Source organism: Pezoporus wallicus, unplaced genomic scaffold (genome assembly GCF_028554395.1).
Source record: "Pezoporus wallicus isolate ANWC-B61680 ecotype Strahan unplaced genomic scaffold, APGP_CSIRO_Pwel_v1 contig_8047, whole genome shotgun sequence".
Taxonomy (NCBI): Eukaryota; Metazoa; Chordata; class Aves; order Psittaciformes; family Psittacidae; genus Pezoporus; species Pezoporus wallicus.
Window position 1 is genome coordinate 925,487 of NW_026639548.1, and position 1,153,433 is coordinate 2,078,919.

The 1,153,433-nt window shown below is 43.2% G+C and overlaps 10 protein-coding genes, 6 long non-coding RNA genes and 1 other non-coding gene across 52 annotated transcripts; 11 read left to right on the forward strand and 6 right to left on the reverse strand.

The window, feature by feature from the left end:
- Positions 1-381: 381 nt before the first annotated feature.
- DGCR8 (DGCR8 microprocessor complex subunit) lies at positions 382-18,304 on the forward strand. 2 transcript variants are annotated; one of them, XM_057414900.1, is made up of 14 exons: positions 382-523; positions 5,984-6,984; positions 7,434-7,596; positions 8,476-8,618; positions 9,386-9,668; positions 11,283-11,480; positions 12,059-12,160; positions 13,335-13,433; positions 14,635-14,717; positions 15,377-15,477; positions 15,924-16,030; positions 16,244-16,371; positions 16,789-16,902; positions 17,272-18,304. In XM_057414900.1, exons 2-14 carry the CDS (start codon positions 6,262-6,264, stop codon positions 17,353-17,355), a joined length of 2,328 nt encoding a protein of 775 aa, XP_057270883.1. In that variant the 5' UTR covers positions 382-523; positions 5,984-6,261; the 3' UTR covers positions 17,356-18,304. The 2 variants fall into 2 exon arrangements, with proteins under 2 accessions (XP_057270883.1, XP_057270885.1); XM_057414902.1 differs by lacking the exons at positions 8,476-8,618; positions 9,386-9,668.
- A 154-nt stretch (positions 18,305-18,458) lies between these two features.
- TRMT2A (tRNA methyltransferase 2 homolog A) lies at positions 18,459-29,638 on the reverse strand. 2 transcript variants are annotated; one of them, XM_057414908.1, is made up of 11 exons: positions 28,984-29,638; positions 28,184-28,292; positions 27,507-27,688; positions 26,508-26,622; positions 26,146-26,261; positions 25,416-25,527; positions 24,287-24,409; positions 23,610-23,685; positions 22,984-23,100; positions 22,657-22,753; positions 18,459-18,787 (listed from the first exon to the last, which is right to left on the reverse strand). In XM_057414908.1, the coding sequence occupies exons 1-11, from the start codon at positions 29,580-29,582 to the stop codon at positions 18,577-18,579; spliced, it is 1,857 nt and encodes a 618-aa protein (XP_057270891.1). In that variant the 5' UTR covers positions 29,583-29,638; the 3' UTR covers positions 18,459-18,576. The 2 variants fall into 2 exon arrangements, with proteins under 2 accessions (XP_057270891.1, XP_057270890.1); XM_057414907.1 differs by lacking the exon at positions 18,459-18,787 and adding an exon at positions 21,960-22,329.
- Positions 29,639-30,173: 535 nt separating this feature from the next.
- On the forward strand, positions 30,174-39,553 carry RANBP1 (RAN binding protein 1). Its single transcript, XM_057414909.1, has 6 exons — positions 30,174-30,324; positions 32,335-32,471; positions 34,278-34,435; positions 36,326-36,454; positions 38,370-38,435; positions 39,378-39,553. Exons 1-6 carry the CDS (start codon positions 30,310-30,312, stop codon positions 39,500-39,502), a joined length of 630 nt encoding a protein of 209 aa, XP_057270892.1. The 5' UTR covers positions 30,174-30,309; the 3' UTR covers positions 39,503-39,553.
- LOC130602279 (small nucleolar RNA SNORA77) lies at positions 38,518-38,650 on the forward strand. The gene has a single exon (XR_008972870.1). It is a non-coding gene; the product is annotated as a small nucleolar RNA SNORA77 (small nucleolar RNA).
- An 817-nt stretch (positions 39,554-40,370) lies between the features above and the next one.
- On the forward strand, positions 40,371-166,412 carry ZDHHC8 (zinc finger DHHC-type palmitoyltransferase 8). 4 transcript variants are annotated; one of them, XM_057414905.1, is made up of 12 exons: positions 40,371-41,683; positions 44,054-44,149; positions 139,491-139,612; positions 143,780-143,937; positions 147,094-147,266; positions 147,938-148,040; positions 151,220-151,311; positions 152,991-153,123; positions 153,982-154,099; positions 154,807-154,916; positions 157,885-158,921; positions 161,592-166,412. In XM_057414905.1, coding segments are annotated over exons 2-12 (2,220 nt in total). In that variant the 5' UTR covers positions 40,371-41,683; positions 44,054-44,147; the 3' UTR covers positions 161,764-166,412. The 4 variants fall into 4 exon arrangements, with proteins under 4 accessions (XP_057270888.1, XP_057270887.1, XP_057270886.1 ...); XM_057414904.1 differs by lacking the exon at positions 40,371-41,683 and having other exon boundaries at positions 43,945-44,149; XM_057414903.1 differs by lacking the exons at positions 40,371-41,683; positions 44,054-44,149 and adding an exon at positions 48,922-49,158.
- On the forward strand, positions 109,585-111,759 carry LOC130602233 (uncharacterized). Its single transcript, XR_008972849.1, has 3 exons — positions 109,585-110,794; positions 110,884-110,911; positions 111,445-111,759. It is a non-coding gene; the product is annotated as an uncharacterized LOC130602233 (long non-coding RNA).
- Positions 166,413-180,707: 14,295 nt separating the features above from the next.
- Positions 180,708-190,820, forward strand: PGAM5 (PGAM family member 5, mitochondrial serine/threonine protein phosphatase). 2 transcript variants are annotated; one of them, XM_057414932.1, is made up of 6 exons: positions 180,708-181,068; positions 184,765-184,943; positions 186,295-186,420; positions 186,910-186,998; positions 187,217-187,347; positions 189,096-190,820. In XM_057414932.1, the coding sequence occupies exons 1-6, from the start codon at positions 180,785-180,787 to the stop codon at positions 189,244-189,246; spliced, it is 960 nt and encodes a 319-aa protein (XP_057270915.1). In that variant the 5' UTR covers positions 180,708-180,784; the 3' UTR covers positions 189,247-190,820. The 2 variants fall into 2 exon arrangements, with proteins under 2 accessions (XP_057270915.1, XP_057270914.1); XM_057414931.1 differs by having other exon boundaries at positions 180,710-181,068; positions 187,214-187,347.
- Positions 190,821-191,875: 1,055 nt separating this feature from the next.
- ANKLE2 (ankyrin repeat and LEM domain containing 2) lies at positions 191,876-211,040 on the reverse strand. 2 transcript variants are annotated; one of them, XM_057414836.1, is made up of 13 exons: positions 210,738-211,040; positions 206,325-206,810; positions 205,092-205,283; positions 203,637-203,830; positions 202,463-202,651; positions 202,053-202,175; positions 201,611-201,677; positions 200,783-200,964; positions 199,706-199,812; positions 198,646-198,839; positions 197,016-197,739; positions 196,297-196,428; positions 191,876-194,501 (listed from the first exon to the last, which is right to left on the reverse strand). In XM_057414836.1, the coding sequence occupies exons 1-13, from the start codon at positions 210,982-210,984 to the stop codon at positions 194,264-194,266; spliced, it is 3,075 nt and encodes a 1,024-aa protein (XP_057270819.1). In that variant the 5' UTR covers positions 210,985-211,040; the 3' UTR covers positions 191,876-194,263. The 2 variants fall into 2 exon arrangements, with proteins under 2 accessions (XP_057270819.1, XP_057270818.1); XM_057414835.1 differs by lacking the exon at positions 199,706-199,812 and having other exon boundaries at positions 198,646-198,760; positions 210,738-211,036.
- A 1,257-nt stretch (positions 211,041-212,297) lies between these two features.
- On the reverse strand, positions 212,298-242,647 carry GOLGA3 (golgin A3). Of its 4 annotated transcripts, none has more exons than XM_057415015.1 (24): positions 242,513-242,647; positions 240,277-240,632; positions 236,039-236,320; positions 235,043-235,155; positions 233,843-234,534; positions 232,532-232,643; positions 231,021-231,327; positions 230,210-230,412; positions 229,706-229,843; positions 228,592-228,753; positions 227,473-227,841; positions 226,244-226,321; positions 224,980-225,243; positions 224,369-224,463; positions 223,488-223,704; positions 222,606-222,749; positions 221,829-222,026; positions 221,165-221,281; positions 220,559-220,698; positions 219,617-219,749; positions 219,252-219,374; positions 218,620-218,784; positions 217,465-217,628; positions 212,298-216,500 (listed from the first exon to the last, which is right to left on the reverse strand). In XM_057415015.1, exons 2-24 carry the CDS (start codon positions 240,407-240,409, stop codon positions 216,293-216,295), a joined length of 4,557 nt encoding a protein of 1,518 aa, XP_057270998.1. In that variant the 5' UTR covers positions 240,410-240,632; positions 242,513-242,647; the 3' UTR covers positions 212,298-216,292. The 4 variants fall into 4 exon arrangements, with proteins under 4 accessions (XP_057270998.1, XP_057270999.1, XP_057271000.1 ...); XM_057415016.1 differs by lacking the exon at positions 242,513-242,647 and having other exon boundaries at positions 212,298-215,568; positions 216,257-216,500; positions 240,277-240,587; XM_057415017.1 differs by lacking the exon at positions 242,513-242,647 and having other exon boundaries at positions 236,162-236,320; positions 240,277-240,587.
- Positions 242,648-249,909: 7,262 nt separating this feature from the next.
- LOC130602276 (uncharacterized) lies at positions 249,910-282,399 on the forward strand. The gene is made up of 7 exons (XM_057415019.1): positions 249,910-250,101; positions 268,066-269,054; positions 275,142-275,193; positions 275,294-275,396; positions 276,638-276,801; positions 280,714-280,959; positions 281,563-282,399. Exons 1-7 carry the CDS (start codon positions 250,024-250,026, stop codon positions 282,295-282,297), a joined length of 2,367 nt encoding a protein of 788 aa, XP_057271002.1. The 5' UTR covers positions 249,910-250,023; the 3' UTR covers positions 282,298-282,399.
- A 5,953-nt stretch (positions 282,400-288,352) lies between these two features.
- CHFR (checkpoint with forkhead and ring finger domains) lies at positions 288,353-312,284 on the reverse strand. Of its 2 annotated transcripts, none has more exons than XM_057414834.1 (18): positions 312,181-312,284; positions 311,570-311,714; positions 309,273-309,372; positions 302,542-302,651; positions 301,555-301,614; positions 301,189-301,401; positions 300,013-300,228; positions 299,257-299,413; positions 298,823-298,977; positions 298,109-298,271; positions 297,077-297,219; positions 296,527-296,646; positions 296,184-296,267; positions 295,371-295,441; positions 294,323-294,410; positions 294,054-294,161; positions 292,895-292,967; positions 288,353-290,741 (listed from the first exon to the last, which is right to left on the reverse strand). In XM_057414834.1, the coding sequence occupies exons 2-18, from the start codon at positions 311,700-311,702 to the stop codon at positions 290,699-290,701; spliced, it is 2,037 nt and encodes a 678-aa protein (XP_057270817.1). In that variant the 5' UTR covers positions 311,703-311,714; positions 312,181-312,284; the 3' UTR covers positions 288,353-290,698. The 2 variants fall into 2 exon arrangements, with proteins under 2 accessions (XP_057270817.1, XP_057270816.1); XM_057414833.1 differs by having other exon boundaries at positions 312,064-312,217.
- A 3,228-nt stretch (positions 312,285-315,512) lies between these two features.
- LOC130602261 (uncharacterized) lies at positions 315,513-329,493 on the reverse strand. 2 transcript variants are annotated; one of them, XR_008972862.1, is made up of 4 exons: positions 320,781-321,368; positions 319,374-319,433; positions 318,906-318,983; positions 315,513-317,363 (listed from the first exon to the last, which is right to left on the reverse strand). It is a non-coding gene; the product is annotated as an uncharacterized LOC130602261 (long non-coding RNA). The 2 variants fall into 2 exon arrangements; XR_008972863.1 differs by lacking the exons at positions 319,374-319,433; positions 320,781-321,368 and adding an exon at positions 329,380-329,493.
- A 20,247-nt stretch (positions 329,494-349,740) lies between these two features.
- Positions 349,741-882,884, reverse strand: FBRSL1 (fibrosin like 1). Of its 24 annotated transcripts, none has more exons than XM_057414875.1 (20): positions 882,567-882,884; positions 739,795-739,995; positions 647,149-647,250; positions 636,120-636,155; positions 528,905-528,934; positions 449,049-449,102; positions 408,314-408,359; positions 378,079-378,475; positions 376,291-376,544; positions 371,776-372,263; positions 369,541-369,591; positions 368,504-368,599; positions 365,094-365,165; positions 364,493-364,531; positions 363,570-363,641; positions 362,147-362,279; positions 358,011-358,088; positions 356,149-356,232; positions 354,893-355,133; positions 349,741-352,880 (listed from the first exon to the last, which is right to left on the reverse strand). In XM_057414875.1, the coding sequence occupies exons 1-20, from the start codon at positions 882,858-882,860 to the stop codon at positions 351,647-351,649; spliced, it is 4,002 nt and encodes a 1,333-aa protein (XP_057270858.1). In that variant the 5' UTR covers positions 882,861-882,884; the 3' UTR covers positions 349,741-351,646. The 24 variants fall into 24 exon arrangements, with proteins under 24 accessions (XP_057270858.1, XP_057270861.1, XP_057270860.1 ...); XM_057414878.1 differs by having other exon boundaries at positions 371,797-372,011; positions 882,567-882,883; XM_057414877.1 differs by having other exon boundaries at positions 364,502-364,531; positions 371,776-372,011; positions 882,567-882,883.
- Positions 882,885-890,018: 7,134 nt separating this feature from the next.
- LOC130602273 (uncharacterized) lies at positions 890,019-891,267 on the forward strand. The gene is made up of 2 exons (XR_008972867.1): positions 890,019-890,637; positions 890,740-891,267. It is a non-coding gene; the product is annotated as an uncharacterized LOC130602273 (long non-coding RNA).
- Positions 891,268-980,921: 89,654 nt separating this feature from the next.
- LOC130602270 (uncharacterized) lies at positions 980,922-982,519 on the forward strand. Its single transcript, XR_008972866.1, has 2 exons — positions 980,922-981,418; positions 982,204-982,519. It is a non-coding gene; the product is annotated as an uncharacterized LOC130602270 (long non-coding RNA).
- A 32,897-nt stretch (positions 982,520-1,015,416) lies between these two features.
- LOC130602262 (uncharacterized) lies at positions 1,015,417-1,021,343 on the forward strand. Its single transcript, XR_008972864.1, has 3 exons — positions 1,015,417-1,016,063; positions 1,017,308-1,017,444; positions 1,021,240-1,021,343. It is a non-coding gene; the product is annotated as an uncharacterized LOC130602262 (long non-coding RNA).
- A 32,170-nt stretch (positions 1,021,344-1,053,513) lies between these two features.
- On the forward strand, positions 1,053,514-1,056,497 carry LOC130602204 (uncharacterized). Its single transcript, XR_008972844.1, has 3 exons — positions 1,053,514-1,053,599; positions 1,055,970-1,056,092; positions 1,056,352-1,056,497. It is a non-coding gene; the product is annotated as an uncharacterized LOC130602204 (long non-coding RNA).
- Positions 1,056,498-1,153,433: the final 96,936 nt, after the last annotated feature.

Consider the following 1,153,433-nt stretch of genomic DNA (forward strand, 5'->3'; position numbering starts at 1 on the left):
GCCCCTGCCCGCCCCGGGCCCCTCAGCACCCGGCTTTAACGGCACCGCTCCTCGGGATCCCCGCCCTCGGCTGAGCCGCCCCGCGGACAGGGTCATGGCGGCAGCGCCTCCACCGCTGCGGGGGCTCCGCGCGCACCAGACAAAGGAGCCCACCCCCCGCCGGGCGCAACCTGCCCCGCGCGGCTGGCCGCGCCCTCCCGCCGCTAAATCCCGCCCTGTCCCCTCTCATTGGTCTTCTACCGTGAGGGCGTATGCCTTCCGCCTTCCTATTGGCAGAGCTGATTAACATGACAGGGAGTCCACCAATGGCTGCCGAGATTTCAAATTCGTGACAGAAGAGACTGGGATCGCAATTGGCTTGGCGAGCGCGGAGTGCGGCCCGTGGGGACTGCACGGCTCCGAGCAGGCGTTTAAAGATGGCGGCCGCGGCGCGGGGCGGGGGAGGCTTTCCGTGAGGCGGCCGAGCTCGCCCGCCGCCACCGCCGACTCGCGGAGCAGCGGCAGGGACACGGGGATGGCTCAGGTGGGTGCTGGCCCCGCGGGGCGGCGCGGTGGGCGGCCACGAGTGAGCCTGTGCGGGCACGAGCCCCTCCGTCCCCACAGGCCGCGGTGCCTGCGGGGGCCGCCCGGCCCGCCGCGCTCCTCAGCCGTGAGGTGGGTGAGCCGTGAGGAGCCTTCCTGAGGAGCCGGAGCGAACACGGCGGCACCCTGCCGCCTTTGCGGGCAGGGGAGAACTGCCCTACCCTGCGGCTGCTGCCGTGCGGCGCTGCCCCCCGCCCGCGGCCGGAGCGTCCTTCCCTCAGAGCCGGTGTCCTGTTTTGTTCAGGGCGGTTTGTTGGTGGTGGTTTGGATTAGGGTTGGGGTTTTTTTTGGAGGAGAGGTTGGTAGGGGCGGAATTGTCCCGGCTACAGCCGCATCCCCACTCGCTCTCACCCTGCAGTTGTGTTCGGGGTGGCAGAAGGGGAGGGAACGCCATGTCTTCCTCTCCTCCCCGCACCTTGTTGGGGTGATGGGGAGTACCGGCCCTGGGGAGTTTCTGCAGCGCGGTGTGCCTCGCGGTACGTGTGTGTGTGGTGAAGGGAGGGCGAGAGGGAGGATTTCCGCTGGGCACATCCGTTTGTACGGGGGAGCAGAGCGTGACTTATCTGCTGTGTGAAGTTAGGAAGAAAAAGCAGCCCTTCACCGACGCGTGTGTGCCCTCCCCTTCGCTTCTGTTAGGCCTGGTACGTTGGGACAGCAAAGATAACGTGGTGCGTCTGTAACCCTCAGGATTCTTTTGTGTTCTTTCAGTTACTAATGACACAGAGTTACGCGTTTGTCTAAATTAACTCGTTCAATCTCTAAAAGGTTTATTCTTCTAACTTTCTGTATCTTTTTTTTTTACTGGAAAAATAGAGTTCTCTCTTTTGCACCCCTTTTCCTTAGGCTTCAGGTTATCTATAAAGTCCATTTGCTCGCTTAGGTGGGCCCTATAACATCCAGGCATCACTCCCTCATAAACTGGGTTTGAGAGTTTGCTGTGTGAACCCATTCAGTGTCTTTATTCCTTTAGGTTGTGCATTCAGGGTGTTGGAATTGGATCTTTAGTTTTCCATTTGTGAGTGACCCTCTTTTGCTGTCTCTGTAGGTAACTAAGCTTAAGGGTTCTGATTTTGAATTCTGGGTAAGGAGTTAGGTCACTGGTTCTTTTGGGCAGTTCCTTTTGACTCTCAGGATTATTCTGCTTTTTGAGAGGATGAGAGGAGAATTGGGTTCATTGTGCCTGTTGTTTCTTTTCACAAGTAAGAAGCTATTTGTGATGTGAAAAGAAGAATGTGTTTTTCTCCTTCCTAGGCTCTGATTTGCAGACTTCTTTAAAACGTTTCTTGTTTTACACAACTAATTGAAACCCCCTACACCCTGCCAGAAAGCTGGCCAAGCTATAAACGCAGCAACTGCTTTTCCATTTCTGAGGGTGCCTCTCCAAAATGAGTTATTCTGTCTGTTCTGAAATGGAATGAGGTCTTAGGAACTAGAGATGTTTTCATTCTTGTCTGAGTTTGCCACTGATAATATTATGGTTGGGCCCAAACTGCATTTTCTGAAACTGTCTTGATGACTTACACAAAGTGGCTTTCCTTCAGAATCTTTCTATTCTGGAACTTATAATGGGGAGAGAAAGGAGTTCTGGTACGTAGTAGCTAACTTACAGAACGGTTTTTATCTGAAGCTTCTTGTTTGGTTTAAAGAAAATAAATTCAGCCCTCCTTTTTTCAGCAGTTGATAATAGGATTAATTTGGTTTGGGGACTATGCATCAGGAAGATAAAATAGGTATAGGTATGATAAGAAGAAGGTAGATAATTGTGGAGTGGATCTTCAAGTGTGATCAGTGCCTCATGAATCCTGCTCTGCAGAAGTGCTCTTTGGAGCCAGAGGATGAGGAGGTGACCTTTGTATTTGGATAGTGAATAAAGAGAGTTTGCTCTGAGCCACTGTTTCTTTGGGGATCCACTGACTGCAATAAGCAGTTTCTGACAAGGAATCCAGTTTCTTTTTAAAAGTAATTTTTGGGGAGAGGGGATCTGAGGTCTGCCGTTCAGTGTTCCTGACTGCAGCTACAGGTATGCACGAAGAAAATATGTTCTTTCTTGAACTCCCTTGTAAGACTGCCAGTATGCTGTAACAGCGAAGGGAGTTCCTCTTTGAGGTGGGCCAGCGCTGGTTACAAATTCTGAGAGTCTAGTCTTTTCCTGTCTCGGAAAGAGGTACCCTTATCTCTGTACTTCCCCCCTCCATGTTCTGATTGTGGGAGTAAGCAGTGGTACTTACTAACAAAGAGTGGTTTTTTTGTTTCTGCCCTAAAAATATAATCTCGAAGATAACCAAGCCAAGACACTGCTTCTGTGTAGTTTGACCTGTGTGGTTTGCTGTGTAACATCTAGATGTTTACCATTTATCTGTTTCTCGGCGTTTACTTTGTGACATGGGACTTTTCCAAATAATCTGCTAAAATAAGAGCAGGCAACTAAAAATGTGAAATTTCCATGTCCTGGTGATCAGCAGAGCATGAGCTGTGCGTTCATGTTGTCAGTGTCTTGTATTGGCTCTTGCAGCTGTCAGGGATGCTCCACATGTCTTTAAGGAGTCCTTATGGAAACTCTCAATGGAACTTGGAGCCTTGGAGAATAAAGTCTGTTCTTTCAGTGCAAGCTAATTGAGGCTGACAGCAGGCAGACTGACTTACATTGTATGCTAATATTACGTGACCTAGTATGCAAAGCCTGGTTTGACATGTGGTGGTTGTGTTCCCTTGATGTAATTCCACTTTGGCTCTTTGGCTCATCTAACTCGTCCTTTTAGGATTTATCCCGTCTGACTTTTAAAATACCTGATATCTAAGGGTAAATCCTTATTGTCTTCGTTGGTTTGGTCATTTGTGTTTTTTCCAGCCCTGATGTAAAAGGTGTATTGTAACATCAGTTGGCAAAAAAGTACATGGGAATTGGACCTGTGTTACTCTGCTTCTCCCTGCCTTTTTGTAGTTCACAGGGAGGTATTGTAGCCCACTGTAACTGTAGAGCTGCTGGCCTCTGTTATCGTACCCTGGGGATGTGGCAGGTTTGTGGTGAGAAATGCAAAAGCTAGCTGGAACTCGTCGTGGTCTGGTACTTTTTCTGGCTACAGTGTGTGTACTGAGTAGTAGACAATCCCTGGCAGTGATTTGGAATGCTATTCATTATTTTCAAGGCCAACAAGCAAAGGAAGACAACAAGAATTTAATTGTTAATAGTGCTTGAATAGAATAATGAGATGTCTCTTCCACAAAGAGCGGAGGTGTCTTATCAGCGGAGTACCAGAGCTAGGCAGGTAACGATTAATTTCTTGTGTTTTGACATGGATGGTATTAAAACACTCTTTAGCGTAGGAGCGGGATGTGTATCAGGATTGTGGAAACTGCATTCACAGTCATGTCTTAAGACTTGTCAAAACCAGGTTTTCTAGTAGGACCAGGCAGCCCCTTGGTCATATGGGAAGGTGGTGCCCTTTCAAATTCTAGAATACCAGTTTCAGTATGTAATTTCTATGTGAATTACTTGTGTTTGCTCTTTTGGGGAGTCTTTAGAAGACTCTGAGGTGGAAAACTTAGATTACTTCATTTACTTTCCAGGAGTTACTGAACTTGTACTGTGACTTTTGATTATTTTGTTCAGAACTAACAATGAATACACTCATGATTTATTGTGAAGAACTCAATAATTTATCTTTTTAATCTGAAGATGAGGAAGGGGAAGGTTATTATACAAATGAGTTTCTAGAAGTGTTCTGTATAACATAAGGTGTTTCAGAACTTGTTGAAAGCGGGAATTGATTACTGCTTGGGTGAGTGTATGAACATCTTGCAGGATGGAATGGTTTTAAATGCATAGAACTGCTTGTCTTACTGGTGAATGCGCTCTTTTTAATTCAAGAAAGTAGTATGTTCGTAGCAAAGAAGATGGGATTATTTTAGAGCTTTTATCAAAATGGAGGCTTTTCCTTTGTAATGCCCCAGTATTGCACAGTTTTGAGTTTATTAAAAACAAACCCTCCACAAAATAAGAACTGTTCTGCTGCACCAGCAAAACTTACTTTCTTTCCAAATCACTAAAATGAGGGTTTGCTCTGTTGTGTATTTTGCTTCCCTCCAGCTTCCAGGTAGGTAGCTTCTGTGTGCTGCTATGTATGGGTTTTTAACCATTCTAACTCTTGATTCCCAGCTCCCTGCCTTGCCCCAGTTGGTGTTTGGTTGTTGCTGTTGGTTTGTTCTGTCTGGGCTGGCATAGAGATCCATTAGAGAATTATATTTGGCTTCTGTAAGTCCCTCATGACAAGCCAGACGTTCAGCCCTGTTGCCATCAAACGTCACACAGCAACGCTAAGGGCTTGCAGCTTGTCTTTCTGGAGTCCTTGGGTAGACCTTCTCTACTACCTGGAAATCCTTTGAGTCCAAGGCAGCCAGCAGATTCAGCCAGCTGGCTGCCTTGGGCAGAGGAACACTGCTTTATTTGTAGCTGGTAGGAATATTTAAGCCCAGTTTGGGGTGGGCATGGTGGGACTTGGAGAAACCAAAATAACAGGTAAGAAATTCTGCTTCCTTTCCCCACGTGTTTGTAGTGCTGCTCAGATGGCAAAAGTATAATTGAAGAAGCCATTATAGAAATGGCAGAAAGAACCCGTTTAGTGTAAACAACCCCAAACAAACCCAAAATATACACCCCTGCCCCCTGTGAAATTTCTTACAGCAAATATACTTTTTTACTGGTTAAGTTACCTAAAACAGTGGTTTCTAAGTGCCTTCCAGAATGAATTGAGCTTTAACACTATGTGTCTGGGCCCAAATATTATATAGTCCCACAGTAGTATGGAATGAAGTTCAGATGTCTACTACCTGGTTATCTAGGGAGTAATTTTCTGTGAGTTTTTAGTAAATTGTGAAATTTCCTGTTAAAACTTCCAATGAGATTTCAAAAGTATCAAATAACTTAAAGTCCCAGAATGCCACGTGTCTTATGAGACCATACTTGTTACAGTCTTGTTGGTTTTGCAGATTGTCTTAAACTGTAAATTACCCTTTCTGCTGCATGGGTAAGTATGGCTCCATACCAGGTTATGCCAAATAGTAGGAGAATCCCCCCAAAACACAGTTTTTAATCTGCTGTCTACAAAAGCCATGCTTAATGCCCTGCCTGTAACCAAGCAGAGATAGTCAACAAATTATACAGGTAACTATGTTAGCAAATTTGTGTGGTGGTGCACAGATCAAGCAGTGCAAACAGTCTCATTTCAGCCTCATTCAGAAAGCAGATACCCTGTTTTTTTCACTGTAAAGAAGTCACTTTTAGTTCTGCTTGTGATTTCCACCCAAGGCAGGGACAGTTTTGCTTTTTGGTGGGGCAGTGTTTCCATTTCTTTATTTTTTTTTCTGTGACGAAGACTTCTTTTTTCTTTTTTTCTTCTTGTAGGTTGAAAGAGGAAAGGGAGAGCTGCTTGTCCAATGAAGATGCAGTCTTAGTCTTCAGCTATTTAAGCTGAATGCATTGTGATTTCCAATAATTGAGACAGTGATTCTGAAAGCTGTCTACATTAATGAAAAGAACAATGTAGTCAGCTTAACTGAATCATCAGTGTTGCATATTGACTAGAGCATGATAAACCAATCTTGATGGACTTATGCATGTTAGGAATATAGATATAAACATTTATTAAAGCGTTGTGTTTTTTAAAAACAGTAGTTTTAAAAATGGAGAAATATGAAAATGTACCTCCCCTCCCTAAAGAACCTGCAAGAGAAATGAATGTGGAGAATCACACTTGTCCCCCACCTCTGCCGCCTAACGAACAGCCTCCACCACCTCCCCTGCAAACGTCCAGTGACGCAGAGGTAATGGACGTTGGCTCTGGTGGTGATGGACAGTCAGATACCCCTGCTGGGGACACGCACAGTATCTGCAGAACACAGCTTCTCACAAAGGGATCTGCCTGCTACAAAAGTCGTCTTATAGTAGACCCTAACAATAGTGACCAAAGCCCAAGAACTGCTCGTCATGCACCGTCAGTTCGAAAGTTCACCCCAGATCTTAAGTTACTTAAAGATGTCAAAATTAGCGTTAGCTTTACAGAAAGCTGCAAAAGCAAAGATAGGAAGGTTCTGTACACTGGAATTGAGCAGGATTATAAGGCAGATACAGATTTTGGTATTAATAATCTCAATGGGGATTTGCATGTTTGTCCTTTCGGTGGTAGTAATGGTAAAGCTATAGGGACAGGGGGTGAAAATGATGACAAGAAAGATGATGAAAATGATATTGATCAGGAAAAGAGAGTAGAATATGCAGTTCTGGATGAGCTAGAAGATTTTACCGACAATTTGATGGAAATAGATGAAGAAGGAGGAGGGTTCACATCTAAAGCAATCGTTCAAAGGGATAAAGTGGATGAAGAAACCTTGAATTACTCGTATGAGGTAAGTAAAGACAAAGGGTTTTGGTGGGTAAGAGGCTTCCAAGTGGCTTGGGAAAAAATATGCAAAGATGTCCACTTAAACAGTCTTTTCTGTGAAACGTGCAGTGCTTGGGTCAAAAATGTGGAATTTTCAGGGATGGAACTTTGGCTAAAAACCTTTGTAAATTGTCTTGATCAACTTCCGTGTTGTGTGGCAGCTTCTATAGTCTTGCTTAAAAATAGCTTTCAAAACACTTCTTAGACAATTGCAGCTCTTTATGTCATGAAAAATACCAGTTCTCACTTACAAAATCTTATTTTCTTATTTTTCAGTCTTTTTTACTGGAATCATTGGAAAATTCTAGTTTCTCTCTCTCTATGGAAGTACATAGTGAAAATATATTCTCTCTTTGCAAGGGGAAAGGGAGGCTGTAGACCCATAAGGATAGTGTCTGATGAAGTCTCTTGCAGGATGACTTTGATAATGATGTGGATGCTCTGCTGGAAGAAGGTCTTCGAGCACCCAAAACAAGGAGACTAGAAAATGAGAAATATGCTGGTGAAAGTGATCACCAGTCTGATGGAGAAACGAGTGTGCAGCCAATGATGACCAAAATTAAAACTGTACTTAAAAGTAAGTTAATGTTCATTAAAATATATTATTCTTTCTTGCGTGGCTTATCTGTAGAACAAAAGTATCTTAGCAAGCAAAGTGTAGGATAGCAGTTCTTGTGAAATTGTTAATTGTTACAGAACTTCATAGTTTGAAGGCTTCTTACTATAGGATAAGATTCTTCACATTCCTGAGCAGTGAAGTTGGTTCTGGAGAGGGTTTTGGTCTCCATGTGCTGTATGTAATGAGAATGTATTTTAGTGTCTGGATTTGTGAGAAACTATGAAGAATGTTACCTCTGGTGGGGAGGTGAACAAGGATAATCTGGGATGGTTTTGACTTCAGTGCTGTGAAAACGGCTGAAGATTATTTGTGGTACTTGGGAACTCGATCCTTGTTCGTATTGTGCTTAAGCTGAAAAATATCATAGGAAAGCCCAAGCTTACAGCCTAACTTGTTGCTGGCTGTTTGGGTCTGGTGGTGTCTCAATGCAAATTCATCCTTGAGTGTCAAGTACAGAAAATCTTAATGGAAAATTCAGTTGTTTCAAAAGCAAGTATGACTTTTCCATTAAATACAGTGACGTTTGTGATGATACAAATACATAAAGAAGACTAAAGAGAAGAGAAAATTCACTGGTGAAATGAACAAATCAGTCTGTATAGAAATCAGTGCTACCATTGCTTTTTTGTTGTAAACATAATGGAATCTGTGATTTCACAGGATTTAATGTGGTTTAGAAGCATGTGCCTTTTTATTAAAGCAAACTAAAGCCTGTTTTAGTCTTGTTTCAGTGTCATTTTATCCTTTGAGACAGCAAAAGCAATAAAATAAAAACTGCTTCTTTTTCTGTTTGTCTGAGCAGTCTGTCCCAGTTTAAAGCTGTTCTTTGCTTTAAAGGTCGTGGCCGCCCTCCTACAGAACCTTTGCCAGATGGATGGATCATGACATTCCATAACTCAGGCATTCCTGTATATCTGCACAGGGAATCTAGAGTTGTTACCTGGTCTAGACCTTATTTCTTGGGAACAGGAAGCATAAGGGTGAGAGCTGTCAATTACTTACTTACTGAGATCTAAGGATGAGGCGTGTTCCTGCAAACAGATGACTGTTTTTCTACTTTAGCAGGCTTCTTTCCAGTGTTAGAATTGAAGTATTTCAAAAAATAAACTCCTCTGTTTCTGATAATTTCATATGATTTTTTTTAGTGTTTTTCAGTTTTTGCAGTGAGTTTGGGCAGTTAAAATGAATAAAATAATTTTGTTTGGTGCCTTTGTCGTTCTAGTGTATGGCTGCAAAATGTGGGCTTTATTCCACCACAAAATAGATCATTTATTTGTAGCTATAAACTAGCCTGAGTTGTGGCTTATGGCCCACATTCTGGAAGTAAGCATGTGACATTGAACCCAAGGAATTTCCACAAATGGGATTTAGCTCCATGGATTTTGTGAAAGCATGTAGTATTTAGAGTGAGGTGTCCCTGCCCATGGCAGGGGGGTTGGAACTAGATGATCTTAAGGTCCTTTCCAACCCAAATTATTCTATGATTCTGTGAATTGCAAGTGATTGAACAGAATATAGTTTGGATCTGAAACAACAAATATACTGTGAAGGTTAGTATCAGAGTTATACAGTGCCAAGATAGCATAGGAATGGATGCACTCAGACCTTGAGTAGAATAAGGTTGCTGACCAAAGAGAAGCTTGGGCATAGAGTAAATTAACTTCCATCTTGATAATATCTTTTGGTTTTGAGTGTTGCTTTTGGTGACCTTGAGGTACTGAAACCCCCTGTTATTTTATATTTGCAGAAACATGATCCTCCTCTTACTAGCATTCCCTGCTTTCATTACAAAAAAATGAAGGAAAATGAGGAAAGGGAACAAAACAATGACATAACCCCAAATGGGGAAGTATCACCTGTAAAGCACCTAGATAAATCTTCAGAACTGGACTGCCAAACAGAAGAACCAGATTCCACTGCTGCTGACTCTGGGCCTTTAGATGAGAAAGACCCTACAGGGGGAGATGCAGCACAAGGAGCCTTAGGACAAGTTAAGGCCAAAGTTGAAGTATGTAAAGATGAATCTGTAGGTATGTATGGAAAGTAGAGTCTTTTCTCGGCTGGAGCTGAGTTAATGGCATTTAGGATGCATATGCTTTTTTCCAGACTTGATAACTGAATAATACCTTGCCTGAGATCAAGTGGTCAGTTGTCTTTCTGCATGTTTTTTTGTATGCAGAGATCTCGAAAAATAGATGCAGTATTAGAAACAAAGTTTGATTTTAACAGCAATAAAAACAGGGGAGGCTTTTGCTGACAGTCCACATGCAAAAAGATTGCACACAAAAATGTGAATATTTAAGAAGTTTAGTCCTGTAGACTTTATCTCAGTTTAAGAACTAGTTAAATCAATGTGTACATATGAATTGATGTTGTCAGGAGTGTTTGACTTCTTTATTTAGGCTGATCTATGCAGTCTCTATACTGGCTGAATTATATCTGTTTTCAGTATGATCTCTTAAGGTAAATAGTACAGTTGTGCAAATGAGCAAATTTGGTTTAAATCTGGCAGAGTAAGTTATGTAAATATAACTGCACTCATGCAAAGGGGTGTCTTGCTTCATTATTGCGTTTATGCAAGTCTGATAGCTTTTACACAAAAAGCTGCCTAAAGAAGTCATGCTGAAATCCCAGCCAAACTTACAGAGGAACCTGGAGAGAAAGCTCATGTGCCACTTACCACAAGCTACTACATATCTGAGAGTGCCATCCAAGTAACGTACTGCTGCTCAGAGTATTGATGATTGTAGTCTGCCACTTACCTTTGTAGTGTTCAGACATAACACTTGTGACTTGGTATGTCTGTCCTCCTTCAGTCTGAAACATGCCAAAATGTTAAAAAAGAAAAAAATCAGTGTTTAGCAGCAAAACTCAATTATTTTCTACATGAAGTTCATCTGTCTGTCTCTCTCTCTAAATAGGATCAGTTCTGTGTTACTGAGAACAAAATACTGAGTGCTCAAGTATAAGTGTGACTTGCATGTGGAGTGCCTTGTGGAAGGAAACAATACCAGCAGCTTGCTTTTGTTTGCTTACATCTTGGGATGCTGCTCTTTACTTTTGTTGATTACATCTGCAAAGATATCCTATAAAGGAGAAGCAGCTGTACTTCAGGGGGGACGACGACAGTGTCTTAGTACTCTGTATGTGAAGATGAATGTGTTAAATCCTGTTTAGAGGCCAGAGGTTACTCATGGAATGTCATTATGTAGTGTTACAGCTGTAGGCAGCTGTAGTCAGGTCAGGCTTCAGGAAACTGAGTCTAATAGCGTTACTACTGTTACTGCTCACTGTACACCTTGCTTCAGGTACTGAGGTGAATAGGTGATGAAATAAAGCAATTACTGGTGTTTCATTCAGATTGTGCTGAGTATTACACTAGTTACGGCTTAGTAAAATCTTCAAGTGACAGAATAAAATGCTCCCCCTCCCCATTTTCTAGTTTGCACAAATGTTTTGCACTTGAGCCAGTAACAGGAGAACTTGTAATTAGTTCTGTTAGTATAAGATAGCCTCTTAACCTTGAGTACGTTACTTTGCTCCTAGTCTAAAAAAGTAATGATAACATGTTTAAAACAGTGGAAGTAGTGAACTTAATGCTTGCTAAGTGGTAAAGTAGAGAGTAACTTGCTTGTGTCTCTTAGATCTGGAAGATTTTAGACGCTATCTTGAAAAGCGTTTTGACTTTGAACAAGTTACTGTAAAAAAGTTCAGAACCTGGGCTGAGAGACGGCAATTCAACCGCGAGATGAAGCGGAAACAGGCAGAATCCGAGCGGCCCATTCTGCCTGCCAACCAGAAACTCATTACCTTGTCTGTGCAAGATGCACCTACAAAGAAAGGTTAGTTTGTTTACCTGTACTTCAAATAATCTATAGCAAAGACTAATTGCAGTTCTAAGCTTGACTGAAAAGAAAAATCCTGTAATTAGTCCACTTTCTTATTCTAGAATTCTGTGTGCTTAAATGACTGCATAGTGAAAGGAAGAATACTGTCAAAACATACTTACTAATAAAAAGAATAATTTCTAAATGAAAGGATTTGTATTTAAGGTTGCTGTCCTGGTAACTGGTTACTACCTTCAGCTACTTGTAACTGTTGGCTGTTACTGAAAATCCTCCTGTCTAGTCACTCAGTGCTGCTGTCTTCTTGGTTCTGTACCTGCTTTAACTGGTCCCACATTACAGAGTGGTTAAAATGCCAGACCGGTCCAGATTCCATCCTGCAATTAAAAACAGAAATTTAAAGCAGTCTGATGGATACAGTTAAAGAACTGCATGTGCAATTGCATCCTGTGGCATGAGGAGTGGCACTTATCCCTGGAGCTTTGATTTATTTACTTAATTACTTGTAATAGAAATTATCTTTTAAAGACTGGAACTACTGAGCTCTTTTTCCTTCCCTGTTTTCTTTTTTGTAGAATTTGTCATTAATCCCAATGGGAAATCTGAAGTTTGCATACTGCATGAATATATGCAACGAGTCCTAAAGGTTCGCCCTGTTTACAATTTCTTTGAATGTGGTAAGTCTTTCAAGTTTTGTAATGGACCATGTGCTGTTTGGAAGGGCTTAACTCATGCCTGGGTATCTTGCACAAACAAACCAACGAACAAGCAAACCTAACAGTCTAGGGAATGTCTTGAAAGTCTGTCGTGAGTCAGACTCCAGCTGAGAAGCATCTTCTGTATCTTCTATGTGACTTAAGGATAAGAGCAGTCTTACATTTAAAATAACAACATGGGGTTTTGCTTGGGAAATTTATGCCTTAGTGAAAACGATCCATGTGAGATGCTGGGGGGAATGTGTGTTTGTAGGTTTTAAGCAACTTTAATTTTGCTCTGTGCTGGTGGTGTGAGAGGTTTGGTAGTTCCTGACTCAGGCTCTGCTGAGACCATGTAAGTGATATCAGTGCTGAGGAAGACAAAAACTGAAGGAGAATTTAAGTTTAGATAAGTACTGTGGGGGAATGCACTTGATGCTTAATAAAGAATGTAAATACATGTGGCATATATAACTGGAATGAGATTAATATTGGATTTTCTTTCTGTAAATTCCAGCCAGATTGCCTTACCTAGCTGCATCTGAGATTGCTTTGCAAAGTGGTATAGAACATGCTCCTTGTATTTTGTCTTTTGATGAGTTTTGGGGGTGATACAGCAAAGCTAAAAATTACACCTTTTTCAGCAATAGGCTTGAAAGGATAAAGTCCTGTAGTGATGATCCAAGGAACTACAAGTTGGGCATCTTAGTTCAGTGTGGAATCTATTCCAGATAATTATTTGTATTATTCAGTAATTATTCAGAATTATGTTATTCCCATTGCTGTGCATTACGTAATGTAACTGAATTTTCAATACCAGAATGTGTAGCTGTTTTATTTACACTGTGATGCAAAACACTTTGGAATTAACATTTGACCTCTGGCAGATTACAGATGATCTCGTAAAATGTTAAAGTGCTTCACTTGGAAGAATGAATTCATGGTAGCAAGTCTCTGTTAATGGAAAACTCTGTTTTTCATATACTGGAGTAAGCAATTCTTTTGTCTTTCTGAAGAGTAAAATTTTCCATTGCTCTTGAAGCTGAAATGAAGAGGGAAAACTAATCTTGATAGAGATGATATTTCACATTCATGAGGAGTGTTTTACATTGGGAGTTCTGAAAAGCTTTATTTTTCTTTCCTCCTCCATTTCCAGAGAACCCAAGTGAACCTTTTGGAGCCTCAGTGATTATTGATGGAGTTACTTATGGGGCAGGAACTGCCAGCAGCAAAAAACTTGCCAAGAATAAAGCTGGTAACGTTTTTCCTGTCTTACTATCAACTGCTGAATTGTTTACCTGTTTTCATTTCTGCTTTGCAGATGACACATTTGCAATAGTGAGTAGGAGTCATAGTCACAGAAGGTCTCTTCTGGTAGAAGGGATAAATAACTGTAGCAGGAACTTTTCTGACAGCCCTGGGTTCAACAGTTTACTAGGATAAAAAATGATGAAGAAAGTTGAGATGTTACTTGTAAACTGTTGATGTGTGCTAAGTAGCTGTAAGAGCATCTGTCTCTTAATGATGAAACCAGTAAGAACATGTTGGGAGTTCTATATGTGTACTGTCACCTGCAATATGAACACCCAGTGTATGGATTTAAGCAAAATGTAAATCTTTGTCCTTTAAAAACAAACAAAAAAAATACATGAAGCTTTTGGATGTTGTGGTTCTCTTTCTGATAATAAAACAACTGCATTGAATTATGTAATTATTGATTTCCAAGTGCTTCCTTTCATTAATTGGTTGTAATTGTGTAAATCTGTAATAAATATGTAAGTAATAAGGATATAGGCGAGAATGTGTCTTGACACTTTAGAAGTTCTTACTGATCTCCAGATTTAAATGTGTCTTTTAGGACCAAGAGAAAATAACTTATCAGAATGTAAAGATGTATAATACATCTGTGGTACTTTCTGCACTTATGAAATGTCAGTGTAGCTGAATCACCCAAAGCCAGGCCAGAATTGTTTGTGCACGAGAAAAAGGTATTTTGCTGTGAAAATTTAGGCAAATTCTGGGTGTGTTTTTTGTACAATGCCAGGATTCTGAGTGCCCTGGTGATACAGTGCTAGGATTTGCCTGTAACAGGTAATAGATGATAACAACTCTCTAATTTTAGGTCCTAGGGCTCTACATCACTTTTGAAATGAGATTTGATTGTAATTTTTTTCCTTTCATAGGCACTTGCAGAAAAGTTTCTTGGTTTAATTAGTTGTGAGACTTTTATTATCAACTTGAAAGAGCAGGTTTATTTTTTTTTCCCTTATAAAGTGCAGGTGAATATACTCCTTACAAAAAGATGCCAGTCTTATCTGTTAAAGTTGTTTTCTAACACCAGTGGATATTTTTAGGAGAGATGTGAGGATTGCTTGCAGAGTGCTTCATTCTGCTGTTGCTCTTTCCAATCATGGTTTAAAATAAATGTAATCAAGATGTTCAATCACCTTCTGCAGCTCGAGCTACACTGGAAATCCTTATTCCTGACTTTGTTAAACAGACCTCTGAGGAGAAGCCCAAAGACAGTGAAGAACTTGAGGTACTGAACTCTGGCTTGCTGGCTGTCATTGCCGGAGTTGGTTTTTAAAACATTACACCTTCAATGTTAGAAATAATAGTGAAAATTCATAACATTGTTTTCACAGTCAGATGGAAATGTGAAATTCTTCATTTATAGCAAAATCTATGGCAATGACAGTGCTTTTTTTTAAAGCTGTATTGTATATCCTGGACTACTGAAATGGTCATTAAGAAAACAGACAATTTTTCCCACGGCTTTAAAAGAACACCCATTGGAACCTTCTGTATTTTATGTTTTCTTTTATTATAAACCACAGCATTTTGGTAAGTAGAATTTCATAACTAGCTAAAATAAATAAAACGTCCTCAGTGTATGTCCTGGTTTAAACCAGGACAGGAAGGAAAAATGATGAAGGCTTTCTAAGACTGTCAGTTTTATGTCCATCTTGTAGAATGTAAAATTGGAATTATTTAAATTTCTGCCTGCAAATATATTTTAAATGTGTCAGGTTTAATGTTGTTGGTAAATAGCTTCATTATGGATTTAGAAATACTTCTTCAAGTATTAAGTAGAGAGTAACAGGATTTGTTCAGTGTTGAAAAGGAGAAGTAATGGTTAAGAGCAGTACTAAGGTCATTTGTGCAAAAGAGCAATAACCCTTTTCAATTCCTTTGTAGTATTTTAACCATATCAGTATTGAGGACTCACGGGTATATGAACTCACCAGTAAAGCTGGACTGTTGTCTCCATATCAGATTCTCCATGAGTGCCTTAAAAGGTAAGGCTGCGAAGTAAAGAGCAAATGCTGCTGTGTACAGGTGTTTGGGTCAGGGCACATATTGTTTGCTGGGTTGTGGGTGGGATGTCTGTGGGCTGGCCAAGCTCTCTGCCCTCACACTGGCTGTAAGGGATTATGGTGTGGGCAGAGCTTGTTAATGTTGTATCTTCCTTTAATTTGCATTTGCTGTTTATGCCTCTCGTCTTCTGAGATTAGGATTTAGTTGTGGGGCACAGAAGTATATGTGGGGTTGGGTTTGTTTATACAGACTTGCCTTTCCATTCAAGTTAAGTTACCGATCTAAACCTGAACTCTATTAATTAACATCTACAGATTTATTATTAATGTAACTAATTCTGTTGCAATGACTGTCAAAGACAACTGCAACCACTTCAGTTGGGTTTAGTTTTACATAGTATATGATACTGATTTTGTTTGTGCTTAAGAAACCACGGAATGGGTGACACAACCATAAAGTTTGAAGTGATTCCTGGTAAAAATCAGAAGAGTGAATACGTCATGACTTGTGGCAAGCACACAGTGCGAGGCTGGTGTAAGTACGCTACTTAGTGTGACCTCTGATAATGTCTTCCTTTTTTCCTGCTCTCATCTGTTGTGCATTTTGTAGGTACTTTTTCAGCTGTCTGGCTTGTTACATGCTTATTTTACTCTTCTCTGGTATCTCAGTTTGGAGTAACACAGGTAAATATTGGTGTGCACCTGATTATGTGCTGGTGTTGACATATGTTCATTATTATTTTTACAGGCAAGAACAAGAGAGTGGGAAAACAACTAGCTTCTCAGAAAATCCTACAGCTACTGCATCCACATGTGAAGAATTGGGGCTCTCTTTTGCGTATGTATGGGAGAGAGAACAGCAAGATGGTTAAACAGGTGAACATAATTTTGTTTGGTTGTAACCTGTCTTGAGTTTGTGGGTTTGCTTTTGGACTTTTCAGTTTTAAATTTAGTTACCATAAAGCTTAAATAGTGCCTGTTTTGGCATAATAGTGTTGCTCCCTGTCAAGGTAAAGGCACTGTATGCATCTGAGCAGGTCTCAGTCCTTCTGAATTGATTCCCATGCCTTGCTACTGCCAGAAAATAAGTGTTTTCATCAACAACAGTAACTGTGTTAATCCTGAATCTTCCATGTCAGAATTCTATAACCTACTTTATATTTAACTAACTCATGGAAATACCTGTTATTACTTCAGGAAGCACAGCTATCACAGATTAAATTTCTGCTCCACCTATTTTATTTTTTTCATCACAAAAGCTCACCTGTTCCTACTTTGGGTTCTGTTGAATAGGAAACCTCTGATAAAAGTGTGATAGAGCTTCAGCAGTATGCCAAAAAGAACAAGCCAAATCTGCACATCCTGAACAAGTTGCAGGAAGAAATGAAAAAACTGGCCCAAGAAAGAGTGAGTATTTGCTTTTCTGTGTGCTCTTGAAGAACTACTTACATTTAATTTTCTATTTATTGAAGAAGGCAACGGGTCAGACTTGCCAATGACCAGAATTTGTGCTTGGTTTAGCCTGTATGTACATAGAGCTGTTCAGAACTTCGGGGGGAGGGCAGGAGGGCTACTTTTAGAGATTTTTCATCCTGTCTTTTAAACTGTCTTATAACTTCATTTTACCTACTTCATTGTATTTATGTTTAACATTAGAACAAGTTAACATTTTGCAACCACTGGGACAAGTTTGGCTAAAATTACTCACGCTTTTAGAACAGTTTATGATTGTATTCTCTTTATGACTATGGTGGGGTTTGTTTCACCTTCTTTTAGGAGGAAACCCGAAAGAAACCCAAGATGACAATAGTGGAGTCTGCTCAGCCTGCTAGCGAACCTCTCTGTACTGTTGATGTCTAATGAGAAAACTTACAAGTGGGGAGCAATAACAAATGGAGGAACTAGATTTTCAACAATTATTTAAAAATTGTTTGCTGCAGAATGCAAGATAACTTTTAAAATCCAAGCTGCTTCAGTTATGCATTGTTCTTTTTGCATCATCAGGGCAATATTACTTCTTCCTGTTTTATTTTCTTTTTTTTTTCCTTGTTTTAATACCTCTGATACACGTACGTTTAAAGGATTGATCATAAAGATCTCTACTTGGGCAAATGCACAGAGGACAGGCATGTTCACACAGGATGAAATCAATCAAGCACTTTTTCCTGCAAAGCCATCCATGCTGTTTGAAGTGGATGTGTTTTTTAAGGATGAAATTCAGAATATCTATGTACAGGTTGAAGCTGATATTATATATATATACACACATTCATATATATGTATATATAAAAGAAATATATGTACACCTTCTTGTATGAACATGCCTAAAAGTATTTTTGTGAAAAGTTTTGTTGCATTTCAGCACATAATAATATGCACTGATAAGACACTTTGGTGACAAATACATGACAGTGATGAGCAATGTTCCTAATGCCATAGGATTAGGCCAGTAACGCTGTTTCTTTCTGGTTTGTTTTTTGTCTCCTGCCAGGCTTAGTTATCTGAGATCACAGTATGCAGACTTTTTATTACTTGAACAGAACAAGTATACCTGGTAGTGTTAAAAGCAACAGGCTGGATATCCAAAATTACTGGGGTTTAGCTGTGTTAGTTTACAGATCAGTTGAAAGGGGGGAAAATATGGCCCTATTTATTTGATGAAGATAAGAACTGTAATTTAGAAGGCTGTTTTCAAAGCTTGGAGCCAAAACGCAGCTGATGGTGGTTGACAGTCTGAAAACATTTTGCCAATGATGTGTTTAAAGACCTTCCGCTTCCTTCTCCCAGCAATAAAAGAACTTCTCAATTGTTTGGTGTCAGAATCCATCAGACTTGATCAACTGAGTCTTAATTAGCACCATGAAAGCAAAGCATTAAAAAACCACAACCCTAAGAAACCTGAAGTAACTGCAGCAAGTTAGGGGGTTTTAAGAATGTTTGGTTTTACTTTTTTAATTACATTTTTAGTTATTAAAGAAGAAGTGTAACTTCAGCAATGAAAATTAGGATGTAGATTTGGCTTATGATATAGAGTAATGAGTAGAATGAGACCATGACAGGTTATACTGATAAGTAAGAAAATCACAAATATGCAACTACTATTACATACAGTCTTGGAAACCAGGCAGTACTCACGATGTCATCTGAGGCTTTCAGTGAAGCACAGAAGGAACTGTTGAGGCTGTAGTGAAAGCACTGGGCTGTGGGTTTCGTTCTTCCTACGAGGATCTTCACGGAATGGTTGCAGTAAGTCTTCTCTTGGAACCATTTCTGCGGGTTCTTTGCTTTGTTCCTAAGGAAGAGAGTGAAAACCAAGGTGGTGGTAGGGCTTTGGGGGTGGCCAAGGGTTGTACTGCTGCATTTCATCCTCCTCTTAGGAGAGGGATTGCTCAGTTAGTTACAATTGCTTTAGCTCCTGGTACATACCTGGACAGTGATCTGGGGGCTGAAGGGAAAGGGGTTGTTTGGGGTTTTGATTGGTTTTGTTTTTACCGTGTTACATAGAGTGCTGCAGTATGAACTTAGTGCCTACTGGATTTTAACAATATTGGCATCAGTATTGTAAGACCTCCTTTTATAGTCACCTGTTGTTTTGGAAATACATAGATTTTAATTTATAGCTGTAGTATTAGATAATGCCGCATAGAATGTTTGAAGCTAAACAGGAGGAATCTTGGAGTCTTACCCATTTCTGTGTTTGAGTGATGTGCTTGGAGGTCTCTGCAAATAGGAGTTCACCCATTTTATATTATATTTAGCTTTTCAGTTTCACAAGTTGTAATCCTGCTGTGACAGGATACGGGTAGTTGGAAGACTATACATAAACTATTATTTAAAGAAGTGGCCTATCTAAAAAGACAAAAGCAAAAAAACACTGCCTCTGCTTTTTTTTGTATAGCTTTAATATATCTCCATCTTCTGAAGGGTATATAATATTGGTGCAGTAGTGACAAGCAGTGATTACTGTTTGTCTGGTTTTGTTTTCTTTTAATAAAGACAGGGCTTCTATCTCCTATGCCTAACCATACTACTCTTTTAGGTAGGTTTTACTTCGGCTTATGTGTTTTCAGCAGAAAAATCTGTACTTGGATGGCACTGTAAAAGACAAATCACCCTTGTAGATCTCCTTATTTTTCTGGTACCAGAATGTCAATACATATGCAGGTCACCTGCAGAATATACATAGATGCCTCGCTTACAAATTTGTTTTCATTATTTTTAAGAGGATTGCTGTATTACCTCAGTCTGCCACTATCAGAATCACAAGGTGACCATTGCCCTTAATGAAAACATCCAGAGATTTCATTGTGAACCAAAGCCTAGAACATATATTATGCATTCTAAACAAAAACAAACAAAAAAAAGATGGTATTAGACCTTGCTGCAGCCTTTAACTGGAGAGATGTCCAGAAAATCGCGCAATAACTGCTGGAACAAACAACTTAACTGCTGTTTATGTCATTGTGAAGTATTCTTGTGTTTTAATGTTTACTATTGTTTGGAGTGTAACAGTCTTGCATTTGCACATAAGCACGAGCTGCTGTGATAGAGGATAGATCATTGCATTAACTTCAGCTTCTGCATGAACACTTACAGTGTGATTCAAGATGTATCCTGAACTTGTCGTGTAACTTGTGTGTTTTCTAGGTAATCGGCTGTAAAGGTTTAGATCTTGACTGTACGAATGCATAAAACAACTGCTGCTTTTGTCACTGATCTTTGTTATTTATCCCTTCTATAGCCAGAGGAGGATGGATATTTTTATAGGGATGGAGTGTATTTTTAAGAACTGTTCCATCTCTTTGGGACTTGGACAGTTTGTGCTTTGCATATTATGTGCTTCTTGACAAAAGTGTGGTATATTGACTTTAAGGATTAGTGTGCATTCAAATCTTCATGGTACTGATGGAAAACTTACTGTGACTTCCAGTTAATAGTCAGATGCTACCTATTTAAACATCAGGCATCCAGCTCTTTCTTCCATATTTATTAAACAAAACTGATGAAGTAGTTGGGTACTCAGAAGTTTGGAAAGACTATTATGCATAATCTTAACTGTTGTATGTAACCTTCCACTTTCCTGTGATGCTGTTAGGCTTTATAAAAAACTTACATGTAATATCCAAGTATTTAAAAAGCATCATGAAGATCTTATTAACTCTCTAGACTGTACTTTGGTTCGGGAGTAAAATTCAGGGAGCGATAACCTCCTCGCTCTGCTTGGAAAGAAATGTGAAGTGCAAAAAGCCATTCTGTTGTTAACCAAATAAAATCATCAGTTACAGTGTTCTGATGCGTATCTGAGAAAATGAAACAACCACCAACCCGGAATTCATTCTTATTGCCCAAGTAGGTGATGATGGTTGCGGTCTGAGTCGTGCTGGGTGCAGCTGCTTGATGCCCGTGCTGAATTGGTACAACTATAAAGCCTCATTGTCACTGAGCCTCTGCTTGCTTTTTTTTCTGCACAATCATATAATCCTCTGTGTTTGGTCTTTGAGTACTACATGTGTATTTTTCAGACAATTAGTTTTGAGCAATAAAGTTTGATATTATAAAATGCTCCAGTGTGATCAGTATTGTGATAGATTAAGCATATTTAGAAAAAGGAACTTTTATTTCTTGATCCCTGTACATATTTTTTAATGGAAATTAAATCCATTACAGGCTCACTGATTCTGGAAGTACTGATTTGCTCATTTTTTTTGCTAAGGAATTTAATGTTTACATAGTCAGACAGCACCTGAAATGAAAGCTTAATTGGAAATTTGTATTTTTACTTAAGTGATACCTGGCTGTAAGCTGTCACTGGTGAGGGCATGCTTGGAGTGAGGTCATCTCGGCTTCACTTGTATGTCTTAGGAAATGATCTAGGAAAGCCTTTATTGTAGTGTCAGTGACACCGATTTCAGCTGTGGACAGCGTAGCATTTTTACTACAATATGAGTTTGTTGCTTCCTCATGATGATTCAGCATGTGCAGGATTTATGGAAATTTAAGATTGCTCCATATTTACTGGCTTGCTCAATAGGCCTGGTGCTATTGTGACAGACTGAGGGATGAAAGGAGTTAGTACTGGCGCTTAAAGGTCCCTTTGACTATATCACTTGCTTTAGGAATTCAGTACTGTGTTCCCTTGGTTGGCAGCTCTTCCTTACTGCTCAGTCCTTTACTTGTTGATATACAGCTGCTATTCACTAACACAGTGTGGTATATTATACGTGCACTGGTAGGGGTGGTGCATTAAGAATCAGCCCAGGTTTCAAATAGTTGTATCTGAATGTAGTCATGGCATACTGGATTTGAAGCTGTTTCAAGTGGTTCACGAGCAAGACCACCAGATGTTACTTCACTCACTTGATTTTCTTCCTGAGGGCAGAAAGAGAAAAGCAGGATTTGGCCTAAAAGTACATGATGAAACTTAACTGAGATCGATATGATAAAATAACTTGGAAGCCTTGCAATTACTCTGTTGTGCAGATTTATTACCTGGATGTTACAGAAACAATGGTATTGAAGTTGTTAACAAGCAAAAGTAGTTTCTGTCAAGTCTCTCTCAGGAGTTAAGCGGATTCCTTCTCATCGAGAGCAGGATGTAAACGTACACAAGTTGCTTGGCTTGAATCAGCGTTTGATGGGTTGGTGCCATGTCCTGACAATGTGGCTTGAGCAGCAGCAGGTGCTGCTTCAGCAGAGCTCCCATTTGCATAGTCAGCCCTTTCGAAGAGTATCAGTAGCTCACAGTGCTTGGTCTGAGGGAAGAGATCCACAGCCAGTGCTTTAATGGGGCGGAAGGAGGCTCCTCTGACCCTGTTGGAAGGGGCCCGGCAAAGGCTTGATGGGAACAGAGGGAACAAAGAACTGTATTAACATTTTAGTATACTGTTTGTAACTGCTACTCCTCCAAGAAAAGTTTTTCTTCCCCAAGCTGCAATGCCATGATGGGGTTATTCACCACCCCTAATATCTCCCTTATTACTTGCTGACTGGGCAGTACTGGTCCTGGCTTGCTGTGTGGCAGCTCTAACTGTTTCTGGTGAAAGGTGGTAAGCTTCAGTGAATGTGGCTTCAAACTAGAAGTCCAACACCGTCCCACTCCCCAGGAAGCATGTATTTTTCTTACCACATTTACTTACTCAATTTAACACAAGAAATACTCACTCCACAAAGTTATTCATTGCAGCTCTGGGATTGCAGGATACGTAGATAAGCTTTTTCAGGTGTTCAGCTCTTCTAATGGCAAGAATTACCTTGGAATCTACATGATCAAAACCAAGAGAGCCGTTTACCTACAAATAGTTCTGTGTGCACAAGACTCACAGAAGAATTCCAGGCGAGACTCCAGCCTGAACAAAACCACTGCAATACCCAGATGCTTCAAGCTATCCCTGAAGCCTCCTGCTTGATTTATTCCACTGCTGTTTTCTGAAGTTCACCACCAATCACCATTGAGAACAGACTTAGAAATGTAAGAGAAGATAAACTTACGCAGCCCTGCTCGTGGCGGATCCACAATGGTAATGGGGTTCTGAGGAGCTAATATGTTAATCAGGGAAGGAACAATATCTTCAGCCTTCCCACAATGAAATTCAATATTAGTCAGTTCTATAAAAAGACAAAGAAAAGATGTTATCAGGGTACTTGTCAAAGCATCTTCAGTATCCTCAAAGTGGATATGAATTTGGGATGCTTTACAAACTACAAAGTGTGTAGTCAACCCTCCCATCAGTGTAATTTAAACAAGTGCTGGTGCTTCAGGTCACTTAAACAACAGTAACTTGAGTATCCTCCATTATCTGGACTAAAGCAAAACCCCATGAAAAATAGCTACTGTTAATGTTTTCTTCATGAGGCTAACTGTGGCTTCAGCTCATTTCTGCACCAAAATCTTCATTTTCTTTTTGCAGAAAAAGAAGAGCTGTTAGTCATCGGGAAAATTGATCTCACAGACTAACACAGTATTTGTTTTCAAGAGAGATAAATGTTTAAAACGGACAAGATTACTATCAACAACATGTAATTCCAAGCTGCTCAGATAAGGCGAAGAGAAGCTAGCAATACAACTACTATACTTCTTAACAAACAGAGATCTTAAGTGGTTTAGCTTAACTAACCATTGATTTGGGCGTTCACTTTGGCGTCCTGTACAGCTTCTTGGCAGAGTTCAATTCCAATCACTTTCTTTACTTGCTATAGAATCAACGGAAAAAGATCTGTCTGTGGTATGTAAATTGAACCACTATTCAGAGCATCACCAGTTAATTAACTACACGAACAGTGACTAGTACCTGGCCAGAAAATTACTGCCTTGCAGCCAGAAAAAAGGTTGAGAAATATCCATGCAAATAAATGTGGACTTTTAAAACTGAAATTGTGTCATCCCAACCTGCAGGTAAGACTCCAGTTATGCTGGCCTTTTTGGGGAGCAGACTCCATTATACGGTCTAGCAAGCTCTACTCTAAAAATGAGGTAAGTAGACATTGGTTATTCATATCCAAAGTTTTCTGAGATAGTCCAAACCAGTTAAGAAGATAGATTCTAGTAAACTTTGGCTATCCTACAGACCTATTATTCTCTCTGAATCTATTGGTTTCAAAATCATTTAGGCAGCTGAACACAAGGCTGAACATCACATCATGATTTGGTAAAACAGCTGCCAGCAGTTGAATTAGAAACTAGTTGCAGAAAATTAAAGATATAATGTGTTGCATATCAAATGTATCAAGTTAAGCACGATTAACAGACGTAGATCTCTGAAGTAGCTTATAGCCAGGAAGAGAAATTACCCACCTTTGCCAAAGAAATCCCAATGGTTCCTGTACCGCAGCAAATGTCAAGCACCGTGCTCTCTTGGCTCAGTTGTGCCCATTCTCTAATGGCAGTGTACAACACTTCTGCAGCTTGCGTGTTTACCTGTGAAATTATGCTTCAATAGATCTACTTCTTCATAGAGTAAATGTGCACATGTATTTTTCGTGTTCCTAAGAAACAAGTCAACTTGACACGTAAATTGCAATCCCATGTAACTGATCTAGACTGGCAAATGCTGAGACATCACCATTCCATTGTTACAGTCTCATTCAATTCTGAGAAGTAATGTTTTGTTATCTCTGTTCTAGTGAAAACATGACTTGTCCTGTAGTACCTAAAAAGCAGGTTTGGAAACTAGAGGAGGCTGCAAGCAAATTAATTAAGCAAAATACTAAGCAATAACGTGAGGTCTTGAATTTAAAAATTCTTCCTCTCCTTGAACAGGAAGAAGGAAAGATTCAAAACCATTAGAATCTAACTAAGACAATTTTAATCTTGTTGTAATATTGCTTTGAAGTAAATTCTATAGTTACACATCACGGTTAAGGAAGTAGTGTATAGTAAGCTTTCTAAACCAGTGCCTCTAGAGCAAGAGTCTTTGTGCTGAAGAGCAAGCAAAGCACACTATGTGTGTGCGGAAAATAATCTGTAATCTATGGCAGATAATAGAAAGTAGTTTAGCTTCAAAGCATTTACATGCTTCCTTCCTGTTTCAGCACTTTGCATTTCAATGATACAGGTCACTTGCTGAGGCTTTGAAGTGTTAGAAGGGTAGAAATAAGTTTTGGAACACCAATCAAAAATTAGTACTACAAAGACTCCTGAACTCCCTATTGTATGTCCTGTGTACATACAGGCTGCCATTCAACAGGAGGCAAATGGTACTAAACTACTAAAAAGCAACAAAAAGTTGTCTTCAACATGCTCCCATCATGTTTACACTCATTCACTGTTTTTACAGCCAAACACAATACTCAAAGGTATTTAATCATACCAAATATCTAAAAGATTAGATCTCTAGCTATATAACATCCTGTTACCCAGCATTAGCCAAGCTTAAGGGCATTAATGCAAACCCAGTCAAATCAGCAAGTTGTATCATCCTTACCTGAAAAAATGCATGAGGAGAAATTCTAAATTTTAGGCCAAGAAGTTCTTCATATATGTACTTGTCACCAGCCACATGCTCCAAAGGCAAGTCTTCAAGACTGGGAGACTTCCTGGTGGGAGGAAGGCCCGGTGAGGTGAAAAAGAAAGAAAGAGAAAAAAAGAGAAGACAAACACATTTGTCAGAATTTTTACCAAAGCTCTATTCATCTTTAAAACTGCAGTACTACATGCTAAACAGTAATTTATAGTGGGCCAACATTTATCATATCCTTTTAGAGATGATCTTTTTGGCCACTTTTTTTTCTGACAGTGTACAGTTGTTCCACTGATGTCAACAGCAGAACCTACACTGTCTCTAGATGAAGTGTGAGCCTTATGCTCTGTGGAAGAGGATGGTGCAATCAAACAATCACATGAAATAAGGACAAAAGGGAGCAGAAGTTACTTGCTGATAATAATAAATATCCATCTACTGCAGTAAATACTTCTACAGCTTGGCAGCCAGCAACTAGTGGGTTTACCCACTGAAAATTTTGCCTGCCTTTGTCCACCTGAGCACTACAGGAGAATGGGAAATTTCAGGGGTCTCTTGTGGAAAAGATAAACAACTGTTCACCAAATAAGTAACACTGCTGCTACCTGAAATAGACAAAACAGTGGTGTGGAAGTGCCACCTATTTTTCTGTTGCAAACAACCCCCCCCCCCAAACCAAAGTCAACTCTCTCACCTTTGTCCTTCTTCCACAAAGTAGAGAGAAGTAACACCACTGGTCTTTCCCATCCCTTCCGTGAAGTACTTTGCCAGCGAGTTTTTCAGGTCAGCCAGCTCTTCCTTACTTAATTTCTAAAGGTTTCATTTGAAAGAACAAAGAATAGTTATCTTAGTGACTTAAAGATCTGATTTAGTGTACACATTCTATATTAATTACTTGTTCACTTCCATGTATCAGATTCATCTAAACAGAAGAGTAGTAATAGAAGGTAAACTCACCAAGTAATATTTCTCTTTCATATGCACTATTCATAAAATCAAATTTATGTTATTTTAAAGCTATTTGTCTGGCTGCACATTATGTATCAAGTTAAATACCTGAGGATTAAAATAAACAATTGCCATGATGTGGCCATTCCTGCTGGTACGGACAGTGAGCTGTTTCCAGTGACCTTCATAGGTTTCCGGGCTGTAAACTGAGTAAGGAGTTGACCTGCAATTTTCAGAAGCTCAGTTACTTAACAGAGAACTATTTTTTTTGCATAACATTCAATAGCTGATTGAAACAAAAGCCAGCTCACTATGCAAAGTGATGAAAAACATTAAGTACAAACAGAGGCTACATTGATTTGTCAAGAATGACTTCCACATCTTAATGAAGAAGAAAAGAGACTGATAAATAGATAGTATCTCCTAATGCAAAATAATCTGTCCCTGCTTCTCACTACTCTCTTGCCCATTTTAACCTATCCACAATTACAGATAGGATACAGGCAGCTTCTTACCGCACTCAGAGGATGACCCGGTTTTTTATAATGCCTTCATTGGCTTATGTGATTCATACCAAGTTCAGACTTTCCATCTTCATAGTTCTTCTGAGCTTTCCATTTTTGAGGATTTAGTTGCTTTTTAAAGAAACCACTCCTTCTCCCAAAAAATACTGTTGCTTAAATTTACATCTTCCATTTTATTCCTTGTTGATTCTTCTCTTCATCCAAGGAAGCAACTGACGTTTGCTATCCAAATTACTCTTTTAAAAAGCCTTTTTCTGAGTATTTCTTTACAATTAGTGGAAGAAGCTCTCAAATAACAGACACATTTTATTGTGGACTTACACATCTTATTACGTGAGATAAAGCTGTGTTTGGCTGGTACCTGTACCTCCATCTCTGAAGAGCTGAGCAAGAGCAAGGGAAAACCACCCAGTGATATAAGTACAAGATGTAAGCATCAAAGATCTGCTGAACATTGAGACTGGTATATCTTAGGTCATAAAGCTCAGAGCAAACACTAAGCTTGTCATAATATTTAGTTTTAAAGATATTTTTGAGTAAGATATCAAAACCTTTACAGAGAAATCATTGTACTTGTGCTCACCTTATGTAGTCTTGGAAAACTTTTACTACTTTTTTGGCAATAGCAGGAATGTGAATAGTATCGAATGGCTCCACTACAGCACATGTACCACCCTTATATTTGCCAAGACGACAACCCACAGTTTTGTCTTCTTGATTTACACCAATCCCAATCAAGAACTCACATTTGTTGCGATATTCAGTCTAGATTTAAAATAAAGTTATGTAAGATATTTACATAGCACTTAACTGTACATGCCAAGTTTTTCCTGAAGCAACCCTCATATGATTAAATGTATCTGCACGCGAACATAGGACATTCGATTCATATGGAAGCTATTAATGGATTTTAATATATGAGAACAGCAATAATGAAAACTTATTAGTAAATCTTGCCATTTAAACAGAAAAATATTGCCTCTATTGAAGAATGTATCAGCCCAGAATGCAAGCTTCTAGGGACAGCATGTTAGTTTTAAAGTTAGAATATCCAGTTAATTTTAACTATTCTGCTTCCTCTAAATATTTCCATAGTATTTATCTGAAAGGCAATGTCTGAAATTCATCAATCATTACAAGATAAAGTCAAATATTCAGTTTGCTCACTCTATTTTAAGGCTAAATAGATTTACATTTTAAATTTTAATTTTACCCAAAACTCATTAATCCCATTTCATACTTTACCGAGGATCACATTACCTGTAATGGTGATGCTTTCACTCCCTCTACTGGACAACAGAGTTTATTATACTTCTGCTTCTGGAGGAACAACCAAGGTAATAAAGCTCTGTTGTTATTTCCTATTTCCCTGCCCAAATCAGAAACAAAATTTTAAAGTACACATTTAGAAAAACTGAGGTTAACAGTTGCACAAGACTTTTTTTTCTTTTTTTTTTTTTTTTTTGGTACAGGTCATAAAAAGTATTGTATTATCAGATGAAAATGATTTTAACATGCAAACCCCACCAACTTTACAAGATCTGTACCTGAAAAAAAAAAAAAGTTAAATGTAGTTGGAAAAGTATGTACCCATGCATGAAAAAATGCCAGCTTTATCTATGTGAGGCAAAGGATAGAAGGGATATTTTGATCTACAAAGATCAGGCATAAATATTTGAGGGGATTTTTAAAGAGAAAATCCTCACAGTGATTTACCATCTCTACTGACTGATCCCCTCTCACACCACTTGACAGTACCAAATTTTTTCAAGGGCACAAACATCCATCCTTCTGCTTAGGCCTATTAAGATTTTTTAACAGGTCTTAAAAGAATGCGCTTTCATTTAGCAATGTTCTGAGGCTGAGCAAGAACAACAAACTTTGTCAGCTGGAACAGTTTTTAGGTCTGAGCATTGCAGATTAATTTACTTTGTATGGGAATTTGTTTTTTGACCTACCTCTAACTTACTTTAGAGATAGCAATTTGTGCAAATTTAGCTATATCCCATCATAACGTCACGTCTTGTAAACATGACAGTAGCTTTACAAAGAGGAATTACTTTGTTAGCTTCTGCAGCACTTGTTCGCATTCCTGCTTCTTTCTGGCCAGCTGCTCTTCGTAGGGCACGTTCCACAACGGGGTCACAACATCTGCTATTTGTTTGCTCAGGGGCTCCTCTGCACCGGCTTTGGAGGGAGCCAGACGCTTCACCTCTCCCTGCTCCATCTCCTCTTCCTTCTTCCTTTTCTTGGCGATCGGGTCAGCTTTGGGCTTGGCAAGTCTGACGCTGAGGTGCCGGCTCTTCCACAACACCCCATGCAGGACTTTCATTGCCTGGTCCCTCTCCTCCTCACTCTTGAACGTTACGAATGCAAATGTCTGTTTCCCGAAAAGTTTTATCTTGTGAGGATTGAGCCCGTATTTGGCAAGGAACTTTTTCACGTCATTAAACCCGATATATTTGGGAAGGTTCTGTATTTCTAATTTATAGATCTCGGAGGTGAACAAGTCTCCCTTAATGTATCTGTACATGTCGTGGCAGGCCGCGGGGCTACCCCCTCCTCCATCTTCCTGGCCCTCCACTTCAGCCCCATCTGTAGCCTCCAGCACAGGAGCCGCGACGCTGTCGGGGTCGCACCGATCGCTGTCCTCCGACATGCTCCCGCCAGCCCCTCGGTGCGGCCGCACAGTACCTACGCCGGCCTCCCCTCAACGCGGGCCACCAGGCCTACCTCGGCCCCACGGTGCGCCCACAGCACCCGCGCCGCCTCTCCTCAGCGCCAGCACCGGGGCAACCGCGGCCCGCGCAGTCCTCACGCTTCCTCGGGCCGGACTCCTGCGGGCGGGGCTGTGGCGTCACCCAGAGACCGTAGCAAGCGGAACGGGAGAGAAGCGGGTTTATTCCCGTTTCTGACGCCGCTCGCGCGCGGGTCAGCCGCGTCGCTTGAAAACCAAACACCGGTGTTTAAGAAGCGACTACAGTACTGACCCGTCCGTCACGCACGCGGGCGCCATCTTGGGTCGGTCGCCGCCATGCCGCGAGGGCTGATGGGAAGCGCCTCAGGAGCGGGACAACAAAAAAAAAACCTTTGCCGGGAGCAGGGGGGGTCCGGGGCGGGGATCGGTGTCCCCGAACGGGGCTGAGGGCAAGGCCGGGGCAGGCGCGACCGGTGCTTTCCCCGCTCCTAGGTCCTCACCAGCCGCGGCGCGCCGGGGGCGGGCCAGGAGCGCGGCGCTGAGGGAAAGTGGGTGTTTCCCATCGGGCCTTGCGGCGGCGGCGGCGCGGGCTGCGGGAATGAGGTAAAGGCGGGAGGGGCGGGGGCGCGCGGCAGGAAGCTCGGCGGCCAGGCGGTAACGGCGAGCGGCGCGCAGTGAGCCCGGCCCCATGGCGGACACCAAGGTGAGGGCGGCGGGCGCGCTCCGGTGGGCAGGGGAGCCGGGTACCTTAGTGGGAAGGCCTGGAGTTGAGGGGGGATGCGGGCGGGGGAAAAGGGGAGGTAGCGCGGGCCACGGTGGTGAGGGAGAGTAACGGAAACAGGTGGGGCCCGGCTGGAGGCTCAGGGCCGGGGACAGGGCCCAAGGGCCGGCCGGGCGTGGGGCGGCGCACAGGAACCGAAAGATTTAGGCGGGCGGGGGACCGGAGGTCAAGCGAAGCCCGGGGCCGGGAAGGACGGGTTCTGGGCCTTGCCGGAAGGAGGTAGCGGCAGCGCCGCCGCGTCCCGCAAGGCTGGGCTCGGTGCGGCCGCCCCGCCGTTTCAGGCGGCTCGGGCACGTGCGTCTCCTGAGGCCTGGCCCCCCCCCCTTGGTAGGGGAGGGTGCGCTCCTGGCCCGCCCAGTGGGCGCCCTGCAACGGCCGCGTCTCCTCCCGACCGCGAGAGAGCTGGAGCCGGTTTCGTCCGCGACCTGGCCGCTTCTTAGAGAACCATCTCCTCTTTCTCCTTTTTTTCTTCTCCTCCTCCTTTCCAGCCCCTCCCCCCCGCCTCTGGACTGAACCCGTCGTGCCGCGGCCCAGCGAGGGGAGCAGCCCCACGTGCTTGCATAGCGGCAGGACGGGATCTTATTGTGATAACGGGATCTGCTTTCTCTTACATGTGGCTGTTCTGAATTACGGGTTTCTCACTACTTCTGTAGTTAATTGGTCAGGCACGGAACAGGTGATGGATTACGATATGGGATGTGCTGCTTGCTGCTGGAGGAGACTATCTAAAAGTTTGGCCAACGTTTCTTTCCTTTTTTTCTTAAAACCTGATGTGACTTAATGCCTTTTTGGCTTTTTTCTTACGTTTTCTTACTGGGGATGGAAAACTAATGGTAGCTGCTGTGATGCTAACATAACCAAAACTTATTTTGCAGCATTCTCACCTAATTCTCCCTTCACCCTTCTTTATTTTTTTCCTATTTAGTGAAAATAGGGTGCTTCATGCCAGTCGCTTTATTCATGCGTGATGCGTACCTGCTCTATAAAAGATAACCTTAAGCAGAATATGTAAGAGTGGACTCTTTCATCTGGAAAGCGAAAATAAGATATAAGTGTCTTTGATGTGTACATTGTTTTTTGCTTTTTCTGTTATTCAGACAACAGCAAAAAGCCCCAAATCAGTTCCCTTGACCTGAGATAGCTGTTTGTGGCCTCATTAAACTTGCAGATGAATTTCCCTCCTAGGCTTCTGTACTGAATCCTTAGCAGTGCATATGTATGAACTAGTGGAGATGTTTATCCTTTAGTCACTAGTCGCATACTAAAGACAATTCTTAAGCTTAATGAATGCTATTGCATATTCTTAAATAACTAAATAGGAGGTCATATTTTGGCCATTTGCCCATAACGTAAAGCTCTACAAAGAATCTTAAAGCAAAAAAACTTTAATTCTTAAAGCAAAAAGAAACAGTCATGTGTGTTGCAACCGTGCTTCAAAAATACCTTTGATTATGGATGATTCCAATACGTAAAATTGGAATAATGAACTTCTGGAAGTAATGTGTCGCTTAAGCTGGGTTAGGTGGTTGTATTGGTGGTATGTTTGTGGGGTTTGGTTTTGTTTTCCATTAATGGTAGGCCATTAGCCACTAAGAAATAGTAGTGCTTTAGTAAAACACATTATAGAGGAGAAATAGGAGAAGGCATTATTTTTACATAATGAAGAGCTTCAAAGCTGAGCCTCTGCACAGTTCGTGAGTGGTAGGACTAAAATACCTGGCACTGCAAGAGCAGCTTTTTACTTTTCTTTGGTGTATGTTTACTTTAAACCTTTGTTTTCCACTATAATAATTTTTCTTTATTATTACAGGGTATTTCAGTTACTAAAATCCAATTGCTGAATAGTTACAAACATTTTAATTTTAAACACAGATATGAGTACTTCAGATTTTAAGTACATAGCAAGTTTTTGGCTTTTACCTCTCTTTCCAGGAAACGCATGATGAGCATGATACTTCAACTGAAAATGCAGATGATTCTAACCATGATCCTCAGTTTGAGCCCATAGTTTCCCTTCCTGAGCAAGAAATAAAAACTCTGGAAGAAGATGAGGAAGAACTCTTTAAGATGCAAGTAGAATATTTCTAAATTAATATATGTAAATGTTTATTAGGCTTAAATTTGGATGTGTTTATAAAAAGATAGGTAACTTGTTAAGATTCTCTGTGTATGAAGTGGTAACCTAAGTTGGTAGCTATTTACTGTGATAGCAGAGGTTGAATGGGGAAATTATTGATAATAATGCCCCAAGAGACTCTGAAGTCTGGAAAAATAGAAGGGAGCTGATACCAGAAATCTGCTTTTAATATTGTTTAGCCTGTAGGAAGACATTGACTTGGATAATAATCAGAGGTTTGAAGCTGTGTGATCACAGTATAAAACAAGTATCAGGGGGGGTGTGGGGTGGTGGTGAGATGCATGTAGTGTAGCTGCCGTGCATCCCCAGTTGTAAAGGATGATGTATGTATGATGTGCTGAAACAATAAAGGCAGTAGATGCAGTACAGTATGGGGACATTTGTGCTAGTACTTTTCTGTTGTGTTAAACATAGTTTTATCCTTAGATTAGGCTTGTTCTCAAATCATGGTAGCTTGCTTAAGATGTATGATCTGTCTGAAGAAATATGGAGGCTAAAGGCTTAAGCAGTGTTTTGAATGTGATCCCTGATGTGTTTGCTTTAAATAGGTTTAAGAAAATACTGCTTTTACTTAATCACAGCAGGGTGTTATTCATCAGGAAGAGAGATTTGAGTTCTCTTTATACAAATTCTGGTAAAAATTAAAGCAGTGGTCAATTTTTGACAAGCATGATGAGGTCTCTGACCATTAGGCCTCTCTGTGCATGTGACATGCAATATCAGATGGAAAGAAGAAATTTTCTTAATTAAGAAGGAAGTGGGGGAAATAACAGTGTATGTTCCAGTGCTCTGTAGGTTTATTATGTCTACAAAGGGGTGAAGGAGGAAAGGAATCCTTTTTATTCCCTACTGAGTCCCCAGCTGGACTTCAAAGGAAGGACTTGCTTTGGAACCAAGTAGTTCTACATCAGAGCATCTGTTAAGAGTTGCATGTCCCATCTTTTTCATGAAGGACCTGCCTTATTACAATTCCCTATGCCTTGCTCTTTTACATTTTCATATATATCCTGTCGTGTGAATAGGTGCTTCCTTTTCTATAGCAGAATCTTAAATTCCTCACTAGCAGAGCTCAGACAGCCTCTTGGGTCAGTTTTGGCTAATGTACCAGACTGCTGTTTCTCTTTTGGCATACTACCATCTTGGGAAATTAAACAGGGATGTTCTGAAGCAGGTATGTTGCACTGCAGTGCAGCACTTCCTTTATTCCTGAGTTAAGAAAAGCAACAACTAAGTTTTAGGAGTTAAAAGGAAATGAGTGACTCTAGAGGGTGAGGCACTTTGTTAACAGTTGATCAAATATTGGGCTTGGAATTATGCAAGAGTCTTTTCTTAGCCTCAAGGTGCTCAGTTTCTTGAATTAATAAATATTGCTGGTTGGATGGAGCAGTTGTATTCATAATAGATAGAAAAACTCTAGCTATAGCAAAATGTGTTAATTAGCTACCTTAATTTAAAAGGTAGCCTACACCAAATACATTTATCATCCCCCCCAAATGTGTCCAGAACCTCTTGAATATTAGAATATTGCATATTTCCTAATAGTTTATTACTAAATGTGGGTTTCTTTTATCAGTTTCTCTGTTTGAATGCTGAAGCAGAACAGGGAACCTTACTAAAGTAATAATTTTTTTTGTTGTGTGTGGCTTTTAAAACAACAACTGTACTGATCATGTCAAGTCTGCTTTTTGATAAATGTTTCTACATGCAGGCTAACTTCTTGAATTCTCTCTTCTTCAAGGCGAGCAAAGCTATTTCGATTTGCATCCGAGAATGACCTTCCAGAATGGAAAGAACGAGGAACTGGTGACGTAAAACTCCTAAAACACAAGGAGAAGGGAACAATTCGCCTTCTCATGAGGAGGGATAAAACCCTAAAAATCTGTGCAAACCATTATAGTATGTTCAACTTTACTACTTGTTTTTAAAAATAAGCTTGTCAAAGTGTACACTGTAGATTAAGAACACAGTGCCTTTTTAATAGCAGGCAGAGAACTGTTGTGTGTCTTTAAAGGGGCGCCAAATTCGTATTGTACTGTAGATACAGTTGTCTCTTGCTATGCACACAAGGCTACAAGCATCAGAAACAATGAATGCTTATTTTTGTTAATGGAAAGAACCTTTAATTTGTGTTGATGATTGTCTGCAAGGATGGGACTAGAAGTTTTTTGGGTTTTGTTGTTTTGGGTTTGGTGTTTTTTTTGTTTGGATTTTTTTTTTGTTCCCCTTCAGACTCTGATAGTGTTCTAAAGACACTTTAAAATTTAGCTGGGATAGGCAGATGTGGTTGATCCCAGTCAGTGTGTGCATGTTCTTTTTAATAGTTAACAGTGTGGAAAATAATAAGAAATAAATGTATGCTGGCTGTTTTAATAAAATAATGGAAAATAAGTAATCATGTAACAATTTACTACTTTGATTAGATAGAAGCAATTGCTTATCAATCAGAAAACATACTGAGACGCTAGACTAATCTATGGCTGCCTTTCTCTGCTTGTGAAGTAAACTGAAATGAACATGGTATATTCAGCTAATCCTTCAAAAAGAAAGTGTAGTGAGAGCTGATGGAGCTGAGAGGAGGGGTTTGTTCCTTTGATCCTCTGAATAAAAATGAACATGAAAGGGAAAGACAGACTTGAAAGTCAATAGAACTAGCAACAAGTAGACTAATTTGATAATAGTTTGTTGCTTGCTTGCTTTGGTAATACTCAGGTTTTTACATGAAGAGTACAATAGTATTCTCTGGAGTTAAATCACATTTAGATAACTTGAAATGACTTGTTTTGAGTAGCTTAATACAAATCCGAAGTCAGAAGCAATAATGCTTGTTTTCTGTGGGCAGTTCTTTTCAGAGAATCAGACTATACAGGGGACACAGGTGTTCCTGTTTAGTAATTGAAATGGCAAATATGAAAGAGTTATAGTCACCAACAAGAATAAACCTTTTGTTTAGAAAATAAATATTGCACATATGCAAAGCAGGATTGATGAATTTATAGTGTTAGTCTCAAAAGGGTTTTTTGTGTTTTCCAAAACATTAAATGAAATGTAATTTGATCTCTAAATTTAAAACATGCAAGAAAGTGAGTAAGCTTCAGATTTCTCCCAGACTAAAGAAAGGACCCGGTGGGGGGGAAGCCTTGTTTAAACTTTGCATGTGCATAGCATAAAAAGTCTCAGAGCACTCTGTCAAAGTTCCAACTTCCTCAGTCAAGTGAAGTAATTATCATGTCTTGGAGGGAAAGAGTTCCATTTACTGGGAAGGATCAAATGGGTTGAACATATGCTGTGCACATCTTGCAGCACTGCAGGATTGTGTGATATCTGTTTGTAGATGATGGGAGAGAAATGAACCTTGTTTGACTAATTGTGGGAATAAGGCTTTTCTTAAGTATTTTTCTGTAGTATGTAGTATTTTCAGTGTGCAAAAGAATGAATATGGTTTTGTCTGTTTGGGTTCCCTTTCCTCCTAAACTGTGACTGTGCTTAGTGACTGCATTTCTCATAGCATCACAGTCATTTATTTTTTTTTTTATGCAACAATTGAATGAAACCCTTTCTTAAAACAGGGAATCTAGCATTCTTTTATGCAGTGATGGTCTTGCATCCTTTTATTTGACAATGTAAGGAAAAGATATACGTGGGCACCATTACCTTCTATTTACCCGAAGTATTTCTGCGTAAAGTATTTTACATAAGCATTGCAGCCATTTGTCAGTAAGACTTACGGAGGCTCGTGGAAAACATTTACTATTGTGCTTTGTACATCTTTAAATGTTTTCCTTTCAGTCACACCTTTAATGGAGCTGAGGCCTAATGCTGGGAGCGACAGGGCGTGGGTCTGGAACACACATGCTGACTTTGCAGATGAAAGCCCCAAGCCTGAGCTTCTGGCAATCCGGTTTTTAAATGCAGAGAGTGAGTAGACTGGCACTGAACTTAACATTGATTCTACACTGTTAAGTTACATTACATGTCTAAACACTACAGTAAACCACTATTGCAGGTATGCTATATCTTACCACTGCATGGTAGTGTTAGCTAATTACTGCTTCAACTGAGAGAAGTTGGTTAATTGCTTAACCATATGTGTTGACAAACAGTGCAGTAATTAGAGCTTTCTGCCTTGGGCACTGGTTTCTTTTTTTACTTAAGCCATGTCATGCAAGTGTAATGCTAATTAGAATAAAACTAAAAGCAGTAATACTATGGGGTAGAGATTAATACATGCAGCTTGCTTTCATTTATCTCAGGTGCTCAGTTGTAGTTGATTACATGTTTGCATTAGAAGCAAAGAAGTGCTGACCTGAGATTTCTGATCTGTCTGCATTAGCAGAACATGTGATATTTTCTTATAATTGTTTTGAGTATCTTCTTTATTTTGATTGAATTAAAATGTGCAGTGAAAAGCACTATCATAGTAGTTGATGCTCTTTTTCAGTACTACCAGAACAGAAAGTAGGTCTGTGATTACAGATGGATCAGTTAGCTAGGGCTGAATGCTAATGTAGTTTTCCCAGCTCCTTAAGATTGCATCAAAGAAGTGGTTTTTTTGTTTCCTTAAAAAAGAAAAAAAAGGCAAAATTAAAGAGGAAAAATGTTTGTGTTTCCTGCTTTGTCATTTGCCACACAAGTTTAGTGTATTAGCCACCTCTTCTCCCTACATGCTAGATGGCTAATAATGTTGTATATTTTTTAATTAGATGGATTTCCCTATATCTGGGAAGAACTTAGTATATCTTGTTTGCTTCCTTATCCTGAAGTCTCCAATATCATGTTATTTAACCAAATAAGTCTTCCTGGTCCTACTGCTTTGTCCTTAATCAGGAAATTAAAGGGGTTTGGTAACTATTTGTTTATCTTTGAAAAGTCTCTTTCTGGTAGAAGTTGTTCAGCTCATTGAGTGTTTGTCTTGAGGGAGAAGTCCTCTTTGCCTGTTTATCCTTGCAGTACTGACTGAGCAGCTGACATGTGAATAGACATAAGCCTGCCCTTCAAGTATCCTTCCTATTGGTGATGCTTGAAAAGGAATTGATACAAATGCTTCCTGAACTAGTTTCATAGTGGCTTCTGAATTCCTGTGGTGGAACAGTGACCTCATGTGGTCAGTCAGACAGAGTTGGCATATACAAAATTACCTTCTTACCTTTCTGATGTTAAAAACTGCCTTGCATGATCTGCTCTTGTGTCCTGTTGCTTATATTACTTGCATAGAAACATTATTGTAACTTGATCAACTGCTTGGAATGACTGTTAAATCAAGTGGAGGATTAAGCCAAAACATAACAAGGCTTATGCTTCCTTAGCTATTGTAGTCAGGAACAGTTTGAGTCTGGGCCTTGGGGAGTTGAATTTGAATGCTGTACTAGTGAAACAGGCTTTACCTTGCATTCTTGATGCTAAGAATTGTAAGTTATGGTAAGGAACTGGAGGTCTTCTAGGGTATAATGTAGCTGGCAGAGAGTAGCTGATCTTCAGACTTTAGCACACAGTCATATTAGCAGTGCCTGACATCATTCTTATTCCTGTAGGCTAGGGACAGCTGGGAGTTGCAGTAACTACAGAACAGCTGCTTCTGGCATAGTTTTAAATACCTTGCAAAATCAGGTGCTTTAATAGGCTTGCTAAAGAAAATAAACTGCTTCTGCACAAGATGCGATTTAAGAATTTCACATAGCGTCTTATATGATTTTAAACTAGACTACTTCATAAGTGCTTATGAGTTTTGTTTGCACAAAACTTTTCCCCAAGTATCTTTAGTCAAGATTGGAAGTATTCAGTGTTGGAAGGAGGTAAAACTAATGAAAAATATATTTTGTCTGTACCAAAACAGATGCACAGAAATTCAAGGCAAAATTTGAAGAATGCAGGAATGAAGTAAACCAGAGAGCAAAGAAAGGTAAGGCTACAAGTCTAAGTGTAGTACCATGCTGCTTTTTCCAGGTGTCTGAGTGGTTACAGCGCCCTGGAGTGCTGTTTCAGCAGACTCACTCTGTACTGAACTGCGGTCTTCAGTTCAGGTGCTTTTTCTGTCTGCGAGAGCAATAGTTCACAGGAGTGACGATTGCCTTCTTTCTTATAGAAGGCTGTTACAGTTGCTGTTGGGACATTGCCCTTTTGGAAAGGCTACTAAGGAAGCATTTCTGGTCTATATTACACAAGTGAACTGTGAACACTGCAACCACAGTGATATTTCCTTCTTCCAGTTCCCCTTCCTAAATTCCACAAATATATAATCATGCAAGTAGAATACTTAATTTTTATAGTTGTTAATGTATATGAAGTTTTAACATTTCTTCACAGGTCTCTATTGATTAACTCACTGCCTTGTAGAATTGCCTGTGTCAAGATAGCTCACCATGTAAAATAAACACCTCCATCTTTCTAGAGTACTGATTATGGGTGGTGTACAGTCAGCACTCATCAAGATATTTAGAGCATATTTTTGCAGTCTTAAGAACTTCCTCTTCCCCAGTTTCAAACTGGGGAACTTGACTTTTGATCGAGATGCATAAGAAGCCATGGGTTTGAGACATTGTCTTGACTGGACACTGCATGGAGCCTGTTACTGGTAGCAGCAAAGGTGACCAAATGTTCATGTTTCTCAGTCCCTAGGATTAGGCCCTCAAGTGGTATTTCTCAAACTGTGACATCTGAGGTGCTTACCAAAGGAAAAGAACTGGAATCAATCACTCCAGTGATCAGTGGAGAATTTCTTTCCTCTTGTTATCACTCCAAATACCAGTGGTGTCTCCCCACCTGTCTCACCCTCCACTTTCCCCTCTAACAGGAAAAATCCATTACTGCCAGTTTGTAACTTTCTTCCTAATCAATCTCTTAGCAGGCACAGACAAAAATGATAGCGCTGATAAAGTTGCTGAAAAACTAGAAGAGCTTTCTGTAAAGGAAGAGAGCAAAGAATCTGAGAAGAAAGAGACCAAGGAAAAAACTGAAGAAAAGCAATAAATCATTCTGGGCCTTGCAGTTTTTCCTTTTGTTGTTTTGTTGTTTTTTTTTTAATTTCCATTTTTTTTTCCCTTTTTTCTTTTTTTTTTTCTTTTTTTTTACAAGGGACTTTATAAGGAACTGAATTCAACGTTCAGGTTATTTTTTTCTAAGCTTTTGTCCTTTTGAAGATGTCTTCAGAAAAATCCATTCCCCAGTCATGAAAATGTACTGTGCTAACTTTCTTTTCCATAGTGGAAACACTTATTTATAGTCATCCAAAAGAGTGAATAAAACAAACTTGAAAATGGGATCAGAGGACAGAACTGAATTTTCTATGTACTTTAAGAGCTTATGAATACACTTGTTTCATTGGATGTTGAGATACATATCATCATACCTGTGGATTAACTAGGGTAACAGGGAAGATTAAGATTATATACATGTTTCTTATGTGGCTTCTAAAACTGTAATATAACAGAGCCTTCACAATTTCTGCTGTGTGTTCCTGAGCAGGGAATGTGCCTGATTTTTTGAAGTGCAGCAGACTTCTGGAATCGGGCGATAGAGCATTCCTGCCATACTTTTAATGGTGTTCCATCAGACAGTGAAAATAAAGGTAGGGGGAAAATGTATTATGTGAGACTTGAAGTATTTTCCTCTTACAAGACAAAATCTCAGTTTACCTCATGCACCATAAATTTGTTAAATGCTTGACTCTAGCACAAAGTTGATGCTGTGGTCCAAGATCTTTCATGGTGTGCTGCTTGCTGTCTGAAGGCAGTGGCAGCCTCTTACGTTAAGGTGTATACAAAGGAATCTTAATTGTTTGAGTACCTTACTATGAGATTCCTTGTGTCATCACATCATAAAAGTTGTACTTTATAGCTTTTTTTCAGTGCTTTGGACCTTGCATTGTTTTTACAAACCAGAGGGGTTCTGAACTTTTAAGATGAGTGTTGGAACAGTTATGCTGTACACACTTCAGGGGTGCTCTCCTTGCCAGAATAGGCAAATTGATCAAATCTTTTCTCTGCAAATGTTTTCTGTTTATCCAGTTTTAAGTTAGTGCTAGAGAGCAGGAAAAAAACCTATAGTGAGCAATAAAATTGACACGGTTTAAAGTCTGATGGTGGTTAACAGTGAAATTCAATTAATCTAATACAAGGATAGCATTAGGATAGGATGAAATTCTTTAATACTGTTTCCACAATAATTATGAGAACTTGCCAAAGTTTGCTGAACTAAGACTGTATGATGTCAACATTAGATAGGAAGACCCTTCTGTCTTCATAAAGAGGCTTTCCAAGTAAGTGAGGCTCTGCAGTCTACCTGAGGAAAATGTATTTCTTAAAATCTTGTCTTTCTACTTTAGCACTTCCTTTTGCTGCTACAATGAACTAGTCTGAAATCTGGAGCTGTAATTAAGGTACTCATTCAAACGACATAATTCTTTTGGTGTTGTGCATGTTCCCCTTCAAGTACAGCAGATGTCAAAAGTCTGTTAATTAACAAAGATGGTTGAAAGGTAAAGTAAAATGCTCTTTAGTGTTTCTGGTTTGGAAATAACAAGACAAAGCTATTCTGAAGTGCTTAGCATTTGAATGTAAAAGCCAAATCTTTATCTGTGAGTCACTGTAAATTCTCTGATCTGATAATGTCAAACAGTGTGTCTAAATTGATAAAATGCCATTTAAAAATTTCAAAATAAATCTAAATTTTCATTTAAAGGATTTGCTTTTCATTTAAAGAACTCTTTCTGGGAGTGCATTTTTAGCCTGCAGGGGCAGCACAGTGATGAAGGCAGCAAAATGGGTGAGTTTAATTTTGCTGTCAAACATCATACAGAAAAGGGGAGGAACACTTGAATGACTTAATTTGTCTCAATCTTAGATATTGATGACGCCTACTTAATGTTATTTCCCTCTCTTCTGCCCCTCTTTATTTACTCATGGATGCTTAAATGATTTCAAGGCATTTCCATTCCTGTTTAGGTTAACTGATCCCTGTTTACAGTTCATGGATTACAACCATCCTTAATGCAAGTCTGCAGTCTCAGAGCCAAGAGATAAGGGACCACAAAGTAAAATAATTCTCTGAATAGCATTTGGCTGAAGAATGTCTTCTAAACTAAAGGATGGTTAGTCAGTGTTCTGGTCACGTTAGAAGGCATAGGTGTGCTCTTCTACAAGTTAAAAAGCAGTAAGTATTTTTAAAATTGATCTCGGTATAATAAGGTTTTGTGGTTTTAAGTCATTCTAATGATAATTTTTCTTATATTTGACATAGAGATGTCCTTGAAATGTTTTTGTAGCTTTCTGTATGCTAAGTAAGAGTTCTAGCTGATGTAGTGTCATCTTGTCCTCCCTGCCTAGATCCGCGGGATCTTGCTTTCCCACCATCTTGACCATTAACAGGGTCATTGAGATGGCAGAACCTGACCTATCTTATTGGGCAGTAAAGAGTCTTAAAGTAATAACTTAGCCCAAAAATTGTAATAGCCCTTTGACCACAGATTTGGCTTGTCATGCAGAAGTTCCTGAATCTGTGGGTGACAAATTCGGATAATAACTGCAGTGTGATATCAAGGTCTAAATTTAAGGTATTGTGCCATAGTAAAAATAGATCATGCAGAAACATATCAAATTCTTTCTTCAGACACAGTACAGAAATTAACTGAATCTTTAATTTCTTCACTTTATAGGAGTGTGTTGAGATTTGTCTCTAGAACCCTAGAGACAAATTGATTTCTAGGCTGTTTTATCACCTGCAGTTGAATAGTGGCTACTTTTCCTTTTACTCCCAGCAAGGCATGATAACTTCTGGCATGTTTAATTGCTGACTAAAATAATGGGGAATATAATTTTGTTAATGCAGCTGACTAGAAAATAAAGTCACTTTGAGTGCTTCTCACTTCAATAACATTGTTGCTAAGAATATGGCTGAATATTACAGAAAGTGCTTTTAAGAGGTTTTAATCCATTTTCAGTAAAACCAGAAAATACAGTAGGATTAGTAAAGCGTTGTCAAGTGCTAAAGTTTAACTTGTACAAATTCTTCTTGCTTCAGGGAAAGAAAGATGCTTACTAAGCCAGGCTCAGTAACCTAGCGTTTGTTGGTACTAAGTTTCCTGTGTATAAAACTGGATGAATGAATGTCTTGAGAACACCTGAATAACAAATTTAACTTAGAACTAGGTAAATTTCATGAACGTCAAAATAGTCTTTTTCAGAGATATTTAAGGTCTTAAAAAATAGACTTTTAAGTTTTATTATAAAAAATAACTCAGAATAGTTCTCTAAGTTCTGTGTTAATTATTTTGAAGACTACACTAATAGGTTGGGGTTTCCTCAAGGAATAAGTTTGTATTAGTAATACTGAATGTCATATTCACAAATTGCAAACATCCCAATTTGCTGCATTTTAACACTGTAAATGATTATTATTTCCTGTGTATTAGGGTAGTTTGTGTCAAACACACATTCTCTGATACCAAAACCTCAGAAAATTAAAATTTTCAACACTATGCAGATGTAAGAATGTTGTGAATCAGTATTCTTGATACAACATGCTCAAGAAATACCTGTATGTAAAGAGCAAATATAGAAGTCTGAATAGTTCTTCCAATTTTAACTGAAAAGTGAGGGATTGATATGTATGTGTATCTTCATCATGAAAAGAACTGATAGGGCTGTGCAGAAGAGGAGGAGGAGAGTGAGGTTTTCAGGTGTACCACCTCTTTTCTCAATTGGTATTTTATGTAGATGTCTGGGGAGGTATTTGGTTCAGAAAGCATTTGCAGCCTGAGGATGCTGGAGCATCTATGCTGAAAGAGCGCTCACTGCCCAAACCAGCTGTACCAGTCAGGAGTGTGGATTTCCCAGTTTGAGAACCTTTCTGGTTCAGAAGGTGAATGCTGCATCTGCTTTCTGGCTAATCCCGAGTTGTACTGAACTCTGATTTACCATTACAGGCTATGCATTGTGCTGCTTCATCTCAATGCATTCTGTCACCTAACTTAACGAAAAAGTTTAAAGGCAAGACTACCTGATTCAGAGTTCAGAAAACTCCACTTGTTACCTGTTTAATTGCAACTGTTTGTGTAGAAATGGAGATTGTGGGGGAGATGATAACATTATAAACTGCCTCACTGTTTTCTGATCTCCTGTACAGTCTTCAGTGCTGAGTACTTAAAACAGTGGTGCAGTTACTGAAAACAAACCCAAACCTCTCTAATCAAGTCTCTGAGGCCATCTTCATTTATGCCCTTCTGTTCCCAATATCTGTTTCTAGTAAGCTGTGTTTTCTAAGGTGTCTGTGGCAAGCCTAGTCTCTTACCCTTGGCCAAACTGATTTCAAAGGGCTCTTATATTACTGAGGTCTTGTCTCTGTGTAAACTTGTACGTGTTTAATAAAGTGAGGTGTGTCTAAAGGAATTTTTTTAATGGTTTATTAGAACTTTAATGGTTGTCCTAATTAGATTTAGCTAGAATTACTCTTTAAAATGGAAATAAGAGGAATTACCAGTCTTTCGCTATCCTTAACTAAATTTTGACAATGTATCATTTTCAGAGTCAGGAGATAATGAAAACTAACTGCAACAGATCAGGATTAATTTTCTTGATGAAGATAAATTTGAAGTAATCAGCTGTAGAGTGGATTGTACATGTAAGTGATTTTTCAGACTAGTTCATGTGAAACAAGGTGGTCTCTCAAGTAAGCAGCTTGTGCAATTACATAATAAGGAAATAACTCTTAAATTTGTGAAAACTGACAAGCACAGGAGCAAAAAATCCTGCTTATCTTTAAGAGTTGGATAGTTATTAGTATCTCTAGCTGTGCATCAGATTTATGACGACTGGTGTATTTTTCTGATATGCAGATTTAAGTATGTGGTATCTTTGGCCACTTCTGTGACATTAGACATAAGCCACTGACTTAACTCCAGTTCGTATTTGAAAGACTTGTTTATATAACTAGTTTGCTATAATCTCCTAGTGAAATTGCAAAAATGGAACAGCAAACTTTATTTTGTGGAAAGTGTTCGATGCTGCATGTGTTTAATGAGCTTCATAGTCTTACAGATATTTTCAACTTTCAAGCTGGAGAAATCCAGCTTTTTGATGCTGCTATTTTTAATCAGTCTTCACAAATTTACACCAGCTGATCCACTGTATTGTAGATATTGACTGTTTCACAAAGATGTGCAATTTACTTATGAGTTAATAGAGGAACTAATGGTGTGATAAGTTCTTGCCTATTCCTGTTGGGCTGGCTGTCCTCATTTCAAGTAGCTAAAAGGGTATAGTTTTCTAATGCTGTTTTTCTGTAAAAGCAATTACAGCTATGTAAATGTCAACAAGGATGGATTGAGCATTAAAATGACTGAAAATTTTGCGTCCTTTGGAGGATATTTTTTAATACTATTCTACTAGATATAATCAAAGTTACATTGTTTCATACAAATAGTACTTATCAGGTTTAATACCTTAATTTGTTTGCTGATACATGAATTGCTGTTTGCTCTGAGTTTCAGCAGTATCATTTCGAGTGATACTCCATTCCAGTGGAGAATTACGCTTTCTTAATGATTTTAAACAGGATGATTGATGCATCTTCAGAACTGTTCAGAGGCCTACATTATTCATATGTAAGTAGTTCCTTGTGGGGACGGTTAAGGAATCAGTCTGTAAATAAAGTAATTGAAGTCTCATAATAAATGTGACTTGACATGCCTTATCAGTGCAGTTGGGAAATACATGAGTTCTGGTCTAAGTAAATGCAATCCCATGGAAAGTATGTATTGGAAGATTCTGGAGCATTCTGTGGGATTACTGTTTAGGCTACTGAAAATTCATTATTAGGCAATAATTTTTTGATATCTCTAGTAAGAATTAAAATTGGACAACTAAATGAAAATCATCATATTAAAGTTCCAGTGGGCCTGGCTTGTACCCAGAACTGTCTAACCTTGTTTGGATTCCTTGCCAGCACCATGCTGCATGGGATAATCTAGATGTGCTCTGTATGGAGCACAGCAAGTTTGAGAGGGAAGAAACCCTTTTACTGAATACCTCATTGCTGGTCCTTCAGGGTCTGCCCATGACCCTGAACAGTTCACAGGTCACCAGTACTGCATGAGCTGACAAATGGCATTTACTGTAGTAAGCAAATCCAGTAAGAAAAGAATTATTTATTCTGGTCACTAATAACAGCTAATATGAGTTAGGTGCTGAATTGCCCAGTGACCAAGAAAAGATTCCAGCTAACATTAGTGTCATTATTTGGTATGACAGTTTGATGGCAATCAAGATTTCTTGATGCTTGCTCTGTTGTGACTTTCCTCTTACCAGCTTTGAAGATGGTACCCTGGCATGTAGCTTTGGCACAGCTGCCGTGGATGGCCCTTCCTCGTGGGGTAAAACCTCTGAGTAAAATCTTGCAAACAGACCTGTGATTACTGGCCATACTTCCAGATTATTTTTAGATTGTTCTTTGCAGCTGTGTTTGTTCTTTGGGTAGTTATTAAGTCTTTTCCTCATTCATGCTGCCATTGCTCTTTACTTTGGTACTGCCAAGATCTTCACACTAACAAGGTGTCCTGAATCCAGAAACTACAGTCCTTGAAATAAAGGTGTTGCTCCTGAAGAGAGCAACTCTGAGACATGCCTCTTCTGCTTTAGTCCAGTCCTCCTCAGACATCCTTACTATTTCAGTGGTCAAGTCAAGACTTTCAAGACTTTAAATATACTTGCCTTGTAGCAGTGAGATTGAATGTTGCTTGGCAGTGCTTTATGCTGTTGTGAAAATAGATCAATTCTCAAGAATTGGAACATTAGTGGGAAGGAATTGAGGTGAACTGTGGGAATTGTTGGACACCAAATTACAGAACTTCATAGCTTTCTGGTAGGTAATATACAGTGTGCAGCAGGAAAAAAGAATCTGAATACACAATTCAGCCTAACACTGTAGCCTTGCAACAGGGAATGACTGAGTCCTCTTTTGGAAATGCTGGTTCTACATGACTGCACTGTAGCGCAGCAGAAGTCTTGATCCACAGGATGACTGTGCAGCCCAGGCCAGTTTCCACAGTGATCTTTAAGATCAGTTGATGTTTGATGAAGTGCCTTATTCATTGCTATGAAAGCTACAGTTCTTTGTGCCCTGATACCATGTACTCACACTGTTGTCTTTAGTGTTCCTCTATAGAAGCACTGCATGGCTAGGAGATTTTAAAAAAGCAGTTTCTTGCTGCTGAGTACCTCCTTTTGGAGCAGGAGTGGCTTAGAAAATTGATCATCTAAGTTTGGGTTGTTACAGTGGGACTGGGGAGAAGCATTAGTGTGTCTGTGATAAAGGGAAAACCATTCTGAAGGGTGGTAGGAGCAGGAGTACTGAATACACCCCACTTGCAAAGTTGCGTTTGAGAAGCAGGCTTTCTAGAGCAGTGGGAATCCTCACAGGAAAATATAACTGAAAGTAAATGAAGTGCAGAGAGCAGAGTAGGAATAGTCTCCTTAAGAATAATTCCTCTTCACATAAAGGAATGCTACTGTCCCAGAAAAGCTTTGTCCTTAAAAGAACGACATTTGAAGTAAAACACCAACTTCCAAATATCTGTTTTAAAATGAACTTATTACTCCCTAACTCCTGCTAGAAACTCCTGCTTCTCTTGCTCACCTAGAAGGGATGCTTGCATGTCCATGCTAAAAATGCAGATCTGTCACTTGGGGACAACTTCTTTACTACTTTTCAAGCCTTAAGAAATACATTTGAGTAAGACTCTTGCTGTCCATTACAGGATGCTAACCAAGCTTCATAAACGGTCTGTAATGCTTCTTATAGCAATATTTTCCAGTTTAAAATATCAGTGGAAAAATGAGGGTTCTGTTTGCAGCTGGAATTTTTCACTAAGAATATTGCTTGAGTGGGGAGAGGGAAAAGGCCTTTAACTGATGGATGTCATGAAGCCTCTGCTGATGTCATGCAAGTGGTGCCAAACTAACTGACTTGAGTACATTAGGTGTGCTCCTTCCAGCTTAGTTTTGTTGAAAAGAAATCTAGTTTCACCTACTTGAGACCACTCGTTAGTGTGCATCAACCTGTGGTGACGGTGATGGAGAGATGTGCTTTTGAACCAGCTGGATACGCCAGCGTAGATGCATCAGCAGCTTCCACATTAGTATGCGGAATTGGGTTCTGTGTGACGCTGTTGACCTTTTGATGAGTTACAAGGATTGTAAGAATCATTTATTTCAATAAGCTGGTGTGACAAGGAGAGTGAAGCATAGGAACCATTCAGTGTCCTCCAGGCATTCAGAAATAACAAGTAGGTGTTGTCCCTCCCTTTCCTCAAAAACCTAACCCTGTTAGGTTTTAAGTTGCCTTCTGGCTTTCATCCCTTTTGGATAAAACTTGGCATTTGTTCTCAGAGGGGTCTGGTTGTTCCAGAGGGGTTTGTTGTTTGGTTGTTCCAGGGCTTGCCTTTTTTGCAAACTGCTTTATTATTGCGTTTTACTTGGTTTGTCCTTAATACCTTTATGACTGTGGAGCTCATCTAGTCTCTTAAAATGGAAAATTAGATCTTAACAGAACTGGAGTATGTACCTTCTAGGGCAAGCTTACTTCTGAGAACACCCTACAAGCTGCAAATGTGGCTTTTGTTGCATTGTACAGTGGTTAGTTTAGCTGTGTTAGCTGCAAATGGGATCGGCTGGGGAAGAGAGCAGGAGGGGAGGGGGCAAGGTGCAGCTCCTGCTGTTCGTTTCTGAACTTCCAGATGCCCTTGAACCCTTCCTTCTGCCTGAGGGTCTGCTGCTGACCGGGAGTTGCTGCGGGGTGGTGTCGCGATGTGAGCCGAGCAGCCGTCCTCACCGTGCTCTCGAGAAAGCCGGTTCGGTGAGCGTTCTGATGTTACCTTAAATCACCTCTTGATGCTAAGGGATGGATTTTAAAAGAACACACTGTCATTTCAGTTCTGTTTGCACTGAGGTGTGCATCCTACAATCGGTTACATTTGGCACGGTGCAGCAGTTCTACTACTATAAATCCGGGTTTAGCTGAACGGAATGTCGGGTTTATTCCCTGAGCTGCATTCGTGTCCAACTGAACAGCTGTGAATCAGCTGCAGGCCCCGACCCGCGGTAAGGGACCCGGGGAGCCCGGCCGCGACCGGGGGCTGCGGCAGTGCAGCAGCGCAGGGCCGAGGCGTTTGGCAGCCGAGCTGCGGAGCGCTGTTCAGATGGGTTTAAGGTCCCAGGAGCAGTCCGGAGAGCTCTGAACAGCCTTCTCCTTGCTCTCCGTGTAAGCGGGGGGAGCCCGGTCCCCACCCCGTGCGCAGCGGCTGCGGGAGGCGCGGTCCCGGCGCTGCCTCCGCGGCCGGCCCCTCCCGCAGCGCTACCTTAAGGGGCCGGGATCCGTGCGGCGGGGGGTGGGATTTCCTGTGCCGGAGGTCAGCTGCTCCCGCCGCCCCGCCCCGCGCCCGGGTCCCGCTCTGCCCGCGCCGGAGGGACCCGCATCCTGCCGGCTCCGTCCTCTCGGGTCGGATTTACAGAGTGATGTGTAAGCTACAGGATGCCCAGCAGCACTGGAAAGAGGTTTAAACCTACTAAATACATCCCTGTCTCTACAGCAGCCGCCTTATTAGTGGGTTCGACTACTTTATTTTTTGTTTTCACGTAAGTACCGCTCCGGCGGAGGGGAGCCCGGGCGGGGGGAGGCGGCGGGGATTGACAGCTCCTCCAGGCCCCGCCGCTGCCGGTCCCGCTCCCTGTCTGCATCCCTGCCGCCTGCTGTCCCTTCCTTCCTTCTCTTTGCGGAGGCTGATGATCTCTCCGTGCCATAAAGCGTATCTGACAGTCGGATCCTCCATTTCATGGAACACAAATGCTGCCGGACTCCTGCAGCTGCTGGCGGTGCCCATCACAGGCAGCCGGTAGCGGCAGCCCCCCGCTCCCCCCGGTCTGCAGGCAGCTCTTGGTGTCTGGGAGGGAAATGCATCTGCAGCCGCGGCCGCCCTGATGCCGACTGGCGTGAACCAGCCTCTGCTTCAGGAGGGCGAGCTGGCCTTTCCCTCGGTCTCCGCTGTGTTTCGGGGTTTATCCGGCAGAGCCTTTCGAAGTAGAGGGAATCCTGTTCTAGACATCACGGATTCTACGTGGTTTTATGTAACTGTCCCTAAAAGCCTGAGGATCTAATGGACAAATTCAGATTTGCTTGAAGGAGGGAGGGGGAAACTTTTTCCCCCCCTTCCTCCCTGTTTCCTCTTCCCTCATTCCTTTCTCCCTTAAATGCAGAATTGAGCTCTGGCGGGCGGCTTGCGGATCTCCTGTAGTTCTATTAGTATGTGAGCGGTGTAGTGCTTCAGCTTTCTGTTTCTCCTCCTTTATATAAACTTGAGCTATGTAGATCGCCTCCCCTCCCTGTGCTGGGGCAGCGGCAGCTTCCCTGCAGAGGCGTTGGTATTTCGAGAGAGATGCTACAGAACTGCTCTGAAATGAGCTTTGACTAAGCCGCTTTTTGGAGAGGAGAAAACAGCACTGTTGGATATTAAGATTTATTGTTTCATTTATTTTGAAACCGTTTCCCTTGGTTTGCCATTGGTAATTTTGAACTGAGCCTACTGAAGCTGTTAGAAGCAGAAGGCTATCAAACAGTGGGAGTATGTCTGTGTCCGTGTCCTTATGCTTCTTGGTTTGGCTGTGACGTGATTCTTCATGTGTCAAAATGCTCATTACTGGCACAATAATCTCAATGTAGGATTCCAGAATAAAATGCAAATGTTGTTTTGTCTAACAGTTTCTTTAAATCAGAACAGATTTTGACGCTTGAGTTATGCTCTTGACTTAATGTGACTTGATTTCTCATTGCCTGTTTTTAATGCATTTGATATAAAGTGCTGGTAAATCCTTTCAGGATATTGAACCGTTTCAAGAACTGGTACAAGCCCCAAGAACTGGTATAAATATAAGCCCCTCATTCATCATTTGGGCATCTAATTATAGTTTGGCGCTCGCGGACAAACACAAGGCTGAAGTTGGCTTTTGGGATGAACTTGGTTGACGCGGGTGATGTGGATGTTTTTCAAATATAATATGAAGGTGGGATCTTAATGCCAGCATTTATTTTTCCTGCACCTTGAGAAATGGATGCGTGCTCAGGTTGTTTTGGAAGTTGTGTGTTTGCTTTCACATGATTCTTCCAATGTGGAGCTACGATTACTAGTGATACAAGACTTTCTGGGTAACAGTTGTTGTTGAAACATCCTTTTGGCAGCAGGACATCAACTGACATGTTTGCTTTAGGATTTGTTACTGTACGGAAGAAGCAATTTGCTTTAGTCTATTACCAGATCTCCAACTTAACTCTGCTCCCTCTGTTATCTGTGAATAATTACATGCAAGATGAAGTATTTTTAGGCTCTCTCCATATTGTAACTTGGCCTGTGCATCTTGAAGTGTTAGTAATTTTTTCTGAGGACTGTCCCAGACATACGTTCTCTGCTGCTGCCAAGTCTTGTGTGTAATAAAAGTAACACATAATTGAGCAACTGTTGTCAGGCAGTATCTGGAGTCCTGTCCATTCAAAAATACTCAGATAAATGTGTATGGAATCGCTGTTGTCTCTTACCCTGAGCAGTTCTAACAAAATCTATCTTTGTCTTGGAATCAAAGCAAGTACTATGCATGGGATCAGTGTCTTTTTACGTGACAGTGGGTAGTTTCCCCTTTCTCAAGCATCTCCCATTTTTATCTTTTTCCACAGGCAGTTGTTTGTCTCTGAAGATCTTTTTGTTTGGATGTGTTATTAAAGGCTGAGGAGATAGACCTGAATTTTCAGGGGTGTTGATTTGCACAACTCTTTTGATGTTGGGTAGATCTCTGACATGCAGCGATTGAGGCACTGGCCTAAAATTGCTCTAAGCAGTGTTATTAAATTAATCCATGCTTACTTTCATGGCGCAAGAACTTTATGAGCAGAAAATTTACATGTGTTTTTATTAATTCCTTATTTGTCATTAAGCTCTAAGGCTGCTTTGTCTGTTAATGAACCAACCTGTGCATCAATATGTGAAACTGGTGATAGATGGGTCTTGGATATCAAATTTTGGGTGCAAATCAGCTCAGTGGGATTATCAGGGACACAAGCAACTTCAGTGCAGTGGAACTGAATAATGAAGGTTAATGTGTGTGGAAAATTTGAATAATAACTTTTTACAAACCATTTACTGAATATAAAAAACAATCCTTGTAGGGTGCTGCAAATATTTCTGAGTAACAGGTATGAAAACCAGAGATTCTGACTGGGCTTTCTCCCTAGGCGTGTTTGTGGGCTCAGGCCACATGTTGTTAAGTGTCTTGGGCTAGATGAAAATATCTTTGAACTTGAAGGCCAGGGTTAGTTTTTAGCAGTATAGCCTTTATTTTTAGCTTTTGTCCAAACAGCTTTGCTAAATGGCAGCATATAAAGAGAGTTTGAAGTACATGGTACCCACTGTTATTTCATGGTAGTGTGGATCAGTGATACACTATAATTTGGTTAAATTCCATTATAGATTCTCCTTTTTTCTTTTTCCTCATCTAGCTATTTAGGATTCCCTGTATCAGTGTTATATTCCCTCTGCATTTATGAGGGGGAACTGAACTATTTAGCTATCAAGATTATTGCCTGGAAAGGCAGCTAAATATCGCAGTTGTATTATCACAGGCTTTTAGCTCTCCATGTGTGTTCCTTTAATAATAAATACAAGCATGTGAGTAGGTGTCTAATTTGTCACAGTAGGAGAGGTAAACAAGCATTAACTGCAAGCATTATGAAGGAATGTATCAATATATAAAGATTAGATTAATTTACTTACATGAAATCAAATGGCATCATGAAGGCAGAACCAATTTTTCTTTACATTGCAAGAATCCAGAATGATTCAGTTGTAGCAGACATGAACTTTTTTCTACCCAAACCATTTTTCTTCATGTTTCTCATAAGGCTTTTTGGTAGAGATAGCAATTTAACCTATTTTACTGAAGTCTGGACTCTTACGTCTTGGACTGGCAGCTGCTATGATATGATCATTCAAAGAACCTGACTTTTGAGAACTTCCTGCCTTATTTTAGGTTGTCTAACTTCAGTAATAATAGAGAATGCAGCTTAACTGTCAGTAAGCATAATGCTGTAAAGCATGTCACCCAATGAGCTGTTGGACTTAACAATGTTAAAGGCCTTTTCCAACCTAAATGATTCCATGGTTTTTCTTGAGCTAGTAGTTCACTTGTTTAAATTGTGCTACTTACTGTAGTTTTTATTGCTGAGAGCCTCCAAGTTTAGCAGCTGCAGTGCCTGTATCTGTAGATTACACAGCAAGCTAAAAGCATAAGGTTTTAAGGAAAAACTGTGGCTTATTTTAGTAAGGAGGAAAAAAAAAGGTCTTGATTCTCTCACTGAATGTTGTAGACTAGAAATTTCTGATAAAATACCCTTTTTCAGACTGTGCTTTCAGTAGCATGCAGGCACTTGAGCATCTTTGAAGCACAGCAGAAACACATAATTCACATCAAAGGTCCAGGTGCCACTACTTCTTTGATATAATGGTAGTAATGCTGCTATATATTATTTCTTCAACAGGATAATGAAATGGGTAATTTTCTGGGTTAAGGGAAAACACAAATAAGATGAAAACTCACTCAGGCACTACTGAAAATGAGACTTCAGCTTTGTTCTTAGAAGTCGTAAATGGGAGGTAATCATAAGCATACTCCACAGACATATGCATTGGCACTCTAATGCAGTCTGTGGCACAGGGGAATTTAATACCAATAACATTCAGGAGACAACTGAGGAGTCATAAATTGGTGTAGAAGAGCAACTGAAGCTGAAGTCACAGGAGTGGTGGAAAGAAAATAAGAGAAAGAGCTTGTACCCTGCTATTCAGCTGGTAGAAGGAGGAAGCATGGCTGTACTCAGTAGCAGAGCTGGTGGATTTACCTTAGCAAGATTGAAAGCCTTGGGTTTATTCATAAATGTTTAAAAATGTGGTATTCCCCCCACATTTGTGTATCATGTTACTGTATTTCATGAACTAAAAAGACTAAGCATTCCAGCAGTGGCTGAAACATCCAGGTTACCAGTATATGAATTCAGATACATTTCTATTATGACAAATGTACTTCTTAAAGCATAAGAATGCCCATCCCCCATTATCTGATCCTGCACTAGAATAGCCCTAAAATAAATATGTAATAGCATTTTAAAGTTCAAAACTGTAGTAGCCATTCTAGATGGTAGTTAATGGAAATATAATTATATGTGTACCTTAGATTCTTGGACTGTTTGTTAGATCTCGTCTTCCCATGACTTGTATATGTTCATAGATTAAAAATGGGAAAGCATCATCTGCGGGTTTGACTTGGGTTTGTTTAGTCACTAGCAGAGGTCAAGCTAATAGAACATCATCTTTGCTTTAGTGAATTTTGTCTCCAAAGATGTTTTTCTTACCTAAAGTATTTTAAGGACTTCACTGAACTCCAGTTCCAGATGTTCAGAACTTCTGCCAGTTCAGTGTTCTGATTTCAGTTAGAACAAATGATAGAAAGTGATTTAAAATTTATATTGCAGATGTTATGGAGCTTCATCTGTAACACAGGTGCATTTCATACCAGCTTAGAGGAAATAGAACTGGATACTGATATGCACAAAAAAGAGAAATTAAAGATACTAAAGAAAAAATCATAGCTTGGGTTATCCAACATATGAAGATTAAACAGCATGAATTCTATCTTATGGTTTGGCCTCTGCCTAGTAACTTGCTGAAGACTGCTGGTGGATGTGGTGTAGCTCTGGTGGCAGTTGCTTGTGATGGGTGGTGCCAGAATTTCAAGGTTTGCTGTGGTGTGTGTGAAAGCGCATGGATACATTGCCACTGCTTCTCTGCTTCCTCCTTGTACCTCCTGATCAGTCACACCAGCTACCCTAGGAGTTCTGGAATCTTTGCAAAACAAAGCTTGTCATCCTTGTCTGTCTGTAGCTGTTCTAGAAATTCATTTGATGTCGGTCATGCTAATTGTAAAAAAGAACAAATTCCCCTTCTTGAACTTTCTAAACCATACTTCAGTACTTGATGTATTCGTGGATTTCTGATAGATTTTTTAAATTTTTTTAGTTCTTTTTTTCTCACATGCCAAATCAAGACATTGCTGGAGCTGGTAGGGAGCAGCTTCAGAAAGCAGACATTCACTGACAGTAAATGACACTATATAAAAGAAGAAGAGTGTGCAAAAAAAGGGTGTGTTGGTTTAATCAGTGAATTTCAAAACTGACTTCACAAATAAACAGTGATTTCAAGTAGTGCATTTCAGCCTTCTGAGGTATCTTAACATTTTCCATCTTAAATGCATCTTTAACAGCTGGTTCTTCCTGTCCACTCTTCTTGTGATCCAGGAAAGGTAAAGCTTGCCAGACTGACCTGAGTCATCTCAGTTGTCATGTCTGTCAGCTTCTGAAAAATATTTATTCTTGTTGTGACAAAGAAATGTCCTTTTAAGCTGTGGCAGTTTCATCTTGGTATAGAACTTCTGTAAAAAGAATCTAGACAAACTTGTCATGCAAGATAAAAAGGCAATCTCAGCAGGAAAATCCATTAAGCTGAAGTGTGAAAAGTTGTGTTGGTTTCTTTTAATATGCCGAAAGAGAGCTCAGTTCTCCTGCTTTTATCTGGTTGATTCTATCATCTCTGCTTCCAAGAGGCTAGCAAAGCTGGCAATACAGGACACTTTTGAAAGCTATTGAAATTCATTCCTTTAGAAAACCCCCACTGATATTTATTATTAACAGGAATATTTTTTTCTTCCTGTAGTCTGGGAGAGGGAGAAGGAGAACCATGTTTCTTGGTGGGAGTCCATAGGTAGACATCCTCAGCTGTGCACATGCAACCATCAGAATGGCATGTCAATGCTCACTGTAGATCTTGTTTTAAAGGCAGAAGAGCTAATGCAATCAAAGTTATTCCTGTCCATGGGCCATGCACAGCTGCGGTTCACTGTGTGATTTATGCCAATAACAACCTCCTTCCTATTTTTCCTAATGAGCAGAGATAAAGGAGGTATGGAAACAGGAATGAGTGTCTCAATTAGATCAGGGTGGGCCTCTCAGCCTTTTTACATGAATATATAAGCCATTTTTCTATTTTTCTTTAAAGTCCTTTTCAAAATGCTGATTTGAATACTGTCCATGTTTGCTCAAGAATGCCACACATGTGTCCTTTTATAAATAGAAGCAATCTCTACAGAATTGCTCCAACAACATGGGAATTCAGTTGGCTTATTGGTAATGCAAGCTAAGGGATGCTGCTGTTCTAAACACAAGTAAAACTTAAATTGAGAGACAGATACATGTGTCCTTAAGAGGTCTGATTTTTGAGGTTCATTACCTGGGACAGTTGTTGTTTACACAAAAACCTTAAGTGTGTAATTAACTTATTCTGTTAGTGGGTGCTTCTTATCTGAAATCAGATGTAGGACACTGTGGCGTGGGGATCGGTGGGACCTGTGGAAGGTAACCTAGAACAGGTTTTCTGTTACTAAGTGTACAAGGAAACCTTTCAAAGCCTACGAAGGGAAACCATAAGTTCTGTTTATCTTGCATTAGCAGATGTCTGAAATACAGTATAAGGTGGTATAAGCCAATCTAGAGCATGAAATAGAGGCATACTGGAGTGGGGAAAAGTATCTTAAAAGCTGAATTGGTAGTACCTTTGTGTAACCAGTACAAAAATAGAATACTGATTTACTGCTCTTTGATTTGAGCCAGTAGATACAAGACTTCTTTCTCACTAATTCAAAAGTAATGTTCAATTTGGCTGCACTGTTAGAGAGCTACTATTAGTTGGTCATTTGTCAGTGGGTGCTGCTAATGAAATTGAAAGGAAGAGGCACAGGGGCTGAAATAGTAATGCTGCAGGCTTAAATGGAAATTCTGCTGCCGCCTTCTGCCAGGAATAGTGGAGATTGGAAAAATGTAGCCAGCCTAAATCTTATTTTACCATAGGAGAGGTGGTTTTGGGGATCCCTGCTTGGTGATTGTCATAATTAATTCAAATGAGTACACCACAGCACAGTGTATACTATGTAAATCTGCAACCCATAATCTGTATCCAGAAAGAGGATTTAATTACTCAGTGATTGTTCTTCCACAATTACTAATGCAATTTAGCTAGACTTGCTCCAAAGCTGTCCAAAGCACCTCATATTCTGAGCTCTAAACCTATTACACAGACATTAGTGGGTGCTTGTTTTTCTCTTGATGGATGTTATGGAATAAACTGTCCAGTAACCCATACTTGGGTATTGCAGTGGTTACCATGGTTTTCTGTTTGTGAAGGTGTAAACACAGAATTTGTGGACTTCGAATGTGAAATCCTTATGAAATATCTGTACTCTAGTGCTGTGTGTTGAGATCAACCAGTAACAAAGGACAGTGGAGCCAGGTGCAGGAAAGAGACCTCTTGAATTTTAGATCTAAACACCAAAGCAGCTGCTGCCAGCACACACGTGCACCATTTTGTTAAGGCACTTTAATGCTGTGTGAAGTCACGTAATTTGGAAATGCTGCCCTTTGTGCTGGGGGACTACAAGCTCTATGGAGCAGGGCAGGCAGTATGAAGATGGGAATACGTGAAATATGGATTCTTGTCAAACCACATATAAAATGATGTCATTATTTTTTGATGAAGGGAGGTGTTCATAGGGGCACACTACTCAGTAATACACGGAAATAAGGTTTGTATGTGCCACTTTGAAATGACTGTTCTCCAGAAAACCCCTGTATGCACTCAGACTAAACTAATCACAGAACAGTCTTAAATGAACAAATTACTTTTTAAGTTGGAGCCTAACAAAGCAAACTTGAAACTGCTTAAATATATAAGGGCTTTTGTAAATAAAGGCAATGCAAAACCTTACTCTCTCAGGATTCCTAAAACTAAATTGGCATTTACATTAGCTCTCTTGCATGTCTTCAGGGAAATAATCCAATGTAATATCTATATCAACACAATTTAAGTATGGTGCTGGGAATAAGGGAAGCTTGGACATTTTTTATAAACAAGCATCATTTTAATTTAAACTTGAGTCAATCACAATAATGCTTCAAAATGGAAAAGTTCAGCTTAAAACTTTCCTGCCTACTCTGATCCCAGTTGGCTAGGAGGTGCAGGTATTTTCTCATGGAAAAACACTTCCTCTCCCCCATTTTCAGCCAGTTCAGTTTCAAAAATTATTTGGGATTATTTTCATTGTGTATAACCTCCCTCTCAGTTTTTTTCTCATGAGTGAGATCTCTCTCATTTTGCATGTTTAGCTTTCTCTGAAGATTAATGTTTGCCCTAGCAGTAAGACTCTCCAGATGTGTTATGATCTAATAACACTGTGGTTAACCCTTGTCTGCTGTCAGCAGCTTGCTGAACCACCTCATGTGTTTTACCAAACCCCAGTTTTTGATTATGCACTTTCTTGGCTCCAAGCAGCAGGAGCCATTAGTTGAGTAGGTGGGCGTGCTCTCCCTCCCTGGGAGTTGTATCCACTAGCAGGCTCTGGAACCTCTGCCCAAAGACTTCCCCCTGGAACTGTGCTGTTAATGTGGCTTCTCCTCTTAACATTCCAAGCACAATAGTGGAATGAGGGCTTGGGGATGGCTGTATGGTCTTCATGAGGCCAGACCTGTGACTTTGACCAGTAACTCTAGGTTCCTGTTTAAATTATCATCTCATTTTTCCCTTGTGTGGTTCTTAAGTCTCACATCTACACTTTCTGTTTGAAAGTCTTGCCTTATCACCTGGCCACATGGAAGCAAATTTCTGAGTCACTCCTTGAATGTAGATTGAGTGAGGTTTGTGGTTCGAGTTGCAGTCTAGGTTAATTGTTGGGGGTTATACAGACTTTACATCTCTAGCTCAAAGAAGTCACTCTGATGGAGCCGGGATTTGGCCTGTCGGGGCTCACTTTCTTTGGGTATTATGTGGCATGTAGTCCTGATGTTGCCTTGGTTAAAATTAGCAAGACTTCCCTGTGTATGTGCATTAAGATCTTGTCTCTTTTCTTATCTGCTATGTAGGTGACAAGTTGAACTCACCACTGTAACAAATTTATTTGATGAGAAATGTTATTCTGGTCCATACCTCCAGATCAGTTCTGTTTCTTGCCTGCCTTCAGTTGTAACTTCTGCAACTGGCCTTGAACCAAGTTAAATGCTTAAAACTGCTGGAGAAGTATGCAAAAGCTAGCAAAAACTGCTACAGGTAGAGCCATAACAGTGAACAGACAGGGCGTGCTAACCCTGTTACAATGAAGTTATATATCAGTTATATAATACAGTTATAATTTAGTATCCTAATTCACAGGGTTGTTACTTCTCATGATATTTTTTAACTCTATTTATACTGCATGCTAGTTACTCTGCAAAGAACCAAGTACAATCTTGTGTAGTAATGCAGGACTAAAAAGAGACTTCATACTATGTGCATTTTAAAATAACATTGTACAAACTGACAGCCTCTGTCATTTTTAATTTGATGGGTGCACAAGTAGGCTGGCTTTGCACATACTGCAGTTCGTGTTAATTGCTAACAAGTCTTCATGGCAAAACCAATAAAAGCATCAACAGGCACTGGAATGTTTTTTCATATCACCAAGTTTTGATAATTCTGCAGGAAGAGGTATACAAAATGACTGCTTCTTCACACACAGGATGAGTCAAAAAGCAGGAGATACGGAACCACTGAATCTGATGAGGTAACTTCAAATTCGCATATGGAAGTTATAGCATCTGCATCAGCAAAGGGGATTAATATTTGCCACAGATTTCAAAGTGCAAAGACAACGCAAGATTACAGTGACAGGACTTGCTGTGTGTGGCCATTAAATCAATGTGGGGTTTGTTATATATTTTTATTTGTTGTTTTGTTTTTCTTTAAATTGTGGAACAGAACCTCTAGTCCATGTCCAGATACAGAACTGTATCAGAACATAAATTGCAAGCGCCATCTCAGCTTGTCTCAGCAGAGCTGTGCTGAGAACATACCCTCATCTCATATAATATATACATTTTGAAAGTTAAATTTTGAAATAAAAGTCTATCTCCATGAAAAGTGTTCTTAAGAACCTGGGGGATAGTGAAGGAGACAGGCAGACAGTTTTGTTTAGAATAGTGAAAGGGTTGGTCCCTTGAAATGGGATGGTTCTGGTTGTGTCATTGTGTATTTTCAGAAAATGGCATTTGACAGAAAGATGGCAATGATAATAAGATACAAGATCTTACACGTGACATTGAATTTGTCCCGGCTGATGATGATAAACAATGTTTTCAACAGGCTGCAAAACATCTGCTTTCCTTCTGTAATGCTTGAGCTGAAGAAGACAGAAAATAGCATAGTGATCTTTTGTGTCACATTTGGCCGTTAGTGGTAGGAAACTTTGGTCATAAGCCTTCGTGGGACCCTTTCTGACTTACATAGGTGTGATTCCCCTTTGGGAGATGCCCAGGAGACACCATTATTCTGTCAGAGGGCAAGGCTGTAAAAGATGCAAAGCTGGGAAAATGCTTGGGTGTGTATATGTATTTAAATATGATTTTGTGAATAGACTATTATCAGGGTTGCCTAGTGCCTGGGCTCAGGTCTTAATCCTGCATAAACCTTTCTGTACTCTCTGGCAATTTGCTTAATCCTTCTGAATTAAGTGCAAAATTTCTACCTGTGGCTGTTTCTTACACTGGTAGTTATCTGGGGCAGAACTGTGCTACTCCCTGTGCTAAAGTCCCTGTGCCTTCTGGACTCCAGCAGCATAACTTGTGAATTAGGTCATCAGTGCTATCATCCCTGTTCCTCAAAGAGGGAAACTGAGGCAGGATGTCACTGTACAACTGGAGTATTGGTGTTGAGGAGGTTTTGCACATATATGGCAACTCCAGGCTAATGCCCTGTCAGCCCAGGACTCAATGAAGATCATTCTTTCATAGAGGGTTCCTGAAGACATGGTTTATTCTACAGTTTCTTCTCCATCTCATGTCAGTTTGGACCATGCAAGGGAGAGTCATACAGCAAGACCATTTGATTCGTTAACACTTCAATCTGCATGAATGTATGAATATGGAGATAAAAGTACTAAAGCTTCATTGTCTGCCTTAAAATTTTAATGGTAACATTTAGACTTTTAAACTTCAATTTGAATGTGATTCCACAATGGCTAATTACTTCTGCCAAATAATTTTTCTTGCATGGCTAATGCAAGAAAAGGCTAGTGAGATAGAACTGAACATGGTATCTATGGTTCAAGAACTGAAAAATTAATGATTCCTTCTCTAGCCTCCTGTGTTTGATTTATAATTCATATCTGATAAAACATAAATGCACATCTGAGCCAGCTATTGTTTCTTCATTTACTATCTAGATGGGTTTTTTTAAGTCTTCCCGTGATGGATGTTGGGGGCTTGTGAATTTTGGGCCACAGACCTGGCAAGGTGGCCACCTGAAGAAGGTGGTTGCCAGACCCACATATTGTTCACCTGTCATTTCCTTCAGACTCTGTATCCAGTCTAGTGTCTGGCCCCAGGACTTGTGTTGACCCCAGACTGCAGAGCTGCTGCAGCAGGCTGCTGCAGTGACCCCTGACTTTAAGAATTAACTGAATGTGTGGTTTACTTTTTCAGAGGCACTTGACAGCAGAAAGAAATGGAGAAGTACAGGGGGTTTAAGTGTCATAAGCAACTAGGTGCAGTCACTCTCCATCTCAAGGAGAGACATGGGTCTAGACTAAGCACTAACCCCTGTGCATAACACATCCTTCACTTCCTGTGTGACTTCTGAGCGGTCTTCACAGTCACTCTGGGTCTTCCTGGGATATCTGGCTGCCTCTTGTCTGTCTCTTTGCTAGATTTTTATGCTATTCTCAGTCTCTCACTTGACAGGTGCCCTCCCGATCAGCCTGTTCAGGTAGATTCTATAAGGCCTTTTGCCCAATACACATGCATAGGGTGATCCGCTGCTTGTTCAGCTTCTGAAGTGCCACAGTACAGAAAAGGGATTCGTGGTACAAGGTGCAGCTCAAACTCTAATCCCGTCTGTTGGGCTGGGGTGTCTTTTATGAGTTAGTGCAAAAATCTGTCTGTATTGAAGCTGTAAGTGCTCTCATTGGGTCACTGTCTTTATTGTGACTCACTGCATTTGGTATCCTTTCCACAGAGGCTGACCAGCTTTTCTATCTCATTCCTCATTAGGAAGCATTCTCTGTGAATTGACTTGTCCAGAAAAGTAAGCAGAGTTGGGTTGGGTCAACAGGTAGGGAGTTGTCCAGCAATTTTCCAGTTACATTGTGCTCTTCTGAACATGAGAGCCCTGTTTAGTGGAGTGATGCACTGGATCCTCCAATTTTGTGATGGATATGCTGTGTGCTTTTGTTTGCATCTTTCAGAGCGGCTTTTATTTATTTGTGTTGCATCAACTGCTGTGGAAATGAGGAAAAGCTATTTTGAGTGTAATATCCACTTGGCATTTAAAAAGTGTCTCTTCTTGCCAGTTTTCTTCTCAGTTCCCTTAGAAATACTTTTCTGTTGAGCTGCTTCTGCTATTATGTATGTTGTGGTATGTCTCCAAAACAGCAAACTATGCATGTATGATGGGTGGATGCTTGCATGTCTGATGAGGGGTTGATTCCCCTGGGCATGTAAGTCCTGCCAACTCTTTAGTTAGAAAACGTGAGGTTTTAATATACATTCTGTCTCTTGTTCCCAGTTTGGCCTCTTCCTTCGGAAAGTGTTTTCTTTGGAGCAAGGAATGATGTGCTGTATTTTATTTTTTTTTTTAATAAATAAGAGTTTACAGTTATATTGAGATAAATTAAACTGTCTGCATCTAATTCAGACTTCTTCCCTTAGTTCCTTTCTCACTCTTTCCTACCATGCCTGTTTAAATAACTCAATGAAGCTGTCTAAAAGTTACACAGATGGGATGAAAAGCACATCTAAAGCTAGAACCAGATTCTGATCTCCTGACATGCTAGTTAGAATCTCACTGCAAAGTGATTATTCCTAGGCATTCAAGTGGGTGCTTGCTTGGTTTAAATCCCTTGGAGGGCTGTTGGTCCTGTGATACTTCATCTGCCTCTATTAGCTGGTATGTCCCGGGCCTCATCCTTCTAAAAGAGGACTGTCTGCTGCCCAAGGACAAGATCCTGTTCTATAATGTAGAAACGATTAATTTTTCAACAGAAAAAGAAGAGTAACATTCCTCAACTTCCTCTTGGAAATGCCTGAATCATTTTGGTTAAAACCTTGAAGTGGGACAAATATTTTGCTTGAAGGGGAGAGCTAGCAGAAAGACTGCAGTCTAACAGTGAATTTGGCAAAGTGATTTAGAATGGAAAATACCCTGCAACACTGCTGTATACCTGTGCACTCTCAGTGCCATCAACAGATCTGAACACTCTCCCACTGATTTTTCCAGTGGCTGCTCTCTTTACTCCTCAGTTTTCAAGTCGGACTTCCTAATTTTCAAGCAGCAGAGCCTATCTGCTGAAAGTCAGGCCTCTTAAATCTGCTACTTCCATAGGGTGACAGTTTTAAAAAGGTTGTGTTTGCTCTTTGTCTGAGTTCTGAAAACAGTGATTCAAACAAAATTATCTCCTTTAGATAATTTAGACACTTCAGACAATATACGAGTCTGCTCTCATCTAATTGCTAGGGGGCAGGATGGAAAGACAGGAGAGCAGAATTGTGAATTAATGTGTCAAGGCAAGGATTTCTTTCTTTTTCCCCTCCATCTAAATGTTTAGACAAAGGAAGTGTATCTTAAGGAAGAATCTGCAGAATGGGAAGGAATCTTCTGGGTTCCCACAGAAGTAATGCAGAAGGCATTTTATTTTCTCCAGGAATATAAAAACACTTGAGTATCACTTCCCTGACTTTACCTGTGGTATTCTGAAGGTTATTGGAAGAAAGGTAAGTGAGGCCTAGACTAACTCACTGCTGATTTTTTTCTCTGTGCTGTAATAGCTTTGTCCAGGTCCATGTTCAAAAAGCAGAAACCTGTCAAGAGTTAATAGATCTACGCTGAATTTCCAAATTATTAGTAGTACTTTACCTGCATGTTAACTTTCTTTTTGTGCTTATTTAACTAAATCTTGGAAATAGCCTTCTAAAAATATAATCAGTAAATGAACTCACAATGGCTGCTGCACTAGGCACACTTGAGAGGCAATCATGTAATTGAAATCAAGAATTTTAGATTTCAAAATAAAGAAAATAAAAATGATAATTAAAAAAGTAGAATCCCTAAAGGGAAGGTACTGCATGTTCAGGTCTCTTTTCATGGCCCATTTTATTTATAAATAGAAAAAATGCTAAAGCTCTTTGTATTCTAGAGGTACTGCCAGTTCAGTGTTCTTCATCACGCTCCCACGATATGATAATAATCCAAAAAACGTGTTTCCATACAGATACTAGAAGGTTTTAGGTGCATTAGATTATAAATGTGTATCTGGAAATAAACTGCCAATCTCCATTTTTGGATGAGCCTTAGGGGAAGATTCAGTACTATAAAACAGACTTGTTTAGTGACAGTTCAGCGTCACTTCACTTGCCATGTATGATCACCCTATGAAGAGTTGCGTCCTGCTGTGATGACAGTTTGTTGGAAACTCTCCACAGATTCATTGGAACTTGGCCGAGCCCCAGCTCCACAAAAGAGTGGTCAGAAGAGCCTGTTTGTAGGACACAAGTCTGTCCAATTTGTAGTGTTGATTTGATTCTTTTTTTTAATTAACACTTTAAAAAGTCTGTAAGCGGAGTGCCAAAAAGACAAGAAATGATCAGCTAGAACATTTTAATGCAACATATGACACTGTTCCATACTATCATAGGAACATGGCACTTAGATACAGCAATATTTTTTTCTTCTGTGACTTTTTTTCAGTTTATGGTCAACAGCAATTTCAAATACTTTAAATAGTCTTCAAAATAAATTCTGGCACTTTGCCCTTTTCTTCTCACCTCCTCCCCCAGTACATATCTCTTTTCCCTGAATTCCCTAAAAGTCCAGCATCTCGATAAATTTAAAGCAAACAGGTTGATTTTTTTTCCCACTTTTTTCTTCCTTCCCCCCCCCCGTAAAACTGCTTTCTGTGTGGTGTCTCTAGCTTAAAGGTGATTGGCAACAATTAAATAAGGAAGTACACTTGTCCATAGTCCTTTTTAGATGCTGTGATTACAGTCAGGATTAGTAAGATCTGGCTGGCTGATTTCTGGTGAAATAATCTTTCTCCTTTTTTTGTTTATTATTTTTTTTCATTGCTGTTTCCTCAGCGCTTTGTGTGAGACTTGTCAGTACTCTATCCATCCCTTCAGCATTGCATTGCAAGGATAGTGAATGTCAGGATGAAAGCTTAAAAGATCAGAGCTAGTGATGACAGCAGATTTAAATGCACCCTTGCTTATGATTCATGTTTTAATGTTTCCTATAGAATTACCAGTTTATGGCTTCAGAGTCTGGAAATACTGTGTGCAGGTAGATTGTGCCAGGTGCTGGAGACATCAGCGTAAAGCAGGCTGTTGCTGTGTTAGGGCTTCATCCTGACTACAGCCCTGCATACAGCAGGCTGGGTGAATTCCCACCCAAGACTTGCCCTTTACCCTGCCCTACTGGGTTAATCCTGGTCACTGCCAGGCACCTACCAGCCACTGTCATGCTCCCCTTCCTCAACAGGGTGATGGAGAAAATAAGATGGAAAAGCTCATGGGTTGAGAGGAAGACCCATTACCATAATGGACAAACCAGACTCAACCTGGGGAAAATTAATTTATTGCCAATTAAAATAGCCTTGGATGGTGAGAAACAAAGACAAAAACTAAATACCTCCCCCCCCGCCTTATTTTTTTGCAAGCTGATCTTCGTGCATTCCCAAATCTTCTGTCTCTTCCTACCCAGCTGGCAGCAGTTCCTTCAGGAAGTATCGATCTGCTCCAGCATGGGGTCCTCCACAGGCTGCATGGGCCTCGCACACTTTTTGGTCGCCCTTTTCTCGCAGGTTTTGCCCTTTTTTGATGTGTTTTCCCTCAGGCGCCACCAGCCGCGCTGCGGGGTTCAGCCGCGTCCTGTGGTGGAACCGGCGGGTACCGGCCGGGTCCGGATTGGGGCAGCCCAGCCCGCTCCTCACAGCAGTCCCTGCAGCGCCTCGGCGGGTAAACCCAAATCGCCCCAAACAGAACTTTCTACATAGATGTTGTAGCAGTTTTACACTTATGTGAATCTTCACATGCAGGAGAAGGAGGCTGACAGAGCGATGATAACTGACAACAATAACAAAAGCCTCTTTGACCTTCTTCATCCCCAGCTGCACCACTGAGGTCAGTCCAACAAGTCGGGAGGAAAATGGATTTTCTTAAGTTTCTCTGCATATGAACTACTTGGTTTTTAGCAGTTCTTAACAAGCACTCCTCAGGAAAATTATCTAACATGAGAGTGCTGTGATGGCTCACTCTGGTTTATTAAATCCTTCAGAATTTCCATTGTGATTCTGTGAGTCATGTTAACGTGGCTTCCTCAAATGTAACTGAAGTATCTTCCATTTGCATAGCTTCCTTAACAGCTCCTCTGTCATGGTCTGGGGGTTGTCAGAGTCCAAGCTGGGAGTTTCATGCAGGCTTGAGACACAACCGTTCATCAGTTCTTGTGCAGCTGTGAGCTGCTTGGTGGAAAGGCTGCATTAAGCATAAGCTGTCCCCAGTCAGGGCTGGCTGCAGGTATTACTACGTAATCTCACATTAATTCATCACTGGCTGCTGAAAAGCCTTGTCACTCTTGCTAACCTCATGTTTACTTGATGTTTTCCTCTGGTTTTAACACCTGATGACTGCTGCTTTTTGATTACAGATCTGAGGTTTTTTAGAGCAAACTTTCTGGAGAGTGTCTATCTCTCCTCTGGGGCAAGAGAAGGTTTTGAGATGTGGAGGCTGCATACACTAGCATCTATGTAGTACAGGGACAAAAAGTGAAACATTTACCACAGTGTTCCAGGAATAAACTAGGGTAAATTTGGCAGCTGTACCCTATTATTGGAGAGTACACAGGAAGGGATGAAGCGAAATAATAATCTGTCAATGTCAGTAAAAGTGACTGGGTCAAAAGCTCTGTGAAATATGGAGTTTCCAGAGCAGAAATACTAAAGCTTCAGCCTGCTTCAGTTTTTTCTTTTCCTAACTCTGAAGCACTCCATCATAATTGCCTTTGCTCATATTAAACCTGGTAGGTGTGACAGTAACATGTTTTGCCCTGCCAGAATGGAGGTGGCATGTGTCCATCTTCTAGTACTTGCCTTCATCTGCAAGACATAATGCGAAACAGAGTTTAACTGTTTCCCCTTTGGTTAATTGTCCTGGTAACATAGTTGTAAATGCTTTCTGTGTTCCTTGTACAGTTGTATGAGCATGTCTTCTTGGTAGTGTTTTTGCTTGAATGCCAGGAGATCTGGTGGGGCTACCCAGAGCCATTTGGTCTGAAGGTCCTAGGCAGAATTAAAGTATCAGTAGATACTTTATCATGGTTGTAAAACCCATGGTATGCATGTGGGCACAGGCTGAACGTTCACTGGGAGCAGCTGATGCTTGCTTGTGATGAGCTCACTGTGGTGTCAAGGAAGACCAAGCATTGGGCAGAGGAAGGAGTTGCCAGGATTGTTCTGAACATCTGTGTAGTGGTAATTATTCAGCTGTTTTTTCAGTGCTGAAGGTACGCAGAAGTCCTAAGCCCTGCAGCGTTTATCTTTACTCACTAGTACGTTTTTAAATCTAACTAGTGCCTGTAGCCAGACTCACCTTGTGTGCTTAAAAACCTGCTGAAGATACCTACTTCTTTTTCACAAACACTGTGTCATTCGGGAAACTAGAGGCAGTTTGTTATGACTTTCTGGGGTTTTTTTGAATACTTTTACTGTCTGTAGCTTGTCTCCCTGAAGAAATGGTATTCAGAGGTTCATCTATCCACACCTTCTATTTTGAAGTCTTAAAACTATTACCCATATCTATCAAGTTCAATAAGGGCACTGAAACCTTTAAGGTAATAAAAGAAATATGGTGTCTGAGCACAGGAAAAAAAAAAAAAAAGATTATTTCCCTTCTGAGGCAATAGTTTTCATGTAACCTTGACATGATATCTGGACAGATCTCTAAGTTTGCCATCCTCATTGGAAAACTGTTCAGCCAGGTCTCAAATGTGATTTCCCTTGTTTGCCTGCCAGGGGAAGGTGAAGGAAAATGGGGAAAAGAGCCTCTTCAGAGTTATAAGATAATATCCTGAAGGAGGATGTAGAGTAGACTGATAGATATGTATACAGACATAATATACACAGGAAAATAAAAGAGCGTGAGCAGTGATTGCTAGGGTGGGGTTGATGCAGGGTGCTCATCCACGGAAAGCATTTGTTCATCTTAATATAGAGGAACTCTCAGATCACCTTCATTATAATTAGAAAAAACACATTGGATTTTCCTTCCTAGGCCCCTTTAAAAACACTGGAGAACTGCTTTTAATGCCTCTGTTTATTTTGATACATTATCCAGACTGCTGGAAACATGTTTATAGCGCAGTCTAATGAGCTGAGGCTCCTCTCTTAAGATTCCAGTGCCTCATGGCTGGATAGAAAAAGCTGATGCTCTCTAAATATGTATTTATGTCAGACTCTGGCTTGAACTAACAGTTAATGCCATGAGAAATTGCCTATTTAATGCCACCTTAGCTAAGCATATGATACAGAGTGATCCTAGTTATTGTGGTGTTCATTTACTTCTGCGGTAATCAGGATTATCAACACCTGATCTGTGTTGTGAACATCGCCAATTATATTAGGTCATCTGTATTTAAGCTTGATGACTTCATGGGAAACCATTTTAATTTACTGTCTACCTGTGAAGCACAAATTCCAGGTCATCTTAGAAATCTGGTTAGGGTTTTAGATGGAAGAAACCCAAGTATATGAAAATAGTATTTACATTGAGCTGGAGTTATAACTGCTGTGAGTTCCTGGAGTAAATCTAAGTATAAACTGCTCTTTACCATGCTGCCAAGCTGTGTACCCACTTAAATGTAGTAGTTTTAATCTCTTATTCTTCACGCTTCTTTTCCAAAAGGAAGTGCATTTTGCTTGGTGCATAATGACTGACTTCATTAGCTGGAAGACAGCTCTGGAAACTGCTTTTTAAGAGAAATACCTTCCTCAGCATGGAGAAAGGCATTGAGGCATAAAACAGAAGTTTGTTTTGAAAAACAAGAATGATGCTAAACATTGAACGGATAAACTTTATAGTGCAAGATTGGAGTTGTTTGGGTCAAACTTGCTGCTTGAAGTCGCAGTTTGTTCCCAAATGGTTTAAAAAGCCAATTTCCTGCACCTGTTCTCCCTGGCTATATGAATATCCCCCTGCCCCAGTTATTCATGGCTTACAAGGAGTTGGTGCTCTCCCTTTTCTCTCCAGGCTGAGACCATTTACTTAGCTCTTTCTCCCTGAAATGGGATAATACTGAAAAGCTGACATTCTCTTCCCTTGCTTTCCCAAATGTAAAAACCCACTGGAAAAGCTTTATTGCACTCAACCATTTGCTGTTGGTGCAGCTAGCACAGAGTATGGTGAATTTTTCTTCAGTGTGTGTTAGAAGGAACTAAATGGCAGATGTTTTCCAGTGTGCCTCTGAAAAGTGCCTATGTTCACTTTTAAATCTCAAGCAGTCAAAAAGCTAATAATAATAATAATGAACTCCTAAGGCTGGCTGGAGAAGAGAATTGATGTGCTTTATAGAATAACTTCTCTGTCAGTGTTTTGACTTAATATGAGTAGTAGTTAAATCCTGAATTTCAGCAGAATGTAGGCATTTTAAGTGATTTAGAGGTTTTTTTTCTGAAAACACTGTTATCATACCATGACAGCATTTTAATAAACTACTTTTTTAAATTACAACTGGAACTAATATCTGCTGGAGTAGTAGCTCTTTCTGTATGTAGCAGAGTTGTTGCCAGGAATATATTGAATACTCAAAGACCAAATTTGATGTAGTGAGTCTAGTTGGCTCATTGAGTAACTTGCTCGCAAAGCATAAAAGATCTATTGGAACAAGCTCACCCTTTGCTTTTGAGGAACATTCCTAGTTTTTAGTAATGGGCTGAAGATTGTTTGAGCACTTCTGGGGAGGGAATGGCCTTGTGTGTGCATGCTAAGTGCCTTCAGTACACCATTGGCTGGGGATTTACAGTGATTAGCTGTATGGTGCAAAAGGCTTGTCTTCTTTGCCATACTCCTTACTTCCTTTTTTACATGCTGAAGTTCCTTAGAGAGTAGCAGCTTTCCTGAGGCACAGCCAGATGGCTGGGTACAGTGCATCACCTGCTGAAAGGGGGGGTAGTATTATATGGAGATGACTCATAGACACCTTAAAGTTATGCTAAGCAGAAATTGCAGCTTCCTGAAGCAGCCAAGCATGACTGTCATGTACCAAGCTCCACTTTGGGCTCCTGGCCTTTTCTGAGCACTTGGCAATGCACAAGGCTGCTGTCTCATTCCAGGGTACCCTGGACTATCTCTGCTGTTCATATAAGCAGGTTTTGCTTAAGCAGGTGAGGCCCAAATGTACGCTTAGTTTTGAGAGAAGCAACTGAGAACACTGGGTGTTTATTCTGTGCTCTTTTAATGAGCTAACCAGCAGTGCTATTCCTCACGCTGGTTTTGCTGGTTTATTGGACAAACGTGCATAGGAGGGAGGAGGAGGGAGAGGTAAGGTGATTCTAAGTGCTTTTGTCAGTGGTCTGGGTTTTCACTGGCAATTTCAGAAAGGTGCTCAGGGGCTGGCAGGGAGGTTTTGCTCCCCAGGAATGATTTGTGAGAGACCTTTCACTGAAACCACTGAGCAGCAAGAGGAGGGCACCTATCCTGTTGTATCCTGTTTTGTTTCTGGGGTGAAATGTGATCCAGAGTGACCAGAGACAGGTGAACTGTGTCAGAGGTCCGAAAGAAGAGGCTAATCGAAATTCAGATCCTAAGGCTTACAAAGATATCAAACATCTTTGACAAATGTGCTACATAAAAAGCCTCTCCTCCATTAGCTATTTTAAAACTCATTAGAAAAATTAAGTGACTCTCATGCATGTGTTGCTGACTTAAGTTTTTTCTCTAAGCGAGCAATTCTATTGATTTAAGGTAGTGCAAAGGAGTATTTGGAATTTTGGTAGAACTAATGTGTTTCTTTGTGTCATCCTGAAATAATTATGAAGTGTTGAATGAGCAAATATTGCAAAGGACTGAATTTGTCACAATGTTTAATCTAGTTACAGGATGAGATTTATTTGAATACCTGGTCTGTCACTGAACAGCAAATGTGTACAGAACAAACCAGAGTTTTAAAAAATTTGGCCTATTTTCTTGCATCTGTAGTACAACAAAGAAAACTTAAGTGATAAACAGCTCTACAGTGATTACCAGCCTCCTCCTGTAGCTGTGTGAACAACTAATCATCTTAAGTGGGTTCTAATATGGGTAGAGACCAGCACTGGGGATTTCTGTGTTGAAGTTTGCAGCTTCTTCAATCACTAGTGTGTATTTAATGATTTTTATATTCTAGTTACAAAATCTGAAAATGCACATCCTCAGAAAGTTATGTTCTTAATGAAAAATGCAATTTACTTGGCTGGATGTTTGTATGTTCTTATATCTATTTTGTGATGAGAGGAAGTAAGTACTTGCCCTTGAAAAGCTCTTGTGCCAAGCATCCTTTTGAAAACAAAGAAAAAAATATTACGGCCCATAGTTATTTTCAACAGGGCCTTGTTTAGAAAACAAATCAGATTTGAGATTAAATAATTGCTCTCCATGGATTGAAGACGTGGGTTTCCTTCTCCCAGGTATAATGCCTTGCTTGCTCAGTGCTGCAGTGTCACAGTAAAATTTTAAGAGCCAGGATGGTGTTGGGTTAATCAATGAAAATGGTTTTCATTGATTGCCATGAGTAGAAAAGAGCCAGCTGGTTTAATTAAGCCTATGCCATGTATATCTACAAGAGTGACCATTGATGTGCATGCTTTTAATTAAAGAGCTGGCCATTTTTGTAAAACCCTGGCTCTGCACTCATTGGTTTGGGAGGACTTCATCAGTTGCCAGTGTGCCCTACAAAGCAGCATTGTTCGGCAGGCCCTCAAACTGCACCACCTGGGACTGGCACACTGGCCACAGGGGAGCAGAATACAGAGCTCTAACTGGGGCTGGGGAACAGTGACATGAAGTGACACTTGAGTTTTCTGCTGCTCATTCCTCCTTTTGAGTAGCAAGCTTGTCTGAAAACTGGATGAGTAAAGCTGTAGGAAGCCACTCTTTGTTCTACATACTACTTTTTAAATAGATACTCTCAGAGGCGGAACCCTTCCCTCTGACATTTGTAACTGATGAGAAGCCTAGGAGACAGTAGCTCCAAGGTATGATTTAATGTCTCTTTTTACTGTTTGTAGTTTCCCTGTTTGTTTTGCTCTGTCAAAGTAGAGCAGATCACCTGTCCAGATTGAAGCTTTCTATGTTGACACCAAGGCTTGCATTAGGAGTAGAAAGCTGCTGCCCAGCTTTGGACAGCTGGAAGAGAGTTGTAATGTATTCCTGTTAAAAATAAGTACTTCCAGGTGCTTTTCAAGCCCTCAGATAGTCTTTTCTGTCTCCTAAATTTGTTTTCCTTGTTTCCATGTGAAAAGCTTCTGAAAGTAAGGAAATTGAACGAAGAAAACACAGACTATTAATTCTTCTGATCTTTCCTGGACACTTTGGGTACTGTGTGAATATGAGAAAAACATGGCAAAACAAGACTTCAAGCAGTAAAATGGATACCAACCTGAGTGTGTTGAAGACAGAAGCAAAGACTGAGATTACTAAAACCTGTAACACTTGTGGGATGTTGTTTAATGGTTAGCAGCAGCTGACTTTGTGCTGCTTCTGAAAAAGGTGCCATACCTTCTCCCCTGCTGTGGCCCTTCACTTCTTTTGTGTGCCAGCATTAGTCTACCTGTGGCAAAGTGGTGTGTTTCCCTGATTCAGATTGCTATGTAACAGTGGCAAAGAGGGTTGGACTGCTCGCTCTGCAGTTGCCACTGGTGTTGGCTTTAAGTTTCTGTGAAACTGTGCCCTGAGCCTCCCTTGTGCATGAAATCACTGTTTTGTCATTTAAATTACAGGTTGCAGTGACAAGCTACCTTAAACGTAATTATTCCCACCACTGCCATTATAAGACCTTAGTTTTAATTCTGTGAAAGTAGCCATTTGGGTCAAGAAATACGCTTCACGCTGAGGGATTTGTGTGTGCTTAGGTGTCCTGGTTTCAGCTGTAACAGTTATTTTGCTTCCTAGTAGCTGGTGCAGTGCTATGTTTTGACTTAAGTCTGAGAACAGTGCTGGTAGCACACCAGTGTTTTAGTTATTGCTACGTAGTGCTTACTCTGATCAAAGACTTTCCAGTCCCTCATGCTCTGCTAGTGAGAAGAGGCACAAGAAGGCAGGAGGGAGCAGAAACAGGACACCTGACCCAAACTAGCTGAAGGGGTATTCCATCCCACAGCTTGTCATGTCCAGTATATAAACTTGGGGGAATCACCCGGAGGGGAGCAACCGCTGCTCAGGTTGGGCTGGGCATTGGTCAGTGGGTGGTGAGTATTGTGCATCACTTGTGTTTTCTGAGCTTTCATTTCTTCTCTTGTTGTTTCCCATTATTAAGGCATTCTTTCTATTATCACTATATTTTACCTTATTTTAGTTACTGAATTGTTGTTAACATGTGGGTTTGCAGCTTTCACGGACTGCAAAATGCCAAGGTTCCTCAAAAGCCAGGTTCTGGGGACACAAACATTTTGTGTTCCCATCTGCAAAATCAGACTGAGATGGAGAGTTTACAACAACTGCTAGGGTGTTATAATGATAAATGCTAATGTTAGCAAAATGTTCATATGAAGTTAATTATAACAGAACATCCCAGAAGTGGAACAATTCTATATTGAGTACAGAATGTGTATAGCATGCAGCAAATATGGCCCGAGGCCACACGTTGACTGGGTACAGTGATACTTGACAGCTACCTGCTCTGTAAGCATGCTTGAAGTAGCAGAAGCCCTTCAGGGAATACAGACAATAAAGAGATTAAATTTGGCCCTCTTGTTATGTGCAGGTGACTTTAAAGGTTCATGGACAGTTCTGTTCCAGGAGTCCCGTTTTCTGAGCACTTGCCTTTATGCCATGGATGTCACTCTAATGTATTTAAAAAAACATGATGATGAGTATGAACTTTTGGTGTCAAGCTGCAAATACGAGCTGGGTCTGTGGCTCGGGTTTTCTTCTCAGTCAGTTATTAGTTTGAAGAAGGCAAAAAATCTCATTTTATATCTATAAAGTGGAAAAACTTCAAGGTTATTAAGCAGTTTCGCTTGCCTTGGATTGATCTGGTTTGTTTTGGCCAGTTTTCTTCTTTATTGTTAAAATCATCACAGCTGAGCTCAGAGTAAGTATGAGACGTTGCTGCATGCAGAAATATTAGGAAAAATGCTTGCTGCCCCTAGAATTACAGTAAAGTATTTTAGTCTTAGCACACAGCCTATTTTTACAAATAGAATTACGGGTTTCAGTTTGTTGTGGTCACATTTCAGCAAGACTAACTTGGATGGTTCCATCTCTCACTTCTAAAAAAGGGGATCGAATGATGTATTAAGCAGTAAGCAGTATCATAAATTTAAGTCATATATTTTAAGAACAAAACCTTAGGCCTCCTCTCATTCCCCATGAATGTGCAATATTTCACAAGGCTGACTCTTTTTGCAATCCTTTATGACTTTTTAAGTTGTGGTTTTATGGATTTGAGTTCAAAATTGATTTTTTTTTTAATTTATTTTATAACTTCAAATAAATTGAGTGAAAGTAATTATTATTCTTTGAAATAATTACAAGCATAGCAATTATTTGAGACAGAAATAACCGGGATTTTAAATTCTTGCATGCAAAGCTATTCATCAACTAAAAAATCAGTCCCTGATGGAAGGGGGGGAACGAGTAATAGCCATGCTTCTGTGGCAAAATGAAACAAGGAGGATATTGTGTCCTAAAAGTCCTACTCCAGGTATAGGATACCTTTTTTTTTCCTCTAGTATTTTTAACTAAGGATTAGGAAGAAAAAAAAAGGGGGAAGAGAGGGGGGCAGGAAGGAATTTCAGGCTGTGGGGATTAGGATAAATAATTTCTTGCCTAAATGTAATTCCTCAGATTTTAGCTTTTTAGAATAAAACTGTGTAGGGTGTGAGAGAATGCTGAATGGGTCAAAAACTTGGTAAAATTATGGTTTTGATGAAATTCTGATTTTTTAAAAATGACTAACAAAGGTACTTGTTTTCATCAGGAATCACATGGAGGTTGGTGATAGCAGTGGGAAGGGAGTACAATGGGAGGACATGCTGCTGGGGAAGTGGTTACTGTTCCAGTCTGGAACACTAAATCAAAGTTTCTTTATTCTATTGCAAGAAGAAGCTTGGGAAGACCAGAAATGAAATTGTTTGATATTAAGACTTCTGTATATCTCAATGTTTTTGGTTTGTATTATGAGAATTGTGGATTTCTGTCTGTATTGATGGCTGTCGCCTCCATGCCTCCTAGTTGCATGAGCAACAAACCATGTGCTTGAAGCTTGTTAGCTCCCCAAAGGCCAGAAGAAAATGTTTGGACCATTTATTTTGAAAAATAAATATTACTTTAGGCAAGTCCTCAAAGCTGACACTTGAAATTGACACTATTGCATTAGTTCAAGTGTAAACATATGAAAAATGTTATTATTTTGAAGAAGAACATTGAGACTGAGCATGTCTGTTGTGAAGGTCATGACTTCTAAATCGTGCTTGCTCTTGTTGGGGTCCTGTTTCTTTTTAAATGCAGGTAAAGAGTTCAGTTTTTGGTTGTTTGAAGAGTAGGTGGATGAACAGTCAGGAAGGACAGTTCTACCGTGGGACAACTTTGGAGGTTTCAAAATTTGCTTTTGTTTTCTTGGAAAGAAAACTGTCAGAATGAAGCACAATATTCTGTCAGATGGCAAGCCACTTTTGGGATACTTGTGGGGTTTTTCAGTTGGACTCCTAGATTTAGTGGTGGACTGGGCATTAGATTAATGATTGGACTCTATCTCAAAGGTCCTTTCCAACCTAAATGATTTTGTGATTCTATATCTGGAGCTTGGTCTTAATATAAAGTTCATATAAACTTAAAACCTGTTTTTTTTTCAGCAAAAACAGAACTAGATTTGGTCAACATCATGATGATATAAACTAATTGTATTGACTTCAGGAGGGTTTATAACATTTTCTCGTGTTTATTGCTTGCTTTCCTCCCTCTAATGTAACATATTTGTTGGAATGTAAAAGCTCAGTAAGCATTGAGCCATCGAAGAAGAGTTATTCCAATCCCTTTTGACAGGGAAAGAAGTGGAGAAGGGAAGGAAAAATCTATGTATTCTAATCTCAGGAAAGGAGTTTTTGAGTAACTTTGTACATTATCAAGCAAACGCAAGCATGCAGATGGGTCCTTCTGTCTGCTTCCTTCTCTTTCCATGTTGCTTACTGTACATGTAGAGTCGTTTTAAAGTTCAGCACTGTTCAAGCCTCCCTGCCCCCTTTTATATTCTTTTTTCATTAAGTATTCATTCACAACAGGATATGATGATGTTGTCCAATCTGGCCACACCTAAACTGTGCTGGGACACACTGACTTCATTCATGTGTAGGTGTGGTGATTATTAGACAGTTTGTCACCGCACCCTAGGGTGTTTTATTGCGATCATAAAGTGGTTCAGCTAAAGGAAACATCACTTTTTCTAGAGGAAAATATGGTAACTTTCTACTTCTAAAAGAACTCACTCCAGGAATGTGTAGTGTAAAAATTTCATGGCCTGGAATAATCATTGAGCTTTTACCAAATATACAAAGAATTGCATGACTTTGTCCATTGAGTAACAGTGTCCCTCAGTCTTTTAAAATAATTATCTTGGTTTGTATGGTTGTGAATTTTCACCAAGTCTTGTGTAGAATGGCTAAATGGAGGGCTCACATTTCTCTTCACCCTCTGGCATACAGAAAGGCTTATTTTATTGTGTGAACTTCTTTGTAGGCAATCCGGAAGGGAACCTGCCAAGCTTTGGAAGTTGAAATACTTTACTTTTTGTCTGGGTGGCTGTTAGGGCACAGAGCAAGATTGGAGGGTAGGAATAAATAGAGTTCATGTGTATTTCTGCTGACTATTGGTGTTAATTGGGTCTTGAACATCAGTTCAGTTTACAAAACTCCTTTTGTCTTCTTTAAAAGAAGCCTTGAACTAATCTCATGATTAAAAAAGCTGTTGTGCCCTGCCTGCTCTAGAAATGCAGCTCATGAATGACCAGACTGAGGTATTTTTAAATACTGGCTTGCTGAAGGGAGCTGGATTTAGAGTCAATTCTAAGTAATTAAGATAGGAGAAAAGACCTTTATAGAATAGTATAAGGGACGAATCATGTTAAGACATGGTAATTTCTTACTGTGAATGCAGTTATGCTACTGAAATGATTTCCCTTGGTTGTAACTAGGGAAATTGGTTACCACTAACCAGCTGGAGGTGTGCATTTCCTGTGTAATAGGAAAGAACATAAAATTAATTTTAAAACTGCCTTGTGAACCTGATGGAAAACAAGATGAGAAATCATAGAATTTCAAGAATAAATGCTCATGTCATTTGTGCAGCCATCCAGGAAGGATGTTTTTCCTGTGTCTTTTACTGTGGGCTTCATGTCTGCTTGCTGGTAAGTCAGTGCTGAGATTCCAGAAGAGTGCATGGTGGATGGGCAGCAAGAGGCTGATTTCCCTTGATAAAACTTATTAGATCTGTAATTTAACTGAGTTTAAAGCATAGTGGTTAGGGATAGAGGCACGTCAAATAGAATTCACTCAACATCATCTCGATAGTCCTGTTTCTAGAAGAGGAATTAGAAGGGAATGATACTGTCTCACAAAGTGGAGCTGTGATACTGGTCTTCCTGTGAAATTTTCTGTATCTATGTGATAATTTCCTTTTTCAGAAGGGGCTGACACCTTTGATGATGGGGAGATCTTTCATTTCATTTACTGCTGTTGTGAAAAATCTGCTTCTGTTGACACTGCTGAATATCTGTTTCCAAGTCCTTAAACCTGCATTGTCCTCTCCCGAAAAAAATTATACAGGAGGGAGAGAATGCTAACATTGCTGCATGTCACAGGTTAGTACAGTTTCCTCATTTTTTGCTTATAAAATGAAATGTAGAAGCCAAACATGTTAGCCATGCACATTTGGTGTATTTGCAAAACTATTTTTATTAGGAGTGGAGGAGCATTGAGAAATCGTGGTTGAAAACAGAGAGAGGTGGCAACAGTAGAACTGCTTTGAGGCCTTGTAGCATTTATATTGCATTGATTTGTCTGCACTTAAAGTGTACCTGCATCATTGAGGGAGTGGTCTCCACCACTCTGAAGTCTCCCTTTACCTTGCTGTTAGTTGTTTGCAGCTGCCAAGCTGTTTCATATGTCCCTATCCATGGGAAATCCCTTTTCCTATGAAGAGAATGTAGAAGAAGTGAGGATCTCCTCCCACTTCTTCCAGCTGTTAGGCAACGTCCAGCTCCTCTGCTGCACTCCTTCCATCAGAAGAAGGAAATCTCTTTCTCCACGTGTGAGTCTCTGGTGGAGAGTGCACCAGAGGTTCCCAACTGGTGCTCCCCCTGGCCAGTTTTCTTTTCAGGAATCTTGAGTAGCTGGAGGAATTAAGCAAAAGATGCTTGCATACATCTGAAGATAAGATCTGTTGGGTGCTGTGTAGTATTTTGGATGGCTGCCACATTTTTAATGCTGGAAGTCCTGTAATGCCTAAGCTTCAGGCAGTTTGATTATAAAACTAACTCTTGGCAAAGACTGCTTTCTTCAAACTAAGTGTTTGTGCTACCTAACTGTAAATCATAGACATTTCCTGAACTACTGGCATTTAGGATAATTCATAACTTTCAGTTCTTATTTTTCTTTTCTAAATAATTTTGTACATCTTATTTCTTCATCAGTGTAAAAATATTGTCTGGAGAGCAATAAAAAAATCAGGAGCCTCACTGTGCTTGTATACAGTAAGGCAGGAAATGGACCTCCTAAATGTGTGTGCAGGTGTGACCATAAAAATGCTAGAATGCTATTCTTCATTTGAAATGAGTTATTCTAGTGAAATCCATGGAGTACTAGAATATTTTGGAACTAAGAAAAAGCTGAAATTGGCAGGGTTATGCTTTACAGACCCTACAGTCCCCAGCTTCTTCTCTAGGTTGTTTCTGCTCTGTAGGTTAGCTGATGCAAGTTTTTCCCCTTAAGTTACTGAAAGCATTGGGAGAGCTCATCTTTTCTCTCCACTTATGAATTTGCCTTATTGGGAGGCAGACAACTTTATACAAGTATATGACTAACTTTGGACCTTTTTTTGTAACCCTTTTGCCTAGAGAAGCAACAAAAGAATTCCTTAGTCACAAAAAAAAATGGAATGTCATGCTGTTTTCTTTACTTCTTTCTAGTGTGTCCCTACTAAAGGGCTTGATCAAAGGCCAGGGAACGATCTACCGTATTTTGTATTGCTGTACAACAGTGTAAGTGTGAAGGGTTTCAGTCTGATTTTAGTGAAATGCCCCCCCTCAAAAGTTGGCAAAAGTAGGCTGGCACAGCCTCCTCTTTGGGCTTGAGGATCCTCTTGAAGATGCTTTCTTCAACTAGACATGCCTCATATAGATGGCAAATCAAGTTTCTGGTCTGTTTCACCTTGCATCTGGTGGGAGAGCTTTGAACTGGTTTTAACAGCTGCACAAATTGTGTAGGTAAGAAGCTCTCCCTCTTTTTGAGGGTAAGTCTGAATATTTTGTCCCTGGGAACAAGAGCTCTATAGCAAGAGCTGTTTCTCTTGGAGAGCTGTGGAAATAAGACAGCTTTACAGCACATTTCTGTAAAAAAGTATACTTTAAAAAAACATTTTCTGGAAAGAAAATTTGCACCAACATTTGTTTTTCTCTAGGGGAAGGACTAGAAGTGGTGCTATACTTTGCTGTTTAATAGTCACTGGAAGGAATAGCTGAATTTTCGTACTAAAGATGTTGTCTTAGTATCACTGAGCCCACACACGCCTCTGTGCCAGCCAGCCCACTGTGCAAAGTTCACTGTGCTCAGGGAAGCTGAAGAGTATTTCTTTTTTGGGAGGATATTTTGTCTAGTCTTTGGCACTTCACTTTGTGTTAGAAATGCAAGAGTTTATTCCTAGGGTGTGCCTTATTTACAGTAATACCCTATTACTTAGATATGGGAGCACAAAGAATGTATTTGCAGAAAAAGGCCTTGCTTTGGTAGGGCTGTAAATTTGAGTGAATAGGTACATTATGGGGAGGCTGTTTTGTCAAGATCTGTAACAGACCATAGTTGTAAAAATTTAGACACAAATAAAAATAAACCCACTATATATAAGTGGAGCCTTTTGTCTAAGTTACAACTTGGAGAAACATTTCATTGGGGTAATCCAAATATGTTACTGATTAAAAAGGATTTTTACAATTTTATTTAGGTTTTCAGAAATTTTATTTGTATTAATAAGTTATTATTTATTGGTTCCATTTAATGACAGCAGTACAATAAATACCCTGAAATAAAAGATACACAAAGGTTTTTTTGTGTGTTCTCAAGCTATATTTAGGGGACGCCAGTGAAATGGCCAACAATATGTTTTGGTTGTTGTGGTTTCAGTAGGAACTCCAAAGAGATTTCGAAATTGTTCTTACCAAGAAAAGTATGGATTTTGAAAGCTGTTGTTGAGCTTTTGTTTTGATCAAGAAATGGTGAGTTTGCTTTTGGCCCAATTAAAGATCTGATCCAAAGGCTATTGAATGTAGTTGGAGTGATTCCAGTCACTTTAAGAGTTCTGGATTTGGCCCATGTTTTTAGCAAATAGATAGTTAAGCATCTGTCAGTTCTTTCTAGCAAGGCCGCATCTGGATTCTCTTGTAGCTTACTTCTCCTTCATTTTAGACTTCAGTTCCACTCCTTGTGGGCCAAGCTTCTATTGTTTATCATACTCCCATCCTTCTCCTCTTCTTGAACAATCATTAAGCAAGCATGACGAAGTACCACTGTATAAAGCATAAGATCTTCCAGACTGCATGGTTTGGATTTTTTGGTGTGTTTTTCTTAAATTTGTTTTTGCCAACATCTGCCTCCTGTCTCTTTCTTATATTTGCTGTTTTTCTGAGATACTGGCGGAGCATTTCTAACAAAGAACACCACAGATGTAGCTACAAAACTGGCAATTCACTCCCTTGCTGGAAAAAAGCTATGAAACAGTCTGCCCAGTTAGGACATTAAGGGAATGATTTATTATCCTTTTTCTTTGTATCAGGCTGTTATGCAAGTATGTTGCAAATGGGAGTATGTTTTTAAGACATGTGTTTTAGGAAAATGTTTTCTTATCTGCGTAGGCCTGGTTAACTAGGCCCATTTTATACTCCTAATACTTTCCTTGCAATCAAGTTGGTTTGATGAATTTGTGCATGTCTTCGAAGTGCATGTGAAGATTCGAATTTCATAATGTTTGAGTTGTATCAGAGGCAATGCTGGAACACTAGTATATGTTGTGTTATGACTTTTGGCTTCAGCAGCCTGGGGTGTCAAAATAGCTTCTAGGTTTGTTGGATGGGAGAGTCAAGAGCCACTGATGCCTCACTCATCTGACAGGCACTCAATGCAGAGGGCTTCTGAAGGCTGTGTTTATATAATGCTCTTAGAAGGGGAAATTGTTGCATAAACACTGCTACTTTACATTGCTGAAGGTTATTGCTTTTAAGCCACTCATTGTTCTTAGTAACTTGCACAAGAGTCTATTAGGTAGGTTTAAGATGAATGTGGCACTCTGACACACTTGCCGTTCAGCTGCTGGGATGCTCGGAGGAGGCAGGTGGGAAGTAAGGGGAAGGAATGCAGAAAATATTAAGAAATACAGCAGGGAAAAATTACTGCAGAATTTGTAACTGTCAAAACCTTTAAATAGCTTGCTGTGCCAATAAAGCATCATTTGAAATACATTGCTGCAGAGCTCAATTCCAGGCAGCCTCAAGATTACTAAGAAATAGGGAGTAATCCTGTCTCTTGTTGTGGCAGTTACGACAAAAAAGATTGCTAGATCAATTGGTTGGGCTTTAACTGGGCTATGAGTAGGACCTAGTGTCTGTTGTTAGTATTTCTGGAATCAGAACACTTACAAAAATGTATTTCTGGGTGCCTTTTGGTTTCCTGGGGCTTGTAAGACACGTCAGTAGTAAGGGTTTAAGGTAACTGGGTAGGGAAGCAGGAAAATCAACTTCTCTATCATGTTTGCAATGGTTTATGCAGCACTAACATACATACATATACACACATATCCCACAAACATACATACACATATATATATGTATGTATGTATAGACACCTAGGAAACCTGTAACAGAGGTAGGACAATTCTACTTTGTTCACAAGAGTTTAATTTTTCCTCATCTCATGCAGTTATAAACCTGTTAAGCAGGGACCTGCATTTCTTTCTGCTTTCTTTGTCTCTCCATTACTGTAGCTGACCCAGCACAGCTCATTGTTCCCTTCTCCTGCTGCATCTAAATGGTCTTTTAAATAATTTGTGTATGAGGGATGTGTGACTGAAAGCCATGTCCAAACAGGAGACAGGGTTTTGAACTTTTCAGGTGTTTGACTAGTGTATTGAAACTGCTCCAGCATTTTGTTTGATTTGGAGAAGGAAACTGTTTTTTCTTCCTCTGAATAATAAAATCCCTACAGTGAATTTTGATGGTTGAGGTCTGTTTTTCTGAATTTAAGCATCAAGCATGTGTACTTGAGATTTGTGCCAAGGCAACTGGAACTACTGTGATTGATCCTATGGAAAATCTTTAAGTGAGGCCATGTCAGAGTGCTACAGGTGTGTTCAGGGCCTCATGCTTTGTACTGTACCATTTCCCTTTGGTCCAAAGGAATACAAGAAGTTGTGGATGTCTGGGCAATATGGATCGGAAACTCAGCTAAGAAAGCTCTAACAGGGTCAGGATGTTATTGGACATAGCCAGTAATTTTAATGTTTTTATTTTGGATTGTGTAGCATATTACTCATTCTTCAAGAGCTGAGCTAATCGGAGCATAGAAGGAGAAGGATATATGGAGGAAGGAGTAATAATTAACAATACACAAGCTGACATATGCTGTTGTTGTCTGGCTGAAGAATGGATGAAGTGTTATATGTGCACAAAGCTTTCTACCAGTGGCTGGGAGCTGGTTAACTGCAGATTGAGGAGCTGCATGTTGCTGGTTTGGAAGCTGCAGGCTTTTGGAACAACGGGATTTTGAAGCATTTGGAAAAGAATAGGACTTGCTTTTTTTGTGTCCTTGACGAGTGACACATGCTGTTTGTCATGGCTGTGCTATACAAAGATAGAGGAGTCACTTCTGCAGGAGGAGAAAGATATGCTAGCAGACATGAACGTGTAGTGGAAGTGTAGAAACTCTCTATGTAAAAGAGTGAAGTGCACACCTGGAACATGCCTTAGTGTATTACTTGTCATTGGTTATTTGTCAGCTAACTCTTAATACTCCCTAATATATCAGCATATGTAATGGCCTTGTGATTTAATTGTGCAGCACCTGGTGAAAGGGCTTTGGCCAAACATTCAGCACACATAGGAAGAGGCAATGGCTGTGCTGTTCTTGTAGGGGAAGTCCTCTCCTGCTGCAATAAAGAATGTCCCCATCTCTACTCTGAAATGGGAAGGCTTGGTTCTGGGCTGCCAGTAGGTGTGGAGGGAATATTTCATACTGAGGTGGGAGCCTAGGAACAAGACATTTTTAACTCCTAAGCAGTTCTTTCCCTATGCATGAGAAAGTGATATTCATGCTTCTGCAAAAATTGAAATTACCTATAAATAATGGGATAGGGGGGCTTAAATCAGAACATGTGTTTCTGTGCTGACAGTGTACGGCATCTGCTTCTGCTTTAAGCAGGGACTGAAGAGACTTGGCAAAGACCAGCCTTTGGCATCACATGCACAGGGAGCTAATAAAAGGCTATAAATCGAGCAAGTATAAGGGCCTCCTCACGTTGACATTTCCCTTTGAGAAAGTAGTTAGGGATGGGGAAGAAATTTTAAAGAAAACATGCACTGGGAGACTTTGAGTGGCTCTCAAACAACAGAAGAGCAAAGAATGTATCAGTACTTGCTTGTGGAGTATAAAGTATCTCATCTTTAGAGACTGAGCTGGAAGTTAGGAACTTTACCCCAGGCTCTGCTGCCTACTTGACAAATGGCTTAGCCTATGGTACGTCTTCTACTTAGGATGAATCTTTGAAGCGTACTGTATTGCTGGATCAAACACATGGTATTTATGTTTTGACAGCAAAACAAATACCATGTATTCATATGCTTGGACACTAATCTTTTGAAGAGAAAAACAAAATCCAAACTAAGCCATGATAAAATCTTGGCAGCAAAGTAGACCCAGATGAACTGCATTTTGTCTGCAGTACAAAAAAGCTTGTTTCTTCTCCCCCTTCTCTAGCTAACTAGACTTAACACTTTACAGTGGATAGTTTGTTGTTGCTTTCAGGCTGTCTCACAGGCTGTAGTTAGCTTTGTGTTTATATTCAGTATTCTGTTGGTGATAAAATTCATTTGATGGCTGTAAGGAGAGTCCGTGCATGCAGATGCTGCAGGACAAGTAAGCAATGGAATTTTTAAAAGCATCACTCTTAGCTATAATTCAAATTGTTTGCAATGAGTCCTGAAACACTTTAAGACTGTATATGCTTGCAGAATGCCTTTCTTATAAGGGTATTGCTTCATGAGTGGTAATTTTAGGTGGCACTGCAATAAAAATGGTTATATTAGGCAAAGTTATAGCTAAAGAAAAATGTCAAGGTTGACTTTTCTGCTTTGGCAAGAGCATTTTTATTTAAGGAATATCTGAAATAGTATTGAGCAAATCTGAACTTCTCAGGATCTATTGGGAAAAAAGGCAGATGGATTGGAAATGGCTCAAAACCTCCATGTATTCTTTCCTGACTATCCCTATACACAGTCAAGGCATTGAGCTGTCTTGATTTCTAGAGGTGGGAGTTGTTCTAGAGGTCTTGTTCTGTACTCAGCTTTTTAGATTGCTCTGGAAGGCTGATGACATCCTGAGAAAAAGCTGCATAAAGGAATGCCCATGCAATACTTGTTCTTCTTATAAACTTTTGCTTTGGTTCGCGTAACTCTTTGTCGTACATTAGACCCCTTTATTTTAGTGGGATTTAAACTGTTCACTGTTAACAGGGCAGGCTTTCTGGCCTTTGGTTAGCAAAAAAAAAAGCAGTTGAATGAATACCTGTTCTGACAGTGTGCCAGTACCCAGAGAGTTTGTATAGACATTAGCAGTAAATGACTGGTAATTACCCTAGCTTGCTAACCTAGCAGAGACCCTGCATGCTGTATTAATCTCCTGACTGTGGAATGGAAGAGAGAAAGGTGTTAGGTTGTGGAGGCTGCAGTGTGTGAAGTTTGAAACAAATCTCGGTTAATAGATTAATCTCGGTTAATCATTTAGGCTGGAAAAGACCTTCAAGAGGTCAACCATAAAGCTAACAAGAGCCGTGTCCCTAAAGAGCTGCTGCCTTTAGAGCAGGAGAAACTCAAGACTTAGTTGGCTCGATAGATACGTGTTCTGATTAGATACCAAGTAATGTTACTTCCTCAACCAGTTCCTGTAGAATTCCTGTAGAAGTTTGCAGTTTACACTGCATAGCACTGAAAGACTAGCTCAAGGGAGAGAGGGGACTCCTTTAGTTTAGGATGGCTCTATCCTGGGGTTAGCATTCCATATGATATGTTTAAAAAGGAGCTGTTTTTCATTCTGGTGACAAAGTTCTGCAGAAGAGCACAAGAATGTGTATTAGTAGGGAGGGTTTGTTTTAGGACTGCTGACCAGCTTTCCAGTGTTTCAGACCTTACTGTTCAGGAAATCAAGTGTATGCTTCATGATTTAGCACAATAGAAGTTGTATATTCACTTTATAATATACCACATAGTATAGGAATGTAAGCTTTTATCTGCAGGGAGTATTATACTTAAAATAAGGGCTTTTAGTGAAATTGAGTACTTTGGAACATACCTGTGGATACTTTTTAAATCTGCAAGCTTCATGCTAACATCCAGATCTACTATGCAGATTACTTGCTGGCCAGGGGGTTTTTAGCTAACACATTCAAGATGGTTATTTGGCAATGCTTAGCATTAACTGCCTGGATGGCTGAAAAGCCGAGTGCTTTCATATACATCTCATACTGGAACTGGTCTCAATGCTACCAGAGGTGTGTCAGTTTTTCTGCTGTTAAAGTTGCTAGTAAAAGTCTTAGAGCATGTTTTGGCCAACTAGAAAGCATTTGAAAATCTAGTCCGAGAAACAGAATAGTGCAATCTGTTATTTTTGTGGGATGGTGGGTGGATTTACAATGCAGTTGAACAAAATAAGACGTTGCATAGGCTTCTGAGTCTCTAGTAATTCTGCTTCCTTTAGAGCTCAGCCATTATTTTGTCTTTTTGTAAACCATCTCAAGCAAGACGAATTTAAATCTGTTCCTTGAATGGAAATGGTCAACTTGGCTCTGGGAAAAGCTGATCAGACAGTAAATTGCTGTCAGCCATAGCCAGTGTGTCAGACCAAAGGGTCTGACTTCACTGGTTGACTGCAGAGACACAGACCATAGGGTAAGAGATCCCAGGTGTTGCAGAGTTGAACAGGTAATGCATTTAGACTCATATCTCCAAATTTATCATTTATGTAGCTAGCTGTATATGTAAATACAGCTATTTAAATTTTGAAAGCAGATCATACTGAATTTTTAGACTATTTTCCAGTGATACTTACCAGGATGACTGGGCAAGATTCTGCAGAATATTATATGTGCATTTGGGTGAAGATGACAAACAAAAAACATTTTATTAACATTCTCCCCCTCTTTCACTATTCATTGAACTTGAAATCTGAAAAAGGGCTAAATAAATCCTCTTTAACATCACAGACTCTGAAACTTAGTCCCAAACCCTGTGCTGCAGTCTTCAGGAGTACTCGGAGCATTCATCAGTTTCTCCGGAAAGGATCTGGATCTGGACTTTATTCCTAAAATACTGTAAATCTGTTTCTAAAACCCACAGAATACCCAGTGGGCTTTCTCTGACACCAAATATCGATCATATACATAATTGAGTATTCTACTTTTGGAGTTTATACCTGAACCAATATAGAGCAGAGCACCTTAATATAGCATTCCAGTACTGAAAACTTGGCCTACATTTTGCAAGTGCAGGCCTTACTTTCCTAATCACAAAACAATGCAATAATTTGGGGTTTTAAAGAACATCCGCTTTAAGCTGTGATCAGCTGCAGTCTGCCTACCTTCTGCTTACCCCAGCTGCTTCCTTTCAAGGAAAGCATGGTAAGGACAATGGTGGACCTAATTCCTCATTCGCCTGCAAAGTGCAAAGCTTTCAGCCTGACAAGATCTGCACCAGCTCTCTTGCTGCAACAGCAATGTCTAAATGAAAAGGTAAAAATTGGAAAGTTAGTGAGTCTTTAGAAATCAATTTCCTAAAATAATAATTCCTTTACTTACTAGTAGGTTATGCTCAATATAAAATCAGCTGCTACCAAGGAAAGGTCCAGAAAGGGAGGCAGTGTTCAATTGGGTGGACAGAATTTACAGGATAGATACAGTAAATTGAAGCAAACATGAGAGGCAAACACCTGGAAGTTCTTCAAAAGGTTTACATGAGTCCAGTAGATGATAACAAATTCTCTTACCAAGCAGAGCAGTAGTAAGAACAGTCCGTACTTGCCACCTGTTTTCTGTTTTTTTTTCTTCCCTTCCTCCCTCCACTACAGGAAAAAATCCCAACCCCTTATTGGTGAAAGCACAGCAAATATTGCCCCAGTTTTCCTGGAGGTGATACACTCATGAGAAAAACTGTATGGAAAGAAGATTTACCCAGACCCTAAGGTTGAGTTTAGCCCTCATTTTGATTTGTAAAGAAAAGCAGTCTCTTGTTGAGAAGTCTGGGAGACATCCTGCCTTGCATGGTCTTTCAGAAGAATTGAGGTGCATTTGAAATACAAAACAGATGCATTTTAAATACAGACCAGTCTCTCTTGAAAGTATCTTTTTAACTACAGATAAAAGTCAGACCTGCCAGGATGGATTAGCTTTATCTAGAGTGAGATTCACTCTTCAGCTTAAATACTACTGTTCCTTTTTCTCTGGATTTCCTGGGCTTCAAATTGAACTCAGAAGCATGAGGATTCTGTATAGGTGGCTGGTGGTTATTTTACCTCCTCTTCAGAGCAAAGTGGTGCCGTGCAAATATAAATGGATGGGAAGAGCATGGTGAATTGATTGTAATGGGATGGTTTTCTGCTCTCTAATCTTTCCTTTATGCCCGTGAAATGCAGCCAGGCCTGTGAGTTGTTCATAGTGTGTAACTTCCTAGGTTCCATAGAGCATAAGGAGCCAACTAAAGAGTGCTTAAACCTACCAGTCATTTGTGCTCCTGCTTAATCTGAAATTCTCAGTGTCAAGCCTTTTAGCTGCGGGGTGATCAGAAACACCTTTATTTTAGTGTCAAGTTACAGTTTGTCTCATAGAACTAAACCTTTTCCCCCCTAAAATGCAAGAGCTAGATATATGTATTGATTCATATTGGATTTAGTGACTTCTATTTGTCATATATTGTCCAAAGAAGTTGACAAAAAAGCTAAAAGGGAATGTCCAAAGTCTTTAGGGAACTTGTTTAATGTCTCACATAAACACTGACTTGTAGAAAATCTTGTACTATAAACAGATTTCTAGATTTGTGATCCAATGGCAATCTAAAAGAACTTAAGATTTTCATAGAGTTTGACTTCCTGCATTACAGGAGGTAGAGTTCCCAATGGGTGGTTTACAGGAGAGAATCTTTAATGTGTGAGTTTATGCTGGTTTGATATTGAGAGGGTAAAACAGTGAAAGAATGCAAAAGAAGTATCAGTAGCCCATGAAAATTTAAAAATGGCCTAAACTTTTGAGTGCTTGACTTTAACAATGTCCCCTTTTAAGCATTATTTATGCCATGCTTTACAAGAGGTAAATATGTTAAGGAATACATAATCCTTGCCCTGAAGAATTGTCCAATGCTCAATGGATGTAAAGCACTGAAGAGAGCCTTGAGAATGTCATTATTGATATAATATGTGGAATAGGTGGGTTTTGAAAATATTCAAAACACTATAGATACCATGAAGATCTATCTGCATAAAAAGCAATGAAATGAAAGCAGTTTGCACCGTAAGATATTGATGATCAGAATCTGCCTGTCCCTGAAAACACTTTGTTTTGGGGCTCAAAAGCAGTGGTGACATGACAAAGAGGCTGCTGATATTGGAACAGGATACAAGACAGGATACAAGGGAATGGAAGAAAGCAAGCCCTTCTTTGTAGGAATAGTAAAAGTAGCTTAGTATGCAGAACAGCTGCCAAAACAAGATTTGTGATTGTCTCCTGCATGCTTGACTGCAGGTAAAAGGCAGCTCCGAGATTGTTTCAGAAAACAGTAAGATCTTTGTATATCTTTAGCTGCCATAAATGGTTTTCAAGTGGGGTAGGACTGAAGGGGAAGGAGCTGAAGTGAAGGGATGTTACAGGCAATTTTGAGCAATATGTAGATGGTTAAGACTGTGGGAAAGACACTTAGAGAGGCTGTAAGGAAAAAAGACTTTGTAGTGGCTTGAGTGCTTCAAAAACCTAGGGGGGGAAAGAAGCAACTGTGTATATCTGTTGTAATTGTTAAAACAAGCTGTTTGTAATTAGTAGTACCCCTGAATTGCAACATGCTTCTCAAAGACCTAAAACCCAGGTACCTTGGAGCATGTGTTTTGGGATTTGCAAGCATCAGGATGCAGCTGGAACAGAGTTTTGTCTGTGAGCCTGGGCAGGAGGAGGAGGTCAGACTTCAGTTAGTTGGTCTCAGTGTGATACAGATGCAATTGCTGTGTCTGCTGCGCTTTTCAAATGGATCCCATCCCATGTCTGTGTGGCCCAGGGTTGTGCACACAGTGCTTCTCCATTTGTGATTCCAGGAACAGCACTCTTTTTAAAGCTGAAGGCAGAGATGAGTGAATACTGCTCCAGATGGGAGCTGACAAGTTTGAAAACATGTCAGCATGTGTGTATTTTTAATTTCAAAGGCGTCACACTAGCGTTAGAGAGTTGCTTTAATTCTAGAAGCAGCTTTGTAGAACTAGACAGTCCCTAAACATCTCTACCATAGCACAAGCACATTGGCAAAAAAACAAGCCCCTTTTGGCCACTTAATTTGTAATTAAGGTAAAATATTCCTGTCTTTTGGACTGATCAAATACTTAATGAGTATGTTGTTCTTTGCACTGATTCTGACATTACAGATACCAATGGCAGAACGCAAAGGAGGAGAAATCTGTTATGGATAATAGTGGCTTTGGAAATTCAGTCCGTAGAGTTCAGTAAGGTTGAAACCAAAGATTATTCTAAATGGATTCTATTAATAGTGATGCTGCTAGGAGACTGAGCCTGAGTTCTCTGTGTAACAGCTGATGAGTGTTCTGAAATACGCTTGATGGGTGTGCTTGAGATGTGGATTTGGAGGTGGGAAAGATTCTTAATGCAAAGTTTCATCACATAGTGATTATTTTGTTTCCTAGTTGAGTCTACAGAATGACATTCCTCCAAGGCCATTGTTTGTCAGTAGGGATGCTCAAGGGGGTGAAGGCTGTGCCTCAACTTTTGGTAATGGGAGTAAAAATATGGAATATTTAGAGCTGCTTCTCACTTCCACTATGCATATGATGTGATAAACAGCAGCTTTGGAGGTCACATACTGTGTGCCTTGTCTGTTGGTGGAAAGGCAGTGAAAAGGAAGATTTGAGTACTCTGTGTCTGTGGGTATTTGAGACCTCTGAGATTTCTTTGGGAATGCCAAAATGTAGATTACAGTGAGATATCTAAACAAACATCTGGGTTCAAACTTCCTGCCAGCTTGCTGAGCTGTAAACTGAAGTGGAATGTGATTGCCTGACACCCTCCTACATTAATTCTCTCCTGAGCATGGGTATTTGTGAAATAAAAAGGTGGAAATATTTGGCATTCATAGAATCATAGAACCACAGAATGGTTCGGGTTGGAAGGGACCTTAAAGATCTAGTTCCAAACACCTTCCATACGCAGAGTCACCTTCCACTAGACCAGGTTGCTCAAAGCCTCATCTAGCCTGGCCTTGAACACTTCCAGGGATGGGGCATCCACAACTTCTGTGCAACCTGTTCCAGTGTCTCACCATCCTCAAAGTGAAAAAACAATATCAGCAAGCTGCATTTTTTTAATTGGCAGAACATAGCCCTAGACAAGTGATTGGCATTTCTTCATCACAGGCTTCACTAAGAATGAGTTTTGTTTTTTTGGCGCAGCTGGTCAATGTGTCTGTATTATTGCTTCTATGTCATAAGCCTTAGAACGATGACCTGTGATAGTAACTGTGCAGTACAGAATGTTTCTAGGCTTAATCAGTGACTCCATCAGTCACTTTCATCTCAGTGAAAAGAATAGAAATAGCATCTGCTGAAGTGATAAACCGAGGTCCTGCAGCAGCCATCAACGTGTGAACTCCTTGCCCAGTTTCCTTCATGAGGAGAGCCGTTTCCGGAGAGTGCTGTGCATTGTTTCAGGTATGTGGAGGTGCTTGGTTAGTGGCCTCTAGCAGTTAACACGGGAGGGCTTTGCCTTGTCTGCTGTGATCTTTTTATTACCTTCCTGCCTGAGAATAATGAGCTTTTAGTCCTGACACTCAGTGAGATTAGACCTTATATAAATGGCCCTTACATAAAATGCAATAGAATTATAAAGCTGCCTAATTAGTAACATACAAAGCAGACTATATAATTGCCTAGGAGGTGAAAACTACAGTATGCATACCTGGGCATGCTGTGTGGTGTTATTTTAGAAAGTCTAGTTTTGGTTTCTGTTTTTTCATATGCTTTATGTATAACATCAATAAGCCTAAGAAACCTGAAAAATGTTTCTTGAGAAAGTTCTAATTGGCTGGCTCTGCAGAATAGATTGAACCAAAGTTCACCTTGAAAGAAAAATGAGCCTGGTGCTATGTTAGGGAAAGCTGTGCCTAGTTAAATACCATTTAACAATAAGGACTAGCCTGCCAGAGGTCTAACAGTGAAAAACACTAAATGTTATGGTTAGAGCTTGGATGCTGCTGGAATGATTCAGATGTTAGTATTTTCCAACTTCCCAGTTATCTGCAAATGTTAAACTCCTAGTTGTTTCTTTTCAAAAGACATTTATATTGGGCAACTTCTTATCTGTCTTTACTATTTTCGGTATTCAAACCAAAGATGCCCAGATGGAATCCAAATACTATATAAGGCTATTTACTCTTTTTAGACTGCTTCCTAAGGAAATGCTAGGCTTCTGTGTTTGCCTTGTCAGCTGAATAACCTCTGAATTCATTGGTCAGCTTTAACCACATTTGAAAAGAGAGCTAGAAGCCTGGAAAAGCACTGCTCTCTCTGAAAGAGAAGGGTGACACAAACGAATGTTTCTGCTCAGGAGAAAGCAGCATGCTGGCAGTGTTCAGCTGTTGCACAGCATTTGACAGCAGCTGAATTGGCCAGCATGGACCAGGGGTCAATTCACATCCACGAAGCTCCTGACTGCTTGTGACATATAATGCCTTCTGCCTATGGAATTACTGCAGAGATGTGCGGGCTTATTGGAAGGAAGGGGTGACTTGGTGAGAGGATAAAGGATACAAGCAGGAAATTAAGCTTCTTTACTTCTGTGCTCGTTAAGTAATTTGTGGGGCTTATTTTCCCTGTTATCTGAGTAAATTCTGTTTTGCTGTGTGCAATTTACTACAGCATGATTATGAAAGGAGGTTGCTGACAGAACCCACTTACACTCCTTCTTGTGCATTTGGAAAGATTTTTCATTCTTCGTGTACTTTTTGAGTCAGAAGTTGTTTTGCACTTCTTTCAAAACCAGCTTATAGGAAACTTGCTTCTGTCCGCCCATAAACAGATGAATCTCTGCAAGACTGATTACCCGTTCATTAGCAGCATTCTAGTTCATGCAGCCTTAGCACACTGTAGAATTTACAGTATCTTTTCCCTTTAATGTTTGGCCTTTATTTGTATTTTCTATATATGAGCTATACACACATTTCTAAAACAATGTTTGGGAAGAGCTGTAAGATACACCTGAAAATGTCAAATGACAAAGAGAAGAGACTACCTCAGACTTGAAACAAATTTCCTCTGAAATATATCAACGATCCTTGGGTTGTTTTTCTTTGGGGCTCAACTGACTGCTTGAAGTCAAAGCAAACAAGAGTACTGTGTGATTCGATATTATTGCAGAGAGGAACTTCATGGGTCATCAAATCCAGCCTGATGGAAAAAGTGCATTCAACCGAAAGCACAGTTGATAGATGTACCTGCCCTTCATCTTGTGTCTTGAAATGCTGCAAATTTCTGATAGTTTAGATGTCTTGCTTTGAATGTGAATGGAAGATTTTATTGCTGGTGCTAAGTTATGATCTTGCTAGCTCTGTCTTCCCTGAGCTTGACCATCAGTGACGCAGGAATGCTGGAATAGATAAGATGTGATGAATGAGTAGTTCTTAGAGGTTTTTTTTTTTACTAAGCATCTACTGTTGGCCACTGTCAGAGACAGGAGGCCGAGCCTGCTCAACTTGTGCTCTGATACGATACAAATGTTATTTTCTTAAGAATTTTGAAAAGCCTTTCTCTTTGAAGCAAAGGAGAACACGAAGGGGAGTCCTGCATGACTGAACTGCTGTAATGTGTCCTACATGAGGAGGAGGACTGCAGTTTCTAAGCAGAGCATCCATGTTGCCTCCCTTTACCAAAGACTAACGGTGGCACATCGTTCTTGTCTGCCACACATCACTTGCTTGTTCAGACAAACAGCTTTGGCAACTGTTTTCTTCCTCTCTCATGCTCATGTATCAAAGAATATTTGTGCTCGTGAGAGGCTAATCAATCACACTCGTATGTTGAATGAGAACTGGAAACTGTGCAGAAAAATGGATCAGAGGTTCGTAACACCACCTTTGAAACACAATGTTTGTTCTTATCTTTAACTTTGCAAAACAATCGGTGTCTTAGCCAGAGATCCTGGGTTTTATTTGCAGGGCATGACTGGATGGGAAAAAAGCTGGATCAGGACTTACGTGTACAAAGTTTTAAGACTATAAACAATTAAATTACCATGTATCTAATATGTAAGTTTCTAAGGGGGTGTCTAGATTGCACTTGTGCAAATGTGCCCATTTTCAATTTTTGAAATTGCAGCTAAAAAGTTAAGCTTGGTGCTGTGAATCATAATTTTTTCACCAGTAAATAGTTTCTGATTTTGCTGTTTCATTAGTTTGCTGCTGTTCCTCCCTCCTTGAATAATTTGAATTTCTAAAGTTTCCTGACTGTAACATCTATGAATTTAAAAAACGTGGTCCTGCAAATGCTTGCACACAGAAATACATACAAGGTCATTTCAGCTTTTGACATAAAAGCTTCATGAACAGTAAAAATCTTGAAATAATCCTAGTGCATCTGTTTTTAACTGGATGATGAGTCCACTGCTGATTTAATAAGGAAATGGAGGGAAGCGGTATTTTGCATCTGAATATCTAGGGCAGATGCGAGCGGAGTGATCTCTCAATTCAACTTTTTTTCCTTTGTTAATGTTCCAGTTTAGCAGGCTTGAGCCTTAAACTTTTCCATTACTCCTTAAGGTATCATATTGGATGGGCCTTGTACAGGGAATATATGATAATCTCCAATATTGACAGGCTTGAAAGCTTCTGAAGAGAATAAATGTCTTTTTGCCCTTCTTAGGGGTGATCTTTTTGCCCTTTTTTGAGTTTGGATCTAATCCAAGAAAAAGCTGGGAATTACCTCAGCTGCAAACAAAACCTCACTACTTGCATTGGTTCCTGAGTTACGAATTGAAACTTCATAATGGAAATTTGAGGCCAAGCAGTCTAAACATAAAAGTTGCCTTGCTGTGTTATTTGAATGAGTGCAGGTATTTCTGCTGTTTCTCTTGTGTGGCTTTTGTTTCCCTTCCTGTTTCATTCTTTCTTATTTTAGTACCTAATTGTGGGCATACAATGAATAGAGCAAGATCATAATAGGCTGTGACACAGAAAGCTTTCCAAATGCATGTAAAATTTGGAAAACATGTAGCTATTTAACTTCATGTTTAAATGTTCAGTGTGATAAGGATTTAAGGGAATGATTGCAGGATTATATAAATATGTACATAATACCAAACTAGCTTTTATCCTTTTTTTTCCCTGTAATGTTCAGGGGAGATTGTAACATTGAGTCACTGATTCCCAAGTGCTAATTTTGGCTAGAAAACATCAATATGAATTTAATTACTTAATGTTTCTCCTGTCCCTCTCACCATCTGAGCCTTGATTGACTTTCTTTTTTCTCTCTACTGTCAACTTCAGTATTAACTTAAATCAGCTTAATGTTTGTTATTTCCATACCCTCAGTAGAAGGTTAGAGGCCTGCATGCCCGTGACTATACCTCAACGTGTTTGTAGGATCAGGCTCAGATGCAAAAAATTCGTAGGTAGGAGGAACCAGTAATCATCTTGTTTCACCATGTGTAACCCATGGGCATTACTCTTATTCTCATGAGCAGCTTAGTATCTTGTTTTTCTGAAAAGCTTACAGTTTGGATCTAATGACACCAAGTAACATATTTGCTGTATCATTCTTCAGCTTTGTTCCAGTAATGGTTGGCCTCACCACTCAACTTGCACTATGTTTCTAATTTGTCTTGCTTGAGCTGTGCAAGTGTTTCTGGGTTTCAGCCCTGTTGTGCTTCCCTACTAGGCAGAGAGTCCTTTAGGATCTCTATAGGGATAGTTTCTGATGTGTATAATTGTCTCTTCTCAATAGATAAAGTGTTTAAGTTCCCTTACAGAGAAGTTTTGGGTTTTTAACTCTCAGATTCTTTTCATGGTGGCTTTTTTTCTTTCACCTTCAATTTTCCAAGACAAATTTTAAGACTTGGGTACCCAGATTTGGATTTCTGTGGTGCCACAGAATCACTTGCTGACTTCCTTCTCCCTTGTGAGAGATAGCTGAAGGCTGTTAGTCATTTATGCATCTTCTTGTGGAGGTGACAAACAAGCTACTTACCTGCCAGGATGCTCTTCAAGTTCTTCAAGCCTTGTCCTCTATTCTGTAGCTATAGGCTTTGCTCTGTGTTGTCAGAGGTGTACTGTGCCTCTGGCATTGCCTGCTTTAACTGATGTCAACTGAATATATGCACACATTTGGTTGTCTTTGTCTTTTTATTATTTATATCATTCTGCCAATCTATTTGTTAGCAGAACGTTTTCTTCAAGGGATTTGTATATCTAGATTTCAGCATTTTTATGGATCTGAAAGAGCATCTGGCTAGCTCTGATTAATGCAAAACCAAACTAAAGCTGTTCCATTCCCCAGTGACTTTATGCTGTCAACTACTTTGAGATCTGTCAGTTGGCCAACCCTTAATTTGTTTAACATGCGCTCTATTGACACGAGCCAAATTTCTAGTCAGAATACCATGTGGTATAAGTCATATGCCTTGAAAAGCTTAACTACTCAACTAACTCTGCTAACCAAACCATTGATTTCAAATTCTGAAATCAAGTTTGTTTGCGCATCAGTATCATAAACCCCTTGAAATTGCCATTAGTTGCATTCGTGGCCTTTAAAAGAAACCTATGCAAATTTTTTAGTTTTCATCCAGCATTGATCTTAGACAAACAAGGCTACAGTTGCCAAAGCTGTTCTACTAGAAGTGTTAGCATGAGGTTAGCAGTCATTTCTTCTGGGTACTATGGAGAATTGTATCCAGTTTATCCTGCACTGGGAGGTTTAAAAATGAGCTCATTACAGGCTGAGTATCTGTTTGTTGATGCTGTTAAAAACTGACTGGAAAATGTGGACATGATGACACAGTATGTGTTGTGAGAGGAAAGTGTTTCAAATAGATCATGGACTGCTGGCTTCCATCAAGACATTGGTGACTCTTTTAATGTGCTTTTGTCTTCCAAGTACGGGTTGGAGGTCAGCAACTCTGGTAAAGACAGTGTTTGTACTTGATGTCATTGTTTATGCTTTGATTCACAAGTCAAGTTTCTTCTTGTGTCTTCTTTAGTTGAAAGAGATGTTAAATGTTTCCAGACAGGAATGCTCATCATAACTTAGCTGAAGTTAACATGCATTTCTTAAATCTTTGAACTCCTTGACAGGCAGAGAAATGGGCCTGGTCTCCTAGTCAAAAATTAAACTAAGGCTACTGCAGATTTCTTGCTTTAGATTCTTAAGTTTAGCAGCTGTTGCAGCAGCTTCCTGGGATGCAGTATCTTGGGAAGGGGACCTCACTGTTAATATCCCACACTGTAAGGCTTGGGAGAAGAAGCATAACTGATCAGATGAGATGGCTTTTTCTGCTTGGAAGATAATACTGAAGAGGCTCCAGAATATTCAAGGGCTTGCCTCTTTGCAAATTTATATCACTAAATTGTAATTTCAAAAAAGAAACTGTTACACTGAGGGAAGATCCATGTGGAGCTTAAAATCAGTTCTATTTTAGTTTTGCATAAATCCATCCTTACTAATCTCAATCTGTCTTTGCTAATCTTGCTAGCCCTCAGCAGAATTGGAAAAGGCTGGCTGAAATCAAAATAGTGCAGACTCATGTTGGAAATCACTTCCTGAAGGCAGCTGGTATGCAGGCAACACCCCGTACATGCTTCTGATGGAGCTTCTGATAACTTGAATTATCCATTACTGATGTCTTTATCAAAGCACCCATGCTGTAAGGGTGAGGAAGAGCCATCTGCTCACAGCAGGATTAATGCAATTGATGGCCTATGTGCATGCTTCTGTTTCAGTGTATCTGCCTCTGTGAGTGATGGGAGAGGCAGTTGCTCTGGTATCACTGTAGAGATAGGCATGTGGCCTACCACGCTTGAAAAAATTCCCCCAGGATGCTCAAGCTTTTATTTTCTGTACCAGCAACAAAAGAAACACTTGTTCAGGGTATTTTCACCTACAGCTAGTACTGCTAGAAAACAAGGATGGAACTAAAATCCATAGCATGCTTAGTATTATTTCAAAATTGAACCATGGATTAAATCCCCTTTTGCTTATGGAGTGTAATAAATATTTATTTGGTGGAATAGGGAATGTCAGCAGAACAGGTAAAAAAATAGTATGAGATTTCTTTTTCTTCCTTTTAGTTCCTTTGAGATTTTCCTTTAGGGTTTCATTATTGACAGTGAAACAGCAAATTTGCTCAAGGGTGGAATTGTGCTCTGAGATTCATCAGTGTGGTTATAAAAACAAATTTTTCCTCCATGGTACACCAGATACCTTAAATTTTAACCCTGGAAAGCAGGATCCCTGAATTGGGCCATAAGAATTTTTGCTGATAAGGTTTTGAGTTAATCCCATTTTGTACAGACCTGTGTTTGCAGAAGCTGAAGGAAATTCATCACAGTTGCAGATTGTTTTCCAAGTAATATCCTCATGGACTATGAAGCCTATCCTTTTATGATAAATGCATACAGGTTTTGCTTAACTTCATTTTTTGAGCCACTCCATCTCTAATCTCTGTTGCTCAGTTTTTAAGTAGGCCTTGGCAGTCTGGCTGAACTACAGTAGTGCTGACACTGAGATTGTGCAGCTTGCTGTTGAGGGAGGGATGTTAGAGAAGGTTTACTGTAGACACAGCTTGGATTTTTCCTCCCCTTTGGTACAGCTAAAACTCTTACTTCCTGCACAGACAAGCAGTCAGTGTGATTTCTTTTTGAATATTTGGGTGGAGGATAACATACAACAAAGTAATTCAAATGTAATCCCTAAAGATGGGATACCAAATAACATCCCTGCTGTACAGGCAACTGGAATTATTTAGAAGGTGTAAGGGGGGCTTAATGTTCTGAGGAGCTGCCTTTATAGTGTGCCTTTGAGTAGGCACATCTGTAACTTTGCAGCTGAAATCACTTGCAGGCACAGACATGGCTGCTGGTTGTTTGCTCTGTTGAGGAGGTGACTAAGCATCTGCAGCCCACTGGCAGGTGTGCTGAGAGCTCCAGGTGGGGATTCCAAGGCTGTCTTTGGAAAAGAGTCATTTGCTTGCAGGGGTCAATGCATTGTTGTTGCTGGTCTTTCCAGAACAGTCCTTGTTGAGAAGATTACAGCATTAAGTAAATATTTTTCTTTATATCAGTGTTGTTATTTTTTTAATCTGTCTGGGTAAGGGGGAACAAACAGTAGCTGTAGGAGGAGCTTTAGTAAAGAGCTTCCTCTGGGGTGTTCAGCACACAGCCATTCTGCTCTGTGTGGCTGTACCAGGGTTTATGCTCCAGGGCTGCAACAGAGGCAGCCGGGGGACACTTGGATCAGCGTTTTTACAGACTGCCACTTCCCAGATCTGGGCCAAAGTATGAATGGTTTTGAAAATCAACATTTCCATTTCAAACATGGTTCCCTCTTAGTGTAGCAGCAGATACTGAAGTTTGAATTTCTCCAGAGTCAACAGCTAACTTGAGATAATTGCAAAGGGGAAGGATTGTGTGAAGAAATGCTGTTAGACTGTTCTTAGAATCATAGAATAGTTTGGGTAGGAAAGGACCTTAAGATCATCCAGTTCCAACCCCCTGCCATGGGCAGGGACACCTCACACTAAACTATGCCACCCAAGTCTTCGTCCAACCTGGCCTTGAACACTGCCAGGGATGGAGCATTCACAACCTCCCTGGGCAACCCGTTCCAGTGCCTCACCACCCTAACAGGACAGAATTTCCTCCTTATATCCAATCTAAACTTCCCCTGTTTAAGTTTTAACCCATTACCCCTTGTCCTATCACTACAGTCCCTAATGAAGAGTCCCTCTCCAGCATCCCTATAGGCCCCCTTCAGATACTGGAAGGCTGCTATGAGGTCTCCACGCAGCCTTCTCTTCTGCAGGCTGAACAGCCCCAACCTCCTCAGCCTGTCTTCATACGGGAGGTGCTCCAGTCCCCTGATCATCCTCATGGCCCTTCTCGGGACTTGTTCCAACAGTTCCATGTCCTTTTTATGTTGAGGACACCAGAACTGCACACAATACTCCAGGTGAGGTCTCACAAGAGCAGAGTAGAGGGGCAGGATCACCTCCTTCTACCTGCTGGTCACACTCCTTTTGATGCAGCCCAGGACAAAGTTGGCTTTCTGGGCTGCAAGCGCACACTGAAGCCAGCTCATGTTCATTTTCTCATCGACCAGCACCCCCCAAGTCCTTCTCCACAGGGCTGCTCTGAATCTCTCCTTTGCCCAACCTGTGGCTGTGCCTTGGATTGCTCTGACCCAGGTGTAGGACCTTGCACTTGGCATGGTTAAACTTCATGAGGTTGGCATCAGCCCACCTCACAAGTGTGTCAAGGTCCCTCTGAATGGCATTCCTGTTTGTGAGTACACCTGAATAGAGAACTATCCAAACATTTCCTGTGTTACTTATCTTTCTCTGAGGCTGTTGTGTACAGATGACAAGCTTTTACTTAAAAAAGCCCTGAGCTTAAAACTCACCGATGTAGTTGCATCCAAGCTAATGTTGTAAAGGAATGCGTTGGCCTGTTCCTTGTTTCATAGTTTGGATTTTACAACCTGCAATGTGGTGTTAACCCACGGCAGAAGGGAAGCTGTGGGAGTGTGGGAAGTGTGCACACAGCGTGTTGGCAGGTAGCGGCTGCAGGCATGAGCTCAGTTTTCCATCCATTCAGAATCAGATGGCCCATACCCTCCCCAGGTTTAGCCATATTTTTCAGGTTTCTGTTTAAGTCTTAAATTCTTGCTGTCATCTAAGTTAATGTGGTCACAAAATGGAGGCTTGTATGCCATAAAAGCAATGAAATGAAGTCATACAAAAGTGGATGCTGTTAATTTCAGTTATAGTCATTGAAAGGCTTTGGAGAAATTAAAAGGCTTGGAGTTTATTTTGGTGGTTTTTTTTCCTAACAAAGTATAAATAAAAAGTGCACCTTTTAAATGGATGTGTGAATGGCAAGAAGGTAACCTGATCTATAAATATAAATGGAACTTTGTCTACTTACAGCTTCAAGCCAAAAAGCATTAGGTTTTAAAGTAATTTTCAATTAAAAAACCCTGCTTTAACTTGAAAATAGTTTTCATTCTGAACAGAATATTTCATACTGAATGACTAGAGAGAAACCTGTAGCCTCATGAGGCTCTTGATGGGAATTGCTTTTTCAGCTGAGCAGCTCTGTCAGGCATGCAGATCTGAAAGTCGCAGCATGCTCAGCCTCTATCCTTCTTGCCAAAGTTCTGCAGGCCAAATTATTCCCAGTATGACACCTAAAAAAATTAATCTGTGTTGATTTGTGCTTCCTCTTACAGTGCTTTTCTTGCAACTGTTACTTCAGCTGTACTGAGTCCATCTCGCCCTATATCCTGTCTTTGACTGCAGCCCATAGGAGTTGCCCGAAGAGGAGTGTTACAACAAGCCAGATGAAATGCTTGGCCAAAAATTCTCATTGCTTCCTATGACTGCAGTCCAGAGTGCTCTTAAATCAGCAGTGGTGTCTTCTTTTGCACAGAGTCAAGCAAGGATCATGGAACATTTTGCAGAGAGTGCCCTGGCAGTATGGCTAGTGGTGGGTCTAGGTCTGCCAGTGTCTGGCTTCTTGTGCAGAGGAGCCAGTAGATCCAGTCCCAGATGTCTCGATGGAGAAGCTATGTTGGTTACCAGGTTGGGGGGGGGGATAGTCTGCTCAGGTGACCATGTGGCTCCTTTGTCATCAGCATGTCCTGGGCAGTCCTGCACCAGAGCTGACTACTTGGAGCAGGTCTGGGAAGAGAATTTGCTTTTCTGAGCTCAAGCACTAATATGTTTTGTGCATAATGACATAGAATGGACTCTAATGTAAATAATTATTATACTAAGGGTAAAAATGTTAACACTATGTTCTGCAGCCAAAAGCCATTCAGCTAAAGTGGAGAGTTGAAATATGCAGGGGAAAAGCCTTCTTCAGAAAAGCAAAGGGGCACTAGATGTTATTAGGAGCTGTTTCGCTATCACGGGAGTGCTGATCCCCACTCTCCATTGTAGTTTTAGGCTGTTGCTTTTCTTCCTGAGGATTACTGTTCCTAATGAAGGTGCAAGGAGGCCATATGAACTGTGTTTCCCGCTAACAGCCCCACTGCTGGAAACTTAGGGAGCTTTTCAGTTTGCCAGACTTCTGGTGAAAGTCTCTGATCTGAGTTACACAATCGAGCCTCAGTTCATGCCTGTCGTGGAGGCCGGTAGCTGGTAACATGTGGGCAGGCTTCAGTCTGCCTCTGAAAAGGTTTTGTTCAGTGTGTGCCTCTGCTTGGCGCGTCAGGCCCTTGCATTTTTCAAAATGTTAAGTATTCAGCTCTGCTCCACTACATTATCTCACAAATCCTCTATTGTTTGGCCCTTTTCTGAAGGGCATATTATGTGCGGTGGCGTGAACGGTGGCCAGGCCGTATCTGCAGTGCACACAAAGGTGCTCTGGTCTTGAGCTGATGCCACCCACCATTGGGTGGTCTAGGACTGCCTGAGTCAGGGGTTCTTTAGACTCAGTCTTCTTGGCTTAAACTTGTGAATGAAAGCAGTAAATTACTTCAGCTTTTGTTCAATGGGGATAGGCAGTGATAGGTACATAATGCTCCTAGTCTTGGAGTTGTCAGATGTAAGGGAGCCAAGATGACAACCCATAGTACCTTGTCTTCTGTGACCTTAAGAGAGAGCTTTGCTTAAGCATCTAGTTGCCAGTGGAGAGGGTTAGAGGAAAAGAAAGAAAAACCCATGTTAAGGCTCAAATCCAGTCTCGCTGAGCTGCTGAGTTTCAGTCAAAGGCAGAAAACAGATGGACGGGCACAGCTGCAGAAGGTGCTGTATCTTCTCTGGAAAACTACCCACTGTGTGCTGCAAGCAGAGACATCAGCACAGTGCTACAGTACTGCACGGAGCTGCTGCATGGTGCCGGTGGATGGATGGTCTCTCAGCCCATGCTACTTGTGGAGATGCCATTTCAGAGACTCCCAGCTCCCAGTGATGTATGGTTGCCTGCCTGTTTCCAGGATCTGCTTGCTGTGGTAGAAGAGAAATGCATCAAAAACTCATTATGCTCCTAAATCTTACATTTGTGAAGTATGCAGTGGGACCTGTCCATGTGAGCGTACCCTTATATCCTTTCCAGAAGCACCTCATTGCCCTGTCTCCCTGCTGAAGTCTCCATTTTAGACTGGACAGTTGAATGATGAAGAGGTCTTATAAATCAGTGGGGTCTCAGGCAGCCAGAAAAAGCTCTGCGATGCCCTGAGGTCGTGTTTCTTACATTCTTCTTGAGATAGAAAAGGGGGTCCAGCAGCCAAGCAGTGTCCCAGGTCTGCTCAACCACTCATGCAGAGCCAGTCTGACGTTCAGTCATTGCTCAAGAGCTACACTTGAAATGTTAGTCAGTGTGTATTGTTTATCTGTCACCGACAGTCCTTGACTCCTCCTGTATTGTTGAGAGGTGCACATAGTTAGATCTCTTCCAGAACAGATCTGCATTTTTGTTATTTAGGATGTTTCTTTAGCAGTTTAGTAATCCATCTTCTTTTGTGTAGCTTTTGCAGAAATTAAAGCAAGAAGCCTGTGTAAGCACAACTGTAGCAGGGAGAATGTGTTTCTCTGCTTGCTTTCCCTTTTCCAAAGACAAAAGAGCCTTATTGAAATATGCTTCCTTTCTGGCTACTAATGGGGTTTCCTTCCTTCCTCCTTGCAATGAGCTCAACATTCTCCCATCCTGTTGGGTATAAATTTCAGCCTGAACTGTTTTCCCTGTTGAGGTGTTGAGTCACTGGCCTTGAATGGGAACCTGTGATGAGAGGGAGAAGTCAGGGCTTGGGAAGAGGTTTTCCAGCAGTTTGGCGGTACATGGGAGGAATTTTAGAAAACAAGGATAAGGTGCTATTCTTTTTTGCGTGAGGCTGCTCATAGTTTTATTTCCTAGTTTTATTTCTGGATGCTTTGCTATGTTGGATATGGACAAATTCCAGGGCATTATACACAAAATACCTAGAGGAAGAGCTGGTTCCTGCTCAGTAACAATGTTCCGTTTTAAGCTGTCTCAGGTTAAATGGAAAGGAAAAATAAAGTGATGCCATGTCACTGGAATTCTTTCATCTCCTGGAGGAAAGATGCTGAAAGTCTTGCTTCAAAGGCTCTGTCTGGGAATTATGTCCTAAAGCCCGGATATTCTCCAGGGCTTAATTGTGCTTATTCATAGAAACACTAAACTTTATGAACTGGACAGCAGACCTAAATTTGGCTTTAACTGCAGAGAGGGTGTTGTTTTTTGCACACTGATTAGCAACACTGAGCACAGATATACACTGTGGAATAATAAGTAATAGGGACAGGAATTAAAGCAAGCTTTGCTCTGAACAGGTGAGCTAAACCAGTAACCTTTCTATCTGAATTTCCCACTTAAGTAAGGTTTCATTTTGTGTGGTGTTGGGTTGTGTCATGTTGGGTATACCTTGTCTCTCTCTCCCCATAGAACTTCTTTCAGGTCTAAAGTTGGTGGTAGGATTTTGGGGGATAGGAATTTGTATCTCCTTCCATATCATCTTGCTCTGCAAGATGAAGAAAACATGACTGAGCAATGTAGTAAAACCAGCAAGAATGAGATTAGGTTACTGCCTCACATAAACTTTTGCCAATTTTGGAGAAATCTGAATCCAGTATCTATGTTACTAATATTATCTGTATTTTGGAGGTTCCTTTTGCCTTCCCCCCCAACCCCAGCAATAAGGATGAGAAATTAACTTTTAAAACTAAAACTCAAATTAACATTATTGTGAGCTTATCTGAGCTTGTGTGAACACAATTGTGTAGTTGGCTTAACAAAAAAAGGGTGCTCTATTGTTTGGTAGAAAAGCAGTTAAGACTTCAAAACCAGTTGAAACCAATGCATACGCTGCCTTCATGGATTTCCTTAGTTTGCTGTCCTACCTGTGGAGAGCCAGCAGTGCAAGAGGGTCACAGAAGTGTTTTGAGAGGGCTTTTTTGTTGTTTTTGTTCTGCTTTAACTGCAGATAAATTTATAAGGGGTTAGATTCTTTGGTAATACTTTCTTTTTAGAAAGCTTCTGTATGAAACTGGAAGGGTTTCTTTGGGTTTTTATTAAGAGCTCCACCTTGTTGCTGGTACTACTTAGGAGTTTATTGAGAGATTCTTTTTCTATAGAGGTTCCTTATGGCATTTTAAGCAAGTCTGCAAAAAAGCTGCAAAGAAAGATCACTGGGACAAAGCAAGGAGCATTCTTTGCTGTTGTCACAGTTTTGTTAGTGCTGGGGCATATGTGGAAATGTTTTTTGTTTGGTATTTACCCCCCGGAAGTGCACTCCAAGTTAATTTGGAAACTTGCTGACAGGAAATTAACAAAAAATATCCAAAGTGAAAATTAATTTTTTAAATGTAGTTGACATAAAAATGTTGAGTGACTTATTTTTTTAATGGAAGTCACAACATTTAGACATGTAAGAATATAACTGTCTTTTAAAATGTAAAATAGCTCCATGAGACTACTTAACTATCTGTACATGACATCTTCTAGTCTCTTTAACTACTGTTTGCTTTGTTAGATGAAACACGGATTTGAAAATTAAAGACTGTCGTGGTTTGGAAGAGCAGTTGTTATCAATGAACTCTGTTTCTTGGAAAACTAAGAGCACTGAGCTGGTAACTTTGGCTTTGGAGTACTGAAGCCTATGTTTCAGGCAGATGTGAAGGATTTTGATGATCAAGGATACTGTGTATTTCAGTGGGCTATTTCCATTTCCATCCTCCGTGAAAGTGTGCACCTTCCCCCTGGCTGTGCTTGAAAAATCATGAAAGAGCCGCAGGCTGGAAAGCAGCTAAACCAATCTAGATTAAAGAGGCTGCAGTTTGGGATAGTTGAGGGCCTCCTTACTATGGCAATTAGAAGCCCAAGCATAGAGGCTGAGTCAAGTGTTGTTACAGTTTTCACCAGTCTTCTGGCTGCTGACCTGATATTGGAAGATTTTAATCTAACATAGAACAAATATCATCGTCATCGTTCATATCTCTGAAAGCAGCAGTGTGCTTACTGTCTTTTATGTTTGATTCTTGTAGGCACTTCGAATGTGTAGCTTATACCCTGTATCCTGCTTTTGAATGTGTACTGCAATATCATAACACTTCATCTTTCAGTGGAAGAAGTAGCTTTAGAATGAAGCCTAGTAAAAACCTCAGGGCTATACTCTTGTCTCTGACCTCTAAAAGAGGTCAAACCAGCTGAATTCTCATTTATGGAAGAAAACTTCCCATGCTGCATAAGCACTGTACGCATTTAGGGAGATTCAGGAGAGTTGATCTTGAAGTGTCATTTAGTTTGGTTGTTCTGTTTTCATGAAAATGTTCCCTGTAAGAGCCCTTGAACACACACTAATGAGGAAAGAGGTGAATAGAAATAGACCACAGAATTCTGAATCCCTATTGTACCATCTAACGAGAGACTAAACTTTGTAATTAAATATACTGAACAACTCTCTCCAAGCCTCTTCACACTTCAAATTTGAACTTGAGTATTGTAGTGTGAGCCCATCTTGAATCATGTGTCCATGAAAAAGCTCAAGGTCAGGAAGGCCCAGAACTACCCATCACTTCCTTTTCTGTTGGGAACACTTGTAAGATAGCTCTTATTTTTGGTATCTGACATTCAAGATGAGAACTGGAGTGGTTGGAGGCATGAAGGTCCTTGCAGAAAATATCAGACCAAGTGACAACGTTGTTCCACCCCTGAATCAGGACACAATGCTGTATAGTTGCCACAGAGTCCTGTACAGCTGCTAGATGAGCAGTGTGTGAGTCAAGATCAATGCTGTGGCATTCCCCTTCTGTACCTTTTTATTAAGCAAAACTCTTTGGACAGAAGCAATCCTACCAAATTTAGGAGAGTTTGGGAAGATTCCCCTTCCCTGCCTCTTGGCTTAAGGCTGTAGTTCACCAGAAAATGCCATATAAAAAAAGGGAAATTAGAAGGCTGGAGCACCTCTCCTATGAGAGCAGGCTGAGAGAGTTGTGGTTGTTCAGCCTGGAGAAGAGAAGGATCAGGAAAGACCTTAGAGTAGCCTTTCAGTACCTAGAGGGGCTGACAAGAAATCTGGAAAGGGTTTTTTTTACAAGGGCATGAAGAGATAGAAGAGGAATGGCTTTAAACTGATGGGAGATTTAGATCTTGTGAGGGTGCTGAGGCGCTGGCACAGGGTGCCCAGAGAAGCTGTGGCTGCCCCATCCCGGGAAGTGTTCAAGCCCAAGTTGGACAGGGCTTTGAACAACCTGGTCTAGTGGAAGGAGTCCCTGGCCTTGACAGGGCATTGGAACTGGATGAGTTCCCTTCCCACCCAAACCAGTCTGGGATTCTGTGAGAATCATCAGCCTCTCTGACAGGTCACTAATTTGGCAGTGAGAGGGGTAACCATTGTCTGGGCCAGCACTGGGGAGGACTGTGAAGTCTCTTTGACTGGTTAATAGCAACATACTGAAGTGTCAGGCAGGCTCATTAGGGACATGCTGTTAATTTGGTCAGACAAGCGCTGCCAGGCTCCATTGTGTAGAATTAAGCAGTGTGAATGGAGCCCGTAAGCAAAGCTGCTGGAATCTGCTTTTGTGTTCCCCTTGGACGGCTGTTCTGGTTTTGGTGTCTTTTCCAGTTCAAAGTGGCCACGTGGAATTTTGGCACTGTGAGTGTTACCCAAAGGGTAGTTATACACTTAGTGAGGAATTGGCCTGCACAGAGGGCTGCACATTTCCAGCACTTCTGTCACTAAATACCTATTAGCTGTGATTAGACAGCTTCTCCACCTGTAGTGGAGGCTGCCCTCCTCCCAAAAAACAAGAGGAATTTATGCCTTTGTCTATTCAGATGTAGGGATATCTATTTAATGCAGTGCCCCATTTAGGGAGGTAGTGTTTTTCCAAGGGTAGAAAAACGCTGTGTGGGAGGCAATACTCCTTACAAACAAGCACTGAGTTTCCTCATTTTACTTTACCAGGGCTTTCTATTAGAACAAGGCTGGAGGGAGGGAGATTTGGAATGATTCTGGGAAGCTTTGACTCAAGAAGGAGAGAATGATTCATGGATTATTATTGTTATTTATCAAGGAGAACAGACTATTAAACCTAATCTTTTGCTTATCTTTCTCTTTGAAAACTTAAAGCACTTATGCAGTGACCCCAAAAGAGTTTGTGGGTTTGAACCAAGGTCCTTTGGCATAAAAACATAAATCCCAGCTGTGGGTGCTAGTGCAGAACCATTTTAAGGTTGATTTATTCCAAGATTTATTCCTATTACCTTCATACTTGATAATTATTATAATAGTGAATCCTCAGTGCATTCCTTCTCTGTTTGTGAAGCAGGGTGGTTAAGTCATTCAGGGGAAGTGGGGGCAGCAGAGGCAATTTGCAAAACAGATCTGACAAGTCTTGAGACTTGCCACTTTCTGCATTGACAATGCTCAGTTTATCTCCAGTTATTGCTGGAGTTTTGGTGTAAGAGGTCATTCATTCGAGAGTCACTCTTTAGTTTTCATGGAGAAAAATCTGATTACTGAGAAGAGCGGCTTGTTTAGTAGCAACCTTTTTCTTCTTAATTTGGAAATGAGTATTTACTTCTCAAAAATAACTTCAAAATGTAAATTCAGTTACAGGGTGTACATTAGAAAGAAGTTTTTAAGCTCTAGCTTAACATAAGTTTAAGAACTATGAGGTGATTTACATTTATTTTTGAATCCTGATACTATTAAGATCAGTGCAATGTAAACTATGTTATAATTAATATTTGAGAAGAGAATTTAAATAAAGGAAGAATTAAAAACATGGTCTGTGTCACACTGTAATTTCATTCTTGTACTTCAGAAGATAACATAACTGAGTCTTTAGCTAATTCCTTAGGTGAGTTCATTAAAGAATCAAACTAGATTCTGTCCAGTTTATGAAAATGGAAAGGCACTTGACTGTGGTCACACAGTCTTATCTTTTCCACTTACGGTATCACACTGTAAAGGCCCATACACCACTAATACTTTTGGATATGTTGTCAGTGGCTGAGAGTCAGTGAAGCTTCCGAGCTTTTAACTTACTCTTAACTGGTGAAGACTGTAACAAATATCTTCATTATCCTCCTGAAAAATCCTGTTGGCAAAGCACTCTCATCATATCTAAGCCACTGGCTTGGATTTTGCTTCTATTGTCTGTTAAGTTGGGTAGCAGTGTAATCTCAGCAGAGGTAGAAAATGCGTGAGAAGACTCTTCTAATGAGAAAAATTGAAGAAAAAGGACAAGTGTCCTTTGTCACAGCTTGGATAGAAACTTGAACTTAGATCTGTATTTTACTGCACTAGGGAAGGCAGAAATCCTCAGCTTCCAATACTGTGAAGGGAACATATTTGACCAACCCAATGCCTATACTAGAAAGATTTCATTATAGGCTCAAGAAAACTGATTTCTGTCAGTAGGTCTAATAAACACATTGTGCAAAGTTAAGTTTCCGAGGTTTTGGGTAATCAACAGAAATCTTAATTAAGTTCTGATAAGAATTTATCAGTAATTATAGACATTTACTTGACATGTAAGCAATCCTCTAAGGTCACCAAAAATAATTTATTGGTTCGTATTTATTAATGCAGTTGAAACTTCTTTTGCTTAAAGCTTCAAAGTAATGTCAGCCGCATTGCAGTGGAAGACATGTAATAAGGTATCACAAATCCATCAATAGTTTCTTAGAAGTCCTCATTTTATGCCTGGAATGAACTTGTCCTGTGTCTTGTCGGACAATCTGCGTAACAGTTTTGACAGAAATAAGATAAACTCTGTCAGGATTGTTAGTACCTTCCAAAACTGAACTCCAAAAGTGAGCCATACAGTCAAGCATGGGAGTGTATGGGTAAAATTACAAGGAGAGGCTGTATAAGAACAAACATATGTCAAACATAGGGTATAGGCTTCCTCCTAATGGGCTTGGGCTTTGTAGGCCATGTAGGTTGCCAGAATTGAACACGATACACAGTTTGTGGCTTTTGTGTCTTATTTCTTAATGAATGCATGATGTACAAATCAAATACTGCAGCAAAGTATGAGGAGCTATAGTTACCCTACCTAGTGGCCTGTCTCCTGTCCTTGATTTGACCCCTGGTGTTCTCCTCTGCTATCCTTATCTCCCTCTCTAAATTAGCAATCTGCATAAAGAAAAGGAATATCAAAGATCAATCCCAGCAGGACAGTTCCTCATAATGAGACTAAAGGCTCTGTTTCATGGAAAGATCTTGTCAGTCAACATGCTAAAATCCACAGTCTAAGCAATACATCCCAGAAACCATTACTGGAGAGTGTGGTTAAAAACTATTTCCCTGGGAGTGATTTTACTTCTTGGGCAAGTCTCTCACAGGTGAAATCTATTAGGAAGGCCAGACCACTTCCTATCAGCAAGCAAGCAAGGACAATCCAAAGAATAGGCAATGATGTGTTGCCTTATAAGCAGGGAAGGTCTAAGGAAGGACTGCAGATTTTAGTGGAAGTAGAATTTTTTGGGGAAAATCCATCGTCTGTAATGGGATTTTGAAAGGATTTATCTATGCAAAATTGTCCAGTCTACAGAACTGGTAGTTTAAAAAACAAACAGAAATGCTCAAAGAAAAGCTTATGCAGCCTGACCTGGTTATTGAATGGAAGTTGCCCTCTTTTTGTGTAGTATAGGTGGGACTGACAATAGATTTAAGTCATCTGTTATCATAGTCATTGCTATGCAGTGTGATTTACTTTGCCATAGCTAATTTCAGCTGCAGCAGCCAACGCTGATAGTTCAAGTTGGGTATCACCACCATTTGCGATCTGAGATGCAGCCCTCTTTTTTTACATACACACACCTCGCTTGTTTTTTCCGGGAAGATGATCAAAAGAATCAACCTTACAGGGATCTTCCTCTTCACCTGAGAGGCACGGAGTTAGGTAGGTAGTTACTCTTGCAGATTCTCTTAACAGCACCCCCGAGCTTCAGCCTGGCAATACAGCACTGATATGTTCCTCTTCTCTCCTAGAAATGAGACTGCAAGATCCAGCAAGAAGGTATGCTATGTAGTTAGTTAAAACAGATTCCATATCCATTCCAAAAAGATAAGGTTTTTTTTTTCCCAAGAATTCCTATCAATCTGTAATTCAAATATTCTTTGAACTCAGTTCTCTTGCAAAAGTTTCTTATCTTTCTCCTGTAATACCTTAAAGTGTATGTAGAATGTGATAATTTCTTCTTTTGCTTCCTTGGCTAGAGAGAATTCAGTGTGTATTTTTGCATTACCCCACTAGTTTGAGTGATTCATCTTGCCTTCCAAAAATGATTACATGTCCATCAATCCAACCACAAACCATTTTTGAAAACTCCTTGCCACTGTTATATATACTGAATAAATCAAATCCAAACTATCTCAAATACATTTTTCTGTGACACAATAAAATGATTGTTAGGATTATAACAGTCTGTAGCTGGAACTGAGAGCTATTACAGCATTGAGCAAATAAACCAGCCAACCTTCCTGTTCCCCACCCCTTCCACTAAGATCACTAAGAAGTGTGTAATGCAAGTATCTGATCTTTTTCTGCAGCATCCAGAGAAGCCTGCAGAAGCAACCACCTGAACCAGTCCTCTTTGTGCTCTCCACCTCACGTGCCTTGTCTCCGAATCACTGCATTTGGGCTTTCTCCTGACACTGAGTCAGTCTGCTTGTTAGTAAACATTTTCCAATCTGCTTTTGGCTCCAAACTGGATTTCTCCTGGATCCTGAAAGCCGTGAATAGTTTTGAAGGAAAATTACCTGACAGAAGCAGAGTACAACCTGAAGAGCCCTCCACATGTTACTGCTAAGTCCTGGAAGCCTCCCTTCAGGATTAGTGCTCCCTTAGTTGCTTCAATGGCCAGGGCTAGTCAGTCCTCTTTCTTCACAACAGTCTTTCCTCCTCAGCTACTCCTCTTTCTGTCTTACCCATGTGGTGTTGCTCTTCTGTGCAAATACCCAGAAGAAATCACAGTTGCCCTGGTTCCACCTTCCACTCTTATATTTGAGTATTAAATTTCACTTTATTTTTAATCAAACCAGATCACATTTTGGCGTCACAGAAGCATGTTTGGCATGTTTAAGTTGCCACTGTGAGACTCTTCTCCAAACAGAGTTCAAACCATTATGTTACAGTCTGTACCAGACCCTTCCTAGCAGCTGTGTTTATACAGCTTCTAGTAAAATGGGTCCCTGATTAGGATTTTTGAATAGCTCATTCACTGAAAAAATGGTGTTTTGAACTAGCTAAAGCTATTTAAAAAATTGGGATAATACATGATTAAAAGTTTTGGGTTGAAGAAATGTCAGTGGCAACACCCTGCCAAATTTTAGCCCCAAAACATCATCACCATTCATATCACAAAGATTAAGTTACTGGGATTTAATTGGGCAAGAAGTGTTTTGCTTGTTTTAAAGAAAATAGCTGAAAAATTCATTTGACAGAGATTGAAAATTATATGTTCAGAGGAGTCACCCAAAATGGATAAAAACTTGGTAAATTGCATGAAGCTAAGGATATGGTTTTTATCTTGCAACTGTCAAGCAACAGTAATTTTTGGCCAGCTTGATCCAGAGTAAGAAACTGAACATTAGAGCAGCTCTGGGGTTGCTTCATGCCTCTCAAGCCAAACTGAAAAACCAAACCCCATCTTCTATTCTGGGTGACACTGATACACGCTGAAGACCCTGTGTGTTGGGCAGGTGGATTCTAAATAACCATTCTGTTCCTGCCATGCCAGCCTCTCTCCATGAGGCTGGAGGAGTGATGATGGTTGGTGTGCCAGCAGCAATGCCTTCTGGAGTTCAGGGAGCCCTACAGGCTTGAAAGGCATTAAGGCTGGGAGGAAAAGGCACCTCCTCTGGACTGTTCCCTGCTGTGGAGTTAGCTGCATTTCCAGTATTCTGCAGATTTGGCTACATGCTTTCTTGCTGCAGATACTGGCATTGAACAAAACTAGTAAGCATATATTAAGGCAGGGAAACACAAGTGCTGCTTCTGTTCCATTCAATGGTAACACATGATTAAAGGACCAAAAGCTACTTCAGCTGACAAACTCCATACTTAAATGTTTTTTTAAATTGTAAACTAAGAGCAAAGATTTATAAGTTTGTGTCATGGTTCATAAATCTAGATCTCCTCTTGTCCTTTTACTCTAGACAAATGGCTTGTAGAGGAAATTGTAGTGGTTTGGATAAGTCTGGGTTTCAGCAGTCAGCCCTCTTAGGTCAGACATGTAAGAAACATCTGTAATTGTTTGAGGAATTTGGCAGACAGTCTTGTACTTAAATCACATTTTCCCCTTTGAAAGCTGGAAATGTCCGTGTATAAATTAGACACACAAGCCACATACCTGAGCACCTGTGGAATTAGACAAGGTATCAACTTGCTGTTACCTTGCAAATCCTACTGCAAAGGAAAAGCAAGTTGATACCTTGCTATAATAAGAAGCTAGTTTATGGTTCTTAAGAACCATTTATCTTTTTTCTTCCCCAGAATGAAATCTAATAGTTTTAAGGGGAGTTGCCATTAAGAGGCAGGCTCCTTCAGTGTTCAGAATTTGCTGCTGAGATTTTGACTAAGACTAAAATCAAAAGGTTCTTTGAGTAAAATTATACAGACCCTCCTTTCCAGGCAGAATTGCTAAATTATGTGCATAGTTGTCACATACTGGGCTTCTGAGTACATTTAACTTGTGCATAGTTGTCGTGGTTTAAACCCAGTCAGGTAATTCGTTCGCTCACTTCCCCCCCTTTCTTGCCCTCCCCCTGCTCTCGGAGGGACGGAGAGGAGAATCAAAAGAATGAAACTCCCACGGGTTGAGATAAGAACAGTTTAGTAACTAAGGTATAACACAGATCACTACTGCTACCACCAATGATAATAATGATAAAGGAAATAACAAGGGAACAGAATACAACACCTCACCACCCGCTGACCGATAACTCGCCCCCCAAGCCCGACCAAGCTCCGACCGATACCTCCTCCAACCCTGCAGTCTCCCAGCCCTTCCGGCTAACTCCCAGTTACATCCTGGGCATGACGTGCTGTGGTATGGAATACCTCTTTGGTCAGTTTGGGTCAGGTGTCCTGTCTCTGCTTCCTCCCGGCTTCCCCTCCTCCCTGGCAGAGCATGAGGCTCACAAAGTCCTTGGCCAAACCAAAACATCTCTATCAGCTCTGTTCCCGAGCCGAAAGTCAAAACACTGCACTGCACCAGCTACCAAGGAGGAGAAACATGACTGCTACTGCTGAACCCAGGACAATAGTCTGTCTAGAATCATCTCATCCTGTAATGAGATGATGTGAATTCAAAGCATATTAAATTTAATCCTGGTTTTCAGGATTATACACTGCAAATTTAAAATTGCAGAGTATACAAAAGGCATAATGTTCCTGACTGCTCAGTATAAAAAATGAAGCCCAGCTCAATGTGAAGTAAGTTTCTGGTTCTGCCACTGAAAGCAGAATTCAGTAAACTGGCTTTAGTGGGAGATTCAAGCTGATGTCTGGTGACCTTTGTCAAGCAGGACAAATGATTGCTATGTTTGCTACAATTGCATTAGTGCTGGATGCTTCTGGTACAGCCTGAGCAAATGAAGTTTAGAAGTCTGGCTGTCTGTCAGCAAACTTTGCCTTTTGATTGAGTCTATAAATGCTGTAGCATAGACCCTCCAGGCAGGAATTCGAGGCTCTGCTTTATTTGATGCCAGGTCCTTTAATAGTTTCAGAAAGTGATTTTGCTTGTAATAGAAAACCATGATGAAAACAGACAAAATCATGAATAATGTGTTAAAATCAATTCCTGTGTGTCAGCTTCCTGCATAGCATGCCCTTTGGTGGGCACAGTAGCTGTCTGAACAACCTAAGGAAGAGGCTGTCAGACCGATGCTGCATACAAGCTGCATCTCCGTGTGTTGCAGTTCAGGAATGACATATTGTAGCTGTCAACTATAGCTGGACAAAGAGCCAAAACCAGGCACAAACACACATACATCCCCACAAAAAAAAAAAAAATAAATAAATACAAGCCCAAATTTCCAACTACCTGTTGTCTTTTTTTGTATGAATGACCTGTAAGAGCTAAAGACTGTATTGATGATTCAGAGACCCATCTGTGATTCTGACTTTGACCACTGAAATGCTGGTAGCTTTACTCTAGAAGTATCCTTGGTAGCTTTGAGCTCAAGAATATACTAGATTTCTTCCTAGCAGCTCTCAGTGCCCAATCTTTTGTGATGCCAAGCCTTCCCATGTTCAGCACCGTGCTTGATTCAAAGGACAGGCTCGGTTGTCAGTAGTCCTTGTGAGGCAGTGATTTTTATTGTGGGCTGATTGAGCAAGAATCACACTAGCGGGAATGAAGGTGGAAAAATTGTCTCCCTTTAAGCCATTGCTGGAATAAAAATCACTCCTTCTGTCTTCAGAATGTCATTAATACAGCACCATGGAAAAGGGACTTACTGTTTTCTTGCAACACTCTGGCACCTCCTTTACTCTTGTTTTCTTTTCTAGCCTCTGTGCGTTCTCCTTCCTGCTCTTTCTTCTATATTCAATATCTCCCCCTGTTTTCACTTACTCTTCATTTACACACTTAATGCAAGGCAGTCAGTTTTAACTGCTCTTTGTTGGCCTTTACTCCCTGGGAATCATCTGCATCCTTTCTGTTCCCTTCCCAGGGCTTTCTTGTATGCCAACACTGTCATGTCTTAGCCAGTTGAAAGGCTTCCTGCTCTTCAGCCAAGCAAGTAGTTGATAGCAACAACCTGGGTGCCTGACTGTACTCAGCTGAGTATCTCTCCTTCGGGATATTCTTGGTGGCTGCTGCCACGCTCGATGCAGCACAGCCCAGTATCTCTGTATGTGGTAGGGGTGGCCAGAAGGGCTGTCATAGAAAAGTGCAAACCAGCCTGATTTCTTCCACAACTGCATTTTTTTCCCCATGAAAAATACAAGTTTCCTCTTCAGGAAGGTTATAATCTTTTTGGAAGATAATTTTCACATCTTCAGGGGAATACAGTGTAGCATTTCTCTTGCAAGCCTACCTGAACCACTTCAGGAAGTGGCAGTGAGTATGTTATTGCTGATTGACGGTTGTCAGTCACTGGCTATACATCTTCAGTGTTTTTCCTGGGCACGCTGCATTGCCTGACACAGCTCTCCAGAATGTAGCCGGAGGCCGTGCAGCATTTTCAATTATTTGCTTGTGGAGATAGCTGCAGGATTGCAGTGTCAGAAATTACTGCTTAATCTTAAGGGATTTCTTGGCATTTTGTTGCCACAATAAAGTCATAGTTGTCACAATGGTTTAGTACAACCACAGAATATATGTACAATTACTCATGCAGCCTGAAAATGTAATGCAATAATAAAATACTGCATTTACATATCTGCAACTTGGATTCCTTTGAGTCTTCTAATGCTACTTTTGTTCTTTGCTGTGTTGTTTAAATGCGTATTTCTCATATTTGAGTTTTATAAAGATGTTAAGAAGAGTTGCATGCTGTCAGTCTGGTCACATTTTGCAACCAGTCTTAAATATGTGGGGCTGTGTCTCAGCTGTCTTCATTACCTAGGCATTTCAGTTTTGCAAATCCATATTTATGAGGAATTTGTTCCACAGTAGAACTGCCATTGCATTGTTAATACTAAGATGACAGTTGGTCTGAAAATGAGGTGTCAAGCGCACAAAGGCAGTTTCCACTGGAGTTGTTTTCAGCTGTCCTGAGGCCCAGCCAGTCCATGTTGTGAAGCATTTGCAAAGTAAGATCAGTGCCGTGCAGAGCTGCTGCTGAAATACAGGAAGGCAGATTCTTGAGGCAAAAATGAGGTTGCTGTGTCTCCACCCTTGCCCTAGCAGGTCAAAAGGTAGCTTGGCTTAAGAACATAAAGGTATCTGCTTTTCTATGTGGCTTAGTTGATATCACTTTGTTCGGGGTTATGTTCACTGTATGCAGAGCATTAGTGTACAGGAGGAATGGATTTTTCCAGTAGAAATTATCGTAGTTGCACAAGTGTGAAAACCACTTTTTGTACTGTGTTTTTGAAGATCCTTTCTCACACTATAATCTGTATGTCTATTCCTCTTGTCTCCTGCGAGATGTTTCAGTTCAAGCATTATGATTAAGTCAGAAGAGCATTCACCCTGTGTACAACTTGACGAATGCTCCAGTTACCTTCTTACCTGTATCTGTGGGATTAGACCATGAACTCTAATAGTTGAAAACATCCCTGGCAGGTTACTCATATGCACAGTAAAAAACCTTAAATGGTATCTTGCAGTGCTGCTTAGCAAAGTCATAGGCACATTGGTCATTGATGGAGTATTGCTGGAGGAGCTTTCCCAGTGCTTCTTTATGCTTTTACTGTTTCTGCTTGTCATGGTCTTAGTGACCACTTCTGGGTTTTAGCAGGACCCTTGTTTGTCGGCTATGATGTGTTTGAGATGAGAGAGATTTTCAGTATGTCTTGCAGAACAGATCTGAAATCCCAAGTTAATCAGACTTATCTGATAAAATAGGTTTTAGAATTAATCTCATACCAATCTGCAGCTCTGTAAAAGCATACATAAGCGTTATTTATTGTCTGTAGTCACAAGAGGAGGAGAAACCCCACATGTAGGATGGCTGCACTCAGCTCCTGCAGCAGCAAAGAATTTCCTAAGAACACTGAACATGATAATCACAGTCCAATGTGTTAGCCTAAACTTGATAAGAAATGCTTGTGCACAAAGCCAGTCTCTCTGAGAAAGGAGAGATTGAGCTGAAAATCGTCCCTGGAAACTTGGCAGATTTTTAAGGTGAATAGGAAGGAAAGGAGGAAAAATATGATTTTTCATGCTGTAATGAAAGATGGCTTTGGAGGACATGTGCATGTGCAAGGAGCCTGAGGGAGGAAGATAGAAAATTCAACATCTTTGAACACTGACAAATCACCTTAATGATCTGACAGCATCTTCGTACTGGCTGCATCAACATTAGGGCTATTTATCACTTTCATAGATTCACAGCATTAGGTAACACGACTTTTCTATCAACACATGGTTTTTCTTGCTTGGTGAGCTGAAGAACAGTTTCTTAAGGTTACTTCAGCAGGGAAAGCATGCAAACAAACAGGTTGTACTCCATTTCAGACTGTGGTTTATTTATGTCTCAGAGCCATTTTTGTCTACTACAACCATCGAAGCTTGAGAAATTGATCCAGAAACTGTTATTTTGCTATTCATCATCAAAGGTTTGGTCAAAGGTTTCTCCTTATCGCAGTATTTATGTCTTCACAACCCTCTTAGTGAGACGTCCCAGTGTCCCCTTTGGTGCAATTTAGAATAGCTGAATGTAATGAAACATACAAATGGAGAGGTTTCCATAAAGATAGTGGGGGTTTTTGAAAGCAGTTGTATCTTTACCATTTATTACTTGGAAGCAGATATGTCATCACACTTCTTGGGAGACAGCCATATACAGCTGCTGGATGGAACTGATTTTTAGAAAGCTATTTTATAAGAAGCATCATTCATCACACTGAGACTGAGAGGCCTTGGTGCTGCCAAAACTAGTGGGTATACTGTAACATCAGCAAACATATTGAAATAAGAAATCAGAGGCATTAGTGTCCTGGGTTTGGATTTCTCCATGTTTAAAATGTTTTTGTGTGAAGGTCTTGTTGATGGTTTTGGTGGTGCTGGTGTTATATTGGTCATTCACATGATTTTCCATAGATAATAATTTTTTGGACCAGCAAGGACTGCCCAGTGCTTATTGCTGTTAAATGTTAAGAAAATACTGCATGTATAAAGTGATGAGATTTTGCGGTCAACTAAAGAATGTGTGAAAAGAGAGGGATCAGGACTGGAAAATGGGGGATTCCATTTGCAAGTAACATAGAGGCCAGATCCTGATGTTTATAATATGGAGTTTCTGTCATATTCCTCTAACATGATGATGATGATTCAAAAGTGCATTCTAATTTGATCATGCTTATGAGGTTTCTTGTTTTCACTAAGTACATTTGCATATCTGCATTTCCCTAAGGGATACCTTCTAAGCAGAGTTTAAATCAGACTTAACATTTGCCAGTATTAAAGTGAACATTGTATAACTGATCACAAAACCTACAGTTTATGCATGAATGCAAGTATCAAAGAGGACTTTGGCATAACTAACACAGTATCCTATGCAAATAGTCATAGTTGAAAAGGAATTAATCCCTTTCCAAAGGATCAGCGCAAATCTTTCAGCGGTACATAAGCCTGTTTTTGAGGGAGCAGGTGCTTAGCAAGCCCTGAGGATTCAGATTTTAAAACATTCTGTACTCTGCATTGACACATGCAAATACCTTAGAAATAAATTTTCAAACTTTGCTCTTACAAATTTGCTACAAATTCTCTATATTGTGAATTTAGCTGTAACTTACTTGGTATGCAGGAATTCTGTAAGAGTAGGACTTGGATCATCTCAGTCTGGAACTGGACATACCAGCTTTAAGTTGGGATAGAACAAAGCTGTAATTGATGACTGGCCAGGTCTCCTTGCCAAGCTGCTCATTTTGATCATTCATAGCAAGAGACCCTTATTTTGTAGAAATCCTTTTGTTGGTGAAGACAGCAGACAGGTTCTATTCTGTCCTCAGAGAGGGTGGCGTGGTGCCAGTGTCAGCTGCCAGCAATCCAAAGTGTTGTGTCTAATCACAAGATTAATTTTTTCCTTTTATTGGCTTTTCCTTTCAATGCTACCAAGCATGACATGTTGTAAAGCAGTAACACTAGTTGAACAAGGGTTGGCTAGCATCTCTCAGCCTCCTGGCTATGTCGATAGCAAAATGAACATTTGGCTTGATGTGCAGCCAGTAAAGACTCCCAGGAAACCAAACTAGGAAAACACACTTGTCAATGAATGGGCCATGTGCCTAGTGAAGAATTAGTGAAGAGGAAGCCAGATGCACCTGGGTATAAGAGCCATGTTGGGGCTCACATTCTCTTTTATCTTGCACATTTCAAGCATCTACAGTTTCAATAGCATATCAAATACCCGAGTTTTCAAGCTATATATCCAAACCATTAATGGTCTGTAGTTATATTAGGATGTATTTATTTTAGCCTTAGAGTGGCCATATGCAAGTTAGGTTCTAAAAGGATCAAGTTAAAGATTTGCACTCATTCTGCTGAACATAATGACTGCAAGAGGTTGTGCCTTGCTTTGATCATATAGGAAAAAATGACCTTTTTCATTTTTTCAGAGGGATGATGCTAGATTCAAAACTTTTTTATCCTTGGAATGTTCAGCAGTGACTGGGTGAGCATCCGTAGTGTGCTGTTCCATCATGCAGACATGAGGGCATAGGCAGGAGTGCTTGTGGTGCAGAAAAAGGCAGGCTTAGTCTGTCTGCTCCTGTCTGCAATCAACCGTGCCCATTTGTGCTCATTCAAGGAACTTCAGTGGTCTTGGAATGGAAATTTAGCAGAGTTTGGTGTGAGTGAAAGAATGGATAACTCTGTGCTTGGCAAAGTATCATATGTGAGCTTCCAGAACCCTGCATTTTGGTTGTTATTAAATATTGTAAAACTTAATATACTCCTGTCTTTCTACAGTGTATCTTGTAATCTGTGAATATCATGCTCCTTATGTTCTGTGCTGCCAAAGACAGATCATATAACTTTACTGAACATATAGGAAGATAAGTGTAACTCCAGGGTAATGTCCCTTTAAGACTTCTGTTTGTGGATTTGACTCAGTTCACCGGTGTCTTCAGTATAAATGTGCAGATTTGGATGTACAATTTCCAGCCAGAGTTGCATTTTATTAGCTTTTCACAATCAATAGGTAGGGCTAACAAAAATCAGTTAATCTACTGTATGAATAATATAGATGCCAAAAGATCAATGAAACAGTTTCTGCAATGAAACTGTTCTATGATTGATATTCTTGTGAAAAGATTTCAATAACTCGAAAGCAAAAATCCACAAATGGATCTTGTGTGCCATTGTGCCTCTATTGAATGTCACTTTTTTAAGCAGACATCATGTGGCAGCTCTCAAGGAAGTGGCCTAATTTTTGTTTCAAGGATTAAAAGTCCCCATTTCCTACCTCTTGGCTGCTTTCTGAAGGGGATGAGACTTGAGGGTGGGGGGATGAGGTAGAGTTATGTATTTATGTAAATATGAATTATTGACTGGAAATTGCAAGAGGAGACTGCAACCAAACAGCTGTCTTTGCAAATTTAGTATTTATTACAGAGTTAGACAAAATGCCTTATTGTTTAGAGCATAATTTGCCTTGGGCATTGGCTTAGACACTTGCATTGGCTGAAAAGAATTTCCTAACTCCCTTTTCCACACAACAGAAGATTAAGTAGATAACAGCAACAACTGGCTGGTTTTATCTGGCCTTGACATGTTCCAAGCATCTACTTGATGATCCAACTAAATTATTTTTGTCTCTCGTGGCTGGAGGACTTTAACATCACCACTTCTGCTCCATCAGGAGCTTCTTTCTGAGCTTTCCTTCTTGTCAGAAGTGAACAATTTTCAAATAGTCCAGCACAGGGAGTGTTCCTGGCATGTTCATAGGATGCACAAGCATTCAGAGTTACAGAAATGTTCCAATGAAGGAAACAAGTTCAAAGCAAAAGTGAGAGGAACTGCATGAGGAAGCTTTAGTGTTCTTGGTAGACAAGAGCCCAAAAAAAGTTGTGATGCTGCATAGTGATGGTAATGAAAGTTGGAAACAGTGAACTACAGTGTATTTCTGTGGAGAGCTTTCCCCTGAAATTTCACTGTCTTTTCTCATGCACCGTCCCACCATCTGCTGGGAAGAGGCTTCTGATCAGCAGTATAATTGGGTCACAGAAGTTCCCTGCATCTTGCCAGGCCCCCAGGCAGCTCTAATCAAACCTTTTCCAAACTGCTTACTTAGTTTCTGAACAGAATTCATCAGCTGGCACGGAGCAGTGATTTAACTAGTTCAGTCCTTGGTGCAGTTGGATCTTGTAGGAAAATCTGTAAAAGTCATGTTTTCCTTTCTGTGTGCTGTTCTGTAGAAGGGGCCATCTTACATAATAAGATGTTGGTGACACTGTTGCTGGCCATCTTCTCTAGAAGGCACATATTTGAGGCTGTTGTCTTCCTTTTTAGCAGGGTAGAAGCTGGCTCCAGCTGGTGCTCAATTCCAGCTGTGCTGGCAGGTAGGCTTTTTGATTCCCTGCACTTGGTACTACAGTCCTGTTCTGGTCAGATCTATATTCAGAAGGAAGGGATGCACTCATCCACAGGAAAAACTGTCGCCTTGTGTGCTTAGGTAGAAATGTTGGCCTATTCATCTGTTTTATGTTATCAATGAATTCCAGAGTCCATGTTGCAAATGTTGTGATTTGACTTAAATATAAATATAAAATGGTCGTGGAGCCTTACACGGTGGAGTTGCAGGAATTGGTTTAAGTCGCAAAAGCTCTGAAGGGCTGGAGTTTGCAGCCACATTATAGAGAGTGTAACTGACATTGAGCATGTATCCTCACTTGAACCCTTTTCCTCTCTCAGCCACGATGGCAGATGAGGTAGCACTAAATGGTTATAATACAAACAGCTCTGTGTTTCTTTATGCTTACTTAGTTCCTGTGTTGTATCTCAGAAGTCTGCAAACACTGCAGGCACAACTGCTTTCACTGTTTCAAAACAACAGTGCTTCTACGTGCAGACCACCCAGTGACCAAGAATTATGGTAGATTATGAAGAATCTTCCACAGTGTGGAAGATGCTGAGCAGCAAACTAGTAGAGTTGCTTCAGTTACTGAACCTAAAATACTTACATGAACTGGCTAAATAGGCTTCTGCATCTGCATTGCAGATTTGCTCTGGTAGATCAATGTGAGGCTGGGCTATGCTAATGTAATTTTTCTACCAGACTGCAGTTAATTACCCAGTACTGGCTGGCAGCACCACCTGTAAGGGTGTACCCATGCTGCAGAAAGGGGATGCTCAAGGAGCAAAACCTTTCAAGGTGACTCTCATAGTCTAGCCCCCACTTGTGAGGGATATGATATGGGAAAGTTCATGGAGCACTGGAGACAGCTTAGCAACAACTCATTGACTAAAATGTGACTGTGGAAACTGGAAATGGAAGGGAAGGTGAAGTACCATGTTGTTATGGTGCTGTATGGTCGCCTTTGACTGAATATATGGAAAATGGTATCAGAAAAGACAAATGTAAAACATGACTTTCCTGTTTACTAGAAAAAGGACTTTGTGCCTACTGTGAAATCCAGAAATCCCCAAAATTCAGAAGCTGCCAGAGAAATAATGAGCAAATGAGCGTGTTCTTGCTGAAAAGCCTTTTGATCCAGAGGATGCAGTTCTTATTTTGCCCGTCTGCCTTTGCTAACTTCAGTGCAGTCACGCTGCAGTTACAAACAGTTGTGTTTGGCTTGACAGTTACTGTAATGTTGTTCACGCACAAAGCAAGGTGTGGTGTTAGAAGTAGCTTCCAACGCAAAACCAAATGACAAACAATAGATTTCACTAATAGAGAAAACTCTGTTGGCTTCTTCAGCCAACAACTTGACTAGTTCAAAAAAGATGCCTGGACAAACTGTGTTCTTTGCAGTCAGGTTACCCAACAGATCTGGCCCATTTTTACCAGTGTGCAAATCAACTCGACATGCTGATCGATTCCAAAAATTTCAGATTAGGTCGTAGCTGCTGGATTCAGACTCATTCAGGACTCAGTGGCAGAGCCCCGTGGGACAGGCACTTTCACCATTTAACATGGCTTTGTGAGGCAGCTGCAGACTATTTACTCTGTCTCCGGAGTCACAGTTCAGGAGCCCTTAATCCAAAACGAATGCTGTAAATCATCCCCTATGGACCCGGCAAAGCCATCCAAGCTAAAGACAGATGGGAAATTACAACAATTTGCAACAGAGATGTTCCAGAGAGGTTCTGCTTTTCGTGATTTGTACTCCTGAGGTGGGGAGGGGGAGCTGGAGATAAAACTCTCTTGCCGATGACTGCTCAGAGCCTGTGTGCAGAGTTTCTCTGGAGTTTCCTGAACTCAGTGTGGTATGTGTGCATCATGGGGTGGTGGAAAAACAAGTCATGCATTCTGCAGCCTGTCACCACAGGTCTCTTCCTGTTTGAAGAGAGCTGAGCACTTTAAAGTTCTTTTCTTTGTCACTAGTTGCACTGTCGTGAATGAGCAACATGAGATTATATGTAATTCAAACAATTCAATGTTTGTGAAGGCAAGCATTCAGAGTCGAGTCAAAGACGTAGGAAACAGAATCCTGGCAGAAAGGGAATCTGCTCCTCGCCTGCTCCTCCCCTCTGCTGCCCAGGCAGCCTTTCTGCCAGAAGTGCACACCCAGACTGACTTTTAAGAAGGGCACGACTTTGTTGTAGTGATTTAACTACGCAGATGCCATACTGGCCCTCACGCCAGAGGGAGGAGTGGTACACAGGCCTCCAGGGGAGCACACTCTGGACAGACTTTGCTTTTTCTAGGTCTGTTAAGATGTTCTGGATTCACTTTAACCCCTTCCTGTCTTGCTGGCAGAAACTGTGAATAATGTAAAACATTTGCGGTTCAATGTAGGGTTCTGTCTTCACACCTCTTGCCATTCAGAATGAGGATACTTGCATTTTCTTGCTGGCTGTGTTCACTGTATCTTTAGCATATGCCTATCATTATCTCTAGTCTTTTTTTTTTTCTCTTCAACTTTCACAAAAAGTCCCTGGAAAACTAAGCCATGGTTATGTGAATCCAAGAGAAGAGAGGAATACTAACGGACCTGCTGTGTATCAATTACTGAAGACACAAGGCAGATGCATTTTCTCATCTTGCACAGTTAAGACAACATGGAGCTTTTGCTTTCCTTTCTAATAACCTTTTGAAGGACAGCTGTTTTTTGTATAGCCTTTGCAAGCAGAGTTTTGCAACTCAGAAATACTAACAAATCTCAAGTATTTATTAATTCAGCAAAGATGATTGCTTTTGTTCGTGGCTGGAAGGGATTCACAAACCACAACCTTCAGATGTCCTAGGGACTGTGGTTTGCCTTGAGCTGTCATGGGGAGGGAGAAGAGCGGACAGGATGCTTTAGAAAGCAGATACAGAGTTAAAGTGCCTATATAGGCAGTGCTTCATTTTGAGGGAAAAAGCAGCAGTCAAACAGTCTTTTGTTTATTTACAAAAACCCAAAGCAAAGCACCATGAAAAGCAAACAGATTTGTTAATGTGTCAATTACTTGATTGATCCAGTATTGTAAAAAGAAATAAACCCCTGCTGATACGTATGTTTAATGTGAAACAGCATATGTTGAAGAGCTGATAAATTGAGAGTGTCACACATGCGTGAGGAGCACTGTAAAAGGCACTTTTCTTAACTGTAGTGTATGGAGAGAGGCCTGTAAGCATGTCAGAAAATGAGGTATAACATCACAAGTGAGAAGCTTTGGGAGAGCTGCTGTGATACAAGATGAAGAGGGTGGGCCCCACTCCACATCTGCATCTCCATGCCTGACCTGCAGCAGTGTAAATCTCTTGATTTACGGATTTACTAGTCTGTTGCTGATAATCACTGATTTCAGCCATTCTTGGAGTAAATCTGTCCATCCCTAGCTGGTGAACATGAGACTTGAGACTGGCTAAAATACTTTCAATTAATTTTTTTTTTTGACATACTGTTGTAGTCTTTTAAAAGGAAAAGCTCCCAACACTGAGTGAGGGCAGTTGATGTTAAAAGTGTGGTGGTCCCAGAGTAAAAAAATTGCTGAATTGTGGAATATAGGGGCAAACTGGTGAAAAAATAACCCTTGACCAGGTCTCTTGCTACTTGACTGTACTTCAGGTAAGTAAAAAAGGAACTTATTTTAGCCCAGTCAGTGAGTGAAAAAATATTTTTGTAGGATTTGAATGTGCATGCTGGAATTAAGATATGAAATAAATGACCTTTTGGGCTCTGAAAAAGAAATTGCTTTTCATATTCACCAAATGGCACTTCAGGGATTTAACTTTCCAGAATATGGTTCATTTTTACCATGTTATTGACCTTTGGAGTCAGGTACAATGTTCAGCATTTTGAGAAGTTCTGAGCTTCCTTTGAAGTTTTCTTGAGGATATAAATTGTAGCTCTGTGTTTAGATTTTCCAGTAGGCATGTTAAAACCAAATACTCACCAATGATTTTGAGAGGTATATATGAGACCAGGAAGATTGGAGCTGTTTGTGTTATCTAGCATATCTTTAAAACAGCTTTAGAAAAGGACTGTAGTGACTGGGATATTATTATTATTATCCCCTCAAATCAAAGGAGACCAAAGCACAGTTTTGCTTATATCTTTGGGGCTGTTCTTCTGGGATGTACAGCTTCACACTTCCCTTCACCATGATGGTAGACTGCTGTTGGAGAGGAATGTAAAGGCAAGTAAGGTATCCCAGAGTTTGAGACGTTTGCTGGTGTAAGCCAAAACTAGTTTGCTTGTGGCATATGGTTTTCAGGAAATATTTGAGGGAGGAAGGGCAGGAGGGATAAGGGGTCCTTTCAGAAAAATGGAACAGTAAATTATTTTCATTACACTCTGACAGCTGTTCAGCAAGAAGTAAATGGTCAGATTCTTCTGAAGAGCAGAATGATGATGGTCCCTACCCTTTAAATTAGATCAAGGGGAAAAAAGCATGAATTATGGTCATCAGCAAAGTTCAGGAGCAACTGGGTATTTTAAAAGTACACATACAAATGCTAACTATTGCTATTGGAAGCAATGGGAGAACTCCTTAGACAAAACATCCCACAGTTCAGATCTGTATCCAAACCTCTTGCTTGAAAGTTTGGCCTGGAAATTTCTCAACAGTTAAATCATAAGATGTTTGACGCTTCTCATTCTGGTCCCAGCTGGGAATCTGGAAAGTGTAATGCTTAAGCTGAATATTCACTTTGATTCTTGGAAATGGCAACAAGTTTCATCAAGAAATGGTTTCTTTCCTTTTTTTTTTTTTTCCCCTGAATTGGTTTGCCTGTTGCATATCGTTAGCAGATGGTGACACATGCACCATTTCCATAGTCATCTGTTTTGTTACAGGAGCTGCTAATTGTCCCGTTCTGACTCTGGAGTGTATTAAGCTTTGTTAATGCATCTCAGGTAACTTTAATCCTGGCTCATGTTCCTGAATTATGGCAACGGAGTTGCGAGGTATTTAGTTCATCAGGCCCAGAGCATAACTCTAACTTTTCTGATGACTCTGGTGCTTACATGCCCCCAGTTCGCAAGGCCTTTTAGTGAGTACTGAGCTATTAGTAGAGAAAACAGCTACCTTAGGTCCACTGCAGTATGTGAGCGAGAAAGCTACTCCTTTGTCTTTAAAAATGATGGGTTTAGGGTAGAGCAGATAATACACAAGTAAAGCAAGGACACTTCCATGGCTGCTTGGTGCACTTTAGAGTGGAATCGGCAAGAAACAAATCTGTATAGCAGGCTGAATCCCATTTCCCTGTCTCTGTAATTAAGATGCTATCTTCTCCTAGGATGTTTTCTAAGCAAAGTTTGTTTTCTGTCAACCTGAATTGAATACCTGTGCACCAAAACAAATATTGGAAGACTTTCCTTTATATTTTGTCCAAGCTGGAAGAAACATTTAGGCTTAAGATGAGATGCTATGTTTCATCATTTAAATAAAAAAATTGCTGTTAATGTGACAGTCACTGTGGATTGTTTTAGGTTTTTATGGCTCCCCAAAAGCAATTTTGGGTTTGAAAGCTCCTGTAATAAGATTTTACTTGCAGGAGAAGCTGCCACCAGAAGCCTGCCCTAATCCTGTTAGATGCCAAGTGGAGATGCTACAGTCAGAGATGTGGAGGCAGGGGAGGCTTGGGACTTGGGCTTGGGTTGTGCTGTTAAAATTGCAAATGCTTAATCTAAGCCAGGGGGTCACAGTAATTTAATAGTTTGACAAGGCTGTGGCTGTGCCTGTACTGTAGCAGCTCCTTTTGGTATCTCTTGAGAGAGTGTATGGGAGAGAAGAGCCATGAATCTCCTGCATGTGTCAGCTTTGCCTCTGAGCCAGGGACATCTATCTGCAGATCTGCCCATTGGCTGTGAGACCCATTGAGGCACCTGAAAATGCCTTTGTGTAGCCCCACATGAAAATTAAAGCAGCAGTAGTACCATGTGCCTCTGCTGCATGAAGACGTGTGTATATTGCTGCTCAGTCATTTAATTTAGCACCAGGACAATGGGAGGGAGAAAAGAGGAAACAGCCTGAAAGCTATTTGCTGATTTCTATGGGAGACTCAAGGAAAGCAAAATAGCTCCATAGAGGGAAAGAGAAGACAGATTTCTAGTAGAGAGTCAGAAAAAAGGCTGTTCTGACCCTGCTGCTGCCTGGGGGTGTTCCTTCCCAAAACCAGAAAAGGGGAATGAAGATGCTGATATTGCTGGGGAAGGGTGGAGATAATGAGAACAAGCTGAAGTTTGGTGTGTTTTTTAATTTGATGAAGGCAAATACAGAAGTAATTTAGGTTTGTAACATTTCCACTGGGCTAAGCAGTGTCTTTTTGTGCAATTATTGTTATTGCACCTTTGGTTTTGTTTTGAACTGCATACATCTTGCATGCATTTCCTTGCTGGCTTGTGTGTCCCACTACCCTCTGCTGGAAGAAACGAGGATTTTTCTGCTGGCTCCTTGTGCCCATAACAGCTCCAATCTTCCAGCAGAAACGGGCTGTGAGCTAGTTTGGGAGGACCCCAGTTCTGCCCTGCTGTTGCTGGCGTCCATCCTGCAGAGAAAAGACCTGGTGTATAAAGTGTTGCTTGGTTTGAACAGCGAACAGTGCATGGCTGGGCGAGGTGATGCCCATGGGTCTATGATAGCAGGGTGCTGGATTGGATGATGATGTGTCCTGTTCTGTTTTGTTGCCTTGGCCATGGTGGTTAGGTCAAAAACAAAGGTGTTGCCAAAGCAAGCTGAATCAAATGATTCTTCTGTGATGTCCTGTCTTGAGCGGTGGCTGGTACCAGCTGGTGGTTTGAGAAGAGGTGAAATGTCCCAGAGCAGGTGGCCACAGGGCCATGTTCTTCCCAAATGCAAAGTTTGGTTTATAGGATGAAACAGGTCTCTTGCATTTTTCTTTTTTTAAATATCAGCTAAAGTAACTTTGATTTCCACCCCCCCACACACACACTTTAAATGCATTACTATGTCAGGGCCCTCTTTGCCCAGCTATGCAAATGTTCTTTTCCAGTGTAGTGAGAATAAGGTATGTAAAAATCATGCTCCCAGTTCAGGTTTCCATGAAACTCCCTTGGGAGCATATTCCAGAAGGAAACTAAAGATGGGATTCTAAGAGAGGCTTTTGTTTTATTGCTATATACTTGCTCCAGTACTTGCTATATGAGATTATTTACACATTCTACCCTATCTTCTATATCTGTTTGCAATTGAGGTACCTCTATCTCTTTGTTTTGTTCTTCTCTTCTGTAAAATATGAAGTCCCTAATCTTTCCACCTTGTAATAACTGCATTCATTTTGCTGCATACGTGTCTAGAAATCTTCCAACAAGAGTCCAGATTAGGACTGCCTTCCTTTCCCTACGTAACAGCTATTGCATAGATAAAAGAACTTGTGTAGCAGCTCTGAAATGTGTTATTCAGGCCACTGACAGGTGTATTTTCCAGATTTCAAAGGCAGTACATGATCCAGACAAGTCTGCAGGAACCCCTGGTCTTAACTGGTTGTAGATTTCCTGAACAGCTCTCTCAAGTCATGGAAGAAATGTAACTGCTGTTACCACTCTCACTGGATTTTCCTTCCCCTCCTTTGGACAAGTCTCTCTAGCTGCCCCAGAATTGCAAAGAGCTGCTGGTAGATGTGTCAGCACTGGCTGGATATTGGGTTGAGTGCCCTCCCCAAACACCTGAACTGTGGTGGCAGTATCAAACCTTGCCTGCAGCTCCATGGTCCTTCTGTCTTTCCAGCTCAGACCATGCAACATCCCTGACAGGGCTGGCTAGCATCTCACTGCTGGTTCATGACGCAAGTGGTACACGTGCCAGAGACATAAGGTCTTCCAGTAAGATATTCCCTGCTAGTGTTCACTACATCAGGCAGACCCTGAAGCTCTTTCAAAGCAGAGCCTTTAACAAGGCAGCTTGCTCTCTGATGCAGACCTGGCACCTAGGCTGGCCAGGGCGAGCTCAGATACCTGGGCTCTCTCTGCTAGTGTCTTCTGCTTTTCCTCTTTTGCCCTCCGCCCTGGAAAGCAGATTATGTTACCCCATTCTCTGCTACTCCCCTGAGGACATCATCACAGAGTTCAGAGCTCATACTGAATGAGTCTTGTGCATATTGGCTCATTGTTAATTTAAGTGGCACATGCTTTAAACTAATAGATGCTGTCTTTTAGTTAAGTAATTTCTCCAGTCACTGTAAAGGGATGATTTTTCTTGTGAAATTTAATTTCTTTCTACTAGGCTCATGTGGAAAAGGAATGTCTAAAAAGTCAAATTAACTTTTCAACAAGGGTAATATAGACTGTATCTTATCACTGATGTCACCAACCCCTCCTTATCTCACAGTATTTCTTTCCCTGTTTCTCTCATCACAGCGCACTTACAAGGAGCTACTTTGCTTCCACTACACCACTATCTCATGAATTCAAACACTGAATGTGTACTAGATGTTTTGTCAGTATGTGGTTGGGGAATACAGTAAGCAAAGTCTGTACAAATCCTTCTGTGCCAGTAGCTGGGATCACCTCAAGTGCATCTGAATTAAGCTGCTGATAATTTGAACTTAATTGAAAAAAACAGTTCTGTAGGAGCAACCCACCTCACCTTTCTGCATTGCTGGTGGATTCGTGCCTCTGTTGACAAGGATGAGGACAACAGGGAAAACAGTGGAGAACATCCTCAGTCAGGAAGGAGCTATCCTGCGCATTTCTTCCATCGGAGAGGCATGGGATCTGGCAAGTGCAATTTCATCAATCCAACAAAAACTTTGGTTGCAGATTGCTGAGAGGTCTGAAAGATCACGAGAGTCACTAGTGGCATGAAACCCAAATAAACTGTGTTTTTCATCACACAAGGAAATGGGACTCTGGTGGACTCAAGATGAGAGCCTGGCTCTTCTTAGCTACAGTAGATTAATAATTCTGATGCTTACAAATTAGAAGCACAAGTTTGCATTCCATGTGCTGTCTTCAAAAATGCTCAGACAAACTCAGCTTGTGTAGCATATGTGTCCCCTTCAAACACTGTTAAGTATCTTTCGCCCTCCCTGGACACCATGCTGGGCAGCTGGGCTGTGATTATTGCTGGAAGTGGTGCATTGCGGGAGCCCAGACTGAGGGCACTGCAGCCACATGCACTGAGAACTTGGCTGTGTTATGAGTTACTGGTTCATACAGCATCTTTTGGAGGTAATTCTCTGATTTCCCATTTAGCAAGGTTTCTGTGGCTAGAGAATTCCCTTATGTGAATTTTGGAACAGGCTGGAAGTCATTGAGCTGTTGCAGTACAGCGATGCTGGTGGCCAGCCATATGCAGACAGAACTGCAAAGGAATGTTACTAGGCAGCAGTTCCTTCTTTTCCTAACCAAATGGATTTAAAACTTTCAGTGTGACAGGGCAACTCGTGTCTCTTGCACTGTGGTTATTTTGCAGGGACTCCATACTGCCCTGTTGTGATCCAAAGACCACCCATATACTCAGTTGTCTTTTTAGCTGCTGCAAAAAGTGGGGTTTAGATCCCACTGCTCAGCATGGTACTGATGAAAGGTTGGTGCATGTTTCAGAAGCCCTAGGTTGCACTTGTCCTTGCCTATTCCAGCTTGCATGGCATTTTAAGCTTTGCAGAGTCCAGGGCTGAGAAAGCAAACCAGGGACCTTCACATAAAGGGGTTTGTTCTGAATCTGAGTGCTCACTCTCTATATCTGTGCTCAGAGTGGCTCTGATTTACCTATACATTGGTAACTGACCCCTTTCAGTGAGGCCACAGAGGGTATACTGCTGCTCAGGTTGACTCTGCTTGCAGCCCATTAGACACTTGAAGTGCTATGAAGACCTTCACTTCGATGTCTCAATTTGATATGAGCATTATCCTTCTAATATGTTCCTGTGTACTCTGAAATCCAGCCTATAGATACCCTAGAATCAGTGTGCAATTAAGGCCTTCAGTTTGAGGTACAGATAAAAAGCTGGGCATTTCAAGTGATGCTACACCATTATGGCATATTTCTTTACAAGTGTATCCAAACAAAAACTCTGTTCTGGGCTTTTGTATATTCCAGTAAGTGATAACTGACTCTGGGTAGGTCCTTAATTCACTGGAGGACAGCACAAATTTCAAAGCACTGTGTAGAGAAAGATTTTGCTGGTTTAATCTGTAGCAGTAACTGATGCCTTTGCTAATTTTATAGATGCTCTACCAGGTTTCTGGGCTCCCAGGAGCTACTGAGAATGCAGAGTGCATCTCTGCAAAGCACTGTGTGTTCAGTCCAGCACACTCCAGTCCTGTCTCCTCACCGTGCACATGATGTAACGTCACATTGTGTATGTAGCTCAGAAGAGTGTGTCCTGCCCGCTGGCTGCAGGGTTTATCTGTGCCTGTGCAATAGGTCTGGATGGCTGGATGGCTTCTAAGGTTGAGAATAATGATGGATATGTTTACCCCTGTGGTTGTCTCACTCGGAATTGGTTATTGGTATTCTTGTTCCCTCTCTATATTTCTCCCACATCAATTCAGATAACAATGATGCCTTTTCACAGGTACTGTGAACAGCAGAGACTGTTTAAAAAGGGAGGAAGAGAACATGCTCCAGAGCTTTCAAGCAGCTTTGTGGAAAGGGTAGAATGCATTTTACTTTGGAGGTGATGTATAGCCCAGATAAGGCTTTTCAGCAAGAACCATTATATCTCAAGATGACTTCTGAATTGATTTAGTTCCTCTGATCCATATGTTGCCAGACATGAACCACTAGCCTTTGGATGGAGTCCAGGGTGTAATGGAAAGTTCACTGAAACCCCATCAGCTCTTGTTAAACCTGAGTGAATTTCAGCCTAGCACATTTCTTGTGAATAATTAAACACAGTTAAGCAGGTGATGGATCTGAACTTCTATCTCTAGTATTCAGCTATATTTCAATTACGAAGGGGATAATGAAATTTACGAGGGTTTTGGTGGTGAGGTTTAGGCTGATTTTTTGCTCCTGTGATGGATAACTGTACCTGGAAACTCAGGGTAGCTATTTTGGTATCTCGTACTTATCACCAGCATGACCCTTTCCAAGTGGCATTCAGCTGTTATCATTTTCTGATTTTTAGTAGTAAATTCTCCAGTATTTACTTCTCCTTTTCCTATTTTTATGTAACATTTGGATTTGTTATCCTATACTTTGATATCACTTTCTATCAGTACAACTGCTGAACTCACAGTGAGGGTGTAGTGCTATGGCAACAATATATTAACTGAAATCTTTCCAGTGAGTAAGATATGGTGCAGAAATTAGTTCATTTATCAAAATCTGATCTGGCAGAGCTGAGCAAAGGACCTGCCTATCCTGAACCTCCTGCTGTCGTCACAAATAGACATCCTGTTTCACGTTGGTTATGACACTCAAGATACATTCTCTCCTGACTGTTCCCAGTGGTGCCTTGTTAAACCTAGAAATGTCTTACCACCTTGGAAATTATTTTTAGATGTACAATAATCTCCAAGCTATCTTTGGTAGTGACAAGAAATGGAAAAGGATTGGGTGGTTTTTTTTTTTCTTCTGTTACTATTCCAGGAAGGTATTTTTCTGTGATTTCAGGGTAGGAAAGAGCATATAAATGGAAAAATCTCACCCAAACTGGGATATGTGAGAAACGTGTTGGATTTTCATTACTAAACACTAAGCTCTGCCCTTCTTTGCTCTGTGCTGCAGACTGGGTGGTGTACAGCCTTCAGAATGCTGTCTTGCACCTTCTCTGTCCTGTGTACACACTGGCTTACATCTAACTTCAAATTCTTCTAAAATGTGGGTGTTGGGAATCAGTCAGTTGATAGCCCTTTCATTTATGGTCCTGCTGGCACAGTGCCGAGTTAGGAGGACTTTCACCTCTCTGTGTTCCTGTGTCTCCTCCGACATACTGTCTCAGCCTTCCAGACTGTTGTGCCTCTCAAGGTACAACTCTGGCAGCTTTCAGGCAGCCCAGGACACTGAGTCCAGCTCCCATGGTTCCTGGATATTTGGTTAACATTAGAAAAGTTAAATCTTTGGTCAGATCTGGTGATGATTAGAAATGGTTTACATGAGTCTTACACTGCAGAAACTGGTACATGTTCTGAACAGTCTACGTCTGGCTAGAAACTCTTGGAGAGGAATCAAACCAGGACAGGCTGCTACAGGCTTATGGACACAGTTTGAATGTTTTTAGTGAGATTAGTACCAGTGCTTAGTCAAATTATGTTCGCTTATTGACTCCTCTTATCTCATTAGTTCCTACTTCACTGAACTGCTTCTACATGTATGCATTGAATCAGCTACTTCATATTACTGTTTTACCACTCTAACGGTGGAAGAGGTTCATTCTAATTAAGAGATGCTTTCTCTTCTCGTGATCTGTGACAAAATAAATTGTTGTGTTGCGTATCTGCCATCTATTTGAGACTGAGGGAAAGATGTGGTAATTTCAGATCATGTATTAGGTGCAAGTGAGCAGCCAAATAGGCAATCCTTGGGGTCTTCTTATTGGGTGTGGATAACTGTCCGACATTTGGGTGCCTGCCTGTACTCTTGAGGTTTCCACATCTTCTCTGTACACTACACAAGCCAATTTCACTGTCTTTCTGTTAGAAAGAGAAGGGTTGTAGTCTCCTGCTCCATGCTCTGCTTCTTGTCTCTGGACTCGAGGGATCCTGAGGCACCCTGTATGCACATACTTAGTGTGCTCCAAGCAGAGTGTAAAGTGAACCACCAGCCTTGTTTACTGGGTGAATCACAGAGGCATCCTCACACGACAGCCCATCAGCTGGAGGAGTGTGCCTCACACCTACCCAGTTCAGGAGTGGGTAGGGGGTGCCTGGAGCTAGAGTCCAGGAGATCAAACACCAGAGCCACCAGCCTGGCCCTAAAGAAATGCTTTGAGATTTGCAAAATCAAAGGTGATCCCTTCTCAGTCCTGCAGTGGGGAAGATGGTCTGTCAGCAGTTCATGTCTCATTTGCAAAAGGCCTGACTGGCATGGAAGGGGGAAGCAGATGGCTTTTAGCCACTCTGCAAGCCAATGTCAGAGCCAAGACTAAAGCCTGGTTCTTGAAATTCCATCCTCAATGGCCTACTGCCTCTCTAAGCATGTGTAAGGTTTTAATGAAAAACACCAGATCTTAATTTAGAGCAGGATTCAAGAGAAATGTCCTATTCAATTACTTAATTTTAGATGAACTGTAAGACACAAACATGTCTTGCTACAAAGCACCAACCAAAAAAGCAGAAAGGATTATTTGTTGTTTAATTTACCAGAGGAACACAGCTGATCATGCATAAGTCTATCTGACACCTTGCAAGTTGTATGATCCTATTTGTTAATCTTTTTAACTTTACATTTTATTAGGACAGAGTTTCAAATAGGATAAATGAGATTAAATCTGTCACCCTGAATTACTCTCCTCTGAGTTATGAGCAGAATCACTCTGTGCTAGAGAAGTATAATTAGGAGGAAAATGCTGCCTGTGTAATTGTGTGCTTTGTTCAGAAGAACTTGAGATCCATAATTATCCCTGCTGTGCCACTGTGGCGTGTGCTGGCTCTCAATTTCTACAGTAAACAGAACCATAGATGAGCAGTTCTTTTCCTGAGCAACTCCTGATGTAGCATGGCTGGTACAGCAGCAATATTATCCTTCAGGTCTCCTGGTTCAAGTGAGGGATCTGCACTGACTTGGAATAGAGCACCCATTGTACATTTATTTTCACATCTACCGTGAACTTGATTGTGCATTGAGGAATAATGGCCATGGGGAACAGAGAGTCTTTGGAGCTATAGATATGCAGGTGAGGCATGTGTAGGTGCTTATGCAAAAAAAGCAAGTCATAGCACAGCTGGTGCTGTGTTCCATCACTTAACTTTGCAGCGGTCCAAGGATATTGCCTTCGACCTCCGCAGTGACTGTGATTCTGCAGATGCTCCAGCAAACACAAAGGGTGCAGCTTTCTTTGACAATAATTAAGCTGTAATGAAAAGCTCTGGGTTAGGACATTGTGGTTTTGCTGCTAGTGCACATCAGAAATCTTGGGGTTTAGTTTTTCTGTCAGGAAAATCTGGTGGTAGTGCTCCATTAGAGGACTATACACTGCTGTTAGCTCAATTTATATGGCCCTATAGAATTTGTGGTACCCTTTGTGGTGTATAATTCCACTGTGAGATGAGCTAAAGACACCAGACTGTAGCCTTTTGAAGTTTTGGGTTCACCAACCCAAGAAAGCTTTGAATCCATGTTTTGTTTATCTAGATTCTTAACAACTTCTGTTAGAAAAAGGAAGTTCAGCTAGAATTGTCCCATAGGTTGCCATATAGCTGCTGGAAGCAGATTGCTTGGAGACAGGATGTGCACAAAGTGAAAAGAAACTCACTACACATCTTTCTCAGGCATTTCTGCAGCTTCCTTCCCCAGGCAGAGAGTGCAGTGGGTCGGAAGCCAGGCTTTTGCACGACAGATTAGTGATAAAGCAACCTGCCAGACTTGGATTAGAATTTCTGTTACTTTGCCTAAAATGATGTGTGCATCAGGAGGGACAGGGAGGATGCATCATCTTTTGAGAATGCTAGTAGAAATTTTATGTTCTTTTTCAGACCTTTTTACAGTTACAAGCCAGGACTTGATCTCCACATCTGGTTTTATTGGTCAGTCTGGTTTACAAATGAGGCCCCTTTTGTCCCATCTAATTTTATGTAATCTGTGATGCTGCATAAAGATTCTGGGAATTAGAAATGGAAGGACTGTGAACAGTCCTTCTGGCTAATATGTACAATGACTCACTCTATCCTTTATTTCGACTTCCGTGCAGTATTTTCAGATCCACTATTTACCCATTAAATGAGCTGTTCAGTTTATCTTATGGCTAAAGTTTTTCAAAGTATTTTGATGTATTTGCTGGGAACATGACAAAGTAAATCACAAATGAGAACGTTAACAAATGCTTACATTAATCATCTGAGACAGTCTCATCAGAATCTTGTTCTGAGTAACTAGTTATCTGTACAGAAAGGGGGGTTTCCTGTCCCTTGATTTGCCAACTTACTTTACTGCCAAGGAAATCTCTCCCCCCTTCTTGACAAGCAGTGGGTAACTTCATAATCTTTCTCTGTGTAGGCAATTTCTTCATGGGAAGAAATTAAGCCAGTCATGCCCATTTACTGTAATTTAGAGGGAAGAACCCTTCCCTGGGTTGAATTCATTCTGTAACTGCTTATTTCAGGACTTAACTTTGCTTTCCTCCAAAGGAGCTGGCAGAAACTGTTGTTAGTGACAGGCCTTGCAGCTTGCTTGGCAAGGTCATTGTAGCACATTTCATGGCAAGTGAGAAACTTCTGCCTTGCCTTGGTTTTCAGTCATCAGCAGCTGCTTTGAGGAAAACGGAGCACGGCAGCAAGTCAGCATGACCTTGCTGCACATTGAAATTCCATCTCCTGAGAGACTTAAGGGTCTTAGGGTACCTCATGGAGTCAAGCCGGGTCTGTCTGAGCTGGTTCATCTCTATCAGCATTCTCTTCTACAAGACCTGCTCCCTTACCCCAGCACCATGACCACCATGGATGAGATCCCAAATGCAAGAGAGACACAGAGAAGTGAATCTCCCCTCCACTGAACTCCCAGCCATTTCTTATTCTCCTCATAGGTGTTAATTTCCTGGGACTTTCCACGCTAAGACCAGTCCCAGGAGAAACCCCATGCTTCTGCTTCCCCTCTGTGGGCTATAGCAAAGCATCCTTACTCAAGTGAGAAGATTTAGTTTTTCCTTCTCCTCTAGTCAGCCTGGAGGCTTAGCAACAGCCACATACGTATGTCGCTCTTGGCTTTACAGTTCAGTCACCCTGGGTAGCATTTGTCCATCTTTTACTCGCTCCCGGCCAGGCTGATTGAAGCACATGCAAGGAAAGGCCCTTTTAAAAACAGTTTGCAGCAGTGCAATGTTAAAAGCCTGGCTGTGAAGAGGAGGGGAGCAGAAAACAATCTCTTCCTGCCTGCTCACAAAGAAATGGGAGGAGAAAATGCAGTGCCCTTCTGATGCTGGCCACAAGAGCTTGTTTAACAGTGTCTCTTCAAGGTCAGTAACACCATTCTCAGCTGTTCAAAACAGCATTTTGTGAGCAAAACCAGCACAAATTAGATTTAGGAGAAGGCTGGTTGTTTGTTGTTGTTTTTGCTTTCTCCCTGCGGGCTTCAAGCTGGCAGACAACCGGAATCAACTGTAGATGTAATTCAGGCAAAATACAATCCAGAATCTGTAAGCTAATGCACGATATATGCTAATGGCAGCAGGTATTGCTGCTGAATTGCTTTCTCCTTAGCAGCTTGGAGGAGGCCCTGGCTGGCAATGCAGGTGAAAATCTGAGCTGCGCAGTCAGGGGTCTTACTCAAAGTGTTTCCTTATTTATATTTGCAAGATTCATGAGATGGATCAGATTTTTCCCCTCAACAACCCTGTAAGACTTAAACCCTCTTGTGCAGAGCAGAGAAGTAGGTTTGGTCTAGTGTTAGGGATAATCTTTAGAGAGGCTGTAAATGCCTGAGTGAATAAACGCTGCTTTTTACTGGGTGAAGTTGCCTGTAAGGCTATTTTCTGCCTTGGTCCTGCCCTCCTGTGCTGGCAGGAAGTGTTCTTCTTTGCAGTTAGAACAATTTTCCTATAGCTAATAGGCATTTCTCCATCCTCTTTCCAGAGTTTCTTACTTTTTCTCCTTTACCCTTTATTGTCAGTTATGTTCATTGGGTGGGCAACAAGCCTTTCCAGTGGTAGACACTATCCACTTTCTTTTCAGTATTGCATTCTTACATTCTCCTGACACCCGCAGAGTCCATGCTTGGTCTGACTAAACTTTCCCCCAAGGAGAGGTTTTGTAGTGTTGGTTCTGAGTGTTATTTGTAGTTAAAAACCACTCAGGGAAGTATAGCAATAAGTGAGTGTGCTGCTCTCTGTACCTGTTGGTGGAGACCAGTAGTTTAAAAACCCCATTCTGCTTTACACCAGTGAAAACTAAAAGTAGCAGCAACTGCAGTAAGGCTACATAGACAGTAAACAGATATGCAACAATGGGATGGAGCTTTTACACAGATAGATAAGCAAAACGCCAGGTTGCAAATAAGTCAATAGGGTTGCAGAGCTCTATGAGCCAAGTGGACAATTGGTGCTTTCTGTGCTATGGAACAAAGCAGCTTCAGAGAGGTTGTCTGCAGTGTACTTTAGATCACTGAAACTGGCTCTATGGAAATTTCTGTGATTTAACTGCATATTCAGCCTTGCTGCATGGCTGGTGGGGAGGGGATGAAACTACTTCTCTATGTGATGCTGGTGAGTGGGAAGAAACTAGGTGTTAGAGCCAAGGAGCCTTTACCTACAACTTTTCTTCTCTGCAGGTGCCCCTGGTTGACAAAAGCCATCTCCCCAGCCATCCCCGTGTACAATGGGCTCGTGTTCTTGTTTGTACTGGCAAACTTCAGCATGGCAACTTTCATGGACCCTGGAGTTTTCCCTCGAGGTAACAGAATGGGACTGTGGGGAGGGAATTTGAAAGCCCAAGCCAAAGTAGGTATACTCTGTTTGCTGACTAATCTCATTTTTTTTCCCCCCTGGTATTCTTCCCGGTAGACTTTATTTATTATGCTCAGCTGACAGTAAAGGAGGGATAGTAGTGAGATGCTGGATACCCTCCATCTCTATTCTGAGCTAGGTGCCAGTTGTCCTTGCACTTGCTCAGGCTGGCAGTTGAGGGCACAGGGCTGCATAGAATGGTTCTCGTTGAGTACATCTCCTGACTGATGTGATTGTGATTGCTATCCCTTGTGTCATGCTGGCACATTGGATTTAAGTCACTGTCTTCACAATAGGTAGCATAGTGGAGGGGAGAGGCTAAACAGCTTCCTCTAAGGAGACCTTCCAAAAAGCCTTAAAACAAATGCAAAAGCACTGAAAGCTGAAAAAAGATAATGGATAAGGCTTGCCTGAGAGTGTCTAAAAATGTATATGCTTAGAAAGATATGCCTGCTTGAATTAGTACTGATTCACAGCTGATTAAATTAGGATAAAGATCTCTCAGCTTTTGTAATGGGAACCACAGTGCAGCTATCTCTTTTAACACATCCTAATGAGAGAATTATCACCTCATTTTATCTGTCTTCCAATAATTATTCACATGGAGTTTGCAGCAGAGGTTGCTGTAGGCATTCTTGCTAAGCCAATGGATCTGTGCTCTGTGCAAGCTGTACTTTCTCACTTCTGTTCACTGAAATCAGTATCTATTTTGAATTGCTACCTGACAAGAACAAGGCACCTGTCCTGCTGACTTCCCTGAATAGCAAGTGCCAGGTTTCTCCAGGTAGCAGGGTTTAATGATGAGTAACTGTCTGCTATTCCTTTCAGCTGAAGGTTTTGAATCCCTAATTAAGTGTTGCAGCACTCCGGTTAAGGAAATAATTGTGTGTAAAGACAAAGGCAAGATTTGGTCATTTGTACAAGATTAAGTGATGCCATGTTGAGGTGCTTAAAGGTACAAATAGATGCTACTGAGATTTTCAAAAGAGCTAAAGCATTTAGGATTTATAATCCCAGGCTTTTTAGTTCCTCCATCTCAGCAGAGAGAGCAGTGGTTGAACATGCTTTGGGTGTGAAGTTATTGAAAGCAACCCTGCTCATTCCCTTTGGTAGGAGGAGAGCTGGAATTTGCTCAGTTTTGAAAATCTCAGTCTGGAAATCCAATATCTTTGTGCAGTGTAGTTCCCTCAGGCCGGAGCCTGCAGCTGGGTGCTCAGCATGCCCTATGAAGATCAATACTGAGTGTATTGTAAATTCATACTTTCCTTTGCACTTCTCTTTCTCAAACAAGTTCTTTATTTTGGACTTTGCATTTAAAGGAGAAACACGCAGGGAGATCAGATAGAAACTGAAACTTTCTTATCACCTTGCCTTCCTTCCCGTCTCCCTTAACACAAGGGAGTCAGGAGCAAAGCAGGAAGAGGAGTTCTTACAGCTTGCCTTTCATCTGTCTCTTTCTCTGAATTTATAAGACCTTGGTCTTATATCTCTATGACATGTGTGTGCTTGGTCTGGAAGAGGCTGGTAGCAAGGGGGAAAGTTGGAAAAGGGATGGAAGTCATCCTGGAAGAAGGTGATGGAATAGGAGCTTAGATGTGTGAAGGAAGCAAACTGATAAGGAAAAGATGGAAAAGATTAGAAATTACCAGTGCTGGGAGGAACGAGGAGCAGATGTTATTTCAGATCACAAGTGTGCATGTGAAAAAAGCTATCACCACCCCACGCCACCCGCAGAGCTGCCAGTGTGAGGAGTTCAACAATTGTAGGAGTGATGTAAAATGAATATACAATAAAGCTATTTGCTTTCTGTTACTGAAATTAGGTTGAGTCTTCTTGATTTTCCAGCTTCTTAGCACATTTCTGATAGGTATAAATTTACTTCAAAACCAAACTAAGCTATATAGAAGCTGAGATTCTAAAGAAATCACGTGATTTGTTTAAGGAAGCCACCAAAAATCATATGATATGTTATAAAAACACTAGAGTTGGCTGCCCTGTGTCAGTGCATCAGAGTATGAGAAAGTGTGTAGTAGGATACATTCCTCTGCCAATGTATTCTTCTGCTCAGATCACTGAAAGCTGGGAATAAACACATTTCTAGCTCTGTCATATGAATGTACAGGTTCTCTGGCAGATAGAACTTGGGCTATGGGGGAGGTAAACCCATATAGTGTTGAAGAGGGCCTGAATCAAACTCCCATACCCATTACTCATTTTTTGCTCATATTTTAACATGTTGGCTCTCTGAATGTTTCTGGTATGAATCAGGTTTGGCTCTGTGTGAGTGAATTGCCAGTAACACACCAAAATGAATGAGAAGGAAAGGAATTATTAAGTCACTGATATTGGGGCTACACTGACAAATCTGATTTACAGCCTGGGTTGAGACTGGCAATGTTTGTTGCTGACACATTACAGATACCAACTACAAACTGGCTTCCAGTATTTTTGATGTGAATCTATATTATACAAACTCTTCAAGTATGTGTCAGTTCTGCAAGACTAATGTATTTAATTGCATGTAGATATGTACAATGTGCAGACTTTTTGTCTGCATAGTCAGGGTTTTTTACAAGAGCTTAAATGGTTTAATTGTTCTAGTGTCTTGTTTTGATATGCCCACATGAATTATACAGCATGGGCTAGTTTATAATAGTATTGAAGGATATAAAGATTGTATTTATAGAAGTGCCTAAGGGATTTACAGTCTAGCTCTCACTAGGAGTCCCACTGACTAGTCATGAAGGGAAATTATAGAGAATGATGCCAGTATAGCACTCTACTTCCATACACAAACATTAATCCAGAGAATATTCCTGAAAGGTAAATATGGTAGCTGAGCCAGATTCCGAGCTCATCTAAGTGAAGGGAGAAACTCCCTCTGAAGTCAGTGGAGATTGTATCATGATAGCACATTTAGAGAAGATTTAATATAGAACTAAATGACGGTGATTGATGGCCCACTGGGACAGTATTATCAAATTCCACCTAATTTGGTCAGCCAATGCCAGCTGCACTATAATGTTTAACCAGGTGTTAAATAGCTGCGAACTTCTTAGATTTCCTGTGTCAAAAGGAAACAAATAAAGATCCCAGGAATCTAGAATAAAAGATGAACTTTCATGAACGCCTTTCTCATGTTCTTCCTTTTCTTCACAATATGTATTTGCTATTGTAGTGTGGCTTTTATTTTGTGCATTTATTTTTAAATGGCCTCTTTTCTTAAACAGGGCAGAGCTTAGCTGAGACGATAAACCATCTGCTCTCTGCGTTGTCCCTAATAAGATGACTGCGATATTGTCATCCTCATCTTACTAATGGCAAAGAAAAGCTAAATTACTAGCTCAAGGCCACAGAGTGGGAAAATTAGGATACAGGACTTCCCGAGTCCCAGTCCTGTGCTCAGATCAGTAAACCATTCTGCCTTTGAGAGAGGTGAGATCTTCCCAGTTATGTACTGCTACTAAAGCAAGAGCGTTCTGGGTATGCTATGAAGAGGTGAGCACAGGATGCACTATAAATGAGTAAGGACTGATGCAAGGACTTTCCATGGGCACACAGATAGCTTCAGAATGGTAAATCTCACTGTGGACTCAGACTTCCTGGGGCAACAGGTCTTTGGGATGATTGTGGACTGACACTCTTTTTGTTGTCACTTAGGGTCATCTCGGTTCCCTTCTGAGGTTTGAGCTAGCACGATCTTCTAATACTTGTTGATGTAATTCCTTTCACTTTATCTGCTGGTAGGCTAGCATTGAATTAATCCCAAGTGCATGCAACAGAACATCTCACAAAAGCTTGGGTGATTTCCATCTCCCCTTTGACTCTAGTCTGCAGCTCGTCTTATTCATAAGATAAGACTCAGGCACCTCTCTTTATCCAGGAGCTGGTAAGGCTGCACAGCACTCTTATGGGAGATGCTAAAATGAGCCTTGATCACTGGAGTGTTCTGTAGCCTGAACAACCAGTTCTGACAGTCCCTCACTTCCACCGCTTTGTTATTTGTCTGACAAGCCCAAGAGCACATGCAGTGCCCCTGTATCCAAGGCACTGACTGAATTAGCTCTTTTATCTTTACCCTATTTCCACTAACTTTTAGTTTTGCATTGAGCAGCAGATGAAGATGAAGATAAAGATGATGACTTCAGAGCTCCACTCTACAAGAACGTGGAGATTAAAGGAATCCAAGTACGGATGAAATGGTGTGCTACCTGCCACTTCTACCGCCCTCCACGCTGCTCCCACTGCAGTGTCTGTGACAACTGTGTTGAGGTAACAGTTCTGTTGATTATGTGATCTCTTGGTTTTGCCTCAGTGATGGGGTTGCATATCTTACTGAAAACATGCAGTTAGGTGCTTCCCCCAGTATTTCAGTTCTTGAAAGTTCTCAGCTGTAACCTTGTTGATGGACTCCTACTAATCAGTACCATTTGAAACATAGCCCTCAGTTATGATGGTTAAATACACAATAATGTTTGATGTCGGCTTTGTTGCTAGTAATAATTAGAATAAACTTTTATAATGCTGGCTGTATTTTCATTGAAACAGCTAAGGGATCATGAATGTAAAGAAGGGGTAAATGAAAGAGTTGATGCAGAGGCAGAGTTCAGGAGAGCAGGAAATACATGGTGAACCATTGTAACTTGTCATGTATGAGTGTACCACTCAACATTCAATTCAGAACAAACTGGTGCCTACATTAGTGGACAAACAGGGAAGCTAGAATGGTGTATGAGCTTTAGGAAAACCAAGCTCAGGATTTAGCACTTGTTCTCCAGTAAATAGAAGGACCCCATATTTGTTTCAACACCCAAGCTCACTCATGACTCTAATGTTGGTTGCTCTGAATTATGGGTTTTCATGTTTCTTAATAGCTTTAGGGTCTTGGTGAGGCACAGGATTTTAAAAAATAACCCCAAACAGTAAAATGTGCTTTTCTGGGCTATAAACATCTCCCAGGTTTGTAAGTACAGAGTGCTGTATCCACAGCAGCATATTGCCAGGGGGGATTTTTTATTGCTGAGCTAAAAATTTCACTTCTTAAGGATCATTTCTGCTGCAAGGTCTATTTTTTTTTTCCAAAAGAAAGATGAAATCTTTAATATGTCTAAAATATATTCAGCTGTACCATTAAGATGAAAGGAATTACTAATCAGAAAAGGAAAAAAGTACCAACGTCAGCTAGAATACTGTGTATACCATCTTTGTCCTAATCCTCTTTGCCGTAAGCAAGGGAATAGTCCCAAAGAAAGCAGCTCAGTTACTTGTGAGAGGAAGGCTGCCTGGATTTATCTTGTGTCAGTCATTTTCTCCTTCAGGGCAATATATATCTAAGTTGTAATTATCTGGAAGCAGTGCTGTGCCTAATAACCATCAGTAAATAGGACAAGGCTGTCCTGTTGCAGAAGGCTTTAGAAGAATGCAGGATTCGGGAAGCTGGAGAGTAAGGAGCTGCCAAGGTCCCTGGGTAGAGAGGAATAGCGACAGCTATTCGTAAGTTGCATCAGTTTCTTCAGATTGCTGTGAATTGTTGAACAGAGCTGGATTTTTTGTGGAAAACCTGAGTCACATATTCCTTGTTTTAAAACATAAATGCTTTCACTAATCCAAGCTCTTGAGCATTGTTCAGATGATGGTAAATTCTCAGTTGACCCATGGAATTTCCTTCTTCTGCGCTCCCCAGTGGCTCAGCATGAAAGTTCATTTTGAACAAATGAAATTTTCTCAGAAGAAGATTGCTCAGAACTCAATGGCATAAACAATTGCCATTTCATGATGCCATAAGGCCTCCATGGAGGCATTTCTTTCTGCAGCAGAAGTGACAATGGGTGAAAATCCAAAAGGAACCAAAATAAAGTAGCAGAATGCAAGGTGACTCTCTCTAGCTCTCCAGAAGTTTTATTGATGGTCAGATCAGTTGAATGTTCCTTACTATTCTGGTGGGCAAGTAAGATGCTCTGCTTGTATAATTAAATTATGACTGCTGTGGAGGAATATAGGCAAAAAGCATTAATGACTTCTGAATCAATAAATCATGGTCTTAAACAGCATGTTTTATTGATTCTTGTGATGCTTATTTCCCACTCATCTATTCTACAAGAGCTTGCAGACAGTGATAGGAGTGACTACTGGCTGTTCCATGTGGAACCCTTTCAGGGTTGTAATTCACATCTTTCCACTTTTAATCTAGAATGTGCAATAAAAATTCCTTTCCCAAATAGAAAACTTTTGAGTTAATTTGATAAAAATGAACAAACAACAAAAGCTGACAACACTTGCAGAAATAAAATCATTTGAAACCTAAAGCCTGCTGTGACCAGAGGGACCCAAAAATGAAACTGTGACCAAAGTAGTCAGATTTTTTTGTTTTCTTTACTGAAGTGTTTGTGGTGGTTACTTACGCAGTTTCAATCCATAGATATTTTGAGCTGCTTACAATCAGATCTGCATAATAAACATATGCTATGTCAGCATTTCAGATATAGCCTGAAATGATCTATATTAAAAGACCTGTCATTTTCTAATGTGCTTTGAAAAAGCTCCAGTCCGCATTCTTGTATTTTGTAAATTTTGGTAAATACATTGTGCAAAACTTAAAAATACAAAAACCCCCTTTGTCGTCATTGAGGAATGTTTAAAAATAACATTACCACAAAACAAAGAATAAACCATTTGTTGTTGTAATAAGTGTGAGCTATTGATTCTGAAGAATACAGAAATAAGAAGGGGTTATTTCTTGCACCTGATCCTGTCTTCAAACGTCTAAAATAATCCCATTGAAGACAGTGGATTTATGTGCTTATGAAACTGTATAAATGCACTTGGAATGTGTCTGTGGCTTGCCCTCATTATTAAATCTCCTGGTAGAAGGGATCTGTCTTTAGGAGAGACTTTGAACTTTTAACTGAGACAAATAGTCAGGTTCATAGCTGTTAAAGATCTTGTGCAGAACTTTGCCTGTGTCTTATCCAGCTGTTGCTTTTCTTTGGGGACCTGCTTGGTAAAAAAGTGTGCACATCATGTGCATTGTTTAAAGTGGTTTCATCCAGATAAATAGAAATGCAAAAATGTGGGGCAGAGAATCCTGCAGCAGTATTGCATCTTCAGAACATTCTAGGTTATAACAACGTCATTCTTATTGATGACTCATGCTAGTGATGATAAAAAATTAGTGCATCTGCTGCTAGCAGATAAATAACCTTTCATTTTTTGTAACTCTTTTTGAACCCTATAAACACTCAAGTACCTTTCCATCCATAGAGACAGAAACCACTTGGTCGTAAGCCCTAAAAGGAGATTCTAGCCTGTTGTAAAGCTGCAGAGTAGCCTGATGTAATTTTACTGACGATAGCTCAGATTTCTTTCCAAGACAATATATTTCCTTTCATTGTTTGGATATTGTTCCCTATCTCTCCCTTTCTTTACAAGGATTTTGACCATCACTGCCCATGGGTCAACAATTGCATAGGACGGAGGAACTATCGCTATTTTTTTCTCTTCTTGCTGTCCTTAAGTACGCACATGGTTGGAGTATTCACCTTTGGGCTCATCTTCGTACTAAACCATATGGAAAAGCTGGGAGCAGCTCATACTACCATTACGTATCCTTCTTTTTGGTCTTTCAAGACCCAAGGTGGCCTTGAGGGAAATGTGAAAGAATGAATCTGAAGATTTGGCTTGCTGGAACTGGTGGAGATCTACTCCTCTGCTGATACTCCATTACTCTTACCATGTAAATGCTTAGTGCAGGTTTTCCTCTGCACTCATTTTACCTGTATAACCATTAGTTATTCCCAAAACTCTGACCTTTTGTTTTGGTCTTTGATCTTAATCTTTTCCATGACAGCCCAGCAGAAGAATGTGCTGCCTCCCTGAATTTTACTTCCAATGGGTATGACTCTAAACTGCTGGATACCATTTACTCTATTTAAAAGTTACTGTATTTTAAAAGAGAGTTTGCCCTGGAAGCAGCCCCCCTGCATGTTAGTGTAATACATGAACTGCTGGCTCTTAGGGGTGGTACATCTGTTGATACATTAGTGCAGAATGGTCTTTACAATATGGTTAGAATCAAAATCAGTGAGTTCACATTATTTTTAGCCATGTCAACTACAAGGACTTAGGCTAGGAGCAGTTACATTCAGTTAAATAATTAAAGGTGAGGGACACCCTCCCTGTTTCCAAGATACATTTTTGCTCCTTTTCCTCTCCCTCTCCTTCATAGCCTCTTTTTCCCTTCACTTACCCCAGTTTCTTTAACTCCTGCATACAGAATGGCTGTTATGTGTGTGGCTGGGTTATTCTTTATTCCAGTCATTGGTCTCACTGGCTTCCATATTGTTCTAGTGGCCCGAGGGCGCACAACGAATGAACAGGTAAGAAGCAATCTTTCTCTGTGTTGGTGGCTAAGATGTCGAGTTGGGAAGGAAAGTCAGCAAGTCAGCTTAGGTAAAGCAAAAAACAATCCAAATCTCAGCAGATTTGGAGCTTTCATGAAGATCAAGGAAGTCTGCCTGGTTTTCTCAAATTTTTTTCTTGAATGCACTACAAGCAAAGATTTCCCCCTTCTAACCACAGAGGATCATTGCAGGCTTATTTACCATTTAAAATCTGCTCATGGCCTTGAAATAGATTTTATCTGGAGTATCATCAACCCCAGAAGTTCAAACTTTATGAGTCAGACTGAAGAAACCATAAGTTTAAATGAAGGAAAGAAAGGAAAAGATTAAATCATGCTTTTGCCCTGTCTCCTGATATTTTGAACTCCTCCAGCTAACCCACAGTGCACATATTAAGGGCTGAACTAGCTCTTTGTCTCACTCTCTTTGTCTGTCTCTTGTTCTCATGCATATATGCACACACATGGAGAGGCTATTGGTTTTAACTTGTTTTGCTTCTCCAAACCAAGTGCCAACATGACATCTTGTGCCAAAAAGCCTGTAAAACTTCAGTTCTGCTGCTCAGTTACTCAAATGTATATAACCCACAGCCCCTGTGTGAGGGATCCAGACCAATATGCCTGTGCATATCAATAGCACGATACGGGTAGTAGCAATCTAGTCATGGGATCCCTGGCCCTGCAGTTCATAAGGGGTAGCTCAGTTAGAAAGCTTGACACTGGGTTACGCAAGGTGCCAGTCAGCTGCACACAGCATTTTCAGCTTTCTTCCCAATGTTAATTAATTGTGTGCATTCCAGGGCTTTGCCAGTCTCAGCTCCACTCAAAGTGCCCCTCACACACTACGTTTCTCACATCACACTTCTTTTTCAGTTTTTTATCAAATGCATTTCTACTGCTCTTGCACCTCTGGGTGCTCTGTAGCTCATGCTGAGCAGCGTGCTTCTAGCTGTCTGCAGGCTGACGTCTCCATGCTTACATGCTTATATGGCTTCTCTGCAGACTGTAAGAGTTGAAGACATCTGTCTTGAGGCCAGGCCTTCAGGAACTGGGATAAGATGGTCTCCTATCCCACAAGAGACAATACAAACTTCTATCCAGAATAGTGTGGGAGGTTTACATACGCAAAGAAGCTGAAGTCATCCTGAAGTGTTGCCTAACATGGCCTCTGAACAAAGCAGGCTTACCGTAGCTGTAGATCTTTTAATGCTTTTTCTGTCCTCCTTGGAATCAGCTGCTCTTAACTGTAAAACTGATTTTGGCCAAAAATAAGGTTTGATAGTGTTAACAATAGTACATCCTACAATAGTAGTTCATGCTACAATAGTAGCATGAAACCCAGGGCATTTTGGTCTCATAGCCCAAATCATGGTCTGTTTTAAGCTTGTCTTTGTGCAGTAATGAAAACTGTTCATGAAAGTTTTAGACTGAAGAGAAAGGAAAGATTTAAATTGAGAAAAAGGTAAAATTTTAACTTGCTGTGTTTGTGGCTACATAAACATTAAGAAAGTTGAGAATTTTATGTTTAACTTGATTGAAATAACTATTGGAAAATGTATCCTAGCTTGGTTTGATTTCCTGAGCTACCAAACCACTTAAGATTAATTCATTTTCCTATGCCATTCTGCAGATTAAATATAATATAGTTTTAGTTTCTGTTCAGTTGCGTGTACTGCCTATCTGTAACATTATCTGCTCTCAGCTTTCCAGTTACAATATGTTTAGCTACACTTTTCCTTTTTTCCCAGTAACTTTTATAGGCAGCGGTACAGACCTTTTTGGTATTTTATTGTAAATTTTTGGTATTTGTTCAGAGTCCATTGGGTTTGAGCATTCATAGTAGGCAAACTGTGATTGAGGAGTTCACAGAGGCTGATTTAAGATGTTTGTGAGCTTTACAAATGCCTCTGAAATTCTTTTATGGAATCAAAATAACCCATAACCCAACATCTGCTCATATCCTGGTATTTTTAGTTTTTGAATAGAGTAAATAAATATCCTTCCTTCTTAGGCTGCTTTCTATCAGTGGATTTCAAGCTACTCTAGAAACCAAATTGATATAATTAGTACTGTAATCTGCTAGTTAGAGAAATTTTATTTTCATGTTGTGTTTGAGAAAATGGGCACAGAGATATGAAGAGCTTTGCCAGCATCTGGCACAAATCAGCTTAAGTGCAGGATTAAATGCACATGTGCCAAATGTCTCAGGCCCATGGCTTAGTCATAAGGTTAGTCTTCCAACCCTCATAACTTCCAACATTTCTCTCTTGGCCTTTTAAAGAGTTTTATGTTATATCAAAGAGACCAGCATAATATATTGCAAAATCATTTAATCGTTGTTATTTTATGTGCAAGTAATTAAAGTATTTCTGGTACTCTCTAAACTTGTTGCTAGATCAAAACTATGAGATGATTAAAATTCATTACTTGCAAACAGCAACAGTAATGCTTTTAATGGCAATCACTATTAATCTCTCTGGCTTTATTGGTATTTATCCCCATATGGTTACTTTCAAGTATCTGCCTGTAGAGAATACAAACCCTTTACAAAGCTTATGAAGCTTTGAATGGATCCCACCAGTCTAATGAGGCTTGGCTTTTATTAAACTAGCTCATTTCCAAGCAAACATCGTAATCACCAGGGAGTTCCTGGCACCCTCCTGCATAAGGCAGGGGTTCGTACTATTTGCCGCTAGCGATGGGAAGCTGACAGAAAGGAAACATTGCTTTCATCCAACATTACGAATGTTGAATTGACATTCCTGTTTGTTTGGAGGGGACTTGCCAAGGAGCAGAGGAGTGGAAGTGACAGCAATGGAAGGGACAAAAGCAGGAAGTTTGGCTGCAGCAGGCACGAATCTAATTACAGGGGCGGCATGGACAGGTGAACCTTGCCACTTTGAAACTCAGTCACATTCAGCACACTGCCCTTTTGGGAAGGGGTCTTTAGTTGGTGTGCTTCCTAGCTAGAAGCAGGTGATGAAGATGGTGTGTTAGAGCAGGAGAGAGGAAGTGCAGCATTCAAAGAATGTTTGGGATCTGTTTGGGAAGGACACTAGGGTCAGAGTAAGGCATACTTGTTCTTGGCTTTCTGAGGGTTGGATGATGATTTTTATGTAACCAAAGGTTTGAGCACTGTCCTGAATATGTTTGCAGGTGACAGGTAAATTCCGTGGAGGAGTGAATCCCTTTACCCGAGGATGCTGTGGAAATGTGGAACATGTTCTCTGCAGCCCCTTGGCTCCCAGGTAAGAGAAATGCTTCAGCTGGGAGTGAGGGAGATGGAGTAGTTGTTGGGACAGAGGAAGAAAATGTGCTTGGTTGGGCTCACAAGTAAAGGACCATTGATGAAATATCAGGGAAGTAAAGCAAAACACTCTTGAAGGCAGAGCTCTGTGGTAGCCGTTCCACTGTTGCATTGCGCAAACCTGTCCAAGCAGTTGCTTTCTTCATGTTATTCATAACCCTCATCCCAGAAATGTTTATTTGGAATGAGCATGTCAACTTGTATCAAAAGCCTATAACCTAGATTTCACTAACTTACCTAGTGGATTTCAGTAACAAGGTAAGTTTTCATATGTTACCTTATTCCCAACATGACTTTTGCACTGTACAGTCATCATCCTGGTATTCTAATCTGCTGGAGAAAAGGCAAGAATCTAAAATCAGCCTTTCTCCTTAAGACTTAAATCTAATTTAAGGCTGCTGTGGTTTTCAATCTCACTGGCACTTTCATTATCATAAAACAGATTTTCAATGAAGTCTGTATCATGGAACTTGGGATTTATTTATGGCTTTCTATTTTTGGGGAAATGGATTTATCATTTCACATTTTAAAACCAGGATTTTAATGCAGTAGATCAGATGGAGTATAAATATCCTAGGTGCAGGAGATGTCCAGCATGCAGACATGTTAATAGTCATACTACAAGAAGACTTATTTGAACCTTTTCAGGGTGTTGAGCGATTCCAGACCCTGGCACTATTATCTGCCTCTATTCTTTTTCTCTTTCCTTTGCTGTGCAACAAATAAGTCCTAAAAGACTGTTATGTGTGTTACAGTGAAGACACTGGAATGGCTGCTTCTCAAAATTACTGAAACATGAAAATCAGGTCAAGATACTTTAAGAGAGCTAGATATTAGAAGCTGGGAGACACTCCTGTTGAGAGGGGTGTGAGTACTATCATCATCATGGCTATTCTCAGACTTTCAGCAAGCAGAATGTTTGTGTTTTGTGAAGACCAGTTCAAATTGTCCTGTGTATTGAAAATCACTGAACCATCACTACTAGAATGTCCTGTTCACTAGATAAAACAGAGAAATCTTTTGTGTGTATTGATATTTATGCATTGTACAGCCACTGCCCATTTGCACTTACAGAATTCTAGTCAACTAGAAAGAAATTAGATATCTAAAGTCAGCCAATGCCATTTAAATTTGTCGCTTCCTATAGGCCTGTCTGTTTCTTTTACATCCCTTTATTTGAAAACACTAAACATGCTACATACACAAGTGACCATGTGGTAAGCTAAAACTGACTGCACATCATATTCTCCATGTTAACTCCCCATGTGCTGGGTCTTACTGCCGCACCCATTGTTTTCCACCACAGGAAAGCTGTTTTGTGTTAACTAGGTAAGATATAGTAAATCACTTCCACTGGCAGTAGGCCTCTCTTTCTCTTCATGTGAATTGCACTCATGTCCATCACAGTCGCAGAAATTGCTTGGGATTTTCAATGCATCCTCTCTTTTTGATCACTAAGCTCTTTTTATTGCTTTTTAATTATTACATCTGGTGAAATGGAGTCTGCTTATCTAGATTCTGACTCAAATCATACCCTAGAAGCAGGAAGATTTTTTTGTCTCTATACCTTGTTTGTAGGTTATTGTTTATTGTAATGCTGACTGTTGAAAAATTAATCAGGTACATAGTTGAGCCCAAGAAAAAGCAAGTTGTGAGTGTGAAGCCTCCTTTCCTCAGACCTGATTTATCTGAGCGTCAGATCACAGTGAAGATCAGTGACAATGGGATCCAAGCCAACCTCAACCGGAGCAAGGTAAGGCAGCCTTCAAGCACTGCTTTTGAAGAGCATGGATTGAGCATTATGAATCCTGAGAAAGAGTTTGTAATAGAAAATCTCTGAGATGATGCTTTTTGTTTGTTTGTTTTAGAAAATAATGGAGGTTGAGTCCTTGTTGTATACTTCCTCCTGTGAAAGTAAGCCAGATTCAGTAACAGCAGCTCTTGATCCAGCTGTTTTTGCAGCTCTGTAATAGAATACCTCTGGGCATCTTCTGGATCTGGCTGTTCTTTGCAATAGCTACTTTCTGTCCCATGAGTTGCCACCTCTTAGTTCCAAATTAATTTTAACAAATCTAATACTTTGCGGGAAGCCTTGTACCACCAGGTCAGCTGTTGTACTGCAAAGGTTTTGAGCTTCCAGACTGTACAAAGTCTTGTGGTCCAGTGAAAGAAATACTGTCTCAGAAGCTGAGTTCTCTTTTTCAGTTTCTCCTGTTATGAAATAGAGAGAAGGAATTGTTTAGTCACATAAAGAGCAGTGGATTCAGAAGAAGACACTTTGAAAGATTTTGTGGATAGTTATTCGTTACACTCTGCCTGGGAAGTTGCTGAAAAATACTAGAAAACATCAGTGCCTTCTACCACATATAAGCTAGCATGATGATAATGTTATTTAGCATGCCAAGTATACTAGGATAGTGCATTTAAAATTATACTGGCTTGTTATGACAATGCTAATTTTACAGGTGACAGTCGTTGTCTGCAGTGGATGCTAAATCATGTTTGTCATTGTAGAATAGGTAATTCTTGTTCTGAGGTACATCCAGCACTCTGACATGTGCTGTTATTTAACCAAGTTGTGAGTAATGACTGACTCTTTGGTCATTTTCAGTCCAAAATTAGCCTGGAAGGTCTGGAGGATAAAAGTATGGATGTGCAACCACCTCTCCCACCCAAAGGAGATCCAAGCAAGTACTCTGAGCTGAAAGGCCAGTTGGGGACCAGTGAAGGTATAGTTACATGATCAGTGTTTTATTTTCAATAGTAAGAAAATATTTAGCCTCTTTAAAAAGCTTCTGGTATTCTTTCAAAACAGTAACGGGATCTGGGTAAAGGTTTTTTTTCTATTTATAGGAGTTCAGAGCAGTAAAGCGAGAGAAAAGTAGCTTGAAGTATTCATTCAAGCCGAGGTTGGATATTTCAGATCAGTTTTGCAGAGTTTTTAAACCCTTTTAACCACCTTTTTAAATTTTTGATCAATTTTAAAATTAAAAGTTTTATTTTGACCTAAGGAATCAGAAATATTAGCATGAAATGCTTAGGTATTGCAAGCTGAATTATTTATTTTATGGAAATGTGAAATTAAAGCTTTATTAGTATTAACAAAACCTCTCTTTTTTCTCAGACAAAACTAGCTGATATTTCAAATCTGATATTTCAAGTTATGGCAAAATTACTATTCACCAAAATATGTCACCCCACTTAATATATTACATCTTGTTTCTTCGCTCCAAATTGTTGATCTCATGGCAATGTACGGCTATTTCCACAAGGACCCCATTGATTTTAGTGAAATTCTGCACAAAAATACTGCCAGTTTTATTCTTTCCAGAACAGATCTGTTTGCAGCAGACCATGGATAGCAAGGAATTAGGAATGATAGCTTTCTGTCCACACATTTCAATAGAAAGTCCTCTTTTCTTTTCCTCTTTTACAGAAGGCAGCCTTTCACCCAAACTTATCAGCCCTCCTACACCTGCCATGTACAAGTACCGACCAGCTTTCACCAACAATCCCAAAGTGCACTACCATGCTACAGCTGAGCAGGTGAGTGAGCCTGGGAGAGTCTGCTCCCATCTAACACCAGGCAGCATGGAGCTGAGGATAAATTCATTGCAGGGCTCTAGTGAATGTCAGAGTGTGAAAGTAAATAACAACACTTGGCATTGTTGTGCGACCGTGTATATTTGCACTGTGCTCCCTAGGAAAACATGTCTGCTTTTGCACCTTTCCTCTGTTGAGCTTGACATGTCAGTCCTGCTGACAGGCATGAGCTGCTGCTTTACCAGTCTCTCGGCCTGATCCTGAGATGCTGAGAAGTGTCATTTCCCGTTGGCTTCTCCAGACATAGGTGCCAACTCACATTCACTTCAGAGAGAGCTGGGCATGCTTAGCGCTTTTCTGGATGAGAGCTTTTAGCCAACAGGCAACATGCTCAGTGATTCCTTAAGATATCAGCTTGCAAAACAGAAACAACTTTTAAAGCATCCCAAGAGATGTTTTAGTTAAAATTAATGGAAGATTACTCATGTTTGACCTTCCTGAGCACTTTCTTACAACATTTAGGTTATATGGAAAAAAAAAAACAACAAAACTTCCTAATACTTGGCATCATTTCCGCCTATCAAGAAAACAGAAGTCCAGACAATTAGAGAGACTTGCTCTGGAATTCTGTTTTCACTTTTGCTTAGGAGTTTTGAAACAGTTTACAACTGTTTCCTTTGGAAGCAGTGTGCAAAACTAAGTCCACTGCTGATAAACTCGTTTTTCTTGCTTATTTCTCACGGATTTATTACAAATATTCCTTGCCCCCCTAGGGCCTGAGAACAGCAGTTTTAAAATCACTGGTCTAACTGTATGCTTGTAATATGTATCCAAGTCTTCACACACCAGTGGAGATGATACCCTTAAAACACACATACCACACACAACGCAGTAGTCTTACAGTTATTTTCACCAGGAGCTTCAATGTCACCCCTGCAATAACAGGAAGTGGGTAACATAAAAGAAAGGAAAACATGGTAGAGATATATAATTGACTATAGCAATATTGAAATAAGACAGCATGTTCCTTAGATGGTGAAGAAAACTTTTTCAATGTCTTTTTTGTTTTGAAAAGAAAGATGGTGAGAAATGATGGAATTCCAGCTATCACCAAGTTTGTGTTTTAGTCATACTGCAGTAATTGTAGATCTTATCCTCTGGGTTTGTCCACTTAATGAAGAAAAGATTGGCTTATGAAAGGGAATGTGAGAACAGTGTGTTCACTGTATCCAGAAAGTTTAATATCATAGCATCCTCACTTTATTACATAAAAAATGGCTTCACATCCAATTCAAAATACTCTGTTTACAGGCATCAGCCAGCACTTTTGAGTGTATAGGCCACAGTGGTTTTGGTCATGATGCCAAAAGTTGGAGAGCCATGGAAGGCAAGCTTGTCCTATTCATTCAGTACACAGCCACAGATAGAGTATAGGTGCAGGATAGGTTTTCATTAGGCCAGGAGACTGGGCAGTGCTATGAAATGATAACAGGGTACAGCATCTTCACTCTGAGAGTTCCTGTTTCAATCCTAACCTAAAAAGATGTTGTTACTATAGGCTGACGGGTGTGCATACAATCAGCATTGTGGACTGTTCAGTTTTGTAGTAGTCACAACTTTCTAGTAGTCAAGTGGGAATATTACAAAAAGGAGTTCACTTGGCAAGCAGATAGAATGGCACATATTTGCCTGCCAAGCAATATCTCAATATAAGGTATAGAGAGAAAGAGACTAGCTGGTGTGAGGAATATCATGTTGTCTCTTCTGTATCAGTTCTTCAGCCTGTGAATATAATTCTGCTTTTGAGCAGAGAAAGCTGTTAGGAAAGAGGGATCAGGGCATGAGGATAAGTAGCACAGATAAACTTATAAGCTACGTCATTGCTCTTTCCTCCTCCTTACAGGCTGTCACTTGGTCTCCTTTTTCCAGAGAAGGACAAATTTAGCACCACACTCTAGAAGACAGGGAGCTGTTTTGCCTATTTCCCTATCTTCTAGTTCAAAGAAAAAAAAAGAAGAAAAATTCAGAATAAAACAGATTTTTTTTTTTTCCTTTAAAAGAAATTAGATAAAGAACAAATTGCATTGACTGCATCTCTGACTAAATATGTGACTGATAATAATTCTTCGTTTGCATAGCTGATTTAGCCAATTTCTTGTGCATTATGTCAAACTTTTCCTTAAAAATAACTGCAAAAATTACTTGCTTTAGCAGAGAATGGCATTTCAGATGAGCAGAACTGTAAGCAATCTTTCATAGAGTAAAACGAAGTAAAGTCCTATCTGGTTTCAATGCACATAAATAAATTATGGCCTATGTTTTCTTCTGTGATGTGGCTACTCTCTCCTACACAGCAATTAAAAAGAGAAAATTGTTTCATTTTGTTGTTTAAATGGTGGGAAGGAGCCTCTCTGCTTTAATTAAGCTTAGGTGCTTAATTTTGAAGACCTATTACTGGGAATTGAGAATTACTGAATATTCATAGCTCTGAGTAAAGTGGACAAGATGGATGAGAGTGTGCTGGTCCCCAGTGTGTTGAAATGAAGCCTAAAGTATTTCTGACTCAGCATGCAAAACCAGACATCCTGCAACTCAAGAGCTATTTGTAGAAAAGTTGAAGTGCTTTTTCCAAGGGCAGTATTATCAGATTACAGTCTGATTTACCTTGACTGAGACTTGAGTCTCAGCTTAGAAAGTCTCTCATTCTGTGTTTTCAGTGTCCTTTATTGACATATCTATTCCTGTCTATATTATTTAACACTTACTATGACTAATTCCTCCTTGCTTCTAAGATGATCATCCATATGCTGAACAGGAGTTAGGAGATTCCTTGTAATGAACCTGTGTCATAGCTGGGCTGAAAGTCTGAGGGAAGACCTCCAGCTCTTTTCTTCCCATCCACTCACTATGGAGAGCAAACCTGTACTTACTTATCATTGGCTTCTGTTTCTCATATTTACCTCTGTTTTAGATCACCATGCAGGAGGGACACAGTCAAGGGGCTTTGATAGAAGAGGATGGCAGGAGCCTTGATTACCAGTCCGAACCCAGCTTGGACATTCCCAGCTACCGGAAGAGTTCCCTCCACAAGACCTATCAGTCTTCCCCACTCCAAATAGATTCCTTTGCCATCAATTCACGATCCCTGAGCCTGAAATCTGCTAGCAGGAGAGGGACAGACAAAGTGCCCCTACATCCAATAAAGTCTGAAGGGACGGCTTCCACCCCTTACAAAAGCATCTTTTCTCCCAATTCCCTATCAAACAGAAATGGGAGTCTTTCATATGACAGCTTGCTAAACCCCATGTCACCCTCGGGAAGGAAGTGCATTGCCCATTCTGCTGTCAGCTCTGTTGGGTACCACTCCCCCTATTTATCAGCCAAAATGTGCCATCTAAGGGGAAGTGAGCTCCAACGCCAACCACCGCAGAGCTTCAGCCCAGTGCTGGGGGGTCCAGCTCCACATCAGCGAGACCCCTCCCCAGTCCGCTATGATAACCTTTCCAAAACCATTATGGCATCCATCCAGGAGAGGAAAGAGATGGAAGAGAGGGAGAAGCTCCTCCACTCGCACCCTGATTCAGTATTTGCAGACTCAGGTGTCTATGACACCCCTAGCTCTTACAGCCTTCAGCAAGTCAGCACACTCTCTGAAGACCCACGCAGCATGGCAATGAGATATGGATCTAGAGACAATCTGATGGCTGCTACCAGTTTTAGCACAAGGAACCCTATACTGCAGTCCTCAGTGTCTTCACTCTCAAGTGCAATGACAAGAGCACCAAGGACTTCCACAACCTCCCTACAAGCTGATTTAGCCAATAATAACGTCCAGTCCCATCAAGCACTACAGGGCAGGGTGAGCAATGGCTCCTACAAGTCTCCAGGCCACCAGGTCCCATCGTCCCCCACAGGGATGCCTAGGTCACCCTCTTACGGAGGCCCGAAGGCTGTCTCATTTGTAAACACTGTGGAAATTACAGAGGTGCAATCAGTGGGAGCACAAAGGTATGTACTGCTGTAGGTGCTGCTTAGCAATAAGAATCTGTTTGCATGCAAGTGGAGAACTCGTCACTGGAGGCACAACACGGATTACATTTGCTGCAGGCCAGCAAGGGTGGGAGGTTTGTGGGTGAGCTTTAATTCTGTAACTCCCTCCTAACAACCTTGTGATGACAAAACATTTGCACATTTGCTGTTACTTGAACTGCAGGTGGTCAGTTAAGATGTAAAAGTCATAGTGATTTAGTGCCTTAGCTGAACTGGAGAATTATTTGCAAGATGTGAGGCAGATTATCCCTTCCATTATGCACAAAGGGGCGGAGCTGTTTTAGTTTGCAGTTCAAAGGGAGACTGGACCCAGCCATTGCTTGGACACAGAGGCAAAGTTGGAATCACAGCATGTGCAAGCATACCCTGCACATGCAGGAGTATGCCCCCTGCAAGGAGGTATCTGAACAAGATCCTCAGCTGTAACTTCTGTTTGCACTTACCTTTCTGCATGCGCTTTTTTCTTTCTTCTGGAGACTGTAGGGCTTGGAAAGTCTGAAAAGAGCTACATCATCCCAAGGATGCAGTATTTCAGCAAGCTGGGGGCCTGGACAGTTCATTAGAAATATCTAGGTTTTCTTTGCATCTGGCACTGACTGCACTATGCTGTCCTCTGGTTAAGGTCCCAGGTTCCTTACTCCAGTATTATCCAACATTTTGGGGAAAGTTACTGAAATGTGGGAGATCCATTATTGTTGGTCTCCTGAAGTTTAGTGCCAGTAAGTTTTTCCTCAGTGTTTTCAAGTGAATTGTAGTTGTTAAGATGATTTGTCTGCTGGTGGAAGATCTGACTTTCAGGAGGTAGACAGCCATTTTTTCCTCTATATATGTATTAAAGAAACAAGTGAAAGAGGAACTGTGGACTTATTTTGCCTCTCTACTCTTTGTTTGAGACCTGGATGTTTCAGCTGCTACTGTAGGAAATATGCTCATATAAAAAGCTAGATGCCTTTGCTTAGTCTCTGAAAGTCATAACCAGTCTTGGTTATGCTGTCAGCTTGCTGGTCCTACTGCTTTTACATTGTGCTTGTTTAAAATGTGGAAGCAGTGGGACTGACATGGTTTTTACTGAAGTTCTTAAAGTCAAGTACCTAGATTAATAAATAAATAGCTTAATAAACTTGAAGTTTTTTAGCTAGTGAAGTAAACCCCCCCACAAGCACTCTGTGCTTTGTAAACCTAGCAGGTTTTCTCTATCAGTATCACTACTGACTTTCCTTTCTCCCTTTTCCCCTAACACAGTCCCCAGCTCCTTTCTGACTTGTTTCAGGTGGCAGACTGTGTTCTTCAGGACAATTTCAGCACTGAATTAGGGCTTTTATAATACCTCAGTGAAGCAAATATAGACTTTGGTCCCTGCATATCTAAGCTGTTTGGGGATGCAGCAGTGTTTTATGAAACCACACAATATTGTTTTATATATTTATGTATGTGTGTTTTTCTGGCTCAAATAACCATGACTCCATTCTCCAGTGCAAGCACAGCTTAAACATGTAGCAGAAGCTGGTGTGAGCTGATGGGTCTGCTGCTCCAGCCCCAGGATATAGCTGTCAGACCAGGCTGCCACATAAAAAGTGCTCTTAGTTTTGGAATGATTCTGAACCTGTCAAGAGCTGCGTAAAAGTCCGGGGTCATTTGTTTTGTTTTGCAGACACATGTAAAGAGAGAATTTGCTTTTGAATATAGTTAACCCATCAAACTCTCTGGCCTCCAGAAAGAGTTAGGGTGGTCTGAAATAGCTCAGGCTGCCTCAATTTGCAGGCAGACAGAAAGTGTTCCCTTCTGGAAGGCTCTGCAACCCCTGGTCACTGCTGCTGGCATGAGCCAGTCTTAAACTTCAGACTGAGGCAAACCCAAGCAAACATCCACTGTGCAGGAGTAAGATGTGAGAATACAGCAACCCCCAGTTTTGCTGGCACTTCCAGAACACACACGACTTCTTTGGTAGGCTTTTATCTAATTACTTTGTGCTATTTACATCTTGGGGATGAGACACATTATATTTTAGTCTGTAGTGGCCTAGATTTAAAAGATCTTTTGAGGAAAGCCTGTTGTCCATGCTCCCTGGCAGTAGGTCATAAAAAAGGAAATTATTTTAGAGTCTATCCAGAATATGGTCTTTAATTGCAGGCATCCTAAAGTGCTTCCTGACTTGATTCACTTTGTGCCTTCTGTCATTAAGTAGTTTTAACACTTCACCCCTCTTACGTCTTTCAGAGATGGGCAACAATTTTGCATAGCTGGATACTTAACTGGGAAGTGTTTATTCTGAGTATTTTATTTATGATTGCAAGAAATAATTTGGTTAAGGTCAACAGTGGTGACCGTTAAACCCTCCTGCATCCCACAAATACTTACACCGTTGGTTTGGTTCAACAAAGCATTTTAGCAAGTAATTAAATTTACATTACTGGGGTCTGATCCACTAACCTAATGGCCAAATGAATTCTCTCATTTCAGTGGCTTTTCATCAAGTGTATTGGCTTCAACCAGGTTGCTCCCATGCTTGAATATTTTGTGACACTGGGACTTGGGGTGCCAGGGAAAATTGTTTATCCTGGATGAAGGTATTCTGCTGTCACACTTTAGTCACTAACACTGTATTTTTCGATACGTCTTTTGATGCAGGGATGAAATGCAGTTGAAGACACCTCACAATAAAATTAATGGACAGCCAAAAGGAATATCCAGGTTGGGCTCAACATCAAGTTCCCAGGGGACGCCTGTCAGCCCCGCTAGACACTCAAATGTTAAGAAGGTGTCTGGAGTTGGTGGAACAACCTATGAAATTTCAGTGTAAAATAAAATTAATTAAAGAGCCATCCACTCAGCCAGCCATGAAGCTAAGAGCACTGTGAAGACTCAAACAACAACAAAGAAGGAGCAGCAGCAGCCGGCCACTCTCCTTTTCTTGTTTTGGGTTTGTTCTGTTTCCATCTTTCTCTTTTGGCCAAAAAACCAGCTGCAGCCTTATTCTTGAGGGAATAAAATTGTACAGTCCATCAGACTCTTCCTAAACTGACAGGCAGGAGCTGGCTATGACCTAATACCATAACCACAGAGCAGATTTATTTCATGCAAGAGAGCGCTAAAGCCATTGTGCGTGTGTCTGTCCAATAAACCTGTTGTGTACCAGTTGTGCTGTGAAAAAGTACGGTCAGTCCAGGATCATTCAGTTTTCCCCATGCCCCTTCCCAGTTCTTCTGACCAGCAAAGGAGTCAGAGGCCCAACTGCTATTTTCCTATCGATGTGGAAAGCAGGCTTCCTGTGCTGGGCAGTCTGCATGTGCGAGAACTGTGTCCCGCAGGTGTTGCAGGTTTGGTTCCTTCTCCTGGGAAGGAGCAAGGCAAAGGCACTTGGGACACAAACACCATATCGTCTTTGAAAGCCTTCCTAGTCCCAGCTGTGAGCAGGAGAAAGGATAGCAACAGCTTCTCACTGTCTGCTGTTCGCCTCCCTGTGTGTGAAACTGTGTGTACGTGTGCGCGTGTTCGTCTCGTGGAAAAGGACCGCAACACCAGTAAGGATCTTCCACTCTGACCTCTGCTCCCTCTGGTTTTTAAAGGCTTCTCTGACTTGGAAACAAAACCAAGTAGATAGGAAATATTTGGATGGGAACATACTTCAAACGTCAGCTGCTTTTCCTGCACCCTTCTTATTATCTGTTGGATTTAGGCAATAACATGGTTTACTGCCTTGCCCTGGTGCCGTCTGTGTAATCCTGCCGCAAGGTTATCATGGTCTGTTGAATTTACAGTGTGTGTAACTGAGCCAAGCGTACATCTAAAGGATATAAATTTTCCGTCTGCCTAATTACTAGCACATTCCCTCTGGTCTTCAGTACTGTTAGACAAAGGATTTTCCATTTGGGCTTTCCCCTTGGGAAACAACTTTTTAAAATAATACCAATCAAATCTGTTTAACGTTTTGAGGTTTCCTTTTCCTGTCTCCAGAAAACTACATTTACTTTGTTGGATTTAAAGACGTTACTGTAAAAAAACAAGGGGTGCATTACTTTTATCACAAACATGAGGACTCTGACAAAGCTAATTTGGGGACAGATTGTTGTTTTTTTTTCTTTTCTCCTTTTCCTTCCCATTCAGTTACCACCTCAGAAGTCAAAAGTGCTGAGATCTGGACCAACGTTAACTAGCCAGATCATGTGTGCAATTATTAGCATCCTGAACAACTGTTGCCAAAGTCACTAAAAATCATTATTTATCTAGTCAGCATATGAAACCTCGACCTCCCACCTGGTTCTTCTGGTGAATAGTTTGGATTAGAGAGCTAAATACAACATTTTTCAGGATATTTGTTTCAAGGAGTTGAATGCTTTTCAGTCCTATAATGGAGAGGTCTCCAGGTATTTGCTAGCAATTTAGAATGTGTTGATAACTTACTTGTTTTCATGTATGTTGAGATTAATTATTCCAGAAGGCAAATATTGGTCTCGGTTTTGCCTGGTTAAAATTTATCTTTTGATTTGATAAATCTTGTCATCTGCTGCAATATATGCTTATTATGTCCCTTGTATATCACATCATTTTTGAAAAGGAAGGTTGAAGATAACATAGGAAAGTTAATCATCTCTCTGTGTAATGCTCTATGTTGCCCGAAGGGAGAAACCTGGAAAACGATGCAACTGCAATAGGCCAAAGTTATGAGAAAGTGAACTAGAAATCAGTGTGCATTTTATTGCATTGGTGATATTTTAAATGCCTACTGTAGAGACATTGCAGAGCAGAGAAGCAATCGTCTTTCTATGCAGATTTGCTCACTGGCATGTAGAATACTGTCTTTAGCTGGAGGCACCACGGTACCAGAAAGATGCTGGCAGACTAGATCAGGTACAGATGGAGCAATTTATATTGAAAGACTGGACGAGCTGGCTGATGAGAAAATTTAAAGGGCTAGAAACATGTCACTGGCTAAGCAGTGAAGTGGAAATTGATTATCATATGTACAAATACATTATTTAAAAGATGTAAAACCAAAGGTAAATCAAACAGTTGTCACTGGTAACCAGTGGTCTACATTTAGAAGGGGGCAGAAAAGACAGAGGGGAAGGGGCAGTGAAATAGTCTTCCAAGGCAGAGTACTGGAGACTAACAGTTTAGGACAGTCAAATTGTGTTTGGACAAGTCATTAAAGAAATTTCTGAAAGAGGTGAGCCTGCAGGGGCAAGGGGCTAGACCAGATGGCCATACAGATTTCTTCCATCTTTAACTGTTATTTATCTGCAACTCTACTCTAATGTTAACTCCTCAGGAAGATGCACTACTTCCTTAAGGACTGGAATTCACTCTGGTGCATAGAGTATCACAAGACTTACTTATTTTTAAAGTATCATGTATGCCATATGTAAGCCCTGAAAAAGAGGGGATGTGTGACACACTGAATTTGGGCGAGGGAGCTAGACAAGGGCACATTATATCATGTATCTTTGAATACGTACATGAAATTCATGCAAACAAGGCTGAAAATTTGCACCAATATTTGAGATTTGCATCCCAGTGATGCTCCACTTTGATCGTTCTTTCTCCTGCATTTGTAAACAGAAAAACAAAGCTACTGAGGAACTTGAAGGGCCAAAGAGCCTTTGAAGTTAACTACATTAGTTCATGAGAGAATTTCTCAGTAAGACTAAACACAGTATTGTGTGTATAAAGCACTAATATCCAGGGTTATTTTGACATAGTTCACAAGGGGTAAGGGAGGAAAGAATGAATGCACTCTGTCATTACAGGTTCAGTTGTAAGGATTGTATATTTTATGAGTAGTTTTGCCCAGTTGAGAGACATTCAACTTGTTCATAGGTTTACAATGGTACCAAAGTATTCTTTTTTTTTCCCTTTTGAGGTTTGCATAGAGTTCAGTGCACATAGCCTGGAGTAAGTTACTCAGATCTTCTGAAAGAACAATCCAAGCAGAACTGTTAACAGGAGATTGCATGCAGCAAATCCAGTCTCATTTCCATCAAAGGCACTGAACCTGCAGCTATTTTCTCATAAATGTGTCTGTTTCCATGGCTCCTGTTGCGGGACTGGGGACCTATTTATTAAAGCTAAGTCTAGGCAGAATCCAGCCCATGTTAAAGTATAGTTCTTCAAGTAGTTTACAGTTTAGCAGCAAGGTGGATCTGCCCAGACAGTCTCAGTTTTTACAGACACTGAAAGCCAAATCTTCAGCTGGTGTAAATTGGTGTGGCTCCATCAAAGCTCATATAAGTGATGCTAATTTACAGTAGGTGGGGATCAACCATGAAAATCCAGCACAAGTTACTGCATCTTGTAAAGTAGCTTCTTTATTTTTATCATGTTTATTTCATGTTTCAGAAGTCTTAAATCTTTTTGACGTGTTTTTATTTTTAGCTGTGGACTGTATTACTTATTTAAAAAACAGCAATAGTTTTTGTTTAGTTTATGCATCCGTTTTCATTGAATATTGCATTTTATTAGCCATTCGTTCCCTGTTCATACACTCCCATTTAGCCTCCAGGTTTTCATTGTAGTACAATCTGCCTTGAAAAGTTGGATCTCTGTATCTTTAATTGTATAATATATTGAGTATTCTGAAGTTAAATGTACCTTATTACATGGGTGGGAGAGAGAGGAAATATTTTTACTTGAAGCCTTAATATTTTCTTTTTTTACTACTTTGTTTGTTGACCTCATAGGAAAGTCTGAATAGCAAAGACTTTGAAACTCTGGGCCAAATACTGCACTGATATACAACCAGCATTTGGCCTCCTATGTCAAAACTGGATGCAGACATAACACGAAGTGAACAAGGGAAAAAGCCTCAGGGTGGTGTATTTTCCTGAAGATCACGAATACAGTCTCAAAATGTGTCTGTAAGCAAGTACATCAAAGAAGTCTTCAAGTCTTGAACTTTTAAGAAAGGTGATAGCAGGAACTGCCCTAATATCTTACATTTGCATTTTCTTTTTAAATTAAGCAAAACAAGTGTAATTACTGAGTTTGGTTAAAATCAGCTCTAAGGGTTGCACAGAGCTATGTGTGAGTAGCCATGTGCAGCAGATGAAATGTGTTGTGTTGCTGTTCTAAAATCGCTAACCAAGCATAATGTTATGTCAACTCGGCCTAAGATAATCACCTCATGGGTGTTACAATGGACGTTCCTCAGATGATGCCTATTCTCCTATAAGCCTAATGTGGAAATTGCAATGTGGTTTTCTTTGGACTATATGTGTGGTCCAGACTTGAGATATAGAGAGATATATATATTCAATATTTTTTTGTGTGTGGGAAAGATGGGGTCAAGGTTGCTGTCTCTGACAGTCTGGAAGGTTAATGTCGAACCGTTCTTATGGTCTGTATTTCACCTGTTCTGCCTCCTTGAATTGTTGGAATGTATCCGTGCAGGCTTTGTGGAGCTCTGTCTGTAACCTTTTTTGTGGCTCTCGTAATACATATATATTTTTTAAACCTTTGAGTCACTTCAGTATTTTCAAGTGTCTGGTTTACCCTGGTGAGTTATGCCTCAGATGCGTTTGTCTGCTGAGATGGTTCATGGAGCCCATAAACACTTTTTCACTTCCACTTGTGCAAAACGTGAACTGAAACAGTAGAACTGGAAATTCCAGTTCCCGTGCAAAATCTTCATGTGACGAAGTATTAAAACAAGTGATTGCAGGCTCTCATTTTCAGGGTGCTTATGGTGGAGTAGGAAATATGCTGAGTCTGCTAAAGAGTGTCATGCTTGTGAGGCCACAGTAAGTCATCCATGAAACAACACTAAATGAAGTTTTCTGTGCCATTTTTTCTTAAATCTTTGGGGTTAACAGGGATCCTGTGGTCCAGCACAATTGTGAATCATGGCTGTAGAGTTACTGTGGAAAAAATGTTATCTTGGTATTTATTGAAATGTTCTACCCAGGATAGGGGTAGATTTATACACCCCAAAGATGTCAATTTTTCATCTGCATTCATCTGTCTGTTTCTATCCTTTGAAAACAGGTCCGTTTGATCAGTAAGACTGGCTTGTAACACAGCTGCCAAGCCCTCCTAACAGCAGCTGCTGCAGGGTTTCTGATGCCATAATTTGCATACATAGGCTAATTACAACAACCAAGGATCCATTCAAGCATGTTCATTATAAATGCAAGTCATATTTGTGTGCTGCCGTGTCTTCATGTGGCAGAGATTACCTTATATATAAAGTGGCCAAACCCCTGGTAATCACCAGGCTCCACTGATGTTGCCTACATCAAACAGAATTACGTAAACTCATGATCTGTATTAATAATACATTTTATTTAAAGACATCTTTGCTTTCCTCTCTTTAAGTAATGGATAAATTATCCAAGTTCATATTCAGTTCTCCATTATTGTTACTTTTTATTCTGCAGGACAAGTTTCAGTTCACATTTTGGAACATAATAAGGAGAGACAAAGGAAACTATACAGGTGAATATATCTTTTAAAAGAGGAACAGTTATATAATAAATAGATTAGAATTACTGTCAAAATAGGTTTTGTTCATCTTGTCACAATAACTTGAATTTTAAAGTAAGGATTATTTCCCAGCTGGTATCTCTGTAACCCTGAAACATAAAAATGTCTTGGGTTAGACATTTCAAATTACTGAAGAAATATGATCTACTTTTTCAGATTAAAAACAGTCCTAGAGAAGTGATGGTACATTTTACATTTTACCGTGCCTTATATATATGTGTATATATATATATGTATATATAATGCGTGTATGTATATAATGTATACATAACTGTGTACATACATTCAAGTAAAACTAGTTACAGGTGTCCCTATCTGATGTATTTTAAATGGAACTGATCTGTGTTGATACAAAAAAAACCCAGAGGTTGTATCAGCAGCAAAACACAAAACCAAAAATACTTACTAAAACATAAGCAAATAAAATAGACTGGAAACAGTGTTTCTGCCAGTGGTTATGTTCCCAGGCCATGGAAGACTGGTGGGTACACCCACCATTTTAAGGGATATTGAGAGAGAAGGGAAAGCAGTGATGGAAACTTGGAGAAGGTAGAGAATATATAAGAACATGAGGAGTGCCTGAGAGCACCCCAGTGCTCAGGCCTATGAAGGAGAGATGCAGGAGGAGGAGATGGGCTGTCTTTCAGGGGAAGCTGTCTGGTTTTGGTTTAGTTTTTGTTTTCCTGCCAACAGGGATGCAATGCTCGTGACTAGCTACATATGGAACAGGGACTTTTGCAGGATCTTACCTAGAGAGAAAAAAGTGGCTTCTGTGGAAATGACTTTCATCTCCCGAGTGTAAGAAAGATTATTCATGTTTCCTTTGCCTTACAAATTATTTCATGCTGTGTTGTCATCCTGTTCACCTTTTACACATGCATCCCTTGTGTGGATTTTTCAGACAGTAATTTTGCCATTTATTTGCAAGGAATATAAAGCACTATCATAGCCTATCCATATTGAATTAGATCTAGAATATACCTGGCCTGAGATCGACAGCATACAAGGCTAATGTGAGCACTCTGGGTAATGCTGAGATTTACCAATATTTCTAGACTGTGTTAACATACTCTGTCTATCCACTCCTCATTAACCAACATAATTTCTGCTTTCATGGGCATAAGCTAGTTTGATCAGACTGTATGACAGAAATGCATAAAATAACTTAAGCTGCAGATTCTGCCAGTTCATGAGCTTTTCTAGGAGTTCAGTTGCATTTTAGAATAGTAGAGGTACCACAGGTAAGTCTTGTATTTTAAAAAGTATCCCCTTTCTGAAATAAAACAATTTTACAAATATAAGTAATTAAAACCCCTTCCTTTCAGCAGACTTTGTGAAATACCTGTCATGTAAAAAACCACGAGGGCCATACACTACCCCCTAAAGTTTATTTAACACCTTCAGACTCCCAGCCTCCACGTGGGGCTTGTACTATCCATCTGCTTCTTCAATATGGGATAAAACTAGGATTTTCAAGCATGTATTTGAGCGTTGTCTGTGTGCAAACCCCTCCTCCCATTGAACTCATTGGTAACTGAAAGAAATGATGGGGAGGGTATGTCTGTTGAGCTGTAGATAAGGCAGTGCCTGGAACACTTTAAGGGAAAAAAAATAATCCATCCTACAAATTAAGAATTGGTGGTGGTGTTTTGCAACCAAAGCATGCCCATGAGTTTGAGTTCAGTGTCATTACATACAGTCAGCAATGAGGATTCAATTTAGGCCTTTCAACACCAAAATCACAAGCCTTGAATATTTGAAATGAGCACCTAAAATGAGAATTCCTATTTTCAGCATGGCACAATAATATATTAAGCTCATGAATGCCATGCCTAGCTTACACTGAAATCGTAGCTCCCCTGCAGTCACTGTTAGTTTTTGCTTTAATATTAATGGGGCCTCATCACACTTGACATGCCATTTTGAGTGGCACCCACAGACATTAGCTCACTGCTGTAGTTCAGTGATGTTTAGGACTTCTTCAAGCTTCTACCTTGCAGCAAATCAAATACTTTTATCTCTTCCCTACAACAGGGGACAAAGGGGAAAGTGGAATTTAATAAACATCCACTTTTGGGGCCAACTCTATTTTTAATGGTGCTTCTGTCCCTACTACAGAGAATTTATCTAAGTAGTTTTCATGTAGGCATTTCTGAGTGGCAGGCAGCAAGGGGGAACTTGGGTTAGTTCTAGCTGCAACGTGGTGCTCTTCTGCCTTCTGGCTTGTCCTTCCCGGTGGTATGCAGGTAAGTGGCTGCTGGGCAATGGTTGCTTCCTGCATTCACTGCTTCAATGGATATGAAGTGGAGAGCTCCTGTGTGTGCCTGCGTTACAAAGCACACCTCCCTGCCATGAATAATACAAGTTTAAAGCCTTTTTCAGTGATGTAGGTGCAGAGCACATGGAGATCTTTGGATCAAAGAAGACTGTGGAAGCTCATAAAATGGCATTATAATCTGGTTCTAGTCCTGGCACAGGTGGTTAAGCAGAACACAGCTTTACTGTCAGCTTTTTCTCTTGTACAGTCATTTGAACAGATGGTGAAAGGGGTTTTGTTGGGGTTTTTATAAATACAAACCAATGCAGTTGCTACTTAGGAAAACCTCACCTTGTAGAAACTGCAGCGTCTGAGTAAACTCAGTGAGTAACAGCATGATCCTATTTTTGCAGCCTGGATATTGTGAATCCATCTGGCCTTGGGATCAGCCCTTATTGTCTCACTGACAGATATCTAAAATAACAGACTTAAAACCAGAGAATTAAGTAGTTATAAATAGGTGGTGTTTGGTTATGACTAATTTTTCAGACACAGTATAACATAATGCAGACAAACTGCTCTATTGTTGGCCACCATCTTCTAAATCACAATGCATGTGCTTTGCACTGCTATCTTGTTGGCAGTTTCCCAGTGTTAAGCTATGATTCACAATAAGAGATGTACCAGTGAGATGTTCATCTGGAAACATGGTCTGCACTTAAAGCACAGGGCTTCAGGCATTCTAGCACCAGTTCTTGGCTGCACTACAAATTACTGCTGACTCATATGTCTTTCCATACCTCTTCATGCCATGTCAGATGGGGATACAACTTCCTGACCTCACAAACGGGTTGTGTTTTTGAGAGGCTCAAACCCTATCATTCTGTGATCAGCTGTGTAGCTGGAGCCAAGTAGATGCATTCCATAGGTGTCCGGGAGCAACAGGGCAGATTTGGGGCATATTTAACCTCAAATGAAAGCATCACTCCAGGTCATGTTCTTGGGGAGGAAGGTTTTGGATGTTTGTGTGATGGGTGCTGCTGACAGTAGTCTTGGTCTTTCACACTGGCTTTGGAAAGCTGTTGTGGTAAATATACGAAAGGCATTTATGCCTTCATCCTTCCCTTGACCTCCTGCATATTTCCTTAAAATCCAAACCCTCTGCATAACACCCACACAGCACAACCCTCATTCCAGGAGACCATATGCTTCATTGCCTTGAGCAATTCCCCTCTTCCCTGACTGCTTATTGGAATAGTTATATGTAATAATAACTAAAATTACTGAGCAGAAATACAGTAAAGTAAATAGTTGTAGGTTGGGATTGACCTCAGAAAGAGGGGGCACTGCAATATGCTCCTGTAGCACAAAACACAGTGAGAGATGAGTTTTGCACCCTTTGATATGTTGTGGGCTACTGAGAAATACAGGCTTTTACATTCTTTCTTGAGAGCAAGGACTAAGCTGCTGTGTTGCCATGAGAAAACTGTTATTAATTCCTGTCTTTTTTGTGTCCTAATGTTGTACAGAAATAGATACCTATTAATCTACAGTACCGTATTCATAGCAGATGAAGATTATCAGAGAAGGAATCATGTTGTCTGTTTAGTGCACAAAATAATTCCTTTCCTAGTATGATCTTTTACTCAATACCTCCTTTCTAATAAAGGAGCAGAATATAATTAGAAATAATTACTCACTGAGATTTTTAACACAGGAAGGCACATCCTGCTTTAAGGGATAGGAAGATGAGGTATGTGCATGTGTAAACAGAAGTTGCATGAGTTCAGCTGTAAAGGCAAAATAAATATATTTGTTTCCAGTAACATTGAAAGACACAATAGCTACATTTTTCAAAACCTGTAAAACCTTCATAAGAAAATATACCACAGTCATTTAGTGTATTTCTCCTCATTTTTTACTGAATTTATATCATTCTGTGTATTTCCATTTATTCTTGAAAGTATTTTTTCCTTGCATTATATCTACACAAATACCAGAGATCTCTCTATACAGATTCTCATCATATATCTAAAGCCCTGGATGCTGCAGAACTGCATTTCAGCACTGTGTCACGAATGATGGAGATATAGTCCTTTTTGGATACAAATGACTTGGGGCGTGCTACCCTTGTTCTTGGTTTATTTATATATATACACCCACAGAGATTGATCACCAGAAGGAATCTGAGAGCATCCTGCTGTTGGATGGAAGCATTACACAACCCATGCACTCAGAAATGCTTTGCCTGGCTGAAGCAGACTCCTGTGAAGCATGATTCTAGGTAGAGTGTGTCCATGCTCCCTCCTAGCTCAAACACTGAGCAGTTTTAAGCAGTGGTCTCTTCTGTGGTCTCTTTGGCAATCAGAGTGTGTTACCTGCCACCCCAATGGGGATGAGGCACAGACCTGGGAGGTGCTGATGTGATTTGTGTCTGCAGCTGTGTCACTGGCTTACTCTGTGACCTTGGGAACATCAGGTCACACTTGGCAGCTGTTATGCCAGCATGACACACAAGTTGAGATCCTCTGGATTTAAATTGCTAAGTGACTTGCAGTCCTGTGGCCATTCCTTGGGGCCACATCTATAATCTGTTGTCAATAGGCATTGTTTGCTAGAGGTTCTGTGATGACCATATGAGCACTATGCCTTGTGGCAAAGGTGTGCGACTTCAGAGGGCATTCTTACAGTGCCTAGCTCATGTCAAAGAGTAAACAGAGGTAATGAAAAATGGAAAAGAAGTATCTTTGGCTGACATGAAAAGGAATAGGCAGTGACAAAAGAGAGCAAAGGGCACTTGGGTTTATTGCTGGCAAGAAAAATTCACTCTGGTTTCTGTCAGCATGAAGGATGGATTGCCTGGGTCAGGGTGCTCACTGGTAAATACATAGAAGGTCTCTTCATCCTCCTCCAGATGGATTTCCATTATTATTCTGCAGAAAGATGGGATGTTATAATGTAGGCAGGGCCTTGACAAGGGCAGGAGAATAAGGCAGAGTAACATAAATCTTTAGAGCCTTATTCCCAGTTTGGCTGGGAATTGATATCAGGCTGGCAGGGGTAGGTTCAAATGGATTTCTGTCCTCACAGGATAGTCGTCAGCTTTTGGCAATTCCACATTCCTCTACACTTACCTTGGAGGGAGACTTTTAGTATAAAATGTATTTTGCTATTTTAAGCAGCAACCAGTCTTTCAATGCCAATGTCTGTCCAATGCATTGTAGAAAAGCCAAAGTGAAGCATTGTAAAAGTAATTCCCCTTCCCAGATTGTTGAAGTTGGCAAGAAGAAAACACTTGTAATTTTTTTCCAGGCCAGTTTACAGTTCAAAGTTATGTTTTATTTGACATATTAAATTCATTACAAAACATAAATTCAATCTGGAGCGACAGTAAATTGCTTATTACCCTTCATTTTGCAGATCTAGTATGTTATGGAAGATTTGAAACACTGATTCAAAAAGCTTGGGTGGAATGTATACTGTGTATTTCAGCTATTGCTACAGCATTGGCTGCTGAATGTGGATTTTGCTATTATTTTAAAAAGAAATGTGCATAAATTCCTACTAATAGCAACAATTACTTTAGCTAATGAACCTGCACTTCATTTCAGCTGATTAATTTTCATACATTCCTTCTTTGTGAAGCAAAGACACTGGTAAATCATACCAGGTTATAATGATAAAGTGCTAGTGGCAAATCAGTCAGGATAGAAAAACAATTCTCTTCAAACAGTTTCTTTCTGGAGCATCTCCCACCAAGAACTCTCTCTTGAACCCAGTTAGTTTAAAAACGATAAATGGCATAATTAATGCCATGAAGGAAGTAAACAAGGAATGAGTAAAAACACAAGGCAGAACTTTTTCAATAAAGCAGATTAAATTGCCAAATCTGATGTGAAAACCCTATCACTGGACCAAGAGAAAAGCGTCAAAGGCATCCTTTAGCATGGCATTGAATCTGCTGCTGTTATTAGCAATCCCCTGCACAGGTATGTGAAAGCAGTGCCCTCTTGAGTCAGGGTTGACATTAGTTGATTTTTGTAGCCTGCTAGTTCCTTGAATGCACCATGCCTGCCTAATTCTACGCTCAAGAGTAAATTCATCACTTGAGTCCCTCAGCTGGTGACTTTGATGCCATTTTGCCTGCTCTATACGCATAGCAGTTTCCAAGTTGCTATACACACACGCACATACATATATATATATGTACGTGTGCAGATATTTCTAAAAGCAACCACAGCCTTTCAATTGTGTGCGCTGTCATTTGTCAGCAGCAATGGTTTTAGGCAGGGACATAATTTCGCATCTTCTGCTGAGGATGCCTGCCAAAACATTGCTGGACAGAGACAGGACGAAGTAAGTTATTTATAAATGGTGATAATCAGGTCCTGTTCTTATTAGTGTGAGACAGAAAGATGACATGTCATAATGAGTATGTAATATGAGAAGAGGCTCTCCATGCTTTTCTACTTGTTGATCAGAAGAAATAATAACAATGCTCAGGTGAAATAACATCCTTCTGAGCTACTTCCAGCCTGTGAGAGTGTGTGTGGGGGGGTTCTTAGGACAGGTCTCAGTTATACTAACAGAAGTTTGGAATACTTCCACAGGATCCAGGTGCTGATTGTTGTAACTGAGTTTAGACCATTTCCTCAGTCCTGACTTTGCATTTTGTGTTCAGGCAAAAATAAACCCTGAACAGACACAGGAGCTGTACTACCTCCTTTTATTTGGAAGCAATGTCTTTTGACCATGCTGTCAGGAGACAGCACTGCTCAGTCTGATGCTCTGCTCATCCTGTCTGTCAGCAGAGGCAAGGCTATTTCTGTGTCTCATCAGTCAGGTAGATGAACATTACATCCCTTTCTTCTTGAGAACTACTGTCATTGGGACAAATTAATCTTTCCACTGGTATTGTCCCTAGAGGTATAAACCCAGAGAACGTAGTGTGAAATTCATCCACACAGGGTCTGAAAGGAGCCTGTGCTCACACAATCTCTGTAGAGCACTCAGGACAATGCTCTAAGGACATTTCTTCCTAAAGTGTTTGTCATACAGTGAGTCAAGAGAATAGCAATTAACTTTAAGGAATTCTTAGCTTCTGGCTTTATACCAAGTGCATACATAGTGTAACTAATGTGTAGTAAGACACTTACTTAAGCACGCATCTTAAACAGTTGAATATCCCATTAAATTCTCTTATTTCTCAAACTATTTGGAATGATCTCACAATGCTTGGGATTTTTAAGGCCCCAAGCTCCTTAAGTCTCAAATACACATTTGCTTATGGGAGTTTCTGTATTTTCCACTAGAGGTGGGGGAAAAAAATGTCTTCAGCATCGCAGAGAAAAGCTTAAAATGCAAAAATGCTACCCCTCCAAAGCCCCCAAACCAGACAAAAAGAAGCATCAAGCTCAGTATTTCTCCTGAAAAGTGTGGGGTTTTTAAATACGGGCACAGTATGGGCATGGTCCACTGACTTCAGAAACATCATTCCTGTATTTAAAGGTAGGTGCAGTCTAAGCAAGTGTTTTCCTTGTTCTGGGCCTTGGTCTCTCTGAACGGGGGTGGTGGTTGGAAAGCTCGTCTAGCTAAATCTGAGCTGCAGCTGCTATTTCTGCTGTGTTGCCAGCAGAGAACGTCACGTATGTGGCTGAGTATCTTGCAGGTTCTCCAGACCCGTAGTTAGCATCGCTTCCCCAAATCCTCCTTCATCCCGCGTTTTGTCTACACAGCCTCAATGTGGTTCGTGTGTGAAAACACTGCATTTAAATGATTGTTTCCAAAAGGGGAGCAGTGGGGCTTTGACAGCCTGTGTCAAGCTCATCCCTAAGTGATTTTTTCTGAAGTAGAGCAGGAAATACCTGAAACAGCTCCTGAGAAAGAGATAGGAAATGATATTTTGGGGGAGCTAGAATTTTGCCTTAAACAGATTGTTAAAACTAGAAATCTCCCAAACTGTGTAACTACGTACGTCACAGTACCTCGAATGATTTTGTAAGCAGAGTGCTCTCTTTCCTGCTAAGTGAATTTTGCAGCTCAGGTCTTTAAATGCTTTGCCAGTGCACCTAACAGCAGAGTTGGGTGTAGGGCATAGGCTGTTGTGCCTAAATATTAATCTCTTAGTAGTGACTATGACTATAAAATGCAACAGAAGGCAACACTGTCAAGTCCATAACAACTACAAATATATGTTCCTTTTTAAAACAGGAAAAAAAAAAATCCAACAGAAAAAAAAATGGAGAAAAATGAGATATAAGCTGAACTTTGCAAAAGCAGCAAAGGCTGTTGCAGAAGCAAATTCTCACTTGCTAATCAGGATTAGGAAAAATGCCTGAGTTCTGTTTCATTGTTGTGAGCTATCAGCCCCACCTTAGCTAAAGAGACATTTACTGTTACCTAAAACAAAAAAAACGTAGGGGGTGGGGTACAGTCCTTGAGGCAATAATATCAAATCCCCCTTTGTTTCCTGGATAGTGATTACAGCAAAATACTTTGCTTATGTTTCCATTCCTTAGACCATCTGTTTCAAATTAAACCCTTCTGGCGAGATACATCATTATTTATTAGAGCATTACATTAGATAATGTAGTGTTAGTATTGCTGTTATAAACCCTTAGTTTCATAAGTATGACTTCAGGGGCAGAATTGGATGTGTTTACTTAATGAAAGGGCTAGAGTCTGTGTTAATAAAACCAGTCTGGCAGTTCAGAAACTGCTTTTTATTTTAGGTCTTTCATTTCACAAATATGGGGGTTTGTGTGTCTTTGGTTTGTAACTCTGAATGTTTGTGTTTGGTAGAGAGAAACCTGGTTTTAAATAACTGAAAGGTAAGATACTGAGAAGGACTTCTTAGAAGGTCCTTAGACACCTAAGGCTGAAAACACAACCCCCTGTAGATGATGGGGTGACATCTATGTTCATATATCTGCAACGCCCTGTAGCATCCAAAGCATGCACCCATGTGATTGTGTGCTCTGTAGCAACTCTTGCTTTCTGTCAGAAGCAAGGCTTCAAAACACCCATAAGCAGAAGACAAAATTTTATCCTAGAGCTATCCCGACACTGCAGGCTCCACGATTTTGGACATTTTAAGAAGCAGAAGACCTTGCAAGCAGATTGTTTTTAAATTCTCAGTGTTAACAAGACTTTAGTCACAATGTAATACAGAGGTTTACTCCTTACTAAAGGAGTAAGGAAGGAGTTTTAGTCACAGGAAAGAAGAGCAGTTCCTTACAGCTGTATTTGAGACATTTCAGTTTACCAGTGATACCCAGTGTAACTAAAGAAATTCTTTCAGTCTACTTCAGTTAGAAAGATGGTGACTGTGAGTGTTAAAGTGAGAAATTGATTCCTCTTTTGTGATATAAGCCCCTATTTAGACATAAGGTGAAGCCTAGTTTTAAATATGCATATGGAGGGTCTGGGGAAGAGGACAAGTCTTTCATCCTGAATGAGCTTCTCCCTCATTTTTTTTTTTCTTGTCCAAAAAGATCTGAAGGATCCCCTAGTGCTGAAGGATCCCCTAGTGGGTGATTCACAAAACCTAGATTAAATTCAAGATCTGAATCATTGCTAGCATATATATATATATATATATATATATATATATGCAGACTTTCTTTCATGCCAAAATCTCCCTAAATTTTCTGCTGTATTTAACCAACACAGTACCTGCATTGTTGTGCTTACCCTTCACTAATGCAGTCAGATCTAGTCAGGAAGCCAGTATTTGCACCAAATCTTTTTATTTTTTTACTGGTCAAGTCATAAAAAGCAAAGTTGCCTAAAGGTGGTATTCTCTCTTGCTCTATAAAAAAAAAATGTATTAAGTGAGCTTAAGTAGCATCATTCTATAACCCAAAAGTTTAAACTAGTGTATAATTTAAATTTCGCTGGGTCTGAAGCAGGCCAGGATGACATCAATATTTCCTCCAAGAAGGCCAGCACTAAGTCCATAGTACATGTCTGAATGCATTTGGATCAAATGACATAATGTTTCCTTTTTCCCTCTCTCTGTCTCTTTTGAGAACAAATTTATGGATTTTTTTTTTTTTAAATATATTGGGAAGGTGATACATGGTGAGTAAATGTGCTCAGGGTCATGGAAAAGGCTTTTCAAAGCCATGTTTTCCTCATTTCAAATGTCCTTTTATTGCTTTAATTGTTTTGTTTAAAAATAATGCCTGAAATTTCATAAATTTTGCTTGCCAACTGCAGGCTAGAGACCAGCCCTTTAGCTAATGGTGCAACATCCAAACACTGACTCATTGCTGTAGTGATCCAGGTCCCATACAGAAAACAGAAGTTCTTCATATTCCTCGTGTAGTGAAGTTAACCCCGAGGGCTGCCATTGCTCCTGCTGTTGCCATAAGGTTTTTCTGCCTGCCAGGGGAAAGAAACACTGTTTGTGAGGCCACATCTGCACTGACTTTTATGCCAACCATACTGGCTTTCTGACTTCTCTTTTGCTGTGTTGCAGTCACAAGTTAGTTAAGAGGCCACCTCAACCTTGGGCACCTTGCCTGAAGGTATCTCTGCATCTAGCCACAGAAATGGGATGACTCCTGGGAATCATCCCTGAGTATTGGACTTACGGCATCAGTAGAACAGGCATTTACTGTTTTAGCTAACAGAATAATTCCATTAGGTACCATCAGTAGGTTGTTATCCTCTTAGATAGATTTTCTGCTCACAGATGAAATACAACACAATAAAACTGGATTACAATAGCAGCAATATAAATACATATAAAAAACAAGGAGCAAGAAGTTAAGTAGTTATTAATGTCATGCAGGACTGTATATTCAGGCTAATGGTAACTTTCAATGAAGTATTTTTAGAGCGTTCTTTTAACCGAATTGAATTGCAAGTTTTGCAAAATGGTAAACTAAATCTCATCAGAGTATTTTTGGACTAAGTAAAATCTAAGATAACCTCAAAATACTTTTGCACGTAGATTTTATAAGTGCAACAGTACCTAAACCAAGTAAAAATAAACTGCAGAATGTTAGCATATACACAGATTTCTGATGGTGAAGTGTTATCACAGAAGAATGACATCCAAGCTGCAGCACAGAGGCAAACAATCAATATTATCCATTTTCATAGCAAAATGAGATGATTGCCCAGATGTTCAGCAATGCATTTTTGCTGAAGAAACAATTTTGTTTATTGCTTAACAACAGTCTCGAACTTTTCTGGAGGTGAGCTGAGTTCAGCCCTGGTGTAAGTTGTCGCGCACTGAGGTACTGAAGCCTAGTGCACTGTCATGCATGTTGGAGGTCAAATACAGTAACTGGGATTCAGTTTAGAGGGCAGGCTGGAGGAGAAGAGGTAGGATATAAGTGGGACAGTGAGTGGAGAATGAATAAGGTATAAAATACAAAAGACATCATAGGGGGAAAATATTTAGAAGTCATTTGCAGGAAGCTTGGAGACTGAGAATGGGGGGGAAGAACTGTGCTATTTTTGAGGAACTGGATGTGAAGCTTTGGAAAGAAACTTTTTCCTTCTGGGCTCTGAATAAGAAAGAATATACACAGTATAAATACACATGCCTGCCTCTAGGGTAAGTGCTAATACTTCCAAGATAATATAAAGAATAAAATTAAAATTTTAAAGACATATAAAAATAAGCAGAAAGTTGAGTACATTAAATATTGAGAACGAGAAAGGCAGGAAGGATAATGGAGAGGAAAAACCACCTAGTTTGGTGTTAATCATGATTTGATTCCCTTGTCTGACCCCTGGGGGCCACTGTTGATCTGTAAATTGTCCAAGAGCCAAAGGACCTGTACTTGAGTCAGATCTTTTTCTGGTCTGCACCATGTGTGTGAGACAGAGACACAAAGTGGTGGACAGGGGAAAGACACTCGGCTGGGAAAGCTGGAAAGCTGATTTTAACTTCTGTAACAGGAAGACCATTTTCGTTTGGGCGGGCACAGTGCCCTTGTAGTTCTGCTGTGTGAACCGCAGGACAAAGGAGCCCCTTAGTTTGATGGCTAAGCGGAACAGATCTCTGTGTGCTCTGTGAGGGAACGGACTCCACGTGCAGTTGTTCTGGAGTCACTCATACTGATTGAAGTCTGGCTGTTGGAAACTGTCTACCCAGCTGGCATATTAATGGAATAACACAAGTAACACCATTTGTAGTGTGGGGAATGGGGTATGGAAAGCCTGAACAGGTGGATGGGAATGGTAAGAATGCATAATTAAATATGCGAAGGCTGAATGATGGCATCTGCTAGAGCTGCCAGCATCCCGAGACCCACGTTCAGTGGCATTTCTGTCACCAATGGCAAACTGCTGAACTTAAGAGGTAGAAATCACCGCTGAATTTTGGATGTCAGCTCAGAAAAAAAAGGATCTCTGTTCTGCTTCTCCTTCCCCAAGGCCTCTGTGGTGAGGTTGCAGACAGTACCACTGCTGATCTACAGATCATTAAGGTTCCAGTTTGACGACATAGTTTCTTCTGCACAAGGCAATGCTGGTGGAGTTAAACTTGCTCCTGGAAGTAGTTTCCTGGTGTTCAGGCCACAGAGGGCACAAGGCTGCTCTGAGGTGGGGCCAGGAGTGCCCAGCCCTGGTGTGAGCCTGCTGAGCCCCACTGAGCCCAGCTGACTGGTGACCACCTGCATTCCCCAAAACACAGGCAATGGTGTCCAGCACCAGGATCCCAGCGCTGACTGTAAGCCCCTGAGTGCTGTGTAGGTCAGTGCTGGACTAGTAACTGAAGATGACCCACGCTTTGCCCACACAAGCTATAGCCTCCCGTTCAGGTGAGGGAGCGCTCACACCTGAGTCAGGTGGGTGAAGCCAGGCAGAGCCGGAGGTGATCTCCCTGCCCAGCAGAACCCGTCTCCCCCGGGCCAGGTCCCGCTGAGTGAGGCTGTACCAGGGCCGCCACAGCACAGCCGCAAGGCCGAGCCCCCCTCCCTGAGGCGGACGCAGGTCTCCGGCCCCACCCGCGCACCTCAGGCTTCGCGGAGGAATCTTGCCCCACGCCGCGCTCCGTCCGGGGCGGGGCGCGCTGCGCTGCGCTGGGCGCGGCGGCTGAGGGGGCCCGGGTCCCGCTGCCCGCACCATGTCGTTCCGCCGTGCCTTGGCGCTGGCTGCCTGCGGGCTGGCCGGCGGCTCCGTCCTCTTCTCCGCCGTGGTGGTGGGCAAGCAGCCGGGCCGCGGCAGCGATACCGACCTGCGGCAGGGGAGCTCCTCCGCCACCATTCCTCCCGCCTCCGCCGCTCCTCCCGCGACCGCGGCGCCGCCGGGTTTGCTGCTGCTGCCGCCCTCCGCCTCCTGCCCGCCGGCCCCCGGCTGGATCGAGAGACCGGCCGCTAACAGCGGCTACTGGGACAGCAACTGGGACAGGTAGGAGCGGCGGGGCTGCGATGATGGGGCCGGTTTCTCTTCCCCCGCCTGGCTGGAGACCACGCTGCCGGGCGGCGGCTGTGTCGAGGGACCCCCGCCGCGGGGGAGACGGCGGGAGCTGCCCTTAAATCCGCCCGTCGGAGCCGTGTTGGAGGAGCGGGTGCCTGCGGGCTCAGGATCGGGGCAGGCGCGCCTCTGACGGGACGGGGGGGAAGGGGAGGCCCTGGGGTCCCCCTCGGAAGCTGCCTCAGCGCCCCGAGGAGCCCCTGGGCCGGCCTCGCTGACCCGGCCTTCCCCCTCGGCCCAGACCCCAGAGCCGGGTCAGGGGTGCGCGGGACTCGTTTCCAGGTGGAAGCTGAGGGGATGAGCGGTTCAGTGTAGTCGAAGTTCTTGAATATTCACAGTTCTGGAGCATCTGAGCGCTCTGGAGGGGGGCTGCCTTCGCTGTGTTCGGTTTTAGACTGGTCAGAGATTTTTCTCTCCGTAAAGATGTGCAGATCCCTTTATTCTCATGCTTTCATCCAGCAAGATCAGAAAGCCTGAGGGCTGTGATCAGTGTGAGCACAGTGTGGATGTGCCTGTTTGGTTTTTCTTAACAGTGTTAACCGTATCTCAGTATTGCTTTATGTTTGCACTAAGGTATTTCTGTTTAATAACGGCACCCTTGCAGAGGAAGATGGCTTGCACATGTTAGGCATGTCTTAGGCCCACTACTGCTGCTATCAAATGGCAAGTTAGTGATATTAAATCCTTGTAAAAGGTAATGTTGCTTTGAACCTGACTTAGTTGTGTTCTTCATCAGAAATTCATGCATACAAGGGTTCACTATGTTTTGGTTTTTTTTCCCTGATTCTTTAATTAGAGTGTGCAAATATCTGTTTTGAGCTTTGGCTCATTTAGCTTCCGTCTGGTAGAATTATCTCCCCAGGGAGACTTATGTCAGGCTCCAGTTTAATCATAGTAAATCCAAACTTAAGCACTAACAGATTTTTATTGTATAATCCATCCTGTTTTGATTTTTTTTGAGATGCTGCAAAATCAAATGCTCATATAAATAGGGCTGTGTGCACCCTGATTATAAAAATAAAACTTTGAATAAATAAGGCTTTACCTGGTTATATGGTTATGTTGAGGGAGGGACTAAAGCTATTTGTTTAACTGCAGATCCCAGCTTTTCTGGTTCTGATAAATGGTTTATTTTCTTTAAGGATTCTAAAATACTTTCAGAAACTAAAACTGATCTGTGGCATTTACACAATATGCTTCCACTGTGTGTGCACTATGATGAATGGTGATATAATACAGTATCTGTAACTGCTATTAAGAGTTATCTAGCTATAATTGTTGAGGTGATTGTGATTGTGACAACAACATCAGTTATAGCACCATCTCAACTTCCTGTATTGGTTAAGTTTTAGTTTTCTACTTGGTGTCTACCACGCGGTGTAGTATGGGTTTGACTGTGGTTGGAAGTGTAGTTCTGATTTTTGGGTGATACCGGCAGAAAAACGTAACATGTAAAGTTGTTAAATGGCTTTTAAGTACAAAGAACATCTGACCACTTCTTCTGGGGAGCAGGAAATGGCTAACAAAGGCGAGTCATGAGCGAAAAACCAGGTATTATAATAACTGATGGCTTTTAAAGTTTGAAGCAAAAGAATGCGAGTATCTTGTCTTCAAACAGGCTGACTGATACGTTTCAGTGACATGCAGGGCTTTCTGGAAAATAGGTGAAATGGGCACTGGCATGGATTAAGTGGTACTTTTGTTTTAGTTAGGTGTAAAGATGGTCCCTGACATTGCCATTGCATTTTGACAAAGTTCTGTCCACTGCGATCTTGGGCAATGTCTTTTACAAGGGAATGCAGAAAACTGCATTCATCGGCTTCTGAGGTTCAGTGGCCTAAAGAACCTACTTACATCAAGTCTAAGTTGTACTGCTCATAAACTAAAACTAGCTGATGCTGAAAATATTGCTAAGCTTGTCTATCTTCTCATGACTTCTTAAAGTATCTGTTGCTTTTCAAAGTGCATTTTACCATCAAGTAACTTTAGAGGTGCTGGGGGGGGAGAGGGCAGGATTTTCAGGCATTTCTTTGTGTGAGTTCCTGCCATAGGATGAATTAATCCCTGTGTTGATTTTTTTCAGACATTTTTCCTTTTTCCTTATGTATTTTTCCAGCAATACAATTTCTACTGAATGAAAAGAAATACGTTATGAAATAGCGATGGAAGTTCTTGTTAGTGGACTATTATTTCTTTTTTAATGCCTTGAACTTTGTTAACAGCTTAAGGGATGTGTGGAACTTCATTGTTTAATAGCAACCATGTCTTTACTAGAGCAAAATGGATGCAGGGCTTTTTAAAGCCGGTTTTACTGTGAACTGTAGAAATAGGTACGTGAAGCAGCAGTTTTCTGTGACCAAATTTTGTTGTCTCAAGCTTAATAAAAATTATAATTTTTAATTAAAAAAAAAACACTATAGAAAATACACACCACACCCCACACCCCCCCAAGTTTAATTGTAATAATGGAGGACGTGAGGTCTGGTGTGAACTAAATAAATACAGCTGTTCTTTAGGTATGAGATCAAGGGAAAGGGTTTATGCTCTGAGGTGGAGAGACAGAGCAAAAGGATTTATGCTAGTGTGATAGAGGATCAGTGCAGAGAGGGGACTAGAAGAATAATCTATGAAAGATATGGGCAGGGTTTATAATGATAGTGCAGTGTTGGTGTCAGCAATGAGAGATCTACAGCACTAATCTGTGATACCTGGGGAAGAGAGGAGATCCTCTCTGCCTGGTAACCTCTTCAGGAGCTGGATTAACTGTCTGGGTGGTGTGCAAGGGGGAAGGTTATGGTATGCAGAAAAGAGTATTAATGTGCAGTGTGACAAAATGGAAGAAAGACTAGCGTGGCATGAGGGGAGAGAGGTGAAAAAGATGAAAGGATAAATAAACACTCCCAGATGAAAAATAGAGTCATGTTACTGGAGAAACATGATGTTACCTATGTTAAGGTGCAGAATAATTCTCAGTGTGCACTGCAGAAAGTTGGAGTCTTTATAGGGGGGTTTAGTCATTTGATGTAAATGGGATTGATAAAGAGAAAATTTTTTAGGTGTTATTACAGGGCCTTTTAGATACAGAATAGTTTCTTTCTTTTATGGAAAACACTTCTTGCGTATCATTCATGGTTAGTTTTTCTTGTCAAAAAACCTGTTATTATACCTGTGGCTGCAAATCAGTGAAAATCCCAAGAACAACTTTCCAATCAACAGGAATTCAAATGCAAACTCTACTAGTGTTTATCTGCTAGTGTTTATCGTCCGGATAGACTGTAGCTTTCCTATGTTTTAGTGTACACCATCTGTTTGCTTTTCTGTTGCCTTCCCCCCCCCTTTTTTTCTTTAATTTTTTTCAATTAAAAAATTAATTGAGTGTTGGCTGTCACTAAACAGCAAATTTCTGTGTCAGTTACACCTTTTAGCATATGACACAATTTTGTTTTAATGCAGGCTTTTGTTTATAGCTCTTGCTCAATGGTTTGAATCTGTTTTGAGATCCAAATGGCTAAATAGTCAATTTTAGTACTTCAGCTATACCTAGAAATAAGGAATGCTACCCATCTGTAAGATTCCTATGCCTTTTAGTATCCTCTGTCTAAAAATGCTGTTTTAAATGTGTTTGTTTAGACGTGAACCACTGGCTCTTATCAACCTCAAAAAGAAAAATGAAGAAACTGGGGAGGAAGAACTTTCCTCACGCTTAAATCACTTCAAAGCAAAAGCCACCAGGCACATATTCCTTATCCGTCATTCTCAGTATAACTTGGATGGCCGGGCTGATAAAGACCGAACTCTGACCCCACTTGGTATGTATGACTAAGAAGCTCATCGTGCTTTGAATTTAATGAATATTGTTTTTCATGTGCTGCCATCCTGATGAGTACAGGTCAGTAACTCAGCTCTGTTCTGGGTCTCACTGCCAAACCTTAATCCCCTTTCTGGATCCTTTGTGCCAGAAGGATGTCATGAATAAGTTTGTCTTTTTCATTTTTGATCCATTAAATCCAAGCATAAAACCTACTTTACAGAGCTCTAAACACACTCAGTTGTAAAGAAACTTCACAAAGGAAATTTCAAATTATCTTGAGATTGTTTGAGCAGATTTTCATACCAGCTGGCATAATTCCCCAGGGCCAGGGCTTTTAAACTTAGCTCCATTGCTGACTTTAGGATAGATTTCTCTTAAAGGGTGGCTTGTGTTTGTGTTAGTTAATTTTCTGATTTTTGAATTAATTAAAAAAAAAATAATTACCCCTTACTTTCAGTTGGAGTTTTTGATTAAATACCTCTCACTTTTGCTCCTAAGCACTATTTCTGGGAAGTTTGCTAATCAGCTATAAGAAATGAGGATAACCTCTGCCTGTCTGAGTTCATTGATCTGTGACAGTGGACGCGTTCTTGGCCATGTGTATACTAGCAGTGTTTTGAGGGGGGAAGAATCCTTATTGTGCAGTGCTGCTTGAGGTTGTGGAAGTCTGGGGCCAAATGTTCAGTCAAAACACTTTTTGTTCCCTGCAAGTCTTTATCACCAGTGTGTGAACAGGAGTGAAATGCTAATTTCAGGAGTAAGGTGCTATCTTAAGCTGTAACAAAGTATGATCTTAGTCCTCTCTATCCTGTGCCTTGGGTAAATTACTTCAACTGTTATCTTTCCACCTACCGATGTGGAAAATGGAATAAAGCCTTCCTTGGTTATGCAAGTGCTGTTCTTGAGTGCTGGGAGCTGGTGTTGCTTTTATGAAAAATGCACTGTCAGGTCTGAGCACGTCTGTTTGTCAGAGTCTCATCTTCTGTGCTCCCCGAACATAGCAGATGGCTTGGGTCAGCAATACCTTTTATTGGAAGTGGCTCCCTTGGGATGGAACTGACAAGGATTGAATACTTTAGTGAAAGTCTCTGAGTAATTTTGTTTGTGTTATTAAAAAAATCCCAAAGCAACTAATTTTTCCTACTGATGAAATAGGACTTGAAGTTGTCCAGCTGATAGGCTTGATAGGAATAAGTGATACCTCTGGTAAAAATGCTTTCCAGTTACTTTTTGAAAAGAAAAAACTTCACAGAAATGGAGGCCTTTGTCTACTGGACAACTCTTCTGGAAGTTTGTGTGAGGCACTTAGTTGAGTGTCACCAATTTGTATAATGAATATAATTTTTAAGGTCGAGAGCAGGCCGAGCTTACTGGAAAAAGGCTGGCAAGTTTGGGAATAAAATTTGATCAGATTATCCACTCCTCCATGACTAGAGCAACTGAGACAACTGAAATTATAAGCAAGCATCTCCCAGGTAAGTGACTTCCCTTGATTTTTCATTGTCTCCTGATCCTTATAAGCATCTCCAGTAGCATTCTGAGCTTGTCCTTAAGGTTGAGATGTTTAGTCAACTTCCAGCCCTGTGTGAATGTCTGTGTTTATAAAGAAAGTAACAACCCTAATTCTGCTTGTCTCCAATTAGCAGTAAGCATTAACTGACACACAGCTTTAGATTAACATCCTTGCAAGTGCAGTTCTGCAAAATGCAGCAGACTGGGAAGACTCAGTTTGCTGTGCCAAGCTGGTTTGGCTGTTCTCAGTTGGAATAAACTTAAGCCTTGTTGATGACAAACCAGTTGTGCTGGAGAGATTCACGCTCTTTAAGAGGAACCATGTGGACTAAGATAATTTTTAGGATATACAGGAAAGGATATGAGAAATGCATTGATTGTAGAGTTGTGGGCCTGTTTGCAGTGCCATGTGGAGTAACAACTGCTTTCTGAATGTGCATTTAATATTTCAGGAGTCAAAAAAGTTAGTACTGATCTGCTGAGAGAGGGAGCACCTATAGAACCAGACCCTCCAGTCTCGCACTGGAAACCAGAAGCTGTGGTAACTTTTCACTTTTTCTTTTCTGTACTTGTTCTGTTTTGTTGGTTTTTTTTTACTAGACTTTATATTGACAGTAGAGATGAGGTACAGAATCTGAGCTGATGCTTTTCATCACAGACCTTAGATAACCACATACTTTTCTCCTCCCCAGTAAGTGCAGAGAACGGTTAAAATAAATAACTTAAAATCCTTAATTCTGACCTCTGTGTTATTAGCAGTATTATGAAGATGGAGCTCGAATTGAGGCAGCTTTTCGAAACTTCATCCATAGAGCTGACGTAAAGCAGGAAGAGGACAGCTACGAGATCTTTGTCTGCCACGCCAACGTGATCCGCTATATCGTGTGCAGGTACGTGCTGCACTGTATGTTCCTCTGCTCTTTAAAAGCTCATGGTTCTACTGAATTAGTGATGCTTTATGGCTCTGCAGAGCTAGGGGATATGTTTTTTGATTTGGCTTGTTTGAAGAGGTTGGCGATCGGTGCCTACATTGTGAGCAGCTGCTTCTGCAACTTCATCACAGGATTCATTTGCAGATACAGGACACGGTTGAAAATTAAAACACTTTCATTCTAATTCTGAAGTGAAATGACTGAATTGGTGAGACTCAAACCCTTTCTGTACGCCCCAATAGTCTTTTTAATACCATATGGCTCTGCTTCCCATAAAACTAAGGACAGTGCCTGCGTGGACTGTTGGAAAAGACAGCAAGTAGAGCATGACTGTGTGCCTCTTCTTGAGGTGATGAGATTTGATCTTATGTAATGAAAGATTCGTTTAGTTTTGAGAATTATTTAATAATGGAAATTTTTGTATTATGTTAAAATTGCATTAGTGTGGTTTTGCAGTAACATCCAGTATTGGATTAGAGCGAGAGTGAGTCTTCCCACTAACATCAAGGTTGTTCATGAAGGAGAAGACAGTTCTGGAGCTTTGCCTGTCTCTGTATCCAGTCAGCTGAGTCTGTTCTATTCTTCCCTAGCAGCAAGGCACTGTCTGTAAGATATTTTTTCTTGAGGACAGGTGTGATTAAACTTTAATCTGATCAATACCTACAACAATTTCAGTTAGCTCTATTTAGCTGAGTTGGTTAAATGCTAGCCTGTCTGCTCTGTGGACTGCTTTAGAGCTTTTCAAAATTGCTGTACTTAAAATTATTGATCAAGTAAACAGAATATTCTTTCCTGTGCAAAAAAAAGATTGTCTTGCTGCTACCTAGGCGCTTTCAGAAGTACTTTTTCTCTTTGTTGTTTCTTCTCTCTTCTTTTTAACTTCTATTTTGTGCCTGTTATTTCAGGCTATCTGATAGCACAATAGACTGTAGCTGTTACTTAATTTTTCTTAGTTTTTCTACTAGACTGTCACAAGAGCCAAAACCAAATTATTTCTCAGTGTCTGAGGCAAACCATGTTTGAGACGTGTTTTTTTTCCAGCTACTTACTACAATTGGTTGAAGTCCTGAGGCTGTTCAGTTAGGAACTGTGTAGAATAGCTGGAGGCTAGCTGTGGTACTGTACTTGTACAAAAAGCACAAGGTAACTTTTCTTGCCGCTTCTGGGGAGCAGTACAGATGATGGAAAGTAGTTCTGGTGAATTTCTTCCATGTGCACATGTGGGCAGTTTGAATTCTTACCTCACTACCTCTTCTTGGCTGTTATGTACTATCTGTGTTGATAAGGCTAAAATAGTGTGTGAGAGTATGCTGTTTGCCTTTGGTCTGTGGAGGAGGCATTCCCCTGCTCCATCCTGAACTGCACAGGGTTCTGTGATCCTCTGCTGGCCAAGTGACCAGCTTGAACCAATCCCATCTATCTGCTTGTTACGAGGTGGCTCAGAGCGCTCCCAGCAACCTGACTGCATTATTGCTACTGCCTTCTGTCCATTTGAATTAATCCTGTCTACAGTAATCACACCCATCTGCTGGACTCTGCTTGTGTGAGTGCGTTGCTGGCACTGGCCCAGTTCTCAGTGCTGCATTCTCCCAGCAATCACATAAGAAAAATACCTTGTCCAAGGCTGGCTGTGGATGCTGTGAGGGCCCGTTAATATCACTGTTTATGAATGAATAATATGTTGTTTTTTATTCATTTTGTAACAGAGCATTGCAGTTCCCCCCAGAAGGCTGGCTGCGAATGTCTCTTAACAATGGCAGCATAACTCACTTGGTGATACGTCCGAATGGAAGAGTGGCACTTCGAACACTGGGTGACACAGGTTTCATGCCTCCAGATAAAATCACTCGCACCTGAATGTGCAAAACCAGTGGCTCTCCAGGAGCAGCCTCCAGCCTCTTTGCACTAGTACGTTCAGCTGCCGTACCACTAGGTTTTGATCTGTTATGTTGGGGTGTGATGCTGTCTTAAAATGTCTTTTAGCCCTTTGCCTCCTTTATACATATTCGTATCTGCCTTCCAGTCCAGAAAAGAAGGTATATCTGTAAGCCTGGAGCTCTCCAGCCCTCAAGTATTCCCCAGACCTCAAAGCTGAGCTGTGGAATACAGAGATTGAATGTCTGCTCAGTAGTTCCAGGAGCACTGACTTCCCCCCACCCCATCATGACTTTCTATAACCAAAGCAGCTTTCTCCTGTGGGTATTTTTATTTGTGCAGGGAAGCAGTGGGTGTGGGAACTGGAAGATCAGCCTTGTATTACTGCAGCTGAGGGTGAGCCAGCTTGTTTCAGCTCCTGCGGGAGAGGTGACAAACAAACAGGGTATTCTGCTGTTCAAAGGGATAAGGCATCAGGTTTTATAAGTGTTTGAGGATGTATGTTTGTTGTGTCATTGTTCCCCCCTGCCCCCAGCAAACTCACGTAAAACTGTGCCTGGAGGTTGCAAGCATAAAGCAAAGAGGACAAAAACCTGTTATTTGCCTCATACCTGTGGTGCTAGAATTAACTGCTGCTTAAATTAAGTTCCTGCATCCTCAGGAAGTTCTTTAGCTATTCTGAACAATGTCTTTCAATTTCATAAAGCCTTTAACTAAAACTTGGTCTGTACAAGGATGTAGGGATGAGTCTATAGCAGTGAGATGGAAGGAAAGGAAAGCAGCAACTTTCTGAAAGTGCTTCTGGTACTGACACGTTTTCTAGTGCTTTCCCCCATTGATTGGCATTTTTTGATTCCTTGCTTTCAGAACAGAGACATCCCACCACTGAGGTCATGTGGTAATAGCTCAGGGCAGAGCTTCAGCAGTACTGGAGCAAGCTGCTGGTGCCAGAATAGTGACTAGCTCTGGGCTTGCTTGTCCGGCCACGTATGTTGTGCAGACAGAATGCTCCAGGTGGCTCCTTTGTTCTGACTCTGCTGGGCTTGTTCTGGGGAATGCGCAGGTGGCTGAGAACTGGGTTTTGGGTTTGGGGGGGGGGGCTCAGAAGGGTTTCAACTTGAGAATGTTTGATGGGCACCTGAAGCAGTGCAGTAACTTGTCTCACTTCTCAATACCCAGAATGTCAAATTTCACCATATGCATAGTCTGCCTTAGTGCCGGCGCACACGCTACAGGACAGCAAACCCAAGTAACTTGTTTGACAGGTTCTCTTGTCACCAAGAATGTCAAGACCCTACACTTGCTCCTGTCAGAGCCGTATGACGCATCATCCCAGCAAGACCTAGCAAGATGTGGTTTAATGGCTTGTTTGATCCAGTAGTACGAGTTCAAAGAAACGGGGGCTAGTAGGGAACAAAGCATGATAGTTGTGTAATGCACATTGTGGGGGCAAGAGGAAACCATCATGACGTCTCTCTCATTGATGCAATGAGAATAATTTATCAGTTTTTGTCTATTAACTTTTTAAAAGTTTTGAATAAAATAACTGGTCTGTCTTTCTTGTCTCTTCAGTTGAAGCTGTGTGACTGTAAATTGGGTAGAACACATGGCTGGAATGCTTCACAGGGACTTGTGTTCCTGCCAGGGGAGCAGCCTCTGCATCCCACATTGCCTGGGGGAAACAACATTAATTACCAGCTTTGTCCTTTTAACTCCAAATAGCTGAAATGTAGCTTAGCTCTGTCTCATTACCTCTCTGTTAGAGGTAATGATCATCACCCCCGGAAGCACATGTGCAACCACTACCATTCACAGAGGGGGCTGCATAGCTGGCATAGCCCTTTGGATGTCGGCACCTTGGGAGTGACAGGGCTGTGTCCCTTGCCACTGGGTGAACAGGAGCAGTGACACGAGCAAGTAAGTGGAATATGCTGTGCAGTTTTATTTGTGTGTGTACACAGCCCTTCCCACACCTGCCCTTCTACACCCCAGTAACAGGTTCCTGCGGACAGCCAGAGGCCACCCACCACCTCACTGCACAGGTATGGAAGTCAGTATCTTCAGCTGCACTTAAAGGCAGGGGGAGAGGGAAGTATGAAATGTAAAATTAACATAATTTTCACAGTATTCCGACTTCCTGTCTCTTAAAACAGTTTAAGACTACTTGAGTTTTCAGTGGCATGATCCTGTGCTGCTGTGCACACACCCTAACAACGCATGTAGTTGTGCAAGTAATGACTGCCTCTGTATCAGCCCAGCTGCTTGCACTGCGTCCCACACTAAACACAGCATAATGGATGTTAGCTACTTGTCTATTTCCTAACAGAAAGTGGGGTAACTTTTTAATATGACGCTTGGCTCATTAAAAACCAAAACCCACAACTAAGCTTTTACACCTTTTCCAGTGAACTTTTGGCCAAGAAAACACAACTTGAGCACTACTAATCTGATTTAAAGTGTCCCCCCAGGCTCAGCGTGGAAGAGCACAATCATGAAAAAGCAAATTGCTACATAGATGGCTATTTATTTATTTTAATAGCTGAAAGAGATGTTAGAAAAATGACCTCAGAAGATGCAGTACAACTGGACTAATGCACATTAGTAAGACAGGTAAAAAAAATACTCTCTTGACCAAACGAGAACAGAATTACAAAGTGAAAGGTGGGAGGGGGTGGTGTCTGCCTACATGTACATACCAGTAATATACATTTAAATAGTACAAAAATCAAAACATAATACAGGTAAAAGGGGAGAAGTACAAGTGTTCATATCCCTCTCTGCAACCAGCTTGTCAAAAGGGCAATGGCTGGAGAAGGGGCAGGGTGGATGACAGCAGCTGTGGCCCCTCACTCCAGGAATTTGGCTTTAGCAGGGCATCAGGCAATTGCCTCATTTCTCCAGAATAACAAAAACATTTCCATTAAATTATTAAAAACAAAATTCCCCAAAGCAGTAGGAATTTGTGACCTACAGAAGTTATCTGTGACCTGTAGAAGTATGTGACTGCAGAGCCTACTGCGGCGAGAAACCAGACTGAAAAGAACCCTGGGGAAGGAGTCAGTTAATGTCCCTGGTAGTGCAGCAGCATATGGCTGTGGGGTTTTAAAACGTCTCTTAAAGAACGACATCCCACACACCCCTCCCACCCTAGTTCCATGTTGGGCATCTCGCTGACCAACAGGCAGCTGTGTCAAGTAGCTCTTTCTAATGCCCAGCTCATTGGAAATAGGCTTGACCCATTATAAAGAGCTTTTAAAAAATCTTTTAAAGAATAATTTCTAAGAGGAATGCTCTCCCCCCATTGGAGAGCTGTCGCACCAAATAATCCAACTGAGACATTAAAACATGTTCTGTTCACAAAGCCCAGAAGAAAATCTTATTTTATGTGCCCATAGCAAGTGGATGCCACTTTTTTTTTTTATTTAACTTCTAAAAGAACAAAAGTATAATTAAAAAAATATGTTACAAAAGGCACTATTAAGCTTGCAGGAGTGTTAAGTGCAGTTCTTTAGGTCTGTACCAAATCAGGACCCTCCTGCTGGGTGTGCCCTTGTGTCCATGCGGCAGCGTTTGCACCAGCATCGCACTGCCTGAGCTCCAGACTCACATCCTCATGTCCAGCCTCAGCCTTGGGGTGGTTGGGGCTCAGCCCCTCTGTGCTGCCCCATTCTGTCTCTTCAAGGCTACCCTTGGCTTACAGCCACCCAAGGCCTCCCATCACTTACCGTGTGGCACCAGTGACTCCAAGCCCTTCCCTTTTTACCAGCACTGCCTTTGCAGACTTCAATTTTCTGATCAGATTTAAACTGTAATGATAGGGTTTCTTTTTTTCTTTACCTTGAGCTGTCAACACCTAGAGCTTTCTGTTTCAAGCAACCGTACAACCATTAAGCCTGATGATAATGGATATTGTCTTCAGTTTCAAAAAGCATTTGTCAGTCTTGGCACCGCACTGTCGCAAGAAGTCTGACAGAAGGCTAAAGAATGGAATTATTGACTGCTGTAACAAAAACTGATCACAGCAAGCCCAGAGACATCCTAAAAGCTTAGATTTCAATAAAAATATTTTTAGTCCTTATTCCTATTTCTCTTTACAGCTGGGAAGTAAGTTATGGGCCACTGGCCATCACCCCAAGAGAGGACAAACTAGACCATTACGGTGTCTTGCTGGTAAATTTGCTGTAATTATTGCTGATGTGCTTTTGTGTAACAGCTATCAAAATCTGCTAATGTTAGAAGCTTCTGTGGGAAAAAAAACAGCTAATCTTTATTTATTTTTCTATTCTCCAAGCTAAGATGTAAAGGCATACCAGTGATCCCTAGTGCCCTGCTGACAAAGCACTCGGCGTATCATGGTGGTTTTAACAGCTTCAGAACAAGCAAAGACTTTTCTGCATAAAGTTGTGCATAGCTACACCATCTATACACGTGTGTGTGTGTGTGTGTGTGTGTGTGTGTCCAACTGTCTAGACCAAACCCCTGGCTGTGAACACTCACTGCCTGCTCTTGCACAGGGTTTCACGTCCCTGCTCAGCGCTGGAACGTTGTCATTTCTTTACTCAGGCTTTGCTTTAGGCTCTTCTCTTTGAGCATCCCCCTGCAAGTGGAAGAACGTTTTACTTCTTGCCCTCACTCTGCTCTCCTGCGATGTGTGTTCACTGGGGCTGTGCCTCTACCAGTTCAGCCCTGCAGCAGCTCTGCAGCTGAGGACTGATGGGTTCATTTCTAGGTGAAGGTTTGGGCACTGCTTCACTGGCAACAAGGGTTAATTCACAGCTACTGGACAACTGCACTGTCACTACTCGCGCATCACCAGTAATCTATCTCCTATATGGCATAAAGACATAGATTCTTCTTTTTTTTTTTAACATACAGTTGTCCTCAATTGAGGAAAAATAAATAGCCAAGTACAAACCTCATGTCACTTTAGTAACATTGTAGTATTTCCTCCACTCTAACAAAGAAAATACAACTGAAGTCCCAGAAGATGAGTCGTGTTTTAGTGGGCAGGAGGCTCTGAAAAGTAACGCAGCTTCAGCAGAGCATGGTTGACACAAGCCGGACTGTAGCGCCCGGGACTCCTGGGATCTGGAGAGAATGAGGCCGCGTTGCTGTGTTTTCCTGGACTTCCTGTCACAGGACTATTTCTTCCTGAATTGGGATACACAAAAGCACCTGGAAGGCCAGCAGTGACAGTTTGGGACTTGAACCTTGCCTTCAGTGCTGGACTCGGCCAACTGAAAGAAACAAGAAGTCATTTTGTTGAGAAAACTGCATTAAGGAGAGCAGCATGTTTCTTTACTCAGCATCACTTGTAGAGCCTAGAAATAAGGCACCAGCAGAAACAAATCGTAACTGGTCAGACAGGTCGGAGAAGAAACAGCGCCAGCACTATAATTACGTGTGGACATGTTGTCTCATCAGTAAGAGGTCATCTGCACCAAAAGATGGTGCCCGTGGAGCACGTGGGCAGCTCTAGCCCAATGCCCCCTTAAGAAGAGGGCACCCAGGTCAAAGCCAACCTGACCTCAGTAGGTGCTGCAGAGGCTGTTGGGGTTGAGTGTGATTTCCCCATCACCTCTCCAAAAACAATCTGTGTTTCGGTGCCACAGCAGTCACACCACTTTTATATATAGCAAGGGTCAGATATTTTCTTAACTCAGCACTAGCATCTACAATTGCACTGAAAGCAAAGTATTTCCTTTGTTAAACTGAAACCCCTTCTCTTTAAAAACCATTCCTTTTCCTCTAAATCTTTTCTTCAGCTAGGCAGAATGACCAAAAGGTTGGCTGTTCCTAGCAGCTGTGCTTCCTATGCGAGACTATTTCTTCAGCTGAGCTGCTACAGAAACATGGGATAAGCTATTTTAAAGGGGGTTTTTAAATTAAATAAACCTCAACCCACCCACCCCCAGTGCTGGAAGAAGAGCGAGGCCTGCCCAGGGCGTACTTCACACCTTTTGAAAGCAGTTTTCTTCTGACACACCTACTGCTTTGGTCTGATTTTTGCAGGCAAAATCCTACACACCTAAACAGAAAGTGAGCCAGCGTGCCACTGCGCTGCTTTTTTGCAGTGGCGGAGCAATCCATGACACTGTCAAATAATTACAGTAATCATTTTCACTTACGCAGTAGAACAGTGATTACATCTAAAAACCTCATGTTCAATTTTAGATCTTTAGAAGAACACCCTGGACCTTTCAGCCAATAGAATGGGAATGAAAAAAAGCCTGACAATTAGCCTATTTCTTTTCCAAAAAAGACTCACAAAAATTGGGAGATGAGAATTTGCCTTTGAGAAGTGGTCCCAGGACACCGCATCAACCAATGTCTGTCACAGTAGAAATAAACGTTACTGCAATTACCAAAAGAAGTTACCTATACAAAAATTGTCCCTTTGGGTGAGTCCCCAAAAGCAACAGCATTCAAAATAAAACATATGAGCTGTAGAAAGTCTTCAGGTGTCCCAACAAATGCTTCTCTTTGTGTAGCAAAACATGACAAGCTTTACAAAAGCTTAACACGCACCATTGTTCACACTAACAATTCCTTTGGACTGGGGTAGCAGAGGGTAAGTAGAGGTAAAAACAAAAGCTAATAGAAAGATGCCTGCAGATATTAACATTGCTCTGCACACCCTGAGTGCTTCAGGGCAACACAATCCTCTTGCCCTGCATCCACAACGGGTGAATTACCAACTGACATTACAACTACCATTGAGACCAATGAAGGACCCAAGTATTAAGTAATAAATCAGCAAACACAATTGATTTGTCTGTATAGGTGTGATGAAGCTATCTGGAAGCGCAGGGTAGTGGAAGGAATTTGACTGCAGCACCAAATAAACATCTCTTATTAACAGACACCAGCCAAAAAGGCTTGGAGATTACTTTCAGAAACACACTAACAGTAAGTATAGTCGAGTATTTTAAACCACATTTTTGTGAGCAACAAGCTAACAAAATATATACATATAAAATAGCTTTGAAATTCCAGCTGTTCTGCTAAAAACCTTAAAGTCATCAGAAATACCTTTGCCTGTCAGATGAAGAGTACGACTGCACCGCATGTTTCCATTTGTAGACTGTTGGGTATTTCTGTGGATCAACCTCTACTCCTTCTATCGCTGCTAAGACATCACTGTCCAGCTTCGAGGGCTGCTCCCTGGAATATAAACAGAACTGGGTGAAAAGGGAACCGTGTATTTGTTCTGGCAATGAAACACCCCAATCCCAAAACATTTCTTTTTGATATAAGCAGACAAATCACGCATGCTCTCTTATAAGCAGATGCTCTGTGAATTTTCCAACAGCCCCCCCCCCCCCCCCCCCAATTGAGTGTCCATTATTACACAGTAGTCCCATAAAATAAAACTTGAAAATTTAATCTGAGGACATCCCAAGAGATGAGTAAATGCTCTGGTAATCCCAGTCAGGCTCATCCTCAAGTCACAAGTTTGCCAGATGAATGGTAAAGAGCAAAGTTAACCGAAACTGACTTGGAAGCAAAGACTTCTCTTCCCTCCTGTTTTAGATACAGTATTCCAGTTGCAAGGGAACCTCATGGCTCTGTACTGGCATTGAAACACTTCAAGATCATTCAAGGCTGACTGCAGCTACTGTTGCTAAGTATCACATCACCTCAGCCTGGCTGTCAGTGGTATTACAAAAAGCATCTTGTTTTGCATACATAGAAACCCTAAACACATAATAACCAAAGGGCAAGTAAGTGTTATAAAAGACAATTCTTACCCAAACAGGAATATCTTAGAATTGTCATTTGCGGGTGAAGTCTTTGAGAGAAATTTCTGGGAAGAAAGTTCTTGACGTTGTGCCTCGTTAGCCTGAATTCCAGATTCCCTGGACTGTCTGTCCTTTTCTAGTGGTATTCTGTGTTCTGTCCTTAACTTGGTCTCTCCAGGTTTGCCTGCAACACTTGGCTCAGAAGAACTTGCCAGTGAAACCGCATGGCAGGCCTTATCCAGATAGTCGTTGGATATTCTCATCTGACTTGTTCCTTCAGCCAGAATTCTCTCATTCTGAGTTTTTGCAGTGATTTTATTTGATTCTCTGGGAACCCTTTGTTCTTGGAATGACAGGCTTTCAAATTCTGACATCAAATCGCAAACAGGCGCTACGAGGCATTCTTCTCCGTCATGCAAATGCTTTCTGTCACTGATGATCCTTTCACTGGACACAGGATTACAAAATCCATTTTTGCTGGAAGAAGCTGCGTTTTCGTAGTGCCTGGGGTGAACTGATGTTTCTATGATGTTTACTGTACGCCCCATGGACAAGATGTCACACTCGGCATCTCCGATGGCGTCAATGCTGGGTTCTTTGGACATGAGAGGCTGGCTGATATTCCGTGCTGCATTTTGCCTGTTTTTAATTTCTTCTAAGCTCATGTCATCATCATCATCATCATCCAGAAATGCTCCAACAGAAACAGAATTGCAGCACTTTTTACTCCTGCCTGCATACAATTGTAATAAGAGCAACACATAAAAAGGCTTTAAACAGACCGCAATCTTTATGCCTTATTCTAATGATTGAAGCCCTTTCTACTTGTATTTATGCAGCAGCATGAACTGTGCTACAAATGTAAAATGACAACATTATGGCTGAATCTTTTTTGCAAATAACCTTTTATCTCCCAGTCACTTGAGAGCTGTATTTCCTACACTCCCTACTTCAGTATTAACCAGTAACAAAGGATAAAGTCAGGATAAAGCAGAATAGGGTAGGAAAATATTAAGTTTTCATCTCTTCCAAAGCACAAAGGCTTATGACTAGTCCATCAACTGTCCTTCAGGGTGTCAGGCCAGGTGTATCCCAATACCAGAGCACCTTTGAATCTGTAATCCCCCAGGAGAGGAGAAGGCAGCACAAAGATTTCGGACCAGTGTTCTCTTCTCATGAACACATGGCAAACAGTGATCTAAGAACATACAAAAGCTTTCCCAGGTTGCTCACTTTGTCTTTCACCCCGAACTGTAAAGAATTATCCTTTTATTTTAAAAAGTTATTTATTCTGTATCTGTAGATTATAAACCTCTGTACCCCAAGATAAATTCCCAAATGCTCTGAGTAAAAACACACTGAAGAGAAAGGTTTTCTTACAGGAATTTCATTTGGGAGCTACAATCAAATAGAAGTACTTCACAGGACAGATAAGGAATATCTAATGAGGTCTGCTCCAATTTTCATACGCTCACAGTGCTGGTAGCTACTTTGTCAATGCTGTAATCAGACTGTTTGCATAACAGATTAATAATAGCAACCACAACAGGTGAATACTACTTCCCCTGGGCACCAAGCTTTTCTCTCCCTCTCCTCCCTAGGTACAAACTGTTGTTTGTAGCATTTGCCCTTTTCTTACCAGAAGGGAGTGGAGTTTTGTATCTATTGCAGGTTTCATTTTCCCCTGTTCCCTGCTGAGCCTTTTCGCTCATTTCCCGATGACTCAGGTACTCTTCTAATTTTCTCAACCCCTCCTGGGAAGACAGATCAACAAAACAGCCCAGAAATTCCCAGTATTCAACCCACGGGAACCCCAGCTCATGAGCTAACTCCCTGCAATAAATAAAATAAAACGAATCGTTTGTGAAGACATAAATAGCAGTTTGACAATAACTTTTCCGAACACGTTATCAGCTATTAACAGGAGTACAAACGCGCAACGAGGCAACACAGTTCTGCTACAATCAACAGTCTGCAACAGACACACACATCCTCGGCAAACACAGCATCATCTCATTTTTCTACTGTAACCGCTTCCAAATGTAACCACACTACTCTGACAGCACCATAAATATTGCTATTTTTATGCCAACTTTATGTAGACTTCAGATGGAGATGAATCCCCACTGATGCAAGCATCATCTGAATGATACTGCATTCAATAGCCTTTTCTATTTGGGACTAAAGGGAGCCAGGAGGAAGTGAGGGGTTATTGTAAAGGCAGAAACCTGACTAGCTTTCACCACAGTGTATTTTTTCCATACATTACTGATACAGGTATTTTACCAGCAAGAACGCACACCACAACACACAGCTTTTATAACGCAGCACATTTGCATCAGGGTCTTTTCACCCTGCTATCTTTTTAACAGTCCCTCCATTTTACTGATGTAGGCTAAGCCTAACTGTAGATCTTCTCATAAATTAGGCAAGTAAATGTTTGAGAAAAGCATTCTATAGATAACCTCAGTGATAGTTAAAATCTTTCTTTGAAAGCTAAGCAAGCCAGGTCTCGTTTTTAGCAATATTATTTACACAAGAATACAGTAAAAATCCAAGCAGCCTATACTTCACACAGTATTTCTGCCAGTCCCTTTTGTCCCAAGATATTGTTCAGTAACAAACTGTACTCTCAGCACAAGTTTTCTGCTTTTAATTGCTCTATTGCTAATTTTTCATACTGATATTCTCTTAGATACCTTCCAACTCTTTCAACACCTCTCTCCAGATCAGATTTCCTGACATTGTGGAAGAAGCCAGCTCTTTCTCGAGGCGGATTCTTCCAAAGCCTGCGAAATTCTTCAGCCTTTAAAAAACAGAAATCATTATAAATCCTACCCCCAGGACATGAAGCTACCTCAGTGCTGGGCAAATGCCTACCCTTAGCTTTAGAAGGCCTTTAGCTGTTTGCCCTCTACGTGTAAACAACTCAAGTTCTACCATAAGTATTGCTCAGCTCTGGTTATGAAGAGCCTCACACTGGACCTAAAGCGACTGGCTACTTTGATCTCATCGCTGCTTATTAAAGTAGTAAAGATCATAATGTACAACCATCTTAAAGTGAACTGCACAGATACCAAGTCTGCCTGGTTTTAATTTGTGTGCAGCACAAAACAGAATGCCTTATTTTGCCATGTCACTATAATGGAGTTTCTAGCATGCGAAGTTGATATTTTCATGTGGATATATCTAACTCCACAGACACATTATAATTATTAGGAGTATATTCTTGTTGCCTACTTTGAAGTTTGAATTTTAACTCCTGTAGTGAATAAAGTTTCAGATTTTTGTAAACTAACAAACTATGGCAAAAGTCATCAACAACCAAGATTTACGTTCATACACGAGAAGTATCTATCAGCAATCAAAACCTGTTTATACCCCAGGCGTATTTTTTCATAGCATAAAATGAATTTATGTTTCTGTCAGGTGAGCAGAAAATTGACCAACAGCATATTTAGAAGAAAAAGCATTAAGTATTTTGATAAAACTCCATCCTGAAGAACTCAAGCATCGAACCAAGTCCTCAGTTGTATTTATTTACCCTTTCTAAAGCTGTCATACTTCCAGCATGTTCACATTAAACAAATGACTCTAAGAAATACCTGTAATATACTTAACTGGTATCAAAGTATCCCTCCTGAAAATGAAAGGTTTTGCTTTCTTACTATACGAGGAATACTTCTCAAAAACTACCCCAACACCTACTACTTGATTCCTTATGAATAAAAAGGTTAAAAAATAGGCATTAGAGTCATAGGAAGTTCTCTCCTTACCTTAGAGGGACTCATGGGGCCTGCATAAGCTCTAATGGACAACACTGGATCTTTGGGGCTGCCCACGTATTTAGGTAAAGTTCTCTGGGGGCTGTCATCTATCTGATCAGGTGACCAAGGAGCACCAATTACAGGAGCTGAGGAATTGTCATCTGCTCTCAGGAGCGGTACATAGTATTGGCCTAAAATAAACAATACAAAGCTCTCTCAAGAAGTCTGTGGTACATCAGTCTGCTGCTTCTTCCTAGAGTATCAATACACCATATATGTAACCATCTGAACTGACTGCATTAGCAAAACTACTTGTAATTCAAGATCCCTGTCTCAACACTTATTGCCTGCTTACAGATTGTATTTTAGTACAGTCTCCCTTCTCTCTCAAATACAGCAACACCTGCATTGATGCATGTCTCCCTTCCCTAAGGATCTTCACTGAATTTCACACCCTCCTTTTGCAAATGCCAAAACCCACATGTGACTAAACAATGAAAAGTTCTATGTCAATGAAATTACACGAGTTCCCAACACGACACAAATCTCTTGCTCTGCAAAGGCCTTTTGTTTGTTTTTAGATTAAACTTTCTGCTTCAGGCTTGCTGAATAAAAGAAGGGCCATGCCTACATCACAGAACTCTGAAGATAACCTTGTGATCCATACAGCAAGAGTGCTGCCCATGCAGTCTGAAAGACAAAAAGATTTCTGTTCCTTGTCAGTTTCTCTTTGGTGTTCACAGCACTGTACACTACCACCATTTATGAGCACGAATGCTACAGAAAGCAAAGAGCCAGAACACACGCTTGATACAGTATAAAACCCTGCATACAGACCTTTCAAGTACTCTCTTAATTTTTCTTTCAATTCCGCAGATTTATTCTTGCTTCTTTCACAAACTACCTGTTAATATAATTTTTGTTGTTAGTAAAGCAGAAGACATCAATCTCAAAATAACTGAAATGCATGTTCTTTTTGAACAGTCACATGGCCTCTACCCATCCAGGACTTCTAATCCATAATAGAACAAACCACTAAATACAGCCACATCCATAAAATGGATACTGCAAAGAAAAGGCAGTGAATCATAAAACCTCGAACTTCACCCAAGATACAACCAACATACACTACTTTTAATGTTCCAAAGATTTACACTCTAATCATGACACCAGTATCTTACAAGAAGCCTCTATCTACAGGAGTTAGCAAATGTCTGAACTTGAGTAATATTGATCAGGCATAACATCTTTGGCTTTTTGTGGACAAGGAGAGACTCACTTCCGCTGGAGTTTGATCGTATTTGTTCCTTGGATTTTTCACAATAGCTGGGTGTGAGGTAAGCACATTTACAACATCCAAATTCCCAAACTTGCAGGCAAAATGCAATGGAGTATCAAATCCCTGCAGTGAAAGGGGAAAATTCACATGCATCTGTAAACATGATAAAGTCAATCCTACATATTTTACTTTGAGACTAGATAAGCATATAAATGTCATGACGTTTATTATCAGGGCTCTTAATACATCTTTTCCCACCACACTATAGATTAATGATTATTAAGACACGTAAAACTCATTAATAGCTCATTTTGCTAGAAGTGTCCCCTTCTATTTTATCCCTTACACATCCTTAACACCTTCCAGTTGTTTCCGTAATAATAAGAAACTGTCAAACATTCCAACCGTACCACTTTATCTGGTGTATTAAGGTAAAGATCAACAATATACTGGATGCGATTCTTCAGCATGACATCATTATCATCTGGATACATAAGCCTCATAAATTCAGGATTTTCCAAAGTGTCCAGTAATAACTGGCAGATACCAGCTTGGTTCTCCTTGGCAGCAACGTGCATGACATTGTATCGACACCCTTCCTGAAAAATAAACCAACCAAACATCAGAATGAATTGAGATCTAAACAGCTTTCTTATGCCCATACATGTACCTGATTTAACAGTGGAAATACGAAGACTTCCCACAGTGTTATAGTTAGATTTTTGTTTCTTTATATTTTATTAGGAGAAGATTAAAAACCAGTACATAAACATACAGAACTGCAGTAAATGACACGATAAACACTTACGCATCTTTATACCCACATTATTCTTACAATTAAAAACAATATTCTTGTACTTAGCTGTAGCATAAGAATACAGTAGTTCTTTAAATCTAGGCAAAAATGTGGCAAAGGAGGTATATCAAGAGATCAAATAATAAAAAGAGATAGGAAGTTCAGTGTGTAAGAAGAGCAGGAAAATGGGGGCCATGTATGTATATACCTAAAATTCAGTCTGCTGTAATCTATTACATACAAAAGTTCAACAGCTTCACAAAGCTGGTCTGATAGAAGTCATTTGTTAAAGTAAGACTGTCAGTGTTTGCTAAATGGCACCTTGTACATAGATTTTAGATGCAGAGCATGGTTTGAAATCTGATGGCGGTGCAAAGTAAGCAGTGCTGTACAAACACCTGGTTACAGCCTATGAACCACCTGCTCCTTAAAATCATTCTATTTCAAAAAGACTGGAATTGTTCAGAGAAGATCAATACTACATGAAGACAAGACTGTTCTTTCTCTATTGAATAAAACTGTTCTTCCCCTGAGGAACTGCACACTCACTTACTTTACTGCAGCTCTTCTGGAGCAAAGCGAACTCCCAGTTGTGATGGGGGACATACACAAGACAGACAACTGCCATGTTTCTCTCAGCTTCCAGCTATTATCAACAAGCACCAAGAAACTTTGCATAAGGCATCTTTAAGGAAGAATAGGAAACAATATTCCTTCCAGTTCTGCTTGTCAGCCTCAGGGCTAAATCACTGAACCACAACCTGCATTTTTTGACTTTAGTTTTTTACCTGTACAACTGTAGGATTGTCTCCTGACCCAATCAGGTAGCGAGGGTTACTCCAAATAAGATCTGAAAATGTTGCTGTATCTCCTTTCTCAACAGCTGTCCGAAGTTTAGCAGTAAGATCTTGAGTACGGGGACTTTTGTAGCTGTTGGCTCTCTCCTTATTAACAGTTTCAGTCTCAGGAGAGCATAAGCCATCTATCAAAACACAAGTAATATGTTTCTAGATACCTTCTTTTCAGTGATGGCTATTTTCATAACCAGGCCACAAAACCAAGGTTTTGATCCACAATATGTATTAACTTTGCATCCTTAATGGACAGGAGTTTAATGTACAGGAGTAAAAAAACTGCGGTCAATGACAAGACACTCAAAAATACTAGTAGTTAGTAATAGGGAGGGAGGCAGAACATGACAATCATCCTGTAAAACTGTCTCAGATTTTAACAAGGACTCATAAATGTCACCAATTACAATTCCCAATCAAAATTCAACAAGAAATAAGAATGTTTTGAATGGCAAAAATTATTTTTGCAGTGCTGCAGCTACTGAGTGCTTTCAATCTCACTACCAGGTACACTGGGAAGTAAGATCACCGTTTTACTTCTGGACTTACAAAGTTACTCAAAAATAAAGTAGTTTTAATGTACTAAGCACTTTTATTAGCGTCTCACTAAACCTGAAAATCCTGATGTCCATGAGTAAAATCAAAACCTACCAAATATAACCACAGACTATTAAGCAACGTATCTATACAGGCCATTACTGACATGTCAGCTTTAGAAGAGGAGCAAGATTTTTTAGTGTAAAATCCATGCAAACCAAAACAATGACAACTGCTTTTAAAAGTAACCAGTTTACTTCATCATAACAAGCCATAGAAACCACACAGCTTTTAAAGCTTTTTAAACCTTATGCTTTTAAACTCGAAAAGCAGTCTTTCCATTGATTCTTGGGCTTTGCTCTACTTCCATGGCAGTCCTTCAGAAAAGGAATGACAAGCTTCCAACATACTCTGCTGCTTTTTTTATTTCTGCACATAAACTTTGGTGCTCCGCTCTTGGAAAGCATCAGGTAACTTTAAGGATGACTTCTCCAGTGACAGCATCACTTTATACAGAACTAAAACCAGATTCTGATTTAAAAACTAAAATATGCTTTTTATTGCTTGTTTCTAACTTATTTCACTGAAAAAAAAAAAACAACCCCAAAACATGAAAACAGGGGTTGTCAGACAGTAACTTTATTTAATGAGCAAGCTCTGGACTTGTGAGCTAACATTTGTACAGCTCATCTTAAATACCACCACTCTAAAGGGATTTCAATTTATTAAGATGCATCACCCTTTGAATTTTCTTCTATTATTAGTATATTGGGTACTAAGTTGTTCCTTCTTCTCTTAAAAAAAAAACAGACTCTGTATTGCATCTACTGTTCACAGACAAACAGCCTCACTTACCTCTGTTAAATGATCCCATTTTCACTGGAGACAGACATGAAGAGGACTTGCTTGGAGATGGGAAATAATCACAGATTCCCTTAGCAAATTTCTCAGCATCCTCTCTGTTTGAAAAAGCTTTAAAACGGGAACCCTTAATCATCTTAACAGCTTGAAGAGCTTCCTTTTTATCTTCATAAACATGTATTCTCTCTGCAATAAAGTACAATCAAAGTTATTTCAATAATCTCAGATTTGTTCCTAGAAACAGATTTCAACATTCTCAGACTACCCTCCCGGCTTCGGTCTCGAATTGTTATCTCCAGCAAATGTGGCATAAGAATCAAAAGTCCTTTTAATTTTTGTCTCTTGGAAACCAAGTACAAGAATTTCACACACTCCAGCTAAGACCAGGTAACACATGGACAGTGTTTGGCTGTTCGTATCAGTCCGTATCTGACCATTTTTTTAAAACAGATGGGCTAGCTTCAACAAGCAAGTATCCCACATCCACACTGAAAAGCAAACTCACAGCTTATTCACCCTGCACTGCCTTCCATGTTCTCTTGTTCAGAAAAATCATCTATGTAAGTGACCCACTGTCACAACTTTAAGACCTCTAGACAGAAGCTTAGGTATTAAGCAAATCCTTCCTCCTCTCCTTTTGCATTAACATTAATTTGTACAAATTAAGAATTCTGAATATACTGTTTATGAGAAAGAATACTATTGTCTCAGAGTAAACAATCCTTTATGCTCTACTGTAACCCTGCCACTATGTAATGTAGCAATTCCTTATTGCAGTATTTATCAATAAAACGTGAAGAAAGACTGATGTTTCTAGATGCCATTTGGCATTAACATAGAAAGGAATATATGAAATCTGTTAGATCATTTAAGCTTCAACTGATGACACTATAAATATGGGTTTGTTTATTTGCAGGATTACTTTTTATTCTTGAGAGGAATTAAAGGCATAGAATAGGTATGAAAGCAGCAGTAGGAAATTACTTTCTTCATCTGAGCTAGAGGACTGTCATGTGTACCAACCATTACAGCAGAACGCCTGGGATGTCTTATAACTGTTCCTGTGCCTCAGAAGATCCAATAAATATTACTTACAGAAACAAAAAATAACTCAAGTAATGCTTAAAGCATTAATACAGTGGTGTTTATATCATTCATAACATAGTAAAAGATTTAGACATCATTGTAAAATTGTTATCATTGGAAATAAAATAAATTAATATTTACCATTCCTTGCCAATATGTCATCATAAACAGGACAAACACCGTAGAACAGCGGAGGATCTCTGGATGGTGTCTGAGTACTAATTTGTGAATCAACACATCCTGCTCCACAGGCTGGAGCTGAACCATTCACATGCATCACATCTTCTTCTGGAGGGTTCAGACCTACACAGTACCCGAAGTCCATCTCTTCAGGAACACTTCCATGGCCATTGTGATTCACTGCTGTGGTTTTCAAAGCCTTCTGTGCTTCTGCCTGGCTGCTGTCAGATGGGACATTTCCAGCAGCCTCTCCTGACACAGCAGATCCTTTTTCCCCCTGAGCTCCTTGCTGCTCCAACAATGCCTGAGCCAATTTCTTTTCAAAAATAAACCTGGTGGTTGAGGTAATGGGCCCACATTTCAGTCCTGCTCTTATTATTTCTTGTCTAAGCTCATCAGCACTGAGCTGCTTCAATCGGGCTAATATTGCATCCATTGTTACTTCACCTATAGGAAAAGTGAAAGAGAAAGGAGATGAACTATAAAGGACATCACAACTGTTTTTCCTGCTATTTAAATGCTGTATCAAAGCCAAGGATAAAAGTGCCTCATAACAATTTATCTGATCTGAAGAGATTATTGCATTTGCAGGGAAGACAAAATATTTTCCATCTCAACGCATTAAAACCATTTTTAAGCTATTGGACTTACCCCAAGAGTTTACTTCCCTCTCTCACAACCACTTGAAAGAGCATTTACAGCATACATTTTATTCTTGTTTGTTCTTTTCAAATTTCTTTTGGAGTGAAAATTCAAGGCAGAATATTTATACGATTTATGACAGACTGGGAAACATTTGATTCCTGCCAAGGGAGACACAATATCTGTGTGTCATGGAATACAAGAACAGGGTAAGTAGGGAGCCCCAGTAAGAGATTCTGGTTAGGCAGTACCCACAGCTAAAAGCACAACTCCATTTCTATTATTTCCATAAGAATTTCTAGCTGACAAAAGTATACAGCATAAGTTATGATGCAGCAACCTCTGCATGCTCTCTACCTCTGGCCATGATGCAAGGCTGGAACTATTTGCACAAGATGTTGTTTCCCAGCCCTGGTTTTGAGAAGAAAACCAAGAAACGAGAAGTGCTGACCTTTTCTGATTTCCCTCTCCAACAAAGAGCAAGAGCTGGAAGAATTTGCCCACTTCCAAAGGAAAATCTTCTATCTGATATGATATTACAAATCCCCCAGCTCACTTGCCTCAATATAATGTACATGCAGCTTCTGCATGGTCAGCAAGAAGATACTAAAACCAACATGATGCCATTACAAATTTCTTGCTATGAAAAACACAACTGAAAAACACAGGGTTTGGGCACCTCGGGAACACAGGAAGCTTTCAGGTTGTTTCATCAGATACTGCATCTGCTATCTCCACAAAGGCTTTTTTTTTGGCTGTACACTAGTTAGGAAGGACAGCTTCCAGGCAGAAATGATTAGGCTGCTGTATTCCTTCAGCTTACTTTCACTCCACCCTTAAAATGGCCCTTCCTTTGCTGCCTAGCCATTTCATGGGTTGTACTGGTTTGGAGATGTGAATGACATTTTTAGTACTTTATTTTTAATTCCAGGTTTCATCCTCAGTTTATGAAATTTAAGACTACTGGAACACATATCTGCAGCTTTTCCACTTGACTTATTTCTATTTTTAAGTCATGCTATATTTGGAGTAATACAACTCCTAATCTTACTCCACTAGAGACAAAGCGATCTCCCAGGTATGAAGTCAGTATCACCTGTAATTTTAAGCTAAATCTCCTCAAAAGAGCATTTATGGATGCATATGGCAATATGAGAAATGCTCACAACTTGGGAGCTCTTTGGCTCTATGAACAGGGTGCACAAGCAGTCCTTAACATGAACCAGAACATCCACTCCAAGGGGCAGCAACGTTTTGTCTGTGAAAATAATGTGAGGCTTGAACGGTGGTGAACCCTAAAACAGCAGGGATGCAGCGCCCGAAATACTGGCTCCTACCAAGTTAATTATTAGTTCTGTCAAAGCGTACAAACTCAGAAGTAATTCCAAAATTGCACCTTGATCACAGACTTGCAGTACAAACGCCTTTATTTTTTCATGTGCATTGCCAAAAGGAGCATCACAAAAGAAACCAATAATGACAGCCATGGCAATTTTGCTAGTAAAAGCTAGTAAAACCCCACACTTTTCAGGTATTAAAAAAACCAAACCAAACCAAACCCAAAGGCACAGAGCAGTTTTTGTAACTTTCAGTCAATACTCAATATAGTCAAGTAAAATCTTCACTGGAATCTGACTGCAAAACTAATACTATGAAATACTACAGAAAATATGTTCATGCCAACCTTCAGGCAGGTTTTCAAATATCATTACAACTTGACTGTGCTGTGAGCTTGAGTGTTGTTTTCCTGGAGGAACATCTCCTTTGGGAGTTCTCTTTTTTTTCTGGATGTCCAATTTTAATACCTTGTGGTCAGAGAACATTCCTCAGTCACTGAACACTTCACAAATATTAACTGGGACCTCACTGAAACCATGGGAAATTAAAGTATTTCAGCTCTAAAATACCAAACAACTGTGGAAGAGCCACAGCTGCTGCTGAGACACCTCCCCAAAGTATTCTAGTTCCCTTATGATTCCTGAGCCTCCAAGCAACCTCACTGTTAGAATCATCTTACTTGCCCACTGTAAATACAGATATGAAAGATCTTCTCACTTATTTTTTGTTCTTAATCCTCTATTTACTTTTCTTTTAAATAAATGTGGTACCATTATGCTTTAATCAAGAGATGAAAGGTAACCCTAAGGCCAACTGCTATGCTAAGGGTTTTGAGACTGTGTAACTGGAAAAAGACAGTAAAGATGAAAACTCAAGAGGCCAGAAAAATTACTGGAGAAACAACTCAAACACTTAAAAGAGAGTCTGCATAACATAATGCCTCCTACTTTTAAGGCTCAGAACCAGCACAATCAACCTGTAGAAAAGCAGACCCTCACATATGTGTAATTCATGAACACGGGGTACACAGGCACAGGCATAATCTTTCTTCTTGGCTTATGGTTAAGTAAATGTCAGGAAGGAATGATTTCTCTGGTGTCTTATGTTTTGACAGAACTTAGCACCTACAGTTTTCTTCCTCATCCATATAAGAAAGTATTCTAGGTATGAAAAAGCATTTATTTCATGCACCCATTACAACTCAGGCACAACTAAATCAACAAGGGAAATGACAAAGCAGACCAACAGTGAAGAAATCAATCTTTGGTTTAAGATCTCCTGTCAGCACAAAGAGTTCTCTTCAATAAGCTTTTAACCACATCACCTATTCTGATCTGTCCAAAACAAACAGCGTGACTTGCAACCTCAGAAATACGCAACTGCCCAAGATAATTCTTCAGTCATTGCTTTTATCATTTGCAAGTGCAAAAGGTGATTATTTAAACCTTAGAATGCATTTCACATAACTTTAAATGATCCAGAGTACAGCCAGCACTGATGCAGCTGCCTTTTCAAGTTCAGCACACAAGTTACCTTTAGTAGCTTTACAGCTATTAATAACTACTGCAACAACAACCGTATGTTCGAACCTTCTTCCAAACCAAAAAAATCTGGAAGAATGAGTAAGAAATGTATTCCCCTTGTCTGACTCCCATCAGGTATGAAACAGCAGAATGCTTCCCCAGAAAAATTTCCCCAAGTGAGGATGAATGACTGACGTTTAAGGTGGCAATATTGTTTTATTCCACCACTTATTAAATCCTGCAGCAAACGAGCAATGTAAGAAAAGAAGGTGGCTTTTTCTTTTTGAGAGAGGAATTACAGGAGACACAGAACCTCTCCCTGGCTGTATTTATACTGCTAAGGATCTGCACACGGCAGAATAATTGTGATTGTGCAGTCGGGTACTTGTCTATGCTGCCTGTTGCTAAATTAACCAACAGTTAAGAGCTACGTGGCAGAAGAGCTGCAAAACAAACTTGGAATAAACTACGGGAAAGCCACAACCAGAAGGACAAGCAGCAGACGGGGCGGTCCGGACGACCTCTCAGGAGCGAAAAACGAACACCTATTTCTATCCCCAGCAAGGGACGGCAAGCTCGGCGCGGGAGAGGGCTTGGGAGCACGGCGCAAGAGCAGGAACCGGGAGCAGGGCGGTGCGGGCAGCGACCCCGTCGCCGTGAGGCGGCCGGAGACGCGGACGGGATCGGAGCGTGACAGAGGGAGCGGGCAGCGGGGAAGCGCCTGCAGTCGGGGGCCCTGAGCTCCGCCCGCGGGAAAGGCCCGCGGAGGCCGAGCTGCCGCAGGCCTGCCCGGGCGGTGCCCGCGGCCCCGCCGGCTCCCCGCAGAGCGAGAGGCAGCGCCACCCCCCGCCGCGCTCCTCGAGTCTCTCACCTGGGCGGCTCCCACTGCAGTGCCGGCTCCGCGCAGAGAGCGGCGCCGCGGAGGAGAGGGGTACCGCGGAGGAGATGGCCGCCGCCGGCGCCTTGCGGCCGCCCGGCCTCCTCTCCAGCAGCCGCAGCAGCCAGCCCACGGCACCGATGACCGCGCAAGCGGCCAAGAACTCCCAGCACGGCCAGCGGCCCCAGCCGGTTCCCCACAGGGAGCCCCAGCCCGCGGCGGCCCCGACCCACCGCTCCATGCCCCGGCCCGCGCCCCGCCGCACGCAGACACCGCCTGCAGCCCGTCGGGGACGGTACCTCAGCGGCCTCCCGGCTTCCGCCTCTCCGCGCCGCGCCCCGCCCCGCCAGACGCGGGCCTGCCCTGCCCGCCGCCTGACAGACAGCGCTCCGGCTGCCCGCCGTGCCGCGGGGCCTGACGGGAAGGCGGCGCCTCTGCCGGAGCCGCGGCCTGCGCACAGCGCTGAGTGCCGCCCGCCGCGGAGGAGCGGGCCTTGCTCTGGGGGAAGCGGGCGGCCCACGACCCCGCCGTCGCACCGGCTGCCACGGGCCCTGCGGCTTAGGGCGGCACTGCAGCTCTCGGCTGGGGAGGCCGCCGCCTCACGACTTACGGTTAAAACGGCCGCGTTTTCTTCTCGGCGGTCGGTCCCGGATGTCAGGTGGCGGGGGCCGTAAGGGGCGGGGGAAGCAGCTGTGGGGCTGGTGCTCTACGGCGGCGAGGGCAGCGAAGGAGAAGCCCCAGGAGCGTGCGGGCACCGAACCGTTGGTTGTTCAGCAGCGCGCAGGATGGAGCCGCGCAGCGCGGGGGGCGGTTCTCAAAGATCTAGGACTACACTTGGTCATCATTCCCTCTGCTAGGGACGCAGCTTGCTGCCCCCAGGAGCCTTGGTGTGAGGGGACACACAACCAAGTTGAAAATCCCGTTGAAAAAGGAAAGCTGTGTCTAACCGTTAGCCTCACCGTGCTGCAGTATGCTTGGAGCATGGGGCAGAGGTGGAAAACTATGAAGAAGGAAAGGACAGAAGGAAAACAAGTCCCTCCAAAGACCTAACTAGTCAGCCTGTTAGTGATATTATACCTACCTTATGGGTACAGCTACAGTAAGATGTAGCCCAGGTACTGGTTTAAATGGCAAGACAAAATGGCAGGCCTTCAAGAAGCTGACTACATCCATTTAACTCATGCTAATAGTATAAACAAGGTACAGTCATGTCTCTCTTCATCACTGCAGTTGGCTAGTAGACTCGATTTCTTCATCATTTCATTGTGTACATTCAAGTGCATGTTGGCAAATGCAGGCCAAGAGAGATCCACTCATTGTATCTTTCCTGCCATGTTCAGCTGAGGAAAAAGTAAATGTAATGGAAATACAAGCACAATCGATTTTAGGTGTGTGAAAAATCAATCTGCAATAACATAACCACACCTTTAAGGAAAAACCTCCACCTTATTTTGAAAGGCTACACACCATGTTCAGAAACCTGAACATAAAAAACTACTGACAAACCCGAAAAGATGACATCACTTTCTCTTTAAAAGTAGAAACAACATGGAGCCCTTTACCAAAAATAGTTTATTGCACAAAACTTTTAAAGGAATTCCTATGCACATTATTTTTATAATCAACATGCTGTGTATGATCATAAATATTAATTGTACATAGTGTAACTCCTCCATCCCCTGGGTTACCCAGTCAAGAACATGAAATTATTAACTTCTATCTTTACAAATACAGCCTAAGCAGACATTACTTAATGTCATGTATAAAACATAACGGTATTTCATTTACAATATCCAGAATATCTTTCCCTCCCCTAGAAATCTGTGCATCTGTATTGGAAATTAGGCTGCCCTACTGCCCAAGACTGAAGTGTTACACAATAGTATAGGAGACAAGAGTGATCAAATGACAGCTGATGAGCAGTAGTAATTACTCTGGACTAGTAACTGCTTTCACATGAAAATAATTAAAGGCTCTGGTCACAGCAAGTCACATGCAACTATCCACACTTCCCTGGCAAAGCTAATAAAACATACATCATGAGCTTTTGCATCACCTGTAGTGAATGTGTCATCTTTAAGCTAAATTTATACTGGTAATAGTATCTGTCCCCAGTGCACCTTTCAAGTTGTCATAGCTAACAGTAAAGCATCCATGCCACTGCAGTTCACTCCCCTATAGAGGAATACATAATCCATGAAAATGCAAGCGCCAGAACTTCCATTCTAGATGTTACTCTACTCCTTACAAATGTGAGATTCTCATAGATTTCATTTAGGGTATTGCCTGAATAAACAGTATGGGATCAGATCCACCCATTGCATGAGTAGGTAAGGGGCTCAACAGATCCCAGTACAGTGCACAAGTATTTCCAAGAAATCTGGAAGACAACAGAATGGAGCATTCAGCAACACCAGAGACTCTAACATGTTTTTTCCCATTGTACAGTTTGCTGGTCGTTTTTGGTCATGTTTTGGGTTTGTTTGGTTTGTGTTTTTTTAAAATGCAAAATGATTCAAGAGTCCCCCCAAACCCCACAGTATCTGAAGAATTAATGCTGCAGCATTTACCTACTTTCATCACTTGGGAAACACTCTCACACTGCTCTGAGATTTCTCCTTCACCAAGACTTAGTTTAGTAGGTAGCAATCACTGAAGAAACAGAAAATACATTCTATTGCAGTGCTTGAAAAAGGAAAAGAAGGGGGTGTTTAAGAGAGTATTGTTCAGATTTTCCTCTGATCTGGCAGTGCTGTGACAGGCAGAGGAGAGGCAGTTTTCGTTGCTGCAATTAGTTTGAGCTTACTGCCTAGACAGCAGAGACCTGAAGCTCTGTAGCATAAGCAGGCTCAGCCTCAGAGTGAGGCTTTTTAATAAAACAACAGCTTCCCATGATAATTAAAAAACAGTTTATGAGCTTCAAATAAAAGGCCTTGCTTTTATCACGTGCTGTGTGCTCCTTCTGGGTTTCCCCGTGACTTCTGTAACTTATTTGACTTAGTACCTCACTACATTTAGACTCAAGTCTCACCATCTGTCCTTCACTTAAGTAAATAGCATGGTGCTTCTGTTTGTAGAAAAAACACAAGGTGAATATAAACCAAAAATACCTCATGTCCAAGTATTTCAGAGAGAGACAGGTGGGTCAATGTGGAAATGCAACCTGAGCACTTCACAACTGCTCCCTCATCTTCAATAGGAAAAGCACACAGCACCTAAGGCTGTTTTGATTGTGTAAGCTCAGATGTCTTTAAGGAGCTAGTGAGAAAATGGAGCACTGCACTAAAAACAGAATGCAGTATGATTATTTATACAGAAAGGAGAGTAGAGTAGACATTCTGAAGAAGTAAGAAGGTTTCTAACAATTCTGGCTTCTCTGATACCAGATAAAAACTTTGTCCATACAAGTGTTACCAAACTTCAGAGATTAAAACATAATTGATTCTTAACTGTAGGCAGTGGATTTACTAAGATGAACAGCAACATTAATGCTGAACATGTGTTAAGTTTATTTAAAATCCTGAACATTTGAAAACTTTTTTTATGCTGAATATATTATTCATTACATACTTTTAACTTTGTTTTGTAACAATACTGCGCTGGGGTTTTTTCTTCTTGAAACTTAATATACAGGCAACTTCAAGAACATGACAGCAGTGAGATAATTAGTACCATATACTCTGCAAAACAGACTGCAAAAGTAGCAGACATTAACATATATCTAAGCTAGTCTGTAAAACTTTTGACTTTTCTTTGAACTGTTTGGTAATTCTGTCTGACAGGCACTTAATGCCATGCCAATGCATTTCTTCCTTCACCAAATGCAAAACCTCGACTTCTAGCATCACTTGACTTTGATCCCAATAAAACGTAGTTTAAATAGCTGAGGGGCATGAAGTCAGTCCATACAGACACTTTGAGTGCAAAGCTTTCAACTGGACTGGAGCTTGAATTTGTAGTTACAAGAAATCAGACTTATGGGTCTGATTAAATATGGGTGGGATTGGGGTCTTTCTTTGCTTATTTTTTGCCTTACTGCTAAGCAAACTACAATCGTTCCCCCCCCCAGCAACCAAACCCATCCAAAAGCAGCAACAATCTCTGGAAAAATACACAAACCAGAATTCCCTCTACCAGCCCCTTAATCTACTTGTATACTTAGTATATTGTTGGTTGTTTTTTTTTTTAACCAAACTATACTGGATAGAACTGATGGAATTTCTGAAAGAAAGTCCCACTCCACACAGAATCTTTGAAGGAGAGGGCAGGCTCATTGCTGCACTAGGAGTCACATGGAGCAACGGGACCAAAGGCGAAGGAATCTAAAGTGGGCTGCTTTCATAATAATCTAGTCAAGGTGCTCTGCAGAGGGGCTACCACAGTACCACTGTTTCCATTCATGATGGTCACTTTGTAATAGAGGGTGCAGTAAGCAGGGAAAGTGTGTGGGAGAAGATAAAGCTAATAAAAGTAATAATTTTATAGGCATTATAATTTTGTCTTTTAAAGTAAAAATAATTACATTTCTAAAAGCTCTGGCTTTAGGGGCTAATTTCCCTAAGCCACTTGTACAGTATGTCAGAAACCAGCAAACTTAAACGTAACATTAAATCAATGACAGGTAACAAAAACCCCTCATGTCAGCCTTATCTTACAGTATATAAGCATATTAGAACAGATATTCAGAGTCAAAAAATTATGATTTCTTATATATATATATATATTACACACATACCTTGTTTCAAGGGTGTCTACTTCAAAAGTTGAACTAAAAAGGTGCAAGAAGTGTTTGTGCAGTGAAGCAAAGCTCCCTACTGGCCTGCGACTGTAAGAGAAAAAACTGATACTTCAGAAAACATCCCAGGCAGATCTGTCAAAGGTACATTCTGCTCTGCATTGCTTGTCATTACAGTCTTCTTTTCTTTTGCTGTATGTCAGAGGTCATCTTTGTAAGTAGAAATGACTTCAAATGATTTTTTTTTTAACATAAAAGATATCTATAACCCAAGCTTCAAGAATAAGACATTATAGGAGGGAGGAGAGAGGAAGTTCTCAACCACTAGTAATGGCTGAACATGAGCAGAACTTATTTTTCCCTATGATTTGGATACAACCCAAGATGGGGGGGAGAAAAACCACACCCCACATTTAAGCAAAACAAACAACAAACCCCAGATACCACATTATTAACAGTCATTCCTTAACAAACTCACTCAGATTGAACAAATAGAGTTGGAACCAGATGCTCCTCCTGACCTCATTTTAAACCTTCATCTGAATCTCAGATGAACAACACCAAAATGAGCTAGATTCACCACTTGGCAGCCCCCAACATAACAGAATTATTATGGTAAGGTTTGAAACAAACCCTTGGAATAGTATGTTCTGCATTTAATGTTACACCAGTTTCTCAAAACCATGTCCTTTGCTTCTAGAGGCAAAAGCACAACTTTGAAACATCGTTCTTAAAAACAAAATAAATAAATAACTTTGATAAAGATTTGTTTACATACTTAAAGCAATAGGAAGAAAGACAACTGATAAGGAGGTTATAGTGTCAGAGCTTCCTGGTCACTAACACTACAGTTCTGTTTCTTTTCATCTACAATAGGAACCTCCTGCTGGTCCGATGCAGTTGCAGGACTGGTAGAAATAAAGTCCATTAGTTGCCCTTCAATCTGAGTCCATGAAGACATTGATTCATGTACTGTAATGGTGTGTTCCTCCATCTGACGCTGAAGGCTGTCCATTTCTTGCCTTTCAAAAGCATTGAGAACAAAAAAGCAAAAATTAACAATCAGAAAGCTAACTGCTGAATGCAAGATCATAAAATTACTTTTCTGAGTCTTGGTATCTACCCCAAGACCATTTATGCTATACCCGTATACAAGAGAGAGAGGTCTACAGGAAACTTAGAAATTGTCTGTCTTCAATTAAAGAGCAAAACAAACACAATAAGCTTAGTTCAAAACTAAGGGCCAATAACGCAGCAGCTCCTTTGCTGCACATACTCATTGCCAGGGATAATGCAGCACTGTTTCCTCAGTAAAGGTACTTAGTGACTGCAACCTGATGAACATGGTACTTTCGCAGGTTATGAAAGCATACAGATGAGGTAGAGATGAGGAAAGTAGCACTGAAAAATAAGTAAACACATTATGACTTTAGTCAGACATCAGCTTAGCAAAGCAACTAGTCTAGTAGCAGAGGATCGCAGAACATTATCACAGGCTCACTCCCCTCAAACAAACTGAGGTGATAATAGCAGTTCAGTTCTCCTAATAAGCCTGAACTCCCCATCTTCTGAAAGCTGCTCAGAATCTCATGTGCAACCTTCTAAGGGGAGATCTGAAAACACATTTCTGGCAGAATAAACTTCCTCTATAGTTAACAAATTCCCTACTATCATGAGGAGCCTTTCTGATGCTGTGAAGAAACACGATCTTCACCACCAGCAAGAACAACTAGAAATAGCTGTTTCCAGTTTGTTCTGCTATGTATAATTTAGGATGGACATTTTGCCTAGTTTGCTGTAAAGAGTTCCTTCTCTATTTCATTGCTATATAAGCAAGCAGTTAGAGCAACAGAACATCCTACTGTCCCAAATATAGTCCCAATAAGAGGAAAAGAATTCAAAATCCTTTTTTTCTTTAGGCTGGCAGCTGGTTTCTTGGAAACATTTTTAAGATTATTTAATATGGTTGAAAACAACAGGTCATACTTTAATTGCCGGAGACAGCTGTTCAGATTTTTTAAAGGCTCCTTGCTCACAGCTGTCGATGGTTTCAGCAGCTCTTCCAGCAAGGCAGCAGGCACTGGACAATCAGGAATCTTGACTGGAGTCACAGGATTTGAAGAGTTATTCTCTCCTTTTAGTTCCTTCTTCTGATTGAAGGAAAAAGAAGAACAGCCCAAAATACAAACATGTTATTTCATCAGTGTCATTTTTACCATGATGAAGAGTGTCACATCACACTAGTGGTACATATATGCCTTACAAAGCAGAAATCAGAAGCACATTCGTGTTAAGTCTCATGGGTCTCAAGCAAAAGTTCCTAACCTGATGTCATCTGCTAGCCATGCTCCTAAGTAAACAAACAGCATTTAGAAGGACCTACTCGAGAACTACTAAAGAAATAAACCCAGGAAGATTTTAAAGCTAATGACTTGGATCTTCACAACTATTTTAATAACATTGCATCAGTATAGCTAAGAGAATTTAAAAAAACAAACAAACAAAAAACAGTTAAGTACAATCAAATTAATCCTTTTGGAAATTCTGGAACTTGCAGAATGAGGTATCAGAACCAATGTTTAACAGAATGAAATGGAGGCTTCCATACAAAATTCTGTCTCACTAAGTGAGAGGATTACTTCGGAGAGGGAAAGAGCAAGGGAGCTCCTATTACTGGATTTTCTGTATACTAGTAGCAAATCAGAAAACTCAAACCACTAGTAGCTAGTTTCTAAAATTGTGGAAGGATATAAAACTAGACTGTATAGAGAGAATAGGCACATAAACATTAGGTAGGCATTAATGATAAGAAGATACTGACTCCATATTTGCCCATGAGTCATTATTTAAGTGGTAACTTCTTTGCTTGTAAGTCTAAATGTAAATGTAAAATACAACACCTAACACAAAGATTTCTGAAGTAAAAGGTGGAAAGTCAAGATCAGTACATTTACTTTTGCCTGCAAGTCTTCATGTATTTATCATTTAGATAGGAGAACATCAGGAAGTCTATCACAGGCAGGCATTTCAGTTCAGAGTTTTCACCAGGCTTCCTGCAACAGAGTATTTTCTGGTACTTAAATTTAAGAGCATTAGCAGAGTATTTTCTAGTATCCTACAACATGTACTCTTCCTAAATACCTTCTTCATTTTGCCATGCTTCAAGTCCAGCTTCAGTTGCTGGTTCTGCTGCAGCAGTGACTTCATGCTGTTCTTCAGTTCAGTCACTTTAGCCTGCAGCATAAACTTATCCTTCCGAGTCACTGACAGGTCTTCCCTCACCATTTCCAACTCTGTCTTGATATTCTAAATAGTAAAAGAAGAGAATCAATGTGACACAAGGAAATGGTATAAAAATTCCAGTCAACTGATGTTTTTATATATATCATTTTTTCCAGTTTCTAGGGGAAACTAGAAAAAGGAACAGCACAGAACACTGCTATTTGAAACCAATTTGCCCTGGCAGAAAACCAGGAGTTAGAGTTAAGAAAAAAAAGAGACTATTTTTTTGGCATAAGGTCAAGGAAAGAAGAACCACAGAATCAACTAGGTTGGTTGATTCATCAAGTCCAGTCAGAAGCTAACAGCACAGTCAAAGTAAAACAGAAAAATAAAGACTGCGAAACATACAGTGATTAAGTTCTTATGAATAAAAATTTATCAAAAGAAGTATCAGAAAAGTATCAGTATAGAATGCTTTTAAACAAAAATATTATTTTAATTATCCCCCTACAGCAATACCAGTCAAGCATCAGACTCTCTGCCAAGATTACCTGCAAGGCAACTTGTATCCCTTCTAACTCTTTGTGGCTGCGCTGTTCACTCATATCCAGCTGCTGCTTAAGTGTTTCAATTTCTCTTTCTTTTTGTTCTACTTCCCACTTGAGGTCTTCCACCTACCGGGGGGAGGAGGGGAAGGGCAGGAAAGAGGAAAACACAAAACAAAATAAACCAGCATCTGTAGAATTATCTATAGGTGCAATCAGCCACAAAATCTGAAATGTATTATTATGTCTCATGAACCCTGACAGGTTCTAAGAAAACCTAGCAAAACTTCATTAAAATATAGAGAGTTAAAGACAAGTGAAGCTATACAACGCATCATAAATGATTAACACAGTAAATATGCAGATTTTACCTCCTGGCTTACTACAGGCTTTTCACTAAGCTTGTCATCCAGCTGCTTCTGCAGAAGTTGGAGCTGAGACCTGGCTTCTGCCAGCTCTTCCTGAAACTGTGATACCTCCTGGGAATGTTTTTCATCCTCTACCCTGCACAGTACAATTAACAGACGCAGCCGTTATTCAATCTGTCCTTTAAAACATGTACTTCACTGGGTTAGCTACGTAACTATAAATGACATGACAGTGCATGAAACCTGGTTAGTTATAGCTTTGAATGAAGGCTTTGCCAACACATTCACAGCAAGAGTTAAATCACAAAAAGATTCTATATGAGACAGGTGCATGAATATATCATGAAATAGTGAAAAAAAAACAACAAACAATCCTTGAGCTCTGGTAAGAGTCCAGCTACAAACAATAGGTTATGTAGTAACAACAGAAAAAAATCTGACTGGAATTTTGCTTTTGTTTTAGGAGGAATAGGTTTAACTTTATATCTCATATAGGTTTGATAATTTCTTATAATGTAAGAAACTATCTTCTATACAAGAAACCAAACTGAATTTGAATATATTGTGGAATATGTTCAACAATCAGATTCATCCTCTATGTAGTCCCTCAGGAATGTGAAATAGAGAATAATAGTATATGTATGAAGTGTAAATTCTTACTAGTAGCATGAAATAGAAATCCGAGTTGAAACTGAAAAAAGCAGATGGTGAAGTCCAAACACAGCACACTTCGGGTCTAACTGAATTAGGAATAGACACAAAACTGCAAGTATTTGCCTGCAGTCCAAACATGTACGTTATGGTCAGACTCAGCTTTGGTCCATTTCAGCATAATCCACTACAGAGTGGCAAAACCAAAAATTCACTAACATGTTTTTTACAGAGCTTCTCTGCCCTTTCAGAGAATTTATTTACTATTCTCTAAGAACTTGGACATTTACTTACTGCAGTTTGTCCACTTCAGCCTGAAGGGCTTGGACAAGCAGTTCTTTGGCATGTAGCTCTTTCTTGATTTCACTGAGTTCGAGCGCAGCAGCTCTGTAATGACGGCGGTTATGTGCTGCGTCTGCTTTGGCTGCTGCTTCCTGCCACAAAAAAAGAGATGCAGTTTTGCTTTGGTTTATCACTGTCGGTGAATCATAAAGGGAGCTAGACTAAAGGAGTACAAAACTAATCAAGGAGGAAGCTGTGCAGCTGTTAACACTTTTTGCTTAAAAAACATTATTATTAGTGTTATCTTTAGTAATGACAATGGCAGTTAATAACTGTATATAACAGAAGAAGCATTCTGCTTCTGCTTCTTCATTGTGAATTTCTGGAATAAGTATCATCACTGTAGGATGTGTCCCATACATTACACGTCATAACAGAACTTTCCTGATAGTCAGTGAGCGTGCTTAACACAGGGCATAACAGAAAAGACATCAGCCACCGGTTATCATGAGGGAGGACCCTGCACAAAGCAGTATGTCATAAAGCATGCATTTTGTTTCAAGTTATTTTTCACATACATTAAACCACCTTTTAAGTAAATACAATAGAAGACATTACCTGCTTCTTAAGATCTTTAACTTTTAACTTTTCTTTCTCTAAGGAAGCCTGCAAAGCTTGAATAAGTTGTTGCATTTGCTGATCCTCTTCCTCTTTCCGCTTTAAGACAGCCTGAACCTGTATCACATCACAAAAACACACGCATATTTTGTGTGGGCTCACTGGAAGACCAGAAATGCCAGCAGAGGAAACAGAAACACAAACCAATGCAGGGACTGCAGAACTTCTCTCTGCTTTTGACGATAGCTCTTGCCTTATGGTACCCTTCAAGCTTAAAAGTAGCTATGGTTACTCATTGCCTATATTTCCATTTTCTTATACGCCACAAATAGGGTACTATTGGCATAAATATGCATCTCAATGAATCTATAAGTAACAGTGTTTATGTTCCAACTAACTTAAACAAGCCACACTTTCACTATTGCAAACGTTTTTAGCATGATTTCCCCCAGTCCCCCGAAAGAAATAGCTCTGTTTAGTGCAAATACTCATTTCTGATTTCTTGTTTAGCCCCCTGTATTACTGCTGTTACACAACACATGAGAGACCCAGACCTGGAGAAAATGCACAATCTTTGTATCCAATGAGTGAAGATGTCTACATCCTGTTATCGGAAATATGAGCTAATTTCCCTCTGAAGATGTAACATCAAAAGGTCAAATACCTGTAGGTTCAGTTGTACCAAGTCTGCCTCTCTTTTTGCTAGGGCTGTTTCAAGGATATTATTGTGTTCCCGCAAAGCAGCATTGGACTGACTAAGACCTGTAAGTTTTCCACGTTCATGCTCCAGTTCAAGGGCCAACTTCTTATTAATTTCTTCTAAGCGTTTTATCTTCTTCCTGAAGCCTCTAGACTCCTGAAGCTATAGCCAAAGAAAAAGAAAAACAACAACCAAATCAAGCATATACATTTCTTTTTGGTTTTGTTTTTTTTTCTTGCTTTTTTTAAATGAACACTTTAAAGTTAGTTCAGTTAGGTATTTTATTTTTTCCTTTTGAAAGACTAAAATGCTTGCTAGAAAGCAGAAACCAGGAGTACTGTTCAGGTGTAGATCATGAGTAGCTGATACATGCAATTTTTTTGTGCAACTGAACACCACCACCCTGCCCTCAGAATCACTGAGCATCCATGACTCCAGATAGTTTCAAAAGATAATGATTCATGCAACCTCTCCGTCTCATGACCAGATACAGCTGGTATCTGATAAAGGAACTACTTTTCTCTCTCTTCTTCTTTTCCCTTACACAACGATGACTCATGAAACCACGAAGAACCAGCACAGGGCAACAAAATTAGCAAATGTCACTGACACCAAGTTTCCTATGTAAGATTCTGATTTCCTACACTGGTGGAATAGAATTATGGTACTAAAATTTCTCCCTGCCTTTCAGGCACTTTCTACTGTCACCTTCCCATCCACCATACAAATTCAAGCAATCACCTCATCCTCAAGTTCCAGCACTTTCTCTCTGTATTCTTCAAGCTCCTGGCTGGTAAGTGAAATCACTTCTTGCAGCTCCTTTTCCAACATCAACTTACTGCTGCTAACAGCTTGCAATTCTGTCTCCAGAGCTTGAATCCTTTCCTAAAGACAAATGGATCACAAGTGTGATTAATGAATATATCGCCCATCTACAGGAGTAATTTTGTTTTAGTTAAAAAGCCTACTTCTCTAGCAAAAGCTAAGTGAGGTGCTAGTGCTTAATGTAAAGGTCTTGCTCAAAGCTTTCCACCCTTGCCTCCAGCTGCTACTGTTAGTGCACTTGATATCTTGCTCCATTGGTTCAAGGAATTGGAGCTTCCCCCAGTAAATTAACCACAGGCATAACTTAAATGAATTACACTCAAGAACATTTAACTGTCAATGAGGAAAAAAAAAAAAGCAGTAAGAGTTAGAATTCCAGAAAAACCTTCAGACACTGAGTCTTCAGTTGAAAAAACAACAACAACAAAAAAACAAAACCAGAACAACAAAACTCCAAAACAACAAGAAGAAACCACGCCAAAGAACAACCTGACAGTAAAAAATCATGCACTAAGGCTGACCGTCCTCTTGAGCTTAGATTACAATTGGTAACCTGAAAGATGCAAGTAAAATTAAGGAAAAACCTCCACCAAACCAACCAAAGAAGGCTAAATCACCTCCCTCAGAGGCAGTTAAGGAAATTCTCAGTGCTCAGAACACTGATACCATATTCTTATCTAGCTTTATATTCCAAATACTTTCAATCACTTCAGTGTAAAATAATATTTCAAGACTTCAATTTAATACCAAGATAGCTCTGTCCTTGTGCTAAACAAGTGTTAAAAGACATCTGCATACTTGGGCAATCTGGCTGTTTCCACCATCAGTGATTTGTGTTTTCAGTTTGCTCAACTCTGCTTCAGCAGATTCCTTTGCAGCCAGAGATTCCTGCAGCCGACGACTAAGAATGCCAACTGCATTCTCATAGGCTTTATGTTTTGCTTTCATCTCTTTCTGAGCACTTGTCAGATCTGACCCTAGACGCTTCATCTTCTGTTTCTGCTCAGTAATGGCCCTAGAGTGAAAGGAAAAATAAAACATCAGGTTAAAACTGCCTGAAAACAGTACTAAAGGATTAATTCTTCACATAACCTAACGAAAACCAACATCCACCTCTCTCCCCTTGTCCCAGAGTTGCCCACCTTATCAGAGAAAGCCATTTGGTTGCTAAGGTACAATCTGGCCCTCTGCAAGACCGTACCTTGAAGACTCTGTAACATTCTAAGAAAACACTTATAGTAATTGAGAGTTTTGTCATAATTACTAAACTCCAATATGAAGGAATATATACTACTCTCTCTAAAAATAACACAGAATTTAGAGTAAGAATCCTATCAGATACCCTAAAACCCTGTGATCACCAGTGGAAAAAAACCCAAACCAAGCAATGGTTCTTATTAATGTCAATGTTCTAGCCAGTCAAGGCTAAAAGTCAGTGAATGGTAATTAGGATTAGCTCCAGTATGCACAGCAGAAACTGCTGGTTAAAAGCTTAAGTAAATCAGAGGAGCAGCTGCAACTCCTGTGTAGCATGCAACCAACACTTTGCCATGGATATGACTCTATGACTAATTAAACTTCCCAAAGGAAAAACTAGGGAACAGGAAAAGAATGATTGCTAAAAAGGTGACTATGAAAAACAAATGCAGTTCTTTAGTCTGTGCTAAATGAACACTTACTTTTTTGCTTCTTCTTGCATTTGTTCTACTTGTTGTTTTAATGCCTGATTTGCCTCAGCAAGAGATGCCATTTGTTCCTTATCGAACTGCAAAGACTTAATAGGAAGGAAAAAAGCATCCATCAAAGTAAGAACAAAAGCATGTTTGCTGTATGCTGGATTAGAAAAGAATAAGCATAAAATTTCAGAATTACTTCCATTTCTAAATACGAAAATTTCTTCAAGGTTCTCCATCTTTTTGTTCCCCTTTTATTCGTGCTTTTAATTCTTCCCTTTGTGGCCATCATTGCTACATGTATGAATAGAGTTCTAGTTTGGTCTTTGCACTCAAATGGAGTTCACTTTGGGACCAGGAAAGTGCTTCCACATCACACATCTGGCACACCTGTAGCATGCTTCTCCCCACTTACGTACATGGATGTTAATAAGCAGTCATGTATTTACAGACTTTTGCTAGGCTTATGCTCAAATGTGTATTAAATATGTAGCCAAGAATCTTAACTTGCAGATGGTCATTCTGTTTATTTCCAAAGTTAACAGAAATATCAACTTATATGTGCTATATTCCTGAATCTAACACTCCCAAAGTCCAAAGCTTAACACCTTCCATACCTGTAGGCGTGTTTCCATTTCATCTCGTTCTTTCTGCACTGACTGAAGCTGATTTTCTATTTCCACCATCTGCTGGTGAACCTCAGATACTTCCTTCTGTAGTTTTGTATGTTCAGATTCAAGTGACTGTTTTTCAACTTGAGCTTTCAGTAGCTCTCGTTTTAACTCCTTCACTTCTGAGTCCAATCGCTTCTTTGTAGCTTTCAGTTCACTAATCAGCTGGTCCTTAGAACTTGCATCTCTTCGATAAGCTTCCACCATTACCTTGGACACAAGAGATACAAGAGGACAATGTCACCTCTGTTACAGCTTTACAATTTAAGAGTAATTTACTATAAGGTATTTACAAATATTCTTTTAGCTTGGAGGGGATGTGGGGTGTATGTCAAAGAATACAAACCAGCAGCATCATCTGTAACATACTTACTCTGGTTCAAAGCCTTTAATGTAAGCTCCAGTATCAAATATCACTATGTATCAGTAGTTCACCAAAAAATGCCCCAGACCTCTGCGTAAGAGTTTTTATAGCAATACGGGATACTCTTCTTCACATTCTTTATAGAACTGCACTAATGATACGCTGTTTTCTTAAACTAACTAACTGTAAAAAATTAACTATTCCGTGCACATAAGTAGTAACTTTTGCCATGAGAAGTGAGCTTAACTGTGAATGACAGTTTAAACATCCTTCCCAAACTTAAACCCAGCAAGCTAAAACAGCCTTTCGCACTGTTAATAAGCAATCAAGCGATAAATTAATGGTGCCAGCCTATAAAAAAAAGACATATATATGCAATGCTAATGACATACCAATTTCAAATTACTGTTTCAGAACTGTGTAAATTCAGAGTAAAATTTGCAATAAAACACTTATTTTCCACCTAATTACCAAAGCAACTATTTTTTTCAAAGCTGTAGGAAAACAATGGCACTTGAAGATTTTCATGGATGCTTTTGCAAAAGCAAATCTCATCAAAAAAAAACAGAGACATTTTTATATGGTGGATCATTTGGCAAACTCCCTGGAGTTCAACAAAAGCAAAAATTCACTGCTGGATCTGCTTTTACATTAGTTACAGATAAAAAATTAAACCGTACAAAATATAGAAACTGTATAATCATGTCACAAAGTTATTTGATACAGAAGATGGATTTAAGTGTCTTCACAAACCCCTCAAAAGTACACTCCTTCACTGGATTAAGAAGGAAAAAAAAAAGTATATTCCTTGGATTTATTTCTTTGAAAAGGTTTGCTTTTCCTTACCTTCTGCTGCAGGAACTGCTCCTTCACTTTTTGAACCTGTTTTTTAAGACTGGCATTTTCTTGTTGTAGATTTTCTACCTGCCAGAGGGAAAAAAAAAAGCAAGCACGTTAGTTTACATGCCAAATGTCATATTCTACATTACGTCTTCAGTGACATATCTTTTGCTATACTCATACCAATTACTTAATCTAATGAGAAATCTCATTTCTGGTTAGGCATCTCAGTGGCACTGTTAGATCACACATTTTATATAGAAATACACTCACACAGGTTACCACATAGTGAGTCTTGTCAACTCTCAGAAATGTGTAAGTCCCCTTAACCTGCCATTAAAGTATGCATCATCAGTGTACATGTTGCATCTGGATGGAAGCTGTTCGCACATACAGGATCAAATGAAACCAGATGGTTCTTTGAAAGAAAAGCATTCTTCATGTTAAATATACTTCCATAGTTCTTCAGTACTTCTACTGGTGCTACTAACAAGTCCCATTATTATATTCAAAAGAATCTCTAAAGATTCCCAGGAACTCATCATTACCAGTAATCAGTAAGAAAGCTCTCCCTATGGAGCTTCGATGTTCTAAAAGATAGAGCATACACACCTATAAAACTACATTGTGAAAGGGAGAGTCATCATAATTTAAAGCAGCCACAAAAAAATAAGGACATGCATTAGGCCTGATCTTGTAAAACAGTTCATGACTAGGAAAAATGTCTTGGTATACAATACGCAAAAGCAAACCCTAGTACATGGTTTCAAGAGAAAAGGCACAACTACACATGACCAAATTACTGCATAAGGAGATATCTGGCCCACAGTACACAGAAAAGCAACACACAAAAAAAATTACTTCAAAAACTGATCAATACTTAAAAGGTATTGCTTTTTAAAACTGCCAGATTCTGGAAAGATGGTGGCTCCTGGAAGCAGACAGAATAAGATCAATTAATCTCAGCTTCCATACCACACAAATGTGTAACTGCACATAGATACCAAGAGATATTAACTGTAAGCTCACCAATGACACAGCAGGATGTAAAGTTACAATAGATTGTCTGTCAACAGGCAAAAGTGACAGAACTGGTCAAAATATTCCCTCTAGCTGACGCTTGCAACTACACATGTGTACCAATCTCCTCTCCTGTAACTGGGTCTATCATGTGCCTGTGGCAATACTTCCCTGCAACAGCTACTTTAAATGAGCTACTTTTAGGGATTCATTACCTGGCTTGACTTGATCGCCATTTCTTGCCTCATTTGTTCCAAGACTTGTGATGCTACTTCTGCATCTCCTCCAAGGCGTGCCGCTCCTTCATCAAGTTGCTCTTTGCTTGCTTTTGCTGCCTGCAGAGCTACTTCCAAGACAATCTTCTCATTCTGCAAATACTGAATCATGTCATCTTTAGAAGTAGCATCACTTTGGAACTCTTCTAATCTAACCTTCAGTTCATCATACTGAGTTTGCAGGTCATCCAGGGACTGCTCTTTGGTGTGCAATGTCTCTTGGATCAGAGTGAATTGCTTCATCAGGTCTAGGTGTTCTTGCTTTAAAGATTCAAGCTGCAGATCTCGCTGATGCAAAGTCAACTTGACCTAAGATGTAGTATTTTAAGATTAAATTCAAACAAAATGAAAGCTATCTTTGCAAATGCACTCCAATCAAAATAGAATATTTTAGCTTCTAGGGAAAAACATATCAGAACTTTCCTAGGCCACTTCTTTTATTTCTCAATTACATTTATTGACTCCTGCAGCATCTCTAATTTTACAGGCTAAGCAATGACCAGGACAACAAACTTAAAATATTCTGAAGGAAGATTCACAGTATTCTGAATTGTAATTTGAAATGTGTAAATATATAAGGTAAAATTCGTGTTATTATGATAATGCCATAATTACATGGAATATAATACTGAGCTATCATTTACTTTATCTCATTCCAGACCTTGTCATGCCTTTGTATGTTACAAGGTTAAAGCAGTAGCAAAGTGCAGATTTATTACACTGGAAGTATATATAATGATATCCTGATTGCCTAATAACTTTGAACATGGATGTGTGCTTCTTGTCTATACTTTATCACATACTGAATTCACTAAAAAAAAAAAAAACAGCATCTACAAGAAAGTAGCTGTGAAATTTAAAAAAAGTACTGTTCCTGAGATAGTTGAAAGAAAAGGAGAGCCTTTCCACCTGGGACAGAGTGACTTTGATATGGGCTTCATTTCTGCAGCAATCTTTCAGGTTTTAAAATAACTTTAGAGCCCACTATTTACTATTGCCTTTTCAGCCAAATAAGTAATTCCCTTGAAACCCTTGAGAAGTTGCTTAACAACAGTCTACCTGCTCCAATTCTTGCTCCAGTGTTGCTGCAGAATCAGCCATTTTCTGAAGCTGTTCTTTTTCATCCTCAAACTCCTCTAGTTTTCTCTGCAAGTCTTCTTCCACCATGGTTTTAGCCTCCTGAATCTGCATGAAGGCAGCTTCCTGATCTAACATGTCAGCCTGCACAGAAAAAGCAAAGAATCAACTTCTAAAATGTTAACAGAGAGGGAGGGGCGGAGAGACAAAAAAAAGAAGAAGGTGGTAAATTGTCAAGAAAATTTTAAGAGAAAAGACAAGCAAAAATAATTCTGATGTCCATCTTATTCACCTGTATGTCTTTACTGACATCACCCATTCATATACTTAAGACACCTCAGAATAACAGTGAATGTTTTGTATACTTGTGACAATCAGAATTCTTCTTAAACACCATGGCCTTTCTCAATAGATGAAACAAGATGTAAAGAAGAATTTTATTAAAATTAAGCTATTTGGAAAAATTCTGAAACAACAGAGATTTCTCAGATGTGTAGCTACTCCATGAAATCGCAATTCCTGTCATTTATGCAACTGCACACAGAAATAGGGTGCTTCCATTAACCTGGGGCTTTACTGCCCTTTTAGACTTTGAAGCAGGAACGTCACTGGAATTCAATGGGATTTAAAGTTCTAAGTGCTTTGAAAGTAAGTATACTGCAATTTCAATTTCAAAATTTACCCATCTTTCCTTACTGGAGGGCAGGAAGGACAAACTTGAGTATTGAGCAATTTCACACACTTAAGAAGCATTTTACTGACTTGGCTTAACTTCCAATTAAGTTTTCTCTTGAAAATGTTCATGGATGGGCAAAAGGCAATATTTACATCCACCTTTAAAACTCAATTAAAACAAAATATCAGAGCTGAAAATGCAAGTATCACCTTGAAATGGGAAACATGACCTTGCTCCTTCTTACTGTTTGTAATGTCATGAAATTTATTTGCTCAAAAATATTTACTGTTTGTATAATACAATATTTGAATCAATTTGTAAGAATGCTACACTACTTTGCTAGAATAACCTTGAGTTTGAAAAACCTAAAATATGCAACCCAGACAGAATATAATCATTGAGGACCACCTACAACCATACCTCAATATTTTGAAGCTGTGCTGCAATGCGTTCCTTTTCTTTAATGGATCTGTGCTGGGTTTCAGTCAGCTGCTGAGACAGTGCCACATTCTCTAGTTTGAGATGTTCCAACATACCTGCTTGGGTCATTTGCCCAGCCTTAAGGGAATGAAAATAAAAATAAATAAATAAATAAATAAATAAATCACAGATTAATACCAACAGTCCGAATTTAGCCAAAAAATTTAAGAGTTTTAGAAAAGAAAAGTTACACTGAATCTATCTGTGCTTTATCTCACCAATACTTTCATGGCAGTTAAGAGCTTCATCCACAGAAGGTTAAGTACTTTCATCAAATTTACACCTCAGCATTAACGTGAATTAACACCTCACGATGAAAACAAATCACTATCTCCCCCTGCAGAATATACAAGCTTGTCCAAGCTCATAAACAATGTCCTCCGTCTAAATTAACACAGAAAAGAAAGATTCTCAGTCCTCCCATATGCAAGCAAATCATAATACCTGTATATTGGCCATCTCACTCTGCAGCCTGACACGGGCCTCCTGTGCTAGGACAAGCTGCTGCTGGTACCACTGCCGCACATTTTGGAGCGATGTGATTTCTGTTTCAGATGCCTTTAGCTTATTGGTCAGCGTGGTCCGTTCCAACTGCACCTTCTGAAGCTGGTTCTGTAAGGAAGCCATCTGCTGTCTTAGATCATGAACTGGAAAAAGAAAAATAAGGAACTTGGACTTGCAAACTCCATCATTGTAGTTTTACACACACATTTTCAAGGATTATTGCTATATCCATAGATTTTTTTTTTCCTTCCTTTTTGAACAAAAAGGTATATGCCTAATTACATAAGGATTGGCTTTTCCTACAAAAGTGAGGTGAAGTGCTAGAATCCAAAGTATCAGGTCATTAGCAGAATAAAATGAAAATAAGTGAATCACTTCTGTAAGCATTCATAGTTCCTCAGAGGCAGAAAATACAAACTCATGAAAACTCAGGAAGCAGCAGGTATCCTGACATGTACAGCCATCATTATAAGCCAGTATTTGTACAATTCTCTAAAACCCCTCAGTCCACTGTCAAACAGTTACTAGACTAAATAGCTATAACTCCTTCTCCAAGCTGGCAGCGGCAGCTTGCAAATTGTGGCAGTTCTGTGACACAAAAATTAAACCCATCTTAAAATTCAAACCATTATATTAGTATGACATCAATGAAACAGATTAAAATCCCTTCTTCCTGGGCTTCAGAATTATGCTGAAATAAAATTATTTATGGAATAACAACTTTTGAAGATTGACATATACATCATCCCACCTGTGCTGTCTCTGGTGAGAACATTTTTTTGCATATCTTCAACTTTCAGCAGGAGTCTTTGGTACTGCTCCTCCGCTAACTGCAAATCATTATTTGAAGAAGCCAAACTAGCATTCTTTGCTTCCAAGGCATTTTGCAGGTCAGCCATAGCTCGTTCCAGATCCCAGCAAGACTGCTTTAATGTGGCCACTTCTGAGCTCAGAGATTCCTGCTTCTGCTGGCTATTTTGGCTGTGCTCCATCTGTGCTTGAAGCTTCATGTTCAGAGCTGCAAGTTGAGCTTGCAGCTCAGTCTTCTCTTTGAGAGCCTGAATGTGTCCAGAAAAATCAAAATACAGAAGTCTTAACAGAAAATATAATAGCGGCTGATTAAAGAAGATGTCCTACAAAATGGCTTTGCTACGGCAAAGACCACTTACTTATAAAAAATTCCTTTTTACATCTCACCTAGCAGCTATTTCAAGTAATCAAAGAAAATACAGAGGAAAGCACAGACAAGATATATACTGTTATACATCAGTAACCATGTCAGAACTTTTACTAAGACACGTTTCTGCACTGTAAGGAAGAATATATTATACATAACATCAATCAACGCAAAGAGAAAAATACAGCTTTATAGACACTGCTACCATTATGCCGGATTTATCATCTCCTAACATGACTTTAAACAAAAAACCACACAGCTTCTACATCTGATGGAGTCAACGCCAGCCAGTCCCAAGACAGACATGCTGCTGGCCAGACTGAGCCCATCAGCAACACTAGTAGTGCCCCTGAGATAACATATGCTGAGAAGGGAAAAAAAAACAAACCCAAACTGCAAAAGAACAATGGCAGAGAGGTGAGTGAGAATATGTGAGAGGAACGGTTCTGCAGACACCAAGGTCAGTGAAGGAGGAGGAGGCGGCATTCCAGGCTCTGGAGCAGAGATTCCCCTGCCAGCCCATGGTGCAGACCACGGTGAGGCAGACTGTGCCCCTGCAGGACATGGAGGTCCATGCTGGGGCATGGGAAGAGTGTGAGGACGTCCTCTCCGCTGAGGAGGAAGGAGCAGCAGAAACAACATGATGAACTGACCATGCCCCTTCACTGCTGGGAAGGGAAGGAAGTGGGCAAATCAGGTGTGAAGTTGAGCCCAGGGAACATGAGAGGGGTGGAGAGAAGGTGTTTTTAAGATTTGAGTTTATTTCTCATTATCCTACTCTGGTTTGATTGGTAATAAATTCAGTTAGTTTCCCCACGTCTAGTCTGTTTTTCCTGCGACAGTAATTGCTCAGTAATCTCCCTGTCCTCATTTGAACCCATGAGCCTTTTGTCATATTTTTTCCTCTCCCTTTCCAGCTGAAGAGGACAGCGATAGAGCAGCCTTAGTGACACCCGGTGTCCTTGTACAGTACCTTATTCAACAATGTTTTTACAAAACACAATCCCCACAAGTAATGAGTACAAGGCTCTTGAAAATTAACATATTGATATAATTTGCTAAATGCATTCAAATTCATTTTCTACCTGATTAGCTTCTAGTGAGAGTGCTTCTAGTTGCCCTTCAAGTCTCATCTTCTCCTTCAGAACCTGCAACATTTCATCATGAGCTCCCGTGACAGAGCTTTCCATAGAAACACTGGAGACAGAGACAGCACATACACAGTTAAAGGGTTAGAATACAACACTCATCTGCTTGAAATGAAGCCGAAATTAAAAGGTACTTAAAACCTACATGTGACCTACAAATTAGGACATTTTTTTCTGGCTCTATGATGGATCCAGAATACAGCAAAACAAACTTCATTACCATCCAAAGAGATAAAGAAGTTATATTCATGCTAAGATTTTATACATTAGTTTCTTACATTCACAGCAACTAGAATCTAGTGTAGCACCCATATATTTGTTATTTTACAGAAGTGCAATGGTTGACTTCATTATATTTTCTAACTGCACATCCCATTATAAGCAGACAAATGGACATCATGGGGGCACAAATCCTCCACAACTATTGTCTGCAATTGCTGGCTTTAATGTGAAAGTGCCTGAGAAATACCAACAGCTGCTGCAAATGAAGGAAGAACAGGTATTTAGTAGGGATTCCTTATGGTCCTTTCCTGATGTACAGCCAAGGAATCTAGAGAAAAAGATCTCTCATTACAGTAAGAATTAAGTCTAAGCTGGAATAACTGTCAACAACAGATTTCACATTAACATCTCAGGCCATTATGCTTTATTCCAATGCAGAAAAAAAAATAATTTCAAAATTAGCATGTATAAAGCAGGCAGCTATAGACAATTGATAAGGGCTTCAGCAGTTGTCCACTTGCTTGCTGAATCACAGTTTAATACCTACCATCTACACAAAAGCTTGTGAGATTAAGTACATCTCATTCTAAATGCTGAAGAGGGTAAGAGCATCTAGGACAAGACTCTCAGCATTTCATAACTATCTCAGGTCTGAAAGATGTGTGTAGATCAGGAACAGGATGCTATTAAATATCACCGAGTCAGTTAAGTCTGCATAATCAGACTTTAAACACCAATGCCACATCAGTGAATGAATGCCTACTTCACAAGTAAATACAGACAGAAGCAATTGCTAGCAGTGCATTTAAAACACAGTCAGTGGCAAAAAGATCTTTCTCTAAAGATACACTTAGGTACTCAAGTGAGGTGACCTTTCAGTTTCTTTTAGGATCCCTAAGTTAAGAACAGATTTTATCACAATGACTGTAAGTTAAACCTGGATCCAAAGTTAGCAGAAGAGTAACAGGCTGCCTGAAGAGAGTATAATGCCTAACAATGGCCTCGCTATATGGTGATCTTTCTTACCTGCTAGAAATACTGTCTCTCCTACTCCGTGCTTCCCCATTAATTTCTTGCTCTTGGGCTTGATGCTCCACTGCTGCAGCCTGTAGCACCTCACTGATGGAAGGAAACTGCCCCATTGCATCGGGATGTATCTTCTGACCATTCACTGTATATGGAATACCCTGTTTGCCTTCTGCATTCTGTAAACTGTTATACAGCCCTTTTCCTGACACACTGCTGTAGGTAGAGCTGTCACTCTCATTTCCATCCAGCCTCATTCCCACTTCACTCCCATCAACCTCTGAAACACTATCTTCTGCCAAGGAGGAATTATCTATTCGATCATCTGTGTCAGAAGGTAGACTAATCTCAGACACAACTGATGCTGGACCGCTTCTGCTTTGCTTCAGAGTCCCACCAGATAAATCAGTAGCCACAAAATTCTCAGTAGCGTTTCTAGAGCCTGAATCTTCAGTTCTGTAGTCAGCCAAGGACCGGATCTTACTGGCCTTACATTTTGAACTTCTTCTCTCTTTTGAGGATGCTGGAAGTCCCAGGCTGCCCAGTTTTGGCCCCCTGGGGACACTGGTCCGCAAAAAGGAGTATTCTTTTGTCATTGCTACAGTGCTAGCTCTTGGCAAAATTTCTGGATTTAACATCAGCTCAGGATCTAGGGTGCTGGAGGGCCGGTTTTTCAGTGTAGACTGATTCGACTAAAAGAAGCAGAGAGTCAATGATAAATTCCAGAACATAACCATCGAACTAGCATCATATACTTTAGTTCAACAGCAAAATATGTAAAGCGCTAAATTACTGTTTCTTTCATAAACTCCTACATTATTAAATACATGCATAATTTCATAAACAAGGTAAATTACATCAACAATCAAGCAAGATTCAGTATATGCATGTTGAAAACAGTCAAGGCAAACTCCAAAAGCTAACTGAAAATGACAGGAAAATTGAACATCTGGGTTACTTAAGTTTTAGGTTTGGTTCATCCCCTCAACCTCCACAAATGTACCGTTTTGTGCATTTTTAAGTAGCACAAAATGGTACATTACTGATGAGGTTGCATGTCCGGAAGGAAAAAAAATGTTTTCTCACATTTGAGAAAACCACTGAGTATTTAAAGCAAAGAAAACAGTACTTTAGAGCACAGAAATGATAACGTTTTCAACCTTCCTAACACTGAATCTAGATCTGCTGTGCAGTACTCACTCTTTCTTGATGTCTCTTCACTCTGTATTGTTTGAGCTGTTCTTCTAGCCGTCTTCTTGCTTGAAGTCTTATTTGTTCTTCTTTCTCCAATGGGAGTGAAGACTCTACTGAGCCTGGAAGTGAAAGGGATCTTTACAATAAAAGAGAAAATTCCAATACAGGCAAATTTGATGCAAAAGGAAAAAGCCCCTTCTACCATCAGCAACATGCTTCATGCTTAAGCAAGGAATGCAGGAAAGCCCATTGGCATGCACCTCAGAATGGCCTCTTCTAATAAATCCTTGTGTAAGCACTGATGAAGGCTGTGTGTTTCCCTTGCTCTGTTTGTAAATGCTGTGTGTTCTCCATGTACATATGACAAGAGATTAAACAGCAAGAACATAACTACAGCTGTCATTTAATCTCACCTGTCCTGCACTTCTGACAGTACTAAAATTATAAAACTAAGCAAGACCTACACAGTCTACTAACTCCCTACAGGTCAGAGAAAGATGTTCCCTAGATACATTTTCTTACTCTGATAACTCACATTAAACTTTTCTGGTAGTTAAGGCTTCTTTTAAAAATCCTACTTCAGAAAACTCCTGCAGCAATAGGCACCTTAATATAAAGGCTTCTCCCTTTTCTCTCCTTTATATTGCTTTTCTCTTCCCTCCTTTATTACTTAGCTTAAAACCACCTGGTTCTGATGGTGTGTGTGTTGTTGGTTATTTTGTTACTCCTAATAATCAAGAGGATTAGAATAGCTTAAGCCCCAGAAAACATAAATTCCCCTCCAGCGTAAGAACAGTTTTTAAACAGCATGGCACGTGCCTTAGCTGCAGCAGAGGGTGGTTTACTGAAAGAAAATGAATTTTAGTTCAAAGTAAAAGCTTACTGCAAAAACGAAGTTTAGTCCAAGCTTAAATGATGTTACAGACGTCTAGAGGCAGGCTCAGAGTAAAAAGCTTTACGCAGCAAGAGAAAGCAGGGGCACCACCATAAACAGATGCTTACACAATTCAGTTTCTTGCATGGGAAGACTTAGTTTGAGAGACTGCAAAGCTTCTTTTCTAAGAACTATGCCCTCAGCACTAGTTCCCTGAGACTTCCTTAGGCTGCCATGGAAACCAGTCACACCTGGGGATGACTCTTGACCCTGCGCACTGCTGGTGGGGTCAAAAGATACAGGAGAGTCAGGGAAGAGCGACTCTGGCCCATTCTGGCAGGCATCCACTTTGCAGTTTATCTCCAGACTTCCCTCTTCATCTGGCACTTCATTGATGTTAACACTGGTAGCTGGAAAAGAAAGTTTCACTGAGCTACTTTAAGCTACCCCATTTATCTGCACACCTCCACCCAAATACAATGCTACCACTATTGCCTTCAGTCTGTAATATGGAAATTGCTAGCAGCAACTGCAGGAGAAACTTCATAAAGAACTTCTGATTCTTCATTTTAAAAGACCAGGAGTACCATTCACCTGCTTTACTACATTACCTTCAAGCAGAATCTCAAAAATGATCATAAAGTATCTTCAAAACCTCACATGGGTTTTTAAATCTTATTAGGTTTAGAAGGATGAAACACCAAGTGTAAGTAATGTGATCTGTGTCACACTGAGTGGCACCCTACTACAAATAAGACTCAGCAACTGTGGGCCTCTGCCGAATGATTCAGCTATTTGGTATGCTGCTGGGCACTGGGGAGAAAGCATTCACCATCCCACTTCCAGCCTGGGCCAAGCAGAGTTCCTCAATTTTAAACAAAGTCTGCATGTTTTCAAATAGGGCATCTTGATCAAAAACACAGCAGCAAAGCTCTCAGGTAGGAAAACAATAAATCTACCAATTAAAAGGCAATTAAAGAACCACTTTAATGCCAATTTTATCCCCACTTACTAATATTTGATTTTATTTTTCATCAGGAAAAATGCATCTTCAAAACCAGTTGTATTTTGGAGCTCTCATACTCTTCTACTTCACTTGGCTGGGGACTACTTACATTTAGGAAACTGCTGCTGTGACAAAACAGTGTATCTAACTTTAAAGGCATTATTATAGATCTCAAATAAGCAGAGTACCAAAATAGTCACTGCCTTTCATTCCCACATCATGTATCACTGAAGTAACTGGAATGCAAAGGAATAATATGGAAGATTTCATTACTGTTTCCCAAAGTTGATAAAAAAATATTTAACATTATGATCACAAAGTATTTGCAAGCAGAAAAACCAAATTTCCTCCTTCTATTTTGTTCCTCCTGTCAGTGCTACAGACTTGAATAAGCACTTTAGGTTTTTTTAAGCCTGCTCAAATAAGTCGGGGGGGAAGGACAGAAAAAAAAAAACCAACAAACCAGAACTGAGAAACAGATCCCAGAATCATAGAACAGTTAGTGTTGGAAAGTTCCATCACCTAGTTCCAACCCCCCCGCCATGGGCAGGGGACACCTCACACTAAATCACGCCACCCAAGGCTTTCTCCAACCTGGCCTTGAAAACCACCAGGGATGGAGCATTCACAACGTCCCTGGGCAACCCATTTCAGTGCCTCACCATCCTAACAGTAAAGAATTTCTTCCTTATATCCAATCTGAACTTCCCCTGTTTAAGTTTTAACCCATTACCCCTTGTCCTGTCTCTACAGTCCCTAATGAACAGTCCATCCCCAGCATCCCTATAGCCCCCCTTCAGATACTGGAAAGCTGCTATGAGGTCTCCACTCAGCCTTCTCTTCTCCAGGCTGAACAGCCCCAACTTCCCCAGCCTGTCTTCATACGGGAGGTGCTCCAGTCCCCTGATCATCCTCGTGGCCCTTCTCTGGACTTGTTCCAACAGTTCCATGTCCTTTTTATGTTGAGGACACCAGAACTGTACACAATACTCCAAGTGAGCTTTCACAAGAGCAGACAGGATCACCGTCTTCGACCTGCTGGTCATGCTCCTTTTGATGCAACCCAGGATACGGGGCTCCCAAACTCTAAGCCTCCAATCCTCCCAAAACTAAATGTTTCTAAGATTCGTATGCAGAAATACTTTGTAGCCAGGAAGTCAGTTACAACTCAGTAAAATTTTAATTATTGATTTAGATCAGGCCATTAACATATTACTACTGGATTTTCCACTCTCCATACAATTTATCACTACAAACTCCTGAAAGCAGAATAATTAAAAAATAAAGCTATTAATCTTCATGTATGTGGAGAACATTAAAGTGCATCCTGGAATTAAATAAACTGTATGGAAAAAAAGGTACCAGGAGGAAGGTAGGGCTTCTTAATTGTTTTCCCTTTTGTTACTGAAGAAAGCAAAAGGTTTCCTTTTAAGAGCAGTCAAATTTCACTTGGTTTAAAAAGAAAAGATACATTTCCATCCCTAACCATTTGTTCCCACCTCTGCAGTGCATCCTCCCCTAAGCCAGCACAGATGTCTGTACAGTGAACCAGCTCAGAGAAAAGGGAACAAGGAAACTGAATGTGGGTAAAAATAAAAAGTTCCCAGCCTCATGCTGGCAAATCTCATCAGCTCTCCGAGATTTCAATTAAAGCACTTTTGAGCATCTTATCTGTTATGCAGAGAACATTTTCAGGCCATTTTAGCTCGAATCAGTTCTCTGATTTAGTTCACTATGTGGTCACAAAAACACCTGCAGGCACAATGGAAGGAATGGGCGCAACAAGGATACAAAGGAGGACAGACACATCTTTTTAATAACTAACTTAAGTCAGAATTTAAGGCATTTTAAAACCAAAAGACTGTCAAAAGTAAATTTAAAAATAGGTATCAGTGCTAAGAATAGCCACAAGAAGCCAACATAAGAAGATACCTCACACATTCAGAAATATTGTTTCTGCCCATCTTTCAGAAGCTGCAGCTACTACTGCATCAGGTTTATACTTCATTTACATTTTTGTTTTCACAACTGTAAGTGGTGTACATATACAAAAGTGATGCTGGAGCAAAATGCTGGAAAAATGGTTTCCTGGCAACTTCCTTAGGCTATGAGACACTCAGAATCTAAATGCTGCCTTGAAGTAAAGTAATTTAATTGCAGAAGTGTCAATACAGCTGCAGTCTTTTTAGAACAGTGGAGGAGGAGATGCAATTAGATTGAAAACAGTAAAAAGACAAACTACCTATTTGTAAGCCACAATTCAAGTCTTTGGATGATGTCCAGCACAGGAGAAAACAGGAATGCATTATCTCCAACTTCATAAAAGATGAATGAATCATCATATAACTACACACTGCTAGACCGATAATGGGCAATGTAAGAAATGCAAATAAAGTCTTTGGCCTCTACTTTCTTACCTGTGACAAGATGACAAATCTGTGGTACAAGAGGAGGGTGGAGGACTAACAACTTTATCACATGATCCCCTCCTTTTATATATGGAGCCTCTGTACTTTTGTGTATCTAGGCAGCCGCAACATAAATACCCCCTCCACCCATATACCACCGTATCCTTACATACCTGCAGTGGAGACATGGAGGTCTCAATTCAATGCAAAGAAAAGATTTTCACAATGGAAGCAGCTAAGTACTGGAATGGGTAGAAAGGCTGTTGAATTCAACAGGCCAAAGCCCTGAGCAACTTCATCCAGCTTCAAAACTAGGTCTGCTCTGTGTCTGAGGTTGGACTAAATAATGCACACAGATCCCTTCCAACCTAAGTTGGCTCTATAATTTACCCAGATCAGTGTCCTCTGAAGTGTTTTGTAAACACCTGCATAATTATTACAGAGCTAGTCAACGTATAAAAGTTATTTTGAGATAATGTGGTGAGTACCTGCCAGCATCTTTCTTCCACACATGGAAGTTTAGGGAGACTTCTTAAGTACACTTTGGGTTTTGCCTAATCAATTTAGTTTATTAGGAAATTTTCTTTTGCCAGAACAAAGTACTCCAATCATGAGCTTACTCCATAACAACCATTTCACAACTGTTAGTTCTAGAGAATTTTAAGTATATGCTCCTGGAAACACTCTCGGAAAACAGAGTAACACGCTGTACAACACACACTCAAATGGCAGCCAACAGTACTTAACAGTTTCGTTTTGAAAGATTAAGTTTTAAAACAAAAGACAGTTTTCCCATAGATAGAGCCATAGCCTTCACCAAACGTGCTTAAGAGTGCTGTACAAGAAATTCCTGACCTCAAGGAAACAAACATCTTTCAGCATCAGCTGAATAACAAAACATATGACTGTAGGTAAGACTAGGAAGTTATTTGATACATATGACATAACTTACTGTTAATTTCATCTGCTGTAACTGGCAAAACTGACTTGGCTTTACAATCCAAAAGTTCCTCAGAGCTGCTAGGGGCCCCATTACTGCTTCTGTTCTCCAAATGATCATCCTGCTGGACAGATGAGGAGTCCATGGTAAAAACGATCCAGATCTCTGGAAAATTCTTCTGAATAATTTGCTTCCAATTGAACTACCAAGTCCTGTTTCTCTCCATCTGCAACAACAGCATCAAGATGTTACCCAGAGGTACAGCTCTAAGCTTCACAGCTGTTGGTGTGCAGCAGGCAACCGATAATTCCATGAGATCATGCAAATAGCTCACAGCCAAAGCTGTCATCACCAAGGAGCTGCATCCTCTAGAACCAAAATGTAGTAAATATACAAACATTTCTTTGAGCTTGGAAGATACCAGTTAAAAAGAAAGTCATGCTCACAGATTATGCACCAGCCCAACGTCAACATACTGAACCAGGACATGGGATAGTAACAGAGACAATTAAATACAACCAAGTATCCAGCTTTTGTGAAGACGGAGTGATCTGTTTAACAACTTTTCTTAAGTAGCACTGATACACCAGTATAACGATGCAACAAGATAATATGTGAGATAATGATGCGACAAGATAACCAGTGAGACAACTGGTTTAAAATCAGTCTCTTTTAATGGAAATGCCCCTTTGACCTCTGCTTTAATAAGGGAGCCAGTATTCAGAGTAGCATTTTGCTCCGTAAATTAAGAGCCTGGACTTCCACACCACGGATGTTATTTCAAGGCCCTACTCTGACTTCAGTTTCAATCACCTTAGTTACAATGCAGTATGGAATTCAGATTATTTTTTAAAATTAAATTACATCATTAACTTGTCTGCAGAGCAATGAGTATGTACCACAGTACAGAATGGCTCCACTGATTCCAGCATGTACTGGCAGTCAGAACAGGCCCTGGGCTGCAGTTCAACACTGCCTTCTCCTGCGGCCAGTCAAGGGGAAGATTTCCAAACACAGCCTGTAGACTTTGCAAAAGACTCTCCAGACATTCAGATGTTACCTTTGGGTATAACCCAGCCAACTAACAGAATGTGACAGAAGCTGCTGTACATAGTCACTTCAAGTACTCAAATTCTGTTCAGATAGTTACTGCTAGCTTAATTCAGATTACAAGATGCTATGGTTCCTGTTTACTAACGGAACAGAAATCCCCAGTTAAGAAAAAGGGGGAGGGAAGGGGGGAGTGTCAAGTCAGGAATATTTTAACTGTATTTTTACATGAACACAAACATTTTCAACAACATTCCTTCTGTATCTGCAGAAAGTACTTGTGTAACTATTTTACCAAACTATCCTGGTCACCCAACACCACCACCACTCATCTCCAAACCATTACTAAGGCTGCTAACAGCTCAGGATACACAGGACTCCATGATTATGTAGGTGACCCTTATGTAGGCGAGTTGAAAAGAAGCCAGAAACCTTGAGCACACTTATAAAAGAGAAGCCTCAGCCAAACAAAAAAGATTACTACCTTCAATGAGATTTGTTATTGATTTTAAAAGCTTTTCAGTATAATAAAGCTTACAGAACAGCCATTGTACAACAAGTAGATACTACACAAGACACAAAGAGTTATTACAGACAAAAGGAAGCACAATTTGGACTGCTCACACCTTGGCAAAATCCAGCCAACATGAGACGGTGTGTTATCTTTGCCATAAAACACCTTTTTATAATCAGGGTCATGAAGAACAGCTTTCTCCTATACAACCCATTCACAAATATTAAGGTCAAAGTACTCTGGCCTGAGTCCTTGTGTATCTCTGTGCTGAGCACACAAATGTATGCATGCCACGGGAACCGAGCCACAACCTCACAGGAAAAGGGACTGTACGAAAACAGCTCCTTTTGCTTAAAACACCAATAATCGTGAGAACCCAGTCACAGACCGGGGAGCCGCCCGGCGAGACACGGCCCCGGGGTCCCTGAGCAGGGGCCAGGTGCCTCTCTGGGGCGCCGGCAAAGAGACCCGAAGGCCCGGGGCGGAAGCCCACAGAGCAGAGCCGGGCCGGACCGGCGGGTCCCCGCACCCCGGCAGGCCGCTGAGGAGCGAGGGAAAACAGACCCCGAACGCACCCCCCGGGCCTGAAGCAGCACGGGGCCGCTCAAGACCACTCCCAGCGGGGACCGCGCCTCGACCGCCGCCGCGCCCCGCAGCCACCCTTCCCGGAGAGACCCCGCAGACCTGGGGCAGCCCGCCCGGCACCGGCTCCTGCCCGAGACGTGGCGCTGCCTCCGCCGGGAAGGGGAGGGGAGGGCGTGGCGGTGCAACGCGGTTCTCTCTCCCCCGCCAGCCGGGCGCCGCCGCCGAGGGCCGGACGCGGCGCGGACCCCTCAGCCCCGCGGCCGAACCGCCACCGCCCAGTCGGGCCCCACGCCCCTCGGCGGGGAGCTTTGGCGGCCTGATGCAGTCGAGGAGCCGGCCGGTGCCGCTGCGCCCGCTGGAGAAACGGCGGCTTTTCCGGACGGACCCTTCCGGGAGCGGAGGGAGGGGCAGCGCCTTACCTCGCCTGGCGCCCGCCGGGTTTCCCTCGGCGCGGGGGGCAGGCGCGGCGGTGAGACCGTGTGTACGCTGAGGGGATCGTGCTGCGGGGCAGAACCCGGGCCGAGCCGAGGGCGCTTAGTTGCAGCCGGCATACGTTAAAATTAGCCTGCGTGTATATTAGAAATTACACCTGTGCGTAACAGCGATGTGCCCCGCGCAGCCTCCGTTCTTTGATCATTCACGTTCCTGTATTAGTGTTACCACTGGCTGGGTTAGTCGGGGGGTTCAATGACACGTCCTGTTAACACGCTTGCAGTGTTCCCGGCAGGAAACACTTTATGAGGAAAGGTTTTATGAGGAACCTTTATGAGGAAAGGTTTTAAGGACCTTTCCTCATAAATAGGTCCTTAAAAGTTTTCAGCATCTTTCTGGCATGGGGCATCCCAGAAGTTCTGCAGGGCACTGGGACCTGGTGGTCTGCGTGGTATTTCACACCACTGCTTCCTCCTATGCTTATGATGATTTTCTAGATGCTTCCATTAGTACAGTAGTTTATTTTGTTGCACTGGGATTATTTGGGAGTTGCTCAATATGTTGGGTAGATTTTACTCCTAACCCTGCTAGAGTCTCTATATGGACTGGAATGTTGTTCAGTAAATGGGCATGGAAAACCAGACACGTGGAAGGTGACATTGCTGCCCACCAGCTCAGAAAACTGAACATTTTTATTTTCATAGAGAAAAAAGTCATCATATTGTCACTCCAAATATAATTGCCAGGTAAACATACCTAGTTTGCTTTTCCAGGTATTCCTCTTATCAACCTATCCAAATCATCCTTAATATGAATATGAAGCCATGAAGCTGTTTCTCTAGAAAACATGAGGCTGTTCAACAGGTCAGGAAGATAGCTAAACCCAAGCCATCAGCAAGTCTAAATTGTTTAAATTGCAAACCTGTTAATGGAGCTCCTGGCACATTGCTGGTGACAGTAACTGGGTGTTTTCCTCCCACATTAAGCAGAGGTAGCCCTTGAGGCATGATTTGGAAGAGAACATTACAACGTAATTAAGGAAGAAGACTGTTTTCAAGTGCAGATGCATGACGTGAGAGAAGCTAGCAAGCCCGATGATGAGAGATAGGGATTAAATGAGTTAGGTCAAGAACTATGCAGTGTGTGCCTCAGTGCAATCTTCTTAGAGGCTCTGCTGAAGGAAATATCTTTTACTGTTCACAGATCCACAAGCACAGTCCAGTAGGGGATCTGCACAAGTATCTGGAGAGTATACTTGGATCCAGAAAACAGCAGCCTCCTTCTGTTCTGCCACCTGAGCCAGATGCCTGTATGAGTGGGCAATCCTAGGCTGTGGCCCAGTACCAATGTGGCCTGAAGTTTGACCTTGGTTGGATGTACATGTTCAGCACTGAGCTTGTAAATCGTATGTGGGATTTGTATGGGTAAAGGAGAGCTGAGTAAAGGGACGTTAACAGAATGAGATTTGAGAGGAATCCCCAAGAACTCACGTGTATGAATCAGTCTTTCAAATTCTTTAGTAGTGATCTTTGTTGGGTACTCCTCCACAGAAGATGTCAAGGACCATATGGTGAGGAAGACTTGAATGCTTGATCTTCGTTCAATCCGTTGCTTTGGTGTTCTTTTAAGAACATAAAAAGTTGGAGTTTAGCCTCTTACAGAGAACTCAAGAACTGTTGAGTCACTAATGCAGCTGTTCAGTTGGAGTACTTGTCTATGTTTGCTTCTTGACTTTGATCCCATCTCTCTAGGACTATTTATTGCTTGGGTAAAGTTCCAAAGTATGTCTTTTTTTACTTATTAGTCTGCCACATGGCACCAAGCCCCCCCCAGCTACAGGAATAACCACTTGTTGAGAACTACTGCCCAAGCATGGCACAAAGCTGCAACAAGCTTAAACAGGCTGCCTGAGTGAGAAAGAGAATCCTTCATACTGGAAGATATCTATCATCAGTAACACAAGTTTTAGCACAACAGGAGAATGTGGTGTTGTTTAGAAGTGCAGAAAAATTGTCAAACACTAACACAAATGAGGCCTTTAAGTGCAGGGATTCCAGTAAATTTGTAGGAGACTTTGTTTGTGTAAACTGCAGTCTCTGTCTCTGGCAGAGAATGTGCCTATGGCTTATCCCAAAGTCTATCCAAGTTCCTCTTGCAAAGCACTCTTATTCTTTCAATATAAAAATCAGAAAGTACCACAAATGAGTCCTTTAACCACAGTTGGCTGCAGCATTCTTTCACGCTGTAAGTAGGCTGTGTGCAGGGGTTTCGTGCTGCCTTCTCTCCAAGTAAGCTCTTTCAGACCTTAATAGGAATTGTCTTTTTCAAGAACCCACAGGGCCTTGCCCCTAAAAGGGGAAAGCAAATTTATTCAGCTTTGCTCTGACAAAACAACAAAAAAGAGGCATATAATTCCAAGTTAAAGAGCTGAGCTAACAATTAAAATTAACAGGGAATTACAGACCATTTGCAGAGCTACCCATCCTGCAGGGTATTCTTGTAAGCTATGTGTGAGAAAGAACTGGAGTAGCAAAAGAGGAAGAGTTGGGTAAGAGAAAGGCTCCATACCTTGCATAAGCAGAGGGTGGCACTCTCTGCACAGTGCAAAACTGTGTGGTGCTTTCCAGTTACAGCTATTATAGCTACAAACATGTTTTTCTAAATATTTCCTTAGCAGAAATACTCTCTAGCAGTTGTTCTCTAACCACTGAAAACACTATGTTCCAGTTCCCTGTGCTCACTCCGTGTTTGTCTGCTTACATATTTCTATTATTTGGTGTCACTCAGTCTGCAAAAACTTCATTAAAAAAGAAACCTGTGCTAACCACATATAAATAGCTCTATTACTGGCAGACTGCAACCAGGCTCAGGCACCCAACTCTCCTCTTACAGCCACTGAGGAAAAAAAAGTACTTTTGTGTTAAATACAGACCATGGAACTAGAATTCAGGTCATCAGAAATGTGCTTTATGAAAGATTGTCTTAATATTTTATATATTTTATTTACTTATAATTGTTATTTATATATGTGAAACATTTATATGGCATTCTATCTAAGCAGTTTTTAGCATGTCTGTTCTAGCATGGATAAGTACTTAAAGTGTTACTTTCGTGACTCATTGCTATAAACAGGGGATGCTCAGATGTAACTGTGGCATGTCTGGTATAACAGCATAGCCCAGAATAGCTTTAATCAATCTCTACATAAAAGAAAGCTGGGAAATATAAAAAGCCGCGTTGTGTGACCAGAAGGTTTGCAGATGAGAGCTCTTATGTACAGAGAATGAACTAAGATTTAAGGCCTCGTTACTGAAAGCATTTTGCCAATGCCCTCCTCCTGTTTAAAGCTGGATTCAGTTTGGTCACACCAGCTGTTTTGAAAACCAAAAACTGCTACGAGCTGCATTCATGTCTGTGGAACATTCCACTAGAGTCTCCCTGGGTGCAGGGGGCTCCTTTTGGTATCAGGATGCCTTACATATTTAAGAAAATTAATTCAGAAAGATCTCTTTCCATGTACCTCTGTGTGTGTGAGAGAGAGAGTGGATGGAAATTACTGGGGTTTAGTGGTTTCAAGCTTAGCTTTCCCACAGTAAATGATTTTTGCACCAGCCTGGAAGCACTAAGTTTCTACTCTATTTTTTGGTTGTTTTGGGTTTTTTTCCCCTGGAAATTACTTTCCCAGCCTGGGGCTACTGGTTAAGAAAGTGCTGCCATTACACACACTAATCCTATCCCCTAACTTCATAAATGGCACTGGTCCACTGAAATGTAATGTAGCTTCAGCATTTTAAGAGCCCCCAAAGTGGCACAGTACAGTGTGTAGTATCAGCCAGTCTTTGCTAAAACAGCATGGAAACCTTGAATTTTTCAACAGGGTGCCCAACAGAGAGAACAGAACATTTACCTTCTTAAAGATGTCTCAGTGACTGGAAGAGGCTTGGCCTTGTCTGTTCTGGGATGTGCACAGTTCCAACTGCATCTCCCCTTCCTGATGTGTGGTAGGAGTGGGGTACAACTCTGATCTGGGCTGTGTGTCAACTGTCTTGAGAGGTGGAGCTGTAGAGTGTAAGAAATGGAATAAAGAGTAGGCAGAAAGCAAAGTCTCTTTTACCCTTCTGTCTTTTCCTGATCCTTACAGTAAATCTATCACTACCTCCAGCTGCCTTGCATGGCTGTCTAATGGGCAGCCAGGCCAGACACCAGGAGAAGCTAGCTCACCAGCTAGATGTTCCCTGGAACGGGCATTAGAAGCCCTGCTTCTGCAAGCCTGGCTTCATGACTGTTGCTTTCAGTGGACAGCTAGACACCTTTTGGACCTAGTCTTCCCTACTGCCCGGTGTGGGAAGTTGGCGGTCCCTGTGCAACGTCCCACTGCCTGCTCACAGAGGGAGCTCATAAATATAAAACATAATCTTCATAAAAACTACAGTTTGAAAGGGTCACCAATCTGAGCTGAAAATACAAGCAGATTACTGTGAGTTTGATCCTTAATGCTAGATGCTAAGTCATTGCTAAGGCATAGTGATGAAATGTTATGTGGAGAGGTCCTGCTAGCAGAGGGATGCTGAGATAAGGGAACAAAGATGTATTGATGGAATTTGCTTGGCCAAGAACAGAGTAAACACAAACATGAGAAATCAGCATACATTTGTCTGTGCTATGTGCTCAAGGTCTACAGCTTGGAATGGTAGCACAGCCCACACATCAGCCTCTTTGCTACGAAAGGATTACAGGTGCCTGCACTCAGATGACCCCTGGAAAGGAATCCAAATATCAAAAGAGCTGCATTGCTAGACCTGGGCATGTTCTCTCTCTGTCCTTCATTTAGAAATTTTTATATTATTATTCCATACCTGTCCAAATGAAGAAAGAATCACTGAATACCCTTTCCAGCCAGCTAGTCCTTGACTTACATCCTCAACAACTGTGCATTAACAACAGAAAACAACAGATGGAACCACTGTATTTACTTCTGTCACACTGAGCCTTGTGCAAAAGAAGTAGATTTTTTGGTTTAGGGATTTTTCAAAGCTTAACATACATTTATGGTGACATCCCCCTGAGATTTAACTGTGAATGTTAAGAAAAGCAACGCACCACAGCACTATGCTGCAGACCAGACTGCCCTTCAGGCAGGAGTGTTCTGCTTGGAAAAATTGCTTCCTTCTCAAAAAAAAAAAAAAGAACTCCTGCCATAGATGCCAAGTATCCTGGGTTATGTTTTTGTTCAGAATAGATATAATGTAGTTACATTCTGTGCTTTCTCAGTTGACAGGTAACTCAAACAAATATTACCCAGGAGGAGCAAAATGTAAATTTGACCATGAGCAATCACAGCAAATAACTGACAAGGTCATAGCCTAGGAACAGCATTTACACAGAATTTGCCCTGAAAAGAGAAGGGTGAAGTAAGAATCAGCTGCACAAAGAACTATTTGCATCTTCTGCCTTCAGTGCAAGAAGAATAAACAACCAAATTAAGCTATCAAGATATTCCTTACGTGTCTTTCCAGTGAAAGGCTATTTCTACATTAGCAAATGCAAACTTCCCAGAGTAACAGCGTGGTCCTAGAGGACAGTGAGCAGTTGGAGCCTTGTCCCTGATTCTCTCTCAGCCTTGGACTAATCATGTTACTTTTTTCTAGGTGTCCACAGTTTCTATAATAATGGATAACAGGAAACTTCACCTCACAAGCACTGCAAGGGTTGCATGGATATCTTATCTATTTCACCTCTTTGGGAGTCAAGCCTTAGTTTCTATAGACAGGACATCAAACCCACACAATAGGTGAATAGCCCCGGATTACACAGCATCAGCATGCATTCAACACCAGGCTGCTGCCTCCATGCCTGTGCCCAGCCTCTCCTGCTTTCATTACAAAGTATGAATTCAAGACATTTCTTCCAATATACACAATGAAATGACAATATGGAAAGTCAAATAAAAAGTATATTCATGCATATATATTATATATATATATAAAGGTTTTCTTCGACACCAGACCTCCGACTTCATGCTTATTATATGCACCCACTTGGACACCAGATGAAGGTATTACCCATTTTTTTTCCTATTGATTACTTTGTCCTCTGAAAACCAGGTTAATCTCTGCTTTTTGGGAAAGAGGAATTCAGGAACTGGGATGCCAGTGCAGCGCATCAGCCTGGCTGGTTCATTGCCCCTTTTCCAGTAGTGGCAGGCACAAGAATTTTCTGGGAAAGGTGTCAGAAACCCTGCAGCAACCTGCTGCTTGGCAGATTCCCTTCCTATGTCAGACAGTTAGATCTGGATCTGTGAAGGCTCCCTGTGCTGCTTACTGTGAGGAGGTAACCGAGCTACTGAAAAGCAGCTCCAAGTGTAAACCCACAGTATTTTATCACATACTTTTAAAATAGAATATTGTAACTCTTTTGGTTGCTGGGGACTGCAGGACTGCCTGATACACCTTGCACTGGATGGGGTACAGGAGAGGGTTTCTTCTGGAAAACCAGAAGGCTGCCACAGCAAAAAGTGTCACATGCCTTCCCATGATCTCCAGAAAGATTAAGTGGCTGTTACACCCTTACTGCTAATTTTTGTGCAGTTCCTTCACTCTGGGCTCCCCAGGACACCCAGGAATATTCTTAGCTTCATGCCCTCCTTGGAAAGACCTGAGCCCTCTTCCCGTTTCCCATTCCTCTAATAATTCACTCCCACGACTGGGCTCCAGGGTCTGGCCGCTGACCGGAGCACCAGCCGGGTTCAATGCCCGGGGCAGCTGCCCTCGCTAAGTGCCGGACGCAGACCCCTCCGCCTCCCCGCCATGCAGCAGGACCAACTTTTTTCCGCAGGGGCCCGCTGGGCTGCTCCGTTCTCGGCGGCTGCCGAGTTCGGAGAAGGCACAGCCCCGCTTACCCCGCTCTGTCCCTGCCCGCAGCGGGGGGCTCTGACCAGGCATCTCCGCCCCCCACCACCCCGGGGAGCCCCGCGGCGCCTCGCCCGGGACCCGCCGAGCTCCGCGCCGCAGGTGACCCCCCGGGGGAGGGCAGGGGCCGGGAGCGGCCGGGGGAGGGGGCGAGGGGCGGGGAGGCCGGGCTCGGGGGGTCGCTGTCAGCGGCTCGGCTCGGGGCACGGCTCGGCACGGCGCGGCTCGGCAGCGCACAGCTCGGCTCGGCTCCGCGCAACGCCCCGCGCCATGCTCCGGAGCTGCCCCGGCGCGGGGCTCGTCCTGGCGGCGGCCGCCGCGCTCTGCCTCGGCGAGGCGGGAGGCAAGGTAACCCCCGCGGCACCGGGCACCCCAGCGCGGCGCGGACAGCGGCAAACTCGACGGGAAGGGATCGGCGTGCGGCGGGGAGGGGGATCCGCCGGGGAGAGGGGAAGCACCGGGAGTCCCGGGACGGGGGTTGCAGCCGTGCTGCCGGGACGAAGGATGCGCCGCGGCTCCCGGGAGGAGGGATGCAGCGGAGCTGCCCCCTCGCTCCCCTCGGCCCCTGCCCGCCCTGCGGCGGGGTTTGGCTGAGCCTCTCCAGGGCTGGCTGGTGACTCGCCTCGGAGTCCGAAAGGCACCAGGAGACACGACGCTGCGGAAGCCTATCTCTGGTCACCCTCTCCAGTACAGCCATATCCAAAATCCGGTGCAAGCCCCTTGGAAACCGATAGAACAGCATTTCCAGCGGAAATCGGAGCACTTGCCCAAAGGCAGCCCTAGCAAGGAGCAGCCTGGCATAAGGAGTCCAAACAAACCACCCTGTATTACTGTCCCCATGCTCTCCAGTCTTGTGCACCTCGTCTGTAGTACGGAGAACAGGTAAACCCTGCAAATGACAGCTAACAGCTGACGGGGACCTTGCACGGGCTGGGAGTCACTGGGTAAGCACTGGAGAAAACAGAGCAGTGATGGAAAGGCAAAGAAAGAAGCACAGAGTACCCCAAAACTAGGAGAGTCACAGAGCAAACAGCTGCTCTGTGCTTTGGGAAGGGTGAACAGTCCTGGTCCTGCTGAAGTGAGTGGGACTTTTCCTGTGGACCCTGACAGGAGCAAGATTTGCACTTCTGGTAGAGATTCTCAGATCTATAAAACACGAGCCACTACAGTGTAAGAAAATCATATTCTGTACATCTATGTCTTTTCTTATGTGCATATATACATATAAACAACAAAGGTGGGGGTTGTTTTCTCTGGTGGAAAACAGCATTGTAATTCTGCCTGCTACACCAACTCCCTGCCACCGCACATATGAACACAGCACTGACTTTGTGGTTGCAAGGAAGATGGTTTATCTCACTCTGATATCTTAGTGAAGATAGCAAGAACTTCTGAATTAAGCCACATTTCTGGCACTGAAGTACTGAGTATTAACTTCACAACAGTGCACACTTAAACCTATTGAATTGTATAGTTGTGGGGTTTTGTCTTTTCTGTCTCTTTTAACTCAGAATTTCATTGTGGAACCTGCAAGCTTACCCTCATCCAGCTGCATACTTCTCTTATTAAAATACATAACTTGCTTGCTGCCCTCAGTTATTACATCCTTCCTGTGCTAGTTGTGTTCTAAGTTTGCCTGTACAGTCACTAGATGGACCAAGTATTAGCTGTGTGATGTACTCTTGGGTGTGAATGGCATTGGTGGGACATCAGCAAGCTGTATTATTTTTGCTTAATTTTTCTTTTTACTATGTTTCCTAGACAACTTCTGTTGTTCTCTACCTCTGAAATCAGAACTGATTTCCCCTCAGGCAGTATCTGAACTAAAGTACTGACCAACAGCACTACAGAAAATGAACTGCCTCTGTAATGAAGAAGCAGCAGCCTCCTGCATACTTTCCCAGACTTGACTTGTGTCAATTACTCTTTAGATCATATGTTACCTATAGTCTGTTAACATACTGGACACTTTCTTTTGCAGAAAGAAACATAGGCATTGTCTATTGCTTCTTTTCTAAACATGACAGTGAAATCTGTGTGTGCAAATAGACGTGTGTGTACATCTCTTGCTCCCGGGTTCTTTTAAGGTTTTTTTTTTAAGTTGCACTTGCTCTTCACTCATCAAGGACTGCACTATGTTGCATAGGCTTCATTATTTTTATCCTTTTTTTTGGCTACATTTTGATAGTGTTGCTATGCTAGTAAAAAAATATACATCCCACTCAAAGTTGGTGGTTCAAATGTAGTTCTAGTTAGCAGTTGAAAAAAGATATGCAAAGATTTATGAGAAACGAATTGTCTTCTGGCTTAGAGTTAACAATATAAAACCATAACAGAAACTCCTTTGGCAAGGGCAAAGTCTGCCTTGAGGGTCAGGAAACAGAATTATTCTTTTCATCCAGGAAGGTGGTCTCTGCCACTCAAAGCCCAGGAACTTTGGGATGCTGTGAGGTTGTGTGGATGTTTGAAACATATTTTGTGGCAAAGTAGAGCTCTCTCTGGAATCCTTCAGTGAGTACTATAGCAGTGTAAAAATAGGAGCTAGATCAAATGAAAGAAAATTTCAAGATAAGGTATGTGATGTTTCCTCCTGTGTGTCTGTATCAGATGGAACAAGATGTGCAGATAAGTGGCTTGTTTATCCTGAAGGAAGAATGTAAGCCTGATGAAATAATAACAGAGTCAAAATTATGTCTCTGTATGTCCATAAAATAGAACCTGTTTAAGCAAATTCCTATGGAGAAGGTCTCTATGTCAGTGCCATCCTTCATCTAGTATTATTCTGTTCACTTGGTGGCTTAAAGAAAAAAATCAAGCCTTTCTTATTCTTATAAGAGAAGAAATCTTAGCAATCCTAGACCCTCCAGTGACAAACATAGTCCTGCTCCCAGTGAGCAATATGGCAAAATTCCTGCTGGTTTCAGAGGGAGCACGATCCTTCCCAAGATCAGTGAAGGAGTGAAAAAAAAATAAAATAAATCAACTACTAAAATATGCACCTCAATTAGCAAAGAATGTGACCTGATTAGTAAAGTGTATGAAATTTCAGCTATTAAATTCTACAGCTCTGATCAACAAAGCACACTGCACAATTGGCAATGTATCCAGAATCTCAACTACTGTACTAGTCTCCTACCAGATCAACCAAGCATGCAGCTGAATCAGTAAGTTATGCAACTGGAGCAGCAAAATATGCACTTCTGATTAGGGGGGAAGGGTACGGAAAACCTTAAATGTTTTAAATTGACACAGAATAGATCTGTTTAGTAATCCACCTCTACCTAAGAAAAGTGGTGGCAAAATACGTAACTTTTATCAAGGATTTCCGGACAACTGCTGGACTGAAAAAGTATTACATCCCTCAAATGGCTTAGTGTCTGCTAGCCGCAGCCCTGTTCTTTACCAGATGTCCTGCACATCTGGTTCCAATCCCAGCTGCTGCCAGGTGTGTGGGCTATTTTAGTAGCACTTTAATGTGATTTTTAGGTCCAGGTAGCTTTTGTTTTATAGGTCACTGTAAAGAAATGTATATGCACACCAGGGTGTCTTTCTGTCTCAAGAAATTAAGCCAGTCAAGACAAATAAGGCACCTTCAAAGAATGTGAAAGTTTTGTTGGCAATGAGCTTGATACTGATTCATCTTTTCACTGTTTGTGAAAGTGCTCTGTGCTTTAGGAGAGGAGAAATATAGGTCTTTCCTATTTTCTTTATATCTTGATTAATTGCCACAGCTGCATCCTATTGTGTTTACAATGTACCTTGGCAGATATTTACTGTACAGAGAGTTTGGGTGTTTGGCCAGCTTGGGGAGCAGCAACGTCCATATATTCTGAAGCAGTAAAGCAGATCCTTCCTAGCTTGTGTGTATGTGCTTTAAAAATCCATCCTTCATAGCTGGTTCTAATCTTCAGAAGTTGTTTTTGCTTTGAATTACTATTTTTGTTTTATACAGAAGACCTGCAGGTTGTTCTACTTTCATAACGGTGCAGTTCCAGGATTTCTATAAACTACCTTTTTTTTAATGTCTGGAAGTAAACTCTGTTACACTGCCTGTGCTCAAGGAAAGCATGGGAATAGCTTTGTTTTATTGCACTTTTCACTGCAGTACCCAGAAAGCTGAAACATTATTCAAGTCTAAGAAATATCTAGGCTTGGGGTTGCTTTTTGTTTTGTTTATTTTAATCCACTACAGTTAGTACCTAAAACTGGCTAGCACTGAACTTCTTGTTTACAAGATTTCTGCCTCCTTTTCAGGCCAGTCCAATGAATGATCCTATTTAGTTCGTTTTCCTGTTTAAAATATTTTCTACTGAGTTCCAGAGCAGTGCCCTTAAAACATAATTGATTTGGGTCATTGAACCTTTATTTTTCATGTATGTTAGTTTGCACCCCGCCACTGGTCTGACTGGTATTTCAATTAGAAAAACGCAGGCAGATTTCTCCTAGAGGCTAAAGTTCACGTGGAGTCTCTGGTGAAATAAGATCCTGGAGTACATATCCCTGGAACTGGGCAATGATTTGTAACTTTTTTTTAATTCTCTGTCTGGCCAGAATGTTGTAAATCTGGCGCTCACTTGTTAGCTTCACGCTAAGCAGCAATAATGTCCACAGTGTTTTAGTCCTGATAATTCTAATTACTGAAGCACTGAAGAAGCTGAAAGCTGAGAAGATGGACAAGGCTGGCCTCGGGTCCTGCCCAGCACATGGGACTCTCTCTTTGTACCCCTGAACCATAATTCTCTTGTTTGCCAAGGGCAGCAATGGAAGCAACAGCCAAGGTAAGAGAAGTAAGGCAGTGGCAGAAGATTTCTGGAACAATGTTGGTAATCTTTATGCAGAAGAAGCTAAAAGAGTGCAGAACCGCTAGAGTTGACAACCACCCTTGGGATGAAAATGCTGAAGTCATTTTTGTTTCTTTACTATCTAAGTAGGCTGAAGCAAACAATCCTGTTGCACTGGTTTAAAAAGATCCAGCAAACAAGCTTTCCTGTGGTAACCAGGAAATTACTATTCTTCCCACCTGCTTCTTTGCATGACAGATGAGGAATGGTGGTAAAAGGTTCAAGCCTCTTTCTTCCTGCCTATCTTTCTTCTTAAAAATAGAGAACTTGTGACGTGTTTGGTACCAGAGAATGACTACCCAGCAGTAGTGTAGCTAGATCAGATATGGTATAGCAACCCATTCCATTACACACTATTATTATGACAAGGTCAGTCTATGCAGACCAGATATCTCAGGTCTATAAATAACAATAAATGATAAATATTAAACTTGGTGTTTAGATAATTCCTTGAGTGTGGAAAGTACTAAGTAGGAAAATAATCCTCTTCTACTTGTACAAATTGCCAGCAAGAGGAGGGCAGAACAGGGACAGGGCACTATGGGGTCTTGCAATAATATGTGGAACAATTATACAGAAGTAGGGAAAAGCCTTAATGGCAGCCTTAGTTCTCAAACTCAATGCAAGAACCTTCTAATTCCTCTTACAGGTTCTCAGGAGCAAATGGCCTTATGGTTCATTTTGAATATCCTTACTCATGAAATTGGCAATGAAAAGGAGGTTCCTTTTTTAGAGGAAAAAAGGCTAATTTGCCTATATTTTCTTTCTAGAATTCTTGAGGCCTTACTGGAGTGCACAGAAGTCATCTGGGACTTCAGGAGAATATAAATCAAGCCATAAGTACTGCTGGCTTGGTTTAGTAATGATGTACATTGAGTACAACATCTGTATTTGGGTTTGGGTGGAGTCCTTTCATGGTAGAAGAGTTGGTAATACTTTTACAGCACCTTTCATCAGAGGATTTCAGAGTTTCACAAATATCTAATTAAAGAAACTATGAAATTATGTGAAATCCTTAGTCCTGGGGGAGTACAGGCAGTACCATTATGCTTCAATATAAAGCAGGGGTGGGTGGTGTTCAAAGTGGCAAAACAAAAGCAAATTTGCCAAATGCAAGCCATAACCTGCTGTGCTATCTCATTTTCATCTAGTATTTCATTCTTCTCATTTCTTTATATTAGCAGCCAGGTTGCAACATCAAACCAGCTAAACAAAATGGGCTGGTACAAACCTCCATTCAGACCTACTGTCAGCTCTGAAGAAGGGAGTTTTGGAATTTCACTGATCTTTTACTGATCTGTTTCCACAGTGCTTCATTATTGTGTTGAGGAGTAACAGGACCATAGTAGGACTCAGGTGCCAAGAATGCCAATAAGGACAGCTTCCTGAATGCAGGAGATCTGGGATGAAATGCCTTTCAAAGTCCAACCTGATCCAGATCCCAGATAGCTCAGCCTTTCCAAGGAGGGTGTGCCTGCTCTGTACTGTACTTCATTTGGGATTAGCAACAGGGGATTGAATCCACTTGTTCTACTTAACTCTAGCCCTCCCCTGGTCTTGCTTAGTAAATATTTCACTGTTTTGAATTAATTTTCTCTAAGTTTTTATTAAAGGATTTTTTTTTCTGGATTTGACTTAAAATTTGGAGCCTTTACTGCTAGACTGGGGGCTTGACGCCCAGGCTGCCCATCCCTTTGTCCTTCTATCTGTGTTATAGATCTGCATGGGTGGGCAGTTCAGGTGAATCCAAGACCTCACTATTTGAATACAAGGGCCCCAAGGAATTGTTCATCAAGACTAACTTTAAATGCAAGCTTAGCAGGCTGAACACTTTGATTTGCCTCTAAAATCAACAGTAACTTATTACAGGTTTCCTGGTTGAAACTTGAATGGGGAAGAAGAAAGGATGTCTGCAAAGCACATTTATTTGGAAAAATAAACTGCTCACTGGTTAGGGCCCTATAACAACAAACCCAGCGCTTAGTTTTACCTCTGGCTGCAGTATCTGTGATACTTTTTTCTGCTTTCTCCCACACCCTCCCTGCTGTGCCCTCATGGTCTCTCCTTATGTGTAGGCAGTAAAGTAAGATTTACAAGCATTCTGCTCTCTGAAATCCTGGCAAAGGTGGAGTCTTGGAAATTTCCCTTTGCAGAGTGCACAAGAGGAGAGTAATCCTGGAACGAGGTGGGGAAAAGTGCTGCTGTTTGTATACCATCCAAAACTAAGGATGTGCATCCAGGCCTTAACAGACCTCTGTATGCCCAGCCTCAGCCATAGCAATGGCTTATTTAGGAGCTTAAAAATATTGCATGAAAGGGAGAGGGTTTTTCTTTGCTTGCCATTTAAGGATCACTATCCATGTCTTCTGCATAAGCCCTCTCACCTGCTAGTAACATTTAGTGAAACAACAACCCAGTTCCTAAACAGTTGCAGCAACAACTCCACAGTATGCTAGTGGCAATAAGGAATATTTGCAGGTTTTGGCTTTCACGTGTGGAGTGCTTCCTTCTCTATATGTTTCTACAATAGACTTCCAACATGTGAAATATCTGAAGTGTCTGGATGAAACAATAGGGTCATGCAGCTGGAGCACAAACAGCTCTCTTTTATTTGCAAGGCCAGTTTACACATATATGTGGTTTTTGTTTGTTTTTAAAGATCCAAATTTATTTCCTGGGAAGTAGCCAGCAGACTTTGCATGGGATCGCCTTTCAGTTCCCTTTTCTTCTGTTTCTGGTACTTTCTAAACAAAACAAAGTGGTTTCAGGCACCTAAGCTGCATATGGATTTCATTATTTAAATTTCTCCCACTTCTCTGGGAGGTTATATATATATAAACTTAATTTGGGAACACTAGTTTTACAGATTCCTGTGAACAGACATGACTTGCTCAATGGACTTTTATACTGAACTCTACAAGCAAACTTTTACTGCAGTGCTTTGTTTTGTTATATTATTTCATCTGGTTACCAAGAAGTTCAAAGAGTCTGACCATGTTTTCTACTCTTTAATTTGAGCTGCTTTGGCCTGTTCGATTTATAGAAAATGAAAACCAGATTGATCTTCCGGAAACTTCCTCATCACCCCTGTTAGTTCTCACCAACCCTATCGTTTACTGTTAATTTCTTCTATGCTGTGTTGTGTACACTTCGTTAATGAGAACTTGCTCTAGTAGGAAAAAAAAAAAAGACCTATGTTGACCTATTAAAACCCTGAAGCAAATGGCCATGGCATCTTGAACTCTTCATTACACTGCCTTACTTTTATTTAGTATGGTCCCATCATATTCACGATTATTTGCCTGAGGAGACACTCTAAATGATGGCTTTGTTTCTCTTTCTAAAGCTTTACATTTTTTTGTATGTTTGAATGAGGGTATTTGCTGAAGAAAACAAACAAAACCACCAAACAACAAAACTTCAAACTCTAGAATAGGGATAGCAGCTTTGTATAGATGTAGGATCATATCTGATCTGGCAACTTGCCTCTTTGTTGGGAGAGTCTCTGTCTGTTGCATGTCCAGTCACAAGAGTTAGCACTTGGGTTTTTTCTCCCCTGCAAGGATTAGTCTGAAAAGACCACAAGAAAAGCTGGTTGTTGATGTGAATTCTAGCACTCCCTGGTGGGTGTTATCTAAGCTATTGTATGTTTTCTTAGCCATAAAAGATAATGCTGGGTTGAAAGAGAAAACTCAGTGTTCAGACTGCTCTCATAATGACATGTCTCACTTGCATTTGTTGCACGAACATAGCATGATAAATTTATGAGATACTAGTGACAGGTTTCTGCTTAATGTAGTTCTACTTTATGAGTGTAATAGTTATAGCCCCCAAGGGAACATTGCACAGTTAAGTGGGTCTTTCCAAGAACTGGATTTGCATGTTTAGATGGATTTTTCATAGGAAAACAATCTAGCTTTTGTCCCTTTCAGAACAAAATGAGAAGAGGAAATTAATATTGCAATGTGGGTCTGCAGTGAAGGATGAAGAAGACTTCAGAATAAGACCTGGCACCTAGTTTCTAGTAAAATCACCTGGATATAAATATATCAGTGAAATTAAAGAAAAAATTGGAAATGTCCTATGCCTTGGCCTAGGTCTCTTTGAGAGCATTTCTATCTGTATTTGATGCTCCTACCAATATTTTATCCCCTTCATAAGCGTGTCTTCTACTTGACAATTGCTGAATAATCGGTGAATGCCAGGGTTACTCCTATGGTGGTAAGTTCAACCTGGGAAATTGTCAGGTAGCAAATACACCCATAGACTACCAGGCTGCTGCCAAGCCCAGAGAAAAACTATTTATCATATTAATTTCTAGCCTGAAAAATCTAAATCAAAGAAAGAACTGGGTAAGTAGAGAGAACTCTACTTAGACAGAATTACATAGCTGTAACTTGCAAGACACCTTGTAGGTGACTCCAACTCATTCTTAATTAAAGAACTGAAAGAGGAGAACTAAAACTTCTGCCTATTTATGATATGGGGGAAAAGAGCAAGAATGTTTCATTGTCTTTCCAATATCCTGAGATTTCAGCTATGAACCTTTAGGGAGCTGAGTTAGTTAGCCAGTAAGCCTCCTAAAATCCCACCCTGGCTGACAGGGGGAGTTACCCTTTCAGAGGGCCATTAAGACCATCTCTAACTCGTGCTCTCAATTTCTCTCTGCAGGAGAGAGGCAAGCCAAATTAGCCAGCAAAGCCCCATACCCAGAGCTGGGTCATCTTCATTATTTGCCTTACATAGGAATCTTACATCAGTTACTCTGGCCTAATAAGGATAAACTGGTTTTCTCACCTGAGTGTCCCAAAACCAGCATAGCATTAGGCTGTCTTTCCCCTGGTTGCTCTGAACGCAAGCACAAAATGTCAAGGTACAATGTATGCCCACACTGCATATACTGCTGATCATCCTATGGAAAGCTGTGCTGTTCCATGGATGATTGTTCAGAAAACAGCCGCTATTTGTGTCTCTGGGAACAAGCATTTTTTTGTAAGGAGAAAAAGGCATTGCATCTCTGGAGTTAAATGAGGTCTGTTGTTCTCCACAGAAACTGGAGTGCGTCGCTGTGCCTGGTGGTTGTTGGAGCACCCGGGTTTGTTTTTATGTGATTTTCCTTTTCCCCACCTCCTGTTCTCTGAGAGGATCAAGGAGGAGGGATAGATGGTGACCTCATGGTGCAATTATGCAATCTGCTTGAGGCCAGGTATCAAAATACACTGCAGCTGTGAAGCTGGGACCTTGCGGTAGCTGGGGGGCCAGGGCCTCTCAGCTCTAATGAGATCGCTGACCTTCTCCTGCCACTTCTTCTGCGGCTGCTTTGATTCACAGAGATTTGTTGTGGCAATGGCCTGCCTAACGGTTTGGCAAGCTGCTGTAGGAACTGCTGTGTCTATGGGCAGGCACTAGGAGCTGGCCTCGGAGACCCAGAGCAGGTGAGGGTATCCTGAGCCCTGCCAGCCTCCTCCCATCCCGACAGAGCCTATTTAGCGTCTTCCAAAGGTATGCAAACATTACCACCCTCCCTGATCATTCTTTGTTCCTAAGTGAGGAGATCTGTTCTCTGTTGAAATAAAGCAGCGCCTTCCAAGCAATCCTGTTGTGACGCTTGAGCTCAGGGCTCAGCTGCAGCAAAGTCACATATGGGAAGAATAAGAGAAAATAGCATGCCTACAGTCTGAGGCATATTTGGGCCTCCAAGTCTCGTTCAGATTTTGCATTCTTTGCTTTAATTGCTGCACTGAATTCCTGCTTCCCTGCTCTACTCTTCTACCAATATTTTCCTTGTTTCCTGCAGCAACAGGCTTTCATAGTTTCCTCCCCTTCCTACCTGCAGATTTATTCTCTTCAAATGTCCCACTAAAACCAACATAAATCTTGCTGATAGGTGTGAAAACAGGGCCCTGTGAAGCTGTCTGATGTATGCCAAGAAGCACTGTAAGTCAGAATATATAATACAAGAGAAAATGGGATTCGCAGAGTGGAAATGTCACATCCATAATCACTTTTATGTGGTGGAACTGCCACTACCCCCCACTGAAATATCAGAGCATCTGTTAAAAAATGCAGTTTTGGTTTTACTTAAATCCGGCAGGTTGCACTCACTTCAAGAAATATTAGACCCTTGTTTAAAAACATGAGTGCAACTGCTCTGTTGCCGTAAATGTGTTAAAAGCAAATGTATGCTCGGCTCAGTTTCAGAGTCCCACAACTGAACCCTATTCAGTGCTTGTTTATGTGAATTTGCTCAAGGAGCAAAGAGTGAATATAAAGTGTGTGTGCAGGTACATAGGTTTGTGTTGAGGGAGGGTTACTGGGAGGTCAAGGGAGATCTCGCAGCAAAGAAGATACTCTAATGATTGATGAGAACTCTCGTATATCATTCTCAAATAGATCACAGTTAAGGACTGGAAAAAGGAAACAGGGAAAACGCTCTCCTAATAACTAAGCAAAGTACTGGCAAGTTTTGTTACACTCTGTCAATCTCATGTTTTTATCTATTTCTGCCAGGTCTGCTACCTTCAATCATTCAGAGATACTTGAAGAGGTGCCCTAAAATGGGATGAGAGAGTCTCCTTTTGCTGTTGTCTCATGCTTTAAACAGCCAAGGCAACTTGGCAGAGGGGGAAATGGGAATTCCAAGGCACTTCCAGGAATTCTTGTACTGCTAGGTAGAAAAATAGGTTAGATGTGCGACTGCTGTATCTAGTTCATGCTAATGAAAGAAAATAAACCTTGCATGCAAAGATGAGCTGAAAATGCAAAATTAAGTAGAGCACTAATTTTATAAAGTTTCTATTTAACTTTGTCCTCTACTTGGAAAAAGTCCTACCAGCTTTGATCTCTAGATCAGTCAGCTAGTGAAGTAAATGTGGTCACTTCTTCAACTAATAGGCTGGAGTTTTATATCTTACTCTTGGGATAATCTTTCCTCAGATCCTGTATTTGATGAGCATCCAAAAAGCTCAGACTTCCCTAACTTGGAAATACTGTGAGAGAACTTGGAGCTTTCGCTGGGAACCACAAGAATTGTGTTTCTGGTAGCTTTGCAGCTAGTTGCAGCCACGTCAGCAAGTAAAGACTTGTCTTGGTTTTCCTCCCTAAACTGGGATTGTAGAATGACCACTTTCCCTTTTTCCTTCTTGTTTTCTTTTTAAAACCCTAAGTTTAACATCTTCTTTCTGCTCTGGCTGAAAGTTTGGGCCACTTCAGATTTCATCTCAGGTGGTTGGCTCTATTCAAATGTCCTCATGAGTCCAAGTAATCTTTATCTCAGAATGAGCCTCCTGTCTTTGGAGGTAAGATGGGGGAAGTAACTGAGATACTGTACCTCACCCCACAAGTTTAGAGCAATTGCAAAGATGTTGATGGAGACAGAGCTTTAAAGAGGTACCCAGGGCAGAATAAAATGTGAAGGAGCTGGTGAGGTAGTTTCAAAGCATTGCCAATTCTTTGGGAGAAACACACATGTGTGTGCATGTGTGCACATAAGATGTTTTAGATTTTGGAAAGGTGAGGGATGTAAATAAAACTTGCTGGATTTTCACCCCACTACAGTGAGCTCAAATGGCTAAATTTAGTCATCCAGACTGAACAATCTTGGATTCTCACAATGCATCCAGAAACTAACTGCCTACCTCTGTGGCTGCTGTTGAACCAGCTGTAGGCTGACAAGATAAGGTTACTATAGAACTGCCATAGACTGTTTGCAGTCCTGTTCTGGCAACAGGCAGTTGCAGTGGATTTTGTATTTTACATGAAGCAAAAAACTGTATGTGGGTTTGGAGTAGAAAAGGGTTCTCCCTTTTCTACTCCAAAAAATAATAAGTAAAGGATCATTTATGTGTGTGTGGGGGGGATACTGTACAGGAAGAGACAAAACAAAATAATTCTTTGGTCAAAAGTACAGGATCATAACTAACTGTTTTCACTTCAAAGGGCCTAATGTCTGCATAAATGGCTTTTATGCTTACTTTCACTCATTACTCTAGCATTAAATCTAGTACATATCTTCAAGCAGAGACCAAAAGGAAGCCTTTAACTTGGATAAGGGGATAATACCCATCTGTTCCTGAAAAAGCTAATAAATGCAGTACCTCTTAAATGTTCAGTTTGGAGTATAGTGGATTATTCCTTCCCTGTCATTTCTAAAAAGAAGTGGAAGTGACATTTTTAAGTTTGCCTGAAACTGGAAATCCATGTGAGAAATGTACAGAAGCTGAGAAGGACGAAATAGGTTATGATCTTTGCACACTGTTTCCTTGCAAGCCTGCAACTGGGTATCATTATGAAGTGTGTGGCTTGGCCCCTGATGGTGTCTTGGAAATGCAGTGGCTTAGTTCCAGTTTCCTCTGCTGAGGCTTTCATTCTGACTCGGGGTACACACCAAGAGAACTTGCCATTTCCTGGGCGAGTACATTATATAAGAAAATAAACTACACTGGACAGGTCACAAGCCAGAGAATCTGAGATTGTACTCACAGGGGAATGACAAACATCAAGACAGGATGCCTTCTTTCATCTTCCTTGAAATAAATACACTTTAAAAATAAACAGTCTTTGGGATGCAAGACAGCATCCTCCAGGATGCTGCAAAGAGCTGCTTCTTGTAACCAGTATTAACATGAATAAAGAAAATTCACTACTTCACATTTTTGAGCCTCAACAAAAACTGAATACAAATGGACTGAGGGTTTCCCTAGCCAGGACCTTGCATCACTTTGTTTCCACTTCTCTTCAGCAGGACTTATGTCTTTACAAGCTAAACCACATAGCCATATCACCTTCTCTTAGCAGGTACACGTCCCAGCATCCTCTCCACATTCCCTCTGGGCTCCCTGCATCATCTCATGCCAGAAGCAGTTCTTTCTTAGAGGCAGGACAGAGAAACTTAAGAAACTGAGCCTCGCTTGACTGCTTCTAGTGATTCAGGCAGAGGCTGGTACCCATCACTGAAGACTGCTTGTGGGCCAGCTCAAGGCTGCCACAAATTGCCATTCATGGCTTTTTGCAAGACCCTCCTAGAGGCTTTGAGTATGGCTTTGCTCTGGTGGAAGCAGCCAGGAAGGGTCTCTTGGCTTTCATATAGGGTGCTGCAAGAACTTGTCCTGTCCTGGCAAAATTAAGAGCTTGCTTATGTGCATGCCTCTGATTTAGCTCATCTGGTGCCTTCTTCAGCAGTAATTGTGATTAAAGAAAATGTACTAATTAAATTATTCTTGTAGTGAGTGGGATTCTATTAGAATGTGTTGGTTCCCTGATGAAATTCCTACTGGAATAATGCAGAGGGGCTCCAGGGATACATTTGTAGATGTTGTGCAAATGAAGAACAGAGTTGAGGGTTATGTTACTCAGATGATGATGATTACTCTTTCTTGTGCTTGATTGGGCTGCATAATAAACTCCCATCTGGCCAAAATAATTATTTTCTCGCTTTCCTGCATGGGAATTGTGGTTTTTACAAGTGCCACCTGCTTCTTGAGAGCTCTATGCACACAGGTGTATAGGGCCCGGTTTGAAGAAATAACATCCTGGCTTTGTGCTGCACCTCTACCTATCAAGGGTTTGCTCGCATCTTTGAGAGATGGTGCTCCTCAGGAAGCAGACACTGATGCTTGTGGTGAGATTTCTGAACAATGGCTTGCAGTCACTTGTGGCCACATCTATTCCAACCCAGCATAGCTTTATGCTTAAGAAAAACTCCCAGGCTTGGAGTTTATGGGTTTATTGCAAACCTACACTTCAGAGAGCAGCAGAGCATTCATCCTACCACTGACAGAATCACCTATGAGGCCCTACACAAGGTCCTTCTTGTACTCCTTAGCCCTGTGTTTCCTGGTGCAGAGGCTTTATTACTCCTTAAATATATGTATCTTAATTAAGTAGCTCAAAGCTGGTGCCAGTATTAACTACTCGTTTCTACAGAGTCTGAATGTCAGCACAGGAGGAGGTAAATGCATGACAATAGGGCATTTTTTAGTAACCGGCATAGATTTAAGCTTCCGAGTGGGCTGTGTAGTGTGAAAAGGGGAAATGCAACATCTTGGCATGTTCTGAAATATCCGACTATTGAGTTTCTGGCCAACAAGCTATAGCTGAGATTTGAGTACTTCTCTGGAACCTGCGAAATGCTGTTCCCCAGTTATCCTAACTCAGAAGACAGGTAGGGTATGTCTGACCACAGTAGGCAGGAGGTTCATCTCAACACAGTGGTTTCAAACATTTGGGACTCCCAGACAGAATGTGAAGTACTGAAAAGCAGATGAACAGGACTGGTAATCTGTTTCACCCTGCTCATAACTAACCTAATTGGCGTGGGCATATATCATGTTGTTTTTAAAAAGCACAACAACCTGTCATTTACAAAGATTAAAAGTGTGCCAAATTTTCTGCGTGCCTCTGTCAAGAGCCCACGAATCTATAACTTGCTGCAGAAAGGAACATCTGTATCTAATTGATGAAACTCAGCCTTCATAATGCATTATTCAAATGAACAGTTTTGTCAGTAATTCAGTTGTGGATTATAAATTAATCAGAAAACTTCCCCCCCCTCGGACCTATCTTGCATTTTCTGTCCCTTGTGGGTTTTTTTCCTGGTGTCAGAGCAAGTCTTGAAGCTTTTCAGTCTCCCAAGCCATAACAAATGTATAATTCCTCCACTGCTGTGACCTTTCAGCCATATTGCACAGATCCCCTCCTGCCCAGATGATGCAGGATACCTGTTGGGATTCAGCTAGATACTGCAGCCAACTGCTGGCTACATGGCTCGTAGGGGAACAAGAGGCATTTGAGTCTGAACCTGAGACTCCTTGGATATATAGAGAGTCTGCAAGATATTTCTTTCCAAATGATGACATATTCAAGTGAAAATGAAGGCAGGAAAGGGAGCCTATCCTGAGAGCGGGGGCAAGGGATTTATGGAGGGTGCGCTTACCCATTCAGCACTTTGGTGATTAATCCCACATGATCCACTGAGCTGATGGATGCTGCTTTTGGGTGTTAACAAAGTCTTCTGGTAGTAGAGGTGGAGCTGTGAACACCTCCAAGCGCCTTCTCAGTGTCTGAAAAAAGGCAACTAGATCAGTTCACATATTCCTCAAAATAAAATCTCAACCCTCAATCACTGCTAATTTAAGGGGGTTTGGGCCAATCTGTAATCCTCCCACATCCAGGAGTACCACCCTGCAATAGCAGCAGTTCTGGTGCACATTCTGGCTCCAAAACTGGGTACATATTTTAGTTGAAAAGTTAGGCATTATTTACTGTTTCTTGCTATACAAATATCTTATTTAAATGTGAGCTCAAAAGACTATCATGGGACAAAGGTAATTCTGCACTGATATTCCAGAACAAAGGCAAGTCTGTGTCCCTGCCTGTGGCAGAAGAGTTGGAACTCGATGATCTTTAAGGTCCCTTACAACCCAAACCATTCTGTGCTTCTGTGAAGTCTGCACTGATATTAGAATCATAGAATAGTTAGGGTTGGAAAGGACCTTAACATCATCTAGTTCCAACCCCCCTGCCATGGGCAGGGACACCTCCTACTAAACTATATTCCCTATATTCTGAGATATAGGGAAGGAATATGAGAGAAATCACAGTTAAGCCCTCTTTCCTTCTTCCTAGTATAGGAGCAATCCTCCTGCTGAGGGAAGAGCAGCATACTCACTGCAAACCAGCTAGTTTTTAGCAAAATCCAAGGGACAACAAATGTAACTAATTCTGATGTGAATTAGCAAATGGATCTAAATTGACATAAAATTTTGCTATTTTCACCTGGATTTTTATCATGAATTAGCTAATTCAGACTAAACTTAAAAATTTTACATCCTAGGGAACAGATCAGTAAATTTATATTAATTTATTTTGGTATTACATGCTGTGGAACTTCTAAGGCATTAGATTGAGAATAATATGTATTTGGCACATGAATACAGTTTCTTTTCCGCTTGAGACCTCAAGACATAGTCCAGCCCAGGTGCCTTAAATGTGAAGCCTGTAGTTTATCCCACTATAATTAACATAAGCTTTGATTTAAATTATACTTTTAAAACTCAAAGATTGTATTTCAAGTTGAATATAGAATACAATTTCCACCCATGTTGATGGTTTTGTCCTTTTTTACTGTCATCCACCCTGAAATAACACAGAATATGAACAGCACCTGCTGGAAAAAAAAGGTCATCCCTTGCAAAACAGGTCTGGCTTTTTCTTTTCATTTAAGGCATTTAAGGACTTTTAACCTTTGGCATTACATTTTATTTTTTTTCCCTTTCCATTTCAATATGAGCCAAGGGGAGGGACTAAGAGAAGAAAAAAAATCTGGAGTATTTTGATCCTTGTGGCTTTATATGGACTTCATAAGCTTTGTCTGTTCTACTGCCAAGCTTCCTTTGTGTTTAAATAGATAACAGACCAAGATGACAAATCATTTCCAATAAACCCCCCCCACCAAACCCAAAGCATTCCCTTTCTTTTCCAATTAATGCTTGTAAAACCATGCTCCAAGACAAGGTTTGTGACCTAAGTACTTCTGATTTATTTTTCCTCATTTCAAAACCAATTGCCCAGGGTGCAGATGGGGATCTGTGCTCTCCAAATTTATGGAAGAGTCTTGAAAAAAAAACTCTTAGAGTGTCTCTGGGAGAAGGTAGTTGTAAATATGATGTGTGAAAGCAGCCATGTGTACCTTTAGAGAAGAAGCAGCATGGTAGTTAGTGCCACCATTTGTGGACTTCCTTCCTCTTTGGAGTCCACAGACTATTTATGGAGAAAGAAGAAATAGCAAATGTCACATAGGATTATTGCTGTGTTACATAAACTGCACGTTGATTGCTATTTTACTAGTGAAAACTGGTATCTGCTATCACTATTTTGATTTGCATCAAAACCACCCAGATTTTATTGCTTACTGAAGTAAATAAGGCTGAATTTGAAACAGAAGGTGAGTTGGATGTATGAATCATGGGTAATCATCAACCCAAGGGTCTGGGTTTTCAACATTAAAGAAATGGTTTTGTAATGAAAATAACAGAGTTCAGGATGCTATGGTGACACAGTTTTTCTTTACCTTCTCAAGATTTTTATCACACAACCAGCTGTTTAGGGCAACAAATCTCTGTGGTCAAAAAGTTGTATGCTAGCCAGCAGCAGAAATGGATGCTACTATGATCAGTAATAGAAAGTGATTATAATGTGAATTACTCATCTGGGTTATATTTCTGTGGAGGTTGATCATTCAGTATACACTTCCATAGTCTCTAGGAGTGGCTTGCCATACAAGACCTATTAGATTAATGCTCCAAATGGGAAAGTAGAAAATAGACTTGTACGAGCTTACTGAATTCCCCTTTCTTGAGGATATCTTATATGAGTCCCTGAAGGGAAGGAATAGAACCTTCAGTAGGTCTAGCAGACTGCATTCTGGATACGATCTCTGGCAAGATGTAAGCTTATTTGTTTTCTTTCCCAGGTGTATTATTCCTGTGGTGCAGTGGTGGAATCGATGGAAAGAGGCCTGATTTTATCACCAGGTTTTCCAAACAACTACTACCCAGGGACACACTGTGTTTGGCAGTTTTTCATTCCCATGAGAACCCATCTTATCTTGGAAATTTTTGACTTTGACATTTTTGAGAGCTCTAGTGAAACTCCAACCCCCTGGGATGGCTTTTCAGCCCCCGCTAAAACAGGAAACAGAGACATTCCTTCTCTTGAGGAAAACCTGGACTTTGATCTCCATACTACAAAACCATCCCTCCAGACCTGGATGTCAAAGGTGGCTCAGAATCTGAGCAGCACAGGAGATCAGCCAAAGGACCTTCCTAGTCACCTGGATGACCTTCCAGGGACAACCTCAAAAAAAGATGAAGCCAAACAAGCATCCGAAGAAAACCAGTCGAAGCAGATGAAGGAACCTAAAGCAATTACCAAGGCTCAAACAGAAGAACTGCCATTCCCTGTGGCTGGCAGTGCCACAATGCAGAAGCAAAATACCAGTGGCCTGGAAACAGATTTGAAGGAGAAAATCTTGCTGGCCCACCTAGCTGCTAGTGAGGGAGCTGAAGTTACAGTAGAGAGCCAGACTTTTCCCACAACAGAATTGCCTGTGGAAGTATCCTCCAGCCCACAGTCAGCAGTGGACATATGTCCCCATGATGTACTATATGTTTCTGATCTCATCACATTTTCCTCTCGCTTCTGTGGACCAAATTCACCTTTAAACAAGACTATGGTCTTTGGTTCATCTCTGGAAATGGTTGAGGTTATCATGGAACTGATCACTACCACAGACCGAGGCCGAGGCTTTGCAATGCTCTTTGAATACAAGAACATCACCGAACCCAACACTGTAGATGCTGTGAGGCAGGGGAGAAAGGAAAATATGATGATGCTGGCAATTGTAACAGGGATTGCCTTCTTTGCACTTGCTTTGCTCTTTGCACTCTACATAACTTGCAGGTAAGATGATGAATATCTGAGCCTTTGAAGCATGTGATATTATCCATTAAGGAAAAAGACCAGAAAACAATGTTTTGTTTCCTTTGCTCTGCTAATGCTTGCTGTCCTTTAGACGTAGTAGTGTGTGGATACAGTGGAGATCAATGCCAGTCACTACTCCTGCCCTAGGTGCTTTAGTTTCCTTTGCTAGTTCTACAACTTCTGTGCCTCAAATTTATTTTATTTCTCCTCTACAAATACCTGAAGGGTGCTGACTTTCTTGGGCATTATTTTGTTTCAGTGGCAGTGCTGCCTCTGAACCTCAGTTCTGGGACACTAACAAATACAGAACAAAGATCATTCTTCCTCTAGTCTCCTGAGCAGGCTGACCTGACAGCCACAGCATCTTCTCACAGCGATTCCAGTTTGCCTCTAACCATCACTAATGCTCTGCAGAAAGGTACACAATAACAAAAGTATTGCCACTTAGAATTAAGATTTACAGTACTTTCCAGTCTGTAGCATGTTTTATCCAAAAGACTGCACAGACATTTTAATTGCAATACACTTCATGTGTTAAGCAGTCATCTGCACATCCTTTGACTACTGAAGGGCTGAGTGCCATACTGCAGTACCTGTCATTGTCCCCCAAATGTCATCTGAAATGACATGGTCAAGTGAGCTGATGGTCAGGCTGAGCTACTGATTTTCATGTACTGATGCTAACTAGTTAAATGGCTAAAACAAGCCAGTGACAAAAATATCCCTTTCCAGTCAATTGCTTTCATTTTATATGTTTCTTTTCCTTAGATTGCTCAGGAGAAAGCTTCTCTACCTCAGTATATGTTTGCATTTTTCCAACTAACTCCCTAGTGAAAACATTTTTGTAGAAACAGTGATTTTTTTTTTTTTCCCTTCCAACAAATTCAAAACAGAGCCCAAGCTCCCCAGGTTTTTGTCAGAATAAACATATTTCAAACATTTTGACTTCAATGAAAACATCAGGTAGACTGACACAAGTACTGTTCCTTACAGGGGTTCCACTGTGGTGGACTGGGTATTAGTAATAGCACTCATTTCCCAGTGGCAGCATGCAACTCATCTGTCTTCACTCTTCCTGCATCCCCTGCCTCATCTATTGTGCATCCTCCCACCCAAAAGGTGTCAGGATTTCCCAGCCACTCCTAGTCCTTGAGGTTAGCTTGATAGAGGAATTTTGCTTTCCTTGTCCTTTTGGAGGCTGCTTTTGTAGCTCTCGCTGAATAAATATAAAATGTAGGCCATTATACTGGGTATAAGAGGATGTGGGCAAGGTGGTGAGGCTTAAATATACTCTCTCTTGCTGCATATAGAAATTCCTGCTTTCAGAGTCTGAGCTTTTCATAGTTGTAAGAGTTAAACTTGCATATGTTACATCTAACTAACCTTTTTCCTTTTCAAAGAACTTGCAGAACATTAATTTAGACCACAATTTTTTGCTAGCTCTAAAGGAAAACGTCTGGTGGAAAATGTCTTCCAGAAACCAAACACTTCATTTTTATACCCTTTCCAATCTTCAAAAGAGAAACATGCTCCCTTCACCATGGCAGCAGTCTGGGCTGATCCACATGTTGAGCTGGCTGTTCTTGCTCCATTACCCCTATTTAATTTCACTGTAACTATCCATGAAGTAGAGTATTATTCAAACCAAGAAGTACACTGGCAATCTGAGATTTTACTGGCTGAACTTTACTCTCTGTAGCCTCTTTGGAAAGTCAGGCCATGCTGCTCACATGCACAATCTGGCTTTTTGCTTGTCAGATGTTTACAAAAGTAATACTCTGCTCTCGCTGACCAACAGAGAAGAACTGAATGCATTTTTTCTCTTCATACAAATGTTTGTATGTTCTGGTCACTGCAAATACATCCTGCTGGGGTCCTATGCTGCAGGACCAGGATTAGACTCACTTTTTACGCTGGCGTTTATGCTTTTTCATTGCTCTATGTCTCTTGTTTTAAAAGGAAGGTACACCTCAGTCAGCTCTTGACTGTATATAGAGACTATCCCTAGTCCTTTATCTTCTTGAAAGGCCATTTACTATCCCAGCTGCCTATATTGCCTCCATGCTATTCCAAGGAGGCCTTCATAACAATACTTTATTTCTCATCAAACTTAAAGTATTTAAGCATGATATGACACATGTGGAAGTGGTGCCATGACCTGTGCTGAGTGATCTCACTTGTATTGCACTGGAAGAGTTGTCTTTTACCCTTTACTGTGCTAACTGCTTCAAGGATCTCGGTCCCTTCCCCAGAACTGCTGGCACTGGTCAGAGCTCACCTATACTTCCCAGCTGTGGGTTTTTAATGCAGCTTGAAATAAGACGACAGAGGCTGTTAAGCACATCTAAACTTTTTTTTCAGTTTGAGCCCACGAAGCTCTATTTGATGCTTCTTGCCCTAAATAGGGCTTGAAATCAGGTGTCAAATGCATATTAGCCACAGTGTCTCCTCACTGCAGAAGAGGTCAGAATGGCAAGGGGTGGGCTGAGGGGAGAAATGAAAATACTTTAACAATGCAGCATGCTCAGAAATGGGACCACATCTCTGAGGCATGGTAATGCTTGTCCTGGCTGGAGCATGACATTGCAAAGGGTGCTAATAGTAACCTTAAGGCTTTTGGCCTTGCAAACTTACCTTCCACTTTCTTTTCTCTTTGTTCTTTACTTGTTCCTCAGGTACCAGGTTTAGCTGTATTCCCCCCCCCCCCCCCATTTCTATATGCTGCTCTTGCTAGGCTAAAAGTAGCAGGCTCTGCCTTGCCAGGGGTAGAAATGGCCCGGGATGGGCTTGGCACCTACCGCCAATCCAATGCACCAAGTCGTCAGCAGTGTCTGCTCAGGCTCATTGCATTCAGCCAGGGCAAAGCTCTCTGGGGAAACTCCAAGTCTCTGCCACACTGCAGCTTTTGTTTGCTGTTTGGGGAGGGAATGAAAGCTTCAGTTGTTAGTTGGCCAATAATTCTAATTACTTTTGGCCAAGAGGCCTGGCTCGAGTAATGGGGTAATTTTTACTTTCTTTCCCAAGCCCCAAGAACAACAGACATGTCCACCTTATTTAATTTTAATCCTGTCCAATGCAGTCAGACTTTTGCTTGATGGTTGCAACTCATGGATTGCAACTGCATTTTACATCTGCATAGCCTGCCAATGACCTGTTTCCAATTACACCCCCCCGCAGCTATTTCAAGTCATCATGCACTGCCATCTCATTCCATGCAAGCTACCCTGCCAATCACTGCATGCAGCCTCACCATTACCTGGGGCTAAAATTCTGCTTCATCATATAATGCCTTCTTAGAGAATCCTCATCACTCCTGCGCTAAAACCAGGCCCTTCTTCTGCCATCCTCATGTTAGGCACAACCCAAAACTTGCTCCCTGCCTATCTTAGCTGCATCCTCCATTTCTGTCCCTCTACACAATTACAAATTCTTCTAAATGATGGAAACTGGTGTATTCACATGTTGTCTGTTTTAAATCTATGAGCTGAACACTGCTCTGACTTACCGGCTTAAACCAGATGGGCTTAAACCACAATTGCCAATCTCCCTGGCAAGGTACTGCAACGTGTCATGAGAGGTTTAGTCCAATGAGAATGAGCTGGAGAATGAGCTAAAGAAAGACTAAGACCCCAGTCCTGCAAACTAATGTATCTTGGTAGGTTCTATAGCAGCAGCTCTGAATAGAAGAAAAAAAAACAACCCATCTCAAGTTTCCACCTAAACTGTTGGCTGAATCTAGAGACTCTTACCCTTTGTATGTTTTGTAAACAGTAAATCACATAGTTCAGTGGAAATCAAACACAATACCCAAAGTGTGATGAGGAAAGAAAAAGTTAAAATGGGGACATTTCAGCTAGTTATCATGTTCTAATCCTAATGAAATGTTGGGGAGAACAGGACTCTTCTTTCTCTTATTCTCCCTTAACCTACCATATTCACATAGAAAACATCTTTGCCAGAGATACCTTACCATCTCTTTGGTTTATGCTGCTGCACTGTGGATTTCAAGGTAGTTACGGTGCCTGATTAATATTGTAGAGCACATTTCTAAAGAATGGCAAGGAGAGGCACCAAATAGATCTAAGGTATTTCAGTTTCTTAATGCAGAACTTGCCCTGTCTATCCACAGTTTATCATAGCTGTCAGTTGCTGAGCCAATTTAAAATAGATATTTCATCCTTTCAGCTTTGTCCCTGAGAATATGAATATTTTCTAAATGGGACAGCTGCATAGAAGGATCTAAGGAACACATTTTTATTTGTATTTCTGAGAACTTGAACATTTTGTTTGTTAAGTCATGCTAAAAGTTCAAATAGCAAACCCAGAAGTGAGACCATCCAGATAACTAAAACGTCTGGGTTGCCAATGCCTGATGTTCAGTGAGGAAGAAATATGTGCTAAGTTGTGTTTTCTTAGAGGAGAACATTTCCTTTGTGCTCTTTAATCCCTAGGTGGGAATATTTTAACAAATTTGCTTGTAACATGGAAGTTATTTGAAACAAGAATATTTCAAAGGAATAGATTTGATTAAATTTTTGTCATGGGTTTTGGCAGGAAAGAGCTGGGAGGAGGGGAAGTAATTAAAAAAAATGAATGCAATGTGAAGAAAGCAGGGAATTACGTGTAGTTCTCCTACCATCTACCTGAATGCCTTGACCACCACACTATTTCATTGTTCTGAGGCATGTTTTGCCAGGTCACTCCTGCTGGCATGGTTCTGGTGTGCACCTGAGGAATATTTACATAAACATTTTCCACCCTGAAGTATTTTCTACTTGGTTTTATCTTGCTTGATAAGGCAACACCACTCCTACTTCAAAGCCTTTCCCTGCTCCCACTTCCTAAATCTGTCTGTTAAGGAAGATCCTTCCCTGCCTTAGCCCCAGGTTCCTGCAAACCCAACACCTGGCTGATGCCATTGTGACTCCTGGAGTAACAGCTATCCATCTGATCTCTTTTGGATTAAATTCTCAAGTGCCAACTCTCTCTTCTCTTTTTCTGTAGTCTTCTCTGATTCACTGGAACAGTGCTGGGGGTGCGTCACATTTTGTTTTCCTCCCTCAATTCACTTGTCACTCAATAAGCATTTTTAAGAGATCCAGTGAAGAAACGAAACACACCACGCCTGAGATGAAGCAGACACCAGCTCCTGTCCAGCCTCATCAGGTGGCCTTTGAGCCCCTATTCTTAAAAAAAATCAGTAAGAATATGGTTACCAAAACCTTGAAATCATGCAACCAAAAAAAGCTTTCATGGAGAAGATTAAATGCCTTGAAGCAAATCAACCCTCCGAACAAGAGCAAAAATGCCAGCCAGCAGCACAGATAGCAGGGAAAACTGTACCATGGGCCACATTCTATCTGTTCAGCACCTTAATGCTCCCATGTGCGTCTGTACTGCCCCATGGAGAACTGCTATACAGAAAGACAAAATACACTTGCTTCAGTCATAATAGTGTTCATTACCGCCAGCCTTTCTTTGTGACGAAAAAGTAGCTGTTTCATAACCTCAATTTTAGTAAAAACATGGAAAAAATGGTTAAGAACGTGCCTCCCTCCAGCCAAGAGGCATGCTTACCCAGTAATCATCTGCCATAGTGCTGTCTTTTAATAAAATGTTCATACACATGCACAACATCTGATGCTTTCTGCTTGCTAGATATAATCCAGCATACAATATTGACTATGCAGATGAAATATTCTGTCTAACAGACAGACCAAAGGCAGGATTTCAGTCCTGCTATTTAGTTACTGGTATGAAAGAGCAGCTGATTGGGGGGATCCTGGCAGGACTTGGCAGAGGTCTGAACTGCTTCTGCTTTTGCAGTGATTCTGGGAAGATGATGAGAGGTCCTTCTCTTTTTCAGCTGACTTTCCACTGCATGAATATATCATTTTCTCCCCTGGCCTACAGGCCTTGGTGTCCTGAGTTTTGGATGCTCCTGTAGGCAGGAGAGCTCATAACTTGCTAGGTCCCCATCACAAGATGAGCACAGGTGAGATCTTCTCTTCTGTGCATCTTTAACTTACTTGTGGGCTTGTTGTTGTTTCTGTCTCTTCTTTTCAGACAGAGAATGTGCCCCAAAAGGAGCTCATCCAACACATGCAGTGACCAGGAGGTTAGTGCTAATGCCTTCAGCAATTTCTGTTTCTCTTTTTCATATTGGCTGTTGCACTGTTTATCTGACAATGTTTACTGGGGCATGTTCTGAGTTGTAGAACAGGATCCAGAACTCCACTGTTGATATCAATGAGCTCCAGCTGGTGGTGCCAAGCCTGGAGAATGAAAACAACAACCACTCTGTGAGCCGGGAGCAGGCGGGTAAGTGCGGGGCATCCATGGGAGCAGGTCAGTGCACCCCGTAGCCCTGGCCAGTTAATCAGATCATTTCTTCCTTGCAGTCCTCCTTGCTGTCTTGCCCATGCACAGCTGGAGAGCCACTTCGCAGCAGAAAGCCTTTGTTGTGGAAGCTATCTCTTGCTGCTCTCCCCCCTCACTGGTAGGGTAATTCCCCTGGCAAGGAGCACGCACAAGCAGAGCTCCAGACGCTGCCAACAAAAGCTGTCATAGCACATGGCATTGTAGAGACACTGGGTTAGCAGAGCAAATATGTCAGGTTCAGGCTGCTACAAGCAACTTATAAAGATCCATAAATTACGGAAGAATTTCACCTGCCATGTGCCTAACCTTGTCCAGAAAGGATGAGGTTTACAATGCTTAGATTGGCTTTGGTCAACTTTGACTCCCGGAGCTAGTCTTTTCTGAAGGACTTTATGGATGACAGTGCTTTAGGTGACATTCAGCTCACAGTGTGTTTCTAAAACAAGAAGGCTCCAGCCAAGCTGCAGATAATGTTACTTGCTGCAATTTTGAGTCACCACACATAAATTGCACCAGTGGTGAAGGCCAACAGGGAGCTTCTTCATGTTATGTTGCTACACACCATCAGTTTCCCACTAAACCATCAATCAACCATTATATACACGCAAGGATATCTTCATAAAAAGCTAATTCTGTGCTCCCAACCACTACAGTTTCCAATCTCCTTCTTTGGAAAAGTCATTGATGACATTGTGGCCAGAGTTCTCCTAACACGGACCAGATATAGATGTACAGGCCTTAAGGATACATGCAGACAGACACCCCTGTGGTAGTCCCTAGAGCATAATGCTGCTCCTGTAGGAACAGGATCACTAGGGTTTAAGCAAAAAAGCATAGCTCCTAATATTAACAGGGATGAGTAAATACAAATATAGAATGAGTTAAGCAAATCTGCAAGTTTCTGATACCCAGCACAACCTTGAATATTTAGTATAAGGGATTTTAGTTTTGGTTTGTCTTTATTAGAAAGCAGACGCAAGGGTGTTCTTCCCCTTTTGTTTTTAAGGGCTTGCAGTTTCAGGAGAGCAAACTGTTGGCTTGAATTTTATTCTGGCAGGTGAGACAGGCAGCCAAAGCCTGCTCTAGCTTGTCTGGGGAAGGAGGAAGGGTTTGTCATGGAGGAGTTGGGAACAGATGTTTTGGACTCTCACAAGCAGTTGTTACTGATCTTATTTTCTCAGTCACTTCCTGCATAGGCAGCACAGAACGGTCTCCTCAGGACACTGACCCAGATGTGCCCTCCTCCATATCTGCAGTGACCACCGAGACTGGGAGCGATGAAGTGTTTATTATTTCTGCTGGACCTGGCACTAGCGGGCTGAGCTTTACCACCTACAGAGTACAGGTAGGAATGTTCTCTGACATCTCTAACAAGCCACGGGATGCCCCCCTTGGGCAGTACTAGTCAAGTCTGTCCATTTATGCTTACTGCCCACTTTACACGAAAGGTAGTGACCAAGCCAGGCAGTTCTCCTAACCCTCAAGCTGAACTGCCACCAAACAATGAGGGCTGTGATCTGAGCAGGCATCTTCCCAGATTTGATAAGAGCAAATGCAGCAGTCTGCCTTGGATCTAACAGCCAATGATGCAGAACTCTGCCAGTAGGCAGTAGGACCAGCCCTCGGAAACACTTTAAAATCATCACCTGCAACAACTGAAGGATCTAGGAGTCAGATCTGCTCTTGCACACCACTACCAAGTGGTCAGGAAGGTTACTCAGCTCCTCAGAAAGCTGGTTAACTGTCTCACCAGGCTGATGTGAAAATTAACAGTGTAGGCTCTAAAAATAAATAGTCAAGCACTTCAAGTGAAAGCAGTAGGATCCTTTCAAACATACACACACAGAAACCTGAACCAGTTCAATAAGTTCTCTTATTTTAGCTCTTTCTCCTTCTCTCCTGGTTATTTGTTTAGAAAGGAGATGATAGCTCAGAAGTCTCAGGTCTAGCTATCACCTCTTCAACCCCTACGCACAGCGCCTGACAGAGCACATCCATCACAAGTCTATATTAAAGCCTTTCCCAGGTCAATACTCTCCAGTGCTCTCTTTTTCCCACAAGAGGGGAAACAACCAGCCCAAGGAGCTCACATGCCCCAGGACAGGCTGTGTAATACTTCTGTCACAGTTTACAAAACAAAAACATTCTGTATCCCTGCACTTGATTAGGAAATTAGCCAGAAGGCCAGGCTGGTCAGGAATTTCCTATGCTAGCGTAAGAGACATACTAAGCTTTTCCTCACATCAGACACACTGGTTAACAAAAAGAGGGAAAGAAAGGAAAATAGCTCTGTTGCGTTCCCTTGCCCAAACACATTACTTTCTGTAGAGCAGGACACTGTGAGCTGTATCATTGACCAAACTGGCCACCCTTTAACACCTTCATTCCTTGGTCCTGCTTTCCAGTGAAGAGAGCTTCACCTGGTGGCAGCCACATACAAATACAACTTCTAGACAGGAGGGAGACCCATTTTCCTTCCTCTTTTCCACACTCTAGTTAGAATAAACAGACTTAAAGAAAAAACATTTCTACTTTGCCATCCCTTCTGCAAGCAACCTATCAGAGGAGATTTATATATATAAAAACAAAAATACTTAGGGTTAAAACAGTCCTAAGTGAAGATAACCCAAAGAATTAAAGCGATTTACCACATAATTAACTCAGGAGGCATCTCCTCAGTGACGTCCATGCCGCCCTCAGGTGAGTTAATGCTCTCAGTCAATTCCCTTAAGGAACAGAAAAACTATCCAGGAAAGCTATAATGGCCTCTTTGAAGGCATTGGTCTTTACCCACAGCTGAAGACTATCCTCATCAAGGGGGGTGGAAATTGAGCACAGCAGGATAATTACAGACCTGCACTCAAACAGGATCTCTTTAGGACACTTGATAATCTGGGTTACCGGATGTTAGAAATAAATGTTTACAGTTTAGTTTCTAAATGTGTATTTTTAGGGTGTACAGTGCAGCTGGCCAGCCTCTGAGCCCCACATAGAGAGTATGGTGCACAGCTTTTGTAAACCAGCACTAGGCAAGTAGGATGAGTTATTCAGTGGTATGTAGCCACTTCCCTAGCAGGAACTAAGGAGTTATCCTCACGTAAAAATATGTGTGAAATCCCGAGCCTTTAGGGTACGGTAAATAACACCATCAGACTCACCTCACACAAATGCTTGACTAGGCAAAGCAAGCTACAAGGAGCTTTCAATAAAAAATAATCCAAAACTTTTTTCTGAGAAATGGTGACTGGCCACTTGGTCTTGTGTTCCCCAGGAAGTGTAAGCCTCAGCTCTGCTGGGCAGGAGCAGATGATAAACTGTCATTTGTTTTTTAGCTTTTAAAACCCATCTGAAGAAACCAATCCCCTGTTAGGAGGCAAGAGGTGGAACAGCAAACACATGTCTCTGTTTATGGTCTAGCATGAGGAAAGGGAGTGTAAGATGGCTTTCAGATGGCTTCTGAGGTGTTCTCCAGGACAGTCCTGGCTTTTTAAGTCCCATTTGGTTTAAGTCATAATTCAGCGTTTGGCTAACTTCTAACTATAACCTCTGACTTCTATTGAGACAAGTTTCAGATGCAAAGGTTTCAGTAAAGAGTATTATCATGGGGGTATAAGAAATACTTTTTTGCTAAAACATTTTCCAAAATCTAGAAAATATATTATTCACCTTTGTATATCTATTCACCTTCCAGTATATTTGTCTCAAAACCAGTGGCTAGCTTTTACACCACTTTGGAAGTACTTATAATAATACTAGAATAATAAATCCTATCTCAAAACCAGTGGCTAGCTTTTACACCACTTTGGAAGTACTTATAATACTACTAAAATAATAAATCCTAAGATAGCCTGAAGAGGCTTCTGATGAGAAGACAGCTGGCTTATAAATAGAGATTGTTACTTTAATCAAGTCTGAGACTAAGAGCTTAATACTGAACAACTTTATCCAGAGCCTGAAGCCTCTCATGGCTTCCTACCGAGATTTTTTTCTACTGTACTGGCTAATTTCTTGCCTCTCTGCCCATCCATATCCAACATGACATTTAAACTAAATAGTTTCTTTGATTTGCACAAACTTGAGAGATTCAGTTTCTCAGAAATAACAAATGACAAGTTTCTAGTTTCTCAGGACTTTCAAATCCAGGACACTGCTGGATTTATTTCAGACCCTCTTTAAGGACTATGTAAACTTTGGGAATGCACATTTTGCATTCCTCTCATGACAACCGTATTCGCACAGCTGAAAATTAAAAATACATACAGAGTTGTGGAACAGGAGGCTTATATAAATAGCAGGTGAAGTATTAGTAAGAATGAAAGGAGATTCATAGCACAATCAGGGATTATTTAACTCTTTTGGCTCTAAACCCACATCAATATTAAGGATAAAAGTTGGGCTTTTAAATGCAACATCAGAACATAGAAAGCATGGAAGAGATCTTTAGAAGTAATATATAGTTCATTCCCATGTCACATCAACTTTGCTTCTACACAGAATTGGTGACAATGGTTTAATGTAGTTTCATCTTCCAATGACAATTTTACACCTGTCTGTATCTTGTTTTACTGCTAAAGCATGTTTTCCACTTGAAAAGCATTACTTATATGAAATGAAAATCTCCCACTCTAATCTGAGTCTCATGCTTCTTGTTCTATTCACCACAGACACCAAGAAGAGATTATTCCCTTTCTCTTTGTTTTTAATTCTTTTTATTTTCTTAATTCCTCCCTAACATTGATAGAAAGCACCACTTACTTCAGTCTTCCCTCCTGAGTCATGCATTTTTGCGACTTGTGATTCTCTTGTTGCTTGCTTCTGGACTTCTTTATGCAGGCCCCATCCTCCTTGAAGTTTTGTTTCCCCAGACAGACACATCTGGAGCCTTCCAAGAGCCAAGCAAAGTGGAAGAATTATGTTTTACACAGTGAAGTTTACTACTCTGATCTATCACATAACTCCAGTAAAATAAAGCTGTAGATATTTGATATGTTTGGTTAGTAAGAGTGGTAGGACTTTATTTCTTACATAACTGAAATTTCCCAATTTAGTGTTAAACCTAAAACTGGGGAAGCAAGGTAAAACTTTCATACAGGCAGCATGCTACAAAAGCAACTAGGAGAAGCTGCATTCCTGTGTTTTGTCCTGAGAACAGAACCACTGAAGAATCAAGTCTCTGGCACTTACAGCATATTTTTGAAGTGTTTTTAAAATGTTTTGATAAAAGATGCTGTAAACAATCTTTATCTAATCTTTTCAGGACAAAAATCTAAAAAGAAGTGTCACGAGCCCAGCCTCTGTGTCTGACTGGTTGGCTTCTAATCACACGGCTGCAGGAGCAGACACTGTTGAGAAGGGGAATGCCCAGCTGGAAAATCACTGTCCCAGACAACGCACATGGAGTGCCCGCACTTTCCATGACTTCCTGGCTCCAATACCACAGCTACAGAAAAAGTGGTGTAGCTGGACCACTAACAGTCCCTTCACAAAGCTGGTTGACAACAGTGTAAGTCTTGCAAGGAGAGGAGATCATGGTGCTTGGGGCCTGTCCCCCAGTACTCCCCGCTGCTCGCTGATGGGACATGTTTTCCCCTTGATCTACTGCTTTGCCTCCCCAGCTTGCAATGTGATGCATACTGCAGTCCATCTCTTTTGCCTACCTGTACTGCAATTTTTTCAGGCTTCCCTGAAGTGCTAAGAAGCTGTATTTCCCAGCAGTTAGCACCTGCTTTAAGAAATGATTCCCAGTCCAGAAAAACATTTAAAAATGCCTTCAGACTAGATTATCTCATTGAATGTTTTGACATGTACCTTTTTTCCCCTGGCTATGCCTTAAATTTGTTTTAATTGATATATTACTATTGCATTGCAAGGAATCTGTAGGTGTGGGAGGAATATCTAGGTCTGCTGATTGTAGTCATCAAACCAACAGCTTGTTACAAAGCTAATAGAGGAGATTTCTTCTTTTTCTTAAGGTAATAACATAGGGTTTTGCTAAAGAATGCATCTCACCTTTAACATAACCAGGAATCTTAATGTTTAGTTCCCTTGAGGTAAAAGCTAGCTGCTTTTCATGCCATGTCTGCTAATTTATCATTATTTTGTGCAGGGTTTTCCTACAACTGCAAGATCTCAAGGTGCCTCAACCAGAAAAGTAATCTCAGCCACTGAGATAGAGGGGGCATCAGGGACCATTTACTCCGATTCATCTGCCAGTAATGCTTCATACCCCCTCACTCTGTCTGCACAAAGGCAGAGGAAGCTAAGCTCCTGCAATTTGAAGAAATCCAGGTTTGGGAACCCTTATTTTGGATTTTTAGCCAGTTCCCCAGACAGCAAACATGTGAGGTCCTTGGATCCATCAAGACATCTAGGGGCAACATCTCCAGTTAACAGCCAAAGCCCCAGAAATCTAGAGAGCTCCAACCCACTGAAAATCAACTTGGTCAATGGTTCCAAAACAAAGGAACTTATGTTAGAAACAGATAAAACCAAACCAGTTTTTGTTATTTCTGAGGAAGGGGATGATCAGCAGCCTCTGGTTCTAGCAGAACACCTTAGTCAATGTGGAGATCATCTGTCAGAGCAAACTGCTGTGTATGCTCCAGCTGTGCCAGATAAACAGCCAATGGTTCTGACTGTGGAGGGGAACAGTTCTGCCAGCTTCATGTCAAATCTTCCCCTTTGGGCAAAATCCCCCAGTTTATACAAAGGTCATGTGAAGGCCCCAGGCTCTTCCAGGGAACAGCAGAGCTCATCAGCTGAGGATGCTAATACTACTGAGACCTCACAGAACTGTGATACTGTAGCTGCTCCTACACTAAGCCAAGCTTCAGTCCAGTGATGCCCTTAGAAAGACTGAAACATCAGTTCACAAAAACAGAGACAACAGGGACATGACGAGAGTGGAAGCTGTGCCAAGCAATTGAGCATGGCAGTCACAGATAGATGCAACTTTGTTAAAAACGGTGTTTGCTTTCCATCTGCTGGGACTGAGATTACAATGATACATACAATAGCACAGCACAAATTCAACGTTTTCATATGTTCACTAACCTCATCTCTATTCTTCTGCATGGAATTTTGATGTGGTTTATACAAGAAAGTATCCTCTGAAGAAGTACTTCAGACTGCAGAAAACCTTTTCTGGAATGAGAAATGAAAGTCATCTGAGATGGTTACACCATGGTTTATATTTGAAATGTCAATCAGTCCTCTGCCATTGTGGTATCACTTGAATCTTTCTGTTGGGAGCTCTGAGTTAAATTTTGTTTATAGCTATGCCTGTACAATCCAAGCCTTGCCAAGCCAAGGGTAAGAATTTAATCATGCATGTTTGCGTACAGTTTTGTAAACTTAGTTTTAAGCATTTCATAACTTCTGCACTCTAGCACAGTTTACCAAGCATTAGCATCTCTAATATTACAAACAACGATTATTTCATATCCTAACTCTTTAGAGAAGCATACAGACAAGCTGAGCAATCCAGTACTGGATGCTAGTTCTATAGAAGCCTGATGTAGCTTTATCTTTGTTAGATCTACATAGGCTTAAACCACCTTAGTCCACTACATTTTTAAGTGACTCCTCATGGCAACAGGAGCATGTGTATAAAACCACTGAAATACTAGGGATAGTTTTCAGCATCCAACACTTGGATATTTCCAGCTGCTCTGATCCTATATCCACCAGCTATTTATTGCTGGTAACGCACATTGCCTAGAGAACTATTTCTCTTCCTTTAGGAGACAGGACTTAAAACTAAGTGGGGCAAACTTTGAGTGCTCACTTTCTTCAGAAATGGACTACTAAGTGGTTATGCCTCCCTGGTTACAAATACAGGGCATTCAATTGAACGCTGAACCAAAGGGAAGCATGCTAGTCCTATTGCCTTCAGTAACCCCACCAGTATTTGAATTGGTGATGTTTTCCTATCTTTGCAAGAGACTCCTGCATGTTCAGCCCACAACTTAGAATTATTTTGCTTTCTTAAATGAAAGAAATTCCTTATGAAGCTGTATTTTGCAGGTGAAACAGCACATTGTTTTAAAGCAATAGTATGCCATAAAACAGGTGTCAGAAATATCTTCCATGCAAATCTTCCCCTATATTAGGTACAGTGTGCATTGAGTTATCTTAATCCTTCTATGTGAAGGCATTTAAGTCTGAGTCCTGAAATATTTAAATGAATTATTTATGATTTCACCTTCTATTACAGCTTCCATTTGCCACCTATTAATGTCTGAGATATGCAACACAAGACTGTTGGTTTTGCCTTATATTTTGAGTGTGTGTTTACGTAGACATAGGAGCTTTTCATCTGGCAGCAGTGGAAGCAAACACATATATGCCCTTTAGCAGTTGACTCAAACATGAACAGCAAACAAGTCTCTACATTTGTTATTACCAGACTATGTTGAGTAGTTTTGAAGCACAAAGGTCTGGCTCCAAGTTGGGGTTTTTTGTTGTTGTTGGATTGTTTTTTGTCATTGTTGTTTAATTAATGCTATCTGATTCAAAGGGAAGAGTTAATATATTTATGATTGAAGAAAATATTTAGAAATCTTCAGTACTCTAACTTCCATTTCATTAAATTCATATACACTGTAATTCAGAGTCAATGTTCTGTTACTTCTTACATTTCTAAAGATTGAAGTACTGAAATCAACTTTTGAAAAGTACTTGTTCAGTTATTGACAATAGCTACATTTGAAGGGCTGGGGAAAGTGGCTTTTTCAATAAAAGCATGTTTAACTACTCATTTTTACAATGTAATGACACTATTTTTATTTTGCTGAAAGACTAAGTTGTATGGGTACACCAGCACAGCAATCTTCCTAGCAGTTGCTGCAATGGAAGGAGCACAAAAGCTGCTGCAGTATTCAGTCAGCAAACACCCAAGGATTAGATCCTTTATGGTTTCTCCTCAGTAACCTAGTGAGGTAATGAGGTGGTTGTTTACACTGACTTCCTCTACGTAACCAAGAAGAGATATTTCTAACTGAGTGAAGCCTACCTGCCAGTGGCTGGTTTCTGTAGGAGTTTGGATTTCCTGTCACAGGGCTTGTCTCAACACCGTGTAACTCTTCCATCACTGCCAGGTACAGCAGCAGATCGGCAACTACACATGAGACATCTAGTATCATATGTTCAGCACGGACTATATACACATGTATGTTGACAGACACCCTCCTCTTGAAAAATAGACAATATTCAACACTGCTGCTTATTCTCAGAATTGAGGTGGCTGATACACCAAACTACTCAAAGGTGAGGTTTTCTGCCACTAGAAGGTATTGAAGCCCAACACCTAACTGCTGCAGGTACACAAAGGTGACCTTCTCACTCTTGGTCTGCCCTGAAGAGAGTCAGGAGTACAACATATGGGAGGACTTAAGTTCCTGACTTGGCTTTTGAAGTTATTTTCTGCCTAAAAAAATATATATTCACTCAAATTAACTGCTAAAGAGATATCTGTGTTTTATTTCATACCTTCAAAGAATTTATAAAATATTTTCTTCCCCTTACAGCTAAAGGAACTGTTTTGAGACTCTCCTCTTTTATTCCACCCTCCAGGAACAGAAAGTTTCCATCCCTACTCTTCAAAAGAGTCATCACACAAATTTAAGCAATTTTGAAAGCTCCAGGTGGAATAAAGTATTCTAATACTCTTAGCCATAAATATTGACTAGGATTAGTTTTTAGATAGTATTACTTACAGCATTTATTTTATTCCTAACAGCTATGTTACTTCTGAGTGCTATGCTGATACTTTGTAATGACCTCATAACTCATACATGGGCTTGGGAGTCAGTTATACCTTTGCGTAATGCGGCAGTTTACTGGGCTGTTTTGCATACAGTAACTAAGCAGCAAATGGAATAAGCATGCTAAATACTCACTGAAGAGGAGGAAAATAATTCCAATCACAAATGCATAGGAAAAATGTGTCCAAAACTGTTATGGTGCTACCAAACAGGAGTATTCTTTTCAGTAAAACTGGATGTGAATAATGCTAACTTTAATTATTCTCGAATATACCAGAAATCCTTCTAGCCAATTTGTTAAGTAGACTGAATATGACAAAAATACATGGGTATTCTCTGTTTTTTTCACTGTTGAAACAGAGCTTCAAAATAAAAGCTTGAAGCTATGCAAGCTGACAAGAATTCTCCGTGTTAGGTTTCTTACTGTCAGGCAGTCAAAATAGTTGAGCATGGAGGCTCAATGGGAACAATCCAAAAGATTTAAGATGCAGCTGCTGCATCCTAACTTTGAGGATTCAGAGTAGCATTCAGCAAGAAAAATCCATTTATAAACTTCTTAGCAGAAACACAGGTTCCTTTCAGAAATCTAACTTGCTTTAAAAGCAATTGTTACAAAGCAGCCTACTCATAACTGTCTGAGGGTTTTTTCTCCCCATGAGAAGGGCACATGGAGCCAAGACAAAACACATCTGACTCAAATAGTCCTGTCAGGTACTAGATTTTATTCTAAAGAATTAAAGATTAATTTGGCTTGGGAAAAATAGGTAAGTCTTAAGCCAACACTTACCTAATAAAAGCAAGAAAGTGAAGCTCAGCAGCACTGAAAAGAATACCCAACAGAGACCAAATATAGCTTCAACATATATTCATGGTCTGTCTAGAAATGTCTTTGATGTTAAACCTCATATGGCACACTTAGCATTTTTCATAATTCATTTCCTATGGAAACTAATGAGCTTAAGGGTGAAATTACCTCATTGAAAGTCAAAATGGTGAAGTGTGAAGAAAAGAAGGATGACCTGAAAAGCAGATTTAGAAGCAATCTTTGCATATTAAGCATTGCTGTGGGAAATAGTATAATTAGTTTTCTTCAGAAGTTATTCCTTGGAATTGTGTAAGCGGTATTTCAGCTCCCAAATATCAGCGCAGAAAGAATGTTACATAAAATAGGTGGGAAAATGCAAAATCTCAACACATCCTTTTTAAAAGAGATCCTTTTCCTAACTTCTAGGAAAGGACTACAATATAATGACTGTTGGTTTATTTTCAGAGGTTGTACAAAATAAAGCCCCATTCCAGCAGATATTTCTGAGAGGCCATAAGAAACCTGATTTTCAGAGCATAATTTAGAATTCTCAAATGCCTAGCTCCTTTTACTTGAGTCAACTTGTTTTCCTAAACTCTTGCTGTAGGCTAAGCATTTGCACTACACAGTTCTACTGAAGACTAGAAATTGATACAAAATGGATGTATTTTGTTTGCAGAATGATTTATCTTTGAGTGACAAATACTAGGATTTTTCTATTAAAAGAAAACAGTAGCAGAGCTTAAAAAAAAATATCCTACACAGTTGCTGATTCAAATACTTGAGATGCACTGAGGGCTTTCAGATTAACACTCACTTTTGAAATTAGTATATGGTCAGCTGCATAATGCCATATATTGCATTGTCTTCCTCACAATAATTGTACCAAATTTCCCCATTCTTTATGCAGGAAGTGCTTGAAAGAGCTTATGCTGTGCCAGAACTGGCCACTTGATAGGAGATAAATCCAAAATCCGCAGCTTCCTCAAACTAAGTTAGTTACAAGTCATTGTTTGACATAATGGAATTTAGAATACTTAAACCTTCCAATGTAAGTGCAGGGCAAGCCAAAACCATGATAAGTTTTAAGGTCTTATCAGCTTGTCTTTATGACATATAGAACAACACAGCATCTTCACTTTCACACTACTTAACCTGAGTTTGAACTTCTATTAAATTTAGTCTGAAGAACAAATGATAACTGGTTTAACTGAGAACAGTGATACAGATTAGCTACCGCATTAAAGGATATCCAGCTTCAAGTATGGGAATGGTGGCAGCACAGAAATCCTGGGATACTAAACTGCAATTTGAAGCTTAATGACTCTGGCATCACTGTCTTTCATCTCAGAACAGGGCGCAGACAAGTCCTATTTACTCTGCAAGGGAAAAGTTCTATTCAGAAAAAGTTCTCTTAACAGAAGCCATTTGAAATCTTAGCATTTATGCAATTCAGATCATTCTAAAGATGAGCTCAATACGACAATCACTTTCTGTAGCCCGCTGTTAAATCAGTAGTGGTATAATGCTTGTCACTTCAGTGTTTATGGTATTGCGAGAAACTAAAATAGTATCCACTTTTCAAAAGTAGGAAACTTTTTCATATACTAGCATCTTGAAGCCATCTCATTGACAAAACCGAAATCTATTTAATAGTTTTACACTTATCCATTATAAAAACTGTAGAGATACTGATGATCCTCTGTGATATCCTCTGACACTTTTAAGAAAGTTTGAGAGAATTTCTTGGAATGACACAAGAACTCATGTCATTTTCAGTCAGTACAAGTGCAAGGATGATTATTAGTTGTAAAATCTCAGCATTCAAGTACCTAATATCTTGACAAAGCAATCAGCAAGAGTTGCATACCTCCATTCTGTGGGATGCGAATATGCCACAGAAGAAACAGAAACAGACAACTTCAGTATCTTTTTTTTTTAATTAATAACTTCTTGGTTCAGGAAAAAAAAAAAAAAAAAATCACAAAAGAGAACTGGAAGAACTACTCTCCACCTTCTTTATAAAAGAACTTCCTCAAAGACAGAGACTATACACCTTGATTACCACTACGTCAACCCCTACCATAATCACCTTGGTTTCCGTAACATCTATTCTACCACATTTCATGCTCAGCTTCCAAATATCTCTTATAAAGGAGGTGGGGATGTGCTTTAGACAGGTTAAAAATATGCTGCACCTTTACAGTATTTAAACAATTACGCCAAGCATAGTTCATACATTTAGCACATTAACTATCACCTGGTAACCATACATTTAAAAAGGTCTAATGTATAGAGTATGTAATACCCATGACAGATACTCTTACTTACTTAAGAGCATATAAAGATCAGGATTTATTCACCTCTGCAAGTTAATTTCTCATCTCCTCCTGGTACAATATAAATGACAAAAAGATCCCTTCATTCCATTGCACTACCGCAACCCTATATGCATAGAAAGGCAGATTAATTATCTGTAACAGGGAAAAGGAAGAGGGGTTTAAAAAAGGAATTGAAGAACCTCTACTGCACAGGTAGTTTAGCTGTTAAGCACATGAGTTTTGTTGTTTGCTTGGGGTTTTTCCCCAATTTTTTTTTCTCCAAGTCACACAATACATCCCTATACAAACACAACTTGAGTAAGTGCAAGAGAGGTTGTACATAGTACTGTAGACATGTTATTCTTGACCAACAGAAGAACTTCAGCACAAGAGGCTTGAACACTAGCACAGTGGCAAGTCTGTGCTGAAAGCCCATCTGGGGTGTGGAAAGTGGTGAATGAAAACATGAAGCACATTTCTGCATATAATGTGCAAAGGCTTGATCTCCACAACTGCACTCATTTTGCTACATGCACAGCCAGAGATGAAAAAGAGATCAAAACCAGCCGAGAATGGTTGTCCTGAGAAGATACAGTAAGCATTAAAAAAAAAAAAAAATCTAAACATAAAATACAAATACAGAAGCCACAGAACATTGTTAATAATACTAAAAGACAGAAACACACTGCTGTTGTTAAAAGAAGTTTCAAGTATTATTCCAGATCCAATTTCAATCCTACTCACAGGAGAAAATGCCCAGAGATTAGGAAGAGAAGTCCACACCAAAGTGTATTTTTAATAGCATACAGGCATGGTCAACAGACCCATCCTTGCGACAGCTATTTTGAAAAATAAAAATCTAAACAGAAATACATCATTCTAATTATCATTCATATAAAGATGTGCATTACTGGAAATACTTGTTTAATCCACTGCAACCAGTAGACACGAGGTGCTGCATCATTTGTGCTCCATTCTATCAGAAGATTTTGTGTGTACACTTTTTAACATTAAAGTATAAATCCTGCTCATAAAATAAGGCATACTTAAAAACAACATGGTATCTACAGAGGTAACTTTGTATGCTTTCTTCTCGTTCTGTTCACGCTTCTATATATGATAAAAAATGTTGGTCCCAGTTGCGTTTGTCACCATTACTAACAGGTTATGATGAAACAGATCAATTTGGGGTGTGGTGGGTTGGGATTTTTAATTTAAATGATGCTTGGGACATCTCCTGAATGAGCTCTGTAGAGGCATGGCAATAAAATCTACTTTTTTTTTTTTTTTTACTGTCAGTGACACCAGTGTTCCCCTTCATCATCCCCATCCAGAAATGCCACCATATTGCTACAATTTGTCCAAGCTGAATTCTTTTTTGTAAGATTGTTCCTTCCAGTAAAGCTGCTATATTCTGTTTTAAACTATAACTTTCTCTACATTTTCACCAGTGTATGCATGCTAGAGAACAGCTGCATGGCAGAGGTACATATTTAGCATATGGTATCAAACATAAAAGAAATAAAAAGAACCAGTGTGTCCTACTGGCTGATCTACATCAAAAGCACTGTTTGGTCTTCTGATACAAAACATTACAGAAGGAATATTAGCAGAAGTCTGTTCTGCTTCAAGTATTACCCCAACTTTAAATGTGATTTTCAAATTTTTGTGCAATTTTTTGTAATTTAATATGAATAAAAACATCAGTATGACTAAACTAAGAAAAAAAACCCCTGTACTACTTCCACTGTAACACTGCACATATGGTAGAGGCTTCAAGCTGAAACAGCTGTTTAACAGATGAATATTCTTTTAAAGTGAATATTAACGTGGTTTCTAGCACAAATGCAATGGGTAGTGACAAAGTATCAGACTACCGCAAAATGCAGTTACAAATATACACTCACAATTTCCTTCTTAAATATTAATGGCTCTTGAAATATCCATCAGATACTTTTACAAAACATTTCTATTTTAACTCTAAGGAATTTTCTTAGTTTCTTCACAAGTAGTGCAAATACACTCCTTATTCTTAGGTTGTCCCAAGATATGGCTGGTTTTTGTGCGTGTGTGATTTCTGTTTGTGTTCTTCACTGAAGTGATACAGTGACACTGTATCCATGAGGATGGAATGCAATGCTTGCTGGACTTTCTTGTAAAAAACCCCAAATCTACCTTATTCATGTACAGCTGTAAAATTCTACAAATGAAAAAGTTCACACCAGATTACCTGATGCAAAAGTTATTGTTGCCCTGCTATGGGGGAACTGAGAAGGTCCCCTGAAACCTTAAACTGTACAAGCAGTGTAACAGGGTTTTGTCCCTTCTCTACAGACTACAAGTATTCAGTATTCAATTCTTGAATCGTGTTTGTTCACAAATGTGGTTGAATTTCCTAGGAGAAAGAAAAAAAAAAAGTAAGTATTAAAATGCAACAAAGTTCTCAGAAGCCAACAAGAAAAATGAGTCAGTCTCTTTCAGAGTATTTTAAATGTTAAACAGTTTAAAGCAGAACATTTACACACTAACACACCTGTCCTCCAGAACCTGTTTAAATTGTACTCTACTATCATGACATCTGTAACAGGATTTTCAACATCTCTCCTGCCTAACCCCCTGTTAAATATATTAGACACACAGAAAACCTGTTATTAAAAGCATTCCTCTATACTTCTGCATACTTCAAAACCAGGAGGCAATTAAACCAGGAATCAGTGAATTAATTTTGCCCTGTGAGACATCAGTAATTTTCAGTAGACAGCATTACACAAGTCACTAGGCCCCAGAACTAACCAGGCCAGTAATCCATTTCAACATAAACATGTTCTTTCACTGGCTTAGAAACATCTCACTATTCATTCTTTATTTTTCTCTTACTTGGATTATGCATCCCCTGATACATAACTAAAACAGGAGTTGGCGTGTTGAGTGTGTATATACATATGTGTGGAAGAGATGATGCAAAAGAGACCATGAATTTTCTCCCCCTTGTTGGTTTAGATAAAATATTAGAAAGAAACGTTGCTTATATAACCATTATGTAGTACAACATTTTAGTTCATTTAAAAAAAAAAAAAGGTAATTGAGTATCTCTAGAAACGAATGGTACAACAGGATTGTTTGCTTTCATGGATTTTAGGAACTATGAGTAGCAGCCAGTGAGTTCTAGGAACAGCTAGTGCTTGAAAGAAAGAAAAAATAGGAAGAAAACCTGAGTCATTTCTGCTGTAGATGGAATCATTCACCACAATATGAAGAAAGACAAGTGGTGAGTACTTTGATAATGAATTAACTCTAACATTTCAAAACATAACCTCTGGGAACACAGACAGTCTTCTAATGTGAAGTTATATGTAACAGTGGCAGTTTGAATTACATCTGCAACTTAAATCCCAAATTATTTTTGAAAGGTATTTGGTAAAACCTCTGACTTTGTAAGAGGCTGAGAATGAATATTTTACAACTCCTTCTTATGATCTGCTTGCCTGAGCTATACACACTATTTATTTTCAACCCATAGTACCTGCAATATTAAAGGAAGTATGTTAAGTATGTATACTCACTGCAGCGTTAGAAAGATACTGCAGAATATACTATTCATTAAAGCGGTTTCTCAACAAGGGTTAACAGCTCCTTTATCTTAAAATGCACTGAGAATTTACAGAACTATTCATAAAGCAGCTAAGATTTTTCTACCCTCTCTAGAAGTAGGTAGATAATACTTGTTTTGTTTTCCAAGTCTCTAATACTTGTGGTAGCACATGTGCATCTTTTCATAAGAATTAAAACACACTGGTTACCAGTGGCTGTGGTTTTTTTAATCAAGGACCTCGATTTATTTTGGATAGACATTTGTCATGAATGATCAGATACTAGAAGTACATGTCCCCTAGATGTACTAAACCACATGAAAAGCAAAGGGTTAATCTCTTTTCAGGCTCAGTGTTTCAGCTTTGCCATATACCAGATTGCTTGGGTCAGAAGCATAAAACCTAGAAAATCCTTCAAAACCAGGAACTGCTGAGCCACACCAGGTTCCTAATGTTACATGTTCCAAACTTCTCTTGCTTTTCTTGTTGCAAATTATTCCCACCAATTTACCCCTCCAAGGTACGTTGCACTTTACTAGAAGAGTCTCTCATAGTTTCAAATGGAAATCACACCAGGCTAATTATTGTATGTACAGTGCTTTTAAGAAGCACCCAGTCACAAGCAAATGAGAAGCTGCTTCAGCGGGAGAAGAATGGGAATGAAGGGGGAGTTGTGGGCGGAAAAGACTCCAGAAGTGTCAGCAATGGGTTATATCAACTTAAAAGTGATAGCGGTGCCCTTCTGACATGTGCGAAGGGGTTGTTTCAAAGTTATGTTAAAAATGACAAAAACAACCCCAACCCAAAGTTGGCCCAATTTTGCTTATGCTACAATGGTGTTACTCATGCAGCTTCTGGCATTTTAAAGCTTTGGTTTTTTTTGCTGTTATTGTTTGTTTGTTTTTTTTTTTACAAATGAAACAAACCCAAGAACCACTTTCTGAATTATCAGACTTACATGGCATGATGTGCTTTGACCTGAGTTCGACAATTGCGTCCCCAATAGCAATCAGGACGTGATGTGACAGTCACTACAAAAAGAGCAAATGAAATGCTACATTTATTACATAAGTCATTAAATAAGGTGATGTAGATTATTAAGACATTGCTAATTGTAGTTACTCATCAGAGCAGACTTTGTAGAGAAACAAGACATGATTGGCAAGAAACAATTGTGAACTATACTGGTTCACCTTTCTAGAAACAAAGCAAGCACTTAATGAAGGACAAAAAAACTCATTCTGAATATTAGGCTCATGCAGACTTAAGATGAAAGGATTTGGTTCTCAGTGCTGTCAACTGAAATGGTACCATTTATTTTAATAGAGATGAACTTTACAGTTTAAGACACCGGGCATATGTCTAGATACATTTCCATAATAAAGAAAAAATTATTAATTTGGGTAGAGTTTTGGGGGTTTCCCCACTTCTACATACATTATAACTCAACTGTCCAGAAGGCTGTTACATTAAAATGGAAAGCAGTACTAAGGAGAAGCAGGTAGACTGACTCTCATTATGCACACAAGCAGAGCTCTCAACAGTTAAACAGTTAAAGACAAGGAAGCTGTTGCTAACAAAGGTACTACATGGACAAGAGTAACATTTAAAAACAGATTGTTGGAAGAGCTTCTGTTTCCAACAGATTTAAGACTGAAGGAGGCACAGTTGCTTGCATGCTATTTTATATTAAAACTGTAAATGTGAGCAGATTTAGAATTAATTTATGAAAACATTCTTGTTTCTAGTTGAGAGCTGATAACATGTGAAATTGTTCTGGAGGCGCATAATTATATGTATTTAAATAGGAAAATAAATTAAATTACAGCAACTAGTTCCTGTTGACTATATTGTGGATTTTACTGAATTCCTCTTTTCACTATATAGATACCTTTATCCTACTGATGAGAAATCCTACTGAAAGAAAAGGTTCCATTAGGGAGTCTGACAATAACAATATGCAAACTTAGCAGCTGACAAGTAAACAATCAGCATAAGATACTAGCCCTGCAGAGAAATTTGTACTGGGCTACACAAAGGTGCTAAAACACCAAGGATACAAGGATAAAACAGACTTTAAATTACTTTTCCCCATTACTAAGCAAAGAGATCCCCACCTGGCAATTCAGCAACAGGAATATTCTGCCTGTACTGGTAGGCAAGTTCTCGAAAGCTGCGAAGGCCACAACAGTAGCAAAGCACTGTGTTCCCAGTAATTCTGTAATCTGAGGAGAAACCCAATTTGTACATAATGTCAGTGTAAGGCCTGAAAAAACAGATTTAGTGAAAATGCCATGATGGCATTGGTTATGTACACAGAACTTAAAACCTCTTCGTAGTATTACTGACAAAGAAAAAAACATGTACAAAAATGAAGATAACACACCTGACAACATAAAAACTCCTCTTTGAAGAGCTAAGAGACTTTCATTTAACATATTTTTCCACGTCAAACCCCTGGATGCCAGGTAATCCTGAAAAGAGCAATTGAAGTGTGTGAATTAAGGAGTGACCAAGCCATTTACTCTCAAATATTTCTGAATCTGTAACTAGGTTTTTCAACATGGGTTGATGATGGTTACAAGTAAATATCTTCAAACTTCATTAGTGTGATACTTTTGGATCACCAACAAACCCTTCCATTCAATCTCTCTTCTTCAGAAGATCCCCACTTTTGCCAAATGAATGCAAATAGATTCACTTCAGCCACACTGTCATATACCTTAAATCAAGATTTTATCCAATTTACCTAATTTAGGTAACTCTTGGTTTTGTACAGGCAAAACATTTTCTATGCAACCTAGCATGAAACTCAACTTGTCTGGGACAAAATATTTAACAAGCCTTATTTTCCTGGAGTATTTTCAGTGAATTATTTTTTCCCTCAATTAGTATTTTGGATGTTTAATTTTAGACTGTCAAAACTGGCTTCCCTAACAAATGCTTCACACAAATAAAATTCTTTTATGATTTAACAACCAACCATATCTGAATTCTACAGTGTATCAGTCATTTAAACTCACATTCCAAAATTATATTTAGAATTTCTGCCTTCTTGGCACCTGTCAGACATACACATCAGGGAAGTCATGCATCAGGATTGCATGAAAGTGATTTTGTTATTGTTGCTGTTAATTTGGGTGGTATGAGAAGAACTCAGGCTAAATGGAATGCATCTTTAGAATACAATGCCCTCTTCACAGACTGAAAGACCCAAATTATCACCCCAAAGTACTTCCTATCCAGACACAGTAACTTTGGTCCAGCTGATCATTTGGGGCTCATTAAATTTGCCTTTTAGAATTAGGTGCTGCAAGTGACAATGCTGCCACTGTAACTGTTAGGCAACATATAACTAAAAATTCGTGAGTGAATACATCTTAAAATTTGTACATTTATGTATGATGAACAAAGATAATGATTTTTAAACATACCTTTAGGATATCTGACTCGTAGTGGTTATTATTTAGGACTCCATCTAAACACTTATCACCAAGATTTATTTCTAATCAAAACAAGAAGAAAAAAGTTACTATTTCTTCCCCCAATGTCTCCTACCCCCCATTTTTCTGAAGTTTTTCCTGAAATAATGTGCACAGAAGGTTTTTTTTTTCCTGAAATTATGTGCACAGATTTATGTGAGCACCAAGTAAATGACTGCATTCAGCATATGCTAGAGCATGTGATATATCACTTCCAAAGGCAAGAAGAAGACACTGAGATTTTACATTTTCACCTTCAGCCCACAAACACTACTACTAAGCGGCACAAATTAACAGTGCTATTAAGGCATATTCTATTAGCTTCAAACTGCAGCCAAGGAATTTCAACTGTTCTAAATTATTTTTAGAAAATGTTTAAAAAATTGAGTTTCAGAAGGCTGCATGTTTAACAGCAGACGGTTCTTTTCTGATCAGTTAACATCAGATGTTCGGTGCTCTTGCACTGATTTGTACAATTCTCTTACTAGGGTGAAATGCACCATGATTATTTTTATACTGGAAAGCACTGTGCTCCTCAAATGTAGTTTTCAAGCCCAATACGGTATGAAGAAAAGAAGTTAAATCCTCTCAAACTTAAGACACATACCACTCAATAATTTTTTTTCATGTTTGTAACGTGAGGACACAGCCTTTGCACATTTGTGCTTCAAACTAATCTATTAAGTTTCTTAAATTACCTAAAGCTCAAGACAGACATTATTTCAAAGTGAGCACACTCATAAGAAATAGATTACTTCACAATACCACAGAATGGTGCCAAACAGCCAAAACATGCCATCCGAGTGCAGCCCCAGTATAAGTGACAGAAGGGTTGAAGACAAACTGTACCTGTCAAATAACAAAGAAAACCCCCATGTAAGGATCTGAACACAACAGCCCTCATAAACATGGCTGAAAAAGTACAGCTTTCTCATTTAAAATACATCGTATACAGTAAGTTTTCAAAGGAAGATTCTTTCATGCTGTCAGTACAAGAGTCCAGATAAAGAACATTCAAATAAATCTACTTTGAAGAGTATTCTTTAATGAAAAATAAGGATTTCGTTCTATAGCCAAAATTATAATAATAATAAAAAAAAGTACACACATTGCTGAGGAGCAACATGAGGATTCTGTTCACGCTCTGCTCTTCTATCAGGCATTGGCTGAAAGCAGCAGGTGCATATTACATGACTTCCTTGAGCAGGACACACGTACTCCTGGACAGCTAGATGAGTTTAAAACAGAAAGGACAGACTGAAAAAAGGACACAATAGCAATCTGGGCTAAGAATCTTGGTATCAGCCACATCAAAAATCTGAAAGTAAAGGCAAGCAATATAATTTTTAGAAAGATTCCATGAAAGAGCAGCAAAATGGAATGGCATTCAGACTTCTAAACTACACAGGGGTGTAAAATATTTCAATATGTAAAACAGTTTAAGAATACCAATGATCAGCAATCTATTTTGGACAACCCCAGAAAAGCCAGGGTCAAATCTCATTATATTTACAAAGACACCTATGTGAAGTGGTGTTACTCTTGCAGTACTGTAAGAGTGAGCTTGCTTAGTTCACAATTTAGTTTATTGTTACAACTTAGTTCATTGCTTAGTTCTGGGGAGTTGGACTAGATTATCTTTAATGGTTCCTTCCAACCTGCAGGGAAGTTAGCAGACGTAGATGGCGCATCTCCCAGTGCTTGCATTCCTCCTGCTTCTGTCTCTTGGCCAGCGCCAGGCAGTGTTGGAACAGAGTGTCTTCGATACCCTGGGCACTGTCTGCACACTATATATGGTTGACTGAAAGAATAAAATAGGCTCATAGGAAATCACACCCAACAAATGCAAATATAACTCATATCCCTACGCTAGACAAGGTTGGTCCTACTTTCAAAGTTTAAATTTGGAATTTCTTCATCCAGTAACATATGGAAGTTTACGTAACTCAGTACGTCACAGCCGTGTAATTGTAAAGTTGTAAAAGACACAAACTTTGTGTTTTGTAGTATTCTCCAAATAGTAAAAAAGAAAAAAAAAGTGATATGACTGGAAGTGAGATGAACAAGAAAAAAGAGGAACAAAGCTGGAATAATTATCTACATGAAGAGTTCTTCTACTCCCCTCCAGAGATACAGCAAAAAATGTTTGCTGTTGAAGATAAAGAGAAGATATTTTGGTGTCTGGGAATCCCTAGGTCAGGCGTCAGCTGCTTCAGTACCATTCACCTGGTGAAAGCAGCATTTTAAACACGTAAGAAAGCATAATCATTGCAGCTGCACTCACAGAGACTGCTTTATCTCCTCACAAGATCTTAGTAAGAAACCTGTTTTCTCTAAAGCAACAGCCAATTCATAATTGGAAAAGGTAATTTCATGTATCTCACATGAAGCTGTTGTACAAGTCAGCATAGAACTGTTGGCCATAAACTGAATCTTGCTGCACTTGTAGTAAGTTCTAAATTGAATTACTTTGTGTTGACTGTTTAAGGTTCGGTAAGATGGCCTATAGAATTGCCCAGATAACTACTGGTAAGAATGAACTTAGCTGAAAACAAAAGTAAGATTCATTCTGGCAATGATCATGGAACCACTACCAGAAATAACAGCATTTGTGAAACTAGCTCAGTTTGTGGGTTTGTGCATTCAAATGTAAGTAAATCTGAGCCAGTGCACAACTTAAATACACATACCTGATATCTGAAGATTCACTATCTACATCTGACAATTCCAATAAATCTTCAGAACTTCCTTCCTCATCTGAAAAAGATCTCCGCACCTTAGGTTGTAACATGTCTTGAGTAATTTTGTTTCTAGCATCCATGCTACGTACATCATCTTCATTACGACATTTATCTGGCATGAGAACCAAGTACAAATTTCAAGAGAAAAGAACACATCAGATCCCTTATTTCCATTTTACTTCATTAACGTAGTTGCAATTACTGTGTTTTCATTTCCATAAAACTTACTTTTGAATAACCAAGTTACAGAAGCTAAATTCCCCCTCTCTGTTAACCTAAGAGTAATATGAGGCAGGCAACTTAAGATTTTGTTTTCAAGAGGTCATGATCAAAGTTAATTAAATCCATATTCAAGTACATTTTTCAGAAGTATCTGAGTTCAGGCAGCCTCATCAGTCAGTGTGCTCTATTTGAAAAAACCGATATCCTTCTTAAGTACCAAAATAAAATTCAGAATTCTTCACTTACTCCATTATAGTATTAAATCACCTGTCAATTCTCACCCAGTATTTGAAATAATGTGTCATGTTAAATGCACTTTTTTTCTTACAGCCATATCAGAGAAAACAGCAGAATAATAAAGCATACACAGAAATTTATTAGTAAAAATTTGTGCATAAATCAGTTACACAGCTCATGTGTGCTACACACACTTCAACTTGCCTGGATGCTGAATCAGATAAGCTTCAACCAAGTTGTTCAATATGTGATTTTTACAAATACGTTCTACCGGACAACGACAAGTTGGACAGAGAGATGATCTTTCCATCCATCCTGAGTAGCAGGCAGCACAAAAAGTATGCATACAAGGCTGCAAGCTGGAAAACACAATCATGAAAACAATGAAAGAAACAGTCAAAACACAAATCTTTTTTTTTTTCAGATACATTCATAACAGTCAAAAAAACACCCCAAACCAAAACACAACTGAAAAAAAAAAACCCAGAAGATTAGCACTGACTATACAGTTTGGATGCATGGGAAGGAAGAGGACTCAGAAGGGCTTGTGAAAACCCCTAAGTAGCCTGGCCTCCTCAAACAGTTGTCACCACTTATTTTATTACCACATGATTACAGCTTTTGTCAATCATACATACCTCACACAGTCATGCAGCAGTTCTTGGCAGATAATGCACGTTAACGTTTCTTCCATCTTATCTGGTTTCACATTTGATGTTTTTGCATCTTCAGAGCCAATTTTAATTATACATTCATTTGGAGCTGCTGGGGAAAGATTTGGACAAGTATCTTCATCTACAAAGACAGAAGATTCCACAGTATGTAGGAAGCTTTTTTAAATTTATTTTTATTTAAGTGTTAAAAAGAGACCTGAAAGATGTACAGAGATTCCCTGCTCACTGGAAGTGGTCCTACTAAAGGTTCTTGCTTTGCACATAATTGCTTCTGCTACTGCAGATATTACTTTTACTGGCCCAAAAATCAAGTCAGTAAGAAACAAAACACAAACTGAAGAAGGGCTGATGATAGCTGACCTGACTCAATTCAGGATGGGGAGTGAAAGGGCTGCAGACACGGAATGAGAGGGGAATTTTGCTTTTCTTATTTAATATCAAAACATAAAGTAACATTGTGAGGAGGAAAAAAGTTACTCAGGCCCTACCAACATAAACTTTCAAAACCTTCTAGGTTTGGTATGTGTGCATTTTGAATGTATTTCACATTAATAAAGAAAAATAAGCACAGATCCTGATGCTTCTGTTAATTTCATTGGGCTTCTATGAAAAATGGACATAGCTTTAAGTTCCTGATTAAGTTTTTTAACCTAACTTTCAACAATAGCATTAAAACAAATGAGTACAGGGTAGGCTGCGCAATACTAGTAATATACTAGCCTCCTTTTAGTTTCTTCTTAGCAGGTTCCAAACCTTCCTCCTCCCCTGTTCTTTGAGAATCTGAATCTGCTTTTTCTTTGTCAGTGATTTCCGAAGTGATTGCAGAAGTTTCAGTATTCATATCAAGCTTTTTATCTTCGTCATGCAGTGCTCTTAGACACACTGATTCTACCATGGGGAAAGCAGGCACAGAAGTGAAAACTGAGGACTGTGATCCTGCAAAACAAAACCAGAAACACGAATGTAGTTGCATACATATTTGTGACATGAAAAACCAAAAGGTACTCAGACACTGATGATGCACACACATCGATCCAAACATCTGAACAGGAAAATATGGAGCAAAAAAAGCTGTGTCTGTGTAACTACTCTAAATGCATCCTGAGCCAATCTCACTAATTGAAAGACCTAGGGGAAAACAAGCTACTAGTTTTGTAGCCCTACTTAAAACACCCATTCCTTTTTAAATTGTATTTATTCATAAGACTATTATCCATGCTAGGTCTTCCCAACGAAGATGCCAGGCAGAAGATTTATGCCATTTTGATCATACCTAACAGGTCAGGATCACAGCAGAGGACAAAGCTTTTTTTCATAGGAGCATGTTATAAAAGTCCCAATGAACTGTTGACAAACGCCATTTTCTAGAGCTGTTCTTGCTTCAGTTCTATTTCAAGCATTGTGCAGCACTCTGGTATTCCACGCACCAACATAATACAAGATACTAGACTAGGGATCCCTTTGGTATATTTTGGCACTAGAGCTCTAAGCAAAGGAGAGGGGACTGGTGACTACCAGCAGTAACAGTGACAATTGGGTTAGTTTCTCAGAATGACTGCATGAGCACAAGCACTCATATTTACTTAATTTGTTATATGAGCCACAAAGACCTCTTAATTTTCAAAAGTGCTCCGCTACAAAATCATAAAGATAGAACAGTTTGGGTTAACATGCATTTTCTGCCCCTCTGAGCATAACGAATTCTCTCAATTGCCTTACTCATCCACTGCCTACTCACAGAAAGTTAAAATGCACATATCCAGCTAGTATTTTCACTAGAACTTTAAAAAGCAAATGCTAAAGAGCCAGATAGGCCAGAGATTAATCTGTTAAAATTCAAAACTGGAGTTACAGTTGATGGGATATCAAACTTTAAATACTTGACACAGTCCTTACCAGATGTAGAAGGATTATCCTGTTGAACAGATGCAAACTCATTAAGAGAGGTAGAAGAAGCATTAAAGAGGTTAGATGTAGAAGTAGATGGCTGTGGTTCCTCATAGCAAGACTGAGTAGCTGATGGTGATGAGGTAATTTGGGTCTCATCATTACTTCTTCCTGTATTTGAGGTATCTTTGGTCACATGGCATTGGTTTTCTATATTAACTTCTACAGTTGGAAAGGGGAAAGGAAAGAAAAAGATCTGTGTGACAGTCACCACAGCACGGCTTCAAAATTCCGAGGAATCAAACTCTCTCAAGAAGGGACATCAGTCATTGGAGCATAGCTCCTCTTCATGGATCTTGAATTACTTTTCCTTACCTACTGGTTCTTGAGTCGCCTCATGTTTTGTGTTTAAGGATTCATACAGATAAGCAACATCTGAAAGTTTAAAAAATACTGATCAGAATCTTTAAACAAAAATTCACTAACCTTAATATCACATAACCAATGAAAATTCTGCTGCCTCAAGAGTTCTCATTTCCCAAATCACTGATGAACATCTTTAAGACAAGCGACAACACTGATCATTCATGAAATCTTTTATTAATTTTGTTCCATTGCAAAAACTGAGCACTTACACCTAAATGTTGGTCCCTGACTTCTATTCAGTTAACATGTGAAAGAACATTATTTTCTGCCCAACAATAGCTAGGCTTATTGAAAAACCTCTGGGGAAGGACCCTCATTAATTTATTTTTTTAACCTAATTATGTTATTTCCATTACATCATCCTAAAAAGAATTTCTGGAATAATTATAGGCATGAGAGGGATGATTCTTCTTTAAGACCACATAAATATTTTTCCAGGTTTACTAATTCTACTTTCACTATAGGGCTATGCCCACCTGCCCCCATTTTTCCTTTCCTCTTCAAAGGAAAAAACAACAACCAACTAAAAAAAACCCAATACAGAACAAAAAGCTTTTGCAGCCTTTCCTTCTGGTGCCCAAAGCTGCTTTAATATGAGATATAAAGTATCACTAACTACCCCAGCAATTTGACTTTGAAAAGAAGCATTGGGCATATGATCAGGACCTCATTAGTTACCATTCCACGCATTAGTTCTTCCAAAACTACTTCTAGGCACATTTCAATTGCAGACAGTTGCTCAGACTTGTCTCTGTAAAAACTGGCACATCCATGACCTCTTGTAGAGAGAGTTGTTTTTAAACAGTAGCAAATTATTTGCCTTAAAATTGAGTAATTCTGTTTTATTTGTACTGGTATTTCTTTTTTCTCATTACTCAAAAAACCAAAACCAAAACAAACACTAAGTGTGCCATTTCCAAAATATCATTTACTTACTGTTCTCTGGCTCATTTTTTCTGTAAACAACATAGATCACATCTCCAGTCTGTAAAGGGTATGTCTGCTTCTTAACCACTTTCAGCTTATTAATGACTGTTCCATTAGTACTATAAAGAGAAAGAAAAGATAACTTAGCATAAATGTTTTCATAACTACCTAGGAAAGGAAAACACAAGATATTTTTAATGAAGAAAAACTACAGGCTCTCAAAAAGCAAAATGTGAGCTAGGATGAAAAGCCCAGAAACAAAAAGTTGCTCTCAACGACAGAAAGGACTTCAAAGCTCATTTGCAGCTACTGGTAAAGAGATGGTAGCTGACAAACAAACAGATAAAAGATCCTAGACATTTGGCCAATATCTCAAAACAATTAGATGATTGTTTCTGTACAATAATCCCAACCCTTTAAGTATAAAACAGGAAAGCATAACAGGAGTTCTTTTCAACAAGTTTTAGGTTGTTTTCCAGTTAAAACTGGGAATCTCCTAGGACATTCTGCAAAGGAACTTTACCTGTGCAGTCAGGGATGCCACACTGCCTTAATTTTTCTCCCCTCTTGCTTAAAATAGTAAGGAACTTAAAATTCTGAGGCTATTTAGATTGTTTGCACCTCGTATGTGAGAAGTTAATAAGGTGGAAAAACAGTTACACATAATGAACAAATGAGTTGGAATACATTATTTCGACAAGAACTTCAAGAGTCGTGGAAGAAATTAAATTGGGAAAGAGGAGACTGCATTTCTGATTAACAGAGGTATCTCCTTCACTATGGGTGATGTTTTATACACAAGCTATTAGTGTTTTATAACCAAGTCAAGCTTTAAAGTTCTGAATAATTCCAACTCAGTTGCAATAAGCCTCTTTCAGGACTACAGCATTCTATAATTTCAGACTTCTGTCATTCAAAATCTCAGCAATTAGTACCAAATACAAACGAACAGAAAACCAACTTCCCCCCAGCAGAACGAGCTGCTGCACGAAACAACAACAAATCTCTGCTGCCACCTTCTGGAGGCCACCACTTGTGCCCAGAACACAGACTTCTCAAACAGGCCAGCTCCTCTCTAGAACAGAGAGACTGTTATTTAGAAATCAGCACTTTCCCTTCTCACTATTTTTCTTTTAAGAGAGACCTGGAAAATCTCTTGTTGTTTAGTAACAGAAACACAGAAAGAAAACTAGAAATTTGGACCTCTTTGGACACAAAGGCAAAAGGCAAAAGGAAAAGCAGTCCTTTTGAATCACAACTGCAAGTCTTGCAAGATCAAAATAGCAGCTCTTGCTCTTACCTCTGGAACTGCTTTTATTATCTACACGGTTGAATCAACTAATCGAACATAAATAACAAAGAAAAAAAAGCCATTTTAAACATCAAGAAACAAACAACATCATCTTTGGGTCACACTGACATGTGCTCTATTAAGGAATCTTCAAGTTTCTCTTCTAAGCAAGAAAGCTATTTTAAGCCTGTCTTTTTACATCAGTCATGCAGATGTTGAATAGCGTGAAAGACAGAAGTGCTAAAGAGCCAGCAGAAGAGACACATCACTAAAAGAAAGCAAAGTTCAGCAATTAAGGAAATTAAGAAAAAAAATTTAGTCTGTTAGAAACTATACTAATTTTTAACTTAATATATGAAAAAGATTATGTCAAAGCAAAAATCACACCTCTTTCAATTGTCAAAGAAAGAGAAAAGTTTACAACAATCCCTAAAATGTCTCTGAGATCCTTTAACAAAACTAGGAAAAAATGAATTTGACCTCCTTAGTTTTCCAGAAGGCAAAATGTAACATGCATCTCCCATTTGCTGTCGTTTAGATCTTCTTTGGTAATAAAACAGCTAAACTCAGGTAACAAGAGCTGTCTTTTACTGAGCCTTAGCAATTCCTACTCCTAATATGTCAGTTAACATAGGGAAAAAAATGTCACAACAGTGCATTTTATGAAGCTGCTCTGTCATGACTGGCAAGTTCCAAGACGGTTATGAGGGACAACAACTCTAGTGAGGTATTCTTGGAAAACATGATAATTATGACATTTGTACATTCTTCTGATGTTTCAAATTAAAGAAAGGTCCCCATAAAATAAGCAGAAAGTACAATGAGAATCCCAAATATGACGGCTATTCATTAGGACTTAACCTGAATTAATATCAACTGGCCATGCCAAGTGTTGACATGGAGAAAAAAAAAAACAGTACTATCAAATATAGACTGAGTTGTGAAACAATGTCATGAAAGGTCACAATTTCTAAAGAATGGAAGAAAAAAGTCAGGCCTTGACTCAATTTCAATGTAGTTGATGACACTACAGTTTGATTAATGAATCATACATTGCCTTCACTTCCCAATCCCAACTGTTAGGCAGAACTGATGTGAACAGCTACAAACTGATGTGAACACCTACATCTCACTCGGAACACACCTACTCTTAACATATGTGAATGATGTGTGCGTTGTAAGATCCTCTGGTATCCTTTGGAGAAAAAATTCCATTCTTAGTAATAACTAAGATCCATCCAGGAAGAAATACAATTTACAGTAAAGCTTCTGGGTTAATAGTTTTAATAGTTATTTGCTATTTAAATGCGTGTTATCCTGAACATACTGTAAACTGAAATGAGTTTTGAACTCTTATTAAGTTATAGAATCCCTTCTTCTAGAATCCCTACAGAATCCTCTTCTGTGTCATTCTCCATTCTTTTAATGTTCACAGAAATAGTTTTGACTGATAGGGTGAGGAGAATTGAGTTGCAGAAAGGACACCAGCACCAAGTGAAGACGAGCTTCCAATTTACCCACAGAAAGGAGTATCTACTTGCCTGCCACATGAGTATCAGCCTTGTATAGTTTCCTGCTCTGAAACACCACTTGGTACTAAGAATCCTTAAAAAAAAAAAAGAAAATCCCAGAAGACAAGAGGAGGCCTCTTTCTTTTTCAAAACAGAGAACCTCATAATCACTTTTACTTAGGGAAAGCCAATTACTGCCTCAACTGAGTTAAGTGAGCTTATATGATCTGTTTTCTTTCAAGCAGTATAAATCAACTAGTGCATGGTTTGGAAAATAAAGCAGAAACACACCCCCCAAAAAAGGGCGAGTCTGAATCTTTTATTGTACTATTTGCTAACTCTTGGCTTTTGTTACTCCCAAGCTTCTATTTACTCAATAATTTTGAGTTCTCTACACATTTTCTTTCACCTGCAAATTCATGGTAATTCTTTCCAAAGTAGATCCAAGAACTCATTATGCTACTAGGGAGATAAAAACCAGTGTTGGCTGTCTACCTGTATTTGACTATATTCTTTGGTTTAGCTACAATGCAGAAACAAAGTCCATTCAATTCAACTGTCCTGACACTAGTTGCCTCCTTCAATGCATTCCTCTTCACCAGAAAAAAACTGAGCTTAACCGCAGCAATGCTTCCAAACTATTTTCCACTTCAGAGAAGAAAAAGCTAACTCTGCAGTATTTTCCTGGGACTCTGGGCATCTGTATTGCCAAATCAAACATTCAAATATCTTCTTATTTCAGCCTGCCTGATTTTTTTGGAGCTCATCTGATATTTGGCACAAATAATTGGAAGACCCAGGAGAGCTGCCTTATGCAAGTAGTCACATCAACCCATTTAGTCTTTTAATTCAGCAAATGGTAGCCACATTTCATACCAACTCATAGGCAAGCAGAACACATTAAAGGATCTTACTCCTTTTTGTTAGATACACAGAAGCCTAACATGCATAAGCAGCTACCTGGTAGTACTCCATAGGTGCAGCCTTTCGTTTACCATTGTAATAAGCCCCACCTTTTCATGAATCTATCAGATAGAAAATTAACTTTAATTTAGTTTTGCTACTTTTCTGCTGCCTGCACCTTCTGCCTCAGGGGAAGGGGGTGGTGTAACAACTACAAAAGAAAAAAACACAGTAATGTTTCTGCATCATTCACAGTTTCTTTAGTTTGTATTATCATGACATTCATCTAAAACAATTCTACCAGCTACATGCAACTGAAACTAGGGATGGTTTCTCAAGCTTCAATTCACAGCTATGCTCTGAGACTGCCGTGTTAGGCAAACATGACCCAATTTGTTATTTAGAAATATCTTGACATTTGGGATAACATTAGAGAATGACAATTACAAGGCATTTCCTAGACATCCTAGCTAGGCCTGACACCTTTCCCTAAAACTTAGCATTCCATCTCACAGCTTCAGAGAGTACAGAAGGGATCTATCCAGGGACTTGGCTAATTTCTCTAGCTACAGCCAAGAAGTGGAGAAGAAATACATCCTCATCAAGCTTGTGGATATCAAAGGAGGGGCAGAGCTGGGCTGCCATTCAGAGGCACTCAGGAAGGCTAATGGAACGGGCTGACAGGAACATCGTACCATTGAATAAGGAAAAACCGTAAGTCCTGCACCTGGAATGGAATAACCACCTGCAACAGTACAGGCTAGAGACCAATCAGCAAGGGGTTTTGATGGATTTTATGACTAAGCATAAGATCATACACCTTGGACTTATGCCTAAGCTTAAGTCAGCAGCATGCCCTAGCAGTGATGAAGGCCTACAGCACACTTGGCTGCATTAACAGGGGTGTAGTCAGAAACTCAAGTGATTATTATTCCTCTTTACTTGGAACTCAGTAGTGCACATCTAAAACATTACATCTACTTTGGGGCTACCTAGTACAAGGGAGATTAATAAACTTGAGCAAATCCAGCAGATAGCCACTGACATGACCAGAGGTCAGGAGCACAAGACCTGTGACCCAAGGTGCTTGGGGAACTAGGGTTGTTTTTGCCTGGGAGAAGGTGGCTTGGTGAGCCACTGACCTCACAGCAGCCTTTCCAGTGCCTATGCGAATATTACCAAGAAGACAGAGGCAAGCTCTTTACTGAGGTGATAAAGGTCATAAACTGAAATAAGGAAGATTCAAATGGATGGAAAGAAAAAAAAAAAAAAAAAAATCACTGTGAGGATAATTAAGGTCTGCAATAAGGACCCTGAAAGCCTCCAAAATCTCTGTGCTTGGAGGTTTTCAAGGCCTGACTAGGGAAAGCCTAAACAACCTTGTCCAAATCCAGTGATGGCCCATCTTTGATATTTTGAACTAAGTATATGAACTCTTCCAACTTGAATGATTCGGTATGTTCCGTTTTACTTGAGGAAATAAAATACAAAGAAGTGCATTGCCCATGTAAATACCTAGAAGCGAGCTCCTCACCCTGAAAAAGACTCCTTTTAATATCAACATCGCTATTAATTGATCAAGAGACAGAAAAGGATCAAAAACTCTGCTGAAAGAAAACCATCAACTAAAGCTCGTAAATTCTGCCAGTGCCTCCCCAAATGCATATGCCATTCAACCAGGCAAGTTCAAAGGTTCTCGAAGGGCTTTTTGTCAAAAGCTCAGCAGGTCCTGGATACTAACCCTGACCTAGCATTACAATACATTTAAATGCATTCTGGTAGGTTGGAACAGGAATTCAGCATGATACCCTTAAAAACCTCAAAAGTGAGAATTTCCTCTTTATGTATGTACATCAATATATTTTTGAAATCTTCTTCATCTCTGGGTAAAATACCTTCCAGGCATGAAAAATGGGGGGAGCTGGCAGAAAGTATTGTTTCTTTACTGACTGCAATAACCTGGCAGAAAAAGAATGTGGTTTACAGAAGCATTTTAAAATGTCACAGAGTTCTTGAAAAGTAATAAACCAGAAGCTTCTGGCAATCTTAGATAAAAAAATCCTGTCAAAAATAAAGCAGATGAACATTTGAAAAATTTGAAAGTTATCCTCCTAAGAAATATGCTTCCATACAAACTTCTATCTCAAATTTTATAAAGAAAAATAGAAAACAAGCTAAAAGTCATTGGAAACCACCCACAACCCCTGCAATGCTGTTTGTACTCCCACAATAGCCTTAGAATGCTACAGGGAATAGTCTCACCGGTATAGCAAGTTCACTGAAATTCAGTATGTGAAGAAATATGTAATTGATGTTATATACTAAAAGCAGTTTCACTAAATTAGCTTAGCTTTTTAACAGTAGTTCCAGTGAAGTATGTCCTTATATCTTTCTATGTTAAGGGCTTTAGTTCTCACACCCCTAACTTAACACAGAAACACCCAGAAAAGAAAATAATCGTTCTGGTTGAACAAAAGAAACCAACCTGAAATATCAATAGTAGAAATCCAGCAAACATCATTTATTATTAAATTAGATTGAACAGGTTCTAATCTTCATCTGACATGCCCACCACAACTGCTAGAGTGCTACAGTACTTACGCTATATAGACTACAGATATTTTGAATACCAGAAAGATGTATAACAAGGACATATTTTTACTCCACATTTATTTTATGCTTTGAGATCCTCACTTCAGGTGTCTTCTTCCCTACACAAAAACCTGAGATGAGGCACGCTCATGCTTAGAGTTTTTAAGAATGCTGGCATCATTTTTTGTCTACAAGTCTAAAGAAATATGCTACTGAACTATTACATCAACAGTATTTTTCATCCAGTAGACTATGAATTCCTCTGTAAAGAAAAATATATTTAGAAAGAACAAAAAAACCACCCCAAACCTAGATGTAAAAGTAGGGAAAAAAATAAAAACCAAAAAAGAGAAGGATTTACTGTTGATGTCTCGACCAATACACAAGATTTTACTGCAAAGACTAAAAAGAAAATAAGAGCAGAAGTTCACAGAAGAACCAACCTTGTATCTTCCAATGACACTTGACCAGATTCTTCATCCACTACAATTTTACAGTGATCTCCAGACACCAACTTGTTGCCAGGAAAAGATAAGTCACAACCTTAAAAAAAACCAGATTTTCCAGTGTGCTTAAAAATACACATTACACAGACAGATTAGCATTCTACACAGCTATAAATGCACAGCAAACTGACTCATATACATCTGCAATAGTTCAAAACTTCTACTGCATATAGGCATATAGGGAGCAACACAGTGTAATATGTGATACATAAATATAAGCAGTGAGATAGCCCCAGGTGATATAGGCTTATTGCAACCATTTCAAGATGGTTTAGTTCCCTTTTCTCACCAGTGCTAGCCCTTACAGATGGAAATCAAGTCACAATTACTTTGTTCTAAAGTGGAACAGGGATAAATTCACACATATTTGAAATGTTCAATTCTAGAGACATACAACACAGAGCAGTCAGCTTCTTTTCTACATCAGTTTAAGACTGTTTCATTGGATTTAATTTCTGCTTCATTCTGGTACGCATATTGTACGAAAGTACCTGGAACCAACAGCTGATAAATACAATTTATATATAAATTTTATAAATACAATTTTCTTTTGTTTGTTTTTAAAAACTGTTGACAGCAAGATTATATTAATAAAGCCGAAGGGAGATTAAAAATCCAGGACTAAGATTTAGAGATGCAGAAGTGCGATGACAATGTTGACCTGACAGAAACCTTCCTACCTGTAACTCCAGGGCTCTGAATGAATCTAGAATCATAGAATATCTTGAGTTGGAAAGATCCATAAGGATCATTGAGTCCAACTTCCTGCTCCTTGCAGGACTACTGCAAACTCATGGTACTCATTTCAAGTACCACTCAATTTAAAATCTAGTATTTCCACTTCACTTATTTGCCTATTCAAGGCAATGCTCAAGAATCTCCACCAACCTCTTGCACAAATGACTCAAAGTACTTGCTTACACAAAAGCTACAATTAACAAAACATGATTCACTTCCATCTATTCACACTGTGGGTACACTTCATCTCAGCCTGCAAGAATGTATCCAGAAGGAAAACACTACACATGCTGATGACAGTTTATCATTTCTCTACTCCTAGTATTCAAGGAACGGTCAACAACTACAGAGTTAACTGCTGCCACACAACCTGTGATGCTAGGAAGCCCACTGAAAGCGAGCAGACTAAATTTTGTTAAGGAACATGCCAACATTTCTGTTCTATTCTACAGACTTATTTAGACTTTCACATGGGAGCAGGAAGGGCAAAGAGCTCTCAACAAGCATTTGTGATGCTCCTGAAGATTTTCTAAACAGTATTTATGACCCCAAGGTTGGTATCCTTGTAACCACTCATTAATCCATTAGCAAACAGTTATGGAATCAATAGAACATGTAAAAATCTATCTTCTTCCTGCAAGACAACCCTTAACTACACCTCAATTTGAAGAATTTACCTACAGCTTAGATAATGATAAGCAAACTAAACATACCTTTCCAAATGTGAATATGCAAAACATTTTTTCTACAATTATTAGGAAATAATAGGTAATAATGTGTGAGAAATTATCTGTATTTCTCATACAGCTACAGCATCTAGTGTTTGTTCAACACTATACAAATGTGACTGGTCAGTCAAATAGCTTGAACTGATGAACAGGAAACTGAAAAAAATCTGTCAGGGCAGAGTAAAAAAATCAAAACACTGCAATGACTGTTTTAAATACAGTAAGCATGAAATACATTAAAATACAGGCAAATAGTAAAAGCCCTGGACTCTGGGAATAAAGCTTTAGCATTCCCTCTCAGAGAAACTTTCAGTACTTGTTGGCAGTCTTCACATGGCCTGAAGAATTAAGGGCTTTTATGTGGGCGTTTTCCTTTCTGTGAAGCACAAGCATTTTGCATTGCAGTTCCAATTTATTTTAACCACAGAAGCAAAATGAGAACGTAAACAGGACTGATACCCAGAAACTCTTCTGAATCAACAATCGCTGTTTCTTATCTGTACAGACTGTCACAGACAAACTAGAAGGCACACTTGCATTTAAGCGTGCACACGTCACAAGTCGGTGAAATGAAAAGGTCAGCGTAAAACTTTTGTCTTCACACAGAGCCAAGAGGTAAATGAGGAATAAGAGACAGCCTGACAAGCACCTCCAACAGCTGAAAGCACCAAACCCCTCTAGTTTCAATCCTTCTGATGTTTTAAAGGCCAGGGGGGAGGTCTCTGCTGTCCCCCGAACACCGCCCTAACCAGCGTGTCCCTGTCCCACCTTTCTTCCGACCAATTGTCCATTCTCTTTTCAGCAGCAAGACGTGCGGCTCTGCCTCATCAGCACCCAGCCGGATCAGCTTCCCCCAGGGCTGCTGCTGCTGGCTCTGCTCGCCTCCTTCCGAGTGCTCCATTTGGATTCACATCTGACAAAAACAAACAAAGCGAACCCAAACCCCACCGTCACACAGCACCCGGGCTGGGGGGAGAGGGCTCGCTCGGGGCCGGCAGCCTCACCGCAGCCCCCTCCCCCTGCCTCTGCCGGGGGCCGGGCCCTCAGCGCCACAGTCCCGCAGCCCTTCACACCCCCGCGGGCTCCCCCGGCCCGGCCCGGCCCTGCCCGCTGCCTTTTGTGTGCCGTAGGAAAGCCCTCCCCCTAGGCCACTCGGCCCCCCGCAGCCAGACCACCCCTCTCCCTTCGAACCCCCACCCCACAGGGCCGCTCCCCGCCTGAGGGGGATCGGCCTCCCCCTTCCCTTCCTCGCCCCCTCTCACTTCTCTCAGGGCGGCGAGGGGAGGGCAGGGGGTGCCGCGCCCCCACACGCACTCCCCGGCCGCCTCCGCCCGCCCCTCGAGCCCGGCGCCCCCTCCCCTCGGCGCCAGCCCTTACACCCAGTCCCGCGGCCGAGGCGGCTCCTGTCAACAGACATTGCCACCATCAGCTGATCCTGGCTGGGCAGGGCCAGCCCTGCCATTGGAGGCGGCGCGCGGCGGCCGCACGGAACGCACCGCGGGCAGGGGCGGATCTTCCGGCGGAAACCACCGAGCCCCGCGGGCTAGAGCGCCGCGGTTTCCGGCGAGGCCGCGGCGCGCCGCCCTGCGTAGGGACGAGAAGGGCTGTAGCGGGGCTCGGGCGGCGGAGACGCCGCAGCGGGCATCTTGATTGGGGGCTCGGCGCCATCTTTGTTGCGGGCGGACCGAGCGCCTCAGAGAGCTGTAAGGGCAGCCAGCTGGGGTCGTTTAATTGGTCACATACAGGGAAAAATAATTGTAGTTTAACACTTCGATGCTGAAGAGTCGTAAATTTGCTGGCAGCGGCTAAATAAAACAAACATACCTGCTGTTTCAGGGGCATGCTTTAGAAAGAAAGTTCACACTGAGGCAGGGTAAGGGCCTGTCAGTGGCAGTTCGCACCCTGAGGGGCAGCCCCAGTTTCAGTCAGGAGACTATTAGAACCCAAAACCTGATGCAAACGGGGCAAAAGCAAGCAGTGGACCTTTCTGCACCTTAAAATTGTCCCTTTGCTCTTCATTGCCCCAACAACCACCTCATTTCCTCTTCTACAGTAAGTGGAATCTAGCCAAAAAACAACCACCACCACCAAACAAAAAAAAAAACACCCAACCCCAACCAGCGACAAAAGCATCCAAACAAAAGGTAAAGTGGAAGATCTCATTGATTCCCCAATTGCAGCCACGCTTCCCGTGGCGCTGCACCAGCAGGGCCTGCAGGGCCCATGCTCCCTGCCCCACCGCTCTAACTAGCCTGAGTGCTCATCATGCTCATTCTCATTTCCCCAGGTCCCTGCTTTGTCTTCCCACCTTCTCTGTCCCACTGGGAGCCATCTCGGAGAGCTAAAATGATGCAAAACAAATCACCCCGTCACTCACACATCCCGCTCTCACCTTAGGTCATGAAGTCCCATGGGGTGGCACCATCTCTCCCCATCACAGCCCACAGCTGAGTTACCTCCGGCAGTCGCCCCTCACGCCTGCCCGCCCAGCTGGGCCTGGGTGGTTTCCAGCAGCAGTTGCCTTTCCTCTGCCAGACCTGTCCCAGCAGTTCAAGTCTCTTCCTCACGATCTGCTGAAAGACTTCTTATTCATCAGACTTTCTTCCCTTGATCTGACCCTTGATGGAATCAATCAGAAGGAATGAAAGCAGAAACAGAACACTGGAAACAAAAACATGTGCAATCCTTTGCTTTGATACTCCTACTTGGTTCATAGCCTTGAGCTCTCAGAGTTAGCTTTTCTTTTAACCTTTCCTGGAAGCCCTGTAGATCCCCTTGGCCACATGAACCTAACAGCAGTACCAGAGAGCTGCATGGGATGCCTGATATACGCAAAACTGATCAAATACAAAAGTGTTTTGGATCTGCAGTTGAAACTGATACCTAATGCACCGTATTGCTTCACAGTCCTCAATGGCATCTGCCTTGGTTCAGCAGAAAATGCAGGCACTCATGCAAGTCAAAATTGATGCACATACTTAAGGGCTTTTCATTACTGACCTTAGTCTATAACTCCTCCCTTTGTAATAATGCTGCTGAAAAGAATTGGTTCTTTGAGGCCTGTCTGCATTCCTCCAAAAGGATTTGTCTGTAAAATACCCTGCTTGCTTTCAACTTTGTCCTCACTGAGGACTAGTGTCTTTTACATATTTGAAGAGAGGCACATCAGTGGAAGTTACACTCACTCAAAAGCATTGTCATGGTGCTTCATTTTTATTACTGCTCACAGTGACTTGTAATTGTTATCTCTGAGTGGCAGAGGAAAATAGAAGCACATGGGGGAGGCAACTTAAAGCCTAACAACCAAATCTTTTGTGTAAACCATAGCATTAGCTGAGGGAGGAAGTTGTTTTGTTATATTGTGGCACTGAGAAAACGTATTTTCCAAATATTCCTGCCAGGAGATCCCTCTGCAATCACACCAAGGAATTACTGCACCTTGGTGATAGCACAGTGCAAGCAAATGATTGGTTCAGCTCTTGCAGCTTTCCCATAGTATCCATGTAAAAAGACAGCAAGTGAAACATACAGCTAGCTTAACAAGTCCTGTGTGGATAGGAGACTCAATTAAAATTAAATTATACAACAAATTAGGTTTTAAATGCTGCGCTGCTTAGCCAGACAGACAAATAACAATTAGAGATGTACTGATCTGCTGCTATGTGCAGTTGAACAGCAGACTGCTGTAACTGCTTTCAGTGTACACTGATGACACTTCCCTCCCAGCTCATGGTAGTTTTTATGTGACATTCCAAATAAACCATCCCTCAACAGGCCCATTTTGTACTTGTCATCCTCCTGAGCTGGGCAGAATGGACAGGATCTTTTTCTACAGGCCATCTTTCCCATCTGTTCCATCAGTTAATGTTTCTTTAGCAATATACCTCCCCCTTGTCTTTCTTTCCAGAATCCAGGTCATTCTAGAAGGAATTAGTTTTTCATGTTCTCAGTTGTGTAGATACACATATATTAGATTCGGGGGGGGGGGGATCTATAAATATTATTTATGTATTTATTTTTCCTACCAACTACTGCATGTACCAGCAGTTTCAAAATACTCCATGATGCATAGATGGGTACAAGCCACAAACTGCCACTTCCGATATTGGTTCTAGCAAAAGAAATTCTGGAGTTCCTGATAAAGAACAACACAGAAATCAGTCCAGTTGAAAAGGACCTACAGGCAGCTACTCAAATTCTACTGCAAAGTTTTAATTGTATTGGTATTGCATTAATGTCTGGAGCTCTCTGTCACCCTGTGATAGAGACCTGTGATAGATAACATTCAGAAAGACTGATGCTGTTTAATTTTCTCTGCAATTTTTTTCACCCCTGCTGAAAGCAATATAAAATTCTTAACATCAGATCTGGCAAACACAACATGGAAAACACCTTTCATGATTAAACTAATAATTATGTGTTCTGCATGGAAAATACACTATGTAGACATCATCCTAAACCAGAAAGAGTAATGTTATCATACAGCCATCTTCAGTTGTGGTTTCCTACTCCTGGCTGTTTGTCTGTGGGAAGGAAAAACAGCTTTGTAGTGTAAAAGAAAACATGGAAAGGACAGCCTTTTAGTCAGGCATTTCCAAGTAACTGCTAGCCCAGTCCTGCAGATAATCTGTGTTCCTGCCATGCTGTAAGTGAGAAATGCACTATTAACACAAAGGGTTTTCTGAGTCAAGCAGCCAGCCCCTGATTATTATCTCCTAGAGAAAGGAAGACAGCCAGAGACACCATATGAGAAGGGAACAGGAAAAGAATCATTTATGTCCTTTTTCTTATGCTGTTTATCTAGAGATCCATTTCTGATCACTGCTAGTGTCTGGGAGACTTTTGATCTAGAGGAAACTAGCATGGCAGTTCCTGTGGTGTGACTCTCTCCATATTAGCTCACTGCAAAGCCTTTGAATTACCCGTGAGTTACGAGGTTATGCAGCAATGAGTTTAGGTCAAAAGGAAGGACTCCTGGGAAATTCAGAGGACCTTCTGGGAAAACAAACAAAACCAACACACAAAAAGCATGCATGCTGGAGCTAATGAAACAAAGCAGTTCCCAGGAAAAAGTTCCTTTCAGCCAGGACCACGATTGAGCTTTGTAGCTAGGCCAGAAGGACTAAAGAAGAGATTGCTCTGTGCTCAGCTGACAGAGATCAAAAATAATGCAATTATTACTGAGACTTCACAGGTTAGCTTCTCTGGATGCAGCACTGGCAGACAACATGGCCAGTTCTCTTTGAAACCACATTGTAAATGCAGCCAGGTATTTCCTAAAGAAAGCTATCAGATGACAATAATTAAAACAGCTTGTTGACATTTCTTTTTTGGAAATTGCCAACATCACATTATTTTGTTACATTCAAGTAGAATTTTAAAGCTGTCTAAAATACACGTTTTGGCATTATTTATGTCCTTCTTTTCTTGCAGCCTGGATGGGCAAAGCGGTTTAAATTTTTGCCTTTGGCATTTTTTAGTTTCTGAGCATCAAACTCTGTAGCTAGCTTGCAAGCCCAGCAGATGGCCATTTCTGTCTAACAAAGAAAGCAATTCCACTTAATTAGCAAATTGACGTATTTCTAATAGCCTTAGGTTTTCTAAGACATTGGTTTGGTTTGTAAATCTAGGCACAGCCCTACAGTAAGGTCTTCCCCCATTTTATCTGGCATAAGCCCACCCTAGCCATGAGAGTGAGGAAGTATACTGATTCTTACCTGGCTTGGACCAGGTTCACACAGATTCCTTTAATGGTTCTTCTTGTCATTTATAGGTGACATTCCAAGTTTTCTTTTTGATCATTTAATTCATGATGTTCAAGAAATTCTCCAGCACTTCTTCAGTCACAGTCTTAGATTGACGTGTTTAGTCTGAGGAAGAAAAAAATTGCATGTATTATCTCAGGATGAAAAACTGCCTACAGAAAAATTACATGAATATTTCTGCAGACTCCCTTCTCCATAGATAACTGGGAAAATTTACAGTCTAGTTAAAGAATCAATTTTATCAAAGGGGATTTTTAAAGTATTTCCTTCCTGTAAGTGTTTTCAAATATATTTCCTCCAGGGGGTGCCAAATTAACACCACTGGAAACTAAAAATATATAAATTATCCACGCCAAGGACATAACTGTACATTTCTCTGTAGCTTGAGTGATGCACCCCTCCAGCCTGAGCCAAAGGCACCAGCGTTTAGAGTGAAATTTCTCAGCTCTTCATTTGTGAGTGTCTCTCTTTGCAGTCAGGAACAGTACTGACTGGTCCTACAATTGATGTCATATACATTCTCTGCTAAGTTCAGCTAGGACACATCTCTTGGAAGAGAGCTTTAAGAGTGGCTGAGTGGAGACATACATTTGTCTCAGCCTTTGAAAGAAAGAGACCTTGGGGAGGGAAGAAGTTAGAAGTGCAGTGACAGCTCTATGTAGCTTCAACTGGCTTATGAATAAGGGCAGAAACCTGCACACAACTAAATTGATGTGGAAAAGCTGAAGGAAAAATGATCAGGAGTGTCATCAGGTTTTCTACAGGTCTGCAGGGAATGTCAGCCCCATGTAGGATGTCTGTAAATGTCATTACAGCAGAGCAGAAGTTTCACTGGCTCAGAAAATAGGGAGCTATCACTTAAACCAGACACTTTGCTTTGAACAAGTGACCACTTTACTCTTAGGGAAGTCTATTTGCTACATGAGAAAAATCAATCTAATCACTGTTTCCAGGCAAAGGAGCGAGAGAAAATCATTGAGAAGTAATATAATAAAATATATACCTTTTCCACATTTCACTGCTCACATTTTTCATATACCAAAACAGCAGTTAAAATAATCACACAGTCCAGCTATTCTGGGTCTTTCACCTACCACATTAGAAATATTACTGAAAGAGTGCCTGGTTATCTTCTACTTGACAGTGAAATCTCTGCTGGATAATTATTTAAGTAGAAAACTTCTATAATGCTCCAATAGTAAAAGACAAAAATCCCTAATATATACTTACATGGTCCTCTCAATTGAAAATGTAAGTTTACTTTTCTTACTTTGAGATAAGTATCAAAAGCCAATGCTAGCAGAGAAAACCAACATAATTAATCTGAAGCATCATATAAGCATGGACATCTTCAGAATGGAAAAAAAAAAACCACCCTTAAATATTGTATTAATCTATTATTAAGCAATCTCGCGTCTGGGGCTGTCAGTTAACATTGTATACAGAAGAGATGCTCATTATACCAAAAAATCACCTCACTAAATTCTCAGCTGCACGTACCAGTGCAGTACCATGGCACTCACTGAGAAGCAACTTTGCATCACCTGAAAATATGATCACTTGTCTAGACCAGGCAAAACTTTGCACTGCGGTGGAAGCACAATGAATTCATGGACCAAACGCTTGAATGCTTGAAGTGATTTCTGTGACTATGTAGGGAGCTGTAGCAATTGCTAAAGCTTTCCAAGCCTTCTTCCTGGAAAGCAGGTGCTGAAAGTTATCAGCTCTTCTGGGGGAAGGAGAGCACACTTTGGTGGAGTTTGGGATAAGCAGCTCACCCATCCAGGTACTCTGCCTTGCAGATCCCCTCTCAGGTGAACATCCCTGTAATGCATTGTGTGACTGCTGTACAACAACCCCAGGAAGTACTGGCCCTGGTACAAGGGGGACAGATCCCCTTTTCAAGATGTATATGGAGAAAGGGAATGTAGAGGCAGAAAAGGAAACTGAAGGAAATGGGAATGACAGGCTGAGTACAGTTCCTCCTCCCAAGCTGTTGAGGTACATAGGTCTTTAAATCACAGCCTGATAGAGCAGCAGGCTGAGCAACATAGAGTCAAGATGTTTAATGAGGTTTATTTTTATTTTACATATTGTACAGTGTAATGATCTCTAAATTAACTGGTGTAGATACTGAGCCAGAGACAAGTAGATAAGAATTAGATATCACCTGCAGTACATACCTAGAAGCCTAGTCATTGTTTTTGTAAATGATAGTGTGCCCTAAATTGCATCATCTACTGGCTAGACACTGGGATTAATGGAATATTTTATCCTGTTCTTTGTTTTCTCTCAATGGCATAGTCTAGAGACACATTGGTATTTTTATTTTGCATTACCTTTGGAGATGCAGGCTTGCTCATTAACCTGGTTTAGTTATTGCCTCCTGAGAGAGGGAGGAGTCTGTCTTCTACATCCTGTACAAAAACAAAAGGTCCCATAACATCTTGTCTGTCTTATCATTGGCAGGATTTCAGATCCATCAACTCTGGGGTATAGGACAGCATTTTTTATTTTTTTATTTGATTTATTAAAAATCCCTGCTGTGGATATTAAGAGGAAATCGACAATAATTCAGGAGCAGTAGCTCTGATGAACAGTGAGATGTAAGGTTTCATATTAAAGCCTTAGGAGGCCAAAAAGAAAATTGAAAATCTGGAAGTATCAGCTGATGGGCACTATACTTTCATTATAAAGATCACCAAGCTCTATAAACCTCTTGGCGGGAGGGAAAAGAGTAGAATCAAAATAGTGACCTTGAGATCAGTCTCAGGCTAGGGAATAGTAGGTTTAAAACAGATGCCAACTAAAGAAGAAGAAATGCAAGTTGGATGTCATCTTCAACTTGGACCTTGTTCTGGGCCTTCCTGGTAAAAAAATGTACACAATTATAGTTTCTTCCTGTGTGACAAAAAAGATACATAATATTTTCTTGCCATCCATGCTGGAACTCTTAACTAGGTTCTCTTCACTTTGCATCGCCACTGCTGCATTATTCTCTCCTCTGTTTCTGTTCTTTGATGTCTTGCCTCATTCTTTTTCCTAGCCAGTGCCCTGCTTTGACCAGATCACTTTATATGTACATCCCTGCTTTGACTCACCATTCTCTATTGCAGTAAGGAAAAAGCTATTTGATTCATTTCCAAGACCTGTTTTGACCTTATGCCCATTCAGCCCATCATCTTAAATTCACTTTTAGGAGTCAGAGCTTAAGTCCAATCAGCCACATTGCCAGTCTTTATCAACTCTGTTACATTTTATCACAACTACCATAAGCTTTTTCCCCAAAAACTGCCATTCCTCCAGTATAAAACTGTTCTGTAACAGCTACAGAAATCATCATCCTTCAAAGCTTTTTTCTGCTGATACCTACAAAAGCACCTATCACTGGCTGACTAGATGGCATGCCAAGACCGTAGGCTAATACACTATCTTATGTACTGTTCCATCCACCTATCACTGATACCCACTTGTTATCTCCTGCTGCATGCTTAACTTGGGTGATCTTTGGCATATAGACCCTCCACCTGTTTCACATGTGCTGAATGTCATGTAGCAGAGACATGGTCAATACTGGGGCATGCAGCTGCTAAAGCAGTGTAAATAATTAACAGCAGTCTTTCCTCAGTTCTAAGCTGTTCGATGTTGTTCACCAATAGCAAAGTGATGAGTGGGAGAAGATAACAGTACTCTGATGCTGTATAAATACTAGGGCTAGAAAGGCTAGCAACCTCAGTCTACTATGGTAAGGATGGTGTTGCTTACTAATAGCACTCCGTCAGCCGGGAGAGAGGATTTGGTGGGTTCTAAAGGAGTAGTAGTTCTCATGGTATGGTACATAAAACAATGCCAGGAGAAAGCTGATTTATGAATGGACTTTATCCCACATTTCCTCCTAAACCTGCTCTCAATCTAAAGAAGTCATGCTGTAGACCATTATTTGGGCTAGGCTTAGAGAAGCGAAAAAGCATGTAGCATTTGATAGCTAAAGCTTTGGAGGCAACTGATTATGATTTATGGGGGTGTTGGAACACCCACAGCTCAGCATTCAAAGCCACTAAGACAGCAGGACAACGTGGGTGTTGGTACACCATCACCATGTATTTTTTCATATGTGAATGTTGGTTGCTTAAACACCCTGCATTCAAGTTTGACAGACTGTAAAAGTACTGAAAGTCGTAGTACCCCAAAACATTGGCCTTGATGTTACTCACTTTATGTCATTCTCATCTTTTACAGCAATGTATACATGGAGGAGTAACAGTTCAAAGAGCTCACTTAAATCACTAGTTTCCAGTTTATGGTCTGTAGAGCCTGGCAAGCCCATGGAAAACTTCTAAAGAGTCTGCAAAAAGTGATTGAGAAAAAAGCAAATTCATATGTGCCAGACAGCAGTTGACATATGTGAAATTCCTAAAGGAGTCTGCACTACTGCTGGAAAAATTTTTAGGGGTCCACAAATCAAAATAGGTTGAAAATCCAATGACCTAAATCTTCTGCAAGAGCAAATGGCCTAGAAGTGAAGCAATATGAGAACTTGGCACTAAGAAATAGCATGACAGCTAAGAGGCACAAAATCTCTGCAGCTTCTCACATGTAAATGGAAGCAAGTAGGACAGACACATATCTGTTTAGCTTTTGTAAGTATTTGTTTGGGGATTAGTGTTAAAACAGGCCCAGAAGATAAAAAGGGCAGCCCATCTCAGTGCTAACTAAAGTAACCTTGACTACAGATTACTGCATGCAACAAATCTGGGGACGGATGTGTTCCTTACACAGAGTGGTCATTTCAAAGCCTGAACTTTCAGTAAGTTGGGAAAAAAAAAAAAAAAATCAGACAAGGACAATCCTTATTAAGGCATCAGGTAGTTATTCCAGTAGATTCTCTGAAAATAAGCTTGTTTCTGTGCTAATTTTTCTTCTGGCAGAAGCAATTCGTTCTTGGCCTTTACAAGCTGGTCTTTACATTTGATTCAAAATTGGATTTGGGCCTCTGCGGATATCTGATGTCAGCCTTCCTAATGTAGTGTCAACATGAAGACACAAGGAGATAAAAAGTCAGTTTCACTTAGAGGTTTTTTTTTTCCCAGGGCCTAATCTGGATTTTTCACTCTCTTTCACTTTTGCACCCTGGATCACTGCATCTTCTTGTCTTGAGTCACATTAAGTGGGAGGGCAAGAGTGTGCTTAGCCAGCCTCCTTGGTTTATAGGCAGGGTCACTAACACAGCTGGAACACATACTTATACTTCATGATATCACCTCATAAAATGGTCGCATAGCAGACAAATTTTAAGTGCATATTTGAAAAGCAGAAACTCTGAGGTCAGAGTGGTGTAGACTGGAGGAAGGGTAAATGTAGGCTACAATGAGAAATAATGAGACTCACTTTGCTGGAGGAAATGGACAAACATTAGCATTTCAATAGGGGAGGTCAAACCATTTCATCCAATACAGGATGTAGTTCCCTGTAGACCAAGCTAATACATCCCATAACATCTGTACTCTGTACCACACTTTTAAAATACGATGTCCAAACTGTAGGTTACTCCCCATGAAGAATATTATCCCTCCTGCCCCCCTCCCTGGCCCACCATGCAGTCTGTGCTCATCTGGAACATATGAACTAACCAACTAAGAATGGGACACAAAGGAAAAGAACAAGAACACAGAATATCTCAAAAGCATTAGGAAAACCAGGATGTAGTCACACAGCTCAGGGCTTTCGTAACACACACTGAGGAAGACTGAATTATGATTCATTGAACAACCTTAGTTCTGGTCTTTCCTCACACATCTATGACTTTGCAACAATCAAGATTGTGTTATTCCTTAGGGCAATAATATACATTACTTATTAGACTACAAGTTGATCATTCTTTCAACCAAAACAAGCACTAACAAGGTAATTTCTGGTTTTGCCTGTGAGAGGCTTTAAGTTTATATTCTCTTGCAGAGGATGACAGGGAAGCAAAATGTTTATCTCTTCTTAAGTGACACAGCCTGTGTGTGGGGCTAACTTAGGCCATGACCCCTATGCAAATAACTTGACAGTGAGTAAATGTATGGTACACCAAGTAAGACAAATTAATAATTAAAATCACATGTGACTCTTAAAATGAAGAGTTCCTGTCCAGGCAGACTCATATACTCTTTTCCTAGAAGTGGTAAAATGCTGTGACAAAAACCAACCGACCAACCAACCCAAACCCACAGCAAACAAACAAACCAACAAAACAAAGCAAAACAAAACCCTGCATTTTGCAGCCTGCAGCACTTTTATGGTCTAAATACCTACAGACTCTTACTCTTGTGCCCACCGCCACTGCAAAGCGGAAAATGGAGCTGCTTTGTGCAGTGGCTTTGTCCTGTCTTGCTTAGCATGCTAGATTTCACAGAGGCAGCAGAGAGGACGTTTTGTTCCAAGTCTCATATACAGCCATTGAGACAGGATTTTATGCCACAGGTAAAACACAACCTTTTAGCCATATTGCCCATCTTAAAAAGATAAGGAAAATCCTCACGTTCAGATAAGCAGTAGAGCTGCTCAGTTTTGCAGAAGACTTGTGAATTTTCCTTGATGCTGTTTTCTCCTTTGCTTACATCCATGTCTAATTTAACACCTTCTATTCCACTATTTCCTCAGCAGTCACTGCCCAGCAGCCTTCATCAGCCAAGGTCACATTAAATAGCCGATTGGATTCAGCTGGGTCTTTCTACATTGTAGGAAGAGCAGGCAGGCATTTGAATACAGTTTCTGGGTGTTGGTCTGGATATCCAGATCATTCCCTTGCCAGAAAGAGAAAAAGCAGCATCACATTTTTCATAGTGCTTTTCTTTAATGACATTTCCTTCCTTCCTTCCATTAAGCAAATGTCCAGGGGAGATAAATGAATTGCTTTGTGTATCTGGAGGATCTTTGAAATCCTTGATCCAGGCTAAGTGTGCAAGAATGAGAAAAATAACCAAGGAGCTGAATGGAGGAAGGAGATTTAAATACACCAACTCTCAGATTGCAAAAAAATAATAAAGAGCTAGAAAATGGAGGCATGGCACACAAAAATAACTGAGACACAGGGATACTCCAATACAATGCAGCTGCTAGAGGAGAAAAAAAAAATCCAATGCAAAAGAACCTCATGCATTAAAGGGAGAGCTGATCTTCAGCAATGCTCAGAAATTTTAATACTGATGTGTAAAACTAAACCATGACAGCAGAACAGGCTTATCTGCAAGCGTCACGTTACTTCTCCTGGGATCACTACCTTCCCACTGGTGCTTCTGTCATCTTTTCCCTCCCCGCCTGAATCTCACTTGACCTGAATTCTCATGATTTGACTCCATAATCCTCTGGTTTCCACTGTACGCACACAAAAGATTATTGTACAAAAGCGAATTCCCAGGGCCTTGGGCTTTGCTTTCCATTTAGTTAAAGAATTATCCTACAGTAGTGTAGGTGCTGGGAAACTTGTCCTGTAGATTATTGCCTACGGGGCAAACGCTGAGGAGGCTGCTAACAAGAGAACAGATGTTCAGTGGCTTATGAGCCTGCTGAATGCAAATATCTTCAGCAAGTGCTTGTCAATAAGCCTCTGCCTGAGAATCACAAGCCGTATGGACAAAATTGACTCCCAGTGTAAATGCATGGTCTTAGGCAGAATTATACTGAAGGAGAAGCTGGTCCTTATCTGCACCAGAAGGACAGAGTTCAAAAGCTTGTACAGAAATGGAGACTAAATGTCATGAAAAGTTAATATTTTTACATAAAACCTTGCCTCTTTCCAAGAGAAAATGCAGCTCTGGGATCTGCTATGATACAGGAGTCTTAAAATAAACAGATTTCACTGAGATACTGGTATTAGGGGAAGCAAGATTTTACAGTGACTGGGTCTCTCAAGTTTTGCTTGCTGTGTAAAAGGTTGTTCTGCTTACAGGGCCTCAGTTTCATCCAGTGAATGTTGTTGTGCCAGGCAGCAGCAGTTCAATGGCCTGTGGGTGAAATGTTCTTCCAGTCTTCTGAACACATGCAAACTTTCAGCTCCCAAAGCAGCACATTTGCTCCCCATCGCTTGATGAGTGACCTTCAGCGCATGTACACTTGAGTGATAGCTGAAGAGCAGATTGCAATCAGTTGGTGTTTCTGAGTAGCTTTTTCTTTCTGAGGCCTTTTGGCAGAAGACCAAGATATGCAAGGAGGACACTTGGCCCAAAGCTTTACCCCTTCCAGCCACTTTTCCTGTAGCATGAGCAAGTTGACCTTCCTTTCTACCTCATCTTTGCCATAGCAAAGCTCAGTTGTACCTACACTGCTGGAAAGCCACAAGCTCTTGCTGGTCATAGATTGCCACTTCACTGCTGAAGTTCAACAACTGCCCTCTCTCATCAAGTTGCTTGATATGGTTTCCTGGATCCACTAGTGAATCTAGCTCTCTGTGTCTTTGCCAAGTTCTTTTGCAAAGTTCTCACTTAGGCATGAGAAGGGAAGGTGAGGGAACAGGATCTCTCTTCTATCAATGAGTCCATGAAACCATGAAGGGACTGTTTTTTCTGAGAGTCCTTTGTTACAAGGGCATAACTACAGTCTGAAAAATAAACAAACTAACTCCACCATGTACAACATTTAATCGAGAAGGCTGGCTGGTGAACTGAAACTTAGGACACCTGCGTCAGCTACTGCACTGCTTTATGATGTGGAGGAAATTGTTTTGCTTGCTCACTCCTCTGTCTCATCCCAATCAGATTGCCAGCTCTGCACAGACAAGACTGAGTTTTGTTAAACATGTATACTCTATTGAGCACAGTGAAGCCCTTGTCTCACCTGAGGCTTCTAGGTATTCTTGTAGCACGCAATAATAACACTTAACAGTTCAATCTCTTATGGTGGGAAGTCCCGTCAAAAATATTTAGTACATCCCTTTGTGTATACAAACGTGCTTGGCATGAAAGGATGCCACAGAAAATACTGTAATTACAATCTATTCTTTTGGAGGTAGGCGTTTACTACTGTAATGGGATCACCTCTGGGTGGGAAGCAGCAGCTGTTCCAGACCGCACAGGAACAGCAGCACACTGCCAGGACTGACACGCAGCATCTGCAGCAGGAGCACAGGCAGGACCCAACCTGCTCTGCCTTGCTTCTGCCCCTTCCCCTCTCCCTGCAGGCAAACCGCAGCTGGCAGGGCTGAGCTACAGAGCTGGGCCTGGCCAGGACAGGAAGGTTGACACCCCAATTCTCACCAGAGCTGCCATGGTTTATTAATACATAACCAAAGCTCTCTGCAGCATCTTGATGCTCCTGTGGGCACCTAAGCCCGCACCCCAGCCTGCCCTGCTTAGCTTCTGGGGCAAAGCAGTGCCTCAGCAGCCAGGCTGAGGTTAAGTAGGCAGGAGGTATACCAGCACGCAAACCTCTATGGAAATATATAAATATTAGATATTCAATCACTGCTGAACCTTGCAGCATTTTTACCATGAGATCATTAGTATCTATAATGTTTTGAGCTTAAGCAAAGCTATTTGCCTGTTTCCTGAGTCCTTTAGCATCTGTGGGGCAAAGCAGGATCTACCGCAAAGTTGGGGCTTGGCAGAACAGCGTAGGATTTTCTCCCCCGCCTTCATCGTCCAAAGTGAAGGGAGTTACCGGTTTCAGAGTGAGCGGGGCCCCATGACCTGCACGGGGAGCCCCTGCTCGGCTCCCGGGCCCGGTACTGGAGCGGGATGCGATCCCTGCGCCTGTGCTTGTGCTCCTCGGCACTAGATGGCAATGTGGGTCTTCAGCAGCTGTGGGAAGACAAGCCTTCGGGGAGCCCGGGGGCCTGGGTACCCCTGGGCACCCTGAGCATCCCTCCCCATAACCCTCTCAAGACCTCAGGCGGTCTCCTAGACAAAATGCGGAAAGAAATGCTCCTCAGTGGCTGTCATTGTCCTGTGTCGCCAACAACTGTCTCGTTTCACAAATTGGATTTTATCCATCTCTGGAAATAAAAGCTTCAGCTAGCAGCTAGTGCTGGCTGCAGCACATATTCCTGTGGATGGGGAATCACTGCCCAGCCTAACCTGCTTGTTTCTGGGACCTACAATATCCATTGGAGACAATACAGGACAGGAAATCTCATCTGCAATAATCACAATGTGGCAGCATTACCTTTGTGCCCAAGCTGTTGTGTGCCCAAACACACCCTCAGTTCTTACATGCGGCACTGGTAGGAAAGCACCAGTCTGGTCACCACCAGGAACTGCCAACACTGGCTGTCTTCTGCGGCCTTTCTGCCCAGAAAAGGTTAATACTTCCTTTTCTGAGTATAAAACAACATTTTTGAGAGTTTGTGTCTGGACATTTTAATTACCCATAATCTTGTGACCTTTCTTAAGAAAAACCTTTTTTTCTTAAGAAAAACTGACAGAACCTTTTCTGTTGTTGCCTTTGAATGGAGTTCTGACCATCAGTCATGGGCAGGTTTTTAAGATGAAATTGCAAGATGAATGATTGAGGACACCTGAACTCTGGAACAGAGATGATCTGCCACTAGGTTTCTAGTCTTCTGTTTAGTTTTTACATCTGCCATGCGATGGAACATTTAACATTTCAGTTTCAGTATTAATGGGCTTATCTCCTATCTTACACCTTACCCAGTGGTAGTACGTGTTATATGAGTTGTTTCCTCCAAGCTTGTCATAATTCTGTTGTACTTCTTACAGTTGCCTCCACTTTGTGTTATCTCTGCCGATCACACTGCTAGAATTAACATTTCATGAGCACAAGATTACAGCAGCGATGTGCTCTGCAGTGGCTACAGTGGGCTGTCAGTGCACGCAAGCAAACTCCCCATCCTGATTTGTGCTGCCTGTTGCGCCAGGGACTTACCATTAACTCTGTTGTCATTCCTTGTCTGCTTTAACATGATTGCTTTCAGGGTTTCTCTCTCCAGGAGAACATCTGTGTTTTGGATTAGTTTTCCCTAGACAGATTTACTTACAGTTTTTCCACATTAAATCTCCGTATTTTGTTGCTTTCTAGTCTATCTAGCTCCTTTTTTGGTATTATTCCTCCAGGTGCATTCAGAATCTCCCTATTTAATGGAGTCAGCAAAGTGCTCTGGTATCCCAATTTACTCTTTGTATTAGACTATGAATGAATTACACATTCCTGGATGTCCTTCTGTTACACAGTGCATTCATTTCTCGCAGTCCTTTGTTTACAGTTCATGCTTTTGTCATCTGCATGATTGTGCCAATATCCAAAAGGATTTAAATTACTCTTTCCGTCAGACACATATGAAAAAGCTATAAAACCCAAAATATTTCTCCCAGTTGTTCTGCTTATCAGCCACCTGTTTTATTTTACTAAATATAAGCTTACAGTAACTTCCAGACCACTATTGATTCCTGTTTGAAATGTGTTTGGATATTTAATTTTCACCCTGTTTTCTGTCTGTATAACATCAGTTTTCCATTGCTTAGTTGTAACCGGCAGAAAATATTTCTTGTCCTTTAATTCATGGACATAATACTATAAATATGCCCATAAAAGGAATGAAAAACTTTGAATGGCAGCAGTCATGTCTGACAACAGAATGAAATCAGATGGTGAATGAATTCAGAGTCTGGTTTTCTGCCCTTTGTTTTATCCATGTACCGAATTCAGGGTGAAAGCATATGTAGACTGCATCCCTGAAACACACATCCCATTGTCAGCATTTCTGTAGTTCATCCAAATACGCTTTGGTGTTTTTTTTTTTGACCCTGATACTCTCAGGTCAAATACTATCCAATCTCTCTTGGAGAAATAGCAGAACTGGAGGCTTGGGCTGCCACAGCCCTAAAGCTCACCATTTAAATCAGATGAGAAAACTTACACTGAAGGATATACACACAGCAAAATTGCCAAGAGTGGCTAGCTAGTACATCCCAGTGACTGTCCAGCTTCATTTGACCAAGAAATTAGGAGAGAAGGAGGCTTAGTGCTAACTTGCTGTGCTGCCTGCTGGCAAAGCAATGAATGATGGCTATGCAGCACACTTGCATTATTTTCTACTTCCATGTCCTAGCATTGCTTTCAGTGAAAGCTAATTCCATTTCCCTCTGCTCTTTTCTCAATAGGGAGACAGATCCTGCATCTTATGTTCACTCTTATTCCTGGTAGGTTTGCAATTTGAGCACTGCAGTATGATTTACTCCAAGGACTTGTTATTTCAAGGCATTTCATCGCCCTTTTCTTTTGAACACACTTGAGAAACAACACCCATGTAGTGTATTCTTCTGACGAGTAACAGTAAGAGGATTTTTACCTCTACAACTAGGCTATTGACTGATTAAGTCCTTACAGCAATCACAGCAAAGACCATCCAGTTAGCAATACATCTCCCCTAACTCAGGTACTCCATTGCTTCACTGTCACCTGACATAGCGCCCCCCCCCCAGCCGTTCTGTGGTGAAAATAGACATTTAAATGTTCCTAAGATTCCTTTTTCCATTATTATTTTAAAGCTAAGTGTGGGATCAAGCAGCTCAGTTCCCAGTGCACTCTTGGGAAGATGGGACTGAAGCACTGGTCACACTAATGCCTTCTGCTGACTGCCACAGACTTTGAATACACCCTTCATGTGGGAGAGAAGAGAAATGTGTCTCTGAAGACCTTTCTTAGCCTGATACTGATCTTTGAGGTCATTGTGCTTTAGTTTATGCTCATTCTCTACATCCTCCCACCCTTGCCCCCTTTATCTTTACTGAGGATGATAGCCAAGTGTGGGCACAGTGGGAGTTGAAGATTCACTGTAATCATTTACAATAGCAATTAGCAAATGCTTGTGCTCACCTGAAGCCTCTATGGTGTGACAGAGCATCCTTCAAATCCCAGCCCTGCTCCAGGCTGTACAAAGTCCTGTAGGATCAGGACTCTCAACTCAGCATTGCTGACAGACAGACAAAGACAGAGATAGCAGCCGTATTCAGCCTTATTCAGCTGCGCCTCCTCCTCTTCCCACCTGTGAAGCTTTTGCTGTGTTAGAGCTTAGTGCATTCAGCTGTCTTCCACCTCCACCATTGCTTTGATAACTGATAGCAGGGAAGGTATTACTTAAAGAATCTGGGTGACTGTTAGCAAAATAAACAGGAGATGAAAGATAAGACAGGCTCCTTGATGCGTAATTACCTTAAATGAAGGTCTGTTTGCTAGTACTGTTGTTTTGATGTGCTAAATAGCTTGGTCTTAATGCCCCAGAAGACACTAAAACTAACCTAACCCCCAGTGATGTCACACCAAGATTACAGGGACTGTGGGGAGGCAGGAGGTAGGGGAGGAACATCCACAAAGCAGTTGTGTGTAGGGAGTGCTCCCAAATCACCTGGTGTGGCAGGCAGCAGACTCATCTTCTCAGACAGCTCTGCTGTCAGCACAGGTTTGCAAACCCCATGCTTCCAGGCAGGCGAATGGCTCCCTCGAAGTCACCTACTCCCTCCTGACTAGCCTGATCTTGAGGAGACGCCCTCAGGTGTGCAGCAAGGAGAGCTGTTTGCAATCCTGGCAGCACTTGCTCACCATTTCTTCCTGTAAAAAGCGAGACTTTCCCTTTGCTCTGAATTGTGTTGAAAAAAAAGCTGCAGCTGGTTTACCTGCAAGTATACATGATCTGAGCTGTGTGTGATTGCAGGGTTCCTCTCTTTTATTTAATTGTCTGCCTGGAAGCATCTCCTGACCTAATTATGCCTGCAGTTGTGTCACTTAACTTGTCCTGAGTGCCGAGTGGCATAGCATGAGCAAGGAGCTCTGTGCGCACACTCTCACACAACTGAGCTAATAGAGACTGACAGGGGGTATCGGTTTTTTTAAGACTAAGAAGTCTCCTGGGGTGTTACTAATCCCCTAGAGGTGCCATTAGCTTATGATAACCACACCTTTGAAATTGTTTTATTGCTTTAATAATGTGGTGATGATGGAAAATGGGGAACATGCCACATTTATTATTTATGCTGGTAAAAGATGAAAGTTAGCAATTAGAAGCTTTAAACCACAGATTCAGCAGAACTACGTGCCTTACATTCATTTTTGAACTATCCAGCCCAGCACTGGAATGCCCTTACTGCCCAGGTTTGTTAAGTTGGGCCGCCTACATAAACCACACAAAGTGGCAGGCCAGCACAATTAACACTGCAAGACAGATACACATCTTAACTGCAGGGATGGGTGGAGAGTTCCTGGTGGGGAGCTGTTGGAAGTGGAACAGTGCTTTATGATATCTGAACTAATCTTGCGCTATGATAATTCTCTCTTGCTTAAGTGCTTGCAGCCTCTCTGAGCTGCGTAGTCATGCTGTGGCAGCTGCTGTGTGCATCTGATCCAAACTCGCTGCTTCCCCACACACTTAATTGGTAAAATTGCCACCTATTGTTTATAAAAAAGCATGGAAAAAGTGAGTAGAATCTTGGTCCCTAGGACTGCAGTGCAGTGGCTCTGCTGCCACATGGCTGGGAATCACACTTTGTCAGCTCAAGGCAACACAGAGGGGATATATGTTGTACCATATGTGTCGTGACATCTATGTCTGGATGAAGCAGCTCTAGTGAAATAAAAGAAGCTGGTCCAGCTTATGGTAGAGTGCAACATCAGGCCTTTCATGGCTGCTATGCTTCTAAAGTGTGGGGTTTTATCCTGAGTGCTTTGAGAAGGAGACATTGACACCACAGCAAAACTGAAGAAAAGGGAGGAAAGTTAGGCTTGTAAAAGAAACTTGCCGAGACATCATATGTCTGTGCTTAGAGCTGTAATGGAAGCGATTTCACTAATCTGCCTTGCAGCCCCTTTTCTCATTCTGTGTGATCCTTCAGTGAGGTTGCAAGCTTGTTTGATCGCTTCACCTTAGGATCAAATAAGCAGAGGCCTGACTGGGTGTTTTATCTGCAGTTGGCAGAAAATGGAGGTGAGAGGGAGCAAGCAACTGAGTTCCTGTTAAGAAGAGAGAGATTAATGCACCCAAATTTAATTGGAATTGCACAAGCAGGCAAGAGGTGTCACGCTCGGAGTTCATACATAGAATATGAGGGTGTCCTATGTACTACATTTTGAACATCTGCAGCATGACTATCTCAGCCTTGTACTTTGGTCCTTAGCATGAGCTTTTATGTTGGTTCCCAGATTTATACATCCTTATGTCTATTGTACATCCTCCTGCCCTTTGTCTCATTGCACTGCACCACTCCCACTGTAAGGCTGTGTGCAGACAGAAGTGACACAGGGACATTGTCCATGACTTGGTATCTCCCTGGCTCCAACATACCCATTATTATCAGTGTCACACCTGTGCCCTTACCACAGCCTGGAGAGAAGCCCCTTCCCTGAAGCAAATCCTGAAGCAAACTTAGGCCAACTGCAGGCCATGTCCAAAGCCTGGTGGTTTTGTGGGTGAGCACTGTTGGAGCACAGCAGCTGGCCATGCAGGGCAAAGCGAGACCCCTAGCATATCTAACATGCTTCTAGCAGGGATGGGCACTCATATCACTGTGTTGTTAACTGGCATCCATGTTCCTCCGGAAGGCTGATTCGATGGCTTAAAACAGGAAGATTACATCAAGGTCAGTCATTGGGCATCTACATTACTCAGGCAAGAAGAGACCATGTACGCAACTTGGATTCTCAGCCAGCATCCCACGCCTGACAAGCTCTCACTTCACAGGACCTGATTCACTTTATGGATATCTCTTTTTCTTCAAGCAAAGGCCTTAAGGCTGTACATCCCTTCCTGAAGAAATTACACATGATTGCAGCCAGGCTGCTGAAGGGTTGAAGCTCATACAGTCAGGACTGCCAAGTGTGAGCTGCTACCACTTAGAGAAGGTAATCAGTTTTAAACCCATTCATTACCTTCTCACATGGACATCGCCCTTTGACAAAACCCCATGCCTTTGTTTCAGGTTATTCCTGTAAGGCTGGAGCTTAGCAATGGCCATGGGCAAAGCTCAGCCTGGAAATGGGTTTCGTTTCTTTTCCTTGAGGCTGCTGTCAGCCTTGGCTATGCTCAGGGACCTTCCCCAGCAGCACAAGCAGGCCAAGGAGCCCACCCTCACTCAGAGGATTGTGCTGTGCTAGGAAAAATGCTTCTGGCTCTTCTCAAGTGTATTTGGGGCAGAAAGAAGGTGTAGTTTAGATTAGAGCAGTGCAGCTTTATCAGTGTTTATCAGTGTAGGAGTTCTGCTCCGTGTAGCATAACAGCCTCAAGTCCTTTTAAACCCTGACATCAATATGTGGTGATAAGATAACACTGGTTATCCTGTACCGGTTGCTCTAGATAAGATAAACCTTTTTATGCTTTAAAACAGGACTCAAAGTTTCTGCTATGTTTTCTTTTCCTTTTAATGTAGCAAACTCCAGAAACATTTTATTTCTAAGGGAGTGGTATTTATAAGAGCAGATAAAAATAGTACATATCATAAAGAAGACTTTCCAAACTTGCTCATGCAGCATTAAACATTTTCCTTCATAGACTAAATAGAAATGTGCTTGTAGGCAGTAGATTTCAATGTCTTAGAAAATTGTTGGATTAATTAGAAGCTAAAATTATTCCAAGTAAGCGGTCATACCCACATTTATTTTGTTAGAAGAGTGTCCACATGGTGATATTTCAACAGCAGTGATATTAATTTTAAGGTAGTTACTTTTAATTAACATGAAATGACTTCTGTGGAAGTATTGCTTGAGACAGCATTATGGGGCATTTCCATTTTGCATTAAAAGCTGGGACTAAATCTCTCTTTGAAAGACAGTATATCAATAAATCTACAGCACTGACTTTTCAAGTAGAGACTACATCTTTGGAGAATTTAGAAACACATCCATTCATTAGTGAGTTAAAATTAATAACTAGGTCCTTTATGAAATTTAGCACTTTAGTCTTGTTTGCCCCAAATGATTTTAACAATGGAGTAACAGACTCTTCACATTTTCCATATAATTAAAATTAATTGAAATGATGTGCATTAGTTGTAATTAAGCTATGCAGCTAAGAGTGGTTGTATCTAATTGCTATGATTATATAGGCTACAAACAAGCTCTAGTAACAAAAGTGGAGTTATTGTGACACAAGAACTCAACCACCTGCCACCTTCTCATGATTGACGGTCTGCACGGGGGGATTCCCTGGTCTGTAGACTGTTCCCTGGGATGAGGCAGTGCTACAGCAGCAGGAGATGCTTTGGTAGTTGAGCTGGCTGCCCATATCCTAAAGCTGGCTGCCTGTATCCTAAAGCTCACCACAAACCTGAACATTAAAGGGTGCTGTTGCACCCTTTGCTCAATATGGCACTAGCTGGGGAGAAACTGAGGCAGGCGTGCAGCTCATGTAAAGCACAGAAGCCCTTGGTGCAGGGTCTGTCACAGTCTATAAATCACTGAATTAATCGGAAATTTAGCTCCATGTTCGCCAATGCATCCCAGTTACATGAGGCACCCCCTCAGCCCAGTACCAGATGTACTGCAGGAGCTGTGCAGTATGCAGGTGACCTCTTGCATAGCTCTGACTATCCCCATGTCCCTCTGGAGACATTCTGTGGCTGCAAAGCATCTCCAGGCTGCTTTGTCCAGCCACTTCCCACCGAAACTGCCCACAGCAGTGCCACAAAGGAACAGGGAAAAAAACAAAAAATTCCCCCTCTGCTCCTTAAAGCTCAGTTTGAAGTAATCAGGCCTAAATAGAAAATTTGTGGTCATTATGTAGGTCACTACAGAGTCCGGTTGAGGTTGCTTTGGATGTCATACCCTTGCAATAACCTCTTTTGCATGCTCTGCTTAGACTTTTCTGAGCAGACTTGAGAGTGCAACTCTAATTGTGGGTTTTGTACATTCATAATGCATGGTTTGGGGAATAACAAGTCCCTTATATTATTTTTTTGTCATTTTTTTTTCCTTTTCTTTTCACTGCCCTGTGGATACCGAGCTTCATTTCATGGCAAACCCAGGGGATAATTGTTTGTAGGCTTCTTGGTACAGGTATAAAAACAAAGATTTGAACTGATGCTGTTGTAATCTGCCCTCTCACCACCTGCAGCTGCTTTGTGCACAATGGGCCCCAGAACACCGGGCTGTGTCATGTCTTGCAGGATGTTAGAAAAATGAACATTTCAGCAAGGTTTTGGCCTCTACAGCACATGGGAGGAGGAGGGACATGGCTTGGCTTTGCCAGCTGTTCACATGCCCACATTACTAAGCAAAACAGCCCCATTAAATCATTTGCCTGGTACACCAGCAGCAGAGCAGATGCGAAAGCTCAATACACAGTAGGCAACAAAGAATTATAAGCTGCCCAAATTTCCTGTCTTACAGTGCATTGGGAATGATTGACAAGGCTGCCAAGCAAAGCCTCTTGGAATGTATAGCACGTGGAAACCTTCCTGTTAATTAATGGGGGATCGTGCTTTGGGTGAGTGACTCTTAAAGCATTTCTCCCACCCCATCCCTAACTCGGGGCTGGTCTCTGCCATCCCTAACTCAGGGCTGGTCTCTGTTTACTCCCATACTCCAAACACTCCAGATGAGGATGTAACCTCCAGGCATCCACCTTGGATGAAACCTCTTGGCATGCCTCAGCCTGCTCCCGCATAAAATCCCAGAAATCCACTTCCTGTTTTGTAGCCCAGTGTTGCAATATCAGTTTTATCCTTGAAAGACTCAGCTGTCTGCCTTCAGGCTGAGAAACATGATTGCAAGAAAATATTTATTCCTTACAAATAGGTGTAAATTAGTGACATACTCTCAAAAGTGTGGCAATCTGCTGAGTTCCATCTTGTCATTTCTTTGATGATCTGCAGGCTGTGAAGTTCAGTGTACATATTTAGATAGCCAAGGGGTAACCATAGGGCCCAGGTGTGCTAGCACTAATGAAGCTCCACTAATATTATTACAGTGGGGAAACAGAGCCTTAAAAAAACAAAACAAAACCAACTCCAAACCCAACAAAAATCCAAACCACTCAGAATGGACAGGCTGTGATATTGGCTAGGGGGTGGCTGGGAGAGTGCAGAGAAGTGAGAGAAACCCCATTAACACTTTGAAGCATAAGTCAGGAGCCTGGGGACCCACTATAGCACATAAAACCCCAGATAATTTAGTAAAGGGAATTCAGCCAAAAAATGGAGAGGTTTGTTTTTCAATGTCTTTTTTTTTTTTCCCCACCATTTAATCTCCTGTTTAACCATTTGAACAGATAATAAAGTCCTGTGAGATAAGGAATAATCAGAACTGAAGTAAAGGAGAGAAATAATGCTCAGAAGCATGTAAGAGTCATCCAGTATACCAGGAGGCAAGTAAATCGGGACAAAACCAGAGCCTCCTACCCTACCCAGGAAATGCGAGGAACCTGCTGTGCATTTCCATCAGACAGCAATGCAAACCAGCACAGGGCCTGTGTACGCAAGATCCCATCAATAACCCCAGGCTTGCAGACTCTGTGACCTCCAGTCTCCAGCTATTGCTGGAGAGTTCAAGTCACACACTCAGCAGTGAGACACTGGACTGTGACAAAGGTGCAGCTCTTGCCATTGCCCCTTCTTAGTCAAAAGGAGAAATTCAGTTTGGGATTTTCTGCCACTGAAGCCAAGAACCTTAGCAGGAGCAGAGTCAGACTTTGATGTCCCATTTACTCTGTTTGAAAGTTAGTATTTTAACTTCTGTACAGCTTCTGTCTGTACTTATCTTTGCTAGTAAATATTTTGGAGTGAATAAGCAGCTGAGATTTAATTCCACCCCTCCTGGTCATGTTGTGTCTTTGTCCTCTAGTTATAGAAATTTCAAGAGGCTAAAATACAGATACAAAAAAAGCTGAAAAATATAGGTTCAAGTATACATGGTAGTGTGCATCTCACCACTGCTCTGCTTGTGTGATAGGGCACGTGCTCACACACATACTGAAAGCCATGCTCCTGTTAAAGTCAAAGCCACAAATGAAGACACCAGTTAAAGCCCTATATTTCAAACAGAAAATTCCATCATGCATTTCTAAAGCTCTGAGTTGTTAGAATGTAAAGTTTGGGGTCAAAAGACTATGAAGGTGAGGAGATGGGGAGCTTTGGTTTTGCCCCTAGGAAAACCGAGGTGCAGCCTGGAGGGACAAGATGTGCATTGGTGTGGGACAGCAGGCACAGGCCAGCCAGAGCTGTCCCCCCAGGAACAGAACTTGTCTCCTCCACTTGCAAGAAGTGGTGCAGTTGCCCAGCCACTGGGATTGCTTCCCTGTCCTCTGCCCAAAATAAAACTTCATTAAAAGGAAAGGCTGATGGTACATGAGGTCTAAATGCATTCATGTGTCTGGGGGGCAGAGGTGCACACCACCGATGGATTCATGAGGCTGAGCTGCCAACCATTTTAGAAGTGAAGAAAAACATCGCATTAAAGCATTCAGTAGGGATTGGGGTTGGCTGAACATGAGACATGCTGCTGGAGCCCAGCCAGGAAGGGGAGCTCAGCACAGGAGAGCTGCAGAGGGAGCAGGCAGGGGCTGGCAGGAGCCCAGCAGCCATCCTATGGCACCATTGCAAGGAGAACCACGCCACCAGTGATCCTGCTGCTGGCTAGGCTAAACAGAGAGGAGCTGGGAGTGTACTGCTACTGGAGAGACCTTGTGAGCAAGCCAGGGACACCAGGGCAGGTAGCTGGTCTGCTTGCGGCAGCAGCGCTCCTCCCACTGCCTAGTAATCCCTGCCTACCTGTGCTGCAGGGAGGCAAACAGACCACAGCAACCAAAGCCAAGCCAGGCCTATCTTGGAAGAGCCAACGCTGCTGGCCAGCTCTGCAGACTGAGGTCAGGCAGCCTGCTGCTTGGCAGCAAGGCTTGAAAGGGTCTGCTGCAGGGGGGGATGTTTTCCCCAGGCTGTGCAGAATATTTAACACAGCACCTCCGAGGCTGGGGAGTGCAGGCAAGCAGGGCTGCCTTCTGAGCTGCAGGGACTGCTCTGACGTGTTTAGTACCTGCCTGGTGGGAGCTGAAGAAAACGTTTTTTGACTTTTCTCTGTTCAAAGCAAACAAGCAAGGTGGCTCATGTCTAAAAAACAGGCACTTGAGAAAAGGATATGTTTTTAGATATTAAAAGATGTGGATTCCTTAAGCGCACACACCTCCCGATTGATCCTATTTCATACTCATTTAATATCTGATAGTCAGTTTTCCAAAAGATCGTCTTTGTTTAATGATCTTTAAAGGCTGTATTGTGTCCTTTGCCCCTGAAGGATTTCACCCAAACTATACAGTTCTTAAACACATCCTAGCTAAGGTGTTTGGGCCTTTGGTATTCAGGCTTTCTACAAACAAATATTTCCTATCTATCTTCCTCACAATACTCCCTTATCCTCCCCAAAACATCAAATACATCTTGAGAGTAATCAAGAAGCCACAGCAACTGCTCCTGGCAGGAAGCTGCTGAGCTGTTATCCAGAAGCCTGACCGGCATTATTTGGAGCAGATGCTCTTTCAGCTTTGTAATTTTCAGCCAAAAATAATGGCAGTAAGTAAAAGTAAAGCTGTAGGTCAAAGGAAGGCTAAACTGTATGAGAATCATGTGAAAATATTTTTGATTTCACACATCCTCTCATTCACAGCACATGCTTTTGAAATGCTCTGTGAACTCTAATGTACAGCTGCAGGTTTGGCCTCCACACCCGTGACCTGGATTTGCCACCAAAACTCACTGGGAGAAGCCAAGCACAGGGTCACCATCCCACTGGAGCCCTGGAAGCAGGCAGTGCTGCAGGAGATGACCCATGCGCCTCTGTGCTGGGGAGCTGGGACAGACCTCAAGATCTGTTGCCGCTTGTACCTGTGACACCTGTCAGCCCATGGGAAGCTGGATGACACTGGATGAACTTGGTGACATTACTGGCCAAGCAGGGGGATGCTCTTGACACCAGCCAGCATCTGGACGGCTGAACAATTTTGGCTTACCTGAGAGCAAAGACCATTTATCAGTGCAGGAATCGAGGTGGCAGCCTGCTCACCTACACGGCTGTCTTAGCACCCAGGAGCTCGTGTGGCCTCAGGGAGGCAGGTCCCGTCCTCAGGGGATCCCAGGGCTGCACAGGGCTTAGGACAAGGGCTACAAAGCAGAATGAAACTTTCAGTTACTACGACCAGGCAGGCAAATCTTGGTCTCCCCAGCTGAACGAAGGGTCTGCGGGCTCATGCCATCCCTCCTCTTCGCTAGGCATGTGCAGTTTAAGAGAGCTCAAGAAATGAGCAAGTCTCAGGAAATAAATGTTTTCAGTCTCTCTTTTTTATTGCCTGTAAAATAGCAGGAGGCTTTCAAAGCAACAGCAAATCCTGTTAGAAAAAAAAAGGTAGAGAAAATTAAAGAAATGTTTCTTGTCTCAGATCCAGCCCTTTTCACCTCAACTTTCCATCATGGTACATAAAATTTTGTATATTTTGGCAGAGCAAAGAAATAGCTTTTCCCCCTTCTCTTCCTTGCACAGCCCGGGAGCTCCGAGTGAGCTTTAAAACAGAGTTTTGCGCAAACACAGAATGGCCAAATAATAGAGCAAGAAAACAGCATTAAACTTTGTAGACAATCAACTTGATTCTGTGTCCAGCAGCTCGTTTCTCCTGCTCTCAGCAGAAATAAAAATTTACAAGTGTTCTGGGAAAGCATTAAAACCCAAACACGTCCAGACAAAGTCTAGTGCAAACTACTTGGAAATAGATCTGTGCATCACCTTCTGAAAGGCTCATTCCAGCTGCACTGATGTAGCTAAGCTGACGGCATCCAAAATAAATACACCCTGAAAGTTCAGGGTGGGATTTGAGGGTTGGGATTTTGATACCAGTCATCAGTGTGTCCCAGAGAGACAGTCACAGTTCTCTGCTCTTGGAATCTTCTCATCAAAGACCTTTCCTGCACCATTGCTTGCACGCTGCCACAGAGGAAGGATGCCTACATATCTGGGAGAAGGTGGAACCTCCCAGCACCAGGAGGAAAAACCCAGCTACTAAAGAGAAGGGATCAAAGATAAGATGATAGGATGCATTCACTGACACACACCTCAGCCCTTTCCGTAGGGAGCATATTAGGTTTGCTGTACACTCTTATTGCACTGAATGTCATCTTCCAAGCATAGCAAATAACATTTTTATAAAGCACTGCTTTTAATCAAGCACAACCTTCACATCCCCAAAGGAGCTATCTGGAGTCTATCCCTGTTGTCTACTGTTCTTTTTTTTGCCCCCTTTTAACTCCCTCCCTTAGAGGCTTGTGCCTCCAGCAAGGAGGGCTCCATGTGGTTCCCTTTGGAGCTCATTAACATGGGTCCATCCATCAGGCCATGGGGCTCAGAACAAGATGCACGGTGCCCACAGCCCCCCCAGGGGCAAGCACGCAGCCTGTGCACAGGGCTTGGCTGTCGTACAGCAATGCATCAATAACCACGGTGCTCACATGAAAACCCACTGCAGTACCTGATCATACAGCCCCCTGCATGCTGGGACACTCAAGCAGGATGCCAGGCTTGATGAGGCAGTGGGATCCATCACATGTGCTTATGCAGTATATGAAAAACACTAATTCAGTGTCATCCAAACACAGAGTGGATTATTTGCATGCCCAGTCACTCTTGCAGATGGGATCAGAGGCTGGGGCATCTGGATGGAAACTGCCTAAAATGCATTTCATAATATCAATCCAAAACACTACTGTCATTACCACGGCAGTAGTGACCAGTCCCTTTTCAAGCACCAACTCCATGACCTCATGAGTGATCACCAGCGAACCTGTTGATGGGCGAGCAGCATGTGGGGGTCAGAGCAAGACAAGCTTTCCAAAGAGTCAGACAGTTATTTCCTGTGTGGCAGATGCTTTCTATCCAACACAGAGAAAAACCTTCGAAATGTGTTTGTTTCTTTAGCAAGTACTAACGCCTGGGGCAAGGGGTTGAATTCCTCTTCCTTGCACAGTTTGCAGTAAGTGTTCCTGAACAGAAAGGCAGAGCCACCACCAGCTGTACAGAGGATAGGACTGATGTCTAATGAGTGGCCAAGGAACATTGATACAAGCACAGTCTTAGCTACACACATAGCACTGTGGTCAGTTTTACCTTTCCTCCTGGCTGGCTCTGGGCAGAAGCTATGATGTCTGAGTCCTAGAGCACAAAGACTGATCAGGCTTTTGCTCTCAGGTGCAAATGGTTCATTATGGCCTTTCTCAGACTATGCTGATGAGAGGAATCATTCTTCATTGATGAGAAATCCTGCATTTTCTTCTCTGGGAGAACACAGCTTTGTTCCCTTCCCCCAGTTAATAATGCACAATTTATCAGGCTTAAATTGGTGAGCCTGGTAGCAAGTGATTCAAATCAACTTCAGCAGCTATGAGCAATCACATACACTTGAAGAAACCCACTTATACCACTTTCTGCAAAACCTGAGAAAAGCTGGCTATGAATGCACTACTGTAGCCTATTAATGCTCAAGAAAACCCATTTAAATGAACCTCTAATGGCTGACTGAGACACCTATAATGAAACTCCGTAAAGAGTCAGCTCCCTCCTTCAGCAAAGTGCCTCCCTGGCTCTCTTGCTAGCTGTGGGTAGGAAAAGCAAAAGGATGGAAGGACAACTGCTGTGCTGTGGGAAGAAAGGAGGGAAGCGTCCTTGTTTTTCAAGGGTTGACACTCTCAGATAGCCTCATCAGCAAGGTCACAAGGTTGTAAGTCTCGCCTGTGTCTCCTGATACTATGCGAAGCAGTTTATTGGAGTGCAGTGACCACTGCGCACAGGAGAGCTGTCTGACACCTTCCCCCTACACAAAGCACAAAAGTGTCTGAAGGTGCAGAAGGAAGGGCTGAAATCTCTCACAGTTTCGCAGGCTGAGCTCTGTCCTTGTTTCCATAGGAGACCTGCCAGGCCACATTGGCAGCTCTGATGGAGCCCTTCCCCTAATTCGTCACTGAGTCAGTGACCCAGCAAAGGGCACTGAACCCCTAAGGGTGCTCTGAGTCCTGATGATGAGCAGAAAAGCCTCCAGCAGGCATTTACTGTGATGGCACAGAGGGTGTTTAACCCTTGGGGGCTGGTCTGCATTCCACCATGGGGTCAGGACTGCCCTACCCAGCTCATTGAACACCTTTCCCCTCCTAGCATTTTCAATAGCTCAAGTCACAGTTTGTTAACAAACAACTATGCTTCCCTGCAAGGAAAAATGTAATCTGCAGACTGCAAAACCAGCCATTGTCCTACTGGCAAAAAAAGGCATCTCTATGTTCCCTTATAGCCCATATTAGCCCAATGTTTTAAGCCTGCCCAAAATCAGCGATGCTACATAGACTGAAGGTATGGAAGGGGAAGACAGCCCCTGCCAATCCTAACTGCTTATCTCACCTCTTCTCATCTCCTGCTGCTGCGTGTCTTTGGGTGCATCTGAACAAGGATGTGGTCAGCAGGGAGCTGCCTTGCCCCATCAGCCTTTTTCAGCATGTAGCAGGGCCCCCACATAGCAAAACATGAGATAAAAATGGCCACAAACCTTTCAAAAGCATTCATGTGCCAAACACCCACCTCCCTTCTAAGCAGCAGCAGCACGACTGAGAAACATCCCTTTGCTCAAGAAAGAAGCGGCATGGATCCCTTCCCATCCCTATGAACCCTTCAGGTTCGCAGTGCCTCCCAGGTGCCTCTGTTTTGGGCAGATTGGCACTTGCCAGCAGCTGAGGGGGGATTTGCCAAGCACTGTGTCTGCGGGCAGCTGGCAATGGGATCCTGTGAGCCTGGGCTGTGGCACAACCCCCCTCCTGAGCATGGCTTTCCTGTGCCCCCCCCAGGCCACAGCCACCGGCCCCGGTGGTCCCTGAGGGGTCGCATCATCCCACTAGAGATGTGGGTGGCCATCAGAGGGAGCTGGGGCACGGAGCTCAGCGCGCCTGGGCCCTCCAGCCTGGAAAGGCTGTGGGTGCCTCCAGAAAATGAGGATTGTCCTCCCGGGCCTGCTTTGTGGTAGCAACTGCTGTGCTGAGATAAAAGCTTTTGTTTGCATTTCCTCTCCTGCATTCCTCATCTCCCTCCGTGCTGGTCTCCCCTATAGTCCATCAAGCACTTTTAATCTCTAATTGCATATGACTGATGAGCCTGAACTCCATACACAGCGTTGCCAAGAACCACTTTTTTTTCAGAGCCTGCTTTAGCTCTTTAGGCCAGTCATAACACACTGCAGGACCATTAAGAGTTTATAGTTTGTATACATAACACCCTCGGAGTACCAGAGGGTGGTTTATCCAAACAGAAAAGAATTGAGATGAATGAATGCAGAAATGACTTTTGGCCAGGAAATACTTTAATTTTAATTAGGGGGGAAGGGGGCGCGAGAGGAATGAAGAGGCTTTCTTCTCTCACAAAAGACAAGACTAATGAGTTTACAGCTGCAGGCACTGACCTTGGAGCATCCCGTATAATGCTAGTGCTGAAATGTTTGGATGTGATGTTAGACCCGATAACCTTGCTTCTAAAAGGAAGGAATAAAGGGAAATGGCTGAACGGGGAGGGATTCATTTCATGGGGATGTACGGATGTATTTATTTATTTTCCCCCCTCTCGCGTTCCCGTTCAACTGCCTTTGGCCACGCAGCCGTTCTCCCAGCTGCTGACATTCCTATGGGCCTCTTCTCTTTTGCAGACAAAATACCGCTTACGGCAGTTATCCCATATTTAGGACCCTCCCTCATCCCAAAGCCTCTCTCGCAAGTCCCCACCTCCTTGGAGCCGTGACTGGAGGGAACAGGGTGCCAGAGCCCAGTGGAGCCCCAGCGCTGGGCAGCCCCTGCATGGGGGAAGATGCAGCCAGGGCTGCTGAAGCAGCGGCTTGAAAGAGGCAGAAAGCCTGAAACGATCCTCACTGGCACAGATGCTGCCACCAGCTTTGCTGGGTCCCTGCCTCGTGGTGGTTGAGCCTGTGCCAGCACCCACAGCGCTGGGCTCAGCCAGCCCCAGCCCGGGGGGCTCCTCCTGCCCTGGCAGCATCTCAGCGCGGGGACCCCTGTCCAGGCACGGGCCAAGGAGCCGCCCGCCCATGGGCCATGAACTGGCTTGAGTTATCAGTGGGGTCATCCTGGGGCTGGTGTCGGAGCAGCAGCGACAAAGCCCTGCGCAGTCCTGGCTCTCCCCCCTCGCCAGGGCACTGGGAGGGCTCTGTCTCATGCTGGGCTGGTCCTGCTCCTCCATCCCTTGGCACCGCGGCACAAGGGTGCAGCTTGCACCTCTTCCAAAGCCTGCAGAGCTGCTGCTCCCACCTCGCCTGTCCCCTCCGGGCTGGGGACATCAGCCATAAAGCCTGCCAGCAGCTTCCAGGCACCCCGGCACCTCCTTCCTCCCCTGGAGCTCTTTCCGTGGCCCCGTAAAGCCTCATCTGGCCCTGCAGATCCTCCCACGGATGCTGCCATGCTACAGCCGTGGCGATTATTAAACTCCTGCACCACAGCGTGAAGCTGCTGTGAGCTGTTGTGGCTGTGAGGCCAATTTTGCCTCCGGGGAATCAACACCCCCTGCCCTGCTGAGTCGGCAGCCAGACAGGCTGGAACAATAGTGCAAGTTAATGGAGCAAAACAACCATCGGTGTTTCCTATTAAAAGTATTTTTATGATGATGATTATTATTAATATTATACAGGGGCTGTAATTTTCTCCCGACTCACTGCAACATCTCACAAAATAAACAGTTGCTGTATTATCCCCTTGTAAATGAGACCACAGGATTGTAAACTTTAATTTGTTACTTTTGGCTGCTCTCAGGTTTGGCAGACAATTAAACCAATTCATTAGCTCACGAAGGCACATTTTTGGCCATGTCTGGCTGCGTGAAGTCATCCAGTGAACCCGTTGGAGGCAGGGTGCAGAAAACCCGTGCAGTGCCTTTGCCACAGGATCTGTCAGTAATGGTCCAAGTGGGCTGGCAGGGACTTTGCAGACCCAGGTGGGAGGTGTCTGGTTCCTCCTGTTGCTCTGCTGAGCCCTGGGCATGTGCCATTGGCATCCCCGTGCCCTGACGTGCTGGCCAGAGATGCAGTACTGGTCCTGTATCTGACCAGAAGCTGGGTCATGCCTGAGGCTTAACCTGTAAGCTCTGCAGAGTTTGAGCAGTGAAGCTCCAACTGGAGAAAATGCTGAGCTCAGCTGGCCATGGGGGAGGGACCTCCAGAGCCATCCCCACCAGCTGAATTAACTCCTTGACTAGCCGGACTGCTTTCCACCCCTGCCTTCTCAGCTGCACACACATGGTTAGCCTGTATAGCCCCATGACAGCAGTGCCTGGCTTTTGGCCTTTATGGGGCTATCAGGCAGTTAAGGTGTGTTTTATCAAACGGAAGACATAACAGTGTATTTTATGGCACTATCACCTCCCCTGTACAAAGGGGCTTAGTGCAAACCACCAGTCAGGTGAGGTTCCATTGTCAGACATTTTTCACATGCTGTCCTTTCTTAGATGTCCATAAAAACCCCAAGGGGGCCTACAAGAAATCTGGAGAGAGACTTTTCACAAGGATGTGCAGTGAGAAGGCAAGGAGGGAATGGCTTTAACCTGACAGAGGGGAGATTGAGATGAGCTCTTAGGCAGAAGCTCTTCCCGGTGAGGGTGCTGAGGCGCTGGCACAGGGTGCCCAGAGAAGCTGTGGCTGCCCCATCCCTGGCAGTGTTCAAGGCCAGGTTGGACACAGGGGCTTGGAGCAACCTGCTCAGTGGAAGGTGTCCCTGCCTGTGGCAGGGGTTGGAACTGGAGGAGCTTTAAGTTCCCTTCCAACCCAAACCAGCCTGGATTCTGTGATAGACAAGGCATGGCTGCCCACATCCTAATGTATTTATAGGAATCTACATACAATTGGCTGAATGCATCCTTAAAAGCAGGCAGGAGGCTGTCAGTTTGCAGCTCATATTGGTGAAATACACAGAATAATACAGATTCCGTAGGGGAACTTAAAATACTCCAGGTCAGTTTTCTTCCAGCTTTTTCACTCAACAAGCCATTAAGGACACACTCTTAAATCCTTCCATCCTCCTTCCAAAGCATTGCATTGGCCCTGTGTCCGTGACAGTAATTCAGCAAGACCCCAGGAATGATTTTACAGGTCATGGTGGTTCCTGCATGTCTGTTCAAGAGCCGTTGACCTGGATGAAAGGACTTTCCAAGTCACACAGGACGTGAGTCAGGAAGGACTTTTGCCTTCTGGTATAATTAAACTAAGAGGAAATTCCAGCACCTCCACTCTGCTGGTACCATTAAACCGATGTGGAAGAGATCCCGACCCTCTTGAGGCTTGGTCTCACCAGCACAAGGCTCCGATGTGGTGCTCAGCCGGATTCATTCCCCCTCAAGTTAAAATTAAACATTCCTTTCTTATTTCATCGAATTGCCCCTCTCTCAAAAATCACTTTTTTCTCAGGGGTTTTGGAGTCAAAATTTTGAGTGCTCTTTTACAGCACTCAGAATGAAAAAAGAGATTTTTGAATGACGAAACCTAAAAGTTCCCCCAAACCAGGTCCCCACCACTCTGTTTATCACTGCCCAGCCCTTTAGACTCGGATTTCCACAGAGTTCTCCTGGTCTGCAGTTTTCTCTGAGCGATCCCTCCACTGCCACCCGCTCCACAACAGATGCTGAGGAGCAGTGCTGGGCACTGACTCTCCATCAGCTGGCAATGATGGAGAGGCACGGCTCCCGCATGTGAAAAGCTGGTGACTTCCTTCAGTGCCTGGGTTTTCCTTTTCCTGAAATAGTATTTATTAACAAAAGTGTTGGTAAGCCAGCAGCAAACGCTGCGTAAGAGCTCATTGTGACTGCTCACATTGAGACAGCTCTTCTGCAAACCAGCAGCAGAATCCTGCCTGCCCCAGCTGAGCTGTTGTCCTCAACGGCTCCTCCTGCCACTGGCAAGGACAGTGTGTGATGGAGGCTGATGTGGGTGTGAGCTGGGCTCTGGTCTCCTTTGGGCGTTCGATACATCCTCTGCTCCACAAACTGCTTTCTGGGGGAGTGATGAAGGGCTTCACCCTGCTGTGGGCAGCTGCATGAATTCATGTCAGGAGCTGGAGGATGAAGCGGGTTGGGTTTGGAGTCAAAAAATCCTCTCTTTTTCTCCTCTCAGCTGTTTACCAAGGCTCAGTGCAAAGGGCCTGACACCCGGCCCAGCTGCTGTGATCTGTGTGACACACAACCTGCCACGGAGCCGGTAATGAGGCACCTTCTGCTGGCCGGCCCGTTGGGCAGCCGCTGCCTGCGCACAGCTCCATCGGCGGGAGGTGCGGATGGGTCTGTCTATTTGAAATGTCCTGGCTGAATGAAGAGCAGAACAAGCAGAAAATGGCTGATGATAAATGCAGCAATTAGGGGAGCTTAATGGAGCAGAAGGGTTTTTGTGAGAAGACAAAGAAATCGCCGTGCTGACACCTGCAAGGAGGTCCCAGCCGCTGCCATAGGGAGGTCTCCAACTGTGCTGCAGCAGCAGGGGCTGGGGTGGGGGGAGAGGACCCTTTTCCTTCACACACATCCCTCAAAGGCCTTGGGGAAATATTTTCCAGGTTAAACTCCAAAACACCGCTTGATTTTTCCTTTTTCCCCATCATGTTCAGAAATGGCAGCCTGTAACCTAGGCCCGTTGCAGCCCTCCCCTGCTCCCTGCTATTGGGCTCCACATCATGCAGCATGCTACAGCAGCCCTCTTCCCAAAGCACCGTGCTTCCGAGCTAAGCCGTGGGCTACCAGCTCCCCAGGGTATCAGTGGAAGTGCTAGCTTTGCCAAAGCCCCCTTTAACTGTATTTCCTTGGTTGGACTCTTCCCAAAGAAAAGTGCCTGTGCAAAGGGACACCAAGAAGCACTGGGAAAGCTCTGTAAGGGGGTGTGCAGGGAAAGACCCGGCAGCCCCTGGCATGCTGAAGCCCAAGTTTCAGTGATGGGCAATGCCATTTCGGTCTCTCAAGACCATTACCAAAATCCCCCGGAGCAAACCACAACACCGCTGTTTTCCTAAGACTGGCAAAGAGGAATTTCCTGAAGGAGGTGAAGGAAACGTTTCCTTTTTCTGTTCAGTACGAGCCAAAGCAAACACAAACCCTCTTTTCCCCGCCACCGAGGGCTTCTTGGCTAGAGCCTGAGCTGCGCGCCACTGATGCACCCCTTTTCTTGTCCAGGGGCTTGCTCTCCTGCTCAAAGCCAAGCCGGTGTGCCTGGCTCTTGCCTCAGCTCCCAGGATACTGCGTTTCTGTAAAGCTGGTTTCTTGCGCTGCCCCTCCTCTGCACCCAGGTGATACTGGCATTGCAGATGTGGTGGCGGCAGCTCAGGCTGCTGCAGAGTCCTTGGGTTCCCCTGAATCAACCCTTTGTTCATCTAACTCGGGGTCACCAGTAACTAAATATTTATGGTGTCTGTAAAGGCTGGAATGGACAATTGCCACATGCCCATTTTAGGCAATAAAGCTTGCTTTTTAGGTAAGTATGAGATCTTTTTCTCACAAAACAGCTCTGAGGATTCATTACAGCTTTACAGATTGGCTTTTTCCCTCACTCCATGAGCTGGATATTTGTCTGTTTTATTGACTAGTTCTCCATAACTGAGGTAGGCGCACACCAAACCCCATCCCACTGCGCTGTGGTGGCGTGCAGCATCCTGTTTCAGACAAAAGGTGACACAAGTACAGGAGCTGGTCTCCTTCCTTGTGCTTTCCTGAGCAACTTCTCAAAGACTGCTTGCCTGAGGCAAGCAAAGAGCCTCACAAATCCCATCCTCTTCCTTCCTCCCACTGCCATTTGTTTGCTAAATCCCACCCTTTGTCAGTGACCGAGAGAAGTCTCAAGGGAAGCGAAAGAATAAAAATGGTGAAAACGGCACAAAACAAAAGCTCAACAGTGGCAGAAATGCACAAACCCAGGGAGTCCTCGTGCACCAGCCCTTTCTAGCAGAAGGCAGCTCAGCTGGGGTGCCTTAAAGGAATAAGGCTGAATTAATTACTTTCTCTCTTTAGGTAATAAAACCATTAATCACGATGAACCATTCTGGGAGCAGGCGGGTACTCGGCACTGCGTAATTCTGCAGGAATCCCACTGTAGTGCAGCATTATTGATGGGTCATCCTCTGGAAGCTCAGAGCAATGCCTCCCACCACAGAGACTGGCAAGCTGCTGAGTCTCTTTTAATATTCAGGCTGCCACAACATCAGTCATGACGAATTCTGCTGGCACCGGCGTGGCTGCAGTAAGCAATCCTTCAGGAATACCAGGGGAGCATGGCATCGATTTAATGCTCACTTTTAAAATTGCACACGGACCAAACACTTCCAAAGGGTAAGGTCGTGCATCGTTCTGAAGTGTGCAGTAACCACCCTTTGCTAGCAGTCATCTGCATCAAGGAGATGCAGCTCTGGCCTCTTTCCAACAGAGGTTTGGGAAGCCTATTTACATGGGTCTGCCTCAGCAGCGGTGTCAAGCAAGATGCCATGATGGACAATGGCACCAGGAGAGAATACAATCCCCCAGGCCAGCATTAGGGGTATCTTTATGCCGAGCCCAACACACTTTTCACTTCCACCATGTGTTATATGTTCCTCCGATTTCAGCTGGCAGAGCAGGTGCTGATTTTTAACGCCTATTTTGTTTTAAGCCTCCTTTCATCAGATTAAGGACCCTGCTATTTTATTTCATTTTTTTATGCTCGGTAATTTAGTCACATGCAAACTTAAAACCAGAAGCTGTGACATGGTGTTAAAGCACAGGCACCCACTGTTAAATCAGTTACTGAGAGCGAGGGGGCTTGGAGCGCTTTTCCATCCCCCTGCAGATGTCTGCTCTCAGCCTGCGGGAGAAGCTGGGGAAGTGAATGCAAATGCACGTGGGGACAGTGCTTGAGGCGATGCCGTTCCTGTGGTGGTGCCGGCAGCACCATCCCTTTAGCCAGCTGCTGCACAGAGCCTGTGCTGCCCTTTCCATCCTCTGTCGCCCAGCGGAAGCGTCAGATCAGTGCAGGAGCCGGGAACACCTCTCTCCTCCCCAAGCCCTGACCCCACAGCGATCGCTTCCCAAGCACTTCATGGACCACACTCCTTGTGCCAGGCAAGACCCACCAACAAAACAAACCCCTCTCCCGGCACCGAGCCCTTCGCCAGCAGCTGAAGCGCTGTCAATAAACCATTAGCCTCCAAGTCAACAGCGGTGGCTCTGACACAGAAACACTCAACTGCCTTTTTCATCCAAAATCAATGTTGTATTTATCTTCATTGATCTACAAGGAAACTGAATGTTTAAAATTACAGGGGGTGCAGGGGGGAGGATGGGGAGGGGGGGGAAACAAGAGTTACAGAGCCAAGAAAATAGTAGCGGATGGCTGAATTAACTAGAGAGAAAAAGCCCAGGATATATAAAACATGGACACTGAAAAATAAAATAAGGGAGGGGGGATGGTACAGCAAGTAAAACATGGCAAAATTTACATATGGATGAAAAGTAAAATTGGAAATAAAAAATAAATCATGCCAAAAAGCAGTTCAAGGCAGAACCACACTGAAACAAACATCTGCTGATGGTCTTCATGTACTAGAGAGAATATATCAGAATTGCTTTTTTTTGTTTTTTTTTTAATCAACCATTAGACTTTTTTTTTCTTTTTTTTTTTTTTTTTGTTGCACTCCTAAAATTCTACTTTGTCTTGTATACAGATTCCAATAAGAACACTGCACGATTAGCACAAGGGGTCCACGGAAAATTGTCCTTTGTCCTTGCTTGCCAGCGATCCTGCCCACAACACAAAAAAAAGAGGAAAAAAAAAGAAAAAAAAAAAAAACAGGAAAAAAGAAAACCAAAAACCAAGGAAAGGGTCTGCCGCATGGGTCTGTGCCAGTTCCATCTGCTTTTGCCAGCTTGAGAAGTAGGAAACCAAAAGTCCCTTCCAGGAGCGTGTGTCTCTCTCTTTCCTCGACGAACTGTCCCTTGTGTTTGTACAAAAAAATACAGTCTCTCTTTTAGCTTCTTTTGTTGAACACAAGCATCCCTCTTGCCGCTCACTTGCCATTCCCGTTCTGTCTCCAGCGTTGCGAGTTGGTTGTTTTTTTTTGGGTTGGTTGTGGTGGTTTTATATTTTTTTTTGTATTTTTTATTATTTTTTAAACCTTCCTCCCCCCAACATCCACTACGACCTGCCTCCGAGTTCTTGCATAGTTGAAGTATATATGCCGTACTTAGCTTTCTGAGTGTGAATTTCTGACTGTGACGAGAGTATGAGTTGTAACCATGTTAACAAATAACCAGAGTGGTTCTAGAAACCATTTTTATAAAGTCTACCTATGTTAAGAATTTAATATTGGTGTACATTTATATTAACAGACTATTTACAGTTTGCTTTGTTTTGTTTTTTTTTCTTTTCTGTTTTGTTTAAAACAAGAAGTCAAAAAAAATTCCTCTTAAATTTCTGCATAATATAATAAGGCAAAAAACAAACAGTTTTGTACATTATTATTATTATTAATATTTTAATATATATCTGTAACTTCGGTTCCAAAGTACCAAGGTAAGTGATCAATTGGCCTCAGAAGGGAACCTCACAGTGGACTGTAAAACTACAGTATTTCCATAAATAATACTTTTAAGAAACCCTGGGTATTTTTTTTCTTAAGGATCTGAGGCCTTTCAAATGCAAATTTAACTAAAAACAAAAGCAAAATTTCTTCTTTTTTTTTTTTTTAAGTGAATAAAGAGCACAAAATTAAAAAAAATACAAATCCATTAAAAATGTTTCTCACATTTGGGAAAAAATGTACAAACTTGCTCTTTGTATTCCTTTTTTTTTGGTTGTTTTTTCTTTTTTTAGCACAGAAACAAAAAAACAAAACCAAAAAATCAAGACCTATATATTAAATTCCCATTCTCAGCAACCTTCTTGTTGGAAAGTCTGCATCCCCGACCCCGTTATTTATGGAAATGTGCTTAACTTCTACAAATTTTACATTTAAAAACAAAAAAAGAAAAGTTTACAGCAGTGCATTTTGTAAAAGGTTTGTTGGTTTCTGGTGTTGGGTTTTTCTGTTTGTTTTCCTGTTTGTTTCTTTGTTTGCTTGTGTTATATACAGGCGAGTTGAAAATTCACTGGTGGGGACTATCGTGCCTCTACTTCTTTGGGGTTCCTAGAGGGGGAATAGTCCCTGGCCTCTGAGTTTGTGAGTGGAGTAGTCCTGCGTGGGGAGGCAGGTCTGGTGCTGCTCGCTGGTACAAGAGGCGGTGGGGCACTCAGCGCTGCGGTTGGTGGGTTCCTGTTTAAAATCCCATTGTGCATGGCAGCGGATGGACTCAGTCTGGGGTAATGCATCCCGCTTAAATGAGGCATGAAGGATGGCACGTGTGCCAGGTGACTTTCGATGGGGGATGAGTGCAAGTGGTGCATTCTGGCACGCTCAAGTTCTTCCCGTAAGTGCAAGCGCTCTCTTTCCTCCACTTGCCGCAACCGCTCCTGCTCTCGGCGGGCTTCAAGAAGGTTTTCATGGTTATAGTCGTGCGGTTCCCTGTCTCTATAAGAACGCTCATGGTCATAAAATCCGGAGGTGGTAGGGAACCTATGGATAGGATCTGTCCGGAGCTGGAAGTCCATTCGACGGTGCAGGTCTAAGCTCCGGTAGGCATCTCGCAATGGGTCCCTCATTGGGTCCCAAGAAAATCCAGGATGCGGCAGCCTCTCTCTTCCTGACAACGGATTCATGCCTATGAGCGGGGTCATCATTCTGCTGCGGTCCAGAACATTCATGTTGTTCATCTGGTGCACGCTACCCATGGAGATGGGCATAGAGGCAGCCATTGAGTGAGGCAATGATAATCCATGCAAAGTAGGTGGTGGGGGATGCTCTACTGATCGGGAGTGCTGTGAGGGTTCAGACCCTACCACCAGCACATCACTGTCTTCCTTCCTCTCCTCTTTGACTTTGATGTCATTCTTAATCTTCTGGAGGTCGCTGGGAAGCTCTGTCTTTCTCTCCATGTCCTTGCTCATTAGATTGGTAAGCTTCAAGCTCTCACTTAGTGCAGGTTTGCTGTATGGGGATACAGACTGGATTACTGGCTTTGTGTTGTCCTCAGAGGGTCTCTTATCATGGCTTGGAGTTTCCTTCACTGGGGAACGGCTCTCTTTAATCTTGTGTTCTGCTATGGGTGGCTCTCTCAGCCGGTCAGGGTGCTCTCGCTCGGGTTCTTTGGACCTTTCCCTTTCATTGAGGCTAACCTGCCTGATGGGATCACTGGAGGTTTGGCTGTTGCTGCGGATGAGATTGCTTATTTGATGTGTCACTGGAGCCGATGCCGGTGAGGATCTGTTTGAATGTCTGTTTTTATCCATGAGGTCTCTGTAAGAAGAGAGAACATACACCCTTGGTTTTGTGTGAACAAACGTGATGTTGGCCACGCACAGTCCTGTGTCTAGTTGTGCAATCTGAGATTGATCAGAAAACTATCTGAAAAGCTCTGCTAGCATCAGCTATAGATGTGATGCTACACTAAAAGATATGCACTACCCGCCTTTACATACTACATAGAAAATGTTAAATGTCCACAAGCTGGGGACTAAACTGGGGATGCATTTGACAGAACAGTCTATTCACCCTAAGAGAAAGACCACTTCACTGAGAAATGGAGGACAACAAGAACTCCAGACAGCTTATTTTAAAGAAATGATACTTATTGTGTATTCATATATACATCTGGCTGCCAGATAACAATCTTCTTGGCTGCAACACTCTTAACTCAGGCTTCTTTCCTAAAATATCAGTCCAGAAGCCTACAGAAATGTGTGTAGGCCCTTCACAAGATAGCCTGTTGACTGGAAGCAGTGATAATGCTTATTTTCCTATGGAGCTGCAGGGGAGTTTTTGGTGTTGCTGGTTTTGGCAGGTAAGCTAGGTGCTTAAGTTAAAAATCTGTGAATAGGCCACAAAAGTGAGTCATTGACCTCTGCTTGGAGGACCTGCTATGATGAACAAGGGGTTGATGACAATGACCATGGTTTAGAAAGAGAAGCATGAGGGTTTACATTTATAACTGCACCTCTATCTGAGCAAGCCAATTAGTCACAGTTAATCCCACCTCTTTAAGAGGGGAATAAATAATGCTCAGCTTTTAAAAGCACTTTGCTCTACCTGAGAGACACTTTAAATGCAAAGTATGACGGTATGATTGAGAGAACTGCATTATGCAGCTGAGAGGCTCACTGATGCTGAAGTTTTATGCTGGGTTTGCTTTAGAGAGCTGTAAGACCCGAGTGCTAAAAGCTGGAAGTGTTTTGGGGAGTTCTGTAAGTATTTATCCCTTATGATTACATTTGCTAACCCAAATTTCTTCCTCTGTGGTAGTCTTGATTGCTGGTGAAGGATGTGGTTTATTAAAACCATATCCAAATAGGGATGCTTGAGGACAGCTTAAGCTGAATTAATAGAAAAGTAATAGAGATGTTAACCCCTGTGTGAACACTCCTGAGAGTAACCTTGGTTTGCAGACAAATTACACTAAAGCCAAGAAGGGAGCTTCCTACCTGAATGACTATCCATGCAAAGGTGTCAGACAATTTAACATTTAAAGCAAGACGATTTTCAGCCTTTTGCTTCCATGTAATCTTGTTCACAGGCACTGCCTGAAGATCTCATTAAAAGCACTCCAGGCAAACTATTCACTACGCAAATACACACATCTAAGACTTGCAGGCTGTTATTGCCTACAAAGAAATAGCCTGTTGGGGACAACTGGGCTTTGAAATATAAAGGGCTTTACATCTTCAAAATGATATAACTGGAAGCTAATGAAGTATCTATAGCCCAGGTGATCCAGTCCTGTCACTGTTAATAAGGGTTTGTCTACAATGCAATTTTTTAAGATCAGTTTTATTAATGGCTTCATGCACTCTGCTCCACATACAGGCATTTGCATTTTTATCTCATTAATGTCCAGCTAACATTTGAATTCATCAGCATATTTGTACACTAATGAGAACTATGACTGTCTCCAAAGGGTCCATCACAATGCTGCCTTCCTGTCTTCAGAACATCCAGTGATCCTAAAGCAGCTGCACTGAAAACAGCCAAGTATACCCTGAAAACACACCAACATGCTCATTTCCTCAGCCTGGTGCTTTTTATTAACCTACTAGCAGAGACTGGTTTATCGTATTTTCACAGAGGACAAATCCTAAAAGAAAAAGAGGTTTTTTTTTTGTGTTGGTAGTCCTTGTACTTATCTGAAGAAGAGGCCTATTAGCTGCTTCAAAGACAAGCAATGTTTTGCTGTGAAGATCATTTTATGATTGGAAAAACTGGGAAAAATATAGAGGAAAAATAGGTCCAGAAAGAAGGGCTCAAAAGCTGCTTACCTCTCTTTGTCTCTGTCATCTTTGCTCAGAGAAAGATCCCTCTTCTCGGGCTCTCGCTCCCGCTCTCTGTCTCTGTCATGGTTTGTCACTGAGGAGCTTCGCTCAGAATCAGTGGGCTTGGGCCACTGTGGAGGTGTTGGGAAGGACGGTGGGGTCCGATGGAGTCTATTCCATGGCTCATGGGGATTGTTGAAATTCTGCAGGTTTGGGCCGTCTTTGTGAGTAAAAATGTTGTTGTGAGCTACAGTAATGGCAGGGGGAGGAACAGTTAAAAATAATTCAAACCAAATAATTACATAAATATTTTTGACAATGCTAATCACAACCAGAACTGTCCTTTCAAGTCTTTTTCATGTGGAACTAATGGTGAGGGGGAGCTACTAGCAGGAGGACACAGATACCTCCAACACCGGGTGCAAGATCCACCAGCATTTTTAAGGCGATGGGTGGAGGAAGCTTTAACTACACATCTGAGTAAGTCAGGGATGACTGAAAATGCCCAGCTCCTCTTCTCCCCCCACCCCAGCAAGGGTTCCAGCACAAACTCAGTATTTTTCCTCAGCTCCTCTCACTGGCAGAAACTTTAACTTGTGGATAGTTACAAGCAATCAGCTGCCTGCAGCTGAAGGATCAGGGACTTTTTTTGTTACAGAAACAAGACCATTTGGTGGTATGTATGTGTGTGCATAAAAACAGAGCTTGGCTGTAGGCTTTTCAGAACAGTCACATGATTTTCCTCCGTCAATCTTAAGCTGATTTCTGTTGCGCCATGAGATGCAAAAGCATGCTCTCTTATATGTGGCTCTCAAGCGTGTCTTGCCTACAGGTAAGATGTTTTTGAATAATTTTTATACAGGCAATTTGAACTTTAGACAATGGGTACAGAGGAAGTCTACACGCTGCATTAGGAGAGGTATCAATAGCTGTTCCACTATGCATCTTCGCTGTTGAAAGGTGTTACTTTAGATGCCCATAGGGACCCAGAGCTCAGTGGGTTCTTGCAGCTCTAGCACCTCTAGGAGCACACAAGGTACCAGCCTTCAACAGTGAGGAGACAGAGCACAGCTAGTGATATTTGTGACATGCAGAAAAGCTCCCACCGCAGAGACCTGGAAATCTTAGGTGCAGTGTTTTCAGATAGGAGAATGGAGGTTAGGAATTAAACTTCTTTAAAAACTACCACCAGCTGCTGTAAATATTAGCATGTGGCTTTTCTGGAAGGCATGTTTGTCTGCAGTAACCCAGCCAGTACTTACTCAGAGCATGACTGCCTAATCCTCCAAAGGCATTGCTGCCTAAGTTCCCAAGGCCGCTGAAGGTGCTTGACCTGCTAAATGGATCTGGAAAGGCAAACAGGGATTTAGCAGGCATTTAGCCAAGAATGCTGGAGAATGAAATGCACCCCTCCCCTTCTTAACGGTCTGAATCCAAGTAGGATTAGGCCAGACTTTAAGCTGATCCTTCTCATTGCAAGGTTCTTTGCACAGAAAATTCCCATCATGTTAAAATGGAGAAGGGATTCAGTGCTCTGCAAACAGGTGCTGTAATAAACTTTTGTATGCCAGTCAGAGGGGAGCTAGAAATTAAGGTCTAATAGCTGAAATTAGGGTGGTTGCTGCTAAGCCTTCCTTACCAGTACTAATAGTAGAAGCATTGCTGTTGCCTTGAAAGAAGAACCTCAGCAGGCTCCTCAGTCAGCATACTGAGGGGATATATCGTTTCACTCTTTTCTCTATACAGCCTTCCACCCTCTTTGTAATAGTGGATAGAGACAGTCTTAAGCTAATTGCTATGGATATATACTTTGCTACATCCATCCTTACACCAATTAACTCTGGCCTGTTTGTGCCAAAGTTCTCTCCCATAATGGCTTCCTTGATCCCAGTGGTGATGGAAATGATAGTGTAGTCTTAGGAGCTACTATGACAAAGGGATGGGAGGGCTGCAGCCTTTGAGGCAAAAGATGAATATTGTCTTTCCTCATCAAGTATCTATTTGGTTACTGGCACTTGTTTTTATAAAAAGTCCTGCTTTTCTTTTTTTTAATATAAAGATTCCTCTCTGAGTGGATACAGCCAGACTCAGGTTTCTGCCCTCCAGAGATGGCTAGGGGTTAAATCATACCAGTGTATTCGTTTTCTTTCCTACTGGCAATCTCTAAACAACTCCTTCTGCCTACTGGCTTCATGACTGCCCCTTTAAAGTCTTTATCTCACCATATTACAGGAGCTATTTTGCTCTCTACTTCCTCATGGATATCCTTATATTTAAAATACCAGTGCAAATAGCACAAATAGCTTGGATCTTTAAGCAAACAGCTCTTTGCTTATTTACTTATTTTTAAATAGCCATTCTTGCTCTTTCCCTTTGACATCAAGTAACTGAGTGACTGTAGAGATACACAGTTAATTTTGACAGAGTGTTCAGGAGTTGATGTAAATCTGGGTATTTGCAATAGAAAAAAGTCTACCAGGTCATGTGGCATGCCACATGTACTGATTGGATGAGTGTTACTAAAACATTAATCAACAGAGCTTGAACTTTAATTGGCAATGAGCTGCTTGTGAGCTTCTAAAATGAGGAAATTTGAGAAAATCAGGCTCTACTTACTGCCAATTAGGAAACTGAAAGCCTGGCAAAACGTGCAGAACAGCAATTTGCCAAGAACTGTTCACTGAACTTTATTAAAGAACCTAGCCAAGAACTCTCATAGGTGGGAAACAGCATGGGAGGAGCCCATTTTAAGCTGTGGCTTGTTTGAGGTACCTTTGCATACATTTCCCCCATTTCCTTGGGCACATTCAGCAACAAAGAAGGGCTCTGAAGGTCACATTTCAGCTCCTATGCAGTGTCTCAGCAGTGACAGACTTGACTGCTCTGCAATGCCCTCTTGCAAGAGAGGGTCTGCTAATCCTGCTCCTTCTTTGGAGGAGAGCAGAGGGAATGTGCTGGGAAGCTGGCATGGGTGAGAACCTGGCTAGCTTCTGGTTCCTGAGACAGTTTAAACCTCTCCCTCCCCTCGCGCTACAGTGCCTCAAGGCAGGACCACACTGGAGAGCCAGAAATGCGTCACACGTATAAAGGTATAAGGGTGAAGGCACAATTTACTGACACTTACCTGCCAAGTGGTTAGTGGGCAGGAAACTGCTGTGGTGAGGTGAAGGACCAAACGGGGTGGTGGCTGGATGTGTCGCACCTGTGAGAACAAGGTCCCTTTTTAGTACAGTGGCAAGCGACTGCTTGCATACACAGAGGTCCTGGCCATCACATTCAGGAATCAGATACAAAGGCACAGGACAGGCTTGAACACAGCAAAGGCAGGGGAAGACCCTGAACAACAGCTGAGTGAGATATAAGCAGGATTGCTCAGAGTGCCCTTCAAAGGAGTCTGTGGGCACTAGGAGGCAGGAGGAGACCTTGCCTGATGCGCTGCTGCTCACCTGTAGTCATGAGGAAGTCAATCTCTTTGTCTGGCATTTTCAGCCATTACTCTGTGTTTACATTAAAAAAGGTCAGCCCAGGTTATGGGCCCAGACAGAAGGTGCTCGGAAGTGACTGATTAGAGTCTATATGGAACACCAGTTAATGACAGGCACGCAGGGAACATCAATCATGCCTCTCCCATGAGAGCTCCATCTACGCTCTCACATCTGTCTCTGCATCCACAAGCTGCGGTTCCCCCCCCCCCCCCCCCCCCCCCCCCCATCTCCTTTCCTAGACACTACTCATTGCCATGGAGCCATGCTACCTCGTGGGAAAGCAGCACCACTGCTGAGTATGCTGGATTACATTAGGTTGAAGCAAGGGGCAAGAATGGGCTGAAAGAAGCTGCTCTGCCCTGTATTTCAAGGTGGACCAGGCTCACACAGAAAATTTTGCTCTCCTTTCAAAGCAGAAAATGAGAGATTTGTTTCCTTTGCAGGCAGACACATGCAAACCTGAACAGGCTTGCAACCGCAGTGTGAAAAGCACTGATGTCACCTGCCACTGGGATACATGTTTTTTGGAAGAACATTAATTCCCATGTGTCCTGCAAATGACAGTATGTCTGGGCAATCTCATGGGCCCAGCTTTTGCTCCCTCAAGTTAGTAGAGATGATTTTCAGGATGCACCTGAAATCAACTTTTGAATATTTATGTTTCAGATGTGAGTGACAAAATGTTTCTGTGGCTCCAGTATTACACTGACAAGACCAGCCCTCTCCAACTGTTCAGACTATGAATGTCCTTTTGGTGCCTCCTCCCTGCCAGTTCTTCCACCACTGCAGACAAAGCAGAATTAGCAACTATCCTAACTTTCAGATGCTGCCTGGAGGCAAACACAACTTCTGCCTCCCTTGCAGGAAGCAAGACTTGCCATACCTGTGCATTAACTATCTCATTTTGTTAGAAAGTAGTCATTGCACACAATGACAGAAGCAGCACTTTCCCAAGGATATGTTACATCATGCGCAAAACAGACCAACCCCTAAATAAAGATTTTCAGTGCTTGTCTTACGTATTTTGTTGGTGAAAAGTTAACTTCCCTTACTGGGAAGTAACAGGTCAACTCTAGGAAATATCAGCATACTAGGCATAAGTGTGGGCTCTTCACTAACAGCTCCCTTACCCAGTCACTGCTTTCTCAAATGATAACTTTCCACTATAGAAGAGAGGATTACAATCCTTCTCCTCCCACCTGGCACTCAGCAATCCAGTCACCTTCACCACAAAGACTTCTCCTTGTCTGTGGCCCATATGGGTGATTCCCACCAGAGGCAGACCTGCTCCTCCAAGCCACATCAAATGCATGTTTCCACCATATGACATCAGTGATGGTAATGCTATGGAAGGTCACAGCAAAAGTGGGGGGAAATGGAGAGAAGAAACTAAAATGCACAGGACAAACTGTATCCCAAACACAGCCCGAACAGTGTTTTATGGAGGTGCTGGTCAAGTCCCTGATCTGGTCTTGGTGACAGCCCAACAACAGACAGCCACTGTAAAATGCACTCGTGTTCAGAACATGAGCAGACTATAAAGCTGGAGAGGGAGACAGCGCTGCACGTCTCTCACCAGCTTGGGCACCACAAACCTAAGCAGCCAGAAAATGAGTTGAGGAAACTTAAGAGAGACCACGGCAACGAGATCTGGAGTTATCTATAAACATTCTGACTGCTCCAATGCTTCAAGACGGATGGAGACTGTCATCTTTCTAATCCTTTAAGATTTCAGGAGGTGTATAATGGATGGGAGATTTCTTCAAAGGAGACGGCTTACAAACTCAACTACACGGGCTGATAATAAAAAATCCTCCGGAGAAAGCCAGGAGCAGCATTGCAGGCTGTCAGGTAGTTATTAAATATAGCATCTGCCAGGCAGCCAAACATCCGTCCTGCAGACAGGTGGCCCTAAGATAACTTATGTCTCCCACAGTAACTAGGCAATGCAGCAGAACCAATGATTCACATCAACTGCACGCTTGCTGGATAAGGTGAAAAGAATGCCTCGGATATTGCAGAGTAAAAGATTTATTCATCTATATATTACTGCTGCAATGTTTGTTCACTTTGATAGCACTCTTTACCTAGATGTACCGTGCGATGGCTCTTGTGACTAATATAGTCACAGACAAGTTGCTGTAAGGTTGTTTATCTCTTGTGAAAGTTTTTTATTAATTTGCCTTCTTTACTCTTTCTATTTCATACTATTTCCCCTCTTGCTTGTATGAATGGAAAAGCAAACCATGCTGGCATCTTTAGGAGAAAAATACAGCCTCCAATAGCAAAATCATACACAAAACAAGATTCTTGTAATGACAGCACAGGACAGACTAAGGACTGTGATTAGGAAAGAGCTGCCATATGAAAACTGTCAGAGGTTTTAAATAAGCTGTGCTTATGCATCCAACCAGATGCAACAAATATCTTGGCCCTGTACTATCAAAGTAATTTTACAGAGACCAAAGTACAGGGCAGCATCCTACAATGTACAGCTAGTATGAGCACTGATTGTATGTGGTAGAAAAATGCATTTGATGTTTCAGAATTTCCATTCAGATAAGGGAAAAAAAGACAGACTGAATCACTGGTGGGCTTCCTGAAGGCTATCTGATGACTGTATTTGAAACTCAGTTCTCACAGAGGTTTCAGTTTGATTCTTCTCTGTTGCTTTTCTGTCATACTGAGGACAGAATTCAAACCATTTCTACTCTCATTCATTTCAAGAGGGCTGAATCAAGGCTGAATATGACCATGTCTGCACTGAGTTAGAATAAGAGCACAATACTGCCTCATAAAAACAGATTAACATTAGGAAAGAAAATACATTATTTGCTAATTAATTATACACATAAAGAACTCAAGTTACATCTCCATCAATTGATACAGCTCATTCAGAAAGCAGATTTTAGCACCTCAAACGCAGAACAAAAACCTGAAAAAGTCTAGGGGGAAGATTAAGCCTGGGAACAGAGCAAAACCAACATTTGGTAGATTGACATCGACATGAATCTACAGTGACCTCCAAAACCAGAACGTCAGAGTTGCAGTCTCCTATGGTCAGAGCCATTGAGAAGACTGCAGTGGAGCCTACTGCACTTTGGTAATTACATTAATCGTAATTGCTTCTCCAACAGATTGGAAAGCAATTGATCAAGGTAAACTATTTAATTCTTTGGGTTTTTAAAATCCAATATGCCATTTTAAGCCTTAAAGACTGCTGGACTTTGTAACACATAGTGGGTTTATATCTGAAAAACAAGCACTTCACAAACATGTTCTGTGATATTTTCAATGCTGTTACTGGAAGCTTTCCTTTTACAGAAAACCCTTATTTTCAGAAAACAAACAGAAACTTGGTGCGTGGAGGAGCTGAGAAGAACATGGCAAATATAAAAGCAAGAAGGAGACCGAGGCCACTTCCAATCCTGCGCAATGGAAACATTTTCAAGTGTTTTGTCAAAATCACTTTTAAAAAATCACTCCATAGCCCATTAATCAGGCACACAAGAACCAGCTGCACAGGCTTGAATGTAAGAGCCAACTGCTGCAGCTCAGCGTCGTGCATAGGATCCTGCACTGGAGGCGGTGGAGAGCCCAGCCCAACTCTGAGAGCCCCAGTCACAACAGTTGTCAGTGTCTCCACACCCTCTGAACTAATCTTGTCTGCTTCCATTTCTGAGGCATACATATCTGTACAGATACACATCACATATATTGACTGGTTTTTGCTTGTTTTTTTCTCTTTCTTCTACAAATGATGATGTTCCCTTACCTGTGGTAGAAAACAGAGGCCTGGCAAGATCCTGTGGATAATGGAAGCCTGGAAACACTCCAGGGGCAGGAGGTCTGCTGAACAGGTCAAGTTTACCACCTATCTCTAGCTTGTGGGGATCCAGCTGCATTTGCTGTCAAATGATATAAAAACAATCTCATTATACACTTCCTTTTTTAAGGGAGAAACAGAGAGGGAGTTCAGGCTCACTCCTGCTTAGCCCTGCCAGGGAGAGTTAGCGAGAGTGACAGCAGTGTCTCTGGTCACGTACTGCAGTCATGCTCTGACAGCATTTGTAAGGCCATTTCGCTCCACAGCCTCTCAGTTGCCTGCCTCATTCACATGAATAAGGTCTGAAGTGAGTTCTCAGCCCCTCAGCATACACAGTGGAGCATGCAAGATGATACACTGAGTGTGCTGCACCCTAGGATCAGTTGGTGCTCTCAGCCTGACAAGAAACATTCTGCAGGCAGAAAGCTGCCAGCAGAAGTCTTGAGAGAGGGGTGATGGACTTGTCTGTTTTGCTTCTCCAGTTTGGAAAGAGTTCCTAGACTATGCCCTTCTTGCAGCTAGCATAGCTCAGAATGCAGACAAGGGACAAAAGGATAAAGAAAACTATGAGGCTCCTCCAGAGGCTATATTTATCCCTCCCTTACAGACAGCAGCATGGTCAGAACTGCACCCAAGTCCTGTAAGTCTCTCAATAGCTTAAATGTGATATACTTGTTTATTTAAAAAAAAAGGACATAAATCACTTGTAGAGACACTAATTACAATGCACCTACTTAAGCACTGAATAATCTTCATTAATGGGACAAAAAACTACAGCAGGAGCTATGAAAAAAACATAATAACAGTCCCATTATCGACTATTCTGCCTGTCCCAGGGAACTTTGAGTCTGTAACAGCACCCCAGAGTACCTACATCTTGTTACCTCTTGAGCTGTAACAAGAGGTTACAACTCCTCCCTCTGCCCATCATCACTGCAGTGCAGAAAGCCCAACACTGCCTAACACAGTAACTATCCATCTACTTGCCTGCTGTTTTCTAATATGCTCTTCACCATATTGGTCATTTCATTACCTCCTCCCAAGGAGGTACCAGTACAGAAGGGGAATGACGTTAAACATACATGCTTTGTAAAAAAAATTGATCTGGGGCAAAACTACCCTCTGCCTCCATCTCTTCAACTCTTTCTGGCTGTGCACTTAGTATCTCTTGCTCATTTTGTTACCCTTCAACCCAATTCCTCTGCCCTCAGATAAACTTTATGGTTGCTACAGTAAATGTTAAAGCACTGAAAGTGTTAGTTAATCAATACAGCCAAGCTTGAGAATCACCAACAGAAACTGCTTCCTGCTCATTACTCACTAAAACATAAGCCAGAAGACTTGGCTTTGTTCCAGAAACTGTCTGAATTACCTTTATCTTTTGCTGGTGATGGTAGATCTGCCAGGCAATCTGTACATGAACCGCACACCACTTCCCGGGTTTCTGCAATGGAAAGCACAAGAATTTAGATTAATTTATACGTTAGCAATCTACATCAGATAGAATGTTTCATTTCCCTTACTGTCAAACAGGCAGCTAAGCAATGAGAAAGGCTGATTACTAAAATGGCACAATAGGTGATCAACACTTCTATGTGTACTGCAGCAGATGATGTTTAAATTCAGGAAACAAACAGGAAGAATGGGGGATATCTTTCTCATCTCATGGAGACCTGAGATGCCTGCCTGTCCTACTTGCACTCTCCACTTCCCAAATGGAAATAAATGGCAGCAAAGGCAGGTATGCCATGCTCAAGAGAAAGCAAGTAATAGTTAACAGTTCTGTTTCTGAAAAGAGCCCTGTTCATTCATCCCTGCTGCACCGCAGGCCAAGTCATGCGTGGTTATTACGGCTACTTGCATTTGAGGAGGAAAAGGGTACAGACAAACAATCACCAGGGATGAGCAGGGCCACAGCTGAACAAGTTACTGTTTCACAGCTGAGCTGTGGTTCTCGCTGCTGGGTGGTTTTTTTGAACATGAGAAGCACAAATAAAACTCACAGACCGAAGCCACCATAAATCTGATCACTGCTGAATGTCTGTCCATGCTTACAGTCACTTATTTCTGTGACCTTATTTCATACTGTGGACTGTTAATGTACATAAAGGGATGCAAAATAAGGTTGGGATTCAACCTAAATGTTATTAATCAGAAGCAGTTAAGAGTTTACGATGACATTTTGCTTTAAATGAAGGATAAGCATGACATTTTCTACTAGGCATGTTAGATTTCAAAAACGCATGCACACTATTTGAAGTGCGTGTATATATGTATATAAAATCCCCCACAAACCTTACTTACTCTTACTGGAGGCCTATAAGGGTCTGACACCTAGGGAAAAAGCAGAAATAAAACAATCAGCCTTTCTAAAACTAGCCAATATACCAAAAGGCGGAGAACTTCCTTCCTCTAAACAGTAAAAGCATTTAAAAAGCAATGTTCCAGAGAAGTCCCCTGTGACACAGGAAACCTAAAAGGTTTAAAGAAGGCTTAAAACTCCTCTTTCATTCCTTGCACCACGCTCAGCAGAATTTTATGATAAACAAAGCAGCTTCATGCCAGCAACTGAACAGTGTGAGTGCTTTTCTGTACATTATAATATTTCTGAAATGGAGCATGTAAAACTACGCTCCAAGCAATGCTTAGGGGAAAGACCTTGAAGGGGGTTCCTGCCCCATTTCCCTCTGACTTTGAAAAAGTCAATACATCTCTCTGTATTCACGACCAGTGGAGGCTACTGATGTCTCACCAGAAAAAGAAACTTCTGCCCTGACTGCTTGCCCCGAGTCTAGGAAGCAAATTTGCTCACCAGCTGCTCTCTTTTTTATGAGCAATCATTGTGTTTACCATAAATCCAGATAAGCTGAAAGGAAGGTTATATATTGTTGCCTACCCCTGGAGTCTTCTGCAGCAGTGTATGGTGGACTGTGCCTGGTCTACCTGCTACATCAATAGGGTTTGAAGTCTGAAAGACAAGAATAGAGCGTGAATAATACTGTATCACACCAGCGGTACATTTAACATCTCTATCTGATGTTAATGGCATTAATTAGTCCATGTTTGTACTGTGCTTTGAACACGCATATTGCTACATTAGTGCTAAATGTTATCTCTTACTGACAGCCAACAGCATTTAACCACCATGTCATCTATTATTCTTTAGCAGCAGTAAGAGTATTACAGCAGCACCCCTAAGCCCCAATGAAATCACAACCTCATTGTGCTATGCGGTATGCAAGTAGATGTGAAGGGACAGTCCCTGCCCCCCAAGCTTGTTCTTTACACAAAACAGGCAGGCAGTAGGACAGAGAATGAGGGGTGGACTGACTCCCTCCATGTTTCAGGCAGCAACCAGTACGGCAGTCAGGAATGGAACAACTAAAGCATCCTAGTCCCATATTTCACCTACTGGACTGCAGCCCCTCTCCAACTGGGGCTAGATAACACAATGGCTAAAATGGCAACAGCCCATCTATTTGCTTTGACAAGACAAAATGAGAAACCTTAGAAGGTGCTTGTGGGTCTTTTATAGCTTTGCATTGTTTATCCCATCATTTTCCAGCAAGAATTAAACACTCCATTGAATGAATCCCTGCTCCTCCTCCGGATCCCACCTGCTGCGCTGCCCTGCCCTATACGATCCCTAAGAACTCGTTCATCTTCTCACCCTGGCATTCCTCCATCTCCCACTCCCAGAGCAACTGCAGCTGGTGCCTCCACACAGCTGAGTGCAGAGGGGTTAAACCTTATTCCCCTAAAGATTATTTCACTCACGTTTTAGGTCAAACTGTACGAGCCATGAATATAATCATGGGGGTGGGAAGAAAGATAGGCTTTAATTTGTCTAAAGCTATGTAACTTTCAGACTCATTAAAAAGAGAACTCTTGTGTGTAGGTAAGTCAATGAACTCCCCAGGCAGAGCTGTGCTCTCAGGGGCTGTCTGACAGCTGAGGTATATGTAAGTGGCAAATAAGTTACAGCTATCATACAGGCAAGAACTTTAAGATCACAACATGTTAATAGCATGGTGTCATCCTGTCCCTCTGTCCCCTGGAGAAAGACGTGAATGCTTCCTCCAGCAAAGTAAACTGAATACTTCTGACCTTTTCAAGTTCTTAGCTTGTGAGAAACGGCCTTCGGGACACTCACTGAGAAGTTTACCGTCAGCCTGGATTTATGTGCAGTGGATTTACATGCACAGCTGTAGGCAACTGACATGGGAAGGGGAAAAACAAAACCAAGACCTCTGCTTTGAAAAGCAAGAAGTGCAGGACTCAGTGTGCCAAAACCACATCATCAGGTCTGTAGCGATTACGAAGGCTTTAGTCAAACAGCTTGGGAGGGAGAGAGCATGAAAAATGAAGCAGTAATGATGACAAGAGTGGCTATGCCTAGCTGTTCAGCTCTGTTTCCTCTAGGAAACTGGAAAATAATGTGCCAAAGTGGCAGATCCATTTTTCAACCCATCCCTCTTTTTTTCAGATGTTAGACTGCATCTAAACATAGCACTGTACAGAGATCAAGTGATGGTAGTGATTAACCATGGCACCAGAGCATGACCTTGTGCTCCTTAAACTCAACCTAGCACATATTCCATATATCTATCATTAAAATGAATTAAAAGCTAGTTATAATTCAGCACTAAGAACTGTTTAAAAATGTAATGGGTCTCTTTCTTTCTCTCTACGTAACTGCTTCTCTTTGTTCCAATGATATTTTGCAGTGAGATGGTATCTATAAAGCTCTTTAACGAAGATGGAAACCAGAAGAACATGCTATTGTTGTATCAGAAGCTCCTCATTAACAGTAAGTAGCCTTACGGCAAAATTGAAGCCTATCTTCACATCAGCAAAAAATTGCCAATTCCACCTTATCTGTGCAGCTCCTTTGCTTGGAAAGTCAAGTTCACACCCTGACACCTCAGGGTCTGCAGGGACTTCCTGGCATCCCTTGCAAGAATAGCAACAATTAACACTGGTAGGCAACTCCATCAAGGGACAGCTATGTTCTGTCCCTCCTGCTCCCTCTGTTTCGATTAAACTATTCCTTTTCTATGCCTGTAGCTACTTCATACAGAACCTGTGTTGAAAAAAAGCCATTTTAGAGACTGCTATTTGCAATGTATCCAGAAAATAAGGGATTTGATAGACACTGAGGAATGCTCCAGCTTCCATTAAAAATATGAAGTGAGAAGGCTGCTAGAGGCCTTATTTGCAGCAGCTGCTAACTACTGACTTCCACTGATGTCAATGAGACTGCAGAGGGAAGCACACCCCACAGCCCTGCTCGGTGTGATTACAGAAATCACCTTCCAAATGAAAACAGAAACAGCCTGGCTACAGTGCTGCTCCTTCCAGGCTTCTGACACAGCAGCAAAGCTCTATGGAAATGCAGTTCAAGATAAGAAATCTCTAAAATCACAGAATGTAAAGAAACCAAACACATCACCTTACAAACAGAGTAAATGCTCCATTTTCAAACAAATATTACATAGATACAGTGCATATTTCTTGTTTGGAAAGATTTAACATTTTCTGTACATTCAAAAATAGTTAATAAAAAGAACATGTTGGGGAGAGAAAAAAAAAAAGCAGTGCACACCACAGAATTTGTCAAAAATGGTGGTTATCATGGCAACATTTCCAAATGCCAATCAGTGCTAGTTATAATGATATGTTACAGTTGCAGTGCACCTTTCAAACACACTATCTCAAAGAAGCTTGCAGGCATTAATCAACCCTTATAAAACCCACTGCAAGATCAACTTTATAGATGAGGAAGCTGAGGAACAGAAGATTTAAGCGACTTGCCCAAGGTCAGACAGTGTCGGAGGTGGGAATAAAGATTCAGTGCCTTGAAATTGCTCTACCCACTTACAGCAGTCTCTCCCTATTGTTCCCACACTTATACAGTCAATTTATTTTTTTTTTCTGGGAATAAACTCAGTTTATCTTTTGCCATCTCAGACCATTAAATTTATAAAACGATTGGGGACTCTTTGGTCTATCATTAGCTATAAATATTTCAATCAAATAATGCATTTGACTGTATGCTTCTCCTTCAGTTTCAGCTGACATCCTGAGTGAACCACTATATCCTTTTCCAAGGAATGATCTGTAGCGCCAAGAGAAAATGCCTAAAGTGTTGGCTGGTTTGTGCAGAGGATGCTCATAGGTGTGCAGGGTGATCAGTTCCAACCCTGTGCTGCACTTGTGCTAGTTAAATCATGTGCTACAAAATCACCAGAGACACGACTCTGAATACAGTAAAAGAACAAAGCCTTCAGAAGAAGAAGTTTGTACCTTCGGTTGAAATGCTCCCTGAAGTGACCCAAAGGGACCTGAATGTGGAAGCATGGGTGGCATTCCAGGCATTGCTGGAGGATAGGTTGGAAAGAACTACAAAAGAAAAAGAGATGCTTATGTCACAGGACAACTTGAACAATAATGGAGGTAGGTGCCAATCCTGGCACACACAAAAATAGTACTGTGTTGAACAAGTGCCACGGTGAAAATACACACTGAATTTGCTTTCAAAATTTGTGAGAGCAAAGCCAAAACTTGAAAAATGCGCTCAACTGATGAATTTTCTAGATAGTGCTGAACAAGTGTGCCTTTAAAATTGGTGGACTATTGCAGGAAGCACAGAGCATTCATTCACCATTTTTAGAGGAATCAGAATAATCTGGGTTTTATGTTCGCTTCTTGTTAACTCTGCGTTTTTTTGCAGTAGCAAACAAATTGACCCCGTTTTGAAATGTGCCCTGTTTAATTGTCAAAGCAAAAAAGAACCACAAGATGCTGCATTGCACACTAACCACAGGCAACATGCACACCACCTTGTAGTTGTGTAGGCTGGGTTAAGTTTTGCTTAGGCCTCTCCTGAGCTCATACAGCAGTTTCACAAGTCCCAGAACATGTAGTTTTTGCGCTTTGGAGCAGTGGGGAGCACCAGGAAGAAACCACCAGTTTGACTTACTCCTGTGACCTGAGCAAAATCTTGTGAGAGAGCCATGCACTCCACGCTGCGGCACTGTGAGAAGCACCAGCTGCAAAGATACTGCAATGACCACTGATTTAGCCATTTGTGCGCATTCCCTGCCATCCCAGGCACAGCAATATAGAGCTGCAGCAGCAAAAATGCAGTAGGCAAAGATTAAAAAAACAAAAAAATAAAGCCCAAAGAAAATTCTGTACCTTAAAAAAAAATAAATAAATCAAGACAGAAAAAGAGCTTTAGGAATGAATGAATCAAACCACTACCGATCAATCGAAAACAAGCAAAAGAAGTGCAAGCAGAACCATTAACAAAGACACCACCTAGAAAGGTAAGCACTCACGTTGGAATGTCGAAAGTAAGGGTTGTCTAATTTGGGAGCGTACTTGTCAAACTGGAAAGAAAAGAGAAAAAAAGGAAACACGTGAGTCGGGTTTCAATAGTAGTGGACACATCAGGATTTCAACACAGACAAATATCACAGCCCATCTGCACAGCATTTAACAGAGCAGAACTGACTGGTTATTCCATTCTCGCTCGTCAGGGAGCTGACTGATTTCCCAAAGCTAATGGAGACAGAAAGGTGCTAGCCCTTGGGTTGTGCTGGGTGCTGCCGAGCATCTCTGCAGAACCCTGTTTGCAGGCACTACATGAAGAGGATCCTTCACTATGAAGAGAGCAGTCCTGATAGCTACAGTGCAGTGAAACACAGTGAAGTTCAGCTCCAGGTCCAGGTCTGAGACTTACCCCTGGAACACTGAACTACATCACACACTAGAAGGTAGGGAATGCTTTCCACTAGACCCCAGCTTCTACTGTGGGGCAACCAATAGCAATTCCCCATTTCCTGAGTTCCTGTAAGTGCCAAAATTGTTTGGAATAGGGCTTAATTCCTCCGGATGCACTAGTCTCTCCATATTCCCCCAACCCCTGCAGAAGAAAGAGCACCCCAGAGAAAAGGTGATTGCTATCGTTTTCCCTTCCAGCATGGGGTTTTAACACCTCCATGTGTGCAGTCTGTGCCCCATATTTATTTTTATGACCATTTGTCCTGTACCACCTTGGAAACAAAACCAAAGCATATATACATTGCATTTTTGAACAGTATGTGCATTCTGCTGGGGAGGAGGGAGTGGGGAAAAGGCAGGGAAGGGAGCTGTAGGACCCCATGAAAAGCTGCTTATTTGGCAAGTCAGCTGCTGTTTCACACTCCTCTATGTGCAGGAGAGTAGATTTGTAATTTCATTAATTACAGTTATTATTGGAGCCATGTCCCCTCCAGTGTAAATACCATAAATTACCAAACACATGCAGCTGTAAATTTCAACACTCTTCTCTGGTGTTGGGATTAGCAGACCTGATCTAGTGGAATATAAGAAGATGTGAGTGAAATATAACAAAGGAGCCTTGCAAGTTGGTTTTAGTATGAAGGCTGACATCAACAGGACAGGGGTGAGAGGGGAGGGAGCTGTTCACAGGATCGGATATTATGATTCTGAAATAACAGAGGAGGTTTCTGAGGAAAGATTCAAGAGTGTTTTACACAGACCAAGAAGGGAAGGTGTTTACACATGAGTACACTGAGCAAACACCTGGGGCTGGATTTTGGGTGGATGATATTACTTCTAATTGTCTTGCTGCTAAGCAGATTACAACCCAAGAATGTCATCGGGCACTCAGCAGTGGGAAAGAAAAGTGAGAACCATTCTCCTCCTTGAATCCTTTGTAGTTCTTCCCAAATGCTGCTTTTGTTGTTACTCTTGGCTTTTGCTAGCCTTAGCAGAAGAGGGCTGTTTCTGCATTTTAGACACAGTGTGAAACTGAGAGGGGGGAAAAAGCTAAATCTTGTTATTTCAATTTCACAAAGTAATTGCCAGAAATGGGAAGAGTGCGTTTTAAAGCACTGAGAAAATCCATTTGTGGCAGACCTCTAACAATTCTGTAACAGCTGCAGCAAAGTCTCACTGTGTTACAAGCAAATTCAATGGTAAAACGCTAATGCTTACGACATGGCCAGGAGGATCTCTCCTGCAAGAAGAACCAGCCCACACAAACTGCTGTTTGTTGATGTAACCAAATAATAAATGCCAAAATTGATATAGATTAGGGAATTAGGAGGAAGAGGGGCAAAACTCGTATCAGATGAAATGCTGCATTGGTGAGAATAAGTATGGTCTGGGTAAGCAAGTATGGTCTACCCCACAATCAACAGTTGTGGGAACTGTGTTTGGTACATCAGATGCCATTGATCTTGTGGTGTTTTGGTGTCATGGCACCTGGCTCTGGGAAAGGGAGAATAGAAATACATAGCAGAACACACAGAAAGGGAAACTAAAGGGACTCTGGACTTGTCTCATGGGTGTGCTATCTGCTCATGGGTAGCAGCGTAGCAGACCCAGAGACTCAGCGTGGAGGCTCTGGATGGAAAAGGAGCCCCTTTGGGAGTGCTGGGCCGGTCTGTCCAGGCCTCCAGTCAGAAGGTCAGGGACAGCACGCCTGGCTGAAATGCAGAGGACTGGGTTTTGTCTGACAAGAGTGGGTTAGGCTTTTTGACCAGAGATGCTCTACTTATCCTCACATTTTGGGCTGGGGTACGCACCATGGGAGGTGCAGAGGGCGGCATGAGCGGCGTCTGGGGCAAGCTGGATGGAAAAGGAGTGAATGTGTGCTGGTGGGTGTGTTGGTGCTGATGCGTGTGTTGGTGCTGGTGAAACTCCGCTCTCAGCAGCGGCACCGGGCCAAGTGAGGCAGCGGCCCGGTCCGAACTCTGAACCAAAAACCGGTTGTTCAGCTCTTGCCTGAGCAGTTCGTGATCTAGAGGAGAGAGAGAGAGAAAAAAAAAAGACACAGAGGCCCGTGGGCCCGTGAGTACCACAAAGACGGAGGAGAAAGAGTCAATATTCACCTGGCATTCCCTGTTTCTGCAGGTCATGCTGTGGTGGTTTTCTACGTGAGGACTCATTGGTGGAGGTAAGAGAGATGCCTGTGACAAAGTACCAATCAGAATCCCCGAATGAGGCTGGCAATACATGATTGGTTGGTTGAATGATATCAACAGGCTGGTATCTAAAGACAAGAGAGAACACCATGAGTCATCACAGCAGAAAACATCATGGGGGCTCAGCAAGCACCGCCCGCCGCCCCCCAACCCGCCCCCCGCGCGGCTCCCAAAGGATGCTCCTCCTCCTCCTCCTCCTCCCCGGCGCCTGCCGGCCAATGGCTCCTAGGTACCTCCGGGAACGGACCTTGGAGGTCCGGTCTTGCGGCCATGGTGGCCGGACCTTCCCATGCCAGCAAGATGCTGGGGAGTGCCCTCCAGGACAATGGCTCGCTTTAAAATGAATAATACTGACCTGTTTCCTTTGGAGGTGTGAAAGGCAGAAGCATACATGTACACTGAAAACGGATGGTGGGCTAATGTGTGTGTTAAACTCTAATATATATACTTAGAGAGGTGAAATTGTGACAAGATCTACAATGCGGTGACATAACCATGGATTTGGGTGGCTGGAAACTACCTGCTTGGCCTGTACCATCCTCCCCCTTCTCAGCCCCATGACACGCACACAGTGATCAAGAACATCCATCCTACAAATTGAGGCCTTCTTTGGTTTTTTTTTGAGATTCTAAATACTAAGCAGTCCTTTCCTAAATGTCTAACAGGTTATAATCATCACTTCTTGTCCTTGCCTCCAGGCTTTTCTCCTATGAGAAAATATGGAGGATCATTGGGAAGAGGAGGAACATTGAACTGGCTCAGGGTTGCAACAACTGCAGAAACAAAATTATATGTGGCCTCTTCTCAGCATCTTCCTCTGGAAGAAAAATCTGCACTGAACTTGATGTGGGTTAGGGCAGCGGAAGATATTAGCACTTCAGAAATGATAGAAATGACGTGACTGAAGACAGTAAGGACAAATTCCAAAGTCCACTTCCCCAGAATGTTGGCTGGTATCAATTAAATCCATCTGTGCTTTTGCCTAAGAACTTCAAACAGGCATCAGCACCCAACATGTTATGTATTTTCTAAGCTAAGAGTAACCTCTGTCACCAGCTGTGGATGACATCCACCCAGTCCTGACTGACCTACTTGCTTCTAAATTTACATGAATCCGCTTCTTTCAGTATAACACCCCTTTTTAAACTACAGCACTGAATATAAAAGGGGTGAAAGAATACATGTGCTTTGAAGTTTTCTTTCATGTTCTATAGGCATTTCTTTTACTTAAATTTTCTAGAGTAACATTAGAAATGTCTAAATCAATCACCTTCTGAAGTGACACAGTTAAGATCTATAAAAACAGGCACTCTGATGGGGAACTTCAAGGTCTCTACTACCACTTAGAAGCCTACATCCTATTAAAAGTAAATTCTGAAAGCAAATTTTAGGTGCTTTTCAGTAATACATGTACTGCTAAAAGCAACTACTGTGTATTGCTACAATCTTTGTAATAATATAAAAGCAGAACGTATATAGACTCGTGATACTAAAGCCTAAGGCACTGGAGAAAAAGAACCTACAATGGAGTAAGCAAACAAGAAAAAAATAGCAACTAGGCTTGAAAGCACTTAGGTCCAAACCCTAACCTCTTTAAAGAATATGAGTATTATTTCATGTGTGTGTGTTTACGCATTTAAATCTGGCATGACTTAAAGAAACTGAATCCTTCTGTTAGCATCAAGATAATCCACTTTTCTGGAGGGAGAGATAAAAGCAAGCTGGCACTTGTAAGTGCTCTGATATCCAATTTCTTTAAGAGACTTGAAGTCAGACTGATAGATTTGCAGCTGGCTCCAGCCCACAGCCCTGTACCACAACTCTGGCCTTTCTCAGAAGAAGAGAAGGCCTGGAGATGTTTGGAGAAGCAGTGTGGCACTTGGAGAGGTGGCTGCTTCATAGTAAGGATGGGACTGCACAGTCATAACCAGCTCTGTGAGGGGCTCTGGGAAATGTCAAGATCAGAACTGAGTTGTGCCTGCTAGTGATGCCTTGTCCATCAGGTCTGGCTATGTAATAACACAACTAGGAGCAGAGCAACCTCTGAAGATTCAGACACTACTGCTCTGTGTGCACACATGGGGTGGGCAGGGCAGAAAAAGATCAACCCTGCTAATGTTGCTAGGTATCCTCATGTGCAGAAGACACAAAGACTGCTGTTTCCTCTGTGTATCCTACATGAGGGCCAGACTCAGTGCCCTTGAGTAGAGGGCAGCAGCCCACACAAGGGTTGCTCCTAAGTTACTTGTATAAGCTTTAGGTTTCAAAGGGAAGAAATGCCACCAGAAGTACATTCCTGTTATTCAAAGACCTGAATCTGAATCAGTGAATGCAGAAGCTCTTGAGTCCTGCTTCTCTTCCTGGTAACACCAACAAGCGTGCCAAAGTAAATTTAAAGGAAGAGCACATTTTCCTCCAAAGTGGGGGGACAAAAGACGACAATAAGGAGACTTCAAAGGGTCATACCCTCTCCTGATGGCTTTTCTAAGCTGCGCTTTTACTGAGAGCACACATGCACTCAAATGGCACAGCAAGGACTATGCTGCTAGCGGCAGTTGGATCCTAGCTCTTCAGGGCTGCTTAGCAATATTGTTTGCTTTTAAGAAACTTTTATGGGAATGACAACAGAAGCTCCTGGCTCTGCAGCACTCGGTATTGATTTTATGATGTGCCAGTTTGCAGGCATTTCATATAATGCAGACAAGAGGCATTTCACTGTCTGCAGGGTTAGACGCCCAGACCTTTCTCTCCACTAACTTAGGCTTCTCCTGCTTAAACTGCAGGAGAAACCCTTTTAGTAGGAGCAAGACTGCTACCGTTTCCTGGCAAGCTGCTGAATGTGAATAGGTCACTTGATCTTGCACCTCCTGCAGTTAATGGTGAAAACATACTTGCTTTCAGTGACTGCAATATCACGCTTTTAGTGAGCACACTGCTATTTCCTTTTGCAGTACTTTCAAAGCCTCCATTACAGTAGTCCTTTGCCTTAAACAGGGGAAGCAATGAATAGGTCTCCCACAGTGCTGCCAACATCTTCCCAGCCATGTGGTTGAAATTCTAGATGGTGCCAGGGGCTGTGAAAGCCAGCAGCTTTGGCCTATGTGGTCCTGTTTCTGGCTGGAGCCCCAAGCACTTCTGTCTATCAACATTCTGAGAGCTCGCTTTGGACCAATTCACATGTTTCTTTCATTTAAAGAAGCAGTTATAAATAACGGGACATTATTTAGCTCCTGGGACAAAAAAAAAGGGGATGCAAGGCCATCACGTTTTTCCACAGCAAATCTGCCCTCTCCTTATTCCTTTAACTGGCTTCATAGGAAACAAGCGAAACGCCTGTCCTGTTTAAATCCCTGCTGAGTTAGTTGTGGAGTCAAATGCCAGATCAAAAGGAGGCCCCAGCAAGTCAAAGTCGAAGGGAAGTCTCCAGCTGCCAGGGTCTCTTCCAGGGACAGCTGTAGGCTAATGGATAAGCTATAAACAGGGCATTTAGGGCAGAAGTGACAACAGAATGGGGGCCAGGGTGAACAAAGGAAACGTTTTTAAAGGGTGCAAAGATAGTGAGAGCTGAACAGCAGAGCCTGTCAGCTTGTCTCTGCCTCAGACAGAAAGGCCACAGAGCCACAGGCACACAGAGACTTTGAGCTGCCACAGGCAGAGGTTCCTGCTCTGCCAGCAGGATGTGCTGCTTGTCTAAGGGGGGAATAGATGTTCAGTTACAACAGCTTTCTGGCATGATTAGAAAGTTTTTTCAAGTCATTTCTAACAGCAGAGCTTTCATTAGTGGGGACAAAGAAGGGGAGAATGGAAAACCGTAAATCAGTCCTTTCTTAACATAAAAAAAGTCCGATGACGGTAGAACGCCACAGTGTTTTGAGACTTCTTAAAGGAAGCTACAGTGGTGTCTGTGTGAAATCTCTCATCTGGTAAAGCATGTCCACATCTCCTACCTGTTTCACAAGCACTCCCAGTTCCAGTACACACTGCCTGCGGAGGAGTCTGTGTCACTATGTTTTACCTGCCCACCAGCCAGCCCATCTCTCAACACCCTCCAGTACATGCACAGAAGATGAGCCCTGGAAGAAGAAGGGAACCTACCTGCAGGGTGACCTGGTATCACGAGGCTGTTGGTAGGTAACGCTGGTGGAGGTGGCAGCGTAGGTGGGGTGGCGAACATGGCCGGATGGTGCTGGTGCTGGGTCTGCGATCTGAGAGAGAAGTGCGAGGTAGCGAGATTAGATATGGAGAGGGGCAGAGCTGGGCCGGAGGAATGGTGTGGAGGAATCTGGGGCGACAGGGGAAGGTGCTTTGGGAGGCTGATGCTTGTTGCACTGCTAGCACTGCTGCTCCGGCTGCAGAGAGAAAACATGGGGGGAAGAGAGGGGAGAAAGACAGTGTGTTACAAGATTAGAAAAGTGCAAGAAATGTACCACCAGAAACAACACAACAATGTAACCCTGACCTCCCCAAGCTTATGTTTTTGTTTTTCATAATGGCAGTGGTGACGTTAACAAATCTCAGCGAACTTCTCCACCAGGGCAGGACGGGGCTTGGGATCTCCAGAGTGACATTTCCTCTGGTGCTTGAACAAGTTACAATCCTCAGAGCTATCTATGAGATAATGATGAAGGCCACAGAGGCAGCTGAATTTTCCACCTTTATTTAGCCTCTGATGACCTTGCAGTAGCCATGTGCGTCCTTGTGATCATATGACGCAATTACTTCAATTCCGTTTTCTGTGGCTCTGGCTACACAGAGTTGTATAGTGTGAGTGACTTTGGGAACACGTTGTATCTGCTGTGCATGCTGTGCAGTTATATTCACAAGCATGCAAACACACACCATCTTAATAATTTTTTCTTGCAATAATTTTGTATTTTACATCTTCTATTATTATTACTCCACTGTGAGTGACTGAAGCTTTTCTGGGGTGAAAGGCACTACCACTGCAGTTAGTATTCAGTGTAATTCCCACCATAGCAATTAGTTGTTGCCATCTAAACCTCTGACATATATTGAATAGTTTGCAATATTATTAACCATTTATTTTGTGGTGGCATTTACAGTGTAAAATCACAACAGAGCTTAAGTATGCAGGATACTATGAAATACACATTAATGGCAGCTCTCCATTCATATTTTGACCCATGCGCAGCCAAATACTATGTTTTAAATGATTTTTTTAATCTTGTTTAAACCAGCCTGGCTCTGGTTTGGGAGGCAAGGTGTGTTTTCTGTACCAGCACAAAGACTGGCTCCAGTCAACTTTTCTCTAGAAACATTTTATCCATACCATTTTCTCCCATCCTACTTACTGGATGGAGGCAATTTAAACAGAGAAGCTAAGCCTCCTTCTGCATCTGAATGTGTCAGATTGAAGCAGATTTCTCAGCCTACACGGAAGCCCTGTTCTAAGGGACACAGCATTTTCCAATATAGATATCCCTCTTTTGATGCTGGTGAACAAAAAAAATCCTGTGATAACCATGAACAAACCTACTCCAATGGAAATCGTTCTTGATATGAAACAAGGGAGTTGCTCAGACTCTAACCACCTTACATTTCTAAGGCACAAATTAGCTCAGACAAGACACTGTGAAACTCCACTGGAAATTGGACAATACAGGTTCCACCTTAACCATGTGTAACCTTGGTTACAGATGCCTTTTTCCTAGGAAGGGAGAATTTATCACCATGTTTCAAACAGTTATCCACCACTGCTGGAAAATCCAGCCTGTGGAGTCAGAAAGTCCAGTATCTAAAACCTGCAGCATCTTATACAGACAGAGTGCTTGTCTTGCCTCTCAGCAATTTCTAACCCATTTGAAACAAGCTGTAGCCCAGCATCAGGACAGGCCAGATGACATGAGTATCCCTTTCCCATACCTGATATTATTGAGTCCGTTGTGGGCCACCTGGTGATGCACTTGGTAGTTGAGAGGTGGAGGGATGTGACTTGGAGGCTGGGTCCGAAGCTCAGGTATTAACTGAGGCTGCGACTGCGGCCGAGGTTGAGGTTGTGACTGTGGCCGAGGCTGCGGCTGAGGCGTGAGCCTTGGTGGTGCTGGTGCTGAAATCACTGGCTCCTTCTTCAACAGTGGGCTTGCTCTGGCACTTGATGTGGGCGCTGAGGAAGTAGAAGTCACAACGGCAGCTACTGGCTGGGGGCTGGGTATAGGCAGGGCGAAGGGCACGTCGGTGCTCAGTTCCCGGCTCCGCTCTAGCCCAGACACCTTTGGGACATTGGCTGCTTTTGCTTCTGGCTTGTCATTCAAGGTGGGACCTTAGAGAGCAACGAGAAAAAGAACAAAGTGCATGCTGAAAGGTCTGTGTTTGTTTCTCTCCTTGGTAGAACATATGCCTGAGACAAAAACAAGTCATGTTTCAGCTCGTGGGAGCACTGCTGCTACAAGACGGATGTGTGTGTGTCTGTCCTTCTGCTGTCCTTGACTGGCCAGTCTACAGTACTCGTTAGTGTGTGTGTGCAAGAGACTTAGTTGTCATTAAACGAATGCATTCATACAATGAATATACAGCTCTATGACTTCTACAGAGTTCCAAGGTTACGTACAGTAGGAGTGTGAACCTATCTCAAGTTACTGCTACAGTATTTCCTGCTCAATCCAAGTTTTAAGGCTGATAATGAGCTCAGAAACGCAAGCCTGATCATGAAGACATTTCATTTTCTCAACACTCTTTCAAGGTAATCTACACTGTGTTTAGGCTCAACTCCAGCTACAATGCACTCAGACCCAAGCACTAAATCATTCATGAAAATCCCATGTGGCTTCTAGGGAGGAAGGTACCTGGAATCTTCGTGTAGCAAAGGATGGGATAGTTCTGCAGCAAAGCCACATCACTGCTGCTCCCTGGCCACATGCTTGCTTGGAAGAATGGAACAGAGAAGGCTGGAAAAATCCAGTCAGAAGTGCAGTGAGCAGCCAGGTGTAGTCCTGCTCACCCTAAGTATTGCACACGCCTGTATGCACAGCATACCAAAACTATCAGGAATGCTGCAACCTTGCAAAACGCACCTACAGTGAGAATTCCATATGGAATTACTCAGTCTACAATGCCAAGTATTTCCTTTTTTTTTTTTTTTTTCTTCCAAATTAAGCTAAACAAAGCAGCCCAAAAGGCTGGAAAGAAAAAAGAGAAAAGGGAGGAACAGACAGGTATTTCAGATCAAACAGTATCCAAAAGGTCAAAGACAAGTGAAAGGACCAACATGAACATGATTCAACTCCCACTGTGACTCCCTTTTCGACATTATCTGTGTATCCTTGTGTGCACAAACACTTTCACACAAATTACAAGACAAGCTGCTCATGTGTTACAAGGACTAGTATAGTTTCACATGCATATACCCCACTGCACACACAGCACTTCAATCTGACATTTAGGATACATACTTCTATTGTCCACCAAAACGTGTTGGGGGCTGTTTGTGTTTAGGGGGCTTGCAGACATGCAAGAGATGCTACCTACACTCATTAACATGCTCCCAACACCCTCATGAACGAATTCCACCTTTGAAATTTTCCCTTCTCATCAAAGGACTGAGCCAGTTCCTGATGTAGGAGGTGTGGAAATAACACACACCACACACCACAGGCTAATTCTGGCCGTGCAGATGCTCTAACCAGGCATTTGCGAACACAACCTATGTGAGGCCAAGAGTCATCACTGCTGCTGCTTGGGTGACTGGAACACCACCCTGCTGGTGTTAGGTGAGAGGAGGACAGGGATCAATCAGAACCTGTAGCACAACCGCTCGCCTTCTGCACAGAAAATGCCTGCGTGGTGATGGCATCTCCTTCCTTGAGATGAAAGGCAGTTTCCCACAGTGCAGCTGGCTTGCTTGCACACTCACCATTGCACCATTTCCTTCACCAATCAATCAATAAATCAATTAATAAATCTGTATAAATTTGGAATGTGAAAAAAGAATGAATGGAAACATATGAACTGTATTTACCAGTTGAAGAAGGCTGAGGACTTATGGCCTGAAACTCATAAATAACAGGAGCAGAAGTCTTTCCAAACACTAGCACTTTGGCTGGCCGCAAGTATGATCAACCCTGTACTTTCCAGCACCTTATACATCTTCACAGGTTTGACACAATGTCTGGAGGTCCTAAATTATTCCCTACAACAAATATGAGGCTAACTCTTGTTTCAGTGAATTTCTTTTTTCAAATATGAGATCATGAATCACAGGTACCCTGGTTTTGAGATGTACCCAGACTTGGTTCCAATGTTATTTAAGGTGTCAAAGAATTTATTTCTAAAATAGATTTCTCTTGTGCACCATTATTTTTTATAATGCCACCTATGTTTGTAAATTTTCCTGAACTGAAAAATTACCATTGACTAGACAAGTCAGGAATCCACACACTGGGTATTTTGGATGCCCAGTGTAGATCCCTCTGTTTTTCAGGAGCTACCCATTAAAAGCAATTGTGTTTCACTCCTGTTTCATCCATAGGTTTCCCAAGAGCCTAGAATTTAGCCCAGCAGTAGGATAAAGATGACATGAGTATCGCTTTCCCATGCCTGATCTTATTGAGTCCGTTGTGGGCCACTGGCGGAGCACTTGGTAGATGAGAGGTGGATCCCACAGCTGTAGAGCCCACTGTTTTTCAGGAGCTACCCATTAAAAGAAATTGGCTTAATTCCTGATTCATTCGTAAGTTTCCTGAGAGCCTATTAGTTCATTCCATCCAACAGGCCTCTTCCTACAGTTAAACTTATTGTGTAATTATAGACAATGTAGACAACTGGTATATATTCAAAACACACTGGCACCACAAAAATTAGTTGAATATAAAATCAATTAGATCCAAAACAAATCAATGAAGTCCTGTATTAAAAGCAGCTGTTTGACCAGTGTTATGTACAACTATTGATTCCCTGTGGTTTCTGCATTAGCTTTCATTTGCAATTTTCTCCAAGCAAAAGCTCATGCTCCCATGCTGACTGAATTGACCAGCCACCAGCCAGCCTGGTTGTATGAGTTCGCACTAGGGGTACTGACTGTTTTTTGCTGCTAACTTGCATCTCTCAGGTTGCAGTACTGAAATTTTCCTGTGTTTCATTCTTGACAACAGTGAAAATAGCCCAATGCCTTTTCCCCACCTCTGGAAAAGCTACAGGCATGAGTGTGCGTGAGTATCTTCTTTTTGTAGCCACACAGAGCAAAAGCAGAAGCAGTGAGAAGGGAAAGATACAGTGTGAATTCATAGGCAAGCATGGAGAAGCACGTGAGAGACAGCAAAATCCCCAAGCCACTGCAGCCACCACACAGGAAGGACGGTGGTGAATCCTGGTGTTTTGGTGACTTTGCTGTTTTATCTTCTGATGGTTGTGGCGCAATACAAGACAGAGAAGCTGCTTCATGTGGCTGACTTGAGGGTGAACTGCAATAGCTGAAGGGAAGGGAATCACACGTGAACAAAGGCAGGACAAGCTTTTTTCTTTGACACTTCTATCAACACTTATTCCTACCTGTTCAGTGCCTGCTTCCAGTACCACTCAGTAGCTAACCATACCCAAGAGGAGTACTTTCCCTGTGCAACCAAAGAAACAACGAATTTTGAAGGCTATAATTACCTTAGGGTTTCTTAGGTACTTAACAAGATCCTTATCATGATACTTATCGCAAAAATCTCTTCTTCAAGACTTTCTTTTCCATTCACATGGAAGTCTCTGAGCTACCTTCCCTGAAATCCCTCAGCGAGTTAATTTTAATGATTTTAACAAAAGATGTTGCCCATTTTGGTCATGATCTCAACCTCTGCAGTTTCTCTGTAGGATGCTCAACTATCCCTCCTATAGGAACTATACTTTTGTATGTCCAAGTTCCTTCCAACTGGCTGGGCTGACTGCTTGTCACATATGGAAATATCCCAAGGAAAGAAACAAAATATTCCTTTTTGTGCATGCTGGATCAGGTTTCACCAGGATTCTTTCAGGAATTTCTGTACTTTGGCTTCTCATCTGCCCCTTCTTAGCAGATGGAGCTGAGCACAACTGCCCCAACACACAGGCCCATCAAACCACACCTAAATGTTCTAGAGGCAAAACCGTGTTTATTTTTACTGAGTCCTAGAGCAATTTTCGTGCTTAATGATAACAGGCTGAGCCAATTTGCCTAAGACTTGACAGTCGGCTCCAATAATTCAACCTTAATTAAACCTGAACGCATGTCAGTTCAGCTCGTCCCTTCACAGGAAATCTGACATTTGCAATGATTCATGTTTCAGCCATGCTATGGGAAGGCTGGATCACATCTGCCGTTTTCCACCACGCAGAGCGCTACCCCTTTTCAGCATGCCAACTTTGTTTATTTTCTAACCAAACACTTTGGACTTCTTCCATTGAGAGGTTTTCTTAAATGAACAGACAGTGAAACATGTCTTGATCTCACAGGGATGAATGATGACCAGGAGAGACAGGGAAGAAAGGGCTGAAACTGCTCTAACAAGAAAAACAACAACAACCTGGGATTAGTAATTCCTGCCTCCTTGATTGACTGATTCTTCATTTGGAGTGTTGCAAAGTTTTAACCTCTCTGTGTCTTGGGCTATGTCCCATTCCAATTTAACCTGGTAAAGATGAAAACTTTCAGCAACTTTTAAAAGCACAGAGATCTCCAGCTACTGCTGCTGTACATCTGTAAAAACAAGAGTTTTTACAGTGAAGTGTAAGGGAAATGCCAACATCGACTACAGCTGAATTTGCTGCTAAAAGTATGTTTCAAAAGGAGGTACCTGCACCTGAAAGACCATCAGCACGGATCCTACATGAACCTTGTGAATTCAGACTCTGTGATTGGAATAAACATCCGCTGCCCATCCCCATGGCTGCACACTGCGACATGCTTGCCAGGGTATAACTACACAGCACTACAGGCTAAATACAATACAGAAAGTCCCAGACACAAATTAAACCTTTCTGTTACAGGAATTTGCTTTCAAGCTGATTAACAGCAGCTCAAGTGCAAGGGATTAAACATGTAAAGGCTGCTTTGAGAACTCCAATAAGCAGTTACTGCGTTATACAAACAGTACTTAGGGCACCAGCAGTTCCAGCCCTGCCTCTTGCTCTTTGCAAGCTGCTGGTTGCTGCTGAAAGGGGACTGTCAACACACGTACAATGTGATTGGAAATAATCTAATCTTGCTTGCACGCCTTTCCTTTGTCTCTTGAAAAAAAGAAAAGTGGAGTCATTCAGATGTCTTTCTGCAGTCTCCCTTGTTGTATTCAAACAGCAAGGGTGATGGGGTGATGTGAGAAAAAAATTCCTCTCCTACATCCATCAATGACATCTTTACCAATGGCAATTTCCCAAGAAATACAACAACCACCATCTGCAGCCTATCTATCCACCCTGTACACATCCTTGAAAACAGACACAGGCCAGGCTGGCTGTGATGAACCCTGCTCCATATTAGAATTCTAGCAAGAAACACTGCAAAAGCATCACCACAGGAATTACAACGACGTATGTGGCAAGAAGCTGAGTATTTCAAAGTTGGCTGATGAGTCCCAGAGATGAGTTTTGAACCATCAGCACACGGAATGAGTACAGAAGAGCATGATTTTACAGCAAATTACTACAGGAGTGTATTCAGTGAAAGCCAATAAACCCTCTTTAAAAAAAAACAACCAGCTTTTAGAGTGCTGCATAATGTATTGTGGATATGCAACATATATAAGCACAAGAGAGAATGAAGCATTTTGCATTGGCAATGATAGCACTGACACTGGTAGAGTGCTTACGAGTGAAAATCAATATTTAAGTGCTAATTCTTTACCCCTAGCTGGCTTTTGCTTTTATATAGATCGCTTTTTCATTGCATTTTAGGAGGGAAGCACTACTTAAGACATGAGACAATTAGCTTGGCCTGCAAAGGTAAGGCAAGCGGAGCTACAACACAGAAGCTACCCAATATGTGGGACACCGAGTTCCTCCACCTATTTTAAGGCAAAACAGATTAAGATAAGAAATAAAGACTTGTGCCTTGTACACAAAACCGCTGTCTGGAAGGCTCCATGGTGTGCAACGTGAACCATTTTTAACATTATAGTGAAGCAAAGGCCAAATTTCCATCGTGACAGCCGTGTACTGCACGTTATGTCGTGTCAAATAAATGTTCTCCTGTGACGAGGTCTCCTCAGAACATCACAGGCCGCTGGTGGATGTTCCACAAGTACCTGCAGTGTTTTTTCACTGAGAAAAGCTGAGAGTAAGCACAAACCCTCATGACTGGCCCGGGACCCGTGCTGCCAAGCGCAGTGCCTGCATGCAGGCAGCAGGGATTTGTTCATGGCTTTCAGTGGGAGCTCTTCCGCAACCCGGTTTGGATCCAGCCCCTATCACTCAGTTCATTTGTACAGAGCTGTCCGTCAAGTCAGATCGCCTTGCTGCAATCTGAAATACCCCCTGAACAGCTGCCACTATCAATTACTCTCCCAGACAGCCTTGACTATCAGGAAGAGAACTGGAGCGAGCACTTGCCAGTTTTAATAAAGTGTGTTGCCCAAGTCATTTAACCTGCTAGATTGCTCTACGCTGGGGCTGTAACAAGCCTTCAGCTTTTCAACCTAGAAGAAAGCAATGGTGGCAAAAAGCTGTCAGCTTAGTCCTCAGAATTAACATCCAAGGGTGTCTTCCCCCCCCCCTCCTTTCTGAAGCACCCAAATTTAGTAGTAAAATATCTTCAAGTCATTTTCATAAAGTCATGACAAAGAAAGCATCTCACATGTTTAACACAAAGCCAGCAAACCCAAGACTGAAGGCCGACATGCTCCACGAGCTTCCTGTTAGGAGAACACAGAGAGATCTCCTCTCTTCTCTCACACTCATGTGGGCACACTCCAGCATCAGCTCTATCCATGGTCAGCACCACCCCAGTGATGCTGATGCAGCCAACGGCTTTGGGCTCAGCTCCCCTCCACTCCAGCCAAGTTCCTTACACTCTCAGTATAATTACAGTTTCCCACCCAACTGAAAACTCAATCATGGCCAATTTACATTCACTCTGGTACTTTCAGGACCAGTAGGAAAGATTACCTAAGGAAACATTTACTTAAAATTAAAGCACTTCCATCTGGATCAGTGTTTTCAGTTTGTGGCTCATGTATATACCACCATACCTGTGAACGTTAATGAAAAAGAAAAGGTCTGTTGTCATTAGGATTAATTTGCCATACAGGAATCTGCACTTCCCGTAGAAAGCCTATTGGACTCTGCAAATCAAGAAGATTCAAAACCACTGTGCTAAATGTTCTCCTTAGCCAGCTATGTAGATAAGAGCCTTCACTGTGAAAGCTTGGAGCACAGAAGGATTTCATGGCCTCCCCTAGAAACTGAGAGCCTCAGCATTAAGACCTATGGACCTGATTTGCTGCTTTATGGTTCTTTAATGGGATGTTTTATTCCTAGAGATTTGGGAGCTTTCCATGCTCTATCCAGGCATGTTAGCTGTAAGCATGCACGATGACACTCCAAAGCTGCAGGAGCTGAATGAAAATGGGTGCCAAACACAGGGACTGGGGCCAGAGCATAAGGAAGAAGGATCACCATTAAAATCCCCCCAAAGTAAGTCACACTGCATTTTCCTAGCAATGCTGCTTCTGGCAACATTTCAATGCAAAGCTGAAACTGGATTTGCAGCTAAAGCACCTACTGTGGATGCTGCTGTTGTAATGAGATTGAAAGTTTCATACAGGCTTTTAATCTAAGGCTATAATGGTGGATCAAACACTGCAGGGTTAAATCTCCTCAGCGCTGTTCCTAAGCAGATGCTGGATGCCTAAAAACCAGCGACGTAAGAGCCACTCTATTGCTCTGGCCATAAAACGCTAGTAAAGCTTCTTGTAGTTACTACTAAAGGTGTATTAGTCTTGTTTTGTTCTGGGGTTTTTGTGTGCAATGGCATATTGTACACCTAATCTGAGCAACACACAAGCAACAAGGTAAATAAGCCCCCAACACACAAGCAACAAGCAGCTGCCCCCAACGTGAAAGCAAGCAAGCACAAATACTCAACTCCAGATATAAGCTTTTAAACAGACAAAATTCCTATATACCAAGGAATCTTATGATTCTAATTAGTCAAACAATGGCAAATAATAAACCATCAAGTACTACATTACAGGAGAAAATGTACTACTTTTGCTGTTTGAAATCTGTATTGATTCCCATCTAGCCTGCGAGTGAGTTATTAATCACTTCAATTAAATCATGAACACAGGTCTTTACGCTGAAATTGAACCCCCACCAATAGATCGATAACTCAAACCTCCAGGAGCAATTACCGCTCAGGGTAATAGAGCAGCCTCTCACAGAGCACTCCATGCAGACCACAATTCTGTCACATCTTTCACAGGCAGTGCAAACAAACCGGGGAAAGAAAAGATTTTATAACTATTATTTTCACAATAAACAGACATCTGCTTAGAGTTACCTAATCTCTCACATCACAGGGGCAGAGCTGCCAAGGTCACATTGGAGACATGGTTATATTTTTCCCCAATTTGTTATTCTATCAAAGCCCTGATAAGATTGAACTATTGAAGTTCACACTCTGCTTTAATTTCAAGAGGTTAAATGCCAAATCCTTTTCTTATTGCTACAAGGAAGGGATCTGCCAGGCTGCATAATACCCTGTGTGGGCTAAGACAACAATTTTGTTTCATCTGCACAGCCTTATGAAGGTTTTGATTTTTTTTATGACATCAGAGAACTCCAAACTCCCAAAGAATCAAAGTAAGATCAGAAAGTGAGAATGTTCCGCAGGAGTGCGAGTGACCTTTCAGACCTTCCAGCTTGGAGAAGTTAAGTCAACGGCTGGCTGAGAAAGCACACTTGCTAACCAAAACCAGAGAAAGGCAAGAAAGAACATTCTCAAACACCAGATCATCTCTGCTGGGAACAGGAGATGATTACCCTAACCAGCCAAGCATATGCAGGGTCACAGAAATTACCATCTCTGACTTGGAAGACAACTGATGCTTGTCCTGATGCAAGGAAAAGAGGAACTGCCTGCGCTCAATCTCTCCGAGTGTCGCCATGCTGCTTAGCTCCACCTCCCATGGCCTTTCCAGGTGAGAGCTGTATTTCTGCACGCATCCTTGCTTCTCATGGGTTGGACCCTTCAAGCAGGCCCCTGAGCACTATCCATCATCCTTCATTAGGGAAGCTATTGGCAGCCAATTAAGTGGTGATGGACCCACACCATGAAGCTAATCAAGATGAGTTCATACCATACCCTTTAGCCTGCAGGCTCTGAATCCTGTCTACCATGTGTGTCACATTACTGCTCTTCCCCTTGCTGGCTCACTGCAGATATATCAAAGCAGCCTTCGCCAAGGCTAAGCATACACATGGAAAACTGACACCAAATCAGGCAACACAAGGAAACAAGCAGGCAGAGGAGCAGTGCTGGGATCTCTCCATGGCTTTCCATGACTAGACACACAAGTAGCTTTTATAAAAAAGAGGGTGGAAGACAGATCATCTGCTCCCCACTGCAGCAGAAAGAGCCCAAACCACAGTTTTCTTCCTACCTAAAGACCCAGAGATTTTTACTGGGGTTTGAAAGATCAAATCTTGTTGTCCACTCATCTCGAATGTGGTATGCACTACTCATGTGAACTACATCAGCTCAAAATCCAACATCCTACACAGATTTCCCGAAAGAGAGCTCATCTCAGGTCTCCAGATGACCACTTGCATTAAATTCTGTGTTCATGGTTGGCTTTCCAAACAGTTTTACTGGAAACACACAACAGAAGCACACAACAGATACTTTAACACACGCACATCCAAATTCAGCAACCAGACAGACACATGGATTTAAACGGGCTTCTCAGGGCAGAGAAGAATGCTGTAAAAACCAAAATTCTAAGGGAAAAAGCCCTCCTTCCTATAGATAAGGATACAAAGAGCCTTACTTAGAGCAGAGAATTGCTTGTAACAGTGTGTGGGATCCCCCTTTCCCAGAACTCAAAGGCCAAGATGCACAAATTCTGTTAGGCTCTTAACTGACACCATTCTAAACCACTGATCTTCAATGCTGAACAGCAAAGGGATCCAGATTTGCTTGAAGGCAGCTGTGATTGGCCTCCTCAGTTCCAAGCATAAAGCAGGAAGCTCTGTGCTAAACCCTGCCATTTAAATTTTCAGGGATGACAAAAGCAGCAGTAATAATTTCTGATGCTTAAAGTCTGCACTGTTTTGTTGCAAGATGTCAGAAGAGTGCAGAAAAAGACCTGGTGTGCCTGTGTGTAAGACAAAGCTGCTTTTCTGGCCCACGAGGGTCAGAACTGAAAGATGTAAAAGGGTGGCAAACAGAGCTGTTTAGATACTGTCTCAGGAACTTGACTAACTTCCATACCCGATGTTACAGCTGGAGTTGTGAGAATGGAAAGTTCTGCTGCAAAGTGACTTAGTCTCTCCTAAACATGAACTGAAAGGAGTGACTGACCATGTAGAAATTAGCAAAATCCTGTCTTATTTATTTGTTAAGCGCAGCCCGCACAGCTCAGTAACACATCAGCACTAATATGCTTGTAATTGGGAAGATGACACTTGAGATTCAGTGCTTGTCAAGTGGGGCCAGTGCTTTCCAACCAGCAGCTCCACATACACTGCAGGCTCCCACTGATCTCCCTCTCCATCCCCAGGCACAAGGAGGCACCTTCCATGCAGATCCTTCCCTTACAGTCAGTAGCAGCACATTACTACACCAATACATCTAGCTGTTACCAAACCACCCTCATTTTGCTGGCAGTTGTGCAGTAGCACCTCTTTCCCTGAACTTCCTTCAGAATTTAGAGTCAGATAAAGACAAACTGGAGGAATTTTCCTACAAGCTGAGGAACAGTAAGGTCTCCCACCTCATTCCTATCTGCCTGGTCAAAATCCAGCCCTAGTGCTGGAACAGCATCTTAAGAAAAAATGGAGATATCGAAATTAACAGACTGAATACATGAGACAACATTTCAAACTGCATCACGGATAATTAAAATATTTAACGGACAAGCTGCAAGTTGTTAATCAGGGAAAATTTACTTGAATGGTGTGTGCCCTTTGGATTTGGTCCCTATGGCAACCAAATACCCACTCCAAAAGGATGCGCTGGAAGAAGCATGTCAGGAGCTGCCTCAATGTTTTAATTCACAGAGTGAGCAATGAATAACGCTACTGACAAGCACAGCACAGGCAAAAAAAGGTTTGTAAACAGCATTAGGAAGCCACAGATGGCCTTTTGCTTTTTAAGCTTGAAAGAGTCCACTTCTCCTCTAAATACACCCACTATAAAGATCAAGAAAACTGGACTGCATTGCACATGGGGTGTTGAATCGCATCTATTAGCTACTGATAATAAAAGTTTTATGATAAAGGAGCTTTTCTTCTCAATTCTTCAGAAATTGTGATGGTTTCCACTCTCCAGGTCGGAAGATGTTACATCTAGCTCAAAAGGAGACAAAACTCCGAGAATGCAAGAGCATGTGAAGGACAGCTTGGCAGCGTGCTCAAGAAGGAAAATGTGAGGGATGATTGGCTTTTCCTTCAAAACAGGAAGAGTGGCTTGCTATGCAATAAAGAGAAGAATACTTCATTGCACCGCAGAAGGCAAACACCTTCAGCGTGATCTCAGTGTGCGCAGCTGTGAAGCTCCTTCCAGCTTTCTCCTTTGATGAAGTGTGAATTCTTCAATGGGCAGTAGAAATTTTGGAAACACTTTGGTGCCGGATATGCTTGAGGATCATGTAGGATCTGGCATCTAGTAAGATCTAACAGAGGAACATTGTGTAGTGCACTGCAATGGAATCACACCCCATTAATGAAAAGGTACTCTTGAATCTCTTCTTGCATAAAGGTTTATGGCTGTGGAAAGAAACCTTACAAGGCTAGAGGTGCGGGACTGCCGTGATGCCAGCCTGAATGTGCAAAAAGCCTGAAACAGTAACTCAAGACTTGCAAACCCAAATGCTTGCTCTACTCCTCCTCTTCCTGTTAATTCCTTGGAGTCCCTTTCCACCCACTGTAGTGGCCCTGCAATGACTGTTAGACACAAACACAATTTCTACAAGCTGCAGGTTGTCAAGGGCATGGAAAGCACTTGTGATTCTGACATGCATGAGGAATACTCATTGTAGGGAGGGAGAGCCAGTCAGTTGAGCATTCACTGAGCCACCAAGTGATGTGTTTTCTTGGTGCCAAGGGTTTGCTGCGCGCCCCGCAGCATACAGCTCTGTTCTCTCCTATTTCCCAGGCAGAACCACAACTCACAATCCCCATGTTACCCTCTGAGATGGAACTGAGCTGGCATAACCTCCATCTTAGGCAGCAAACCAGTACACACTCAGACATCTGTAAGGATAATCACAGGAACTGTTTCATACAAAACTGCTGCACATTTTTATTTCAGTATTGGGTGAAAGAAAGAGACAAGTATCTGGGTTTAGCCTGCAGATACTTTCCCAAGACAGTAATTGCTGCATAATTCATATTCTTGTTTTCACGTGTTTGCCATGTGTACCAACAATCCTACTGAATTCACTGTAAATTTTTCCTTCAAGCCTTCTCCATCTCACATTTTTTCATAAACAGCAGAAAGACAAACAAGCAGAAACCCGGCGTTAAGCAACAACTTGGGTTTGGCAATTTCTTGTAATCCCAAATTCTTGCACATTAGCAGGGGAAAGTGGGGTCCGAGCTAATACTTCAGTTTCCACTCCACATTAGCACAGCAGACAACACCTTTCACTCGTTAGATCCGTATTTACCCGCAAGCAGTTCTCTGTAAGGTCAGAACTGAGCCTTCATCTCTCTACCCAAAGCCACCTGCTCCCCATCAAATCCAGATCACACAGGCTGGAGGAATGCTGCCCCCTACATGAGGCAAGGCTCCTAAGTAGAATCATAAAACCATTTATGCTGGAAAAAAACCTTTTAGATTGAGTCCAACCATTAACACCACCAAATTATATCCTTAAAAGTGCCACATCTACATGCCTTTTAAATGGTAAGTATTTGTGACTGGTAAGAAATCTTGGCACAGTTAGAAGCAATTCATAGCTTCAGCACCAGAAAGGCTCACAAAGAAGTGGTAGTGATGATGCGGGTCCTCAACTCAGCCTTTCAGCAATGGTTTGAAGCAGCTTTGCTCATATTAAACAAACTGGGGATTACATAGTAGATACTTGCAGAGAGTGGACTCCTTCTGTTAGGAAATGCATTTGTTCTAATGGACACCAAATGGTTAAGCAATCCAATGATTACAAATCACATGCCTCATCTCTCAGTGGGTAGAATCCAAGTTCTGGTGCCACTGGTTTTGAGGACACAATATGGTTTTGGTTTTGAAGACAACACTCCAAACTGCCAGCGGCGAGTTTCAGGGAGCCACCTCCTCCCACATCAATGTATTAATTCGCAAAATCTATTACATATGTTGCGTGCAAACTGGCTGAGAGTTTGATTCAGCTTTGACAGCCGAAAACCCTCTAGCCCAAATATCTGAAAGTAATAAAACCCACACCATCCTCCTGATTCCTCACCCTAACTGTGAATTGACTTAGGTTTACTTTGCACTATCGGTAGTAGGGAACCTACACAGATATGTAACCACAATTACAGACAAAACAGAAGGGGTATCAGTTTCTAACATGTCTTCATTTTAGCTTCCTTCTCCCTTGGCTTGAAGTAGGGATACCAACCCTGCACCTAGTGTTTTGCCTTTCCACTGATCTTCCGCCTTAACAAGGGAAACAGGAAGCCCTGTTCAGCTCTCAGATGCAACTGTAACAAGGATGACAGATGAAGCTGAAGGACTAGAGCAATGCAGGACTGGCACGCTGCAGTGCAGGAGAGCAAACCTGTCTGGCTGGTCTGCTGTGCATGGAACACTGTAGAGCATCTGCATCCCTCTGCCCTGCCTTCTTGTTTTCCCAGCCCCATCCAATGTGGTTTTCTTGGGTATCTAACCAAATTGCAACAGCAGCTCTTCATCTTACACAGAGGCACATGCTTGCTCCTAGGAAATGGCAAGCGGTACCAGTAGTCCATGGCTGTGGACCTCACAGTGGGATAACTGTCACATGAAATCCACACGCAATAGTGCTTTTTGTTACAGTATATGCCCATGGCTAATGTTAATGATGGGACTACCACAGCCTACCTTATGATCACTCCACAAACAGAAATTAGGCCAGAAGGGACAGAGCACCCTTTATTTCCTATACAGATGTGTGAAGCAAAGAAAATCATGGAATAACCCCTTGCTGACAGTAGCCGTTCCTGTGATTTTTAAAACCTTCTCCCCACCCCTTCAGCAGGCAGGCGGGCTCAGAGCTGGGCTGTTCCCACAGACCCTGTGCTCCCCAGATCTGTCCAGCTGCCACATGCTCCAAGTGGCTGCTCTAAATGAATAGTTTCTCCCCATTAATTCATGAAAACCAAAGCCACGTTTTCCTCACAAAAGGTGCTGCGTGTTTCTGAAAAATCTCATCCTCTTCCAAGACCAAACACAACCAAGAGTGGCAAGAAGGAAGCAAGGGTATTTGGGAAAATGCACAAAGGGAGCAGTCAGCCTCCCTGATGCCACACCGCATCTCCAGGGACTGAAGCTTCACTGCATCCACAAGATAAATCCACCTTCTGCTCCTCTTCCCACAGCAGCAGAGAACAACTCCCCTGTTACCAGTGCTGCATGCCAGTAAAGGTCCCTCTTTTTCTTCTTTGTGTAAGGCATTTCCCACTCCTTTATTTTATAAATTACCAGAACAGACATTTAAATGTTCAAGAGTAATCAGAACAGAGTATTCATGCCTTGGGCATTTTTATGCTCTACAAGGAGAGAAACAAAAAGGCCTCATTTAATACCTCCCTACAGCATTCCCTGTTCCTGCTCTTCCCTTGTGAATCTCCACAGGCAAACTCTCAGTAGTTCAAGGCTTCTGCAATACCCCAGTCTTCCCCTCTCCCCTTTTAAGAGCAAGGTGGGCTTTTAACACAACTCTCGCTGGCTGACTGGAACAGGTGGTGGGAATGCTTTAAAGGACAGAAAAATCATTTGTAACTAATAAAAAGAGAAGGAAATTCATATTCCCGCTGTTCTATTAAGCCCCCAAGGGAGTCATTCGGACTATAGCACATCTGCTTCTTCTATGTGCTTCCATGGCTCCCTTGGCACCCCAGCACCGGAGCTGTGGGACAGACGGGACGAACGGCCCCTGTGCACCTGCACCCTCTCCTCCCAGAATGCAGAGGAGAGGGGTGGCTCTGCCTGCTTTATACTTTTATCTGGGGCTGATGCCAGCATTGTTATCAGTCCCAGAGCCTGATGGCCAGGGGCTGAGCCTATCTTCTGCCCAGGATTTTGAGATCTAGCTTTACAGAACCAGGAGAAACCTCTACATTCTCCAACACAGAGAAACCATCCAATGTTTGAACAAAGTTTTGCGCTAGATCAAAAAGCAAAACCTGTAAAACCATCCCTGGGGCTTTGCTTTTGTTCTTTAACAAAACCCTCCCTTACAGTAACTTTCAGATTCTCAGCCTCAGAGAGAAACATCACAATATACCCAGGCTAACAATATACTTTAATCTCTTGCCTTACAATTGTCATGTAAAGAAGTGTAACTAGGAAAGGACCCCCAGGGCACAGCTGGCAAAAGGTGGGTTTGCTGTATGACACTTGGAGAAAGCAGCTTTCCCAGAAGGTAGGGAAAGAACTGCAGCCCTGGGACAGCAGTTTGCTCCCACCTACCCTTTCCAGCTGCGCCGACCACCTTTCTTCTTCCCTTATTGTCAAAACTGAAGAAGGGAGAGGCGACAAGCTGGAAAGGCATAGCCAAGACTCAAGAATAAGAATTCAAAGCACTCCTGCTGCACTCCAAAGTGCTGTTACGGCTATTCCAAGTGTGCAGGGAATTAGGATATGGTCACAATCCAGCTAACAGCAAAGGAAGCAGGGAAATAGATGTGCTTTCTGCAGAGACCTCAGGTACTGCTCCTTTTCTGTATTAGCTAGCAAGCACAAGGTACAGAAAGATCCATGGCTAAGAGCAAATGCTGGAATCCAGGTTTATCTGAATGTGATCTAAGGGATGCTTTGCTATGATGTGGCTGATACAGTTGTTAGCTCAAGAGCTAAAAGGAAAGGATATTTCTTCTATGGAGGAGGACCAGGAAATTAAACCCGGACTTCACTCAGATCTCCTTCCTTTCTCATACGGGTTTCTCTCCACAAAGAGGGGGTGGTGCTGGGCTGGAGTATTCTCCAAATGTGACCTCCCTTTCCTCCACAAGTAATTTAGAGAGAAAAGGGTCTGAAGTTCCTGCAGTCTTCTACAGATAAGCCACATTCTTGAGCTCTGGGCTTCTCCCTGATTCTTTGTTTCTCCATATCAACTTAACCAGTTCACAACCTGCACTGTCGTCATTTCAAGATGCCTGTGCCCACCGGTCCCCATGCACAGCAACTGGTGATGTCTCCATCTATGTCTGAAGACATGTTATCGCTGAGCAGCTTTTCAGCAGCCATTCCCAGCAGTATCAGAAAACCTATTTCATTTGTAAGTCTACGAAACCTGGCATATACCTTTACACAGTCTGAAACACCACTGCAGCATTTATATCCCTTCCAAAGAACCACAGAACATTTATCACTATATGATCCAGCTCTAGTCACATACCAGCACTGGCATCCTGGAGAGGGACTGTACTGCAAACAAGTGCCCATCTCAAGCACTTCTGGAGTATTCAGCATGTTGTGGCTGCACTGAATTAGTTTCTGACCAGAAAAGGGAACGCTTTCTTCAATCACACCATAGAAATGTTTTCCTTATGGCCACACTTTAGAAATATTCTCCACCCCACATTGAGGTTAGTTTCTCTAAAAGCTGAAGATCATAAAGTAGCCACGTGTTTAAACAAGAGGTCATTATCCACCAGCTCCAGGGTTCAGTGCAAGCTTCTCAGCGAAGAGCAATTTGAAAATAGAGCTGTTAAAGCACTAACAGTAATTTAGAATAGTTTAAGTTTCTGTTTTACTGATTTTTCTGGCTAAGATTCACAGGGCTATCAAATTAGCATCTGGATATCTTGTTGAGGGGAGTAAAGTCAATAATCTAACAGGCCCATTTCGCTTCTCTTTACTGCTGCAATTGTGTGACTTCATTGATACTCAGACCTGAAGGCAAAGGACACAGGGACAATGCCCCATAGCAGGTGCCGAGCCCCTGTTTAGTGTGTCATACAGCACAGTCCAACAGATGAGATCTGTGAAAGAGCAGCCAGAAGGAAATGGCTCTACTCAAGATTCCACACCACCAAAGGTTTAATATTAACTTACTGGTTCCCACCACAATTACACAAAGGGAGATTTTTCAAAGTGTAAAGCTAGCAAGAGATTGAGGGTTTGACCCAAACCTTTAAAAGCCTCATAACCACACAGTCCATGGGCACCACACCCTGGAAACTTTAGAGGGCCAGCAACAGCAGCAAATGACATTTGTAATGTAAATAAATGTACCCTATTAACTCTGCAGAGAAATCTGCATTACCCAGTACCAACCTCCTCAGTCTCTCTCTAGCTTCATCTACCCAATGTGACAAGAAGGGAAGCTCCTCCTTGCCCTTCCCTCCTCTCCCTCTTCGCCTCTGGACATCATTTGCAGCATGGCTTTGTGCTGCACTCAGGGCTCCACGTCGACAGACTGGTCAAACTCGCAGATGGAAGGAAAGACGCCTTTCCATCCCCACCTCTGGAAAGACGCAGATGTGGTAGGAAAAGCCCTCGTTCCTTTTGAAACCCGAGGAGAACAGATGAGCAGCACATTTGAAATTAATTATAGCAAAACCTACTGCATTGTTCTCTCCTCCCCTTCCTTTTTCCCCTGACCCCCTCATCGCAGAGCTCTCACTGAAACCTCTGTGCCGTGTATATTTTCCTTAAGTTGCCAGGGCCAGAACGGTACAGCTGAGACATTCACAGAAGTCAAAGAAAGTGCAGACCCGGGTTAGTGCACAGGGGTACAATAGTTCCTTAAGAGTGAGCGTCAAGCCCGCCACCGCCCCCCTCCTCCCAAACCTTCCGTCTCTAATGAACCTTTGGTGTCTGTCCACAAAAAACAAACATCAATCAGGCAACAGGCTGTTCCTTTTCCCCTGTTGCTAGTCTGAAATAACAGTCATCCCCCGCTGGGCTGGGAACACCACTTCCCTCTCCAGCACACATACGGGATAATAAGGGGGAGGCGAAGGAGGGAGGAAAACCCGCTCCAAGGTGCCAGAATACACAGTGAGCTGTGCCTTTCCAAGCCAGAGAAAACTTGGGAACACAACAGCTTTTGATTCCTCCTGCCCCACTGGGTACGTTAATTATTTAATAGCTGGCCTGTGAATTGGTGGTGGTGGTAGGAACACGGTGGAAGGGAAATCAAGCTTTTCCCACTCCTTGTGCTGGCAGTGTGTGTGTGTGCACACAAGTGTGTGTGTGAGGCTTCAGGTACTCCTGAGAGACTTCTCAGAGCTGCATCCTTCCTCCACTGCTCTCACAAGACCCTCCTTGTTGGCTTGTGACCACCGTGGCTGCAGACAGCATGGGACAGCATCTGGATCAAATGAGTTATGGGGCAAAGAAACACACCCAGTCTGCTCTCCGTTTGGAGGCCAGTACTTTTCACATATCAGGGGAAGGGCACGTCAGAGTTTACATTGGATTTCGACAGAGTTGGAAACGGAGCTGCAAATCAAAGATTGGCTTATGATTTGCAACCAGGGCTTTCTAGGTGTCTGAAGCAACACTTTGGAAGGAGCATGGGGAAAAAGAGAATGTAACTACATCTCATTTGGATGGAGAGGACTCACAGATGTTAGGAATATTTTTGATCAACAGCTTTCCTGGCACTGTTCGTGGTGGAATCCACAACCTTGACGGCTAGCTGAGTAAGAAAGTGCTGGCAAGCTCCTGTCTGCATGCAGGCAATTTGCAATGCTGCCAGTCAATATTTCAGTGAAAACAAAATTGCAGGGATCATATTAAAAGAGGGGAAAAGGGAAAATAAAACAAAACCCAGCCTTGCCTTTTAAGAGAAACTCTGATATGACCTGATGGGAAAGACCTTCCCAAATCAGAACACCCTCTCTGTTTGTTTAAAATTAACACACCGTGATGGGAGTCCTGCCGTGAGCATGCAAAGGCAAGCCCGCCAGCAGCAACAGAAGTAGGCTCAGCAAGAAGTGGCTTTACACGGGGACACCTGGGTGGCATGTTTAGTACAGGCTTGCAGGAAATGATGCAGAAAGAGGTTTATAGTTGTGTCCATTTGGTGGAGGAAATGTATGCAGCAGGCACGGGTCTGAGCCAAAAACCTGGAGCTAGTCCTCTCCAACTGTTGGGAGGGGAGGGAAAGGGATGGGAGGAAAAGAGTGGCAGTATTTTCAAGATCCACATCTGATGTAGCCACGCTGGCCTATTCTTAGTTTAAAACAACAGTATTCTTGGGGGAGACTGCAAGCAGTGTAGCCCAGGCAGTACTTCTCGCTGGACCAGTCTTGCAATGGCTGACACAGGCTCTCCTCAGGGGCATCTAAGCTCCTTGTGCAGCTCTCACCACCATTTGGAGTATCTTTAGGGTGTCCCTGAATTACTGCATGGCTTGTGGAAGGCGTGCTCTGCTGCTCACCACCACTGGAGTCAGGCCCTTTTCTGCCCTGGCCTCAGGACTAGGCCTGGCTGACTACACTGCCACTGCCAGTGGGGAGTCCTCAGACGTCTGCTTGCATTGAACTGCTGGAATGACACAAAGGGTCCAGAGACTGGCCTGTAATGCAAAAATATTCCAGGCCAAAAGGTACATTATGCTCAGAGAATTTTTTCATTGAGCCAATGAAAGGTATAAAATAATCTGCTCTACTTTGGTTATTAAATCACATGGGATGAACCTATTCTAGTTGCTGGCTTCAGGTTTCTAGCTCAGTTTTGAAGAACGGTTCACTAATAAAAATGATGACAATGTTCATTATTGTATAAACATTCAGTGCTCACACCATAAATTTCTTCCTCTAGCCATTAAGCCCGTATTAAATCAGGTTGTCTCTGCAGAGCTTGCACTGTGAGCACCTCTCGCTGTGCTCAGGGAAGGCCAGCCACGTAGGAAAGCAACTGGCTGGGGACAGCTTAGCTGCTTGGAAGCCAAATCACATAGTACTGAGAAAATTAAAATGTTAGCTGCCTCATCCAAGGCTGGGCCTTTCCTGCCACCCAGCTCTGTGGATAGCTGCCCAGGGAGCAGGCTCTGGCTGCGCTTTCACAGTTTAACATTCACGAGCCAATGTGGTTTGAGGTGGGTTTGCTAACCCTGGTGTGATCTTTGGCGATGCTGCCTGGCCCCACACTTCCCAAGATGTCATAGGGACTCATAGGCCTGCAGGGACAATCTCTTCTTCCATGGGTTTCACACTGTGAGACAGGGAGACAGTCTCAAAACTAGATCATCAATAAACACGGAAATACAGAACAAACTGAGCAGACACCAGCAGCAGATGCAGGTTCATAGACGTCTGCTTATTACCAAACCTCACTCCAGCTGAGACTTAAATAGCCTCCTTTATGCAAAATGGGAGAGGGAGCGAGATGGAAGGAAACTGGCAATTACACAATTTTATTTCCCTCCTAGCCCATTCGCTTTTCATCAGGTGGCTCTGTGCTCACATACGAAAGGCGCTTGTGAGCGCTAAGTTAAGCACAAAGCCAGCTTGATACTTTCCTTTCACTGGGAGGAAGTCTCCGTGGGCTGTTCTGCATGCAGTGGAAAAGCACAGTGCACACATTATTTTATATTACTCTGAAAGCACCAGGAGTGCCTGAGAAACAGGGACTTCCAGGCTGCAGCATCCTCTTTTCCACCTCTCCCAAACTCCATGGCACTCATAAACACATGCCAAGATCTAAGTTTAACCCCACGCCAGGATTTATCTGTACAGATCCATCTGGAGTCTTCTTCCTCCTCACCTTTTAAAAAAAACTTTTCCCTTCTAAAACCCTCATCCAGACTCTAGAGGGCTGATGGGTGAAGAACCCCCAGCTCACAGTGCTGGATGACATACTTGGCTGCAATCAGGCTGCTCACCTTGCTGGTATCTTTGAAGAATATTATCTCCAACAGGGAAAAAAGTTAACATCCATTTCACTGGAGAGAGATCTGGAAGTCTGACTATTCCCTTACGGATAAGCGTTAAAGAATTTATTAGTGATGAAACCAATATGTTTCTTCAGAAACTTAATAGGGTTCCATAAAAATTACTTCAATAACTTTTAAAATTTAATGGCAAACGAGAACCTTTCCACAGGCTTTTTGAACTGTCCGACAGGATCCCAGAGCAGGGATTTAACTCTGCAATAAATTCTGCAGGATGGTTAAAAAAAAACTAGAGAGATTTTAATTTCCTATTACCTCCTGTAAGACTTTGCCATCAATTTAAAGCAAATAAATGAACCAAAAGCACTGCAGTCACTTTTCTGTCCCAGCGATTTACAAGAAAATATTTACTGTTTGGGAAGAAACCCAACAAACTAGAACAAGTATCCTTTTCAGAAACACGGACACGCAAACACAAACACTGTGCCAAGTCCTGCTCTCTTATACATAAATCCAGCGAAGTCAATGGAGTCAGTATGGCTTTACCTGGCTGAACTGAGCCCGAGAGCCGGGGCCGAGCACAGAGCAGCAGAGATGGAAGGAAAGCTTCATGCTGCGAGTCCCCAGGCAGCCCGGCAGCAACATTAACAGGCTCCACGGGGAACTGTGTTCAGCCCTTGTTAGCAGGAAGGATGGTCAGTGAAGCACAGAGGTGAGAGCAGTGGCGAGCACATGCATGCTTGGCTTGAGCAGTTACTAAAGGAGAAAATGACAGGAACCCTGTGGGCTGAAAGCAAGCCCCAACCCTGGCCTCCCTCCTCCCCTCCCATGGGACAGGACCAGAGAGCTACATCACTCACAGCAGTGATTTCAAATGGAGCTAATATATTAAAGCAAAAAAACAGCATGAACTACTACTGCTTGCCATAGAGGCTGACCGGGACAGCAGGGTCCTGCTCATCAGCCACATCCCTATCCCAGGAGGAAGAAGTCCTCAGTCTATGTGGGGACAGTGAGAGGAGAGGAAGAAGCAGTGAGATGCTGACAGCATCCTCTTTTCCTGAAGTCTCCACTGCTGGATGCTGGGGCCTCGCTAGGACTTACAGACCCTGCCAGCACTGCACACAAAAGAGTAACCAGATCCATTTACAATTCAACAGCACGCCCTGGTCCCATTGATCACTCCCATTGATTGCCCAGAAGGAAACACAAGCCAGCGTGGGGTCAGATCCAGCTTTCCCCAGCACCAGCCTCCTTACCCCCCACTGCCTTGTCAAATTACTTGCTGACCGTCAGGCTGCCCTGTTCTATGCCGGTGACCTGCATGGAGCGTGGGGTTACCATGTCCCCAGGAGTTCCTAATGGGCTATTACACAGCACAGGATAGCTGCCCGTCGGTAACCTGTCAACAGCTTCACTGAGACACAAACAGAGAGAGCGGAGTGGACAGTGGCACGGAAAGGAGCATCAGAGAGCTTAAAAACCCACCAGTGAACGCACAGTGCACACCTCCAGCACAGGCCATGGGGGGCTGCACATGAGGAGGACTCTACTTTGTGAGCAGCAAGCCTGATTTAAATGGGGACATGGTGGTCACAGCATGCTCAGACCTGTAGAAGTCCAGACACCTCCCCAGCATTAGTTCACATGAAGAGCGGATCAGGTTTATACCCAGCATTTAATTTTCTAAGAAACTGGAAAATCTTACATGAATAAAACATGTCTCTGAGGGATTTTAAAAGCAGAACTGAGAAGACCTGATAGCTTTGTGGGGGTTGCGAGTGCTGCTGTTAACATCAGCACCCAACAGCATCCTTCTGGTGCTGAGATAGAACCTGTACTGACATCCTGCAATCAGGGACAGCAGCTGGAAACAGCACTAAGGCTTGGCTTTTGCTGCTCAGGAAGACAGATAAGCAAACTATAAACAAGGAGTAAAAAGATGGTATCTTTCAAATATCCTTTAAAAGTCCAGGCAATGTAAACTACTACATGCATTTGGAAGGAATTTCCTTTTTTTCTTGATTTACCATTTGATGGTCCTTTTATCTACTTTCACATGAACCAAGAAAAGCTAGAATGTGCCTCCTCCATCAATACAAGTTTATGCTGGCTTTTAGGGTTTATTTTAAATAAAAAGTATAATTAAAGAAAATAAACCACCCACTTCATAACATTTATACAGCGAAGACTTTCTTTATTTTATTTACGTTTTGGTGGGCAAGGCACAGCATGCAGTTAGCTTGCCGTGACACTTAACAAAGCCGCATTTGAAATTGAAAATCTTGAAGGAAATGAACAAATTCTGCGGAGGAAAGGCAGCCGAGCAAAGAGACTTCTTACGTTACCCTAGGTAATTGTGCATATATATGTTTCTGCGTGCCTCCCTACTCCAAAAGCATAGCCAGAACTTGGATGCTTTAAATCAAAAAAGCAATCTCAGTCTGTAATTCTCAACTAAATAATTAAACACATTTTATCTCCTACAGTATTGCTTCTATTCATTTTAATCCCACTGACAGGAATGCAGCAACATACCCCACATCCTTAAAATAACAAAACAAACACAAGATACCAACCAGAAGGCCTGGAAATGTTTATAATTCAACTTTTCAACTCTCTTGGCTGCAGCCTGAAGCTACAAAGAAAGCTCTATGCTGGCTCATTTGGAGGAGACAAACCCGGAGATAGCTGTGCAAACCGCTCAGCAAATGGTGCAAGAAATCCTGCCCACTTGAAGAAGGCAGCTCTCACTCTGGGAGCCATACAGCTCTGTGCTGCAATTAATGAGCTATCCACTTCTGCAGCCTGAGTTTTACACAGTTCACCGGACAGTGTGGTTAAGGTGAATGGTCTCTTCTACCTGTCCATCATATTTTCACAGACAGCTGCTATGGATAGGGAACTACTAATAAATACATGTAACATAGCTAATGGGAGACAGAGTACACTGCCATTCCCTAAAGAAAGGCTGAGAGCTTTCCAGAGCCTGCAAAATCAGAAACTGCAAGAAGACTGCGAGACTGCATCGAGTGCACTATTTTTGTGTTGGGCTTTGTTTTGAAATGCGGCTAACTGGCTGTGACTTGGGTGATTATCTCAGTTACCCACACTGTTTGGAAATCAAAGTCCTCCTCCTTCTCAGGCCGCTCTGTAATTCCATATCTGCATATGCAAGAAAGCCAATGTTCTCATCCAGGGTGACAAAATAGAACTTTTCAAAACGAGGGTGCCAGGATGGGTGCACATGCTGGATTTAGCGGTGGTTCAGGGTATCAAGTACTGCCAACTCCCCAAGCACTTACAAATCACAAACCATCTTTAAAAGGTTAAAAACAAAGTATCTGGGCTTCTTTTTGACTGCCTCTGGCTTTGAAGCACAGAAGAATCAGAGTTCCAGGTTCTTCTCTGTAGCCAGGAAGACTAAAGTCTTGTGTAAAAAATGAAACTAAAGCACAGATTTTTGTGCAATCCTCCAAGGGCCTGGGTTTCATGAAAACACAGAACATTGTAAAGTTGTGATAAAATCACAAGAGATGCAACACGGGGAGTAGAGCAGCTGCAGAGCATCCTCAGCACTGTGTAAATCATAACAAAGTGGTTGCTATCTAAATAAATGTATTACTTATTTTATTTATTATTACAGATGCTGCTGCGGAAGATTTTGCGTGCCTGTAATTATGGTGGACTTGTGTCCAAAGATTCAGCTGTAAATTATCATCCCCTCAAGGTCACTGACTGTGCAGGTAATCACAGAAAAGATGGTGACCTCACTGAAATGTAACCAACACCTGGGGATAAAACAGATCAGGAGACAGGATGCACCACTGTGTTTCCTGCACCTCAGATCCCGCTGTGGACCCACACAAGAAAACTCAGCAAATTTATGGTATCTCTGCTGACCTCCATTCATGTAAAACACAGCTAATTGCCTGACTGGGTGCTGTGGGACTTGTTTGTCTGTCTAAGCAGACCTTCTTGTGATGGAAAGCCCTACATCCTGCATGCTAAGGTGGAGGCCCTGAAGGAGAGGTGGACTTGATTACAGGAGATGCTATCTCAGCCCAGACAGGGAGCCTCTGACCCTGACAACTGCAGAGAGGGCCAGGGGAACAGACCAAAGCACGTGAGCAGCACAGCGAGCACAGGAGACACAGGGCTCTTGATTCCCCTGTCAGTGCTGAGCAACCATTAAGCCGTGCTGCTGCTGCAAACCTGTGCCAAGCACGTTACTTGGCGTTCAGCTGCATTCAGGTTGTTTTCTGCTTCACCAGGCACTCAGAGGTTCCTCCTGGAGAGCTCACTTGCTGCCCTCCCATCCTGCTCCTGCCCTGCTGCCCCTCTTTTCCCCTCTCACCCCATCTCACAGTAATAACCATCAGTTTTTAACAGCACGTCCTACACTGGAGGTTTTGTAGTTTCAGCTTTTAAAATGATTTAGTGTGACGGTTTGGTGCTGAATTAAAAAAAAAAAAAAAAAAAAAAAAAAAGAAAAAGGAAGAGAAGAAACAGAGAGAAAAAGGAGAGACAGTCCCCTTAAGGCAACAACATTATGAAGCAGTGATCTCAGAGGAACAAGGGTTCTTCTCTGGTTCAGATGTGCTTGTCAGAGCTCAGCGTCGTCTCTGAACAAGAAATCTCCCTTGCTGGCTCAAGGCATGGTTTTGTGGTCAAGAGGACAGAAAATAAAGGGAGGGAACTTCAAAGAACCATAAGCTGCATTAGCCCGCTGGGGCGGGTGGCTGCGGCACATCCCATGGCTGACAATTACGACCTGCATGCCGAGAGAGCTTGCCTCCCTCTTGTCAGAGGGATAAGACACAGGCTGTGAGCTTTAGAGCTTTGAGGATGTGTACAGTTCATGATGAAAGATAGCACTTCAAAGCCCTCTGCCTAGAAACCAAGGGAGAAGTGAGAGCAGAGGGTAAGCAATCTTTTTTCCTGGGGGGTGCGTACGTGGGGGAAGGATAAGACTTATTTTCACTGTCATTTATTATTGCCATGAAAATGGAGCCTTGCACTGTTTATGGAATCTCTCATTAAAAGGATCTCTTGATAAATTGCTTGATAAACATTCATTAATTAAGTCTCTCAGCGCACTTGGCTGACAAGCATTAGCCTTCATTTTGCAGGAAGGGGAAATTGAGGCATGGAGCTCAGTAAGCCCCCCACCAGCCTGGAGCAGAGCTGGGTCCCAGCCAGTCGTTCCATGCCACCAGACAGATGGATTACGCTGCTCCCTCCATGTCCAGCTTGATTTTGATCCAAGGATAGGAGCCATATACTTGGCTTCAATAAACTTCAAAGCTCTTGTACTGCAAGTGCCACGCAGGGCCACAGGGCAAATGTAGCTGTGTAGTTCTGGCTCCTCCATGGGAGGCTGATGCCCTGGGGGGGGCCTTAACACCCCCACACCAATAGTCTGCTTGGGATTATGAATGGAGGAGACACCTTAGCTGCTGCCCAGCCTCTACTTACTTCCTGATCAATGTTAAAGCCATTTGGGAGACATATACTGTAAGACAGTCATTTCACCCTAACCTCGCCAGTGGCCATAGGTTCAAACACTGGCAACTCAGCAGGTCTCCTGGGTTACAGCTGCAAGGTTACTGTAGTAGCAGACACCACATCTCTCACTTTCCCTGGCATACAGCAGGGCTGGAACAAGGACAGGTGGGAGACAACTCAACCGCCTTCAGCCAGACCTGTTAGGGAAGCCCACTGCAGGAGGGAGCCAGCAGCAATAATGCATCACTCAAGTCCTTAAAACACAAACCATCCTGCCCCACACATACTTGAAAATCTCATCACGGCCAGTAGGCAGAGGTCCTCCCAGTGACACGGGGGTGAACATCCCTCTCACCTCCTCAGACCCACAACACATCTGCCCTCCTATCAATCATCGTCACTCCCCTTGCCTCATCCACCCACTGGGAGACAGAGGCACAGATTCAGCTTTCTCCTACACCTCCCCAGCCCTGGACAGCACTTGCCCTTCAGAAAAAGCAAAGGACTGGCTGGGAGATCCCTATGAGAAAGGAGCTGCATGAGAGAGCAAACAGACCTTTATTATTTGTTTATTGATTTATTCACCAGGAGGTGTAACACCCGGCCCTCGGCAGCAAATGCCCTTGTAACTCTGTGCTGCAGTGACAAGTTGGCTCAACAAATGCTTTTCTTCGCCAGAAAACAAAGACCTGTCAGCAGAGCAGATCAGGGATTCTCTGCTTTTACTTTTAATTATTATTTCCTTACACAGAGGATTTAATCTCTTCTTCTCCTGGAAGCTCAAAGTGCTCCATTCAGCCTGTTTCACAGCTGTGACTACCGAGGTCACCCCGGGTCAGGACACCTCTCTGTGTCACATAATAGCAAGTGGTCCCTGAAGTGGACATCTACGTCGTGCATCTGTTGTTGCAGACGAACTGATGTCAAAAGGAGGAGCACCACCACTGCCACAGCCCCGGCAGCAAGGGGGCAAAAATAAAGGTTACCCACAGAGCCCCAGACAAAGGATGCTGCTCCCCAGGCCTTTTGTGGAGCTGTGAAATACGGTCAAAGGTCATGTTTTACAGCTGTTCCAGCCTCAAATAAGCAAAACCCATCTATCTTAATACTTAATTGCATTGCTAAGCTGCTGATAAACTAGGACAGCATAAAACAAATACATGGGGCTAAATGCATCCCCAGGGAAAGTTTGTGGGAACAGGGGGAGTTGCACCAGACAATGAATCCACTTCACTGTGTTTTAAAAGCCTCGCTACCTTCAACAAAAGCTGTAGCATGGGTGCTGCAGATCGCTAGTTCATATCTCTCCAAAAAGGCCGCAAGTGTTTACAAAAGAAGGGCACAGTGCAAATGCCCACGGGAGAAGATGAGCACGTGCCGCACCACGCGTGTGCCCATCGGAAACCGTGCTGAGCTAATCCCCTCCCCAGGCAGCCACCGGGGCTCCAGCCCTTCAGAACACGGCCTTAAATCAACGCTCTTATCTCACAAAAGGAATTTAAGCACAACACTTTGAAAGTCACTTTCTCTTGGCCATATGGCATCACTGAGCCTGGTCGTGTCGGAGCGGCCTTCATTTGCATGTGCGAGAGACAAATCTGACTCTCGTGTTGAGGGAGTGGTAACAGGGCAAGGGGTAGAATTTAGCAACTGTTTGGGTTTCTGCACAAAATCTCATCAAAGCAAATTTCTCCCACCTCTCAAGCCAAGGGTCAAATGCTGATGTAGCCCAAGCAGAGCTTGCCCTCAGCTGCAGCCCATGCTGACCAGCCAGGCTCCACCAGCACGGGGCCACAGTGAAAGAAAAGTCCGAGACAAAAATCATGATCTGAACAATGTCTACACCCCCAGTACACCGAACAGGAATATGCTTAAACTACAGGGATATAAACAGCAGCGAACACAAACTTCAAGACAGCAAATTCACAGGCATTCACACATTTAACTTCCTGATAGGGAGGTATTTTGAAAACTCATGTTGCTGAGCTGCGCCATGATACGAAGGGGTGGGGGATCTCAGGCTTCAGCACAAGGAGGAGCCAACAAAGCTGCTAACGCTTCAGCATAAGCCTCTCCGGCAGATCTCTGTGCCGTGCATTTATGCAGGATGGCAAGATTTGTGTTTTGCTGAGGCATTGCCGTATGGGCAATCTGGTTTGCCTTATCAGTGAGCCAAGGCTGAGGGAAGAGAAATGCTCTTCCCCACCATTTGTTTAAACTTCCCTCCTTCCCCCAGATAAAGCTGCATACTTTCATGAAAATATCTGCAAATGTAATAACATAATGGGCTTGTCATCGGTTTCCACATTTGGCATTGAAAATCTGCAAAGCTTGGAAAGAAAGAGAATTCCTAATACTTACTGCTGCTATAGAGCCCAGCTATACAATGGGCCTGGATCCAGGTAATGGAGCACACAAGCGCCAAAATGCCTTTTCCATCTCCAGCACCTACTCCTACGGAACTCCAAACTAGTCCTTCCTCCGCCCTCTTGAAATAATGCAAGAAGTTTATTTCATCACTTCTTATTAATGGGCCTCATCTCTCTGCTTTGCAGTATGTGCATGTCCTTAGTACTCATTACTGCTCTGAACTGATTTTATTCTGCAGCTCAATGCTGGGAACACTGCAGAACAGCACCAGGACCTGACAATGCATTCAGAGCCACACCACCAACCTCCTCACATGATAAAGAGGAACCGTTCCCAGCACAATGCTTTCCATCATGTACCACACTTTGCCCTTTCCAAGGCTGTTCCTTCAGTATTTTTGCCCAGTGAGATTATCCCTGGGAACACATGAAACTAGAGCAGCCCTGTTTTACAGCTGTACCGAGCCCTCAAAGGAGGGCTGGGTGTATTTAGAGATCTGTCACTGCACCTCCCCAGGGGAATGGGAAATGGCACAGTCTCTTAGCAACACCCAGCACGTGTCACAGGTAACTCTCAATTAATAGGAATAGTGGGAGCTGTGAGCCGAGACCCTGCAAGGCGCCAAGCACCTTCCACCTCGCTGTGGAGAACTGAGACATATAGACACAAATGCTCACTGTGCACTGGCAGCTCTGAGAAGGATGTGCAAGCCCTTGTAAAGATAATACAGATAACACTGAAATATTGATTTGTTTAAAAGAAATGAGGATTTGATTGTATTAGAGGGAAAAGCATATCCCCTACAGTAAAGGCTGACTTCTCCTTTGTCAGTAATCCTTCTCTTGAAGACATTTATTACAAATCTCACTGGCAGGGAAGAAGTCCCACCCCACACTGAGACAATGCAGCTCTAAATTTTAACTTAATCATCGCAAGGCTGTAAAGCTGATCTTTATGACAACGTGTGTGGCACAATTAAAGGCGCTGGCAAAACCGATGTCCTGCTATTCACATGATATGGATTTACAGCTCAAATCTCTTGCTCTAAGATAAGGAAAGCATTTCTCCAGATCACTTACCTTTATTTGCTGCAGGGGAGAACAGCTTCTCAGAGCCTACAGAAGCCTGAAAAAGAAAGAGAAGAAAGGGATGAGCAATACTAAAGGAGACTTTAGGAAGGCTTGCTCACAAAAACACAGCCCATAAAACAAGTCGGTTATCTGTAGACCTGCAATTACACATTGCACCTGGAGGGTGCAATGTTGTGCCATTAAAGAATAAGCATGCATCCTAAGATGAAAGCAAAGCAGATACAAGTACTGTCCTGATCTCACCCAACTATATCCTCCTGTCTCGTTTATTTAGGCAGCCATGCAGTGCACAGCTATTTTATCCATGATTCCTCTTATAAAAACAAAACTAGTGAAACTGCTATCAAGCTGAGGAGAAAAACAAACCAAAAAACAACAACAAAAACCATTTCAAAGCCTCTCTCATTGAAAATAAGCTCTTTTCTTGCTGAACATGCAAAATTTAATTTGTGTATTGGGAACACAAGTTGCAACTGAACACATTCGTATGAAAGAGGGTGTTATTTAACATTATGCCAAATGATAGGTACGTGCTGCTATGCACTTAGTTGAGTATGAAATAGAATGACTTCCTCTTGGAAGAAGCCCATCTCCTTGCAAACTGGGTTGCACCATGCTGTTTGAACTCCACAGCAGTGTATTTGTGCTCCTCACAGCTCTGGGAAATAGTTAAAGAAATCCAATTAACCTGAACCTTGTAAACAGCTTCGTGATAATCAGGGTCACTGGGTTACAGACAAGACGATAACGACAGACAGGGAAAAAAGTCCATTCATCCTAAATAAAGCTTTTACGAGTTAATTTGATGGCTTCCTCCCCCTCCTCCCCCGATATGAAACAGTCAACGTATTTTGGCATGAGCTTTTCCTCCTCACTATCTGATAAAACAGCAAGTAGCCTCTCCGGAATCAAAGCTGGTCTGAGAGCAAAGAGCATGATCAACATTACCACCATCCACAAGATAGCTGAAAATATTGGCACTGCTGCACGAATAAAATGGGGTGAAGTACAGAGCTGAAGAGCAAAAGATACTGAAAGTGAAAAAGTCTTTCTCCCCTGGCTCTGCTTTAAAAACAATGAATTAATTCAACACATGGCTGAACGAAGTTGATTTTCTTTTTGATTTTACCGATTTTATTCTAAGGTGCCTTGGGAGATTTGCATGAAAAAGAGCACTATGAATTGCATCACACTGTTATAGATTTTAAATGACGACTCAGAAGGAAAAAACCAAACAGTAAAATGCAAGATCTGCATGAGATATAGTAAGGAGCAAAAAAGAGCGATTTATTAATGTTACTTCTAAGGAAAGTGGCACTGCAAGCGCTGAATGCCTTACTAAACACAAATGCATAAAAAAGAGGGAAAACAACATGAAAAATAGGTTAAGGTTGAGACACATAAAGAAATTCTGAATCATGTCCACGATAAAGCTGCATGTGTAGCTGTGGCATGTATGATCGTTACACAGCTCAGCAAAAGGATCCTGAAATTACCTGCACGATCCCTTCACTGCATGGATTAAAGAGAGGAAGAATCAGGATTAAACAAGGCTTTGCCTAGGCTGGTTTGCAAAGAAAGTGTAACAGCATCACACAGCAGCAACAACAGTGGTACATAAAACATTTGACAGCCAACTCTGAATTTACAACCCATTGTTAAGAGATTTTTCACTTATAATCACCACAAAGTCATCACGGATGCAGAATGCATCTGCAGGCTCCAGGAACTCACCCGTACTAACAGCCCACACAAAGGCAGGACCTAGGCTCAGAGCACTCCATAAGCACTAGGACATGTGGCAGGTGGATAAATAAGATTCCCCCATTTTACAGGCAATGAAACTCTGGCATGGCTTGCACTAAAGCCCAAGCAGTAAATCGGCAGCTGAGGCACAAATCCTAAGCACCAGGTGTGTAGCCCATGAGAGGAGCCTGCTCTCTGGCAGCAGGACCCACTGGGAGAAGCTCTGTATGTTGCCTGGTCTGGAAAGTTGGGTCCTGCCCACAGGGCTTTATGGCAACCACCACCTTCTGTGTAATTCAGCACCAAAGATCCAATACAGACTGGCACTGTTTAATCATGAGCTAAAGGTCTCAGTGTTACAGGTCCAGACTACATAAAAACAATGTTTAAGGAAGTCAAGCAAGAAAACACACTTTTAAGAGAAAGTAAAACACACACGGATTATTGCTCAGTCTTCTGATATCACTACGTGGCACCGCCTTCAACAATCAGTCAACATTTGTAGAGCAGCGTTTTCAACATCACAGCCACAGTTTACAGACACAAACCTTCACACCTAGAGTTTACAGCAACTTTTGCTCTCACTTCTGGTGATTCCTAGCTCCAGATCTGAGCAGTTTTTGGCATGAGCACTGTTCTGAAACAGTGAATGCCTGTTATTAGGATATTCTGTGAGCTGCTGTAAAGGGAGAGGGAAGCTGGGGGAGGAAGAGCCTGAATACATAATTCAATTCCATCAGCCACCCTTTAAAGGAAGCGTACAATAAAACCTATGTGTTTGAGGGAGCCCACTAATGAGTGCAAAAATCCAGCAAACCAACGCATCTGCTAAAACAAGTCTCCTCCCAATTTTTCTGCTGTTTCAAGCAAATCATTTGCATATGTTTAAGAAGGGATTAAAAAAAAGGAATCTTCCCTTGTGAGCAAACCCAGGCGTTTGGAGTCCTTTATGTGCAGGGTTCAAGTCATCCCAGGAAATCACACTTTTGATTACAAAATGAAACGAGGAATTTCCCTTTCCCCTCCCTCTCACTGCCTCCTGCCTGTTTCCATCTGAAGGACCACCTCACGGATGAGGGCAGCTGGAGCAGCTCTGTGTACCCCTTAAGTCTTCCACTGCTCCCCCAATTCCTTTTTGTTGCTGCATAAGGCAGAGAGGCATCCCCAGCATGAAACTCGGACAAAAGCCACCTCCAGCCTTCCTTTTACTGGTGCTGCTCATCTCCCTCCCCATGGAGTACCACCACAGAGCCCAAGGCAGACCCGTGTTCATAAAGCTGCCGCTTGCAAAGTCCCACCCCCAGTAACGACCACTGCATTTTAAACATATCTAACATCTGTCCCCAAAGTGAAACACACACAAATAATTTCAGAGAGCAGCAGATTCTGAGGCAGACTCATGTTACTGAAAGTTTTAAGACCCAGCACGCTGTTGACACACTAAGATCTGCACCAAGCCTTGCAGGTCCCCATTTGTGGTTTATTCAACAAAGTGAGCAAGTCTCTGTCCCATTTTGATTTTCTTTCTTTTCTACACCAGATGTAAAAGGCAAAATGTCTCCACCCAGTTCTGCGACGGTTTGAAACCAGGCTGAATACACTGCAGAGAAAACACATTTCTACCCTTTACTGCTTTGTGCAGAGCAGGAGCAGTGGGTGCTCCAGTCCCTCATCCCTCCTCCCCTTGATCACATACAAACACTGACTCAATTTTCATCACTATAAGCTTATCAAAGGCAGGTTTTTCCTCAAAATACAAGGTGGCAACCACAAAGGATGTAGCACACCCTCTCCTCTGAAGGTGAACACTGAGGTATAATGAAGACCATGACTCATTCATCCTGGTTCCCACTAAGCCAAGGCAGCCGAAAGGTGTAAGAGCCCTTGCAGATTAATAATTTAATGATTATATATAACAGAACAACATCATCTGGCAGAGACAGCATTATAAACTATGTCAGGCCTCACAGTAATTACTTTTGTTCTTTCTTTCCTGTAGCCTATAGAATGGCTACCAGGGAATAAAACTGCTCCTTACCACCAACCACAGAGGCTCTGCAGACTTCCATGCAGTCTCCTGGAGCACCGAATGCCAGATCCAAGCCTGATACTTCAAGACACTGGAAAATTGCTAATAAGGCTGCAGTTCTGGTTCACAAGGAGCAAGGGCTTGTGGTGTTAGGGACCTGGTACATATGCTTTGTACAGGGCAAAAGCAGAGCGTTCCCCCCAAATCTGAGTCCAGTATGGCAGGCAGGAGGAAAAGGAGGCAGTAAATTACAGTTTGAATTTGATTTCTGAATAGCTGCCTATCTTCTGGACAGCCAAGAGCCAGTCTCAAGAGGGACTGTTTTGGAACTTAGCAAACACTAAAATGCTTACAAGAAAACCCTTCTCCAGGAGATTTTCTAACTAGAAGTGTCAGACAGACTTAAGAGAAACCTTCAGGATAAAGCATGGATGCTACCTGAAAATTCTGGATGAATTTTCATTCATCCCTTTGTTCCGTTTCCCGTGCTTTTACCTACCACTCTCACGCCACTCGATTGCTTCTCTAGTGGAGAATTTCACCGCATGTCAGTATTGCTTTACTAGTTTCCAGTTGATTTTATACGTCATTCACAACAGACCCCTTCAGTAATATATAACTAAAACAGGAAGGTATTGTTTGGGTTGTGATTCTTCCATAGGAAATAGAAATCGATACGTATGGAACGGCACAAGAGAAGCCTAGAAATCAAAAACACACACATACAAAAAAGAAACTGAAATTCCCCCTTAAGACCAAGAAAGTATTCAACACATTCCAGCATACAGAAGCAACCCACGGTAACACTGCCTGCATTGTGAGGGGGTGTTTCAAGTGAACCTATGGTCTTTTCAAAACTGGGATTATTTTTGGAGGGAAATCACAGCTCAATTAAAACAAAAGGCAAGTTAGACCTGTAAGTCAGCCACTTCGTGCACCACCACTGGAAAAAAGCTGGAGTAAGGAGTACATGGACTATCTTCTTGGAAAATCCAGCACTGTGGTACACAGCTGGCTGGGAAAGAGCACGACCCATCTGTGTAAGGGATTAACCAAGAGGGAAACAGGATGCACGCACACTGGACATCTACAAATCCACACTGCTTATTGTGATTACCTTCACCCAGAATTTATAGACCGGGCTTTCAAGAGGGCTCAGCACTCAGCAGCTGCCCTCGGGGCACAGACCTGATGGAGGTTTCCAGGTATGGAACATTTCCAAAAATCCATTTAGACACTTGAATGGTTGTCTATTTCAGACCAGGTTGTTCTGAAAAGTCTGGTTCCAGCTGATGGTCCAGATCCAATGCTGGCTGTTGATGTCAAATAAGAGCTAATAAGAAATAATATTCCCGAAGCAAGAATGAATGCCAGACATGTCCAGCTTTCTAGCAACAATCCTAATACTTCAGTTGTGCCTTTAGCTACACTGTAACATGTCACAGTGAAACACTCTAAACAGACAACTGCTTATTAAAATGGCAATGCCTTAAATGATCAAGATACTTCTAGTTCAATTTTGATTCAATGCCCTCTCTAGGAGGTACTGATGGCTCCTCCTTATCTTGCACGAAAGCTCAGTCTACAGAAGGTCCACTAGAAGCAAAAAGCTTTTTAGACTGTACTTTCACCCAGCAACATACTTGTTTGGGTTCACACCTCACATTCATTTAGCACATGCATATTCAGTACTGCTGTAGTCCTGGAAAGGGCCTTTCACCATGCACCCCTCTGCGTCACTTTTTCTTCCAAGAACACTTCTCTCGCTCAGCAGTTTATATAACCAGGACTATTTTTTGCAACAGCCCCTTTGAGAAGCTAGCACAAGTCTGGGAACAGAGAATTAAATTAGGCCATAGAGAGCCTAGAAGCAGAGATCACTGGTCCCAATTCACCACTGAGTTACACTGACTTTACATGCCAGCAAACGGGAAACAAGGCAAACTGGATGATGACTGGAAGGCACCGAAGGAAACGCTGTGTAGACAGTTTGACTCAGCACAGGACAATGAGGAGCCAAGCCCATTGCTCCTCTTCAAGTTTGATGTTATGGTTTTGCTTTAGACCTTCTCTTCTGGCAACACACTGATGAGCTTAAAATAACACCATTCTAAATCCAGAACATGTTTTATTGTTTTATAACCATTTTGGGATAGATCAAATTAGTTTAGATTAAACAGCAATTGTAATTCTTAAACATATGCCGCTGTGGTCTGTTGACTTATTGCATAGACGTGCCTCTCACCATGAAGAAGGCTGACCTAATGCTCCGAAAGCAGCGGGATGCCTGACCTACAGCATGTCTGCTCTCAGAGCCTCGGGGCACAGCCTTGCTAACTCCTCTTCACTCTCTTCAAAAACCATCCCTTCAGCCCCTGGAGAATGGCTATAGCCCAGAGTTCTCCCCTTCCTATCCCCTCCATTAGCCATGCTTTATGATTCATCTTCCTCTGAGCAGTTGCTGTCTCCCAAAGGAGAAGATCAAACTCCCTCTCCTTCCCAGCTCAGCTCCAATAAATAAATAAATACATGCACTGAAAAAAACCTCAGTGAAGGAGGAGAAGGGAGGAAGCTGGGGAGCTCCTGGGCCTCACCAAGGCTGGTCATAAAGCTGCAATAGGTCCCTCGGCTGTTTGCAAAGACACTGAGAAGAAAATTTCCAGCTGTCCCCTATTAAGCCCAGCCAAAACACTTGCTTAATGTTATTGTGCCTGTGTGTCCTAATTTACATTAAGGTGCACTGTGTCCTTATCTCAGTATCCTCCTCCCTCAAACCTCAGCTCCTAAACTGCTACCAAAACCTACCCCGATTTTACACTCCTGGCTATTTTCCGTATCAACCAGCACTGACTTCCCCTTTACTGCATGTCTGTGTGCTCCACATCCTGACTTATTCCCACCAAACAAGTGCCAGTTACAGTTAGCAGGAAAAAAAGGTAAAGCAGAATGTGAAGATGCTCCTGTTCTTTTTCTCACAATGCACTGTTTTTGTTTCTGCTTTCAGGGACATCACCACCAGCATAGCTTCTGGGCTGTCTGGTCTATGAATGGCATTCAGAGGATAGTCCTCTCCCTGTGTCACTGGATTAGGCTGCACCTCTCACCATACATCAGAGGCTGCAGCGTGTCTATGCTAAGGGCAGCTGACAGATGCCCCAGCCAGTGAAAAGCAATTCTCCACGATACACTTATAAAAGGGCTTTGTGCAACCTGCTGTAAGCATCTCAAACATCAGAGATATCATGCTTCTTCCTGAGAGCTGATCCCAACCCTGAACAGACAGGCTTGCCAGCCTGGACTTTCACAGTTAAAATTCTTCCATTACCCAGGCACTGACTTGGGCAACCACAGATCTGATTACTGATCGAGCTTTTTCTACACATGTAGATGAAAACCTGACTATGAGTAGTAAAGGTTGGGACCACTGTGTTACACACTGCTACAGTAGTTTGTATTACTGTCGTTACAGCTTGAAACTATCTAGCCAGACCATCTATTTGGCTGGGATACGGGTTTTTATTTGCACTAAATCAAACGGAATGGCGAGTGCTCTTTGCAGAACTACCTAAAACTTCTTATAATTCAAAGGCTGCATTGTAGGAAGAGTGATGGGGGAGAGCAGGGACTGTACTGCAAATGACAGGTGGCAGACTGTTGTTTGGTACCTACCAAATTACTCTGCTGCTCCCAGGGCTGCCTTGGCATTTCATTATCCCAACTCTCTCCTGGAAGGATGCGGACATAAATTCACACCTCATGTCCTGGTTTCCGTCAAACTGAGTAAGAGTGCAAATGCTGGCACCAACTGGGAATGCCAAGCAGGGCCTGGCATGCTAGAACAAACTCTCAGCTCTGGTCTTTGCCAGCTACCTGCATTTATCATTGTAATGGCCTGCCAGACAGGACTTGGCAACCGACAGAGGAGGGTGGGAGGAGGAGGGCCAGGCTGTGCACTGCCAAGCAATTCATTCCTGTAGCTCCTGCCATCACTGTACCAGCGGGGCAGCCTTCATTTTATTTTATCTTTTAACCAATTACGTGTCACCCAAATCCCACCTGCAGCCTTCTCCAACACAAATAGCTATAAATCACAGTTCAGAGACCAAGAGGGCTTTCGCAAGACATTTGATTTCATAAAAAGGTCACTGTCTGTCTGCGAATTGCTGCAGTTCAAAACCGCACTGAATAACAACCTGCATTGGCAGACAGGGAAGGAACCGCTTCCATGTCCTGCTGCATGTTGTCAGATAATATTAGAACAATTAGGGAGGCCAGCAATGGCAGAATCATTAGGACTGAGCCGAACCAAAGGGCTGATACAGAGTCAGTGAAATATCTCCTCCTTTCAATTTTTGATGACAACACAACTGATTCAATAAAAAAGTGAAAATTGCATGAGCACTCCAGAAACACTGACATAACCACCTTCAACAGGCAAAAGCAATATACTCCTGTCACCACTGCAGCCTGCTCCTATCCGCCTGGGTGCTTCAGAGCTTAACACCATGCTTTGCTATTTCCCAGGACACTGCAATACTCCATGGCCTCAGACCACTCAGGCTGGTCTGCTGTTCAGGGGAAATACTACCATATCCATATGGTGGAGATGCAGTGGACCTTCATGTGAACACATAGCAGAGGTTTGGGGACACTCAAAAATGGTTTGACACTGATTGTGTTCTGCACGCCCTCTGTGTCCACCCCTTTTTTGCAGCTGATGTGTCCTGCCAGACAGCCCTCTGACAGACCAGCGCCCAATTCTCTGCAGAGGATCAGGCTAAGTGAGATGCAGAGAAGACTGCACTGTCCTCCTAGCCTGGAACAGAACACGTGACACACAGACATTGCTCTGACACAAGTTCCCAGTTAGGGATGGGATCCTGGCGTGGCCCTTTCCTGGGCTGGGTGGTCAGGGAGCTTATCAGGAAGGCGGCTCCTGTCCACCGCTATGGAAACTTGCTGTATTACTCGCAGCAACCCCAAAGGAGTGCCTCTGCAGAAGGCTCTTTTGTTGTTGTTGTTTCTAATTCACTGCTCCAAAATATTTCTTGGCTGCATCCCAGGGCTGAAGCCTTATCTGCCCATCCCCCCGGCAGACACACAGCAGCTGCGGAGGCTTATCACGGCTGCCTGTCCACTGAGTTTACAAATTAACACCCTATCGAGGCTGCACGAGGGCTGATTAATCAGAGAGAGGCAGTCTGAGGGCCTTTATCACCGTGAGCGGCTGCTGGGAGAGAAGGCACAAATCTCTCCGGAGGCCGGAGATGCCTTACAAATGAAAGAGCAGGAGGCCAGAGAGGAGGAGGGCGCAGTGCTACGGGAAGCAGATATTTTAGAGATAGTGGTGGTGGAGGTAATGGAGCGGTGGGAGGGGGCGAGCTGCAGGCAAACGCCAGTACATTATGACAGCTAAAAAAAAAGATAATTAACAGCCTATTCCTCATGATTCTAGCTTTCCCTCCCCAGGCTATAATTTAGCCTATTGCTCCTTTGCTCCAGAGGACAATAAACATTTATTATGTTAAACACATAACTGTGCTGCACAAAAGCACCGTTCTTTCCCAGGTCCACTCCTTTCACAGCTGTGCAATCCAGGAGGAGGATGGGGCTTCTGAAGTGGGTTCCCCTTTCATGCAGAAAACAGCTCTGCTTGGACACAAAACACTTCCCTGGCTTCACCCAAAGCTGCAGCATGCTGGGTGAACATTTGTAATGAAACTGAAGGCAAATCCTAAGAGACCAAGAGCGCTTAGATGGGTCTGCTGGTCCACCAGCATCTGATACCCAGCGTAAGGATGCTCCTGGGTGAGAGCATCAGCACTCTGGAGCAGCTCCCACTGCAACTGCAGAGATCAGGTGGCTCAGGCAGGCTTCACCACCTCAGAAGTATCTCTTCCTTTTAATTCACAGCCCTGCTAAGAGGTTTACTGGGAAATTTCCAATTCCACCAGAATTACGTGTAGAAGAGATTCCTATTACAAGATGTGTATTACAGTTGTGTGAATCATTCTGGAGCAGCGCTGGCTCTGCCCCCTCTGAGCACTTCATCCACTGTAATAGCACAGAGATTCAGGAGATTTGCCTATGCTAGTGCACTGTGGTTCAGGCACTGCTCTTCCTTTACTTCAGTGCTAGTACCCACTGCAGCCCTCCAGCCTTGTGCTTGAGCCAGGACAATGAGAGGTAGTTACACAGACCAAGGGGTCTCACACTAAAGAGGTTTAAAAACTAATATATCTTTAAAGGAAACCAGACTGGCATCTGTTTGCATTGGTCAACATTCTTTTGTATCTTTAAGTTTTCAAGTATAATCCTTGCAATAAAAACACAGCTATCCTTTGAAGTGTAGTATATGTATCAGCTGAGATTCTCATGCAGCAACATGGCTCCAGAAGGCTGAGCTTTTAGGAATACATTAAGACATGCATAAACAATCACTGCAACCACCTCCTGCCCAGTCCTTTCTATTATCACACCAGTAAACAACCCAACAAATAACCTCTGGATAAAAACCTCATTCACTGCAGCTTTGCCACCAGCAGCGCTGGGCTTGTGCATGATGTTGGGCAACGTCCATTCCCATTCTGCCCATGGAAATTGCAGAAATCCAGAGGAGGACTGCCACAGGCTTACTGAACACCTTCAGGCTAGCTCTGTCAGACAGCACCAGAAGGCAAAATCAAACAAGAATGAATCATCTGCCTTCTCCTCCTCTCCTGATCCAATGAGAAAGCTATTTCCTGAACCACCCCGATTACTGGTCTGTGAACTCTTGCAGATGCCCAAGTTTTAATAATATCCATTAGGTTAATTAGAAATGGGCAAGTAGATTCTGAGTATTAGTCTAGGAAAGGAATGACAGCTTTTTTTATTAGAGAACTCCCTGCCAGGCTCTGCGCAGTAGGCAGCTGCAGGTCTTCTGACAGCTTTGCTCCATGAGCGGACACCAGATTAACCTGAGCTGGGCTGGCCACCACGCATCACATCCAGCAGACCCATGGGTAATCAGACAAAGCAGCTACAAGGTGATGATACCACCCATCACCCCAATCAGATAAGAGCAACTCTATACATGAAGGAAACATCAAATATTCACTGGGTAAACAATACCAATGTGGTAATCCTGAAACGTGGTGAAATTCTAGAAGCTGTCTCTCCGGTGTTTATCAGATCGACTTTTTAAACTTCATTATCAAGTCTGCCCATCAGCCCTTCTCCCTCTCACATCTTGTGTTTCTACGTTGTAGGGAAAATATGCTCCTGTTGGACTAGCTGCTCCCCACAGCACTGTTCCTGCATGTGGATACCCCCACACTGCAGGGTGCAGTAGTATTTGAAGACCCAACAGATGGGATAAGGAATACCTAAAAAAGGGAACCGGGACAGCACATAGATTTTCCTACAAATGGAGGCTGTAAGGGAAAAAATATGGAAGAAAGACTATGGTTCACATCTGCAAAGCATTTGGCTCCCTACCACTCACTCATTCAAGGACAGTGCAGTGCACTCATCTACTTATTACAGGCAAGAGGCACCAGACATTTCTCCTGTGCTATCCAGTAAGTCAAGAAAGAAGCTCTCATCATTATACTTTGATTAAATATGGCATTAACTGACCTCATCTTCTGTGTAAGAAGGCGGTGAAGGGGGCAGTCCACCATTTGCAGCTAACATGTAATCTGTCTTCTCCAATTAGATATGCTCTGCAACAAGTGTGGTGGATCCATTTATTTCCATACTGCAATAATGCAGATAAATCCAACTCTGGCTCCAGGCCCACTGCTTTCAAAGCTGGGACTCCGCATTTTCAATCCTTGCCCTCATTTTTTTTGTTCCCTTTCTGCTGCAAAATGTCACCAATTTACTTTAGCCTGGGGGCCCATTTCGAGTTTTACCGCTAATATACGAGAAATGCATTTTTCAAGCTGTTACCACTTAACTGTACTGATATCAGCCACTCAGGGGACACAATATTGTTTACACATCCTGCTCTATGGAATAAGCACGGATGCCAAAACTCTGCCTGGGTTGTGAAGGAGACGTTTACTCTCTGTTTTATGAGATTTCCTCGATTTGTGGCTGCCTCAATGGTCGTAAAACCAGCTGTAAATCAAAAGAGCACCACAAAATTGCAATAACAACTGTCGAACTCGGCTCTAAAGAGCATAACTCCCAGCAACAGAAGGTGGAAGGCTTTCTTCTGATTTAATACCAGGTGTGGGGGAGCCATAGCAAGTCTATGTGCAGCACCGTGTCTGCCCACAGTCACTCACACACAAGGCTCAGCCAAACCCCTCTTTTTGGCTGATCCCCTATCACTTGCCCCTACTCTGCCCCACATAGTTCCTTCCGGTCTCTTTCCTCCTCTTTTCTGGAAAACAGAAGGCTTTTTCAAATGCCTGGAGAACGCTTATACAAATAACTGCTGAATGCACAGCCCTGTTTAAAGCATTAAAATAGACAGAAAAGTCAGTCCAGTGTTCAAACACGACTGCTTTGAATTGTGGCTGCTTTGTAACATGGGAATGGCTTTAGCAGATTACCTCAGCAAGAGCCTGTCGCCTTGCTGCTGGCCTACCCGAGAGAGCCCAAATTCCTGCAGTCTCTCAGCCCAGTTTTTAGGGAGTGGAGTGAAGGAGGAGAGGGCTGGTGAGACATGAGTTATTAACACCCGTCTTCTGGGAGCTGATTCTAGCTAAAATGGTTCCAGAACAGGCAGCTCCATTTGCCCTGACAGTCTCCAGCAAGGACCGGCCAAGCAGCAGATGCACGAATTCCATCGTTTCTGTTACTCTGTGCCACTGGCTACAGTCCAAACCAAAGAGAGAGTTTCACCTCGTGGGTAAAACAGCCTTCCTGGATTTTTCCATGCCCCATTCCAGTTGCTTTCACAAACAATCTTCTCATCCCTGTCTCCAAAAAAACCTAAAAGACTCTCAGTTCCTGCATCTCACCACCCTCCCCAATCTAAGACTACCTCAGCCAACAACAAACTTCCTTCACCACCTCCCAGCTCTTGGAGACATCAGCTGCGGCACTGACAACCCACACTATAAAACCCAGGCCAAGGGTTTGCCAAGCTCCTCTGTGTCCTCTGTCCAAAGCACAGACATCTTTCCTGTCCTCACCAACCAGGTCTTCACTCTCTTTTTCACATTTCCTCTTAAATCAGTCTTCTTTCACGGCATTTAAATAGCCTGACTTCCTTACAGAAGGAGGTTTATATATGAATAAGCCAAAGTATGCGAAGAAACGGAGAGATATTTCAAAGGAAGTAAGTTTTGATGCTGTTCGTCTCAGTTCCCTTTCTATCATCCACACTAGACTAAAATACAGTTGGGTTCCAGTGTGTCACTGTATCTGTGCCTGGTGGTGGTTTTTTCCAGATGCATATCCTAATTATGCTCTTCAAATAAATGTCCCGTGGAGCAAGGTAGTGGAATAGAAAACCTCTTTACAGTCACCACCATGCTGTGATCCATTCTGGACAGGAACTCCCCCCTGCACTGAGAGGGCAATTTAATTTCCATGGACCACCTGATGAGAACGAAAAAAGGATCTATATTCTTTTGTCTGAAGCCCACAAAGTGTCAGCCCTTCTTTTCTCATTCTTCTGGTAGACATGTACATTCACATTCCTGAGAAAATCCCCAATAGACGGGAATGGTCTTTCACTTCCATACATTATGCCTCCCTGCTATAATCTTTTCCTTCTTGTACAATGCCTCTTGACTTTCCTTTGGCTCTCTTCTTTGCAATTTTTCCTTTATGAATACAATCAGAGACAAAACAAAAAATCCCCCAAATCCAAATGAACAAACCCCATCATTCAGAGCCTCTGCCAATGATGTTATTGGCTAATCCAGTTGAGAAACCATCTGTACAGACATGAACTGATCTGACATAGGGAACAGCTAGTTTTATTTGAAAAAGCTATGTGTTCTCAATGTTCTGGGTACAGGAACTCTACAAGCCAGCTGAAGCTAATAGGGTGAAAATGCAATCAGCTACACCCATGCAGCTCTTCCAAGTGTGTTCCTTTTGTACAACAGCAACTATCTCGGGTGGGGTTGCAAAAAAACCCATTAAAGCAGTCAAACATATACCATGCCAACTGCTGACCACAAACCAGGCCATTCCCTCATGCACAAACCATAAAGAACTTCTTCCAGTTACTGGCTTGTAACAGTAACCAACTATTTTCAATAAAAAACATGGTTCTGCTTGCTAGAAGTTACCAGATTTGGAGCCCAGTAAGTCTCAAGAAGGACGGAAGACTGAACTCTAGATGCATGCCTTGTACTGGGAAGGTGGTGTACTTTAGCAGGACAGTCCATCTAACAGCAGTTGTTATGATAAGGCTTAATTACATGGCTCTTACTACGTTTATTTTCCATATGTGCTGATACGATTTCACCTGTGAAGTTTCATTTGCCTGTTGTGAGTGGTAGATGTCTGCCAAGGGGTTTGGGTTCTGAAACCTTCTCCTGTGTTTGCTCATGGACCTGTGAATAAGCAGAGCACCACTGACCTGGCTTTTCTCTTCTCCCTTCATGGTGATGTCTAAAGGGTCTGTTTTTGAGTCATCAGCTAATGCTTGCCATGCTCAGACACCAACTGGAGACTTTCCAGGACACTCACACACACAAGGTTTGCAAAGGGCCACGATGGCTCTGGGCAGAAGCAAGCTGGCCAAACTGGAGGAGAGGGAACACGACTGGTGTGTGTGCTCAACCACCACCTTTGCACAAGAGATGCTTTTAGAAGGAAGAGGTGAGCAAACTGTACTCTTTGGCCAACTATGTGCTCATTTGCCAAGACAGCAACAACTCAATTGTGCTGTCAGGTCTTTTACCCCCCCAGACAACTGCACCTTCAGGAGCCAAGTGCTGAGCTCCCCAGCATGGTCCTGGCTTATCTCCCGTCGGCCTCTTAGTGTCTAGGGCTGAAGCCACCAGTGCCTTTTCCCTACCTCCCTTCAAAAGTCATACAACAGCCAACAGTGCCTTTCACTGAAGCTTGTTTCTTGAACTGGAGGTGCAAATGTAGTGCTGTAAAACACCTCTGTGAATCTGTGCCTGCTTAGTAAGGAGATGAAAAGCCTACAGTAAGAAAAGAGGCAGAATAATCCTGCATGTTAATACACAGTAACTAACACCTTCCTGGTGACAATCTCCTTGTACTCACTGCAGAGGGATGCGTGTAATGATCCTCCAGAGACACTGTCTTGAAAATGCACAAAAGGTTCTGATCAGACCCCAGCATGTTCAGATTAGCTTAGCAAGAGCAGCAGAAGGGACATAAATTTTCTAGAAGGTGCATTCAGAAAAGCACTTGATCAAGCACTTAGCTCCATGTATGTGCTTAATCTTATTGTAGCTGAAGCACTTTCCTAAACCAACACCTTGTTTACTTCTTCTGCAAAGACTAAAGTGATGGAAAGGCCTCCAAAACTAAAAATGTACACTTGAGTAAGTCAACAGTTTAGGAAATTCTGATGAGGCTTTGGATTTCTGTGGCTTTCAGCTTATCTGCAAAACAATCTGGAAGTGCTGACTTTGGCAAATGAGAGAAGGAAAGAAACAGAAAATAAAAAGAAATGGCCACAGTGAATAAAGGTGCTATTGTATTGCAAAGATTGCCTGGATTAGTCCAAAGCAAACGTATATACTCTGTTGGGAATCCTCATCCTCAGATCTTACTGATGTTTTTCTAATTTTCCTAAAACAATACCAGACACACCTTGACACATCTGGCACGCTGCAGCCAATCCCTCTGCTTCTCTGCATGGGGCATGCTGCAGGAAATGGAGTTTTTCTCTCCCATTTGCCTCCCAGTCTCACTGCTGCTGCTCCCCACTAACGCACTCCCAACTCCTTTCCCTTCTCCCTTGGCTGGTGGCTGATTGCTGGACTTGGAGCAGACGGCTGATGGAGCCAGGACTGCTGTTTCCTACGCACCTCAGTAGTTCCAATCTGACCTTGGTGTCTCCTGACTAGCTCTGGAATAACACAAAGCAAAAGGTGCAGCAGTTCTATACCCAATGAGCCAAAGCCACTTTTTAAGCTCATTTCAAATACATATTTTGCTACATATTCTCAAAGTAGGCATTTGCAAATGAATAAGCTAAAAGCAGTGAAAAGTCAGGCACTTAAATAATTTGTAGTTTTAATCCATTCCCCCCCAACACACCTATTCCAACTTTATCATTTTGGACAACACAATCTTGTGCAAGACCATATGCACAACTCTGCAAGACTGACTAAGCTCCTCTTCAGCACAATCAAGGAAATGCTGGGTTTTCTACATTTAATCCAAGCTTTAAGGTCCCAAGACTTATTGCTGTACCTCATGGGAAGAGAAATGCAAAGAAGTCAATCCCTACACCACTACCTTAATCTCCAGACAAGTAATTCTAGTGCCCCAAGTCCTCCTCCAGAGACACAGAGCAGCCTGAAGCTGGTTCTGAACTGGGTACTCACAAAAAACCACTGTGGTTTTTGTTGTCTTTATTGTGAACACTTCAGGGCAATGACCACCTTTAATTTGTGCCTTCCACAACATCAAACATGATATTAAAGCCTAAGAAACAGTTGTGCCTGTGCACTATAACCTGAAGGCTTTTTATTTGCTCTAAACCACTTCCAGCATGTACAGACAAAAGGAATAATGTCATCCTGCCTCCAACACTCTCAGCCATCAGAGGCAACGTTAGCCAGAACTTTGCTTCTGCTCTACATTAATGTTTCTGTGCATTATAAATAAGCACCTCATTGAAAGATCTCTCCCCAATTTATTCCACTCCAAAACAGGAGACAGATGGCAGAAGACAGAGGGTTTTACAGTAAGAGGGGTTGGTTTTTTTTTTTTCCTCTTCATTTGTTCCCTATGCTGTTTCTTATCCTTGGGGACCTGGAGTTTCTTTTGATAGCACGGTGCTGCCTAATAGACACACATACAAGCACAGTCACAAGTATACATCTATCATCAAAGAGCCCTTCTTGTCTCCACTCCCCACAAAGTTGATTAATGATTACGTGTTTAACACATACATTATACATGGGAGGGGGAGACGAAGAGAGTAAATCCAAGCCCCTGTATACATTTACATATATTTACATACTCATATAAAAAAAAGCAGAGGAAAGCAAGAGAGGGCCATTCCCAATAGGGCAAAAATCCGTTTTGGTAAACATACCCTCCTGGTTCCCCTTTTAAAACACACAAAGGCATGGAGGGAAGGCTCTACCTGGCCTACAGAAGACACTAAAGAAGGAGCAAGCAGCCTTGTTTGGTTCCTGCAGTTCCATCTTGACACAAAACTATTAACTCCCTTATCAGCAGGCACATTACTTACGGTTTGTAAATGTGATCTTACAGCTGCAATGTGGTTTAACAGAAAGGGGTTAAGGTTTTAAAGGTGCTCTTGGTTTGTATTATTAATTTATCCAGCTGAAGTCCCAGTTTGGCAGGCAATAAATTAGATAATTAATTCAATTAAATGTCTCCTTTATGTAGAAAGAAAAAGAATGATCTATCTTGTCACATCAATCAATACCCAGAGGTACTGGGAGAATTTCATGGACTACAACCTGGGGTGACTGCAGCTCAGCCACAAAGCCAGGCCTGATCCTTAAATGCAGATGAAGGAGAGATGGAGTGCAGAAGGGTACAATATGGCAAACTTCCTTCTACATCTTTCCAGGCTGAGCCAAAGCTTAGACCTGGATAACTGCCCATGTAAAATAAAGCAGCCTGAAGGCTGCTTTAATGATGCTGACTGCCAGTGGTCTCAAGCAATTGTTCTAGCAGCTGGGGTACCAGCACTATCGTAAAGGACTCCCCTGACAAAGTCCCTTCTGGCAGCTGGGACAAAGCTGGCACCGAAGCTGCTATTGTGGCTCTCTGCTCTCCAAAGTGTCCTCGTGCAGAGTTAATCTTCCAGCCACCCGTGCTGCTGGTTTTCAAACATCTTTGCAAGGGTCAGAATTAATACTGCTCCATTCAGAGGGGGTTCTTGTAGCACGCTGGTGACAGACAATTGTGTTTGGCACTAAATCACCACTGAACCAAGCTTTCTGCTGGTCCAGCTCCAGCAGGCAGGGCCACAGCACATGAGCTGGCGAACACAAAGTGTCCAGCAGCAGCCACTGACAGTATTTTTGTAATGTACCTGCCTAGAATCAATCCTAAAGAGTGGAAGGCATAGACTGGGGGAGCAACTGGATGACGCGTTAGAAAAGGAAACCTTCCATACCCAGGTCTAGCCATGTACAGCCAGAAAGCTCAGCTACCCAGGAGGCACAAATAACAAGCTCCATTATTCTCCCTCTTGTTTTTCACCCCATAACCTTTCAACTGTGGTCATGACCACTGACCCTGGGACTTCACACTTTCTCATTCCGTAAAGCAGAGGGCCTGAACTAAACAAAGCAGTCCCTTTCTTACACCTTATTTCAAATATAAACACAATCAAAACACAAACATTTTCTTTAGCTTTAGAAGAGTGGAAGATATTTGCCTTTTTTAAATAGCAAAATTCACAGTGCTCAGGAAGCTGTAGCTAGGAGCCTCCACTTAAATTCAGACAATCACCAGCGTGCTTTGTGTTGCCTGTATCCTTTCCTCTGCTCCTTGATATCTCCAGGCCCTCCCAGACCAGGGTGTTTCAATACACTTCACCACACCGGGAACTGAAGCGGATGTAGAGCATTGCCACAAACACATAATAATATAAATCTGCAGCAGCCATTCTAAAGTATTAAGCTAATTTGTGCTGAAATGAAGCAGTCCAGAGGTGAACTGTGTCACGATGCATGGCAGCACATCCTTCTGCTGTGTGTGGTCACTGCGTACCAACACCAACTGTAGGACCAGGGCTTGCATTGACCCAGCACACACAATTTCCTGGGTACACTTTATCACTGCCTTATATAAATACAAGCATACTTTTTTCTGCATTGCTACTAGTAGGTATTTTGGCTCTATCCTGGCTACAGCCACGAGATTTCATCTTTACAACAGTAAAGAAGTTAATAAATAAATACAGCTCCATCAAAGTACTCTTGGTTCACCTCCATTAGTACCGACTCTGTACCTGATCTCAGCCAGTGCTTATTTGTTTAAAAACCTAAAAACCATCTCCAACACACAATGGAAAGACATGCATAGTAAAAATACAACAAATACTAAGCCATCCTTTCCCAGTCTAGAGGTTTGAGAGCCACATCTAGTTTGTCTGTGTTTGTACCTAGCTGGCCTCCAAATCAGGGAGTCAGATTTCTGAGATGAGAGGTAAGAACGTAGACAGTTTTGATTCTGAGACAGAGAAAATGATCCCATTCAAGGTGCCGTGGCTCAAGCGAGATGTTAGCATCATGTCCCTTCCACCACTCCTTGGCTGATGTCCAGATGGAAGTCACAGTGCTGTCTTTCAACAGCAGCAGTCGCTCATGCCCACTGTTTATGTACTCAGTGAAATGGGTTACGGTGTCAAACATGTGCTATGTGAGCTGGCTGAAAGTGCTGCCTGTTCCATTGTCTTGCATGCGTCCAGCGTCTGACAAGCACTGTAATGAAATTCACTTTTACCTTCACTACTACTAGATTGCAAGTTCTTTTGTTTCCAAATTGACAAAATGAACAGCACAGTCACCCTGCGGACTGTTCAACAACACACGGCTGAAGCCTCAAGACTACATAGCTGCCATCTCTGAGTAATGCCCCTTGCACAAATCTGTGCCAGCAGAAAAAGAGCTCAACTTGCAGACTCTAGGGACTTTGGGGTTGAAGAAACCAGCAAATGATGCATGCAAAACCTGACTGGTCTTTGCATCTTTTAAAGCATGGAGATTATGGTAGAACAAAGAGAGAAAAGCCAACATGAAACTCTTTCTAACTGAACAGTGTGCAAGACAAGGAGAGAACCACAACTGACTAAACAGGGACCAGCATTCCTGCACCTGCTTGAGGACAGGATTACAGTCCCAGCTGAAGCGATATGACATTTCTAAATCAAAGAGATTTTGAACTATCTCAGACACAGATGCCATGAAAATATGAGGCATGACTGGAAGATCTCCAAATACCATTTGAAGAAAAGATTCTGCTCTCTGGAGTAGTTTCAAGCCAGTTGATATCTTTATCGTGTCATCTTGCCAAAACAAAAGCCACATAAAATTCCAAGTGGGATAAGGGCCATCTTCAACCTGCTGTCGGGTAGGTACCCAGGAATGATGCCCCACAGTAACCACACCTAAGACATCTTTGAACAGGCAGCAGTGAAGAGCAGGACATGAGAAAGCGAAGGAGTACAACAAGCCAAGAGAGAAGGTTTGGATTATCAGATTCAAGGTCTGGGATTATTTCACTTTATTACACAAAGAGGCTTATGAGTTCATATTAAACACTTGAAGGGAAAGCGGCGGCTTCAGAGCTTGCCTTGAGGAAGCAAAATGTGTGAGTGACCAAGAGAAGTGTGTTCCACCTCCCACCCGGTGCCTGACCCTGTGCTTTGGAGAAAGCAAGCACCAGAAATGCACAGGAATGACATGCTGTGCTGCCGGCATGGCTGCATAGCTTCATCTCTTCAGCCATCCAACCAACAAAGAGGGAAAAAAATCACGTTGGACAGGAGGAGCAGAAGTTTTCCTGCTGTTAATGTCTTGGGTGGCAGCGAATCCAGTGTTGGACCCCAGAATAAAATGAAGGCAAACTGGTAAGAAATAAGGAGCATGCAATGGAGCACTACAACTGAGATACTCAAGAGATTGAGCAAGGTTTAAAGCTCTTGTATTACACAAAGCGTAACATGATAGAGTCGGCAAGCTTCTTCAGTACTGAAGTGACTCAAACTTTGACATTCTGGCTTTGAAATTCCTGTACCAATATGACTTTCTCTCCAGCTACAAAAGCAATGAAAAAACCCCATAGCCGCATCTCAAAAAACCCGAGTCTGGTGCACAGAATCCTTTTTTCCCCCTCCATGTTTGTACAGCATGTAGTGCAGTGAAATCCTGGTCTGTCACTAGGGCTTTCAGGTGTATGCAAATAGCAATAAAAACCCCGCCCCTTGAAATAGCAGTCTTGAAAAAACGTTACCTTTGGTACCACAGATACCGCTATAATAATCTCCACCGTAAATTGAAAATGTTACCATCGCACCAAGAGGAGCTGGACATATTTGGTACTACTGTTACCAACCTGGGTTTAGTTTCATTAGTAGTCCAGACGTGTGGTAATGAAGAACCCATTCAATTCTCTATCGCCGTTAGTGGTACACTTCATGGGCTCAAGGAAAGCACACATAAACCCGTTATCTCTGACAGGGACGGACACATGTGTGCATGTCCCAGATTTGGAAATTGCATTGCAGCGAGTGCAGCCTTCACGTCACTCAACTGCAGAGCTTAGAATTTTACATTTTAATTTTTTTGATGTCTGGGGAGATTAAAATGAGAACTGGCAGCATGTGCAAGGGATACTGCACTTTGAATGTGTTATCTATAGTGATTCAGGCTTCCCGGAGCTCCAGCTGAAGCAGGTTTTTCACGATGGAAGAAACCACATTACACTGCTCCCTAGGAAGTGAAACAAAACAATAAAGGACGGTTAATCTCTTCTCTAATTCTGCTCTGTGGGACAACTCCTTCAGCAAGCAGCGCCTGGCTGTATCTACCTGGGAGGGGGTCATTTTACTTCGGCTTCCTCTTCTGCTTCCCTCTGTCCCTGGGAGCACTCTGTCTCCCTGCTGCATCTTTCAATGGCTTTATCAGAGCTTGCACCAACTCAAGCGTGAGAAGTAGCTCTGGGCCCAGCAGGGAGAGGTGGGGGAGTGTGTGTCTGTGTGTGTTGCAGAGGGGGGAGAGAGGGGAAGACGAGGGAGGAAATGTTATTCTGTCCTTTGTCTTTTCAACAATTTCTTTTTAATGCAACTTGCAGAGCAGCATATAATTAGGGGTCTTGCGGAGCAGGCTTAAACTCAGGAGTAACCCTTCTAACGACCTCAGCAACGGATAATCAGGTACGCGGCTGTGGGGCACAGCACGCCAACCCACCCGCCGCGCAGCTCGGCCTCGTAATTAGAAGCCTCCACACTCCGCTGCATAAAGGCAGATTGCAAGGACAGCGTGAAGCCCTTGTTTGAAGCTGGGGGCACAAAGATTGCAGTGCTTGTGATGGATGGAGACAAAGACTCCGATACTGGAACGCTTCCAGCAGCCTCTGAATACTTGCAGCATCGCTGATGGACATTTTCAGGATTTCTTACAGCGGCAAGGTTTATTCTCCTGCATCCCCCACAGAATTCCTCCACAGTTCAACTAAGGCAGGGGTATGGATGTGCCACTGCTCAGGCACACATCTCCAGAGATGCTGCCATGGTTTTATCACGAGAAAAATGTGTTGCCCCCTTTTTCCCCCTTCTATTTTTGTTAGTTCGCATTCTGACTGGGAGGAACATGCTGACACTTAGAAATACATCGTGCTGAGGACATGGGGCTCAACATCCCCCTGAAATTCCCAAGCCAGAAGGGTGTTTTAGCTGACTATGTTCACATCGATTTGAAACTGTGGCAGCTAGTACTATGTTTAAGTTGTAGGTGCTGTTAGCGTAATTTCCCTTAACCCTTCAGCACGAATACAAAAAATTCCCCTTCTTCAAAAGGCACGTAAATCCCCTCTCTCTTTGCTGATCACACCTTGTTTTTCTCTCAATATCTGCATAATTTTAAGCACAGGAGTAAATGAAAATTGATACTGAAGTGTATCCCAGCTACAGCAGGGAGAGAGGAGGAAGAAGAAAAGCACGGAGGACAGGATCTCGGATCTCAGGGTAAAAGAAACCTGAGAGAGGGGAGGGTCAGTTTGTATCACACAGCCTCTTACCAAACAGAGACTGACTTCTCTTTTACCCCAATTCCAATGCCTTCTTCTCATCTTTTGGGCTGCCGCTGTGGCTTGTTTGTGCTCTGTGTACCTGACCTCTCCCAGCAGCACGGTAGCAACTCATCCCACCGTAGCCACAGCAGCAGCAAAGCAATGGGGAGAAAACCAAACAGCTCAGACAACTCCAGCACAGCAACAGACTGAAAAAAAGCAGCAAGGCCAAAAGTGCTTGAATAATAAAAAAGGAGGAAGAAAAACCAGTAGGGCCACTCAGCAGCTGGCAACTGCCAGGCAGACAAGCTCCCCTGGAAAGAGATAGGAGCAGCTCCAGGGAAGAGCAATATCCATAAGGCAACATAGTGCCAGTGTTTTTTTCCCCTCAGTTTATAATGATGAGTTTAAGAAGGGCTGGAAGAGAACAAAACATGGAAGATTTCTGCAGGAGAAATGAGGACACCCTGTCACGGACAGCTGCCCTGAACTCACCTTATCCAAGAGCTCAACATTTGTAGGCACTTAAAACCTAGGAAGATCATTAACAAGCTAGTAAGAACCACCAGCAAAAGGAGCATAACCTGGACTCGCTAATGTGTTTTGTTCTGAATAATGAAAGGGCAAAAGCACCCAGACTGAGCCACTGCAGCTACAAAAATAATACAATGTGCTGTGAGTCATGTTGTCTCCTACCCTACTCCTTCCTTCATCAACTGCTGTTGCGCGAAAACGGTCTCCATCCTAGTTCTCAGACTCTTTCCTGTGTTCTCCTGACTGCTCAAAAAGCACAGTGATTTCACATGTGCTACAACACTCCCCAGAACAGCAGACTGTAACATACTCTGTATAACACCGCTTAAAAATACCCTCTGCCTCTGGCAGAGACCACTGAAACACAGGGCTCCAAGAGCAGTCTCTGTTCTTTGGAAATCAGGAGATGCAACAGCATGAAGGAAAAGCAACCTTACAGCACTGGATCCCACAGGATTTTAACTCCAGACTCATGCCTACTTCCAATTGACCAGGGTATGGGGAGATAATAGCATGGTAGCCCTGATTTGGCAGTCCATTCCAACCTTGCACTCAGTAGTCTTTTGCTCTGGCTAGCTGCATTCAGGGGAAAACCTGTTCATGCCCTCTCTCTGAGGTGATTTTACAAGCTTCAGATCTACTTTTATGTGGGTTGTATCACATATTTCAGCAAAAAGAAGCATGGTTTCATCACACAGCAGCTCTGCTCTACTTTTTCTGCAGCAAGACATTCAGTCACCTGAACGAAATCTTTTCACCAGGATCTTCTGGGGGAACTGATGATGAATACAGATTTGGGGCCGTAGAAGGAAGGAGCAGAGAACTTCTGAATGTTTAAAAGCTGGTACAGATCTGTGACATTCAGAAATAACATAAAATAAACCCACCCTCACTTCTTTCAGCTTCCCATACAATGCACTTGCTGCACAGTTTCACTTCATATATCCTGAATTTACTTAAGAAAGCACCTCTGCCAACACCTTTCTTCCAGCCCCATTAACTTCATACAGCTCTCCTCCCAAGAGGACATGCATTAACTCCCACTGAAGAGGTGGGAGAGCATGGCCTGGCTCTGAAGCGTGCAGCCCATTTCAGCACGGCCACAAGCAGGCTCCTACCCATCATCAAGTGGAGAAATCCCTTTCCCCCAAGTCCCATCCTGCAGCCCTCCAGCCTCTTGGAAAAGCAGCCTCCCAGTTTGTCTCCCTGGGCTGTGAAGCCATGCAGAGGCTGCTGCTGTCCTCAGAGATGGGGGCTCCTCACTGCAGACCATGCCAGGCAGAGCTGGATGGGGTCGGAGAAGGAGAGTAATAAAACAGGAGCAGGAGATTCCAGAGGGCTCTTCTGCCTCTGAAGTCGTGTTACTGTTGACTCCTTTATTGTGATTAACTTCTTGACATCCTCCTTCTGTGACAAGTGGGGGAGGACAGACTGAAGATGGTGATTAATTTATCAGTGAATTACCTTCTTCCCTTTCAAACCTCGCCCCCACCAATAATCTTTATGACTTGGCTCTACCTCATGAAAGGGTTTACAGCCTGGTACAGGTTTGACAGTTGTCATTTCATCATCAAGAAATTCAGTTTGGGGCATGGCACGCTCCTTTGCCAGATCTGGTGGTAATACCATTTGCAAGCTTAGGCCCACCCCAAGAGCTCTATATGAGGAGAAGAAACCCTCTCCTCCCCAGCCTCTCATTCAAATGACAGTAATTAGGGAATCTCATCACTTCAGACCTGGAGAGGGAGGGGACGAGCACGGTAATTGGAGACATTACATGAAGCCACACTGTGCTTAGAAAAAAAACCCCAACCACCACACACAGAAGAAACCAGCCCCTTCCCCCCAGCCTGGCTGGCATCTCCTGAATAAATTGCCTTTTTTTTCAGGCACATTGGTGTGCTTTTTAATACTGGAGACTACTGGAAGGACTCCCGCAGCCCGATTAAGTGTAATGCAGTGTAAGAAAAATAGGAAGGAGGGGGGAAGCCCTCAGAAAGGCAATTGAAGTGAAAAATCTATCAACAGCGCGGTGGCTCCAGTGGAGCCAGGAGTCCTGCTCTGAACACGCTCCGACTTCCCAGTCATTTGCTCTGCCGGACACTCTGGGGACCCCAGCACAGCAAACTACAATTTCTAGTAAATATATCCCAGGGACACAATTAGTTTTTCAGCTGGGGGCATGATAAATTGGTCATGCATAATTCAAGGCCAGAGCAGGCTGGAGTGTAAACTGCTCCATGGCAGCTTCCAGCTCCCTGACAGAAGAATGCAAATGGGCTGCCTGGCGCAGGGGCTGCTGGACCCTGCGAACGCTGCCGGCTTCATCCCACTGCCTGCCTGCTCCCGTGTCCTCCTGCGTGCACAGAAGCCCTTCCTCTGTGCATCAATGGCAATTTTGATTTCACAGCAATGTATCCATCACTGTCCGATGGCCTTTTGGGACTGAATGCACATTGTTATCACAAACACTGCTCTCCGCTCGCCCAACTATGGTTTTTGCCATACGCAGACACAAGAGAATGGTTTTGGCACAGAAAGAGGCTGAGGGACTGTGTGGTCTATTGTCAGCATTAGGTGGCCTGGGGCAAGTAATTTCAAATCTGCCTCAGTGTTCCCATCTACACAATGGAGATAATTCCAACCACGCAACTGCAAGATTAGCAAGAAGGGCTCAGTCTGGTGTCTGATAAAGGTCTGAGGGGTGGCTGAGGAGATGCAGCATACCTAGAACAACAGCCAAGTTCCCTGAGCTTCTTTTAGGTATTTAAATAAATGCAACAACCTGTTCAGAGTGATCATGTAGAAGAACAAGAGAACTTGCTGCTTTGCAGAAGTTAGCTTAGTGATGAATGAAACAGCACCTTCCAAGGAAACTTTGGGAGTCCTTCCCAATGATGTCCCAGAGTTTCTCAGTGCATGCCATACAGTCTCCCAGCTGGGCAGGGATCACCGTATACACACAGGAAAAATCTGGTTGAAAAATCATTCCAAGTAGTCTCACTGCAAGTGAAATGAGTTATCTGGGGTCTCAGCCACAGCCATGTGTCTCCATTTCACCAGCTACAGTTCTGCTTTCTTACACAACTCTGAAACCACTTCCCTGGATGCATTGCCATTTTCTGCTCTCCAGGAACAGAACAGGAATTTTAAGTCCAGTGTCTGGGAAATATTCTTAAGAAGCAGGGCTAAGGAAGAGCTGAGGTATTCATAAAGGAACACTTTGTTTCATTCTGGCAGCGTATCTAGAGACATAGCAGCCCTTTAATTTCATAGCCAGTTCCGCATACGCAAATAGGTGACTCTGGTTTGCCTAATAGTTACAGACAATACTCCATGCTTGTCTGTTTTAATAGGAATACTGTTGGGTTTTTTTCTTGAGCTTCACTGTCTTGTATAGAGCTGGGTTTTCCTAGAATGAGACCAAAATCCAAGCAGAGATACATGGGGTACAAATCCAGGGACCACAGATGTTAACCTTGGTAAGACTGGACATCCTCATCAACTTAACTGACACAGTTCTGCCAATACGCTATCACTGACAATCATCAAGTCCAGGATAAAACATGCTGGTTAACGCAGTAACACTGTGATTAAACAATTCCTCATTGTAATGTTCTGAATAGAAAACGTCAGTGCCCCCCTGTCCCATCCATATATGGCACTCTTCAGTTTTTGACTCAGTTTTCATTTTCCTAACTAAGCTGGTGTGCATCCATGTGCACACACACAAATTATCTGTAAAACTGTCAGAGGACTAAGCAGGGCAGCCTGAATTTCCCTTTGGACTAGATTAACAAAATTAGCTCTTCAAAAATACACCACATCTTTAACTACACTTGCATAGTTTTATATGATTCAGCAAGTCTGGCCTGTGGGGACACCTTCACCCTAAAAAGCAATCCTGCAACGACAATGCATTGAGAACTATATTTACGGGGCTTGTCCTACAGGTATGTGGGTGATGATGCTCCTGAAGCCCAGACATTTGCAGGGCTGAATGTGAAGACTGCGTTTTGGTCCCTGAAGGTTTTTTGGTCACAAAAAGCTCTGCAAGCTCTGATGTTTGTCAGCAGACTGTGGGGGAGCTGGCGGGTGTGACAGCAATAATTCAACCAACAACTTCAAGTGATGCCAAGCTAAATTCTGGGCTGGAGCACAAGCCATTACAGAGCAGGAGGTGAGGGTGGACTGAAGGACCAAATCACTGCACTCTTGGCAAGAATTACATTTCCTCCAAGCCACCAAGTCCCTTCCTTTCCCAATTACATGAAAAAATATACAAACCTTCTCAAATTTAAGTAGGGTTTCAAAGGTCAGCTCTGTTCACATCAGCCCACAGGGACTACATTAAAAGAACCCGCCAAGAACAACATTTTTTTGCTTAGTGAAACCAGCGGGGACAAAACAGAGCTAACGAGGATTATTATTTTTATGCACATTGCTAGGCTTTTTATCTCCACACATGAATGTCTTCTCCATTAAAATAAAACTCTCTGACACACGTGGTGCACTAACTGTTGTCCCAGCTGAGGTTTATCTGCCTCATAGAAATTACACCCATGAAAAAAATTTGGTCAGTTTGGGGGTTTTTGTGTGTGTGTTTACTTAATTTCAGCATATGTTAAATCCTGTATCTGAACAAATGTGTTTAATTCAATTGTATACAAACCCAGGTGTGTTTGCGTATTCAGGTATGCAGTTGTATCACTCACAGGCTGAAGTATAGATACAGCCAGAACACCCAAGTCAATACACAACTGGGAACACTGCAGAACACCAGAAGATGGTTAGAAAAAAAGTCGCAAGGGGAATCCCACCCAGAAGAGAAAATTTGGGACAGTCAAGTTTTGAAACCATTGTCCTCAGCTTCCCAGTGAACATTTCTAGATGAGAAGTGAAAAGATCCTTAATATCTGCTATCAGAAACATGACCATGAACTGTAAGTGTCAGAAGCCCATGTGAAGATGGCTACACAAACCATCCGTTTAAGGATGATTTCTCTGTCCCTATCCACACAGGGAAGAACAACAAAAAACCTGAAGTATTAAGTGGCACTGCTACATAGCCTGAAGGCCAACAAGCACTGGCTCTGATGAACCAAGGTGTAAGAGGCAATTGTGGCGTGAAGGGCCCTCTGTGGAGAACTCGCTGCTGCCAGCCATTACAGTCAAGAGCCTGTCAAGCCTTGTGGCCCAGATGCTCTCAGCTGGCAAGGTTAAAATGAACAAGGAGGAAGCTTCAAGATGCTACAGCACAACAGTCCTCTGGGATAATCAATGCAGAAGGCTCCCCACAAATACAGTGAAACCTTTGTCCTGGTAACTCTATGTCCACACACAGGGTTATGGGACGATGATGTGCAGAGACCATCCTGCACATGCAACTCCACATTTCATTGACACAGCTTGTACGTACAACACATTGTAAACGGAGCCTCCCAGGCTTTTACAAGGCTAGAAAATTAAAACTGCAGTTTGGTCAGAAATATTAAAAAGCCTTGATGGTTCCACGAGGCCAAGAGCCCCTGCTGGAGGCTGAACCAGCAACTCCTTCCTGGGTTTCCACTGGAAAAAGATTAGAAGCACATTAGATATAATATACCCATATGCTTTGTTTTGCTGGCTTTTTGTTTTGCCTTTTAAGAAAGGAAGAGCAAGATAGAAACTTCCCCTCCAGAATATTAAAAGTAACAAATTTCACATTTTTTAACAAACCCTCCCCTCAGATCATTAGCCAGCCTGGCAACCGACCAGAGAAAATTTATAGCCGACGTGCAACATCAGCTTTCATCCAGAAATGCTAATTTCAGTAAAATGAATAGTGTGTGGGCTTTTCATACTGCTTTGCATTTGGCTCCTCACAGCCCTGTTTAAAGCCTGGGAACCGGCCATATAGTTAAACTGCACAGATGTTCAACAATCTGTACTTGTGTTAATTACCCTAATGTGAGCAGAAACTCAACAGATCCCTGCTAATGAAGGAGAAAGTTTTCCAGTGTGACTACCGTATGTTTCATTGTCACTGTATTACCAAGCTTCTCCCCCTCCTTCCTCTGCCCCCCCAACTCCTATTCTCTCCATCTCCTTTGCATTCACATCACCCTCCTACCTCAGCATGCATGAATTGGACCAACTAATGACTGTGTATTCGCAACATGGCAGACACTATTAGGCTGATCGGAGGTGCGGCTGCTGAATTTTAACAGGCAATTTTAAACAAGGTAAGAAAAACAGATTCATCATGCTCCTGATTCTCTCATCCCCACCCATCTGCCATACTTCTGCCCTTGCCACAGCTCAAAAACACTCGCAAAGTGCAAATACACTTCCCCCTCTATAAAACACAGAAGCGTACAAAGCAATGCAAATAGATGTTGCTGGGCAATTACTGGAGATGGAAGCCGGATAGTCGGGTGCATCCGGGAGGACAGAATAACAAGATGGCTCAGAAGCAAGGCTGGAGCCTGGGCTCGGGGAGGAGCACACTGCTTCACCTCAACAGGCAGCACAGTAGCCAAAAGAGGCTGTGGGTGATCCTGTCTGCTGCTCTGCTCCCCTATCAAGAAGTGAGAGTGACGAATTTCATTGTGGAAACCAGAGAAGCAGCAAGTTGTATGTTCAGCTGCAGACAGGAGGCAAGACGGGTTTTCTACAGGGCATGATGGGAAAGAGTAAGGCAATGCTCAAGTGATCAGTGCTGCCAGTAGCAATGAACCAATACTGCTGCGCAACTTAACCTGGCATTAAAACATACTCGACCTCCGAAGAACTGCTTCTCCCACTGAGGATCTTGCTTTCCCTTCCAGCATCTCTCTGCTCCGCTCCCTGCTGCCAATCATCACATCCAGTCACTGCTCTCAAAGCAATCTGCTTGGCAAGCAGAAGGCAAAGGGGACCGGGTAAGGGCAACTGACTCTGAGCTTGTTAAGCCTTAGGTGACCTCTGAATGATACCAGCCCTGGCCTAAGCCAGAGTTCACATCTCCCAGGTGCCACCACTTCACAGTCAGGCCAGTCTTCACCAGCAAATCGTATTACGATGACCCTCATGGGAACAAATGTACTTGCCATGATCGACTTGACTGGCAGACTCCCCCCCCTACAGAGGAAGGGGGGGAGCAGACAACTGCTCATTTACTGCATCCATCCTTCTAGCTCAGCCTCCTTCGTCATTCACAGAGCCAACAGCCTGCAAACTCAGGGATGGAGCAGCAGCTGCTGATCCAGGGAACTCACCATTGTACACCACCCCTCCACATGGGACAGGGCACTAGCTTCCAGCTCTTTACCCACAGAAACTGCAGTTCCTTCTCAAAAACCTTGTTCTTCATGAATTGAGGAGAGACAGGGGAGAAACCTCACACAAAAAGGTGGGGAGGGGATGCAGCACAACCCAGAAAGAGTTGAAAATTATTTGGAGAGCACTTGGCTCTTTTCTCCCACCTCTTCATCATTAGCACTGGAAGCAACACAGCTGTCTAATGGCAACTTCAGGCACCCATGGGCCAGCGAAGCGACATTTTCCACACTTAAATAACACTGAGCTGATTTAATTACTGCACTTAATAGTAACAAAAGATGTCTCAATTTAATCTTCAAACGGCCCTCCAAGATCAAAACACAGCTGGCTGGATAACAAGATGGCCTAGGCCAGCAAACAAGTAGGTCCAATTTGCTCAAGAGCCACATCCACTCCTCGGTATGAAAGGCCAAGGAACACTTGTGTGTCGAACGAATCAAAGACAGCAGCAGTCCCGTCACCCTCCTCCCTCCCTGCCAGACTTCTGTTATATAGGAAAAAATTAAAAGGCAGCTGATTCACGGGTAAAGAAATGCAACATGATAAAAGAACAAATGATGTTGGGGAGAGGAAGAAAAGAAGTAAGAACTAACAGGTTCTGCTTTTATAATCCTTCAAGATGATTAGGAATGAATGGATCAGATTAAAATCACATGGAGACAAAGGAAGGTCTCTAACTCTTTTGTTTTTCTTTCCATACTGGACAGAAGGAGACAGCTCATTAAGGAAAGCCTTCAAGACACAGCTACAGTGAGGAACAACCCAGCTTTTTTCATTTAGGGTTGGCTGTGTTTGGGCAGAAAAAGTTGGAAATGAACCATTTACTTCTAACATTCTCTAATTGTCCCTGCTGCGCTGTGATTGTTACTTTGTGCACACTACTCTGAGAAACGTCCCTCCCCTGAGCAGCGGTCAGTGTGTACTGCTACCCGCACCAGGGCTGGGTGTCTCCAGGCTCCATGAAGGAATTGTTATGTTTTTGCACATTCCATTACAGCTAAACATGGAAAAGTTACAGTCAAGCTTTCAGCCACTGCAACATTCCTGTGATCCCCTGAGCAGTGTAGGAGTCCAAATTAACTTCCATGTTGTACACAAGATGTATGTAGCTTTCCAGCTCCCCCTCACAACTACTGATAGTAACACGAGGGGCACACAGCCCACGTTTTTGATCCAAGTTCTACTAGAACGAGATGCAAACAAGTTCAACAGACATCAGTTTGTTGAGCTTTGTGGAACTACTGTGGACTGACAGCCTGTGGGATATCGTTGCTGACAGCTTCAAAGGTTTTCCTAGTAATTTTTCCTAAACTTTCTCTCCTGATGGAGAACCATGATTAGGTAACTTAAGTGTTCCATTTTCCTGGAGCCCTGAATCATGTGTTTTGGGGATTATGGTTTCCTTGAGTTCTGTTTTTCATTATATACAGAGCTTACTCCATCAACAGCGGCAGTTCTTAAACAAGAGATGATGTCACTGGCCAGTGTACAATGAATATGGAAGACCTGAGGACAAAGTGGAATTTACTACAACTCTTGTGACTCTCTTCTCCATGGCCCATGACATGGTAGAGGAATACGATGTCCTTGTTTACAATGATCAGACAATCGAACGGTTTGCTCAAATACCCTGGGCAGGCATGAGACATCAAACAGAGAACCACAGAGTCACTTAAGTGGAGGGACTTTGAGACATTGCCTGGCTCAACCTCCTGCTCAGACAGGGGTCTTCTATGATCTTCTATGTTCAGCTGAATCTGCACACAAATTTTGGACTAATTCCCTCACTGTCCATTTAAGTACCTTCTTTTCCAGTGACTTTGACCCTGGATAAACCTGTACTTTCAAAAACACATTAGTTTGCAATAAACTGGTGAAGAAGTACTCATAGCTTCAATTCATAATGCAGCCTCCCTCCTGATCTGTGCTGAAGCTGAGAGACTGAACCTTCACACTTCAAACGAGCTGGGTGGGGTTGGAACTTGATGATCTTAAGGTCCTTTCCAACCCTAACTATTCTATGATTCTGTAATTCTATGATCTGCAAGTAGGAATAAAATTTCCCATCTCTCTGCTGAACTGGTTTCATTTAAGCAGGGTTGAACCTTAGCTTAAAACCACATTCCCAACCAGCTTCAGGTCTAGATCAGTAACAAGAGCTCTTGAGGAAGTATTACTGCTCAAGCTTGAGCTAGTGCATGTTTCCAGTTTGCCTATTTGTTTAAGTAAGTGACAAAGATGGGGGGGACCAAAAGCAATCCCCCTAACTAGAATTCACAAGTGCAACCAACTAGAAAATCTCCCACCTGCTCCCAAGGAGGGAGTCAGATTTTCTCAAAGCCTGAAAGCGGGCCCCGCTCAATGTACATACAAAGCGCCAAGTGTGAAATCCTGACCCCACTGCAGTCAGCAGCGAAATTCCCATAGATTTCCTCAGGGCCAGGATGTTCAAACCTGTTCAGACAATTCATAAACCACCATTTCAAGGGCACACCTTTGCATGAGATTCCCAAGGGCCTTTTGAGTTTTGACTTAAATGCCTGGATTATTTTTACAATTCCAGTTATGGGTTCTTTGTTCGCAGGGAGTTAAGCAATACAAAGAACACAGTGAGAGAACAATGGAGGTATTACCATGCATGATTTGCCTTAAAAAAAAAATTCTCTTTCTTTTCATGAAGTTATAGATCCAATTTCAGCCTTTATTATCACTTTGCCATGTGAGAAAGTGCTTCTTAATTTTAATAAAGGAAGGGAGCTTCATATTTCAACAAGAGCTAAAATGCTTCATGTGATACAGAAGGTGGAAAGCTCTTGCTAGCAGCTACTGCAAACCAGATTTGGGGAGAGAAAAGGAAATAATCTGTCCACACCAAGTAAATCAATCTTGTCTAGGACATACCTAACGGTGGGCAGTAGCCCAAAGACATCTTGTCCAATGAGATCATGTCTGCCCCCTCCATTTTAAGGGAAATGAAGAACTTGCTCTGCCAAGCACGTATTAACATGTCACTTATCACAAAACTTGGGGCCCAAGCAAGTCCATATCTTACTGTAGTCTATGGTGCACCACTGGACTACTAAGGATCCTTCCACTGTGTTAACCAATCTGGAGAAACAGCCATAAACAATTCAGAACCCTTAAATCTACTTTGCCCTGAAAAAGGAGTCTGTGGTATATTTAAGGAGGTTCTCACCTAAAACTTAACTGCATTCTATTTTACGTGAAGAATGACTAATTTAACCCAATCCACAAAGGCATATAAGTGCCCCCAGTAGACACAGGCTTGTGCAGCTTACCTTGAAAAAACAGTATTAGAGGCCCACCACTCCCATTTCATGCTACTGTACACATTTTAATGCAGAAATGTTAGTTGTGTTTGGTCAGCCGAAGCTTCAGATCCATTCCAGTTTGAAGTGCATTATGTAAATTCCTTTTTCCCCAAAGATGACCAATAGCCCTATTACCTTATAGCCTTTCCCATTAGACCCTGTTTACACTAGCACTGGAGCTGTAATAGCAAAATCCATCTTTAAATATTGTCTTCAGTGGTAAGAAGTAAACATAGTTTAGTGAAATTATTTCTAATACTGTTCCATCTCTGTCTGTTCTAGCAAAGGAAATGAAGTTCAGTTTAACCAGAGTACCTACAATCTGCTTTAAACATGCTCCACACGCAGCAGCTCTGCCACAGAGTGGGGGGCAGAGCAGTGAAGCCCCTCACCTACTGTCAGGACCCATTTGTTTAGTATGAACACAAAGCAAAGCGAGAGAAAGCAGTTCACTCACCTCAGCTCTATAATATCTGTAGCCTTTTTTTTTTTGCAAAAGGCTGAAAAATTCAGAGTCTTACAAAGTAAAAACTGTCATCTGGTTCCAATACCAACGGGCTCCTTTCAACCACATGCGACTTCTTCTTTCACTCCTCAACCTTGGCAAGTACCACACAACAAAACTGAAGGCAATACAGAGTCCTTTGTAAAAGGCCCTACTTGGGCTGCAGCTACATGGTCATCTAAACAAACACTACCATGCACAGTCCCAGTCTTCTCATTTTCCACAAAAAAACCTCAGGCACAGGTAGGCAACGTGTCCTGCACAGCACGGTGTGCCCTAAGGGAACACACAGCACAGGTCTCAGCCCTGGATGCCCCAGCCACTGGGGCATGTTACCTGGGCATTTGACAGAGGAGCACTGAGAGGGACAATATGCTATTCACTGCACGTGTTATCCATTGTTATTCATTCTGTACTCTGAATCTCAGCACAAGGGAAAAAGCAACCCTACGAAACTGGGAGCCATGTATGGAACACATTCCTACTCAAATGGCAGCAACAAAAAAATCAGCAAGACACCTCCTGACAAATTTCAAGCCAGATCCAAGAGTGAAATGGAGAAACCAAAGCAGTAGAAGCAATTAGCATTTATATATTCCAACTCTCTTGCATACAATTCCCAGCAAAGGGATTTAGCTGTGATGAACAGGGCTGTAAGATACAGAGGCGAGATACAGTGTGTTTTTATGATTCTTTTCAGGTAGCTGAGTACGAAATTCCTGCCCTTCTCTCTCCTAGGGCTATTCATCTTCTGCAGGTGATGGAAAGCCACTCTCCCAGCCGGTGGTTCTGATCTCGCAGACCTTAATGTTTAATTGCCACAAATCAATTCCAACCTCGATGCTCAGGCTGCTGCTACCCTGTCCCCCTTTCTACCCCTTTCTCTTTACACTGATCGCAGCCCAGGATCCTCTCATGTTACTAAATCAATCTTCAGACACACCACCTAGGAAAAACAAAGAGGCAGCACCAGGCGCTGCTCACCATGACCAGCGTGATGAGTTGACCTTATGCACAACCACCAGCCTAAACCAAGAGTCAACCCCGTGTGTCTGTGCGCGCGCACGTGTGCACACACACATACCTCCTATTTTGGTTTTTTGTTCAACTGGAATTAATCAGGGATGATAAACACTGTTTTTCTCCTGAAAGCAGCAGCAGGGGGATGAAATATGCCTCTTAAGCTTATCAGCTTCAGCGCCACTGAAGAGAAAGCTGGCTTCTAAGCTCAGGGATAATGGGCTGTCCTTTCAGGAAGGTATCAGAGGTCTCAGGAGAGGGAGACAGCACAATGGTGTGACCTTCAGCTAATAAAGCCCACCCTAGAGTCCAAAGAAGCTTGGGGAATATTGACAAAAGTTCATATTTACAACAGCCTGGACTCTTTCCAGATACCATTACCAGTTAAGAGCTGCAGCCTCTGTACGTACACAGGCTTTTATTCTGCCTCCTCCTTTCTTTCTTTGTTCCCAGGCTGGCAAAAGAAAAAATTAGTCAGAAAATGGCAATTCTTCAGCCAACGAGGCCCCACCAGCATCTTCTGCAACGAAGACACTTCTTTAAAATTTCAATTTCAACCTCAGCACTATCCTCTACTCGAAGGAGATTCAAGGCCTCTCGCAAGGATTCGCAGTGCGTCATCACGCTCACCAGGAAGAAAGCATATGTGTTTTTGTGGAAAATCTGCTGATGTATTTATAATTCTTTAAACAAAAAGGCAGCCAACATATTGTAAAATGAGAAGGCTGGGGTTTGGTTTTTTTGCTGCTTCTTTTTAGTTTTTCTTTCTTTTGGAAACAGGCACCCTCAATCAATGCAGCCCCAGTAAGAAATACAAACCCAAAGCTTTTTCAGGCAGAAACTGATCCCCCTCCCCCTGTCTGCATTGTGGTTAGCAGAATGACGTTTAGGCCGTAACTAGAGTGCATAGGCATGACTGGAATACAAATAATAAATAATATCTTTTAAACTGTTCATACAGTGAAAAAAGCCAATTTCAAAACACAAAAACTGTTTGAAGCAGAAGTTTTATTTTTTTTGCCTCCTAATGGAGTTCCAAAACAAATATCTAAAAGTAAAGGTTTGGAGGAAATCTGTTTTCAAGGGTAATTTCACTGAAATCAATAATAAATCTCAAAACATTTAATGGAAATAATGTCCTCAGCGACAGAGCTGTTTTGACCGCACTTTTCAATCCAGCCATGCCACTCTGCCACTTTTATTTATCTGCCTCATAATTCATCTTTGCCATCCTGAAACTAAACCTGCTGGGGTTCAGAAGAGATCCAAAAACTGGAATATGTCAGAACTTCTCCCAGTAACACCTTCTAAAAGGTGCCTCTGTACCTTGGCAGTTTCATTTACCATGCTGGTATTTACAGGCAGGAAGAAGGCTGAACAGACCACTACAAAGACCACAGTTTTCTTGCTTTTGCCTTCCAGTGAAGAACCATTTCCACCAACTGCTACAGTTACAGCAGCTACACAGGCTCACAAGCAGATTTCTAATTGCCTACAGTTTAGGCCCAAGCATGCGTTTCATCTGTTCTCCTTATCCTGCCCAGCCATATTCGCTGTCAAGAGAGTTCAGATGATTGATTACAGCCTGTCTGAATTGAAAGTAGTCAAATTAGGTATTAATGTTGTGCTTAATGTGCTCACACAAACAAGGTCACTGGTTGCATCAAGACTAATAGGAGATGACACACACTGGGACTGCATGGCCCAGGGGACTGGTAACAGGATGAAGAGTCTTCAGTTTATGGCCACTATTTCAAAATGAAGCCCTACAGACTGGAACAATTACTCAGCAACCTGCCCAAGATCCACTCAGCACAAACCCAGGGTCCTCCATAAACTCATGACAGAAGAACTGCTATCATCTCGACTGCAGCCAGATTTTGATCACTGTCAAGATTAACGACCCTCTGTCCTTGCTCCCAAACACTGCTCCAAATCACATCTATCCTCCCTCTAGAGGTGAGCTAACAAAATCAATAAGCAGTACTGAATTTAGGACATGGTATAAAACACCAGGGAAGAAATATAGGGTCCTAGGAAGTCAATAGTGTCATCAGAAAGACGAAACCATGTTCCTCCTGGGAAAACAGAAACTAATTCATCTGTGGAAAAGTAACACAGAACCATGATATTCAGCAAAAAAAGAGAAAGATGGAAAAGGGAAAGGTGTTGGGTTCTTCCAGAAGGAACCTGCTTGGAAAGCTAGCAGCCAGTAGGGCAAAATACCCATTACATGTATGGGGATGCAGAAGACCGCTGAAATAAACCACAATTTTCTACGGATGAGAGAAGGTGCTGCAAATGATAACATGAAACACTTGGAATCGGTTTCCAAGACCACCTCTCTACACACTATTTCAAGGATCCGAGGTTGTGTCTCCTGGCTGCCACCAAGGCCCTAGCTGAGTGCTTTTCATTGCCTAACCTTTAAAACAGAATTATTTTATTTTTAACAGTGAGTTCCTATTGAGAAGCTCCAGCAACAACTGTGTCTGGTTGTAATTTTATACCTGTTTTCCATGGCAGAACCCCCTGGCTCTCAGGAAGCCATGGGGTATTAACTGTATCCCAGAGAAACAGGCAGATCCAGGACACGTCTTCTGCTGCAGTGGATGGCCAACTGCTCAGAACTGCTGCCTTCTTCACTTCCAAATCCCAACCCTCAGAAAGTCTGTTTTTAAGGTATGAATTTAATAATGAGTATTCAAGATAAAAGGTTGAAAAATCAAGCTCTAGCCTGAGAAGATGTGAATCTTCAAGGATTCAGATGCCATCTGTCCTGGGCATGCTCTCCTGCACCCTGCCTCTGAGCACTATTATAGTGAGAAACCTACATGACCTGCTCATGTTGTTGCATGACATGGCACAAGACTTTGTCTTCCTTGAGCCAAAAGGTAAAAAAAGATCCAGGGCTTGAAATTGCAAAGAATTAAGGCTTAACATCAGCCAAGACGGTGACTGGATCTCAGAGGCCTGCTTCCCTCTGAATTTCTCCTTGCTGCCGTGACGTGTTCACACTGAAAATTCTCCCTTAAGCAACTGCCTGCCTAAAATACAGCACACCCTTACCATAAAGCCCTTTGTTAAAACATCTTTGCCATAAAGCTACAAAACCTTGGCTCCTAAGTACATTAAATCCTTATAAACCTGCCTTCATTTTAACCACACAGTATTTCAAGACACAAAGCGCTTCTTCTGAGAGATAGCACTTTAATGAGGAAAGGGGTAAAATATATAAACCATACCTCATTATAGCATAATTTCTAGGAGACAAGCATGCTGTTATAAAAAGAAGCCATGGCAATTGCATTTCACATAGCTTGAAGATTTAATACTTTTAAGGAGCCACTGCTACTTCCAGCCATTGGTGGTGTTTTGTTTTGAACATAACCGAAAGAAACTAGAGAAATGGGTCCACCAACAGCTGTGTGTTTTATATTCCGTAAATTGTTGCAAATGGTGGATTCAGCTCTGCTGCACACTCACAAAATGTAAGGTGGATTGGACAGTAAGAGACTGACTACAAGTTTCTGTGTATACTTTCACCTTTAAACCTCTGTGTTCTTAAAGGTTGTTGCTTTAACACATAGCATGGACATGGTAAATTACCCAAACCAGATCCAATTCAGACTGGATTGAAAGCACTTACAGTGATACAGCTTGTTCACATGTTAACAATGAAGTAGAAGAAACCCATCAACAAAACACTCTATAGGATATGCCTGGGGTACTGACAGACAAATAAATGAAAGTGATGGATATAATGCCCTTTAATACCACCTGCCAGATAAACCAGGGTAACTGCTGCATCCAAGGGACTCAACTGGTTTCAGAAAGTGAGAATACTCAGTGTTTTTAAACCTGAAACTCAGTTGCTTTCTACAAAATGTCAAATGCAACCCCCCCCCCCCCCCCGAAAAACCTTACTGGAAAAAAAAGTTCTCCCCAAGAACAAACTACCTATCAAAGGAGCATCTTGAATTACATTGGTCTAGAAGACTTTTAAACTTAATCTAATAATAAAAGCCATTATTGATTACAGTTCTTCCACATTAGTCTTCCAGTTGTAACTTCTGAAATAAAAGCTTAGCAATGATTAGGTATTTACCACAATCAGCAGAGGGAAATCGTGAAAAAAGATGAGCAGAAAGGTCACCAGAGAGACAATGAACCTTTGGGGGTTTTTTGAGAGGAGGAAAACAAAACCAAACACAAGAAACAACCACCCTCCTCCCAAGCAACCCTCCCCAAACCCCAACGACAGCAGGGGGATGCACTTCGCGGCAGCTTTGACTTGAAGCACATATAACACTGATTGATGGATACTGAAAGCGAAGACACCAGTGGAAAATTAAATCCAACCAAGCACCAAACTGGGACACGTTTTTTTTGTGTTTCTTGGTAGTACTTCACTAAATTGTGCAAGAAGAGTCAAAATTTCAGCAAATGATCCTTCTAGCTACTGTTACAGATCTGGGTCAACAGCAGGGTAAAAACTGACATGTAACTGATGCCTATAACCTGGTCAGGATAAGTATTTCCTCTTCTCTCTCTGCTGTAGCTTCTAGTGAATGAAATTCTGAACTGAAGGGTGCTTGTTCTCCCTGATTACCAGAAGGTTCAACACTCACTTCACAGCTACAGCAATGGAGTAGCACTTCTGATTGCAGTTCTGAGAGAGGACATCTGAAGAGAACATAATACACCAACCCTTTCTCTAAGTACAAAATCAATAACCTTGCCTTTGGGTCCTGTTTCAGAGATACTTCTACAATTTTCATTTCTACTGACTCTTCTTCTTTCCATGTTTACAGTGAAAGGATAACAGGTCCCTCCTTCACCATCATCACTCCCCTGTAAGTCACAAGGGACTTTTCCAGCTCTTATCAACTTTGCCACAGAAAACAGCAGACTGGACAAGTCTGGGCCAGCATGTCAGCACAGCACACAAATCCTCACAGCATGTCTGGCATTAAGGTAACCCAGCCTAGCACGTGCCTTCCCTGAACTCAACTTTTACTTTAATATGTTTTTCTGCTTGGCTGTGCAACTAAAGCTCAAGAAAGAAGATAGCTGCAAGCAAGAGCACGTGCTACTTTTGTTTTACAACCTTCCCACTTCCTCCCTTAATAACAGAGGGTTTGGGTTGCTAAAAATGAGAAGCCTTAGCACAAATGTGTAATGAGACCCTGAGCTAACAGGTTAGCTGACATGGAGCTGTTAACAGTGAATTGGCTTGGAGACAGTGGAGGGGAAAAAAAAGAAAGTAAAAAGGGGAGACAAAGCGAGAGACACAGAGACAGCAACCAATTCAGCTGCAAGAAATAAAGCTAAATCAGTCCCAAGTGCCCATGTTGGAGAGACTTGATCTCATACCTTGCTTGTTATCAAGGCACTCCTGATACGAGTCAGCTCCAGTTCCGTTGCGGTCTACAGACAAAACAAAAAGTTTCATTCATATCAAACATAAGTATTAGAAACTTCTCAAACGGCAGCCTTGCTGGAGCAACATGTTACGTGCAAACAGTGCTAGTTCTTTAGGAGGCCACGCTGGTTTGCTGACATAAACTGTGAGTTGTTACCAACAAGCTGCAATGAACTGACACCAGCCTGCTTGGAGGAATGTGTTTTACGTCCCGGGCAGTGAGTGCAGCCAGCCTGCCCATCTGTCTCCACAAAGCAAGTACCTTAAGCACATGGAAGATGAAATACTTGGAGTTAAATCTATCATTACCCTGTCTACTGTAGGCTCTAGGAAACCAAGCGTTTAAACCAGCAGAACCCAAACCATTGTCTGGAATAAACTTCCCTGTGGCTCATGGTGCTGAGCTCCCTTTTGGTTTTCGGCTGCTACATCGTATTAAAGGTAACTGAAAATACAAGAACATGGTTTCCAAACACTACTCTTCTATGGAAGCAATGCTTCCTGTAGTTACAACTAGGGTTATTTGATCCAGCAGGAGAGGAGTTGGTCTGTGCCATGAGAACAGGAAGAAGCTGAGACTCCTGTACTCGTCGGTGCTCCACACAAGGAAGAAAGCAGACAGCTCCCAAACACACACGTAGTCACGCATGTGGTTTTCACAGCCAGCATGGACATCACCTACCAAACCCCTTCATCTGCATTAAAGGTTCAACTAGATCTCACTGGCTGTGTGTAAAAGTGGTTTAAACTGCAGGTTAGAAGAATCAGGTTACAACACGCTCGGTCCTCGAAAGCAAACAAAAAAAAATGTTCCAGCATGGCTTCTCCTGCTTCCCAATTCAGTTCAACCACAAAAAAAAGTTTGGATGGTCCTTGCGAAAAATATTAAATACATCTGTAAGCCCTGGATAAGCTAGTGCCTTTTTTCAGCAGCTTACATGCACCTTACATACTTTGTTGAACATGAGGAATAAAGCCACTGAGCCAATGAGATAGGTGTTGGCATACACTGAAGGTCCTCAAAAAGTGAATGTCCTGTACATCACAGGCACAAGAAAGCACACAGTGCTAACTCAGTCCTGTTGTTTAACTACCAAGCCAGTTAATCAGCTCACCCATGGCACATACTCCTACCACACCAGCTCCAGTGGCACTGCAGACAGGTCCTCTGCCAAAACAGTCTTGTCTGTGTGGGTATCACAGCTAACAAAAAAGCCACCACTGTGGAACTGGGAGTTAGCAGCACGCCATGAGGCTGGATGGGCGGACAAGCTGTCCAGGAATAGTATTTCAGTCTCACCATCAAGAGAATCGGCACAAGAGCAATATGTTAATTTCTTTCTAAAGATGCTCTTCAGGCCCAAAAGATTAGGGATGCCATTCACAACAGGAAAAATGATGCTACTGAGAACCCTCCCTCCCAGGCACCTGCAAACAGTTGTATTTCTGCACCTCCAGAAAGTGACGGGCCCCTGAACATGACTGGGTCTGGCACTTCTCACGTGTGGCAAATGCATTCCCACACAAACTGCCCTTCCATCCTTCCTCAACCAATAGCGGTGATGGCTCCTTGAAAGTACAAAGAGATCCAGATCAGAGTTAAAAGCCTTCACATTCAGCAATACTATTTAGTGAACAAAGCAGCAAAAATTAAAGTTGCCCCAGTGTTTGTGTTGTGTAAATCCCAGATAACAGATCTTCTCCCTAATCCTAATGAGTCCTTCCTATTAAAATCTTTATTAGCTTTCAGCTCTGCAGATTGCCCAAAGGCTCATCAGTTTCCCTATCTCTTAGTACCAAGATCTGCTTTAACTTTTACAAATAGCTCTAAGATATTTCTCAGCTTATCAGCATTGCCAAGCAGTCTGTCTTATCATTACTATTGCAGATAAAATAAATGAGCTCACGATGATATGAATAATGGCATTTTCTGTAGGCTGGTTTCCTATTACGTTTTCAACAGATTGTAGATTTCAATTTAGGCACAAAAGCAAGAATTACAAGGAAGGGTGGGGGCTTTCTTCCCTGTCTTAGGGCACAAGCTATGGTTTTAGGTTCACCTGATGCAAGCTAATAATTAGTTTTGAAAGGGAGCAGAAGCACCTCAGCTTTGCCCTCTCTGAAGACCGAAAGCACAGTTACTTGTGGGATGTTTTTTCAGCTGCATTTGCTGGAGAGAAGCAAGGGCTAAACCACACTCTGCCTAATGAAGCCATCTTCATTAGTTTGCTCCCTTCCCTTGCAGACTAGGAACACCAGTCAGGTTGGGAATGGAAAGCATGAAAAGCAATAGAACTGCATCTGAATTAAAAGACGAGGCTACAAAGGTCTCTGACGCCTGCTCGGGGCTGATTAGCACGAGGCGCGTGTGGCACCACTGCGGCACACAGCGGATTCCACACCACAGGCTGCGGGAAGAGACACAGCATCCACGGGAGACGGGGAAGGGGGAGGATGAACACGTCTCTCCCCTCGCTGACAGCGAGCAGGGAGGTCATGCTCTGGCAACCATTTTCTGGCTGGTCCCTGCAGCAATCACTACAGGGTTAACAGCTTCTCCGTTCCCCAAATTCCTCGCCCTGTCACTGTAGCAAGGTTATCTATTATTGGCAGTGACAGGTGAAAATTAATCTCCTAATTATTTCTTGCTGTGTAATCTGCACTGAAGTAGTAACGTAAAAGGATTACAGTACACCCTCTACGGAAGGCTTTGCTAGAGAGCCAATCATCCAGGGAGATAGGAGGTATGTGGTAAGGAGATATTTATGACAGATTTCCAACCATTTTGAAGGCAGTCTATAACTTTATAACCTACAGTTCTGGAGTAAGGATCTACTTGCAGGTATCTTAATAGCCAAAAGGCTTTCTATTGTTGAGTAATCCATGGAGAAAAAAATCCCCAAATTTATACCCTTTATGTCCCTGATTCCTCTTTGGTACAGCAGTTACTGCATCACGTACAGAAGTTTTCTACCCCGACAACAACATTATTGCAAACAACGTACCCAGCTTGCTTTGACTCAGTATTAAAAAGCCTGTAGCTATCTTCCATGGCAACATTTTTTCCACAAGAAGCCAGGCTGAATGCTTTCAAAATTAAAAGTATTTCTAAAAAATCTCATTTTGTAAGCAAGCTAGAAATATCTTTGGTAACAGCACAAACAGGCACCTTGAAAAGCTGCCCTCATGTAAACTCTAACACTTCTCCTACCACCCACCAGAAAGCAAGGTTTATTTTTACAGTATTAAAGAATACACTTTTTTTAATCATTCACCCCTTCAATGCAGCCATATAAGGTACAGATGGATGTTCTGGAGAGCCTATTTTTCTACATCCATGTCAACAGCACCATCCTAGTTTAAGTTTAGAAGAACCAGCAATCACAGGTTGCCATTCTTACAGTTTGAAATGGCATTAGCTACCTTGAGAGATGCTCTCGTGCTAAATCCCGCCTGTGAGGTGGTTAATGCAGGATCACTGTTTGTAAAGCTCTGGCAGGGTAAGGGGCTGGGGCAGCAGGGAAGATGACCACCCCGGTGTCACCATCTACAGTCAAGCCCTTCCACCAGTATCAGTCACAGTTTTCAGTTCCCTTGATGGCAACAATTTCTACAGGGTGCAGAAACATCACTGATTCTACCCTCAGTGCTTAAACCTAGCACCATTTTCCACCTTTTTGGAAAGCCAAGCCCTACCACATACTTTGAAAGCCACACAGTAGTCAGCAGAGAGTGGCCACCACTCTGGTTTGCATTTCCAACTGAGTCACTGTTAGGTGAACCAGAACAGATAACTGACACAAAGCAAAACCACCAAGACCACCCCAAAACGGGTCCCAGGCACCCCTCCGGGCTGCAATGTGCGCCCGCAGCCACGAGGTGGCACACGGAATACTATGAAATATTATCAATGAAACACTGAAATCAAGGCCAGGACTTGAAGAAGAGCCACTGCACCTCCAACTTCCTCATGAAGAGACAGCGGTGCAGACCTGCCTCCCCCTCCAGAGCCTCCCTCTGGGGTCCCTGCACCACCTCGGCTGCTGGAACCTGCCCCAGGGCCATGTTCACAGAAACCCGCGCATCCCTAACTCAGGGGACAAAAGCTGGACAAGAATTACCCGAGTCACCAGCATTCGGGTTTTAAACGAGCAGCTCCAATTAGGCAAATTCCCCAGCAGTGACAGAGGTGTTAAGGCTGTTCACCTTTTCCTCTGTTGGTTTTAACACCTCTGGGCCTGAGCAGCTCCGTGCTCACCGCTGGGCTCCGAGTGTGAAACGCGGTGAAGGGCAGGTGTGTGGGGATGAATTATTTTCCTGTTTAAAGCAACTGCTACTAAAGAAGTTAAGGCTGTATTTAAGTAATTTTAAAGTGCTTTCTTCAGTCAGCTCCTAGGCAATCCTTCGGATATTACAAGGACTCTGAAAACATGTATCCAGCTACCAAGTTTTAGTGAATCCACAGTATCACATATATGCATTTCTACATATTTTATTCGCACCACCATGAGGATAAGGTCGTTTGTGTGTACACCATTAAGACTAGAGATTTTCTTGTCCTTAGGAGCTATTTTCAATATAGAAACAGAAATAAATTAATGCAACCTAGAACAGAACATAAGCCCTTAATGGCTTACCCTTGGTGTTAAATAAGTAAGGGAATTATTCAAGAGCATCTCTCATTTTGCAGATGTTTTAATCTTATGGTTACCTAATCTCTTACATAGTAGTTACGAGAACAAAAGAAATGTGTATAAAGGCAAAGCACCCACCTACTAACATATCAGTACTACTTTTAACAAGCCTATTTTTCAGTAATATGTTTTCCTTATGGAAATCTGAAGAACAAATTCCTATCCATAGGCATTTTCCCCAAATGCTCCATCATCAACCTCATTACGCGATACAGAAATTCTCCCAGGGGATATTATGTAATAGCAATCCCTCCTTCCCCTCCCTAAGGAATATATTTCTCATTACATCTCCTGGTAATTGACCACTGTAGGAAATAATTTCTGGTAAAACCATATGTTTCTTTACCTAGTGCAGAATTTCCGTCTTATTCAGAAGAATAAAAGGCTGCAAGAAACCCTAAAATTTCCATTTCTGATGCAGAATGCCAATCTTTGCTCAAACATGCTATTAAGCGAGGAGCAAGGCGTTCTTATACCTGCCTGACTTCAGATCTTGTAAATTCATAAAGTCATTAAAATTAACCAGGTTACATTTCCTATTCCAATGATACAAATAATTTGACTTGCCTACATCCTCCATAATGGCCTTCAAAAGACTGCTTCATATTCAAATGTATCCAGACAGCACAATCCCTAGCTATTATGGGTCACTTGACACAAGGATGCTGGGAGCCAAGGAAAAAAGAAGAAATAAAAGATTTAAGGCAGAAAATGACATACACATCTGTGCTTCCCCAAAGCAGTGCAGCACAGGGGCTGACTGAAGAATGCAGCCCTCTTCATTGCCACTTCTGTCAACATCTCACCACTAAACATCTTAACAGCTCTTGGTTTAAAAAGCAACAACAGCAAACACGGGTATCTGCACCCCTTACCAAAAGTTAGCACTTTAAATTGCATCATTCTTGCAAAATAAATACCAACTACTGCTAAATATCTGTAGTTTATCACTGGAATTTGAAGCACACTCCAATCCCTTCTTTAACTTAAAAAAGCAAGAGCTACTTGTGACACCACTATTCGATTCAGTCAGCCCAGGCCACAAGGTCCAACATGACTGCGTGTCCTGACAGAGTAATACTAGGATGTATTTTGCTATTTATGAGAACAGAGTGCCACTCTCCAATAAACAAGGCTTTAGGTTTCACTCAGAATAACCCACCTTCCAATTTAAAATCACTCTGTACCAGCAAAAACTCAGTATCCAGCCACATAAAACGTGCCTGCTTGTTTTATACCATTAATCTCCTCTGGAAAAGAGGATCCGGCAGCCCGAGCTAGTGCCTTTTGGCTTTAGCACAGGGCAGTTTGAGGGAACCGTGTTCAGCAAAGAAGAAAATTCTTGAAGAGCTTTACAAGTCTGCCACTTGTAGGAAGTTAATGCTGTGTGTATAAATCAAGCAGCTCGCCCTTGTAAGTCTGTATGTGGGGAAAATCGGATTTATACGTAAACATAAACCTCTGATCAGGGATGACCAGAGATTTAACTCTCTAGAAAGAAGAATGGGGAGACTTTTCCTGTAATACCTCAGCAGCCATTCCCAGCTGAACGAGGCTTTCTGTCAAGAATCGATAACGAAGTAAATAATTCCAGTTTCGGCGGCGCAGGAGAGAGCGGTTAAGGACGCTCTCCAAGACCCAAAGCAATCATTCAGAACAGTAACTTACATAACAAGAAATTATCTTTGTTACAGAATTAGGTTAAAAGGACCTCAGATACTGTAACGTTACAAAAAAATCAGGACATGCCTTGAGAAGATTAGCTCGCGAGCAGCCTCCCGAGATAAATGCGCAACTTCAAGAAGATTTTACAAGCCTAAAAACCGGTTTAAATTCCAGAGAGACATAAAAGCTTTTGCCATTTAAAAAGGTCCCCTCTTGCCTTCCCTCTGCCTTCGCCTTATTCCTGAGCTCTTCTTCCAAGCCATCTTTACCTAACCAGTGATCTGGAAATCTGCCTTCACCCCCCCTTTCAAATTTGTCACTTTAAACACACAGGGTTTAGTTTCTTAATTGGATTAATTTTTCTCTGGAGCTGGGCAGAGGGGCACAGCAGCAGCGCCTCCAGCACCGTCTGCCAGGCTGGGAGGAGGACGGGGCAGCTCTCAGGCCAAAAGACACACGGAAAAAATAACGCATGAAAACCATGTTAAGAGTTGTTATTTCTTTGTGCGCAGACGGGGCTAGGCCGGCTCCGAAGGGGTTAAATCGCTGGCTACAGATCTGGGAGTTTGTCACCGGTTTTGATCGCCAGCAATGCCGGACCTAACGCTGTCCTCGCCCGGCAGCCCCTGTACAGCTCCGCCTGCCCAGAGAGCATCCCAAGGAGCCGAACCGCCGCGTTCTGCCGAAGAGGAGCACTAACGGGCGGCGGTCACCGAGGGAGGGAAACCGGGTCCGCACGGCTTGGGGGCACCTGGGTACCGGAGACGGGGGGGGGTGTCTCACCCTGGCCCCGCTCTCGGTCCCCTAACGGAGGCAGCGGTCCAATCGCTATTAGTTTTGTGTGTGTATCCCCTCCTGGAAGTGGGGGCGGTAAGCGGGATGCGGTTGCACTGGAGGAATGTGCGAAATGGAGTGAAAAAAAAAAGCAGCTTGGGAGCGCAGCGCATCCCGGCAGCTCCCCGCTGCTGCGGCTCTGTTTTATTATGTTATTTAATTCAAACACACCCAGTCTTCCCCCAGAACAATCCTTCTCCATAATTCCGTACGCAGAGCTTCTCGGTTCGCCTCCGGCAATGGGTAACGACCGGTTTCTGCTTCTCCGCGCTTCGCCCCGCCGCACCCCAACATCCATTTCCATTCCCCCCCCCCCCCCCCCGGCAGAAAGGGACATGAACTGGCCCCGAAAGCAGCCGGGGCTGAGCAGGGGAAGGGGGGTACTGGGCAAACGGCGCGGCCGGAAAAATCAAACCACCTCGTCGGCTGCACCGAAAAAGGCACAAGAAAAAGAAACAGACAAAAAAGCCCCGCACGCACCCAGCGATCGCACCGGCGGAAAGCGCGGCGATTTCCTTCTCCAGTCTGCTTGCGAACCCGCCCAGCTCCCCGGCTCCCACAGCCCGGCAGAAAAGCGCTGCCCCGCAGCGCAACGGGGCTCCGGGTATGGAGGAAACAGCGCGGGGATCCCACCCGCCCCGCCGGTACTTACCCCGCAGCGCGCAGACCATGGCGAGCCCCGCCGGCGAGCCGGGCCCCCGCGGGACGATCCACGGGGTGAGACCGGGCGGTCCCCGCGGGCGCGGCGAGAAGCGGAGCCGCTCGGGGCCCCCCTGCAGCGGCACAACGCGGCGCCTTGCCCGGAGGTGCCCCGGGGATCCCGCCGGCCCCCGCCGCAGTCCTCCGCCGCTCGCTGCTGCTCCTTCGCTCCTCCGCGGCGTGCAGACAACGCGTCTCTTCACCTTTCTTTATCCCCTTCTTTTCTTCCCCCCTGTTCTTTTCTTCCCCCCCGGCCGGCCGAACCCAGGGCTAGAAGTTCGCGCCCGGCGGACCGCGTCCCCGCCGCCCGGTCAGCCCCGGAGGAGCCGCGCAGACGGCGCTACGGGTCCATCACCCGCGGGGCCGCGGCGGGGCCGAAAATAAGCGTGGGGGGAGGGGAGGGGGGGGCGAAAAGCCCACGGACACACCAAAAAAAAAAGGGGGGCAAGAATAAAAAATAACAAAAAAAGAAACCAGAAAAAGAAGCGACCCCGGCGGCTCCGGCCGGCATCCGACGAGGGAGAGGGGGAAAGCTCAGCCCCGCAGGCAGCCCCAACCCGGCCCCATGCAGGGGCTTCCCCCGGCGGCGGGTGTCTCGCTCTCGCTGCGGCTCACGCCTCGGTAACCATTATTCCCACACATGGACGAGGAACACCCGCTCCGCACCGCTCCTCGGGCGCTCCGCGGCGCGACTGCTCCGCGCCCAGCGCCGCCCGCCCCGCGCCCGCCCGCCGCCAGCCCAGACCAATCCACCCGCGAGACGCCGATCCCCGCCGCCGCGCGCGCGCCCGCCCCGCCCCGCCGCGGGGCACGCGCGGGACCCGCCGTCGAGGCGGTGGGGGCGCGCGCACCCGGATGAGGGCGCGCGGGCGGCCCCAGAGTTGGGGGGGGGGGGGGGGGGAGGAGGAGAAAGCGCGCGTGTGCGCGTGTGTGCACGAACGTGTACAAGGAGCGTGTGTGCACACTGTGCGTGCAGTGCGTGTGTGTGCATGGCCTATAGCTCTGTGCAGGCTGGGCACGAGCTGTGTCCGTGTGCACGGTCTGCATATGCCTGGCTCATGCATGCGATTTACATGTGTGTATGTGTGTGCACGTGGTGTGTGCACGCATGGCATCTGTATCAATGTGGGCTGTGTTCACGGTGTGTGTGCACACAGCCGCTATCTGTGCGCTCATGGTGATGGGTTGTGCACGGTGCGTGTGTTGTGCCTGTGTGCACAGGGGTGTGCGTGTGCATGTGCACAGTCTGTAGCTCCGTGCAGTGGGTGCACATGGCCCCCACAAGTGCAGAGAGTGCATGTTTGTGCTCTCTGAACACACAGACGTGTGCACACTGCCGGACCCACTCAGTCCTTCTGGTGGGCTGAGGTTGGGCACCTTTGCCTTCTATACTGGTTGCAGGCTCCAGTGTCCCTTGACATGCATTTGGACCTCTGGGGGTTTGGATCCGGGTGGAAGGATAGAAGAAAACCAAAGGAAATGTTTGATCGTGATTAACCTTCACATTGCAAAGCAGTTGTTAGTAGGTACATTTCATACAATCACCACTGTGGTGATTCATAGGTGCTTTAAAGGGTTGATCAATGGCCACATTGCTCCCTGCGGTGACCCTGCACTCACCAGCAGCCACCAGCACAGCCCCAGCACTGCGGCTGCTCAGGGGTTGGGATTGGAACTGCCCGAGCACGGCCTTGAGGAGCTGTATGAAAACCTTTGGGGAGAACGGCGGTAAACATCTGTATACTATTAAACCCATTAGATGTGTTCATTATTTTATATTGATTGGTATATCACTACACAAAGTTAATATATTATGATTATTAGTATATTGTTAAATCATTAAATACGACAGCAGATGCAATAAATAATTTCCAGGGGATCTCTGCTGACATTTAGAAATTGATGGCTATGTTTTTCCTCTTGCATCCAGGCTGCCTGCAGGACTGCAGCAACGCACTGCCTGCTCTGATCTCCTTCCCCTGCTCTCCTCTGCAAGTAAAGGCAGATGAAGGAGCCTGCTCTGCCATGCCCAAGTTTGCATTTTAAAAGATGAAGCTGAACTATTACAAGCCCCAAAGAAACCTGTTGGACAAGGATATTCAAACCACTTGCACGGAAAGGGAAGCCACAAGAAGGATCTGCACTGGAGGCCGTATCTCAGTGTTGCTCAGGGAGAAGAACACTCTCCTGCAACACCGACAGGGTTTTCATGTGAAAACACAAGGACAGAGCTTGCCCTTCCACCAGCAGCGCTGCCACCTGCGTCTTGCAGGTACCTGTCCTGTGAGCTCTCCTGACCATGAAGCACAGGAGCAAAAGCATCCCCAAAGCCTCAGCTCAGACTCCAGGTCACTGGGGCTCATGGATTTATGGCACAGCTCCTCATGAAACAGCAGATGTTGGAGAGCACGCACATCTGTATCTCTACAGCAGGGGAGCTGGATGCCAATCAGGGTTAATTCGGGATAAATTTACAAGAGCGCACAGCATGACCCAAGGTACCTCTTTATTGGCCTACTACAGGCCTGCTAAATACATTGGCCGACTACTACACATTAAAGCCACATGAGCTTATATGTTCAAAATGAATTTTACAGGAAGACACAGGGATAGAAAAAGGAGGAGAGCCTGTGTCACAAATGACATCCAGATGTGAAAACACTGTAAATACAAACATCAAAAGGCTCACCCCTCCAGATCTTGCAAAGACAACATTGGAGAAAGGACTTGCTGCATTTAAACAAATATGCTTGGCAAGGAAGCCAAGGAGTCTGCTGGCCCCAGTGCTCAGCAAACCCCCACGACCCAACTGGGAATTAATCATTCATCAAGGCAAACACACAGCAGATATTATGCCATCCTCTAGACAGTCCAACCTTGGTTCAGGGGCAGTGAAACGAGATGGATGGGGAGGTGTTTTCCTAAGAAGACCAGGAGTTTAATAACTCAAATCTGAAACCTGCGCACCACAAAGCATGTGAGTATTTAGATAAAGTCTCCAGAGCTATGACATACTTCTCACTAGAACTGCTATCATCCAGGGATGGCTCTTAACCCTTGCCAGCTGCATGGAATTACTAAATAAATAAGTGCCTCTTAAAGCCTTGCTATTTGCTGCAGTGAAGATATGACTGGAGTGACATCCTAGAAAATATGGGGTATCTAGTAAACTACTTGGCAACTTTGTCTCAAAACGTGGCAAAAGGCCATTGCCCTGGAAGAGCTCCTGAAGAGCTCAAAATCGCCATTCACATTGACCTACAAGAGGAGGATAAACCAGCAACTAGTCACCTTGAGTGATCCTGGACCAGGGACTCCACCCAATCCATCACCTGTCACACTGTCGCTTTGCCTTCTTACCTACCTCCGACTGCAGTGACCACCACAGGGGACAAGGCTGTCTTGAAGCGGGGCAGAGGAAACCTAGAGGAGCAGAAACTGTCTAACACCCTTCCAGGAAAGCAGGGAATGGAGGGGTGAGTGGAGCAGGAAGGGTGCAATCTAGGATGCTTATTTAGTGTCCTCGGTTCAGCCCTCGAATGTGCAAACCACGATGTCAATGTTGGGTGTTCCTTGCTTGAACTCTCCCCTCGGCGCAGCGTGGCCAGGCACGGGCTGGGGCACTGTGAAGGCGAAGCTTAGGTGAGGTGTATTCTTCTTTTCTCATCTTTTCAAGATGCTATCTGACCACCAACACCTTACACACGGTGTGAGAAGGCCACACAAGGGACTCCATACCAAGCTTGAACTAATCTCGTGAAGATGCTGGGATACCAGGGTGTGGGGATAGTGTGAGTACTTGCAGAGAGATGAGATGAGATGAGATAAGATAGGCTGCTATCGCTTTTACTCAGATCTGACTCAATGCAGCAGGATCACAGCCAGGCTCTCTACCAGCATTGTCTATCCCAAGGGGAGAGTCCTCCCTCCAGACAGGCCTCCATCTGACCTGACTGGTGCTTGGAAGAGAGCACAGAGAACTCTCCTCACACTCTAAGGCAGACCATGCTACTTGTTTTGGAGCTAAAAGCTTCAAGCAGTTTGAGAGTGGCAGCGCTAACAATAGGAGAAGAAAGCACTTAACCATAGCGCTGCATAAAGATGTCATGAGGAAATCAGGATTTTACAGTAGGGAGAGTAGAAAAACACGCAGGAAGAGCTTGGATAAACTCCGGGCTAGATTCAATAAGAGACGCCAGCCGCCTCCTGCACTGCATGCCCCCACCTGGACTTCCGCTGCGAGGCAGCCAGAGAGAAGTTTTACTGAATCTTGTATTGAGTCTGTCTCTAGGCTGGCAGCTGCGCCTGGTACCCTCACCAGGGCCTAAAAATAGAAATGGAGTCACACAGGAATTTGCAGGGAGACTGTTAAGATATGCTCTGATTCGCTTAAAGAGAAGGCGCTGGGAGCCAGTGTGGAGTTGTAGCCTGCTGGACATTGGGAGCTCCTGGACACCGGGAGCCGCGGGCCTGAATGCAGACTGTGAGGCTGAGCTCTCCATCCCGGAGTGCTGGTGGTGCACGCCTCTTCTCCCATCCTAACAACACTGCAGAACTATTTAGCCATTGGAGTATCACATTACATGCAAAATCTATAGCTGCTCAAGAGCTTAATTTCGACATACAATTTTCACTTGCTGAACAGAAAAGGGAGGGGAAGCCTGAAACTGTCTAAACAAAAGAATGTTTTTTTCCACTGCACTTTCAAATGCTCATGAACCGAACAGAATACAGTTAGAGACGGCCCTTCGCCTCAGGGCATCCAAGGCTATGGCTCCAATTAAAGAGAACAAGGATACAGGAGGTGGTACCTCCAGTCTGATTGCTCTCGCCTGGGGCAGCTAAGCCTCATGAATAAACACCGTTGACTCTAACTCTCAACAAAACAATTACACATTTGTTTTTAGAATACATTTTCTTAGCCTTTCCACTTGCAATTTTTGCTACTATAAACTAGCCAGGACAAGAATAAATACCTTTGTGATTCTCTAAACATCCTTGTAATTGCACTACTTCACTCATGAATGTGTATTTCAACAGAAGAAAAGATCCCAAGTGATATGAAGAAATGCTTCTTTGAAGTAACCTTTCAGAACTAGATGCAAAATGTTTACAGCTTATTACTATTACAAGAACTCCTGTTCACGCTGCCAGCTACATGAGTGAAAACCTCAAGCACAAATTCAGTTAGACACAAGGAGATGGCAAGACTTGTCTTCGGTGGGACTGTCCCACACTTGCCTGTGTGGTCACCAGTGTGGGGCAGTCCCCAGGGCTCCACAGCTCCCCATGTACCCCTCAGCCCTGTGGGACCTCCTTCCTGGCCACCCCCCATGCAGTCAGCCTGCAAACAGGGCCCCAAAGGGATGCTGCTGAGCTGGGAGGGGGTGCTCCCACACCTCTGAAGTGAGGGCTCAACTGTCTCCTGGATGCAAATGAAAGGAGTGGCAAGACTTCTATTGTTGGGGAAAGTCTAAACAGAACAGGCAGATGAATCGAAGTGAAAGTGGGTGCGTAACTTCCACCCACCCCAAGTACCCAGCTATTCCAACAGACAGGACAAAACCCGGATTTATGAAGATAGCCCCAGCTGGCCCTTACAGGTTTAGGGTTCTCAGGTTCTCATAAAGATGAGTGCAGAGGTAAAGCAGAACTCTCTTTTCCTTCTGAGGGCAGCCTGGGAAGGAGAAGGAGGATTTACTCAACTTTCTAAGGATTTTTCCCAGAAAAACAAGCTATTTCTGCAAAGCTGAGCTGCCAACCACCAACCATTATTTCAAAATACCAGGCCTTAAACTGCAGTTTCTGTGCTTGGCAGAAAAGATTTTGGCCAATAAATGCACTTTTTTTTTTTTTTTCCTTAGAAATGCTTCCTGGCTGGATTATTATCCTCCTCCTCACTGTTAGTGTACGGATGAGAAAATACAGAACAGGAAAGTAAGGCACAGCCTGCTACCCTGCATGGGCAACACTCATGCTGTGGATTTGGGAGCGACTAAGCGATACGTTAACGATACTGGTTCCACATCCAGAGACAAGCAATGTTGCCTGCTCCGAGATGTTATTTATATATTGTGTTAAGCAACAATGTGCAAATGAGCTGGAGAACAAAATATCAGACGTGGCAAGATGTTACAGTGCAGTACTACACAGCACAACAAAGATAAGTGACTCTCCGTATGGGGCCCTGTATCCTAGGAGTGTTTATACTTGATTGTATAATTGGGACCACAGCCAGCTCATCCTAAAATATACAGCATGAGTATGGTTAGGCATTGCATCTGTAACATATACAACTTTAGATGTCAAAGCATCTTTGTTTGAAGTCAACAGCAATAAAAACTGCATTTGTACGAGAGCTTAGCATGTGGGAATACATATTGCTAAACCAGGATGTTAACACATGGCCCTCCTCAGCCTGCTGCTGCCAAAAGTATGCCTTTCAAAATTGGGATGAGCATGCCAATAATCTGTAGGTTATTTTAAAACTTGGAGAGATGTACAGCAATCATCCAGTGTTGGAGGAGACTCTTTCTGGGCAAATTTGCCTTTGGTGGAAACTGGCATAACTCCTCTGCTTTGAAAGATTTGGGTCCTTCGCATATATGGTCACGGTATGTGTAAAATACCCACACCAGGATTTTCCCGTCGTGTTTCCTATTGCAGACCCTTTGCTTAGTCACATAGTGACCAATTATTCACTTACATAAATGAAACTTTCAAATTTATATCAACTTTCAAATGCATACAAACCTATCTTTTGAAGGCCTCTATCTTGATATTACTTCATTAAGGCGCAGAAATGACATTAGAACTGTGTTAAGATTATGGGATTTCTGTGAATTCCTTTCCTGGATATTAAACTTAAAACAAATATTATGATTGTATTCCAAAAGCTTGAATGGGCTGATAATTTTGAAAGTGCTACTTTGGCATCAGTGTACAGCTCTGTTCTTTTATGTATGTTTTGTTAAAACACAAAGAAGCTCTATTTATGAAAAGCCAGTCTTAAATCTATAGTTTGTGAAGCCATAATTTGTGGTTGCAATTATGGTTAATTTAACAAAGAAAGCCTTTTGGTTCACAGTGCACCATACTTACTATTTTTCATAAACTATCAGAGCAAAAAAACAACCCCTTCAACATGTCAGATATATGATGATCCAGCAATGTTGCAATTTTCCAACTCCTATTTTGTGGTATACCATATTATAGGCACAGGAATGCTACATCATTTATTCTGGAGCACAGCCCTGTAATTATTGCTGGCAAACTACTAATTACATACCACCATCAAATCTAACAATTTTCCCAATAAAAAAAAATAACTACTTTCGTGTGGAATATAGCAAATAGAGTCGTGAGTGCACGCATGTTTTTATTTTAACACGCATGCCATATGGTATTGATCCTCCACTCACATACCCTTCACCTAAAATATCCATCCCGACCATGGGATTCTGCAAGCTCTACATTATGGTACAACACCATGGGGCATGGGAGGTCTCACCCATGAGCTCTGGGTCTGAACTGGCATCTCCCCACACACGAGGACCAAACCTCTCAGGTCACATGTTTTTTGGCTCGGTCTGTTTAAAATTCAGGCCGTGCCACAAAATGGGGGTCTTGATCTTGAGCTCCCCAAACTCAAGGATTGTCAGTTTTGGAATTTTGCCATTGGTTCATCTTTACAATATGGTTCTACTTCTGTGTCCCTCTGTGAAAGCAATGGTTAGAGCTGTGGAGAAAGCCTGTCAGCTGGGCAGAAACCTGCTTCTCTGCATCCCAAGGAGCTCCAAGAGCCACGGCAAATTTCAATTGCAGAGCCGCACAGCTTTGAATCACTTCTAGGAAAAAAAAGGAGTGACTGTGGGGAACAGGGAGCAAGCAACAACAATTCCCTGAAGATAATGCCCTACATGCACTGACATTTCCAGAAATCAGCTGCAAATTCGACAGCTTGGAGCAGCACCACCATTCCCTCGCAGTGCAGGAGGAGCACGGGCAGGAAAGCAGCAGACGCAACGTGGAATCTACATGCTTCTACTGGAGGCTGTCAGTGCCTCACACACTGGGGTGATTTAATGTACTGTCCATACCCGGGCTTCCCATGGGCTGTCAGGGCACGGCGGCAGGGACGGTGCTGCAGCCTCCCAGGGAGACCGTGGGTGAAGGGGGAGCCGCGGCGCTGCAGGGAGCCAATTACGGATGTGAGGCTCCAGGCTGCTCGCTCGCAGCATCTGTCCGAGCGGCTGGGGAGCTCCTGCGCTCACAGCACGTTACCTGCGGGGCGGTGCAGGATGCAGGGGATGCTCAGCAGCGTGCCGGGGTGCAGGGCACTGCAGGAGCCTCTTTCCCCCAGCAGCAGGTACAGCCCTGGAGGTATCTCCAGTGCTCTGGGATGCCCAGCAGCCAAGGGCAGGGGGGAGAAGCCCAAACCGGCATCAGCACAGAACCCCCTTCTGGCTCGTGGGGGGGCTATTTTGACAGGAAGAAGGAAGGGAACAGGGGTGCCAATTCCCCCGTGATACAAGCTCCCCTGTGCTGCACCCTCCCAAGCGGCGCGTCTCTGACTTGGCAATCAAACCATGTGCCAGACTCGCTCCCTTCTAAAACCATGACAAACTGCGTAGGTATGCGAGACAATTTTCTTAATCTTTCTCAATTTTCTCCTGTTTCAAAACTGCAGTTAAAAATGACTGTGGAGCAAAACCCTTTCCTGCTTGTTTGAAGGTATGGAGCAACGTAAAGAGCTTGTTGCACACTTCAATGATAATGTGTGAAATGAAGCAGCCAGGGGCGCTTGTGAAGGATGTCAGAAAAATCCCACCGGAGAACAGTCACCTCAACACCTCCATGGCAGCGCAGGGCACGTGCTGCCAGCACAGAGCTGCAAAATCTGGCACAGTTCTGGTAAAACATGGGCTATTCGCTGCAGTTTCTGGCATTTACTCCTTAGCGTCCTTAGCAGCTTCAACAAGAATAAAGCATGCTTTGCATGCCAAGCAAGTTGGCTGATCTTAAGTCATGGCCTTGGTCAAACACAAGTTGTTGCTTGACAAGAAAGAACTGCAAGTAAAAACATTTAAAAATGTTTGCAAGTTCAGTGTCGTATCTGAAGCCTGATGCTTTGGGAGCTACCCTCAACACCCATCTCAGCAGGAGTTCTCAGGCACCAACACTCCTGTTCCTCTTTACATCCCTGTTCTTGTTTATTTTGCAACTACAGAAATGTTCTGGTTATATAAAAAAAGGGGGGGGGGGGGGGGAAGAGAAGTGACAGGTATAAGACTGAGCTCATATGAATAACTCTGCCAAAAAGAGATTTCCTTCCCCAAGTCTACTTCCAGGTTTGCTGCTATCAGTCGAGGATTAGTCAGCTAACATGGCATCTCTGTTGACATATATTTTCTCCTCACATCTAAGACAGCTTAACTACTTTATACACCAGAATATGCAATGGTTAACCAGATGCTTTCAAAAAAGAAAAGTATCTCCTACTTATTCATTTCTAATTCTGCTTTTAGTATTGAATTGGAATCCACAGACAAAGAAATAAGCATCCAAACCCCTTGTGCCTCTACAATATGTGCACATGAAAAGCTTGAATTATGGTTAGATAAATAAATGAACAGAAGTAGTTACTTGGCTGGTCTTGCAAGCACACAGAATCCATTCAAAATCTTGCATATGTTTTCTTCTTCAGCATATACACATTACAAGGATTAAACAGAAAGGGAAACTTACAGCTTTAGACACACTTTGTGTCTCAATACCAACTGCAGCACTAGCTTCTCTGCAAGGATTATCAAGGCTACACCCCCATGCAGCTGTCAGTCCCTGGGGCTGTAATTCAGCTATCCTGCTCTCACTCTATCCATCACATTTACAGAAATCCCCAAGGTGGACTGCCTTCTAAATGTCTTTACCTTGTGCATTATCCTGGGGCTTAACAATCCAATATTGGTACAGCCAAGGATAATTACTCTCCATTGATGATAAAACACCCTGAATCCTGTCAGGCATGGCAATTTGCATCTTACAGTGCTGAGGATCAATAGATACAACAAAGGAGTGAAACCTGATTAGATACTGCTGCCTCTCAATGGAAAGGGAAGAGCTGATTGTTTTGCTGGGTTTAAGTCCTGGTTAAAAGGGAACAGAGGTTTCCCATTACAACACAGTCCCCAAACCTGCTGCTCACCCAGAAACTGCTCCAGGGAGTGTGAGACTCAAGGAGAAAGTAGGTGAACAAACAACCAGGTCTCTCAGACTCCTGGTGAATAAGGAGTGGTATTTACTTGTGCTGGAGTGGCTTGTGCAGCTTCACCCAAGAGAATACAGTGGATGTGAACTGTCTGGAGCTCCCCAAGGTTCTACTTTTCTACCAGTTTTATAGATTTATAGTATAAAGAGGTCAAGTGACTAGTTCACAATCACACACTGCTTCAATAATGTGCCTGGGAGCTGGCTTTTGCCTCTCTGTTTCTGAAGCATCCTCTAGCAGTGTGGGCCCAGCACAGAGCTCCTGCCCTGCCGAGGCAGCAGAAATGTCGTATGTATTTAAAACCAGGGCTTGCAGGATTTTTCAATCACAACTAACCAGGTAAGCAGATGTATGAAGGTGGAGGTGGAATAAAGAATTATCCCAACTCATTCAACAGTCTTCTAACATTAATCTAACGTTGAATCTGATGGAAGATAAGAAGAGCAGTGGGTGAACTTCAGTTCCCACATTTAATCTAGAGAGACATCACAAGCTTCCGCCTCTTCAAGTCTTTATTTGGAGGCCAGTAACACATTGACAGAAAACCACGGTTTGGCTCACAGCACTGCTGGGCTGCAGGCAGAGAACACATTCCCGTTTGGACGTGATTCTCCACTGCTGACACTCCCTAAGCTCAGCTGTGCCCATATCCCACAGCACGCCCAGATCCATGATACCAAAGCTCAGCCCTGGGCTGCAGACCAAGAGCTTCCAGAATGGATGTAGCTGTGTTAAATCTGGGTTTTTATTGGGTTTCTGATGGCAGAGCTACATTAAGCAGGGACTGCATCTCTCCATGCTCTTGCCAGACTGGAAGAAATGCAGACTTTTCTTCCTGGGAAATCAGTTAGTGAAGGAAAAGCGGAATTTGAGAGATTCTCAACCATGTGAAGGACGATGTTTCAAACATGCCTCAAAACATGAATGATGCAGAAAATAAACCAACATCAAGAAAAGAACTGGGCACATCCTTTGAGAATGCATGCTCTGAGCCTGATGAAGAAGGGTTCAAAGCAAGAGAAGAGGAAAGCAGAGAAAAACTTCAGAAACCAGCTGGGAATAGTCTGTTCTTATCAAAACACACTGCTGACACAGACCTGTCACGGAGCCAACATCTGCTCCTAACTCATAGAGTCAGTCCGAGGCATGCTGAGCATCTACTACACAGGAACACCAAGAGTTGACTTGGCACATTGGACATAAATGAGAAGAGCTTCTGAAAGCACCAGTGAGCTCAATGGGAAGGAAACTTGCTCCTTTGATGGAAAAATGTTTTATTTTGACCTACAGGCAAACTTGCAGATTTTCTCTGCAGAAAGGAGTCTCTTCCAACATGGGAAATAGGCTGATTCTGGACCTCTGACACATATGGAAGTGTCTACTAAAGCCATAAGGGGGTTGCATATGGCAAGCATGAAAAACTGAGGCTCATTAACATTATGGCATAGGATTATCAGTATTTTATGGTCCTAAGGATCTGTCTCTTTCATGCTGATGGCTGCTCAGCATCGGTTGGTTCAGTTGCCCCATAATAGTGCCTAAGAATAAATTTAATATTGTTGAGAACTACCAACCCCTCATGTGAAATCCTTTGTCTCCTTCACTTGCGCAATGGAGTAGAAGCACACTTTCTCACCCTGACCTTCTATTAACCTGAAATCTATCCTAGACCGATTGAAGGCTTTCACTCCCCTTGCCTGCTTCCATGTCCAGCATTCTAGGGGTACCAGGGAGGATCTGCAAACAGCCTGAGACATCACCACTACAGAACAGATGGCAACCATCCCACTTAGGGCAAGACACCAAACAACATCCGCTGGATTCTCACACAAGCATCCAGCTCCTGGCACCACCTGTGTCTCGGCAGCGGCACTCCAAACCTCTCCTGAGTTGTGGGAACCCATCATTCATCATGAAGAAAGGGATGTTATTATAGCTTTCCATCTGTCAGTACAAAGTGAAATGTAACTTTGTGTTGGGTTCTCCACTCTGCACTCATGCATGGAAGATTTAGAGCTTGCTGCTCTGTGTTTGAAATGGGAAATTGGAGTGGAGCTGCTGAGCCATGAGAATAGGGGCCAGTACCGCCAGTCGTTTCTCCCTGGGGAAAACCACTAATCCCTTTGGATGCACCTGGGTGCAATGATTCCTCAGGATCACTGATACAATCTTAGACTGTTGGAGGTGCATTGATTTGTTCGGCAGTGGAGAACAGAATGGATATAATGGAGGTGATTTTTAAGGAGATGATTGCTATGGATGGGTGAAGATGTAACTGTACTAAATAAGCAGCCATTAGAACTTAAAACTGAGCAGCTCAGGTGCCTGCTCCTGCCCTCTGAAAGGAGGGTGATAATACTGCCACATGCATCTAACACAGGTGAGCTGGAGTGTAATGAATTCACAGGGTGTAATAAACCTGGTGGAAACTGGCTGAAAATAGACTTGTGGTAATAATGCATCCTCTTGCAACACAGGGCACTCAAGGACATTGTCCTCATCAAAAAGATGTTATGTATGGTGGAAGAAAACAGGAGACAATAAATGCAGGGACCTCATAAACAGCCACAACCAAGTCCTGGACAAAAGCATCCTATTAAAGACAATGATGCTGAACCCTTGAAAACAAATGTAAATTAGCAAAACTGCTAGGCAGAGATTGCCAGGAAAGCTTCTGGTCATTGTTAACTGCTCTGCACAATTGGAACAGAGAGGAAAAGGGTCAGCATAAAGACCTATTTCCCTATCATTTCATCACATCACTCTTCATATAAGCACCCTGCTGACCAGCCTTCTCCCAGAACTTCTCTAACCAGTGATTAGCACCATGCTGTTTCTTACTGTGAATTCGAACAAGAGTAGCACAAAGCTATCAGCAGGGACTTCAGTGATCAGAAACCGCTCAGCCAATTTTCACTATCATTTTTCTGTGTCAAACAAATGCCTGTTGTCACTGGGCCTGCTCCTGTGGCATGTTGAGAGCTTCTGCAAATTGCAGAGACCCCTGTCTCGGATTTTAAATCGCTAAAATGTTAGCTCTCACGTTATAGATCAACAGATGAGCAAAGGACAGGGAGCCAGGAGCCAGGTGGTAATTCTGGCTATTGATGTGCAGTATCCTAGGTACCCTGCCCCTGCCTCAACCCTACCTGTCTCCAGAACAGGGATGGAAAATAGCAGTATCTCCTGCCATGAGGCAAAGGGAATCTAAGATTTTTTAAGATGCAAAGTGCTAATTGATAGTATTCAGACTGCAAGTCTTGGAATTAGAAGTAGCAAAACTATGCAAGCTACTGTTGCAGTCACCACATACGACAGGCCTGCAACAGACTGCCATTAAGAAAAGGGGCAGTGGGATTTTATTCAGCTGCTTCACAGAAAGGTTTCAATTGTGACCCTAGCAACAAGTTTTCTCCTAGAACAGAAACCTACTCTGCCTGCAGAGAGCCCCTGTTCAACCCTGAGTGAACCCTGAACTTGGACTTATGAGATCACAATCAGCTGCGATGGTCATGTCACACACTGATGTCATCATTCAGCAATATGACTCAGGTGGAAGTGGAGAGAGAAGGGGCAGATGAACTATGAAGTGTAGAAGCCTATTTGATGTCACTAATGCTATCTGATAACTAGCAGAGGTGTTACAGGCCTTACAGAAGAACAAGGGAAAGAGAAATGGATTTGGGCAAATACAGGATGTACTTTAGAGCCTCCTCCAGACAGCAGATTTCTTTTCAATGCCACATATATTGCATTTTTTTTCTTAAAGCAGCTGCTGTAGGGGCCAGGGCATTGTATAACAAGAAGAATGGTCAAACACAATTTTAATGTGTCTAGTAAGGCAGAGTGCAATGCTTATATATATATCAGAACAAGCGATGTGCCAAAGTGCCTGATGATAAGGAAGAAATGTGTCCTCAATCAAGAAAAAACAGTTTAATGTGCACACTGGGAGCAGAGTATTACACAGATACTGCTTTCTCCTGGCCATGTGAATTCAAGGAACCCCTGCTGGTAACTGAGATTCCTTGCAGACAATCAGACCAGAAGCAAAATGTTATAAATTCTTAAGGTACTGTACAACGTGAGATAGATCTTTACATTTTATACAAAACCAAGAAGGGAAAGATAGCATGTAAGCATCTGAACTCCCATACAACAAATGCCATTTCAAGCATCATTTATTATGCTGCCTTTCACAGACTTTTACAATTCTCAATATGGTTAGCAATTCCAGCTGACTCGTAAAACGCTTTTAAAATTCATCACTGAAAAGAATGTTTATCTCTGTATTTTCTCCAGTTCAGGAGTAAAATTAGACTCTTAAAACCTGGGGATGGTGTGTCTTTAATTTTGTTTAGAACAGAAAATAACTGCGATATGAAAGGTTTAATGAGGTTAGAAATCTAAAAGGAAATGGAGTGGGAATAGATTATCAAGAGAAATAAAGCCAACCGCTGGAGAGTACACTAATATTAAATATTAGGTTTCTAAACCAAATATATATAATCCATTTAGGGACTTAATGGTGGTTCTCAGAAGCACATTTATCTACAGCTTATGGTTCAACAACCAATATTATAACTCCATTTGTCATTGTTAGGCGAGGGGAATGGATGTCAGGGAGGCGAGGGTCAGCAGATGAGGAGGAGCTCGGAGAAGCCTCAGCTACCGTAGGTTACAGCCAGCAGTTGGAGGGGAAGAGCTCACCTGCACATTGGTGGTTCCATGCTCAAGAGCTGCTGGCTGCCCCAAAACCATCTCCTTACAAAAATACTTGTTTCGTTTTCCTCACGAAGAACAAAGGCAGCACACTCAAGCAGGGATTTGCCTTAAATTAGGCTTTATACCCATTTTTCATTCAGCGAGATACTTACACGTGTGCCTAACTGAATGTGGGATTATGCACTTGATTAAAATTAGTGACATGCTTAAACTACTTGATGAATTGGGTCATTAGACACCTAAGTCAATACGAGATAAGGAGCTCTGGAAATCAAGACAAATGGAAAACTCAAAAATGGATTTTGGTTCTTAGCTTTTGGCACCTACATTAACAAGTTTACAGGATAGGCAAAGATTTAACTAAACCTCCTGATATTAACACCTAAAGTGAAATCCCTGCTTGAGAAACACCTGTTCTTCTGGGTCTCCCAGACACCAAAGCAGTAAGATGATGAGCTGTGGGACAGCTCCACCCTCTGCAACTCCTCATCTTCAAGTAACCCCAGAAGCTGAAGAAAAAACCTCCACCACTGAGAGTAAGAGACTAGGACATGGAATATTTAAGGAAAAAGTATGGAAAGATGCATGAGTTTTCAGACTTCTACTTTAGAAAAAGCCGAAAGAGCCCTATGTTTTATTACTGTCAGATACCCAGCAATACGAAGGGAGAGCTGCTGGATGAATGATGATTCCTTATCACCTAGTTAAACCCTCTGTACCACCATCAGAACAGGCTGAGGTTTATAGGCAGAGGTGATCTTTTTAATTACATTAACCAGGCGGATAACAAATGCCAAGTGCACTGATCCCTCCTGAAGAAGCCTCTGCTGTGGCCTTCCTGTAAGGGCTGTGTGCCAGAAAACTTACCCTTCTGCCCCAATTCCATCTGCTGGCTGAACACCAGGCACCCTCTCCTTCCCTCCGCATCCTTCCCTGCTGCGGCCCCTCAGTGAAGAAGGAGGCTGATGTTCCATTTCACACTTGGGATCACTGTGTTATTTTGGTTATTCATTGTGTTTTCCCTGTCTTTTCCTTTCTGAAGGAAGGCCTGCTGTCAGGGACCCACCACTTCCAAGCGAGCGCTCAGCCTGCCAGCTCCAGGCTTCTGGATGCAGTCAGCAGCTCACTGAGGACTCCCAGGCGTGCTTCCTTTCTGGTTTTGTGGAGAGGAGGGAAGCTGAGCTGGGAGATGACACAGTAGGAAACAGAAGTGTGCTCCTTTCTCTTGAAAGGCTCCAAATCTGCTCCCTCTCCAGCCCCAGAGTAATTCTTGGGCCAATTCTCCATTGACTGAAGTCGTGAAATGTCACCAAGAATCGGAGCAAGCCAATGCAACGTGTTTGTTTGAAGTGGTCAAAATGAAGTAAAACATACTCCACTACAAATAACGCCTGGCTACTTCCAGCACAAATGCTTTTTGCTATCAATGAAACTGTGAGGAAACTCAGGGACTTCAGTTAGCACCATATGTTGGCTATCACTCTACTCCTAGGCTGGGCATTAGTAAGTTTTTACTACTAACACCATCAATAAGAGCAACTGAATTAGCTGTAAGAGTCACAAACCCATCCCCTGAGTGGTATGACCAAATTCTTTCACATAATTTGCCTGAGTGACAGAAAAATATGTTGTGAGTGTAAAAAAATTCTGGAGTCTTAAAACGCTTTTAATTCTGACCAAAAAATATAATGAAGAATTTCTCCTTGACTTCAGAGAGCCCTGAATCAAGACCTCGCTTCAGAAAAGTGCTTACTTTTGATGTTTACCTTGAACTGAAATCAGTTTCACTGAATGAAACCTGTAGACTTCTTTTTTAACAGTGAACTCAAGGAAGCAGTTTTTCCACATGACATGTCATTAAACTGTGGAATTCGCTACCACAGGATGTTGCAGAGGCCAAAAATATAAATGAGTTCAAAAAAAGATTAGACAAATTCACGGGGGATAAGTCCACCAGTGGCAATTAAACACAATGGTCTGGATATGACCTCTGGCTCAGGAAGTTCCTAAAGTACCGATTGCCAGACGCAGGGAGGATAAGACCAGGGAAAGGTTCACGCTGTACAATCCTGTTTCTTACATTCCTTCCTGAGCATCTCCTGTTGACCACTGATGGAGCAGGGATTTCTGTGCTAGACAAACTGTCCCCATATGGTAATTCCTCTGATCTTCACATTTGGATCTGAGCTAAAATATGCTGCAAAGCAGGGAATTTGGTAACATGCGGAATGCTGTTTTCTCACATCTTGAAAAGTTTTCCATGATTCTCAATAAAAACAAAGCTTTACTAATCACTTCAGTGCAAATGCATCTCTCACTTCTTGCCCCCCTCCCCATTTAGAAAGGAGATCCAAAGATATGAAACCTAACAGAATATACTGTTTATTCCTATAGGTATCATGCAGCTGTACTATAACTGGTTTTATTCTTTCGATTAAACCCTGGCGTAACAGCTGAACATATTCAGGAGTTTCTTGACTCATATTCCTTTTAGTAATTTAAACAACGCTGTGTCCAAATGTCTTGCAAAAGTAGAATTATTACAGCTTTTTATGCAGGAGGAGTCTGCTTCAATGAGGTGCAGATACACAGGGGTATAACTGAGGGCTAGAGCTCCTTCTCAGACTTATTTACAGTGCAATTCTTAAGTCTTACGATTGTTGGTACTTTTCGTGAAGCCCATCTCTAAGTGTAATTCTGTGAGAATCTTGGTGTTCGATGAAACAGAAAATGATAAATTTCTAGCACTGTGAAGCTTAAAAATGTGATCTAAATGCATTCCCTCATCTCCAAAGGCTGGGGTAAGGTAGAGAAAAAGACTTCATTTAAAAACCAAGACCTCCTGCTTAAAAACAAAATATTTTGAGACCCATAATATTTGAAGATGTGGCTTGAATCTCTTTACTAGACACAACCGAGTCCTAAAGTGCAAGCACCCAGATGTAGTTTAAATTTCCTATTCTGTGAACCCCAAAGTAGCAAAAGTTCTCTGGTCTCATATCTCAATTATAGAGCATGACACAGATTTGGAATGAACCGGTATGAGTCTGTCGCAAGATGTAAGGAAAATGCCATGAACCAAAATCCTTGGTTAACCACTAGCCAGAGACATCTAATCTGTTAAAAAGCCAAATTCACAGGAACAACCCATCTATGTATAAATTTCCACTGGTTTAAAAACCAGTTTTGCTAATGTGTGGCAAAACTTACATCAGTTGTTTCAAATTCAATTTGATTTACGCTTAGTCAGATTTAAATGAAGATCAAGATAAACCTATTCAGCCCCAGTTTAAAAAGAAAGAAAAGTGTCCATGCAGAGTTTCACGTAGTTGAAGCTCAATGATTTAAATCATGCCCTTAGTTACTGACTGATATGACTGTGAATACAAACAATACCTAGGGCAGGAGTTTTACTTTCTTACCACTTCTAAAATAATTCTTAGAAAAGACTTCTTTAAGAAGCTGCTTAACTTATCCTGTACAAGGACCTTCCAGAATATATTTAACATTATGTGTATACACCTGCTGAGATTTTATCCACTGTATTTATAACACAAGAAACTTCAGCAGCAGAAAGCCTAAACAGCATCATGAAAAATATTTTCTACTTTGAAGCTTTCCATGTTGTGGTCCTTCATGAGTGTGTAATTTCATGGATTCCGTAGGTCTTAAAGAGCCTGCTGGACAATGCATGACCAGATGTCTAGCAGAAAATCACCAGGATTTAAAGAACAAACCAACCCCCTAACTTCCCCAGTCAGCCTTTAGCTTTTTAAAGCATGGAGAAGTACACCAGCCTCTCTTTTCCTTTCTAAAGGTACCATCTATAGACAAGACAAACATTGGTTTCTTTCAGTTTGTATTAGGCACAAATTTAGCAAAATTAAAGAAAAGGTATGAGCAGGGCCTGAGTGCTGAAGCCAGTTTGAAGCCAGAGATCGAGATGAGTGCTCACATAGTGGCGAGTTCCACACCATCAGCATATTCTTTAAGTAGATCTAAACTATATTTCAGTGCCATTTTATCCAATTTGTGGCATCAGACTCAGTTGTTTTCAGGTCAGATATCAGCAACCTCTTCTTTAACTGAACATCTCCTTAATTTCAATCAGAACTCTGCTATGCTAATGCAGTTCCAGCCATTTTAATTTCTGTTGCCTTATCCTAATTTGCTTTTTGTCTTTTAGTCCCAGGAGAAGTCCGTAAGTGATGGTGTTACCACTTATCATCCCCATCAGTTGCCAACATACTGGAAACTGCGCTAAGTTGCCCATGCTGAGCTCAAGGCATCTGAAATCAGTGTGGAGACACCAGGAAAACCCAAGCAAGGCCTGGTCCCCACTTCCAAACTTTTCCCTGTGGTCTAATCTTCTTTCTTATCCCCTCCCATCCTACTTTTGTCCTATTGATTTGGAGGCAATGGGAAGGCAGGAAGAGGATTCTTCAGTGATTATCAGGAAAGGTTTTTTGCTTCCAACCTATGGCAGCTTCTACTGGGAGGGAAACAAAGAGAATGAGCAGATCCTGTTGTGGTGACGTAAAGCCTAAGAGATATTTCAGGGTCACCAGCTATCTTATGCAGACAACATCTGGCAAACCCATCCAGCAGCAATATGGATACCAGCCCCAGGAAATACTGGTACACATAGCCAGAAAAAAAGGAGAGTATTCCGTGTTCTACTTAAATAAAGTCCTTTTTTGTCAAGAATAAAAAAGCGACATATCCACAAACAGCAGCGGAGACTTGCCGGCGCAGGCAGTGATAGATGAGGACTTTTGCTCACTCTCAGATGATTGCAAGAGAATAGTTTTTTTGTGTTAAAAGTTCATTACAGCTTCAGCCCTCCTACTGCACTGTTTCCTCTGAAATCAGGGGCAAGATTAAATCTGTTGTAGCGGAGCGCTCCGTAATGGCTCTGACAGACGTTGTTTTTCCTCGGCCTCACATCTGGGAGTTAACCAGCAGAGTGCTTGAAACCAACCAGGTCAGCTCTTTAGTTGAGTTTCGTGTCTAATCAGCCAGGAAGGCTGAGGCCTCAGGTCACACATGGAAATCACTAGAGCTATTTAAGTCGCCAGAGGTTATTAATAAATCTCCCACTATTTCCTTAAGTAAATAATTGGAGGCCCATCTTTCAAACAAGTTATGTCTGGCCATGTTATGGTACCAATTTTATCCTTCCTTTTTTCCCCCTCACCAAGCAGGAAGAACAAATCTCTGGTGACAACAATGGCAAAACTGTGAATTATAAACATCCATGTGTCTCTCATTTGAATGCCTCCTCGAGTTTCCTTGACAGCTGGGGGAGAAAGAGACTCTTTAAGTCTTTCCACCGGAGCCTGAGCCACCGAAAGTGCTCTTACACCAGCAGAGATGCTGGGGGAAAGCGACTGAGCGCTGACTGCCAGGTGAAATACGAGCACGCTCTCTCCATGAGGAGCTGTTAGGTAGCCGGTTCAGGTCCTTCTGGGCTGCCACGAGGGAAACGAGGGGAAGAGCCTGACCGTGAAACACAGCTGGAGACAGGGCTTGGGGGGTTCTGGAAAGGAAGAAAGGTGCTGAGGGAGATGGGGTTCGCATGCCGCATCCTCCCTTCAAGTCACTCACAGGCACAAGGCTTAACTGAGTGCAGGGAACTGCATCCAGGCCTGACACACACGGGTCCTGTGAGACCTGCAACCACTTGTCCCAAGGCCAAATTCACCCACAGCCGCAAAAAACAAACCCTGGCATACCAGAGACCCCAGTCTTTGCTGCATATGTTACCCTTTCAACTTTGGAAGTAACAGACTACTTTGTTTTCACTGTCACTGCGCTAACTAAAGTAGATAGGCATGTGCTTAGATGTGGAGAAATTAATAGCAGCCCAGGCCATTGCTCATTGCCAGAACTGCATCGAAGCAACAATTCACTCCACTGGTGTGACCAGCCAGGTGAGCACCCACGGGGCTGTGACGCCTCCAGCACGTTCCATATCCCTTCTGCTCACCCCAGCTCACACACATTCAACTAGAGGTGGTTACTGTCTGCCTCTCGTGCCCCTATGTACGCCAAGCCACTGCACCAAGTTCCTTGCAGGTCTCAGAGATATTTATGGCAGCTCTGACAACCCCAACACATCTAGCTGCCAGATCATCTCCACTGCTGCACTGAGTTATGAGTTGTCTTTGTTTGAACTTCCTTCAAGATGATGCAGAGCCTCAGACATTAGGAATACAGAATGGGTGCTTTAAACGAAGCAAAAGCCTACATGCAAACATATATCTTGTGAATATACGTGTATACAGATGTATCTGCTCCTATACAATGAATAAACTAAAGTTTGCCTCTAAACAAAGAACACCGGCTCCATCCTTCAAATCACATCAACAAAACAGCAGGTTAGTAACCACTGCAACCCTCACACATATGGAAATATTTGTAATTTGCATAACAGACTTTTCTTGGCATTTTTTAGCAAATGGAGGATCTGCTCCCTCACATGACAACAGTGTCTTTTATTTGGGATCTAAATTGTCATACTGGAGTCATGGCTGTTTTCCCTTCCTTTACCTCACTCTTGCAAAGATTAATGCCTCGAACCTAAAAGCCAGTCTTTCAGAAGGAGGATTCTCCTCACATGATCATCGCTTTGTGCCATTTCTAATAGGGTCTATCGACTTTATTAACTACAACTTTAGATCTGGATCTCCCAATGGAGAGCAAATTTAAGCTGTTAGCTATGCAGAGCTTCAGCTAAGCAGTGTCTTTCAAGCAAGCCATACTGAGGTATCATCCTGTAAAAAAACAGCCTTCCATCTTTGGGGCACGCTCAGGAGATGCAGCCATGCTGGACCTGAGGAGTCCCCAGGCAGGCTGATGGGCACCTCAGGTCACCAGCAGCAGAGCTTTGTTCACAGGTGACATACTGAGTCCGTATGGGTAGGGGAGGATGGGGAGAGGTGGAGGTAGTGCAGCTCCCTGGCATCTGACTGTTGCCCAGGCATCACTGATGTGGGCACTGCAGGGAGTTGCTTGCCAATCCTTCTGGCAGAAGAAAAATTGCTACAGATGGCAACTCCCAGCAGGGAACGAACAGCAAAAAAACAGAGGAATTCATGACAGAAATTATGGAGAGAAAGAGAAAAAAGCATTTCCAATGTACTCATTTCATCCTTCCAGTTAGAGGAAAACCTGTTATCAAGAGCCCAAATGAACAGCTCCACTAAAGCTGAAGGTGGAAATCACTGTAGAGCCATCAGTGCCAGTGGAGCTCCTTCAATTAAAAACTGCAGAGTGCTCACAGACAGTACACACATATAATGTGTGCATTTGCCTGTAAAGACTCGGGTGCACTAAATGAGCGACATTATTTATGCTCATACATATTTTTGTGGCTGTAGCTCAAGAACTAGGCTGAAGCCATGCAAAATCTGTGGAACTTGCACATCTTTCTGTGTGACAGAAGGTGCCAGATGAAGATATTTGCTGTCCTATCCACTTTAGAGAGCAGAAGTAGGGAGTGGGAAAGGAAAAAGAAGAAGAAAAAGTGCAGCAAGCAGGAACACTTAAAATGAGTTATTATGTCTGGTCACTCAATCCTTTAAGCCCTGCCAACACTTTTCTGTGATTAGTTAGTAAATCTGACAAGGCCTGCGTTTGTTCACAGCTTATTGACAGAACTGTATTGATAAAGCAATATCCAAGCCTGGGGAAAGAAAGCCCACAATCTCATTTTACTTTCTCAAGTCTTTATTGCACAAAGGTGTTTTTCCTGGATGAATTCATTTTCCTGAAACGAAAAGTTTGAATTTTCTGATAGTGCAGCTCTTATATCATTGCTTAATAATTATTTATCAACTGGCTTGACATTAAACACGAGAGAGGAAAAACATGTCACATAAATTTTCTTGTGCAGATTTCTGACCTGATGATGCAGGGACATTTGTTCAGAGTTCATGAGAGACAGAACAATGGTAGCTGTGGGGGTTGTAATTTCTCCATGTCCCAGAGACACCCTGTGCCTTGGTTCCTCATGCCCCATTCATTCCAAGCTTCTTCCTAGAACCCGCCTCCATGTCCCCTGGAGGTTTGTGTCACGGTTATCGTGCCCTGGATGAGACCGCTGATGGGGTCCCTTGAGGACCCATTAGGGCTGCTCATAAATTAGCCAGATGGGGTTTGTCTTGACCGAGCTGCAGAGGGTTGGAGGGGAACCCAGGGCTCCCACCCCATGCAGAGGGAACTAACTGTGTTCTCAAAGATTAGGAGCACTGCAATATGAAACAGTAAGAAGGGACAGGACTAAATGCAGAGATGATTTCATGTTAAAACCACGTAATTACTGAAGCCTAATTGCAGCATTTCACATCCAGTTGAATTTTACAGCTTGACAAATCCAGAGTGTCAATAAAGAAGTGGCAGTGGGACTGTTCAATGATTTTAAACCAAAATGAGGGGAAATGGGTTCAGCAACAACCTCAGGATATAGGCACTAGGAGCGAGCAAGCAGTGGTGCAAGTGCTTTGCTCCAAGAGGCTGCAGAAAGTGCCAAACACTTCTATGTGCTCCTGCTTGAGACTGCAGAGTTTAAAGAGATCTAATGGCTACTGCTGAAGCTGGGAGTTGACAGAAACTGTTGGAAAACCCAAATATTTTGGTGTTTCATTTACTATTTCTTTTTCTCTTTCTCTTTGCTGTGAGTAGTGGAAATTGGCAGATGTAAGCCAGTGAAGAAGTGGAACATCACCAAAGCATGGAGTTACAGGGAAAATCTCTTTATCTTTTAAGTTAAACCATCATCAGATATCAATGAATTGGATCTCAAAAGCATACCTAGGCTTCCCTGGCATTACAAAACCAGAGAGTCCTCTGGGCTTTTCTGCAATCTCTATTGATTATGACTTTAAAACAAAAAAAGTCCTCCTCACAACAATAAAAATCACTTGTTCTAAAGAAAAAACAAAGCATTTTTCCAAAAATGGGCTGAAGGAAGGTACAAACATCTCTTCAAAGGCCATTTTCACTATTGTAGGCATGCATGTATTAAGCCTAAAATTTATGAAGTAAAGAATAAGTGGGAAAACTTTTCACTACCTGAAAAATAGGCTGTGCTAGGAAGAGGCTAATAAAATCTATATACTTCAAAGGGTGACATGTTTATTACTAATAATCTGTAACAGTAGTGTCCCTTTATTACACAATACTTATAAAAATAAAATATAATTCTTTTGCTTAAGGAAAAGATGGGAGTGTAGGTGATGTCATGAAGGCTGACCAGAGAACCTGGACCCAAGGAATCTCAGGGTCCAAGCATCACATTCATGTGACAGCATTCTTCACCTGGCAGGGTGTATCGTGTTGTATTAATAAGGAAAGTAGTAAGAACCTACAGATGTTACATGTGTTTTGAAAGGATACGTTCATGTACCATTGACTTTCTGAAGCAATGGAGGCATTACTACAGCTGTATTACCTCAGGCTTACGCAACTCCAACTTGACAGTGAAACTGGAGAAAGGAGCCACCTCTAAGTGTGGGTTTACAGAAATGATGTGAGGTGTTCACAGTGAGTGCCCTTATCTCTCCCTCCCGAGGTCTTGCTTCCCCAGAGGCAGATCCCCTCCTGGCTGACTGCTGGGCATTGCTGACACTGCCTGAGGAGAAACTGTGCTCAGACAATGTCTTTCAGGACAGTGGCTGTGGCACACTAGAGACATGACTCAGCCATGTAGGCTCTTGCTAGCTTCCTTATTAATATGACACTGGTGAGACACCACAGCTCTTGCTTAAGCCAAGTGTGGTTGCAGTCTCACAATTCTTATTTTGACTGTAAACAAAGAGCCCGGCCCTCTGTGGTAAGGATCTGGGGCTGACTTATTGTTAGAGCTCAGTGTTGGAAATTATTGCTGTGGCAACACTTTGTTCTGCATCAAATGCCATTTCATAGCATAATCATCTCAACCCCACCACAAACATGGATGACGTTCCATTCAGGAGAGCTTTTAGCAGTTTGTCAAACGGTATTTTACAACTGAGTTACCTCCAGTCTGTGCTCCATGCACTGCTGAGCTGGACAGAAGGAAAATGAAAGAACGAAAAATTAAGCTGGTACGTAAACAGTCCTTAGCAGTACAGTGGCACGAGAACCAATTCAGTCTTCTCCATTGTTGCCACTTCTGAGTAATGTAAATTTAATTTCCTCACTACTGCTTTTCAAAATACCCCCAGATTTGGAATTGAGAGACAGTCTTTTCCTGAAAGAATTTACCATTATGGTACAGGACACAACGTTCTTGCTTTTCAGAAAGTTCCAAGAATGCAGATTCTTGGAAGTGGAAAGTCTGGTTTTGTCAAAGACTTGCCACATGGATCTGGACACAAATCTCAGAATCACAATGTCTTAAGAAAAAGAACAGCAAAGTCATTCTGTATCCCTGAACTTCAGGATGTGTTTCTTGAAACATAGAATCACAGAATAATTAGGGTTGGAAAGGACCTTAAGATCATCTAGTTCCACCCCCCCTGCCATGGGCAGGGACACCTTACGCTAAACCATATCACCCAAGGCCTCGTCCAACCTGGTCTTGAACAGTGCCAGGGATGGAGCATTCACAACCTCCCTGGGCAACCCATTCCAGTGCCTCACCACCCTAACAGGAAAGAATTTCCTCCTTATATCCAATCTAAACTTCCCCTGTTTAAGTTTTAACCCATTACCCCTTGTCCTGTCACTACAGTCCCTAATGAAGAGTCCATCCCCAGCATCCCTATAGGCCCCCTTCAGATACTGGAAGGCTGCTATGAGGTCTCCACGCAGCCTTCTCTTCTCCAGGCTGAACAGCCCCAACTTCCTCAGCCTGTCTTCACAGGGGAGGTGCTCCAGTCCCTGATCATCCTCGTGGCCCTTCTCTGGACTTGTTCCAACAGTTCCATGTCCTTTTTATGTTGAGGACACCAGAACTGCACACAATACTCCAGGTGAGGTCTCACAAGAGCAGAGTAGAGGGGCAGGATCACCTCCTTCGACCTGCTGGTCACGCTCCTTTTGATGCAGCCCAGGATACGGTTGGCTTTCTGGGCTGCAAGCGCACACTGAAGCTGGCCCATGTTCATTTTCTCATCAACCAACACTCCCAAGTCCTCCTCCACAGGGCTGCTCTGAATCTCTTCTCTGCCCAACCTGTGGCTGTGCCTGGGATTGCTCTGACCCAGGTGTAGGACCCTGCACTTGTCATGGTTAAACTTCATGAGGTTGGCATCAGCCCACCTCACAAGCGTGTCGAGGTCCCTCTGGATGGCATTCCTTCCCTCCAGGGTATCAACCGAACCACACAGCTTGGTGTCATCGGCAAACTTGCTGAGGGCGCACTCAATCCCACTGTCCATGTCAGCGACAAAGATGTTAAACAGGACCAGTTCCAACACCGATCCCTGAGGGACGCCACTCTTTACTGGCCCAGCTTCCCAAGGAGGTGAGCATCTGCAAACCCTCCTACGGTCACAGGAGTATTGAGTGCTCAACAACTTTTGCACTGGGTATTTCAAGGGACAGTTCTTGAAAATCAATCTCTGTACCTCACTTGCATCATCTGTTTCATGGCAATGCTCATACAGGTCACATCAGAGATACGAGATTTGCTATATTATGAATACCTAACAAACACTTTGCAAGTGCAGGTTGGAAGAAGCTGCGCTTTAAACATCTTCAACTGCTGAGTACTGTCATGTGAATACTGCCATGCTTCCACTGCTTCCAGCAGAAGCAAAACCATGCAGATGATGATTTACTCTACAGCCATACATCCCTCTCTAACCCTTGGCTGTATGCACAGTTTGGTGAAGTAACAGTGGAGGTGGGATGTCTATTTGAAGAGCAGAGATGATGGGTGTAAGACAGGACAGTTTATGCTCTGTTGATCTTCAGTGTAATTATGTTCAGTCTACTCGATGCTGTTCTGGCTGCACAGGAGAATGCAACATGAGTACGAATACAGTTTCTGTTATACGTTATCTCACAGGGCCACACTAGGTATGAATGACCTTTAGTTTAAGTGAGAACCAGGCTTTGCATGCAAAAGAGCTGTCTGTTTGACCGTGAGAGCTATTAGGTTCTGGAATGATACCCTAAGGGGGCTGACGAAGCTGTCATTTGGTTACTTAAGGCTGAATTGGACAAGAATTGGAAAATATATTTAAATAGAAAATACTATCTTGTCAGCAGGATGGATCAAGTGACCTAACACATGTTCTCTATATGACTACCTGCAGGTTAGACCTTCTGTATGCCGAAAAGGGTCTACCAAGAAAGCTTTTGCAGAAGACAGAGACTCAGCTTCTGCTGAGCAAGAGAATACCAGTTTCCTAAGAAACAAACAAGTTGAGCCAACGACAGAATTTCTTGTTGATAAAATTGTATCTATGCTGATGCTTGGTCTTCCATTTTTGTTTGGTTTTTATCCCTTTCTCTACATTGCTTGTTGACATAACTGTGCCATCCTAAAACTTAAGTGGTTTGATCTCCAGCCAGGCTATATCTACACCACACCAAATAGAGATGGGCAACGCACACACACTAGCGGAAACCAGACCTAATCATGAAATGTGCCAGCTCACTGTCACTATATGCACAGCTACAAGCTCTGGTTATAACAATAAATATTCACTTATCAGTAACATGATTACTCAAAAGGCAGGAGGAGGAGGGCTGCAGAGGGGAGGAATGTGCCCCTTTTATTTTCACAGTTTCTCTGAAGCCATGACATATCTTTGCAGAGCATTTTCCTACCACATGTGTTGATCTAGAACTAAGCAGGAGATGGATGCTGAAGAGAGCCCTTTTCATCACCCCTAGAGAGATTTGTAAAACAAGAGAGAGGGGTTTTTATTCTCCTCTTTCTGAAAGAGGCATTGGCTCCTTTCCACTTCCAATTTCACCATGGCTGCACACGACTAAACATCCATTTTGACACTAATGTGGAGTGGTGCTCTCTACTAGGCTGGGTCAGCCAGCTCTCCTGCCTGACTGGCCAAGAGATTGTAAAATCATTAATGGTATATTTTACACCCCATATTTCTCAAAAAACACAATTACCAGGGAAATTATTCTTCTTTTACTCCAGGATTTTTTCCTTTATTTTTTTTTCCCAAAGACACATGGGCTCACTCTCTCATAACAGTCAAAATGAGGTCAGAAACTTGAACATATGTGGCTGTATGTGCTTTCTCCTCCAACCAGAAATGACAAAGCAGAGTTTGGCAAGGCAATAAAGGAATGGCCACAAATCAGCCAGGATTATCTGACTTCCTTTAAGAAAGCCATAAATTGTTTACAGCAGCATTGGTCTTTAATGGCAGAATGGGGGGTGATGGAGGGGAAAGCTTTAATCTAACAATTTCAACACGTTGCCAAAGTCCTTTCCTGTAGTTTACAATAAAAGAACCTCCAAAGCATCTAACTTATGTTGGCTGGACTTTTTATTTTCAGGGAAAAGATCCTTCCCATGCTCCCTTTTCCTTCAATACAGAAACAGACTGGAGCCTAATGAGGTTAAGTTTTAAAGCACTAAGCTTTTGACAAAAATGCTTGCAAAGATTTTAGCACTAGGAAACCTCTAGAGAAACTGGACAGAGCCTGGGATAACGCACAGCAGACTCCTCCAAGCTTAATGCACTGGGAATTGGAAGTGCATTAGGATTTTGGCTGCAGCTGGGCTTTTTATGGCCACTGGATTCTCGGCACCACTGCTGCTAATAATATACACATAGGTGAGGGGACATGGAGACAGGCAGTTTGCTGGGACTGCTACTCACCCCGCACTGCGAAACAGTTCCAAACAGGAAAAGGCAGTAGTTAAACAAAATACTCTGGAAACAGAGCCAATCTGCACAATTCATATATATGAATTTCCAACACTGAACCCTCCTTCTCCCTGCAGTGCAATTCTAGATTCAAAGTTGTTTGGTTTTATCCTTTTGTTCTTGCTTGTCCTAGAGGGCAATTGTGAAATTCAGAACCATCACTGGAATTTGGACAATGAATATTTGTGAAGTTTGAGGGCACCCATAGTGAGATGTTTAGAGATAGGGTTTATGCCTCCTGTGTCTCTTTGTATATTTTCCCCTTCAGGGCCACTTCCCAGATGGCACAGTAGTACAACACGAACCTAACACAAGTGGTGCAAGCATCTCCACTGCCTGGGATGGAAATCCCCAAAAATCCTTTCCTGCAGCTCCTCTGAATTTTGGGATCATCCCTGCTGCTGCACTGTACTTCTCTGGTCACACAACACTTTTGGCAAACACATTCCTACTGCAGGAACGATGTAAATAAATACAGCACAGCTCACGTTTTGAAGAGTTTGTCAACAGAAAATATTCATTCCAGACTACTGGCTTCTGAGAACTGGAATGTTTCCAGATCTATTTATCTCATCACTTTGTAGAAGCTCTTTCCTCCCTCCTCTTCATATTTCAGAAATTTATTTGCCTCCCATTATAAAAATAAATACAAGTGCTCTCCCTCCCCAATGCCCAAACAGTAATTAGTTATCATGATTATTATTTATGTTGTGGCAGTGCCTTGGAGCCCCAGACACAGGCTGGGACCTGAGATGGTTATATGTTTATAATCCCTTCTCTACACACTGCTTAACAGCATATTGCTCGAAAGCCAGTAAAAGCAGATTCTTCAAGTATCACAAAGGAGACTGCCAGCAAAGTCTCCCCAAAGCTTTGGATAAAAACCCCAGGAAGATGAGTGGTTCCCCATACTCCAAACTTCAGCAGGAGTCGGTCATCCTAGCTAAGTTTTTGTTTGGCTGAAAACAAATATAAAAGGCTGGAGTACAAAAAGGCAAACGTGCAGTGTTTCAAGGGCAAGAAAGAAACCTTGAAAAGCTTCTCTTTAATAATTAAGGCTGAAAAATTACTTGCATTTTCCCACACACTGATGAGAAAGTTATAGGAAGGAAGGAAACACAGGAAGATCCGAAAGGCACAGATGCATAGGATGGAGTACTTTTATGGGTAATTGCCACGTAAATCTCTATTTTGCTTCTGGTGCCTAGATATTATTGAATAAAACTAATTAGAAATGCGATAGATAAACGTACTCAGAATTCCTCATATCCTCTGAGTGATTCCAATACCACCCATCGGGGGCTCTGCCTTTGCTGGGTAGGCAAATGATTTTCTCATAAAAAGCTGGCCGACTGTTATCATGGTTCATTTTCTCCTTTAACCTATACTCTCCCTGCTTCTCCTCCCCCAAAGTGAAATACAACACCCGTCAGCATTGTAATGATTCCTTAACTAGAGATGCAAGGCAAAAGCAAAGCAAACCCCCCAAACTCTCAGCACAAAGGCAAGATGAGCACAGCTAGTTAGCCCTGGCTCTAATTAAGGCAGTTTGCTTTCCTGCCAGGTGTGGTCCCATTTCTCACTCACTGGTTTCCCTCCCCAACAATTTATTCTTCAAAAGCAGAAGCAAACGATGGAAACAGAACAAATAACGAAGCAAATCAGTGTTGCTTTCTTTTTTTTCCTTGCTGCTCCAGAACTTTAAAGACGTTTGGGCAAAAAAGCAACAAAAACCCCCAACCAAAACAAAAACCTTTCCACTAAGTAATTGAGTCTATGCTCATGTATCAGACATTCAATGCTAATTTGGAGTCCTGTCTTATCGCATTACAGACAAACACAAGGCCCCTTACATCAAGTGCAACAAAATAGCTACACTCGGCATTATTAATGAAGTAGATGGATTAATTTCCTATTTATGAGAAGCTAACCAACTGGCTAGCTTGCTGACAGCACTATTAATGATCCTTAATGCCCCACAGGCGGTAATGGGTCCCGCTGGGAGATCTGGGAGCGCTGCAATTTGTATTGAGGATTTAGACATAACACACAAAAAAAAAAAGCCCTCCTGGGAGCAGGCAGTTGATCAGCGGGCGCCCCAGCGGAACACAGCAGACAAATAATAAATGACAGCCTTGCGATTAAATCAAACCTTCTACTTTAAGTGTTAAAGTGTCTGACTGTCACTAACAATCTAGTGGTTGTTAAAGCCTCCCGGGGCCTCCAGGAACAGACGCAGTGAGCTGGAAGGTAAAAGCTGGGGGGGGAGCGGCCATGGCAGCCACAGAGCTGTGCTATCTGCAGAAGGGAAGCTGCACTAAGGCAGGAATTCAGACAAGCACCAAACCCTGGCTCTGCTTTTTGAGGGACCATAGACCGGGGGGCACAGGATCCCCCCAAAGTCTACATGATCCTTAAAAGAGGAAATTTATCTGGGAGTGAAACAGCCTGAAACTTCCCTAATCCCAGTTCTCCAGCCCTGCAAACCTGCTTACAGTGGACTTAACAGATCAGAGCGAGAGGGACTCCCCAGTGTAAGATCACGGCTTGGGTAAATGAACGGTCTTGCCCACTGCTATCTAGGAATTTCAGTTTCCATTCATATGTCTGTGCATTCAGGATTGAAACCAGAGGGTCCTGCTTCTAGATTCAAAAGGGATAGGTCGAGGTGTGAACAAAAGTCCTGGAGGCAACATGGATTTCATTCACTTAGTCTTCTTGATAAATACTGCCATACACACTCTGTCTTCCTTTAGTTTCCTTGCTGCCCTAGACGGATCACATCCCAGGGCTGGGTGACAGCTTGGAGAAATCCCAAAGCTTTCTCTTCTAGAGATCAGTGTTCAGAGATAGAGATGAAAGAGGCAAGTAGGTGAGATTAAAATGAGCCCTTTGCCTGTCACCCTCTCTCAAAACACCAAAGCAAGAGCTGAGGCTTAATGAGGTAAGGAGGCACAAGTCCAACATTTTGCTCTGATTGGGAACATCTCCCTCCTTTTTGCAATCCTCTCTCCATGCCATGACCAAGCACAAGCTTCTGTCTTCCTGGGTCTTCTCCCACCCTGTTTTAAAAGCCCAGTGCTACATATAATTAAGGTGACTAATGTGAAGGTTTCAAACAATGTTAATTGATTTTCAAAGAAACATTTAGAAAATCCAGGGGGGTTGGATGCTGTGTCCCTGCCAACAGCAGGAATAAAAATACATTCTTGTAATCCAACTCAGGTAGTGTCAGATTCACTCAAGCCTCTCTCAGAGAGCGGAGGATGACAAATCTTTGTCTTGTGCAGGACAAAGCAATACCATTAAACCTGCTGGTAAGATTTCTATACATGATGACTGTATGTATCATTTGCAGATGTTCTTAATGAAAAAAACAAAAGCTAACAAACAGAGAAACAGCCCAGTTCTAAAGTCATATGCCGTATTTTATATTAAAAAGAAAAGAGAAAGCTTTTTCAAAAGGTATTTCTTATACTGAGAAAGAGCAAAGGGTAAAAGAGAAAACCATAGAAGAATTCCAACATACCTTGTGTGTTTTTTTAAAAGGAAATAGAAAACAAGTATCAGCCCCAGTCACATACTCATGTGTTAATTACTGGATATTCACCTTCAGAAATTATATACAACTATCACAGTGAAATTCAACCCTTCTCTTCAAGTCCAATAGAGTTACATCAGTACAAAATCAGCATCCATTAAATCAGAAATCGCATTGGGCATCTGTGTGCTCATACAAGCCTACCTCATTTGGGAAGTATGTACACCAAGCACTTATTATATCTACCATATATAAATGAAAAGATCTTGTTTCAGCACATTGATAAATTCATTCAAAGCAACATCTCTCAGCTACCTTTGCAATACCTAGAGGCCATAGGGGCGTGGGTGGAGCTCCACCATGCTCTGGGGATGATAGAGCCTCATGTGATGCCTAAACTGGAATGAATGCTCTGGCTTGTCAGAGGCAGTGGAAGTGCAGTACTTCATTTTTTGAAAGGATGTTACTTGCCACTTACCGAATGACACCCGTTCAAGCTCTATCTCAATCCTGTTTTTACTGATGAGAAGATAAGAAGGGCACATGAGTGATCTGTCTGAAGCTACAGAGGGAGTCAACCGGAGGAAAGGAGATGCAAGTCACAGCTCTTCCTCCTTCCTCCGCTCAGGCCACTTGCTGATAATAATATGGCCATGCCTTAGTGAGATAACCAGGAACACAATGCATGACACATGGCAAAGCTGTTCTCCGTTCTCACACACATGGCGAAGACTGTTCTCCATTCTCCTCTCCTGCAAGTGTCAGTGTACTTTTCAAAAGGACAAACCCCAGACAAGTCTAAGAATGAAGACCATCAAAAATGAAGAGAAGCTTGCACAAGAATTTCCATGCCAGTCAACAGCACCTGAGTCCCAGCTCATACCCTTTCCATGCTGCGTTTCATGGACATCCTCAGACCCAATGCAAACTTTGAGGGGAAACCTACCGAAGCCAGTGGGACTTTTCCTGATGACATGTTGAGTCTCGACCAGGCTCAGTGTATTTTCAAAGTAACAATGGGCAGCTGTTCCCAGCCTGATCCAGCAATGCTTGGAGCTGGGATCCAGGAGGATCCCTTGTCCTCAGGCACAGTGTTAGGAGACACACCGCTGACAGCAGTTTGCTCCAGCCAACACTTTCCAGGAAAACAACCCACCCTTTGACAGACCAGAACAGTCAAGTGTTTGCTCAGCAAAATCACTGCCTACACACACCTCTTCATATCCCATGTTCTCTTCTGTGCTAACGTACTTGCAGAAAACAGGAAAGGTCCTTCCATCTTCTTCCTCCTCCTCATCTGCTATTCTCATAATCCGTTTTTCTTCTAGATGCTTTGTAAAACCTGTGTGGAGGTTTATGACTCCCTGAACTGTAGCTACTAGGTTTCAGGGGCACTGAAAGCCTGTCCACCTGCCAGGACATGACAGAGAGGCCACGCAGTGGATTCTCCACCCCATACAAGAGCCCTCGGTGCAGCCCCTGTGAGAAACAGCAGTTCAAGAGAGGGAACTGGAATTCTGTCCTGTTTTTATACAGACTCCCCGAGACCACCCCTATAGCCCATAATGGTGTGAGATGATACCTGCTCTGCTGCCTTGCAAGAAACTGTCATGCAATTTATGGCATGATCATACCTTGGTACTGCAGCCTGGGAAGAGAGCCATAAATAATCATCTCAGCTCATATATATGAATTTATTCTTTTACCAATCCATGTGTGTTCTCTGGCAGAATTAGTCTTTTCTGTTTAATCACATAATTTAACAACAGGCCACTGAAAAGAACCCATAAAACACAGCAGCCAATTGGGATTTTCTTCCCCTTACGAGAGCTTCAGTAAAGAACATGTAACAGAAAAAAATACAGCGTATGATGGGGAACAATGGTGAGCACTGGCTGCCAAGAAGGTAGCATCTACAGAACCACACTTATTTATCTATGTTTCAGTTCATACAAGCTGCTCTATTATAGCCTCCGGGTGCAGAAACATCGATTTTTATACATCAAAAGCTAAAGAACAACTGATCTGACAAAATGTCAGAGTAGAACAGTGTCCTCCTGATGCAGAGAAGGCAAAGCACTGCCCTCACCCTTGGGTAGGAGCCTCAGTCCAAAGGCTGAGAGATGTGCCCAGAGGCACTTGAGGGTAAGGGGGGTGGTGAAGCCCCCCATGAGATCACTATCGGTGGTTTAAATATAGGGGCAACAAACAGGCCAGGCTCCACATTGGGTATCACCTGAATTAACACCATGGTCTAAAGAGCACAGGTAGGACTGGGCAGCATCACAGCAGTGAGGAGGTCTCTGGGTAGAAGCACTGACACCAGAGCGCAACAGCCTCTGAGTGGCTGCAGTGAGGACCCAAGTTTTGGATAAGGGTCAAGAACTGCACATCAGCTTCATGAACCCATTTAGGAGCTCCAGTTTCTCATGGGAAGACTGCCAAATTTTGCTTTGGCTGGTGAACTATCACCCATGACTTATGGTCAAGTGGATCACAAAAGGCGGGACTGCATGTACATCAGACGACAACAAAGTCACTATGTATAGAAAAAATGCTCTTCATAAGGCACCTTCCTCCCATTGTCCCACAAAGAGTTAAGACACTGCTAATTTCTTTAGCCTGTCCTCTTCTGTCTTCCAAGTGCTGGCATAAAATCAGATCCTGAGCCTTGTTTGCTTGATCACACTTCCCTTCCTCCAACCTGTCCTCACCCCCTGCACCTCCCCATCACTTTGCCCCCACTGTCCTCGCTCAGGTGGGGAAGGCAAAAAATAACAGTGACAGCCCCCACGGGAAAGCCAAGAGGCCCTTGCAGAGTGCACCACGAAAATGAACGTGCCTGCTCACTCATCACATTTCGCATTCGTTCTGCCACTCGCTGTCAAATTAAAACGTGGCCAACAACTCATTTCTCCTGCTCTCACAGTTACAAATTAGTCCATTAAGCTGTCTGCAGCAAGCCTTTTTTCCTCTTCCCAGTAATGGCCTCCGAGAATTCCTTCATAATCGCCAAGTCCTCCTGGGATGCCCACCGAAAGCAGATGGAGAAGCTCCCGGGTAATACAAGGCACTTTTTAATGACACAACATGCTGTGGGGCTTTCTTTTGTATTTTCTTTTTTTTATGTCCCTGTTCTCCCTTCATCATCTTTCCCCCTTCTCTGCTTTTTTCCACCAGGATGATTAAGAATTAAAAGAAATAAATAAAAGAGAAGCAGGGACGGAGGGGCACGGATTCTTCTGTGCAGAGGCTGACAGCTACAGGAAGGGGTGGGGGGGACTCAGCTTCAACTCCCTAATTAAAACCTCCTAATTGAATTATCTTTATTGAAAAATTAGATCTTCCATTGGAAGCATAGAGATCTGGGAAGACAGACGACCAACTCCTCCTGTAGATGACTAATCTCTTTCATTTATCGTGTCTCCTCCTCCCCAGGCAGAGGCTGCACAGATGACGACTGTCTCTTCCGCGGGCCAGACCTGTCGCAGAGCGAATCGCTCCTGACAGAACAAGTTGCTTAATGCAGAATCTCCTCTCTTAAGGGATGTTTTGGAGAGCCAAAAGGACTTGAGTGTTATTAGCAAGTAAAGGGCTAGTATCTGCTGGGAGTTGTCTTTATTTATTTAAAAGAGCATCTTATAAAGTGAGGCTGTTACAGCAGTCTGTTCATGCAGGTGGTACGGGGAATGGGCTGATGACCCCAGCAATGGGAGGGCACTGTAACCCCCAGAAAGCTGCTGTGTATAGAAACATGGTATTTAAAATAAGGTAAACATTTTCTGTACATTGATGATGCACAGAAAAAAATCATAGTGACTAAATACAGCCAGCTGGTATTCATGCTGCCCTTTAAATAATAGCAACTACACACGAATCTTCTCTATCTGTTAACCCAAAGGCTTAGTCCTGGAGATGCTCCTTGAGAGCAGTACTGTTCATCCACAGCTCATGCAGCAGATGATGACCCTGGTGAACACCTGGACTGGAGCATAGCTGTGCCAAGCTGGGACCTGTTCTGAGCTGCCATGGGCTCCCTTTCCCAACATGGGGCTTAGCAGCCACTGCCTTGTTCACAGCAATGAGCACAACTCCGAGGGACATCACCTTCCAGACACCATCCTGCACTGAAGAGGCTGGATAGGAGGATGCTTTGCTTTATACAGTAACAAAAATCACTGTTTGGAGATCTAGTAATGGACTTGGTCCTTACTTCCCACGATACTGACCCAAACTGAGTCCAGCCTCTATGTTTCATTTGATGCTTACTTGGTGGTCAGAGAGGAGAAGGCTCAATCTGCCTTTTACTCACAAAATCACCCCACAAAATCACAGCCAGCCTTTTCTGGAAGTCTCTGGAGATGGAGGAAAAATTACTGGTGCCTGGGAAGATTCCATCCTATCCCATCTCATCCTTTTACTTCTTCATAACAAGGAGGAAAAGCTCTTCCTAGTGGAAACTACTAGTCATATGTGCTGGCAATTCTTATTTACAACAAATGGGTACAAAACCCAAATCGATCTTTGCTCATTTATCTTCCTCCTTCTCTCCCCACCAAATCAGGGAATTGTTTCAAAACAGTAAGATGAAAACCTGATTTAACAAATACAAGTATGCATTGCTTTACTTTGCTTGCTGGCTTTGCAATGGGGTGACTCCTACAGACAAATCTCCTTAGTGGCTGCATGGGTTAATTTTTCTTGAACATCAAACATTTGACATGGAAGTCAAAAACCCTTCTCTCACTGCAGAATTCCAGGAGCTGTGCCTTTAAGGGAACATTTAGCAGTAAAATGACAGGATTCAGTGACACTACAGTGGTCCCTCTTCAGCCTCCTCCCACATCAAATAGCATTCAGCGCCTGGGCTGCCACCCTGCCGCTCCCCTCCCAGCTCTGCTGTGAGTGACAGCCATGCGTGCTCACACCATCCTGGGGAACAGCCAAAGGATTCCTGGACCTTATTGCTAGACAGGCTGTGACAAGGCTGTTCTCATGGCTACGCACCCCACAGACAGGCAGAAAGAGAAATGAGGAAGAAGGTGGCAACAGAGTAGAGTCCTCTCAACACCCTTAAGGAGATGCTGCGTGCTTGAGGACGAGAGGAGATTTTTCATGGCAAGGAGCTGTGTTATGAATATATATTTTGAGTTGGGGAGGGGAAGGAATAAACCAGTTTCCTGGAAGTGAAATAAAACTGGCTGTCTTTGCAAAGGCTGGGGCCAGCTGGGAAGACAGAGGCGTGATTCAACTTTTTGTTTAAAGAAAACCCACAAAAAGTGGCAGAAATGTCAACACCCCCCCCCCCCAACCAGCCACAACCCCCTAGACCTGTACTAGGAGAAGGAAAACTCAACTTTCTTTAAACACAGACAAGTCAGTGTGAATTAAAAAGTGTCCTTCATATATCATGAATTATTACTTTAGGAAGAAAACAGGCAGGTTTTCTTTGAACAGTAATATACAAATATTCCCACTGGCAGAACAGAAAAGGAAAGGAAGACTTCAAGTACATCACTGCACCCCTGGATTTTGTTACCACTATCTGCTCATTCATGCTCTTTTCACAACATAAAGACTTCCTGATTGTATTATATTTATAACAAATAACGAGCCAACCTCCCTAGGCTATTTCAAACCATTCTTTTCTGTTCTTTACAATAAACGCTGTGAAAGGAAAGGAGTAACCTTTTATCTTTCCTATTTACATGTGTACTCTACACAAAGGTAACAGCTAGAAGAAATCAGCTAGAAATGCCATAGCGCTTAGTAGAAGGTGAGGGAAATAGGTACATGTAGGCTTGGACATAAACAGAAGAGCATCCATCCATGCGGCCTTTGATTTTGGAGCAGGTAATTAGCTAAAGAAGGCTTGGCCAGCATTAAAACTGACTGGATGACATTTGCAAGGAGGTCTGCTAGCTCTTCTCTATTTCTGCTGCACTGTTAGACCAAAATATAAAGAGAAGGGACACGCTTTGGAATGCTAGTTCATATAAAAAAAAACCTTAAATCACTGACACATAGGTTATGCAGGTGCTTTTTTCAATGTACATCCTCAACACTGCACATAAAATCAAGGTTAACCAGCTGAAGTCCCACTCACTTTCTGCAGGAGTCAACACCTTTGCCATGGCCAAGTGGGAAAGATTTTGGTGTGGCCATTTGTGACAGCAATCCAACTTGCACACATCTCCACAGCCACTGTGCACACCCATCCATTTGCATACACATCTTTTTAACTGGCTCTCTGCTCTGCTTAAAACATCTCCTTGAAACAACGTTGAACCTGCAGTGTAAGTGCGTACTCAAGTTCAGTGGTACCATTATAAAAACGTTACAGTATGGTAATGCTTCAGTTAAGCACCAAAACTCCACAGCTTATAATTTTACTCCACTACTTGGGACAATTTCTGAGAAATACTTCAGTATTTTTTACAGCACGTATACGAGAGACCATATACACTGCTGCTGGCCGCTGCTTTCCATAAATCTTTCAAGACCAATATTTATACTCCCATGAAGGAGTGCTGGCTGCTTATTTTCCATCTCCGTAAAAGTGGTCAGATCAATAGCTCTGTGTATGTTTCTTGGAAACATGTCACAGCAGCCTCTAAACCCTCTTTCTCCTTTGTCTGAAATTGGTTTCTGTAATATGCAAATATTAAGAAAAAGGAAGCTTTAAGTTTCCTCTTAGGATCCTTTGTGAATCCTGCAGAATCCAGACACCACTATGACGGAAAATGAACCCCCTGCCAGCAGTTTGCTGTCTCCCCTGAGCGCCAGGCACGCTGTGATCCCAACACTTTGCTCCAAGCTATGAAATCCTGAAATCTGCATATTCTTCACTTTGGGATTGTTTCAGCGAAAAGGTAGAACACCGCGGAGCTGCCCGCAGCCACAGCCCTCTCCTCGGACAACCTGCCGCCATCTGAACATGACAAAAGAGGAGGAGGAGGATTTCCACCGTTCCTCTATGCCAATGCAAAGATAACACCACTCACTCTATTGCTTTAGATGTTGCTGCACACCCAACTTTTTAGTTAATATGCAGAACGAGGAAAATTAAACTTGTGTTCTGGAGCCTTACTTTGAGAAGGAGCAAAGAGACGTGCTATTCACTGGAGCTTTTTGTGAGAGACTTTCCCCCCTCAACTCCCTTTTTTTTTTCAGCACAGCTTGAGCCCTGAAGCTTTTATTAAAAAAATAAAAAAGGGAAAAAACCCCAAACCAAGCAATGTACAAAAGTGGGGGGAGCAGAGAAGCTTTAACAAGCTCCAAGTCATAGATTATAAGCCGCTGCTAAAAATTTATGGCTGTTTGGATCTTTGCCACACTGAACAGATTGGCAAGCTGATCAGAATCGCAGCAGGCTGCCTAATGAGTCCCACACAATTTTTCACCCCATATTTTTCCAATAAAAAAGCAGTTAAATACCAACCGCAGCCACAGCAGAGCCTGCCATCTGGCTGCTTTTTTCTCCAGCCATCATTAAAATGGTTCTTGGCAGTTTACACCTCGCTTTTTTCTGTACAGATGTGGAACGAATTTTCTGACAACCCTTGGATGAAACAGGGGGCTTTATTGAGCTTTACAGATTAACTGCCTAACTTCTGGTCCTAATTTTAAGTGTCTTAGCACACCGGAGGCATCATTTTAAGTGAGCTAATTGTACGTATCTGAGCCCACCAGCAACATTTGGTTAAGTTAAAGTGAGATTCACAATCAGCATTTCGAGGAGCTGTAGTGTAACCCACGCCATCATGGTCACCAGCGTCTGGCCCACGCTGTGAGTCCGCAGGGATTAACAATAATAACTGTAAGGATGGCATTTGAAAGTGTCTACAGAGGAAACCAAAGAATTATGTTTTAAACCCATTTATTGCAGCAAAATGACTATGAGCAGCTTTATTTCTTATCCTTTGTTTTTACTGTTATTCCCATGCAGCATTCTGGTTAGCCGGGGAGTAACAGAGCCCCGTATTTGTGGTTACTCCACTGACCCGAGCACAGTGGAACGAAGCTGCAGCGTATCTCATCAGATGTGTTCAAACCATGGGGCAGCTTATTTAAAAGAGGCTCAACTCGCCTTTGTCAGCAGAGGGAGAAGAAAGGAGGCACAGTATTTATGCAGAGAATAACTATCTTTTATAATCAATTTTTGAAACCAGAAATGCAAAGCAAAGGGCCTTTAGAAACCTTGAAAAATCAAAATACAGCTAAATACAGCTAAGAAGCACATTTAAAAACTATTTAAGGGCCAAACAGAAGCAGGATAGGCTGGAGATGGATACAACTGGCTGAATGTCTATGGACAGCTTTGATTAATGCAGTCTGCAAGTCTGGGCAGTCTGGGGGATGGGAGCAGGAGGGCAGCCAGCTGAAAGCACAGTTAAGATGCTCAGAAAACAGTGTTTCATTTTTTCCCTAATGACTTGTCAAGACCACAAAAGGAGCAGTGGAAGTGCAGGGACTGGAGCCCAGGTCCTGCGAGGGCAAAGCTGGAGGTCTGTCAGAGCCCTCTTTCTCTCCAAAAAGATGACAAACAGCAGCAGAACATCAAGGAGGCTTTTTATCATTTTGCTTTCCCTCGCATCCCTAACACAGATTATTACTTATGCCAATCATTTTATAATGACCAGTGGATTTAAAAAATGAATAATTTATAGGAATGTTGATAACATTTATTTGTTTTCAGCAAGGACTTCACAGAATCATACAAATGCAGTACAGAAAGGGACCTTAAAAGGTCATTCTAGACCCCCTGCTCTGAAAGAGATTATGGTGGAGGTTATGTGCATAATAATGTAAATGACCCTATAACTGTACTCCAGAATCAACATTCTCATTAAGAAATATATTGCCCTTGTAATCCTACTGGTTGGGTAGATAACCTTCAGAGTGCAAGCTGATGCAAGCAGACTATCCAAGCCTGGAAACAGGCAGAAACAGTGGCCCTGAGACAGCATGAGTGGGCATCTATTCAGAAACCCACCAAACACAGGCTGGAGATGAGTACAACTGCCTGACTATGTAACAATGGCTTTAATTAACATATATTTCTATGGCTGTCCTGAAACACCAGCAGTTTTGGGGGACAGGAACATCAGAGCAGTCAGGTGAAGCTGAGAGTTGGTGTGATAAAGACAGAGGGTTATACTTTTCTTATACTCTGCTGTTGAAGTCACCCTTAGCCCCCAAACTGTAATGTGTCCTATCCCCATTACTGGAAATGTCTGGGCCAATTGCTGATGAAAAAGAGAAAAAAAATTACCTCCATCTCTTTAGCGGGTGCTGAAAGCTCCAATTTGTCTCCTACCGATCAACCTACAACACCAGTTCACCCTAAAAGCACTGATGCACTTTCAGTGCACAACCCTGCAGCCCGCTGCAAACCTCATGGCAATAATAACAAGAATTGACTTGAGCATCAGCAGTCAGGTTAGACAGTTGTGGGGTTCCAAACCCTGTAATTTGGGCCTGGCGTGCACTGTAGGGTAAAGGACCTTGTTTTGTAGCAAAGTAAATTAAAACCTAAGAGCATCTGCCAAAGCAACTTTTTGTCGTATTACACTTGTGGTAAATTTTGCTTGTAAGAAGCACTGCTGTAGGAAGAGGTGTTCGCATCCACACACACTGCCTTGACATTTGCACTTTTTTATATAAACATTTTTACAATATTCCATTACCACAGAAGGCACCAGCTAATAGCCAAATCCCTAAAGCTGCTAACAATGAAGTCTGGCTCCAAGTTGCCTCTGAATAACTTCCATTTCTTCAATGCTTTTGCACAGCAGGATCGCTAATAAACAACCGGGCAGTAAAACTACAAGACAGCCAGTACTGCCTCTGTCCTCTCCAGTTCAGGGAATTGCTCTAATACAATGTGGAAATACATTCTGTGACCAAACAGCCTCTGGGAATTCTTACATTTCAGGTTGGGTTGTCTTCATTTGGGTTATTTTGGGATATCCACAAAAACAAGTCCCAATTCCCTTTCCCTTGCTCTCTACCCCCCACAGTCACACACTCCACCAAGCAAAACATTCTAGCTACTTAAATGTGGTCAGGGAATAAAATTTTTTTTCAAGGAGAAAAAAGAAAACAGTCTGATCTTAAATGGTTTCCATCCAATCAAATAATTTAGCCCAGAGGCTAAAATGATTTAGCCCTTACACAAGTCTAACACAATAGCGTTTGCATAACTTACTTGAGCTCTCTCTGTCCCATGGAGAGTTCCCAGCTCATAAAGAAGACACAAAGATAATTGAGCATTTGATGCAAGGCTAGTTGTCCTTTTAGTTAGGACTCATTTAAAGTAAAGGTCTGGTAGGTTACCTGTGCATGGCAAACATCTCTTTATTTCAGACGCATCGCCAGCTATATCCTTGGTGTTGCATGAGCATTTTCTAGCCATGGGGCTAATGAAGAGCAGGAGAAAGGGCAGAAACCCTGAATATAGGAGCCTTTTGTGCCCTGGACACGTCCTTACAGAACATCCTAAAATTCACATTTCAGGGTTTCCACGCTTGGTTGGGCCCTGCAGTGTGTTTTATTTTTATTGCTTATTATTGCTAAGTCAGTGTAACTGACATGTTGCCTTTACAGATAATGTTCTTATGGTGAGTCTCAAAACTAGTTTTAGGGTTATTAATGATCCTTTCTTCCTCACTATTTTTAAGGGTTTATGGTTTAGACTTGAGATTTTAGCTGTAGGCAGAAATACGGTGCAAACCGATCTGAGATTTTTTCCCTTTCGATCCTATTAAAAATAAATTCCCTTTATTGCAAAGGTAAAAGAAAATTCAAAAGGAAAAGGTAACAAATGGTTTGGGGGTATTTTCAAGTCATTCATTTTCAGTCAAAGAAAAGAATAAACCACATTTCCTTCCTAAGAAATAAAGCTTTACTCTTGTCATTAAAAAAGGCTCAGCACTTCAAATCCATGGATGCATGCAGAAAAAAGGAAAGTAAATAAGCAGAGCTGCTCTCGACTCCTGATGGAAGAGCTGGACTAAGAGAGAGAATCATACAGCAGCCACTTGGACGTCTTGAGGTTATACAGTTCGAATTCTGCATTTATAGGCATCAGCAGGAATTTTGCCAATGACTTAACTGACTTTTATGCTACAAAGCTAGAATGATCCATTTTGATTAACTGCTCTGACCTCCTGCATACAGCACAGGGCCAAGATTTCATCCCAAATCTGGACAGAAGAGAGATGCACAACATATGAGTCAGCAGGACAAGCACAACAATTTTGATTTTCAAATGCCAAGTCGTGCTGGCAGGGGAAAACAGGCTGGATGATGGACAGTTCTGGATACTGAGAGGTTTCTTCAGTTATTGGGAGATACTTGGCTGTGTCAAGCAAGCTGAATGAGCTAGCTTTCATCTCTTGCTTTTAATTATCTTTACTCTTTTAGAATTTCCTTGTTGTGCTAAAAGTTGTCCTGGTGTAAGCCTCCTCCCCAGATCTAATCTTTCCGCTTGCGGCAATTGGGGCAGGGTTATTTTGACATGCAAACGAAGAGGACATATGTTGCATGCAAATGAAAGGGCCACAGCTTAGAGCAGACAGATTTTTTTTTCCTCTGCCCCAGGCACTTCTGTTGTTGCTTAACAGGATTTCCTGGGGATCTAGATCAACACTTTCACATCAGGGTCTCTAAACTCCGGCTGCCTGTCCAGCCACCCCAGGGCAGCCGTGGGAATCAGGTCAGGCTCCCCTGGGTGCTGTGCACAGCCCAGCCAGAGTTCCTGCTTTCAGAGGGGGAGGAAATGGGTGCTGGTTGCTTGCAAAAGCTCAGTCCCACCGAGCAGCAAGTTCACCTTCACCAGGCTGACTTCAGAGCCCTGCCTGGGGAAGAGCTGGCGCCAGGCCAGCAGCCTGGCCAGCCTCACTTGCTATTTGGTGTTCTCAGGTATTAACATTGGAAAATTGGCTACTGTGGCAGTAACTTCTTAATGTTATTTAGTACATGTTATTGTATTCACATTGTAAAGGGCCCACACCCTGTTCTGATTCAAGACCTAGATACAGAGTCATTATGGTGCTATAAACACCACTTTTAAAAGCCTGACTGTATTGACACAGTTTTTTATATGTGCAGAACAGACTCTCAAAACCACTTTCAAACACTGTGATGATGTCTTACACTGGGCTCATGTGTCCCCAGGATGGCATTAATTGAAATAGTACCGTGAAAGCAAAGGGAAACATACGAAACAGCAAGATCTGTGCAAAATAATTCTGTTTCAGAGATAAGAAATCAAGGCAATTTGGACAGGAGAGCAGATTCTGTGCTTGATCCTTCATCTTTGCTTGCCAAGTTTGTAACAGTCATCCAAGAGTGACTGTTACCAGGGGAAGCATATGAGAACCTGCCTTTGCTACTAAGAAAAGTGCTTAGATTTCAAAATACCCAGAAGATAAGTACCCATCCCCAGACAAAAGTACTGGCAATCACACTGCAGGGCTTAAATATGTGAATATTCAGGAAAAAAAGAAAAAGAGAAAAAAAAAGAAAAGCTGGCCTCCTAACACTTGGCACAAATCACACCATTCATTGCAAGAAATCACTTCTGGCCAACCTATCCCCATGGGGTTAGAGGGCTGTCAGCAAACACAACCAGAATGAACTTGCAGGTCCCTCCCTTTGGTGGGTCTGCTCCAGCCAGGATGGGACTGCTGACTGTTGGGGCTTGGCTTTTCCAGGATAAACTAATTACATCAACACACTTGCCCACCCCCCTAAAGAAGGCGGATCTGGAACAGAAGCAGAGGAAGAAAGTCTTACAGATGGTACTGCCACTCGGCAGTTTACAAGGATTTGGTGCCCTCCTGACCTTTGTGCTCTCCCCAGAGAGAAGCCCCACAGGCACATGCAAGAGCAAGTCAGATGGGGTCAACAGATGGCTGAGAATATGGTGCACATTAACACACATTCTTTATGGGCCTGTCTCTGGCCCAGAAATAAGCAGGAGAGGGATTTGGCCCCGGTACATTCAGCAAAACTATGGTCATACTGCACTGAAACCTCTACTGGCATCCACGAGGTAGACAAGCACTTGCTGCCAGAGCTAAATATTTCATTCTTAATGCACCATGGCTTTGCTTTTGTGGTTTTGAGAGAGGCATGTTAAATTCTCTTCCAATGTGTTAGGATAAACCCTGGTGCATGATTTGCGTTCAAATGGATGCCATGGTGTTGCACATGTCAAACTGTGCATATGGGTAAACTAATCATCAGATGATTTGCCTTGACACCTCTCTAAAAAGACGTCATGGTCCCTCTAAGTTTGATTCCTCCTAAATAACCAACCAATCAATCAATCAATCAATCAGCTAATCTGCTCCAACACTCCCCCCCCCCCTTTATGTTTTCAATTCAAAGTGTGAAAGGCAAGTGCAGACAGATTTACACGACATTCCAGAGGCAATGGGTATTTTTTTCACTGATCCTATCAGGTGCCCTTTAAGTATACTTGGGGTTTCTGGTGATCTTCCCTGCTAAGCAGTTCTGAGCATTCATTTTTTCTCCTGATGGAAGACATGTCTTTATCGGTTGCCTTTTGGGAAATTCCTCATACAGACTGTCCAGCAGATCACTTAGGAAATAGTCTTTTCCTTTCAAAAGCTTACCTGTGCAACCACGAGGACTTTGTTCTCCTGAAACCTTTAGAATGTGCAAACTGATCCTTTGAGGAGTATTCTGACTTGGCTGGATCTGATGCAACTTTTGCAGGGATAGCAAAAGGCATCTGTCTCACACGAGGCTAAGCCCCTGCCAAATTTCACATCCTTGCTCCAAGACATGGAAGTGTGCAAGCTTCTCATCAAATTACTTGCAAGTGCTTATAGGATGACCAAACCAATTTATTTCCCTCCCATCTTATTTTTTTGAGGGAGCCAAATCTTTTTATTTGAACTTTCAAAGAAAAGGAAATCAGCTGCAGGCAGACATACGACATGGAAAATTTCAGCTCCAACAGCTTAAGTTTGGCAAAGCTACAAGCAATTGACAGCAGCCCTGCAAGGGGAAGTGCCAGACAATCCCAGAGCTGGGAAGGGTTTCCAGCTGCACCTGTAGCCTGGCCAGGACTGCATGGGCATTGAGTCAGGTCCATGCCCTTTCCCAAGCAGCTATTCTTAAGGAGTCAGGAGAAGTGATTTGTGGTGTGTATTGTGAGTGGACTGCTAACAACGTGGAGGCTGGAGTGTAAGAAGGCACAGCCATACAGCTGGGGAACTTTATAGTAGTGGAAGATGAACCCACCACAGCTACTCTGTACAACATGAAAGACTTGCTCATTATATGTATTTGGAATCTGCTTTAGGCGCTTCAGGTGACACTTGCTGCAAAACATTTTTTACATGTATTAAATTGTATCGTCAATCAAAAGGAAATGGAAATTCCTCAAACTGCAAAATAACAAGTCAAGACCCTGACAAGATAAAAATCAAACAAAGAAAAAGAATTAGAACACCACAAAACAGAGCAGCAACTGGAAAGGCACAACACTTTCCCCAAGCCAAAGCTTGGGGGAACAAATAAGCTTGTTATACAAATATGTAAAACATATTCTTTCAGGAACTAGCCAAAGATTATGTTTTTAACTGAACACAATCAAGCTTATCATTAAATTTTACCCATCTGTAAGTGGCAAGGATGTATTTGTCAGCATAAAGCATTAGTGATCACAATGATCTCTGTTTTTCAGATGAGAAGTGGATTAAGAATGGCATTGCAGGTAAGATGCATGCAAATCCCCATAGGCTTATTAATTCCTGGGAGCACTGAGGCAATGCCACACTCACTCATTTCTCCCACATCACTATCTAATAACCTTTCTGTGACACAGACACTGCACTGGAGCTGGAAGGAGAGCCACTAGTACTTTAAAAGCAACAGCCAGCGAACTCAGTTATTCCAAGTGAAGATCTAGTTGCACTGGGGTCTGTAAGAATTTTGTTAATTCTAATGCACTAGGATCTCACCTTTGGTACCATTTTTCCCCTAATAAAACAAGGATGATCACACTTGCTGATCTGTTAGAGTGGGACAAGGACAAGTTAATGCGTTCTGCATTCTGAATGTGTAGCATAATAAGTGCATGAATTATTTATGTGTATAAATTTAAACTCTTTGATTGAAATGTAGCACCGGTTGATTAGAAAGAAACTTCCTCCATCTTTGATACTTAGGTGCTCTGCCAGAGCAGCTTCAAACAGTGTGGGCTCCCTGGTTGCATGTTTCCATCTCCTCCTCAGGGCTAGCACTAGTTTTCATGAAGTAACACAGAAATCGAGAGGAGACCCAGCTGGAGAGAAGCCATACACAAGTATCCCTAAATCCTCAACTTTTCAGCTAGATGAGTTTACTGGACTAGCTCACTGCACAAATACAAGTGGTGGCAGTGCCAGGGGAATGGCTGGCCACAGCAACACCAGCTTAGACCAGCCTCAGTTGCCATCAAACCTCACACCAGGTTAAACGCCAGTCACTATTAAATCTAACTCCTCCTAGAAATGTTCCCCTTGAAAACATATATCTATATTTCTAAGTATCAATCCCAGTAGTGCAGTAGCTTGAGAGGCCCATTAATGGTACCCTGTATGTAACATTTAAACATTAATAATCATTTAATAATCTGCAAAAAGGAAAAAGTCCCAGACAATGAAGTGACAGTGATTTGTTATCAGGGGGTCCCAAAGGTAGACCTGCAAGAATTAGAAATGTGCATTGAGAAAACAAAACTGACAATACTCTGTGTAGATAAAGCCATTCAGTCAAATATGTTCTCTTGCTGATGAGTCAGAGTTTCTAATGCTCTTTTCTCCAGTAACCAGGTAGGTATCAAAGCATAACTCTTAATCTGAAGAACTGACCTCTCACTACCCCTTCTCTTCGTCATGAGCAACCAGTGCTCTAAGTTACTGGGTGAAAAGTTTTCCAGCAACTTCAGTTGCTGTTGATAAAATTTATGTCTGTGGTACAGCACTAAACCGAGTCCCCATCCCTGACGTCAGAGCAGGATGCTCAGTGGGGGAATGTGTGCAGTTCTGTCATCTTGCCCATTCTAGCTGCAGATGTTGAGTGGGGAGTTTGTATACTATATGAAATGGGGTAAGAGAACGTCTATTACTAATGCAGTTGCATGAAACAATTAATTTCTGGGTTATTGACTCACCATCTACTCAGGAATTCTAAAATCCCACAGCAGAAAAATCCTGTCGTGAGTTGGGCTGAAGGCACATTTTGGGCAGCGTCTCCAAAGCCCAAGGCCAAGACCTGCAGGAGTTTGCAGTGAGTCTCATGCTAGGGACCAGTACAAATCCTACCATGTTTACTCCAGTAGATCTTCATGATCACCTCAGTGGAGATCACCCATCACTCCTCTGCTTAGTTTACAGCTGCCCTCGTTAGGCTCAATGCATATTTACTCCAGGTTCACATAACCCATGATTTACACTGAGCAGAAACATCACACTTGGTTCATCTTTCATTTCTAAACCATATTTGCTCACTGTTTTGCTCACAAAGGGCGGCCTTTGCACACAGGCACACCAGGCTGGACTTTTAATGCATGTGAAGTCTTTCAGAGCAGCTGTATAACAGCGCTGACACCACTCGGAGCTGAGGCAGAGGAAGATGAAGAGAAAATACTCATTTTTGAAATAATTTTCAATCAAATGACAGCTTTCACACTTTCCTGGCTCCAAGGTAAGACATGCTGGCTTCTCTTCACCTAAGGCAGCCTTCCCTCCCAGCCATTATCAATAATCACTGTTCCAGCAGCCTGATGCATATGCTGGCTGGCTTTGCCACATGAAGTCTCTCTCTGCTGGAAGAGGCATTAATTATAAGCAGGCAAGAAGAAACTTCTGCAGCATTGATAGCTGCTCTGCTGGGTGCTTTTCCTTGTACTAAGCTTGTTTTCATTAACTTTCCAAATAAATGATAAAAGGCACAGGCATGGGCAACAGAAAGACAAAACCGTAATCAATGGAGTAGCTGGCAGGCTTCCTGTATGTATATAAGGAGCACTGTTTAGATCTGTGCAAGTGCATGCATACACAGGCTTTCCTGCCGAGCAGTTTAACTAATCCAACCATGAGTATAAAATAGTGAGCTCCAACACTTGCCTACCTTCTTGGTACTGCTGCTTCAAGCTAAACCCAAACTCACTTAGGGTAGGAAGTTTTGTGTTCTACTAGACTTAGATAAAAATGAGTCAACAAAGGGGTGAATCAATGGCACCCTGTTCTTACGGAGATGCAATGATGAGAGCACTCAGGATTTTAATATGAAGTATTGATGACTGTTATATTGACGATTATGTTGATTAAAATGATGGTTGTTGATTGTGTTGATAATTATCACATCTCACATACAAGTAGGTGTTCAGAGCCTGGGACAGGAAAGAGGCTTCCCTCCAAGTGCTGCCCAGACAAACAGCAAGAATATGTGAGAAACACTGTGCTTCAGATGTACCCTGATTAAGTTTTAAAGGAGTCCCGTGCTCGAGCATGAGTCACAACTTCCCCTGGCAACTACTGACCAACCTTCCAGACCTTTTAGATACATTAAAAAAGAGCCTGAAAAGTACCATCAGCAGAAACATTGCAAGGCAGATTAAAACCCATACCCCTAATTCAATGCATCGTTCTGAATGATGATTTTGAAGAACAATCACATTATATTCTGGAGCCTGACTCATGATTTTAAAGCATCTGGGGTTTGCCAAACTGCTGGTATAAATCTGGAACCGCTCCACTGACGCCATTGAAACTGCACCAATGTAAAAATGGCATCAGGGAGAACAGAAACAGGCTGAGAGAGTTGGACAGCTGTGACCACTAACACAGGCTGCGCATTAGGCAAGATCAAAGACTAATTTTTACAAAACATTTTGGCTTGGGTTTTATTTTACTGAATTAGGGTAAAACATGGCCCGCATTTACTCTCAGTAGCTTGATGGGCTAAAAATTCCTCACTGACTTTTGGACATAGCATAATACCGATGGGTATTCAGCAAGCTGTTCTTTTGAGAGGTATTTTTTCTCCTGTTAGGAGGCTTCACTCACTCGAAATCCAAGATTATCTTTCCTCCCAACTGCATGACTGCAGTGAGGATGCCACAGCAGATAAACACAACCTTCTGGTCTGAAGTCCCACCCCACTCCCAGACTTCATTACTCAGAAACATCCCCATCCTCTTGGCAAGGGGAAGAGAGACCAACAGGAATGCCTCTAAAGGTTAAACACATGAACCTTTTGTCATGGTAAAAAACGAGAAAAGGGAGAGGGAAAAAAAGAGCACAGGCAGAGGAGAGCATTACAAATCAGCCAACTGACTGCTCAGCAGAAACAGAGGGCAAAGGGTGGGTGCACCATTATGGGGCAGGGAACACACTACCCAGAACCACTGCTCAGCCCGGCCTCTGCCAGGAAAACAACCGTCGTAATCGAAAACCCTCAGAGCTGCAATTTTTAGGCACAGATTCTGTATCAGGAAATGCTGGATCTCGGCAGCGAGCACGTTACCGATACAAATGACAAAACTGCAGGGTTATATGAACATGTCTATCTCCGAGGCCACAAGAAAGGAAAAGCTAAAATCTCCAAGGCCCTTTTTGGAGAAGAATCATAAAAGCTACAGACTGCATTTCCCAGGTATTTTGTATCGTGATTAAATCTGTTTCTAGCATTACACCTTTAAGGAAGATCAAAGGTAGGCAGCGAGGGAAGGAGGTGCATGCTGACTTCCACTAATTGAAGCAAGCTGAAGCCTCCAGCACCTTCTGGGCTCTCCCAGGTTTCCCTCTCTATCTCAGCATTTCCTCTGTCCTCCCCTGCGGCCTCCCTCCCTGCCCCAGCCTTTGTAAAAGTGAGTGCATCCAGATGACTGACACAACAGAGACGCCTTTTATAGTGCCTGGGTACAGGAGGAGGAATAAAAACATCCCAAATCTCAGTATAATCACTGGCAGAAACTTGCTGCAGTTCTTTCATTGTTTAATGTCTGTGTCTCATTTTTTCCACCTCTAAGAAAGGACATCTAGGTTTAGGAGCCATTAACAATGTATGTGTGTCAACACCAGCAACAGCAAAACACTGCATGCAACTCATCCAGCAGCCAAACCTATCAAAGCAAAGCTGTACTGGAAAAAAACTTGTTTCTCAGCACAACTGCATGTGCAGCAAGGGTTTTTGCCGATCTCCTCCTACCCCAGACCAACTTAATTAAGCTGCTAGAACCTGTAGTGTAAAGATAACCATGGCATCCCACATGGGGCTTTGTAATAACCTGACTGACTCAAGCGTGATAACGCTAAGAGCATAGTGGATTCTGCACTCAGCTAAACAAGCATACTTGGATACCTCTTTTCTTACCATTTACCTTCTCCTGTGTCTCTGCTTCCTTCTCTCATGCATCTGTACTTTGATTATAAGCTCTCAGGAAACTCCTGAGAGGCGCTGGCTTCCCTGGAAAGGCTGCAAGTCAGGGTCTGCACTAGCCTCCACGGAGGCTACAGTTTCCATCCACTCATCCCACTGAGCTTGTGTATTAGCAAGGAAGAGTTCCTTGTAAATGCCTCCAAGGGTCAAGCACAACTTTTCCTTTGATGCTTAATAAAGTTTTGAAATCAAACCGACTATGTAAATGTCGCTCTTATTATCAGGTAGGCGTGCTCTGGTTTTCTTCCAGGAGAGCTCAGCTGCTGGAAGTGGCTGGTATTAAAAGCAGGTCTTGGATGTTCGGCATTCAGCTTTGCAGGGGGAAGACTGACAGAAGAGCTTGGCACAGAGCAGTGAAAGAGGATGCAATCTGATTTGGCAAATTAGCCCCTGGGATGATGCAGTTGCCATATGTACCTAGGTGCCAAATTTCAAATGGAGCAGAGTGACCTGACCCTGACCTTTGGCTCAGAGTGCTAAATTCCCTCTCCAGGGAGCCTCTCTAGCCTGAAGCCTGTTTCAAAGCTGTGAAGAGAATAAACGTATTCACCCGGGGGATATTTACAGCAGAACATTTGTTTTCACTTATGCTGAAATCTAAGGAGAGTTTTGGTAGAGTCCCTGCATATCATTCATTCCAACAACAGGTTTTGCAACTCTTATGCAGGTGTCTGAGGCCTGTGCAAATCTCTCTGGCTGACCACAAGTATCTGATGAACTCTCTGTTCTCGTCAGTAATCTGCCCAATTTAGGCTTTTTCAAAAAGAAGGAACCACCATCTTGTTTCTCACTGCTTACCAAAGACACTGGTACAAAATAAGGAGCCTGTCAGTTACAAACCTTTGCTGCTTTTAATAAATACACTCAAGAAGGTTACAAGTAGTACTGTGAATAATTCAACCCGCACTTTCCAGAAGCTGAATGTTTTATTTTGCTGCTGAATCCTTGCATTGCAAACCAGTTGTTTGCTTGCTAATCACAAACAATTGCTTAATGGGTCATCAGACAGCAAGTTAGACATGTTTGACAGAAGAATGAATGTTAACTAGAGGCAACAGTCAGAGCTTTCTGAGCTTCAGACTAGTGTTATGATATCCAAAATAGAGGACCAGTAAAGAAAGGTAAGAGAAGGCAAGTAAAGGTTTAAAGACAGGCAGATTAGTTCAAATAGTTCTACAACACAAAACAGCTTTGGATCTTTATAGTCTAGTTCAGTAATTAAATGCCACTTATGCTCAAAAGGCAACCTCCATGTGGACATGCTTTTACTTAGCTTTATCATTTTAGATGACTTGCGTTAGTTTTTCTAAGTGCCCTGGTAGACACAAAGCCAGGGATCACCTCAAACACACCCCTACTCTTCTGGAAAGCAGCATCTGGCCTAGAAAAACCTGCTTTCCTTTTTTCCACCCCACTCAAATATCGGTGGTTTGAAAACTTATCCAAACACTTTCTTCAGATTCGAGCTGTACTTGAAAGAGATTGTAGAAGTGTTCAGGGAAAAGTTGAGAGAACTCAATGCAGCATTATGGGCTATGAAGTAGGCTTTGGGCAAGGCAGCAGTATAGATAAACTAGGCTTCCACTTAGCTAGCAGAAACACATCTTTATTTTAAGGAACTGAGTCACTTCTGAAATGTATCGCCTGTTTAAATTACAGGAAATAAAGGTTTACAATCAGGGACAAGCTTGGCAAACCTTGTTAGGAAAAAACAATGGCTTGTATGATCTGCAGAACATGAGCTCTGAAAGGCTGATACATCCCTAAAAGCAGCAGCAAAAGTGGAGAGAAGGCTTTGCTAAACTGTGTTGCTATCCAAGTTTCACATACAGAACATCTGTTTGCACCCTAAAACATACATACGAATTTGATAAACACTTTCTTCTCACTTTAGGATGGCTCTTTGGCTCACACAAAATTTAACACATTTTATGTAGTCTCACCCATTTTGAGTGCCATACAACCAGGCATGAAAAAAATAAATGCTTAAAGATACAAAGTAAAGCATTTAAAAAAACTGTAGGGAAAAATACTGAGGGCTATCCACACAACCTGAATGTAGCTCTCCTTTGCACATGTTTTAGTTGTGCAGTAAACCCCTTTTTGTTTTCAAAACTAGCACCCCCGTTTCCTCAGCAACCCCATCACAGGCTCTGGTTCCCCTATCAGCACATCAGGCCCACACCTCCGCCATGCAGCATCTGCCATCTTCCTCCCCGCTGCTGGGTGCCAACAGGAAAAGCTGTAAGTGTAAACGGGATGTGCTTTTGCCATCTACCATCTTCTCTGCTCCAGAACTTTGCTGGCAGCAAGAAGGAGATGTAAGTGGATGAACATCCTGTGCTGAAGTGTTTCGGCTGAAATCCACCCAAGTTATTCAGTCTCAAGAAGATTCTCAGCAAAGAAATTCTCAGTGACAAAGTCTGGCCAGACAGCAAGCGCAATGAAGCAAAGCCTCATGTACCAATTGTAAGACAACCATAACATCTGGCTTCCCTTCCTGTCCTGTTTACAGGAGGATGGGAAAGACCTCTATATTTTGTGACTTAGAGAATGAAGAGAACACACCTCTCAAGATCCACCCATATAAACAAGGACAAGTTGCGTATCCAGGATGACAGTAGAGCTTTCAGTAAAGAAGCTTCTAGCAGAGAATGAAGTCTCTGCATATGACAGAGACAAATGCCATTTCAAAGGAAAAAATAGTGCTGAGATGGGACAAGATTTTCCATAGTCATCTTGCCTTTAGAAAATAACCCTGAACTTAGACTTACAGAAACACACTGAGACAAAAGCATCCTCTACCTTGCCTTGGCAGCTTCAGAAGAATGCTAGGAATAAATCATAGGGACAAACAAAATCCTCATAAAAATCCCCTTGTTGCATGACACAGACTGGAGCAGAGGATGCACTGAAACACTGATTCATGAGCAGTACCTCTGAATCTGCTATTGTAAATGTCATTTCCCAATACCTCCCCATTCCTACCAGCAGGCTAAAGCAGCAATTAAAGAAGTGGGAGTGCTTTGCAAGCCTTCCCTGTCTGTAACAGACCCACATCCAGCTATTTATTAGGTAATCCAGTTATTCTGATGTGACCTTACTCTACGTATTTATGTCTCGTCAGACTACAGGATAGCCTATCAACTGGGTGTTTTTCTTATGATGCAAACCTCTGTTCCTCTAATAACAGGGGTTATTACAAAACACAGCTACTGCATAAAACACTGCGTCTCCTTTGCATCTCCCCTTCTCTCATCATTTTCCAGTTGTCTGGAGAGCAATTACACCCTCAACCACCAAGGAGAACAGGTTGAGACCAGTCTCCTGCACCCACTTCTTGGGCCATGCTTTGTTCCAGGCCTCCCCTCACACCTGGGAGGAGCTTCCCACTGACATCTACAGAGCTGCCTCATTATTCTCCTCAAGATTTTCCTTTATGGCAATAGCACTGATGGCAGCACAGCCTATTGGGTATGATGAGGTCACTGCTTACCATGTTGGCTTATGGGACCCCTTTAGAGCCCATGCATACTCTTCTCTTCCTTTTCCCTTGGAACATGAACACCCTACAGTGGGGACAGGCTTTTCATGAGGTACGTAGCCCAGCGTGGACATGGTCCTTAGCCAGAGCTCCTGGAGCCTTTGATACAGCAAGTATGATTTCCAGCATCACAAACAGAGCTTTCTTTGGAAATCAGTGACAAAGTTGCAAGACTATCAAAGCATCTAATCCACAACCTCTTCTGCAATAAGGGTTCAGAAATCTGCAAATAGACCCACAAACAAAACTTAGAAGAACCTGGATTCCTAGCCAATGTGTAAGGCAAATCCCAGTTTATACTCCATTTGAAACAGGCTCTTTCAAGGAGCATGGGGCTTTTGCTTGGAAATATGCCAAAGGAGGACCTTGGCCTGTATCCATTGACTTCTGATGGCAGAGATTAGATAATAAGTGAATGGAAGTGCTTTCAGCAGTGATGGTGTGTGCTGAGAGACATAATAAAGAGTATCATGGCAATACTCAGCATACAGAATTGTCTGGAGAGATTACCCAGCAAGAAAAAAAGGCTTTGGTATGCCCCTGTTCGTTGCACTGACTTTCCTGAAGTAAAAAACACTTCCCATCTTTCTCCTGTTCTTAAAAACACTACAGGCCCGACAGGCTCCTGAAGACACCTGCAGTTCTGGATGTTCAAGGGTCACTTCTAAACATCCTCTATTTCCTTCTCTTCAATGCTGTTCACACTATGCTATGACACAAGAGTGTTTGATAAAATAAGACCAAAAAGCTAGGGCACAGAAGGTGTAGAAACAGGCACACCTATTACCATGTAAAAATGGTAAATAAACCCCAAACCAGTAGGGGAGTTTCTAAAAGCAAAGGGTCACAGTGGCCTGTCTAGAGGTTCATGAGGCAAGGGCTCAAGGCTAGATTGCTCACTAAAACAATCAGCTTTTCTTATTCTGGGGGCACTGTTATGCAACACAGCCCATAAAAATCTGTGCAGAGGCCAAAATTCTGAGGGACGGAAACTTTGCCAGCCTGTGCTGCCCAAAACACACTGGACTTTTCTGGTGCCATGTAAGTAAATCAGTAATCAGTGCTGCTTAATACCCCAATGAAGCCTGCAAACCAGGAAATTCTGCTGTATTAGTGAGAAACAGGTATCCAAGGCAGGGTTCACTCTGAATAGACACACTTGCCTATGCGAAATACAAAGCTGTGCAAAATGTAAGAGGCTTGTTTCATTAGCTAAAGCCTTTGATCACCTACAGGTAGAGGAAAAGCTATAGTGCTTGTATTAACTCACACAAAGATTTTGTCATGCTTCTGACTAAGCCTGCCTGGTTTTACACTCCTCTCCTCTAACTGAACACAACGGAGATCACACCTTTGGGCCTGCAATTATTTCTAATTGTATAATTTTACACCTTTCACCTTGCTGTGTCTTAATGTCTCTCTTCCAACCTTTGCCCAGGTCAAAGACATGTAAAAACCTCTGCTCATGAGAAAACTCATCTCAGGTGGCTTCAACAGAGGCAGAAATTACTGTCCAACTCCTCCGTGCCTGGTGGTGCTACTGGACACAGGGTCTGCTACAAGCTGGATATCATCCAAGCCACAGGCACCATCCACGTATGGAGCCCACAGCTATGCTCCTGTTGCGTGTCTCCTTCACCCTATGCAGGCAGAGGCAGCTGCTACAGGGAATGGCTCTTTCCTGTGTGAAGCTTTTTCAAGCCCTGGAAACATCACAGCTGCCTCCGTGAGCAGGTGATTTGCACAGGAACCCCCGTAACCAAATCACGGTGGTGGCTTCACTGCTATCCCTCCACCACTGTACGAAAGGCAGCGGGTGAGGATTACCCAGAATGATTTAATCATGTGCAAAAACTGCTGCAAAGCTCTATAGGGTTTGAAGGCTGTTGCTCTTTGGATAGGAAGGGGGGAAAATAGAAGGAGTTAGATGTGGAGTGAGCTGGCTCAGGCTGACCTGTGATCACAAGGAAGCACAGTCACACACGAGCCAAAGATTAAGGACTGATACATACTAAGCCATTTTGTTCTAAGGATTTGCTTTTCATGACTTGTCGCCTGGAACAGGGTCACTGTGACTCCCTCTGTCTCCTGCACTCTCAGTGCCATGAGAGACGACCGCTCATTTCCTGCACCCAACTTCTCCATCAAAACAAAAGACTGCTTTGCCACTATTTACCTATACTTTTGTGTTAAAAGACCATAGTGGCCTAAGGGGAAGCGAGGTGTATTCTTGCTGATATGAGCTGAAATCCCGGTCATATTAAATAGAGCTTTATAACTGCCTCTGAACACACCAGAGTTTCACCCATGAGAATACAGTGTCTGGAGAACAGAAGGTAACAAAGTCCAAGGAAAAGCTACACATTATCTTTTGAACCACCTTGTCTGAGATATTTTGCCCTCTCCAATTCCATTAAAAGGCCTTTGTGCCTTGCAAAATATCTGTAGAGGAAAACAAACTACCACAGAGAATAATTCACTTAGTATTAACTTTCATCGGGCCCGATGAGAGCTCATCAATGCAAAGCTGGCTGATTTGAGGACTCCCCGAAACATGTCTCGCACAGGAATTACAATACATGTGGTATTTGTTTGTTTTTCTTTTTATTTTAATTTTATTTCTGGATTCTATTTTGCTTTGTAAGTTGTTTTTCTTGCATGACAAGCAATATCCAATTATTCATGCACTGCCTTTTTTTGTTTTGTTTGAAGTTGACATTTTGCCCAAGTTTGAGACCACAAGATGCTTACTAGACTGGTTCTGGCTTCAACCAGGTCTCCTGTACTGCTGGCTCTTAAAAATTAGTACATACTAAACCTAATACACATAAAACCATGGCATGCAGTGAGTGACATCAGCCACAACCTCCCCTCCACATGTGTGTGTATTTGCTCCATCTATGCACAATGGTGTTTCCAACCTGAAAACAATGAATTCAAGGAAAAAATATGGGTTACTATGATGGGATTTCCAATGGAGCCTGAAGGACTTTGGTACCCCCAGACTATAAAGAAAGTCCAGAGAACAGAACGCTTAACATCTCCAGCCTCCTTTGAATTCCCAGCTTACTGAACCAAGAATAAAGAAAGCCTGGCCCATAAGCAGGAATCCACTAATTAAAGAGAAATGGGGCTTATTTGTCTTGGTTTCTGAAGTCACAGTTCTCCACTTCTGAAAACACAAGTTTCTCACCAGTTCTTTTCCGCCCTAGGGCTGTGACCTAAGAAGCTTAAATGATACACAGATTTTGGTCAAAATCTGGTCCTTATTTACTGGACTTCAAATGTGCAAGCAATTACTGAATGGGTCTCGTTTATTGAATAAAAGTATTTAGGCATTATGTTTACAAAGGCCTAGAAACATTAAAATCTAGTGAAAAACAATTATTTTTACAGAATACATCTGCAAGCAATATGAAGTCATTTTGTTTTTGTAAATTTCTCCGTAATAGACTTATTGTTGATGTGGAAAATGTTCACATTGCAGCAGCGAATTATTCTGAAATGCCAAACTTAATAAAGGAGAAATTATTGCAAAAAAATATCACAACCCTGAAGGAAAAAAAACTAAAACCCAAAAAGCCCAAAAAGCCAAAATACCAGTGGTTTCCTGCGTAGTCAATCCTCTCCAGATTGGCAGACCTCTTCAGACTAATCAGGAAGAGTTAGACAAATAGTTACTTTATTACGGAGGCTGTCAAATAAATCAGAATCTGGCGAGCAACTGTTTCTGAGCCCTGCAGCCTGCCTGGCTTCTCCTCCTCTAAAACCAAAGCACTTCCAACAGAGCCATGGATATACGGATTTGTCTGCACAGCAACATGTAGGCTTCAGGCCTCTAAACAAAACTTCTTCTCAATTTGGGCCAGCATTTTTCTTGGCTTCCCCAGGTTTTGTTGTGGAACATGGCTGAGAGAAGAAATGTTTTCTAAGCAATTAATTCAAGTCACTGCTGTTATTTTAATGGAGATCTCTGAAGCTCAGCTCACAAAGGGTAATGAGAAAATAATGTTTTAAACAACATCACGAGAGGAATTAGGCCGCGGACTTGAACTGCATTATCCAATTCTCACCGCAGAGTTATTTTGCCCCCCAAATGTTTCTCTTTGCAGAGGCATGATGAATGGGAATTTTGCCTAAGGTACAAGCCTGAGACACAGCCACAACTGAAGGTCCCAGAACAGCGAGTTTCAGCAATCAGCCACAAGAAATAGTTGTTTCTGCCACTACATCCCGGACTCCAAACAGGCTCCTAATGCCTGTAGGCTTTGCAAGTTTGGGAATGAGTGAAAAGAGAGGCCTCGTTTTAGCAGGGCACTGGGGCACATTTAACCCCCTCTCTCACATCATTTCAGCATGTATTTAAACTAACACAGAGGAGACTTAGGTAAATAATCAGACTTCAGCACTACTCAGTCATTATCCTGAATAGAGGGAAGAAAGGGTGCTTCTCCTCCAACCTCCACTGGTGCAGGTCCCCACTACTATCTGTGCATCCTGGCCTGTATCAGCAATAGTGTGGCCAGCAGGACCAGGGCAGTGATCATCCCCCTGTACTTGGCACTGGTGAGGACGCACCTTGCATACTCTGTTCAGTTCTGGGCCCCTCACTACAAGAGACACATTGAGGGGCTGGATTGTGTCCAAAGAAGAGCAACGAAGCTGGTGAAGGATCTGAAGAATAAGTTTTATGAGGAATGGCTGAGGGAACTGGGGTTACTTAGCCTGCATAAAAGGAGGCCTGGGGGGACCTTATAGCTCTCTACAACTACCTGAAAGGAGGTTGTGTCTCTTCTCCCAAGTAACAAGGGATAGGACAACAGGAAATGTCCTCAAGTTGTGCCAGAGAAGGTTTAGATTGGATATTTGGAAAAATTTCCTCACCAAAAGGGCTGCCCAGAGAATTGGTTGAGTCATCATCCCTGGAGGTATTCAAGAGATGTGTAGATGTGGTGCTCAGGAATATGGTTTACTGGTGGACTTGGCAGTGCTGGATTAAGGGTTGCACTTGATGATCTTAAAGATCTTTTCCAACCTGAGCAATTCCATGATTCTATGATTGTTTTGACTAAACACAGAAATACACACCAAGAAGCTGTCGCTGCTGTCACTTCTTCCAACCCTGCTCTCCCTCCCTGGAGCCACCTTTTAATTTGTTGCAGTTGCACAAATGATCTCTGTGTGTTCAAAGGAAACAGTCATCCAAAAACCATCTTGATACTCCACAGCCTTAAAAGACACTTCTCCTGTGAAGTTTTGAAAACAGGCTCCAATGCCCCAGAATAAGATTTCCAATGTAATATATAAAGCCTTATGACTTCTTAACAAAGCAAAACTAAAACATATTCCAGTTCATCTAAAGGTAATCATTTTTTTCAGGAACCGTCTATCACCAGTGGAGACAGTGTAGAAGGCAAACATCCAATGGTTAGTGTTGGCTGAGACAGCACAATCTGGCATCCAGACCTGCATGGAGAGGGGTTAGAGCAAAGAACAAGACAACCAGGAATTTGTGTCCTGCAATACTTCTGACTGATTCACCGCAGGACCACAGGTAAGTGACATTTTATCTCAGCCTGTTTCTTCAGTGGAAAATACTGATAATGGTGTTTATTCAATCTCCTAACAGATATTGGATAAAACATCCTCACAAATAACTTCTGTGTGCTATTTGTACTCCAGGAATGATCATGAAATGCTAGGTCATCTCCTTCATAGGAGGACACAATTTCTGTCTTACAGATCCTAAATGTAGTGTTTTCAGTAAATACAAACTACCACTTCATGCACACCACCTTACATGTAACATTTGGTAGGCTTTGTGGAGAAGAAACTACAGCTTAGTCCTTGTAGACAGCCTATCTCCCGGAGAAAAGCACCCATGAGAGATTGCAGGCTCACAGCCCAGAGGCTGTAGCATGGGCAAAGCAGAGGAGGTGCAAGTGATGCCATCAGATAAAAAGAGAGATGGGAAAAAGTAGCATGGTTCAGGATCTGGAAAAGCAGGAGGAGAAACTCACATTTCACAAAAAAGGGGAGACTAAATATGGATAAGGATTGGAGAGAAACCTTTTTGGTGGGATATACAGTGTCTTTTTATGGGGAGAAGCTGAATAACCACAATACAAGAAATTCTACTTAAACTGCACCTTCTCCTGGTAGGGTGAGGTTATGTAAGGATTTACAGAGGGTGAAAGTGACTGCAGTCACTCAGTAATCAGGATCTGAGTGTCCATAATACATAGTGACATGTATAACATATTGGTCACTCCAGCCACCTTTGTGGAGATTAATAAAAAGAACAGACATTGTTCATTATCAAAGGTTACTCTGCAGTTTTATCCTCACACGATACCCTTAACTCAGTTTATATATAAATGGGATCCCTTTCAATTTTAGGTTAATGTTCTTTTATATTTATAATATTCAGGATAGCTACACAAGCTTGATTACCTTTAAAACACCTATCATGATTCCATTTAAAAATAAATGAATCCCATTTAAAAGTGACTTGTCCCTATCTTCTAGTATTTATGGACAAGGACATATGGGGCTGATTTCTCTCATTATTAAGCAGCATGTCTGAGGCTTAAATCATTTAAATTATTCATTGACAGCAATTGGGCTACTCCTGCAAACTCCCACTTACATAAGGAGTCCCAGTGACAGGACCAGTCAAGTGGATGAAGATGGCTGAGCACACTTTGGGATGCAGTGAGCATCCACAGATACTGCTAACTTTGATTAGGGTGAGGGGTACTTTTGAAAATCGAGCCCCTTCTTCACTAATAAATATAATTTAACCGGGTCTTTCAATGTGGTGAGTCTGAATGATATTTTCTTCAAAGGTTACCAGGACTGCTGATCTTAGTGGTGACTGCCCACAGCTGAAGGAGTATGACTGAGTGTGCACTGAGTACCATGACAAAACCCATGCCTGCTGCAAGACATTCCTAGAACACTGAGTTACCTCTTCGGTGCTGGCTACAGGTGCTCCCGACAGTGGCCAGACACAAGGGGGACATCTCTGCAGAACCTGGGCTATGAAAGCTTTCACCAAGAGCAAAACTGACTCTAAGCAAACGAAGAAAAGCATCTCCAAGCAGCAGAAACTGCCCATCTCTACTATGAGTACTACTGTTCCAGCAACACTGAAATCTGAGACAGGAGATGGATAAATCAACTGCACTATTGAGCCTGGACTACAACAGTCCAAGTGACAAAGGCTGCAGACATTAAAAATCTGCTATAAAGAGACTTTCCAGCCTATCAGAGATTACCCTGCTCTCTCTCACCACCCCCACCGGTGGAAGACCTTAAGCTAAGCATTAGTGTGTTTTTCATCAGTGGGCTCAGAGTGAGCGAACAGGAACCGTCCTTCATGGAAAAACAAGTTATGGTTATTATTTGCAACATTTTCTTTTTAATTAAAAAGCCATGTTTCTTGTTCTCTTCAGAATGAGCCCAAGGAACTTTTGTAATCAATTTCAGGTTACTTTAGATTGTACGTAATGCAGCTGATTTCACAGCTACGTGGTCAAATTACTGGTTTTCTGCACAACCGAATCATTATCAAAGTACCAGCAGACAGCAAGTGTCACCAACAGCTAGTGGTTACAATGCATTTTAGGAAAACATGATCTACATCTGGGAAGAAGAAACCCCCATATTTCAGTCACATCTTCCCTGCCCAGCCCCACCTCCGAGCCCCAGCATGTCCCGGACTTTGTCCCTGTATGTGGCCTTGATGGCAAAGATTGTTTTGTTTCTTTTTCCCCTAAGAAAGGCAGAAAGGTTAGTAAGTCTTTAAACTCTCGGTTCTTAAGGCTGTTAATATTTCACATTGCCAGCAGGGAAAGGAATTAAAACTGCCAGTAGCTATCCAGATAGATTTTAAAATCCCCTTCCCTCCCCCTTCTCTCTGCCTCCCTCAGCTTCAGAGGATATTTTCCCCGCAAATTGGTTTTAAATTAAGGAAGGTGATGAAGGCAATGTGCCGTCTCAGCATTTTCCCAGGTGCACTTAATCTAATTTCATTAAGGAGATCAGGACAGATGATCGCTACAGTCGAAACATTAAGTCTGTCCATTTTTGTATAAAAAAACCATTAAGTCTGTCAAAGTGTCGGCGGGTGGGCTGTTTATTATTGGAGATGAAGGCGCGCTTTGCTTCCCCAATAAACTGTCAGGAGTAGTAAACCACAAATTAAGTCAGCTGCTGCCACAGATTTAGGCAAAGATCTCCAACTCATTTTGACACAGGTGTATGAAAGGCCAAGGAAATAGAGGCTGTAAGTCGGGCTGTATGCTTTGGAAACCAAAGGCTTTTGTGTGTGTGAGATGTTTCAATCTGACCCATCAAAGAGTTGAAGACTGAGCATCAGTGGATAGGATCAAGCAGAACTGCTGATGCTAATGACACTCTGGACACAGTGCTGATGGGAGTGTGCAATGGTGTGTACTGTGGAGCCCAAACCACAGAGTCTATCTTTGCTTTAACCTGCACTCATCCTGCCCAGACTCATCATCTTGTCTTATGCAGGGAGTGGAAGACATGGGAGGAAGCCAGCCTACACCATGAAAAATGCCTGGCTCAACCCTGGGCAGACCCAGAGCTGAAGGTTCACAGGTGAATGAAAGACAAAGACTTTTCCTTGCTGCTGGGGAAGAACTGCATGGAGCCAGTGTGTCTCTACCACAGCCAGCACTAGAACCAAGGGGTGACCCTGCAGGGAGCAGAGGGAGACTTATTTACACAGTTATTTCGATCTCTCTCGCTTTGAGTTTTCTCTGTTCCAGAAGTACCTCACTTGGTTTGTGTATGTGGAAAGCCTGGACTCTGGCTCTGGGGGACTCTCTACAGCAAAGGCTGGGCAGCATCACCTGAAACTTCTCCCCTGACTCAGGGTGCCATGGCAAGCCCCTTACTGATTTTGTAGACAAAAGCAGCGGTTGATAAGCAGCTGATAAGCGAAAACAGCAGCTGATAAGTGTTAGGAGACTCACTTAGACAAAGGAATACCCATTTCAATCATGGTTTGGATAAGGGTGAATTCCCAAGCAAGGTCAGGCAGACATTACTTCCAGTCTTTACTACTGATTCAAATGCTGTTGCTGCCTCATACATATCTGGAAAACTCCCACAGTAAAACCTAGTCTGGATTTTACTGCACACTGGACCCAGAAGCAGGAACCCAAAGCTGACTCTTGGGCCATCCTCAAGCTGTATCCTTTATGCCTGCACAGAACACACAGTACTGAATGCTGTGATTTTCTGTTTTATTTAACCTGGTAAAACAGTTTTGGAGTACAGTGATGAGAAACTCTGCAAGCCAAATGAGGGCCTGCAATTGCAGCTATTGGAGTATGTGTTCTCCAAAATTCCCATCTTCTTGGCACCTTTATAGTTAATTAAATCATTCAATGTAATTAATGGAATTGCTTAACTCAACTGCCAATTCCCATCACCCACCTGTTCTATCTGATCATCTTCCAAGGAGTTACTGCTATTGCACAGGTAGCCCTTTGGATTTGACTACGTTACAGCTGATGTGGGCAGAAGCTGTACAAGACTGCTCTCTTCCCTATTGCCTCAGATCTTAAAAAGTTTCTTCAGAAGGTCCGTGGTAAGATAAAAAAAGGCTTGTGAATGGGGAACTGGAATAGGGAGATGTTAAATAATAGAGAAAGCAGACAGTTAGGGACATTGTGACTGCTAGCGGCAGAATTGGTATTATCCTGTCTTGCTCAAGACCTCTCCATAAGATCTCTTCACCTCTTTTATGTGAGTTAATGATGGAGTTTAGTCAGCAAACTAGAAGGCTCTTCTCACTGTTTGCTCTGAATTTTTTTCCCTACATTTTCAAGAATGAATATGGACACCACAGCCTGTGATGACTCAGCTTGCCACATACAGACCAACGTACTTAAAATTTGAGGGTTTTGTCTGGATAAAAGAAAAACAAAATCTCAGTAGGAGGGGAGAACATTGGTGCTGAATCTTTGAGTCTGATTAATCTGTTCTATTGCATTCTTGATTGACTTAAATAAGAAGATCATGAAAGACCATTATTACTAATACTTTTCCTGGAGCTGCAGACTCTCTTCTTGGGAAGGACAACTTAGAGGGCTCCTTTCCCTCTGGAAGGGCTTACAGGGCCTAACTCAGTTGCCCCAGTTCTCAGTGGGAACCTTTGTGTCTGCTCCATGCACATGGTGGGTGGAACAATGGAAGCTAAGGGCATGCCAAGCCTCTCCCCCATCTGGCATTTCCTAAAGAGCAACTGAGTGAACTGGGTGTTCAGTGGGCTTGCAGGATTCAATCTCCCTGGTAAAACTACTCATGGAGAATGATGAAATAAAAGAAATTCACTGAGTAGTGAATTTCTGTCCCCCTGCCAACAATGTTTGCCTGTTTATAGCACCCAAATGTTTCAAGGGCTACAAGGTTATTCTAAATTCAGTATTTTCATGTTTAGAAAGCAGATCTGTTTAATAACAACTTGCAGCTCGTCTGTCGAACTTTCTTCCATTAAGAGAACTAACCACCTCTACCCAGTTATTATTATATGGGAGTCAGGTTTCACACTGATTCTCACTCCCTACCACTTGAGTTTAGTCTGCAAGAATTAAACCTTAGAAGAAATACCAATTCTGTGCATCTATGTGCATGCACATGTGTATATGCTATACTACTGCATGCTGCTAAGCCTGCAACATAGCCCAGGAACATGCTTCTGCAACTCCATTCAGCGTTGCTCTCCATAAGAAAGACCATACTATGGTTAAAGGACCACTTAAATACTGTCTGAAAACCCAGCTGGGAAGTAACTGGCAAATGGAGGCTTCTCGTTGTTAGTCACAGCTGAAAACTGTCATAGATTGAAGAGTAATGCTAACAGAAGTGCAAATACTGCCATGTGAAAGCCCGCAGTTCAATTCCATGTTTGATCTTTCCCTTCTGCTGCAACTAGTAAGAATTGGGATTGCTGGAAAAGTACCAAGTTTCACTTCTCAGAGAAAGGGACTATCTAAAGATGAACAAAACCAATTTGTGGACCTTGGCTTGGGTAGGCTTCAAAAACAGAAAACAGCAGATTACCTGAGGTGGAAACTAAACTTCCAGCCTCACAGAAACAACAGACAGATGGAACCCAGTTTTTCCATCACTAAGATAAAATATGAGGACAAAGAAGCCTCTGGCAATAATGGCCCACATGGACTTCAAATGAGTGGCATTGTGGGGTCCAGGGACTGAAGGCTTATTCCAGCATCCTGAAACAACACACTGATGTTGTACTGGTGCATTGACAAATGAGGCCATGAAAGCAGGAGTGTAAAGATTCAACAAAACACATGGAAATTTAGACTGATGTAGGATCTTTGGGAACAGACACTGTGCAGTTTGGCTTCCTCTCCCCCACTGAACTGCATCTCAACTTCCAAAGTCTTTCATAATCCCCTCCTCTGGATCTCACCAGCTATAGGACACAGCTCTCTGGGCTTCAGCAACTCCTGTCTCCTCTGTTCCTGCCTCTGCAACTGCTGCTGTAATTCTGAGCACTGTTAAGACCATCTTCCTTGAGCTTTTCCATCTGGTGTCATGCGGCTTTATGTTATTTCTGGGTAATCTCCTACACAAACACATACACAGAGTGACCACTGCTACTACAGCAACTCCTGCATTTCTCTTCATTATTACATCTCCTTCTCCTGCTGCCTAAACTATGAGTTTTCCTGTGTGCTTGTAAACACCCTTTCAAGGTTAACACAGCTGAAAGAGAAGTGATAATTTCATCCCCCACATCTTTCACACAGTTTACTCTCCTCATTGCTTCCACTCTTATCACTTCCACCTCTCACACAAGCCCATAGTTCTCAGCACTCTCTCTAACTCACACCACTCCCAACATCTTGACATCCAACCTATGTTTAAGTTCCTCTTTCCTTATTATGACACAATGAGCATCCTCTGTTCATGCATACAACTGAGTTCTTGGTCAAGCTTTCACTACTCCACCCTTCGTTTATCATTTTATCCTCTCCTGTGGTGATGGCAGATCTGTCATCCTTGCGCCAAGGAAAAAGCTGTTCCAAGATCATTTTCCTAGTCCATGGCTTTGCTCCCTACATGGCTTCCCACTTCCCAAATTGCAAACTATCATTCTCCATGCTTTGACTCTTTCACAGCTTACCTCTTCTTCCCAACACTGACAGTATGGATGTAAACTCTCTCATCTCTCACTAGTCTGACTTGATCTCACCCTTGTTAAACTTTCAAATAAGCAGTAGCAGGGGAACCCAGTCTGTGGTGGAGCGATCACAGCCCTACTATGCTCTCCTAGGTATTAAGGGGTAAATCTCTACTGCTCATGCAGTGCTGCAAGCTTCCAGGCACCTACTGGGACTCAGAAATTAGCACCGCAAATGACAGCACAGCAAGGCTGAATTCACACCGCTGCAAGCAGAGCCTAATAAACTATTTGTGCTGGTGCAGAAAGTAGTGGGAAAACACTGTTTTAGACACCTGACTTCAAAACTTTTTTCTTCTATCTCGGATATAGCTAAAAAACTCCCATAAACTACAGAACAAATATACAGGAAACACTCATTCAACTTAGAAATACAGTGTCATTTTTTGTACATCTCACTTAGCAGCACACAAATGAAGGAATGCCTGATATCTAACCCCTGATTTGGAGACTCATGCAGCGGGGCCATGTAATTAGGCTGACAACCCACAATTTGGCACACAGCAGACAGAAGTCCAAGATTGAAGGAACATGAACACTGAATTACTTTTAAAGAAAGCAACAGACTTTTTTTTCCAATGCAATCTTGAACACTGTTATTAAAGAAATGAGAGCAACATTTTGGAGTAACGAGCAGAGATTACTCATTCCCTTGTTTTACACAAGTTGACTTTTGGCTTTCTGCAGAACACCATTTAACAGGGCACATTACCAAGCTGCTAGCCACTTTTCACAGTGATGCTAAAGCAGGTAAGAGACAATAAGTGGAACTGTTGATGGCTTATATTACTCTATTATGTTAATGTTCACTAAAGTATGCCATAAGCTCTCTCATTACATGTGTATAAACCAATTCTCTGTGGTGTTATTCCTGTGCTAAATGCTATAACTACATAAATCTTGAATTAATGGAGACTTTATAGTTCCTGAAAATGAAGGGTAATTGCTATCTGTTAATGCTGTTGTTGCTATTAAAGGAAGTATATATTTTCAGTAACAATGTTTATGGACCGTGAGCCTCACATCACAGCTATTGCACAGCGCAGAGACAGTGTAATACGATTATCAGACTAACTCCCTTTCTCTCCCTCCTCCTTCACAAAAAACACAGTATCATTTCCACAGCTTCCACAAACTATTCTGCAATCCTCCTAACAGTAGCAGAGTCCAAACTGATGTCGTTCAATGAATATACAGTAAAAGAAACAGGATTTGCATTTCCTTTTCTGGGAATGCATGACTTGCTAAGTTTCTCACTTGGTTAAATGGCTGGACAGCTCACTTTATTAGTTTGGTATCTCAAACAGTTGGAGAAGTGCATGGTGACAGAATGATAGGTGTGAGAATGTATCATCCCACTTACTTCCTTTGAGATTTCAGCAGTGATGCAGAAGTGAAAGGCTACACTTGGCCAGAGACAGGTCTCAGAAAGCAGATGAGATGGACAAGTCCCCAGCTTTGAGCTGCTCTTCTCTGATTATTAAAACCAGCAGCACACTGGTTGGAAATGCTCTCACAATCTGCTGCAAAACTCTGCCTTGCACTGAAGTAATGGCTCCTCAATTTGGACAGACACTAAGTACAACTGACTATGCTCAATTACTTTTCTCCCCTGGAGTCCTGCACAATACTGTGCAAGTTAAAAACCAAAACCATCAGGAGTGTGTTTATATTTTTCAATGCAGTGAAGGTAAAGCCTTAATTTTACTCTATGTTTTAAAACATCAAGAGTTCCAATAGCTCATATAGGAACAAACTAAATGAATAGTGGATAACTAGTCACATGGTATAGAGAGAGAAGTAGGAGGTAGAAAATTCCAGTTTTGCTTCACTGACTCAATTTGTACTTGCACGAGAACTTCTTTTTTTGTCTGCTTTCCTCATAAGTTACACACAGACGACAGTGATCCACTGTTTATGACTAACAAAAAATGTTAGGTAAATCAGAAGTACATTAGTACTGCCCTGCCCTTCATTAGTGCCAGTGTGTAGGTGTACCTAGAGAAAGCTGCTTCTTGCTGAATATGCAGGAAAGCAGGATTGTTCCACAGTGAAATGAAGCCAACTCTACATGTCATTCGGGAAGTCTGATGCTGGGCTAGACCAGAGTTGAATAATCCATCCAGCTGTAATAGCCAGAGAGCATTATTAGATGATACATTTTGCCAACACATGGAAGTGGGAAAAAACACTCAGGTAATCCCTCGGGACATTGACACCAATACGTTTATAGCTTCTTGTTGCATCAGCCAGGTTAAGTTTTAGACAAATACTGAATGTCCTTCCAGGGGAAGAAGCCAGGTCGCCCTTGTGTTCCCCAACTGGAAGGCAATGTTGCATTTACATTATCCCCATGAAAGGTTTGAAGTCTCTTCACTTCAACCTTGGCGAGTTTACATGCATGTGCACACGTTTTTGCTGACAGGAAAAGCAACCCCACCTAATTCCAGAGACCTGTTAAACAGAACCAATGACATGTCTCATATCTCTACAGATCAGGAAAGAGAAAGATGATGATCTCATGCTGCTCTCCTTATGGAGAAAATAAATGTTATTATTAAGGTGGAGTCACCTTAAGGAAAAGGTAGCTGGGAAATATGTGAGCCTAGAAGGTCAAATTACAGTTACAGATATGTAAAGAAATGCCATATTAATGGTAAGGAACACTGTAATAGCCTTTCATTGCTGTAAAGGACAGTAAGTTACCAGCCAAACACAATGCAGCTTCCTCTGAAGGTAACCTCAGATCCCACATTCTGAAAGCTAATCAATGCTGTTCAGATTTCAATTTCTTCTCTACAAGGTGAAGTCAAACGTAATCTAACAAACGTCAGTCTCAGATGTAATGCCGCTAGCTGGGTCTACCAGTGTAATTTAGATAATCATTAATAGCATAGCTGTATAATAAAACTACATGTCACTTACAACTTCATCTGGGGTTTGACTGGCAGATCTTTAAACAGTTTTCTAAGTGATTGCTTTTACTTTCTTTGATTGGGCAGTCTAAGAAATGTTTTAACCCCATGGTATCTAAGCTTTTAGGGAATCATTTTTCACCCTCACCATCAGCTCTGCTGCTATGTAGCCTTGTGAGAAACAGAACTCAGGGAGCAGGGGTGGTTTCAGGGAGTGACTTTATACATAAATAAAATAAAATAAAACAAAATAAAATAAAATAAAAATAAAACAAAATAAAACGAAACAAAACATGCACAATATCTTTCACTCAACACACATGATTTAAGTGTTTCTCTTCAATCAAGCTTTCATCTCGGAACACAGCGTATGCCATACTCCAGGGATATTTGGTGTCTGATGGGATTTTAGAAGAAGCAGCTGAAAAAAACTTAATGCTTCCCAAACTGTAACAATGTTAAAAAAAAATAAATAAAAAAAGACTTAACCAGAAGAAGCTTTTAGCGTAGTCTCTTGAACTCACGGTAACCTCCGATGCATGTATGGCTGCAGCCAAGTGTGCTGCCAAGCAGACAGGGCTATCTGAAGTCAGCCTTTACTTTTGTAATGCTGATCCAGTAGAAACCTCCGTGCCACAGCTTCTCATGAATGAATGCAAGAGACTGGACAGCCAAAATATTATAAAAGTTTGATGAAGATCTAACCTGAGACTGCCAAGTTTGATCTGCCAAAGAGAAGTCAGCAAGGGATACTCAAGTCTTTTATACATTTGATGCTTAAAAGCACGGTGCATCTGTTGCTACATAGTGGGACTTCTCTGCCTTGCAAAGGTGAAACAAGGAATCCCTATAGAAAACCACACAACTACAGCCTTTCAATGACCAACCTCTGTATCCAACAGAAGGTCAGGGAAATCATTGCTCTGTGATAAATATGCATGCAACATGACAAAACACTCCTTGACAGTTACCATACTGCCTTTGAGGGCAGGTACCAGTTGTCCCATCTTCTAAGCTGATTACAAAATTGACATCTTCAAGGTTACTATAAATAAAATATGTGCTCCTGACAAGTTATAGGAGGAGACTTCCTCTGAAACAGCACTAAACATTATGAGCTGGGTCTCACCAATTACTCACATACTAATCCAGAAGGACTATTACGTTAATGGGAGTTCCCCTCCTGTAAACAGAAGCTAGTAAAGATCACACACTGCCAGATCCAATCTTTTTTCATTCAATCATAGGTGTTTTAAATTTGACATGAAGACTGGAGGAAAAATATTATTTTCAAATTCATCCTTATTTTGACTATGAGGGATTTTCCAAGCTAAGTAAAGCACATGAAAGAAGAAAATTCAGTCTTACCTTATCGTCAATATCACTCTCGCTGTCACACTGTGGATTAGAGAGAGAAAAAAACATTTTGATAAACACCTTTATGTATAGGGATCTGTTGCATCATCCTCTTAAGTCTTTAGCATAGCTGTTTATGATGTTCTCAGTTCAATAAAACACACTTTTGATGTCTGCAGTAATGCCTTCTAGATTGCTAGCATAAACCAGACAAAGCCAGATTCTCCCTTCTTATACGAAAATATGGAATAGTCTTACTTGGATGGGGAAAGTGAACTTTAAACAAAAAAGACTATCACTGATGCATTATAGTAACGACTGTAATGAATACCAAAACAAAAAGCATGCCTTTTTATCATCTCAAATTGTGGAATATATAGTAACAGTTTTGCATTGCTTCACCTTGATAAGCACTTTGTCATCTAACAAGGAAACTGTGAAACTGGCAATCAATTTCTAATTTAATGAGTGGTACCAAGAATAGTAATTAAAATACATCATAAATTCTGATACATTTTTTAGTTTGAATGAGATCACGATCCCAGGAGGAAGTGTTTACTTAAAGAGTTTTGGAGTGTAATCTCTTGCAGCCTCTGAAAATGAAATGCTCGATTTTCACAGCACAAATGATAACTTGAGCCTCGAACATATCAGGACATGCATATCTTGTTGGCTAGAGCTGAGAAAGATTCATAATGGGCAACAGAAATAAATCTCTTGGTGTCTCTTACACTGACAGAGAGTAGCCAGTGTATTTTGTAGCTTTTGTGCCCAATGGGAATTTTCTCCTTCAGCCACCCACTGATAGGGATGGATGGTCCATGGCTTTCTGTAACTGGCAGCACCCTATTAAGTCCCTTGTTTCAACAAGAGGGGACTCTGCAAGACAATAATGACAAGCTACAGATGTGGAAATGGTCCACAAGGGTGCACAGGCTTTGGTTTCATGAATGTAAAAGAAGGAAGAGTTTGCTCATTTTGTACAGAGCCTGCTCCTCAGAGCAGGAAGGGGAAATGTTCCTGTCACATCCTTTTATCCTAAATTATGAAGCAGAAATTTCAGCTGTTCCATTCTCAGTTTTCTGTAGATTTTTGAGAGATTATTTAATCTCCTCTTCTATTTGGTACAGGAAATGATTGACCCCAAGCACCTGAACAACCTTTTAAATTCTCTGAAACACACAAAGCATGTGAAGAACCATGATACAGTGAAGGGGGTCCCCCATGGTGATTCTGCAGTGAGACTGCTCAGCTTCCCAACTAACTCCTTATTTCCATTTAACTGCAGGGAAAATGCTTGGTTTAAGGCACCTGGTTTTCTATAGTCTTGACTAAGCAGACCTCTTTTTCTTTCAAAATTAAACCATTTACACTGCCCCACCTGGTCCACAGCATGTTTCTGCACAAAGAAATCCAACCATTTATATCCGCACACAGATCTAATCGTATTTGTAACCATTTGGGAAAAAAGAAGCAGAACTGGAAGAAATGACAGGAAGGCAGGACACTACTCTGCAGGGGCTGTGGAGCCCTCAGACATTCAGATCAAAAGTAATATCAGTCCTGACAAATCACCATCAGCAGCCTCTTGCTCACTCTCCCAACCCCATGCCACGTAACCACCAACAATCAGAAGCCACTGCTCTGAGCCTGGAATGGGACTAAATGAACATCACCACGGAGACACGCTGAAGCAGGTTTGGTGGGCAAAGGCTGCTCCAGTACCTGCTGCATTTGTGCTGGCTCAAGACAGCGCTAATTTATGCTGAGGAAGCAACACATTCATCAAAACCGAGGTGGGGGGTGGCAGAAGATGCAGGCACAGCAATACACTTGTTATTATTTACAGGCTCCAAGAAACGCTGTCTGGCTCAAGGGAAACCTTTCACCTCCACCCAAGGGGCTCAAATCAAGTCAGAGTGCTGCAGGGAGTGCGCATCCCCTCAAATTACCAGCATAATTGAGTGGGTCATGAAGACCACGTTATTTTACCCTTTAAACTCATCTATGCTAAAGTATCCTAAGTCACCATTTTAATCATGGTGCTCACTCAAGCTGCACACTCCTATTTTAGAGGCAGAATATTTGGATAATGTGATTCAACCTGCACAGTTCAGACTAAAGCGTGTTACAGGGGAATTACACCTATCACGAAACAGCATAAAACTTAGAGTTAGTATACTCAGACCTGTGTTGCCTAAAATTGTACGCTTAGGCAATACAAGTTTTAACGCTTACAGGGCCTTAAAGAATGATACACTGAGGTAATAAAAAAACCCAAATAAATTAAATTCAGAAATATATTGACTAGAAAACATTTAAAATTATCATTAAAACTCAGACACTTTTGCCTATGAGCCCTGATTTAATAAAACCACAGTACTGTAACCCTTAATCAGTTTGAGATTAAAAATATTTGAGAGCAAATGTAAACAATTTTGGGGACCTTTATTATTCAAATAAAATGCAGTATTTCAGTCTTGCTCTCTGGTTTTGTAACAATACTTGTCTTCCTATTAAATAAAAAGAGCACAGGCTTTTTCTTGCTGAAACTAGATTTGACCTCAAAAATTAATATAATGAGTATAAAACCCTACTACAGATGGGTTACATTACTAAAAGGTGCAGAGTTGCTTTATTTAGATGCCTAATTTTGCTTTGTACCAATACGCAACTTTGTCTCATGTAGGTAAGTGGAAGATGCAAAAAGCCAGTGAACCATCAAATCCACATGCTAAATTTCAAAACAGGCATACGAATGAAGCAAACATCTGCTCTCTGAGGATGCATTTTTCCCCATGCAGGATCTGTAAATAGTCCGTAATTAATTGTTTTGAAAATGGAAAGAACAGCGAAGAACTTTGTTTCATTTTAGCTTACATCTTCCTTACTTTAATCATGACTGCATCAGTCTTGCAACTGAAGAAGCCAGTGGGGCTGTGGATGGAGATCCACATGTGAATGCAGCGCTGTGTGGACACGGAGCCTGCCGTGCAGCTGTGACTGCAACATGGGTGCTTTAAAACGTATTTCTGACAAGTTGTGTAATTTCTTGTTTGCTGTATGAAATAGCTGTCCTCTCACACCTCTCCAAGCTATGCAGTGCTTACGCACACAAAATGTCCTCATCAATCCCCACCACGTGGCTTTTCACCCACCAAAACACAGTCCCAGTCCAACCCAAAGGCAGTCTACATGATGAGAGATGCTGGGGAAGAATTAACACACCATTATTTATAACATTTGGAGTTCCACTTAACGTACAGCATCCTGGAAAACGGAGAGCTTGAGACTCATGGCTGCCAACCCATGCTCATCCCCCACCGCCTCCTGAAGAAAATACAGGCAGCTTTGGTGGAAAACCTCCCAAGCCTCATAATTCACTTAGGTTTTCTTCTTTTTGTCTTAAAGAAACAGGGTCCCACATTCACATCGAGAAACAGGAACTCACAGGCTGCTGAATACACGACAGTGTCAAAAAAAAACCCCAACCAACTACAGCAAAACTAAACCCTCCTGGACAGCCCTGTGAAAACAAGAACCGCTGCTGACCCCCTCCCAAAGGGAGGGCGTGTTAAACCCCACCATTCACTGTTCTGGTTCAGTTTCTGTGGTAACAGCCCTCGGTCTCTACACACCCGCTCTTCTCCAGCTTTCCTCGCCCCTGCAAAGCCCTGGGTCAACAAAGAGAGACCGAGGCTGGTGCTGCGTGGCTGGGATGTTTAAACGAATAATGAAGCCATAGGAGAAACTTCTGCTTTGACCCAGAGGGTTTTCTGTGTCTTAAAAGACAACTCATTCTGGTCTGGTGAGGAGGAGGCCGGTGGTGCTCCCGGGGAAGGCCACTGCCTCCCACACAGCTGTTGTGAAGGGACAAAAGCCCTTGTCAAAACAAAAAAGTTAAAGAAAACGTGGAGAATGGCAACTGTTGACAGCTACGGGGGCTCATTGAAAGACAAAAGCTTCAATTACCTGGATTTTTCTAAAGGCCTGTTAACACTCCTGGTCTATAAGCGAAACTGTAAACAGCCATTGTGCCGGGTTCATAAAGGCTCCTAAAAGGATTATTCACTGGGCTGTGCCAATTGCCTCTCAATTCCACAAGAATGTTTGCAAAGCCGACCCCTAATTGTGCTGCTTTCTGGAAACAATTTCTTGCAGTGACAGATTCCCGTCAGAAAAAAGCCTCCCGTGAGGTAAAGTTAAGCAGAAACAACACGTAATTCAGGTGGAATTGGCTCAGTGAGCTGTGCAAAGGCTTCCTCCTTCCTTCTGCCCCCCGCAGAGATGGGGGTGTTGAAGATGTCGGCCCTCCACACAGGATGACTTGGCACCAAAAAGCCTCTGCCCAAGGGTGCCCATGGGTCACCAGGACAGGGCAGAATCTGCCTACAGATGAAGGTTCAGGCTCCAGATGAAGCAGGGAGTGAAGCAGGAAGAGAAGCTGTTGCTTTTCTAATCTCTACCTGAGCAACTGCTGCAAGTCCTTCATTCTCCTCTTGCACCCAAAACACCTGAGAAAGAGTTCCTGTAAGTGTAAACCAAGCCCTGTGGCTTCTTTCTTCTTCTGATGGCTGAGATGGAAATTCACATTTCAAGACCCCCCTCCATTACACCAGGCTCCTTGCAATGTGTATTAAAATCGTTTGTCCTGTGATTCTGGATGTTTTCTTGTGACTTTGAGAACCATGAAAACATCCTTTGACTCTTTTCTTACCCCCAATGTTTTAACTTCCAGATTTTCTTCACATTGTAAAAGCACCACATTGGTTAACATGAAATCAGATACTTGCATCAACTGCCTCATGCCAGGAATGAGAGCTCCAAGAAGCATAAATAAAAACAACCCAAGACTTGCAAGACTGCAACACTGGCAACACTTGGGTGTTATGCCATCGGTGAGGTGCAGAGAAACACTCTTATCTGAAACAGAGCCACATCCTCCAAGCTGTTGAGATTGCACAGAAGTCACCTCAGCTTATTCACATCAATGTGGTATATCCTATTCCACCCAAGCACACAGGTTTATGATGTAGGTTGTGCCTACACAGCCTCAAGGCTGCAGGGCCCTGTTGTGTCAGACTCTACACAGCACTGAAGTTACAGGTTCCTGCCCAGACAGCTGACAGAAAGGCTTGTTTTTCCTTGGCACACACATACCTACAGATATTATTTATATTATGATTAAGCAGAGGGCGATAGGCATCTAAGCTAAGCCGTGTGAAAAAACAGATCCTTGCCCAAAGGGACATGTAATCTAACCAGTCTACCTGCAACTAAAATTGTCTGGGGAAGTGTAAGGCTGAGAGGAGAGGAGGTAAAAATGTTAACTATACAGTCCATAATATTACAGTGCACGCTGGCAGGGTAGAATATATATGTAAAACGTTGCACAGAACATGTGAACAATGTAGATACCTATGGAGTCGGCACACCCACTCACACACTCCCAGAGGACGGCCATGTTACCGCTATCTTATTATTTCCAACCATATTTAGTTACTGAATTTTCCCTTAATAGCAAGGCTCAGGGAAGCATTAGGCTTAAATCCCGGTCTGTTAATGTTTCTTTTAAAGGAAGAAGTAAAGTCAAGCCTATTTATAAGAGCCCTCCCCCTCTCCCTGTACTCTGAGCCAACTTCCCAGGAGCAGCTCGCAGCATCAGCAGCGCGTATGGATGTGCGCTTGTGTGTGCAAGGGGAAGGTGTTGTTTCCTATTAAGTCTGGCATTGGATTCGTGTCTGCAGGGGCTTGCTTAAGATGATAGGAAGAGAGAGTTTTATCATGAGCCAGACTGACAGAAAAGCCTGCTAATGGGACTTGAGGCATACACAGGAAAGAAAGTGCCAAAACATTAAGCTACCGCCAAGTGTCAGAGGGCCACTGATTTATTGCAGCAATTTTGCCACTGTGTCCTTTATAAGGTCCCACAAGTCCTTCCTCCTGGCAAGAAGCTGTGAGCTGCTGTAGCTCCGGGAGAAGTTTAGATCCAGAGCACAGAAAGTGTCCAAGCGAAAGGCGGGGGCCGGGGGGAGGATGGAAATCGAATGTTGACTTGAACTTGCCCCAGGCAGCAGAGTCCTCTTAGCTCCACTGCCTCCCTGACAGTTTGATGAAATGAGTCAGGGCCTCCCTATGGCTAGACCAGCTCAGGCTTCCAAGTGCCGGGGTAGAGCTGTAAGAAACAGATTGAGCCTCAGGGCAGCAATTTTTTTTTTTCCCTTCCCTTTCTCTCCTCAGCATTTGGCTGGGGGAAGGGGGAGGTTATGAGCACTACAGATGTATAGGCTGAGCCTTTGTCTGCGCAGGGGGAGGGTGAAGGGGAGAGAGAAGAACAGCAAGAGAGTATTAGCTATGGCAGCCGAGAATAGCCCTGAGCACTATAACTAATTTTGAGGGGCAGTGATGCATTGTACGGGCTATGTGCTGTTTGGTCTGAGGGGGCCCCTGTTGTGAAGCAGCAATCAAGAGGACATTTTGTTAAGTGACCAACAGCTGTCATCTGCAAGCCCAGAGTAGGGAAGGAGGGAGCAAGGGGAAGGGAAGAGGGAAAAAAGGAAAAGGGGAAAAAAAAGAGCATTTGTCCCTTGGAGGCAGAGCACATTAATCCACCAATCTGCCACAGTTTTAACTCTAAAAAGGCTCGGTGCCTGCGAAGAGACAAACTCCACTCCATCAGCCACCAGGAGAGGTGGGTACCTCTCTTCCTGCTTCAGCCTGCCAGACACAGAGAGCTTCCCTACCTCTGCAGGTCGAGGAACCAATGCTAAAAATACTGTTTAAGTCTCTTTTCATTCCATAAAATTGAGTTGATCTGCTGCAGCTTAGGGTCAATCCCTCAAGGACTGTTTCCCCCCCCCCCCCTTCCCTTTTCCTTAGCACTCATAAATTAATCAGGAAGACCCTGACTAAGTCATTTCATGCTGTACAACATAAAAGAAAGTCCCCTGATGATCCATGCAAGGATCTATTAAAGCGGGAGGAGGGAGGGAGGAAGGGTTAGGGAAGAGGGAGAAAAGGAAGGGGGGGGGAATCTCAACCTTTTTGATATTTTAGGATAAGAGCTGGAGGACTTTGTTACAAATTCTAGCCAACATCAAAACACCTTAAATAATTCAAAGAACATGTTAAAGGGAAGAAACTGTATGTTGTTCTGATGTTCAGTTGATGCAACGCAGAATATTACCCAAAACAGCACAGCCTGTTAAGGGAGACAGCAGCCTTGAGCATTTCAGTTCTTTAGAAAAATGTCAGAACCTGTAAAAATCATAATTTCCAGCAACTTTTTTTTTTCCCCCTTTTTTTTTTCTTTGCATGATATAAACTCAGCGAGACTGAAATGTAGGTTTCTGACAAGCTGTTAACAAGACAACTTTAGAAATCTGTCTGGAGCTCTCACGGAGATGGGCTGCCATTTCACTGCTTTGAAGAAGTTCATGACATGACAAGCAAAAATCAGGGAACAGAGACCTAAAAACCACGGTGTAATTTTCATTTGCTTCTGTCGTGAAAGAATTCAAGCAGAAATATTAAAAGGCTGCGCAACTAAAAAAGCCAGCAACTGGAAAATCATTGCTGTGGTTTGACAAGCACATCCTTAAAGCTGAAAATGGTTTCTTTATTATTACACCTATATACAGGAAAGCACTCTTGGAAAGAAAAAGGGATAATCACAAATTATTCCTTGAGATCTACAAAGTAGAATTTACAGCTGCCTACTTTAAAAAAATGACCTAGTTCACAGGTAGTGACCAACCCATCTTGAAAAAGCTGTTAAAAGCCACCAGATCCCTGCCCTTCCCCCCTGTAGGAAAGGTAGGAAATATCTTTCCATAATGCAATGTTTCACTGGAGCCTACACAGATGAATATCGCTACATAAGCGTTTAATAAAGACACGTTCATTAAAAATAGAAATGTCAGCATCCAGGGCCATCTACACAGCAATGTTTGTACCACATTCAAGAGAGGCTTTCTGCCTGGTTTACCATATGATACCTCCTACTTTCGGCCTTAATATACCAGTATAGTGTTTTTCCATAATTTTTGGATGATTTAATGATGCCTTTTCCAGGATCAATCTATTCTGCTCTATGGTTAGAAAAAAAGTAGACTGATTGATTGATTGATCTCCATATAATATATCTCTTCCAATATATAATCTCTCCCTCCCTCTATCTGGACTCATTCTAAGTATGTAATGGTAGGTTGATACAGCTGCCTTGAAGTCAATTTACTGATTGTGATTGACTCATTGTATCCACGGTTGCAGAATCTTGGTACCCTTGGGATGAATGCTTTGAGAAAACCCAAAGACAGCCATTTCATACTTACAATCTTATGCTTAATTTCAGCCCACATTTGCCAAGAAAGAGGGAGATCAGACAAAGCGGGAGGTCACTTTCACTTGTAACACCAAGGGGTAATGTGAATTACAGGCCAAATTTAGCTCAGCATTTGCAAGGACCACACAAACAATGAACTGAGGCTTTTTCACCTCTTCCCCATTTCAGCTGATTTCCACACAGCCCCGGTGGTGCAATCCTACAGCCATGCTTAGGTAATTGAAAGGAGAATGCACACGAAGTTGAATGTCTGACATTGCATTTCACCAATTTACGAAATGGAGACTCTGACAAGAAAAGAGATGCTGTTTGCTTCTCCTGTGAAGTGCTCACAGGTTCTTTTCATTCTCCCCTCGCTTGGGCATTGTGTCACCTGTCACTCATTTTCTTTTCATTAGACAGACACTCTTGGAGACATTTACAGCTTCAATGCTGTATGCGGGTTTTCACGAAGGAACCAAAGAAACATCCATTACTTTCTTGTTGTACAGTTTTAAGCTATGACCAACATAATTTGCTTGCAAGAGACATCTTGTCTTGCTGCCTGCCCTTTATCATGAGCCTCCTGGCTTTTAGCTATCTGGACCCCTCTGTCCAGGTGCTTTGGTCCGTCATGCTCTCCAGGGAGGAGCAGAAACCAGGAGAGGATTCGCACTGACTCCCTACACAGAGCAACTCCGATTTTGTTTAATGCAAGGATGCTTAGACAGGCCATCCAACAGAAAAAAAAGTGGCTTCAAGCCATTATTTACAATGATGAGAGGCTGATGCAGTTTGGAGGGAGGGTTATAAGCTTTCTTTAAAATTAAGAGGAGTTTAGGACTTCATATGCATATAGCCAAAAGCCACTTTAACCATAATGGTCTGTCTAGTTATTCTCCACTTACTATAAACATCAGTTTTCTTCTTCAATTTGGACTGCAAATCTAGTCCATTACTATGCCATGTTCATGTCACTAAGGAGTGGCCAAAAAGTACTCGTCCACTATGAAACAATAAGATTTGTTAAAGTAGCCTTGCTTTAATGGAAAGCATTTAGTTATTCTCAGCTCTATGACTCCACTCTGTTTGGAAGTTTCATTTACATATTTATTTAGTGGAGCACATGCATGGCTGTCTTCCCTCAGTGCAGAAACATTATTAGCTGCAGGAAGCTGTTAGAGGGGATTTCAGCATGGAACTCAGGAGGAAAGGCACTTCTTAATACTTTAGCATCCTGCTTAGTAACAGTCACCCTCCAGAGTGAGAGTGATGGATTTCTGGTTATGAAACTAGCTGGGGTTTGTTAGAGCTGATTCACATGAATGTTTATTTTATTTCATTTATGAATTTCAATCTTTTATATACATATATATACATTTACACACGCTTTTTCTGACAACCGCTTTCTTCCTTACTTCTCCCTGCAAGTCTAAGTGGTGCAGTGACAAAATAACATACCGGACTATGCATGAAGACATCCACCAGATGACTCTGAAGTACCCCCCTAAGGGTATCACAGATTTTCCCATTTGAATGTGAGCTGGACACCCCAAGAATTCCTAACACAAACACTCAGAAGCAGGGATTATTTTCAGAATCAGAACTGGTATCTTTTAGGTATGAAGGCAAATACCTGTTGTCCTTGTAACCACTCGTTCTGGACCTGGCAGGATGAGTGTGCTCAATTAAATTTGAATTCAGGTGGAGTGACAGACTACCTTGAAACATAGCACTATGATGCTATATGTAATATTTTAACACACTATTCATTTAGGAGCTGTGGACTTGGAAAACAATCTAAAGCACTTACTGTGTTCTCAACATAAATGAATTCAGTAAAATGAAGTAGAGTTAATTCTTAATGAATCTAGGAAGTTATGTGTATCAGCTGCTTTGTTTTGTTGAATGCCTTTAGCCACTGAGAAGACAAGCCCCTGTTGCTGTCAGGGACAAGATTTACAATACTTATATATAATTAATACGACAAAATTATTTAATTCCACTGCTATTTAACTCATATCAAGGTTATGTTGTTGCAGCTAAAAAATATAAAGCTTATAATGGCTCCCATTAATGTCTGCATTATTGAACATTAAAATTCAAAGCTGGTAAAAGATTTAGCACAAGAATTGAGCCATCTATGGAAGACCTATTCCTCCAAGGAAACCCTCAGAGCATGTGCTTGCAGATTTCAACCACTCCTTTTAACATAAACCTTGAGGGATGGATGCCCCACTTGCCACAGGCAAGCTACCCTGCAACAAAGAAATTCACCAAGATAGAAGGAAAAGATTTTAAATATGAAAAGTAAAACCACACCTACCCCACAAAAAAGATCTCCAGCAGCAGTCATTAATACAATGCAAATTAAATCTTTTTCTTTTTCCTTTCATTCTATTTAGATCTTAAAAATATTAAAAGTAGGTAAGTTTCGGAAGTGAAGGACAAGCATTGCCCAGGGCATACGTTTGGGCGTCTTCAATATAATCTAAGGAATATAGCAGAGGCTGCAAGCTAAACGGATAAGAAAATAACGTAGTTGGTTATTCACTCTTACAGAATTATGTCTTGACAAAGCTAAACATAAAAGCTTCAAGGTCTATGCCATTACCTGGAAAATATTTCTTTGGACCACTAAATGACAAGCCTTTAAACATTAAGCAATTTTAAAAAATATATTTGCTATTTGAGGTGAAATTGTAAGGACTCTCCACTCTCTCAGTCCTGCTCTAAGTACTACTGCTCCTCTCTTCTGACCCCCTGAGATACTCATTTGTTCTTGTCAGCTCCCAAAATGTCAATGATGGATGTAAATGTAATGATTTACAAGACGAAGCCTCCTACCTCACTGTTCTGCTTTCACATTGCAAAGGTAGTTTGACCTGCACTGACCTCAGAGATCAAGCCATGGGCTGGTAGTACATACTGAAAGATGGGAATGAAAGTATCTTCAGCTAAACTATCCTGAAGCTTTCTGAACAGGCTTGGGGACATTTATCCTTCCTGTTGTCACTACAGACTTCTTTAATTAGCATTTTTCTGCCAGGACTGAAGTGGAAATGCTCAGTTGTATGGATAGACGTCATTTATGAATAGAAGCTCCAACACACTGAAGTCTTTCCTCGGTAGTGACAGCCCCCGCTATGGCTAATGCAGACCAGAGTGATTAGAGAATAAAAGAAAGAGGAAACATATCAACAGGAGGGGAAATAAGGAAGAAAAGAATACTGAAGAGCAAGAATGGAATAAACAGCTTACTGCCCTGTGGGCCAACAATGAGAGGGGACTACAAACATTGTTTGAGAATGAACTCTGTCACCTTTAATCAGAAACCATTATTACTAGCACAAAGATAAAACTGCTGATAATTAGATGGAACAAGCCACTATGTATTCATCATGGAGTGAATTACAGAAACTTTTCATTTTCCAATAGGTTATTATGAACAAAGGTGAATGTGAAATCTGTTTGAAAAACTGGAAAATGCCTTGACCACGGTGTTTCAGCCCCTCTCAGTCTGTGTGCACTGGCACTATGCAGTAGGCAGGTCTTCCTGCTCCAGAGGGACGTGCAGCACAGCCAGTACTTCCTTTGTCACTTGTGATTTTTGCTGCATCAGCTGTGATAAACCAACCAACTCACGTGTGGTTTGCAGCCACACGTAGCAATAAAATGCATAAACAGCAACTCATGATAATGCTATTATTAGTATGTGTCACTACTGCACATATAATAACAACAGGGGCTTTCATGGACTGCAGAGTAATTAGGCATCTTTAAATATGCTTTAAATCCTTTTCACACAGCTGGAATGTGGGAAGGTTCTCCTCAGCATTTATGTGAAGTACTTACACAGATAACCGAAAGCTCAAGAACTTCTGGCCAGCTTTTAGCAGCACAGGTTGAGAATGACAGGGTCTCATGCTAATCAATGTGCATTAAAGAAATTCTTTTGCATTCACCCCTAGCACTTTTGTTTATGAAGCAGAAACTGCATTCAAACCAAAGCACTTTGTTAGCTCAGCTGGCTAATGAAAAACTGACACAATTACAAAACCAAATCTTTGTTTTCAATTTTTAGTAAGCAGAGTTTTAAAAGAAGAAGCTGCTCTTGAAAGCGTGATTGGTCTTTTTTCCTAAAAAAGGAAAGAGAGAAATCCTTCCTAGCAACTGCAATTATGATACTTTCATGTCAAATGAATTATATTACTGAAAATAAATCTTTCTAAGATGCACAAGAGGGTTATCTGGCTCCAGTCAGACTTATGCATTACTGGTTTTATATGTTGTACTCTACTTGATTAATATAGGTAATCAAATTATATTGCCTTCCACTGTGCTCTCAAATTCAAGGCTATAATGTTTTCAATGACAAAGTTCATAGAGTTGTATAAAAATGTACCTCATGCTGTACCAGCCCTTTATTGCTGTAGTAAAACACCATTTTCAATTTAGTAATAAGTGATATAAAACAGAGTGTCTTGATTGGCAGGGTCGTATTCATTATGCAGTGCCCTATGACACAGCACAGTTCAGAATGAAAATTTAAGAACAGAATCTACCACAACCTCAGATGCTGATACTTCAGGGAATGAGATTATTCCCTTTTCATGAATTGTCCAAAGGAAGGACAAGGAATCAGACACAAACACACACGTATCTATGGATGGAAGGGACAAAGGAGCAGTAAGAGACTCATCATAGCTTGCTACTATTCCATACAGGCTTTCATGTTCTGGAGCCAACCCTATGCTAATGAAAAAAGGAAATAACAGAAAAAGAGGACGCACTACACTCTGAGTAGCAGCAAATACTGGAGAGCTCTCTCTGGCTCTGCCCCTGGCCTGACTTGTGACCAGAAGAAAGATTTCAGGGCTTTGCGATTCTGAGTATTTAACTTGAGGTGCCTTAATGGGAGTTGTGTTATCAATTGCTCTTCACTTTACGAACATCAGGATTCTCTAAAGGCCTGCAAATTAGACTGTCAAAACTGGTAAAATCTGAAGTTTGCAGCTACCTCTGAATATGTAAATCTTAACCCTTCCCTTTGTTCTTTTCCCTTCTGTATATCAGGAATAATATTTGCTATATCTGTAAGCCATCAAATGAACCAGTCTGAGTTCTATAGAGGCAGAGTGTTCTGGTGAGCCTTGTCATCACTACAAACACTATCTAGAAAAGCAAGAATTATAAAGCCATTTTCTGTTGAGCAATTGGCAGAGATACTGTTAGCTGGTATCTTTTCTAAGCATGTATGTTGAGCAAATGATATGATCAGGAAAGACAACTCTTGGACTCAGGAATTAGTAATGTTATCTTAGTTTTGTTTCCTTGGCAACTTGACCTTTCATAATTTGCCCAAAGGCAAAATATGGGCAGCATATCCCTTTCAAATCATACCTCAATAATCTTGTGATTAAAAGCATCACCAGAATGTGGCCTTGCCGTAAGATGGAGAATTAACGACTCTCTACTAAATGATCCACTGATGTTGAATCTAATTTAAGTAGCCTTGCAAGAATATTTAACACTTAATGATAGGCTCTGTATTAGAGTAGGTTTAATCTAGGATGCAGCCACAGATGTCATGAGAAGGAATTAATCAGCATTGCTTCCACTAAAACAGAAATGCAAAATTGCTGAACAGAATGTATTAGAAACAGATTAAAGAACTGGGACTTAAACATAAAAGAAACAGAGCTGATGCCACCCTCAGAGAGCTAATTTGAAATACAGGAAAACTTAATTCGCCTTTAACTGAAGAATTGGGGTGTTTGAAGTTACTAAAGAGAAGCCTGCGTTATCAAGAAGGAAAGAAAGGCAGACAGTCTTTTCCCTCATCAATTAAAAATGAAAGCCCAACCCAAATATTAATGCCTGCCTCAAAATCCCAACAAAATGAAGTTATGGATGCTCTAGGGACTATTGCTGCATCCTACACAAAGCTCTAGACTCAAAGAAGTGCTGTGGAAGTTTCACTGATTTGGAAAACTCCTGCCCAATGCAGGTAAGTTACGTTTCAGAAATGCAAATCTGGGAAACAGGGAAATGTAGCCTAGGGTTATTCAACTGCTTGCAGTTGGGATTCACTCCATATAGAGAGAACTAGTCCATTCAAAAGTTTGTGTAAAGATCTACATTACAATTACTAATTGTTGCTTCAGACAATTTATCATCTCTCCTATTATTTGAGGACTTCATGCTGTCCACAGGGTTTACGCTGCCCATTAACAAAGACAGGTTAGAGTATAAAGCCAGAAGTGACCACAGTCCATCAGTTCAAAGCACCTACATAGCACAGGTCATTAAGTTTCAACCAGTTCTTGAGTTAAAGATTGAGAGTGAATCCCCTGATCTTACGAATTATCAGAAGCACATGTCATGCATTAAATACTGCAATCTTCAAATTTGTGAGTTACAATTAATGATCCTGGTAATGATGAGGACAACCTAAGTTTAGCACAATTGTATTTCTGCTGAAAACATCTGGGAGTATGCTGAATATTCCAGTGGCCTGATTCAACTAGTGCACTCCTGATTTACTATCACTGCTATTCAGAAGGTTTTTGGCTGGATTGAGTGGACATTCCTTGAAAAATTACAGAACAATCTAGCTCTGCTCCTGATTCTCATTGATAGCCTAATAGAACATACAAATCACCTCAGTGCTTGTTCCCAAATTAATGAAAAACTTATACAAAGCTTTGATCTTGATGGAAGAATCCATCAAGACTTCCCATTTCTCTTCCTAATTACTTGCTTTGATGCTGACGGCTTGCAATCACTGCATAAGTTAATGTCCTGAGGTTGCCATAGCTACCATTAGTGAAGCAGAACAGGAGGCATTGCTCTGCACATGAGCCACCTTTGCTACATGTTTGCTTCTTTACCCTGGCCCTTCCTCTGCCAGCGATGGTACAAAGGTACTCCTCCACTGCACCAGGAGTTGATAAAATAGTTCCTATTAATTTTATTACAAATGTTACTGGTAAGGTTCATTTTTCCTTCCTCTCTGCTGCTGCTCAAACACTGGAGGTTTGAGCACTTCTAACCACAGTGAAGTGGTTAGAAGACAAGAGTGCAAGCAAGAACTGAGTTTACTTCCTAACTTGAACAACGGTTTGCTGTGTGATCGTGTGCCTCAAACTTCTTGACTCCTTAAGGATAGCAGTGATGTATCTTTCGTCACGCAGTCCTGTTCTGAGAACATTCTGCTCAAGAAACTGATGAAGAAAATGTGTAACTATTCACCTTCCATAAAAAATCTGCTTGAAGTGAGTGCCTGCTATTTCTGCAACTTTCTGATTACTTAAACCCTTTCATTAAACCTCTACACTTCTCCTTTTTCAATAAGGACACTGAACAACTAATGATGCATAATATACCTCAACATTACTAGTAATTACTCATTGAAAATAAGAAATGAGAAATCACTTTTTTATTTGCTTATCTGATGACCTCGAAGGACAATGATGTGCATGGTAAATGCACAGTGTACTGTATTTCCTGCTTTACTGTATTGATCTGATTTAATGTAATGTCAAGAAATGCAGTACTAAGCCATTAAATACCCACAAAAAGTATATTTTGCTGTAAAGTGTATTTGTAACTTTGGTCCACACACGTTTTTGTACTTTCTGCAGTTAGTTCATAAAGGTTTTCAGCACAATCTGTTCTCAGAAGTTCTCCATGCTAAACAAGATGACAAACAAATGAAATATATGAGTGGGAACTATCATCCTAACATATTTCAAATAACTAACCAAGGCTGACTGAAAAATTCCTACAGCAGCAACACAATCCTGCTTATTTTGGATATTAGGAAGATACATCACTTTAATATTCTATTCCTGACTTAGTTTTATGCATTCTTCTAAGTGTATGAACTCTTAATCTTTTTTGTTCTGAATGCAGTATTTTCCTCTGGGAGGTAGAGTACATGGTAAGTATGGGAAGTTAACATGTAATTAGCATGGTAATGTCTAAGCAAATTACATCATGCTAGAGTTAACAGAGGTTCAGATCAGAAACAATCCCCTGAGCACAGCCAGCCTGAATTACAAGTTCCTATGATGCTCAGTAACCTGAAAGCCTACAGGATGGTGCAGCACCCACAAAACACCCTGCCAACTCAGATGCTCTGCTGCTCATTACCAACCCATGGTACTGAGCACTGCTCCTGGAGGATCTGTCTGAAGTTTGGAAATCACTTGGGCACAGCTTTTGCAATGAGCTGTAGATGGTGGGAAATGATGAACTCGTATCCTGTATGACCAGGTTCTAAATCTTCACCCACAGTGTGAGAGCAGGCCACTTTATTAGATGCTCTCTTGCTAATTTTCCTCACAATTAAATTTGCTTATTTTCCTCAAGGAGTGATTATTAAAAAAAAAAACCCCTACTGTGGTTTTATTTTTAGCAGATCCTGTAACTAAGTCACGCCTGACAAGATGTGAATCAGAACCATTGCACTAGCAACAGGGTTGCATTTATAACAGACAGACCTAGCACAGCGCTAATTCGCTCACTGAATGACCCACTACTGGTATCCTAACAACTTTTTACTATTTTATTTAGGAACAAGTAACGAGGAGAGAGAGGGAAATTCCAAATTAATTAAATGGGCTTAGTGAAGAATACTAATAGTAATCAATTTTGGCACAAACACTACACATTTTTTTTCTTAGATTAAACCAATACTACATACTATTTCGCTACTCCAGAACCCACATAATGACAGAAAACAGCAAAGGGAATCAACAATCAGAATAAGCAGAAATCAGAGTGAAAGGATTACGGCAATCATCATTAATCCGTAGAAATAAGGATACTCATTTTTCAAATGACTAATGATAGTACCAAATGTTAAGGACAATGAAGAGAAGCAGTAGCAGTTATTTTGAGACAGTTGCCTTTTTCTGAAGAACACAAAGCTGAAGAGCTTGGATTCATCTCTCAAATACTATGGCTTATAATATGACAGGTTGTAATGCGCAGCACACGAGAGAGAATACATAAGCCAACATAAAACTCAGCATGATTAATATATGATTAGTTCCCCATTTGTACAATGCTTTGAAGATGTGAAGTGCTAATTAGAATTTCTGGATTAGGCTGGTTGATGCCCCAGTGCAATCCAGATCAGTAAATAAAAAACCACACACAAGTTTAAACTAACTGCCCAAAGATTGAAGAACCCATGAGACACTAAGAAATGCTTTAAATTTCAAGTGGATAAACAAATGTATTAAAGAGAGAGAGAGGGAAAATTCAATGCCCCAGTGAAGACATTTACGACAGAAATGTACAGCTGGTGATTATATGAAAAACACAGATTCCCCTCCCTATACCATCACCAGAAATACTCCCGTTAGCTCATGAGATACAGAGATATCTCAGCACAGGAACTTGTAAATATTTGTGAACCAAAACTTTAAAATCTAATGACCTCAGTGGAACATAAACAAGTATCTTCCCAAGAGTCGCTCTGTAGTAATGAGAAGGAAAAAAATAACTTAGTTTGACAAGTGCAAAGGAGACAAGGATGTAGCCTCAGACTGGAGAGTGGAAAAGAGAGAAAAAGAGGAAAATCCTCTCTAGCTTTCATCAGAAGTTTCAAAAGTGAACTTGAGGAGGGGGGGAAAGAATGAAACTTGCAGCACATGAACAATACGTGGCTCACAGCATCCAATTATTTTTAGTGAGCAGAATATGTAAAATCATTTACAGCAAAAAGGCCACCCCAATACATCACTTGTATGGGGCCAATATAGAGCTCAGAATCAAACCAGAAATGCCACCCAACAGAGAGATGTTGACTCTGCTACTGATCTGGCCTTTTCCTGCTTAATTAAAGCTCCTGAACACTCAAGCTGGAAAACCCCATTAAAGTGTCATTTTAGCGGTAGGTGATCAGACCTTTCAAGCTATACTAAGTAATTTTGCTAGCAGGAACCATGTGTACTATTAATGCTCCCATAGGAAGATGGTTACTGCACAATCTCGTAACCAGCTAAGGATTCCCAGGCAAACTAGCACTTTCAGCTCCAGCCACGTCTGGATTGAGACTGATGTCGCAGGAGGCAGCTGTGCTCTGTGCCACCAAGAGGAGACGTGTGGCTCCAATTCTCTATAGGTACCAAATACCATTGGACAACCATATCTGTGGGAGGAGAGACTGCATGTAATGGTCCTTTACCCTTCAGTTTGAAATCAAATAAAGATGAAATGCACTAAAACAGTAGGTGCCAAACAAGGGAATACTTGGCACATGTATATTTACTTTTGATCTCCATTACGATGCAGAAATAGACGTGGAAGCCTAGAGAACAAAAATTGGTTTTGTACTGTGGTATGTTTTAGGGAATAAGAAATGTGACTAAGGAAAGTCCCAGTAATACAAAAAACATGTAGACTTAAAGCCACTCCAGATGCAATGCAGTTGCACTTCAAGCTTAGCAAATCCTTTGTGAGCTGACTTCAAAACCAGCATTTGGGGGACAGGGAAAGAGGGGTCCGCTGGAGATGCCCAGTGGTTAGAAGGCATGTTGTCATGATGCGGAAACCACATTAAACCACTCATCCTCCAATGCCTGAATTACTGGAAGGAACTGAGACAGAAGAAAGCCAAAACAAAGCAAAGCTCCTAATTAGTGTTAAAATGAAACAAAGGCACTTTCTTATTAAGCAGGAGGCACATTTTTCTGTAGCGTGCTCTTGTAGAGGTCTAGGACTATCGCTCACATAATGTATGAACAGATGTAATCCCTAGGTATACACAAATCTTTTCCAAGTGTTTTTAAAGCTAGCCTTGGTAGCAACACATATTTTGCAGCAAATATTTAGAATAAAATATTTCATAAAGTACTTCAGCACTTCTTTGAGTGTTTAATTTATCTGACATAAAAGAACAAGAGTGTATAGCATTTTCCTGTAAGTGGATGTAAAATACGCATTGCATGGATCCCTATAATTAAAAAAACAGCAAATCATTGTCATTAATGCATAAGCAAGATCATAAATGAATACATTATTAAGTCCTACTGAATTAATGTTTAACTGCAATAGAGTTGAAATTGAATGAGGCAATTAATCAGAGTAAGAACTGGGAAAAAAAAAGCCACATCTGTCTCACTTTGAATACATTGAGCACAACGACCTTCAAAACGGTGCTGCCAATCAAACCACGCCGCCCACCGACTTGACAGGCTGGGTGCCACCACAGAGAGAAAGTGTAGTCAGTGTAACAGATACAAGCTTTCCATCTGAGTCACTTCATGGGTACATCTCGCCCCGAGGGAATAAAACACTATGTCTCAAGGGTCTTATTTCATAAAATCATGAATGTTCAGATGGTGAAGATCATGCTGGTTATAAATGTGAACTACATCTGCTCAAAGTCTCTAGAAAATGAAACTGGGGGAGTTGACATACATTAATGCTAATTTTTAAAGGCTTAATGCTCTTCAACATCTAGGGGAGGTGAAAAGAATTATGTTCAGAAGCTTTTGTTCCATGGGTTGTGCTTTGATCAACTAAAATACATTAAGTTAAATTTTTCCTCATCAGTCTTAAACTGTAGTGGAATTCTCTTTAACGGGTTAATTAAACTCCATCAGGTTCTTAACTATTGAAAAGTCTTAGTTCAATTTATTTCAGAGTTTAAGGAGGAATAAAATGATAATACTGATGATGATAATGACCCTTATCCTAGCTAAAGCTTTTTGCACTTCCCATGTAGAACAGTATCTATTGTTCACGAGTCCTACCTTTGACAGATAGGCAGGTATATGTACTTTTCTTTGGTATAACAGATTATGAATATTAAACAATATTTTAAAAGAAAAAAAAATCCATTGGTATTTTTGTAGCAAGTTCTTAAGCAATAATTATCTTTGAATAAAGATTTTTTTCTCTCTTAATGCAAATGAACTGCAAATTTTCCAAACCGTAATTGTTTTCCTACACTGACTTGATGGAGCAACTGGCATGTAGGTAATCAGCATACTCATTTCCCTTTCAGCAGCAATAAGGACTAGATTCAGGATTTTCCATTTAAAAAACCCAAAACCAAATGCTGAGATATTAATTGATAAAGCAGCTGATAATTAGGGGTTAGGAGAGTTTGCCAGCAAGCTGGCAAGTGGTTAACCTGTTCCTACACTCCTGCTATCATATTGTGGATCACACTAAAGCCACTGTGCTACTTAAAAATGCACAATAATTTGTCATCTGTGCACAATCCATCACTTTTTGCACCAGAAAAGCCAAGTGAGGTGATACAGTTCCTTACATTAACACTTGCACATTTGCCCACAGTGCACGGAACAGGTACCATCGCTTGGAGATCTGCACAACTGGGTCTACACAGCACGTATCATCTCAGTTCACCAGGGGAGAGATGGTATCCCAGGCTCCAATGTACCTGAGTTACTGCAGTTTTTATGGTGCATTTGAAACGCAACTCCCAGCACTGGAAAGTTTAAGAACTTCTTGGGAAGCTGAAGCCTAGTGTGGGGAATGACATCAGATTGCAGGATGAAAATGGCTCTGGGCCAGAGAGGACAAGGAGGGTTCCTGCTCTCTTCCAGCTTTAGGACTTTGAGGAGTTGCTTCATGCGCAGTTCCTCACCCCTTAAGCAGATGAAGTCCCATCAGTGAGAAGGGAAACTATGCTTAACTCCTGGGTAGTAGTCTAGAACTACTCTTGTGTGCTGCTCCACACATCCCTCTCTTCAGTAATAGTAACTCTGTAATAACAAATACTGCAGAGAAGCTTACTCATCTGTTATTTGGTTTCAGACTCAGTACAAAGAGATGGTGGGCTTGGTGGGAATGCACAACAGTTGTGCAAATGTTTTGATTTTCATAATCCTCTACCAAAACCAGCAACTCAAAGCCACTGTCACAGACTATGAGGAACATTAACAAGATGAAAAGTTAATTTCAGCTACTATAGAAAGGCTGAGGAATACAGATCTCATGCATCTTCTCTCTGGTCATACTTACTAATGAGTGTAGGTCAGAGAAGGAACTGGAAAGTGCAACTCTAGGAGGCATCAGATCTCATTTCCTGAGAAAAGTGACACCTGGAATGTGCCAATTCTCACACTGGATAAAGATTATTCCCTGTAAGGACAACGACCCTCTCTCTAGATTTTAAGGGCTCTTCCATATTTTAAGGGCTTTTAGATAAACTTTAGACAATTCCCCAGGATGTATTTTCAGGCTGGCAGTATTATAGTGGGATAGCAGTGTGAGATCTAGGCATGTCTGGATACATGCCAGTGTGTATCAGTCTACCCTTTTCCAACACAAGATTTGTTCTGACTGTAACTTCAAATATGAAGCTTTTAACAGAACTGTGATACTGGGTATCATCCTGATACAAACTCGGGATGGAAGAGCACAACAGGATGGAGTAATTGCTGCACAGACTGTTTCAGTCTTGGCTGCCAAGTGCAAGATACCATCGCTTTTACTAAACCGATCATGACAAAACAGTTTATCAGCACCTAATGCAAAGGAGAGCAACTGTCTGCAGGGTTAGAGAACTAATCCTGTTTTGTGAGAAGATGTAGGATTCAAGACTGAATCCTGACCTGACCATAACCAATGGTCTACAGACTAATGCTGACATCTGTAATTGGAAGGGTGAGCCAGGAAGAAGGAAGAGAAAGAAGAAAGGGTGAGTGGGGGCAATTCACTAACAAACCCAAACCCAAAAGATAAAATTAACAAAGCAATTAAGCTTCAACAGAAACAAGAGAGTTCTTTTTGTTTTGTTTTGGGTTTTTTTCCCAGTGTGAATGTTAATTACTGTGCCTTACAGCACAGATAACGAGAGGGTTTTACTGCCGAGCATTTTTCAGACAAAGACATGAAAAATTCATGAGCAGGGAAGACCTTGGTGTTGAGCTTCGGTTTTCTTGTCAAATATTTCAGCTCTGGAGGTCCTTGGGAAGGTTACACAGCAATATTCAAGTCTAAAGGATGCCTGTCAGCTGGATCTAAAGCAACAGGAATTTTATAGGCTACATGTGACCTTGTCAATGTATTTTCACTGGCCAACAGTGTCTTCCAGCATCATTCACCCAGCTTACAATAAAACCCAAACACTAAAATGCCTGTCCTCCTAAGGACAGAGCACTTGCAACACCAATCTGCCCACAGCATAGCAACTAAGACGGTTCATCTGATGTCAAGAAATGCTGATGACCACACATCACTCCAAAATGGTCCAGATGGACCCTTGTGCTGACAACCAGACACTGGGCTCCAGGGAAGCTTTGCCAGTTGCAGATTGTGATTGGACTGTGCAGTCCAAAATGTCACCCTTTAACTGGGAGTAGAAACCCCACCATGTCTGGCACGGCTTCTAAGATCTAAAATCTCTTCTCAAAGAACTGTCTTTAGACATGTGGCTGTTTTGCAAGTTGGCTGTTCCTCTACTAGATCTCAGCTGAGGGTTTTTTTAAAGGTTACAAAAAGGAGCTGCTGTTTGCTGACATGTAGGTCAGGCACAGATCAAGTGTGAGGAGAATACGGCTGTTTAGTGGACTAACAAGAAACAAGTATAACACAAAAGCTTTTGGGATCATGTGAAACTCCCTCCCTTCCCTAATCAAATTCACCATAGCAGAAGCAGGAATTTGATGTCTTCGCAGTCTGAACCGCTCAGTGTTTTCTTTCCTTGTTAGTTTAATAAAGAGAAATCCCTCAGGTGAGTCACGAAGAATCATTCTTCAAATAAAAAACTTCTTTAATCCATGGCCCCACACTTCTAAAAATGATTCTGCTCCAAAAGTCTCAACATAGCACCTCTTCCAGAACACAGACTATTGGACAAGACAAGGCGATAGTCACAAACATAATCTCTGTGCTCTACCTGCACTGATCTTCACACAAACATGACAACTCAGTAGCACAGAATATGCTTCAAGATAAGAATCCTGAACTGTGAATTTAAGCCAATTTTTTATTTCATTCCCTTCCCAGAAAGCCTTTTGGTAACATATGCTGAAGTCTCTGAAGTTAGGCAAGTGTCAGCTAAAAATACTAACAAACAAGGAGAAACCTCTCATAATCATGTCAGTGCTTAAGACCTCACTGCAGCCAAAAGCTCACACACATACACTGATTCTCTCCTCAAGTAAGTTTTGAAATTAGACTGTTCTTTAGAACCAGTTTCCTAGTCTGAATGGTTTGCAGGTGTTTCCTATACCTGTGCTTGGCTCATATTCCTGAGCTTCATATAGCTTAGTTTCATATGGGACACCACACTGCTGCATGTACCTGAGAGATGTTTCTCTCCCTAGTGTTGGCATCACTAAACCCAGAAGGGTTTTCACAGTCACAGAGGTACTTAGCAGCGTTTTCTAACAAGGACACTGGAACTAGAAGGCAACATCCATTTCCCAGTACTAACTGGAAAGTAAGGAGTACTTTACTCCTAAGCCTTTAGAAGTAAGCCTGCAGCCCATCAGTTAAAGCAGGAGACTCTGAACTCTCACATCACTCTCAGATGAGTGATGTAGACAAATATATCTAGGCCTTTTTATCCCCCAACTTGTTGCCACCAAAATCAAGAAGTTCCAGGTTCCAGAGAACTACAAACCATTACGAGCGGCAAACCCTCCAGTCAAAAAACCTTCTCCTTCACATCTGCTGAGATGTCACTCAATTGTTGCCACCATCTCCCTGGCTAGAAGAGCAATGGTTCAGCTTCTAGGCTAAAAGCAAGAAGTTATTAAGAATATTAAGCCTTTGTTTTACAATCGAGTGACAGGAAAGAATGCTAGCAGCTTCCTTCTTTTATAAGCCGTTGCTGATGAATGCCATTCTGGTCTTTGAGAGATAACTGTTGATGTTTAGAGAAAACACAGTAAATAGAGATGAAAAGTCAAAGGAGAAGTAAATAAGCACACTGGTTTCATCAGTTCTGCGTTTAGACCGGTGCTAAAGAAAGATACAGTGTATTTAACCTCAACATGCTTCTCTGGAGTACCCACACTGCTCTGTGTGCTGTGAGCACCATAGCTCTCAGCTAACCACATTCAGCTTTCATGCCGCAGCCTTCCATCACTGCCTCCGCCACCCCCCTCAGCTCTTCTGGGTGCAACAAGGCACAATATTGCTCTTCCCAGCTGTTCTTTTCCACACTTTGCTCCCTGGCTGCACTCCTCTGCACTCCAAACAATCCTCTCCTACTTGGGACACATATTTTTGTTGCAGGAAACATCTTGCAGAGATTTGCCTTACCAGCAAGATTGTGAGGATGGATTCTCAGCTGCACTCGAAATCTGCTGGGAACAGTGAGAGGGGAAAGAGCACTGATGTAAATTACTGCTTTTACTTTCCTAAGGCTCACTGTGTCCTTTGGACAGACCATGCTAGCAAACCCCATCCATACATGTCTGTTTCAGTGCTTATGGACCTGGCAGAGAGTTCAGCATGAGGTGGGGAGCATTTAAGTTGGATTTCTGGTCCCAGCTTGAGCCTGATTCCAGCATGACCCAAGCACAAGAAGACTTCGCGGTTCCTAAGAAACTATCTGGCCTGATAAAAGAACAGAATAATCCAAAATCCAGTTCTTCATCACACAACACTGCTGTGACCCCAATAGGGAAAGAAAAAATAAATATACATCTGTAAGAATTTCTGACTCTGCACCGGGGAACAACAGAGCCGACTTCAGGAGTCACTCCTACACTGATGTAAAGTTTCCTTCTGCTGCTACAGGCTCCCTCTGAGGTTACTGAGATCCTGACCAGCTTCCTTCTGAAATGAGTGTTTGGGCTCCACCACTTGCTTTCACTGTGAGCAACCGTGAATCCTCCACAAACCATTTTTTTCCAAGTTCTCACTCCTGCCAAGTGCCTTCCTTTTTTGCTTGCTTTAAATCAAAGCAAGCTGTCTCTTCCCCTGCCTGCTCTTGCCTTGCAATCCTTTTTGTTCCTGCCATGGTGGGAAGCGCTGTCTTTCATTTCAAGTCACTGCAGAGTTGCAGGTGAAGTCTGCCAGGCCACAGAGCAGCGAATGCAACAGAGTGCCCTGTAGATTTTCGTATCAGTATCTCAGGTTTACCAGTTTGTAGTTTGGGTTGTGCCCTGGGGCTCCTCACTGAGAACATCATGGGGTAAATCAGGGCAGGTTTTGTCCTTTGTTCCTCACCCAACACATTTATCACACTGGAGCTGCAGACACAGCAAACTGCACCACTGTGCTCCAGTTCTGAGTACGAAAGTGTCTAGATATGAGTCACCAGTACTACCAGCATGACCAATTTGGTTTCTACCTTACCAGAAATCCTGTAATTAAACCTCCAAGGGAGCAGACAAGCCTAATGACTTACATATTCAGACAGTGGGTCCCTTGTGTTTTTCCCAGATACCCCTGGAATCGGAAAGATTGAGCTGAAACAGCTCTGGAAATGGGTTTGCAAAAGATTAGTATGTCTCAGTATTCAGAAAGTAAAGAGGGAACTCAGAGCTGGTGTATCATGTGCCATTTAAAAAGGCATTTGCCTCAGATATGAGGGGAAACTTACATGGTACCAAACTACATGACACCTTGAGACACCTCTCTTTGCTTTTGTGTTTTTCCATTTCAGCTCTGGGTCCAATGTACAAGATAAACTCTGACTGAAGATACAGAAAGGAAAAATCCTTGACCGAAGAAGAGAAGATTTAAAGCATGTCTGTTCCCAGAATTCTTTCATTTAAGAGGTTTATTTCCATTTATTACTTGCTAATAAGTTTAAACTGCGCTAATATCTAATCCTGACATTTTAAAGATCTAGGTTTAAAGAATGATCTGTCTCCACTAGCAATGCAAATAAAATTCATAATCACAGATTCATCTCTGTGGTAGTGTGTCAATACCCCTCAAACACCAGACAACTGGGTACTGCTGAAGGAAGGGTGCAGTTACACTTGAATACTGTGGCAGTTTCGGGTCTAAACTGAGGTGCAGAGCGCGGTTATGACTGGAGGGCTCGTGCAGCACCTGCACGCACCAAGCCTGGCCAGTCTTCACTTCTCACTTTCATGAGAACCAAAATCCAGCCTCCCACACACCCACCACAAAGATGAAACTCTCTATACATACAGCCCAATTGAGCGTGGCTGCTGGTGAAATGGAGGGGAATATAACCAGGCAAAGCCACTAGAGCAATGACTAATGTGCTGCGTGAAACAGTCCCGTGGCAAATCTCCACCATTTTGATCTTGCAATCACAGCATCCTCCATCCGATGGTTATTTACCCGAGAAAGTAATGCAGCTGCAGGGTCAGTTTTTATCATGGCTTAAGCTATTTTCCTGCTGAGCTTAATAAAAGATGGAGAGTACTCAAGTGATTCAGGCATGTCTTACACTGGGTTAGTGACTCATCTGGGTTTAGAAAAAACTCAGGGTTTTTCCTTGCTCACAGGCCTATATTTCAAACACAGTGTTTTCTTTTGACTATTCCTGTTTTCATTTCATCTGGTTTCCATTGAGTAAAATTAGAAGCATAAAGTTTAAGCTATATTGTGGACTGGTGAAACATTCAAACACACAAGAGAGTTTATACTGAATGCAGGCCATTTGCTGAGACTCATTATCAGCTAAGCATCGACTAACGAAGGCAGCCAGATTAACTGTCCTCAGCCATGCAATAGTAGGACATTTTCCTTGTCTCCAGCTGGCTATCCAGGGGGTTTTTTTATTCATGGATGTAGCTTATAGAACAGAGATTACTAGACACAGGCAGGCTGCCTTGGTTGTACTGAATGTAATCCCAAAAGAGGTTTTGAGCATGTAAGCTTGATACTTGCTATTTCACCAGCATCAGAAATATTGCAAGGTACAGGTAACACAAAAAGGAAGCCATATCTTTGTGATAAGAGAAAAGAAAAAAACATTAAGAACAAAGTAGGTTTGTTTTCAATAAAGCAACGTTACAGAGTTTAGAGACACAATTCCTTTATATCCATCTGCTAGATCATCTTCATAGCAGGATAAATGGTTTCAGTTCGCCCACATATTCAGATGCTAGATCCTAAACTCTAGATCCAGGTCATTCACTGGATTAAGAACACACGAAAAGACAGCGAAAAAGACTTAAACTGGAGAGGCTATCCAGTATTACTGCCTCACATTAAGCATTGTTTTGTATGCAATGATACAAACTTTCAAGCAAACTCATTTGAGGGTTTAATTCAAAATAGATCAAGCTGTTAAAAGTCTGTATTTGTATGCAGTCTACTTGATTACTGTGGGCTTTCATTAATGAAGAAATGGCTGCAAATTGGATTCATTATGCCCTGTAGTGTGCAGAAAACTTCTTGTTGAGAGAACTTTCGGCTGCAGGTAACCATGTGCCCACTCGGGAAAACAAAATTAAGCCAAAGAAGAAATCAAACAGGATTGCTCAATGTTTGTCTCAGCCATTGCAGTCCATGGCGGTGCATGACCATAGGCACAAGCGCTGGGTGCCATCGCAAGGCATGACCTTTAAGCACTGGCAGAGCCCGGCAATAACAAATTGCTCTCAAGTGATCGTGGTAATGCCTCTGGGATAATGTATTTAAGAAGGAGGAAAAAAACACAACAGAAGCAGCAACTGCAGCTGGAGAGAAGAGTGAGAATGTGTGAAAGGAACTCACAGAGCCTCACAGAGATGCTCTGCAGACACCAAGGTTGGTGAAGAATGAGGTACTCCAGCCTCTGGAACAGAGACTCCCCTGCAGCCCATGGTGCAGATTATGGTGAGGCATGCTGTGCCCCTGCAGCACATGGGGGTCCATGCTGGAGCAGGGGAAGAGTGTGAGAAGTCCTCCTCTGAGGAGGAAGGAGTGGTAGAAACAATGTGTGATGAACTGACCACAGCTCCCATTCTGCGTCCCCCCTCGCTGCTGGTGAATGTAGAGAAATTGGGACTGAAGTTTAGCCTGGGAAGAAGGCAGGGGTGGGGGGAAAGTGTTTTAAGATTTGGGTTTTTGTGGGTCTTTTAAATTTTCTCATTATTCTACTCTGATAATAAATTAAACTCATTTCCCCCAGTTGAGTCTGTTTTGCCTGTGAAGGTAATTTCTGACTGATCTCTCCCTGTCCTTATGTTGACCCAGGATCCTTTCATTGTATTTTCTCTCCCCTTCCAGCTGAGGAAGGCATTAACAGAACAGCTTTGGTGGGCAACTGGCATCCAGCAAGGGTCAACTCACCACAAAAAGTTTGCTGTGAAAAACACTTTTAGCCACATCTGAACTATGAACTGAGATTCAGAATCAAGGCGGGGGGGTGGGGGGGTCATTTCTGGTCTACGAAACCCAGAACTGCTCGTTGTAGAAGAAGCTCTTTTACCAAAACACTGAATCATTTTTGATGTTAGCAGTATGGGAATTCACTGTAAGAGTGATCTATATTCCCATGCTGCTTTCAGATTGGTTTAGCAAGCAGAATTTATGGATGCTGAACTATTACAACAGATATATCCACCACTCCTGCTCTTCTGAGAACAACAGCAAAAAAACACACAGCCAGGCAGGCAAAATTCTGTGTTTTCTACATGAAAAAGAACCTGTCAGAAAAAAATGCTCATGTTTAAAGGTCCAGATTAAGTCCCATTTAGACTTAGGCCTATCAACATAGGCCTATCAACATACTAAACTCTTGACAATTAGGAAGAAGTCCTTATCCATTTGAAGAGAACTAAGACTCCTCCCCATTATCACGCTATTAAGCAGGATATTATGCCAGGATTTCCACATGGGAATGCTTTTTTTTTTTTAAATAACACCACAACACTTCTTTAAAATGGTATGACAAGTGTCATGCCTCTTAATGACACTTTGTTATCTGAGCAGCTGGCTTTTCAAACGACACGTGGCACAAGAGGCTTGAGAGGCAGAAGCAGGCTGCCAGTCACGGCTACGTCCCACAGACATCTCCACCGCTGTCATAACTCACCCTTGCCCTACGTTGGAAGAAGGCAAAGGAGTGTTCAAGGCCAGGTTGGACGAAGTCTTGGGTGAGATGGTTTAGTCTGAGGTGTCCCTGCCCATGGCAGGGGGGTTGGAACTTGATGAACTTAAGGTCCTTTCCAACCCTAACTATTCTATGGTTCTATGACTGGAATCTGTTATTTAGACACTATCTGACAAGCCTGTTTAGCATTCATGGCGTTCTCCAGGGAATCAGCGCTCGGGGATCCAGCACAGCAGTTGGCTTTGCTCAGCGCTGCTGGTGGCAGGTCCCCGGCTGGTGGCTCTCGCTCGGGTTGAGCGGAGCCCAGCACAGGCATACAGCCCAACTCATTATTATATTTAAAATGTTTCAGGAACCTCAAAAACAGATTAAGTAATGCAATAATAAAACTCTCAGTGAACCTGTGCAATAAAATCCATCAACAGAGGAGATGGGCAATATAATCTCTTTAGGAAAAAAAAAAATCCTCTGCTCTATGCCTGAATTACCTTGTGCACCAGAAGATAGAGGATTTAGACTATGGCAACGGATTGAAATCTCTCTTCAGGGACATCCTTCTCATAATTGTACATTCATGCCTCTCTCCCCAGTAGTAGCCTAAATACAATTTACCGTTGCACACATTTTTATGGGGTTTCTGCAAATCCGCCACTTTATTACCACCCTGGTTATAAGGGGCCACACGGCAATTCCTAAGGGTTCACTAACTGAGCAAGATATTAAGCTTGAATAAAAAGAATCAAAAACGTCTATCTACAATTTATAGTTCTCTATAAAGGACCTTGGGGAACCGCAATTTGAAGGTGAAAAGTAAATGGAAAGCAGATTTCAGCTGAAAAATTCCTTATGATCGATGGAGAAGACTTACGGAGAATTATCCAGAGAGATTTTTAAGGTGTGCTAGAGGTAAAAACATACAACTCCAAATTACACACAAGGCACACAACAGCCCGGTGTGGATACATCTGATTAATCAGGTCTATTCAGAGCTTGGTAACAGCTGCTGCCTTTATGCACTCCTCGTGAAAGCAATCCTATTTAACACCTTTCTTCAGAGGAAAGAAAGGTAAAAAGATGATTTGAAAGCCTTTGAGGAGGCCCACAGAACCTAACAGCTTCCCAGTTTGTCTGAGAGATCCTGAGGTCTGGAGGAGAGACCTCTGCTCCTAACTGAGCCACAGACCACTTGGTTCAGCTGTGCCTTGGTTTCTCTGTTGGGGGAGTTTCAGTTCCTTCACCACTGCTGGGTTTTCCAGAATTGGAATGAAAATTCTACAGAAATGAAAGCTATTATCTCATAATAGCTTTATAGGTTTTGTCTTCCTAACATTATAAGAACAATAATATGAAGTCACTGTAACATGTAATTACAACTGGCAAAAATGGAAAGAAAAACTATGGAGTTATTTATAAGTACCTACAGAAACCAGGGAACAAATTAAACTATTATTAGGAGTAAAAAGGAGTAAAAAGTAGATGAGATGGCTGATGCTAAACCCAGAAGGCAGGTGTCTGAATATGGCAGTCCATCACTAACACCATAATACCTTGTAACACTTGAAAATCAGGATGGGACATTTTAGTGAAAGATAACCTGCCTCCAGAGCTCCAACATACCTCCACATTTGGCTGACTGCACATTAGGAACCAGGCAATGGAGTCAGGATAAGTGATTCTTACTTCTGAAGAGATGGCCCAAAACCTCTGCTGTCCTATTTCCTTAATTGCAAAACATCCAGTGATGAGTTCAGCCACCAAATCTATGAACCAGAATAAGCCTACAGGAATGACTTGGTTCTGAAATGCTTTCCTTCCTACCCAAGAGTGTGGTGCAACGTACAGTCTCTGCTTCAGTTCGGGATCACATGTGCTGGAAGGATGGGATGTTTCCAGAGAGGCAACTTTCTTGTTGATTAGGAGCAAAACATTTATCTTTGACTCTCTGGAAATTTTTTGAATAGTGTCATAATTCCCAGAATCTGTGGATTCTGATGCACTGATATGTGGTAATTAACCCTCTTTTCACCTCATTCTGATTCAGTTGCAGAGGATGAGTATAGTAATGCAGAACAGGTGGGAGAACCTGTGTGTTACTTATTTTTGCTTTGAGGAGATGGAGATAAGAATTGCAGACTGTATTTGATGCTGAATCAAATGAAGACATGGTGCATTCGGACTGCTGTATATCCACTGCTGCCAGGATGTTTCTATTAGTTCTCCTTCTAAGTCTACCAGTAAGTCCAGGAATAATGGTTAGGAAACAAAGCTGTGAAGGTGACACTCTTCTGCATGTGCTGTGACCTTCATCATGCTGGTGCTATGGACAACAGCACAGCTCCACCAAGTTCAGATCCCATTATTTATGGCATTTCAATTTGAGCCTTAATAAAGCATACTCAGAGACAGTGTGATTTCCCAGCTAAGGAAATGCACAGAAGGAAGAGGTAGGTGCAATCAAATGTCTTGGGAGTTCATGGATGATGAGCTATTAAAGGAAGATGTGTGGGGAGGCAACCTTGGTTTTATTCTGCCTCTGCTTCAGGCTTTCAGTGGAGGGTTTTTTTGGAAATCCAATTCTCTGTTGGTTCTTGGTTCATCCTCCAACCTCCCTTTCCTCCTCCTCTTCCATACTTCTTCCCACTTCAGCTATCCAGAAGGCTCTTGGCAAAGACTATCTCTAATATGTGCCTGCATATGGCAGAACATCTATCTTGATTGAAGCAACCAGTCACTAATGTAAAACACAAAGAATGAACAATGATTCATCTGAACAGGCTTGATATGAAGGGCTGCTTTTCTTCTAATCTGGGCCTCAGTAAAGCTTTGAAGACTAATTTCCACTAAAAGTTGGATCAGCTCCACCAAGAAGAATACAAATCCCTGTTTCCTCCAGATTGTTTCACTCGATTCACTAAAATGTTTATTCTATACTCAGAAAAAAGTTGCTGGAATTTCTAAACTGCATTAAAATTAATCCTTTGCTTCTTTACAGTTGCCTTTTTCAGTGCTTCCTTTGTTCCAAGCTGGCGCTCACGGGAGCTTTCATAACCAGCAGGCAATCACATACATCCTTCCTATTTGCAGCTTTTACTGTACTTTACACAAACAAAAAATGTAGAACAGTCCAAAGTACATCTCAAACATCTGAGAAAGAAGAAAGTAAATGCTGCTAATAGTTCTCAGCAGAAGACAAGAAGTAGATAAAGACACCTAGGCTTTGAAATGGAGCTACCTTATGAACTCACTTTCTACCTTGCAAAAGTAAGTGCACAGGATGACGCAGCAAGACTCCAACAATCCCGCAGTGCTCCTGAAGCACAGGTCTGCTCTGAAGGGACCATTCAAAAACCAGGATATGAGCCTTACAAAGGAAGGTGGAAGTTAGTTCACAGAAAGCCCATTGTAACAGCATCAGCCCTGGCAACTAGGAAAAGACATACAGCATTTATAACAAATTAACACGTAAAATACCACGAGCCTCCTCTCCCTGCAGTGCTGTTCAACTACCCAGCCCATACTATGATCTAATTCCAACTGAGTTTTAATCAAGGGCTCTTTCCAGTGCATACCTCAAGCACGTTTGAATAGCTTTAAGGTAACAGTGAACAGTGACACTTTTCTGTCCCTCTTCTTAATATGTGGGGAACAGATACAGTGAATGAGCAGTGTGTCACAGCACTGGCCAACAAATGTCCTTTCCCATCAGCTGACACTGAAAACAGACACCTACCTTCCTTTGCAGCAAGCACTGCAGGATGGTTAACAAACCCTTATTACCTTTTGTGAACCTGTGTCTCATCAAAATTTAAACAGACACATTGTCACACTTCAAAAACATCTTATTTCCTGCCAAGGAAACAGCGAATTGCTGCTTAATGTTCTCCAGTGGTATTTGTTATAGACCGAGAAGCTCGGTCTCTGTGGTCTCTGGTACACTACAAAACATACCCATTTTTCAACAGCCATGTACCTGAAAATAGACAGGGCTCAGGTGTTTTCAGTACAATGTCATAAGAAAAACTTAAGAGTGCACGGATAAAATAGGCCTTGTCTACATGAGCATTCAGTTTTTGCTAGCCCTGCTACAGCTGTACTGCTATTGAAAACAGTACAGAATATTCAAGCATACTTGGAGGTGAAACGAAGCTGCATGGTTTTATGCACTTACCTGATACACACCAGTGGGAGAGGGCAGTCTAACTGCTGCAGCTTGAAACAGAATAAATATTTTTAGTTGCATCCTTATCTATCTATTTGGTGGTAGAGCAGGAAACAAGAGTTCTTTCTCACTTGCCCATCCTCAGGCACTGTAGCAACGCAGCATTAAGACTTTTGCTGCTCCAAAGCTAAAGAAGCTGCAGGGAATTGCCCTTGCCGAGGATTGCAGCATCTCTGGAAGTGGAGCTGAAGGCAGAGTCCTGCTCTTCTAACAGACCCACCACATCCTGCCTAAGGCTCACGCTTGGTGCTTGAAGACAGCTCTTTATTCTCTCTGGGGTAATGCAACCAGCTGCAGAGGGGGTGGAAGGAAGCTGAGTCCTATAGTGTACTAAGCGTCTGGATGGCAAACAGCATCAGAGGGCAAAGCTGCCTTTGGTCTCACAGCAAAGGTCGCTGAAATTACCCTCCCACCAACACACAAGGTTTGCTGTCACACAGCTACTGCTTGGCCATCAGCCAGTTGGTAACATGCTTTACTTTTTTTTTGAAGGAGAACAACGCTTTTAATAGCAAAAAATAACAGTTAAAACATCTTTGCAGACAATTTCAATTGGGGAATAACAATAATGAATATATGTATGAAACTTTAAACAGTCACAATGGATTAGAGACAGTCCTTTGCCAAGAAGGCTGCAACTAGAACAAAATGCAGCCTAGATGCTTTTTTTTTTTTTGTGTTTATTGCTTGAAAGAATGATGTTCATAAGGCTTCCCATAGCCGCTCAGAGTACTGATTGATATCAGTGCCATGCTACACAGGTCAATAAAGAAGAGAATTTCTCTATTACCACAATGATTCATGAAAGTGATTACTCCCACTTTGACTTGCTTTCCAAAAAAACCTGCATACAGCAAAACACTTGCCAAATGCTCCTTGTGTGCCCCTGGTGAGCATCCTGAATGTGCTGCAGACACAGAGTTTTGCAACAGGACTGGAAATACTGAGAAATGTGGAGGACATGGAGCACGCATGGGCTCTGATGTAGCTAAGAACAATTTCCATGCCCCCGGACTGACCAGGAACAGTGGAGTGTAACAGCTTCCCACTCTGTCACACCTCTTGCCACATGGAATATGGAGAGATGGGATGAAGTCAAGTGTCACATGAGAGCTCTCAGCTCCCGCTCCAGTCCCACTTCAGGATTTCACTGAGGAAAAGCATCTCTGCAGCTGTAACCCAGATCCTGCCAGCCACACCCTGCATCCTTCTGTCCATCTCCCTCACACACACACTCTTGCTTTCTTTTTTTTCCTGCTGGCAGGAGACACCTTATCTGGAAGGTTATGCATTACTGCCATACATCTGCTTTTGAAGTACTGAGTGGCTTTTAGACTCTGGCATTTTGAACTTTCAGGAAGGAAGAATGTTACTCTCACAACAAACTTTGAAGTCTGTTTCCTGAACGCGTTAACTGTTTACTCTCTTCTCTTTCTTGGCCGCTTTAAGCTCCTTTAGAGTAAACACAGTCCTCACACCCAAAAAATCTTATCATCCAGGAATCAAATAACATCCCAAACACAAGAAATCAATGCAACTATTTAGAAAACATGGAGTCTGAGAGAGGAACGAGACCACTGCTGTAATGGAGACTACAGCCCCTCTTCACACATTTGTCACTGACACTGTATGAATGTGGCATTTTTGCCATGCAGGTATGTACTTCACACGAAGCAGAAGCTATAACCAAGTATTTCCCCTTTTCCACATCTCCTCAACACAAGCAAATGTGGGTCTCAAATGGTCTTTCAAGGGCAAGCATTTTGGTTCCTAATCATCACCTTTGTCTCACAGGTTTTAGCAAAAGCTTATTTGCATGTTTAAAAACTATAACTGCAAAAAACAAAGACCACATCAAAGGAATATTTGGTTGTATTTGTGTATTCTCCCACTTCCAAAAAACTAGGTCATAATTTCACATTCAGTTACACAATCCCGAAATCTAGCAGTGACTAGAGAGGAACCCAATCCTGTAATTTATTCTATTCCAAACAGAAGTTTAGAATAACAAAGATTCAGCCTGATAACTTCCCCCATTTAATGTAATTCTTTGCCATGAAAACAGAAACAAAAGCAAGTTCTTTATGTTGGGATGTGCTGTCAATTTAAATACCTTTGAAAAGTCATCTGTGGTCGAGTGACCTGGGATGGCTACGTGCTAAAAACATCCAACCCTCCATTTAGGAACAAAGAAAGTGTGCTTTTCATCTGATAAATTTACATCCTCATCTGAATGGGTGAGACAGTTTTGCAAGATTTAATTTCTTTCCCATTAAAGAAACAAAATTTCTTACTAGTGTCAGATTATTTAATTAAACCTGGCAATTTGTAGGCTATAATGTCAACAAACATTAACCCCCAAAACTCCACTCAACACAGACACTGGAGTTTTGTCAGTGAGTCACCCTTCCCTCCTTCACAGCAATTAAAATATATATTGATCTTTAGCTTCTTTGCAGCAAAACACATTCAAAGCAAGCGTTAATAAACATTTCTCAGTTCCTGCTTCAACCTGATCTGCTTCTCGATGTCCTTCTAAGAAACAGGAGGAGGAAACTTGCTCAACTCACTGAAAAGAAATGGCATTTGCATAACTGTAACTTCATGAGAAAGCTGGTGACACAACCACCCTGCAGGAGCCTGGGTGATGATGTAAACCAGGCAGTTTCAAAGCACAACTCTCCTAAAACTGGAGTGAAGGTCTGAGCTGAGGAATCCAACAGAAAAAGTGCACCAGGAGGGTACAGCAGAGAAGATACAAGCATGTCTTGCTCATACTCGTTTTCCTTTTGTCCTCGGTCACAAATGCACCCAATGAGAATTCATCAGGAAAATGCATCTTGTGCCCAGAGTTCTCCCTCTAGTGCCTCCATCTTAAGAGAACATTCCTTCCACATGTGTATTCTCAAGTTACTGTACCATTTTCCCTGTGAAAGCTTACGAGAACATTCTGTGCCTTATTTTTGCTCCCACCCTTTCCAAGAACAGAGAGATCTGAGAATCTCATAGCTTTTGAGTTCATGCTTACCCTCCAAATTTGGGTGGAATCCCGATGGATGATTCAGGAGCTTCAGAAGGCAGAAACTAGAATTACATATATGCTGGACACCCAAGGGCTTCTTTTCTTTAAGCCAAAGCTAGGGCCACAACATCTCAGTTATTTCACAATTTCCTTCACTGGGTTTGAAGATATTTATTGCTAATATAATTGGTTTTATTCCTTGGTGAACAGAGAACTTATAAAGAAGAAATGGTGGGATGGTAAAGCTGGACAAATTCAGAAATGTGGTGCAAGATGTTGCTGAGTCACCACTGCGGATAGCATACACAAAAAAGAGAAAGAGAAATGGTGGATTTGCCCTGTTCTGAAGGATGCAGCTGTGATATGCAGTGTGTGTGATATGCAGGTAAGAGAGATCTGTCCAGCTGTTCCCACTAAGGTGCCACTCAGAGCAATCCCTGCCCCAGCTGCCAGCCTAGCTGCTACACTGCATCACTGCCCAAAGTCTTCTGATCCAGACTAGGCGATCTGATGGATGACGTGAACTGGTTAAACACAAGCTAACAGGCTCACTATAAGACTGAAAGGATAGTATTACTTGGCTTGGGTAATACATAAGCTGAAGTGGCTGAAGGAGCTAGTTCCATCTGGCCCTAAAAACTACTTCCTTTGAAAGAATACTTTGCTATGTTGGCTTAAAACTCCCTAAAGTTTCTAGCCAAATATATTTGATCCCTGCAGTCTGACTGCGAGGTGACTGCTTGGCATCACTCATCTAGATGCCCTCCTAGCGCTCAGTCTGCTCTCATGCACCTCCCCTTTCATGCCTTCATAGCTGCTCTCTGCATCACAAGCACCACTTTAACTCTGAAATTTAAACATTTCTTTGAGAAACCAGGACATGAAAGAAGGGTAAAAAGAATTCATTAAAAATTGGCTTGAGGAATCAGAATTGTACACTTCTGTGTTGACTTGCCTTGTTTTCCCTAAAATGTCATTACTTCTGCCCCGAGAACTTGCTTTTCCTAAAAAGAGACTTGGAAGGCTCTTTCCTTTGGAAAGACCTCACTGCCACCAATACTGGCTGCTTCCCTGCAAGGTAAGGGGCTCTTTCGCCATCATGACTAATTACCGCATCTCAGACTCTGCTGTGCTTACACTTGCTGGCCTCTGGCCTAGAAGCTGCACTCTGCTTCCTGGCTGCCATTTGGCATGTTTTCCCTATTTTTGGTTTAACTCTTTTTCCTTTCTTAGAAGATTTTCCAGGCTTGGAAATCCAATCGGAGGCTGCCCCCAGCAGCTTGGCTGCCAGCAGGGAGGTTTGCCAGCCGGAAGCTGAGAATTGGATGCTTCCGTTCCTGTCTCCCCATGGAGCTCGTGCCCCTGGCTCGGCCTGGGCACTGCTGCTAAAGCAGTGGTGTCTGTGGTGTCTCTGCTTCCCTACTTCCCTTGCACAACCACCAGGATTCCTGTCTTTCAGGAACTTGACTATTCCTTTCAATGAAAGCATACTGAGGAAAGACAGGACATGTTCTCATCTTTGCACTAACAAGTCAGCAGCAATGGCTCTTGAAGGCTCATCACCATGGAATGATCTCAGTTTCAAGAAGGCAGAAACAAACCCAAAAAGGCTCCGAAGTGTCACACGCCTCCATCACTTGACTTTCAAGCTGCCACCACTTTGGTGTTTTCACTGCCACAGAAAGCTCAGAAACTTCATACAAGAACGGATTTGTCTTCACATGAAAGATCTACATATAAAAGTTAAAAATCTGGGGTGAAACTAAAGGACACAGTCAGGAGGGGAGGGTGGACTGCAGTTGCCATGCTGTTGTGCAGATCACAGAACTGATGGCATGAAGAGTACAGCACTCAAAAAACCGTAAGTAATATAAAATACTGGAATTCATCCCTTTGGCAAGAGAACTTACTGTAAGAACATCAAAATCTTCATGTTGACAATAAGTTTCCATACAATTTTGAATCAAGTTCAAAGCCTCGGACCTTTTTGCTATGGCACTCCCCGGCTTACATCCAAGTTATCTAAGAGATTATTGAGTGTTCTGGGATGACAAAGAAAACGTTGACATATTTACAGTTAGCTTTGCTAGAACTTTTAAGTTACAGAATCGATGGCTGGTATCCACAGACAATGTGCATGATACAGACACTGGAAAAAAGAAGGTATTTGCTCGTTTGCTCCTTAGACCTTTCGCTGCAAGCATTCATAATATAAATAACAGCTACAAATATTATCTTACTCCCAATACAATTATTTATGTTCCCCTACACAGCCTAATAACAAACATATTTCTTTTTGGGGAAGAGAGATCTCAAGGGGTTTAAGGACTATGCTGCTTTTATCAGAATGGCAAAATGAACCGCAGCCACGTCGTAGCACAGGCGCAGTCAGGATAACCCTTCAGGTTATTGGAAGAGTTATAAATACATTTAGGCCACAGAAAATCCATGTGTGTGTATTTTTCTTTTGGAAGGAGAGAAATCTGTCAATAAGTTTCAAAGGCCCAAGATAAGAGCTGAGTTTTCTTCCCTGTCACCAAGCCAACATGGGGGAGCACATGGTCCATCAGGAGGGTCTTTTGCTGGGGATGCTCACAGCAAGAGGGGCAGTTCACCCTCTCTGCTTTCAGCATGGGATAACTGCACCTCTCTTGTGCTTCCTAACCCACCCATGTCTGAAGGATTTCCTTGGGGAAAACCCTGGGAAGCACTTCTGGCCCTTGTGCCTCCTGCTGCCTTGGAAGGGTGTCTCCTCCATGGAAAAAGGTGGAATTTCCACCTCCTGCAAGCACAAAGGGGATCTGGACCGACCTACAATAGATGTATGGGCACTTTGTGTCCCCACATACGGTGATACTAGAAAGAAAGTATTTGCCTAACTATGTGCTGTTTCTATCAACACAGCATGGTACTACAAGGCAAGGCTGAGTAAGTATTGCAACATATGAAGCAAATACTGCTTTTTCTGCTTCAGCCATGATTCGTCTCCAGCCCTGTTTTAACTGTGTGTGTGTGGGATGCAAGAGAATTTCAAATAAATTATTTAAAGCTTTTTTCTTTCTTCAAAAACCCGCCCAAACAGAAACCCCAAACACTAACACTAACAGTTTGACAGTTAAGAGTAACCCTCCAGTTCACTGCCAGACTTAATGGAAGAGAAAACATACGGAAACATTTTCATTTTGAAGCTCCCCAGAGACTCTTCCAAACAATACCAAGAAAAAACATTTCAGAAGTGCCAAAAATCAGGGGAGTGCTCCATTTACTTATTTTTATGGTCAGTCACTGATCATGCTGGTATTTGACTTTGGCTCTGAAATCTTAGCTGTGTTAAAATTAAGATAATACACAACTCACTCAGGGTAAATCCACAGACAAACCGAGGCATCCACAGGACTTCAAGAGAACTGCAGACTGTCGCCATCTCTAAATGCTGACAGAAATTTGTAGTTCATTTTCTTATATTTTTACCTTACAGATTACTAGGCCAGCCTTCTGTATCTTTCTGCACTATATTCCATGCAGCAGTTAATTTTCTATTTGATTTTCACACAACTTTGTGTGCAAGTGCCTAAAACACTTATTCTTTTAGCAGCAGAAGAATGAATTGATACGTTTAAACTACCATGACGCTTATCACAAGTTTTAAGACTCTCAGTGACATCAAAAGGCTTTAAATCAAAGCATAAGGTGCTATAAAATACAAGAAATAACAGCAAGTGGCCAATTAAAATGACTTCCAACCTTCCCATATGCTCCTTCAGACTATGGCAATTACGTATCTTCAGACAACAGCTAACACTGAAATCACCTTTAAGGTACCAGCAGTTTCACACACTTAAGCCTCCACATCATCCAGGCTGTGCAGTGACTGAGAAAGCTACCGACTCCTGGATGCTATCCAATAGCATATCCAAGCTCTGCAGAGCCCACAGGTTGAACAGATTACAGAGGCAAGACCTGTCACAGATAATGTGCTCTTCCATAGTACCTGGTGATGTATTATACAAAAATCACTGTTTCTAGTGTATTTTTGAGCCTTGGTGCAATAGGGAAAATGTATCAATTCTCAGATTAGGTACCACTCACCGAACAAAACACTCCAGGGTGCATGCTCCTCAGGGGTGAATTCAAGATTTTACAACATTCCAGAGATGAAGCATCTCACAACACCTCAGTGCCTGTATCTGGGTTTATTTGACGCTGCCAAATTCCCTCCTCCAATCCCATCTATCTCCTTTCTCACTGGCCTCTCTGTCAATGAGACCGAGGTAACAGATTGCGGCATGTCAACATGCTGAGCTGACATCCTGCTGCCCCCTCCGTGTCTGTCTGACTTTTAAGCTTTTTCTTTCCATTTCCCCTCTGGATTATGTGTAACATGCACTGTAGTCCAGGAATGTCTCTTGCTTTGGCTGCCGTGTCTCTCTTTCTGGCATGCTCATGGAGCCAGAGGGAATCTTGCTGAGGCTGGCTAAGTCACATGCTTGCCCTTTAATGAACATTAAAAAGAGAGCAGAATCTATGGCATTTTGATGTTTCCATTAATGCAGGCCACAAGAAAGCTCAGTATCCTGCTACAAAGATCGCAGAAACACAAAGGGATTTGTAGCAGTTGATGCACAGAAGGGCTTGATCATGTTGCAAAGAACAATTATTAGGCAATACAAGGCACGTGTATTTAGTTTAAATTTGTTCAGCACAGCTATTTGGTATGTTTTGCTGTCACTTTCTGGCATTCCTGAACTTCCTCTTGAATGACCTTTACTTAAGGGTTTATCTTCACTCACTGATGTTCAGCATGATGGGAACATGTTTGTTAAAAGTCATTTCATGGGATACATCTTGAGGCTGGAAGCTAGGACACTAATGTTCTGCCATAACCCTTTCCTGCCCTCTCTTGGATCCAACAAAGGTGGAAAACACTTGGGGGATTATAATTTGTTTTTCCATAGATGTCCCACACAGCAGGGTCTCCCAGAGAACAATAAATGCAGGTGCAAAGACCAGGGGAAGGCAAGAAGAGTGAAGGACAGCATCCACAGGACCCCAATTTCAAGTTCAGATATGAACATGTCTGAGAAACTAAACCTCAGGTTCCTGAGCAGTGATTTGCTGTGTCAAAAAAAGCAACCACCAAACCAAAAATACGACAGTGCTCAGTCAGAGTGACCTTTGTAAGAAATCCAGGGAAAAAGAGAAGAGCAGGATCTTTCCTTCCTAGGGAGGCTTGTGAATTGTCTCCCAACTGCACTCCTGAGCGTGAATCAATTTTCTTCCAGTCGATAACTAGCGCAAAGGTTCTAACCTTCATTTGTGCTCCAAATACTCAATCGGGGATGTAGAACACATACCAATTAAGCAATTCAGCTAAAATAAGAAGGCCGTGAACCAACATCGTTGCTGCAGCTGCCCCTGAGGGATCGAGGGTTAGCAGCTTGGGGAAAAGGTAATTTATTGAGCTTAATACTCTGCGAAATGTTCTCATGATAATAAGATTGTAAGATCGTTTTAATATCTGAGGTAATGTTGAAAAGGTCATTTCTCACTTTTTACGCCTACCTAAGTCATGTAAATTAGAGCTACTCAAACAGAGTTGAGGATGTTTCCAGCCTAAGTTTTTCTGTATTTTTGAACGCCAGAGAAAAATATCACTAATCCCAAGTGGTGGAAACAATCAGACAGTGCCCACGAGTTTTAGAATAGCAGCATTAAGGGAGGCAGCTAATTTTGCTATGAATTAGGCCAGCATTTAATCTCTGACCTAGTAGATTTTACTCACACTTTTAATGTTATGGTTTAAGGAATGTTTATAAAAGTATTTTAAACGCTATATGTAACTGACAGGGGTGGGGAATACAGCTGATACATGCCATAAGTTTTATATCCCAGGAAAATGGGGCATTGGCAATTTCACAAGGTACTCGCCTCTTTTCCAACATGCTTTTTTTTCCAAAAGAGAGAATTAACTTTGAGGGCTTTTTATTTCTTTCTTTCTTTTTTTTTTTTTAATGCTTTCTAGGCAGAAGCTTTGTGGACTTTTCCAACATCCTTAAATCACAACTCACAGCTGCCCTTGCTTCCATTCCAAGCAGCCTTGGAGCTTCCATTTGGCAGAGCACCAGCGTCATGCCAAGATGTGATGTTTCTGTGATGTGCGCAATTACCCAACAGGGATGGAGCTGAGATCCCCAAACGCATTTCACTAAGGCCCCTGAATCATATTTGAAACTAGGTCTTCAAAATTTATAACAGCATTAGGCTATCTAGGCCCTTAGTTTCATTTATGTTTTGAAGCTTCAAATCCATCACACAACTGAGCTAAACGAGGGCATTATTCAGAGTAGTAATGCATTCAATCCCATATAGTCTGAAGGATAGAAATCCCCTCCTGTTCTCTTCTTTTGCTTTCTAACAGTTCCAGCATCTTCCTCCTTCATCTTTCAGGTACCCCAATAGCCCCAACTCCTGTCCTCTTCCACAGCCACTATATAAAACAGCCCTCTCAGGAAACCCTCTTTTGCCATCCCGCTTCCTAATAACTCTTCCATCTCCTCCTCACTGTCTCATTTGTGACTCTCCACCGGTCAGGCTGCAGGCTTTTCAGAGGAAAAGTGGTCTCTATTTTTCTGCTGGCAGTGTGCTCCAGAGGTGCTATGCAAACAATTTACTGTAACAGACTGCAGCCCACAGTAATTTAATAGAGTGTAAACCCCAGCTCAGGAGAGCTGGCCATCCAGCATTTTACAAAGCATGCCACGCTTGTATGTTTCAATACATAATACATAAACCTCTCTGTTGCTGTGGCTCTGTTTTCAGATTTGCTGGGGTTTGCATGTGAAATTTTCTCACTATTTGTCAGCTGGATCTTCCCCATCAGCCTTATCCTCCCCTACAGTCCTTCTGAAAACTCCGTGAGACAGAGAGATCGAGGCAGCTTCCAAACAATATCACAGCCTTCCAAGGGTGGGACTCTCTACACAGGGCTGTATCCCCACCAGGACAAGACTCTCACCCTTATATTAACGAAAATAATGATGGTAACATCAAGCTGAACCACTCCGTCACAGCAGAAGAGCTGGGAGGGAGAAGAAACGTCTGCATGCTTGTCTTCTGGTTTTCTTGGTTTGGTCCAAAAGCTTGAGGGGAGGATGCTTAAAAACAAGAATCCCACCCCATCATTCATCTGACATCTGGGTGATTCACTGACAAAGGCTCTCCTACAGTAAAGCTGCACCCCACTGCGATCTCTCTGCTTTCATGACTGGGTGGCCACATCTAATAACAAGCCTGCCAGAAACTTTACTGATCCCTGTTACAGCTAAAAGTCAGTGCCAGCTTCCAGGTAACAACTCCCCTCAACTCTATCAGTACTCACTTTCTTCCTTAAGCTCAATTTTGGTAAGGAACACATGGCATCCACTAAAGGGTTTTTCCACTATGAACTGTGCTTTCAAGGAAGGTGATTCACAAATGAAAATGAAAAAATATAATCCTGAAAACCAGAGAAAACGTAGCAGCAACAAAGCTCTTGAGCAAAAGTGAGAGGATTTTTCATTTGGCCAGTGAGTTAAACCCACTGAAATGGCTTAACCAAATGGGTAAACCTACCTTTCGCTTGGTTAGATATGTGTATGAGTGTGTATATTGTGTGCTTCATCAAAAGCAAAACACACAAGAAGCTCAGTTGCAACGATTGTATTTACTGGAGGAGTCCCAATTTGGATGCTGACTGCTATTAATAGACTATCACATCAAAAGAGACAGAAAGTGCACAACTCACTGAGCACTGATGCTTACCAGGTTGCCTCCTCCTTTTCCCATCTTCTCCTCAGTAGCTACCGAGCAAGTGAAGTTTCCAAAACACAAGCAGAACCTACACAACTGTGAAACAATAAATCAAGTTTGCCTCACTTCAGCAGCAGTCTGCTTTGCAAATCTGCACCCTGTTTGGGGTGAACATGGATGTGTGTATTTCATGCGCAGAGGCAAGCAGTGGTAAACGGGAAACCTGCCGTCTACTCAGTGCAGCATGTGCCAGACACTGCAGCCTGCATATTAATAGATGATAAATTGCTATTTGGTAGAAATATATATTTTACACATAGCTTAATATGTGCTCATATAAAAAGGTTGAAATTTGTTAATCTCAGGCATTTAAACCTTCAGCCAAGTTCAGAAATTCCAGTATAGTTTTGGAGGAGCCAGTATTTCATTGTAGACTGGAAAAACCTCTGCAAAAGGGAAAATTAACCCTGAAACTACATGAATAGTACAAACTATTGAATGCATTTTCTGCAATCCCCCCAAACTTACCTGGACTGCTTCTTAAAAAGAAAGGTAAGTGTGTTAAGATTACATGGAAAAAAAAATACACACCTTTTTTTAACTCAGTGTTTTTGTAGGGAATTCTGCAGCACAGATAATAAAAGTGCATCAGAGACAAGGTACTTCAAATAGCTTCAATTTTTTTCATTAAGATCACTCATTCAGTTTTCCTCTAATTCTTTTCATACCAGCAGCCTGTCTCTTTCCTGAGCTTTTATAGGTTTTGTATGGCCCAATGCCTAAGGAAGTAAAAACAGTAAGTGATGGTCTAGTGGACTTACTGCAGTCAACAAAAGAGGAGTATTTATTGCTTAATTAGTGACTTCAAGAAAGGCCAGGTCTGTAAGAGATGATCAACACAGGATTCATGGGGCTGCTGTAGCTCCAGGCACGCAAGTTCCTACACCTGGCCAGGCCTTCCTTTTATTTGAGCTGTACTCGTGAATGAAATGACCATATCCAACTGGCATTTTGAACAGTCACACCAGCAACTAACCATTACCATGCTCTAATCTCTTATAACACAGCACTGTCTACATGGCAAAATTCTGCACGTTGTTGACAAATGGGTTTTAAGTGAAAGCACACACCAAACCAGATCTCAGAGAAACTCTGCTCCCAGGAGGCCATCCGCAGCCAACCTACAACGTTGAAGGGAACAGCCTGGTGCTCTCCTTCACAGGCCATTTAGTCCTTCGTTAACTGACGACCGTACAGAGCACAGCCAAGAAAGCAACCATAGACAGTGCTGAATCTGGAAAACGTGCTGCATGAAAGAAGTGCTTAACTTTATAAGTATTCAACCAGATCAAAGATTTCCAACTTAAAACTTTCTATGCATCAGACTTCACAGCTGTTCCCTTTATCAGCTCCATAGGAAAAAGTCTCCGTGGATTGGTTCCATTCTTCGTAAAACCTCAATTGCTCTACAATAAAGGAGGTCTAATTTTTACAGTAAAGTTCTGCTTATATTTAGTATCAACATCTGACCACAAGTGCCAAATATAAAAGTTACTAGGACTCGCTTTCACTGCGTTTTGTGCTCTCTTTGTGAGCCAAATCCTTTAGCTGTACTCAGTGCATGCTCAGGCAACTATGACATTAGCTTCTACCAGCAAATACTTAACCTCCCTTCGATGTGGAAATCCAGCATTAACTTCCATCACTTTATATTGGAACCAAAATGTCCTTTACATGTAGAATTCTACATGCAATATTATACTACATGAGTAGTATTCTATGGCAGCTTCCCTCCTTTTAAGTTCTTCTCTAAAGCAAGGATAAATATTAAAAATACTCACACATTCCTTTCTCTCCAGCTCTCCTCCTCTGGAGGAGTTCTCAAAGCCAATTAAGACATCATTAAACAGTCAGGCCCAGCAATGTAAGAGCGAGCAGCATGGAGCACCTACAGCACTACTGCAACTGCTCCTCGGAGCAAAGGCTGTAATCCCAATTAAGGACACTCACTGTTTAAGCAGTGCAAGCAATTGCAGTCCTTCCGGCATTCAAGACCCTGTGTGCCCCTGGCAGAGATGGGGGGGCTGCAATCCTGTCTGGGGGCGCAAATTAAGCCTCCTATAGTTGGGTGCAAACAGGCTTTCCATTAACTTTTCCCTCTTCCAATATTTAGTTTAACTACCTGTGTTAAAGCTGGGAGGAACATTTGCTGCAAAGTGCATTCATCTGCAGGCCCATTCTCTTGCCCAAATACCTAAAGTAGTACAGCAACAGTTTCATGTTAATGCACATCTTGGTTAAATAAACCAGTTTTCCAGGCTGCTAGGTTTTCATTTACATTTCTGGTAGATTAGTCTGTGCTGTGGAACTGAACACCACGTACGCTGGGAAATGGGAAGAGGTAAATGAGTCCTTTCTTGTGCAACATCCCACCTAAGAGCCACTTGGCTTCACCAGGTCCTGGCCTCTTGGGCTGCCCATGAGCCTCTCTACTTCTGGGGGCAGAGAGTGGTGCTGGGACTTTATACAAACCACCTTTGACTGTGGAATACAGGTATCAGCCTCAGCTTAATGAGATGTACTCGGGATGCCTTCCTTGGGGTTTGAGCTGGGATGTTTACCCAGCCTACCTGAGGCAGTCACCTCAGGAGGAGGGGGAAAAAGGAATGATAATAAAAGGTTGATTAATTATGTGCAATATCTGGGACAGCATAGCATGAACATTCCATTCTTGTTTACTCAGCTAATTCACTTTTTATGAGTGTTTAGGCTTTAAAGCAAAACAAAGCACTAATTACCCAATTAACGAGCAATTAAGTTACTGCAGCCTAATAGCCTGTACAGTGGCTGCCTTTATGAGTCTGATGGTGAGTTAGAGACCCATTAAACAAATTTATACACAGCTGTAGCAAACATTACATTTCCAGAGATGTTACATTACATGCTAATATTTTCACAGCCTTGGAACATCATTCACTGCTTTAGTGAATTGAGTTTGCCAGCTAACTCAGCCAAGGCCTGCCAAAAGGAAGGGCTCTCACACTTTACCAGCAGCTGTTGCCCAGGGGGTGAAAAGAAGTGGGACCCTGTATTTTAAAGCCTTCTTGAAATATAAGGTGACTTTTAACCAAGGTGAGTGACATTTACCTTTAAAGTTCTGCCTTAATTTAGGAAGAAATCTTATTCCATTCCTTTTCAACAAATACATGTACTTATTTGCAGGAGTCTAAGATGCTCTGGAGCAGGTGACATTGTGCTGGAAGCTTCAGGTTTGCAATCAGGTTGTGAAGGTTTTATTGTGTGAAGAGACAAGAAGTTTTAGTAAACTCCTTCAGGCAGATGGGATTACCTTTGGCAAAGCACGATATCCCCAAATTATGGTCCACTGTTAGAAGTGGGCTCTCCTCTCACACACTGAGCAGTGCCAAGACACAGTGGCATGAAAGTGAAGGGCAGAGTTTTGGTCTCAACTCGTCTGCTCTCTTCTCCTCAATGATGACATCAAACCCATGGTATTATAACGGTATTTCAATGTGGCTCAATTTTCACATCAATAGTGGGTGTCTCTTTTAATACTATTTTGATTGCATGGAGAAAAGCCTTATTTTTAAAACATTCATTTCATCTTTGTTAAAGAAAATATAATTTTTCTGAGCGAGACTAACTGAAGCTCAAAACAGATAGGTCATATAGCTCATTTATTTCTGCCCATACTAGACAGGTTTCCATGTACCTACTAATGCACATAAAACCTTAGCTCACCTCTTTCACAGGCATAGTATCACTTCAAAACACAGGCTGCACTATGTAAGTAAGGTATGTTTCACAGACCAAAATAACATAAGCAGTGCAGTTCTGCAAGCATGTTTTACTTCCTGAGTAACACCGTAGAAACCTGCAGTAAGCAGTAAAGATTATTGGGTATATTGTTGGCCTGACTTTAACCCGATGTTAAAGATAAGCCGTTATCTGGAAGTCCAGGAGCTAGAAGTGTGTATTTTTCCAAGTTGCATCCACACATCAAACCCTCAAGCTGGTATCACCACAGTCCCACTGAATCCCATGAACTGCACTGATTTATAGCAGTCACTAAAGATCTGGTTCCTGCACATTCATTAATAAATAGACACACCTATGTTAATGAATTAAAAACCACGAGGCTCTCTTACTTGTCTTAGGGATAAAGAGAGTTCTGCTCGTGCCCTGTACCTTACAGACACTTCCTCAAGCAGAGTTGCTAACGAGGCCCTGTTGCCTTTGGCCTAGTGCTTAGAGTTCCTTCTTGCACAAATTCTCTGATATCTAATAAGGCATAAGCTTAAGCTTCCACATTTTGCCTCGTGGGAATACTGAAGATGAGCTCTTTTCTTTTTTCCCCATAAACACTGCAAGAATCTACTAGGTTTGAGATGTTTATTGTTCCAACAAATCTGATGGACCAAGTAGCTTGATGGGCTTAACAAAATGATTAGAATGGGGGAAGCACAGGGAGAGACACAAGGACACGTGACTGTATAAATCTAGTTTTCTTAGGAAACCAGGCTAAAGGAGAAAACAATCTCCTTTTAGGGTAGATTGCTGCAAGGTCGAGTGTATCAAGGTAGGTTTTGTAAGGTATTTAAAACCAACACGGCATGGAAAAAGTATGGAAAACATCAGGCAACAATAGCACTACGAAAGAGCAATGCTCGTTTGGAGATCATAAACAGTGCAGGAAGGCAAATGGTCAGCCAAGATGAAAAATGTGGAAAACAAACCTGAAGGCAACAAACAAGATTCAAAGCAACTACATCTCACCTAGAGGGGGCCATCTTTTAATCATGCCTATATTAATGCTTTCTTAGAAACTTCATCACCCACCAGCCACTCAAACTTGCAACCCAGCAACATCTGTGTTTTGATTGAATGTCTTCCAACTCTATCTTTAGTCTTTCATTTCTTAATTTTAAGTTTTATTAAAGTAAAGGTCTTACCTGGCCTGTTTTGTATTGTTCTCTCTGCTCTCTCTTTTTTTTAAATCTAAAGTCATTTCAAAGAGTGAGCGTCAGATATCAAACCCAATATCCTTTTTCTCATTAGCACTTTTCCCGTGCAGACCTTCAAATGCGGTAATAATTAATGAGTCTGTGTCAGAAAATGAATAAAAGATGGCTCAGATGCTTCACTGTTCAGGGCTGACCTTTAGCTGAGTCTACTGTATTAATATATTCTTGTGTTGTCAGACTCAAAGAGCTAACTGCCTTATGAATTATTTATCAACACAAAAAGTCTTAACCAGAAACAGTGTTAACATTAATTTCTAACCCTCTGTGTCACAGCAAAGCCTGCCTGCACTGCATAATTGAATTTTAGTTTTAGACAAGCAATCAAAGCACAAGTCGCTGTTGTTGTAAGTGTGGCTGCCTATGATAGCAAGAGGAACGGCTGCTCTTTTTGCACATCTGGTGCATTACAGGCAGTTCAGGTTTCTGTAAGCAATAAGCCCAACCGGAGACAAATGTGGAATGGGTCTGCAGCAGTGAGAAGTGCTATGACTCCCTCCTCCCCAGAACAATTCTAGATGCTGAACTGCTTATTGTCCTGATATTGTTATTTCTAATTGGGTCTGGTATGGACATGTGTTACGCCTTTTCCGCTTTCACCATGCTGAGGGGTTGCCTGGTACACCTGAACCACAAGGGATATAGGGCTGGGAAGACTGTCGAAAGGCTCTGGCACTTGGTTCTGCTCTTCCATCTGTCTCAGCTGAGTCCATCAATCTCCCTGCTCTCCCCTGGATGCTCCCCAAATGCATAAGCTTCTGCAACTCCATCATCTGCAGCCACAGAAGTGGGTTTCAACTGCTGTCCCTTGCCTATTTTGAGTAATGCTCAAACTGATTTACAGGTTAGGCTTCATTTATGTCAACCCAACCCTATCAAGTCCTAAGATATAAGGGCTCAGTTAGGACTTAAGGCTTGTATTCACAATTGTTCCCCCAGAAGTGTCTTGGGAAATTACGTTCGTGCTGGACCAAGAGCAGAGATGTAACAACATGTGCAGGAGGGAAATGCCTCTGCACCCTGGTGGAATACACCAGCCTCTGGTCACAGCTCCTGCAAAATCAGCACTAGCCCACTATTTGTTTTTTTTTTCTGTTCACACTCAACGACCACAGTTTGCTCATCCCCAAAGAAACAGTTCAGAGATTACCAACAGAGCATGAGGGCCTTACAGAAATGAGACATGACTTTAGTCTCTAAATCATGGGACAACTCAGCCAAACAGCAGCTTTGGCAGGTTTCTTTCTCTGTTCTCAGGGTCAGCAACGACAAGGAGAGCAGAATTAAATCCTTTCTCATCTAAGTGAAGAATGAAGTGCGAACTCTTTAGCCTTGCAAAGGTTATTTTCTGTTTTCCTGGGAACCTAAACCCAGAGGTTGAATGGGAACCAGGAGAGCCCAGCACAGGGAAAGGCTGCTGACAGACCTCCAGAAGAACAAGGGTCTGAACACTAATGACAGAAGCACCAAGAGCTCAAACAAGTGACCATGCTGCTAAGGAAGAGAAAGGCAGGCACTCTGTGAAGCATGTAATCTGCAGCTCATTGAGCTACTTCAAGGGACAGTAACCACACCTAAAGAAAAAAGGGAAAAAAGGGAAAGAAACCTATCACTCAGCTATCCATCGTCTTGTTGGTCTGACAAAGGGAATAAGTTTGACTACACCTGCTAAACCTGCTGCTGCTTCACGCTGAACCTCTCCTCCCTGGCTCAGGAGCTACAACTGCTGCTGGGGATGTTGAGAGCCACACAAAAACCTCTGAACGAGAGGAACATGAACTGTGAGACAGGAAAGCTGTGCTTTCACAAAGCTGCCAGCAGGATCTGGAGCCTTAAATTAACAGAAATTTGGTGCCTTAATCCCCAGAGGGCTTTGAAAAATTTTAATAAAGAAGCTCTCCACCATCTCTGAAGTGAGGAATGAGCACTGCCCCTTACCTAACGACCAACCTGGTAATCAAACGTTCATTCTTCCCAGGAGCTGTGTGTATCACACCTTTGCTACAAGAAAGCAGAAGACTACAAGTGCTTTAATCTGAGCTGAAAAGTGCTGAGCTTTGCGGGGGTCAGGCTCTGTGATCCTGGGTTTTGTGTCCGAGATTGCCAGCCAAGTTTCAATGGAAAACAAGACATGACATTTTTCAACACTCTGCTAACTCTTCTGAAGACTGATCTTTTATAGGCGCTGGGATCTTCAGAGCAGACTTTTTTCTGTAGTTGTTTTTATTTTTACTCTGGAGCCTATGATGGAATAAATCAGTCTTTGCCAAACCAGATACTTTTCTTTGGCAGACATTTGCATATTAAATCTAAAATTGTTTGCCATGACACAGTGAACAGTAACTCTTGAAAGCCACTTCACATCCTTCCTGCAAGATCTCACTAGCACCTCCGTAACACCAACCTGTTTTTCTGGAGACCTGATAACCTGGCACATTCAGCTGCTCCTTGTACTGTCAGTGCTCTGAGCAAAACCCATGATAAAAGGTCTGGAAGACACGCACTTCTGCAGTAAATCCCTAAGACAGCTCAGGTCTCCCTTCAATTTGGTATTTATTAGTTTTTTCCCCAAACACAGCAGAAGATGGTGACAACTAGTTCCCATCCGTACATGCCTGCTCCTGAGCTATGGAAAATGACTCTGTAGGCCAACTGGAAGCTGAATAGTTTGTACACGAGCCAAACAAATGAGGTTTAAGGATGACTGATACACTGGGATTGACTCTTTGCCCCCACCAAAGGCTCATGGAAGCTATATCCTACACAAGGCGTCGCAACGTTGGCAAACAGATAAAAATAGGTCCTTGCTTTATAGCTCTTCAACAGCACGGTGACCTGCTTCCTATCCCATTGCTTTCTGCGTCCCAAACTCTGTCAGTTGGATAAAATATGTTGCAATTGGGGATATTATGACTTTTTTTAATCTTCCACTTCAATATACCAGACTAAGCTAGTAAAAAAATGAGACGGTCATGCTCTTTTAAAATAACAAACACCCACCCTGGCAGTTATGACATAACCCGGCAGATTTTTCTTGTTACTTTGCTGTTTTAAGTGCCTCACTCAATGTGAATCCAATTACCAAGGCCTTTGTTTTCTCTAACAAAGGGACTGTGTTTCAGGGCTCTGTCTCATCTGGCTTTAATCACCTCTCATGAGGGGAGCTCACTAACAACCACCTTGGGATACCTTTTATGACAGATTTGGGAAGGCGCATGAATGAAGGGGTGGTTTGAAGAAAGAGGAGACGAGGTAGGTCCGTCTCCCCCTGGTTTTTGGTTGTTTTTTTTGACAAGTGCACAGGCTTTGCCCAGAGCTCCAGTAAACCCCGGTGTGACATACCCCCGACCATGCATGGAAATCATTTTAGAGTGGCTATTTTCTTGGCCTCAAACCTGGCTTATTTTAGAAGTCTCCAAAGTCTTCTGAAAGAAGGAAGCAAAAAAGCCCAGCTCTGGATCTTCCCTGGCCCATGCGGCTGACAATTACCCATTTTACTACTATGGAGGCCTGTGCCAGTTGGCCAGCCTGGACAGACATGTTTTCTTTTCCCTTTTAGGCTTATTCTGTAACAGATTTTTTCCTCATAAAACTTACAACTGGTGCAGCTCTTCTGAAGTTTAAAAAGCAAAACTCTTGGAATCAGTAGGACTCAATTAATGCGGCCGAGCACGACAGATCCTTCAAGCGACACAAGGAAAGAGACTTTCGTCTGCTAGAAATGGGAATTTCATTCTCTCCCCCTTCATTGCACGAGGCAATCATGATTGCTCAAGTCACGCTTTAAAAGTAATCATTTCAATACCAGCCTAGTAAACAAAGTCTTATTCCATCCCGAAATGTTGTATTTAAAAGGGAAAACCCTTCCCCAAAGCAATCTTTCCCTGTTAATTGCAGTGTAAAAGACCATCAAACATACTGTTAGTATTATTTTCTCAATGTTGCATGTACAATTTACAGTGCAATTTCCATTGTATTCAATAACCAGCATAAGAACTAGTGCTAAGCCTAGAAAAGCTTGTTTTAATCACATATTAATCTAAATTGTTTTGGTTTTATTCAGTTTATTTTTTTCATAGGGCCACAAGCAGGCAACTCCCAAATACCTGATAGGGAAAAGCACTTGAGGTTTCTGGGTCAATCCTTTTTCACTGCATGTGACAAGGACAGGAATCTGCCAACTTTCCCCTCTCTCAACATTTTGGTAACCCCAGCAAATGGCCCCCAGTTATACAAAGCCTTCTGAAGATTGGGCTGTCGTCTCAAAGGTTCCTGGCTGTTGCAGCACTTGCTCTCAGAGTCCATCATTCGCTTGGGTATTAGGGAAAGAGAAACCTCCAAAGAGCTGCCATGACAAAAAACTCATTGGGAATAAAAGAGGAATAGAGAACTGCCCAACCTTTGGTGAGAATCCCAGGTGCTTCCTGAAGCCCCAGGAAATGAATAAAATGAGGCAAACGCTCAGTGAGAAGTAGCAGCCTCCAGGCCCTGCCACGCAATTTTGGCTTTTGACTGGTTAAACCGGGATTATTATTTGGGAAGAACTTCATCACCCTGCACTGTTCACAGCACAACAACTCCAAATGGGACAATCTAGTCCTTCCTTTAACTGAGCAGGATCAGCCACCAGCTGCTCTTTGCTGGAAGAGCAGTGATCCACCCCAGCACATCTGTGCCCTCACCTTTGCAAAGTTTTTCATAGTGTCCTCATGTACTTTTCCCTCCCTGTTTGCCTCTGGGTTTCAACAGCCATTTTAGATGAATTCCCAAAATACAGGGGAGAATTTTTTGCTCTGGAACAGCCTAATCACAATTCCTTTTTGGTCTGCAAACAACACATAGACCTGTACCAGACACAGCCCTGCACTGACAACCCATACAAATCACAAGAGCTACTGTGTTAGGCTAATGTGGGCAATGACCCAGGCAACATGATTTACCAGTACAGTAAGTACCATACATTTCATGTTGATTTACTAAGTTCTTACATGACTGCTGGAACTAAAACTTACATTGGATGTTGCAGAACTCAAATGACAATTGTTTTGATGTACTCAGAGCTCCCTGGCCTCCAGCTGAGCTAGAGCACAGGCACCCTATCTCCTACCAATCCATAAGGCCTACCCAACAGCAGGTAACACAAAGGACCATACAAAGATAATAGAGTGAATCACAGACTGTGGAAAAAGTAGCATGTTCCTCCTGGAACAAAGGAAAACGTTTACCTACTTATGTGCTTTCCCATCTGGCTTAAAAAGTTTGTTGAAATGGGATTGCTCTGCTAGGCTTGCAGAAATGTAATGGGATGTGAACCACTGGGTTCGAAACCGGTTCAAAACAGTAACTATGCAAAGCTTGACATCAGTACTAAAGGGTGTAACTGAGAAACATTCAAGTACTGTGAGCTGATGGGTGTACTGAGGTTAGTCAAGACGCTGCAGCCAAGACTTCATGAGAAACTAAGCTGCCTTCCATAGCCTATCATTATTATTTACTATCTGCTGAGCTTCAATGGACTGGCTTCTCTTCTTCATAAATGTATCTGCAGGGTTAAACCCCACCATTGCTCCAGAGCACAAAACCTGTGACACAAAACCATTGGAACCCCAAGAGTTTATGGGCTTAGGCACCTCATGCGATTTTGACAAACATTCCTATACCACCACACTCCTGCTGCCACCCCAGCCCCTGTTACTTGTAGGTAGTTAACATCAACTGGACAGCAGAACCATCCAGGCACAAGGAATTTATGCCTTGGGTTTGTGTGGGTTTTTTTTTAATATACAGAAAGATCAGTGCATTTTTTTTCCTAAAGCACTCATCATTCCAACTCTCACTATGAATAATTAAGAGCATTAATCATATTTCAGGCAAATATTTCAATTCAGTTTATTAATACATCCCAATCAGATCAGAAAGACTTAAGACCAGTAATAACTGAGCTTCTAAGCCCTGCTAAAAGCAGCCTTTTAAGACATACTGTGGTTCCAGATGTTTTGCACTGCTATTTATTTAGCTTGTAAACAAGCCACCAAAAACATTCCACATAATGATGGGAGAACCGCAATTACATTGTTGTGGGGATTTACAAAGAGCTCAGCATACTTTTGTGATTTAGAGAAGAGAAATCTCTCATTCTTTCTGAGAGCTGATTTCCAGATTTATGTCTGTGCTGTGAAGCACCCTGGGAATCATTAAAATGGTGACAAAGAAAAGTGATTATTAAAAGACGAATGATGGAGGGGAGGATGAAATAAGAGAAGCCTCCCTGCTCTCCCCCCACAATAGATTACTTTCCTCCTTGTTGGGGATTTTAAGCAAATGACCCTCAGGTAGCATTGATACTCTTTTGTTTCTATTTTTATACATATTTATTAATAGTACATTGCTAGAATAGCAGCTCTTCAGTTTATCATACAACAAGCACCATCCTCTGCCTTATCAAACCCTGCTTAAGGCAGGATACCACTAGTGCAACAGCACCAGGACCTTTTGTCCATGTGGCACCTTAAAGTTTCTAGTTCCAGAACTTGGAGAAATGGCACAAAATTCCCTACACACCACAGCAGGTTCCTGCTCCCTTACTGCCATGGGGTCATGTTTGTGCTAGCTAGCCTGGGACTACCACAGCTGCACCTTGCCTAGGCTGTCCCCACTCTGGCTGATGCAAAGGTGCATGCAGGCTTCAGAGTAAGATCAGAGCCCGGCATCCATGGGGCCAGCTCCACTGCAGAGGTGTCTGGATAACACCCACCACTAACTGCAGGGACACAGTATGCCATCATGCAGTCCATTTTGGACTGAGTGCTAGCCAGCCATCAGGTAGCTACAGTTTTTAACTGATACTGATTTGGGCTGGTCAGTGAAAGTGGAAATCTCTGCACCCCACTAGCGGTTCCCCAAGCCTGGGAGACCCCATCATCACCTTCTCTCATTCTGTAATTTGTAATATAAGCTAATCACTCCAAGCCAAACTAGGTGCAGCCTTCATCTCCAGATGCTGTCCTTTGGTCTTGCAAAGAGGCACTCCAGTCCAACAGTCACACCTGATTCTACTTCTACAGCATGAAAATATAACTATATATTCCTTAGCAGAATAAAGACCAAAGAAGCAAATCACTGTTTTCAGCACTCCAAAGATGTGCTGCTTTCATTCAAATACAGCCTAATGGCTGCAACTCCAACTGCTCACTCCAGGAATTCCTTGTTTCCCTCCAAGCCCCACACTCTGTGTGGCTACAGGAGCACAGCTCACCTTCCTGCTGTGGCTTCCACTGCCTGCCTGCTACTGTGAGCAACGAGGAACACTGAATCCTCAAAAACCTGCCCTGGGGCTTGGATCTAAAGGCAGCCACCTACAGAACCAAATGCTGCTTAATTCAGCCTACAAGGACATAAAGGTCCCTTTTTGCGTTTAATTGTTTTTACTATTTCACCAAAAACCCCAGATTTTATAACTGCTGGGTAGGTGGTTCTAGCTGAAGATCAAGCCCCAGGGCACTGCTAGTCCCTGAGCTGCAGGTGACCTCCTCCCATGGGTGGAGATCACTTGTGCCCATGGGCTGGACAGCATGCTCCCTATACCCCCCATGACTCTGAATGAGCACTCACTGAACAGGTAAATTCTGAGCTTGCCTGCAGTAAATTAATGAAGAAGTGACATCCCCACCATAATTTCTAGGGAGAGAGAGTGATGAGGGGCCTTAAATGTGATTGCTTTCCATCTGTATATGTGCTTAAAGACTGTAAAATAAATTAATGGGGAAATCTAAAGCATAATGATAAGGATTCCCCACTGAACAGGTGTTTTTTCCATCCATGAAATTACAAGTTGCCAAGAAAAGATACGGGCCCAGCTCAGTTTTATTTCAGTCTCAGCTCTTTCCGTTAAAATAATAACAGGCTTTATGTTCCTGAAGCTGTAATTAAACAAGTGCTTTGGAAGGAAAACCTACAGCTTGTTGTACTAGAAATAAAAGGGAAGCTGCAGCAAACTGCTCAGATTGGCCATCCCCACTTCTCCTTCTCCTTGCCTCCTCGTGTGACCTTGTCCCCCCATGTCCTGTTCCCCGCACTTTTTAAATGGAGAATATATAATCACTGAAGTACATTTAAAATGTAGCCAGAAAACATAAACTAGAAATAAAGTAGAACCTCCAAGATCAGCACAGACACAGCCTTTGCCTCCATCCTGCAGAGGCATTTGCCACCAGTATCTGACAGGGACAAACCCAAACAACTTGTGCATGGCACTGAGCATCCTTCCAGTCAGAGTGTAAATGATGAATTCTGCTCTCAAACATGTAACATAATGTATGGTGTGAAAAAAGAGAAAACCCACGAGTGCTGTCGCTGCATATTTATGATATAAAATGAGCATTAGCATATGGGAGAGCTCTAAAGGGAAAACAGAGCACAGCTTCCTCCAAATTTAGAACAATTGAATCGGTTTTAGAATATAGGACTTTCAAGAGAAATACGGGTTTTTACTAAGTCAGAAGTTAGTTAACGTGTCTGTAACCCCTTTAAATAAAAGATCTATCTTTGGCATACATGATAGGAGAACAGTAACATAAGCTAAAGATGCAGTTCAACTTGTAATTCTTAGTTTTAAAATACAATTGTAGAAGATCAGGAGGACTTTCTGACTCCTCTGCCATTCACTTATCTAAGTAGTGAAATATAATAATGAAGCAATGGTATAACGCTTAGAGAGAACACTGGATATGGAATGATGATAGTTACTAATAAGCAGCTACAGTGAATTTTTTATTTGCACATGCAGTCCAGAATTTCACATTACAAAATAAGACACATTGATGATGGGTACTGTCTACTAGTACATGCAGCTGAAGTGCAGCAAACATCTACCTCAACAAGGTCACTATTTACTAAGCTTTATATGATTTAGCAATACAATTGAAATAGAGAACAATTTAACACTGTGAGAATACAAGTGGCTCTAGCAGACAGCTCCTGAACTATCAGAAGAAGTCCATGGCTGTGGAAGGAAGAAGTCACTCGACTGGCACGACCAGGCTAGATACCCAGGACAGCACTGTTGTCCACCTCCAATTCAATTCAGTTCACAGTTAGTGCCCGCTGGCTCTAACTAGTGTAAAGATTTACAGCACACAGGGGCTCTGGCTACAAGGAGCCCTCAGTGAATGATAGCTGGTGGCAGCACGAATGCAGTTTTCCAGCCATTGGGTATGCAGAGGCTGATTTATTTCTAGACAGTGCAAAATGGACATTAAGGTCTTTTTATTCCAAAACATAAAATGCTTGGCCAGAGCAGGAAAGCCATGAAAGACAACAGTGGTACAGCCATCACTAAGACACCGATGAACCCTAGCTGCTTGCCACATCTCTGCTGTTTCAGCTACAGAATGCCCAGAGCATTACTGTAAGTCTGAAAAACATTATCTTCTGGTGCTTCCTTAAAGACACACCACATAAGGAATTTCCCCCCCTCTTACTGTATCTTAATTGTTGTCCAAATTGTTTCCTAGCAGATATCTCCATGCAAATGTAATGTTTTGGTTTTATCTTTCAGCTTCAAGATTAGAGTTCAAATTAAAACGGAAAGGTTGCGTTCCAGACTTCAAGAAGTGAGGTATAAATAACATTGAGTTAATTAGCAGTGTGCTGATAGGTGCCGGCACGACAAAGACAACACTCCTGCCTTTGTGCCTTAGCATAAGGGCTCATCTACTACAGGAGAGCACTATGCTTCCCACCAGTCCTTCAGAGTAAGGTGCTGATATGGTGTATTTATGAGAGCTACAAAAGGGTAGATGTAAATGAAGGTCCTACATGTTGATAAATGCTCAGTATCACAGAAGAAAATGTAACTTCAGGCGACTGACTGTGAATTCATCAAAGGTCTGCGCAAGCTTCACCCACAGCATGCAACATGGAAATACAGGGCAGCCTCGTGCCAGATGGGAGGAGAGGAGGAGATCTACTCAGACTCTATAATTTAATGTTGTCTTTTTCAATAAAAGTTGAAGATACTTGGAAGCTCAGGGTACATAAATGCTGGAATTTATAGCTGTCTCAGAGACAGCTGTGTGATATACAGTTCAATGGGAAGGCCACCACAATTAGCCTGGCTTCCAGGATTATTTTATTGGAGGAAGGGGGTGATAGGCACTGTTTAGAAAGTGGGAAGTAACAGAACAAAGTCTATCTTTAGAATCATTTTACAGGCATACGTAAGTGTAAGATACACATACATGCAACTCATCTGAGGAGGGAGGGTCCCAAATCCAGGACCCAGGCAAGGGAGGGACTGCAACACAGCACTTGTAATACTAGAAGATATTTTGCTGCTGCAGGATTACCTTTCTTTTCTTGTGTTGTCCATGACATTGTAAAAACTCACAGTGCCTAACTCCCTTGGGAGGGTCATGCACAACACGACACACGTTTCTTTTCTGGTGCCTGCAGATGGAATCCAATGTGCTGCAAGGTATTTAGGAGCCTTCATACCATGGTAAGATCACAGTGTACAAATAAAAGCATGTAGGTCACATAAAGTAATTAATTGTTAAGACAGTTGCCTTTGTAAAGCTCCCAACCAGAATAAAACAGCATTTTGCAAATACTGTCAGCATTTGCCTAGGAGGTAACAGGCACAGATGGTAGGTACCTGCCTAAGGTCATACCACCAAGATTTTACGTTTGCAACTGAGGAAACACAGAAGTGAATGTGCAGATAAAGACTCTGTATGCAGAACGGGGTGTTTGATCAGTTTGCATGCCCAACTTTATTTACTGATTTTGTAACTCCATTAAATTGATATTATGTTATGTATCCAACTATACACCTTGAAGTGCATTGTAATGCAGCACTACCCTAACACTAACCCACACCACTACTATAGTGAGATACCTCACCTGGAGTACTGTGTGCAGTTCTGGTGTCCTCAACATAAAAAGAATGTGGAACTGTTGGAACAAGTCCAGAGAAGGGCCACGAGGATGATCAGGGGACTGGAGCACCTCCCGAATGAAGACAGGCTGAGGAAGTTGGGGCTGTTCAGCCTGCAGAAGAGAAGGCTGCGTGGAGAGCTCAGAGCAGCCTTCCAGTATCTGAAGGGGGGCTATAGGGATGCTGGGGAGGGACTCTTCATTAGGGACTGTAGTGATAAGACAAGGGTTAAAACTTAAACAGGGGAAGCTTAGATTGGATATAATAGGAAATTCTTTCCTGTTAGGGTGGTGAGGCACTGGAATGGGTTGCTCAGGGAAGTTGTGAATGCTCCATCCCTGGCAGTGTTCAAGACCAGGTTGGACAAGGCCTTGGGTGATATGATTTAGTGTGAGGTGTTCCTGCCCATGGCAGGGGGGTTGGAAATGGATGATCTTAAGGTCCTTTCCAACCCTAACTATTCTATGATTCTGTGACTCTATGATCATGGCCAAGGAGGAATGCGGCCGACAGGCATTTTTGTGGGAAAACAGGTATTCCAGCATACGGAGCAGGTACTTCCTGTGTCACTTCACAGTAAGCACCTCCCTGTCCATGCTAGGTAATTACTCTGTTTTCATGAAGAGCTGATCCCTCACAGATTGAGGCTGAGTTGAGAGTTCTGAACAATATGCCACACGTTTTGCCCAGTGTTTGAAATACCTAATGCCTTCCAAGAACATATAACCACCCAGCAAGAGAAAAACATACCGCATTGTGAGCCTCAACAGCATGAATTAAGCTGGATTTGCTTTTGCTTCCCCATATTTTATATTTCTAACTAAGACTAGAGGTGCTTGAACACAATAAACTCATTCCATTTACCTGTTCCCAAGCTGCACTCAGCATGAAGTCTGATACTTCTGCTCCAGACCTAAGGAAGGGCTTGTTTGTTTTCTCCAGCTAGAGCAGTTTGTCCAATAAAAGATTGTCTGGGTACCTCACCTCTTCCCTAACCTTTCCTGAGGAAGCTTTTTACTGAGATTCAATGGCAGGTAAAGTGAGAAAAGGATAAAGCTACAGCTGCTGACTTTGAGAGGAAACCACTGCACCACCATTTTTAAGGAAAAAAAGAAAAAAGAAAAGGGTGAGGATGAAGCAAGCAGTGTTTCAAATGCAGGAGCTGATGTGGTTAAACATTATCATCAAGGGATGAAGACAAGTAGGATGGTCTGTGCTCTGCGTGGAGAAGTATCACATTCCTGGCCTCATCCTCAGCGGCACCAAGGCCGTCCCTGTTGTACTGAACATACTCCTCAGGGAAAGGGGCAAAGAGAATGGAATTTCAGGTTTCTTATTTTAACTGTCTTTCACAATAATGGGCCATACATACAAACAACTCAATTTGTCCACAAAACAGGACTGATCTACCATCCCTCGCCTTTGAATCCAACTTACGTGTTAATATCTGTAGCATTCTTTGTCTCATTACCTATACAGGTGAGTAAGAAACCAGGATGCCCAAGACCAGTTCCCAGCACCAAGGAGTTTTGTCATCTTCCACAAAAGAAGCACTGGCAAAAATTTCCCTCAGCTCATGTGAAACTTAGGGGAGGAGTAAATGAATTGCTCTTGTATCATCATGTCTTATTAAGAATGCTCAGTATATAACCCATTCTCCAAATTATGCTCTGTTGAAACAGTCAGATAATCATATTAAAAACGTGAATGGAAGAGGAGAGCAGCACAGTTAGTACCTGTCACTTTAGTAAAAGCAGAGTGTGCATGCCTAATAGGTTTGTTTCTCAACCAGGACTCTAAAATAGTGTACGTTAGAGCCTTATATTTCGCTAAGTAACACCATGTACTGCAATAATGCACTGTAATGGTACTCAAATTGCTGCCACAAATGAAAACTCAGGTTCTTAAATACAGCTACTGTACTGCAGTAGTGTTTCTTCACCACTGTCACCACCCCCGCTCCCCAAATCACTACAGTACGAGGGAGGCAGCAGGGCTCTGGGGGAAAGGAGCTCACAGAAGGTCACACAAATGCAGTGGCATCACAGAGAAAGCACATCCAGCCATTTGCAAATAGACATTATAGGCGCTGGAATAAAACATCTTCACCTTTGATTGCTATACAAGTATCAAACAGTAAAGTACATCTACATAGTACGTATTATGCAGCTTTATTTTTATCACAGGGCTCTTCTAGCTGAATGCAGCAACCACTTTGACTCTGCTGTCATGGTTTATTTTATCACCCCGAAACCCCAGTAAAAGGGAGCCTGTTATATGCAGTTTGACAAGAGATGGTCTCTATTTATTTCACACTAGAGCACATCACAGGGGTGTTGTGTTGCTCCTCTGTGCAGGGGACCCAGACTGAGCTTTACGGCTCTCTTCTGTCATTCTCATTTCTGTATTTCTCCATGAACACTTGCTATGGTCCTACTAGCTGCTCTCTGATGCTTTGCACAGTGGCAGCAGGAGGGTCACCAAGTGACTTGACCCTTCTTGTCTTTTCCCAAGAGCTGCTGATGACTCAAATCATGATCTTTACTCAGTCAGCTAATAAAGAGCTATGCTACACTGACGTGCAGGATCTTTTCAACAAGAAAATACATGCAAACCTGACCTACTGGCTAAAAAATTCACTCACTGTGTAACACCACAGCTCTCACTATGTAAGTGAAGATTTTATAATGTGATGTCTCACATTTGTCCTCACAACATCTGGTTTAGGAAGAGAGTGTTCTTTCCAGTGCTTACAGGAATGTTCTGACAGCAAAAGGAAAACAACCCGTCTGTTACAAGTTAAGGACTCCTCAGACTTCTAGATTTGTCACTTAGCGTGTTCAAGGCTTTCCTTATGTCTTTGCACTTCCCAGCAGTAGAGATCCCTCTCCCACTCTGCAGTTCTGACCAAGACATCACTTTATTTCTTTTTCTGCTTCAAGAACTTTCTTTAAAGGATCACTGAATCATGAAATGCCCTGGGTTTGCCAGTCCTGGGCACTCCACTGAAGTGTTCCCACCAGATTTGCTTATCAAAGGTCATAAACCCTATGCTGCTGCTAATAACAGCAGCAGCTCTGTACTATTGTTCTGCCAAATTTCTGTACCTAGCTGCTGACTGCAGTTAAACTTCTGATCCCATGTACAGCAGATAAAAACATGATACCATTTCACCTGGAAACAGCTATGCAAGAACTGAGGTTTTGGGGTAACTTTTTCTTTTCTTAAAGTTTCTTTCTCCTTCCCAAAGTAAAAGCTTCTTTTAGTTACAGCTCTGATGTGGGAGTCAGGAATTTTGGTTCCTGTACCAGTGCTGCTACTATTTTCTATGCTAACAATCTGCAAGTATCTACATAAAAAATATATGCATTAGCATGTAGATCTGACATGTGCAAGTATACATGTGTGAACGCACATACATACACAAAGCTGGCAGGTTAGAAACAGAAAACTATTTGGAATATGTCTTTTTTTGTCTAAATCATTGACAAACCTCCTTAAGAAGTCGCCAGTAAGGCAAGTAAGCTAATCAGTCTACTGCTAGTATTAAGTCTAAAACAATCTCCAGCTGAAATGTGATTAATCCATGCATGACAGCTTAAAGGTCAAAGCTAGAATGCAGAGCTTCTTGACTGCAAAGAAAGAACTGACTTATTTTTATCTCTTCTTTAAAAATTACAGCAGCCATGAAGTGGCTCAAGGAGCAGAGTAATGAACGTCATAAACCTGCCTCATAAAAATGGCATTCATGCAGTAATACAGCAGGTCAGATGAGCAGGGAACATTTCATTAAAAATTCCCCTTCTTGCCTACCCAAGAGAGACTTAAAACTAATCATATAAAATGGCTGAGTGACACCATTAACGAGCATTAATATTTTAAAGCTTTAATAGTACAACAGAGCTAGGCTGTTATATCAAAATTATACAACCTTATTAGACAGGGCACTTGGCTGCATTGTACTTGAACTGTCAGTACCCCTGATTGGAAATATTAAGGTGGCCATGAACCACAGCACAAATACTGTAGCTGTTGTTTTTCCATACTTTAAAGGCTTGGTAGTTTCCTGACATGTACCAAATTCTGGACAATTTGGCAAGGAACCAGCTGATTTACCTTACCCGTACCAAAGGAGGGACCTTCGCTGTGGGAAATGGGAAAGGCTGCTTTCAGAAAGCTATTCATTTTAAAAGATGCCAATTAGAATTCAGATTCTTTGATCAGAATTACAGCTTTGCACAACATTAGCACAACCATGTGGGTAGGCAAACATCTTCTAGGCTGCCCCTCAGCAGCAAGAAGTGATACAACTGGAGAAAGCAGACTGGTGTATGCATGTATCCTTAACTCCAAAGACAAAGGTAAATGTCATCCATATTACCCTTCTGGGGACAACTAAGGATCTAGTTGACAAGCTCGACTAAAAGCTTCACTGGGGATCACCTGCAGTCACACGCAGTAATCCTGCGAATTAGAACCACTTGCTTGATAATTTCTAACTTTGCCTCTTTTCCTTGTGGCAAAATCCAATCTTGATAATAGCTCCTGGACATGAAATGCTTAAAAGGGAACTGGAGGAGGAGATACAAATACAGGGTTTAAAGCAAGAGGTGTACCTTTTGTTTTGTGAGGAGCATAGATGCTATCAAACCTCCTCAATGTAAGAAACGCTCGCTGCCTTCGCTGCTGCTTTCTTCCAGGATGTTGTAGTTCGGAACACACACAAAACTGGCAACAACCAGCACTGCTCTTCTTTTAAACTTTAATGATTTGTAGGGCAGTAATTAACTGACTCTGACAATAATGTAGCCTGTACATTGCAACCTTAGCAGACATCCTACTTTAGGAACATCTGAAAGCTCAGCAAAGTTGTCATTTAAGAGAACCTCTTAATTACTCTGGCATTATAATGAATGTTTCTCATAGGCACCCAGCTGTTTTGTTTCCTTTTGCATAGAGGCAGAGAAATGAATTGCTCAACAACTGCCTGAGTGATAAGACACTGGTATTCTTTAGATTGAAGAGATAATGTTGATAACTGTGAGCTATTTCCCTCTCCCTAAATGCTACAATTTTACTGAGCAATTTAAGAAGGGATTTCTCAGACAAGAGAGGAATGGAAGGAGTTGGCTCATTGTTGGTTGCTTAGGCAATATTTATAGCAAATCGATGCTATGATTTTCAAGAAGAGAGACTTAAGGAAACTGCAATAATCCAGTACTGGACAGTCTTGTTTTGTTAAATACTGCATATAATCCTCATCAGCATTGCTTTCTGCATTGCATAAATGAGAGAGTTGAAAGAAATATTAATATTCTACACCTAGAGATGCCATTGGGCTCAGGTAACGAATTTTCTTGGCCATATGTAATGACAGATTACCAGATCTTGAGTTTGCTGAAGGAACTGCATTTAATAGCCTCCCTCCCAAAATGTATGAGCATCTGACAACATGACAATTCATGAGGTCAAGTAATAAAATGGTACCAACCAAAGATGCTTCAACAGACCCTCCTGAAAAGACCTAAGACAATAAAACCATGAAATGGGCATCAGTGAAGGCTGGTTAAAACATCAAGGGGTTTATTACATTCAGTACCACATTCTCAGCATACCCATACAGTAGCCTCACAGAATTCTGTTCCTTTGCTCATCCAGAACAAACAAGTTGACATCTACATGTACTGCTGCAATATTGCTGTCTTCTGTTTCCAAATCACAAGCATTAATATCAGTGTTAGTTAAGGCTAGCTGGTTGGGTCATACGTTTTCAGTTCAATACACTCATTTAAAAAACTTACAGTAATGATGTATCACCGTGTCGTATGACCAGCACTACATGACAGAGAGGAGGAAGATCCATCATTCTGTGTCTAACAGCTTTGACGCTGCTTGAAGACCACGGTCAGCAACAGACCTTTCTGAATTACAATGATGTTACTCAACTGGAGAGAATCAAACAGCAAAAATAATTAGGGAACTGAAGCAATCTGCTCATGAGTTACAACAGAACAGACTGAACGAGAAGGGCCTGACAGCAATAGGCATGCAAGAATGCAATGGCGGAGTGCAAGTATGTTGTCATTAAAACAATGCTGAGAAAAACTACAACAAAACACTGAACAACATAGGCACCTAAAGAGGGGAAATATTAATGTAGCACGTGCATGGCAGGGCACATCCCAGTTATCTGCAAGAGGATGAACTGAGACAAGCTGTCTTTTCTATCTCTATCTTCCACAATCATTTGAAATTCAAATCTGGCCTGCCTGTAAATAACCTCTCTCACAGCTAGAAAATAAAATATGATACAAAACAGAACTTTTCATTTATCAGTGCTTTAGGATTCAGACTCCCCTGAGAGTCTCATACTTGGTTACACAAGCAAGCTGCAAAAGCAGAGAGAAGCTGCTGCAAAGCAAGCTGACAGTAGCTCTACTCGAACGTCAAAAGAAACATAATTGATAGGACTGTTTGGAAGGCTGAGAAGTATCTCTGACAACTGAAACTGTGCTAGAAATATGCAGTAATTTGCCAGATAGGGTTTACAACCCATAATCATTTCAGAAGTTCCTCTCTTTCAACAGTGGAGCTTCACTGAAAATTAATATGAGACCTGCAGGGAGCAAACATCCATTATTAGTAGCACGTAAGTGTAAGGTAATTGCCACAAAGCAGGTGCAGGGCTGCTCTGAACTGCAAGAAGGGATGAGGGAGGTGGGGTAGCACACCTGAATTCAGGAATCAGTGCAAAATGCCTGGCCTTAAATACGACATTTCAGCCCCTGCCAAGCTTGTCCTGTGTTACCAGTGGTAAGCAGCTGCTCCTCAAGCTTTTCATCCATACCTCAAGGCTCTCTACCCCCTGGCTGGTCAAGAAGAAATGGCAAGTAAGAAAAGAGAGAAAGGAGCAACACACAAAACAGGCAAGCAAAATGCTAAGGCTTTGGGAATCACGGCAGCCTACAGACTGCTCTGGAGGGCAAAACTACCTGGTTTCTATTAGCCTTAGCAAACCGCTCCTCACACAAATGCAGAATGATTTCAATGCTGTCATGGGGGCATGGTCTCGCTTTGCACTCCAGAGTATTTACAGAGTCATACAGAAAAAGAAATCTCAGTACCCAGAAGGTTAACTGAGGAAAACTGCACTGAGTCTGATGTACACCAGCAAAAGGACTAAAAAGAGAGACCAAGTCATCCTACCCCTCCTGCCTGTCAACCTCATTTCCAGCTTAATCCTGCATTCCACACCACATATCCTGAAAAGCTTCCAAGCCCCCCACTTCCCAATTTCACCTCTGCTTTTGCTGCTTTGTTCTTAAACCAGGAGATGAGCGAACATGGTGATGATTTTAGTACTATAAACACTGTGGATGGTACAGTTAAAAAAAAAAAAATAAATAAATCAGCGCTGAACTGTTCACTTTCCCAAATAATTACTGAGGATGCAGAATCCCCTTCGTGGGATATGTTCTTCTGTGGCAGTGAGGATGGAGGCAGAGACAGTCTATCAATCAAGCCAGACAGAGCGAGCCTGTCCTTTTTATTCAAGAAGGATTTTGCATTTCCAAGCGTGTTGCTCCACTTTAATGAAACCAGCGATTGCAAGCTCCCATGTAGCACTTCAGCTCTGTGCAAGGACACGCAAAGCCTTCCAGCCTTTTACACAATTTATTTCTTTATCTAATAAATCAAGTCAGGCCTTTTTGAGTTAAGCATCGCTCCTCGTGAAGGGAGTGAAGAACCGCCTCATTTGACAGTGCAAGGAAGGGGAAAAAAACCTAATGGGGGAGCCAGCTTCATTTCAAGGTGACACTAAGCAGAGAATGAGGAGAGGCAGCAGATTGGTATTCTGCGAGGCTCCACGCAGGCGTTGGACATGAGATTCCTCTGAATTGAGGGAGTCTCACTCCATTAATTCAAAAACCGATTGAGGTGGAGGGAAAATAGAGCAATATGCATTATGTATTTGTTACAAAACTATTGTGTCAAAGCAATATTTAGTGGTAAATTATGGCACTATCAGGAGTAGGATGCCACATACATAAATCAATTTGTCTCCTCTGCTGGCAGGAGTGTGACAAAAAGATAAGAGCTCATCAGTGCCGTTATTTCCCTGGGCTGGCGGAGGAGAAGGGACGAGGGGGTGGGGAATAGCTGCCAGGAGAGCCAAACACACCATTGATTGTAAGTGACAAAAGGAGGAAGGCCTTTAACTTTGAGGAGCAGAGTTAAGATGCTATCGCCAAGTTAAAACAAAGAAACCAAACCCCTGCTAAGGGAAGATTGTTCAGTACAAACAAACTCATCTCTTCCCTACAGGAGAGGGAAGGCGAGAACACAGACTGACTCCTCATCCCCATTTGTTTTTCTAAAGTCAGCTTGAAAATTTGATGAAGATCGGAACAATAATATTTTCCATGGCAGAAGAGGATAAAAAAGGAGTAAGGGTTTATTAGAATAAAGGGAAGTACAAATAGCACCCTGCTAAATGGCAATTATGCCTTTATGGAAATATCCTGCTAATTACTAGGTCATTTTTTGTTTTACAATTGAGTTGTCAATTTGCAGTTAATTTAGGCCATGCCAGTCTAATAGCTATTTACAGATCACACAATTGCCTATACAGGAGGAGCATGTGGCCTCCGGGCAACAGATGCCATTTTGGGAGTGCTGGAGGTAAAGTATCATTGAACAAATGCAAGCTATCAACCGAAAGGCTTCTCGGGCGGGGGGGAGATGTGCACAGGAACAATAAACACAGCAAGTGGAAGAGCGAAGAGGCTTCTTCACTTCACTTAGTGCTTAGTTTATGGTAATAAGATAAAGCAGCATGTTAGAGGAGCTGTTAAATAAAATCACAATTATCCCTCTCTTTAAGAACACCAAGCAGTTGTTAGCTCTTCTCTAACTGTAACACATCTGAAGTCACAAACCCAAAAATAAAAACACTATGAGCTACTACAACACCACCAAAATCAACGTTTGATTTACGGCGTATCCATTTACCTGTTCACCATGAGGATCTTCATATAAGCTTGGCCCTGAGATAGCTGAAAGCATCTTTATTTCTGGCATCTCTTTAGCACATGTGTGTTCACATCAGGGTAATGGGCACAGAGCGGAAGACGACGAAACATGAACGTGAGAGCCAGAGATTTAGTTTGAGAGGTGAAGAGGTAAAAAACCACCCAGAACAGGTGTTAGCCAGGATGCAACGAAATACTGGTCCAAATGACCAGTCTGCCACGGTACCAGGGAGGCATCATCACTGCTATGGAGGAGGAACACAGAGCTCTCGGCAGTGGAATAAAGCGCACATAAAATATCTCCAGAAATGGCCTTCCCCTCTGAAAATACAAAGATCTTTGAGGCATCCACAAGCATTACATGGACAAGTCATTTAGCTATGTAAAATACAAACCAAATACTTGATGCTTTTCAACATCCTCGTTTGTTTGTTCCCAAATACAGCTTTACATATTTCAAAGGATAAACCTCCACCTGTGTCCATTAATGACTGGAAATACAAAAGCCTAGCATAATTGTCTAGTCATGAACTTCAAGGAAGGCCAAAAGTTGCTCCTGAAGTTCCCTTCCTCAATGTCTCTGAGGACAGTGGAAACATGCTTTATTGCTCAGTTCCAGCCTTCAGGTTTTAGGAGTTTAAAACAGGTGGAAACAGAGGACTTCACACCAACATATGTTTGAATATAACTAAACTAATGATACAAGGGATCTTATGCACTACAGTTCACATGGAGACCGTATCTGAAGACCTCCTGAGGTGCTGCCATGCATATTAGAAGTTAAAGCCCTGATTTTGTTCCATGAAATGAAGGAAGGGAGTCTATTCTTAGTATGTTGAGACAACAACATGAAAAGTCTTGACAAGCCATCGTACTTTCAGTTTACTCCAATGCATATCAACTTCCCATAATAACTACAAATGGAAGTAATGAAGGGCAAAGAGGAAAAATACAAACTAAAATACAACAAACAACTCAAGCAGATTAGCAGGCACTTTATGAAATTATCAGTTTGCAACAGTATAAACAATTTTAAGTCAATTTATAAAAAATATTCCCAGAAGGCAATCAAGTAAATCAGGTAATTATATCCTGTAAAGGGAGATAACATCAGGAAAATTAGAAACACTTCTGCACATAAATCAGAGGAAGGAAAGCCTTCACACTTCATTTACTCATTATCACATTTTATGTGGTTCTTTGCAGAAGACAGGGAGCTGGCATGGTTAATGTTGGCTGCTGGGCGCCCTGATTATCATCTGTGCTTATGGCAATGGCTTGAGGTCAGCTTACTTAATACTGCCCATCAAGAAAACATGGAAAATTTGATAAAGAGATGACAGAGCAAAGTGGCAGGACCTTATCCTACAGGAACAGGGTTTGCACTGTGAATACACAGGAGAGAACCTTAGACTTCAAAACTGAACCTTGCTCAGACAGGATCAAAGACATCCAAGGCTTTGGAGGAGCTTGGAATTTCAGATCTGGGGTCAGCTCATACATCTGGTGCTGCAGTGATCAGACCAATGAGCAGCCTCCAGTAAAAACAGAAGTCTGAAAGAAGAAGGAACTCTACGAGTTTCTCTGGTTTCTTGTCTAGAAGCTTGGGCCTGTTTACTGGCCAGGCTAAAGGGTTCCTGAAGTCTTGGCTTAGACCAGCCATCAAAGGACGGACCACTGACTGATTTTTAGATATAACACTTCCAGCACAGCTCTGTGTTTGGTGTCCTTAGTATCACATCTACCTACCACAGTTCTATCTGCCTTAGGATGGAAACAGCAAGCAACCTTCATAAGCAGATTGAAAGGTGGAGTCTAATTCCACTTCAGCTTTTGTCAGCAACACCTGCAGTGTGTCATTTTGCTCTCTCTAACTGCAATCAATCACAGCATGTCTCAATGTCTTTTAGTAATCGGATCCATGGGGAATTATTGTTTCTTTTCACGAGAAAAAGAAGAACACCAGTGTCACATATCTAAAATGCAGCACTCCACCAAGCTGCTAAACATCTATTTAAAGTTAGACACATGCTTAAATTTCATTAAAATTAACAGGACTTAAAGAAAGTGCCTGGAGCTAAGCATGTTTTAAGTGCTTTGTTGAACAAGAATGTACTTAAGCAAATGCTTAAATGCTTCCCTGAATTGGTGTCAAACTTATATTAAATCGGGGTCCTTGCTGTTTTTATTCGAGCATGTCACAAGTCATGCAGAAGAGATGGTATTTAACCAGATCTTCCATTTTTTCCTTAGGATACATAAGAGCTGTCCTGTATCCTGCTGCAAGCACAATACATAAAAAATTGTCAATGGGGAATTTCTAGTTGCCAAAGCATCTCTAAGATATTATGGCAGATAAGCCTTTTAGTAGTTAATATTTGTCCCCAGCCACATCCCTACTTTATAGATTATCATTTCTCTTTAATAAAGGAAAACTCTAAATCCCGCAGCTTCAGCTGGAGATGGATTTTCATTTATTTGGTTGCAAGAAACCAAATTAAGAAAATTACTTTCTAACTAATTTTATAGTGCTAAAGAACATCTGATGATGTGCTGGGGAAAAGCTTCAAGCTTTCTGCATGAAGCCGTTAAGACATGAGTAATAATTGGAAATTTACTGTGAATAAATCTTGATGAAATTAAACCGCATTTAAGTACGTTCTATAAAACCTAGGTCAAATGGCAAATGACGAATGCCCTGTGTCACTCAGTGTAGGGAAAGGTATTGCAGAAAACCAGAATAATTACTTCCTGCAAACACTAAGCACAGGTAAAGTCCCCCGTGTCCCGTCCCCCCCCCCCCCCCCCGTTTACAAGAAATCCAAGCATAAAATTACCAAATTTTTCTTTGCCATTCCTGACTCAAACTCAAATCTGGAAGGAAATGGCTGGAGCTGCATGTGGCACAATACAATAGGAGATTGAGCCTCCTTTAACATCACACTCACAACCATCCACCATTACACAGTGCTTTGTAATAGTCTTCACCGAATCAGCCCAAATCTTTTGGCACAGTGGTGGGATTATGTACATCAAAATTATTCTGTGATAATTTTTATAGGTTGATCCAGATTTCTAACTGATGTGAAATAAAGACAGTGCTGCCCATTTATTCCAGCTGCTGACCCCGTCTATTGTACTAAGCCCCCAAACCCATCACTGTGTATTACTGGTAGATAATGTGCAAGTGCAGTACAAATCATACCCAGTTATTCATGGGCAGAGGTTTAAAGTGGTAACTATAAAGGAGAAGGTCCAATTCAAGCCCCATGGAGCTTGGATTTCGCCAGCATTTGCAAAGCATCCTCACTGTGAAACAAATACTCTGAACACAGAAAGAAATCTCTCTCCTTAAGAGAATAAAAAATAACAAAATTTAGAAAAAAGGACAAAAAGATAATTCAATCATGAGCCGTCATCCTTCTAAAGACTGTCACAGTACATTAAAACAAGAGAAAACTACAAATGTGATAATCAAATGTTTTTGTAAGTTAATCATTTCAGCTTACAGGACAGATTTTTCACTGGGAAAGCTGACATACTTGGCTGAAATCAATGGAGCTATGACAATTTACTCCTGCTAAAGGTCTGGCCCATTGGTTTTTGAAATTCAAGCAGAATTGGAGGAAGAAACCATAAATTCACATGAAAAAAGATTGAGAGAGGCAATGAACCATCCTGACCCTTACTTCCCAAGTCACAGACCAGAAAGCACAGCCCAGAATAAGGCAATGGGGAAGAAACTGTGCTCTTCGTTTACTTCACCTGTATTTCCTAAAAGGGTAGAAGAAGAAAAAGCAAATCAGGATCAGATTTGCTATGTAGAAATGCAGTTCGTGCAACAAATTAGTAGCTATACAAGTAAAACATGCTGTATCACTTCAGCATTAATGACACTAGGAACAGATAGAAAGTTCATCACAATCTAACTCCCAGAACTCAGTCTATAAAGCTCAGAACCTTGGTTTTACAAAATCTGGTCAACAAGTCATCTGAACAGAGTTAGCAGCAAAGCTAGAAACACAACATACACCTCAGATTCCCAGGCCCCCCTATTCCATAGCTCACCTATATTTCCCTTTTCATAATTCCCTTCCCCAGTAGTCTTTCGTACCTACAAGGAATTTATCCCATGTCACCTTTTCAAGCAGGAAAATTCAACCCATTTTATGGGTGGACAAGTAAGTATAACCAGTGGGAATTTATCAGCTCAGTGCCTTGTGGATATAGACCACAAAAGTTAATTGAAACTGAACCCACACATCATCAATCCCAGTTCAGCATCATATGTTATGAAAGCATCCTTCTAGAAAGCCTAGGCTGAAAAGATATAAGCTAGGACAGGAATGTCAGAAAAAAAGTGGATACAGGGAAAGAAAATCAACTACCAGCATGAAAAGCACCTGCATTTGGATGGAAGAGACAATGAAGCTGTGAATAGCACCTTCTCTGATGTTAACATGGGCTGTGGGCAGAGAAGAGGCAGGCCAAGCACGTGGCTCAGAGATGCGGGGAGGGAGGAAGACATGGAAAATCCCATGGACATAGCTCAGACTTCAGCATGAAACAGAAATATTGTAATTTAGCATGACAGGCAAAGGTTCTTCCTAAGGAAAACATTGGTAAGAAGGAACTTTTCTTGCAACCCTGAACAGAAGCATACTGTCCTTTTATGAGGTTATACAGCAAGTATCTGCTGGCAGGTATGTTATTAAATACTACTAGTTTTTCCTTTACAGTATGTTGCATTTATCACCATTCGGTTAAAAACAAAAACCCTGCTGATCCAAACCCTTTCAAGTAATGTTTGTTGTGGTTCCTGCTGTTCCTATTTGTACAGTAATTCTTTGCCACAGAACTCGGGCAAGCTTGTCACAGAAAGTGTTTTGAGGTCCCCACAGCAGCTGGCCCGGAGCCCTGCCCTGCTCTCACACCAGCTCGGGGGCCTCCAAACCGCAAGACAGTTTAGTTTAATCTAGAGGAAAGGAAGATAGGACTTGACGTTATTGATCAGCCCAGCTGACCATCAAGACCTAGCAGCTATGGCTGCTACTAATCTATACTTTCTGGTTCACAGTAAGGTAACTGTACATGACATATGTGCAATTCATCTCTGATAATGCACTGAGAATAATTAGCTCGTGATGTTTCTTTGTACCTACTTATCTTTGTATCTCTGCCTATCTCTGTTTTCTTTTCTGAGACATCCTTTTAGACTATCCTATTTTTGATATTTATTTGCCATGAGCACACCACTGGCAGACATTGTTATCTTTAAGGCATCAAGAAGAAAGCTCTATGCTATTTAAATTATATGTAGTATTTCTTGGCTGAACGTGTTTTAAAATCAGAACATCAAAGAGGAGAGAGAAGGATGAGTTACCTGGAAAGACTTTATAAAGGGTTCAGGTTAGACTGATTAGGTAACATCTGCTCACAAGGAGGCTGCAGCTCTTTTAGGAAAAGGTGGAAAACAGCAGCTGAGGCTGTGAATTGCATGTTGTACCCTCCTGAATACAGACAGCTTTGTGGAAGCAGAACACACTGTCAGCACAGCTTCCTGACAGCCTCAGGTAGCACTTGCTAACAAGGATGAGCTTTACTTACTTATTTTCAAGAAACTCGTTTTTACAATTACTCCAAACCAAAGTGAGATTGTGGGATTGAGTTTGAGAACTATTATCAAGTGCTGCACAAATGCAGGGACCCTTTCTGGAAGGTCACAGCTCAGCCAAACAGGGAACCAATTACCCACGTGCTCCCACAGCTTTCACTCAGGCTACACTGAAGTACGATGCCAGTTTCCTCTTACAAGCACTGGGGATAAATCAGATCTGGGAATAGATATCACCACCTCTTTAGACAAGCAGGGCTACAGCTTCCTGGAGTGAACTGTCCAATTCTTGCTGCCTTTAGCAGAAAGGACGAGGCTTGCGTCTTCCCCCAGGGCCAGTGTTACTGCAGCCCCTGGAGATAAGGATGCTCACTGAACACACAGCTCTTGCTGCAACAGAGAGAAAATAACTTCTGCTTCAGGCCAAAATATGTCTTGGTGGCATGAAACAGCAGCACTCACTGCCTTTTGCCCAATTATTCATCAGTACCTACCACCAACTGAGCTGGTCAAAGGCTGCCTCTGACTGTTTGTTGTCCTCCAAGAAGTCAGCAGCAGGATGCTGCTTTTACACTCCAGGTTAGGTTTCCCCTCCCATCTGGCCTCTTCTATGTCTTCAGAGAAAAGATTTCATTTACAGGCTGTCTGCCATGAAGGAAGGAAGCTGTCTGCTACTTCTGTTCTCCACAGGGATGATGATACAGCATGCTTGCTCGGCTAACTATCTGCTACTGCTTTGTAGCATACAAGAAAAACATATACTGACTGCCACTGGCTGTTACTAATACTCATGAGAAAGACACTTATCAATTTTGTCATGAATATGCTGCCCTTGAGTCCCCACTCGGGTTGAAATTGGTACTTTCAGAGGCAAAACAATGAGATGGGCAACGGCAGTGGAGAGGGACAGGACTCTCCATTACTTGTAATTCAGCTTTGCATGGAAGAGATGAATACAAGCTTTTCCTCTTGTCCTCTCCATCTGTAAACCCCAAGGGACTCCATCATGTTCAAGAAGACAGCAAATGTTGCTGCTCTTTCTTCTTCATGCTTTGTTCTTACTTCCTTTTAAAAATACATTTCACCAGGATGCTGCAACTCAGTACCCTGGATAGGAGGAAGGGGAAGAAAGCAGATCTCTTACCAGTGAAGGTTTTATGCATGTGGCATAGCCTCATCACAGGTCTCTTAAGGAGCTGGTATCATTCCCCTATGGGTATCTGACAACTATGATTTTCTCCTGTCTTTTTCAGTTCAAAGTACGTGAAAATCAGAGAGCTACACTGCAGCCTTCCCAGGTGGCATTCCCACAGCACACAGCTGAGGCTGTGCCCTGACATGCTGGGCATAACTGGGCACACTGGGGTAGTGCGGGAACAAGGCCCAACTCTATGGGGCTGGTCACCTGAAGTCACCTTCTGTGTCACTTGTACCAAGATAACCTCAGGAAAGGAGCCAGCCAGGCCCATGCGGACCAGAGTCCAGAAGCAAACTGAGAGGCAGGCTGGTGGGGACAGCTGGGGTCCCTCTTGTGACACACAGGACCAAACACTCTCCTCAGCTACAGCTTCCCATGGCTCCAATCCATGGAGCCAAATTCACACAAGCATCCTGCTCACCATGAAGACAAAGGGATTTTAATGATTAAAGTCTCAAGAAACAAAGAATATTAGTTTTTTTCCCAACAACCTGAGCCTCATGTTTATGGTTCAAGTTCAGGCTTGGGCTTGTGTGTTTTCTTAGCCCTCCCTCAAGCTTGCAACCCTCAAACAGTCTTGTTATTCTCAGCTCAGCTGAGGCACCTGCAGTTAAGCCATCAATACCCCCCCTCCTTCCACTGTCTCCTTTTAATTGTACCAAATTCCTTTGGCACTGATCCCTGGGTAGTACATAACTCTGCAGGAATTCCACTGTCATGTAGCATTAATTTAATGTCCACTTATTATAAAGTCTTATGGAGAAATAATACACTATTCGTGGATGAAAAGATTACATTAGAAACCTGACTATAATGAAGATGACGCTTTGAAAGGTGCTGCCTATTGTTCAGCATCTTACACTCCCTAGAAGGAAAGCGCTGCTTGTTTTGACAAGCAACTGAAATTTCCGTTTGCTGCTTTAACAGCAATGTTTTAACTGTCATTCTGCAAGGCTAGAGCTGTTCTGTAGCTCAAAACACACTTCTCAAGGGTTGATTTGGACATACTTACTTGCCTGTTTATATATATTTTTAAATGTCAAATTAACTTGGAAGTCTAATTTTCTTGTCCTGCCTGATAAAGGATTTCAGGGCACAGGACCCAGCGGCATTTCAGACCAGACCTGTTATATGATTAATGGGCAATTTGCAGCTCCTGGTTTTATTTTACTTCAAAAGACAAAACCTGTCTGCTGAAGACAGGAGCTCGCACCATCACTCTTTAAAAAACATGTTAATCTACTTAGTTGGAACAGATACCGGTGAGAGTACATAGCTGTGCTACAGGGAGATAGCTCCTGCTGCAGTTCAACTAGGATGCTCGAATTAGCACCCATAGCTCAGTGAAGGCCCTGCATGATGACCAAGGGAGAGGACAGCTCATAGGACTGTAACCCTCTGGGGGACTGTGAGCACTGCTCTGCACCATCGCTTCTGAACTGGATTTGGTGTGGACTAGAGGTTAGTAGTGTCATTTTAACATCTCATCTGTGCCCCATCTGCACTGGCACTATGAAAGTAGCTGCTGGTGCTTCTGCAATGATAAGCACCTATACAAACAATTATGAAAAGGTGCTAATGACTTGGCAGCCGGTTTGAAAAGTGACAGGATGAGCAGTGGCTAAAGTTAAGCTGAACTGAACAGAACGCAGGGCTTGGCATTTAATGCAAGTGCGATCCTTACACATTGCCATAATAAACATAATTACTAAAAACAATAGGAACATAAAAATACCGAAATCCACAGGCAATGTTTAAATAAATCCAACTGAAGGAGCACTGAAATTGCTGAAACAATGCTCCTTCATACCGTATTTCCCTGTTTTCATTTGCAATATTGCCTACAATGTACATTTCACAACAATAGGCAGGGGGTTACTGTCCTGCTAGTTAGAGTATTTTCGTATTTGATGCTGTGAGACATAACTGAGACACAAGCTTTCTCCATTAAGATGCCTCAGTTCGAAAGCTGAAAGTGTTTTGCTAATACAAAGATGTTTCAGTCGATGCCACTCGGCGAAGTCGATGGTGTGAATAATTCAAATTAACCAGTAAAAGAAAAATAAAAAAAACCTCTTTTCTCCCAAGTTTGAAACAGTTGTGGGATATTAATTAAAAAGTAACCAGAGGGAAAAACCCCACAACATTATGCTCAGATAAAACTCTGAAATGAAGGGCTGAAGTGTAACTAAGCAGATCCAGGCAAGACAATACAGATGGCAGGTAGCCCTTTCCAGTTTCTCCACAGTAGTTTGTGAACAATGTAAGGTAGTGTTGGAAATGAAATGTCTGCAACTTTTCTAACAGAGTGACAGTGACAAGGCACATGTGTCTGTTTAGCTTCAATGAAAGCACTGTAAATACTGATGGTAAATAGACAGTTGTCTGAACAATTAGATCGGGGAAATCATTACCAAACCTACTGCTAAAGCTCCTGCAGCATGAGGCAGACCTGACGCCTTCTCCCAGCACTCATCTCCCCTGCACCAAAGTGGAGAGCAGGGCAAGAAGGAGCCCAGAGAGCTGACAGACCTACCCATAGCATGGGGACAACCTTGTGCCCTAGAGCACACTTCCAGGGCTTTTCCTCTCACTGCTCCACCAGCTCAGCCCTAAATTAGGCACTTGAACATGGAAACGGATTTTTGCCCAGATGCCTATAAACATCATTGCAAGGTCTTGTACCAGCACAGCTGTCCCTGTCCCCCCCTGCACCCGAAAAGCAAAGCCTTATCCAGGGCAAGGCAGTAGTTTCAGGGTAGGCTCTCTGGCTCACACAGCAGCAGGGCTTTGAAAGAGTGGATTGGCTGACGGCTTCAGATGCTCACTGACAACTTACATTGGAGTATGGCAACAATCCACCAGCACAAAACTGACACTGCAAGTTATCAAGACTATTTAAAGATGAGTGGCAGCTAGGAGAGCTCTCAGCAGAAGGGATGAGGTAAGGGAAAGTTCAACAATGAGAGAGAAAACACAAGATGGGGAAACAGAGAAGGAAAACAGGAACCTATTCCAATCTGTTGTTTCCTCTGTTATGACTGATACCTCTCCCTGCTAAAAATGCAGCAGGCTGTCAGGGGCTAAAGATTCATAACTTATTTGGTCTAATGAAATTGAGGGAGATGCTGTGTAAGTTGCCAGGCACAAGGCTATGCAGACGAGCTGCTGAGGATACAGATCCAACATGCTCTGCTTCCCTGCTCCATCCTAGCTACACGAGATTATCTCAGTGACATACAAGGACTTCTATTTTATATTAAGACAATAATCACTTTAATCCTCCAGGATAACATCAGAATTTCAATTATCACTTACAATAACAAAAATTAGAAAGGAAATCACTGAAGGAAACATTTATTTTGTATTTTAACTGAAGTCACTGGGTGTGTTTGTTTCATTTGCATATCATATGATCATGATGGGATTGGACAAGATGTCAATCTGAGAATAAGCACCAAGGTCTTAAAGTCCTACTGTGTTCCTACAAAGCTGATAATTTCTATATCCATCAAAATTTTGCTCATAGTAATATTATTCCTCTTGAACATGCCAGGAGCTGCTGCACAAGTGCTGTTATTTACTGAAAGCAGGTCATGAAGGTGTTGCACTTCTTATACAAGAACATTCTGTGTAAATGAACACAAAACCCATTAGGTTTATCTAATGTGCACCTCGTGACAGCTCTGATTTCACCATCCCATGGGGCAGAGGTCTCATTACTGCATTTAAAGGGAGATTTGGAGAAAACTGGAATTGTCTTGCAACCATTTCCATGACTGATGTCCAGCTATCCTGCACTTTAAACACGGGTGCCTCTCTGGCAGCATTGAATTACATCACTTTTCAGAGAGGGAGAGGAAAAGTGAATGGTTCAGCTATCACATGAAGGTGAACCTCAGACCTATTTACTTGGTATCAGAATAAAGCCTCAAACCTTCTGTTCTGTTACACATACATGCAACATTTTTTCCATTAAGTGAAAATTTACAGCCTCTGAAACAATATATGAGATACAGTTATTAGGCACCAACTAATAACATCTACAGCTAATGATCCCTACAGCATTTAAGTATGAGCCAGCACAAAGATCATAGAGAAGAAATAGTGAGACTACTGCTCACAGCCCCCACCCCCAAGCAAAGAATCAGTGGTAATGACTTGCTTAAGTTTCTGCCTTGTTTTCATATGGAGTGCTGTGCTGGTATTTGATTTAGGGGTGGTGGAAGCACACAGATAACAGGGGATAAAGAGTTGCAGGGAGACAAGTTCTTCATAAAATCCACATGAGTAGAGAACTCTGGCATAGGGAAGGACACACTGTGAGGGTGGTTGTTGCTCTTTTAAATGGATGAGGCAGTTTTACCCAAATCTAAAGCCCCACCTATAGCACTTTGGAGATCCTTTGCCATTCAGCTTCTGCTACCACTGAGTAAACCACATAGGAGCAGAAGGGACTGGAGAAGCAGCAAAACTGATAGCAGTGGCTCCAGCCAGCAGCCATGGAGACAGGGGTTTTCTGCCTCACCATACCATTCTCCTCTGTTATTGGAGGGCTATGTGCATCATACATGCCTTCTGCTCTACCAGTTGTACCTTGGCAACACAGAATTCACACTCTTTTTAAAGGTCAGCCTTTAATCGTGCAGCTGTGCAGCTGTAACTGTAATGGTGCACAGAAGGCTCACAGTGTTCTCCAATATGGGTAAATAGCAGCCAAACCTAAATATTTCAAAGTTCCAGACGAATTATCTTCTTCCATACCCACTGTGCTATAGTCCAGTAAAGTCCGTTTCAACTTGTATTTAATGCAAGACTCCACAATGGCTTTTTCAGCACACCTTTAAGGCACATGGGTACTTGCCAGAGCGGACTGCTCACGTGCATTCCCTATATGATTACTTCTAAGGCTTCCAGTGCAGATCACTCCATAAATGTATTTTTCAGTGCTACAAGGTAGGATTCTGATCTCAGTCACGCTGGTGTAGATCTGTAATAATTTCATCATCTAGGCTTTAGCATTTTTAATTTCTAAGAATGCCACTGGGATATATTTACTTCCTATTTTCTACAGCCTGTTAGGTGAGAATTATAGTCATGTTGTCCAAAGCACACTCTAATCTTATATGCATCCATTAGTGGCTTAAGAAAAATAATCAGAGTGTCCAATCAGCCTAACAGATAACGCAGAAGCCATCATTTACATGTTATCCCTTTCTGCAATCCTGTGATTTCCACTTGGCCCCAGGGTAATACACTATAGGTATTAGCAATTTTCCTTGTAAATTAATCAGAACCACCTAGCAAATAATTATAAACTTCTCTTCCAAATCTATTATCTTCAAGTTTAAATGTGGGCAGATGGTAGGCCTCGGGGCATGTTTTATTCCAGGTATGGAATTAATTGATGATTTCTCACATTATAAACAGAGAACTTCGAATTATTGTTGAACCTGTAATTTTTTCCCCTCTCATCCTATTAATGCTCATGCTAGGTAAATGTCTGGCAGCAATGAAATGTGCATTTTAAATACTTGGCCAATTTCGATTCAGGTATGAGAATCACAAGCTTCCTTCCCACCAGCACACTGATATTCAAAGCTTCTCTATAATACTCACTCTCTGATGGGTAAAAATTAATTTATTCCTCAGGCTAACCACCCTTGAGTGAAGTTGGGCACTTTTCTAAATAGCACAATGACATGCACAGGAGTTCCAGAATATAAATGGTCTAAATATAAGACATTTGGGTTTGAAAATCAATTTTTCCTTCAAATTGATACCCTAGAGCTGAGAACTGATTACTCATTAATTAATTAAGTTTTCAATGAGCCCAAGACCTTTGGAAGCCAAGACAAGGGGGAGGGGGACTCCTGGAATACCTGGTCCAACACATACATGGAGTATCTAACCTTCATGATTTAGAAGGCCTTTTCTTATTAAGCCAATGAGCTGAGATAACATCACCCTTAAAACCAGTATGCAAGGACAGGTTCATGAAAAAGGCTTCCCTTGCCTGTTAGACGAGTTCTGATTTTCAGGATTAGACATCCAGGGACCTGGGAAGTCTCCATTCAGTTTGAACACCCACCTAATACAGAGTTAGACAGGCAGCAAGGTTTGCCTTGGAGGCAACAGCATTGTACTGCATCATTTCAAGCCATCAGATCAACAAAAACAGTTTTGTAATTAAGAATGTATTTTATGCTAAATACCTTTTCCTCAGAACAGGGTGGTACTTGTTACTTGTTACTCCTCTCAAAATGGGGATATACCAAAAATAAAACTACTGCCTATTGCCTGGACTTCCAGCATCAGCACTATTGTCTGCTTAGCAATATCTAGTGTACAGTAAATAGAATCATAGGCTCACAGAAGAAAATGAATGTGAGCTGATCACAGACAGCCAAGGTCCAGGATGGACAGACTAATACTTTATTTTTAAACATTAGTATTCATCTTACTCTATGCAGAGATGGAATTCCTTCAGCAAGAAATAAATAAATACCTCTTTATAAATCATAGCCATACAACAAAGCATTGGGACTTTAATTCATTGCTTCCTTCCTTTATTATTTTTCTTTATGACTTCCTCATTTGGAACTTCTCCTATTCCATCAGTCACACGAGTAAAAACAAGCTTATGCAATCATACATCACATTTCCCTCCCTTTCCTGCAAGGAGGGGGAGGAAACCAGCTCAAAACAACTGAAACCATCAGAGAGCTTTCCCCAGTTGAGACAAGTGACAAACGTGTAGCTGGCACAGCGTCCCCCTCGCTATCGTCTCCCTGTGACAGCCTATCAGCACTGCACATGGAAATACCTCAGTCAAGGAAAACCCCAGCAAAATAGCTATTAAAGAACATTTGCTCTTAGATGCTCTCAAGAACTACATAGGTATTAATATAAAGCCAGGGTATGACGGTATGAACAGAAAGCTTTGTTCTTGCTTTTTGCTTGAGGAACGCCTGTTCTTTGTCAGCAATTTACGATGAGCAAAATGAAATCAGAACAACTAACTGGGTAAAAGACTGAAAGACAAACAGCTTTTAATAATGTATAAGGTTGATCACAGTGCATTCCCAAGACTGAGATCCAGTGCCAGTACCTAGCAAACAAACCATTATGATTGCATTAACAGAAGATGCCTGATGTACAGGGAACATGATTAATTTTAAACAAGGAACTTCACTGGCCAAGGTTCTCAGAAGCAATGTATCACTTTGAACATCCAGCCTTTCCCCTAGCCGTGTCTGCAACTTGAGCCACTTGGAAGAGTAGCCTTGCTTTCAGAATATGAAGCTTAGCTTGAAGTATCTAGAGTGATAGGTGGGAGAACGGGGATGTTTGGCATTCAGAATCATTACTGGTAGCCAAAATTACAGGCTTTCTTTGAAACAGCTGGCACCGAGTCCAACCGGAAGGGTGTTAACAGAAGCACACGTTCTGCTGCACAAAGCAAGAGCCTTAAGTGGCACAACCAAACAAATCAGCCATCACAGTGAGAGTGGTGATGGACGCTGTGATGGGAAATGGGGTCTCAAATGATTACTTACCAAGCAATGTATCCTGAGGGGCTGGAAGAAGGATGTATAAAGAGCTGGAAGTTTAAGAAACAGGCAAGGAAGATGATCAGGGTTTCCACAGACCAGATTCAACTTCCTTGAACTGGAAAAATCTGATTTTGTTTATCTTAGTAAGGAAGCTTCTATTACCTCTGTTGGCTTCTTCCCTGATTTGGAATTGTTTAGGTAATGCTTGGAAAGGGAAAGGCAAACATGGTATAACCAGAAACCATGAACTGCATTCTCCCAGTGACACACTAAGCTCTTTGAAGACAAACAGAAATATTTAATAATACGTCTTTAAATAAAAAAGGAGGATGGATGCAACTTAATTCTATAATTAAAGGGTTAATTATATGCATGATAAAAATAAGTTTTATGTTTTACTGTGCACACCCAATCCCTATAATCTGGTCATAAATAAAAGGGCTGGTGATAAGGAAAGCTGCAGGCAGGAGAGCAACTCACCATCTTTAATGGGCAGTTATATGACATGCTGCTAGTACATTGGCAGTAAATCAGCAGAAACATCTTTTATAGAGTTCTAGTTTTTATGATGTCATTAACTTTCCTCCTTATACTTAAGGGATAATGAAATAAAGTCATGAGGAGGGATCAAAGGATGAGCCCGAACTGTGTAGTTTGAAACAGCCACAGGGGAATGAATTTTGCCCACGCTTTCCTGCAGACATTTTGACGGCAGAGAGGAGTGAAGAGTGGAGGAGGCAAGACAGACCACAAAACTTCTGGCAACCCCTTAAGAGCACACATATTAATGAGCTGTTTTATGAGAAGAGTTCTTTAAGCAATATTCCTGTGGCTTCAAAATCCTGCAATTGAGCAATAATTTAAACACACGAGGTAGCGGGATCAACACCACGGTCAAAGAAGTGGCAAGATAGGCCCCAGTGTTAGCACCCCCATACTGGAAAGATGCCATGTACAACAACTTCATCTCATCCTCTCATGGATTAGAAACACGAGTCGGATGGTGATCAATAGGGTGATGCACAGCATACAATAACCGGCGGACACCATTAAACTAAGGCAGTAACACTGGAAAGTTACGACAGTTATGAACTGTCTAGGTCAAGCCAGACATCAATCTAACACAAATGGAAGCAAACATTGCCAGCAGAACTGTATGTAATTAAAAGAACTAAAGCAAACCTCCCTCTGTCTAGCAGTGGTCACTGTGATTAAAATGATTCCCAAAATGTACCTATCAAAAAGCCTTAAAAAACAGGATGAAGCTTCCTGGTTTTCTGTTTAGAAGCAGCTTTCAGAGGGATCACCGAAGGGGACAGGCTCTGGATTCCCTTTTGACAATACACCATGTATGAAAAAGAAATAGAACCAATATAGGGTGGGTGTCAGGGCCCACTTTTGAGCAACACCTACAACAGGTCTGTGAGCAATACATTATGTCAACACGTATTAGCTGCCATTTATAACTCACAATGCCGTTCAAAAGTCATGGCCTAGTTTGTGTAGAAAAACAAGAAAACTCTGACATCTTCTACAAAAAAAAACATTTCTTCTATCCCAAGGACTGGCATCCTATTAAGGCAAAAGGACAACGGGTTTTTTTCCATTATCACAGAGTATCTTACATATTAGCTTAGACTTGCACAGGAAATGCCATTTATTCAACACTTCTTGACTGTTTACAGTTGCAGAGCTCAGATATGATCCAACCCCCTGTGAAGTGCAGAGCCTGCATGGCCTGCAACAAGCAACTGGAGGGTGCCTGCAGCCAGCGAGGCATGACAGCTCCCTGGGTTCAGGTGAGCATTTACTCCATTTGCTCACTGCAGTGATTTGTTCAGCTTCAAAGGAACTATTTCCAAGATTAAGGTCTGCTAGATCTGTTCCAAACAAGACCCCATGCTAAGCCTAGGTTAAAACTACTGCTATCAGCTTACTGAGGGCAAATAAAGCTTAAAAAAATGCCAGTATTACTGAACAACTGAGAGCTTCAATTCTATTAAATGACAATCAAAAAATTGGTAGGGAAAACATAATCCTGACTTTCTGATCATTCCTTACTGTCTATTATACTCTCATCTACCCACTGAAGAGGACATTTTGTGTCCTTCCACTGAAGGAAGACACCCAGCATTGGCTGTTTCTTAACACACTAACTATATGCAACCTGGGTCTCCTCCTCCTCATAGCTCAATGTTTTCTTTCACTTGTTTTGCATAACCCTGTTAAGTGGGTTTTGCCATGGAAATGAAGATGGAGAAGTTAATTAGCCCATCTCAGGGATTTGCACGAGCATGTGGGAAGCTTTAGGTCAGCACATCTGTCTGCAAACACGGTGGTCAATTAGCACAAAGAACATTTATCAACAAGTGCTGTTGCATTTTCTACAAGCAGCCTTTCAGCACAACACTGGCCATGCTGTACAGCAAGGACCAGACATGCTAGTTAAGATTCTGGAAGCTGCTCTGCCCAAGTATCATGCGTCTTGTAGCAAAGCACTGACTCCACTCGTCTTCCCATTCAGACTGAAACTGTCTTGTGTCTGATATATGCGTGCAGCGGTGCAATGGAAGAGAAACCCATCCTGTCTGCCATGGAATAATCATGGCCATGTCAATGTGCCTGTCAATCTCCTGCCCAGGGTTCTCTCATGGGCCCCCCCATCCTCCTCACAACTGCAGCTACACTGGAAGTTCAACACTGACAAGGCAGTATTAGAGATGGAAGGAAGCTCTACTGGAGTTCTTAAAAGAGGGGAGGGGAGGGAATGGAGGAGCTAATTGTATGCACTGCAACTCTTCCTAAAAAGAAGAAACTGAGTTATCACAGTGTTTCTTATAGGGCTTTATGCATTCAAACTTCTCTAAATGAGGGACTACACCATGCACTGCACATCGCTGTACAGATGATTGTATACCATTACCTAAAATTGAACCGAGCCTGTTCAACCTACCCTGCACTCCAATTTGTCAGAGAAACAGTTTCCCGGCCTATTCACATAATGGATGTGGATATGAAGTTAATGCCAAGGAAGATAAGCACCATCAGGGTTATTTAAGCCTATACTCCTCTGTCATTCTCTGCATTATTTCTTAGGCAGCATTATATAGGAATTCAAAAAAAAAGGCAGAAGGAAGAACAGGATAGTGGAACCATTCAGACCTGAGGCAGGCATTTACAGTGACCTTGCTTGCTGAAAAATATTCTATTGCCTATTTCAAAATTCACCAAGATCAATCTTAACATTTCTTTTGTCTTCAGAGAAGATACTGAAGGACATAACTGCATGAGTGTACTTTTTCAGGCTGATGTCCCTCCTGTTTCTACAGAAAACTTCTCAAATTCTTCATCGTATTCATCCAGTGAGGTATGAAACACCACAAAGCAACAGTGCTCAGTGCTTTGTTAAGGGCATTCTGGATGAAGTCTTGTCTACCTGAAAGGAAAGGCTCACCTCCCATTAGTACCAGCCAGGTGAGAATTTAACTCTTTCTAATTGTCCCTTTTAGAGTAAACATTACCATACAAGCAAGAAGAAGGCAACGTAGATCAGCTTTTGGATTATGGTTTCAGCCAACCTCTCCAGCTGCTGCTGGAACCCATGATCCAACTAAGAAATGTTGAGCAGGCTGTAAAATTCTCTAGGATTCTTTGTCACCTAATGAGCAGCAGTGCACATGCACTGATCCAGCCTGTACTTGGAAGACACCAGCAAAATCGAGGTGCCTTGAAATGCAAGGCTTGTAAACTGGGAGGTTAAAAGCAGCAGTAGAGAATTAGGTGTCCAATTCCCACTGAGAACTAGTGGTAATTAGTATCTACAATAATACAAAGGCCCGTGCAATTAGTATGCAAAGATGCTTGTGCAGGAGGCAGGCTGACTGAGGTTTAATTTTTAGGGTTTCCACAGAGACTTTATTTGTGACCTAACACTTGATTTTACCTTCAGCATCCCACTATATCCTACCTAGCCTATCCTTACAGCACCAAGCAGCAAGATTGCAAAACAGGGCTTATCTACAGAGAGAGTTTCCCTGCCATAACCCTGTGATGCCGCGCAATTTAAACCGCGCTGGTTTCTTCTTTGAAGGATTGCTAAGTGGCAAGAACAAAACCTATGACTGTCAGGCTCTAAGCATCACAATTTCTTACGGCTTTACAGCAGAGCATTAAGACAGGATGAAGAATTAGCTGTGTCAAGGAGAAAATTTGCTACTGTCAAATTTGTTTAGTTATTTGGAGTTACAAATATGATTTGCTGCTACCAAAAAATCAACTAGGCTGTATTAAAAGTGTAATTTGATACTCGGCTATAAATCTCTTTAATAAAGGTGTGGTGGAAATGATGTTATCCATATATAAAGATTAATCTCTATTTAAATATATATAAATTCAGGAAGCTGAACGCTGCTGAAGCCAAGAGAGGCGTCTTCTAAAGTGCCGAGTTGCTTTGTTACTCCTAGTAAATGCTAATTCCTTTTGCTGCCTGTTGGGTTGTACTTTACATTTAACCACACAGTTTTATTTATTATTCTCACTCTGAACTTCCACGGCATCCCTTTCATGGGGGAAATTCCCCCTTTCGAAACAAACATCTATTTGAACAAAAACAGTCTTCTAAAAAAAAGAAAAAAAGGAATCAAAGCATTTTTAGTGAAATGAAGTTTTCTGGACTGAATTACCCAGCCTACACCATAGCATGCTCAGCCACTGGAAATTATTTAGAAACAACCGAGGGATAGGGCCAAAGGCCCGAGGCCTTTATCTGGGCCAGATGATTGATGTGCTGTGGGCCCCGCTGTGGTTAACAGTGATTTTTATCTGTTGCTAGCAGCAACAGTCAGGGGCGCAGCGTGAGGCCAGCAGCCGGCCGCGGCGCTGCAGCAGGCCCGCACACAGGGACAGACAAATAGTCTTTTCAGCCGGACAGGTCTCGTGGGGGGCTTTGACATAAAGGGCCCTTTGGAAAGGCTGGAATTGTCAGCCCTTTGATGGCCGCATGCTGGGCCATTAGCTTCTGTTACTAATTAGCGGTGCATGTGAGAGGGCAGATCCGCGGGAACACCTGCGAGCGGCTCGGGTGCATTGTGGGATGGGTTTTGTAGGGAGAGCCGAGGAATAAAGGACGAGGCATAACCCTTCCATCTAAAGGGCAGATGACACAGGCTATTATCGTTTCCAGCCATCAAAAGGACTTCTCTGAAGTAACATCAAGCCAGCTAACTCAAACCTGGAAAAGCAAAGAAACTACGGAAATTCAGAGTTAATAAGGGGCCATCTGTAACATGCTGTGCCAGGCTTCTGCAGGAACTTTTACAGGGAGAGGTAACCTTACACATGGATACCCAGGCGGGATTCAAGCATAAGCCATTACCTGTGCTTTCACCGATTCCAAAATTCCCCTTCTTCTCAAGTCTCTCTGTGCAAAATATAACGGAGGAAAATAATATTGAAGATGAAGATGTTCAGGGCAGATGTCAGCCCTGGATAGAAGTGGAAGAAACTCCAATTTTAATTCTTGGGGTTAAATTTAAACCCACAGATTCCTGCACTTTGAACAACATCACATTTTTCCACCAGCAGATCTCATAGACCATTAAAGCCTTCACACAACTGAGCCTGTCAACGCACCCGAAGGTCTCCCTGCCCCACGCATGAGTTAACTGAGGCACAACAAACAGCATGCCCGAGATCGCAGGGCAAGATTATAGGAGTACTGGGAATACAACACAGACCTCCCGTCTCCTCCTCCTGGCTTTGAACACAAAACCATACTTCCTTTGTTGGTTAACATTCAGGATGCTGAAATTATAAGCATTCAAGGCTGCAACTTTAAAGATTAATATAAAAGCAACTTTTGTATTGCATTTGTGCAAGCAACCAGAAAAGCAGCTACCGTAAAATAATCCACGAGCCATACTACTGTAGGCCACTTTAGTGGCTAATGAACACGGTACCTTTCTGGCTTAGTTTCACTGCAAAGCAATTTTCCAGCCAAATTCAAAGTCTACTTGAGTTAACGGGATCATTTACAGCTCTCACGGCACCACACTGTCACAAAAATACCACTGACAAAATTAAGTAGGAGTCGGAGTCCACCACAACATCCAAACCAACCTGACCCCACTCCAGTCAGAAGGAGGAAAGCCCACTGCAGCAGAGTCTGCTCTGATGCTAAAGATACACTTTTATAGAACACAGTTTCTGTAAAATGTGGTTTGCAGAGTCTATATACATGCTACAGCAGTGCTCAGAGGCAGGGGCCAGAAACAGGGCCCTACCGCATCAAGCTACCGGTTTTCAGCCCTGGGACATCAGACCTCCAGCTTTGCTGAGTACTTCCTCAATGAGCTGCAAAAAGGTAGCAAAGAAAGCCAAGCCTGTGGTCAAGATGGCCTTAAACTGAAAGTATGGGGCTCTGCAATTTCCCTGGTGTTTCTCTTAGGGTGTTTGCAAACTGGAAGAGGTTGAAAACCACCAAGTGAGGTATGAGAGAAACCTACCATGATAAAGGAGATTTGGGTGAAAGAACAACAGACTTTGAGCAAACTGAAACCCCCAAAATATTAAAAGCCCATTACTGAAGTCTGAAATCAAAAGATGCCAACAGGAAGGCTCCATGGAATTCTGAATCTGGCTCCTCACAATGCAACTTTAATTGCCAGTCCTTCCTACCTGTGCTCCCAGCTTTACAGCAATTGAACACATTTAAATGTCTGAAAACCTCAATTCATGAGATCTTGATCAAGCCATTGTAAGCTTATTTTCAGTGACATGTTTGCCTTAGGTTTCACAACTGCTGATAAGAATTCACTTCTTTTACCTCAAATTCTGACAAAATCAATCAATTTGATTGAGAAAGTACTGGTGAGTGAAAAACACCACATGCAGTAAAGCCGCAGGTCACAACCACTCTGTGGTCTTGCTTAGCCAGCGAAGACCCTCTCCCTCCATATACTGGGCTTTCTTGGGACTCCTGCAATTTCTTACAGTTGCCACTGATACAGATGAAAGAAATGCTACTGTTCTCCCACTCATTGTCTGAGGCCAGTGAGGTAAAGAGCTACCTGAACAGAACAGGCACAAGGATGTTTGCCCAAGGCAAAGACAGATCAGAGATAAGGTTCTGATCAGATCAGGTGTAAAACATCCGTGAGGTGAAGCAGAAACTAGACCTATTGAGGACCTTTCACACTTTACTCCTCAAGTAAAACAAAGCCAAAACCTCCAAAACCCCCTTCCTTGCCCCTCAAAAACTCTAGATAAAACCAGTAGGTGCCAAATGTGCTGTTGTTCTAGTCTCAACATAAGAAGGAGATGAAGCTGTTGGAGCAAGTCCAGAGGACTCAACTCTTCCATGCAATCACCGTCTCACTTTCCCTGGCTGTGCAGCATAGCAATGAAGAAAATTAATGTGAAACTGCAAACTGCCCTTCTAATTTTTCTTTCTCTTTTGTGGACCTGCCCTCCTCTTTGATCTTCCCAGTGAGCCTGTTTTGATTGCTGACCCAACTACCTGCACTGAAACTTTAAAGCACAAGTCGCTGACGCACACAGAGTGTGTCAGAGCACTTTGGGCCAGCAAGATGGGCAGCATGTGGACACTTGAGTTAAAAACATGTCAAACTCCTCCTTCCTAAGCACCAGGTTAGTCTAAAGTTCATTTGCATTGCTCTTCATGCATGTTTAAACATGCGCACATCATTTAAACTGCAATGCCTAGAACAGGGTCCATTATTTCTCTCATTCAATGCTGCAGTAGTACTGGAAGCTTTTGAAGAACTGACTTCCTCAATACTTGCAAGACTATCAAATTTCAGTATTCAGTTCTAAAAGGCAACTGCCACATCAATCCTGCCAACCCAACAGCTCAGTAGCCATCATTCAACGGAGGAACTCAACAGAAACACTTTGCAAAACCTCAGGGTTGGTTTTCTGTCCCTCCCTTCCCCCAAGATGCTTCAAAACCTACCAAGTTCATGGATGAAGCTGGGCCTGACAAACCTATGCTCTCTGCACCAACCGCAGTGAAACCCATCAGTGATGCACAGACTGTCTGCTTGCGCTTACATCTTTCAGACAAGATGATTAACTTTTTCATTGGCCATTACACAAATAAACCCACTGAAATAAAACACTGCTGCAGACATTTCTTTTCGTTTTGATAATGAATGCGTTGGCTCTTATTTCCCCCATAAATGCCTATTTTTTCCTATATATATCAAGAACCCATCATACCACAGCAACGTAACAGATTGGCGTGTTTATCTTGTTTAGTGTCTACTAAGGATTTCTATATAGTGCCCCTCATTCTGCAGACTCAACCCAATTCCCTAGGCCTTCTGCCCTGCTGCTTAGGTCCTCAGTCTCTGCCTCAGTGTGATGAAGGAAATAGTGCAGAAGAAACATTGAGAAGAAAAAAGAAACAAACAAAAGCCTTTCTTCCACGGAATTACTGTAATTTCTTTGACATATTAACTAACTTTTACCCCACCTTCTTACATGAAACCATATACAGTGTTTGTGGAAACAGCCCCTTTAATTCCCTTCTCTCTCATGCTCTAAATAGGATCCATAAATAGGATTCATATAATGAAGCTGATTCTGGCATGCCTGAAAAAGTTCTACTTGTTAAGAAAAATATTTGAAGAATGATGCACTGGGAGAAATATCACTGTTTGTTTGTTCCGAAATGCAAATATGCAAATAAGGACATAATGTGTTTTAAAAAAATAATAAAAGTCTTTAATAGCTGCCCCGAAATAATGCAGGCAAGCTTGAGAAAAAGATGTATATCTGAAAGTCATAATTATCTAGCAGTAGGACTAATCCAAAGAGATTAGTTGGAAATAGAAAATGAAAGAAAACAAGGAAAGTGATAAACTCATGAGACTGCAGCATTTGGTTTCAAAGTGGGCCAGGTGGCTTCCCTGGCACTTTGGCAGCAGAGAGTATTTCAGGCTCTCAGCATAATCTGAAGGCAGAGAAGCGGCCTGCTCCAGCCCCAGCCTGCTTGGTCAGCGCAGGTTCACAGACCATGTTCACGCTCCTGCAACAGCAGCTGTACTTGCCCACTAATGGCCAGATTTAGATGCAGTGGCAGATATCATCATACTACCATGTGTCTTTGCAAATCTGGGCACGGACTAATGCTGCTGCAGGCTGCAGGTTAACCTAAATTAGGTATCTGATACTCCAGTTCATCTCATCATCAACATCCAGGTGGGTGATAGTTGGACTGAGCAGTGGCTTGTACTTCGAGAGTGTCACCAGGACATCAGACACCAGGGCAAAAGAGAGATGCCATCAGCACTTCGTTCTGCAGGTTCACAGTGACCTGTTCTTTTGTCACAGGAGCTGATGACTCCTGGTCCTGTCTACTGCCAGTGCTACCCTGCTTTGCCCTTTAAGTCGCAGCTTACGCTCCACACAATCTCATCCCCTGGAGCATGCTCTGGGCCACAGGCTTTCGAAGACCAGCAGACAGTTTTGGATATGGTGAGTCCCTGTTGCATCCAAGGGATGCAAACAGGTGAAGTTATTGACCTGATATTATCCAAGACAAAGGGCTGGGAAGAAGAGGTGAGAAGGAAAGAAAGAAAATTAAATATAAAAAACTCTTTCAAGTTTGTGGGCAGTGTTTTAAAAATTAAATCTTTTCTTCTAGTCCCTTCAGGTGCTCTCTATCCCACACCCTCCAAACAGGCCCATTATGCTGCAGGAATGATCTTCACAAGGCCTGGCATTCTAGGAAGGGCAGCAATTTAGCAACCTTCTTGGTGTTCTGTGCAACAATTAGTAGGAGCTTCATCGCTATACATCAAAGATATGGTCTTGCCTTGGATAAGATTTCATAGGAACTCTTAAAAGGGATGTGTTAAATGCATTTATCAGGAAAAACAGTGTAACAACAACAAAACCTGCAAAGAAAACCCACAAGAAACCAACCACACACGCACACACACAAGCTTCCAGACATTTAATTACAAAATATATGCGTATGACAGACATCAACAAGCCTACAGGAAGATTCCTGCTTCAGTATTCAATGCAGCCTCAATAAATATTTCAAGGTTTCAAATGGATGCTTTGCAATAGCACAGTTTCCATTTGCACAAGTGCCAGAAGGAAGATTCAACACAGGCTTAAAGCAAAACCAGAGTATTTTCCTGTAAAACTTTAATTGGGAAACTGACACTATATAATCTGTACATCATTGCCCCCGAGCTGTTGTTAAAAAATTAAAGCTGTATCAAAAGAACTGCTTTGTTAAATTAACACATTATGCATACCAGACATAATCTGCACCAGGAAAGGAAATAGCTTTGAGTCAAAAATGCACTGATTGTTATGGTTGTCATTGACAGAGGCTGAGCCAAGCAACATCAGCAGACAAAAGCATCCTACATGCCTCCTGTACAGACACATGCCCTTACAAACACATCGGCTTTATTTCAAAACCTGAACAAAACCAACAGACAAGAGGATTTCACTATGGGACTCATTACAGCTACAAATTATACACCAGACTGTGTGAATTCAGTAGGAAGTTTTGACGACGTGCAGGTACAGGGTGAGGCTGTGCTGCCAGAGCCCTGCTGCTGAGCCCACCTTTGCCTTTATTCTAAGGCTGCCAGCAAGGAAGGGTCTAGATCATGGCCTCAGTGGGTACAAGGGCTCTGGGCCATGGGAGCCTCTGCCCCATTGGTGTAAGACATCCCAGCCCCTCGCTCCAGTGGCAGGCACTTGGCCTTCCCCATGGATGCTCAGCAGGGTATCAGCTGCTGCCATGGTGTGCACCTACAGCATAGGGAATGGGGCTGCACCTGAGGACAGGAGCTGAAGAGAGGGGTAGTCAGATAGGGACACAGGACAAACAGCAGAGCTCCTTATGCTTTAGGCACAAAACACAAAAATTAGGAGGACCCTTTATTCAGAACTAACTTGCCTGTTTTAGTAAACACTCTGTAAAATTCAATCTGTGCATCTCATTGTACAAAGGAGATGAGTACCATACCCCATTTTAAAGCTAGAGAAACTCAGGCACTGAGGCTCAAATCAACCTGCCCAAGGCCACTTTGAGAATACTAATTTAAAATCTCATTTGTTCAAGGTCTCTTACTGAAACTTGTCCCTTCTAACCCTGAGGTTTGCTCATCAAATATATGATAAAACATATGATAAAACCAAACCCTAAGTGGTCCCAAGGATGTGACCACCTTCTCTGGTTTAACCCTTGCAAGCCCATGCCACAGTCACCATCATTTTGGCTTCAGATTAGTTCAGGCTCATCAAACAGGCTATGCTTTAAAAAGTGTCTTTTCACTTTGCACCCCTAACTCCTGACAATGTGTCAGCCTGAAAAGAGGCTGAGTTCCCTAAAAATATGGAGGGAAAACTCCCTTAGAAAACACTGGTTCTTCTGATATGTTTTAAGTTGCTCACCTCTGAATTTGAAGCACTAAAGTAAGTTTGGAAGATCTGAACTATACCATTTCCTCAGTAAGATTTTACAGCTTTGCACGCAATGGTCTGTAGGCTTCATTCCGTGCACCGAAAGTCTAAGGCCCTGCTGTGGTCTGCAGCAGTGAAGAGAGGTTAACAGTTCTGAGGCTTTTAAGATAAGCAAAATTTCCCTTGACGTTGTAAAAACTCCTCAGGTGGTTAGAACCAACAGATTCTGCTGCTTTGATATCTTCTCAGAAAAGAGCTAACATAATTTTATCAGTCTCTGGGGTGACCATCAGATAACCAAGCTATTCCTGTCTGAACCACTCAATGCATCTCCTTCCTGTCACTGGCAATCCACAAGACAACCAGGGGATTCGAGCTAACCACACAGCTCACAACTTAACTGATTAAGTAGGTGGGAACTGATGCCAGCTCAGCTCAAAGTGTCTTTCTCTGCTAACCAGAAGCCAGCCGCAAGCTGGGGAGGGGAATGACCACAGATAACACACTGATACCAAAACTGTTTGGTGAATTTGCAGCTTCCTGTTTGAGTGCTCTCACAATCTCTTCAAAATGAATCTTCAGCAGGAAACTGGCTGCAGTTAAACAGGCTGTCTAGGTCCTCACGTGGTGTGCGTTACTGACTCTTGTTTTCAAGGGACCATTTACTACTCTCTCCTGCCCTCTTTCCTGGCTCTCTAGAAATGAGATGAATTAGAGCTCTTCAGAGCACAGGAAGTCTGAATATGGGAGGGAAAGATGCTTACAAGTCTGTGACCACCCTCCACCTGTTACAGCTCAATGCCTGCCAGTTACACTGTGCCTAGTGGCCTTGGGCATCTTCACCGCGATATCCTGATCTTCATGCTTCAAGCTCTTTGTCTCTTAAACCAGTGTGCCACTTGGCCTAAATGCTATTAAGCAGCTTTAGAAGAACATCATAAATACAGTGGGGAGAATATCTTCTGCAAGGGGAGGTTTTATCTAACTTTGATCACGAGCCTTACTATCATGCTTGTGCTAACAACTTCTTGTATTTTGCTACAAAGAATGCTTACAGAGGAAAGTCTTTTAAATAAGTGATTTTGAATCTCTGGTTCATTACAAGTATTGCATTAAGTTTAGCTTCTCAGCTGCTCACACTTCTGCTCCCAGAGCCTGTGGTCCTAGTCCTCACCTAGTGAAGCCAGTCAGAAATGTCTCTCACTGCCACCACTGTAACCATTTCTCCTTTGGTAATTACCAACTGCTCTGAGTATGATGCTGCATGAGTTAAAAGCACACGCTACTAAGCAGTCTATACCATCCTTCACCTATAGCACCCCAACTGCTACGTCATGTCCATCATCCTGCTTTGGTTAGCCAGTTTCAAGGGTAGTGTGAACCATTCCAGCATCGAGCATGACCATGTACAGAAGACTCCAGAACCACACTAACAGCTCCTGAACCAAACCAAAAAACTTCTTGCTGCTTACAGATAGCCAAGTTCCAACAGAACTGAGGTTTGCAAACACATAGCATCTACACAGCCCTAACATGTTTCTCAAAGCCTGCCAATGTCATGAGGCTTTCTGGAGAACATGTGCTGAATTAATCAGACAAGAAAATTCCTCACAGTACTACAGATCTAGGCCCTAAGTGTTCAGGCACACAAGGTCTTATCCATCATATAGCACAGGGATGAAATGCAGACAGTAAAGGTATCCTGGGCTGCATCAAAAGGAGCGTGACCAGCAGGTCGAAGGAGGTGATCCCACCCCTTTGCTCTTGTGAGACCTCACCTGGAGTACTGTGTGCAGTTCTGGTATCCTCAACATAAAAAGGACATGGAACTGTTGGAACAAGTCCAGAGAAGGGCCAAGAGGATGATCAGGGACTGGAGCACCTCCTGTATGAAGAGAGGCTGAGGAAGTTGGGGCTGTTCAGCCTGGAGAAGAGAAGGCTGCGTGGAGACCTCATAGCAGCCTTCCAGCATCTGAAGGGGGCCTATAGGGATGCTGGGGAGGGACTCTTCATTAGAGACTGTAGTGACAGGACAAGGGGTAACGGGTTAAAACTTAAACAGGGGAAGTTTAGATTGGATATAAGGAGGAAATTCTGTCCTGTTAGGGTGGTGAGGCACTGGAATGGGTTGCCCAGGGAGGTTGTGAATGCTCCATCCCTGGCAGTGTTCAAGACCAGGTTGGACGAGGCCTTGGGTGATATGGCTTAGTGTGAGGTGTTCCTGCCCATGGCAGGGGGGTTGGAAATGGATGATCTTAAGGTCCTTTCCAACCCTAACTATTCTATGATTCTATGAATCAGGCTACATTCCTGTAGAAACCACTGCAGGTGTGTCCACAGTCATGGAACTGTGTGCTGATTTTCCATCATCCTGGTTGCAAAACTCTGAATATTCACAACCAGTAGCACAGTAGTAAATAATTAAAGCAGTTAATTCCATTAAAATCTAGGTGTGATCCCATTTGAGCATGTCACTAAGCAGCACCATGTAAGAACCACCAGTGCTTGCTGGATTTCTTGATTTTTTTCTGAGACACATACTAACACCATAATCAAAAGCAATTTTGAGCTCAAAACTGACCCTAAGGTTACAAGAATCTATGGCAGACTGCTTCCTTTCATTGGAAGTGCATTGTACAGCCAAGACGTTAGCACATACACACCGGATGGACCACAGGGCTAATTAAAAAGCAGCTTTGGTGGTTGTATCTGTTCCAGAAGCAAGTTAGTAAACCAAACTTTAATGAAACCAAAGGTCTACAGAAGCAGACAATTCCCACAAAAACAAAGCAGAGCTCAGAGTGAGGAACTGTTGCTTCACTCAACCTCAGCACCTTTCAGTTCCTGACCTGCGATAAGCTGAAAAGTGAGAGAACAGCTACAATCACTTGAAAACTAGGCTGAAACACTGGGTATTGGGAACTGGAAGTTAAAAATGTCTCCAAGAAATTAGTCTCATTGATCAATGGCTTTTAAAACAACTTTTCGGTATGGCACTGCCTGAATTTTGGCATTACATCATTGTCTCCCTAAAGCCATTTAATAAAACAAAGAGTTGAAGAAAAAGCAGAGACTACTTGGCCTTACCAGTTGCCAGATGGTATTGCAAAGGTCTCCCACCCTGCATGATTCCTATCTCAAGCACAAGTTATGCATAATGCAGTCGCCTACATTTCTGCCTTTGCCCTGCATTCCCTGGCTTTCTAGAATTGCAGTTGGTACTTCTGCAACAAGATGAAAACTCTAAGTTTCACTTACTTATTTGCTATAAAAAGGAGAAGTGACACCTTTCTAACACAATACCAGCAAGTCACGGTGACTAGGGCTGGAGCTGAGCATGAGGAACTCAATGCTGAAATGCTAAGGTGGTGGGAATTAAAAACGCTGACCCTGTGCTAGAAACATTTCATGCGGCTGACCAGGGCTTCCTCCTGAACACTCCTCTTCCAGCAACGTGAGCACTGCAGATGAGAAATCCAGGCTCTTCAGCAGCCATTTTACTCTTCCAGCAGGAACTTAACCATTCCCAGAAAGGCAGCCCATGAACCCTGGGATCCTTCCTGAACCACCTTCTTACAGAAGCAAGCACAGAATCATAGAATGGTTTGGGTGGGAAGGGACCTTAAAGCTCACCCAGTTCCAACCCCCTGCCACGGGCAGGGACACCTTCCACTGAGCAGGTTGCTCAAGCCCCATCCAATCTGGCCTTGAACACTGCCAGGGATGAGGTAGCCACAGCTTCTCTGGGCACCCTGTGCCAGCGCCTCAGCACCTTCACAGGGAAGAATTTCTTCTTAATATCTAATAAAATCTCCCCTCTGTCAGTGGTGTGGTGCCACTTCTCTGTTCTCTCACTCCTCGGGAACGGGGGAGGGCTGCCTTTCCACTGCAGATGCAACTACATGCCTCAGTATATTTACATTTTAGCAGCCAGGTATATCACAGCCAAGCTGAAACATGAAGCGAGAAGGAGAGAAACCTCAGCCTACACCAGATTTCTCCCCATTTGCAGTTTTCACAGCAGAGCCACCACACCTTCAGCATGTTACCGAAAGCCTTCTTTGGTGTGAGATCTGACTTAGGATTGCATCTGTTGTTTTGTTAAATTAAAGTTGCATCTTTATCTTCTGTCAGGACAGGGAAGAAACTGAAGATGTCTCTCCAGCCTTCAATACATATCCCAGTTAAAGAAAAAAACAATGAGGAAAAAACACAAGTGATGAAATTGAGTAAGGATCACTGACCCACAGGTAACCTTCCTCACATTCAGGATGTATAGTGAGCAGTTTTATCAGTAACCTAAATAACTTACCCTCTCCAGACTAACTTTTTTTGGTGCAGTTTAACACAGGGAAAACCATTTTGGGACTGAGCAGAGATTACAACAGGGTATTCCACTGAGACACACAATTAAGTATTTTAAATCTTATAATGCTTTAAGACAATGGACAACGTTCTCTAAGCCAACACCACCCACAAAGTTGATGCACTCAATCCCTTTTCCTTGTTCTCTTTTGTTTACCTGCTATTAAGGCCAACGAAACATATTGTTCATCTTTTTTTTCTACAATAGCATTCAGAGTTGGTGCTGCTCCCCTTACACTCTGTGGTTTTGAGTGCAGATTTCTGGAAGAGCACACTGAGATATGAGAACAAACAAGAACAAAAACTGTTTCCCCCCTCCCTCCCCAATGAGCCTACCACAGCACCCAGCACAACAAACACTGTGCTCTGGCAGCCCTCAGAAATGAGCTATTTTAACACCTTCTCTTGTTATAAAACCCCAGCACTGCCAATTCTCACTGCCCAAGACTCAGAGAATTAAAGAAAAATCAAAAGCAAATCCCCCAAGGGGCCCCACACTTAACCCCTGCTCATCAGATAAGTAGCCCTGATTCTAATCAACGTCTGCTTTAATCATCTTTTTCTTGGGTTTGGTAAAGGGAAAAAAGAATTAAAAGAAGGCAATGGATTGTAAGGAAAGAGAGCCATCAGAGCAAATAACAATGTGAAAACAGCTGAGACAGACAAGCAAACACCTAGCCCTATTACACAAAGAAAGCTACAGCATATCTATGACACAACTGCCGCAGGACAGTCTTAATCAAAAAGGTCCAGAAAAAAAGACCAGATACTCTCCAAATCCTTTGCCTTCCCTCTTCAGCAGGATGTAATCCTTTCCAGGCTGGTGAATTCAAGATGGATTTAAGACAACTCTTCATTTTAAAATGCAAGACCAGTGACAGCAAGGTTATCCTACCCCAAAAGCTATGGAGCACTGGAAATTTCGGGGGCTGCATCTGTGTAACAATAGTGTCTTTCTAGTCAGATTAGAGAGCTGTTCCACCACTACCCTGAGCTGAGTTGAGGGCTATGGCAAGGGAGATTAAAAAAGTGGGCAAAAATCACACAGCAGTCATATGCTCCATTCCCCAAGGGGCTCGAAAGGGCTCGTGGTGTCAGCTGGCAGTGCTTCCCCCTGCAGCTGGGAGGTATGGAAATCACCATCATCCCATAGTGCTCCAGCTGCAGAGACAAAGGGGCACTGCTGCTGGGATGGGAGCCCCTCAGCAGCCCTCTGCCATGGCCATTGGTTCAGGCAGACAAATTCAGCCAGAGAGAGCCCTTTGTGCTGACTTACAGCTGTGGAGAGGAGCAAAAACTTATCAGACTTTCTGTCCTAATTAAAAACAGAGGTCATCTAAGAAGAAACAGACTTTCAAAAAAAAGGAACTTCAAAAGGAAAACGTGTTGTAAGGAAGTTCACAGACTTCAGTATTTGTAAAGCTGAAGTATGTAGTTTATTTATGTTGGTACTTCTGCTCACGCTTTTCATGGGACATTTCAAAAACCCTCAAAAGCTCCCACAGATCTGGGATAATATGTGCACTAATTGCTCCAAAGCATTTGAGTTCATGGGTTATGGGGCAGCCTCTGGAAGGGGCCAGCTGCCTGGTTGGTTTACAGCAGCCTGGCTCCATTGCACACAGCACTGCCAGCAACTCTTCATTTCTTCAGTGAACTCAGCTTACCCACATGAATTCAAGCATGGAGATAGTTCTTGTAAAGTTAAGCTTAAAAGCTGTTTAGGAACACATGAAAAGAAAACCAGCAGAAGTTAAGTGCTTTGCATTGACACCCACCATTATATGCCTGGCTCTCCGAAATTCCTGCTGTCTTAAGAGGGAGAACTCCTTTCAAAATTCTTTATATTACATATTATTATTTATCTATTTTATTTTAATCTTTTTTGCTGTCATTGCTCTTGCAGGCCACATCACTTCATTATAGTCCCTTTTTCTTTTCTCTAAGTATCTGTCTTCAAAGAAGACAGAGTATTGTTCCACCTCAAGGAGACATATCTGCTATTCTTCTTCTTGTCCAGAAGAAAAAGACAATTATAGTCCCTCTTTTATACTTGGCATCATGGCAAAATGAGATTGATACTTATTTTGGAATTATTACTTCCCTGTTCATAAATCTCATCCAGAATGTCTTGCTCATGTTGCCAGCTCACAGGCATGCTACTGTAGGAAATACATATTAAATTAACTTTTATCATTTAACTTTGGCTTCAGATCAAGGATTTTTAGATTCTTAACAAGAGCCCTGTTTCCAATATTGATTTTTGGCAAGGAAAAATGCTAATTTATCAAAGGCCCTAAAATACAATGAATTTTCCAGTCCAGCTAAGAAATGTTACCTTCCTACCTACAGAGGAGAGATTTTTCATTAGTGGAGAAATCCCATTAGTTACAATTCAGGTTTGCCTCTCATCACCGATCCTGCTTCCACACCCATGAGCTGAAGCACACTCGATTCGCAACCAATACAGCAATAATTTTGTTGATCTTCACGTAGAAATGTATCCTTTTCAGGACAGCAGTTTCTCCATTGCAATCTCAAAGACAGATAGGTACCTGAGGGTCTTGGACCATGCTCCATATCGAAAATGGTACTGACTTAAGCTCTGTAAAGGAAAGATGCTGTTGAAGGTGCTTTTCCAAGACTGTCAATTTGATCCCCAGCCTAAGACCACAAAAGCATCCTTGAAGCACAGAGCGGATCAGGGGAATGCTGCTGGCATGATCTTCAGCAGGCTTCTGTAACCATTACACTGAGACAGAGAACCTGCCTGTGCATGCACCGAGGATTTCTGGCATAGGAACAGCCTCCTTAGCGGGGACCATCTGCTTCAGTGTTTCACAGAACTGCACTGAGCTGGCACAGAACTAAAACAGGCCGTAAGAAGAGCTTTGTAGGGTATACAAGGGTATATAAACCTGCTAAGAGTCAACAGTTCCTAGGCTGATGATTACCCACTACTTTGCAGTCATTCATATCTGTGCTGCTTCCCCCTGAGCTCGTTGCACTGGACACTACCTCCATGCTGTAAATCAGGTGAATTACAGCTCAGCACTTGCTGTCCTGGCAAGAGTGCTCATGGGTATGAGCTAAAAAGATGTGAGTGGCAGTCACAGGCAGCTGTTTTGGGTGACAGCCCACTGTACAGCAACACCAAGCACACAGCACAGGACAGGAGTCCTGGGAGGCTGTAAAGATCATCATTAGCAACTGCAAAGCCAGTCCTAGTAATCAACAATATAATTCAAGAGAAACACCAAGGAAGGAGCAGACTAGGGTGAAGGCAGAGGCTCAGGGTGCTCACTGCTTGCCTGTACCACCTCAGGTTCCAGCTTCATTGGATGAGGTGTTAATCACTCTCGGGCTACATCACCAAGCAGAAGGCAAGAAGGATGAAGAGAGCACTAAGTTGATTCTGGATGACCCAAATGTTTCTGCAAGCCTTATGGTGCTTTGCATGTTCCTCTCTATCTGTGAGCTGCAGTCTGAGTTATCCGAGACACTGGTTTCCGGCGCTCAACAAGGAAGATGTAAAATCAACAGAATTTGCTGAGCTGCCAGGGATTTGACTAGGCTGCAAAGACTTTGATATTTTACAGAAGCTCGGAATAAGAATCAGCTGCTGCTGTTGCCAAGTGTGTGTTACTGTTTTTATTAAAAAAATAATCTTCCAAGAACAAATAAACCCAAACAAAGACATCTCATCCTCCTGTACTTTTGTTCCAAGATACAGGTTGCTTCACTGGCTTATCCATCTGCCATATGCTTTCAAGTTTATTCTTTCATTCATTCCTACATTTTAGCCCCTTCCATTTCAGCAGAGGAACAGCTGCACAAATGCTCTATAAATAAACTACATAATTTATTGGAAGAGGTTTTTTGTTTATTTTTTTAAGCTACCACATATTCCCAGTTCTATCCTGGTCCGTGCTCTCTACAAAACTGAGCTGAGTTCAACTGCAGCTTGGGTTTGTCTATACAATGTGCTCACCCTTATAAACAATTGCAACTTTTCAGCCACTAACAACAAACTGCATGTACTGATTCTATGTTCATTGTAACTACTTTCTAACTTTGTTAGGTCCTAAATTGACTTCACTATCAGAAATGCATTTGAAAAATGCTCCACAGGATGGGTATGTATCAGTGATCTATAGAAACCTCAACATATGGCTACTTTCTAATTCTCTGTGTATTTGTAGGCAAATTGGTGCATTTTCAGGTACACAGGCCTCACCCTGTTACCATAAAGAAAATCTGTTTTGCCTGCTCATAGGACAGACCAACCTTTCTGACTAAAATCATTAATCTCATTTGTGCGTGCAGGAAGTGTGACAAATGGCTGGAGTAGTTTATCACACGTATGTAACCATCAAGTCATAAAGGGAGTAAGATACCAACCTTCATAAACAAACCAGCATCTATTTCTCAGCACAGTGGAATGATACATTTAATAAGATAAGGAGATGAAACATATGCTGCTGATGAGATAAGGAGCTTACAGAAACAGCACAGGCTTTGGTATGTCTTATATTATCCAAGTAAAAGTAAACGCCACTCAAAACTTTATTTTGGGAGATAGATTTATAAGAAATGTTGTTGGTGATATCTGCAGATACTGTGAAACAATGTGCCAAAAATCTAGGTGCAGCTGAAGTTAACCAGAGGTTATGTGGTAACTTCAATCAGACCAGAATTTCATGGAGTTATTTCAAGCATGGTCTTTATTTAAGCACTTAACATTCCATAGGGAGCCTGAAGTCAATGAAGTTGCTGGAATATTCAATGCTCAGGAGTTATTATTTAGACATTTGAATTTAGTTTTCTTTTTGATTCTAGCTCCAGTGTCTGTACCTTATATATGTGCAATTTGCCAAGGTTTTCAGTGATAGCCTGGCTGTACAGACAGGCCTTGCCTGCATTCTCTCTGCAGCCCAGCTGGATGAGCTGGACTTTTTACTAAGATCTTTCATACGAGATTACTCCTACAGGGTTTAAGACCTCCTTTTGCAAACGCACATTTCCTTTAAATATGCATTTTCTACAAATGCTTCTGAAGCAAACATCTCTGCAAGGACGGCTGAAGCGAGTGGATGGTGAAGCGTGCAGATTCGAAATGGGCTAATTAAAAAGGAACAGGCACAGAATAGTTTGTGGTATTTAAACAGCTGCTTATGAAACCCAGTACAAGAACTTCGACGAGTAACGATATACATCATCACTCCACAAGTGACAGTCTTCCACACCACAAGCCTGCACAGATATTAAGAGGAGCACTCAGTGCAAGAATGGTGTCTCCATCATGCCTCCTGCTAGCGCTATTTTCTATCATGCTTTCACCATGTCTGGCAAACAACTTATTTGATGCAAACAGGGGTAGAGCCAAAATACTGACTTAGTGTTTCATATACAGCTGCTTTCAAGAGAGAAAGAAAAGTGTTACAAGATATTATGGACAACCCCTGGTTTGGGCCCACTTGTCTTGAACTGGTGGGTTTGAACACCTCACTGCCACCTGGGAGAATCAATTTCCAATGCAGGTTTGGGCCAGCGAGGTCTGGTAGGGCTGGAAATGATAGTGTCTGCCTTATGCTAAATCAATTTAGAGCAGCATCAGAGTCTTAAGGGAAATGGTCAGCCTCAACAGCTCATACATGGTAAGGCAAAAGGCAGTTTAACAGGCAAAATGACAACCCATAAGGAAAAGCAACCCAGCTCACACTGCTCATGATCTCAAAATGCTGCCTTGGCACACAGAAAGCTCTTACCTCCCTTGAGAAGTTATGGGTTGGCTGAAGAAAAGAACCTTGTCCCCACACATGCACAGAGAAGGAGCTAGAAATTTTCTCCAAATCATTTCTCTGAGAGACAGAAGTAAATTTCTTAACAGCCAGCAAGGGAGGAAAACAGCCCTATGATTTATTGACCTTGAGACTGCAAAAAGAATTCTTTGGCCTTTTTCCATTGAGATTTTGCAACCTATGTTATAGCCAGTGGGAAACTGTTTAATTCCCAAACCATGCCTTCAGCCATAAAATCTGTGAAGATGATTCATTATTATTTATGTGGTGCCACAGGCATGCATGGCATTTTACAGACAAACAGAAGATACAGCATCTGCCTTTAGAAACTTAGGTGAATCCAACTGTTCATGTGTATGGGAGGCAGCGCTCAACTGGTCCTAGAACAAACATTCCTCATCACTCAATGAATTAAACAATGATACTCACTTGGGAAGCTGAGAAGATTTAGATAGGAGGATACTTCGGAGACGTGTCATTACTGTCTAAAAATTTGTGACATTATTTCATTAAAAGCGTAAGACTTTCCAAGTCATCTGTTATCCTGTAATGGCTTTATGATTCAAATGTAGTCTTGTATTATGGATTTCTGACAGTATGTATGATAGCCCGCAACAGCGGCACTATGACATAAGACCATAAATTCTGCACTGCCAAGTAATTTTTCTCTGTGCACACAGCACTGGGTAGGAGCTCACAGGTTCCATCACACAACTCTGAACATATGACAAATATTGAAAGAAAAATCATTCATATGATTATCACCAAAAGTGTACCAGGTCTCCACATCGACTTTATGCAATATATAAAATCCAGCCTTGTTCTGCTCTATGAAAAGTGAAGTTATAGCTCTAGGTTAAGAAACAGAGTTTGGAACCATCCATCTAGGAGGCCAAACTTTATCACATCAGAGGGGGTGAAATGGCAACTGTCAGTAAGAGCAGGCAGGAACTGTAGCCGGACTGAGACATTCTCATTCAGACTTGCGTACGAGGTTAGCATTACGCCTTCATCTACAGTCTTTCCCCTAGCAAGTACATGACTTACTGGCTGAACAACCAGGGTATGATAACAGACATCCACACACCATACATTTGTTATGAGAGTCAGATACAATGTGATTGCAGGAATTTCCATGTTGACATTACTAAGCCACTCACACCCTCTCCTGTTTCCTTATCAATATATAAAATAAAGTCTACGTGCCTGCCTTTGGGACAGCTGAGCAGCAAAGGTACTCAAAGTACACACAAAATTATACCACCTCTATGTGAACAAATGTCATTATTGCACATACAAATAAGGTACATGTGAACAGAAATGGGCAATTAAACATCACAGTTATATCGCATACTCATGCAGACATGTCCTGGCCCAGTAACACTGGTACCTATAGCACTCCTGTAAAGAAAACACCAGCAACACCCTTCTCTGAAAACAAGAGAGCTTGTTTTCTAAGTCACAGCTTGTAAATAAGAGAATATTGACCTTTTTTTGTTCACACTGGTGAGGGTCACAGTTCTCAAAATGCAGTAAATTTGATCCTTGTATTTAACGCACAAACGAAAACCTGGATGGTGGAGGGAAGAGAGGAGGGAAGCACCTCCCTCCAATGTTGAAAACTCTCCCTACTCTTAATTCTAAGCAGGTGACGTAGCTAAAGTCCGCTATTAAACAACAAAAAACCCTCTCTAGAAGTATGAAGCTAAACTGAAGAAGCCCCCAGACTCTCTTCATGTGCTCTTGCAGATTAGGGCTGTCCCCTTCCAGGTGCTGATGGTCCTGTGCTCTAACCCTAGTTTTTACGTTCCACGTTTCTTTCATGTCAGTGGATATGCAACAGGTAGTGTAAACCTCTGCAATCAACATCAACAGAAGTGAAAGAATTAGCTGTAAAATGACTTACGGAGTAGCCTCTTCCTGAAAGCGACTGAGCAGAACTCTGTGGGAGGAAACAATATGCCACAGTAAGTAATGCAAGAGATTCTGTGTAATGTAAGATAAGAATCATTTTGCGATTCCCTCCCCCAGCCCAATATTCCTTAGGGGAAAACTTTACAACCAGAACACCTCAAATGATCTTCTGACATTCTGTGTGCTGCCACAGGAGTAACAGCAAAAGCATTTCCAGGTGAGGGCTCTGGGGCTGTATCAAACAAGGGTTTCATAAGCTACAGCAGGGCTTTGACAGCACCTCCCAACTAAGGTGAAAACTCTCAGTGTGGGATATGTCTTCACAGCAGCAGAGTACATGATCTGAACAGTCCTTCTTCAGCTTCCAAGGAACAGCACATATGTGTAAGGATGCTCTCCTGAATCAGGGCTGCACATTTTGCCTCATCAACTCCAACTTTCAATCATGTAACCATATATCCCACTTTCATTCCCCTGTATGAATTCATGAGCCTCCAGCTTTCATCACTGCAGTATTACCATATGACAACTCTATCTGGAACAACAATAGCAGCAAAGCTCTGATTTATCATCTCTCAGAGCTTTAATAAGCATTCTGTCCCTTTTGAATAAGTTAAATTACATTGTTTACTCCTGCTCTTCATTTCAGCTCCTCCTGCTCCTTTCTCTACCACATCCTTACCTCTTTCACATGCTGCCAAATCATCTGGTTCTTTTCCTTTTCATTACACCATCTCCAGTCATTTGGATCCCTTTCCCCTCTCTCAGACCCAAGGGCTGTTGAGCGGCTGTTTTCTGCTGCCAATGGCTTTCTCAAAGCAGCTAAATGAATTCCACCTCTATCTCCAGCTGCTGCTATTTGCTTTGTTTTCAGAAATTAAAAAGAAGCCAGGAACAGTGGTGGCATATGACACCATATGACCCAACAAGCACTCTGCAGGGCAATTTCCAAGTGTGATTTATAATCATGATGAGCTTGCTATGTGATTTTACTAAACAAGATTTGGGGAGCCTTAGCAGTCCCGTTTCCAAGACTGATGTTCAAGAGGGTACCAAAGCCTGAACAAAACCAAGGAATTGTTGCAGGCTGGTCTTGACAATTATTTGTCTTTTTGTAGCAGTGCCTGAAGTTACAGTGTTACTAAATCAGCACAACAGCACAAAACCCTCAAAGATTGATGCACACTGATGGCAGGCTACTACAAATACTTGTAATTTTCCACCAGTAAGATAACAGCTCCTTTGTACTACCAGTCTGCAAAGCTTTTGATCAGAAGATACCTAGATAAATGCTGAAACCTTTCCAGACTCCTGCTCTCAACGGAAGATGTGATTGTCTTGTTGGCCTGCTCGTGCATGCCCTGGGCATCAGAGAGGCGATTTGCCAGCCAAGTGCCCAAGGAGGAAAGTTTCCAAAGCGAAGAGGAGACAACAGCAAAGCCCTACAATTAAGTGAGTGTAACCATAAACCCTGTCAGCAGCTGGCACAGGAACCAGGGTGCAGCAGAAGGAAAGCTGTGGCACAGCTCTTCATGGGCCTTACACACAGGTCTGCAGCCAGTGTGCGGCTGGGTGACAGTCCCTATCTCTGGCACGCAGCACCTGCACCTCTGTCCTGCTGTAGCTCAAGAGACCTCTGTTCTGCAGGGAAAGAACAGCTTCCACAGGGTGTCTGAGATAGCAATAACAAACCAGTGACAGCATTTAACTTTCCACCTTTTCCATATTGCATATTGATTTGGCCTCTGCCTTCAAACACTACAAAAAAGTAGAGTTATTGATAAGCCTCTTTAATGTAAACTGGACAGAAATAAAGCCACAGAGTGGTGAAATGAAGGGCAGTGGCATTTATCTGGTTTTGAGAAACTAAGACAAATCTATGCCTCCGTCTAAATACTTCTTAAAAAAAACCCAAACAACTCATGGAATTCAGCCTTGCATAGAAAAAAAGGTTAATAACAATATCCTGCTATCTACACAAGTATGCTGAACAGCTGAACACAATCATCTGTTCTGACACTTTGGATAGCTTGATCAAGCAGTTCACCTAAAGTACACAGAGAAATGAGGAGAAGGCAAATTACCTGCTCGGAGAGGCAGGAAAGGAGAAAGGGTGGCGGTTCTCTTCCCCCATCAACTCAGATTTAACAAAGATTGACAATGTCTAACAAATTGGAAATAATAATCAAAACCAGAAACAAGAGGTTTCATTAGAAGCTTCTCTCCAGGGAAACAGCCTCTCAGAGCATTCTCACTGTAACAGTTATTTTCAGTCTCTGAGTCTTGTGCACGCCCAAAATATTTTCCTGGGATGGAGCAGAGCCTTGGATAACACACTCAAACACACTAACAACAGACCTGCTTTTCATAGATAACTTTCAGGCATCCCAAGCTGTCCAAGAACCCCAGGAATCTCCAGACCACTGGTTTAAGACCACTGAGTAGAAAACAATAAAAACAGTTGCTGAATAAAGTGTTACATCAGAAATAATTAAAACTGAATGGCAATTTACTCTGGCATTTCTCACATCTAAGAGCTTCTTCCTCCCTTTCCAAACAATAACATTAGATTGCCTGGAAATCGGGGGGGGAAAGGGGACTTCCCCCCCTCTCTCCACAAATTTTTATTGCATGCATGAAGTTAGTAACTGGTGAATACTTGGATTCAACTCATAAAATCCCTTCCAACAATTAGGTTTAGGCGCAGCCATGTCCCGCACTCTCCAGAGCTGTTTGCATGCATTTTTCTGCACATCTAGCAAATTGCCATTGCTTTCTTGGTTAGCTGGGAACACTGCGGGCTCTTTAGGAGGATCCACACCAACTGCCACATGGAGAAACTTTGAAAGCCCCAGCTAATATGAGCTATGAGTGCCAGAGCAGAACAGTTTGCGTGCAACTGTGATGGATGTTCCTAAAGAAAAAAATCTTTGGGGGGTGATATAAACATAGCTCAATCCATATGTCTCTGTATCAAGATCAAATAATGAGAAAAGTAATCAATCGTGGCTGCAAATACAAGAAATCTTAGTGGAAGTTTAACTTGGCATCTGCCCAAAGTTGAAGAAACCTCCTTTGCCTATGAATGAGTGCTTGTCTGGCAAGAGCAGTTACTAGGGCAGATCTTCAGCTGGAATGACTTAACAGAGGCTCTTACCTATGGGATAGGAGCACTTACATGGAGGGCTGTTGTAAAATTCTTCTTAAAATAGTCAATTTGTTACTTTGTCCAATTTTTTCCTTGTCTGAAGGTACCTCAAGCTGCAAGGCATGACGGTCACTGTTGTACCCAGGAAGCCAAACACGTTAGTGCTGCACTGACCAGCACAGCATCTGCCTAGTAGCTTTAGTCCACCCAAGAGCAAAACCCAAACTAGCTCTTACTGTGTCGACCCAGGCAACAAGCAGGCTCAGCTCTGGTCCTCCAAAGAAGAAAGCAGCCAAACACACCATTCAAAGACTGAGGGTCCTGACCCCACCTAGCCAACTCTACAGCCAGATGCAGAACAGCTGCCACATCAGGCCTTTCCAAAACCTTCACATCTACAAACCCCAACACTGCACAAGTGAGATAAGTGAGAGCCACATGTCCATGAACCCACATGCTTCCCACTCAGAGGCGGCAGAGCCAGTGGGCAGGGGCTGAAGTTGCTAGAGCAGACATCCATGCCAAGCTTACAGACACTGCTCCCACTGGCTGCAGCTGCCACTTGAAGTGATCCTCAGCAGACCCCTGGGGAGGGCACAGACCCTCCCGCCTGGCTTAAGCACCGGCTTTTGGGCCTCCTGCCTCTTTCAGTGCTGGGTTTCTAAGGGTGACTGTTACTAGTTAGGGGCAAAATGAGTGTGGTCTGTGCATTTAACGATGCGTAAGTGGAACTACAGTGCTAGATGGCATTTGTGCATAGAGATAAATGGCTCATAATACTTTGCAGATGATGTGCTCTTTTACAACTAAAGATTTTTTTGTTCCTTTTAAGCCCAAGGTTAAAACCAAAACCAGACAGAACAGACAAGACATTTCAGTTATGTCACAGAGTGAATTATTTCTACCCCGGGATAGCTCTCGTGTTAATTACACTGGATATAAAAAATACACCTTTCTGGCAGCAAAGACAAAATCTCACTGTTGAAAGACCCTACTATCCCCCGCCCCGATGCCCTTGAGAGTTTGAGTTACACTGCAATCTGCAATAGTATTTAAAAGATTTCTTCCTTTATCCCCGATAAACACTGTAATTACAATTTAGGAAAGAAAATCATGCAGGTTTTCCAAAGATCTAGTCTATTAAATTGTCAGGAAAATTTATTTCTCTTGTACAAATAAAAGCATGGCTTTCCATGGTTCTCATGATGCAAAAGAAATCAAGACACCCTCTGTTCAGTTTCTTAAACTAGAAAGACAGTAGGAAGGGCTTTAAAATCCAGCAATAATCAAAGTAATAGCCAATTCACCACTCTCAATGGGTCAGTCAGGTTTCAACTTGGATCCTCTGTATCCCTGATATATGAACTAACTGTAAGGGGATTAGATGAAAGGAGGTGACGCAGCATGACAACAGAATTAGCTCTTGGTTTTAGTATACGCTCCCCTCCTTTTTAGCTAAAAGACTCAAATTCACATATTCCAGACATGTCAAGAGTTCATTCCAGCTTTTCTGAAATGTGCCACTTCTGTTAGCTCAAAGGAAAAGTTCATCAAGTGACTCCAAATCAGCTGCTGACACAGCCAGTTTCAGCAAGCAGCTACTCCTACATGGGCACAGGACCATCCCCCAGAAGAGCCTTCCCAGCACTGCTGACAACACCACCCCCATGGTAATGTGGAAACTGAGGCAGAGAAAGACTGAGACATGCCCAGTGTCACCTGAGGAGACCCCAGCAGAGGAAACTGAGGCAGACTTCCCAGCTCCTACTTAGTGCCAAATCACAGGCCTAAACCACCATATGGCCTGATGCTGCAATCCTGACTTGGTTGATGAGCACTCGGCAGAGTTCAGCAATAATACAGAGAGAACTAATTTGCAGTTATGTCTTATAGCATTGATGAAACTCATGATGAAAACTCACCTCAGCTGCACCTGTCTCCCATTATTTCTCAGTTACTCCAATCCTACAGCCAGACAGGACCGAGGCACAAGGAAGCATGCATATTTACCCATCCAGTAGATCATTTATAGAGCATTCAACAACAGAATACCAGGTCATCTTTAAATACTGAAGAAATCTAGTATTCACTTTCCAAGCAAGTCCCTTATACAACTCAAGTGTCTTGGAATGAGAGGAGTAAGTGGGAAGGAGGGCAAAAAGGGCCAAGGGCAGAAGATATCCCAGACCTTAACACCAAGTCTCTTAACACAATTAATTTCCACAGTCACACGCCTGTCTGTTAATACAATGAGTTCAACTGACTTGGCAAAGGTCACAGGGTGCATCTGATGTTCAGTTAGATTAGAAGCCAGGACCTGACAAGATAATCACAATACATGATGAATGATTTTGGATGTCATGCAAAACTTTAATATGTTCCTTCTTTAATTCACTTATTATTCGGATAAACAAAGGAGGTTATGCTTGGAAATACTGCAAAACCAGTTAAGTAAGACAGCAAACTATACAAGGTCTAAACATCTGTAACTGGCTTGATAAGCTACATAACAGCTTCCAACCAAGACAATTTGATTCCTACAGCTGATGGCCCTAGACAGTGGAAGAAAAGATGGAATGAGTGAACTGCATCCAGCAACCCAGGAACAATATGAAAAGACCTCACATTTTCAAAAGATAGGGAACACGCATAAGTGCTGCTCCTGTTCAAATCATCACCCCTCAGACAACTTCACAAAACCTTCTCCAGACTTCCTTTCTTCCTATCTATGCTTCACTACCTGAAGTTTCATGCAAGTCTTAACTTCTGCTGCAGCAGTTTTCATGCAACCTTTTGTTATTTTGAGGGCCACAAACATAAAAGTAGATAGCATGCTCAAGGGACATGAATTTTTTGCCTCCAGAAGAATGTGACTTGAAAGGTTTCAGAATCCTTGCATGTATATTCAAAGCAGTTTCCCAAGACTCATGGTTTGAGGAGGGGGTCTTAACACTATCCTCTTGCTGCCTTTATTTCACTAAGCCATGCAATGCTCTTCAAACTGCAGATGAGATTCTAGTGTGTTATACATGGGGAATAGAGACAGCATGTCCCACAAAGAATTTGTAGCTCACATGTTGCTCTCTCCCAGGCTTTCCAAAAACCTCCTTCAACACACTTGGTAACATCCCTGACGACTGCACTGGCCTGACACATGCCAAGCTCTGCTGTCCCACCACCACCCTGCCCAAAGCCAAGACCAAGCATCCCACATGTGCCAAAGTTTGCAAAGTACATAAATATGGACCTTGTGGTACATCTGTGGTCCAGTTCTCACTTCAGAGGCTCATTTGATCATGGCAAGGTACTTCAGCCTGAGGCACACACAACAGACCTGCAGCTCTGTATCCTGCTGCTGCTTTAATCCTTTTGCCCCAGGAGAGGAAGCATAATACAGAAAGTAGGAAGGTAGGAAGAGATAATGCCTGTGATGGCACACAAAGAAAACCAGATCACTGTGAACTGTTTGAATTAGAAATCACAGAAGTTATTTTGCATTCATCTACGAGAGAGAGAATTTTATATCTAGTCTATACAATATGCTAAACACTTATCAAAGAACATTGAGAGAGAAGAAAATCTCCGTGTTTCCTGAAAGACTGCTTTTCGTTTATTATGGTCAAAGAAAAAAACAAACATATGAGGATATGGGATGATGGAAAATTAGAGAAGATAGCCTGGGGGATGGGGGACAAGTAGTAAAGCTCTGAACAACTTAGTAGCAGCGCTCGCTGCTTTTACGCGCAGTTGAAGCCAATCCCTTGAAAAGGAGAGTTTTGACTCTTAAGTGGCCAGCACCTCTTGCAACATATTTCCTAATCAGTGAGTATTTATGGTCGATATTTTATATTTCCAATTTCCCCCTAAGGGCTCGTGAGAAAGCAGCACACCTGCCAACCTTTTCAGCTGGGCCAATAATTGCCAATTTGCTCTTTGCCTTAGTATATCACTCAATTTAGCCCTGGCTGTGCCCTGCATACATCCTCATTCATCTCTGTGCCCCCATGACAATTAGAGTGTTAGCTTCAGCTAACTAGGGCAACTATTCTACTAGGGTTGGAAGACAATTATTAGTCTATTTTCCCATCTTGTGGCAACAAAATTGAGAATCCATGACAATTACATTCAGCAATTCTGCACTCTGCCGCCTGCTCCCCCTCCATGCCCCCACCTTCCGAATATTTCAAATTATCACAGCTCTACTACCACATTCAAATCTTCCATGTTCACAGGGAGTGAGGCTTCTATTTAAATGATAATGAGGGACGATCCATTCAATTTAGTGAGGGAGAAAATCCATTAAAAAGCAGGCAGTTCTTAAGCTGATGGGTCAAGAAAAAGATAAAACCCTTTTTTTTCAAGCCATTATACAAGGCTCTGTCTGGATTTTTGGACTGTTCAGGACATCAGAAGAGATTAGGTCAATTATGGAACATGGGGAAAAGCCAAAACAAAATGCCCAAGCCTTCCACTTTTACTTGGGTCAACACAACAAAATAGCAATATGGCTTATCTGGCTCTTAATTCTCTGGCAACTTCCAATTACCTCACTATGAAAGACAGCAGAGGAAAATCCCATTTTGGAAAAAGGCTGTTGACTCTATGTTGGTTGTAGAAGACCTGAGAGTACATGTGTAAGAGGGATGTCAGCTTTGTAGTAGATTTTAAGGGAATTTCACATTGACACTGGGAACATAAAGGACCGTCAAATTCCCACCCTCTCTCCCCACACCACACTGTCTGCTGTGCAGACCTGCGCTAAAACTTCTTTAGTTTTCGCTCTGAAGTTGCATCATCCCAAAGAGGAGACCTGCCTCAACAAATCAAACCTCTGCAGCCAGAGATGATTTCACTAGACCGTAATAAGCATTTTTTTCCCCAACGACCCATAATAAATGGCACTCAGTGTAATGTCTGTGAAGACATATTATACAAGACAGACAACTGCTGTCTTACTATGAAGTTGTAGCACTCTCTCCCCACAGAAGTTTCATTGTGGCAAAGAAGCAGCAAAACGCTCTGGGTTTTGTTGTGGACAGACCAGTGTCTCTGTGTGTGCTTGTGCAAGACATAATCAATCATTTGCTTCAGTTTTCTTTAGAGTGCAATTATTTCATGACAGACCAGGCCACCTCTTGACTTCATGGTCCATTAGAGACTAATGACATGCATTAATGTAAATAAAGAACAACTTGCTGGCATCCCATTGAACAAGCCACCTCAAGAAACAAATCACACAGAGGAGCTAAGCTGTTCATAATAGTGCCTTCTAAATGGAGACCAACAATGAAGCCAAAGGGAGGACTCCAGTGCTCCTGAGATGGCAACACTGAACACTACAGCCAACACTTTCATACACACACATTTCCCACCATACCTGCTGTGTGCTGCCATACAGCAGCCAAACCTGCCACCTCCTGCCTCATTTACTCCATTGTTCACCCAAGCTAATGGGGAAAGAGATGGGAGGGAAAGGCAGCATGAAAAACAGTCCTGAAGGCCAAATGCACCAAGAAACAGCAGGAGAGCTCCTCGGAGGAGAGCGAGAAACAGCCCAGGTGCCTCCTGCCACAGAGCATGGGCCTACAAGGGCGACCCCAGCACAGCCATGTGCTACACCTTCGATTTGTAACTGCTACCACAAGGAAAAACCATCCCTGCCTTCCCTTTATGCCCTTACTGTGGCTTTTTTAATCCTCAGTACCACATGTACAGGGCTGCCTCACTTCAGCTGCACACAGCACGCTGCAAAGTATCCTCAGAGCCACGCAGAGACCAGGCATGACTGGACAGAAATCCTGCAGGAGTCAACACTCAGTAGCATGTCCTCGTCTTCTTACCCCTTACCTGCTCCCTCTATGAAAAGCAAAAGCCTGCTGCCTTATTCCTGTGCACACAAATGGGGAAAACCATCTGACTGCACCCGTGGGACTTTCGAAGACTTTCTGACAGTCACTAAATAGACTACAGAACATTTACTAGTACGCGAGGAAGTGTTATACGTAATTAAAGCTAAATTGCACTCATCAAATAATGAACGAAGAGCATTCTGTGATTCATGACCCTTACTTTTCAAACTGTTTAATTACTAATTTGAAAAATTCTCATTTGCAATGGGTCGCCAGGTCATGGGAGCAGCTTCAGCAAAGCTCTGAAGTGTGCCCCGGCCTTCAGGCACTGCCTGCATGTCCCCGTTGACTAAAAAAGAATGGAGTGCCTATTTTCCACTGAATTCCACTGGCTGCTGAACTACCTTTGAAGATTTTGCAGGATTTAGACACTTAGACTCAATTCTTGCCTGTTCAGCTGCAACTCTGGGGGCAAAAGGAAAGGAAAGAAAAAAACTGCAAGTGCATCAGCTTGACAAAAAAAGTCTCCAAGACCACTTACTGCTTAGACCTGAGCTAACCACAAAGTCTGAAGATCTTACTCCTCTCCCACAGCCCCATGTTATGGAACAGCAATGCTACCAGGTGGCCCTGCTCAAGTACCTGTCAAGAGTGGCCAAGAGGAGGGGAAGGAGAGAATCACGTAAATATATGTATATATAAAATGATGATCATTACTGACTAATAACACAGCCAAGACACCCCGCAGCAAGGGGATTTGTCTAAAGACACCCTCCCCCCGCTGACTTTCCCCACCACGGCGCGTGGGTTTGCAATCCTGGAAGCAGATCACAGGACAACGTTATTTTTCTCTTCCTCCCACTGCGTCGGCTGTTTACAGCGCCCCATTCGCACTCCAAACATGTAGAGAGAATTTTCCCCCGTCACATTTCCCTGTCAGAGCTGTCAAGCTGAATCCCGCTTTAATCTGCCAAAAGCACTTTTCTGCTGACATTTTTAATAAATACTTTCAGCTTTTAAACACATTTGTGGGAGCCATTTTTTCCCCTTTTTCTCCTTTCTCCTCCTGTAGAATGGGCTCTGAAAGCCTTAATAGCAAATACATTACACTTATCAAAGGCTTCCCCCCCCCCCTTCTTTTGCATCCTGAAGCGGATGTAGTGTTTTCAATTTTAAAGCTAAATTAACTGTCCAATTGAATTTAGCTGGTGTGAGCCGTTTTCTGTGACAGGTTTTAGTTATGAAGCATATTTTACATTAATAGAACTCAACATGAAAACCACTCGCTCTGGGATTTCTGTGGCCTGCCATTGAAATGGCAAATTTAATATTTCAGACATGCTCGTGCCAGCGTTTGATTATTGTTCTTCATTTAAATCTCTCCTAACGGGAAAGGTCCTAATTAGTAAAAAATCATGTTTTAATGAAGGCGAAATGCTAATTGCTAACACAAAAAGCCTTCATATAAAATTATCCCAGCACTGCCATTGATTTCTTGGTGACTCAAAAGCCCATTTGTGTGTTTACACACTAAGGCACCGTTTGCTTTTGTTTTATCATAACATTTCACTCAACATACCATAGAATTTCCTGAGAGAAAGCCAGATTTCCCAAAAAAAAACCTTTCTTATCTTGGAGGCAGGAAGCACAAAATTAGATGAAGTGACTTTGCACCCAAACTACGTGATTATGTGCAGTAGCTAAACCCAAAGACACTGTAAGAAGCTTTTTAACACAACTTCTTTGAGAAAACAAAACATCAAGCCATTTCTCCCCAAGGAATAACAATTCCATTTCGTTTTCCCATCTCTGATCTTTTGCTTATCATATTATTTGCACCATGATTATAGTGTTTGCAAGGCAGCTCAACCACTTATGCCATAACACTCAATCATGACATAAAAAAAAAGTTATTACACAGTGACCTCTGGATGCCAACATTTGTTCAGCAAGATTTATGAAACGCCATGTCAGCAGCGGGAATTGCTGCAATGAAGCGATGCTTTCTCCTGAATGGTACTTACATCACTGAGACGGTCCCTTGAGCTGCTCCGCTGAGAGCTTGTGGCCTCCCTGATGCTGTCTTCCTCGCTATTTCTGCCACTTCTGCTTGTAGGGACCTTCATCTAGAGGGAGAAGAAGGAGGGGGAAAAAGGAGATTTTCAAGCACTGCTCTGCCACCTGTTTCCGAGGTTGCCAACAGTGGTTTACTCAATGTCTCGCTCCTACACCCATGGCATTGTGGAGAGGATGAATTTGAGTGCATGGGGCTTCTCTGAAGTTGCGCTTGACCACATGTGTCCATACTCCCTTTCGCTCACATGCAAGGGAAGGAGTGCTTTTAGCACTCCTGGAAGCAGGCAGGGCTGTGCCAAAGTCCTGGGGCTCAATGCAAGAGGGAAGCAGACAGACAAGCCCCCTTCACTCTTTGCTACCAGCAAACCTTAACTATGATGCTGGTGCTTCAGCACTGCTATTTGCTGACCGGCCATCGCTGACCCAACAGCCAGGTCTCCAGTTCCTAGTCCAGAGACGTGCCTTGGGGCCAACCCCTGGTAACTGCACTGGGAGGTGAGTACCAGCATGATGGGTGGGTGCCTATATGCCATGAGGGATGATGGCCTGAAACAAATTGCTTGAGATAACACAAAAAACTATAAGTAGAGCATGATTAACTCCTATAGCCAAGGCCAGTTTTCTAACCACTAAATCATCCTTCTTCCTTCTCTTGAAGTTGTGCTTGTCATTTGTACATAAGGACAGGTGCCAATGTTTGACATCACAGCGACTTTCCACTTACATCTGCAAAGTTTTACAGGGGGAGGAGAAGGACAGGATAGATGTCATTCACAGCTTCATTCCTGGGCTCATTTACTAACAAATTATTCTGCTAATTCCCTTGTGAAATATTGGGTGGAAAGAAGTGTTTAATTTATTAATAGGTTCTATTCATATCAGTTTGGTTCCATTAAAATTACACTATTTAAAATGTCGGCTTGTACAAATTGGTACTTTAACTGGCAATAAAATCCCCTTGTTTCTTTCTGTCCTATCTCCCTGCAGTCTCAGCAGCTAGTAGGGTTTGCTATGGCGCTCTGATAAAACCCACCTGCCCCTGCAGCCCAAGGAACCGTGCTGGGTGGGCACACTGCCACAATCCACACACTGCAACCTCACCCCCAGAGCACACTGAACGCTGCAATCCCATGGATGTTTGACATTGCTGCCAGATAAGATCCCCACAGCCTATTCATATTTTAATACAATATTCAGAATACTATATGGAGAACAAGCTCCAGTACTCATCCGCTCTGCAGTACACAGCCCTGTAGAGTAGAAGACAGGGAAAATACCATGCTCATTTTCAAGCAACAGTACGTTTCTGATTGAAGTCCTTCCTCTGCATGCTTTTCTGCCACCTTACACCTCATCAATACACTTCTTTCCTAAGGGTAAGACTTTTAGACTCAGCCACATCAAAGTGTTAGAAACAGGAATTTGCTCACAGACTTGTCATACAACCACTGCTCTCACCATCAGTTGCCTGTCTTAGCCATTGTAAACCATCTTTCCAATATGTTGCCCACCTGCAAACTTTTATCAGGAATAATTTTTTGTCTTTGCCCCTACATCAAAATATTCAAACAACACAGCAATGGGAGGTAATCCCTGCTGGGATCTGCTAGGAGCACTTCCAACCAACAGTGAGCCTGTATTCACAACTACCAGCACCAAGTGTAAAAGCAGGAAATAATCCACTTGAAATTCAGCATCTTGAATCCATGCTGTTTCCCCAATAAAAAGGTCAACAGAATCAAGCACAGAAATCTAGTTATACTACATCAATGCTGTGGCCGTTATCGATCAGTTTTTTAAACCCACACTTAATTCAATAAATTTGGTAAGATTTTTTCTAAATATATGATTGTCATTAACTTATTTTTTTCTGTCTTAGGTCTTTATTAACCAACTACAGTTTCAGCTATCCTGTTATCCTGCCAAGGATTGATGCCAAGCCAATAGGCCAAGTGGTAATACCCCATTAATTGCAGCCTTACAAAACCACTGGCACACCAGCTTTCTTGAGTCATGTGGGTCTTTGCACACTTACTCAAACCCCAACTCTACCAGTTCCCAGTCATCAGCCAGCTCTTCAGAAAACTCAGACACGAAGTATCTGACCTGCCAATTCCAACGCTTCCAGACACAGCAGGTGCTGTTTCTCCCTGAAACAGGAGCCACTTCACCATTACAGTAGAATTACAATTTTCCTAAATACAGTACAGCAACACCCACCGAGTTCTGTGGCTTACTGATTTCTGATCCATAACCCCACCGCTCCCACCCAGGAACACGTCAAAGCCTGTCAAAACCATTACACGTTTGACTGAAACAACTCGTAGACACCTGCTTAAAGTTAGCACAGAATCACCCAACCTGTTACCAGACTGAAACCTTTTGCTGTTTTCCTTGAGTTACAGTCGGCTCCCAACACCACCTGTTTCTTTTCTCCAAATTTCATTAAAAGGAAAACTACACCTATGCCCACGGTAACAAATTGAGACAATTTGACCTGACAAGGTCTTGCACAGGCAAGCAAATTAGAAGCATCACTGCTGCCATTAACCTTTCCAAGTAAATATCAATTATTAAACTTGCTGCACTACCTCTGTCCCCAGTTTGCTGCTGTGAATTAAGAGGGTCATCAGCCTTTTTGACAGATCTTGTTCATTTACACCTGCTGCCTGCCAGCAGGGGAGCCCGCACACCCGCTGCCGAGCGCTGAGCCAAGCTGCCTTAATTCATCAGTAATTACCCTAATGAGCCACATGCAGGACCCAACCAGGGGCACAAGTTGTTCTGCTAAATGGATGCATTGGTTTCACGGGCACTCTCTGCAGACCTGGGTATTAGCAAACTGGTCAAAAGCTTCTTTCCCAAAGTTGCTTCTGGCTTGGCTGCTTGATTTCTAGTGATTTTCTCTGAGTGTTTTTCCTTGAGTTCCAGGAATTCCTCCTGACCATGCTCCCTGATTGAGCTTTACTATTAAAACTTTTAATTCCTCTCCCTTTGGAAAGGTCACTGCTTTTCCAGAGCCTACAAAGTCTCTGAGGGCAGAGGCGAGGTGCGCTCCCAGCCCCAGCACGGGCACAAAATGGCTGCCACACCTCACACCCAAACAAGCACCTCCCTGAAGCCACCCACAAAACACGCTGTGTCTCCTTGTACAACACATTACCAGAGAGACGTTGCTTACCAGAGCAACCAGCCGCCATTATTAATTACCTCAGGTAGAGCAGCCAAATAACCCAACTGAACACAGGCTTGGGAAGGAGAGGGCCATCTGAGAGAAGCTGCCTCCCCACTTAGGTAAAGCTGCCCTACTACTGTGTCAGCAAAGCATTAAAATCACCTACGAGCAGCGTTTCGGAAGGAGCCCCCTTTCTCCTCTCATGACTTTGCCCATCTGAAAGCACCTGGAGAGCGCACTGCTGTTTTCTGCTCTGAGGGCAGCGAAGGGCCCTCCCCGGGCCCTGCCATGGCGCCTTCCAGTCAGCGCAACAGACACGGGGGACGCAGCAGGTAGAAACGTGTGTGGGCCAAATGGGAGCGTGTTTGGCGGTGCTGCCTTCAGGTCTGCACAGAGTATTTCAGGAGTCATCTGAGAAACAGAAACTCTCAAAATAACCCACAGCTCAGCAAGAGACAGTGTGGGGAAGGTGCTCCTCAGCCTCGCCTCCTGAGGGCAGGGGTGGGAGGGAATCTGTTCTTAAACGTAGGCTGGCTGCTGTGTCACTTCAGGACAGCTAAGCTGAAGCAACGCAAAAAGGCACAAGGGGGCAAGGGAAGTTTTCTGCTAATTTATCTCTTCCAAAGGCCAAATCCTGTCCACATCCAAACCCTAAGCCAGCAAGACATTCACATCAGTATGTATTCACTGAAACATTAAACAGGTGACCAAGTTTCACTCAAGCAGAGCCTATTTAATCACTGAAGTTAACAGAAGTCTCCAAAAGCATTAATTCAACCCCAAGCTGCTTTAAATCAGACCAGTGCAGCCTCCCACAAGATAACTAACACACCTCACACCACAGAGAAAAGCTGGTGGTAAGCAATCCCACCTATGTGCAACAGCTTCTGTTCAGCCTCTACCAGAAACTGCACATTCCTGTTAGAGAGTGGGGAAGACGCCATTTCCAGCTCATGTGAGAGTGAGCCAGCACTGCAGCCTGGGCTGGCTTGGCAGGGAGCGACCAGGGGCAAGGTTTGTAAGGCCATGATCAATTTGTATGCTGCAGGTGCTCATGGACAGTCCCAGGCCATGTTCGGAGCCAAGAATCATGAACCTTGCGCTGTTGGACATCATGTAGCCTGATTAAATATCATAACTCATTCCGGTAATAACTCCAGCTCTCATTAAAGTCCAGCTCTGCCATCCTGGATTGCTGCTGCCTTTTCATCTCTCCCATCCAACTTCCCCCTCCCTAGTTCATCTTACTGGGCGGGGGTGGAGGAATATATGAATGGGCAGAGCAGGTCTTGCTTCCCTAAAATGGCTTTTTCATTATTGCTAGGCTGGCTCTCAGCCCCTGCTTTTTCATCATAATAGATCAGCCTGCTCACCATTTATTTAAGCTTTTCCGATGTCAGAGGAAAGCACATTTTTATTGGGCGCACCTATTTTCAAATCACGAGCACGCTGCCCCTGCTCATTATTAATAAATACACTTCGATTTATCACAAGCTCTGTTTGAGTGCCACGGGGAGCCTGGGGCAAAAGGAGACAAATTCTTTTCTTAAGTTGTTCTGAAAGGTGCTGGGCTTCCTGACCCTCACCCCCATTAACCCAGCACAGCTAGTGTGCTCCTACTGGGAGCTCCACGGCTTGCGCAGCGGCAAACTTGGACTGATCTTGTGCCATCTCAATATATTTGTTCATTATCTTGCGCACACACAGAAGCATTTGGAAATGTACTCGGGGCACAGGCCAAATTGAATCATCTGCCTTCATTTTCCACACGATCTGAAGCTACAGCTGCTACAACAGGCTGTGGGATTTTTATTTTCCTTCCTTAACAGTTTTTTTTCCTCACTCTTAAAGTCACAGCAGGCTGATTTTAAACCTCTTGTTGGTGCTTGGGTTTGTGTCTGCATTTTACTAAACAGATCTTGCATATACACATGGTGGGAAACAGATTCTCAACAACCTCCCTCCGTTCTGAAGGCAGGAGAGAAAGCAGCACCCTTGGGGAGAGACATCATTAAAACATTCATCTCGGAGATGCCTTCTCCAGTGCCTCAGATGGGTCTATTACTCGACTAATCCTCTCACTTCTGCGAGTGGACAGGCACCAGCAGGAATGGCACCCATGTCTTTGTGCTACACTTGGGAGCAGGGAATAGTTCCATGAAAACAAGCAGCCCATCCAGATCAGAAGGGGCAAAGACTCCCCTCACAGCAGTGACCACACTGCCTCTTTTCAGGAACACATTAACTCCTCAAGAAGGAAAGTTTAATTCCTTTCTTTAGAGCTCTGGGAGATCAACTTTCATTTGTCTTGTGAGAAAGGACAGACCAAACACAACCTTCAGATTTAGGACTTTACTGACTTCATGGCAAATCTGTTTTGGCAAAAGCTACTTGGAGATAAGCAAGTACAGCTGAGAGGCGTCCAAGTCGCAGAGTTTAGGTCCAAGCTTTCAGATCACCAGAGACAGGGATGAATTCACCTTATCATGCTCATCTATCTAAACTAATGCTGCTGAACGCCACTTTACATCTCATCAGTGTGTAATGACTTTATCATCTGCTCTGCCAAAGGATTCTTTTCCAACTCTTTCTATAGGGTCAATCTAAGGAAGAAAAATCTACTGCAGGCAACATTTCCTGCTAACAAAGTTGATGATTCCCCATGGCTATAAGGATTGTTAAGAGCAACTGTTCCAAAAACTTACCAAACTAATTGTATGGCCTGTCCCCTTCCCAACACACATGAACATGATGCTTAAACAATATTTTGGGAAGACTTTTTTGCTAACATATGCCTGTGTTTTATTATCCCAGATAAGCTCAGGTTTCTATTGGTAGACTATCAGCAGTAGCAGCTCTCTGCAGCAGGAGACAGTAAACTGCCTTAATAAATACAAATGGACAATTTAATTAAAATATATTGGAGACTTGGAAAAAGTACTATTTGTGGACGAAACAGTCTGTTAAGGGATTGCACTCAAGGCTAGTTCAGTGTATTTTAAACAGGCAACAATAAGTGGCAGTGAAACATACTGCACAGAGCTCTACCCTGATGATTAAAGAGCATGCTGAAATTATAAACGTCTGTTTTCCAGCAGGGAGAAAAACAAAAGTCACCCAGTTGCCTCTGGTTTTAATGTTTGAAACAAAACAAACCATTTGGCTTTAAAAATGTACTTCTTTAAACCTGAAAAGACCCATGTATCAAAACAAGGTGGAATCAGCTAAACACATTACTTCTGATTTGTTTCCTTGAAAATCCAGCCTTAATGCATTCTAACAAAATTTATCTATCCCAAGCATACCTCATAATGAGATCAACTGGGAAAAATATCAGGCTTGTTTGTATATTTTATACTTGCTCTAACTTGGCAGTTTGGAGATTATGTATTCCCCAGGTCCCTTCTTAAATCGTTTCACACGCTGCAATTTGATTTTCTTTGCTTGCCCTTTTCCACAATTTTTTTGATACATTTTATTGAGTTCTGGCTCAGAGGGAAATGTTCCCTTTGAATTAAGGGTGCAATCATTTTTTTTCCTCTAAATAAGGACATATGGTGTAGAAAGCACTGTTATGGTCCGAGTATTTTATGATTGAAGTAGGACTCATTTTAAAAAATGACAGCAGCATCAGGTTAGATTAGAGCGGTTTTTCTAATTGGGTGGTGCTGCTGCGGATGCTGTGACCTGCTACCTTTGCTATAACTCATTTTAAATATGACATGACCATTTTTACTTACAGTGATGAAGAAGAAAACAGCAGCAGAGTTATGAAACTGAGGAAATTTCTCCTTTTCCTTTTAGCATTCATTCACTCATTCTGAAGGTTAGCATTTGAGACCTCACCTGTAGTATTGTGTGCAGTTCTGGTGTCCTCAACATAAAAAGGACATGGAACTGTTGGAACAAGTCCAGAGAAGGGCCACGAGGATGATCAGGGGACTGGAGCACCTCCCGTATGAAGACAGGCTGAGGAAGTTGGGGCTGTTCAGCCTGGAGAAGAGAAGGCTGAGTGGAGACCTCATAGCAGCCTTCCAGGGTCTGAAGGGGGGCTATAGGGACCCTGGGGAGGGACTCTTCATTAGGGACTGTAGAGACAGGACAAGGGGTAATGGGTTAAAACTTAAACAGGGGAAGTTTAGATTGGATACAAGGAAGAAATTCTTTCCTGTTAGGGTGGTGAGGTTGCCTAGGGAGGTTGTGAATGCTCCATCCCTGGCAGTGTTCAAGGCCAGGCTGGACAAAGCCTAGGGTGACATGGCTTACTGTGAAGTGTCCCCTGCCCATGGCACAGGGATTGGAACTGGGTGATCTTCAGGTCCTTTCCAATCCTAACTATTCTATGATTCTATGATTTATACATTTAACTGGCATGCAGACTTCTGGTTTCTAATCCTGGCTTACCTGTTTCCTCTGGTTAAGCTGCTTCAATAACCTGTACTGCACTCAAGCAGTCTGTGACACTGTGGTTAATTTTTACCTCTCCCTGGGATGCAGGGAGGTTGAATTAATGTTAGCTAAAGGATTTCTGTGCTTAGAGGCTGTCAGAGTCAGCTGCTGCAGGAAGGCAAATACAACAACCTACTGTAATAAAAAGTATTATTAGTGAAAAATCAAAATACTCGAAAGCTATTATTAGTTTCTCAGCTACTTAAGCAATGTTAACTACTCATTAAAAACCTGTCCTTGCATCCTAGCAGACATGTGGGCCACCTTCCATTTTTAAAACCAAATGAAAGCCAAGCTCATTTTTGGGAGGATTGCTAAATAGGGCTCTGATTAGCCAGGGTAACATCCTGCAACAAGCACAGCTTTAGCTCTCAAAGAGACACTTCTCCAGATCTGGTGCCATATTCTCACTATAGAGGAAATATCTTTGATCTCATCATTTCTGAGAGGTGTAGCCAAATGAGTGGGCCCATGCCCTCAAGGACTGGAGAAGCCTTTTGCACTAGTGCCCAGCACAAGGAGGCCATAAGGACAAGCGGGGTCGGTCTTTCTGCAATTCAATGGATGCATTGGAACTGCTGCAAAGATTTTCCAGAGCTTCTGGGCTGGCAGGTGGCCATGGAGCAGAGCCGGCACCATGTCCCGCAGCAGCCGGTGCTCTCCGGAGCGGGAACGCATTGCCATGCGAGACCTAATGCTTATTTTGGAGAAAAGCTGGTGCTTAAGCAGGCAAAACTGCTCGATTTTACAGCTGCCATCAGGCCTGCATAGCTAACTGCACTCTGCATGCCCCCAGCCGTACTTGGCAGATGGTAGTAGACAGCTGGGAAAATCTGGGTTTGACATACGTCAATGATAAACTGTGTCAGTGTAGACCTGCTTAGGTTACAGCTCGCTAGCATGTGTGCAGGAGTGAGACTTTCACTGGCGAAGGGTAAATAGCATTCCTAACTAATTTAGCTAAAACCTGCCATCCACAACAGGGTACACAGACGGCACCAATGAGCCCTCGGGGCTGTCTGGAGCTGCGGGCAGGGTGATAAAGAGGTAATATACTGGGTTTGTGTGGCAAGGTTTTGGTAGCAAGGGGGGGCTACAGATGTGGCTTCTGTGAGAAGCTGCTAGAAGCTTCCCTCATGTCCAACACAGCCAACACTAGCCATCTCCAAGATGGACCAAGGCTGGTGGCCAAGGCCAAGACCATCAGCGACAATGGGAGCACGTCTGGGATAATGTACTTAAGAAGGGGAGGAAAAAACCTGGGCAAACTGTGGACAGGAGTGAGAATGTGAGAGGAACAGCTCTGCAGACACCAAAGTGAGTGAATGAGGAGAGGAGGAAGTGCTCCAGGCTCTGGAGCAGATTCCCCTGCAGCCTGTGGTACAGACTACGGTGAGGCAGACTGTGCCCCAGCAGCACATGGAGGACCCCATGCCAGAGCAGGGGCATGCCCAAAGAGCATCTAAATAAACAAAAGCATCTGCAGTCACAACGTCCCCCCCCCCAAATAACAAAACAAAAAACCCAACCAAAAAGACACACATTACTTGGTGACTGAATAGAAGCAGCCTGTAGAGCTGGGAGATGAGAATGAAACCATAGGTGGGCTAGGACAGACGTAATCACTATCAACGAAAAGCAGCACTCAATAATTATTGTACCAGCTGTAGTGCTCAGCCGGAATTAGATGCCCAAACTACACTTTAATTTAGTGACAGGTTTAAAGGAATAGCATCCAGTGAATACTCCATGAGAGAGCTAAAAGCTTCTGAGCAAGTTACAATAGAAGGTTTGTAGTTTCAAGTTTCACATTAAGGTGATTCAGACCCAAGACTCTCAGTTACACAACGCCGTCCAATACGCACCAAATTAGAAGTTGATTTTGCACATTTTTTTGATGATGGGAAAAAAATGGATGCACTAAAGATCAGCTCAGGACTCTTAAAACAGATGCATCAAGTGTTACCGACACCAGTGCAGCTGCCCATATCGAAAGGATCACTGTAAGGAAAGTAACTGAGCAGGATGGAGGTATGATTGACTTAAGCATCCATTTAGCAAGGATAGAGCTGTGCTCAGTTGGAGCCAATGGCCTAAATTAGGTTGAGTTTACAAAGTGCTTTTAAACATCATGTAGGAGGCAATCAGAATTGACAGCTTTAACATTGCTACCATCTATGCATACAGATACCATCTATTAAAGGCTAATATCAACAGCTGTGATGTTCAAAGCAAAAGTAGATTTAATATACATATGAAATTGTCCAAAGCTACAGGAAATGCTTTAAAATATATTAGGAAATCCAACCAAGAACAATCTGTGTCCTATGATGTCTCTTCTAGAGACATCCCTAGATGTCTCTTCTAGTAATATTACCCACCAAAAGCAAAGGTTTTGAATCCAATACAAAAGGTGATGATAACCTTTAGAAATGATTCTAGGAAGAGAAGATCCCCAAAAGCAAGGTAAATAGATTACTAATGATGTCAGATGGGCAAAACATTTAATCCAGTTCTGCTTTGTCCTGGGGAAGGAAATCAGTCTTCTGATAAGAAAAGGAAGATATTAGACAACATCTGCTAAGAACAAAGTCCAGACCTGTTGCACAAACCACAGAATGGGAGATCATGTGCACAGAGATGTTTTAATAGATCTTGGAATAGTCACTGAGGAAAGTGAAAAAAGACAAGTGTTGGAGAAATATTTCAAAGGATCAATCAGGCCTGGCTGGGCAATGCTGTGAGACCAGGAAAAAAAAAAACAGTTCTGGATTCAGCTGCTTGAATTAAACTATGGCAGTCAATGAGGTTTTCTGGAAAATTAATCTTCTTGAATAAGCCTTCCTTTCTTTGACAAGTTTGTTTGAAAACGGAGCTGGACAGATGTGATACATTTAGGGGTTTTGATGCACTCACACTGCAAGATATTCTGATAAAACTTAGTGCTATATAAATATCAATAAAACATATTTTAAGTGAGGAATGCATCAGCTAAGTTATCAACAAGTAGTGTCAATAAATAATCATTAATGCTTGCTACAGAAAGTAAAAGGATTTAAACAAAGCTTGCAGTTACTCAATAGCTCCATCAATAACTGAGAAAAATACTACCAAAGGCACTGCAAACCAAATTCAGATGCCAACAATACCTGTTTAGAAATAAATAAGGAAGAGGAAAGAAGGCAGTTTTAGGCAGCAGCTTTGATTCTTTGAAAAACACACCTCATCAGAAAAAAACCTATCCCAAAAAGAGAGCTGTACTATGATCATGAAGAACAAGGGTGGAACCCTGCTGTTACTACAGAGACTGACCCACGGCAGCTACACTCTGACCTGTGGTACAAACTTGGATAGTTGTCTTGAATTGCTCAAGTCCTTCTTACATGGACCACAGAGATCAATCAAACTGCCATTAGAAAGTGCAAAAATTGCCAGCAACTACCCACCCATTATGAAGAGCAGATCTCTTCTTACTGAGAGCACGGAGCAAAAGTTGTCTTCCTGACACTGATGGTGAAGGAGGATTTTGCAATGGCAACCTGCAAAGGCTGTGGGTTCTTGTCTGTAGTTCAAAGCAAGGACAAAACCATGCATGCATTCTCACTCAACAATTCACTCAATGCCTCTAAGCATCCCATGTGGAAACCCATGCTCAGTACAGTAGGGTTTCAAATTCATTACTAGGACTCTGAGGCACCACAATAACACAATTAAAACACCACCAGATGTGTGTCATATAATACATGTTAAAAAAAGAAAAAACATACTGTGTGCAGATACAACAACAATTTGCTGTTCGAATTAATTCAGGAATCAGTACCATCCCTATAAACCCCATATATAAAACATATGCTACTGTAGGCATGCATAAATTGCATGCAGTTTTTTCTAGATAAAGCCACACATGCGATTAATAAACTAAAGTGAAAAAAAAAAAGAAACAAAGTAAATAAATAAATACAAAGGCTGCCCAAAGAATGCTGAATTTTGCAGAAACTGCTGTCAAAGATCATGGAGCTGAGCACAGAGCCACAGGCAGGAGCAGTGCGGGCACAGCCTGGCCTCAGCTCATCCAAACAGGGACCCCGCGTGTAGTGGAAACAGACACCAAAACCAGACCAATCTGTTTTTTTGCCCATTGCTGCCATAAGGTCAAGCTCCAGTGCAGGGTTTAAATCACAGGAGACAGCAGTCAGTCTTTCACATGCACAGGATCAAGCCTAAATCGCGTGTTTTCAGCCGTTCCACAAACCAGCCCACAATCACGTCCCTCTTCTGTCTGAAGACCCCGTAAAACCTAGGAGCAAGGCTCCAGCCTGGCAGCAGCTGGGGGAGAGGCTGGGGAAAGGCAGGAGAACCACCAGAGGGAATGGATGGATGGTTGGCACAAGCTGTGGTATGATGCGAATTTAGCAAAGCAGAGACAAGCCCCCATGCCAGCAATACAACCATGAATATTTTTATTCCAACTTGTTCTCGTGAGACCTACAACTTACTTTTATCGCTAATTCAAACTCTATCAAGCCCCTACCTGTACTCTGAATAGACTTCCTGGGACCTGTCCTTTCCCTGGCTGGTCTTCATCCCCCAGCCAACTGTCCCTCGTCACCCACAGGCACTGGAACGCTAACCACAGCTGCTTCAGCTAAACCCCAACAAGAACAAGAGCCATTTTCGCCTGGCTCCCTGCACCAGCAGATGAACCAAGCCCTCTGGCAAAAATCAGAGCAAACCTTACACCTCTCCAGGTCTGGAAAGCAGACCCCTGGCTCTGCACTTGAAGCAGAAGCAATCTGAAACACCACTGCTGTCTGGTTGTGATCAGTCAAGACATCAGTGTTGTCAAGGAAACTTTCAGCAAGGCCATGAGACCCTACCCTACCACTGCAAGTCTTCTGATTTGAGAAAACAGTGTTATAACTACCAGAGCAAGCACAGCCAACTCCACAATGAAACAGAGAAGCAATTTCCTCTAAGTGCCCAGGGGACATCCTGTTTGCTGTCTGACATCCTGAAGAAAACAAAAATCTAAGAATAATTAAAGCCAAAGCAACTAAGGTGAAGCCCTTTGGTAATTTTCAGCCCTGAATAACTGAAAAGGGGTAACAATTAATTTTAGCTAATGATCACTGAACTTTGAGATTAACATCCGCAGCTGAGGAACAGGAAGCAGCTCTTTAGAAGGCAACACTGCTGTTCGGCAAAGCCCAGAGCTCTGTGAAATAGCTGGTTGACGCTTGCTATCAAGAGACACAGTGTATTGCCCAAAGATGCAAGGAAGTATAGAAAGCACAGAAAGCTCAGTAAAGATGGACTGGGAGCCAGCCCTACCTTCTTCCTGCAGAATACATCCCATAACGTAGCGTCAATTTATGGTGGAGTAAAATGCTTCCTGTTGGCCTGTACTATACACTCCTGATGTGCAGCACAAGAATGGCTTGGCACTACCTATATACACCCCACAACCGCAGCTTTTAACATTTCTCAGGCACAAAAGGACTGGCCTGAAACACTGTAGCTGTGAGTGAAAAACAGGATCTGGATTTCACACAGTATTTTCTGTCATGACAGAACAGCTAATTCAAGTGCCCTTGTGCGTGTGGAGTGTCAGGAGTGCTCTTCCTGGCTTGGATGCGTCCAAAATCCAAATGCAAACTGCTCAGGTTATTCTTCTTGTGATAGTTACAGATAAAAATTGAAGGAAACCTACACACACAACACACACACACACTAGCATGTCCTGATCCTTCAAATGTGTAAACTATAGTCTGATACAGTTGAAAGGGCAAACTGCAGAAGTAGCAGATACTCACACTATCTACTGAAGGTTATCCAGCTGGTCTGAATTGCTCCCTGTGAGAGGAGACATCCTCTCCTCACTGATTCTGGAGAGCAAAGCTGTGCTGGTGCCTTTCAGAGAGGAGTCAGGCTGTGCTTGGGGATGAGCCAGGGTCAGAGGAGGGGAAACCTGCCTAAGGCTGGCCCAAAGGTAAACAAGCCATTACAGCTGCATCACTTCACGGAGGGCACAAAGTCTTCTCAAGCATCAAAATAAAGTCCACTACTTGAACTAAAAGCCTGATTTGAAGCTCATCTAAACTGCTGTAAATGGTGTATAGCATGCTTACTGACCTTTAAGGCAAACCCTAGCTTTGTTCACGTTATATAAGTCTAACTTAAACTGCAAGAAACAGCTTTTAAAGCAAAACTCAAGTAACAGCCTAGTTAAGACTGCTGCAGTCCTTCCTGTAAGAATGGTCTTAGCTGCAGGAAATGCTTATCTTCCATGTCACATTCAGTGCAGAAAGGTATTTTAAACAGTAATAGGTATCTGTTTTCTCTACTTGTTCAGTGGGATGTCTAGAGTTATACAAAGCACCTTAGAGAATAATGTAGTAATAGCAAGATGCATTTATTAATGATCCTACTAACACTTCCTGAGAGCATCTCCAACACTCTGCAAATGCCTGTCAAGTTTAAACAGCACGGATGTGCAGTGAGCAGTATTATCATCCCTTCTCAGCAGGCACGAAAAGATCAGATGACTTTAGGAACGTCAAGCAATGGACCTAGGATAAGGCTAGGACTACAACTATAGTGAAAACTGGATGGCTAAAAGCACTGCAGCTTTTAATAGCAACCATCTTGCATCTTGACCACAAATTGTTCTCCCTGGATGACGTGCACGTAATTATTTCTTAGAAAGAAAGTATAATGTTAACTGGGAAGAGCTTATGGAAAGCAAAAAAAAACCTTGGTTTTTTGGATTCTTCATGGAAACACTGCACATTCACAGGAAATGTTTTAGTAAAGCAGCACAGAAATAGAGTGTGAAAAAAAGAAGCCATCACATAGGAAGGTTTTGTGGAAGAGGGGTAGGGGAGCACACCTCTGCTTCCTGGGAGGATACAATGGGATCCAGGGCTGCTCTTGATACAAGGGACCATGAGGTTTTACACTGGGTATAGAAAGACCTGTGTCTGAGCACTTCAAGGTACCATGGACATAGATATGGGAAGTGCCCAAAGTCTGCCACACCACAGGATCTTTACAAGCAGCACTGGGGCCCAGAACTGCTATAGCCAGAGAGAACAAAACTGAAAACTCAATCCAGAGACCAAGAGTCAGCAAAAGAACTTCTCTGAACTGCAGCTCTTCCTGTAAGAGCAAGCGCAAAAGAAGGAACAAAGCCCAAAATAGCAGAGTTCACAAAGGCAGAACTGTGGGTAGGGCTGGATAACCAGGTAATTATTCAGATCTTTAACATTCTCTTGTTGCTGCTTGTGGATGAGCAGCAAGAGGACAGCAAAGTTAGCAAGTGGGAATGGCAAAAGCCTCTAAAATTGTGATGCAAAAACTGAACAAGTCTCCTAGGATGCAAAACTGGTCTCACATGGAGCTTTTATGCTAATAGTTGTCTCAGTTAATATGCAAATTGTATATAACAGTACATGTCTAGCTACCATAGCACTATAAACATCCTTGCTCAAAACACTTCACCTTACTGCTGTTCACAATATACCTGACAGCTTCCTATTTAAAACAATATTACTGCTAAAGGAAGCCATTAACAGAGGGCTGAAGGAAACAATCTTATTCACTGAACCAACACTGTTGTCTCGGCTAAACAAAGCAATTAACATCTGACTTCACAGGAAAATATATTAGCACAACAGATGCATGTGCATGTATTGCGGCCCTTTGGTGAAATGCACTGCTTTGGGGCCAGATGTTTCTGCTCATGCCAAAGAAGAATCCAGCTGCATCAAGCTGTGAATATTTCTTCTGATCTGTCAAAATCTGCTATGAACTAGAAGAGAAAAAAACAGCCCTGAAGTTTGAAATAGAAGCCTGTTTTCCACTGGGGATTTTACCACCATCTGTATTTTAAAAGCTTCAGTACAACTTGACAGAGTCTGAAAAGTTTGCAACACAATAGGTAAAGCACATTGAAATACCATTCAAGAAAGGTTTCTGGTAGAGTTGAAACATATGGTAAAAGACTAATTTTGTGCACATTTTTTTCCCTTAAAAAAATCCATTCATACTTATTAGTTGGATTTACAACATGTTTAAATATGGCCTTTTTTGTAATGTGCTGCCACTACCAGCTGAACTCTCATTACTAGGATGACAGAGCAATATTGAATTACTGGGCAAACAAAGTCCTTTTCCAAAAGCACCAGAGGTGATTCTTTTTCTCACACTTTCTAAACCCAGGTGTTTGGGTTTCTTTCCTTTCATTAATAAAATTAGTATGGATTTGCACTGATGCAACAGTAAAATTATATCCTTTGCCTGAAACCACAAAACAAGGAGCCAAAATGGAAACAGAACAGCTAAGCATAAAACATGAAAGCATCTCATACAAACTATGCCATGGTTGTCAACGCTTGGAATTGTCCTTACGAGAAAATCATCCACCCAGCAGGACCGGCATGCTCCCACCTCACAGCCCACAGCTCATCTCACAGAAATTTGTTGGTTTATCCCCCAAAACAGCTCCTTCTGCCCACAGTGCAGGAGCAGGATCAAACACTGACCTGCTTGACTAAGTGGCTGCACCTTTATCTTCTGCTGAGTCCCAGAGCTGAGATTTTCTGACGTGCCTCAGGTACCTTGACTCCTAAAGGTGTTGAGATTCCAAATCCCTCATGTTCTGCCTCAAAATTTCAACCTTAAAAAATACACACATCTCCCAGAACAGACAAATATATATGGTACAGAGCAAAGGAAGCAGAATGCTGATGGATATATCCAAATTCAGTTTAAATTCTGATCTCCTCCTGCTATTGCCTGCTCTCCACATTTGTACACCAGCACACAGGCAGCTGTGCTGCCTTCCAGGTGTGCAGCACAGCTTTGCCACTGACAGGGTTATCTATTTTATAAAGAATTATGCTAGCAGTGAAAATCACAGTAGAATTGTTTTGAAAGAAGCAAGCCTCAGATGGACAATTTAGATTTCACAGAAGTTGAAAGAGGATTTGCAGGTTCAAATTATTAATCAACACCCTGCCAGGCAGGGGCCAGGAGCAATCTGTCGGTGCTGGCTTTCCTTGAACTTAAGACTGTAAAATCTGGATTTTAGATTGACTCAGTGGGGAGACAGGGTTTTTTGTGCCTACAGCCCTTTCCTTCTGAAGCATCCAGACTAAACCAATACATTTTAGGGGCAAATATGAGCTTATGGATGGTGGGGGAAGTTGCTCTTCCACAAAATTGGAGATTCAGAGGGTTTCCAAGCCAGGGAATAGCCCCTGCCACTACTGAGTGGATCACTGACTGTGGTCAGGTCAAGCAGTGGCATGGATTCAGACAAACCTCTCAGTGATGACTGGAAGGTGTATTTCAGAAGAGCGCCCCATTTGTGCAGATACTTAAAGTGCAGCTCTCATATACCAGAAACTGCCCCATGTCCCATGTTTCTGTGCTCAGAGCACAGGAGGCTGGGAAGTGGGGAGTCCACAGCCTGGCCATGCCAGCATTTGCTGCAATCCGAGTTCATAAGCAGCTCCTCGTGTTCTCACATCTGAAGCCCAGCAGTGTGCACGGGTCAATGTTTCAGGGTCTGGGTGCACTGTGCTGCTGGATGTGAGCAGCAGAAGAGTAGGGGGGAAGGTGCAAGACCAAGTGAGAGAGAAGGTGCACAGACACCCACGTGCAAGAACAAGATGGGACTGTCCAACACACGAGCCAGACAGCATCCATTCCAGGTCTGACTTCTCTTTTCTCCTGTACATCTTTATTACAAAGAAGTGTTGCTAGATGAAAATTTGGAGCTTGAGGCCAAAATCAAAATAGAAAGAACAAGATAAGCTCCCAGAGACTCTGACTGAAAATGGCGGTTTATCTTCCCTTTATTGGTACCTCACCTGTCTCTCAGTGATACTATCCACACAAGTGTTACAGCGCTGCTCCTGTTGCACTGCATTCTTATAACACAACTTGCTTCCTCCTGCCAGCTACTCATTACGGCTTACCCCAGCACAGCCCTCTGTTCTTGCAGTTCTAGTCAGAAGGCAAATTAGTCACAGCCTGATGGGGGAGTGCTAAATTTTTCATTACAATCTTTCTCCGGAGGTTTGGTGTTTAATAATTTGTACTGTATAAAATTTCACATATGGGAAAACACGGCACCACACAGCCTCTCCAGATGCCTTTTTTTTTCCTTCCTTGCTGCTAATCATGTGAGCCCCCCAGCTACGGGAGTGGATTTAGGGCATAATTAAAGCTTTAGACTTTAATAGTAATAAGGGTAAAGCTCAGTTTTATTTTGGAGAAGAACACACCACATTTGTAAATTCCCATTTCACTGAGGATCAATTTTCAAACAGGCTTTGTACCCAGGCTGCTTTGTTCCTGATATACCATGGAAATATAAACCATGTAAGCAGCTCGGGGTACTATGAAAGATGCACACCCCTGCTTAGCTGCTGTGAAGGCTCTTTAATTCCTTACGATCAGTCCAAGAGCAGCGGTGGCTGTGCTGGGGACATCTGTAAGAGAGCCTTGACATCATCTGCTCTGGTTTTCATCACGTCATTTGGCAGGGGAGTCTCTCACATTGGATACATGAACTTCAAATCTCTGCAAGTTTTAACTGCAGCCCTAAGTAGAACTGAAGTGATTTAACTTTGCTGCTGCTCTCCCAAACCTTCCCCCTCCAGCCACCACCCTTCTTCCTTCCTCACACAGCCCAGAAACCGCAGAGCTGCTGTCACACGTGGGAATGCAGAGCCTTCTCCCATCTTCCCACAAAACTGCTTTCTTCCCACATTTCTGACGAGAAGAACAACCTGATGAGAAGACAACCAATCCACTTTTGGGATTATCTACAGCTGTGTGCAGAGGACCAGCACAAGGTTTACATACTAAGACATCCAAAAGCCTTACTGTAAAGACTTAAGTGGAACCTAACTAGGGGACAGGTTCTGCAGTAGGTACTTCACGGCAAAGATGTAGTCATATACTGTAGACTACTTACTGCTGTTAGCTACCAAGTGCCATACCATTCCTCATCTCCAGACATCTTCCCCAGATCTTACAGATCTCACTTATCTTCTCAGGAACACGCCGAGAACTCAGTAAGACACACTGCTGCAGAGCATGACAGACAAGAAGGGTAAGTGAAAGGGAAGAAGGGGTGAGGGCAGAAAGGCAGGAGACAGATTCCCTGCATGGTTGAGACAGGAATAGTTATGCAATGGTCAGCATTCTGAGGACTAGTTTTAATTACCTGATGAACTTCCAACCCAGCCCATTCTATGACTCTGGAGTACAGTTCCCTTAAAGAAAAAAGCACCCCAGGGACTATATTCCCAGCATGAAAACTTGCAACATCAAGTCCTTTCCCTCTTCTCCTAAACATGCCCCTAAATAAATTGAGGAAACACACACAGAGTAGGACCATGCTCACCCTTCACAATATGGTTTTAATTCAACCCAAGTCTCTCCCATCTGCTCAAGAGACCCACAGATGCCTTAAAATGAAGTGCTTTGGTGTTATGATGGATTTCTGATTTCCCACGGAGAAATCGGGTGATAAAGAGCAAGTCTGAATGAGTGTGGTTCTAATTTACGGTATTCTTTGACAAATCTCACGGTTCAACACAAAGGAAGAGATTCCAGTTTTGCCATTAAATGTTTCTGTGTCCCTGTGTCGTGGTTGAAAGCCAGGTTTTACTGCACCAATCTGCAGCAATACTAGGTGGGGTAAAATAAAACTGTTACCATGGATAAGCAGCTACTCGGAGCCTGCAGTACACTGGCAAATGCATCAAATGACCTAGAACTGAGCAATAATGACCTTGAAAGCAAAAGCTTATTTCTGGTTTTATCCATCTTTAATATCACAGCTTGAACTAAACCAACCATGCTTTTTAAGATCTATATTGTGTCCTTACAAATCTATTTGAGAATGCTGAAGTCTTGAAATGTTATTTGCTGATGTACAGGGCTTGTTACAGGCCAAAATTCTACTCGCTTTCTGGCTAATGTTTGTCACTTAAGTGAGTAGAAGCAATACAGGCCAGACAGCTCCCCAAACTTAGTGAACCTGCTTAGTGGCCATGAAACTATTGAGATAAAACCTATGATAGTAGTCAGATTTAAATATAAGAAAGGAATATATGTACTTAAAGGTGTTTTCTAAATGTCTTTGTTGAGATACAGTTTCTGTGGCATGTACAGGTCCTGCTGGGTGAAGACTCAGCTCTGTTATGTTTTTCACGACGTAGCTTTAGGAAGACTCGGTTACTCACAAGAGAGGCAGTGCAATGCTGCCTACTCACACAAGAAAGTGACCTTGAGGAGGTTCACTCAGCTCAATGTCTAGCAGTTACTTCCATGAAATCCCTGGGTGGGAAAATACACATATGGAGACATAATAAAGGCAAAGCCTCCATGTCAAAGAGCAGATTGCACTCTTGCCATCAGGCCATGACAGCAGTCCCTAATTCTCCAAGACATCTGCTTATCCAGCAAAAAACAAGATGGTCATCCAGCAGACAGGACAGCACAGGAATTAGCATATGTGACACAGACACAAGTTCTACCCCCCCGCTCTGACCTTAGGCATGTTCATCTGTACTCCCTCCTCCTCCCTTTTTATTTTCCTAAATACAAACCATGTACAACTGGTTTGTATTTAGGAAAATGTACATAATGTCAACACGCTCAGTTTGCGAGGCAGAGTTTATCTGTGACTGCCAAAAGCATGGTAATCTTCAGTGCAAAGTCCCATTACTCTGTCATCATGCATCTCTGCAGATAGCAGTGCTCACGTTATCCTTTGAGCAGAGAGAGGTCAAACCACTGTTGTTAAACCCGTGAGGCCTGAGAGCTAAAGGACGAGCTGCAGTATCAGTTTTTGCCAGAGGAAGCTCATCCATGTTCTGAATTGGCAGGAGAAGGATTTATATCAACTAACACCAGATAAGGAGCATGGGAAATAAATACATAAGTCAGAACTTACTAATGGGTATTATTTCTCAGATAGTAGCAAGTTAATGGTATATAGCTAGGCAACAAAGCCATCCCATCCTTGATAAAGGCATAAACACATTAAAGGAATAATCCCTGTGTGACACGAGGTTATTTGTGCATTTACAAAATCTTCACTGCTTCTGCCAGCACTGCCTTTTAAAAATCACTGTTCTGCCCTAGCTCCATCAAACCCTGCAGCCCATGATCTGCTTTTCCTTCTATATACACAAGCATGCAGAGAATCCCATTATAAATCCCTTCTGAAGAATAAATAGAAGTTTCCTGTATCAGAGACAAACCAGCAGTTTGACCTAACTTCAGTAGTTCTGGATTATTTCCAGTATCAAACTTATCTATCAATTACACCCTGAAATTGCTATGAAAACACCAAGGTCGTGCTTTGCCCCCAGGCCCTGTTTCAGAGGAGGAACTACAGGAAGCAAAGCCCTATCATCTCTGGTGCCTGAGGGTCATTTAACTTGCCCACTGAATCTGTAGGATGTTTTATTTTCCGCACATATACTGGGTATTCAGTCCTGATCCCCACAACTTAAAGATTATTTTCCTATTCAGAAGCGGCAATTCAACACTAAGAGTTAAGAACATGTCTGATGCCCATTATTGTAACAGGTCCCTTCTTTTTATCAGTTGCCTTTGAAGACAGTACAGATTACAAAGTACATCACAAGTAGCAGACTCCATTAAAAACAAGCAGTTAGAAGTTGCCATGCTATGAGCTAGAAAATTGGTAGCTCTTCTTGAACTTGAGAATAAGCAGCTAACGAAGCAAGAAATAATAATGTGACTTTATGACAGAGAATCCAGCTTGAACCAACTCCGTATTTTGTGATCTTTTTCTTCCCCTTAAGAAAATTCACACAGTAAACCCAAAGCTCTCAATAAGAAGTACCTTATCAAAACCATTTACTGGGGGATAATTTTCCATTCTTAGCCCAACACCCAACGTCCATTATCATTTCACCATTCTGGATGTGGAATCTGTGGGTATTTTGAAAAACGGATTGATCCATCTCAATTTCATAAGCATCACTTCCTCCCACAGAAAGAGTTTGGGAACTCTAATCACCTCAGAGCTCCCTGCGCAGAGAGGATAAGCAGCAGAACATAAACTATGAAAGTGGCTATTCATGAGAAAACTTTATCCAGTCTCTTAAGGACACTGAGAAAACTTGCAGTAAGATCCAAATTAGCGGTGAAAGTTCTCATGCTACAATAGCTTGTTATGCTTTTCCTGACTAGAGTTAAGGCCATAATTATCTTTCATTATAGAAACACAAAATAGAGCACAATAAGACCTCTTGAAGTGTATTTCCTCAACTTCAGTGTAACAGCACAGTTTAAAAACTGACAGTTTCCAAGGTTTGGACTCTCTCCAGATATATTCATCAGTTATTGCAAAATACGGGATTGCTTCATTACTGGCAGGCACATTTGAAAATAAACACTCTGCTTCCTTAGAAGTTCAGGAAAGCCACACTCGAGTAATAAGCCAAGGTTCACACATCAGGATACAAGTTGTCAGAGCTCTGCTTAAATCCCTGAAGTTCTAACTGCTTCAATTACAAGGAAGGACAATAATGAAAGGAGAAGCCAAAACAAGGCCCCATCCTGGAATACTGAGTATGAAATTACAATATAGAGAATTTAACAGAGCAATGGTTATTTTGAAGCACCTTTTTCTTCTGGGAAACCACAGAAGATGGTAATGTCTAAATGTGATTTAGAAAAACCCCTAATGGTTAGTGAAATGCAGGGAGGGGAAAGAGACTATTGCTCAGAAAAGTAGGGAACCTCCACTGCTGTCATCTCTGCCTACAACCCTTCCACTTCCCTGAAATCAGTATCTTGGGGTGAGACAGCTCTTGCTGGAATTTTAAGTTTCACAAACTGGTTTATCAGCCAGTAGTGACCTAACACTGAATGTGCCTCCCTCTTCCAGTGAGTAAGTTGCTAAAAACAGAACTCTGAGGCCAATTGGTAAGATTTAACGAATATGCAGACTGTTAAATGAACAGATTATGCCCCAGAGCTGCTCATTTAGGATGCTGCTGTTATAATAAAATTAGTTCAGCGTCCAATGAAAGCTCAGGACCCTGGGCTGGTGCCACCTAATTGAAGTTTACAACTTCATTGGAGATTCCTTGCATCTTATATGTTTGCTTTGTAGAGCGTAATAGCTGGTGGCCTTGACTCTAACTTAATTACAGATCAGAAAGGAAGGTTGTGTCAGCATGATAACATTTGGCTAAGCTGAAATGTCAGTTTCAGGCATATTTCACCTGTTCTCATCTTAATTTAACTGGGCTAATATGTCCTAATCACACAAAACAAATGGATCTTTAAAATAAAGATATAAAATTAAGGGCCAGGTCCTCATGTCCCTCATCGCCAGTGAAAGTCCTGGGGGTCAGCGCCACCAAGGGCCCATCAAGCAGCCCTGAACTGCAGCTGATGACAGACAACATGGTTCATCCCAATCACATGGACCCAGGAAGGCACAAAGCAAGGAGGGGAGCAAGTCGCTGGTTAAGCCTTGTGAACAGCCATGAGATTAGAGCTCGAAGACATCCTGAAGGTAGGTGGGGATGGAATGAAAGGTGACACCCTGTACCTGCCAGCACTTAAGTTGTCTTTAGGCAGTATCCCTAGTGAAGGAGAGCACATTTTATCTGGTATCTGCTGCAAGGAATGAGGAGGGAGAGGTGGGAGGGTTTCAGCACATTCTGAGGTGGTGCATACCCACGGCTTTCACATTCAGTTTTCAACACTACAACAATAACCTGATGGAAAGAGCTGATTGGCAGATGCCAAGTAAAACACTCAGAGAAGATAAAACAAAGCCATGGCAAAGTAAGACTATACAACTTTGCAGAGGATAAGACAGAGTGCGTTCACTATAAACAAAACCACCTCCACATCCCACATACACAGACACGTACTATGCAGTTGTCCATTAACACTCAGTTTGTTCCACTGATTAAAAAGAAAGTTTAATACATCTGTCGGAACACACAGACAGAATAAATACCCTTATCGTTCCATTTACTGTAAATAATACTTAAGTGCAAGTCAAATATTAGCTATATTCAGCACAGCATCATAACAAAACAGGCACTGCTAACATTATGGTCCCAAACTGTGTTATTCTTAATTAACATCTGACATATATCTGCTTTTGCAATCACCCATTACTGATTAAATGACAAAGCACAATGTCAGATGCATAATCTGATTGGTTACTACTCAGTTACCAAGGTGTTACGTTTGGAAATTGCCTGTGAATTGATTTCTTTTATTGAATTAATAAGTGTTATCATACTGTACAGAAGGTAAAATTGCTACTGAATGTGAGCGATAACATATAATTACAGAAAATCAAATCCTAATCTGCAGAGCCAAGCCAGGTGTCAACATTTTAATTGTACTTAGGGAAGCACAGAACACCAGGAAGGGGAGAAATATCTCGAGTGTAGGAAGGAAAAGATATAGTGCTTAAATACCAACTTTAGTTAGTCATGATAGCAACCTTGAGGGATGTCAACCACTCATGTATGTAGAAAGATTATACTTATTTTTCCATTTTTGACTCTGTTCCCACATGCTGGGACACCTGACTGTCATCCAGACCCAAATCTAGCTCTCAAAGAGTCTTAAGATTTGTACTTTAGGAAGAATGGTTCTGAAAAATGTTAGGTGATACAAGCTTAAAATACATCAATTATGTACTTCCCCTAATCTTTCCTTTCTTGAAAAATAAACAGCATTAAGATCCCTTCTTTCCCCAGAAAGATCAAGTCCCTCTGAGAAGTTACCACAATTTCTGCTCTAAATACTCAAACATTTTATTAATTTCACTAGCTTTACAAACTGAGTGAAAAATACCTCTTTCAAGCTGTTTCCTAGTTGCTCTCCCTGGTAGTCTGCATTCACACGCTGCACTAATGCAACTACTGGCGTCTAAATTGATGATGTTAAATTGGCATAACCCCCACGCATGGACACTCTCAAATTAGGCAGTTCCAATACATTTGATCTATATCAGCCACTGTTAAACCAATTTGAGTGCTCCTGCTAACGGAGCACACCAGTTTAAATACGTGTACTCAGAAAACGAGTGCTTAAATTGCTGCAATTTCTTTGGATTAAGGAGACCTGGGAGAGCCCCAGATTCCTCCCCACACCGCATGAGGAAGGAGCCATTCAAGCCACTGTAATCAACTTTGAAGACTTGGATTCTCACTCATTGGTGCATATCCAAAACCTTTCTGTATCATCCCCCTGTCTAGGCAACACCACACAATTCCAGGCGCCCGTATCTCCACCCCTTCCTCCTCTCTGGTGCTGCCTTCTTGCCATTAGCACCCAAGAGCCTGGCTCGTGGAGCTGCTCCTCCTGAGGGCTCAGGGTGGCTGCCCACCACCAGGCACCATCTGCCACCTTTTCCTGTTGTCAGCTGCTTTTGTTTTGGGTTCTCCCTGTGATTGTTGTCCTTTGGAAGAACGACCCGCCTAGGCACAAGATGAGGCAGCACACAGACAGGAAGCACTGAGGGCAAATGACAAAGCTTTGCTCAAAGACCACGCTGCCTCCCTACTGCACCACGAGCCAGCTACCAATTTGCAAAACATCTGTTCAAATCATGAGCTTTTTCTTTTGTTCAGGGATAAAGAGGAAGAGGTGAAGTCATCCTGTTTGTATACAGAGACAGAAGTTAAAAACCATGCTACCACCACCCAACTGGCAGGATATCTTGGCAGCAGGATGGCATATAAAATTTTTACATGAAGCTCTTTCCGAATTAATTCCTTCCAGGCTTCTGTTTTCAGGGTAATAGTGGAAGTTTCATTCTTGAATTGCAAACCACTCAGCTTAGCTGTGAGATTACCAGGCCAGTAAGCATCTTATTAACACAGTCACACAGCAAAGTAATGCAAGAGTGGCTTTGTGTCTCAAGAACTGAGTGCATCTTGCACACATACAGGGCTCAGGGGTGATGAAGAAAAACAACATCCCAGGCAGCAGGACACAGTGTGGCAAGGTGGAGTGCCTGGGCAAGCCCATCACTGCATGGAGAAAGAGCAGCACCTCTGTGGTGTGAGTGCAGCTTAACTGCAGACACTAATGCAGTTGTTGGAAAAAACACCAAATCTTATTATTGGAGTTGAAGTAACATGTTTTTAAAAGAAAATTTCTAAACCATGAGATGTATAACTTGACTCTGCAGTGATCACAGTGGGGAAAATAACTGGGAGCACTTGTTATATGCCTGAAGAATATGAATTCTGGAGAGTAGGAGGAATTAAGAGTAGCAGAAGAAGGCTAAACTATTATAATGGGAAAAGAATAGCTATATAGAAGAGAGGCCCTTTCTCAAACAATTTCTTTCTACAGTTAAAGGTAAGTACCAGGGAACATCACTGCAGGAGAGTGAAAGCCTGTATCGATTGAGATGAACTGCACCAACTTGGAGGCCTTTGCTATGACGAACATCAGCATGACCTCCATGCAGGGACTCTGGAAAATCGGCACACAGCTAATTGGGTTTCCTTTCCAGCCACTCAATTTACAGCTGCTTCCTGACCTCAACTTTCAGAGGCTTGTGGTTTAATGAGCTCAAATTCATGCTTTTTCAGAAACACAACCTGTCCAGGTACGTGCCTGGATCTCTTCTAGGTTCTGACCACTGCGATGCAGCAGCAGTTGCTTTTTGCTCCCCAGCCAACCCAGTTTTTGGAAGAACATGACAAGGACGCTGCCTCCAGCACTCCTTCACTGGAACACATCGTGCAAAAAGCACAACAGCAATGACACTGACAGAGAAGGAATAGACAGCACCATGGAGCAGCAGTGGTCTGTGTGCTGCCATATGCGAAACAGCTTCACCACAGCTCCATGAGTTTCTCCTATTCTCAGGAGACAGAGGTCGGAAACGGAGGATCTGAAATGTACCTGCTGTTTCAAAGGCATGATGTCAAATACACAGGTTTTTTGCTGTAATAAGTTCTTTGAATTCTCCTCTGCAAAACCAGAGCTATGACTATCCCAGGTCTTACTGCTCTGTGGGAGAGATTCCCGGGATGCATCTTCCTTCAATCATCTCCTGTATATTGCTGCAACCAACTTGGGCACCTACTTAATCTCTGACATTACAGCTCCTGTCAAGCAGACTGTGACCCCCTCTAGACTCCTATTATCCATTACCAAATCTTCATTTTTATTAAGCTCAGCAGAGACTCCTTTCCTTCTCCACTAGGAAGCATGAATTCTCTTGTGTCATTTATTCACAGATGATTTATACCAAGAGCCTGTCAACTACAGGAGGTACTTGCTTGGGCTTACTACACCTGCAAGTAGCTCTGTCCTTTCCGGGTCATTACTAATAAAGCACTTATCCCTCATACAAGCACAAATGCCTCCCTGTGCTCTCGCAAGTATTTATCTGAGCACATCAGAGTCCTCAGTGGATTTATCCTCACAGTGCTCCAGCAAGCTGGGCACTGGCATGATTTCTGTTACACAGATAAAGAGCAAGGCTACAAGACTGAATTCAACTCTTTGTTGTTCTGAAGAGGCTTAATCTGAATCAGGACACTGCAACTACCAGCTATTCTTCCTCCTACTCCCCACACCTGTTTCCCCATGGGACAGCAGGAAACAACTCATGGATCATCCCAAATTCTCTGCTTTATCAGCCAGCCCCACACTAGCAGAGTACTGCTGACCCACTCTGCAGGAGAGAAGGCTTCATCCTGTGACCACTTCTTGTTGTTGAAGTGCTTATGAAAGAGAATATGGAAAACCCCATGGCCCAGCCTGCATGACCCAAATCATCACCCTCCCATCCTACTCTCGGTTCACAGATGACTCATGAGATGAAGCCTCCTTCTGCTTAGCACCACTCACTACGCAGCCAGATTGCACCAACAACACTAACACAAATATATTTGTCTTGCAACTAGAGCGCCAAGACAAGCAAGGAGCAAAGCTGGGGGCCAACTGTAACACCACCGAGTTTGGCAGCCAGCCCTCTTTCCAGCTCCTTATATATTTTTGTCCCAACTTTCCACCTCGTGCTCCCTCTTTGCAGTATTTCTGGGCAGATCATAACACCCACCGAGGAGTGACAAATGGCTGCGTGGCTAAGTGCTTGCCCTCGACAAATTAAGGCATCTCCACGCTCTCTCCTCTCCCACTCTTTCCAGCGTCACTTTATCACAGGCGAGGCTGAGAAACCTGTTGCTGCTGTTCCTCTTTCAAACCCCAAAGCCAACTGGCAAACCAGAATTTAACCTTGCAGCTGCTGAACGCAGTCAGATTAATACACACTGGCCAAATAAAATATTGCTTTTAAAATGCAATTTGCGCTTGGCACACCGGGAGAATTCAGAGCAATCTGCAACACAGACCAGCTTATAACCCGATGGAGAAAGTGCTTCAGTGCCTCCAATGTACGTCTGACAGCCTTAACTCATTTTGGAAAGAGGCGGTAGAGTAGAAAGCCTTTGCACTAATCACAACTGATGTAAGAAAACTGGAAAACATTAATTGCTTCTAATCTGGTATAAAATTCTATGCATGTGCATCCTTACTTCCCAAAAATCTGAAGTCACAGCAAGATGGTGGAAAAAGTGGGGCCGTTCTGGCAAGTTATGATGACTCTTTTAGCTTAAAAATGCTCCTTATTGATCCTAAATATACCTCCAGTTTATTTCTGGCGGGGTAGGGGAAAAAAAAAGGCATAATGAAAGGCTTTTACCCGCTACTATCTTGCCTGACTCTCACACAGCTTCACACTGCTGCACCACGTGGCAGATGGATTCATCTGCACAGGTATTTACGGTCAATCTCTTGCAGACAAAATGCATATTTCCCCACCACAGTAAAAGTCCATTCAAAGCAGGCTGCTCTCACTGAAGTCCATGGGAGATATTTTTCCCTCCATCAATTTTAACAGGGTTTTCCCTCCATCAATTTAACAGGTTGGGATGGGCCTGTTGAGACAGTTTGCTTCAGGAAAATCCTCTCTTGTTGATTAGGGCTCCGCAGGAAAAAACCCCACAATGAATGGTTTATTTTTATTGATTACGCCCATTCCCCAAATAATTTGAAATTAATCCCCCAATTTCATTTCAAGCTGCTTTGCTGCTGTGCTTGGCTGCTGAAGAAGAAAAGATTCCGGGGAAAGCAACACAGGTGAATTACATTTGCTCAATGTTTTCAGCATTAAATAATCTGCACATAACTCAGGCTCACTCAAAAGGGACGCTACAACGATCTGACATAAAATATGGCTCTGCTGAGCCAGAAAAGATAAAACAGGGGTACCTTCATATTTAAAGGAGAAACAGTGAAGGATTTCATATTTTAATGAGATACAGATGCTGACCACTGAATGAATCACTCTGCCCATAATTAAAGAGTCTTCTGATGTCTGAAGACTCTTCCTGTCATGGAAACACTTGGATGCTATTTCCTCTCCATCCCGAGCCTGATTTCAGACTGAAAGAGGGGGATCCAAATGTTGATGTCACCCCAGACACCACTTACATTCTCCATTTCCCTTTTGAAGAACTTGGTATTAATTTCTGCCTATTCAGATTTGCATGTTTTTATAGGTCTTTGGGCACCCTTAATGCTAGACAGGAGACATGAAAAATCAACAATGGACTCAGGAATTTCCAGCACCATACTTCAGCATTTCATGCACAACAGCAGGGTTTAAATTAGGGTCTCACTAACATTCAAACCACGATATAATAAACTTAGAAAATTTAACTTTCAAATACACAGAGAACACAAGAATATTTTACAGTTTTGCTGATGCTTTAACTGGAACAGTCTATGGATGCAAGTGACAGAGTTACAGGAAGGAGTTGGACCTTTATTGTTATTATCCATCTGGGGCCAAAGAAGAAAAGAAAATGAAAAGCCACTTCCAGGTACACAGCCTTTCCATGAGGTGCCCCAAAGCTCAAGTCTTACCTGGTTATTTGCATGCTTAAAGAAAGCTCTTATTTTCCAACTATGTTGGAATTCTGTATTTTCATTTACTTCCCACTACAACTCCCTGGGCATGAATAAATCTCTCAGCTTTTCTGCTACAAGGTAAAAGGATGGTTTAAAATAAATAAATAAATCTCATCTTGGGTAGAAAAATCACCTGGTGCATTCCAGCTGCAGCCTCCTCAGGGAAGCTGGTGCCCATGCTTAACCAGCCTTCTGGTGGCAAGTTTCCCTAGTATCTCTCTTGACAGCCAGTATCCTCCTTGAATGGTGACGTTCCGAATGAAACATTGCACCCACCACCAGAACTGAATTCAATGAACAGAATGCCTTGTATATTTTATAGTAAACCATATTTCTATGTCCCGATGACTTATTTTTTTCCCTTATAAGAAGATGGCATTGCAGATCCAGGGAGATCTAGTGATCTGCTGTAACCCCAAAACCCTCCATGCACACTGCCTGTTAGGATTTCTGGCGGAACAAGTACCTGAACAGTTCTGGTCTTTTATAGTCGTTCATTCCTCCTTCTCTGCTGAGCATGGATAAGCTGTAACTACTCTTTTCAGACCATTTCTATCATTTCAGATCCCCCTGAATTCCTAGTCCTGTGCTTGTACCTGTCTCAGCTTAGCATGCTCTGCAAAGTGACTAAGCGTGCTCTGCAATGTCACCCAAGTATTAACGGAAGCAGTGACTACAGCGGAGCTGCAGGTCTCCAGCTCTGCCAGACACTGCTGCCTTCTCTGTGCTTAGAAACAATTTGATCATCTTTATAGTACTTTTCTGAAAGAAATTCTCTCAGCTCCTTCCTTCCTCCCGTTTTGAAAGAGAGCCCCATTAAGTTTTCTTTTCTCCACTTTTCTCAAGCCTCATTTGTCCTCCACAGATTTTCAAAGATTATCACTAATGGCACTGAAATCGCTTCAGCCAGTCTTCTAACTACCCAAAGTTGAATTCCTCCAGGCTCTGCTAACTTAAGCATTCAAACCTATTCCTCCGCTATGCCCTGATAGCGTGCTGGCTGCAGGGCTGCAGCTGACCCTCTCACGAAGAACAGAAAGGATAAAAAAGTCATTCAACACTTCTGCTTTCTCACTTGCAGCTTTTGAGAGCTTTTCTTTTACACTGAGCAGTGGACTAACTCATTCCCTGGCCAGGCTCTCGCTACAAATACATTTATAGAAACCCCTCTGGCTGCCCTTTATGTCTTTTGCCAACTGTAGCTCATTTGGACTTTGGCCCTCTCATTTTTCTTTGCATGTTCATGCTAAAATTGTTCTCAATAGGTCGACCTACTGTCCAATTTTTTTTATGTTGCTTTTGAGTTTCAGGTCATTAAAAAGCCCGTGATTTAGCTAAAGTAATCTCTTAACTACGTTTCCCATCTGTCCTCTCCATTAAGGGAGTTCATACTTGCGCCATTAAATTTGCTTCTCTAAGACACTTTCAACTCTCAAACTTCTTTTTCACTCCGAGCAGCTTGCCAAGCCCATAGCTCTGAGCTGACTGAAATCCACTTCCTTGAAACCCATCATCTTCCCCGTGCTGCTGCTCTTGCATTTTTCTTAATAATTAGCAGTCTGGCAATCCAGAAATGCTTTTATTTCAGAAAAGCTGTTCTGCCCAGGAAGAATTATTCCCTAAATTTCCCAACCAAGGACTGATTTTGACTTACAGATTAGCTTCCACATGTTCTGCTTCGGGTTCTGGACATGAATAATGGTGTACTTCAAGCACTTTGAATTAATTCCCCTGCCAAAGTCTCACAGCCAAACTTGTCCTGCTACAAAGCATCACCCCAAAACAGAGGAAAGTGCAAAGAATTAAGGGGGTGATAAATAAATCTCAGACTTTTCTGGAAGGACAGGCACATCATCCAAAGCATCTGAATCTCTAGGTTAGCATCCTTAGAAAAGGCTGCAGAATCCGCCTTGCCGCTGGCACAAGATATAATAAAGGATTTAAGTACAGGTTGTAAAATTCTGTGTTGTCCTAGATAATTTATACCTTTCCAAATGATGCTTCTCCATTCCTTAAACATGGGACATCACCCTCGAGGAGGCAGCCCTGACCCCAGTCCTTTCAACATCCTCTCTCTGTACAAGGGATACTTATATCTTACTGTTGTGCTTAGCTGCACAGTAGCAGTCAATAGGAAAGAGTGACTTACACAGAGGAGCTAAGAAAGAACAAATATTTTTATAGCAGCCCCTAATACTTCAAGTAGGGAAGGAAGACGACAGCCTGTACAAGGGAGCCATTGAAAACAGCACTGCTCCTAACATGTGCTTAGAAAGATATCTGTTATCTGGGGTTTGCCAGCTGGCTCCTGTATGCACAAGATCACACTGCCTTTAACTCTGTTTGCTCCACCATTCCCAGAAAGGCAGTCTTTGGCCTCCAGGAAAATCCCCTCTGGCTGTGTGCTGTGATTAGCTGGTCCCAACCAGCCCCGTGGGTGCCCCTCTGCACCTCCCCACACTCAGGGAGCTGGGAGCTGTCCTGAGGAGGCCTGTTCGAGAAATGCATTTCAGGTCCTCTAAATCCCCATCACCACTATCACACATTATCTCTGCAACAGCAAAACCCCCCCATGTTTTAGGTAAAATCCCCAAACAATCCTAGGGAACAGACTGTACCCTGCACTCAGAAGGAAAGGAAGTCCTCTCCCCAGGGTCCCTGCTAATCCTACTTGCAGGAATCCACCTTGCTTCCCAGCATCAAAGCTGTCAATTTAGCTAAGATCTGTGATCTTAGCAACTAGGCACCAAGCAACATGGCTGGGAAGACCAGCACCCCATCTCTAGCTCCACCAGCAGTCCTTCAGCAAAGGCAATTCTCCTATCCCCACTCCTTAAGCCCAGTTATTACCCAGTCCAGAAGAAATCTTGCTTTCCCCTTGCAGAGAAGCTGGAAATGTCAGCCACAGGATTAATATGGTATAAATCTGGTGCGAACAATGAGTTATCCACAGCCTGACCTGTATTAAGGATCCATATTACCAGCTGAATTTCTGGTAATATGGATCCTTAATACATACGTTCCCTATTGGGATGTACAGCTCCTTTTGCAAACGTTTCAAGCCCCATCTTAAAACAATTTAGGTCCTTGCTCCCATACTCTTTGGCCAAAACCCACTTCTAAGAACATCTGGACACAGTATTGCCCTCTCACAGAAATTAAGATTATAATGTTCCCTATAGAAGCAGTCTTCCTCCTTCTAATTTGCTTTTATCTAACTGCTTGTACCTCCATCAAACATTCTAAGCTGTCTGTATTAATATTTGGATTGTTGGTTTATTTTTTTCTTTCTAGTTTGTTTCCACTTACGGTGCTGCTTCTCCATTTAATACTAAATCTACAGTGACAGATCATCACCCTTCCTCCAAATTCACTAAATGGTTTAATAATATAATTTTTAGCAGAGATTTGTGGCTCACATGCACACACCCACACCCCCCACCAAGGCAAAATAAAGATGACGGCACGTTTGAACAAGGCAGCAATAAAACAGTGATAGCAATAAAGAATAAAAATGCTATATCAGGTTGCCATGGGAACCAGCATTCAAGGACTCCAGGTAAGGCTGTAAAACATGCCACTGAGCATAAAGCAGCTAAGCAGGTTAAGAGGTTATTTATTAGGCTGCAACATGTTGTGCAGTGCCCTCTGGTGAGAGCGCAAGAGACACACAAAGGGGTTCGACACCCAGGTGGAAGATGTGACGACCTGTGCCATCATCGCCCCAGAGCCCTCAGCTTGGCAGTGGCACGGACAGAAAGGAACCACGTGTGCCATGGGCAGTGCACAGAAGGTTTGGCTGCAGGCAGAGCCATGGAGAGGTGACACCAGGACACGTGTCTGTGCCAGCATTCATTGCCCTCCTGGACGAGCCAAGAGCACCACAGAGCACAAAGGAGGCTACCAAGGGCTCCGGGAAACATTTCAGACCCAGGGACCTGCTGACCCCTGGGAAGTGCTGCTTTTCCTGCTGAGGGTAATGGGACTAGCTAAGATGAAAGCTGCAGTAGGGATGATTAGGGCCAATAAGTGATCCTTGGTCACAGTATGTTTTCTTTAGGACTGAAAAGCATAATTGTTCCACATCCAGAGATTTCACTAAAATTAGCAGCAGTTCACCATGTGGCTGTAAGACCAGGCTCAGATTCCCTGAAGCCCTGGGGCACTGCATGCTACAGACCTGGCAGATGAACACAGAGAAACCACTCAACAAAGTAGGGGCCCATGTGAAAAAACCCAGAAGAGCAATTCAGTAACTCAGTTCAACTCAAGGTAAACCCACTCTAAAGTGTCCTTTCCTATATGCGACAAAAATACATAGATATCAGTGGAACGCAAGATATTCTTAAGCATCTTGACAAGACAGAACCTTTCCTACAACCACACTGCCTCTGCCCTGTACAAACCAGAGGATGCTCAAAGCACTTTGAGTGCAACATGCTCCACTGCAACCTCGCAGTGACAGTCCAAGCTCTTGTGGACCTCTGCGGCTGATGGCCATTTCTTTAACTGCAACCAGCAGACATCCATGCCTCTTTTCCAGGTACCCTTAGCATTCATTTTTGGGGAGTAGAGTAGGTTTTATAGAAACATCACAGCACACGGTTTGCTTTTTTCCCACAGGCCCTTCTGTGGGGAAATCAATAGCAAATCTAGTTAAACGATTTTGAATAAACACTGCTAACATCTTGTATGGACTCACTCCTCCAAAAGTAGAATCTAAGCTAACACCATCCTATTCCATCATCCTTCCTGTTACACCTAAAACTGTGGAAATCATAACACACAGAGAGAGTGACTTTTAAGCCTGCCAAAACCTTGTGTAACACAAGGCATTGCTGGATTAACTTTTTCTACCAGCAAAGCCAGACTATTTAACCTAATATTCAGCAGTGCTTGCAGTGCAGCTTTCCTGCTGGGACAAGGGTCACCACACATCCAGTCTGCCAGCACCACGACAGCCACTCCCAGTGCCCACAGCAGCTCTTGGGTCAGCGGAACATTTGAATTTGTCTTTCAACTGCAGAAATACTGCTGGTGGGGAGAGAGGGGGCTGCAACACGAACCCCGGCTCTCCTTGTTTTCCCCTGCACTGTTAAAGCTGTCAATTCAATTCTCCCCCCACTAAGTGGCACCAATGCACCGCAAACCACAACGAAAACATCTGTACAGACAGCTTATAAATAACTATTCCCTGGTCTGCTGCGCCTGGCCCGCAGCGGGGGGATCAACCCACGGGGCTGCCAGCCCAGCTCGCTCCGCGGGGCGGCCACAGGCGCAGTGCTTCGGGGCTGGCTCTACCCCATCAGTGTTTTCATTACATTAGCCTGGAGGAAATGCAGCTTACAGGGCCACAAGGAAGGAGGAAAAGGCAATCTTGTGTTAACTGTACACCCCAAAACCTGCTCTCGCTCAGAAAGCATGCAGGGACACCACACACATCAAAACCCCAGCAGTGCTGAGCCAAGCCCAACCCAGACTCCCTCAGTTGAACTGCATGTAACCTGCACCACAAACCAAACCCTGAATGACAAAGCAAGCATTGCCGTTGTTCTTTCAGACAGCCCTTGCGAGGCCCTTTGGCTGAGCAGAGCTGTAAGGACAGCCCCTCAGCTCCTGGCTGAAGCACCCATGGCTTCACCAGCTTTACCGGCCACACACTTGTGATAGCACAGAGCAGATACATGAGGCAGGGACAATTCCACTGTAAATCAAACCTACTGTAAGAAACCAAGTCTGGGAAAAGGTTATAAAGGCTATGCAAATCACAAACCCCATTTACGTTAACCATCATGCAAGATTAGAAAGCCAACACAGAAAAATGTCTATGAAATACCTTCTCGGCAGTGCTCTGAGAGAAGTGATAATTGACCAAAAGCATATCAAAGAACAAATTACTAAGCAAAAATGTACTTCACTCATATCAATACAAATGGGAACAACTGAGCAGTTTGGGACACCAGTTTCCCATGTCATCGCCTGCTATTAGGATGGGTGATGTCAATGGGCCCTTCTAACTGGGAAAGCCAGGCTGTACTGAGCAAAGGTCAAAGGACATCTTGCCCAAACTGGCACCTCTGGATTAACACACAAAATACCTTTAAGACAACTTATTCATGATTGCATATTATAGATATTGCAGCTCAAGTGCAACATCAAGAGGTGTGACAATCACAGAGGCAGACAAGACACTGCAAGCCTACATCTCAGAAAGGATCAAAAGATGAGCACTGAGTTCTAGAGGAGAAATACCAACTCCACGCATGAACATGGCACTGCCCTTGCGGCAGCTCTTTTCATTACTGACCTGTGGTAACCTCTGGAATTTCTACAACCATGGTTTGCCCAGCAGGTAGTGAAGGCACGGGTGACACCAGAGTGCTGTGTTGAAGAGCAGAACCTGGCAGCGAAGGAAGATGTGTCTCAGTGGCTTCACTAGCATGTGGCTCACATTTGCTTCAGCAGAATGCTGCTAGAGGAGAGCAGCCCAGCAGCACATTCCCATGCAGACCAGCCTGGCCAGACACCCAGATCCCAGTGCTGCAGGCTGACAGACACTGCGTGCCACAGGCTACACAAACTGCCTGTGGCTGATGGTCACCATACTCCAGACCAGACATACCAATCTGCCCTCCTAAATTAGCAACATGCAATGGTCGCAGAGGAATAACTTCCCTTCATCTACAACAGAGCTAAAGAGCCACAACCACCAGCTTCTGATTCCAGCAGATCTGAGCAGTTATCCCCAAGGAGACAAAAACAAGAGTCCATAGGTGCCTCCTTAATATGTTTTTAGAACTAGTAGTACGGCCATTAAACCTCCAGCGCACTGAATCCAAAACAGGGAATAGAAGAATCCCATCCTATGCTGAGCACTGGGCATCGCGTCACTGGCTATAGATGTTGACTTGCTGCTTTATGCTCCCTGCACCTTCCCCCATGCAATATCCAACAGCTGATGATGTTGTTGTTTGTAGTAGACTGAAGTAATTAAGCTTAACCTTAGTCCTGTGGGAGCCCCAGAGAAGGTTAGTGATCCACAGGCATGACATGCTGTTATTTATAGCTGATTAAGTTCTATTTATCTACATTTAAATGTTGCAGGAGATGGGAGAGATCCCAAAACACATCTGTGTCTTATTAGAAACACCAGCTGTGTGTGGTAGCTTAAAGTTTGCCTTTCTTGAGAAGTTATAAGGGAAAAAGGCAAGAAACAACCAAACCAGAATAATTCAAATTCTTCACTGTAGGAAATAAATTGGTGTGGTTTAGTCGTGAAGTTCAAATGCAAGCCTGACATCCCATGCAACTGAACTGGTTCTGGCATCAAGCTCAACCCCAAAATTAGCTCGGCCACTTTGAAACTGTTCTGAGCACTGTAATTGCATTTAAATTTTAACTTTAAGATCATTCATGTCTTAAGAGACACGAGAAAGGTGCCCAGCACGTCTTTGTACAGAGTCATAACTTCTGAGCCTCTGTGCATTTAGGAACAGCACTGTGGTTTCACTACTAGGATCATCTTTGTATATATGCTCTATTTTCACACACATACACAAAGGACGATGAGCAAACTGAGGGCTGCAGTTCTGTCACCACCCTTTCCTTCAGACAGATGTGGTGTAAAGGTCCACAGCCACAACAGTGATAGGCACTGTAATTTAAGTTCCTGCTTTTCTGGTGGTAGAGAACAGTAACTGAATTACTGGTATGTAGGAGATACAAGTATTTTCAAGAATAGCGTAACAGTAACTCAAAGTCAGGCTCTAGAGGAAGGAACACCACTGTCCTGTCACTATTAGCACGCACCAGACAAGAAGTAATGCAGAGTTTACCTCCTAATTGCCAAAGCAGCATGTTATGAAAGGTGATGTCTCCTTCTGCATGTCCTGAGTCAAACCATCCAAAAAGCAGCAAGTGGATACAGCAGGTACATCTAGGTCTTTGTAACTCTCCAAAAGGTGCTTCTCAAGAACCAGAAGAACGATCTACCATGTCTTTCCTATCCTGCTGCTTTGCATGCACACAAGCTGCACACGATTTGTGAGACAGTCTTCGGTAACTGTTCCAGCCAAGAACATCTAGCCGAGTTTCACATTCAGCATCCCTTGAAATGGAGCTGAGACTCAAAATGGAACTTTAGGGTAAAAAGTGAAACCTCGGAGTTTTACAAAGAAATCTTTCAAATGCCCCTCCAAAGCTGTGATCATATCTTGCACAGGAATCAGCGAGACTGTACCCTCAGGAGCTCTATGAAACTATGCATCTTGAAGGGAGGACACCCACAAGGACTACTTTGACCCAAGCCATTGACTGCAAACTTCTAATGGAAGATTAACCAGCTGCCAGTCACCCCACAAGAAACTAAAACTGTCATGGCAGCTCACACAGGGCTTCATTTGCAATCCTTGTGCACAGTCTGACCTGGGTGGTAAATGCCACCCAACTCTCCCTTTGCAAGCTCCAGGCTCTGACCATCCCCACATAGCTCAGTGGCCAGCAACTCCTCTTTCTTAACCAGTCCCAGCCCACATGCACTCAAGTGATGGACTGGTATTAACAGAGCGTTAAACCTCAAATTACAGTATGGCTGGATGGAGCCTGGGATATTTCCAGTTTCCCCAAGAAAGGCAGTGCTGCCAGCTCTTTGTTTTGTTGTGAGGCATGTGATAATTCAGCATCATCCTTTAAGTTCTGAAATTTGCTGGAACAAAAGAAATGTCGAGCTTTCATTAAGAGGAAAAAACAAAGTGTACAGTCTCAAGTCCTAAACACAGACTTGAAAATACAGCCCATGAGTGCCTGAATGCAATTAAGCAGCATCTAACCCAGTACTCATTAGAGTATCTGGGTTGCTGAGTAGCTTATTTGTTCATTCTTACTATTTGATTAGGTAACTCAAATACTTTGGAGTTGTATTTCTGCTGTGGTTCATCTTCTGCTTAATTGCTCTTTCACAGGCCTCCTGTATGACCCTGAGGAAATCATGCAGTCACCCTACACCTCAGTCCAGCTTTTCTAACAATAAAAGCTGATCATTTTTATTCTTCCAACTTTGACAGCCCTATTTACCCACTGTCATCTCTTCTAGGGCTAGAGATAGCTTACTCTGTGCTTCTCAAAGTCTCCAATATGAGTACCTAACTAATACAAAAATCAGCAGATCACATTGGAAACCTAATCCTTACAATCTCAACAATTAACCTGTTCCTGAACAGGAATCAGAGCCCCAACACATGTGCTGTCCCATTAAAAACTTGCCAGGTATATGCTCTCCCCCACATATGAGCAGCCTCTTAAATCTGGATTTCTCTTACCGGTGATTTAGACGATGTGTTTCAGCAGTTGCAAGCACACATGGGCGTACATTCAGTAAGTCAACTGCCAAAAGGGTTCCTCCCATATTAAAGGAAAAAATGAAGCCTTTTGGGTTAAAAACTAGGAAAATAAAACAAAACAAAACCAACAACCAAGCAAGGTCTGGTTATTCCAGAGTACCTTTTCCCCTGGTACTTTGTGTTGCAATTATTTACACATCCCCAGATAGTCAAACTGATGTGGTCCAAAGTTTTGTTGTGGACTTTGTAGAACATGTTGTGCCTGTGCCAACTAGAGTGTGTTATCAGTCTGAATGGTGGAACAGAGGATACTCTAGATTTACTACTAAATAAAAAAACAAAGAAATCAGTAAGTGGCACGAAATCAGCTCATCACAAACACCAAGTCAAAAACCCACAGCAAAATATGAAAATTCAAGCACATTACACAAAGTAAGATGTTGTAACCCCCTTGACATCTCAAAACGAGATAGTCATCTGTAGTATGCTGTTGAAGGAGGTAATGCTTCTAGGTGAGAGAACAAGCGGTGTAACGCAGCAGCTCCACTGCCAGCCAAATCAAGGAAGGTTTAACTGTGACCAGTCACAGATTATTTCAGGATTTTCTAAATACAATACACAAGATGTATCATTATCTCAGCAGATATTTCTTCCCCAGGGTTATTTCATAACATTTTAAGTTTAGCCTTTTGCTGGACAGACTGAAAACCACATCTGTAGACAAGGAATGCCTGAACACACTGCTTTACTATTAAGCCTAAAGAGCATAAGCAAAATCTAAAAGCAAACAACACTAAAAAAGGTTGTTACCATGAAAATTCATCCTGAATTTCTATTTTCTAGCCATAATCCTACAATTTCAGTATTTTCCTACTGTTCATCTGAGCGCCGTTGCTCTCAGCTTCCTCATTTCAAATTCTACTTACATGAAAAACAAATCAATTTAGATTATTTTGAAAAACTAAGCAGCAGCAGTAGCACACTGTCAGATGTGCAAGAGCTGCGGAGGGCATCATCTATTACAAGATAGGCAGAACCAAAATAAGGCCATACTGACATACCATATAAACCGCCTTCAACAAAAACACCACACTGGTTTCTGCAACCCTGCTTCTGTCCCATTCAGCACATATGTATGGGATGAGGTTTGTTATTAGCCTCTATCTAAAAAACCCCACAAAATCACAAACCCCAAAACATAACAGTCAAAACTAGGATAAGCAACAAAAAGGTACTGCTGAAAACACGGTATAGATTTTTAAAGACTGGTATTTTACACCCCATTAAATGAATTGTCATAAAGTAATAGAAGTAAAGACAGGAACCTTGTATTTTGGGAAGTACCAGGAGAATGCTACCAAGCACACTGAGCCTTGTGTGTCTTCGTAGCCTCACAGCTTCTGAAAGCCTGCATGCAGCTCAGCATCTAATTAGATCAGATGGCAAGAGGCGCAGGAGTACCTTGTTTTTCTTCTTCCTCTCAGCATTCACTTCCACTCCTCTGCACAGGTCCCTCCTCTGCACACACGCACCGTTCCCAGAAAGTGCCTCAGAAGAGGCTGCGTGTCTCAAAATAACAATGATCCAAACCAAGAGCTTAAGCACTTAAACAAAACCATGAAACACAAGAAGAAAAGGGGAGCAGAGTTAAAAAAGGTATGCAGTGGAATAGATCCAACCGTAGCTTCTGGGCAGCTCAGTGAGCCCCGAGCAAGTGCCAGCAGTTTCAAAAGAGCTGTAATCTCTAAACTGTTATCAAGGTTTTATCACACTCCAGTTCTTATCTAAAACAAACAATCACTAGAACAGCAGCTGATAAGGCATCCTGACAAGGTAATTTCAGCAATTTAAATCCACAGCTACAGCCATCATACACAGAGAATATTTTAACACTCTTTCCAGTTTAACCTCTAATCTCTTTTCCTCTGCTCTTTCCAAACACGGGGCCAATTTTTCTCTCTTACAGGCGGGTGTACTTCCTGCCATCGCCTGTGTTATGGGCAGGTGCCCTTTGAGCTCTCCCCTTTGGTGTGTGCGTCCCATCCACCAACACTGGCTTAATCAAAAGGATCATTATTTTCTCTCTGAATTCAAGTGGCCTTTTTCCCTGGCTTGACAAAGGTCCATCATTAAAAGCGGTGGCTACATCTGTCACAAGCTGCTGTGTAGGAATGGAGAGGGAAATCAAAGGCAGCAAACACGAGGCAGAATCAGCCTTGGCCCTGGTGTGACTGGGTGTAACACAATACAAATGTTATTTGTAGCCCTGTGGGATTTTCACCTAGAACATCTCACCCACAAGTCACAAAGCAGGATTGGCTCAGGAGCCTTTTAGTTCAATGTCTCCTGTTCCAAAATCATTAACTCACCAGAATATCCAGTACTTTTTTCTCCATTTTTGCTTATAACAGACTTTTTTAATCAGGCCAGACTTTGATTTATGGGACATCTGAAAAGGCTTATTCATGCTGAATGCAGCTGGCAAGTGACATCCAAAACCAAAACAAAACCAGCTACCACAACTGGACAGAAGATTCAGTCCATCTGATGCAATTTCTTCTGGAGGCGAGACTCTGCCTTGACACAATTCCTCATCATTTCTCTCCTTATGCTGGAGCAGAAAAGTGATCTTAAGCTACTAACACATTCCTGCTCTCCAAAGCTAAGCAGCAACTTGCCTATATCGCATAACGTTTATGTACATAAGTCAAGGCAGAATAGCTTTAGAATCAAAGGAGTTTACCACTGACTTTTCACTGCTCCCACGAGGCTCTTGTGCAATCACCCTGGGCACACCCAGCATCTGCAAGTGCATCAGCAACAGCAGCCAGAGCTACTAAAGCTACTCAAGAAACTAGAGGAAAGTTCCTGGAGCAAACTGCAACCGGGTCCCTTCTGCGGTGCCGTAACTGTGTCAGAGCTGTTGTCTTCATCTGGACAGAAAGTGAACAGTGCAAGCAAGAGAAACTGTTCAATTCCCCCAGGTTGAACTTACAAAATCAGGAAAGACAATTCAAGATTCCTTGGCATATGCACAGAGGGAAAAAATATCCTAACCAGATGCTGCAGAAACCAAGAAATGCCTTCACTGAGGATGGAAAATTCCTTTACACCCTAGTTCAAAAACTTTCTTCAATCAAAACTTAATGAATCAAGAGACAAAACAGATGCAAAATCCCATTTTCTTCTATAAATGATTGTGTGTGACACGTGAAATACAAACTAATTTATTTAAATTACAAGACTTAAATGTGGTTATAGAAATAATAGAGTGTCTTCAGATTTTAATCAGAAAAAAACATCTTGAGTTTCAGAAAAATCACCCAGCTCAAGTAGGAACAGAACATATAAATATAACATGGAACCTTCACTAACCCAAGAGCCATGAGTTATTACCTTTCTCTTATAGTATGAGGACTAATAGTTTCTTCATAGATTCAATGATTTGGGTTGGAAGAGACCTTCAGGCTCATCCAGTTCCAACCCCCTGCCACACGCATGGACACCTTCCACTAGAGCAGGTTGCTCCAAGCCCAAACCAATGGGGCCTTGAACACTACCAGGGACATTTTCATTCCTGAATACCTCTGATTGGGATGGTACTTGGTCTCTGGCACCAGGGAAACCCACCAGATATTAACTGATTTACTAGGTTTGAGTCTTGATGTGTCTGAACATTGCTCTGAAGGAGGCTAGCTCATGATCCAGATTGCATCTTCAACATAAAGGAAGAAAACAATCATCTAGTTCTAAACAGACGTGCAGTTTGTACCAAAATACATATCATCGTGTTCTTCCTCTGTGACTTTTGGGGGGTTTATTTGAGTTTGTATTCAAATAGACTCTGTTGCATACTTTTTGCAAGGACTGTGCTTTTCTCCTGGGTCCAACTGCTCTGCTTCAAAAACAAATGAACATCAGAGTTCAACCCATTTTGTCAACCAACCCAAGTACCCAGCAAACTGGCCTGTGAAAGCACAGTTATGATACATCCACTCAGCATTTAAAACATCCAATCCAACCTGTCATAAACTGTCACTTCAGGCATTTATGGCAGACAGTAAACACATGCTTATCAGGGAACAACTACACCCTGTGAGCTCAGCCAATGGAGCAGCATTTCTTATCAAATCAAGGGCTTATCAGGGAACCTAACAAAAATAAAGGTTACACCACATGGCCTCCTCCTCTTTACCTCTGCTCCATCGAGACCCATGACTTCAATTAAAGCTACATAGCCCAGACTTCATAGACTTGCTTCCTCCTTGTCTGCCCTTGAAAGCAAAGTCCTATCTTTAGAGCTAGGCACATGGGAACAATCCCCTACAGAACCTTGCTGAACTGGACAAAAATCCAAAGACCCAGTTTGTGCCACCAGAGGCCCTCGCCTGTGCCCACCTGCAGGGATCGATGGCCACCAGGGCAGTGTTTGCTTGCGCCAGCCCTCCCCGTGCATCTGCCTGCACCTCAGCAGCGCAATGAAGGTTGCTTGCACAAAGGGCATGAACAAGTTGCGTGAACAAGGACATTTCTGAAGCACACAGAAGCAAGTATTTTTGTTTGACCCATGCAACTATTAAAGCTCCCTTCAAAAGGCACATTTCTCCATGCAGAATGAGTTACTCCTTCTGTGGTGGTGGTTAGACTCCTGCTCTCTTACTGGCAAAGTAACAAAAGCCCCTTCAAACAGAACAGGTTGGATCCAACTTACTGCCTGTAACTTAAATTAACTTAATTAACAATTGTCTTAATTAACTATAGCTTAACAGTTGATACCATTATTAGATCACCTTTAATGCATAAGTTTACAGCAGTGGCACTGGAAAGTAACCCTGTAAACAGCAGCCAGACTGATACCGAGAAGCAGGTTTGTTGTATGATTATTCACGCTTTCTGAAACAACTGTTATTAAATGCAACTGTTTGTATTTGCATGCATACCATTAGGTTCCTAAATTAAAAAGGATCAGAAGAATTTCAGGTGCTGAGCTGCTGACAGCTGACTTTACACTACCCCCACACAAAACTGCACAGTCCTGATGAATCCATGCTCCTGAGACATGCAGAAGTTCCTTCGAACACATCTACCTCATCAGAAATGATAAATTAACCTGAAAAATGGAATTACCCTATGAAGTGTCTGTTCTCTCTGCTTTTGATAGGATCTAAGAATAAGACATTTGGCATCTATAACCTGTTGTTGACAACAATTTTATTTTGCTGAGCTGTATGATCTGGAAGAAGGAACATTCAGTTGCACTTCAGAGATTGATTTTAATCGGTATTATCCAAATTGCTGCAGTGATATTTGCCAGGTTTTGTGGTGTACAACTCAGTTCTCTCTGTGCCATCACCAAAGGTAATCAATGTTAATATTTTTCTGACTAGCTGTAAAGACATCTTCCTATTATTCTGCTGCCACACAGCCAAGCACACTCTCTTCTACAGAGCTCTTGCTAAGCCCAACTTGGCCATTGCTGCTTACAACTCTTACAGCCTCACTACAGGCAGAAATTACTCCAAATTGAGGCAGGATATGAATTTCTATGCACAATATTCCTTCCAGAAAAAGAGCCTTTTCCAGTTCACTTTACTGAATTAAGGTAAACTGCTGAGAGAGCCACATGGTGAGCTCTTTAGGTCCTTTCTCCTTGTAAACAAGCCCTAAAAATCGGGGGCTGCTGAAAATGCTGCATGGGAGAGATATCAGTTGTGCCCTGAGGAGCATCCTTCCACTGCAGCTCCTGGTACCTCACCTCCTACCTGAGGTGCAGCCTGAGCTCCTCCGTGGATGACTCTGAGTGGTCTTGATCTAGAAGTTGATTAGCTAATTTTTATTTTTTTTTTTTAATTAAAACCTTTTTAAATAGAAACCTCTCTGGGGAAAAAAAAACATGAAAGCACTTCGAATTTTTTATTGCTTCTTCAAAAATCATCGTCATATAAATCTGTTCTATCTTCATGGATTACCTGTGTACGCTGTTGTTACCAAGCCAGGTTAAATTTAGTTCTAACGTAATGCACTTACAACTCGGTGAACTCATAAACACAAGCCCTCCTTGATAAGCAAGCTATAAAAACCTGTCCTTTATTGCCACCAAGGTAATTCATACTTTAATATATCTATTATTTCAGTACTAAGATTATTTTACTGCAGCAAATTGAATTCCTCATGGAGGAAATAAAAGAAAAATGCATGAAAAACGCTGAAGCAAAACTCAGATTCTGTGAGAGACCAGAAGAGATAAAATATCAGAGAAACAGGAATTAGTGCTGATATTACAGGAAAAGATTAACTTAGAATAACATTATTTCTCATAGTGTTGCTGGGATAATTTCAAGAATGTCAAGACAAAGCATTTCTGTATTGCAGTTCCCCCAAGACTATCAGAGAATTAAACAGCTCATTTCACAGCCACCTCAAGGACAGGATTCCCAGCTTCCAGAAAAGCAACCTGCAGTAGGCAACATGCTATCAGAATCTGAGGTCTTCTGACTCATGCTTTGTCACTATGGCAAAATGCTGCCCTTTCCACAGCCTGAACTGATTTGCAAATTATTCTTTTACTAGTGCTCAAAAAACTGGGAACGGGTTGAAAGATCACGGGTAGTCCTGAGAATTTACTCAATTTGTCAAAGACTTAGAAGGCAAGTTAACCATCTGCTGTATGTTGGAACAGCTGAGCATCAGAACTCTCGTTCCCGTTCGTGATCTTAACTCCGCAGGCTCCAGAAATGTTTTCATTAACACAGATTTGGTATTCAGAGAATCACAAGCTGCAGCCATCATTCAAAACCCCTACTCAATGCTTTGTACCACACGCCATTGCTTGATCAATACTAATATGATTCACAAATTGGTAGAGGATTTGGAAATATGGTTTGTATTTTATTCCTTTGGAGTTCTCTAAGACCTTAATTACAGGGAGGCTAATCTTTTTTTCAAAGAGGAGCACGTTAACTAGTTCATTTCTATTCACCACTCAGTGCAATATAACTGGTATTTCAGTAACGCCGCTTTACTATGCCTTAATAGGAGACTGGAATACAGATGAAGCAGCTCAACATGAGCCACAGCCAACTCAGCCTAAAACCTTTCCACTCCAGGCAGGTATGGCACAGCTGTGAAGTGGTTTACATGACATGGGTTGCTCTCGAACTCGCAGCAGACAGATGTCCCACGTCAAAAGTCCCACCACCACCATCAGTATTGCTCGATGGCTGCACCAGCAGGTCAAGCAGAGAATAGCCCACCAAGAGCTCGCAAGCACAGGCAGAGGGAGAAACAGTATCTTTTGTTGCTGTTATTAGTGTGTGCAGCATGGCAGCACACACAGGCCAGGATCGGGACGGAAGCTCACCAGATGGTGAGAGAACATCCTTCCCTAAAAGCCCTAAGTCTACAGTTTAAAGATGCAACGTAACACTGGCAAACCTGGGCTATAAAGAAGCGAATCGCTTTGTAAACTTCAATGAACTTGTCTTTTCTCATTTTCTAAGCTGAAGGTACATAAGGGAGAGAAAAGGGAAGGCAGAATAATCCCAGCTGAGCTAGCATGGATTCCACAGGGAAAGGGGGAGTTTGGAAAGACTGCAAAGGAAACTAAAGCAGCATCTGTTTTGCCTTGAGATGGAAAGCTTCCCCACACATTAAAAACCAGTCAGATATGTTTTATCTGAGAGTTACAACCCTCCTTTGGTGCTCAGTAAATGGCTAGGACACTTGTGATGGAAAAACAGGGCTGATGTCTGCACTTAGCAGATGCCAGATGAAAAAGATAGACGTAATCAACGGTGGTAAAAACAAAGGACCCTTTTTCTACCTATAGCATTACACTACAGAATCTCCCATTGGAGGATGAGTCTATTGTCATTGAACACTTCAAGCTTCTCCTTCAAACAGAGATCTGCCCTATGCAATAATGAGGCTCTAAGCAATTTACAGTGTATTTTCATTTTCCACTAAGAAAACTAGAGTGGTTTCTCAGTTACACAAGGATTGAAAACAGAATTGGGATCTGCACTCAGTACAGTGCACTGTTATAAACAACAACAACCACCCCCACCAAAACCACAGAAAGTTGGTTTTGGAAAATAAGGAAAAGAAAAAACTAAACAAAAATAAGATCAAAGTACTTGTACCTTCCATTACCCCACTGAACCAACAGCAAGCAGCCAAACATGCTGGCTGCACCCACACAACAGAGAAGCTAAAGAGAAAGGCAGGACGAGAACCATTTCCTTCCTATCTCCCATCTTCAGCTATATGCAGCCATGATTCACAAGGTTTGTTTTCACTGACTGCCACTGAAAGCCCATCCTGCCAGCCACAGTCCAACACCAGAGCCCAGGGTTACTTGGGCTAACACAACCCCATGCTGTTCACTGGAAAGAGAAAGATAGTTCTTCACTGCAAGGAGAACAAGAAATGATGGGAGTCACCACGATTAACAGCCACAGAAAAATGCAAAGCTCGGAGAAGTGAAAGCCACAGTGGAGGACAGTTACAGAGACAGGTTAATTATTAACACTGAGGACTTACCATCCCCTACATCTTTAAAAATGTTTAACCAGCAGTTAAAGCCACAGTAAGGAAAGTACATGGTTGAGTCTTTTCTCCATTTTGCAGAGGGGGAAACTGAGGTGAGGAACGAGCTTAGAGCCACAGAGAAAGGCACAGCAACCCGAATGAAGTGTGTCTGGTTTCTAATAAAGCCTCTTATAGTCCTCTCCTCTGGTTTATTCTCCTACAAACCTTGATGAGGTAAGTGGAAATCAGTCTCTTTTAAGCAGCAATGCTCTTGGTTGTGAACTGAAAAGCACTAGCCACATGGGACAAAAAAAGGACTGACCTTTGACATTTTTTAAAGCTCAATAAATGACAATAGGAAGCAAAATTGTATCATGCACCAATAAACTGTAAATTATTTTATGATAGAGAGGTTATTTAATCTAAAACTGTAACTATTAAGGAGAGTGATAAGAGATAAGGAAGGTAAAGACTCAGGGACTTTTCAGTCTCCTATCTTATCACTTGCAGTGTAATATTAACTAGCTCGATTCACAATATCCCCGTCACTTTATGATCTTTCCACAGTTGAAAACAATTAGCAAATGTGAAGTGTCCAGAACTTTGTCCAGTTGTGCCACTAAAAGAATACAATCTTGGGTTTGATCATGCATTCAAGTTACAGCAGCACCAGCAGAAGGAAGATGTTAATCCTGTACATTTTTCCTTGTTAACACTGTGTAAGCTTCATTTTGATTTTACTCTGCAGAGGAGAGTCTGAACTGTTATGACTCCTCTGCAGACAACACGCTTTTTAATCCACTTGGCAAAGATTAGTAAATTGCTGTCTAATATATTGCTTTGACATCTCTCTAACCAATTATGTGATGTTTTCCAGCAGGCATTGATTTATGTTGGAAGTCTACAAGAATAGTCACATTAATAAAGCTGATTGTGTCTCTCATCACAGAAGTTATTTAATGATGGAGGTACCGCCATCCACATTCACCTGCACCTGACGAAAAATCAATTTACCAGCTAGGCCACCCTCCTGCCACTAAATCTTTTATTTAGCTTACACCATTATCGATTTTAATTGAAGAAGTCATGATTTGTCATAGCTTGTACTGCTGGAAAACTAAAACCCCTTTAATGTGCTGCTAAAATTACAGGTGGTTTTGTCCACAAACAGTGGCAGAGTATTGCTGAACTAAACCCTCGCATGACAAACCTGCAATCATACACCACAGCCTGTGATTGTTTTAGCTCTTGTAAACTGTTGTGGTTTGATAAGGCAGCTCCCAGCAGAATGCTGGGGCTTGCTGGTTGGAGATATATAGATACGTATATAATTTTGTTAAATGTAAGTTCTCCTCCTCTCCTTTAAATCCTCTGTGCTGTCAAGGTTTATTCATCTCAATAATCCCTCAACTTCAAGAGGTTAATGAGTATAAAACATCAGTGTATGCTGCAACCTTAAGGACATAATTTCACATGTGCTTCAGTGTGACACAAGCCAACAAAGCAGCCAGAAGTGTGGCACCTTCCTGCTCTGGGTCACTGCTGCTCCTGCACCCCAGCAAAAGGGATGGTGCACATCAGGAAACTGGTAAAAACTGGTGAAAAAAAAACCCAAAACCCTAACAAATAGAACCACAATAACAAACCCACTATGATCCTTACCCACAACAGCAGGCATCAGGAAGAAACTCCAACTGGAAAGAGTGCTTCTTTGCAGCAGTATGAGCTCAGAGTCTATACAAAACCTTGCTTCAAGAGTATATGCAGTAAATGCACCCCATAGAGCATTAAGGAGCAAACTCTGGAGGTGGCTGTTAGGTGGCTATTTTGGGCCTCCAAAGCAAGAGTGTTATTTTCTCTGGTGACAAGAGTGTTCTGTTGAAAGAAAAGGCCGGGGAAATAAAATACAATCCCCACTTGCACATTCTCCTCCCTTCTAACACAGAGCTGTCTCCAGCCATTTTAGGTACTGATAGCTACTTGGCCGATCCCCACAGATGCTGGCTAAAATGAGGTGTTTCAACACATGCTTATGTTGCAAACAACGTTCACAAACTTTCTTTTGTTGCAACATTAAACCAAAACAAACTCTGCAATCTCAGAAGCTGCAAAAAAACAGATTTGTCATTCTTCAAGCCAGTTTTAATCCTCACACCACAGGAGCTTGAAAGCAGAGCCAGGGACGCAGCCCTGAGCAGAAAGTATGAGCTCTATTTCAAGCACGTTCTTGGAAGCTCACCATCCAGTTCCTCCACAGACTGTACCACCAAGAGCCGCTAACACAAGGAGATGGGTGAGGCCTCAAGCATTTGGTATTTCTCAAGGGAAAATAATATCCTGGTTTACCCCACTGGAGGGTGCATGGCAAAAAACAACCCATGAAGGCAGCCTGCAGCCACCACTGCACCTACAAAAGCACAGTGGAGAGCACAAACATCTCCCACTCACATAGTTCACCCTTAACCCCATGTCCTGAGCAATATTCCTGTTTATCTTACTGCATCTGCTTTGTGAAACTACACTGCCTGTTATTACAGCAGCTATAGATATACGGAGGAATGGATACATTACCTCATTAGATTGAGAATAGATATTTTATAGCAAACATTTTAATGCACCTGCAGAACAGGTAGAGAGATGAGAGCTGACCTACTCAGACACTGCTGCTCCCCCAACTCACTCACTGCTACCTTTAGCTCTGCATGGCAATAGCAATTACATATATTTCCCCCTCCTGGTATAAATATTAACTTAAATCCAAAAGCCTGGTCAGGTTTGAGTTGCTCTTACACACCTTGTCATTTGACGCACATGCGTCTTCAAGGACAGGGTTCTTCTCCCAGAAACAGACCTAAATGCTCTGTGGGTGGGGGAAATACAGTCACCCCCTGCCTCTGATCAGCTATGTAATACCTGCACCAGTTTCACAAAAACAATTCTCTGTCAGACATTTCTATGAGCTACCACCAGGATACTCTCCTCTAAATTACCAGGAAACCAGGGAGGCAGTAACCCTGAAAAGCTATGTCAGCTCTTCGCACTCTCTGACAAAGCATGCCTGGAGCAAGCGGCTGTAAATTAAGAGGGTAAGAGACATTCTCCAGCTCAGAAAGAAGCAAGGGGAAAACAAAGCTGAAGAGTCCCCAGGCTTTCTGAAAGGTAAAAAAAAAAAAGGCTCCAGCTCTAAAGATTTGAAGGATGGAAATCTCCCAGCATCCTGCAGCAGCAGCCAGATGGTGTTTCTTCACTTACTGAGGCCTGGAAGAGCCATCTGAGCTAGAGGGCAAAGACAAACAAGCACTTGTAATCACACAGCTTACTAGCACCTGGCAGATAATATATGCTACCACTTAAGAAACCTGTAACATAAGCTACATTTGGCTCCAGAGCCTCAGCTAAAGGTAGCTGAACAGCTATGAGAACCAGCCTGTAACAGCAGCTCAGGACAGTGCTTTTCTATATTCTTTCCCATTATATTTGATGAGGAAACATTTGGGAGCCAGAAGCCCTCTGAAAATCCCCAAAGCTAAGGATTTGGTCAGGAGTCTTCTGCTTAAGCAACATGATAAATTCAGGACAGGAAATAAATACTTACCGAATGCCTGCAAAGCCTCCAGAGCTGTTTCTGAGCACACATGGCATGAATACTACCCCGTGTCAAAGCATGACTAATGACAATATGATGGTGTAGAAGACTTCCTTCTCCTCTTCCCTCCTTTCTGTACTGTGTACCTCCTGTTACTACCTCTCAGGCTGCTTCTTCAGATCCCTCCCTCAAGCTGCACATTTGACTTCTTCCCATGTGGTTTCCCTGTGCTCTAACTTTAGTTATGGGAGCAATTCTCTCTGTTTTTGCAGCAAAGACAAAACCAAGAGGTGACCACGCCTGTTGGCCATCCCATCATGATACAGGGCACCACTGCACCCAGAGGTTTCAGAGAAACTGCCCCTGCTCTTGCATGGATGTAATAAGATGCTGAAGTCATATTTACACCCAATAAAATTAGTATGAGATCTGAAGGTTATTAAACTTTCCTAATACACCAGTGTGCCTTCTCCATTGACTCAGCAGCAGCTCTTCTAAGGGTCAGACTTCAGCTTCATTTTCTCTGCTGAATTAATACTGGTTTCTCAGTTAGGACTGCCAAAAGAAAAAAGGAGCCAATGAGTGCAGATGTTGGCACTCTGGGAGCTGGACCAGATCCATCACCTCATTCTGTACAGTCACTGCACAGCTGTCAGACAGAACAGTTATGGTCATTACCAAGCAGTGACAAGAATGGAGCCAGATATCTACACAGAAGCTTCTGTATTTTATACTCAACTTTGAGCCATATGTTGGCCTTTACACCACAAAACCAGAGATACTCTAGTGTGGAAATATGAATTCGCAAACTTAAGATACTTCTTTGTGAGACCCATTTTTCATATAAATTACTTACCTAACCAGTTATTATTTGTAAAAATATACCCAGCACGATAATGCTAGAACTACCTGCAACTTTCTTCACAACAGGAAACTAGATAACTTGGAAGTACGGATGGATCCACAGCTGACTTTGAAAACTATTAATCCATCTGACTCTAGTTCATCCTCTCCAAAACTGAGATTAAGAACACTTCTGCCCCTTAGTCCAAAGAGGGCTCTGGGCCAGATGTGCACTGGCATGCCGGGAGCAGAAGCAGAGACACAGATTAAAATGTGGGTTTGTTGCATTATAACATCAGCTCATAAGCACTCTACATCGCCCATTTATCTCCATTCATCAGTTATGTGGAATCCAGAGAACATCCAATACAAGCCTTTCACTTTTTGATTCATACTGATATAAACAAATCCACAGCATCCCTTCTGTGTCTCTCACCTGTGCAGCACATTTGCCCTTTATAGCAGAAACTGCTTCCCTTGTTAGACGCTGCTTGAAATAGTCCTGTATTTTATGCTCCTAATCTAGAGCTGCATTTCTTCTGGGTTTCTATATGCTCACAACTGGCAACAGCTATTGATTACTGCAAACATTCTCCTCCTCTTTACAGTACATGAACAAATGCAGAAAAATCCTAGATGGCGTTTCTCAAAACCCAGGCTGGTAAAACCAGGAGCTATCTTATCTCAGTGCTGTATGGAGTATGTACAGCCATGTACTCCCAGGGAACAGCTCCAGCTAAAGATGATAACTGCAAGAAAATTATTAATGCAGGAAGCAATTCAAAGCAAATACAGAGATTTCCATACAAGTGCTAATCTTTTAAATAACCTCCCTCCTGCTCTACAGATTTGCCAAAAGGTGATTTTCTGACAGCAAAGAATGAAGTGTCAGCATTGCAGAAGTAACTGGGTTAGTATTTTACATTTGCCTCCCTGTATCGATGCGCTTTTATACCAGGACCATTCTGAGATAAAAAATACACTGATAGTTTCTAGAATGTTCAAATATATACATTAAAAGTCATATATGTATATACATATACTCATAAACCACACATATGTACACACACACAAGCAATATTTATGGCTATTTTAAAATCTAAAAGAAAAATTAAGGCAATAGGTACTTTTCTATACATTCAGTATTTGCTATTTGTAGGACATTAGAATATTGTTTAAAACTGTATTTAAGTGTTACTAGAAGAAAACAAGCCACAAATTTACATCCTCCAAATCTGTACTATTAGTCTGCTAGAGATTGTATCACTTTAGGCTTCCATGAGGTATACTGGATAAATAACAAGTAAGGGAATGATTGACATATCAGGACATTTAGCAGGACAGCACGTTCCTCAATAAATGTAAAAGGCAAAACAGGATTATGAAAAAACTTCAGGAAAAGATCTGGAAGTAGTGATTTTTCTCTCATGTTACTCATATCCCACCGACAGCAAAATCATCAAAGACTAGTGGTGATGCACTGAGGCAAATGATTTGTTTCCAGTGAGGCACCCGTCTCCAGGAGATTGGTGGTTTCTCACATACCTTTACTCTGATCTAAGCAGTGCCCCCGCTTTGTGTGTCAGTCTGAGCTGAACAGTATCCCGCTGCGGTTACAGTGCCTGCAGTGATTGGTTTCAGTTCCGGAAATAACTACATGGTCAACTGAGCTGGAATTCACAACATACATGGGGATAAGAGAAGCCAACAAGAAGTTCACCCATATCTTAGTGCTCACACTGAGCCCCAGATCCTGTGAAACCTGTTTCCATACCACACACACACAGCTGCATTAGGCAAATTCCCATAGAAAAAACAAGCCAGAAATAAGCAGGATGCCATCTACCATGGCAAGTGCAAGGTCCTACACCTGGGTTGTATTAATCCCAGGCACAGCTACAGGTTGGGGAAAGAAGGGATTCAGAACAGCCTGGCGGAGAAGGACTTGGGAGTGTTGGTTGATGAGAAAATGAACATGGGCTGGCTTCAGTGTGCGCTTGCAGCCCAGAAAGCCAACTGTACCCTGGGCTGCATCAAAAGGAGCGTGACCAGCAGGTCAAAGGAGGTGATCCTGCCCCTCTACTCTGCTCTTGTGAGACCTCACCTGGAGTATTGTGTGCAGTTCTGGTGTCCTCAACATAAAAAGGACATGGAACTGTTGGAACAAGTCCAGAGAAGGGCCACGAGGATGATCAGGGAACTGGAGCACCTCCTGTATGAAGACAGGCTGAGGAAGTTGGGAGAAGAGAAGCCTGGAGAAGAGAAGGCTGGGTGGAGACCTCATAGCAGCCTTCCAGTGTCTGAATGGGGCCTATAGGGATGCTGGAGAGGGACTCTTCATTAGGGACTGTAGTGACAGGACAAGGGGTAGCGGGTTAAAACTTAAACAGGGGAAGTTTAGGTTGGATATAAGAAGGAAATTCTTTCCTGTTAGGGTGGTGAGGCACTGGAATGGGTTGCCCAGGCAGGCTGCGAATGCTCCGTCCCTGGCAATGCTCAAGACCAGGCTGGAGAAAGCGTTGGGTGCCATGGTTTAGTGGGAGGTCTCCCTGCCCATAGCAGAGGGGTTGGAACTGGATGATCTTCAGGTCCTTTCCAATCCTAACCATTCTATGATTCTACTCTCAGAAACGCCACTGACTCACTAGGACATTGCCTAAAAGATGGGCAGGTTTTTTTCCCTCCTCCATGGGCATGGCTGTGACTGAGCTTTATTTAAACCCACTCAACCAACAACAACAAACCCCACTGTGGAAGGAAGGAGGATTACCTGTAATTGCTAAAGAGCAATGCACTTACTTAAGTCCAACACAAATATGGCAGAAGCTTAGGGACAAGACAGTTGAGACAAAATGACTCAGAGACACATTTAAAAAACCTTTTGAACTCTCTTTCTTTCTGTGCAATCAGCCTAATTACGCTTGTGCTGAAGTCTAATTACACCTCTGCATTAGCTACCAGTGAAGTGTTTCTTGGGTTATTTCTGAGCAGCCTACAATTAAACGAGCCTCATACATTAAGTGACACTTCGTGTGTGTAGTCTTACTGCTCCAATTATGTACCTCAAATCAGCCCCTGAAAATCCTCCTTGCTGCCAAAGATATCCCTGTGAAAAATGAAGGATATTGGAGGTGCCTTGAACAACACTGCCACAGTAAAACCTAATGCTGCTACACAAGCCCTGTGTTCTATTTAGATTTGTGCTGCTTGAGATGCAAACAAGATTCATTTCACTACAGGGCTCTGCTATTCATTTATTAACTATTCTGCATGAAATCCATTTCTAAATGATTTCACTAAAGTTCATAAGCCATTTTAAAACTCAGAAACTGATGAAAAAGGAAATGATCCAGCAGTTACAAACCCCGAACTAAAAGCCTGATGGAAATAATTTTATTTCTCAATTTAAACAGCATATGAAATGGATTCAATCCCAAAATCATTACATGCTCCTTTTAATTAAAACTTATGAAGGCTGGAGAAAGCGGCTACAATTCCAGAAAGAAGGAACTCCTTTCTGAGTTCACTGCTGTAGTAGCCTATGACTAACACCTGGCAACAGACAACAAATGAGGCAAACAGAACAAAGTTGCCACATTTTTCCTTTGGTGATACATGCTTTAATATCCAAACCCTGCTATTAACAAGCACCATGACTTTAGCTGTGACAGCTGAGCTCCCTCCTCTATTTTCTAGACATCGGTAGTTCAATGTAAACAAGAAAAAAACCTGCAGTAGGCAGCGATTTGCTTAGTGCCATTAGCTCCCACCTTGAGAAGGGTTCTAATACACTACTCTACAAGTAACACTCACAGTAAAGGGCTTTGCAGGGTGGGTGACTTACTTTTGGATATTTATTTACATTTTAATTTGTATTTTTTAATAACCACTCTATTTAAGCAGGGTCCTGGGCAAAACAGTACACACTTTCTTACACGCCCAGCTGCCCAGACCTAAGGACAGGCTTACAAAAGTAAGTGGCTCATGCGCTCAGCTGCTCTCCAAGCCCTCCACAGAGTGGGTGAAGAGCAGGGAGCCGCATTCCCTGCAGAGCTCAATGAAGCACTTGAACCACTACTTGTGGTAGAAGAGACACAGTCATGCCTTGGCTAGGTAAGCAAGAGAGCAGAGTTGTGCCTCTGCAGACCTGCCTGCCATGTAAACCCAAAAGGATGACTCCACAGGTAGGGTAGCTCAGAGTACTGCTACCACAGTGCTGACATCCCAAAGCTGGTCTCTAACCTCATTATTCTTCACTTCAGTTTCCAGCACCAGCCTTTCCACAGACTGTTGTTTTCAGCTGAAGACCCATACTGTGTTCCCATAACCACGGTGTTTTTAAAACATTTTCCACTTTACTAACATCACTTTTCTTTCCACAGAGGTGAAGCACTTGCCCAGGACTGCACTGTGCATCCTTTGCTATAACCACATTAGCATCATTTACCTACTCTGTCATTGTAGGGTGGCTACAAGCTCCCTGCTATTTCCCTGCTCCCAGTCGACCATCCTTCCCTTCCATCGCTTCAACACACAACTGGGTTTAATGACACTAAACCTGAGCAGCTTTTCACTTCCCCCACAGCCTCCAAATACCCCATTCAGATCTGATGCAGTGATGCCAACTACCATGGCCTTGTCATCCATTCACTCTTTAAAAAAAGAAATAATACCATCATCCAGCATATTTCTTGGGCAAGACCCCTAGTCACAATGTGACCCATGTGTGTTTGCACTTACAGAACAGTAGGTTGCCGCAATGCAAATACTCCCCCTCTGAAAAAAGTTAATGGAAAGTGCAACAGTGCAATGATGAATTTCTCTGCTATTCCCTGAGCTGTACCTAAGGGAAATGTTGGTCTATGTGACTTGGCAGGAAAGACCCATCAGCCGAAAGGCAACAAAAAACTCAGTCATGTACCCCTTTTTCAACCAGTATGCTGCATGCAAATTAAACCCAACTGAAGAGAATCACTACAATGTTAATGAAACCCTGAGCACTGAACAAGTAAGTGTCAAGGGAGCATGAACATGTATTTTGAAACCAGGGTACATTATTACAGAAACATCTTATGACTACCACGGTCACCTTTACCCAACAGCTTCTGCACAGTACAGAAATATTTGCCATCTGCAGTATTACTGAATAGGCATGTTCTCATTGCTCTATTAAAAATGACAATTGTACTTGCTTGGGTCAATAAGACAGCTGTTGAAAATCACATCATGCTTTCAGAAGGAGATCCTTTCAAGACATAATTTCTTCAAGTAACTTCTGTTTCATCTGTGAATAAGCTGTTGCCTCTAGACCTGAGCCAGTGCTGCCAATTCCCATTTGCAGGATACTCCACTTGTATCTGGACCCACAGGGAGCAGATTTAAAGATCTTAATCCTGCATTAGCACTTAACTTTATAGACTACCAGTAGTTCGACTGAAATTACCACCTGGAAGTTAAACAGTAGAATAACTCCTGAAGAATTAAGCATTACATGAAAAGTATCAATCGACAGGATTGCTGGTACACCACCAGAAACAGAGGGACAGTCCTTTAACTCTTGGTTTGACTCCACATCCACTGACGGCTTCACTCCTGTCAACTCTGAAGAGTGGAGGGTCATGCACCCATATCAGGTACAAAAAGAGGGCCTCTCACAAGATACTCATAGCTACCTTTCTTCTTAGGTACACTGAATGACTGTATCTGAAACTTTCAGAGTGAATGTAATGGATATACCAAATCCCAGAAATGACAAAATTCTGTGTAACCTGGGACTGCTGTGTTATAATTATAATATGGAGATTATTATATAAGATCAAAGTCAAGGAGCTGGTTAGGGTAAAACATAGAAGACAACTGTTTGCAAACTGCTCCTGTTATTATATTTGAGTCTTTCCAACTACTGAATATAAGACTGGAATGTTCCTTCCACATCTGGTTTTGTACCCTCCTTTGCTCCATTAATCTGCTTTCTCAAAGAACATTCAAAATGGTGCTATTCCACAATGCCATTTCACCTTACTAATGGTGCAACTTACCCTGTAAAAAACCCCTCAGAGAAGAAGAATCAGCATTGAGCAGTTTTTTCATTCTAATGCAGAACAAAATCATCCAAACCAAATACCAGCAAATTTGCATTTCAGCATGCCAGCAGAGATCTCAACAGCAGACTGCACTGAGCACGAACAATTGGGTTTGTTGTCAGGCTTGGACAAGTATTGCAAATCACCTCTGCAAAATGAGAACTTCACAAGAGCCTTGCTTTTAGGACGAAATCTCCATAGAGCATGTAACCTGGGTACAAAGGCCAAGTGGGAACCGGCAGGACTCTTCCCTCTCTTCCCTGCTTGACCTCATTATCCGCTCAGAGCCCACTTAGCAGCTCAGTCTAACCACTGAAACCTCACAAATTAACAGCACTTACAAGAGTGCAAGAACCATAAGTCACCTGGGGCAACCTTCCAACACAGAGGAGCTGCCACATGAAGTCTCACGGTGGAGCCTGAAATGAGGTTATTCTAACAGCAACGAAAAAGCCTCTCTCAGAGAGCTTTTCCCAATTCTTCCCAGCATCAATTTAAAATACAGTTATTCACTTTAAGTGAGAGAACAAGTGTAGTTTAGCATACTAATAGCTTTCTTGAGCTGAGGTTTCTGTTCAATAATCAGTAGCTTTAGAAGGGTTCAAGCATCTTGTTTTAACTGTGCCCTGACAGCGAGGATCCTGCCCAAGAAGGTGTGCTTAAGCACTTCACCATGTGCAGGGCAGCAGCTTTTCCCTCTGGGGGGAAAAGCTCTGGAAATCACAACACTGCTCTGGAAATCACAACACTGCTTGTGTTGTGATTTGCCTGAACGTTTGCAAATACCAGTTCAACCAGCAGCAGAACAAATCACCAGCAGGACTGGTTCCCACCAGCACTTCATGTTCAGCAGCAAAGGCAGCCCCTGCAGCTAAACAAGGTCATTAAGCAGGAGGTGCTTACCAATACAGACATCAATAGGTAGCTCCAGAAACACTCTGTGGCTCTGGCGATGCTTAAGAACCAACTTGAGATAAGTCTCTTAATCAGTTTCACACTCAAACATGCTTAAACTCAGTATTAGATTTGCTGCTTTCTTCATTTCACTTTCCAGCATTCTTCTGGTAAATGATCACCATTCCTCCAGCATTTGAGGCTTTCTACACACATGACAACTCCAGGGCACACTCACAAGCTCCCATTCCACTGGCATGCTTTGGATGATGGGGCTTCATCCAGCTCAGTTGATGGCACACCTCCAGTGTTCATCAGACACTTGGTTTCTCTCTGACTACCCAGCTGCATGTTTTGCTGCAGACCAATGTACATGTTCTGGGGTGACACGTGGGGAGAATTAGGAGAGCACCGGTATTTGCAATACCCTACCACAAGCAAAGCCTATTATTTCACTGTAAGAGGAAATTCCTAAAATTTAGCTTCCTCTTACAGTTTATTTTTAACAACCAAACACTGTTAAACTCCATGTATACAACAGGACTTATTAGAAAAAACTCTTTGAAAAGCACCATGATCAAAATAGCGAAGACTGCTGTATGGATTTTTATTTTCCTTTTTAAAATACTAGTGAAATATGAACAAAGTTCAATAGGCTGTTTTAGAAACAAACCACCCAGACACACCAGGAGTACCTGGCATTCCTCTCTGTCAGGATGGCCTCAAACTGGAAAAAGGAAAAGCATTGAAAGGAAGAGACAAGAAGGTCTGACCTCAGAAGTGCACACTCCAAAGCTGCAGGCTGCGCTCGCCTCCCTGGCAAGGGGCAGAGACAGCAGCACACCCTGCTTTAGCTGTGGGGAGCTTGAAACATTAAACTTACTCTGTGGAGAAATCCCACATGGAAACGCTGGCAAAGGAGCAACAAAGCACTGATTTGCGATCTGTTACTGTCTACACAGAGACAAGCAGTAGTTTCTCCATGCAGAAACATAGGAGTAAAGTGCAAAGATGAGGAATATAAATGGAACAACTGCCTTCAGGGACTGTTTCTGCACAGGGTATTTTGTTTCTTATATTTAGACATCACTAAAATGGAGAATAACAGAAATGGAACACTGCATCACGTACAGCCCCCCATCTTGCTAATGAGACAAATTAACAGGAGGAGTCATTTTACAGATCTCGCTTCACACGTCAGACCCATGCTGAGATTGCAAGGCAGTTCTCTCAGCTGGGTTTCCTTTGATTTGTCAACTAAACACGTACTCCGAACAAATGGATCAATCCCTTGAAATGTATCCCCTTTCACTAACGTGTTAAGAAAGCAATGTGCTGCTTTTCCAGATGAGAAGCCTGCAGGAAACAAATCTGTTTTTTAAAAAACCTCTTTCAATTGTGCCTGTTTCCATCACGGGGCGCAGATCTCCAGGCTGATGATGTCTGAGCTGCAATCGAAAAGCACTGCCTGTACCTTTTCCAGGCAATTCCGGTGTGCATTAAGAAACCAAATTCTGTCATAGTACAAGCACATCAGCAACCCTGAAGCCATTCCTCCTCATCACCTCTGCTTTGCACTCTCGCGATGCAAAGCCACCCACTCGAGCACCCATCCTGTTGACCTACAGCTGAGGGCGCTAAGCTGCTCTGGCTCTGCTTTGTCCTGGGAGGTGAGGCCGGGATTGCCCCTCAGGCACTGCCAGCTGCTGTTTGTCCTGTTTAAGGCGGACGTGACTCATGAATTTTTTATGCTCCAGTTCCAACTATCCAGAAAGTTTCCACAAGGAAAGAGGAAGAGCACGTGTGGTCCCAGGACACTGTGCTGGAGAGGCTTTCAGCAGCAGGTGCCTTTTTTCAGCAGCCCACTGTAAGCCTCTCTATTACACTATTACCAGATCCTGACTCTGAAGAGAGTACCAAATCTCTCTGAAAACATTATCCTCACTCTTCCTTCCGAATGCAGTGAATACTACTTAACAATAAGCATTATATATGAGGGCTTTCCCTTATTTTTTTTATCTCGCTTTTCTGATTCACATTCACTATCTGGAAGGGGTGCCTTGAATCTGTAAGCTCCATGTTAAAAGTATAAAACCCTCTAGGAAGCATGCACGGAGATACTGGAAGAAACTGGAGTGGATTAAAAAGTAGCTATAAAAAGGCAATCAAATTCTCCACTTCTGAAGGAAGCCAATTGCAGAAATCCAGCATTCACAGCATTTGAACTCATGTTTTGTCTGCAGTATATTTCTCTATTCCTGCAACTCCTAAACGGTCACTTCATTAATATCTGGATCCAAAAGTCATCCACAGCATTAAGTGCCCATACAGGCAGTGATCACAGCCAACAAACATCCAGTAACTAAAAAACCAAATGCTGTTAAAAGCATGAGTATAATGTAAATTCTTCCTGCACGATCCTCATCTGACTCAAGTCCACCATCATACCAAGCACACCATGCACTCTTACAGTTAATATGACATTTAACTGCCAGTAGGTTTCAGAGATAACAATTCTCTACATCAGAAGCATTTCACATTGTTCAAAACTACCATTTCGAGCTGTAAACAGAAACAGACAGAAATTGCCCTGTCAATTCAATAAACGATTTGAATTAGGCACCAAAACCCCCTGTGTCTGAATTCCCGGGTGTTATGGATTGCAAGACTTAGCTCTGTGAGTCTTCTGAAATCAAACCTGAAAACAGGTCAAACGATTACTGTGCACCTGAAATGGGCTACATTTACTAAGAAATCAGCTCAGAGTGCAGGCAGAAGCTTTGGGTGTCAATTTAATGGTACTGGGAGAAAGGAATGAATAATTCACCGGGTTTCGACAGTCAAAACGTCCCACTTTTGGTGAACTTTACCTCTGAGGTTTTAGATTCATTCAGACCCAAACCACAGCTCAGCAGGTGCAAATTCATAAAAGCACAGAGTCTGCATGACTTGCTTCTAACTGAACCCACCATCTTTTTTGCAAAGCAGCAGCTGTGGCAAGAGCTCTGAGCGAATAAATATTTATTCCTCCTTAAATAAAGCTGCTTTCCCACCCATGAGCACAGGCAGAACAATCAAAGGCTTCTCAAGGACAATTATAGGAAAAACTCCTGCCTGCCAAAATCAACCATTGCCAGCACAGTGAAACACGGGACACCAGCTCTACAACTCCTTTGAGGAAAAAGGCTTCCGTTACAAATCCCTGAGGATTTCAAGCTTGTTTCATGGCCACAAGGATTATTTCCCTCTTTTCCTGGCCAGCTCTTCCTTCAGAATTCATCAGTATCACTCCTCGCTGCTACATAACATCAACACGATGCATCACGCAGCAGCTTCTCTTCCCAAGGGGCATGAACAGCATATTAGTACTAACAGTATTTTTAAGTTCGATTTATCTATTTGCTCTGATTTCTGCTATTTTTATATCTCTGACTATTCATCTTCTAAAACAGTCTTTTGTGATGAGAAATAACAAGAGAGATCAATTCCTTTTTGTTCCAGATGTGAAGATAAAGTATTTTAGATAAGAAACAGCCCTTATCACTGGAATTGCTGAAGATACTCACAACAGAGTACCGAACAGGTGAAACATGATACACTGAAGTTGATGGGTTTAGTTGGATTTTTATTGTTCTTGGTTTGTTTTTCCTGCTCGTGCTCCTACATACTCCTCAGAGGCCAAGGACTGATGGATCAGAACAGCAACACCTAGTTGAAGAAGGCCAGCAGCTAAACTTACAGCCAGGATCTAATTGGCAAGAGCTCTGTTTTTGCATTCTGATATAGTCCATTTTGCAGAGTAATGGGTTTGTGCCATGGGATTTGCATGCAGACAGAGTCTGGACTCTTTCCAGATCTGAAGGAGGTCCAGGTTGAAAGCAACTTTGCAAGAGCCATGCTGGCGGGAAGGCTGGACACCCACAGAACCCCATGACACCTGCAGAAAGCATCTGAGCACTTAACCTCCTGACATGCTTTATGGTCACTCACACCAATATATTCCCCAAAGCCCTTCATTCTCCACTCTTGAAGCCTGCTCTATACAGTCCCATGTAAGAGACGAAGAAAGATGTAGAAGCAAGAACCACTGGACTGACCAGCAGAGCTCACATGAATATTCCTGCTGTGGCAACAGAATCACCTGCAGGTTCAGACTCAGGTAGTGTCTGTACTTAAGGTCTGGTGCCTTGGAACAAGAAGGGCTTGCTGGAGGAGCCTGGCATAGACACTGCATGTTTCATCAACGCTGCTCATGTAAAACAAACAAGAGTTAAATCAGGGCTACTGAAGGCTCCTTCCTAGCTCCATCCCTTTTTTATCACTTGTTTCTTTGCCAAGAGTGATGCTATCTGCACAATATTCACACCCAGATTCTTATCTTTTATGTGGCAATATTGCAAATGCAAATTCCTGTTTTCTGTTCATAAGGAATAGAGTAGTGACTGAGCAACCATGCACACGTGATGTCAAACCCTAATGAAATCACAGACGCCACTAATACCCAGTGACATGTTCAGACTGCAATCCCTACTGGGCATGTAATGGCAAAGGCAACTGCTGAGAGCGTCCTGGATGATATCCAGCCTCTTCCCCAACAAAAGAGGGTAATTAAGCTTTTGGGTATCAGCTGGAAGCACTGTCTGGAACCGCTCCTCCATGCAGGGTTTTCCCAGCAGAGGGCACTTTTGATTCACAGACCACTTCAGATGCTGTTGTTTTTTTATTCTCCATCACTATCTCAAAGAGCTGAAGCAGAGGTGGTGCTGTCTGCTTAAAAATAAAGACATCGTTGCTTTAGCTCCACTTCCCTTCCTCCCTCTCCCCTCCAACAAGTTTTATTAAGTTCTCATCTTTAATTCATGCCTGCAGCAGAGCTGATGTCACTTTTTTTTGCTATTAAAAAAGGATCCACAAAGCGTAAGCTAAGCTTGCAGTGGTATCTCACCTACATTCCTTCTCTATTTTTATTTTCAGTGATCTGCTAACATTCATTATCCTCAAAAACAGAAAAGGTTTTCCAACAGCAACATGACTATTCACTCTGAGAGGAAGCAAAAAAAACACCTATTAGATTACACACTCCATCCCCTGTGAGAACAGGACACAGCCCACCAGAGACATAGCACAAATTAAACCCTACAGTTGTCTGGGGGTGGGGAAATGGCAGGATCTTGGGGACCCAGGGAAAGAAACAACTTGGCAATGGTTAAGGTGAATTCCCCTTTGGGAAACTGTCGTTTTACAGTGGACGCAAAGTGAGAATGAGGGAGGATGTGTGGTAAGACAGTGTCTGGGGGAGATTTTCCCAGCAAAAGCCCTGGGAATTGAGATGTGTTTAACTGCTAAACTAAAAAGCAGTATTAAAAGCTAAAAAGCAAAAAGGATGTTTTAGTCAAGTAACAGACACATCTGTCCTAAGTTAAAACACTGGGAAGCACTGCAGTTCTGCCATAATTCTGCTTCATTTGCATACAGCTGGGATGTGGTTTTTAGGTTGGCAGCATCATGTAGCTGATTGAAGGCCAGACAGCCTATTTTAGGGTGGTAAAGATGCCAGCAGTCCTGTCCTCAGGTTTCCTGCTATGCAATCCTATGTCTGTGCCTACCAAGGCATCGTGCTGGATACTAACGACTAAGCAGAGTCCACCAGAATGTGCTTGGATCCACCAGCATCCACATCTGGCATTTCAGCTTCTACAACAGCCCTCAGACACCTGTGTGTAATAGAAATTTCATAGAGGTTGATCTATGTCACGCTGCAGACAAAGAGAAGCTGGTTCAGTAGTAAGTAGCCCAACTGAACAAGTCATTTCCTCTACAAGTTATACAATTTAGAATCGCTCTGGTCCCTCTTGGCTCATGGATGAACAGTTTTGTTTTTCAAAAGTCAGAGCAGCGGGTGGTGTGGTCATGTTGTGTAAGATAATACAAAGAGCAGAACAATTACTGCCAAAGGAAAATACACTGTGCCATAGGCTTTGTATTTGTTACCATGTTTTTAAGTAGGACTTCTTGCAGAATCACTTGTTTGTTTGTGTCACTTTAACTGGAATGTACGTTATTACCAGCCATCGCTAGAGAGGAGGAGAAGCTGTCGTAAACATGCTGAAATTAAGTGCAAGAAAGTCATTGAAGATCTCTGAGATTGTGCAATATTTCTATAATAGTACGTTGGGGAGGAAGGTTATGGGAAAAATCAAACTCCGAATCACAGGGACTGTTGCTTTTGGAACAACAAAGAGCGAACCCCAAGTCAGCAGAGCTAAGCCAGTTTACATAATAATTCTCCAAGTATTTTATTCATCTGTTGCAGAGAAGGGGCACATTATTCAGCCTATGCAAGGCAGTGAGAGGAGCTCTGCACCGAGAGGGCAGCACAAACACAGCGTTAAAAAGTTGAAGTCTGGACTCAAAAGCAAAAGAAACTTGGAATTAGGCCCTTTCTACAGTTCTACACTTTGCCTTTAGGGCTTGTAATAGGATATTTAATTACATGATACCGTAATTTCTTTGCTATTATGTTACAAAAGTTGGAACTGTTGATACAAGATATTTGAAGTTAGCACCATGCACCACTCCAATGCTGTGTAAAGCCCAGCACTGCAATGCCTCTCCACATCAGCCCCAGCTTGTAAATCGTTAACAATATTGGGAAAAGAGGATATTTCCTTTTTGGCTGTTAATTGCTAGCAGGTCTCAACATATATTCAGTAGCAATGATTTTAAGAAAAATACATGAAATCTGCAATAAAATGACGTTTGGCTGGTTTCCAAATCCCCCACAGGCACTTTTCTACTGCTTCAGCATGCTCTGAAACACACAGCACACTACAGGCTCTACTATGGGCCTTATAAAAACAAAACCTAACCAGAGAATCCTCAAGCCATCAATTTCAGCTCACATACACATGACTATAAGTATCCAAGCTATGGCCTTCACATAAGCTACAAGAGCTTGGTGTCCATACCTGGATCCTGTAGTTCAGACAAATGAAGTAACAAGGAGCACAATGGTCTGAAGATTCATGGCAAAAAGATGGATATTTTAATGCAGGCATAGCTCTTGACTGTGCGGCCCACATACTGCTCTGGCATCAGCACTGAGGGCACTATATTGGCACTATCACCAGAAGGAATCTGTATCCCATTGCAGACTCCAGGAATAACAACAACAAAAGCTAGCAACCAAACTTTGGGCAAGAATGGTAAAAGGCTTCTGAGTAAACTTTCTAACACAACCTACAGACCCAAGCCCAATCCTCCTGCTTCATTTACCTCTTCCTTCAAAACACTGCTTATCCCAGTAGTCAGCCAGTGTGCCAGTGCCAATTTAGCACAAGGAATAATACATCCAGCTCCCAGCTCTTGCAGGACTGCAGCAGCCCTGAAGACTTTGGCTGCTTCCACCTACCAGCGGCTTCCCCAGTGAAGGGAGAATGAGAGGACTGTTTGTATCTCTCTACAGCCCTGAAAAACTTTGTGCCACCACTGAGCTTTTGCTGAGTAGACACAGTGCCAGGAAGTCAGTGCCTGTGAGCTCCTGCTTGTTTTCAGGCCTGGCAGTGATGGATTACGTACAACCACAAGTTGGGCACAAACAGGCTGTCTATCTGTCTTTTCCAAACATCTTGCTTCAGTTTCTGTATTACAGAGGTGCCAGTGCCTTGTTTCAGGATGCCTCCTGCATAAAGACCACATATTTCTCTGAATATTTTACTGTCATATAGAGGAACTGGATTTTTTTTTTTTTTTTTAATGCTATTGCTCCTTCCCTGGCACATTCCTCATAATAAAAGTCTCTCTGTTCCACAAACCTGAAGCTGAAATGACAAAATGCACTACAGCTTTCCTCTGCACTGACACACACACAGATCCCACTGTCCTCTGACACACAAGAAACCTGTGCCCCCCCCCAAGCCTCCTTCCACCCCTGCCATGGCACTTGGTGCAACAGCAGCAGCTCTGAATGTCATGGTCCTGCTGTGCTTCCATCATGGACTACAGGGGAAAAAAGGAGAAAACTCCTGGCCCTTCACACAAACACTAAAGGGCAAAGCAGCATAGCAGCTTTGCTAAGAGTCTAAACCCGCCATGTCCAAGATTGTACGTTATCCTTTGGATTTATGTATACAGACACTACATGTACAGGCATATATACAAGTTTGTGTGGAATTCAGTTACTCCAAAGGATGTCTGGGGGAAAGGACTGTAAACAGCATCTCTTCAAGACAGCTCACTTGTGGTGGGGAAGATAAAAAATACGAGTTACTGAATCGGGGTCTGTCAACCACCAAGACTAAGTGCTGAACACACTTTGAAAACCTTCCAGATTTGCGGCAAAAGCCGCGGTAACAGCTCCTTGCTGTCCTGCAAAGTCAAAGCAATTCCCTGGGAGCACCCTGGATCTGACTGCAGCACTGTCTACACAGCAAAAGCAAAAACCAAAACACAGATGAAAGATGTTTCCCCTCTTCTTTCCCTGAAGGGAGAAAAAAAACCCAACCCAAACCAAAAAACAACATCCTTCTTAGGTTGAGGAGGAGATCACAGAGAGGAAACCATGTAGGAGTCCAGACGAAAGGCTAGAGCTGCAGATCAGGCATCGTGCAGCTGCTCCAGCTACACACAGTTGTTTAAAAAAAAGCATTATGCATTTTTCGTCTCTCTTCAGATGTCTTGCCTGGATGCTTTAAAGCAGCCTCGGAGGAATGTGCTCTTGGGTCTGAATCCCATAGGAAATTATCCTTTGTGGTGGATGGTCTCCCTTTGGGGCCTGTCTGTGTGTTTTGCTTTCATGTAATCCTCCCACCTTGGTTTTCTAATGTAATGCTATCCATATTATTACAGCTCTTTGATACTCTCAAATGGTACTTACTCATGATGTCGTATTTTCAGCTCTTCCAGACTGGGCCTGACTGGCTTGGCTGGCTTGTGGTTCACGCAATAAATACTGAGTTAAGTTACCAGAAGATAGCACGGAGCGGCTGCATGCCAATGGCAGGCATTGCACACAGGAGTGCCTGGGCCATTTGCTCTTTCCAAGTGGGACATGCTGGCGATGTGTGCGGGCATGTGCTCTACAAGAACAACAGAAGTCTAAAATACAAGCACTCTGGTGTCAGAGTTTGCTGACAGCTGCTAACTAGTTTCTTGTCCTAGTTCCCTTTTCTTTCTGCAGCTTCTGTTCCAAGAAGGTTCAACAGATGACATGCAAATTTTTAAGGCAGTTCATTACGGTGGTTTAGATCAACTTACCAACAGCCCGCCATGTCCATCATCCTGACCTGTAGACAAGGCTCCCTCTACACTGCCTACAGCTGAAGCATTCTCAAAAGACATGAATCTTCACTGCCACTATTGCTCCCATTTGCACTGAGAGCAGGGTTTTGTGGTTTCCTTTCTAATTCCCCTGCATCACACAACCTCAGTATTAGGTTTGCATCATCTTCATTGTCTCACTGATGCACCATGGGAATTTAACCATAAAGCAGCAAGCCTCCACTTCGAGTTTTCTCTTTTCTTCATTCTGGCATGAATTTACACCCTGACAAGTTGGATCTTTAATAACCCTCCTACACACATACACAGAGACAACTTCAGTACCTCCTCCGCTCACACAGTGGATACCCTTAAAAGCATGAATCAACGTTTACCCGCAGTTTTCCTATGGTGCTATCTAACTACCAGCAGTTATCGCCAATGTGTACGAACAAACTCAAATACCACTATATGGCTGACTGCTCTCCTGTGGTTTCCCTCTTGAAAGTTATCTCGACTTGTAATGCAGTGAGGAAATGCAGTCCCATCAGTCTAACAATATAAGGGACCTGGTCTCTAATTCATTCTCTCTGAATGACATCCAGAGGGACCTTGACACACTTGTGAGGTGGGCTGATGCCAATCTCATGAAGTTTAACCATAACAAGTGCAAGGTCCTACATCTGGGTCAGAGCAATCCCAGGCACAGCCACAGGTTGGGCAGAGAAGAGATTCAGAACAGCCTGGCGGAGAAGGACTTGGGGGTGTTGGTCAATGAGAAAATGAACATGAGCCGGCCTCAGTATGTGCTTGCAGCCCAGAAAGCCAACTGTGTCCTGGGCTGCATCAAAAGCAGCCTGACCAGCAGGTCGAAGGAGGTGATCCTGCCCCTCTACTCTGCTCTTGTGAGACCTCACCTGGAGTATTGTGTGCAGTTCTGGTGTCCTCAACATAAAAAGGACATGGAACTGTTGGAAAAAGTCCAGAGAAGGGCCATGAGGATGATCAGGGACTGGAGCACCTCTCGTATAAAGACAGGCTGAGGAAGTTGGGGCTGTTCAGCCTGAAGAAGAGAAGGCTGGGTGGAGACCTCATAGCAGCCTTCCAGTGTCTGAATGGGGCCTATAGGGATGCTGGAGAGGGACTCTTCATTAGGGACTGTAGTGACAGGACAAGGGGTAGCGGGTTAAAACTTAAACAGGGGAAGTTTAGGTTGGATATAAGAAGGAAATTCTTTCCTGTTAGGGTGGTGAGGCACTGGAATGGGTTGCCCAGGGAGGTTGTGAATGCTCCATCCCTGGCACTGTTCAAGACCAGGTTGGACGAGGCCTTGGGTGATGTGGTTTAGTGTGAGGTGTCCCTGCCCATGGCAGGGGGGTTGGAACTGGATGATCTTAAGGTCCTTTCCAACCCTAACTATTCTATGATTCTAATCCTCCTGCTTGCTTGCTGGAGGCGCACAACTAATCCAACACTAATCACAAACCTGCTTTCAGTTTTGCCACCTTCCACACAGCAATAGTAATTCTGTACTTTTCTGCAGAAGACTAAGAAATCAATGACAAAAGGTAAATTTTGCAGCTAGTTGATTGTTACCAACAAGTGTGTGCTGCACTCAAGCTTTTCATCTAATACGGGGAAGTATTTCATGCACAGAAGGCAGATTATCTCCACACACGTGAAGAGGTGACAGCGATCATGCTCATTAATGACACTTTCCCCTAAATTTTGAAGGCTTCTCTGAACAAGAAACTCAGTGTTGGCTAAAGAAAACCATGATCACATCCTGCTCAAGTTGGCCCACTGCTGTATACGCTTCATAGCTACAGCTATGTGAATTTCTGCCTTTAACTGGCCTAACATTAAAAGATGTGGAGAAGAAATGCCACCTCACTGTGTCACTGCCCCCCATTTATTCTATTACAGAATATATATTTTCATTATATTACTAATTATTATATTATTCTAATTCTATAATGTAGTAATCCACAGCCGTAGGGTTAAGTAAACCTTCCTTATTTTTCTCCCTCCCTTCCCTAAGGAGAGTAGATACAAAGGAGAAATGTTCAATTCCATTTAGAAGATGTGTCCTGAGCCAGTACTCAAACCATGTTGTGTGGCAGCAGTCCTCAGGCCACTTCCACCAGAGAAGAGCTCTCACAACAGTAGCACAGCAATTCTGCTTTGTCTTATTGCCAACTCGGTTTAAAAGCAGCAAAGTCAGAAGAGGTTTTGCTTCATTCTCCACTGCACAGCAATAAATCGACACAGCACAGCTGCAATCTGCTCAAGCTTAAGGAAGGAAGAAAACTATTTGGGGCTCACATCTGTGCAGCAACTATTAAGAGAACCTACCCACCTCTATTCCACCAAAGAACTGACCTAGCTGTGCAGTTCACTTCTGTTGATGACATTAGCTTGAGGAAACTCTCAGCACGCTTATTTTGCAAACAGCATTTTGCTTGGAAATTACAAAAGAATCAGAAGTGCCACTTGCTGTTAGACAACATTATAATGCAAAATGAAGCACAACCATTGTGATGGGAGAACACATTCATTAACTCAAGAGAGTTGGCAGTCTTCTGATAGTTGATTTTTCTCAAATTCAAGCCCCTGGACTCACGTGATCTGAAAATCTGAATTTTCTTCCTTTATTAAAAGGATTTTCTGGCCACCCTCATCACTGCAGGGGTTCAAAGTTACTCACCTAAAGGGCAAGGATAAAGATTTACAATTTTACGTTGAAGCATCATCTATTTTCAGGGCAGTATTATCATTCTGAGTCACAGACTGGTTTGGGTTGGAAGGAACCTTAAAGTTCCCACCCCCTGCCACAGGCAAGGGACACCTTCCGGTAGAGCAGGTTGCTCCAAGCCCCATCCAACCTGGCCTTGAGCACTGTCAGGGATGGAGCTTCTCTGGACAACCTGTTCTAATGCCTCACCACCCTCACGGTGCTTACCAAACATCAGGTTTGGTAACTGTACAAACAACATGCAGGGTTTCTGTTCCTTTTCTCTCTATAAAACTTTGATCATTCTCAAAAGTCACAGGCCCAATTCCCATTTTTGTTACAGCTACACAGTTGTGACTGATGTTAAGATAATGGAGCAATCATAATCCATTGATTCTTACATGATATAATGGCCTTATTTACTTTTTTGAACCATCCTTGATGTGGAAATACCTCTGAGGATATCCACAAGGTGCATGTTACTGTAGAAGCACCCAGCAGTATTCTTGGAAAATTTCCTTTCTGGAAGATGAGTTTTCCAAACAGGGCCCCCTTAGAAGAGCACAAATGGATCTGTGCAAAGTCTATCACTTCTGTAAGAAACCAAATTGGACAGGTCAAGTTGCAGAGGAACAAAAGGAGATGATCACATCCTTTGAAGATGCCCTAGTAAAAAAAAACAAACACAAAACACATCTGGCTATCACTTAGTTTCTTCAGGTACCACTTGTCAGTGAACCAGTAGCTCAGGAGAAGTCATAAGGAGGGAAAAAGGAAAAAAGCAAATGGAAAGAGAAACTGATGGTTTACTACCTTGCAGGACATTTGGGAGCCCACCCTTCACACTGATGCACACACAATAGCCTCCCTGGGCAGGCCACTGACAGAAAACATCAGCAAGTTGACAAGACTTAGATGAATGAAGCTTAATGACAAATGGGGAAAAAGACCAGAACAACACTGAATGTGGTTTTCTTCTGCTTCCACAGTTTGCCACACACCCAACAGAGCCACAGTACTCTCAGGGCTGCTAGCACTAATTAGATCTGCACAGCCAGAATGGAATACATTAAGGTTTAAAAAAAAAATGACCCTCTGAACCCACCAGTACATATCCACAGGAGCTATTCATTTAAACTTCAACTTAAATATGTATTTATCTTTGTGCTCTGAAGCCCAATATACCTCATTTTCATTTAACCTCTCCTCTTTTACACTTGGTAAAAGTTGTACGAGATTTATGTAGAAATTTAATATTTATTAAAAATTCAAGCAATTGGAAGAGCCAAGCATTTCAAAGGGTTAGCAATCAATGCACACAACCCTCACACCCCGCCCAGCCGGAGAAAGACAGGCAGAAACTGTCAAGTGCACGTTAGGAAATGTTCTGCGGTTCACATCCCTGGCAGAGCATGAGAAGACATAGCTGCAAAGAGGGAACGCGGGCCAGATCCTCCAGTAATGTAAACTGTAAAAATAACTCCTCTGATTGCAAGCTGGCTTGCAGAGTCGGACTCAAATACTCACTGAAGTCACTGGGGCAGCTCGTAAGGCAAAGCAATTCCCCGGAGGAGGAGAAGGTGGCAGATACAGAGCCAAGAGAGGGGGGAATATATAATTCAAAACCCACAACCGGAATGGAGACCTGGCTACGCACTGCTCCCCTGGAGCTTCAGATCCATGTGCTTGTCTGGGCCATGCTGCACTTCCCAAAGAGAGGGCACAGCTGAGTGCACGTTATGCTGACAGACCTAATTCCCCTGCATGTTTGCTCTATTATTTTAAGAATTATTCAGAGGATCCATCATCCAGGGACATCTTTCAAATAGAGACAAAATCCCCTACACTTTCTGCAGGCTGCATTCAGCCTGTATACACAGTTGTAAAGCTATAACCTCTCCCTTGCTAACCAGCACTGAGTAATTCCATGCAGAAGCCCAGCATGAAATCCCCCTGAAAACATATCTAGCAAGATGCTCTCAATACCTTTGTTTATTCAAGCTTGATTTTATAACGTTTTGACAGGATCCAGAGGCTGCCATTTGTATCCTTGACCCACCATCAAGAGCATTTACATGTTTTTTATCTGAGATGCAGATTTAATAGCTTTCTATTAGGTCTGTTCTGATGGGGTCTTTGAAAGTCAAATTCCTGCTACTAGCACAGGAAAGGTTAGAATGTTTTCCATTATACGCTATCCAAGCCTCTCATCCATACTAGAGTACCTAATGGTCACCGAATGTCAGCTTGTAACTTCTGTGTGCAATAGGAAGATATTATGTCTAATTTTAGACATGAAACAGGAAGGAGAAAAGTACCTTAACCAACCTGCCAAAGTTGGTATGTGAATCTATATATGAATCTATATTCATGTATCTATATGAATCTATGAAACCCATGAGCCTTTCATACCCTACTGCGTATTCAAGAAACAGCCCTTCTTCCTTGTATGACTGTGTTAGTACCTAAAGGGGATTTTTACATAGCATAAAATAGGATGAAACATTTCTTTCCACTGGAAAGACCCCAAAACCACAACTATGCACAAACATCGACTTTTAGTCATTTCAAGAAGCCTTGTTTAGAGGTATTATCTTAGCCACTTAGTTACAGGAATAAAACATCTTAAATCTATGTAATAAGCCAAAATCATGTTAATTAAGGAGAAAATCAGCACATAGTGCTCAGGGTGCCTCAGAATTAGAGAAAAACCCATTTCAACTTGCAAACTAAATGCTAGAAACTTGCAAACTAAATGCTAGAAACTTGCAAACTAAATGCTAGAATTAGAGTTTAGTAGAAGCTTTCTGAATTCCTCTGCATCATCCAAAATCTTCTCCCACCCTTCCATTCCTTCTCCTTTACATACAACCTCAAGTAACTTTTCTGTGTTAATATCCCCAGAGAGCTGCAAATTCTTAATGAAAGCCAGTAACTTTTCAAAGCCTACATGCAAATACAAAATATTCTGCAACTACAATGGGCTTCTCTCCCCAAGGAGAGTGCTTTTTCAAAACAGGATCTGAATGCATGCTCCAGCTTGGCTCTCAAGAACCCACTATATACTGGGTTTAGTGGCTTGGATCCATTTTAATACTCAAATACAGTACACGAGCAGCATTATCTAAGGGTAAGCAAACAAAACACACCACCAAACACTGATAAGCTTCTTGCTAAACCAAAATACAACTCATGAATGTATATCTGGCACGTATGGACAGCTGGTGACACCGGCATTTTGCTGTAGTCTCACCTACTACAGAGATCTGTGTGAGCAGAAGGACTGCACTGATTATTTATTTTAATCATACACATGAACATGTATCCAAATGTATAACAACAAACAAAGCTTATTAAATCTCTTGTACATACTGCGAGGAATAGATCCCAATGGGCCACAGAGATAAAAATCAAGGGAGGTAATGATCTAAGGGTTCATCGTATCTTAAAGGTCTTTTCCAACCTAAATGATTCTGTGATCCTGTAAGTAAATAACAGAAGTAAAGCAATATGCCTACCTTGTCTGAAGAACTGCCCACCCCAAAACCTGCCTTCCGGGGAAGGTGTACGACAGCTCCCAAGCACCTGGTGGAGCAGCAGTATAGCTGTCAGGTAGCAAACACGTAGCCCAGAGCTTACTCAAGCTTTGCTGATAAGAGATAAGCAATACTTTATATTTCACTCAGATGTAGATTATGAGCCAGGGAAAAGCAAGCTTAAAAGGTGAACAGCTTCTTTTGGCATTAGCTGAAATCTCTGTATAGTCTCCAAAGAAAGCCGACAGAGAGGTCAAGCTACAGTGTGGGAATTCTACAGTCAATAAAAACCCTGGTTTTTAAGCTCTGAGTCAGAAAAATTCAATGTGGATGACCACTTACTGAAAGGGTCATCATCCAACAGAGAGAAAATTGCTAGAGCAACAAAGAGCCCAGAAGCATTCCTCAGTTTATAGAAACCACAGAGAAGGGCAAATTCTAAATCTGTCTCCTCCTAGTATTTATCTAGTTTGCCTCCAAGGATCAATTTATCCAGCAGAAACCGCATTGTGATGGTGCAGTCAGGTTCCTCCTTCTCTGAAATCTGAGCTTAATTCATAAAACACAACTATTGTTTTATGGCTGCACGCTGCCATTTAAATCCTTCTCTAGCACTGAATGCATAGCTCAAGCACTGCGTTGACAAGCAAGCAGGGCAGATGTGAGCTCCTGCCCCAAGCTTTCATTCAGTTTTCCTCAGGGGAGCAGCTTTACTTTCTACTATACACTAGGTGACTGCACTGTGTATTGGCACTCTCAGGGTATTCAGAGTCAAAGCTTAAGAAGAACATTTACAGATTTCCCTCTACTTCCCAAAGCTCCAGCTATTTCCCTACTGGAGAAGATTTCACAATGCCACTGGTCTAAAATGACTGTGCCCATTAGGCTATGCCTGCACCGACTGCAGGATTCTAACCCAGCACTAACCTTGTCCAGGCACTCCTGTACCACAAACATCGAAGCAAAGCTTGAACGGGCTCCTCCACAGATCCTGTAGCAGGACTTTCCATGCATTAAATTAATCACTGTGAGATAAAGCCAGCTCAAAGAGTCCTACAATAGAATGTCCCACTGCAATGCTATTAAAAGCCTTTTATACGTAAAGGCAGAGAGATATCCCTCCCCTACAAGTCCTCTGCAACTGTCCTCCTTTCTGACATTCATTCTTAAAGCATCCAGTTTTATTCTTTCTCTCTTCACTGGGGTTAAACCACGATACTCCTATTAGCGCTCCCACAGCACTGAATTTGGTTTGCTAATTACTGCAATCAGGGAAGATGGGGAACATGAGGTGCAGATTAAAATACTGCTCAGGCTGGGTTCTTTCTTAGCACTTCACCCTTTTGATATATCTGTGTGGTAGCTCAACACTGAACAGCACTTGACTCAGCCTCAGTTTGGAGTAGGGAGAAATTAATTGCAAGCTAATAGGATTCAAATTGGTACAAGGGATCCCATCATTATGGGACAAGAAAGAGTGAAACCGCAGTACATCAGCCAGCTAGCAAAGGGCTTCGGTCAATGCAGTGGAACAATCAATGCCATTGCTGAGACATGATGAACTGATACCTCAATAATCATAATTTATTAGTTGGTGGTGCTGAACTAGCACAAGGACCAGGTGGGAACGGACCAAACCTACACGGTGTTTGCAGAAGGAACAGCATTCCCTCTGCAAGGGCTAACTTGAACTAATTTTACACTGATGTGAAGATGTGTCACAGCTTAATTCAAGCAGCAGTTATGTGTACTGGAGGATGAACACGTAAATCAGCAGCAGGCTGGGAAACAGAAGGCTCCTGGTATCAAATGTCAGTGGAGTTGCTCCCTCACTCTGCAACCTTGACAAGTCATTTGACCTCCTGCTGCTTCAATCCAGACAGATACAGAGCTGTGTTAGAAGCAAGATTCCCATTATAAACCACATTCACCTTCTGAGCCTAGAACTCGGGTAACCTTCATCCCCTATGTTGCTGTATTTCAAATCAGCATTGGAATTATTACTTGAACTGGCCTGTGGATTTTTAAAGCCATGTGTGACAAACAAGCTTTATGTAATGAATTACAGTCAAGCTGTGAGAGTAAACTTGACAGACATGTGCATGCATCTGCATTCACACAAAGCCCAACTGCCCCACTTCCACATGAGAAGCTCCAAGGGAACATCTACAAAGCAAACTGAAGGTTCAGTTATGGCATGGATGAATGCATCTGCAATGATTTCCTTCCAGGTAGCACACAGACAGGGTAGCAGAGCCCAAGGCAGCAGAGATTAACAAGTGTGGATCCCTGTGGGCTTACATTCCTGTTCCTCCTCTCTGCTGAAGCCTGTGCCGCTGAATAGTCATAACTTGTTGCTAAATGAAGCAATCATTCACATGGCCAGTAATGCCACACTTCCCCCTCATTCTGCTGGGCAGGCAGAATTTTAGGAATTTGGAATATTTTCCAGTTAGTTTCAGAAAACAGAATGTAACCCACCAGCACTGGAGGTGCCAACACAGCTCACTGGCAGCTGCTATTCCCCTCACATCTTCTGTTAGGGAAAATCTTTTGGATGCCAAACCCCCTGAAGCACAACTCCACCACCCTCACACCCAGCTGGACCTTAACAACTCCTTCTGCCTCTTCCCACCTGAGGTCAGTGAGGGAAAAGCAAAGCTCCCCTAGGCAGTGACTCCAGGGAGGATCGGAGGAGCACACTGGAGGTGAAGGTCTGCATCTCTGGGCTAAGGGCAGCACATAAACAAGTCCTACCACTGGGAAGAATAAAAGGCATGAATTCATACTGAATTGCTAAAAATGTTTTGCTTGGCAAGCCAGGGCTTTAAAAGCCCTTTTTATGTATATCCTATGCTCCAAACTGCATAATCGAGTGGGGCTATTTCAGAGTAATAGATACCTGAGCCCTTTTTCAAGCATGCCTGAGTGGATCTATTCCCTGCTAAAGCTTCCCAGGAAGCCAGTTACCGAAGACAGAAAACCACAAAATTATACACTCTGTATTTATAACCAGCTATTCACCCTAGAAGACCTCTGGAGGATTTATAATTAAGAAAATGCTTAGGCTAGAAAACTGGCCCAGCGAGTTTGCTATCAAGATCCTTCCCTGGGTTTGCACAGTGAAAACACCCTCAGCATTCACACCTAGTTCCCATCATCAGATAATGATTAATACCAGCATTAGATCATCCTCAGAAACTGCCTCAGCTTTCTGCAAGGCTCTTGGTAGATTGAATTACTGAATGGTGCTCAGCAGCTTTAAGCTAGCTGTTTGAAAGCACAGCTGGCATCCACCCTGGGCACCTCATGTGGCACATTCACATGGCATGATACAGAAATACTGGCTGGATGGAGAGACTTCTCTGATGTCCTTCATCTGAACCGGTTTGTTGTGCTTTGGGTCAGCTCTGAGCTGATGTGGCAGTGCTGTTTACAGATCTACTCATGTCTCTGTGTGATGTTCCATAACTTCAGGCCAGTCCCTTAAATCTTGCTAGCAAGACCAAGACTCTTAAAGCGATGACCTCCTCCCTTCCTTCTTGAGCTTGAAAAAACAGTCTTGTATTTTCCTGTATGGTAATAAAATAATCATCATGTCCCTATTACTTTTCTTCTGTATATTGCAAGCATTTTAAAAAGGAAGTAAAAATTGTTATCTCCATGTCACAGATAAGCAATCAGATGGTGGATTGCTAAGTAATTCACCACGATGCCCAATAATCTAGCACCAGAACCTGGTAGCATAAATCCCTTAACCTCAACAGCTCCACCAATTAGCACTACTGGCAAGAATACAGCCTCTCCTCTCCCAGTTATTTTCTGAGGAGAAAAAAAGAAGGTTTCAAAATCATGAGTCTGGCAGCATCTGCAAATAGAAAAAAAAAACCCAACTTGGATAGTAACATGCATCGTGCCAGGGATCAAGATTCCCATTCAATTCAGAAATAAAAACATCACACACAAGTTAAGTCCTTCTGGAATGACTACGAGGTAGAAGCCAGGATCTGACAGTGGAACAGATCCTATCACTTGTTCAATTTTTAAGTTAATATACATAGTTCAGCATTGGGAACTACTCATTTTTTGATTAGTAGAAGGAAAAGATTGACTTTTACTGATTAAATCCTAATTCTGTCAGAAAAAGCTTCAAGTCAACAAGTACATCAATACTTAACTAGGAATTAACAACAGGCTCTCATTGGGGTACTTGTATTAACAATCTTTGTTGCATAAAACAACAAAGCTTTTCAGACTGTTTCAGCAGGTACACCTTAAGCACTTAACAGCACATCTCAGTAAGTCTTTGAACAGCAGGATACACCTTCCCAATGTAAGTCACAGGGTGCTGAACACCCCCAAAAAGTCTGTTCTCTACATTGTGCAAATGAATGCAGTTGAAGCAGTACAAATTCCTGTCATTACCAATGTAAGTTATTCTGCCAAAATAAATAACAACCCATAGGAAAATAAGCACAGGATGCTACAGAAGGAAGCCTCTGAAATGATCAGAAATCCTATTTTGAGTCCCACTAATAGAACACAACATACATCTTGCAACAGCTTGCACATTTTATTTGCCTGGATCTATCGAAATAGAAGAAACACATTTATTCTAGTAAGAGGTATCAGAATACAAAAATGGAAATAAGAGTAAAGTGGTAAGCAGGATTTATGCACATGCTGAAGTGAGGAGCACACTGTACCAACAAGTCACTGGGATTTAGGCTCTCAACTAACTGAATCCTTACAGTGGTCATTTTTTTGTAGGAGCATCATTTTTGTTTGTTTACAAGCAGAGAGCTTACTTATTTCCTGTTTTTCTATACAAAACTGCCTCTTACCAAAAGAACACAAGTCTGGAAGGGCTCCCACTTCTCACCCTCCTAATCTAGCAGGATGACACTGAGGAATATCCAAGAGCTGCCTTCCCAAGCTCTTCAGGACCAAAAGCCTCATATATGTGAGTTCTCCTGTACCCGATAAGGGCAGAGCTATGCAAGTGCAAGCTTCCAGGGAACACATCACTGCTCCTTTCCTGACACAATTCACACCTTCTTGTTCATTCTGCAGTTGAAATAATTTTTCATAAACCCAATTTTTCCCTGGGCTCTCAGTTTCAATAAACAATAACAAGCAGGTACTTGTCAAGCTTCCATACAACTTTGTCACCCATTTGCCTTTGGCTTTGCCTTAGGCTTATGCCTATCTGAAGTGACCCAAGGTTGGCAGACAATAATTCAGCTCCTACCAAATAACACACTCGCACACACACAAAAGGACCAATACTCCCCACAAAACATACTTCCTTTTTTTTCCTCTCTGGGACAATGCAGACTTTATTACATCTGCTATTACAAGTGCCTATAATAATGTTCTCTAACAAGCAGCCCTAAGGTCAAATGTGTCCCTTGATCAATTTACTAGAGGTCCATGGTGCTGCTGCTGTGTGAAGACTGTCTGGGGAAGAAAAAAATATTCCCTTTATTCCTTTGCTTCACTGCAAGGAAACAAAAAAAGCTGCCACAAAGACGTTTTTCTTCTCCCTCTGCTCTTGACAAGTCAGGTACACAGGGAGGGAATATCTAGCTGCAAAGGACTGTAAGAGACCAGCGTTTGTACAGGCATATAAAAACATACTGTTTATTTACCAAGCTGTTCAATGCATGAGGATGATTCAGAACAAGGCTAAGGGGATTGGAAAGATGTCTTAGCAAAACACCTGCAAAGCTGTTTTGCATGAGGACAAATAAAAGGCACTCTGGATGCGAGTGTCATGTGGTCTTCTTCATACAGGAATTTAGCAATTCGGTACGTTGCCAGAGTGAAAACACTCTGACAAGCAATAGCACTAATTCAGAGATGCTCCTAGCAGCGTAGCCATTGCATTAACCTACTCCTAGCTGTCCGTACAGCTGTGACTGTTTATCAACTTTTGCTCAACAGCTCCGTATCAACCATTAAGTAATGACTATACCCAGCAAAGCAGACTCAGTGTGAGGAGATTTGCTACAGAAACTGCTTCCTGTTTGCAGACAAGCAGCAGGGAAGGAGTTAGACTCACTGGCCAAAAGGGCTGAGTACCACTCTTACTCATGCCCCATGGCATGACTTTTGTTTCATATGCTGTGATTTGTTTTCATCTCTATGCGTGGGTTTTAGTCACAGACTGGCACTGACGTTAATGGGAACAGCCCTATTCAGCCCTGCAACTGGAGAACAGCAGAGCTTCAGGTACCTCCAGCTATTAGTAGAGGATTCTTAGGATTGTCTTTGCTTATTCACTATGTGCAGATTCCCATCACTTCTGATGAAACATGGGAATTCCTGCAAACACGGAATGAGCAGCCCCGTTAAAAAACACCCCCTCAACAAAACAAGAAAAAAAGTCTCCTTTGCAAATGACCTATAATGTGTCTAAATAAAGCTTGAGCTGTTCCTTACTCATGCATAACTTCATGGCTTCTGTTCCCTCCACACCCTGCCCAGTTGGCATAATGTGCAGAAGGGTTTTGGCATGGACAATTGAAACACCCACATGCTGCCTGAACGAAAAGCTTGTTCCCAGAGTCCTGTTCTTTCTGAGTGACAGCTAAATGAGACTTTTCTTTTGATAACACAGGTCCCATCTGCACTGTAGGTTTCACCCCATGAAGACTGAACTCCACCGCATTCCCATATCAGAGCAGCTGCAATATCTCACCCCATACCATGGCTGGAGGAGGCTTAAAACCTGGCAAAACTCCAACCTCCACATTTCATATGATCAGAATAAAACTCCCCCTAAAATAACAGAGTTCATCTCTGAAACCCCAGAAGTCACCACACATGTAATTAGCACACCTTGGTGTGGTACAAAGGTAAGACATGAACAACAAGCACAGGCACAAGGAACTCTCACAAGCTTCTTGAAGGAGCAAGCATTCCCTCTCCACATCTCCGGTGCCATACCCTGTCACAATGTTAATCCATCTGTCTCTTTAAGCAGAGACAGCACCGCCACTGACGATGATACGACAGTGACAAAGGAGGGCTGGAATTCAGACCAAATTGTTATTCCCCTCAGCTAGGCAGTTATGCACAAGAAACACTGCTTGTAAACACTTCTTTGTCAAACACTCAATTACAAGCTGCTTTATGAACAAAACGAGCCAGTCGCAAGGAAAGCAGGAGAGGCAAATGGGGAAGTGATGTGCAATGGCATGCAGCCATCGCACCACCACATACCCGGTACGGCTCTGTCCGTGCTGCCAGCCCCTCATGCAAGGCAGCACAGACACGTGCTGGGGAAACACTGAATTCAGCTCTTCAGAATGGGGTTCAGGTTTTGTGGATCTTTATTTTCTGCTGAAGAGATTACTTCCTATGTGGTAAGCAAAGAATAACTTCTGTATTTTTACATTATTGGTTTTGGCAGGATGCATCTGGATGAAAAAAGAGCACATGTACAAATGAGGAACAAGTTTTAAAAGCCTCAATTCAGGCAACACTTGTAATACAGCTATCTTGGTTCATGTCATCCCTGTGTACATCTTTATACACTGAAATTGCTAATAGGAGATGAAAATTAACTGGAGTACATTTATTTTTCATGTTAAAGCTGCAGATGTACTTCACAGCAGCCCTATCTGATCAGCGAAACTATCTCCATCTTTGATTTTAAAACACTTGAGACACTAACTCCAAAAAGATACCTATGACTGACACTATAACCAATAAACGTCATGTTACATTACAAGATGTTGCCCTGTGGCCACTCCAAAGTTTTGAGAGCCGACAAGAAGACAAGTTTATGAGATCCAGCATCACCTTCCAGGAGGCTGCAATATTACAGCATCAGAGGACTATTCATCATAGCAGTGTTATTTTAGCTGCCCTGGACAGCATCCACTACTTGATCCATTATCTAGTCCCTGAATTCTTTTCAGCAATATTATTCCAGTAGATAAAGTTTTGTCTGGAAAAGGTGTTTCCCTTGTTTTTACTATTCAGTGTCCATGAGTCAAGCAGGGCTGTAAGGAAACATTAGAGTGCAAAATGAAACCTAAAGCCTTCAACTTTAACTTGCATTTTGGATCTGAGCTCAAGGAAGAACCAAGCCTGTGCTCCTTTCCCTAGTGCTGAAATCAAACCCTTCAACCAGAAGAAAGTGGAATATGGAAGGATGAAGACAAAAGATTAGTTTTTAAATTAAGAACAGCACATATTTATGTAATTGAGTTTAGACACTTATATTCAGAATCCAGCAGCCACCCAAATTATTTTGCTTTGTGATCTCCACAACTCCAACTGCAAAGAAACAGAACTGAGAGGAAGCTACCAGAAAAAGAAGGGGAAAAGACCACTGAAACTGTTACATATAATAAGAATTTATAAGTGTAATTCCTAAACTTAACATCTGAAATACCCTCCTTGCTAGGATATTTGTTTTTCTTTAAACAAAATAATTTCAAGGCTCAGCTTCAGAAAAATATTAGAATCAATTTACAGTGCTAACAGTTGCTACACATAGAGCATATTTCAACTGTTGAGTTAAACGATACATACACACCCAACTATGCCTTAGGACTCCTTCAACCACTAAGCTTGGAAGAGCTTTAAATCTATCACAAACCCCTGCTGGCTTTACTTAATTCTTTAGTTTCTTTTAGACACGATGTTAGAGAAAATAGCATGGGTTTAATAGACTGATTTTGCCAGAGAAATAGTGCAATGGCAATCACCTGAATAGCTACTTGTAACCTTGCTTGAAGGTAAAAAATAAGTGCTTATTTTACTTAAGAGATGTCTCCAAACCAAAGACATGCTTACTCAAGCTGTGTATATTCTCAACAGTTCGTGTAAGCCATCCATCAGGCAGAAGTATGAAAATTAGTTCCCTTCAGAATCCACAGAGAAAAAGAGGCCGAGGGATGTGGGTAACGCTGCCTGAGGCTGCAGTTTGCAAGGCAAGAGCAACCGAGAGGTGGAAAACAGCATCATCTTTGATACGCTTCCACATGGAAAGCCAAGTGAGCTGGACCAGTGCCACTGAATGACTTCAGGCTAAAACTGGCAACTGCCAAAGTGATTCTGCTACAGCTCCTGGTGCACTGATCCTAGCAGTCTCTTGCAGAAATGGAGATCCATGGCCAGCAGCAAGCAAGGACAACTTCTGCATCTTAAAAGTAATGGTATCTCACGACAAAGATATTTATTCTGCCTCAACCACAAATGACATTGGGATGTGATTTTTGTTTCAAATCAGCTCAGATTTAGACTGGAGCTGGGCAGATGGTTTAGTTATTATACTGATAAGCATGCAGGAGAAAGAATATTGTGATAGAACATTGTCCATCTGCATCTACTATCCTTGTTTCACACACACACACAAAAAACCCAACCTGCAATCATGCCAAAAATGACAGGAATGTTCACAAGGAACCACACTCTACCTGCTGCCATTCAAAGACCTTGTATTTTACTGCAAACACTTGGTACAAGCCCAAGAACAGTGACTACAATCAGGTAACAGATCCCAAACCCTTATGCAAAGGTAGCTGAAGTATTGGGCAGCTGGTGCTTAAACCAAGCTGGAATAACCCTTTAGACACTTCTTGTCCAAACCAGAAAAACAATATGCAAAAAGACCATGGCTGCTTCAGCTACTTCTAGGTCCCAGCCTCTTCTGTGGCATCTGAGCTACATCCAGGGAAAAGGGCTCTACACAGCCCACAGGAAACCTGGAACAGGCCCTGTCTCACTGTCATGAAAAGATGTTCAAGAGAAACCTCCAGCCAAGGCTCTGAATCTCTTCAAACAGCACACACTAGCAAGACTAGCAGGAGACAGAGCACCATTCAAACACTGCTGTGTTTCACCATTCTTCAGTTTGCTCAGATCACAAGATACAACACAAGTGCTCTATCTTAGTGCCTTCTCTTCGCCAAAAGAAAATATACAAATAAACCAACAGCAACAAAAAGAGAGCAGGGAAGAAGGAAAAGAAAGAACACTTTGTGCATTGTATCAACCAATTAAATTCAACAGAGGAAAAAGATACAAGTGGTTATAGCTGCCTGGAAATTACTTCATGCAATTAAATCCCCCTCTCTAAATTACAAACCATTTAGCTCTTCTTTTATAACAATGTAACCAATGACCACCACCAACCTTTTTAATAGTGTCTGATGCCATATAAGTTGTCAGCAATGAAATTTCCTCTTTATTTCTTCTTTTCAAAAGAAGCGATTGTATGAGATTCATTCACAGCGATTTAGAGAACATCAGCGAGAAGAGAGGATTGCTTTGTTTCTCCTTATTCTGCTCTTGTCTGAAACTATATTTAAGCAAATGTGACCTAAGGTCCTTATCAGTTATCTAACTGCAGGCAGAAAACTTAAAGATGACCTGCAAGAGTTTTATAACATGGAGCCTACAACTAGTTTGATTCTTCAATACACGCAATCTAACTTCCCTACACCACAGGAGTGTGGCTTAACAGCCTTTCTATTACTTGAATTTTCTGGCCTTTTTTAACTTTGACAACACCAGGAATATCAGATCAAACCTTGTCTGCCAGGAAGGAGTCTTGTGAGATGAGAGCTGCTCTGGGCAGCTTCCTTCACACTGCTCCTTTTACGAAGTGTCTGTGTCTTGATTACAAAGGTCTGCTCAGGCATCTCACTGGGTCTGCAGCTATTGCATCTTCTCAGGATGGGCAATGAAATGGTGACATAAGGCCCTGAAGACACTCTGTTTCAGCTCCACTGGTAGTAGTGCAAGAAGTCCTAATGCACTGGTAGGATCCAGCGCTTTCATTACCGTGCTCTCTAAACCTGCTCTAACATGTTAAAAATGCCAACAGCCACCTGAAGGTCTGAACACATTGCTTCTGCCCAAGTGCTAGGAAGTGGGAGAGGTGAATGGGGACAGACAGGGAATTCCGGAGAAGAGGAAAAGCAGAAACAAGGAAGGTTGAAGCCAGTGCTGCAGGCAAAGCCTCAGGGTCCAAATCTCAGCACAGCAGGATCAATACCATCACAGCATTATGATCCTTAAATACAAGGCAGGGAGCAGAGCACATGTGTCAAAGCACTGCATCCCCAGGGCCACCCAACCTCTGCTTCGCCTGTCACCCACCCAAGGAGGCGCATGGCAGTAGGGTGTTGGCTCAGGTAAGCCCTGCAGACCCAGCAGTGAGCCAGCATCCCCCAGCTCTGCTCCTTAGCTGGGGCACACCAGAAGCTGTGCTCAGAGGTGGCTTATCCTCTCTGGGAAGATCAGGTGAGTCCTACAAGAGCAGGGACAAGTGGGGCACATTAAAAGCACCAATATTAGCAAGTGAGGGTCAGCTATGAAAGGGAAACCCACTGGTACAAATGAGTAAGTACTTCACTACATTAGTGAAAAAGAAAAATTCACCTTCTCCTGTGAATAACACTTTCAGCAGCCAAAACACAGTTTACATCACTTCATTCAGAAAATAGTATTTGTGGTGTAGTGAAACCCAGCCTATGCTTCTGTTTCATGCTTAAGCATTAGTCTAAAAACAGTTGGATCCCCCCAGTTCTAATAAACATGGTCTCCTCAATTTGTGTTTCCCTACCAGAACTGCAGAGGGTTTGGAAATCATTTTTCCAGCTTAAGCGAAGGCCTTCTTGTGCCATAGTTCCCAACGGTTTTATGGCACTACTTTGCAGTACTCCTCCTGAAGCACAGCATGTTGCAGAGATGTTATGGAAGCTGTGTTGTAGCTCTCAAAACATGGCTGCAGTGATGAAGTTACCTGTGCCACAGCTATAATGCAAACCTTCAGTGTCTAAGATTTGTAGAAGGCTTTAAAGAAACACTGAACTAAACACACAGCAAAGCCCTCCCTCTCTTGCAGAGCGGGTTCTGCAGCCACTTCAAGAATCTCAATGAATTCCTGGATAAATTTAGCAGAAACAGCAGTTCTTTGTAATAGCAGGGTTTCATTTGGGAAATAAACATCCACCATTTATTTACAAAGGATTTTTCCTCCTCCTGCCACTGCTGTGCTATGCCCACTGCTTCCCCTCCACTTTGATGCAGCAAACAGAACACCAAGTGCCTAACCAGGACTTAAAGCAGATTTTTAAATTAGTTCCTGACAGTGCAAACAGATTGCTGTTGATTGAAATGAGGCTGATTTTAGGCCTTGGATTAGCAAACCTAATGACTAAATACTGTATTGCCCGTTGCAGTACTTTGCACTGTTAGTCCCCAGTGATTTCCCAGGCAGCTGTGAAGCCTCTGCACTGGCAGATTAGCGTGAGAGAGCAAGGCAAGGCCATCTGTGTCTGTGTGTGCAGCACTACTCAGCCGGAAATAAGGACCTCCTCCAAAATCCCGTGGGACAGGGCCCCCAGCACTACAACCTCAGTAAGAGCTTTGAAGCTAGCAAGAAACTGATCCCATGCTGAACAGCAAACACATACTTGAGAAGGGTTTGCTGGAGCAGGATCACACCTCAAAGAGCCTCCACTGGAGCAGGCCTCCAACATTGTCCTTGTCTCAAGCTGACGGGACTCCAAGCACCAACCTAAGCCACCTCCCAGGCTTGCAGACAGCTTGGCTGGAGTCAGTGATAGAGGGACTTCACCCAGACAACAAGCACCATGTTAACAACCCATCTCTCCCAGGAATAATAAATGTGTGCTTAAAACTAATTGGCACAGAGCTTTCATGTTCAAATTGTAAGTTCTTGTACTTACAAAGGTAGAAATGGATCCTGGGTTTAAGCAATACATGAAGCAACATTTTCCTGATTAAAAGAAAATGGACTTTTTTTCCTTTTGCTTTGTTGTTTAGTTTCAAAGAACGTTTAAGTAACAGTATCTGCTAACAAAAAGGGTAACATCAACTAGAAACAAAAAGAAACCCGTTTCTATAATTTCACCGTTCAAAAGCGGTGAAATGCAAACACCAAAGCAGCACACACCAAACCAAACCAATCCCCAAAACCCACATTAAAGGCAACATTTCTTGCAGGCTTTTTTTTGTAAGCTGGCTGCCTAGAATTCATTTGCTTTATAGTCTGAAATACTGACAGTAACTGAGTAAGTTACTAATATGTTTAGATCCTCTCAGACACAGTTAATTTCTAAATGCTACATTATTAAGTCATAGAAGGACAGACATATCCATACCTGTCCTCTGGCCTATAGACAAAGACTCCAAAGGTTATTCTCCTACGTAGCTGCTGAACCTCAGATAAGAAAGGTACACTTCAGGCTCTCAACTCTGCATCACCAAAGGAACAATCAGCCTCCAGCCCACAAGCAGCTTCAATGCATGTCCGAGTCTTTGATTTACCATTTACCATTATCTGGATAAATAAAAATCAAGCAGCTACATGCTCCCAACCATCAGCACAAGCAGCATGATGCCAAAGGAGATTTCCCACACAAAGTACTTCATTAGCCAGGTATGTTTCTAGACCATTACTCTCTTGGTAAGAGCCCCACAGCCTTTCAGCACCAGCATCACACACAAAATGAGGCTAAGGCTATGTAATTAGTTTGAAGACAAGCTATCAACTTTCACCTAGACATCAGAAGAAACAGCATGCATCCTAGATGGAAAAGGCCTTAGTGTATCACCTTCAGCTCAGATCAGCAGTCACCTAGAGCAGTGCTCTCCTAGGGGAGCAGAGAGAATGTTATATTCATCAATGAATGTTGGATAACAAGCTGGTGAGCATCACAGAAAAACCCCATGAATAGGTAATCAAACATGTTAATGTAATTCAGCAGTTCCAGTCCAGCAAGAGCCACAGCAACAATATACATGAATCATCAACAGTGCTGAGCAGTTTGAGGAAGGCTGAAGAGTGAATGAGACACAGGCATTAACTCTGCTTTCCCTCCCTCCAGGAAGCTCTGCTGAAGTCACAGAGATGTCACACCTTCAGAGCAACGTGACAGCATTAGCTTTCCTGCCCTTTCCTCCCATGCTCCAAACCCAGCAGGCTATTTATGAGCACTAAATACGTGCTACACCACCCTGTTCTCCTCAGCTTCTTTGAGACTCTTCCTCATCTCAAGTGATTTAAACAGTGGGTGAGAAAAGGAAGGAGGAGGTGTAAGACACTCATCTTCGTGACAAATCACTACTTGCAGAACAGAGTGTTATTACAGCCACATTTAACATCTAAACATATTCAGTACACCATGATGCTCCCAAGCTGACTAAACACAGAGCTTGAGGTTAAGCTAACCTGAAGTATCTGCAACTCTTTCCCATTACTCCAACTCCTTACAGAAGGAGGCCAGCCCATTTTTAGTCCATGTACAGAAAGGGCAATGGGTCCCGAAGCTCAGAAACCTCCCACTGTTCCGCACCCAGGGTGGCCCCGGGCTGCTCATACATTCAGAGGAATAAGCAACTCCAAGAATGAACGCAGAAAAGAGAAAACAGCTCAGCTAAGGCTAATAAAAGACAGACTCAGAGCTCTAAGGGTGTCTCTCACAAAACTAGACTGACTTGGGACAACCCAAGGAAGCAAAACTGGAACAAAGAAGTTTCATCTTATGTCTACCTCTCACTTCATTTAAGTGACTTATACACCCAACTATCAAGGAATCTTTTACAGAGGTGATGGGGTCTTCTCCCCATATCTGTCATTAATTCTCATCATAGAGCAGCAGTTTCAAGTCAGCCCCTTTCCCTGCACAGACATGTTGAGGACAGCCCCAAATCCTGACAAATCTTTGGCCAAAAGACTTACAACTATTTGAAATGCCCTTTTCCCCCCTCTGCTTCGTTACAGTAGCAGATAAACGTGTTTGAATGCTGTTTATATGCAGATGTAATAATAGGCTGGAAAGGACAGACTGGCTTTTGCAACTCTCTCCCCACAGCCAGAGGTACAACAGGACCAAATATTCAGGTGCAAATCGTAGTGTGGATGCTTTGTCAAAAGGAGTGAAGTATTAACCTAATTTTCTAAACAAAGCAGACAACCTGGCACTCCAATCAGCTTGCCACTTTGCACTTCTCTACAAGGATTAGCAGAATGCCATAATTATAATGCCCAATTTGATTTATTGGAGGAGGCTGTGTAGAGAAGGTGACAATCCAGTAGCCTTGTGAAGAGAAAGAATGAGAATGTAAGGAAAGCACCAAAGAGAATAGTAATTTCTAAGCAACCTCTCGATATAATTAGCATTAATTACAGTAAGCTTTCCAAATTAGGTATAAACCTACATTTAATAAGGCAGAGATGCAAAAATCACCCCCAAATTCCAGGAAACTTCATATTACAGCCAATTTGTCTAGACAGCTTGGCAGGAAATGTCAGAACTCTAGGTGTGAACTTTGTGGGTATTAAAGAAAAGGAAAAATTATTGAACTTGCCTATATCATTTACATAATGAGTTTGAACTAAGAATAGCCTGGTTTATCCAGCTTCAATTTCCCTGCTACTTCCATCAACCTTACAGACCTGCAAACTTGTCTGCTTTTCACAACTCTATCAGGTAGGATAATAAAAAGTATTTAAAACCTCTCCCTTTTCAATAAAAGATGAATTCAAGTGTGACTTGTTTAAAGAGGCATCATGTATTAATGAGTCACTCATCACAGGCTTTATTTTTTATACTCTTTGTGCAAATCCTCAATCTTTTTGGCGTTTGTTACTTATTCTTACAGGGAAAGAAAGATTAAACAATGAAAGATGAATTCAAGTTTTCATTAATATGGCAGCAAATACCCTATTACATCATGATGGCAGCCAAATACTAGCCAGAAGAAACAGGTAACAAAGTAGATAACGATGTCCTCAGTTTTCAGAGCTGAAATACAAACAACCTAAATGGCTGGTAAACTGAGGCAGCAGCATATCATTACAGGAACCCGTGTTTGGTCGGTGTAACAGAACTTCTACCCCAAAGCTTTCTAAGGAAGTGTCATGAAATCCCCCTACTGGCCACAACTACTTGAAACATAAAGGTGTCACTACTAACAACCCTTCCGTCCTCTGCAGGGGGTGAGGAACCAGCTGCCCCCAGCTCCACGAAAGGGCCTCCCCACTACCCAGCAGGGCACAGCCTCCCACATCCACAGCACTGAACTCTTGCAGGGAAACACTGCACCTGAAGGAACAACTCTCTAACCCGTGGAAAGGCAGTTATCTACTGAAGCCAGGCTTTCATGTTAGAGATATTCAGGCGGCAATCAAGACCTAACGACCTCCCGCAGTGCTCCTTGTTCCCATACTCCAACTACACACACTCTCAGTTGCATCAACATGAGCATGTGTAAGGTTACTCCCCAGGCTAGAGCGGAAAGTGAGCCAGCTCCATGTATGCTTTGCAAGGGTCACTGGATTGGTGTTTGGGGCCTTTTCCCATAAATAAACCCCCCTGACACAACAGCAGCTTTCAGAGGCAGAGGAGCTAGTGAAGCACAATACCACATTCCTAGCATAAGCAGCAGGCAGCAGGAGCATCCGACATCACCATTCAGCACCACTGCTTCAAAACATTCTGTATGAAAGCCAGGAACTTCTGGTGAAATACGTGCTTAGCATTTTGTGGGTTTAGATGCCAAAAAGAGGATCCTATTTGTTCAAACTTCCATCAGAACTAAAATGTGCATCTATTCACCCATAATAAAAAGTCATTTTAATTTGCAGAGAGTGAACAGTGCGCAGACTCCTTGCACCTGTAACCAGAGGGGGAATTGAAACCCTATCACTCAATTACTAGGAAAAACAAACAAGAAACTCGATACATTTTAACTACATATACACTGATGAGCCTAAAAACAAAACATTTGGTATCACTTCGGGGAGTTAAAAGAAAACAAACCTGGCAAATATTTTACTAGGAGTGCACGGTTACATGATTTGCTACCTAAATGTTTGCAAGCAGAAAAGTACTGACATCTTCACTGAAGTTATTCGTATGGAATTATTCCAACTATTCTTTTTAAATCAAGAAGAAAACAAAAGCCTCCTAATTTGTTAATGAGTGGGGCCATGAACAGACCATTAGAATTTCTAATGTTAAATGTGATGGGCCCTTCTGAACCAATATGCTACCAAAGATTGTGCGTGGTGGTGAAGTTCTGTGGGGGGTTACATTAGGTAACCTTAATGATCCTTTCAAATCCTAAAATATTCCAAGTCTGAAAAAACACTGTCAGTAATTGGACAGTTCAATCCTTCACAGTCTGGCACACACACAAAACTAGGTTCACAGAAGTGAAGGTGTGCTTGGGTTAAACAGCTCTTTTCTCTGCATCACAGAGAACAAAAGTAGTTTTCCATCATAGTGTACTTCTTAGCCCAGAACAAATGCTGGAGGGTCAAGTTCATTGCTCTTCCTGCTGGCTGCCATTTGGCACCATGTTAACAGACAACTGGGAAAGTGTTTGTTCATAGCTATATGCTGCTGTGCCATGCGGATTTCAAACCAATGAACGCACACTGAGTCACCAACAGCTCTCCCTGCTGAGCAGCAGTTAAGTGATAAACAGCCTGCCAGGCATACTGCCTCCTCTTTGTCACCTCCTGGCTCTCCACATGCAGTGGTTCAGATGGGAGCCGGCAATCGTCCCCTCCAGCATAACAACTCTTCATTCATTAATGCTCTACAACGTTTTAGAAGGGCACAAAGAAAAGACTCCCCAGAGCATGACTTCCTCCAAACTGACTTTCCACCTAAAATACTCGAGTATTTTCTCCTCAGCATACTGTTTTAGGGGCACATGAACCTGACTCATGGGATGGACACACTCATGTTTGCAAATTCCAGGCACACATTAACAAGCACATCTTCACCAAAGAAGGCTATGGTCTGACTGATGATTTCTATTTGCATTTAAAATTGTAAGAGTCACAAACTAATGGTGTGAATTACCACGCTGTCACAAAGCTGCAGGATACTCGGGAGGCCTGCTCCTTCCTTCCTACATTACCCAGTACATCTGATCTTCCGTTTTAACTTATGAAACTTCTCCACAACGCAGGATTTGTGCACATAGCCAGAAGTCTTGTAAAAGACATTGTTTTCACCAGCACAAGTTACCAGAGAAGCCAGTCACATTAACAACACCAACCTTGGACAACATTTCACAGTGGCCAAAGCCACAGTACAGTTGCTACAAATGAGAAGTAATTTCCCTACCTGTTTGGACAGCTTCAAGGGGAGCTTCTTCTTCATCCGTTCTTTGCCTCTCTCTGCCTCTCTCTCCGAGCTCCCAGCATCATTGTTATGGCCATTTTCACCTGGCTCAGCAGAAACACAGTTTTCAGATTCTCTAGGTTTCTTTCCTGGATGCCTCTCCCATTTCTCCTTCCGCTCCTGAGGCTTTAGTGACATGTCCTTCTGTAAAGGAGGGAAAAAAATAGTACATTAAGTTCTCTGAGACTACTTTTAAGCAATAAGCAATATAAATATTGAACAAAAACACAAACAAGACAGCATGTTCTTTCCAGAGATGACTTAAGATGAATAATTAGGCACACACAATGCAAACAGTAATTTTAGATTAGATTAGGATGAATACTCTCCAGGCTATGTGTTTGATTAATTTCAGAGATGCTGGAACTGGTTATGAAAATGAGATTGCTTCAGATTAATTCAGTAACCATACGTCAACAGCACATGAACAAATCAGCATCCTAAAAGAAAGCCTTTAACTGTTCAACTGAAACAGAGGTGGGTTTTATTTTGCTTCTGATCTCAGAAAGCAACATATCAGCCCCCCTGGGCCTGACAGTCTGATTCACAGTAGCATTCATATGGAGAAATGCACTTCTAAAGCCTACCATGCATTCAATAAGCAAGCTGAGATCAATGGGATCTAAACACATAACAGAGGTTGAACACTTCTAAGTGTTAAGTGTCTGCCCTGAATCAGGACTATAACATACAATCTAAGCACACTTTAAAAGCGGGTATGTCATGTCAGAATGATTAACATCGGAAGTGAGATCAGAGAAGGGAATTACTGCTGCTATCCCTGGCATCTTTGAGGACTGAAAGCTGAACTCATGGTGACAGTGTCAAACTCTCCCCCTACACACACCACTTAAAGAGAGTTTAAGAAATAACATGCCAAATCACTATGACGTTAGTTCACAACAGCTAGATACATTCCCCCCCCTCCCCCAATGCTTTTTATTAACTGCTCCAGGGTAAAAACTAAACTCTTTTTGAAATGTTCCACAGAATCTCTAGCCCAATTAATTTTTTATGAGAGGAAAATATATCAGATTAGGAGATACTTTAGAAAGCCCTGTTTACCATGCCAAAATTTGTCAGCTTCAGCCACAGCATCTCCCCTGCTCTCAGTGCCTTGCTTCCGACTCAAGCCATTACATCATGGAAGGAACTGGCAATACAACTACTCACATTAACACACCTTCAGTACTGCAAAAGAGCTCATGAAAATCATTAGCTCTCTAGTCTCTCCAAAACTAAAGCCCAACAACAGACAATGAAGAATTGGGATGAAATGTCCTGCTGACTGCTCCAGATTACTTCCTCCCCCTCATTTAATTAGTGAATTGACTGCTCAGTGTGCAACAGGCTGATTCCACTCCAAATCACTTGCTGCTTAAAGTTACCTTTCCCTGTGAAGCGAGATGATGTACTGACACTTTAGGATCACAGAGACACTGACATTTCGATCACAACAACAACATACATGCAGCTGCTTCTTAGCCCAACACAGGCTCAAAGACAATCAGCCAATATCCAACCCCTAAACACCCTGCACAGAGGTCCTGTGGGTCTGGCAAGCTCCTCTTACAGCACATACATACACAGCAAGCTGCAAAACCCCCAAGATAAAATCCCCACTCCAAAATTAAAGCCAGTAGCACAGTCTCAAAGACGTCGAACACACCAGAATACAGATCAGCTCACCAAGGCCTTAACTAATGAATGAGCAAGCAAAATGATTGTCTGGCATTATTCTCCATGAATGATAAAAGGAGGAATTCAACTAAATGTTTAGTTGCTCCCTTTGGTTTTTAGCTTTAAAGTAACACACTAAACCACCAGCTTCAGATGGCACTTACAGAAGGTCACACTGATTGTTCTATTTACTGGGAAGTTGCTGAGGTAGAAATCTAAATGCTAAGCTTTAGTATCTAATCAAAAACTAGTGCAATGGAAATGACATGTGTTAACTAATACTCAGCAAAATATCAGAAACAGAAGTCACCAAAAACCTGCACTTCTTTATAAAGCCAGATGCGGCTGCAACGTGACAGCAGACACATGGAAGATGTTGCATGAGGTGACAGGGGCCCCAATAAGGGAGAAAGCAGGAATAACCCCACCTGAAAGCACCAGCAAACAACTTGCTCCTGGCTCAATGTGCAATATTCACTTTCAAAGATGCTTTCAAAGGCAGTAAATGGCCACTTTTGGTTTAAATTCTACCTGGCTTCACATGGTTACTGGTGACTCAATGCCTTAGGAAAAGCCTTCCCTCGGTGCCCACAGCACATTCACTGCAGGTTTTAGATAATTTGCTTCACTGCGTAACTAGTCTGGAAAGCTGTGGTTTTCCCCTTACTGAATCCTATAAAATTCCCTACTTAATAATTTAGCTTTTTATCCCCGTTTTGTCTGAAGATTTAAGGCCTGTCTCATCACTGAGCTACTAGCAAAATTAATTCAGGGAATATAGTCATAGCTGGATTAAAGCCAAGGAAATAATGCATTCACTTGTAGTGCCACTTGCATCCAAGAATCTCAAGCACTTTCCAAACAGCCGTGAATTAAGCCCCAAGCCCTGGTAGCCAGGCTGCTGCTTGCCTCCTGCAGGAGGAAGGCAGAGGGAGTCATTCTCAGCTCCGCAGCATGGGGCAGCTGGGGGGAAGAAGCCAAGTTTTCCTGCCTTGGGACAAGAAAAGCTATTCCATGTTCCTCCCCGCTTCAGCAGAGGATTCAGCTCACAGGACTTGGCTTTTTCTGGGAACTGAACTCAGCTTCTCGTCGCTGACAGAGGGTGACAGCGGGACTGCTTTCTAGGCTGCTAAATGCAGACCTCTTTGCAGCCTCAGGCAGAGAGTAGGAGGGGGCTAATGGGGTTTCTGTTCCTGCCACCTTTGTTTCCTTTCTATTTACTCCGCTAAAAGTCTTCCAGCAATTGCTCTTTTACTCAAGTTTATGACCTCCAAGTTGGGGACCTCAGTGCAAGAGCTTACTATTTCCGGATGTGCATCTGTGCTTGTGCACAGGCAATCACTGGAAAACTTAAGCACATACAAAATATACAGTACATCACTGCAGTGAACAATGTTTATTGACACACCTTGACTTCAATCCAGAAATGCCAGTGGGGAGGGGAAACTGGCCTCTGACAAACTGCTGCACTGGAGCCTTGCCCCCAGACAAGCCCAGACTAGCAGACAGTTTTGCCTTTTGCACACCATGTAAAGCCTAAGGGCTCACATAATGACAATGTCTGAAGTCAGGCCCTAAAGTCAAAAGGTCTCCATATCCAGCCTTTCGGTTTCTGCCCAACCTCGGAGCCAGCAGACATGGTTACCTTTGCTGTCAGGGCCAGTAAATGCCCTTCTCCAAGGAAGGCTGGTGGATCCAGGCCCATTCTCTCTTCTCAGTTCCAGTAAGGAGATTGCCAAATTCTGTTCCAGAATATACACAAAACTATTTTGTTCCTTATTACTCACTGCTTCCAGGGCTCTCCTACCTGTCCTCACTTATGAATCTCTCTTACACCGTCCAGGTCAGGCTGCAGCCTTCTGTCTGGCCTGCAGACGGAGAGCAGATGGTTCTAATTGGCTGCATGGGTACAGATAAGGAAGAGTAGGCCTTTCTTTAGAGCCTCTTTCTTGGCAGCTACTGCACAAAGCATACAAATTCCACCTCCCCATTTTCCTATTCAGATGCACAGATACCAAAGAACACTTCAGCTGAAAATGTAATTGTGGTACCACCTCCTCGAGCTCTACCTGACATTACTTGCAGACCCCTAGCTGTGATGATACACTGGCAAAGACCTCAGCACAGGCTGGCAACCCAAGTATGCAACCTCAGCTGTGCAACAGATTTTGAGAGTCCAATAAAAATCTGAGGTCTTTGATCACTATTTAGCCCAAGCTAAAGTTATGCAACTGCTCTTCTGCTTGCAGCAGAGCTGGCAGCATCCTTAATCTCTTGGAAGACTCCTTCCTGAAAAGCCATTTTTCTTCTGTCACTGAGGCACAGCTGCAATCTCCAAAGACACTCAAGGTGCACGCACCACTCTGCGTATAAATGAAGCTGTGAATAATGCCGGTGCACAGGCTTCAGCTTTAGAATGAGACTGTTCTTACCCCCAAAATGCCACAGCCAGAGACTTCTGCACAGTGGACTCCATGCTGTCTGCTGGATCAAGAAATAATGATCAGCCCTAAAGGACCCTGATGCAAGATCCACGTTGACAGCATCCATGGCTGGAGGTACCACTGTGTATTTGCTCAGCCCAGCTCTAACTCTGCCTTAATCCTCCAAGTTTACACAGCTCTGAGATGTCAGAAAGCACGTGAGGGAGGCTGGGGTTGCAAATACCTTTCAGACACAGGGAACGCTTGCTGAACCTGAAAAAAAGGTGGAAAACCCACACAGGTAGACGAAAAACCTCGAGCATGCTTGCAGGGGTGCAGAGGCCAAAAATACACCTACAGTTAATAAAATAACTACCCTCAGCCCTCAAGCATCCATTCAAAACTCAGCCCTGGTGTGAAATCAAGTCCATTACAAGCCCCTGTCCCCAGGGCCTGTTGGACATTGCAAGGCTCAGGCAAGGCCTGGTTACAGTGCTCCTGCCAGACAGCCTCTGCCAACTGCACAAGATTATATGGGCTGATTTCCCAGTAGGGAAACAGCCTCCAGCTTCTCTCTCCACAACTCTTCACTGCAGCACTTACTCCTTAAGCTGAGGAACGTGAAATATCCCACTGAACATCAAACAGGAGAAGGATCCACACAAAGGAAATAAAAACCCCACTGCTGTCTCTAAAACAGACTGTGCTTGTCCCTGTTTCAGCTTCCAGCTTCTCTCAGCAAAACAGCAATGGAAAAGGCTCCGAGGATCCAAACACCATCTACCCTTATATCAACTTCATCATGCAATTAGCATAGGGTTGTCAAATGTGTTTGTTTAATAGTTCAGGGAGAGATCCTGGCTCAGAGATGAACTGAAACAGATTTATTTTTAATTAGGTTACTTCTAAAATATTCCTATTGACCTGATACCCAGTTAATAAAGAGCAACATAGAAACAAATGCTGACTTCATATTCTCATGCTTTCTATGTAGACAAAGCACATTACAAATACAGACAGGACCCCTACTAAGGGAAATCTGCTGTTCATTTATTTACATAAAGGTGGCACAGGAGACACTCATTCAAATGGAAAGTTAATATTAGAGATATACAAGACAAACATACATCAAATAAATTAACTTTAAGGCAAGGATTTGAAGATGGGTCCGTAGAGAGAAACCACTGCAAGAACAGGAGCCAGCCAAGAAAATTAGCCAACAGGCAAACAAAATGAGGTGAACAATATGGAGAGGGGAAAAAAAAAAAAAAAAGGAGGAAAAAAGGAATGGGATAAGAGGTAACTCTACTGGAGGGTATTAGTTAGGACCACACCAAAGTGATTTAATTTGAACTCAATGTGGTGAGCAGGCAGCAAATGCAAGTGGAGATCTAAAAACAAGCAGGAACACACTTGAACAGTGGGAGAGGAGAAGTTTGAGAGCTCTCTCTGGAAAGCTGGGAGAAGGAGCATGCAGTGAGGCTGCAGGAGAGCTGGGACTGGCTGGCAGCATGGCACAGCAGCTCCGGCTGGAAGGGCAGAGGGCACTCAGGGAGGCAGCCTGCTAGAACCTCCAGCCACACGCTTGCCCTTCTCATGGACAGGAAAGTTGTCATTTTTCCTCCAATATAACAAACACTTGGTTTACTTCCCTTCCCTCTCTTCTCCGCCACTGCAAGCTTCACTGAAGATGTAACTCAAGCCCCAACCCTTCAGCCACAGCCACCAAAGCGTTTTTTAAAAGGCAAAAAAATTCATCTAGATTCAAAGTGACTTTCTTCCTTTGACCCTACATTCAAGTAATGCAATCAATATCAATTAAAATGATTCCAAATGAAACCCTTGCTTGTTTAACCTTAGACTGCAATTCTCCTTCCAAAGCTGACATGTTCCAGATGAATCTGGGTCTCACTTTTTAAAATGCACCACATTTGCTCTGACCCTGTCACATGTTTAGCTCAAGAATAAGATGACTTCCTGAGCAGACAGCTTTGGAAATGTTAAGACATTTGAAGCAGCCATTGGTTTGCAGGTTTATGATACCTAATTTAACTTAAAAATAAAAGTGGATGAACCAAGAAACTCGCTGTAATTGAACCAGTCAAATTTATTACCAGAGGCTGTGCTCCTGTCACCTGTGAAGAGCTGAGGAGCAAGCTGCCACCACTGTGCTAAATACCCACTTGTAATGACACCCAAGAATTAAGACTTGCTGCTAGGACCTTGAAGACACAACACCAAGTAGAGACACCTTGGACAGCTGTCCAACACAAAGTAGCCAAAAAATACAACAGAAAAGGTCAAAATCACTCTGCTTTTAGATGTATTTCAATCACTATGATTTTACAAAGCTTTGAGTGCTCTTTTAGTTTGCATGAGACTTGAATAAATTAAGTGCTAAGCAGTAACTGGTTTTAAAAGCTGGGGAGCAGGGGCTGGTACTGTTCCCCTCCTTCTCAATTACTTGAGGAAAGAAAACCAGGAAAAAAAAAACAGTACTGTCCCACCCCGGTAGCATCAAGTTCCTGGAAACAGTGTCTAACAGTAATTTTGGGAGCAATAAAAGGAAAAACACATAAAGCAAATATCTTCTCTTTAGTAAGAGGTCAAGGAAATCTGCACGGATGCACACATAAGGTTGTCCACTTCTTTGGTAATAAATCCTTCCCCACCACCACCCATTAGGGAGATGGATACACAAAATCTACTGGTTTAAGCTGCACTTTGCAAGCTCAAGAGGAAGCAGGGTGGCTTTCTCCCTCTCCTCCAATTTCCTCTTCAGGGCCTGCAGGAACGTCACTGCAGAGAGCTGCACCAGTCTTCCTCGCTACTAACAGACATACTGTAACAGCTACTAAAACTCCCACAGGTGCTCGCTGTCCATCAGAAAGGAAATGATCCCATTTTAAGCCATCAGTATTTCCTCTAGTGATGGCAGTAAATGCCCGACGAGTGCTCTAGAATTACTGTCAGCGGAAAGTGTGTCAGAGCAAGGGAGCTTGAATGATTGAAAGGAAGCTGGGGCACCATTTGCAGGTAGATGAAATGAGGCATACTACAGGCCCAGCCTGCCCAGCTTTCACAGCCTGCAGGAGTGCTGAAAGGTGCTGCTGGGGGTGCATGGTGAAGCCAACCTGCCCAGCTTTCACAGCAGATGAAAGCACGTTTGGTTGAAGCTGCTTTCAGCCAGGACTGGGAACTCACCCTGTCCACTGTATGTAGTGCATGATGGAGCTGGGGAAGAACTTGTGCTTATCTGACAGCACCTACTTGTGCTTATTTGAGTAGCACTGCTGCACTGCTGGGTATGAATGCAGAGCATGTGCCTCCTGCAAACTCCCTCTGTCTCGGCAAGTGCCCTCCCAAGCAGTCGGGATGGCAACAGCACCAATGAAACCCATTTCCCAAGTGACAGGCTATGTATAACACCTCCATTTTAAACAATGCAATCTGAGGGACATCAACCTCAATGAACTTCCAAAGGTATCCAGCAAGTAAGAGGCATGGGCGGACACACACTCCAGGTCCAGTGGTTTGGGAAGACATCCCTCAAGCATGCCAATATTCAATGACACTGCTGGGCCTACACTGCTGATAGGCAGCAACCACAAGCTTGTTTACAGAACAGCCTTTAATACTTAATCTCTACCAATTTCCCTTCTCCACAGATTATTTAAACAGACACCCATATTGAATTCAGATAGCTCATGGTGACAGAATCACGACCTGAAGCAGCAGTTCTTTGCTTGAAGACACATGTGGCCATTTTATCACTCATTTCCAATCTTGCCAGGAAGGTAATGCAAGCCCCAGTTTCCAGCTGCACCAGCTGGCCCCAAGCTGCTGAAGGAAAAGGCAAGAGGGTCCTACCAACACAAACTGGTACAGCAGCTGGATGCTTTCACCACTCATAATTTTCAGCTGAACTAGTCAGAAAAAACAGGAAGGCACTGTGGAATAAAAGATGTCTCCAGCCTATTTGTCACTATTGACAGGAATGCTTAGGAATACTGTCTCTCTCTCTAAAATTAATAACAAAAGAAGACACAACTGTTTCAAACTCTGCTGAAAGGGGGATGTCATGCTTCCGTGAGCTGGACTCTGGAAATGAAGTTCAGCCAACCTGAGGCTGGACAGATGGACTGGGCATATGGCTCATCTACCAAAGGCAGGGGCCTGAATTGGTCTCCTCCATCTATGCTTCTGCATTCAAGGTTCTGATCTTCATAGCACAAAGTATGCAGCAACCACATTATGATGGTACTGACTGTCATATGAATAGGTTCATACTTGAGACTTGAAAGATACTGCTATAACCTAAGGTAGCTCAGTCATGGAATCAAGAATCTCAGGCCATACTTCTTGAGTAATTCAAAGCTTCCACCCATTAACTACAAATGTGAAGTTTTATTTTCTAGGATTCCTGATTCAACCACACGTGTCATTTCCACTCATTTGGTATCTACTTTTAAAATACAGCCATGAAACTATACTGCTCTGGAGGCAGTGGCACCTATGGAACGAAAGCTCCAGATGAATCTCCCACGTGGTGACAGCCTCAAGCACATTCACTCCACAAGTAGGTGCGGACGTTTTTGAGACTCTGCTTCCAGCCTACACTCTTTATTACCACTCTCTTAGGAAAGGTGCCATTCCCAAAGACGCTGCAGTACAGCGACACGATGTTCTGCAGCAGCAGAGCAGTCTGCAGGCTTAATTTCAACTGGGGTTTGACACAGCTCACACAAAGCCAACGAACACTCACGAATTCCCTTCTGCCAACTCTATTGTAGGGGTGAGAGTCCCCAGAGGAAAAAAACGGCCATACCCTGACCCCTGGTGCTGCATGAGAGATTAATTTATGTTTAAACACTATGACACTAGAGGCATCTTTTACCAACTCTGCAGTTGCCCTCAGTGGTAGGCAACAATTTTCAGTTCAGCTGTCATGAGGTCTACAGTGTGTATTAAATAATCAGTCCTCTGGTAGTTCCTGTTGGCGAGGAAACAAATGAGAAGAAATATAAACGATCCAACAACAAGAAATATGTCTCCAGAAACAGCTGTCCACAGCACACTGCTTCAACCTAAGGGGAAAACCGAGAGGTGACTTCTAGCTGATAAGAAATGCTTTTCTAAGTATCTAAATGTCACAGGGGCTAATGAAAAGTCCAGGACGATGCATCTGTGCCACCCTCGTCACCCTCCTCCTCTTCAAACATGCTGCTGGAGACATATATTGTACAGCAGAGGTCTACAGCTGTCAGTCTTGCCAGCAGCTATGTTCTCCCATGTCAAGCGGCTTAGCACACCACATGCTCAGGAGCAGCTCATCTATAACTGGTTTGCTAGAACAAACAACAAGCGACCAAATGTTTCCATATATCCTTAGGGCTTCCTAGAACAGTTCCAAATATTCTGATATCTGTGTCAGGAACGAAGCATTCATTTATATCCTAGGCAAGTGCTGAGAAAGAGGAAACATGCACAATAGTAGCAGCCAATTTTGATGTATTCTATGTTACAAAACATTTTCAGTCAGAGAGCTCAAAGGTCATTAATAGATTTTCATATGTTTACAGACAGCAGCAATTTCAAGCTCTGTAATTTTAGAACTACATGTCAGTCTCTCAACTTCCAGCTGTTATTTCAACATTAGATAATGAACACAATGCAAAGGTTACACAATCACTTGAACTGGCTTGTGCTGTAGATCCAGTCACACAAATCATTATTAAATTCTAATTACACATATATTATTTTACAACTCTTATTAGAACAGCAGGGCAAATCCTCTTTATGAAAGACATCACCAGTTTAGAAAAAGAGGCCAGGAAGGTTATTCTTGTAACGTGACAGAAATGCTCCTCTCTCTCCCTCCATCACCTAAACCACTGCTGATTTACAAGTCTCAGAAACAACGCTGCACCTTGTTAACACCACCCCAGCAGAGCACAAACAGCCATCAGCCCATATTTTGTTTAAGTGCTTTATAGATCCCTAACACAGACATTGATGCCTCCTTAAAATAATCATCTTTGATCAGAGGAGGAAGAAAAAAAAGCATTAAGGCATTTAGTGGTTACCCAGTGAAATGTCTAAATATGCTCCCACTTCTTCTTTATGCAAGTACTTAGAAACTGACACCCTCCAAAACCTAGAGATTTCTCCTAAGGAGAGTGTTGTGATCTAAGTTAAAGCTTTGTAAGACATCAGGCTTCCACACTAGAGATTCTTATTTTATTTTCATTTTGGACCAGAAGAAACCATGGTAATCATCTAATCTGAGCCTTTTATCATGCAGTCAAATGAGCAAAACCACCCAACTGGGAAGCAGTTTAAGGGAAAGACTGGAAGTGCCTTAGCAAACTACCCCCTTCCCAAATATGAAAATCAGCAAATTAGGTTTTGCTCTTGCCTCTTACTTCTACCCCTCTATTCCCAGGCAGTGGGAAGTGTTACCCACTCTGTCAGTCACACAGCATGTAATCTCAATGGGAATTGAAGAATCTCATCCCCAAGATTTAGCTTTGAAGCAGGACAGACCAGCAACATCCCTTTGTGCAAGTGAGGTCTCCTGTGGTGACAGCAACGCTGTGCTGTCAGTGATGTCTCTCTAATCCCCAATGCATCCTTAGCCAGCAATGAATTTCACACTGGGAAATTCCATGCTTTGACATTAAATAATTCCAGCTGGGATTTTCAAAGGATAAGAGATAGAAGCCCAATCCCATCACATTCCAATAGGAAGCCCTTAAGGTTTGGTTTATTTTCTTTTTGAAAAGGAAACCCATATTTCATTCTCATTTCCATCCCAGTTTCCTCTGGGAGACGAAATTCAAAGCAAAGAACAGAGGGCAAGAGCAGTGCTAATAGGAAGAAAGACTTTTCTAAGACAAATTTCTTCTCCAAGACATTTGTCAGACTTCTCTGACGAATGACAACACCAATTCTTGGGTACATCAGTTTGCAACATGTGACACAATAAGGAGCAGATAAATCAGCACATTCATTAACGTTCCTGAAAGGAGATCTGTACTTTTGTCTGGTTAGTCTGACTTGGCACTACGGAAGAAGCAACCAAACAAAGTCCACCAGGGCAGCAGACAATTAATGCTCAAGAGTGAACAAAACCAGCAAACTGCAGAGAGGAGAACATGTGCAGAATCAAAATGATGCGACCCACTTATCCAAGCATGTCAAATAAGGCCTCAGGCAAGCAGAGCTGACAGGACAATAACCCACTGCAGAGAAAGAACTCAGCAGAGCAGGTGCCATCAATCACTCCTAGCTGCCTCACCAAAGCCAGAACAAGTTTTCATTGGCTTTGCCACTCTCTTTCCATTATGCTTAGAGGATTTGTGTTTCCCTCCCATCCAAGCAGGGTTAAACTAGGCCTCTGCAACCACCTCCTCAATCCATGCTAAATGCTTAATTTTCAGATCCAGAATCCTCTATTTGCACTTCACAGACCTGGAACCAAAGGCCAGCTGCATCATAGGACCTGTTTTCTTCCTGTCTGGAACAAGGCTTTACCAGTCACAGCTGAGAGAAAGGGGCATTCATGCAAAAGTTTTCCATTTGCTGCTAGCCCTCAATTTTGAAATTCAATAGGGAATTCAAACATGATACAGAGCAGCAACTTTCATCACCGTTAACCCACTCAAATTAGTTAAGAGCCCTTGCGCATCTCACAATTCACATCTCTGGAGGGCTTAACTTTGCTTCTCATTTACTGTTCACAGCACCTTGTCAATGCTAAACATCACAGAGTGAGAAATACAGATGCAGCACACAACATTTACTTGTTCAAATGGGCATAACCCTTTGGTGAGAACAAAAAAAAACCCCACCCTTCTACGTGGGAAGGGTTAAGACAGAACAGATGCAACCAGAGACTCTGGAGAACAGTGTGCATGGAAGCAGGGTTTCTTGTCATTACTTCTGTCTTGTAGCTCTTAATAAGCTACATCACAGCTGACATCTCCACCAGCTATCTGCTTCCTTATGTAGATAACCAGAAACAGAAAAGCTGACATGACAATTATATTACAGACACAGGCTACCTTAACAGCCCTCACTGCTACAACAGCACGGGCTATGGAGAACAAGCACATCCTGAATTCTCATCCAGGCTCTAACACCAATTCTCTATGCAACCATATGCAAGATACCCGCTTTATAAATGGTTCTAAAAAGCACTCATAAGATCAGGTAAGAGCTGCAGCACATCTCAAAGGCATTATGATACAAAGAACTTTCAAGATGAAAAACAGAGCTAGAAAAGCATTTCACAACTGCTGTTTATTATGAATAAAGCTCTCATCCCACCACAGGTGCAACCCAGGGGACTCTTGGTGCACACCTATTCCCACTGCCTATCGTACAGGCAGGCAGAGCAGGGATATACTCAGGGCATCCATCCTCTGCCACCTCCATCTCGGGAGCCTGTTGCTAAGCGACAAAGTGCCACCGTTATCTGCAAAATCCTCCAGCTCTGCCCACCCAGACCTCGGCCCCATTCCCAAACGCAGCACCCAATGGGCCACAGTGTCTCTCTGGTAGCCCTTGATAATCTTGCTTTCATGTGTAAAGCAGCTCTTGTCAAGGCATTCAGGGAGCCCTCTGATAGTAAAAATCGCAGATAAAAAGATAATATCAAGAATACTACATTTCAAAACCAGATAAAAGGGCAGTAGGGGAAATTTCACACATCAGAAGTGCTCGCTAAAAAACAGGAAGGTGTTTAAAACACAGGAGTTTCCAGATATTTGTTTCCAGTGAAGGATATGGATTTCCCAAGGTCCCCATCATGACCCAGCAAAATTATGTGTGTTAGTTGTCAAGCTGCAGCAGAATCTGTAAAAGCAGATGACCACGTCAAAAGCACCCTTTTTGCAATGATGCCAGAGGCAAATGTCTTGCAGACACAGACAGACAGTATAAAGGCTTTAAAAGCCAGAAAGACCAGCTCTAACATCCACCCACCCCACAGAACCTGGGGAGTGCAGGACCATGTTAATTAATGTCTGCTTAACAGCAGTTCATCCCCCAGCTCTCTCCACACATACTCTCATACTGATAAACGAGGTCTGTGGTTTTCAGATCCCATTAGGAAAAGCCTCCATCAAAGGAAAAAAAAATTAAAAAGAGGCATGCTGAGAAGGTGGGGGAAAAATCTTCCATAATTTATAAATAACATCACTATTTGGCTTTTATCGGGACTTTTTCATTAGCAATTCTTATAGCACCAGACAAAGGGAATCAGCATTTTGACCTCTGTGTTACAGAATGAGAAATCAGTAAATACAAAGCAACCTCCCCAAAAGCAACCATCAGTCCTCTGGCAAATCTAGAAGGAGAATCTGCATCTCCCAACTCCTAGAACATACAGCAACAGGAGAACCCACAGTTAAACAGCACTGAAATCTCCTTCTAAGACTAGTAAGGATTTCATGGTGGTGGAGAGCAGATTTTTCTAGGACACACACTAAATGCAAACACAGATACTAGCTACAGAGGATGCAACAGGTGGTATTTGTACAGCTTCAACCCTATATCCTTCTGAGAGCCTTAGATAAAATCAGCTTGAGAATAGCGAGGACAACATGATCAATATATTAAGTCAAGCTGTTTGTTACCAAAAGAGAAGAACTGGCAGCTCTTCTTGGCTTCTGAAATATGACACATAACCCGGCCTTTCTAATGCGCTGCTTTGGATAGCACCCAAATCCAGCACCATCTGGCTAGCATGGGCATATGTATACAAAGAGGACAGAAGAGACTCCTGGTTGACAGATAAAGTGACATATCAATGCAGCAACACGGACTTGAAATCTCTTCAGAGTTTTCAAAGCCAGCTAAGCACACTGGAAACACAAGGCCAGTTTAGTGACTTGAGGGCAATATGAGGGCTGAGAATGTCTTGCACACATGTGGTCCGGGTAAATGTTTGTAGGAAACACTGCCAACAGCACAAAAAAAAACAAAACAAAAACACCAAAACCAACCAACCAAAAACAAAAAAAAAACAGCAAACTGCTTTTCCTGGTGTAGATCTGAAGCAGAGTGCATCACATTTCCTCCCATGCCTCAAAGCTAATCCCTAAATTCAAAAGCCTGATTTTTCCACCTCTGTTTTCACATTCACTCTTGCATGATGCTATCCTGGCATCACATGCAGTCAAAACCAACATGTTATTCCATGGCTTAGAACTTCTGAAAGTTCCACTATGGCACAGGCCACTCTCCTTCCTTCTCTCCTGCTATCAAGATGCAATGCACAGATTCTTCTATATTCATTTTCTAGCATTTAAGTGATGACTTGGCAGTAAGGAAATGAGAGTACTTAAGTAACAGTACAAATGACAATCTGTCCAAGAGAAAAAGTGGGTTGTCTCCTATCCAGTATGAACCATGACACATGGGGTGGTGCTTCCTTCCAGAGCCAAGAAACATGGGGACAGAAGCATAAGGAAAGGGCTCCACTGCTCCCTGAGTCTGCACAGCATGCTCTAACCATGCAAAGGTTTCATTTAGGCAACATCCACTAGCTTTGCCCTCAGCACACAGTTGCTACTTGCCCTTATCTAATCTTACTTTACAGTACTTCATAGTATCACAGGTCTGGCATTTAAGGCATTTGAAAGAAAAACAGACTGCAGAAGCACCCAGTGAGATTAGAATGAAGGCGCTAATTGTCTGTGCTGGCCAGTGAGGAGGTGTTGGTGCAAGAGCCCCACTTTGCAGCAGCAGGCCGGGTCCCCAGCCCTGCTACCCACCCCAGATGTGCCCTGACCTACCGGGAATGACCTTGGGAAAGCTTTTCTCCTTCCTTCCTGGGCAAAGGGTGATGCAGTCACCCATGACACAACTCAAATAGCTTTAGCAGTGCCTGACAAAGCACCAGCACAAAGATTTGGGCCAGCAGCACTGACACATGCAGCAGACAGCAGAACCTGAGGAGCGGAGGACACCGCATCCCCGACTGCCTCAGTCAGCAGTCACCAAGAAGTTTTAAAACAAAGACAACCCTGAGCGCAAGTTGAAACATAGTGTATGAGGAGGGAATGCAGAGACAGAAGACAACAGGGAACTGTAAAAGGAAGACTGAGCCCCTTCTCCCCTTAGCACCAAAGTATAACTAATAAGAAAACATAAATTAGCATTGCAAGGGGATGCAAGGGAAAAACCCCAAAACACTGAGTTCTATTCAGGTTTTGCACTTCTGAAACTGCTAGACAAACACTTGAGGCTGATACAAATATGCAAGTAGAAACCCCTGATGATTAAACTCACATCAGTCACAGAACCCCTTACTTGGGTTGGTTTAACCCCTACTGCCCTCTGCATTATTGCACAGCATCTCAGTAATAAATCAGTTTAAACCACAGTGTTATCAATGAAATGCAGATTACCAGGACCCAGTTTCACTTTCTGTTTCAGAAGAAGCACCAATTATGATTATTATTTAGGTCTTTGACACACCTTCCCCAGCTGGTTCCCTGTCCTTTTCTATTTACTGCATTACAAACATTTTGGAGGTTTGAAAAGCACAGTATTTAACATTTTATAGAAACACCTGCCAACAGAGCTGCTAAACACTCTTGTAAGAGAGGCAGAGATGTTTATTTAGACATGCTGCTGATGTTTCCTGTGCATTTTGATCCTAAGGCATATGTAGTCCTTCCAAACCATTTAGCATGTACTGTGGAAGCACAGTTCTCAGAGAAGTGCAGCTGAAAGTAATTGAGATTGAAATTTCAGGACCATTGCAAGAAAACCATTAGCAAAGCTCCTCCCAAGGCTGCAAGCAAAACAAGCACCTGCAACAAAGGCAGGTACCTGCCTTCTGGAGTACCACCATCTGAAAGGAGCAAGATTTGGGGTTTGGTTGGGAAATTTAATGACTGAGTAATGCTGGTTTTGCCAGCAGGCACCAGGGGACTGCAATATGCAGTGATCTTTCAAAGCTGGCCACGTCATCCACAGGCACGGGACACCACAGCATCCTGTGCAACAAAGCGCAAACCTCACACCTGCAGCAGCAGTGCAGATGTCCTGAGCTGGGTGCTGCTGGTAACCAGCCAAACTAAGCTGCGTTATCCCTTCAGCTGTGTGAATGATGTATAGGTGTGTCCTTAATCCTCTGGACCCAGGATTTCTGCTGGAATTAATGACAGTGGCTGAAAGAGCCATCATGTGCCTCCTCCCTGCCCTTCTGCAGGAATTTACCACTCCACAAGTACAGCTGACAGAAGAGTGTATCCAGCCCCCAGCCCCTGCAGTTCATAACCTGATGGATTACTGTAAACTATAAATTGATCACAGCTAAATCACCTTCGGCTACTGCAGCAGAACCCCACAGGGATAATGACTCTGAAGCCCTAGTGTCTTTGCATTTGTTCCTTATCTGTTAAAAAGGAGAGTAACCCTACATTACAAAGTTAAAACCATTATGCTGGGCTGCTGAGTTTTCAGAGAGGCTGTGCAAGTCTTCCTCTCTTCAGGAAGTTTATCCTATATCCAATAAAGAAGCAAAAACTGTAACATCAACAAGCACTACAGCAATCTGAAGAAAAAGAGAATTCCAAACTCACTGCTTTTGACATCTGATCCTCCAACAACAGATTATTAATCTATGTATACAGAAAAGATTAATGCATCTTGTTGGTTACAGAGATGGGAGAAATAAAAGAAATTAGAAAGGAGAACTGTGAATTAAAGCTAACTACACAAAATTAAGGGGGTTATTAAGACTTAAAAGAAGCAAAGTACTTGTGTGCAGCAGAGGAAGGAGAAATAACCTACTCCAGCTGAATTCATTCACTCAGCAGTGCAGATTTCATTCTCCCTCAAAAGAATGCTTTTATAGAAGTACCTGATTTACCTTGTCTTTGGGCCTAGAAAACAGTGAAGAAACTGTATTTCACTGTTCTAAGGCCTCTGTAACTCCCTCATGGGCACGAAATTAATCTTTGCCTGCAAAGCTTGATCCTGCATAGTAATGTGTAATGCCACAGACTGACTTCTCTTCTGCTGCGCATTTTAAGTTACTTGTGTAAATAATCATGCTGGTTACCCCCACCTGGTTTCCATAGGGAAGCATTTCAACTGTGAAGAAAATAAAGACAAAACCTGGTATATTGTGGAAAATGCAGAAATTCTCTTTCACTTCAGCCTGCTTTAGTAACGCTGAGACTCTGCACATTCTTGCGTAGAGCAAATGACTCCAGTTAAAAAGAAATGGTTCTGCTGTATCTAGCTACACACTCAGAATTACTCTGAAAGCAGTAGATTCTTTTTTCATTCCTCTTTTGAGTCCAGAGGTTTTAAATTCCTGAGAAAGGTCAAATCATCTCACTCAGAAGAAATGATGAAGCTCCACCAGAGCTGGTCTGAAAAAGGTCACCAAATCCAAATGCTCTCATATTCTTTAAATAAACTCATAGGCCTTTGCTCAAGTGTAAAGGATATTTGAGGACACTGCAGTAAAGTGTATATACTTATTTCCAGTCACTCTTATCAGTCAAAGCTGATAGTAAGTGGCTATAAATCTGAGTAAGGAACTATCACTGCACCCTCTAAAAAGTTCCATCTATAAGAAAGAACCACGAACTCCTGTTGCTCTGAACATGATGACTTATGTCAAAGATGCATGAAGGATGTTAATTTTAAGGGAAAGACAAAAGAAAATACACAAAACTTCAGGTTTGAATCTCTTTATAACAGATCAAATGGATTAACTAATAAATCAGAACAAACTTGGAGATTCATAGTGATAACTAAACAGCAAACACTGTTTCAGAAGCAGCAGATGCACTTGCTGTCACATTAATCAGTTAAGATGTACTGCTGTGTTTTCTTCTTTCATCACAGACACCATTCCTAATAGACAAACTCACTGAGTTTAATCTGCTAAATAAATGAACCAGTACGTAGCCAACTGCAAAAAACACAGCACTCAAATCTGTTCTGTCCAAAAACTGCAAGGAAGAATCCAGGTATGTCAGTTCCTAGCAATCACCATCACACAGCTGAGAAGTGAACCTCTGAGCCAAAAAGACTTGCAAAAAACAAATTAGGTGTATTAACAGGTTAAAAATTAAACATGACCAACCATCGGAGCAGCTTCTGATCCCAGTACAGAGCAAAGAGTCAACCAGTTGCAAAACTGCAACCTGAAGTTGCAACTTCCTAAATCAGTTTTTCTTCATTTCTCAGCACTGAATATTCACATTCACACTGCAATTTACCAACTGACAGGGTCAGGGGGATCCTGAAAACAGCTCCATGCTCACCACCCTGGCAGCAGCGGGTTGCTGTATCACACAGTTTTTGACAAGTTGCTTGGCCAGCCAGCCCAATAAGCTTTCACTGCCTGCTTTCCCTCCTCCTTGCTGCTTGCTTCCCAGAACACTTCATTTGGGATCTATCTCTAATACTGGAATATGTAATTTGAAGCTGTTTGCACAGTCCACACACACAGAGTTAATCTCAGCCTTCAGCCAAGGTAAAAATGGGTAAGTCACTGGAAGGGAAGTGCTGAGAAGAAGAAAAATACAGATATTGGGAATGAAACAGTAAAGAAAATAAAGATTATTTTTCAAACACCTGGGCTAAGAAGGAAGTACTTCTTTTAAAGGTAGTGCAGGAATCTGATGCAATTCCCATCCCTCCAACCCTCAGTTTCCATGCACACTGAAGAAAACATCTGGCCTCTCCAGCAAGTTTGCCCACAAAGAAATCCAGCTGTTGAGAAGCCAGAAACAAAGACCCTGGGCAGGTACGCCAGTGCAGGGACTGGGATTGAGCACTCTCCACATCACCTCTGCAATGTGAGGCAGCAGCACCCCCATAGCTTAAGGTCTCAAACATTTATTGTCCCAAAAGCTCTTTTTTGCATAAATTATTTTAGGCACAATCCAAATGTCTTCCTCCGAAATCGCTTCCAAGAACACATAACCAAAAAGCCTCAAGCAGGCTCTCAAGTAATGCACTCATTTTAAAGAGTGAGTGCAAGTGTGAGCTACCTGCCAACTGAATTACTTCAGAGCCATGTGCACAGTGCTCTCAGGCATTCCTTACTGCTGCTGGAGTAGTCCCTTCATAGCCCCTTCACTTTCAGGACAGACAGCTTGGTGTCTGGCTCAGACTAACACAGAAAGGAAAAGATCCCTTTGTGCTGGAACAGAGGCTCTCTCGTGGCAAAACTGATGAGGTAAAGAACAGAAATACAACACTATGTATAAAAATCAAGATGGCACAAACACAATTATAGACTCAGGATGAGACACTCTGCTTTCTATAGCAAATTAGAAATATACCCCCTACTAACAGTTTGTGTGTGTGTCCCAAGCTTACTCCAAACTTAGTACTAATAAAGACAAGTGATACAAAATTGGTCAGAGGTTGATCCAGACAGACACGTTTCCCATGAAGCCGTATTAAAACACATTCAGCCTTTACTTGAGGAAAGTTTCCAACTGCCAGATAAGCCACACATCATTTGTAACGTGCACAAAAATCCACCAAGAATTAGTTTAAACCCAAACTCATTTCCTCTTCAAGCTTGGGCCAAGATTTGAATCGAGGTCTCTTGGAGGCAAACAAAACTACAGTACCATACATCATCACTGGCTGCCTATTTGCCTTCCTTGCATATTTTTACATTGATTTCAAATCCACATAGGTGTAACATTATGAAAAGTGGTGGGGTATTTCAGATTATAATTCAAGAGACAATAGCAAATGGTTGCTTTGACGGTGTGTGAATTGAAACTTTGGTGCTGTTTGCATTCATCCGTGGATTTGTTATAAAACAGAAAAACTGAAATTAATTCATAGTCATTTAATCGCAGCAGCCCCAGAACATAAAAGAACGCCACGACTCTGTATTCCCAGGGCTTAAACACCTTAATATCCCCGGATAAGAGTTAACACTTTTGCACTAACTGAATAGTAATGTCACTAAGAAACAGTCACAAGTGTAGTTTCACACCTCTGTGTATTATTTTTACAGGAGTGAGGGCACTCACCACTATGAGCAAGGGGTTTTATTTGCAGGGTGAAAGCTACCCAGGATATACAGTAAGTAATCAATTTTAATTATCATTTCTGGTGGGAAAACTGTATCCAACATGGTCGGACTACACACAAAGTAGCCAAGTCATACTCAGAAACAGAGCTTTCGGTGGTGCCACCTTTAAGCCTGGCTCCTTGGGACACTGTCTCAGAAAATTTGGCTTACGTGAGAGGAGACCACCTTAGGATAGAAGATCAAGTTAGCAACAAAATAAAGCTGAGCAGCTGCTCTGCCTGAAGGATGCCACTTGAGTCAGGAAAACATTTAAAATCCCGCTGAGGGGATCCAAGAAAAGGTCTCAGTGGCAGAACAGGTATTTCCTGGGGAAGATGGCAGCAAGGAGGTGTGCTTCAGGAGACGGGTGGTAAAGGATAAATCAAGTCTCAGCAAAGGCCAAAGTCCCCTCTGCCATCTCAGCACTTCCCAAGCTGTCAGTAATGAGGCTGCTGCTGTCACTTACCCCCTCATTCACTCTCTCCCATCAGACACTGATAGCACGCCTGTCACAGGCATCGCAAAGCGGGAGTCAGAGATGACAAATCACAGGGAATACGTGTCAACACAATCAACTGGCCTGAAGACAGACAGCTGGTGCGCAAATTCCACCACAGACAGTATCGCTTGTGAAATCCTTCCAAGGCATTTTTAGCATCGCAAGCTCTCAACAACAGCCCTGAGTGCTAAAAATAGCCTGCTGAAGACTTGTTCCAGCATTAATAACAGCGCTGGCTAAATTTGAGTCATGACCCACTTGGTGACATAAAAGTAAAACAAGCACAAACCTCATAAAGCAGCAAGAGATTAGAGTGCTTAGAGCCCCAGCAATTTTAGTGCACCTACATTACAATGGTTTCTCAACAACATTAATGTCAGTTGCTAATATATTCCCCTGAAATCAGAAGAGGGAGGCAGGCAGGCAGGACCCTTTACAGCTAGGTAAAAAGTGAAAGCTTAGATAACTCTTCAGCACAAACATACATCAGTGTAGTTCAATACAAACCCCGCAAACAAAAGGGAGCAATTCATCAAAGGTGCTAAGTGTCCCCACCTCTCCCATTTCCAGAGTTCCTCCTAGACATCCATCAGTTTACAAAGTACCACTGCAACATTCTGGAAAAAATAGCACATGCTGTTGCTCCAGTGGTTTTGAATCTTGAGAAGTAGCAGCATGACAGGGAAAATGAGATCCACTTCCCTTTGGTGCACAACTAACCACCAAAAAGCACTTTTCCTAGCAAGAGCTGTAGCAGCACCTGCAAGCTGTAACTGTTCAAGACCTCTGAGAACAACACAGGAAAAGGACTAGGGCACAAAGCACTCTTAAAATTCACATAGTCTGGCAGCAGCATTAGCTCCTCAGGTGTAAACAAGGACAGAATTCATCCCCAGGCTGTTTTAACAGAAAAATACACTGCCTCAAAACCCCTCATTGCAGGCACACTACCATGACACAAGCCACTGGACTGGTCTGAATTGGTCCCAGACTGAAACACAGCCTCTTGTTTAAGAAAAGTTCAGTTCAAAGATATCTAGGGATGGAGGAGTCATCACAACCCTTGATAAACTTCTACAGTCATCCATTTTTTATCCTGGTAAAATTTTGCAGTTTATCTCTAGTCTAAGCATATCAATGCTGCAGCCTCCCAGCCACTGGATCTCATTACAGTTTTGATGCCAGACAGAAGAACTCTCTATTATCAAGTTTCTCTTCCCTATAGAAGCTGTTATAAATTAAAATCATGTCCCCCCCTTACCCTCTTACAATAAACCAGACAGAGCTCCTGGAGCCCTTGGATCCTGGGCACAGCTAAGCTGTGAAAACTCCATTAAACTCCATTTTAATTGGTTATCCATCTTGACACCCAAGCCCTTTCAAGTTAGCCATTTCTCAGGCCACAGCCATTCCCTCCTCCACCTCCTCATTATACAAGAAGGGCCCTTATTTTGTCTCTGGAGTAGGGCATTTTATTGCATCAGAACACACTGTTCACAAAGCAATCCCAGTCACTCAGGTCCTGTTCCTTATCTTGCACTCCTCCTAATCTGAGTTATCTGAGGACCTTATGAATAATGGTTTCTTTTTTCTTTTTTTCCTGGGTCACTGATTAAAAGAAGTTAAATAGTGCTACGCGGAGACCTACTACGAAACACACCTTCTGCAAGCTGCTGCTTTTTTGCCTGCCCTATTTTGAAACCTTCCAGTTAGACAGTTTTGAACCCAGTTTTCATGCTGCTTCTAGAAATATCTGCATTAACAAAATAATAAAGCTGAGACAAAACTACCCAACTTCAAAATATATTAAATCAAATATCTGGGGCTTTCACAGCTGATTGGAAAAGATCTCGGAGAAAAACACATCTACCAGCTACCATGTAGCTAGCATAAAACTTCTTTTAAGAGTCCAGGGGCCCATATCCAGCTGCCTGCTCTGCTGCTGTCCCTCTAGAGAACACAACCAGTGGTTGCTGCTGGAGGTGGTGGCACACACCTGACACACTCCCCTGCATGAGAGGAGTACTGGCAGCGCATCCAGCAGAGAAAGGGATAGCTGCTGCTCCCAGAACAAACTCCTCAGGGTTACATAGGTGCCCTTCTGCAGATTAGACAAACCAGGGTTGTGCCTTTGAAGCACAGAGCAGCTGGTGCTCTTAACTTCTCTCAGTGAGGCCCCTAATCCTAACATGATAGAATTAGATTATCTGTAATGCAAGGAGATTTAAGTGCAATGAGAACAACACTCTCCAAATGAGTTACACCAGCAGAGTTACAAGACCATGCAAGACATGCCCCATTGCTTGCACGGCACTGAGTGGCCCCAGCATGAGCTCAGCCTGCTCCACCGTGCAGCTACAAGCCTCACCCCACCCACAGCATGCAGCTGCACGGGACAACCACGCTGTGCAGCTCTGCTTGAAGAAAACAGGGTACTTTAAGAGCATGCCTGCTGATCTATAATATTACAAGTTATTTTCTGGGGTTACTCCATGATTTCTTCTAAATCCTAGAAAAATGTGCGCTGCAAATGAGTGCTCGCTGCTCTGGTGGAGAAGGGGCAGGAGGTCATGCAGACAAGATGGTGAATGCAGTGATGAAATGCACCCCCCTCCTCCCACACCTCCACCAAATGACAGATCAAGAAACCAGCCAACACCTCCACTTGCCACCAGACCTCACACTCCCCATTTTGTGCTTAACTTACATTTCTCTACATCAAAATACCATAACTGCCAACTCTTTCTTCTGCTTCACAGCCTCTTGGAAAAGCCACAGCCACAGACAAAATCGTGTTTCCACAAGCCCTGTTAGAGGCAAGTCCCTGATGGACAAGCAAACATGAGAAATGGGATGCAAGGAAAGCTCTGAAGAAACAGCACAATACCTAAACATATACAGTTGAATCCTCTGGGAATAAAACTCAGAATCCATCCTCGTGACACCAGTGCCTGGCACTGCTCTGCTCTTCCTCCCAGCAGCACAACTACCATGCTTGCACAGTGCAGAAGTCAGTGATAATTTCTACCATTTGTCTCTTGGATTGCTGCTAGTTCTCAATCAAAGCAAATTTTATTCTTTAAGAAGTGCTCCTGTTGGCATAAAATCATAAGTAGCTTAACCTTTGAAATAACTTTGATCATGAGCCACTCCAAACCTAAGATCTGGAAACCACAGACTTTAAATGCTACTCAGGGGTCTAAACAGCCAGTGCAAGAAAAAGTGAAACGGTGTTCTTGCTGCCTGCATGTGCTATGAAGAAAAATGACCATTTTCTGCATTAGTGAGACATTTTTAAAAGGATTTCTGCTCTGAAGTCTCACCTGCACATAGAAGCAGAATGACGTAGGGGCAAGACACCTTCCTCTTTGTCTTAGTGGGCTTCATCCTTCCTTGTGATGACTGATGACCCAAACTGGGGTCCCTGGATGTTTATGGTTAACAACTTAATTCTCCAAAGTTTATACCACGATACAAACCCCATGTGATGCAGAATCAGGAGAAGAAACGCGGTGCTTTTGAAGCTTGAGTTACTACAACATCCAGGTAACATTAATGGATCAATGACACCAGTGAAAACAAAACCAACTTCACCTAAAAATTAGTGAGGTTGTGACTGACTAGTCCTTGTCAGTGCCGAGATTCAGCACTAAGGATAGAAATAAGAGGCATACAATTAAATTAAATACAAATAAAATCTATTATTAGCTGCAGAAAAGGTATGTCTAATACCCCCACATCTAGAGACATTAAATCCCTGCTTAGATTCCCCTTCCCACTCCCAAAGCTTTATAAAGATAGCCCTGGATAAACTTCCCAGGGGCAACAATCTGGAATTTCTCACGAGAACAGCATGATAAAGCTGTTAGTGATAAATTCATGCAGAGGTGTAGGAAATCAATATAAAATGGCAGTTTCATGGACAACACTGCCTATTACACAGTAGCAAGTGCCTGAACAGCACCTTATCCCCTCCACTAAGCACATCCTGAGGTGGAAGGAGTATGCTTTTCTTTGTACTTGGCAGGAATAGCCTGGAGTAAGGCAGAGAGCAGGCAGCAAGCCTGGATAAGCAGGTCCCAGCAGCAGAGCCTGGGAGCTCTACTGCAACATCCAGCCCTGGAGAAGCAGGCAGCTGTGTCAGTCCCACACAGCTCTGTAAGCAGTTTGTCTGCTCACTGAGGATTTTTCTTCCTTACATTTTCTCCACCACTACTGTCAGAAAACCAAGGGAACTACCTGACAAATTTGGCTGTGGCATCCTTCAGTGGCTTTGCAATTTTGTGCTCCTGAAACTGAGAAGCCCCTTATCCTGCCTGACAGGAACAGCCACAAGGACTTCTTGAAGCAAGTCTGCACTACCAGCCAGGCAAAGCTCCTCATTTTCCTTTTAGCTCTGAAAGTGCTACAACTGCATGTCTGCCCCATGCAAGTTTTTGTTTAAACACCCCTAAAAAGATGATTTGACTCATCTCTGCAAAATGAGGTTTTGAACATATTCATACAACAACTTATCACCAAAATTATATAAATGAGCTTTTCTGATGCTTGTCAATGTTTTTAGCCAAGTCAGTGTAAAGCCTTTATCTCGTCTGCCAAAAGCTGGCAGGTTAAATCCAACATAGACACTTGAGACTGCACAAATGATTGCTGCCAGTCAAGAAGCCAACACATCCAATCACTCTAAGTGCAGGCATATTCTCTCATAATCATTTAATACTTCAAGGCAAACAATAAACACGCCTCACTTCCCCGCAGCCTTTACGCAAGTATCTCCCTGAAATACTGGAATTTGGACTAGAGTCACCATCTCATTTTCAAGGAATCTTTCTTTCACCTCCATTGCCAACAGATTTCCCACCCCTCTCAATGCCTTTTTCTTCTTTGTTAATAAATAACTAAATAGATAAGTAATTCCCAGGTCAAAGAGCCCTCTCACTTTGTGCTACTTATTATGTCAGGATCCACACAATAAATTGAGAATATACCATGCAGTGAGGGTAGTACATTATAAATATACAATAGGGAAAATCCATGAATAGAAAACTTACTCTGAAGAGATGCAAGTGAAAAGAATATTAAGAGCAGATCAAGTAGAGCTCAACCAAGAAATACAATCTTTTCAAACTTCAGAAGAGAATTGGAGTGGCCATAAATATCTGCCTAATGAGGCCTTTAATGGGATCTGTGTTACTAACTCCTTCAAACTGCTAAAAAAAAGCAGCTCTGAATGTCAATAGTGCCAAAATCTTCAAGAATTTCATATTTGCTCTGCTTATACAAACCTCAGACATTCTTATAACCATCCATTCCCTTTGCTCATAAATATTTATCTAGTTGGAGCCAAGTGCATAAATGAACCTTCCATCCCACTTATGGCTGTTCTCCCTTTAATCCCTAATCCCTTTGCACTATCTTTCTTGTCTCTAACCTGCAGAGGACTCTGACTGTTTGCATTTAATTCTTCTTACACATGCCCTGGAGCACAAATGGCTTGTCAGGTTAAAGATAAAGCAAACATGTACTGCCACCAATAGAGTAACCAGTCTTTTTGATATCAGAACACCTGCAGCCAAGGCAGGCTGGGTAGTGGGAGAATGAACAAGTAAGTGATTCTGCTAAGATCTCACCACACAGCAAATACCTGGACTTTTCTGGGACAAACCTCTTGTCTGCTGCTCACACTCACTAATTCTGAAGGTGGTTCCTTTCGTCTTTTTAATACAACACAGTAACACCAAGGACGGCACAGAGAGATTATGTCTAAATTGCATCTTCAACAACTGTGCAAGCAGAGAAAAGAAAGGTATAGTATCTATGCAGAAGAGGTCAGCAATGAGAGGCTTAAAGCCATCAAGAGATGAGAAGGACCTGGATAGTGTTTTATCAATACAGGCAGAGAGGTCAAGTCAGGAGGAGCACTTGGAAGAAAGTAACATTTAGGCTTGGAGAGGGTCAGTGGAACAAAACCACAAGAGTTTGTCAGTGAAGAGCTCTGGTTCCTGAACAAGTCCTTTCAATCTTCCTCCTGACCTGCATTTCCTACTACAAAACCTTCCTTTTTTTTTTTTTTTTTTTTTTGAGCTACACTTGAATTAGTCCTCGATTTTAGAACAAAGGCACAAATGAAATCCTAACACACTTTTCTTCAGTAATAAACATCTCTCATTGCTGCTGAGGACTGCAAGACTATCCACCTTCTTCACTCCCTGAAAAGCCTTCCCCTCAGTCTAAGCAATGCACTGGCTGTGAAGTCTGCCAGCCTAGAGTTGCTGTCTGTAAATCTGATAGACCACTGCCCAAGGCAACTTCATGGGATGATGCTGCCAGAACAAACAAGTTGCCAAGGCCCTGCCCACACTCACTACTAGGACTTTGAATGGATTTTTTAAATGGGTGTCTCCTTCTGTTGTTCTTTCCAATCAACTTGTTACTACTTTTCCTTCGGAACAGAAAAATTTAAGGGTTTGGAAAATGTATCTAAGCATGCAACTGCATCATCTGGCAGATGAGGCATTTAACTGCAAAGATAACATTACATAAATCACTGTGATGAGCCTGTTGAAGCACAATGTTTCCACCCTGCTTCCATTCTGAAATGTCAGATTGTCAAAAAATGTATCAGATTTTGACATCATTTGGAAAATATTTACCCTTATTTCTTTCAAAAATCCTCCCTTAGATCACCCCCCCACCCCCCGGGCACCCTTCGGCCACAGAGAACACCAACAGCAACAAAAACAAGGAGAAAAGGAGGGAAAGGGGTGATCAAAAGAGAGTAAGTGCAGGAGTGCCTGGACAATGGGGCTGTATTGCAAACAATGACCCCCCAGTCAGCCCCAAAGCTCTCACACAGATCTGCAGTACATGTATATACACTGGTGACTCTCTGATATAATTAACATTGTTTGTCTCAGCATCAGTAAAAACAGGCTTTTGCCTGCTAGCAAATTTTTTGGCTCTGCACACTATTGTTTACTTCAATGAGAGGCCAAAGAGCTAACTGAAGCTTTTTTCTGTTGCAAAAGATTCCAGTATCGTGGAAGTGTCTCCGTTTATGAACAAACCCTGTTCACTGACACATACAAAGCATATCCCTTAAAAAAATAACAACCAACCCCCCCAAAAAAGCCAAACCTGATCTAATTGGTTTCTTCCAACATTTCTCACATACTTTCAAACAAAGCATACAACAATCGCTCAACATCTGCCTATAGAAAGCTGTTTAAGGAGTCATGAAAACTACCACTGTACCTACATCCACTACTGCATATTTACATAGCTTCTTGGAAACCTTAGCCCTGTATAAATAAATACTTGAAAATGCCTCATTTTGGACAAATGGTTCCTGCTGCTTCAGCCATTACAGGAAGATTAAGCTGTTGTGATCCGCCTACCAGCAGGTAGGAACAGAGAGGTGATGCCCAGGACAGGTAAGGCAACAGCTCCAGGGAACTCCAGTTTCTGGCAAATACATACTGCAGCAGGAGGGGATATGTTCTTCCTAACGCTGGAACAAATCCACTAAAAACTGCTAGAGGTGACCCAATTACCTCTCTCTACTCCCCAAACTTGGGAGAAAACCCAGATTTAAACCTGTTAATTTTAATTTACCTTTTCCAGAATTTATACTTTTGTTCATTTGATGGCTGCTTCCCTTATAAGGGTGGAGATTCAGGACTAGAGGAATTAGGGTGAGAAATGGCTCAGTAAAGTCACTGTGAGCTCAGTCAATGGGTTGAGTCCTCTGCAATTACTGCAACCAGCATCCATGGCCAAGGAGTTTAACACCACTAAAGAACACAAGCACCAAAACCAAAGGGCCAGGTTCACAGGGCTGGCAGCAAAGTGCCAGGGCAAACACCTGCCCAAATCTGAGACTGCAGGCACCAACTGCAAGTTGCAGTAACTGATTAGCAGACAGGAGCAGCAGGTTCATTTAGAGAGACAGGATGTGCATGAAGAGATATTCTAGATGTTAATAATATGGGAAAGAAAAACATCCATAGAGTACTGGGACTTTGAAAGTGGCCTTTTTTTCTTCTTTAATGCAATGTTTGAAGTTACTTGTAACAAAATAAAAGAGGACTACACAAACCTGACAATAAGCCTTGACTTCACACAACTGAGCAACTACTAAATCCTCTGATATTTCCTGAGTAAATAAAAGCACTTCTCTGTCCCTCATGCCTCAGGTGACCTGGGAGTTAGCCAAGTTTAAGCCTCCTCTCACATAGTGAAAGTCTGGGATGTTTTCAATCCCCCCCCCCGACAGAGGTACTTATTAAAAACACATCTCCAGTAACCCCACTGAGCATCCTCTTGCTGACACTTCACTACAGGCTGAAACAATCTGAGCATGCCACAGTTACAAAGCCACAGGACAAAGTGTCTGCTGCTACAACCACTCTCCCAAACTGGTTATTAAAACTTTCAAAAGCTGAAAGCACCAAGGTCCCAGGACACTGTCTGCCCACAGGAGCAGCCAGTCTTCAGGCATCTGAACACTCTACTTCCCACTTCACGCCTCCCCCAGCTGCCTTCATTTAGATGCAGGTCACATTCACACCGACTAGAAAGCATCACAAACCCGTACAAATTGCTAACATGGGAATTCAGGTCCTTGAAACTCCTGTGCAGCAGCCAATGGACACTCTATCATTTCTCCAATCAATCTTTAAATAATAATAACACTGCTATTAATAGAGTGGCTTTCTTTTTAGTACAGTTACTGATGTCTCAAATAACTTTCTACATATTTTTAATTCTTTTTTAACAGACTGATAAATCTATTAAGTGGCCATAAAATACAAAAGTTGGGTGGTCTGAGGAGACGGGAATTTTCTTTTCAACCCACTGGTCGCACTTCATACATAATTGCAACAGTTCAGGAGTGGGGGAAGAGCATCAGTTGAAACTATTTTCCAATGGCAGACCAGAGAGCACACAGGCAGCAGCAGAGAAACATATGTTTGAACCTGAGCCAAAAATCTGGCTTCCTTAAGAAGTGTAGGATGACAAACCTCTTGTAGTGGCTAATAGTAGGCTGAAAAGTGGGGGTGGAAAAACTCCCTCTGCTCATGCAGAAGGCAAATGCTGTAACATCTACCTAGCAGTATTTAATTCAGGACAGCTAGGGTTTGGAGAAAGCTGTCAAAATGACCCATTAAAGACAGTAAAAAGCTTGACATTTTGTGCTTTGGTATCATTGTCTCTACACTCACCACTGCTTTAAGAGATATTTGGGAAAATGGTAAATAACACATCAGTGTCAGAAACCTAAAGCACTTTGCAGGACATGCACCCATACATTACTGGGTTGAGAGCTGATAAATGTCGATGCCTTTGCTACCTTACATTAACATTTCCACGGAATCGGGCATATGAAAATTGATGGTGATCAAAAGTTAATTACAGTGTTTATGTCAAAAATCAGAAGAGCAGAATGGTGACTTTTAGTTTGGATGTTCCCTAAGCTCAGCTACTTCCAGCATGAGACACTCCAAGGGAACAGTATTTGCTGTTGTCAGCAGGACTGATGGTCTGTTACAGCCATAGTTCACAGCAGACCAATAGCACCAGCCTAGAGCTGAAACGTATTATGATGAAGCAGCCCCTCTGTTGCCACCAACTTAAATTCTGGGTGCAGCTGACTATTAGAAAACTGCACAGTCCAAAAGATAATATCCCTGGGGAAAAAAAACACCACCCCACCCCCCCCCCAAAAAAAACAAACAGAAAAAAAGACACAGTGTCTCAGATGGCAGCAACTCCAGTACCTCTGCTATAGAAGGCCAACAAACTTTGACCAGGGCCATGTCTCAACTCTGTAGACTTGGTAAAACCCACCACTTTGCTGTTTTTCTGCTGCATGCCATCCTTCTTCTTGAAATAGATAGTGCTGATTAACAGTTTTGTGCCATTTGATGAAAAGATACTCTAGCAACTGGCTTGCATAGCTGCTTATACAGCAGCAAATACCATTATTTGTGGAATACAAGTGAGCAGAAAGACATCTGCTTGCTTGACTTCAGTAGGTACAAGTGGCTCATTCTTCAGGACACGCTTGCTTTCTCTGCTTGAGTGTTCATTGCCTGAACTGCCTTGTCTCGGATGGTTGACTCCAATCCGTTTCCTTTTTGCATATCAAAGAGTTGATTTGAGGAGGACTGCAGGGAATAGATGCACAGAGGCTGCTGTCCAAGATGCCCCTTTGCGCCCGCACACAGCTTATAGACTTCAGCTCCACTACCACAACTGAACAGAAATTATTTCTGTATTCCATTTCTTTTTGCTGCTCCTCAGCTTTAGCACCGTTCCCACATTCACCCAGTGTTTGAAGGGACTTCAGAGCAAAAATAGTCACAGTTCTTTTAAGAAAAATCAGTGCATTATAGCCACTACTCCTGAATGCAGTGGCAACTGTCATGGATTAGCACCCTTAAAAATACCACAAAACCCTGGAAGCATAGAACAGGCAGCTCCTGAAGTGGGAGGCAGTGTCCTGAGGCTGCTCCTCTGCTGCTCCTCTCTGTGCAGCATGATTTCACAAGGGAAAGAGCTACCTCATGAGTTGCTGGAATCTGCTTCCCTACCTGCACATTTCTATCTCATAAGCCTGGCCCACCTCAAATATCAAGATATGATTTGTTAAATAAGAACAAATATCAGCCCACTGTTACCTGGAAGCTGCTACTTTATGTTCCTTGAACAAGCAGCATTGATTGCTATCTACATTTCAAGATGCCCCAAAAGCAGATGAATTCTCCTGAAAGATTGTGTTTTCATGTTAGCACTCGTGGAAGTAAACAAGCAAACAGAGAGAAATTCATCATTTGTATTATTTCTAGACAGCAAAGCTTCCTGCACAGTGCCAGCAGGTCTGGCTTTTGTCAGCTGGTTAGAAAAAGAAAAGCAAGCCAGCCTTAACATGTTTCTTCTTGGTCTCAAGTCAAAGTACACATGCAAAGTGAGACCAGAACTAAGACTGTCATTGGTATTTCTCCATCCAAAAAGTGACCAGATTGAAGCCTGAAAACTAAGTTTTCATAAAGTAGCATTTTCCAAATCTGCCAATTCCCACTCCTTCAAGTGACAGCAGCTTTGACAAAGAAAATGTTTTTCTGCTTTCCTAGCAGGCAGAGCTACTGCCAAGAATTAAGAGAAACCTTCTTTCTTAAATTAAAACTGTTTAGGTTCCTTGCTGTGGGTCTGGAACCTGAAGGGAATGTAAAGAGAACACAGCTGAGGAGTAAGCACAAAACTGATTACTGGAGAGCTTTTTCTTTAGGTTTTTTTCTGACATCAAGGAAACAGCTCAAGGTGCAAAATATATATAGACTGATTCGTAGGGGTTCACTGCCCAAGAGCAGTGCAAGGAAAGCCAATTTACTCCTCATTTTGGGGTGTGTGTTTCTTTTTGTATGCAGTAACATTTCATCTGAATTTTAGCTTGCAAGACTAATGTGCATGGCTCAACTGCTGAATAATCCATGGATTTAAGTGTCCCTAAATACACAGTGAAAAGATGGATTACTCATTAGGATAAGATAATATACACAAGCCCCTAAATACATATGTACACTGTAATACACATTTTAAATAGTCTCTCTGTGCGAATTTAAATGATAATACGCATGCTAAAAAGTTTCAAAAGACATCTTTACAAAGGAGCCATTACCACTGTGTAAATAATACATCATTTAAAGCAAATTCTCTGAACTCCCATGAAAGGTTCTTATTCGGTCAACAGAAAAAGCATCAAAGAAACTAACACATATAAGAAATACAAATGGTATTATAGGTTCAGTTTAAATTCATAACAGAGTGCACATGTGAGTGAGGGGAAGGGATTTGGTTCCTAACATGACCTATTTCATATTCCTTTACCAAGAAATCTTGCAAAACATAAAGGGCCCGATGGATGAATAAAGTAATGATTTACAGCCTTTGCAAACTGGGACCTCCTGCCAGTTTTCCAGTGAACACCTTAAGAATTTTCATACACAAGCAGTGCTCTACAGCACACACAAACTTGCTTTCCTTATTCAACTTGCATGGAGCCTTAGATTCTAGCCCAAAAAGGCTAAAACATTTCTTCCAGACGTTGAGACAGCACTGTGTGGAAGGAACAGAAACACAAACCAGTGCCTTGGAGGAAGCAAACTTTGATCAAGGCTTGGGAAGGTGCAACGGTTGAGACACCAGTTTTAAGAGGGTGAAACAACTATGCAAAACAGGAAAGCTTTAAACATGAATGATTTTTTACCACTCCCATTTTCAGTAGTCTGTTTGGCATACATAGTTTTGGCAAGGCTAATACACTAGAATTTGTTACTAAAGCTTACATTACCGAGGACCAAGTAACAAGGTGTTTTAGAGTGACACTGTAATACACACAACTGTATTCACACATGGATCCTACAGAGTTTGCACCACTAAATTCACCAATATATTTAAAGACACAGAATGAATCCGTAACAAAAGCCCAAAGGAATCAGGCACCTGATTTTCTTCACGGGAATATTCATACGCCTCATCTGCACATACTGTTCTGAAAACCCCAGATCTAAATTATTTCTCATCACGTCTCATTGCTGAAAAGCAAGCATACTGTTAACTATCCCTAACACATTTGTATTTGAAGGCACACCTTCACATGCTAATTCCTACACATGATATTGAGCACAATGATAGACCATCAAGAACGCCAACATGACAAAATCATAGCTCAGCACTGAATACATGTAGGAAAGGGAAAAACCACTTCCACCCACTGCAGCAATTCACAAAGGGTGACACATAGGAGCATGGTTAAGAGTTGAGCAGCTCTGCTGCCACTGATGTAGGAATATGTTCCTTTTTGTTGTTTTGCATCAAAATGACACGCACCAAGCCCTTCTCTCCTGACCTGGCCTTCTCCCACACAGCCCAGACAGGACAGAAAAAAAAATCAGGTTTCACACTTTCAGGGACAGGAGATGGAGGAAAACAGCACCCTGGGGGATAAAAGCAGACAGAGCTGTTTGAACACGATCCTGCCCAGCTCAGCTCTCAGCATCAGAGGAACTTCTGCAAGGTTCAGAACTCCAGGACTGGCCCCAGGATCATGACACAACCCCAACCAGAAGTGGCATGTGCTTTTACAAGTCAAGATGTCACTTGCCTGGACACGTGCCTGGGCCAGCTGCTCCTGCTGCAAGCTTACTCCTGCAACTGTTCTGCTTCATTTTCCTGGCTGCTCTCAAGTTAGTTTTTTATTCCCCTTTCCAAAAGTGGTTTAAAGGAGAATAAAACCAACAAAAGTACACAAGAGCTGGTATACTTTCCTCCAAGTGAAGCTAAAGAGCAAAGGCACAAACCTTTTAGTCTAACCAATCCCTAATGAAGTTTTTAAGACACGTACAGTCTTACCTAGACAGTGCAACTTGAGCCTATGGCTTGCACTCTGCACTCACTGTCAGCAACTGCATGTCCCGCTCCCTCTTCACTTTCCCAGAAGTTATTCCTATTTCCCAGTGGTTTAGGGTAGAAGCAGGGCAGCTGCACCCCACCCAGAGTCAGCAATAACTGCTGAGTGCTCCCTAAAGGGCTACAGCACCTGGGAGCTGGGTGGGGAGACAGCAGAACCCAGCCCACTAATAAAGGCCCCATTTACATGGCTAACCAAGGATGCTTTGTAAGCTCCACCAGCCAGATTCATCTAAACCACATATTAATATAATTAGGCCTAATATTTAGCAATTAATTTTTGTTACTATGACCTGGCTTCAGTCCTGTCAGAGGAAACCCTGTGTCCCCAAAAGGCAATGTTAAAAAGAAAAAAAAACAACAAAACACACACCCAAAGACCCAGTGAATTTGGAGCAATAGGAAAAACTGATGCATAGTGTCTGCTCTGCAAGTTATTTTCCACATGACATTTCCCCCCACCCCTCCCTGAAGACTCTCATTCAGGCACTGCTGTTTGGGTTACTGGAGAAGCCAGAAGCAAGCTCAAGGACCCGGTCCTGACAGTACTTTGCCACACAGCCAGGACGATGCAGCCATCCGGGCTTCTGCTGCCAGCCCTCCCACCAGGGGACACAGCCATACAACACAGAAAAATACTTCATTCCCAAAAGGCACGTATTTACATCCCTAAGCAAACTCTTTAAAAGAATACATCCATCCACACAGTGCTGCTGAGAAGCACACAAGAAAGCCACTTTAAGAGCTCTTTGATTTGGAATGTAAAAGTATCAAAGGTGAGCTTGGTTATTAGATTCAATAAACTATTGCTCCACTCTTTGCTCTTAACAGTTTGGCCTGCAACAATCCCAGGCAATTCTTCTAAGCTGATCCTGATTACTTCATGACATCTTGCTTCAAATTGATTAAGGCTGAGGAACCTCAGAGCTTCACTTAGGGCTCATTCTAGAGAGGAACAGTCAGCTTCTGAAGACAGTGTATTTCTGGGCTTTGGTTTAAATCCATTTGCCAAGTTCTTTATTAGCACATGTTTGGAGGCAGGGGGGAGGAAAGCATCCTTATCATCTTTGATTTTTCTGCTGGTGTTTTGGGAACAAGCTGCTTACCCAGCCAAAGCAGAAAGGCTCAAACTGCTAAATGAAGCCAACAGCACAACGATGCTGCAACACAGAAGACAAATTTGGTTCTGTCAATGCCAGGGCTAGCTTGAAAAAGTGGAACCCTTCTTCAGGGTGAAAGAGCAAATGCAGAACAAACAAAAGACTACAAAAATTTGGTAAATGAACTGAAAAAAAAAAAAATCATTAAGGGGATTTCTAAATCCCTGTTTAATGAAGCATAATAGATTGGGTTGTTTCTGCTCTTGGCTTCCTGTAAGGTAAGAAAGAGTTTTGGTGCTTACAGTTTTTCTCCTGTTTCTGTAATTTTAATACAGCACAGCTTTGCACAGAACATTCAGACGCCCACAGCATTCACACACACCAAGCACATCAGAGCGATTCTGTAAGGAAAGCAGTCTCACTGCTAAGAGACCTCAGAGAATGGCCATACAGGCACTCCTTAAATCAGTTCGGTCACCAGCTGTCATTGAGAAATGATACCAACCTGCAGCATTTCAGCAGAAATAAGATTTGTGCTGCAGCTCTAGAGGCAAAGGGGGCTGGGGAGAAGGGGAGCTGCCCACTGCCACACATCTTTCTACAACAAGCAGTATTGTTAACATAGTAATAATAAAAAACATACTTTATATACTTCTGTTATGCAAAACTCATGACACTTTCTGCAGCCAGAACTGGCAAGTTGATAACATTAATAAATCATGAGTAGGCTGAATTTCCAGCCTACAAGAGAAAAATGCTATTATTCACATTTTCCGTGAAGACAGGAACCTGCCATGCAAAAATTTTAACTTTTCTCCAGAACTGGAAAAAGCCTCACTCCATATCCTAATGTCAGTGCTGGGCACTAAAATTAACTTGCTGGTTTTGCTTTCTTACAGCAAGTGTTTCAGTGAATGCTTCCCTCTTTGGAGATGGAAAGCACAAAAGAAACTCACTTGATTCAAAGCTCGTCTTGTGCTGCATTTCTTTATCCCTAGAGTAATGCATTCTTTTTTTAAGCAAAGCAAACAGAGGATTTAGTAGAATATAATTTCTTTTGTTTTATTGCTCCATTAATTTTATTTATGTTCAAATACGTTGCTTTTATCAATTTGGTATGAGGGAGGAGAGATGCATCAGGAGAAAGAAACATGATTGTACTTCACAATGAGGCACTGGGAAAGACAGGAGCAGGAGATGCCCGAGCCACCTCAGATGATCAGTCATATTAATACAATGCAGTTTTGATAGGTAGCAATTGCCGGGTAACAGATAGTCCAAGCATTATTCTGAAGTCTACTGCAACTCTACATTTAGAACTGTGCCTTTACATTGCAGATACAGTCTGTACTTATAAGCTGTCTTATTTATTCCTTTCTTAGCAGTATATTTTGGATTTTCTAGTTTGTGTTTCTTGAAAGCCTGCCACCTCAGAAAAAATGACCAGTTCCTGCAGATTTCTTTCTTTATAGTGTTATTTTTGATCACTCAACTGTGCCTCGGTCATTAAAGCAATACTCTTATCTTAAGGAATTGTAACTATGATAACACCTCAACAAAAGCTAATTAAATCCTAAGTAAAAAGAATTCAGAATGAAACAAATACTCTTGCTAAAAACTGAGCACACTGCACAGGACACTTCTGAGTTAACAGGCTGCCATAGAGCTTTTTCTTATGTGATACAAAGGACAAGAGATTTTTTTAAGGCACCATCCTTGACAGCAGGAACTGGATGGAAAAGAAGAAAAAGCAAGGCACCTAGCTACAAGAAATGAATGATGACAGAGACCCTGCAAAAGGACTTTCCTAATGACAAGATATTACTCCACAGGTTAATGAAAACCAAATACCAATTTAACATGCTAACCTTTGAGCAAATTGAGTTCAACTCATCAAGAGCCCTCCAAAAGGGTATTCTGAACTAAGAGAAAAGACTGGAAAAATCATTTACATAAGGTGGCTGGTAATGGTGCATTTAATGGCATTGGTGATAGGGAATTATACTAAGGAAATGAACACATCATGTACGACATATTCCCTAAAGCATTTAATAGGAGGTCTCTGAAGAGCCAAATTCTACTCACTGGTAGTGAAGCACAATTCCCTTTAACAAGTAAGGCAGTAAGAGCCTCTTCCTCAGGACACCCTCCCAAAGAAGTTTAAACAGAAACAATACCAAACCCTGGCTGGACAACTTCACTGCACAAATGGCTCTCTACATCATCTTTGATAACTAAAGGACAGTCCACCTCTGGATCACATCATGCACTTCCCCCTAGGAACTCCTCTGGCAGAGAAGAATATTTATTACCCATGATCTGCTATTTCTTTTTGGACTCTAGGAGGATGTGACATCCATCTCCGAGCTCCTCTGCCTGAAGACTACTGGATAAATAAATCTTCACACACTCCTTTTTAAAAGATTACCCTGGCAAACATACTTAGAAAAAACCCTGCATTTGTGCATGTGTATTATGCACATGTTCACCCCTGCCCTCACCTTGTCCCAAGTACCAACAGCAGGCTGTATTTCTCATGTCTACTTAGCACAGCTCAAGTAGAAGAAAATAAATCTCCTTCATCCCTCCCTAAAACTGAAGGCAATGCAATTCTTCAATTTTTATCCAGTCAGCTAAACTAAAAGTGGTATTATGCCACATACCAAAAAAGCCTAACTCCAGTAAAGGTGGAAGATTCAACTGGCTTTCCAGCCCCTATGCGCACGCACAGGAATGATGCTGAGGTTCTTCCTCTGTTGTTTCCCTCTCACCTCCACCAAACCCTACAGTCCCACAAAACCAGATCTGGCTTTCCACCACCACCTCCACATACTCTGGAGATTATGGAAACAATTCAGCAGTCCCCAGCTAAGCACCACACCTATGATTTACCACTTGCCACTTACACCGTGTCAACTGCCAGCTACATACCTTTGTCTGTCAAACAAAACAGCATCAAATTACATGGTTAGGAATTTGTCAAGCATCCCATAACAATTCCAGGTCTTAATAGATGCAAGATGTTAGTTACACCACAACAAAAATAGGAGCACGTAATCTTCAGAAGAATATTAAGCTCTGCAATGTTATCTTTGATAATACCAGATAACACAGCCCTTAAACCAGTCTTTTTGAAGAGGATTGAGGAGAAGGCATTTCTCCCCTACACTAGCAGGGAATAGCTGGCAACTGACAAGTGCTGGCTTTGCCAAAGCATTTAACACCTCTGGTCTGTGCTTTTGCTAATACTTCCAAACTCCTTAAAAATGACCCAACCCATCTGGCACCTTCAGCTTTTCTAGCACACCAGTGTTTTCTTCAAGCATTCTCCGTCTTGCTCAGTGGAAAGACAACATTGTCACTTGAAGGCAACATGATTACTGAAAATCTTCTTTACAAATGTAAGGGAGGAAACTAATGGAGCAGGTTAAGACAGGTAAGAGGAGGTCTTTACTCAGAAAAGCATCAGTGAACAATGGGGCCTAAACTTGTAACAAATGCACTCCAGGATCTTCCACCCAAGAGCCATGGTGACCTTGCTTTAAGTGACACTCCTGGCCAGGGCTGTACTCACTATGGTTTTAAGTCTTTCATAACTAGGATTTTATTGTTATTTTTAAAGTATCACCTGCTGACTTTCACTTTGGACAAGTACTGAACTATTACATTAAACTACTTAAATCTCCTACTTACATTTCAATGTATCACACAGTAATTTTTCAGTCAGGTGCCCTCCTCCCTTTCAATTCAGCTAAAGTTTAAGTAGTGTGATCCTTGCTGGCTGCACCAAAACCACTAACCCAAGATTTTTGGCCAGCAGCTGCCCTTCAACCCTGTCATTCTTCTCTTCATTACTGATTCCTGTTTCACTGTCTGAACAATAAGAATCACATGATGAATCTGAAGTTCCCCACTACTCCGAACTTTTACATTCAATTGAAAAAAAGATCCCATGGAAATGTGCCTACCAGTAATAAAAGACCCAAACCTTTGGTGAAACTATACCTTTCACTTCAGGGATTCTGTAATTAGAACATAATTACTCAGCCATATAATGTGTTAAATTATGGAGAATGATTATTTGTTAAACTACAGATAAAGAGAAGAATGAATAAATCTGGAGCCACAGCTAAAAACAATTAAATCAGAGTCCTTCCCTTTAGCATTCTTCTGACACTTTGGAGACCATCTCCGTACCCAGTACTAGTTTACATGTACAATTGCTGTGATAAAACTTTTACACCATATACATAGCATAAATCCCAGCAGTAAATAATTCAGTACAAGAAACTGCTGCAAAGAGGGACAGCTGGTGCTGACAACACTATCAGCATCTTTGCTACTACATGACATACAGTCACTTATGAGTGGAGTAAGCTTATGGAGAAGCCAACACAAATTCCAGGTTAAGCTTGGAGCTGTTACACGATTTCACTTATTACTTGAATAAGAGCCAGCACCCTTTAAAGCAGTGTTCCAAATAAAACTACCTGTCTTCAAAACAGACTGAGAAGGTCTTTGCATACAGATTCAAAGCACCAAAAACAGGCAGAGAAAAATGACACTCCCCTATGTTTGGTGTAAATCCTTCAACTCAGTTATTGCAGAGAATATAATTTAACTAATGAACTCAGTCAAACCTACCTTATAACATATGGAAGTGTAAAAGAGAGGGTAAGAACCACATAGGCAGCCCTGGTGCCCTGCCAAGCAGGCAGCACTGCGGAGTCAGTACCACAGACACCTCCTGGAGCAGCACAACTGCAGCTTCTCCTAAAAGCAGCTGCCTGCCCTTAAAGTTGCAATAAGCCTTGGCAGAGTGATGACATACAGGAAAACTCAGTAGAAATAATAAGGAATCATAAGAACAAAAGATACGAAAACAGCCTCAGAGGAAGCACTTACTTCAAATTAAAAGCTATGCATGCTGTCTTTGCAGAAGGATTCATCACCCCTAAGCTGGTCTGGTCTTCAAATTCATGGATTTTACCCCATAAAAGAACCTTCCCACCCATGCATCTAGAATTAGATGTTTTACCTGACTTCCTTGCAAGTACATCTTGAATTTTTCCTACTCCCTACAGCTCATTAAGTCACAAAAAGAAACTGTCAAGTTTGCTACTTGATCACGCGACACACAATGCTTCTCCTTACTCACCACAACATTCACAAAGAGTGCTTGCAACTACAAAAATCAGACCTTGGGTCACCCACTCTTCTCTGCCCCTTCTTTACACAACAGTATGATTCTTGCCTCAATATAACTTCGGCAATGCACAATCCATCCATAAGCTGAAGAGTGACCTGTAAGAACAGCATTACTATTCTGTAAGGCATAGATTAAAACAATCAAAAAAGGAATTAGGTAAACTACACTGAGAACACAGCAAGTGATAAATTAGGGATCTACCATCCTAATCGGTACCAACAAGTACATTCCCTTTCAAGGAAACCGAGGTGTACGAGACACTAATGGCATCTTCTCCTGCACAACAGTATCACATTGACTTTTTTAAACAAAAGAAAGCACGCTGTCTGACCAAATCAGAAGATGAATTATGGCCGTTTTAGAGGCCCTGAATGTAATATCAGACCACAGTGCTCCCACTGTTGCAACTTTAAATAAAGATAAACCCAGTCAATGTAATCTTTTAACTGAGGTGTGAGACTGGGAATCAACAGAAAAGGGTCCTGGTCTCAGCACCAGACCCAGGCGCACAATAGCAATATTTATGTAGCTTACAGAAGTGCTGAACAAAACAGAAACATCAGGTAAAATACTACACATGTGAAATAAAAAGTTCTATTAATATCACTGCTTTTAAAGACACTGATTCACCAGTATATACTTTTTAGATAATATATCGACATTTTAATTTTCAAAAACTTTGGTAAACTCCCTAAAAATCCAGATGACTCGCAGCCACCTCCTTGAAGCTGACAGCTGTAGGGCGATTCCCTACCGAAGGGGCTCAGGGGACAGGAGTAGTTTTGCAGTTCCTCACAGACCCCACACACTGCTGAAGCACACCCAGAGCGCTACAGCTGTACAAAAAAGGTGCATTTTAAATTAAAAGCGATTTGTAAGAACGTTATATTTAAAAGCTTTTTTTTTTTTTAAATCTAATGCTATGGAGGGATTTTACTGCTGCTGTGGTGACCAGTGTTGTCTTTCCACACCTGAGACCACCAGCAGACCCAGAACCACTAAAGGTTTGCTTCCAAAACACGGATTATTTTCAGACAACTGCATCTCCAATCCTTACAAACAGCATAGGACACGTTATCAAATGCTGAACAGCTTTTCAAGTTACTTCTAAAGGACCTTAGAAAACTCATGAATCCAGGGCCCTGAAAATGCAGTTCTTATTATTCTGGTTAGAACATCATCAAAATACCATTTGCCTTTTTACAAGCCCAATTAGCCCCCAGATCCCTCTAATGACACTTACTTTTTCTGGCTGGTATCAGAAATCATTATATTTAAACTTGATGCATTTCAGCAGGAAACCAGAAGGGCTGATTTTTTTTTGTATTTATTAATACTGAATAAAGACATGGGTACCTCAGAAATGCACAACTAAGATTATCTGTTCTCTTTATGCAGAAAGCATGTCTCCACTAGACAAGAAGTGAATATACAATCAGCTAAACTGCTGCTGAAACTCATGACATTTAGATATTTTACTTAATGTGAGAAAAGCAGCACTACAAGCTAAAACAGTTAAATCTCTATTACACAACTTGTGCCATAATACAGTATCAAATTCAACAGCACTGAGCACACCATCCAAGCTTGATTTATTGCAGCTAATTGCTAATTAGGGTTATTTTTGAAGCACTGCTGTTTGCATTGCACCAGATTTGCACTTGGGGAGGAAACAGGATTTACAAGGTCAGAATGAAGTTTAAACATTTGTATACAGACTGCTCCACTCCCCTCAGTATTGCTAAAAGGTCTTCGCAATCTGAAGACAACAGTATTTACACATGTGATGATATTAAAACCGGGCACTCCCAACGCTGTATAAAGCAGTTATTAACATGCAAAAATTCAAAGTAGGATTGCAATGGTTACCCAGACAACTTTCTAATTAAATAATGGCAGTAATATCACTATGCTGCCATGTACCACATTAAAAATTGAACAATGCCTCGCTAATAATGCATTGGTCATTTGCATAAGCTAAAGACGCTCCTGGCTGCCAGTATCAGCTATGGACCAGCACATCATTTACCACCAACACGCAAATCCCATGCCCCCTCCCATGGCCAGCAATTATAAAGATGAACATATCAGTAATTCATGGGGGCTCCTGTTTCAAACTCTGCCTATTAAGGTCCATTTAAGCATTGTTAGTAGTAGGATGATCCTCAAGATCAAAACGTGGCTGGCTTTTTCAGAAGGCTAACCGCTCTGTAGACTATACTATTTTACCCTCATTCTTCTCATTCCCCTAGCAGACACCTGGCTGGTGTTTTAGGCACCACAGCAGCACATCTGCAACCAAAATACCATCATGCTAACTGGTGCTCAAACGATCAGCCTGTTGTGCTGGATTCCCTGGTGCCTGTGCAATGTCTCTGCCAATGCCCAGCACAGCTATATTCATCTGTATTGCAGGTGAGCTATGATAAGGCAAGGTATAAAGAAGGGAAGAGGCATAATCCACCTTCCAAAATTCAACTATAGCTGTCAGTAACTATAAAAGTAGGCTGTCAGAGTGCTACAAAATATAATCCCATGAAAAATAAAGGTTTATTTTGGTTAGACCAGATAAAGGATGCTAACATGCAGGATGTACAGAATTAACTAACTATGGAAAACATGATATGCCTGGACTTACCAAAGGTTCCTCCTGAATTATTACCTCAGTTCAGGTTTTGTTTTATGATTTGTTATAACTCTTCCCAAATCTTCTCCAATTATTAGCTGTGTCATCAGTATGATCCCCATATGAAAGATAGCACACTGTTATTTTTGGTTTCAAGAGACCAATTGCATTTCAAATACACTACTACTGTAATCCAGTCAGTCTGTGGTTTCATAAATCCAGGGAGTTTTCTTGGTATATTATCCCAGAGATGAAGACAGCTAGTAGAAAGCCTCAGGGGAGTGGGGATTCACAGCTTTGACCTCGTGAACTGTAGTACAGGGTCGTGCTTAAATGTTAAAAGAAGAACCAAAAATGTAGTTCTTTGTGTTGGCTTCTCCTGTCCAAGGAGACGGTTCAGAGAATTCGCTTTTGGTAGGAATGAAGAACTTGAGTCTTTCCCATGTCCCTAGAAAAACATTTGTATTTTGGCAGCATGCAGGGGCCTGAACAAAGGAGCTCCCAAAGCAGAGTGCTATGGAAACAGGATAAAGTCACTTTTCCAGCCCCAAAGCATCAACACTGCAGCACTGGCTCTTCCCTTAGCGTGGGTACATGGTTCCCAATTGTGTCTTAATGGAAAATGTATTTGCATCAGTAGAAGGCTGCTTACAGACCAGCTGTTCCTTCCTGTCCTCCACTCTGTTTTTAAAGGAAAGCCGCACTTCTCCTTCCTATCCTCCCCAACCAGACTTCTACAAGTACAAAAGGACAGCAGCACATGCCAAGGGTCAGACCTCTTCAGCACTAGGTGACAGGAAGGCACTGGATGCCACAGGAGTTGGTGTTTTCCTCCGTATTACATCACATATACAGATACGTTGCTATTTTGAACAATCCTCCCCAGTCAACACAAGCTCCCAGAAAAACTGCAGTATAGAAAATTTGGCTTCCACACTCTTGGTTTTTTTGCATCAGTAGCTTCAGCTCAAGGGACAGAGATCCACAAACAGCTCAGCCTCTACCATAACCGTGCTGCCACGCAACACTACAAACACATGGTGGCCAATGGAAGCCCAATCCTCCCCATGAAATGCAGAGCATGGGCTCAGCCCACACACTACAGGGAGACCTACTCAGTGGATTACATCTGACCTCAGGATCTTTCAGGAAGAGTCATTGAGGAAGTACTGGGAGGTGGGAAGGGTAAAGAAATACATTGCAAGAAACAGTTATTCTCTTGACCCAAGGAAAACCAGCTCTGTTTGGAACTTTTGAGTAAGCTCTGAAACTCATTCACTTTTGCTCACTCCACCCTGTTCTCATGCACTATTTTAGCACTGCAAATATTGTCCTTGAGACAGGCTGCACATGTTCAGACAGCATGCAGCAGCATAGCCTGTTATGAAAATCTTGTGGACGTTGCTACAACATAAATGTTCAGACTGAGCAATTGTGACTGCACTAATGAGACAAGCGTGCTGTTTCTGTACTATATATATGCACATTATACACAAATCTCATTTAACAAGTATCTTAGCTGTGATGTAAACCCATCCCTACTTAATTTATGTTTGCATATATTTAGACTGAAAATTAAAATTAATAGAAAGCTAAAATAAATAAAAGAGCTCCTGCTGCTCTGCCTGATCAAGAAAGCAATGAACAGAAACACTTCATTCCCTCATATCCCAAGCACAGAGTTTGCCAATTCCCAGTTACTAAACAGCCCCACCAGACACCATGGATTGACTTGGTGTGGGGGGGTTACGTGAGGGGTGCACAGAATAGAGGAATTTTCTCCATTCATCCGGCAGTCTTCCCCTCTGGTACAGAGTGGGGACTAACTCATGTAAATCCCTGGTTCATCAAGAAGTGAATAGACCTTTTGTTGCAGTCTATTACAGTTATAAAGATTCTGTCCACGCTTCTCTTACCACCATCATCCCCTCCACCAAAATGGAAGGTAGAGCTTAAAAACACAGAAGCAGATCAGGATTCAAAACACGCTGGAACAGCCCGGCTGCACCACGAAAAAAAACCTGCCAGCCCCCTTTTCAGGGCCTTACGACACCACTTTTGAGAAGTTTTGCTCAGGCAGCTGACATCCAGTTTTCGCCTTCCACTGCAGATGTGCGGCTTTCCTGCACAATGGGCGCCTGCAGCCCTGGCGCTCTTCCAGGTCCCGCTGTGTGACAGTAACAAAAGGCGAAGCTGGAAGCCCTCAGCTACAGCACAGCTCTAAATGATTTAGTGACCAGGGCGTCCAGACCTTGGCAGCAGCTGCTGCTTTAAAGGGACATTACCCAAGGAGTCAGTAAAGCGCAGAGGCAGGCGTTTTTTCACATTAGATTTGAGAAGTTCTGTTAAAAATTGAGATGCTCCTGCCACAGTTCTTTCAAAACCCGAGGCAGAGAGTGGGGAGATGGGAGAGAACAGGACAGGCAGCGACTGTCTTTGGAAGTTGTTAGTGCAATACCACAAAGCCTTAAAGACCCTCTATTATAGTATCCTCCACGTCAGAATTTCAAGGCACTCTGTAAAGCATTAGTGATGGCAACCTTCCACCTCCATGGCCATGTGTTATTTTCACCTCAGAGTTATTTTAACTAACCCTGAGATTAAACCAGCCACTGGTGACCAGGACTACTTAAACCTAGGATGAGCTACACGGACATCTTTTTGTCTAAATATGTGGAGAAAATTAACTCTTCACATCTTAACATCTCATCCTGTTATGAATTTCTGTTTTCTTTAGTGCACAACTGTACAGCACCACAGTGTGACAAAAGGGGTTTTACAGAGAATTTTCCACTGAACACCATTTCTAGCTTGTGAAGGGGAGATATTTATGAGCACCAGCAAGCTCAGGACTGGACATCATTGCATACCATAATTTAATGCCCAACTGCTCTTGGAAAGGCATAGTGTCAGTCCCCTATCAAACTCCTCAGCAATTTTGAGCAGCTATTCCAGAAAGTTGTGGTCTAGAAGAGCTGGAGTAGTTTTTAACACAGTGCAAGATCCAAACAAATCCACAAATCCCTTCAAAACCCATGAGGTATTTTACTTCCCCTCCGAGCTGTAGAATAGCTGAGCTTTTGCCACAAAACTTTTGATGTGCATCAGAGGATTAATGAACCAAGCTACTGCAATCTTCCAAAATAACCCAGAGAAAACAAGGAGTGCCTTTGCGCAGCCTTCAAGTCCCTCTGCTGATCATTTCTGCCTCTGATAACATGCAGTGTTGAGGCCCTGACACAAAATGGGTCCTTGTTTAATTCCGAAGATGAGTCCTGTCACCTTCTCTCTTTGAATCCTCCTTCCAGCCACCCTGGGTTCAGTCACTCTATGTTCATGATCAAGGGCTGCATTGAACCTCCAAACCTCTGTTGGTGCTACTGCAAAACTAGGTGATGTCAGGTTCTTTCCAGAGCTCAGCTCCCCTGCTTCAAACCGCCACAGTCTGTACTGTAAGTACTGTCTATGGGAACCCTGCAAGCAAATGGAGGGCAAGTGACTGGCCAAAAAAAGCCACTGAGTGTCTGGTTGCACAGGGGAATCAGTAGCCAGCTGTGCTAAGCTGCAGCAGTAACTTAGTGCAAGAAATAAACATGTTAATTCAAGGAAAAAAAAAAAAGATTTACATGAGCAGTAACTACTGTGCAGTAAATACTCAAAATAATTTGTGTCAACAGAGCACTAATTAAGATGGATAAACACTAGTTTCATTAATCTTCCTCCTCCTCCCTCCAGAGTCATTTAGTTGCCCACAGGGAAAAAACGTACAAAAAAAGACTGATAAAAGAGACATATCAAAAGGTGCACATATTTCTATATGCCAGAAGCAGGTAACACAGCACTGCTAGAGCTCTGCTGGAAGAGGGAAAGGTACAGTTTTATATTTCTTTGTAGAGTCTGAAAGTAATTTTAAAAGGATATTTTCAAGCCATCCATCACCACCTGCAGTCAAGTGGTCATTAAAAAAAGCACTGTAATCAAAGTAAGCACTAACTGCTGAGAAACACTATTAATCCACCAAGCAGCACTGCTCCATCGCTTCACTCTGCAGCCATCCCAAGCAAGTAAAACAAAGCCTCCCTCACTCACTTCGATTTCCAGCTCCTGTGGGAGCAGTTGTGATGAGGGTGGGCAATGAATGTGAAGCAAAGACATCACTGTGTTAACTCACAAACAAGGGCAGATTTAAGTGGTACACAGGACAGCTCATGAGGTTAACCACTTGAGCCAGCTGCCTTGCCCCAGATTTTGGAGCTTTCTGCTGGACAGCAATGCATGAGCAGGTTCGGTTCTGCACCTGAGCTCTGGCAGTTTTCAGTTCACAATATTAAAGTGCTGACTTTTTCAGTGACTTTAATATGCAGGGAAGGAAAACGAGCAGGAACTGGTAATGTTCTGTTGGACCTTTCCTGCTTAGAACAGTGGGGAGAGAAGAAATGCCTTTGCAAAACATATGGTTTGAGCAAGTAGGGTCAGTAAGTGCTTTGCTCTACCAGCATGCTGCTACACACAAGAAGACACAAGTGAGAGGCGGGGAGCACAGCAGCAAATCTGGTACCAGGAAATGTTGCGTAATGTCAAACACACAGAACAAAAGAATGGTTTCCTATTCCTCCAATGGAATATATCATATCTACATTTATGTTGTGCTTTGAAACATAGCAGCTGTCTGATAAACATAAACAACATGGATTTGGTAGGACTGGTGATGTTTTTACCACCTCACTGAAACAAAGCTCAGGTAGAGCGGTTGGAACTTGATGATCTTAAGGTCCTTTCCAACCCTAACTATTCTACGATTCTAAATGGAAACAAGAAGCCCAGGTTTCTATAGCACCAAGCTGCAAATCAGAAATCAATGCATCTTCCAGCCTCCTGCTCACCAGAAGCATCAAGAATTTAAGCAATTAAGACCTGGAAATGGGGGAAAGGAGAGGGAAATTAGAGAAATTCACAGCATTTGTTAGGCTATAATTTGTCTTTTAACAATCCTGGATATGATGCTGACTGACCACATTAAAGAGGGTGCTTCCCTAAACTGAAGAAGCACTGACCCTTAGGAACTGAAATCAAGAGCAAGAAAAAAATCAACCACCAAGAGGAGAAAACAGCAGTTCTTGCTTGCTACTAAAAATCATTTTTCTGTTCCATAGGAGCCTGTGACTTCAGGTGACCAGGCTGGGTGAGGATCCAGCCTTATGCTCTTAAACGGCACTGCTTTCAATTGCACTAACAGCAAAAGCTGCCTCCTGCAATGCATGGACCAGATCTCCCAGTAGTTCAAACAGGCTCAGGCTGTGTCAGGAAACACTGCTGACTGCTGGGTCACAGACGCTGCCTACCTGCTGCCTGCCACCACTGCTGTTTGACAGGAGGCATGGAACAGCAGAGCCATCACTGGTATTCCTGCACAACATGGGGCAGATTTATCCAGGAAAATTTCACAGCATTCTCTTGCTCCATTTCCTGGTTGTTTTCCAGGTCCATTTTGTTGTGCTGTAAAAGCATTACATGCCTGTGATCATGGTGACAAGACATACCACCATGATAGCGCAGATAAAGGCAGCACGCTCTGCAAAAACAAGCGGACAGGTCTGCTTTGTTCTTGGCAGCCAGTTCGAGAGTCCAAGCTATCGAGAGACAAAACAGGGTTTTCAGGGACAGGGTGGCAGGTATCCCATGTACTGCCACTGGCTTGTTATATCATAGATGACAAGTCACTGTCTGCTTTGCATTGTATTTATTGTTTTGCAGATGCAAAATTGGTCCAGAGGCCCTTCATGTGTACGCTGAGAAAGGTAGCAAAGATTTATTTCAAAAGACTTTGAGCTCTTTCAGTAGGACCAGGACTCTTCCTGGACCACAGAATTAGCAAACTCTCAGGTTTTTACATTTGCTAGGAGCCCAGACCGACTGCAGCAACTTAAACCCAGCCTGAAACACATGCAGAGACTCTCAACTCACCACCCACTTTCAGAGCTGAAAGAAGTGAGGACTCCAAAAGGCTGAACTGTAACAGGCAAATGTATTTTTAACAAATTCTGTTTCTATAAATATTACAAAGCTTTCTGCTCTTCCAAGGCTGCTCTGCTCCCAATGCTGCTGACATTACGGTGACATTTAGGAGGCCTTCACATTGCCTTGCTGCCTTTCGTATGCTGGTTTTGTTCAAGGGATCAGAGAGACATATGAAGGCACAAGGGCTGCTTATTCAAACTCTGCTCACTCGCTGACCTGCTGCTCAGGAGCACAAAGGGGCTCTCCATGTCAAGTGTGCTGACTGCAGCCATTTCCACCACTCTGGAATGCATATAAATGCAGAGGACACTAACCCCGAGGTGCCACCAACAAGGTACAAGGGTGAGAGAATGGAGAATTGATTTCTGAAGCTGTATGATGGCTTCAGGTAGTCCAGCTGGTAACTGTACCCTGTCCACACAACATAAAGGCTGTTCTTTTATCAATCTGTGCATTTGCTCTCTCTCTTTTTTCAAAGCTATTTTCCCTGCATCCTCTGCCCTCCCCCTCCATTTCTTCACTTTCTTGCACTCTCTGTGCAGACTGCTGCCAGCATGTTGCGAGGCCGACGTACAGCATGAATGGCACTGAACTGGCATGCACCCGAGATGCTGACATCACCTCTTCTCCTGCCCTCAGCCTCCACCAAGCTGGGCTCCAGATCCTGTGCCTAATTCACTGACTGCTGCCTTTACCCCAGCTCCCAGCTTCATCTGTAGCAGTTCTGTTATTAAATCACAGCAAGAGACAATATATATTAAAAAAAAAAAAAAAGAAAAAAAGAAGAGGGGTCTTCCCAAATCAGGGTAAGACAAGACACTAACACTTGGGTTACTTTCCCAAGCCCAGAGAAACACCTTGTATACAAGGTAGGAGATGACTGCTACATAACTAACTAGGTGCCAAGCGACCAGTTACCAGGATCCTATCTGTACATCAGCACATATTTTAAAGGATGCTGCAACTATTAAAAATCCAGCTTAAAAAAAATAAGATCAGAAACCCAGTTATCCCCAGCATTCAGCTGCTCAGCCTTATTCAGGGTGATCTGCCACTGCAATATCCAGTAACACTTTCAATTAAGATTACATGTTCTTCATGTTACAAAAATGCAGTATAATGTACACAGCATCCTGTTACCTTCTGGTTATTTTGAACAGAAGTTACTTTCATACTTAAGGTGCAGAATCCCTGTTCTCACTGAAGCAGGTGCTTAATTTTAGGGATGAAGAAAGCTCCAAACTAACACAACAGAACAAGGACTCACTGTACTGTATGTTCTTTGGACTGCGTTTTATTTTGCATAGATAGCCAATGTTTTTCTTAACAGGAAACTTCCACAGACTTTTTTTCTCATTACAGGATATGAAACCCTTGACAATGGTGGTGTTACAGCTCCAAAACAATTCTCCCCGTTGCAGACAAAGGAAAAAAATAACACATCTCACTTAAGTTTGCACCAGAAAAGTTTGGTTTGAAGATTTGTTTGAACAAGTTGGTTTTGGCCTCCTCTGACATTCAACACAGGTTTTGTCATGATAAGAGGATTGTGATTCACAAGAACTGAATACTTGAGAGGATCATTCCACAAAAATTTCAGTCTACCCTAGAAGATTGCCCATCACTTTTTTTTTAATTTGATGAAAACACAGAGCACAACTGTAGTTATTTAACCTTTCATCAAAAAAACTGTGAATATCTAACAGCAATAAGTACAATCTATAAAGGCTTCAAGTCAACACTTTTTATAAGCAGATTTGTACAGTAATAAATTTTCCATGACTTAACAATCAACTTTGCCTATGAAAGTCGATGTTGTAACTCCCAATTGATTGTAGATGTTAATCTTGCAAGATTCTTGTTCTTATGCTGTGATTTATTAGCTGAATTAATGACAGATTGCACTGTTTAAAACAAGCTGCTGTTTTACACAATGACCCAGGAAACTCTGTCCAACTGAGTCACTGCAAGGATGGGAGGAGGGTGGTGTGCAAGGTGAAACTGCTCAGATACCTGACCTAATTTGTCTTACTGCATTTGAAATGCAGCAGTAATTGTCTAACAATTAACCCTATGACTGAACACCAGGAGAGTTGAATGGCAGCACCTATTCAGGCTCTCTGCAAAGTTTGGGATTCAAATACAATCTCTGCAATTGATTTACATTGAGACATTCTGCTTTCTCACTGAAACCAACAGAAGATTCCCCCAACCCCCTCCTGCCACACACACTTATTCCTTCATGTTTGATGACAATGGAAAAGAAAAATCCTATGTGCTTTAAAGACAGATATGATTCTTCAGGCCTTATCTCATTGCTACCACAAAGCAAAGGCCATTGTAATCAAAGTTAATAAAGTATAATAAAAGTTGTAACCTTCCTCCAGATTATTTATTCTCTACTTCTACAGCAACATCTCTAGTGAAGGAGGGAATGTGCCATAAACATGCTCTAACAATGCAGTCACACTGATGGCCAACACTGTAGTGGAAACAATGACAGTTCCTTGATTAGTTTTAGTCTGCAGGTTTTATGAATTGTGACGCTGTAATAAATTCACACCTTTTCCTGTCAATTCTGCCATCGAGGCACAACACAGGAGATGAGAGCAGGAGCTCTGAGCTGGGAAGGGACACCCAAACCCTACAATCACAGAGCAAGTACTCAGAGCAATTTAATTCTGATGCAGGAGCCCCATGTTCTCCAGCAAATGGCTTCCCCCCTTCATTTGCTTTTTAAAATCTTGCCTCTGAAGGGATTCCTTTGTTTTGCAATGAATTTGAACTTGCTTCTGTGCTTTTTTGCAAGTGCTTCAGTGACTGGAGGCACTTCCTGTGCCGCAGAGTGCCAAGTGTTGCCAATTCCCATCCAGCCATTGCTTGCAGCTCCAGTGCCTCACTCGCTCTTCCCTGCTGCTCCCTGCCTAGCGAGAGCAGCGGCATATGCTGCTCTGTGGTACGGCTTTGGAAGCGAGCACAAACTCAAGTAAGTAAAATAAAATACAGGAGGCAAAAGGATGGAGCCTTGCATGGCTGCTTTTGAACAGGTGTAATTCACAGGCAGTCACCTCTGAGGAGTTACACCAAATCCCTTGGACCACTGCTGTGATCAGTTATTAAAAACTGGCCGCAGCCATCTGCTGGTGGTCAAGCTCCATGATGTGGCAATCAATTACAGCTGTTATCTTGTCCTAGCTTTGACAGATGTTCCTCTCTTTCATTGTACAGTAATTACTAGTGAGCTGCCAGCAGGCTTCACACTTTAATCGTGGCGCTAATTTGAGACAAAGAGAGAAAAAAATAGGGAGAGACAGACAGGGAAAGGCAAAAGCTAAGACAGCTGTGGCAACTGGAGCACCCATGCATTAAACATTTCTTTACAAACAAGAGGTGAAGGCAACCAGTTACCCCAGTAAGACTTCAAAAAGCAATAGTCGAGCACCATCCAACCACACCACAGCCTGCATGCCTTGTTCCTTTCAGGGGGGAAAGAGGGACACTTTTCTCTTTCCTTGCCAAACAGGCTATGCTAAAAATACCTGCCAGCCTTCTGGCAAGGCATGGCTTCATACTGCCACGCAGCGTGGTGCCAACTACTTCACAGCAGTGAAAATTGGATGGATAAAGACACAAGGTGAGGCTTTGATTTTCAGGGTATTTTTTTAAACCTTCTCAGAGAACAGGGAAACTACTTAAATTACCACACAGACAAACTACTGCTGCAAACCACTAGCAAATGCACTCCATCACCTCGCTACAGAGCAAGAGTCACGTAGCACCTGCTCTGCAATCTGGTGTTCATTAAGAGCCTTTGGAGATGGGCAGAAGAGAGCAAGTGCCCTAGTTGATCAGACCAGGAGCCAGCAAGGAAGAAAACCTGGCAACTCACTCCTTATGTAACCCAGGGCTTTAAAGAGTCTTCAGAAAAGGGACCTAACCAGGTTTATCCTTTTCTTCTTGCCCGGTTTAGATGCAGCATTTCAGCATGATTTCTAGAGCTGTACCTTGGCTCAGCTCACTACCTAATGACGTACACCCCTATACCCCATTAAAAAGACTCAACAGCCATAACAACATGCAAAGACCCACAGTAAAATCCTCATCAACTGCTTTTTAATGACATTCAGTAGTTTAAGATGTGCTTATCTCCTCTGTTTAGACTGCAATGGAATTTCCCTCCCCACCCCTCCAAGGTGTTAAACAGTCAAAAGACTGTCTTTAAATAGGTTTCAGAAACCAAATATCAAACTTCCACTGGAAGTCCAAACAATAAGCAGAAAACAATTCAATTGTTTAGAGCAATTCTGCAGCCAACTACAGAAACCCTCCTACCGGATGTCCAAATCTGCATTAACTATTTTCTTTTCAGTTTAATTCACAATGGACATATTTCTGCTGTTGAATATTTATTAAGTCTTTCAGTAGCACTTAAGCTGTGGTTCAGTGATGCGATGTGTTTGGCAGTAACAGTGGCTTACAGCAGTTCTTGTCACACTCTCTCCCTTTCCTCTACTGCCCACTACATGCCCGGCCTCATGCCACTGTGTGCTCCCTGCTGCAAGTTGTGGCAGCACAACTATTTCAACATCCATTGAGATCAGGAAATGAAGAATGGCAGAAAGAATTAACACCCTCCTTTCACATTAGAAAATAAAATACTGGGGGGGAGGAGACTATCTTGTCCTGGCACAACTGACAATGCGGTTTCATAGAACAGATCACTGCCCTCAAGGATCTATCAGCTGCCTGAACTGGTGAAGGGGAGGGGAACCAGACAGTGTGGAAGAGCTCAGCCATCTTAGAAACCTCACACTGGTTCAGCACATCATGTGTGTGGCAATGAGAAACACAAAACCGCTCATACCGGTATTGCTGAGAACTGCCTACCAGCAAGACATGTCCCCAGTTTAATTGGACACAGTCAACTGCAGGCATCTGGAGTGGAGCTCAGATTTCTGGTGTGCTCAAATCCACGGATGCTTCCTGTCCAAAAATTTATTTGTTTTTATATGGTCTCAGATTTTACATCTCAATGCCACTTACCTTTATTTTTCTGACATGATTTCAAGTAGTGTTTGTTGATTTCATATTTTACTACTTGGTTGTTGGGAGAGCTTCTGAAATAAAATGGTTGGAAAAATGTATGAGGTTTTGGTGGTTGCTGAACACAACCAGCCAGCTCCTGCTGATAATGGCAGTGTAAGTTAACTGTCTGGGATCACCACACAGCAGCTGTCAAGGGAAAGAGGGGGAAGGGACAAAGCCGTACACTTTTAACATGTTTCTAGCATTGCAACTAGCAGAAGTAGTGGTTTTACAGAAGCAGAACTGTGTGGTTCATTGACCAATGATTTGAAATGGCTTCTCTGCAAGAACTGCCATTTATATGGATTACTGCCTTTTGAAAAGGGACTTTGGGACAGTATCATCTGTAAACATCTGCCTGACAGTGAGATGTTATGCAGATGGGCAAGAAAAGTAGGTTGACCAAAACCCACTAGGGTCATCCTACCTGACAAAGTAAAATCAATGACTTTGAACAGTATCACAGGAAGCATAACTGTACCTGGAATAATCTTCACAGTCTGCTTACCAAATGATGTTACTACTTGACTTTTACATGTCCTGCAGGCAAGCTGTCTTTTCCCTTTTTTTCAATGCACTGGTCCTCCGCTTCAGAGACATATTCAACAGTGAGTTTACAAAACACGTTCCCTATCAGCTGAAATTCTTGATAACATCCCCCACACTACCTTCCTAAAGACAAGCAAATACCACCTTTAAATCTCCAACTAACCCAAGACATTAATTGACCATGTGATTTCTCCTTGAAGCATTTCCTATGATGACATGCTAGCCAAACCAGCCATGATCCCACAAAGTCCTACCACTGCCATTCTTTTCAAGGACACCATACCAGTACAACAAGCAATACAAGTTAAACTACACTACTCTCCCCTCCTGTATCCACCAAAAAAGAGCCACATGTTCCTCAGGGAGGGGATCCCTGGAGTCAGAGGGTGTTGACCTCTGAGCTCTGCCTCAACCAGAGACTTGTTAAATGCAAGGCAATCTCTCAGCTGTCATCAATGCTAAACAGGCAATTACTATGCTGATTGATTGATTACATTTCCCTGTCTAAATTATATCAGGAGAGAGGTAAATCACTGCAAAACCAAGAAAAATCACAACCCTCCTTACTTTGGGCAAAAATGCAGAGAACAGTTTTTGCCAGTATGAATAACAAGCAGGTGGACTGGAGTCAAACTGAGGCCCTGAGCTAACAGTCCTGAAAGCATCAGGATCCACAACCCTCCTGAGCAGGATTTTGCCAATCAGCCATGACCACAGCAGGCCATGACCTTTTGTGTGAAATTAACCGGAGGAAAAAAAGAAAAACAAAAGAAATAAAGGCCTCCAGAAACAGATGTTCCCCAAGTGCCACAGAAATGCATCTATTCCCCGTACGTTCTGCAGAAGCAGCACTACTCCAACAGCAACAACATACCCTTCCTCTCCCGGTTGCACTGCTTTTCCCTCTGCCAGATTTTCACTTTGCACCAGTTGACCTGAGCGTCCTTATTGCGCTTCTGTGCTTCATCAACACTTCTCTCAGAGCCCTTGGTCTGCGGCTGGCAGCTCACAGGCACCTGCTGCAGGCATGGAGGAGATGGTTTGAAACCTCCTCCATTTTGCAGAGCAACATGGCCTCCCCAACACAAGGGACCCTATGATCTCTGAGGCAAAGCTGCCCTGCCAAGCCCTGCTCCGGGCACCAAATCTGCCTGGCTCTGTGTTTCTAGCAGCTCTGTGGCAGTTTGCCTGCAGGGCTGGCTCAAGGGTTTTACCTCACGCTCCCGCCTCCACCCCTGTCTGTTTCCACATGCACCCCATCATTTCCTTAGGCCTTCATTTCTCAGCACTGCTACTTCTCTCCTCCTGCAGGCACATTCACACTCTACGATTCATCCTCAAATAAAATCCCAACAGTTTTTCCTCACAAACTTCATATTTCATCCCAGCCACCACTCAACTCACTTCTTGCTGCTCTCCTCCCCGCTGCCGCTCCAGCTCACCTCTCGCTGCTCTCCTCCCCACATGCTCGCCACAGCCTCCCAGACAGCAAGGACCCCTCATGGTGTTTCCAGACATGGAGACACAGGCTGGCAAGCAGGACCTCTGAAGACAGAAAGCAGGCCCCGTTTGCTGGGGATGGGGACCCATCCTGCAGAGCCAAACTGGGCCACTGCTGCTGATGAAGAGAGATATAGGACAGGTTGCACCATCCTCGGCCTCTCTCCCCAGCCTGAACATGACGCAAGCTGTGGAGACCCCCTCAGGGAGGGAACTGCTCAGGCAGGGGCCACACTGGCACTGCTGGGTGTCATGGTTAAGCTAACCAGGGCACCAGCACAGCCCTCCATCCACCACCAGGCAAACACTAAAGAAAATGTGGTAAAAGACCCCTCAGGGCCTTTCTAGTAACCCTTTCCTTCCTTCAATGAACAGATAAAGGAGCAATGACAAAGGGATGGGCTACCCCCTCCTCCCCTTCCCCAGTGCCCATCATGGCAGCGGCACATCCCCACAACAAGACCCCATCACAACCCGTGTCAGCTTTTGAACCACATCCCATCGCAAGAATAAGCCTTCAATTCTTATTAAGGGCTCCCTCACTCATGGCAGGAAAGCCAGTTACAGCTGCTTCACCACAGAGCAGTGCCATTTCCACTCATCCAGGCATTGCTGAGCCCCCGGCTGCCCTGCGCCCATCCCGTGCAGACAGTAACTGAGGCCAAAACTCCAGAGGGAGCGCTTTTGAGGGGAGGGAAGGGAGCAGTGGATGAAGCCCAGCTGCCAAAACTTTTAATTCCTTCTCACAGGATCAGAGCTAAAATGTTTGAAACAATTTCTTGACAAAAAAACAAAAGGCTGCTGAAAAGAATAACATTATGACAGCTGCTGGGAAAGCCACCAGTGGGTGAGCACCGGTCACCACGCGATCCCTGTCCCTGTGCCACTGCTTACAGGAAGGAAGGGATTTTCATATCCTGAGCTGCAGCCTGCGCTTTTTATTTACTTTCCCCTTTCTCCCAAAGCCACCCTGGCTCCAGCTCACTGCTCTCCTGTTTCCAGCCTTCAGGATGGCTCTCACAAGTCGGAAAAGGAGATGAATTCAGCAGACGCCATGCCATGCGTTTCAGCAGCGACAGTCTGGTGGCCACAAGAGACAGGACAGGCATCTTGCACAGGCTCTGGCAGTAAACATGAAGCAGATGATCTATTTAATTTCCTTCAAAGTAATGCTACACAAATGGGATGTTTGGTTGGATAAGACAAACTTTGTGTCATGAAGAAACCTTTCCTGCAAGAAACACGTTATTAAATGGAAGGTGTTTTCATCAGAGATCTTCACCCTCTTTTTAAGACCAAAAGCTCTGCTGCTTTTACATTTTAGGACAGACTCACTTGCTGTAAGCATACTCCTAAACCAAGTTTCCACAGAGCAGAGAAAACCGGCCTGTACAGTCATTATAAGAAATTAAACAGAGTTTCAAATGAAATTAAGTTTAATTATGTATACTTAATGACAGGTATGTGCTTTTAAAGTAACAGATGTTGCACAGATGTGGTTCAGGGTAAAGACAACAAAAATGCTTCACAAAATGTTTCTACGGAGCAGCCCTGCACTGCACCACCCCACCTGCACCTTTAACCAGTTGTCAGTTCGCTTTTATTTCTTGCCTAGGTACAGCAAACCTCCCTTGCCCACAACCTTGTTTCTGTATATTTAGGGGGTGGGGGGTGCTCACTTTTAACCACAGAGGCAGCACTGAAAGATTTCCAGGTGAGAATTTCCTGATCATCCTCTCTGCAGCTGCCTCTGAGGCTATTCCACAGGCTTCTCCTGCCTCATCACCATCTAACTTGTACACAGAAAGCAGAGAACATCAGAAATCTCTGTCCTGCATTTCTCCTTGGTCAACTATTCTTTAGGAAGTAGCTGAACTGGCCTGCAGGATATGAAAACCAAGTTCAACCACATCACTAGACGGCTGCTAAGAAAATAATAGTACATCTGAAGGGGAGGCCAAGAGAATTAATCTGAAGGGGAAGTTATTTAGGATGAAGCTTTGTAAAATGGGAACAACAGCGCTGTTATGTTTCACAAGACCACTCGCCACATCAAAGACACTGTGGCTCTGAGGTACACATAACAAGGGACATACACATTCGTAATAAAGACATTTACATACTGCTGCATGTGATTATTGCTTTTATTCTACAGTCACTGGCTACATTTCCAGATCCTTTGATTTCTGTCCAACACAAAAACCTAGCTTGCCCTTGCTCATGAATTTTGGAAGCCAGCATGAAAATATTCCAACTATGGAGAACAGGAGCTTGTATGAATGTGCCAGCAAAAAGTAGCTCCCTGTGATCTTACACATCATGAACATAATGCTTGCTTTTTTTTTTTTCTTTTAATGCACAGAAGCAAAGGGTCACTTTATGAATCACAGAAGAAGAAAAGGAGGAGAAAATACTGGGGGGAAAGTGCCTTAGAAGTTTGTAATTTTAAAAGAGGATTTGAGAAACGTCCCGACATTTTAACTTGCATTTGGCAACATCAAATTTGATTGCAGTTTACAGCAGCTTTGAGCGGTGCACTGGGAAAAAACAGAGCCAACCGCCAGCAGGTGAAGAGGAGCAAAAGCACACATCTTGGCTGCGACTCTCCTCACTATACCACAATTCTTCTCTGCCTCCTCACTGTTTGAGTTCCCTGCCTGACTCGATAGATTAACTACAGGATGCACACCTTAATCAAGCAGCAACTCCAGGCTACCTGCACCTTCATCACCCCAGGTCACCCAGACACGCTCCAGAGGAGCGGGCAGGACCATGGAGAGAAAACCATGCTGGAAGGTGTGGGGAGCAGCTCCAATTCTGCTCTGTCTCCCACCCAAACACAACAAGTCTCTCACCAGACCCTGGCTGAAATTTGGCACCTTTGCTTCTTTGCATGCAGTACAGATGGCAGGATAGACGCGCCTGCTGCTGCAGCAAAGCTGTGCCAGTTCTCGGGAGGTGGCAGGGAGGGAAGGCATTAGCAGAGAGGGGTCACCAAGATCAGTGCTCACTTCCCTGATCTCAGTCTCTTTTCCAGAGGCTGCAGGAAAGATTTGGGAAGAGGGTGGGTGTCTCTCACTACTGAATGCCACTATCCAAGTACTTAAGGGATCTCCCCTCTTCCCCACAAACCATGTATCCTACTCCATGATTTTCTTTTCTCCTCTGCAAACAGCTGCTTATGTACCACTCCTTCCCCTGTCCATTCCTGTTGATTTAATTAATGTTCCTCTCAATATTCTCCAAGGAAACTAATGGCTTTGTTGGTCACTGAAAGGTGCCAAGTAATTTGCATGACTATTTCCAGTTAGGATTCCTTAGAATATTGCTGTCAGCTAGCCTTGTTTTACAACAAATTAGTTAAGCACATGAAAATGTTCAGCTACTGCAATCCGTAGTCTATACTGTGCAATCGGAAAGAGATAATACCCTTCTCCTCCTATTTCTCTTCTAACACCACTTGTACTGCATTCACTGCAGTCTTGTACCATACTCCTGTTCCACCAGAACCCAAGTAAGCCTGCACTACAAATAAACAGAAAAGCTTCACTGATTTTATTTTTCTTTGTTTAGCTTCTGTAATGCCTGCCAGAGCCAAACAGAAAGACCAGGCTTTGGTTTCAACTGAGATATTAAAAGTCCTCCAGAGGCTGAAAATCATGCAAAGGAAAATTGGATTTTAAGGCACAAGAAACATATTCATGAGATACTAAAAACCTTTGCAAAATAAAAATAAATGTTCATGCAAACCAAAACATCAGACATCATATATCTCATCAGCTGCAGGCCTGCATGCCCAGGAGAATAAACATATACAATCCTACAGACTGCAAGACTGGGTTTTCAGGCAAAGCAGTTGCTATTTGTACCTCTATTCCCCAGCCCTTCTGGAAATGAAAATTACTCCCTCTTTCTCTGTCTCCACTCCCAAGCCTAAATAACTGTTCTCCAGTTCCCATTCCCACCCCCTGTAAAATGAGGAAATTGAAACCAAACCTTTAAAAAGCCTCAATACCCAGAGACAAAACACGCTGTGTAAGACCCAGGTACTACCATACAGAGTGAGCTTGCTTAGGTGCTCAAGGATTTTTATATAGTGGATATAGTCACATTTCAAAAAGCAGTCTTGAGAGCGCCTGACACAGCACACATGCTGTGAATCTGAAAACTTTTTAGTGGCCATTTGCACATTAAAAAAAGCATGTTTTAGAAATCCTCCAAGATCAAAGCACATCAGAACAGAGTCTTAGATAAAAGGAAAGATACCATGGTGCAGAGATCCCTAGAGTCAACCCAGCGGTTTGCGTGACATTTTAGTTGCATCTTTATTCCCTTCTATCTCAAAAAAAAACCCAAAGGTCAATTTATTTAAATTGGTTAAGATCAGCTGGAAAACTGAGGAACACTAGAAATAAACAGGGATTGACACACAGGGCACTTGAAAGATGCTTTTCAGAGAAAACACTTTTTCCTGTATTTGGCAAACACATGGTGCACTTGAGGCACTAAATACCATTTCAAACAATCACCCGGGTAGGTTTGTTGAATTCAACTCAGATACATCAGTGACCAAGTACTGCAAATGAACCTTGCTTGCTCTGTGACAGCATGTAAAATTGCTCACATGAAACAGAACTCTCATCTTGTATGGGAACCAGAACATCCTTCTGACAAGCACAGAATATGCCAAATATCGAAGGTTACCATTCACTAGAAATAGCTTCCAGGAATATAATTCTCATCGACCACAGAAATGACTTCTGTATGCACAAAATCTGAGTACATTCATGCAACTGTATAACTACATCCAAAGAAGACATTTCATCTTGTGCTGTGGTACTCTGTACTTGCTCAAAAGTAAGCACAATTCTCCACAGTTTAGCCAAAAAAAAAAGGCATCTGAAAGAGACATCTAAAGCTGTTGCTAAAAGCTGGAAGTATGTCCATAAGCCCCATTTTTTGTGGCTTTTGCCATCAAAATGGTTTTGCACCACTAAATTTTAAGAGAATAACCATTAAAAAGAAGCTTGTGTGAACTTTTACAACCTTTCTTGAGATATCAGTCTTGTGGACTGGTGGTGGGACAGAGCTAGAAGCATAGTGGTGTATCAGCCCAGGGCTGGAGCATGACATGCCATCTCTAAAGCAAATCCCCTGCTAGAAACCACTTACAAGAACATGATGTTCTCTCCCTTGCAAAGACAGCACATCCATATCAAATCATTTAGCCTTCACATTTCCAAATCCTGCCTAGCGGTCAAAATCTGGAGCTGGACCACTGTCAAGAGTGAAAACTGCTCCCTAGCTCATTAATGTACAACGCCACATTCAAATTCAAGATTTTATGGACAGCTACAAACAGTCAGCCAGACAACATTACTTCGCATTAACCAGGCCACTGTTGACACCTGACAGCAGTGAACACATGATTTGTCTGGTTTGTTTTCATACAGAATACTGTCAAATTACCAAAATTATTTTATTAAGCACTTTAGAAAACCCTGAAGTTCCTTCAAAACCCAGAAGGTGCTGGTTCTGTAACAAGTCACTCTGCTGCTTTATAAACCAAACTGTTACCTTAATGCAGGAAAAGAGAGATGGACTCATCATGATTTGAAACAAATTTGGCCATGGTACAAAAGAAAGTAACAAGAAAGGTCATATATACAAATCGGAAACCATAAATCGAATGGACCCCTCAGCTGAGGATGCAGTGGTTAAGATGAAAGCTATTTTAATACCAGATGGCTATTTTCCACCAGTGTTAAAACTTAGCTTTGGCCGTTTTTACAATCAGGGACCCAATTTTCTGAAAATACCTCCTGTGAAGATCCTCTTAAAACAAATCACAATTTGACCACCTAAATAAAACACACGCATTTATGAATCATCTGACACGGTCATAGGTCACTTCACAGCACTGGTTAGGATGTTAGAAAGCAGACACCTGATGGTGTAAAGCAGAGCTGGGGAAAGCCCAAGAAACAGCAGTAGGTACTATCTATGCTGTATATAGGCTTGAACGGCTCGAGGTGGAGGCAGAAGACGAGACCTCTCTGTAGTTTGCAGAATGTAATCCACTCTATATCATGAGACATCTCCTGGCTGTTAGCCACTCTGCATTTTGCTTTTTTATTACAGTAAGTAATACTTAATTTTTACCAGATGTTCATTCATCAATACCCCCAGAGGCAGCTTCAAGCACATTCACTTCGCCCCCTTAGCCTTTTCAAACTGGTAAAGTCTACCAGCAACCCTGCGATTCCCCCCAGCCTTTTCACAAATCCAAAGCTGGGATGGATGGAAAGACAGTAGAGACAGCCTATCCCTTTCTGAGGGTACAACAGCCATGTCACTGCAGCAGTCACCTATGTTTCCACAGCAATGATTTCTAGTTTATGGTATTTTGAGTACTTTCTGGAAGAGTCTGCAAAAGGTAACTATGAACAATACAAGCCAATCACCAAGTAAGCCTTAATTCCCTCCACTGGGACTAGCACCTCACTGATTTCTTTTGACTTAATTTTTTTCAGGGAGCTCAAGAAGAATAAAGTTGAAAGCCACTATTTTAACCATGAAAGAATTTTCAGGAGGGTGTCCTGAGTTCAGCAGTAGCAGTCATTTTTCTCCTCCTTGGTAGCTGGTGCAGTGCAGTGTTTTGACTTTCTGCTTGGGAACAGAGCTGATAACAATGATGTTTTGGTTTGGCCAAGGACTTTGTGAGCCTCATGCTCTGCTAGGGAGGAGGGGAAGCCAGGAGGAAGCAGAGACAGGACACCTGACCCAAACTGACCAAAGAGCTATTCCATACCACAGCACGTCATGCCCAGGATGTAACTGGGAGTTACCCAGAAGGGCTGGTAGACTGCAGGGTTGGAGGAGGTATGGGTCGGTGCTTGGTCAGCTGAGGGGGGGGGGGCGAGTTAGCAGCTGGCTGGTGGTGAGGTGATGCATTCTCTTCCCTTGTTATTTCCTTTATCATTATTATCATTGGTGGTAGCAGTAGTGATTTGTGTTATACCTTAGTTACTAAACTGTTCTTATCTCAACCTGTGGGAGTTGCATTCTTTTTGATTCTCCTCTCCATCCCTCCGGGAGTAGGAGGAGGGAAAGAAGGGGGGGAGTGAGTGAACAAGTTACCTGACTGGGTTTAAACCATAACAGAGGGCAGTTATGCACCCCCATGGGAGAGACTACAAAACACAAGCCATACAAAACCTTTCCCTCTCCCTTGTTCCAAAGGTAGAGTGGGTGAACATGCAGTGTTGTTCTTGGAAGGAGGACCCGTTGGCTCAAATTCTCCGAACATAAAATTACTGAGCTTGCTTGGGAAATCTATGCAAGTTGTACTATTACTTCAAATGCTAACAAGATGGCTGGGGTAGTGCTAGCCAAGTGTGTGGGTCATGTGGTGATTTTATTTGGTCATGAACATCGAGGGTGGGTTGGCCCTGGGAACAAAAACCTGAGAAGCATCTTAACTTGGCTCAGGGCATGCTCGCTGATAAATGCTGGGAATATGTATTGGAAATAAATATTTTAAAGGTCTGCCTGGAATAAAGCTCCCTCTCATACCAGCAGGTCAGGCAGAGTTTTTTCCACTTACTACCTAACCTCTTTGAAACTGGGGTACAATTTCTATTTTCATTTAAGTTCTCCCTCCAGCATAAATGCAAGCTGGGATCTTTACAGCCCTCAGGAGGCAGGAGATGCACCAAAAAACCCGGGCTGTCACCAGGTACTGCCACAGCAGCTAAATGGCTCTGGTTAGGTTTGAACCCCCATCTTGCTGCTTGGGCTGGATACACAGCAATTCCACCCCACCTTAGACTGCCAGATCTTCACATCCATGCTGCTGAACTCATGTTTTCAACCTGCAACTCTCTCCACCATACCCTCCCTTCTTTCAACCTTTTTTAACTACAAAAGTTTGTTTAAATAAAGAGGCACTCTTGGCCTCAAAGATATTTTAACTTCTTTTCCCATTCCCTTCCCTTGCCCTTTTCCCAGCAGAAATCACCCTCACGTGCTGTGTTTGTTCCACATGGAGGAACTTCCCTTTGCCCCTGCTCACCTCTCCTCACCACGGCTTCAAATCACAAGTTTTATGGTGCCCCTTGCACTGCAGCTGAGACAGAAGAAAGAAGGATCAAAGCAGCTGTGAATAAGTAACACTAATAATAATGGTGGTGTTATGAACACTAATTATTAATACACCTTATTTCTAAACCACCATGACAGTCTAGACCACCCTGCAAAAGATGAGGTACATCTGTTACACACTCTCCTCCCTGAGAGCAGCGTTAGAGCGGTTTGTGGATTTGAGAGGTTTGAACAGTGTCAGCAGTCAGAAAATACCTCACTTTATATAAATTCAATAGGTTAACATCCCAGCAGCCAGCAACCAGTTCAGCAGATAGCGTGGTGCAGAGACCAGACAGTAAGAGCTTCCTGCAGAGCATGCATGGGGGCTTTAAGTGCTCTCTGAAACAAGAGACTACAGTAAGTCTGTAAGAAAATTTAGGCTGGAGATGTCTCTAGCCTAGTTCTGCTCAACTGTCATACACCAATAGATGGTTTTGTTATGTTTTCAAGAGATACTTAAGCTATAAGTGCTAACGTTTCAGTCCTTTAAAAAACTCTGGAGGTAGAATGGGCATGAAGGTGACAAGAGGCAGGAAAGTACCATGATGACGTGATCAATAATTTTAAAAACTCACTGCTCTTTCAACAAGGTGCTAAACACGATCAAGCCTCAGCACCTTGGTGTACCCTGCATTAGGTTTCTGCTCTCTTGACGGCACCCCATAATACTGACCAGCTTTGTGGCAAAACAGCAAACCCCAGAGCACCTGCGCACACGTTCAGCAATAACGCAAACCCACGTCAAAGCCAAAAAGAAAATGGAGTCAAACCCAACCATGTGGCTTTCTGCTGTTACTGGGCTGAGGACATGCCCATCGCTGGCACCACTAAGCCCAAGCAGGATCTGCATGCCAGAGGTTCAACTTCCACTGCTAACTTTCAACACTTCAGTCTCATGAATAATCACCGTGTGTGTAGTTACAGACCCAAAGAAAGGTGCTATTTTGCATTTTTCTCTCAAGTGCCAGGAACTGCCTACCCCATTAGGTATTCCAGAATGAGGACTTAATGGCCCTGGGTTCTCCACAAGTAATATCTATTCTGGAAGGAAGGCAGCAACCCCGTTCGTTCCTTTAGAGCTGGGGCAGATCTGAGCTTCCAAATCTCACACAGACGCTCCCCAAGAGGCAAAAAAAAACCCAAACAAAAGCAAGAAATCTACATGGATTTGATGGGAAAAATCACAGTTCAGAAGACAACACATTTCCTGCTCCTCTATCACTAGTGCATTCCCTGAGAGGATTTTTTCCTACCTAGTCTTTCTGTTTGAGTGAAGGCCCTAGGAATATGCAAATGTATAAGTTGTTGGGTAAAGCTGTGATGTTTGTCACCACACCTTACACTTAATTTTACAGAAAAGCAAATTGACATTTAAAAAGGAAGTCTATACAGGCAGAAGAGATTAGACAGAAAATATCTTAAACACTGTTTAGACTCAAAATTAATGCAAATGTTTTTCAACAGTTTCTAAAACCCCTCTACTAGTACAGAAAAGAAATGCAGATGTACCTTCCTTCTCTCCAATGCAATGCCAAAGACTGCTGAACTGATTTTCCTGAATATTTTTGACCCCTAACTCATCAGTCTACTCAATTATCAATGGGGATGCCAAAACCAGTTCACATTTCTCTATGACAAGAAGCCTTTTCTCAAGTACTAGAGATAGAAACGAAACCCCAACAGCTCCAGCCTACAGAGCTTTGGGCTGTAACTCTATTTGGACACAGACATTCTTGACAGGTGGAGAATAATTACAAGGCTTGATCCAGCCATACGGTTCCACCTAGTCCAACAGAAAGGTGTGATTTTAGAATAACATAGTAAATAGGTACAGTCTCCTGTGGACAAGCTCTAAAAACACTTCAAACGGCTTGACCTTAAGTGGCCTTATAATTAGGGACTGAGCTGGTTTAGAATGCCCATGTCTGAAAAGAAGCTCCTGAACTCGCTGTGTACAAGCAACCCAGGCAATTGGAATGCCCCAAAAATGGACTTAACCCTTTAACAACTCGCAGCTTCTAAGTAAGGAAAATAAGAAGGTGGTGGTGGTAAGGGGAATCAGGATTAAATTTTAGTCATTTGGTACAACAGTTTATTCCAGTGTCACCATTTACTGCTTCTTTTTGAGCAACAAGCTTTTACCACAAGGAAAGTGAAAAATCTAGGTGGAAAAGACCAGTGGAAACAGTTTCACACCCGTTTTAGCATATCTTTAGATTTTCTTTTTCAATTAAGATTTATGAATTCTGTTCACTGGAAGTCTTTCCTGAACTCACAAAGCTCACGTTAAGGGACAGAAAATCATGTACTCTACAGGCATCACTGCTGTGTCAATGCTTGAAAAACGATGTTACATGGACTAAACTTTACAGCAGTGAATATTAAAGATAATGAAGGTTAAATCTGTTCAGTGCACACACGCCTCTGACTGTGCAAAAATAATACACTGTCCTTTCCCAGCATCCCCATGGCCTGTGCTTATAGCCAGTTCAGTAGCTGCTTCTAATCATCTTTACCCTTCTAACTAGTCCTCACACTAACTCAAAGCACACTATCTTTTTCATTTCCTTTTTCGAGGGCAGCAAGAGGGATTAAGCTGAGAAAATCTAAAATGTAAAACAGATGCTCTAATGTTTGTGATCTTTAACGTTTCCCCAGTTTTCACTAGCGTGTAATTTTAAGGGCTAATTATGAAATTACTCTCTAGGTTCAAAAGAATTTTCCTCCAAACCAACATGGGAGTTTCTTACCAACATCCAAGTCACCCACAGAGACATGTGAGTAGGGATAACAGTCCCAATTTGAGTGGGCTTCTTGGCTAACCCTTCCCCTGTATTATCTGACTTGGTCTCAAAAGCATGATGCATTTGGTAATCTTCAATCACTAAAGCTGAAACAAAACAGATGCCAGACTGTGTTAGTTTTACAGTAAGCTTTATAACCCTAAACACAACACAGCAATAATGTGGTAGATGCCATTGGCTTGTCTTCCTGATGTTCGCATTTGAAGAAACCAAACTAAATAAAAACCCTCTTTCCTTAAATTGAACTTGACAACCCAAGTTTCCGGATTGGTCTGATCTTGCACTGTGCAGAGACACAGTTTGATGGTTCATGCCAAGGGAGACAGCGGAATGATTCAACAGTCAGGAGGAGCAGTGGGAAATAAGTTTTACTTTCAAGAGAGTTGGGATCTAAAGAAGCTCTGTGAGGGTAGAGGGGACAAAAAGCCTGGCTCCAACTTCAGGCAAAAAAACAGTTCATTTAACCCATATACTCTCTCTGCTCTTCAGTTCTTCACTGCCTGCCTTTTAGTTGTGATTTACTAAAGGCTTTACACAGGTAGTAGGTCAGCTGCAGATGAATGATCACTGTAAGAAATGCTCAAAATCAAACTGAAATGATGAAGGAAATATTTCATGCTCCCCTAAGGAGCAGAGTCAGCTTTCAGAACCAGTTTGTGATCTGTAATTGTAGTCTTCAGCTGCAAGCTTTCTCACTGAAAATATATTTAACACTTCTGTTTTAACCAATACAACTACCAAGTTAGCTAGTTATTTGCTATCAGGATCTTTGTATTTCTAGTAGCTGAACCCAAGAAGCAATTAGTGCATGTGTAGTCCAAAGATAATCACTTAAAAGTGCACAAACAAGGATACTGTAGGGGTGCATTAACAGCCTGCTGCTTGCATTCAGCTCCTTGACTATTGTGCTGCCTCACTGCCAATACACACTGCCAATTCCAGTAACCACATTTTATAAACCAATTGTTATGAATAGGAATCATAAGCTGCATGTGCACACACAGACTACTCCACACACAGAAAATAAACTTCAGTTTCTCTTAAGAATTATATGAAGTTCATGAAAAAATTCTACTGTACTTGGAGTTTGCAAGGAAGGAATAGGAAAGCACAGAGTGCGTGTACTGAGTCCAGCTCCATCCCCATCTTTTAATCACCCAGAGTGAAGTCTCTTGGAGTTCACCAGTAGCTTCGCTGAGCATCTATGAATGTGATCGTTTTGGTTAGGAACAGAACTGGATGCTACCAAGATAAATGTAACCAAACCAACTGTTCTGAACATTCATGTAAGTAAAATAAGCTTTGGGATTGTCCCATGCACCCCTACAGTGCAGAGCTCTGCAGAAATAAAGGTTTCTTGGTCATCTTCACTATTACAGTTTTCTTTGGGGATCTGTGGCTGCTCTGTAATTACATTCCATCAGAAGAGCGTACAGTCGCTGTCACACTCACATGGCGAATCAACTAATTGTGTCAACACAGATAAAGCCCACTTCCAGCCCTGGAAAGCACTCACAAACACAGGCTGAGAGAAAGGGGGTGAGGGGAGGAAAGCTTTGAAAGCTCCAAAAGTAACTGAGTTTATAAAGGCACACTTTCCAGTTGCAGGATGTATGGCAAGCCACAAAAGCATGTTTAAAAATTCAGTCAGAGAGAGGAGCAAAATTCACCCAGGTAAGGTGATGTGTCATAAAATGACTAATGGTACCACTAAGACTCAACTGACAGCAAGGCGACAACAAGCAAAATATATTGCTTCATTTTATTTTTCCCCTCATGCTCCCTCAGTAAATTTAAGGCAGGGAAAGAGAGCTTTGAAAGCACAGAATGGTGTTCATGCAACAGAGAACATGAAAAAAAACCCAGTAAAATCCAAGCCTGAATCAGAGGAAAACACACAACAGAGAGATGGAAATAAATTCAACTTATCTCTGCGAAACCATGGTTGTCTTCAGAGCAACGCTGTGCACACTCCTGCTTTCCCAGGGAATATACCACAAGTGTATCAATCCTTAAAGTGCTGCAAATGTTATTCCCAAATCCAGGAAGACTGATCTCTGCAGCTGGGGAAAATGGATAGGCTTCCCTTTGTTCCCTGCACACAGCTAGGTATCACAGGTATTTTCTGAGTCCATGCCCTAACTTGTTCCATGCTGATTTCTTCACACCCCTGTGTCAAGTTGCTTCTTCCCCTTCCCCCAGAAAGGATTTTTCCAATTACTGGTCAGCTTCTGCTCCATTAGAACCCAAATAATTTACCTTTCAGACACATCAGAGAGCACTCCCTTTCCGACCCCATCCCAAGGATAAGGCTGTCCAGGACAGGTATTTATGTGCCTCTTTTTCTATTACAATGTGAAGGAGCAGACCGCAGAGTTGGGAAGGGTCACCTGTGGTTAGTCATGTGATGGTATCAAACTTCTCTTTGCCGCTCCTGTTAGTTTAAAATAGTAAAAGCACTGCTCTTGCACATTCTGCCATGCAAAACAGGCAGGAACAAATGCATGGAGCTTTTCAATGGAGATTGTTTCAGCAGATTTGGCATGCAATGTTTTTGAAAGGGTCGCAAAACAAAGCTAATCCATTGATTTCAACTTCAGCCTAAGTGCTTCAGTAGTAAACAAGCCATGCTCGAAATTCACCATAAATTCAAAAGTTAAGGAGTTCAGACTGAAGGGACTACAGTGTCCACATCCATGCCATCCGAAAGGATGGAACATCCTTGACTGCTTTCGCCAGAACTAAAATGCCAATTACGTTTTCTAGGATTAGTTAATTGGAAGGTTTGTGTTTCTCTGGTTTTAGCTCAGATAAAAAGCAAAACAAACTCATCCTTTTACCTATTCACCAATTCAATTAAATGTCAGAAACACACAGGATCGCTTGGGCATGTAGATTTGACTCCATTATTATACCATATAATTTCAACAGCCTGTGGTTTTATTGTCCACAAAAAGCAGTAACTTACTGAAGTGAAAACTACAGCGGGTATTGCATTTGTGGTACAGCACCACAACACACCCACAACCTTAAAGCTGAAACTTCTTTCTATTTCCTCATGTGCAGAAGTCACCAAGGCTTTTTTGGAACAAACAAATATTTGCTCTTTAAAAAAAGTGAATAGGTGCCAATACAGCTTCATACTTCATGAAATAAAAATGGAAGGTCATCATATGCATTACAAGAATTGCTCTACCTAAAATGTCTCAGCTCTGTCAGGTCAGAGGCCAGGCAACACTGATAGCACTCCATGAAAACCAGATTTCATTCCTTACCTTCCCTGCACCATGTATCTCTAATATTTATGGGCAGTCTGGTAATGGGAGATTAGACTATGACTTATCAGGCTGCAATAAGGCATGTTAACATGGAATTATGGCCTTTAAGCATAACCAATAATGATGGGTAAAGTTATTTACCTGAGGAGAGAAACATCGTTGTCACAGCTGCAGCTCATTCTAGTGAGTATAATTTACTTCAATCATTTATAAATGCCTGGTTATGCTTTCCATTTTAATTTCCTTGTACTCCTTTAGCACTCCTAGTACTATATCTCACCATATTTAGAAAGACACTTTGGATGTCCTACATAATAACCTATGAAAGTAACCAAAAGGCAAGCCTGACACGCACTACTGTTTCACCCAAGTGAGATCCATTGACCAGTCACGTCAGCTGAAGACTAATCCTGCAGCCACAGACACACACCTGAGGCACAGCCCGTCCTGCTGATTGCCACACCATGACCAACACCTGCTCGTCAGTGTTTGCGGAACAGATGGAAACCTAACACATACAAATAGGTCAGAGGTCACACTTCAGGTCCCTAAGATTTTTTTCCCATCTCTTCCTCTTCCTTGATGCAGCAGAACGATCACATTTAGAGCTGCATGGTATTCTGCACCAACAGTATATGCACCCGCACTCACCATTTAAGACAAATTCTGTCAATTCTGTCATTTCTTCTCTCCCAAAGCTAAACTCAAGACCCCGTGTTTAAATCATCCATCATAAAAAACAGCCAAATGCTGTTAGCAGAGAAGTCATTCCCGAGCAGATATGAAAGCGCTCCAGAGCCCCCAGCAGCAGCTGGGAACACACACACGGGATCTCTTCTGGGATTCTCTTCCCATCCATTTCCACAGGATGGTTTTCCTCAACAGGGCCCGATTTGCAAACCAAGGAAATCACGGCAAATCACAGTGAATCAGTTACACCGCAAACATGAATCACAATTTCCCTACAGTGGATTTTTAACTCTCAGGCAACATCAATTCTTCAGAAAATCCTTCTTATTTCTACACAGTGAGCATTCAGGGGCTGCCCCACAGCTGGGCCAGGAGGGACATGCACATGTCAGGCCAAGCAGGCCACAACAAATCTGTAACTATACGGCAAGATTAATATAGCAATTCTATACTTCTAAACAGTTTACTACATATTACATGATTTGAGCAGCCTTCAAGACTTAAGACTATCAAGTTATTATGCGCATTAAGACAGCTGATTTGAAGCCTAGAACAAGGAATTTCACAGGAGAACAGGTGGACAAGAAGGAGTTCTTACATATAACAGAAAAAAGCACCGTTATGATGACTAAAAGGTGATAAAATCTCTGAAAAACATCCCCTGGATTTTCCTTTCAAGCCTGCAAGCTCTCTGACCGATTTTGCTAGTGATTAACAAAAGAAGCCCTTCAAAAGCCTGTTCATTCACAAGCCCACTCAGTTATTCTCTGTATGCACAATGTGATCTTGGCACGCACGCAGACACTTGAAAAGAGATGATTTTCATCCACCAATATAGTGACAACTTCACTAATATGTCTTCCTTGTCCAAGATATTTTTAAGCAATCTGAAGACTAATGAATCATATGGAAGAAGAATGTTACTGGGCAGAATACGTGAGGCATGAAGAAAGCAGACAGACAGCTGAACAATTCCTTTTCAATTACAATTAAGTGAGGACATCTTCCGAGAACATTTACTCAGAGAGGACATTGCTGGGACTTAGTCACTTTCTGTGACACCAGCAAGATCATTCAAAGTAGGCAGGTTCACACAAACAGAAAATAGATGGTGAGTTTTACGCAGTAAGCAAGCTAATCCCACATATAGGATATGAATACACTGAGAAGAAAATGTAATTCGTAAGACTGTATTAATTGCAGACCTTAAAGCACTGTCTGGATATAGGTCTTTCAGCCTGAGCTGCTCATCGAACAGGCCTATTCTGCTAAAGCATAATTATCATCATACACCATCATGGGATTGACCTGAGATGTTCTTAGAGTGGCTTGTAAAACTCTGACTGTGCTAAATTACTGTCAACCTGGTGTAACTCTTGCTTCTGAAAATACGGAATGAATAACATATCATCTGTGTGGAGAAGGGGGAAGTTCCTTGGATCTATGGGACAACTTCCTAATTTACTTCCACACCGTTAAAGTCAAAACACTGCACTGCACCAGCTACCAAGAAGGAGAAAAATGACTGCTACTGCTGAACCCAGGACAACATGGAGAAAAGGGGAATTCATAAGCCAGTTGATTTTAAAGAAAACAAAACCTGGATTACATCCATGAGATAGTTAAAAGACAACACTAGACTTCAAGCGCAGAATTGCGATGCTCAAAGAAAAGCAAGCTAGAGCAAACTAGAACAAAAACAACCTATGGGTCATTAAGTCAGCAGTAGCAAAGGAAAAAACATGTTTCAGAGAGCTTTTTAATTACTTTGCAAGTATTAATACTTATTAAGTATTAATTAGGGAGGGTTTTTATTAAGTATTAATTAGGGAGGGTTTTTTCTGAAGTGCAACACAGTGTATGAAATACTGTCCAACAAGGCTACTCCTTGGGAGAAACAAAAGTGGTTTCTTTGCTTTTTCAATCTGCCACGTTACCCAAGAGTTTTATGGCATTTCAATCACCAGCTATGGTGAAAGTGTAACTGTTGTAACAAGAGGAAATAAAAACACAAGTGGCTCTGATTAAAAGCTTATACAGAAGAATTAAGCATTACAGAAAGGTATTGTCTTAGCCAAAAATAAATCCTTCATAAAGAAGAAAGCTGCTAACTTGGGATGAGTGCTTAACTACCTCTCAGCCTTTGCTCTTCCCTTCTACTAAGTCAGTAAAAGGGATTCACTGGCTGTAGTATCTACTCAAGCATGCTAATAATGAGACCAGGTGGAAAGGGACAGGAGGACAGACAAGCTCTGCACTATTTAGCAGTCTGCATCCAGGCTCTACAACTCTGTGCATACGAAAGGACAAGCTCTTTTTAAGGACATGCCCATTGAAACCTTCATTATACAAACTGGAGGGTAAAAACGCCCCTGGAGAAGAGAAGTAAACATCCACAGGAGAAGGAAACATCCACAGGAGAAGGAGCATTACAGTGTTTCTTTATTATTGTTACTGTAAACGGCTTTCAGCAACTGAGGAATTAACTCATCTGCTTTATGCATTTAATCTATTCATACACACATCCTGTTTGTTCATCATAGCACTCTTCCAACCACGCACATACACACAAAGTTCATCTGAAGCTTGAAACAACCCACCTCTAAGCATAAACTACACAGGGAACCTGCTTCCTAAGGGTGGGAGGCAAAGGAAGACATACACCCAGAGACGGCTCACTTCTTGCTTTAACAGCCATTTGTAAAGGCAGGAAACTGCAAGCAGCAATAAGTTTCAGGGCTAGGCAAATAAGGTTGCTTGGAAAAGGCAGCGGCCTCAGTCTTACTACTGACTTTCCAATCCTTCAATATAGAAAGAATGGGCAAGTTTTGAAACACTTTACATACATTCCAGTAAAAGGGAGCTGTGGAAGGACACTGGTACCAGAGGGAGAAGCTGCAGGACATATTTTATCCCTGAAACAAGTACAGAAGGATAAGCACTGGAGCAATCTGCAAGAGATTTCTGGGCACCACCCAGGCTGCCACTGCAATTCATCCCCCCGTCTCCCAAGAGGGTATTTGCTCATGCCACGCCTGTCTGTCTTCAACACAGAAACCCTCTCAAACACTTCTTACCACATCACATCAGAAGCCCTCAGGACTACCCCACGCCCTAAAAAAACCTGCAACCACCAACCAGCTCCTCACACTCCATGGCAAAGGAAACCCCACTGCACGCAGGGTGAGATGGAAGGCTTGCCCATTTCTGGGGCATGGCCCCATTCACAACACGACCCAGAATAAGCTGGGTGTAAAGTAGGTAAAAGCCTAGAAAATGTTTTCATCTCCTCCACTTGAAAAGCAATTAATGTTGCACCAGGGATGTGACAGGCTGCCAGGGCCTCCTCAAAGAAATCACTGTAATTCATCTCACCCCACATGCCACAGAACACTAGGGAAAGGTTAAATGCTCCTCACTTCCAGTCCCAAACCCAGACAAGGCTCACATCGGTGCAGTGCACTGCCAGCCCCAGGGCAGCCAGCCCCACCATCCTCCCCTCTTGCAACAAGTCATCATTTCTCCCCCCACAAACCTCTGCATCTGCCTGGTACAACCCCACACAGAAGCAGGTCTTCACAACAACTGTATTTTCCAGGGTTTTGGGGGGCTGTTTTGTTGGGTTGGGTTGGTTTTTTTTCACGCATGTTTCAGAAGCTGCATTTAGATCCCAGGCTCCTGCTTTGGGGGAGCAAGGGGAAGCACGTGAAAACTTCTGGAAATGCCAAGTGAGATCCTTTCAAAGCAGCCCCTACCACCCAAGAATTGCACCTACCAGACAGAGAAATAAAAGGCTGTTAAAACTTGGCAGGGCCGCTCATCTCTGCTCCAGTGTCAAATGACTTCTTGCGGCACTGCGTGACACTTCCAGCATCCATCACTCAGCTGTTGTGGCACAGCTTTGTTTTTGGAGAAACATTCAAAGCCAAGGATTATCAACACACATCTTCATCACCTGGTGCTTCTTCCCAAGTACAGACTGAGGGGACTTCCCTGAAGCTGTGAGCAGCACAGGAGTACAATTATTCTAATGGCAACTTCCCTCCCAGAAGAGTACACCCGTTTTCCAAGAGGCACTAAAAATAAATGTAACTCTAAATGAGGTACCCAATGAACAAGCTGACTTTTCTTAAATGAGAGCAGTGAAGTACTTAAGAGTATGTAGCATTTAATAATATTTAAAATATAGAGGCAATAGCCAGGCTTTAACAGCTCAGAGCTGCCATTAAAATTAATAGGGCTACCTACTAATTACCTCTGAGGATCAAACCACTGGGCTCCTTGAGGATTTGCACTCCTCCACTTTAAAAACACTGCCTTATTCTCTGTTCAGTTTTCTTCACCTTATTTTATATAAGCACACAACATAATGGTCTTCTTTTGACCCCCTTTTTAAAAGCAGCTATGTATTTCAGATTGCCAGCCACAAAGGAAAGAAACCAAACAGGACCACAAATACTGTCAAGCAAGTCAGTAACAGCCACCTACATGCTGATGTCTCATGCAGAGACCAGCGTTAAGTTGAAGGCCTGAGATTGCTGCTGCCTTGCAAGAACTCTTCTGGCTGAACACATCAAGCAGTTCTGCTCAAATAACAGAAACTGTGCCCTTTACACAGTTTTATAGGCTTAGTGAGATTCATTCATCCACTGCTTTGAGCTCCCCAAAAGATTCTGTGTTACTGGGTATGAGAATTGCTCCCACGAAGGAAGAACAAGCGATCCGAGCATTTGGATGATGTATATTTGTATTCACCTTCCTGCCACCAGTTGCCTCCAGAGCTGGAGGAAATGGCTGCTGAGGCAGCTCCCGCTGCTATGCTGTAAGCACTGCTCCGTCAGTGATGGCACGTGCTTTGCTACTGGGGGTACTCCGAAGTCTGGCGCCTAATGGACCATTAGCAGACAGACAATTTGGGAATTCCTGCTCCTGCCTCAAACTGCTGAACTAACACCGAATTACAGTGAACAAGAGCTGACGTTAAAACCTGCCTCCATGGCACAGAACCAGCCTTTTGCTCAGCCATGCTCACTCTCCCCCCGTCATTTGCCTTGGGAGCTGCACTAACATCCAGGAAAGCACAGGCCAGCTGTAACCCACTGCAGCAAGTAGTGTTTTCTTGTGGTTTCATTCTTCTTTTCCTTTCCTCTTTCTTTCAAAGGATCGATATGGGATTCTGTCAAAGGATGTGAAGCAAACATGATCTGACTCCCTGCCTTCTCTCCCAAAACCTCTCCGCTGTGCATTACTGTCAGCAACCCTGGCATACCTGCGGCAGTCTGCAGTCTCCCCTGCCAGCTGGCCTGTGCTGGAAAGGTCAGCAATCAGAAACTCAACCTCTTGCTATATCAAATACATTTGATCAGTGATACCAAAACAGGATGCCAGGAAAACTATGCCGTGGTGTGCAATAAAAGCAGCTGTTACCCATGTTACTCACACAGAACTGTCCTGGTTAACCAGGATACGTTTTATTTAAGTGCTGCTTTCCCCCGCACCCCTCACTTCTCTGATTCCTGTACCAAGCTACCCAGGATTTACAAGGAAAAGCAGATTCAGTGAACACAGGAAGAAGGCTTCCCCCATCACATGGTGAAGGACAGCTTTGCTGGAAACTAAACCTCTATGAATATACAAGTGCTGCTCTGCTTCCATCCCTCTGCAGGAAGAATGCTAATGCTGGAGGGTCCACTTCATTAACTCGGCATCAAACCCAGAGCATTTCCTCAACCGATACTCAGAGATTTCTGATGACAGCAGCTCTAATCAGCAGGAACACACCCGTAATGGTGAAAAAGCGCAGGATGTTTGTATGAAACAACAATCAAAGAACATCCCTTCCCAGACCTGACAAACCAGCTTCAGAGCAATCCTGGTAAAGGGGGAATCTTAACAGAAGGTTTCTGGTGCCCAGCCCTGTGTACTTCAGCAAGCTCATGATTCCTGGCTACTGCAGCAACAAGCACCTCGGTGCCAGATCTCTGCATCTCGAACATGCAGAGAGGTACCTACCCAGGAACGTCCAAAAAATGTTCCACACTTCGCTCTGAGTGACTTCACTGAAGATTTAATTATACCTTTACCTAGTTATGGTCTGGCACTTCATCTGCATCGAAGCCATATGTCAAAATACCCTGTTGAAAGTTCCCCACAGAAATCGTACACAAAATGGATTGCTTTCACGTCTGAGTGACTCCCCTCCTGTTCAGGAGAGGGCTATCATGTTCTCCATAACTTGCGCAGTTTATTGTCTGCAGTGAGACAGCACTGCTAGCATTGTTACTGCCAAGTAAACCATGATATTATTATTCTCCCGAGACTTAATCCACAACCCACTGAAGACAATAGAAAGCATCCCCTCCACTCCCACTGGCTGCACATCAGCTCTCTTAGCCGTGCCGCTGCTTAAGTACACATTTAAGACACGAAAACCATCATGAACACCAATCAGAAGAGGGTGAGTGGGCATCCAGCAGCCAGCCCCAACTGCTGCTTCGTGCTGGTTCCCCAGCCCACCCATGGGCTTGTTGGGCACCAAGAGCCCTCTCTTCGCAGCACGGAGATCTACACATTTTCATCTCACACACTTCAAATCAAGCCCCTCCGCAAATCGAAGTCCTGTGAGTTAACCCAAGGGACTCTTGTCAGGGCTGTCCCCAGCCCGGCACAGCACTGTCAGACCCAGGGACCAGGGAGCCAGGACTCTGCACCCTCCTGAGGACAGAATGGCTCAGGGTATCCCGGAGGAGCACCACAGGCATTGGATTAAAAAATAAAACCCTCCAAGTTTTGCCATTGCTTCTCACTTTTGTCCTGCTAAGAGGCTGCACCAGCATGTTTTAAGGGAGAAGAGAATATGCACACTCCCACCCCAAACCTTTTCCTGGCCACGCTGCTCTCTTCAGAGGCACTTTTGTTCTACCAACCATCCTAAAAGCAGAGAAATGCAGAGAAATGCAAGCTTTCTCTTCCCAACAGAAATGCCAGATGTCACTATATCAGAAATACACTTTCTTTTGACATTTTCTCATTACATAAAAGAAGGAGCAAGGAAATATTTAAAAGGCAGCAAATTAAAGACTGATAAAGGCAAAACTTAACCACCCAATTCAGAGCAAAGCCCATGAGACTTGACTCAGTGCCCACAAAGTTTAGTAAAATTTTTTAAAAGACAGAATATTTATATCAACAAGAGCATCCAGATTTATAGCGGCAGGAAGAAGAGGGGAACAGTATGCAGCGAGGCTTGGAAGGGATATCAATCTGCCTGCTTCAAGAGCAATTTAAGCTCTGAACTGTTATATAACAGTTGGAAACTTTCTGTGTCAACACAGTCACTCCCTTCTCTCAGTTGGTTTATTTCTCCTCCAAACGCCATGCAGCAGAGCTCTCTCTCCTCCCCTCTGGCACAGCCACCAGATACTCTCACCCCCCTTGGGGACTCTGGCTCCAAGCCCCAGCACTGGCCCAAGACCTCCAAGCTGTGCCTCCTACCAGCACCACAGCAAAGCAGAAAGGAGAGGGCAATTTTAGCACTTCAGCATTTTAGTCTTTGACAAGCTGTGATGAACCCTCAGGCATGCTACAGCCAAGTGTCCATAACCCTGTGCTCAATCCAGAGGAGCTAAGGGGTGAAGACATTTAAGAGGTGTATAGACATGCAGAACATAGTAAACTCGAATTGAATTAGCACTGTCTGAAGCAAGGTCACGTCAGTGTCCTCCTCTGGCAGGGAGGCAGCAGGGCTCTTGCTGCAGGGTGAACACTAAGGAAATGTCCCTGCTGCCCAGAGGGTCTGTTCATCATTCAGCAGTTTCAGGACCAGTGCTCCCACACTGCATCATCATCATCATCTCCATCTATTTACCCAAGTCACGGATGAGAACTTGGCAGGGGAAAGCACTGCCAAAACTTCCCAATGTGGAAACTAGGACATCAGAGACTTATCAGAGACACTCTGTTTTAGAACAGCAGGAACTTTCCAATACTAAAAGAACAGAGGTCTTCTCCAAGTCCCTCTGAGCTACCGTCCTTGCCTCCACATGCACATTGTACAAGGCTGCATATGCCACGACAAAGCTGTGTATATGTGGATGCAGCTTTCCAGAAAATTCACTACGACTGCAATGAAAGGATCATTTTCAAAGCTCCAAATCCAGGTGCTCGGAGCTAATTAACTCCATTATTACACTTCAAAGGGGAAAAATATAGTTTTAAAAAATCAAAATGAAAATCATTTTCTTTCCACAGCTATAAAGCGCTACACAATCCACTCTATCTTTACACATCCCACATCCTCTTTACAATGCTTTTGAAAGCTGCGCATGAAATCCTATTAATTTATAGGTGTTATTAAAGGCATCTGAATTTAATATCCAAATGGCCAAGTCTTCTTATTTTTTTCTTTGTGTATCTTATCATAAAGCAAAAGCCCCTCTCATTATGTCTGCCTAGTGAAGAAACACAGCTAAGCAAGGCCTGCAGCCTGCATCTATCCAGCACCTGCAGTAATAAACATCAGAGACAATGCTCCCTGAACCCTAAAATGTACACCATCTCTTCCTTAACCACCTCCTTCCTTATGATGTGCAGCTGATGAGAAACCAAGCTACTTCCCAGAACTTCCCCCAAGCTCCCCAACCAGAGAGGTCTAAGGTTCACTGCATGCTGCTCCATACCGCACTTCAACCCTTCCTCCCTCCTAGGAAGGGCTGAATCTCCCTCTCCCAGCTGAGCACCATGGCTGAGTTCCCTTTGACCAACAGATCCTGAATTCCTGTATTATCCCATGACTGCCTAATGATTGAGAGAAGATGGCATGGTGGAGGCAATACATAAATCATTCCTCTCTGAGAAATTCAAAACCACTGCAGGCGAACTTTCCACTGATGTTTTGGTTGCTTCATTGAAAGCAACTGTGTGTTTTGTTCAGACAGTTGTCTTGCATGATTCATTGTGAGGCCATTAGAAGAACTATACTCTTACATTTTAAGATTATTTGCACTAAAGCACATAACCATTCCCATTTTTCTCTCTCCTCTGCACCAATACCCCCTTAACCTTACTGCTCTCTCAATCATATCAAAGAAAATGATGCATAAGAGAAAAAGCATCCATACTGTCCCATCCATGCATTAGCCTGGCAGGATGTAATTCTCACAGGGCAAGAAAAGGGGGAAAATTCAGCTGCTGGCAAATTTTCAGCAGCCAATATTCCTTAGAAACATATAGATTTGATTAAAAACATTTGCTTTCTGTCCAAATCTGGTAGAGGAAAATGAATGGTGCTCTTTGTTAGCCATCAATCTTCCCTACTTGTCCATGTGCCAGATGGCACTGCACTTCATAGGAGAAAGAACAATAAGCAAAGAGTCAGTTGTGCAGTAAGTTTGCTTATTATCATTTAATCTCAAACAAAAGGAGAATAAGGATGGAAAAAGGGAAAGAAGAATATTAACTCAGTGCTCATTCACTTTATTACTTAAGTAAAACCCCTCTCCTGACAATGGTAATTGTTTGTTGACGTTGCTGACATTTCTGTTCCCCCCAAATGGATTTTTGCATTTTTAAGAGAGTTTCAAACGGACCGTGACCACCTTGTTATTAAACAGCAAAACGGAAATCTCTATAACCTGCACAAGCAGTCTGAATCCTACGGCACTGACAAACACCCCATTTCCCAGCCCCTACAGCTTCTACACCACATAGCTGAGACGGCGAGAGGGTGGGAGGACAGGAGCCGTGAGCAAGGACAACAGCAAGGACAGGAGCAAGAAACATGCACCAGCCCTGCTGAGACCTCCCTTAGAACAAACAGGTTGAGTTTGTGGAGACTGTTAAAAACAAACAGTCAACATCTTCTACTTCTTAAGAGAGAACTTAACGTGCAAATCACCGGGACGCACAGGAGGAACCCTACGGTGCCATTTTCACAGTCGCACTTCAGAACATAGCTGCACTTTAAGATTTGATACTGCTTAACAGCATCTGTTGGTATTGTGCCAATAGCATATGTTGGGAGCAGATACGGATTCGAATGCCAGCAACAGCATATATTTTAAACCCAGCTAAAGAACAACAGAGCGCGGGGAACAGCAAGACTTCTCGAGTGAGAAGCAGAGCCTGGATGAACTCCCAAAGCCAAACTCAAACCCAAAATTAGCTGCAGTTTCGTGATTAACGGTGAATCAGTGCCATGGAAAAGCTACATGAGATCAGAGCCCCAGGAGTACGGAGGCAGGGCAAACTGAACTGATCTGCCCAAGCACAGACAGCAGGAGAGCCAGGAGGAGAAGTTTCCTGGCTTTCCACACCATCCAGGATGCACAACTGGCTGCCTCCATGATTTATAAACCAACAGAGCCCTGTTCCCATTACTCCCCTTTCTAGACCTGCTGCAAAACATCACCAAGGGTATGGAAAAGGTGACCAGCATACTGATCTGGGGCTCAGTAACAGTGCAAGGATCAGTGAACTAGGAAGCATTTTGCTTTTGCTATTTTTTATCATAAACAATGCAATAGGTACTGCAAAGATTAGACTTGCTGCATCCCAGCCTGAACCAGGGGGCCTCAGCAGTTTGGAAAACGTTGGACATACATGCATAGAATCATAGAATAGTTAAGGTTGGAACGGACCTTAAGATCATCCAGTTCCAACCCCAATGCCATGGGCAGGGACACCTCACACTAAACCATTTCACCCAAGGCTCTGTTCAACCTGGCCTTGAACACCACAAGGAATCTCATTCACAGACACACACACATTAAAGAGGGGGGAAAAAAAAAGAGAACTAAAATAAAACCAAACCCAAACCTTGACAATTTCGGCCCTGTCAGTACTGCAGATGAAATAATCCTTGGGGGAACATCACTGCCTCGGCTCTAACAGATCAGATTTAGACAGCCGGGATTCATCCTTTCAGCTCTGCTGTTGACCTGCTGCTTGAGCCTATTCATCTCCCCTCTGTACTTCTGTTTGCTCATCTGCAAAATGAGCAAGATACTAATCTCCTGTTCAAAGCATTTTAGAACTGTGGATGGAATAGCTAAGTGCTGCTGGTGTGCAGAATCACATCACTCCCAAGCTTTTTTCCAGCTGTTAAGTAGTTAATTGCTCCATCTGAAGTGATCAGATGGTTTCCTTCTCCATCCAGTCCTTCCTATCAAATTGAGATCTTGAAGTATCTCTAAAAACATCTTGCGGAATTAATAGTCTAACTCCTCTACCAAATGTATTCATTCCTCATCTGACAGTCTGGTGAAGTACAAAGGCAGGCAGCAAAGCAGCTCTATAAAACAAGAAGCAGCAGAAATAACACACACCCCCCACCCCCCCAAAAAAAACCAAACCCAACCAACCCACAGTAACCAACTCACCTGAACTTCAAATGCCATAAAGAATTACATCTGCCTAATACATTAAAGATAAGAGCAATAGCCCTGTGGTTACTGTGTTATCCAGCACCAAACAATTTCATGCTCTTAAACTACTTCATGGGGAAAAAAGTCACAGGAAGTCTTGGCAATATCTTAAGTGGAACAAAGCGAAAAACAGCCCGAGTTACAATACAGGGAGCTGTTCCTGTTCAAAGTAACTTAATCTCCTAATACGCTGTGTACTTTAAATGCACAGGAGGAAGGAGCTTTGAGGCATTATCTGCTGCACACAGAGGATCCAGTAAGCAATACTGGCTGGTGCTGCTCAGCTCGGCAGTAGATCAAGCCTGGCAACAGCTGGAGAAGGAGTAAAACGAGACTAAGGGTCAATGACTCGTGCTGTATCATATAGGTTAAAATAAACTACTTCTATTGGTATGTGCCCCAGTTTTAGGGAAGAAAACTTTGACCCTCTTTGAGGCTCACTGCACAGTGTGCAGATGCAATCAGTAAAAAAAAAAACACACACAGCACTCCTGGATTTAAATATCTATTAAATGAAAAAGGCTGAAGAGCTTCAAGTGGCAGAGGAAGATTTTGTTACTCCTGTTGAAAACCTTGGGAAAGGAGCCACAGAGAGATTAAGGTAACCTGTGAAACATCAGAGGTCAGAACTGGATTTAAGTGCCAGTCTTACCCACGTAACCAACCTCTTCCAGTCTTTTGAGCCTGAAATGAAGCACTGCTCCACACTCATCATGAAAGATAATTCGGTTTCCCCAAGATATCACCTCATTTTCTATCCTCACACGAACAAAGCAGCAGCATCTTCACTTTCCTATGAGTTACAAGCATTCCCATGAAGGAAAAACTTCTTTTTCCTTTTTAAACTAATTTAGTTTTAATGAGCTCAGTTCCCATTTCAGTTTCTCTGCAAGACACAAAGCTATCACAAGAGGCCTGGTAAATTATGCACCTTTCAGGATAAGGTGAACTCCAGACATTACAGAAAATCAGAATCTTAAACCAAGATAAAGCATTTTGCAGAGTAGAAATGCTGAAGACAGCCAGTGCTATGGTGGGACTCCCTCCCCTTGGAGGGTGAAAAGGGAAGTATCAAAGAGTGACAAACAGAGAAGAAAGGGAGCATGCCTATCAGGTTGTCAATCTGCCAATAAATCCCAGAGCTCTGCTAATGCCTTCAGTTCCCCGACACGTCTCACACTGTTTAAAGACACTGTGATGTGCACTCTGAAGAACTCAAGGAGGTGGAAGCAAAGCCCAAGGCCTTTATGCTTAACTGCTGAGGAAGAAAAGGGAAGAGAAGAAAACCCTCAGCTACAAGGATTTAATAGACTCCAGCGCCGAAGTGCACCTGCAGCCTCTTCCAGTTATCAGCATGCCTCTATAATTTATAGATTCGCACTTTATGCTGATATCCAGTCTGACATGTGAATTCCTGTCCATGGCAAAGGCTGAAGGAAAGCCAGAGAACACCTGCTTGCCCAATATTCACTACCCTGAATAAAACGAGGAGGAGGAAAAAGCCACCACTGCATCACAAATTAAACATTCAGGTTTGGTTTTCCCTCAGCAGAATAAAATGCATCAGACTCCCAAAACACTGAACTCTTGGGGTGAAACAGCCTCAGTCAGATTACAGATGTTGAAATGGGCTCCAAAAGCACTGCTGCTCATTAGAGCAGACTTACACAAACACCAGCACTGCGGCATTCCTGCTGTCCATCTTTATCACCACTACTTTCTCGAAGTGCCAACTGAGGTCAAGACCTTGCTTCTTTTTATACTTCTTCCTAAGACCCAGTAGCCTGCTCCATGGTGAACCCGGCACCCGCGCCTCCAGGGTGGGTTAACAACCACAGTAATGTATTAGTTACACTGCATGGATTGTGGCTCTACAGCAGCATTACATTGACACCATCTTCCAAAAAGCATCTTTCGCATCAAAACCAAATGAAATCATCTTTTTCCAGCACCTGCCAGGGCAGTATGGATATGGATTCACTTTGGTAGAAGACAGAGGTGGACACAGGCCATGAAACACCAAAGTGCATCCCAAAAATCCACCCCCTTGCATTTTCCATTTGAAATCCCCAAAATGGTTACTTCAGTCTTTTAAAGCATGTATTAGTTAAGGTGCATACTCTTTATATATTTATCTGTTCATTTCCCTTGATAAATCTTTGCGGAATTCTTCTTTTTCCCTTTTTTTCAGTGTTTAAAGCTGTCATTAACAGCCACCACAGACAACTCCAGCTGTTTAAAAAAATCCACCATGCTCTGGTTTGTGCTTTTCACCTCTTCAGGCACAGAGGCATTTCCTGCAGCACTTACATACACATATAATTCAGGAGCCAATTACTTCCCAGCACACAGTGGTCAGCGCTGCCGTAGCATTCCCCAAGCACAACCTATGTTATCCCACAGCAAGCCTCCAGAGCAAGAACAGCCAGGCAGTGATCAAACCTCATTACAGCCAGACTCTGATATTTGTGCGCTGTATCAAAGCCAAAGACAATTCATTTAAATACATTCACCAAGGGCCATTTTAAATTCATTTCTAAATTTATAAAACCATAAGAAATGGAGATTTCCTTTTTATGAGGGTTGTTTTTTTTTTTAAATCATGGATGTTAAGAAGGGGTAAGGAGAAGAAATACCTGTTTTAATAAGAATACAATTTTAACTGCTAGAAATGCACAGCATTTGCCCGATGAGTCTCGGAGCAACCCTTAACCACCCTGCCCATCCTGACATTGATGGATTGCATGATTCCAGGAAGTAAAATATAATTATGGAGACAGATGAACAGACACCCAAGAAACAGAATAAAAAGATACTGCACAGCCATAAAAAGCAATATTTCATATATAACATTATTAAAACTAAGAAAATGTTATCTGATAAAGAGTTATCTGCATAAAGACTCTTTGCCTATTTAACCTTGTAATGGATAGGTGGAATTTTGTTCAGTGTATGATCTACCCAGAGTTTATTTGTGCAGTGATTTTACAGAGGTATTTTAATATATACCTATCATTAAGTAGGCACAATTTATGAACTCAGAAAATACAACACACAATGAAGCTATCAGAATTTATCTTTTCCTAGTAGCTAACATCCAAACATCTTCTGTATTACCTATTTGGGAAGGCGATCAGGCTCTAATTTCCAACACTGAGTATCTGCTTTAATCACCTAAGAGGAAAGGTTGGACAGGAGGGACCTCTGGAGACCACCCAGTCCCAACCCCACTCAAAAGCAGGGGCAGCCAGAGCAGGCTGTTCATGACCATGTCCAGTGGGGTTAACACAATGGGTCGCTCAAGTTATGCACAACTGCAACCCCCAATTAGTCAAATAATGATCAAGAATCTGACAATAATTAAGCCTTAAAAAATCTCTCCATCTTAAACATCAGAATATTCTCATTTCTAGAGCTAATGCATGAAAAGATGCCACCTTCTCTCCGTCTCTGCTTCATTCACACGGTGTCATCTTTTCAGTCCATTCTTCCCAACTGATATCAACAGTTCATCAACCAAAAGCCCTCAAAAAAGAAAAAACCCTCTCCCCAAATTTCTTCACCTAAAAAAAACATGGACTTAGCTCTTTCCGGATCCAGAATTCCATGACAAAGCCTCACATTGTGGCCTAAAGGTCAGCGCTGAGCCTCGCTCAAAGAGGGAGAGCAAGTTCACTGACTGAGGGCTGATCAAGGCAGCCAGATTAGGTCTCTTAAAAGCAAAACCCAGGGGAGTACACGAGCTACAGGCACTTCCCAAAGGTAATTCCTGAACTGATTTCAAAGCGATGGCACACATTCCTTGGCAAAGCAGAGCACAAATATTTCTTGCACATACGAACTGCTGGGAGCCACCAGAGAGCCTGTTCCTGCTCACGATGACCAATTAAGTTTGCAAACCTTTAATCCAGACTTTACGCACTTTAAAACACAGACAGTATTTGTTGCTCTTTTCTGTTCCTTACCACAACAGGGCTAATCCTTGTGCAACATGAACAACCTCCTCCTCAACATACAGTTAATTCTTATCCTAACACAGGAGTAGTTCATTGTAAGTAGAAAGAAAATCTCCTTTTCTTACTAAAGAACTGGTCTAAAAAGCTGTACTATAAGGTGCATTTGCTATCTGTATTTCTAAAAGACTTTAGTACCTAAAGGATGGGAGACCACTGAAGAAAAATTCCCCAAACTAACCAAAAAGACCCAAGCAGCACACCAAGCAACATGTACATGTATCTTCCACACACAGCCTTCCCCTGCAAATCACTTAAGAATGTTTTCTAGACAGATGGTGTTTTCCCTGTCTTGACTCCAGTTCAAATCTCCTTTTTGGAGAGACCAAGTTTTCCACTGAACTGCACATTATACACCAACAAAGAATAAAGAGGCTAAATATAGCTTGCAGCCAAATTGCTGCAGTCTTGCAATGCAGCATATTCAGGAGTCCTTTAAGGACAGCCAGCATGCTGGCAAATGCAGCCTGCACTAAGTTTAGGTTCTCCGCTTTATAAATCATTACCTCCACATCAATCAGCACCATCCCCTTTAGAGCTCACTTGAAGCATGCTGCTTCTCAGACTGCAGAAGTAATGGGATATGGAGCTATCCCTCTGCAAGCTGCCAGTTCCTTTATTATGTTCTCCTCGCCAGTAATGACTAGAATTCATTATCCCACCGCTGCTCTGCAATAAATTGCATGGAGCAGCTAGTAGGACTCTGCACCACTGGGGGATGCCCATCTTCTTTTGAGCAGATAGCCCACCGAGGGAATGAAGACCCGAAGGGGGAGAAGGCAGCTGCTTATCTTCTCACCCTCCAAAGCATCTGAGCGGGGTCATAGCTGAGGCTACCACTGTCAAACACCAAGGATCAGCACCGCTGCTAAAAAACAAAGATAAACCCCCCAAAATAACCACTACATGCACTCAAAAATGCTGGTTAGGGAAAAGCAGAGGGTCCACGTGCTGTTTGTGATGCTCCCTGAAAAGTTTGCACTTCTTTTCTCCCCCATTAGGAAGCACTGATGAATTTGCGGTTTTCCAACCTCAGCTGCCTCTTCTATGTGTGGCAGCTTGTCCAAAGCACAGGACACATTATGCCTTCCAACAGTACAGCACTTGTGTCCCACAAACAGCATACCATGACATTCACAGACCAAGCCCCTTTTTGCAGGGCACAGGACTCACTGCAGGATCCACCAGGCGCATGGTGGAGAACGTCAAAGCACACAATCATAGTAACAACACAGAATCATAATAATTGGCTCACCTAGCATGAGAAATCCCTTTCACTGGGAAGGAACTGGGCCAGTGAAAGCCTTATCAATGTTTTTCTGGAAATCTCTTAGCAAAACTCACTCCACTTCTCATGCCTGCTGCATGACACGCATCCCTCAGCAGAAGGGGAGCCGAAACACAGCAGAAAGATTCACTGTTTGGGCTAACCAGGCACTCACAAGAGACCTGCAGTGCGAGCTGCCCCTCACACACTTGCAACTAAGCCCAGAGGCACAGCGAGGGGCTCAAACTCACCAAGGTTTCCAAACCTTACCCAAACCAGCATTAAATTGATGGCGCAGGAGCTCACGCAGCAGAAGCAGATGTATGGTGCCAGAGGCTGGCAGCATCCCGATCATCTTAGACCATCTACATATAGCTGGGGAGAAAATGAGCCAGGACTTTGCATTCAGCACTGCTTGGTTTGCAGGCACAGAGCAAGCATTGCTCTCATATGCATGTACCCCACAACCTCATGGCTTCAGAGTGACTCTGTTTTATGTCCATCTTGAACACACTAATGCCCATCTGCTAAAGCTTTGTGGGAACTCAGGTACACCCTGAGATGAGCAGCAGATGAGGGGGTGTTTGCAGGGGAGAACAACAGTGGAATAGGGGAGGAAAAGATGCGAAGGGGGGATAGAGATGGCCAGTGATGAAAAACAAATTGGGGTGGGTTTAAAAAATAGAAATCTGGGACTTTCCTACCTACAGAGGAGGTTTCATTGGTTTCTATTGGGTTTGGGGTTTTTTCATTGTATCTGCTCCCTGACCCCCCAAGAGCCATCTGGCTCCAGGTGAGCTCCTGCCTTTGCACACATTTATTCAGGTTCTATTCCAGCAGGCAAGCTCCCTTGTCGTGGTGGCAATACAGGAAATGCTTATTGTTTTACATGTTTACAAACAGCCCCTTCAGATCTCCCTTCCCTCGCTGTCCCCTGAGGGAATCTGTATTGTAATAAATTCATAATTCACATTACGATGATTTAAACAGCTTTGGAGTGGCATGTTTTAGTGCCTTGATTCAATTGTCTGCCTCGCAAACTGACAGCCTGCTCGCTGCAACTCCCCGGCGTGCGAGGCTGCTCCCTCATGCAGGCGGGGATGAATATGCCGAAAGAGTCACACTTTCTAGAAAGGGAATTAGTAACACAATTGTTTAAGCTCTTCACCAAGGACATGGCATAAATGCTGCTGTCTCGACCCAGCACATTACTGGGCTAGAAAGCTTTATGCTTGGGGATGCTTCTGGACTGTGCCATCAAGAAGCACCTTTTCATTACATTTATTAAGAGAAATTCGTGCCATCTGGCAAAAAATCCCATCAAGCCTATTAACACCAAACCTCCTTTAACTGCTACAGCACCCTGTAAGATGTATATAAAGGAATGAAGGCTGGGCCTCCACAAGTTCTTCCCGGTGAGGGTGCTGAGGTGCTGGCACAGGGTACCCAGAGAAGCTGTGCCTGCCCCATCCCTGGCAGTGTTCAAGGCAAGGTTGGATGGGGCTTGGAGCAACCTGCTCAGTGGAAGGTGTCCCTGCCCGTGGCAGGGGTTGGAGCTGGATGAGCTTTGAGGTGCCTTTCAACCATTGCGTGAGTCTATGAAGGTGTGAGGAAATAACTCTGTCAGAGGGAAGTGTCACCCAAGTCCCAAACTCTGTTTAAGGATGTTGAGCACTGAAAATCCACTGACAAAACATCAGCATTTCTGCTGCTGTCACAACACAAGGAAATTGTCCTACAACAAGGTGACAGCAAAAGTTAACTTTTAAATATTAGAACAATTATTTCTAAAGGTAAGCAGCTTCATGTAAATACATAACAGATCTTGGGTAACTGCTTAGTCTTTTAACCTTGTACTAACCCCAAAGTACTCTCATAAGTATTCACAAGCTGTTAGTCACTACCTGCTTTCCTATAGATGCAAGAACACACAAACGAACAACAAAAGAACAGAAATCAATGTCACAGATCTGCTTTGATGTTTTTAAAACTGCAAAACTTAGTACACATCCTTTCTACATTCATGTTGCAACTTTCATAAGCCACAGTGGTGGAAGTATCAAAGCATCAGCAATTACACTTACGACAGGAAAACCATTATAAAAGGGCCCCACTGTGATTAAAGCCTATTTTGCTATTACAATCTGGATGCCTTTTTTTTGTTGTTGTTGCTTTTAATTAGGTGCATTCCAGTTAAGATAAAAATACATTTGATTTGTTGAGGTTTGGGGTTTTTTTCTTTGTTTTCCTATTATTAAAGCACCCAACACAGAAGATGCTGTTCAGCACAGTTGCTGACAGACCTTTCTATATTGCTATACCTACTTCAAGGGACAAAAACAGTCATGAGGATCACTGATACTTGGGCTTAGAGGAGCTGGTTTTTCCTTAGGAGTAACTAAACACAGATTACTAGACAAAGTAATCACTCTGCATCTTCATAAACACAGAGGAACAAGAGGGACTGTCCCATGCTGAATCCAATCCCTTAATCTACAGCTCCAGGCAGACAAGGGACTATAAGGGTTTGCGACCAGATTGTTTTTTCCACCACCTTTTCCAGATCAGCTGCCAGGGAAACTGGGACTCCTCAGTTTCCCAAATCTAAGGATTATTTAGTGTTATAACACCTATACAGTCACAGTTACCACAGCAAGGACAACAGCTTCAAGCCACTTCCTTTATGAAAAAGGCTTGTGATGCCCCTCCTTAGTCCTAACAGACCAGTCTGCAAGACAGATCTTTACACACAGAAGACATTAAACCTATGATCTGCTTTCTTAAACCAGAAGTATTAAGTCACCTTTTCTAACAGACTGAGATGAAATATACTGTTTGCACCAGAACAGAAGGGAATGGCCAGCAAAATGTAGAGATGTGCTGAAGCAGAAGACATTTGCTTTCTTTCCCATATCCAACCCATCCCAGAGGACTAGCCATCCTTGATCAGTTACCACAATCATCTTTTTCTGTCTCTCCACATAATTCCTCAGTTTGTTTTTGTTTTCAGTCTCTAATCATGGCATTTGGTGCTATTAAATTTTACCCTATTTGTTATACTTCTGTTCTACTCCAGATCATATTGTAATTTTGAGCAGCAATAGCAACAAAATTACTTACTGTACTGCAATCAGCCAACTACACAAAGATAAAACTAATCATTTAATAAGTCATCCCAGGGATTTATTTCCTCCGTAGCAAAGGGCAGCAAGGCATCAGATCATAAATTAATCAGACTCCAAGACATCTTCATCTTCGCTCTTCTTTCAACCATGGAAGCGATGTTTTCCACTGCCTTGCAAATTACTTAATGCACTTGTTCTAAACCCAGCTGTCTTCAGAGTAATTTCAATTACAGAATTCCTCTTTTTTCTGTTATGACCCTCACAGATTTGAAGCCTGTTGTACTCTCCATGAAAACGCTGAGCTGTAACACCCTCGGATCCCATTTATCTCAGATAAGCCAAAGCTCCGCTTTGCTTCCTTCCCCTGGAGCCTCGTGAACGGGAGGGAACATCAAGCAAGGAGAGGGATGCACAGACACTGCAGTAATCATGGCTCCACTGCCAGCTCCAGCACTCCTCACCCCAATCCTCAGCATCTTTTCAAGCACTACAGACACCCTGCACTTCGCTCAACAACTCAATACCAAAGCAAGCACTGACGATCACAGAGCACAGCACTTTCTAGGTCTACGAAGTCTGGTGAACACACAAAAGAAGTTGTCAGAGCGGGGACAAGCTTTTCATCCTTGTATCTCTGACAAAATGCAAGAGCTTGGACAGAGTAGGATATATATTCTACAGGATATATTATACAGGGAGTGTATTTCAGCACAATCCTCCTGCAAACCTCGCAGCAGTCTGTCACACCGTATCAGCACAGATCTGTCTCATAACTCACTTGGGATGCACCTCTCAAAACCTCTAACCTCAGACCATATGTACCCATTGAGATAGGGCATAAAACAAAGAAACTCAATGGAAAAGTCAACAAAAGTTTATAAAGAAGGATTACGGACACAAAGAGATTTGCATCTGACATATAAGCAAATCCCAGTGATCTGGATTAAAGCAGGAAAGCCCACTTCACACACCCAGAAAGTCAGGGAGGGAGAAAAAAAGAACAACTAAAGTTCTACAGGGGCATCACTTGGGCCCTAATGCAAAACAAAGTTTCATTATTGCAGGATGAAGTTCAGCGGACTTAATGCCTCCAGCAGCTTGAAAAGAGGTGTTTGGGAATACCAGGAAATGAGAATCAGTTTATCCAAAGAAAATTAAGGAGATTATAAGAGGTTCAGGGAATAAAGGAGAAGCCACACAGTCCTTTCTACTTTCACCGCCTGGCATCTCTCCTTCCCCGAAAATCAAGCACCAGCAGTGCATGTGGTAGAGAAGAAATGGCCCTTAAAAGATTCAGACTGGAGCACTCAACCAAAAACTTCAGGTTTTGAGAAAACCTGGTTTTAACCAATGTCTCCAGTAATAATTAAATTTGGGTTAAAGGCACGAGGTTGAGTGGAAGGAGAGCCAGGCTCCGCACACTGTCCCTATCCCTTTGCTGGCAGCAGAACCTGACCTGAGCAGAGCTTCACTAAGGAAACAAGATGGCACTTGCCATCATCAGCTCCTACAGCAAAGGGGTGTTTTAATTAATGCAGTGTCAGGCAATAGAGGAAAAACATATTTAGACCCGGATCAGCATATGCCTCACTTAATAATCGCCATGTTCACAAAGAGCTTGACAGATAAAGCACACACTGATCCAAGTCTCAGCAAGCTTTCTTCTCTTGTAATGCTTTGCATAACATCAGTAAAAAGGTTTGAATTCAGAAAAATATTGTCTTGAGCTGACTTTAGTACCTGTTAAAATTATTTTATTCCCACATCCTATGGAGCAGAGCTCTCCCATCCAATTCACACGATGCAGACCAAGACAAGCTCTGACTGCCCCTTCACAAACTGTATATTCATTGTGACAACTGGTTGTTTTCTAAACAGAATAAAACTAGTTCCATCTGCATTTTAACGAAGAAAAGACTGCAAAACTGTTGTCCAAGGAGGTTCACGGGGACTTAACTAAAGATAAACGGTCTTTCAGCCTCCTCGCTCTCTCCAGTGCCTTAAGAGGAATGAGCTGTACAGCAAAGCCAAAGCAAACCTGAGCTCCAAATGCTCCCCCCTGATTGACCTAATACTTAGTTACCAACACCAGCACATGGTGAATCTACAGAAAGGAAATAATACCCTTGCTTTCAAACTGGCCAAATACTGAATTAGAGAAGAGTTACAAGTTACTTGATAATGGCAGTAACCAGTGCAATGCTTAACCACTGACAGTAAAAGGTAGCTAAGTAAGCCTCTGAAACTGGGAAATTCTCCATTCTTCGCAAGGGGAGGGGGGGCCAAAATCAATCACAAGTTGTCATGATATTCCATTGTTCAGCACTGTTAGCATTAGAAAACAGTCACTAGGGATTAAGCAGGCAGAGTATGTATAGTAGTTACCAACTGTTAAGCAAATGCAGGCTGCCTGGTAACACATGGTACGAAGCTGTGATTAATCATTACGATGTGACAGAAGGCGTACTACTGTGAGATAATGTCAGGAACTGAACTGTGCCCTGCCTCTAATGACAAGATGCTTATCCTAACATGCTCCACACTGGTATGACTAAGAAAGCATCCTTGACTTACTTCCTTCTGCCCCATGGCCAAAGGCTGAAAGATGCAGCCAGGGTACCACTGGACAGGCAAAACACTCAGGGTTCCATCCTTGATGGTACCTAAACCAACAGCATCTTTGGTGGTAGCTGGTGCAAATTGTTTCTCTAGGAAACCACTGAAAACCACTGTCTTTTACACCCAAGTCACATATGAGAGAAGCTTCTCTGGATTTTCAACAATGCTATTTTTTAGGTAAACTGTAATGGGTGGTAGCTTGTGGTGAAAACAATGCTGGTACTTTTATATTTGTTTTATATAATATTAAAAAACATCAAGAAGGAGCTCAAGCTTCAGATCTTCAAAGTATCAACATTCACCTTCACAAAATACTTCACAAAACTAAATCTGTATTCTTTGCTTTCCTTGTAACCTCTGCAAACTGCGCAGATGGGCTGAGAATCCCGTTTCAATCTATGCCCAGGACTGATTTATTGTGCTTGGGGGCTTAAAAACGTGAGGCAAGAGAAATCCAAAAGCTCTGTACCATCAGCAAGGGAAGGAAGGAGAACCTACTGCATCCTTCATTCTGCCCACTGCAATGGGCGATTAGTGAAGTTCTACTTTGCATTAAGCTGTGTTTCATGGAAACAATTATTTATTAAGGGTATGGACAATAGCATTGATTGTTACAAGTTTGATTGATTAAACAGACAAACTGGCACAGTTTCTCCTTCCCTGCCTGCCATACGTTTCTTCTTAAACATCTGGTAAAAGTCTTTGTATTTCCTTGAGTAACCTAACAGGTGTTGAACCAAATACTTAATGCTTCAGTTTTCCCATTGGAAGCAGATGGGTGAAGGAGACAGAAAGAACATTGCATTTCCAACATCTCTCTCCTTACTCCTCCTTTGAGGTGGCCTCACTAATAGCCTGAGGTTAAAAGCAGTAAAGGAGATTTCAGATTAATCATTAAAGTGATCTTCTGATGTGGAGAAGACTTTATATGGAGGCAAGGAAGTCAGACCTTATTTCATCAAGGCAATTTTCCCCTCTTCCTTTTCATAAGTGTAAAGGCTACAAAAAGACTTTTACATCAGCCCTTCACATTCCTGTCATTAAAAATGTTTAAACCCTGCCTCCTGTCTGAAGGGGGTTATTTGTACATAGGACTCAGGCCATGGGGTAAATGCAAGCCTCAGCCCCCTCTCCTCTGCTGCTGGAAGCCACTGAATGCCACCAGATAGCAGGCCTCGCTTGAAGTCATATGTTGGGCTGAGTGCCAGAGATGTAATTCTAGCTGAAAGAGCAGAAACACAGGTGCCTAACATTGAGAGGGCACTCTTTATTTTGAAAAACGCAACATCACTTTAGCTAATTAGGTCTTATCTGTTTAAAGCTACAGGATAGTTTGATAACAATTAGGAAGGACTCCCAACAGGCTGCTGGGATCAAAGGCCCTTTCTGCTACGACGTTTAACAAGGAAATTAACACTTTTGCCAAGTAATTTGCACATGCTGCCAAAGTTGTTTTAACTTGCTGTAATATTTTAGTTTTAAATATGTACCTGCAGAGATGCTGCTTTAATTCGAGCCTTCAGTGTGCCAGCTATGGGCTCCCAACCACACCACCAACTCCCATTTACTGCTGGAGGGGAGGCTCCGCAAATGGTCTAACACAACACAAGTGCTTGCTTCCATTCACTTGAAAGAGAAGTAAAAGAGTGGGGAAAAATAGTTGGGAGGCAGAAATTCCCTCACCGCTTTTTTTTTCTTCATGGAAACTGGAGTATTTCCAAAAGACTGCCTGTGGGATCCCAACCCTTAATGTCACCAAAATTAATGAGAGCTGTGATGCCGAGATGCCATGAGTGCTTGGGAAATTCCAACTGGACTCTTCTGATGGGCTTTTAATACTGGAGACTGAGGAGCAATCATGACTCCAGAGAGCTGTAATGATGAATGGCTGGGGGACAGGGAATATAATGGGGAAAATACAAATTCAACAGCTGTATTTCATAAAGAGACAATAAAACTGTGCACAGCAGTTTTTCTTTTTTAAGTCAGTGCAACGTTTAAAGAGACCTTCTGATACCCAGTAAGTTATGCTCATATCCACTGCTGATTACTCTGTAATAAAATCAAGCTTCCAGCAGATTCTGGTTCCCTGGGATCCAGGGCAGACACCAGCAATCACAGCAGGACTCCTGTGCTCCTTTTAAGTATAGCATGCTGCATTCTAACTGAGAGTGACCCTCATAGCTCATACCCCCAAGCCATGTACGTGCCACAGCCACTGCACTTCAGGCCACTAAAACTGCAGGATCGATCCTGGAAGGAAAGTCCTTCCCCACACTGCTGCTGTATGGGGACGCTTCATTCAGCATTAGTCAGCTCAGGTTAACAGCCAAGAAGCCAAAGTTTATCAGGGGATTTCCTCAACACAGTTCTGTCCAGCCAGGAGGCTGGGCACCAACTCGAACCTCAAATTATGTTTATTTCTTTCAGTCAATCAAGAGTAGACCCAATTAAGAGAGACAACAGCACTGTGGTTAAAGCCATGCTGTGAAATGTGGAGGGCTGCGGCCAGCCTGACACTGGTTTACTTCAATTTCTTTCAACGAGGAGGGCAGCGATGGCTTTCGCTGAGTGGTGACAACCAATGTTGAACATTAAAGCCTCCAGCCTTCACCATCACCCCACCCACAGCTATGGCATCATCCAGCTTCTGGACAGACATGAGGCTGCCCAGCCACAGCAGACTTCAGCTGCCCACTGCTCCTAATTAAACACCGGTTCCATTTCATGAGCCCTTCATATACAGATATTTCCCCCCAGTCCCTCAGTGGCACTGCAACTGCTGATTAGAGCAGAGAGAGCAGAGGTACAGCTCCTGCAGCACACCAGTTTACAGGGGCAGGATGGAAGTGCCACCCTTGGATCTGGAGGCAAAGAATGAACGGGTTTTCATTCTGGAACCACTAAACGCAGACTCTCACCATGCAAGCATACCACTTCCACACACTAGATGCTAGCGAAAAGCACTTTATTTTTACTAACACTTCTTCTTTTCACCTCAGTAACTCGACCACATCACAGGCAGTGACCCACTGCAGCACTGAGCAAAATACACAGTCAAATTAAGATGCTTCTGACTCAGTAAGACATTTAATGTACCAAGACACCCAAACCTGACGGTTGGAGCTGCCGAGGTGGCGGCCAGGTACAATCAGCACAGAACCACATCCTGCCCCTGCAGCAAATCCCACGACAGCACCACAGGCTTGTCCTCTGCAACCAGCTTTCAAAGCTACCTTCAGATTTGTATGGCCCATCAAAGAAAGCTTCATTTCTTCCACCACTTTTAATCAGAGTGCACAGAGTGCACCAGGTTCTCACATTTTTAATCATGTAAGCTTCGAGAATTTATTAGCAAGACAGCAGACAGCACAAGAAAAGGAATTAGAGTATTCGCAATCCTTTATGCTACTTCTATCCAAATGATGATCATTACATGCTGAGAGACTCCAAGGGCTCAGCATTACCATGTTACAGTAGCTCCCATACACTTAAATCAAAGGCCAAAGGCTTAAATCAAAATCAGACTGCTAGGTGCTAGGTTTTTCCTGACAAACTTTAAGCAGACAAGGCAAGCAAAGAATAAGGGGACACCAGTAACTGTACCTCTTATTTGACCTCAGGCAAATTGTTTACCTGTGCCCTGGTTTCATACCTGCAACAATCTCACTGATAACACTATCTGTATTTAGAGCGCCCAAGCTCCATGCCTAGGCCAATACACTCCATTTCTAAAAATGAAGAATAATGTTGCAGTCAAGTAAGACCCATAGTTCTGCATACTTCTGGATATGATTTAGTCACTTCAGACTACCTGTTGAAATGTAAAACATTGTTTTATACGAAGGATTTTCTCCCGAAAATTTAGTTATGAAAGTGGACACTAACCTGAATTAATATCTGTGATGTACCTCCCCCAATCCCTAAACACAGCAGCATCTATGACAAAACCAGTGTATATCAATCTGCCATTACGCAGAGAAAGCTGCACTCATAGATTTGGCTCAATATACACATCAAGAGACACTCAAATCACCAGAAACCTTGCTCTTCACATGGCTCATTGAGTTTCTCAGAGTGAAAAGCTCTTTCCAGCTCATACATACAGTAAAGCATAGCCAAAAAATTATTCACTTTTGAGGACAGGTATTTTTTAGCCCAAGCCAGAGAAGGTTTCAAGCCCTGTTTCAGATGACTAGCAAGCGAAACCCAAAACCAAACCCAAACCAACCCTCCCTTCCCCAAGAGTAGCAAGAAGCCACCCCCAGAACACAGTAACTGGAGCCAGTTTTGCAAGGTACTTTCTGACAGGTGGAAATCTGGAGAGGTTCCAAAGTTGAATTTTCTTCCAAGGAGCTCACAAGCTAATTGCACGGATGGGTGCCCTCACCCTTGTGGGAGAAAGCGGTCCCCACCCCCTTGCACAGGGACATAACCCCCAGTTTATTCAGGAAACCCTTTCAACTTCAGTTTTCTTTCACTTCCTTCAGATAGCTCCCAACAGCTTCTCTGACATCCAGAACTGTGTTACAGAAGAAGCATCCTTCTAGCCCTTAAAAGTTAAGGATGATGGGATCATGTCACAGGCAGCCAACACACATCCAGGTAATGCCGCCACTGGACAGACACACGCTGAAGTGGTCACAGGCTTCTTCAGAGCAGAGATTAGAGTCAGTCAGTTATAGGAGGACAAAGGTTGTCCAAAGTCAGTTTGATGCACATTCTCCTTAAAAATCCTGGCTTAATACCGAGTTGAAAATAGCCTGGATTAATGCAATGGAACTGTTCGGTCAGGTCTACTGATGGCATCAAAAAAAGTCACTGGGAACGTTAGCTGAGAATGAAAAATAAACTTATAGGAAATAAATCAAGCCCAGAAGGTTCACTTCCATTTCTAAGAAAATAAGTTCCAGAGTTAACAGCATAAAGAGTAATCAGGTACAGCCAAGTCCCATTGACTTCCCAAAGCTACTAACAAAGACTAAGGGATCAGATTCATCCAGTTTTGAAAGCAGGCTCTATTAGCACAAGATTTTGATCCTCTCCTTCTATTGACTGGAAAGGGAAAAGCTTCAATGGCACAGAGAAAACAGACTGCGGAAGAACAAATAAGCTGTGGGGATCATTCTCCCTGTGCTGAGCACCTCTGGGTGACCAGATTCACCTGCACCCCAACAGCTCAAGCTCTCCCCTGTCTCACTGCCATAGCACTGTATATGAGCCCTGTCTCACTGCTCCAAGAAATACAAGGAAGCTTTAGCAAGTACGAGAGCAGCAGCAGGCTATGAAGCAAAGTGAAAAGCTGCCGTGGTGAGGCCTGCCAGATCCCTCAGCCTCTCACTGTGTGCCAGAACAAAAATAAGAGTTTAGACAACCCTGCCTGGTGTGGTCATTAATCACCATCACCAGCTGAACAGGTTCCACACCGGAGGGACGACCAGCACAGCAGATGGGGAATTACTCTTGGAAAGAAAGGGACTGCTCGGACTGAGAAAGGTAAGTCAGGAAGTACAAGGCAATACAAGTAATTGAAATACAGGTGCCACATGAGGAGGGAAGTAATGAAAACAAAAATGAAAGCACATTCTGAGCAGGCAAGACTGCTAGATGTGCTAAAGGAATACTGCACCTTGCCTTCTGTTCTGATACACAAACATGCAACTCAGCCTTGTGTTTGACCAGTGCATTATTACTGTAAAACCACTCCCACCAGTTAATTCTACAGCCAAAACCTCACCATCCAGTTCTAATCCTTTTAAATGGTAGGGGATTTCTGCTGATCTTCTGTATCTAGGCATCAAACCTGCAATGCAGCAACAGGAGGGAAAAGAATTGAGTTTAGTTTGATTTAGCACTGGGATCTTTCCAGTTGTGCAATGAAGTTAAACATGGCATAGCTTTAAAATAAAATCCATAATGCTCTTCACTGCAAGCATCTTGGGAAGCCTCCTCTAAGTATTAATAGGAGCAAAAGAATCTTATCTTCTAGACCTTCCCCTTTATGGTTTATAAGCCTTCCCCAGGCTTATACATGCTTAGGAAATCCCCACTGCAGACTTGGACAAAAGCTCTCTTTTTCACACTGCTTTCCACCTAGAAATGGTGCTAGCACATAAGCAGAAGTATTCTGCTTCCACTCACATTTATGAAAGCCTCAGAAGGGGAACCTCTGGTATAAACAGCACAATTCTATCTCCCAAGCTGCAGGCAAGCTGAACAGATGCACACTTCTGCACTGCTAACAGCAGTTTCATTATGGACCTTTTCGGCATCAGATGCAGCAAAAACACACCCAGGTCTCCCACCCGTAAAACTCTTTCAGACCTAACAGTAACTAGTTCTAGAGTGACCGTTTTTTTTTTTTCCATGGATCTCCTGTGCACTGAAATGTCAAAACTGAAAATTCAGACCACATGAAATAAGTAGGATTTATTCAGGAAACCCATTCCACTTCAGTTTTCAGACCATGTGAAATAAGTAGGATTTAATAATAACTGCAAAGAGGACAAAACTAATATTCTCCCATTTCCACACTTCCATAACAAAAACTTTTAACTTCTGGAAGACCAGAGCATCCCTGGTGTATCTGATACGCCCCATCAGCTGCCAGTTTGGAATCAATGCTATCAGCCCGTGGCTGGTTTCATTATTTAAAGACATGAATCAAGACAGCAGCGGAGGGTCCTTGGATCACTACAAGAACTCAGGGGTCCCAGGCACAGGAAAATACACATTACAACTAAACTGTACACACTTGTCCAGTAGGACATTTCAGTAACACTCATGACGCAGGATTGGCTGCGTCTGTACTTTGCCCACCGACAGTTCAAAAGCCGACTGCCGAGTCATTGGTGAGGTTTATTGACACTGCAAACTCTATTAAAGCCTGATTTATAAACACTGCTCAGCAAGTTGGGGATAAACTTCTGAGTCATTACACAAACAACCCTGTAGACTCAATCTAGAATTCAGCTCTACAGTTTGAACAATTCCTTTTTTAAAGTATAGTTCCAAGAGCATGAGGGGTTTGATGCAGTTCAGCTGTGTGGGACACCGTGCCAACAAAATACATCTGTCACTAATAAAAATAACAAAATGGAGCCTGGGTAAGGCCTATCTGTACTTCTGCATCAACTTCCACTCATTCCTACCAAGTTAGACTATTAATAGCACCATCAATGCAGCAATAAACTAAATACTTTTAATAGCAGTAGTAGAAAGTTTACCAAACAAGCAACAAACCGTGCAAGAGCAGCAGCAGACTTTAATACACCATAGCTGCAAAAAGAAGCTTTATAAAACACATGTATTGCTGTGCTACTAACTCCTGTTCTTCTTGCAAATAATACAGCTTTGTTCCTCACTGAAATCAGCCTTGTGACAATTTGGGCAGCTCCTTCACCCTGTTTCAAGGAAGAGCACAAGTACAAAGACTGCATAAAGACAGTGTGGTATGGGAGGGGACATGATGGGCTGAATGACATCAAAAGCTCTGAGCCACCAGGCCATCTCAGGGTTGCAGCCATAATCACACCTCTGAGAACTGGCAGAAACAGAAACACTGAGGATCTTATTTGTAACATAAGAAGCAAACTTTCATGGGCTTCACTATGGCTGGAGTCGGGAGAGCTTGACTTTTCCAACCTTTGAGAAAGACCAAGTATTCTCACACACTCTCCCTTCTAAACCCACTGTTGGGAACTGGGAGTGATGCAAGACAAAGAGGGGTACACCTTTAGAGCCAGAGGTTGATAATGGTACATCACAACAACACAAAGCTTTTCTGTTCACTCAGCTTACACTGCAAACTGTCACACATAATACACTGGGAACTTCAGATCAGATAATTTCTGATCCACAGATTTCCTCTGCCTTTTCAAATCCTTATTTTCTAACCATGTGGAAAAGGCCTGTAACTGCACAAGGGAAACACCTCAAGGCCTGTGGGCATGTCAGGGAAATCAATTAAAACTTTCTAGTTTCATTTAGGAGAAAAAGGGTCATTCTTCTTTAACCACCTTATCAGAGGAGTGAATGCAGAAACCAAACTAAACCAAGCAAGACAGACAGCTGCCATTAGGAAGTGCTGCTAACATAACACAGCTGCCATCTAAAACACTCCTAACTGCATTTTACTGTCGTGTAACTACTATCTCAGAAACAAGCAAGTTTTATAAAGAGGTTTTATAGCACACAAGTTGCCAAAACATAACTTTCTGTGTCCATAAGAATTTATTATGTGGGGGGCATAAGTCAGCCTGGGTTCCCAAGTTCCCCCCATCAGACTGGTTTATATGCAGCAAATCATGCCTGCCAACTTCACTTGCCCTCTCAAATCTCTATCCCTTATGATACTCTTAATTCTCTACAAATACCACATCTCCCTCAGGCATACTTTTACCTATTTAGCTTTCTTACCATAGACTGCAAGCAAAGAAGTATATTCACTGCCACCCATAAATACACTGCAAGATGGGGGGGGGTGTGTTTAATTTACACACACACACACGTAACCATGCCACAAACGAGGAAACAGGTTCAAACCCCTGGGAATCCTTTCAACACAGCTTCAGAAAACTGTACCTGCAAACTGGGGACCTGAAGCACAGCTCCCGCAGCTCAGGGTTAATAATCTTCCTTTTCCTTTTTGTCCATCGCTTTTGCTCTGCAGACCCCTGGGATACAGCTCTTGGGGCAGCTGAGTAAAACACAGCCCTGTCACGCAGGATTCAGCATCACTGTAACCTCACCGGGATCTCTACAACCTACGGCAGCAGCAACAAAATATTACTGTGTTTATTTATCCACTTATGTGTATGTTTCGAGCCAGCATCTACTTTAAGGGGTATACACACATGTAAGTCAGCAGCAGGAAATTGGGTCTTCTGGGAGATCATTATCTCTCAGTACTCACAGGGACAGGATCCCTTTGAGAAAAGCACCAGCTTCTAGAGCATAATGCCAAGCACTGGCGGTCTTCATGATGCACCTACAAAAGGTTCATCCTTCCACCTGCACACCTGAGATGTGGAGTAACTAATGCACATTCCCCCCGCCAGAATCACACGTAAACAAGCTTCTCTTCCACACCAGGCTCCAAGCTTAGGATTCAGTGTCTGCAAGGAAACAGCTCCTTTCTCCCCCACTGCTTTGGATACAGGAACTGACTCATCCATGTGTTTTTTTTCTTTTCCTCATTCCAATGCAATATGAAAAATAATAGTCTTCATTTCAATATTTAATCATATGCTTCATTTACTAATGAGTCCAAGAATAATTTAATCCTGGCTAACAACATAAAAGAGATACTGTTCCTTTCACTTGATTATGTAAGAAAATAAACCCCCCTCCGCTCCCTGGCTTCTCGCAGGCCAGGGTTTTGCTCACAGTGACTTATGCCATACATACAAATTATACTCTATTTTTGATTACGTGCACACAAAACCTTGACCTGCATTTGGAATGGGGCATGGGATGCTCCTCCTAGCAATTTCACCTGCCTAATTACAAATGCTGCCATCTCCCTTGAACGAACAAACCCGCTTATGAAACGGAGAGGGAGCTGACATTTCATGGCACGTCGCCTCGTGCCTCAGCAAAGAAAAACACATCATGTGCCACAGATTTCTGGAAGCATCACCGCTCCCTTATGGTACGTGATCTCTTGCCAGGAATAAATAGGACAGAGTCCAGCATAGGAATCACATAGCTTTTGGCTCACACATCATTTTTCTGTTATTGTATGTTATTATACTAAATGCACTGTTCAGGTACTGGCCACTCTGGAAAAATCTCATTAGCTATGAAAAACTTGGACTTAAGTTAAGGTGATTAATAATCTGGAATGTCTTGCTTAGATACTCAATGTAAAACTTGAATAGAGTTCAAATCTCTGAAGGGGGCAAGCACTTTCTGCATATTACCTTTATGTGATTTAAATGATCCCCAAAAACATGCTCTTTTGAGAACAAACGGTGCTTGTTCTCTATATGTTTGCTAATACCCTGGGGATTGATCTCTAAGCATTCTGTTCATCTATAAATCATAATAATGGCAAAGCCATTAGCTTAGATTAAAATATTTTAACATAAAATTACTTCTAACTTGGTGATATTTATGCCTGTAAACTCTGTGCTTTGTTTTGCTCTTAAAAGCTTTAATTTCCGCTCCCCAATCTTTTTCCTTCTAAAGCATTTCTGCTCAGTATTACGCGTGAGCACTCCCACACTTCAATACCTCATCCTCCTCTATTTCTCATAGTGCACACTTTACTTTGGAAACAAGAAGGAGAATTTATCCCTTATTTCTAGAAGAAGAAAGCATTTAGAATTTGAATATAAGTCCTTCAGCGATAAAGCATCCCATGTTAAATCTAAAGATGTCCAGGGGAATTCCGTGCAAGTGATGAGCTGTCTGCTGGGAAGTCGATGCTTTAGGGAAGAAAAATATCAATTAAATTTCATAGCATGCAACCACATACTGACCTTGAAAGCTATCTGCAACTTAGTTTAAACTTGAAAATTCACACTCTAAGTCAGAACTTCTGCCCTAATTGGTTTTAAGTTCACTGAAGAACAGCACAGCTCTATAGAGAAACCAGAAAAATCAAGAGAACCAATCTAGAGGGGAAAAACAGAATTCCCCCAAATCCTATTAAGTGTTTAACTATGACATTTGTGCATGCCTCTGGCCTCCTTCCCTTGGGTTTTGGCCATTGTTTCAAGATATATTAGCGGTTCCTTTCCCTTTCAGCCTTCTGATAACACTAACAAAAGTCAACAGTCCCGATAGCCCAGGTCTGCCACAGCGGCGTTGCGCCGGCACTTGTGTGACCATTTCTCCGATGAAGTATTTTATTACCAAGAGAATTACAATCCTGCAGCAGACCGTACAGCCCTTGGAGAGTGAGGGCAAGTCAGATGGAGGAAATCCGCTATTATAAACTGCCTCATGGGTCAAAGGAAATCCAGAATTTAAATCTCTCACCTGGAACTGGATCTTTAAAGCTTCTCCCACTACGTGCCCTTTACACTAAGCAAACTGTAATTCAGATTGTGCCAGATCTTCCACTCTAATTCTAACAGTAGGGCTTTCAATTATAATTTTTATCTGCACTGATGTAGCTTCTCAGTCTGAGAAAAAGAGTATTTTTGTCTTTGGTTAGTTAGCATAGTGTTTTCCCCGTCAGGAAGAAACAGGATAGTAGGATATGTGCTTGTCTTTCCAACACAAGCAAAGAATAAAGTCTTATATACTTATCCAGAATAAACCACTTAATTTCATCAAATATAAGCTGGATACTCAAGCCGCTCCACAGGAAAAGGAGAAGGAAGTCGTATTTTGTATTTATTGTACTTGTCTACCAATGCAAGCTCCTTGTTATCACGATTCAATCTGCCTTCCACAGAAGTTTACAGAGGGCAAGCAGGAACAGCAGGACCGAACGCACGCCTGGCTGTTGGAGGACAACCAGGCATGCCTTCTCACTGAATTTTTTCTGGGCTTTGTATCAGGAACAAAAGATTTCGAAATTCCTCCAACATTCCTTGGAGGGTGAATTAAAATCGGGGACGCCTGGGCTGACGAAAGGGTGCGATGCTGAAACTCCCTCCTCGCCAGCTGACAGCACGCACTGCAGGCAGAATGAGGCAGGAGCCATTCACTTTCTCTAAGAATTGATGTGATGACTGTGCAGGTGAGAAGTTCATTTACACAGTGACTGGCAGCCTCTTGGACCCCCAGATCAAGTGAACTGATAGAGCCATTCACCCTATCAAACAATTAATCTTTATACTGGTGGTTTCCTTCCCCTTGCAGCAAGAGGAACCTAAAACCCTGCACAATTAAAGAAGCAACCAAGTCTGCTTCAAAACTCATTTTAAAGTTGATTTTAAAGTTTAAAAAAGGTGAGAAACTAAAAATGTTTTGTTTGATCACATTTGATCAGACCCCTGATAGACAGATCTGATAGATCTATAGATTTGATAATCCCTATGATCTCATAGAGACACTTCTCACACCATAGCTTTACAGGCCATAGTTTAACAAACCTCTTCCTGCACCTTCACCAGCTCAGCAGACCATGGCAAATTCTGCACTATCCTGAGGCATCCACATCCCACCTGACACGCAGGTATACAAATATAAATATATACCAATATATACACATGCACATACACACATTTTTTCCCTCTGCTCTGCAACATCTTGTAGAAGCTAAGGCACAAACCCTTCCTGCAGAACAGCCTGGGCTCTCTAACATAAGAGGTTCCTCCATCATGAAATCTGCACTCAGACTTCTTGCAAGTTTGAGGAATTATTTGAAGAGGAAAACAAACCAGACGGCTCCTAGCACTGCATTAAGGATCCCAGAAGCAACACAGCAGCTCTCTATCCACAGAGCATGAGCACCCGGCCTCAGCTCACAGAGAAGCCTGTGAGCAGACAGAGCAGGAACCCATCTGACTGAAAAGTAATGCCAGAAATCCACATCAGAGGCTCAGGCAGATCCTCCCAAAGCACCACTCAGGTCCAGCCCCAGCATGGCTGCAGTACTCGGATGGCTATATCTTTCTTGAGTCTCTGTATAACGGGATAAAATGAGATGCTGCGGTTCAATGACACAGACCCAAGGGAATTAAGGTCTGACACGTCCCTGCTTATAGGGGATAGAGATAAGCCTAGAGAGAGCTCTTACCTAGAGCAATACCAATAGACAAAGCTACTGTACATGCTTTTGGAGTGCTGTAGCGCTTTAGAAACAGGAATATGTAACATAAGCAGGACTGCCTGATACGGACACGCAGCACAGCTCTCCTGCTGAGACACGGACCCCATGTATTTGCCCAGAGACCTGCATCATTCAGAATGAAAACAGAGACCATCTTATTGTCAGAAAGGTGTTCCTTCCAAAGGCCACCCATGGTAGTGTATGGACAGAGCCCAGCTTTACAGACTCTCCAAGGTGACATGCGGCATCGGCTCCCAGTCCAGTGCTGTAACAAGCTCCAAGTCGAGAGAAGTGGGAGGCACGAAGAGGAAGGGGATACTGAGCATCGGCAAGCCCAGGACGAGCTGCATTTGTGGCAAAAATTACTGTAAGAGCTTTGTACCTCGAGCTTCTATTCCAAGATTGTCTCCAGTGCCTCTGACTCCAGGGAAGTAACGTGGCTTTGCTTCACTGCATGGGCCACGAGCCTCGATGCAAAGTTCATTCCCTCAGCTCCAAAACTGGTATCAGAAGGGAATTTCACACCTTCCCCAAGGCATCCATCAAGTCGTACATCAAAAACAAAAGCCTCCTGGAGCAGGAATTGGGTAAATTACACTGGATTTTCACACAGCTGCTTGTGGCTTGGATCAGACACGGACATCTCAAAGGGGATATAGTTCTTTGGATGATACTTAACCCTTTGGAAGGGCTTTGGAGCTACCCTCAGCCAGGGTTTCCCTTAAAAGGCTGCTGGCACTGGCCTGCACTGTTGTGGACTGTACATAGCCCAGGAGGGGACAGGCCAGACCTGGCTCCCCAGTACCACTTTCACCTCAGCAATAAAACATCAAAAGTCTGCATGTTTCTAAAAGCAAACATTCAAGTTCGAGCCCCTTCCCTGATCTCCCCAGTCATTGACAATTTTACCACAACAGGAAAAAAATTACCAAAACCCAACACAAAAACCCCTTTGAGCATTTCATATCTGGGTGGGGGTTCAGTGTCACTAAAGCCTCTCACTGGTTTTCAATACAGCTTTATTTTAAGAAAGCATCTATTATATGAAGCTCGGGCTTTGGCAGGCACAGCAGAAGCCTGGCCAGTGCAGAGAAGGAGACAATACTCAAAGTGCACTATTATTTTGTCACTTTTTCACATTTCTAAATACCAACTTAGTGAAAAACTTCACTACTTACTGGAAGTTACTTACCTTAGGATTTCTGCATTATTCTGCAGCCAGGATATAGCCTCTCCCTTTCTATCCTCCTACACAGATTTAGTAGAACCATTTTCCAGCAGTTAATCTGAGCCAGCTATTTAGTTTTGGCTTGGCAATATTTTCAACTAGAGGCAGGTCCAGCCTCCAGGAAAACAAGTTATGCAGCAAGAGGGTGGGACACTATCAGAGAACACATAATAAAGTAAATAGCAAGTATGACCTATGAAAGGAGGGGAAAACTCAGATCTTGTTTCCATAACAGTGCAAATTAAAAGTCACTTACACTGATGTAAAATGTGGAATTCCTTATGGGCTATTATTCATTGTTTGGCCATAAAGGTGGAAGAACAGCCTCACATCCAAAAGGAAGTACACTCCAAAAGGCCAACACCAAGCCCGGCCATAACCCAACATCAAAACAACATCCCAGCAGGCTGAAGCTCATCAACGCATCTCAAAAACCTTCCACCAGATTTCTGAGCAAGAACAACTTCACAGCAGTTTTGCCTCTATTGCATTCAGAGTTCTACAGACCTAAAGTGGCTCCTCCATCAACCAGGGTCCTGCTGGCATGGATGGAGAGATATTGCTGTGCTTCTATTGATTAACTTCAACCGAGAATCTTCCAGTTGCCTGAGAATCAAGTTAATATCATGGCTGAAAGCAATAAGGATAAAAAGAAGCTAGATGGATACCTTTGATCTATGCATTTCTACCAGGCACCAGCAGCTGAAGCAATGTCTTTAAGACATTTTCCCCTCCTTGGGATTATTTTACAGTCCATTCAATAAAGCAGCAAAACAATTTCCTGACAAACTCGGAAATGAGTGTTGGACCGAATTCAAGAACTTCACAAAATATTAGAAACAGAGGTTTAACAGAAAGCGCTTGGATCCCACTGACCTCACAGACAAGTCACGCTGTCATTTCCTCAGCCATCAAACCCAACCTGTTCAAAGGCAGGTGGGAGGGAAAATAATCCTCACTGCTAGGCACGTTCCACTGCCTTCCACCTCAGGCACACTTCCAAAAGCAAGCCTGACAGAGTCGCATACATGGCAATCCTCATCCACCCAGCCTCCACCACAGTATTTTGCTGCAAAAATAATGCAACTGGCAAAAAAATACATTCGAAAGCCTGAGCAGCCTCTAGTTGTGCAGACAAGTCTCTATGGAGTAGGTGGGCAGGGAAATCACAACTCCAAATTCAACCCGCAGTGGCAGACAAGTTATTTCAACTGAGTCCCTGACTTTCTTTGCTCTCCTGGAAGCAAGGGCAGGAATACCAGTGTATCCATGTGGACCACAAGCTCCTTGGGGGAGAACCTGTCCCATCTTCAACAGCAGAGCAAGCACAGCAAGACCCTGGACTTGGTCACAGCCAGGAGGCACTGACTGAGTAGTTCAAATAACAGCTGCAGTTTTCTGCCTTAGTTCAACACCCTCTGGTTTCCCAAACATGCCATATCATCTGCACTGCATGATGCCTTTCATGGACAGCTCAGTTGAAAGCAAAGCTAGGCAAGCTCCTCAATTACTAATGCTATCTCCAGAATATGTGCCACTGCTACCAAAAGAAAACCCACACAAAACCAGAAAACCCCAAAGAACTAAGTAAGAATCACTGAAACTCCATTTTACCTGCTGCAAATGAAGAATAACTGCTCTTATCTATTTCAGATCAATAGCTCACTTTTCAATCTAGTTTTGACTCCGAGCAGTGCCCAGACAAAGCAGTATTTCAGTGAAACACTCTGCTTTGAATTTAAGACCCAATGATGAAGTTAGTGGTTTGCTCCACTGTAGCTGTCAGACATCTCCTTCTCTCTCTAGTTACAGCAACCCTAAAACCATGAAACCAAAGAAAGCTCAAGTTCATTCACATTCACTGCTCTAGAAGCAGAATCTCTCCTAAAGGAATGAGGTAAGGTGCTCATAGAAAATGCACTACATCACTGTGTTTTCTGCCAACAAACCACACAATTTCTTGAAGTCTTAATTCTACTTTCAAAAGGCCCAGAAGTGCTTTGAGCAATGGCCAGCACAGACCCTCCCCAAGCATTGCCAGGCAATACCCCATCTGGCTGCAAGGAGTGGGTGAAGCTCACTAAAGGGAATTAAAAGATTACACAGGCTCATTTATAGGGCATAATATTGTAGCACAGTTTATTCCTCTTCATAGAGGAAGTGCAGTGTACAGGGAAACTGCAGACAAGCACAGGGACGAGAGACCCAGCACAACATGTGTGTGGGGAGAACAGGCAACTGGGCTACTCCATGAGGGTTTGGGGTCAGGTCTTGCAGGGACACCACTGCAGTCCATCCAAGTCCAGGTAAAGCAAATTCCTGTTTTGTCTCACTAGCCAGGTTGATATTAGCAGCAGTGAAATGAGGGTCATCCCAACAGCTTACCAAAAAATCTAAGAATCACTCCAGGACTTTGTGAACAGGAGTTCAACTGGAAGCACCGCGGTACAGTTACAGTGCAACGTGTAGTTTTTTTGGCCAACAACACATTAGTAGAAGGGGAGAAAGAAAAAGAAGGAATAAAAAGAAGGAATACTGCATTAGCCTTGATCCAGCGGAGATCCACAGCATGTTTCCAAGTACTTCCCACAACTTCCCATGGGACTTCCCATTTCCTTAACTGTAAACATGCGAGAAGTCTCTGCACGACTGAACTAAAAGTAATACATCTGCTTCCTCAACAGTTACACTTGCCCATTAAACTTTAAACTCAGTTCTTAAGTACGCAAATATCCATGTGCTTGGTTAGGAGCATCAGATTCCCTCACACGAGCGTCTCCAACATGCTTCTCCCCCATCAGCTCTTTCAGCAGACACTTTGAAAGGAACAAATGTAGCTGCTGGTTTTTCCAGAAACAGCAGTATATTGTTTTTTTCCAGAACCAGACATTTCCATGCAGAGCTTCCACACGTTTCCTTTGAAAAGGAAATCATCCAAGGGTTTTTTTTCCAGTCGGAAAGAGCAATTGTTTCAATATTTCAATTCTCAAGTTACTGCTTGGTCTCACCACTCACAAGGGGCACTGCCAATGCATTTGAATGAAGTGAATCAAGTCAATGAACTGCCTCTATTGGCAGCTCATCTCAGGTATGTGTACTGAAGGAAATGCACCAGTGTGTTTATTTACTCTCTGCCTTTCCTTCCCTTAGTTTACAAACAAAGCAGCTTAAGCCAGCAAAGTACCTGTTAAACGGGTATAACTATTAGCATCTGTGTGACCACAGCCTAGTCAGGTTAATCTCAAAATGTAAGAGCCTCCAGTGCTTAAGGGTATCATTCAAAAGGCCTCATCTTTGGAACTCCTAATCTTTGGGAAAAAAAAGTATTATTATCCCAACAATAATACAAAGTGGACACTACATAAGCATTTAGGAAAACTCAGTCCCTTTATGGAAAACTTTCAGTAGTCACAATAAAAGGTGGGTTGAGAGTAACCCATGGCAGGAAAAGCTCAGCTCTGCTGGTGTTAATTCCAGCTTCAGTGCCCAGTACCAGGGTTTTGCCAGCCAACTGAGCTAAAGGGGTTCACCTCCACCACTATCAAGCGTCCTTCCCAGCAACACGAGTGAGAGAAGTGAATCAAAGTCCAGCTTTGTATGGAGATGGTTATTATCGATTCTCATCAGACAGCTAAGCAGACAAAGAGAATAACTTGAGCCAAATAAACCCTTAATTTTCCCCCCACTGAGATAAAAATCACAATAGCCTTCCAATACGTAGCTGCTCTCCTTTGTGAGACTTGCACATATGTGCTTTTTATTAGTTTTTGGCTTAGCAATTAGATGAATTTTCAGTGACTTCCAGAAATGCTGCAGGATGACTGAGCTGCAGCTAATCTCTGCTTCTCACTAAATGGGAATATGAAAAATGCAGCAGGGCTCTCCAGCACTACAGCCAATGCATCTCAATTCTGCACTTTCATACAGAAATGTAAATGCTGTATTTCATAGCTGAACTCTTGTGCAGTTGCCAGAAAGGGAACCATAAGGCAAAAACTAGTTATAATTATTGATTTGTAGGGAGGGGAAAGAAAAATGACACGGACATTCCCTGCCAGGAGATGACCAATTTTCCAATAGTTCTGCCACACAGAAAGCAACTTCTTCCAAAGTGGGTTGGTGGGGGTTTTTTCAAAGCCAATAAAGCAAAACAGAAGATTACAGCTGCAACAAGCTATCCATTAACTCTAATTAGCAAGTATTTGTTGTCTGGATTTAAAACTTCCCAACTTGGTGTTAATGAACCGTAACACTGTAGCAAAAGGTATTAATAAAACTAGACTGTGGGCTAGATAATAGAGCTCTGCCCCAGCGGAAGCTTGGGGGGGATTTTGCTTTGCTGCTTCAATCCAGGAACTGTAAAACAGGGAATACAAGTATTTAAAGCAGTTGCACTGGAAAACTGAGGGAAACTATTTACCTTGCAAAATTCTATTTAAACTTCTATGCCATATTCTGTTTTGAGAGGAGTACATCTCTTGTAACCTACAAACGCAGACAAATTACACTTTGGAGTTTTGCTCCTTGAAAGAAAGCAAGCAACAGAGCACGTGGAGAGAGGGAGACAATAATGAAACTTGGGTTTTCAATTGTTTGAGGGCTTTCTGCTGTTGTTTGTGGGCTGGGGTTTCTTGTTTGGTTGGGTTTGGGGGGGGGGGTTGGTTGGTTTGTTTTTGTTGTGGGGTTGTTTTTCAGTTTCAACTTTATCTCCTTTGAGGATTCCATAAAGGAGCAAACAAAAAGCAACCCGGAAATCCCTGCATCCTGTGCCAGTTTTAGAGATGTTCTACCAGAAGTCAAGTCCTTCTGATGTGACAGCAACACCCCATGGTGTCAAGTCCTCAGCTGGGCAGGCCCACAGGGTCCGTAAGCTCACTCAGCCCCACTGTACACCCAGGTCAACCACCCATATCACTCCCCATGCAACCCCTAACTCAACATCCTAGTAAGTGAAAATCTGCCACTCAGAATAAAGCCATCTTCAGCGAGCTGCACAAGAAAACAGCTGCTCTGCCAGTGTGATGGGATGCAACAGCAGAAAAATATCTAACCCTCAGGTTCTGATGTGAGGAAGGAAGTCTCACCTTCCCAGATCCCTCTCACGTGCAAGGAAAGCTCTCCTCTGCCCCGGGTTAATTCTGCCCCACAGACAGCAACGACCACCCAGCTGCCACAGGTAACAGAGGCCTGAAAGGCACTGGAGGACCAGCATTAAGCAAAAAAAAAAAAAGCTCCCTTCCCACCCACCTACAAATGCATTTTTTTACCTTCCAGAAGATGTCCCAATTGTTTTCTAAGGAAATCCTCTACTTATCTTTCAAAAGGGTATTTCGTTCATATCAAAAGCCTTCATTTCTGCACATTGCTGTGATCAGACTCTTGCATTACAAGACATGATCTATTTAATACACTGCATGCATGCTCATTTCATACCTGCCTGGATCTGCATACAGACCTGATCTCAGTGGCCAAACAACACCACGAAGCCACAGCTATAAGTGATTTCAGCAGCTCCTGCCCTCTCTGCCAAAGCTGTACTGGCCCAGTTCACTGCATTGGCCCAGTCTGGCTCTCCCTGTAAAGCAATGCTTTGAAACACAAGCAGCTCTCAGGGTCAAGATCAGTACAACAGGCATATTCAGACTTGTCTGCAATGTGCAATAGCCTCTAAACGGCTTGGGTTTGCTGGAAGTCATTTCACCACCCCAGCATCTTCCTCCTAGGGCACCCAGGGCCAGGGAGGAACAGAGAAGTCCTCCAAAGATCTGCGCAAAAGGAGAAGGGGAATAAATTAAGAGAGAGGGAAGAAGAGGAAAACTATTTACTGGTCACTGAATCAGAGCTGTAACTTGACCCTGGCTGCGTCTTGCCACCAACAGCATTAACTACAAGCAGCTTCCATTCAGCAGCTCCTGCCAAAAATAAACAGTGCCGGCTTTCCTGGCTGCTCGCTTGGGTTTGCTCTCAATGTTTTAGTTCTTGCCTCCTCTGGCTAATTGGGATATGCCAAGTTTCCTCCAACCAAGTCGTCTCTGAAGCTGGTTTTGACCCACCACGTTAAGAAAATTGCTCCAGTTTCTCACATTAAAGAGCAAAAGTAAAAGCTGTTTGATCAGGGACGGCCACATCTCCGTGTGCCTGGCACTTTAGTTGAAAGATGGGAGGCGGGATAAAAGGAGTTAGAACAAGTACACGACATCCCAGTGAAATAACTGCCACTGTTACTCTCCCTCCACTGTTCTCCCCTTTTTACTGCAGCATCATCTATTTACAAACAATATTGTCAGCTACTTTTAATATGACCAAAATAATTCAAGCTGCCCATCTTCATTAGGCACTGGTGGGGTTGTTTTTAAGGGGGGCATTGCTTCTTATTATACAGTCCACTCAAACACAGGTGAACCTCAGATCACCTCCAGCCTTCAGATACCAACAGCTACACCCAATCACTTGCACTCACGTCCCACAAATTCAGGAATATTCCCCTATTTCCCTTGCAGACAACCAGGCATCACTCCCACAGATACCATTCTGATTCCCCACCTTCTTCCCAGCTCGTGTGCTCCTCCTCCTGCATGGCAGGGAGAGGCAGGGGACAGTCCTCTTGCCCATTGCCGGGTTTACTCAGTAGCTGCCTCTTCCCCTGGAAACATCCATGATCCGCTGGACCACAGCATCACATGAGGAGCCAGCACAGCAAGCTCCTCCAACTACAAACAAGCCCTTAGAATCATAGAATGGTTTGGTTTAGAAAGGACCTTAAGATCATCTCATTCAACCCCTTCTCCTGGGTTGTTTTTTTCTTTCCCAGCACATTTTCATGCACAAGCAAAACAAAGAGCTAAATCCTCCTGCCTGTAGAACACTTGCTCTACGCTTTTTAAATTCAAAGTAGATACTGGCGCACAGGGGCATTCATGAATAAAACCAGCTTACAGCAGTAACAAACTGAACTGCAAACTGCTAAAGGTGATGAAGATGCTCTAAAGGTGTTACGCAAATACATTTACCTTCTGGAAGAAGCTCCAGTGGCCAACAGCACCCACTGGAGCAAAAGCCTTCTGAGTTGTGGTGGCAAAAGGATTTAATAAGGGCAAAGCAAGGCTCAAGCAATACATGATCAGTGCTAGCAGTGCTAAAGAATATTTAGGAAACCCCAACAACAAACCCAACTGATTTTGCAAGCAGGCTTTTGCACCAGCCTGCTTATGTAAAATCTCCTTTCTTGCTTCCCCTCAACCCAGCAATGCAAGCCAACAAAAGGGGAAAGAACAGTTTTGTCAAGATAAACGGCATGTTTCTGACCCAGCCACTGAAAAATAAGTTCAAAGGCCCTTTAAAACTGTGCCATTTTAATATGCTGCAAGAAGCACTCACTGCCTTCTAATTTGTTCGGTTCTTTGAAACACCTAATTTCCTCTGCACTGTCACTGCACAGCACTCTGAAGCCTTGTGGAGTTCTGCCACTTGATTCAACACCAACAGTCACATTTCAATAGGCAATTCCACTTGAAAGGCTATAAATGAAAGGAAAAAAAGACGTCTTCAAACTAGAGAATGCAATGCAACACCATTTATTTATATCCAAGTCCTCTTTTCTGTGGCTGGCTGCTGTAGGCATGAGCCAGAGAAGGAGAGCTTTAAAGCCTAGATAATTAATTCTAAGTGGTTTTAAAATGGCTAGAGATTTAAGGTAGACAAGATGCAACACTGGAATCAGAGTCAAGTTGCTGCTGTGCTCTTTACTCTGCTCTGGAATGCACTGGCATCACATAAAATATATAATTGATTTCTCAAGGAAAAGAAAGAGAAAAACAGCCCCATAAGCCTCATTATTCTACAGAACAGAAGTAAAAAGGTGTGTTTCAGGCCAAATCAGGACTGTATTTCAATAGGGTAGGGGAAGTGCAACAGAATCATAATTTCTTATTTATTAAAATTCATTTACTGCAATTGCCATCAACAGGACCACAGGGCTGTTAACAAGAACCTCCCTCGAGTCACAAGAATCCACTTCTACCAGCATATACAGATTTAAAGAAAAATTAAATTAAAAATAAATTTAATAATATTACTTTGGAGAACATTTATCATTCCTGAGTGGGTTTCTTTTTCCCTTTCCAAACTTCCTTATTAAGATTTTGTGAAATTATAATGAAACTTGACAATAAACCACATGGTGCCTAAGTACACTTCCAAATGAGTCAGTTGGTAATTCCACCAGCTGCGCAGGAACTATTTGTGTGTCCTCAGACTGCAAATACTCCTCTCCCCCAAGGGCCAAGCCAGGCTCTTGGGGGGGCTTCAGAACATCCTGAGACAGAGACAGTGCAGAAACCAGGGAGCTGCTCAGCACCATCCCACTGCTCTGCAGGGAAACAAGATTTAAGAGGCTCAGCAGGTCATACGTTAGGTTAGAAAGAGAGGGAAAAGCAGCATTGAGAATATTTTGACTGGAGAAAAGAGGAAGCAGAGACACAGAGAAGAAATTTCAAAAGGGTGAGCAGATAAAGCCATTGTACATATGCACGACTAGCCAGGCATGATGATCAGTAACAGAATGATTATCCTCCACTTCGTTGGCTTCCAGTAATACCAATTTATTCTCCTTCATGCTTTTTAAGACAGAGTCTTACATGTATCACAACACTTTAGCAGCCAGAGCCCAGCCCTCCACAGAGATTTACCCTTTCAGAGCTATTTTAAAGCAGCTTTTCAGCCAGGAGTGTTAACATCACCTTAAACACTTCGAGTGAGTGCGACCAAACTGCAGTGCTCCTACCATTACAGCCCAAAAAGGACAAACTGCTCTGATGTTCTCCATCAACAGGCTGACGCTAGGCATCCCACAGCAGCTTTAACCTCCACCCTTTGCCAAAACATCCATCCATTCAAGTCTCACTGAATATCATTTTCTAAAAGGCTGCTACTCAATTTCTCTATAGGAAATATACTGTATACTCTATATATTATACCTTAGCAGCCACTTCACTAAGCGGAGGAAATGAGAAAAACAAGGGAGCTGTACTGTATGCAGCACTGAACAGCAGGTGAAAAGCCACAACCACAAACCACTCCAGGGAAGTTAAAGCTGGGTGATGATGCAGTGAACTACAAGCAACTTGTCCAAAAATGAAAGACTACAGCAAATAGATGCAGTGGCCAGAAACAGCCTTGCAGCTCCATCCATCATTTCTCCTCTCTGTTCCTGTTTCTGCATCTTTAAGCGTTTGTCTACCTTCACCAGCAAGACAAAAATAGGAAAATAAACACTTTTGAGGCAAGCAATGCACTGTGCTGCTCAGTTCTGGACAAAAGAGCAAATAGCTGGTGGCACTCAAAGCCACAGGCAGGCTGGCAGCAGCCAGAAACCTTTTCTCTTTGCAGCATGTCTGACACACCACTAACATCTTTGCAGTTGTAGCAAAGATAGAAGGGCTGATTTCTATCTTGAAAGGAGCTGGAGCCTGAGGCCATTACAAGCACAGCCTGAAGAGAGGCTGATTTCACGGGTTTGCTGGTTTGCAGCACAGCTCCCAGTCCTACTGCCACCACACAGCACAGCATCTTCAAAGCATCCTAATGACTCAGGCCGTCGGCTGGCGCTTTTGCTTGAGTCTGGGGACCAAACTACTACTAATGGTTTTCTAAAGTGACCCATGCCCATCACCAGGGTACTAGCGACATACAAAAAAAGCCATGGCCATCAACCACATCCTCACCCCTGAAGTCTCCACCATGAGCAAGCGAGGAGTCTAAATCATAGCTTTGCTTTTTACTTCCCACAGCCAAAAAGGAAGTAATATTAAGTGCACTCACAGGACTCACTGAAGACCCTGCAACTGGAGGACATGTACCTGTTGGGCTCCCCAGACCCAAGGGAGGAAGAGCAGCTTATGAGGAAGGTGAGGGACCTATCCACGCTGCATCCCATAACCTGGCCCACAAGGAAGCTGTGACCCAACCTGCTCTACTTTCACCCACAAAGCAAGCAAAATGTGTTTGTCACTCAGCGGAGTCTCAGCTCTATAAGTGAGATGAGTTCTTCAAACATTCCAAGAAGAAAGAAAAAGATCTGTCAAAATGCAACCAAAGAAATGCCACCAAAACCCCTACCACAGCAAATTAAAAATCAAACACACTAATAAATGCAATTAAAGTACAGAGTAGCAACAATGCTAGCAAAGGGGAGGGGGAGTGAGGAGAGAAACCTGTCACCAATACAGAGATGATAGTTTTTGATTTCTTCATATATTCAGGAATAATAATTAAAAGTCAGAACACAACGAGACCCCATTTGTCACACAACACCTGCCATCAGCTGAGTGAGAAAACCTACATAAATAAAACTCCAAACCAAAAACCCCACTGTTCAGCTCCTACATTGCAAAGTATACTTCATGATTGTTTAATTAAAGTCATTTTTAGCTTTGCATGGCTGCAATCACCAAACATTGTCTCCCTGTCAGCCTTTGAGGGGCTAACACACTGTTGCCAACAATTAGCACAAATCTGGCTGACATTGTTTTCTCTAAAAATAAACCATGCATGTTAAGTAGCTTGAGAACAAACATGAAAACAAGATTTTAGGATAACATTTTTCTTCCCAGTGGAAACACAGTCCTGCAGGAAGCCCAAGTAATCACGGCAGGATCTATTCCACCACCACCACCACCACACCTTTGCTGCTGGTGAAGTACCACCAGGTCAATTGGAAGTTCTGGACAGCTGTGATTAAGAAACCTTTCTAAGCAGAGGGAGAGCATTAACTCCAGTCTCTTGGCCAAAATCTCTGGGAAAATTCCCGATTTCCCTTCTTTAGCAGCAATGGTCTGAGCATCACAAGAGAAGAGAGTGCGGGAAAGCAGCCTCTGTGAAGCTCTTTTCTCCTGGAAAACTGACTTTTCTCTAACCTGAGGCATCCAGAAGAAAATCAGCAACACCAAAATAATGCCATGAGCACACAAGTACACATGGCTTGGGAAGGACGCAGTCCTCTGCATTAGCAGCATTTGAAAGGCAAGCATGCACACACCTCTAATGGCTGCTTTATCTACTACCTTCACCTTCAGGACCCAGCTGCTCACCCAAGACATGCTGCATCCCAGAGGCGGCTGCTGAAAGATGGTTAAACATGACTCAGTGAACAGAGGCGACTCTTTAGTTCTCCTGAAGAAATAGTACTTTAACTGCCAAAAAGGGAAGAAAACAGCTTCTTATTGTTGTTTACACTGGGGGCTATCTGAATTCCTGCACTGAAAACCGAAATTGTGAACCTCATCTGAAGATTAGGAGCAGACACACACTCCAGTTTTGAAGCCAACACACTTCTTTTCCAGCACTTGCCTAACACATTGAATAGAAGTAAAGGTGGCTTTGGGTGGCAGAGGAATAGGCAGGGGCCTTGTTCATATCCCAACTATTCCCTCTTACACTAAATATAATATGTCATTACAAAACTAATGCTGGAAACCCTTTACCACACTGAAGAAGTTAACATTTTCTACTCAGTGGATAGGAAGTCTGTAACTGCTTATTTTATACCCTGCTCTCATCTCTGAAGGCTTTTATTCTCTAGAGCAAATTAATCAGGCAGCTTGCATTATATGTTCTTTTTCCAGGCCTGGCTCCTCTCAGCATCTATATTGATCTTCACTCAGTGAGCCATTAGCAGAAGGTTTTGAAAATTTGCTGGGTTTATAGTTCCTAGAGAAAGCCAAGTCCAATTTAGGGGGACTGCCAGAGCCAGGTTGGAGAGCTCAATCCTTCAGGGGCAAGAGCACCAGTTTTCAAAACATGTAGCAACGTTCAAATCCTGTTCTGCTGTTTACTCACATTTGCCCGTGTCCCTGCTGCTTGGTGCTCCTTCTGCCAAAGGAGGTTTTAGATGACCGGGGAGAACCAGATTGAGAAAGAACGGACGAGTGGCACACATGTAAAGCCAGCAAATAAGCCAGCAAATAAGCCAGCAACAACAATCTACAGGATTGAGGCAAAAAAACAACTGGAGAAAGATATGAAGAGGGGGTAGGAAGGTGACAACTTTTAATAAATAACTGTAGGCTTTTAGACAAATTCTTTTTCCCTTGGACTCCACAAGGTCACCTCTCCAATACATGTCCCTCGGGGTCCCGTTTCCTTTCTAGTCCAATAAAACCACAGCGGTAAAGAAAATCACTTCAATTTCAATGTATTTTTGCCATGCCTTTTTGGTGTGTGTGCACAACCACCTTTATTCCTTCTCCTCTCGCGAGTTGTCTTCTCTGTGCACACGTGAAAGCAACTTCAAATAAGCCAAACTAAAACCGATCATCCATCCTTCCCACTAAATATTGCATTAGACCCTGCGCGCGCGGTCAGACTTGCGGACTCAAGCGAACAGACCTGGACTTGCTGAAGCGTGCCTGACCCCCACCCAGAAGGCAGAGGACCACACCAGAAGACAGGCAGGCAGACAGAAGCGCCGGCTGTCCCGAGGGCTTCACGCACCACGTGCGTGTGCACACTGCAATTCTGTTGTGTCAAGTCTCCAGCTGACTTTCACACTGTGCAGACATTATCCCCCCGCAAACAATGGCGCTCATTCTCCCGCCTGTTCCCAACAGGCAGCAGAACACCGTGTGTCCTGCTGAACCCAGGGAACGCAAATGCCAGCCCGGGATAACGTTACCCGCTCGCAGCCTCTGCACAAAGCCTGGCTCACTGCTCGGCCCAAGCCCGTTAAGCGAGCTGCAGCCCGGCCCTGCATCTCCACACCCTTCGGAGGGAGAAAAGCAGTGGAACGAGTTCAGCAGGCAGAGGAGCCCAGGCAGGGGTGGCAACAAGAGAGAAGTGCCAGAAATGAGAGAAAAGAAGATTCTGCACTAAAATAAGGCCTCAGTTTTACACCTGAACTTGCCCAAAGTCAGGGATGTGGGGATCTAAATCAACAAGGAAGTAAATTTACTTTCAATTATTTGAAGACCAAGCACCTACAGGACTATCACACTGAAGATAACCTGAACTGAAACACCTATGTCAACTGCTCCTCTTGCCCATACAGTACAGCATCCCAGCCCTAACTGCTGCTCTGAGGAGTGCATGGTTTTAAAACACAACTTGAAACCTGAGATTTAGTTCCTTTTTAGCTGCTGAAATAGCAATAGGAAGACCAGGCCCATGTGACCCCAGCTCACCCCCACTGAGCCAACCACTCCCGATTTCTCAGGCTCAAACTTCTTTATGGCCAAATGTCAGTAAATCAGGACACGTAGCAAGAGGGCTGACCAAGTGAAACCTAGCACTAGGTACATGTTAAAGACAGAACTGCTGTCTACAGCCCGGCCCAAGGAACAGTGGCTGAAGGATGACTTGCTCACTAACCCCTTCCCTGGCTCACCAGATCTCACAGCAGGCACCATGCTACCACTGGGAGAGCTGGCCAGGAGCTTCCTTGGAGCTCAAGCCCATGGGGATCAGATCCATTTCCGCTTTTAGCCTACAGCCTTGAATGTTTTATTCAGGCTCCTTCATCTCCCTCCTGCTCCTTGGCAATAGGAGCAATGCCCAACAGGAACCAGACCAGAGCCAGCTCTCCTCATACGACCAGTCTCAGGGTAAAGGAGGTGATGGTGGGCGGACCAAGCATGGCTAGTTCTCTATTCTTTCAACATTTACTGTAATTCATCTCACTGTCCCTCACTTTCAGCCATGGAGGATACATACACCCCCCCAGCATTCCCACCCCACCTCTGAAGCCCTCCTGGACCCCCTGGCAGCACAACACATGCCTCCAGCCATGGTGAGGAGGCAGCAGCAGGCAGAGGAAGTGCAGCCCTGCCATTTCCTGCAGCTTGCTCATTTGCACCATACAGCTGCAAACCCCTGGCCAGGGCACGGCTCAGTGGCATTACTGACCCCACACAACAGTAAGGCTCTGCGTGGCCAGCCCCAGCCCAGGGGAGGCAGGACTGCAGCTCCTGCAGTCAAGCCAGGGAATCCCAGTCACAGTCACACCGTGTGTTCTCCAGTTCTCATGAGACTGAGCTGCCCAGGCAACGCAAGCCCAGATCAGTCTGCCCATGCTGAGGGGGTGACGACTGGCCCTGGCTGGTCAGCTCCGGAGAGAGCCTGGAGCAGCATCACAAGCAATTAATGTGATTTAGGAAGTCCTCCGCCCTGCACCAAAGTCCCACTAAAAGGAAGGCAAGAGAAATTAAATTAGAAGAAAAAATAAGAAGAAAGAAAAAGGCAAAACACACCCTGCAGGCAGCTCCTGCAGCAGCCACCGGTGGGGAAGGAAAGACAGAATCAATCCCCTTTGTCAAGAGAGGCTTATAACTCACAGGGCATCCCAACTCGCTTGACAAGGGGGATAAATCTGTACTCGGGAGGAAATTGAGCTCTTTCCACTATAGATCCGATGCAGATTGCATAATGAGGTGCTTCCTTGCCCACACCACCACAAACACAAGCCGCCTGCATGCAGAAAAATAAGTATACATAGTTTTCTTTAAAAATCCACCACCCATTTCACCTCCCCCTCACTTCACACAGTGAAAACAGCTTCTGTCCAACTGTCACGTGAGATTTAAGCAGAAATGACAAGAAAGGCAGCTTTGTGCAAGTCTCCCTGCAATTTCCCCATCTATGATGTCCATGGAAAGCAAAGAGAGACGGAGAATTCAACAACACACAGAGGACGACTAAAATCACCAGTAACAAATACTTCATGTATACACCCCACACACTGACCAACCACCACTGCCTGCTCTGCTATAGCTGGGCACTCTGCTGCTTGTCTTCGTGATTTATTAAAAAGGTATCAGCAGAACAATAGGAATGAGGTCCCAAAGGAATATTTTCTCCCTGGTGCTCCTCTGCCATTGCCAGTTTCCCTCTTTAGGCAGTGCTCTAGAGAAAGTGCCCTAGCCCTGACTCAGCACTGATTTGATGCAAACATGGTAATATGTGCATGTAATTTCCCCCCACCCCTCTCTTAATACAAGGACTTGTGAGGGATGCAGAGCTGCCCTGGCAGCAACTATTACAGTACCTACATGCATAACACTCCTGGTTATTCCAGCTACAACCCCAGTACTATGGCCCTCTGCTCTTTTTAAAATAGCCTTTCATGCAGCTGACTAAACTATAATTTGCTCATTTCCCAAGATCTAAGGCTTGTGCTAGCACAAGCTCTCTTATGCATAGTTAACCCACATCGTGGGTTAAGTGGTGCACTAGTTTGAATTCTGGGGAAGCAAACTGCTCACAATCTTGATGATATGCATTATGCAATCTGGGGAGGTTTGGGGTTGGGTGCTTTGGGGTTTTCAATTATTACTTTTCCTTTTATTTCTACTTTTGATCCACCACTGAAAAGCTTTCCAGGACATCTGTCTCCAGCAGCCCAGTGTTAGTAACAAGTCCCCTAAGCAGGTATGAAAAACCTTTGAGATTTTCTGGCTCAAAACCACAAGGGAACAATCCATGGCACAACAAAACGATGAGCTGTGTTTGCAGAAGGGGCTGGGAATGAAGAACAACACACAGATACACATCCAGGAATAGGATTCATCTTTCCCCTCATGAATGATTGTCACCAAAAAGCAGTGGCTCCATTAGAGAGAAGGGAAGAGACATCTCCAGCTATCGGTTATAAAATCATACCCCAAGGCTGCCAAAACAATTTCCCCCTCCAAAATTCTTCAGCACCCGCACAAACACACTTCCCCCCTCTAATATTTACACAAAATCCAGAAGAGCTGGGGATGGGGAGGGGGGAAAGTGGACCCTGTGTGTGCACAGCAGGGTTTGTACTGCTCTTGGCAGGCCTCCGGAAGATGAGACGCAGAAATCCCAAGGGCAGCATGCGCAGGAAGGAATCTGCTCTGGGCAGCTCTGCTCTCACGTGCTTCAGCGGTCCCAGCCACATCAGCAGGCAATGCCAAAGCTGTGCACGCCTGGGAGAAAGGATGAATTCACAAGCATTTTACAGAACCAAGGAGAGGCAGGAAACAGTGGGGAAAATGTGATCACCGAGAGCAACCTCTTGCATTGCTATGCTGCTGTCTGCACTTTCCAACTGATTAAGCCAAAGGATTGCAGTGGCGGGGGGGGGGGGGGAATTTCACAAGCTAAATCCTGAGAATGTAGAAGGTGGCAGGGGAGGAGAGAACAGCGACAGCCAAAGGATGCTCAGCAGTGAAAGATGCTTTTCAGTGCTAGTCACAGAAATTCACAGTTACTAAACAGGTGGAGAGAAGGCTCTTAACAGGAACAGCTGAAAGACTGATTCGAGAATGAGAAAAAGATCACTTTTACAGCGTGAAAAACTCTACCCCACATAGCTATCTGTGGCTGGTGGAATACACTGGATTTCTTGCCTTTATCACCGCAAACAAGAGCCTGTTTGTAATGTAAAGCTGCGAGTTACACAGCCAGTACCAGTGCCTGTTCCTTTATACTTCATCTCCCAATTTTATCATAAACAAACACACATCTTACGGTTGCCTGTAAATTTCATCTTCAAACTCTTCAGAACAAAACACTATGTACTTTAATCTTAATGTACTTCCTATCAAAAAGATCCTGCACGCCGGGTTTACAACTACTGAGCAGTAGAAGTACGGGAGATGAGTTATCCTTGTTTTACAGAAGAAACAGAGGGACTGAGATTAAATAACTCATCTAGACAAGGGGGGAAAAAGGACATGCCCCAATTTTCAACTCTCATTTTTGTAGCCCCCACCCCAAGCTGTGCCTAAAGTCCTTTGGAGGGGCTCTTGAGCTGCTACTGCAGAGGAAATATCTGCAAAGAAAAAAAGTCACACTGTTTAATACAACTTACACACTGATGCTCAATCAGTAGGACGTGAAAAGCCTCCCAGATTGAAAGAGCTCAGAGAACTCAAACTAGGCACTTGTGCACCTGTAATTATGTGAACAGTAGGTTGCATGCAAGGCCAGGAGACTTCACAGGTGCTGCACTGTTCAAAAATCAATGTACAGTGCCATGAGAGGCCAGTCCCAAAAGAACAGGCAAAGGAACAAACATGAGATTACAAGAAAACTGAGACAGGTCCAACTATTGTAAGTGCATGAAAGAGAAAACATTTGTGCTCACGTATGGATGTGCACACACACACACTTTATTCTAGCTAGTATTTGGTGCATATATGACACAAAAGAAGAAACTCCTTCAGCTACCAATGAAGTTGGGTGACAACTGCTTCCTCTGAACCCGTCTTCTAATGTACAAACTTATTATCAGTTTAAGATGAAGCTGACACAAGGAAATAAATATATATATTCCTTAAAGTACTTCTCAACCTACAACCTTTATTCTGTGAGTGCAGCAGCAGACTGCTGAATGCTCGATGAGGCATTGTTTCACAGACCCTTGGAAAGGTTACATTTATAAAACCCTCTACCTTCATCAGGAAAGCAAATGCTTAAGCAGTTTACATTTGCATAGCAAGAAACTTGAATACAGAATAGCTAATTTATTTGCTATGATGTTGCGAGATACTGTTTTATTAGCTTAATTTGTCTTTAGCAGCACTGGAGACCAAGGTAACTACAGCTGAGTTGCTAGAAAATGGGGGAAAAAATGGCTTTTGAGAAAGTATCTTGTTATTCTTGCACTTGCAAACTGTTGTTTGCTTTTTAAAAAGGACTTGCTTATTTGAAGCAAATGAAGCTTTTAAAGAGCTAGCTGGCTGTTGGCAAATATTTTAGACCATTTCTCCACTTCAAAGACTGTTCATATCACAGACTCTACAAAGTCCACAGCACGCCAAATTGACACAAATCCCTGACAGAAAGAGAGCTTATATTTAACCTACTAACAAATTTCAGCTACCTGAATAATTATATTCTTCAAATTCAGACCTCACTTGGCTCTCTAGGTGCACAGTGTTAAATCCAGTACCATTTGCTCATTTTTAGCCCACCAGTGAAGATCAAGATCAGAGAGCAGGCATGGAAACTTGGCACCAGTGAAGACAAAGCTTTGACGCTGGCTTCAGGGAAGCAGTATCTCACCCTTGGCCACTCCATGCTGCTTCAGTTTATTTTTCCTTCTTTCCTCCAGCTCTTTTTTGTTTTCTCCTTTCACAGCTCTTCTGAAACACTGCAGCTCCAGAGAGTTCCCAGCCCGCAAACAATGTGTTCTCAAACTATACAGCTGAGAACACCAACACAAATGAAATCTGGGCTGCAGCTTCTACAGAGCTGGGGCCACTTTATAGCGTCCTGACAGATATTAAAAGGGAAAAAAAAGAAAGAAGAAAAGGCTACAATAAAAGTGAGCCATCTTGTTTCCTTCGAGTGTGAAAAAAGCTTTCAGAGTGAAGAAATACAAAGCAGCTAATGGTAATCAGTTACACAGAAAGCATCATCCGTGCATTTTGCTTCTAAGGAGCACCAAGCTTATGAGACCAAAACGCAACATCAGATGTACGTGAAATCCTGCACCTAATCTGCAAACCAGTTACCATGACTGCACATGCAAATTGGGCAGATAAAAGCCAGTCAGAGGAATAATTGGCTATTTGGAGGTACAAAACGACTAATCTATCACAGCCACCACATAAGTGTTTTCTCCCTCTGCTTCATAATTGCACCACTTAATTCTCCAAGTCCAACTTACTATTTTGGATGCAATATGGTACAGTAAGTACTGTAACAAAGTGAGAAGCAAAAAAATTAGGCTCCATCCAGAGCTCCACCACAAGTACAGACTTTAATCTGCACCCTGCAATTCCCAGAGGGAAGTCGAGGGACAAAAAACATAGCCATTCCCAGCAGTCTTGAAAAAATCATTATAGGAACTAGATCTGCTGAAGAAGCCTTAGAAGCCACCAGTGTTGAAAGCCCCAGCATGGGTTGCACTGCTGCTTTGTGTCACCAATGCCACTCTTGAGCCCAGCTATCTGTCAGGACAGGTGCTCTCTCCTAAACAGAGCACCTTCAACGAACAACCTTCAGCACTGGTTTTCTGATGTTATTCCAACAGCACTTTCTAAAACTCACAACTTTGCAGAACTCCCACGTTTTCCTGCCTAGCAAAAATTCAGCACAAGTATAAAACCCCATCACCATTTAGACTTTTAGTAACTACAACCAGCTCCATCAGAGATCCTCACACTAAGGCAGGAGCAAGGCATTAGTCATCTTTCCCCTCATCCAGGACGCAATGGAAACCAGTGACAAATGATTTCTGTTACTTGCAAACACAAAGACTAGCTAGCTTCAACTCCAACACCACTTTTATCTGCTAAGATATAAGCTATTTTCCTGTTGGAAGTATTGATAATTTTCTTTTAATGCTGCCTTTGTGGGATATGAAATTAAATCAACTAAGGCAGAACTATAGAATAACATAGGAGGCAAAGCGGAACAAGTCCATCTAAAACCTCACACTCAAATCCTTAGACTTCCAGGACTCCACACCAGCAAGCTTTCTACTAAACACCTGAATAAAGCAGGAAAGTTAAAACCTTGAATAGTCTCTCTTCTAGGAACAGAGCACATGGATCAGTTGCTAGTAATTATTAGCCTTCCCTATGCTTCAGGCATTCCCATCTGTGGAATGGGCCTAATATCTCCATCAATCTAGACATATGTTTTAGTCCTACATAGGAGTTGATATACCACTGTTATCTCATTTCCTATCTTCTGAGACTTACAACAAGTCTTCATCCTCTGTTCACGTTTTCAGCCCAAAATACAAACCCTAAAGCATACACAAGTGAATCACCTGCACAAAGCTGTACCTGTTCAAACCAGACCAACATGGCAGGATGAAAAAGAACCTTTGTACATGTGAAACTATAGGGGAAACCAAGGCAAAAAGACAGTCATGTGTCCAAGACTGCTCAACTATGAAATTACCAAAGGAAGCTTGCAGGTTTCTTATCATTAAATTTCAAGTCCATCTTCTAGGAGCTGGGGGTCTGGGGTATAACCAACTGCTCCTTCTCATGCAACTGGGCTCAAGAGAACGCCTGGCTCCAGACAAGTTTCTCCCACAAACTTCTGGCAGGAGCTTTCCCATCTTCTCTCTCCTTGTGTTTTCTGATGAATCCATATGCACTGCTGGAGATGGGATTTGGCAAGCATGCTCAGATGTAAAAACCCCCTGCCCAGATGTGCTAATCCCCTGTGGCAACCCACTTCACCACACATGACCTCCAATGGCATGATTTGACAAGGTCAATGACTACTGCGCCACAGAGGTTACTTATGCTCACTGAAGTCTCCAATGTGCACACAAGAGGGTCCCTCCCCCTCTTTTAATGCAATTAAATGCTTTTTATTTAGAAATCTGCACAATTTGTGTGCCATTTTCTCACCCTCCCCACACAAACAGCCTCCACTAAAACCATTTTCTGCAGCAGAGCCAGTGCTTAGCCAGGCTCAAACACTGATTTTATCCTCCCAACACTTTCTTCAATCCCTCCGTGGGATTACAGCAGGGCAAATGACACTGATGAGAAGAGCTGCTTCTTCCCCTGCTTGCTGGATTTAATATCCAGTAGAGACTTCTCCTTTATACAACACATGCACAGGATATAGTACAGAAAGAAAGACAGGAGGATAAAAAAAAAAAAAAGGCTAAAGAAGGAATTCCTTGTGTGAACTGAGCTACAAATGCCATTTGCAGATTGAACTACTTTCAACCTTCTGCCATCAAAAGGCTTAGATACCTCATCCACTCCAAGCGCCCAACCAAGCACAAATAAAAGCTTGTCTCTTCTCTCTCCCTGTCACATTGAAACTAATCAGTGAAAACAAGGTAGAAACTGGGTTTTCAGAGCAATTAAATTACAAGGGAGGTTTTATCTTTCCAAGTAACCCCTTTTATCCTCAGCCACTCTCTGCTACTCCATATACGACCACATCATCCTAACTTCACAAGCAACACCAGAGTCACTCCATCACCATTTTACACCACCCATGGAGCCCCTGACTTAGAAGATTACCTGAAACACAGGAAGAACATGCAGCTATAATCCTGCTACAAAGGCTCAGGCCATATTTGAAGGGTTTTCTTAATCAATAAACATCTGCTTCACATCCCCCTCTCCCTGTGCCAGAAGGACATTTGCGTGGCTGCACAGCGAGCCAGACCACGGAACCAGGGAATTAGTCTTCCTGGCAGCACAAATGCTAGCGCTGGCACAAGGGAGGTAATCAGGACAAGCAGCCAGGGCAGGAAGGGACCATCCCCTTCAGCAAAAACACATTCTTATGTCAGACCCAAGTGGTCACAGCCCCAGCTCCCTCTCTCCCTATTTCTGCAAGCGTGGGAACTACCAAGCAGCATGGAAGATCAAGTTGTTTAGCTTTGCAAAAGGGTGTCTGTCTAAACACAGAGCTATTTTCACAGCTTGTTTCTTCTCTCAGCAGCTTCCCCTCCCTTTAAAAACAAAGTAAAAACTGAATAAAGGGATTTGGACCCCATCAGTCACCATGCTCCCATAAGCAGGTACGCAGCGAAGGCCATGGTGCTGTGCTTGCAAGGGACTCCTAAATGGAAGGGTGCTAACGTTTTCTCTGGCAAACAAACCCCACAGTACAAAGATTGAATGACTCCATGGAACAAAAGGGAAAATAAGGTCAAACAAAAAAAAAAGGAAGAAGAAAAAGAAAATGAAACAAGAAGCAGCGAGATGAGAGAGATATGACAGATACAAACACACAGACCAAAGGCCCCAAGAGGCTACGTGTTAGCTCTGAAGCCGAGCACATGGAAAAAGAGAAGAATTTACTTCTTCCTCAGCCGGAATGTTTGCATAATTGTCACTTTCAATTTTACATAATTCCCTTTTCTACACATTTGTTTCATGTCTAGGCCACCATGCATGAAATAAATCCCTGTTTCAGAGCACGGCCTGTCTGTGTGACACAGCGCTAAGGAGATTGGGTTTCCCATTTATTCCTGTGTGACATTCCAAGAAGGTGTGAACAATGCTTCATCAGACTTAAAATAATATCGACTGAACAGACATCTGCCCGGACGTGTTTGCTTAGGCAGATGCTTCTAACACTATAAAGCTCAGTAAGTAAGGCATCACTTAAGCACTAATTAACTACCATCTCCCCCCTTCCCTCCATGGGGCACCCTGAACACAGGACAAGCACCACACCAACCAATTCAGTCTGAAGTTTTAGGGTTCTTTCTTCCCCCACTCCCACATGCATTCACTTTGGGTATAAGTTCAATTTTCTTCACATTTAGTGCTGATACGCAGGTGTCCTATTAAAAAAAACTAAATTATAAGTCCAGATAGTGAAATATCAACACTAATTAGGTCTTTTAAACACATTTTTAGATGCTGTTTTAAAAATTCCCTTAAGAAGAGTGGGGGCAAAGGATGAACTTTCAGCATTCAAAGGAACAGCTCTAAGTATCTAGGCACCCAAATTCTCATTCTTTATTTAAAAATACAGACAACCCATTTCAATTACCATAGTCTGAAGAGAACACAACACAGAAAAATTAAATGCTGTTTAACACTGATGATATTTAAAGTTCATTCAGCTTTAAAGCTTGACAGGGTATTATTAGAAAGTCTTAAAAAAAACCACTCTTATTTCTGTAGTCACTGCAAAGGTTTTACCTTATAATTCAGCTGCAACCCAAATTCTGACCTTCTTGAAAGGTACCTGCAGCTCCCAGAAAAAGACATTTGAATTATTCTAGTTTGGCAGCTGTCTGGGAAGCGTCAGCACTGAGATGTCAATTCAGTGGTCAGGAAAACCTCCAGCCTATTTCTGCTCCTTCATCAGCATCAGGAATACTTTGCAAGACACCAGCACTCACTCTTTGAAAAGGCTGCATCACCATGAAGATGCAAAGCCTCCTGATTTATTTTCTTTCCCATGCTTTTTCACTTCCAGCCCCCCTTCCAGAAGCACTCTGGTTAAGCTGCAGTGCCGCAAGCTGCTACTCTTCCCAGAGCATCTCTCTATCACTGGGGGAAAGCCCCATCTCGCATCACTTTCTGCTCCTGGCATCAGAAAAGCCAGTCTTACCCCATGATTAACCCCTTCCCAGCCCCAAAATAGGTACAGGATGCTCCAGTGAAATTGGTAAAATAAGCTGCACTTTGCATCTTCCCCTCCCAGGTCTGCATTCTTATTGGCATGCTTTTTGTGTCTGGGTTTACACTTTAGGCACAGACTCATTATTCCTACGGTATTCAGCAGAGACTCAGTGAATAATCACATTTTGCTTATGTTCTTAACATCACAAAGGTAATACTAGGAAAAACACCAGCGACTTCATCTGCTAAACATTTATAAACAAGGAATGGGAATTTTAACACACAGATGCACAAAAGGAGAGAGATGTAAAAGAACAAAAAGAATTAATCTATTGCTTGAGACAAAAATCTATTCCCCCTTTTCAGTAGCTGCTCCTTTTTGCTCACGTAAGAACAGTGAAACAGTGACAATTCAGCTACTGGTAATTAACAGAAAACCAGAACTACATAGAAATCAAACCAACAAATATCCCAAATGAAGGCATGCTTTATTTATTTGCAGGAAACACCACCAGAAGCTGCCCATTTACTAGCCCTAATGCTGAAGCACACTCCACATTACAGCATCTCATCACACTCACAAGAACACCCCAGGAGCAGAGGACAGGCACACCAGGGAAGCAGATGTCCACCCAACCCAAGCAGACACAGCCAGGGACAGCAGGACCTCTCTGGCTCCTGGCCCCATGGCAGCACAGCCCACCAGCAGCCTCCTGACAGCTTCTGCTGCCCCTTTCCATCCAGCCCAGATCCAGCATTTCCTGAACTCAGCTGAAGTTTGAGGCCAGTGTCTGAGCTTACCCATGTTATTTCAGTGACTCCACATCATTCGCTTGCTTCCCGACAGCGACGGGTTTCTTGCACAAACGGGTTGTCTCTCAGTCCTGCTGGTGCGGTGCACAAACCTCTCATCTCCAAGCAACTGCAGTAAGCGATGGCAGAAGAATCCGCCAATTGCTATGTAAGTGTTAAAAAGAAAGGACCCATCTTTTTGGCAACACACACAAACCACAAAGTAAACCAAATAGCTTGATTTTGGATGACTTGTACTTAACACAGATGAACACCAGCACTCTACATTCTGTTCTTTTTGAGGTCAAATTAATATCTTCACAGGTTGTAGCAACCTTACAAAGTTACAGAGAAGTAACACAAAACATTCCCCTGTTCTGGCTACATACCCTTACACCAGAGCCACACTGAAGACATGCAACCACACATGTGTACCAGTGCAGACCACATACATACCACAAACAGCCATTTAGTAACAGTCACAGCTAGCTGACCTTCAGACAGAAACTCAGTAACCCGATGATGATGACATTCCGGGCCCTGGATTATCTGCAGCATTTATTTTGGCAGCGCTATAGAAAATCCACTGGATATGTTTTGACCAGGAAGCAGTGATCAGGAAACCAAAGACCTCACTCCTGTCCAACAGGGAGGCTTTAACACCCTCCCCTGGAAACCCACACATCTGAGCAGCACAGCACATTTCAATCATGAAGAGAAATAATTTTAAGATCTTACAATTCAGTAGCATAGCTTGCCTCAAAGCTGCACAGAAGAGCAGTACTTCCCTAGAGACCAGGAACTTCATAAGCCCAGGGATGACAGCCTCCTGGGTGGAGGAAAACCAGGCAATACACTCAGAGACTTCACGACCCATTAATGTATTCCTCAGGACACCTCATGGCTGAAGCTAAGAAACCAGAGATGCTCTGTCTGGAAAGAGCTTGTGTAAACAGTCTGGTCTTTTAGAAAGGACTAACTTCAGATATAATTTCTGGGAACCTGTCAAGAAAACAAACTACATATAGTTCTTTATCCGAGGTATCACCTGGGAGTTTACATTACTGTACATAGGCCCCCATTACAGCAGTTCATAACCTCTGTTTTGGAAATGGCACATCCTACACTCACCAAAACACAAGCTCATTTTCTAACTGAGGTAATCGGGTTTGATGTTAACAGGAGGCTCCAGACACCCTCCTAACCAACAGCTGCTAAAAAGATCATCTTTTCTCACAAAAAGCCTAAAACTTGTACAGATGACTTAGCAGCAATCATGGGAACATTCTTCTGATCGAGCCCTGCAAGCACTTCTGCCTAGATGCAGACAGCAATTTTTTAAGTCACACACCCTATGTGACTTAGCGTCATCCAGCGATGTGGAAGAAGAGTCATGAGCTGTATGAAATCCAGTTACAGACCATGTGCAGCCCAGAGGCTCTCATTTCTCTTTCATTAACCCTCTTCCCAATAGAAACAGCATTGGAAACGTCAGCGCCTGTATTGAAGTCATCTCAAAATGGTTCTCTCTACACAAGTTACATCGACCCCGCAGATGCAGCAATGGAAAGGATCTGAGAAAGCAGCTCAACTCCAAATTTCCATCTAGTACCTGGAGGCACAGCCCAAACCCACAGCAGGGGGGCTGCCCAGAGAGCATTAATAGGCCTTGAATCCAGTTATCAGTTTGTTTGTTGTAATCAACAGCATTACCATGTGCACATTATAATGAACATACACACATCTGTGGAGCTTGATGGATGAGCTGATAGCAGGCAAGTTACAGAATCCATCTGGTTGAATAACCATTGTCATTTTCAGCTAAAAATCACATTAGCAAACTCACATCACAACTTAGTACTGTTTAGCTTCAAAGAAAATAAGGGCAGGAGGATTTTGCATATCTTGCAACAAAGCCTCTGTTGAGATATATGTCTGTTCTGCATCAGGAGGGTTTCACAGTAAATGCACGAATGAGTGCTCTATGAGACACAAGATTATAATCCATAGCATCAGTAAAGACTGATGAAACCCAGGGGAACTTAAGAAGTCCTGAGTCAAACACCTGTACTTTAAGAGGAGATCGAGAACTAAAGCTTGGGAAAATCTCATGCTAAATTTACACTTGCAGCAGTACCCTAAATGTAACTCACTCAGCAGGGCACTGCACTGGTCAGTACATCCCACAGGATGCTTATACACCACACGTGAACCTGAGCTGGGGCAGAGGGGACACATTTCACTAGCAGTTCACACAGGAGATACCAACTTTGGCATGAAGCTACCCAAGTGACAAATGAGCCCAAAAGGCACCAGTGAATATACTTGCTCCCCATCGTAACTTCCTGCACATGGCCAGGACCCATCGCTTGGAAGCATCCAACCATAGACAAGCACATCGCTATGCCGTAACATGGCAAATACAGAATACTGCTGTGGCTCCTAAGCACTGACAGCACAAGCAGCTCTTTCATCCAAGGCTCTCCCATCACCTCCTTCACAAACACAGCATGCATTTCAAGTTACACATACCAGGGTTGAGAGACAGCTCCCCTGAGTCAGGGGGGTGACATGAGATTCCCTGAGCAGCAATTCCAGCCTCCCATCAGGTACTCAGCAATGGCACTGGCAACTGAGGCAACACAGGCAGCGATGAAAAGACTTTGCCTTCAGCTCAGAGAGGAAACTTGTGGCAGAGTCAGAAAGAAAACCCCATTATCTCAACTTCCGGACCCCTCTGCTAACCACCAGACCACAAAACACTTTTATTGTAGGATAACATTTCAACAAATAGCTATTTTCTGTTAGCAGAAAACCCACTCTGCAGTTCTACTGAAAAAAATCCATTTTTACTCCAACTCTGCGGGATTGCAAGCCAGCCCTGTGACGCAGCATAAACAATTTCTCCCTCCTTTGCATGCCCCACTTTTATTAAGTAATCCGCATAAAGGCAATTACTGAGCTTTAGACTGAAAAATAACTACCAAAAGGAGAGAGATGGCAAATTCTGTGTATCTTCATTTGCATACAGATTTCCTTCCTCCCCCTTTCTAAGTTTTTTGCCATGAGGTCTTTTATGTCTCTTTCAATAATCATATAATTATATGATTCCTAAAGTACACGCTGGCAACACTTCAGGGGATTTTAGTCATTACAGGTGACAAGACTTTTCTCTCATGTCTAATGCTCGCTAGGATTTCCTTCCACTTCATTCAAAGATACGATGAAGAACTAAGTGACACCCAAAACCCTCTCCCAGACAGATTTTGGGGCAATCAGCCCTCTTCCTTCTCCATTACGGATACAGGGAAGCAGGCAGAACTGAACTGCAATGAACTTCAACTGGAACGAAGCATTTTTTCAATTAAGCAGCCCATCATTTTTCCCAGGCATCACGTCCAACTATTTTAATGGCTTTCACATTTTTTCTTTAATTTTACAATCCGAAAGAAATGCCAAGGTTCCATCAAGGACCAAGAACGCCATAATTCCATTTCTTCCAATGGCTGAAAGTTATTAACAAGGTGTCAAAACAGCATAATTATTTTATATCAAGTTTGACTGATTCTATAAACATCTCTTAGCTACACACTATCTTGAGCCTTGCTCCCCCTGAGTGCAAGTATGTGCTCAGGCTAAGTGGAATAAAGAGGCTGCACGTCCTCTTTGACAGCAGTGCAAGAGACATTTATGAGCCACCAAAAAATCAACAGCAATAATACATTTACTAGCTGATGCACTCCATGTTATTGTAAAGTTCAAGACATATTTTAGCTCAAAATTCTTTGGGGTTTTAGCTCCTCTGTAGAAATAAGAGCCAGCAGAAAAGAAACTGCAGCCTCACTAATCAACAGGAGGGGTTAAAGACACGAGCTCGGTGTCCATCAGCACACCACAGCCCACTGAACTGCCAGAAGCCCCAAATTATCATTTGGTTCCCAACTTGGGCTGCATGCTTCCTCCTAACCTAAGCACCTATGCACTAAGTACAGGCTACATCAGGGATACCCTGGCATCAATCAATCTATATTTAAAACTGAAAAAATACCCCAAACAATTATAGCTATATTTTTATGAAGCTAAAAAGAACATCTGTTGAGACGATGATAATGCAATGATACCAACCACAAATACTGTAGAGTACAGGCACAAGTGCATCATATATATATTTATACACACACACACTTTCTGAATGTGTCTCTATTACAACCTGTTCTGAGCAGACCAAGGCAGGCTTTGGACAGAAGACAGGAGCTCAAACACAGCTCCTTTACCCTGCTGACAGTGCCCAACAGTCCCCAAAATAGAGCATTTGACTTAAATTGCCATGTTTGTATGGCCCAACTATAGATAGCCAGCACAAGATTAAAAAAAGCTTTGCTCTGAGCACAAAGGGAGAGACAGGAATGGTGCCATAAGCTCATGTTTTGCAGCCAGCAGCGCAGGGAAATAATTTTGATCCCTTCAATCCCCTTATCCATGCCAACCGCCGAACTTGCAGATCCAACTTTTGTTCAAGTTTAGTCCCTTTTTGGCTTGAAACAAGACAGAGCTACAAAGGAAATACTCTCCCTTCACCTCAGATCATGGAAGTGCTATGTACAGACAGAGCTGCCCTCAGCTCCCTTTCACCAGGTACTTCTGAACTTCAGACCCAGTCACTCAGTACAAAATAATTAGGCTACAAAAATTGATATGCCCTTATTTGCCTGTCATTAGGGCCCTACACAGCTGCTGGCCTGGCTGGGCACAGGGTGGGAGAGCCCTGCAGCCGGTGCAGTTTGTACCTGCCCAGCTTTCACAATTGCTTGCACCAGAGGAACTGGACCAACAACTAAATGCTGGCAGGTCTAGGCGGCTCGGAAGCTGTTTAACCCTCTCCTCCATTTTAAACATTTTGGATTAATAACATAAAGGCTGATTCTCCTTTCAGCATCTGCGCAGTATCCTTAAGAGTTCATCCGTTTTGGAAAAGAGACTGTGTTTCAAGGAGATGGAGCAAGGCCAGTAAAACAGTGCTCCAACTCTCCTCTGAGGAGCACGGCTGCAGCGGTCACAGCCTCTGTTGTGCAGAACACAGCAGAGCCAAGAGATATTTAAACAGCAAGAGCCACTTCACCTACATAAAACTCTTTTATACCTTTACTGTGATAAACTGGAGGCATTAAAGTGCAGTGAATTGGAAATTGTTCCCACTTAGAGCTGGATGTTCACATACAACTGATACCAAGATGCACATCCCACACACTGTATTTCAAATCTTCATTTAAAAAACCTATTGCATCAAGCAGGACACAGTGTTTCAGTTCTGCTGATACTGTTGGCTCTCAACTACTTGCTGCAGCAACATGAACTACGCAATGTTCCCCACAGCCTTTAGCACCAGGATAAAGACCAGACATGAGAGAAGATGAAGCAATGAGCACATTTTGGTAGCACTTTCCCCAGTCAAGGTGCACACAGGTTTAGACTCTAGAAGCCCACCAATCCCAGCTAAGTCTGATGCGGGGGGAGCCACCTGCAGTAGCAGTGTGAATTCAACACTTGACACCAAGAAAGAGAAAGCTGGAGCATACCAAAATGTGAAAAACAAGTCCATACCCCAAAACCTTTCTATCAGTGTAACTGTCTCCAGGCCAGGTATCATATCTCTGTACCTCTATGACTTTTTAAACAGTTGTGTGATACATCAGCCCTTCTGCAGAGCAAGCAGGAATCTCTCAGAGAATAAGCGAAATAACTAAGCTGACCTTGTCCTACCCGGCTCCCTTGGCCACTGATAGCATTTCCCAGACAGTAACACTGCGATAGCCAGTCCCATTCTGCAAAATAATTGAGATAAATGATAAGAATTGCGCCATTTTATCATACTGAGAGGACAGTGAAGTTTTCAGTTCTTACTAGACAAAAAGCCAAATGCACTACTAGAAGTAAACATGAATTTGGATCCTGTATCATTTATTATTTGGGTGAAGTGGAATACTAGTTTTATTTTATCCCTTTGATAAAAAGAATCTTACCTGTGCAATACAGAGCACCTTACATTATCAAATATGATAGATTCCAGTTTTCAATTTACTATCATTTATCTTCTGAATTTCTCTGTGCTGGTTGGTCCACTTGACATTTCAGCAAGCTTCATCTCGTGTTCTACCCCAGGTTTCAGACTGCTAAAGAAAGGCAGAGCAGTTGTGCTACAGGAAACCATTTTGGAAAAATGAGTATGATACTAAAGAGGTCTTTCAAAACACCCAGACAGTGTCAAGTGCAGTGCGAGCCAAAAATGAAATCTCAGGTGGGGATGACGGTGACCCCTGAGCTTAGCTGGGATTTCCACAGCCCAGCCTCAGGTAAGCGACCTGTGTCCTCTCTCCGATACCTTCACAGCCATGTTAAAACCCAGCAGGTTTTATTGATGAGGTAGAAAACTCCAACAGAACAGCTGGATCATTCCTCATTACTGCCGGTCACCCAGTGTTTGCAAGGAAAGTTAGGTGTGCAGGGCACCTACCTCTCCTTAGTGCATGGCCTAACCAAGCACATACTTCAGGCTTTCCAGAGCTCTGTTTTAGCTCTGCATTAACCACCTCTTGCTCCTTAACAACAATAAAAATACCTTAAGTACCTGCTTTGGACAAGATGCAAAAAAATCAACAACTAGGAGAAGAAATCAATGGAGACTAACCAGCCTTAGGGAAAACCAAAAGGCATTTAGTGCCTTTAGGGCACCATCCAGAAAATCATTAGCTTTCCTGAGGTTAAAAGCACCTTTTTAAAGGCATAACCAGCCATCAGAAACACTAACTTGTTACACCATCATTTGACAATTAAGTAGAAGGTGAAAATACTTAAATAACTAGGAACCTGGTTTAAAACATGAAACTAGCTATGGAAAAAACTAAGCTGCAAGATACACAAAGATACAAGGATAAATGAGAAGTTACAAAGCTATATCAGTGGAACTAGAACAAAACCTTTGGAACAGGAAGCTGCAGTTAAATACACCGGTTTTCTTATCAATGAGAGATCAGAGCAACAGAAACAGCACAGTGTACAACATACATGTGAAAACAGTCTTATCAAGATAACAGCCAAAGAACTTAGGGATTCTGTCCAGAAGTCTACTATCACCATCAGCTTTCTAAATTCTGCTACATTCAAGGGCAAACAGCAGAGAAGGGACTGGGATTTAGCACCGCCAGACCTCTGGATAGGAACAAAAGTAAAAGTGGGTAAAGCGTTAATCTCCTCAGGGTTCGCGACCAGATGCAGCTGGGCCCTAACTCGGCTTGTAAGGGCAGCATCACCACTTCAAGAGGACATGCACAAAGTCAGGCTATGCACTTCTCAGCTCAGGGATCTACTTCTAGACAACACCTTGCTCCTCACACATCTGTGAGTGGATTCTCCATGAAATCCTATAAATAAGTTAAACATTCCCAAAAAATTCATATGCACACACACCAAACCCATCCACACAGACCAGGAGAGTTAAAATTTCCATACGGCATTCCAAAGCTTTGCTGGAATCTGTAAAAATGGCAAACAACAGCCAAAAAGAAAACACAACCCCTTGTCTTTCCAACTACTTCGGGAGAACAATTGCTCTCAAAGATCGCATTCATTAACATTCTGATGAAGTTCCCTTTTAGTGCTGTTTTTCATACTTGAAAGGAACAGCTATGATCAGAGAGAGCCCTCAACTACCGACTCACTCATTTAGATTCTCTCCCTCTGATTCACCAATCACCTTCAAGAATAATTAGCAGCTTCGTCTGAACGTAATGAATATACACACATGCTCACATCCATACCATTCATTTCGGAAGGCTGTGAGAAATCCCCTGTTTCTCAGCTTGCCAGCTTTTCTGACCCCAGCACAGGAACCATCACCTGATGGTGGTCCAGCAGCTGCCAGTCCCGCTGACCACCTCAAGCCTGCAGGTCAGGGCAAACTAAGCTTCCAGGTTAACTCCAAAGTTGTATTCAGTGGCTGGGTATTATAAACCAACAGTACACACACCCCAGCTGCTTGTAACCCGAGTTGGAGCTGGATTTATACAAGAAGATCCAGGGCGAGGAAGGGAAAGTTTTAACTTCTTCTGCACAAAGGGAGGCTGCTGCTGGCTTGTCTGTGGGCTTTATTCAATCTTTTCCCTTAATTTAAAAAATGCATATATATAACCAACTCTGTCTTTATGTGAAAGATGGTAGGAGAGAGGATCCGTAAGTCAAGTCACAAGTGTCACTGAAACAAGACACATTTTCAGGTGACAACTGCCAAAGGAAACACTGCCACATGAGTTAAATCAAAATCCGGAATGCTTAAAATTCACACCAAAGTGCTAAAGGAGATTGCATTAAAACCATTCCTCAGTATTAAACTTAAGTGCTCATACCCCCAGGTCAACAGAAAGGAAGAATGTATATTTATTTATTCTTTAAAGAACCCTTTATTTCCAGGAACACCAGTGGCAAGAATTTTCTTCAGTGGGGAAGGGGAATTCACAGTATTTTGAGATCTAAAGAAAAACAAACAAAAAGCCACTATAACCCTCCCAAATGCTTCTACCATTAAGTTCTGCCTAACCACCGAGAAAACTGATTTCCAAGGGGAAGCCCAGAGCTTAGCTATACGTAATCACAGGCCACTGTAACGTCAAGAGACAAACCAACCTAAGAACACCACTACAAGAAAGGATCACAACTAATTACCGCACATGCAACAAAAGCTCCTTTTAGGATTAGAAATAAAAGTCCTTTATGTCCAGTACTGTCCCTAGGCTGCGTACTCTTATTCTCTCTCCCCCCTCATAAACATAGGTTTCCATTCTCATTTATTTTCAATCTATCATCCCAGATTATTTTAAGGACTTTTAAAAAACAAACACACACTGAAATACAAACCTCCAAAGCAGAAGAAACCCACTTGCTGCAGTCAAGTTCCTAAGAACACAGCTCCACACCACACAAGATGACCTTGCCATTCCTGCCATTTAAATGGGCATACATTGCTTTAAAGTAGTTTTGCCTTAACAATCCCCTTGCCCTGCTGCTGCATCAAACCTGCCAAACATCACTTATGGTTAAGCACAGCGCTGCATGGAAAAAGACATGTAACACAGAATATGTTCTCCTTTTTACTGTTACTGGTATTTACAAAATGCACACTATCATTAGGGGCCCTCCAAGAACCTCCAAGACAACACACCTCCTAGTTCAGCACCTGAAACAGGTGAATCCCGCTCACACTATTCACCCTCTGAGGTGCCTGCTACCATCCAAGATGCCAAGGCGCACACAGTCTCTTGGCGCTGGTGAATACAGTAGTAACTAATTAATTTTACTTGGTACTTCAGTATTTTGTGAATCTGAGAGGAGACACTTTTGTAAAAACTTTCAGTTATTTATTTAGTTTTAAGAAAAAACAGAAGTGCTCCCACAGACTTTAGGGTGGCAGAAGTTTAAGGTCACCTTCTATCCTTGTGCGCCCTGTTATCAAGGTTATGGTTTGGTTGATTTGATAACAAGGCTTATCCCATTTGAAAAGCCCAGAGTTTTCCATGTCAGCCCTGGAGGGACTGCACTACCATTCGAATTCTATTTCCTGATAATGTGCTCATCATGTTGGAAAATTTCTACAGGAAGATGAATTTTACTTTCTCCACTGACAGCTCAGCAGAGACTCAAGGGTTTAATTGGACCTACCTGCTGATGCATATCTGACTAAGAGCATAGCATACCCAAGGAAAAAAAAGAAGATACAGACACGTCCATAGCTTGTTTCAAAGGCACACAAATTACTCTCTCATTATCAGCAGTTGATTTTCCTGTTGGGACAAGACCCCAAAAATGATGCTGTGAAAGGCCAAAGAATAACCATCACCAAGCTCACACAAATCATCTTCCCACCCCAGTACCTGCACACCTAGTGCTGCTTGGGGACTGCCAGGGTAAACTAAAGGTCCCTCCTGAGCAGGAGCACAGGATCTCCAAGCAAAGGTTTCATCACCCTGGCACCAGGTTAGGTGACCAAGGCCACCGCTGACACCTCCATGAGAGCACAGGGAACATCTCTGGGACTTTGAGAAGTTCATTCCATGAGCAAAAAAGTTGGTTCTGTGACGCCAGATCCCAGAGGCCTGCATGCAGGAGGGGTGAACTGAAGAGAAACAAAGCTCATGGAGAAAATGGGATCTCAAAGCCTGAGCCAAAGATGCTGGAGATTCCAAGGCAAACCTGAGAGTATTCATCAGCCTGCACAGAAGCCCTCAACACTGGAACACTGGTTAACAGACACACAAGTGACAGGAAACCTGAAGCAAGGGAAGCACCCAAAACTTTGCCCACATTCGTACCACTGCATGCCAAAGAAAGTGGGCAAAAGCACCAGAACTGCTCATATTTACTGGGAATCCAAGTTATTGTGCCCATCAAGCAACTTGTTGGGTGCCTTCTCTCAACAACTTACTTCTTCCCCTCGAACACAACCAAAACAAAAATCCAAAGCCAAAGTCTTAGTTTGTCAATGTCCCTCTGAAAATATTAAATTTCCTGCTCTGCTTAACTTAGCTCAGACAAGGCAGGCAGTATTTGCTCAGCAAATATTGTTTGTAATAAGTTAGACAAGCAATATTTTTTGCCAGCCTATTAACATCAGAAAAATATGTACAGTCAACAAGAGATGAAGAATTTGTTCAATTACTTCAAAAATGGGAATTACAACCAAGGGATTATTATCCATTTAAACATCTCTTTTCCACAAAATGTCAAACACTAGCCATTCGCTAACAATCTCCGGAGACAGATAAAGTAGCATTTTGGCAAAGCAAACACAAACTCCTCGAACCGGGGTGGGGGGGGGGGAAGGAAGGAGGGCGGGAGGGGGAAGCTCCACCATTCACAACACCACCGGACCATCCCAACACGCCAGGAATATTTTGCAGCCCTTCGCCAACCAATTAAAACCCCAAACAAACATTTGACTTGCCCTAAGTGATCGCTAACACCCGCCGGAGCCGGTAGAAGGAGGGAGGGGTGAGTAGGGGAAGGAAGAAGGGGAAGAAGGAAGGTGGGGGGCAGAAAGCTGCCAGCGGGGCTGCGAGCACCCGGGCTTGCTCGCCACCCTGCCGACCGCAGCCCGAGATCCCTCCGGGCTGACACCAGGATTAATGCACATTAATTGCTATTTGCAAAATTCAGCAGCCTGAAAGCACCGCGCTTTTTACATTTTATTGTTATTATTTTCTTTTTTTTTTTTCCTTCCATCCCCCCCCGCCCCAGCTCCCGCCCCGCAGGAGGTCAGAGCCCCCCGGCCCCCTCCGCTCTTACCTCCAGGGCTTCCAGGGTGTTGAAGCTGGCTATGGCGAAGCCATCGATCAGGTCCTCTTCCTGGGAGCTGGACTCGCGGCGGCGGCGGCGCGGGGGCCGTGCGGCGCGGGCGGCGGGCGGCGGGCCCCGCGGGGCGGTGCAGTTCTGGCCGCCGTTCTCCTTGCCGGGGCTCGGCTCCTTCTCGGAGCCCGAGGAAGGGCTCTGGTTCCGCGGGTCGCGGGCCGCCGCCTCCCGCCGCCGCACGCGGTCCCGCTGCGACCTCGACCTCCGGCTCTGCCGGATTTTCCCATCCATCGCCGAAAGAAGCAGCGAATCAAAAATAGTATTTAAAAATAATAATAATAATTAAAAAATAAGAAAATAAAGAAGGCCGGGCGCGCGGGGTGGGGGGAGTGGGGGGGTGGCACGGAAGGAGGGGGGGAAGAGAAAAGTCGCCCCCTTCAACTCACCGCTTCCCTTCTCCAAACCCCGGAGCCCTTCAAAAATAATAATTAAAAAAGGGGAAAAAAATAATAATCAAACAACAACAAAAATCCTGCTGTTCAGACCCTCGGATCCAGGGCGATGATAATCCACAGAGCAAGGCTGGGTGGCGGTGGGGCGAGCGGCACACACACACACAAAAAATATTAAATCCACGGAATGACCTTGACAAATTTCCACCCCCCGCCCCCCCCACCCCCCCCCCCCAAAAAAAAAGCAGAGACGGGAAGAGGAGGGGAGGAAAAAAAAAGGAAAAATAAAAAAAGAGGGGGGGAAGATCTATCTGGATCAGGACGAGGACACCTCGGCTTCACTCGGCGCGGAAGAGAGAGGCAGATCCAGGAGGCTCGACCCAGCTCGGGATAATCCAGGCGCGGCGCCCCCTCCCCGGGGGCAGCGCCGCTCCGGGGCCCCGCTCCGGCCGCCGCACACCACGGCGGGGGGGCCGCCGCCGCCGCCGCGCTCGCCGCCCAACTTTCTTGCCGCGGAGCGAGCGAGACAATCCCTGGGCAGCCCCCGCCGCCGCCCGCCGCCGCCGCCCGCTGCCGCCGACCCCTCCTCGCCGGGCGCCGCCGGCGGCTCGCAGCCCCCCGCGGCGCCCCCGCGGCCGCCGCCCGCTGCCGGATGGCGCTCGCCCGCCCGCCCCAGCCCGGCCGCCCGCGGCGCGGCGCAGCCCCGGCCCCCAGAAGCCGCTCAGTCGGCGCTGCCCGGATGCCGCCCCATTCTCCCCGAGCTGGGACGCGGCGCTAGCACCGCCCGGCCGGCCGCGCATGAGCAGGGCTGCCAGCTGCGCGTCATTCCCCGGCGCAGGCCCGGCCGTGCCCCCGGCCCCCCCCTTCTTCTTCCTCCTCCTCCTTCCCGCCCCGCCGCCGCTTCCCCCCCTCGCCTCAGCGGGCAGAGGGAGGCCCCAAGCCCGCCCTCACTCCGCCGCCGGGAAAAGTTTTCCCCCGGCCCGGTCTCCCGCTTCTCCTCCCTGCCCTGCTCCCGCCTCACGGCGCCGGTGGAGTCCCGGGAAGTGGCGGGGGGCTGGCTGGGGTCGAGGGCCAAGGGAAGAGGACAGGGGGCGAGCTGAGGACAAGGGATGAGCTTGGGGTGGGCTGGGGATTAAGGGATAAAGCGAACTGAGGGACAGGCTGGGGGTCAGAGGATGAGCCGCGGTGAGGAGCGACCCGAGGGATGAGTTGGGGGTTAAACGATGAGCTGAGGGGTGAGGGACGGGCTGAGGGATGGGTTGGGGGTTGAGGGACAGCTGAGGGACACAGGGGAAGCTGAGAGAGATGGGAAGCGCTGAGGGATGAGCCGAGGAGCAACCTGGGACTCAAGGGACAAGTTAGGGGACAATGGTGGTGAGGGCACAGGGGCAGAGGAGTTGGGCATAAGGAGCCGCAGGTGGGATATGGAGCAGGACAACAGGGCCAAGGGTGAAGGCTGGGGTCACAGAAACAGAGGCAGGAGAGCCTTTAGCCCCTGCTCCCCATCCGTCCACCTTGGTGAGGCTTACTTCAGGCTCTGCAACGCTTGCAGTTCAGGCGTTCCCATCTTGTTTCCCTGCTGTTTCAGGCCCTCTCTCCAGAATGACCTCCACCGAGACTTGGTCCCTGTACACTTCACAGGAAAGGGGATTGCTTAGTGGGGAACTGCGCAATGCCCAGCCCCAGGGAGACCACTGAGGAAGGTGTGTGGGGTTCAGGGCTCCAGCACAGAGCACTGGCTGCCTCACATACCGCAGTGGTAGCAGGACCTAATCCTCCTTGTTATCATCTTTTATTGCACCCAGTCAGATACTACCACACGTTACCATTGCTCCTGCATGCTCCCTTCCTTGTGTGTGGCTGGCTTTGCTCCATTTGACAGTCTTGGCTTCATTCCTTATGTCTTTAGCTGCTTTTGCCTTCCCCAGGGGGTAGCCTCCAGTTCTGGATGTGAGAGGAGCTAGAAGGATGGTGTGAAATAAAACCTGAAGAAGTCCACCGAGCTTCATAAATAAGTAGGGGAAAAATCCATTAAGGAAATTCAGTGTTCATGGGAGCTGTGGAAGTAAGGGAAGCCAAAAAGTGCCTCTTGCCACCTACTCCCAGTTATGTTTCAGTTCAGTCACCACCAGGGATGGCGACTTCCTTGGGCCAGTGTCCCCCCACAGTAGCAGGCTGGTAGGTGGGTGTCTAACGCAGCCATCAAAGGCTTTAATGGAAGAAATGCAATGCCTACCTTCCGTCCCTTTTCCTACCTTCCTGATCTAACTGCAGTAACAGAGCAGTCAAAAATCAGCCTTCTTCCACCTGGTCCCAACAGGCACAGTTAGAAAGATGTGTGGTGTCTGGCAACACCGTTGCCCTGCCTTACTTAAACAAGAGCTAAAAGTATCATCCTTTTAAAATATAGCATAGAAATGTCATTTAAATTTAAGCAATTTAAAACCAAAGGTAGAAATCCCATGAGTGGTACAAAGCCTCTTAATGCAAGCAGTCAGTCAAGCATTGCATGCCTCAATCACACTTGTATCGGTGTCATTTGTATCCTAATAAAATCCTATAATCTTTTCCGTGCCAATTAAACAGGGAAGATAGCTGAGTCTAGTCGCTTCCTTGAGTAATTACAGGCTAGTTGGGAGTCACAGTTATCTGCTGTGGGGTTTGTTGGACTGTGAATTTCCAACAGGGTGTTTTCTCTCCTGTTTCTCTAAAGGACAGTACTATCATTTTTTAGATGTATGGTATTTTAAAGCTATAGCCAAAATCTAGGGGATGGTTGTTAATGAAAAATCTGGAGTTTAGATACACCCAGTTAAACAGTGGATTGAGCTTAACTGTATTTGCTTCACCAATACTTGAGTCGCTTCCTAGAAAAGAGCATTTACACCGAGTCCAATAAGCTGTTCTTACATTTGTGAGTCTGTCCCTTCATTTACAAGGTAATTTCTCTGTTGCTTAGAAGTGCATCATAAGAGTAAGTCATTAAGAAAGAGAAACTGGGGAATTTTTAGGCTCATTCCAGTCCCATTGTGCTTTAGGTCTGCCATCATTAATATGCATTTCTAGGTCTCTTTTTTTTTCATTCATTTCCAAATTTGCTGACCAACAAGGACAGTGGAAATTGCCTGTATAGTTCTTTTCTTTATTTCCTGTCAGCAGGGTCATCAAGATTCAAATCCCGGATATGTTTACATTCAGGAGTTTAATGTCACTGCGAATGTAAACCAAAGGTGCCTTCTGGGGAAAGTTGTGAATACAATTTCTTTTCCAATTAACTCCACACCGTCAGCAGCTCTGTGATATCCATCGTTATCCCCAATTTTGTGTATATATATATATATGTATATTTTTGTTGACTCAGCAGAAGGATCATCCAAAGGAATTAACAAAATCAAACTGTCCACCTGTGAAAGAGCTCTATTTGAAACAGCTTCTCTTAATCAATCGTGCTTTTCCTTCCACCAAGGCAATTTCACGTTTTCAATAGAAGGCAGACCTACAGCGAATTCCTACCCCTGCCCTGCATCAAATGGCTTTTTGCACAATGATATTCATCGTGTTACAACTCTAGGTGAATGGTAATGGATCAGAGGGAATGAAAACAGATGGATGTTAGAACAGGCAATTCCCTGCCACAAACCTGGGAGCCCTCCACTGCTGCCTGGTCTGTTCATTCAATTCATAATTGTATTAGACATTCCAACAATAGAGAGGCCTTCTTCATTAGTTCTGAATTTATTGAAAAGAAGCTTTGCAGACTATAGCTCTTGTGGTGTTTAGACACCACCAGGCAAAATTTACTACGGGCTTAAATGGATAAAACTCAACTAGATAGAAACTAGCACAGAAAATTCCAAAAGAATCAAAAGAGATGGGCCAGAGAGACAAGGAGAGAAGATAGCCTGGCAGCAGCACCAAAGGCAAATAGGAGATACTCAGGGACCGTTGCAACAGAGCTGCAACTTAAATGATACTAAGGAGATCCGTAGAAAAGCTTTCCTCTTCCAGGAGTGCAAGTATAGCTGAACTTCTCAATACTGCACTTGTAGTTGATCTGATTTCCTCTTTTTAGCCCACAGCTAACCACACCAAGCAGTGGATGCTGATCCCTGCCCTGTACTGGGCACAACCTTTTTTATAACCCTGGTCTGCATCAGGTGACCGGGGCTAAACAATACAGATCAGGTCTCTTACCAGCTGTCCTGTGAGTCAGACCTTGATTACAATATTGACATTAACATTTTAATCACATGCATGCTGCTGCAGATTTTAATGACCAACTTGCTCTGCCTTTGTTTTTTGAGGATCAGAAATTAAAGCCTTGTTCATAGTTTGAGCGCGAACAGCATCAAAACAGCAGCTACCATAACAGTAAACATGGCATTGCTCTCACCACCAGCTTGCCCCTGGACATTAACCTTGCTGGCACTGGAACACCTCACTGGAACGGGGACTTTGTTCTCAATTACTCTATTCCTGTGTCTAGGGTAGGACTGGAAGTTATGAGGAGAAAGGCGGTGCTTTTATATTCTCTGTACCCTGAGGCAATATGAAAATCGACCAGGTCCCTGTCTAACTATCATTTTCAGATTCCCAGGGACTTTAATCAGAGCAGTGTAATCTAGAGACATTTCCTTCATCCTGTGGAGCTGGAAGCACGGCTGCTATTGCACTTTCCCTGCCTTTTGCTCTCAGAGCAAGGTGAAGAAACTTCAGTGCAAATGAGAATTAGTCTCCAAGCCTGTTGTTGTTCTTCTCACCCCAAATGTACTTTACAATCTGTTGCAAACACTCCAGGCTGAATCTGTGAGGCCTTGCTCTATTAAAGACCATCATGTCCAAGGTGGAAAGACAACTAAAAGGTCGTAATAAAAAAAAACCAACCCAAATTCAAAATTGCTTAAGGCTGTAAAATGAGACCACGTTACAGTTCTGGCATGCACCAGAACACACTTGATGTTAAATAAGCTGGGTTTTGCATCACTGGTCTTAGCTGGTGTCTGTTGTTTCTCCCCCTGCTACCCCAATGATTGGCTGTAACGATCAGGCCTTAACTGCTTGGTATCCCTTCCACAAACATAGGCTGCCTTTATCACTTGCTTCAGCATGGTCATTTGCACTGAAAATACATAATCACTGTCAGAGTACAAAGAATCATTACGAATAATTAGTTACTTCCAATATGGCAAGTCAGTCTCATAAATCTTGAATATTTGGCTTTGGTTTTGGAAAGAGATTCCTTAATGGCTACACTTGTGAGACTCTGTTAATTGATATAAAATTGTATTCAAAATTAAATTTGTTTTAACTGATCTAAATCACCCCAATAAATCAGCTTCAGCCTGTCTGCGTTAAGGGTTCAAGTACGCCTTTCTTTTTTTTTTTTGCTTTTGGGAGAAAGTGTGTGCTTGCAATCAATGCATAGAGGGCTGCATCTGACCCTCCCCTCATTTACTAACCGCTTCCATATGCTGACATGGTGGTGATTTTGCTGGCCTGTGAAGGCATAAAGGAGGGGTAAGGGTACTGTTCTCAGCTATTCAGCTTTCTTGCCAGGCACTTGAGGGAACCCAGTATGGTAGTTGGGAGTTTAGCTGGATTCAACTCACAGCCTCAGTTATGGTACAGCCACTGTGTAAGCGGGGCTGGCTCTACATTCCAAGTGGGCAAAGGAGAGGGAAGGGAATTACAATAAGAAAAAGAAGGAAATCACGTCTATCTATAATAGCCGGATAGCAGTGTTTTGTTTTTATGAGTAATAATAGTATGAATGGTAGTTCTTATGATGTTCTTTTGTTCAAAGAAACTATCTTCTTTTTCTGATATCATAGGTGAGAGAAGGTGGTAGTTAATAACAGCTTAATTTCACTTGACCCTATATACTCTATTTAGCTGCTGAAATTGTTTCAGGACAGGATGTTATTATCTTTAGTCTCATTTTAAATTGGAGAAACGGAGATACAGGGACAAGCCCTCAGTATTCTTCTCCTGTAACTTCAGTAGGCTGTCTTTCTCAGCTATGTGGTGGTGAGCACAAATGCTTTCTGAGATCCTGTGTGGTAGAAATCTGTTGGAAGAATTCCCCATTTGCATCCTGTCTGCTGTTACTGTCTGTTATCTTAAATCTCTAATTTTTTTTTTCTCCCCCAGAGATTCCTTCTTGCCTACTTCATCTCAGTAAAACTTTCCCCACCCTTCTCCTACCTAACTTGTTGCCTGTATTTTTTGCCTGTCTGATCTCCCTCAGGTTCTAGCTGTCGAACTTGTTCCATGTGGGCAGGCTCTGACTCCTGCCTGCCGCCTTATGAAGTTTGATGTTCTCTGCCTGTGGATTTGCATACGTATGGGTCAGATTTCAGGAGGCTGTACCCCTTGCAGGGTATGTACTGCCTCTTGCTTCATATGTGTGAAGTCTGAAAACTGCTGTGTGTTATCAGGCCCTGCAGCAGAATGATCAGTACCTAATATTATGTCTTACTTGACTAGGTATGACTGAATCCTGTTGGGCTCAGTAATCTATTTAATGATTCTTCTGCTTGCTTTTAGAACGTTGCTGGTATACAGCCACCTTCTTCAGTGCTCAGTGTGCTGTGTGGTACATGGTGTTTTGGGGTGAGTACAAATTAAAATCTTCTCAATCAGCATTATTAAGTGCTACCATTGGAAATTTTCCTTGGATGGAAGTTGCTTCTAAGTGTGTTGTAGGTTGTGTTCATTTTACTCTTAAGTTTGTTGAAGTAATATGTTTTATTTTATCTCTTGGTGTGTATTATCATTCAGCTAATGTTGGAAAGAAAAACTCTTAAAAATCCCAAACAAACAAAAAAAATCAACACACACACCCCACACCCCCCCCCCCCCCTTGTGAAAATTTAGGCTGTAAATATGTTTTTCTGTTCTAAGCCTGGAAACTGGGGGGAGAGCTAGCAAAAAGGAGCTCAGAAGATGTATCTAACAACCTACAACTTCCAGAACTCCCCTAATAAAGGAGGGTGTGCAAATGTAACTTAACAAGTGGTCAGCTACTAATGATAAGCAGGTGCTAAAACATGTTAGCAGTATTTCCTGCATTAATACTTTGTCTCTTTAAAGCAACCATCAGGACGATGTGTCATCTTAATTACAGTATCTGGGAGCAAGGAGTTTACTAGTATGTGTGTAACTTGTTAATAAAAGCTTCTGCACTGGGAATTTCAGCTCCCTGTGTACCAGCAGCAGTCTAAACACAGCTGTAGACTCGCAAAATCACCATGATATATAATTTACACTGGGTCAAGTTACCCTTTGTGGAAAGTAGGTGAGCTGGACAAGTGTTAAACAGGGCTTCAGCCTCACTGTTGTCAATGGTTATAATGGGGAGTTTTTTCCCCAGAATGGACAAGGCTTAACAAATCACTGCACAGTTACATGTTCTAATGTCTTTGGGTGGTCAGACCAACTTTGCATGAGCTAAATCAGAAGTGAATTAAAAGATATTAGGAGAATACAAGAGTTAAAATGTTGGCTTGATTGTCTGGAATTATTTTGATTCCAGAAAGATTTTAAAGAGAAAGGCAGAACTGGAAGCTAAATGAAAGGAAAACAGGGGAGATTGAAATGTATTACTCGCTATTAGAGTGAGTGTAATAAGGACTGAATTATTCTTAATGCAGAGGACTATTTTTTGCATGCTCTTCCTACTATTGCTGATCTTTTGTTGTTCTTCATCTGATTCACAGACTTAATTTCACTTCTGCAAAGGAAGCAAGGAACCTCATTTTATGAGGGGATTGTGAGGGCCTTTGCAAGGGGCTGTATTGAATTTCAGAAAGCATTTTACAAGAAGGAAGCCTGCCACAATCTTGTGCTATAGGACTTCCTCTGGAAGCATATATTTCTTCCCCATAAGTCTTTTGAACAGTTTTATACTGCACATGTTTCAAGAGAATTAAATCAATAACAATCTGTACCTTTCTAACCTGAAATGCAAGCTCTGCATGGCAGGAGATCAAGCTATGCAATTAACTGTTGTCCTTTCAAAGGAATTCTGACAGATATTTATAGTTTACTGTATTCCTTTTTCCTGCCATTGGAATATAACAGTACAACTGAATGCAGCTGACTGGAACTATGAAATAATTATAGCAATAACTATTTCCTTCTCTACTGGGGAAATCTTGTAAAGTGCTGAATGTGGGAACTGCTGATGTTCTTACCCCTCAGAATTCGGTCCTTGCCTCAAGTTTATCATGCATCCCCTGATAAGTCACTCGAGAGAATTTTTGTTTCCCTTTACCTTCAGCCTTTTTTGATGTCTTGTTCTACATCTGACATTCAACTTGATGTTGAATGAATCAACTTTCTACAAATAAATACACTTTAAAAAGCTTTCTAAATTTGGGCACGGTCAGTGTATTAAGTAGAAAGACTTCTCTGTAGTAAAATAAGTCATACTTTTGTGTGGGAGTTGGGAGCAGTCTATTAAGAACAAACTATGCAATATTACAAGAAGTGACTAGATTGGCATTTGACTGCTAGCACTTTGCAAATTCCAATATAAAGGCACTTATTTTATACCCTGAGCTGTCACTGTAACTTATGTGCTCATGCTGGTGACTTAGTAGCATAATGACAGGCCATTGTTACTAAGCTAATTAATTTTAAGCAATCTTTCCTAACAGTATGCTTGAGAGTGACATTCATCTGCTGCAAACTTATGAGACATTGATGCATCAGAAAAATAGTAATGCTGAATCTTTGCACTACCTCTCTTGCTGGCTCAGTATGAATCTCATATTGGAGAACATTTGCTGTGCTGGGTGCTTTAGATGCCTTTTTAACCAATAACGATATCCTCAGCTACTTTGTTTTGTGGCTGTAAACCAGCAGAGGAACCCACACCGTGGGTTCCAGCCACCCCTTAGTTTTGCCACTCCACCATTTCTCAGGTGGGTTGAAGGTATGCAGATGTCTCACCAGAACCTAGCAAGCTGCAAACCAGGATCAGGTACAGCCGATGCTTGGCCAAGGTGCTTTAGAGGAGCAAGGTGGTAGGGAGTTGTGGCATCTTTAGGTGAAGTAGTGGAAATGGCTCTTCAAATCAAAGTAAGTATTGGAATAATTCTCCTAACAATGCTCTCAAAGGGGTAGAAAAGAAGGAATGTCCAGATGCCCTCCATCTTTGCCCACATGGACTAGGTATGAAGTTAAGCCCTTCTTCCAACAAGGAAGGAATAAAAACAGGGAAGAGGAACTATTCTCACAGGTGGCACAGACTTCTTGTGGCTGTTGAGTAATATTGTATTATATAGCTGCCTCAGAAAGTGATGGTACTGACCCATTTCTAGGTAACACTTTTGATTTGGATTCCCCCCAGATTGTATTAAGACTGGGTGGATAAGCAGTGGTACTGTAACAGGAGAAAGAATCCAGCAACCAGCTTCTCCCAAGCTTCCATTTCCTGGGAGTGTTGTCAGAATGTCAAGTCCACTAGGAGGAAAGAAGTGAAGGAAATGGAAGATGTCTTCTACATTAACCAGATCTGGAAATTCCCCATGATTAGGTTTTTTTTTTTCTACATAAGGCTGATATCCAGAGTGCAGCTCTGGCTCCTAGGTCTGGTATGATAAAGCAGCAGTCTGCAACCCAACCTGTGCAGCTCAGCTTCTGGAAGTTACTTCTGGACGTAGAGAAGATGATTTTGGGTTTCTGCACAGTGAGCTGGAGTGTACGTGAGGATCAATATTATAGCTGAGAACTCGCCTCCTGAGACGCCTGCAACAAACAGTACATTATTTATGTGTTCTTCTTGTGTTTCTCTGTGCGTTATGTAAATACTAATCAAGATGAAATTGGACTCGGCCACCTCTAACTTTGAGTTCAGTTTATTTTGGCAATATCCAAGCAGAAGTCAGTTGCTAAATAGTCTTCTAGAGAGGCCTTGAGGTTTTCTAAGACTTTGCATGGGATTAGGGCAGAGACCCTGCATAGGCATATAACTGACGGTTGGAATTCCAAGAGCTGGTGCGCTGTTGTTCCCAGGCCTTGCGCTTTCCTTTGCTTATATAAGGAATGTGTAAATACCAAGTCCTGTCCAGCCATTGCCCTTTGACTGCAGCTGATGTTACTCATTCAGATAAGTGGCAGCGTGTTTTATTCCCTTGATTCAACATTTTGTTAGCTTTGCATCCTCTCCCCATATCCTTGACTTTTTGTGTTTATAACTTGTCCAGTATGATTTTATTCCAGTTCATTTGGGAGCAGGGAGTTTCTTTGGGAATACTTAGTAGTTTTCTATTTGTCTTGCGGTTCCAAAAGTCTAGTTTTGGTTGTTTGTATTTGCTTACTTATAACATCATTATATTTTTTCATGTCATTGTAGATGTTGAAAAAAAAATATGCCTTGCTCACAGTGTTGTTAACCAGTCTCTTGTTCGTAGGTGGTAACAGCTGGAGCACTGCAAGGCTTCCTTAATGTGCATGGGTGTGCCTGCCAAGCAGGGCAGCTATTAGTTCTGTGCATGATGATAGTTTCTATGATGAGCATGACTTTCTCTATTGGGAAATGAAGTGTGAACACCTACTCATTTTTCATAGGCCAAATTACAGTGATCTTTCAGCTCTCTGAATTGCCTACACCTCAAAAAGAAAGTCCCTAGGACCTTTCAGAGCACTGCTAATGAAATAGCTGGGGCTGAGCAGTTGTTCTGCAAGCAGGAATCAGCTCTACGAATCTAGCTATTTGTTTTCTGCCAGGCAGACTTCTGATGCGCTTGATGTACTTCACCCTTTTCATTTTACACTTGGGTTTGAGGTAGGTTTTAAGTACTTGTTGCTCAAGCTTTTTTAGCTATGATTAAACCAAAGGAAGAGAATTTCAAGTCAGTGAAGCTTTGCTTAGACTTCTATGTTGCTCTGAAATGCTCAAAGGTAGCAGCTAAGAGAAAACAAATTAAAGAAGGCATTACTACTTTTTCTTGGGGGAAGGAGGAAATCATTACCAGTAGCACTGCTGCTAAGAAATATAATACAAATATAGACCTTGAAAACAAAGGAGCTTGACTCAAAGAGTTTAGTCCTAACATTGGAATTCAAATGCTTCCACAGTTATATCTTTGCATGATTATTAAATCTTGTTTATGCTTTCTAGCCTAATTGTTCCCCAGTGATACTTCTCAGGCACAAGTCTTTGAGCTGATATTTTGTTTTGCTTTCCTCCTCCTGTAGTTCTGGGGTTGTTCCTGACTTAGTCTAGCAGAAAAAAACAATGCTTAATGGAGCTTTTGACTCTCAAAATAGCAGGACAAGGCCAGTAATAAGCTTGTAATGGAGCAGAGCCCAGCAGATGGAGAGGACATGGCCCTTGATGGAATGGGAGCTGTGGGATCTGTCTTATCAAGCAACTGTCGCAGCTGTCTTCCTCCTCTAGGATGACCACAGAGAATTCATGCCAGTGTATTAGCTTCTCCTAGTGAATCAGGTGTGTCTGTGTACAAAGAGGACTTCAATCTCTCTCCGATTTTCCTAATGTTACATCACAGCATGTGTGTATACACAGCTGTCTTTCTGTTGTCTTCAGAAAAGAGAAAAAAAAACCTTTTTCCTCAATGAAGAGCTCTGTATATTCTGAGATTTGGATGCTGTGGTCAAAACAAAGCTTTTCATTAAAGCCAGGCATTCCAATGCAGTAGTACAGAAAGAATCTTAAAGAGAGGCAGTTTGAGCTCTGGAGCTATGCAGATGCTTGGAAGTGCAATCCATCAGGTGCTCCAATCTACAAGTCTGGCTGAAATCTTGCAGCCGTCAGCATGACATTACTCCCAGTCACATCAAGTGTGTTGAATAGCTAATAGATGTTTTGAAAGGAGGAGTTAAATTAGCTTCCCAAAATTCACCTCAAGAATACAGGCTCTGTCTACAGCTTGAATGTGGAGGTGTGATTTCAGTCCACTTAGAGAAATCACTGACACCTGAGGTTTTGTTTCTTTTTCCCTGAAGCTGCCATTTTAATTTGCATTTAGGTAGCTGTTAAACAATCCTGTGTTCTTCTCTAGCAAACAGTGTGTTGGCAGGTGACTAAGATCGTAAGAAAAACTAGTTAAGTTTATTTTGGTGGATGTGGCTTTCAGTTCAGAGCAAAGGCAGGCATTTTGAAGTGTGTAATGAGTGTACTATAGGATGAGTGTAGGTCTCTAGTCAACTCTGATTAACTTTGGTTACACATATAGTTCAAAGTAAACTGCCACATGGTCAGCAAAATTAACCATTATGTCATTCTGAGCAGTAAAAAGGATTTAATAATCTGGATTCCTTGTGGAAGATCGCAAAGGATGTTTGTAACATGTTTCCTCAAAGCAGAAAAAAGCAGTCAGTGTCTGCTGGGTGCCAGATTCTTTGCTGAGACAAAGTTGCTCAGCTTTAACCTAAGAAGCTGTCCCTGAAGAAACAAATGGGGATTGAAAAAGTGCTTATGAAAAGGTTGATCCTCCAGTAAGCAAAAAGAATATGGAAAAGCATATTGCCAGAGAACATGTGTGCTGCTGCTGGCTGGGTTCGCTGCTATGCTATGCATGGTGCTCATGGGCTCAGGCTTGGGTTCCAAGCACAGTTTGTCCCCCAAAGTGTGCTTGTTCATTATATGTCAGTCATTTACGTGCCTCAGTTGTCTTTTTTTCCTCTATTCAGTGTGCCTGTTCAGTAGGGAGCTGCTCTAGGGGACAGTAGGACTGAGGGCTGGAACTTGCTTTTAAGTACTTGGTTTATGCTTTGTGAGAGCAGCTAGATAGAAGGTATAAATTACTATAAATTGCAGGTCTATGCGAAAAGGTGTTTGCATAAATTATTGGAGAGCCCACTTGAACTTGTTGAGCAGTGCTCCCACAAACATTAAGAGGTCACTTAACCCTCTGTGCAGCCCTGCTGCAGAGCCCAGTCATGCATTGCAGAATTAAATGAGTTCCACCATTTTTCTTCTGAGCATTGCCCAGAACTGATGCAAAGTGACATCTGACAGCACAGGCAAAGTAGTGACAATGCTCTGAGACACTAATAATAGCTGTAGAGCTAGAGCATTTTTCCTCTATCCTTATTTTTTATTAGATTCTCTCCAATTTGGTGAGGAAATGTTGTCATCCCTGGCACAGTTTATCCTTGGAAACCACCTTTGCTGAGCCATTTAATTGCAAGGCTGGCTGCACAGTGGAGTCAATGTGCTAGGAATGCTCCCACTATAATCTCTCTAAAGAACAGCTGATGCCTCATTGAGAACTTTAGGGGGGGGAAAAAAACCTATTCCTCTTGGATGATCCTTGCCAGAAGTTAGGAACAGTGAGGGGTGCTGATGGGGGAGAGGCTGAATGATCTCTGGAGCAGAAAGGTAGCAAACTCCCCTAGAAAGGCAGGCTGCAAATTCTGTGCAGACTTCTTTCTCTTTCTCCCTCCATTTCCTTTGTTACTAAGGAGATTTACATTGAAATAAGCTCTGCAGGAATCCTCAGCTTCCTATCAAGGGGATCTTAATATTTCTACTCCTTTGTAATTAGTGAAGGAGAGAAGGTATTAGAAAAGGTTCCTGTGAGGCATTCTTGGGGCCAAATTACAGTAAAAAGGGAAAAATGACGAGTAGCCCTCTCCACTTCACTTGTGTGGCTGTGGGCAATTTGATGAGATCCCAGAGGTAATCCTAGGGTCAGCAACAGTGATGTGATTTACTTCACTGAGGCAGAAGTAGATCAGCCTTTTTTACCTTTTTAATATTTTTTGGCTTGAGTCCTCCTGCTGTAGTTATTTGTTCCCTGCACTGTTGCCTGTTTCTGTGGGATATTTATCTGTTTAACTGTTGTTTATCCTCTGTTTAATGTTTGAACTTGGTCTTAAAGGTCTTTTCCAACCTAAGCTATTCTATGATTCTATAATATCACTCTACTGCACTGAAGTCAGCTGCAAGACTATGAAGAGCAAATGAGGCTTCAGATGCCAGGATTTATTCAGATGTTCAGGTATTTTTAACCTGTGCTCCATGGATAGGGAAAAGAAGGGACAGTGATTTTTGAGTGCTGGATTTACAGAAAGGAATAGGTGCCTAAGGAGGAACTTGAGGAAGGTTTTAGGCACCTAAATCCAAAAGGATAATCCTCACAGCTCCCACCTACCTCTGTAAGCAGCTGAGTATCACCACCAAGAGGGTTCCTTAGGTACTTAAAGCTCCTCTCTATATGTCTAGAATTATCCAAGTCTTGTTGATGATGAACTGTTCAAATCTGATCTCTCTCCTAAGCCCTGTCAAGATTAAGAAACCATGCTTTCTCCTGGCTGCCTCCTGAGAGGCCCTGCTGATAGCACAGACAGAGCATGCCTACAGCATGCCTCTGCACCAACAAAATACAGACAGCTGCTATTTACATTCCAAAGCAGAGGAAGAGTCAGGGATATCCTGCTGTTATAAAATAGCACTGAATATTAAATGATAAAAGAGGAGCTGTTGCACGAGCTATGGGGTTTTGACCAATGTCTTGTGTGCTACTCCACTGCAGCAATCTCTGTAGCCTTTTCATATTCCCTATGATTTTTCCTTTGCAGTATCCTCAGCTCTCCCATCTTTCCTGCTGTCAGTCTCCTCTATCTCTGACACCATTAGGCATAGTTCTACCATGTTTCTGACTTCTTCCTATGCCTTCTAGATTTAGCCATGTCATAGCTTCTGCTTTCTCCTGTGTCCCCTGTTTGGCCTGCTGCTGGGAGTGACATGGCTCATGATATGGGTTGTTGAGAGCAGCTTGTGCTCTGCACAGTTGGGTATTGTGTGTGTGTAAGTTGAAGTTCTGAAAGAAAGTGGATGCTGAGCAGTTGTCCAGTACTGTCTGCCCGAGTCCATGTGGCAATGTGTAAGCGCTTGAGTTTCTTAACAACTGAAGCTATTTTGATGCAAGGCGTAAGTGGTTAAAATTTAGTGAACATGGTGGACAACTTGCAAAATGCTTCAAGAATGGAACTGTTGGATATTATTCAGTGTGAAAGTGAATGGAAAGAAAGTACAGAGAAGGGAGAAATTGGTAGGTTCCCGTAAAAAAAATGGTTGAATATTAGAACAGTAATTCCTCCCATTTAAACCCCCATCTCTTCTGCTTGTGTCTTAATATGTATTCAGCAAGTTAACAGCATCAGGTCCTCTTTCACCTTGGCAGCACTACTGGTAACACTATTATACAGCTCTATGGTTGCTGGTTCTTTTTTCCAACTGTTCCACGTCAATCTTTTTTTCCCATGTTGATTATGCAGATTCTTGTGACCTTTGGAAATATGGCACTTCTGACTGCTGCAGTGGAAGCCAGCCTTTCCATTTACATCTCTCCTGAATTCCCAGTGCGTTGCTATGATATGGTTTTTTTGTTTTCAATATATTATCTTCGTGTAGAATTAGCCCTCAGGAAATCGGCATCTGGTACCAATTATTGTTCTTTAGCTGAGGTGGCTGAATCTTCTGCCTTACAGAAGTGAAGGTCTAGAATTCCTTTACCCCGGAGTGCATGGACACCATGAGGAAAAGCAGAAGCTATTCATGAGACGAGGGACGTTGGCATGTTTCCCAGCACCTGTTGGTAGCACAGAAGTGTATGTTACAGGCTGGGCTGTACAATCCCATGGTAAAGAAACACTATGAGGCTGTTAAACACCCACTTTAAATTGCACCATTGATCAAATTGCTAACCAAAGGCAGCATTGCTGTATAGTTGTGTTTGTGTGCCTTGCAAATTACATCCCCAGATGTCTGAGATCTCTGGAGACCAGAGGGAAAGGAATGTCATGCACACAATAGAGGTGGAAAAACCTTCTGTCTTAATGGTGTCCCATCAATTCTTATCTGATAATCTCTTCTTTTGAAGGTATGTGGAAAGCCAAAAATAAGAACAAAATGAAGCATAGACATAGGCTTTGCCCTGACCTGTCTTCTAGACTGTGTCACTCTGGAGCTCTGCTTGCTTGCTATACTTGTCTTGCTGTGACCTCTCTCTCATCTTGCTATCAAGCTTGCTTGCTGATGTGAGAAGTTCCTCTCCCTTCTTCCTTTCCCTCTTTCCAACCTCTCCTCCAGTTTGTAACAGTCTCCTTGTGCTTCACTGCCTTATGCACTTTGTCTTATATTTTCAGCAGAGATTAGAAATATCTTTTTGTCTGAGTCTCAAAGTTCTGAATTTCTCTGTCTTCCTGCCACCGCTTATCTTGTTGCTGTATTTTTAAACTCTAATACACTCCAGGATATGTCTGTCACAGGGGACACTTGAACAAAGTCAGAGTTGTGTAGCAACCTTCCAAAATTCTCAGCAGAAGTGCTTTGTCAAAAGGAGAAAGTTCAAGGCATAAAAATATGTATCTATTTCTTGTTGCTGAGTAGTGACAACATATGATAGTGGAATGATTTTGGAGTGTGTTAACTGCACTCAACCCCTGTCTAAGATATCTGTGGCTGCTTTCATGGGAAAATCCATTCTGCTATGATCTATCATGCATTGTATCACTTCTAGTTCAAGGCCTCTATGGAACTGGGAAGCCTGCAGTAGATGACTACAAGTAGTCTGGAAGTTAAAGGATTACTGTTAGCACAGTCTGACTGCACAGATGAGATACCCAAGCAGAAAGAGGAAGCGTGAGTCATAGCTGCTTGCACTGGGGAAATGATCTCTGACTTCCCTGCCCCAGCAGCACAGGCTTTGGGCCATCCTTCCTCTCTCCTCTGGTTCTCTCCAGATACTCTTGGAAGGTGTGAGAACAGCTTTACCTTATCTAGTGAATAGATTCTTATCTAAGTGCTCCAAACCCACTGTCAGTGAATCATTTTGTGCTCGATGGAAAGGTTCTGAAACACTACCATTTTCAGGGGCCAAAAGAAGTACCAGATCTTACTGTGTTTAACTGGGGAGGTTGGATTCCAGTTGCCCTGCAGCCTCCTTGAAATCTTTATCCTGGGATCTTGGACTGTGGCTTAGGAATCTCTCTCTGACTGTAGGCAGAGGTACTTGCCATTTGAAACTTTCTGGTTGGTCCTTGAGACAGCTTTGCATGTTTTATCTTAAAGGAGGGGCTGTCGGGCATTGTCAGGAGAGTAGTAAACAATTTCCTTTCTTGTTGCTGCCCACTTGGGATGGTAAGTTGCCATATCCAAGCAAGGAGATGGCTCTTGGTGGTTATTTTTCTTCTCCTTGGTTTGCTTAATTATACTTGCCCTAAAGACAGCTTTAAAATATGTATCTAGCTTTTCAAGTGATGCTCTTGCAGTCTCTGAAGCTCACTATCCCCTTGCAATGTCCATAACTGTTTTCAGGAACCCTGTCATTTTTCTAGGGGTTGGATATTAGTAGTGTGCTACTGTGTTCCACTGTCTCCATTGGAAGTTATTTAAGAGGCCATCTTACTGTCTCCCCTTTGTCTTGTGCTTTGTGGGTTCATCTCTCTCCCCATTTTAGGAGAAATACAGGCATAATTACTCTCTTTATGGAAGCAAACCATTTTATAAATGTTAAACTTGGCAATTAGTGAATTGCAACAAGCCTGTGGCTCTGTGGTGGCTGGGCACCTACAAAGCACTTCCTTTCCGTGGGAGGAGGAGGATGCCCAGGCCTGCTCTAAAACTGCCAGTTCCTATTCTAGCAAAAGGCAACCTTCCACCTGATGTTAACCCTGTACAGCTGATGAGACAATCCAACAAGCTACATCTAATGCTACATGTGTGTACTAGGAAATCAATGACATTATTTTTAAACTGGTTTTGTTTTAGGGACAGTTGGTTCGCTGTAGGGGAAAAAATGAAAAGGCACATGTTTTCTGCTGCTTCTGAAATCTTTGTATTGCTATGCTGAATAGCTGCAAACAATTTGCATTACAATGTAGCATAAATAAGAGATGCCATGAACTGAAGTGTAAACTGAGCAAAAGGGAGCTTTCAGTACAACTGAATCTAAGTGGTCTGAGGCAAGACTGGATAGAGCTCAGAGGTGAGAATACAAGGTGCTGTTTGTTGGTCTCAGACAAGTCCTGTGGTCAGCAAAAGTCCTAACTTTAAGATGCCCACTTGATCTTAATTTTCAATAGAAGTGGCACAGGGTGCGAGGTGTAGATGCCAAAATTGTCAGGCAGAGAGGACAGGGAGGGGGGCGGAAAATGAAACCCTGTAGAACAGGATTAGGCAGGATTAGAGTCTGAAATGATCACACTGCACTGGGTAGTACATACTGCCAGAGCCAACTCAATAAAACTCAGTGGGAAACTTGACATTGCACATTTTCAAGCAGCAAGTCATAAATCTGTATTCATGTGAAATCTTCTGCACTCAGTCTGATGGGAAGAGAAACACGACACAGCTTCAGGTGCTGGCTTAGGGGAATAAAGCACAGGTTACTGCCTTGCAGGGACACATCTCTGCTAGGGAAAATGGAAAGCAACTTGAATGATGTATGTAATTACGCTTGCTTGCGGGGCTGTGTAATTTCTACAAACCCACTGAGAATCCTTAAAACCTGAGATTAAAACCAGCTACAGATATAGTTTTAACAACAGTTGTCTATATATAATTATATATACGTGTCTAGCATTTGGTATAGTAGTCCAAAGTCAACAGTCCAAAGCACATAAACATTTCCTTACCTTTTAAAAATTAAACCACATGTTTAAGTGCTTTGCTGTATAGGAAAGTACTTTAGTATTTTGCTTAAGTGTTGGGCTGAGTCAGATCAGAATGAATTAGAGTTCTTCTCTCAGTGTTGGCATGAAATAACCTTAGAGCTAACCCGTGCTTTGAAGACCAGTGTCAAAAGGTGGTACAGAGAAGATGTGATTTTTGCACCAATGTTGTTTTATTAACTCTAGGTACGTGGTGCACTTGCTACTGGTGGTGCTTTGAGGATGCAGATCTGTGTAGCAGGGCTGGTTGCAGTCTGCAGATCTTTATTTATCCCAGTGTTCTTCAGGCTTTGGATCAAATAGATCTTTGAACTGCTGCAGACTTCAACTCTGCCAGTCCCTAACCATGAGGTAACTGTGTGCTAGGTCCAGTATGAGTCATAGATGAGGAGGATATTTCTGGTTTCCAATTAAAGAGAATATAATGGTGAAGCTCATAATCATGAGCAAAAGGTCTCTGTGCTGTAATGGGAACCAGCTGGTGTGGTAGGCCATTTCAGACTAAAATCTGTCTTTGTTCAAAATGTGGTCCCACCATTATCATGGTTGGAAACAATCCTTGGTGCTGACACAGTAATGACAGCTTCATGTTTTAGACACATCTAATGGCACTAAGTCCTGATCTTAGCTGGCATTTATCAAGATAAGCCAGCCAGTCAGGCAAGAGCATGGTGGGCTGACTGTATTCCTTTCGATAAGGACGTGCATATTTCCTCTCTTGCAAGAATAATGAACAGAATATGACTGTCAAAATATTTCTCTCTGGAGAGACTCCAAAATAACTGACACTCACATGAGCTCAGTGCCATCAGCAGCGTGAGCTTCCTCACAAACCTGCAAGAAGTGGAGCTGTGGCCAAGAGCTGGGAGGGTTTCTCCTTAAAACAAACCAGAACCTGGGAGAAGCATTTTCTTACAGCTCCCCATAGTTCTCACTTGCAACCGGACCTCCCCTGGGAATAGCTCCATCATCATGGTTACTAAATGAGATGATATGGTATGTTCTTTAAGTCTTTTGAAGCTGATGGACATGGTCCTGGTGGTTTTGTTGAGGCATTATCTTACACTTGCTTTAGCTGAAATTTTCACTACAGTTTTACAAAGCAGCAGAGAGTCAGGGCCTGAAACTTCAGCTTTATGACTCTTGGATTTTCCTCTTAACCGGACTGGAAAATAGCTCTGCTAATGACTTGTCTGCAAAATAAAGTGCATGCACGGATTCATGCAGAGCTTAATGTGCTTGTCTGGCTTACCCCCTCTTCAGCTATTTGCCTTTGAGAATTCTGAGAAATGCATCTAAATAGCAAAGAGTCTGCTTCTAGAAGCTCTTGTTGTTTTAGGGACAAGCCATTAAAAAGGCATAGCTGGGAATTTGAAAGGTGTTTAGAGTGCTAGTGCACTTCTGTTTGACCTGAAGAGGAGCATGGCTGAGGTGGTTGGAGACAGCCAGTGCCGCTTTGGGCTCAGAGAGCTAATGGGCCATGCCACACAGGACACACTTCTCCTGTGACAGAAAAGCGTGCTGTAACGGTAGAGTAAGCTCCAGCAAAGCTGCAACACAGGTCAGAGCTGGAATGTGTACATAAAGGGCTCTCCCTGTAGAGCAGGTCAGGTCATGCTGTTGATTAGATGTGTCCTGCAAAGGTGTCATAACACTCTCCAGTCTGGGCAGCTGCGAAGTATGAGAGCAGAGTTTTGCAAGACTGGATTAAGGTGAATTTATTCACTTTTCATTCTTTCAAATGTAGATCTGTCCCTGTTGAGTTAGGCTGTGATGAACTTCCTTTTTACTGTAGGCAGAGAGCTGGCAGTCATGCTGATGAAGTGACTCTTGCATTTTTGCTGACCTCTGTTCCACACTATTCACTGCAGATTTCATGAATATTCTGTATGGGCAGCCAAGAAAATTTCTTATAGCTGGAAGCAGTGTATGTGTGGGGCTGTGTCAACTGTTCAGCTGCCAAGATCCCACTTTTCCCGAGTGTTTCAGGGTTGTCTGTGGGATGCTAGAGGTGATCAGGACAGTAGCATATCTAATACAGGATCTGCTGCAAGATGGACAAAAGGATGCCTTCTGCAGATGTTCAGTGGAGTCAAGTAGGAAAGATCTTCTAGTCTTCACAGTAGTACAGGGATAATACTGGAATCAAAATTTATCCATGTGTTCTTTGGAAGCAGAGTAAGATGCTGGCATAGGAATTGCTCTTTGTAAAATGTCCCATAGCTACAGAAAGCATGGAGAAGAGACAGCAGGGTGCAATGGTCAGGACAGTGTTGGGGGAGCAGGGACCACAGCTGGGTAAGGTGCTCGGGAGGTTGAGGAGGCAGAAACCTGAACTTTCACCCGAAGCACGTTACCTTGTTCTTACCTACTGTATGCTGTGGGGCTACTCACCGGTGCTTGTGATGCTGTGCTGGGTGGTGAAGCTGATGGGACAGGAGCATCCTCCTGTCCACACCACACAGCACACTGGGCTTCTCATCTGCTCCCCTGCTGCACGTGTGGAATCAAAGCAGACAGCAGGAGAGAAGTAGTTCCTCATAACTGAGAAGCAATGAACGGTATTGCAGACAAGACAAATGTGCAGCTAAAAGTGAGTGGGAATAAAACCCCTGCATTGTTCTTTGGGTTTTTTAGCAATTGGTATTAACAGTCAAGTCTAACCCTTCCCTCCAAGTAAATGTTTTTACATGAGATGTTTTTACCAAGAAAGGATAGTAAAACATCAGCAGTAAAATAATATTTATAGAGGTATGAATTTGTGAAAGTGACTGTGGTTTTCTAAGTAAATAGTTGCTGGATTATCGAAAACGCTCTGTATGTCTGTCAAAATCCTTATGTCACGTGGAGTATTTCCAACAGAGATTCAGAGATAGCATTACAAGTTTACCACCAGCAGTTAAAAAGAGGCTGTGTTAGGATTTTTTAATAGCTTGCAAAGGTCTCTGATTGATTTTTCACACCTTTATTTCCACAGCAATAAGATTTTGCATACTGAGATGTGGGAAGGAAAGGGGGGAAAAAAAAATAATCACAGGATGTTGAATGGGTTTCAAAACCTGTGCCTAATATATGTCCTTAAAAGGCTCTCAACCTGGGGGTGGTTAAACTAATTACATGAGCAGTACTTGAGGAGAGCTGGGAAGTTTGCACTTTCCCAAGTACAGGATCACTTCTTTTCCTCAGAGATGAAGCAATTTGCACAAACCCCTCTGAAAATCCCTTGCTGAACTGTGTGCTGATTGCTGCAGTATGGATGTTTCTCCTTGTGGTGTTTAACAGCTGCAGGAGCTGCATGTCCTGGTGTCCACAGTAAGGCTACGGTGGCCAGGACCATACTTGGCACGGGGCACACAATTTCTAGTTGTAGAGGTTGGCTATGCCTTGCCTGGCTGCTGGCCTCCAGGAGCTGTATTGTACCACAGAACAGAAGAGAACCCCTGATGTGACATGAGGGACCATCACGACCCAGAACCCACCCTAGGAATTGTCCTTACAAGCTAAACTTCAAATATCTGCCAAGTCTTCATGAAATTTAATGGGCAATTTTGTCATTTACGTAGCAAACATCATTATCGGTGACGTTTCCTTCCGTATCTCAGAGCAGCTTGTCTAAAGACTGGAGTCCAGCCTGGCTCTTGAGTAAATAAAGAAGCAAGCATCCTACTTAAAATAAAAGAGAAAAGACTGGCAATTAAAAAAAGACATCTTGCATGGTATGAACAGGAAGGATTGTAAAACACACTTTGCAGGGAGTCAGTGGAAATGCATTCAGTCTAGTTTATAATCACAGCACAATGAAATACCCTGAACATAAATAGCAAGAAATCAATTTTCTTTAGAAAAAGTAAAATAAAGAACATTAAATGATCATTTGACTAGATAACTGCAGTTTACTCAGTGGTATAACTGTCAGCTTGCCTGTGCACAATAATGGAATTAATGCAGAGGGGCTATGGTTTAGATGTCTCCTTCTTTACAGTGACAATAACTTCCTTGTTTTCTCTAGTGAGTAGATGTTTATATTCTAATTTTGTCTCTGCAGGCTACACAGAGCCTTAAACTTGCAAAAGGGATTTGTGAGCAGCTTGCTTGTCAAGAACAAATAGTAGTCAAAAGAGATGCATGACTTACTGACCTTGAGTTCACTGAACCTTCATCTTGATGCTTCCGTACCACTAAGGAATCGGCTTCTCCGAAAATTAAAGTTCCCAGATTAGAATAGAAGCTTCAACAAAGGACCTGTATGGCTTTACAAATACACATCGATTAGAGGACTTGAAAAAAGCTTTGTTAGAACAGTGGGATTATGAAAAACAAATGTTTGAGGGCAAAATTGATGAAAACCAGACTTTGAAAATATGGAATTTCTTATTTGCATTTTGGTTAGGAATCTTTGCTTTTGTCCTTCCCTATTACGTTATTCATTTAGAGATGCAGTGACAGTATCTGGCTGCCCTACTCACCTTGGCAGTGTGGTGATATGAAAACAATGACTTTCACAAAGACCTCATTTTGAGTGTGTGCCCAGTGTTTATTTTGTGATACTTGATTCGGATCACTTTGTTGCATCTTCCAAATCTGTTTAAGCTTTTAATGAAGCTTACAGGAATGTTTCAGTTTCATGCTCTTTTAATATCTGTGCTTAATACTTGGGTTAGTATCTGTCTACATAGCCATGACATCTTTTCCTGTAGAAACATCTCTTCATAAATCAGCCTAATTTTCTGTACAGTGTAAGGGCTAAATGAACCTTTAATAGTTTTAACTTGGTTGCCAGACTTTTTTGGCGTTTCAGAGCTGCGCCTCTTTCCAAGGCACAAATGAGACTTAATGTGAAGAGGGAACTTTTGACAGATTAGTAATTCCTATACAGAACTGTGTAAAGGAAATTATTTCTTCCACTACAGAACAGTGCCTTTGTGCACATTTGTAACTATGATGTGGATGTGTTAAATACTTCTGTTGTGTGTATGCATGTCCAGAAAACCAGAGAAGATTTTATTTAAAAGCAGATACATAATAAAATTGCATATGCTTTTCATATGCTCAGGAAACATCCTCTGTGTAGACAGTAGTTACTTTCTTTTTCTAGCCAATTTATTATATTGGTTCCAAGGTTGTAACTCCTGTATATTTTACTTGTTTAATTACAAAGATATTTGTATGATGAGAAAACTTGGAAAACCGAGAGAACTTGTTTTGCTTACTCCATAAGCTGCAGAGTTTGCTTTGATGATAGTATGTCATAATTCCTCCTGGGTGCCAGTCAAAACAGACTTTGCCCTGTACACAAGCGGTTCTTGTTTGGATGGTTTTGGTGTTTTGAAATGTGGAGTAAAATCCAAGATAGATTATTTCCCTTCCTGTAGCTGAATAGGGATAAGGTTGAAAGTGTGAAGAATCTTTCAGCTTAAAGTAACAGAGAGGTTGATCTTCTTAACTCGGGATGCTGTGCTGCATCATGAACATTTTAAAAGCAAAAGTAGGAGGGGAAAAAAAAATGAAACTTTTCCAACTGTTTTGTTAGCAATGAAACTTCATGGAAAATATTTCTTTTATGTTCTGATGCTTCTAGAGTTAGAGTACATTTTAGGTGCATGCCTATTTTCATGTCTTTTTCTACTCCCTCATCCCATTTACTTGAATTAATAGGGTACTTTTTTAGTTGGCTATCAGGTGGCATTGTAATGGTACTGGTGAATTATGTCACCTAAACTCCAATTGTTGCACTTGTGTGCGCTTACTGCTATTTTTCTAGCTGGAAGAAAGTTTAAATTTGTCTTTTGAAGCTAGGATGGATGGACAAAGCACAGTATCCCATGAAATTATATATCACCAAGAAAACGACAGTCAGTGTTGTGAAATACCATATACATGTGTTGTTCATGGCTCAGGTTCACTGGTGCAGATGACTTGTTCTTATATTCCCGGAGGAGTGTGTTTGGTTGAGTCTGAGATTAGGCTTATGTTTAAAGACAAGCTTAAGACTTTTGATTTGGGATATCAATTAGAAGTGTGTGTGGGGAAATGTGTGGAGCTGCAAATTTGGAGACCAGCTGTTTGCTGCTTATTTTTTTAACCAGACTGCTATGGTTCTAGGTCAGTAAACTGGTGCCAGCAGTGACAGGAGTGGCTTATTCAAGAGGAAGCAGATCAGGGTCTTTATGCTAGGATCTTTCTCTGTTGCCTTATTGCAGCTTTCCTTAGACAGAAGTTGAAGGTTATGTCACGCCTTGAAAGCCTGGTAATTCATTTGTCCTTTCTTGTCTGTAAAATGGGCATAACTTCTAATTTTCTGAATTGGTTTGAAATCTGGGGGTGAAAAGACTCAGTTATTGTAATTAGCTGTCTCTTTAGCGAGTCTGGTTTAGATTTTACTGAATCAAAACCATCCAATCTCTTGCTCCTGAGTTCAGAAATTACGGAGAGTTAATTTTTAGGCTGAGATAGTTTTATGGCTATCCAGTAATCTGAACTAAGATTATCTACTTTCTCAAGTAGAAGACATGAAAAATAGTGAATAGCCTCAGACAAGACACACAATGAAGTTTCCAGCAACGTTCCAAAAGTTAATCTTTTCCCTGCAGCACCTCTTGGTATCTAACCACTATCTGTCATGCATTAATGAAGGGACTACACCCACCACAGAAGGGTAAACAGGGGAGAACATCAGCACGCACATGCTGGTGACCATCCAACCACTGTTATACCCAGAGCTCTGCAGCTTGCTTTGTAATGCAGATTGCTCTAGCTGGAGGTTGAAAGTATATCAAAAGCAATGGAAGTGCAAGCTTATTTAATAATGCAAGTGGAGGGCAAGTCCCAGGAGCTGTTAAAAATACCAGCACAGAAGCTTTTCTGTTGACCATTTTCCTTTGGGACCATTGCCAGCACCAGTTTATTTTTTTTCTTCCTAGAGCTACAGATTGTATTTCAAGTGGCAAACTGCTCTATTTTAAAGGTAACTCAGTGTTCACTGGAATGACAGTGGCACACAGAGCAGCCAGATGCAGCTCAGGCTGCCTGTGGTACCCAGGTGCTGCAAAGGCAGGCTGGCTTTTAAGTTTGCAATGAGGCAGGGGTGAAAAAAGGTCAAGAAGAATCTCTCTGTTCCCAGTGTCTGTCAGTAAGTAATCATGCAGATAAAAATCACACCACTCCCTCAGCTCAACAAAAAATTTCTTTATCTATATATCCATATAACATTACAATACAAGCCTCGGGGCATCTCTTGTCCTTATCAAAACAAAAGTCTTCTCTGAAAACCTTAGTCATGCAAGTTATGGCATGAAATCACCCTTTCAGCAGAAAAATGGTAATTTTGCATCTGGAGTCAAAGGAAGACTGGCTTGGTGTACAAAGCTATTATGTTTCTCAGATCCAATCACCCTTAGTAATTTGGGAGCAACTCACAGATCAGTCTATAAGGGGTTTTTTTTCAGTGCAGGTATCTATCCTGCTGAAGCTGTACCTGGATTTTCCTTTGCGTCCTACTGGCATATAAGTTCTATGTAGTGTTCTCTGCCCTTTCTGTAGAAAGTTAAGAGAAATGACAGATGCAAGATATTAAATGGGAATGACCTGCAAATAAATGCAAGCCCACAACAATGGATCCTTGTACTGTGAATTGAAGAAGAGATGGGGTATCCTGGAGAAAAACAGGAGGTTTGCATAGGTCAGCATGCAGTTTCTGTGAAAGCACTTAGAATTTTCATGGTGGGTTACTTATAAATTAGAAACTGTTGCATGTAATTATCAGTTGCCACTTTTTTCTTTTCCAGATTTGGTGCAGAGCAGAAGATGTGTCTTCCCTCTATGGTATGCTCTTCTGCTCTTTGATCCCAGTTGTCTGTGGGCCAGCACACAGAATATTTTTGCAAGCCAAGAGGAGGAGGAGGGAGCTCTGTGCCTTGTTTGGGTAGTGTCTGTAGTTCTTAGTGGGCCATGGAGGATGCAGGTAGGTAAGCAGATACAGCTATCTCCTGGGAAACAAATCTCTGTGTGAGAATTCTTTTTCAGAATGAGAAACCTCTGTGGGCTCCTCTGCTTGTGTAGCATTAGCTTCACAGTTCACATTGAAAAGGACATTAAAATAGTTATATATAATGATGCTTTTCTCTGTCTTCATGCTTTAAAAGTAATTAAGTTGTCCTTATTGGTTAAAGCACAAAGTGGAACTGAGCTAAGTCTTCCTTTAAATAATCCTTCTCTCAGCTGGCTGCATTGTTCACACCGGCCTGCATGTGAGCAGCAGTTTAAAGGCTTGGTTCCCATTCCTGGTATAATTTAAATGAAGTGCCAAGCACCCCTCTCCCTGTGTGGGTGTTGGGATGCTGGGCAGAGGTACCTGGCTCCATCCCAGGGGCGGCAGCTGTGGGAAGGGGGCTGTGCTGAGGGCTTGCTCTGGGGGAAGAGGCGTAACCCCATTCTGGATAGCTGGAAAAGAGAAGGAAAATAGTGTGTGACCTATGGGATGGCTGCTGGTGTCTGTAATGGCTTTTCTACTTCTTTTTCTGTTCCTGATACATCTGCAGTGTGCATTACTCTGGAAAAGATCCTATAGTATTGTCTCCTTCCCTGCTCCAGGCAGATGTTAACTGGTAAGCCTTGATTTCTTTCTTTAGTTATAGTTTCTCAATGCAAAACTTCAGAAAGATCTTTAAAATACTGATGATTATTAAGAGCTGCACTTTGTGTGCAATGATTTCTTGACATCTGTCTTGATTTTTTTTTTTTTTTTTCCTTGGAGAGGAGAAAATCAAGCTTTTATAGTTTTTCCTCTTGTTTAGATCTTAAGCAATATAATGTTTCTGCTTTAGTTTTAAATGTTTGCATTCCTTCTCACTGGAGACAGGGACCTTTACACCCTCCTACAATCCCTAAATGCACGGGGACTTTGAAAGTGCTGTTCATGCTTCTCATTTCACTGTTTATGATGCTGGGCAGTGATGCATTCAGATTATCATAGCAAGGATAAAATAATACCCACTTCTTCGCTTGCATCCTATTACTGCACCTCAGAGAGCCCTGTCACTTAGATTACTCAGGGGAAAGTCAATACATATGGTCTCTTGATTTAAAATACAAACTGTTGTGGAGAGATTTAAAAGATACCCCAATTTATTTTGAAATGGCCTGTAATGTGCTAGTACTTTTCTGATGGTTTTAATAGACTGACTTTTCCATCTAGCTTCTATTCCCCAAACCTATCAAATGATCATGATTTACTCTGGACATCTGCTAAATGCTGGGCTGTCTCGGGAACAAAGCAAGAGAGCTGCAGTCCTGATGGGAATATTGAAGGAGAGCAGTGAAACCGACTGTGAGCTCCCAACAATAGGGTAATTTGAGCCACACAGCCTTGCTGCAATTCCTCTAGCTTGCATGGGTTTTGCACATCAATGTGTTCATCTCTGTACATGTTATGATTAACTGTTGTTATTAAATATATTTATCATGTTTAAGACCACCTCGAGCCTTTCCCTTTCAGATCTATTGCTCTGCTTTTTTTTTTTTTCTCCAACAAGAACAAATCTGGAGCAGGAGCATTGACAGGATGCTGGGACCTGTTTGATTCCTCCACCCACAAATGCTGCGAGATTTCTGTTTTCAGCTGTCACTATTAGTGTATTCTCAGTTCTCCTCCCTTCCACCCCCTGATGCAACCAGTACTAAAAAGATTTTTTGATTCTTTCCCAGCAGTTGAAGCAAACCCTGCTGCATTTCAGCTTCCTCCTGAAGGGGAGATGTACTCACTGTGGTTACCCTGTGGTTGCCACATGTTAGTTACATTAAAGGCACTGCTTCCTAATCTAGTGAAACAGAAATCCATGAGATGTGTAAAATCATTCTATTATTCTCCTGTTTTTGAGAACATTTCCTGTTCTCCCCTTCCCCCCCTCACTAATTTCACAAACATGGCTTCAGTCTGTTGGAAGGGAGCTTTCAAAGAGTGTGTAGTAGGCTGGGTTGTTAAAATATTTCCCCCGTGTTTGGATTTCGGTAGTTGTGATAACCAGGAGCATGGAGGTGATATTCCTGTTTGAAGAAGAATAATAGGTATTTATCCATGAAGTATGAGTCAGTATCTAGGGTTCTTAATTGCTTGATAGCATTGCAAAAACCACATTGCGAGTCAATAAAAGTTTTACCTGAATAAAGATGTTCAAAATCCTTACAAAAAGGTGATCTAAGGGTGATATTTAATACCATTAAATACACAGCCAGAGATACTGAGAGCTATTTTAGTTGTCTATTTGTATCTGAACAACAAGCTATATCCTATGTAGGGGTTTAGAAAAAAAGTATTCAAGACAATTTAAGTGTGTTAAAACATCAACCCACAAAGTGTCTAAGAATCAGCAGATGTTTAGACACTTCAGCCACAAAACAACCAGTGACATCTCTCAAATTTGAAATGGTCTCTGTTCTGCTTTTGCATTTAGAAGTTTTGCTGTTGTTGTAATAGGAAGCTTAAGAGCACACAGGGCAGGAAAGAAAAGTATTTTTTGCTTATGAGTTTTCAAGTGGATGGATCACTTGTGTAGGAATGCTCAAATGGCTGAGACCTGGGAACTGGAGTTGGGAGTGCTGGCTCCCTCCGACTGCTCACACTGTTCATTGAGTCAGATCATTTTGTATCTGGACTTCAGTATGAGGTTTAGTCAGAGATGACAGCAACAGAACTCCTTCATGAGTCATCTACTTAATCCTGCTCTAGACAGGGCTCTTCCTTTTGCTTTATAAGTCAGTCTGTGAGCTTCATTGTCTTGCTGGTAGATGTGTTGGTGGCTGGTTTGGTTTTTTTTTAATTTTAAATCTAAATGAGGTTCTCTGTTCCCTGTGCTTTCAGTTATCATGGCAGTGGCATTTTCAGCCATAACAAGGATTTTCTATCTCTTCAGGTTAGGACTGGCTTGTGCTATGCTCAAGCAGATTACTTTCAGTCCTAAAGGAAAAACTGTCTAGGAGGCTTCCCATGAAGAAGCTGATCTAATCCATTTGAGCTGGTAAAAGACTTCTGTGAGCTTTGAAATGTGCTAGACTGTACCTTACAAGTAATACATGTCACTGTTATAGCAAGGCAATGATTATTTAAAGTGAGGATGATATCTAGAGGTCTGGAGGTCTGTGACCCAAGAGAAGCCCTCCTAGTGGCTGCTAGAAATTTCTCTAATGAAATCCCAAACCCTGCAGGAGATTCCAGGCTTTGCTGCCAGCCTGAAACCTGAGTTAGGGTTATGGAGGTCTATGAAACTTTCAAGAGAACCATGGCCCCGTTTTGGTTTCAGCTGAGTTTGTCAGTGGTGCCATAGGTTCATTTAAATGCTGAATATGTGGAAATGAGCTCTTCTCCTTCCATGTGAATGTTAATTTAGTACACTTTGTTTAGCTGCGATGGCAACACAGTTTTTGGAAACGTTCTGTGTGCATTAGTCATCAATATCTGAGCTATGTTTCTATTGTGCTCCTCTGCCAATGGTCCTAAAAAGCATCAGCAATTCATCTATTCCAGCTGGGACAAGAAAGACTGACAAACTGCAGCGCTGCATTGAAAAGCGACTAAAAATGGAATCATAGGGCATGTTTATTGTATTTTCGTGACTGCAGCAGCTAGGGTCTGATTTTCTAGCATACTGCAGCATTTGGGATTACCACTGTGGGCTGTCCTGCTTCATCCCACAGGATGACTCAGTCAGAAGTCTACTCTTCTGCAGCCCGTGTGGAGGATCAGCCTCTCATAGCTGTACTGGTGAGGGGGAGGGAGTTATATTTGTATCCAACTACCTGGTGTGGTGGTAGTTTTACTTTTACATCCTGGTGCTGGGATGGCAATCCTCAGTAAAGTTGAGGACTTTGCATGTGTAGCACTGAACACTTACAAGTTCAGACTCAGGGGATCACGTGAGGAAGAAGATAAACTCCCAATTAAGAGCCTGCGATAGAAACTCTTTAATCTGGGCTTAATTTTTACTATGAGATCCTTGCCTGATCTTGTGCTAAAGGTGATACCAGAGGCTTGGTTTCAGTCTGCAGGGTGGAAATACTATTTCTCGATTTGTTTGCCCTTTCTTTCTCTACAGAAATGATGTGTGAAGAGAGGTCTTCAATGAGTGAAGCAAGAAGAGTGGTCTCACCAAGCTGACTTCAGCTGAGTAAGACTAGTTCTTGCAGTGCCTGTATCAAATAGGCACTTCCAGAGACTGAATCAGAGCTGCTAAATGGGGAATGCTGCTCTCAATTGCTTTGGTTAAAGCTTGTCTTTGTGAATCCCCACTTTGCTGTCACACACAGAAAGCCCTGTCCACCAGGGATTTGAATGCTGCTTGCATTTTTGCCATGTTTTCAAGGCAGCCACTATGGAAAGAAGCAACTTGCTTCCCCGCTGCAGCCTGTGCCCTGCCTTGTGCTCCTGTGCTGGTGCCTGTGCTGCTGACACTCCTGAGCCATCTGCTTGCAGATGAGTTGATTTATCTGTAATTTGTCAAGAGGAAAACAAGGAATAAGAAAGCTCTGCAGAACAATGATGCCCTGCATCTCCTCCTGGGTAGAACTGCCCCAGCTGGCTGCTCCATCATATGCTTATGAGGAGGGGAACTGAGTCTAGGAGGTTTTTAAGGTCAGCACCATCTATTCCAAGCAAGAGTAGAAGGTGTGACCTTTTTCAAATGGTAAGCTTTGTCAGTGCTCCCATTGGGATTTTCCCCCAGGTGACTACTTAAATGTCACTTGTGGTAAACCAGGGGGTTGGAAGCACTAGGAGCTTCCCTTTCTCCTTCATGAGGCAGCACTGAGAGCTTCTAATGAGGTTCTATATTTTTCCTAAAGTTGAAATAGCACTTTCCTAAAGTGAATAGCAGTGCATTTTTCATATCATATGTTTTGTTCATAGTTCTTGAAGATGTCTTCAGCAATGCATAAAAAAAACCAAACATCTTGTATAGCTACAATTAACACTGCAGCAATAACTCAGTGGCATGCATTCCTCGTGTTTATTGATTAGCAAACAAGCCCCCTGGGGTTTACATTGCTTCCAACACATTTGGTTCCAGCTGAATACCTGCAGTGTGCATTGATCTAAGAGTGTGATTTCTCCTAAATACCAGCCATCCTGTCCTATTGCATCACAGCTGTATATGTGCTATTGTAGCTGTGCAAAACCAAGTGGCTGAAAATGAAAAATCACCATGTGAAAAATGAAAGGGCACCTATTCCAGTTGCTGCTGACATCCAGGAGCCCTTTCTGTCACACTGAGGTTACACCTGCATAATTCACTTGGCTTCAATAGAGCAACTTCTGATTTGTATTTGCATGTGTGAGAAACTCAAGTCCCTCAGGGCATATAGCTGCCCAGTGCTTCAAAGAATCAGGTCCCTGCTGCAGAAGAGGACCAGATACCAAAGTTCAAAGTGAATGGATGCTTATTTCTTTACAGCTTTTGTTTTCTTTGTGAGCATAAACTACAGATCATTGCACAGGCATTTCCAGTATAGGTGTGGCTGCAGTAATTGTTGCTTATTCTTTTGAAGGAACCTGTGCTTACAAAATAGAGCAGGATATGAAAGCAGATGAACGTGCTGTCTAAAAGGATCCAACGTGACCAGATGAAGTTCAAAGGTTGGGAAGAGCAGGATAAGTTGCTTGGCAAAATAAAGGGGGGTTACTGAAAGGTGTAGCTGCTTGCTTGAAGCACCCCACTGTGTCTCGGTGCACTGGCTGAGCAAGTGCTTTGCACTGATGCTGAAGGGACCTTGCAGGTGGTGAAGACGGAGACAAAGGGAGGATGGATATGAAGGCAAGGGAAGGCTACGGGGAGGGTGGTGCTAGTGCTGTAAGAGTAATGATGTGGATTTGTTTCAGCTCATCAGCCTCTAATCTATTTTAAAGTTGATACTAAAGTATGAAATAGTGTGTGGCAAGGAGGATGGAGATACAGACAAGCTTTCAAACCAGCATTGGGGTGTAGGCTAATTCTGTATTTCTATTCATAGTTGTATAGCAGAAAAAGCACAGGCTGCATGTGGAAGAGTGAGAAGAGACTGATAAGCAAACCAGGGAGCATTAATACATCAGAAACAGGAAATTTATTCTTTCAGCTCACCTACAGAGAGTGCTGTCTTTGCTTTCATCTGTCATGGTGTCCTGGTTTTGGCCTCACCCAAAGCTTGCTTAGGAAGGGTCATGTTGTGAGGACTCTGGCTGTGCTGCTCCAGACATGAAGTGGACTGGTCCTACTAACTGTAAAGCTGCTCCATCAGGACTCTGGTACCTGAGCTCCCCTTGCTGTAGCAGAACAGCGATGAGGTATTGACCTCTGAAGTTCTCTCTCAACCCTACTTTTCTGTAACTTCAGAAAGAGTGTCTCTCTCCCTTTGCTCTAGGGGACTTGGTCACACCAGGACTGTTTCCTGCAAAATCTTAAGGAATGTGTTTTTCTAAAATGCATCTTTTCTTTATCTTGTGCTGTATTTTAATGAATACTGCAGCCAACATCAGTGAAAATGGCTGCAGCAGGACTGCAGATGAGGATCTGAAGATGTTATTCATGCTAAGAGAAAGGGCTGAAGTTTTGGTGGTAAGAGGCTTGGATGCAGAAAGGAAGGAGGGTTTCATCCTGAGCTCCCCTAGCTGTGCTCACCCACAGCAATCACAGTTGTTGCTTCAGAGTGTGGAATAAGAAGCAGTCTCCAAGGTTCATTAGGCTCTTGCCTATTAAGGGCTTTAAAAGCTAGGGTCAGGACCTTGAAATGGATCTGCAGGCTGGGACTGCATGGAGTGTGTTTGCTATCTGTGCAGTGAGGGGAGCAGTTTTGTTTCAGCTCCAAGCTGATCAGTGCCTGCGGTACAAAACCACCTGCAATTGATTGAAAACACTGGTGACTGTTTTCAGCAGAGAGGCAGAAGCAGGCCAAGAGACTGGGAACACGCTGCCCTTATCCCCTGGTTACACTGGTGGAGGCATGTGTGGGACGCTTATGCTGACACTTCCCACACTGTATGTGCTTTGTGAACTTTCAGTTCCAAGGCTGTCAAGATAAAGTCTTTCATTGCAATTACAGACATGTTTTATTTTCTTGTACTAGAGTTACCCACATTTATTTTTACTCTAAGCATACTGTCCCAACAAGAAGCCATTGCTTAGAATGACAACACCTTGCTTTCAAATCCTGCTCTTCTGCTCATATGTCTCTTTCCATAGGCCATGTGCATGGTAGAGTAGTTGCTTAGGTTACAGGACTCTACTTGTTAAACCCATGGAGATGATTTTCACTAGAAAACTCAGGTTTGGCCAGGATTTCCAGGTGAATTCCAAATGTCATTAGAAAGATTTATTGATTTGTATCTGATAAAGTGTCCTTTGTTTCCTTTCGATTCTCTAGCTTATGATTCTGGAAGAGTATCTAGTGGAAAGAATAGTTGCTCACAGCTGATGACTTTTAATAGTCCCTTAAGGAGGGCTCCATGCTCTTTGCTGATGGGCCCATTGATATTTTAGCACATGGAACAAAGTTAGGATGCTCTGGGTGTTTACAAATGTAATCAAAGAGAATTATCCAGATGTCCTGTACTTCATTTGGGAAGTACAACTAAGTATACGTAATAAGATCAATACATTCCAGCACTGATTTTTGTCAGCCTCAGGATTTTGGAGGAGATGAGAAACTTCCTGCTCCCAAAGTGTTGTGACTGGAAACCAGGTGGGACTATAGCTGCAAGTCTGAGGATATAATGTGGAAAAAGGATGCTTTAGTCAATGTGTAAGAGGAATTGATTGCAACTTGCCTTAGGAAAATAAATTTAGGAATAAAGACTTATCTGTGCTGAGATGCAACTCGTGTAGTGTGCTTTGGTGAGAGGGAGTGATATGGCAAAACAGGGTTTATCTTGCCGGTGGCAGAAGGAAGCCTCTTAGTTCCAGCTCTGCCAACAGACTGTTGATGGCCATGGGTAGTTTATTCTGCCCCAGGCTTTCAGTTGTCTGGCCTACTCTGTCCTCCCAGCATCTCCTCTAGCTCTTTGTCAGGCCATGTTGTTCCTGCAGGAGAACTTTGATTCATCATTTCTCTGTGGAACTGGGGCTTTCCTCTCTGCCTTCCATCTTTGGCAGCTCTTGCAGAACACCCCTGGTATCACTGAACTTTCTGACAGGACAGAGAGATCTCTCATGCCATGATGCAGCCAGTTTTTCCAGTGCTGATGCTCCTGCTTCAATTAGTTCAGGCTTTTCCATGTGCAGTATGATGATGTCTGGATGAAATCTGGGACTGCAGCTCATACATATACAGATATAGCTGCTGGACCAGTAATTCTTCTGTCTCCTTTTCAGCTTGTAAAACACAGCTCTAAATAGAATCTCAGTAAAACAAGGTTCCAGGTCCAAGAAGTAGGGTAATGATTTGGAATTGGTTTTTCTCCTATTTCTGTTGTTCCACCCAGGTGTGGTGGCTTTCTCCTCACTGTAGAGGAGGTAGGGGCTATGTTCTTCAAGGGGAAATTCCAGTTTGGGGTAATGCAAATGAAAACACCATGTGTGTCCTTTTTCATTCAAATTATGTAAAAAAAAAAAATAAATTGGTGATATGAGACATGAGCAAAGGCAGAACAGAGCCTAGAGTCTTTAATCTTTAAAATCTATTTTACATGATTAAAAGGATCCTGCCTGGAGAAAAGCAAGACAGGCTATTTATATCTCCATTCTTCTCCCCACTGCTCCCCCTTTTTTTTTTCCCAGCAAATACTGTTCAGTCTTTCACATCTGAAAGACCACGGCTGGCTGCCATTAATTTTAATGCTAAGTCCTCATCAGCATTTCAAAACATTATGAAAATGTCTAAGAAACTGTCTTCTAGTAGCTTGAAAATATCGCAGGCAGCAACCTAAATAATACTGTAAGTGCCTTAGTAAGTACAAGAGCACATGCTGGAAAGGAAAAGAGAAAAATAAAAGGCTTTAGACCACCAAGCAAACGTCAGTTCTACAAAGCAGGCATAAATGGATTGCAGGATTTCATGGATGCTGAGAGTTTGAATTACTGACTGAGCTACACCTCACTTACTGGAAATGTGGTTTTCTTTTTAGAGAATGCCTCAAATATTGAGTGCTAGTTTGCTGTGCAGTCTGTTCCATGGGCAAGTACACAAATAACTCCACCTTTAGGGTTCTGTTTAGGCTGACAAATGCAATTATATGGATGGAATATGTCCGGGACCCCAGTATTATCACTCTTTTACACTTACTGGTGAAGATGATGGATGCCAATTAAATTGAAATCAATAGTCAAAGGTTAATGGTGACTCTGATCAAAGCACTTCTTCAGCAAAGCATTAAATTTATCCTAAAGTTCAATACATGTATTTAAGTCCTACTTCAGATTGAGCATGTACTTAAGTAATGTCCTGCTTAGGGAAGGGCTTGAGCATGCACTTTCGGGTTCATTTTCTCAATTGGGAGTATTCATGCTTACCTAGTTCTCTATGGATAGGTTTCATCAAGGCAGTTAGCCATACACCTAATTTCACCAGGGTGTCAGGGCATGCTATTGCTCTCTCACACTCATTTGTATTTATAGCGTTCTAGTAGGCCTGGGGAACTGTATGAGGATTTCCAAAGCTCATGCTATTTCTGCTTTCATTTACAATGCTTTCACCAGAGCTCTACCTTGCAATGGCTTGGCAGCAGGGGGCTGACAAGTGGTCCTTCTCCTTTGGTAGTAAGTGGTAGTGAGTTGCCAGTTGAGGATGATTATCTATATTGTTATGTTTTACAATAACGATTTCTTTTTTCTTTGGCTAATTATTTTTAATATTGCCAAGTCTTTCTGCTTTTGTAAGAATAAAAGTGATTTTTTTTAATACTTCTCTTTTTAAGAGATCTACAAACCTGTAGCTCTGTTTTAGTAATAATTAGAAGAAATGTCATTTTTTCACAGGGGAAAATAAACCTTACTGTTTTTCTGAGTTCACACAGGACCTGGGACATGAACTCTCTCCAAGCAAATAGAGTGAAAATTTCAGCTTTACTCAGAAATCCTAGGCTTTAGGAGAAAATGTAGAGTCAAAAATGAAGGAAGAGATGGGAAGCTTTATCAGTCCCTGAGCTGCTTTTTCGCTCTTTGATTAAATATCAGGTTTAAGTATCATCAACAATGTGAATTGTGAAGAATACAAGAGAATGCACTTCAGGTTGGAAAGCATGTCTCTTATTCAGGTATTTAAAGAAAAAAAGCCACTAGACTATTCTTGAAATAAATCACTGAGAGGGTTAGACAGAGGCTGGAGGTGCACACTACATTTTTCATTGCCAGCTTGTTGTAGCCAAGGTACATTGTCGAGACTAACCTTGGAAAAGCACTTCTCTCTTCTGCCTGCACAGCTCTCCATGGTGATATCATTAATGTTGATAGCTATAATTGACCACGAAGAGCAGACCTTTAGTCCCTACCTGATCTTCCAGTGTTTATACACTGCTAGCCTGACCACACCAGCAGACTAATGAGCATTACACTTGACAAATACTGTCATGCCTAAACAGAAGATAGTGATTCTGCTAAGCCAAGCAGTAAGCCTAGGGGCATGTCATGCTCAAATAAGAAAGTTAAGAGTTACTATTAATTCTCTTCCACTCACTAAGGGCCTGATCCAGATCCCTAATGTCAGTTAAGTCTTTCCACTGTGAGCTTTGCATCTCTCCTATGAAGTAGCCCTTTAAAATACAATACAACAAAATAGAATAATAATAGATTTGACAGTAATAACAGATGGTGCAAACTGCTTTTTAACTAGAATCAGGGCTGTTTCAGTAGCTGGACAAGATACCACTTTGAGATGAAAAATGCCTACTTTCTTCTAGTTTTAAATATGTGAAGTCTTGATATGTGTTGGATAGAACTCCAAATTTCATGTGCTACAGCAAAACATGATGAGCAATTTAGAAGAAATAAGAACTTGTGATTTGATTTGTGTTGAGCCTGTCATGGAAAACTCCTCATGGCTGCTGTATGCAGTCTGCATGCAGAGCTTTGGGGGAAGCTCCACTCTGCCCCATACCAAGCCTGCTCATAAATCCCAGGGAACTGTAACATCCCCGTTGCTGACTTGCCTTCTCCCTGCTTTGCATGTGTGTTTTTCTTGATTATAAACAGCATCAAAAGTTTTAATGACAACTGGAGGTTCTCTTTCTAGATGCTATCATTTATTTTTATTTTCTATAACTTAAAATAGCTGTTGTGAAACAAATGGGGTTACAAATTATGTTTGCGTCTAAATATCTCTTTGGTCTGTTTATCTGGTGTCTAGGCCTCACTGTGAGGTTTTGTCATAACTTGCAATGATTTACTTAGCAGTTGTCTCCTTTTGATTTTTTTTCCCCCTGACAGAATCCTTTCTATCAGGTAGAGTCAGCAAGTTTTGGGCTAAGTTAAATAACTGTGATACAGCAGAAGAACATGATGCTGAATAGAGGGGCAGCCAGGTCTCCAACCTGCTGAGAGCTGGATCTGCTGTGCTGGTGCTTGCTTTTTTGCTTTGCAAACTTGCTTGTGCTCAGAAAACTTCTAACTTTGAAGAGCTGAGTCAGCCAGACCTTCTGGGGTGCTCTCCTGATCTGCTCTCCTTGCCCTGGCCCTCAGCTGGTGAGACCAACATTGACTGAGCATGGTGTCTTGCGGATCTGAGTCTGTGCACCACACAGATCCCGATTCCCTGTTTTATCATCTCTCCTTTGTGTCTGAAGCACACCACTTCAGCCTCATGCTCTTGACCAACCGCAGCATGGTGCTGCCTGCAGGCAAAGGTCAGATGCTCGCTCTGGACTTCTGGAGCCTAGAAGTGCTGCCTTTAGGCAAGGGCCAGAGCAGGATTTCCAGCTGGGGAACGGCAGCTCTGTGCTGACTTGCTGTTTGCTGGAGACTTGCACTTTAGCAATGTGATCTTGTAAGACAAAGCTTTGCTGATCATTCCTGTCACCAGATATTCATCTAGGTCAGCAGAATGCAGCCCACCCCCCTGAAATGGGAGGGAAGGAGTGTGCCACCAGATGTACCTTCAGGAGATTGTCCTGTTGACAGGGGATGATTTACTAGGATACCTATCCAGGGCGAAGTCAAACTAAGACAACAGATCAAGTGGATCTTGATTTAGGTCAGGACTAAATGCAGCCCAGAGTATATAGCCTGCCTTGAATGCAAGCAAAGCTTTGGCTGTTGGTGCAGAATTACTTGGAAGCAGCATTTGAAGGCACAATCCTGGGACGCAGTGAGCATTCAGAGGCTTGCCAGTGCTGCGGGGGGCACGCAGTGGTTCTGTGGCATCCCTGTCTCAAACACACCCCACACGTTCAGTCATCAGACAGATGTGACCCTTTGTATCAGGGTCTGCTAATTTGTGTTCAGAGTCTTTTGGGCTAAATGAAGGTGAAAAAAACCCCCGTCAAGTTTATAATCTAAAAAAGGGAGGACTCTCTTTCTTCTCCATGCTGGAAAGCAGAAGCAGAGAATGCTTTCCACCAGCCCTGCTTACTTCCTTATGGGAAGGACATGCTCAATGCACCCATCATAGCCCCAGATCCTCAGGACATGTGGCCAGGCCCTCAAACCACACTCAGGGGCAAGCAGTGTGCAGTAATTGAGCTGTGCATGCTCTTAGACTGTCTTGATCCATGATGTTTGCTGTCAGCAAGATCCCAGTGGGAACTGCTGCAGGCTTGTCAATGTTCTGCTTCCCCTGCAGAGAGGCTCTAAGCTGCCAGGGCAGTTTTTTATCTCAATATCACCAAGCTGCTTTCACCTGTGTACTATTAAATTGTTAATATAGCAAGGAAAAATACTTATCCAGGAGAGTATATTAGGAATACCTAAATGAGGTAGCTGTGTTATCTTCAGCAAAATATTATTGTTATTAAATGTTCCCACCAGATACTTGGACAGCTTGCATTTCAACTGCAAAGCTAACATTTCATTATAGGAAGATATATATTCATAATGGATTGCAATTTACCAAAATACACAGAGGGCCCCAGTTTTGTCAGTGTACATTTGCTCTGCAAGAAATGCATCTCGCTAAAAACCAGATGTCAAAATTAACAGTAGAGCTTTTACAATGTAGGGAAGAAAGTTGACATTTCTGAGCTGGTAGTCCAGCTGTGTTAACAGTGACAGGGAACTTTTGTGTTACTGAGTACAATGTTTACCAGTAGAACTGCATTAGTAGCTAATTTAAATTGTAAGTGGTGGGAAATCACTGTACTGTGGTGGTGGATCCTGGATCCCGGATCCCCTCCTCCTAACAAAATTTCCTCTTTCCATTCACTTGCTATGTTCTTGAAAGCAAAATTTCAATTACTTCAGTTCTGAGGAAATTGCTGGGGATCGTTGTCAGGGTCAAGTTTTGGAGAGGGATGAGGGGGACAGGCATTTGGAAGCTCTTGTCTAAGTAACTGTTCTGAGATGTAAATTATTGATTCATACCCTCCTGTTTCCTAATGTGCTTTATCTTTGTGCTAATTTAACCTAGTTTTCAGCATATTTTTATCTGTAGTGTTCTAGAATCTGTATTGCCTATGTATTTTATATCGTCTTTTTCCTGTTCTTAGATGTTAGATAGTGAGTCAGGACACTGATTAGCTTGATTAATTTGTTGGCATAGATTTCTATAAGGGAAAAAGGGCCCACATTTTTAGAAGTGAAGATAATTAGCCACTGGAACAACAAAAGTACCAGTGGGCTCTCCAGTACTAGCAGTAGTAAGGTCAGGAGGTATGTTTTCCTAAGAGCCGTCTCTGGTTTTCCACTGGCATTAATTTTTGGAAGTTATATGGCCTTTACTATGTGGAAGATGAATGATCTTGATGGTCCATCATGTCCTGTAGTTCCAAGACCTGGTGCTTGGGATCTGTTTAGCTCTGATCTTACTTGCAGGGAAAGATGGAAGGATTTGATCACATGTGCAAAGTCTGTGCCTCAAGAAGCTGGAGATCTGTATCTCAGGTTACATCAGACTAAGGGTAATGAATTACTTGCAAAGTGGGGGGTAATCTTGGCTTCTGGAAGGCTCCTGGGGTCTCTATCAGTGATTGAAATATGGGTTGCTATCTCACAAAACCTCCAAATGTGCTTGCTAGAGAAGACACTACATTAGAGGGTGCTGATATGGATTTATTCTGCTCTATGGGAAGGTGGGACAGGGATGATGCTCTGGGGACCCTCTCTAAGGATACTGCTGTGTGCAGGCATGCAGCCTCCTGGGAGAACATCCCCTCCCTGCCGGGCTGAGAAGCAGGACAGGACCAAGTACAGAGGTTAAAAAGGGAATGCAAATGTGGGAGAAGGAATCCTGTGGAAGTCAATAATAGGTCAGATAATAAGACCTAGTGTATTTATCAGTAGGTGTTGTCTTGGTCCTGGCCACTCATATTTGAACACCTGCAGAGAAGTATCCTTACTGGTGCAGCTCTGTTGGCTGGGGAAGCAACGTCCCTTTTCGTAGTGAGCAGGAAGCACTGACTTACCTGCAGGCCAGGGAGATACTCAATTTCAAGTCAAGGCCATATTTCCTCTTTAAAATCCAGATAGACAGAGATTGCTGTTGACCTCAGCAGCATTATGTGACCTTATCTACCACACAGATATTTTCCTGAGGTTTCCTATTAAGAGAGGCCGGCCCGCAGCTGCAGGGCTTTGAACACACCCACGCTGGGCAGAGGTGCTTGGTGGGGCAGTGTGAGGTGCTCTGCATGGCTGCCTCAGAGAAATAAGGGGAGAAACACTGAGTGGAAAACAAGAGCTCCCAAAGCCAGCAGAGACACGCTCAGCCCTCTTCAGTAAATCACCTGAGCGTGGTCTCAAACATTAATTGCTGTGTTTTGCTGAACAGGGGCCCAACAGAGGAAGTCCTTAGGCAAATGAGTGTATAAATACCTCTGCTGTGAGTGTAACTGAGGCTGTGGAACTGTCACACAATGCAGTCGGCAATAAATAGGTTCCTGAATTAGAGAGAATCTCTGCTGTATTTTAGATGTGACTGTTCGAGCTACGTGTAAAAAATGTCTTTTGAAATAGTAGCTGTGTCTGCGTTATCTTCCTCTAAGAGATAAGCAATTATGAGAATGTTATAATGATTTCTGTAAGAAAAAAATTGGATCTAAACAGCAATTGCTTCTTAGTGCAGGAGATATTTAACTACCAGTACCTTGAATTGATTAAAAAGAGCTGTACTGATAATGCAATTTTGTAGCTTGTGACTTACACTGAATGACACAATGAATCATGATGAAAGGCTGGAGAGATTTCTGATGGGACTTCCTGCTGCATTGGTGGCTCTGAGGTGGTGTGTTCATTTCACAGAGAAACCTGTTCCTGTATAAAAATTCTCATTGCTGAATTAACGCTAGTGTGGTTTTAGTGGCATGGTTTTGTTCATTAATGGTGAACATGGGAATCCGTTGCTTTGCTGAAGGGCCTCTTAGGAGAGCTGTGTTTCCAAGGGATACTCTGCGTTCCTCTGCACACTGTTATCTTCTGTACTTATACCTGGAAGGATTTTGAATATCATACTTCTATGAAGTTTGCATTTTTCTTGTTTATTAATCATAGCAATTACATACGTTTTGCAAGCTTTCTGAAGCGCAAACCAGCTTTCTTCAACTGGGATAGCTAACAGCTAGAACACAGGATCTTCCCACTAACAGGTAATATCAGTGAATTCTTGGGTTGTAGAAGAATTTCTATTTTCTCCTTGAATCACCAGGCAATTTATTTATTCAAGCTCTCTTGGAATCTGTTCCCTTGCAACGTTTAATTCCAGTGCTGTTTTATGAGTAAGGTTAGCTGAGAGGTGCTTGTAGCTAAAGTGTGTTCCTGTATCTAATGGGCAGCATCGGGGTGTATGTTGCTGTAAGTAGGTGGAACAGTTACCAAGCTGAGCTGGACTCTTTCACTTTGATATTTTAATTCTTTCTTGCATGGTGTATGTAAAACAAAAACAGAAGGGGGGGGGGGCGGGTGTTCAGTCCTCTGAGCTGCACTCTGAGCATCACAAATTTCACTTCTGCTTGAGGTGGCACTTAGGTCTGAAATCCTTCTTTACCCTGGCTCCTGTAATTAGTCTGGTACCTCCGCAATGGGGTCTCAACCGTCTGAATCCTTGTCTTCAAGCAAGTACTGACAGCCCCCTCGTGTTAAGTTTTGTAAACACTAATTTGTGACATCTCCTGTGGCTTAAATCAAAGCACTCAACTAAAAGTAATAATACCACTGTTAAAGTGAACGTTGCAGAAGAAAATGCCTGTCACCCGACGCTAAATGGATATGACACAGAGCGTGTTTCAGGAGACATTTGTAATGAGGAGGTGCCAGGGGGAGTAACGCTGCTTTAGCAGCCCTGAAGCTATCTGTTCTGTGGCCTGCTGGGCAGAAAACAAAAAGGAAAACTGTTGCTTGTTTCTAGTCTGCTTTGTCTTTTGCTCAGGTGCACATAAAAGGAGGAGAATGACCTGGCTCCTGCAAGTCTTTATTTGAATTGCAGCTGTGCAATCTGCTGGTGCATCTGATCAAAGACACCAAAGCCCTGTTTGTGATAGGTGCTGTACAGTCGGGGGACACAGGTTTCTCCCTGTCTGGTAAAATTTGCAGTTTAGCAATCAGGGGAGGCTATTATCTGAAATTATGCCTAGATTATACAGCTCTTTCCTGTTTGTCTCTTTTAACCAGCATTTTTGTCTTCCTTTCGTATCCATGTTGGTTTAATTGAATGCATCATTCCTCTTTTCCTTTGTAATGTACTCAATTCTGTTGTATTACATGAACTTTTCCTATCTGGCAATACTGGAAACAGTAGAAGCTCCTGAAACCAAAACTTCAGTGTCACACTTGTTAATTTTCAAAGAACGTTCTGTAGGCATTCGTAGTGTAACCGTAATACTGACTTTCAAGCAGTTACCAGAGCTGGTTGTATCCATCTGCTGTGTTTAAGCAAGTTGAAGGATATAACAAACCTCTGTCAGCATGTAAGAAGGTCAAGCAAACTGGGAAAGCAGACAGGGTTATCAGTAAGAGACACATCACATTCTGTAAATTCCCATCCCATGGGAGGAGTAGGGAGAAGGGGAAAATGCCTGGAGATGTGGCCCGTGTGCAGACTCTAGGCTGGGAGTGGGTGGATATCAGTACTATGTGGTAGGTGGCCACTGGCTATCACCAGCCTGGAAACCTGACAGGTAGGCAGTCTTCTCAAGTGCTGAGGTTTTCTGTCTCTCTCCAGAGGGATTTCTCTGATTGTGCGTAATCTAAAGGTGTGGAGCACAGGATGAAAGTGGGAGGGAGAGAATGGAGAACAATCAGGTGAAGAGGTGATACCCAGGAAGCAGTCTGGGCAACTCAGCTGGATCTGAAGGTAAGAAATGGAGGCAGGAATACAAGAAGCACCTCTGTATCTGCAGTAGAGTAGGAGGAGGTTGTGTTGCTTCATGTGAACCAGGAGTGCACTTGGGCTGTGTAGAGACCTCAGTGGGCAGTAAAATATTGCGCAGAGGTACATAGCAAGCGAACACATGGGACTTGTGAGGCCACTTCTTCTTTTACTTCCCCCAGGTTGTAAACTGGTGCAGTGAGAACACAGCTGCCATGCTCACCATGATACCCTGTGATGGAAGGAAGCAACTGGTTTGTGGAGCTGGTGGCAGGGTGCCAGTGCTCACCAGCTGCATCCCTGACCCACACTCCACTTCAGCTGAGTGGACATTGAGCTGTGCTGCCATGGGTTATGTGGGGACCAACGCAGCTGGCCCTAGTAGCAGCCCAACTGCACCAAGTCCAGAAGAGTTGGACCTTGCAGAGCTGCTGACAAGTCATAGCATCAACTAGGTTGAAAAAGACCTATGAGATCATCAAATTCAACCATTACTCCAGGTAAGACCATCACTGAACCATATCACTGAGGGCCTCATCTACACAATTTCTGAATGCTTCCAGGTATGGTGATTCCACCACTTCCCTGGTAAGCCTGTTCCAATGCCTGATTACCCTCTCCATGAAGAAATTTTTCCTAATATCCCAGTCTAAACCTCCCCTGGCACAGCTTGAGGCTGTTACCTCTTGTCCTATCTCTTGTTACTTTGGAGTGTGTACCAAAAACAAGTCCAAAGGTTGAGGTCTGGTTTGGAGCCAGGGTGCAGAAGACTGCAGTGCCATGTGCTGGCTAGCTCTTCTTATTTCTAGTGTTCAGTAAGCCCTTTTTAAAAGGCTATAAACCTGGGCAGGTGCTCCAATGTCAAGTACAAGTTTCTAATATATTTTATTTCTTTTTTAATTTATTTTATCTAAAAAAAATGCACTTCTAAAATTTCTCTGTTCCTTGTAGAATTAGGGAAAGCCCCATCTAGTGCGTCTGAACGCTTCGACCATGGAAATATTTAGTACCAGCCCTGGCATATTTATGTTGGCTCCCTGATTAGACAATGTGCCAAGCTGTCCTTTGTGGCCTTAATTATCGGAACTTCAGGCCAGCACTGCCTGCTTACAGCATAATCCCACGGCCTAGAGTGAACCCTCAAAATGCTTAATTAAATGACATTCCACAGCAGATTAAGGAGTCAGAAGCCCAAGATAAAGAAAAAGGGACACTGTGACCATAGCAGTGGCAGGTGCTCTTCCCTTTCAGCATAATGCTCCTGACATGGGCCATATCATTTTGAGCCTATAAAAAAACAACATTAATTGCTAGTGGTTTAGGGTCTGTGCTTGGCTTCTTGCATTTTCAGTGCAAAGTGATTCAGAGACATCTTTGGCTGGTGTATGAATGGGATATGTGGACTCTCACTGATTTAGATCAGCTGAGGGTCTGCTCTGTGCTCAGCGTAATTTGACTGTCTCTGTAACCACTTGTGAGTTATGGCCTGATTGTGAAGACTGCTCATGTGGGCAGGCGCTGCCAGCCAGGTTGCAGAGCGAGGCTCACAGTTCACATGGAGCTGCTCCATCTTCCTCTAGCCTGGAGCCAGCCTGCACTGGGGAAGGGCTGTGGGATGGACCCCCTCTAGCAGCTTTTACAGCAGTGACCAGAGACTTTGCTTTGGCACCTGGATGAAGCCCTTTGGTGAAGTTGGTGGATGCCTTTGCTGCTTTGCAGTTCTGAAAATCCGGAGTGAGTGTCAGGGTCAGGCACCAAAAATGAGTTGCTATTTTAAAAATGATTTTTTAAAAGAAAAACCCTTTTCTCCATATAAAAACTAGCGCGCAGTTATTTGGAACAGACATGATTAAATTGTGTTAGGGAGTCCCCCTGGGAGCAAAAGCCTATACCTAACCACTGGAGATCAGCATACAAATACAGATGCTGTAGATAATGTTACATTGCACAGATTAGGGCTCAAATCTTGAGCAAACCTGTTTGGAGCAAGGAAATGACAGCAAGTGGGGCACATGTGGCACACTGAGCGTGTCTCTGTCAAAAGCCCATCACTAAAGGCAGCTATCGATAATATTGTGTTTTATCATATTATTCCTCAATTATTTGCTCCAACAGCTCTCTTGTCTTTTTGTCTTTGCTGAATAAGCTGGCTGTGTAGAAGCTGACCCAGAGTGATTTCTTCTTTGCAAAGAGAGGTGGATTGAGGCTGGGTGCTGGGGTGTTTCCAGGGCTTTGGTTTGTATCGTTTGTGTTCTCCAGTTCTATAACATGATTTCAGTAATTAAACTACAGGAGAGGGGAGTGAATTAAATGTCCCTGCTAACACAGGGACAGTCACTGAGGGACACAAAATGCAGAGAGCGCTTCGAGGTGGCTGTAGCTGCGCAGCATGGGGGCGAAGCTTCTACCTCCTACCTCTGGGGACCTGAGCTTTACTATCTCTTATCAACCAAGTGAAAGGAGTTCAGAGGTCCCAGCCTAATCCCCAGTGCATGTTTTGCCCATGTTACAGAATGTACCACATGCTTTGACACAATTGGAAGCTTCGGGTGCGTAGAGGCAAAGATGTTTTTATATTTGGCAGTAGAAGCAAGGCGGATTATTCCTCAAGAGCATCAGCTAAGCTGTGCGAGGAACTGTAGCGCATAATTTCCCTATCTCTGAAATGAAGGAAACATTTTGCTGAGCAGAGCTATTCAGGTGGTGAGTTTTTAGCATGTGTCGTCTCACTACAGCTCAGAGGCTGCACACACTTGCTGCATGTGCTTAATCCCGTGCCTCGTCGCAATGGGGTGCAGAGCAGCAACCTGGAGCATGTAACAGCATCAAACCAGCCCTAAGCCTGATCTCCCTTCTGAAGCTCTTTTACAGAGAGATATCATCTGCCTGAATGCTATATGACTTTACCCAGCGCAGTGCATTTACCAACATTAGCATTTATCATCCTCTATTGCAGCTTTCCTTTTTGCAAATGAAGAGTAAAAGAGTTTAGAAGAAGCATACATCATCTTACAGCAAAAACCTCTTTTTAGGTATTCCATGGAGGAATAACCCAGGGCAATACATGTGGCATAAGGATTTTTATTTACCCAGAGGTATTTTATGCTAGGAGACAGCAAGTCTGCACGGATTCCTGTTCAGGGCTTTATATGTGATAAAAGACATCAGCTCAAATTTGTTTTCTTTATTATATGTTTACTATTGTTCCTCATACTGAAGAGTCATCTTGTTCCAGTCTGAAGACCCAGTTCTGCCAAGCTTAGAGCATCCTCAGTTTCTCCCATGACATCTCTTAAGTCATCAAGCAACATGTAGCTCTTGGATGCTTTGCTCTTCAGCTGAGTAGAAGATCAGCCACAGTGAAAGCCTAAAGATCGTACCCCAGTTTAGTCTTCCTGAGGCTTGTGTGCTCACAAACCAGGACTCTCCTCAGCTGCAGCAGAGCTTTGTGCGAGTGAAACCCCAGTCCTGAGCCCATCTGAAGGCCTCCTTTGTGCTGGAGCAATATAAAGGTCTTTAGATCTAGTCTTCAGCCTTGAAAGTGCTTCTTTGAAGTCTCTGGGCCTTCACGTGTCTTCCAGACTTTCATTTAGTGTAGTGTTCTTTGGGGTAGGGTTTTTTTTAAGGTTTCACGTAAGATTTCAATAAGCTGGGGATGTATCAAAGTATAAAATATTTGCTTGGGCCTTAATCAATCCAAACTGTTCTCTTAAAAAGGAAAAATAAAGGCTGTTAACGCAGGCCAGACACTTACAAGGCAGCAGATGTTTCTCTTTATTGTCAGAACAGCAGTCTTTATTAAATACCAAAGAAAGCCCTGTAAATCCAGGAAGGCAGTTGAGTCTATGCTGAGGACACCTCTTCCTCAGGCTAAACAATCTTTTCCAAGTCATTTGTTTTTCCTGCTGATCCTTCAATGGTGTTTCCATGACATAAAAGCAAAAGAGAAAATGAATATTTAACTGTGGAAATAACCCGATAGTTAAAGCTTGAAAAGAGAACTTGGGAAGCGAGGTAAAGAGCTGAGATGATGCGTTCCACAGCTGTGCTGTCTTCTCCTTGGTGCCAGGACTAATGTGGGCCTGTTCCAGGGGATGCCTGGAAATGCCCTGTGTTTGGCAGTGGGCTGGTACATCTGGTCATGACCCAGGTAATGGTTAGGCATATCATCTCCCAGGAACATGCATGATGAAAAGCAAGCAATGTGTTGTTATTGCCTGGGAATTGCAGAGTGAAGCCTCTGTAGTATGGAGTGAGATCTTTTGGGGTAGTCTGGAGAACACTGGCTATAATGAGTCTGGTAGTTTTCATTAGCATTGCTAATGGCATCTTCCACTTTTAAGAAATAACAACAAGGTTTCGTGAATTAATAAAAGGAGGATTGTGATTGACTAAACAAAGGGTGTGCCAGTCTATGCAGCTGCTCTGCTTTAACTAGGTAATGTCCAGAGATACGGCCTTAATTTAATTCTCAGTTGAAATACTCCAGAGGAAATGTCAGATCAATAACGTAGAAAAGGGCAAAGATTTGCTAAGCTTGGCTGACTTGTGTATGTTAACTACCGTGAGATAGATATGGATAAATGCTGAACATTAAGGTGAGTAATCACAACTGTCTTGGGTGTCTGAAAAATTTTTCTGCATAAACACTGTACAAAGCAAACATGTTTCAGGCACGAAGCTGGGTGTTAAGGTAACAGACTGCTATTTCACACACGAAGATCTATGGGTTTGCTTTTTTAATGGAATAAGATAAAAAGCCTCTTTGCGGGCATTTTCCCATCCTCCATAGTGTAGTGCTGAGTTTCCCCATGCCTATCCCTGCAGTGACACATCTTCAAGATTGCATACACCAGCACCAAGCTCTTGGTTTGAATCTGGATTTTGCCAGCATATTGTCTGGATGCATCTCCTACTGGCTTCAAACTATGACCCAGAGGAGATGCCAAGAAGAGGAGAAATCTTATGTCTGTGTTCCAGAGTCAGCGTGAGATTTGCTTGCATTAGGGTTTTCTGCTCGGCTTTGCAGGCTATTCTGCCTCCCGAAGCCCTTGTACCTGCTGGTGCTCTGACACCATCCAGCATCACCAAAGCTGGGCAGGACCATTCAGCTTTCTGAATTCACTGTTGAATGTCCAAATCTGGATCATTATTCCGACTTGAGCCCATTGTGGTCCAGAGATGAATCACGTCCCATATGTAGATGGCCATAAAACACCTAAGGGATGAGTAGGTCCCACGTTACATGAGATGCTTCCATGGGACTGGGTAGCAAAGATTGACCCAAAAGCAAATCCCACCTTTTGTGGGAGCTGCTTCTGTAACCAGCAGCTGTGCTCAGCTGTGGTCATGGCTGCATGTTTTCCTTCCAATGAAGATAAGAACAAGTAACTTTCTTGGCCTTTAGGCCTGAATCTCAACTGTTTGACAATTGCAGAGCAGTTTTTCCGTGTAATCTTTGTTAAACCACTCAGAAACCTTGAGGATTATTTTACATAAATAACACTATCTCTTCCTGTAAGTTCTGAGAGCGAGGGCTCTCCCAGTGCTGGTGCATGTGTTTGGAGTCCATGGGAGCACTGTGATTTCAGAATTGCCAAAGCAAACAACAGGTGCCTGTGTTATTTTGCAAGTAGGAGCTCCTCAAATATCAGACTTTGGCAAAGGAGATGCTTCCTTACAACACTGCTCTTCTTATCCCAAAGGCTCCTGGAAGCCTGGGTGGTGTATTTACGGTAAAGGATGCTGAGTTGGAAAATAGTTTTAAATCACCTTTGATGAAAAAGTCTTTAAAGTGCCTTCCCAACTACTTGTTCGTCTGCTTAATTTCTGATTGCAACAAAGGTATGGGTCAGTATCAGGTTTAAGTACAACTGGAGAAGGCACACAGTGACTCAGAGAACCCATAATAGCCTTTTTCCTAGGGGCTTGGCTTACCTACTCCAGAGAATTGAGCATGGGTGTAGCTACACTGAGGTCTCTGTGCCAATACAAACCTGTGGTTCAGAAACATAATGAGATTGGAGAAAATGCTCACACCGATGCAATTCATCAGTGCAGGTTGCACTGGTGTCCAGGCAGGGTTTGTCATATTGGTGACTACTATTAGGTATGCTACAGTGGAGTGAGACTGGACAGAGCAGTTTTTCGAGCGGGGCTGCTTCACTACTTCAAGGTTTAAAGTACCAGCTGCTGGCTTTTGGGGGAGCTGGTGAAACCTTAAAGTGATTTCTCCCTACTCCAAAGGACCAACTCATGCCACAGGGGCAGCCCACCCAGTATTTGCTTCTGTAGCTATACCAATAGATGCTGGTTTCCTAGCAGGATGGTGATATACAGGATCTGTCCCCTTAGTGACAATAAGCCCCTGCCTGGGCAGGATAGTGTGGGAGATGTGTGCTGCTGTGGTGCTGTCTGGGGATGTGGGGTTTGGAAAGCAGCTGAGGGCAGCCCAGTGCCTCCACCCCAGTGTCAACTGGCCTCTTACTGGGATGCTCACAGCTGTGTTTTAAAAGGAAGAAAGAAAAGAAGCTGATAGAGCTGGAACTGCTTTAAGGTGGAAATGAAACAATAGCTTGTGGCTGGCTGAATTAGTTCCCTTGTTCCATGAATTTGACTCAGAGCTGAGTATTTCAGAGCCTCAGAAAGAAAAAGGCTTATTTCAGTTTTGGTTCTAATAATGGGCAAAGGTCACAGCAGCTGGAAGGAGAGGGGAAACGAAAGGCATGGGTTTGGCTATTTTCTCTGAACCAGCTTCACCCATTCCTGGTTATAATCTCAGCAGAGTAAGAACTGATATTAAGCAAAGCCAAGAAATGAAATTAACACATGCAAAATTACATTAGAGCCGTGTCAGGAGTCCTGCTGCCCAGCAGCATTAGCAAGGCTTCCTGGTGCAAATTAACAAGGGCAGTGAGGAGCTCCTCGCTCTGCCATGCATAGCCCATACCTACAGCGGTGGCAGGGCAGGGCTCTGCTCTGGCATCTGCCTGCACCATAGCTGGGGCACCCGCAGCTCTGCCCATGGCTTGCAGAGATGCTCTGTTACGTGTGCACCCAGAGCTCAGCCTTCTCTAAGCCCCCCATGATGCTCTAACATGCCATAAAACATGCCAGCAAGCTCAAGGCTTGATGTGCAGAGCTGATGCTTGAGCTTCTCCAGGGATTTGGCCAGCCTTCAAGACCAGATCTTGGCATACTGCAGGAGTTGTACAAGAGGAGCAGCCAGGATTCTGGCCACATGGGGTCATGGCCAGGCATCATCACACACCAAGACAAATGACATCACCTGCCCACAGCCTTCTCATGGCTCCAAGTCCCAGTTCTGGTCTCTGAGATGCTGCAAATCTCTGCCTACTCTTGAGATTATCTATAACCTGTTATCTATTTGTCCATCTAGAAGTGAATGCCTTCACTTCCAAAGTGTTAGGGACTGCCCCTAAGGATTCTGACAACAGTTTGGCTTGCAAATGCATTAACCTGGGGATGGTGGCCAGAGGAACCAAGAGCTTCCTGCCCTTGTCAAACTTTTCAGCATGCCTGCTGAAGTACGTCTGCATCTGTGCCGAAAATGCATAAAACACAGGCTGACATATGAAACAGGGAATGGCACAGAAGGATGCAGTTTATGTACATTAATTATAACAATAAACCTCCTAAGGAACAATTATATTTGAGGAGATGAGAAGAGCTGATGGGATACAATAGCCATGGAAACCTTTTTTTCATTGCTTCTTGGCAGTGATAGCGTTGCCTCACTGGGCTTAGTATAGCACTGCGTGTCAGAACGGTTGTTAGTGCTGGGATGTTGCCTTGCACAAGTCTGAGCTTAGCCCCTGGGGACACGACCGAGGGGTTAAGCTTCACCAATTCACCTGTGCTCATCTCTTCTACCACTAGTGATGCAGAGGCATGTCTTGGTGCTGCCTGGATGCATGTACAGGCAGCAACAGCAAACACAGGCTGGTAAAGCTGGGTGCCAGGGAGGTGAAGGCAGTGCTGCTGGGGGGGAGTGGGTGAGTGTTGCCCACTGCTGTGCAGGAAGATGCTGCCTATGCCCTAAGCGTGGCTCTTGGCAGGCTTGTGTTTTGCCTGGGAACCAGCCAAACCCGTGCTGCGTGTGATCCGCTCTCTTTCCTGAGAAATCCCATCGGTGAACACCTTGCCCCAGAGCCAGACACCCACCTGGAGGTGTCGTGGGTCCTTTGGTTCCTGTGTGCAACACCTTTCATGCTTCCTCTGCCGAAAATCCCCAACCCCTGGGGGCTCTTTTCCTTGAAAAAGACTCAGGTTTTCCATGCACTGCCCTATATGAAGTCTCAGGGGAATAACCCATCAGCAGGTACCTGTCTGCATCTGGTCTGGGGTTATCTCATAGGGCAGGGGCTCAGCCCCAGGCTGATGTGCCACACTGGCTGTACTCTGTGGAGCTGGAAGCATGGTGGCCAGCACTGGGGGGAGATGCTGGAGAGTGAAGAGGCAAGTGCTGGCTGTGGGGAGCCCTGGGCAGGGTCTCCCACTGCTTCTCCATTTGCAGCTCAGTGGGAGCCAGCAGCAGGTTCTGGCCTCACAGCATTCCCGCTGCTGAGAATGTGCCAACACACCAAGTTTGACACCTGTGGCTCTGGCGCAGCAGCGCAGGTTTGCACAGAGCTGGGAGATTAATACGAGTATTCCCATGGTGTGGTTAACGACATCATTTACTTCAGGGGCTCTTGGGACGGCGCTGACACTCGCTTTAGCAGCTCAAGTGTTTAATGTGTTCTCCAAGACGCTCTCTAAACATAGATAGAGCTGAGCGACACAAATGTATTTGCGGAACATTTTAGGGCTAGCGAGCTCTAGAGCGGTTCAGGCGAATGACGGTGAGGGTTAGGAGCCTTTGAGAGGAGCATGATTCTGTGAGGGCTCATGCTTCTGAAATACATCACAAATCTCCCTCTCTGTATTTTTCATACCTTTTTTCTCAAAGTATTACTCATATAATTTTCCCTCTGAAAGTTATTACGAGTGACTCACCTTTAGCTCGAGTGAGCAAACATGACCAAGTGTTGATTCTGTTCACAGCTGGGCAATTTTAAGCCCAGATCCTGACCTTAAGAAAGTCCCCGAGCAAGTCTGGTGGATAAGACAGCACACCACTGGTCCCTGGAGCATCGTGACTCAGAGGCACGCTTCTTACAGAAATGTTTCTGCTTTTAGCTGGAGGCAGTCACATCTTTGCTGACTGACATCCAACTGAATTACCCCGTCCCACCCCATGCAGCATGTGCTGGGCTGAGCTCCCACTGCCTCCCCAGGTGCCTGCTGCTGCCAAGGGGACATCAGCCCAGTGGCCTTTGCTACCATCCCACCCGAGTGCAGGAGGAGAAAAGAGAAGGGAAATAGTTATTTTCTTCCATAAGCAATTAATGTAAGTCATTACATATATATAATGACGTATATATGATGGGTGCATGTGTTGCTCCAGAGGGAGAAATAAAAGTGAGCATCCTCAGGGCAGGGTGGGGAGCAGGGGCTCAGCTTCTCATTGTGGCTGGGAGAGCAGCTCCTGCTTTGCCAGCCCATCCCATCCCATCCCATCTTGCCCCAGCCAAAGGCCAGCTGTGGAAAGATTTTTCTCTTGGGATTGAGCTCTTATTAGTGTTCTTTTTCTTGGCACCTGAGATCAGCAAATTCATGTTATTTGTGAATAACACAAAAGCAGCACAGGGAAGGCAAAGCTTGTGCTACCGGCCTGCCTGTAAGAGCCTCTTTGTCGCCTGCTGTTAATCTGAGCAGTTTTTGCAGCCTCTTTGAATGCTTTTGTCTCGAGTTTTGTTTTCAGTTTGGGTCTCACCACCGATCTCACATGGTTTCCTGGCTGGCAGAGTAATCGCTAAGCTTAGCAAATAGACGGCTTATAGCGCGTCAAACGAGCAGGTGAGGGAAACCACACACTCTTTGAGAGGGGAGCATGGGCAAAGACAGCAGATGCGATGGAGCATGGATCAGGGAGATGCAGAGGGCTTGGGCTGGGGAGGGCAGGATTGAAATAAGAAAAAAGAACAGGAAAAAAAAAAGGCAGTGCAAAGGCTGGTGTCACAGGCTTTCTTCCGGGCAATTTGCAGAGAGGAAGGGACTTTGGCAGGGGACCAAGAGCACTGGTTCCTTGCATTGGTGTTTATCTGTTGCAGCAAGGAGAGAGAAAAGGAGAGCTGCAACTGAGGTGGGCATCGAGCTGGGGAAATCACAGCCACTGCATCATAAATTGCCCTGGAGCTGCGAGAACAGCAAAACCCCTCGGAGACAGAAATGCATGCTATACTGAAACACATGGGAAACGGGCTGGAAGGAGGTTTAGTCTTATCTTGGGCAGCAATACCCTAAAAGCTTCTGGGCCCTGGAAGTTAAGGTTTAATTGCTAGCTAAGTGGCTGGGATGCATCTCATTTGTAACAAATGAAGAGGAAAGATGAGAGGCTGTGGTTGATGTAAGAGAAACTCCTATCTAAGGTGGCAGAGGAAGCTGTTAGCCTGGGCTGTAGGTGATAAATGGGTGGGCTTTTTGTGCTGCTGCATAGTGATGCCTTTCCCAGGTAGGTGTCCCTAAGAAGTGGAGGATGTTGCCTGTAAGCTGTCACAGTTCAGGCTCTTCTGCTTGTCGAGAAGGCTTTCGTGGGCTAATGCTCATAAGAAGTGTTTCATGGGCTAATGCTCATAAGAAGACAGGAGTAAGGTAATGTGTTACACTTTAGGTGGGTCTATAACCTGGGAAATTGCCTTTTGAGAGGGTCAGAGGGGGAATAAAGCAGAGTAACTGTTATTCTGTGAGCCTTAAACTTTGTGACAAAGCTGCTGTAAAAAAAACCTGAATATTTCTGTTGGGGAAAATATGAGTAGCCTTAACCTTGCATTGCCTGCTTTTATACTGCATAATTTAAAAACACGCTAGTATTATCTTTGCATGATATAGGAAGCAGCTGTGTAATACTGTCCCCTTGAAGGTTCTATTAGAGCTCCCTCTCTTTGCTCAAGTAGCCGCAAGGTCAAATCTCAGTTGATAGAGGAGTTGGGGAACAGCTGAATTGATGCTAAGTTGAGCCTATGACTTGGGGTGTCCCTCTCTTTGCTGTGCTATAGATACTTATAATAAGCTAACCAAATTAACTTGTCTGTGCTCCAGTCCTTGCTTTGCAATTAGAAGAGCATCAGTTTGTATCTTACAGATTCCATGTAGATCAGTGCAGTAAAAGTTAGAAGGGAGTGGTAATGGGATCCATAGCAGAGCACAGGAAAAGCACATGTGTGTGATGGGGAACAAGGAAAGCAATAGGATTGAATTTAGGTTTGAAATGCAGCAATCCTGGGTTCAATATTTGTAATACTTCTGAAAATACTAATCTAGTGGCTTAGACACTGCATATTGTTGAGCAGAAATATTTCAGTGAGGCTACTAAGATGTAATTACTCCATACTCCAGTTGAATTGTCTTTGCCACCAGCCCTTGGAGCTGCTTTGCTGTACTGTGTGCTCCTGACATGCTGCTGGGAAGGTGCAGAGCCCTAAATCTGCCATTTACCTCCAAGCTCTCCAAATCAGGCTGTATCAGTTGGAGACTGTGCATTGGCACTCGGTGTGAAATGCTGGCCTTGTTCTCTCACTGGTTTGGCCTATCCATATCTGAGACAGGATTATTAATATGTTTTTACCTCCCAGGATGACTGAGGTTAATTGAGATTTGTGAGGTGCTTTCACACAGCAGTGATGAGCATGGCAGAAACTGGAGGCAGCAGGAATGTTGGTATTTGTGGGAAGGCTTTTAAAAACAAGTCTGGAGGTATCAGGAAATCTCTTAAAATTCCCCCTTTTTATAACTAAAAAACTTTAAGAGTAATTGTTGAGGGGATAAGTCATATTTTGTTACAGTTTTTAGGAAATTCCTCTGCTTTTACTCTTATCTGATGGCAGAACAGATAAAACAGAACACTTCTGATAAGAGCCATGTATTCGCTAATTGTTTAAACAAATACCAGCAAGCCTTTGCTTCAATATTTGCCTTTAGAGGTTGCTAAGGACAGTGGCTGCCTGTGGCCACAAGTCTTGGGGATTGGTGAGAAGAAGGAATGGGGAAAGCAGAATGGGACTGGATAATCCTTTGGATGTGCATTTGAATGGAGTTCATTTTCTGGTAATGATGGAAACAAATCTTGAAATGGAGTGTATTGCACTGGAGGAAACACAACCAGTTTCCAAGAGGAACTGGGGAGGACAGAACGTGCTTCAAATACCAATGGGTGTTTCATGAGGCCTAGCAGGCTGGTTTCTTACTGCTGGGGGTCATTCAGGACAGTTCTCAGAGCCCCAGCTGCTTCTCCTGATACTTAAGTACCTTCAATAGAACTGTCAGTGACTTTCTGCAGTACTAATTGTGGAACAAGGCTCAGATGTGTCTGGGGCACTGGTGAGTGCCTGCTGATCCCCAGCTTAGGGGCAGGTACCTTCACTGTGCTGTTCTGCTTTGCTTTCTTGGTCTGTTTTTAGATAAAGTCTGTGATTTGGATTCCAGACATAGGTGTTCAAATGAAAGGTTTGCTCCAGATAAAATCCATTGACAGTAGCATGGGGAGAGAGCAGTATGTGCTTGAGCTACTGATGTCAGATTTGTTTGATATGTTCTTCTGGATGGCAAGGCTAAGTATGTGTTTGCACATGTTGGTATTTATCTGCCTCTGGTTTGCTTTCTGTAAGAGAAGTGATATGAAATGGAAAGGCAAAATGCAAACTGGGAAGCTCAAAGCTTGTGTAATTAAAGTGCAAGTCATTATGCCATAATCTAATGGAAACCTGTATTACAGTAGTTGCCAGCAGATAGAACTTCTTGTCCTGCTCTGCAGCAGACTGATTAACATCGACTGGCATTTCACTGCTCCATCTTCCTGCGCCTTCAGTGTCTTTGGGCCACAGTTTCTGACATTGTGCAGTTGTTTGTGCAGGCAAGGAGCATCCCCTCTTGATGCGCAGACACCCATCATGCTCCTTGTCCTGCATCCCCATTCCAGCTTCATCACATCCCAGTCCCATCCTTCCCTGGAGCAAAGGTGCTACAGCAGTGATGTACAGGGAGCATCAAAAGTGAGACAAATTACTGATATTAGGTACCCCCTTACCATCCTGTGCACTGACTACTGGATTATGTATTGCTGACCCTGTGTAGCTGTGCAGGTGTGCTAACTGGTGTGGTGCTCCTCAAAACCACCACAGGGCAAAGCTGGGATGAGCCCCTGGACCTTGGATCCCTGGTGAGTGCCTGGGTGGCCAAGGACCAGCACCTACCCCTCAGCTTGGGGCACTTCATCTCAGGGATCACTCTGGGATGCGTTTGGTTGCAAAAGGCCAGCACTGCATCCCTGCAGGCTTCCCTGGGGTGATGCAGTCAGGAGAGCACTGAGCTTTGCAGCAAGGATGGAGTGGTGAGGCTGCCCAATCATCCTCATCTCATCCCCATTTCCTCTCCTTCAGTAGCACAAAATGAATCCCTCAGAAGTTAACTAAATAAACAAATATGGAGCTATTTATTTTCTATTGTCATAGAAATGCTGTGGGCTCAGGCGGGATTTTGTATTCACTGTTCACATCTGCAGCCCTGCTGTGCGCGGGGTGGGGGAAAGCCGATTCCTTTTATTTGCGCTAGCCTCGCCTGTAAATCAGATGGGAAGGATCCCGCCCTGAAGCCACCCTTCTCCAAACACTCTCCGCTTTCTCTCCAGTCCCAAGGGAGCAGAGCTGCACCATCCACACAGTAAACACTGGCCCTAAGACAAACAAACACTTTTTCCTCTCTGGGTGGGGGGGAAGAGAGAAGAAAAAGGCATTAGCAAATGTAACTTGTCCCTCCCAGCTAAAATAACACAGCAGTGCGGGCTGAGGATGCGGCTGTGGTTCAGAGGGGGGTTATTTTGATTTTCTTAATACACCACAGGGAGTTCAAACAACGTGTCAGGGATGTGTTGCCTTTTGTAGAGAGCAGCGTCTTTGTCTCCACCCTCTCTTTTTTTCTTGAAGCATTTTAGTCATCCTGTTGAACTCACAGCTCATCTGGATAAAAGCCTCTGCTGTGACATCCGCAGCCTGGATGCACGGAGTTGTTTGCTTCAAAGCAATAGTCTGGGAAAATTTATTGAACTGGCGTCTCTGCACCCCCACCTCCCTTGTAAATTAATGAAATGTATGTTCTGTGGCACTTGTTAAAAAGCAATAAATCCTCTTGTGTTTATTGCTTCGAAGGTAAGGAAAAGAGAAGATGCAGTTTAGGTAGGACAGCTGGAGAAGCTCTGCTTCTTCTGGTGCTTCAATCTCAGAGGCAAGGTCCTTTATTTTGGCAGCCAAAGCAGTTTGAGGAACCAAAGGTGCCCCTGGACCATGGAGGCTTTGTCCTGTCGGCTGTCACCCAGCCAAAGCCCCCATCCTGGGTGCATTCAAATCATAAAATCAACTGGGTTGGAAAAGACCTTCAAGATCATCAGGTCCAACCATTACCCCAACACTGCCAAGCCCACTACTAAACCATAGCACTGAGGACTTCACCTACACCGTTTGTGAACACTTTCAGGGATGGTGACTCCCTAAGCAGCCTGTTCCAATGCCTGAGCACCCCCCCAATGAAGAAGTTGTTCCTAATGCCCAATCTAAACCTCCCCTGGTGCAGGTTGAGCCATTACCTCTTGTCCTATCACTTCTTACTTGGGAGAAGAGATGGATCCTCACCTCCTTTCAGGCTAATCCCTGGAGCTTTCATCTGGAAGCATTGCATCTCTTTGTAAATCCGCAACCCGTACCTCCAGGAGCAGTGAAACAACTCAGGGAGGTTTAAATGAGGTGCTTGGCCTTCCAGGGGGCCTTTTGTAGGCTAAATGCCTCCTTATAGGCAACTCTTTCCATCTTGACACTTGGTGATTAGCGTGTGGTGATGTTAGTCTGCACTTAATGGTGCCTGAGTATCTCTCCGTGCTTTGCAAGTCCTGATTAAACAAACCTTAGTTAATGGCTTTTTAATGTGTTTTTTAAATCCCTGTTTGTCAGGATGTGGTAAAGCCACTTTCTTAACCTCTCTCAATGGCAGTGCTGCAAATAGAAGCAGGTGCCCTGGAGCTGGTTGCTACTCTTCTGGCTGACTTACGGCTGAAAACAGCCACAACAGGAGGTCTGAGGTGGCTTTGTTCCTCTCTCCCAGTGCTTGTCCTGAGCTGCCCTGTTCGTGGTGGGATACTGGTGTGGAAGAGCAGTGGTCTGGATTTGTTCTTATTATCTGGGCTGGCAAATGACCACAGTGTAGGAGAGAGGTGGGAGTCCACCACTGCAGCCCATTTGGGTTCAGTTCTGTGGATGCTGACAGCTCATACAAACAAAGGCTTCTCCTGGGTGCCAAGAACCCCTTTGCGTCGTATGCACACATGGGGAGAGAGACCAAGGCTGCTGGTTCCTTGTGCAATGTGAATTTAAAGGCAGATGTGAGCATTTGTCTTCAGGGATGCTCAGCAGATTGAGGGAGTGAGCACAGGCAGAGTTGGGATGGTGGGCAATGGAACCTGGGATAAACATAGCCTCTACTTCTCCTGTGGTCTCTTCCGCACTGTCATCCTGACTCACAGCAGAAAGGGGTATGTATTCCTCCTTCCACCTTAACCAGACAGTGTCTTTGACTTAAAAACTTTCCTGGCTGGCTGACCAGAGGCAAGAGCACCTTCACGGGCTCTGTGTAAGGGATGCTTTGCAGAGTGTTGATAACATCAGCTTCACAGCAGGGGAGGAAAAGAAAGTGATGGGGGGCACCTGCCCCTGCAACATCCCGAGCCCCTGAGGGAGACTGTGCTGCAAGGGGACTGCAGCAAGTTTTAAATGTATCTGACTCCTGTCAGATATGGAGAGCAGAAAGGATTGTGAGGATGTTGTCCATAGGCGCTTAAGTGCTTCTTTCAAAGCCACAAACCCTGATCTTTTTCCTTTTTCTTTTTTTTTTTTCCCCTGGGATAATACAAAACCGATGTCTTGTGGCCTTTTCTGGGACTAAAACCGAGTTAAAGGCTGGCTGTAAATACCATGGAGGCTGGTGGGGGTTCAGATGCTGCACTTGGAGGTGTTGTATTGAGGTGCTGCAGTTGTTTCCCATTCCAGCTGCTCTTGTGGCTCTGAGGAAAGCACAGAGCGACCTGTAGGGAGTGACCAGGCTCTTCCAGATTAGCCTGTGGTAGGTGCAGTGGGGTGGCAGGAGCCTTCCCGCATGAATTTGAATAGACAGTGAAAACAGATTAATTTCTTATCACTGCAGGCAGAGTATTTTGCAATTGGGTTTTAAGTCTTCTTGTTGCAAAGTGTGCTTGGCACTGCGAAAACGTACTTAGATGCTCAAATGCAAGAGATTGGGATAAAGGTCTCTCTCTTGTCAACATCAGTGCAGTTGGTGTTAGCATTTGGCATTGAAGATGCTCTTCAGGGTGGTAGATGCTTCTACAAATGTGAGCTTTGTGTTGGTAAGGGTGTGGGGGTTTTGTTTAGGCTTGGTGATTCGGAAAGTGGTTCCTCACCACAAGAAGTCTTTTAATCCATGTATCCCTGCACCAGGGCACCTACCACATGGGATTTTTTTCCTTCTCTGCATCAGAAAAGGCCTTAAATGGCCATGGGAGCTGTGTGCTGTCTTTCCCTGCTAATAAACCCCTGATGGTAATTGTAGACACGTGGTCAGTGTCCTTGATCCGAAATTTGTCATCGCATGTTACAGCTCACAAAGCCGTGGCTCGGTCTTTCAGCTGGAGCGTTAAAACTGGTGACAGATGCCAGCTCTTCCAGTTCCATTGTGGTGTCTAGAGTGAGTGGGATCAGGAACATTTTGCTGGCTATATAAGGGCTTCAGTGTAGTGTTGGGGAAAGATGATGGCTTTTCTGCTGAATGTGTTTGCTTCCAGTGTGAGATGGGCTTGAGCACTTGATACTGGTGGCTGGAGCAGTTAATGTGGAGATACAATGGTGGGCAGGGGCAACTCATTTTCCATGGAGCTTGTGATGCAAGTACCTAACTCTGCTTGGCTTCTGGGACCTGAGTGCCTGTTGGCCTCGGATACCCCAGGCACGATCTCAGTAGGATTCATCTCTTTTTAAGGACGTTCTATACCTAGCAGCAAAGTGTGTAAAGTGATGTTTTCTTTAACTTATTTACTCTGGGAAGTGACCCATTCCTTGTGTTTTTATGGGACAGTGGAGTTTAAATCCAAGTGCCTGAGGATTTAAAGTAAAATAAACCCCTTTTTGAAAAAGGTGGTGAAGGAGGTTTAATTCTGTTTAAAACATTCTTGTGTTTAAACAACGTAAGTTGGACTTCTGAATAGTTCTGTGGAACAAATTATTACCTGGTAACAGCAGGAAAAATTATCTCAGTCTTTTCTAGGTATCCAGAATATCACAAAGCAGCATTAAAGCCTGAAACTCAAACCTCAAACCACTTCTGAACAGTAGGTTTAAAAGTAGCTTGGGTGAGAAGATGCCTGAACATGCATATTGTAGGTGGATGAGCAGCAATGAAGTGTGGCATTTCCTGTCTTTTGGAGGGTTTTCGGTGTGTTGGCTGATTCTATTCTCCCAAGGTAATGAATAAGTTGGGGAAATGGTGCCTGTGGCTCCAGAGGAGTGGGGAGAAAGGAGGCAGGAGGAGAAATAAAATAACAGGGATTAGAGACTAGAGAAGTGTGGGTCCTGTGGTTGATGACTTGGTAGGAGGTAGGTCCAGCAGCATTGTGTAAACGCTCTGGAGACCATTCTATATCTGTTTCCGCCATGAACCCAGGAACAACTAAAACTTCAAGGTCTGGTTTTTAACCAAACATATAATATTGCCCTATACTATCTCATTTTCTCTAACCTAAAAAAGATCCTGAAAGCAATATTTGAGTTTCATGCTTTTTTTTTTTAAACTAGGTTTTTTTGTTTTTGTTTTCGTTGTAAGAAGATAAAGTTAGGACTTGATCTTTATTCCCTGAAGGATTTATTGAAGTCCTTGTGCACTGGGAGCTCACACACCTGTCTCATCCTTCCCTTCTCTTTGGAGACAGAGGCCGTGTGCTGTTAGATGGCATGGGAAAGTACAGCATTTCAGCTGTGATGGAGACCCCTGAGCTTGCACGTTAAAGCTTCACTCCCTTTGGGCCTGAAGCAAGAATCCTTTTTTCACCCTTCTCATGAAGGTGATTTACAGCCTGGCTCAGAGTTGCCTGTGATGCTATGATGTCATGATGATGAAATCTGTGCTCCGCTTCTCAGTGCTCACCTTGAGCCTCCTCTGCACATGTACAGACCCTTAGATATTAAACCAGCAAAAGGTGTCAAAACACAGCTGAGCTGCTGTGATACACAGCGCTTGCAAGCTCTTTCTGGTGCTGTGGTTCCTAACCTTGGTCACTTGGATGTTGCTGCAAAATGAACAGCAAAGCACAGTATTGGTGGATTTATAGTGGGCAAAGCTATCTGCAGTATCTTGTAGAGTAAATGTTCCAGAGGGAGAAATAAAAAGTAGTTCTTCTGATCTGTTTCTCCAGCATCTTCAGTTTGGTAATTTAATGTTTTTGATGCAAAGTTTGTGCTGCAGAAATAAATTAACCCCAAGATCTTTGCTTTTCTCCCCAGGAATCTGGCTTCTGGAGCCATCTTGCTTTGCCAAGAAAGATGGACTTGGTCAGTGACACTTAAACCTTTTGTGTCCTGTCCCTTGAGAGCCATTGATGAGACTTGGGAATTAATGCCTCTGGGGTGCCTAGAGCTCAGTGCTTAGATTGCATGTTTTAACTAAATTGGTTACAAAACAGATCTGTCTAAATTGGTGTGAGTCCCTTTGTGTGGACACTCCTAAATCAGTGTAAGAGTGGCTGGTATTGATTTTAACTTAATGTGGTTTGTTACTGAAGTAAGCTGGATCAATAGTGCTAAATAGGTGCAATTTCTTGTGTTGACTATGCCATGGAAAACTTTCATAGAAAAGATGAGAAAGGGAAATAATATTGAGTTTGTTCTCCTGTTGCTTCCCAGTGATCATTTATCAATTCTTATGGTGAGCTTTGGGGTTTCTCCCTGAAGAAGAGTTGAGCTCTTTGACTGGAGCAATTGAGGTGGGAATAAGAAAACTCATGAATCCAAATCCACCTTAACAGGGGATTTCTGGGAATGCAAAGCTTTGTTTCACTTATTTGCCACCTTTACCTTTGAGTTAGGAACCCATGGATTGAACCAGCACCTAAAGTTGTCCAAGGGCTGCGGGAAGGATGCTGCGTTGTCTGGGCAGTGCTTGGAGCTGTGCTTTGCCATAGGCTTTCTGCCTTGGAGAAATCACAAGGACCTTTGGTCTCATTTACCCAGGAGTACTTCTGGCTGTGCATAGCATGTAAAGATGAAATTAGGAGAGCACAGAAGTGCCTTTGGATCCCGGTGTGCAGGCTTATAGCCCTTGTGCCAAAAGACTTCTACAATCTCCCTTAGGGTGAGCAAAAGGAGCCAAGATCTGGGGTCCCATCAGGAAAGATGGAGTGGAGTAATGCTGTAACAAGAACACGCTGCTTTGTTGTCTCATTAGGACTCGGGCTCCATTGAATCCAGTGAGGATCTTTTGCCTCTCTCTAACCAGTTTTCAGCTCTTGCTGTCAATACCATGGTTTTTCCCCTCATACATTATGCAGCCAGCCTTGCTTTCTCACTGCCTTTCCAATGATGTTGTGTTCAGTGCTGTTATTATAACCCTCTGAGTTTAGCTACTAAATTTTGTTTATTATAACCATCAATTACAGATCCATGCTGGCCATAGGAGCCTTCTATTGAGTCCCTTCTGGCCCCTGTGGAGTAAGTGTGTCCCTGTCTGATTAGCCTAATGATGCCTGTGGTGCCCCAAGGCTGTTCCCTGCCTCCAGAGGGGCTGGCACAGGGGCAGTGCTGGCTGTCACTTCACACCCCTCTTGCTCTCATAGCCTTTGCAGCAGGAGAAATCCAGATATTTACATTATTGCACCTACTGACAGATCACCTGTGCACAAGTATTTGGTTTCCACTAGGTCTTGGTCAGGTTTCCCTTTTTTTCCCTCTATCAAATCTCATTCCTGGAAGAGGCGTGATGGAGGTGCATGCTCGGCTCATTGCCATGCACGTCGCAGTCAAAATCTCATTTTCATTCCAGAAACAAAAGGTCTGTCAACTCGTTTAACTACACAGAAAACACCAAACAAGAAATAAAGCTCAATTAAGAATAAAGAGAAAGAAGAGGCTCACTATAATAGATTGTTTTGGTAAGTGGTTTCGTCAGCTCCATTTGCAAGCTGTTGCTATGCAAACCTGCCGCAGGACTGGGGCTGGCTTAGGTGCAGGCAGCATTCCTGGGGGGCTGCTGCCTCCTAGCTCTGGGGGTGATGGACATGTGGATTGTGTCTCCCAGGAGGGGCTGTGCTACCAGACTCTGTGACCCCTTTCCTTCTGCTGGTGGGTATGATTAGCCAGGGTATTGCTCTCTGCCATCACCTTGTTTTACAGAGGCAACCCCACTGTGTGCTGCTGTTGGATGTGCTTTAGAGGCTCTGTCTCGGTAGCAGCAAGACAGGGGATGGAGGAGGCCACTGCCATCACTGCTGGTGTCCTTCATGCAGGCTGTTTTGGGGATGGCCTTGCACTTGCAGGCTTCTAGCAAGCTTTCCCTTGACTTTTCCCTTCCCTTCAAGAGATGACCACTTCGAACAATGGTTCTGCTTTCTGATGCATTAAGACCTGGAAATTTGCCATTCATCACAGCTGCAAGTTTGAGCCTGTGTGATTATTTTGGGAAGTGAACCATGGTGATTTTGTGTATGTGTTTTATTGGTGAGCAGGATGTTCCCTATCTACCTCTCCCTGGCTGTATGCATTTGCATTGGTTAATAAAATGGATAATGTTCAATGGCTTTCTGATGGGTGAACAAGATTTAGCATACAGGATGTAGCAGCTTTTCATGAAGGCTAAAATTTCATCCTGGGAGACTGAACCCTCTGTGGCAGTCATACACAATCCATAATAACAGAAGCTTTTAACCCATCTGTAATTGCTTTCATATAGAAAATGATTGCTGTAAGTTAACTTCATAATTCTAAATCAGTGGCTCTCAGTAGGATTTCAGTTGCTTTAATTTGCCCTGAATTATCTTTAACTCACAGGCAGTTCATCTATGCTCTTTTCTGATTGTGTTCTGTGTCACTCTGACCCAAACTTTGTCTATTTCATTTCTGTCTCCTCTTTCTGAAAATAGACCCATTTTCTCACCAGTGCTAATGATACTGAGTGGTGAATGTTGTGCATGATGAACTCTTCAGCTGCCTCTGTTGGAAGCCAGCCCATGATTTGAACCTGTCATGCATTACTGACATGGTTGGGAGGGACCCAGCTGGAGTCCCCACCCGGGGTTGAGGCTGCAGGTATCTACCAACACGGCATGAAAGTAACCCAAGCAGGGTCATCACAGTGGTGGCTTCCAGGTTGGGAAGGGTATTGTGACCACCTCCGTGTACCCAGCACATGGGGGTTTTCCTGAGCATGGTGTTTGATATATGGTGAAGGCGCACACAATGTGGATGTGGTGTCAAGCTGGGGATGTCTCCCTAATGAGAACAAGCTCATGGCTGGGTTGTTTGACAGCCTCAAACCAAGGAGAGTGGCTACTCCTTGCCTTATGGCAGCATTCAGTCTGTGCGATTGAGTGACAGCAGATGAAGGGATTGCATTACGGCTTGTCTCTAGAACTGTACATCTGTGTCAGCTCCCTGCTAAATCAATACACAAGATGCTGACGGAAAAATACTTCTAGGTTTCTTATGTCTTTATGCATCACACTGATTGGGCAATGAGAAGCTTGGCTGGTAGCAGGCATTGCAGTGTGATGGGATGATGGATTTTTTTGTCAAATTATAAGGGCTGGGTCTTGGAAGATGCTGGCAGGCTGCTCCCCCAGAGGAGGCGGCAGTCATGTGGATTCCTCTTCAGTGGTAGTTACTATGCAATCTGGATAGAAATCTTCAACCAAGGAGCCTGAGGTACACCATCAAGAAGTGGAGAAAAATCACTTTGCATGTTCCAACAGACTAACAAATTACCTATGGAAATGCACTTGAGAATATTCCTTCAGTAATTGGATTTCAGCTGTTGTTTCAGTGTACGTGCCCCCAGGCTGTGAAGGTAAAAGGACTCCACTGAAATGCTTTGAAATGTTCTCTGGCACCTACAAAATGTGTTTACTATTAAAAAGTGAAACCTGCAAGTCAGAACGCTGCTAAGTGCAGTTTAAAAACAAAATTGCACCCCTGCAGCGTAGCTGAGGGTGCTGAAGCATCTGGTTTATCCAGACGGTCTCAACCCAGAACATTCCTGTGACTTGAGAAGAGAAGCCTTGTCTGCTGCCTTCTGCCGGGGTAACATGGACATGTCTGCATTGTGCAGCAGGATGTGGAGAAGGAACCCTTGAATATAAGCTGTTCTGACCTGAGGAGTCCACGTGGCCTGGAAAAGGGTCAGAAATGCATATGAGGGTTTGCAGGATGCATTCTTCAAGGTGTGATACCTGTTGGATGCACTGACCCTACCCCTGGACCCAAAGTTGCTCTTTACAGGCTTGAAATACATGAAAGCTGCTGTTTTTGCAGAGCATGAAGCAGTGGCTCCTTAAAGTACCTGCAGTGTGTTTGATGGAGACAAGGTGTGCTCTCAGGAAGCTGACCCTGCATGTTTGGCACGTCTTCCTTTAAGTGCCAGTGACATCTCTGGTCCTGACCTTGATGCTGAAACCATAGATGAAATCCGAAGGAATAAGCTGTCACTGCACATCACATGGTGACTACTGAGTTTGACATAGAAATGGAGGGCAATTTGAGGTGACAAGTTTGACAGAATTGAATCTGGAAGCTGAAAAGTAATCTTCAGTTTGGGAGTAGAAGGGAAGCAAAGCCGTTTTCCTTTGTCATATGTATGTTGTAAAACTGAAGCTATGGTTTTTGTTGGTTTATATTTAAAATGGTGGTGTGAGTTGTCCAAATCCTGATTATCAGTGGCCACCCTCTGCAGTCATATGCTTGCACTGGGCATTGCTCAATCTCTTTCAGTGGAGGTGTATACTGAGATAAAAAGGATTAGACTTGCACCTCAAGAGCTGTATGTACAATTCCAGACCTAATTGTGAATTTAAAACATGGTATCCTAAAAGGATGCTGATTTTGATAATGGGAGAGCTCCTTTGGGAACTTTTCTTCAGGGGTTGTCTTCAACTTGTTTTGCACAGAAAGACATTTCTAAAATTCTATAGCACAATAAGACCCAAATGTCCCTAACGTGTGAAAAGCAGGACTTCTTTTCACAAGAGTTTTGAGTGTAAAACAAGTTGTTCTGCATACATTATACCTGTCAGGGCAGGGAAATTGATTCCTTTTTTCTCTATTAAAACAGTGTTTAGAGAGGCTACTTCTAGAGCTGAAGTCTGCCTGGCTGTGGGTCACCTATAAGCAGAGGTGATTGAAAATCACCGTTTTTTTCTCTTGGATTAACTCCTTCTGAATCTTTCACATCTCTCTGCTCTTTGCAAGGAGCCAAAAGCAAATCTGGACCTGGCAACTGCCCTGGTTTGCTTTGTGGGAGCTACGTGGAGGGAAATAAATCTGCTTTGCTGACTGTGGCAACTAGTTCTGTGGGTTTATAAATGCTCCAATTGAGTGTTTTGACACGGCAGTCAGATATAGTTAATCTTTCCCTTGACCTCCCAGTACGGGAGAGCGGGCTGAAACCACTAGTTAAGCATGTCCGTCTCCTGTTGTACCATTTGCGCTCCAGCGCACCGCCTAATCAAGTGTAATATATCTCTGGGTAAAACACACACAGTGCTTTTCACAGCTATTTAAACAAAAACAGACCTCTGTGCATTAGTTACATACACAAGCCACACAGAACCGCTGTTCCTGTGGTTAGGGAAAGTTGGATGGGCTGGGTTTGCTCCAGGGAGGAGGTGTGGGAAAGGTGTGGGAAATACTCACTTCCATCTGCCTGAATACAAAAAAAATACCCACTTACTGTCATTGCAAAGGATGTGCATCCTGATGGGAGAATGGCTTCGTGCCTGTGGTCCTGGACTGAGATTTAAGGCAGGTGGGATTGGCTCTGAGTGAGGTCAGGAGGATCTTGTACAGAGTCTGCAAAAATGATCTTGTGTCCATGTTTAATGATAAGCCTTTCCTATAGCACAGGGTAGCTCAGGAGACTGTCAAACTTGGGGAGGATAGTAAGCTACAAGGCTTAGAGGCATAGTGTTTATTTGAATGACTGGGCTTTTCTGTTCGACAGCATAGCTGGATCTGTAAAACATGCTGTCCACAGAGATTTGAGGATGACTCTGGTATCTCAGAGCAATCTTTCTTTGCAAGCCTAGTAAGACCCATTCGCTTTTCTTAGACCTATTCATCCCAACTTTGCCTGGAAGAAACTGGGTATGTTTTGACAAGAGGTTTGTTAAGAGATGCTCTATTTTAAAAAGTATATAGTAAGACAACATCAGAGGATGTCTGTGTGCAGTGACCACAGAGGTGAGGCACGCAAACCACAGGAACCCTGAACTCAGCTGCATGAGCTGTTGGATGGATATCACAGAAGGGAACGGTGTTTTGTCTTAGGCTGGTGCAGGTGGCTTTGGTGGGACCTGTGATTTTAGAAGTGAGGCCAGGAGTGTCCACAGGGCAGTTCATAAGACAACCATAAAAGAAAATGGGAGAATTAAAAAACCCAGTGTTTTAGCATTGATCCTAATGTAGTTTATGTTTGCAAGTATGGCAGTAGTGCCAACAGTGTACAAGGTAGTGTGTGACTTCTTAAATGAGTGAGTTAGTTAAGTGATTTTTAAAGGTTGAAAAATACTGGACTGGATTACCCCTTGATACCAAATCAAGCTTTATATTTTGCTATGATGCTTTGATAGTTTTCCCCCAAAAAGATCCAAGATGCTTTCTCCTATGTGTTTTTTCTATCCTCCTGTTTAATCTCCCTAGGATATCAGTGGGGATTCACTGATGTGTGTCTGTTAAAATTCAACAAAGCTACTGTTTGAGAACTCTGTTTTACAGAGCAGCTCATCCTGTGGATATTGAGAAATTACACGGCTTGGGATGAAATAGATCCTAACCCACCGAAAGTCTCATATGCCCAAGTATGAGGTTCCTCCAGGCAGTACAATGCATAAGCCCTCTATAAATGTCTGTGTGAAAATAAGATACTTAAATCTCCTTTGAATCCTGGCTCTCCCAAGATCATCGCAAAACCTGTCCGTGACCTCCACGCCTCCCCCTGTTCCCCATGAAACGGAGCTGAGCCCTCCTTCGGGAGATAGAGGTGAGACCCGCCAAGCTAATGTTTATAAAGCTCTTTGAAGGTGAATGTTAGCATGTACCTGCAGCGGCAGCCTGCCTTGTGTGTGCTTATTAACATTCAGGGCATGCTCAAATAGCAGCTCTGTGGCGGTGTGTTAACTGTACTGATAAATCTTGTGTTAAAACAACACTCCACTGCACAGTTAAAGCTCCTTCCACCCGGGAACATCAAAGCCTGACACAAGCATGGCTTGATCCTTGCAGCAGTTGGGGTTGCTTTGTGCCATGGTGCAGACAGTGCTGTGGGGACACCCTGATTTTGGCAAGAGAAAGGCAGTTTTGGGGGGCCACAAAAACCCCAAGTTTTTATAACCATAAATATGCTGGTGGGAGCTGGCTGGTGCTCCCAAGAAGGAGGAGGGCAACCTGCAAATCACTGCAAGAGAATTTGGGCTTTAGCAACTAGGAGAAATATTTCTAGCGCATTTAAGTCTGTGTCTCCCATGCTATGAAAGGGAATTGGATGTTATAATAAAATGAAATAGCAATGCGTGTGAAAGCAATCGTGCCAGCACTGGAACCTGGTGTTTGCCTTGTGCGGAGCATCCTGTGCCCTCCTTTAAAGGCTGTGATTCCTTTTAAATGTCTTTACCTCCCCTAAAGCTTTGAATCCAAAGAAGCTTCAAAGCAGGAGGTACCTGTTATTACAGTTTTTCCCCTTGTGCCTTGCAATAAGTTCCTTCTGTTAAAAGGAATGGAAAATTTCTGTCAAAATCACAGGATCAAAGAATAATTTAGGTTGCAAGGGATCTCTGAAGGTCCTGAAGTCCAATCTGCTCAAAGTAGGACTGACCTCAAAGTTAGATCAGGTTACAATTTAAATGTGATGACATTTATTTATACAGCAATAATCACGTAACACTTGAGTGTGTCAGTTTCTATTTGCCCTGGGCCTTCTGAATAAAGGGGTAACTGGAGAAAATGGACTGGGATTTTTGGGATTGGTATCTAGATAGTAGCCTAACCATCACTGCCTTGGGGTATGTTTTCCTAGCCTGGCACAAGCCAGGACCTGAAGGATGTTGTGTAGAGCAGGAGCAGCCCAAGGCAGGTGACAGATGTGGGCACAGCTGTTGGGAGCCAAGGAGGGTTCTGGGTCTCCCATGAGCTCAGTTGCGTGGGTACCTCTATGCCAGGTTAAGTTGTCCAGGCTGCCTTTTGCACAGCAAAACATACCCTTAAACTTGCACACAGCAATCTCAGCTTAACTCTTACAACTCTGCTGCTTCCCATTCCCCACCTCCCTTCTCTCCCAGCATCCAGGAGGAGCTGGATGAAGAGCAGAGATAGGAAAGTGTTAGTTCAGCAAATCCATAAGTCATTTCATTTGATGATTATTTATGAACTTGATCACAGGCTTATGACAATAGCTTTTAAGAGTTCCTGGCTGCTGAGCAGTTGGCACAGCTCTCCCCTGAGAGCATTAAATATGCATTCAACACAGGTGACTCTAGTGGTTCCATTAACCTACAGTTTCCAGCTTTCAGCCATTGCTGCACATATAATGCCCAAACATGTTAGCACTTTGTAATTCTACCCTAGAGACTGTGTTAGGAGTGCATTGCCTTCTTGCCGAGGTGTAGCAAAGGTCTTGCCTTGGTTGTATTTATGTTGCCTGTGTTGTCCAACCTCTGCCTAGCTCTCCTGCCTTGCCTGTTTGAAAGCTTTCCCTTCAAACTATATTTAGCACTTGGGGATGGAGAATTCAGTGGTGGGGAAGGACCAATGCAAGTTGGTGTTCTTGGCTGCCAAGCATGGCAACAAAACAAGACCCCCTCCTGTCCTCACTGCTTCTGCCATCTTTGGAATGTTTTCTGACTTTTTTATGTTGGGCTGATGCATTCTCACAGTGCTGTGCCCCTTGTCCCTGTGTCTGGAAGGGGTGCAGCAGCCCCTGCAGCCCTGCATACTCTCACCTCTCTGCTCAGTGAGGATTGAGTAGCAGCAATGCACTGGCTGAGTGTGAACATGAGAGGCGTTAATGTTGAACAGAAAAGAGCTGCAGGGTCCCACTGCAGCTCTGGGGCAGGTTTGGCACTGTCACTTCATGGTGTCACTTGACAAAGCAAATGCAAGTGGTGTTGCAAAGAACAGATTAATTAGATTTGACTCTAACACCAGGAAACAACTTAATTTCACAGTAATCTGTTTGGGGAGGGAAAATATTTCCATTGTTTGCTTCTTGGCTTTCACTTTAAAAATAGACACAGATTTCCAGCTCTCGTGTGGGAGTAGACATCCTTCTTGTGTCAAAGAATGGTTTTAATAAGTGAGTATTTTAGGTACTGCTGCTGTGGCACTTGTCACTCGTCACTCAGCATGGATTGGGGAAAAGTTGCTGGGTTTTCTAATATTTGAGAATCCTGTGCAAAAATTCCCCCCTAACATGGGAAGTTGGGTGGATCTGAGGAGCAAGGGTGCTTGGGAAGTGCCTTCCTTCCTGCCCACTCCCACTGGAGAGCTCAGTGCCAGTTGTTGGTTTCACCTTCACCTTCAACTGAGTTCAGTGCAGCAGCTTCTGGCTCCTGCAGAGAGAGTGGGTGATTTTAATTGCGTTTAATCCTCATCAGTTATTCTTTTCTGGGACCACTTTGGCCTTAGTGGCTACATAAGCACTGGAAATTGGCGATGTATTTCTAGTAAGGTGGACACATCCACCTTCACCGTGTCTTCCCCACCTACAGCTCCCTAGGTCTGCTGTCTTACTTCTCCAGCTGTAAAACCCTAAACAGCCTCAGGATAAAATACATTAAGTGTAAAAATCCTCTCAATTTCCTTCTTTTATCAAGAGCCTCATCCTTGTGCAGGCTTTTATACAATGAGCTTCATGGTATAAACCTACTAGTACGGATTTACACTTCAGTTTCCTTTAGATATTAGCATTTAGTATTTATATAGTGCAAACAGTGTGTGAAGTTTAGTATAATTGTCTTAGTTATAGATGGTATAAACCCCTGATTGTTATTTTTGTGGCTTTGTAAATCCAGAACTTCTGATGCTCCGGTTATCTACCTTTGAAATGTGGCATCTGCAGTGCTTTGGCAGTATTTGTTAAAGGTGGGAAGTCAGCTGATGGACTTCTGGATGACTGTACCTGAATCACAGTGCCTGTATGAACAGACTCAGATGTTGCAGTTGTAGCACTTCAGTGCATTTTCTTGCGGATGAAGGATTAACAAACGATGGATTAGGCAAATTAATCTGTGGTTTGTCAGGAGTACATTACACAAGGTTCAATTTAGGTTGATGGATTTATTATTTATTATTTATTATTTGCTGTTGTGTGTCAGTAAGTGGCTCTTCCTAACATTATGATGTATGATAGGAGCCCATGCCTGAGCTGCTGTATGTAAAGGTCATTGTTTCTGTAATTAACCCCATTTTTCATGGTCTTTTAATGCCAATACATTAATTTGTGTTGGTCTGGAATGTGACAAAGAAAGAAAGTACTTCCTTGGGTTAGGTTTTCTTGAGCTGAGAGCTCCAAAACACATTGGACCACAGGTTTCTGGGGTACAAGCACGCATGTTCTTCAGTGGAATGCCTATAGCTGAGTTCCTATGACTCAGGAGTACTCTCAGGGAGAGAGGGAGGATTTTAAGGTGCTGTAGTGCTCATTTTAAAAAGAGGTGTGAAGTATAGGACTTGAGCAGTACAGCAGTATGAACCCTTCAGTGAAAGGTGGGGATCCAGACCATAGCCACTCTTGAATCTTTCCCATGCTAAACATTGCAAACAGATCTTTGCAACAGAGAAATATCCAAGGGTGCAGACTGTCCCTAGGGATGCCCAACAGCTACTTTACAGTGTGTTTTTCTTTAACATGGTATGATCCCATTTCCCTCTGCCAGCTCATCCCTGCCAAGCTGGGTTTTTGGGATGTGCCTGGGACTGCATTCTCCATAGAGACACCTCTTTGAGTTCTGCCTGAGGCTCTGGAGACTTCTTATCTCATAGCCAGCATTGCATAAGCAGACTCTCAGTGATAAGGTCACGGATCTGGGAGCTTCCCCCTTGCCTAGCTACTGCTGTCCCTGTGCCCAGATAGTGCCAGTAAACAGGAAAATGCTTTTTTCCCCACTCTGGGTGCAGGAACTGGGGCCAGCCTTTCCTGTAGAGCTTAGGCTGTATCACCTGTGTGCAGCACCATCTCCCCATCTGGCTGTGAGGGCAGGGAAGCAGCAGGGTCTTTCTTGCCTGGCTGGTCCTGTGCACAGGCAGCAGCAGGTTTTGCACTGAATTTCCCTGTCTTTATGGCTTAAATCAGAATCTTAAGGCTGGAAGAGCGCCCTGCTCAATGATACCACAGGCTAATCATTTACAGCAAAATACAAAGGCAAAAAAGTGTGTTTTTTAATCTTTACAACTGTATCTAGATAAGCCAGGAGACAGACTTATCTTCTGTATGACAAGAGTGGGGGGAAAGTCCACAGCAAGGAACATTGCTGTACCATCCTTGCCCTTTTCTTCAGCCTTTGTCTTTCTCTCTGTATCTTGCACTGTTGGATTAATGGGATATGAACCCTGAATACTTAAGTGATGTATTCATTTTAATTAGCTTCCTAGTAGCTTCTGGACAGTGATTGAACATAACGTCAGGGACTGTGCTGTTTACTTCCCAAAGTGTGGGGGACTGGCGAGATGCCTGATGGTGTGCTCCTGCTCTGCCTTAGCTGCTGAGTGCTCTCCAGGATTGGGGGAGTTCTGGGCAGGTTACACCGATGCAGGGTGTGAATGTGAGGGGGTTGAGGAGCACAGCTGTGTGTTTTGATGGCTGCGAGTGCCACCTCCTCTTGGGAGGCTTCATTTCCCCAGCACTGAGCATGGGTGGGATGTCTGGTCTGCCTTGGGCTGAGCAGCCCTGATGCTAGCTCAGCTCTCACCAGTGGGGTGGGCTCAATGCAGGAATTGCCTATGAGGGTCACCTACTCATGCATACAGAGGGCTGCTGATGCTCCTCATCGCCCTGCCAATGCACCAGCCAAGAGCTGCATCATTCTGCAGTCTCCGAGCTGCCGATACTGCAAAAGTGTTCCCAGCAGATGGGCCTGTCTGGATTCTGACGGCATCCTCAGCAGGAAGCATACGGCAGGAGGCTGGGGACGTGGAGGTGAAGAAACCAGCAGGGCTCCTCGCTTCTTGCTGCGCGCACATGAAGCTGTGAATGGGAGAGAAGTCGGGAAGCTCTCGAGCAGCCAAGACTGGGGGCAGAGAAATTCTCACTGTTCCAGTTTACCAAAGCTGTGAAAGATGTGATAGATGAATCACTTTTGCAGCAACCTCCTCTGCCACCAGATTCCCTGAGATGTTCGGCTTTGCTGTGTGCAGCGTGTACTTGAGGAAAAGATAGAAGGGATGTTCTCTGAATCAGGGGAGAGTCTGACGCACAGAGAACGTTTTTCAGGGGGATAATTTACATATGCATTCCCTTTCTAAAAATATCAGTCACAGTATTGCCTCTGTTTCTGCGTGTGAGGTTCTTCTGGCTGCTAGGTGGATAGAACTTGGAATCTGCACTTACATGGATCCAAATACCAAAGGTCCACTGGGGCCGCAGCATGGGATGCCTCATGCTTTGCTCAGGAGGCAGAGCTTGGAAATGGCTCAGCTCCAGATTGTGGGGAAAAAAGGATATATTTGGCCTGACAATGCCCCAGATGTCATCTGCATGTGGTCTCGTGAGTGTGGTGTGATGGGCAAGGGTGAAAGTCAGTCTTTGCCTGTTCTCTTCCGGAGAAGGTAGTGTGGCTGAGCGGAGGGCAGTGAGCCCCTCTGGAGCAGAGGAATACGTAAGAATGTTTAATTTCCTTGTGCAGTGGCTAAGAGAGATGGTGAGAAACTGTGCAACACTGTGGTGATTTCCCTGGTGGGTAGACATGGTCAGCTGAAGGGCCTTTCCCACCACAGCTGCCCATGCATCACTCCATCTCCATATTTGCTCATGCTGGAGCCCCGTGGCCCCAGCCCCACACTGAGGGAGAGGAGGGTTATCAAAGATTTGCTCCAGCTCTGCCTCCTGTCATGAGAGGGGAGCTGAGTTTTCAGATGCTTTTGGCATTGTCCTGCTCAGCTCTTGCAAAGCCAAAGGTGAATTCTCTTTGGCAGCAGCAGGAATGCATCTGGGACTGCACTGAGCTCAGCTCATAATTTATGAGTGCTGGAGTTTCATCTCAGTGAGGGAAGGGCAGTGTGGGGTCGGAGCTCACCCTGTCATTTCTTCATCTGAAATGGTCCATTCTTGTGCCCTGTTTGTTTGTCTGGGGACCCCCAAAAAAAGTGTGGTCCTGGAATCTGAAGGGATAGGACTGTCCTTAGAGTACATCCTGGGGCCAGGCAGGACTGCAGGGTAAGATCACCTTCCTCCCAAGATGCTTAAGGCAGAACCTGTGTCTTGGCTTTGTAATAAACGAAGTAGCTCAATAGAAACAGACATTTATCTTGAACTTCTGTCATGTAACATCCTACGGAAACAAAGTTGGAGGAGTGCTTTGATGTCACTCCAGCAGTCTTCTCCCATCTGGGATTTACCTTAACCTTTGCCTTGGGTCTGTTAGGGAATGGTGGGAAAAGAAAGGAAAAGAAAAGGAGGAGGGCAGAAAAAGGTACAAACTGGGCATTAATAAACTGGAAATAAACCAGGTATTGCTACCACTGGAGGGGTGAGGTTATGAAACATCTGTGTAACAATAGCGTGTCTGAGTGTATGTGTGGAGCCTGTGTGGTTTTATGATGGAGGCTGATAAATTTATGGAGGGGATTACACAGCCCAGACTTTGTTAGCAGGGACTGGCCTCTGTGGACCCACTGCTGGGAATCTTGCAAAGCCAGAGCTATGCTGATGTACAAACTGTCTTTGTGGTGAAGATGTGGCCCAGCGTGGTTTTTTCCTTGGGGTTACAATGACTGATCTGAACTAGGGCAGATGCTCTCCATCGGTGTCACAGCGTCCTCAAAATGGGCACGTAGGACTCTGACTAACAGGGAGAGGAGAGAACAGGCAGGGCTGCAGCTGAAACACTGGGGGAAAATGTATAAAGTTTCTTTCTCTCTTTGCCCTGCGGGTTTTGTTAGTATGCTCAGGAAGTCCCATTAACTCCCACTCACTCCAGTAACACACATCATTTTGCACCTTATTGTGCCTTCTATGAAAAGCTGGTACTGAGGAAGCAGTCTTGTGCTTCTTTGAAATTGTCAGGGAAAAAACCATCACCCTGAACAAACAAACTCGAGCCTGCTGGAGGTGGAGATTGATTTGTAGCACTTTTCTCCCCCACCTTATCTGTTCAGAAATGTTTTGGCAAGCCGTGAAAAATCAGAGCCCTTTGCTGTCAAATGTAATCTATTTCCGAGGAAGCTGCGTTAAGGGCTCTGGGTGGGTGTTTGGGCTCTGCCAAGGAGCTGAGCAATTCCCATTGAAGGGGTGCTTGTCCAGAAGAGCAAACGCAGCTGGGAAGTGTTTTGCAGACTATGAATGGGGACAGGAGAAGAGCTGTGAGACTGGACCATACGGGCTTTGGAGGGAGCTAGGGGAAAGAGATGCCACACGAAATGCAATATAAATGGGAGACAACCTGCCTACTCATTTATATCTAGTATTTTTCTAAGTGTTGCTGTTTTTCTACATCCCGTTAAGCTTTTTGATTTGTTTCCATCTGTTCAGTATAGATCACTTCTGCAGTTTACTTAAAACACAAATACCCTTTATGAATCTCTACAGATGGTTTTCAAAGACTTATAGAAAGACAAAGATAAGATCAAGAAAATCTTGAGTGTTTGCCTCAGGGGGGAAAAATGGGACAGTCGCTTTGCCTTGCAGCTGCAAGCCACGTCAAATCAGACACTTTGATATGTTTCATTTTCTGTCTGAAGTCTACATCTGAAAGGCAGCCTGGCTTATTTCAGTCAATGCGCAATTTTTGTTAGTTGGGGCTCTTTCTCAGCTTCTAAAAAAGATGCTCATTTGCATCCTAGAACAAAGACAGCCCATACATTCAGTGTGTCTTCGCCAAAAACTAATCATGCTGCAAAGTGTGTGTGTGTGCAGGGGATGTGGTGGGTGCTATTGAGCGGTTCTCTCCTGCCATGCTGGCCTGGGCAGCAGGGATGGTGCTCATCTCCTCTACAGTGGCCTCAGTTGAGGTCTGGTTGGGTTTGTGCTGATGCTAGAGTCTTGGTAGCTCAAACTGAAACCCCAGAGCAGAGTTGGTTACGTAGGGCCAGTTGGCAGGAGGTGGTGCAGCCATTGGCATCCCCCTGCATCCATGGGCTGAGTGAGTGGGGCTGGTCTGTGTCCCCATGCCAGGGCCCTGCTCCCGGGCCCTGTGGGATGGGATTTAAACCCCTGACAGCAGTGAGCAGTGCGAAGTGTAGAAGCTGGGAAAATGCAGCTGCTCAGGACCATGCTCTGCTTGGCCAGTTTCACCTGCTCTTTGCATTAGCTTCTCCTTCAGGCCAAGGCTGTGGCTGACATAAATGGCATTAACTCTGCTGGCTTCTGCGGGAGACGCTAAACCCTGTCTCTGTGGGATGCACTGCTCGTGTACTTAAAAGAACCCAAATAGTTTCCCAGAAAAACCACATGAAGTAGGGTAACTGCTAAATTTCTGCTGCTCTTCATCTGCTTATGTTCCTTGCTAGGGAGTGAGGGGGCACTCCCACTTCTTGCCTTCTCTATTTAGTGCTGTTGGCCCTGTCCCAAAGCCATTGGAAATCAAAAGGACTCTCCCCTTGGGCATTTGTGGACACTGTTGTGGGCTCTTGGAGATTTGCTTCAGGCAGAATCAAACTCTTTGCAGAAATGTATTTGCATTGCAGATAGGGAGCTGTCAAAAAGCAGAACAGGTCCACCTTAAATGTACAGCAGTACAGAGAGCTGATTGAAAAGAATCCAAACCACCAACTTGTAGGAGTCATGCACGTTAGCACTGGACTTTATGTGCAGAGACAAGGTGTGTATTGTTTGCCCAATTAAAAAGATAAAACCTGTAGACCACAGTCAGCGAAATGAGCTGTGAAATGAACGATGACTCGCTGAACAGGCAGGTGCACGCACAAAAGCATATGCAAACTGTTCTACTTATCTAAAGACAGGTTTATTGCCTGGTCATCAATTTACACTGAGGTTGCTTCGGAAATTCATGGCCTGCCTTTGTGCTGCGCTCTCAGATAAGCTGTAAAAGGCATATCATCCCCTGAGCTTTTCTTGGCTTTTGGAACGGATTGGTTATCAAAGGTGGAAAAGAGAGAGGAGGTGAGTGGAGAAGCAGGGCTGGGCATCGTCTGGGACCAGCTGAGATGCCCAGCTGAGGTCTGGTTCAGTGGTGTTCTCGGTGCTGAGTAAGAGAAATGCATTCAGTCCCAAAGTGTGGGATGTGAAGTGAATGCCTTGTATGACCCTCGTTCCCAGACATAAGGAACTAAATTAGGGAGGCACAGATGAGCAGTGCAGTTCTTTTGTCTGGACCCCAGCAGAGATTTTAGATGTGTGTAAAAATTATAGATCTATATTCTATATGGATCCAACCTGCCTCCTGCAGCTTTCTGTAAGAATGGGTGCTTGCAACAAGTAACCAGATAGGTGAAGTTTGCAAGTGCGGTACTGAACCTGGATCTGGAGCATCTGGTCACTTCCAGCTTTGTCAGTGTTTCTTTGCAGGGGGTTACTCACCCCAGAGTTCTTTGCTGAGGGCTGTGAGCCCCCAGGAGAGGGGGCATCTCTCACACATACTGCGTGAGCAAGAGGTGGCATACTAAGTTTAAACCTTGGTATAATAGAAATACCAGCAAGTTCTATAAATATGGGCACATACGCAATGTTGCTTGGCATGATGATGTTAAAAATCATTTTGCAGGGAAATCAGAAGACAAGAATGCCTAATTTGCAAATGAAGCAGGCTTCCTCTTTACAGCTTTCTTTATAAGTCAAAGAGCGTATGCTTCCTACAAGAGTTTTACAGTCATATAAATCAAGCCTTTACCAATGCACATGTGTGGCTTAGGGATTTAGGATTTGCCCCAAATGGATAATTTCACAGTTTGCATTAGAAGTCTGTGTTTCTGGGGATTAATGTGTCTCTTAGGCTCAGCCATGAGACTTCAACAGAAGACAAGTTTGGGTCCATTACGGAATTTTTACAGCCCAAAATACCCATATTAGATTATTTTGCATCCAGGTAGTGAGTCTATGAGGCAAATAATTGTTGGAAAATTACTAACTACTTGAATTGAGCATGTAATCCATGATAAATAACCTCATCTGATGAAACCTCTCAAGAAATCACTTCGGCTCGATCGTTACCCACTGAATTTGCTGCTCCCGATCTCAAGTAATAGGGACACATGAAATCTGAAGTTCATAAAGCAGGCACATCTGGTGGCTGTGCTTGTGATGGATTTCACACTTCAACCCAGCTCACTGACATTTGTCTTGAAAGAACATTCATATCAAAAGCAGGGGTGAGAGCATGGCTGAGACAAATTGGTTTTCAAATTAGACTGATTACAGATTTCTTCTTTTTGTAACACCATTCTGTGAAATTTCCTTTTCTCAGGCTTCAGAGAGTCTCCCGCTAAAGTCTCACATTTAAGTCCTGCCCAACCTCCTATTTTTTTCGGTTCAGGCCCCTGTCAACTTAAGGAAACTGCAGTGACATCCTAAAGGGACTCTTGCCAAACATGAGGCAGCAGAGAGCTGCTGGAAGCAACGGCACTTCTGAAACAGGGAGAAGAGAAAGGCTGTAAAGAAAAAGGGATAATCAGTCAAGTTGAAATTTCAGGGGTTTGTCCTTTGGCTTGCTCAGCAGTTTTATTGTAGGACATACGGAGAGAAAGGACTTCTGGTCACTGCCTGTAATGCTCTTTAACTGGTGTGGATCAAATGGGAGGCTTTTTAAGTAGATGAGCGTGTGCATGTGTGCCCATGTGCATAATGCAGGGAACATGTCTAAAGACTGATATAATAGAAAAGAGGGGGAATACAAGATATGGAGTTGATATAAATATTTAGTTGCCCTATGATGGGAAAGGAAAAAGCTTGCCATTGCCCTGCAGAGGATCTTGTAACGCTTACCTGCTCCTTCTTAGTGCTCAGCCAATGTTGCCACAAGCTTATCCTTGTGAGAGGAGGGACAGCCCTGCAAGTGCCCAGAAAATCCCTGACTGGACACATGGATACAGGAGAGCTCAGTAAGGCATCAGTTAACTGAGATCTATGGAAATAGGTCACATGTACTAAGTCTGCATGAATTCTGTTGTGATGTCTTTGTGTGTCAGTCCAGACAGAATGGTGATTTTATGAAGTTCACTTTATAAAGGGTCGACTCTGTTATCCCAGGGTAAAGGCTGCCCCTGTGCTAAAGCAGTTGGACAGTGAGGACACGTCTCTAATGTTGCACATAGTCATTTTCTGAGAACAGAGGAAAGGATGGAGAAGAGAGAAGACAAGAGGGACTGTGTGTGTGGTACAGCCCTGTGGCAACATCAGATCCTGGAGCCATTCAATCTGGGATCTGTCACTGATGTAACATACACCCATAGGTACATTAATAGCACAGACCTTGTACTTTCAGCACTCGTATTTGCTGATTAGTATATATGTATTTTTTAGTGTTATCTATAGACAAAAGAGTCTCTTCTTCTGATGGGCCAAAAGTGCATTAAAATTAAGAAACTTTGACTTTGCATGTACTTGCCTGTAGCAATGTACTGTGCTATAGACCTTGAAAAAGTTATGTGCCATTGCTATTGCTTGTTCCTAGACACTGCAGGTTTTTGGTGAAGCTGAGTTACGACTGCAGCTGCAAAATACCGTATGGTGTTCATAATGTAGGGATGTGGTTCTCATAATGAATTCAATTAAACCCTGTGTTAAAATGCATGGTGTGCAGCACCGTATCCCCCACTGGCTGCAGTGTTTCCAGCAGCTGTGTTCTGTTGACTCTGTGCCCTTCGCTTTGGAGGGTTGCTTCACCTTGTGTTTGGTTGTCTCCATCTGGTACCCACTGTTGGTTTACTGCCGTTAAAGTGTTGTAGACTGACACATAAAAGGTGCTACCTGGTACAAGTGCAGGTCTAGGGGGGGATGAGTGAAGCACAAATCCAAGCTGGGTCTGAGGGATGCATGTGACCTTGTGTGGTGGAGAGGATGTTTATGTTCTCAGCAATGATGAAGGGAGGGACAGGAAGGATTTGAGGGTAGGAGGAAGTTTTGGCTGCACTAAGAGTCAACTGGTGGCAAGACATTCACAAAAGGAGACAATTTGTGAGCTGAGACTTTTTACTTTTGCCTTTCTATTCCTGACCTTTGCCATTGGGAATGGAAGAATGCAGTCATCCCTTCATCCCTCCATCCCTCCACATGCAAGAACAGTTTCCAAAATCTGTCCTTAGCTTTTGGGACCTCTGGGGACTCCTCACAGCAGCGTTTGAAACAAGTCCCTCATGCATTAAGTAATCAGGTTTTTCCATTCACCTTTTAGAAAACCCCTGTCAGTACCCCACTGAGCCAGGATGTGGCTGTGCCCCAGGAGGGAGTGTGAGCACAATGGTAACACAACTGTGCTGTGATCACCCTCTTCTCCTTTATGATATATGAAGGCACTTGTTTACCTGGTAAAGAGGGAATACCAGGTTGGGAGTGGGGGGGAAGGAACTGAATTTCACTGCTGCAGAGAAACTAAACCAGAGATTTTCCTCTGAATAAGAAACTCACCAACTAAAGAATGCTCCTTGAGATACATGCTCACTGTGTCTGCAAAGGGGGGAATGTGTGGCATGTGTATTTATTTTTAAGAAAGCAATAAAATACCTTGAAAGAAATGTTTTAAAATGTTCCAACAATCCAGCAGCTGTTTGCAATTTTGCTCAACTGCTAGAAGTAAAATGCCAGTTGCACAGTGCACTGCTGTAAGGAATTAGCTCCTTCAGATGTCCTTCTGAGTCTTGATGCTGGCTTATTCAATAGCCATCTTCAGCTGAGAATTCCTCAACTTGAAAGATCATTTCTCTGTTACTAAACACTCAAATAACCTTTCACAGCATAAGCAGTCTCCTCTCCTGCAGGTGAGCTCAGGCACTGTTCCCTGTGCTCAGATTTTCCTGGCACTTCAGCTATAACCTGGGGTGATTTGTTGCAGGTCGCTTGGTATCTGTCTTGGAAATGTTTTGGTGAGATGCACTTGGATGAAAGATTGCTATTTTCAAAGCGTTTAACTTCAGTGACCCAGTGGAAGGCTCAGATTCCCTGTTTCGTTGGTTTTGCCTCCAGCAGCTTGTTTTATTGTGAGCCCTCAAAAAAATCCTCCTCCCTAGGAAACACCTCCATCGGGTTAGACAGCGACCGAGCCTCCTCCCAGCGGTACAAACGCAGGCTGTTCTCTGCACAGGCAGACCGCAGCCAACCTGGCCCAGGATTCCCTTGCCCTGACAGGCCCTGGCATGGCCCCTGCGTGGGGAGATCACCAGCGCCTGGCTGTGCACTCTGTGAAGTGGGGCTTAACTCGGGGTGAGCTCCTCCATCGCATCACTCATACAGCGGGAGCTGGGCAGGGCTTTGGGCAGGGCCTGGGTGACCCCACTCTGGCAGTTTTTCCGGTCGATGATGTAATGACACTGGTTGCGTAAGGAGCCTCTTTGGGAAGGCTGGTCCTTGGCACTGTGTTAGGAGACACGAGCAGAGCTGGGTTTTTCAACACTTGTTAAGGTGGCTGGACTTGCCAAAACCTTCTTATTACAGATTGGGAAAACCATGCTGTGGGCAGTGATGCTGTTTGTGGAGACTCCTCTATGCTGGGCCACTTCACCAGCCTGCTGACAGGCAGAGTTTTGTCTGATGTGAATGCGTGTTAACAATATTCATCCTGTTAAAAACCTGTGCTGACTTAAGGAGCACCTCTGTGAGCTGGGACTGCTGCTTGTGAGAGGATATCAAAGCACTTGATTGTTGAGGGTCACAGGGATGTTTGTTGCTGTGGGTGTGATGGGTTAAAGCAGCAGTGAGTGTGGGGTTGAGCAGTTATGGTCCAGACACACAGCTGGGCTCTCAGCCAGCAGCAGTGCAAGGAACAGCGAGCAGGGAATGGTATGGAGGAAGGTGAGCCAGGTCTGGTGTTTGGTATAGCTGTTGCTGGAGAGCAGTTCCCAGGAGAGGCATTTGTGGGTGCACCAAGAGCAGTGGGAACTGAAGCTGGATGAGAAGCAAGGCAGAAGCACGCACTCCCCAGCAGGACATCCATACAAGGTGCTGTGGAGGACCCTGATACTTGCCATGTAGCTGGAAAGATGGTAAGTTGGAGACTGCTTGTTTGCCGAGAAGCAAGTGGCGTGTAGGAGTATTCACATCACCCAGACTTTGATGAAGGTGTTTTGATAGAAACACACAGGCAAACTGGAAAAAAAGGTCTGCGATGGGTGTTATATTTGCTTGGAACCTTTTATTCACTGCAGTGGAAACTGCAGCTAACCAAAGCTCCATCAAAACCTGGGTGGGGCCATGGGTGAGGGCTGGTGTGGCTCTGGGTCTCATACAGGTCCTGCTGATGACCCTGGGCAACCTGTTCTTGGTTTTTGATGTGTCAGGTCTCTGGCACAACCCTGGTTCTGCGCACACACACTTCAGGGTTTCTATCACAAACCTCTTCATGTGAATAAGCAAGATGAAAATGGTTTAACATGAGCATTTCTCAAATCAACAAATGCATTTCTTTCCCCCAGTCTGAATCATAGAGCAAAGAATCTGTCAGAGCTTCAGCTACAAAGGATACGAGGCTGGTGTTATACCTTGTAAAACAAGTGCTGCAAACTAGAGCCATGTATAATGCTGAGTGAGCAACTCTGCAGCTAAAGTGCAATAGATTATCTCAGCTCGAGCATTGAGAACCATCAGTCATGTGGTTTCCAAGAAACTGAAGATTTAGACTGAGAAATGGTTTGCAGAGAAAAACTCTGTGACTGCATGAGGGAATAAAGTGCATTTAAAGTGAGATCTGTTAACTAACATGGCCTGGGCAACGCACTTCTAAAGGACACTTTTTCTTTTCCAAGGTAACCAGATCTGCTTGGTTTAGCTAAATATCCATCCTGCCTCCAAAGTTAGTTTCTTTAATGGGTACTGAATGAGAAACAAGTTATAACTAGGTTATAAGTGGCTGTCTTACAGAATTCCCAGGGGTCTTGGGCCTTTTATCTAGCTACCTTCTCTTTCCCTTTGCAGAGGCAGACTGCTCAGTACAGCAGAGTAGAAGAAAGGCTTTTTACCCAACAATTAATTTGCATGACAAGACATGGTGCAAAATAAAAAGCAGCAGAAGAAAGGAGTTTCCTTTGTTGTTTGTTTGTTCTTGAACCACACTCTGTGCACCTGACACCTTTGCTGGCTTCATTCTGGATCTAATGTGAGAAACTGGCAGAGTCCTACTGCTGTGGTTAATTTTAAAGGCAACAAGATCATGCTGTGGTACTTGACACATCTCTGAGTAACATCATGACACTGTTGACACTGAACGTTCGCTAATGGCATCCTCTGCCAACACAAATGTAGAAGGAGTGGGATAACAACAGCAGCGTTTAAAAAACCCCAAACTTCATCCAAGGGAACATTTAAAATTTTATCAGCGCTAACGGGCATAGGGGATTTGCAGATGTGGAGAATATCCAGTTTCTGTTGCTTACTCACAAGCTTCAATGCGCAAGCCAAGTACAGCTCCTTCCCCTGAGGGAAGGATACCCATAGGTACAGCAGCTGAGATATGCAAGCATGGAAGCATCTGTCCTAGAAGAATTGTGGTGTCTGGTTGGACTAATTCAAGGGCCGAGCTCCTGTTTTTTTTATCTTACTTCTAAGCTAAAGCTTAGTTATGGAGTTATTAATGGCCTTAAAATAGCTGTACAGATATTTTAGAATACATTGCTTTAGCTTTTCAGTCAATAAAGTGAAAAATAATAACAAAATGAAAATCAAAGTTCTATAAATAAATATGGCTGAGTTAATCATTAGCTAATGATCTGTTTGTGAGGATGGAAGCGGAAAAGAATTACTCTTTTCTGTGCTATTGCTCTGAACATGTCAAAGTGTGGATGCAGTTATATTGGTTTAAATCTCCACAAACACAGCTATTGTGTAAACATTTCATACAAATATTACTTCATTCACACTTCTGCTAACACAAGCTACATTACTCAAAAGCACTCCTATTTAAAAATCTATATAAAAGAAAGAATGGGGGGGTTTAAAACTCATACTTAGTTCTGAAACTGTTACTCATTCAAATCAGCAGGACTAGGTATAAGCAGGGCTCCTATTTTTTGGAGATGGTAGGAAAAGAATCATAGAGAAAGATATGTTTTTATACTGATGTTTCAAATCTCATTCACTTCCAGTAGGGAGCTGTGGTAGAACTAACTGACATGGTTTGAGTCCTGGCTATCTAATTTCTATATCAGTGGCATTTGAAATGTAAGCATTTTAAAAGTTGACGCTTTTATTTGGGGGAAGTGTATGATTTTTGATATTTTTAAGTGGTTCTACTCACAGAAACAGGGCTTGCAGGACTTGGGGCCAAAGGGTAAGAAAGGGGAAAGAAGAGTTTTCTCTCTGTACAACCTGCAATGGAAATCCTGAGTGGGGCTTTGCTGTACAACTTCAATTCAGTGATGATGATAATAAGTTCCTCCAGTTGTTAAGTATGGCTAATAAAGTTGAAAAACACCTTTTGAAAAATGATTAGGTAGATAATAAAGTATGTCAACTTGAAAATATGCATTCTTCATGTGATGACTGGAGATAGTTTATCACTTTATGAGTGACACATCCATTTATAAATATTTATTCTCTCCAGTGGTACTGATAAATCTTTTGAGCCTATAAGCCCATCGATACATACACAGTAATATCATTTGTCTTTCCAATGCATTTTATTTATTATTGACTAATTGCCTGCCAGATTGTAAATATGATAGGGGTGGCATTGTGCTTTGATTAACTGTATGTTAAAGTACCCAGAGGAATTTAGATCTAACTCTGAGCAAAGACATCCAAGGCAATAAATTGTATAGTTTGAAATCAGCTATGCAGTATGGAGCTGCAGCGCTAGTTAAACAAGCTGAGCAGAGGCATTTTCCAGAGCAGTTTATTTTGATTAATGGGCTCCCAAAAGCCTCTTGCTGCTGTTTACAATGGATTTGCTGTAATATTTACAATAAACAGGGGTTAGTCAAGAGAGTTTTAATGTACTTCGGCAGGTTACTTGCACTTCACAGACCTGGAGCAAGAAGTATGGTGCAAAGTCAAATGGGTAAATGTTTTGTCCTTCTCTTTTTGGCACACATGGTTTGTTGGTTGGTTTTTTAGCCTCTTTTCTCCCCTTCAATTCCCCTCTCAGACATTTTCTTAACCAAATGTTTAAAACCAGCTTAACACATCTCGAACCGTCTATGTGATGACTGGAGATAATTTATCACATTAGAGCTGACATGCCATTTATAAATATTTATTCTCCGTGGTGGCACTGATAAATGGCTGAGCACTGGGACCGCTGGTGGAGGCTCACTGCAATGCTCCTCTTTGCCTTGTCCTCTCCAGGCAAGTGGATACAGCAGCAACAGTCTCCTGGGCAGGCTGGGAACACAATTAGGGTGGCAGTATCTCTTGATTAACTCAATCAAAGTATTTCAGATTAGAGCACCAAGACCTTATTAACCGGCTGTTCCTTAACATCCCAGCAGTGAAATCCAGGGTTTTCCATAGTACAAAAGCTGTAGCAGTGGGAGGTTTTTGAACTCTTGACACCCACCACAAACACATGCTCTTGCTCACATCTTCATTTTCATATCTTGAAACCATAAAGGCCATATAAAAAAAATCCCTCTGTGTAAGATGCTTGTCTGAGATATGGCCTGAGATGGGATAAGTGTTAACTGATGGCAGGGTTTTGCCCTGCCTCCGCCTGAGAGATGCCTGCCAGCAGCACAGGCACTACCAGCCCCTCAGCTCACTCCCTCTTGTCTAAAGATTGAACTAGCTTGTCAGGCCGTATTTATGCACCATGTAATTTGACAGAAATTCCATTGTAATTAGCACCCACTAATCACTGTCAGTAATGTTAGTTAGCTAATTGTACCTTGGGCATTAAACACCAAAGCAAACCCAAACCCAGTACGTAATTTGGTCACAAGAGATGAAATAGCAAAACGTGTGTTCTCTACAGGGACACGGCCAGGGAACTGGTGACGTGCTGTCATCTCCTTTTGAGTCCTGCAGAAGCATCTCCCTTGGGGACCTTCTGGACCTTCTCCAGAGATCTTGTAACCTGAACTTGTGGGGTAGTTTGTGGGTGGTGCTTTGTAAGCAGGCAGGAGGAGGGGTAAACTTTGCAGGACGGGGACAAAGAAATCCCCAGGATTAGAGAGTTCCAGAAGTGAAAATGAAAGCAGGAGCCAGAGATATTGTCCTGATGGATGGGCTAAGTCAAGGAAGGGTTTGGTGTTCCCAAGTAAGAGAAATGATATTGTTCAGATTTTGGTTTGGTTTAAGCACTTATTCCTTTACGCTTAAAGAATAAAGGAGTGCCATCGTCCAGCACTGTTGCAGCAGCCTTTCCTCCATGGATGCAGGATAATCTAGCTCTCTTTGATTTCCATTATGCTTTCCAGTGGATCTGAGATGTAATTAATTAATTGATTTTTGCTGCCAGTCCCCTAATTAACACTAAATAAAAATTCATGCCAGGGTTAATAGCTTTAAAGGTTGGAGGCAGGAGGTTCTGCTGCTCAGGTCCATTGTCCATTCAGCAGTGCATTTCGGTTATATTCTCTGCCATGCTTTTAATTCCTAATCAATTGAAAGTTAATTTTGTTCTTAATGGAAAGGGAGCCAGAAATGGGTTACTGTTATGCAACTGGTTTTGGTTTATGGCATTTACAGGGCTGTGTTCACAGCACAGTCACAGCATCGCTGCGCAAACTGGGATAGCATGGGAGGGGCACAGTCCTGGTGTAACACAATCCCCCAGACCAGTGAGAGTTTTACTGTGGAGAGGGCTAAATCTTGTGCTTCCAGTGCTTACTGTAAGTGCTGCGCTCTTGGCTCTTTATTGTACTGGGCAATTACCATGTGGGTCTGTTACTTGGTATTTGTATGATGCTTTGAGGATATGAAGAGCTAGGTAATCATAGAATGGTTTGGGTTGGAAGGGATCTTAAAGCTCATCCAGTTCCAAGCCCTGCCATGGGCAGGGACACCTTCCACTAGAGCAGGTTGCTCCAAGCCCCTGTGTCCAACCTGGCCTTGAACACTGCCAGGGATGGGGCAGCCACAGCTTCTCTGGGCACCCTGTGCCAGTGTCTCTCTATCTTCCAGTAAAGTTGAGCTAAAAGCCCTGTTCCTGTCCCTTCTTTTTGACTGTGACTGGGCATCTGCAGCACTGAGCAGTCTGGAAAGAGAAAAGAGCAAAAAAAACTAATTTCAAATAACTGAATAAAATGTATTTTGTCCTCTCCAACCCTCACAGACTTTAAAACTTTATGGTTTTTAAGCTACAGGGTGGTGCAAGTTGCAAGGTGTTTGAGAGTGTAGCAAGCTCTGTCTCGGTTGGGATCCCTATAGCTAATCCTCAAACATTCAACTCTGATTTTGTCTTTATTTTTATCAACTTCATTCTTTGGTCCAATTGGAGCATTATTCCATGCTCTTACTTTAATGATCTGTTGCTCATTTGCTTCTCTGTGCAAATACGGTGCTCGGGATACTGCCAGCATTTAGCCTTGGCCATACTAATACATAATGCAGATGATAAAAGCCAGTGTAACAAAAACGAGGTCCCAGGGAGAATACAAACCATGACAAAATAAGAAGGAAGCAGATGGTTAGGTATTAAACTGCAGTAATAAAATAACATCTGGCAGAGTATCACACACACGCGCTGATGCCCATCTGAAGAGAGCACTGATTTAAGTAATATGTTTCTCATTTTGGTGCAATTAACACCAAAATTTGCATAGCAAACAGTGACACAGAACCTTCTTTAGAAAAATACAATCCAAATATGCCTTTTCTACAAGGAGATTGGCCATAGCAGACGCTGATATCTTTCTATGCTGCGGTGTAAGGCAATTAATGAGTCATACCATCCTGCTGGCCAGAGAACCCATTATTCTGTTTGCATGCAGCCTGGCAGATGTACTTGTTTGCAGGGCTGAAAATTAAAAGATGAAAGAGGAATAGCATTTGACCAAGTGGAATGTCACTCCACCCCACGCCACAGAGAGAAGGATGCTGTACAGACTAGGTAGATGTCTAAAACCCCCCATGTAGGCAAATCTGACTGCCTCAGATCCTCTCCCAAGTTTCCCTTTGTGCGAGCTAGAGAAAGAGAAACCTTGGGGCTGGGTTTTTCAAAGGAAGTTGAAGGGAAGATGAAATCCTTGCCTGGTTTAACAAGCCACATGGCAGCACCAGATACCCTGCAGTCAATTAGGTGGTGTCTTTCACAAGCCTTGACCTGCCCACAAACCAAGCCCAGGGCCAGACAGGCCTGATGAAAAGAAGTTTAATTTGTGTTTCTGAGCACGTGGAGTGCTGATGAAGGGGTGTGCTGGGAAAGCTGCTGGTGGGAGCTCTGGGGAGGTGCAGGGTGGCCGGGATGGAGCTAGCCATCAATAGAGGCATCAGCACAGGCTGGTTTCAGCCATGCTTTCTCTGGAATGGGCCCTGCTGCTAGCCTGTGCCATTAGCAAGAGGATGGAGCTGTTCTGTGGCAGAGCTCAGAAGCCCCTTCACCACCAGCTTGCATAACACCTCACACGTGAATATTGTGATGGGGAACGTGGAGAGCTGTGTGAGGGTTCCCAGGTCCCTCCTGCTCTAGATGCCTACTCAGCACTGGGGGACAGCCTACAGCTGCCTGCTCACCGCATGCTTCACTGGATAGGAGGATTTGAAGTTTGGATATGGAGAGCTACTGCATCTCTTGAACGCTGGAAGCTATGTCTGGAGCGCTTTGGGATTTTGCCTTTCTCTGCAGTAGGATGAGGTGCGTTAACCTCCCTGACTAGCTTCAGCAGAAGCACCCATTACTGGCATATGGAAGCAAATACCTGATAAAGCAGGCAATGGTTCATTCATCAAAAGCCCATAAAAATAATGGCAGGTGGCAGATATAAGATTGCCAGCGTGATATGCTATGTGAAACAGAAGATGCTCTACACTCTCCTCCAGCAAACGAAGCAACAGACTTCCAGCTGCTGAGGACCAGTCTGAACCTGGAGCCGGGCATAAATGTCATTGTCATTTGGAAACTTCCAGTCTAACTTGGAATGAACGTAACCTTATTTTGGAATTCTCTGGGAACTAGAGGTTTGGAAAAGAAAAGAAGTATGGGAAGAGCTTTGCCTCCATGTATCTGCTTGTCCCTAGGAATGCAGGCTGGAGGTGGGTAGCAAACATCTGTCCTCAACTCTGCCATAGAGGGAGGGGAAGGGTGCAGACCCCCTCTTCCAACATGGGGAAAGGCTTTGCCAAGTATCCAGAAAGGTTTGACCACCCGAGGTGGGCCTGGATGCTGTAAAGACAAGTATATTGAGTTTTCTCAGTGTAATTGGCCCTCATGGTGTGGTCCCAATGTGCCGCAGCTGGCAGCCGTTTTGCCTGCCTTTTGCAGAGTGGCGAGGCCGGCTGGTATTCCAGGGAAGGGAAAGTGTATTTCTTTCTGTTTTGCTATGTTCAGTGAAAGGCCTGATCTTGCTGCTTTTGAAAGTGGTGACAATAGTCCCATTGATTTTCTTAGAAGAAAAGAGTTAGGAACACATCTAAAGTTCTTATTCTTTCAATAAAATGGAATAAAGGTGTGCTTTCAATGCACCTTTATTCCATTTCCTTCTGCTTTTTGTATAGGGGTTATCTGCTGGAAGTCCGTGTCACCCCTTACACAGAGAGATCCAGCTTCTGACATGAGCCCGTGAATTCCATCATATTTTAAGTGATAATGTAGTGATTTATTTCCACCAAGTACAGTGTTTAGGTCATGTGGTATCTACTTTCCTATGACAATCTTTACAAGTAAGAATAATAAGGATGCTGCTCTACTGTGTGTTTTTCGTAGAGCAGTAGCAGATCCAGGACACGAACAGAAAAAGCTGAGGGGTGTCTGAAAGCTAGACGGATATTTATGGGTGGAAAGGGTTATCTATATTAACAGAAATGTGCAATACCACAGCATCTCTGAGGAATAATAGCAGGCAGAGTTTTGCAGTTTTGGGGACGGTGATGCGAACAGCAATCTTTTTGCAGTTGCTAATTGTCTTGAAATCTGATTTCCAGAGGTAGCAGCCTTAATTTGGCTTGTTCTTCTGCTGGGAATCCCCTGGGAGTGTGAGCTTCAGTCTCCAATAAATCCAGAGAGCAACCTGCACTGTAGGCTAAGTCTCGGGCATGCTGGGGAACTCTCCTCCTCAGTGGGCTTTGGGTGGAGCCTTTGACTCTAAACCGGATATTATTACAATAGCCTTAATTCTTATTTCTAAGGAAATACTGCGTTCAAGGCAGTATTGCTGCCAAAGCCAGGCAATGAATGCCTGCTCTGCAGTTTGCTTGCTCCTGCCCCAGACCATCTACTCTCTATGCCAAACTGCAGCCCTACAGGGATGCGGCATCTTTGATCTCTGCGAACCAGCGTTCACGGTTCAGGGTACCGCGATCCCACGTATTCCCAAACACGCATGGCTGCACGAGCACAGCCACTGAGAACAAGCCAACATCCTTCCTGGAATAACTCCAACCAAATCGGTACAAGTGTATCTCTGACCCAGGGACCCCTGGAGTCAACGAGCTCTTTTGGCTGCAAAATCTCACACTGAGCACATAACCTTTACTTTTGCTGGATTGCTGCTAGGTTTAAACGCTCCACTGTAGTGCAAAATGGGGCTCTGCTTGTGGCTGAGGAGCAGGTGACGGGGTGAATGTGACATTTCCAGATAAATTGCCTGTTCCAGCTAGTTGTACTTTGGTTTTGCATTTCGCTCTGTTACTTTCTGAAGATGGTTTGATTTCCTGTGTGCTGCTTGTATTTTGCTTGTATTTCTTCTCTTCAGCCTCCCTCAATGATATCCTAGTGCCTGCCTTCTCAACAGTAATAATAATAATAGCTGCAATATATTTAATATCTACCCACTGCCAGCCTCTCTCAGCCTTCTCCATAGATTCCCCAAGGTACCAGATGCATAATGCATTTCCCAGCTAGAAATCAGACCTCACTAGGATCTGCTCTCCTGAAAAACCTCCTTCCTGGCAGGCTCCCCGGCTCTGTGGGAATTAGCAGAGGCACTGGAAGAGGTGGTTTCCTTTCTCTTTGTGGGTGTGAAGCACATGGCTTGGAGCTATATCAGCTGCTGCCGACACACAAGGTCGTCCTTGCCACCCAAAGCACTGTGATAATTGCCCACAGTGCAGAGGCGCTGATGGGACCTTTCCTCCTGTCCCCAGCTATCCAGGCCAGTAAGGAATGGGGGTGCAAGGATGGAGCTGGGTGATGGGAGGGAGAGTTTGGTATGAGAAACAGGAAAATGCAGAAACCAGCCTGAATGAGGAAAGCTGTTATATCTTCTGTGCTGAACTGAACACAACTAACCCAGGCTGACCAAAAGCACCTTGGTGTGGCCAGTGTGGCCTTTCAAAGGCCCCAGTCACACCAGCTTCCCTCTCTATCCTAAAAAAACTGCTGGATGTGAGGGCCATGGGAGCGGGAGGATTACATTTAACTTAAATTTAATCTCTTCAGGAAGAGGTAACTAATTTCATTATTAATTTTTCTGGCTTTATATACAAACAAAGAACAGTTTAAAGCAATTTACTCAGATGAATTCCTGCACCTTCTGGTGTCCTTCAGGACAGGCTTGTTTTATAGAGGAGAAATTCATCAAATGACTCGCTGAAGCTTTAATAAAAAAAAAGAGAAGAAAAGGCCATGGTTGAGGTGGGAAATGAACCCAGGAACGTTGACTTTGAACTACATGAAACCAGTTACACTACAGTAGCACGGTCGGTACTTTTTTGCTTGGTTTTCAGCCACAGCTTTAAAGTTTGGCCAACAAAGTTAAGAAGTCAGGAGGGGGGTAATTTTTATTCTTCAGATGAGAAGGCTGAGAAATCTAAAAGCCTGGTGCTCACAATAACTTATTATTGCTCTTTATTTGATGGAGTGACTCATATAGCACATAGCTTCAGGAGCAGGTTTGGGGAAAGCTATAGCTGAAAACACAGCCAGCTGTAAAAAGCTAGCCATTTCCTAACAGCATCTACTTCAAAAGAATAAAATAGATGTCTTCTTTTTTCTATCCAAAAAGTCACTGCAGAAGCAGCTTTCTTTTGTTATCTCCCAATAAATGTGTCTCTGTAACAGTGGAATTTACTGCTGGGGGTGTGTGTTTCTCACCACTGCTTCCCCTTACAAAGGGTCTAATCTATCTTGTGCTGGGAGAAGGCAAATGATGTCATGTTTCCTGTATTTCAGCCTACTTTCCAGCTGCGGCAGAAAGGCAGGGCTATAGGTAAACATTTCACCCTGCAAGAGCAGAGCAGGAGTTCTCGGTTTGAGCTGGGTTAAGAGCTCTGGGAGCAGACTGATGGTCACAGCGTTTCTACATAGAACAGTAAAATCAGTTGGGTTGGAAAAGACCTTTCAGATCAGGAAGTCCAACCATTAGCTTCCAATGCGAGCCGAGGTTAGCTTTAGTTTTCCCTTTGGACTACCTGACTTCACCCCTGTGGTCAGGGATGATCCAGGCTGGGATGCTGCAGCAGTGGGGAGCCAGCATCCTGGTCGTGGTGTGCCCTGCCCCACTGGCAGCGCTGGCTGGGGCAGGGAGCTTGGCAAGTCAGGACATTCTGCCTTGGCACAGCCAGCGTGGAAAGTTTGCAGAGCACTGCCTGAACTAGTTTTACTTCCAGTGAGAGAGTCCTTGACATTCATTAAGGCTAAATTCACTCTCACATTTTAATCAATGAAATGGAAAAACAACAGAACAGGAATGCGTAAGCAAGTCTGACTACTTTGTCTTTGTTTTCCTCTAGTATCAGCAGCCTAACAAGCCCAGGATAACACCCGCCTGCTGCCGGATTCGCCCAGGCAATTATCACAAATGCAGAGTGAATAATTATGCATGCAAAGACCCGTCTGGTACCTGCCACATGCAATGACTCAATCTGGTGCAGGTGCATGTGTCTGCCTGGTGTGCGCACCACCTCACACAGCGGGACCAAGGTGCTCTGGACCACCCAGTGGAAAACTCAGCTCATTCCACCATGTCACCATCTTGTCTCCCCACAGAGAGTGCTGAGTGCTCGGGGTTTGAAGTGGGGAGGCATCGAGCTATGTGCTGGGTGCAAGGAGGTTCCCTGGGGTGCTGACACCCTCTGTGCTGGTATGGGGTGCTGGAGGGCTGCAGGCAATGGCGCCCTGCTTTCCACTGACCACATTCCAGAAGTGACACTGTTTGAAGGTGCGATGTGAAGCCTCACTTTTCCCCGTTGCAATGACAACAGCCCTTCCTTGGTGAATTTACCCGTATTGGTGCTATCCCTTTCCCCAGGAGAGCTGCCTGCAGTTTTGTTTCTCTGTAATTCTGTCCCTTGCCTTTATACCAGCCAACTGTGGCTTCCCTTATATATTGTACCTTGAGTGCAATACAAGGAGATAAAAATGAGTAACAGCTTGTTTCCCAGCCTTGGATGGAGCAAAAATGTTGATGAATGAGCAGACTACTTGCATGAAAAAGAGCAGGAATAATTTGCAATGAATAATATTCAGGTGTTACCTTTTTTTCTCTTCCACTCATAAATTGCTTGCAAATTTCCCCCCCCCCCCCCAAGCTGTTAGTCAGCAGAGTAAATACAGAGCAGCTTGTTGGAAGCATCTGTTTTCTGCTCCTCTGAGCTGTGGTTAGACATGCTGGTCACTCTGATTGATGGGAAAACTCGTACTAGCATCTTTCGCTGGTTGACACCTCAAGGCTCCTGGGGCTTTGCATGTACTTCTTCCACGAGCAATGGCAGATGCTGAAAAAGCTGTTTATTTGCTACTGTTCATAATTTATCAAACATTGCTTCTGCAAGTCTCAATCAACATCACAGCTTGACAGGGACCTGGGTTAAGAATGTATGATTTTATGAAAGATACGTGTAGATCTTTAGGCTGCTGGAGAGTCACAGTTCACCATTTCCCCCCATTTCTCTGGAGCTTTGCTGTTAAAAAATAACATGCCTATCTTTGAGGCCGTCCCTCACCTCTGTCTTTACTTGTTCTGCTTGTATTAATGCAGGAGGTTGCCTTCTGCCCTGCTCCATGTGAGCTGCACACATGGAGGTTTGATTTTGTCCTTCTAATCCCTTGTCTGTCATCACCTTTGGTGAGGGACACACATAATTCAGAGGAATGCATTGTAGAATTTAAATTTAAATAGCCCCATCTCCCAAGTGTCACCTCTGTCCCTCTCATGTTTTAGCCTTTCTCTCTGGGCCCTGCATGGGACAGGCATGTGCAGGGTGAGTGTGCCACAGGGGCAGGCTGTGGGAAGGGCGGGAGGTAGGAGAGGCATTTCCCACTCTGTCCCCCATCCCTGTGCATCTCTGCCACTCAGCACAGCGGAAGGACAGGGGTCAGTCCCTGACCAGTGGATGGTTATTTGCACATGAGCTGTTTCTCATCCTCATTTTTCACCTTGAAATGCTAACAGTCATGAAGAAAAACTTAACCACTGTGCAAAGCTGACGTGTTACCCTGCCCTGCCTTCACCTCAGCTTCTTAGCTGAGGCCAGGAGAGGCTAAGTGATATGCTGGTGGTCACTGTGTCATGACCAGGTTGCCTGGCTCCTTGTGCTGTGCGTCGTGTGGACACTGCAGTCTAAGTTATTTTGGGATCTCTCCCCCCTCTCCTGTTTTCTACTCCTTTTCCATTGACCTATTCTAATCAGTTTCCCTTTTTCTTCTGCTGCTTGAACTCAAAGCGGTGTGAAGGAATGACCTCTCTTTCATGCACATGATTGCATTTTAAACTTTAATAGCTTCCATACCCTTTCCTAGGAGGTGCTCTGCTCAGCTGAAGGTCTGTGCATTGCACTCACGTTTAGGGAGCAGCCAGAACATGATGGAAAAGTACAGTCTCTGTATCAGGTCTCTTTCTGCATGATGGACACTTCAGATTTAAGCTACACTTCTTTCTAAGCTGAACGTATGTGAGGTTGGGGTTCATCCCATAGAGCACTTATTGACATTATGCAGCTCTAAAAAAATCTGGTTTGCCCATGAAAAAATGGAAGTGTAATGCAGCTACTGTTAATTAAGAGATATCTTAATATCATGCAGTGATTTCTTCATAGATACCAACAGAACAGGCTTACAAGGAGATAGTGAAACACACCCAAAACCACTTTTGCTCTGTCACAATCTCTCCTCTCAAGTGCCATGGAATGTTTGATTTGTGTGTGTGTGCGTGTCTGCAGAGCTGGCAACGGAAACCAGAGCAATTGAGATTACAACAGTTCTGCTTATCCTAAACTGAATATGGCTTTTTTGAATGTTTTGAGTTTAATGACTTATTTCCTCTTAGTTCCTCCTTGACTAACCATTGCTTTTCTCGCAGTAAAGGGCCTGGATATACAAGGAATGATCCAGAAAGAGTGGTTTCTTAACATGGATTCCAGAATGGAGAGGTTAAAGCCCAAATTACTTCCTGGTTGTGAAATATGTGAATTATTAGCTCCTGGGTGGATACCTCTGTTATGAACTTTGATGTTATGAACTTTGATGTGACAGTAGCTGTTCAAAGGAGAGGAAAAAGGATGTGTGAGAAGTCTGCAAAAATCAGAATACAGGCTTTTAGCTTATAGACTCTGTCTTTTTCTCTCTCAATGGAGTTCTTTCTTCTCAGAGGCAATTAACTACATCTAGGACAGGGATGAGCTGAGGTTTCTTCTTTGCTTCTCTTGCTGGAAGAGCCTAAATTGCTAGGTTTAGAAAGAGTATTGAAGTACAAAGTGTGAGGGAGATGCTGGTCCAGAGGTTCAGACCATTCCTAACATCACAGGAAAAACAAGCGAATAATACCACACTGAAAAATAACTGGTTGTTGCCTGAAGCAATTGCCATGTTCTTAAACTGCCTTTATTTGTACCAATAATGCTGTGGTGAAAACTCACTCATCTTTGAGGAACCCCTTCTGGTACTGAACCTGGGTTTTCTTGACCCTGATGTTACCCACCATCGTGGGGAAGAGCCACCATGGCGTGGGGAGGACACCCCTGCAATGAGTAGGACAGTGGTGCTCTGTGGATGAGGGCACAGGGGGAGTGGGCATGGCCATGTTGTGGATCTCCTCGCCACCTCTCGGCAGCTTTCCCCTGTTTTCTGGCCATCCTCAGAGGGTATGAAGGACAACAAACCCGGCTGTGGAGCGAAAGATGAGACCTGAGGCTGGAATCCAGCTTGTGGCAGATAAATGCTGGAGAGGTGGGCTGGTCCCCACAAAACCCTCCAGACCACCTCTAAGCAGCAGCTGGCTTCACTTACAACCCCAGCTGAGATGAATGGCATTCCAGCACTCGCCACCAGCCCACTGCTGCTTCTCCTTTTACAGCTGTTGCCTGATTACATCAAGAGGTTTAGCCTCTTGCTTTTGCTTTTGATGTAAATCCAGCCGGGAGGGTGCATTGGGGTGGGAACTGAGGTTATTTGCTCAAACCCCACCTTCCAATGTGAAAGCCTAGTTGAAGGTTAGCAGTGGCAAGCGATGCCTCTGTGACCTCTGCTTCCTCTGCCGTAAGAGTTTGCATTGTAGAGTGATGAATACATAATTCATTCCCACCCACCAGGGAAATGCCCTGGTAGCACGGCACAGACATCCGCAGCACAATATTGCAGGAAGAAAGGAGGTGGTTATACAAGATTTAAAGATATGGTGCACAGCCCTATGGGAGGGAGGCGTGAGATGGATGTTGAGTGGGAACTGAGTAATAAGCCTGTGCGGTTGGACTCTTAGCAACTTTTATTTTACCACAAGCATTCAGCACTATTGACACTTTTCCACCATTTCAAGACACCTTCACTCTGGCTGCCAAAGTCCAGCGGGGCTGCAGGGCACAGCAGCTCTCCCAAGGCTTTGTTTAAGGGGTAATCCCGTCAGTGCTCCCCACACTGTCAGCCCTGCAGATGGGGTAGGACAGAGGCTGGAGAGGTACTTTGCAGATCTTCACCTTTGCGATGCTCATGTTTAGCTGCTGATTTTTTTCTTCTGTTTTCAAATGAGAACAGACTTCAGGAAGAAAACATGCATGCCAAATGAACCACCATCAGAGCTTGTACCCAGCTCCCCAGGGCAGTCTCTTGCCAGTCACTGCCTTTTTCAGCATGGTCTTTTCTAATGGTTGTGATGGACTTGTCACTCGTCTTCGTATTCCTCTGCTGAACAGTGAGATTGGAGGAAGCCCAGAGATGGCCTTTAGCCTATCCTGCTCTTCTGGGACATGAGTCATTTTATACCCAGGCCTTTCCTGATGGGCATTTGTCAACCCATACTAAGGGAACCTGGAGAGGAACATTCCCCTTAACCTGCTCACAATAAGCACGTGATAGGAATTAGTTCATGGTGTATTGGTGATTTCTCCACACGTCAATCTTAAAAGGTCTAATCTGAAATTTATCCCTTTTTCCTGGGCAGATTGGAAAGCAGAAGAGCTGAGTCATCCCCTGAGAAGACATTTCCCACAGCAGATGTTATGCCATGCGATCCTGCTATCTTTTGCAGTCATTGCTGGAGGAGCTTCTGTGTCACTCCAAGACCTGAATGAAGATAACATGGTCCCATTCCTCCAGTCACATCACTACAGCAAAGATAAACAGTGTTTGCTGCAGAACAAGCGTCAGTAAATCCTCTCTATTTGAAAACATCCCTGTCTGTACTGAGACCTTACCTTTGAAAGGCGATAATGTGAAAAACATCCTGCTACATTTTGCAATGAACATCTATTTACATATGTTATCTGGGAGCTGTCCTGTCATTTCTAACACTGTGACTTCTGGGTGACTTTTCCTCTGGCACTGAGTGCCAGCTTTGTGCCAATAATCTTCGATGACAGTTTATGAGGTCTAAATTCAGTCCCCATTTCCCCTGTATATTGTGCAAGTCACTTAATTGTCTTGTTCCTCATCTGTAACACAACATTGCCTTTCTCTCCCTGTTGCCTGCCTGGTTTCTGTGGGTCAGATGGTGGGCCAGGCAGGGATCTCCTGGATGCAGGTATCTCAGTAGACTGTTTTAAATCAGTAAAGGACTTTGGGTGATTAACTTTTGAATTTGGAGCTAAAGACATTCCAGTTTCCCCCAGTTCACTGCTAACCACACTGTGAGCTTTGTGAGATCTTCTGCAATATTTAAATCCTAGCTTCTGGACTTCACTGATTATGTGAGGAACCTGTTGTTTTCAGGGTTTTTTTGGTGGTGGTGGGGGTTGCCTCATCTTTTAAATGTACCTCACTAGCACCAGTGCAACAAAGATCCAGAGGGTGATGACTCCAGGTGGCTGGAATCTGTTATTTCTTCAAGTAGGAAGAAGTTTGGGCCAATCTCATGACTTGACCCAGGCTCAACTCATCAGTCTTGTGTGTTGGAATGGGCCCGTGCAGAACCAGTGCTGAAACCAGGAAAGAAGCTACTTTTCCTGCTCTATATGGGTACATTCCAGCTGAAATCTGCATGTGCCCATTCAACACACAGTGGAGGCACAAAGAATCATCAGTGAACCACCTAACAAAAGTAAAGTCCTGCCAAAAGCACCAAATGCTGCAGTCTGTGAGGCAGCCTTGGGGGATGCGCTCAGGGCAGGTGTGCAGCAGTCAGCACTGAAGGGCTCAGAGCTTCTTGGAGCTGACACTATAAAAACTGAGTCCCAGCAGTTTCTTTGGACAGCCTGCTGCTGCAGAGTGTGTATCTTAATAAATGGTTCTCTTGTTACCAAATCTGTTTGCCCAGTGGCACAATGCATATATTGGGTATTAAGAAATAGCATCTGCAAAAAGTAATATATATTTAACAGAAGCATTTTAGAGCCCTAAAGAGTTTAAACCCCCTGCTTGGGTTTCCCTCTGGGTGCTCCAAGACAGCTATGAGAGTTAAAGTTATGTATATGTGCTGTCCTATATTGAAGGAGCTACATTGATATATTTCATTCTCAGCCTCTGCCTCCTCCTATCCAATTTACAGTCTAGACTGTTTAAAAATATCTTGTTAGTGCTTTATTTCTATGGCAAAAGGGCACTTACGAGACAATGCACTCAACTGGAGATTACACAGGTTTGTTGCAAGTTAGTGCATGATAACAGGAGAGGTTCCAGCAAGCTCCAATATATAATAAACTGTGAAGGCAGAAATTGCTTATGATTAAACCTTTGATGGTGGGCTGTTAGGAATTCCCAGTGCAACGTGCCACGCCACCTTTTACATCAGCCCTAACAATGACACTGCCAGACTTGTTGGCTCCAAGGGGTTAATTATACACTCCGGATGAAAACAATGCAAGGATGCTTGTTAATACTCAAATCATGGCATGGTAACCCTGGGTGACTCCTTTACCGCTGCTGCCAATTTGCAACGTTCACCTGGGGCAAGATAGGAAGAGGCTTGTCATCCCTCACCCCTTCTGCTCTCTTTCCCTCCTTGCTGTTTTTTTCCTGTTTGCAGCATCACTTTGCTTGTCAAGGCAGCTGACAGGCGGGAAGCCTACCTGATTATTGAAATAGTAAGGTCAAAAGAAATTGAATCCACTTGCCACAGGTGGCAATTTATAGCCAGTGCTGGTCCAGGGCAAACACAGATAAGGAGCAGGTGAGGCAGGCAGAGGACTACTTATGAGAGTGGTAAGGCAGAGGTAATAAGAAGGATTAAAGAAGAGGTTTTGTTTGCTGGGCTAGTAGTGGGGTGAGGAGCCTGAAGCCTTGTGTTTTGGCTGAAGCATGGGTTGGGGAAGCTGCATGATGTTTTTCTGGTACACCGAGAAACTGCTGCTTGTTGTTCATTCTTTTTGCTGTCCTCACTCTAGGAGCCTGAGTGCTTTTTATCTGCCAGAAGCCAGTGCTGATATCAAAGGTGAGCAGAGATAAGGTGTCTGTCTAAATGTTGGAAACTAAGTGGAGATGTCATACCCCAAGGAAAATACTTGTAGAACTTTTGAGTTTTCTCTCTTGTCAGAAGACTGTAACAAGCTAAATTAGCATCCATAAACCCAGGGTGCAGTTGTTGTGCTTTCAGCAGTTGCAGGCTTTGTATTTTTGTTCTTCTAAAAATAGCTTCAATGAAATGAAAGTCTAGAAACTGCTCTGGTTCCCTTTCCTGCCCTGGGTGAATCCTGCCTCACTCTGTAATCATAAAGCTAAACTGATGCTGTTTACGCTGATAAATTTTCCTACCTAGATACATCCTGAATGTAACCAGAGTACTTGACTTAGAAAGGTCTCCAAATGCTGGCTACAGCAGATGTATTGCTATGTAGATGTGGCATGCTTTCAAGCTGGAGCTTTTGAGCCATGAAGCATATAGAAAACTTGATAACCCAAGGGTTTTCTTCTTTTCCTTACATCTTTTCCTTATATCCAACCTGAACTTCCCCTGGTTTAAACTTAAACAGGGGAAGTTCAGGTTAGATGTAAGGAATAAGCTCTTTAATGTGAGGGCTGTGAGGCACTGGCACAGGTTGCTTGAAGTGGTGAATGCTCCATCCCTGGCAGTGTTCAAGGCCAGGTTGGACGGAGCCTTGGATGACATGGCCTAGTATGAGGTGTCCCTGCCCATGGCAGGGGGGTTGGAACTGGATGATCTTAAGGTCCTTTCCAGCCCAAACCATTCTGTGATTATCACGGTGTGAGATTTGCCTGGAAATCTACTGTTCTGTTCCTGGAGAGCCCCTCTGCTGCAGGCGTGCAGGGGGGCCGCTGCTTGGGCTGGCGTGTGCAGGCTCTGAACACGAGTCATTTTGGCCTTGCATAGTTCACAAAATCAGTCTGTGCCGGTGTCTGTGCTGCTCCAGCAGGAGCGACTCGAGTGCCAGTGTGTGCAGAGCCCAGTGACTACTTGGGGAGCAAGTATTAATCTTCTAAAGGCGAGCTAGTTGAGCATCGCTGGTGTGTCTGTGCCCATGTTCTCATGCAGTAACAAACCCCTGGCGAAACCTGTCCTCCTACAGTCTTTTCCCAGACTGAAGGAACGTTTGATGGCTTAAGGAAGCAAATAATAAATAAAATGGGGGGATGGGGGGCCAAAGCACACAGTAAATAAGACTTTGACCTTATCTGAAGTATTCCTGTGCGCTGAATAGAGCCAAGGACTCTTGAATAAAACAAACTTGAAGTTTCTAGGCCAAGTAGGTTTTGAGATACGGCTTTAGGATAAATTGTTAGAGGAATATTTCAAGGGCTGAACTGCACCTCATTTTTCAAAGTCCCACATCTCACAAACACCTTGTCTGATCTGCCACAAACCTTGTCAATAAATTATCCCCTGGCTGCTGATTACGTATGCAAAGTTTTAAGCCAAAAAGCAGCACAAATCTTTGCTCTTATCTTAAACACCTCCCTCCCCAGGATACATCCCCTGCCGCCCTAAAAATGCGTGGTTTGTATGAGCTTAACTGTGGAAAAGCACGGCCAGTTTTGAATGGGGCTGTGTGGTTGTGCTGAATTGCTCCATCCAGTAGCTGTCTGGAGAGGCCGTCTGGGGGTCTCTTGCCTCCTGGCCAATAGCTCTGTTCAGCCTCCTGAGGGATGCTCTTTCCAAGCCGGGATACAAGGAGAGAGCTCCACTGGTAGGGTGACACAGCCCCTGTCCCATGGGAAGTGGGGCTGAGACCCTGTGAGCTTTGGGGCTGCCTGTGGGATCCCATCACTCCTGGCCCTGCTTTCCCAAAGAAGAGCATTTTAAAGGTTTGTACCACCCATGTCAGACCAGGAAAAGGAGAGAATGAAGTGATCATAGGGTTTGGAGCACGTCATTTTCAAGTTCTTTATTATAGGGAACTCAGATAAAACAGGAAGTTAGGAATTAAGTAGTTTCAGGCTCTTCTTTTGTGGTTGAACTCCAGGTGAAAGTAGAGCAAAAGAAAAGGCAAAGGAATTGAGGCAGGAGCAACAAATAAGGCTAGGACATCAAATGAGCAGAGATTCAATACTGCTTAGTGTCATCTTCCATAGTTTTTATCCAGAATAATTAATCTCAAGGCATTATGACTTTCTGGCAATCGCATTCTAAGAAGGGCTTGATAAATCTGTGCTTCTATTTTAGAGACTTGGATAAGCATTCTTTGTTATTTTCCCCCATTTGTACACTTGCAAAGATAAGTCTCTTTTCCAGTATCCGCGTTTGGATCCAGGAGGGAGTTATTCACTGTGCTGGCAGCAGTATCCAGCAACAATGGGACAATGACCCTGTCCTCCTGGTAATTTGTTCTATGACATTATAAGGGTTCAAATGAAGTAATCATTTTATAGCAGACTAAAGAAATTTTGCATGCCCATGGTTATGATTATTATTTCTTTTCACACTTGTCTTCCTTTGGCTCCTAAGGAAATAAAGTAATTGGAGGTTCTCCCGCTCCGCTCCTCAGTTAGATCCTGTCTGAAGCCCCTCGGATTTTCAGTGGTAAAGATTTCAGTCAAGGTTCACAAAATTAACCATTTCTCAGACATAGATATTTGATCCGTACTTTTATTTGTGAAACACTTCTAATAAATATAGAAAGAAATCACTGAGGAACCCACTACACTAAAGCGTGAAGGAAGAATTTGGGATGTTCTCTTGTTCTCTTTTAAGAGCTCAGTAACTTGTTGATGTGTTTCAAAGTCAACATTTCTCAAGAACCAACAGGTAACCGACTCGGAAGTGTTTTCATCTCCAATCAGTTATTTCAGCAATTGGGTTAATTTTCAGATTGAAATCCTATCACACAGATGTAATCGATATCAGTCATCTAGAAGTTAGGGAATATCTTCATTAATATCTCCTAAGTGTGGTTTAAAAGTCATTGCACTCTTAGCCAGCTATTATTGTCTCACAGTCTGAGACTTAAAGGCAATTTTTCAGAGCTCTGATAGGCCTTGCTAACCCATGCCAAGCTGGCAGCCACCTAAGAAATAGGTGAACAAACAAGTACTGCTTAAAATGCTTTTTCACCAGACATTGTTCTTCTTCAAGCTGCTGCCTCAGAGCAGCGCTTCTGAGCAGTTTATGTCTTTAAAATACTGCTCTTTCTGATGTGCATTTCCCACTCCACCAGCTGAAGCGGCTGGGCTAAACTTATCCCTGCTGACCCCCACGGTGCTGCTGCAGTGTGGAGAGGTGATGCTCCAGGTCTGGAGCGGGGATGCAAATACCAGTTGCTGGAGGTGCTGTGGAGCAGATATGGAACCATGTTGGTGAGTGATAATCCATGCAAGCAGGCTGGCCTGAAACTAAAGCATGTGGGCTCAGATACTGGGGATCTCTTCTGTGCTGTTGATGTACAACTGCTGCAGGACTAAAGTTAAAATCACAGGGTGAGGAGGAGTGTGAGCAGAGGGGGCTGATACCTCAGGGTGCTGTGGTCAGAGTCCTCATGAGGAATGTTTTTTCCACCTGGAGAGTCTCTTTGGTTCCCCTTTGGCTACAACAGTCACAGAATGACTGTAAGTGGGAGTTATTGGGTAGCAGAGGGGAACATGTTGTTGGCAGGGTGTATCTGGAAGCTTATGTGGGAAACCATCCTACGCTCCGAGATACAAGAAAAACCCTGATGGAGTGAGTGTGTGGTTTTCTGGAAAAGCTCTGTATGAGTGGGACTCCAGTGATGGCCCCATCCATCACAACTCACGGCTCTTATCTCTGCAATGCATGGAAGATAGGGCTTTTGAAAAGGCTCTAGGTGATTTTCTTTTCCTCCTCCTCTGCATATGTGTCAGGAGTTGCTTGGAGCAAGCTTTCTGTTTGTTGGTGGCATGTGAAACAGGATCTTCCAGGAAACTTCAGAAATCTTTTTATGAAGTGTAGTAATAAAAATATCCATGTGGTGCAGCCCATGCAAAGTAACACTTTTGGCTAGGAGCAGTACGTACAGTTCCTACAGTGCACAACTCTTCCACAAGAAACTCTTGCAGATGGATTTCATCTCCCTGGTATTTGAAAACCCATTGCACAACACCAAAAACCTTTTCTAGGGCAGTTGTAGAAGTAGTTATCTGTGACAGACCCTTCCAGCTCAGATCAGGGGCTGGGCTGCACTCACGCTGGCGCTGCCAGGTTGGATCCAGCCCAGTGCTTCTGGCTTTGCTCCTGGAGGGACCCCACCAGCCGTGTTGAACCAGTTAACTGGGGGCTGTGGGCCCCATCGCAGGGCTGGAGCAATGCGGGCGGTGGTGCTCCTGATGGGATGTGCAGGGCTGAGGCCGTGGGAAACTGCTTGAGGGGACGCAGGGAAATCCTGCAGGAGAGGCTTTGCTTCCTGGGAGGACTCTAGCACAGGGATGATCTGGACCACCTTTGAAGAGAGAAGATTAGAATGCACTCCTGATATAGCAGCTAATTAATAGAGCTAAGATACAGGTTCTGCTTTGTGGCTTTTACTGCTGTGCTCTGTAAGGAGCTTGCTACATGTTTGATAAGAATCCTCCTGTGGCGACAAGTACCTTGCCTTTCTGCTGGCGTTTCGAGGTCTTTGGATGTAAGGTCTGATGGGGTATGAGCAAGGCTAGTATGCCCAAAGGACAAACTGGGCAGTTCTTCAGGGTTGGCATTGCTAGATCTGATGAGGGATCGCATGCGAATTACCCCTAATGAATGTTAATTACTGGGAGAGTTACGTGTATTTCTTGATTCTTTTTTGGCAAACCTGTGCTACTGTGTTTTTATATACCTGGTACTTGAAACTTTTGATTTAAAAAATAATAATCTTCTGTAATTACAATTGCGTTATTAAAGGTTGCAGGGCTTATGATCTCTTATGAGTTCTTCTATCTAGACAGTGATCTTCTGGCTCTTTCTCCTAAAGAGCAATTCAGGGTTTGCTAACCACTCCTGAGTTTATTTGCCAGTTTGGATCCCATGATTTCTAGTAAATGGAGATCACGAGGGCTGACTGTTTTGCCCAGGATGTCTGTGGGTGGAAGACGAAACTGTCAGCTTGACTTTGTCCTGATGGGTGACACTGGAGGTAGCTTCCCTCTGTACAGCTCAGCCTCCCATGATTTGCTTAATGAGCAGCTTGAACATGAGCTGAATGTTGCAGAGCAGAGCTCCAGTGGAGCTCCCCTGGTCTGGAGCATGGAGTGCCCCAGGATGCAGAGGCAATAAGGGTTTCCTGCTCTTGGTGCTGTGGGGAGCAGGAGGAGGGTCTCAGTCTGGGCTTCACCGAAGTACCCCAAGTTCCAGTGGAGGCCAGGGACCTGGTTTCCGTGAGCTTTGAGGCAGTCCTGAACCATGACTCTGCTGAAACAGAGCCAGGATGACTCCACTACTGGCTGGTCAGACAACATGTCCTGCAGTTAAAATCCTTTTGTGTCCAGACTCAAAAGGACTGGAAGGCTCAGGGTACCCTTTACCTGCCTGTTTAGGGGCAGCTGCTTTGTATCATCACCTTAGCCTTGTGGGTGGGCAGGAGGGAAGCACTGCTCTGAGATCAGCATCTGAGACAGGAACAGGTCAGCGTCTAGCCTTTCAGTGCAATCCCTTCTAAAAAAGCTGTGCCCAGAACCCTTGCTGCTTTCCTATTTAACTGTGTGACCTGCGGGAGTCCCAGCTGTCCTGGCTCAGCCTGGCTGAGCTCTGTGGTCTGTGTGAGCAGTTATGTCTCCTTTCCATAACTCATCTGGAGGAACATCTGACTTTCTCAAGCTCTTCATGGCGAGCTTGTCCTATGTGGTTTTGCAGACAGGTCACACGCTGCGTTTGGCAGCGTTGGTGACGATGACCTTGCCAGAGACAGCAATTCAGAGCCCTCGTGCCCCTTTCTACTGGAGCTACAATCACTGGCTCTGCGTCAAGCTTCCTGCCCTGACTCACAGTTGCTGAGTCATTTTTCATTTTATCTGCCTTTGAAGGGAAATGGCGTTTGGTCTCACATTTCTTTTGTTATTGTTTTTAATGTATCACAAGGTTTAATAAGTTTTGGTTCACACTTGACTTTTGCTATTAGCACTCTTCCGGTTTCAGTCTGGCTGCTGCAACAACATAATTGCATGTTAGGCTCTGAGGTTGAGTAACTGTTGTTGAAATAGTTGGCGTAAGTACTGGATGTTTTAATATAGCAATTCCTGCCTGTCTTTCCTCCTCTCCAGCCAGTGATAGATGATCTGGGGAGAGGTATAAAACCCACACAGTGGATCTATCCAAAATGTGCACGCGAAGGAAGTCTTTTCTTCCCCTGCAGTAGGAGGTTGTGTATCCCTCATGTGCTTTTGTGTCTGTTCATCACACTGATGAGTTTTGCATTTTAGCAACATATAAAAATTGTAGATTTGGTCTTAAATGAGTTACTCAGCCCCTGAACAGGATCTTCTGTGTGCTTTGATTTACAGCACTAATGGTGAATGGGCTTCTGTATTGTCAATTGTGTGGGAGAAGACACTTAAAGCTTGTTCAGAATAGTTTTGCCCGGTGATTTTGAGTACTGAATTTCCATGATGCTGTGTTAACTGCCAAAGGATCCAGTGCTGGAGCTCAGTGAGTGAGTGGAAAGACTTTCTTGGTTCAATGGACCCTGCATCAGGTACATAAAGCCAAGCCACTTCAGGAAGCCACTGTGCAATGTACCTCTGTAGTTCAACATGGTATATTTTTCAAATAGCAGTGGCTTTCTTCTTTTTTGTTAGCGTTTGAGGCATGAAGGCACCGAATTCTAACTCCCTTTGGGCTTGTAGCTGAGATAAGGTGGGTAGGTTTTACTGCTGCTCTCAGATAGAAGGTAAACTGCTCGAGATGTTTAAATCGGGAATACGCTAAGCATTCACGAGTGAAGAGCTCTGAGCTCAAGGGAAGGTGCTTGGGAACTGGAATAATTCAGCGAGTGGCAAAGCCAGAGGCTGAGCTCTGCCCTAGCTTTTAATGCAATGCCATCTGGGGAGAGAATGAGACAGAATAGTACAAGCAGCAAGTGGAAAGGAGATGGTAACAGCCAAGGTGGGGGCATCTGGGGTCGAAGAGAGCAGTCTGGCTCAAGCCCAAGTGACTCAAGTGCTGCCCAGTCCATCCTAAGTTGCTAAAATCATGGCTGTGCTGCCAGCTTGCCTCTGTCTGAACTCCAGCGAGGTAAATGGTGGCGTGTGCCAGAGCACAGGCATCGCAGGTGGGAGCGGGATTGGACCCTCTCTTGGAGGAGGCCACCTCCTGCTGCTGCCAGCTAATGAAAGCTCAGCGCCTTCCCTGTCAGCCAGCGTTTTAATGGGTTTGAAAGAGCCGTTTCTGCGCGGCTCCAAAGCCCAGCACAGTCGCGCGGTGAGTGATGCCGGCTGCAGAGCTATGGCAGTACTCATACAGCGCCTGGCTACCTGCCAAGAGCAGCAGCAGCAGCCTTTCTTTCCTGGCTAATCGCTGATAAAACAGGAAGACCTTGATCATCCCTTTTGACATGAATAACGATGTTATCTCCTGTGATGTATGACCCAGAGCCAGATAACGTCCTCTGGCAGGCCTTTTTTCTCATGAGATGTAAAATACAATGATTATGTTACAAGGGGGAGATAAAGTGGCACAATCTTCACTAGTTCAAATAACTAATTGAAGCAGGAACTAGTGGAAATGGCTTCCTTTGTTCCCCAGCCATTGTTGATATAACAGTGCTTATAATGAAAGCCGAAACCGTTGCCCTCTTTTTATTTTTTCTTTTCCCTTCTCTATTTTTTCTCTCTTTTAAGCTCAAGTGCCTTCACTTTTGCCTCTCTCTCCCGGTTCCCCTGGGGAGCTGAGGACAGTGGCGATTTCTAGCAAGGGGTCCTGTTTTCCAGCAAGTCTTGTGTTTGAGCGTCAGGAAGATGAAATCAATAAGTAGCTCTCATTCTTTGTTTCCCTAGAGGACTTTTGAGAAGGGAAAAAATTGAGACCAGTGCTCTCCAAACCATAATTACACTTCTTTTATTTTATTTGCTTTCATTTTTGTGAAGGCAACAAACCTAATTACCTGGCAGGGATGGTCACCGGGGGTATATTGATAGTTCAGCCGGTGTACAGTTCTTAGCACAATTGAGTTCAAATATTAAAAAAGCCCCCCAGCCCTCAAGCAGGTTGGTGTAAAAAGCAGGAGGGGTAACAGCAACAGCTTCACATAAGAAGTGATACTGCATGGTTGTGGTATGTAATGATTAAAGGTGTTGGGAGGTTTGATGCTTCATAGCCTGGTCTGAGCACTAGAAAATCTGTGATGCTGCAGTGCCTTTCCTCCCAGGTGGGGCAAAAATCAAAATAGGCTTGAAAGGTGAAACAAAAATTCCTTGCTTTCTTAAAAAAGCCCATGATTCTTGAGGTGATTTATCACTGTCTACATAAAGACCAGCATTAAATATGAGACTGTTGTCAGAGGCTATCTACTATGGGCTTTACAGCTGTGGCAGGTGTTGCACTGCTGAGGAACGGGCTGTGATCTGATGGCTTGATAACCTGGACAGATGGAGTTGATAGAGAAGTATCTTATCATGTGGTAGCGACAGAGGATTTAAGAGACGTGGTCATATTCCTAGATGACTATAGTGGTATCATAATGAGATTAGACTTCTTCTCTTGTGGTCCCAGACCACTGATGCTGTGCTGTCTGATGTCTGTCAGAATCACTAAACTTTAATCTTATCAAGATTCATTTTATGGCCCTTCAGAAGAATATTGGAGTTGTGTGGTGCAAACTTGTTCTAGCTCTTTGTCTCCGGCCTGTAGCCTCTGCAAAGCCAGAGGGTTTGCAGTTGGTGTTTTTTATTTCCTTGGGGTCAAGTCCTGTAAAGCTCAACTTCCCCAAGCTCCTACAACTGCAGAGCACAGAAACCTTGCTTTGAGCCCTAATAGGTGAGGAAAAGCTGACCATCAACGGGCTGAAAATCTTTAACTGAGTGCCTGGGCTTTGCTAGGCATTTGAATGACTCAGTCTTTTATTATATTGATCATAGAATCACAGAATGGTTTGGGTTGGAAGGCACTTTAAAGATCACCTGGTTTAAACCCCTCTGCTGTGGGTAGGGGCACCTTCAACTGGACTAGGTGGTGGAAGCTGGTCCCATCCAATCCAGCCTTGCTTGATGGATGATATAGATGTAAAAAGCCTGTAAGTTAAAAAAGTGCTATGAAGCTGTTGCCTCCAGGTTACATGTGATAGTGAAACCTTTCACCTGCCAACTGGATTTGTGGCCTCTTTGGTAGAACGTTTTGCTGGAGCCATAGAAGGGTATTTTGACCTGCAGATACCTCCTCGGTTTATTTGCTTCGAAGTGCCCCTCTTGATGCACCTTTTTGGACCCATGTGGGAGGACCCTTACAGCCTCTTCCCAGCAAGCAGCAGCCACCCATAAGTGTCTGACAGTCCCTCTGCTGCAGAGTTTGTGCTGTTTGGTACGCATTGCCATGTTCATGTTGCTATGATGCTTGCTGCATCTCACCCAGTGCACGTTACTACATGTTTCCTTTACACCAGTGCTGTTAAGGAGATGTCTGTGCTTGGCTCAACCAGCTGAAGACCAAGAGGTGACAGGAGGGCAATGAGCCACAGGGCACCATGGGTCAGAGCAGGCTGGGTGAAGTGGTGATGAAGCAGATGCAGGACAGGGCAAATACTGAGTGGGTTCAAAACCTCTTTGAAGCTGAAGTCATACTCCCAAAATACTGTTGAAGCAGTGTGAGAAAGCTCAGAGTTAGGCAAGAGCAAGGCACCTGGGTGCTATTTATGACTGAGATACTGTGTGACCTTGAGCAGCTCGCTGCACCTCTGAGTCATAGCTCTGCTTCCCTAACTGCAAGATGAGCGGTGCAGTAACACCTACTTCATTCACAAAGGGATCACCTGGTGCAATTTTGTAATTAGTTGAATATAGGGAAACGGTGGGGTGTTTTTCCTGTGATATAAAGGCTGCAATGCCATGGTCTGATCCTCCTGATGCATGCTTGCTTGCAGGCAGGGAGTGTGGCTGAACTCGGGCTTCCAGAGGGTGCTTTGTTCTCCATGAGTGCAGGAGGAAATACTTGCAGAGTTGGGACCCCGGTGCAAAGTTTTATGGGTTACCACATGGCCACAGTGCAAATCAATTACTGTAGGAGGTCTGTAATGAGACCAAGTTACAAAGAGGTTACTGGTTCTACAGTAACTTGAGCATATGCCAGAAAATGTGGCCAATAATTAGTGACCGCCTGACAGATCCAGGGTTTCTGGGCCCATGGTTCACGATGCAGCTGATGCTGGAGATGGTCCCTCTCACAAGGTCAGATTAGCTGTTGTTTGTTTTGTGTCAGTCTTTGTTGGAATGCCAGTTTAAAAACCTTTCAGGTGTAAGTATAAAGCTTAAAAGCTTTTCCACAGCTCCACCCTTAAGAATGGGTTTAATCCTTTTAACAAAGCTCTGATCTGACAGTTTATTTCGCTCTAGGCTTTAGCTTCAGTGGTTGCAGCCAAAACCTGACAAGTTCTTCTTGTTAATTCTGAATGTATTATCCAGTGACAAATGTATCTCCCACTTATATGTGACACTGAGAATGAAATGCATATGATCAAATTTCTTATAGCTGGAGTGGGGCTGGTTGTTAAGAACATCTCCATATCTTTGCGGGATGACAGTCAATCTAAACCCATTCTTTTTCAGCAGCATATCTCAAGCCTAGTTTGGGACACTCATGGTGGGTTGCAATCTGCTGCCATACTCTGCAAAGATTAAAGAAAGGCTAAAAATAAACCTGTCACTTTCCTGGACATTTTCTTGTGAAAGGCAGAGAGATACGTCACTAGAATGCAAGATAAATTCATATGGATTTTTTTTAATGCTATGTTTTTTTATGGACAGATGGAGTCGGTGTCGTTTCTGGTTTCTCATTTCTAAATACAGTGCTGTTATGTACAGCCTTCCACCTGAAAGCTTGCCTTGGAAGCCAAAGAGAATGAAATGGATGAATGGAAAGCCAAAAAAGTTCTTAATTCTTCTAAGTTTGCCAATATACAGGATGCAGATAATGTGTTTGATGAACTCGGCCTCCTTCTCTGCTCATAAAATATTGGCATGATGAAGAAATTTATTTTCTGGGATATAGTCTGTGTCATGAGCTGGGGTTTTTCTTTATAGGATTGATCTTTTAGTAGTGATGGATTAACACCTCCAGGAGGATAATGACTGTGTGCAGTGGACTGAGCACCAGATCTCTGCCCATAGTCGGTGTGACCCAGTCCCTCACTTAATCTCTCTTAAGCTGATCTCCTCTTGCTGTTCATCTTCTGTGTGCTTGACTATACCAGCAACCCTCAGGCCAGTGCCATCACTATTTGCTCCCAGTCCTTTTGAGCAGCTGCATCTTTGAAGTGACTGTCCTGAGGCCTTTGCATTTCCTCTTCCCCCCAAAAGGGCAAGGAACCTTGTGGCTTTTGCAAATAGATGCATGAAGGAGAAACACTAATGGGCAGAACGTCTTTGGCCAATGCTGGCTTGTGTCGCTGCAGTCGAAGACATGAGGGTGATGGAGAAAGTCAATTTCCTGTTAAATTAGCTTGGCTGTTTCTCTAAGAAGGTGGAATTTTAATGAAAGTGCTTATTAATGGATGAGCCCAGAGGGAAGTGGATTTGTGGCGAGGCCAGAACTTTATAGGGAAAGCCTTACCTCGTAAAAGGCCACAAAAGATGCTTACAGGACTGAACGTGGTCTGCTCGGGAATCTGCTGCTTGTACAGAGGGACAGTCTTCCTTTTCCCATAAAGCATGCGTTAAGGGTGCCAACTAAGTTGGTTCTCTTTTATATCAGTCACAAAAACAGTGGGAGGTTTAGTTCCTGTCAAACTTTATGGGCCATTTACGAGAAGGCCTTCCCCGAAGTATTTCACAGGCCAAATAAAAATAATGGCACTGAAAAATTGTATAACACAATGCACGAACTGTTGTGGTGGTGGGAAAACATGTGCTGGAGACCTCCTCCCTCCCCTGCACAGAGGAATTAGAATGGAACTGTAATTACTGTAGCTTTTACAGGCTTCTTCATTTTCAAGCATCACTGTAGACTCATGGTTACCTTTGGGAGGGAGAGAGCATGCTTGGCTTAAAGCGCGACGCCTTTGTATAGGGGTGAGAAAATGTGGTGGCAGAGGTGCAGCCTCATGGCCCCAGTGAGAGCTGCCTTGCAGAGAGACAAGGAAAACCACAGGAGATGGTGGATGTGAGGAGGGCAGGGTGATGACTTGCAGTGCTGTTGGAGCTGGGGGTTGATGTCTGATGTGCCTGGGCATCCTGTCTGAGAGGAGAGAGGCAGACGTGAGCATGCAAGTGCCTGTTGAGCCCATAAATCTGATCTCTCTGAAAACCTGGGCTTAAAGCTGGGGGCTTGGCCCAAGCTGGTGTGGCAAAGGGGAGGCACTTCACACTGTTACTTCGTTTTTCAATTCAAAACAGGGGAAAAGAAAGAAGGCAATTTCCCCCACTGCTAGGAACAGCTACAATATTTGTGGAGGAACAGCGTGGTTCAGCTTACAGTAAGAAAGCTGTTAACAGGAATAGCTACAGTTCCCACCTTACACATTTATCCTCTGCTCTGAGCTGTAGGGAGGAAAACACCTTTGTCAAGGGAGGAAAGCAGCAGCTAAATACCCGTGTGGAGAGGGAGCAGAATATGTTTAATAGAAACGGGTTGAGCAGTCGCTTCTGCCAGAGCTGTCTCCACTGACGGGTGTGCTTCACAGCTCGCTTGGTGAACTGTTGCACTGTTGAGCCCTCTGTATCTCGATGCTGGGTTTACCATACCAACAGCTTTATCGGAGGAGTGAAACAACAGCTTGCTTCGGCGGGAAGGGAGAGGAACAACCTACCCCTCAGCAACCAAATGGGCAGCAAGCAAAGATGTTCTCCAAATAGTTTCTCTTCCCCTCTTGTGCACATGTTCTTGGCAGCTCTGCTCAGCAGAGGTCAGGAGGTTTTCAGGCAGTAATGCAAGTACACCATGGCTGCTTCAGATTGCACATTTGATAGAAGATTAACAGTTAAACCCCTTTGTTGCCCTTACAATGGTAGAGCTGCTGTTGTTTTGTTGTTTTTTTTCCCCATGAGGGTGGTCAAAGATTGGAACTGGAGACCAGAGAGGATTTTGGATCTCCGTCCTTGGGGATGCTCAGAATTTATTGGGACATGGTTCTGAGCAGCCTGATGTAATTGGAGCTGCTGTGAGGAGGGATGCTGGACCAGGGACCTCCAGCTAGCCCCTTCCTTACGTCATGCTCTGGCTCTGCAGTTCAGGCTATTCAGATTTGGAACAGCTTGAATGACTCTGAATCTAGTCTTGCTGCCATAAGCATCTCAGCAAGGGCAGCTGCCTCTCCCTCTGTCCCAGCAGAGTCCTTGATTCTTCCTCTGAGACACATTGTGCCATGCAAGGTCAGGAACAGCATCTGCGATTAGGTGGATGTGTGGATCTGATTTAACCTGACAGTAAATAAGTTCCACTGAATGAGGGCAAAGGTAAGATTTGGTTGCAGGTACTAACTTTATTATGATGATGGACTTAAAATGGAACAAGCCCACAAAGTCCTTTGTTTAAGTGTAAAATTGAGGTTAGATGAACTTTCTCAGTGTGCAGTTTTGTGACTGATGGTGGAATGCAGAGGCAGCATAAAGAAATTCAGAGCATCTCTGAAACCTTACTAGGAAACAAAAATCCACGTTTCTGTGCTTGGTTTGGGGTTTCTTTGAAGGCAAGCAAACAGGGTTTGTTTGGCTTTGCCTTTTTTCATCTCCTCTCCTGTTTCCATCCCTTTCTGTACTTTCTACTCACAAGATCTTCTAAAAAATGTTAATTTTCCAAGCCTTTATTAATCTGGCAGTCTGCTTTAGTGACACATCCCTGTAGTTCTCTGACAGGCTGGATTTGCGTTTGCTGCAATGCTGTATCGGTTCTGGTTCAAAGCCAAACTACCAAACAACAGGACATGGCACTGAAATAACCCCCGGCATAATCAGAGCTGTAAAGCAGTGATCTCAATAATTTTGCATAACAGTGTAGAACAGGGAGACGTTATTCTCCCTCCTCAACTACCTGTGACTTCATGGTTTTGATTCGAAGCTTTAAGGCAGGGTTACTAATGCAGAAGATCTGAATGCTGTAACACATACAAATATCCAATTACTTTCTAGATTGTGTGTCAGGCTGTAAGGAAATAATATCAACTAGTTACTTAACACAAAGACATTCTACTCTAGAAGTGACTAACTAGATTAATTCAACTTTTAATTTGTTCTGGGCAACATCAAAGTAACAAAAATGCTGTTAATCTTCCTACTCTGCATGAGACATCTGCTAACAGGGAGGTGTGAGCGAGGGAGACGCCTATTAGGAGGTTTTAATTAAGTGAAAGTGGCAGTATTACCCAGGGAGAAAGTAGTCTTTTATTCCTAAGTGGTGTCTAGTTGAAGGCAGTCAATAACACCCTGTCTGCCTTAGCTCTCCTCTGAGCTGAAGAAGTTTGTAGGAGTTAGATAAGGGATGTTTGTGATGATGTTTGGGCTGTGATGAGCTGCTTAATGCTGCAGAATTGTGCTAGGTTTGGGGGGCTGGGGGGGTGCTGTGCATGCTCCATGAGGCTGCTGGAGTCAATCAGCCCACGCTGCACAGGGCTCAGCTGTGTGGAGATCATCACTAGCCCCAGCAAGCACTCCCAAGGCAGATGCCAGGCCTTCTTCCAGGTCCCTGCAGGTGGTGGGAGGTGAAGATGTCTGACATCCTGCTGTTTTCTTCTGCTTCCTGCTAAGCTCATCATCTCCCTGGCCCTGATAGGCAGAAGAATGGCAGGATGGTCAACAGTAACAAAACACAAGCTTGAGACCCTTCCTGCAGTGCGCATGCAGCCCTGCTGATGAAAGAGGGCTGCACATCTGTAAGAAGAACTGGAAGTAAACCTGCAAAAAGCGACTGGATGGGGAAGCTGTCTTCCTCTTCTTCACTGCATGTGTGTGACTGTGGGAGAAGGCTGGTGGTTCTGTCTGGTTTTACAGCCCATGGTCATGTCTGCTTCCAGCCAGCAACTGCTTTTCCTAAATTACAGCCCATGTGAACGGAGGATAAATTAATGTTATGTAGCAGATTTCCTAGTGCACAAGAATGCACCAGCTCTTGAACAGGGGTTGTGGTGGCCCTTGCACAGTACCTTCCTCTTGGGGAAAGCACCCCTTTGATTGTAAAGTGTTTTGCTGGAATGGGCTGAATAAAAGGGACCTTAATTCTTCAGTCTTAACTCTGACAGTTAAGTTTTTGCATTGCATCACACAAATAATAGTAATCAAAATGAGTACAGCAGAGTAAAAAACCAAATCAAAACACCAGAAAACCAACAGGAACCCTCACAAGCCAAATCGCTGCTTTTACATAGGAATTATTTTGAAGTGTATTTTTGTCTTGCTAGAATGGCTGGAAAAATATTTGCTCATCAGTAAATTGCTGAAAGGCTTTTCTCTGCCAGCAGAATGAATTTACTTGTGTGTGTGTGTGTGTACATGTATTTTTCAACCTCCCCCCCATAACATTTGAAGAAGAAAGCTGTCATTTTAAAGGAAAAATAGATTTTTACCAAAAAAGTCAGTATCACAAACACTTCTAAAACTTGTTAGTTTTTGATTACTCAGCATGTGTATTGGAATTAGTCTACTCATGTGAGTCATAGGGTCAGGTCTTCCTACTCAAATCACCTTTCCAGACCACAAGAGGCAATCCCTTTAGGACTTATGTCCAGCTGGGCAAGATCTGAGTAGGATTCTTTATGCTGCTACACAAAAATGGTGGTAGTTAATTGAAGTTAATATAATCTCAGTAATCCCTGGCTTTATTGCCCAGGGAAACTTCAGACCTTTCAGGCTCTTCATTCTGCCAAAAGCTGAGATCATGGTTTCTAAACTTTGCTGCTTTGTACCGACATGCAGGTGCTAATCATTTCCATACAGCTGAGCCATGATTTGCTGCTCCTCTATAAAACCTACCAGCTTTTCACAGAGCCCTCTTATATACACTGCTTTACAAGGAACCTGTAACTAACAATTAAACCAGCATGTAATACATTATTTTCTTATAGAAGATTGTTTTATGGGGCAGCATATTAACAAGAGATGCCTGGAGGTATATGGTTCATAGTGTCCAGTCCTTCAGTGGTTTAGGTTTATGCACAGATATGAACATACAACCCTCATTGATAATCAGGTTGCAAGTGGTTTTGTTGGGTAATTGCAGCATTAGTCTTCTCTAACTGAAGCTTCAAAGTAATTTCAGCTTTTTATAATTACAGAGCCAGCAGACTGTAATAATTTCCAAATGTTTTGGAGCTGATTTTAAAGCTGATGTGCAGCACGTAGTTAAGATAAGGCCCAAAGGCCAAGATCCTGAAGGAATGCTTTGGCAGGTGGGCTGGGACGCTTGTTTTTAAACAAAACCTATTGGGGAAATCTTCACTGATGCATGTAGACTTACACTAGCCACAAACTGGTCTGGGTAATGCGGCATCTCTGAATGGGTTGGGGGAGAAGGAGGAGATGTGCAGAGGGGATACGCAGACATGACCAAATCTGTGATATTGGGAACATTTTAATGACAATTTTGATGCAAACCTTTTCAGAAAAATAGTTTTTCTAATAAATTTTTCTAAATGTTTTCCTAAATATTTTTCTTTCACTAATATTTTCTAAGTATTTTTCACTTTCTTTTTAAAGCACTTTAAATACTACTGTCAGTCTAAATCTTAATGTGTCTCAGTGGATGATTTTGAAGCAAGGTTGTTTCATTGATTAGAAACACCTTATCTAGGAAATTTTGGTGGCTTACGGGGTTTCTGTTCACCATATGTAAAGAAGAACTTGTGGGTCAAGGCTTCAGGGGTAGTAAAGGGCTTATAGCTGGTGATGAGTGACTTAAGGGGGTTCTCAAAAACACCTGAGCATGCTGACTCACTAGTTCATTCTTGGTATTTGTGCATAAATAAGCCTGAAAACTGGGCCTGAGGGACACAGAGGATGGGCATCATCTCAATTTTCTCATCCTGGTGACCTAGTCTTAATATCTTTCCCAGTAAAGCTTCTCATGGCTGAACCTAAGGCTGGATATATTGATGCACTTGACATATTCATTCAGAGAACAACCCTCAACTACTTTTCAGTGCTGCAAGGCTTCAATTACTGTGTCTAGGATTATAAAAAATAAATCATGATCTCCATTGTTTCTCAGACTGCCTGAAAGCTATAGGAAGCTCTATTACAGGGGGAGAGCTGGGGAACTATTAGAGAATACCTGGAAAAGAGGGGAGAATGATGTAACTGGTTCTGGCCCAGCAGTTATGTAACTGTGAGTCTGACTTGTGGTATGGGGAGGGAGTTGAGGAGGTTCCTGGCCAACCCAAGGTAATAAGATCAAGTTAAAAAAATCTTTGCATTGGAAATAAAACATTGGATTGGGAGGAATAAGTAATGTGCAAATGGCAGCAAACTCCAGAACTGAGTAGAACTAGCAAAGTTTTGCTCTCTTCCGTTTTCATGGTATTAGAGCAGGGCTTGGTCCTGCTGGTAGTTAAGCTCTTTGCACTTCTCTCTCAAGGAATATGTGAATGTTTCTGCAGAAGTCATGAGCAAATCATGCATGTCTGTGGTGCATGCAGGCTCCTTGGCAGGGCAGATGGCTCTATCGGCAGCTTCTTGGTTCTTCTCTTTTGTGCCATGGAGTGTCGTTTGATTTCAGGTGAGTGAGGGCTCTTTGATGCAGTAGATACTGGTCTGGTAACAGAGGCACTAACTTTCTGAAAGGGTGAGGTTCTCAAAACCAGGAGGCATTTAAGATTTACTTGGAAGGTAAAGGTCTTCAGAGATCTCAAATAACAGCAGAGCAGTGCTAGTGGTACCTTATGGCCCTCTAGCCCCAAACTCTGCCTGTAAGCAAGATGGATGATGATGAGTGCTAATTAAATTGGTGAGGGACAAGTGTGTGCCTACTGCATGGCTTGAGCAAGGCAACGTTGTTGAGCCTGGTTTCTCCTGCCTTGTGCATAGCACCTTGAAAATCAAGTGCAAAGTGTCTTTGCCTCCTTACCTCTGAGCCTTCCTTGCCTACTGCATCATCCTGGGGTTTGTACTCCGAGATAGGATCTTGCGTGTGTGTATGTTTTCAATGTGAAAACTAACTTTTATTGGAAACCAGAGTCATATTTAAAATAAGAGAGCAAAGAATTTTTACCCTTTTATGAAGCTGATCCAAACCTTCAAAGTGTTTTGGTAATCGTGTTTATGGTTTAGAGATTGATTATTTAAGTCTGCGTTAGAGTACACTTTTTAGTATGAAGTAATGGCTCATTACAAGCCAGCTCAGGAATGCTTTGGAGTTTTTCAGGAATTTTTGAAAGCTGGATGAGGAGGGAAGAGTGTGAGGCACTAAGTTTAGCATTTCAAAACATCTGGATCTGCTCTATGGTTTATTTTTTAATGTGTTTTCCATGAGGCTAGTTAAACAGCCACATGGCTTGATGGCAGAACAAATGGAAGTGCAGTGTTTGGAAGGGGACCTCAGATAAAAAGTCAGCTAGCTAACTAGAGTCAAGTGACATGCTCTTGTTTCTGGTGAGGTCGTGTGGATTCACAGAAAGAGCCCATCTTGGCTGCTGCTGTTCCTTTTCTCTGCCAAAAGCTGCTAAATATAAAGCAGGCAAAGGAAGTACTAAATTACAGAACACCTAATCTTTAGTCCTTTTGTTTAATGTCAAATGAGTCTCCCAGATCTCATAAACTAGAAATGAGGACAAAACATAAGGCCAAACACAAGATGGTCTGGGACCTGCACTTGAGCAAAGGGTCTGCTATGGCTGCAGCAGCAGGAAGGATTATTCTGATTGTGCCTCTTTTAGGTTGTGCTATTACAGTGCTGTTGAGAGAGTTGTTCCAATGGGCTGCCTGCACTCAGCAAGGTGTAACAAGACCTGGCCCCTGCTTAGTTCCTCCTAATTTGGGGCAGTCTGATACATTTTTTGCTAGTAGAGAAAGATGGTGTTATATTGCTATGAAATTCATAAGGACCTTGTTGCTGATAGACATCGGCAGAGGTAATGACTTAACTCAAACTCTGCTTGCAAGTGATCTTTAACTATTGCTCTTTGCCATTCTTCCTTTTCCCTTCCGACCTATTTTCCCACCTTTTCTCTCTTCCAAGCATGTGTTTTTATTTTCTTTCTGTTTCCAGCTTAGCCCAGATGCTAAGGAGGCCTCAGGTCTTCAATCCTGCATTTGCATTAGGAGAATGGGGCTGACTAAAGTACAACAGGGGCAGCTCCTGAGGACCGTGGGGTCCATCTCCACCGCAGTTTTATGGCCTTCCCTAAAATCCTTGTCATTCATTGCCATTCTGTCTTAACAGTGACATGCAGTGGCAGTACGGTGCAACAGAGGCAGCTGCAGATGCTGTACAGGCTTGTTACTATATCACTTTTTTGCACTGATATGTGAACACCTTAGAGGATCTTAGTGCATTTTGTGTCCCTGTCTGTAAGGGTTTCATTGCAGGCCAATGCAGGCTGAGGGTGGGGACAGGCATGGAGGCAAGAGAGATAGTATCCTTTAGAAGGCAAGGATGATTTCCATGTTTTCCAGCACATAAGACTAAACCTTCTTGTCCTACTTGATATTATTGTAATAAAAAATTATCCACTCTGTTCTTTTATTTTTCTCTTTTTAATCGCCTGCATTTTATGCATGTGCATGCATATGCAAAACTACAACAAATGTTTCTGTTGTGGTCCCACCATCTAAGAAGTTTTCACTGCTGCTGGGTACAACCCAGGTTTCTTTGTAGCTGGGAATGATTTGTAGAGGTCATTCTGCAAAACGTGTATTTCCCAAGGAAGACTGGAAACTGTGTGGAATCGGTCTTTAGAGAATTGATCCCTTGCAAAATGTTTGCAGGAAGGGTTGGATGGCAATGTTTGTACAGGCAGCGAAGGGAAAAGATGGATTCCTCTGGAAAGAAAGGAGGGTGCCCCAAAGGAATAAAATGACTGGTATTAAGGGCAGGGGTAAGCTCCAGAAGGACAGAGAAAGTCAGGTGTTGATATTTCACAGTACTACTTTTGGGGTGTCTATCTGCTCTGTTTTAGGGATGCAGCTAGTCTACATGCATAAGAAATAAGGGATGTTAGTGTGTAGATGTGAAAAGAACGCTGGAGATGGAGCCAAGGGTAGTGTTATTTGTCTTCCGTGACTTGTACAGATCCCTGAGCTAAGGCGTAGAAGGGTTAACCACTGTGTGTATTAAGGCTACAAAAAGCTTTTCAACTGGGAACATAAATTACTGAAGCTGCTATTCACAAAAACACATATCAGAGATAAAACAACTGCCAAAGCTTTTCAGATGTCTTATTGTGCTTCATCTCATGGTGATGACTGGAGTGCTCTGGGACTACTTTTCAAAGTATTCTCCTTTGTACTTCAAGAATACACAATGGCTCAGCCTTGACATCTATCTTCATATGTAAGGAGACTGATAGGTCACTCGTGATATAGCTGCAAACGTACTATCAAGCATCTTCTGATTGTTTCCAAGCAAGTGTTCTTGTCCTGTATAACACAGAGTATTTAGACGTTTCTTTCCTGAATATCTTACTCGATTGTTATATACTTCGATTTACGGGAAGAACAAGCATTGCACACATTTTTTTCCCTATGCTTAATAATTTGCAGGGAGTCTGAGATCAGTGTTTCCAGTGGCCGCTGGATTCCCTTATTCCCAGCAGGGTCCTACCCTGAGGTGAATATGTAAAAATCCCAAACCCAGAGAGCTGCTGAGGTCCAGATATAGAGGGGTAATACTCAACTAATCAGATATTCATGTGCTTCTGCCCCCTCTGTTTAAAAGCAGCCAGATGCTGCCATGGTCTTCATCAAGTTGAACTAAACAAACAAGCAATTAATGTTGCTGGACCAGGATCTTTTGTTCCCTTCCCAGTCACTGTGGACAGAGGCTGTTCAGCCATCTAGCCGGAGTGATTATCAACTTGCCAGCCTTCTGCCTGTCATGCTTTCATGCTTGGGAAGCTGCAAAATTGTCTATACACAGTTTATAATGGATCAGTTAGATAACTCAGTTCACTGTACGGACACACAAAACACTGGCACAGCTGTTGGTGTGACAAACTGGTGTGTGGCCAGGCTGAGATTTGAGAGCTGGAGGGATTTCTCCATAGAGCTATCCTTTCCCCTCCTTCTGCCTGCTTATTATGTAGTGACCTGAGCATCAGGCCTCTGACATGGAGAAAGTCTCACCTTTTTCCTGGGCAGTCTGATAGCCTGTGGTGCTATAAAGGCAGAATCCAGAGCATCAAGTACATCCCCTCTCTGCACTCAAAAAATAAGCTTTTCCATGTATTAGTTCATGTCTTGTGTCCTGATATAGCTCAGCCACAAACTTAACCCACAAATGCTGCCACATGTACACAAGGGTCAGTTTGAAATCTGTTCATTCATAATCCTGGAGAGATTAGCTACTTGTTCGCACTGGTAACATGTCTACTTTCACCTTGCTGGGAGGCAGAGCTGATTTTGGGCATCTCTGCTCAGTGACACCCAGCTCCAGCAGGTTTTCCATGCCCTGCAGGTGCTGGGGGGTGAATCCAGCCTCTGTTTCTCCCAGTCACTGATGAAACAATCAGTCTGAAACAATGAAGTGGAGTTTCCACTGTGGTGTTTGGGGAAAACCCCTTGGAGGATGTTTTTTGTCTTGGTGTTGGAGTGCTTTCACTTAGGTACAGGACCTTAAGGATACCAGAAACCGATAAAGCTTTTGTTTGGAGCTTAACTAATTTTACAGCTGGCTCAAAGGAGGCTGCATGCTGCTCTCTGGGAGGGTTTTGAAGCTGAATCATGTTGAGATGAAGCAGCACAGTGGTGGTTGGGATGGGGAAGGCTTTCTCTCTTTCACAGACAAGTCAGAGACTTCCTTTCTGCAGGGGGTGATGGATTCTCCCGGAGGATGGTAGATGTCCATGTGTAGTGAGGGATCACAACTGCGGAGCTTTTATGGAGGTTATTGAGTTAAAGATCAAGGAATTGGAAAAGCTAGGGAACATCTCTACAAGCTGGCTTGAGGTGGCTTTTGGGACAGGCTCAGCTGGCTCACATGAGCCAGTAGTGTGAGAATGTGATGAAAATAAGTAATATATTGGGTGGAGAGTCAGTTGAGCAGTGAAAGGACAATTGACCTGCTGCATTTGTGATGGGTAAATAAAACACCTTGAGGAAAGAACCTGAGGTCAGTTCTTTTTTCTGGGATGGAGAGACTGAATCAGAAGCCTACACCTTTCATGGAAGGCAATCAAGTTCCTTTTCACCAAACATTTGGATGTCAACATGAGCAGCTTGAGCCGGTGCAAGATTATAGACTTTTTCATGTGTCAGTCAAAATATCCCGGGGAGAAAAATGTCACATTCTTCCTCTGTGTTACTGGCATTCATGTTTTGTAAAGCACATAGCTTTTTATTTAAAGTAGATCTGCTGATAAAAAAGCTGAACACAGAAGACCAGGAAGTTGCTGGTCTCTAAAAGGGATGCCTGCTGAGAATGTAAAATTAATTTGCTGCATGTGAAAATGCTAGTTGTGGGGACAGATGACAGGGAAGGTGTCTGAAGGAGAATAGCACGGATATGTTTCCTCTATCTTGCCAAGCAAAACAGCCCAATTTTGTTCACAAAGGGCTGTTTCTGGGCTAAGTTGGTAACCTGATCTTTATCCATTTCACACTTGTTTGCTCCTTTCCTAGTCTGTCTCTTCTAGTACAAAACGTTTTTGCGTATCTTATGTAAGGACAGCAAATATGTGGAGGGTCCTGGTCTTTGCCGATGACAAATGCCTCTTTCACTTGCTGAATAATATTATTGCTCTCTGCAAGGTGCTCGGGGTCTTTAGGGGACACGCTGGTCCAGGCTTTCCCCATGGCAGAGCCCTGCTGTTAGGATTTGGTTCATAGGTACAGCTTAACAGAAACAAAGAATGGATATTCTTGGGGTGAATTACTTGTTCCCCTGATTAAATAAACTAAACTACATGTGCAGGAAAATTGCATAGGATGTCCTAAACACTCCAGACCCAAAAGTGTACCAGAAACGGAACCAGCCATTTCTCTCGGTTGCTGCCTGTGCCCTCCATAACACCTTCCTTGTTTCTCTGGCACCCAACTGCATTTACATCTCTAGGTTCAAGGACTCTAATATTAACAGCAGATCCCGGGATGCAAGCTTGCATTTCAGGCATGGATTGACTGTTGGCTATGTGACCTCGGCTGTAAGAAGATACAGTAGCTCTGTGGTGCTCAGCTGAATTTCAGTTCTGGGTTAAAACAAGCCCTCATTATCCTGGTCTGCACTAGATTTACCCTTACACACAAAACATGCAGACAGATGGGGGCTTCATTGCCGATTTCAGCCAAGACTGCATGAGGAAAAGCACATTTGTATTTCTGCTTTCAAAAGATGATTTGAGGTGCATGCTTCAACCTGCCTCCACGATTAACACCTGTGGGGTCCAGCCTGGAGGCAAGGAACCAGGAGATCCAAACTGTACTTTCAGGATTCCTAAAGCTTCTTGGTTGAATTGAACATGGCTTCAAATTGATTGTTAGATCAGGGAGTGTGGGTGTAGCTCGCTCCATTATAATCCCCACAAATTGCTTTGTAATCGAAAGCTTTTGTTCCAGTGTCAAGTGGTTAAGCACCAAGTAAGAAGATCTATTTTACAAGACCAGACAAGATCTGACAGACAGCGGAAACTTAACTTTCAACAAATATAACAATCAACATGAGAGAACCAAAAGGTCCTCATTAAGCACTGCTGTTTTTAATTAATTGGTCCTTCAGATTTACTTCTTTAAAGCTGCTAACAGCCTTAAGCCTTTCCTAGATTAATTACAAAAGACGAGCAAATCACAATAATTAGTTTAGCCTCAGGCTCTCGCTAGGCCTCTGACCTATGTGTGTAGGTTTGCTCCATGCAGCGTAGACAGGGGGAAGCAATTTGCCTTCTTGTCTTGTTTCTGAATCAGAATTTCTGGCAGGAAGTGGTTTTTTATTTTCTTCAGTTGTTGAAAAGTGTAATTTTCCTTTCCCTAATATATTCTTGTCACTTAGCTTAAAATGATCCCTCTGCTGTAACGACTCCCACTTGGGCTGGAAACCCTCCTTCACCAACAACTGCTCAGTCAGTGATGATGACTTTCAAGGCTTGTAATTCTTGGCTTATGGGGCCTACGGACTCGGGGAAGTGTCATTAAAAATGAATCATGCTGCTCCCCTGGGGATGTGCTTGCTTCCCGGGATGCACATTAACGTGAATCCATCACCCCTCCCTTGCTGCAAAGGGCTGGTAAGTCAACAGTGCAATGTAAGAATGAATTTCAAAGGGGAACATATATATGTATCTATTCATAAAGAGAGAGGCTTTCTGTATGTGTCTGTAAGAGGCAGAGCCACTGCTGCACCGAGGAGCTGGTGTTCTTTAGGCCTTTTCCTGTCTCTGTGCTTTCATCTGTAACTTGATGCAGACTTTTGGGGCTGTTTCTATTCCCTTCATTCGTGAGACAAACTTTCCCATTTCAACAGTCATCCCCTAGGTTGTAACGAGTCTGTTGACAGTGTAATGGCTAAGTATAGTTATCTGTGCTTGGAAATTGTGTGCCTCAGTTTCCCTACCTCTAAAATGGGCACGGTACCATCCCTTGGAGAACAGCTACGTGTTTTAACTTACACGTTCTGTAAACTGCTTTGAGATCCTAGGCTGATGTGGAGATAAGGGAAAATTATTGCTGTTTGTGCTCTTGATTAGATAATCATCTGCTTAATTTCCTGTGAGTTCTATGAGACTTATCAAGGCACCGAAGAATTATGCTAAAGTGAGGTTTAAGAAGTGACATCATCACCGTACTGCACTGTGACAAACCCCACTGTAACCACGGATAACCGCTAAAACCCGTTGTTCTGAGATACCTGCTCTGCCCTTCCATGGGGCTTTTCCCCAGGGTGAAGCTAAGTGGGAGGTCCCGGGGTGAGGATGGGAGGGCTGCCTGCTCCCTGTGCCCCGCTGCAGGCAAGAGGATCCATCGCTCCAAAACGTTTTAGCACAGAAGCGGGTGAAGTCCTGCTGCCAAGAGGGGAGCATCCCCTGCAAAGGTACTTTTTAAGCAGTGTAGTGCTGTATTAGCCCAATATACTGTGGTGTGTTTTCCGTCTGAAAACAAAAGGAGATTTAACTTCTTCATTGGAACTTTTGGGTCCCCTCTTGCCACCTACCTGACCTCTGTCTCACTGCTTCCGGGTTCAGGTTTAAAAGGGGTTTTTGTATTTATTTTTATGCTCTTAAGATGTCGTCTTCCAGGCCAGAGCAGGCAGCTGAACTGCTGCATGCTGAACTGCTGGGCATTGCTTTATTATCTGGAAGCTGTAGAGTGCCATCAGCTCACTGCTGTGCCCCAGCTAATAAATCTGGGCTATTTCTTGCTAAAAAAAAATCCCATCTGATCTGGCACAAGGGGTAGAAACTAATGATAATTTTTTCACCTTAAATACGGACTACCTGCGATGGAGTGAATCCCCACTTGGAAAAGACTTTGCTCACCTCTAGGACAGTCGTTATCATGGATTTCACAGCAGCAGCTGGACAACGGGAGCAACAACCGAAGCTCGCTGCTTCCTACTCCCTCCAGGTCCGTGAGGAAAATCCTGGCCAGCACAGCAAATCCACTTTCCTTTTATTGCTCTGACAAAAAAAAAAGGGGGGTCCTTATCTCTCTAAACTAGAAGTGTAATGGGAATCAAACAGGGGCCTTCCTCTTCCTTCTACTTATCGTTTCTTTGTCCCTCTAAATTTGTCTCTGTTCCTGGATCTTAACCTCCCACCCCAAGGGCAGGACAGAGCAGGCTGATAAGCTGTCTGCAACCATTGGTATTGAAGCAATTATTCAGCAGCTGCAGCCCTTTGCCGCTGAGCAGAGATTACCATCTCTATCCCTGAGAAAACTATCTCCATGCCTCCCTAATGCATCCTGGCCTGCAGACCTCATTTGTGTCACCTCCTGGCTGAACGACCAAAGTGATGCAGTCCTGAGATCTTTACTGCTCTTTCTTTGAACTCTGTCCTCAAAACAAATGTATTTTTCCCCCTCTTTTTCCTGTCTTGCTTATGTTTAATTCTGTTCATGGGATCACGGGATAGCAACACTCCCACTTGCTTCAGAGAGCTGGTCCTGTGTATTTTCTGTCCTTTGAGAATATATGCAGTGACACAGGCAGACTATTACTGCAAAGAGCTGCTCTGCTACATGTATGCTAATATTGCCTTAGTTAATAGCTCAGATTCATAGCTAATTTCAATGCAGTTGGGGAAATGCCTGCAATATTTCTATGGATTTTTAAAATGATTTGCCTGTAGTTTCTAGGCAAAAATTGTCGCAGAAAGCAGACATTATATTTCAAGATTTGCAAACTCGATAGCCTGGAAGTGTGATCAGTCCCCAAGACTGGGAGTGCAGCCTCAAATGTTTGCATTCACCCTCAGCTCAGAGTTGAAGAAATGTGAGCATCAGTAAATTGTCACCAGTTTAAGCACTGAAGGCAGGGGAGTTCTGATGCATTCCAGAAGTTAAAAGCAGAAATGAGGGTCATCTTTTGGGGTATTGTTTTCAGAATGTGTTTACTGGTACTGTCCCAGTAGCTACCACCATGGACATACTCAGGCAAGAAATAAGAGAACTCACAATAGCTCTTTTCACTTCTATGAATTGATGATAGTTATCCAGCATATGAACTGGGTGCAGTAATAGAGCAACCTGTTGCACTCTCCAGCTCTCCCTCCTGTGACTGCATGGCTTTAAGAAGGTCTTTACCTCTCTGCTTCATCACGTTTGTTTTGTACTGAGATTTCATTATCAAGCTGTTTGGATAAGAATGGGGTGATGAGAAGTGTGAGGAGGCTGCATGTGCAGAAACAGGCAAGACAAAAATCACTCCTGCAGAACTTTCCAGGCAGGAGTTTCCTCTGCTTGAGGCAAGAAAAGCCCTATGGGAATGTCAAATATTTCAGCAGAGAGATTGAAAATACAAATAGTTTCAGCAGAGCAAAAAAGGCCCCTGACACCATTAACACCAAAGCCCTCAGTGGTAACGATGGCAGCTCTGCAGGCAAGATACAATGGACGCAGAGGAAAAATGGGGTTTGCCCCCCCCCCCCCCAAAAAAAAAAAGCATTTGAAAGACCTTAAATCAGCAATTGAGCTTCTGCTTTCCTTTACACATGGCATGACCTAGACCTGCGCTGCTTTTGGTGCTGCTCCTCCGGACGTGTGTGCATGGGAGCACGGAGGGGCCTCTGCTGGGGCAGGATGGATGGGAAGATCAGATCCGTTTTCCGAGTTATGGATTTAGCAATAAACAATAACAATTTCCCCTTTATACAAACAGCAATAGGGGAAAAGAAACAAAACCTTTGCCTCATTTCCTGTTGTGTTTTGAGGTTTCTTACCAACACTGAAAACCGCAGTTCATTACGGGAAGTTTTAGTGGTCTGTATCTGCCAGTGTTTTAAATCAGTACTCGCCATCAGCAAATGAGACATTTTTCCCTTGAAGTAGGAGGGGAATTTCACTCTTTTATGTGTGTTTTGTTTGAGAAATTGTGTATTCACGTTTCTTGTCAAGTTCCTCATTTAGAACATTTTGAAAAGCTACACTAACCAAACCAAGAATGTTTTGAATGCTTTTCCCTCAAGTCTGGTGAATAACACTTCACCATTAGCCTGCACTTTTGCTAGGAGCTTGGGAGCGTGGCAGTCTCTGGTCTGTTGTCAGCTTGGTTTTATGTAGCAGGCTCTTAATAGAGACACTAGTTTTCAGTAGTGCACTTGTTCTGGAGATACTTGTGAGATTGAGATGCTGGTAAATGTTGATAAAGTTCGTAGGCTTATGTTTTATACCAGTTAGGATGCTGGGATGGCATTGCATGAGGTGCTGTACAGGTATATGGGTAATGGTGCCTCCTCAAAATGTGCTGTAGCAGGCACATGTGAATTAGTAGGCAAATAAAACACAGCTTCTCCAGGGGAGTGGGATTTTCTTCAGAACTGATGGGAAGTGGCAGCCAAGCAGATTACCTGCTTACCTTCAGTTTGCTCTCTGCGTGCGTAAATGGTATGCAGTGGTTTCGCCCATGCTTTGGAGAAGATGGGTTGGGATGCTGTGGGTGGGGGGGGTGGAACACCACCTCTTCCAGTAGGGTATCAAGCCTGAACTGAGCCCTGTCTTTTTCACTGCCTCGGTTGTGATTCAGAAGAACCCTGTTAGTCTTTCCCTCCCCAGCTGCCAGTCTTCAAAAGCAATAGGACTGGTTGTATTAATCTAATTTTGTGGAGTAACCCAAGATGCTCAGGTGAGAATAAGCACAAGAAATGTAGGGCTCCCCCAATGGCTGTGTGTTTCTGTCTAGGCAGCCAGGCCCTGAGCAAAGCCAAACCTCCCTCTTGGCCTGCTCTGAGAGTTTTGCACTGTGAGGAAGCCAGTTTATATGGTGTTATCCCTACAAGTTATAAGAACTGTCCCGCTTCCAACTTACTGCTAGCAAAACAGAGGCTAGCAGAAGTTGACCAGCAGCACTAGTTTGGGCTGCCCCAGCTGGATCTGGGTTGTTGGCCATGCCAGCAGAGGATTGCTGGGAAGAATGCCCCTTTTTGTGAACTTGTGCATGGACCACACAGATGTGGAGGTCTCTGTTACTCACTCGCTTGGATTTCCTGCATTACAGGGTTTCTCAGCTCAAGTCAGCCAAATCCAGCAGTGAGGCGGACAGCTGCAAGACTGGCACATCTGCAGTGTGCATGTAGGAATACATCTCCTGGCTTGTTGCAGCTCCTGGTGCCCCCTTCTCATGCCTGATCCCTCTTAAGGGATCATGGCTCCCGTATACAAGGGAATCGGACAAGGATGGATTCATTTCAAGGAACAGCAAGTGGAAATCTGTGACAAGCTGGTGGGGTCCTGCACTGGCTGTTTGTGGGACTGGTCATGGCTTGGGCAGACCCATCCTTGGATTTCATAGTGTTACCGTTGTGGAGTTCAGGTGAGGAGATGGGAGCAGAGGAAAGCAAGGAAGGCAGAGCATCTCTCTGAGCCTGGCTGCTTCAACACTTCTCATGCACACATGCGCTTCTATTTTTCCAAAACCCTTCTGCTGAAGTAGGAGTTGTTATTCTTGACAGAAACCACAGAAATAGCTGGTTGCAGTCCTGCTTAGTGCCACTCCAGTCAATGGACCGGTGCCCACTTTATGAAAGAAAATAGATTCATTCTATCTTTACTTTTTGCATAGGGATAGCAGAGCTAAGTTCAAATCACATCACTTCTCCAGCCTGAGGTGGACAGAAATGTGAGTGCTGTAACATGAGTAAACTCGTGGCAATTCTTCACAGCTTAACCATCTCTCATCTTACCTCAAGCACCATGTCAGAAAAAGCTGTCTCTGGGTCAAAGCCTTCAGAAACACAGAGCTCTGGGTGTAGTTTAAAGGTGATGGAAGCATCTCTTTGGAGGATGCAGGCTCCCAGGGGAGATGGCTTCCTCGCTATCCCTGTCTCTCTATGGAGACTGTGCGAGTCCCCAGGGAATGTGCTGCAGGCCTGGGCTGTGGGTTAAGTGCTTTAAAGCGCAGGAGACATGAAACAAACAGGCTGAGTGTTTCCGTGTGCCACCGAGATCCATTTAATTTGGTGACATAGAGAGGACTGCCCTTTGGCACCCTCCCCACCTCCCCAGCTGCTCACAGAAGGGATTAGCAGGGATTTCATTAATAAGCATGGTCACTTTTTTATAGCACAGCATGTCCTACCTGGGCCTTGCCCTATGTGGCGTTCAGCATTCAGGCTAATACCCCTTTACCTGAGCACAGGGAATGTCACACTGAGCTCTGAATAACCAGGGCATGTAACACTGTGAATACACGGTCCAACAATCCCATTTCCCCTTCTAAAGTGGCTGTGGCCAGTATACATATAAGGGAAACAACAACAGGCTTTAGGAATGAGGAGGAAAAGGTCACACTTCCAGCCTCATGCTGCCTGTAATACGTTGATCCCTTTGCTTTAAAAGAGGATAATGCAAAACACCATCTAATGCCCCTTGAAGATGCAATGGGCTAGGGAGCCCTGCAAGTTTTTCAGTTGAAACTTGTAACATCCTTGGGGTTCGTGCCAGTTAACATGTTGCTGTGCCGCACGCTGCCAAGGAATAGGAGCTCTCCGAGTGCGAGGACACTGAAGATGCCACACAGAAGGCTCTGCATGCTTGCTGTGTTTTTCCATAGCAACAAATACGCCTGATTACAGCACATTCATATGCTCTATATAATGAGTATCCCATAGGAAATTTATTACTGTGCATCCTGCATCATAATTAGAAATCAGACCCGGGTAACTGAAATGAATTCCCCAGGCATAGGATGGTGGATATGCTCTCTGTGGAGAGGATGGTGGGGAGCAGGAGAGGAGTGTTGGAAATAGGCAACCCTGCTTAGTGCTCTGCTCCGGTGCATGTTGCTGAACTTCACAGCTGATCGCGACGTGTTTGTGCTGTCCCTGCCGGCAGCGTTTGCATGGGTGAGGCAAGGCGGGTTTGAGGGGTTTATATTCTCTTCTTCTAGCCTAATTCCTCTTCTGCTCCCCTCTGGCGGGGAGAAATTGAAACCAGCAGCATTTAGCCTTCAGTTTTGTAGGCAAAGCATGTTCTCCTGGGGGGGTTCTGCCATGGCTTGGTCCAATTGCTACCAATGTATCACTTGCGATGCTCTTAACTACTTCAGACAAATGCAGCGGTGCTCTAATGAAAACTAAAATTCGCAGGCATGCTTTCAACCACACAAATTTAATAAAGGATTTTATTCACCTGACAAATCTAATCAATTTTCACCAAATAAGGCAACATTCAGCCTCAGGGCTAGGAGTTCACTGCATGTGTAGTGTATACATCTTTCCAGGTTCAAAAGACTTGGGGTTTGTGGCTAGTGCTGAGTTCAAAATGAAATGTTACCTGCAGGTCAAAAGCTGTTTTCTAACACAGCAATTGTGTTAGGTATTTATACGGTTTATTCAGTGATGACAGGTATTAAGGTATCTACTAATACTTGCCATCAGCACCACATTAAGTTTTTTGTTTTTCATGTGACCAGGTCTGTTCAGATTCAGATAATGAAATTATCTTTCTTCTCTATTAACCTGTGTCACTTCAATTTATGCACAAATGCTGCCCTTGACTACAGTCTGATCTGAGCCCACAGGTTTTCAGTATACCTCCAAGGACAGAATTTTGTCACTATTGGTAAGTAGACTCTCAAAGGAGAGGCACAATTACATGTGAAATCTATGCTGTATATGTAGACTGTTTAATATTAATTACGCCTTTCTAATTAAACCAGCTGGCTTGATACCAAGAGGTTAATTTTCTGAGGCCTTGGTGAGATCACGGCCAGAAGTGGGCTGGAAATCATGCAGAGGAGAGATTTACCACACTGAGATTTACCATGTTACATCACCTGCCATTGCCAGGGGTATGTGGGAGTGAATCAGGTGCCCAAATGTAGGCGTCTTGTGACATTTGTGATGCCCTAGAGCATTTGCGACATGCCATATGGTTGGCATCTAGGATGCAGGAGACTTGTGCCCACTTGCAACAGGCGCAGTTGAATGTCAGAGTGGCAATAGCTGCTCATCAGGTACTCGAACTGTTCCCCAGCATACAGAAATAGCTATATTCAGTAAATGGGCTAATTTAATTTCTCAGAGATTAAGCTGACTTTAGGCACGGTAATTTGTATTTCAGTGAAATTATTTAGGATGGGCTCACAAAGGTTCACGAGGCTTCTAGCTCTTCCTTTCTATACTAAAAAAAAACAGGCAAACTGCCTGCTGCCAAATTGAACTGCATAATGCTCATGTAATGACTCTAAGTGATGCTGTTACAGCATTGGGGAAGGATAATATTTCAGACCATTACTATCAAACAACGTGCTGTGTGTGCATGTGTACGTGTGAAGCAGTCGCTGAGACTTGCTTCATCTTGGTTTGGGTTTTAATCCCCATTATTTATTTATTTATTTGGACACTACTTGGACACAAACCAGGTCTGGATCTGGGGCATGCAAAGGGCAGCCTACACCTAACCTTTGCAATGACATGAAGATTGCTATGGCTGCTTTATTATTTCATAGGTGTTTGAGCGCACACAGAGCTCACTTGCAACTCACTGTCATTAGTGAGCCTGGGGGATTCAGGGCTGGTGATCAGGGAGGAGAACTTGGCCTTACCATGGCTCTCATTGCAGTTACCTTGGAAATGACTGATTCACATGGCTGTGTAAGGTAAGAGAAAGCAATGCCAGATTTCTGGGAGTGACACTGCAAATGTTCTGGTAAATTAGCAGTATGTTTCATTTGCTATCAGCTGGGTCTTTTAACTTGGACTCACCCTGCTGATAAAGTCCTATCACAAGTGCATCACTTCTTCCCATAGCCTCCACGTTGGAGTTAAAGTTAAAATGAAGTAAGCCTCTTTTCTCCTGTCCAGGCCTGAATGCCAACATTTGTGCCAGTCCCACCGCTCTGCAGCATTAATGAAATCATTGGATGATATTCCATAAATTGAAGTGCCCCAAACACTCCATTGTAAACTTCAGATTAAGTCCTGCTCATCAGACCCCTGAGGTAAGGCAGCTTGGCAGCCAGCCCTAGTGCCCAGGAGGCACTTGCTGGGCACCAAATGGCATTTGTGCACTGTGTCCATAACTTCAGCTGCAAAAGGTCCTGCTTTCAGTGCCTGCCCCTGAGTGAATGTTATTCAGGCTCTGGAGGGGATGCTACACCAGTTCCCTTGCCATTATTTCCCACTTTCTCCCCAAAGCAGGCAGGTCAGGTAGAAGTGAGTTTTCATCAGGAGGCATTGCAGAAAGTGCTAGGGTCTTGTTTGGCCCAGGCTGGAAAACCATGGTTTTTAGACTTCTATTTCTCCCTGCTTGCAGGCTCCCTGGGCAAGGGACAGGCTGTCATGTGAAGGGGAAGAGTAATTTTCACCCTCAGGTTTCCTGTTGTGGGGGCCAGCAGGCTCCCTGCTGCTTGACAGCAAATCTTGCTGTGATTTATTGTAACTGAGGGTACACAGCTCTGAAAGTTCCTCTCTCCACAGTCCTGTGAGGCTGCAAGTGAATTTTAGTCCTTTTCAGGGGATTTTCTTGATTACAGGCAATGAAAAGGCTATTACTGTTGGTTGGCACCTCTCCTGCTCAAGATCCAGGCAGTGACTGGGATGGGTCCCCAGGGCTTCTTCCAGGTTTGTGCTGCAGTGTCATCTTCTGAACTTGAAGTGACCAAGGGATTATCATCCTAAGTGCTCCCTGGGTTAGGTTTTCCTTTGGGAGTCAGGTGTTGTTCTTAATAAAGAATGGCTAAGGCAGGGTGTTCAAGTGGCATTTTGTGCTGGTTCAAGGTGACTGGGTTGACACACCATAACCTCCAGCACTTACTGCAATGCTTATCAGGGCAGCAGAGCAGGCTTTAAAACCATCCACACATGAAACAAGTTTGGTGCAGCAAGAATAGATCAGAGTAGCAGGAGAGAGATGAGTAAGGAGGAGAGGATGGGAAACAGACTGATGTGTCTTTGGAAGGAGGAAAAGGATTGTGTAAAACAGACAGAGGAACAGTAGATCAAAGTAGCCCAGCGGGAAGAGGAGAAAGAGCAAACTAGTCATTGCATGAACAAAAATATCATTGTGGATGAGACGTGAAGGGAATGACAGGAGGAAAGGAACAGATTGAGAGTAAAAAGAAACATTTTCCTTTTTAGAAAAGAATAGAAGAGTAATGAAGCATAGGAGTGGGAGGTGAAAGGGAATTAGACGAAGAGGAGGAAGGTTGGAAATGAAGACGTACCAAAATGGTGTCTGTATGACCCCAGCGGAAGAGCAGCAGCTTGGAGATGTCTTGAAATTCACTTTGGGTGAATTATGAGACTTGGCTCAAGCAGGAGCTTTTTACTTTTGGGGAAGAACAACCCGTGTCTGCATTAACGTTGAGGTGGTGTCGGTGCAGGCTGCAGAAGTGAGTATGAGGCTGAAGCCCTGAAAGACGGAGCTGGGACTTGTTTAAGGTAAAGAAAAGGAGTCCAGGGAAGCACGACCAAGCTGCTGAGGCTCAGTGAACTAGGCGGTGTGATGACATTTGCCTTAAATCCCTGCCTTGTGATTAGGTTGCTCAAGGGAAGCCAAGATGCTTAGGGCTCACAACGGAGCCACGCAGCACCCTGTGGATGCGCCTGGGCTGCCTGCCCTTTCAGAGGCAGGGTCAAGGGGATCGGAGCAGTTGAGAGGTTGAAAGTGATCCTTGGGAAATATGTTGAAGAGAAAGTAAATGAACCTGTCTGTGCACTCCTGGTGTTCGTGCCTTAACCCTCAGGCTCCTGCTCACATAGGCGACCCTCATACTCCTTCAAGAAGGGATGGAAATAAATCAGGTATAAGACAGAAAAAGGCAAAGGTAGGCAAGCAGGGAGAAAGACGGGTCCTGCAGTGATAGGGCAGGGTAGAAGAGAAGGCGTGCATAGACAAGAAGACGAAAATACGTTTGTATGGTGGCTTTCCCTTTGAAGGTGTTTGGTCCTGTTTAGCGGCCAGGTGCATGTGTTTGTATAAAGCCCTTTTAACCCCCTCTCCACTGTGACCCCTCAGTTTCTTTGGGTTGTTGGAGAACCACTAGGAAGTGTGAATCGGCATGCAGCTCCCTAGAGGCTGGATGTACAGTCCTGGCTCTCTGCTGGGGATGGTGTGGGGAGCTCAGGGGCTGCACAGCTCTGCCCTTGCAATGTGCTTCAGTTACCCCGGCGAGTACCAGATGCAGCCCTCTGGAGAGCTGCTCAGGACAGCAAGAGGTGTAGCCAGCATCCTGCCAGCATTCACTGAGCAAACAGCACTCAGGCCAAGAGCACTGCTGATGAAGCTCGTTAAAGAGACAGTCTCCCAGCATCTGCTTTCCATGTTATCCATGTCTTTCATAGCCTGAGTTCATTTTTCAAGTTTGCCTGTTTATGAGCTTTGCAAAGCAGCAAAAAAAGCATTACACTCTACTCGTATTGACGTTTGGGTTAGGAATCTCAGTGTGTGAGGGAAAAAACCAAAAGACTTCAGGGAAGCTGATGCCAAGTATGAATACATCACTCCAACTCCAAACCATGTCTGCCACTATGCTGCCTGAAGCTGTAGCAACTAGAAAGTTGTGTGATTTATGTTCATATTGTGGTAGTCTTGCATTTAGCAGGATTTGAGCTGAGGCAGACAACTCGGTGAAAAAGCAGAGCTGATCTGGGGCAAGGACTTGTGTGTGGGCAACTGGTACCGGTTCAGTATGAGTAAAAACTCACCTGAGTAGTGCAGCAAGGGTAAGCCCAGTGAGGCTTCACTGAAGCTTTCATACATACTCAGTTCTAGTGGTCTCCTGCCTGGCTTTCCCTGCCTCTGGCTGCCTGCTCAGGGCATCCAAAGCCTGCCCTTTTGGCAGCTGGAGAGGCTCTTCCTCATGCTGCCCATCTCCTGCAGGCTCATAGGGTTAATGTGTCCCTCATTCATTAATCTCAGTGCCCACTGCTCAGTGGACCAGATTGCTTTGTCCCCAGTTGTAACTGGCATTGTTAGTTTTTTGGCTCTAATAACCTTCATTTGAAGCTCTAATGGATATCCTCACAGATAACATGCTAATTTATTAGTTCAGCTCAACTGGGCTGCAGGATGAAAAATGATCGCGGAAGACTTTTAATAAAATTCAAAGGGATTTTATAGGTCTCAAGCCACTTTTAAAATGCAAAAGAAAGCCAAGAATAATACTTTGTTAACCCACATAATTCTATCCTGCCTAATGAGGTCTGGAGCTAATCCTCAGTGCTCTGCCCTGGGATCAGAATTATTGGAGCAGGTAAACACCACTAAGTACTGCACTGCATCTCTGAGTTTTGGTTGCATTGTCACTGTGCTCTCTGTTCCTTCCCTTTATGAACTTTTCATAAATCTCAGAATAGAGATGGTTATGTAAAAACAATGACCTGGCTTCCTGTAGTGACTTGCATGCAGGAGCCTCCTTTCCCCTCTGCTGCTAGGGTTTAGGCAGTAAGGAAAGCACAGTGTGCTGGCTTGAGGGAGCGCACATGTGTGTATTATCAGATTGCTTCTCCAAAGGGATGTAGAGAGGTGAGCTCATGAGAGCACTCTCATGAGCTGCAAAACTCATGCTGCAAGCTCAGTTTAGGCAACGTATTTCTTTCTTTTTCATGACAACTTCACTTTTCTTACTCATTTTTGCAGAGATATTTGCATTTGAGGGAGGGAGGGGAGTGGTATACACGTACAGGAGAGAAACAGTCTGCCTAATCCTGTTCAGGAGAGCACAAAATCTTCTAATCTGAATCTGGAAGGAACATTTATTCTCCCCTGTATTTTTTTTTCTTCTTGCTGTTAGAAACAATAAATGCAGTTTAACAGAGTCAGTGTCACAGAGGACAGAAAATACAGGCCAAGACTACCAATTACTATAAACTGTTAACTCCATTTGATTCAGTGGAGATACCCTCCCCTCGTCCATACTACCTCAAAATCCGCTTCCCATCTGAGAAACTGTAATAAACTTTGTCCCTGTCAGTAATATTTCAGCTCAGACCTTGCCACTAAAATCAAACAAAGCATTAAAAAAAGCCAGTCTTGTGAAAAGGTTCTACTGGATGCTCACGCAGTTCTCCCCTGCCCATACAGGTTGTGATGAAGCTTATTTTGGACTGAGTTACAAACGAGGCAATCAAACCCCAGTTCTTAGAATGGCTTGGAGAAGCTTATCTATGTTTCCAGAACGCTGTTTCACAGTAGGCTCCAGTTTGCTGGTTTCACAATGTGCACAAGGTCATAACCAGCAAGAAAACAAAAGTAGATGAGTGGTAGAGTTCATTACTACACTCACTAGCTCAATCCAGCAGCGTATGTCCTGTGTTCAGGGCAAGATTTGTTAAGAGTTTTAGGAATTATAACACTACCATTTTTTTCCTGGCTCTAAGCAGTGCTTGCTGCAGTGAGCAGCACAGTTCCATACGTGATTTGGATGCTAGATGGTTTTGTTGAACCAAGTGCCCTGGCAATTCACTTTGGTCCCATTACTCAGTGGTTACAGTGTGACCTGGGGAATAGCAGCCACAGTCAAAGCAGAGGAGGTTAAGGTGACCGCTTATCAGAAAAATGTAGCTTCCCTATATAGTTTGTTTACATGTATTTAATTGCAGTAAATGAGCCAGGCAGAAGGTGGGGAAGATCTGAAACACAGAGGAATAATGAATGGACTCATGTTTATTTAAGCATTCCTATCTTTTGAAGCTGGGCTTGGCTTAGCCTGAAGACTCATGGGGATTAAGACATGTTTGCAAAACCACTGGTAGTCTTCCCTATCCCACTTTTCCCCCTATAATGCCAAATCCTGTATCCCCTTGCAGTGGGGTCTAAGCACTTCTACATCATTTTCTTTGCCTAAAATATTCTGCCTTGTGGTCTGCGCTGTTCACTCCTGTGAATTCCTCTCCCAGCCTTTTCTGTGGGTCTCAGTAAGCGTCACTCTTTCAAGCTGGTTTATCTTCTACCTTCCTTTAATTTGAGTGCACTCAATGCCTGAGTATGTAAACTGGGTTGTATCACTGCAGGCCAGCTGAAACCTATACATTTCACAAGGGTGGAATTAATTCAACAAATCCCAACCCCCAATTAATTTTTGGCAAAGTTCTGAATGTTCAGCATAAAATGAATCATTTTCTTAAGTTTTCCTATTGATGAATCTACATTTAACATTGAACTACCCCTTGAATTGAAGCCTGGGTTAGGTGCAGTAGGACAGTTCAAAATGGGAGAAGTGGCCCCATGGCATGGTGGCTTATACCTTGCATGGGGTAACTGCTGTGGCTGGGATGGATCTTGCATGGTGGTTGCTTTTGGAGAATGGTGTAAGAGCTTCACCTGCACTTGACTGATGGGCACTAATTAGCCTTGATTTCTCTGATGGGCCTCATCTGCAGCTCTAGGAGCCCATTTCAGCTCTGTTTGGAGCCATTCTCTTTTCCTGGTGATGCTGCAGAGCGTCTCCAGCTTTGCCATGGCTCTGCCTGGCCATGGGCCCTGCTGAGACAGGTGCTACCCATGGGTGATGGTTTATCTCAGCCTTAACTGCGAGGTGTCTGATGCCCAGGGCTGGGGCTGTCTCAGCAGCTGCCTTGGTTGTTACCTCCTGAGGCAAGAGCCTTTGTTTCTCTGAGTATTGCTTGAGTCCCAAAAGATGCTCCTGACCCAGTAACTGAAGACCCACAGAAATGCTTTATCTGTCAGGTAAGGGGATATTGTTATCCTTGTTTTATGGATGAAGATAGGAAGCGTATTTTCCTGGCTGTTGCTGATTTTTATCGGTTGTCTTCATTGTTATGACTTACTATGGTTGTCATTTTCTGTTTATAGAAATTATGCTTTCAGCATGATTCTCATATACCTGCAGCTGAACAGCCCAGTATGGGCTGTGCTGCACCACCCTGTCTCCCTCTCTCCACCATATGCTTCCCATTTGGGCCCCTGCCTGCTGTGCTGGGAGGTTGCCTGCATCGCGTCCCTCACTGCAGTGCTCAGGCACGCAGGACGTGATGCATCCAGCTTGTTTTACATTGCTCCGTAAGAAGCACGTTTGCTGCCCACAGATCCCAGTTAACACCTCTGAGGCTGCAGTGATGTATCATGGGCTTCTCCTTTCATTTCCAAGTCCCCTTTTCTCCCCATCATGTAAGACAAAAGGAGAGCAAGCAGTGAAAGTTGTCAAGCATGTTAGTTATGATTCGATCAGCTCTATTTATGATCTCATGATTCATGTGTCTGGCTTGGAGAGCAGCGGTGCTTATGGGCTTGTTTTGTTAACAAGCTCTTACAGGGTGGCTGCTGGAGGGAGAAGCCTTGTGGTAGCTGTGGCTGTTGAAGGAGCTGCACAAGGTGACTTGTGAGGTGTCTCGTTCCTGTGATTTACCCTAGACCCAGGTAGACTTTCCCCCTTGATGGTCTCTCCTGCGGTTTATGTGGTCTCTGCAGTCAGGGATGAAGCTGGGAAGAACTCATGTTCCTGCGGAGGTTTCCTACTCTCCCTTGGTGCAGAGCCAACCCTCACTGGCACGTGTGAGGCTGCTGGGCTGCAGCCCATGGGTGGTCTGCAAAGCAATCTGCCAGACCCTGGCACGTCGTTAGCTGTGGCTCCCATAGAAGGTGCATTGCACACATGGCTGGTGTGTGCGTGCCCTGTTTGTATTCATTTATCGGTCAGCCTTGAGGGGCAGCCACAATAATTAACTACCACAAACCCTTGAGATCCTGCTCTGTTGGATACAGCTCCTGTTTTTAGGTGCCCTACAAGCGGCTGTGCTGGTCAGACAGAGCTGGGAGTATCGCTATCTGGGTATGCAAAAGGTCGATCGTCAAGGTCTGTTCCTAATGTCTGGCATCCCAAGCATTTACTGTGTCTGTCTCAAGTCAGGGACTGTTCCAACGTCTCCAGTTAACCCAGGGTTGAGTTCAGTTCCTATTAAAACTCACAAGAAGATTCCCATATGTTTCTGTCGTAACTGGACTTCCTCGTTTGCCTTTTGCTTTCTGAAGAACAGATTAATCACATGGGATTTGCAGGGAAAAACTAAGCTGTGCCAAAAAATGTAGACAGCTTTGCAAGAGCAGACATTTCAGATTGCTGGGCTGCAAACGACCTGGAGCAACTTGCAAAGCTCTGAAATGGAAATATTTTTCCTCCTTTTAAATAATGATTTTTCTCTCCCCCCCCCCAAGTTATTCTGGAAATGCAAATAAATAAATAAATGTGCTGTGATAAGGGGTTGTTATTTGGTTTGGGTCGTGGTGGCAGTGGTTTAAGATAACTGGTGTCTCCTGGTGTTGGGAAACTCTGTGCCCCGTTTTGCACAGATTCTGGCTGTTGTGCTACTCCTTTGGTGTCCACTGCGCTCAGACAGGACCCTCAGCCTCTGTCTGATGGTTTCCTGGTGGAGCTGGGGGAAGACCTTTCTGGAGCAAAGTAACTCAGATGTGCTAGTGTACATCAGCATGCTTGCCACATGAGAAGAGCACTGCTTATACAGGGAATTATCTGAGGGGCACTAAAGCAGTGAATTTCAGACCCCTTTGGATGTTCCCTGCTGTGGTGGAGCAAATGGTGCTGCAAAAGCTGACAAGCCAGGCAAATACCTGCTGGGCTGTGAGTGGGAGAAGTGAGCTGAGCTTGCCTGGCTGCTGGCTCCCGGGTTTTAAGGTCCTGACATGAGGTCTGCAGTGTCAAAGAGCAGGGCAGAGAAGGGAAGTGAAACAAGAGATAGAGAAGCTGAGGGAGTATTTTAAACAAAAGGGTGGCTCTCTTATGCTGCAAGAGGCCATGACTGGACTCAGGGCAGTGCCCCGCTCTGATTTCCCCGATCCTAAGACACAACTTCTTTCAGTTCCTTCTAGGCACTTGAGAATAGGGAAGACTGAATACAGGCTGCAATGGGCCTTGTAGTCACCTTCCTGAAGAGCTGCGTGCCCCAGGCTGGTCAGAAGTCCTCCTGTTGCATGCACCTGCCCTGCTCCCTGGGATGCAGAAACTTCAGATAAAGGCAATCTGAACAGCAGAAGGCCCTGAGAAGACTGTGTCAAAGCCAGGCAATCATCCCACTGCCTTACAGGCTGTGTGGGTGTCAGTGTCGGTTTGTTCCCACGATTGCAGTGAAGGTTAGCCGGACTTTAATGTGATTCATCTGGTGGGGTTTTTTGCTGTTGTCATTCTGCTGGTGAGTGAACCCCTGCAGCAGTACACGGGGAAACTCTGCCGTGCCTGGCAGTGCATGACTGTGACTTGCACTCCCCATTTCTACAATAAAGGATGTCATCCCTCGCTGAGGGCTGTGAGGAAAGCTGTGTAATAACTGCTCATCTTCCTATTTCTGAGTGTGTCTGAGAAAGGGAAACAGCATCTGATCCCTCTGTTCTATAGACTTTTGGGTGAAGTTTTTGTGGGTAGAACTATATCCTACAGCACCTACCTGAAATAGATAGGAGACTATTTTATACTTTCAGATATCCCTGCAAAGAAGTAGCAGAAGTAGACCTAGGAAAGCAGGATGTAATTTAGGGGTGTCATTTCCCTAAGCACATGTCCAGCTTGCCTTAGAGTATTCTCCTAGCATTTATATGAGCACATTCCCCTTTATTTATTTATTTTTTATTGTTTGCCTAATGGTTTCAGCCTTATCACAAAGTATGATAGCAGCGTATCACTGAAGTACAGCTTCCAGTCTGCTGTTGCAGTCACGAGTAAGTAGTAAATAGCCCATTCTGAAAAAATTAATGATACTTTTATCAGTCTGTCCATGGCACCCCTATGTCCAATTTGGGATTGATTTCTCATCAGAAAAGCTAATAACACTAAGCACTCTGCTCTTAGACTCCACAGAAACGTAGGGTATGTGACCTCTGTTTGCCCCACAAGCCTGGTACTGTGCTGCTCTATCTGTTGCCAAATTTTGTTTGTTTTAAGAAGATGGCAGATGTGGAGCAAGAGACAAGGAAGGGAATGGGATAAAGAATTTTAGGCCTGGTTAACAGAAAACAAAATCTAGCTTTCACCTTACAAAGCTATAGCCAGACTATGCAAAATTCCTTTTCAGGGCTCACACATCAGACCTGAGAAAGGGAACAAACGCTTTTGGCCTAGAGGAAACCAGAAATCTGCATTGAGGTCCCAAACATTGGCACATTTGTGTGTAAAACAGTGTAAAAACAAGAACAATCTACACTGTCTTACCCTGGCTCTTCTGAGGAGCAGCTGTATCCTCTGAATATTGGAATGAATAGTTAAATAACCCCTACCTTGAGTCTTCATTTCTTGACTTTACCAGCAAGGGAGAGGTTTAAACCTCAGATTCCTCAGTGGTTTCTGGTCTGTTTCTGGGCTTTCATGGTTCTGGGCTGTCCAGGTCTGTTTCTTTGTCATTCAATGAACTCAAATGGAGATTTTAGTTTGGGGGATTTTTGAGCTCTGATATGACATGCAAGTCGGGTGGAATTTTATGCTGCCGCGTTTAAAGAGGGAAAATAAAAAGAAGCTCCCCTCTCAGCATTGCTAGAAATTACAGTAAATGATATACCTGTATCAGCAGTTTATTTGACAACATAACTACAGATTGGTGACAACTAGGAAAGAAGAAAGAAAAAGAAAAAAAAAAGACATTTTGATTATATGTTAGCATCTCCAGGAGTTAGAATAGGAGAAGAAAAAAAGACTGAGAAACCAGATATAGCCTGGATCTCTCTGAATGTTCTGTAACAGCAAAGGGCTAAAACCTTCCACTAAGATCCCTGAAACCCAAGATCTCATTTTCTTTCTCCGGACTATGTCTCAGTGCTGAGAATTGGACACTTCAGAGTGACAGCTTCTTGGTAGCTCTACAAAGACCAGGGTGCTGTGGGAGGAGGCACAAAGGCACAGGGTATGTGTTAAGAATAAAAGTGCTACTGCCAGCTGCATTAATCTCCCTAGGATTTTACAATGTGTAGAACAGTGCTTGGGAATAATAGAGCTTCTTAGTAAATGGCCAGTCTCTTGACCCTGTTGTATGCTATCAAACAGTGGGGAAAAGTGAAAATAAACATAGCAGTCCACTCTAAATTTAAGGTATAATGAGAGTTACAAGGTGTTGCCCTGCCCTTTCTGTGGACTGGGGGATCCATTGCCAAAGGGAAGAGCAGCGTGAACCTTCAGGAGCTGGAATGGACATCTGTGAATTGAGTGGTTTTGAGGTGGGAAAAGCTGTGTATTTTAGCTCTTGTAATCTCAGTGGCTCATGTATTTGTAACAGGTGCCGTAGGAAGGCTAGTAACCTCGCTAGTAAATGTGTTAAAAAGAAACACCATCCAACAGCTAATAGTGCAAAGATGTTACTATAAAGGGCACCATCTTAGGACATTTATGGTTTTGGCTGAGTATTTTCTCTTCTAGTAACACACCATTTCCCTTAGGTTTTGTTGGGCTAAATGGCTTGGATGTCATAAAGGATCTGGCCTTCTTCACGTGAAAAAGAAAGCTAAGATTTATCTTCATGAGCTAGGGGAAGATTTCCTTTTTATTTCTTAATAGACCCAGCTCTTTAAAGCCTCTGAAAGAAAACCAAATATCTTTAATTCCTAGGGGATATCTCAGAGGATCAGAGCTAAAACGTTACTCTGAACTATCAGATAGAGAGACCTCTGCGTGACCCTTCGTGTTGCAGTCTCAAGGCTGTGGATTCTCCAGGAGAGCCTATTTCTTCTATAACCAGGGGCTGAACATGAGTGGACTGTTACAGAAACTTAAATAAACCACATAAGGTCAGCTGCTGCTTAAATCCTTGCTACCAGGTCTGTAGATATTTTTGCCTTGTTTCTAAGCAAGCTGAAAGTCCCAGTGCCAAAGGGCAACATGTAAATTTTGCTGTTATTCTGAAGCATGCAAGGTAATAAATGGTGCTGTCAATTGTTTTCACTCAAGTGACAGATTTATCCCCTGCAAAATGAATGGCCAGGAATGGTTATTATTGCAAAAAATTCACTGCGTATCATCTTGTGCCTGTTGTTTAACAAATAATGCTGAAGTCTAATTGCCTTCCTCCATGGCCAAGTATCTATGACTTAATGGGGTTTTTTATTGAAGATGTGTAATTTACCATTGCTTTTGATGTGCCATCTGATTGAATGTCTCTGTAAATCACATCTGCAATCTAGCACCACGTGTCCCAAAGGGAATACTCCTTATCCCATTGTTTTCTAGTGATCTGGGTAAAAAGTCCAGGGTTTTTTTTGTTTCTTTACATAAACTATTAAGCTTCTTATTCCCAATTTCTAGGCTGAAAATCCAGCTCCTGGCAGATGCACTGATGTTTAGTAAATCAGTTGCATGTGGGAATGTATGATCCTTATACTGGTAAGGAGGGGGTTTAAATTTCAATAGCACTTTTTCCAGAGCAATCCCTGAATTAGCCTGGAATCTGATCCTACAGCTCTGTCCAAACTCCCCTGGAATCCAACCTGTACCCTTTCTCATAGCACCTTGTTTTTCAGCAGGAAAACGCTGCAGTCGGTTAACAAGCAACCTCGAGGACACAAACCTTATCACTTCTTTAAGATTTCATGATTCAGCAAAGCCCTTTTTTCTCTGTCTTCTGTTTTTCCAGTCAATGCTGCAGCCTTTTTAATGTTTTAGGAGGTTAGAAAATAATAACCTGAAAAGCTTACATAAAGCTTGTGCTTCAACAGTATGCCTTACAGCTGATTGCAGACAACTGGTGAAGTTAAGCTTTGCTTCCCTTTTGAAACACTACATCTCCAGGTGCCAGAAAGAAGGTGAAAATAAAACTTCTACCTGCAACAAACTTCTCCCTTGTAACTACTGAAGTCTGTTGTGGTTGAATGCACTGAAGTGGTCCCAGGAAAGCCTTCAGAGATGTGAACGGAGGTGGCAGAGACAGCTTGTGGGACATTGGTTGCTGCGCCACCTGAGGCTGTGTGTTTCAAGCTTCCTCTGTTACTGAGATTTAGAGCAATGTAAGTTTTGCACTGGTGTAATGGGCTGAATTAGACATACAGTGATTTAATCTGAAGCTGTTCTGAACATTCATATTGACACATTGAACTCTCCTCTAGTTAAAGGTAACTAATGCTACTGGCATAGCTTATTTGTTCTCTTTAGTTGTGTTGTCTTTAGTTGTTTAGTTGTGTTTTTATGACAGCATCAAACTATATTAGTCATCCTGGTGTAGTTACAACAGTATGACTTTTCCATGGAGATAAATCTTTGGCAAACACTGCCAGAGCTTGTGTTTGCATTTCTTTATTACAATAATGCTTTCTCAAGCAGCAAAAGCCAACGTCGGTTTGCCAGTAGATGGGAGTTAAAAAAGGGGAATACAAGTAGGACAGGAAATGTGACTTGGATTACACTCATTCAGAAGTCAGTGGAAGCACTGAGGACAATCCCTGAGCTGATGTGCCAGTGCCCACTCCCTGGGGCTGGGAATGGAGTCTCTCAGGTGAGGGATGTTTGAAACCCCATCAGTGAGAGTGGAGACCCCAACTTGCCTTGCACCTCAGACAGTGCTCTGGTGAAGCTGCTTGCTCAGCAAGCTGCTGTTCTTCAGCTAAAGCAATTTGCTAGCAAACCCAAGCATGGGTTGTTTTGTTAAAGCAAATATCCAGGAAATTCAGCTACAGACTTCTGCTATCACTCGGCTCTTATCTTGCTCTATTGCAATAACTATTTGATGACCTCAGCAGAGGCCTTGAATCCAGTAATCAGCTCTTCAAGTGTGCAACCGAATCCATTCCTTTTTCTAAACAATTACAATTAACAAGAGGTTGTCTTGACCTTTTATCTGGTTTGGCAGACTGAAGACCTAGACCCCCACCTCCACAGGCTGATCTGCTTTTTCAAGGTCCAAACAAAGGATGTGGTTTGGCTTTTCAGACTCCTGCCTTGGCTGAGATATGTTGGATATGTTGTCTCATGCAACTGCCTGGCAAAGCAAAGGAGGGAACTATATCCCAGCCTGAAAGGCAGTGCAGGCTGGTTGGTTTTACCTGGGCTACACTAAGAAGTTCATCTGGTTGGTTTGCAAAGATACTTTTTAGCTCCTATTTAGCCTGGACATGGAAGGATTTGGAGAGTAAATGATCTGAATGACTCCCTTGAGGAGATGACCAGATATTTACCCTGATGGTTTAGCACCAAGAAGCCAGTGATGCTGGTACCTTTTTGTCCCTCTGTAAGTCTGTTAGGTGTGGAACAGATTAAATTGCAACCAGTGACAACGTAAACTCAGAGCCCTGCAAAGCATTTGTCTGAGGACTGGGACTGTGCTTATCTTTACAATGAAATATTATCCCTTCATGGTTAACAACTAGCAGCAAACCTGCTCATTGTGGAAGCAGTTTGGCATAATTAGCCGGTTAAAGAAGTCTGCCTATTGATTAACTGAACTAAATGACCCATAATTAATAGCACAACTGTGGAGCTAATCTATTTGGTGGTGTTTTCGTTCCCCTTAAAGATTTGGAACCTGCAGGTCTGTTCATTATTAGGGGATGGGTTGGTGAGGAGTCCACATCGTGCAGTAATTGAGTTAGTGTGCCCCTGCGGGGCTTTAAAGCACACACTGATGCGTTATAAAAGGCCTGCTGGCATATTGCTTTAATCTCTTGGACTGCAGAGGTACCAGCATGAGTCCTGCTGACTCTGGGTGGATTTGTTGGCTTCCTGAGAACTCACAGCAGCACCTGCTCCAGATCACCTCGGATTTATCGGGGCTTGAGGAGAGTCAGCTTCAGCCCTACAAAGGGCCACACAAGCATGGGCTTCTGTGCCCTGAGTCGTGCTGCCATTAGAGGTCCCTGTGTGCCACAGGGAGACCCAGGCAGTGGTTAACATGAGAGACGAAGTTGTGCGGAAGCCATTTGTTTGGTTAGCTTGCAGTGTTATTTCCTTGCTAAAAGTTGCCTATTTATAGTTGTAGCTTATGTCTAGCATGATGCATACTCCCTATAAAATGTATCCAGACTGGAGCTTAATTTGGATAGTTTAGAGGAGCTCATATTTAGACCAGAATATTACTGCATCTCTCATTACTGTCTCTGTGAAATGCTGCTTCCTTCTCAGTTTTTCCTCAGACGTCCTATTAAAGATCATGCCAAAATGAATTCGTTGCTCTGCCCTCCCTTTGATGCGATGCTATAAACCTGGAAGGATTGCACTTCGGCGGTGAGACCAGCCAGCCTGTGCAGTATGCTGGTACCGTGGCTGTACCAGGCTGATACTGATAAAATTAAGCTACAGTTTCAAACAGAAAGAAAAGAATGATCAGTTTTTGACTCCAGCTCTTATCTGCCTCCTCTTCCCAATCAATCCCCCAGAAAAACACAGGAATAGAAATCTGATCAGACTGGCTCTTGGAGAGTTGAATTTAGGGTTAAAGGATCCTTCAGCACTGATCTTTCCTCAGGTGGGCCCGCTGAAGTAATCACAGAATATTTCCACTGACTTTACTGGGTATTACTATAGGCTCCCCAAATCCCCATCCTCTCCTGCATGGTGAAAAGCTTTTGGCTATGTGCTTTTCTGGCACAGAAAGGAGATTCTTTCTCCGTGTTATTTCCCTTAATCTCCAAAATCTTTCAGCCAACCACAATGGAAGTCACTGGCCCCAGCGTTTGCTTTGCTGGTGTCCTCAACCTGAACCAGTGAAGGAGCCTTTCAAGAAACTAAAGACTGAGACCTTTGTCCCTGCTCTGGTCCCACAGTAGTGAGTTGCTGAGATACCTACTGACATGTAGGCTGAAGCCTCTGTGGCCATATAGCATCCACTGGAGACCAGCTGGGCAGCACACCCAGTGTTTGTGGTGATTTCACACATCTGGAGCACATGGAAGTACTGGGAACAGTGCAGGAGATGGATGTGCACACCCCTTTGGCCTGGGAACTTCATGCTCTTCGCTTCATCTCCACCTTGCTTCAGGTCTTTAGCTTTCTTCGTCAAAATAGCTTCCAGTTTGGGGAGGCATTTTACAGACACAGACCCTACTCCAGTGGTCTGAACCGTGGTTTTGGAAGCTGGACTTGAAACTCAGCTGTGAAGCTGGTTGGGGATAAAACCCTACAGCTGCCTTTTAAAGCTGATTTTTATCTCATTCTGTCCTTTTCATCCTGCCTTTCATCAACATTGCCATGAGGGAATAGTTAGTAACCTCCTATTAATAGTCTGACACTTTCATGCAATGTCTGAACAGCAGATATGACTCCTGTCTGTGCATCTGAGTATGATCCAGGAGGTTTATTTGAGCATGATGGTGGAAAGCGGGGAGACAGCAGAAAGCCATGGAGCCAGTCACATCATCTCACTCCCCCCCAGCTGGAAATCCACACAGCAGCTCACACATTTGTCTGCATGTAAGACCTCTAAAAGGCAATGAATCAGCTCCCTGCAAAGATGCAAGAGAGCATTGCATGAAATCTGATGGGGCTTCCCCTACATCTGTATGCCTGAGGGATCAGACCCTGGGAAGGCAGGGATCACTGAAATACCTGTTGCCAGCTGGTAAGGCAGCCCTCAGTTGTTGGGAAGAGATGAGATGTCTCCTTTCCTCTTCTTTGTAAGAGTGGTACTTCTTGCTGCATTTGGTGCTGCTCAAGAGTTTGGATTTGCCCAGTACAGTGTAAGTGCTTTTGATGTGGTGGCCAGGCACTGACAGACCAGTTGCTTTTGGTAGTCTGGCAAACTTTGAACTTAAAAGTTTATCTTCCTTTTATAGATATATATATATAAGCCCCTATTATTATAATTATATCTAATACATAAAAATATAATTTATACATTACAAAAGAGGCTATGATTGTATCAGCAATCGCTTCTTAGCAGATCATGTTATACCTCATGTATCACTATAGAGCATGCAGATACTCTTAAGAGAGTGCCTTGCTTGCATAATATAGCTTTAATAGCTGTAACAAAGCAATTAGTACAGTGTTCCACTTGAACTTTAACGTGGTAATTGGCAGTGTGTAATCCCCCTCTGATGCTATACACAGCCCATGTTGTGAACAAGTCAGAGCAGCCCTGTTTACAAAAGGAGGTGAAAAAAAGTCACGGCTGCTGATTATGACCAAGGGGGTGGATTTTGGGTTGATGTTCTGCAATGAAAAACGTGTTGTAGACACCAGACATGGTCCAGGAGCACGGTGAGACCTCTCACTGGATGTGATATCCAAATCTGCTGTGTCTCCGTGATTCTGGATGCGGAGGTTGTATTGCTCAGTAGTGTGGCTGTCCTCTGAGCAGGAGGTAGCACAACACTGCTGTGCTTTCTTGTGCAGGAGAGAGGACAGGGATGTTCTGGCTCTGCTTTGGCAGCTCTCCTGGGACGACTTCTGCCACTGCTGCCCTAAGTCTGGCCAGAGTGGGATCAAAATGCCCCATCTCACTGGTGTCTGTCAGCATAACTATCACAGGAAGCACTTGTCCCCTGTGGGTGCTTTAGCCTGGATGCTCTGCACCTAATAGTAGCTGTGGTGGGTCACACCACCTAAACCAGCTCTGTACTCAATGCCCCAGGGGAGAAGACAGATTTATCCCCTAGGCGTGGCAATGAGGAGTACAGAACAGACTCTTCTTTCATCCTCCCTGCCCAGAGAGAGAACAGCTTTGAATAAATGACATTTAGATGTCAGAGATCCTATTTGGTACCAAATAAATCAGAGAGAGCCTCAGGAGAGGCCAGCAAAGGTGGGAGCAGAATAATGATTGCATCTCTCAGTGTGCAGTACTTAATCCCAAACACATCTGAATTTCCAAACGAGTTTCTGATCCTCTGTTCCCATGAGGTCAATGGGGAAATACAAGCTTTAATGCAGCTTTGTGATTTGAGGCTCAACGTCTACCTTGTGTTCTAATGCCTAATACAACTCGTATCAGGGGAAAGAATTTTTTCCCATGATAGATGAAGTGGATGCCACTGGCCTGCTCCTTTTGCACCCAGGAGGTGAGCCAAGCTGCTCATCAGTGTTCCTGGTTTTCCTGGAGCTGCTGCTTGTGTCAGGAAAGCTCTTCCAGGCTGCCTTAATGATGTTCACGTCTTGCCTGATCTCTCCCGTGATCGCGTCCTGTGATCCTCCCTTCTGGATATATGAAGTGTGGTGGTTGCTATGTGTTTGCTAGCAACTATGTGTTCAGCTCTGTGAAACACAGAGGTATGAAAGGCTGCTTGCCACGGGGAGTTTGTGATCTGGAGATAACAGGAAATGGTATTTTGGGCAGTACTACAGCAGATGAGGTTTTTCTTGACCTCCGCTTTTGAATAGAATTGGTTGCAGTCTTGTCTAGGACCAGATGCATAGTTAATGATTTATCCTATTTTTTGTTTTGCAGATTTCTATGATGTGGGCATTGTAAACATGCTTCCAACCTAGAAAGATAAGGAATGTGTTTCCCAAACTTCTGAGATAATGCCTAAATGCTCATTTTGATAGCAGAGAATGTTTCCCATGGGATGGTTATTTGACATATGCATCATGGTAACGTTGATAGAAAACAGTCCCTGGTGCTGGGTATTGAAATGGTAGCACAAGGGATGCCTTTGTCTTCTGGAGTCTGTGCTCAGTGGGGAGTAGGGACAGTTGGTCAGGGCCATGGTGGGGACGAAGCCAGCAACATTTGGGTGAGAGGAGCTGGGGAGTCCCAGGATACCATGTCCAAGTCCAGCCTTACCCCTTGTAAGGAGCTTCTCCGCTGCACTGAGACTGCAAACAGGCAGGCATGGATGGAGAAAGTGGCTCCAGTTTGTAAAGCCCCTGTCAGGACTGCAGCATTGCTGGGTCCTGGGCCATAGCTTTAACCCCAGTACATCCTTCCCTCCTCACTGCTGGCCCTGCAGTCCTGCCTGGGTGGCTGATGCTGTGCTTGGCCACGCCACCACCACCAGTGGACCCATAACAGCAGAAGGATGTGCCAGCTGCACTCCTGCCACGTGCCTCAGAACAAACTCCAGCGACTACGTATTTCCCATCCCAGCACGGGAGGACCTGCTCTGGTTGGTGGCAGGTCTGCAGGTGGACATTAGGTACAACAGGGAGCAGGTGCTCTTCTTCCACCCAGATTCCTTTGGCAGCTGGATCCCCCACCGCTCCTGTTCATAAAACCCAAATGACTCCTCAGATTTATTAGTTACCTCCGGGTGTAATTTATCAATCCCAGGCTGGGCTCTGCCCAGGCAGCTGGGGAGAGGCCTGTGTCTGCTCCCAATGTGCTGTCCCCCAGCAATGTAGCACGTTTCTTACTGGGGCTTAATTCTAACAGATCCTGAAAACTAACAAGAAGCACATTCAGTGAGCGGTTTGAGAGGATGCAGAGCCAAGGTGAGGTTGGTTCTCTAAAGCTCTGAAGAATTTACAGAGGGACTAGTAGGATCTTCATAAAAACTGGGAGGGTAAAGGAGGATCTTGCTGTAGGATAAATTGCAAAGGGTAGAAAAAGGGAACAGATACAATAACTCATAATGGAAACAGGAGACTGAAGGGTTTCTAGATAAAGTGAAACAATGGGAAGTGAGATGTCAATAAGCAAAAAAGGTGAAGGGTTGGGCTTGTGCAAACAGAAGGGATTCCTCTAAACAATGCAAATTTTGTTTCTGAGATTGTTGTGAAAGGGCAGAGGGACACTGAGTGGAAAAAAGAAAAACCAGGAGGATGAGGGAAAAGGAGAAGACCCCAAACCTTGAGCTGTGGTATGGAAAAACTCTGAAGCTCCACTGCAGCCCTTTCCATAAGGCTGTTTCCCCCACAGACATACAGGACTGCATCAAGAGGGTGCCTTTTCCTATCTTTAGTTTCTTCTCCTTTTAGCCATGGCTAAGAACAAAAACATCACCTTTTGGAGTCAGTCATGAGGAGCTCTTGAGCCTTTGGCCCTTTTTTCACAGGTGGAATTAAATTAACTTTTCCCTCCTTTTCAGTGATACCAGAGTTCTTTTCTCACAGTTCAGTGCCACGCTGGAAAGCAAGACAGGCCCACACCAAGTGAAGGGCAGAGCAGTTTGCTGCTTTCAAGTGGGATTAAGATGCTGGACCGAGATGGTTTGCAAGAACTCCACCAGCCAGCATCATCTTGTCCCCTCTGTGCCTGCGTCAGCTGCTGACAGCCCTCCTAGGTGCAGTGGTTTAGATTTCAGTGTGACAAAGTGTTTTCACACCCTTGTTTAAAGAAGAACATCATAACCCAGTTAAAGGGCAGCGTACTCCAAGCTTCCAATGCATATTTATACCATCTATTTTAGGTATCTACTTTCAGATCTTTCTATATAGTCAGTTCAAAGCCAGATATGTCTCTGGAAGGTGACTCGCACCACCTAAAATAGACTCCTGTTCTCAGACATCACTTCTCTGCACTAATTATAGAAGGAAGCTGGAGAAGTTAAGCTCCAGGTTTCAGCACGTGAAAGTTGATGCATGCAGGAGAAGGCAATAATACCCACTTTGTTTTCCTTGAGGCAGGGAGTGAGATGGTTGGATGCGGGTGATGCATGCAGGTGATCTGCCTGCTGATTTCTGGCTTTGCTGTCCTGTTTCTGTGTGCTCCAGAGAAGGGTGTTGAAGCCCAAGCAGGCACTCACAGGCTTGTTCAGGCTGATGGTCTGCTCTGCTGCTGTTAATGCCATACCTCTGCACAGCCATCAGGGCTGGAGGGGCTGCTGCTGGCTGGAGTACTTTGGTAGTGGTAGTAGCAGTGTGGGTTACAGTGTCCACCCGTGTCACACCAATACTGCTGCATGATGCTGTAGGAAGTATGCTCAGATGCCTGACTCCATCACGCTTCTCCCTTAAAGACCTCTGGAGGAGAAACCCACTGTGGTCTCCCCTTGTGTTTTGGCACTGTGTTCTCAGCCGTGTAGCAGCAAAGTTGGCTTTGAGAAGGATGCATAAAAACCTTACCATGTGGGAGTTAGCCTGAGATTTGCCATTCACTTGCTTTTCTGCTGATGGAAAAAGAACAAAATGGTGTGCCTGTGGGCAAGGACACAGGAACACGAGGTGGATTTGCTCCATGGTGTTCATCCCTCAGAGTAGGGATGCCACTGCTCAGGGTGGCGTAGGGTTTCTCCTGCCCCTCAACCCCGCTTTGCACAGCAATCTTGGAGCCACAGTTGAAAATTAACCCCACAGTCAGCCATTTGTAAACCAAGCTGACAGAAATTGCTGGCTTTGTGCTGAAGAAGTCATTACCTTAAGCTTTATTGCCGCGTGCAGAGTTTACTTGTGACAAAGTAAATGTGCAGAGATGTCTGTAAATAGGGCTGGGATATTGCTGTGTTAACAGCTCCATGGTAAGCTATCAATCAGCAGAACACTGTGTAAGAAGCCATTAAAAGCCACTGTTGCAAACAGTCTCCTACATGTGCATGTGTGCGAGCTCTGCATCCCACCATGTCCTGGGTTCAGCTTAGGGGGAGGGAAAGAAAGGGGGGGGAGTGAGTGAACGAGTTGCTTGACTGGGTTTAAACCAGGACGCACCAGCACGTTCTTCCATCACTGCTGCTCTGGCTGACCAAAGCCAGCATCTCGTGGTTTTTCAGAGGGTGTTTTATAGCCCTGATGTGTTATCAGAGATGGTGATGCCATCTGGAAACAGAGGTACCAGGCAGTGTTGGGCTGAGGGTGGACATCTGAAAGAGCTGGCTGTGATCTTTGATACCCCTGCCACTTTGGAATATATATGGATGGAAAGTTGTAGAGCTGCTGTGACGACCTGGAATTCTTTGGAGTCTTAGTCCTGTCTATCAATGCTACGGCTGTGAAAGGGAGAGAGTTTTGTTTCTTTAATACCAGCAGAAAGCTCAGTTAAGGTAAATGAGGTAGCGAGATGCACCACTCATGCTACCTGAACTGCAGGAGGAGCTGTGCTAGGGGGAAAACACATATATTGAGAATAAGCTGGTGATTGTGTGATTGGTGTGTGTCCGAATGACATATGTGATGCCTTGAAAGAGCATCTCTCCTGAACCCGGCTGCTGGTTGGAAGTCTCTGGCAACCAGGCAGCTCTGGCTGCAGAGAGGCTGAGCTCTCCAGCTCACAGAGCGCTGGCAAGCAGGAGATGTGGGTTTCTGGCTTATCTGTGTTTCCTCAGGGTGGCCGGCAGCCTGCCTTCACGTCGTCTGAGCACTTCAGGATGTCTGGAACATTTTATGTGCTTCTCTCCTCGGAGTCAGGCCCCTGCTCCTGATGCTGTTTTGTTTTCTGCCATAGCTGAGGCAGCCCAGACAAGCACATATTTCTGGCCTCTTCTGGCTTCTGCCACTTGTGAGAGTGATAAGGTCAGGGACTAAAAACTCATCGCTTAGGGGTCACCAGAGGGGCAGACCAGAGGAATTTCCCAGGCAGTGCAGGGCTGGACTCTGTGCTCTGGCGAGGGGCAGCAACTGAGGAAGCCGGAGCCCTGGGCTTGCGTTTTATACTGACTGTTTCCTCTGGGACAGCCAAGCTGTTCTGGGCCTTTTGCAGGTGCTACAGCTTCGGGTGGTGCGGGAAGGGAAAGGGGATGGCTGAAAGGTGACAACAGAAATCAAACGGTGCTGCAGATTTCCTCCTCCTCGGGCCTTGTTCTCACAGCTCTTGCCTCTCCCATGCCCAGATGTTGCAAGGTTTTGTACAGGCTGATAAAACCGCGTTTCCCCATAATGAACCCCCCTTGCTAGCCTGAGAGTGCTGCTCCCACCACTCGGTCTATGAGGAGAAGACACAGAACTATGGTTTTTGCTGTCTCCCAGCCTTGGCTTGGGAGTGCCTGTGACTCTGTGAAGGGATTCATTTTTTACCCACTCTTCAGTGGCCCTTTTCCTGCAGGCAAGGCCCTTTGGCATGCACAGTGAATGGCACCCAGCCACCTTGCATGAGGAGCATCGAGCTATAACTCTGCATTGCCTTCCTCCATCCCTGGGCTCTGGAGCAGAGCTACTCTTGCAGCCAGACTCCTGGCTCTCACTGCAGAGTGAGCCACGGAGAGCTTGGCCCAGAGTGTGCAAAGTTCCCTGCTGACATGGAGCAACTCCTTTTCATCCAGAGCTGCAGTGATCCTATGAGCTCAATTACCCTGATTCCCATAGTGCCAGCCTGAGAGCTGCATCCCCCTTCCAGCTTCTCCTTCCTGCAAGACTCCCTGAGCCCTGCCTGAGTTTGTGGCTGTGATGCTGGCAGCCTCCGGTCCACTCACCCCTTATCAGTGGGAAGCAAGAGGGCTCCCCAGGGCCTCTGCCAAGCTCAGAGGATCTCCTGCAGTTGCTGTGAGTTGCTGGCAGAGCTTTGAGGGACCTAAAGCAGAGCTGAAGCTCTCTGGCATCGGGAACCAGATGACAGCTCCCCCAACATTCCCTGCTCAGGGGGTGTGGGAAGGACAGCCAGCAGCTCCTGGATCCCCACCTAAATCAGGGCCATTGGCTTGCTGGTGCCAGCAGTGCCAGCTGGTGCCCAGGCAGCTGCTGTCCCAAGGGGTGAGATGGCACGAGCTGGTGGGGAACCTTCCCATCAAACACGTTAAATGAGAAAAGGCTTTCCAAAACTCAGCTCAGTGAAATAAATACTCTGAATTCACACGTGTGACACTGCACTTGTAACATTTAAACAGGACTGTCTGGGTTTTAATTGGAGGTGACTTTGTGCACTCAATCTTCAGTTGGCTGTTAACCAAAACCACTTGGAGAATAATCCTGGGCGTCCTAAGGGCGCTGGGTTAAACTGGGTTTGCTCCGTGGCTGGGCCTCTGCATTGCTGAGGAGTTAGGAAAAGTGTCCCCAGGATTAGGATCTAAGGGATCTGCAGTGACTCTTTCCCTTATGGGTTCTCCAGTGTCTAATCATGTCTGATCACGCACTGCAGCCTCTTGTTCAGTTGAGGTTACTCACAACATCTCCCTCCTTGTGCGTGGATGTCTGTTTTTGCAAACCCCTGAGAAACTGACTCGTCTTGAGGCTGTTATCTCTCTGTCAGATTTGGCTGAAATTGCTCAATGGGTTCAAAGATGTTGCGGGAGACTCAGCCAGTGTGAATGTGCGAGCCATAGGAAATCAGACTGACAGGCTGAAATGGGAAACGCTTTAAACCTGTCAAAACAAAACCCCTTCCCAGTGGTCTGACTTTTTGTCCAGATTATTGCTTCCTAAAGCCTCACAAGATCCTGCCCGCTACCCCAAGGGGCTCCTGAGAGCCCAGTGTTGGAAAGCACAGCACCAGCCCCGCAGACAGTAGAAGGGACTCTTGGGAGTAGCAAGAGACTTGGCACCAGCTTTTCTTGGGGCCTCTCAGGTCTGGGAGAGTGGAAGCCCATGGCCACACTCCCATCCATGCCATTACCAGCCCACCCTGAGAGGAGATGGCGTGACAATCCTGTTTGATTTGTGGTTCCTGTTGCCAAATGCCTTTGAAAAGGGATCTGACACCAGTTAATTTGACACAGGAGCAGGTTAGAAAAATAGTTGCAATAATGAATCTCCTTTTACTGTTCCAGTAGTACTATCACAGCCATTCACAGGATGGTTAATCTTTTAGCTAGTGCTTGAAGCGTTCTGTGCAGGGAGCTACGCACCATCAGAAAGAATGAATGACCCTGTTTCTCTTCCCTATCGTGGCTATCAACCAGAGCTGTCTTTGGCATAGCTCGTAGGTTGATTTCTAGTTGAGCATTAGAAGCAGAATTCATCTGTCCAAATGTAGACATCTAATTGTGGATGTCTACATCTGAGTTACTTGTCTAGACTCTTGTTTATAGGAAAGAAATGGGCACCCCAAGGACATGAGTCATTGTATGCTAGAGTAAATGTTTAAAATAGGTCAGATGAATCATTCTGTAAAAGGGCCTCTTTCTCTCCTGTGACTATAAAGGGAGTCCAGTGTCACCATGCAGAGGAGAACAGGGAGATGTCTCTCAAGTACAGTGAAATGCATTCCATATCAGGTCTCTGGGTATGCATAGCCATCTGCTTTTCTGTTCGCACATCTTCTGACATCCTCTGTTCACTTCTTGCTCTTCCCATTATAAATTAACCTGGGACAGAGATGCTGTGTTGTTGCTGTAACTTCCACTAGAGTTACATTAAGGACAGCTCCCAAGTACCTGCTGTTCCCTTCTTCTTCCTGAGGTCATCAGGCTGGAGTTACCTTTATTCCAAACCAATCCTAGAACTAGGGCTCTGCTTTATCCTCTTGTGCATCCCTCCTTTTCCCTCTCCAGTGAGATGCTGCTGGGGGTATGCTTTCCCTGCAGCCAGGTCTTACTGTGCGCTGTCCTTCTGCATGAGCCATCTGCAAACATCTTGGGTGTCTTCATGCTCCCCAGGCCGACACAACCTACCCTTATTTACTCACAATTTCCTTAAGCTGCTGGGAAGTGATTGTTGCCTTTGATTGTTGCCTCTGTTGCGTCTGCTATGGTGGGCACTGGCACCTGACTGAGAGGGACTCACGGCAGTTTAGTGTCCCCACTCCTCAGATGCACTGCCATGGCTGACTCCTGTTGGTGCACAGTCTCAGCTGGGAGGTCAGGGGTATTAGCCTGAAGCTCCTTCACTGATTTGTTCCCATCTTATTTCTGTTCGTTGAACAGAAGAATGCACAATACTTCCAAATCCTTCCATGTAGACTTGGAGCCGGGTCCTAGAAATGTAGCTTTAACAAAACCAGTGCTGTGCTGATAAACGGAGTAAGTCGGAGGAGGGAAAGAGACTATTAATAACACATGGTGCAGGGGATGAGCGAGGGAAGAAAACTGAAGAGCACAGGTAAGACTTTTGCTGCAGGTATTTTCTCAAGTTTTGTCTAGGAGACAAGGGAAAACCCACAGACCATCCAGATAAACCCAATTACCAGGCTAGCTGAGCACTGTTTCATCACTCAGTAGAGTTACCCAGGCCTTTCGGCCTCAACAGATCCCAACTTTATGCTTTTCTCAAATAGTATTTTATTAAAAAAATCATTTCTGTGTGAGAGGATTAAAAAAAAAAAGTGGTTTAAAAGAAACCCAAACATGTTAGAACCTGGGAATACTTTCACATGCTGGCAATCCTTGTGTGAATATGAATAGGACACCATGTGCCCATGGTCTCTTGTCTCAGTGGCATTGAGACTCTTTTCGAATTGGTTAGATCAAGCCCTGGATCCACAGGTCCAGCTCTGACCTTTGTGAGAGTCGGCTCCCTGCTCCCAGAGCTGACAAGGGCTGAGGGACATTGGACCAGGTCACTTGCTCGGGAGGCAAGAAGAAAAGATCCTCCCTCCCTGGAGACCCGAGCAACAGGAAAGGCTGTTTGGCAGCAACTGCCTTTCTCAGCATGCGAAACAGCTGGGTCTGGCAACCATTAAATGAGGTGCAACAACCGTTCTGAGCAGGCTGGATGAGTGCTTGAGTGAGGAGCCCAGCTGCACTTCCTACCGGAGAAGTTAAATTATGGATCATAATACATATATTCCTGAGACCTGGGCACGCAGGGGCATTTGCTGGAGATAAAAGCCGGAACATGCAAACTGAAACCACAGCAAGCCTCACTCTGCTCTGAACTGTTTCCCACCAGGAAACTGCTCACCTCAGCAGACAGCCTTTCTATTTGCTCTGAAAGTGCTGCCCATTTGTGGCAGGAGGCTGCTCCTTTCCCAGCACTCACTGCTAACAGTAAACACAGTTGGGATGACTCAGAGGTGTTTTCCCTTTCACTGCATAGGTTCAAGATCAGTCAATGTTAGTAACAAGTGAGTGTCCTTCATTCTGATGGTGTTCAGTGCTTTGATATGAGTTGCCGATTCCTGCCTAGTTGCTAGTCGGCTGACAGCTCCTTTGTAGAAAGACCTGCCCTGACACTGACCAGAAAGGGTGACATTTGACTGCATTTGCTGCCCAACATAAGGTCATACCTCCCACTGGATAATGATGCTTGTCAGGACAGATGTCCTCTGCCCTTGCACAATTCCACACCTCTTTGTGCAACCCAGCTCTTCTCCTGGTATCTTACAGGCCCTCTGTTTTCTTCTTATATCCAGAGCTAACCTTAAAACTAAAGCTCTGCAAATCTCTTGAAATCCATTTGTTCCCGGAAGCTTTCTCACTGTGATGATACCCGTGTGTGCTATTGTCCTGCAAATACTGAGTCCGAGATTTCCACTGATGCCAGGAGTTGTCATTACTGAAACTGAAGCAGTTGGTAGAGTGGGATTGAAGTGATGCTATGGAGATTTTTCCCAAGGTGTCACACATTTTCCACTAATATGAAGCACTGGAAGGAGGCTGCAAGACCTCTGCCTTGGAAAGGTCTTTAAGAACAGTAAATGTTTGTCAAGGATGACTTCATTACCCAGTCCTTCCCTGGGGAAGGAGATGAACTATGCAGTTTCCTGAGGTCCATTCCAGTCCCAGAAAATCCCATCAAGAAACCAAGCAGATACTGGAAGTGGTGTAAGGTTCAGCAACCAGAAGAAATGTTCAAAGAAAAGAACATTCTCAAAATTAGGAACTGTAGCGACAGGACAAGGGGTAACGGGTTAGAACTTAAACAGGGGAAGTTTAGATTGGATATAAGGAGGAAATTCTTTCCTGTTAGGGTGGTGAGGCACTGGAACGGGTTGCCCAGGGAGGTTGTGAATGCTCCATCCCTGGCAGTGTTCAAGGCCAGGTTGGACAGAGCCTTGGGTTGCATGGTTTAGTGTGAGGTGTCCCTGCCCATGGCAGGGGAGGTGGAACTTGATGATCTTAAGGTCCTTTCCAACCCTAACTATTCTATGATTCTGTAACACATCTCAGACTTTGAGCTGATTTCTCAGCAGTAGTACTGAGTTTAACTAGAGCAAATCTTGCAGCACTTGGCATTTGAAATGCTTGGGCACACATTATACCTAATTCTTAGGACAGGAGGAAATCGATGCAGTCCCATTGAGGCAGAGTGTGTGGGAGTTTGCTTTGTATTCTGTCTGACCCACACTGGGGCAAAGTACAAGCACCACCACTTGAAGTTTCCTCTCAGCATTTGTGTTCTTAAAACCCAATAATGGTATTGGATAGAGAGCAGATAGGCTTGATCTGATCCTGGGTTACTTTGCATTAAGTGGTTTTCAATTCTTTCTCTTTAATATCGTTCTCATGCCTATCCTGTGTGTTGCTCATTTCCTCTGGTGGGGAAGTGAGAAGCACATGCAGCGGAAACCAAGCAAGCCAATAAAAATGATGTGGCAGAGGGAAAGAGAGGAACATTGCAAACAATCCCTGTTTTGCCTGATAAAGGCATCCTCAGGAAGCTTGCATGTTGTAGGAGTCTGTCATTTTGCTGGGCTGCGGAGAGAAATAGAAGAAAAATATATGCACAAAAATAAGCATTTCCCTTTTGCTTTGATTTCTATGATAGTTTAGCTGGAAAGGACCTTAAGATGATCTACTTCCACCCCCCCTGCTACGGGCAGGGACACCTCACACTAAATCATATCACCCAAGGCTCTGTCCAACCTGGCCTTGAACACCACCAAGGAAGGAGCATTCACAACCTCCCTGGGCAACCCATTCCAGCGCCTCACCACCCTTATAGGAAAGAATTTCCCCCTTATATCCAATCTAAACTTCCCCTGTTTAAGTTTTAACCCATTACCCCTTGTCCTGTCACTACAGTCCCTAATGAAGAGTCCATCCCCAGCATCCCTATAGGCCCCCTTCAGATACTGGAAGGCTGCTATGAGGTCTCCACGCAGCCTTCTCTTCTCCAGGCTGAACAGCCCCAACTTTCCCAGCCTATCTTCATACGGGAGGTGCTCCAGTCCCCTGATCATCCTCGTGGCCCTTCTCTGGACTTGTTCCAACAGTTCCATGTCCTTTTTATGTTGAGGACACCAGAACTGCACACAATACTCCAGGTGAGGTCTCACAAGAGCAGAGTAGAGGGGCAGGATCACCTCCTTCGACCTGCTGGTCATGCTGCTTTTGATGCAGCCCAGGACACGGTTGGCTTTCTGGGCTGCAAGCACACACTGAAGACAGCTCATGTTCATTTTCTCATCGACCGGCATCCCCAAGTCCTTCTCTGCAGGGCTGCTCTGAATCTCTTCTCTGCCCAACATGTAGCTGTGTCTGGGATTGATCCAACCCAGGTGTAGGACCAGGTTCAGTACTTATCCCAGTTTAGTACAATGTGAGGCAGAGATCCAGGTCTCCTGATGCTTTGACAGGGATGCAGGACTTTAGTCTCTTCTCACTGTGCTTTCCAGCTGTGGAAAGCTCACCTGGAGTGAAGCAGGGGAAGAGGAGGCTCCTGCAGTTTGTGCTACTTTATTTTCCAGATTGTTGTATTTATCCATACCAAGGGACATGCTATCAGAGGGATGTCCTTTCTGAGCTCCTGCAGTTATTTAATAGCCACAGCTGAATGTAGTCAGTGAAATCACATGCTGGGGCATCATAGGATGCACAGCAACCACGTGCTGCTGAGTCAGGACGCCAATAGTGCTGTGCTCCAGGCATCCCACCATTGCTGGGCTGGTTCTGGGCCCTCACTGAACACCAAGCCCCTGGATGGACAGGCTGCTGTGTCACCCACCTCAAGTGGTGTAAGTGGCAGCGCTGCTTGTAGTGACATGGCATCAGAAATCCCCGACATGCAAGGTCACAGCTCAGTCAGAACAGCACATTAAACATTAACCGCTCCATTTATACACACTAGTGGCGTCATGCCAAGATGAATCCAAAACGATTACATCTCCAGCAGTGTTGGTTCCTTTCACAGCAACATAAGGCATTTTGCTCCGCTAGTCAATGTGATGATGTTGCGCCGAGGACAACAGACTCAGGCTCTGAGCTGTGTTCAACCCAGTGATTTGTCATTGAAATACATCTCTGGCTGAGACACACTACTGGGGTTCCCGGAGGTTCAAGCTGCCACTTGGTTAAGATGCATAGCAGTTTCCACTGGCCAGATGACTCACCTCAGCCTCTCTCATCGCCCGAGCGAGACAAAGGCAATTGGAAGGCAGAGAAGACAATAACAAACTGTTGACCACATCGTAAATCCAAAGACGTGGCAACAACAGGGCTTAGCTCATTCATGCAGGAAATATTGTAAATGAAACCACAGTGTTCAGATACAGTGTCTGCTGAGAAGGAAATCTCTTTTGGTAGCCTGCACCTGCTAGGTATAAAAAGGAAGGGACTGGATTTCTTAATTTTGCAGGACTCTTTCCTCAGAAGGCAGCATATTTATAACTCCAGTAAATCTGCAAAACTTGGGAAATAAAAAGAACCCCGCAAGAAGAAGAAATTGATTTCTGGATCTGATCAGAGAAAGCTCTTAATCTTTGTTCCTCTTTTATAGAATTGCTGCCTGGGTGCTGCTTCTATTGGCTCAGGACATAATGCATTATTTGGTCCACACTCAAGTGGAAAATGCTGGGAAAGGGAAAGAAGCTGAATTTCTTTTTCTTAATAGAAAAAAAAAAAAAACCAACAAAAAAACAAAAAACAACTGAGAAAAGAGATGTTTTAATCAACTGTTTTGCTTTGCTTTTTGTGCTCCTCAGGTGAGGGCTGTCTCGTAACCCCTTAACCAGGCATTTCTTCACAGCACAGAGGCAGGTTCCCTGATCCTGTCCCTGCTCCAGGGCAGGGAAGGTGCAGTACAAGGTTGAACAGAAGGGCAATGGATACATCGACCTGAGCAAGCTCCAGCTGCCCACTGATGGTATGGAGATTGTTGCCAGCAGGCACAGATGAGCGCAACTCTGACTGCTCTTCTGTATGCCTAAGAGTTTTATGCAGAGTGGCAGTGAGTGAATCCGAGCCAGATCCAGCAGATACGAAGACAATGTGGTGGAGGAGGGGTTAAAACTGGTCCTGGAGGCTGTAGGTGATGTACATGCACTCATGTGGTTCTAGATATCCAGAAATCTCAGCAGCTGACTTTCACATGACAAATAGAGCTCTTCACAGATCAGTCCACTTGCTCTGTGGTATGAACATGTAGCAGAGGGAATTTATTCACAATTTCATTTTTAAGTTAAAGGCCTTGGGGCTTTAAGTAGCAGCAGAAACAAGTTCTGCAAAAGGCTCTGGAATTGCCTGCAGAAGTCACCTGCGGTGGCACCCTACATGAGACAGAGCTTCAAAGAGGACCTGCTCCATCTTCAGTTGAGGTCCCAGAGATGACTGAGAAGCTTTAAGCTTAAAGAAAAAAAACTACAATAAAACCTCCTCTGATTGTTTAATTAGAATAAACCCAGGCACACTGAGCTTTGCAGAGTAGCAGTCTCTGCTCTCCCTCCCCTGTCTGCCTGCAGGTGTCTTTGCTTCCAGAACTGGCTTTAACTTGATGATTATCTGAGCTGCGGCAAACTGCCACCGAGCATCCCTCTATTGCAGGCAAGGCCTGGATGCCCGTCCTGGCAGCCTCTGCCCCCTTGCCCAGGGCACTCTGGTGTCCCACAGAAACTACTGCCCTGGGGCAGCAGACATTGACATCCTCCTGGGTGCCCAGCTCACCTCTTCTTCACCAGGGAGAAAAATACTGTCATCAAGGAATCAAAACCCCCATACACCAACCCCCATGCAGCTGCAATGGAGTGCTCCTGATGGGAAACACGTACCACAACAACACACTTAGAAGTAGGGTGTCTAGAAATTTGGCAGGAAACCTCCTCTGCAGGCTGGCACGAGATCAGGAGATAGTCAGGCAAGCATCAAAGGCAGGGAAAATTAGCATCTGGGTTTCATTTCTGCGGCTGTAGTTGAGTCAGCCTGGTACGATGCCCATGTTGCTGCCTCAGCACTGGAGAGGCAATGGCCTCCCCATGTCTCTCTCCTGCACCGAGGTCTCACAAGGGTCTCCAGCAGTGCCTCAGCATTCCAGTTTCCTGTTTGTTGATAAAGCTAGAGGCTTTGAAAAGTCCTGTCTGACTTAATCCCTATTGATCACGGATCCAGGAGCCCTGATGTGAAGGCATTTTTAATTTCCAGCCACTGACTGCTTAACAGCTTCTGACTTCAAAAGCTCTGGGAGCCGTCTTCTCCTTTTAAATACACTTTTAAGTAAAACGTAGTCAGTCCCTCATTAACGCGCACCTTTCCCATAATTATACAACTGTTTGCAGTGCAAAGGGTCAGCTCCCATGCCATGCGCACTTCCTTCATTCATGAAATCAATGGGCAATAAGCAATGTCCATTTCTGGTCTTTATAGAAGTCATTTGCTGCAAGGATGAGATTAACTTAGCTTCTCCATGTAGATATCAAATAGATGGTCTTAAAAACCACACAAGCCTCCTCTGCCAACAACCCCAAATAAACCAGTGTATGTTTTCCAGTACAAGCTACATAATATCCCAGGACAGGTTTTGTCCTCTCTCTAAGGAGGTTACGCTGACCATGGGCAGGGAGGTTGTCTGTAGTGTGCTGCACTGCTCCTGCTGCACACCCTGGCAAATCAGGGGCTCATTAGGGCTGTGTTGGGGGTCTGACCTGGGGTAGGTCACAGCAGCTGACCTCTGTCTCCTGGTTTCTGTTCATGGGGGTCTTACATGCAGAGCTCTTGCACTGGCAGCTTGGAGGGCACTGCTGCACCAAGCCACCATGTATGGCACGAGCACCCCATCCCTCCTGCCCAGGACACGGGGCTCTGTGTGCAGGCTGGTGCCCAGGCAAGCTAAGGAGCTACCAGAGGGGCCTCTTGAGCACAAAGGGTGACAGCTTGAGTTATAGCCCTGAGTCAGGGAGCATGAAGAAAGCTGGAAATGATTATGGAGCGTACGGGGGAGCTTGAGTAGCAGAGAGACTGCAGAAACCATGCTAATCCCTAGGGAACTCAAACCGTATGATTTACATGGGTTTAAGCCTGAACTTACCTTTGCAGTCATGCTCTTGGAAGAGAGCTTACTTAAAACAGAGGGGATACATAAATCTCTGGGGCTAAAAGAGAGGCTGAATGGAGTCAGGTTTATAGGCCAGAGATTTGCATGCCTTCAAAAGCATGCAGCCTTCCTTCGGGCAGGCATGGGGGTAGGAGAGGGGCAGACAAACCCAGCAGCTTTGTCCTGCACTGGTGTGAGCACTGCGTGTTGGGATGTGAGTGCAACTGCAGGGACCACAGGGCACATGGTGAGGTGATACTTGGTGATGATCAATGGGAAGTGGTGTGAGTGGCTGTTACAGCCTCCTGGAGACAGAGTTATTCTGGATGCAAATGCTTGGGGGAGCTTTGTGAAGGTTCCTGCATAAAACTGAGACTTGGTTCTTCTGGGTTTTGTTGGGTTTTCTTTTCTGGTATTGTCAAAAAGAGAAAAGATTCGCACGTCCCCATTGCCAGATCACCAGGGCGACTAAAGAAAGTGAACTAAAAATGCATGCAAAGCACAATGTGCACCTTCCAGCTTCTGAAACAAAGGAAGTGGGGGTCCCAGACACTACAGCTTTCTTCACTGGCCAGCTCTGACTCACCCTGCTTCTGGAGAACTCATGAGACATAGTGAAACCCCATGGTCTGAAGCTGTTTACAATGTGCTGGAAGGCATCAGTCCAACTGACTTAATAATGGGGTTTGGTACTGAGACACACTCAGCTGTGCAGCCCGAGACAGAAAACCTGAGCTCTGTGGGTGGAGTGAAGCGAGAAGCTGCATCGAGCTACACAAGCCACATCAGGCCTGGGACTAGTGCTGGGCAGGAAAAAGATGTCCAGTGATCCTCAATCACACCTTTCCTTGCAGGTGGCAGAAAACTGGCACTGGGCTGATACTTGTTTTTTCCCTCTGATTACATTATTTTCAGATATATATGAACGAAAGGCGGGGGGACACAATCCAGTGGCTTTTCACCTCAACTGAATGCTGTGGTTTAGGATGAAATAGTTGCAACGTTTGCATCCACATGAGTAGGAGAGGACGCCTCCCTGTAGTATGTTGGAGGGGCAGAAACCTGCTGGAGTTACTTCCATGCTGGTTGTATCTTCTGTGGACAAGGGACGGTGGAGCTGGTGCCTGCAGCTGTAATGAGAGTCCCTCTGGCGATCAGGCTACTTGTGTATGCACGCCCCTGCCCTACGTGTGCATAGCTGCTGCACTTGTGCCAAGCTACTCTGCAATGGAGGTCAAGTTTTAGTCTATCATGCAGCATTTTAATGGCCTTTGGATATGTTTGTAAGCCTGAGCTTGTGCCTTGATGAAACTTTAGACAGGCAATTAGACAGGAGTGTTATTTATTCATGGCAGGTGGAATGGAATCATTCCTGGTTTCTTGTTAATCCTGCCAGAACGGTAAATGAAAAAAATGGACTTTCTCTTTTGGTTCGTTCTGTAGATCCCCAAAAAAGAAAACATCTCAGCAGTAAGTGTCTTATTAACAGAAAGCATCTGCAGAAGGAAGAACAATGTGTTCTGGCCCAAACTCACAGCTATGGCCACCAGCTGTGACATCCCCGTTACTCCAGCTCTGCCTTTACTATGTTATTTCAGTGGTAGCTTTAAAGAAGACAGAGAAGACCCCCCAGAGAGTCTGGCTTAGAAAAACCTGCTGCAACCTACAGGAAACCTCTTGGGTCTGTGAAGGACTTCAGCAGCCCAGGGGATAACCCTACACTTGGATCCAGGGCCCTTGCAGCAAGCCAGGGAATGCTGGAAAGCCTGGGGATCTGGCAAGTGAAGACGCATTTGGTAGCAGAAATGAAGTGCGTGCCTTCCAATCACACAAGTTATATAAAGCCTTTGGCCAGACTGGAGACATCCCATTGGAGATCATTACTACTCTTTCTTTAACTTGGGTCTTTCAGACTTAAGTTTGATTTTATACACTGGGAAGTGTTCAAAGGCCTTTGCATGGATCTTTTATGGCTGTTTCCCAAAAATGCTCCTCAGGTTGTCTGTGACTGCTGGGGGTTTGTGCTTTAAGTAGCTCTTTCCAGTATTGTTCTTCTTCGAAGCAAGAACTGTGTAGACCAACTGGCACCTACTGAATATGGGAACATCTTACTATCTGCTGATGATTTCCCTAACCTACTCCACTGCTTTGTGCACATGCAGACTTTCTGCTGGGGACCTAATTTAAAGCAGGTATCAGGCAGTTCTGCTTTACTGGGGTCTCTACCCTGGTGGCTTGGCATCTTGGGCTGAGATGAAACGATTTTCTGCACCCTTTGGATTACAGCTGCTCTTTACAGAGTTTGGGAGTTGTTCATGAGCTGGTCTTTGAACATGCCTCGAATAGCACATAAATAAATAAGAAAAAACCCATTCCCCTCACCTCCACCCCAATAAAACCTGTTGTGTACAGCTTTCTCTTACATAACCCATCTGACTCCAAGAACAAATGTCCCTAATTTCTTCTGGATGGTAGGCTTTGTAGAGATTTAAAGGGCAATTTCTCTCTCTTTTCCTTTAGCTCTCACAAAGTATTACAATAAGGAACTGCAGTGACAGATGATACTTAAAGGCATGGTTTAGAAGTGATTCATCTGTGAAACATGGTGTAGCATATTTTATTGTATTTTAGCTAGTAAAAGCTGCGCATTTTAGCCCAGCTATATCATACTGCATGGTAAATTATATTTATAGGAATCCCAGCCACCATGCTGAAAATAAGTACCCTCTATACAAGAGTTAATGCAGTAGATTTGTACTTAGACATGTATTTGTAAAATATTTAAGCTGCATGAAAAGGGCATCTGTAGGAAGATATGATTACAGGATCACGTAAGTGCAGCACAGTGCTGTCATATTTTAAGGTTAAAGAGCCGTAATTAGGCATTGGCGGCTGTCACTGCATGCATGGAGGGAGGGAAGCCCTTTCAAAGGCTAAGTGGGGCAGGAGAGAATGGGGAGCAGCCTGAGTCTTGCATCTGCTGCTCCAGCTGCAAGGCGGCCCCAGACTGAAGGATGGTGTTTTTACTGCTTCTGGGGCCCTCCTATATCGTCTTCTTATGGCAGGAGAAAAAAAAGCTATGGGAAATGCTTTCTTGCGGTTCATGCTTTATGCCTGCTACTATCCAGGCAGGAAAGCACAGATGAACAGGAGATGCTCCTCTCAACTTTATAGCAGTAACTTGTCATTTCAGGGCTCCTACTGCTTTCCATACGCACAAAGCAGTTTCCACAAGCTTTCCAACGTATCTGGGCAGTGCCTTGTAGCCTCTTGGCACAAAGCAGTTCAGTCAGCGAGTGCAAAAGCTTTCAGGAAAGCAGAAAACCAGGGTATTGAACCTTACTGCAGAGCAGCTGATTTAGGCTTGCAGAAAAAAACACACATCTCTGTACCGTGACCACAAAGCTCTACTGAGTCTTAAGCAAGCCCATCTTCCTTAGACATGAGACTTACTTATTTTCACAGCACTAGCAGTTTTGCAGCCACAAAGAAAGGAGGATGTGTTCAGGTACTACAGGACAAGGTAAAGGATAGGGAATTTTTGATTGCTGATGCCTATTCCTAAATCACACACAGTCTAAATAAGCTCCAAATCACTGAAGCATTTTAGCAGCCTTCCGCTGACTTCACTGAGCTCAAAGTGCATGTTTGAACTTAAGTGCATGCTTGAGTTTTGCTGAATCATACAGCAAATAAAGTATGCAGAGCTGGTCTTTAATATAACTTCATGTGAAAACTACACATTTCCCGCAAAGCCTACTTCAAGTTAATTAATGGGCATTAAGGACTCACATTTTCCTAGCAAAGAAGGGCCCCAAGGGATCGCAGCAATTTATGTTCATACCCTGAACGATACCAACACAACCTTCCCATGGAGACAAAGCCCCAAGCACTCCCTCTGTGATAACCAAGCACTTACATTTGATGGATGGGTTTCAGGTCTCCTGACACCACATGGGTCAGGAGGGAGGACCTGGCCTCTGACCCGTCCCTTTCATCCCTTCTGGCTGGAAGCGTGCCCATTGCCTCACTGTGTTTGTTGGGGCTGAGGAGTGACTGCAGCCTGGGGAAGCGAGGAAGGGAGCGGAGGGTCTGCCTTCTTGAACTGAAGTTCCCCACTTTTTACCCACTCGCACCAACTCCCATTGCTGTTGTTACAACCCTCTCCACGAGCCTGACGAAACAAGGCTGTGATCCGTATCCATGGCCATGCTAACCTCAGGAAACCCTGGCTGCTAATTCATTGCAGGAGCAGAGCCACATGAATCAGAGCAGTTGGGTGGGACAGAGGGAAGCAGGCTGAGTGCCACTGGGACTGCCAGTGCTATGGCAAGGCACCCCAGGGCTTCCTTAAGGTGGGACCGTCCCAATGCAGCCCCTGCCGCAGGAGGGAAGGGAGTATTCCATCAGGAAATGAAGACACAGTTCCCAAAGTGCGGGGAGCACAGCGGAAGCTCAGTGTTGCAATGCAATTCTCTTGATTACCGCTTTGGTGTCCCAGCTTTGTTTGTTTGTTTGAAGAAATGAACCTTGGCAGCTGCAGGCTGCACAGCTCAGTGCTTTCAAGGAAGCTGGAGGGAGCACTGGGCTGGAAAGACCTCTTTCATCAGCAGGTGTGATCCCATGTGTCCCAGGCAGCCATTCCTATCGATTTATCAAGCTCCATCTTAAAACTACATAGATTGGCTAAGGGGTCTTTTTGTCCTTGATTTTTACCCCCCACTAGTGCTCTCCCAGGTCTGTTCCAGAAGCTCACTCTGCTGGTGAGAAACTGTTTAACTTCCACTCAGGCTTATGTCAACATTGTCTGGTAGCTGTTTCCCTTCTTTCTATTTATCCTCCCAGGAATCATCGCTCAGCCCCATTCCCAGCCCTGTGTGGTCCTCCTTCAGCTGGAAAAGCAAGGGAAAAGGAGGATGTTGTTATGGGAAGCACTGGAGCAATAAAATTGGTGGTGCGGTAAGGTGTGTATGAGGAGTGAGCCCAGCAAGGATGCACACTCAGAGCGCAGGGCTGGGGGAGAGGGTTGTCTGAAGGAACAGTCCTGTGTCCTCACCAGGTGAAGCCACCTCATACTTAGCCTTGAACCAACCATTTCCACAAAGGGGCTAAGAATGTGCTGCTGCTCTGAGGAGCAGTAAGACAAGGTTGGTCACACTGCGATACACTCTTTGATGAGGATGTGGAGTGCTTGAGCTGGACTTGAAGCACAGAATTATATTCACCAGTTGTTAGCTCTTTGGCCTGGGGAAAGCCACATTTCAGCCTCTTCGTCCCCATCTGTGAAAAACAGGATAATAATAGGCAGTCACCTCTCCCCCGGGTATTGCGAGGGTCAACGTCTGTAAAGGGTGTGGACCACTTAAAGCAATAAATAAATGCTGAGTATCATTATTATTAATCTTCCTGTGCCTCGGTTCCCCATTTGTAAACTCTCACCTAGTGCGTTTTGACTCCTGTTTACCCACGGAGCTGCACCCAAGGAGGTCTCAGTTGAGACGAGCTCTTCAGCTTCTGCCACTTGTAACCATGGCCCACTTGCAAAAGACCCTGGAAGTGCTGAGACGCTAAAGTTTTGATGTCTTGGAGGGTTTAAACCTATTGATGATGCAGATTATGACCAGTGTTGTGTTTTCATGTCATTGTTGCAGAAGAATGCAAAGCTACTGACCCACTGGGTGCAAACACACCACTGTGTATGCACTCTTCTGGTGACCTGAGGCTTCCCCAGTGTCTTCTCTGGTCATGGGCCCTCTCTGTCATATGCCTGAAGTCCAATTCTTTCTTTTTTCAGATATTTACACTTTCTGGTGTCAAGTTTATGGTCTTTATCCATTGGCTTTAAGCCCATTCATGGTGTAACCATTGACATCTGAACTGATTTCCAAGACAGAGCTGCAAGTGGCCTTACAAACAGTTGTAAGCAACAGTTGTAATTAAAGAGTAGACAGAGCAAACAGAAACCACAATAGCAGCCTGTAGGAGTTACACTGGATCAGCTTTAATGTGGAGAATCCCTTAGGGCCATATCAGTGCTTACAAGGGCTTGTTGTTGGTTTCATGTCCTCCCATCTCCCTCCCCTCTTCTGAACGGGACAAAACCAACCCTTTTCATTAGGGAAGGCCAAGGAGCTGGTAGTGTAAGAGATGCCACGTGCCTGTTTGACAGTGGCTCAAAGGGCCCTCCTGCAACAGAGATGGGACAGAGTTGATTCATCCCCCTTCCACAAAAGGATCCCCAGGGCAAGAACATCCATGTGGACCCTGAGCATCAGCCATCTCACCGGGGTGGGAGGTGGAACAAGCTGAAGGAGGGTATTGCTAGGGATGGATCCGCTGGCCCCAGAATCCTGAAGGGGTGTTTGCAGCAGAGATTACCTACACCAGGAACTGGCTGCGGGTTAGTTTATCTCACATTAATATAACCCACATCCACCCCTTTGCTTCATCTCAATGTGGATCACTTGATGGTTTAGTGCATGCTATTAAACACACTCTGGAAGTAAGTCTGCTCAAATTTGCCTGCAGCAAGAATGAAGCCAATCCCAAGTAGCCATTGAACCTCTGCCAGCTCCTAAGGAGAACCCACACCCTTTTGCTCCTCAGCTGGAAGCAATGGTCTCATCACCTATGTGGTCTCTCCTGCTGTAAGATCTCACAGAGTGGGCATCACTTTTCCATTTAAAAGGAAGTTCTCAAGCAAATGTGGCCTTTTCTGTGTCCAGGTCCTGGGTGATGGTTTTTGCTGAGAATGGACTCACAGGGCTTTGTCTTCAAGCAAATGCATCCATTGTGGCTGGGAGCACAGCCAAGGTGCTGTGGGAAAGCAAAGGAGTTTGAAATATGTGGTAAGAATGGGAAAGGTAATAATGGGATTTGTGGGGCTGTGGGAACTGGGAACGCTCCTATATGGGATATTTTGGTATTTCCTATCCTTTCCTGCATCCTGGTTTTCCCAGGAGCGTGAGGCATCCCTGCTTTGAACCAGTTCAAAATGTGAAGCTGATTTTCAGACACTTCACAGGGATTCAATTTTTGTTCTGTTCCTGCTGGATTCTATTTATTTTTGCAGTGCCTCCTATTGCCTGTTTCCTCTTTAATTTCCAGCTGATTTCTTATTTGTGGTTCCAGAAAAACAACTTGGAAGATTAAGGGAGTGCCTTGTAGACGGTGTAATTTCACCCACCCCTGCAGTAGCATATGGCTTCTTTCAGGAGAGCAGAGGTGAACCTCCTTTTCCAGCAGCATTGCAGGTTTAGGTTGGTAACCGCTCTTGATTGGTAACCACTGGGTTAGAAGAATAAGAAATGCAAGGTAAAGGGAGCAGACTTCATGAGACCTAAGCCTGTGGATGGAAAGCTGTGTAAAGCCATGGTTTTGTAGCTGGATGCTGATTTGCATGTCTGCTTTGTGCTGCTCTAAGGAGGTGCAACTTTGCTTCTGCACACTTCTTAAAATACAGCGTTGTCAACTTTGCAGCTGGTTCAGAGTGTGGGGAAAGGTTTTGTGGGTTTCACGTCTGTATGCTTATCTGCCTCGTCGAAAGCCTCACTGCCCTCTTACAGTAAAATAAACCCTGTGTCTGGTGAGCCATGTGTCACTTCAGTTCTCCCTGATCCCTTCTTGCTCTCTTAATTTGGCAAAGTTGGTTTCTTGAGCTTGGCTTGTTTGTCAAGTGAAGCATCATACATTGCCTGGAGCCAGGATGAAACTCTTGAAATCAAGCATTTTGCATGCTGCTGCTTTGGAAAGCTCCATTTACTTGGGATGAGTTCTTCTGAAGTAATATTTTTCTTTTCTGTTTATTTTCTCTGACAGATCTTTTGCTTCCCCCATGCCCTGTCACATTAAACCATTTATGCTACAAAGTAAGCAGTTTGAGTCTGCCCTTGTGACTTCACTGGAACTGGTTCCTTCTTCCTATCATGCTTCTGCCAGCAAGCGCTTCAGCAAAAGAAATGATAAACTACCCACTGCAGCTACTGCACTTCAGCGCCGAATTGTAAGTGAAATCACATCCTCATTTTAGGTTAATGGTCTGACACATGAATGCTGACAGCTCTCTTTGAGTTCCATCTTGTGCAACGCTGCAGTGTCCAGAGCAAGGTGTGAGTCTGAAGGAGAGCTCTTCCTTTTCAGCAGGGAGCTCAGCAGCGGTGTGTCTTTCCGCAGAGGCTGTGAGGGTGGTGTCACCACTGAACACAAACACAAGCTGCACCCAGCCAGGCAAGAAAAGCAGGTCTTGAAATCCAACCAACTCATGCCTGAGGCCACCTCCTCTGTCTTTCTTCTGTGGGCTGCAAAGAAACATTCCTTAATTCACAAGTGGTGTTTGAAGCATCCTCCAAACGTTAGTTTCATATCTAACATTCTATATCTAACATTCATATCAGATATGAAACGTTAGTTTCATATCACTTGACAGCACTGGAAGTGTTGTGGAACACAAGGCTTCCTTCGTAATGTTGTTTCTGTTCTAGACCACCATATCTGAATGTCTCTTCAATCTATTATCTCTTAAGCAAAGAATTACTCATGGGACTATCCTTTTTTTTTTTTTAATGTCTTGAAGGCAGTCCCTGTTACTCCACAGTATGGAAACCAAGTGGGAAAGTAATCTGCGCAAATTACATGCATGTTTCTGGTTGAATCATGTTCCCTTCACTCATGGTAATGAGTCACTTGGCATAAAGTAGACTGTTACTATGAATGGAGAAAGCATATCAGGGTTCTGCTTCTCAGGAATCATTTCCACTTGCTGAACCTCACTCAGGCTTGGAACCATAAGGGGTGAGATTGTCACTGGTATAGCAGGGGAGAATTGATCCCAGACTCTTTAGCCTTTGATGCGGAGGATAAGGTTCAAGAGCAGTCATCAAAGCTGCCTCATGCAGTTCCTAATTACTGCCCATGTAGTCTTTTTCCTCTGGGAATACTGAAACTAAACAAAGAACTGACCTCGGTGAAGAGGAAGGCAGAAGTGAGTCTTATCCCGTATGCAGCGTCTGAAGCACACTGCTCAAAATGCAGCCTGCCTAGCCAAGGGACTGATTACTGCACAGTCAGCTGTCTTCTCACAACCAGTCCTGTTTGTATGGAACAGAGCACCCTAAATTACATTGTCACTCTGGAAAATCTCGTTTTCTTGTATTTTTCCCTATATAGTAATCATCCCAATGACCAGATGGTGTAATCTGGTGCGCAGACCGAAAGTAAGGGTGTTGCAGAGCTTGGATTTCCTGCTCACAGGATCATAAGCACTACTGCAAAAGAAACTCCCATGGGCAAAACATGCTATGCTCCCACCCCCTGACCTTACACAGGATTACAATGCTTCTTCTTCACTAGAATACATCATTCTTATTTACTGTAGTGGAAACAGACAACTGACACTGAAGTATTATGACGCCACCAATTGATAGTCAAATGACAGGTTGCAATGTCACTTCCTTACAAGAATAACTATTCCAAATTATAAGGGCAGTGAATTGAAATGCATCCTTTATAATGATGCCTAATCTCATTTTTAAAGCTCCAAGTGATGGTGAGCCCCCTATCTTGTCAAGGTGTTAATTGCCCCTACTGCTAGGATAGTGCATCTTATTTCAAGTTGTTGGTTTTTTTTTTCTTAATCTAATGGCATTGACTTGCTGTGTGACCTTGGATGAGAAGGGATGGATCAGTTGTTTCAGGCTAAATTGATCTTGGAATTTATGTAGTAATATACCCTCTCCAGAGAGCCCCTAGGGTTGTTTTAAAGGGGTGAACCCTGGATGGAGTTTCAGGTTCAGTTCTTGTTTTTTGTGTGTGCTTTGTGGGTGTTTGTTTGCATTGCCATTAGCTTAAGGTTTACATTTTGTTAGCAGGTGACCTGAGCTCTGTCTGTGCAATGGCAGCTACCATGCTTGATCCGGCCTGTGCCTCCTTTCCGAGGCAGTACTGCTTCCAGGCTTTTAGGAGGAGCAGTGAGGATGAATCTCTGCGTGCTTTTGCAGTTGTCATGCCATGGTAAACACAAAAGACAATAAATGCCACAGTCACGGTTTCACCAAAGCTGTATGCTGGTTAGAATACTGGCTGAGAAGAAATAAATACAGTCTGAATGACAGCCCAGGTGAACCGTCACACATCTGTCATCAGAGTAGCATTTAACTAATTAGGAGATAAACGACGATGCCATTAAGAGTATATTGAGACCAGGCAGAAATGTACCAGTGTTGATGGAAATCACATAAAATAACAGTCACTGAAATAGCTTGTCAGGTCTACACTGTTTTCAGTGTGTTACTTAACATAGGGGAGCCCCATAGCTTTAAAGAACCATCTTTCTACCCTGATCTAGACAAATTACCTTTGTACCTTGATCTAAACAAACTCTGATCTCTCTGCTGCCATTGAACTCACCTTGTCTGAAACCTAATCTGACTACTTTATTCTACCTCTGTGCTGGGAATTCACTCTATCATTAGCATTTCAATCTATTTAATTCACTGAGGGTCGCTGAGCAATGTAACTGAATCCATGCTAAGCTACCACTGGCAATTTAGCTGTCAGATAGTCTCACCTGCTATTTTTAGTTGCACTTAAATGCTTTGCTTAAGGGGTGCACCCTGAATTTCTGGATTAGCTTCCCCCTGACCCCTCTATTGTATCACTGTCAGTCATCTTTGAGTTAGAGTCCTGGTTACATTGTTCTATTATACTAATTACAGCTTGTCAAAGGTACGGACAGTGTTCTTGGACACTTGTCTACAGGCCTGTGACTCTTGGGATTAAGCCCTTGTGTTTAGAGCCGCAAGTAGTCTTTATCTCTGCAGTAAAGAAAGTCTTTGCTAAACCCAGTTTTTTTAAATTGCAAAGCCAACACCTCCAGAACTTAAGACCTTATGCTTTAGGCTAGTTGGTCAGTCTCCCTTTTGGCTCACCATAAGGTGTTTTATAGGGCCTGATCCTTATGTTTGGGTAGGGGAGGAATAGCACTGCCAAGGTTCATGCTTTCAGAGGCAGGGGGGTAGGATAAGGCATGCAGCTGTATGGTTTCTGTTTGAGTTATTTCAAGCAGCTGTGCTCCCTGTCCTTCTGTGTCTTTCACTTCTTCTCTCTTGCACAGATTCCACTGCATCTTATTCTTGTGTTTACTCTCTCCTGCCACACAGCTCTCTATGAGCTCTATGTTCTAATGACCTTCCTAGCAAGCACATATGCTGTGGCATATATTTAGTTCTGAACCAGCTTATGGCTCTTCTTAGGTGCAATTCAGGGCAGGAAGCAATTTGTTCTTGTTAACTAAGCTGTGTACATGTGCACACTCTGCTTGCATTGGCTACAGTTTGGTTGCCTGTTGAACCTGCTTTAGGCTCTATATTTGAGTCATCTTGAAGTATAATTAAGAAATTAAGCAGACAATGGTAAACCACATGTACATAGGCAGAAAGCAGGATTTCTTGGACGTAAAACAGGCAGGCTGGACATTTATGTTGTAACATTCATCAGTAAGCTTACTAAATGATAGCCTTTCCTGATTATTTCTCTTGCCCTTTGGAGATCAGATTTCTTTTTCACCTTTTCAAATGAAGTTGCAAGCTTCTCTGAAGTCAATAATTCAACTTTATGGGAAAGAGAGAGATTACAGCCCTTTAGGGTAAATGCAGGATGGTGATAGCATATAACAGAATATTTGACTATAAGGTCAGAGGCTTGACTTCACTAGCTCTATTGCAGATCTGCCCTGTGACTTTGTGGTCATTTCTCTTACCTTCTCCAGGCTTCAGCTACCATCCAGCCTTTGAGTTCTGGTGCTGTAATGGATGCTCAGCACCTGCACCAACTGAGCTGCCAGTGTGGGGCTGAGCAAGGCTGCTTTGGGGGTTGAAGCTCTGAGGTAAGCAATACAAGACTGCCTTCCTTCCTCTGATTCCAGCTCTACCTGCCACTGCGCAAATATCTTCCTGTGCAAGTGCTGTGCAAAGATGAGTAAAGAGTTGTGTCTGCTCCCTAGGAGGATCATTGCTGGGGATGAAACCAGAACGTTCGTCAGGAGCCTCAGTAATATCCAATTCAGATTGCTGATGAATACATCCTGACTTTGGGCACATACCTCCTGTTAATACTAATGGGAATGTCACACATGAATGCTGGAGAATATTGCCCATTATTTTTGGTCCCAGAGCTCTGAGCTGAGAGATTCCCTGAGAAAAATGGCCATTTGCTGTATGTTGCAGGCTGCAATTCATTACATACAGTGCATGGTGGCTGTTATTTACCTTACAGAACTGTAATGTGATAAGGAGTCTATGTAAGCCACTTAATGGTCTGTCTACCTTAAAGAAAATGTGTACCTGATCAGCATCTGATTTATGCCACTTTCATCCCAGTGCAACTCTATTGGCTTCAGTGGTGTTATCGCTGATTTATGCTAGTCCTAGTTGAACTTCATGAGTTTATGTACTTTATATGACACATGTACAAGAGGAAAATGTAGTCTAATAAAATACCTGGCTGTGGATCGTAGCTCAAGGTTCTTTGCAGTCCTGTTAACAGGGGTGCTACAAAACCATGTTCTGCTCCTCTGCAGTGCCTATATATTTCAAGGAGTTATATCCTGTATCTATAGAGATGTAACTTAATGGTCTTATACTTGACTAACGTGCTGCCTTCTTGGCATGGTGGAGTGTTAGAGCTACCAGCAGGCACAGTAAACCTGTAGGATGAGAATAAGAAATTGACTGGTAATTGGGACATTCTTATTTTGTACTTGGCAGACCAAGTTCCCTGCCTAAAACCAAACAAACTTCCCACAGATTATGTCTCTTCTCTCTGAAAACAACTGTTCTTATCGCAATCGTCTAGCTGCATCAGCACTTCTTTTCTAGCTTTGGGGTGGGAAAGCAGTCCATTTATGATGTTTATATTGCAGTAAGAGCCAGGGCACGGTCTTAGATGCAGGACTCCTTGTTCTACAAAGTACATAAACAGACCGGGAAACTGCTCCCCATCCTGATGATCCTGTGCTCCCGTTCATGAAGGCCTCTCTGATAACTGTGGCAGCTTTTATCACATGGCCTCGTCTGCACGGGAAGGGATCCTTCCTCATATCTCTGGAGCTGGAGCATCAGTCTGAGGTTGTTGGAGAGAGATCCATTACCACCGCTGGATTCCAGGTCAGCTCACCTGGTACTGGATTCTCTGGTGCATCTGGGTGCTGATGGTCAGATTTAACACCCCAGACCCCTCTGGAGTTGATCCTTGTTTCCTTCACCATCTTTCCTTATAAACATTACCTGCTTTCCTGTTAAGCTCTCAAGCACATTTTCATCTAGTGAATAGGACTGGTTGCTGGTACACTCAGGTGTCAGGTGTAAACTACAGAGGCTGGCTCAAGTGCTTGGGGAAAATGGCAATCCCTCTTTGGGATTCGCCCTGCACTGCAGAGACAGTGTGATACATACTTAAGTTCCAGAGAGATGCACCTTGGAGACCTCAGTAATCCTAATCCAGTATCCTAGTTTGCCCAGATTTGTGGATAGCTTTTGTTGAACAGCATGGTGGTAAACTGAGATACTTTCATGTTTTGTTGCAGTATTTCACTTCATATTGGCTTGATCCATTAAAAAACATAGTAAGTAAAGCTGCCAAGTTCTTAAAATGCACTTTTTTTTTTGCACTGTAAAGCAGAAAGCTGCAGGGTTGCTCTGCCTCTACACAGCTGTAGTTCATGCTTCTGCTCTCAAAAGGGGTTTGCTTGCCCTTGATGCACGTATGCAAGTTCCATTAGGTTAACAGGACCTTAATGCAGGGAGGTTTAGATTGGATATTAGTAAAAACGTCTTTATCAGAGGAGCTGTCAAGCATTGGAATGGGCTGCCCAGGGAAGTGGTTGAGTTGCCATCCGTGGAGGTATTTAAAAGATGTTCACATGTGGCACTTGGGGATATGGCTTAGTGATGCACTTGGCAGTGCTGGGTTAACACTTGGACTCTATCTTAAAGGTCTTTTCTAACCTAAACAATCCTATGATTCTATGATTAGCTGAGGCTGAATTCCCTAAATGCTGCCTTCAGTTCTAAAGCCAAGAGCTGGTCCCTGCCTCTGCAGCTGATCAGCTTCTCACCACCCAGAGCTGCTCTCCCTCCTCTCTGGCCACACAGCAGCCAAACATGGCTTTTGTCAGGGCTGGGGCACTGCAGTTGCCCTCCCATAAGGCAGGCTGAGGGCAGTGCACAGGGGTGGCTGGTGGGAGGTGTCCAGCTTCCGTGGAAAAGTACCAGAGGAAAGAGATTCCTAAGCAAGGGATGTTTTCTGCTCAGCTGACACTGTAATGAGCTCAAGTCCCTGGGTGGAGAAAAGAAGGGTGACAGGAGGAGATGGGGAGATGGGAGTGGAACAACTTGTTTCAGGCAACAAATCAGTTGCTAACTGTAATTCAAAGCCATTTGCATAGATGAAGTTGGCCCGGGGTGGGTTGGAAATACAAGGCATTCTGTAGACAGCTGCCTGAGGGAATGCTAATTAGCTGGCAAGCAATTAATAATTAATCAGACTTTTGTTCATTGTGAAGACAGTGTTTTCTTTGGCAGCTTCATAATGTTCCGAGTTTGCCTTGCTTTTCTTCCACGGGCTGATATCATCGTGCTGGAACTAGGCTTTGCGGGGACATGCTTCTCACTCCCTCTGGCATCCAGCTCACCCTGTCCACATGTGGAGCCCAGGCCACGACCTCAGCACTTGGCTGGGCTCTGACAGCCCATTTAACAGTCAACGGCTGGAAAGGGAGTTGCTGGTGTGCTATTTTTAGCCAGCTGGACAGTTAAATAATTCAGATGCAGACACACACAGCAGTCTGGGCTGTGCCTGAGATTTGAGAGGGGAAAAGAGCAGTGGATCGCCCCTGCTAGGCTTGCTTGACCTTATCAAGCACAGGTTCCCATGCTCTTTAACAGCAATACGAACAAACCCCAAGCCTCCAGGAGTGAAATCCCTGCCTCACTGATGTCGGTGGGATTCCTAGCTGTGACTGTGATGGAGTTCGAATCACACCCCAGGGCAAGGCATGCACTGTTCAGTATTTCCATGCTTTCTAATGCTTCAGAACCCTTTTTCTCCATGACAATAAAACCCAGTTATGGTGGGACCAGGAGTCCAGAATGGGGAATGTCAAAACTTCTGGGGGAAAATAAGGGTAACTTCTTTTTAGAAACAGGATGCTCCGTGTATGGCTACTCCCCTCCATTTCAGACTAAGAAGGAAGTTGCACAGAAAGACAGTTCATCCCTTCTTTCCAGCTCAATCCTCTCCCCAGCTGTCCTGTGGAGTGGTTCACAGCTCATCAAAAAGCCATCCATCTCACACACGGGTGTCTCTGAGAGCACATAGCCATGCTCTTCCCACCAAATAGACTTCATCTGGAGTACCAGAGACAATGCTTCCAGAGAAAGCACGGAGCAGTGGTTTGGTTCTGAAGGAGAGTGAGCATTTACACCTGGAGTTGTTCTGTAGAGCAACAGAGGTGTCTGTGTTACTGAAGGGCAAACAAAACCAGTGGTCACCTGCTCCAGTTTGGGCAACTGGGCATTTTCTAGTTTCTGGTCAATAAACAGTTGGAGCTATTCACCTCTTTAACTTGTTAAGGAGACATACATTGCCCTGGATGGGATTTTTCCACTGTGGAGCTGAAATGAGAAGATTTACTACCATTGAAAATTGATTTGAACATAAATTACCTAGCCTGGTCTGCAGATGCTTTTACGAGTATTACACTCAAATTTCATGATACCAGTGTGGAGTAGGGTGATACTATCCTTGTCTGACAGATGGGGAAGTGCTGGAACAGTCTATAATAATTCACCTGCCCATGTACCCAGGAAGTCTTTGATCCAGGAACTGCGTGAGTGAAAGGCCTTGAACTTCTATAAATAAGCCCATTTCTTGCTCTTTTCCTCCCAGTCTGTTTGCCTTTGCCCATGGATAATGCTCACTGTTTCCAACAGAGACACAGTTTATTGTATTAACAATGCAAATCTGATTTGGGGGTGGGCTCAGCCTTGGCCAGCTGTGGGTCCATCTTGGAGCTGGCTGGCATCGACTCTGTTGCATATAGGGGAAGCCTCTAGCAGTTTCTCACAGAAGCCACCTCTTTAACTCCCCTGCTACCAAACCCTTTCCACACAAACCCAATATACTTGTTCATCAAAGAAAAAGCACAAACTCGGTCTGTTAGGCATGAGGGAATCCACAGAGGAGCTCAACTTTGAAAGATAAATGCACAACAAACCAGGCTTCACTGATTCTGCTGTTAAGAGGACTGCTTGTTTCCTTTGATTCCTGTATGTTAGCTCAGCTGTGTTTTGGGACTGAACAAGATCTTTCCACTAGTTCAATTTCAAGCACGTGGTAAATGACTTCGTGCCTGAAGCACCTGAGTTTCCCGGGTGGTCTCTGTGCAGAGACCAGGGCTGCTTCTGCTGCTGAGCAAAGGCGAAGCGTGGCTCCTTGCTCTGCTATAGTCAGTGCCCACTGTGTCACTGGGAAGCTGGTTGACATGAGGAGGAGGTTATGAGTCCCTTGTGGATTCCAGGTTTGAGGTTCTCCCTGCGTCTCCAGCTCCCAAACCATGACAAGGTTTTTTAATGGGGGTGTGTGAAGTCTCCTTAAAAGAATGCGGCTTGTGAGGATCCTCGGTGGCTTTAATGAATCACTTGTGGCCAGGGTGACTCAGCCAAACCCTGCTGGCAGCCAGCAGCTGCTCAGAGGAGGCTTGCTGAAGGCAGAGGCTTGATAGCATTTGTGCTAAGAGTATAGCATTTTCTAATGGCCAGCTGTGACCCGTGCCAGGTCTGTGTGTTTCTGAAAGCCCATTAGTGGAACACCAGTCAGGAAAGTGAATTTGGCATCAGAGGTGCCTTTTGCTAGCCAAAAGCATAGTCAAGTGGATGGGAAGGCTGGACACCCAGAATTCCGATTTCCAAATGGAATTGATAGAGCACCTAAAAATGGGACCCTGGGTTTACCCAATCCCACTTATTTTTCTGCAGCTGCACGATGTCTATCTGTCCTTTCTTCCAAGCTGTGAGAGGTTATTCCCCTGGGAGGCAAAAGCCCTGCTTGTTTTAGAGTGCATGCAAAATAGGATGCTATGCCCTGTACAGCGCAGAAGTTCAATTTTCAGATAATACGGAATGGGGATGTCTTATCTAATACTGCTGACAGACTCTCCCGAGAGTCCACACAGCAAAATTCACCTGCTTAGTACAGTGAATTTAAATCACCAGAGCCACACAGGCAAAATTCTCCTGTGCAGAACCTCATTCCAGACTAAAGTCCTTGAGTAATTATTCTGTAATAAAGTCACTTAAACTTTAGAATAGAGCGTCCATGTGGAGAAGTTATACAGGCACAGCTATAACAGGATAATTATTTTGTTATAGCTATGCCAGTCAATTTCTCAAGGCCTCAGTCACATGGGAAAGGTGAAATGATGTATTTTTTACAGTCTCCAGCAATTCTGTACCTTTTAATGTCCATTAGTGCTCAGCTAATGCTGAATGAGAGTGGAAATTCTCCAGGACAAAGACTGGGCTCACAGTTTCCTCGTGGTTATCAAAGGAATCTGGATCTATCCCATTAAAGCTGATATGTAACGAATTGCTCGTGATTGGGGGTTTAGAGCTGAATTTTTTGGGAATTATGAAGCTACTGTTCACTAAATTCAACTGAAACAGCTGAAACCCAGAAATTTGCAGAAAAAGCCCTTATTTGTATGTTAAGAATCAAAATTTTTGAAGAGAATACACTGAAACAGAACGAGGATACAAAATTCCTTTATTCCCACACAGTATTGGAGGTTTGGTATTTCAACATAGGATTTTATGACTAAGCTTACCAATTTTGGGGGTGTCTGAAATAGTTTAGCTCCTCGGTAAGTTATTGCAAGATATGTGCATTATGAATCATTACTACTTGTGGTGGAAATAGTACTTTAGGATAAAACTGCACCTGTCAGAGGACAATGACATATATGAGATTTCTAGAGATACGCCTGAGCTAGCTTGAGTCTGGAGACTAGAGCAGGGTAGGAACTCAGAGCCTGGCCCCTTCAGAGCTGTCTGCTGACATGCTAGATGTAACAAACAGGTGCCAACTGAATTTGTTGCAGTCATATTCAAATCTATATTGATGAGTTACCAGAACAGGAAAGGCAAAAAACCTCAGCGCACATGAATTCACTGTGTGGTTCCTGCTTGCCAGCCTGGGCACACAGCAAGCTACGTGGAGACCTAAGGAACCAGACTGGATGGGTTCTTAATTGAAAGTGTAACTCAAAATGAAACCTGCCTATGGTTGTCAGCTCTCTTACAGCAAAATGTTGACTACATGTACAGCTTCTCCCTTCCTAGAAAAGGAAATAGGGTTGGTTTTGAGGTAAAGGATGCCATCTCGCATGTCTATGTGGATGTGTCAGCTGGGATGTACAAGAGGACAAGAACTGAGCGTGGGCTGTAAGGCCACATATTGCATGGGCACTTGGGTAGTTGGACCGCTGCTCCTATTTCTTTTGGCCCCAGGTCTCCCTGAGCACAGACTGTTGGATACCAAGGATGCTCCTTTGCCATCCTCTCCCAGTATCCCCATGCCTGAAGGGAAAATGCTTTCCTGACTCCAGCATTTCTTGCTGTCTTGTGAGCCCTACTAGAACATGTAGGGCAAAACCACGCAGATTTGATTTCACTTTACCTCCATGTACTCATCTTTGACTGTGTATCTAAATTTGGGGTTTGTACATGTGGCTGGAGGGGAAGGTCTGTTTTGCAGTGTATGGGCACAAGGATAAAGAAAGGACATCTGTTTCCAGGGCTTCAATGCAAAGGCTTAATCATGTTTCAGAATGACTGGAGTTACAAACTGATGGGGCATTTAAAATGTTATCTGGTTCCAAACATCAAGTGTTCAAATTCTGCCTTAAGGGGACATTAGCTGATTATCAAATCACAATGAGATTCTTATAACTTCATTTTAATAAACAGTTTTCATAAATGTTAACATTTTAATGGATGATTACATTCATATTTAGCTAGCAGATGCATTCATTTTGATTGATGTTATTTCCATGAGTACCAAAGGAATTAAATAATGATTTGTCACTTATGGTAAAGAGCTGCTCAGATATCTTTTAAATAAACAACTTTATTTGTAGTGTTTGATCAGACGGCGATGCAGAACTGCAGCATGCTGCGGCGCAGCAGTGACTGGGTAGGTGCTGTGCGGCATCACACCATGCTTTTCCACCTGGCGGCATCTCATACGGTTGGCAGGCAGCTTGCCAACAGAGGCCCTAAACCCAACACCCTAAGCATGTAGAGGGTAGATTTAGGTTAGGTATTAAAAAGTTCTTCCCTGTGAGGGTGCTGAGGCGCTGGCACAGGGTGCCCAGAGAAGCTGTGGCTGCCCCATCCCTGGCAGTGTTCAAGGCCAGGTTGGACACAGGGGCTTGGAGCAAGCTGCTCAGTGGAAGGTGTCCATGCCCGTGGCAGGGGTTGGAGCTGGGTGAGCTTTAAGGTCCCCTCCAACCCAAACCGTTCCACGTGGAGCACAGAGGGGATCAAGGCGAACCTCCCCTCTGCCTTTCATGGCTTCCATTATCCTTCGCCCTGGCCCGGGGCCGCGGGGGCAGGGGTGCGCCGGCGGCCACGCACGGTGCAAGCAGCGCACAGCAGTGCAGTGCTCTGTCCCCCTCTTGCGGCAGGCGAGCCGGAAGCGGCTTCGGCCAGCGGGCGGCTGGGCCGGGGGCTGCGGTAGGGAGCCCGGCGGGGGGGATGGATGCTGGTGCGGGCAGGGCGGGGTGGTTGTACAGCATCCCAACCGGCGTGCTTCTGCCACCAGGGCCCTCCCAGCCCGGCCTCTTCCCCGGGTGCTCCCTGCACCCCCCCCGCCCTCAGCTGTTGGTCCCGGCAGTTAACGCTCATCAGCGCTAATGACCAAGCCTATGGTCATCAGCGCGAGGTAACGAGCTAGCTGGCGGCACGTGCGGCCATCGCCCGCCCTGCCCGGCTCCCTTAGGAGCGATGGCAGGCATAGATCTTTCCAGAAGGAAGCAGCGCAGCACCGCTGGGGTTCGCTTTGCTCTGTGGTGAAGAGTGGAAGTGGTGAGGGATGCGCATCCGGGCCGGAGCTGGCGCTGGACGAGGCCCGCGTTTTCCTTTGGGATAGAGATGAGCAGAGGCCCGGTGGCAGTGAGGACTGGAGGTACGTCGGAGGCCCGGGGTGCTCGGCCCCGCTCCGCCGGGGAAGGGATGGATGGGCTCTAGGCGACTGTTGGGCTGGTGTTGGCGGTGCTTCACGGAGGATCTGAGGCTTTGCCGCGCCGTCTTTGAGCTGGGATGGCGAACAAAGCCCTGTGTTGGGAGATGACCGCTTTATTCGGGGTCAGTTCTCGGTGGCTGGCTTTTGGGTGGCTCACCCGGAGAGCCTGCTGGAGTTCTGTCCTTCTGCGGTTACTGCTGACTGAGCTTTTCCTGAGAGACCTTTGGTATCCTGTAGATCTTTGGTTGCTCCTGCCTGCCTGCAGAGTGAGGAGAGATGCTGCCTCTATAAGAGTCACAATTAAGCCAGTGTGGTTTTTGCCTGCTTTCCAGAAGTAGTTGTTAAGTTTGATGGATTAGTTACCTGATCCAGCATGACAGATGGATGCAATGTTTTTGTCTATGAGTTAAACCTATAGAGGTTGCATAAATAGCTTCATAGTAAATGTTCCAATTTTGTTGTAAGTATGTTTGCATGTGGGTGTATATATATGTATTTTTTTTAGTATGAAGATAATCGTGAAGATCCTCTGCCATAAACTGCTTTGAAAACTCTTCCTTTTGTTTGCATCTGTGCCCTCACTTCTCTGGTGTGACTGCAGCTAATGTATCTGTGAATATAGCCTGTGGTCCATGAGCTGTCTGAGACTTTCTGGAGACAGCTCCAAAGACCAAACTGATTCTGCCCTATTATCTGCAGAGGTCTTGGGGGAGCCCCAGGTGCCAGCAGGGATGCTCACTGTCCTGGCTGTCTGGCTCAGGGGTGGTGTGCACCTCTCTCTGGCTTTGGCAGAGTATGTTATCTGGTATCCAGTTCTCTGGTGCATATAGCTCATTTTTACTAATGAAGCTTGCTTAAGGCAAGTGCACTCAAATACTGCTTAAACATCTCAAGTTGAAGAAGCAGCTATGCATACACTGTGAATGTCAGGAGCTGTTTGATAAGCACTAGTTACATCCTCCTGGCTAGTAGCCTTGCCTGGGCAGTAGGAGGTTAATCCCTGTGTGGTATTACTTTACTTAACTGTGGAGCTGTGAATCCCATGCTCTTAAGCATTTGACTCCTGTCATGTATTCCTCTGCAGTTATACTTGTGTTATGTCTTTTTTTCTGATCATATACTGTGGCATTTCTACTGCTCGGTGAACTTGTGCACTGTAGACAGCGGTTGGATGTGAAGATATGTGCTTCTGAGGATTGACTTGTATTTAGCAGTAGGCCAATAGGAAATTCCCTGAATCAGCAAAAAATGACCTGGGCTGTTGTTGTCTACTTTAATGAGCAAAGGTACCTGCTGAGACCCCTGCTAAAAGCAGCCATGAAAGCATGGTTCAACTATGAAGTGCTTCTGGGAGAAGACACTCCTGTTGCGAGATCGCTGCAGACCTCCAAAGTCACTAGAGCAATTCTGACCCTCCTGGAGATCTTACGTAATACAGGCAGGCTACAACTGTTGTATGGCAACTGCCTTGCTGCAAAGGCATGAGTGTCTTGGGGAACTAAATGTCCATATTATAAGAGGTTCCCAGGCTGGCCTCTGGGAGCAGTTGCTGCCATTGCCTTCTTTTGCCAGCAACCACCTGTTGTGGTGGTTGAGTTGCATTTGGTATTGAGCTAATTTATAAAGAAATAGCAATTGAAATACAAAAAGGAATTTCTGTTTATTAGTTTGCCTGTGAAACCAGTTTCTATGCAAACAGTTTTTACATAGATTCTTGCCACGTTGATCTCATAGGGCATCTTTGACGGTCTTTACAAGAGTCATTAACAAGTCTTGACTGCTCATTTTAAGTGGCTATATTTAGCCATGAGGAAAGATAGATTTTAAACAGCTAATTGGGCTGTCAATATGGGATATGTGTGTGTGTGTGTTGTGGTTTGTTCACCCCCCCCTTACTGTTTCCAAAACCAACCCCTGATACTGGATGGGGGAGAACTGTTTGAGATAGGTGTCATATTGGCCACCCATGATTTCCAGCAGAGTTGGATATGTAATGGGCTTTCCTGGATGGTGGACAGAGTAAACTTTATATCCAAGGCAGTCAAAATAAATTGCAAACCAAACTCTAACCTCTTAAAGGAAATCAAACATTAAACCAAACAAACTCCAACCAAGTCACAGGTCCCATAGCTATGAACAGCATGGTGAAGATAGAAACCTGATGGTGCAATCTGCTGTGAACAAGAGCAGGGTGGACAATTTGTCTGTACTGATCTGCTGTACTTTTGAGACCAGCAGGTGCCATTTTGATCACAGACTTTCTCTGCAAAACCAAACATTATTAAACGAATGCTGGCCTGTATTTCTCCCATGCAAAACTAGTTATGCTGTGGGCTCTTTAGAGTGTTTACAGGGCAGGTCTGTCTATGCCTTGGAGCTGTTTCTGATAGAAGTCCTTATAGAAGCCAACTGCAGAAACTGTTTCCCACACACGTCAGGGGGATTAGCTAATGCACACTGGTGCAGTGCTGCAGTGATGAAGAACGATGTTGTCGTATTGTTGGCAGAGTTAGTCTTGGACTGGAAAATCCATTGAGCAAGGATATTGTGGGTTCCTGCCTCTATCATACAGTTTCATGGGTACTCTTGAGTGATGATTGGTCCTAAGGGGAGGTCCAGAAAGGATTTGTCTCAGGAGCTGGCTCCTAAGCCAGGGACCCCCTACCCTGTCAGATCTGGGTAGGCAAAGAGCACTGGGGCTCTTTGCCTGCTGATGAGCTTGCAGGGTTTGGCACCTTTGATTATATTTGTCTTCATGACCTCCTTTATGTCCCTGTTGGTATCTAATGTGACCTGTTACTGCAGAATATGGTACTTGGCAGTTAAAATTAACTTTCCACATACTGGCTGACAAGGTCTCTGGGCTGTATAAGCTGTATGTTCACAGGGTATAGCAGCGAGTGAACAACTCTTGGTGCCAAAAATAAAATGAGAAGCAACATGCACCCAATGGTGAAGATGAACCAGGTTTGCAAACTGGTTGTATGCCTGTGGAGGTTATATATGGGGCCAGTCAAGAGAAAGGAGTATCAGGTATTTGGAGACATAGCAGTTGTTAAGGCACTACCATCATTGGAAGCCTTAAAACAGACATTGGAGATGTTCACAAAAACTGATCAGTGTGAAGCCTGGTCTCTTTGAAGCAGGCTGGTCCAGCTGCCTCGCACTGGGTCCTTTCCTCCTCCTATCACCTGTGAGTAACTTCAGCTCTGTAGTTTGTCTCTGCTGTTCTTGACATATTTCATGCTGGGAGCTCCTCAACTCTTGGTGGCCAGAGGTTAACTCAAATGAAAGCTGGCTTCCACTGAAATGTGCCTACTTTCTCAAGACTGGGTTTGTGATTTTAACAGATGTCTAATTTTCTTTTCCCTCTAGGCCAGGGAGGTTAATTGGAGGAAAGTGACTGTACATCGGGCCCAAGAGCCTCCTACAGAGATACTTGGCACAAATAAATCAGCCTATTTTTGATGAATAACAAGGCCCCAAAGGCTCTAGTTCTTGCTGCCTGCACAAATTGCAGGTATAAATTTCACAGCTGATCACAGGGACTCCAGAATTCAATTAACTCTCTGCTCATTTAAAAAAAGAGAAAAGCTGCCTGCCTATTTAATTATGAGTGTCACTGATAGTACACATGCTGTTCAGGAAAACTCCAATTAATAAAGCATTGCATCATTAATATGAGTGACAGCATGAAGCCTGTGACTCTCCGGATCCTGCCTTGACCCTCTGCAATGACAGACTTGGGATTTATTGGAAAGAGCCAGCCTTCTCTTCAGGCTTGGGTGATGCTGAGGGAGCTCAGACTGTCCATGCTTTGCAGGCTGTGCTGCTTGCTCTGTTTTGGGTGGTGGTTGGGATGTAATGTAGTGCTGACAACTGATGATATCAACCTTCTGGTACTTGAGTAATCTTCTAGGGTCTCTGATTATGGAGATGGGGCCTGCACAGAGGACAAAAGTCTACCTGTGTAAGGCATGGTGAGAAGAAGACAGCAGTGTTCTTGTTCTGCCTTTACCACATTAAAGCTCCTTTCACTGCCAGGAAGGGTGTCAACCAAAGCTGTACAAATAACCGCGTCTCTGCAGAATGTTTCGTTTCAGAGTGTTCTTGATCTTAAATTTAGCTCAGTTTCAAATACCTATCAATAAACAGATGCCTTTCGTTTTGACTTTGAGTTATCTTTCGTTTTAAGCTGAAATTGATCTGACCTGCTCATTCTGTGCCTCTGCTTGTGCCCATCCTCCTCCTTTCCTGATTTCACATTTTGTGAGTTGTGTTATTGGAAGTGGTCTCCAATTTTTGCAGTTGTGTATTCCCGATTCAGGAGGGTGTCTGTTCCCCAGTGGCTCTTACCACAGCTTGAATACCAGCATGATACATAAAAGGTACTTGGCCTTTCTCACCCAAACTGTGTCCCTGCTTCCTTAGTGTAACCCATGAGGATCATAGCCTAGCTTTGATTGCCTTGGCTTTTTCCAGTCCTCTATGATAAACTGCTCGCCTTCTCACCCCTACATGCTCTACATGCAGCTGTTCCCTGTTGTTGGTCAGAGCTGCAGCTTTCAGTGCCTGTTTGTCACATTTAACTAGAATAACTCCACCATTTGCCTTTCAGGCACAGGGTCGTCATCTGACAAATACCTGCAGGACCACTGTTGTCCACAGTCTCATCTTAAAAGCAAAACCAGAAAAGAAGCTTTCCTGGCCTCTTGCATGCCTCTGCATTTCTGGTGCATCTCTAGCAGCTACTTTACTGCTAGCAGAGGGAGTGGGTGTTTTGTTTGAGCTTATTTCTGCTCTATGAATGGCAGCACAAGCCTCAGAGCTGTTCCAAGGGATGCAGTGAGGCCAGTGCCTCTGGCACTAATGAGAGTTCAGATTTAAACCTATTCTTGAGCTGACACAATCTGCAAATAAGTGGCTGCTATGCTAGGACTTCTCCTTTCATGCTACCCACTTTCATTTTGTACTCACTTTGTTTCTCTCTTGCCTCATCTTCAGCTGAAATAACCTGTGTCCTGGGCCTGGAGCTGTCTGTCTTGTACAGCCTGAGGCTTAACAGGACTCTTATTTATGACATGAGGCCTCAGGGCAGTGCTAAAACACAGCTGTTGGATTCAAACACTGTTTCTTGCCCGACCTTTCTTGAGCAATATAAGCCTGTGCTGTCAGTAGGGCTGTTGCTTGGTTGTGACCAAACTCCCCTAGGACTCAAGTGTGAAAACTGTGTTAAGAAGCTGTAACCCAATTGGAGCAGCATGGGATGGTGGTTGCTGCTACAGCCTTAAGATGGTGACTTCTAGTTTTCCTTTTCCAGCTGTGCAAGCTCTGGAGATCACCAGTTCCTACCTCACTTTCTCAGCTGGGACTTGGTAGCTGTATCACAGTGTTCACTGTGGAGACGCTGACTAAGGCTCAATGGAGACGAGGGCATAGGATGTTTCTTATAGAAAGGCTGAGGTAGTTCTTGTTTTATCCGCTGTTGTTATCTTCACACAGCTCGCTTTTTTTCTAATTATGGGATTTCAGGATAAAAGAAAATCAGGATAGCACTGTAAGCCACATGAATATGTGAGCTTTGATTTAATGTGAATAGTGACCATTGTGTGTGCAGTGGTTGCCAGTGATTTAGGAGAGTCCTTGTTTTGGACAGAAGTGAGAGAAGTAAGGCTGCCCTATGGGAGAATAACGGGCTGTTTCTGGTTTTGCCAACTGTAATCCCTGTTCAAACTGTTCTGCAAAGTTTTGATTGTTATAAAATGACACTGCAATTAAAAATTGTGGTCAGGCTTCCTGACCAGCTGCAGCTGGGCATGTAGGTTATTGCCATTTCTTGTCTTATACGATGACAAGGCAAATGCTCTGACCTTCCTGCTGTCTGTCATCTTCTGGCTACCTATGGGAGTGAGGGACGAGTAAATGTTGTGAGCAGTTTTAATGTGTGCCCCTGGAACAGCAGTGAGTGAGCTAGCTGAGCCGCGATGTTGTTTGTGCAGCCTTCCCACACATCTGTCTTTCTGAAAGCATCACTCATCTGCAGTGAAATTCCTTGTAACACTGGAGGAAATGTGAATGTGAGACTGCAGCACAGTGATGTGCAGATATTGTGAGCTCCCTGGGAAAGGCTGAAACCCTCTTAGAGCTCCTGCCTCTAGCTCTCATGGCTTTGAAGTTGGACTCTCACACGCCAGCCTTGCGAAGGTGTCAGCTTCAATCTTGATAGTGGGTTTCCTACACTTAAAAGGCTCCTCCTGGCTTTTTCCCACTCCTCTTCCTTCTTTGAAACATTCAAAGCCCAATGCAGCTGAAGATGATTCTCACACTGACCGCACGTTTGGCAGCGAAGGAGGAAGATACAGGGCTCTTCATGTTGCCTCGTAGCTGTGTCTTGCCCTGGTAAGTAGTGCTCGCCCAGTCTTTGGTGGTAAATGCAGTTAGCGATGAGCTACCCCTCAGCTGAGGTTTCTTCCTGGCTGGGGTACCAAGTCTTCCAGCCCCCTCAGGATGAGCCTGGGATGCCTTGTTCCCTGCATCTGTCAGGCTGTCTGTTCCAATGAGTATTAGGTGGGTCTTCCACACTAGCATATACCCTCATCTTTTCATGTCCTCTGAGGATCTCTAAAACCCTTCCAGTGAAGACGGAGAGCCCTTCAGATGCTTCATGTCTGCGGAAGTGCTGTGTACTGCTCCTGTGCAATGTGTGCTACAAGGGACATGTGCCTTTCAAGGGCTGCAGCCTCCTGTTTGGAAACCTTTATTGTACGATGTGTGGGAGCACGTGGCTGAGCATGGAAGCAAGACCTGCAGCATCCTGGGATTTATCAGTTTGCACTGCTGTGGAAATATGTTCTCAGCACCAAATAGAGTACTTAGCCCTGTCTTTAGGGAAACAACAGTAAGACACGCTAGACCGAGATCATGTCTAGGAGAAGGAGGCATATTCTCCACACTCATAGGTGCTTGTTTCCTTTGGTTCGATGCCATTTACCACTTGAGGGATAACCTAAATAGCATCATCTCTAACTGCTATTGACCAAGTTCCACCACATCAACTCCTAGGTGACTACATGTATGAATATAGCTGATAAGCACTTCATTACTATAAGCCAGCCCTGGAAGATTGGGATTTTGGTCTGGTTTGGCATCAAATTCAGAGGCTGTTCTGAACCTGGAGGATAGGAATCCAAAGTGTGAGTGCTGGCTTTCCTGGGAGGCTCCTAAAACTTCTGCTTCTGTGTTGAGGCTGATCTCCGAGTATTTGCTTTTATTTTCAGCATCATGTTCCTATTCCAACCTCAAATCAGAAGTATAAGATGGGCAAAATAAACAAATGGTTGAGTGTGTGGTTGAAGCCTGACCTCTGTTTTCCTTTGGTATCTGCACACTCGGCTGTGCATATCTGCGTTTCACTTTTTCTTTTAGAGATCTGCTTTTTCTAATCAAGATCGACCTTTAGATGAAAACTGACTTGAGAACTTGCCCATGCTCTGGAGATTTGAGGTTTGAGTTTTGATGAAGTGTGCTGCAGTTCTCTTTAATGTTTCCGCAGCTCTGGGGTATGTGGCTGCAGCTGGGATCAATAGCATAGGTGCCAAAATAAAGCAGGAGTGGCTGGTCTTGGGCTTTTCCAAACCTGACAAAACAAGAAAGCAAGAGGGCCTGTTGTTAGCTGGGGTGTTTTCTTACCTCATTGTGTAACAATTTGCCTTGAAGGAATCCAGTAGTGGAGATAGCACAGAGCATCTTTTTCCTTCCAGCCCTTTTGGGAAGCAGTGTGAGGATAATCGGTGAGCTTTATTTGAAATATTAATCTATGGTGGAGGTATTAGGCCCCTTAGATAAATTGCTGAGGAAGGGACACATTTAAGATGCTGTTGTTGATGTGCTGCTTTGAAAGAGATGTCGCAAGTCATGGCTCCCAAGGAAGATCCCAGCTCATAGAGATGTTGCTCAGGAGAAGCCTAAATAATCATTGTTGGCATTTGAGAAACTTCCATCACTGCACTCTGGAATATTTGCAAACAAAATGCCATAAGAGCCTCAAGAGAAAATTAGCATTTCTGAGTTCAATTGTAACAGCATTCCTTGATGGGTAAGAAGCTGACTCTTTGGTTTTGGTTGGTTGGTTTTAGTCCAGTGCTTAAAGTAAAAACCTTTCAGCTTTTTCACTCACTTTTTCCTGGATTCTAGGCAGATTCCCCCTTTCCTCTCCCTTGTCTATGTTATCTGAAGAGTGTGGTGTTGGGAGGTGGGTTTGTGTGCAAATTCTCCTTGATGGACTAAATCATCGAAATCCATCATATAACCCTATTCTGCCTGTTTCTAGTGCTGGCTAAACGGTCCCTAAAGAGTGCAAGTAAATAAACTGTGTCAGGGCCTTATCTTGAACAAACTCAACTTCTCTCCTTTGCAGAAATTGCATATTGTAGTGTCAGCTTTGCAGGGAATGACAGAAACCAGAATCCTGAATTCCCATGGCTTGTGGCTAATTCAAGCGTTTTGCTGTCAGCTGGAGCTGAATTTCCCCTTATTCTAATTAGAAATCCTAGCTGGCTGGGATGGGATGGTTTCCCTGGAAGCATTGGCAATGCACCTAAAAAAGCAGATTTGAAATGCTGCTGGTTCCCTGTATAGAATTTTCTTAGTTCTTGTGCTAATGTACAGGGGAAGGAGGAATGGAGTGCCTGGCCGCAGTTGCAGATGTAGGGAGCTGGGTTATGCTGAAGATAGATATCTGCTGGCCTACCACCTGTCAAATGGGCTGCTTGGGTTTGGGACTCTTAGGCTAGCTCATGCAAGCTGGCATTCAGTCAGCGCCTGAAATGACTATTGGTATTAAATACACAGATGTAGAAATATCTTGTGATATTGAGCACGAAGGGAGGTGGCATCCTCTGTGTTTCTCCCCAGCTTTTCTCCTCTGCAGGCATTTTCTTTATTGTTCAAATAAGAATGTGAGTTTTGCAATGTACAACCAGAATTACTGGTTCAGCATATGCTGTCAGGTTTTGTCCAACTCTTGTTATTCTTACTCCAAGTCCAGAAGGTTGGCCTTTCTTATAGTAGTCTCAGCTTGATGTTTTGATGTACTAAATACTATAGATGACTTTTTGCCATTTAAGTGCTCTGGTTGTCAAATTGCAGTATCATAGAATCGTAGAATGATTTGGGTTGGAAGGGACCTTAAATATTGTATAGTTGCAAGCCCTCTTCCATGGCAGGACACCTTGCGCTAGACTAGGTTGCACAAAGCCCTATCCAATATCTTGGTTTGGTGGTCATGTATAGTATTTTGTTCTTCCTGTACAACATCTCCTCACAGAGAGAGGCTAACTATGCACCCTTCAAAGGTGCATCAACCTCTGTAGGACCTTTGTAAACAATATATTGCAATATATTCACTCAAATTGAGTATGTTGCTTTGCTTAAGCAAGGCTGTTCATCTGAAGATACTCAAGGAATATCTGGGCATGCAGGAGGCACAACAAGTTGCTGTAGCTCACTCAACAGGAAAGTTTGGGGTGAAAGCGCCAGTCTTTGGGAATGATGGTTATTTCTGCCAGTCATGGTAAAGTCAATATCTATCTCATTGAGTTACACAATATCTGGCTCAATTACACCAGTGGTGTTGCAAGCATGTTCTTGAAAGCTGGACTTGGCGCTTATTACCACCTTGCCATGATAGCTTTGCGTGCTCTGGCTCTTGGCATTGAGTTTCTACTGCTGGAAGTAGGGTGGGTAAATGCTGTGCAGCAAATCTTTTATAACCCAGTAAATTTAGGAGGTGGAAAGGTCTTTAAAGTGGCTGATTGAATTGTCTGGAGCAGTTACGAAATCCTATTTGGAGCCAAAGTAGGCTAAATAGGCTAGGTGTTTCTCCTTCATCCACCTGTATTTCTGTGGGGAAAACAACTTGGAAACACTTCAGACTAAACAGAACTCTTTGACCTCTTGATATAGCCTCTCTTCCCCCCTTTAAAAGAATCAAATAAAGGTAACAATTTGGCTATACAATAATTCACAAACCCTTTTAGCCCTGCCAGAACTGCACTCTCTGCTCCCACTCCCCAAATTCACTCTGCTCCATTTAGTAGAGTTTGTTGGCAAAGATTACCCGACTTCACGCTGTGGAGAATATTTGTTTCTTAATAGAAGATGGAGCAGAAGTGGAATTGTGCTGGTTGTGTATATTTTGCCTTCTCAAGATTAGCCCCAAGCAATTATCTGACTATGGCCTGTGCCAGAAAAACACAACAGAACAATTTTAGCAGTGCCAACAAAAACTCCAGAATGTGTTGCACTCAAGAGTGTAATTTTAGATTCTGTTTTCAAGTAGTATTTCTGTGACATCATAGACTTTAGGAAAAATAATACCCTAGGGCTTGCTTTACAAACAGGATGGAGCTTTATGATTTGGCAGCTTTCTGTAGGCAGAAGTACAAATGTTCATCGCTTACAAACCTCTGCACGACAGCAGGCTTTGCTTCCTCTCAGAAGTTAAAAGTAATAACAAAAAGTTAAAACTGGTGTGGAAAGGGACTTGGTAGGCACTTGTCTGCTGCCCTGAGGATGCTCAGATCACCTTCAGGAGAACCTGAGCTCTGAGGCGATTTGTTCTGAGGGCAGGAGCTGAATCTGGCTGAATCCTGGGGTTGCCCTGGGCAAGATCTGGGAAATACAGTTGTTACTGCTTGTGCTGCCTCTGGTCTGTGTTTCTGACATAGGTGTACTCAAATCTAGTGATAGGATGGGAGGGCTCTGCTAGTCTCCTGAGCAGCCTCTAGCTGCCTCTTGGAGCTCTGTTGCTCAGATGCAGCCTGTCTGGTATGTGCTTGAGCGACTTGGATGTAGTGGAGACTCTCCCCATGTGCCTAGCCCAGAGCTCTGCTGTCAGGAAATGCTTTGAATTTCTGTACTACTGTTTTTTTCCGGGAGTTCTTTGTTGATTGTAGGGCTGGAAGGGACCCCATGAAGCTGTCTAGTCCTTTTTTCCAGCCTGTGTGGGGCCATGTGCACTTGAGCAACGCTTTGTAGACCTCCAAAGCTGAGGTGCCATGGTCTCGAATTCACAAACTTTCTGTCTGGTAGAAAGGGTTTTCTTCATTCTAATCCACGTTTTCCTTTCTGTAATTGTAAATCCATCACTTCTCTATTCTGCGCGTGCACTGTAGGTAGGATAAGGTCTTTCCAACCTGCAGTAGGCTGCTGTGCACTTGACCCTTGTTGAGCCTTTCCCTTCTTCCCCTACCCATCCTAGGCCTTTCCTTAAACTGAATAACCTGTATGCTTCCCCCCCCTTCTTTGTAGGTAGATATATTAGAAAGCTCTCATTGTGTCTGCACCAGGCAATTCTGGGCAACTACAAAGTGGATTAAAGGAAAATTAATGTCTATATAAGCCTTTTCACTCCTGAAGGCTCGGTAAGCTCAGTGGGTGCCTTCAGGTGTACAAAATAACATTTTTCCCTCCAGCAAAGGGTTTCTTATGGGGGGGGGGGAGCGTTCTCTGGCTCTAGGGCAAACCATGCTGCAGCTTTCCTTCCCTTTGTGCCTCTCAGCACATGCCAGTGGAAAACGGGTTACGTTAACTGCGGTAAATCAGTTGAGGCTTGAAGAAGTGATGACACCAGCTCTGTCAGCAGCTGGTCGATTCAGTGTACTCTCAGGAATCCAGCAAGTTCATGAAATCACTCACATTGCACACAGATTTCTTTCACAATAGGCTCCAGTGACTTCAGTGGAGCTGCTTCCAGGGCGGATTGGTGCATCTGGCACAGCATGGCTCTTCTGTTGCTCGACCACAATCCCGTCTGGCAAGTTTGGGCACAGCCACTATGATCTGAATGAGTAGGCTCATTGTTTGCTAGAGTGGCCTGACGCAGGCATCGGGTTGCCTCTGGTTTGTGTGAACTAATAGCTCTATTCTAGAAAAACACGTGAAACTCATGCTGATTTCCATGGAAGCGAATAATTTGCTATGAGCGTGAACCCTGCCGGGGAGGGGCTGCATCTTCCCTTCAATTTTGGGCTCTCTTGTAATATAAATAACAGATCCTCATAGTCTCATCAGCTCCTAGACTCCCTTGGGGAACTTTGCATTCTTCTGTAAATATGAGCTTTGTGGGAGAAGTCTGATGCTACACAAGCATGTGAGAATTTCCTTCCCAGTTGGCATGAAAAGGCTATAAATCTGTGGAGACAGAAGCCCTTCCCCCTACCCCGTTCTGATAAAATTAATGGGTGTTCAGTTAAGCCAAAACAAAGAGTGGTTTCCCTCAGGCAAAGTTGTCTTAAAGAAAAAAAGAGTCATTTTAGCATACAGATAGAAAATCTTGTATAAATCCATGTTTAATAATGCAGTAAGTGTCCAGGGAAAAGAATCGTATCTCCTGCTCTGCTTTGGGCTTTCAGTTTCCTGGGAGTAAAGGTTGGAAAATAAACAAGGGCTAATGCTAATGGAGATGAAGAGTGACCTTGGCCTGTGTGGTCATTTGCATGGCCCAGTACGGGTTGAGTTGTTGGATAATGGAGACTTTCAGACTCTTACCTCTGTCAGACAGGGAGAGCTGTGTCACTTTGACTGCAGTCTTCCTCTCTCCTCACTTCCTACCTCCATGTTGTAGAGGTGTTTTAAAGCATAGTGACAGAGAACTAATAACAAAGTCATTAATTCTTCAGTTCTCCTCTAGAGTCCCTTTGGACAAAGTGGTGGCAATAATCTGGAAGAGCAACTATATGCAAAATGCCTCCTATTCACCATACCTGGTACTGTATTCCTCAGAGTCTTGCAAGAAAACTGAAGTTACAAATCTCTGTGGTCAGAAACAAGCTGAGGTTCATATCCCTCAGAGCAAGCAAAGAAAAGCAATTGAAGAATAGTTAAGTTTGGATCACTGCTTGGCCAAGTAGTCAATGATGGCTGTCTCCAGCTTTGGTAGCAATGAGAAGCCTGCAAAATACAACGCACACTGGTAGCTGGGATACAAAATGCCTGCAAGCTCATCTGGATGTTCAAGTGATAGGAGTTGTGAAGCGTTTTTCATGGTGTGGGTTTGTGTTTAATAAAACAAGGGTTTTGGTTTTTTGTTTTTGGACTTTGTGGCAATTTTGTTTGTTCTTGGAATATCTAAGCCTGAGTGGATGTTCTGATGGAAAGGGGCTTTATTTACTTATTTTGGATATGTGAAGCAGTGCCTTCCAGGGCTTCAAATACTGCTCAATAATTTACAGCAATATAGAGCTACAAACAATTTCATAATAGCACTAAAGGCAGCTTTAGTGCAGGTGAGAGCACGGTTTGTGAGGAGGTAACTGCACCCAGAGGACCAGAGGCACAGCTGCATTTTATGCTTGGTAATGCCCTGGGGATGTGATTATCTCCCTATAACAGAACTCCCCATGTACCTTTCTGCCTGGCAAGGGCTAGGGAGGTGATGGAAACGGCTCCTCAGTGAGCAGGTTTCCCTGCGGAGGATCCTTTTGGGAGTGTTTGGGAATTTGAAGCAGCTTTTTGTTGTATGGAGAGCTCGACAAGAGAGATCAGGGTCCTGAAAGCCTGGTGTGTGTGAACCTGCTGGCTCCTCTCAAAGGCTGCTGTGTGGGAGGGAGGACAATGCCATGGGGGCTGCCCAGTTCTCTTGTCTTCTCTCCTTCCCTCTAGCCTTTTGCCTTTCCTCCTGCTTGCAACAGAAGCCAGGCTATCGTATCGTGCCTGGAGCAAGACAACTCCGTTTTACTTTTATGGTTGCCCTCAAGCCATCTCGATTCAAAAATCCTCTCCAGGCAGAGTGCATGTGATGATTTTCCTCTCTTTTTCTCTCTCTTTAGATTTGCTCTGCAGCTGTTCTCCTGAACACAGCTCACTGCTGGAAGTAGCTGCTGAGAGCAATGTGATATGGCAGGGGTTTCATTTTTGCTGCCATAACCTTCTGTACCCTGCTATTGATGGAGTTTTGATGTGTTTGACTGGAAGTAAGTATGGGATTCTTCACCTTCAGGCACCAGTCCTGCTGGATCCCAAATGTGCTAATGCTCATTTACAGCAACATCGATTGGCACATTGCAACTGAGCTTTGATCCTACAGCAAGGGTTTATCTGCTAAATGACTGCAAGGGTGTTGGTGTCCCTAAGGGTTAGGCTCAGCATATGTGTGCACAGGGAAAGGGCAGATATCTCGAAGTGGTTTTCAGCATTTTCTTGGATGGGTTAAGAAGGGAGACAATGTTACATTCTGTTTTTGGAAGGAGAGAAAACCCTTCAGCCCGCACTCTGTAACCCATGGTTTCCAAAGCCTGTTGCACATTCCCTTTTTAGACAGTTCTCTGGATCCTGGGAGAGGAAGTGAGGGGTAAGGTCATCTGCCTAATTCTTCCTTTTTGTCATTCTCTTGCAATGAGTTTTTGCTGTAGCGTGCAGACAGAGGGAAGAGCTGGGTGGGTGGTGATGAAACAATCATCACTTAAAACTATTTGCTGATAATGAGTCACTCTTCATGGAGTCCCAATCTGTTCTCCCTTCTGTCAAATACTGAGAGTGCAGCAAATCTGCTTGCTTTGCTGCAGATTATTTCTTTTCCCCAAAGGATGGATTCTAGCAGGAGGATTTGGTGAGAAAGAGGAAAGAATGAGATGTGTGTTTGTGGGGGAATATTAATCAAGAGGCTCTGCTCTTGTGCCAAACCTGAGTGTGAACATCCTGGTAGCTCAGATGAGGAGCTGTGAGGGTTGTCTGTAGGCTGCATGCTCTGGAGCTGGCATGGGTCTCACCAGATCCTCATGGCCATTATTCTGCAGCTGAAAGTGATGTCTAATGCAAAAGCTTTAGATCAGGTGAGACACAGGGCTTTCCCTGGCTGATGGGATGGTATTTAAAAGAATATATGTAGAAAATCTTGAAGACAAATCTTGCTATGTCCCACCATAAAGTAAAATAGAGCCTGCATGATCCCAACAGGCAGGTAGGCTTTTCCTTCTCTCGCAGTTCCAATCACAATGATTTATAGTCTGTATCTTGATAAATGCCATCCGGTGTGTTACGTGTGGTCTGGCTTGTCTTGTAGTAGAATGGCTATGATGTCTTCTCTGATATGGTTCCTGCAGTAGTAGACAGTCCTGTAGATTTCAATGGAAACTCAATTTTCTTGTAACAAGGTTTAATGGGAAGCTTATTGGAGTATTGATAATGGAGAATGCAAGAGATGCCATGTTCCAGAGTTAATATACTGTGAGACATGAAGGTATACATCACATGTTTATCGCTGTCAAATTCAATTAAGATTTTAATTATAAATAAAAAGAAGTGGCCTTTCAAGTACAGGAAAGAATGTGCAAGCGAAGGGCCGAAAATAGGTGCAGGGTCAGACTGGACTGAAGAGGGCTGAAATCAAGAGGAGAATTGAGATATTGGCATTTCTTTCCAAGTACTGCCTGGACCTCTGAAACTCGGGCATAAGTTCTGTTCAGTAAGCTGTAGAGTTGAGCTGGGGGCTGGTGGTGAAGCGGACCCATGTCATGTGCTGAAATCATCTGTAGGAGGTCCGGGGTGTTCTCAATGTGTGTATGCATTATTGCTAATGCCTGTGATAGATACGCAGTTTTCCATCTACGCTGTCACAAATCCAGTGAAACCTTCCACCAGCGTATTACTGCCTTTCAGTTTATCCTGATTGTACTCGACCCACTTCAAACACAATAATCCTTGCAGATCAGATATACAGTAATCCTCCTTTACAAGTGAGAGCACAATGGGCCTCTGCCATCAGACATGATGTAATCCTGCTGCATCAGATAGAGAATTTCTTTCCTGCATCATGTGAAACACTGTCCTCTGTCTTCTTGCACTAGACTGCAGCCTTTTTCTGTCCGATGACTTTCACATCCATGCACTGTAGTTCTTCTCTAGGCTCAAAGCAATAAACTCCATTATTTTCTTGCCATGCTCTGCTACAGCATATGTCCCTAGGAATGGCAGCAGTGGCTGAAATGGGAATCTCTACATTGCATGTGACATGCTCTTTCAAGCAGGGACTCTTTCTGCCTTCTGCTTGTGCAGGAATTAATGCTGTTGGAGATATTAAACCTTGGGTGTTATTGGAATATAAAGAAAAGCTGACTGCAGTCTCTCTTGCTTGCAATTCTCTACACTGCACAGGCATTTTAAAGCTTGTGAAGCCTGTCTTGGAGCTGTGCTCAAAGCAGGTGCTGTATTCTTATAGTCGACACAGTGCAAATGGTTGGCTGTGTGGCATTAAGCATCTGCCAGCTCTTCCAGCTGCACCCTCTTCTCCTCCTGGTGGTTCAGGTGTGTTGGCCCTGTCTTGTGCAGACTGTTGTTTTATAATCCTTCTGCTGGGGATGATACAGGGGAGTTGTCTTTGTATGCATGTTCTCTGTAACCTTTCTCTAATCCTTTTTGTGGACCCTGAGCATTGCAAATCCTCTTCTCTTTAAGTACAGCCTCTGCTAGTTTCTTGATTGAGGAAGAGAGCAGAGGGAGATGCTGTCATGTGGAAGGGAAGCATGTATTCTATCGCTCTCTTAATCCTCCAGTCTGTTAGAAAGCAGCTACACATCCTGTTTGATTGAATACCTGCCTTGTAATTCAATCTAGGGGTTCTGCTGCCATTCATAAATAGATTACATTGCTCTGCTGTGGTGTGCTGGAGGCAAGCAGCTTGATTGAGCCGTAGGTTTGTGTATTCCACCAGGCAATATACAGTAGGGATTTTTCCCTCTGCTGTAGGAAGTGGAGTAACCAAACAAGATGCTGAGTTGGGGTGTTAGAGGGCAGGAGTTGCCAACCTTCTGGGCTTTAGGGCATGCATACCCAAATAAGCCCAGGTCAGTCAAGACTTGGGGGGGTATGGAGGAATGCCCATGATAGCTGGTCCCAGTGGTTACTCAGAGATCCTGCAGCTCCCTTGTACGAGCGGGTTAGTGTGGCTTGCTGCTGCTAGACGTGAGACAGCAGAACAGCTGGTGACCTGACAGCTGCTGAGTCAGCACCTCTTTAGTGCTGCGTGATGTGTTTGCAAGCTGTGCAAGGCTCCGAGGGAGCTGCCCTCATAGAGGGATGTAGAGAAAAGTGATGGCGTTTAGGGTGTGCTGTTCAAAGTCTAGATATTTAGATATTAATGATGAGATGGGTGCTGTCTTCATCTGCTTTTAATTTGTCCTGTTAATGGGATGTTTGGTGGCTTGTGTAGTACTGACCTTTGCTTCTGCAGGAAGGACTATGTGGTGAAATGTGTCTCAGTTCCTATGTCTTTATCATCCAGTGTATACAACACTGACTGGCCCCTTCTTGGTAGCATCAACACAAGCGCCAGGTCAGATTGCGTGGTGCCAATAAGCACTTGGAGAGACAAAACAATCAGTGGTTGCAAAGTACATTTCTGTCTGTAGTCTGAGAATAAGAGAATGGCATTCAGAGCTGATGGGAAATAATCGGATTTGCTTAAAACCCAACGAAAATGTGTTTTGCTGGGATCAGAACTATGAAACAGTGTTTGCCTGTGAGTTCCTCCTGCATTTTCAGGGTCTCCTGCTATTCTAGGCTTGTGGCATGGGGAAGACTGACCAGGGCAAGCTGGCTATGCAGCCTGCTGCATGAAGGTGGGTGTTGCTCATTTCTTGGGGAGAAACTTGGTGGTTCCTTATCAAGAAAAGTCTTCCAAGGCACCTTTTCAAGCAGCATGGGTTGATCTTGCTGCAGTGTTGTTTTTTCTGCTCTTTTTATGTTCATTAAATGCTGTATATTCACATGGAGGCTCTAAATAAATCACTGTTGCAGACTCACCTCTTAAAACTTGTCAGCTGTGGGGTTTTTCCCCCAGTACCTTTGCCTCTTAGGACCATAAATGGCTTCCTAAAGCAGGGGAAAGCCATTATTAATTACACTGCCTAATGAACTCATTTGGCTTTCTGCCCAGCTTCCAAAACCAGCAGTAACACCAGGCTGGATACTGTTGTCTCACTGTAATTATGTTTATATGGAAAGTTAATTTTTGTTTTCATAAATTGATTTGAGGCTTCTGGAAGCTATTTGGAGGTAATTAACTTTGCCCACACAGACCTACATAAGGGCATTTGTTTACAAGGCAGTGCTCATTGCTGGAGCATGGAGGTACGTTCCTGGGTTCATCTGGAAATATTCAGTTAGCAGCTCGGGGCAGCTGTTTCCAGGCTTGATTCCCTCTTTTTTGGGTAGCAATAGCAAGCAGGCAGCATAGTCTCGGGATTGTTCGGTCTGGTAACAGCCCTCAGGGTGGACCTGCAGGTCCCTGCTGCAATCCAAATGAGCTGCAACCCAAATAATTCAAGCACTGCAAAAGTTAGTGCTAAAATCACAGGCGCCCTTAATGTGAACAACAAACATGACAGTTCCAAATGGAAAAGGCCTGTAAGGAATGAGACCAGACCTCCACAAATAAGTCGTTGTGAAGTCAAAAGCAGTTCCCATATATCTTTTATAATGGTGGAGTGGAGAACAGGCAACAGAAGTGGAAGGTGATTTAATGGGACCTTCACCAGCAGGATGCAGGATGTGATATTGCAGAAGTGACTTATTTGTTCAGTTGTAGGTGTGTGTCTTTGGGTTCCTGGCCCCTCCAGTGAGCCCTTCCTTCAAATCAATTCATTAATGAACTAATTTATTATGCACGGGGATCCATTAGAGTGGTAACCTCAGGATGCAGAGCCCTGCTCCTGGCACATGGCTACTGAAAGGAAAAAAGAGGGAGAAAAATTGAGGTCTCTTTTGGCAGCTCTAAGCCTGTTTGGAAGCTCTTGTCTGATCCCATTAAAATGTAGGGGAATACGTAAGACACTGTGGGTCATGTCTAATAAAGCAGTGGATGGCCTGGCTGAGTGAAGCAGTCTGCTTAGGTCAGTGCTCAGGGTGTTAAGTTTTAAATCTACATTTCCAAAGTTCCTGTTTTGGTTTTCTTCTTTAAACATAGAAAAAATTATTCCCTGAAAGCCTAAAAATGTGCTAATTCCTTACTGCATACTTCAAAACCATGGAAAAACTACATCAGGCCTTCATGCTAGGTTGGCATAAGTGTCTTTACTTTTGCTGGGAAGGGGTGATGGACAGCTGGTTTGTATCTGGAGTTCATATTTCGGGGTCTACAGGCTGTTCTGGTCTGGTACCAAAGGGTGACTTTTCCCAGCCCTTGCAGCAGACCATTACCCATCTTGTAGCCAGACTGGCAGCAAGCCCATAAATCCCAGCTTTGCCTCCTTGAGTCTTCGCGTTCCTGTCTCTTGAGCAAATCCCAAGGGTGTTTTGGAAGTTTTATCTAGTGCTTTGGCCGGGATCAGGAAATATTTACAGGCTGAAGGTCAGCATACTAGAACAACAGGCCTGGATGAGATCACAACAACAGGAACTTCCAGAAGATGCTTGTGGTGTTTCATCTGCAAACCATATTGCTGTAGAACAAGCAGCAAAGGGAGAAGCTGTAGGTTTCCAAAGCTTGTTGATCATCTTCTCCCTCTCCCCCTATCTCCCTTCTTATGCAGAAGTGTGGCTGTAAGTTTTTATTCCTAATTTGCTACTGCACTTTCTAGCAGGGAATATTTAAGTGACTTGGGGTCCAAGTACTTTTACATTTACAACGCTGAGAAAAAAAAACTTAACCTGCAGAGGAAACGTACCCTTTCCCTTTTGTTAATAGAGGAGATGTCCAGAGATGCTTGGGAAGGAAAGGAGAACTTTAGCTTTGTACTAGAAAGGTGGGTAGAGAGGGGAATTGGTCCTGCACCAGCAAAGCACCACCTGGGTGACTTTTCTAGTTGTTGGGACACCACCATTTGTAGTAACTAGAACACAGTGATCCTTTCAAGCGTGTAAAATAGCCAGACACTGCCCATGTGAAATATGTGCTGTATCTTCCAATCATTATGCGGCTGTATTAAAGATGTAACGGGAGGCCTGGATGAGTGTCAGATTCTGGGGTTGCGTGGGAGAATGAATTGCAGCCAGGTTTGAACTGAAGGGGGTTAATGCCGATTTCCAGCAAAGCTTGCAGCTGGGAGAGCTTCTCTGTTTGCTTAGCCCTAAGCACTAAGGTGCTAATCCTCAGCTCTAAGTCAAATGCCCCGGCAGGGTCATGTACAAACTTGGACAGGAATTCAGCTGGAAATTTAAGCTGACAGCCCATGACTCCAGTGCTGGGTGAGCACAGTGTGCTGGCTGCCCGGGCTCTGCCAGCTCTCTGTTGGAATGGCTGTGTTCCAGGAGGCTCCTTACAGCCCCTGGGGAGGAGAAGGAGGCAGCAGTGATGGCTGCTGTGCAGTCAGACATAGCCGTGGGTTGCTCCCAGAGCTCTGTGTTTGCAGGCTAAATTCCAGTTCGTAACACAGGCACTCAAGTGTCTCAAGGTCTTCCATTTTTGGGTGGCTGCCCACAGCGAGGGTGCAGCAGGGGCTGAGCCACTTGCATTGCCTCTAAGGTGCTCCTGCAAGGTAAGGTGAGGTAACTGCAGTGAGGACTTGATGTGGCCTGAGGCATGTCAGCCTGCTTATGGGGCATCTGAGCTGCAGTGAGTGTGTTAGTGCACTCAGCTCTTTGCTTCCAGAAGTGCTGGCAGCGGCTGTCCTGTCCATCACCTCTGGATGGGCCATCTGGTGTCACCTTGTTGGGCATATGGCTTGGTGGTGTTGCATGAGGTGTTGTAACTGATGGGGTGTTTGTTCAGCCAGCCACGTAAAATCGCACAGTGGATGTGATGATATATATGGTCCTGAGATTACATATCCGGTGTATAGCGTTCACTGATCAGGCAGCTTAACTGATACTGTTTCTTGCTTTGCTTGTTTGGTATTTAAGCCAGACAAGTACTTGCGTACCTCCTTAACCCGCATAAGCACTTGTGCTGACCAGAACTATTTGTGTTTAATTAGCTGGATCAGGGCCTGAACTTCCACTGCTAGAAAGAAGTGTTAGGATTCTGTTGATGGTTCAGACAAAGAAACCCATGTAATATTGCCTGTCTAATCCTGCCCCTTTAAGCCAGCCCTTTTCTCCCTGTCCTGAGATTAAGCAGCACCTTGGGAGACATTGCAATTCAAGGCTGTAAGTGATGAGAACAGTTAAAGTGGAACTTCTTTTGGATTCCTATGGCTCTGTCGCTGGGTGGTGAAATGGGTTGAGTATATGTGTGCAGTGAAGGCTTAAAGCAGTGATGTTAAAACAAAAATCCTGGAAGCAGGTGTTCCTCAGACATGGATGAAGAATTGTGAATTGGAAGGGCTGCTCCCTCTTCCTCAATCTGCTGAGCTCTCCCAATGATAGGTGAAGGGCTTACCCTTCATCTCCCCAGTTATTTGCTTCTGTGTTTTATGGAGGCTGTTTATTGTGCACTACAGGCTTCTCCGGAGCTGTGTTCCCATGCCAACCACCCTGCAATATGGTGTGCACGCTCAGTGAAACAAAGCAACTTTAATCCTCAACCTTTGGATGTCTTCTGCCCATCGGGGCCAGGCCTCCAAAGAGGATCCCTGCTGCTTACAAAGTAGAGCTCCAGGTTCCAGTTAATTGGGCCCAGTCATTAAGGGAAATGCAGTTTATGTCTACTGGGACTGTGAATGCAGTTGGTTTTTAATAGCAAATATCTACAATGTGCATTGGTTGTCCTCAGGTTAAAAAAAATAGGCAAACTTTCAGCAGAGAAGAAATACTTGTAATTACTTGCCTTTGGCAGAATGGCTGCCCTGCTCTTCAGAAGCTGTATTTATCTCCTGTAAGAACCAGCTCATTAGTTCTACTGCTCACACAGATAATCAACAGCATAATTAATAATTATTTATATGGCACCCATGGCAGAGGGCTTTGGATCACATAACAAAGCATTATTTCCTTATGATCACTCAGGCATTTCTGTATCTTTTTATCTCTTTTTTTTTTTCCTGCCTGTCCTGACTTTTTCTAGCCTTTCAGACCAGTTTCTAATGCTTGTCACACGTTTTTGATTAACTCTGCACCGAGTGCCTTCCTCTTCTCTTTTAGAAACCTCTCTGAAGTCCCACTTGACCCACAGAGAATTTCAAGTGCCAGAAGTCTGCCACCATGCAGAGCAACCTGGGTTGGCATGAGCAGCCATAGCTCCTTTGGCTTCAGTTGCATCAATTTACACTGAATTTTGGACTGATCCGTGTCTGCGTTTGAAATGTCAAAAAGCAGGATTTCTCTTGGTCAGGTGCTTCATCTGTTCTTCAGCATTTTCCCAAGCCAAAGCAGGATTGTGGAATACTATGCTTGGGCTATACCTTGGATGTCTATCCTGGGTGAGGACTTTTAAGCAGTGCTTAGACACTGTTCCTAGGGTGAGATTTTATCTGCGGCATGTCTTCAAATAAAGCTAATCTTCTAATAGGTTTCCCTGGGGTGCTTTGACTCACATTAGGCAAGACAGCTACAATATCCTGACCTGCAGAGTGACCCACAGGGCAGCTTTCATTGTGTTTCGCTAATGTGGTGAATTCTTGCAGCTGCTGGCATCAAGGATGACATGCATCAGAAATCCTGCAGGCAGATCCCATAAAGCCACTGGATCCCTCTTTCTGTACAGTGCTGTCAGCCTGTGCTGTGCCTCCCTCTGCACAGCATCTTCCCATGTGTGACCTGAACATGACAGGCCAGCAGAGCACTGGTGTGGGGCAACATAAGTGAGCCTCATTCTTTGCCCAGGGCAGAAAGGAGGTAAAGGAAAGAGAGATAAAACTGCTCTGAGCTGAGCCTTTTTGGGACAGGCTGGCACTGAGAAAGATGAAAGGGCTCACTGGGAAACGGGAAGGAGAACATGAAATCAGGTAGCACCCCAGCATCTGGGCATCTGCAAGGCATAGCTTCATGCCATAGAGATTAATTTCTTATGCAGCTGGTTTTGGAGAATAAGGTGTCAAAATGTATTTGAGAAAATCTGAATACATGTTTTGGATGGCCAGTGAGGAGGGAGGAGTGTCTGATTAGAGATGTTCCTCCTATGTTCTAGCAAAGGTGTGCTTGCACAGAGGATCCTTGTACTGAAGGAGCAGAGGAAGAGGGTGCATCTGAATATCATATTAAGAAGATAGAAGACTGTAAAGCAGGGTGTTATGGTACACGATGCTGTGTGTCCCGCTGAGCGCATCTGCCTGCCATGGAAAGGCCACTCTTGCCATACCCCCTATCTGAATGCCTGTCTTTGGAGTTGGGAACCCAATGTGACTTTGCCGTATCCACAGACCTCAGCCTGAGGCTTAGAAACAGTGTTTGCTGGCGCCGTGTGTTGCTAAGCAGATGGGCTGCTGCATTTGTACCCACTGAAGTTTTTTGGAGAGGGTGGCTTTGGTGTGGCATTTCAGTCATGGCTGCCAGCATGAAAGAAAGAGAATGAAAAGCATCTCCAGTTCCTTACCACCTGCTTCTCCTCCCTCCCTGTGGCCCTCATTCTGCACCCAAGTGTAGGTACTTGCCCACACAAAATGCATTGAGAATAAAATGAGAAAGGAAAAAGAACCCACCCAGACTGATTGTGAGATGTGACAGGTGAAACTGTGCTGTGAGGAAATAGGAGAGAAATCCAAACTAAGCATGTTAAAGATATGAGAGTGAGGCAGCTAAGTCACTAGAGGGGAAACTTGAACTACATGTGATCCATGGAGGGAGAATGAGTGTAAATGATTTGAGTGTGACTTTCCAAAGCATGTGCTGTTCCCTTTCTTATGGGCTGGTACCAGCTGGTGTTGTGGCAGGACTTCAGGACATGCCATGCAGTCCTTGCCCCCAGAGACAGGCACTGCAGACAGCTGGCTTTTCCCTTCTTCCTTTGCTGGGTCCCGTGGCTTGACCTGAAGACCTGGTTGGGTCTCCCAGTGTGTCTTCAAGAACCGCTGAGCACACCAGAGGAGAACAAAGGTTCAGTTTATTGCTGTGTTAAACATCTCTGAATACATGAATGGAAATTGCTTCCATTAAAGCTAGATGCAAATAAAATGCTTTTGAATGTTCTACTCTAAGGCTTGGATAAGAACCTCTTGTAATTAAGGTCTGGAATGCTGATGCTGACCTTTGTTTCCTGGTGCAGAGCTTCACTTTTTGTAGCAGAGGAAATATAGTGTTGTCTTTTGATTAACCATAGGGGATCAGTTTGCTGTGTGATACAACAGTGATGCTGTAACCCGTCTGCGCTGTCCTGTCCTTTTTGAACGGAGTGAAAGAATGAAGAACAACACTTTGGTGTTAAAATAAAAGAAACACCTAAAATGTTTTGGGAATTCTTACCTTCCCCCATCAAGTTTTCACAGCCTTGGTACTTCTGGCTTCTCCCACCTGGTTAAAGGGGTTATTCTCCCTGAAATACATATTCTGACAGATTGCCTAGGCCTCATCGACACATCGGATGCAGACTGACTCATTTCTCGTGGTTCAGGTGAATGATCCATCTCTCTTATCCATTGATTTTTCTGTCCTTGTGTCTTGAAATTTATGGAACTAAATGTATCAAAGAGCAGACTCTGTCCCCAAACCCTTTAAAGACTGAAGTGATTTGTGTTTCTTGTGTTTCATGTCTTCCGTGTCTTTACATACAAAAGCTGGGCTACTTTGGCACCTTTCTGCATGTCCATTTACTCCTTGCCATGGCTGTTTAAACACTGTCATGGTTTGTGAGCTAACAGGCACTGAGCAGATGGAAGAATTGAGTTTGTATCATTTTACTTAATGTAAAATTTTTATCAGCTCTCTAGCTGATGAAGAAAAAGACATATTGGGAGAGAAGGTGTGGGTGAAACAAGGACAACATTTCCCTGTACTTGGCCACATGGTTTGGTTTGTTTTTTTGGAACGCCCTGTCTTGCAGATGATCTGCCCATAAGTATCTGCTGTGCTTTTTGGTGATATTTCCTCCCCAGCATTGTTTTTCCTGTCTCTAACACACAAATGCTAAGACTTTTTGTGTGTGTGTGTGACCACGTTAACCATTTGGATCTTTCACTTTCCCATCTGGGAAGTGGGAAGAACAAGATAGCTTTTCCTTCATCCTTTGTCACGACTACTTTTGATTATAGTGTTAGGGTGAAGATTTTTCTTGCAGCGTTGATGAACAGGACCCCTGTATCACTCCAGGTGTTGCTAAGAAATAGGCTGATTTAAGATACATTTTAGAACATTAGGTCTATGAGAAATACCACTGTATTTCTGCTGCCTTTGGGAAATGTAGCTGTTGCTGCATCGCTACTGGAGGAGTGAATGTGCATCCTTTATCTGATCACCACTTCCCTTTCCTTGATCCTTTGTGGCAGCATCAAGTGTGTATGCTATGCACAGCTGATCTTTGGTATTTTTGCTGAAAAGCTGAATGATGCATTATATTGTTGAGTAAAGCCTGTTGGTGTGTTTATCTGGCTTATTTCATGAGCATTTGGAGAGCCAGAATCAATAACATTTATGTAATGCTCCTGTCATCCGCTTCAGTCTCTCCTTTGCAATTGTGGATGCTCTTCCTGAAATGAGTAATGAAATGTATTTAATTGTACGGTATGATGCCACAGAACAGCAGCTCTAAAGCTGTTCTGATCACCCCAATGTACAGTAAATGTTTAAGTAATTTTCATGTGCAAACAAGCATAAGTTAGTGCAGTGTCTTGATTGTAAATGAGCATGAAGAGCTGTGCTAGTTTCACATTTTCATTGTCAGGAATATTATCCCTCTGAAGGCGTTGAGTCACTTGTTGCAGATGTTTTACTGTGCGTCCTGTAGAGAAGGTCTTTGGCTGAGCAGAGGAATCCTGTGCAAGGCAAGACAGTCATGGTGCTGCTGCTGAGGTCATGGCGTGTCTTCAGTAAATAGTATTTTTCACGCTTCTATAGGTCTTGTTGGGTTAGCAAGGACTAGATAGATCTTCATGCTGAGTCTTACTAGTTGAGAAACTTATCAAACACTTTCTCTTCTTTATTAATTTGCATGCACTTACTTTCTGCCTGATGGCCAGAGCCTGTCCTTTGTGTTTCACTGGGCATCTTGCTATCAAAGTTTACGCATCCTTTCTCATCCGTAGTGACTATAGACCACTTAAGGTGAAAGGTTGCTCCAAAACTGGAAGACAGATCTTCCTTTAGCAGTGTGGTTGCTTTCCACTGCATGTCCCTGGCTAAGGAATAATGTCCTGCCTCTCCAGAGTGTGATGTGTTATAGGGACAATTTAGGCACTGTCTCTGTCTTGCATGATCTGTCTCCATCAGGAGGGACATGTCTGCTTCAGTGTGTGGTGCTGTTTTTTTCCTAAGCTCCTGGGAAGGAGGAACAGCTAATTTTCATGGGGCATTTTGTGCCTGATCAACTTGGTGACCTACATCGACTAGGGGATGATTATTTTGCTAAGTAACAATTTAAAGTACTGTGGCTGCTAGTTTGGATTGTGTTGCTGTGCGAGCTCATTGTGTAGCTTGTTTACTCTCTTTTAGTACTTTAATAAAGCCATTGGACATTGTGATCTCTTGCGTCCTTACAGGTAGGTTTTAAAACAAAGTAAAACCACCAGCAATTCAATACAGAGTAAGTTTACAGATGTAAATCTAGGGGAGGTGATGCTGATGGAGTCTGACCAACTGACTGCTGATAAACACCTTGGGTTTTAACCTGTTGGGCAAAGTGTGGTGAGCAGAATTAAAGAAGGAACCACCATGGAAAAGAGCCAGTGGCTTTGCTGTGGGGTTTGGGATGGAATCTACCTGTAGGAGCACTTTGATTTTTGTGTCTTTGCCTTTCCTGTGTGTAGATGTGTTTGGGTGCCCTCAGCTATGACTGTCTGTCTCAGGAGGCTGCTGACAACTCCCCACACAGAGGAGCAGAAACTTAAAGAAACAGTAGGGTTTGGTTGAAAGCTTGGCTAAGGACCCATGTTGTCCATGTCTTGTGCTTGTTCCGCATTTGAAGCGGCCTGAGGGCCTGGAGAGGCAATACTGGGACCTGCTCACATGCTAGTGCTTAGTCAGAGGCCTCCATGAGGCTTTGAAGGCTGGGAATTTACTGAAATGTGTGTGCCACAGGACATCCAGCCCTCTGCTCTTTTGAGTTCTTTCCTCTTGTAAAGGTTCTCTGATGTTCCTCCTGGGGTGGCTGTATCTCTTTGAACACAGTAATTCCCTTGCATCTCTGTGAATATGATACCGTTTTCTGTCTCCTCTTAACACTAAAGTCTGTGTGCTCAAAGGGTGGGATGATTGCTCATTTAAGGGCAGACAAGGGACAAAAGCATCCACCAGTCTGTAGGAACGAAAGAAATGTCTCATTTTCTATTCAGGGATGAGCCATAGATCAGAGTCTATTGTTAATTTTATGTCTTTCCATTTATGAGTTTGTCCTTCCTGAAACTGCAGATAGAGCCTCAGTAAGACCAAAACTGAGTACATTATGCTGGTTCTTTTCTTTTATTTTAATTTAATTTAATTCTATTTTATTCTATTCTAAGTTGACTTTTTAAAAAGTCTCTTTTAATTTTGCTTTGCCTCATCTGGCAGTAGAAACTTCTCTGGCCACTGCCATGTGCAAAGAGGTAACCCCCAAAGAGTAGTGTCATTTCAGGCCCATGGAAATGTTTGCTCCAGCCCCATGAGGGACAGCTAGAAGACTTGGACTGGCTTGCTTTGACCTTACCTCCAGGTTGCATGCCAGGAAAGGAGCAGAGAGTCCAACTTCATGTCGCGTTGGAAGAACATAGCGGGGCAATTGATGGAAACTGCACACCCATCTCTCCCTGTGGACCTCAGACCCCATGGCAGGACCCCCAAAGGGGCAGGGACTTTGCTCTTGTTTAGTCCTTTTGTAGCTGCACAGCTGGCTTAGTGCTGGGTCCCTCTGAAACCAGCTGTGTGTGGTCGTGGCAGTGTACCCAAGAGGATGGGTCATCTTGTCCCCTTGTGCTTTAAGCAGGCCAAGTGAAATAAGCTTTTCTTCACTGTAATAAGTGCTGCTTAATTAGTTAATCCCTCCAGGCCTGCAGCAACACATAGATCTTCTTGGTTCCTTCCCAGCTGGTCTGACCTCTCTCCTCAGAGGTAAGAGGAGAGGAATTTACTGGAGTCAGACTCCAGCCTTGCTCTGTGTGTGATGGGGATTGCTCATGCACAGCTGCATACCACCACCAGACTCCCGGGTAGCGCTCAGGGAGGGAGCAGTCTGGTCTTATTGTATTTAAATTGTGTGCTGCTGCTGCTGTATTTATCAGTGTGTGCCTGTGGCTGGCTTTGGAGTGATACTAGAAGGAAAGAGCCTTTGAGGTGGAGGAGTCATTAGGCGTGCCATTGGCTGTGGTACATTTCCCTTTTCCTCCCCATCTTCTGCAGGAAACTGTTAAAGCCAGTGATTATTTTCCAACAGAAAGGTGTAAATTAACCCTTTGCCCTCTACCTCCTACTGTTCCTCCCCATTGGCTCCTGTGATTCACAAGCTTTCTTGTGCTGCCTGCCCTTGGGACTCTTGGTGTATGTACAAAGTGTGTAGAAGCTGCAGGGCTGCACATGAGAGCTGTAGTATGGACTAAAGGATGTGAGGAGAGGGGCTGTTTTGTTCATCTCCATCTCCACCCTGACCATTTTAATAGCAGTACCTGAGCAGGAGGCAATCTGCTGTACCATGTTACTCATTGCTTACAGCACTTGCTCAGACTGGGGCTTTATCTGGGAACAGCGACTTCTTTCTTTTCCATTGGCCATTTCTGAAGGAGAGGCAAGTCAGCCTAGGGAAAACTTAAAGGGAATGGATGACTTGGCACAGCTTGCCAAGAGCAGCAGCCCAGAACCTTAAATTGGGGTGGGGATTACCTTACTCAGCTGCAGAACCAGGGTCATTTCAAGGGGGGAGAAATGCCACTGGAAACTTACGTCCCTTAAAAGTGGTCACTTTTAAACTTGGAAGGTGATCTGTGAAGCTGGATGCAGAGGAGTGTGTTCCTGGATGGCCATTTGGGATAATGGCATGATACCTGTTATGATGTCATGTGCTAGCAGTTATTCTGGTTCCCCAACCTGAAACCTGAGGGTTTTCTTTTTCTCCAGTGAAGCATGTTTTTTGCCTTTTTGTGTGTGTTCTATTACATGCCTCAAAAATCTGCTGTGTCACTTTGGAATTGCAGCTTGCCGGGGAAGAGGTGACCAGTGGCTGCAGTTCTCACTCACCTGCACAGAGCAGCACATGCTGTGCTCTTACATTTCACCTCTGCTGTGGCAGACACTAAATGGTAAATAGACTTCTTTTTTATGCCCAGGAGGGAGCACACTCCCAATATGTTGTTTAACAGAAGTCTTTTTTACAGCAGAGATGATTATACATTTGTTTCAATCTCAAGTGGGTCTATTGCATTGCAGAGAGCGGGGAGCTGATGTTCAGGTCATCATTAGGTGGATTGTTTTCCTAAAATAAATGCATCACCAGTCTAGACTAAATTTTTCTTCAGTGACCTGTAACCAAGTGAAACTCTCATAAATGAGCTAACGGGTTGGTGTAAGTCAACGATGTGGGTCTGTAACGCATCTCAGCCTGCCAATCAGTTTGCTTTTCTTGGTCCGCTCAGAAGTCATCTGTGTACTCAGGCTGAAGACCACTGGGTAGATCACACTGAGGTCCAGTGACAGGTCATGGAAGGCAAAGAGGAGAGGATGAAATCAGATTACAGATATTCTTGGCAGTGCTCTCAGCTCTTTGATTGTTGCTCATATGTTTACTAGTCGTTTGTCTTCTCTCCCGGTTGCAGTGTAGGAGCATCTGATTATTATAGAAAAGATGTGGGATCTCATACTGAAGCAACTAAAACAGAGTGGGACTTGTTCTTGGCATAATCCAAAGCCTGTTAGAGCTGGTAACAGTCTCTGCTTTCATTGCTCAGCCTTGCATAACACTATCCTCCAGCATAAGAAACACTATGTTGGAACATATAAAGAGTCTGGTGGGTGCGTGTAAAGAGCCACAGGCTAAACAAGCCTGTGCAGTATTTACCAGAGGCTGCTTATGTGCACTGAAGCTCCTTGTGTAATGCTATTGCAGTCAACCTGGCAGGAAGCAATGTTCTTCCCTCGCATTGGTGGACCAGCTGCTCACCATCCTGTACTCCAGCCAGGGGGAACTGTGGCTGAGACAAGGGGAGTAGTGCAGGATCACGAGGTTACGGCATATGCCATCCCCCTGAGAGTCCCACAGAGGACAGTCAAAGTGAACTTGCAGTCCAGACAGTTTCTGGATTCCCTGACTTGGGTAGGGGTGGTCAAAAGGCTGGGTAACAGCAGTCCAGTGGCTAATGAGAGCTGGAGTGCTTTCCCTGCAGGCTGAGGTGCGGAGTAAAGGGGCTGTGTAGGAGAGAGCTCTGCATCCTGCCTCATGCAGTTTCAGCCTGAAAGTGTGATGAGAAATCCTACAACTCATGACATCTGTCTTAGCAATGTCCTTAATCACTTCACAGGCTTTTCCACACACACACACACACACACCTCTTCTTGCTGAGGAAGACGTGCTCAGGAGGCAACTTGCTTCAAAGTGGTTTATGCTATGAGTTTATGCAGTCTGACTCAGCTCTATCTACTACTTTGTTCTGATTCAGTCCCTTCTTAAGAGTGCCATGTTCATTATTACTTCATTAAAGACCTTTGACTCCAGTTGAGCAATGTTGTCAGGTTTAGGCTTGGAGTCATGCTGTCAGGGCTGTGCATACAGAAGATTGGGGACCTGGGCCAAGTGTTGGGATCTGACCAATGAAGACAGCAAGTACCTCAGTTTGGCTGGGAATACCTGCCTGGGATGCATGGACAGTCCTTACTGGTGGGAGAGCCAGCTCAGAGTGTGTCTGTGGTATATGGTGGCCATGGCTGGGTTGGAGATACAGGTCTCCTGAAATACATTGCACTTGAAGACCCATCTCGACAGAGGTTTTGTCGGAGGTCCACGGGTCCACAGCTGATATTTGAGGCTCTGCATGCTACAAGCTCACCCAGTCTATACTCCTGTTTGCTGAATTAGCCGGAGCACTGGAGGTGACTTGTTATGCTTCTGCACCATCTGTGGAAGGACAGGTTGAGCTGGGACAAAGCCAAGCAGTACAGTCAACCTGTCATCATTGCTTTGGACCAGCAAGGTGAGTTTGTCCTGGATCAGCAGAACAAGCAGAAGAAGGCTGAGGTAACAAAAACCTCCAAGAATTACCTTGCCCTGTGGGGAGCTGAGCAGTCCTTGGCATTATTTTATGCAAAACACTGATCTTGACAGCTCCTAACTGCAGGTGATTTTCAGAAGCCTCTGGGGACTTCGTGTGAACATCTGGCTTTGTTAAAGCAGCTCCTTCTAAGAGTACAGCCGTGCAAACACGTTACTTCAGTGTGGAGGTTTACACTGCTTTAACTGCACTTGCCAGGCAAAACTCTCCATTTCTTTGTGCATAGTGGAGAATGCCTTCAAGGAACATTTTGGTACCATTGTTCTTGCTTAGATCTACAGCCTCCTGCTGGCCTCAGTTGTCTGACACATTATGGAGTGTCACCTTAGCCTTTCCATAATGAAGATATTCTTTGCCTGTTTGCTCGTGGGTCTTCCCTGCCACTGGAGAGGCTTAAGAGATGGAATGGTTTCTGGTTAAATTACATTAACATGGAAGTATGAACTGATTTCATCTACAGAGCCCTCTTGCAGCTTCTTCCCCATGGCTGTAGAAACAGCAGCAATCCTCACCTCCCTGGACCTCATTAGTCACCAACCAGGTCTGAAATTCTGAGGCTGAGGTGGTGAATTTTCTGTGGGACTGGAAGGTTTTGTTCCTAGGAGTGCAATGCTCTGTTGCTGGTGCTGCAGAGTTAGGTACAAAGTGTAGGGTGCTGGAGGAGAATCTCATTCCTTGTTTCCCAGGCTTATCCTGATCTACCCATTGAACACCACCACCTGTGTGGCTTTGCTATAGCACAAGAGAACTTCATGTTAACTCCTTCACTCCAGGCACTGGATGTGCAGGGAGGAGGACAGAAGCTGTGGTGATGTATAAAGCAGAGCTAAGTTTGGCTGCTGAAGAGATGTTCTTTGATAGGCAGCTTTCATTTCATCAAAGGCTTTTGACATATAAGAAAGGAAAGGCTTAGCACCCCAAGGACACCACTGCAACTCTGTGGCATGACATTCCTATTGTGGCCTTCCAAAGATGGAAGCAGCAGGTTAATTTACTGTGACTCTTTCTCTATGCCCATGCTGCTCACCAGCTGGCAAGGAAGGAATCCTGCTCTTGCCAGCAGCCCACAACAGGCAGGCACATTAAAACACAGCAACAGGAACAAGTCCTTTCTGAATGTGCCCTAAAACCAAGGCTCTGCCTGGGCTTTAAAGCAGAGATGGGCTTTCTGAAATACAAGGATGTGAGTAAAATTGGGACAGCAATGGAGATGAACACAAAGCACCTACCTTTTGGTATGGAAGCTGCTAAGGTTGCTCTCACCAAAGCCCAGACCCTGCTGTTGATCTCAGCAAAACCCATTTATGTCCTGGATGCATTTCATGTGTCTGTTTAATATTGCAATTATGCTTGTCTTTGCAGGTGAAGGCCAGGGGCGTGCTGCACTGAACTTGATTGTTTTAGTACGTGCTTTATCCTCTCTAAGCCTGCTGTAAAAATGACTGTGTTTTTATTCCTTGAGGCTGAGGAAAAGGACTGGGGGCTAAAGATGTTTCAGTGATGCAGGTGGGCAGTTTGTAAAGGTGGAGCCTTCCTTGCTGAGACACCAAAACTGGTTATAGACGTTGATGGGTGTGACCTTAGCTCTGGCTCAGGCAGGCAAGTCAGCACACTTTAAATCATGGTTTCTTCATATAGGTTACGTTCTCTGCCTCACTTTCCTCGTGTGCATATGTATGCAACCCAGTATAGTGGTAAATGTCTTGAGAAAGCTGTTGGAGAGGATTGCCTGAAGCCTGAGCCATGTGGAATCCAGGAAGTTGTATTTGTTTTAGCATCTCTGCTTTATTTCTACTGACCTCTGACTTTCTTAGTGCTGAGGGTGACCCTGTCAGGTAGAATGGCCACTTAGTGAAGAAGTGCAGAGCAGCAGTAAGACTTCTTCACTGTTTGGCTCTTGTATCTCTTACTATCTGTAAGCTGGATAAAAGCCTCAGAGGAATGATTGTCTGAGCCAGATTGAATCTGGAAGAGAGGCTCATGGATCCCAGGAATAAACTGGCTGTCAGAATGTAGTATTGACTTGAAGAAAGCAAGTCCTTGGAGGCACTAGTGACTGTCATTACTGATGTAGTGGAGACTGCCTGAAGTGCCATTTCTTGAGAGTGGCATTTTTTGTTGTGCTTCTTTTTTTGTCTTCTCTTTGTTACTTTTGAAGAGGGTGGGCAGGAAACCAACACTAGCACGTGTCAGGAGTGAAATGAAAATACATATTGATCTGGAGCCTGCTCAGGGACTGGTTTCAAAATGAAGGGCAGGGAGGAGATCCTGAAGCACTGGTTCCTCTCAGTGTGTACCCAAGCTGAAAGTGTTTCCAGTCCTTGTTTGCAGAAAGCAAACTCCCTCCCTTGCATTCAGCCAGAAACAGCCTTCTCACAGCAGTAACTGAGGCTTTTTCTTTCACCTGCCCATAATAGACTTTGCCCTCAAAAGAAGGGGTCCCATTTAGAAAACACAGTGCCAAGTCACAGACAACCTGGGAGAGAGATGGCATCTGTGGTAGCAAGTGTAGTGGGAGGAGGGTGGAGGATCTCAGTATTATTTTAAGGCTCGGCAGAAATAGCCCTGGGGAAAGTGAATACAGCTGCTTTCCTCATGTTTGTCGCTGTTACTCCTCCTTCACTTGCTCTGTGGATGCTGAGCCTAAAACAATAGGGGAAAGAGCTGGTGGCCCTTTGAGAATGTTGGCTGTTTCCAGCTCTTACAATTAGGTGGGACAGAGCAGCAGTAATTGAAACAATGCTGTCCTAGCCCAAGGGGTCATCTTGGTGTTTGGGATGGAAATTTGAAAGCCACTTGGTGGCAGGGACTTTTCTTTTTAGGTTTGTTTTGGTGTGGCTTTTCTGGTCTTCTTTTCTCTCCCAGGAAGCCCATCCACATTGCTTTAATGGCATGCCCAAGGGGACCTTTAAGTACTCTGGCTTTACTGATGCATTTCCTGAATGCCAAAAATCCCTCTGCAAAAGCTGTTATTTTTGGTTGGTGTTGTGTTTTCATTTGTCTGTTCTCAGGCAACTCAACAACTGCTTTGGAGCATAATGGATTTGTGCATTCCACAGAGCAGCATCCATAAAGTCTTCTAGAAAAGCATGTGGGCATCTATTGTAGCCATACAGCAACATTCCAGTTTCTCATGTACTTTCTTAATGGCACAGCCTGAGGATAAGGAAAAGGATAATGTAATAGGCTTGTGCATGTTGATGCTCTCCTTATCCAGTGTTTAACTTCGTAGTAAATAAGTTCTGAAGTCCTTCACCACTTAATGTGGTGTCTTTGGGTACTAGTTAGTAGCTTGCTGACTTGTTCTTGCGTCCCCATCTAAAACTGGGGTAGAATGGCTATATCTAGTCAATGTCCAGTCGTGTGTGCACACAGATAAGTATTCTTAGGATGTTCGATAGAAAGCTGCATTTGGGAAAAAGAAACATTCCCATTCCCAATGTAATGGGGGGGGGGGGGGGCATAGGGAACAGATGCTCCCCAGGCTTCTGGGAATTACTGGGTAGTATGAAGATGAAAAAGCAAGAGATTGAGAGGGTGAGGTACATCCCACCTCTTATCCAGGGATCCTCACTTAAAATGGCACTGCTTTGAGGTGACTCTGCCCCTGGAGGGTGTCTGGCATTGCGGGGTGTCCCGACTGAATGTCTGGCTTTTCCCCCTTAAGGACACATTGGCTGGGATACCAAAGCGACTCGGTGTTTGAAGGTCTGGACATTGCTTTGGACAGTCGATTTATTGCGTTGTCCTTGACAGAGGTGGTTTTGGATACTCCTGTTGTCCAAATCTAATGAAGTCCAAGATGTAGGTAATCGTTGGTTTATTCAGGTAAGGAGGTTAAAGAAACACTACGTTAACATTGCATTCTTGATTTGAGGTGCTTTTCCCCTTTTCTTCCAAAAGAATGTTTTTTTTGGAAGTGATTTAGTGCTCATCCTTGAAATCTGTCATCTCTCATTTCCCCATCTGGATGCAGTTAGGCTTTACATCCTCTTCCCTGTGACTCAGCCACTCCTCTGTGGCCTTAACCCCCAGGGCTCTGCTCCAGGGCTGCCTTGGAAGCACCGTCCCCTATAGAATGTCTTCCTGTCTATTGGAATTGGGTTTGGAAAGCTGGGTCTCGCCACCTTCAGCAGCTGTCCCTTATCTTCAAGATATACCTGTCAAGGTTTTAACTCAAAGCCTTGGAAATGGTCCGAGATCCAAGCTGTCTGTAGAACTAACCCTGCTGCCCTGGCAGCTAAGATCATTTTTTTCAGCCCTAATCAGAAATACTGGGGAGAAATAACTGAGAAATACATGTTAAAGACTTCACCAGCTCTGCTCATGGCCTATTTGGGAGCCAGGGAAGTATTCCATCAAAAGGCTGTAGGGTCTCATTTGTTTGCTTCTTTGCAGAGGCTGTAGTGACTGACCTGAGGTGCATGTAGGTAGGAGGCAGAGTGGGAGGGTGGCTCCATGGGAGAGGAAACCGGGACATGCAAGTCAAAAGGAGTTTCCCAAGGTCATTGGGTGGCTTAGTGGCAGAAGTGGAAGTTATGCTGAGTCACCTGAAGTCCTTGCTTGGAGAGAGATGGAATATCAGCTGTGAAGGTGTAAGGAACCAAAGCATTGCATGATGCCTCAGTCCTGGCACTGGTGGCAAAGAGGCTGAGGCTTTGCATGCAGCTCGGGGGAAGCAGCTCAGCAGGTGTTACCTCCACCCTAAGACAAGCCTACTGACTGTGCAAGAAAGCTTGCCAGAACCCTGGCAGTGACTGAAGGAGTGAAGGCAGTGGCAGGGTTGTTTAAAACACCGCTGCTGTTGACTTCTGGAGGAGGTTGACAGAGGGGAACTGAGTGGATATTTCTGGGAGTTTGGTACCTGACTCCCCTTTGTGCCTTTGAAAAATGTCCATCCTGGATTGCTTTTTCCCCTGAAGGGGAAAGCTTTGTGCTCAGCTGTCCCATTATACTGCAGCAGAGTAGGAGATCTGGTTAATTTAGGTGCCTCTTACTTCAGCTGAAACATCTTTGCCATCAGAAAACCATTCCTGCTCCCTGAGCAGAGCCCTGGAAGCCCTAGGCTTTTGTGTGAGAGATCCAGTTAAAACACAAAATAGAGAGATGAGGTGAGTAAAGCTCTCCCCCACACTCTGAAAGGGATTTCCTGCGTGGAGCCAACCTTGACCTTGAGTATTTCCAAGTCCTTTGCCTGTGATGCTGACCCAGTGTTCATAACTCATTTGAAGCATGAACTGATCTTTTTATTTAATAATAATAAAAAAGAAAGTAATTGGATTGACGTAAATTAAAGCTGAGTTAACCTGTCTGCAGTAATTGGATTGGTAATAATGGACCACAGTGTGGATTGAAGTAGGTCACAGTTTAACCTGGGGGCCTGGAGAGGCCTCCCTTTTCCCCTTTTCTCTTTTTTCCCCTCTGAGAGCACAAAGAGACGTGGAGGGAGGGAGAAGATCACCAGCGTGTGTCATGTGCACAGGGCTGCTGATGGCTGGGGAACTGCTTTAGGGGAACTCTGGTTGCAAACTTGGATGTTCCTGGGAATAAAGTTCCCAGTTTCACTGCTGGGAAGAGATGGACAACTGTGGCAGAAGCTGTGTTGTCCGTGGTCGCAGGGATAAATCCTTTCACAGGGATTAATCCTACATCCCTTCTATACTGTTCTCACATACCAGTGATGAAGAAAAGGCCGGAGGAGCTGCTTTTGAGTTGGGGCTTTCTAGTGGCAATGAGATGTGTAAACACTGGGGTTTGGGGTACCTCTCTTCATTAGTGTATCTGTAAAGGCTCCCCCAGATATTCCATGTGTTTAAGCTTGATTGAGCTCTTCTTATGTCCTTGGGTAACAGCAAAAATGATAAATTATCCATAGTGTTGAATAAAATCAGGAGGTTTAATCTCAAAGTAGCTTCAAGCTAGTTTACATTGCTCTGCTGCTGACTTGAGACCTTTAACAGTCTTTGAGTGCTGGTTAGAAATGATGAGTGCTGCTGAAATAACATCCAGAAGGAGTCAGGCCTCCATCCCTCCTTCTCGCTTCTTCCCAGGACCATTCAAGTCTTGTCTGCTTTATTTTGTAGGAAGTTGATGATGTGATTGCTTTGTTAGGAGAAGGTAATTGGACTGGCTTCTGGTCTTGTAGCCAAATCCTGCTGTCTTTACAAAATTGCCTAAGTAGCTTAATTGTCATATTAAAAACACTTGCTGCAAATAGCTTATTTGGAACAGTGGTCTGCATAAAACACATTTTCAATCCCGCTGTATTACCTGCTTTGCAGGAAAAATAGCTTTTGAAGAATTACATTGCCAGCCTAGAGATTCCTGTCTGATCTCTGTGGGCCAGACCCTGACTGGGTTCAATGATAAAATTGCCTGGGTTTTTGATGGGATGCTTGCTGCAAGCAACACTTTGCTGTGGGCTGGTAAGTGCACCTATGGCAAGGATCAGCCAGCATTGGGCTTCCTCAGCAGGGCTGGTCTCACACTGCCCTGCTGCTCCTTGTGCCGGGGCTGGCTCCTAGGGGAAGGATTCAGTCCCAAAGGGGCCTGATGTGGATGAAGGGCTGCTCCCTTCAAGGGCAAAGGAGGACTGAGGGAAAGGGGATGCTTCTGAGTCACCATCTGCTCAGGGGCAGTCCAGCTAGATGCTTTTCTTTGCCTAGAGCTTATGATAAAGCCACAGCGTGGACTTTAATAATGAAGAGTTGCCTGGGTTTGGAGCAGAGTCGTTTCTTTCCCTGCTGACCTTGGCTGATTAGCAAATATTTGGTATCGTTTGTGGAATTCTATCAAAGCAGCCCAGAAGTATTCATCTGCCTAAAAGCCTCTGGGGGATCTCTTCTCCCCCATGGGGGCACAGCCCATCCTGGCTCTTCAAGGCAGGTTTTTGATTAGCTGACTGGAGATGCTTATTTAAGATCTTGTGTGTTTTTTGATGCCTTTTTTCTTTTTGTTCTCCCCACCTCCTTTTAAAGAAGGGAGAAACTTAACATCACACTAGTCCCTTTGTGGCAGTTTGGAAGTTAAATTTACCAGGACCATTATCTTTAACAGCTGCTGCTGTCTGACAGATTGAGTTTATAGTCGGTCTTATAGGCACTAAAATCACTTTTATCCTTGTGGGTCCAATTTCATAGCTATTCAATTTATTATCTCTAAGAGCTTAACAGCTGTTCTCCCCACTCCCTCGTATGCCCCTGCCCCTCAGTGCCTCTTGCTCCCCAAAGCTCAAACCTCAGGGTCACCCCTTAATCCTGGAGGTAGAAGCAGTGATATGTGCATGCTCTCCAGCCGTGGGTGGAACTTAACTGTAGGCAGGCAGCCTCCACTGACGGAGAAGTCCCTGCTTCTACATTTTTATTCCTGTATCATGCCAATGTTGGGTAGTCTCAGCCATGGCGATGGTCAGAAGAGGTGTTCCTTTCTACGTACCTCAGCAGAGATGAAAGGAGTTGCCAATGGGGATTGCAGGGAGGTGAAGCGGCAGCCTGGACTGTTACAGCTTTACTCCTGAGCAAACAGAAAGTTTAAGGAGTGATGGAGTAAATTGGAAATGGCACATTAAGATGTTTCCCTTGTGGATCTTTTAACAGTGGCAGCTTGCAACCTGCTTGGCTGTTGTTGGCTGCTTCAAAGTTCTGTATTTCTACCTTGTAGCGCTGCGATCCCTGGCTGACGTGCTCCACTCTGCGCAACCTCAGAATGAAAGCTTAGATTTATCCTCCTTGGGCTGCTCTGTTTTCTTTTGCTTCTGGTGGCACTTCTTCCCCATGCTGAGCAATGATGCTCTCTAATCTAGGAGTCAGTAGGACCGGGAGCTTTTTCTACAAAGGCACATTCTCACCCCACATATCCCACCTCTGCTTTGTATATGAGCTGACCCAGTTTGTGTGTCAGCTCTTGCCCTGCTGCAGTGTCGATTAACCTCCTCATCTGTGCCTCAATTCCCTTTCAAATGGAGATAAGGCTTTGTCTCTGTGATTGGTGAGGCTACCTTGTACCATTGCAGCATGTAGCTGTGTTAATGGACCAAAGGGGAGTTTGTTCTTGCTGCTGTTACTTCTCAGCAATGGCACACGTTTTTCTCTACCACTTTTCTCATCTGCCCCATCCCCTCATTTTACTCACAGCTTTGCAAAAGCATTGATTTATTGTGTGAGTAGACACTGTGATGATGAGAGATATTGTGAAAAATTGCTGGAAATTAGTAGTGAGAATTCCAAGATGAATTTCACTTATTTCCCTGTAACTGTGGAGATGATCTATTACACCTTGGCTTGGGCTAAGTTTCCCTGAAGTTTAATGGGAGGCTTCCTGTTGACACGTGTAGTCTTTGGATCAGACTTGTGGAGTTTTGGACTTGTCAAGTGATAGCAAAATCTCAGCAAGTCTTGTGGCACAAAGGAGACTGTTCAGACCTGTCACTGAGTGCCTGTTCCATTCTTTTCATCTTCTCCTCGGTTCTATTCAAGTTCTTATGCTGTTCTTGTTCCAGTGGTGCCTGAGTGCCCTCCAATGGTGCTAATGCTCCCACAAAGAGATAATAATGATACCCGCCTGCTTCAGAGGGTCCCTTTCTGCTCTGCTTCGTTTCCCTTCCACCTTGCAGACAGTCTGATTATACCCCGTGGCTATTCCTACTCTCTTGTCAGCTTCAAAAAGGAAGAAAGAAGTCATTAGAAACCAACGAAAATGTTAATTGTATCATAAATCTCTGCACAGAGCAGCATTTCAGCAGGTTGTTCTGATTTGGGTGTGTGGCACTGCAGCTAAATCTGCTTTTCTGTTTCCTCTAAATCACTGAAAAGCTCAAGAAAAAATGGAGGAGGCAGCTTGGTTTGCTAAAGCGATACGCAACATCAAATAGGGGTGCAGAATGCCAGCATTTAAACCTTAGACCTAATTTAGAAGCAATGCATGGGGAAGTACTGAATAAATTCCGCAAAGGAAGAAATGGCTTTCTTTATTAGGCTAAAATAAGCGGGGTTGTGCTTTATTTTTGTGTATGTTTCAAGGACAGCTTTACAATCATATGGGACTGAGTGTACATCCAGTGTAGTAGGCTCGCTTCAGAAGTGTTGGCCTGACACATCTCCCTAACAGAGGAAAGGCACCAGTAACAAGTGTGGCCATGGGAATTGCTCATTATGCCAAAGAAACTGCAGAATTCTGTTAAAAGTCTGGAGCTGTAGCACAGAGCATGGAAGAAGAAGAAAGGCTCAGAGCAGAGGGGTGCTGCCAGCTCCCCTTGCAAAGGTTACGGGAGCAGGTCGTAGAAACAAGTTGGTAAGCTCAGAGAGCCTTTAATCCATGGTGTAAAAGGTATACAAGGGAAATGACTGAAGTGATTTCAGACCCATTAAATGGGGAAATACAATCTACATGAACTCAAGGAGTGTTGTTTGCTCTTAGCAGTGTGATTATGGAAGCAGAGGATTCCTCTCCTTCAGGCCATCCTTCAGTGTCCATCTGGAGCTCCTGTCCATGCTGAGACTCTACCCACTGCCCCAGCAACGCAGTTTTAGACTGGAGCCAGCCCCCATAGAGGGGAGGCAGGGAAGAGGAGGGTTAATCCAATCCTTCTATCTTGCCCTTTGTCTAATTAAAACCACAACAAATGGCACAGTTTAGGTTTAAATGTAATTGTGTTTAATGAAACATTAAGGGCAATTAAAGGAGTTACCGTGGCAGCCTCTCTATACCCTCCAGGGTTATAATGGTCTGATGAAGTGCTCTTACTGGCTCTCTTGGCAGGGGGCTGTTAATTGCATTAGAAACTAATAGTGGTTTTCGTTTAATACTGAAGTTTCTCTGGTTATCCATCTCAAGGCACTTGCATGGGATCAGTTGCTGGAAGTTGGGAGCAGCCCATGGGCACGCTGGCTTTCCAGGAGGATGGATGGGGCAATGGGAGGCTGCCGAGGTGGTTCTCTTTGGCAGAGCCCTGGAGCTTTGGTCCAGACTGCCACCAGGGCTGGGGGCACCCAGTGAGGTCTGAGTGCCTGTCCTGGCTTAATTATTAGTATTATGGCTTTTATTATTAATGGGAAGCAATGCTTTATGTTGTGTGCTTTCCCTGGGAAAGGATGGCTTGATACAGTTAAGTTAGTCTGAGAGTTGTCAGCAAAACTGCACTTATTTTGTAAACCCATGATTCATGCTTGTAAATATTGTATATTTACTATCTATCTCAGACTTACAAAAGGAAGTCTCAGCATCTAGAGGTCATTGCTGGAGATTTCACATATTAAAAAACCCCAAACCAGACCCAGCAACACAGCATCTTCCTCTTTAAAACAGCCTGAATTTAAAACCAGATCCTTAATTTTAGGATGTTGATTCATGCCTGACTCATGCTATTTTTAAACATACAGATGGGAGTTGGCAAGAGTGAGAGAAACTGAGGGCAAGGGCAGCTCCAGTGCTGCTACTGAGGCACAGGAGGTCAGGTGTCCCCCATCACCCCCAAAGGTAACATGGAGGGAGCCAGGAGAGGGGCTGGGAACAAGGATGCTCAGCTCTAATGGTTTTCTGCATCTTGGAGAAATAAACACTGCCAGAGCAGCAAAATAAATACTGAGTTTAAAAACCGATGGTGTGAATAGACAGCAAATAGTCCTCTTGTAGGTGGAGCAGACTGGGCTTTGTTGCCTCTCTAGGTGGCTTGAGGACTGCGGCTTGAAGACAGGGTTAACTGCTGCCTCCTGACTATGGTGCAGGCTTGACAGCAGCTTTGTGGCAGCAAGGCTGCCTTCACAGCCCTGACAGGATGGCTGCTCTGTAAATCTTAGTAAAAGATGTCACAGCAACACATGTCCCTCAGAGACTGGGAGGGGAAGGAAATGATATATGGGCAAAACCTCTCTCTAGAGTCCTGCCATCTATTTCTCACGTCTTAAGAAAATGCTGCCACTGTGCTATTGCCATTTATCTCAAGTAAATACAGAGAGAAACTTTTAAAATCAGAGGCCTTTATTTTATTCTTTTTCTGACAGGTTATTTTTAACACCAAACACTTTCAACTCCTCAGCACATTTTCCAGTTGCTTTCACAAATAAATAACTTAATGCACCTCCTTGTCTCCACCTGCTTCCTGCCCCATTCAGTAAGCACTTCCTGAGACTGTGGGGAGAGCTCACCAGTTATCTCAACCTCCAAAAGCCCCTCGTGATGCTCTGGCCTTGCTGCAGCCATGACAGGTAACAGATGGACTCTTATCTCCATCTTGCAGCCAAGGAGCCAAAGCCTGTGGAGATCTGGGACTTAGTCATTGCCACTCAGGAAACCTGTGGTTGAGCAGGAGCTAAATCCTATTCAGTGTTTTAGGGACAGGGGTAGGGAATTGTGAATTTGATGTAATAACTGTAATTTTGGGTTGTTGCTTCCCTTATGAACCATTGTGGACTGACTTGCTCTGAATGGTCCTTTTACTGGGGCGTGTTTGCACCTTAGGTGACAGGTGCATGTAGCTTGTGATGGTGCATAGACGTTACACAGCTGAATGTGCTGTGGGGATGAGTGGTACTGAGGCCAGTACTGATAACAAGCTTCATCAACTTGCCCTGGTCCAGCGTGATGGAAGGACATGGCATCCTTCCTCTATAGAATCATAGAATAGTTAGGGTTGGAAAGGACCTTAAGATCATCTAGTTCCAACCCCCCTGCCGTGGGCAGGGACACCTTACGCTGAATCATATCACCCAAGTCCTCATCCAACCTGGTCTTGAACACCGCCAGGGATGGAGCATTCACAACCTCCCTGAGCAACCCATTCCAGTGCCTCACCACCCTAACAGGAAAGAATTTCCTCCTTATATCCAATCTAAACTTCCCCTGTTTAAGTTTTAACCCGTTACCCCTTGTCCTGTCACTACAGTCCCTAATGAAGAGTCCCTCCCCAGCATCCCTATAGGCCCCCTTCAGATACTGGAAGGCTGCTATGAGGTCTCCACGCAGCTTTCTCTTCTCCAGACAGAACAGCCCCAACTTCCTCAGCCTGTCTTCATACGGGAGGTGCTCCAGTCCCCTGATCATCCTCGTGGCCCTTCTCTGGACTTGTTCCAACAGTTCCATGTCCTTTTTATGTTGAGGACACCAGAACTGCACACAATACTCCAGGTGAGGTCTCACAAGAGCAGAGTAGAGGGGCAGGATCACCTCCTTCGACCTGCTGGTCACGCTCCTTTTGATGCAGCCCAGGATACGGTTGGCTTTCTGGGCTGCAAGCGCACACTGCCGGCTCATGTTCATTTTCTCATTGACCAACACCCCCAAGTCCTTCTCCTTGGGCTGCTCTGAATCTCTTCTCTGCCCAACCTGCAGCTGTGTCTGGGATTGCTCCGACCCAGGTGTAGGACCTTGCACTTGGCATGGTTAAACTTCATGAGGTTGGCATCAGCCCACCTGACAAGCATGTCAAGGTCCCTCTGGATGGCATTCCTTCCCTCCAGGGTATCAGCTGAACCACACAGCTTGGTGTATCATGATGTTGAGATAAGCAAGGAGGTATATTAGGGACTGTCAATCTTGTCCATTGAAAAAACTTCCTTCCCAGACCCAAAGCATTCTGAAAGCATTTTTACCTGATATTTCTGTTACTTCGTTACCAAACTTGGTGGCTGCCATGTGCCCAGACTGGATATCGCATGTGTCTGCTTGTCTCTGGCAGCAGGAAAGCAAGGAAAACGGAAGTGTAAACCTATGCTTTTCCTCCCGTGGTCCCTGGGATGCTGTTTGGTAGTCCTGCCCCTGCCATGAAGAGGTGTTTTGAACAGCCGTATGAAAATGTTCTTTAGACGACTCCCTGTGTTGGGTACTGAGCGCCATCATCACACCTGCCCGTCTCTGGCAGCACACCATTTCTTCTGTGTGCTCCTGCAGTGGTGCTGTGGGGATACGGATGGGGCATTCACAGTGCTTAAGTAAAAACATCATGATTTAAGTTTTATTTAATTTAAACAATAAAATGGCCATTAAACAAGTTATGCATTGACCACCTTACCATGCCCTCTAGTGCTAATCCTGATTAAGTGGCTTTATTACTTGTCTCAGTTGGCCTTTTTTAAATGACAACGGAACACTTGATAGCACGAGTGCAAACTCCTTCCCTCTTGGCAATTATCTCCCTTCCGACTGAGTTCTGCAGGAGGAAGGAGAGAGAGAAAGGGGAAGGAGAAGGGAGAGGGGGTTGGCTAGGGGAGAAATCCAGCAGCACCTGATCCGTTTATCACATAGATATGCCATAGTGGAGGCTTAATGGAGATTTAAATAATTCAGAGCACTCAGCCCCACTAAAGCTGTATAATGAGCCTACTGCACTGTGAGCCACTGCTCGGCTGAGCATACGAGCAGGGAGGTCGTGTGGTTTTTTCATGCATAATTAAAGGGATAAAAGGGGATTTAGAGCAACAGTGTTACAATGAAGCATGCGGACAGAGGCTTTGCTTTTATTTAACTTGGAAATGCCAGGCTGTGTCTGACTTGCAGAATAAGCTTCCCTCTTTCCTTTTGTTTGTTAAAATGCTTGTTTCCTTCCCCTCTTCCTTGCTGAGCTCTCCCATCTGCCCTGTGCCACATGAGCATGGGGTTGTCTCTGAAGAGGATTCACAGTGATTCTCGTTTCACACTGAGACAGTAACTCTCGGCCCTGTGGCTATTCAAGGTCTTTGCTAGAACAAGCAGGCATGAGCTGTGTAGCTTTTTCCAGCATGTTTCATGTCCCCTTTGTTTCTGCCAAAGGGAATGGCTCCACGTGAAGAGAATGAAAGGGGAGGTGGGAAGAATACAGGGAATTCCTTTATCTTTATGGATTTATCATTTTCTGCTCTTGTTTGCAAAATCTGGGGCAGAATGTTCTCCTTGGATGATGGGTCTGAGAAACCTGGTCGTTCCTGTTTCTTCCTCCCGCCGTTCTTTTGTCTTGCTTCTTTCTGCTTCTCTGCCTCGTTCTTTGTCAGGAGCCACCAACCTCCACAGGCCCCTGGGTCCATGCAGCAGAGAGGAGGCTGTGGCAGGCAGGAGTACTCACTGCTCCCCATGTACTGTGGGGACTTGGGTACCTGCCTGCTGCACAGTTGAGCCAGGAATAGGGTTTCTTACTTCCCTTCAGCAATTTGCTGTGTCTGATCTGCCCCTCAGCCCATGCTGTTGACAGAAGGAGAAAATGGCTTTGTATTCTCCTCCTCCCAGGAAATGGAAGATCATATTTTAGTGCCAAAAGCTGTTCTCAACCACATCTCAAACTATGCAGGTCTGTGGTGGTTGTGGTGGTGGTGATAATTAATATGTCTTTCATTAATCCCTCATTACTGGCTTAATCTGTTGTGGGAGAGCTTTCTCACAGCAAGCGGGTATGACCTGCCTGCATTACTGTGGGCCAGTTCTGCCTCTCGCTGTTAAAGTACGTGTTTTGATCACAGCTCTCCAGGGCAGGAGTGAGTCCACCTCTGTCCCTATGAAATGGAGGCAGTCTGGAAAGAGATTCAGTGCTCTTAGAGGTTCCTGAGAAGGTGGGGAAGGGCAGGCATTTGCAAGGGATTAACTCCACCTGCAGCAGGACTTGTACCAAAACCCTTGCTGTGCCATGGATGTGGTCTGCCACACTGAGCCCTGTTGCAGTGTAAATCGGACCGGCATCCCTCCCTTTGCCACACAGATGCCCATGAAACTGGGGACCATCAAGATGTGGGGAGGAGTCATCAAAGGGGGGGTTATGCTGATGCAAATCTGTAATATATGCAATATGGTGTTGCTAGCAGAAGCAGAGATGTGTTAATGCTGCAATACAAAGATGTTGCCCCAGGTGACTAAGGAAGATGAGCTCAGTTTGGCATGGCTGTAAAAGGAAATCACTTGGGTTTTTGTTATGAGTGGAGGTTGAAGAGATTGGGATGTTCAGCCAAGCAAAGCAAAGGCTGAGAGAGGTTACAGGGCTCCTCAGACATACGGTGAAGGATAAGCATTCACAGGGAAGAACTACCCCTGCAGGTTAAGATCAACACAAAACAGAGCATAGTGAGGGTGCATAGCGAGAGTGATGGGGTTTAAGAACTAAACTGGATTTAAGGTGTTATGTGATAACTTGGAGAAGGGGATTATCTGACGTTTCTGCCTGCAGGGTATGTGGACCCCTATATCAGGAGGTCCTTTCTGTCCTTTAATCCTTAATAACCCCTTGGCGCAGGGCTGCAGCAAGGTGCTGCAGCAGCTCAGGGCTGACTCCCTACACACGTGTGTACATGCCCCTTAGGGTTCTCCTGCCCTCACCACCTTCTCCAGGTGGAGCTTCAGAGCTGCTTGTCAGCTTGATTATACAGCCCGGAGCACAAGCTCCTGCCAGGCTCCTGCCACCCTTCATCCTTAGAATAAATTAAATCTTTTTCTGTAGATAAACAAAATGAGGTGAAATCTGTGGCCACCACATTCACTGTAATGGCGTGTGTCCATCGGTTGTTTGTTGCTGGGTGAGAAGAGGGGGACACTGCGACATCCAGCACAGTCACTGTAATGGGAACATCCATCTTGTCTCCCTCAATGCACTCTCTCCGTTTAGGAATTTCAGAAACACTTCTGTCAAATATCACTCTCTGCACAGTCCTGTTAGCAGGGCTGATGAATGGAGCCTCAAATTAAGACCGATCCCTCTGATAACCACAATGCTGTAGGAGAGTCATCTGCTCAGCCAGAGCTATTTATTATTTTTCATTAGCTGGGATGGCAATCTTCACAACCCACTGTAAATTCTATTAGGGGCACTCTGAGGCCCAGAAATGCAAATCAGACATCCCAAAACACATCCGCATACATATAGCCTCTCCTAGCAAATGGGTAATTTCCTCGCATTCATTTCAGTGTTGTTTCAAGAGAGATGTTGATGCTTTCCCTTCCCTTTGCTAGGAGCAGAAAGAGAGGAATGACAGAATGCAATTGGGTGGCAAGACAGCCTCACGTTCTCTTTTTGCTCTTCCTAGTGAGACCCTGTGTGGCAGCAGCTCCAGTGGGATGTTCTGTGAGCACTGGGCTCTCTACCTCTCATCTCCCATTAGCCTATATCGTACCAGTAATACCATCCATATGGGCTCTCTAGAGAAACCTCATGGGAGACTTGCTCTAAAGATAGGTCAGGTTCTTCATCTGTTCCCTCCCTCCTTCTTCTTTATAATGTGATGCAGGCAGGCCCCTGACACGTCCAGCTGGCTGTGTGAAATGAAGTCAGGTTGGAAGTTCAGGGCTGGCTCTCCCTCTGGCACAGTGATGGCAAAAGGAACAGCATAATTTCAGCAGCAGCTGCGTGGCCGGATTGCTGTACAGCTCCATTAATAATTATTGATCAGGTACTCTGAGACCTGTGGGTGGAAGGTACACTTTAATCACACTGTTCTTCTGGATGACATTAGTACAGGTGTGAGGTACCTTTGAGTGAGCATGACCTGTATGCTGTCAGGGAAGTAAGGGGTCTGCCCCATAGGCTGCTCAGTGAATAGTGCATCCAGAAGTTTTATTTGTGGCAAGTAATTCAGCCAAGAAATCAAGAGGTTTCTTAAGGGAAACAAAGCAAAGATGATTTGGGAGTTTCGCAGCACTGTTGGTGGTTTCTTTCTTCTCCTGGTCATCTTTTATTTTAAGAACAGTTTTCATTGCGGCTCATTAATTTTTGCATCACATAGTCATTTACTAATACATGCTATCTAATAGTGTGCTCTCTGTCGATCTGTGGGTTACGTTCATTTTAACTGATTATTCTGCAGTCAGTAGCTTTTTAATAAACTCTTTTTAAAGGGTTAATACGCCTTTTAAAGAATAACATTGACATAAAATCTGAGCTTTATCTTTTTCCCACCTTCAGTTCCTGTAGCTGTTCAGTGTGAATCTTATAACACCTCTATCCCTTTGATGTGCTTTCCATTGTATGTGTTTCCTTGGGATTTTTATTGAGGCAAGCTGCTGCAATGATGCATGGCTAAAACAAAACCCTTGTAGAGCTGGAGGTACCTGGCAATGTATTTGAATCTGCTTAAGCAGTGAAAAAACCCCAACTCCCAACATGTTGAATGAAAATCTTATCTGGGCGTGATAAGGATCCCTTGGTACCTGTACTATAATACAGTTTGTTTCTTCCAGCCTCACAAATGCTTTTGTTATCTTTGCTTTGATATTTTTTTTCCTTCCCTCTGTATCACTGTTTTTTCTTTTCTCTTTCATCATTGTTGCTTGTAAATCTTTCCCCTGGTAGAGATTAGAGTAGGAATGAGTGATAGGTGCTGTCAGTAACAGGAGCTAATTTTGCCCCTGATAATGGCAGATGCAGACACGTACCCAGGGGCCCATCCTGTCTGCACTCAGCTTGGAGGTGCACCAGACTTGGCAAGAGGGATGTGAACTGCTGGGGAGCATGTACGTTGTGCTGGCAAATGGTTATCCTGGGAAGAGTCTCTGAATGCTTCCCACCAAAGAATTCCTTCCAAGCACCCAACTGCGGTGATAGCAATTTGGGGTTCTTCATGAAGAACAGTTTGCCTCCTGCAGAAGGGTGTGCGTGTGGCTGGGGTGGGGGGAGATGAGAGAGCTGGGTTGGATTCAGATCCCATTTTTGCTGGAATGCGGCCATCTACGCTGCTGTCAGTGCAGCAGGGAGGGTTTCAGGGCTTTCAGGTACCAGGTAGGTACCATGGCCATGGTGCCAAAAGGCTAATTTAGTAACACCACCAAACAGTGCTCTGGGTGGTATTTAATGCTGGTTTTTTATTTTCTCCCTAGGAATGTGATATTTTCCCCTGCACCAGGGCTACCAGCTCACATCTCGGCTTGTCTTACAGGTTGTATTTTAACACCCGCAGCAGTGACTGAATGGACGTAGTAAGGCAGCTTGCTCTAGTGCTGTCCCTTCATCACTGCTGATGAAATAGAGCCAGGGCATCCCTTTATTTTGAAGTATTTCAGGTATAGCAAGGATTATTCTTCATGAAACTGTCATTAGTTAGAGAGGTGGAGGAAGGATAATTGTAAAAAGATGTGGCACAGCTGTTCCAGCCCTGTTTCATTATGGGCTGGGAGCAGCTGACTTCCTCTGATTGCTGGTGATTTGCTCAATTATGGCTGGAGAGAAACAGGGGGTGGATGGAGAGCAGATGCCATCTGTGAGGCCAAGTCTTCTGCTACTTGCAGAGCCTGTGCTAAGGAGAGCTCTGGCTATGAAATAGTTTGTGCCTATTGGAAGTGTTTGGGTGCTAATTCAGTGTGGCTTTGCTGCCTTTTGACAGGGTATTTGTAATCGGTTTAATTACAGGGTAGTTCCTCATTAAAAACTATTTCAGTCATTCTCCTTGCCCTCTCCACCAATTTCTTTTATTCTGCAACTTAGAAAGGTATTACTCTAGATCATAAGTATTTGTTTTGTCTAATGGAAATACATACAGGGCTAAGCAAGGTAGTTACAGGACCTGAATGCTTGAGCGAGTTGGTCACTGGGACAGTCAACAGAGAAGCGCATGGGTGTTTTCCAAGCCACTGATCTTGTCTCCTGTAGCAGTCTCCTCATCCCTGTGGAGCACCACCAAAGGCAGGTGGTTTTGTGCACCATTCTGCCTTGCCTGTGGTTGCTTTGGACCCAAGCTTGTATTAAGAGAAACGCAGTTTTTGGCCTCTGCCTATGCAGGCTCTTTCCTCCTGCGTAACATCCTGTCCTTCATCTCCCTTCCTTTTTTTCATGCTGTCTCTTTGCATTTTCAATCATGTCTTCACAATGAGCTAAAAAGAAAATCAAGAATCTGCCAAAACATTCATCATGCCTTTTCTTTTCAAAATAGCATTAGAATTCAGGCCTGTTTCAGGGCCTGTGCATCAAAAATGATGCAACCCAGAGCTGGGAAATTGAAAAGTCCTGTGAACACTGTATGAATTTTTAACCAAATTCCTGTCAGCTGCATTTTTTCCTTTTAGATATTTTCTTTCTATTAATATTCTAGCGAATGAGTTTACAAGAAACAATGAATTTTAAACAAAGCGTGGAACACTTTTTCCAGAGAATTAACTTCAAGTCATAAATGTGAATATTCTCGCTGGGTCCCGAGAAACTGCTCCTCGCAGAACAGAGATGTGACATTGATTCTTCCATCCAGAATCAACCAGAACATTCTCTATTATGAATATGTCCAGCAAACAGCTTAGAAGAAGACAGGCATCTTCTTCCCTTGTTTGCACCAGTGAAAATAGAAAAGAGGTTGGGACAGAATAGACTGAATGGTTTATGGGGGAAAGGTTTTCACTTAATTCAATTTTTATCATTAAACAAACCTTTCTTAATATCCTCACAGTTTCTGGAAGGACTTTCTATTTAAGGAGGAAGTGGTACCATGTGTTTCTTAAGAAACATCTGGCCTGTGTCTGTGAGTTCCTAGGTGACTTACAAAACTAAAAGCATATTGCTTTGAGAGGCACTCTGCACATACAGCTCCTTCTGGACTTGGTGCGAATCAGGCTGGTGGCATGGACGCTGCTGTCATCTTGAAGGATCTCCCTCCCTTGCTTGCTTTCAAGTAGTCTCCTGATGAGCTTGAGAATGTGTGGTTAGATTTTTCTACTTGGTTTTCATTTCCTTTCTGCAGAGGAACAGTTTGTGGGTTCTACATCCTGTCTCTTCACCGCAGGCTTGTCACAGATTGGTGTGGGGAGCCAGCATCCACAAAGGTAGGTCTGGAAGAGCCTGTCGCTGCAGTGGTGGTCCTGGTACAGGGGTGTTTGAGCCATCGCACAGGCTTTCTTATTCCCAAAGGTCTCCAAAGATAATTATGGCTTTCCCAAAGGCAGAAGGTGTGTGAGAGGGTCAAGGATACAGCTCAGAGGTGAGGCTTGTTAGGAAGGAGAGCTGCTAAAAGCCATCTCCTTCAACAGGTTTGAGGTCACCTGCTGGAAGGCAGGGAAGGAGGATCCTTCCCCATGACTCCAGCTCTGGCCTTTGCCTGAAATGCAGATAAAAATAAGGTGCCTTTTGCAGGGCTGTGACCTTCGTAAGTACAAACTCACACAGACCCAGCCCATGGAATCCAGGTGAAAGGGTGATGAGGAGAAGCAGTTATGTCCTGATACAGCAGCAAGCAGATGTGGAATTGCTCAGTCCTAGTATCCAGTTCATGCTGGGACTTGCAGACTATCAGAGTTTCCTTTAGGAACCACTCATGCCATGGGTCTACCTGAGGTGGTAGACATTCACAATTTGTATCTCCTGTTGTGTTCCCAGGCTGTTATTAACTTCAGAACTTGTATTGCTGCTTAAGGAGTGAGGGGAAGTTGGGTGAGATGAGACCCTCCCTGTGCTTGAGGAACGAGTTACTGTGGATCTGTGTAAAACCAGATCTTTCTGGCTTGTTTGGGTGGATTCAGGCAACCCACATTCTTTGTACAACAACCCACTAAACCTGTCATGGCCGAAAGATGCCACAGCCTGAAGGCCATTGGTTTTTGGTCTGAAAGCGGCACATTGCCATCTAACTGGAAATGAGAAGCTTGCTGCTTCCCCCATTGCAAACAGAGGCAACCTGCACTAATACGATGCAGGTCCCATGCTGCTGCTCCATTAGATTCTATTTGCTGGGACTCTTGCTGCTTTGAAGGCAGCCGTCGCGCTATCATGTCAGAAGGTAATTAAATAGACCCCAATTCTTTTAATTACTGCTCCTTCCTCAGTACATGCTTGCATCCAGGGGTGACATGAAGGGTATGGAAATAATCACTGACAGATCCCAGCTGGAAACCTGCGGCACCTTGGATAAACACTGAAGCGAAGGCGCTGCATGCAACCCGGGTGGCTTAGCTTCACAATGACTGTGAAATCTGTCTAAAGAGATTGGGGCATGGAATTGGAAAACACGGCAGGCTCCTTCTCTGGGGAGCGGGATGTAACACAGCGCTGGGTGATTGCGATCAGAGGCGTACCTAATGCACAGAATGGGTTTTGTTGTTGTTGGCAGGAAGCTTCAGGCAAAGGTGAGGTGAAATAAGCAGATTAGTGCGATGCTGCTCGCTCAGGGGCAGCAAGGTGAAGAAATGCTGAGACCTTGCAGCTTATTAGAGATACAGGTCACCCTAACATCCCTTGTCATTGTCGTGCTGATGGGGTTTTGATGTTAAGGAGGTGGATTAGCTCTGGCCTGGGTGTCACAGTACTTTTCTCTGCCTGGAGGCTATTGCTGGAATGAGACAGAAGTGACACCAGATCCTCCCATGTGCTGTCCTTTTTACAGGGCGATATGAGCTGATATGAGCATCTTTGTTTCACACCTGCACAGCTATTGCTCACATAGGTGAAAATGTTGCTGCCTCTAAAGCTGCTGCCCTAAAAGTCAGGGAGAGGGGGCTTTTTGGACAGCCCAGCATTTGGAGGTGTTAGAGGTGGTGTTGGATTGTAGAGACATGACTTTCGTGTGCAAAGCATAAACGCTCCTGAAGCGCCTTGCTGAAGACAATGTGATGTGTTGCTGCTTGTTCCTTCGTGGCTGTGCCAGAATCTTTACAGCCAAGTGTGTTTCTATTGCAGAGCTGGTGGCAGAGTGAATGTTTCAAAGATATAACCAAAAGCATCTCTGGGGGGAGTAAAGCTTGTTTGTCTGGGAGCTCCTTCTGCTTTATTTCCTTTCCCTTTATCTGTCATTCTGCTTCTGAAAAGCCCCCTAATGCCTCACGGGGTCAATAAACCAGGAGCGGAGGCAGGGTACTTCATTTTGAGTCCTATGCGATTTATGGGCTGGGGAAGTTGCTGATTGCCAAGCATCTGGAAGGTAACAGAGCAAGCGATGCCAGCAAAGGGTTGTGTGCAGCTTGTCTGCTCTAATGTGCTTTGTGGCATCAGCCACAGAGGAGTCTGAAGACGTATCTGCTGTGGTTAGAGAAGTGAACAGGTAGGAGAGCTGGGAGACCTCTTACTCCCCCGTTACCTGTTTTTTTGCATAAAGGATCAAGTGAAGCGGTTTCTTTCTTTGGAAGATGAAAAAGCCTATTTTGAGCTCTGGGGCTTGTAAGGGTAAAATAGAATAATACCTGAGACCCAATGGTACCTGAAGGTGCAACAAGGGCAGTTTTAGCTCCTGCGCATGGAAGGTTGTTGGCCGAGGTTGGGGGCAGGAATCTGAGCTCAGACTCTTACTTCCAGGCTGGTACAAAAGTGCCTGCCTTGGATGGATGGTACCAGCTTGGTACCAGTCATGGGCAGAGCTGCTGGTGTTCATTAAGAGTGCAGGCAAATGCTGGTCCCCTCCCTGCAACGTTTCATGGGAGATGCTTTCCTTCTCTGTGCTGCAGTCACATTGCATTGTCTTTTATTCTTTTGGGGTTGGTATTACTCATGTCCTCAGAATCTGCTTCCAGGCAGAGCTTACGGGGGACTCTGGCAGAAAATCATTCAATTTTTTCACTGGTTTTTGGGTGTTGATTGTATTCTCTCCAGTTTTGTTTGCTTCCAGAAGCTGCAATCTAGTGCCTGAGCCTAAGGGGAGGATATCAAAGGAGAGCTGTCTAGTTCCCATGAGAAGTCAGCTTGATATTATGCCTTGGAATCCTGCTAACCTTAATGATCTCTCTGGGCTTAATCCAAGTTGATCAGATTAGGGCTTCTGCAGATCAGTGATGCTTTGTGTACAGCAAGTACTTCCTTCACAAGCTACCCCTGCTTTTTGAACCTGCGCCCGTGCCCACCTCACTACATTGTCCCTGGGGGGTATATGCTATCTTGGTGAAGGTTTTTCCTCCTTCAGGGGATCTTCTGGGATCTTTCACTCTACCACCTCCTCAGAGATCAAGGTGTAGTTCTCTGGATCCTCTTTTTTTGCAGTTCGTGAAGGTGTCAGTGTCATTTGTTCTCTTCAGTCCTCAGCAATCACCCCTGATGTGCCATGTCCTTTCAGAGGTTAGGGTGGCCTCCCAGTGATGATATGCAGGTCCCTTGGGACGCATCCCATCAGGTCCCAAGCCTACAGTGCCTGGTGTTCCCAACCAGTCTCTTACCTTTTGGATAGACCAAATGTGTGGTATCAGTGATGGGTGGGAAAGGGTGGCTCAGCAGGATAGGAGTGGGAGATCCTTTCTGAACTGATGAATCATGCTACTGTCATCCTTGGTTTTCAGTCTGAAGGAAACAGCCTGGTTCATGAGATACAGTCTCACAGATCAGTGGTACCAGCTAGGATCCCAGAGGTGACACGGAGTATCTTGACAGTATCGAAAGTAGAGTGTCATGGAGACTTCCATGGCATGGAAGTGGCATGGAGACTAAAGACAGAAAACAGTTTATCTGGTCTGACCCCTCAACCTCTGCCTAAATTTTATGGGTATTATTTATCCCTGCATAGCACTACATGCTCAAGTCCTAAACTGATTTTAAATCAAAGCAATTCCACTGTCATCTGTGGAACTACATCAGTTTACAGCTGCTGGTGATCTCAGCCAGTTCTGTATCTTCTCAGGTTCCATATAAACCAGCTTTTTTTTCAGAAGCTGACTTCTTAGCTGAAGAAGCAGCAATGATCTTTAACAACTCTATTGTGCTGTTCAGTATAGTGTTTTTATTGATCCATGTCCTTGATGTGACAGAAGGATGGCTCAAATTTTTCATTACTTCTATGTATCCAGCCTTTGGTGTGTGGCAAGAACTCCTGCTTATCAAAACCGGTTGTTATGTTACAGACTGGTCGTCTGCCCGTGACAATTATAGAATGAGAGTAGTGTTTCTCAGTTGTGACTGTGTTTGAGTAGTACAAAGTTAAAAGCAGCCATGGTAATTCTCTTGCTGCTGTCTCAAAGCAGATGGGGATGGGCAGTGAATTGGGATGGAGAAGTTTGCAATAATGTCGTTTCGCCTTATCAGTGGAATGGAAAAGTGTTTGGGATAATAGGAAAATAAGAGTTGATCATTTTGGGCTGTCACTGCAGAGCTGATCAGTCTTGAGTGGAAGGATGGTTTATCCTGTCTAGGCTTCTGTCTACCCACCGGCTAAATGACTTTAATAATGGCTTCAGCAAGGTCCTTGTGACACTGATGTTTTTAAAGAGCTTTGAGGTCTTCAGGTGAACGCACAGCATGGGAGCAAAGTGCTACTGCTTTATGGCTTCTAAGCCACTTCTGCGTTTGGCTCCAAGGACTCAATTATTTCAAGATGCTGAGAGGGGAGTGTGTTGTGATTTGGCGCAGTGCATGTAGACGTCGGATATCCTCTTGTGCTGGAGCAAGAGGTGGTAGCAGGCAAATATCTCTGAAAAGTAGTACTGCATATCCTCTCCAGGCACAAATCTCAGTGAAGCAGGTCTGCACTTTGGGTTAGAGGCAATGATTAGAGTGTGATTAAGCCTTCCACACTAGCACTGCATTGTGGTGATGCTGAATTTAATGGATTCCTTGAGGTCTTTGCATTCTTTTTGCAAACATTTCCTCCCTAGGCAGACATTCAGAAAGCACTGTACATTTCCTCCCATCCCTTTCCTCCTCTGCAAGCATGGCTTTTATGTTTTTGATGGGTTTTGCTTAATGGTTTCTTCATGCTGTTTAAAAGAGTTTTTGTGCTGTGGGTTAATATACGGTAGTGTTGTCGCAGATATGTATCAAAAGGGCTTTTTGTTTTCAGCCCTGGACTTTATGAAGCCTCTTTGAGTAACTATTAAATGGTCTCTGGTGTGTTGTTGGCAAACAGGATCGTCTGACTCCTTCAGCTCTGAGGTTAGACCTGAGAGTAACAGCACCTTAACCGTAATCCTGGGGTCCTGTTATGGGGCAGCATGTCCTTTGATGGAGGTCTGACTCTGTAATGACATCCTGACAGCCAGCAGTGATTACAGAGAAGCTGTGTAACTTTAGGAAAGTGAATGTGTGCTTTCCAGATCCAGCAGTCAAGTTCTTGAGGCCTGAACCTGTGACAGCACATCTTAAGTGGAGAGAAGTTGACTGCCCAGTTACCAGCACACCTTGCAACATTGGCAGGCTCCATCTGTTTTTCTTCTATCTCCTCTTGCCCTCTTTTTCTTCTTCCTTTCATCTAAAGGCTTCATGTCTCTGCAGGGAAAGCATTATCTGGTGCCGGAAATGCCAGCTGATACTCCAAAGGGTGTCTCTTCCTCTAATAGCCTTGCCTTAATGCAGAGGAACATTTGCCTGCAAGTTGGGCAGCGATGTGCAGACCCATTAAGACTTGTCTATTAGCTCATGACAGCACTTTAAGCTGTTTCTTCATGTAGAAAAGGTATACTGAGTGCTGTGGGACTGAGGCAAAAATAGTGAACCGAAAAGTTGCAGATTGCTTCCAGAAAATCTTGTATTTGTAAGAGTCGTCCATGGTCTCCTTGCCTTTGGCAGCAGAAATGAGATTCTCTTTCCCATACCACCTGCTGACAGCTGCAAATGGGAACTGTGTAGAAATAGCCTGGGGAATGGTAATTTCATGTTTCTGCTCCGTATCTTGCAGAAAAGTCTCTTGGTTGGCGATCAGGGATTAGTCACCCTTAACATCCATCTGTCTGTAGAGCGATAACAAATCTGAGCCTTGCTCTGCCCTACCTTGTTTATAAACTTCAGGAGTGGCACCACTCTGTAGGGATGCTAGTGGGACAGCCGTAAGGATCCAGCTGAAGTGATCTGCTGGGAAGATGTTTGTTCTGTTTTGGTGCTAGGGATGTGGTCTGAGCCACTGCAGAGGGATCCTGTTAGATTCTGTTTTCTTTCACTGACCCCTGTTGTACACATTGTGGCTATGGGGTTTGCTTTGCAGTTGTGATCTGAGAATTGTTAGAGAATCTCTGCTACAGTAGTCTTAGGTAAATCAAAAGGCAAATATCCTTCTTTCCTTGGTGACTTGGATACTGCTACTGTAAAGCAAAGTGACAGCTCTGCCCCTGTTTGACTGAGCAGTGCCTGCATCCTGTGCTGTGGGAGTACCTCCTGTTGGTTGATACTGATAGTGAGGAAATGATAAACCCAATTGGTGTCTTTTGGCTTGTTTGATTTCAGTTTAAAGAACCTAAGACTGCATCTCCAACTGTTCCCCAAATTGTTACACCTACAGCTCCTCTCTTCACCTGCTCTGCAGAGGAACCCTATGAAACTGATTTCTCCTCTTCTAGTTCTTGGACGTTCTTGGTCTAATTTTGCAGCATGGCTTGGTTAGGGGGTCTGAGATCTAGAGATATGCCATGAGATCAGGATATTCTGACTGTGGATATGCAAATTGCTGGAAGAAGGCTTGAAAAGTGGAGACAGTTTCTAGGCAAAGACAGCATGCAGTAATCCCTGGAAAGTGAATGGAAAAACAGATTACGTTTGTTCTTAGATCTGTTCAATAATGGAGCAGTAGGCAGCTGCTGGCCTGCCTCCTGGGGCCCTCGCAGGAGCAGACAGCCACTACATTATTAATTGTGTGCTGCTGGGAATCCAGCAGGATGGAATGTGGCTTCTGGAGAGTAGCCTGGTGCTTTGGGAAGCAGCCCCTTCCTCCTGCCTCCAGGGTTATTCCTATAAATGTGTCCCTCTCCCTTGGAAATGCCTCTTCACAGTATGGTGTCCGTGTGGCTGTGGTCACAAGCACTGCAGCTCAAGGCAGGGAGTTTGCTTAGTGTTCCTGATTTACTGTGTCCCTGTAGCACCTCTTCTGCTCTGTGCATCCTGGTGCAGAAACCCACAGTAAAAGGCTCTTCGCTTCAGAGAGCAGTCAGACAAAGCAAAGGCTTGTGATGGGGAAACTGAGGCACAGGTTTACTTCCATGGCCTTTCTAGCTATGTGACAGTCAACAAGCATCTCATAGCATTTCTTTCAGTTAGAGCTTATTCTGGTCATTGGGAAGTAGTCTGAAGATGGAGGCGAGTCAGTGTCACAGCTTGTTCTTTAGCAGAGATGCACCAAGTCACACAATGGAGACTGTGACTGCAACACTGATCTTAATCTTGGAATTCAAATGTCAAGATGTGCATTTGGTAACTTTTACAATTGTGTCCTTAAAAAAACACCAACTTTACTGCGAGGTGTCAAACAGAATCATGAAAAATAGTGGTAAAACTTGAGAGCATCCTTCGGCTTTTTCTTTCCTTGCATCCTTTTTTGCTTTCCCATAATCCCTGAGCTGCTGATGGTGGTGTATTTGTGTGAGGAATTCTTGCCACAGATTTCACCTGCCCATGCAGCTTTTGTCTTTTTCAATATAATATCGCCTCACAGTGGCTTCCTTGATAATTTTTGCATGGAATTCTGGAAGGTGCCTCCTGCAGAACTGGCCTTCTCTCAAGAAACTGCCGCCTTCTGCTTTTTTAACTGAAACCAGAAAAGAAAATGTTATCTTTTCCTCTAGCATGTCTTGTAACTGAAATGTTGCTGTGCTTGCAGTGGGATGGGGACTGCCTTGAATTACAGCCAGTAGCCACACGTGCTTTTGACTGCTTCTCACCTAAGCAGTGGCTCACATTTAGAAAGCTTTAGTGATAAGCACCCATGGATTTTTATTTTTTTTCTATCTGGAAAAACTTGTTTGCTGCTTCTGTCTTTTTAACTTTATTTTCCCTCTGGACAGGGCTTTTCTTTTTGTGCTGTGCTCCTTTCTCACCACAAAGTGACAAAATGCACCCTGTCGCCCACTGCCTGTAGCAGAATTGCAGCCAGAGGGGGACCTGTTGGGAACAGGTGTCTGTGAGAAAGGGTTGTCCCAAAACAAGGTGATCAGAACGAAGTTATCGATGCCACCACGACAGTCTCAGTGGGGCAGCATCTTGTCATCTGCAGTGTCTCAGGACTAAACCCAAGATGAGCGCTACACCCCATCAGAATGACAGTTAGGTCAATATACATGTATCCTTATACATCTGCTGTCATTTAGAGGCTACAGCTTCAGGTCCTGGAGACCTGTGAAGTACGAGACAAGATTTTATCTGTTCTTTATTTTCGCAAGCCACTAATTCCTTGTTGTGGATATTCATCCCCATTCTGCCGTCAGTCTCTTGGGTCTGCGGCTTCCCTGCAATGTAGGAGGAGACAGAGTCAGGCTCTTCTTATTGGAAAGAGAGGAGAGGACCATTTGACACTGTTAGGAGGCCTGTATGCTTGCAAAGGGGTGTGCAAACCCATGAACATCCCTGGACCTGAGAGCTGGATGCTCTGTACTCCTTTTTATTCTTTGCTGGGGGGCAGGAAAAGTGTTGAGTACAGAAATAAAAGTTAGAGCATGTATAGGCACTGCAAAAAACCAATATTCTGTTCCAATTAGCACTAAAGTAATGATATAATAAAGAAGCAAGGGCCACTTCTTATTATTTTTAGCTTTGCTGCCATCCTGGACAGCTTACCAGGCCCAAGTTAATTTTGTGATGGGGAAGGAGAGAGGGAGGCAGCTTAAACATTCGGTTTTCTGCTGTGCATCTCCAGGGAGAAAGCTGGTTAAATGGAGATGTGAAACTTGCCTTGCTTCACAAGGAAATAGTCTCTTTTATGTGTATCTTGCCTGTGTTGATATTTGAAAACTATTTTGGGCCACAACAGCAAATTTAATCCACGGTTTGTTCTCTCTCTAAAGTATTGTACCATAAAAACTCAGATCAATTTTGACAGCTCCGACTATTTAGATTGGAGAGAGAAGCCAAACAATGAATCACTCTGAATATTTACAGTTGAATTCATCCCAGGGTACCTGTACCCACCTCGCACTGAAATGAAAGCATTATCTGAGATACGAGCAGAGGCTTAGAGGCTCCCAGCTATTTTCCCAGCTGGTGTGAAGTGGCGTAGCTGTATCACCATGCCTGGGCTGCCGGGAGCAATCAAGGGCTAATATCGCAGAGGGGTCGAGGAGTTCAGAGTGGTCCATGCACTCCCTTTGGGAGGCTTGGGGACTTATTCCACACTTGCTCTGCTGAGAGGCAAAGCACTTGAACTGGAATAAATACAGCTTTCTCACCTCCTCGGAGACGGCTGAAAACGTGGGAAAGATGTGTTCACAAATAATTATACAGTAGTCAATTTTCAACAGACCACAGGGAAAACCCCACAACAAAACAAAGAACACACCACAAAACCCCCCCAAAGCCCTCACAGTAAGTTATTGAATGAATTCTCTTAGAAATCTTATCATGTTGTAGCCTATGGCCATGATTCGATATGCAGGAATCGGTGTTCAATTCTCAGCTCTGCTCCCTGCCTTCTGTGGTTTTTAGCTGAGAATGTTCCATTTCCCTCCTGTCTCAGCTGGGAAATCTGTTTTCAGGTTTTTGCCTGTTGCCCATCATCACAGCATCTTCTCCATTAAATTGATGGCAATTGCAAAGTCCTTTGCAGCTTTTATAGGCTTCATAATACTTCCTCGCAGAGAGCTCAACAGTCTATATTGGCTATCACTGTCATCCTTTGAAATATTGCTGTCATTCACATATATAATGTCCCTAATCCCAAAGGGTCTGCCAACCACCATGCTAACTACAAATAAGTGCAGGGATTGCTTTGCTGTTAAAATGCAGCTGTCTCCTGAGGATAGAGAAGGAGCTGCATGACCGACTTACCTGCAGACAGCTTTCTGCCCTTTTCTTGGGCGATATGACCAGCTTTTGGCTGGAGACAGAAGAAACAAGTCCTTCTGTAGTCTTTCCGCTGTAATGCTCAATGCAAGCAGATCCAGGGATGGGCCGTCAGAAGAAACAAAGGGGTGTGTATACCTCAAACTCATCTTCTCCCTCTCTTTTTTATTTGGCCACTGATCACCATTCACTTTCCTGGGCAGAAGGCAGACCTGGGACCATGGCAGTGCAATGAAACAGGCAGGTCTATGAGGCTGGCCAGCCCCATGTGCTGTGCATCAGTTGCAGCCCAGTAATCCTCCAGCCTCTGATTTGGGAAATAACATTTATCTCTGCTCAAGTCACCTTCAAGCCATGTCTAGGGAAGGATGCAAGTAATGCTTCCTGGACCAGTGTGCAGGAGGAAGAAAAATCACCTATTTGGTGTTTTCTGAGTTGCTTATCCAGAGTTAAGGCCACAGTTCAGTGGGAAAAATACATCAGCCTGATTTTCATGAGCATCAAGTGCTAACCATGAGCAGAATGGCTTTTGCCTGCAGGGCACATGTCCATGGTTGTAGAGGCAGAAGGAAACAGAGTCATCCCAGTATCATTACTTAGTCTCTCACCATGCTATCTCCTGTTGGCCACAGCACCCTGCTAGGAGGCTGTGCAGCCTCTGGTAAAGCAGAAAACATCTGCCTCTGGTCCTTCCACTGCCATTTGTTTCTCCAGGCAACAACCTGCTCTAGCAATGAGGTACAGCCGTGCAAGCACACGTGTTTGAACAAGAGCAGGGGGTGGTGATGTGCTGACTTTTGGCCAGGCTGTCAGGACTGTGTCTGGGGTGCTGTTCCCTGACTTGATGTGTAAATTGCCTCCCATCTCAGCCTGTCCCTGTGTGCACCTGTGCACTGCATCTTTGGGGTTACCGCTGTTCTTGTCAATGCAGCATCTCATACTGTGGTCCTCTGAGGTCCCTGATACCCAAGTGCTATTAAGCTGTAGCTTAAAGCAGTCATGTAAGATCTGACCAACCTATCTCCTGTGTGACTGGAGCCACATCTGACCCAGAAGCAGGGATTACAATGGTTAAAGTGAGTAGAGACAGGCTGCAAGACCGACAATAGCAGCAAAGCTCCTGACGTGCTTTTCCCTTAATCCAGTGCCTGCCTGCAAATGCCACGGATAGCACAGGCAGGACAGGGGCTGGAGTACTGGGAGCGAGGGTGAAGGTGGCAGCTCATATGAAAGGAAAAGGGGGTGGGGACAGAAATCCCTGGAAGCATGGGTGAATGCTGTGCTTATTCTGCACTGTTTATGTGGGGAGAGGGGCTTATTTGACTTCATGGTGTTGGTGGTTTATAGGAGTTGAGGTCTCACCTCTGCAGTAAAGGGACACGTATGCATGTTACCAGGAAATCATAAAAAGTGCCAATAAAAGGCACTCACACATCCAGAGGGTGGGAGCAAGGGGAAGTATCATTACACTGGGTTGAGCTGGGGCTGAAGGTGTTTCTATGGGGAACAGTCTGAGGTGTGGGGCACTAGTCCCCTGAAGAGCTGGAAGGAGAAGCAGGGTGTGATCCATACAGTCTACAGCAATGCCTGGACCAGCTGGGAGGTGGCTGGAGGATCAGGTCCTTGGTACCAGTATCAGGGGTGTTGGTGGTGGATGCTGCACAGCCTTCCAGCCAACACAGGCAGTACTGAAGCATCTGTGAGCCATCAGCCAACTGCTCACTGCCTGAAGCAGGAGCAGAGCAGGGCTGGAGCAGACCCTCGGGTGGGTGCCTCCATGTCGCAATACCTCGCAGGGTGGCACAGCTTGCTCACCAGCTCGGAGTGCCAGGCGGCTCCTCTGGCCACAGGTGAGGCTGGATATGATGAAATCCAATGGCAGAGCTCTCTGATGCTGGCTTCGCATCCAGGGAAGAGCCTTGCTGCATGCAGCATAAACCAAATGCTTAATTTACAGCCATTGATTTATTGTGCTGCTTTCTGAAATGATATTACAGCTGGCTGCAAAGTGGTTTACGTCCTCTGACAGTGAGCTCCTGTAATGTCAGTGTTGTAGAAGCTATTAGTGCTCACCAAGAGCAATGCCAGCAGGCTGAGAAATGCCAGCTGCAGTTCACGAGAAGGGCTCATGGCCTCAGCTGGTGTAAGCCAGGGCAGCACCACACCACTTGGTGTTTGCCCAGGCCTGGTGTGCTGCAGTGGAGGGATCTGGTCCATTTTCTGCATAGAGAGAAGCCCTTTGCACCAACACAAGGCACTTGCAGGCTGTGTGGTGAGAAAACTGGGTCTTGCTCCTTTTTATTGATGAATATTGAAAAATATGTTGTCCTAAATGCAAAGAAATCTGGAGCAAGAGGCACCGTGTTCTGTGCCTTCTCTTATATCCAGCTCAATCTCTACACCACTGAGGGGAGGACTCCATGGGCAGCAGCTTTTGTTTCTGGTGCCCTCATTGCTGTGGCACCCTAAACCTCTTGGGCACCACGTGCATACGGATTAAATAAGAGGAAAACAACCCCACTGCGTGTGGCTGGTGATCAAAGGTAGGGAGCTCGCAGCCTAACAGGCATTTAAAACAACACTTGAAGTTCCTGTTGATCTTTTATCCTTGCTGGCTGTGCCTGCCAACTCTTTGGAAAGCTGTGGTCTGTGTATTAAGTTTATTGTGGCTCCATTTGTGACAGTTTCTTGGAGACAGAAAGCAAACTCGTGGGGCAAACACTGGATGGTGGCCAAAGAAAGGCAGTGTATGTTAGGAAGATGCTACAACTCATTCAATGTAATCGTAGCAGCAGGAAAACATTGATGGTGGGAGGAAAGCTCGCTGAGGTCAGTGATGAGAGATGGCTTGTCAAATACAGTCCGATTTTGAGATGGTTTCTTCTCCCCTTCCCTCTGTGGGCAGCTGCCCAGGTGGGTGGATCTCTGAAACGCGCTCTTCTGTAACATGCCAGATTTGCTTTGGATGACTGTAATGGGATACCTTGGAGAAAAGGGACATTATCCTTTGAAGCGCTCAAGGGTGGATAGCTCAAGGGAAGTCCCTGAGTGGCAGCTGTGCTCACCAAGCGTCTCCCAGGCACATGAAACTGGGGTAGGGCAGGAGGCTGATGTGACACACATCCCACACCAGCAACACAGACGTGACGGCTCAATCCCAACAAACTCAGCCCCGGTGTAACTGCATCCTGCTCCTTTTTTTACCAGTCTGGGGCTCAGAGTCATCAAGGAACTGCTGGAGAAAAACACCGAAGCATTAGGGTATCCTTGGCAAAGAGAGAGGGGCTGGAGGGCAGGCAGACCCTGTCTCACTGTTGCCTCTTGCCTTGGATTATCTGTGCAGTGTGTTGAATCCAGGGTGGATTTATCACCTGGGCAGGATGCTACTGCAGCATTTAGCCCTGGAGACCTCAACTGGATAAATTAACTCATTGCCTGTCCCTGCTGGTCAGTGCATGGGGGAGCCGGGGAGGCAGTGAAGTGTCTCCTCGCCTGGTGCAAAAGGCTGCTGTGAACCAGCATCACCAGACCTCCAGAAATGCTCTCTCCCCTTGATGCCTTTTTGCCCCTCAGGGGAGGCAGGTTCATTAAGCGAAGAGCTTTGTGGCAGCAGGGAGCTGGGCTGCTGCGGGGAGAGGATTGTCTGGCGCTCCGCTGCACCATGCGGGCTGCCTCTCTTAAATCTCTGCCCTGTTAAATGGGATTGGCTTGTTTGCAAGCAGGCAAAATGCCCTTCCAGCACATGGGCATTAGTGTAAGCGGGTGAAGCCGCCAAGACATCATTGCTGATCATTAAGTGTGTTTATAAAGGCAAGGCCAGGAGCCAGGAGGGCCCCACTGATCCAGACCTGCTGCTGTAGCTGAGCCAGTGGCAGGGGGATGAAGCCTGGGTAATTCTGCTCCCAGCTAGGTTCTCTTTTAAACTACAGAAGCCCGATGCAAGTCAGGTCCAAGGACTGGCTGTGTGCCCTGCTGGATGCAGTGCTGTGCTGTGTGCATGGGGGTCCCCTCCATGGGGCCCCATGCTTTGCCCTGAGGTGGCAGAGCCGCTTCTTGCTCTGCAGTGCAGGGATGGGTCTGCAGCCCGGAATGGCCCGCGGTGGTACCTGCTCAGTACTTTGGTTTCAGTGCTCCTTCAGCCCAAAGGCCAGAGCAATTAAATATGGCAGTGCTGGAGTTAAAAAAGACCAACTTTGGCAAGAACAAAACCTTTCCCCGCTATCCTGCTCCTAGGTTTCCTAAAGGGCCTAGTGGCAAGGGTTTGGGGAAGGAAGGAGCCTTTGAAACAAACCCACATGTCTGTATCAACCACTCCACATGGTGTTTCACTGTTTCATGGCGTTCTCCCAGCCCAGCTGAGGGTTGGAATTAGCTGTGGGCACTGGGAGAGGAAACAGCAACACCAGCTTTGTCTCCTTGATGGAGGAAGGCCCCATCTGGAAAAATCATTTGGCTTAAAGTCAAAGCTGCCACTTGAACTTTTGGGGACTATTAGTAGAAGCTGAGTAAACATCTCCTTTCCCCTCCAAGCCATTATTTTCTGGTTTATTTGGGTACCAGCCAGCAGCAGAAATGCTGAAAATACAGTAAGGTGAGAAGCTGGGTTATCAGCACCATCAGAGGCAGAAAGCAACAGAAACCATGTCTGAGGAACATCTGCTGTAGCAAAACCAACTGCCTGCCTAGGCTGCTATAAAGCCATTACTAAAGAACAAACAAGTTTGTTGTTTTGCTGGGCTTGTGTCACAAGTGATGGAAGAACTAGTGTTCCTGTTGGGGCTGAATGCTAATGGAAAACAATCTTACGGAAAGGACTCTGTGCCCACTTTTTCTTTCTGATGCTAATTTCCAGATTTCCCAGTCTCTGCCTTCCTGGATGTGCTCTGGGTGGTTGGCTTAGGAATGGCTGGTTTGTAATAGCTATTTAAATAATTGTGCCTCAGCTCTTTGCCAGCCTGAGTAAAATAATGCCCTGTTACTTTGGTAAAGGACATGGGTGTTTATGGGAACCTGCTGACAGTGCATCCCCTGGAGCTCAGAGCGAGTGCAGCATCACCTGATGAGATCCTGGAGAGTGCTGGCCATCGCTGGAGTGGGGTGAGTGTCCTGCTGTCCTCATGAGGACATGTCTAACTTATAGGAGCACTGCCCATGACATAGGGTAGCAGAGAGATGCCTTTAGCCAGTGCAGAGGTCCTCTGCCTGCCCAGTGTGTTGTGTAGACTAAGTGCAAGCTAACTTCTTACCTCATTCAATAATGGAAGGAAAAGGGCTTTGTTTCCAGCTGTGCCTGGCAGTGGAAATCAAATGCCCCTTTGGTGAGCAGGTAGCATGGCTCTGTGCTGAGCATCTGTGAGTGATGCATGGTACTTGGAGAAGAGGTGTCACAACCCATCACATGCTTGAATCATGACAACAAAGGGTTTCTTCTTCTATGCCTGTCTTCTCTGCTCTGGCAGCGTTCACACATATCATTCCTGAGGTTGAGATCCGTCATGCTGGAATAACTTATAAAGCATCAATGTACTATAGGGATTTAAACTTCTCTTTCTCTGCAGCCTTAAAAGGAAGGAGCTAAAGGCAGGATACACAGTCTGATGAAAATTACTGATTTTATTGACTATTTTTACCACATTTTATTCCCAGGATAAAATTGGATTGGGATAATTTAATAGTCCTGAAGTATTATGGGTGGGGATGCAGAGCTGAAATGTATCAGCGCTCAGCACTTTTGAGAACCATGCTGTGTTTCTGGTGTTTAGGGACTGTTTTGGGATTGAAACTCTAGTTGATTAAGACAGTTGACTCCAATACATACCTCATTTACTTCACTTTTTTCATAGCAGTCTTTTTCTGCAAGCAGTGTAATGTAAGCAGACTCTTATTACACTAGTTTCTAAGGAGTGGACGTGCAGAAATGAGGCTGAAGTGCAGTGGTCCTTCCCATCCCTGCCTAAGCAGTCAAGGGACGGCATTAACTGCATTTAGAGTGTTTGGGGACTGGATGAGGCTGAACATCTTTCCTGGGCAAAGTGGAGTTTATCTGCTAGTACCTTGTAGAATACCAGGATTGAAATAAAGCCGGAGATCTGATTTGTGCTGAAAGAAAGAGATGGGAAAATAAAACAGTCAGATACTCGTATTGCCCTAGGCCAGATTTGATGGTAGGTTTCAGGCAAATGGGCTAGTGAGTTGGGAATCCAGGACAAGTGACTAGCCCAGCCTGGTGGGCTCGTAGCCCAAAACCAAATTACTGTTTCTTCATTCCTTTAGCCTGCGCTGTGTTTTGTCCCTGCCGCTGCTGCAAAGCGGTGTTAAATACTACTGCCTCCGAGAGAATGGATTGGCCTCTGCAGGAGGCAGGTAAAATATGTGTTCTTCAAGACACGCTTGCTGCCAGCCACCTTCCCTGAAGGTGGGATGTTTGTTATTATCCTGGGAAGGTGAAGGATGTGCTACTGCGAGATGTAATTCACACCAGCAGAGGCCTCCTGCCAGAGCCATCATCCATCCCTGCAGCACAGTGGAGCCCTTGGCTATGAATAAGTAGACAGAACTGTCATCCTCTTCCGGGTGACATCGGAATGGCACAGTGCCAACGTGCTGGATCTGTGCTGGCAGACAGTCAGGGCTGGCTGTGGCTGAGGGGACAGGAGCCAGTGGTGTACCTTGATGTACCTGCCCTGGCCACTCATCAGAGCCGGCCCTGCTGTCACTGGATGATAGAAAGAAAAGCCTTAAGGTCAGGTTTCACTGGGATGACCATTCCCGCATGTTTAAATCATGTTTTAAAGCAGGGCTTAAGTGAATAAGTAACGTCAGCACTCTGATTCTGTAGTAATCCCCATGTCCACTTGCTTAGTGTATAGGAAAATGATTAACTGGGAGATAATTTCCCATCATTTGCAGGTTTCTTTATTTTTTTCCAAGTCTGGGCCCATCGCTCTCTCAAGGGTGAGCAGTTTCTCATGTCCTTGACAGTAAATGCCAAACTGCTCAGGCTTGGCTGTGGCATTAGCTTTATTTGCCAAGGACTTCAGAGCGTGCCTGAAGAACAGAGCAAGAGGAAAAACAGACAAGTAATTCTGACACACTTTAGTATTCCTGGCGGTGCTGCTGCCATCAGCTGTTCTATCAGTTTTCACAGCCCATGCTATAATTAAGATCTGTCAACACTGATAAAAGGGAGAACATTCAGTCAACTAATTAAGGATCGCTTTAATACTCTAATATTTAAATTCAGGTTCCTAAAATCAGCAGAATAATAAAATGTTTTATGTCTGCTTAAATGGCAAGGGAACAGAATGTGAATATCTCAATAGCAGATTTAATTATCAATCTGCCTTTCCCCTGCGGAGCAGAGCAGATCTCGGAGCTGGTGAAGTGGAACCAGGATCCCTGGCGGTTAGTGTGGAGGTGCAGAGGTAGCCTTGAGCCGGAGGGAGCTGGTTACCCCCAGCAGCGTGGCTGGGGTGGTGAGGGCTTAGAATAGACCTGAGGATGCTTTGGAAGAATTGAGGAGGGCTGGCTAAGCAGGGGGAGGGAGGTGGCTTCCAGCACTAGAAAGAAGATGGCAGTCATATCTGGGCTCACTGCCTGCAATTCTGTGCTGCTGCTCTTCATTTTATGAGCAGCATGGTGTCAGCTGTGTGTGTTTCTGCCTCCAGCATCACCCCTTTGTGGGGGTTCTTTGGAGCCAGTGTTGGAAATGTGCCCCAAGCTGGAGATGTGCAGTCCTAGCTGGGCAGGCAGGGCCAAAAGGGCTCCACTAAGCACCCGTGTGAAAGGCAGCTTGTTCTGCTCTGTGCTGCAGACACATTTGTGCTGCTTTGGTCTGGGATTGTAGCTGATGCTGGTTTTCTGCTGTTATTTTTAGCTGATTGCTCCTTGGGTCTTGGGTTGCAGGCCGTGCTCAAGCGGTAAATCTGGATGAGATGCATATGCTTAACTGCAGTGTGCAGAGATGCCTCTTCATCGTTTCCGAGTTTGCATCACTGTGTCTAGTGATGGCTCTGCACACCAGGGAGGAGGGAGCAATGCGCAGAGCACAGAGGGGAGCATCCATGGGCTGGGATGCTTAGTGTATCATCCGTGGCTCCCAGTGTGGGAAAGAAGCTGAGCAGGGAGAATTGTGTCTGAGCTGGACCAGGTATTAAGTTGAATAAATGCTTCAGCAGGCCTGGCTTCTGTATTGCCTTTGCTTTGTCCTTTTTGTCTTAGTGGTCTGTGCACATCTTAGCAAGCATGTTTACCAGCAAGAATGTTCATGAGGAATTGGATCAGTTCATGAGGAACGGGATCAATTAATCTCCAAGAGGGTGTCAAACCTAGATATTCTACCTGTTTGCATTAGAAACCTAATGGTGACTGCTGTATTCATCCTGGCCAGAAACACAAGCAGCTGAACGGCTTATATGTGCTAGTAAACCAGGTAGGACAACCATGATGGTTATGAGTTGATTGCTGCTAATGATGGCTGTGGTCAACTGTGAGCTGTGGGCAGGCGAGGGTCCTGGTTCTGGAATTCTTTAGGGCTTAAAGCTGTTCTCAGGTGTTACATAGAATGGAAAAAGGCTTGGGGAAAAAACCCACCCGTGTGGAAAATCCCGCTGTGTTCAAGTGTAATTTGTAAGCTGAAAAAGAGGCAAAATTCATCAAGGAAATCAATTGTTACAAATGATTTGTTCGGCTGTTGTAGGGAGGTGATTTATGAATATTGATCTACTTGTAATTGTGAATAACTCCCTGTGGAAGCTATGTACTCTATGAAACATTTGGTACCTGAAATCAACTGAATAAGTGCATTTCTTTTTAATATTGCAGTTACTCCAAAAGGCTTTAGTCCAGATTGCAGCCTTCTTGTGCTGCATTTTTCAGATTTTACTCAATGATTACTTGGTCCAAAAAGTTTCCAGACAATACCATTCCTTCCATTTTACAGCAGGGCCTCAGCAGTACAAAATGACTTGCCCAAGGTCACTTAGCATCTGTAGCAAACTTTGGGAAAGAATCAAAGTTGACCTAGTCCAAGTGCTTTGATTTATGTGAAATAATCCCAGAGCAGGAATTATTGGTAAGTCTGCAATAGAAACCTCACCTCTGCAATGCTGAGGATTCTCTCTGAACATTTGAGTAGGCAGTGTGAAATCCTGTGCAATTTGCCCTCTCTGTAGGAAGCGGAGTGTGGGTCCTCCAAAAGGTAGCTTAGCTGTCGGGTAAGCGTGTAAGTTGGGGTGGACGTCCTGTTGCACCTCACCTGGAGGTTAGACATGGACAGTAGTTATTCTGAATTGAGCAGCTAAGGAGAAAGCATCTGCAGAGAATTCACAATACAGCATTAGTGTGCAGCTCAGGGGTTGTTATCCTTCCTCCTCCTGGCAGCTTCATGCCCCAGTTCTTTTGGGTGCTGTTACTGTGTGACTCTGGCATGGGTGCTTCACAGCAAATGACTTTCTGGCCATGCTGCTCAAGTGTTTCTGCCCAGAGCATGGCACCGGGTAAATGAATGGGATGACCAGCAAAAGCGCGGGGTTATTTGTTCTAAACCAGGGAAATGGGGCAATTTCATACCCTGCAGCTCCTTCCTGACAACTCATCCTCCTGCATCATGTTGCAGTGAGTGACAGCAACCAGAGGCTATTCATAAGGGTGGCATCTTGGCATGTAATAATCATAATTACATGAAATAATAACTATCTAAAGGGCAGCACGGTGAGTGACAAGCCAGAGAATATACCTTGACACCTGCCAAAGATGTACTAAACACACAGAGGAATTTTCCCCAGGATCCTGTCACTTTGTCAACTAACAGAACCAGCCAGAGTTAATAAAATTACTCCACCAAAGTCACGCAGGGCTTTTTCCCTTGCTGTCAGAGGCTCACCGCTGTAACACGGGTTCAGAGAGTCACTGAGGAGTTTGATCTGGGTCTGGCAGTGCTTTTGTTGTTACTTTTTCTGGCTGTAATTAATTGGAGAAGTTTCTCTACATGGAGTTTAATCTGATAATTATTAGTGATAATACTCAGTAAAGTGCAGGCGGCAGCAGGTTTTGGGGACCCTGGGAAGGTTTGACGTTTCCTTTGTTACCATTCCTTCTAATGTTTAATTCTGCATGTGCGTAAGGGCTGGAGTCTGGGATGAGAAGCGCTGTGTGGCAGCTCATAGCACTAACAGTTTTTATCCTGATGTGCAGCAGCAGGTGATTTTATATTGTGCAATGTCTAAGCCTTTCTGTAAAGCAAATATGGAAATTGTTTGGACAGATCCCTTCCTCTGGTAAAAATGCTTATGGGAACAAGGGAAAGGTGGAGTGTGTGGGAGCAGGTAATGTCTGTAGGTAAAAGCTGGAATGGCAGATGCAGGGCTATTTTTGCATAGCTCCATAAGATTAATGATGTTCTTTTTAAGTGTGTCTTTAGCGCTGTTCTTTGTCACCTTAAAAACCTCATACAGGACAGTTAATATTGGTGGTAGGACTGGTTTTGTTCTGCATGGTTGAGAGATGTGGTGTTTGACCATATCTTGTTACATTCCTGGCTGTAGTCCCTCGCTTCCTTGGGATCTGGTGCCTCTGCATTGAGGTATATGTGGGCAGAGCACCATGGTGGTGCACCACAACCACAGAGGCACCCCTGTCCCTAAATAAGAGTGTTAGACATCACAGTTGTAAAATGACACACAGGATGAAGTTCATCTGAGAGGTTTATTTATACTCCTGGCTGGATGCACCAGTGGTTTCCATGGGAATGGGAAGGGCTGCACAGTAGGATGGCTGTTCTTTCTGCTCATGATAGAGAGCTAATGGGGAGGGCTGCAGCCTCCTTAAGCCCTCATTAATCGAACCCCCCGCCAAGTTCTCAGCCATATGTACCTCTGTACCTACGTATTGCTCGAAGCAGGTGCCACTTACAGCCAGGTCATGGGTCATGATGTGAAAGATGCAGTTTTTAGGAACAAATGTGTGTTCCCATTGCAGTGAAAGGATGAAGATAAATCTCTGCGGCCTTTGGGTAGTGATTATTCTGGAGAGTGAAGGTGAGGAGGGTTGGTGTGTTTATCTATTTATTTCTATTTCCATAATGAAACTGCCCTGGGGGAGAAGCAGAACTGCAGGTGGAGTTTGCTTCCTTGTCACTGGCTCTCAACTTGTGTGTGGCTGCATGGATAACCCAGGGGAGAACGCAGGTGAATTTGGTGTTAGCTACTGTGCTGGGGCAAGTTGTCTCCCCTCTTGAGAGGCTGTCCCCCAAATTCTGATCCTGGGGCTTTCCTGGGAGTTTGCTGCAGGTATTTTCCAGGTCTGTAGTATGACCTGCCCCCTGCTTAGTTTTGCAGGGAAAGCATCCCAGAGGGAAGCAGTCCCAGTAGCCCTAAGATGGACTTGTTCCCAGAACCCTTATAGTAACTGGATGGCTGTAACCCCTCCCCTTTGGGTGCCTTAGCAGGTTTTGAACGCCAATACGAACTCCACCCCACTCCTCCCTTCCTTGCAGTTGCACTCTGTGGGCTGACCAGAGTGGAACAGTGGGTGCTGTGTCCGTCCCCTAGCTCAGACTGCTCCATGGAGGTCTTGGGGTGACTGCACAGCACCCACCCGAGTCCAGCAGCCCTCCTAGCAGGGAGCAGCTGTGGCTCAGGCTTCCGTGCACTAGGGTCCCTGCACACAATCTCAATTACCCCATCACTGGCTGGGTGGGCAGGCATTTCTGGAAGCGCGTGGGTTTCCCAGGAGCCACTGAGTGCCATCTGCCGGGCTAGGGGCTTTGGTCTGGGGGCTGTGACATGTCAGGAAAGCATCCACAAGGAGACGGAGATAGGGAGGGAGAGGCCGAGGGCCGTTAATAATACGGTAGGTGAGGGAAAGCAGGGGATGGAACACACCAAAAGTCGCATTCAGACAGCACAGATGACAGTTATTTTGATTTGTAAATGTCTACCTAGTTGGAAAAGCTGCCATAAATAATACCCAGCTGTCAGGCTGTGCTGATCCGCGGGCTGTGTGCTCAGGCGTGGTGCCCATGGGGGGGCTCTATTTTTCACGGTGTACCTACAGGATAAACATACACTCTTCTCACACACGTTTGTCATTGAGAAATCCCTGCTGCACCTGCACTGTGTCATTACTGTGCTCAATCACTTGAGTCTTACTTCAGAGGGATGCTGAAGTTTTCGATTTAATAGTTTTCCTTCTTGTCCCTCAGTTAAGCAAGGAAAATCCCTCATCCCAGAGCTCTGGTTTTGCTGTAGCACAAATTGGCTCTTCCTTATGGATTTGCTGTAGCAGACAGCAGCGGTGTTAGTGCTAGGTGGCAATCACTGGGTAGCCTATTAATGCGCCGTGCTGCAGATTTCTTCTCTCCAGGCTGGGAAAGAGCATAAAACAGAGCCATTTCCAGGAAGGTACTTGGCTGTTGCCAAGATTTCACCTGTTTTGTGGATAAACAGAGCACTTAAATCTTCAGGGCTATCAATATTTATAGATTAATCTATTTGAAGGCCAAGAGGGAGCCTTTATCATTATCTGCTCTGCCCTCCATAGGCTGCAGGACAACATCAGCCCATCCGCAGTCTGGCACATCAGCCAGGGCCTGCAGCAGTGCAAACATAACTGTACTTGCTGTTACTTCTGACTGCAATTCAGGGCGTGGAGATCAGTTTCTTGACTGGAGCAGGAACAAGCACAAGGGCAGGTGTTTGCTGGGTGGGATTTGCCTGAGTTTAAGGTGTCTGCTAGCCTATGATGTGATGCAGACAAGTTGCTTCCCTACAGGAGCATCCCACAGCAGCTGCCCATCAGACACAGTACTAAACTGCTGTTCCCATGCCTCACATCAGTTCTCTTCTTGGTTTGAGGCTGAACTCTAAACCATGTCTGAACTCCTATTTCTCTTGTTGATAAAGTAATAGCTGAGCCAAATGGTTGCTATAGGGGGTCTACACCCAGGGCTAATGCCCACTTATCCCCCATTACACGGTGGCTATTGAAGCTCCAGGCTTTATATTTCTGCTGCCACAAACCCTTTTTCTCTGATTTTTTAAATATATATATTTAAATATGATCCTTTCGGTGCTTGATTGTAGGTTCAGAGATGACCAGCATCATCTCAGTACATGGTCCATCTGGCATGTTGAGTATCTCTACAACACACTCAAATCACATTGCGTCATGTTAAAGGGAAACTTCAGCCTATTCTAGTTGTTGTGTTGTCCAACAACATCAGCTGGTTCCTGAAACTGGCTTCTGTAGGCACTGATCAGGGGGGTGGATTTATGGTCAGGTAATTGTTGAGAAGCAAGAGAGAGTGAGGAGGATTTCTGCTTTTCCCCGTCAGCTCTGAAAGGCTCAGGAGCAAGCGCAGCACCCTGAGAGTGTCACCTTCGCTCAGCTGCATCCCATATCTGAAATCCAACCAGTAAATAGCTGAAGAGTCCCCTAAAGGCTTGGGAAACATTTAGGGGCAACCCTAGGTGGATTTATAGCTTCCCGTAAAGGAATTCAAGGCTGTGTGCGGCTTTGCCTGGGTATTTGAGTGATTTTTGCTTCGCATTCTGAGCTCAGATTGATTTGCAAGAGAAAGTTCGCTGCTTGAACATATCCTGGGGAAGCAAAGCTGCTGGGTGTTTGCACAGCCGTGACCCCCAGACTAAAGGAAATTGCCCTGTTAAAGATGCACAAATCTTTTACCAGCCCTTTCTTTCAAGGTGCAAACCACTACCAGTCAATGCCACATCTGAAAATACGCTTTGCCCTGTATTCAACTTTCCTGCACTGTTTCAGCCTTCCTGGGATAGCAGAGCAGGATTTGCTGTTAAACCAAAGTGCCTCTTCTATTTTCTTCGCTCCATGATTGATACGTCTCATCGTGTCACAGAACTATATATAGTGTCTCCCTTGTGGGAGACGCAGTGGCTGCTCCCGGCCATGTCATCTCAGGTCGGATTAATTAACCCTGACATCATCCATTTTCATGGACAGAGATCCCATTCCCTGCTGCTTGTAAACAGAAGCTGCTTACAGGGTGAATGCAGGCAGGAGGCGGTGGGGGGGGCTGTGTAAACAAGATTGGTTCACAGCGAGCCAAAGCATTTCCAGTGCCTACTGAAAAGGGCAGAAGCCAACTTTTCATCTCCTTGTTTTTCTTAGGGCTTAGCAAGGAACCAGTAAGTTTGCAGCAGCTCTGATTACAAACATTTGCTCTTTTCTTTAGCCCCCGATGACTCTGCTGTTGGCTTGGTGACAGCATTTATCCAGTGTCAGGCTCTGGCTGTTTGACAGCACTTGGCTATTCAATCCAAAGCCAAGATGTCCCCAGCGAGGCTGCGGTTTCCTTTGGAGGGGCTGTTTAGGGTGCAGTGTTAAGGGGGATGCTGGGGGTGAGGAGTCAGGAGCAGGCAGTCAGGGGAGGGTCAAACCACCAGCTCTGAAAGGCTGTAATTGCTCCCCCAGCTTTCTGAAGGGGTTAAGGAAAGGGGAGAGGACTGTTCCTGCTCCGTAATACCTCTTTGTCTTCAGGAGCTCTCCAGTGCAGCTGGAGTCTGCAGCACGGCTGCTGTGCCTCTTGCTTTAGTATTTTTCTAGCTTGTGCTGCTGATCTGCACTGACATCGAGAGGCCCTATTTTGAGAGCAAAAGGACAATCTGTGCAGTTGCAAGGCTGAAATTGCTTCAAAGATCAGCTTCGGGCGACCATTGTACTTATGTGTTTAGGAAAGGCATTTCCTTTCCCTCTCTTTCCCCTTCCTACTGCTATCTCAGTTTCTCATTTCCCTGCCTTATCTCCCAAGCTAACAGCCTCACGCTTCTCTGCCCTAACCCCACTGCCAGGAATGGCCCCTGCCCTTGCAGTGCTGAACCTGCCATGAGTGCTGGTGTGTTTGTGCTTGGTGCTGCAGAGCAGATGCTAAGGGAGAGCCTTCAGTGCGAGGTGAGAGCACTGATGGGCACCCGTGTGGGACCAGTTGCACTGAAGAAGGTGTCTTCATGAGCTCAGGGGGACTTTTCAGGAGGCTTCTATTGAGAGCTGAAGTGTCAAGTTTTTTATATGTGGTCCTTTCATCCTGTCTGTTCTGTACCTTCCTGTGAACTGGTAATGGCTGCTTGGGGGGATTTTTTGCTGTCTAGCACATACCCTCATCCACTCAAAGCCGACAGGATTTTCTGATGATTCCTATGGGACTGATTTTCATGTTTGGTCTGAGCTTTGTGCATGATGTCCCATATTTCTGCTCTGCTTTTTAGGACTTTTCACTGACAGCTCCAGAGCTGATCATATGGATACGAGGGAGCAAACCCAGTTCTCTGTCTTCAGAGCCCTGTAGTTAACTTTACCCCTTTCAAAGGAGCTCCTAACTGACTAAAGAGTGAAAACAGCATTCTTCCACTGCTTGCTTTGCTGCATTTTGGGACCTCATCGTCTAAGACCCACTTGTGCTGCTCTAGTCAGAGAAGTAGCCAAACAGGGCTTACAGAGTAATGCATGACACTTCATTGCTCTCTGTTTCCTCTTTTGCAAGGAGGTTTTTGTGAGCCCAGCCCTTTGCAGGCTGGTGCATTGCAACATTGCCAAGACCAAACACAGAGGGCTGCTCCTCTTCAGGTTTGGGCTCTCCTCCATTCCTCTGCTGTGATTTTTATTCTTCCCTGTCTCATTGGTGTCATTCCTGCTGGGAGCTGGCAACCAAGGCAGCCATCAGCCAGTGGGAGTGGGAGGCAGCGGGGTTAAGACGTGCTTGGTAGGTTCCTCCTGAAGTTGTGAATCTGCCAGTGCCTCTGCAGGACAGCTCTGAGGTCACCCCGTGTTCAGGAATGGTGATGATGTTAATTCCCCAGGACGGCAGCTGGAAAGGCTCCATGCAGGTCTGGGGATGCAGGATGTGTGAAGAAGCAGCAAGCTGGAGGTGAGGACAGGAGTGACACAGCAAGGTGACAGGCATGCTTCTGGAGAAACAGCATCCAGCTGCAGTGCAACCAGCCCTGAGCATCCTAGGTTCATACGGGTTCTGGTCTACAGGGATGAAAGGGGGCAGGTACCCGAGGTCCCAGCAGAGCTCACCCTACAGCTAGCCCTTGGCAGATGTTAAAAGGTTGGACTGAGGCAGCTTTTACAAGTTCAGGTATGTGTGGCTGGGATTGAGGAGATCTGGGTTGGTTTGGTGACCATAGGATAGCTGCTGTAGCTGAGCCCGCTGCTGGCATCACTGAGCACTGCCTTGAGTCTTTCGAAAGCTGGCATTGTTTGGTTTGTTTTATTTGGAGCACAAGTGCTTTCATTTTGTTAGGAAACACTGCTAAAGGGTGGCAGGGGGAGAGAGCAGGATAGATTAAGTCTACTCATGGGCTGGATCAGAGTGGGATGTTTTGTCTCCCACTGTGTTACCAGCTGTATAAGACAAAAATGTCAGAGATCCTGCAGCAGGCAATTACAGCCCTATGGCAGGCTGCTCACGGCCTGACCTCAGGTAGCTCGTGCTTGGTTGTAACCTGAAATGAGGAGGCTTTCTCCCAGAGTTCTTTGCCTTATGCTTCCTTGTTAAAAGCTTGAACTGCCTTTGTTTCTCTCAGTATGACCCTTGGAAAAGCTGAGCATAGTGGGAAGAGGGAAAGAGCTCATCAGCAGTGTTGTGCTGGCCCCTCGCAGAGCACAGGCTTGCTGTCAGCCCAGAGTGTTCCCCTCATCGTGCCTCATGAGCATCTTCCTTCTCCTCAGACTGTTGCACGTGAGATTTATTTCTCCAGCCTCCACCGTACACATCAGCTCTACATTTTCCTGGCTGGAACATCATTTTGCTACTCCATCCTGTGTTGTGTGAACTTCCCTGGGCCTCTTACTTTCCTTTTATTTCCTTGCAACGCATTTCATTCTGCATTGATCTGAACTAATTTGTGTGCTGTTTGCTCTGTGCTCTGCTTTCAGCACATTAATAAAAATAATTTAAATTGTACTAGACTACAGACAAATCCCTGTAGTATCCTGTGAGTATCTCCCTTCAAGCTGATGCATTTCTGGTCCTTGTTTTTCCTTTGTTCATTAAAGCAGCATTAAACAGGGATGGAGGTGTGTGTAGCTGAGCCAGATTGGAAGCTGATGAGTAATAAAAAGTTGCTGTACATTTGTGAAATGAGGTGTAGAGTAAAATAGCCTAGTGAAAACAGCCCTAAGGAGAGAGGATGGCTCATGTTAGTGTTGATAAGTACTGAAGGTATCAATCCAGCACAGCTCAGATGCTGGGATCCTCGAACTGAGCCAGCTCTCGGTCGCTGGCTGCATGACAACGTGGCCGTGCGGAACCAGCAGCAGACAGCAGTGGAGGGACAGTGGGTGCGTGCCTATGCCAGAGCAAGGTGTGAGACTCAGACACTGCCAGGGTACCTGTGATGTGGGCTTGCATACAGGTGTGTGCATCCCTGATCACCCAGCTATAGGGAGGAGAGATGAGTCTTACACTGGTAAAGATAGTTACTGCAAGTGAGGAGCATGTACATACCCGGGCACAGCTGATGTACCAGAGGGCTGGCAGTATCTGAAGGTTCATTACCAGTCACCTTTAACCACAGATGTACCAGTCTACACGGTGCCAAACTCAGACTTTGCAGACATTTCCTAGGAGGTCTTGTGGCAGAAGGAGCTGTCTTTTAAATGCCTTGATAGTGCAAAGCAGAGGCCTGGCTAATTGCCCTTAATACTTGCCATAGAAATACCTTGCCTAGTCTTTCTGACCAGTGGGGACCAGGTATTCCCAGGGAGCTGATGAGCCTGTGCCACCTCAAGACCTGAATGTGGAGAAGAGCATTTCTCAGTGGGCATGTTTTCTTTCTTTATTCAGTGTACTTTGCTGAAGCACTATTAGACGTAATAGCTGAGAGAGATGGGGTTGTTCAGCCTGGAGAAGAAAAGGCTCCTTAAAGCAGCTCCCTTACCTTACAGCAGCTCCAAGTGCCTAAAGGGGCCAACAAGAAAGTTGGAGAGGGAATTTTGACAAGGGCATACAGTGATGAGACAAGGCTTTAAACTGTCAGAGGAGATATTTAGATTAAAGGAAGAAGTCCTTTACTGGGAGGGTGCTGAGGCTCTGGCACAGGGTGCCCACAGAAGCTGTGGCTGCCCCATCCCTGGCAGTATTCAAAGCCAGGTTGGACAAAGCTTGGAGAAAGCTGCTCAGTGGAAGGTGTCTGTGCCCATGGCAGGGGTTGGAACTGGATGAGCTTTAAGGTCCCTTCCAACCCAAACCGTTCTCTCATCTATAATTGCTTCTGGATAAAACTGCTTTCAAGTAACACCACCTTGGGCATAGCCAGTGATACGTAACAAACCAGCAGCAGCATGCTTGAGCTGAAGGGCCTTATATGAGTGTATATTTTGTCATCTTTCTGTTTTTTAAATGTGTCTCAATAAAAAGACGCACATTTTGAGCAAGTGCTTTCTTGCACAGATCTGTTTTGTTTTAAAACATGAAGTGTGTTCCTTCAGTGGGTCAACATTATTGTGCCGCCCTTCTGATGCGGTGCCAGTTACGTTTGTTTTCTTAGTTAAAATTATGTCCTCAACAGATTTGCTTTTGAAAGGACACTGTTCTGCGCATATCTTGTTCAAACCTAAGCTTTTCGAACTACCACTCTACTCTTCTGATTCATATCTTGCAGATAGGGAGCAATGCTTTATTATTAGAAAGCAAACGTTCATGCTTAAGCTATCTTAGAAGTACTTCAAAATCAGTATGAAACAAACTTTAAGCAAATGAACTCTAAAATCCTGGGTTTGATTATCTCAGAGAATCCCTGCTGAAACTAATAAGGCAGCATCATGCAAAAGGCATGTGAGGCGCAATATTACTAAGTATTAATTATTGTTATCTCTTTGCTAGCTGGTAGCAGTGGTTGCAGCCCTGCAATTTAGCTTTCCAGCAGAAAGAAATGTATTGGAACAAAGCTAGAAAATAAAGCTCAATATATAAACATATCAGACCTGAAACAAAAGCTGTCATGGTGCACTGTGGTTCCTTCCCCAAACCACAGCCTAGCATGCCTCTGCTTTAAGAAATTAGCTTTAAAACCACCCATGCCAGAGAGCAAACTTTGCTGCTGCTCCCTTTGTAGAACCTTTTCTTGGACTGCTGAGGGCAAGGAGAGCCCTGGAGGGTAGGTAAGGGGAAAGCCCAAAGTGTCTTTTCAAGTCTGCCATGTGCTCTCCCAGAAATGCAGCTTGGATGACTTTGTACAACAGTGACATCTGGTGATACCCATCAATATTTACTGTTTCCATCTGCTTTTAAAGAGGGTGGAGTTAAAGTCTGCAAGTTCCTTATGACTTGAGAAGTAATTTAGAGCGAAGCACTTGGGTTGCTCCTGGCAGCCAGCTTTGGTTTGGGTATGTCTGTGCTACAGTCTGCTGATGTTTCATGGGCTAAGGCTGGATGCAGAGCAGTGGCACCACAGGGAAGGGTGCTGTGCTGCTGTGTGTGGATGAGGCTGGCTGACAAACTGCCCTGTGCTACTAAAGTGAGAAGAAGGGATATAAATTTCTTGATTCTTGATGCTCTCCCATCACTGGTTAATGCATCCTGAAGGGCACTGCAATCCCTGATACAGGTGCATTATTCCTATTGCAGGCCTTGAGCTTTGGTTTTACCCAAACTGGTTCATCCTTTCTAATAATTCGGGGAAACCTGTTCAGATAAGATGGAAAATGCTCTCTGTCGATGAAAAATATTTTGCCAATCTCTCTGTCAGTTCTCCAGAGTGAAATAGTGACATGTTAATGGAAAGTCTGTGGTTAAAGCCACGGTTTATTCCCTGCGGGCCCTTCTGCCGCCAAGGAAATTGGCAGGGGCAGGTTGTCTGCTGACCACAGCTCTTCACAATGAAGAGGGAGAACAGCCACCACTTCTGGTCTCCCTTCTTCCTTACTGAATGTCCTGCAAGAGTTAACGTACCTTTCCTCTTTCCTTCCTATGATCTGTCCCTGCCTTGCTTGCTTCGAGGGGTGTGATCCGGGGAAAAAGGGTATGTTTCCACTGAACAGTGGTGGAGGATGTTTGCTGACATGTCTCTAGCACCTGGAGCTCTATGTCCCATAGAGCTGTGTGTCACCTCTTTTTCTCCCTCCTTCCCAGTATTTGTGCAAATTAGAACAATTCAGAAAAAGAGGTTTCCGTGAGTTAATTCAGATACGTAGAGTGTTGGAAAGAGATCAGGTTATTTCACCCCTTCGAGGGGTTATAAGTGGCTTTAGGCCTAAATCCTGGCAGTGTACCTAGACCACCTCCCGGGATCAGTGCGTACATGAACACTTGATGCCTGCTTTTATGTCTCTTGAAAAAGGAGATAGCTGTGCTCCTGAGGGCAGGACTGGGTACTCCCCTGTACTGCATCAAGCATATAAATGGTGCTTAACAAAGAACTAATAGGAAAAATGATGGTGTGGATGTACAAATAGGAGCCCAGAAAGCCAACCGTATCCTGGGCTGCATCAAAAGGAGCGTGACCAGCAGGTCGAAGGAGGTGATCCTGCCCCTCTACTCTGCTCTAGTGAGACCTCACCTGGAGTATTGTGTGCAGTTCTGGTGTCCTCAACATAAAAAGGACATGGAACTGTTGGAACAAGTCCAGAGAAGGGCCACGAGGATGATCAGGGACTGGAGCACCTTCCGTATGAAGATAGGCTGAGGAAGTTGGGGCTGTTCAGCCTGGAGAAGAGAAGGCTGCGTGGAGACCTCATAGCAGCCTTCCAGTATCTGAAGGGGGCCTATAGAGATGCTGGGGAGGGACTCTTCATTAGGGACTGTAGTGATAGGACAAGGGGTAACGGGTTAAAACTTAAACAGGGGAAGTTTAGATTGGATATAAGGAGGAAATTCTTTCCTGTTAGGCTGGTGAGGCACTGGAATGGGTTGCTCAGGGAAGTTGTGAATGCTCCATCCCTGGCAGTGTTCAAGGCCAGGTTGGACGAGGCCTTGGGTGATATGATTTAGTGTGAGGTGTCCCTGCCCATGGCTTGGGGGTTGGAACTTGATGATCTTAAGGTCCTTTCCAACCCTAACGATTCTATGATTCTATGACAGAGGGAGAGGCTTATAGTGAAGCTGAACTCTGTTTCTTTAATACCAGGTATTACACATGCATAATAAGAACTGGTGTGCTTATTCTATGCTCACTGCATTCCAAAGGATAGAATATGAATTAAAAGACCCCTTGGAGAGCAATAATAAGATAATGTTTTCACACCATTACTCAGATGCTAAAATACTTCTCCTTGGTAATCTAAAACTAGAAACAACAATCCAACAGGAAAGTAACACCTTGTGTGCTGTCCAAGGAGTTTTCTCTCAGTTCTGGAACCTTTGCTGTAATTGAAAGCTGCAGCCACAATATGTTTCCAGAAAGTCCTGGTTCTCTTAAGGGGATCTGTAATTTACTGCTTTCTCTAGTTCATGTGTGCCTGGAGTTTCTGATGTGATGCTGATGTGACCAGGTTTAGGATGTAAAGGACACCCAAACAGCTCTGTACTTGTTTTCTGTTGAGCTGTCCCAGTGTGCTGATGAGGTAGGATGTGGGGAGACAGGATGGAGGGAATGAACTGACAGTGATTGTTAGGAGGAACAGTACTGGGGCTGCACAGGTACAGGAAGTTGTTTTAACTTACTAAAGACAGAGAGAGAGGCTCCATGGACCGGCTCCTCGTAGGGATTCACGTAGAAACTTCCCAGCAAGTTTTCCCCAACGACCAGAAATGTGCAGGCTTGCTTAGGAGAGGATGGGGAGAAAATCACTGCAGCCTGTTCAACAGACTGCTCATTTACATGACGTTCATCCTGCTGCGTGCTCTTGAGCATCCTCTCAACTCCGGTTCATCTCGACAGCTTTTCTGAGCCCAGGCAGGGCTGTCCCAGAGAGCTCACTCCTTGTGTGCCTGGGCTCCTGTGCTATCTATAGCATCAAGGGGCTGTGCCTTATTCCCTCTTTGCTCCTAACTCTTGTACTCAGGAGCCTCCAGAAGCTGCTTCTGCTCCTGGGAAGCCGGGGCCTGTCCCACAGCCTGTGCCTCCTGTATTTCATCTCCCTAAACCCACTGCTGTGTTGGAAACCAAAAGTTCCCTTGTAATCCCTCAGGGATCCTTATTGACTTTTATGGTCTTTAAAAGACCTCTGCATGGATTTGTAATCATTCTACGTGTACATGGAGAAACACTAACATAACTGGTAATTAATTGGTTTTAATTGTTTTTATATAATCCCCGCGAGCGACCTCATGTTTTGTTTTGCATCTGTTATGTTTCTGACTCAAATTTTAATGCCTTAATGGGAACAGTGCCAATTGCTGTTACACTGAGCTATGAGCAATCTCCTGGCACACTTCCAGTCCTTTATTGTGGAACTAACTATACAGCACTGTAATTTAACTAGCAAAATGTGGCAAATCACTATTATTAATAACAATAAATCTATTTCTGCAGGTTGACAGCATTAAAATAACAAATTACTTTGCAAGGAAAGATGGTAATTTTGGGTGCTTTCCACTGTGATCATTGCAGAAGTATAATATCCATTATTAAGAGCCTTTTGGTGTCTCATGAAAGAGCTGTTTGCACATGACAGTGCATCACAGTACTTACTACAGGGGAGGATACAGAGGCCTTGGCCATGGCTATTCCAGTAATTCATCATTTCAATTTAAATGTTAATGGCAGGATGGGGCAGGTTAGGGAAAATTGTCTGTCTTTCCTGCTTCCCATCCCTGAGTTTTTAATAATCCTGTCTCATCCTGTTAGTCAAATCTTAATGCCCAAGATGTTAATTTCTGCTTCTCTCCTTCTTTCTCTTCACTCTGTTGTCTTCCTCATTCTTGAATCCACAGTGCCTTGCAGCGTGCAAGCCCCCTGAGGTTTAGCCAAGTGCTTGGTTTTTGCAGGGTTTCAACCATGAGAGCAATGCCCACCACATGCTCTTGTTTTAAAACGAACTGCAGACTGGCACTGGATTGCAGGAGCCCCCAGTTGTAGCAAAAAGAACAAGCCAAAATCACAGGTTTAAGATTACTTTAGACTGAAGTTTCTGGTGGAATTCACGTACCGCACCTGGAAGCTTTCCTGAAACTCTTGAGGCAATCCACATCCAACCGCATCAGGGGAAACCTGAGCAGTAACCCTTGTTCTGTGTCACCCTGGTACAAAGCAACCCTCGTTTCT

Coding starts and splice junctions, on each gene's coding strand:
- PGAM5 (XM_057414931.1), top strand. CDS start 180,785: ATGTCGTTCCGCCGTGCCTTGGCGCTGGCTGCCTGCGGGCTGGCCGGC. Junction 184,944..186,294: donor CCGAACTCTGACCCCACTTG/GTATGTATGACT, acceptor ATAATTTTTAAG/GTCGAGAGCAGGCCGAGCTT. Junction 187,348..189,095: donor ATCCGCTATATCGTGTGCAG/GTACGTGCTGCA, acceptor ATTTTGTAACAG/AGCATTGCAGTTCCCCCCAG.
- FBRSL1 (XM_057414875.1), bottom strand. CDS start 882,860: ATGGATGGGAAAATCCGGCAGAGCCGGAGGTCGAGGTCGCAGCGGGAC. Junction 739,996..882,566: donor ACACCCTGGAAGCCCTGGAG/GTAAGAGCGGAG, acceptor CCTCCTTTACAG/AAGGACATGTCACTAAAGCC. Junction 352,881..354,892: donor GATGACAGAGACAAAGAGAG/GTAAGCAGCTTT, acceptor CTCTTCTTACAG/AGACCTCATGGATAAAAACA.
- CHFR (XM_057414834.1), bottom strand. CDS start 311,702: ATGGAGCACTCGGAAGGAGGCGAGCAGAGCCAGCAGCAGCAGCCCTGG. Junction 294,162..294,322: donor AGGAGTTTTTATGTTGTCAG/GTGTGTTATCTT, acceptor GTTTCTCCTCAG/ATTACAGAATTACTGGGAAC. Junction 290,742..292,894: donor GTCAAAGCACATCATGCCAT/GTAAGTCTGATA, acceptor TCTTTCTCCTAG/GAAATTCAACCACATTTGTG.
- ANKLE2 (XM_057414836.1), bottom strand. CDS start 210,984: ATGGAGCGGTGGGTCGGGGCCGCCGCGGGCTGGGGCTCCCTGTGGGGA. Junction 206,811..210,737: donor CTGCAGTGGGAGCCGCCCAG/GTGAGAGACTCG, acceptor CTTTTCCTATAG/GTGAAGTAACAATGGATGCA. Junction 203,831..205,091: donor AATGGGATCATTTAACAGAG/GTAAGTGAGGCT, acceptor GTGTTTTGATAG/ATGGCTTATGCTCTCCTGAG.
- GOLGA3 (XM_057415015.1), bottom strand. CDS start 240,409: ATGGACTCCTCATCTGTCCAGCAGGATGATCATTTGGAGAACAGAAGC. Junction 227,842..228,591: donor TGGAGCAAGAATTGGAGCAG/GTAGACTGTTGT, acceptor ACTACATCTTAG/GTCAAGTTGACTTTGCATCA. Junction 218,785..219,251: donor GGATACAAGTTGCCTTGCAG/GTAATCTTGGCA, acceptor TTTACTATTTAG/AATATCAAGACAGAGTTGGA.
- LOC130602276 (XM_057415019.1), top strand. CDS start 250,024: ATGCTCCGGAGCTGCCCCGGCGCGGGGCTCGTCCTGGCGGCGGCCGCC. Junction 269,055..275,141: donor GCACTCTACATAACTTGCAG/GTAAGATGATGA, acceptor TCTTCTTTTCAG/ACAGAGAATGTGCCCCAAAA. Junction 280,960..281,562: donor CAAAGCTGGTTGACAACAGT/GTAAGTCTTGCA, acceptor TATTTTGTGCAG/GGTTTTCCTACAACTGCAAG.
- DGCR8 (XM_057414900.1), top strand. CDS start 6,262: ATGGAGAAATATGAAAATGTACCTCCCCTCCCTAAAGAACCTGCAAGA. Junction 6,985..7,433: donor CCTTGAATTACTCGTATGAG/GTAAGTAAAGAC, acceptor AGTCTCTTGCAG/GATGACTTTGATAATGATGT. Junction 8,619..9,385: donor TGGGAACAGGAAGCATAAGG/GTGAGAGCTGTC, acceptor TTATATTTGCAG/AAACATGATCCTCCTCTTAC.
- ZDHHC8 (XM_057414903.1), top strand. CDS start 49,055: ATGCCCAGCAGCACTGGAAAGAGGTTTAAACCTACTAAATACATCCCT. Junction 153,124..153,981: donor CCAACCTCAACCGGAGCAAG/GTAAGGCAGCCT, acceptor GGTCATTTTCAG/TCCAAAATTAGCCTGGAAGG. Junction 154,100..154,806: donor CCAGTTGGGGACCAGTGAAG/GTATAGTTACAT, acceptor CCTCTTTTACAG/AAGGCAGCCTTTCACCCAAA.
- RANBP1 (XM_057414909.1), top strand. Junction 32,472..34,277: donor GAGGAAGAACTCTTTAAGAT/GCAAGTAGAATA, acceptor CTCTTCTTCAAG/GCGAGCAAAGCTATTTCGAT. Junction 36,455..38,369: donor CCGGTTTTTAAATGCAGAGA/GTGAGTAGACTG, acceptor GTACCAAAACAG/ATGCACAGAAATTCAAGGCA.
- TRMT2A (XM_057414907.1), bottom strand. CDS start 29,582: ATGTCGGAGGACAGCGATCGGTGCGACCCCGACAGCGTCGCGGCTCCT. Junction 28,293..28,983: donor GTGCTGCAGAAGCTAACAAA/GTAATTCCTCTT, acceptor TGATTTGGGCAG/GGAAATAGGAAATAACAACA. Junction 26,262..26,507: donor TTGTTTATTTTAATCCTCAG/GTATTTAACTTG, acceptor TGAAACCTTTAG/AAATTAAGTAAGGAAGAGCT.